The 1,072,491-nt window shown below is 40.8% G+C and overlaps 2 protein-coding genes, 2 long non-coding RNA genes, 3 other non-coding genes and 1 pseudogene across 8 annotated transcripts; 5 read left to right on the forward strand and 3 right to left on the reverse strand.

The window, feature by feature from the left end:
* The first annotated feature begins 53,788 nt into the window (after positions 1-53,788).
* LOC114813994 lies at positions 53,789-53,889 on the forward strand (annotated as a pseudogene).
* Positions 53,890-139,686: 85,797 nt separating this feature from the next.
* On the forward strand, positions 139,687-172,659 carry LOC114813841. Its single transcript, XR_003761602.2, has 3 exons — positions 139,687-139,796; positions 171,566-171,740; positions 172,532-172,659. It is a non-coding gene; the product is annotated as an uncharacterized LOC114813841 (long non-coding RNA).
* On the forward strand, positions 168,550-168,687 carry LOC114814024. The gene has a single exon (XR_003761767.1). It is a non-coding gene; the product is annotated as a small nucleolar RNA SNORA7 (small nucleolar RNA).
* A 74,649-nt stretch (positions 172,660-247,308) lies between the features above and the next one.
* CDH4 (cadherin 4) lies at positions 247,309-925,590 on the forward strand. Of its 2 annotated transcripts, XM_029071066.2 has the most exons (16): positions 247,309-247,375; positions 249,982-250,093; positions 649,855-650,081; positions 670,797-670,973; positions 775,358-775,513; positions 787,640-787,784; positions 805,824-805,996; positions 854,060-854,197; positions 878,297-878,482; positions 893,278-893,531; positions 897,055-897,197; positions 903,373-903,606; positions 908,052-908,285; positions 914,171-914,310; positions 917,773-917,937; positions 920,490-925,590. In XM_029071066.2, exons 1-16 carry the CDS (start codon positions 247,319-247,321, stop codon positions 920,694-920,696), a joined length of 2,748 nt encoding a protein of 915 aa, XP_028926899.1. In that variant the 5' UTR covers positions 247,309-247,318; the 3' UTR covers positions 920,697-925,590. The 2 variants fall into 2 exon arrangements, with proteins under 2 accessions (XP_028926899.1, XP_028926900.1); XM_029071067.2 differs by lacking the exons at positions 247,309-247,375; positions 249,982-250,093; positions 649,855-650,081 and adding an exon at positions 655,380-655,750.
* On the forward strand, positions 445,063-445,200 carry LOC114813959. The gene has a single exon (XR_003761703.1). It is a non-coding gene; the product is annotated as a small nucleolar RNA SNORA7 (small nucleolar RNA).
* On the reverse strand, positions 492,120-492,257 carry LOC114813979. The gene has a single exon (XR_003761723.1). It is a non-coding gene; the product is annotated as a small nucleolar RNA SNORA7 (small nucleolar RNA).
* Positions 925,591-993,302: 67,712 nt separating the features above from the next.
* On the reverse strand, positions 993,303-1,060,778 carry TAF4 (TATA-box binding protein associated factor 4). Its single transcript, XM_039912889.1, has 18 exons — positions 1,060,438-1,060,778; positions 1,059,696-1,059,857; positions 1,058,887-1,059,602; positions 1,058,361-1,058,835; positions 1,019,022-1,019,188; positions 1,017,131-1,017,250; positions 1,014,501-1,014,620; positions 1,013,217-1,013,339; positions 1,009,805-1,009,894; positions 1,009,017-1,009,259; positions 1,007,778-1,007,925; positions 1,006,653-1,006,767; positions 1,005,437-1,005,606; positions 1,004,914-1,005,044; positions 1,003,651-1,003,776; positions 1,002,432-1,002,488; positions 1,001,926-1,002,045; positions 993,303-995,683 (listed from the first exon to the last, which is right to left on the reverse strand). The coding sequence occupies exons 1-18, from the start codon at positions 1,060,730-1,060,732 to the stop codon at positions 995,516-995,518; spliced, it is 3,546 nt and encodes a 1,181-aa protein (XP_039768823.1). The 5' UTR covers positions 1,060,733-1,060,778; the 3' UTR covers positions 993,303-995,515.
* On the reverse strand, positions 1,035,027-1,039,736 carry LOC120638549. The gene is made up of 4 exons (XR_005660250.1): positions 1,039,621-1,039,736; positions 1,038,789-1,038,890; positions 1,038,015-1,038,062; positions 1,035,027-1,035,358 (listed from the first exon to the last, which is right to left on the reverse strand). It is a non-coding gene; the product is annotated as an uncharacterized LOC120638549 (long non-coding RNA).
* Positions 1,060,779-1,072,491: the final 11,713 nt, after the last annotated feature.

Here is a 1,072,491-nt window from a genome sequence, read left to right on the forward strand (position 1 = left end):
GGCCCAGAAGAGAAGAGGCTATTAACTGTTTGGAATCTTTTGGAGAACCCTTTTTGCATGTGTTTTGAGATTTCAATTTTTTATATGTATCAGTGCCACTGAACGTCCTTGCAGATACTGGATAAGGAAACAACTGAGCTCTCAAATGCATCACACTGGACATGAGACTTAAAACACTGTTCATGATATCTTTGAAGGAGCTTTAGTTCCCAAGCCTAGAGCAAATGCTGAGGGTAAGGGTAACCTGAGGGTGAAGAGTCCCACTTTTTCCCATGCCTCGGTGAACATGAGTGCCAATTCTAAGCCATGGAACTTGGCAACAGGAACTGCATTGGAGGGAGGCTCAGTGTTGAAAATAAAAAAATACAGAACCTAATGTCATCTATTATCACATATAAATATGTGATATATGTGATATATATGAGATATATGAGAAGCAGCATGGCTCAGTGGAAAGAGCCCGGGCTTAGGAGTCAGAGGTCAAGGTAAGTCACTTCACTTCTCAGTGCCTCAGTTACCTTATCTGTAAAATGGGGATTAAGACTGTGAGCCTCACATGGGACAATCTGATTACCCTGTATGTACCCCATTGCTTAGAACAGTGCTTGGCACATAGTAAGCACTTAACAAATACCACCATTATTATTATATATATTCTGGACACACAATGGATTAGCTGAAACAGGTCTGTCACCTATGAAACCAAATGATTTGCCATCCAGGTTCTAAATTTGCCCTCTGATGAATGAGGCAATAAATACAAACACAGATTCTAGTTATTCATTCATTCAATCGAATTTCTTGAGAATTTACTGTGTGCAGAACACTCTACTAAGCACTCGGAAAGTACCATTCAGCAATAAAGAGAGAGAGTCCCTGCCCACAGTCTCAAAGTGGGGAAGTAAACAGGCTCCCAAGGCTTCAATTATCCTGTGACTGAATGTATGTCACCTTGGAAAGTAAGGCTTCCCTTGGATTAGATTGGCCTACAGGTGAGTCAGGGGTTGCAGGGAGAATGAGAGAGGAAAGTGGCTGAGCGGTCGGTAGCATTGCTGGACCTATGACAGCTATTATTATGTGCTTACGGTGTGCAAAACACTGTTCTAAGTACTGGGAAAGAAGACACAGGTGGAAATTAGACATGGTCCCTCTCCCTCAGGCAGTTCACAATCTAACAGTGAGGAGAAGGGGCTGAAGAGAGACACATCAGGAAGAACGGACTGAAGACAGATGCAGCAGAAATGATGAAACAAACAAATTCACTGAATGAAAACAAAATCCGTAAGGCACCGTGACTAGTGTAGTCCTTCAGGTACCTCATGGTTCAAAGTCCAAAGCACACTCATTGCCACCACAACCACTCTAGGGGCCTTCAGCCTTCTCAGGATTGCATGTCGCAAGCTGTGTGTGTGTCTTTTTCTCTTTCCCGTGGCTGAAGTGGAAAGCAGGACAAGGAGAACTGGTGCCAGGGAAGGCAGCGTGGTTGGATGCCCATTCTGGGAGATGCTGAAGGCACGCTGCAGCTGCTTTTCACTTTCCTGCTAAGGTTGTGGAAGGCAGGACGGCTTGGAGTCTCCTCGATGGTACAGAGGAGAGTCAGTGCCAGTTTCTGTAACTGGCTATCCAGTCGTGGGGGTTGCTGAGAACAACAGAGCTATTCCCCCGGCCTGGCATTCCAGAACATGCTGGGAGCAGGGAACTTCAGTGGTGGGAGTGAAGACCATCACGGTGGAGGTTTTTCTGGGCTGTAGTGGAGCACCGGAATTTATGAAACCATTAGTCCTGGGCATTAAAGAAGATGAGTAGGAGGTTCCTTCTGGATCTGCTATAGAAGGCGATACACAAAGATTCCTAAGAGGAGGCTGTTCAAACACTCTAACCTAATCGGGGTCCTGGGCCCTGAACATATGCCATGAAAAATGGAGACAAACTGACTCCACAAGCCTAATAGCCAAAGGTGCCTTTCAGGTACAGAGCTAAAGCGATTTACCATCTCTCTCTCCCCTAATACTGCCATAGATAAGTACCAATATTTCAAGGACAGCCGGATGCAAAATTCTGCCTCACCTAAACATCCTGGTGTCTATATTAAGTACAGTAAAATTCTACACAGATAGACTCAACTGAAGTCTCATGATGTGCACGGCATCCAAATTCCTGTGTATAGAGTATTTCTGTTCCTGTTCTTGTATCACTGGGCAGTGCTTAGGCAGTTAACTTCCTGGTCTACATTTTCATGCCTTTTTTTACCAAAAGGCCCAGAGAGTTAAAATTATGCAAATCCCAAAGAAATTACTAATTGGAAGGAAAGTAAGACACGATCAGGAGAGAATATAGAGATCCCTCTGTCCTTTAGCAATAATATGCTACTATCGTTACATGGAACCTCGGCTCTCTTCTTGTCTAGGATAAAGAAAGCTGCCAGTAGGAGAGGGGAAGCTAATAGTGTCTTCATATTATAAAATATATAATTTAGCATTGAAATGTTGACAAGCTCCTGGAGTATCCTAAGATTGTTAATATCCAGACTAGTTTGCAGACAAAATTTTAGTTTCTCTTTGTTCTAAAAAAATGTTTCTTTTTCTTTGGATTGTGGCCAAGCAAAGCTATATAAAGGGTTTTTGCTAACCCCTACAATCTCTCTTTATGGAAATTCTGAGTTTTTGTTTTGCTTGCTCCATGTACTGTTAGGAACTCATTTTCTTTGGAGGCGGTGGCACCTTGAAAGTAATGGAAAAATAGCTCTAGAAAGGATTTTCGCATGGTGGGGCTACCTTCCTGATTTTCCCTTGTCCTGGAATCTCAGATCTGCTGACCACTCCTTTGTTCAGATCATAGGCACGTTTTAATGATTGCATTTTGCTTGCCAGTTTTCATTTCAGACCCCGTCAACTCATACATAGACACTCTTTCCATATAGAAATAAAGCATCAAACAGGAGCAACTCTTCCATAACTGTTTTCCTAAAGATAGTTTATAAAGCAAGTATACAAAGTTATCCAAAATGATTTGAGTTAAAATCTTATGGTAGACTATTGATAATCGTAAAATTTTCTTTTGCAAGAGATTCAAGTGAAGATTATAAGTGTGTTTACCATATCCCTGCTAAGTTCTTAAAAGAAACCTCTTTAAAGGATTCTTTAGTAATAATTTAGATACAAAGGATTGAGACATGCAGCTTCCTGTAGCTACTTCAATTTGAAGTTTAGACACTCAGAAGTAGACAGCAAGGCAACTTGGAATGAAAGCAGTGAATTTGTTATAAAAGCCTTGAATTCCTTCTTAGAGTAGAAATGTTAAATAGTGATCTAAGAATCAGCATGCCTTGGTCTGAGCTGAAAAAGATATCTACACCTCCTGTAACACATTTTAAAAGTAAAAGCTGAGAAAAACAAGATGTGACAGCCACTAATCTTGATAATTACTTTTTAGAACTAACAACAGTTCCTATTTTCTACATCAGAGCATTCTTCAACTTTTATTGAAAATGTGACTCATTCATAGGGGTATATAAGAAGACTTAAAGGTTTCAGGAGTGAAAACTAAGAAAACATGTCTTTCCTCTATCTGCTCTAGAGGCCATGATGAAAAAAACCAAAACCTTACTTTATGGAACCATGGTAATAAATCAGAAGTCAAGAGAATAGTTAGCCACAGTTTTATTTGGACCATTTTGTAAGTTTTCCTTCATGCATGTGATATGTAGTACACCTATTGACATATGATGTGTGTGATGTACAATATGCTTCCATATTTATAGGATATGTGATATTTGATGATATATTGGATTGATTTATGTTCTCAAAATTGGTTAGTATACTAAAAACCTAAATCAGTAGAAATGGACAAAAGAATATTTAAAAATGAAAATCCAAGAAGATATTATTGTATTTCAGGCTGGATGCAGGCTTTTTCAAAAATAATAACAATTACAATAACATAATAATGATAACAATACTTCCACTCTGAATAGTGCTTTTATTTTTCCAAAGCAGGTTCACATCAGCTACCTTATTTTATCCTGCCAATGTGCTTATGACACAGGTATTATCACTTCATTTTACAGATAAGTAATTGAGGATCAGGGAGATTAGGTGCTACCATTCACACAGCAGACCAGAGGCAGAGCTGGGACTTGATCTTAGATCTCCCAAATCCCAGATCCATGGACTTTCCCCTAGATGATAGTCTGCTGGTGATGTTTGAGCTGTAAATTTAAAGAGCTTGAATTAATCTTCTAGGAAACACATATTCCTAGTGAATAATTGCTTTTTTTTAAAAAAAGACCTGCTACAATACATGAAAATCAAAATATAAAGTAAGCCTAAGTAAAATGAACATCACAGATTCCAGAGACTCTAGAACCATCAGGGCATTGAAAGAAAGTAATTTAGTGTACTTTCTCCTACTAGAATACTACATTATCAAAGATAGGCAGCACTTGCTGTGTCCTCTGGCAATTGACTCCCTTTGTTTATCTTCCTTACTATTAAGATAAATGATGTTTACACATTACATTGAAACTCAAATGCCAGTTTTCTCCAGAAAGGTAGTTCAGTCACTATAGAACAACTGGCTTGGAACTACCTGCCAAAACCTAACATAAGAGAAGATATATTCTTTCCTGAAAAATGAATTTTTATTTCTCATAAAAAGAAAAGCAAAAGAGCCACTCAGAAAATACATAGCTAACCATTTGACTAATTTAGATCCAAATGTTTTCAAAAAACATTTATTCTTTTAAATTATGTCTTATTTTAGTACCAATGTGTGCCTTCTTAGCTCAAGTTTTGAACTAAATCATTTCAAATCTTATTGTGATGAAAGTAACTATTTCCTTAATGAATGTGTGTATGGCACTATTGCAATGATTGTAGCAATAATATGAATGGAATTTAAATGACTTCTCCCAGAGTCCTATTCCCACCTTTTTCTTCATTTCATTTGAATTTTCTGTGGGTTGATCCAAAAGAATAAAGCATTAGCTGAAGATGCTGTAATATTCAAATGAGCTACATGAAGAGAAAAAAAAAGCATCAAGAAACATACAGTAATGATTAACTGTTATTTATGACCCTAACCTGAAAACCCAGTTGTATCAGGATGTTTGTTAACACAATCTGAAGAAGCAGATTTATGGAGCTTACCCTTTAGTGTCAAGGAAACCAGGAATTTAGGGTGGATTTTAATTCAACCAGTTTGCTAATAAATCTAAATGCCCAATTCATCTGGATATTTGCACAAGGTATAGCTTTCAATAAGGCTATATATTGCACCAGCTCACATGATTTATGTTAGTCGGGAAGAAAAAGTTGGCCCAGTGGATGAGCTCTAGGTATCAGGAAACTTTAGAGTAACTTTTCATGGAGCAAAATAAAGGCAAAATGGGGATTCCATGTCTTTTCTCCCTCCTGCTAAGAGTATGGATCCCCATGGGACAAGGGGATGTGTTGAACCTGATTGACTTGCATCTACCCCAGTGCTTAATGCTTAACACATAGCGCTTAACAGGTGTATCATGATTAATGGGAGAGACAGGCATAGAGGTATTTACACACAGAATGATCAAAACAAATATTTGAATATACAGTTGAACATACATATACATATATATATATATATATCCATAAGTGCCAAGGATTAAATTAGCATTCATGTCAGAGGTACTGTTGGGTTTCTATGACCTGGGATGCTGAAAATAAACCAGAGAAGGCATGTTGAAGGAAATGAACTTCAGGGGGCCTGAATACCTAAGGAATGTGGTCTAGTTACCAAACTAACTCTCTTCCCCTCTTCAAATCCCTACTGAGAGCTCACCTCCTCCATGAGGCCTTCCCAGACTGAGCCCCCCTTTCCCTCTGCTCCGCCTCTCTTCCTCTTGCCCCCATCTCCCACCCTCTTCTCTTCCTCCTTCTCCTCCCCTCAGCACTGTGCTTAGTTGTATATATTTTTTATTACCCTATTTATCTTGTTAATGAGGTGTCTATCTCCATGATTCTATTTATCTTGATAATGTTGTCTGGTTTTGTTTTGTTCTGTTTTGCTTTGCTGTCTCCCCCATTGAGACTATGAGCCTGTTATTGGGCAGGGATTGTCTCTATTTGTTGGCAAATTGCACATTCCAAGCACTTAGTACAGTGCTCTGCCCATGGTAAGCACTCAATAAATACTATTAAATGAATTAATTAATGGCAGATTTAGTTTTCTGGTCTCAGGTCTGCCTGCTGAGGTTAAGCCATCAATCAGTCAGTCATATTCATTGAGTATTGTGTGCAGAGCACTTTACTAAGTGCTTGGGAGAGTACAATATAACAAAATGGAGAGCACTCTAGGCCAGAGGCAGGACGTGGGTGAGAGATTAGCAGATGAGATTGAGGGTCATTGAGTTAGGCTGGCATTAGCGGAGTGAAGTGTATGGACTGCCTTGTAGTAGGAGAGCAGTGAGGTAGAGAAGGAGTCAGAAAGGGAATTGAGTACTTCAAAGCCAATGGTAGGGAGTTTCTGTTTGATGCGGAGGTAGATGGGCAACCATAGGAGGTTCTTGAGGACTGGGAAAATAGGTCCTGAAAATTTTTGTAGAAAAATAATCCGGGCAACAGAGTGAAATATGGACTGGAGTGGGGAGAGAGAGGGGGTACAGAGTCAGCAGGGAGGCTGATGCAGTTATCAAGGAGGGATAGCAGAACTGCTTGGATTAGCATGGTAGCATTTCAGATGGAGCAGAAAAGGAGGATTTTAACGATGCTGTGAAGGTTCAACTGACAGGAATGGGGACAAATAATGGAGGTTTCTGCTGAAGAACCATCTAAGGCATTCTTCAGCAGGGACAGGCCCAGCAGGAATCACAGGCAGTAAAGACCACAGCGGCCTTTTAGGTCATGCTACCCTCACAGAGCATCAGCAACATACTGGGGTCACCCCAGATGTAAAAGTGTCCTGCAAGAAAAAAAAAAACGAAGAGAAAAACAAACTTTTCAAAAGTGCTGCAAACCCCTACCAGCCTCCTGGCTCATTGCACCCCATTCCTCCATGTGGCACAATGGAGATATGAAAATTTCATCCCTCCAAATCCACGATTACAGATGGTAACACTGACAGGATTAGAAAGAGTGTAACCTAATGGAAAGAACATGGTCCTAGGAGTCAGAGAACTTGGGTTCTAATCCTAGCTCCACCACTTGTCTGCTGTGTAACGTTAGGGAAATCACTTAACTTCTCTGTGCTGCAGTTACCTCGTCTGTAAAATGGACATTAAGACTGTGAACCATATGTGGGAGAGGAACAGTGTCCAACCCGATTATCCTGTATCTACCCCAGTGTTTAGTACAGTGCCTGGGACATAGTAAGTGCTTAGCAAATACCATTAAAGAAAGTTAATTTGGGGAGGATCATGGCCAGAGAGAAATACCCCTTCTTCTCTCAGCAAGCTCTTGCACAATTCTTGCATAGGTGGAAGAAGTAATTACTTATTGTTAACCTCAGAAAACCACAGCAGTAGTATTTATTGAAGGTCCACTGGGAAAAAGAAACTTAGCACTTGGTATGTATAGAACAAGCAAGAAGGGAACAAATTAGTGTCACATTCCTTATGAGGTGTTACCCTCTAGTTGGGGGAAGAGAAGAAGATGAAGAAATAAAGTTAAGGTATTACATGAGCTGATATCCTACTTAATGTAATCTTCTACTATAATAATAATGATGGTATTTGTTAAGCTCTTACTATATGCCAAGCACCGTTCTATAGGCAAACTATAAGCTAATTGTACCAGAAGGGATGTCTATACGAATAGGAGCATTTTATATTACTATTTCTATTCATTCATTCAATAGTATTTATTGAGCGCTTATTATGTGCAGAGCACTGTACTAAGCGCTTGGAATGTACAAATTGGCAACAGATAGAGACAGGCCCTGCCCTTTGACAGGCTTACAGTCTAATCGGGGGAGACAGGCAGACAAGAACAATGGCAATAAATAGAATCAAGGGGAAGAACATCTCATAAAAACAATGGCAAATAAATAGAATCAGGGTGATGTACATCTCATTAAACAAAATAAATAGGGTGATGACGATATATACAGATGAGCGGACGAGTACAGTGCTGAGGGGGTGGGACGGGAGAGGGGGAGGAGGAGAGGGAAAGGGGGCAGAAGAGAGTTTAGCTGCGGAGAGGTGGGGGGGGTAGAGGGAGCAGAGGGAAAAAGGCGACAACTCAGTTTGGGAAGACCTCTTGGAGGAGGTGAGCTTTAAGTAGGGATTTGAAGAGGGGAAGAGAATTAGATTGTCGGAGGTGAGAAGGGAGGGCATTCCAGGACCGCAGGAGAACGTGGCCCAGGGGTCGACGGCGGGATAGGCAAGACCGAGGGACAGTGAGGAGGCGGGAGGCAGAGGAGAGGAGCGTGCGGGGTGGGCAGTAGAAAGAGAGAAGGGAGGACACTGACGCTCACTAAAAACAAAAACAAATTGTCATGAAGTAATATATTGATAATACAAAATCAAAGGGACAGAAAAATTATTTCGACTGGGGCCCCATGTATTGGACAGGGACTTTGTCTGACCTAATTAATTTGTACCTACCCTAGTGCTTAGAATAGTATTTGACCCATTGCAAATGCTTAAAAAATACCATAAAAAAGTCAAAGAAGTTATTTTTATCAGCACAGTTAAAGGAATAAATTGCATGAAAATTTTGGAAAAAAATGGAGGAAGGGTTATAGAACAAAACAGTGGTTAATGTGGAAATCAGAATGCAGAAGGAAAGGTTGTTGTCAAGTAGAATAAGATAGGAATAAAAACTACCTTGCACTTAAGAATACTAAGCTTTTAAAAGCAAAATAATTGGTCTGAGCTTAAAGCAGCTTTCCCAAATGACTATCTAGGGGATCTTATATTGGATTTTGGATAGAGAACAAGGGATCCTCCAGTTTGGGTGCTTTCTGTGACTCCCAAGCTTTCAAAGACTATGTGGCACATGGAATATGTGATGGCAAGTGGACTTACCGTTCTATAGAAGCTTCCAAGCCAGACTGCAGGGAATTATGCAGAGGGTGGATGATCCTTTTGCTCAGCCATTTAGCAGGATACCAAAGCTAGACACTAATTGGAATCTCTGAAATAGGGACATGGCAGAATTAGCTCTATGTTATCTGGTAAGAAGATAAAGTCTGTGTCTTACTAAAGGCCCATGCAGAAGACTATGGGGCATCTCTAAGCAGTCTTCACATCATTCCTGAATCACAAGAGTGGAAGTGCAAACCAATACCCCTGTCCACTTTACAGTTGACCCTCTTCCCTGCTACTGTGGCAAGGAAAAGCTGAGCCTCTGACTGACACCAGCAGGAAAGAAGAGCTGCAAATTTGTAAATGCTTCTCCATTGTAAGGTAAATGTTGTTTAGGATACCCAATTGGATTGATCCTTTCCAAATGATGCAGTCACACAAGAAATAATTTACTGGCTTGAACAGAGTCTACTTTAGTGGGTTATTTGAGAAGTCTTGGAGCTTCTGTCACAGCCATTTAAGAAGGCAGCCAGTAGTTAATGACTATGATTTGATCCCACATTTGTGGGTTCTTGTAATTGAAAGGATGCATCCTGCATAGAGGTTATCTGTACATTAACTGGAGGCCGTATATACTGTGCACTCTCGGTATTTAATATGGAACATACTGACTCCATTTCTACTCACCCGTGGAACAAATGAGAGAAGAACTAGGACAGATGCAATCTGTTTATCAGATTCCTTCTGTTTCTCAAATCAATAGATGAACAAAAGCAATGAAAAGACATGGGGAGACATTGCAAACCAAGTTGAGAGAGAAGAACCCAAGTCTTAAACATTCCGGCTTTGATCAGCTTACTTTAAAAATAAATAAGCTTTACACAATTTCCTGAAAATCATTTTAACTTTTAACACTCGTTGCAACCTAGAAAATCAGACTACTGCCTCTTTCAAGCCCTACATAATGTTCCCTGGAACTGCACATTGATTAATCTCTCAGGCATTACCATAGGGGATTAAACCGATTTCTTTCAGAGTGAAACAGAGAAACAGAGGAGGAGGCTGTTGTGGACATGTGTTGAACCAGTTTTTAAAAAAAATTCTGGATTCATGCCATACTATCTGAGAATAATCTTTCTGCTGGCAAAGCAAGTAGATACTATTTTTACCAAAAATTTTGACCTTTCAAAACCCTGTGACAGCATAATGCCAGCTTCAGCTGGCTACCTTAGGGTTAATCTCCTTTTGGACATCATATCTTGGGCCTCCTCATAATAGAAAGAAATGTTTGGGGAAATTAATGTCATGAAATTTTCCTCACTCAGAACCCTATCTCTAAAATTCCCTGCTTACTATTTTAGCAAAGGTTATGGGTTATTTTCAGGATTCGATATCAGGCCCACATTCATCAATGCTTCAATTGGGCAGTACATAAAGCATCATGTGATATGTTATATAAAGCTGTTTCCATTTCTGCTTTCTAAGTGTTTTAGCACATATGAATATTCCATTTGTGTCTGGAGATGATTTTTGGCAAATGTTTATTAAAAAAACGAGACTACATCAGGGAAGCAGAGATTTTGAATAAGGCAGCAAAGAGCAGTGAGGTACATGGTGCCATGAGCTTCCGAGTTCACCCCTGCTACCCAACCACTCACTGGAAGAGGAGGAGAGTGTCTCTCCCACACTGAGGGGAGAACAACCGGAGAACGATTGTCTGTTGAATTAAATGCCTCCTACCCACCAAGAAAATATGGAGTCAGTAACTGTCCTTCAGCTTCTACAGTGAACGGCTGTAGCCCCTGATCTTTCCACAGTTACTGGCCCCTAAACTGTGCCATTCCAGTTCTCTGCTTAGCACTCTTAAGGAGTAAAAGTATTTACCTGGGGCAGGGTCCACCAAGTCGGGAGTAGTAGGCAGAGTATTTTTTTAAGGGCTTACTGTGTGCAGAGCACTGTTCTGAGCACTGAGAAGGAAGAAACTGGTGGGAATTGGAGAGTCTCTGTCCCTCAGAGGGCTCACATTCTAAAATAAAGCAAAGGGGGAGAGGGGACTGGCAACAGATGCAGCATGGCTTAGTGGAAAGAGCCTGGGCTTGGGAGTCAGAGGTCGAGGGTTCTAATTCCGGCTCCGCCACTTGTCTGCTGTGTGACCTTGGGCAAGTTGCCTAACTTCTCTGTGTCTCAGTTCCCTAATCTGGAAAATGGGGATTGAGACTGTGAGCCTCATGTGGGACAACCTGATTACCTTGTATCTACCCCAGAACTTAGAACAGTGCTTGGCACATAGTAAGTGCTTAATAAATACCATAAGTATTATTATCATTACTAGGTGTAGCAAAGCACAGTGCTATTGAGAATTAGGTATGATCTCCGTTTCTCAAGGGCCTCCCTATCTCAAAGCAACAAAATGAAAACAAATCTTAATACAGTTGGAGGTAAACATATATGCAAGCAGAAAATATCATTAGGTTCAGGAGAGTTTTGGATGGATTCCAAAGTTTCATGGTTACTTGCTAGAGTAAAAGGGAAAAGATAAGCACTTGAAATGGCTCATCCCTAACCCATAGAAGGTGTGGCGAGGAGAGTTACCCTCACTTAGCCCCTTCCAGTAAGTTGGGTCTCTTTAGGGGAAAGAATTCAAGGAGGAATGGACCATTGGCCTGATGGAGTAATAGCATTTCTTATTTTTGTATTTTTTTATATCACAGTCTATACACATTTGTAAAGAGGGACAGAAATCCCTACTTCCAACCTATCAAATAAGGATATTAGAGGATAAATTAAATAGGTGAAAAGTGCTTTAGCTCCGAGTTGTTCAAAAAAGTTTCACATAAATAGATAGGCTGTAGCATGTATCAGTGCTCATTGGACTCACTTCTCCCTCTGCCAACACTACCTGGTTTCTGTTCTTTCAGACAGACTGCCAATTTGCTCATCTCTGAGGAAGACCTCTGATTTGGACTCGCCATCACTGTGTCACTGATGGGTGGATGCCTAGGTAGGATTAATTTCCATAAGAGTGATTCAGTTCTCCATTAAATAATGAACAACTTTGCCATTCTTTCACGTCTTATGCAGCTAAAGGTACATGTGATTACAGTAATCAGTAGTTAAGTAGGCCCTAAGGACACAATTTTACATTGTCTCTAAATGATTTATGACTAAGATTTAGTGGGTTTAGTCCTTCCCAATATCTCAATGCAATTAAATCTCCAAGTTCAATTTTGCACCCTGTTCTCCCAAGTAAGCACCTATTTTCAGTATGTTATTCTTTGTGTCTTTCTCTTAGAACCTATTGCTAAATTAAATTCCTCTAACATGAATTATGGCCTTAGTCTCATTTAGTTCCTTTCCCACTTCATCACCATTAAAAAATGGTCTATAAGTGCTTAATTTAGGTAATAGATTACTTTCCTTCAGAAATCGCTCCCCTCAGATTTGAGCTTTCTATTGCAATGCCATGAAAAAATCAAAATTTTGACAACTGGATATTGGATATTGTGGGATACTAAAGAAATCTTAAAGTATTTCCCAAACAAATCCTGGGACTTTTTGGAATAGGGCAAATTGATGTGGTGGACCCGAAGTCATTAAGTAACCAGTGATTTGCTCAAATTTGGATTTAAGATAATAAGACACAAAACCACCTTGCAATTATTTTTAAAGTACAACACTTGTAAAGATGGCTCTTACCCTTCTTTCTTAACATCTATGCAGTTACTCGTTGAATAAAGTTGCTCATTCAGTATTAGTCTATTTTAAACCTCATTAGGAGTCAGATGTAAAATAACTGAAAAAGCCAGTTTTGTTAGGTCGAAATCACATTGATAAGTGCTAGAAAGGTACAAGTGTTGGGAACTGAGAAGCATCCTACACCACCTTTTTTGAAAACCATATTTGAACCCAGAGCTTCCTGGTACCTAAATACCTCTTTTTGGGTGGCAGATTTCAAAAGAGCACAGCAAATCTCAGCAGGTCACATAGGGGATCCCACATGGCAGTGCTTTGCTGCTCTGGTACTTGTTAGGCAATGATGCAATATCCTCAAATTTCAGCACACTGGGCCTCCATGGTTAACTTTCTACTATATGGAACTTAGATATGGGAGGTATGGACTTTGGAGAAGTTGAAAAACAATGATTGGGAGTAAAAATGAATGCAAATGAGAAACAGCACGGCCTCATGAATAGACCACGGGCCTGGGCATCAAAAGGGCATGGATTCTAGTCCCAAATCTGCCACTCGTCTGCTGTAACACCTTGGACAAGTCACTTCTCTGTGCCTAAGTTTCCTCATCTCTAAAATGGGGATGAAGCCTGTTAAGGCCAGTGTGGGACAGAGACTGTGCCCAACCCAATTGCTTTTATCCCAGCACTTAACACAGTGCCTGACACATAAGAAGTGCTTAATATCACAATTATTATTATTAAATTTCACAGATTAAGCAAACAAGATCTGTTTATACTTTTTAGGTTTTGGAATAATTATCTGGGCCAGAGGCTTCCTGCAGGGGAATTAGTTGGAATTAGTTGGAAGGGCTGGACAAGGGGTTTAGGGGAGTGTCACGTGATGAGGAGCCTCTGGAGAATTAATAAGAATGGCATAGTGACAATGACAGTGCCCTACCAATTGGAGCTTAGAAGGGATCACCAGGAGTCCCAACTTCCTTTGAGCTTCCTCCTGCTTCTCCAAATTATTGGCTTAGCTTTAAAGATGGGAGGGGTGTTCCAGGGAAGAAAGGGGGAAAAGAAGAAGAGGGTGATCATGTATGGCGTAAATCATCTATGGTATTCAGTGATGTAGGAGAAGTAGTAGGGAGTGGGGAACTCAGCGTGGTGAGCACGGCGGTCTACAGAGACAGCCATGTGACAGGAAATATTGCAGAAGATCTGGTGTCAGAGACTCAAACTATTTTCAAAAATAAAAAGGTAGAGGGTAGAGATTGGGGTGAAATTGGGTAAGTCCTCCTGAATCTATTCCCTGAATGTAGGGAAAACCAAAAATATAATAGTGATGCTGTCAAATATATCCCCCCCCCACCTTTTTTAGTGAGACTTCCTTTTGCCCTGAAGCTTCAGCTTACTCTTGGAGCTGTTCATGCTCTAGTACTGCCAAGTTGCTGGAAAACAAGGACAAAGGTTGGATCTCTTGGCAAAATATTCTTATAAATCACCTCCTTCATGGATTACTGGCTTGCTTTAGAGAGCCACTGTGGGAGCCTTGAAAATAAAGATGTGAAGTCATTTTTGACTGGAGTTTCAATAAGAGGGCATTGATGACCATTTTTACCCACTGATGTGATCCATTATGATGATAATTTGGATTTATGCTGTGCTTTTAAGCAGTCTGAATCACTTTCCCACTTACTTTTTTTCATTTATAGTCACAGTATTCTCATTCCCAAAGCCATACAAGGAAGCCTAAGGAGAATTTAGACTAGAACCTAGGTTGCTTGCCACCCGGCCCTGGGCTCTTTTTATTCTGCTATTCATGACTCTTTCTTTCCCCTTTCCGTCTTCTTAGAAATGCAATCAAATCTCCTCATAGTGAAACAAGGAGGGCAAATTCTGAGTCTTGAGTAAGGTGGTCTCTTAAGGGTGACTTGAATTAATGCCATAATTAGATGAGAAACTCTCACGAGATTTTGTTAGAAAGGAGTTCAGTAAAAAAACAAATTATAATACTTATTAGGTACCAAGATGAATTTAACCATATAATGGTAATGATAATATAGATACCATAAAGATAGTTACCAACTTGTATTTGGAAAGAAGGAATTTGCTATTTTTTTGTCTGTCAAATGTCAGATCCCTCTAAAAATTATGTGAAGAAATTTCTGAAAGGATCACAATTGTTTGGAAGTGCTCTTACAGGTATGCTATTTCTTTCAGATCACCTCTTAAAATACACCTTGTTCACAGTTTTTTTAATATAAATGTTGCAATTTATTAAAAATTATTGGATAGCAGTTTCTCCGCTCCCCTCTTTCAAAATCATTAGCCAGGAAAGGTCATTCAGTTTCCCTCATAATCTGATCGGGTCCCAAGAGCCTCGCAGAGGAAAGGAAATATAAAATGGCCACTATACTACTTTCTAAATCCAAACACAGACCCAAATTCATAAAACAATCAGCTTCTAATCCATTTTAGACTGCAGGTGTGAAGTAAACAATAAAACTACAGAACTCTTGATAGCTGCATTTTCCATCAAAGATTCTTCATCTCCATGCAAACTATTATCTCATTTAAATCCTTAAAACATTTCTGATTTGCAGCAGTTTATAGGACCTTTTATTAGGACTCTTAAGAAGAGTTATTGTTATGCTTTGAGTAGACTGAGTTCCAGGTATACACAAGACCCAGAAACCTACAAGCTGTCCAGTTAACCCAGATGAATTAGAAAGTTATCACCAGCTTCTAGTATGATCAATACGCTCCATATCTACATTCATGCCAGGGCGACTCTATATCCCTGGGTTGTCATGGGAGAAAAGGCAAATGAAACTATTATGAGTCATCACTGATTAAGACACATCGTCTCGATTAAGTAAGAAAACCTTCTACCCCAGAGTTTAGTACAGTGTGCATAGTAAGCACTTATCAATGCCACAATTATTATTATTATTTTCATATTATTACAGTGTGATCATCAACTCCAAACATTTCTCATATGTCCTTCCCTGGAAATGGAAATCCAGCATACAACTTGGACACTTCCTTACTTTGAATATCCTGATATCTGCTGGGTTTGGAAAATATCAATGAAAATATAAATTTAAACTTTAAAAATTTCCTAATACATGTGTTACTAATACAAATCCAAGGTTTCAAGTAAGATTCCTGGACCAACATTTCAAAAAGTGGCCTCCACCCTCACACCTGCATTGTTACTGGGAAGGCAGGCAAAAAGTACTTCACTGGGTATATAATTAGGCAGTTAAATAAAAAAAAAGATGGATAGTCAACTAAACACCAGAGTCTGACATGCAATCTTCTCTATGCACTTGGAGCTCACCCAGTATGCAAAATTTGCAGGTGCAGAATTGGAATCCAAAATAAGGGGCTACAAACAGTCCTACTCCAAACAGGCAGGAGATTCCTGATCCGAGTGAAGATTGAAAAGCTAAATGATAATGGTTCAGGAAAAGTTCACTGATTCAGGAAGCCATTTAACCAGTTCATCTCTTAATGTTTCAATCTTTCCTTCACTTATGATTTTTTGAATAATGAGGTAGAGAGAAACGATTGGACGACTAAATTGCTTTTGGAAACATACCTCTTCTAGAAGGCCTCAGTAAATTTGTTCCTCTTCAATCAGAAAGTTGGCATGTAGAAGTAAAGTTTGGCTTTATTTTAGCAAAAGATATTCAAAAGTGGGCCACTATAAAGGAATGGGATCAATATAGTTGGTAGAAACGTTCCCTGCCCACGTGAAGTAGTCTGTGAACTTTGATAAACTATTCAGGGTAACTAAATTTGTTGAATAATTTCCAGAGTCCTGATCTGTAATTAGTATCAAATTATTTAAAGAAGGATTTTAAGAGAAACAGTGTGGCTTAGTGGATAAAGCATAGGGCTGGGACTCAGGAGACCTGGGTTCTAATTCTGGCTCTGCTACTTGCCTGCTCTCAGTACTTGGGCAAGTCATTTAACTTCTGTGTGTCTCAGTATTCTCTGTCCTCCCTCCCGACTAGACCTTGAACCTCATGTAAGACAGGGACTGTCTGTCTGACTGATTATCTTATATCCACCCCAATGCTTAGCACAGTGCTTGGCACCTAGTAAGCACTTTACAAACACCACAATTTTGATTATCATTAGTTCTTAAGATCTGTGATACCCACGTAGAGGCCTTGGTGTCATTCTCTGACTTTTCCTGCATCAGATTCGCAGCAAACAATATGTCTGCTGTGCCACACTCTAATCAAAAGGCATGTTGTGATTCCAGGATCATTTATTCAGTGTTATGCTTTAGTAACCAATCTAAAAGGACTCTGGCTAGGATCTAGCCGGCAATGGAAAGTAATGAGTTGCCTTGATAAATGCTGGATCCTGAAACCCATTTTTCTTCTTGAAAGTGGTGTTGATTGTGGTGAATTTGAGAACCTGTGGCGTTTACTCAGTGTTCCATCTGGTGAGGAAGAAAGCTTGTGTAAGGGCTTAAGCAAAGTGTCCCCACCATGCATGTATGTGATATTAAATACAAATGGATTGTAGATCTCACATGGGGAGAGAGGTTTACGAAGGTGAGGGAAAGCAGTTGGTGGGGAGAGAACAAAGGAAGGAGGAGGAAGGTAAGCAGTGTGATCTAGTGGAATAGAACATGGGCGTGGGAGTCACAGAGATGGGTTCTAATCCTGGCTCTGCCGCTTGTATGCTATGTAACCTTAGGCAAGTCACTTAACTTCTCTGTGCCTTAGTTACCTTGTCTGTAAAATGGGGATTAAAATTGTGAGCCCCAAGTGGAACATGGACTGTGTCTAACCTGCTTAATTTGTGTATTCTCCACTATTAAGTACAGAAGGAGCATGGCTCAGTAGAAAGAGCCCGGGCTTGGGAGTCAGAGGTCATGGGTTCGACTCCCGGCTCTGCCACTTGCCTGCTGTGTGACTGTGGGCAAGTCACTTAACTTCTCTGTGCCTCAGTTACCTCATCTGTAAAATGGGGATGAAGACTGTGAGCCTCACGTGGGACAACCTGATGACCCTGTATCTCCCCCAGCACTTAGAACAGTGCTCTGCACATAGTAAGCGCTTAACAAATACCAACATTATTATTATTAGTAAATGCTTGAAAACCAAACAAAAACTATCACCAGCAGATGAGATAGGCATACTCTCATTTTAGTGACCTTTCACTGTGCAAAGCACCGTACAAAGCCTTGGGAGAGTACAGTAGAGTTAATAAACTAATCCATGCTGTCAAGGAGCTTATGGTTAATGATGGAGACATCCACTGAAATGAATTACAGGCAGGGGACAGGAAAAGAGTAAAAAGATATGTATGCAAGTTAAATGTTGAAAGGGTTAGTATCCAAGTGCTTGGGTGATGCAGAGGTGCTGAAGTGGCAGGAGGTGATGAAATCGGGTTGGGTGGATGAGAGATTAATTGGGTAAGAGCAAACAAGGGATGGGTCTGCTAATTCTGTTGTATTGTAGTTAGTACTTAGTACAGTGCTCTGTCCATAGAAGTGCTCAATTAGTACCATTAATGGATTGGAAGCTTCCTGAATTCCTACTGGCCTGCTAAGATCAGTTATCTTTGAGATCTTTATCGATGGTCTGTACCAATTTTAAGGTACATCACTGAATTCATTCCATTTAGATGCAGCCCTTGAACCCTTTGAAAACTCTCCCATTAATAGTTGTAGCATAGCCAAGACCAAAACTTCCTTGTTTATCCCTGAGATTCATTCATTTATTCATTCAATCATATTTATTAAGTACTTACTGTGAACAGAACACTGTACTAAGTGCTTGGGAAATAATAATTGTGTATATTGAGTGCTTACTGTGTGCAAAGCACTGTACTTAGTGCTTGGGGAAAGTACAATATGACTGTAAACAGTGACATTCCCTGCCCGCAATGAGCTCCCAGTCTAGAGAAGGGAGACACACATCAATACAAATAAATAAAATTACAGATATATCCTTAAGTGCTGTGGGGCTGGGGGTCATGGGAAGAGAGAAGGGAGCAAGTCAGGGTAGAAGCGAGTGGGAGATGAGTAAAGGTGGGACTTTAATCTGGAAGGCCTCTTGGAGGAGAATTGCCCTCAACGTATTGAAAGGCGGTAGAGTAATTGTAACCAGGGAGATAAACTAACACCTTTCTTAAGTCTCACTAGGTAATACCCCTCATACCATTTGTTTATGACATGTTTTCCCTCCATAATAAAAGAAAAATAAGTTGGTCCGGCACCATTTTCTCTTCAAATATTTGTTAATTGCCACTGTGCATCACACGCTAAGATGTAGACTGATGATTTGCTGACTTCTAAAACTTTTGAAGTTGAGCTGGCCAGTCAGCAAAATGCCAGAGTCATTCTTTTTGTCCTTGTTTTAGTGATGGGAACAACATTTGCCTTTTTCCAATCTTCTAGGACTCTTTCTGTCCTTCATCAATCAGTCACTGATATCTACTGAATGCCTACTCAGTGCACAACACTATTAAATGCTTGGTAGAGTGCAGCAGAAACAAGACATGTTGCATGAGTTCTTGAAATAATGACTTATGACTGTAAAATAAGTCCTAGGGTGCATTTCATCAGGCTTTGCTGTTTTAAGTGTATAATTTTTTTTACTTAGCATTTCTTTGATATGATCCTTGATATCAGCCATTTCTGAATGCAGATGAGGTTTTTGCACCAGATCTATCTGGTTTCCTTTTTTATTTTTCATTCATGAAAAGTCAACCATATCAAAAATGAGTTTACGTTGTTTAATGAATGAGTCAGTCAACTGGAAAGTAGAATTCTTTTCAAGTTTCTCTCTAGGTGTGTTAGCTCTAATATCTACACCAAAACATTTCAAGAAATGTTCTCAGAAGATCGACAGTAGAAATTGGGAATGTTTCTGTAATTGTGTGGAGACAAACCCTGAGATTGAAGTGGATAAGATCAAAAACTTCCTTCTCACTAAATACAATGGCTTCTACTCCATCCTAATCCTCCTCGACCTCTCAGCTGCCTTTGACACCATAGGCTATCCCCTTCTCCTCAATATTGTATGCAACCTTTAGCTTCACTGACTCTGTCCTCTCCTGGTTCTCCTCTTATCTCTCTGGCCATTCATTCTCAGGCTCCCCTGTGGAATTTTCCTCTCCCTCCCTTCCCCTAACTGTAGGGGTCCCTCAAAGGTCAGTTCTTGGTCCTCTTCTATTCTCCATTTATATTCACTCTCTTGGAGAACTCATTTGCTGCCAGAGCTTCAACTATCATCTGTATGCGGATGACATCAAATCTACATCTCCTCCCCTGTTCTTTCTCCCTCCCTCTAGCTTCACATCTCCTCCTGCCTTCAGAACATCTCTACCTGGATGTCCTCCCTCCACCTAAAACTCAACATGTTCAAGACAGAACTCCTTATCTTCCCTCCCAAACCCTGTCCTCTCCCTGACTTTCCCATCACTGTGGATGGCACAACCATCCTTCCCCTCTCACAAGCCCACAACCTTGGTATCATCCTAGACCCTGCTCTCTCATTCACCTCACATATCCAAACCGTCACCAAATCCAACCGGTCTCAACTTCACAACATGGTCAAGATCTGCCCTCTCCTCTCCCTCCAAACCACTACCAGGTTAGTGCAGTCACTCATCCTATCCTAACTGGATTACTGCCTCAGCCTCCTTTCTGACCTCACAACCTCCTGTCTCTCCCCACTTCAGTCCATACTTCACTCAGCTACCCAGGTTATCTTTCTACAGAAATGTTCTGGGCCTCTCACCCCACTCCTCAAAAATCTCCAGTCGTTGCCTGTTTGTTTTGAATCAAACAAAAACTTCTCCCTGTTGGCTTCAAAGCTCTCCATTACCTCACGCCCTCTTACCTCAACTCCCTTCTCTCCTTCCCAAGGCTGCACACTCCACTCCTCTGGTGCTAACCTTCTCACTGTACCTTGATCTTGCCTGACCCTCCATTGACCCCTGGCCCACGTCCTACCTCTGGCCTGGAATGCCCTCCCTTCTCCAATCACTCAACAATCAGTCTTCCCCCCTTTAAAGCCTACTGAAGGCTTGCCTCCTCCAGGAGGTCTTCCCAGACTAAGTCCCCCTTTTCCTCAGGTCCCCCTCCCTTCCACGTCACTTTGTCTCACTCCCTTTGCTCTCCCCCACCACCCCCGCCCCATGGCACTTATGTATATATGTATATATCTATAAGTCTATTTATACTGGTGCCTGTTTACTTGTTTTGATGTGTATATAGCTATAATTCTACTTACATTGTTGCTGCTTACTTATTTAGATGTCTGTCTCCCCGCTTCTAGACTGGGCTTACAGCCCAGTGTGGGCAAGGATTATCTGTCTTTATTGTGGAATTGTATTTTCCATGCGCTTGGTACAGTGCTCTGCACACAGTAAGTGCTTGATAAATATGATTGATTGAATGAATGAATGAAAAACATAACTTACAGCATTTGGCAATTTTGCAAATGAAAATTTGCAGTGTTCCTGATCAGAAAATAAAATTGTAGGTACAAAATTTACAGTTTGAAAGTGAAGAGCCTTCAAAAAAATTAACCTAGCTGTTATCTAGTAACAATTGTTTGGCTTTTATGAATTATATAACAACAATAATACCCATGTCACCTAGATATTATTAGCATCTCTAGTTTATAAACAACCCAAACTATGAGAAATGAATAGGTAGAAGTTGGAAAAAAAGACCTTTCAGATCATCTCTTTTCAACACTTCAAAGAAAGAGATACCTTCAGTCCTTCACAACAACAGGAAAGCCATTTGTCACACAATTATGTGGTTTCATTATGAAAGTACCAACCAAGTTTCAGAACTATCATTTTGAAATGTCTGAGTTGACAGATAAGTCAATCTTGTCACACACTGAAGATAACGTGCAGTGGAGAATGAGAATGGTGGCATTTCAACCTTGAAATTAAAAAATAAAAAATCTGTGTTTTAGAGTGGTCTGTCTCTAAGGGAGAAGGCTACCAAAGCTTATCTGAGGAACTGATGGCAACAGGTCTGTGCTCTGATCGTGCCAGAGACGTTTAACTATCACTCCTGTCACAAATTATTGGTCTAGTTGGACGTGTATAAAAATGGTTCTGATTGTGTAACTTGCTCCTCACAGATGTTACATGTAGAACAGAGATCTCATACCACCCCTGAGGCCCATAAGTTTAGGGAACTTGAAACACAGAGGTTGTGTTCTTATGAAAAAAATGTGTTATTAATTGATTCAGTGGCATTGATTGTGTTAGAAGGTAAAGAGTTCAAATATATTTTCCTAACAGTTTTGTTTATAAATTCCTATATGATTTACAACTTCCTATTTGATTACATCCTCTAGAAGCTTAGTATATCACATTCTTCCCATTAATGCTTATGCTACTGTATTAAATATTGTAACATTGGAAAAACTCAAGCTGAAGTGGGGGCTGTCCAAAGCAGAACTCATCATCTTCCCAACCTGAACCCTGTCCTCCCCGTAACTTTCCCATAACTGTGAACAGCACCACCATCTTCCTTATCACAAGTCAACAACCTTGGCATTTTCCTCTACTCATCTGTCTCATTCAAACCATAATTCTATCTGTCACCAAATCCAGTCAGTTCTACCCTCACAGTATCACTAAAATCCACCCATTCCTCCCCATCCAAATTGCTACTACTCTGATCCATGCATTTATCATATCCTGCGGTAACTACTGCACCAGCCACTTTGCTGGCCTCCCTGCCTCCTGTCTCTCCCAACTCCAGTCCATACTTCACTATGCTGCCTGGGTTGTTTTCTAAAAAAATGTCTAATCCAAGTTTTCCCACTCAAGAACCTTCAGTAGTTGCCCATCCAGCTTTGAATTAAGGAGCAATGTCTTAACACTGGCTTGAAAGCACTTAATCACCTTGACCTCCCCATCATACCTCACTGACTTTCAACAACAGTCCAGTACACTTACTTTGTTCTTCAGGTGACAACCTACACACCATACCTTGATCACGTTATCTCACCGCCAACCTTTGCTCACATCCTCCCTCTGTCCCAGAACTCCTTTCCCCAACAGATCCAACAGACTACCACTCTTCCGCCTTCAAAGCGTTATTCAATTGCATCTTCTTCAAGAGGCCTTCTCTTTTCCCTTACTCCTTTGCTCTACTGGGTTGTCCTACTACTTGGTTTTATACTATCATTTCACTTCTCTTTGCCTGTAACCTCATCTATAAACTGGGGATTGAGACCGTGAGACCCCCATGGAACAGGGACTGTGTTCAACTTGATTTGCTTGTTTCCATTTCAGCCCTTAGTAGTATCTGGCACATGGCACTTAACAAACACCATAATTGTTATATTGTTACCCTTTAATCACTTGACATTCACCTCACCTTCACTGTACTTTATCTGGAATTTATTAATTTATTTTAATGTCTCTACCTCTAGACTATACACTTCTAGGAGGCGGGGAACATGTCTACTAACTAGGTTGTATTGTATTCTCCCAATTGCTTAGTACAGTGTTCTGCAAATAATAAATGCTAAATAAATAGCACTTACTGACTGATTGAAATTTATCAGCATCATGCTTTGTCTCAGACTATGACCAGGTGCACAACCATTTCTTCCTTCAGCAGATCTACTTTCACTAATTTGTCTATCACATTGTGTAAGAACAGGTTCATGTTGTAGGAATAACATCCCTAAATCTCTCAACATCTAATATCCAAATAGAAAGATGGAATATAGCAGATCCAGACAAAGCCCAAGAAACACAATCCTAACCCAGATGAGTTCAATTTGTTTGGCATTTTTGTTTTCAGTTTCCTCCTTTTGATTTATCAGGGACTATTAAAAGATCTGACTTGACAAAGCATCCTATAAGGAAAGCTTCTAAAAAGATCTGCATTTGGAAAAGGGCATCATTAGATTATTAGAGTTTCCATTACCTAGCTGCTTTTACCCCCGGAGGATGTGGCCAAGTCATTAAGTGTATGGAATTGCCAGTCGAATGAAGCCCAGCCCCACACAACATTCATTACCTCTGGCTGTCAGAGCGGAGTTCCTCTGATCCCGGGCACCTCATGTAATGAAGCTGTGCTTAACTTGCTGGAAGCTTGCAATGTATTGGGCTTGTGAGTTGCTGCCCTCTACTAGAGTAAAGTTTGGTCAGCTCAGAAGCCGGACCTACGAAATACATACCTAAGAAATGAGAATTAATGGACCCCATGGTGGGCTGTCCAGTGGCCTAGTAGCCTCTCTCTTTGCACTTCTTAGATGTTGGACTGCTGGGAAAACTGTGGGAGTCTCTCTCCTTGGGTACATCCCTTCTACGTAGATAAGTTTGTCTTTTGCATTGCTGATAATCTAATATTGAAAGATGAATTATTTTTCATTTGTCACTTGGATTGTATTTTTATTTTTCTATGTGCCAGCCTTTCCCTGTTTAGATTGTGAGACTTTTGGGAGAACCCAGACTATGGTTTAATGACTTTCTTGTAATTACCCCAGCACTTAGTAGTAATTTGTATATTTTAAGCATTTAATAAGTGTTAAGAGTCGCCTAGACTGTGAGCTCATCTCTAAACTGTGAGCTCATCTCTAAACTGTGAGCTCATCTCTAAACTGTAAGCTCATCTCTAGACTGTGAACTCACTGTGGGCAGGGAATGTGTTTGTTGTTATATTGTACTCTACCAAGCACTTAGTACAGTGCTTGGCACAGAGTAGGCACTCAGTAAATACAACTGAATGAATGAATGTTTGAAAAAGTTTATGGGGTCGTATCAGTAGTCATAATCATATTTAGTGAGCTCTTCCTGGGTGTAATACTAAGCTCCTGGGAAGTACTAATCATATAGTTAAAAGTAGTAATAGTATGTAATGAACACCTACTGAGTACATACACTATACTAAACCCCAAATGCTGACAGTGGGGCCATGTCAGGTGGGCTTGCTCTTTCACTTTGACAGCCACCCCGACTGAGAAATTTGTTGTTGCATTTACTTAGTGTCCTGGAAAGAAGGATTTTATTTACTCTCTCCACCTTTTCCCTGCCTGGTCCCAACCCCCTTATCAACACTCTCCATTTCCTGTTTTTTTGTGGGTTTTTTGTGGCATCTATGGCTTTGGGCAGACTTTCCCCCATGCCAGCTTCCACTTCTCCTGTGGCAAGCCAATCCCCTAAACAGAGCATGGTGAGAAAAGAAAAATGAAATGTTTACCTAGTTGCCAGCTGATGGCAGAGAGGCAGTTTCTTTCTGTCAGTAACACACAGCCAGCACACCTGTCTGAGGAGTAAGTGCTACGGTGCCTTGTCAGCCGGGGGTAAGTGCTGTGATAAGCAAGGAAAACCGGGTTGGCCTCTGCTGTCTGTCATCATGGGAATCGTTAAGGGATTTGTCAGCTCCCTACCAATATGAATTTCATCTCACAAGTCACTTCCAGATAGCTCTTCATATATAAAATCACCATGGCAAATATCACCCTGGTGAATTAGGTGTTCGTGTATTTTGCTGAAGACTGTACCTTTTATAGAAAAAAAAACCTCTATCTAAATAAGAATACTCTGGAGACACTAATGGAGAAATAAAAGGATGATTCTGTCAACTTTGGTAGGGCTTGTAAGGAAGAGAAATGGCACATTTTGCATTTCCTTTGTCTCTCTTCTTACCGATTTACTTGTCAAAAAGCCCTCAGATCAGAACAATACTATTGTACAGGCAGAGCTCACACGTGATCCCTGCATCTAAAGGATATGATATATTTTAAGGTGGATGAGCCCCAAGTCCTCTGAATGAGGTTTTTTATTTTTTTTCAACATAGCAACACCTGCTTCCCAGAATAATTAAGGCATTTTACAGTAGACTACCTAGAGATTGAATGGTGGCAGACAAAATGAAAGGAAATCAAGTATAGAGGTTTGGACATGACAAACTCTCATTCATCCACTATGGTAAAAAACAGCATCGTAACAATGGCTAGGGAGCTACAGGGCTTTTTCCCTCAAGGTATATGTAATTCATTTCCTTATCCACAAATGTGCAATGGCTCTGAAGAGCAGAAATATTTTTAAATGCATTTTGTATTAGCATCTTATGTTTGCAAGCCATTTTACAGATGTTGCATTTGCAGGACGGTTGTTGGATCCTAGTCAGACTGTTGGGAATGAAGACAGCAGGGACGTAGTTACTTAAATCCATGCCCTAGAGAGTCTACAAATGTTCTCTCGGGACTGACGAGGAGAAATATATCTCAGTGGTATGGAGGATGCCAGCTTTTTAAGGCTATGGCTGATAATACATTTTCAACAGCCAAAGGGATTTCAATGATCAGTTATACGAATCAGCAGCTTCCACAACCAGTACAATAAAACAACCATAAACACACAAAAAATATTTTCACAGCACTAAACGCAACAACCTACACAAACATCAAATGCTTCGGCAGTTCTATAATAATTTTCTTCGGTGTCAAGTTGTCAAAAACATAGTGCGGCGTTCACAGATTAGACCATTTAGAAAATAAAGTTGCGTAAGGATTGGCCTCGGACAGGAAACTCATATTGGTGTCCAAAAGCCAAGCCTCATATTGTCTATCACTTGGGAAGCACAGTTCAGACACAAGCCTACATCTGCTCAACCTGCCCCCCCATGCAACCCAGTTAGCTGTGAAATTCTTGTCCCTTAATTAAAGCATAGAAGCAAAGCCCATTTCTAGTGATGCCAGAAAGTACTTTTACATAACGTCAACTGAAGGAATAGCTCAGTGAAAATCATAGACAATGGCTCCAGAACTTAAAACCTGTCTCCCCTGTAGACTCCTTGATAGAGTCCTTTCCAGTCCCATTGGAGAAATAGAGGTCAAGTAGCCCTAATGTATATCTCTGTGACAGTGAGCAGGAAGAGAAATGATGTTGATTTCTTTCCCCATTACAGGGCCATTACAATTTGGCACCACCAGAGCAGTGACTTTTTTCCTGAAGATTAAGTTGGTGAGGGGAAGGGGAAGAGGGGAGAGGAGGCATCATAGTTTTTTCTAATATTAACACAAATTAAAGCTCACCTCTTCTGGATCTTGCCTGTGAATCTAATTGACAACCCAGTTTGATAAATCAGTCAATCAATCTATCAAGCATATTTACTGAGTGCCTACTATATGCAGAACATTATACTAAGCATTCGGGAGTACTATATAACAAAGTTGGAACACAAAGTCTCTGCTCATCAGCAGCTATCTGACAAGAGGGGGATACAGACATTAATATGAAAAAATAAGGGGGAACTGACATTACTAAAAATAAATTTATTATGGATATTTACCTAAGTGCTGTGGGGCTTAGGGGTGTGTGAATAAAGAATGCACATCCCAGTACAAGGGTGACATAGGAAGGAGAAAGAGGATGGGTAAAAATTTCCAAGATGTGACTTTTATTTCAAAAATAATGAAAATAATACCTCCTTTCCCAACCCGAGTGTGATGCTGCCCAAGAATGAAATATCCGCTATTACATGAGGAGACAAGATTAAACGTTAAGTGTGGGAAGCTAGGAGGTAACAACAATGATAATAGTAATGATAATAATACTGAAAACAATATCATTTGCTAAGCACCTAGTGGGGTAGCACTGGGGTATATTATAAGATACTCAGCACAATTCCTGCCCCACATGGGGCTTACAGTCTGAGGAGAGAGAGCAGGTTTTAAATCTCCATTTTATAGATAAGGAAACTGAGGCCCAGAGAAATTAAGCAACTTGCCCAAGGTCAGACAGCAGTCAGGTGGCAGAGCCAATATTAGAGCCCAGGTCCTCTACTTCTAGGGCCATGATCTTTCCACTAGACCATTCTGCTTCTAAGCCCCATCCACAGTTCTGTATAATCACATTTTTTATTAGCGGCAATTATTCAATCAGAAAGTCATTATCTAATTAATTAATTACATTTTGGGTCACAGCACAGACTGAATACATAAAGATATTTCTGTATTAATTACACCCTCACATTCACTTTCTTTGTTACCCTCAGGTTTTGAAAAAGAGACTTTAATCTCTAGGTGTTAAAAATTCCCATTGCTCAGCCACGCATTCTATCTTTGGTCATTTTATAGTTGGCTCCATTTCAAAACTAAACTCTTAATACATTCTTCCTACTTAGGTTAGAGTTCCTTCTGCCTCTGAGAAAATGGAATCTGGAGTTGGGGTGAATGCTGTCCTTTATTTCTGCTCCTCTAGACTGATTGTAAGCTGCTTGTGGGGAAGTAATCACATCTCCTAACTCTGTTGTACTGTACTTTCCCAAGTGCTTACTGTGTTCTGCATCTAGTAAGTGCTTAATAAAAACCACTGATTGATTTACTGACCGATTAAGATATTTAAAAGAGTATAGTCCTGCTGCTGGTCCAAGAAAATCAGCACGGTCTGCTTCAAGAAACCTGGATCTTAGACCGTGCCGCCTTGTTTTTGTCTATAAATGGGTCTGGCCTATAAAAATCCTCTATGGGCATTTTACCATGTTTCGCAACCCGGCCCCATCTATTCACCCGTGGCACTTAGCAGCCCAGCACAAACAAAACTAACAGGAAGGTGGTGCACTGTGCAAATCAGCATGGCTCAGTGGAAAGAGCACAGACTGGGGAGCCACAGATCGTGGGTTAAAATCCCAGCTCTCCCGCTTGTCAGCTGTGTGACTATGGGTAAGTCACTAGACTTCTCTGTACCTCAGTTACCTCATCTGGAAAATGGGCATTAAGACTGTGAGCCCCAAATGGGACAATCTGATTACCTTGTATCCTCCCCAGTGCTTAGAACAGTGCTTTGCACATAGTAAGTGCTTAACAAATATGAAAAAAACCCCGCTATCCCTATAATCAGTACTTTGTTAGATTCTCCATTTTGAAGCCTCAGGACTGAAGAACAGCTATAGTCTGCCTAGGAATATACTATCCAAAAGAAACCCATTTCTTATTGCCTGGTTAGGATTTTACTATAGTCCTTGGTACCCGAGTTAAATTTTATTATTAGTGTTATTATTGGAAAATCTTGAAGCCGAGTGCTCCATTTTCCTATATAGGGCAGTTTTTTATGGTATTTGTTAAGTGCTTACTATGTGCCGGGCACTGTTACTAAGTGCTGGGGTAGATATTAGTTGATCAGGTTGGACGCAGTCCCTGTCCCACATAGGGCTCACAGTTGTAATCCCCGTTGTGCAGATGAGGTAACTGGCACAGAGACGTTAAGTCACTTGCCCAAAGTCACACAGCAGGTCGGAGCCATTGTAAATAGAAGGGATATGAACAGAGGTTTAGATTATCAGTAAAAGAGTTGATTCATGCAGCACCGTACATTTGTTAGTCCAGGGATGGAACTAGAGGGACTGAAAACAGGGAACCAAGAGGGACATATATGCAGTGATGTAGGCCAGTAAAAATGAGAGGTTTTTACGAAAACAATGTCAGTGACAAGAGGAAGGGATGGATCTTGAAATATTACTGAGGACTTGGTGCCTGAATTGTTGTTTTGATTTGGGGTGTGAAACACAGGAATCAGAGCTAACTCCAAGTAGAGGAGTAAATGGGACTGAGAAATTAGTGATGTCAATAACAAGGGGAACATCAGGAGAAGGAAAGAGTATTTTAAGATGTAGGCCATCTCTCCTGTACTTTTAAAAACCTCCATTTCCATGGGAACACAACCAGAACCATGTCTCTATTTTAGTAGAAAATGGACCGAGAGACAGAAGGGATCATATGTAGGTTCCTCTATCACCTCCCTGAATAGAGATTGGAGTTTGTAGTTTTCCTTATGAGAGAACAGGATTACAGCCATGTTGGCTGGCATCACCTAAACCGGCAAGTATCATTTAGACAACTCAGGCTTAATTAGATTGCTAAGTACATGGACATGGTGTGAAGAACCAGAAAAGTAACAAAATTTCATCCTACGATCAACATCTATTGGCATAGCTGAAAAAGTGCTTTTGTGGAAGAGCGGCTTATGATTATTCATTAGTACCGTGCTCTGCAAATAGTAAGCGCTCAATAAATACGATTGAGTGAATGGAAATATTTAAAGCTATTTTCTGTTCTAGTTTACAAGCACTCAGAAATAGAAACAGACTTGCCTCACTGCACCCTATCATACTGTTTGTATTTTAAACAAACCCTTTCTAGCCTATTTTGTCTTAAATCAGGACAACCCAATGATAGGTCCACATTTTGTTCTTTGGTAAAAATTTTCAATAGTGCAAGTGATTTATGAACACAAATTGTACCGTGTGTATTTGACTTAATGTAGTCAAAGTGGTTAATAGGATTTCATTTATTTTTCTCTTTTTAGAGGGAAAATACATCTAATTTCCAGCTTTATTTAGAAAAGCATGAGAAAAAAAGCTTTCATACCTTTTCCCCTGAACTTCTAAGAACAGTGGCTGAAAATTTGACTCATGATGAAATATTAAATATTAAAATCAGTTTAAGATTTAATCCAAATTTATGGTTTAGCTTTGCTTAATTTACTGTATATTACACAAATTCCTTTCATGATGCCTTTTAGTGTGCTACATAAATAATAAATCAGCTCTCATGTTCTTCAATTGTTTTAATGTGGGTTTGTATTAATCTTACTCTGACCATTATTTCATTTTGCTACATTAATTTGTTTCCATTTTTTTCCTATTCTACTTTGGTAACATTCACCTTGAATTCTATTGTACCTTTGTAGATTGAAGCAAAGAAATTGTAGGTAGTTTAGAGTGCTAGGGAGAATTTGTTAAATAAGTCAAAGATAGCTAATTGGTGGCAAAAGCTAAGAACTAGTAGAGTTTTGCTCACAAAATTCCTGGAATTCATGATGGAATCAGGTTAACATGTTTGCTTGGAATAGTTAGTCACCAGTCAATTAAGTTTTGCTTGCCTTTTCTGGGTAACAGCTACATCCATAATTTTCTTGGGGACATATTGCATGAGCTGAGATTTCTTACTGTTCAAAACTGTATTTCTAATATTCAGTTGAAATATCCTGTTGAATATTTTTCTCCTAATAGGATGGTCATTAATATTGGAATCTGTGAAGTCTTCTTGCCTGAAGTTCTTAAAACAAGAGAAAATTCTCTGACATTGGGAAGCCAGAGGGTAGTCTAGGTGACCTTTGCAGACCATTCAGTCTGGTGAGTATTCTTTATGCTCCCCTATTCGTTGATGTTCATATCTTTTCATTTTCTCCACATTATTTCTTGGGGGCTCCCTCTCTTTTAGATGAACTCCCAAGTCTAGGTAAGGCATTCTGCATCTTGTTTCCATCTACCTGATTTTCTCATCCCAACATCTGCTGTTAGCACCGATGTGCAGATCAATTTTTGTACTCCATCTGTTTATTCACAGATTCATTTTTCCATAATTCTCATTGTTTCCAGTGACACAATGATTATATTTTTCTTCCTATGCATATGTGTGTGCATATGTATGTATATATATTATATATATATGTATATGTATATATTATATATATAGATAGATTTCTGGCCTCCCCATCAATTTAATAATAATAATAATCTTGGTATTTGTCAAGTGCTTACTATGTGCAGAGCACTGTTCTAATCACTGGGATAGATACAGGGTAATCAAGTTGTCCTACGTGAGGCTCACAGTTTATCCCCATTTTACAGATGAGGTAACTGAGGCACAGAGAAGTTAAGTGACTTGCCCACAGTCACACAGCTGACAAGTGGCAGAGCCAGGATTCGAACCCATGACTTCTGACTCCCAAGTCAGGGCTCTTTCCACTGAGCCATGCTGCTTCTCTAAATTATTCTCTAAAATTCTCTAAAAACAATGGTATTTGTTAAGCGCTTACTGTGTGCAAAGCACTGTTCGAAGCACTGGGGAGGATACAAGGCGATCAGGTTGTCCGAAGTGGGGGGTCACAGTCTTAATCCCCATTTTACAGAGGAGGGAACTGAGGCACAGAGAAGTTAAGTGACTTGCCCAAAGTCACACAGCTGACAAGTTGGCGGAGCAGGGATTAGAACCCATGACCTCTGACTCCCAACCTGTGCTCTTTCCACTGAGCCACGCTGCTTTTACTCGAGGGTATGATAAGATACATCCCTGTCTTGCACCCTTACTAAGGGATCTGATTATCTCATATAATAATAATGTTAGTATTTGTTAAGCGCTTACTATGTGCCAAGCACTGTTCTAAGCGCTGGAATCTACCCCAAATTCATCATACAGTGCTTGGCACATAATAAGCACTTAACAAGTACCACAGTGATGATGATGATTATTACTATTATTATTATTATTATCATCCTGCCTTGATGACTATATCAGCCTCTTTGCTGATCTCCCTGCATCCTGCCTCTCCTTACTCCATTCAGTACTTCACTATGCTGCCCAGATCAATTTTCTAAAAAAAAAGTTCAGGTCTTCCTGCTCCTCAAGAACCTCCAGTGGTTGCTTGTCCATCTCTGCATCAAACAGAAACTCCTTATCATGGGCTACTAAGCATTCGATCAGCCACCCACTCCTACCTAATCTCCCTGATTTCCTACTACAGTCCAGTCTGCACACTTGTTTGTCTAATGCCATTCTATTCCCTGAACCTCGATCTCATCAATCTCACCTCCAACCTCTTATCCACTCCTCTCTCTGACCTGGAATTAGCGCTTAGTACAGTGCTTTGCACACAGTACGCGCTCAATAAATATGATTGAATAAATTAATATTAAAAATTGCATCTCCTCCAAGTGGCCTTCCACAATTAAGCCATCTTTTCGCCTCTTCCCTCTTCCTTCTGCATCACCTATGCAGTTGGATCTGTACTTTTTAAGCACTTGCTATACACCTAACTCTTAGGCTTATAGCATTTATGTACATATCCCACTATTTATTTTATTGTCTGTCTCCCCGCTTTAAACGGTCAACAGCTTGTGGGCAAGTAATGTGTCTACCAACTGATATTGTACGCTCCCAAGTACTAGTACAATGCTCTGAATGAATAATACCATTGATTAATTGATATATAATATTGCTTTGAGAAAGATGATTTCCATTTCAAATCTTTCCTTCATGGATTTGTATGTATCTTGAGTCCTCAGAAGTTTCCATGTAATTACAGCATAATTACAATCACTTTATGGAAGAAATATGGAAAATCTGCAAGGATTTGCAAAGGGCCGTAATACATTTTTATGTGTTATCATCAAATGTCTTTTTACCGTTTGGCTTGCATATTATAGCCTAATCCTTAAATTATATATGTGGTGCAGGCTAACAATGTTGATTAAGAGACTTGTCCATAATTGAAAATTGACTTAATGAGGTGGGTACAGTTTTGTATCATAATCCCAGGCCTCTGTGTGAGACTTCACTGAAAAACCATTTTTTCCCCTCTCTGTAGTATGGTTCTCTTTGGAAAAATCATTTTCAGAATTCTTAATCAGAATTGAGCTATTCTTCTAAGAAAATCATGAAAGACTTCTCAAATAAGGAATTTTTAACGAAAGGATGATATTAGAGTCATTATGTATAAAAGCCAAATCCATAGCAAGCAGAGGGAGAGTAGTAGAATAGTTGACTTCTTTCTCTCTCAACTTATGTCGTTATTTCTTGATATTCTTTCTCTGTGTGTGTGTGTGTGTGTGTGTGTGTGTGTGTGTGTGCATGCATGTGTGTGTGTCTTTGGCTCTGGGGGGATGAGAGGCGCCCTGGTCAAAGAGTCTAGTTAAAATGAGTCACTGTTCTAAGTGGCAACAACACCAGGATCCTTGCCTGGTTCTTATCAGGAAGTAGAAAGAAATCAAGAGGGCCGGCACATCATTTGGGAAACTGACAGACTCTGGCAGTGTGGGGTATCGGGCTCCAGACCAAACCAAACATCTACAGGGCTGTAGTGCTCTTCATCGGTCTCTATGGTTGGGAGACCTGGATCCCACACGGATGCTACTTGTAGGCTCCTTGATTGGTTCATTCAGTGTCATTTATGGGCCATCATAAATAACCAATAGCACCACAACTCCCAAAGAAGATCACCAAGTTCTAGAACTTTGTCTCCTACTCAGAACTGGGCTCACCTCAACACAGATGGATGGAACGTGGGGAAAATGAATAACAGCAAGATACCCGAATCACTGCCGGATGGAGAGCTGAAACTGGGAAACTGAAAGCAGGGATAGGAGAGGAAATGATTTAAGGACAAAGTAAAATACAGCCTCAAACAAAGCATTCCAGAGAAGAACTGAATGAAGTGAATTGCTGGAGTTAGACCAGCAGGGCAAGAAGCAGCGTGGCTCAGGGGAAGAGCCCGGCTTGGGAGTCAGAGGTCATGGGTTTGAATTCCGGCTCTGCCACTTGGCAGCTGTGTGACTGTGGGCAAGTCACTTAACTTCTCTGTGCCTCAGTTCCCTCATCTGTAAAATGGGGACTAAGACTGTGAGCCTCACGTGGGACAACCTGATTACCCTGTATCTACCCCAGCGCTTAGAACAGTGCTCTGCACATAGTAAGTGCTTAACAAATACCAACATTATTATTATTATTATTACTGCAATCATGAAAGGAGTGGCTCTTTTTTGAGCTTTGTAAGAACTCAGAGCCAAAGAAGGAAAAGAGAGAACAATGCCCGGTGCTGCAAACGTTGAACATAACAACACAAGGGACAGGCTTTTTGTCTACCAGATCTGGCTTGGGCCTGCAGAGGGTCCTGCCCAGCCCACCCCACCCCCCTACCTCCCCCGCCGCCCCCCCCAGGTTAATTTCACTCTGTGTTGTTTTCTCTGAATATGAAGGACACCTATCTAGCTATCTATATGTATAGGTGCAAATAATAATGTGGGATATTAAACTAAAGATAATACAATTATTTGATATAAAAGTGTTAGATATTTGAGAGAATTTGGATTTTGAGGCTCTTGTTGGGAATGAAACACATCCGAATTGCTCAGCACATGGTATGTTTTTCTCATTTAATACCAATAAACTGAATTTAGAAGCATTTAAGAAACAAGCATTTCCCTCCTATTCCCCAACAAAAGACTTCTAGCCTTTCTTACTGGGGTTAATGCTTATCCAACTAGGTCTGGAAATAAATCAGCTTGGTATGAGATTATTGATTGAATAGCAGAGAAGCATCATGGGCTACTGGATAGAGCACAGGCCTGGGAGCCAGAAGGCAGACTGGATTATTGCGTCAGCTTCCTCTCTCATCTCCCTTCCTCCTGTCCCTCCCCGCTCCAGTCTATTCTTCATTCTGCTGCCCAGATCATGTTTCTACAGAAATGTTCTGAGCAGATCACTCCCCTCCTCAAAAACCTCCAGTGGTTGCCTATCAACCTTTTCATGAAACATAAACTCCTTACTCTTGGCTTCAAAGCTCTCCATCACCTTGTCCCCTCGTACCTCACCTCCCTTCTCTCTTTCTACTGCCCACCCTACACGCTCCGCTTCTCTGCATCTCTCCTCCCCAAGGTCCCTCATTCACGCCTGTCCCACCATCAACCCCTGGTTCACGTCCTACTGCTGTCCTGGAATGCCCTGCCTCCTCACATCTGCCAAACTAAGTCTCTTCCCCTCTTCAAAGCCCTACTGAGAGCTCACTCCTCCAGGAGGCCTTCCCAGACTGATCCCCCCTTTCACTCTGCTCCTCCTCCCCTCCCCATTCTCCCTTCTCCCGCCCTCTGCTCTTCCCCTTCCCGCCCCACAGCACTGTGCATATTTTATGTGTATCATTTATTCCTCTATTTATTTTGTTAATGATATGTATACATCTATGATTATATTTATCTTGATGATATTGACACCAGACTGCTTGTTTCGTTTTGTTTTGTTTTGCTTTTCTGTCTGTCTCCCCCGTTTAGACTGTGAGCCCATTATTGGGTAGGGATTGTCTCTATACTTTGTCGAATTGTACATTCCAAGCACTTAGTTCAGTGCTCTGCACACAGTAAGCACTCAGTAAATACAACTGAATGAATGAATAAATTTGTATATCTTAACTCAACATTTCATGTATAAGGTCAATCAGTAAGGGGGAAACCTCTTGCTCTATTTAATATGGTTATTAGAAGCAAGATGCAGTTGGCCAAAATTTGAGCTCTTATTGACCAGAGAGCACTTTCTAATCCCCTTGTTTGTACAACCCTTGGAGATTCAGTGACAAATTTAGAGTCGCGGATCTGTGCTGTTCCTCAAAGTAAGCTGATTCAGGCACATTCATCAGTTAGGAGCATTTAGACTTCCAAATCCAGCCTCATCGGATACTTGTCCTTTACCTTGTGGGAAGTACAGTTTGCTGAGAGTGACACATCGAGTTCAATAAGAATAGCTGCTATTCATTGAGTTGAGAAATGTAATTTCAGACCTTCTCCTTACATGTGCTACTGAGCTGTATTTCTGTTGTCAGAGTCCAACAGGAGGGAAGGAGACAAATTTATATCAGTGTGGCATATAACTCCGCTTGGATGGGCAAATAAGTGTTTCTGAAACAACATGATCAATAGCTATATTGATTCCTTAATATAAGTACTTAAATGAGAGACAGTTGAGGAGGCAGGGATGGGTCAAATGGCCAACCAAAATGATTTAACTAAATATTGATTTTTACATGATTCTTGTAGCACAGTACAACTATAATTAAAGGCAATATTTTATGGATTTATGATGTCACATGGGGATTAATATTTCCATTTGTCACTTGGAAAGGTTGAAGATTTTCTTCATACCCACATCAGTCTCCTATTTTTCAATGTCTTTGTTCACATGATATATTGGAAGCATTTGCTCTTTTGTAGATGAATTCCTAGTTCAGTCTTCCTGAAAGGAGACCCACACTTTATCCATCAGTTTATTTGTTTATTTATTTGTCTGTTACAGTTTCTCACCCAGAGGGTTCAGAGATTAATCCGGAGGGTCACACTTCCTTCCTAAGGACAAAGACCCCAGTGGAGAACTGGTAAATATGGTTTAGAAGTGGAGACACATCCGGGGGCCTGAGGGTTGGACTTGGTGTTAAAGACCTTGATCTGAACATGCCCAGTAGAGTCATCTGAAGGTGTAAGCCCCTGTCACTTAACCACACCTAGGAAGACAACGCAGAAACCCTCAAAGACTTTTCCATGTACCAAATAGATTCTGTACCATGGGTTGGGGTAATAATCAGTCTTTTGGTTTGCACCATTCCCTGGCCATGAAGGCAGGACCTGTTTCTTAATCAACACTTTGCCAGGTACAGGAAAGTTATGTGTTCTCAGATCCTGGCCCGATTCCATCTTGGTTAATTGGATTCTGCATGGCTTAGTGAATTAAGCATGGGCTTGGGAGTCAGAAGGCCATGGGTTGTTATCCCCACTCTGCCACTTGTCTGCTAAGTGGCCTTGGGCAAGTCACTTCACTTCTTTGTGCCTTAGTTTCCTAATCTGTAAAATGGGGATTAAGATTGTGAACAATTAGTACATTGCCTGGCACACAGTAAGCGCTGAACATATATCACAGTTTTATTCCTTTATTTATTTTTCCTTTCCATCCCAAATCAATCAGTCGGTCAGTGGTATCTGAGAGCTTACTGTGTATAGAACATTATTTGAAGCACTTGGGAGAGTACAGTATAATAGACTTGCAGAGTACTTTCTGTATTTCACTCTTTGAGGAGTTACCAATTCAGGGATGTGTAAGAGGTCCCTGTACAACAGCCTGGGAAAAAAATCAGAATCACTAGCCCTTCAGGAATCAAAGTTGCTATTCACATTCCTACTAGATGTTATATAATCAGTACAGATTCTGGGCACAAAGCAAAATTCCCAGTCTGGAAGACGGCCTCAGATAGGATGTTTTCGAGATTTTTTTTTCTTTTGTATTCAGTAAAATAGGCCTTTGTCTTTAAATAATCAACTGATGTTGGAGAGAATCTCTGTTTTCCCTGCTGTACTCTGAAAAGCACTGCCACCTGAAAAAACAGTATCCATGGCAACATGATTTTAAAGTGTGACATACATTTATGAAGTGCAAATAGAAACGATTCTCCTTGCATATTAGTTAGAGATGGCCTAACCACTATTTAACTACTCGAGACGGTGTGACCAGCAACCTCCAGATATAAAAAGCAGTTTATCCACCTGCCCGCTTTTGTCTGGGCCCCTCCTATCTTGCCCACATACTCAGAATTTGCTTCCCCTGGTTTTACCTAATACAGATATCAAAAGAGTGACAGAGAGGGTCTAGAGCTTACATGAAACCTTCAAATCTTGTATCACATAGAACCTCTAGGGTCAGAGAAATCTTCCTCCAAAATTTTAGGTTGCAAGTTGGAAAATGGAAAAGCAGAAATTCTGAAGGGAGATGATAATTTGATCTTTGATTTAAAGGCACACTGAAGTCCTCCTTGGTTGCTTTTATGAAGAGTCTGGATAACATGCAGTCCCCAACAAACAATGTATTTGCTGTCACTCTGATGGGACCTGCAAGCATCTCATATGTTAGTAGCACGAGGAAGCAAATAGCTGTCCTTAGGGCACTGGAAGATTAAAGAGTGGTGGTTTGGCATTGAGAAATCTACAAAGGTGGCACCTAGAATAGACATGAAAGTAAGGTTATTTCACCATATTCGATTGAAATTTCTTATCTAGCATTAGACCCTCCCTCATCTGCATCATTTGAAGAACCACAAACTCTGGCAAGTTCTTAGGGACAATAACATGCCTACGGTAAGGTCAGGTGTTTGACAAAAAAGCAAGTTAGTTATTTTTAAAACCTGCTCATCACTGCACTCTTTGTGCTTTCAGTTTTGCGAATTATGCAGAAACCCATAATGGACACTTTGAAAATATACAAATGAACACTGGCCAAAAGACAAGGCAAAGGCCATCCTTCAGGGAATTTATCTTAATCCTTCGCTCAAACTCAAACCTCACCTGAGCTGGAGTACTAGGCCCATCTGTAAAGGTGAAAACAAGTTATTTTTCTCAATTTAATTTTAGGTAGTTTTGTGAATTTTCATTTCCTTCGAGTAAAACTACAGTTGTTAAAATGCCACAGGAAAGGTAAATGTTAGTTTTGATAAAGCTTTTGGTATAGTACTTTTTCCCGACCAGTCTCCTCTAAGATGCCAAGTGAATTACCATTAAATCCTGAGACGGCCTAATGTACAGTGGTAAATTGATTTAAATACAGACAGCCTATGTGAATACGTAGAGATGAAGGACTTTAGAAGCAGAAACCAGGAGAGATCATTTATCAGGGTCCCATATCTGTCTTGTTAACAAAAAATGAGAAGGGACATTGTTAGGAAGGTTAGGAAGGAATAAGTACCAGGGCTGAGAAATATATACTTTTTACTAGATGGTTTGTAATAATAATAATAACAGTAACGATGGCATTTGTTAAGTGCTTACTATGTGCAAAGCACTGTTCTAAGTGCTGGGGGATACAAGGTGATCAGGTCACATGGAGCTCACATTCTTAATCCCCATTTTACAGATGAGGTAACTGAAGCACAGAGAAGATAAGTGACTTGTATTTGTGAGCTCCAATAAGAGTTCTTACTTGAGGGACATCAGGAGCCAATCATAGCCTGGCGAGGGTGGAGGATGGGCAGGATATGTGGTTAAGAAATAGTGAGCAAAGAAAAGCAATGAGTCAACAAAATAAAGTAGAAAATATAGAGATTTGGAGAACTAAGTTCTCGGGCTATGTATGACATGTAGGAGGGAAGGAGTCAGAAATGACAGAATGGAGTAATAGGTAAAGAACACTGAATGCTTATGTACATATTTGTATTGTGTGTGCTATGATCTGATCTTGGGAAGAATTCTTCTTGGCTTTGGGATTTGGAATGAAGCATAATCATAATGGTATTTGTGAACCGCTTACTATGTGCCAAGCACTGTTCTAAGGAAGCGTACATTGATATGGTGAGCTTGATTTTAAAGAATGCTGCATCTCAGTTTATTCCCACCACTTCTGGTATACTGGCAGATCAAAATGAAAATTAATCAGTCAATAACAATACTGACAGGCTTAGTCATGCATAAAATTACAAGTTCATGAATAGAGCTACCTTGTTTATACTTCTTATTCCTGTTACAGTCCCTGTTTATGGTTTCAGAGAATCCATTTTCAGTGGTTTCTTTTAGCTCTCCTTGCGGTACTTAACTCTGCCCTCCTGCTGCTTTGTGGTGAACCGAAATGGGAAAGAACTGCAAAGCAAGGGGACAGAAGGCACACTTTAGAAGAACAATGAAAACAAACTTCAAATGATGTGCACCAACAGCGGTCAAATGGCAGGTGCAGAATTGAATTCACTCTCTTAGAACAGAGACTTCAGGTAGATCGTGACCGGAGGGAGAAACAGAAGCAGTTTCAGGCACTTTGGTTAATCAGTGTTTCAGCCCACATGCAATGCAGAAGGGATTGTGCATTTCAAGCGGTTAGTAGATAGTATAGCTGCAGATAATAAGCGCTCAATAAATATGACTGAATGAATGAATGATTGTCAGCCACAAGTTCACCCACTGATAAAGTCTCACCATTACCATTATCTTCAAACCTAAGAATAAATGTATACCACCTTTACTTGCATAATTTCCCCATTTCTTTCCCCCAAACAATTAAGAGGTTTTTACATGGGGAAATAAGTCTAATAATATCAGAAGCAACACAAAGAAGGAAAATAAGGAGGGAAGGAGGGCAGAAGGAAGAGAAGAGGGTACTTCTGTTGCACTCTCCAAGGGCTACATATAATAAGCACTCAATGAATTATGAACTCCCTTCATCCTCCTCTGCACACAATAAGTGCTCAATAAGTACCCCTGATTGGTGATGATGATGATGGTGCACACGTGAATCAGTTTCAAAACAGAAACCTTGCCACCTGATTGCCTGGATCCTGGGTGTTCTTTCCTTTCCTTTCTTCCTACTGAAAGAAAACAGAAATCTTTTATTTCCTTCTCAAAAACTGGGGTGGGAAATTGAGCAGTGGAGAAAATTATGCAAGTAAATATGGTACATAAGACTATGACATCTGTGAGCAAAGAAGGGGAATTAAGGAAACCAAGTCTGACACAAGGGACCTTCTTAATGCTCACTTGTTTCATCTTCCTTGTTCAGTAATAGGTTTGGGGGGATATTTTGCAACAAGAATACATAGTAAATGTTTGATTGAATTGTTTTTGCTGAGGCAAATTTGGTTAGGCTGAAAGGTCACCTTGTGAGTAAATTAGACTTTTTTGGAAGTTGCATTAACTTTTGTTTTGTAAATGAATTAGTAATGACTTGACACACTGTGTTTTCACAGTGAATTTCAGCAGTCTACTCATTTCTGACCCTAAATCTATTATGATATAAAGATTAAAAATTGACTATATCAATCCCAAATCTGAAATCTTTTTGAGTTGATGGGTCTACTCTGAAAAAGATAGTTTGCATGAGAGAAAATTAACTGGAGAACAGTCCAGAAAACAAAATGTTGAACTATTTAACCTTAACATTACAAAAATCAAGCCCATTATTGACAATCCATATTGAATTAAACAATTGTACAAGTGCACATATTTTTGAAGATTGATGGAAAACTGATCTCTTTTAAGTATAATCCATCATGCTGACATTCCGGAGAATATTAAAGGGGTGTTTAAAGGACGGTACATTTAGTATATTAAAAGAGAAAATGTTCTACAAGGCATGGCCCAGCAAAATTTTACAGAGAAAGTTAAAGGTCTTTCACCATCCTGCAATCAGGAAAATAAGTCGAATCAAAATAATTTCTGGAGATTAAATTGAATGAACTTAATTCAGTCTCCTTAAAAGATTAACTAATTCCACTGGGATTTGAACATTTGGTTTCAAGGAATCCAGGTGCATCAAATCTTAGACTGGGGCACCTAAACCAGCTAATATTATCAGAGTTTGCCTCGAGCTAGTCATTACCTATGTTCTTGGTCTATTTTAATCACCTCCAATCTGCTTTGAAACATTGAAAATCATAGGTGATGATTCAAGGTGAGTTTAAAAGAACAGCGACCAAAGGAGAGGATTCAAATCATCAAAGTCCTTCAAATACGTGTACCATATTTTAAAATTCGTAAAAGAGACCTCCCCTCTAGAACTAGTCCTTAATAAATGTGTGGCTTCACATTCGTAGAGGAAGTATTTTCTCCCTAGATTCTGAAGCTATCACTTTAGAGGAAGGCCTGAAAGTTAACAAGGCGAGGAGCTAGTTGCTTTTATTCCTCATATCTTCTGTTATCACTCTTGAGAGTCAGAACTTTCCAGCTTTTTATAAGATTAATAATTTCTAGGGTCTTGCTTCTGTAAGAAGAGGACGACAGAAAGTGAAGCAGAATTGCTTTATATTAATCTTTTTTCCACCTCATGCATTTTTCTTATCAAGTATTCACACTTTGCCTCAAGTGAAGAATTATATGATAAATTCATTTTTGTTTTATTTTCCTTATAACACAATTCTTGCCCTGAAGTAAGTCTCAGCATTCCTGGTTCTCTGTTGCTCTAAGCACATTCATTTGAATTTTATCACTGATCTCGTCATCCTTGTGACTCACTCCTCCCTTATTCCCTTATTCCTTGCATGCCAAACTGTGTTCAGTTATTTTTCTAGAGAAACAATGAACTTTTGCATCCCTATTTTGCATACCCTAAAGGCCAATACTATAATGAAATAGTGCTTTGGAAGATCAATCGGTCTAGGTATAAATGGGAGATTTTGCACTGCAGACTGCCCCCTAGATAGCTTTGTCAAATATAAGCTATTCTATGAAACTAAGCAAATCACTGATTAGAGATATTGAGAATCACACCTTCCCTTGAGTTTGCTGTTGGGCCTAGTACCATGTCTCCTCTCCTTTTGCTTTACTTCTCATAATTTGTTGCCTTATTTACTACAGGTCGCCTTATTAGATTTTTGAGTCGTTGACATTCCCTCTCTCTGAAGAAGTCTTCTTTCTCAGGATACCCTTCATCTGGAAGCATCCCAGCCTGTGATAAGAGAGAAACTAGACATTTTCACTCCTCTTTTAAGAACCGTGGTTGCCTTCCCCACAACCCACAACCTCCCATTTTTCTTCTGGGCATGTTCTATAAGTGTTTTCGTAACTGGAGGGGAGACTCTTTTGAGAAGAGTGAGATCACAGAGCAATTCCAAATTCCTGTTCCTATAATGGCACTGATTTTATGAATTCCTACAGAGTGAGATCAAATCGTAACTTCTAGTGAAGAATCATTTTTATATGGGGGAGTTTAACTGTGCTATTTATTAAGGGTTTAATATGTGTCAAGCACTCAGAAGTGCTGGAGTTGATACAGTATAAGCAGGTTGGGCGTAGTCCCTGACCCACAAGGTGTTCATAGTCTAAGAGGAAGAACCTGTATAAAGTACACAAGTTTAGTCCAAGATTAGTGTAATTGCAGAAACTCACATAAGGAAAAAAAACCTTGAAAATAACTCTATTTGGTCATTTTAAGTGATGAGGCTAGAAGCCAATTAGCTAAAACATGGCCAAGGAGGGGATAAAACTAAGGTCTATAGCCAAAAGTCAGCAATTTCAATATAATTAGATGAGATAAAAAGAATTTCAGAGAATTATTCCTCATTCTTCAATTTCACATTCTCTTGATTATAATAATTTCCACAGAGACTGCATCTTAATGGAAATATCCTCCAAGGTGAAATTCCCATCCTGGAAGTGTATCCCATGCAATCGTAAATGATGATGCCATTCAAATATAATAACAAGTGGACTGTAAGCCCTTCAAAGGGCAGGGACTGTCTCTATCTGTTACCGATTTGTACATTCCAAGCGCTTAGTACAGTGCTCTGTGTATAGTAAGCCCTCAATAAATACTACTGAATGAATAAATGTTTTGAAATGTCCTAGCCTAATAAAGAGGTGGTGTTGATGGGCAAAACTGTCTCAGGGATGAGTCCAAAGGTTTGTACCTTAAAATAAGAAGTTGTGTGGGATGCACTGACAATGTAGAGAGGAAATGAAAAAAAAAATCAGCTGAATATGTCTGAAAGCCAAACATCCCAACTTTAAATGGAAGTTATATGTCAAATGATAAGTGGTATCCCTTATATATGAAGATGACTCCACTAAACATGAAACACTGTTTGAGCAAGTAAAAACAGCTATCCTCAATCAACAGTCTCCTCCCACTGTGATCATACCGTATCTTCATAATTTGTGGTGTCGTTTGCAGCACTTAATGGTGTTGATGCTTTTCACTAATTCTATTTCCTTGGATAAACTATTCTGAGTCTTTGCCACAAGCCCTTTCAACTTTTGAAAATATCCCTAAATTCAAGCAATTAACTTGTCAGTGACAAATCACCATCCAAAAGAGAAAACTACGATCTATCCTCACTAACCGCAGATGTCATGAACTGCAAAATCACTAATGGTAAACAATTAGGCTTCTCAGTAAGATAGGTTTAGGTTCTTATTTTTGCTATTTGTAGAGTTTTCCAAGAGTCTTATTCCTAAGGATGTTGACTGTTTCCTCCCAGTGACCTGAAAACACATGTATCATAAAAAACATCCTGTCTATAAAGATCAACAGTGTAGTTTTACACAGTGGAGGTTATGTTACCTGTCCCTTATAAACATTATAATAAATCAGAGGAAAAGCAAGCCTTGAATTCCAAAGGCCTCTTATAAATGTAACCATTGAAAGTTAGAATTGGAAAGATTTCTAGGCATTTGTTGGTAGGAAAATGACCCAGGATAGATATTTCTTCTTTCCATTGGCACCACCTCCTTTATAATCTAGATCAATGTTTTGCTACCTTAATAGTAGAAAGCACCTTCCTTATGACTTAGAGAACAGAATGGCCAAGTGGATAGAGCACGAGCCTGAGAATCAGAAGAATTTGGATTCTAATCCCGGCTCTTCCAGTTGTCTGCTGTTTGACCTTGGGCAAATCACTTCATTTCTCTGTTTCTTGGTTACCTTGTCTGTAAATTTGAGATTAAGACTGTAAGCCCAACATGGGACATGGATGGTGTCCAATCTGAATAGCTTGCATTTACCCCAGTACTTAGTAGAGTGCCTGGCACATAGTAAATGCTCAAAAAATACCACAAATACCATAAAAAAAGCCCCTCATTTCCTCTTATGTGGTTTTAACCGCCTGAATATTAACCCTTCAAATACCATGATTACAATTTTTAAATCACGTCTTAGTTTACTTTCCTTCATATCGAGCAACTCAAATTCCTTTATCTTTCACCAGAGGATTTCCTAGCCAACAAATCTGCTATCTTCTGCTGTAGGTTCTACACTATATAATGCCTTAGTAGAAATTTATATATGCCTTGTTGTAATTGGCAATTTCATAATTTAGAGGCAGTTTTTTCTGGTATGTAAGCAAAATGGTTCTAACTCAAAGGGAAAAACAAGTGACAAGAATTCACTGTGAGTAATCAAAACTGTAAAATAGAAATCTGAATGGCAAGTTTTACATTTCATTACTGGTTGGTGAAACAGGCACGTTATTATTATTGTTATTATTTATGACATATTTAAGTGCTTACTATGTCCAGGCATTGTACTGAGCACTGGAGTAGATTCAAGCTAATCAGATTGGACACCGTCCATGTCTCATGTGAGCCTCACAATCTTAATCCCCATTTTACAGATGAGGTAACTGAGGCACAGAGAAGTTAAGTGACTTGGTCAAATACACCCAGCAGACAAGTGGCAGAAATGACATTAGAACCCAGTTCCTTCCAACTGTGATGCCTGTGCTCTATCCACTAGGAAACTGCTGCTTCTTTAATGGAGAGATTTCTTTAAACATTGCATACTAAATGCAATCCTAGGCAAAGTCCAACAATTTCTCAAAATCCTATGTGAGCATGTTCCCAGTTTAGATCATGGACAAAATATAATGCATATATATTTCATGCTGTTGAGATTTTCAAACCTAATTTGCAAATTTCACACAAAAATATGATTTTAGAGAAAGGACTTCCAAGAAAACAAGCAAACCAGCATGCTTTGTATTTTTCCTATTAAACAGTTTTTATTTCACCCAGTTTCAGATGTAGTCACCATTATATGCAATTAATGTAAATTCTTTTTAAGTGTCATTCATCTCGAAGAACAAATTGCAAAATGTTCACCGGTTCCAGTTTACTACACAGTAGTTAATTTTTGGCAGATGAATCAGGAAGAGAATCCTTATAATCTCTTTTTGGTTATTGTGGAACAATTATAAAATGTGGTATTCACTCCTGGAGCTTTCAGGAAAATATTTGGCAGGACCTCTCATTAATATATCATCATCAAGTACACTGTTCCTTTTGTGGAACACAGATGTTTTTTCTCCACACATATCACGCTAGAAGGTTAAACTGATAAAGCTGATTTTCACTGAGATGTATTTGCCTTGACTGTTTTATAAATGCAATTGAATAGTAGGGATTTAGACTAATCTCACTGAGAAACAACCGCAGATACTGTACAAACAGAATCGTGTGATATCGGTCGACTTTGGGCACATCATGTAACGGCTTCATTTATTCTGATTCCTCTTTATCCTGTGAGCAGCTGTCTCCTCATTTCCAGTCTATTTTAATGTGGAAATGGTGTTTAAGGCAGCTACAACAGTCCTTTTGTCTTCTTGTCATTTTCCAGAACTAAATTATCAGTACAAGTTAACACAAGGAATTGTTGAGGCAGTCTATCTTCCAGGATGAAAAGTGTATTTTTTTTAATGTAGAAAATAATTATTGGGTTTCGAGGATTTCTTCAAATTCAGAATAGTGAGTGTAGAGTAGACTCCACTGACTGATTTTCAAACGATTGAGATGATTCATATTGGAAACAGGACTCTGTTCCATTAAAAGTGTGCTAGAGGTAGTATTTGGGAAACCAGTCAGTAAGGGATTCAAATGCCAAACTCTGTCCCTGAATTTCCCTGTTACACACGGGTAAAGTGGCTCTGGCCACTCCAGCCTATGGCCCCCCAAACCAAGGAGGGAATACGGGGTGAAGTGGGACCAGAGGAAAGGTGAATCCACAGATTAGACTGCTCCACTGATCTGTCAATAAGGCTCTCCCTAGCAAGATGCAAGGTGTGCTCCTTTCCCTCTTGGAAAAAAGTGCTAATCACCTTTGAGGTGCTGAGAAGTAAATCAAGTTGAATGACTCTTGCTTCTCACTGGTTCCTGGAACCAATAACTAAGTAATACTTGTCATTTTGGAGAATGTTCACGACTGCCCTGAGTAGAGTGATTTGATGAGTACCAAAATGATGAAAGCTAAACTGCAACAGGAACTATACTATGAAAGGATGTTACCTAGTTCAGCCAAAATGTGGGCTTTCACTATGCGTTTCAGCTAGAACACTGTTAGAGAATTAGAGAAGAAACTTCCAACAGCACAATCTTAAGGTGTTAGACACTTGGAATGCTACAGTGCAGGTTTTCCTTAATGCATTGGTGAGGTTTCCTGAATTGTACTTTTCAAGTGCTTAGTACAGTGCTCTGCACACAGTAAGAGCTCAATAAATACGATTGAATGAATGAATGAATGAGAATAGGTGGAAGTGAGAAAACAATATGTCAAGCTTGATTCCAGTTGAAGGAGTCATTCTCTCTTCCTGATATAGGCAGTTCATATAATCACAGATATGCCCAGGAAACAGCTTCCATTTTCTAAGTGAGAGTGCTATTTTTTCCCCTCAAAATGCAGCTAAATGGGTTAAATCAAATTATCAATGTATTCACCTTTGGTGAGTGTGTTTGTAGACTATTGCATTATTTTATCCATAATAGCAAATATTTGATCAGAAATCGAAAGATACTTATGAATGCCAAATTACTGCCCAAGCTTATTTAAGAAAAAATGTCATGTAGGAATAGTTTTGAGTGTAGTTCAGAGCAAGAATTGATTTTTTTTTCTAGCATCCATATTTCTTTGTTTAAAATGATTTCCTTGATTTAAAGATGCACCACAATGTTTACCCATTGTATCTAGGGTAGGATTTGAAACCCTTGTGATTGTATCTGAATGTATTAAACAATTGATTTGATGTTGAACTCTAAAATGGTTTAAAAAGGCTCCTTCTATTCAAACAGTTCAACAGAGATAAAAGGATTTTTCTTGATGGAAATGTAATGGGTTGTGTGTTTTATCCCATTCAAGAGGAGTGCCTTCATATTCAGAAAGCCTGAAGGACAGATAGTTCTTGAAAACCTCTTCCTAGCTTCCTTTCCTATGGATGTGACACCAAGGTCAACAAATCTTTATCACTTCTTTAGTGTTTGGCACTTAACAAGGATAATTCCTTTTTTCAAATGTCTCTACAGCAGCCTCTGCAGCCCCGGAGAACAAATGTTTCAGTCTGACATAGCAACCTGAAACTGACAAAACTGCACTTGTATGATGTGGGAGTCTCTTGGGAGAAGCTGTTAGGAAATTCCCTGGAGAATGGAAGAGGGCTAAGAGAAGAGGCAAAGTAAAAGGAGTGGAGTCATTTAGGAATAAGGAAAGGGGACAGCTATCCACAACAGAAAAGAAATAGTTTGCTTTTTCACCTTTGATAGATTCTTACCCATTATTGGCATAAATAATAATAATAGTTTAAGGCTTACTCTGTGCCAAATAATATATTAATCAGTGGAATAGATACAAGGTCAGATCGCTCTGTCCTATAGAGACTCACAATCTAAGAGGAGGGAGAACAGGTATTTATTTAATCCCCATTTTATAGATGAGGGACCTGGGACACAGAAAATTTAAGGATTTGCCTAAGGTCATACAGCAGGCCGGGAGCAGAGCTGGAATTAAATCCAGGTCCCCAAACACCTATTTTTTGGGAAAACTATACGATGAGCCAATTGCAGCCCATGTTGAGAGCCTTGAAGATTTATAATACTTAAAGTGGAAAGTGTTGCATGTATTAATTGGGAATCAGATCAATAGTTGGTGGTAAGCACATGAAATTAGTTACAGGAACTTGTGTAGGTAGCAAATGAATGACTTTGATGAATTAATCTATCAGATATCCAAAGTGGATTAATCAAGAGAAAATTGGGGGATTTTGGATGGTGTTTTATCTATTAGAATGGCTATCAGCCGTTTCTTTCCTAATGCCTCCGTTGGAGACAGAGTACCGGGCCAGATGAACCACTGGTCTCGAACAAATTTCCTCCATGATTTGCAGCATTAACAGTTAATTTGTTGAAAGAAGATCTCTGTAAGGACCATTCTTGAATCTTGGATTCTCTCTCCCGAATCTAGTTCATTGCAAAACTAATGTAAGGGAACAGAATCACTGTTATTTTGGAAGAAAATCCAAAAAGAGTTGTAAAATAACTTCTAAAGGTGCATCCAAACTCTCTCAAGTCATTTGGTAACACAAGGAAAATAGGTGAGAACTGTATTTAACTCCCCATTCAGGGAGCACTAATGGAAACCTAATTTCTTACAGGAAAATCTATTAAAGGAAGAGCCTTTTTATAAGGATATTTTCTGCACAAGCAAATTGGATTGGTAATGGACTTCTGCTAAACTTGTTGATATTCTTTAATGGAAGGTCTGTTTCTCAGGAATGGGCATTCAGTTTCCTCTGCTTGATGAACTCCTCAACGAACGGCATTCAGTTTCCTCGGCTTGATGAATACTTCAGCATTTGCCCCTTAGATCTTTTTTGCAAGCTGTGCAATACAAGGAAGGGAAAGATTGCATACGAAAGAAGCTTTAAGAGTAACTAAAAAGTCCTTTGTGACTCATATATTGTTAGTAGGTCCTTAGTGTGATTGCATTGATAGAAACCAGGTGGATTAATTGTGTGCCCGGCCAAGGAATGTTGTGCATTTAATGAATGTGACTTGTTGTTAAGCATGAAATAAGGGACTGGAATTATCTGCTTACCAGGACTCAAAAGACACCTGGAATCTTAAAAGCCTCACACAGTCTGGGAAGAGAGTGGATCAGTTGCACACTCAGCTCTGCCATGTTTGTTTTCACATGTATTATTTTTGTGGGCAGGTGTAGCGTCTACCAATTCTGTTGTACTTTTCCAAGTGCTTAGTATAGCACTCTACAGACAGTAGGCACTAGATAGAGACTGGTGATTGACTGATTTTTCACTACCCAGGTTGGCTAGAATATTGTTTGGGAATTAGGGAACTTGGTCCAACAGTGAGAACAGTGAGAACAGTGAGAACCTGTGGACTCACTGTTCTAGTAACACATCCCAATGTTGAAATAAATGATTTGAGCCCACCTAGCAGTGTGAGGAGCAGCATGACCTAAAGGATAAAGCATGGGCTTGGGAGTCAGAGGACCAGGGTTCTAATTCCAGTTCTGCCACTTGTCTGCCCTGTGACCTCGGGTAAGTCACTTAACTTCTTTGTGCCTCAGTTACCTCGTCTGGTAAATGGGAGTTCTCCCTCTTAGACTGTGAGCCCCATATGGGACCTGATTATCTTATGTCTACCCCAGTGCTTAGTACCGTGCTTGACACATAGTATCATAGTCTCACACACTTTGCTACCATACTTAAGTATTCAGTACAAGGACTTTTTAATGGATTCAAACTCCAGTGTTTGATTTGCAACCCTTCTAAAGATAATTGACATTTATGACAGCTATTGGACTTGGTAGTTAGGGCTAAGACTGAAAGATGTGTTTCAGAATGTTGGTTGTAGTCTGTGACATGATCTGATAGAGAGCACCACAACACAAGATTAATTTTTAAAAGGAAAAATAAAGAAGATATGTGACAAAACACACATCCATCTTTCTATCATTTACTCTTTGTTTGGGTCGAATTTTATCATGAATTTATGGTCTTTCTATTATTAGAGGGAAACTAGAGACTGCTGCTGGGGTGTGAAGGACATTTAGCCTTTGTATTTAGGAATTTCTCCTGTAAAATAATGATAGTTTCATTTTTACAGTTGCTTCTTGCTCTAGTGTCTGGGTGAATGTGTCTGATTTGTTGCTTCCTGAAGAAGGGTTTCATTTTGGAAATTGCATGATTGAGAACCACTATAAATTTTCCCCAAGTATCCCTGTGAAAATTCACTTTATTCCTCATTGCGTGAGCAAGACAGGAAAAAAAAAGCATATCACAGTTTCAAGCCCCACTTCTCCTGTCACCTGAAGCAAATACAGGCACAGGTATGTAAATGGTGGTGACCTGCAGTGAGTCATCCATACTTTTTCCTCTATAAATTCTAAGTGGTGGTGACCTTCAGTGAGTCATCCATACTCTTTCCTCTATAAATTATGTACCTGCAGCACACCAAGCCATGTCAGGTATGAATACAAACTTCTCCAAGTACTTTATTTAAGAGCTAATAATAATAATTGTGATATTTAAGTGCTTTCTTTCTATGTGCCAAGCACTGAATTAAGCACAGGAGTAGATACAAGATAATTAGGTCAGACACAGTCCCTGTCAATAAATCTATCTGGTATTAATTGAGCCTTTACTATGTACAGAGCACTGTACTAATGACTTGGGAGAGTTGGTAAACCCTAGATCTGTCCTCAAGAAGATTGAAATCTATTTTACAGGTGAGAAAACTGAGGCACAGAAAATTTAAACGACTTACCCAAGTTCATATAGGAGGCAAGTGGCAGAGCCGGGATTAGAACCCAGACCCTCTGACTCCTAGGCCTATACTCTTTCCCCCAGTTCTCTATCAGTTATATCTAGTGGGCTGCAATGAGACAGAATATCATATCTATCATATCATAGGTTAATGCATATTCAGGAAATCTCTGAGTAAATTAGAAATTCACAATTTGTATGTTTTATCATTCTGTGATTTTTCCAAATTTCAGCTTTTGATTTGAGCCTTTATGGATAATCCATCAATCATTAGTAGTTATTGAGGGTTTACCTCGCACCGAGCATTGTACTAAGAGCTTGGAAGAGTATGATACAGCAGAGTTGGCAGATAGGTTCCCTGTCTCCAAGGAGCTAACAGTCTAAAATCTCTTGTCCAATAGGCTAGACAAGCCTCTGTCCTATGACTTTCAGGATGAAAAACTGAATCAAGAAATCAATTTCAGTGCTAAAAGTTTGTTCAGTAACTCTCAAACTCTCTCTTTCCTTCCTGTGTTGGACCAGTGGGTTTAACAAGTGAGTAAGCAGCCCAGAGTGTAAAACGCTGTGACGTGCACAAAATGATTTCATGGCCAAAGCCCATATGTAACTAAAAGCTACCACGGTACACTAGAGGTGTCGTGCTAAAGCAGCAAGGACCTAGAGAGGAGCGGCATGGCCTAGTGCGGTCTTCTAGTAACCTTAAAGGGAAAGGGAAAAACAACCACAGCATGCAGCCTCCACAAACCCCTGAAAATATTGCCAGTAGTTGCCGGCACTGTGTAGACACAGTGGTTGTTCTTTCTACAGGTGTGGCTTGAACCCTGTGGCATGAGGAATAAAAAGTTCTTCTGTTCTAGCCACCTCACATTGCATGATTTCAAGAAAATTTTTGATTTTGTGTATTTGTGTCGTGTCTTAATGTTTCTTCATTTTTGATATGTCTGTATCCAGTTGACTCTCCTGACTTATTCTCTTAGATTATGAGCCTCCCGAAAGACAGGGACCTTGGTAAATCCCACCTGCATATTCAATCCCAGTAATTAGTGTGGTGCTCTGCACACAGTAAACACTTCATAAATACCATTGTAACTACTACTAGTGGAGAGAGCCCAGTCCTGGGAGTCAAAGGACATGGGTTCTGATTCTGACTCCATCACTTCCCTGCTTTGTAACCTTGAGCAAATCACTTCTCTATGCCTCAGTTTCTTCTTTTGTAAAATGGGGATTCAATATCTCTTCTCCCTCCTACCCAGACTCTGAACCCCATATAGGACAGAGACTGTGTCCGACCTGATTATCTTCTATTTGCCCCAGTATTTTAATGCAGCACTTGGCCCATAGTAAGTGTTTAACAAATTACACTACTAGTATTATTATTATTAGGCAGTAGATAGTGCAGTCTTCCTTGCCAAACATTAGTTATTTTCAGGATTCCTGCTGAACCTCTTAACCACAATAAAATGCCCTAAGTGGTTCTTTAGTCCCAAACCTTCACTACTGATGGCAGAGCCCCAGTGGGCATTTCCCAACTTTTGGCTGCTTCACCCATCCTGCTACAGACAAATGTAGGTTGGACTTAAGGGGTGGAGTGGAACTCTATTTCATACTGAATCTTCTATATCAGAATCAGTAACTAAATTTATCCTGATTTTGCCATTCAAACTTTGAGACTTTCCCTGTAGTATAAAAATAAAAATATGTGTCCATTCGTAGTGCAAACTCAGCAAGACTAAGCATGAGAACACATGGAGGCAGGGGAATGGAAGAGAGAAGAGGGAGAGAGCTTTACTGGCTCAAAAAGGCTAAACAGTACTTTCTGGTTCAGTGGATATCTAGTTTGCACATTCTCAAGGGTCTGAAAGCACTACTTGACTATAGGCAAGGAAAAGACAGCTGTTTCACTGACATCAACTAAATGAGACCTGATTGCTGGCTTTCTTGTCCTTCTCTAGCTATTTAGGGTGACCATCTGGGAAGGCACTTACCAATTGAATGTTTTTAAGGCAGCTACAATCAGAAATCAAGTGTCCAGGTAGCATGACCGATCATCTGAGGTTTCAGATACAACTGAATGATTTGGAAGTGTATTTAAGATAAGCCTGGGTAAATTCTGCCACTTCTGAATAATGAAGAAGCATATTTTAATTAAAGGACAAAACATTTTGACTACCTTCACTTTTACCCAGTCCTTAATTCTCTCTCTTTCTAATTTTAACTCTGAGAGCAAAAGAAGCGGGTGTGATAATGGTCTCATTCAGGGCCCATCACTTAAAACAAATATTTAAATTGGAGCTTAGATAAGGTCAAAGGTAGAATTTGCTTTTCATTTGGTTAAAAATTCCAAACCACTTGTGGTTTGGAATGAAAAAGAACACACCCATTTTTTAATTTTTTTTTGTAGTTAGGAAAGCTAGGTGAATTGGAAACTTAGCAGAATGCCTGGACCAGAAATGAGCACATTGTGAATGTTCTTTTTATTGTCTCCTGAGGGAGTTGATTATGAAGTTAGAGAGAGAAAGTATGGTCCATTAATCATAAAGCAGCGCTTCAGCAGCAAATACACTAAAATTGGAATAACAGTGAAGATTAGCATGGCCCTCCCACAAAGATGACACGCAAATTCTTGAAGAGATGTTTTCCCTTTGAATTCCCATCTCTTTTAGGAGCCTTTCCCCAACTAACTTCCTTCTTCTCACTATCACTTCTGCACTTAAGTACTCATAACCACACGTAAAATTTTTGTTCCAAGATCTTAGTTCATCAGTATAGATTCAAAGGTATACTGTACGTGTTCAAATTCAACCAAGTATATCACCTATGCATATGGATCATTACCCTTTTTTAAGCACTTGATATTTACTCTACCCTCAGCCCCCCAGCACTTATATACACACCCGGGATGGAGCAGTGTGGCTTAATGGATAGAGCATAGACCTTACTGCTCCAGGCTCTCGTTATATCCCGGCTAGACTACTGTGTCAGCCTTCTCTCCGACCTCCCTTCCTCCTCTCTCGCCCCGCTCCAGTCTATTCTTCACTCCGCTCCCCGGCTCATCTTCCTGCAGAAACGATCTGGGCATGTCCAGACCTTACTGTAGACCTTACTGACCTTACTGTAGACCTTACTGCTACAGGCTCTCGTTATATCCCGGCTAGACTGCTGTGTCAGCCTTCTCTCTGATCTCCCTTCCTCCTCTCTCGCCCCGCTCCAGTCTATTCTTCACTCCGCTGCCCAGCTCATCTTCCTGCAGAAACGATCTGGGCGTGTCACTCCCCTTCTTAAACAACTCCAGTGGTTGCCTGTCAACCTCCGCTCCAAACAAAAACTCCTCACTCTAAGTTTCAAGGCTCTACATCACCTTGCCCCTTCCTACCTCTCCTCCCTTCTCTCTTTCTACCGCCCACCCCGCACGCTCCGCTCCTCTTCCGCCCACCTCCTCACCGTCCCTCGGTCTCGCCTATCCCGCCGTCGACCCCCGGGTCACGTCCTCCCGCGGTCCTTGAACGCCCTCCCTCCTCACCTCCGCCAAACTGATTCCCTTCCCCTCTTCAAAACCCTACTTGAAACTCACCTCCTCCAAGAGGCCTTCCCAGACTGAGCTCCTCTTCTCCCTCTACTCCCTCGACCACCCCCCCTTTACCTCTCCGCAGCTAAACCCTCTTTTCCCCCTTTCCCTCTGCTCCTCCACCTCTCCCTTCCCATCCCCACAGCACTGTACTCGTCCGCTCACCTGTATATATTTCCATTACCCTATTTATTTTGTTAATGAATTGCACATTGCCTTGATTCTATTTAGTTGCCATTGTTTTTACGAGATGTTCTTCCCCTTGACTCTATTTATTGCCATTATTCTCGTCTGTCCGTCTCCCCCGATTAGACTGTAAACCCGTCAAACGGCAGGGACTGTCTCTATCTGTTGCCGACTTGTTCATTCCAAGCGCTTAGTACAGTGCTCTGCACATAGTAAGCGCTCAATAAATACTATTGAATGAATGAATGAGCATAGGCTTAGGAGTCAGAATGGCCTGAGTTCTAATCCCTACTCTGCCAAATGTCTACTTTGTGACCTTTGGCAAGTCATTTAACTTCTCTGGGCCTCAGTTACCTCATCTGAAAAATGGGGATTAAGAGTATGAGCCCCATGTGGGACAGGGACTTGTCCAACCTGATTAATTTGCAACCCCAGCACTTAGAACACTGTCCACATAGTAAGCTCTTAATAAGTACTTAAGTACTATTATTATTACATCTATAGTTTATTTTATCTGTAATTCATATAGTGTCTGTCTTCCCTCATAGATTATAAACTCCTGGGGGAAGCAGCGTGGTCTAAGGGAAGCAGCCTGGCCTAGTGGGTAGAGCATGGGCCTGGAAGTCAGAACGACCTGGGTTCTAATCTTTGCTCCGCCACTTGTCTGCAGGGACAAATGCATCTGAAAAATGGGGATTGAGTCTGTGAGCCCCATTTGGACTGGAACTATATCCAACCTGAGTAGCTTGTACTACCCCAGTGCTTAGAACAGTGTGTAGCACATAGTAAGCATTTAACAAATACCATCATCGCTGAGGGAGGGCAGGGATTCTGCTTACTAACTATATGGTTTCCTCCCAAGAATCTAATACATTGCTGTGCACACAGTAAGTACTCAATAAATACTATCAATTTCAAAAGACATTTTACCCAAGTCTGTAAAGCCATCTCCAAAAGGGAGGTTTTCACTTGTAAGGATTTGAAATATAAAAATCAAGACTCAATTATTTTTCTTAATTTGCCTTTCTTCAAATTTATTCTTAGTTGGCATTGAATTGATAGTTCTAAGACTCTTCATTTATACCTTTTTAACTCCCTTTGCATTGATATTACTTGTTCCTTTATGCTTCCTTTTAATTTTATTTTGATTCTTTTGTCATTTTGGATGTACCTCTTTACTTTCTGGATTGTTGTCTGTTGAGTGCACAGTTATGTGTGCTTTATATTCTCCTGTGGATCTCTTCTGGTGTTTCCAGTTGTCATATTGCTTATTGTCACTTTCCATTAATTTTCTCTCCTTTGCAAATATCTATCTTGTGTTTTATTCTCTACTATGAATTTCTTTAACATCTTTCTTCTGGTTGCAGCTGCTGTTCCTGCTGTTCCTCTGTCTCCTGCCAGAGAGCTGTTTCATCCCTTTTCTTTTCCCTTATTTTGTTTTTATAGTATCTGAGAGTCTAATTTCCATATAATCCTATAAAAAAAGATTCTGGAATCAATAAATAATACCAACCCAAAAGCCAAAACTTTTAATAATTTCAAATATAAGACAAGACTTTTGATATGACAGAAAAATCAGTATAATTATACCTTTTGGATTCAATGAAAAGAGTTGTTAATCGTCCTTCTGGCCATGAATGAATCAATCAATAGTATTGAGTGCTTATTCTGTACAGAGCATTGTACTAATGCTTCAGAAGGTACAATGCAACAGAGTTTTGTAGACACTTTCCCTGCCCATAAGGAGCATATAATCTAGAGGTAGCTTTCTTTAAGTCTTCTTCAATATTACTTCTCTCTCCAGGCCAGCCTGGTAAATTGGAAATTTGGTATGACAAAAACAGGATGTAAAAATTACAGTCAGCTTAAAGATGATAAAGATATATAAGCCAAGACTTCTGTATAAGGCAAGAGGTTGAGGAAAGACTGAGATACAAGTTCAATAGAAATAAAGCTGGAGACTGTAAGTAGCTGAGCAATAAATCAGGTACAGTGTTGTTATTAAGAGGGGAAAAGCCAACATGAAATGTATTAACAGGAGTAGGACACCAAGGGTCTAGAAATAATATACTTCCATTGCATTCTGCTATAATTAGACCTTCATCAGGGTACTGGTGTCCAGTTTGGGGCATTGTGCTTTAAAAAAGATTTGGAAAACCTGGAAGATCAGAGAAGAACTGCAAATTGATTAAAGGAATGGAAAATTGATCCTAAAGGTCAAGTTAGAAGAACCAGAGTTGTTTAATCTGCTGAAGAGAAGACTAAAGGATAAATTAATCATATTTATTGAGCATGAACTGTGTGCAGAGCACTGTACTAAATATTTAGGAGAGTACAATTAGTCACATTCCCTGTCCACAATGAACTTAATAAATGTTTTAATTAACAAGTAAATATTTCATAGAAAACAGTAAAAAAAAAGATTTTACTCATGGAACTTCTGAATTGTAAATTAAGCAGAGTCTAAACTACTCAAAACCTCTTTGAATTTGTCACTCTTCACATGTTTTCTGTATGAAATTTTTAAATCCCCTAAAGACATCATGAGATTTGCAGACACAGCTAAGATTTTTTTTTATCAGAGATATGTGACCAACATTGTAACCTCCTTAACTCACTATGAAATAGCCATAAATTAGAATTCCAGATTTTCATCAACTTTTCGCAAAAGGTAAGGTATTGATTTTGGAAGATGTTTTTCTCTTCTGACCTACTCTGATTACGGACATGTGAATATGGTTGAGCAGTGGCTAGCCAGTGGAAAGCAACCTGCTATAAGTCAAAACCCACCTGTCCTGGGCAACAGTGGTATGGGAGCAAATCAAGGATGGATACTCAACTTTACTCACGTTACTCAAGCAATGATAAACCGCTTCCATATTTTTACCAAGAAAACTCTATGGAAACACTACAGAATGATTGCAGAAGGGGTTGCGGCATCCTGGGAGAGATGTAACCGTGGTGTCGCTATGGGTCGGAGACGACTCGACAGCAAAAGACAAGAGTATAGGTGTGTATATGTGTCTATAGTCCTGCTTTTGGTCCAATGGAAAGTCAGTTATTTTTGGAGTCAGGAGATGGGAATTATGCATCTAGCAGGCTAACATGGGGAAAGACCACAGATTTGCTGCACCCTTGTTCGCCAACTGTCCCTGTACTCCGTGACCCAGCAAGAACATGATTGGCATTGATGAGAGCGCAGGTGGTGCTGTGCAGTCCAGTAGCATTGTAATCAATTTTTGCCCGTTCTCAGCCCTGAGGACTGAAGCTCATCCATTGTTCCTAATAGGAGACTCCATCTTGAGTGTCTGCATATGTGTGTATTGCGGGGGTGGGAGTGGAAGGAGAGAGTATATGATTTGCAAACAAAACTAATTGCATTCTACTTTATTATTTTTTGCTATGTTTCATGTATTAGAATTCCATTTTAGCATTGAATCTGCCAATTAAGCAAATGGTTTGCCAAGACATATTAATATATTGTTTAAAAGACAAAAAAGACTTTTAAGACCTAGACTAAAAAAAATCTTTAAGCCAGGTGGATGGGGTGAAGAAGAGAGAAATGTGCATATGAATGAGTCCCCAAATTCTTTAAAGATCCTCAATAGTCCTCAGATTTACGTCCTTTTATTCCCTGTTGAAGTCCTTATTTTCCCTGTGTTCCTGGAACATTTCCTCCTATTTGGGATCAGAATATTTTCCTCAAGTATTAGTTCCATATTTCTCCTATCATCTGTCTGCCCACCAAATATTTTCATATCTTGAAATGATTTTTTGACTGTTATCCTATCTTTATGGGAGCATATTTCTACTATTATTTATGACCAGGATGCATAAACGCAAAGTATATGCTCAGCCTCAAGTCGTCCCAGATGAGCTTGTTTGAGTACAACACACCGGTGATTGTCCCCACAGAGAGATATACTATACCATCTGTTTTTCTCCACATTTTCATCTCCTCAATCAAGCTTTAATGGCCCTTGACTGGGCTTTCCTTTTTGGTTATTGCAATTTGCCCCAGTGTAAACAAGGTAGAATTGTAGCTGTATGTGCCTGGCATGCTCAGAGGTGAAAGTTAGGATCTATAAATTCTTTTCCATCATCGAAGGTGGGCAACTTCAAAGATTAGTCAATTATGAATACCTCATTTTTATCAGCCTAACATACCTTCAGTATACCTTTAATCCTGAGTTCCCGGGATTAACAAGAGAATTCTGTTCATCATCAGCAGGCATATAGAATAAGAAAGACTGTCTGACTTTGATAAGGAGTGAACAAATCAGGGCCTGCAGTTTGGTATCAAGTAATTGTTCGAGGAGTCTCACTGTGGGATGACAATGTACCATAGTTTTATTATCCATCCATCTCTACACAATATCCCAAATATTATTGCAAACTTTATGGAGGGAGGAACCATGTTTTAATTATGTTTCCATGTTCCCATCCTGTATTATAAAGATTTTCTCAATATTGCAATAGCTGAATTTCCTGCAATCTGTCCACCTCCTTTAAGCACTGATGTAGCACAGAACAGTAGGCAACCTTCCTGATGCTATCTCAGCGGTGCCAGGAGGAGAGAATAACTCTCACCTCCTCCACATACTCTGTGCCTGGAGACGCTTATCTTCCTCACATATCTGCAGACAGGTAAAACTAAAGAAAGTACTCAAAGCTTCCAGGGAAGCTAGGACATTAAGTGTGTGGATTCCTTAATGGGAAAGTGAATTGAAACAGGATCCATGAGCCCATCTCCATATTAAGATGATGTTGTTGCTCATGAAATCTCCCCTTGGGAACAGCAGAAGAGCCTCACTGAGGCTTCCAGAGCAATAATCAGTCTGGACGAAATGGCAATAGTGATACTGATTTGCATAGCATCCATTATTCTGTCATCTCTGCCAGTTTTGTACCTGTGACAGGTCATTGGAGTTCTACGAGCAGGAGGATGAACAGGGGCACAGCATGTTGCTGAGTTCTTGCAAAGGTTTTTCTCCAGGTGGGACCTGTGAACTGCCAAAATGACCACAGCAGAGAAAAAATGCAGTGTCATAGTGCAGTAGCCCAGCAGGTAGTTGCCTTGGTAGCTACAGTGGTCATCCCTATTTTCATTAACCAGCTCTAAATCAAAATTCCCTCTGGGCCTGTCCACGGAGAGAATAATGATTTATGATCATTATGGTACCTGTTAAGCGCTTCTTCTGTGCCATGCCCTGGGGTAGGTAGAAGTTGATCAGGTTGAACACAGTCCTTGTTCCACATGGAGCTCATGCTTTTAATGCCCATTTTACAGAGGTAACTGAGGCCCAGAGAAGTGAAGTGCCTTGCCCAAAGTCACACCGCAGACAAGTGGCAGAAGTTCTGACTCCCTGTCCTCTGCTCTATCCAATAGGCCATGCTGCTTCTCACCAACCCTAGGTGTTTCTTTAGTCAGAAACTTTTGCCAGCAGGTAAAACTGGGACAAGCACCGAAGTCTCCAAGTTGTCTGAGCACTTCTCCTTCTGGATCAACAGCAGGATACATCACATACTGATTCACCAAACTGCATTCTCCTCTCTTATTTCTCGTCCTCTTCCACTAGCCGTGATTTGTCCTTTCTTCCATTTTAGTGCTCATCCACAGAGTTGACATTAGAGCTCCACTTACTTTCACCTCTCAAAAGCCCCTACCAAGTTTTCCCAACACTCCTCTCCTCCTACTCAGGACCCTGGCAGTTGGTGATCTGCTTACCTTCCAGCCCAAATGCAGAATATCTATTCTCAAACCTAAAGATTAGGATTCAAGCTAGCCAAGTTTTTTCATCGCAAGGTTACTTCATCTTCCAAGTTTGTCTTTTTAAATGGCAGGTTGAACTGCTGTAAGCATTTGGCCTGAAAAAAGATAAAAAATTAGGGGCAGATGACCCACAGGATTCTGGTCTATTAGCTTGCTTCTTGTTGGAGGAATTTTTTTAATCTCAAAAATAAAGAGTTACTGCTCCAAGGTACGATTGTTCCCATCTATGAAATTATTTTACATTAAAGTGTACTCCTCAGATGCTATTGCAACTATATTTTATAATCAGGTTTTGAATTTTTACTGAATATTGCAGAAGAAAAGACTACTCATTTAAATTGGGGATAATGTTGTTAGTAGAATTGTGCTCTATCTGCAAGTTCTTAAGGAAAAAAAAATTAATAGTCTAAAAACTTAAACAATGACTTCTTTCCTCATAGGCATGGAGAACTTTACAAAATTCCATCCCATTTTTATATAACGTGAATTAACTTTGTTCAGACCATGATGAATGGTGTGCATTTCCATTTTTAAATATTACAACCTACTTTTCCTACTTCTCTTGCAATTCTTAGCTCCCCACTTCTTCCCAAAATTCTTTGAATACTCTGTTCACTAGGACACTAGAAGAATTTATGTCTTCCACAATAGGGACCATTATGATCTTAGCCATTATGAAAACTCCTTCGTAGATTTGGGCTACATCAGTATTTAGGATATTGATCAATCAGGTGTTGGGGATGGTAGTACTTCTCTCAGTAATAAATCAGTCAGTTGTATTTCTGGAGAACCTACTGTGTGGAGAACATTGTATTTAGCGCTTGGGAGAGTACAACATAAAATAATTGGTAAGCACAATAAGTTTACAGTCTAGAAGATGTTCAAAGTTTGGAAAGAATCAAATTCTTCCTTCTGTTTGAATTGGAAAACTAAGGCATTTAGCACTATAATTCTTCCCAAGTTCAAGATCAGCTACCAGATGATAGGAGTTTAAATTTTGGGTCACAATCTTTCATATTTTATGTTTTGTTTTTCTATACAGCAATATTTGTAAAGCTCTGGTTTTTTTAAAGATGACACTTTGGGTTGGTGTTAGGTCACTTTGTATTATGCCAATGGCAGTGAATTGTATCCCATAATGAAATATGACTGATGAAAGTTGACACCACAGGTCACAATGTGTTTCTTAAAATGAAAATTTGGGAATCACTTTTGGTCTAGATGATATAGTTTAGTCTACCTCAGATATTTTAAAGAAGGAAAGAGACTTTCAATGACTTGACTGGAATATGAAATTACTAATTTAGAAAATATTTCTCCCTAAACTGCATAGAGTGCATATATTCATATTCTGTTGACGTTTGGGGCAGAAAAGAAGGGAAAAAACCAAGCTTTAATTTTTTCCCCCAAATCTTAGAGCAGGAAATGAAAATCTATGAACTGAATGTATTCACTAAGGCAAACTGACATAGCTGCATACTGCTGAATGTTGTAAATGGGATGATGTCAGAGAAACTTAAAAATAAAATGAAAAATTTATTCTGATTAATTTTCTTAGAGTAGCAACCAATTTACCACTATACTAGATGATCCTGGTAAGTCCTAAAAAGCACATTATATAAAGAAAAACATCTGAATCAGGTCCAGTTGTATGAACTGTAATTTTCACCCTGACATTTGTTTTTTTTTTTTTGCTTTAATTAACCTATCCAGTCCTCAGTTATCTTTCAAAGTCTTAATGCATCTCATTTATCCTTTATAGCATGAAGTGGCATTGATGTAACTTCAATGTGTCAAAATTTTTGTTCTGGAGTTTAGGCTACTCTTTAGAGAAAATTGGGAATTTGAAACATGTGATCCTAAGGTTTCCATTTACAACATATTTGCTCCACAATTTTGGTAATTAACTTATTCAGGCTAGTGAAGACACCCATGGGAAGTGTTGAGCCTTCATATATGTTTGCTTGTAAGTATGTACATATGTAAAGATGGCCTTTGTTAAAATCTCATATCGTGAATGCATTTTTGAGCTGTATTCACTGACCCATAAGCTCCTTATTAGCAGAAATGTGTATTTGTGCTTATATTGTAGAATCCCAATTATATACCCTCTATTAGAACAAACTAATAGATGCAATGTGGCCTAATGGAAGGACCACAGGCCTGGAAGTCAGAGGTAATGGGTTCTAATCCCGGCTCCTCCATTTATCTTCTGTGTGACCGTGGACAAGTCACTTCCTTTACTCTGTGCCTCAGATGCGTCATTTGTAAAATGGGGATTAAGACTGTGAGCCCCAGGTGGGACAGAGACTGTCCAACCTGATTACCTTGTATCCACTCCAGGACTTAGAACAGTGCTTAGCACAGAGTAAGCACTTAAGAAATATCACAATTATTATTACCATTATTATTATTATTATTATGCAGTCTCACTTTCAACAGTATATCACCTTCAATCTGAAGGATTCCTCTACCTGCTTAGAAAAGCTCATTAATTCAATGGGAAATCAGTGAATAATATTTCTATCCTACTTTTGCTTGATTAGGAAGTTAGAGGATTCAGTTACCACCCCCTTTTCATAAACGGAGTAGGTTGAAGTGGTTCAGAAACTGAGAAATATTACTGAAGAAAAATGTGCCACTTGATGAGAAGAGTTAAAACATAGCTTGTGAGTTCCAGCATGGGTGAGAGCAATTCCATATTGAATTCAGCCACCCCTAACTGCCAGTATGCAGTATTTTCCACTGAGTCAAATTTTGTTTCCTATATTTTTGCAACAGCAAGGGACTGTAAATGAAAATGGCAACATTTTTACCTAGGGGCCTAAGTTGGTGATTTTCACATATTTTTCCACTATAGAACATAACCTTTTAAATAAACCAAGGAATCCTAGGTTTTATCAGTGGAGTGATTTTTCTGGATTTGTCCATTACTGTGAATAAACAAAAAAAAATTTTAGTTATCTACAAACTTCCAAAAAGAATGTGCTGGTTTTTTTCCTCCATCTATGCTATCAGAAGTCTTTCCTTTTCCTCAACAATGGTATAGAATGATTAGTTCCTTAACAGAAAAGAAGAGTTTATAACTCCTAATCTGGTAGAATTAAGACATGTGAGGGTGAGAGTAAAAATTTGTTAGTTGGATTCTTTGTGGAAAGATTACTTCGCAGGTGGCATTGGCAGATAAATTTTTCTAAGACAGCAAAATTCAGGCTGATAAAAGCCCCATAACAATGAGAATTAGGTTACATTGTCTGTTAAGTATTTGAGTACTGAGAATTCCACTGGGCTTCAAATGCCATTTCTTTTATATTGCTACATCTAAAATCCACGACTAAAATTTGATGTTTGATGAATAAATTCAAAAATATGTTTTCAGAATATCGTTGTGAAATAGATATGAAAAATATCAAAATGTTTTCATTTAGCTCTGTTGGGTTCTCACAAAGAGTCCAGGAAAATCATCAGTGTGAACGTGTTAAAGGTGGGCTACCATTCTGACTTTGTTCCTGCTGGAATATTAAATGTGAATTGCCAACAGAAGGGAAAAATATTTTAAGAGGTGTAGAAAAATCCACATAAAAAAGTTGTCACAGCTAGGACTAACATCTCAACATGATGTTCCAATCATTTACACCTCAAAAAAAATTAAAATGAATTTATAAATAAATATATATATGTGCCTATATGTGTGTATATATATATTGAGAAGCAGCGTGGCTCAGTGGAAAGAGCCTGGGCTTGGGAATCAGAGTTCATGGGTTCAAATCCCGGCTCTGCCACTTGTCAGCTGTGTGACTGTGGGCAAGTCACTTCACTTCTCTGTGCCTCAGTTCCCTCATCTGTAAAATGGGGACTAAGACTGTGAGCCCCAAGTGGGACAACCTGATGACCCTGTATCTCTCCCAGTGCTTAGAACAGTGGTCTGCACATAGTAAGCACTTAAATACAAATACCAACATTATATATATATATATATATATATTCATATTTTCTCAGAGACATACCTTGAGCAAAACTATTTGTTTTAAAGAACATGAAATATATTTGGGATTTTATTGGACTTGAAAAAAAAATGTCCCTGTATTCTTTGCTGCCTTGCAAATGTCCTGTAACTCAAATGACTCATTCTTTTACATTGATTCAAAAAACCCAGAAACACATCCACTACTGAATGGGATTCTGAGTTGCTGAAATGCAGGAGTTAGAGCAGGCCTGGTTTAAACTTCTTTGCCTATTAGTGTTTCCAGGGAGAGCTGTCTTCATATTTGAAACCTTCTTGGAGGTTTTGATTTATCTAATATTTATTGAGATCCATGTATCATTAAGCCATATATAAAAGACATCCACCTGATCTTCAAAGGTTTACATTTTAATTGGGTTTTCAGAAAAATAAAGTGATTGGGGAAGAAAATCCAAAACATGATCTGGGATGTATCTTTTATTTTAAGCACCTTTCCCCTTGCAATATTTAATTTTGAATAGTTAAAACCACTCATGTGATATAGACAGTGAACCTCCCAGTGTTATTAGCATGTTACTACTTGAGTCCCCTGTATTGGTGAAATCCTTTCTTTGCCTGCATTTCCACTCAGAAGACCTATCACTAAAATTGCTGCCTCAAATATATCCTCAGGGAAATCAATAACGAATCAAGCAGCTATTCACTCAGATTTATTGGCATAACCAGGTAATGCTGCCAAAAATCTCCAAGAGTAGGTTGTTGATTATCAGGCAGGTGGTGGAAAACAAACTGGAGCTGGATATCATGCTGATTTGATAAATTCACCTGCAGCAACTGATATTACTAGTGGTAACTCACATGAATATTTCCTCAAAATTCAATATCATATATTTTTCCATTTACAGAATAGATTTAGCTAATCTTTCTTTACACATAACTCATACGTCCTAGGAACAATTAGGAATGCATAGTGAAAGCTCTCATTTTCCATGAGTTTTTTAAATATAAATTTCCTAAACATCTCTTGGATGGTTTTCAATAAAAGGATTGATAAACTAGTGCTCTTGGGGAAATATTTTTACTCTGCTCTCTCACCTAAAAAATAATCCCAGAATCTTCTCCTAGATTTACATTTTTGGCTGCTTTAACAAACTAAAACCGAAGTTCATTTGAAGGAAAATCAAAATTCAGGATCCATATATTTTAAGCTATTTCATTATTTACACTTTGGTTTTCAACCCCTTGAAAGGGACGCATACTTAGCGAGTCTTTCTTCAGAGGTTACATGGAGTGGCAGAAAAGTGGGTTAAGGTTCCCTGGTGGGTTTCCAAGCAGAACTAGTGATATATGTTTCTGAAAGCATAAATCAAGAGCCCTTCCCTGCTGATGCTTGCTTGGTGCTGAAGGGAAGGTTTGGCTCACATAGAAAAAAGATTGGCTCACATAGAAAGAAGATTAGGAGGAGGATGAAGGGTCATGATTGCCCTTTGCCTCATAGTCATGCCGACTCTAGAACATCCACTGAACTCTCTGAGACCATTCAAATAACTGTTACTTAACAATATAGTAGTAATGATAATAATAATAGTGGTATTTGCTAAGGGCCAACTGTGTGCCAAGTGCTATTCTAAGCACTGAGTATTATGAGTATTATGAGAGCTTGTTAGTGCAAAGTATCAAATTAAGGTATCTGAGGAACATGCAGCAGAAATGAAACACATAGTCCCTGTCCTTAAAGAGCTATTGGTTTAATAGGGAAAATAAGTGAACACAAATTGATGAACATTCAAAATAGCGAGAGAGTATAGTACCTGGCTCAAAGTAAGCCCCTAACAAATGCCATTAAAATGATTAAATATAAGGAATAAACTCAAATGCATGAGTAGGTCATTTGCAAATAAATGGACAGCTACAATGATAAGAGGGCTGAGGTATGGGAAATGGCAAAAGCGGAAAGGTAGAGGTTTTAGGGTATTCTTTACTATTTTGTAACTAAAATAATAATGATAATAATGGTATTTAATGACTTACTTTGTGACAACCACTCTTCTAAGCTCTTGGGTAAAAGCTTATCAGTTTGAACACAGACCCTTTCCCACCATACGGGGCTCACAGTCTAGATGAGAGGGAGTAGGACTGAATCCTCATTTTACAGGTGAGGAAACTGAAGCAAAGAGAAGTTAAGTGATTTGGCCCAAGTTCTCACAGCAGAGAAGTGGCACTTTGGCCCCTGGAGACCTTAGTGCCTTATGCCAGGGAATGGATACTGTAGTTCAGGTGGTTAAGGATGTCTTAGTTTACATTTTAAATCAAGCAGCCATAAATATTTCCAAGTGAATCCCGCTCAATCTGATTGGGAGATGAAAGGATGCATTCCTTTCAGAATGGCTGCAAATCATTTTCTGAATCCCACCAAGATGTAACTTCTACTTCATCAAAGGATATATACTAAAACTAATGTCTAATAGTGACCCAACAATTTAGCCAATCTCCTTTCTGAGGTAATGGTATGTTGGTCAACAAGATTTTCATACATAAGGTATCACTAGAAATCATTACTACTAAAGAAAATACATTAAGCTTCATATTTACTTAGTTTTCTTGGATAGTGTCTTTCCCAACTTTAATTTCTCTTTCCATATTTGTTTCTCTTACATAACATAACGTAACCGGAGCAGTTTGGACCTGTGGATAGAGCATGGGCCTGGGAGTCAGAAGGTCATGGGTTCTAATGTTGGCTCTGCCACTTCTCTACTGTGTGATCTTGGGCAAGTCACTTAACATCTCTGTGCCTCAGTTCCCTCAGCTGTAAAACGAGGACTTAAGATTGTGAGCCCAGGACAGGGACTGTGAACAACCTGAATATCTTGTATCTACTCCAGCGCTTAGAAGAGTGCCTGACATATAGTAAGTGCTTTACAAATACCATAATCATTATTATTAGCATATTTCTTTGAGTACCTTTCATAAAAAGTACAAGTAGAGATGTATTACCTTTTAATTCAAAATTTGTAAAACTTTTGAGATTATCCCCCATGGGGATATTTATGGTACTTGAAATGATTTTTTTTGTAATTTACTTAACCTGAAAAACTAAGCCTCAATGCAGCATTAAATTTCAACTAGCTTCACCTCTTTTGCTAGTTTCTCCTTGCGGTAACTGTTTCCTTATTTTGGTGGCAATCCCCCTTCAGGTAGACATGGCTGACGTTATAAATTTTGTTTTTACTGGAAAATATTTTCTTTTCATTGTGCTTTCCCAAGGTGAATTTTGGCAAGACCAAATAAGGCTGAAAAGCAGACATCATTTTCATCGTCATCAAAGAGCATTCAGTGTGCACCTGCTGTGGGCAATCACTGTACAAAGCACCTGAGAACATACAATGAAAGTAATAATAGACATAAATGATCAGATCTACAATTGGTAAAAAAAAAAAGGAGAGAATGAATTTAAATGATTAAAAACAAGAGTAAACCTTTAAATAATTGGATAGATGAGTAAAAAAAGTACGTATATACACATGAGAAATAAGACAGCTTTGGGGCCGATAGGATCAGCAAAGCATAGAAACAATATGAGTGGTAGAACTGAACCACAAACTCAGGAATATAAAGCAGTATAATAAAGTAAAAACATGGTATAGAAGGATGGCTGGTTGCTGCTCATGCTTTGATAGAACAGAAAATCCAAAAATGAATAGAGAGAAAAGATCGAAGTTCATTGTTCAACCTAAATTCTAGAAATAACCAGCTCTAAAAAAATGTGGATAATGTTTAAGTGCATTCTATGGAATAGAAGGCACTTTGGCTTTGCGTATTGGACACATCGTCTCTCTCGTTCACCCCACACATCCTATCTGTTACCAAGACCTGCCGGTTTCACCTTTACAGTATCGCCAAGATCCGCCCCTTCCTCTCCACCCAAATGGCTACCTTACCACTACAGACTCTTGTTATATCTCGGCTGGACTACTGTGTCAGCCTTCTCTCTGATCTCCCTTCCTCCTCTCTCGCCCCGCTCCAGTCTATTCTTCACTCTGCTGCCCGGCTCATCTTCCTGCAGAAACGCTCTGGGCATGTCACTCCCCTTCTTAAACATCTCCAGTGGTTACCTATCAACCTCCGCTCCAAACAAAAACTCCTCACTCTAGGCTTCGAGGTTCTCCATCACCTTGCCCCTTCCTACCTCTCCTCCCTTATCTCTTTCTGCTGCCCACCCCACACGCTCCGTTCCTTTGCCGCCCACCTCCTCAACGTCCCTCGGTCTCGCCTCTCCCACCGTCAACCCCTGGGCCACGTCCTCCCATGGTCCTGGAATGCCCTCCCTCCTCACCTCAGACAATCTAATTCTCTTCCCCTCTTCAAATTCCTACTTAAAACTCACCTCCTCCAAGGGGCCTTCCCAGACTGAGCTCTCCCCTTTGTCCCTCTGCTCCCTCTACACCCCCTTCACTTCTCCACAGCTAAACCCTCTTCTCCCCCCTTTCCCTCTCCTCCTCCCCCTCTCCCATCCCGCCCCCTCAGCACTGTACTCGTCCGCTCACCTGTATACATCTTTATCACCCTATTTATTTTGTTTATTTTGTTTAATGAGATGTACATCACCCTGATTCTATTTAGTTGCCACTGTTTTTATGAGATGTTCTTCCCCTTGACTCTATTATTGCCATTGTTCTTGTCTGCCTCTCTCCCCCGATTAAACTGTAAGCCCATCACATGGCAGGGACTGTCTCTATCTGTTGCCGATGTGTTCATTCCAAGCGCTTAGTACAGTGCTCTGCACATAGTAAGCGCTCAATAAATACTATTGAATGAATGAATGAACATCTGTGGAGATTTGTGGTTCATTTTAAGCTAAGTTTTAAGGAGACACCACGGTTTTAATGGTGCCATTAGTAATGAACCCTACCTAGTTGACACTGAGGAGTCTTTAAATGTTCAGAGTTAGGTGAAGAGCAATGCTTCACACATATTGAAGGAAAATACCTCATTTTCTGCATTAAGTAAACTATTTAGAACAGTTTCTATCTCCCTGTAAGCTGTTTATGGGCGGAGAATATGTATAACAACTCTCTTAATTGTACTCTTCCAAGCACTTAATACAGTGGCCCGCACACAGTAAGTGCTCAATAAATGCCATTGATGAGTTGATTATTATGACAGGACGTATAATGAAATTTATCTTCATTCATTCAATCATATTTATTGGAGCACTTGCTGTGTGCAGAGCACTGTACTAAGCACTTGGAAAGTAAATTTGGCAACAGATAGAAACAATCCCTACCCAAGAAGGGGCTCATTGTCTAGAAGGGGCTCACAGTCTAGAAGGGACTTTAAGAACATGCAGGCTGGTTTAGGATACTATTTGCCAAAAAAGGAATCAGACATGATTTTTCACATACAGACCCTGGTTATTACCCTGTATTCTCCCATAGTTTGGGTTAGAGATCTTTCAAACTCTAATTGCCTAATGTCTCCTCAGAGTTATTTAAAGAAGGCTGCTGGAGATGGTATATTTTATGATGATTTAGTGATCTGGGTCTTCAATGAGGTATGCATCTTAGTGGAAATATAACCTTGAATCACATCTGTCTTTTCAATATTTTACCTTCTTCACAAGTACCCAGATAGATCCCTGCAGAGATATTTTCCAGGTTTCCAGACCACAGTTCATTGACAGAAGCAGCTCTGAAACCATTTCATCTTCTTGTGGGATTTTAATAGCTGCTACAGAGGCCAGAGTGACAATCCGACAGATGACCTATCAGCCTCATGCTATTTTATGTTATGATATGTTTATGCAGATTTGTGATATTGCGTGGGCAGTCAGCTGTGTTTTATAGTCATGTCAACCTGTGGGTCATCCTTTATGAAAACAGACAAAGCATCCTTTTAGCTTAAACTGCTATTCTTTTAGTGTAACTTGATCACACCATACAAAGGGAATCCAGAACTAGTCAGCACATCCTGACTACCTCTCTTTGTTAATCCTTCTGTGGAATCCATCCTTTCCTTAGAAAAATGCAGTTATCATCATTCCAACTTCCACCCTTGTTGGATAACAAAAGTGGGGACGATTACTTTTCGACATCTTTCTTGAGGAAGAATGCTGCTATAAGCACTTGAACATAAGGAAGACAATTAACCTTTCTTTGGGGTACCTTATTCAGACAGGAAGTGCTTTGTGAGAATCTGGAGTTTTCTGATTTTAAATGGAATGCACCCATTTGAAAAATGTAAACACATATGACTTTTATTTATGTGCTTTTTGACCCGTGTTCTATTTACTTGTTTCTGATTGGATAGACCTCTCACAGCACTGGTATTTTGTGGAATTATCATTACCCGTTCAGAGACAGTGGAGAAGGAATTGTTGAGCAAAAAAGCCTGCTGAATTAAAAATAAAATTTATAGATTCTCTTTTATGTGTCCAGGGCCGCCGTAGACAGCTGAGCAGAAGAACTAGGTAAACTGAAGTGGATTTTGCTCTGAGTTCAGACTTAAGGACACAGAATCAAGGATCCTCTATTCAGGCAGAGGTCATGTCTACAATACAAAGGCCGAGCATGTTACTTGGCTTACAGGTCTTTTACCTGACCTCTTTTGATTACCTGCAATGAAACAGAATCCCAGAAATGGGGGAAGGGACTAGGAGAGAGGCACACATTCCTTCCCCATCTAGAGGCTTGCATAGTGTTGCAGTTGCCTAGAGGAGGTTTTGTATTCAAGTTTGTGAATTTATCTTTGCTCAAGGATCACAAGTAGTTGAAAAAAAAGACAAGGAGAATTTGCTGCGCCTTCTTGCTCAGTGTGATGTCATGATTGATGCTGTCTCCATTGCATGAATCATATAGCATAATGTAATGATAATATTATATGGACACCCACCACTATTCCATAGTCCCTCCCTCTGGGGGGACACTGTGAGGTGGCTGATGTACCTTCAGAAGTTAGATCACAGATGTGTGAAAGGGACCTTCACCCAATCAATGACCCAGTCATTGCTTCTCCATTGCATCCCCATGAATCAGTTTGACCTGAGCACTTCTCTCCCTTTTTTAATAGTATTGGTTAAGCTGTCACTGTACGTCAAGCACTGTTATAAGAATTGGGGCAGATACAAGTTAATCAAGTCAATCATAGTTGCTGTCCACATGGGATTTAATCAATCAATCAATGGAATTTATTGATTACTTTCTGTGTGCAGAGCACTGTATTAAGTGCTTGGGAGAGTATAGTGAAACAGAGTTGTTTAGACGTGTTCACTGTGCAAACTTACAGTCTAAATGGAGAGAAACACATTGCTATAAATCAGTAGTTTATAGATATGTACATAAGTGCCGTGGGGCTGAGCATGGGATGAATACCAAATGCACAAAGTTATTCATAGTCCAAGTAGTTGGGAGAACAGGTATTGAGTCCCCATTTTACAGTCAAGGAAGCTGTCACAGAGAAGTTAAGTGAATTAGCCCAAGGTAACACAACAGACAAGTGGAGAAGCTGGGACTAGAACTCACAGCCTCAGCCCGGTGCTTACCATTAAGCCATGCTGCTTCCCTGAGACTAAACAATAAGGGCAAACTGAACTGTCCTTTTCATGCCTCCTTTCAGCTAAGATCATTTGGGAATAGTACGAAGGAACAAATGGCAGATCCAGCATAAATGCAAGTTTATCTGAAATTCTGTTGGGCTGGTCACAGTATTGAGGAAAGGTTTGATAAAGGTTATCCTCTGCCCTAAGCATAGACTAAATTTGATAGCTCAAGTATACAATTTACAGTTGAATTATACTTTTTTCGCAACAAAAATAATAATAGTGATGATGACGATGGTATTTGTTAAGTGCTTACTATGTGCCAAGCACAGTACTAAGCACTGGGTAGATACAAGGTAATAGGGTTGGACAGAGTCCCTGTCCCATTGAGGCTCACAGCCTCATTCCCCATTTTACAAATGAGAAAACTGAGGAACCGAGAAGTGGAGTGACTTGCCCAAGGTCACATAACAGACATGATGCAGAGTTGGGATTAGAACTCATGAGCTTCTGACTCCTAGGCCCCTGCTCTATCCTCTACGCCATGCTGTTTGTAAAGATTCATAGTGCTACCTAACTGTAATAGCCAATTTTGTGATTAGTTCTCCTTCAGGCAAGAGTTGACCTCTGTAACAGCAATCACCCCTCCCTCATAGTTGATGCTGAGAAATTCTACTTGAGTAAGAGAGTGGGGACAAGCATCGGGATGCAAATTTTGGATCACTGAAGTAGAACAAAAATCAAATTTTCATTATAGCATATCTGTCAAGAATTCATTTCTTTAAAATTGAATACAAAGAACTCTAACATTTTATTTATGGTGAACCTTTCACAGAATCTGGAAGAAATTCTCCTGCATTTTTGAAAAATGTATCCACATTAAACAGAACTATTATAGTAGTATTCCATGGATTTCTCTGTTTACTGCATTTGGATTTGATGTAGACCTGTAGCTTTATGATGAACAAGTGTTTTTTGTTTGGTCTCTTTAAAATGACAGCAAAATACCATGTAATTCTACTATGCTTATTCTCAGATGCCTTGGTTTTATTTGCAGGTGAACTCTCAATGCCTTTTATTTCATTTTTGGGTTTAACCTTCCCCTCTTAGTTCTTCTCTTGGTTCCTGACCAAATCCCATAACAAAGAATTGTGTCCATATTTCATCTCTAAATCTGCACTTAAGTGTTTTTGATCTGTTGCCTTAGAGGAGTTATTTATTTGCCACTATTCCAGATGGAGGAACAACATTCGAGTACAGAGTTGTAGAGATTTCATTCACTCTCAGAAAGTCCATATACCAAATTGTATTTTCTTTGCTTATCTTTGTACCTAAACCTAGATATAATTTCTTGGCTATGCTAGCAGGTTTTGAAATTTTATCCTCACAATAATTGCTTGTATTTCCTTGAATCTGTTTATCTCTGAGATTTGATCATATAAACATAGAAGGTTTAGCTTCTAGTCATATGCAGTACATATTTCAAGAACAAAAAAGATACTGAATAATTTGCCTTTAGTTTATTGTTCTTTACATTAGTGGCATAGGTTTCTCTATAGCAGAATTCATAGCAGAATGAGGTTAAAATTCAGTCCAAGGGACTTCAGCACTGCAGTGTAAGGAAAGTCCAGTTGCCAGCTTTTCATTTTGAGTATAGACCCAAGAGGAGGCAACAATTTTAGGAACCTGGGAATTAGGATGGGACAGGCTTCATAGAACAGACATGAGAGAAAGCCACCATTTTGGGTCATTTCAACCCCAGTTGGAAACTCTCAGGTCCTGGCAGCTCCCTCTAGACAGCTCCTTGTTTTGCATACAGTAAGCTTTCAATAAATACCACTGATTGACTGATTGACTGGGATGAGCAAATCTGGGAGTCCAGCTCTGAAGGCTGAGGGAGAGATTTCCTCCATCGCCCCCTGTCATAGGAATCTATGACTGACTCTTCCTCTCAGTACTCTGTAAAAAGTGCTTCCCTACATCAGTTGGTGGGACTAATTAAGTCTTAGACGCACATCTTGAATATCAACTATTCATGTCTAGAGTTCACCTTTGTGATATTTTTATTTAAATTTAATAACAAAAAAAAAGTATAAAGATTTTTCTTACCATCAGCTAACCATGATTAAATGTAAACATTTTCCATGAGTGATTTGTTAAATTAAAAATCACTAATATTACTTACACCAATAAGAATATGAAGCTTTACTCCCATATATTATTTAAAATAGTTTTGTTACTATTAACATTATTCATCCATTCAATGCAAATATTTCTGGATTTTTCCATTGGTTACATTATTTGTCTTTTTATATAAAGTTCCTGTCTTTTCTTCTATCTCAAGGAATTCTTATTTGAATGATGAACAATGAAAAATTATCTAGCAATTTAAACTACATAATGATTTTTTGAAGTGCAAAATACTTAAAATGAATCTTGGGTTTAACACAAAAGAATAAAATATTCAAAAATTATACTACAAATCTTGGCATAGATTAAAATACTATACTTGACACTTTGTTGGTGTTGGGGTTTCTGGTTGTGGAGCTGAGCAAATGTATGTTTATAAGGATACCGGTAAGTGCTAATTAGGTTAGAAATATACTCACAAATCTCTGAAAGTTAATTTTTTTCCCTTCCAACCACATATTTTAATCATGTAAGTATCCTATTTTAAAAATGGATGCAGTTAATTTGAACACCAAACAGCTCCATAGAATCAGTAGGCTTAAAAGCTGATTTGCAAATACATTCTTTTGCTGTAAATGAGTGCAGCTTGAATGGAAAAAGTACTTATGGAGGAATAAGGTCAATTCTTAAACAAAAGATATAACATTTTATGATTTTCACATCAATACATACAGGGTGTAAGTACCAGTGTGTATATGAGTATGTGTGTATATATATATATATGTATAAGTATATAATACACAAAAATACATACATGAACAATTCACCTGCCTCATTTATTCCCTTTGTGATCTGGGGACTATTGCTGTATTGTAACAGAAAAAAATTCACCCAGGAGTAGACCATTTTACAAGAGTTGAAAATGAAATGGTCTGTCAAAATTCTAGGCTTCATTTCATGTAGTGAATGCTTTGAAAGAATTTCATAAATCACGTTACAAACGAAAATGGCCAGGAAGGAGAAAAAGCATGGAAAGTTCTCCTTGACATGTTTTGGATGTTTCCATCACTACCATATCTTAAGCATTAGCTAATAGCTCACAATCTTTATATACATATGTATATAAGCATAGTACATTATTGTACAAAGTTCCTCCAAAAAATTATAACCCTTAAGTAGTCTTCAATATATTGAAGCAGTAGCATGACATCATAAACTGTACCATGGACCCATTTTCACTTTGTGTACAGAGATTTTCCTGTTTGGTGAATTCTTCAGAGATTGGCCATCCTTGAGTAATCTTAAAGTTCCTGTACCCTTTATCAAGTATACTAAGGTTCAGTTTTGGCACTGTTAGTGAAAAAGGTGCAAGCATAGAGAGAAGGCAGTGTGAGACAGTTGAGCCCCATTTTATTGCACAATAGTTATATTTTCTACTTTTGTATTAAGCCTTACAAATGACATTGCTGCCAACACCTAATCAATGATTAAAACATGTTGTAGTATTTATCACAAAAATTTCTAATTGGGGAAAATCCAGAATTCTTGGAGAACCTAACATATACAATTAAATGAGATTCTGATTACTTTGAAAACAGTCTTAAAATGAAGGAGATATTGTGATTTAGATGCCCTCCCACCCCAACCCAATGTGAGGTGTTTGGAATTAGGTTAGGTAAGTATTAGGCTATATCTATCTTTCATAGTAGAAAAATAATTTGTCTCCTGGAATCTGCCTCAATCTGTTGAACTACTTTATTATTGAGCCCTCTAAACAGAACAATGGCTATGAACACCACAGAAAATTCAAGCTGCAGTAAACCAAGAATAGGGCTGTCCAGATGTCTGAGATGACTGCATCCTAGAGACACCCATAGTCTGGAAGACGTATAGGTGATCGTGAATCACTTTGCCAAGAGAACCCAGTGCTATGGCTGAAAATAAATCTGAAAAAAAAAACTGAGAGAATAAATTAGCCTACTCCCGGGAAATCCTTTACACCACTAAAAATCTTTATTGGCAATACATAACTAAATGTCATCATAGCATTCTTTTACCTAGGCAGCATGCTGGCCAGTGACGTCACAGTAGGTATCGAAGTAGAAAATTGAAGCCTAATATACCAATTGCAAGATTGTCAGAGGGTAACGGCAACATAGCATCAGGCTTCTGACCAAACTGAAGACCTATAGAGGAATCATTATCTAACTTGTAAGACCTACTTCCACCACAAAACCTACTTTATAATCTTCTTTAGCAATCTCATGAGTGCCACATGCCAACCATATTCAGCATCAGGTTGCAGGACAGGTTCCCAGACAGTTGAGGCATTCTCTTAGAACTGAAGCTCTACTCCTCATTTCACAACTTCAATAGGTGGGGTATGTGAGAATCGATGACCATAGATTACTCACTGAGCCACTGTATGGTTAGCTGAAATGGGACAATTATAATCAAAAGAAAAAGAGAAAATATTTAAGGATGCTGAAAAGTGTTACTTTAGACAAGGAATGTGTCTATCAACTCTGTTATATTTTACTTTCCCAAGCACTTAGTACAGTTCTCTTCACATAGGAAGCACCAATAAATACAGCTCATGATAATGATGACAAATCGACATCCAAGCTAAAAATTGGGAATTATTGCAAGAGACTCTCCAGCATCACCCACTGCAATCAAAAAATGGTTGGGACATTTTGAGCAGAATCTTTGAGGCACAAAGTGATAATAGTCCCAGGCACTGTCACAAAAAATAGACTACAGCAATGGGCATTCTTTGTGAATGCACAATGTAAAACGGGACTATTGGCCCCAAATTGATCTCTTCAGGCACAAAAGCACTAATTCCATCTTCAAATTTGAAGGAAAACTGTATAAGGGCACTACAATGGCAATCATGCCTAGAATAATGATGCAAAACTATTTTTTTAGTTGAAATATTGCATCCAGTAGCTTTCTCATTTGGAAAAGTATAGGATTTAATTTTCAAATTCTAAGTTCTTTCATGCAAGTTTAATGGCCATTTTTTCCAGTTTTTGTATTCTTTCTGCATCTTCCTGATTAAAAGTCTTTAATTTGGCCAGCAGCAACAGAAGAGTTCAGCTAAGGTTTATACCTCAGTTCTACCAGAATACATGCTTTCACTACATGCTTTGGATGGAAAAATACTAGGGAATTAAGGAACATTTGTGTGTCCCAGACCCTGAGCATGTTGGGATAGAGGAAACAAGCAGCTTTTGATGAAACGTGTGTGTGGTATTGGTCACTATGAATACTACCACACAAGATTTAAAAAAGAAATTCAGGGTTTTTGAAGAATGCAGCCTCTGAACTTTACGAGAATTGGATACATGGAGACAGAGAGTAAAGTTTGACCAGTATAAGTGCTGAAACCATTAATTATGCAGGTTTTGAGAGGACACAAACTTCCAAAAATCCACTATTTTAAAGATCTATAAAAAAAGTTTTGTAATCCCAGAGCTTTCTTGGGCCTTAGTTTGTATACTCCCTGTCATTTGGTGTGAGTATGTGGAGGAAGCTGGAAAAAAGCCATCAGGACAGTTGCCAGGAATCTCAGCCAAAAATTAGAAGAAAAGGAGAGCCAGAAGCCCTCTCCTACTGAATTTAAACCCCCTGCCTGGCTTTACTTAATGGATCACCTTCTCAGAGATTTCTGGGAAATGTAGTTCTTAAGGAGTAGATGAAGCAAGAATAATCTCCCTTCTTCCCCTCCTGTCCCCTTTCATGTATGCTCTACCTACAGGAGGTTCCCAAACATTTCCTTGATCCCCTGCAGAATGCATAAAAAAGGAAAAAGACCAAGAAACTGAGCCAGTCCCCACTGACCAATATCTTGCCTTCATTAGGGTCCCTAACATTTCCTCAACCTCTAACAGATATGCTTAAAAAAAAAAAAACAGAGAATGACCAAGGCAACTGAACCATAATGTAATTGTAAGGAAACAGGATATTCAGTAGCAAAGTAAAGGAGAAGGCCACAAATAAAAAGGCAGAGAACTATACAGTTACCCAGAGAAAACTTCTTTCCCTTTGGATCTAGTGTTCAGAATGAAAATCAACATTAATCGGAGGGGCACCAAACTCAGGAAAGGGAGTTGAACCGGAGATAGTACAAGTTAAGAGCTGTTTCGTCAAGCTGAATGATTTAAACACAAGTCATTTGGCCTCACGGAATCTACCTCAAGGAACCGGCAGATGCAATCTCAGAGGGGGATTTGACTTAAGGATTCAAGAAATCCCACAGGACGGGAATATCAGCTGCCTTTCAGCTTGGCAATAGAAAACCTGATCTGCTGAATCTTTTAGTAGATAAAATGGCTACAGTCTTTCCTATTTCAGAGAGCTAGATTAGATTACCGGAAGATTAGCCCAAATAACGAACAGAGAGGTCTGTGTTATTCAAACATCATTGACTCAAATTTGCTAAGTCAAGAAAAGGAAAGATTTGGAATTGGCTCAGTAGTGAATGAACAGGGCCAAGGAGAAGAGAAGGCAGGTCTCTTTGACAGAGCAGCATTTAAAGAGTCACATTCAGGCTGTGTTCTGAGCCCAGCCCAGGACAGCCTGAGACAGTCATGCTCTGGAGAAATACCCGTTGATAGCTCTTTATTCTTCACCATCATAAATCATTCATTGGTGCACAGTATGCATTTAGTTATTTATTTTCCTTACTGTTGGTAAATACATATATGCCCTGTTAAAGAGTAAGTTCCTTCTGTCAGGGGCTGTCTCATTTCTTTGGTTTGTACTTCCCAAGCACTCGTGTTAATATCTTTACACTCTGCTATTACTCTTACCTATAATGCATTTTAATATCTCTCACTCCCCTGTAGACTGTAAGTTCCATGTGGGCAGGGCAATACAGTCATTTGCCAACTCTGTCCTATTTTCTCAAGCCCTTACATTGTATACAGTAAGCTCCTGATGAATGCCACTAGTCGATTGATTTCTAAATGCTTATTATGATGCATTGTACCCAGTTGATGCCAAGTAAATCCTATAACTACTAATACATTGGCACCCTACTTTCCTTACCTTCAAACTTTCTTTAAAGCTTCCAGTTTCCAGGTCCATCATATCGATTGTCCGCCTCACTTCACTTCACATCTTACTCATTTAGAAGTTTCTAATATTTGCAATGGATAAAAAAGTTGCACTGCTTTACAAAGGGGTATTTCTTCTCTCCTTGGTCTCCCACACCATCATAAGATATACCTAACCTGAACTCCTGTGAATAAACTCCTGTATGGGCTCTATATACTGTACTCTAAAGAAAGAAATAACAGAAACTCAAAGTATACTAAATGGATTAAAGTTATATATGAGGAAGATTGTCCTGACGATAAAGGATGTTTATATTGGAATGGGTTACCAAGGGAAGTTGTGGATTGATGTTCACTGGTGATGTTCAAAAATAGGAACTTGATTTCCATCTGGCTGTGGGAGTTAGGGACAGTTGTGAAGGCAGGGGGCTGAACTAGATGAACTTTAAAATTGTATTGTATTTAAAATTGTGTCTAAATGAAGATGGTAAAATGTGATCTAGTGATGCCATTACATTGCACAATTTTATCATCTACACAAAAACAAAAACTCTCACTTTGGTTCTACTATCAGTTAATCAGTGGTACTCATTAAGAACTCTCTGTGTGCAGAGCACTGTACTAAGCACTTGGAGAACAATATAGGTAGGCACAATTCCTGCTCGCAAGGATATTATAATCCATTTACCTAACTTTTGGTCCATTAGCAACAAAGCCATTTGTTACCTATGGGCCAGCATAGTTTTCTTCAGCAGGTGGAAAATCTATTTTTTTAAAAAAGCTCAGTATATTTTAAACAATATATCTGTTACTGGGTATAAAAAGCTATTTTGAAATAACGTCTGACCCAGAAATTACTATGAAATAAATGGAATGTTCTCCTTCTTCAATATGTCTTTAAATATGGTGATTAGAGATGCCAGTTTTTCAAAAATTTCTAAAGCTAAATTTAGCCTGCGTTGTTGCCTCATAGATCCAGGGTAGAAAAGAGATTTAGAATGGAATTGTGTGATCTGTGAATTTAAATTGTTTCATAATTATAACTGTCTTATTTTGACAGGTCAGTGTTATCTCCTGAGATAGGAGAAAAGATGGAATTTCCTGGTAGAGTTTAAAATGCAATGTTCTGTTGAAATTCTAGCACTCTTTTTAAACTACCAGTCTAGCGAAGGCTCTTGAGGTCATTAGCATATCCAAGTCACGAACACTGATGAGCTTTGTGAATAGTGTAGAGAGCACCTAAACTTCAGTGGTGAAAAACCACACTCAATGCTTTCCATTGAAATATATGCATATGTGGGACAATGATAGCCTGAAAATGATTCCTTCTTCTGAAACATCATGGTCACAGACTTTGATTTACTAGGAGATTGGTTCTGCTTTGATTGCATAGTGTTCTTAATTATATTTTCTCTTCATGAGAAAGTTTTACCGCCAGAATTCAGGGACCAGGTGCATTGCCAAGGCTCTTTGTTCTTGGCCTTTGAGCTACCCATCAATTAGTCAGTCAATAGTACTTATTGCATGATTTGAATAGTTAAGAAACCGAGGCACAGAAAGAAGCCAAGTGACATTCTAAAGGTCACATAGCAGGTACTGTTGTAGGTTCTAATCCCGGCTATGCCACTTTTCAGCTGTGTGGCTTTGGACAAGTCATTTCACTTCTCTGTGCTTCAGTTACCACATCTGTAAAATGGGGATTAAGACTGTGAGCAAGCGTAGGACAACCTAATTACCTTGTATCTGCCCCTGTGCTTAGAATAGTGCTTGGCACATAGAAAACACTTAACAAATGCCATCATTATCATTACTGTTCTGAACCTGGAATAGAATCCAGGTCCTCTGCCCCCAGGCCCCTGCTCTTACCACTAAGCCATGCTGTTAGACTATTGTATCAGCCCCCTCAGTGATCTTCCTGCTTTCAGATTCTCCTCCCCAAGTCTTTACTTTGTGCTACTGCACAAATTTTCTTCTTAAAGGATAACATAACATACATCTCTACACTCCTCAAAATCCTCTTTTGACTTCACCTTTCCCTCAGCACCAACAATACTCCACCCAATTGACTTCAAGACTTCCCACCAACAGCTCCTGATCTCATCCGTTGTCATCACCTGCTAGTCCTCATTTGTTCTCCTTCCTCTTAATGTAACTGTAACTTGCTCTCAATTCTTCTGTCTCCATTCCCTTGCTCTCACTTTCCCCTGCCCTGGGTCCCCTTCCCACGGGGGTCCAATTGACAACAGTTCTTTCCATATTCAGAGTCCTTCTAAAATCCCACCATGCCCATCTTTCTGCCCAGCATCCAACGCTAGTGCTAATTTATATACATATATATTTCATTTCATCAGCACTTGTGTATATATATATATATATCTCTGTGTGTGTGTGTGTATAAATATAGTTGCATATATATATCAAATTGTAGTCATTTTTTCTGATTAATTTATTTGTAATTTCTTTTGTCTATCTCCTTTGGAGTAGAAGTTCATTATGGGCAAGGAATGTGTCTTGTTCACTGGTACTTTCTCAATTACTTAGTACAGTTTACCCCGTTTGTTCAAGAAATCCCACAACTACTGGTATTGCTACTGCTGCTGCAATTACTCAGACTTTGTAAGAGGAGAAAATGAATACATTCCCTTACACCTCCATTAGGGGAAGCAAAAGTGTGTTTTCTTCATCTCTTCCACTAATACTGCTTCTTGATTGGAAAAGAATGCATCAGAGAAATGAGCGTAGTCATTCGGTATGGGCAGGTCTGTGGGGCCAATTTTTCACCTCCATGAAACGAAGAGGATTGGGGCATTAAATAAGTCCAGAACAGCAGTGCTGTTGAGGTTAATGCTTAATGTACACAGAGGAAAGCTGAAACTTGCAATTCTTCCATGTCAAATTGCAAAAGCGAGGTCTTGTCTGTGCTTCTGGCATAGGGACACATGCCTAAACGCAGTGTGATTTGCTTTCCCACAATGCCAGCCAGAGATTAGCCTGAACATTTGCATCACCTGATTCCTCATTGGCTGGCATAACTTTTTTGGATAAAAGGGAATCAGGGACATGGAAAAAAAATAGAGATATTTAAATCATCATCTGCATCAGCTCAGTTTAATCCCAGAATTATACCGATGTTAGCATATCAAACCAAGCTGAGATATCTCTGAATTCAGGCATCTCCATGAAGCATATCAGACAGTTTTATGCAGAGCGAGGCTTTTTCATATTCTGAAAAGGATACTATCTGACTTTACTCAAGCATACCAAATCTGCTGTCTCTCATATAGCAGCCATTCATTTCTGAATATACAAAGATTAGAGAAGTTCCAGACTCTTGAATATAAATAGCAGCTGAGCTGGGAAGAAGGGTCGAAGTTGCTCATTCACTTCCAGGTCTGACTAATAACATTATTGCTGTGACAATCACCCTTCCATTATTATTTGTACCATTTACTTTCATCTTCAGAATAGGTGGAAGGATAGAGTGGCCAAAAATTGTTGCCACATGGAAGATTCAAAGGTTTTCACATTTCCAAATTTCCTTGTTTTTGTCACACTAATCAGAAACATATGATTGCAGGCATGACTGAAGAATACTGGCCCTGCAGGGGTATGACTAGTGATTTGGAGAGCAAAGTGCTGGTGTCTAGCTAGACTCAGGGGCTCAGTCGCCAAGCCAACCTACAGGTTAACATCACAGAGAAAAAGGTCCTCAAGATGTCTTTGGGACAATCCTCCTGCCTTCAGGCAGGTGAAGGATGGAAACAGGGCATCTAATCTTTCCTTTAAAAACTCCAAAGCTTAAAATTCCACAGCCTGCTGTAGTCACCTGCTTGTGGGTTTTACCCTTCCAATAGTTTGGAGGTTCTTTCTTGGATCCAACTGAAAATCTCTTTTGTTCACTTAAATCTACTTAGGTTTAATAATCTGTGAGCATATAAGCTCCTTGAGGACGTGGATCCCATATACCAATTCTATTGTATTGTACTCTCCCAAATGGTTAGATCTCCTCTAAGGGTTAGCACATGGAGTTTCCAGTACTCTACCAGTCTCGACTATGGGAAGGAGAGTCAAGCAGAGGCATAACCATTTCATTCCTAGCTTGGGCAGTAACTAGCATGTGGAAGGCAATCTGCTACAAGTCAAAACTCACCTGTGCTGGGCAGCTGCAGCATAGGAGAGAGTCAAGGGTGGAGACTCAAGTTTACTGCGTGAAAGGAGACATTGGTAAATCACTTCTGTATTTTTTACCAAGAAAAGTCTATGGATCCACTACCAGAATGATTGCAGATGGAATTGGGACATCTAGGAGAGATGCGTCCATGGTGTTGCTAAGGGTCAGAGGTGACCTGAGAGCATAAGACAACAACAAATGGTTAGTATGGTCCTCTGTACAAAGTAAGCACTCAGTAAACATAATGGATTCATTAACTGATTGATGGAGAACGTTTGGTGAGAATGTTTTTCATAAGAAGTAGCACAGCCTAGTGGAGAGAGCACAGGCCTGAGGGTCAGGAGACCTAGGTTCTTATCCCAGCTCTGTTACTTGTCTGCTGTGAGACCTTACACAAGTCACTTAACTTTTCTGTGCCTTACTTACCTTATCTACAAAACAGAGATTAAATCATTCTCCTGCTTGCTTATACTGTGATCCCCAGATGAGACAGGGACTGCAGGGACTGTTTACGTTATGCTTACCCAAGAGCTTAGTACTGCTCTTGGCAAAGAGTAAGCACTTTACAAGTAGCATTTAAAAAAAAAGACTGCTGTCTACCTTAGACCCCAGACCATCTCAAAGAATTAATTACTATCTTCCACCATCATGTGTCTCTTAATCCATTCTCTCCCTGCCATCTAGCATGAGTGCTTGACCCAGGGGTGCTTTTAGGCAACCCAATTTTCTTTGCACCTTGGTGAGTCAGTGAAGGGTTGTTATAATCAATCCATCATATTTATTGAGTGCTTATGGTGTGCAGAGCACTGTATTAAGTACTTGGGTGAGGACAGCACGACAATATAGCAGACACATTCCCTGCCCACGAGCTTACTGTCTAGAGGATGAGTTTACAGTCTATAGGATGAGCTCTCACCAAGACATGCAGTAGTCAAGCTCACAGTGGCTGATTTGTTTTGTCACTTTTCTTGCTGCGACATCCACTGCTGGGACTCTTCTTGCAGGCCTCTTGGGGAGAACTCTTCTCTAGGGAGCTGAGTGTGAGGGTGGTTCTAGCAATGGGAAATTATCCTTCCACTATGTAAAGATCAGGGGAACAGCAAAGTTTAGCTTCCATGTGGCAAGGCAGCTTTGAATCTTCCTCCCTAAACTCAGAAATTCAGGTATTAATAAAACATTAGTGTACCAGGTGCAGAATGTATAAGTCTCTACCCCCCAAATTGTTTGGGGTTACTTTTATTTCCTTGGAAAAGGGGCATTTTTACATCACAAATGAGAGCAAATATTTAGCTGAGTAGTATTTTGGCAGTTCCTCTTGGTAATATTTAATACAGAATCTTTTTTGATTAGTATTGTCTTTCCTTCCGCGAGTTTTGGTGTTCAATCACATGGAAGGCAATAATTTGATTCCAGTTTCTTTTCTTTTCTAGACTATCACAGAGTTGACACATGAAAGCAGATTTTCCTTTTCTGTTCCCTAAAATGCATGGAAATGAGGCCCCAGGGAGGCCTAAAAGTTTCCCCTCTCTGACTGACATAAGCACAAGCCTGATTTGATTGAAAATATTTATCACACAGGAAGAATGAAGGATGTTCAGGGCATAAAAAGCAATGCAAAGGGTCAGCAACATGAAGGTCAGAATTATCTGAACAGAGCATCAAGTTTTTAAGGAATAGCCCTCGTTAAAACCAAAAACATAAGCATGGGATTTTGTGGACAGTGAGAAATTTTGTCAATACTATTTGTAGCACTGTTTTCCTCCAAAAATCTCATAGATTGAATGGTTGAGTGTATATTGAATGGTTGAGTCTATAGATAACAAAAATCAATGCTTTTGTAATCTCAGTGTGGGCAGGGAACACACCTGCCAACTCTGTTATATTGTACTCTCCAATACCTTAGTTCAGTGTTCTGCACACAGTAAGCATACGATATATTTATTGATTGATTTCTAAAAGTGAAGAAAAAATCAAGAATCTCCACGACCTTAATAGAGCATTGAGAAAAGGCTAATGAAAGAGATTTGCAGGTATTTCATTTTTAAATATTTTTTTCTGGTTAGTCCTAAAGTTAATTGCATAAACTTTTATAACCTTGGCTTCAGCCATCGATTATTGGTTGAGTTCTTGGTAATCATTTTTCCTTACTGACTGGGATTTCATCTGAATGATAACTACTATTTATCCCTATTAGGTACCTTCCCTGCTCCTTTCACCCCATGATTAGCACTCTTGGATCCTTTCAGTGTTCCCTACCGCTGGTGAGACTTTTCAGTCAAACTGAATGAGAGGGAGAAGAGGTAGAGGAGCAATGCAAAATTCCCAGATAAAAACTCATTTTTAGTTCTTCTGAAAACAAAATAAAAGATTGGAAACACCTAAATTGCTCTCTCCAATTTGTGCAGGAAGTCCTGGGATAAGTTCAGGGATAGAACCAGGATCTGTAAGTTTGTGGTGGACAGGGAATGTGTCTGTTTATTGTTATATTGTACTCTCCCATGCAGTTAGCACAGTGCTTTACATACAATAAGCGCCCAATAAATATGACTGAATGAATGAATAGTACTAGTACGGTTCACCATATTTTTCTGGGAAACTCATTGGTAGCACCTGAAGGCCCCATTTTCATGTCATTGCGGTAGGACCCCACCTTTCCCTGGCTTGTTCCAACTCTGTTGTACTGTACTCTCCCAAGGTCTTAATAGAGTACTCTGGACACAGAGAACACTTTTTAAAAGCCATTAATTGATATGGAATCCCAAGAACACTTTGGAAAGAGATTCTTTCTTCCAAAGCCATTCTCTCTGATTGGATGCCATACACCTCAGGCAGTCTCTGAAAACTCTGGTTAAGCAACAAACCTTAGATCAATCAGTCAGTCAGTAGTATTTATTGAGCAATTACTATGAACAGAGCACTTGTACAAATTAATAATAATAATAATAAATAATGTTGGTATTTGTTAAGGGTTTACTATGTGCAGAGCACTGTTCTAAGCACTGGGGTAGTACAGGGTGATCAGGTTGTCCCACGTCAAGCTCACAGTTAATCCCCATTTTACAGATGAGGGAATTGAGGCATAGAGAAGTAAAGTGACTTGCCCACAGTCACACAGCTGACAAATGGCAGAGGCGGGAATTTGAACTCATAACCTCTGACTCCCAAGCCCAGACTCTTTCCACTGAGCCACGCTGCTTCTCAATTACAAAATTACAGAGTCAGTAGACATGTTCCCTGCTCACAATGAGCTTACAGATGTGCTTTGTCCAGATCTTGGTCACAAAAGGATATTTCAATAGAAAAATGTCCCCATACACTACATGGGCTTAAGGACTAGGAACAGTTTACAAAGGAGTTAGAGGAGATGTAAAGCACTTCTGTGCATATCTTGATACTCTGGTTCTACCCCTCCCTATTGTACGCTCCTTGAGGCCAGGGATGGTGTCTATCAATTCTATTGCATTGTTCTTTCCAAAGTGCTTAATATAATGCTCTGCACAAAATAAGCACTCAAAAAAGTCATTGATTGATGGACTGATTGACTGATGTTTCCTGCCATTAAAGTACTGACATTCGTGTTTCCAGGACAAGTGCAAACCAGGAAAAGCACAAACAAATTTTGTAACCAAGAGCATCAAATTATCTTATAACCAAATAGGTCATGTGTTAACCTCAAATTGTGTCATATTTGTCTTTCTTTTGGCACATCTTGGCTGTCTGTGATGAGCACCAGAACAAATATTGGTGGTTGTGTGGATCCCAACACTTCCTTTGCTAGTGGAATTACTATTTCAGACTCAGCTGCCTACCACCTGCATAGGAGATCTTGGAACTTGAGACATTTTCAGCTGAAATTTCTTCACAAGAAAGATATCTACATTGTTTATAGTTATATGTTTGCCCAATGTGGTCATCAGTGTGACATCACCATAGCTCTAATCACGTTCCCATCCATAGGTCAGCTTTATCACCAGCAGTGCCACCAACAAGATGGGTAAATGAATGGGTCAAGATGGGTATTTTATCAAAAAATAAATGTTACCTCTGTCCCCTCAAAGACCTGTCTGCTGATTCACAAACCCAGGTAGGCACAACTAAAGTGTAATTTGCTATGGAATGTACAGTTCTGGGTTTCCCCAGCTGGCTGCATTGTGCTGTGTTTGGATCATTTTTTTTCTTTTTCCCTGAGTAATGAGGTGTATTTGGTTCTTCCTCATTAGAGAACTCATGAAATAATAAAGAGAGTTTAACTGAAAAGCTTCAGATATTGTACTGAAACATTTGCATTTCTCAACAGACCAGCTCACTTCAAATAATTTAATGCTTTGCTGATATATAGAAACTGAAAGAGTCTCTGTGTGGTCCTTCCAAATATAACCTGGTTGGCATTATGGTTTAATAAATTCTGTTGAAAGCTTTCCATTTTCTTTCCTCCTCACAGTATTCTTTTTAACTTTCCTATTGCCCAATTTTCAGAAATGGCCATCAGCACTGTGTTGGCCTATAGTCGCTCCCATAACAAGAGAATGTGTTCTCCCAGTTCTAGACACCCAGTCTCAAAAGTACCAATCTATCACTTAAATTTGCAGGGAGTGCATTAACTAGAACACTGAAATTGTTCTTGTCAAGAAATCGGAGAGGTATAGAGCCAGACTGTGCTGCTTCAACTGGATTCTGCTCTGACATTTAGCTGTGTCAAAACAAAATAGTCAATTTGGTCCCTTTTAAAATTCCTGAAACCATTGAATGCCATTAGAACCTTTACGTGTTTTAACATAGTTCCAGTTGTATAGTTTCAGGAACATCTTTTCAGAATGGTTTCCATAAAATCTCTCATTTCAAAATTTTAGGTAGTAAAAGCACTTATTTTGGCTAAAGCTTAAACTGAAAAATCCCAAGCTTTTAGAAAAATAATTTGTTGTCCATTTTTAAGTACGAACTGTAAGAGAAAGAAAATGAAACCTTCTCGTCATCTTTATTTCTATTCCTATAACTTGCAAGCAAACATCCAATCAATTAAGTAATCAAAAGTATTTATGAAACACCTTCAAGCCTTTGAGAGAGTACAAAGGAATTATTATACAAAATACCTGCCCTCAAGGAGTTCAAGGACTCTGCAATCTAGTGAAAATTATAAATACGGTGCTTTTTTATAATTAATTATGCAACCCATCCTAAATGAATTTCATTGGGAATGACACAAATCCTCTAAGCAACTTTATCATTTTCAGAGAGTCATAAAATATTCCTCATGTACAGGTTACTATTCATAATTTCCAGTGAGAGCAAAAAGAATATAATCAGTACCATCATTGGGTCAGATCAGTCGTCCATTCAATCCATTGATTGATAATGTCCAACATTCTTTGGGTTCTTTAGGGGTGAGGGCACAGACTGGTAATTGGAAAGAACTATCAAAAATCCCCCAGAAATTGCTCTTCTGTGACATGACTGATATCTCAAGAGGATAGAATAAAGTAAAGTACATGATTTTGGACCTCCAACAGGTTCAAGGAGGCAAACATAAATTGTATACAAAGAAACATAAATACAATCACTTACAACAAAGCTATGAGAAATTCAGTCAATCACTGGTATTTATTGAGTGCTTATTGTGTGCATTCCACTGCTCTAAATGCCTGGGAAAGTACACTATACAGACACTACACTACACTAGAAAGCACACTACAACAGACTTGGTAGACATGATCCCTACCCAAAAGGAGCTTACTGCCTATAGGATGAAGCAGACATTAAAATAAATCACAGGTAGAGGCAATAGTAGAATATAAGACTGTATATAAGTGTTATGTGTCTGTAATGCATATCAAATTGCATAAGGGTATAAAAATAAATGCATGGAGTTCTTAGGAAAATGCAAATCTGATTATACGTAAGTATTAAGGATGGCTATTGGGATGAGTTATCTAGGGACTGTGGAAATTAGCTGGGAGATTCCACCTGGCAAAGGTAGGTTATCAAGAAGGCTTTGAAAATGGGAAGGGATGTGGTCTGGTGATTTGAAGGTGGATGGACAGGGAAAAAGGCATAGGCAGTTGTTCATAAGTGAAAATTGTTTAACATAAGAGGAGTGAAGTATGCAAGTTTGGGTAGAATGTGTGAAGAAAATGGCTATATTAGAAGGGAGTTTAGGAAGTCTGGAATTTATCCCCGCCTTCATCACATTCACCATTCAGAACAGCTTCAAATCAACTGCAGATAGTAGATTCCCTCCATACTCTCTCTTCCAAATCATTTATGAAGTTGGTAGCAATATCCCAGCATGACTCCACTATTAACACTTCTACATTCTGAAAAAATGGCTAGTTAGCCCTTCTCTTTGTTTCCTAATTTTTAGCCAGTATTATGTCCAGGGTAGAAAAAGAGCCATGCAAATGCACAGAAACCCACTTGACCAAGGATCGTAAAACTTATGCTGCATCTAGAAGAAATCAAGCTATGGGTAAATAAAACAAATTACAATAGAAAATTTGAACTGAAATAGAAATATATTTTTCTCCATTTACTAATAGTCACTGCCCTAAGATGCATCATAATTATGGGACTGGCAAGGATTTAAAAAAACTGGCTTGCAAGCACAATAAGAAGAAAACTCCTATTTGCAACAGTAATGAGAGGAAAGTGTAGGATCATTAAATGCAACTGACTGTATGAAATGTTAAAGTGTACATGAGCAGGGCAGCAGCTCTTTAAAATTAAAGGCTTTCATTTTCTACAGGAAGCTATTTCTGAGAATATTATTTTTTAACCTTATTTGGTTCATGTCCTACGTTTCTATCTCATGTTCCTTATTAAAAGTGCTACTGTGGCATTTAATTTCAAACTATGGGAAATGCAGAAGATACATTTCAACTTGGAGGATAAGAAATACAAAAGAAAAAATAATTAAGTGCAAAAAATAGAAAATGGGGTTAGAATGAGCAGATCTGCCAGAAGCACCTCTAGCAGCCTCAGAAAAAAATTAACCATCTCCTTTCTATTACCAATATAGGGACTCAAAGCCAGGACACCACTTGTAATCTTATTTCTCTCCCTTCCAGAAAATACTGGGTTAACCTCAGCTAGGATTGTCTTGTTCTTAAATATATGCCGTGATGTGCATTTTTCCATCCATGATGGTTTGGATTTTAATTGTCCCAAAGGTGTAATAAATGGGACTTTGCGAGTCAGTCTGTCGACTGTCTTTCAGATTAACTTAAATTGGTTTTGAGAATGAACTGAATGTTTCAGTGACCAACAGCTTTTCTAGTTGTGGAAATCCTTTAGCAGAGAATATTGAAAAGATATAATAATGTTGGTATTTGTTAAGCGCTTACTATGTGCCGAGCACTGTTCTAAGCGCTGGGGTAGACATAGGGGAATCAGGTTGTTCCACGTGGGGCTCACAGTCTTAATCCCCATTTTACAGATGAGGGAACTGAGGCACAGAGAAGTTAAGTGACTTGCCCACGGTCACACAGCCGACAAGTGGCAGAGCTGGGATTTGAACTCATGAGCCCTGACTCCAAAGCCCATGCTCTTTCCACTGAGCCACGTTATGAGTTTGTTTAAACTCAGAGGTGCCTTACTTCATTGATGACCTGACTCAAATTAACTGTCAAGATTTCTATTGAAAGGTGTCACAAGATTCCATAATAGGCACTTTCATCCTTGGGCATAAAGATACCTTGCAATGCAAATGTCATTCCCTTTGTACGAAGTCCAGGTTGGATTTAGAAGTCCCAACCAAAAGCTTATATTTGGAAAGAAACGCTACTAAAGTTTTTCATGTAAATTCTTCGTGGGCAGTGAATCTATCTCTCTTTCTGTTGTACTTTCTCGAGTGCTTAAGTCAGTCTTTGAACTCAAGGAAGTTCAATAAAGATCAATACTGTTTTTACTACTAACTCTGTTTCAGTCATTAAGGCCATCCCCCCTATAGTAGAAGTGAAATGACCAATGTAAATGAGGCTGCTGGAAAGGTGGTAAAATGATGTCCCATTATGAGTTGCCTTTCAAGTGCTTAGGTGAAGTAAAGGGAAGCAGCCTGCCTAGTGGATAGAACACGGGCTTGGGAATCAAAAGGACCTGGGCTCTAATCCCAGCTTCTCCTCTTCTCTGCTGGGTGATCTTGCACAAGTCGCTTCACTTCCTCTTCTCAGGTACCCCGTTTGTAAAATAGGGATTAAGACTATGAGCCCCATGTGGGACAGGGACTGTGTCCAACCTCATTACCTTGTACTTACCCCAATGCTTAGTTTAGTGCCTGGCACATATTAACAAAACCGTTTAAAAATACAAAAACATTAAAAAATCAGCCAGCTGTTTTACCTGCTGGAGTCTGTGGGAAAAATCCGGTTGCCCCTCATAACGGAGTAGATATGTTTGTCAGCCTCACACTGTATTTGTCAACCTTACAGTGTGACCTAGTGGAAAGAGAACAGGCCTGAGAGTAAGAGGACCTGGGCTCTAGAAGCAGCTCTGCCCCTTGTCTGCTTTGTGACCTTGGGCAAATCACTTAACATCCCTGTGCCTTAGTTTACTCATCTGTAAAATGGGGATTAAATCCTACTCCTTCCTGCTGCGAGACTCATAGAGGACAGGGACGGGGACAGGGACAGGGACAGAGTCCAACATGGTTAACTTGTATCTAGCATAGCCCTTGATTCAGTGCTTGGAACTTAGTAAGTGCTTAACACGTACAGGTATTAAAAGCCCAACCTGAGAGGACATGAGTTCTAATCCCGGCTCTGCCACTTGTCTGCTGTGTTACCTTAGGCAAGTCACTGCACTTAATCTGTATTTCAGTTACCTCATCTGTAAAATGGAGATAAAGACTACGAGACCTATATTATACAGGAACAGCGTCCAATCTGATTAGCTTGTAACTATTTCAGTGCTTAGAACAGCACTTAACAAATCTTGTCTTGTCTTATGCCGTAGAGTCGTTTCCGACCCATGGACACATTTCTCCCAGAACACCCCACTCTCCATCTGCAATCATTCTGGTAGTGTATGCATGGAGATTTCTCGGTAAAATTGGTGGCTCTCTCACAGTATACTTGAGTCTCCACCTTTGATTCTTTCCCATGCCACTGCTGTCCAGCATGGGGTGAGTTTTGACTTGTAGCAGATTGCCTTCGACTCACTAGCCACTGACCAAGCTCAGAATGGAATGCATATGCCTCTCCTTGACTCTCCCATAGCCAAGATGGGTAGAGTACTGGAAAGTCTCCAGGTGTGACCCTGAGAGGGGACTTAACAAATACCATTATAATAATAAAACAATAATGATAATAATACAGAGTTTACCAACCTTATCGCAAGTGTCTCCTGACTAAAGAGAGCAGAAAATTGAGGAAAATACTTTGACAATTTGTAAGTAGAAAGGGAAGAAAATTAAAATCTTCCCTCCATTATCAGGGTAAAACCTTTTTAAAAAAATATGTGCATAATGTCTTCATTTCCCACTTGGCTTTAGTTAGGGACATCTGGCCTTTAAAGCTATGTAGGTTCACAGGTTATAGATCTCTAGTTGGCAACGGTAGTTACCAGTCTCTGATGCTATCAGTGTTTATCACTGAACATATCTATTTCTCCTGCCCACTCTCCCTTTTTCACAAGTATCTGTCCTACAGTTCCAGAACCTGCTTCCTGGGACAGAGAACTGTTCCAGAACCTGCTTCCTGGGACAGAGAAATAGATAGAACCCATAACCACTGCTTTTATTAATTGAATATCTTTAGTCTCTGTTCCCAGCGTGCACTGGTTTTCAATTTGCTTCCAAGTAAGATTTACAAATGGTGATTTGGGTTTTCCACACTATTCCATTGAGATCTATATACCTGTTTCAGGTGACTGGTGACTATGTTCAATTAAATGGAATTGACTCTTAGAAAACTGCCAACAGATTGCTTTCTTTCAAGACCTTCAGCCATTGATTTCCTTATGCCTTGGCAGAATCCCAATTATTTTATTTCATCTTATAGCCTTCTTTGAACCCTTACATTTTCCTGCTGGTATTTTAATTGATTCAATTGGTGGTGATCTAATTGTAAATTTTTCTCTTGTGTGCATATGTGTATAAATGCACCAGCCATTTCTGTTTGAAGATAATGCTCATGATAATTTTATTGGCATAGAGCATGGCTTTCGAGACCAGTACATAACTGACAATCCTTTCCATGTCATATCACGTAAAGATTTCCCCTTGCGGTACTGTTGAATGCATTGCCTACTTTTTTCTCTCTCTTGGTGTTATGGTTTTCCCGAAGCCTCTTTTCCACAAAAATTACTTCATTTTTCATTGCTGCAAGGCAGCAGATCTGCTGTCTGCTGCTGCTTCCAAGTAGCTCCTGTTCTGCAACCATATCTGTGATTTGGCTTCTCTGTCTTCAAAGAGTTTACATTAACAGTGAGCACAAACAGCCTTTATACCGCTTTCCCTTTAAGGATGTTGTAGCGATTATGTGAAAGACTGTGACATTGTACACTTGAGTTGAACAGTTGGTTTCCTGGCAACCCAACCTGAGTTCTCCATTTACAAGATGTTAATTGTTTGGCAGATGCTCATCCTTAGGGACAAAAGAGGGGAAATCAGCCTTCCTGTTCAGAGCGATACTAAGTCAGAGAAAAGAAAACTTTCTCTTGCCAAAATGACAAATTCTGGAGGACACTTGATGATTAGAGTGGGAAAGGGACATGGGAGAAATACTGAAATGAGAATAATGAAATACCACATTTCTCCAAGTATTCCCTAGTTGAGGCTGGGGAGAGAGAACTAGATCTGAAATTCTTATTTAAATCACAAACAGCATTTACTAGGACTTTGTTAAAAAGAACTAGATAACCCTTTCAAACAAATGAATAATGTCATTTTCATTGGACTGGCTAGTTCCTAATCACTGCTTCATGAGAGAGCTATTTTATGATCATTTCTTGTGCAGTACGATCAGCAGGAATTCCATGTGAGAGATTTAGCATGATATTAAAAATGTATCTCTATATACAATATATATATAAATGTATCTATATATTATATAATATATATAGGATTAAAGGCTTGCTTCATTGTGAGCTAGTGGAGGGATGTGAGTGTTTTTAAACAGACTGCTGGTGTGAGGTCTCTGTCCCTAGAGACTAGAGGTAATTTAAAGAGGCAATTGCTTCTTGAGCTAGTCCTATGAAATTGGAACTAATAGAGCTATGGACTCCATTGCAGGAACTCAAGGGAACTGGATGCAATCCAAGAAAGACTTATTCTTGGGAACATCAATATTTGTCCCATTAAAAAGTGTACCATAAAAATCAGTAACATTGTTGACAATGCCGTCTAGGGTCCTTGTGGGCTAATTTCTTATTACAAAACGCAGTCACTGGCTGACTGGAAAACCTGGCTGGAAACAACCCTCAGAAATCAGATAATATTCCTAGCTGGGAAGAACCTTCCAATATTAGTTTTTAAAATTTAGCTACTACAGTCTCTGAGATGGATCACATTTCTTTTTTTTTATTACAAGCTCCAATCATACTCTCTCTGTAAATCTCCTACTCAGTTTCTCAAGAAAAATTACAAATCTGATGCATTTTTTTATTTTTCTCACTTAGATTGTATAAAGGGAAATATCTTTTAGATGATTTATGCATTCTGCTATAGTAGAGATATGGTCTGTACTTGAAATGTCAAGTTAAAAACTGAGGCTAAGAGAAACTTATGGCTAACATAGCACAGCATATATCTCTAATGTGTATGTGTTCTTTAGAAATTATAAGAAAAAACAAAAGTATTATCTTTACAATCCAAGGCTTTTTCATTAATCATGGTATGAACTTGAAGAAAAGAAAGCCATTATCATTATCAAAATTTACTTAGTGTCTGTGCCCAGCCCTGTACCTTTTACTTAGTAACATACAAAACAAGTATAAAACAAGCTCCTCAACCTCTAGCATATTTTAATCTAAGGGTGGAGATAAGTAAAAGAGTAAGAGCATATATAAAATTATATGAATATTCATTCACTCAGTGATATTTATTGAGCGCTTACTATGTGCAGAGCACTGTACTAAGCACTTGGAATGTACAATTTGGCAACAGATAGAGACAATCGCTAATTAAGTACTAAATAAATCAACTGATACACTACGGTTCCTAAGTGACAGGTTGGAATGACCTGATCAGGACTGTGAGCCCCATGTGGGACTTGGACTGTGTCCTGCCTGATTAGCACTGTGCCTGGCACATAGTAAGCACTTAACAAATATCATAAATAAAAGTTAATAAGGTTAGACACTAACCTGTCCTATGTGTCAGTCTGAGATCGAGGGAGAACAGGTATTGAATCCTCCTTTTACAGATTTTCTATGAAATAATGATCATTTATGATAAATTTGTGCTGCAACTGATCCTATGTAAAGTAATAAATAAGGCACTAAGTTAATAATTCAAAAATAGGAGATATGGCCATGTTATCACAACATCCGTGGCAGAGTTAAAGTTGGAGAGGAAGGCATAGAAAATGAGGAGAATGGTATTCTCCCTTTTATCAATCAATCAATAGTAGCTAAGCCTCAGAGCTCAGTTAGGTAAGCTGAATCTACTCCAATTGGCCCAGTCTTAGATAGGTAAACTCTCTCACTCTCTCTTCTACAGATGGTTCATTATGGTTTGTGTAGTCAAGGAAGGGAAGAGGTGATGAAGGAAGCTAAATGAGTATTTAAATGTTATCATTTGTCTAGGGTTTATTTCTGCTTCCAGGTGAAGATAAAGACAGGACAAAAGATCATTTTAAATATATGTGTTTACCTTTTTGGGAGAATGCTCCCTTGACTCTTTACTGTTGTGGCTTCATTAAGCACTGGATAAGCTATATGCTGGCTACAGCCAAGCTCATTTGATCACTTAAGAGGGGCACATCTTCTGGACTGTAAGCTCACTGTGGGCAGGGAATATGTTGGTTATATTGTTGCATTGTACTCTCTCAAGTGTTTAGTACAGTGTTCTGCAGCAGTAAGTGTTCAGTAAATGTGATTGACATCTCATTTGATGCACTATGCTAGCAAAACCAGGATTCGGTTTGGCTGAACTCCAACTTTTTCCTTGTCTGCCAGCTTTGAGTGAGGTTTGGGTTCTATCTCCCTGGGGTCGCTATTCGGTGTCTTTGTGGGCAGTGACCCGAAAAGGTTAATTTATATATTTCTGAACAGATTGGGAGAGGGACCGGTTATTCTGTCTCATACCAGGTGACCTCTAGAGATGGAGACAATTTAGTTACTTATAGTGCAGTCAGATCATTTATTTCTTTTCTTGGAATATAAATAGTAACAAAGCATCCAGTAAGACATGGTAACTAAACTTGGTCAAGACATTGCTCTCTCATTTATACTCTGACAGCATCTAGGCTGCCCTATAAAAGTCTGATAAAAACATGGCTATATTGAATTTAATTGGCAATTAAGAATGGCAGTGTTTGACTAGATGACCTCCATATCTTTCTGAAATAAGAAGAATCCCATAGCAACTAAGGCAGTTGACTTCACGAATAACAGAACCTCAGAAAATATGGAGTTTGCATTTCAAAACTCAGGGGCACATGGGGACATTTAATGGACACCAGATATTGTTTGCTGTCATAAAAGTGAAGACTGACATTTTGTCAGAATTGAACATCTGCATCAGGAAATTTGATGGTCAATCAATAAGAAAGAAATTGCTTGACTAGTAGTTTGATTTTTCAACTTTACCAAAATATTGTTGAAAGAAAATACAACAATACATCTTGTTCTTAAACCACTATCCTCCCTCTACTTTGGGCAAAGTTCAAACAAAACAGATTTAAAGATTACATTGTTTACCCCTTTTTTTCATTAGCAGGCTTTGATCACCATTAGTTTAAGAGGACTTCATTGGCCTACAGCTTACTGTAGGATATTAAGGTTGATTTCTCCTGGCAAGCCCTCTTAGTCCTGTCCTTATGGTGGTATTAATAAATTGACCTGATAATCTGCCCTCATCAAGTAGGTACAGTTACCTTCCAGTCTATTCAGCAGAAATGGTCATCAGCTCAGAAATTTGGGGGATCTTGAAGTTCCTCTTTGGAGTGCTTTAGGAAGAGACTAGCCACCACTGGCAGTAAAAGTTAGAAAGGGGGTGAGCTCTGTTGGTGCTGTCAGGCAGAGTGACAAGGAATAGGGAACGGATATTTTGTACTTGAATTCCTCCCCCACGCCCAGAACAGAGATTCAGTCAATGGGAAAGGATTAAGGTGATGCACCATAGAGAGCCAAAAGTCATTTAAAGCAGTAATGATGTGAGTGGGAAGCTGAGTTCAGGAGCAGTGGAGGACTTGAACATATCAAAATAAATTCTTTAGGAAGCAATATATTCAATAGGTGTTCAGAGAAAAGATAACAGCTAAGAAGAGCACAGTATGACTAGAAAGATAAAAGGAAAAGAAAAAGAAAAAGCAAATAAAAGGGAAGTGACTGTGTGGGAGTTATATACAAACCACCTACCCACACATGGATTTTATTGGATTGAGATTGTTATTTTAACTCTAAAACTTCTATAACAGTGTGACAGTGTGTGGGTTTTTCCTTAGGCAAACTATAGCTTGTTCATAATACATTTACTCCATAATACATAGTACTCCAACCCTACCTCAACTGTCTACCCTCTCAATTCCATATTTCTCTCTGCAGCCTAGATCATCTTTCTGAAAGTCATTTTGCTCACATCTCCATTCTTGAAAAACCTCCAAAAGTTGCCCCTCTCCTCAACCAGAAATTTCTGGCCTTCAGCTTTAAGATTCTTAATCAGTTTTCTCTCTCCCATTTTCTCCATCCACTCTCTTCTATTATTATACTCCAGTTAGCACTCTCTTTTCCTCCTAAACCCACTTCCTCACTGGGCTAGTTCTCAATTCTCCCACTTACAACTCTGGCTCTCATCCTTCCTCCAATCTAGAATTACCCTTCCTTCAAAATTCCACTTTGAAATAGTGAAAAAAGCCTGAGAATGGGGGACAGAGGACATGTTTGGAGGAATTGAAAATCTCATGTTGTGGTACCCTGCTCAGAGTTGTTTTTGGAAGGGTTAATTTTGATTTTTTGTTCCTCTTCCTGAGTTTAACCATCTTATTCTGACATCCTGATATTCAGCAGGATGATGTTGATTAATTATGTTCAGCCTATTAAATATCTACAGTATTTATGACATCTTAACCTTTGTATTATTTTGTGTGAGGAATACAAATCTTTTGAATGTCTCTGTTTCTAAATGCTACACAGATTAAATTGTAGAAGCATGTAGTCATTCAAAAACTGATGAAGAATCTCTGGTTTTTATTTGGAAGTGAAAAGTTACAAAGTGTTTTCAATATTATCAAATCATGATCATTTTTAGGGAAATATAATTACTTTCTAACATGGCAAAGCATTGATGGTTAATCTAATTTACAAAATTACTAAACTCCAAAGCATTCCTAGCCTGGACAATCCATTCAATAGCTGATGAGATTTCAAACCAATAAGTCAACTTCATGTTGCTTCGTCTTCCCTGAGCAATGTTAAGAAATAGAATTCTGGGAGTCACTTTTGAGTTAATGGAGTTGAATGTAAATATTAAGTAACTTGCACATGTTTTCCTTTCCCTTTGGACTTCTAGTCTATTCATTCATCAGTGTTCATTCAGCTCTGCAGTTTTATAGATTGGGAATCTGCAACAAAGGAGAGAGACTGATTTTTCCCAATCTAATTCCTCCAAAATCTTTATTAGTGCAATGGAATCATAGCTCATCTTCTGTAATAAACCAACAAGTGAACTAAGTGAGAATATTTCAGCTCCATGGGTGGAAATACAAACCAGGAGGGAGGAAACACAGGGGAAGCAGAGTTAAAGAAATAAAACAGGCCAGAATACAAACACATATTCTCCATATACATTTATGCAAACAAGGCCTCTATGCACCTACATTATAAATGATAAGAGCACTTCAATTAATAGTATTAACATTACAGCAAATGGTGTAAATGGTCTACTTAATTTTTGATGCCTGAGGTGACCTTGGTGACCTTTTACAATGTCCCTGAAACAATGGCATTTATTGTTTCTTTGAGTGGAACCATGTTAAGGCACAAAGTAATAGAAACACCAACATGATTTTGTAACTTGAAGTAGCCCTCTCTTTGACTTGGTGGATGTCATAGCAACTGAGGTAGGTGAGTATGCTCAGGTCTACAAGCACATGGGGCCTTTCCAATATTTGTTGTAACTTAATACAATGTGAAAAAAGGTATGTATAATATATATGCAGGACCCTAATAAGGGACAATAGTTGAGTGTGCAAAGTGTGAGTGGAACTGTGGGTTCTGCATTAATAATTACGGTATTCTTTGTACACTTATTTTGTGCCAAGCACTGTTCTAAGTGCTGGAGTAGTTACAAGATTTATCAGTTTGGTCATAGTCCCTATCCTGAATGGGGCTTACAGTCTGGGAAGTAAGGTGTAAGATTTAATCTCCCTTTAAGCTTGAGGAAACTGAGGCACAGAGATGTTAAGTGACCTGGACAAGGTCACACAGCAGACAAGTGGCAGAGCTAGAATTGGAATTCATGTCCTCTGATTTCCAGGTTTGTGCTCTTTTCAGTAGACCACGCTGCTTCTCAATGGCCATTTCTGCCAGACATTTACCCAGTATTCAAGCGTGAGGTACAGCTACCCCTCTCCCCCACCGTATATATACACAGTAGATACGCAAACACTCTCGCATATAGGGCTCTTAGGTATTTATGAAATCTAAAGTGACTGATTCAGACATTTGAAAGTGCTGAGTCATTACTGAAAAACACATTGTCTTTCAATGAAACCGGAAAACAGCTTGATTCTCCAGGGCTTATGCTACTCTCTGCTTAATAGTGAGGTGCTTGGAAAATTGCAGTAATTTAGAGGTCTGTGGTACCATGTCGAACATAGGATTCATAATGATTCCTTAGTGGCCTGTAAGAAGTTAATGCAGATTCTCAAAATTGCTTCACAGTGTTAGAAAGTAAGTAGCTTAGCCTCTGGGAGAATTTAGCTTATAGTATTCAACATTTTAGAACTATGTCTCTTAAGCACCAAGTGTAGAGGAGCATTGGAAAAGCTTATTTTTTTATAGATATATTTTATCTATAAAAAAGATAGGCAATTTTTATTAATCAAATATGCTGAGCATCTATCAAGCTGCCAGTTCTTTGGGCTCCAGTCATAGCCTTTAGATCGAGAAGCTCCGCTGCCTTGCTTGGTTTTATAAACAAAGCCCTTTCCTGGTTTTTATAGCATCTCTCAGTTTCCTTTCCAGGCTGTCTTTCTCTCCTTTTATTTTAACTGCGGCTAAATCTGCAAACTCCTTTCAGGATCTTGCCTGGAGAGTTTCCAGTACCCTATCAGTTTTGGCTAGGGGAGAGAGAGTCAAGCATAAGTATACCCATTCTATTCCTAGCTTGGGCAGTGGCTAGCAAGTGGAAGGCAATCTCCTCCAAGTCCAAACTCACCTGTGCTGGGCTGCAGGAGCATGGGAGAGAGTTGAGGGAGGACACTTAAGTTTACTGCGTGGAAGGCAATGGTAAACCACTTCCATATTTTTACCAAGAAATTTTGATGGCTACACTACCAGAGCAATTGCAGGTGGCAAGTGGGGCGTTCCAGGAGAGGTGTGTCCTTGGAGTCACTATGGGTCGGAAATGACTCGACGGCGTAAGATAAGACAATTCTGCAAGGTTCATTTCTGAGTCCTTTTTTCTCACTCCAGGCCCTACCCAGTAATGTTTAATGGTTTCTTAATTCACTAACAATGAAAACGAATCCAGTACAAATCACCCTGACTTAGATCTAATGCATTTAGCCCTGGGATCCATAATACTTTCTCGTAGGCATTTCAAGACTTACGTTCCTTTGGTCCTCCTCCTTCTCTCATGACATCTCAGGTTCTAATATCACCCTGTCTGAGAGCTTCAGAAGCAAGGTCTCTTAGTGACCATACTTCCTATCAAGGGCAGGAGCCTTGCTCCTCTCTAGTCCTGGCTCTGGACCCCAAACCACCAGGGTATCTTAACTCTAACCCAGGATCCTCTCTAATCTCTCCCATGCTCTATGTCAGGGTCACAGCATGAGATTTTCCCGTGTTGTTCCATCCCAAGCACTGTGCTTGCCACCCCTTGCTTCAAGTTAGCTGAGGATTTCATCTTCAACTACCTGGCCCCTCTATTTCACTTCAATCCTTTTCAGGCAATCGATCCATCAACCAATCATTCGATGGTATTTGTTGAGTGCTTACCCTCTGCAGAGCACTATGTAAAGCACTTGGGAAAATACAAGATGATAGTTGGTAGACAAAATCCCTGCCCACAAGGAACTTGCACACTAGAGGGGAGCTCTCTGGCTCAGCTATATATTTACACTTTCAGTCAATCACATTTATTGAGTACTTACTATGTACAGAGTACCATACTAAGCACTTAGGAAAGTACAATATAACAGAGGTGGTAGATGCATTCCCTGCTCACAATGAAGTGTGTCTCCTGGCTTTCTCCTTTCTTTCCTAGGTATGAGGGTCAGGCAGACTAGCCATCTTACACACACCCCATCCAGAAAAGCAGAGAGGTTGAAATTAATGGTTTTGCCCTGCAAGGCCAAGCCCATGGGTCAAGTCCATCAGTCGTATTCATCAAGTGCTTGTTGTGTGCAGAACTTGCTTTTATGGAGTTGGCATCTATATTTGGCCTCACCCTTTCCTTTCATCCCTTTCATCCTTCCATCCTTCCTTTCATCCCTTTCCTGGATGGCTTTCCCAAACCTGCCCCTCCCCACTAATAAAAACCTCCATAAAAGTCATCTTTTTCCTGATTAATGCTTTTACCATCCACCCAAATTATGCCTCTCAATAGCTTCCTCGGCACTCATATTTTATGTTTTTGTTATTTCTTTATTCATTTTTCTATTATTCACACCTATTCTCACTTAAACATGAACAATCCATCACTTCGTATCAACCGTTTCTCCCAGTGAAACATGAACTCCTTGAGAGGACATCTTGTGTGAACTAGTGGAAAAAGCACAGGACTAGGAATCAGGAGACCTGGATTCTAATCCCGCCTTACCCACTTGTCTTCTTTGTGACACCTCTGTCTCAGTTTCCTCATCTACAAAATGAGGATGAAATATCTGCTCTCACTCTTCCTTGGACTGTGAGACTCATGTGGGAGAGAAACAGTGTCTGATCTGATTGTAATGGATCTACTCCAGCTCTTATGTCTGTGCTTGGCTCATTGTAAGTTCTTTACAAATGCCACAGTTATTATTATTATTCCGCATGTTCTCCAAGAACCTTAGACAGTGCTCTTTCTCTATGTATATCAATACTCAAAAATACATTTGTCTGACACTAATATTGAAGCTGAGTTTTAGTAACCTGGAAAAAGAACAAACTCCCCTAGACATTGAGTAAAATTCTATTTGATTATAATATTGAGAATTAAGTGGATAATATAGTAAATGCAAATCTGTATAAGTTCTAATAGATCAGACACTAGTTCTCTCATCGTTGTTAATGCTGTATATAGCTCTTTTTTATTGTAGCAACAAAATCAGTTCCTCTTGATTTTGAAATAATAAGCAGCAGGATAATGCCAACCATTTCCATAATTGAGTAATGGAGCATGCTCATCTCTAGGTGTGAGGACCTTTACTAGAAGCCACACGGGTGTATATTCCAATTTCTCCATGTGTTATCTGGGGAAGTATATTTCATTCAGTGGCTCTATCTTAGCACAAACCCTCGCCCTAACACAGCAGTTTTGTGAGGACTATAACAGTGCCATGGCTGGATTTGAATGAAAAGCAAATATGATTTTAGCAACAACATAAGATATTACAGCTGGAGGTGGCATGTTTTAGGTTAGTTCCTTCTCAAATCACTTGAGAGAACTTGGAAAAAATCCTGATACTTGGTAAAAATTTTCAGAAAAAAGTCAGTTTAGAAAATCACTCAGGAGAATTTTTAATGTTTTCTCCAAGAAATAATCTTCATTTTTTTACAGTGAGATTCTGAAACTGAATCTCAGAGGACTGGACAGCTCTCAGCCAAAGCAATCTACAAAAAGGTCAGGGTTCTAATATCTAATGACAAGGACACAATTTAAAATGTCCTGGGGGCAAACGTCAATCCCAGGATATCCCAGTACATCCCAAAACTATGTGAAGGATTAAATCTCAAACTGGGGGTTCGCCAAGATTAAGGGGAACAGAAAGGTGGTGAACAAGGCACAAGAGAATGTTCTGTGATTAAAAACTAAGAAACAAAAGAAAGCCGAATTTCAAAGGAGCACCAGCTGTAAACCTCCTGATAAGCAAATCACTGAAGTGACAGAATTTGGACTAGTGGCCCCATTATTTAGACTGTTGATTTACCAGATTGCAAAATGTCATTCAGCTTTTATGTCAGGTGGACAAATCCTTTTATATTGCCTAGGTGAATAAATCCAGATATTTTCTATGTATAAAGAAAAAATATGTTTCCTCCTGACTAGCATTGTATGCATGGCCTATTGCAACAAACCTGAGCCATGTTCAAAATGTGGAGTCTTTTTAACAGATTATATTGTCAGTAGATGTTCCAGACTCATTTCCATTTCTTCTTAAGCAAGGCAAGAGCCAAGGAGAGAAATGACTTGTTAAAAGCCAAACAACATTGAGAGTACAGTTTTAGCCAAGGACAAATTCCAGTTCTTCCTGAAAGTACTAAAAGGTTTTATTGTAATAGCCACTTAGAAATAATTCTATAGGCATTTCAGATTCTCATTGTATCCTACCTTCTTGAGATTGTTTTTGTATTTCTTGAAAAACGCACCCACAAGAATATATTGACCTATCCAGCCATACCAAAGTCACGCCCATTTTTCCATCAATCAATCATATTTACTCCATAATTGCCCCACTTTTTGCGTAATTTTTGCAACCCACAAATGAGAGGGCTAACTGGTGGGGAATTAAGTCAAGCAGTAATGGGAGCGGGAGGAAAAAAGAGGAGTAGTAAAAGGAAGAAAGGAGAGGACATTTCTTCTATTACACTCTCCCAAGTGCTGCTGCATATGGTAAGCCCTTAGGAAATCCCCACCAACCTGTCTCCTCTTCCTAATCCAGAATTCATACATTTCCCCAGGACCAGCCAGCATCTTCACCTTTTGCCAATTCTGATACTTATATCCTTTTGTATCCCAGCACCTGTCAAATCTTTGATCTGCTCCAAAGTTGGGAGAGGGTGGATTTATGTGGTGGAGAAAGTTATACAAGTAAATGTGGTAATCAATGCCATTTAATGAGTGTCTGTAGAGTGCAAAGCACAGTTCTGAGCACTTAGGAGACGGCTTGATCGCCATCTCCTTTTCATACTTCCTCACCTTTAATAGAAAGCAAACGTTTACCTTCAGCAAAACATGCTTTCCCCCTCAATAGGTCTACATGAAAACAAAACAAAATAAGGAATACAAATCAATCAATCTTATTTCTTGAGTGCTTACGGTATGTAGAGCACTGTTCTGAGAACTTGGGAGAGATCAGCACAACAGTATAACAGACACATTCCCTGTCCCCTACGAACTTACCATAAAGAGGAGCAGAGACGATGAAACTTCCCAGGGGTTGACTGCACTAACAACAAATTCAACCTAGACAGTCTAGTTTCAAAGATAACATGACTCAAGTTGACGTCTTGTAAATGTGAGCTGATAAGACCGAGAAGATCAATAAGTGACTGACAATCCATTCTGCATTATGAGCATACAAAGATAGTTCTTTGCTCTGTTGATGTGTTGTCCCAAAGCTGTTTACAGTGCTATCTTTTGCCATCCTGTTCTTTCTGAAGTCTATGAGAGACTAATTCCTTTCCAGATTGCTGCTTCCCAGTCTGGCCTTTTTGTTATGGTGGTCTACTGACCACAAGGTTTGAGACTGTGTTGCTATGTCTTCAGAATATTTTCTGTCCCTCTACCTACGTAGACTCCCTTTCAGGTCACTGTACAGCAGTGTGTGGGTATTCTACAACTGCCCTTTCTTCGCCCCCTTACGCCCTGCCCAGCGAAGCAGGGTTGAGAGGAGCATTGCCTCAGTGGGTTCAATTGACTGCATTATAGGACTTGCAGGTCAACTTGTCCTGCTGGATGATTTTGAGTATGGCTTGTAGATGACCCCGGCAAACCTGCCATACAGTGTCCGTAAGTTGTGTGTCCCAGCTTCATAGATGTTTGGACACCCTTACAGAATTCATTGAGTTTGGAGACTGATGACCCATTCAACCACACTTTGTCAGTCTCTCCAAAAGCAATACTACCCTTCTTGACATTTTACGTTTTTATGAGTCTCGCACTCTTGGTAAACTACCACCTCTACTCTTCAGCAGTTTTCTGGTAGTGGTGGAAATACATAGGTAGCTCTGGAATCCTTAGGGTATAGTGCTGTCCCTTCCAGTCAATACTTTTGAAGGGTTCTTAGGGGCATAATTGCATCTAGCCCTTCAATTAAAATGAAAGAAATGGAGCAATTGTGTCATTTTAACTTTGAAATTTTTAATGCATGGTAGTATTACCACACAACCTCCAGGGCAGTTCTTTACCAAGGCCCCAGTGCTACGGACCAAGAAACACAGTGGTCCTGGAATTATATTAATATTTATTTCAAAGGTGCCAGATCTGAGCCTTGCCACACTCTGGAACAAATTAAGCACTGGTCAGAGAGTCCGGCATTACTTCTTTATCTTCATCTCTTTTCTTCTATTTTGGCTATTACATCATAGCTAATCATTCATCATGATTTTCCTCCAGGCCCTGTATATGATTTTATAGTTCCTCCACCCCCATTTCTCTCTCCTATTTTCCTCTCTTTTTTCCCACTCTCTCCCTATCTCTCTGTCCCATATTCTTTCTTTCTCCCAGTTCCTCTATATTTTTGTCTTTCTCACTGTATCACTCTCTCACACACACATAAACATGAAAACCCCCATATATGTTTGAAGATGAAGAAAATGACAGGTGCAAGGACAGCTGGAGTGAGTCTGACATGAAAATTATTTGTGCCAAAGATGTGTTACAGCTGTAAAAATGTAAGCAAAACCCAAATACAACTAGGTTACTTTCTCTTACTGCCACATGAATTCCATATTCTGAAAAACAAAAACAGTGGATGTGGGCACTACTTATGAGCGCATAGGTAATGTTTCTTTTAGTTGCTCAAGTTTAGAGAGCCTGAGAATTTTTTTATAGGCAAATTTCCTGGCACATTCATTTTTCCAGGTGCTATGATAAATCTGTATGGAAAACAAGCATCATGCTATATTCTGTTAGGGAACAACCCTTGCATATGAAAACCCTTGCACTCATTTGGAAAACATACAGAGAAAACAAGCTATCAACATGTCAAAGCATCCTTAGTCACCAAAATCTTTCCTGAAGCCTGTAATTTGATCCACAGAAACACAAGGTCAAGTGAGCTACTTAAATGTTAATGTGTGAACAATGCCATCGGAATCACAGTTTGACATATGGCTCAAATTAACGGTATTTCTCCAGGAGAAGTGAAAATTTTATTTGATAATACCAATGAGATCTGGGAGCTTTTCTCCTTATGAAGGAAACCCATGTACTATTAAGTGGTCATCACTGCTCTATATGTACCCACCCAAAGTGAGCCTCCACAGATTATTACATTTTGTTCTTGTTTCATGGATTTGGAGGAGGAAGGAAAAAAATGAGGAAAAGGAAATGAGAGAGGGAGACCTCCAAGACCAGAAAAACCTGGTGTTTTTTTTTACAATCATTGGGTCAGACTACTTCAAATTTGGAGGTGGAGGAACTGGGACACCTAGATGTTACCAATTTTTCAGGTTCTAGACTCATGGCTTATGTTATATTTATGTGGATTTATCAGATTTTGAAATGGCACAAATGTTTAATACCAACCGGGTAAACTGAAAATGCTTTCAATGAGAATATATTCTGCGACCCAGAGCTCCCATCACATTTTCAGGGATTCAATTAAAGTAAACAATTTGAGGCTTTTTTTCCAGAAGAATTGTTGATTAAACCATTTATGCTATTTATTTTGTAAATCATCAGGCACAAATGAGTATTTAAGTGAGAATATGCCAGAGACAGAAAGGACATCTTTGAGAGCAAGCACTATCAAGAGATAACACAGCACACTGTAAGTTGACTTGAAAATAGTTTAATCTAATAAATAAGTCATTTCATTTCCTAAGATACACAATGCCTGGTTAGTTTCTCATTGAAGACCTATACTGTGGTAACTGGAGTGAACTGAATACAGAGTTGGGGTTGATGAGTTAGGAAAGCCTCCTAGTGCTAAGGGGACCTCAGTAGATCAGCAATCAATTAGTAATATTTATTGAGCACCTGTTTTATGCAGAGCATTGAACTAAGTAATTGGAGAATACAATAAAATTAAAAGGCATGGTCCCTGCCTTCAAGAAGCTTACCATATATCAGGGCAGACAGATACAAATTAGTATGAATAGTATTATATTTATTAAGCATATACTGTGAAATTTGTATTGCACTAAGGAAAAACAAAAAAAAAAATGTGTGGAATTTAACCCATTCCTTCATCTCCAAGGGGTTCACAATCTAAGCATAAAGTGGAAGAGGGGTTGCCAGGAGACTTATCTGGAAAGATGAAACAAATAAACTCCCAAAACAGGGATAGGAGCAATGATAAATACAATAAAGACAATATGGTACTGTGGCTAGACGAGCATTTTTCATGCTCTTCACTACTAAGAATCCAGCAGTCATTTACAGGAACAGCCACAGCTATAACAACAACTGTTGAGCTTTCCCAATTAACTAAATGTTAAGAAGGCTTCACAGTGCTTCTGGTTTCTCCCCCTTCCCAGACTGGAGCATATTGATATTCAGGGAAGGTCCTTCATCAACTCACCCTCCCTTATATATCTGCTTTCATCAAATAATAATAATAGTAATAATATTTCTTAAGAACTTACTATGTACCAAGCCCTGAACTAAGTGTTGGGGAGATACAGAGCAGTCAGATCAGATATAGTCCTTGTACTATGTGGGACTCACCTGCAACTCAAGGTCTAAAGGTTTAGAGAACAGGTATTTAATCCTGATTACTGTCTTGAAAGGTAATAAGTGCAAAAGTGTGAAGTTGGAGTAAAGGTGCTGAGATGAGAGTTGGAGGGAAGAGATACCAAATCATGTAAGGAAAAACCATTCTGGAAATGGATTAATACTACTTAGAAGAATTTCATTTGAAAACAAGCTGAAGGAAAGTTTTATGTATGTAATTCATGGGAATTGCAATAACACTGGCCTGGGGTAATATTTATATCCTACACTGAAAATAAGAATCTAACAATAGGTTCTTGAAATATGCTAGTACTATTTAAAAATAGAAAAGTAATGGACTAATTCATTACTAAGAGATTCAGAGTGGTGATGGGGTTTATAAACTTGTTTAGGGCTTGAGTTAATTAAAATTTGAATAACTTGTCATAGGAAAATATTGTAAATGTGCAGTTCAATATTAAAAGGTATTTTAGGGCACCAAGAAGTAGTGCACCAGATATAAAATTCACCCTAAAAGAGTTTACATTCCAATAGATCATGATCAAAGAAACAAGCAGTTAAGAAGGTTAAAAGAGGAACTTAGATAAGCAAGGAATAATAATGATTAGATAATATATATTCATTAGGCTGAGTAGTGAGAAAAAGATTGGACCATATTATTTTATTTGTATCTCAAATTACCGAGTAAAGCATATTTCTGTTTCTGACTTCCTTGTATTCAACCCACTGCTTAGCACAATATTGACACATAGTAAGTGACGAATAAACACTCTATGTAATTTAAGGAGAAAATTTTCTCAACTGTAGATGAAATGGCAAATACTTTTGCTCTCAAATTCACCTGCAGATTGAACAAAATTTGCAAAATCCACATTCCTAACAACATTGATGCCATCTACTTCATCAGCCAGGTAACAATAGCGTTTTGCAGGCAACGCTGTTGTCATAAATCAGCATGAAAGTTTGAAAAACCTTTCCTTGATGGCCTAGTCACAAATTTTTTTTTGTGCTATTTGTTAAGCACTTACTAAGTCCTAGTCATGCCATAGTAGATACAAGTTACTAAGGTTGGACATAGTCCAAGTCCCACATGGTGTTCACAATCTTAATGCCCATTTTACAGATGAGGTAACTGGGGCCCAGAGAAGTTAAGTAACTTGCTCAGGGTCACACAGCATACACATGGAGGAGCCAGGATTAAAAACCAAGTCCTTCTTACTCCCAGCCCCTTGCTCTATCTATGAAGCCACACTACTTCTCTGTGGGGATGAGGGGAGAGGAAAAAGTGGGTGTGTATCTAAGGGTTTAGGGTTAAGGCCTCAATCAATCAGTAGTACTTATTGAGAGCCTACTATGTGCAGAGCTCTGTACTGAGCACTAGGGAGAATACAACAGAGTTAGGAGACATTCCCTTTCGAGCTTGCAGTTTAGAGGAGGGAAACAGTTATAAATGGATTATTTACCATAAGCACTTGAAAATGTAATTTATACATAAGTGATGTGAGGGTGGGATGAATATCAAATGCCCAAAGGTCACAGATACAAGTGCATAGACAACACAGAAGGGAGAAGGAGCTGGGGAAAAGAGGGCTTATGTGGGGAAGGCCTCTTGGAAGAGACATGAATAATATAATGCTCTGAAGGCGGGGAAAATGGTGGTCTGGCGTACTAAGAGGGAGGGGATGCTCCAGGCTAGGGGAAGAATGTGGGAAAGGGCCGGCAGTGAGATAGATGAGATTAGGACACACTAAGTAAACTGGGACTAGAAGAGCAAAGTGTGCAGCCTGGGTTGTAATAGGAGATCAGTGAGGTGGAGGTAGGATGGTAGGAAAGACTCAAGTGGAAGGATGACGCAGTAGAGAGAGAAAAGTGTGGTAGATGAGAGATTAGTCAGTGTGTGTGTGTAGCACATATCTCTCTGGATCATAAAGCCTTGTCAAATCCTAGCCCCACTAAAAAAAATCTTGTAAATATGCCCTGTGCATATGTAGCATCTGTGTAACGGTCGTGCTCTTTTAATGTGAAAATGTTATAGAATGTCACCTTACTGAAACATCAAACACTCTTTTGAATATTCACATTCTTAGGATGCAAATTTTCTTTCAAAAAGTCAGTTATAAATGTGTGTAAAATATTAAAAGAGCTCAACAGTTCTTTCAATAGCCACTCACTGCCTTTTCTGCTCTTCTGAAAACATATGACCATCACTTAGTGGGCTAGCCAACAAGGTGAGGCAATGGGGCCTCAAGGTAAAGCCCTAAAAAATCATGTCACTCATCAGTCAGAAAATGAGTGTAAGATTTCAATGTGTTGTTTACACACTGAGCTCCTGGATGAGTTCCCCAGTAACGTTTCATCCTGAATCTTAACAAAGTAAGATGTCTATAATGATATTTTACTGTCAAAATAGACCACATATGCAATTTTATGTATTTATATTAATGTCTTCCTCCCCCTATAGACCAAGTGGCACTCAGTAAATGCTATTACTTTTTCTGCTATTATTACTACTGATATGATTATAACATTACAGTCTCTGTTCTTGGAATGCCCCATAGCCCCCTCTCCATCACACACTCCCTGCTCATTCCCTCCAGTAGCCTTCATATATTTTTATATAAATGCATACGACTAGCTGTTCCCAAATCTCCTACATGAATTAGCTAATGTATTCTCCTGCTTTGTCAAAACTTTCTTCCTTGAATTACTAATAACCTTTCTTTGATTTAATTTTGTTTACATATAAGCGCTAATCTACTCTCTCCTTGAAATAAAACAATCAAAACATTTTGCATTTTAACTTTCTTTTGTAGTTCTTTGGCTCTTTTTTCCTTTGGTCATGTTCTCATTAAATCCCAATATATTCTTTTGTTTAAAATTTTTTTTTCTAAAGCATTTCGTGAAAAAATGATAACCCCTATTTATAATGAAACCACCTTTGTTTCCACCTATTTTCAGAGATTGAGGACTTTTTTTCTTCCATTATATCATTTGGCATGTTTGTTTGTGAGCAATATTTGTTATTCTCAAGGGTCACTCTACTTCTGAGGCTTATTCTTTACTGGAAATCATAATCCTCCAGTAGTATAATCATCACCCTAGCAACGAGCCACAATGTCACAAATAGGATTATGACTTAAACGGCCAGTTTTGCATCTCTAACATATTATTTAGGTTCTAGAAACCTCTGTTAACATCACTCTGAATTTCCAAGTATAAGAGGATATGGATCCAGCTCTAAATGGGGTGCAAATAGCGAAGAAAGACAAATGTTCAATGAATATTTTTAATGTATCCTTAAGCACTAGTGGTTAATGTATGTATCATTTTACATTAACAAAGTATCATTAATGCATTAAGTATTACCAGGCAATGGAAATGCATTGATGGACTATTTTTCAAACATGTCCTTGTGAAAGCAAATGGCTTGAAACATTTATCCTGAGGGTGAATAATTACTTCTTGGGTGTCAGTCATGTTTTGGAAGGAACATTAATTCTTTTAGGGGTACCCTGGAGCCCTACTTTATTAATTGTCACAAGAAAGAATTAAAATTAATTAATTATGGTATTTGTTAAGCACTTACTATGTGCCAAAATCTTCCAAAAGACCCTGGTCGTAAAAAGACTAGCTGCTATCCATAGAAATTTGTCTGACGTTCTTTATTATGCCTAGTCACTTCTTTTTGTTTAAATGTCTTTGACAACTAGTATTTACATATTTATCTAAAATTTAAAATTATTACATTGTGCATTTAACAGTCATTTATTCTCAATGAGTTCTCTTCTTCCCAGCCTTTGTTCGTATAATTAGAGTAACCAGGAATTCCCTTGGTTCTACAAGCAAACAGTATTATTCACCAAACTATTTCAAAACAATAATCTCGGTAGTATTACCATTTAAAATAAAATGTATTCCTCAATTATTCCTATTGTTTGTGATTGTATTTTCATCAGCATACTGGATAAAAACATTAGTATATAAATCGAAATAACAGGTTTCTAAAATCTCATTTGAAACTATACTCAGCTAAATGACTATATGATGGGGTGGGTCTGTAGATGGTGGGTAAATATTATGCAATCAGGATTACATTTGGCCAATAAAGTAATAATTTACAAAAATATGCAGCAATTTTTAACAACATGATAAAATATTATATTCTCCAAAATGATCCTTAGGTGGAAAATTATTGTGTAGGTTAGTCTCTATATAGTCAATAAATAAATTACTGCAAATGAGGCCCTGAGGTAAGACCAGACGAAAGTAGATTTAGTGAATGTTGATTGTAACAGAAATCAGTTCACTTCACAGTGATTTTGATTTACTTTTTATTAAATATTCTGTTATTATTAAAAATAGTAGCATCTTTCGGGACCTTCATACTTTCATTTCTTTCTCTGAAATTGATGGGTGAGAATATAAAGGGGCAGACAGAATTAGATTCATTTTAGAAAAGTGAAGTGATTAGCAGTGTGGCACTCGGGACAGTTAACCTTGTGGGACCTTCTGTTTTTTATGTCCTAAAGTAATAGGTCAGTGTTTACAAAGAGATATCTGGGTACTCCAAATGTTCAGTTAAATGGGTGTTACCCATTTGGTTGGTGAAAATGCAGAAAATGGCAGTAGAAAATGGATACAGTTATGCATTTATTGTTACGTTTTAGAAGATCGTAGAAAAGACAAACTTTATATAGTTTGAGAGACAACACAGGTGTTGTATTATTTAATCCTTTGGTACTGTATAATGTTTGCCCGAAGTACTAGTAGTCTGACTCTCTTCTAGTGTGGAATATTTTCCTAGTTTGTGTTTTACATTGAATTCATATTAGCAGTATAGTCAGCTTTACGAGATAGCCATCTTGTGTATATAATCTGCTCTAGAATTTCCTTAGGTTCACTTTTATTGCTAACTGAGCTAGCAATAAAGTAGGTTAATGACATTTATGTGGGAAAGGAAGGCCAGATAAATGGCATGGCCTGAATGTACTGCCCCCGATCGATACTCTATGGTTATCAATTGTTCAGATCTATATATGTAGCTTCAAATCTCCCTCTGAAAATTTTGAATGCTAACAACTTCATTCTGACAATTTAAGAACTTGAAAACCTATATGTTACTTTTTTGAATTGTTGGTCTTGTGTTATTTCACCTAGAAATGGAAAATAAATGGATGGCAATTTTAATAGCTAAAAATAGGCAAAGGGAATAGTACTTCATATTTGCAGCTGGAAGCTGGTGTTCTATCATTTAGGCTCATTCGTCCTCTATATTGTGTAATATGATAGCTTGAAATAACAAAGTGCCCGTTTTGCGCCAAAAATAAAAAGCGCCATTCAGTATTGCAGTATCTATTTCAACTGGGAAAGTTCCTGTCAGTTTCTAGAGCAGGTTTCTAAGCTGAAATCATTCAAAGTGCTGCTATAAATGATATATATATATATGTGATAAATCAAATTCACCCAACAACTTCCATTCTAAATGTGGATGCAAGTACAAGTTGTTGGCCCAGTTTTGCTTAATATCAGGCCTAATGTGACCTTAGCACTTCTCTGTCAATAATTTCATTTGCCATGGAATTTATAGGACTCTGTGGAGACTTCCAAAACCTTCTTTATTGTATTCATATGGTGCTCATGCTGTCTTTGGATAGATACCCGAAGACTAGAAATACAGTGTTCCTGTGATCTTGTTATTTAAGTGACTTTCCAGTCAGGGATTTAAAGTGATGCTTAGGTTTTGGTGATAGGAGATCCAAAATCTGCCCTTTTTCTTGTATCCTTGGCTGTAGAACCAGTGAATTACTGATGTTATTCTAGGAATGCGATGTGTGTGTGTGCGTATGTGCATGTGTCTGTCTTTGTCTGGCCATGTAAGAATTAGAGAAGCCTTGTGTTTTCTTCATCAACAATTTAGAAAACCAGACTTAAGTACTATGTTCAATCAATTTTATCTATGCAGCTGTGTTCCAGGGACCAACTGCGAATCTAGAAGATGATGTCCGAATGGATTTCTGATCCTGTGGGAAACATTTCAACAGACTGGGATAGCATAATTCAAAGATCTTGAATCTCTCAACCAAGAGCTTGTATATTCTGACTACATTTTAGGAGAATCCCTTCTGTGCCTCAGTTACCTCATCTGTAAAATGGCATTGTTTGCGAACCCAATGTGGGTTAGTGACTGTGTCCAAACTTATTAGCTTGTACCTACTGCAGTATCACAGTACCTGGTACCTACTAAGTGTTTAACAAATACCATAAAAAATGCAACCACAGGAGCATCAGAGGATAAAGGAAACATAATAATAAACAAAGTGGCCTAGTGGAAAGGGCATGGGTCTGGGACTCAGAGGATGGGGATTCCAAACCCTGCTCTGCCACATGTCTGCTGACCTTGAGCAAGTCACTTCACTTCTCTGTCTCAGTTACCTTACCTGTAAAATAAGATAAAGGTTAAGAGGGTTAAGACTGTGAGCGCTTTGTGGGAAAGGGACTATGTGTAACCCGATTATCTTGTATCTACCCTAGCACTTAGAACAGTGCCTGGCCCATAGTAAATGCTTAACAAATACCATAAGTGTTAATTATTATTCAATTCTCTGTTCCTCAGTTACCTCATCTGTATAATGTGGAATAAGACCGTAAACCCCACGTGGGACCTGATTACCTTGTATCCACTCCAGCATTTAGAATAGCGCTTGCCTTATAGTAATATTAGTAATAATAATAATGATAATAATATGCTTACTATTTGCCAGACATAACTTCCTTAAGGACTCTTGCCTTAGTATTCAGATGAAACCGCATGCTGGCTTTAAGAGGAGAATTCTTCCTGCATCTGCTTCCCCGTCTGGCTGCTCTGTTCAGCCCCACCATTTAACCCAGGTTGGAGCGGGAAAAGACTAGAGGAATTGTGTCAGAGACAATATCCCCTGGAGCCTGCCATTGGGAGAATGAGTATTCTTCCAGTGCCCAAGGCCCAGTTTATATTACTATATAAGGGCTGTTTGTGGTGTTTCTACCAAATCTATTGTGCTCTCTCAAGCACTTAGTACCGTGCTCTGCTCAGAGTAAGCGTTCAGTAAATACCGTTGATTATTTCTTTGCTGTGAAGTAAAAATACATTTTCCCATTGAAAATTCACCATTCTTTTTGTACCACTGATCATGGTTGAGGAGAGAAATTTGTCTCAAAACCAACTAGGTTATTAAATATGCACTTCTATTACTTATAGCTTATCTGCATGAAACATGATGTCAAGATGATGAAATTTCAGAAACTGTATCTGTCACGATGGCATTAGCAGTATTTGTTGTGTTAATCGGGGAGCAGTAAGAGAACCTGCTACTGGGCCTTTTTAATCAAAAATTTTAGCACAATAGGATTGAAAAGGGCAGGGTTTATGTCTACCAACTCTATTGTATTGTATCCTGCCAAGGGTTTCACAATAAGCCTCACTGATTAATAAAAAGCTGAGAATGGGCTTGTAGAGACAGGATTTGTTTTATGATTTTTTTGCCTTGATGCTTCTTTCTAAGTTAGCCTGAAAGCCTACCTGATAGGCTCTGTGTTCATCATGCACTTACGACTAGTCTTTGAGTTCTGGAGTTACACCAAGGTTATCCAAGGGAGCAGGTTGAGGAGACAGTCTTGAGGGTGTGAACATTGGAAATGCAGTCCTTAAGCAGGCCATTGTCCAGGTTCCCAAAAGTGACTCAGAGGGAGATTTAGTGATATGGGGCCTCCTTACTACTGGCACAGCCTGGCTAGTACAGACTCCCCTAAATTTAGGTGTAGTCTTAATATTGAATCCATGTTTGGAACACTAACTGCTTTTCAGTATAAACACTAAAAAGCAATCTTTGAAACCACCCTGCCTTCTATACAAATATGGCCTATGAATTCTTATCTGCTTTCTCTTTTGCTTTTAATCTTTGACTCCTTCATGGGTCAAGTTCCTTCAAGGCTGAAAGGACTAACCCTAATTGAATTGTGATTTTTTTTCTCCCCAGATTCCAAAGGATTGCAGATATTTAAGTGTTTTCAATTGAATATGCCTGTATCTTTGTCCATTTTTCAAAGTGGAGCAGAGGGTGAATGTTTATTGAAAAAGAAAAACAAAAAATCCAAAGAAAAAGTGACAACCACTTCTCATACACTAGGAAGACTGTCTTTAAATAATACACAAGATGAGGGTCAGGAGATCATCTGTAACAGACACAGGTGTTCTTAAAAGAGATACTTGAAAAATTCCTGCTCTAGAAAACCCTCTTTGTTTAACAGACCAAATTATTAAACCAACAACATATCCTTGGCATTTCTGAAACAATTATACTGAGAAAACAAAATGGAAATATAGCACCAGGACCTCTACAAAGCTAATGTACATGTTTTGGCACTGAATGGAATTTTTTTTTTAGGTAATTGTGAGCTTTTATGTGGACTGAAAACTTGCTAGCATGACCCAGAAATAATATTTTAAATTTGTTATGGTAATTACTCTGAAAAGTGTTCAGGAATAAGTTTTCAATTAGTCCCAAATGGAAATGACTCTAAAAGTGATCATGGCAAGCAACATATTTCTGAAGCAAAATGGTCAGAACAGAATGTGGAAATATGTATCCACTGACTGCTAGGAACCTTAGGATATTCAACATTTACTCAGACTTAGTAACCTAATCAAATCTAACCTAACCTAATCAAATTCAGCTCTACACTCAAATATTTCCTTATTACATTATAAGGTTATTAAAAAAATCATACTGACATATTTGACAAGAGATGCAGCAATCCTTATTTAAGTTAGTTGTAAAGAAGATACTGGAATAACATTTATATTGAAGAATAGGTTAGCAACGGGTTTTAGTTAATCAGTCAAACAACAAGCCTGGATTCACAGTCTGCCCCAGATTAATAACTGTGTAATAAGAATAATAAATAATAACTTTATTATTATTATATTATTGTTATTTATTATATATTAATAATAATAATGCAGGTGAGTGGATAAGGACTCTACTCTCATGAAACTAACAATTGAATAAAGAATCTTTTCAAAACTGTATTTGAGAAATAGGGAGGAAGCAATTCGTTAGAATGATTTAGATACATCAATTTGTCAGTGGTATTTATTGAGCACTTACTGTGTGCAGAGACTTGTACTGAGTGCTTAGGAGAGTGCCGTACTTAGAATTTGTAAACATGATCCTTGATCTCAAGGAATTTATTATCTAGTATAGAGTGGCTTGATTTTTTACAGGTCTCTAAGCTTTTTGATTCCATGAATGATGAATATTAAGGTTTTGATGAACCCAGAACTGACTGGAATACACTAACTTAAAAGGAAAGCTTAGTCTTAACCTTCTATTTGTGCAAGAGTTTCAGGGACCACTGAAAGAAGGAAGTGCCCAGGAATTGAACAGAAATAGTGCAGGGCATTAGGAATTGCTGCCTAGGACCATGAGCTAAGAAGGCCACCATAAAATTCAATCCATAATTATAAATCCATATATAAGAATGAGGATTTGGGATAACTTTAGCAGCAGTTTGAAAGTAAAAAATGACTGCTTTGAATTAAAACTCCATCCTGCGTGTTTTAAGACTTAAATACCGCCAGATGGAATAGTCTTATGTTCATTATTAAGCAAGTTTCATATAGCATTAATGACCTTAATCCTAAATTTGTGATCATTTTACTTTAAATTGTGGAAAATCTTTGAATACCAGGGTCTCACAAAATCAAAAAATTCTTAGCCACAAGAGAATTATTCCAGCCCTGCCCAGAGTATCATTATTACTATGTATTATTGGTACATTATTATTATTATCATTACCATCATCATTATTACCCAGGAAAGATAACCAAACCAAGAAAATGCAGAAAGGAATTTTAATTCTAAGCAGTCAACCTTTTTTACTTTTGAACTGCTGCTAAAGTCCTAAGGATCATTTTTCTCCTAACTATTCAGTGTCTCTATTGTAGACTGTGAACCCATTGTAGGCAGGGATTGTCTCTATCTGTTGCTAAATTGTACTTCCCAAGCACTTCCCAAGTATAGTGGTCTGTATACAGTAAGCGCTCAATAAATGATTGAATGAATATCCTTCTTCTCAATATGTAAAGCCAGTAAGAAAGAGAGAGTGTCTTGAAATGAATGAGTTCTTAACCAATGTTAACTAATAAATGATAGTCTAGGGAAATAAATTATCTAGATATCATTATTTTTAGGGTCTTCATGGTTCTAGAAGACCTGGGTGAGGAGGGAACAAGGACAATTTATCTATTTTGCCAGTTCACATTCGTATAATTTTGCAACACGTTTACTATTTCATGCCATGGTTAGGAACTTAAAATTAGCCAGAAGTTGGCAGAAGTGATAAGTGATAAGACTGCTTAATTCGTTACATTATTTTGACTTCATTCAATATTTGGATCTCTCCCTTCAGAGGGAAAGTTCACACAATACTAACTCTTTTGGTGCACCGTTTGGAAGCAATAATCACTAGAAGGAGGCATAATTTAACCAAATAGGAACAGGAGGTAGGTAATATAAGAATGTAATATAAGAATTGCTGCTCATTGTATGCAAATACACTGATAATTAGGGATGATGAGAAAAGACATTCATAAGTTCATGTTTGTAAATTGCGTTTTTAATACAATATGAGCATTGTAAAAGCTCTGGGAGTAAGGTTGTGTTTTCTAAACACCTTATGGTCTAATTCTGATTTGGGAAGAGTGATAACGGTAAGGTCTGAAAAGAAGGCACATTGCATTTCGTCTGGTAGGCAAAGTATATAACCTCAGCAAAAATGCCTAATTATCCACTATATGTAATTGCTCCCACTTGGAGAATGGTGTTAGTGCTCTCAGGAAAAGGGCATCGAAAATGAGCCTTCATGAAAGTCATGGGCCATAAAAACAAGGCCAATAAGGGAAGATGCACAAATGGAAATAATTCACAGCTGAGAAAGCTTTCTAAGTAACTTCTCTCTGAGTTATTCAGCACACAGGCAGCCAGAGAAAGAAAGCAACTGTCTTATAAGCAGCCCAGGACTAACTCAGAAAATTCACTGAAAGTGGTGGAAAGGAAACAATCTTCGGGTAACATAATTTGGCCAGTAAATTTTGATCTCCATCAAGGCAATCTACCAGGACACATTGATGTCAGAACTGAAGGAAGCCAAGACAAAGAAAAACATAGCCTTTCAAATATTACCTAACTTTCTACTCTCACCATAGAAGCTGTAAAGAAATGTTATAGAACATATTGTAACATTACAGTGGTAGAATTCAGATGAGTAACTTTTTAAATTTTATTTCCCAGGAAATTGTGTGAATATTCCCAGGGGCTTTAGGAGAGCTATACAAACCTATTTGGACTTCCAGCTTCTCTGATTCTGTTGGGTTTTGTTTATATTAAAATCCCACTCCATTTGTAAAGGTTTTAGTATGAGATGGATTTTGTGTCTTGGAGTCAAACCTCTCTGATCTGACAGAGGCAAACTGGCATATGTTGTTTACTAAAAAGAGAGGCTTATTTGTTTGTGAACGTGCACCCAAAAGGCGCCAGCATTAAGTGATCAATAAATCCAAATTTTTATGTAGGTGGAGAACATCTAAATGAAAGAAAATACAATGACCCCACGCAATAGAAAGTGAACAGATATACTACCGGAAATGAACCCAGGAGACAGAAACTGACACAGATAAGCAAGATCTGTTCTACCTAAGGCAAGTGGGATATGTTGCATTTAAGGGATGACATGGTACAAGTATAAAGATATTTTTTAAAAAAATCAAGTGTGTCAGGAGTGGATAGAAAGTCATTCTTTTAGGTAGAAAAAAACGACAGACACACCCAATCTTGTACATTGGCATGGACACAGAAAGAGATACAGACAACATTCACTTTGATGTCCCCAGCCAGCCAAAGTTCCAAGATTGGACTTCTACTTTACCCACTATTTGCAAAGGAATACTCTTCTGGATTCGTGTAATGCTTTCCCCAGAACCTGGCAGAGATCTCTGCTCTGCTGCTACCAAAACAGTAGCAGTGAGACCTCCAGTTAATAAGTAAATCATCAATGGTATTTATTGAGTACTTACTGTGTGCAGAGCACTGTAGTAAGTGCTTGGGAGAGTACAGTATAACAGAGTTGGTAGACGTATTCCCTGCCTACAGTGAGCTTACAGTCTAGAGGGGGAGGCAGATATTAATATAAATAAATTAGTTTCAGGTATATTGTAAGACAAAATGGCACAGGATGCCCAGGAACCAAGAGGATTTTCAGTGATCCCTTCCACAGGTTTTCCCTTCAACCATGCATACATGTGTTAGCCTCCATTAAAAGTGAGTCTCTCAGCAGTTTGGCTGCAGCTCTTTCTTATTGAGTCCTACCACGTTTAATGGTAGGAGTCACTCCAAGGTGTTTGTGTGTACATGTGTGTGTTCATGCACCCCCTATCTGATCTGATTAACTTGTTTTGTGTGTGGGTGAGTTTGTGTGTGTATGAACCCCATCTCTGGTCTGATTAATTTGTGTCACTTAATAACTTCCATAACAATAACAGCCACCACCACTCTCCCCACCTTCAAAACATTATTAAGGTCACATCTCCTCCTAGCAGCAGCATGGCCTAGAGCAGTGGAAAGAGTACAGGTCTTGGAGTCAGAAGACCTGGGTTCTAATCCTAGCTCCTCCGCTTCTCTGATGTTTGACCGTAAGTCATTTAACTTCTCTGTGACTCATTTACTTCATCTCTAAAATGGGGATTAAGACCGTGAGCCCTCTGTGGGACAGGGACTGTGTCGAATCCAATTAACTTGTTTCTACCCCAACATTTAGTACAGTGCCTGGCTTTAAGTGTTGGCCTGTAAGCACTTAACAAGTACCATAAAAAAAGGAGGGCTTCCCTACCCCACACTCAACCCAATAGCATTTATGTACATGTCTTACAAGGTATGTATTGTAAATTATTGACTTATATTAATGTCTATCTTCCCCTCTAGTCTGTAAGCTTGTTGTGGTCAGGGAATGTGTTTGTCAACTCTCTTATATTATACTCTCCTAAGGGCTTAGTATAGTGTCCTGCACACAGGAAACATTCAATAAATACTATTAACTGATAAATGATTACTTAGTATTGATGTAGCAGATTTTGCAGTCAGAAATCCAGTCAAATTCTGCTGCAATTCAGGAACATAAAGTTCTATTTTTCTTTTTCTCTTTTGCTTTGTATCGCTCATCTTGAGCAAACGTTACAACCTACTCCCCACCAGCTATATCAGGTAATATCTCAGCACTTGCAGTTGTAGCCAAAACAGTGGCATCCTCCGGATGAAAAGTTTTCCATGTCAATCATTCTTGAATTCTCAGCACTCAGACTTGCTTGTTGCTTGGTAACAATTTTCAAAGCTGCATTAAAAAGAATGTTCTGAAAGGAGGATTGCTTAAAATCTGACAGCAATTACAGGGAAGGCAGACCACTTCTTTCATTTCAGAAACCAATATACAAATGGATCTTCCTTTTCGGTTTGTATTTTATTATTATTTAAATAGGCTTTCCACTACACTAAGAGCTGAAAGTATTAATGCACCAGTGCAGCGAGGCTTTCTGTCAATACTAATTCCACACCTCGCAGGTCTGAACTTCTTCAGAATAGGGCTGGAAGGCACAGAATCTGTAAATATGAGAGTTCTTTCCAACTTGTCTTTGGACTAGACTTCAGAATTCATGGAGAGTGAGGTGAAGCTAAAAATACCAGATCCTCTTCTGACCAGTATTTACTTGCTCTAATCCCCAAGATCAATTTCATTTAGACTGTGAACTTCAAAAATTAATAATCAATCCACCAACCTATTGAACACCGACTCTGCTCAATGCTTGAGAAAGTACAATAGAATGAAGAAGCATGATTTCTGCCCTCCTGGATGTTATAATCTAGCAGAGGAGATAGACCCTAAAACAAGTCACAGACCAGAGGAGGAAATTAAAGGGGGTAAGTTCAGGATATAGTAATTGAGAAATAGACCCAAATGTGTCAGATATGTTTTTAAGTGCTCTGGGCAGGTATAATTACTTAAATGTTTAGGTGGGGCAAAAGTGCCAAAATAATGGAATGAGCAGATTAGAAATTAATCAGGGAAGGCCTCTTGGAAATAAGGCTTGAATATGGGACAGTTGTGGTCATTTGTAATTGAATTGGGAAGATTTGAACTTGAGAAGCAGTGTGGCCTAGTGGAAAGAGCATGGGCCTGGGAAACCTGATTCTGTAACTGTTTGCTGTGGGACCTTGGAAAAGTTGCTTAACTTCTCTGTGCCTCAGTTATCTGTCCTGTCAAATGGGGATTAAAGTTGCGAGCACAATGTGGGACAGGGACCATGTTCAACCTGATTATCTTGTATCTACCACAGCACTTATTACATTGTCCGGTACAAGGTAAGCACTTAAAAAATACCATAAAAAAGAAAAAGTGTCAGGGGGAGGAAGGCATAAGCAAGAGGTCAGCAGAGGAGACAGGAATGATAAGGCACTGTAGGTGAGTTGTCTTGAGAGGAACCAGTGTAAGGTGAGGTGTAGTATGAGAAAAGAGTGGAGAGGTGGTAGGAAGAGAGATGACTGAATGCTATAATTCCTCCTGGATGCAGAGAGGAATGGGAATCCACTGAAGACTTTTGAGGATTGGGACGATGTGTTCAGAATCACATTTTAGGAAATTAATCTAGACAGCAGAGTAGAATGTAGACTGCAGAATGGAGTGACCGGAATCAAGCTGGGGCTTTACGGGTGCCTGGACCAGCATTGCAGTGGTTTGGATGGAGAGAAAGGGGTAATGGAAATATTCAGGGAGAAAAATCTCTAGGATTTGGGAACAGAATGAGAAAGGGATTTGAAAGAGAGGGAGAACTCATGGATAATGCCAAGGTTTGGGGCTTTGGAGGTGGGTGTATGGTGGTGTTTTCAACTGTGATAGTAAAATTAGGTGGAGGAGAGGGAAGTCGAGGAGCTTGAAGTGCAGGTGAGACATCTGCATAGAGCTATGCCCCACGATCATCAAAGGGTTCAGAGTAGGGTCTTTTGCACATGACAGGAAATACCGTCTCCTCACTGACCAACTCCCAAGCATAGAGACCATTATTCTGTATTCCAGCCTAGAATCAAATAAACAGCAGCATTTTAATTACCTAGCCAGAGAAAAGAATGTCGGAGGTTGCAGAGACAGTGGACACAGGAAGGGGAAGGAAGGGGAGATTTTTTTGGACATTTTTGCTCCTTGGTTTTCCATCTGGCATCAACATTCCTAAAGTTTCTTTGTGTAGCTACTTCCCAACAGTAAATGCTACAATCAATGGAGAGTCTGTTTATCCAGGTGGTAAGGATTTAGGTAAGAGATAGGCAGGTCACATGTAACTGAAAAGAGACTTTTACATAACTTTGGGTTGTTTACATGGATTATAATTGTTTTCTTTCCCAATAAACTCGATGGTACTTGTTACATCTTCATTACGTACCAACACCAGTAGATAAAAACTAATCTGATTAGACTCAGTCCTTATCCCACAAAGGCCTTAGTCATAAGAGGGAGAGCAGATATTTAGTCCCTACTTTTCAGATGGGGAAACTGAGACACAAAGGTTAAGTGTTTTGCCCAAAGGTCATATGTCATATAAGTGAGGGAATGGGGACTAGAATCCAGGATTCCCATCAGTCAGATCTGTGCTCTTGCCAGTAGGTAGCTACCTTCTCTGCCTGCTTTATCATCCATCTCCACCTCAAGTGCTGTGTCATCTTGGGGAAATCAATCAATGAATCGGTGGTATTTATTGAGACCTTACTGTGTGCAGAGTACTGTACTAAGCAATTGGAAGAGTACAATGTATCAGAGTAGATAGACATATTCCCTGCCTACAATGAGCTTACAATCTAGAGGACAGAGGACGGGAGTAGAGAAGCAAGTCAACCGTGGGCCACTACTTCATTCCCAAGTGGAAAGACAGAATGCCCGTGAAAGACAAATTGGAAATTTATCAGCTTGGCTTATGTAGGAAAGTGGAATTAGTAATTTTTTAAAAAACAATTTATTTCTATCAATCTCTAGTATTTCTTGGGCACTAACTATGTGCAGAACACTGCACTAAGTATGTGAGAGAGTAAAATAGTACAGATTATCCGTACGGGCAAGCCATTTGCAACCTGTACCTACCATTGATTTTCTAATATAATTATTTGAGTTCTATAATTACTTCTTGTTGTTTGCCATATTATGATTCGTATTTTAATTCTTTGTTCCTGCACTGCAGATTCCAAGCATATGTTACAAAGGACAAATTTTTCAGACTGAAACAATTCAATAGGAATTGGCTGTTGTACGTAGGACTGGTTTTCTTCATATACCTTTTCCTGTTCAAAACACCCGGAACATGAAAGAAAAAATGAGGCAGGATACAAATTTGCCTCCAACAATGAGATACCTACTGAGATTTCCTAATATACTACTGGGTTTTCGTTTCTTACCTGGGTTAGTGAGTTGGAGTCTTGCCACTGCAGTGTAGCAGAAATAAATTTCTACTTATTCACATTTCATTGAACATTTGGAAAAAATATGGCATTATTTTCTCTCACTTGAGGTTATATACACACACCCGCACACGCACATGTACTAACCTAAATTAGCCAGTACTTCTGTAGGAGTATCACTGGCAATTCTTCTGGTCGTCGGTCTCTGAATACCTTCTTAAATTATTATATTCATTCTTCGCATTGACAGCTGTCTTATTATCTTCCGATGGCACTCCATGGAGTTGTTTACCAGTATGCTGAGGTTAAAAAAGGATGTCAAGGCTCCACCATTACTCTGTTGCCCTGAATGTTTATCAGTGCTCTTTACATTTAAAGCAACAAAGAGAAAAATGCATGAGACTTTAATAGAGCCGGTCATATCTTCTGTCAGCAATGTTCAAAGCAGCATCAGTCTTGGGAAACTTACGTTACTGTCTTCCTAAGCCAATAATGGGTTTTACAGAGTTTGATGTAGGGCACCAGGGGACTGTCACCCTCTCAAGAAGCTCAGCGTACAGGGCTCTTTCTAGTAGAACTCATTCAGTTGCTTTACAACTTGAGCTTGAATATGCTTACTGACCTCAGGATGAATAATAAGCCTGGTGTTTTTTAAAAAAGCAATTTAAAATTATACACTAAGAAGGAAACCCAAGGACAAAAATCAGCAGTGCTGAAAGGAGAGGTGAGGCCATACGCTAATTTCCACCTTTGGAAATGGTGTAAGCGTGTGCGCTGACGGGCAGGTTGGCTGGAGAGACAAAGCTACCTCATTCTGCCAAATGGAACACAAGTAAGATAACATTTCTGCCCTATCATGAACCTCCTTTTTTCCTGCCTTGAAGCAAATGCCATCTAATTTTTTGGCGGGCTGAACTCTCTGAAAGGAGAGTAGACTCCTGTTATAATGAAATGTTCCACCAAATTGATAAATTAACCTCCCTGCCAACTTGTCCAAACTATTTATCGTAAAGCCCCTAGTCAATTGGTGTTGACTTTGGCAAATTAAAATTGGAGCCTCAAACTACCAGAAGTATTCAGACAGCTACCAATAGTCTCTTTGTTTTTAGCAGGAACTTGTGTTTCATTGTAGGTTTGTGAAATGAATTACAGTGTGACTTAACAGTAGTTATTGATTACACTGTATAAAGAATACTGATGTTTCTAAAATAATAATAGTAATGACTATGGTATTTGTTAAGCACTTACTATGTGCCAAGAACTGTACTAAGTGCTGGGAAAAATACAAAATAATCAGGTCTCTTGTGGGGCTCACAGTCCAAGTAGGTGAGGAACAGGTAGTGAATCCCCATTTTGCAGATGAGGAAATTGAGGCACAGAGAAGTAAAATGACTTGCCCAAGATCACACAGTAGGTAAGTGGCAGAGTCAGAATTAAAACCCACATCATCCAACTCCCAGGCCTATGCTCTTTCCAGTAGGTGACACTGCTTCCTTAATTAAAGCAAGAAATTAGCCTCCACCAGAACCTCATAAGGCTGTAAAGGCCACCTGCTGGAGTTTTAATAAGGGAATATTGGGGGTCAAGTGGAAATGCTTTGGAATTGACAAACCCTTGCTGTATCTTTTAAACCTAACTTGGAGAAGAGGTTGTGAAGAGTTACTGAAGGACCAAGATGACCTATTTTCACAATGAAAGTCATTTAGTGGTGCAGGAAGTGTGCTTACAATAACAATAATAAAATTAGGCTTTTTTTAGGTGCTTACCATGTGCCCAAACTGAATGCTAAGTGAGGAGTCTAAGAGCTATGGAGGAATTAGAAAATTGAATCTACAGTAATAATAATGTTGGTATTTATTAAGTGCTTACTATGTGCAGAGCACTGTTCTAAGCACTGGGGGAGATACAAGGTAATCAGGTTGTCCCACGTGAGGGTCACACACAGTCTTAATCCCCATTTTTACAGATGAGGGAACTGAGGCACAGAGAAGTTAAGTGACTGGCCCACAGTCACAGAGTTGATAATGGCGGAGGCGGGATTCGAACCCATGACCTCTGACTCCCAAGCCCGGGCTCTTTCCACTGAGCCACGCTGAGTGGTACTGAGAGTAGAAATAGTATTCATTCAGGGCTTTCTGTGTGCAGAGCACTGTACTATGCACTGGAAAAGAATACACAGGTGGGAGTTGGACACCCCTGAGAAACTCACAATATTTGGGGTCCTCTAGACTTTAAGCTTGCGGGCGGGGAATGTGTCTACCAACTCTGGTGTACTGTACTCTATCGAGTGTTCGTTACATTGCTCTGCACACAGTAAGCTTTCAATAAATAAATACCACTGAGGATCTGGGGAACTGTTTATTTTGCAAGGTGCTTCACATATAGTAAATATTTAATAAATGCTATCATCCCTAATCCCATCAAGGTACATCTTCAAATGTCCACTTTGTGTTCCAAGAGGATAAAATGAAATGGGAAAATTCTGAGTGCTTCCCAGAGCCGGAAAACAGGTTTTGTGTCTTTACGGTGACCTTTGTTTCATGAGTACTTTTTCTTAAGCAGCACAGATTTTCCAACCCCTGTTCCTGTCAAACCTCCTATTTTATCTGTCTATCCATCTTACCTATCTGGTATCACTTTCTCTGTTTCACAGAATTAATCTTCTGAAATTGCCATAAATAACCTCAAATTGCACAGCAGTTACCTCTGCCCATTAGTTTGAAAGTGGCTGCAATCTCCGTCTCCTGAATTATTGAGCATAGAGGTCAAGACTAACAAGTGGAATGAAAGGCCATTTACTTTTGTGTCATTAGTACACTTTGTAGATAATTATGTAATTTTTTAAGTATTCCTAAGGATATACTAAAGTGGGGCAAGCCTATGGGTGAACTTCAACAATGGATGATTATAGGTAATTTCTATTTGTTTTGATAAGGCTTCTCTAGTAATAGGAGTAATTATTGATAAATGGAGAACTTCGATCTGGTTATTTCAGTTAATAAATGGCCTGAAGTGAAAAACAATACTGAAAATAGAGAACTGAAGCAATAAGGCAAGGAATGACATCACAGTTTTCATCTTGACTTACAATTGATAGTATTTTCACTGTTTTATTAAAAGTTGTAGGAATGAATGGCTCTCTAGTGTCTTTTCAGAAGAAAGCTAAATATCGGAGAGTCATAAGACTTTCTGCAACAGAATTCTAAGATCCTTGGAAAATGAACAGTTCTTCCATACTTTGCAACAGGTATAAGTTTAGGTCTTCAGAATTGCAGGCCAAAAAATTAATTGTAAAGATAGGCCATGTATGGCATCTCTGCCTACCTTAGGTTTATATACTTTCAGGCCATTCAACAGAGCTGTTATTAACTTAATGTGTTTTAGTCTAGTTCTTCACATAGATATAACTGTCCTTCATATTCAAAGATAATATTTCTGACTGAAGTCATGCACTCAAATGGAGGTGTGTCTAAAGAGACCTACATATGACTGACTGACTGAACTTCCAGCATGTGAAAAAATCAAAAACTGGTTCAAGGCAGCCAAGATGGATTTTGGAAAACTGACAGACTTTGGTGGCAATGGAGCATTCACCATTATAACTAACTGTAAGTCTGTAAAGCTGAGGTAATGACCAATTTAATATACTGCAGAGATACCTGGACCTATGACAGAAAATCAATATTATTCTTATTATTATTATTATCCTAAGTACTTGGGGAAGTACAATACCAAAGTGTTGATAGACTTATTCCCTGCCCACAAAGAGCTTACAGACTAGAGATGGAGACAGATATTAAAATAAATTATAGATATGTACCTAAGACTGTGAGACTTAACTACTGTGAGCCCCATGTGGAACAGGGACTGTGTCGAACATGTTTAATTTGTAATAATAATAATGATGATGGTATTTATTAAGTGCTTACTATGTGCCAAGCACTGTTATAAGCGCCGGGTAGATACAAGGAAATCAGGTTGTCCCATGTGGGGCTCACAGCCTTACTCCCTATTTTGCAGATGAGGTAACTGAGCCACGGAGAAGTGAAGTGGCTTGCCCAAAGTCACACAGCAGAGGCGGGATTAGAACCCAAGTCCTCTGACTCCCAAACCCGTGTTTCTTGCCACTAAACCAAACCTGTAGCTCTTATATCTTCCCCAGCATTTAGAACAATGCTTGACACATAGTAAGCACTTATGAATACCATGAAAAGGTACTGTGGGGATGAGGGTGAAGGGAAAGGGAGTAGAGGAAATGAGGGGATTAGTTGGTGAAACTTCTCCAACTTAACTGCCATCCTTCTCCAGTAGTAGTCGTCGTAATTATGTCTATCAAGAATACGTAGGTGGGAATTAGACACTACCACCATTTCTCAGAGGGATGAGAAGCCTTCTCCAGTAGTAGTCGTAATTATGTCTATCAAGAATACATAGGTGGGAATTAGACGCTATCACCATTTCTCAGAGGGGCTCACAATCTGAAATTTTAAGCACCATCCCTTTTCCCTACCCATTGTTAGATTATGAGCCCCTTTAGGTCCAGGGACCAAACCTAATTCTCACAGATGTATTCTTTCCCAGTGCTCAGTAAAGTGCTTAGCACATAGTAGACATTTATGAAAAGAGCTACCTTTACTGCTACTATCTGAGACTCAGATTTAAATCTCTCTTCCTTCCTTTCCCTTCCAACTTAAAAGCACAGCTGCTTGCTTGGCCTCAGCTCAGCTCATTCCCAGACCCCAATTTCATTTTTAAAGTCACATTTGAAATGTGATCAGGCCTAGCAACTTTGTTCTGAACATTGGATCATTTTATATTTCAGCATCTCTATTCTTCACTACAGAAGTTAAATTCACTACTCAATTTGTGAAATAATTTCAACTAGTTTCTTTAGAGTTGCTTCAATGGCTGCTTGCTCCCAAAAATGGTTATACCAAAAAATGGTTCTTAGCTTCCGAGTTTCAAAAAATGTGTTCCTTTGAACTCGTCAATGGGATAAACAATAGGCATTCTTCTCAGAGTAGTAATCCAGGTGATAGAACTATCTTCAGGTTTATTACACCACACCATGGAAATCATTTTCTAGTGGGGAATATAATAAAAGTAAAAAAGCATTCTTATAACATTCAGGAAGCTATAAATTCCCAAACAGTTGTTGCTTTTTTATTTTATTTCATTTCATTTCTGTGCTGTAAACCGTGTCCTAGTGTGTGATAAAAGGTTTGGAAATGGAGTATTTTCTAATTACTCAAGAGAGATTGCTATTCATTACAACTTTTATTCCAATGATTACAGAATTGCAACGTGGGTTAAAATGCCTTTATGGGAATGTTGTTTCCAGTGAAATAGGCCAGGAAATAATGAGCTAAACTGTCTCTTGAATATGCATGGAGAGCAGACAGACACAATGAGGCCCAGATGTCCCTATATGCCTCGGTTCAGGGGACTGGAGTGGTGAGAGTTTCACCTGCTTCCTCCCATTCTGGGACTGAATAGGACAAGTCTTCTCAATACTGTTCTCCGGAAGGCATTTTTAGCTTGAGCTCGCCTGCAGTGCAAGAGGAGAAGAGGATCTAATGTTCTGAAGTTGCAGATGCCTATGAAAGTGAATTTAGAAGCAGGAGTCATACCCAGAGTGACACTGAGATTCAAAGGAAATAAATACCAGCAGGAGATGCTGAGTCTAAGTTCCTTTCTCCTCTGCCCTGATGAATTCTAGCATGATTTTAGCAAATTCTAGCATAATTTGTTAGCACATTTCCCAAATCCTGTTTCATTACTGAATTGGGTATAGTAATTATTGCCCTCTGACACACAGGTACTTTAGAACTCTGGAACAGGTCAAAAACAGGCAAGATATAGATAAGAGAGTTGATCTTGGAGTAGAATTTTTCTTTAAAGTTGTTGGTGGATAGAGATGGGTGAATGTAAGTACTTTAGACCTAGGTTCTGTAACTCCCCACTTTCCTCAGCCCATGGAACATGCTTATAGGGAAGCAAGAGAGTGTTGTATGAACTGATGAAAGAAACAGTGTGACTTAGTGAAAAGAGCATAGGCTTGGTACTGGGTTCAAATTCTTTTTCTCTCACTTGCCTGCTGTGTGACTGGATTAGTCACTTCACCTCTCTGTGTTTTGGCTTCATCTTAACTTTTTTAAGTCATATTTTCTAAGTGCTAACTATATGTCAAGGCAAGTTATAAGAGCTGGGGTAGATAAAGGTTTATCAGGTTGGATGCAGTGCCTGCCCCATATGGGGCTCCATCTGGGTTTCACTCTATGCTCTCCCTTCTACTTAACTGCCCAACATGATTATCTTGAACCAATGCCAGCTCTTAGTGCAGTCCTTGGCATTTGTATAGTAAGTGAATGACAAATACCAAAATTATTATTGTTATCACTGATTATAATTAAGTGGTATTTGAGCACTTACTAAGTGCTTGAAAGACTATACAGCACAGCAGAATTAGCAGACATGTTCCCTGCCCATAACGAGCTTTAAAGTACTATCAGATGTTACTTAATAATCCCTTTGCCTCTCACAACCCTCCACAACACACCTGCACTTACCTGCCCTTAAGAATGTAGATGATAAGGGTGAAAAAAACCAGAAGAAGATAGGGACAGACAGATTTGGGGAAGAGACATTGAGAAGAGGCTTGACTGAAAGAGCTCTTAATTAAAGAAATCTGACTTCTTTTCCCTTTGTCACTTCTATGCTATTCTTGCACAGCTTCCTCCAGGTAAAGTACAGTTTTCACATTTGTCTGAAGATTGATTATTTCTCCTTAACCTCTGTTTTTCCAAATCCAATTGTTTTGCATTTAGAATCTGTGAGTTTGGTGCATTTCCTGCTGTGGGAGTTAAAGCCTGAATACCCATGAGTTAGCATTATGCAAGTCCTGCATTCTTCATTATCTCTAGTTAGTTCTATTTCTGAAGTTTAACTTACCCGACATTTACAAATGGGAAGAATATGCCTATTTTCTCCAGAAGCTACAACATCATGGAAACAGGAGGGTGGGAAGAAGCTGCCATGCTTCACCTAAAAAACTGCATTTGCTATTTAAGTGCATCTTTACTCCCTCTAGTCTTTAATACCACAGCTTGAGGGGATTAGTGGTAACCTCAAGTCAAGTGGTAGTGGCCTCCTTGACCAAGTCTGGACCTTGCATCCCCCACTAGAAGAGCTAGGCCACCTATCTGGCTGGTAAGAAACCAAACCCATCAGGTTTGAGCAGGTGCAGTCAGCTCACCCTCCTCCTGCTTCCTGTTGGGTAAAGCAGTAGGACAACAAGGAGAGAAAACATTAAATGCATATTCGAATAACCTCAGTTTTGGCCCGATTTTCCACTTACTTGGGGATTAAGCCAGAAAGTCAGAAAACTAAAATCTTTCTTCTGTATGCACCCTCCCCTCGCACAAGGGCTGCTTATGTCTGTTACATATGCAACCTAAGCCATAGAGGAGCGATTTAATGGACTCTAGCCCCTCTAGAAGTCAATTCTATGTTTGGAGGCTTGAGTAAGGATCAGACAGCAGGGACAAAATATAATGACCAGGCATAGTGTAGAGATAGGAGAGTATAAGTGTTTAGTACCTTGCTTTGCACACAGTAAGTGATCAGTAAATATGACTGAATGAACAAATAATTAATAACTTTGGGAAATATGTCTTGCCACCCAAAAAAGCCTAAAGTGAGACCTTTGCTAGGCCAAGATGGCAGCAGTCGTGGCACAGCTGCAAAGAGGATAAGGTTACACCGATGCCTTTTTCCTTCTCTTTCTGTTTTCCAGTAGGAACAGCAATGATCGTACAGCCACCATGACCGTCATGACTTAACTGGCAATCTGGGACCATGTATGAATGGAAATTTCTGGCACTGTGGTGATTCCTCTGCTAAACTGGTCCAGCGTCCTGTGCTGCTACTGCCAACCCCATCACTTTCACCCCAGCTGGACCAGTTCACCTGAAACGAGCTCTGCCTGATCAGAAGTGGCTTGGTACTACTCTCTAGATCACTGGGAAGAAATTAGGGCAGCAATTGCAGCAGAGGCAGTGGCGACTATGGTAACACACTCGATTGTAAGTACGTGTTGACCTTTCCTCTAAACTTACTCTTTTTTTCTGTCTTCCCTGACCTTCTTTTTTGGGAGCATGCCACAGAGTTAAGAACTGGCCTGACCAGTCTTGCATATCCTGGAAAAGAGATTGGTAACCAGAGTTGATATCATCAGTACTTTACAACAGTCAGGTCAGTTACTGTCATGTTCCTTACCTTTCTTGGCTTTATTCTGACCTGATTCATAATGCCCAGTTCTGATGCTAACAAGGTTAACAGTGGGTGCCCATTTCAGATTATCAAAACCCTTGATAGTCTCCCTGAACTTTTGTAGAACTCTGTGCATCTGATTCCAAATGAGAGTAGCTGTACATCAGTGAATAAGAAAATGATAACATAAATTTTATATTCTTTTAGCAGTAGGATTACCTGTTAGGTTGAGGTGGATTACATTTTTTTTAGACTTTGCATTTACATTTTCTTCAATTCAAAACATTCAAATAAAGATCATCTAGCATTCTTTTGATAATTATATCTATCAAAGGATGTTAACAGCTGTATAAAAAACACTTGGAATGGTGTACAGGCTATTTTTTGAATTGCACTGGAGAAGTGAGGTAGCTATAGTAACAGCATGCAGGTATTCTAATGCCACTGTATTTTCTGATAATAGGTCCATTAATGAAAACTTGTTTGATTTTCAATCACAGTTAATGATACCCTTTGCACAATAAGTGTTCAAATACATATATGTGCTCAGATGGTCCATTAATGCCACAAAAAAAGTAAAAAAGTATCCATGTTAGGCATGGCTAGGGGAAATATGTAATACTTTCTTTTCTGTTTAGATTTACAGTTAAATATTTGACAACTATTGGTGTTTGGTTTCAAAAAAAATCATTGTGCTTTTCAAATGGTACAATTTCCTGCCATCTATAGTTTTCCCCATTCTATTTACATTTTCTATAGAACCATAAGGCCAGTAGATAATGTCAGTGATGTCTCAGTCCACATGCATCCCATTATTTCTGTTTCTAATTTTACCTACCCTTTTCTTTAAGAATACAATAGAAATCCAATTCTGCTTAGAGATGGGGAAAACAATCCATCAAAAATAGGAAATGGGATCTTGAGTTGGGAACTCCAAGGGATACAGTTAAGGCTGAAAATAACAGTTGACCACGAAAGCTACAATGAAAACCACCCATTTTCCTTCAGCATTCCCACAACTACAGTTGCCCGCATGGTCACACAGAGTTATACGATGGATACAACATTCTGACTTTCAGGGGAAAAACCAGCCACCTCACTGGATTTGAAATGATGTGCTTTGGTAGTTAGGTGCATATGTGATTAGGATATTTCTCGTATTTTTATCTAGAGCTTTCTCAGGATCCTCTTTCAACATATTGGCAAGTCCTGGAATACTCAAAACACTTTAGCCTGGCACTAAAGTAACAGTTTGGTTGTTTTCACTGTATATTTGATTCTGCAGCCTTTTTCCCTAAATTTGTCTCTTGCTCTAATCAACTTTCACTCTGAAAATGAAAAACATTCTTTGGAACTAAATAAGCTGTCATTTTTTTGTTGTTATATGGACCATATCATTCTTTCTCCCACCTCCCTCTCTTCCCATAATACTTTCATTCTAACTTGGATAAATACCTTCTAAAGCCAATACAGGATCTAACTCACTGGACTCAGTCACACTTGTATCGAACCATCAGTGATCTCCAGTTTATAATTCGACTCCATTAATTGACTCCAATATAGTGCTTTTAGACGGTGAGCCCATTGTTGGGCAGGGACTGTCTCTATCCGTTGCCGAATTGTACATTCCAAGTGCTTAGTACAATGCTCTGCACGCAGTAAGTACTCAATAAATATGATTGAATGAATGAATGAGCAATTCGCTTCAACTACCATCTCTTCTTGGATGTCCCTGACTACTGCTGACTACTTATTTTGTTTTGTTGTCTGTATCCCCCAGTTAGACTGTGAGCCCATTGTTGGTCAGGAATTGTCTCTATCTGTTGCTGAATCGTACATGTCAAGTGCTTAGTACAGTGCTCCGCACATAGTAGGCACTCAATAAACATGATTAAATGAATGTCCCATATGCATCTCAAACCTAACATGTCCAATACTGAACTCCTCATCTTACACCCTAAACCCTGGCCTTCCCCTGTCTTTCCCATCACTGTAAACAACACCCCCCATCTCACAAGCCTGTAACCTTTTTATTTTTTAAGTACTTACTGTGAGCCAGGCACACACACAAAGCTGTAGAGTAGAAACATGCTAATCAGGTTGGGCACAGTCCATGTCTTACTTAGGGCCCACAGTATTAATCTCCATTTTACAGATGAGTTAAGGCACAAGACCTCACAGCAGGCAAGTGGAGAGCTGGCATTAGGGCCAGCTCCTTCTGACTCGCAGGCCCATGCTCTTTCTACTAGACCATGCTGCTTTTCAGTGTAACTTTGGCATTATCCTTGACTCATCCCTCTCATTCAACCCCCATATTAAACCTGAGACCAAATACTTTGGGTTCAACCTTCACAACATCACTAAAATCTGTCCTTTCCTCTGCATCCAAACTGCTGCCATATTAATCCAACCACTTATCTAATCCTGCCCTGCTTATCACACCAGCCTTCTTTCTGACCTCCCTGCCTCCTGCCTCTCCCCACTCCAATCTTTACTTCACTCTGTTCCTCAGATCGTTTTTCTAAAAGACCCATCCGTTCACATTTCCCTACTCCTCAAAAACCTCCAGTGGTTTGTCCATCCACCTCTGCATCAAAAGGAAACTTCTTATAGTTGGCCTTAAGCACTCAATGATGTCATCCCTTCCTATCTTACCTCACTGATTTCCTACTAAATCTGAGCCCTCACACTTCACACCTCCAATGCCAACCTACTGACAGTATCTTGAGCTCATCTGTCTCACTATCAACCTCTAGATCACATCCTCCCTCTGGCCTGGAATCCACTTCCTCTTCATATTCTACAGACCACTACTCTCCCCAACTTTAAAGCCTTATAAAAATCACATCTCCTCCAAGAGACCTTTCCAAAGTAAACCCTCTTTCCATACTCCCTCTCCCTTCGTCTTTGTCTTGGATTTTTACCTTTCAAACATTTATTATTCATTCCACCCTCTGCCCCATAGCACTTGGTACATAGTGACAATTTATTATAATGTCTGTCTTCCCCTCCAGACTTTAAACTCCTTGTAGGCAGGGAACGAGTAAACCAACTCCATCATACTGTATTCTCCCAAGAAATTAATGCAGTGCTTTGCACACAATAAGTGCTCAGTTAATACCTTGGATGACCCATTGAGGTAAATATTAGGCAGTTTTCAAGAAAAGGTTTTTGATACAACCATAATAATAATTAATAACAGTAATAATTGATTATAATACCTTGCATTTGTATAGTGCTTTTACTGTCCCAAAACATTGTAGGTTTCTGCCAGGAATGCTATCAGTTCAAGATGTTTTCAAATTCTTTAAGGTTTGGGAGGTTGTAAAGGATGTCCCCCAAAGTGGCCCCTGATAAGTAACTTTGAAGCATAATTTGGAGAATGTCTTCAACGTTCATCTCCATCTTTGCCTAGATGTTACAATTTGCCTAGAGCAGTTACAATTCAAAAGGAGTCAAATAAGCATTTCAAAATTGCAAGTGAATTCTAATTTCAGATATCCTTGACCTGTTCTTTTAACCGAGTGCCTTCTGAACAAAAGACCTGATCCACTTCTCCACTCAACCTACATCAGTAACCTTCATTTTACAGGAAAGATAACCAGGTATCTTTCCCGCTTTTAAAAACCATTAAGGTAATTCTTCCATTTTCTTCTGCGTAAATTCTTCCCTCACATTATGTGGCAAGAAAATATTGAAACTCCTCCCCAAACCCTAGAAAATGTGATATTATCTCAGTTTAAAGTACTTCTATTAGTCAGGTTTGAAAGAAACATTTTTGTTGTAGTTCTGAACCTTCTTACACCTGTCATTGTTTCCCATAAAATTGGTTTCTCTTCAGATTAATATAGTTGAAAATAAAGTTGATTTATAGCCAATTTTCTCCTTACTTAAAGAGTGACCTGCAAGTGTTCCTCAGGGAGCTTATAGGATCAAAGAAATGATGTGCAGTTTGAATTGTTCAGTGAAGCAGAAACACTCACAAACATGTACATATGGCAATAGGAGCTTTAGGGAGAAAGCTAACATGTTTCCTTGCTGCATATTCTTTCCCAAATTTTGAAGCTCTACATGAACCCTGCAAGATATGAGAAACACTAATTGGATAATCACAAAGCGTCCCTCTTCCAACTTTCTCTTTCATATCTGAACCATTTGCCGGCAGTTCATGCATCATTCTCAGGACCCAGGGTCCATGCCATATGCTGGTCAGCTGCCTTAAGAACATTTGGCAAGTCCCTATCTCAATATCAGATGGAACGAGGCAGTAAAATCACACTCCCTCCAGCTTTAAAATGATGTAAGTCATTCTTTTCTTTAGAGTCCATGTTAAAACCTGGGATATATTTAGAGTGGCTAGGCAGATGCCATCCCCAAATGCAGAGAAACAGCTTGAAACACTCCCGAGATTGTTCATGCTTTCTGCTGGAAAAGCCCTGGTCTCCATCAGTGAGGAGTTACTTAAAAAAATGGGGATGAAAATATGGGGTTGAATTTGTGCACTGCATCCTTTGACTCCTTTGCATAATGCCAAATGTTTTAGATGCAGCAAATTCTCCAAACCAAGAAGGAATTTTCTAGATGATCTATTTTAGCAGTAAGCAAGCTCTCGCCTGTCTCAGAAAGTTTCCTGCAGTCTCTGCTTTGATTTTGCCTTTCTTCACCATTCCGACCCCTCTCAAATTATTTGGGACCTCAAGATGACTCGTTCTCACTTTCAAAACTATTCTGCAGGAGGGAGGAGATATGCATCTGCAGAATACAATATGACCGTGCCCATAATTGCATTCTGTTCTCCAGAGGTCACTAGTCCTTCCCTCTCTTATAACAGCTCTGGCAGAGTCTGGACTAATGCTGGTATTTGTTAAGCACTTACTATGTGCAGAGCACTGTTCTACACGCTGGGGTAGATTTACAGGGTAATCGGGTTGTCCCATGTGAGGCTCACAGTCTTTATCCCCATTTTACAGATGAGGTAACTGAGGCACAGAGAAGTTAAGTGACTTGCCCACAGTCACACAGCTGACAAGTGGCAGAGTCGCAATTTGAACCCATGACCACTGACTCCCAAGCCTGGGTTATTTCCACTGAGCCACGCTGCTTCTCTGGACTAGTCACACAGAGGGATGGAGCCAGACAAGATGGCTTCTTCAGATATTGATAAATGCTTTAAAATGACTATTCAGTATTAATTTATTCAGCAGATATAAATTCTAATTTACTGACAGAAAAAAAAATAACACTCTAGAATAGCATTGCCATTGTAAGGAATTCAGTGTCTTAGATATTCCTTAGTTATGGAATGGGTTTAGTATATTTTAGACCACATCTTTCCCAAGTGAACATTCTCGTTGCTGAATTGAGCTCTGATTTACATTGTAGTGTTGAAGATATTAATGGCTTCTTGGTGCATTGTTGAAATCAAGATTTCCTGAGCTTGTAAAAAAATGTCCACAGGGCTAGTAAGTGGGTTGATATCTATTAGAACTTAAAAATCACTTTGCTCTCATAGAAATCTTGGTGACTGTGTTATCAGACTACAGGAAATTACTGCCATGGGCCTGGCAGTCAGAAAGTCATGGGTTCTAATCCCACTTCTGCCACTTGTCTTCTGTATGACCTTGGGCAAATCACTTAACTTCTTTGTGCCTCAGTTACTTCATTTGTAAAATGAGGAGTGAGACTGTGAGCCCCTTGTGGTTCAGGAACTGTGTCCAGCCCAGTTACTAGTATCCACTCCAGCACTTAGTACAGTGAATGGCAGGTAGTAAGCGCTTAACAAATACAACAATTATTATTATTATTTCAGGTTGGCTGGGAGATCTTAACTCAAGAAACTTTGACATGCCCTTATTTGAACTTCTAAATCTTATAGCATAGGGATGTTTTTCTCAATCATCATTTACTTATGTTCCTCCACTCCTCAAAAATCCCCAGTGATTTCTCAACTCTCCCCACATCAAGTAGAACCTCCCGACCAATTGATTGGCACTGAATCAACTCTCTCCCCACTACTACTTTTCTTCACTTTACCCCACCACAACCCAATCTGTATGTTTCGCTTCTCGAACACGAACCTATTCACCTTATCTCACTCTTACCTCTCTCACCGTCAGAATTTTCCCAGTAACCCTGACAGACCAGCCCTCAGGAAAAGCCACATGGATCATAACTGCTGTCCCGTGGTTTGGAATCACAATCCGAGACATCTTAAAGATCTCAGAGCCCAGTGGTAAGTTCCCAAACATGCGCAGCATACTTACAAAATCAACTGAAAAGGATTCGGAGTGTTATCAAGAACAAGCTCAGCTAGCCTGCAAACTCTGAAGAGCTAACTGTGCATAACCTCAGCAGCACACTCACTCCAGAGCTGCCTACCACTTGCTACCTGGGGGGATAATGTCTACCATAAAGAATGCTCTTAATGAAAATGTTTAGGATATCAGGTTCAGCAACAAGGCCCATAGCAAAGCACTTTCCGTGGTACGGGATTTAACAATGCACTGCGTTGCCTTAGGAAAAGTCCAGGCTTAGAAGTGGATAAGTGATAAGAATGAGTTACCCCACAAGAAGTGCCTTGAGGGGTCGGAGCATTTTTTTATTTGTATTTAGTAGGTTTGAAAACAACTTTGACCTTCTGCAAATCTTGTGAGAGATCTGGTTTTCTATCCTAATTATCACTCATCTAGAAAAATGCAAACTTCAGTTGTATCACATGTTTGTTATCTGTGAAAGAGGACAAAGTGCATATTTTGAGAGATTGGTGAGCATTTTTGCTCTGTTGGATGAATTATGTGGAATTGTTTTTCATATGAAGTAGAGTACCATCAAAGAAAAACTGTAACTAGGAAAATTTCTGCTTTAAAAATAGTGACACTATTCCAAAATCGAGAAAGCCATCACACATGTGCCTCTCCAAGGTTTGGACAAGTGTTACAATTTGGCAGAGAACAAGACAAAATCGTGGCATCCTCTTTCCCCTCAGAAAACTGAACCTTGTTCTGCTTTGAAAACTAGTAAAATTGTAAAGGAAGATCTAGAAATACTTTTATTCCTTGTTTAATTGGGCATGGCTTTCTGGACATTAAGCTGTTATGACCAGGAAGCCAATGCAAAAGGAAAACCTCATATTATTAAGAACTACTAGAAAAAGGGGTACTTTGACCCAGAAAAAAAATGGTTGACTTATTTGTGGATACTGCAGAGCAAATGGGTGGGTCATAAGAAATAGAAAATAATTTAGAGAGTATCACTGACAGATGACCACACCATTTAATACCATCATTTGCATGATCACTATAGTAACTGGTCGTACAACTGCACATGTTGTACTGTACACTCAGCTTTGACTCTTCAGAACAAGAAATGTTCACATGAAATATAATTAGTAGAGCATTATTAATCTCAACATGATGTTCTGTAGTGCCATCCCAGGAAAAAAGAAAAGTTCAACAAGTTGTTGGTTGAAGGAATAATGAGTTGGAAAAGCAGAGAGACAGGTGAAAGGGGCAGTGTTTTCTGATGAAAATGGAGTCATTCTGTTCTTTACAGGAACAAGTACAAATGGTGAGGTCTTGGCAATGTACCAGTTAGTGGTTTATTATCACTCCACAGCTGTCACAGAGGCAATAAATACTAAAAGGGAGAAAAAAAACCACACAGTATACCCTAGAAATTTCACTCCACACTTCCAAGTTAGTGAAGAGTTGCTGAAGTCATTGTTCTGCTGGAAATGCTACCTCTCTCTTGCCCATTATATCCTTCTACAAATTCCAAATTCACTAAAAAAAAATCTTCCATGAAGCCTTCCCATATTAACTCTGATATTGTAGCTCCTTTTATTACTACTAGCATTTATGTACTCTACATTTTTGTAAATTAGATCCAATTATCCCATTATGTGTAATCATATACAGTCTATATTACACTTATATGTGTGTATTTAATGTGAAATGAATCTGTCATTTTCTCTTTGTCTACTTGTATGCTTATGTATTTGTGTTTGACCTATATCTGTGAGTAAGATATGTGTCTTGGTCTCCCTAAGTAACTTCCAACAGTACCTAGTCTGGGTACTCAATAAGTACTTCTGACTGATTGTGAAAATTAAGCTGGTAAAGCCTACATCAAAATTCTCCATTTATGGTATTTGTTAACCGCTTACTATGTACCAGGCATTGTACTGACTGTTGGGATAGATTAAAGCTAATCAGATTGGACACAGTCCATGTCCCACATGGGACTCACAGAATTAATCCCTGTTTTACAGATGTGGTAACTGAGTCACAGAGAAGTTAAGTTACTTATCCAAGGTCACACAACAGACAAGTGGTGTAGCCAGGATTAGAACCCAGGTCCTTCTGTTTCCAGGCCCATGCTCTATTCACTAGGTCACACTGCTTCTCAAGTGCTTATGGAAGTGATATAGAGTAATCGCAGCTTGGGCTAAATTCACTGGGGGTTTTATTTGGATTTCCAGCTGCATCTCTGGGGAAAGAAATATGATTATGTGGTTATAGCTACAATAAAAATGGGCACAGAGAAGTTAAATAGCTAAATAGAAGTTAGAACAGGCAAATACCTGGGACTAGAACCCTGTTCTCCTGACTCCAAAATCCCATGCCCTTCCACCTAATTGTGCTTTCTTCCGTGCTCACATTGTCCACACTTGGTAGTCTCTTCTTTGCACCTTGTTACAACTTCTTGACATCCAAGAATCCTAGTTCTTGGTTCCTTGGACTCCACCTGCTGTTACAGCTCCTTCCTGTCTTGCTTCTGTCAATCAATAAATTAAACAGTGGTATCTATTGAGCACTTACAATGTGCAGAGTACCCTGTACTAAGCACTTGGGAAAATAAAATATCAAGGAGTTGGTAGATATTATCCCTTTCTACAAGGAGTTTACAGTCTCCAAGAGAAGACAGACATCAGAAGAGAATAAGCGTAAAATAAATAATGGATAAGACTATATACATAAGTATGAGAGGGCTAAGGGGAGGGGTATCAAAGGGTATAAGGGGTACATAGACAAGTGTTCTTTATTTCTAGCACATACCTTTCAAGAAACAAGTTCCAGGGACCTGTCCTCTACATCCCATGGGAAAAGAGAGAGGTATCTCTCCTCAGGGTAAGGTGGATAGTGAGGGACAGTCCTTAATCCGAGGAAATTGAAATAATTAGAGATGGTGGGGAAGGATGGACATAGAGGTAAAAACAAGATGAATTTCACTTTGAAAATTCTTCAACAAAATGATGACTACTATGTCAACATCTTCACATGGCAATTTTTAGGATTTTAGGCTTCAGTAAGTGGGGATTGAACATGAAAAGTTTCTTTGTTTTTTATTGTTTGAAAACAGTAGTGGTAGGGTACAGAAGAGAAAATACTTTAAACTTCGGTGTTCTGCACTTTCATGGACTTTTCTAAATGGTTCTACCGAAGTCTGTTGGTATCTTAGCAACTAAATACTTGACTAATATTCATTTTTCCAATGCTTTAAGAGCTGAAAGATATTAATTCCATGCAAGAAATCTAAATTGTTACTCTGGCAACTTGCGTACTAAACCTTTCATAGATTAAATGATGAAACACTGTATTAAAAATAACCTTCAGGATTTGACTTCAGCCTGCCAGAGGATTGGAATTGATGCTAACCCTAAACTCCATTCCTTGCTCTTTTTGCAATCTCTTGCATCTCTTCAAAGTTGTGGTCATGAAAGAAGCAAGGCATTATCTTTTCCACATTCCATATACCACATGAATCACAGTTAAAAGGCAATACCCAAAATGCTCAGGGAACATAGGAAATGAGACATATGGAAATCACAAAAAGAATGAAGAATTACACAAGATGGAGGCCCATTTGATTTTCATGGTTTCACCCTGAAAACATGAACCCTTCCTGCATTACACTTACAATACAAGAATACCAAACATCAAATAATGAAAATGCCTCATTTAAATGTATGCTTACTGTTTCCAGAGGTTTATCAATTATATTCCTACCCAAACTGGGCTTCTTTAACCTGCCCTTGAAGACACACAGATAAGCAAAATCTCTCTACAGTGGAACTGACACATCATTTGGTTTCAGTGGTCAGTCATTTAGAAGTGAGTTACTTTTAAACCAGTGAGCTGCTCTTATATAGTGTTGGTCTAAGGGATGATGAGAAGCAGCATGGCTCAGTGGGAGAAGCAGAATATTCAGTGGAAAGAGCGTGGGCTTGGGAGTCAGAGGTAATGGGTTCCAATCCTGGCTTCACCGCTTGTCAATTGTGTGACTTTGGGCCAGTCACTTAACTTCTCTGTGCCTCAGTTACCTCATCTGTAAAATGGGGGTTAAGACTGTGAACACCATGTGGGACAACCTTATTACTTTGTATCCTCTGCAGCGCTTAGAACAGTGCTTTGCATATAGTAAACGCTTAACAAATACCATCATTATTATTATTAAGAACTTGGGAGGGAAGCAGGAAAATCAGTTACTTTGTTCACTAATAATGTGAATAATGATAATTCATACTAACCAACGCTTAGAGATGAGTTAAATGCAATCCAGTATTCTAGAGAGTATTTTAGCATTGAAAACACATGCTCAGGGATTTAAATTTCTAGATTAAATCTTGAAATGCAGACAGGCTAAGATGGACCTGCACTAGAAACCAAAAGTATTGCCAAAGCTTGAGTGGTGGAAACTAAGAATATCATTGCAAACCATACCACCTACAGACTTGTACAAATCTCACTGGTTACCTTGCCTTCTCTGAACTGGCTTTATAATTGAATCTTCTGAAAAAAATGACTGCTACCATTTTGCTATCACAGCATTGCATTTATAGCATCGATTTCATGTTAGTCAGGAATCAAGTTGGTAACCCAAAACTTCTCCAATGAGGTGACATGAAATTATGCTAACTCATTTAGATATGAAGTTTTCCTATAGGTACCAATGTCGGCATACAGGGACCTTGTGTGCTGATATCCTCAAGCCTCAGCGGGTTCTACTGAAGCAAATGCTATCTCATTTAGGACTATGCATATAAATAGCAAACCCAGGCAACTTGTGGCATATGTTACAAATGGATTTGCTTACTTGAAATATGAGGACAGGAAGGGAATAACACTGACATCTCTCAACTCTGCCAGTGTTAGCTTAAAACTGTGGAAGATACCGTCTAATGAAGTAATAAAAACAGCATGAAATTTAAAGGTACCCAAGGATATCTTTAAATGGCACACTCTCCCCTTATTGCAATGATATTAAAGGAATTGCTAGTTTGTTGGATAGTAAAAATCTATCCCCATAGATTCACATCCACAGATAGGCCCATTCATGTACATATTCATCCAAATACTATATTATCATTCAAAGATTGCAAAGTCTAAAATATGCAATTAATAAAAAAGAACATCAAAGACTAACTTCCTGCCATTAAGCTACAAGCTCTTATTTATCCTAGTCTGGTAAACATAAAATATAGGTTGGTGATTTGAATCAGTCTGCTTGATTGTTCATCTTACCTAAGAAGAAGTTGAACTAAAAGTATGTTGCTGTTAAGATATCATTTTAACAAAATATCCCTTCTTGCAAGTGTTCAATCTAGTATACTCATCTGTGTATAACTACTTTAATAACTTAAGGGACTGACTTTTTATGCACACACTGTGGCCAGGACTGTGGATTCTTCATTAGACTTAGACAGACACACACACACATATTGTGGGCAGGAAATATATCTGTTTATTGTTACACTGTAGTCTCTGAAATACTTAGTACAGTGCTCTGCACAGAGTAAGCACTCAGTAAATACAGTTGACTGACTGAAACATGCACAACCATACATATACTCATAGTCAAAGTTCACCATTAGTCATGTCCTTTGAACTCAAAGGGCATCTATATGGCACTTTATAATGACTAAAACTGTCCAAATGGAGCCCTGTTCCAAGGAGAATGTTATATACAGTAATCATTTGAATGCATTGACACAGTCCTTTCATCCTATACAGAATTATATTATCTTGAAAAACCTTTCCAGTTCATTCTGCGCATGCCAGTGTTCCAGCAATTATACAACAATATAATGTACTTCACTGATCTCCTACTACCATCCAGCCCACACACTTCACTCTTTAGCACCAGCTTACACACTGTCTCCGCTTCTCATCTATCTCACCACTGACCTCTTTCCGATCTTCCCATTAGCCTCGAACCTCCTATCCCTCTGGATGTGCTAGACCACCACTCTCCTCATCTTCAAAAGCATTATTAAGGTCATATGTCCTCCAAGAGGTCTTCCCTGATTAAGCCCTCTTTTACCTGGCTCTTTCTCCCTTTGGAATCATAGTCACTCCATTATTTTCTTTGTTGTAGGTACAATCTATCATATCTGAGGCTATGATCCTATACTAATTTGATGAGCGTCAGAAGTTTAACATTATATTGAAAAATGCAATTGTAATAATGACGATTTGCTTATTGAAAACATTTCAGGTTGAGCATAGAACATAGCAAATGGTTTAACTTCGTTAGACTAGTTGGATGGTGGTAACTGATGCTTGAGGAACAATTCCGTGATTTCCTTCTTCACATCCATCCTAATGTAGCACCTAATATCTGCAGCATCCCCTCAATCCCCTGAACCTCTCAGTTGTCTCTTTTATAATCCCTGAATATGCTTGCACCCCTTGACTCCAAGTGCTCCACGGTTTGCTAGATGGATATACTGATACTTTTTTAAAATTTTATTGAGATAGAATAGCCTATAAAAGTGATATTTTGAGGGTTTTTTTTTGCTACTTGGAATAACTTTATGTTCTTATAACTTTTTTCTACCTGGTGAGTGGCAACTTTGGTGCACGGCAATACACTTTTGTTATTATAATATTTACAACAAAGGATAGTTCTTTAAATAATTACCGGTTAGAGCCAAGGAGCCTAGCACACATCTCCACTGACCTCTCCCTATAAGTGACTCACAGTTCCCTCAAGTGCCACATAAATAGCCAATATAACATTTTAAATGTCCAATTGTAGGAGAAGGTGGTATTGAGGAAATGTGAAATTTTCCAGCGATTACATTCAGGTTCAAGGTGACATAAAAGGGAGTAGACAACAATTTGTATAGTTCTGAGATTGAAGAAGAATGAGATGGGTTTGTGGTTTTATTAATATCCTTGCAACTCCTAGAAGTAATTTGCAGAGATGTAGTCTTACCAACTTGATTCAAAATGTTGGTACCAGTATTTTCTAGGCTCCGTTAGTCTGCACATTTGTGGTGGGCTGAGTGGCCCGAATGTCTCAGTGCAGCCAGGTTTCATTGCTTGGTTTCAGGCAGAATTCCCAGAGAAAACCAAGCCACATCTGTAGCCTGGCTGAATTAATTTAACAACCATACATTGCTACTCCTGGTGCAGAGAGTTGAGACAAGTTCAACTTCTTGTGATGCCTCTGTTCACAAACATCAAAATGAGATTCACTGAGCTGTTTCTATTTTGCCTAAGCTACAGTATAAATCTAGATCATATATTTGTTCATTGACAGATGTTATATCTCCCATAGTTCACAGCCCATTTTTTAATTCCATACAGATGTAATTTAATGCATCATAAATCAATCACCACTTTTGGAATTCAGCTAACAGCTGTCCTCTTTAGCGATTCTGATATAAACGTGGTTAACCCATGAGTTTTTTTAAAGTAGTGCCAGTACTTTTAAAGATGCCAACTGGCATGGCTATGACTTGAACGTTTGACTTATTATTAGAACTTTCTCTAGTGAAATGGATATCTGTTCACAGAACAAATGTGGCAGTTTAGTTCTCTAGTATGGGCCCCAGATTTTGGTGTCGGCTTGCTTGCAGTGATGTCATTTACTAAAAAACAGATGCACTCAGAGCATCAGAAATTAATCATCGCTGTTGGCACTTTAATAAACAGCTGCTTTCTTAAATGGTTTGGAATAAACACTGAACATCACCAGCTCTTTCAGAAAGGAAATCAGTGGGTTAGAAAACAACAACTTGAAGGGATAATTCACTGTGAAGCCCTCAGCATGTAGTTTAGATTAAACTCAGTCAAATAATCTATGATCACCTCTTGTTACATACAGGCTCCTTGAGCAGATCTCAAATCTCTGTGGCCTCTTGTTAGAAAAAGTTTCCTTTAGCATTTCTCCAGTCTTCCTCATGGAAGACAGGAGAGAGCCACTCCATTGCCCCACAAAAAGTCATGCAAATGAAAGAAAATTCCATGGAAAATACAGTTACATACTGTTAATCAAAGATGTAGGCCCAAAGTTATTGTTCTACGTCTTCATAAGAAAATACAAAGTGTATTGATTTAATATATTATTAAACTATAAAGCAAAAAGAACCAGCTATTTAGTTATAGTACTTATTAAGTATTCACTAGCACTGGGTAGATACTGGGAAACCATAACAGACATAGTCCCTGACCCCTATGAGGCTCACAATCCTAAAGTTAAGGAGAATGGGTACTGCAGTCTTATTTTCAAGATGAAGAAATTGAGGCACAGAGAGACTCTGAATTGCCCAAGGTTACATAGCAAGCTGGGGGAGGAACTAGAATTAGAACTCTGCTCAATTTCCAACCCTGAACTCCTTCTATCAGACCGCATTGTCAACATCCTATTATCTTCCATTCATATATCTGACTTAGTGAACACACATGAGTAGAAAATATACAGGCATTGCTTCTGACAAAATCTCCTTTGTGTGACCTATTATAAACAGTATCCTTTCCTGTATATTTTTCCTTTTCTATTTGTAATGTTCGGGGCTAATTTGGATGCTGACTCTTGAAAACAGGGTCTTCAAAGTCTCCAGTTGAATCACTTCACACAGGGCCAGTTTGTGTATTGTGGCTATCTCCCAGAACCCTTCCCTTGGGTCTTAACTTTTGAGTTTGTGATTTACTAAATGTTTTTTGTTTGTTTTTTCTTAAGGATTGCAGCTCAACCCATTGGAGCCATTTGGGTGACCTCAGTCATCTGTTCTCCCTTATTATGGCTAGTCAAATTTTCCAGCACCTTTATTTAGTACAGTATAGGAATATCAGTTCTTCCCTGGCTCATTCCTATTCAAACAGATCTATTCTTTCCGACAAATTGCTATTCTATTTTTTACATAACATCCTAATATCTTTTGACCCCAGCGTTGTTGGTGATGATGGAATATCCTGTCACAACCAACATGGGAGCTTCATTCCTTGGGTCTGAGAAGTTGTACAGAGGATCTAATAACAGAGTCTGTGGCTCTCACACCACACAGTTTGCACTCTGTAATTCCAACCTCTCGTGCGACATTGAGTACAATGGGCAAAGAGGCAGGCAGAGATTGCAAAGTAGACATATGCTCTTCACCCATGTTAGCCAGTTTCCAGGATAAAAGGGAATAGACCCAGCAATCCTGATTCCCAGCAAAGCTCCTTCCTCTGGACCAACAGTAAGGGTAGGCAGAGGGGTAAATTTTTAGTGGCATAATTTATCAGGCTACTTGATCTTAGTCTTGATGATGCTTTTTTTTCCATAAAACAAGCTCCTAACCATCAGCTTCAGAGCTCTCCTGTCTTTCTTTTTTTTTATCTACCCAGTTCTCTTCTGCCACATCCCCATTTGTGTTCTTCACTCCTCTCTAGCCAACCCTCTGAGTTTATCTCACTTATGACTTTTCCTGTCTTTGTTCCACACAGTTCCCTTGATTGTTCTCCCTCTTTTCTCATTTCTGCTGAAAATGTCCCTTCCCTGCACCAAAGGTCTCCCATAGGCATTCTAGTCCAAAGTCCAAAGGCATTCTAAACCCTTATCGATGCCACCCAACAGATACCTTAACACTTGCATATATCTTGTACTCATCTACTCTGTGGTTTAGCTTTCTTTTTAACTTTAAATCGCTTGTCCCATATGATTTTGCAGATTGAATATTTGGCTATTTGGATCCACTTGTCTCTCCAGTTAGGTTGTAAATCCCTCTTGGAAAAATTCCCCAACTTTTCTTGCACTCTCTTATGTGCCTTCTCCAGTGTACTACAAGCAGAAGTACACTGATGTATACATGAGGTTGATGATATAAAGGTCAACTAATGAGATTAGTTTGGATAAAGTGGAAAATTTTTGTGGTCATTTTTTCTAACACCTTCCCCACTTGGGATAGGCTGGGAGTCCTTAAATAAGATCGTTCAGAAACCAAGGATGCTGCTCAATAGAACTGGTACCCCTTACGTGCTTCATGATAAAAAGAGAAGCAGTGTGGTGTAATGGATAGAATACGGTCCTGGGAGTCAGAAGGGGTTGGATTCTAATCTTGAGTCTGCCACTTGTCTTCTGTATGACCTTGGACAAGTCACTTCTCTGGGCCTCAGTTACCTCCTAAGTAAAATGGAGATTAAGACTGTGAGCTCCATGTGGGTCAGGGTCTGTGTCTAACCTGATTAACTTGAATCTACCCCAATGCTTAGTACAGTGTTTGGCACATAGTGAGTGTTTAACAAATGCCATTAAAAAAAGGCACTAAAGTTGCCAAAAGTCAATGATTTATTGGAATATATGTTTTAGTGTTTTTGTCCCACTTTCTTTAGGTCTCAGGTAAAGTCATAAACTAATAAGATATACCAGTAATTTTGAGCTGTAGTTTATTTCACCTGCCTATTGTGAAAATCCAATGAAGAACGTCTTTGACATCTTATTACCAGTGATTGGATTAGTTGTGAAGATCCACAGTGTTTTTGAGGGAGGATGTGAATGCTTGAGTTAAGGGACATATAGAATGGGTGAGGGCACCAAAGTTATCTGCTGCCAAGGATGTTAGCATTAGGGTTTGGGGGGGGCACAAATTGCCCCCCTGACCTCAGCCATGTGCTACTGGTCACTCCCAGCATATGACCAAGCACATGACTTTCCAAAAGCAGTAAAAAAGACCCTATAATTGAGTAGGTGAGGACCGGATAACAATAGTGTAGTGAATAGTCAACTCTCTACAAGCCATATGCGCAGAACATTAAGTGATCCCTACCTACAAATGCTCCTTTCCATTTCTCCACTTTCCTTTGAGTGACTACACATTTTTACCATTGAAAACATTTTTGCTTCCCTAGGCCCTCGAGCTCCCTGCAGATGTGAAATAAAAAAGAATAAATTCACCCAGAACTGAAACGCAATCATAAAAATATTTTCCCACTAGGACCAAGTGAGAAGTGCCCAAACAAAAGGAGCACTGAGAAGTGATGTATTGATGTACTAGAGACTACTTAGAACTAGAAGAGTCAAACCTAGACATCAAACACTGGCACCAAAGAGTCGCCTATCTTTGCTCTCGGATAGGACTGAGATTAGCTTCAACTCTCTGTGGTTAAGTAGCTTAGCAATAGTGGATGCGGAAATAATTCCATAGCAAATACTTCATATGGCTTAGTGACAAGAAAGAGAACTGTTACAAATATCCCGCTGTTGTTGATAATTTGAACATTCTGGCTTCCACTGCTTAGCCTACTCATGCAAAAGCTCTGCCTACTCTCTCCACTGGTTCTGCTGCCTTTGTCCATACCACCTTTTATAATCATGAAATAGTCTGGATGGTTTCTTGGCTTTAGATAACGCCTTGGTTCATAACGATGATGCAAAAAGGTCACGGTGCCCGCAGCATTCTTGTTATTATCACAGTATCAGTGGAAGCAGATTGGAGACACTGGCAGCCATCAACATCTTAATGACTTCTTTGGAAACTTTTTTCTAATGTCAGCGTGCCCTGGTCATCTGCAATCCATACCGTATAATGCAGGCAATAGAGTCGTGGGAAATCAAAAAGGTTCAGATGCTTAAACACTTTTATATGTCAAAAAGCCTAGAGGAAAATGAGGAGGCAGTGGTTGACTCATTCTGTGTGGACTAATCCTACGTGGATCTAAACTACTAATATTTAGTCAATATTTGCACTCCAGATGTCACACTAGTGTTTGTGAATTAAAGCGGATCACAGATTGCCTTAAAAAGCTGAATTAGTCAGCCAACCACTACCTCTTAGTGACAACAAACTAAATCCTAAAATTTCATTTATAATGGTAAAACATTCTAATGCTATTGCTAATCCCAAAATGCAGACGGTCCCAGAGAAAACCCAATGATTGTCTCTGGTGCCAACAAAGTGCCACTTAATGAAGTTCATATGGAAGTGTTTATCTTGGTGATTTGCATTTGTGTGTTTCAAGTGTGAACCCAATAAAATGATAGTATTTGTTAAGTGCTTATTATGTGCAAAGCAGTGTTCTAAGCTGAGGGATACAAGGTGATCAAGTAGTCTCATGTGGCACTCACAGTTTTAATTCCCATTTTACAGATGAGGTAACTGAGGCACAGAGAAGTTAAGTGACTTGCCCAGAGTCTCACAGCTGGCAAACAGCAGAGCCAGGATTAGAACCCATGACCTCTGACTCCCAAGCCCAGGCTCTTGCCGCTGACCCATGCTATGCTGCCCAAGTAAAACTCACACCCTGAAAATTCCAAAAAATTTCAGCCCCGCAAGCCCCTGTGTTCCAGTCGTTAATGTTATAGTGCCATTTCTCTTCCCTCGGTTTTTAAGATTCGGTGAAGCTAAATCTCAGATGATGAGGTATAGCAGAGAACACTCAGGTGATAGTAAAACAAGACAGGACTGTCTGGTATACAGCAATCAAAAATGAGTTCGCTGTTTTGGTGTAGGAACTTGGGAAATATTGTGATAGCTAAGGAGTAAAATGGAATGCATATCAGGCACTGTAGGTAATGATTACAACAGTATACTAAAGGAGAAGCTTTACATGCATGACGCAAAATGAGTGTGGCCTAATGGAAAGAGCATGGGCCTTGGAGTCAGAGGACCTGGGTTCTATCACTTGCCTGCTCTGTGTCTTTGGTTAAGTCATTTAAATTCTCTGTGCCCCAGGTTACTTATCTAGAAAGTGAGGATTCAATATCTATTCTCCTTTCCTCTTAGACTGTGAACCAACACTGAGTAGAACAAGGACTGTGTATGATCTGATGGATTTGTATCTGCCCCTGTGTTTTAGTATAATGCTTGGCCCATAGTAAGTGCTTATCAACTATTATTATTTTTAGGATCGTTATTCCATTCACATATTGGGTTGTCAGACACACCCACACTTACCAGTAAAAAGATTGTGATATCAGTAGCATCGCCTCTGACCCTAAAGGTCAGCTATGTAACTGTAAAAGTACAGTGCTCTGCACATAGTAAATGCTCAATAAATACGACTGTATGAATAAAAGCCATCCAGGAAGCATGCTATTATTGCATTTAGCAATGCATTATATATTATATACAAATTTTAAAAGGATTAAGGTGAAGTCTAGGTTTAATACTCAACTGCATTTCTCCCAAGAAAAGTAGAGAATTTTAGTCAGCAATTATCAGTCATTCACACAACTACATATTATGGAATAGTTTGCCGTGGTCCGGGATCATGTCTGTTTATTGTTATATTGTACTCTCCCAAGCTCCTAGTACAGTGCTATATACAAAATAAGTGCTTGATAAATACCATTAAATGAATGAATAAATAGAAGTTACTTGGATTTTTATTCTGCCTAACACTTGCACTCTTCTTCAAGTAGCCTAAAATGAGCCTCCAAAGAACCTAAAATGAGTGCCGGGTAAAACTGCATGTTCACTTCATTGAGCCTTAAATGGTATCTTTGTATAGTTAAGCAATTACACTCACTAATTGGGGGGAGGGAGTGGGGGGGGGTATTCAACCAACTAATTGTAGTCAACCAAGTAATTGCTAACTAAATTGGCTGCTTACGTGGACATTTGGAAGCTGCCTGTTAAGTATATACTATGTAACGAGGCATTTATACTTGAAGGAGTCTGTACTGTATAGACTTCTCTTTCACTTTTCCTCTGAAAAAAATATTACATATACTCTGTATGAAAGAGTAGTTTCTTCATTGTTTAGCTTCAGAGACATTCAACATGTTTTAGAGTATTTTCTCTTCTTGCCAGGAGGGGAGAGGCCTGTGGCTATTACTGTTGACTGGTACGTGCTGCTTTTTGCTTTGAGAACTTTGCCATACAGCATAGAAACCTGTAAAATCATGGTGGAGACTTTCTAGGTTTCATTAGCCACCCCACAAAAGATCTATGGTCTTATTTTGTTGGTAGTTGGACATTCAGATCAAATAAAAAGCTCCCCATGAAATGAACAGTGTAGGGAACTTACACTGAATTCTGTTATTAGCAACAGCTGTGTAGTGTCATGAAAGGTATAATTCAGTGCTGCCTTGGATAAAAAAGAATTTCAAAGCAAAGTTTCCCCATCTGACTTCTTTGAATCTACTTGGAAAAATCTGCACTTGTGATATCAAGCTTCTGAGGGGTAGCAAATTAGCCAACTAGCCCTAATCGCCAGAGACCCAGGATTAAATTTAGGTATCTTGGCATATCGGGTTTTAAGAGCTGTCTTAGTTTGGGTCCTTTGCAATTTACTTTCCTTATTGCTGTATTAGAAGGTGTTGTACAATATTAATGAGTGGGGGGTTTTGTGGTTAGTCTAAGCATAATGAGAGATTAGGGCTCTCGATTCTTCGCTTCCTTGCAATTTTAGTCCAAATGAGTCAGAGAGGAAGAATTTAGATGGAAAATAAGCATCATGAAATGATTAAATGCAGTAGTTAATTAGGCATAGTAGCTTAGATTTGTAGTATTCACAGTAGGTGGTGGTTACCTGGTTTGTTAAAATCAAATTTAGTACGTAGTCCATCAGTGTGACTAACTCAGAGGTGTATTCACCTTAAGGTAGCTGTTAGCCCCTTTGAATGAAACAAGAAATTTACAGTGTATTTACAGGAGATTCCATAGACCAGCACTTGAATCAACTTATCGTGCTCTCTCCAGAGTGAGGTCATGGGAAATGCTATGACTTTTTATATAATGGGGCAAGCAATCTGGCATTAGGTAACCCCTTTGAAATTCATAGAATCCCACTAGTGATATATTTGTAGAGTATAAAATGTGTATGCTCTACTTTATAAGTTACATAGCAGTGGTACAGTGATGATTGAAGACAGCCTTGGTTATGGGAACTTTACAAGAGCTCACACATAACTCTAAACATTATATTTGGTTTTAAAGTGAACTGGAACAGAAGATGAGATAGCAAATGTGTTGTATAAATTGATTCTATTAAGGTAAGGGACCAGAATTAAACCAAGTCCAAGAAATTAAACAAGACTTTGTTTCTTATCCTTAGTCCTTTGAATGTATCCATACTGAAAGCTTAACTCCTAAGGGAGGAATCTACTTTCCAATTTTTGTATACACTCCCCTTACCCTGATGCTTCTTTGGATCCCACTGTACCCTGCAGCCATTGTTCCATCTACCTATTTCCATGCCTGCCCAAACTCTTTGAATGGAAGGTTTAAACATGCTGCCTCCACTTCCTCTCCTCCATCTCCCTCCTTGACCTTCTACTATCTGTTATGTCTCATTCACTCCACCGAGACCATACTCTACAAGGTCACCAACAACTTGCCTCCAAGCCCAACCTAATAAATTCCACTCTCTCCTGATCTTGTGGACCATTTCCTTCTCCTGGAAACACCACCTAACAGTCCTTAATTTCACAGTTCTCTCTTCTAGTTGTCCTCTTGCCTCTCTATTGTTCCTTTTTATTGCCTTTTTCTGCTTCTTCTTCCACCTCTCACCCACCAACTGTAGGTGTTTGGGTCTTCCCTTCTTACCTTAAAATCATTCTCTGGGAGAGCTCATCCACCCTCACATATTCAAAGACTCTCTATAGGTAGCTGACTCCCAAAACTAATTCACTAGCCCTGACCTGTCAAATCCTCTATGATTTTGTATTACCTGTTTCTTCCAAGACATCTCCTGTCTGCACTTCAAGCTCAGGTATAACTAAAACTGAATTCCTCATCTTCACCCCAACCCCAAACCTCCCATCTACTTATCATTCCTGTCACCATTGAAAGCCCCAGTATCATCCCAATCTCTGAACGGCACAGTCTTGGCATTTTCATTCACTGCTACCTCTCTTTCAATTTTCATATGCAGTCTGTTGCTAAATCCTGTCTGTTTTTCTTCATCACATTTCTCAGGTCTGCTCCTTCACCTCCATCCAGAAGGCCATCACTCTGGGTCAGGCAGTTACCATTATCCTGGCTTAAATATCTCCAATTCTTCTGGTGGAATGGAAGATAGAGATATTCTAAAATATATTCCTTTCACTTATTAAAGTATACAGTATATATGGTTAGAAAAACAGTTGGAGAAAACTGGACCATCAACTGTTTTATCAACAAGTTTATTTTTGTACACTCCCAACTTCTTCCCAAATTGTCTGCCTTGTGTCTTCAGCCATCATCTTTGTTATGTTGATATGTTTGCCACTCAGCCCCCGACATGGTTTTTGAATTTGCCTCTTAACTTACTGAAGTTCCGAAAGTATTTGTTCAAGTACCAGGGCTTAACCTGCTTACCGCAGAACATACCATGCTGAGTTATCAGCTACATTTGTTTCAAAGCAGTCCATGACTAGACCACATTATTTGAAATTATACATCACCGTATCTGGAAAATGCTTTCTCTGCCCTCTGCATTTATGGGTGCTCCTTTAATAAGTTTCCAGACATATTTATTTAATGAGTGTACAGGGAAGATAAAAATTAGCAAGGGGAAGGGATGATGACAAAAAACAGAACTAACTGGAAAAAGCATAGAAACAGATTAAAAGACAATTTAGGAGAATGAGCCTCTTATAGATGAGAACCAATTTTGAGGTAAATCATGATAAAATCTTCTACCTCTTCCACTCTACTGCTTCCTGTTCCTTTGCTGTTCCTGTCTATTCAACAGTACCATTTTACCTGAATGGATTTGCTCTTGAACACTGTGAGAGTTTGCTGAGTCAATCAATCATATTTATTGAGTACTTACTATGTTCAGAGCACAGTACTAAGAACTTGGGTTAGTAAAATATAATGTATATGTTCCCTACCCAGAGCTTACAGTCTAAAGGACTCAGGCCAAATGAGATTCAGCATCTTAAAAAAATAATAGTTCTGCCCTAGATTTATCAATGAACTGATCTGCGGAGGTCAGAAGATTGCTTCCTCTTATAACATTCCCTCTTAATATTTCAGTGATCTATGTTGCAGAAGGTTTATGTAGACTCCCCCACTTAAATGAGTAGAGGAACAAAGATGAAGCCTGATAGACTTTACTACTATGTCCCACAACCAAGTAAATCATATTTAAAAGGTTAAATAATCCCTCAAGAGGGGTAAGAATTCCCAGGTGTAGTGACATTTTGATTTAAAGAAGACATGTACTATCAGATTCTCATCTCTTCAGAGAGAAAAAACTAAATATGGAAGGTATTAGTACAGTGTACTGTACAGTGATGTTGATGATAAAGCCAATGACAGAGAGCAGTAACAATAGATTATTTGGATACTTATTGACACCATTGTTAGAAATCTATTTCTATTTCAAAATTTAAAAACACTATTGTTCTAGATTAAACTTGACCATTGTTGATTAACATGTAATACATGGTAATGATTGTGGCATTTGTTAAATGCTTACAATGTGCCAAGCACTATACTAAGCGCTGGAGTAGATACAAGATCATCAGGTCCCACATGAGGCTCACAGTCTAAGTAGGAGACTGAACAGGTATTGAATCCCCATTTTTACATACGAGGGCACTGAGGCACAGAGAAGTTAAGTGACTTGCCCAAGGTCTCACAGCAGGTAAGTGGCAGGGCCGGGATAAGAACCCAGGTCCTCTGGCTCTCAGGCCCATGCTCTTTCCACTAGACCACACTGCTTCTCATGTTCTCATGCATGGTTCCAACAACCAAGTTGTTGGAGTTTTGCAGTTCTGCAAATGCAAAATGCAAAACTGCATTTTGCAGTTCTGACCAGTCTTTCTTTAGGATCCGTAATTACATTTCCTCTTTTCCTTCTTTCACCCATATACTAACCAATTGGAACTAATTACTTGATTTAAATCTCTCCCACCTGTGAGGGGAGAAATATGTAATGAGAAAATTGAGTTGGCCCATGGTCAGGCTGTTTCCAGTTCCGTTGCAATATAATAGCAATATTAACAATACCGTGTGAGTGGCGACAGATTCCGGTCTCAAAGCCAATTTGACAACAATTGAAGTTACTCATGGGCCAGTTCAGTAAATTGGAAATTAAGCTGGCCTTTCTGCTCTAAAACTGTCACCCAGGGAGCAGCTGCCTATTGGTATTCACTAAATAAGTATTGCAGAAACTACATTCCAAACAGAATGAATGACACATTGATCTGGGGAAATCAGGGTCTCCATGGAGTCTTCTTTAATTTTAATTTTAAAAGCAGATTGTAAATGATTTTTAAAGGAGCAATAAAATATATTCCAAAATAAATATCTGTCAGATAATGAACATATAAATAAAATAATGGTGATAGCTGTCATAAATATCTGTAAGATGATAAGTGAAAAACTATATAATCCAAAGCAAGGAATGCCATGCCTGAGACTTTTGAAATCCACTTGGAAATGGGACAGTCTTCATTTCCATTTTCCATTTGTCTAGTTTTATTGCCTTGCCTAAATACATAAGTCTTGACACATCTTACATATTCCCTGGGTTTTACTGGGATATCAAGTTTTACCATTCTACTGAGATTTCGTATACTGTAGGTTGGACTGTTTGCATGTAAGTTCTACTTCAGGGATGAAATTATTCTCAGGTAAAGGAAGATGCTTACCCCAGATTTTTCAAATCTTGCAGCTGTGATTCTAGTTACTGCTTTGTCGACTGACAGTAACCCTGAGGAATATTTTACTCTGAAGGGGAATCAACAGATGTAACCAGCAGCACAAAATTTGAAACAAATGAAAATAAAACCTGGCTTGAACAGTTGTGGTTGAACTTGGATGTTATCATAAAATAAGTTTGCATCTGCTATCCTAGTTTGGTTCAGAAAAGCCAAATGATGACAGTCACTTCACACACCCAAAGTAACATTTCTTTTCAAAGAACCAGACAACATGATATTGAAATGAGATTCTGTGAAGAGTATAGACACCTAATTTTAAGAAAAAACAAAAACTGTTGATAATATCAATCTAGCCATCATCATCCCCTTCTCAGTTAGGCTTTCTCAAGACAGAAAATACCTCATTTTGTGAATAGTAGTCTTATTTTTCCAAGCTGCTTTCACATAAACAATATCACTTTATCCTCACAATCTATGAGGTAGAGAGTAGTTATTATTATCCCATTTTACAGATGAAGAAATGCAGGTACAGATGGGTTAAGTGTCTTGCCTCAATCCCCATAGAAAGACACTGGTAGAATTAAGACGAGAACCCAGCCAGGTCTCTTGACTCTCAAAACTCAGCTTCAGTCAGGCTACCATCGAAGTTAGGTCTAGTTGCAAATATATCAATATCAAGCAGTTGTATTTATTGAGCACTGACTGTATGCAGAGCACTGGGAGAGTACAAAATAACAGAGTTGGTAGACATGTTCCCCACCCACAGTGTGCTTAGAATCTAGAGGCTGAGACACATACTAATCTAAATAAATTATGGATATGCATGTAAGTACATAAATGTATTTGCTACTCACTATTGAATGATAGTAGTGAATAAAATTAAATTTATAAAGTGAAATTTCAGTGTCTGAAAATATTTCTTCATTGATAAAAATATGAAACCCCAATAAAGACTCAGCCTTCCTTTGAGATAACTGGACCAAGGGAATGCCAGTGTGGCATATTTTTCCTTCAAGTGCTTAGAATATTAAAATGATTATGTCAGTCAAATCAGCAAGAAACCCGAACGTTGTGGTGTTACTGGCCCTCGGCAATTTCATTTCCTACTTCATCACAATTTACACTGGGATAATTGCAAGTAACTTTGTCTACTATTCATTTCTTAATAGGGATTCCATATAAGAAAATAAAACACACTTCTTCGAGGAAGGATCTGAAAGTCACTTTTTGCCTTATTTCAATTCAAGACTGTAATTAGAGCTAGGTATATGTAGAAATTAAAAAGGGATAAGTCACGGAACATTTATAATTATGAATTTTATTCTGTTTTCCTTTCACAGGTAACTTGGCTTATTAATAACCTGGAAAAAGGTTATTCCGCATACTTTGTATTTTTTATAAAATGTCTTATTTCCAGAAGCAATAATATAAAATGTGGGCTACAATCATATCATTGCCATTTGTCTAAAGAAACCTGCTGCTGGCATGCTTTCCTGTGGCAACCCTGGTTTTGTGATCTTTTTTTACTAACCTCCGGTACACTCCTACCTTTGACTAGCATGTTTAAACCTTGTTTGAAAGGCTGGTTGCCATTGAGATTTTCTTCTCTGCATAATGGAAAACACCCCATCTTCTATTCCTGCTCAACAATTTGTATTGTTGTGTCCCCAGATACTGACAGCATCAGTACCTACTGAGAGCAACTGTTTAAAACAGATTGAACTGGAATATTCCAGTGCTTCTGCACCTCACTGGCAATAAATTGGGAATCTTTGGAAGCAACATTAACCCTTCAGTACATTATTAAAATTATTTCTGCCAAAATGAAGTAAAATTTGGTTTAATGAGCTAAATAGTACACTGTTGATTTTATTATCAATCAGTGGCATTTATTGAGTGCTTACTTTGTTCAGATCACTGTACTAGGGACAATTTAGGTAGATGCATTCCCTGCCCCAAACAAGTTTACAGTCTCAGCTACATACAGGAATACCTCACTATTCAAGTGGATTCCAGCTTTCCAAAATGTGATTTTATCATGGGGTTCATTTTTGCCAGAGATTTCTGGGTTGTAAATTATAAATGCACTCTCAAATATGAAATTCCATTCCATGCTATGTACTCTCAAGATAACATCACCAAACTATTGTATGACATTTATTAAATAGTTCAAAGCAAAGAAACACAATTATAAATAAATGAGGAGCTGTAAAGTGATTATTAGTCTTTGCAGGAGGCTGAAGAAGGGGGCTGACCCTCGTAAGTCATTCTGGTTAGTAGATGGACCAAAAAGTCTGTTTTATTCACAAAGTGCCTTTGTAGCCAGCTGACTTCTTCTGAGCAGCTCTGTACTCAGATGAAGAGCTCCATTTGGGACTTCTTCAAAACTATTTATAAATTGCTCCACTTTCTAGAATCAGTCAATAAATATTATTTATTGACTGTTTACTATGTGAAGAGCACTGTACTAAGCACTTGGGAAAGTATACTACAAGGCAGCTGGTAGACACAATACCTGCCCAAAAGGATCTTACTCTATATTGGGGAAGAAAATTGGTGCCAGATTTTTTAATGCCAAGATTTTAGCTGGAGGTAGAGAAACTAACTTCTTAATCTATTTCGACATCTTGCAGGGATGCATTGGCTTGTCAATGTTCTATGAGGTCTTTGTTAGACAACAGTTCCTCTGAATGAGATGCAATTAACTCATTGACATCTCCAGCATCCATTTCTAAATTAAATTGCCTGCCCAGTTCAGCAACTTTGGTTGTCTGCTGAGGGTTTTCTTCAATGCCTTGAAAAATCTATCACAGGCTGTGGTCAGAGCTCCTCCTCAGTCCATTCACTGTTGATTGCTTAATCTCAGTCCAGGTGGGGAGTGGGTGGCAAGTAATTACCGATCTATAGCTCTCCATGGGAACATGGGGTCATATAAGGGGTGGGAAGGGGCAGGGGGAGTTAAGGCATCAAAAATGCAGATTGGTAAACCTGTAATCTGATCAATGTATGGGAATTTTATAGAGAGTGCAGACAGTACATTAAGGATCTATCTTTTTGTGCACACAGTGTGGAAGAGTGTGTTAGCCATGCATCAATCTTTTGAACTGCAAGTGTCTACACTTGCAGACATGGATAAGATGACATTATTGACAGCATCATTTTTAAAAATGTAGGGTGGGATGTGTGTGTGTTTGTGTGTGTGCGCCCGCGCACATTTTCTTACACATTTGTGGAGAACTGAAAAAAGGAAAGGCTGTAGCTATGGCTATAAATTTATCCCAATTATGTCCTGGGTAAAGATAACATTGTAACTGTTAACAGCAGTCTCAAATGTATTTCTTCCTCATATTACCAACTCAGTTGATTGCAGTCAGAATGGTTTACATTAAATAATAATGTTGGAGAAGCAGCGTGGCTCAGTGGAAAGAGCACGGGCTTTGGAGTCAGGGCTCATGAGTTCGAATCCCAGGTCTGCCACTTGTCGGCTGTGTGACTGTGGGCAAGTCACTTAACTTCTCCGTGCCTCAGTTCCCTCATCTGTAAAATGGGGATTAAGACTGTGAGCCCCACGTGGGACAACCTGATTCCCCTATGTCTACCCCAGCGCTTAGAACAGTGCTCGGCACATAGTAAGCGCTTAACAAATACCAACATTATTATTGGTATTTGTTAAGCGCTTACTATGTGCAGAGCACTGTTCTAAGGGCTGGGGTAGATACAGGGTCATCAGGTTGTCCCACATGAGGCTCACAATCAATCCCCATTTTACAGATGAGGTAACTGAGGCACAGAGAAGTTAGGTGACTTGCTCACAGTCACACAGCTGATAAATGGCAGAGCCAGGATTCGAACCCATGGCCTCTGACTCCCAAGCCCAGGCCCTTTCCACTGAGCCAAGCTGCTTCTCACGCAGTAAATTAAATGGATTTACTGCGCTCTAGGACTATGGACTGCCACTTCTATTAAGCACACCATTTTGGCATTATTGGCAAAAATAACCCAGCTGAATAGTATGGTTTTGGTAGCCAAAAGGGTTTTAGAGGCCAGGCAGCTCTGCAACTTCCTAGATTTCTAGCCATGCCTGGAGGGTTGATACCAGCCACTGTCAAACAGTGCTTTTTCACTTGTTTCTTTCCTATTCATCAACAGTTAGTACCAATTTCTATGGCAGTCAAAATGGCTATGCTATGCCATTGAAGATTTGTAGAGTTTTCCAGTTGGATTGATAGGTGATTGCAGTCATCTTCAAAAAGAGAAAAGGCAGAATGGTCAGAAAGTATGGATTTTTTAAATTCCAAATTTCCTTTAGACCTTTTTCCTTTAGACTTTTCCAAAAAAATTGGACAAAGATTCTGTGTCTCCTTCCTTAGGCAAGAGTTTGCTTCCTAACAGTTCTTTCAAGAAAGAAGGAAAGTGTTTCCTAGTGGATCAAGCACCAGCCAGGAGTTAGAAAGACCTGGGTTTTATTCCCAGCTCTGCCACTTGACTGCAGTGTGATCTTGGATTTCTATGTGCATCAGTTACTGATTCTGTAAAATGGGGATTAAGACTCTAAGTCCCATGTGGGACAGGGACTTTTTCCAATCTGATTAGCTCACATTTGCCCCAGTACTTAGTACAGCCCATGGTACATAATAGCACTTAACAAACACCATTAAAGAGAAAAGCACCTTATCATCCTGCAGTTAGCGACTCTCCTTCATACAACCTTGCACCAGCTCATCTAATTTTCCTCTTTTAGATACCCAATGCTCAGAGTCACTGTGTTTGTCTCCATTTTGTGGGCTTTGGGTTGCGCTCCTATCTGAATCCTTTGTTTTTGAGAGAGCACTTCCTCAGAGGTCAGAGGAAGTCAGAGTGGCAAAGGGAAATTACATTATAACTTATTGTTATGCTTTTGAAAGTTTTGTTGCTTTCAATTTGATCTTAAATGTTTTAGCTGTACTCTATTCAAAGAGCACACTATTTGTAAAAGTGTTTCCCTCTAGACTGTGAGTTCACTGTGGGGAGGGATTGTCTCTCTTTATTTTCTGTATTGTAATTTCCCAAGTATTTAGTACAGTGCTCTGCACAAAATAAGAGCTCAATAAATACAACAATGAATGAATGAATAAAACATCAAGTTTTATATGTTTTAGACAAAGAATTCCTTCTGGCATATTAGTGAAAGTACTGTGTGTCCCTAAATTAATGACGCAAAATAAGTAAGAAAAGGAATTATATTCCTAAGGAACTGATCAGAGGTTTTTTTTATCATTTATCAGTTCCTATCACCTTTGAATGAAGCCAAATCATGAAGCATTCTTAGCCCTTATTTAGTGACAAAGCCACTACCTTCCATCCTGGGGGACTAGGAAGGCAACAAGAATGGGTGTACACTCAACTGAATGAGGCCATATACTTCTGAGTTCCAGAAATACTACAGCAGACATTCCCAGAATTTTGTGCAGGCACCTGAAATTTTGCAGTACAAAAGTGTTAGCATCATTTGATCCTCCGCTTAGTTTTTTGGGACACAATCTTCCTCAATTTCTTCCAATTGTATGAGAGAAAATGTGGAGTTTGTCTCTAAATCTTAAAAAGTAGTTTGCCATTAGAGACACTCATTGTGCTTGTCATTAACCTATTTTACGCAATTGCTCTAACATCTGTATTTCTGGGAGCTCCAAAGCAATTTATTTGGGAGATGAATTCAAGTCCTCGAACAAACCACAAAGAGACTGAAATTCAAAAAGAAATGAAAACTCAAATAGGAGTTCATAAGTCGGGAGTTCTTGGTTATTTTTATAGGTAGGGTGGGTGGAGAGTGTGCTAAATAAATGGCCATAATTGCTTCTTTCTCCAGTGCACTTTTGCAGCCTTCTTGCAAGAAGCCCCTAGAAGTCCCTCAGTATGCCAGAAACAAAGCAAATCCCCACAGTAGTTTTGCCTATCACTGATTCTTTTCCTGATTTGAGTTTTTAAAAATGGCCACCCTATGACCTGTGAGCTAGAGCTAATCTCCCCGAGCTTTGCAAGTAGTTTTCAGTTATCATTAAACTTGACACATTTTCTCTCTGATTCCCGACCTTAAGCCACAATTGCCTTAAATGGAAATGGGTCAGAACCAGTTATACAGTAGCTAGATACCTTGTACCAAAATTACCCCAGAATTGTGAAGTCAATAAATTACAGTTGAGAAATGTAACTATATTAATGTATTTATATTTCAAATAGCAATTGTATTGACATAAGCTAAGTGTGGACTGGAGCGGGGAGAGACAGGAGGCAGGGAGATCACCGAAGAGGCTGATGCAGTAGTCAAGGTGGGATAAGACAGTGCTTGGATTAAGGCAGTAGTAGTTTAAATGGAGAGGATAGGGTGGATTTAAGCGATGTTGTGAAGGCGAAGCTGACTGGATATGGTGACAGATTAGAAATGAAACTCGTTGGGAGAGACGAATAGAGGATAATGCCAAAGTTATGATCTTGTGAGACAGGAAGATAGTCAGGAGTCATGGGAAAGATCAGGAGGTTAGGGTGGGGGTAGGAGTATGAGGGGTTCTGTTTTGGACCTTTTAAATTTTCGTTGTTGGCAGGACATCCAAGAATAAATGTCTTGACGACAGGAATGAATGAGAGACTGCAGAGAAGGAGAGAGAGAAGAGCTGGAAATATAGATTTGGGAACCATCAGCAAAGAGATAGTAGTTGTAGCCATATAAACAATAAACTCTCCAAGCCCAGGTTAGTTAATTTTTCCAGAAGAAGCAGATAGCCAAAGTGTCCAATATAGCTAAGAGGTCAAGGACAATTACACGAGATCAAGGAGGATTCGGATGGAGTAGAAGCCATTGGATTGGGCAAAGAAGTGAATCATTGGTGACCTTAAAGAGGGCAGTTTCTGAAACAAATGGACTCATTTTAAGCCCTCTCCCAACTTTTTTCTTCCAAAAAAAAGGCTCATGGAGGGTCTGGTTGTGTTAGATTTCTTAGAGGTTTCGAGATGATACGGAGGTATTTGATGAAGAGCTCCTGACTGATGTCCACTCAAGAGTCCTGTCTGCTATTTTTTGTTGGGTCTTGTCTGATTTCTAGGTTCAAGAAAAGTCAGATAGATATTCTCCTTTCCTTGTAGAATTCTCTGTAGCAGCTGAACCTGTTGGCCATGTCCCTTCTTCATTGTTATGCTACGTTCAGTGCTGTAATCATGCTCCTTAGGTAAGATCATGGCAACTTCCAAATGTTGAAATATCTCAATCAACACTTATCATTATTGTGAGGAGGTGTCATTTCACAGGTATGGGTTTCGTCTTCCTCTGTCACTTTCTCTTTCAATTCAATGATGTATTCGTTGGCTACTCTTCAGAATGTGATGCCAGCAACTCCAACATCCTCCCCCACTGTGGCTAAGATGCACACATCCTGTATTACATTTGACTTTGTTAGCTAAAGTGGATTTGTGACAGAGCTAGTGTGATAGATAAACTACAGTTGTGTCCTGAAAGGTTTCCCGCTAGAACAACAAAGCTCATTTCCTCCTCCCTCAGGCCCCAGCCTTTCCTGCCCCCAGTCTTATAGCACAAAATAGCAATAGCGATCATAATAACTATTATTTTTATTATGGTACTTGTTAAGTGCTTACTATGTGGCAAACACTGTTCTAAGCGCTGGAGTAGATACAAGTTAATCAGGTTGGACACAGTCCCTGACCGTCTCCCCTAAGTGGCTCACACTTTTATCCCCATTTTACAATGATGTAACTGAGGCACAGAGAAGTCAAGTGACTTGCCCAAGGTCACGCCACAGACATGGGGTGGAGCCAGGATTAGAACCCAGGTACTCTGGACTCCCACTAAGCTGTGCTGCTTCACTCCCCAACCCCCTGCAGTCTCCCTTCATTCTTTTCTGTTTTGTTTCTGCTTAACTTTTATTTACTATATTATTTTTGACTGCAGATACCACTGTTCTTGCCACCGGGAGCACCCTTGGTAGTTAGTGGCAGTCAAGGGGCAAGAAGAGCTGTTGCTTTGGCTTTCTGGCCCACTGGCCTTGCTTATCTGCCACCACCTTCTGTCGCCAAGTCTCACTCCAGTCCCCTAGCTTTGTGGGCAGGTAGGCCCGTAGCAACAATTAAAAAAGAACAGAAACAAAAAAGAACATAAGGAGAAGCCACTAGGGAATGGGGAAACACAGGATGAGTTCATGGCAAGGAGAGCGGCGATAAGAAACTGCAGACTAAGAATTGGATGCCTGAAAAGGGGAAGAAGTTGGGTTCCTTATCTAGGTTTAGGATTCTATTGTCATAAGGTCAAAACTGATGTCATAAAGCTGATTGGACAGGTTATTCTTTTAAGGCTTCCTTGCTTGCTTGCTTGCTAGCTAGCTCATAGATATAGCTTTAGACTGCCTGTATTTGCAGTGGCCCACCAGTTGTTTTATAAAGGGATGCACATAGCGTGTATGAAACACCTCAAGAGTTTCTCACATAGCCAGATTTCCAGGGTACCTAAACAAAAATAGAATTTGTAATCAAAAAGCAAAGTATTAAATTTTACGTTAAGCACTCGAGTTTGTATTCCAATCTGTCTTCCAATTTACACAACTCACAATTAGACTTTCCTCCAGACAGCTGCTCTCCAGAATAGTCTTGCATTTTTTCAAATAAGCCCTGTTCTGTCCACAAAGCATCATATGCTTCAGAGTGTTTGCAAATACAATAAAATGCTCTGCTCATGTACAGAAAGAGCCTATTCTCCACAAATTCAATGGTATTATAAATTAAAGGCCAGTACCCTAGGGAATCCCAGTAATAAAGGTTTTTGCCTTCCTCTATCTATTTGTAACTAAAGAAATATCCACTTCCACACTATGTGGTATTACTCAGGAGAATTGTTCAGGCCCAACCAACAATGTCAAACCTGAGTGATCTAGCAGTAGGAGATGTGGTTTCCCACGATCCACAAAGATAACTGCAGAATGAAATTAATTATTTGGGCAAAAATAATGGATAGAACAGATTTACAATTGTTTGATCTATGAAACAAGTGAAGTGTTTGCTTGCTTGGGTATTTATTATTGCAGTTTTTCTAGTTATGACATGAAAGGGAGTTGAGTTATGATCAAAGAGCAACCTGCTTGTTCTGTTGTATGTACAGTAAATGCTCAGTTTTCTGGAATAAACCTGGGTCAGACTAGGGAAGATATGGATATGTTCACTAACTGAGCTTTTGCTTGAAATATCTGCTTCAAACAAGCCTCTGTCTTCTTGATTTTGGCGCACTGTGCTGTTCTTGTTTGTTGGTTTCAACTAAGTTGAAGCATCATCTGAGCTTTTATTTGACTGTAACCTTCAAACATTACCTCTGACTTCCTTTCTTGCAGTTTTCCAATTTCACCTTATCCATATAGCAGCTCTTCAGATACCCTCTTGTTATCTCTTCTCCCCCATGTCCAACCCCACTGAAGCCAGTTGAGGTGAGCAGAGCCTCAGTGCTTGGAGACTTTCTTCACTCCAGGATTTAGTTGTCTGTGATCTGGTCCTGCCCTCTGATGTTGAATACTGCCCATAAATGATGCTGATGGAAGTATTCAAGGAGTCAGATGAAGTGTCTGTGGGTAGTCAAGATCTTGCAACCATAACAAGAAGTAGTAAGGCTCTACAGGTCTGTATGCCTTCAGTATACTCTGGTGCCCAAAATTTCAGTACAGTATATACATATATATTTCCTTTGTACTTATTGATAAGTGCTGAATATTTGTACTTAACGGTATGTACTGATAGAAACCTGTTCTCCCTTCTACTTAGACTGTGAGCCCAATGTGGAACAGGGATTGTGTCCAACCTGATTGATTTGTATCTATTCCAGAGCTTAGAACTGTCCTTGACACATATAAAATAGAAGTAGCATAGCCTAGTGGAAAGAGCACAGGCTTAGGAGTCTGGGGACATGGGTTCTAATCCCAGATCCACCACTTGCCTGAGGTTTGACCTAGAGTAAATCACTTAACTTCTCTGTGTCTCAGTTTCCTCAACTGTTAAATGGCAATTCAGTACTGTTCGGCCTCCTGTTTAGACTCTGAGCACACTGTGGTACAGGACTGTGTCCAACCTGATTTATTTGAAACTACATAGTAAGAGATTAACAAATATCATATATCCATCATCACTGACAGTAAAATTCACCCGTGTGGGTACATGTCACCCTCTCGGGGTCACAACTGGAGGGTTTCCAGTACTCTACCAGTCTTGACTACAGGAGGCAGAGTCAAGCAGAGGCATACCCATTCCATTCCTAGCTTGGCCAGTGGCTAGCAAGTTGAAGGCAACCTGCTACAAGTCAAGACTCCCCTATGCTGGGCAGCAGCAGCATGGGAAAGAGTCAAGGGCAGAGACTCAATTTTACTGCAGAGAAGTAGGCAATGGTAAACCACTTCTGGATTTTTACCAAGAGAACTCTATGGCCAGAACAATGGCAGATGGAGGTGGGGTGTTCTGGGAGAGATGTGTCCATGGCATCACTATGGTCAGAGATGACTCAACAGCACAAGACAAGGCAAGGGCACATGTCACTGAAAAGGCCACAGCCTCATTTGCATATGCACACACAAAGGTGGGCCTTTTTCAGTCATGTTTGTTCCTTGCAGCACCTGAAACTATTTTCACTTTCGTCTGCTGGCTTCACAATCCTTTGGAGCTTCTGCTCTAATAGACCTGCTCCTTTCTTGTTTACGGTGCTCCATACTTGCCCACCTGCAGCATTGACTTCCAGGTTTCAGTGGGATGACAGCATTGTCAGAAACGTTGTTTTACTGCACCCTTAGCTAATTTTCTCTGGTCTTTTTGCTTTCAGTTTTCCAATATCATTGGCCATTCAGCAGCAGCAGCAGCTATCCTGCTGTTGTCCATTCTCCTTACATATCTCACCGAGTGAAGTTGTGCTGTGGTGAACATAACCTTGAAGCTAGGACACTGACTTGGTTCTAGGACTTTGCCATTTGTGATACTTTCTTGCCATTTAATGTTGATCGTAGACCCTAAGCAGTGATGATGGAGCTGCTCAAGGAGTCAGGTGTGGTCTCTGTGGAGAGTACAGATTCACAATCATAGAGAAGTTTGACATGCACTACAGATCTATAGACCTTGAGTTTGTTCTGAAAACTGATTTCACACTATAACTGAATTCTGAAAGCCTCTCAAAGGATATCTTGGATTTCTCTTTTTGTTGTTTGTTTTTTGGTGGGTTTTTTTTTTTTTTACTTTCTGGTCTGCATCATTTGTCAATGTGTTACCCAGGTAACAGAAATCTGTGACTGAGTTCTGTTTTGCCAAAATGGATTTTTAGTTCTGTGTAAGGCTTCCCCAGTAACAAGCGATCAATCATATTTATTGGGGAGTGATCACTGTGTGCAGAGCACTGTATTAAGCGCTTGAGAGAATGCAGAGAGAGTTGGCAGGCACATTTCTTGCCAACAGCAAGCTTATTACAGTCTAGATGGGGGGAGTAAGACATATAAATAAATTACAGATATCTATATAAGTGCTGTAGGACTGAGGAAGGCATGAATAAAGGCTGCAAGTCTATACAGAACTAAAGTACCTGGATCTGCAAATCTATCAGGAAAGCACAGATATCTTGGAAAATCTGGTTAACTGAGTCTTCTTGATATGAATATTTTTACTTTACAGAAGGGTATACATATAGTGTAGAATTTATTTGATGTCTCCAAGATGGCTAGCTCAGTTCAACCCCTAAAAGCTCCAGGTTCTTGGAAATAATATTTCTCTGACTTAGGCATCTGTGGCTTCTCAGTAACCTTAGGTGTAAATTCATTAGGCCTAATCCATGATCATGTGGCTTTAGAACACTTATAGAAATACCACACCCTAGTTAGCGTAAGAAAAATAACTTTGCACTGAATGCGAAAGTGCTTCGAAAAGGGAATTTTTGGAAATCAATTTTTAAACTCAACCCAAATTAGTATGAGATTTATCCTTATGTTTAATTAAGTCTAATTAAACAATGCAGGCATCTTCTTGTCACCTGTGGTGTGATTATGTTAAATATTTAATGCTTGTGAAGGATTAGCCTGCACATCTCATCTATATCTAACAATCTGTTCCCTCTCTGGAGTATTTTTTATTTAGTTCTGCTTTTGTATAATGAGTTGCATTTCACAGGAAGTTGTTAAATACTTCAGTGGGAAAGGGACAGACGCTTTTTGAGGAGGAGATGCTTACTGCTAACTAGGCCTGCAGTATGTGGCCTGCTTTTTGCTGCCATTTTAGGTGCACCGTATAAGGTGTTTCTGCTCAGATATCGATGTAAAAGGAAATGTGAGCCACACTAGTATTTTTCAAAAGCTCCAATAGGCACAGCATAGACTGATGATTAAGGACTTAGAAAATAAGGACATGGGGTTCACCCTGAAAATATCCCCTCACAGCAGGCACATGTTTCAAGGTTACACATTCCTTAGGCATTTTTTCCCAAGGGGCTGTCAACTATATATTAGAAAAATACATCTGTATGTCTTTACCTCCTATTCCATCCCTCTCTAAGTAAAACAAAGCAGCTTTACATATCTAAGCTCCTCTTGAAAGAATCTCTCTCAAAGGAAAGGCCATGCCTGTGTCTGAAAGTAAAAATATAAATACCAAATTAGAATGTTGATAGAACATCTTTTCCTCTAAAGGAAAATCTTAGTTTAACAAACAAGTATTTATTACAAAAGGAGGCAAGATAGTCTTTGCCTGCAGTACCTGTTCGCCATCCTACTTAAGCATGTGGGACAGGGACTGTGCCCAACTTGATTAAGTTGCAGCAACCCCAGCGCTTAGAACAGTGTTTCACCCATAGGAATTAATATACTTATGTCAGGAAAGATAATCGTGAAATGGAGGGTATATTTCTCTTCCAAATGTCTGCTAATTTTTTTAACATATATTTGGACAAATGATGTATTTGAATAATTATTTTTCAATTGGTTGAGTCTGTGTAATCAATTTCTTACAGTGTATAACCTCTTTCTCAGCAGACCATAGCGGTAATAGCTACTTCTTATTTACAACATGGGAAGAGGATCCACCCACCCATTGTATTATGCTGAGTGAACTTTTCAAAATTAAATTAGCACAGTTAATACAAGCTCTCACAGTAAACTAATTAGTTTTAAGATTCTTGGCAGAGATAAAATCAACCGGTTTTGGATTTTGCAGCAAATCAAGAAAACTGCAGAGGAGGAGTTCTGGTGAAGCACAGGTAAAGGGGAGAACCGACTCTCTTAAAAATCTGCAGTTTACGAAGGCAAGACCAGAAGAGAAAGCTGAAAAAAAAAATGTGATCAAATAGAAAGCCCAGTCAAGTGAAGAGAAGCTTTTCATTCAGTACAATGTAAGTAGTTTGAACAGTGGTAGCTTTGTGATCTGCAGATAAATCCACATGTTTTGATCTGCCAAAGCAGTATACCCTTCCGAGGAGGCTTTATTCAATGGAACACAGCAGGATAATTTCAGTCAAACAATAATGCACACACAAATGAACACACCCTCCGATGAACTGCCTGTGTGGTGACAGTAACTGGAATGAGTCTCCCTGGCACCTGTTGGGAAGTCCAGATCATGTATATTCAAAAGCCTAACTGGCTTTTCAGAAGTAACTTTGCACTTATGTAAAATTAATAGGGTATTCATTATAAAATCCATGCAGCATCTTATTAAATGTTCCCTGTCATTGAAAGCAGAAGGTGGAGGCTTCTTAAGCTGAGGCTTTGTTGCCCTCTAGTGAATGAGGTCAGCATTATGCATGTGAAATTATTTTGATCACTGCATAATTAATGTTTACTGAGCTGGAGAAAATGGAAGCAAACTGCATTTGGTTATAAAATGCTAACTGGGTCTGTATTTTTTTCCTGCTGGAATTAGTTAACATCGGGAAATAATGTCTTTTTTCTCCTGTCCTTTCTTTCATTTCTCATGTTTTCAATGGCATCACTGTGTCTTATGGCTATCATCAGCCAAATAGTCAAGGATAAAGATAAATCAACAAAACTGAGCCATGGCACCAGAGTTTTAATGCATAAGTATATATTTAATATGTCTGCTGAAAGGAATGTCTAATTATACTGTCACTGAACAAAATGCATTTTCAACTGTGATAAATTATGCCATCCTTTACTTTTGCAGAGCACTTTAAAATGTATAAAAGCTACAGCAGTATCGTCACTCTGTCTCCCAGATGTGAAAAAAATCACACCACGACCCTCATCGTGACAACGAAGCAATATAAAATTTAATTAAATCTCTTTAGATGATTTGGTGTTTCATGGGCCAGCCACATCTTTTCAAACTGTATTTTTAACTTCATCCACTTTGACAACTGCCCTCCACACTTTTGAGTTTAAGCTTAATATGAATGATGGCTATTCTTTTTGTCTTATCATCGCAAAGTTGTCATATTGACTACACACTTTCATCTAGCTGTTTGAAGCCAGAGAAGTGTTCCCTTCTTCTGAAAAATAGGTCTTCACACATTTTAAGAAAAGAGAGAACCAAACCAGTAGCGTTCGGTACTTCCTGTTTTTATGTTTGGAAGCAAAGAAATCCATTGACACAGAGGTTGCCTGCAAGATGGTACATGCTTTTTCAAAATACAACAGGCATTGAAATAGGGAAACAAATGAAATCTAGTTTTTTGGCTCATGAGAAGTCTATTGGGAGACCAATGAGAGCTTAACCTACTTTCATTCTTATAATGGGAAGAGATAATCATGTTTCCTGAGCTTTTGTGATGACTCCGTGAACAATAAACCACAGAACTAGAGAAAAGACACAGCCCTGAAACAGTCATTAGTCTAAATGTGGTAGAATCACTGAATCTGCTACTGACCAGTTGACTTTTCCCTTATTTTATATCTGTTTCTTCTTCAAGTCTCAAAATATGAAATGTTCCCAATAATTATGAAATATATGATTACTTTTTATCTGTCCCAGCGCTTAAGTAAGGGCTTAATAATTACCACAATTGTTATAACACAAACCAGAAGGGTCAGGAGTTGATTTAATTGAAACTCCCTGAATGTGCTGGGGGAAAACACTCTTTCCTTATAATCTGTTCAGAGTTTTATCTCTGAATTTCCAACCTTCTGGAAATGGGAGTCAATCCGTTGTATTTATTGAATACTTACCAACCCCCACTTAGTACAATGTCTGGAATATAGTAAGCACTTAACATATACCATAATTGTTATTATTATTACTGTGTACAGAGCACTGTACTAAACTCTTCCCACAGTGAACTAACAGTCTCCAGAGGTAAGCACACATTAAAATAGATTAAAGATAGGGGAAATAGTAGAGTAGAGAAGTTCATCAGAAAAGGAACCATATTATTTGTTGTATCTTGTTGGGAGGTATTGGGCCTGAAGGAAAGACTGATTCTAGGGATTGGGAATTGAGAAATCTTTGTTCTAGTCTCAGTTCCACTACTCACCTACTGTACGACTTTGTACACATCACTCTTTTTGAGCCTCATTTCTTTATCTTCTACCTCACTGTGTTTTGAGGTTAAACTATGATAATGATATGAAAATACTCTGGTACAGTAAGAACCTTAAACGTATTTAAAATATTATCAATATAATAAAATACACCCCAACTTTATTAAAAAGGGTAAATAAAAACACAGTATAACAAAACCACAGTCCAATAAAATAGTATTGTTAGATAATACATCAATGAGAAAATTTGGAATTCTTTGTAATGTCAAATAATTTTTATAGCTCTAGGGAGTTCTATCTTTAGTTATCTTCGAGTCCATTTCAAATATTTCCCTTTGCAGGTTGTTTGCTTCCCATATGTTAAAGCAAATTTTCAAGATCTGATTTCCAAGCTTTGAGGAACAGTTGTGGCTTGATTGAAATTGACTGAATGTGGCAAATCTCTCCATATGCACAGACTGTAATTCCGCCTAAAATTTGCCCATAAACTAGCCAGACCAGGTGGTCAACCTAACCCTACTCCCACAGAATGGAAATTCTTAGTTTTCAATACTATCTATACATCTGATGCTCCAAAAGACAAGTTTTAGAGAGTTTATACAACAGACTGTATATCCACCTCAAAGCATCGAACTGCCATTTTGATGTATTCATTTTCACTTAGAATTTCATCTGTAAAGTCATCCCTTAGTATGGATTGAGTGCTTCATGAAAATGAAGGACAAGCAATTCTGACAAAATACAGGTGTGTTTCATTCAGACTCTGCCAATGCACCTGATTCCAGATTTGGAATTCTTCATGATTATAGGCCCCACTGGAATCCATTAAATGTGCCAAAATCTTTCTCCATCTTTCCAGTTTGCCAAGCAGGACCTGAATGGACAAGGAAACAATTAAAATTTCCCAACAGTCACTTGAGAGAAAAGTCAATGTCCCCTCAGGCTGGATCAATACAACCAAACCAGTGCAAGATATCATATTACCAGTTGAATTTGGTACAGGTCATGTAATCAGTCCAGAGGATTCATTCCAGTTTTTGCCCACTTCTCTTAGGTTAGCAAGCTACTCTAAATTTACCAGATATCTGTGTGGTTGCTTAATTGAGTTTGCTTGAGGAAGCCAAAGGCTAGGAGGGTAAAAAAAATAATCAATCAATAAATAAACCTTCTGCCATGTCAAATTTCCAATAAGGTGATAATCACCTCCAGTTCCAGGCTAAAAGTCATTCAGTGCCAGTCACTGTCTTTTTGAAAGCTGACAGGCAGGAAGGAGCATTTTTCACTAGGACAAGTTCAAAAGAATCATGTGGCCTTCATGATCTGTCTAAATGTGAGTTCAGATTTCTAGGCAGTGTTTTTAAACAATTGTATGAGTAAACAACAAAATTGTTAGTCATTGAACACATTGCTTCTTAAAGCTCAAAGACAGGATTCTAGGTGTTTGAAGTACATATTACAAAACCAATTTAGAGGTCATGTCTATCAAAGGCACATATATTTTTCCAAGGGGAAAAGTTAACATTTAGCACATGCTAATTCTACCTGGAATTGCCTTTTGCCAGTTTATGATTTTTGGAGTTTTGTCCAGTATTTACATCCCAGAACCTACCTGGGTAGTGCTGAATTCAAGACATGGTTTGAATCTTTTCCAGTTGTGAGAATGTCCCCTTGCTCCACTGCTTTTCAATCAATCAATTCTATTTATTGAGCATGTACTATGTGCAGACCACTATACTGATCGCTTTGGAGATTACAATATAATGGAGTTGGTAGACACATTCCCTGCCCAAAACGAGCTCACAGTCCTCACTGTTCAGGTAGGCTGGTGGCTGATAGAGGGAAACAGTGATGAAGCAAAGGCGACTCTGGCAGCAATGTCAATCAGAAAACTCCAGAGCCAATCATGAGGACTGTTTGTGGATGCAATCTTTCAGGTAAAATAATTCTTATTATTATGGCATTTTTTAAACACTATGTGTCAAGCACTGTTCTAAGTGCTGGGATAGAAACAAAAGTTAATGTCAATCAGTTCTTCAGAAACAGTGTATGGCCTCCCTACTTTCTAAAGCTTTTCAATCCTTCCATGCTTAATTGTAGTAAAAAAAGCATAGTAACAAACATGTAATATATCATTTGGACTATTAAGACAAATGTGAACTCCAAATAGTTTTTCAACCTGATGTAAAGTTTCCCCCATGCAGACCCAAGCAATGAATAATTTGCCAGGTTTATAGAGGGCAGGCATATTTTTGAGCTGCTTTTTCCATTTGAAAATTCCATTTCTGACCTTAATCCACACAGGGCAAAATATCCTTGTTGCCAACTAATGTTAGTAAGGATCATGCCATACATAGAAGACTAATGCTTCTGGGGCTAAGAACCATTAGTTCTTCCCCAAAGTCAGTTCCAAGGACCTAGATGTCAGCAAATTCATCCAATGGACAGAGAGGCTCAGGCTTTGACCATCCAGCTGTTATCATCATCGGTTCTGCTCCTGTTTTCTTACTCAGCCAGCCCTTCTCCTCAGTCCTTCAGTCAACAATCAGCAGTAGATATTGAGCATACAGTTCCCTCTGTACTGAACACTTGGGAGAGTCCATAGAAGGCAATCATTCTCTCCCTGCCCTCAAGGGAGTTCTCACTCTCTTATTTCTCCTTTTTCTCTGCTCTCCTTTTCTCTTCCTCCTGCTCTCCTCTCTTCCCACTGTTCTCACCCTCTCACCCTATCTTCCTATTACAATAATACCAACTGAGCTAAGGAAGGGAAAGGGATAGGTTTTTACTTATTTGGTAGCAGGTAAGCACACTTATTTGGTTCAAGCTGTATGCAGCAATCAGGTTGCCTGTACCTAGAAACAGACTCCTTTCTTCCCATAAGGGATTTTACTTCCCACCTTCAGCCTCCAATGCTGATCCAAGCATACTGCCTCCCAAAGAGCAAAGCAGGAGAGGACCATCATAATCCTGTGGGAGCAGGGAAAAGTGGAACAGAGATCATATAGCCATGACCCCCAAAAGAGTAGGAACTGCAAATTACCTGCAGCTCCCCAGTGCCAATTCTACTTCATTGCCTCTCTCCAGAACACCAAGGGACAGGAGCCCAGGAGGCTGTAGGAACCACTCTTCAGGACTGTTCAAATATTGGGGAGGTGGAAGGTGCACATGCTGGGGGAGCGGGGGGCCTTATCCACACAGCTGAGGTGGAAAAAACATATGGCTTCAGGAGGGCCCCGGTTTGGCCACCCTAGATGGAAAGACCATCTTGGTTCTGGCCCCCTAGCAGCTGTTATAGGGTGATCTGGAATGGAGGGGAACTTGCTGGGTGTTGAAAAGAGTCTCTGGGACTGTGAAGGGAGGGGACACTACCACCCTTACCATTACTAAAACAACTACCCTATCTGGAGAATTCCCTTAGAAGGTTGAATTAGAATTCTTACTACTATTACCCTTTCTCTCCTTAGGTGCCAGGAGGTAGACTGTTGATGTAGCACAAGGAGAAGATGCCAAAAGGGGAGGCTACCAAGATGTTGGGGGAGGCCATTTAGGGTTTTGTTTTTATGGTATTTGTTAACTACTTACTATGTGCCAGACACCGTACTAAGCACTTGTGTAGATGTAAGATAATCGTGTGGGACACAGTCCCTGGCCCACATAGGGCTCACGGTCTTAGTCCCCATTTCACAGGTGAGGTAACTGAGGCACAGAGAAGTGAAATGATTTGTCCAAGGACACACAGCAGACAAGTGGCAGAGTTTGGATTTCTGACTCCCAGGCCCATGCTTTTTACTCTAGGCCACTCAGATTTCCTAAGCCTTGCCCACAAATCTCCAGTTCCCTTTGAATCCATTAGATTGAAAGCTCCTCGAAGGCAGAGATCATGTCTACTTGCTACACTGTACCCTCCCAAGTACCTAGTGCACAAGGTAAACCCTTAATAAACATCTTTGATTGACTGACTGACACCTCCCTGAAATAAAAGGAAAGAGGGTCAGGGAAAGCAGAGAACCCCCAATTACCCTGTGCTTCCTGAATCAAGATGCTTTTTCAGGATGAGAAGACAACCCGACAGTAAGTGCTGTCATATCACCCAACTGCCTTTGGTGATCATCTCCTGCTGATGCTATGGAACTTTCGGTGACAGAGATCCAATTGAATTTGTGTGGTCAATCAAGAGATGGAGGTCCAAGAATAAGTTTCCTTGCAAATTAAATGGCAAGGGCTGTTCTATCTCATCCACCCTAATTCACACACATAATACTAGCAGCAAGTGTCCTATCCGTGTGCTGGAAAACTGTTTATTTGTTTTTTATTTAGCCCCATTTAGAAAACCTGAGGATTCTGTTCTGCTTTTTCCAGGGATGTTTGTTTGGCCCCAAATGGGTTCAGGCTCTGTTTCAGTTACCATCCCTCAGAGGGATTGTTCTGGAAATGAGGTGCCCTGTTTGATCATTTTTGGATTTCATGACTCAGAATACAAAGTTTAGGCATAAAGTGATTATCTAAATCCAGATCATTTGGGAATATTAGAACATGAGCTAAGTTCATATTCTTAGTTGACTTATTATAATAAAGTGTTTCATTATAATTAGATACTTGAATAGATGCCCAGTGCCAAGAGACAGCCCTTGAGTTTTGATCAGCTCATCAGATGAATCTGGGTTATTCTATAATGTCTGTCGACTAAAGAATAAAACCAAGATGGATATTGCAATATTATTGCAATTAAAATCACAGCACATAATAAAAAAGTAACGATTGTTATTGAACTTGGGTGAGGTGTCCAATGTATTATCATAATCTGTACTACCCTTGCCATCACTTGTCTAGCAAAAGCACTCAGCCAAGAACTCTCAGCATTCCAGCGCGGCTCAGTAGAGAAGCAGTGTGGCTCAGTGGCAAGAGCCCGGGCTTGGGAGTCAAAGGTCATGGGTTCTAATCCCGGCTCTGCCACTTGTCAGCTGTGTGACTTTGGGCAGGTCACTTAACTTCTCTGGGCCTCAGTTAGCTCATCTGTAAAATGGGGATTAAAACTGTGAGCCCCACTTGGGACAACCCATTCACCTTGTATCCCCCCCAGCACTTAGAACAGTGCTTTGCCCATAGTAAACACTTAACAAATACCATCATTATTATTCCTGTTTGCAATCGAATAAGTATTGGCTTGTTCTAACCTTTCTGTGTGAGAGACAGACAGAGACACAGACCCAGAGGTAGAGAAGAGAGATAGAAGAAGTTTTCCAGGGATCGCTCACTCTGAGAAGAATGCCCAATAGATTAGGGGTCTTTGCTCCACTGTTTTTCATACAGCTGAACAGGGTGTTTTGGTGCAAAGGAATCACTTTGAACTATCTATGGTATTTTGCACTCAAATAAAATTTGGTGGAGCATATTTACCTTCTTTGAGTAATAAATCAAAAGAAAGATACCATTGTTTCACATTTACCCAGTAGCCTGCAGTGGCAATATGAGGCATTTGTTGCTGTGAGTACTTCTAATATTTCTCACCAATTGTTATCCTGAGAGATAAAGCAACCCATAATATTGAATATGGCAGCAATCTTCATATTCAAAAGTTCATTTCAGCATTGATCTTTCTTTTCTTTTCTTTTTCTAAAGAAAGTAATATACTGTACAGATTATGTGGAGCAAGCATTAACTGTCAACCTAAAAATATTGATTTTACTCCGGGTCTGTCTTGCAAAAAGAAAACATTAGCAGTTGTGATCATGAGCTGACCTGATGTACAAAGCGTGTGAATTATGAATCCAATGAAAAATTGTATTTTTCCTCTTGCGGAATAGGCCTAGGACAGGATATTATAAACTCAAAGGATAATAAATGTTTGTTTTCTTAAAGTATTTTAACTCTAAAATATGCATCAAAAGGCATGTCCAAGCAATTTGTTTCCTCTCTTACACAATGCATTTTTCCCATTTTTATTCCCCTAGTTGCATCCCTATTTCAAATTTTATCTTCCATATCCTTGCAACTCACAGCCTTCTTGTCCCTCATTCCTCTATTGGGTCTTTTAGTTGAAGGGACACTGATAATTCCTTCACAGCCAGTCCTCAGAACACCCTTCCCTGGAAAGGAGAGAGTCCAGGTGGCTCCACATAAGCCCAGCTGAACTCTCTCAAGTGTTTGTTACTGTGTGCCGTCTGTGGTCAGTAAATACCAGCAAATGATTGACTTCTTGAAGAGTTCCCACTTATGATTTCACTAAGGAAATAATTATTTCTGATTCCGGTCCTCACAAACCCAGTCTTCCCTGATTCCCAGCCCTAGGTATTCCTCTCTTCCCTTTTCTATACTTTGCCCCTCCCTCTTTTAGTTCTGTTTATTTAACTGATTTTTTAACCAACTCTAACGTCATTGGGGACCTGACTACTCCTCTTAGCATCATGACCCTTATAACTCTGGCCACATTTGTGGCTGGTAGTCCTTGTCTTCCAGGGCTGTATTCTGGGAGATGGGGACTAGAAGAGGTTAGGATGGGAAGAGATATCAGCTGGCAGAGGAAAAGTGGAGAGGATGAGAGAGGAGGCAATCAAAGGTTGTGGTCACCTGCTCTCCCCATATTCCATCCCAGGCCCCTTTGCACCCTTGGTTTTGGATTTCTGCTTGGTTTTGAACCTCCAGAAACAGAATCACCTAGGATCGTAGTAAGGTCCCTGTTGGACCACCTGAAGCATTGGAACTATTTGAAAAAAAGTTGCAACACTAGATGTGGAATGAAGGGAGACCTGGATGCTTGCTTGGGAGATGAGAAATAATAATGATAGCTTACATTTATATAGCACTTTTGTTTTTCCAAGGTATTTTAACATTACTTATCAAAATTGTCCTCATAACATCCCTATAAGATAGGGAGAGGCTGGTATTATTATTTTCAATTTACAGATGAAGAAATAGAGGCACAGAGAGGATGGTGTGAGCCCCATGTAAGGACCTTACTTGCCAAGGTCACACAACAGGCAGGCTGAGCTAGGACTAACACCCAAGTTTCTTGATCGCCTGGCCTGTGCTCTTTCCCTTTTGCCATTCAGTAACTAGTAAATGGCAAATAAATATTATAGTAATTGATGACTTGTGTATGTGTTTGTGTAAAATGTATATTGTGGACACTAAATTCAAGTGGCTTGCAGGACATGAAGGTTGTACTTTCCATGCAATTCTCTCTGAATTTACACCAACACATATGTCTCTAGTTTTTCAATCTTGATGATGGTCAAGGTGAGGTTATTTCTCACATAAACTGATGGGAATTGGTAGAAGTTTCTGGAAGAGTCTAGAACAAAAAAATTACTTGCTCCTCAGGTCCCCTCCCAGAGGAAAACTATTTTGAATAAAAATCAATCCTTTACCTTAATGATATAAGCTGGAGCCCAGCCAGTTGCAGGAATTGGGCAAGGAAGTGGCAGCTAGAAAACCTGCCAAGGGAAGAAATTTAAGTAGATTTTCAACACAAGGGCTAGGTTTCAGCAGAGTAAACTACCAAGAAAACACCTGAGGACAATGAGAACTCAGGGAATTAGAGCAGTGTTTCGAAAAGATTGGAAACCGTGGGTTTAGATTCAGAACAAGTGCAAGATGAGGGATAGTGCATTTTTCCCTGGATCTGATTCAAAATTATTTTGTGCAATGACTGTTATTGTTGAAGCTTTGATATCAAGTGATTTCTGGGTATCTGAATGTGAGTAGTCTGTGCATGGTGAACCTGCTAATTTGGAGGACCTGGCTATCATAGGGGAGGAGGTGGGCATTTGTGATTCCCTCTCAGGTGCAACTGCCAGGCCTGGGAGGAACAGGATTGGTTAGCTAAATCTCAAAGGCTTCATGTGTCTTTTTGGTGAGACTTAAAGAATCATCCTAGGATTGCCTAACTTGCTTGCTTAACTTGAGCAGAATAGGAAGGATTCCAGCAGAGGCAACTGGCTTCAGTTCCCCATGCCACTGGATTGCTGAATCTCAATACCAGGAACCCCTACATTCCTTTCTTAGCACCAGTCCCAGGCTCTGTTCACCACTTGTTTTGCCTCGGCGGGTGGTGAAGGATTACAACAGTGGTATCCTGGCCTCCACAAAATTCGAAATATTTGGAAAGTGGCTGTTGTAACTATTACACTCTGGAGAGTTCTGCCCCATAGGTAAGGAGGTTGAAAATGGCTTATTCAGCTATGGTGTCCTTGAGTTCTTACAGTCTTAATAATAATAATAATGATGACGGTACTCGTCAAGCACTTACTATGTGCTAAGCACTGTTCCGAGCTCTGAATAGACATGTTAAGCAGGTGGGACCCAGTATCTGTCCCACATGAGGCTCACACTCTTAATCCCCATTTTATAGATGTGGTAACCAAGGCCCAGAGAAGTTAAGTGACTTAACCAAGGTCACACAGCAGACATGTGGTAGAACCATGATTAGACCCTATGTCCTTCTGACTCCCAGACCTAGCCACTAAGCCATGCGGCTTCATCGCTGTCCTTGTGTTCTTTTGTTGTGTTGTCTTTGTGTATTTCAATCTTTGTGTGACCATCACTAAATTCCCAACCTCTCCTCTTGATGCTGAGCCTCCTGAGAGTCAGGATTCATGTCTTATTTATCCTTTGTTCTTAGTAAAGTGGTTTACAAGGGCAAATGTTCAATAAATATCACTAAGGTACTGAATCTAAAATTTATGGACCACTTACTATGTGCAGAACACTGTACAAAACACTTGGGAGAGTCTAATATAACAGAGTGGGTAATTTCACAAGAAGCTTACAGACTGTAAAGGGAAACAGACATTAATATAAATGGATAATATTGTAGTGTCTTAGTTGGAAGCCAGAGAATGTCTCTACTATGACTGAAACAACTCAAGGCATTAGGAACTTGGCGTGAAATCTGTGTGTCTGCTCTCAAAGTGAGTGGGTGTGTCAAAACTTGAAATAAATTTGCTCTATGCTCTCCCTTTGCTAACAAAATACTACAAAAAGTGTCTGCTTCTGTGGAAAATAAGTAGGTATTGTGGAAGTATTTAATCTGTCACTAAAGGTGTGTTTCCCCCAAAACAGTGTGCTTTTTTTGACCCCAGTTCTAAAGGGAATAACAAGCCAATCGCTAGGTCACTCTCTAGAGTTTAGAATTGAGTTTGGAATTTAGAATGAGGAACATTGTTATTAGGTAGGTGGAACCAACTGCTTGGTACAATATTCTTTTCCAGCCTGGGGCTCAGGTATTTCAGGGTCCAGTTAGAATGAATGGTACTCAGCATCTGTGTGCCAAACACTGGGTACATGGGTGAGAATTAGATTCGGTCCCTGGTTCCCAAGGGGCTCGCATTCCAAGTTAGCTCATTTCTATAAGGAAATCCCTTGCTTCAGAAAATCTTGACAAAGTGGATCATCTGGGTTCATTAGCCTTTCTCTTGTTGAGAGAAGTTAGAAATCTATGTGTTAAAACACCAGAAGTGATAAAGCACATGTAATGAAGGCTTCTTTTCATAAATTAGAAAGAAAGGACAAAAGACAATTGAAGAGAACCTTGCTTCCCAAATTTAAAAAGTAATTACCAGTCCTCTGAGATCTCCCTCCAGCCTAGTTATGAAACAATCAATTGAGACCTCAAAGTGAAAATCTCTTGTCATCTCATTATCCTTGACTTATCCTCTTTAGTTTTATTATATGGCATATGCTGGGACTTTCTCTCTTAATTCTTCCAAAGTCAGTGTCCATCATTCCCAGCATAGCTCAAACAGAGAATCAAAATCCCTTTGATGGGCAGGCCCCTGGGAACAGCCAATGAAAAAGGAGAAGTTTTTAACCCTTTCAGTGCCCTGGAAAAAGTGTTTTACTACAGAAACCCTCAAGGCCTGAGAGAAGCAATGCCCTTTGGAAGTAGCAATCCCTGGAGGATAGAATGTGGGCCTGGGAGTCAGAAAATCCGTGCTCTAATTCCAGCTCAGCCACTTGTCTGCTGCATAAACTTGGACAAGTCATTCGACTTCTCTGTGTCTCAGGTACCTCATCTGAAAAATGGGAAGTAAGACTGTGAACCCCACGTAGAACTTAGACTTCTCCAACACCCAGCAGTTAGTACCCTGCTTGGCATATAGTAAGTGCTTAATGCTATTTTAAAAGAAACCCTAAATATGACCTGCTAACTACCTTGTTTTTGTAGGCTTCATTTTAAGATAAAACAGTTCACCCATGGTTAGGTCGTGAGGGAACTGTTTGGAACTCAGCTGGAAACTAAAACATGCAAAAGAAGAAGCAACAGGGAGAAAAAGCAGGGGTCCAGTTGTTTTAGAAGGTCATCTCACCAGAATATATTGGTCTTATTCCTGTACAATGTTTTTAAATAGCAGCACCTCAAAAATCCTAACCTGTCCTTCTCTGATCAGAATGTAAGGAACTACAGAATCATTAGAGGATTATTGGATTGTGACCAAGGGGACCCTCATTAGTCAGTCCTTTGCATAGCAAGCTGATGGTAGTACAAGAGGGGAGGATGTGTTCCTATAAAGCAGTAGTAATAGCAAAGGGCAGTAATAAGCTTTATATACTTGAATTATGGGAGAAGTGAAACTGGTCATGACACTTCATAGTTTGCCAGATATCAAATGCTCTTGGAGGTACATTTCTTTCTAAAAGTCAGAATACCTATGCTAATAGCTAGATGTCTGCTCTAAGTCATCTGTTAGTGGTCCCAACTAATGGAGACTATTTTTTCTAGACTGTATAGATCATACATACAAATATACTAATTTATTTAACTTGCAAATGGCATTTTGGTAAGCCAGAAACATTTTTACGAGATGTTCTTCCCCTTGACTCTGTTTATTGCCATTGTTCTCGTCTGTCCGTCTCCCCCGATTAGACTGTAAGCCCGTCAAACGGCAGGGACTGTCTCTATCTGTTGCCGACTTGTTCATCCCAAGCGCTTAGTACAGTGCTCTGCACATAGTAAGCGCTCAATAAATACTATTGAATGAATGAATTAGCAATTTGGTTAATTAAATATGTAGTGGCAGATCTATGATAATTAGGTAAGTCAGTAGTTAATTGCATGTGTACACCTCCCCAGCCTGCAGAAGTGTTATATATGTACATGTGGGCTGAACTTTGAATATTCTACCCTTAAAACAATGCTTACAACATTAACGGTAACAATGCAATACTTACCCTAAGATCTTGTTGAAACTTTTTCCTTAAAAGTATAAGTATTCTCATTTTCAACATAGACTTTTCAACTAACTGCAAACTGTTTTATTAACCTTAGAGAGAATTCTGTCACTGTGGGGTTGAAACTGAAAATGAAAAAAAGAAACAGGCACTTCCATAAATATTGTTTTATTTTTAATTAAGATGGATGTGTGACTTCTTGCAAATTTTCACTCTCTGACCATCCTTTTCCTTGGCTGTCAAAGCTGTTTTAATTATCAGTGCAAAGGAAAGGCCAAGAAGTAGTCTATAAATCATGATGATGATGATGATTACTGTGATTAACGGTAAAACGAATCCTAATTAAATTTTGCCCTTTAATAGCTCCATCATCCAGAACGTTTTATAAAGATTTTAAATCTACTGTATTAACACAGAAAGGCTTTGGTTGGTTAGCAGAAACTCTTACCCATGTCAAGAGTTTCTAACCAGTTAAAGTCAGTCCTACAAAAGGCTGAGAAAAGCCTCTCTCCTTACCTCCTCCGTATCCTGGCACAGAACATTTCCTGCCCTGCATCCTTGCCATTATCTTTTTTATTAATCTGTGGTATCTTTATGTCATTCCATTTTTCCCTACTTCCTGATCTATATTCCCTTTTATTTTTTAAACTTCTAATCTGCGGCTCCTGGACACACTGCTTCCCTCTGTTTTTGCACCCACTGTCCCATAAGGTTAAAAGGATTTGGGATTTTTCTATCTTTCCCTGTCCTTTTACTCATTTCTTTGTTTTCTTGCCTATGCTCTCAGTTTACTATCCTTTCATTTCCAACCCCCTATTCCACCAGGACAGGAAGAAGCAGTAGCAAACCCGAGAACTTCCATTTCTTCTTTCTCCACCAGATCCAAGCTCTATTGTCCGGAAGGAAAATGGCCCTGCCTCCATGCTAGTGGGACAGCCCATCATCCCCTGCTCAACTTCTCCACAGTAAGGCAAAGAAGAAGCAGCAAACTGAGGCCTTCTTGACCTTTAGAACTGAGGTAAAACTCTGGCTGTGGCTCTGGTTGGCTGTGGATATGGCTGTTGATTATTATGACTGCTGGGACTCTGAGTTCTGCAGTAGCCTGATACTGTTTTCATCCATCCATAGTATCTTACTTATCTTTTTATACTTTTATTTGCATTTATCATCATTCTTATCATTTTTATTGCTGTTGTGTTTTCATTGTTTTATTTACTGTATATATTTCTCTCACCCTCATTCTTAGGCTTTAAGCCCCTTGGGAATCAGGCACCGTTTCTGATTCTCGGACTTGTATTTGTTTCCCATCACTTAGTTCAATACTTTCTGCACATGAGCCATTTGATAAATACTATTTTGATTACTAGTATTCCTCTGGGCAGGGAACGTTTCTACCAGTTGTGTTATATTTCTCCCTCCCAAGCGTTTAGAACAGTGCTCTGCACACAGTGCTCAATAAATACCACTGATTGATCCTCTGCCCCAAATGGAAGAACAGTATTATCATCTTCCTAGTCACTAATTTCCTAATTTTTTCCCGTTTTTCCAATTCCTCTGCTTTCCCGAGAAAACCCATCATCTCTGTTCCAAAGGGCCTCTGGGCTTTCTCTGACTCCAGTCTGCTCCTGGCTTCATTAGTCAGTTCCAATTAATATCTGCACAGCCCTTAAGGGTCTCTGGTCTTTCTCCTGTCCATCTCCAGATCCAGTCCATATGTCACAAGCCTTCCCAGGTTGGCTCGATTTCCTCATGCCCCTCTGGGCAACGTCTATTGACCCTGTACTATGCATCTCTCAAGTCTGGGTCTAACTCCCCATTTCACTATTTCCTCAATTTTTTTCTTGCCATGACTAAATACTGTTAGTTGTTCCTGTGTCCCCACCTCTCCTCCCAGTTACGTCCTGCATTGAAGCATTCTAGGAGCTGCAGTCCAGCTGCCATCCTATCATGCCTTCTGCAGCTGGAAATGTGAAACCCAGCCCAGGAATGGGATGTTCTGATATGCACTGAAACCCCTTATGAAAAATGGTAAGGTCCTATCCATACGTGTGAGTGATTTAAAAGACCGACACTCTTTTATTCATTTTTTTTCCACAAAAAGATAGATCTTTGCTATGCTAATGTCAGATCCATACAGCACATCTTTAGCTTCATTTAATTTTCTCTCCATTGTTTGTACATGTTTCAGCTTGGTCTGTGTGTCTTATTGTATTTTTTTTATAGGCCTCCAATGAGGAACTGCAAGGTGTTACTGCTTATTTCTTGCTTTTTTACCAGTAGTTTAAAAATCTTTGAGTTATTTCCATCACACCAATTTCTGATGGTGTTTCATAGTCATACTCACAGTTTTGATGACTGTTTGATGGTATCATAGAAACCTCCATTTGCTACTCATGCTGTTACTTACAGCTGAGGGCGTATGTTCCTTAAAACTTCAGTGTTGTTACAATGGAGCACCTTGCAAATTTCTTTATTGTATATTGCCTTGATGTTTAGACTTTTTCAATGTTTGGAAACCAATTTACAATGCACCAATTACACTGACCACTCAGATTTGAAATGTCTGAATCGAGATTCAAGCCAACACTTGGCTGCAAGTGTGGGTGAAGTGATATGAGCATCTTTCGAGCCTACCAACAGTACTGTGACAGCAGGACTGAGTATTTTACTTCAGAAAAAGCAAAATCATTGGGTCATTCCTCCCTGGTGACCTTTGCTGGAGATCCAGTAACTTTTCCCCTCTTGACACCTCAGCCTCCCACCCTCTGCCTCTCCCCTCTTTAAAGTTTCCTCTTTTCCCTCCACGACTTAGATATGTTCTTCCCATTTTGCTGTGACTCCCATGCCTCCTCCCTGGAATCTCCCCCACCCACTACCTGACTCCACTTTTAAAATTTGTTTGAAAACTTGTTTCATCTTGGCAGGACTGACTGGCCCTTTCTCCTCTTTCTCCCAGATAGCTTTAAGGCAGGATAGGAAACAGCCATAATAGTCTCTTCCTGTTAGTGGCAAGGTGACAGGCCCGGAAGAAGGACAAACTTCCCCAACATAATTTTTTGTAATATTCTGGGAGACCCCAACTTGTTTAGAATCCCAGTAGTAGGAAAGCTCCAACCAGATCTGTTCCAATCATCTGTGATTCTGTCCCTAAACCTGTGGTGATTCCTGAGACTGTAGGAAGCATCTGCCAGAGTAGTGAAACAAGTCATTATTTTTTAAGTGGTACTAGGTGAGAAGGGAGGGCTTTATGTGTATGATGGGTGCAGGGGACAGCGGATTTGGGACTTGGAAGTTTCAGAAAGTTCTAAAAGTTGTGTGGGGGATTAAGGGGAAAGTTTATTAAAGAGGGGAGGAAGTGGACAGGGCAAGGGGAGATAATGGGACTACCTGTTCACCAGCTAGAATTCTATTCTGGAAACATTGTGGCTAATTCATTGCTACAGAATTAACTCTTGACTCTGCTACAGTAGAACCCAGAAAACAGATTGTGATATAATCTCTGAGATGCCTTTCTTTAGGTTTTGGTGTTTGGGAATGAGAAGATAATGTTGATGATTATGAGCTGATGTTGGCAAATTTCTGAGCAGAAGTTGACCATCGTTATTTAGTTTCCCAATCTCATCATGTGTTTTGCCTCTTTTCCATATTTTACCATGAATATCGACCCAGACACTGAAGTCTCCCATGGTGATCTACTTTTCAGATTTTAGAGCTGATACAATGTGCATATTATGATCGTTATAGACTTTGTCTTTCTCATGTTGCTATTTGTCACTGTTGGGGTTGGTATTTAATGATGGCAGAGGCAGTTGTTGAGGCATAAGCTAGCCATTGTGGCTCTAGGTAGATTTGAGAAACCAGAGACTAAGCAGTTTCAAATTACAAATACAAATCAAACTGATGTGCCTCTGAGGAGGGGAAACCTTTCTAGAAGAAAATGCACCCCGCATCTTCCTCTGTGAGTGGTCCTCAGATTGTCAAGGTCTGTTCAAGGTGGTAACTGCAATTCTGTTTTAGGACCATTCATGAGCACTGAGTGTTGTCCTTCTTTTGAGATAAAGGTTATCAGCTGCCTGATATTCTGTGAGGTGTTATGTATTCTCTTTCTATTTATCAGTTTTCTACTTGTTACTACAACATGATTCAAATTTCCCCAAAGCAGTCCTCAGGTGAGGCAAATTTGAATTTGGTGATGGCAATTTTTACAGCATCTTTTCTAGTGCCTTTCCATTCAGGTCAAGCATATATTCCTAATTAGGATGGTACAGTCATCATATTCACCAAATACCACTGCTGCCTCACCAGCCATATAAGAACCACAAGTCACCAACTAGCATTTGAATGTTTCACCATAAGAGGACAGGAATGATAATTATTTTTTCGGTAGTTGTGCTAATTTGCGTAGCCTCATCCACACTTTCTCTTCGGTCTCCCTGTAACCAGCAGCAAGCCCTGAAAGATGGCTGATTGATGACAGAGGTATAATCTGTGATAATGGGCTAGATTATCTTTGCCCCCATTCTGTAGCATCAGATTCTGAGGTATTTCATCCACTTTTTGATCCCTGCTTGAGTGAGGAACTCAGTTGTAAAAGCCTTGAGATCTTTTTCAACTTATCAAAGGAATAAGGTTATGTGAATTATTAAGTGGGATTGTCCATCCTTGCCCATAAATTGGCCTGTCAGTAGAAGGATATATGGTTCTTTGAAAAATTAAGAAAGTTGGGAAAGAAGATGAGGGATGGAGAGGAAAAGGGCATCAAAACAAGATTGAGACTTAAAATACCAGGATTTCACATGCATAGTAGAATCAGTAAACTATGTCTGCAGGAATAGCAGCATTATAAAATATCCAGAAAAGGATGGTCCAGTTAAGTGCTGGACCATTTATTTTGATAAATAGTATTAAAGTACTGTCACCAAATAATGATAATAATAATAAAATATAAGAGTTTACTATGTGTCAAGCACTGTTCCAAGCATGGGCATCCCCGGCTACATGGGGCTCATATTCTATGTAAGAGGAAGGACGGGGAGGAAACTGAGGCACAGAGAAGATATTATGCCCCACGTCACACAGGCAATTGGCAAAACCAGGATTTGAACCCAGGCCCACTGACTCCCAGGCGTGGGCTCTTACCCCTAGGCCGATATACTTCCTCTTCAGTATGGTATGGCTTTTCAAGACGAGAGAGAGGTGCAGTGGCAGAGCAAAGTCGAGAACCTAGATCCAGTAATTCCCGAGCTTCCAGACTTATTCCTGGACCGTTTCTCTCCATGACCTTGAAAAAGCTATTGAACTTTTACTACTTCAGGTTTCCTAGCTATAAAAAGGTACAAAGTGTAGGTATTTACTGAACTCGGGGGGGTGTTGTGAGGATTAAATTGTAAAGCACTTTAAAGACAGAGAGTGGTATGTAATTGCTAAGTACTGTATTATTATATGGAATACCTTCCTCCCAGGGCATATCTCTGTTTAATGATCTGGTTTAATTTTATGACCTAGAGCCAATGTGTCAGGCAAACATTTTTTAAAAATCATTTTAATACAAGGTGGGAAGCATATATTATTGGGTTCTTTTCCAGAGAACATACACGATCTATATTTTTCTGTCTTGGAGGCAATGTGTGTGGCGTAATTTGGTCTGACCTCAAACCTGATTGTCTAGCGAGCTATAGTTTCTGAAATGATGCATGAAAGATCATTTGTCTTACACAGACAGAAATGAAGAAATCCCACTCTGGGTTTAATCCAGGCTGTTTCATGTAGGTGGTTTGTGTTATTACTAACTAATCGTTAATACTATTGCTAGCCTACTTTAATAATCCAAACAGTTAATCAGAAAAGCTTACCTCAGACGCAGGGCTTCCTGCTCAGGCCGCCCTCCACACCCATAAAAGTCTCCATGATATGTTGCCACCTGAAGATCTGTAAATTACCACCATCAGTCCAGAGAGTAGTTTATTTTGAAATCCTTAGTCCACACTGTCAGCCAAATATAAAGCACATAAAACACTAATATTTACTTTTGTAACATCTATTTTGTATAAAATTCATAAGATCATGTATCTTGATTAGAGCTCTCTGTCATCATTCTTCAATTGAAATACTGAAAATGTGTTTGATCATTAGTAGTAACCATTATTCTAGGTCCATGCAATTATAATATCTTTAAATACTTTAAAATTTTTGAAAGGAATTTTTTGGTATCTGATTTGGAAAATACATCCACTGAAAGATAAACATTCAGTATCACAATATAAAAGATATCTAAAAAGATCTAAATAATACCTTGAATTTGTAGAGCATGCTTTTTGTTTCCAAAGTGATTTCACATCATTTATCTCATTTTACTCTTACTTATCCCTCTGAGTACGGAAAGGAAGATTCTGTTATGTCTATTTCCCAGATTGGGAAACAAAAACATCAACTCACCCGAGGTCCCACAGAATGTCTGTGGCAATAGCAGAACTAGAAGCCAGGTTTCTTGACTCCCAGACGTATGACTTTGCTACCAGACTCTTCTGTCTCATTGTGTTTCCTTCCTAGGTCTCTTTAAGCACAGCCATCACTCCTGAGCTCTGAAATCAACTACAGAACGCAGAAGTTGGGTTCTATCACATACTCTCCTGGATCCAGATAGAAGCTGAAAACCAGGTTATCTGGTATACAGCTAGAAAAATAGCCATCCTAATTCTGCCTGAACAAATGTATTATTAAATTTAGTCAAGGAAGGAGTTTCAATAGTCTTCCTAAATAGACCACCTAATCCATTCCAGCTTTCAATCTAATTCCCCAGAGTGCAATATAACCTCATTTCCTTTTGTTCTCTCATCAGAAGACTTCAGATTGCCATTTCCCTTATGATAGTCATTCATACACTGCAAGAATATTAACCAGAATTAAGAACGCACATAGACTTTCAGCCCCAAGCTATCATCAGCATGGATGGCTCCATGCAGACAAGAATAATAGCACTGGGACCATGCTTGATGATCTTGCCCCACAAAACCTACGCGGAAATCTTTGAAGTCAGTAAAACTGCTTAAATCTGAGTTTTATCAACCCTTTGCTTGGTCACCTCAATTTATTTCAACTTTGCCTGAGCATACCCTCCAAGCACCCAGGCAGACTGGCAATTGAGTGAAGGGAGAAGGGAAGAACCTGCAGTTCTTCAAGCAGCAACTGGTGAAGCAGAAGGATGAAACTTCATAGGTGAAAAAATCCTTATCTGCACAAACACAAACAACCTAACCTGTGTGCCTTTTTTGCAACCAAAAGCATTGGGAACAAAATTCCCCACAGTTAAGACCCAAAGGAGGAAGATGTCAAGAGAGCTGTTGAGATAAAGGTGGATAATAAAATGCTTTCACCCTGACATTTAGGTTTATCCACGGCAGGTTAAGACAATGAGTCACCCACTAATCTCCCCATTAGTTAATTAGGTAAATGATAATAACACTTATAGGATTTATCAGCCTCTTTTATATCACTATCTAGATATCGGCAATTAGTCTTGTTGATATTCAATAGTTCTCAAATATTTAATGAGTCTACTCACTAAATACTAACAAGACTAATCCTGTACTACAATGGAGATTTTTTTTTTCCTATTTGGAGGGATTACTGGTCTGGATGGGTTGAGAGTGACAATTGAGTTTACTGGTCTTATTTGGGGCAGTGATGTCCTCATCTTGGCATAGTGAAAGCAGGCCTTCCTCCCAACTGCTTTAGTATAGTGCTCTACTCACAGCAAACACTCAAATATGATTCATTGATTTAGTACCCACTTGGTGTTAGACACTGTACTAGGTACTTGAGAGGTATAAAATAAAAAAGTCACAGGTTCCCTGCCCCCATGGAATTTTGGAATTTACATTCTAAAAGAGGAAACAACCATAAAAATATTTACAACTGAATCAATCAAAATAAGTGAGTATACATCTGTACATCCATTCAATCGGATTTCATCAGTCAAATTTACTGAGCACTTACTGTGTGCAAAGCACTGTACTAAATGCTTGGGAGAGTGCACAATAACAATAAATGGTCACATTCCCTCCCCGCAACGTATATGAGTGCTGAACTGGATATAAATAAATTCATACATGTTGGAGGTTTGGGTTTCTTTTTTGGTCCTTGATAAACACTTACTATGTGCCAGACACTGTACTAAATGCTGAGGTAGATACAAGCTAATCAGGTTGGACAAAGTCCACGTCTCACATGGGGCTCACAGTATTAATCCCCATTTTTTCCAATGAGGTAATTGAGGCATAGAGAAATTAAGTGATTTACCCAGGATCACATAGCAGACGAGAGGCAGAGCTGGGATTATAATTAGATCCTTCTGACTCCCAGGTCCCTGCTCCATTCCCTAGGCCCTGCTGCTTCTCTACCAGGCCAGATTGGAGTCAGGGGAAGGAAGACTATGGTTCAGTAGACTAAGAATTTTTCAAGTAAGTCTTATTGGAGTAGGTGGTGTTTTAGATGGGCATTGAAAGAGAGGAGGACTGAGACTGTCCAGTATGGGGAGAGAGGGAGTTCCAGGCCAAGAATTTCATGACTTCAATTACCACTTCAAGGGGGATAACTCCTAAATCTACCTACCTTTTTAGCTCTGACTTCCCTCCCTCTCTGCAGTCTTGCATTTTCTCCCCCTTCCAGGACATTCTTAAATAGATTTAAAACTCATGTACCAAACTTAACTAAACATCTACCCTCTCAAATGCTCTTCTCCAACTAAGTTTCCCATCACAGTTAACCTCATATCCCCAATCTCTGAAGCCCATAGTCTTGGCATTATTTCTGACTGTCTTTCAGTCCCCACATTCAGTCTGTTGGCAATTCCTGTTGGTTTTTCCTCCACAACATTTCCAGAAATCTTCTCACCTTCCACTATATTCAAACAACCACAGCAACAATCCACCACTTGTCACAGTCTAGTGTGACTACTGCATCAGTCGCCTCACTGATTTCTCTACTTCATCTCTCTTTCTGCAGTGGTGTCCCAGAGTTGAGGCCAAAATATCAGCTGTTTAAAAAATCATTGTTCATTTTTTTCTACTTCCCTCTATCTGTTTAGACACAGTCCATATTACTTAGAATAGTAATATGGTAAGTCCTAAGTCCTAATATCTAATGAATGGAGGAAGTCGTGAATTCCCAGTGAAGTAGAAGCTAACTTGGCCATATATTTGCCAGAGATGGATTGCACTTACTTGTGTTATGCTACATTTCTAAGGAAGACACTAAATCATTGTGTGCTTCTTCTCACCTTGCTGAATTTGTGGAATGGATATAACATTTCTTTCCTTTGAAAGATCCAATTAGAGATGTGGAAGGATAGGTTATAAAATGTATCTTTCCCAAAAGCTAGAACACCTTTTCTAAAAGTCAGAATATAGCAATTAAGATCTAGAGAACAACCGTTGCTTTTAAATGAGCTGAATATAAAGTCGAGACTTTTCATCATCTGCTTTTTACCTTGCTCCAACGTGCTATCAACCTGACAAAAGATTAAGAATTGGCATTGCACAGAATATTTTCTCTAAATGTAAATAATGTCAAATTTGTCTTCTCATAAATCACCCCAAATTACATTAGTTTTATGTGATGACTTTTGTTAAGATCTTAAGTGCTGATATACCTAAATGAAATTTAATTAGGCTTCATTACCCCCTGGAAATTAAGTATAACCCTATAATTTTCCAGGTAGAACCCCATAATATTTGAAAATCTTAAGTGGAGATTATAAATAGGGTTTTTTATTGTAGTGTGGTATTAAATCCCTCATAATTATTTTCTCACAATTCTGCAATTTTTCTATTGATTTTGTTCAAGGGAAAATATTTCATTTAACAAGCCTATGGGGTATTCAATCACTGTTACTCCAAAGGAAATTAATATTTAGGATAGAAAATCAAAATTTAAAATCAAGTAGATTTTAAATAAGCTAACTATAACTATTTTTTCAAGTTTATACATTTCAATTTTTCACTTTTCTTAACATGTATTTACAGACCTTAAATGCAATTATCAAATTTCACTCTAATCAGCTCTTATCTCACATCAGTAATGCTAAAGAAGCTGGGATAAAAAAAAAATACTTACGCCAGTTTCCCATGCACTTTTTTAAGCATCTGATTTTTCCATTGTATCTTTTATTTGCAAAACCAAATGGGCTCCTGAGGAAGCTACTGCCATAGGTGATCTGTGTCAGCACTGTCAATGTGCATCTTCAAAGAAAGTATATATAGGGGAATTCTATATAAGGGAATTTTTTTTAATTGTCCACAAGCGCTTCCAGTTTTACCATATATTTGATACATGTATGCCTTGATAGTGTTTGAAAAATGACAAGGGAAGTGAATGTATTAATACATTTACTTTTGAAGGAATAAATCATATAGATCCAATTGCCGGATTATCAAAAGTCTCCAGTGATATTAGTGGTACGAGTATAGGTCCAATGAAAAGAGTTGTTGACTGTCTTGAGTATTGGATAGAAGCACATATTATTAAACCATCACAGGCCAAGAAGAAGAAACGTTAGTTGATTGGGTAGTTGTCAGTCTCTTTCGTAGGCTCCTCCCTTGCCTCCCACCCTCTAACTGTGGGTGTCCCTCAGGGTTCAGTTCTAGGTTCCCTTCTATTCTCCATCTATACATACTCCCTTGGAGAACTCATTCACTCACATGTTTCACTCACATGTCTTCAACTACCACCTCCATCAATCAGCCAATCAGTGGTATTTACTGATCTCTGCAGATGAATCTCAAATCTCCATCTCCAGCCCTGATCTCTCTCCTTCTCTGCAGTCTTCTGCCTTCAAATCATCTCCACTTGAATGTTCTTCTGTCACCTTAAACATAACATGTCCAAAATCGAACTCCTTATCTTCCCACTCAAACCCTGCCCTTCCCCTGACTTCCAATCACTTTATATTAATGTCTATCTTCCCCTTTAGACTGTAAACTCATTGTGGGCAAGGAATGTGACTGTAATATTTTTATATTGTACTGCCAAGCACTTTGTACAGTTTTCTGCACAAGGTAAGTGCTCAGTAAACATCATTGATTAGTCAGTATCTATGGCTGGTGGCATTCATGATAAGGTTCAGAGCAAACAGTTGTTTTCTGAAATTGCTGAATGAACAATACTTTAGCTAATATTAACATCAAGCAGATAATAAAGAAGGACTAGCCAAATAAGCAAATGAATAATACCTTTAAAGTGTAACTATTTCAGAATGCCTGTAACTATCTCTCTAGTAAGTAAATTTCTTGATGCTCTTTCTGCACACGACCTTGAATACATCTTTGTTCATATGTAAAATATAACTAGGGCAAAGCCAAAAAACAATTAATAATTTAAATAGCACAAAGATTCAATGCCAAATCTTGCAGCCTATATGAATCTCTACTTTATGTGCTAGCAAATCAAGTGGCAAAGCAGTAGGTTGGGTGACTAGAAATGTACTAAATATTCATAAAAAAGCTAAAATATGTAAAGTCCCAAAACAGGCACTATTATTAGGTGATTCACTCGAGTAATTAATCCAGCTTGTCAAGAGCAAGAAAATATTAGGCTTCAAAAGAAGAAGTTATTGGCGAATTTAAGGGGAAAAATTTTAGGATGGTAGAAAGGTACTTAAAAAGCAACTCGGGTAAATAGTTTCATATAATTTTGTGCTTGGGGAGATGAAAAACTTAAAACATTGTGGTCTTAATAAGTTTATATGTGTTAGCCTTATTTATGTATCACTGTAAAGATTATATAAAGATTATAGGAGTGACTGTGCTCTGTGCTGAACTAGGAGAAAATCAATTTTTCATTCCTCTGAGAAGCTCACAATGCAACTGGAATTTTACCTGAACCAAGTAAACAAAATTATCATCTAACCTGAATGAGAAAAATGGAGAGAAAGTCTTTATCTTTCTATTTTCATCTCTCCTATTATCATCTAAGTTTGACTGATATTCAAGGGACACAATTGTTATGGGAAAATCTAAGAAGAACCCTGTGTAAGCCATGGCAGTGGATTTATAATAGAAGCACTTTAAAATTGAAATTACTAGAAAAGATGGGTGGTTTATAGTCCGTTGTAATTTCTCTCTGCCTGTATTATTCTGTGAAAAGCTCTACTTCAATGTAGCATCTTTTTCTCCCCCTGGTTTGTCTAATTTTATAAAAGTTGAAGTGACCAAGATGTGAGGGGATCATATTTCTGACCAAAGATCACAGTAATGAACCTGTAGACACACTGGGTCTAAAATCTAAGAAACCCTACAATTTAAGATTTTAAAACTGAAACACTAAATGAGAACTATTTTTGTGAGAAATAAATGGCACACTTAAAAAATCTTCTGATAATTTCAGGACTCAGTAATGTAAATAACTGAGCATGGTTGAATATAACAGTGGTTGACACAATATCACATTCTCAGGTCTACACTCGGAAATGTTCCAAATAATTCAGGCTAGTGGTCTCAAACCAAAAGGAAGTGTTCCAGGAGAGGGAGACAGGCTTGAAATACTCTTTCTGTCCTCAACACTGAAGATCTTATAATTGGGTTTCTGTACTGACTTCAAGATGGAATACATGGGTGTGAGCTTTGATTAGCATGTTGCAGTTGCATGATCCACTATTGTAATGGTTATTTAAACTTTAAACATTAAAAAATTGTCTCAGAGGCTGAACACATTCCCTTATTCACACAGGACAGTTCCAAAATTATGCTGAAAAATGCTATGCAAATATTCCAGTTCTAGAAGTAGCCTGGACATACTGTTCACCTATCCGGTAGCAACCCTAAATTGCTCTTTCTTAATTTAAATGTATCAACTTCTACTTTAAGGCTGTGACATGCTAAATAAATGTTCAGTGTAGTTCCTAAAGCATCAGGAAAATCCCCAAATATTGGAGAACATTAATCCCACATTCCCTCTTCCCCTTCTCTTGCAGCCCTGCCACACACCACCTCTATCTCCCCATTACCCCCTTTCCCTCCCTTAATCCTCTCCTCCACATCAAACACACACTTGTCAGGTCACACAAAAGAGAACTAGAAAGGACACAAGATTGGAGGTGATATCACTGTTTACAACAAAAATGATATATTATTATTAGTGTTGTGGTCTATCCTAGGGTCACAGTTGATATTCCTTATGTATTTAGGTCTGATAATCCCAATGGATGGTTTGTGAAACTCATACTGTTTCTATCTTGTTTTAGAAAGTCACTTAAGAATAATAACGTTATTTGTTAAGACTTACTATGAGTCAAGCACTGTTGTAAGTGCTAGAGTAGATACAAGCTAATCAGGTTGGATACAATCCTTGTCCCGCATGGGGTTCACAGTCTCTATCCCCATTTTACAGATGAGGTTACTGAGGCTCAGAGAAATGAAGTGACTTGTCCACGGTCACCCAGCAGACAGGTGGAAGAGCCAGAATTCGAACCCAGGTCCTTTTGACTCCCAGGCCCGTGCACTAACCACTAAGCCATGCAAGAAGGGAAAGAGGAAAGTAAGAGATTTTGGCAAACATCAACCAAGGGCAGTCCCTATTAGTCTCCTTTTCCAGCTCACCTTACCCAGTGACCAGCTTGGACATACCCTGAATCTCATTATGAATATGAATGAATTATGATCAGTCATTGTCTCGTACTCTCCAACACATTTAGTACAGCACTCTGCACACAGTAAATACCCAGTAAATCCCATTAATGGGTTGAATGAATCACTAGTAACATTACAATCTCTGAATCTCTTTCTCCAAACACACTTCCTAATCCAACATGTCTTCCTTACCCCCATTTCCCCCAAAACTGTTCTTTCCCTCCTCAGAGACTTCCAAACTCTAGATCTCATGCCCCATATGGATTTTCCCAAAAAAACCTTTCTCTATCACTACACAAATCCATGCCTTCCCTTCCTTCCTTTCTGCTGAAACTTCCTCTCCCTTTCCCTCCTTTGATCTCCCTACCTAATTGAGACCAAGGATTGTGTTGAATGAACTAAGTGGACCAACCTTACAGTTGCTCCTGCATCCCCAATATGAGTAAACCTACTTTTACCTTCTTTTAGGTTCAATCTATCCCCTCTCTCTCCACCCCCAAAGTTCTCACTATCCTCATTCATACGCTTCCTTAAAGATCTATTAACTGGCCCCTGCAGGAGAATCTTTGCTGACATACCTAGGTCTTTACAATGATTTGAGCAGTGAAGTCCCCATGAAATCCATGTGTTTTCACTGTTCTCACTCTTTTGGACCATATAACATAAAGATATAATGGATAAGCCTGCTTATGTAGAAACACCTGCCGACAGATTCATCACCTGAAAATAGATGATGTGAAATCATATTTCCAAACAGCTTTAAGTTTGGTAGACATTTAATACCTCAAAATCTATCATTGTCAAAAGGTAACAGAAATATTCATTTTCATTTGCCTTATCCTCTTATAATACGCCCTTGTGTTTGGGGAAAAAATTGATCAAGCCACCTGACTTATACATGACAGTTGAGCTGCATATTAAGTCCTCTTCTGGGCAACTTGAATAAGGAAGATTATTCATATTAAGTTATCATATGGTGGCCACAAATCTGAAAGACTCTTAAGTTGTCCTAAAGGTATTTTGCAGGTGATTAAGGAGTTAAGGGGGATATAACTGAGTTTAGTGGTATTTGGGTCGACAGGCAAATAGAATGCAGGCATGCCATTGGAGGAATTTGTCTTTAAACTTTTCAGGTCATGCCACTCCTGCCTGTCAGGCAAATACAATAGGAATTACTCAATATAACACCATTTCAGTTCTAATTGAATTCCATTTGCTAAATCGTGAATAAATACATTACATCTGCTGCTTCGGTCAAAAAAGAGAGAAATAGCCATCTTTTAATGACTCCCCTGTGGATTTAATGTCTATTCTATCCATTAGAATAATTCCTACATCACTGGAATATATTTAAAGGATAATAGTTATTTAAACATGCCAAGCCTTTATAGTGAAGATAAGTATTTTAATTTGCATTTATGAGATCAAAGAGAAAGCTAGGAAAAACAGATGCCAGTTAGTCTACTTTCCAAGACATCAGAATCATGGAATCTTAAATCAAAGATATGAAAGATGGGAATGACTCCTACTCACTGGTCCTTTTATCCATCCTCTCCTGGCAGGTTAGCTCCCAAGAATGCACATTCTCTTGTCCTGCCCAGTCTACATTGAAATCTTCACTTGATGGGCCTTCCATTCCATCCCTAAAGAGAATATATTCCACAGTCCAGTGGTTCTCACTGTGAGAATACTTTTCCATTTATTAATTATCATTTTTCTTTAGGTTACTTTCATTATTATCTCATTTACCCCTTGACATCTACAACTTGTGAATTGTTCTATCTTCCCAAACCCTGGATAGTTTCTCTAGATTGGGCACACTTCCCATTTGAATTTTTTTCTTTTGTATTTTTCTTTCTGACCCAATGCACTGTGTCCTTATACACAGGATCAATGGCCCTCCATCTTGTATTCTAGGTGAACTGTGGCCTCATTTCAAACATTGCTGTGAGATAGATAGCCAAGCTCTTATCCTATTTGTGCATTAAACAGCAGGGACTGTCTCTATCTGTTGCCGACTTGTTCATTCCAAGCGATTAGTACAGTGCTCTGCACATAGTAAGCGCTCAATAAATACTATTGAATGAATCTGTGGTTGATTCTTTGGTACCACCCATTAGTGTAGAGAAACTTTTCCTGCTGTGCACTCATGGCTTAGTGGAAAGAGCACCGGCATGGGAGTCAGAGGTCATGGATTCTAATGCCGGCTCTTCCACTTGTCAGCTGTGTGACTTTGAGCAAGTCACCTAACTTCTCTGGTGCCTTCGTTACCTCATCTGTAAAATGGAGATTTAGACTTTGAACCCCAAGTGGGACAACCTGATGACCTTGTATCTACCCCAGTGCTTAGAACAGTGCTTGGAGCATAGTAAGTGCTTAACAAATACCATCAGTATTATTATTATTATTAATTTGCTGTACATTTCCACAGAAACGGCATTTCAAATTTTGCTTATTTCTCTTTGCTCTATTTTTTCTTTGATTTCCTTGGTTGAATTTTTTTTGTTCATTATGCTCCTCAAACTACTTTCCTAGCCTCCTTAGGTACTTTCCAAATTTTACCAGCACTCCGGTTTTTACAGGTGCTTGCAGGATTCCATGATTTACCAATAGGTTAATGGTGGAGCCACAATTAGGAAGTTATTCTAAGCCCTGGTGGAGAGATATTAACTCTTTCAGAATTTCAGTGCGCCTCCTAGTAAATTGCTCTCCAGTGAATTATTTAGAAGTGTCTTCACATAGGAATTTACTAATGTTTTGGAGCTGGCCTCATGTTAACTTCTTTTTATCTAGAATGACTGCCTCCTATTTGGACATTAGAAATAGGCTAGATGAACAATCAGTGACATTTTAGTCAAAGAATCCTTCTGTTCTATGAATAATACTTTGTTGTTTAACTACAAGGTAATGGTCATTCCCTTTGGGATTCCAAAGTCTTCTCTACATTGTCAGGAAGACTCATCTTAGAACAAATCTAAAGGCTGGAGCATCACCAACTAAATACAGCAGATTGACCCCTACCCTGGACATTTTGGATAAAAACTAACACCATCTCACTATTAACTTGCTTTCAAAATGGGGGAAAAAAAACATAGTCAAATCTTCCCTTCCAGTTAAGAGCCAATATGCAGTGCTGTGTTTGGTGGAAATCTGGTGATTCAAGGAAATTTCATTTCAGTTTTCTATTGCTTTTGAGTTTTCTCCATAAACAGAAAAGCAGCACAGCTTAGTGAATAGAGCATGGGCCTTGGAGGCAGGAGGCCCTGGATTCTAATCCTAACTTCACCAATTATCTGCTGTGCAATCTAGAGCAAGTCACTTCATTTGTCTCTGCCTCCGTTTCCTTATCTGTAAAATGGGGATTAAGACTGTGAGGGCCATGAGGGACATGGACTGTATCCAACCTGATTAGCTTGTATCTACCCCAACTCTTAGTACAATACCTGGCACGTAAGAAATACCATAAAAAAAATTGGTAAAACCAAAGATGTCAGCTACTCTCAGTGTAACTATATTACTCTCAAAGCTGGAAATTCTCCTATTTATATCATTCTAAAAGCTGAGAACAGCTCAGGCACTTTGGCTGGCATTCAGAAATAGAAAGTCCAGAAACCACAGTATGCATGTTGAGTATTCTTAATGTAAGATCTATTCCTTTGGAGCCAGCTCCTCTGTGATACTGAGGAAACCCAAATCTGTTAACCTTCAGGATATAATGTGCAAGGTTCATCTAAGTAGTTCATCTTTTGACTCAAGAAGCAGATGGGGAGGGGGGTGACTAAGTGGGATAGGGACGGAAAATTAGCCAGTTAGTGATTTTTGTGAATTGTTTTGTCGTATTTATAATAATGAGCATCTTTGCCTACTGTGCTATAATCCAAAGTGAGCAATTATCATTGATGGAGAGACAGACGGTTATGCTAATTTATATCTCAGAAGGTTGAGTCAAAGTGCAACTAGCAAAATTACACTATAACATGAATAAAATAAGCCTTTCTAAACAGCATGTGTTTGAGTGTTCTGGGAGCAACGAAGGACTGGTCCTCAAAGAATGGACTCCTTTTCTGTACGTACAAATGAGCTTACAAATTTGCAGTCTTAATTTTTTTGGCACACACACAACTTGCATGTGCAAGGGCTAAACTGCCTTATGCATAATTGGATGCAAAATTGTCTAGCAAAACAACCCTTTTAACAATTTGTATGATGTTTTTACGATTCCTATTTATCTCTTTGTAAATTGTGGTACTTAAAAAAGGATATAAGGATGCCCTCTCCTTTCACTTGTAACCACGCATATGCCTCAGGCAAAGGAAGCCATTCTGGTGGTGGTGAACTCACACTAAATTAGCTTCTCAGGAAAGTTTAGGATTACTGGCAGATAAAATAAGAGTGTAATCTGTCTGTGCTCTATGCCCATGATATCCTGCTTCTCCCATTTTGGGATATATGCTTTAATCCAGCCCAGGCCATTGCGTTTGGCTGGATGACTTCCTCTCTCAAAATGATTTGCTGACTAGCCTGTTTCCTTTATCTACAATTCTGAGCTCTTATGTAATGAACTTCTTCTATGAAACTTTCTGGAGGTCTCAATCAATAAATCAATCAACTTATTGAATTCTTAATGTTTGCAGAGCACTGGACTAAGTACTTGGGAAAATACAATATAATAGAGTTGGTAGAACATACCTGGCCCATAACAAACTTACAGTCTAGAGGAGAAGACTTGCAGTCTAGAGGAGAAGACAAAAAAATTATGGATCTATGCATAAGTTCTGTGAGGCTGAGGGAGAGGTGAATAAAGGATGCACACCCTCAGAAAATACAAAATTGCTCAGTGTCCAGGCTCAGTTGAGCACTCCTGTGCAGAGGACTGTCCTGGGTACTGAACAGCACCAGAGGAGGAGCCAAATCCAATGGCCTCTCTTCCATTCTAATCCTCCTCAACTTCTCAGCTGACTTCAACACTGTCAACCAGCCCCTTCTCCTAGAAATATTATCCAACCTCAGCTTCACCAATACTATCCTCTCCTGGATCTCCTCTTATCTATCTGGCTGCTCATTCTCAGTCTCTTTCATGGGCTCTACCTCTGTCTCCTATCCCCTGACTTGTGGGAGTCCCTCAGAGCTCAATCCTGGACCCCCTGATATTCTCCATGTACACCTACTCCCTTGGAGAACTCATTCATTCCCATGGCTTCAGCTACCCTCTCCGTGCAGTTGATTTCCAAATCTGCATCTCCAGCCCTTCTCTCTCTCCCTCTATGCAGTCTTGCATTTCCTCCTGCCTTCAAGACATCTCTACTTGGATTTCTTGCCACCACCTCAAACGTAACATATCCAAAACAGAACTCCTTATCTTCCCACCCAAACCCTGCCTCCCCATGATATTCCTTGTCACTGTAGACAGCACTACCATCCTTCCTGTCTCAGAAGCCCATAACCTTGATGTTATCTGTATCCCCTTCTAGACTGTAAGATCACTGTGGGCAGGGAATATGTCTGTTTATTGCTGTGTTGTACTCTCCCAAGTGATTAGTACAGTGCTCTGTATACAGTAAGTGCTCAATAAATATGATTGAATAAATGAATGACTCATCTCTCTCATTCAACCCACATATTCAATAAATCATTAAATCCTGTCGGTTCAACCTTCCCACGTTGCTGCCCTTTCTTCCCCATCCAAACAACTACCACGGTAATCCAGTCCTATCCACACCTGTTTACTCTATCGGCCTCCTTACTGATCTCCCTGCCTTCTGTCTCTCCCCACTCCAGTCCATACTTCACACTGCTTCCCGCATCATTTTTGTACAAAATCATGCAAGCCATGTTTTCCACTCCTCAGTTACCTCCAGTGGTTGCCCATCCACTTTTTCATCAAACAAAAACTCCTTACCATCGACTGTAAAGCACTCAATCACCTTGACCCCGTACCTCACCTTGCTGCTCTCATATTACAACTATACTTCACTCCTCTAATGCCATGCTACTCACTGTACCTCGTTCTCATCTATCTCTCCAATGAATCTTTATCCATGGCCTCTGGCCCAGAATGCTCTCCCTCTTCATATTTGACAGACAATTACTCTTTCCACCTTCAAGAAGGTACCTTCAAGAAAGCTTACATCTCCTCCAAGAGGCCTTCCCTGTCTTAGCCCTCATTTAGTCTTCTCCCACTTGCTTCTGTGTTACCCTTACATTTGGGTTTACTCCCTTTATTCAGGTCTCCCTCAGTCCTGCCGCACTTATGTACAAATCTGTATTTTCTATTCATTTGTATTTATGCGCATCTCCCCCTTTTAGACCGTGAGCTCCTTTCGCATAGGGAATGTGTCTACCAATGCTGCTCTATTGTACTCTCCCAAGTGCACACAGTAAACATTCAACAAATATGATTGATTGATTGGGCTGGACTCCAACCCTATTTTCAAGGGACTCAGTCACCCCGACACCTTCTGGACTTTAATTCAAACTTTATTTAATCTCCTCACCTATTTGAATGTTTCCAAGTAGTTAATTCTGCTTGCCCTCTAACCTCTCCCTGTCCTCTGGCATCCGCAGGGTTGCCTATTGTGGGGGATGATAAGGTTGGCAATAAGATAATATACAGTTTAATTATAATTCATTTAGGAACCTGATGGTTTCTCAACAGATGTCTTAGAAGATTCTAAATTTAAAAGAAATAGCAGATGTTAGATTGTCAACTACCTTTAAAATGCTTTCCAAGCAGCTTTCCCAAATGTTATCAATCCTCAACTGAGTTTTGAGAAAACCTTGTCTTTCTGAAATGTGGATGTTTGAGCCCTGGTGGTGAATTGGCTTTTCTCCCATTTGTGTCTGCATCAACATAATGTCACTAAAATGGCAAATGATTATAGAAATTCCTGAATCTAAGCAGGCTCTTTGGAAGGATTTCATATACCTAAATCGCTGGCCAAAATATTTCTACTGTCTTCAAGATAAAGGATAATCCTGTGGTGAAGAGTGGCACATTTTGCTGGTCAAAATGTTTCATTTCCACATCAGTGGCTCTGGGCTTGACTGGAAGCTTGGAAGGATTGACAATAAGTTATTGGGAGTTTTTCTTTCAGATCATTCTTGTTAGAATTGATCAAAACTATTATGAGCCAGGAAAAAAATAAACAAGACCAAAAAAAATATTTAGCACTTTAGTAGATTTTAGAGAAAATCATGATTACAAAAAATTATAATCACAATGGTTTGCTTTTCTGGCAGACTTCGAGCAGAGAGACCACAAGAGCCGATTATCCAGGTCTATGTTAACAAAGGGAAGCAGTGAATTGAGGCAGCTACCCAGATAGTTTACAGTTTGTCTAAAAAAACTCCATATTTCTGAAGTAGAATTGATGCTTTAGGCTTTAATTATATGAATAATTGAGTTATTCTCCACTTCACTTTGCATAAAACCTTAAATGAAAATTTTTTGTGGATCCATAAACAGAATTTACCGAGCTCTCCCTACATGAAGAGTCCTGTAGTTGATGTTGAGAGGAATTACAAAGACATTCCCAGGCATGCTCCTTAGGCTTACCAAAGAAGTACATGTAAAAAAATGCAAAACCCAAGCAAAAAGGGTTAGACTGCAAATCTGTCAGCCACTCCAATTCATTTGGTAAGCAGACTTAACTTGCTTCGCCAAGGGGGAATCCTGATCTGTAACCTAAATCACGGATAGACAACCCAGTAAGAAGAAGTTGCGTAGTGGTACATACTGCAAGTTGGAAAAGCCATGATCTTTCTTTTGGGAGCCACACTAATTTCATACCTCATGAGTTGCTTTCAGCCTCCATTCATTGTATTTGCAAATTTATTAATGTCTCATTCATTTTCACATAGATAAACTGTGGAAAGGTCATGCATTGGCCCTGTCAGTTGTACTGTCAGTAGTAAAATAGAATAGGGAGGAAAAGAGTAGTAAAATGTCAGCCCGAAGGGACATTACAGCTATTTGTATAAAATGAAGTATGGTCATATAAGTGTCTAGTGCTACCCAGAGACTTATATGAAGGGAGAGATCTTTCAATTTTGATTTTATATGTTTCATCTATGCTTTTGGATCTGTGAACTTCGGGCATTTGGAATTTGCCCCTTCCTCAGCCCCCCAGCATAAATGTACATATCTATATATATTATGAATCATTTATTTAACTATATAATTACTTCACTGTATTATTTGTTAAGTGCTTACTGTATGTTATGCACTGTTCTAAGTGCTAGCAAAGATACAAGATAATAAATCAGATATAGACTCTGACATAGGATTTATAGTCTAAGTAGGAAGGGGAACAGGTATTGAATCCCCATTTTACAAATGAGGTAACTGAGGCACAGAGAAGTGACTTGCCAAACGTCACACAGTAGGTGTGTGGTGAAGCCAGTATTACAACCTACATCCTCTGACTCCCAGGCCTGTGGTCTTTCCCCTAGGCCAGGCTGCTCGTCATTTATTTAATGATTGTCTCTTCTGCTAGACCACAATCTCATGTGGACAAGGAATGTGTCTTCCACCTCTGTTTTACTGTACTGTCCCAAACATTTAGTATAAAGCTCTGCACACAGTAAGCACTCAATAAACACCATTGATTGAATGAATGTTTCCCTTGGGAAATTTCAAGTATTTGAGGATTTGGTTTAATATGGATCTCTGGAACTGGGATGTGAAAGACACTCTTGAGATAAGGTGGCCATTCACAAGTTTTATACTGGGCAGTCTGATTTTCATCTGGACTGTCCCCTGCCATTAGAGAGAAAGTGTGTGTGTGTGAGAGAAAGTGAGAGAATTAACAGTAGTATGTATGCAACCAGACAATTTGGAGAAGTTGCTGAAATCCTCATTTTGGTGATATAGACATAACGTAGGCAGTGATGCATTTGCAAAATTATTTATAGTCTAGATGATCGAGATAATGAAATTTTTATCTTTCAAATTGTGATGTATTGATTTGAAAAACAGAGAATATTTGCATTTTAAAGTCATTTCATAGGAGACACCATAATTAGATCCATAATGGAAATCTATCTTATATGATAGGGGCCCTGAGTGTGATATTTGCATTTGACATCTAAACATGTCAGGTATGTGTTTAAAGGACAGTCCAGTCACTCAGATGACAGCGCTACACAAACACTTATATGAAGAAAGAGAGGTTTTGGGCTTCAAAAGGACTTCAATCCAGCACCATGGCTGTTTGAGAATATCTGTTGTGACTCCATCCCAAAAAGAGCAATAGGAGCTTTGAAACTCAGCATAACTATAATATTGAGAAAATAAAGAAAACCTACAGTTTCCTCCTAAACCAACACTTTTGCCCCATAGGACCTCAGACTATAAATCGTATCAACTCCATCTCTACATACAAAAGTTGTGCTAATTTTTTTTTGTCAAACATGCTGGACACTAAAGCATCCAGTTGGCATGCATAATTGACATTTAACATCTAAATTCAAAAAAGCAATGTTATAACCCCAACAGCCACTTCAGCACTTCTATGCCATCTAAGCAACTTGGGTTGTCCCCATCCCCCAATCCATCCATAGTAAATATCCATCCATCAATCAACAAATCAATTACTAGTATTAATTGAGACCCCACTGTACTAAGCACTTGAGAAAATGCAATACAATAGAGTTGGTAGATATAATCCCTGCCTACAAGGATCTTACTGTCTACAGAGGGAAACAGACATTAAAATAAATGACAGATAGGGGAAACATCAACCTTTAAAGATTCATACCTATGTCCTGTGGGGTTAGGTGTGGGTGGATCTAAAAGTACCTTTATACTGTAGCACCTCCTCCTCTAAGTCATTTATTGTAGTTTCCTTACTAGATTGTAAGCCCTTTTAGATCATGGATCCTGTCTACTAATCCTATTGTATTTCTCCAAAACATTCACTACAGTGTTCTCACATACTTGGTGCTCACAGTAGCTGCTATTGCTTCAATGATTTAAGAGACAATTACAAAAAGTTTTAGAGAGGGAGAGATTTAGGTCAAAAATAATGAGTTGGTAACCTTGAAGAGGAAATACAAAAATTGGGTATAGGTTAATTATTGCCACAACATTCAGCCATCTATCATTCCCCACAGAATTTATCTTCTTGACCAGTACTTGGGGTGGGGGAGAGACTGGTAACAATGTTCAAGATTCTCTTGTGAAGCAGCACGGCCTAGTGGCAAGAGCACGGATTTAGGAGTCAGAGAGAACATGGGCGTAATCCTGGCTCTGTCACTTGTATGCTGCTTGACCTTAGGCAAGTCGCTTCACTTCTCTGTGCCTCAGTTACCTCATCTGTGAAGTGGAGATTAAGACTGTAAGTCCCATGTTGGACAGGGACTATGTCCAACCTGATTAATCATATGTACCCCAGTGCTTAGAACAATGCACTGGCGTATAGTAAGAGCTTAACAAATACAATAATTATTATTATTGTTAGTATTACTTTCAGTAATGAATCTAAGAGCAAAATGAATCAGAATTTGATAGGGGTACGTTAATGGTGTTTGAATCCACTGAACAACTGGTAAATACCATGATAGCCCTTGTGCTTTGATCATCTCACTTACTCATACCAGATACCTTGTTAAGAAGCCGTGTCTTATATCATTGATTTAACTAATACACAATAGGTTTCTATGAAAATGATTCCCCTACCATATTTGTAACATGACATGAAATTATAATGAAAATAAATGACTGTTATATAACAACCAGAATTGCTTATTTTCTGTTTCATCAAATCACTTAAGTATATAATTAATAGGTAGAGATAAGTACACAGAGAAGGAGAGTGAGAGAAATATTTTTATGAGTCCACCTTTGGTAGAGATAAATAAATCTATTCTAGCATGCTGTGAAAAGTGAAGTAAATCCATGATACAACACCTGAATTACACATATTTTTAAAAAATGTATCACATGTTTGTATATGGGGATTCTTGCCAACATTTAGAAATCCACTGTTTAGCTTCTTTATGCCTCAGGAAAAACCCTTAACAAGAGACAAAGACAGCACATTTTTGAAACAATTGTGATGATTTCTAAACAGGTATAATTAGCCCATGGCCTGAAAAATAAAGTATACATATTTAATACTGGAATTTAGCCAGAGTGTTGTCTAAAAAGGCAAACAATTTAACAAGCACATACATTTTAAGAATTGGAAGATGGTCCATAGTTTCTTCCAATCTGAAAAGAAATTTCAGTTGTGTGCCAAGCTATCATGAATTTTAAAAATCCCATCATACTGGGCTTTTGAAACCCCAATTCCCTCTTCCATAATTCTAGTGTGACAGAGACAAAGTTCTTCCATTCATCCTGGGAAATATGCACTAATGGGGCAATAGATCTGTTTGCAGAAGGCCATCTAGAAAGTCGTTTAGAAACATGGGACCAAAAGAAAAATTGATATTTGGAGAGACTAGAATGACACACAATGAGTAAGTTATCTTGAGACAAGGAGTGCAAGCTGGGCTCTTATGGGAGAACAGAGAAGATAAGTAGAGAGAGAGCTGACTGAGTGCCTTAAAGCCAATAGTCAGAAGTTTCTGCTTGACGTGGAGAGGAATGGGCAACATTTGTAGATTTTTGAGGGGTGTAGGAGATGTGTGCAGAATAACAGTTTTAAATAATGATCTGGGCAGCAGAGTAAAGGGCAGACTGGAGGCAGGGAGATCAGTGACAAGGCCAGTGAAGTTGTCATGACACTAGATTACAAATATGTGGATCGGCATGATGGCTGTTTGGGTAGAGAGGGAGAGTGGATCCTGGAAGAATTACGAAGGAAGAACCAAGAGGATTTGGCAACAGAGTGAGTAAGGTGGCTGAAAGAGAGGGAGTAGTTAAGAAAAATGCTTGTTATGGACTTGAAAGATGGAAAGGATGCTAGTGTTCGTCAGTGATAGTGGGAGAGTTATGTGGAAGAAGGAATTTGAGAGGGAAGATGGGGAATTCATATTCATACCAAATTCCCTAGTGTTCCTTTTTCATCAACAGTGGTATTTATTTATTGAGCACTTAGTGTGTGCAGAGCACTATACTAAATTATTGGGAGAGTACAATACAATAGAGTTCTTTCCTAGTGAAGACTATGCGATAGCTTTTTTGGTTGCCTCATAAATATGTAGAGCTACTTCCTGGGTTTATGGGCTACTCATCAGGCTTTGTTTTAGGCAGGCTTGATTGCCTATTTATTCATTTTGCTCATCTGTTCAAAATTTTGAAAGTTAAAAATTATTCCCAAAAAGTTATTTTAGAAAAGCAATTCTTTTCTCCCTTAAAAGTAGTGATTATGTTTCTGATTAATTCTTTGTGAGAAAATCTTCAAATATAAGGTAGCTTAAGTAGTAATTGTTTTTCCAGTTTGGGTTTTTAATTTGGATAAAACCATTGTTATGCAAAAGTTATGTAACTGTCTATTGATTCCCATATCCACTCTCCTGTCATTTTTTCTTGTTGTCTTGCTTTCTTGGCTTTGTTGTCAGCCTAATCTATAGAATGAGAAATGTCCTGTGGTGTTTGTTTTTTAAATTAAATGTCTTGATAACATAATTGTGTCCAATTTTTAGAAGTATTTAACGGGTGGTATTAGTGTTTCAAAGAGAAACATGACTGATTGACTCCCATTTCCTGAGAGAGTCTTAGAAAAGATAACCAGGAGCTACATTTCACTCAATTGTGTCTTCCTTTTGTACAGAGAATCATAGGGCATAAAGGAAATTGGAGATCATTTAGCTTTTCCCTCTGTCTCCTGGAATAGAACTGCAAATAAACCACCTAAGCCTGATGAGTATTCTTTTCACTACAAATCTCCAGGGAAAGAGATGTCACCACTTTATTTAGTCACGTATCTAGGTATTTTCTAGTTGCATGTTGTCCTGTGCTCAGTGGAAATGGGCATAATGGCTCAGCATTATCTTCCTTAAAACACTTCAGAGACTTCAAGACAGTTAACATGCGTTCACTCCACTTTTTCTTCTAGATTTTCTCAGTCAATCACATTTATTGATCAGCTGATCAATCTATCAACCCAACTCTCTTAAGTGGCAGACTTAAGGCTCTGAAAGGCTCTGAAATTGCAGACATAAAACCCATGAGCCTGTTGAGAAAATCAAGTTGCCCCTGGTCTTCCCTGATTCTCTGCATGAAGATGGCTTCTGCAACTCTGGCCCTAGACAATGCCCAACTGCCCTCCTGGGCCTGAAGTTCTTCTTGGGCATAGATGCAAATAAGGACTCTAGGCATGGGCAAATTATCTCCTTACCCTGACTGGTATTTAAAGGAGTTCCACTGCATACTTATATTTACACCATGAATAAAGGGAAATTGGGCTGAGTTGTGCTGAACAATCCTGACATTTCCTGAATATCAGTTCTCCAGACTTTAAGCTTGCTATGGGCAGGAAGCAGCATGGCCTAGTGAATAGAGGACAGGTTTGAGAGTCAGAAGGACCTGAGTTCTAATCCAGCCTCCACCACCTGTCTGCTCTATGACCTCGGGCAAGTCACTGAACTTCTCTGCCTCAGTTACCTCATCAGTAAAATGGGGATTGAGACTGTGAGCACTATGGTGGGATAGGAACTGTATCTAACATGATGAGCTTGATCTAACCCAGTGCTTAGTACAGTGCCTGGCACTTAGTAAAAACTTAACAAATTCCATTTTTAAAAAAAGTGTCTAGTCATTTTATTGAATTGTGCTTTCCCAAACTCTTAGTGCAGTGTGGTGCACATAGTAGCTGCTTAATAAATGCCATTGATTAAATATAATATTTGATACTGATTTTGAAATCAAATAAATTCGGGTCAGATTGCTTAAGATATTACAAATATGCATGCAAAATCTGAGCTGCCCAAGTTATAGATGCATATAGAATGCATGTCTTTTTCACATGTTTGCGTGTGGATAGTATATAGAAAGACAATGCTTAAAACAACATATCTGCACAGGTGACTGGGGAAAACATTTGAGTGGAATGGATGATAGCAGGATAACCAACAAGCTACAGATAGGGAACTGAAATGGGGCACATACATGCCTGAAAGGCAGAAAAAATATTTAAAGGCATAGGGAAGACAAGAAGTCTCAAGTAGTTGGGAGACCATAGCAGAGAGAACAACCTCACAGATATAAACTGGGAGAAGAATATCTTCTAGAAGCCTTCCTGAATATCAAGATTTGATCAGGTAAATTCAAGAACTGATGCAGGCTATGTGTGATGACTCCAATATCAAAATAACAACATTACTTGTTGAAGAAGGCAGGAAATATTTGTCCTGCCAATGTCTTTTGAGCTACAGTCTCACGCATGGATAGGACCATAATTTTTTTCAGTTAATGTTTATGAGATTTTTGTCTGGATGGATGCAAGTGTGGCTGATGAGACCAAAGAATGACTGACAATTTCTTCCACATTGTATAACAAAAGGATTGCCCCTTGCTGTTCCCCTCATTATCCACTGAACCGGGTCCTGTTTCTCATAATCTTCTTGAAACTCCTGCTCCATAACATTCATCCTATTTCTTATAGCTATGTACCAGGCTGAATTATCTGCTGCTACTACTTGAAAGCTGAAAACTGTCCACTGCTCCCAGACCATGTTCTTTCTACTAGGCCACACTGCTTCTGAACTCTAGTAAGGAAAGTCAGTATATTGCCTCGTGATGGTAGACTGGAAAACATTAATCTACCGCTGGTATTTATTGAGAGTTTACTGTTTGCAGGGTACTGTACTAAGCACATGAGAAAGTAAAATACAGCAGAGTAGGTAGATGTAATCCCTGATCATTTACAGGGAGAGAAAGACATTAAACTAGATTAGGAATGGGGAAATCATTAGGTTATAAGAATATTTACATAAATATTGGGCGGCGAGGGTGAATATCAAGGGGCCTAAATGGTACACAGTCAAGGGCACAGTTGACACTGAGGAGAGGGCATATAGGGGAAATAAACGACTAATTCTTAGAAGATATCTTGGAGGAGATGTTGATTCTAATAGGGTTTTGAAAGTGGGGAAAGTAGTGGACTGAAAGTCCCAGGCCCAAGGGACAATTTGAGCAAGGGGTTTGTGGTGGGATAGGTGAGATAAAGTGGCAGAAGAGGGACCAATAGATTTGGGGGATTAGGAACAAGTTGTACATATCAAGTACATTTTCTGTATGCAGAGAAAGGAAGAGCAAAATAGAGGTTAAGTGAAAGCCTCTCTTTCCCAGTTGCAAACTGCAAAAACTATTATAAAAGTGCATACCAGAGGAGAGGCATTAAAGGAAAACTGACTTTATAGATAGACTGGGATTTGAGCAGAGGGCACAACCAAAGTGAAAATGGATATGTTTGAATGAGGGATTCTCCAGGACTGATCTGTGGGGTTTTCTAGCCAACAAGGACATTATCACTAAACTATATTGTATATTCAATTACCATTCACCTATACTACCTAATTTCCCAGTACCTTCTCTTTCCATGTAGGACTATAACCATAAATCATGACCCAACCTTTCTCAGATTTTCACCTAGCAAGAGTGTGTTCTATTCTAATATTCTTGTTGTTATTTACTCATTAGTGTATTAAACATGCTTCCAATCATGTGACATTAAAGTTGTTGTGACACGATAAGCACTGAAGTCATCTGAAGTCACACCAAATTTATTATTCTATTATTTCAGCTGTTTTTTTTTAAACTGCATTTTTTACAAAGACTTCTTTCAATAACCAATGCAGCAATCTGGAAGCTTAGAATTTCTAATGATAAACATGTATAGTGAAAGTTGTAGATGACAAAATTACCCTTTGTGTACAATAATTCAGCAGCTGCCTGTCACCACATGACACATAGTAGAAAGAGGGGCTAGTTGATTCACTTAGTCAATGGATGCAACCAAAAATAACACTTGGAACTTAGTATTTACTTCCCCAGAAGAGAATAACTGTATTGCATCCTGCTGGGAAACTTACTATGTCTTTATTCTGTTTACCCAATAATACCTTATGGCTCCTGAAAATTAATTTGATTAAAGTTCACTGGGTTTTCTTTTCACATTTGCTTTTTGACAAGGAAATGACCATACCTATAGGCCATAGATGGGCAAACATGTGAACGTGAATAGACTGACTGGATATGTCAGAGACAAACCTGATTCTTGGATGGACAGTGGCCTGACAGACCTGATTTCACCTCCAGATTCGAGCCACTTTCTTAGCTCCTTGGAGGGTTATATAGTGCTGCAGTCTTACCATGGCAGTTCTGAGATGGCAGCTTCTTGGGATAAAGTTTGTGGCAAGCAAAGGAAAGTCACCTGAAGGCACTCAGCTCAGGACCCTAGGACGTTGATTCCTACTATGGACATTCCACCAAGCAACCCCTGATAGTGTTAAATCTGCAATCCACTAGCACTCTCTAAATCCTAAAATCTCTATAGCCGTGAAAATAAGCTTTACAACTCTCTCCACTCTTGAACGACCTAGCTTGTGATGCTAGACTACTCCCAACCTGTTTCCTCAGAACATAAAAGGTGTTGGGATTCCCAAGTCATAGGAGTAGTTTGGGAGGAACAGGAAAACCCTGGAAAACAGGAAAGATTCCAGCCACAGGGCTAGAGACCAGTGTTAGGGAGGTAGAGGTCCCTTCTGCACCCACCCAGCCTCACATCAGTGGGCAGGTGACTGCTGGGATGGTCCAATGAAATCTAGAAAATTCCCTTGTTGTGATGTGACAGCTGGGATGACAGATGGAAATCTGGGACTCTTCAACTAAACTAGATCCAATGATCAGCCTAAACCTGGAAAAATCTAGTCACTGATGTTGCAGTAGCAATTGCACATTCTAATTTCAGGTTTGAAAATGTGGTCATACTTATCATCTTTTCTGGACTGTAGATTTCCTTTCCTGGTGTATTCCCATCCAGTTGGTAAGGCTGAAACTGGGCTGTAGCCCTATCTTGTCATTGTTGTTACATATTTGTTAAATGTTTACTATGTGCCAGCCACTGTACTAAGCTAAGGGGTAGATACAAAGTAGATTGGACACACTTAATGTCCCACATGAGGCTCAAAGTTTTCATCCCCATTTTACAGTTGAGGTAACTGAGGCACAGAGAAATGAAGAGAGTATCCCAAGATCACACAGCTGACAAATGGAGCTGGGATTAGAACCCAGATCCTTCTGACTCCCAGGCCTGTGCTCTATCCCTTAAGCTACTCAATGTTTCTATCTCTTTTGGAAATGACTTCATGGTTTGGGAACTAGAGAGTCTCAGGGGCAGAACTTGTGTCTTTCACTGGTCTTTTGCAGAGAGTGACTCTAAAGGGGCTAAAATAAAGAATGGTCCAGATAAAGATGCACTTTTTTTTAACATGATTCATAAATATGTAGAGATAGTGAGCAGGAGAGAAAAAAAACTAACAGCTTGCATACCTGGTGTTTAAAGGTTTATTTGTATATGGAGAATAATGTAGTCGGATATTGTGTTGTATTTGAACACCTAAAAATTGGATCATCTGACATTAAATAATCCTCTGAGTGCATTACCCTTTCTTCTCATGCTCCCTGGACACCTAAAAACAAATTAGGGATTCTTATCTCCCATATCTCTACTCTTAGTTTAAGTTCTGATTATTATTCAGCAAGTTATTTCTAATAGCATAGGCTTATATAAAAAGAAGCACCGTGGACAGAGCCTGAGCAAAGTGAATCCTTTGAAATGCAATTTCCAGCTGTTTCAGATCAATCAAGCAATCAATTCCGGTGCACTTACTATATGCAGAGCACTGTACTATGTGCTTAGGCGAGTACAGTGTAACCGATCTGTAGACATGTTCCCTTTCCACAAAGAGCTTACAGTCTAGAAGGGGAGACAGACAATAAAAGAAATTATTGATATGCACAAAGGGCTATGAGGCTGAGGGTGGGGTGAATAAAGGTACAAGTTCAAGTGCAAATGGGGCTTCACACTTTTTGGGCTCATTTCCATCATCTGACATCAAGGGTCTTGCTTGTTACGGAGGTGGTGGAAGAGAATCCTTCCACCACAGTGATCAGGTTTCAGCAACGGCGACTGCTCTCACTCTCGCTGAAGGAGAAGAGGCAGAGTGGGTCTCCCACTGCCACAACCATCTGGCTGCCACTGCCATGGAGGCCCCATGAGTTATTGGCAAAGTCTCTAGATTGGCAAAGCCAGTCTAGACAAGACTGTCAAAGCCATTGGCAAGGCCTCTAGATTGTAAGACCCCTCTAGACTGTGAACTCATTTTGGGCAGAGGAATGTGTTGGTTTATTGTTACATTGTACTCTCCCAAGTGCTTAGCACAGCGTTCTGCAGTAAGGGCTTAATAAATATGATTGAATGAATGAATGATAATAATGGTGGTATTTGTTAAGCACTTACTATGTGCAAAGCACTGTTCTAAGCACTGGGGGATACAAGGTGATCAGGTTGTCCCACATAGGGCTCACAGTTTTAATCCCCATTTTTACAGATGAGGTAAGTGAGGCACAGAGAAGTTGATGAATATAGTAGTAGCATAAGTACTGGTAATGGTATTTATTGAGCTCCCATAGGGTGCAGTGCATTATATTAGGTGCTCAGGAAGTACCAAATAACCAAGTGCTTAATTCCCTGCCCACAAAGACCTCACCTTCCAATGGGAAAGAAAACCTGGTGACGGTGGCAGTGGGGAACACCACTGGCAGAACTGAGGGTTTCAGAGCTTGATCAGGGGAGCCTCCCTGGCAGGGTCTGGACTTCAACAGGAGAAGCATGTTCCCCACAGTGCAGTCAGCAGCAGCAGGAGCACTGCCCCCTTCCCCTCCTGTCCCTACCCACTGTGGAAGTAGTTTCCCAGACAGCAGGTTCCACGGTGGGGACTTTGAGTGCATTATTTGTTCGGGCGTAGGCCTACGTGTCACCTTTGCCTCTATCTCTGAACATTTTTCACAACCTACCTTTGCCTTTCTACCCCCAAATCCAGTCACTTTAACTCAGAGTGTTTCAAAGTTTACACAAGCTTTGCTTTCAATTCTTCAGAAAATGGGGGACTCTTCCTTATATCACTCCAAATGTTTTTGTACCTGGACAGGTCAGAAGAGCTAGGGCAAATCCCAGCAGGACTCCAGAGTCTTTGAAGGGGAGGAAAAAAAATACTCATCATGTAAGGCACTTCCTTTCCCAACTAAATCCTTGAAATGACTTGTAGTGGATCCAAAGCCCACCAAGTGAGTTGGAATTATGTCAATTTAATCTGAGCTGTATCACTTACAAATAAGTACAATACAGGGTTAGTCTAAATGTCACCTTGTAGTATTTCTCATTTTAGACAGTAATGAACACATATGTGATGGTGTATTGCTACAGAGGTCACTAAAGCTGAATCTTCATCAGACAGTTAGCACCACTTAAAGTGGCAGAGCACCGTAAGCAAAATTATTACAGTATTACCATGAGAATGTCAGTTTGGCAGGAAAAGTTAGAAGCTGGAAAAAGCCACAACTTGCCTGTTACATAACAAAAGAGACTGATAATCTACCTTATAGCATGCCACTTACTTGCTGGGTAACCTTGGGCAAGTCACTTAAATGCTCTGTGCCTCAGTTTCCTCATCCATAAAAAAGTAGATTAAATGCTCGCTTCTCTTTCCCTTAGGCGGCAAGTCCCTTGTGGTATAGGGACTGTTTTATCTGACTGTATTTTATCTACCCTGTGTCTAGCACAGTACCTGACACGGATCAAGTACTTCAAAAACAGCACAGTTACTGTTGCTACAAGGTCACACAGCAGACAAGTTGAGGAGCCGGGATTAGAATCTAGGTCCTTCTGACTCCCAGGCCCTTGCTCTATCCACTAGGCCATACTGCTTCCTGACATAATCTAGGTCCTTAAGGAGATTACAACCCAGATGGGAAGTCAGAACTAAAACGGTTGCAAATAGGAGGGTGCAGTATTCATTTATCCAGTTGTATTTATTTGAGCGATTTCTTCCTTCATTCAGTCGTATTTACTGAGTACTTACTGTATGCAAAGCACTGTACTAAACACTTGGAAGAGAGCAATACAATAAGAGAGACATTTCCTGCCCACAGCAAACTCACAGCCTAGAGGGAGAGACAAACATTGATATAAATAAATAAATAAATAAATAAATAAATAAATAAATAAATAAATAAATAAATAAATAAACATCTAAATACATAATAATAATTTTGGTATTTGTTAAGCGCTTACTATGTGCAGAGCACTGTTCTAAGCGCTGGGGGAGATACAGGGTAATCAGGTCATCCCACGTGAGGCTCTCATCCCACGTGAGGCTCACAGTTAATCCCCATTTTACAGATGAGGTAACTGAGGCACAGAGAAGTTAAGTGACTTGCCCACAGTCACACAGCTGATAAGTGGCAGAGCCAGGAGTCAAACTCATGACCTCTGACTCCGAAGCCCAGGCTCTTTCCACTGAGCCACACTGCTTCTCAATACATATGTGTTGTGGGGATGGGAGGGAGGGTGAATGGAAGGAGCAAGTCAGGGTGATGCCAAGGGAGCAGGATAAGAGAGGAGTTTTGAAGTGGTCTTTGAAGTGGGAGAGAGCAATTATCTTTCTGATAGAGGGGGGAGAGTATTTCGGGACCAATGTATAATATAAGCCAGAGTTTGGCAGCAAGAGAAATGAGATTGCGATACAATGAGAAGGTTAGCATTAGAGGAGCAAAGTGTGTGGGCAGGGCTGTTGTAGGAGAACAGCGAGGTGAGGTAGGAGGGGACAAGATGACTGAGTGCTTTAAAGCCAATGGTGAGGAGTGTTTCTGTTTGAGGCGGAAGTAGATGGGCAACCACTGGAGTTTTTTGAAGAGGGGGAAACCATGGTCTGAACATATTTGAAGGAAAATGAGCCAGGCAGCAGAGTGGAATATGGACTGGAGTGAGGAGATACAGGAGGCAGGGAGGTGAGCAAGGAGGCTGATACAATAATCAAGGCAGGATAGGATAAGCGATTGCCTTCATGTGGTAAGAGTTTGCTTCCAAGGAGCACTAGGCATGTTGATCCCCATGTTAGATTTTAAACTCCCTGGGTACAGAATTGGGCCTTTTATTTCTAGCAAAGTGGTTAGTTCAGTACACTTTATGCAGTATGTGCTAACTAAACACTACCATTTAGTGTCTCTTCCTATTTGAAGCTAGCTCTGATTTTATCAGTACCTATTTTCACCTTTGTCACTAGCCCTAGGCTAGTCAACAAATACTTCTCCATTTTTTCATCTTTTCCCTAATTTCAATGGAATCACATGGATTGGTCTCGAACATTTTTGCTGCCGAATGCAAAGCCCCAGAATGAATAGAGCTAATGAGGGCTTTTAGATTGTCTCTGCTGAAGCTTGTTTACTATTGGACAGTGCAGTGGAACAGAGGTGAATAGTGAGGGGAGTTGCTGCTTTAAATAGAGCTGGACAATCCAGGATCATCCCCATTCTACAAGGATCAGATCCTGGTTTCATTGTTTAACAAACTCACACTAAATGATAATTCCAGGGTCAGGCCTCAGGAGGGCATGGAGCAAATGAAAACAAACAAATTGAAACACAGAGAAGTTAAGTTACTTACTCGAGGTCACACAGCAGACAAGTGGCAGAGCTGTATTAGAACTCTGGTCCACTGACTCCCGGGCCCATGCTGTTTCCATTAGGCCATGCTACTACTTCTCAATCTAAAGAAATGTTTTACCCAGTTGGCTCTAGTTAATATAAGGAACACAAACATATAACATTCTTTAAAATATTCCTAAAAATGAAAAGGTAGGGTGGTGTGAATTAAAATGGGTTCATTTTGATTTTATCAGCCATGAAGAAAAACTTGAATGACTCCTACCTAGCATATATAACTGAAGCCTGGGAATACTTACCTTTGTTGCAAGAGTCAATAAGTCCAACACTCAAAGAGGTTATTTCATTAGGCAGGATTGACTTCAGTGTCCAAGAGAGGCAGAGGAAAACTTCCTCACTTATTCAGGCAACTGAACTTCTGTCTTTGTCTGCAATTACCCTTTTGCTTCAAGACATGGGAAATTCTTGGTAGGCAGGAACCTGTGTTAGCTACCCTGGGCCATCCTGTGTCCTGGAAGCCCCTTGCTTTCATGGAGACAGTCAGTCAGTCAATCGCATTTATTGAGTTCTTATTGTGTGCAGAGCACTGTACTAAGTGCCTGGGAGGGTACAATGTAATAGACACATTCCCTGCCCACAATCAGCTTATTGTCTGGAAGAGGAGAAAGACATTAATATAAATAAATTCCTTTCAGATATGTGTATACTTACTGTGGGGATAGGAGGGGGAATAAATGAAGGGAGCAAGTCAGGGTGACAGAGAAGGGAGTGGAAGAAAAGAAAAAGAGGACTTAGGGAAGACCTCTTGGAGGAGATGTGCCTTCAATTAGGCTTTGAAGTGGGGAAGATTGTCTGTCGAATATGAAGAGGGAGGGCATTCCAGGCTAGAGGCAGGATGTGGGCGAGAGGTCGGATGCAAGACACATGAGATGAGAGCAATGGATTGAAGTAGAGGAATTGCTACTTTTCAAGCCCATTCTTCCACCAGTTTCTAAGTGTTCAAGCTGGGATTTCCTAGTGCTGATTTCTGAATCATTCCACCCCATGTGCCGTATCAGTGTTATGCTGTACCTTGCTGTCTTGCTGTCTGCTTTTCACATTTCCTGAACCTAAGCCATCCTTAGTTTAGCTCAGCCTCGGCTCAGCTAAAGATACATCATTATCTCTCTGCCCACCAAACCACAGTCAGATTTGTTTTTAAAACGGTATAAGAATCCACTTCAACAACAATCAAATAAAAACAAATGAAGTACCTAAGGCTCAGGAACACTTATTCTTCAAAGCACATCCAGGTCTCCACCAACGGGAGTTAACTCACCATTAGCATCACAATGACTCAATCACTTAGTACAGTGCTCTGCACACACAGTAAATGCTCCATAAATTTGATTGATTGCACATTGATTGGCCCTTCATCTCTACCCCAATCTTGGCCCACCTCTAAGCACATTACAGTAGACAGCCTTAAAAAGCTTCAGAACCATCAGATGACCACATTCTCGGGATACAGTGACAATACTAGTGAGGGCCTCTTTCCCTGAGCTTGCTTGTCAACCTGGATTTCAAAGTCACTACTAAGGAGACCTCTCTTCCTTCCTACCTAGAAGCCAGGACACTAAATCACTCTCTTCAGGGCCTTTCCCTGCTTAATGGGAACTCTTAGAAAAACTGCCACAGTTATTTATATTCAAGTTTAAGCTGTTTTACAAGCAGATGTTGGGAGGCTCATTTCCATAGGAGGAGGAGTTGTGAACTAAGATTTTAGCACACTGAACAGGGGAATTAGGTATGCAACAACCATTAACAATAATGAGAGTTGTGCACCTAATTCCCCAGAATCATTTTTAAATTTGTTTTATTAAATAATGCTGTAATGTTATGTTAAGTAACGTTGACTTCAGCTTCATTAAATAATCTCCTTAACTGTAAGACTGGAAAACTAGTATCATCAGACAAATGCTATTTGTCATTAATGGTGATGTAATGGCTACAGAAGGTTAAGAACAAAGCAATTAATAATGAACAATTTTATATACATATAGTTGACTTTAGTATGATAAACCTCCTAAAGAGATGAAAGAGGAGAATCAGGATATCTGCAAAGGGCCACAGAGGAACTACAAGAAGAACCTATATCCACCTTGTCATTAGACTAATAGACCTTCCGATAAATAATGTACAATCACCAGTCTCTCTGTAGAGACGTGACTGTTGGAAGACATCTCCTGAGAGGCAGATCTCTTGTCTTTTGCATGGGTCATACTGTCAGAAACATGTGAGTTCTGGCTGGCATAGCCATTAGCTCAATGAACTTAAATATTAGGGGAAAGAATTTTCTAATAAATGACAGTTACTCAGTGATTTAAACAATATCTCATTCTCTTACAAAATGTTTGTGGGATAAAATGACCTATTTGGATGGCCAATTCTAGAGTTTCTGGATTCTGACAACACAGTTTTATATGTGAAGTTGCCACAGTGTTAAATGTAATGATATAATTTACAAGCCTCCATTGTATTTGTAGTCACTCATCGTGACTACAAATAGAGAAGCAGCATGGCTCAGTGGAAAGACCGTGGGCTTGGGAGTCAGAGGTCACGGGTTCTAATCCCAACTCCACCGCTAGTCAGCTGTGTGACCTTGGGCAAGTCACTTAACTGCTCTGTGCCTCAGTTACCTCATCGGTCAAATGGGGATTAAAACTGTGAGTCCCACGTGGGACAACCTGATCACCTTGTATCGCCCAGCGTTTGTAACAGTGCTTCGCACACAGTAAGCGCTTAACAAATGCCACAATTTAATTTTTTTTAAATTCATTGGGCTTTTCTCACTCTTCAGTATGTTTCAATAAGTCCTTTATAGATATGTTTTAAAAATACAATTAGAAAAGGAACTGACCCCGGGAATAAATCCAATTGATCAATATTTTTCCAACTCTATCCACAGTGAGTTGAATTTGATTAAAGGAACTCAGAGATTAATTCGTGAAATGTGCCTTACACTTAGAGTCAGCATGATTAGAACAAAATGAAGGTCTACCAAATCACAAGATCAAGCTAAGAAATGAAGGAAACCACCTTGGAAGAATGTGCAAAGAAACAGAGATATAACACAATAAAAAGGTCAGCCCAAAAGCAAACTTCAGAGCAGACTATGGCAACTAAAGGGAATCAAACTCGCTACTGGGTTGAAGCTCCAGCAGGCAGCTGTGGTATCCAATTCCATAGGGCTGTCACACTTGGCCTTCCTTCAGAAGACACCCCAGAGCAGATGCCCCATCAACTTCAACTAGCGGGACACGATTGGCAAAAATGAGGTGTTCGAACACAGTCAGTTCATTAATTTTGACACAGTGCTCACAGCTACACAGCTCTGCTGGGTAGGACATATCAAGAGAATGTCTAAGCAGTTGCTGTAAGGTGAAGTAAGAGGGAGTGCATTCAAGCCAGAAAAGCAGAATAAACTATTTACAAACTTAATAATAACTGTGGTATTTGGTAAGTGCTTACTATGTGCCAGGCACTGTATTAAGTGCTGGGATGAATACAAGTAAATCGAGTTGGACACAGTCCTTGTTCTGCATGGGGCTCACTGTCTTAATCCCCCATTGTACAGATGAGGTGACTGAGGTAAAGAGAAATGAAGTGACTTGCCCAAGGTCATATAGCACACAAGTGGTAGAGCCGGGATTAGAACCCATGATCTTCTGACTCCCAGGCCATGCTGTTTCCACTATGCAATGACTAAGTATAAGGCATTGTCTCAAACAGTATGAAATAGAGTGGACTACGGGAAGACAGATCAGTGGAAACAAACCTCGCAGGCAGTGATCGGGGAGGGGTTGTTCTTCTGGAACAAAGGTTATATGACTATCAGGAGACTCAGAGACAGGTCTGAAAATAGAGATGGGTCCTGTGTGAGCCAAACTCATCAGTACCATAAAGATTTCTCTGTACATGCAAATAATGCTGGCAGGATGTGTGAGCTTCACATCAGCCTTCTCAGTGGCACCCACAAACAAGGATAGGATCTTAGGGTCAGTAGTTTAATCTTTGAAAATGAAGGACAGCTACACATATAATACAATGCAGTAATACATATATTAAAGCAGAAAAATATGTGAATATATAATTTGTGCACCAGAAACACTACTTTGCCTTATTTTATTTTTTTAGTGAATGGAATATTATACATATTGAGCTTTGATTCCAATGACTTCCAGTCTATTTATTGACACTCTCATCCATAGTGTTTCCATTTTGAAGTGATCTACTTCTCTGAAATTTTAGATTAAACAAATTCAGTGGTCGTTGGGCCTGTGACTGAAAGAACCACAACAATCTCAATTTCCAGGGCTTCTAGGCCAAGAAATTGAATTAGCAGATGTACTAACTAATCCATCATCCTGTCATCATCCTGTTACAAAACTTGTCAATTTGTATTATACACGATACCGAAACTTATAAACTTACCCTAGCTAGAATAGAGAATGCTGTCACTTTTTATACACAGACAGAATTAGTAACAAGTGATAATTACAGCAATAAATTAAACACTTCTTAACATAAGAAAATTACCCTTGAACTATATAAAAGGTCGATATCTTGTTAGGAAAGGTCAGAGTTTTCTTTGTGTTCCATCCATGTTCCATCAGATGGTACAGATTCCATTTATATATATATATTGAATAGTAGAAGTGTTTACCTGTGAAAGAACTGTGCACAGTTAATGTAGTCAGACATGGTCATCTTGGCAGGATAAAGACTATTCTAGGATCATATTTCTCAACTTCACTTACCAGTCAGAAAATCTCCAGATGCCACAGAATGACAAAAATGTAATCCAGTTTGAATGACATTTTAAAATGGGGTAACCTAGATTTAAAGATTTACTTGCCAGTTTCAAAGCAGTGATCCTGATACTGAGCACTGCAGAGTTGGTAAGCATTCTTTGGAGTGCTGTCTGGTGGTCCTCAGGATATGACAGCTCATATTCATCCCTCTAGGTCACAAAAATTAACAGTCAAAAATCACAGCAGAAAGAATCTTTTGGTTTTTGATCAGAAGTTGAAGGTTTCTTAAAGGAAACTTAACCTGTTTCAGATCGATCTTCAGATCTTCAGACAAATCGATCTGTTTCAGATTATCTGCCTGGGGAAGCCACTTAAAATGCCATTCTAGGAATTCTGTGGCATTGACTCTATCTGTCTTTTCCTATCCCACCTTGATTACTGCATCAGCCTCCTTTCTAACCTCCTTGCCTCCAGTCTCTCCCCAGTTCACTCTGCTTCATTTTTTATTTATCCATGTTCATATCCATTTATTGATCAATTAATAAATCATGTTTATTGAGCACTTACTGTGTGCAGAGCACTAGCACACTTCCCTCCTTCAAAGCCCTACTGAAAGCTCACCTCCTCCAGGAAGCCTTCCCAGACTGAGGCCCCCCTTTTCCTCTGCTCCTCCTCGCCTCCCCATAGCCATGATTCTCTCCCTCTGCTCTACCCCCCGCCCTACAACACTTGTGAATATATATGTACCCTATTTATTATTCTATTTATTTTATTAGTGATGTGTGTATATATCTATAATTCTATTTATTTATATTGATGCTACTGATGCCTGTCTACTTGTTTGTTTTGTTGTCTGTCTCCCACCTTGTAGACTGTGAGCCTGTTGTTGGGTAAGGATTGTGCCTATTTGTTGCCGAATGGTACTTTTCAAGCACTTAGTACAGTGCTCTGCACATAGTAAGCACTCAATAAATACTATTGAATGAATGAATGAATTTTTCTACAAAATCATTCAGTCGATGTTTCCCCACTCATCCAGAAGTTCCAGTGGTTGGCCATCCAACTCCATATCAAACAGAAACTCCTTACCATTGGCTTTAAGGCACTCAATCACCTTGTCCCCTCCTACCTTACCTCCCTGATCTCTTACCAACCCGGCAGTCACACTTCACTCCTTTAATGTACTCACTGTACCTCAGTCTTGTCACCAACGTCTCATCCACATTCTGCCTCTGTCCTGGAACTCTCTCCCTCATCGTATCAGACTCTCCTTACCTTCAAAGTCTTTAATGAAAACATGTATGCTCCAAGAGGCCATCCCTGAGTAAGACCTCACTTCCTCTTCTCCTACTGTCTTCCGTACCCTCCTTCCACTGGGATTTTTACCCTTTATTCATCACTCCCTCAGTCTCATAGCACTTATGTACATATCTGTAATTTAATTTATTCATCAATTAATAAATCATGTTTATTGAGCCATTATGTGTGCAGAGCACCATACTAAGTACTTAATAATTAATGTCTATCTCCCCTTATAGACCATAAGCTCCTTGTCTACCAACTCTGTTACATTGTCCTTTACCAGGTGCTTAGTAAAGTGCTCTGCACACAGTAGCACCTGATAAATTCTATTACTAATTACCTCATTATCCTTCTTAACCTCTTTTGACTTCCCAGTGAAATTTCTGCCCATTTCTGGTACTTGTCTCAAACTTCAAAGGCAAACAATTAGACTAACATTAAATTGCCCTTTTTTGTATCACAGGATTCACTTCCTTTATTCAAAATATCCATTATCAAGATGCTAAGACTCAACGTCGATTTCAGTTTAAAAATGTTATCTAACACTTATGCAGTGTAATTGAAATCACATTAAACACGAATTACCCTGAAGGCAGTATGTTCTGCCTAAAATCTTTCATGGAAGCAGGTGATAATGATGATGATGGAGTCTTCCATCAGAAACAACAGATGAGCTTCAGAACTGAGATTTCAGGACAAAGCTGGGATCGAGTTTATTATAAAAACACGCTATCAAAACCATGAGTTCTCATTGCTTTATTATAAATAAGGTCAGAGTATTGTGTGTAATCCCTTTGACATTATAAGAAGGAATATTAAGTCATTGCTTTCTTTAAAAATATGTAGCTGAGAAAATTGACCTTTGCTACAGTGTAAGTTGCTTAGATTTTTTTTATTCATAAAAGGGAAAGAAGAATATCTATTAAAATGCCAGGTTTCTGTACTTTAAACTTGAAGCCTTCTTTTTTTCCCTCAAAATAAGCCTTGCCATCTTCATTAACCTCATCTTCTTGTGAGAAAAAAAAGCATTCTTATATATCTGATGCAATCTCTCTTCTATATTTGATCTCCTATAGATTTTTTCTTCCGGCAGTTCTTTATTCCTTTTCTGCATCTGAAACTCATTGGGTTTTTTTAACTCTTATTTTTTCTGGGTGCGTCCTCCTTTTAACTATCCCTTTCACCTTGCTGGGTTAAGCCAACCTTCTGTGCATTTATTATAGCTGCCGGAATGCCCTAATCACACTGAAGAAACACTGTTGCACTTCTAACTGTGGCACCATCAAATTCCTGAACTGTACACAGCACCACTCAGTGGCTGAAAGCCATACAAATCTTTCGTTGCTGTGATCTGTTCTTGGAAAGTTTGTTTATTTCTGCCCTGAGAGCATCAACTAGACAACTGGGTCGGAAAGTCTCAACAACAGGGACAACTGATGCACCACTGATTCACGATTAATTATTTGAAATTTTGCTTGCAAAGAAATAATATAGGATATGCCAATACACGAATCTGCTTTGCCACAAAAGAGCAAAATATCCGTGAATTACAAAGTAGGCTTTCATTCCAGACATATTCTCTCTATGTCTTTAAAAGTAAGTCAAAAAGCTGAAGTGGTTTTTTTTCCCCCAGAACTTAAAGGTAATAATGTATTACATCAGGTCATATTCCTTATTTAAATAGGAGAGGGTTTTTTTGTTTTGGGTTTTTTTTCCACATTTAAGGAGTTTTCTCCTAGACACAAAGTCAGAAAAATAGAAAAGAAAAGCTAGAAGTTCACAAAATAAAAAGCTATCAGTGTAAGTGCTGTTAGAAAATATTACTGTAAAATAAAGATGCCAGTCCATTGTTCTTCTCTACATTAGGCTGAGAGCTCGTGTGTCACAATACAGAACCCACAAATAGATTTGATTGAAAATGATTATTTCTAAAGCTCTTTATGATGGCTTCCCACATCACCTTAAAGAAATTGTTGGTAACTTTTTTTCTTCTCCAAATGTATAACTTGCTGAACTAACCCACGGGATATCCATTAACGTGATTTGGTTATCATCCGGTCTAATTGAAAGGCCCCTATCATTAACATTCACTGTTTCCCTCCTCTATCAAAACAGTATTTTGCATTTTCATGCTACCTCATTTGGGATGTCAACAGTGTGAAAGGGAGAGGTGTACTGTGTGAATTAAGAATAAGAATCCTAGATTCTCTCTCCAGCTGCAGCACTGGTAGTGGAATAAAGCTAGATCATAAGCATCTTAAGGGCAAGGATCCTGCCTTTTTACTCTACTGAACTCTCCCATACTATTGTTTGATTGATTGATTACTCTCTCTTTGAAGCAAGTTAAAGTCAAAAGACAAGTTTCTGAGAAGAAAATTCCTACAGTTCCCTTTAGCTTCATGGGAGAAATCTCAAGCTCAGTTCAGTATTTATTATTTGCAGGGAGAACCTAAAATATAGACCACATGATCATGTCTAAAGCCACTAACTCCAGGAGCCTCCCCAGGAACCATGACATCAGCATTAGAGTCCATCCTAGTGCCTGAGAACAGCTCAATCCTGAGCATTCCCTCTGCCCTCAGCTCTCTGTCTCACCCACCAGTGTGGGACCCCTTTGGGTGCAAGAGTTCAGAAAAACTATCTAGTGACAGAATTCCATGCTAATAGACATGGCAGGTCAACCGAACAGGTAGTACAAGGAAGGAGAAAGGCTGCCTATAGATCTAGCCCCCGAAGCAGCGTGGCTCAGTGGAAAGAGCATTGGCTTTGGAGTCAGGGCTCACAAGTTCGAATCCCAGCTCTGCCACTTGTCGGCTGTGTGACTGTGGGCAAGTCACTTAACTTCTCTGGGCCTCAGTTCCCTCATCTGTAAAATGGGGATTAAGACTGTGAGCCCCAGGTGGGACAACCCGATTCCCCTATGTCTACCCCAGCGCTTAGAACAGTGCTCGGCACATAGTAAGCGCTTAACAAATACCAACATTATTATTATTACATACCATACTGTGGGGGGCACTTGCCTGATGGCTACTTCCTCCACCATGCTATTTTTATAGTATTTGATAAGCTCTTCCTATGTGCCAAACACCCAGTTCGGTGCTCCGTACACAGTAAGTGCACAATGACTACTGTTAATAACATTCGTGAAGCTCATGTGGAGGCTCTCTAGGTGGGCTGTGTTCTTGACAAATACCAATGTCTGGGCACCACTGCCTTGCTTAGTCCCCGACCTATCCAGCTCATGACCAAGCCTTAGGGCTTTAACTCCTGGAATGGGGTACTTCCGATTTCAAAATTGTCAGAGGCCAACAGCTTTATAATTATTTTACACTCTAATTCAAAAAATGTCAGGTTCGTGACATCCTAATGATTCATATGGAAGATGTTCTGTCAAATACCTGAACTGCTTTATGCCATGCCAGTCCTAGCTTTTGTTTGGCAGATTCTAGATGTTGATCCCATTCAAACTCCTTTTAATTCCCAGTACTTAATTGGGTATCTTATGCCTCCTCTAAAGAGATTATTAAAAGAGCCTATGACTTGATGATATAGGGATAAAATTGAGCCTCTTCTCTTTTGGCTTTTCTTTGTATTATAATGAGTTGAGTCATCCAGTGATGTACAGTTATTGACAAAACTCAAGTATTATGAGCTCTTCCTTTCTAAGCAGATCTTGCATAAAGCTTCCTTATTACTACTTTAGGAAGCTGGAAAGTTCACCTGGGGCACCAGATCACTTTGTCACTTGGTCCCAACAGTGAAATGGGGTCAGAGAGAGGGAGAAGCAGAGTACTAGTATAAGCATGATTTTTAAATGTCTACTTCATCATGAGAGTGTGAGAAACCAACATAACTTCTTCAGAGCCAAGCCAGGATGAGGTGTGGTGGAGCTGAAACCCCTTTTTAATTTCAAATTGTTTCAACATCATCCTCCTGTGGGTGAGTACTAGATGGCCATAGGGCAGTATCAACTTATTTACAGGTATGCATGACAAACTACTTTAAATGTCTCAGTTACTGCCTCTGCTATAAACAAAGATAATAATATAATATATATCTAATTTTGCAGAATAAAATGTTCACCTAAGATACTCCAGAGGTGTTTTTTTTCCCTTTGTAGGGAGCAGGCATATCATATTAATGCAACAATCACCTTTTCCACTTTCTCTAAAATTCTTCTGCTTCTTTGGTGAACAGTTTACTAAAACAGACCAAAACAGACCAAAAAAAAATACAATTATTATTTTGTTCAGATAGCTGATCTAATTTCCCCCCAGATTTATTTACTGTCTAATTACTTGTCCCAGAGAGATTCCTTTTATCATAATTTAAGTAACCAATCAGGATACCTTGGTCAATTGACTTTGCATTTTCGATTTGATGAAACCTTTCACCTGCAAAAAATATATCTCATATCTCTAAGCTCTTCTGCGTTTAGTGTTGTTACATTATTAAACTCCATCCACTTTATATTATTATTTTTTTTTAGCAGAGCCAGTAACTCAGACATTTAAGGTAGTTTATCATGCATGCCTGTAAATAGATTGAACATACACAGAGGAATGCTGGGTAAACATGAGTACAGTGTATGCTTGGGTTCCTGGAATTCTGCCCAACAGCTTAGATTTTTTTTGAATAATATGTATAAATGTATGCTTCAAAACATACAACTCTAAATTTCATTGAGTTTCCATTTCACTGTTTACATCTTTATTTTGAGTTTTATACAGGGGAATGAAATGCTTGCGGTATTTTTTCTTTAGGGTACTAGCAAGTTTGTGTGTATGTGTGTGTATGTGCATGTGAGCGTAAGTGCCTATGTTTGTTACAGTTGTGAGTGCTTTTTTTTTTGTAATAACCTAAGGAATTTGCTTAATTCAAACGAACACTTAATACAGAGCTGTCGCTGAAGGGAGTGATGAATCCTGAGAGGTATGTCTCCCCCGATTAGACTGTAAGCCTGTCAAAGGACAGGGACTGTCTCTATCTGTTACCGATTTAGTAAGCGCTCAATAAATACTATTAAATGAATGAATGAATGAATGAATGAAAGTTCAAGAATCAAGCAGGGAGCACTTTCTAGAGCTGGAACAGTCAGTCAAACATGGTATTTCTTGAGTGCATCTAGTGTGCAGAGCACTGTACTAAGCCCTTGGGAGAATACAATACTATTGGTAGGCATGATCCCTGCCCTCAAGGAGCTTACAGTCTAGCATGGAGAAAGATGTTCAAATAAATGCAGAGTAAAGTGCTGTGTGAGTGGGAATGGGGTGAGTATCAAAGAGCTTAGGAAGTATGGGCTTGAATGCAAAGTGACACAGAAAGGAGAATAGGATGGGGAGATGAGAGTTAGTCAGAGAAGTCTTCCTGAAGGAGATGTGAGCTCAGTATGGATTTGAAGTTGGGAACCCGTGGTGGTCTGCTAGATAGACTATATGGAACACTTCACAAAATTTCAGGTCATCCTGGGGCAGGGATACTCTCCCCTGATAAAACTGGACTCTAAGTTACCAGGAAACAGTTGTCATGCCCAGATCTTACCTATCCGTCAATAAGTGGAAGTTATTGAACACTTACTGTATGTAGAGGACTGCACTAAGCTTTGGGAGAGTATAATACACTTAATAGGCACAATCCCTGCCCGACAGGAGTCTATAAGTGAATAGGGGAGGGAGAGGGCGCAAGGGGAGAGCACCTCCTGAATTTAAGAGCACCGTTCAGCTTGATTGGCCTTTATTCTCAGATGATTCTGGGAAATGTAGGCCTTCCGCCTAATAAGAAATGCAATCCCTAGTTAAGATTTTCCTCTTCCTCTCAGCCCTTTGAACTTAGCTCTGCTAACTTCAATGGAAACCTAAATATTATGACAAATTGGCCTTGCTAACAAATAACACAATTACCCTTCCGTACAGACAATATGCAAAACAGGCGTTTCAGACATAAATTATCCAAATAATTGTACTGCATAAACTTAGAGAAACAAGTTTGCACAAATTCATCTTTGGGCCTGTATCACTCTCTAATGAGGCATGCGTCGCTGCATCAACTCATTCAAGTCACCAAAGTGTTTTGCAGCCTAAATGATATCCCATTTGTCTGAAAGTCTTTGTTCACCCATACCTCCGTGAACAGCCTAGTTATACTGTACTGTCCTGAGCGCTTAGTACAGTCAGTGCTCTGCACACTGTAAGCACTCGATAAATATGATTGCTTGAACCAACAGCATCGGCAAATCCATCAACCTAAAAGAGACTCGCTTCTTGTCTCTGGATGGGTTTTGAGATATAGAAAATTCCCAAAATATATTACCAGCTTTCAGGAGGTCCAATCTATCAAACAAACCATCAGTGGCATTTACTGAGGACTTACTACGTGCAGAGCACCGTACTAAGTGCTTGGGAGAGTGCAATACATCAGATCCGTCCTTTGCCCTCTCCTGCTCCCTCTGTGCCTTATCCGATATTTAGTGCTACAACATTTCAGTATTTCAGGCTTGTTGCCAGTAGTTCATTCTGGGTTCTGCCTGGTTACCCAATTAAATATTGCCAGCTCACATAGTCTGTCCAGGCATATGGGAGACTCTGACTCAACAGAACTTTGGGCAACATTTTCTGGCATTGAACAACCCAACTTGAAACTGCAATAACTTTTCTCGCACATCACGTAGTTTTGATGTCTAGATTATTTTTGTGTTCCCTCAAGTGGTATCATTTGTGAAATTATTCTGTCAAGAAACTATGTAAGAAACATGATGAAAATACACCAGCACATTTTCATCGCACTATTCTGCCAGTGGTGGAGTGTAGCCATTCTGACAAAATTTAGGGAGTAAGACAACAACTCAATCCCTGGAAATGTGGAGGACTGCCTGAAGAAGTCTGAATCCCAGCCACTGGGATAATCAGATCACACACAATCCCTGTCCCACACCGAACTCACAATTTAAGCGGCATGGAGAGCAGGTGTTTTATCCTCATTTCCCCGATGAGGTGACTGTGGCTCTAATTAGTAAAAAAGCAGGTCAGTGACCCTGGGATTAGAACCCAGATTTTTTGCCACCTAAAGCCATGCTCATTCCACTACCGGCCCCATCTCACTGGGGACAGACACAAAAGTGTTAAACTTGCATCGGTTTGTAAGAGTCTGCAAATATAATGAAGAATTCAGAGAAAACAGCAGAGTTAAACTTTCCTCTGTCAGAGTCTGTAGGCATAATGAACAATTCAGAGAAAGGTCCTATAGCTAAGCTTTGTCCGTACAATAATGATGTTATAACGCAGTAGCAAGAACAGAGGCCAACTTTCATTTAGTCTGACCTCCCATTATAAAAGGTACTGAGGCTTCTTGATTTACTCAGAGTATGCCTTGGCATAGTTCCAACATGAACTGTATTGCATCCAATTAAAAAACTCTTGCATATAGCTGTCATTTGGGGTTCAAAGATGATGCTGCTGACAGCGAAATATTATCCATACTTGAGAATGGAACTGATAAATGGTTGCATGACTGACAATCCCTTCAACATCGGGTGCGTGTGAAGATTACCCCTTGTCCAACATTGCAATTTCTCTCCTCCGACCCTGCTGACACCTTTGATCCTACCTCTTGGTGTTCCCATATTCTCAAATTTTTGCTCTAAGAAATCACTTCATCACTAATTGCTGCACACCAGGGTGATCTGTCTATTGCTGCTGTTGTCTTCCAGATGTCCACAGCTCTGCCATATTGTCAGCTGTTTTGCCATACTGTATCTTCAGACTATTTCATCTCACTTCAGATCACCATAGAGAAGCTGCTTAGTATCCAACTGTTATCCTTCTCCTCACATGTTCTGCTCAGAGGAGGTTCCAGTGGCTGAACTGTGTTCTCAGGCCATGTTATTTGTGAATCACTTTTGACACTTGGTGTTAAATGCGGCACATAGCTGACCTTGATGAAATTATTCTAGAAAGCAGATGTGGTATTGCTGATAAATTAACTCAGTTGAGAGAAAGCTGGACACTAAAATTGCGCTAAGGAACTTTCATTTGGTGCCAGTTTGGCACTGCATATAATAGTCTCACTAGGAGCATTACTGGGTTTTTCCCTTATTTGATTTTTTGCCCCTTTGTCCTTGTACTACTGGAGAGGAGGAAGAGAAGGATATCATAACCTGTTGAGAACAGCAGAACAGTGCCACTCTTGTGGCTTCAAGATCTGCATGAAGGAATGGATTTTCATGTGACTGTTTTGCCAGATCCATTCACATTCTCTTGCTAGTGTCACTTTTGTTCCCCTAGGACACAAAGCACAATGAGGGGGTAGGCAGGCAGCAGTGCAAGACTTGTAAAGTACCCTCAAAGGTTTTCTATGCACGGGATCCATTTACAGTTTACGTGACCACAGCATAGTGGCCATTTTGTTGCCAAAGCAGCACAATCTAGAAGGAGTTTGCCATGGTAATCAGTGCAGTCTTCACCACCCATGTAAACTATTTTTCAGAATTTCTGTCCACTTTGAAGAATGCTGTAGGTGCTTCTTCTATTAAAAACCACTGATGGCATAGCCCTAGTAGGTTGGTTTTTTTTCCTACTGGGAGAGCCAGAACTAGAATCCAGGTCACCTGATTCTGTAACCACATTTTTTCCAGTGGTCCAACAGCTGAGGAAATGGAGAGATCAACACTGATGGCCCAGGAGGAGAGTGGACAATGCGATGTACATGTGGCTTCGTGAAAGCTCCCAGGGGGCAGCGAATGTGTCCACCAACTCTACTGTGTTGTACTCTTCCAAGTTCTTAATACTGCACCCTGCCCACAGTAAGCACTCAAGAAATGCCATTGATAGATTGTATTATGCAGCATAATGTAAATGACACCATATGCAACACTTTATGGAAATCTGTCTAATTCTACATGGACCTATGGAGTTTCTGCAGGGGGACCCCTGACCCCCACCCACCAAAACTTGCTACGGAGTCTTGACATTCCCCTCCAAGATCCCAATTTATTCATTCATTCAGTCAGTCGTATTTATTGAGCACTTACTATGTGCAGAGCACTGTAGTAAGCACTCTGAATGTATAATTTGGCAACAGATAGAGACAATCCGTACCCAACAACGGGCTCACAGTCTAGAAGAGGGAAGACAGACAACAAAACAAAACAAAACCAGTAGGCATGCATCAATAGCATCAATATAAATAGAATTGTAGATATTTGCACATCATTAACAAAAAGAATCATAAATATTTACATATACACAAGTGCGGTGGGAGAGGATGGGGGTAGAGTAGAGGGAGGGAGTCGGAGCAATGGGGAGGGGAGTAGAAGCAGAGGAAAAGGGGGGCTCAGTCTGGGGAGGCCTCCTGGAGGAGGTGAGATTTCAGTAAGGCTTTAAAGTGGGGAAGTGTGCTAGTTTGGCAGATGTGTTTGGACAGTATACTGCCTAGCTAACAGAATTTGATTACTACATTCTCTGGATCACTATAGAGATCCCTAGTTGTGTATAGGTTGAGCTACATGCAGACTGGCGTTAAATCTGTTTTATCGGTCATTAACAATTTGCCGATTCGAAAAACAGTACATAGTCATAAGAACACAGTCGCGTGTGTGTGTGTTTGTAGAGCATACCTTCAGTAGGAACAACACTGATGTGACTGATTTTAGGATTTTTGACAATGCTTTGTTTTTCACAGTATGTGTTAAGCACCTATTATGTGCCAGGCACTGTACTAAGCATTGGAGTAGACACAATATAATCAGATTGGACATAGTCCCTGTCCCACATAGAACTCCCAGTCTTAATCTCCATGAGGTTAGTGAGGTAGAGAGGTTAAGAAACTTCCTCACTAAGGTCACACAGCAGACAAGTGCTAGAGCCAGGATTAGAACCCAGATTTCCTGATTCCCCAGCCCATGCTCTTCCCACTAGGCCATGCTGTTTCTCAGCATATAGGGTTGAAAGAGCTTCACAGAAATTGGAGAACATAATCTAAACTAAGTCATAATCCTAATTATATTCTCAAAATGACTGCAGCAGTTGAACAAGTTAGATCTAACATACCTGCCTATTTTGTTCATTATATCAGACAAAACCCCTTTAAATTCTCATTTGGTCAGCAATATCCTTATGGAATAACCTTGGGATTTTGGTAAACTTCTTCACGAGTCAAACTTGTTTAGTAGAGTCCTGGTTGGTTGATGGTGTAAATGGTCTCGTAAGTAAATAAATCGTAGATTCTTGGGTTTGGTTGTTGTTCTCTGTTCTTCTCATGTATCTTATACGTAGTAAATACCATGTCTCCTGTGCCATATATTGGTTTGAAATGACATCTAGAATTCTGGGAGAGTATGGTTAATGATAACATTCAGGATACAGTCCAGGAGCATCAGAGAGTTTTGAGATCCTGCGATAGCCTACTGCAGAAATTCTTCCTGTTTCTTCTCAAAGATGATACGAATGGAGGCATCTTTAAAATCTAATGACATATCCTTAGTATTCCATGTGTTGAAGAAGAGGTGAGCAATGCAGTACTTCCTGGATCTTGGCAGTAATGCCCTCAGTTCCAAAGTTTAGTAATTTTACTTTAACTTCATTTAAAATACTTCCATGATGAATGTGGTGTTATCTCTACTTGTTGGTGATTCTGCGGCAGTGTGTGTGGGTCCAGGTAGCCTCTTCAGAAACCTTAGTGTCCTTTCAGCTTTGGAGGGCTATTATGTCAGCTAATCCAGTGTACATGTAAAATAAAATTCTGTTTATCCATTTATCTGTTCACTCCTTTTACCCATTTTGATTCTGCAAATGGCAATACATCAATTCAGCAAAAGACTAGCTTTGCACACATGCACTGTAGAGCTGAGAGTCAGCGGTGCATAGGCTTTTTCAGACACCCCTACATCTATGGATAGAATTTCTCTGTCAGGAACATATCATCTTTGACTCTGAAGGCTATCTGTATTCTGTCAGTCAGATGAGTGGGCTAATGAAATAGTTCCCATGGGCTCTGGTGAAGTATTAATGATACATGGTTTCAGAAACATTGCCCCATGAAGGGTAATTAGAGGCAAAGGTTAGGGATATTTGATGGTCCATCCATAACCATGAAGATGGATGTCAAAAAGGCATGGTTCCTCCACACATTTTTTGCTGCCGCTGTCTAAGAGACAAAACTAGGCTGGATAGGCCAATCCTCTGTCCCTTTGTGGGAGTTCTTACCTTCATATGTCTGCACGAGACACTGCCTACAAATGTTGGAAGAGTGCTGAGTGAAAATGTACTCAGTTGAGAGAAACAGCGTGGCCTAGTGGAAAGAGCACAGGACCGGGCTTCAGGAGACCTGGGATCTAATCCCATGTCCACCACTCGCCTGACCTTGGGAAAGTCACTTAACTTCATTTTACCTTGATTTCTTCATATGTAAAATGGGAATTAAGTACCTGCTTTCCCTTTCCCTTAGACTGTCAGCCTCATGTGGTGCATAAACTCTATCTTCAGCGCTTAGTACAGATCTTGGCCCAAAATAAGATCTTAACAAATACCAAAATTATTATTATGAAGTTCTAAGAAGAATTTATTCTAGAAAAAAGTCTTCTTCAAAAAATAATGCTGCCCTGGACAGATGTAGCCACAAAATCAGACTTTTACATTGCATAAGTATGTGGGAGAAAGGCCACCGAGAAACCACTTAGTTGTTGCTCCAATGGTAGCCAATGAAGAATAGTAATAGCGATATTGAAATTACAATTTTCAATATTTCTATAACATCCATAAATTCCAGGATAATATGAATTGAACAGTGAGTTAGGGGCTGTTAGAGAATACAAAAATCCTTCCTTTCACAATAACTTGTAACCTGAGGAGTAAAATCTTTTTGTCTTGGAAATCTTGAGAAGTGGTAATTTGAAAGTGCATAGTACTTTAGCTAAGATAAATCCAGAAGCTTAAGCAAATGAGTGGGGGAAAATAATGCAACCTGCTAACTGGCCCCTAAAAGAATGAGAAAGGATATGCGAACAACCTCAGTGACACATAAATGTATATAAGTGACTTAACAGAAGGAATATGGCTCAGGAGATCAGGTAGCAGATGTGAAAATTAGGGGCTGCCTGTAAATTCTAATTCTGTCTCTGCTATAACCTTCAACAAGCTCTTAGAAGAAATTAGACCGGCTGTAAAAGAAAGCAGGCTGAGGGCAAAAGAACTTTGAAATAGGATTCATGTCCTTTGGCCTATATGTCTTCAGATTCATGTGGTCTTCTGCCCATCATTACCATGGCAATGAGAGGAGCTAGGGAAATTTCACAAAATTATAACTATTTCTTGAACCCATTTGCCAAGCATATTCCGTGCCTCTAATTCCTCAGATGCAAATTGGGGATCAGCATGTTGACCCAAAGAGCTGATGGGGTTTTGCTTTAAAAATGATTAGAAATTACATTGCAAATGTACAACTATTAAGGAACATGAATGCAGCCTCACTAGTAAGAACACATTGGGTTGAGGGCAAAGGGTCAGCCAGGTAAAGGAATAAAAGAAGCCAAGCATATTATAAAATCTCATTAGGGTGAAGATAAACCTTGAGATAAAAGAGCACTGGGCTTTACTGAAGGAAGCCTTAGGACTTGGCTATTTCATTTTAGAAATCTGGGGAAAATCTAAGAATTTGGCCCAAAGTAAATGTCGTAAATTAAGTCATGGTTTTGTTCCCACTACATCATCCTACCCCTAGGCTTAGAAATACTTCTGGCCCCTGTAGATTGGCATAAACTATGAAACAAAAAAATTCACCTTTATAGGATGGAGGGTACAATCTGGAAACCTTGGTTTGGGAACAAAAGTCAACTCTGCCCATATTTCTGTCAGTACCTTTCAACTTAACCCCATTTCATCTCTGAAAATTTCTTTCAAGATAAAGTAATTCTGTGGACATTACCAATCCAGAAAAGCTTTCCTTGGTTTCATGTAAACGCTAATTAAGGCAATGAAATTCATAATAATAACAATGAAAATAATGATGTTTTTTACTCTGTACTAAACATTGGAAAGATATAAAGCACACAGATCAGACACAGTCCCTTTCCCTCATGGGGCTCACAGTCTTGGGGTAAAGGAGAAAAGGTTTCTAATCCCTGAGAAGTTCAGGTTCTCACCCAAAATTATAAATTTATTAGCATTTCTTGATTTCTTGAGGAGAACAGAACACTGTTCTGAATACTTGGGGGCATACAAAGAGAAATCAAAAACACAGTCCATACCTTTGTGGATCTTCCCATCTAATGGGTTTAATACGAATTAACAGAAAAAGGTAATTGGCATTAAAAAAACAGGTTTTCTTCTCCTGTGGGAACATATTTGAACAATAATCTCTGTTAATGGGTGAGAGAAAACACAGTAGATGCTCGATAAATAAAAACAGTAATAGCTGGAGAATAAAGATGTAGCTGAGGAAAAGTAAGTAGAAGGAAGAAGGTTCATAATGAGCAACTCTGCCCTGCCACTGTCAAATAGTTCTATAAGACATACAACTCTGGTATCAAATTATTCTTTCCTTCACCTTTCCCCCATCTGACACAGAGGCCGACTTTAACCCAGAAGTTGATGGTTCTAGGATTTATTCTGGGAGAAAAAAAGCACTGTTGGAAACACTGGGTAAGACATAATCAGGCCAAGTCAACCATTCCAGTATCTGTTAAAGGAAATCTTAATTTTCTTCTAATCTTTGGAATGACATCAACCACTAATGCTGAATTATAGTGAAAATGGTTTCAAAATTTCAGGCAGATAATTTAACTTGAGAAAGTACATATTCTATTTTTCTTCTTTTCTTGACTCATATTTCCAGAATGTTTTTTCTCTTTTCACTCTGACATTATCTATTTGATTGCTTAATATAATTTATTCTCCTTTGGAATTTACTTTTAATATAGACTTCTTCCTTTCACCACTTTGTGGATTTTCCCTGAATTCCACCACATACAGTACTTACTCATGGTTGCCCTCCACCAATTCTAGTTCAAATTCTCCTCTACAAGAAATCAATTGCAGGACAAAAAGAAGCTGTTAAGTTCCTCTATTCTTACTGCAACCCAACGATATGTTTCCCCACCTCTTCTTCCTGGTTTCCAGCTCTGAAACCTATGAATCCTACTGATATACATTTATCCATTAGCTATGAGCTTCTTTGACCTTCTCCAAAACCTGTTCCCTACATCCTCAATGTACCACCAAACTAAATTTCTTCCCTTGAATCTGTATTGTTCCATTGATATCAGGTGTAGTTACTCTTGGCAGACTCAGTTTGATGGAGTTTCCTTTATGGGGAGGGCACTTGTTAAGCGCTATGTACCAGATACTGTTATAAGCAATCATTCATTTATTCATTCGATAGTATTTATTGAACACTTACTCTGTGCAGAGCACTGCACTAAGCACTTGGAAGAGTACAGTATAACAATAAAATTCCCTACCCACAATGAGCTTACAGTCTAGAGGGGGAGACAGACAGTAATATTAAGCATTGGGGTAGATGCAAGATAATCAAGTCGAACACAGTCCCTTTCCCAAATGGGGCTCACAGTCTAAATCAGAGGGAGGAGGACTTCACCGCCATTTTGCGGATGAGGTAACTGAGGTACATAGAAGATAAGTGACCTACCCAAGGTGACAAAGCAGACAAGTAGCAGAGCCAGAATTAGAATTCAGGTCCTCCGATTCCCAGGCTCGTTCTACTAGGCTTCTGTTGCTTCTATTGGGAAGGTGAGATGAGCATCAATTCAGAGACTTCAGGATAGGGAACCTGCACACATGAATTGATTATTAATGGCAGTGTTTGTACAGCAGTGTGGACTGGAAGCTTGTTCCTGCCAGTTATGTTCCAACTGGAGACCAGAGGGTAACGAGTGACTATGGGCAGGGATGCAGCTCACTGTGTGAAATACACACAGAGGCTTTGTTTAAACTCATTTAGTAGCAGGATGTAGGCTCCCTGGTTGGCAGGTCTTTCCTCCAACCTACTTGTAATTAGAGTACTGGTTTTAGTATCAGTATTTACAATCTGAACCAAGAATAACTTTTGCTTCTGTCAAAAAGCACCCATTTATCATTTACGCTCTCAAATTAGACAAGATCCAAGCTCAAATGTTCATATTTTGCTATGTGAATTCCTCTGGCACATTATTTTTTGCTACTTCCATCTTCTTTTTCCTAAGCTAACTTCCAAGGACCATATGCACTGTCTAGACTCTTATGAAATGATTTCCCTCCCGCATGCTTTTTCTTCTCCAATCCAGGAAATTGGGCATCTCTGATATATCTAGGTGATGCTCTCCCAAGTGCTTAGTACAAGTCCAGTAAAGCTTGTTGCACACAGTAAGTGCTCCATAAATGACTGAATTAGATTGTTACTAATAGGTCTTCAGTGACTGGACCACCTTTGATCAGTCAATATATTTACTGAGCATTTACTCTGTGCAGAGTACTGTATTAAGTACCCGAGAGAGTTAGTAGAATAGAAGATAGTAGACACAAGGACAGGGACTGTGTCCAACTCGATTTGCTTGTACCCACCCCAGCGCTTAGTACAGTGACTGGCACATAGTAGGCACTTAAGAAATACCAGAATTATTATTATCAAGGAGATTACAATGTAGCAGGGGAAATGGATGCTAAAATAAATCATGGATAGAAGCAAAATAACTTAATGATATATACATTAAATGCTATGAAGAGGGTGGGGATGAGTATCCAAAAGCATAGAAGTGCTAAAATGACAGCAGTTGGGAAAATGAGATAGTAATCAGGAAAAGTTTTCTGACCATACACATTTCCAAAGGTTCCCACTTCAATAGGAATCTCATGTAAACTGATGGATTACCTTGGGCACCCAAAGGACCTCATTCAGTAAATTTGGTCAGGTCTGCATAATGTGGGTTTTCATTCCACACTGAGGATAAAAGCACTTTGTAGAAAAGGTCCCCCCCCAACCGTTACTAAGCCTCTCTGAGCAACCAACTCTTCCACGGTTTACCAGATTGGTGAGGCACAATGCTGTCTATGCTACCGAGGTTTATCAAATGTGTTGAGAAGCAGCGTGGCTTAGTGGAAAGAACTTGGAAGGCAGAGGTCGTGGGTTCTAATCCTGGCTGTGCCACTTGTCGGCTGTGTGACTTTGGGCAAGTCACTTAACTTCTCTAGGCCTCAGTTCTCTTATCTGTAAAATGGGGATTAAGACTGAGCCCCACGAAGGACAACCTGATTACCTTGTATCTATCCCAGAGCTTAGAACAGTGCTCAGCACATAGTAAGTGCTTACCAAATGCCACAATTATTATTATTATTATTCTGTGATCTCAGACAATACCCATTCTCCCACCTGGCCATCTGGCAATGCATGCACAGGTGAACTGGAAGAGTGTAAATGGCTCTGTACACACCATCACTACTGCAAGAGCAACTAAAGATCATATCCTGCAGGTCATCATATCCTGCAGGTCATGGGACATACGTCTTATCTCCTAAGTCTTGATGCCTGAGCAATGCTCACCCGAATAGTAGAGGGCCAGAAGAGGGGCATTACTATATTTTCATGAAAAAGTTGAACAAGATTCTCCTGCACAAACACTTCCACTCATGGATACAGTCTCACAGATGGCACAGGCATCTTCAAACTGAAGGACAACTCTATTATTATGATATTGGGCAATATGGGATACAAAGTCATATGATGGTTGAAAACATGTCTATGAGCCCTTATATGGCACCAGAAGGTAATCCATCAATTGTAATTACTGACTGCTTACTATGTGCAGGGTACTTGAACTAAGCATTGAGACAAATGAGGCAGAGAGAAATAAGTTGCAAGCATTATGTGAGATTTCTGTAATGTGAACTTCTTCAGGAACAAAACTTCTGTGTTTAGGGTAAACTGATTGAAATGACATTTATTAAGTGCTCACAATGTGCAAAGCACTTAACAGAGCCTTGGGAAGAATGCGTGGACGTATCTTAAACCCCCTCCCCAAGCCACAAGAGGCTTGCAGTCTAAAAGTAGAAGGGCAAATACCCAGGCTTAAAATTAAATAAAATCGGGAACTGCAGTAGTAAGGGGTAAGAGTTCATTTATCGTCTCCTTACCGTTACAGACTGTCCCTACCCAAACCGTGAAAATGTTCCCGAGATTCAAAATGTGCTCGGCTTCTCCCCACTAGCCGCTTCTGGAATGGTTGGGGCTTCTCCTCCATAGTGTCTGGCCTGATCGCCCTAGGTTATCGTGAACCACATGATGTCCCTCTTCACTCCTGTAGTGGTTAGCTGGATAAGCAGAGTTAGAGAGAGAAAGGGAAAAGCCTGAAAAATCTTTTCCTTAATCCCACTTCTAAAACTGAGTTTTCATTCAGAGAGCTCTTTCCCTCTCTTGATAAACAAATGTAACTCCCACTACTGGCAGTGGAAATGACATGTAGGTATCGAAGGGGGCAAGATTCTTGTGTACTGTCTGCTTCATTATCCCAATAGCAACTCCTCCATGAAGTTCTTATCCATGAGCCTCCTATTTTCTTGAGTGTTACACAATCTGGCAAGCTCCTCTACAGGTATTTAAGCAGGTTTATTTAATGTGTCTCCATTTCCTAGAATATATTCAGGCTGTCAACATTTTGTATCATAAATAAACCTTCCTTTTCTCTTTCATACAATATTTTTAATAGTACTGGTACTTCTGAAAAAATTACAGAGACAAAATGAAGCAGAAAGCAAAAGGCAGATGAAAAGGCAGAAAAAGAAGCCATTGATAAAAGTGGGTGATTTGTCCCTAAACCTTCACTCTGCCCAAACCTAAATCAACAAGTAATAGGCAGAGGGGGAAGAATGATATGCATAGCAAACAGCTGAGTAATCCAATTAAAGTCAATAGTTTACAGGTGTTCATAGAAGAATACTCACTCACACTCTACCTACACAAACACACTTTCTTAATATCTCTCAGGAACAAAAGCACACTTTTCTCTAGGGTTCTTTAAATGTTATGTAGCAATTGCAACTTCTTCGCAATCCCATCCAATGATTCAGCCTGAATTTCACTGTTGAGGAGGAGAAGGAAGAACACACATACACCTTTTACAGTGCTGGAAAGGACTTCAGCTCTTTGGTGCATTCGATTCTTTTCCCTTCCCCTTAGACTGTGAGCCTTATATGAGACAGGGACCGTATCTAACCTGGTTATCTTGTATGTACCCCAGCTCTTTATACAGTTCTTGGCACAAAGTAAGCGCTTAACATATGCCACTGTCCTCATTATTATTATCATCAGAACAATTGACATACAGCAATTAGGGTGAGGGAGAGGGAACGTTTCTTCTATCATCCATAGGACTTCTTCCCTCTACCATTTTGGATATTTCAGGTTAACTATAAGCTCGTTGTGGGCATTGTTTTCCAACCATGAGGCCCAGCTTATAATCGAATCACACAGATCTAAGCTATCTTAGTTGTGTCTTGCATTGCGCATGGGTTGTGTCTGCATTTCAGAGGTGTACCATAGTGAATTTTATGTGCATGTGATTGATACCCCATCTGATTTCTCTTTTGTAGTCAGGGCCAAAACCTCTTTGAGCATAAATGCGAAGCTACATTGATCCCGAACTCAGACCAGCTTCAAGAGCGTAAGGGTACAAAGATGCATATATAACGGGGCCATAGTTTGCAAAGTATTTTTTGGGGTGAATTGGATGAATGAATCAATATGGAAATCAGTATTATTGTTAGGATTTAAACTGTGCCACTTAAGAATGTGACTTCTAGCCATGATAGTCTACTGTATTCTTTTTTAACGGTATTTGTTAAGTGCTTACCATGTGCCAGGCACAGAACTAAGCGATGAGGTAGATACAAGCTATTCAGGTTGGACACAGTCCATGTTTCACTTGGGGATCAGTCTTAATCCCCATTTAACAAATGAGGTAACCAAGGCACTGAGAAAATAAGTGACTTGCTCAACATCACACAGCAGATATGTGGCAGAAGCTGGCATTAGAACCCAGGTCCCCTGACTCCCAGGCCCAGGCTCTTTCCACTGGGCCACAATCTACTGTATTTACATAGATTTGGAAACTGAGAATACGTATTGTCATTCTTCATGATTATGTTCACGATGTATAATTTCCTAGTTCTCCCCATTGTATGAATGGAAATAGAGAAACCAGATTAAGCACCATTCTCGTCATGAGTCAACCAAGCTTAAACTCATCCTCCTGATCATCTAAATTTTACCTCAGTTTCTTTTTAAGCATCAGGCCATTAAAAAGAAAAATAAAGCAGAGAGAATTATTTGAGAATGCTCACACAGGGTATTGTAAGTTTGGAACATTCCCTTATTTTTCAAATGTTTCCTCCCTCCTTACTCACTGTATATTTTTAAAAAGTAGCCTTTTAGACATCATTTTCCAGTAACGCAAAAGCAAAAGTCAAAATAGCTGAGCAAATAGTCTTTCATACGCTTGCCAAAATGAACCCAGACAATAACATTTACTCACTTTTCAAACTGTTTAAGTGTTTCACTTCTTTAATAGTTTCCCCCCAATCCAGAAATCTCTCACCACGTACTCAATTCAGGGAACTCTTCCCAGTTTCCCCGTCAGTACTGGCGTTGTTGGAGTTGCTTTTCCAAGTGGCAGTTTAGAGAGTGTTTTTTTCTAAGTCTGTACGTTCCCCTTGATCACTCCCGTCCTAATACCATCCTTTAATTGTCCAGATGAGCGGAAACGTTTGCAGTCCCGTGTTCCGGGACTTCGAAAGCCCCGTCGTAGAGTGTGAGCCCGTTATTGGGTGGGGACTGTCTCTGTTGCCAATTGGACATTCTAAGCGCTTAGCACAGTGCTCTGTACGTAGGAAGCGCTCAATAAATGCTATTGAATGAATGAATGGACGGATTCATGCGACCGTTTCTCCATCGGAAATCCGAGTCTGCACACTTATTCTCCGGCTGAGGACACTAATGCACCAGCCACGTGCTGCTGGACTGTCGGACCCCTGGCTCCTTTTCCCAAAGTCGCCTTTTGGGGGATTCCTTCATTCGATCCATTCGACAGCATGTATGGAGCGCTTACTATGTGCAGATCACCGTACTAAGCGCTCGGAATGTCCAATTGGGCAACAGATAGAGACCATCCCCGCCCAATGCCTGGCTCACCGTCTAAGCGGGGGAGACAGCAGAGCAAAACAACATCATCAAGATGAATAGAATCATGGAGATAGACACCTCGCTAGCAAAATAGGGGAATAAAGAATATATACAAATATGCACAGTGCTGAGGGGAAGGGGGGAAGAGCAGCGGGATGGGGGGGGGGGCTCAGTCTGGGAAGGCCTCCTGGAGGAGGTGAGCTCTCAGTAGGGCTGGGAAGAGAGTTAGTGAGGAGGGAGGGCATTCCAGGACAGAGGGAGGACGTGGGCCGGGGGTCGATTAGGGGGTGGATTTAAAGGGGCAGGGGGGAAGAGGAGAAGGGGGGTGGGACAGAGGCTTCCCGGGAGGGACGGTCCTTTTTGCCGGAGCTCTCGGCTGCTTCTGCCAGGTGCGGCTGAGGGCGGGAGGGAGAGAGTGGGGTCCCTCCTGGGGTCCCTCCTGGGGTCCCTCCTGGGGGTTTTGGGGGGTCCGGGGCGCGGCTCCTTTAAGGCGGCCCGGGTGGGGGCGGCGCCCCCGGGGCCGGGCTTGAGGGGCGGGGCTTCGCGGAGCTGCACCGACCGCGCTGCACCTGCAGCTCACAAGCGCCTGCAAAACGAGGAGCGGGCGGGCGGCGGGGGCAGGGGCACCGGCGCTTGGGGCTTTTTTTCCTCCCCAAAGGAAGGGCAAAAAAGGGAAAAATAAAGGAGGGAGGAGGCGGGGAGCGGGGCTGCTACGGCCGAGCTCCGGTGGCTGGCTCGGGATAGAGGCGTCGGGAGGGGAGGCGGGGCAACGAGGCGCGGGCGGGCGGGCGGGCGGCGGAGCCCCACGGCAAGCGGGGAAAATGAGCCCGGGCTCCGGGATGGTCCTGGTGGCGCTGTCCTTCTTCGGCTCGCTGACGGTAAGTTTCCTGCCCCGTGGGGGAGCGGCCCCATCGCCCCCGGGCTGTCCTGGGGAGCAGGTGAGACCCCGCGGGGGGCACAGTCCCCCCTCCATCCGCACGCACCGGCCACCCCGACGCGGTTTTCCTCGGCTTGAGCGTGGAGCGGTCTCCCTCTCGCACCCAGATCGCGCACCCTCCCTCCTTGGGCAGTTCCAGCCCTCTGCACGGGAAGGAGCTGGCCCGGGCTGCGCAGGAGGGCTCCAGCTAGCAGATGCCCGCGGGGGGAGGGGGGTGTCTGTGGGTCCGGTGCGGTGTCCTGGGCTGGACCACACACAGCCCACATTCTCCCCCTCGATGCCCGTGGAGGCGAGATGCCAGGCTGGCGCCGCTCCGGCCGGGCCCATGCGGAGCTTCCCAGCCGGAGGAGCGGCGAGGAAGGATGAGAGTGGGTGGGAGGGTCACCCACGGACCCGAAATTCATTCATTCGTGCCATCGTATTGATGGAGCCCCTACTCGGTGCGGAGCACTGTCCTAAGCGCTTGGAATGTAGGATTCGGCAACAGCCCTCCGGGGAAGGGGTGGAGAAGCAAAGAGGCTCCAACTCTGGCACCCCTGCCCCAAGCTGTGTCTAGGTGAGGCAGCGCGGTCCCTGGACTGTGCCCGGTAAATCCATTAAGAGCAGAAATAGGTCGCCGTGGGGCTGACCCTTGAGCCTCCCGCCCCCACTGGATTTTTTTTTTTCCGAGGCAGGTGTAAGGGTTTTAAGTTTGGAGTCTCCTGACTGTGGCGGGGTTTGGAGCTGAGCCGAGTGTAGTTGTGGCGGGTGGCTATTTTTCTCGCCCCGCAATCCCCGTTTTGAAAACGTTCCCTGGAAGACGTCTAAGGAAGGAGTAAGCTTGCCCTTGGCTCTGGTGCTCGAACGGGGTAACGGGGACCGATCCGGGAGCTTGTCACTAAGGTGGGAGGCGTTTGGTCACCTCTGGCCGGTCCTGCCATCCGGTAGCTCGGACGGTTCCTGGCATTAGCCACCGCACTTAGACTGTGATCAGGGTTGACTTCTGTGTGAAAGAGCAGAGTAGGAAGAGAGAGGTTGCAAACGCTATTCGCTAGGGGTTCCCCTCGTTGGGCTCGGGGAGGTAGTTAGGGGTTTTTTTTCCAAATTAAATAAGCAAGTGAAATGAGCCGAAATGCATATTTGTTCAAACCACCGGCTGGGCCTGGTGGTGTTCATTGTAGATTGGGGATATGTCGGATCCACACGACAATCGAGCCAAGGAAGGCGAGCCAAAGAGACAAAACTTTGAGCCGTTGCTCCCTATCTAAAGAGCCCAAGGCTTTCCGAATCGGTCTTGCATCTTCTTATTAGTAAACGGGGCTCGGGGTGGTGCCAGCCCAGCCCGACCACGTTGCCACCCCTCTGGTTTTTCCGCCCCCCGCTTCCCGACTAGATCGGGGACCGGGCATCTCATCCCCGGGCGGGATCGTGCATCTCTTCGCGGAGGCTACGTGCTCTTTCTGCCTACCGAGCTTGTCTGGGAAAGCATCTTCGGGATAGATTTTTTCGGCCATCAGTTTTCCCACTCTTAAGAGTTCACCCATCCCTTTTTTCCCTGAATCCGGGCACCAGGGACTTCTTTAACCCATCGGGGTCCGGTCCCCTGCAGTCTGGCTGGGAAGAGCCGAGCCGCCCCCTTCCCTTCTCCCCTTTTCTTCCCCAGTGTCCCTCGGCGCCGATTGTACTTTCCACGCGCTTAGTACAGTGCTCAGCACCCAGTGAGCGCTCCATAAGTAGGATTCGAATGAATATAGACAGCCCCGAAGAGCGGGCTCCCCTTTTCTTCCCCAATGTCCCTTGGAGCTGATTGTTCTTGCCACGCGCTTAGTACAGTGCTCTGCACCCAGTGAGTGCTCATTAAGTAGGATTCGAATGAATAAAGACAGGCAGTCCTGAAGAGCGGGCCGGCTGAGCTGGGCAAGTGGCCCCGGCCAAAAGTTGAGGGTGAGCCGAGGCAGGCTGTTCTCCCCACCACTCCTGCCCCACCCCTGCCAGAATTTGGGGTGCACATGGAGGGTCCCCCACTTGCCAGTGGCAGTGGGACCTTAAACCCCATACCCCCTGCCCGAGGACCACAGCCCTAGTCCCACTCTGCCTCTGCCCAGCTCACATGCTTCTTCCACTCAGCCAAGCAGCACTCTTGAAACTGTCAACTTTAAACCGACCTCAAGTTCCAAGGAACCAACCTTTCGTCCTGGGCAAAAAATTAACTTTTTTGAAAGTGCCTGCATTGGGTAAAACCCTCCTATTGTTACCCCGTACCCACCCAGCCCTTTCCATTTGGGATCATTATTTTTCCCTTAGGGAGAATTTCGGGATCCGCTCACCTGGGGTCATCTAGCCTTCTTTATTCACCTCTCGGGCTGCACGCTCTGCAGCTCTCCTTTCAACTTTAAGGATCCATACCTTCGTATTAGGCGTTCATCTCATATAAACCCCATCCGTGGAAGACTCTGCCTTTCTGTCTGACCCGCTTCCCGGTATCCAGCTCAGGATTCGCTAGCCTCAGAAACCCCAAGGCCATCGCAGGGCTTATTTTCCTTTTACCTGTTGTTTCTCTGTCCACAGGCCCACAATGGGGATCTTACAGTCAGACCCGTCTGCAAGCCTGGTTTTTCTGAAGACGATTACACGGCATTAGTCTCCCCAAATATTCTGGAAGGGCAGAAGTTACTGAAAGGTAGGGCCTTCAGGATGCTGTATGGAAACTGATTCCACTCACTGGGTGAGGAGGAGGTAGAACTGGGGAGAGGGATGGGAAGGAGAAAGATAAACTGGGGGAAGCTCGCTCAGAAAAGTCAAGCCTTTACTCCTTTGGGAGCAAAGCTCCGAGCTGAGTGATTCGAGGCAATTGAGCAGTGTGTGGTCTACCTGAGAGCCATTTTGAATTGCAGGTGAATAATTCTTAATTCACATAATTTCTGAGGGAGATGAATCATTTCCTGGGCAACAAATTGGAAGCTGGATATAACGACACCCGGATAACGTGTAGAAAAGATTTTTTTTTTTACCAAGTATTTTTATGTATGAAATTCCAGATTTTTAAATTATCCTTCCTTTGAAATGCATGATAAAGCAGACGTTGTTGTTAGAAATGTGGTAAACAAGCCTACAGACATTCTGTTCACAAATGTGGCATTCATTTTCATTACTGCCCTACTGACAACATGAAAACACACATGCAAGAAGAAACTACCAATTAGCTTTATAGTAATTGCAGGATTATAACCACTTTTCTGAAGGTAAACGTTAAAATGTCTTCATAATTTAAATGGCAAAGATTATTCTAGTTATTGATTTCTTTTCCTTTCCAAATCAAAATAATTGAACTTTTTTTTCCATTATAGATGAATGCATTTTGTGACTTCTGTAGGATTAAAAGTGCCCAGTTTCCAACTCCCAATATCTGCCTCTGGTTCTCCAAGTGACAGGAGTTTAGAAGCTATTATGAACCGTAAATGAAGTACCAAGGTTAATGTTCAGTGAAGTACTGCCAAGCAGCTATCCTCTTTTCTCCTCAGTTTTACATCCCAGCTCCCTCCCTAGTGCTTTGTCAATGAAGTGGGAAAACTGCCGTTTGCCAGAGTTGATAACAGCTTCTCTTTAGCATTCATTAGTGGGGCTTTCAGCAAAGTTTGGGGCTTTGTTTCTGGGTGAGGCACCAAGAGAGATGAACCATGCTGCTCTGCTGACATAACCTGTTGATGTCAAAGTCTGCCAACCAGAATTTTTTTTTTTTGAACTGAGCCCAAGGTCTCTTTCTTCTGACTGCTCATGGAAGCATCCAAGATACCTTATGTCATATGCTACTGAAACTCTTGTTGGTGATTCAGAGAATGTAGGTCCTTGGAATAAGTTCTCATATTGAAGCAAATCAGGAAAAAATAACAATAGAGTTCAAATCTAAGTTAATACTATTGACTGAAAAAGTGTGAGTACGGAGACTACTATTGAAATGTTCCAGTGACATCTGTGAATACAAAAGCGGGATGTATCATAGAATTTGATTTTATTGAGATTAAATATATGCTATTCAGACACATGAATTATATTTGTCTTGCACAGTTATGTGCTGTTCTCTAATGTGGAAACTATTAGCTTCATCAACAGATATTTGAGAGCTATCTGTCAGCATGACATGGTACTAAACTGTGTGGGGGCTACTTGATATGAGGAAGAAAGTTTCTGTCCTTGATATTTATGCAATCTGAGAGATGTTTAAACTTTTGCCAACAAATATATATATGCAAACAAGCATGTGAACATAAACACATAGCATTTACATTTATGAGCAAATGTTTGTTTTATTTCATTTAGCAAGTACTTGTTACACATGAATATTCAATTATTGCTTTTTTTGCTTTTTAACTAAGGGAGGACTTATAAAATGGCTCAGGTAACAATGGGGAAGTATTCCTTATCTTCATACTTATAAAGATATAGTGTATAAAGTATTCTATACATTACACAAGCCAACCATTTAAAGCCACCCTAAAATATTTACATTAAAGTTTTACAATGAGTATAGTGTAGAACTACCATCAGTTGGTAGTCCAGGTAACCATCTTGTTTTATAGTATATTCAGCTGATCTTCCTTAAGTTGTGAATTCAAGAGCCTAATGGCTTTGAGATTTTTTGCACTCTACCTTTGTGTATCTGCACACACACACACGCGGACACACACACACACACTCACATACTCACTCTTCCAGAGTATTTAAATCAGAGCAAAGGAGAATTTTGAAAAACACAAGTACATTTTGTGAATGCGCATGTCACAGTTAAAATGCTTATATTATTCTGGGTTTGAATCAAGTTAAACAGGTAATGACTACTCATAATTGTTATGCCAATAGAAATAGTTTAGCCCCAATTTGACAACCAAAGCTTTCACAGTCATTGTTTTATTATAAGTATACCATAAGCTATTAACTACTACTTTGCAGTTCATCTTATTTGCTTGAGTCAGCTCTCTAACATCCTCAAAACCTACAGATTCCAGCAGGAGCTATTTGTTACACAGTAATTAACTTGTTTATGATAAATGGATGGAAGAAATGTCATGGCATTTTGTTTTATGTCTAAATGAAAAGTATTTGCATTCTAAAAATTTCATGCTAATTAGGCTTAAAATAGTTTTCCCCAAAAGAGTAGCAAATACTGTGTATAGGGAATCTTTGCAAATGGAGTAACTATACATGGAAATATGGGGTACTTGGCTGATTTATGGATCTGGCGGATCTTGAAGACCCTTTTCTCCTGGCTTGTTTTAAGAAAGTATTTGACTGTTATCGCAAATAGTATTACTGTTTAATTTAAGGACACAAATTTATAGACAGGTTCACTGATGCATGGTAGTGTCTAAAATAGAATGGTTAAGCCATTTTCCTCAGGCTAAAAATGAACAATCTCAAAGCTGCAGTGGAGCCTCAAACAATTACTATGCGGGTATCTTCTTTGCTTTGTTTAATAATTAATGTTCAACTTAAACTGGTGAGAACAGCCAGCCTGGGGGCTTGGTGCTAAACAACACACTGCCACATAGGAAACAGAGTTCAAGAGTAGCCTTAGGCATTTTTGATTGGTAGAACCCCCCTCTCCTGGAACATTCGCTCCCTGCCACCCAGAGATCTACCAGGTTAGAATTCTTCCCTCCAAACCCACTTTTTCTCTCTCCTTCTTCCCTGCTCTATTTTCTGCACCTCTATGGTCACTCTTTCAGCAATCATTTATATTTTTGTTAGTGTATGTGCATGCAGTATTTCTATTTGTAGTCTCCGTTCTTAACTAATGGCATGATTGTTTGCCAGTGTTCCCCCTTTTGATTTTTAGACTCTGTGAAAACAGGGACCAGGACATACTCTTCTTCTGTACTTCCTCTGAGCTGCTAATAATACAGTGTTCTTCACAAAGTAGGTGTTCATTACTAATACCGTTGCTGCTGCTGATGATAATGATAAACAGAAGTGATGTATTAAAGGGTGTTGTAGATTGAGATGGTGGGAACTGAAAAGCTTTGAGAATAATGATGGCAGAATTGGTTTGGCCAGATAAGGACTGTGCGTAGGGGCAAAACTATGTATGAAAGTTGTTACTGTATATGGGATTACCTTCACGGGGACTTAAATTGCACAGAGAAAGTAGATTGAATTGTGTCGTGTAGGTTTGGGAGTCGCTTGCCTGCTGTCATGTACTTCTGTGGCATCAGAGAGGGATCATTGACGAGAGCTACACTCTGATCTCATTGTGGGCAGAGAAATATGTATGTTTTATAGTTGGGTTGTACTCTCCCGAGTGCTCAATAAATTTGATGGATTGGGTTTTGGGTGAAGAGTGAGAAAGATTCAGGAGAAAAAGTTTAGGCTTCTGTCAAAGATTTGCCTCTATCTGAACTGATCTGAGTACAGAACTAAAACCATGTTTTCGTTTTTTTCGCAGCTCTTCCACAGTTATTGCTGATAATAATTGTAATAGTGATTATAGTATTTGTTAAGCACTTACTATGTGCTAAGCACTGTACTAAGCTCCAGAGTAGATAAAAGATAATCAGGTCCCACGTGGGGCTCACCATCTAAGTGGGAAGGAGAACAGGTATTGAATCCCCATTTGGCAGATTAGGGATTTTAGGCCCGGTGAAGTGACAGACAAATGGTGGACTCTGGATTATAACCCAGGTGCTCTGAGAACAACCTATTTAAGTCAAAGATCAATTTCACTGGATCCACCTGGCTCGACCCACAGGAAAGTGTGGAAGCTTTCCACGTCAGTCAGTCAGCAGTATTTGGAGGCCTACTGGATGTAAAGTATTATACTTGGCACCATGGGAAATTACAAAGGAAGATCAAATTCTGGTTCCTTCTCTCGAAGAGCTTACAGTATATTGGAAAGACAAGAGATAGACGGATTACCCAACATACACTTAGAAATAAAGCTTGAGTTCCCAAGGCATAGTATCTGTGACTCTGACAATTGAAGAATGCAGATAACAAAGATATAAATGGGGACCAGCTGGAGGCAGTCAAATAATTCAGTCAGGTAGAGATGAGGACAATCAGAAGGCTATATGGCTTTGCTATTCACAACAGAGTTATGCTGCAGCTTTTCAATAAGCAATAATCATGTTAATGATGAAGAGCGAGCCATGATGTGTGACCAGAGGGAAAATGCGTGACTATTTAGCCTTAACGTGTTGATGTAAAAAATCTATTTCAGTGGCCAGTGGAAAATTGATTTCAGACATTAAGGTTGAATTAGAAATCAGTTCATTCAAGAACGCCCTCTACCCTGACCTAAAAGCAGAGATAAGTTGAAATCCAGCTTAAACCAAGTCAATGCTGCTGGTTCTCATCTCTGTCTGAACTTCCTTTGGGCTTTTCCTGACCCAAACCAACAAACAGGTCCAGAAGTCACTTAAAAAAAAAAGAAGCACTTAAGAAAATAAACACATGGCTTGATGTGCTTGAGTTTTTTTGGCAATAGGTGGATTTTTAAAATTTCTGAACCTAAAAAGCAATTGATAACATTTCAGGAAGTTTTGATCTATAGACCTAGAACAAAGTAGTCCTTAAATGCAATAAATGGTTGGGTTTATGGAATACTTATCATATTATCCTGTTTATCTTTCACAGAAGGAATCTGTTTGAAAATAGTATAATAAGGACAAAAATGATATACAAAGGGAGATCAGAAAAAATCTAAATTCACTAGATAACACCCTGATAAATTCCAAGGTGACCTTCAGTAATACTGTGATGCTGGGTGAATTTCAACTTTAAGGAAATATCTGAATTTAGCCATTGGCAGATTCTGTGAGTTAAGTTTTTCCTCATATGTTCCTTTTTTAGGGCTTCATAAACATTTTGTGGACTTCCATCTGAAATACATCCTTACTCCAGAGCCGTTGGTTACCTTTTCCATTTCTCTGCTAACACAGGTGCCGCTTCTGCCTTGAACAGAGAAAGATTGGGTGCTTTCATGTCCAGAACAGAGCTCCTTATCTTCCCATCCAAACCTTGTTCATCTGCCCACCCAAACCTTCCCACTAACCCAAACCGACTCTACCATCACTGTAGACAGCTTACAACCGTGTATCCTCAGTATTATCCTTGACTCCTTTCTGACATTCAACCTACATATTCAATCCATCACTACATTCTTTCGGTCCCATCCTCACAACATCGCTAAAATCCGCCCTTCCCTTTTTATCCAAACTGCTACCATGTTACTACAATCACTTATCCTATCCCACCTGCATTACTGCTCCGGCCTCCTTGCTGACCTCCCAGCCTCCTGTCTCTCTCCCCACTCCAGTTCATATTTCACTTTGCTGCCCGGATCAGAAGCAGCGTGGTTCAGTGGAAAGAGCACGGGCTTAGGAGTCAGAGGTCATGGGTTCTAATTCCGGCTCCACTACCTGTCAGCTGTGTGACTTTGGCCAAAACACTTAACTTTTCCGTGCCTCAGTTACCTCATCTGTAAAATGGGGATTAAGACTGTGAGCCTCACGTGGGACAACCTGATTACCCTGTATCTACCCCAGCACTCAGAATAGTGCTCAGCACATAGTAAGCGCTTAACAAATACCAACATTATTATTATTACAAAAATATTCAGGACATGTCACCCTACTCCTCAAAACACTCCGCTGGTTGCCTGTCCACCGCCACATCCAACAACGCCTCACCATTAGCTTTAAAGCACTCTATCACCTTGCTTCCTCCTACCTCATCTCACTTCTTTCTGTCTGCAACCCAGCCCTCACACTTCGCTCCTCTAGGGCTAATCTTCTCACTGTTTCTTGATCTCACCTGTCTCGCTCCCAGCTCCTAGTCCACATCATTCAGTCATAGTTATTGCACACTTACTGTGTGCAGAGCACTGTACTAAGCGCTTGGAAAGTAGAATTTGGCACATCCTGCCTTTGGGCTGGAACAACCTCCTTCCTCAAATCCGACAATTACTTTCCCCTGCTTCAAAGACTTATTGAAGGCAATCTCTTTCAAGAGGCCTTCCTGACTAAGCCCCACTTTTCTTCATCTTTTACTCCCTGGATTGCTCCCTTTGTTCTCTTCTCCCCGCCCCTGCCCCTTCTCAGGATTTACGTAAATATTTGTAATTTTATTTATTTGTATTGATGTCTCTCTCCCTCTCTCTAGACTGTAAGCTCATTGTGGGCAGGGAATGTGACTGTTGTACTCTCTCAAGTGCTTAGTACTGTGCTTTGTGCACAGTAGGTGCTCAATAAATACGATTGAATGAATGAATCTCTATTTGCCAGTAGTACTCCTTGGTGCCACTGTACTTTCTGCTGGTTTTCCTTGAGGCAACACCTCACTCACTAACCCTCTGAAGCTGGTTGTGTTCAGAATGAATGCTAGGTTTATTAGCCATATAAATCGTACTCCTGTCTCAAACATGGGAGCATGGAGCCTGGAATGTTAAAAAAAGAAAATCAAAAATTCAAGCTTTAGTTTCTTTCATTTGACACATCAGTCGTCTAATATTCAAACAGAATGATGAATTTATTTGATTTAACATCATAGTCTTTATGGTGGGGGGAAAAAGGAGCAAGTGAACCCTGTGAAGCCTCAATGACCTCAAGTTGCTGAGTTTTTACATTTCCTTTAAATTTTAGAGATTGTTTTCCTTGGCTTGATTGTATGATACCCTTTATTTTTGTAAAGCTTTTAAGATTTGTAACTCCTTTCAGAAATGGTAATTTTCTAATTATGCCCTGTAGGGACTTTTTTTTGTTGTTACAATGAGTTTTTTGTTAATTTGAAAGGTGTATTTGAAGAAAGGACTACTTTTTAAATCTTTTATTTGATTTGAGTAGTTGTAAACATTAATGGCTAAGATGAAACACTGCCGTGATCAGTTGTGATAATACTAATGAACTGAACTGTCATTAAAGTGAAGACTGCTTTAAAATAATAAAAGTATTTCTTTTAAAGTAGAGTTAGCAAAGGCTAAGACTTGTCAGAACCATTCAGAAGGATGTTTAGATGTATTTTTTCAGGAGGAGATAAAGGGACTTATTTTTAAATATTTGTTCTGACTTTTTTGAAGTCTCAATTCTCCCCCAGTGAATTCTCTTCTCTAAAAATGTAGCCCGTTGGAAATTTTCTACCATCCTGTAAAGTTTTATTGTTCACAGTCTTGGTTTAAAAAAAAATAATTGGTGTCTGCAGTCCTCTGTGCTGGGGAATGGAGCAATTACTTTTTCATATGGACTTGGTCATTAAGACTTGAAGCTTTTGATTGGCTCAGGTTTTTCTTGATGTCCCCTCGATTTTCCTTAGGCTGTTTGTCAGGATGTTGCAACTTTTTTCTTCCCATCCTTCTCAGTGAAAAATACATAATTATCCCTGTCTTGTGTGATTCTCATCAGCCACTTCTATTTATCACCATTTGGCAACAAGAGGAGAAGCAAATGAACTGCAGCGGGTGAGTGTACTGCTGCTTTTTGGCAAGATTATTGTTCAGGGGCCACTTATTGACTTTTCCATTCCTAGGTTAAGGGCTTTACCACAACCATTTGGTCTTATTTTCTCAATTGGAATGCAATCAGAAATGCCTACAACTTTTTTCTTATCTATCAATATTCCTTAGCTCCAAAAAACCTCATGTCCTATTTAGCAAGGCATTCTGGACTTGAGGACCACATTTTGAAATGGTATTTATAAATTTCAATCATTGATCCATCCTGTTCTAGGCTCCTGTTTTATCTGTTGTTTTATCTCTTTGAGAATACTTTGTTGTTGTTCTTTTGGCTGCCTCAATTGAACCTGAAAGTGATAGTTTAATAAACTACATTGAAACACTTCCCTTGAGTGTCTTAGTTGTTCTGTCCCAGCTTGAAGCATGGCAGTTTGTCCAAAACAGATCCAATCAATTAGGTAACACTTTATAAAAAAACTACTGGATGGACACAAAGCTAGGTCAGTGTTGATGAAGGTAGTCATTGACTGATGACTGTTTGGTGACCTGGGAAATGAGTTAGCAAATATGTTTCGGTTCCCAGGGCAGAGATGTCGCTCTCAGAAAATCCACCTTCTTAGTTTCCAACCATTAGGCATGCTTGTTGGCAAGATCTTGGTGTATTCCAAAAGGTGGATTTATCAATTTCGCTTCTCCAGAGTGTGGAGTGAGGATGAAGAAATGTCAGTTCCTCCAGATCTTGTTACTTTTAACTTCGTCTTGTTTGGATTGACTGTATTTTCTTACTGACAGTGTCTCGGATTAGGGAGGATTACAGTAAACCTTTAGAGAGATATAAACATCTTAGGGTCTGAGGAGTGCCACCCCTGGTTTTCTAATAAGAACATGTCTGGTGTGCTAACCCGGAATGGGAATGTTTTACCCTTATCAAAGTTTGCACAATTGCCACTGCAGGTTTAGAGAGGATGTTTTTTTTTTAAAAAAAATACAGTTACTGTTAATAAATGTTATATTTTGCATTTTCAAAATATTCATTTATACATTGGGTGGTTTGTGCCGTTTATATGAAAATGCCCAATGATACAGGTTACAGCCATCCTCCACTAGATTCAACCCGGGATTAAATTCTGTACTGCTTGCCGATTTAACCCATAAAGTCGAATCTAAACACTGCAGGTATATGAACTCCCCCTCTGCCTCCTTTTTCCCTCAGAAAGCACTCCATGCCCTCCTCTATATGCTCCTACTCTTCTTTTCTTAAATGAAAGCTATAGATGCATGTGATGTAACCTCTGCCTGTGACCCTGCCCACCCCTTCCTGCACCTGCTTGTAGCTCCATCTTTCCAGGAAAGAGGAAGAGACCAGGGCAAATGTTTGCCCTCCCTTTTTTCTTTACATTCTCCCCTTGTTATTGACAGTTGGGTATGGGAGGTAGAGTTAGAAGCCGGAAAGGGATAAGAAAAAGATGATCAATAACGCTGAGGGCAGCAGTCATGCATCACAGCCCGAGGCTGTTGCTCTGATTTTGAAAACACAGAGGGAAATATACTGGAGTGTGGGGGTGAGGTAGAGGGACTGGGGAGACCAGAAATGAAAGGACTTAGTTCGGGATGGGGTGGAAGGAGGAATGGTTTTACATAGCAGAAAAGCTGCTCCAAACAGGGAAGTGATAATGGAAGGGTATGGGGAGGGATTTTCAGTATAAATGTTCAATACCTATAGGTCCTGGCTGACACATTGGCATGGGTTGTGCAGTAAAACACAACTATATCTATAGGAAAATATTACATAATATAGACCCACTTTTAAGGAAAATAATATGGATTTTTCTTGGTATGTTCCCGTATGTTAATATTGGGCTTCCGAACTGGAATCTAGTGCCAACAGATTTTCTCACGATAGTGTCCAAACCCCACACTTCACTGTCCCTCCACACTCCTCCACCACCATACGAAACGAACTGCTTGGACAAACTGAGTATCAATGCCAGTGCAGAGTTGGAATTTGAAAATTACATTAACCACACTTTACTGGGTTTATATTTGTTTGAACATATACTGCACTAGGATGCGTTTATTATCCCAGGAGGTATTTACTGTATGTCATAACCAGTGATTTAAGTGGAGCTCAGGTGGTGTGCTGAAATGATTCTGTTTCAATCCCACCCAAACTGCAAATGAGACACTTACTGAGGTAGTATGATATTTTGTAATATAAAGCATGGCACAGAATAATTTCTTTGAAATTAAAATATACTCGGAACATTTGTCTCCATGCATTATCAAATGGAATCCTAACAAGGATTATAGTTGAGATGATAGCATAGCGATAGATTATAAATATTTTGTTAATCTATAGGCCCGTATTATGAAATGATTGCTAAACAGAAGCACAGTGTCACTGGAGAGAGAGAGAGAGAAAAGGCACACTCCCTCTACTGATGAAATGTGGAGCAGCTCACTGAATGAGGATGAAGTGGAAGTACATTTGCAGGCAGAGATGTATTTAGAGAAAATTCATATTCTCTTCCTAAAAATGCTCTACTGTGGAAATCCAGAAAGACATCAATTCCAGGTCTAGATGCTTCACTCGGCATAATTTTTGGTGACCGGTGGCTTAATTTCAATGAAAGGAGAAGGTGTACAGTTGCACGGAAAAAGCAGCTGCTAAACTGGCTTTTAGGAGAAAAGATCCGGCTCTCAAGCATAAGGAGCTTTCGTTGAGATCAGTAGGTGCATTGTACAAAGTGGAGGAAGGAGAATTCTCTTCAAGAAGGTTATTTTGAAATAACCTCTACTGTTTTGGTTTCTATTTGGTAAGAGTGAATTAATCATTTTTCCACAGATGTTAAAAAAACCTGCTTGTGTACCTTCCAGGAAACATTTCATGATAGCAGTATGTAATGGTGATTTGATGAGAATCATCATGGGCCTGGGAGTCAGAAGGACCTGGGTTCTAATTCCGCTCCGCCATTTGTCTGCTCTAAGACCTTAAGCAAATCATTTTACTTCTCTGCTCCTCAGTTACTTCATCTGTAAAATGGAGATTAAACTGAGCCCAGTGTGAGACAGGGACTGTGTCCAACCCACTTACCTTGTATCTACCTCAGCGCTTAGAACAGTGCTTGGCACATAGTAAATGCTTAACAAATACCACAATTATCATCATTTTTATATTATGATCAGTTTGTTTGCAGTACTATTGAAGTGTGTAGCTAAATCATGCTGAAAGTGTAACAAAGTATTTTTCAAGGACAGAACAACCAATTTCACGGGGTACTGCCAAGAGCTTAAAGTAGGGCCCAAATCCTGACCTATCCTATCTGGGTCTCATCCCTGTCCTGGCCTAGCCTTGGTCATCTCAGTGGTGTGGTTCAGAAACACAGCTGGGCCAGATGGATCATGACCTCCCCCCTGGGAAAAGTGAGAAAGCAATGTATAGTACAGAAAGGGTGGCCAGTCACGGCTCTGCTCCTGGATACTCAGAAGCAAGTGACATTGGTGACGTTACACGTGGTGTAATGAGATCATACAAAATATGTGGGAAGACTTCCTCAAAAATCTAGCCTTTCTCTGGGAAATTAATGAGCCCTTTGTCTCCCCATCCATCTTACTCCAAAGACATTGCATTTCCCTGGCAGGTACCGCTAAATCTGGGCACCATTTCTAAGCTGTGGAACTCTAGCAGGAGCCAAGGCAGAGTCTGGGAGCTTAAAATAGAAATACTGAGCAAAAATGGTATCTGGTGCCATATCTGAAAAAGGGCCAGACTAGCTGAAAACTCTTGGCCCCTCTTGATGCAGGGTGACCTCATGGCTAACCATGTTGACTTTGGGAACTTGCAGTACAAGCAAGTACCAGGGACTTTCTCTTCATGCCTACCTACTAACTGTGCCTTATTCTCATCTCACCCCTTGCTCACCCTTCCTTCTTGGTTACAACACCCTTCCCCTTCATTTCTGGCAGACCACTGCTTTCTCTATCTTTACAACCTCTGTGGAATCATAGCTCCCCTAGGATGCCTATCCTGATTGATTTATAATATCTATACTTTATATCCCCTAATTGCCATCTCAGCACTTCTGTACCACTTAAGTACTTGTATTCAGAGATATTTGTTGAGCGCTTACTGTGTGCAGAGCACTGTATTAAACACTTGGGAGAATATATTACAAGAAAGTTGGTAGAGACATTCCCTATTCTAACTTCTGAAACACGTGGGTTCTTACCTTTATACGCTACTATTTGAATGGCACATGGATTCAGTCAACAAATATAGTATTTATTAAGCATACTCTGCACTCAGTGCTTGGGAGGCTGTAACAGAGGTAGGAAACTTGCTCTTTGTCCTTGAGGACCCAACAGTTCAACAGGGGAAACACAGTAAAATCAACTTTCAAATAAGCAGAAGAAATAAAAGGGTACACATATGTACTTGTGATACTGCTTTGGCTAGAGTGGCCAGTTGCCTGGCTTCATACTGGACTTCCAGCTGTTAGCTGGCCTGTGCCATCTGGTTCAGTTATGGGAAACTTTTCTTATATTTTTAGCACCAAATTTCCCTACACTGCGGTTCCTGCCACTGAGTGCCACAGTTCAGATGCTCTGCTAGACTTTACATTGACTCGAGAGGGAATTTACAGAGGCTCTGGAGTTAGGGGATCAGGGGAATTCCTGAAGAAAAATTCTAAGGTCTTATAAAGGCTGGCTCTGGAAAATAACTCCCATGATGTCAATCGGTATTCAGAAAGTGACTGTCCTGATGTTTGGATGCTGCAGTGTCCCTCAGCATAATGTCTAAAATTGGGGCACTATGGATCACTCTTTCCTTGCCAAATCCAGTGTCCTTTACTCCATCCTACTTCTCCTTGACTTCTCAGCTGCTTTCACAACTGTGGACTGCCCCTTTTTCCTGATAACAGTAACCAACCTTGGGTTCACTGATACTGTCCTCTACTCTGTCTCCTTGTCTTTGGCCATTCATTCTGTCTTTCATGGGTTCTTCCTCTGTCTCTCACCCCCTAATTGTGGGTGTGCCTTAAAGTTCACTTCTGAGTCCCCTAAGCAGTAGAGAAGCAGCGTGGCTCAGTGGAAAGAGCACAGTTTTTCGAGTCAGAGATCATAGGTTGGAATCCCAGCTCTGCCACTTGTCAGCTGTGTGACTTTGGGCAAGTCACTTAACTTCTCTGTGCCTCAGTTACCGCATCTGTAAAATGGAGATTAAGACTGTGAGCCCCACGTGGGACAACCTGATTCCCTTGTGTCTACCCCAGCGCTTAGAACAGTGCTCTGCATATAGTAAGTGCTTAACAAATACCAACATTATTATTATTATTATAGTGTAGTGGATAAAGCACAGATCTGAGTCATAAGGTCATGGGTTCTAATCCCAGCTCCACCACTTGTCTGCTGTGAAACCTTGGGCAAGTCACTTTACTGCTCTGTGCCTCAGTTACCTCATCTGTAAAATGGGGATTGAGACTGTGAGCCCCACATGGGACAGGGACTGTGTAGAGCCCAGTCTATTTGTATCGTATCCACCCCAGTGCTTAATTCAGTGCCTGGCACATAATAAGCACTTAGCAAATACCGTAGACATTATTACTATTCTCCATCTACACCCACTGCCTTGGAGAACTCTTTCGCTTCCATAGTATCAACCATCAAACCATCGCCCCTGCCCTCCTCCCTTCCTTAACTTCTATTTTTAACCACTCAATCTCCAAGGGCTCCTTCCCCTCTGCCTTCAAACATGCCCACGTCTCCCCCATCCTAAAAAAACCCGCTCTTGACCCCACTTCCCCCGTTATCGTCCTATCTCCCTACTACCCTTCCTTTCCAAAATCTTAGAACGAGTCGTCTACAATCGATGCCTAGAATTCCTTAACTCCCATTCTCTCCTAGACCCCCTCCAATCTGGCTTCCGTCCCCTCCACTCTACCGAGACTGCTCTCTCTAAGGTCACCCATGACCTCCTTCTTGCCAAATCCAATGGCTCCTACTCCATTCTGATCCTCCTTGACCTCTCTGCTGCCTTTGACACTGTCGACCATCCCCTCCTCCTCCATACCTTATCTCACCTTGGCTTCACGGACTCTGTCCTCTCCTGGTTCTCCTCTTACCTCTCTGGCCGATCATTCTCGGTCTCCTACGCTGGAGCCTCCTCCCCCTCCCATCCTTTAACTGTTGGAGTTCCTCAAGGGTCAGTTCCTGGCCCTCTTCTGTTCTCCATTTACACTCACTCCCTCGGTGAACTCATCCGCTCTCACGGCTTTGACTACCATCTCTACGCAGATGACACGCAGATCTACATCTCCGCCCCTGTCCTCTCCCCCTCCCTTCAGGCTCGCATCTCCTCCTGCCTCCGGGACGTCTCCACCTGGATGTCGGCCCGCCACCTAAAACTCAACATGAACAAGACTGAGCTCCTCATCTTCCCTCCCAAGCCCGGTCCGCTCCCAGACTTCTCCGTCACCGTGGATGGCACGACCATCCTTCCCGTCCCGCAGGCCCGCGATCTCGGTGTCATCCTTGACTCGTCCCTCTCGTTCACCCCACACATCCTATCCGTTACCAAGACCTGCCGGTTTCACCTCTACAATATCGCCAAGATCCGCCCTTTCCTCTCCACCCAAACGGCTACCTTACTATTACGGGCTCTCGTTATATCCCGGCTAGACTACTGTGTCAGCCTTCTCTCTGACCTCCCTTCCTCCTCTCTCGCCCCGCTCCGGTCTATTCTTCACTCCGCTGCCCGGCTCATCTTCCTGCAGAAACGATCTGGGCATGTCACTCCCCTTCTTAAACAACTCCAGTGGTTGCCTATCGACCTCCGCTCCAAACAAAAACTCCTCACTCTTGGCTTCAAGGCTCTCCATCACCTTGCCCCTTCCTACCTCTCCTCCCTTCTCTCTTTCTACCGCCCACCCCGCACGCTCCGCTCCTCTGCCGCCCACCTCCTCGCCGTGCCTCGGTCTCGCCTATCCCGCCGTCGACCCCTGGGTCACGTCCTCCCGCGGTCCTGGAACGCCCTCCCTCCTCACCTCCGCCAAACTGATTCTCTTTCCCTCTTCAAAACCTTACTTAAAAATCACCTCCTCCAAGAGGCCTTCCCAGACTGAGCTCCTCTTCCCCCTCTACTCCCTCTGCCATCCCCCCTTTACCTCTCCGCAGCTAAAGCCTCATTTTCCCCTTTTCCCTCTGCTCCTCCACCTCTCCCTTCCCATCCCCACAGCACTGTACCCGTCCGCTCAACTGTATATATTTTCGTTACCCTATTTATTTTGTTAATGAATTGTACATCGCCTTGATTCTATTTAGTTGCCATTGTTTTTACGAGATGTTCTTCCCCTTGACGCTGTTTAGTGCCATTGTTCTTGTCTGTCCGTCTCCCCCGATTAGACTGTAAGCCCGTCAAACGGCAGGGACTGTCTCTATCTGTTGCCGACTTGTTCATCCCAAGCGCTTAGTACAGTGCTCTGCACATAGTAAGCGCTCAATAAATACTATTGAATGAATGAATAGTATCAACTACCATCTCTATGTGGCTGATTTCCCAAATCTACATCTCATATTTTTTCCTGTCAGCAGGACATCTCTCTACTTGGATGTCCCAGTGACACCTCACACTTAGCACGTCTAAAACAAATCCTCATCTTCTGACCCAAACTGTGACCTCTCCCTGTCATTGTAGGCAGACCATCTCCTCCCCATTCCACCAGCTTGTAACCTGGGCATTTTCCACCACGTATCTATTTCAGCCTTCATATTCACTCTGTCACCAAATCATATCAGTCTTACCTTCACAATATTGCTAAAATCTGCTCTTTCCTCTCCATCCAAACTGCTATTATGCTGATCCAAGCATTTTTCCTATTCTGTCTTGAGCCACCTTGCTGACCTCCCTGCCCCTGGTCTCTCTCCACTCCAGTCCTGTACTTTACTTTGCTGCCTGTATCATTTTTGTAAGAAAACATTCAGTCCATGTTTTCTCCACTCTTCAAGAAACCTCTTACCATTGGCTCTAAAGCTGTCAATCACCTTGCCCCCTGCTATATTAACTCACTAATATCTCCTTACCATTGGCTCTAAATCCCTCAATCACCTTGCCCCCTGCTATATTAACTCACTAATATCCTAATATAACTCAGCATTCTTGGCTCCTCTAATGCCAACGTACTCACTATTCCTTGATCTTGTCTACCTTGCAACTGACCTCTCATCTGTGTCCTTCTTCTGGCCAAGGACTCACTTCTCCTTCTTATTCAACAGTCACTAGCCCCACCTTCAAAGCCTTATTAAAATCACATCTCCTCCAAGAAAGCTTCATTTCCTCTAATTCCCTCTCCTGACTGTCACCCTTAAACTTGATATTCACTCCACCCTCAGTCCCACAGAACTCATGTATATGTCTGTAATTTATTTAGTGTCTGTCTCCCCCTATAGACTGTAAGCTCCTTGCGGTCAGGGAATGTGTCTACAACTCTGGATTTTCCCAAGTGTGCACTAGGCTGCTCTGGACACAGATAGTGCTCAATAAATGCAATTGATATTGACTCATTGAGTTACACTTCCTTTTGAGTGGCAGGTCAAAGTATGTCAGCAAAGACAGACCTATGCAGGGCTATTAGTTCATAGGAATCTAAGATCCAGCAGACTTTATGAGCAAGCAAATGCTAGAAACTTAAATGCATTCTTATCTGGTTTGGATAGGGGCATCTGGTATCATTTTTTTAAAAATAGCATTAAAATCCTGGACAGCTTAGCTAAAATGAAAGACAGAATTAAATAGGGACTTAGCTAAAGCCATCTGAGAGAAGAATGTTTTATCTCTAAGGAAAGTGAGGTCTAAGTCTTTGGAAACTACTTTTTTTAAGTACCTGGTTCATACTGAGGGAATCCTAAAGCTGGCAAGCAGAAATTTAAGGGTATGGCTTTTATATTCCATATGATGAAAGAGGCATACTCTCAAAGTCACTGAATTGACTGTGATTCTGGGAAAATTAATCATTTTACAAAAATAATTTGTTGACTTCTGTAATACGTTTCACCTTGCAGTGAATATTATTTGATGGTGTTCAGGTTTGTTCTGTTATCAACCTTCCCCTTGTATTTTTAGTGTTTGTTTTTTAAGCTGGCCACAGGGAGAGCTGGTCTGACGTGGTCCAAATGGGGACCTTCAATAGCTCTTCCTTTCACATGCTTCCAATGTGGAAGCCTCTTGGAGGAGACACGATATAAGAGAGGCTTTGAAGATGGAGAGAGTTGTCTGACATATATGAAAGAGGAGGTAGTTTAAGGCAGGAGGAAGGGTGTGAGCATGATGTCTGAGAGGAAAAAATGAGGAAGGGTGTGTGCAAAGTGTCTGAGGGAAAAGAGATGAGACTAAGGTATAGTAAGAAACATCTTGAGAAGTGCTTAAGAGTGAACATAGCCACTTCAAAGAACAGTGCATTTGATTTAAAAGATCAGGCCAGTATATAGCCTTTCTCTTAAAGTACACTTTTCCACTGCAAGATCAATATCTTTCAACTTCTGATTGCAAATGTAAGATGGGATGCTTCTTGATTTGGCTTATCCATATATGCCAAAGAGGAACTTCTCTGAAGAGAAGTGTGTTTCCGTCAGTCTATGGTTTGAGTTAATAGATTTTTAGTGGGCTCTTGATTCCTTTTGAATTGTGTGTGTGGTTAGATCTTAGACAATAGGTATATGTAAAAAAAAAAAAGGAATAATAAAGGATGAAGTGATGTATCCTTTTCCACAGGCTCTGAGAACTTAGAAGATAGGAATTTCCCCTGCCAAACCCTCTCCCCCCCGCCCCAAAAAAATAGCATGCAGTATTCAAGAACCAAAAAAGATATTCACTTGAATTATCTAATTCCTGCATATATGAGGAAAAAACCTTTTATTAGTGAAGTATTAAAGGCTATGAAATTGTGGTCAAATGACATAAAGATGGAACCTATGTTCAGAAAAAAATATTTCAAAATGGAGGAATGCTAGACTTTGATTGCTCTAAAGAGAGATATGTCAGTGTAGGGATTGAAACTGAAATAATGTTACACTTTTCCATGGGAAAAATGAAGTTATATGCTTGAAAGGTTAAGAGCTGGTAAACATCAATTTTGTACACTTGGGGTTAAAGAAAAATAGCTGAGAAGACAGCAATGTCATGCTGGCAAGCATACATCATCCGTAGAAAGCCATTGGTGTGTGTGTGTGGGGGGTCCTTACTTTTTTTTAAAAAAACTGAAGTGTTCAGAGTCAGGCTTGTGTGTTTCATGCTGTTAGGATGGGGAGAAAAGTTATTGAGAATAGAAAAGGCAAAAAAATGGGTGATTGGAGGTGCAGGGGGTTATTTTGGTTTTACTATTACCTATTTACATGATTTTTTAGCACTAAAAATTCACACTGCTGAATCCCAAGGGGAACATCCTCTTGGGTAAGGTTGAAGTAATTATATGGGCAGTGAAGAGTATATAGGAAATAAAAGCTATGGTGTAATTGAAATCTATTTTGGAGCACAAACTGTGAAATTTAGGGCAACTATTATACATATAGCAACAATTTTGTGATAAATATTTGTAATGTATAAATATTGTAATGATCTGGGCACTTGTACTGATTTTTGAAGGGGCCTAGGAACGTATGAGATCTTGAGGAAGAGGGAAGAAAAACAGGTATAGCAGTGCTTCCTTGGGGAAAAGAGGCTTTCTTTCCAGTTCCTGTTAATCCAACACCTGAACTCTGACTTCCATCCAAGGGTAACGTCCAATATATTGCTGTTGATGAGACATGGATCATCACTGAAAATATTGAGATAGCCCATAAAAAAAAATGGAGTCTCTTTTTTAACCAAGGCTGTATTTTAAAATACTTCACACCCTATGGTATAGAAAATCTGATTTAAATGAATATTTAATTCATTTGATAGTGAAAGTAGAGGTGGAATAGTATAAAGACATTTGTTCAAACCATACGGGAAGCCACTGGTGGGTTGGTTAGATAAGAATCCCAATGTTCCAATGACGAGGCCTTTCTTTCGTGCAAGTTACTAGCTGACATCAGAGTATGCTGTACTGTAATGTTCTTTTTTGCATGTAAATAGCAAAATGCATGAGCCCAAAGAATTAGTTGCACCCAGCTTTGAGAGTATAGCCTATGGATTTTCATTTTCTTGCTTTTTTGTTCTACTGTCCTCTACTGACAACAGTGCTCCTTCGTAACTGATAGGAGGCTGGTTTCTGCTTCTGTCATTGCTGATTCAGCACAAGGGGGAACAGGCAGGCTGTCTTTCTAATTTCTTTGTGCGCTGGATTAAATTACTCTGAGGCTAGATTTCAGACATGGGCCATAGTTTTGCAGTTCTATAAAATGGTCTTCCCTGGCTTGTAGACCCTAGGCATATTCATCTACCTGTTTATAATACAGGATGAGAAGCAGCATGGCTCAGTGGAAAGAGCATGGGCTTTGGAGTCAGAGGTCATGGGTTCGAGTCCCAGCTCTGCCACTAGTCAGCTGTGTGACTGTGGGCAAGTCACTTAACTTCTCTGTGCCTCAGTTACCTCATCTGTAAAATGGGGATTAAGACTGTGAGCCCCACGTGGGACAACCTGATTCCCCTGTGTCTACCCCAGCGCTTAGAACAGTGCTCTGCACATAGTAAACGCTTAACAAATACCAACATTATTATAATACCATAACTTTTTTTTCATTTTATAGTCACAATCTTCAAGCTTTTCCTATCATCCTTATTTCATCCAATACACTATACCTCTTAAACAATGGTTTGATCATTTTAGTAATCTACAGCTCTTTGCTTCCATTACAGCACAAACAGGGGATGTGCTAGGATGGTGTGACCCAGGATGACAAAATTACTGGGCCTCGTGCACAAAGGGTTTTTCTGTATGTGTTTTTGATCATGAAAATTTCAAATAATGATAGCAGGAACAGTGAGGCATATAGATGCCCATTTGAAAATAGTGGGTATTTAGTTTAAGAGGAACTGTCTGAATATAGGGTGTTGACTCACTTGATTTAGAAGTATTGTTAAGCAAATCTTCATGTTGGGGAGAGGGCCAGGCTTAGATCTAAAGTGCTGTGATAAAATGCTGTTACCCTTTTTGTTTTTTCTAATTTTTAACTGCTTTACTCATTTTTTTGGATTTCCCTCCAGTTGAGACACCTCCAATGAAAGTTTTATTTTCCAAAGACTTTTAAAATAGATGTCTTTCTGAAGACCTCAACTCTTTTGAAGTAGTCTTGGCATTGGTGGGGCTCAGTGATGTCAGACAGGCAAGATGGCAGCTGTGGTCCAAACCTAGACTGTGAACTCAATATGGGCAGGGAATGTGTCTATCAACTCTGTTATATTAAATTCTTCCAAGCACTTAGTACAGGGCTCAGCACACAATAAGCACTCAATAAATATAATTGGATCCCTTCTAAGAAAATTTTCTGGAGAGGATGCAATCCTGTGGTTTTCTTTTTTTTGGTGCTTTATTTAAAAAAAAAAAGTAAAATATCCTAGCTGTTTTTCTAAAAGGAAGAATTCAAATAGCTTCATATAAATCCTAATTATGATGATTTTAGTATTTAATTGCTTACTTTTGCCAAGTGCTGAGATAAATAAAAGATAATCAGATCAGACACAGTCCCTGTCTCACATTGGACATAGAGTTTAAGAGGGAGGAAGAACAGGTATTTAACTCCCATTTTGTAGATGAAACTGAGGCACAGAGAACTAAGTGACTTACCCAAGGTCACACAGCAGGCAAGTGGTAGAGCTGGAATTAGGACTGAAATCTCCACTCCCAGTCCCTGCGCATATTCCAGGAGGCTAAACCTCCTTTTTCCTCTGGATATTGAAAAAATGAGATGTGACCTCACTGGTAAAGTTGGAGATAGGTCCATCTTCTCTGTTCTTCCTCACTCCAACATACCTAAAATCTCCACTTTTTCTTAGCATTTTGATCGGAAATTGGCTGAATTTATCTGACTTTTTTTTCTAAAAGTATCTCCCTTCCTTTGACTCTCTGGGTCCATTTCATCCACTTAGAAATGTTTGTTTTCTTCACTTAAATACCTCATTACTGAGGTATTTAATGTGGTGAACCCTTTCACACATGAATTTCAAGTTACTGTTTCTACTTTGTCCCCCATTGCTTAGGTCCAAAAGGTGACTTCGAACAGTTCTCTGTTTTATGAGACAACACCAATGCAGCTTCAGAAAATTCATCAGTGCCAGTAGAGCCAAAGTTTATCTATTTATTTCTGAACATATTGTGTTGTTAATCTAAACCTCTTCTCCCAGTGGAGCTGCCATTCGTGAGGCTCTTGCTCTCTCCAGGAAGTTATTTGATTCTGAAGTAAGAAAAAGGATTAATGTGGTTGGATTTTGATAAGCTTGGTCCTCTAGTATGATACAGACCTCTTCATCCTGCTAGTATCTCTGACAGTTGGTTTGTTATGCTGGAGCACTGCAGAGTGGTGATACAGGCAGGACATGTGGAGATAATTGCAGTTTTGCTATTTAAGAGTAAGTCTAGTGCTTTACAATGTTCAAATGATAACCTGTTTAGGGAAAGTTGCAGAACCAATCTGCTGGCACATAAAAATAAACATATTATAACAGCTTGGCTTGTAACAGATAAATCTGTTTTTTCCCCTAGCATAAATTAAAGTCTCATCTTGTTTATATTTTAACTATTAAATTAGAATTTAATGCCAACAGTGTGTTTCTGCTGTTCCGCTGGAATAAACATAATGCCAAGGAAAATGAGAGCAGGTACAATGCCTGTATCTTCCTATGTATCATAATGATCTTAAACTGTTGGTTGTAAACTAAATCTTTTAGATTAGATGTAGTTGGAGTAGACAGATGAAATTTCATCTTGCTCTGAGAGACTCTTCTTACTTTTTAAACTGGGGGATTTAGTGAACAAAGAGGATTTATGGAACAATCATTTGTAAACGCATACAATTTTGGTATGCAAACTGGTAAACTCTAATTAGTGCACATAAAAATTTCTGGCCCCCTAATCTGGGGTGGAGCATGGTTTGATTGTTTCCTTGCAACTCTTAAATATGCCCTGGTGTTGTGACTAGGCATTTAGTATTAGGCAAGTTCTCTCTTATCCATAGGACTGACATAGGTTTATTTCCTCAGGACTCTAAACCAGGAGGAGCCTGGAATTCATCTCCAGTCCCAGCACCCTGCTGACATATTGTTTGTTTTTAATTTTGTTTCAAGTGTTGTTTCATTCCTGATGCATCTGTTTCCAATTCCCTCTCCCCCAACCTATATTCTTAATAAGTCCCTTGAGGGTTAGGGACTGTGCCTAATTGCCACCTGGGTATTATTTCCAGCATTTAGTATAGTGCTCTGCACATTATAAGTGCTTAATAAATATTGTTACAACTACCACTCCTTCTCTTCACATAGTAAGTACTCAGATTGATTTGACTTTGGGGTTGATTGTGCCCCAATGACCTGACTTCAGGTTGTTTTTGTAGCTCTAGAGTAATGAGAGGGAGAGATCTTGGGAAGAGAGTAGGCTGCTGCCAAGCAGCAGAATGTGGAAGCAGGATAAACAGTGAATGAGTATAAAATGGAAAAAGCAAAACTGTTTTTCATTTTGCTAAAGTAGAAAATCATGACGCCAGCCTATTAAACTATTAGCAATAGAAAGCAAAATGACTGAATCTTAGTCTAATTAAAAGATTGCTTTGTGGGATGTGCTAATTTCAGGTAGCCTAGAGTGTAATCTCATAATCATGACAATTATTGCATCTAGGTTTTTTTAGTACAGAGCCCTTCTTCATTTGTTTTTCTAAACAATGCAGTTCTTGGGAAGTAGATTAACAAAGAGCTGCTTTGACTCATGAACTCAGATGTGGCCATTTCCAGGTAAATGTGAGCTCGTAGATTTAGTATATGGTACTATTTTATGTCACAGTAAATTCTTACTTTAAATTTTGATGGTAACATGTAAATAGAAACTGAAGATTATGCTTCATTTATAAACTTTCACTCAACCTTGATGAGTAGCTTTGGGGTAGAAGATGTATAGGGATATAGGTAGATGCTAGCTTGGAGAAGTTTGGGAAGCAGCTAACTCTTTAAATGGCATTTAAATATCCAGGCTTCTATTTTAGATAGAGGAAAAAGTAGACTATTATTTTCCAGGCTAAAATAAGTACTGCTGCATATCTCAGACATCTGATGTTATCATTTCACTGCTGAGAATTATGTAACTGTGTAAAATTATATTGACCGGAGGGGATTGAGATATAGAAGTGGCCATGTGCTTAACTGTGCAGGAATCAAACTGTTTTACTGATAACATTTTATTGATTCATCTTCTTTCTGTGTTACAAGTAGCCTCAAGCTTTTCAAAATGAGCTGGCAATGTTTTTGTGTTTTGGACATTCAACTGTTATTCTCTTCATAGGTATTGAAATTGTATACAGGGGCTGAGGACTCACATAATTATTGTGATTTGTAATGACTGAAACTACAAATGAGTCTTTTCACAGATTTCATTTCCAGCTAAGTAACTGGTAATATTTCTTTTCTTTTCTGCTGGGAATCTTCTGTCACTTACTCACTGGGAACTGTAAAGAGTTTTACCACAAACAGCTAGACATTTCTTTGTATTCTTGGAGTGAAGATGCTTGCAATGCCTGCAATAATTTTTAAGTAGACTATGTGCAATATGCAGTAAAGAGGCAATTTTGAAATGGAGGGGGATTTAGATAGCGTCAATACATGCACTGTGAGGAAGAGCCTCTCCTGTCTTGAAAAAGGTGATTGATGCTTTGCCACTCTTCTCTTTCACATCCCTTTGTATGACACATCTTTATAAAACTGAACAGATTGGTGAAAAACAATGACATATTGTGAATTCAACCTGCCTGTGTTGACTCATTTAATTCTTTTGAAGAAGTTAATTTGATGTATGTCGTTTGTTGAAGGCCTGCTTAAAATGTTTGTGTTGGGCCTGTTTACAAGAATGCTATATTGCCTTATGACTTTTTGTAGATTCATTTAAGCATGCCCAGTAATAGTTGGATGCGTGCACACTTGATAAAATATGATTAATTTAGTTGTATCTCAGATCTTTTATAGCTTATATTCTTTTAGTCTTTGGGAGAACAAGTAAACATTTGTATTATTTTAGGGATGAGATATTTACTGCAGTGACTGTAATAATAATAATAATTATGGTATTTAAGCACTTACTATGTGCCAAACACTGTTCTGAGCACTGGGGTAGATGCAGGGTAATGAGGTTGTCCTACGTGGGGCTCACAATCTTAATCTCTATTTTACAGTTGAGGTAACTGAGGCACAGAGGAGTTAAGTGACTTGCCCAAAGTCACACAGCTGACAAGTGGCAGAAGTAGGATTAGAACCCACGACCTCTGACTCCCAAGCCCGGGCCCTTTCCACTAAGCCATGCTGCTTCTTTGGATCACAATTCAAATTATCAATAATGTCTAAACAGCGAAATGAAAATAAGTCAGTCCCTAGTAATGGTAGCAAATAATATTCGATATATTTCTTTATGTTCAGTTCATATAGAGCCCTTTTCCACATGCCTTTATTATTTGTGAGAAAGCAAGATTGAATTTTCCTCATTTATAGATAGGTAGTCAAAGTGAAGTGAGGTTCATAGTCTCTCAGATGAACCTCTTCCCACCACCCCTGCAAAAAACTTCTCCCTTTGATCGATAGTATTATATGTAATCTGCATTTTGGAGACCCCTTTTTTCCCCAGGATATTCTGTCCTTTAAGTTTAAACCTATTTTCTATAATTTGTTCTCCATCACCATAAAAAAATCCTTTTATGTAAAGATAGCTATTATCATCCTTTCTGGTTTTTAGGCTGAACAACCTTGAGTTTTATTTTAATCTTTCTTTCTAGAACCCAGTGTCTATCCCTCTAGACATTTTTGGTAGATTGATCCTGCATGGGACTTTTTAAGGATCAAGTGTCTGCCTGGAAACAAGAATGGATAAAGGAAGCGTTGCTCCAGAAATACTTCAGACATTCTGTGTACTCTTCTCAGGAACTTTTCCCCTTTCATTGTAACTTTAGCAGAGTATTTTTTTTAGCAATAACATAACCTGTAAAATGTTATTTGGAATTTTAGGCATAACAAAACTTCAGTGTTTTTGTGACTTGTCAATTTCTCCCACAGGAATTAAATTCCCTAGTATTTAGGATTCAGAAAGAAACAATTCATGTAAGTACATAGTATTTTCCCCCTAATACTGTATCAGCATGTAGTTATTGAACTCTGTATTAAATTTTAACATTTGATTAAGGAGAAGGAGTGTAGCAGCCATTGTGTCACCACCTTCCTATGCCTCCCTAATGTCTGGCAGTACAGTGTTTCAATATTCCAGGCACATTTGCCAGTTTTACACCCAGCAGCCCCTGCCAAAAAAACTGTCCTATCACTCTCATGTTTGCATTGCACTGTTATCCTTATCCTGGGTCATTTCTGCAGAGTTACAAATACTTGGTGGCTTCGTATTTATCACAATTATTTGTTAATCTGGAAGGTTTAGATTGCTAAATAGCATCACAGTCTTAATATTAATGTGGAGCTGTTTCCATTCTTGGTCCATCTCTGTGCTTCCTATATGCATTTGGCAACTCTGCTTTCCAAAACAGCAATGGTAAATAATAATAGTGGTATTTCAGTGCTTACTATGTGCCATGCACTGGGGTAGATACAAAAACTTCCAAACTGTAATCTTGTTGTGGGCAAGGAATGTGTCTGTTTATTGATATATTGTACTCTCCCAAGCACTTAGTACAGTGCTTTGCACATAGCAAGCGCTCAATAAATACGATTGAATGAATAATTGGGCCCTAAGTGGAGCTCATGGTCTAAGTAGGAAGGAGAACAGAAGGAAGAACACATCCCCACTTTGCAGAGGTGAGAACTGAGGCACAGAGATCTTGTGACTTACCCAATGTCACACAGCCTGTATGAGGTGAATCGGGAATTAGAATATCCAGGTTCCCTGACTTCAAGGCCCTTACTCTTTCCACAAGGCCACACTCGGAGGGTCGGGGAACATGGGCTGGATATGAATAGTATATACATTTTTCATTTTTTGAATTAGGACAACATATTCACTACCTAATCATTTCTCAAGAATCAGTCAAGTACTAAATTGGTGTACCTGAGACGGCACAAGGCCTTATCAGTCACACCTACACATATGGATAAAATCTGTCAGTAGTAGCTTCATTTCTGAACCCCCATATGCATAAAAAAAATTTGTCGAGAACAGTGAACAGTGAAAGAGTTTGCAAGAATAGTATGAATATACAAGCAGTCTGAAAATAAAAATATTGATAATAGCAGGGCTCCAATTGGTATCCTAAGATGATTAAAAACTGATTTGAAAGAATATGAAGACATGTGTTACTTGGAATTTATCTTAATTGGCTGAAAAACAAAACAAGCAACCTGTCGGAGCAAAAACACAACAGAGTTGCAACAGGGAAAGACAAAGACAATTTGATGGGTATTGGCTTGGCTAATATTCAGAATCAAAATTAACCTTCTTTTGAAGAGTTTCATACATGCAGATATCCTAGTATTAAGGAAAAATACTACTTACTACTTGCTGAATCTCAAATACCTGTGGGAGAAACTGACAAATCACAAAAATGGGTGTAGTCATTTTTTGCTCTTTTCTTTTTTAATGGCATTTGTTAAGGGCTTAGTATGTGTCAAACCCTGTTCTAAGTGCTGGGGTAGTTACAAATTAATGAGGTAGTAGGCATTTGGGAGAGTACAGTACAATAGATTAAGCAATCAATCATTCAGTGTTTACTGTGTGGAGAGCACTGTCTATGTGCTTGGGAGAGTACAATAAAACAGAGTTGGTAGACTCGTTCCCAGCCCACAGGGAGAGATGGGCATTAAAACAAATAAATTACCAATACATAAGCACTGCAAGGCTGAGGTTGGGATGATTATTGAGTGCTTAAAGCATACAGATTCAAATGAAGGGAGATGGATTAGGAAAGGCTCTTAGAGGAAATGATTTTAATAAGGCCAAGAAGGTAGAAAGACTGCATATGTCTTTATGTATAGGTCTGTATACATAAAGTTCCATGCCAGTAGGGAGGATATGGCAAGGGATCAGTGGTGAGATAGATGAGATCGAGGTGCAGTGAAAAGTAAGGAATATTCACCATTCCTGAATATTGTATTCTGTTTTCAATTTAATGATTTGACACTCTAAATCTATACTTAAAAATGAACTGTTTTTCACTTTTCACTCAGTTCATCCTAGATATAGCAGTTAAAGGATTACTTCATAGATATGTAATCCAAATGTCAGTGTTCTGCCTCATTAGAGAAACCAGCACCGAGTCTTCAGAAAAGAGTATACTATTAAAAATACCATTAAGATCACATGTTTAAAGGAACCGTATCAAGCACAGGTGCTGCTAGATTAGTTTTTGGAATCCAGCAGGCAAATGGGATATTGGGAAGATTTCAAATTACTGAGCCAGACTGGCTGGAGATGGACAACTGCTTTGAATTTAGAGCCATGGGTTAGGCGTTCTCTGAGCACTCATGCTTTAAATGGACTGTTAATTTCAATTTTGCAGACATTTTCTACTCACGAGCAGGGTGGATTCTTGTGAATTGCTTAGCAAGGTGTATGCAGAATTACAACAATGCATGGTAGATTCTTGTGGGTCAATGTATCTTTTAGAAAGTGCCAATGAATGGTAATGAGGAAGAGGGACTATTAGAAAATTGAGTTCTCAAACTGAGAGTAAATTGACTAAAGACAGATTTGCCCCATTCTATGCAATGCCCTTATATTGAAACTGTCAATTAAAGACATTCAGCTTAACACTTTCTTCTCCTGCCCATCACACTCCATCTTTTTAATTTTTGTGTGTGTGTGTGTGTGTTTTTGCTTAATTAGATCAATACTTAGAAGTGAAGTGTATGCACTTTTTCTGTTGGTAGCTAGGCTGACTCCAGGGGCACTTTTTTTTTTATCTTGAAGAGCTCAATTAAAGTGTCTGGCATTTGAGACCTAGTTCAATTTATGAAACTGACATCATTGTAGCAATTTCTGCTCATAAACCCAGAGATAAAATTTCAGAGCAAGTAGATTAAATTGCTTCTAAAACTAAATAAAATAAAATAACTCTTTAGAGGGAGTTTTAAGATGGGCAGTTCAAATGCTGTGAATGGGTACTAATGTATTTATTTAGGGACAGGAATTGAGACACTTCTGCTTTGTAACTTTGTGAAAACAAACATATGACAGTGTAAAAGCTTTTTAACAGCATTGCATATTGGCCTAGTTCATAAGACATTACAAACTGAAAAGAAAACAATGAAAAAGGATGCATCTGCCAGCTAGCATGGAAGTATCCCTGAATAGCTGCTGGGTTCATTTTTACTTGTTTATGGGCAAATTACAAAGTTGCATCTGTTCCTCTTCTATATACAGTCAGTCATCCCTAGTTCTAAAGACACTCCGTGATGCTCTTGGAAAATGTAATGTCATGTAGAAAATCAATTAAAATTACAGATCCCTAAACTTAAAGGTAATTGCCATCCTGGAGACTCTTTCTATAGAAAGTTGATAAAGCACTCCAAAAGCAAATTTAACTCTTCTCTGTACGATAGTCATCATTAAACATCCTCTATCGCTTGTTAAACTTGCCCCAAGTATGCATTTTTAGCAAGTTGTGCCTACTAGGTTAAATTGAAAGTTGTGTCCTAGAAAAGGTTTCTCTTGGCTCATCTGATAAAGTGAAGTGTCTTAAAACAGAGTTTTTAATTCTAGAATCCTTGGTTAGCATGGTCTACTAGCCTGATCATGGCTATTTGGTAACTCCCAGATATAATGGAAATTAGTGGATATTGTGGCAGTAAATATAAATTCTTATATGTGCAGACCAAGATACCCCCAGAGAAATGTCATGGAATAAGGATATCAGACTGTAAAGAAATCAGGGCATTGAGCCATGTACCTATTCTTTTGGTCTGTTTCAAATGCTGCATTTCCTAATACTCACTAACTACACCTATTAAATGGTGATGAATTATGGTGTCCTACATACCTATCTTGCTCTGTCATTCTAAGTTTTCTCTTCTAATAAAACTTATAAACCTCTTTGAAACTGTAGTCTGATATAGGACATCCATTAGTGGATTTTGTTGATAATTGCATCATCCATTCCACACAACTGAAAACACCCTTGAGCAGAATATAGCTGCGGGGAAACTGCACTTGAAAGCTGCAACCTAATTAATGAACCTTATTGTCATTTAGGCAAGCATTATATGGTTGCCTTGTTTGTCAGTAAGGCTCGTTGTTAGCATTTTGCTGGCTTTCCAAGAAAAATATTCCGATTGTTTGAAAAATAATTTTGAGTGCATATGGAAAGACTGTTATATTATTCTCCATAAATGAAGTAGATTGTATCTTCAACTTGTATTCATGCTGCTGACATTACAGGTACCTCAAATAATGTAAAACCACATTATATAACAGCTGAATATAAGCTATCTGAGCTTTTATCACTGTTACTGTGTCCAAGGGTATTTATTGTCTTCAGGCAAGGTAATAATAAAAGCATCATTTTATGTGCCTAGAGCCCAGAGTAATCTGGATAGAAGAAAGAATATGCTCTGGAGACGACATCATTAAACAACAAAAAGAAATCATTTATTTTTAAAGGCAAAAGTTTTATTTTTCTACACAATTACATTTGGACAGAGAGATGAAATCATTTTAGCTTCTAATTGTATTTAAAGCTATTTTATGAAAAAGTACAATATTTGTTTTTGTCCTAATCTAGAGGTAAAAATGAAAGAACCCTGAAATTGTTATAATTCTAAGAAAGAAAGAAGGCACATGGCCTTATCGGTAGTCCCTCATTTTTTGGCTGGCTTTGCACAAAGTGATTTCTCCTTGGGAAATAAATGAAATACATTTTGCTTTATAAAGTATCTTTGTTTTTACTGTTTTTACCTGCTTCCCCACCTGCAAGTCTTTTGGCTCTGAATTGACTTAGGTGGAGTTCAGAAGAGAAGATGGTTCAATTATCTTTTCCTTTTTCTAATTTCCTCAAAGAAATATTGATTGAGGTTCTAGGTATTGTTTTAATTTATGTGAATAAATTGTAGTAAATATGGGTTGACTGGAAAATGTCAACATAGAACCCTATGTTTTTTTTTTATTTTTAAAGGTCCTATTCAGAGGATTAATCAAGCAATGGTATTTGAGCGCTTACTGTGTGCAAAAGTATTATTTTAAGCACTTGGGAAAGTACAGTAGATGAGGTAGATACAATTCCCTGCCCTCAGTGAGAATATCTAATCTAGTGGGATAGACAGATATTAAATTACAGATAGGGAAAGAAACAGTATGAAGAGCCATAGGGGAATATGACATGAGGCAGAATAATTTGGGCAAATCAGAGGCTAGCCATGGAAGGTTTCCTGGAAGAGAAGTGATTTTGAGTAGGGCTTTGAAAGTGGGGCTGAGGGTGGTCTATGAAGGGGCAAGGGGTTATACAGGAGACAACATGAAAAAACGGTTGAAGGCAGGAGAGAGAGATCAAGGCAAAGTGCCTGGGCAGGCAGGTAAGGGGGAGAAAGAAAGCTGATTGCCTTAAAGGTGATGGAAAGGTGCATGGTGATGCATGATGCGGAGTAGGATGGGCAACCATTTCAGGTTTGGCTGAGAGAGGTTTTACCATATTTGTGTTCCTCCTAGAGTGAGGATGAGCTGGTAGCTAAACATTTAGTAAATACTTTGAATTTGTTTGCAAGGGTGTTGACATAAAAATTTTCACCTTGCAGTAAAAATTAGAATGTGTTTGAACTGCCCAGTAAAATATTTGGGCGTTCTACTTCTCTACAACTTTTTTTTTCAAAAGTGGTTTTTGTTTCATTATATTCTTTTCTGCAATTTTGTGGGAGAGGTTTTGCGATGCTACATAACTGAATGAATCAATCAGTGTCATTTTCTGCAGCTATGGTTTGGTGTAGCCTGAGTAATTCAGCAAGTACAGGGAAACTGTTTCCTGACAACACCCCTCTTGTCTTGATATTACCAGGCAGCAATTCTGCCACTTCCTAAATATATCAGGCCTTGATCTTCTCTTCTCAGGCCCACACAAGAGAGAAGATACATTTTGTTACTAAACATACACAGACTTATACATGCCCTTTGTTTGAGGAAGAACAAAAAGATCGAATTTCCACCCAGAAACACAAATAAAATTGGACTTTAACAATAAGAGAAAGTTAAAAAAAATCTTATTTTCATTAATTCATTGATAAATGATTTTTTAAATGGGAGAACTGAAAATTCATTTGCTTATATTAATTATTAGATAAACTGGCATGTTCTATGAAAAGAAGGCACTTTATTCTTAAAATGCAATTCAGATGATCCTTCTTTAATGGGTGTTTTCATTTCTGCTGATAAGGCATTTTTGGCTATTGATTCCTGCAAATCTTTTTTAGAAGATCTTGGATAGCAAAGCATTCTAAATTACTGCCTGGATGCACTCACATGGATATGCATTTGGAAATGTGTACTTATACATGATTATAGCTTTGTGTGTTTGTGTCTGTGATGAAATTCAATTCCCACTATGTTTTACCAAATCATGTTTCATAAGGCATTTTAGTGTATTAGGAATTACAATTTAGTGTTTTCCTTGTCCACTTATCTTCCTTTGTGATAAAGGCATTAGCGTATGTCAAACTCTTTATCAGGTATTTCCCATTGTTTTAGTAGGTTCTTTAAATCTAATAAGAATGTGCCCTTGGCTGAACTTTTTCATGAATCTGTGGGGAAATGGAAGTGAATATAGTACTGCTGCTGTGATTTGAATTACAATCAAGAGGTGATAATTCATGGCTAAAACTAGTCTTCCACCGCCCATACAGTCCCAGGCCTTTCCATAGGTCTACCGGGCATGTCTGGTCAAACCTGGGAAGCTATATTGCCACTTCACAGCATCATTCCTGTGAAATTCCTGGGATAATTTTAAACATCTGAACATGGCATTTGCACAAGTGATTTCAATAAGTTAGTCACTGAAGCATCCATTGCCCATGAGTTTAGTAATAGAAGAAATACAATTTAACATCTGTGCCTATATAACAGAGAGTACTGTTCTCCCTATGTATTCAGCTGCTATAATATTGTGGACAAGAGTACAATGGTGTTTAGTGCCAGGTAGCCATAGGCATCCTGGCTGCTGGTTATTAACTGGTGGAGAGATCAATTAAGGCTAGTGTATGTATGCTGCAAGGAATAGATTGAAGTACATGGGCTTTATTGATCAATTGTCCTTTACAATCAGCATTCCCTACAGAGAACTTAAAGCTGCATAACAACAGGAAGAGGATTCATTCACTCTTTTTTCTCTTTCCCAAGCCTTCAAGACTTGCTCTTTCCCTCTGCTCCTTTATATTTAATTTCACTCTCACTCTATCAAGCATTCTTTTTTTTCCACATACCTTGAATGAGAGTGAATATTCCAGGCAACAGTGATGATTTACTGGTTTAGAAACATGAAATGTGGCCACTCACAAAGGAAAAAATAATAATAATGTGATTTGTTAAGCGCTTTCTATGTGCAAAACACTGTTCTAAGTGGTAGTGGTAATAGAATACTGAAGCACCTATTGGGTGCAATTCACTGTATTAAGCAATTTTCAGCCCACAAGAAGTTTACACTTACTGGGGGAGACAGATATTAAAATAAATTACAGGTAAAGAAAACCACTGAGAATAAGGATATGTATGTAAGTGCTCTGGGGGGTGGAGTAAATGCCTAAGTGAATTTGAACTCAAAAGAATAGGTGACACTGTAGGGAAGGAAGATATAGTGTAAAGATGAGAGATTATCCTGAGAAAGCTTCTTGAAGGAAGTATGATTTTAGTGGGACTTTGAAGATGGGGGAAATTGTGGTCCGTCAGATATGAAGGGCAAGGAAACTCCAGGCAGAGGAAGGTTAGTTGGAGTGGATGGGTTTTAGGAAGGCTTTGATTGTGGTCTGTCAGATGGGATGTATGGGAGCTCCTGATTGAGGGGGCTGTGGTAGTGAAAATGAAGTACAGTTAGAAAGCTAACTTATGAAGTAAAGAGAGCCCACTGGAGAGTACACAGAGACAAGAAAGATAAGGAGGGTTGGGGAGCTTGGAAGCTGAATGTGAGAAGAATTGCTGCTGGATGCTCAGGCACACAGGAAGCCAGTAGAAGGTTTTAGAAGGGGAGAAATGTATGTGCAGTGGTGCCTGAAGAAGGCATTCTACCCAGCAACATACAATGTAGGGGAAGACTGAAGGACCAACAAGGAAGCTATTATAGTATAACCACAGTGTGTGGAGGTGAGGAAGGGATGGACTGGGAGTAGTTGGATAGAAAAATTGGCAAAATTTGACAGCTGGGTGTGAGAATTGAAAGACAACAAGGATTCCAGAATTACACAGTTTCCTGAAAAAAGTGGTGCTCTCAATTTATATGGGAAAGTTTGGAGGAGCCGGTTTAAGATGGAAGGTGAATAGTATTGTTTTGGATATATTTCACTGAAAAAAGTGTTACATTTTGATTCTCTATGGTGAAAATAGAGCCAATTTGTTTTTTATTTGGTGTATTTGTTTTAAAGTGATCATTATAAACTTAACTATAAGGCTCAGTAATCTTAGATGTGCTGCCAATAATTAGGATTATTTTGCTAATTGTTGCCTGCTCTTCTTGCCAGATCTTTGCCAAATTATTAATCTGTCAATCATTTTTTCTTTGATAAATGTTTTATTGGACTTCAAAATCTTTTGGAGCTAATTCTCAGACAAAGTGTGAAGATAAAATGTGTAATCTCAGAAAATGTGTTCTTCTCTTTGAAAGTGAGCCTTATATGAGATGACTGTCAATCTGATTTTCTCCAATTTGATTTTCTTGAATCTGACCCAATGCTTAGAGCAGTGCTTTGGCTGATAGGAAGTGCTGTATTAGATTAGACTAATGAGATCTGCTGTAAATTCAGTACGGAGTCTGGAATGTAATAAGTCCTTAAAAATAGCACTATTATCATTAATTATTATTACTACTATTAATAAAAGTCAAGGATTTATTAATGAAAGTCAGCAGGAATCCTTAGAGGTCATAAAACTGAGTTTAGTGCATTTACAGTTGTCTAGTAGTCTATGGAATTATAACAAAAATAGTTGGAATCCAAATGATGAATTATTCAAGTTTGTTTTTGTGGAAGTTCAGCTGTAGAAAACTGTGGCATTAAGAAGAAAAAGATCATACAGTGTGAACACATAAAACAATGTTGAAGGGTCCATGCCCTATGCTCACTGAAATCGTTTGAGTAGGGGACTTGTTTACCAAACTCTATTATATTGTACTCATCCAAGCACTTAGTACAGTGCTCTGCACAAAGTAAGCACTCAATAAATATGATTGATTGACAGTGTCAAATGAAGTTGAAGTTGTTCATTTAATTGTTTGCATTTTTTAGATGAATTTTTGACACCTAAGGGCTTGTCTGTGATGGAATCATAGTAAAAATTAAAATTACTTAGAAACATTCACATCTACCTTTGATTACAACTGAGATATTAAACTTTTTTGTAGTATTTAAGCACTTACTATGTATCAAGCACTGTCCTAAGTGCTTTTTTAATAATAAAACCTTGATTTTCTGTAGGGCTTTTATTCCCAAAGTATTCTCCCATTAATTAGTTAATTTTAGTCCTCACAACTACTATGTGAGATAGGTAGGAAAGGCAGGTATTAATCTCCACTTAGCAGATGAGCAAACCGAGGTATGTAGAAGTAAAGTGACTTGTCCATGGTCACACGGCAGGTTAGCTGTACAGTTCGGACTAGACCCTGGGTCTTCTAGCTCCTCGACGGGCACTCTGCCATTTTGCCATGCCACTTTCCCTAATATACTCATTTTTCACACCCCCAGTATGTAGTCAGGTTGGATGGAATCCAAGAGGTCTGTGCAGGTGTCCCATAGGAGAAGGAGCGCTGAGCATGGTACTGAGAAACTGAGAAGTGCTTAGTACAGTGCCTTGGTATTAAGTACAGTGTCTGATACAGAAGTAACCACTTAAACATTTCTACTCAGCCCTTCAGATCACATTTCCCTCACCTTCACTTTTTCATTCATTCATTCAATAGTATTTATTGAGTACTTACTATGTGCAGAGCACTGTACTAAGCGCTTAGAATATACAAATCAGTAACAGATAGAGACAGTCCCTGCCCTTTGATGGGCTTACGGTCTAATCAAGGGAGACAGACAGACAAGATAGCAATAAATAGAATCAAGGGGATGAACATCTCATTTTATAGCAAATAAATAGAAGCAAGGTGATGTACATCTCATTAACAAAATTAATAGGGTAATGCACGTCTCTGAGGTCCACTAGGAAAGCCATTGTTTTGGGGAGCTGACCATAGCAGCAAGGTATGGGGAAAAAATGGGCCTGTTTAGATCATCACCTGTCCAGCTGTGAAGAAACCCCGAACTCATGAATACAGCAAACACAGCTCCAGTGAGGAATTGCCCCGTTCCGGGGCACATCCTTTCATTATGGATTCCTTAGCCCTGAAACTTGAACACAGATCTGAATATAGATGCAAAGAGCTCCCTCCTAGGGAAGCTCATTGGCAAACCTGATCATTTTAGGTATATTTATAGTATTTAACTCAACTGAAGGGTAGGTATAAAGAAGATCTTTACCTGGCTACTGTTGTGTGGTAGTGCCCAATGAAACTGCCGCTACCAAGACATAGTCTAAACTCATTTTGGTCAGGGAACCTGACTGCTAACTCTTTTGTATTCTCCGAAGTACTTATCACAGTGATCTGCACACTAAGTGCTCAATAAATATGATTGATCGATGCTTGAGAGGTCTGATTTCCTGGGTTTCTGGTCTTTTTTTTTTTTACTTTTTGTGGTATTTAAGCACTTACTATGTGCCAAGCACTGTACTAAGTGCTGAGGTAAAGGTAAGTTAATTGGTCAAAGGATGTGGCTGTAGTAGATGCTCTTTTTTTCAAGCCAGTCAAAACTTGCCTGTTCCCCACCCCTTCTTCCCCTATCTCATCTAAAATTCAGGCACTTTTCAGAGGATGGGCATTGGCACACCTAGAACATTATTCAATCAATCGTACTGATTGAACAATGTGTAGGGCACTGTACAAAGCACTTGGGAGAGTACAGAAAACAATATAACAATCATATTCCCTGCCCATAATGAAGGAGGTTTACTGTCTAGAAGAACAGACAGACATAGAAATAAATCATGGATATTACATAAGTGCTGGGGGTGGTGAATAAAAGTAGCGGGTCAGGGTGATGCAAATGGGAATGGGAAAAGAGGCAACGAGGGCTTAGTCAGGGAAGGCCTCTTATAGGAGATGTGCCTTCAAAGAGGCTTTGAAGTAATTGTTTCTTGGATATGAAGAGGGGAAGGTGTTCCAGGCTAGAAGTAGGACGTGCGTGAGAGGTCGATGGCGAGATAGACAAGATCCAGGGACAGAAGGTAGGTTGGCACCAGAGAGGTTTAGTGTGTCAGCTGAGTTATGGTAGGAGAGTAGTGAATTGAGGTATGAAGGGACAAGGTGATTGAGTGCTTTAAAGCCTATGGTAAAGAGTTTCTGTTTGATGCAGAGGTGGATGAGCAACCACTAGAGGTTCTTGAGGAGTGGGAAAACATGGATTGAACAATTTTGTAGAAAAATGATCCAGACAGCAGAATGAACTATGGACTGGAGTGGGGAGAGACAGGAGGCAGGGAGGTCAGAAAGGAGGTTGAGACAGTAATCAAGGAGTGATAGGATAAGTGCTTGGATGAACGTAATAGAGGTTTGGATGACAAGGAAAGGACAGATTTTAGCAATGTTGAGAAGGTTGAACTGATAGGATTTAGGAATAGATTGAATATCTGGGTTGAAAGAGAGAAGTCAAGGATAGGTCAGGTTATGGGCTTGTGAGACAGGAAAGATGGTGTGCTGTCTACATTGATGGGAAAATCAGCAAGAGGACAGGGTTTGAGTGGGAAGATGAGTTCTGTTTTGGATATTTTAAGTTTGAAGTGTTGGCAGTGCATCCAAGTGGGGATGACTTGAAGGCAGGAGGAAATGTGAGACTGCAGAAAAGGAAAGAGATCAAGGCTGGAGATAAAGAATTGGAGATTATCTGCATAGAGGTGGTAGTTGAACCCATGGAAGTGAATGAGTTCTCCAAGGGAATGGGTGTAGATCTCTCTAAGGGAGTGAGTGTAGATGCAGAATAATAGGGGACCCAGAACTGAACCTTGAAGGACACCCAGTTAGAGGGTAGGAGGTGGAAGAGGAGCCCATGAACAAGACTGATAATGACCAGGCAGAGAGAGAGAGGGGAGATTCAGGAGAGGACAGTGTCAGTAAAGCTGGGATTATTTGTGCACTCTGGTGTTATTGATAAAAGTGTTCGCTTTAATTGTTCATAAAGCTTTGCTAGACACTACAGCCAAGCAAGTACAACACCTGTCATGGCACAGGAGTCAAAAATGGTGCTTTTCCAGAGAGGGTTCTGTTTCAGAGCTCTTAAGAATGATCTGACTTGATCTATTTCTATGGCATTTCTAGAATTCTTAGTGATTGATAGATTCTATTTTTTGTCATTCTTATGGAAAACCATCAAAAGATGTTTTGCATTTGAACGATATATTGTTTGCCTTAATTCAGAAAGTTAAAAGACATAAAAGTAGGAAGGGATAGGTGGTGATTTCCAAAGCAAAGTTTCTCTTGAATGTCTTTTAAATAATGCAATTAAAAAGAGTGATGATATAAGGGGAAAGTTGTAAAGAGAAATATTATTAGGAGTTGGATTTATGTTTTTAGCTCCCTAGCTTCAAGGTCATAAGGTTAAAGCTTCTGAAAACTACGTAAACTCTACTCAGTTCCTGTGGAAGGTAGATTTACTGAAGTTCCAGGAAGGAGAGGGCTAACAGCAGTAGGATTTTTTTAATGAAATCTCAACATTGCCCTAATTTTTCCTGAAAGACATCTCAAAAGGCCTATAATAATCTAACCATGGATGACTTATTTTTCTTCCTTTTTAAAGCCTAGTGGGAGGTTCGTAAAGCCACTATAAATATAGGCATTCTTGTTGAATCAAGTTAAAGAGTAATGTAGAAAAATATTAGAGGGGGTTTTAAATCAATCCGAAAAGGCAGCTTGTGACTAGCTTCTGGTGAGTGAAATGGGATATTCAAGTGCTTATTTGTCTTGAATTCTATTGGTACATGACACGATGACAAACGGTCAGAAGAGCAACTTTTTCTGTCCATCTCTTCTGTGTTCATTCTTCCGTGAATGCGAAGTTATCAATAACACATGATGCCATTCTTTTTTGCACATAGAAATACATAAGTTCATTATCAGAGTACTTGGGGAGGTTGAATTTTAAGGTAGGAATTTCTCAGAATCGTATACGTCTTTCATCCTTTAACCAAGTTTAATTTGTATTTTATTTAAATCAACCCAGTGTATTTAGTAGGATTATCCTGCTTCCCCTAACCCTCACATTTCCTAGAATATATTTTTGGCCCTTTTGGAAATATTTACATTTTAGACTAGAGGATCATTTAATGAGTTACTTTGTCATACTAAAAGGGACCTAATAACCAGGCTATGTAAGTAAGAGATGGTAAATGTGACGTCAAAAAACTCATGTTGCTTCATAAAAGTCTTTTTGTACATTGTATATTTAAATTATTTAGCTCCTCTATTACTGTCTCCTGATTCTTAAGTTTTATTGCTGGTCCTTAGATTCATCACTTAAAACGATATCTGAGAATGTCCCTGCATAGTCTTGAAATGCTTCCCCTAGAGGAATACTATATGGTGACCTCTAATGTTTTCCATATCGTTCAAGCGGAACTTGTTTTATGAATTTTATGCCAACATAGAGTTAATTTTATGGCAGCCTATCTTGACTCTTCTAAATTCTATTTAGAATTTAATGAGGACATAGTATATTTTCTATATTTCCTTTCTTTTTAGTTTCTCATGTCACTTGGCTTCAAGCAGTCTTTAGATATTTTCAGCAGTTTGTTCCATTAAATAAATCTAATCTGAAAAACAGGTCACGTAAAAAACATAAACTTTTCTTCTAATTAGAGTAAGATTTCTATCGAATGCACATTATATGTATAGATCATAATGCTTATTAAAAAAGACTATTAAGATTTTTACACTTCAAATTTTTTTCAGGCAATGGGAACAGTGTAAGCTTAATGCTTTCTGAGAATCATATCTGCATTAGCAAGATAAAGGACAATTTAGGAAGATTACAAAAGCAATGATTTAGAGTACAACATAAAAATCTGCTGAGAACTAATTCGTAATGCCAGCTGCTGCTAAGCTTCTTAATCTTTATCTAGTTCAATTAAAACCTGAATGTTTGGGATTTCATTAACAACTAGGGACTTGGAAATTACATGCACTTTTACACTGTATTCAACTGCTTATGCATATTATTGGAAGTTTCCCAAAATGTCTTCAGGTAGACTGAGATATAATTAAAACTTAAGTACTTAAAGGATAATGCAGAGGTAAAACAGGATTATTTTAATTTTTTTGTCAGATCCAATTGACCAAAGAGAAAAAAAGCAACCTTGTACAAGAAGAGGTGAGTTTTATAGACCAATAAATACTGCAAAAATATCATTTGTGCTGCATGATAATTTGAGAGACAGCAGAGAGTATTCAATTTAGGAAGCAAGGAGAAGTTTGCCATTACTCCCTAATTGATGCATTTCTTTGCATAAACCTCACACCTACTGTTCACTTCAGTAAAAATTTAACTGTGCTAGTATCACTTAATTATGCATTTCAAAGAATCTGCAAGTAGGACTTTCTAAAATTAAACCAAGCAAAGTGATGAACAAGCTTAATCCTTTTATAAAACATTGTCATTATATTACATCATTGGAAAAGTGGTAGAAAGTGGGCTTATAAATTGAGAAAAATAACTTCCCTTTTTAATAACCATGGTATTTGTGAAGCACTTACTATCAGCCAGGCACTGAACTACACACAGTCCCTATCCCACGTGGGTCTCACAGACTAACTGGGAGGGAGAACATTTATTGACTCCTCATTTTACAGATTAGTAAATGGAGGCACAGAAGTTAAGTGACTTACCCAGGGTCACACAGCAGGCAAATGACAGAACTGGGATTAGAACCCAGATCCTCTGACTCCTAGTTCCATGTTCTTCAGCTAGGCTAGGCGGCTTCCATTACTGTAAAATGGTAAATAGGTTTGATAAATTTTCACATAATCCTAATTTTTCCTTTCATTCATTCAATCGTATTTATTGAGTGCTTACAATGTGCAGAGCACTGTACTAAGTGCTTGGAATGTACAGTTCGGCAACAGATAGGGACAATCCCTGCCCAGTAACGGACTCAGAGTCTAAAACGGGGAGACAGACACCAAAATAAAGCAAAACACCCAAGTAGAAAATACAAATTCTGATTTCCATAGTTGGAATATTGAAATACCTGAACTTTTGTTTTTTTATGAGGCAGATTGGTATATGAAAGATGATTAATAAGCTTTTGCATGTGTTATAATTATAGCATGCGATAGCAATGCATTTAGGGGTTTTATTGCTATGAGCACATACCCTATGAAGGTCATAAAAATGAATCACATTTATACTAAGGTTATAATAAAAATTGGGGGCATTTATTGAACAGTTATATATGCTAATAATTATGCCAGTTGCTGTGCAGATACAGGATAATCAGATTGGACACAGTCTCTGTCACTCAGGACTCACAATTTGGTAGTCTTTCCTTTCTAAACACTTATTCATCTTCATACCCATTTTTCTTTCCTCTTCTATCTGTAAATTGTTTTTGTCTTTCTATTCATTCATTCAATAGTATTTATTGAGCACTTACTATGTGCAGAGCACTGTACTAAGCGCTTGGAATGTACAAATCGGTAACAGAGACAGTCCCTGCCCTTTGACGGGCTTACAGTCTAATCGGGGAAGGCAGACAGATAAGAACAATGGCAATAAATAGAATCAAGGGGAAGAACATCTCATTAAAACAATAGCAAATAAATAGAATCAAGGTGATGTACATCTCATTAACAAAATGAATAGGGTAATGAAGATATATACAGTTGAGCGGACGAGTACAGTGCTGAGGGGATGGGACGGGAGGGGGGAGGAGCAGAGGGAAAGGGGGGAGAAGAGGGTTTAGCTGTGGAGAGGTGAAGGAGGTGGGTAGAGGGAGCAGAGGGAAAAGGGAAGCTCAGTCTGGGAAGGCCTACACTATAAGATCCAAGAGGGCAGGGATCATATCTTCTGACTATTTTGTGCCTTCCAATTCATTCATTCAGTGGTGTTTTTTGAGTGCTTACTGTGTGCAGAGCACTGTACTAAGCACTTGGAAAGTACAGTTCGGCAACAGAGACAATCCCTACCCATATCTTAGTACAGTGCTTATGTACACAGTATGACTCAATAATTAACATTGATTCTGGGTTTCTTTCTGCACCCACCAAGATGAATAAGCCAGTGTTATAGCTGGTCAGGGATCGTATCTACTTTTATTGTACCATCCCCAGTGGTCTGCACACAGTGAGAGCTCAGTAAATGGCATTATTTGGATTAGGGCCCAGGAATCCCACCAGAGCACCCTGCTGCTCTGTTCTTCTAGGAGTTTGCCTAACTTTGTGTAGTATTATTAACCTTATATGTAGGTATTCATGAGAAGTCCTTATTTGAATTATTTTTCTCAGCTAACTGTGGTTCTTAAAAAAATATAGGAGTTTGTAGAGCCCCATTTTCCCAGTGCCTAAATCTACTACGTAGTAAAATTAAACACTTGTGGAGGAGCATTAACCGCTGGGGGCAATAAGGGGAATGCTTAGTGCACTGAGATTGAGACAGCCAAGGTTGGAGCAATAAGTGCTTTCTCTGTGCACAGCATTGTGCTGTTTTGGAGAGAACAGTGACATTTAGAGATGACAAAGACTTCCAGAAATGAGCTTCCTATACTGTCCCCTCAGCTGATCAGGGGTTTGTCCAAATGTCAAAGATCTCCATGATTTTATAAACTTCTCTTTGTAATCAACTTTATTTCAGGGAACCACCACCCCTAACTTGGGAAAGGTCTTCTTTATAGATAACCTGCATTCCTTCTTCCATTGAAGGCAGTTGGAAACTGTTTCCAAAAAAAAGACATCTTTGTCCACATCTTTTACATGATAAATAGTCCCAAGTTTTGGAAATTTTTGGTATATAAATACCAGTTTCCCCAAAGTCTGACCCCACTCCACATCTTGCTGGCAGAGGGAGTGAATCAGCCAGAAGCAGAGGAATGTAAATTGTGACTCTACCATCACTGGGGAAAGTTTTGACCAAAAAAAAAAAAAATGGACAAGGTCAGTGGGAATCCTGGCTGCTGGACAGCCTACCTACTGAAGAATGTGGCAGTAATAATAAATATGGTATTGTACTAAGAACTGGAGTAGATAAAAGATGACCAGGTCAGACACAGTTCCTATCCCACTTGGGGTTTACCATTTCAATAGTTGGAAGAACAGTTTAGCACAAGGTTCTGAACAAGTAAACACTAAATACCTACCATTGAGTAAACAGGAATTTTAACCCCCATTTTACAGACAAAAAAATTGAAGCCCTGAGAAGTGAAGTGATTTGCCCAAGGGCACCCTGCAGGCAAGTGGTGGAAACAGGATTAGAACCCAGGCCTTTTGACTCACTGGCCTGTGTTCTTCCCACTAGGCCTTGTGCTGTCTCCGGGTGCTTCAGCACAGTTTTGGCACCATATTATGGTCACTTTAGCAGTAAATAGGTTTTGCATGTCCTGTGTGTATTCTGCCCTGTGCAACCCGTCTGCCTTCCTTTTCCCTCCTTGTACTCATGCCCTAGGGGGAGCACACCTGGTAGGAGGGAAAAAGTGTCGCTGTGCCAACCAGCAGCCCTGCAGTCAATTCCCTTTCAGAAGTTCTTGGTCCTGAGGGACAAAGATCATTCTCAGTGGGAAACTAAGCCAGATCATCAGTTGCTGCTTTTAATTTAGGAAGTAAATGGGTACTCCACCTCCAAGGTGTGTAATGTGTGGTACTAAATTTGGCAACAATTGCCTGTCTTTATTTTGAAGTTTCTTCCTTAAAACTTTTAGGAGTTTTACAGAATTATTAAGTATGTCATTTGACTTAATACTTAAAATATTACAGTTTAATAGATTGTCATAAGTGGTTGGTAGATGTAGAAAGCACCTTATGAGCAGGGAACATGTCTGCTTATTCTGTTTTATTGTACTCTTCAAAGGACTTAGTACAGTACTCTGCACATAGTGAGATCTCAATAAATACCATTGATTCAAACTGTAAGTTTTTACTTGTCATTTTCATGTCTCAAAAGGAAGACAGAAATGAATAAATGAAATAGATGCAGTGATCTTGCCACTAGGAAAATATGTAGGAGTTTAAAACTGTAAAAAACATTGGATATATGATTAAAATATCTTTGTTTGCTTTTGAATATGAAAATCTGTGCCACAGATTGATCCAATAGCAGTCATAAATGCTTAGAATAAGTAATTATTACTGAACTTCACAAACCTAGCTCTAAGAACCTTTATTGCAACTTTTTTTTTGGGGGGGGGACTTCTAATTTTTAAGACACGTTTAGGTATCTTAATTGCTAAAAATTGCTTAATTGCTACTGATGTATTTTTACTCCTTTTGATCTGAAATGTGCATGAAATGTAAGAGCTTTCTTCCATACTGCTAGATTGGCATTTCATATTCATAGTATTGAGTTGAGGTAATTTTAAAAGAATTGCTATTTTTCAATTTTGACAACAAATTACCATAATATCACAAGCTAAATTTTTTGAGATCCTTCTAAATTCAATTTGCTCCGATTTTGGCTACCAAATTGTAACGCATTAGAAAATGTCATTAAATTGTGAACTAATACATGGTAATTGGCCACTGCTATGGTCCAGGAATTTTATCACTTGGGAGCCCTTTATAAGATAACACTTTAGAGAAGTGATATGATGGGGTGTTAGAGGTTTGACAGTGAGAATATTGTAATTTACTTTATAAAAAGCATACATTAGGAATAATTCTCACACCTCAGACTTTCTGTGTGGGGTTTTTGTGCCATTTTAACACTTGTTGATATTGGGTAGGCAGCAGTGGAATTGTTGAGCATTATGCCAATCAGGACTTTAATGTTGAATATTGCTTATATGGATGTTTACCAAAGCATTGAGAGAGAGCCTTGAGCTCTTCAGTTTAGTGGATGGATTTAGAGTGCAGGAATCAAATTACTCTGATCAGACAGGCTTTGAGAGGTGAGTGAAGCTCCACTGACACACCTGCACAGTCAGCTTTAATGAAGGACTCTGGAGACATTTAATCTTTGTCCACCTGGTAAATTTGGCAATAGTCACTTCTCTAGTATTCCTTCTTAAACACTGATATCTTTCTGCTGAAACTGCTGGCTCTATTGTTATCTCAAAGTAATTGTGTATGTGTCAGCACAGGGATGTTGGAGAAAACAGTTTTGGAATCTGGAAAGAATTCCTTAAAATGGTCTTCTAATTCAAATTTTTTTGATGGTGGTGCTTCCGTATGTAGTATTGATGTGATTAGAGACTCTTGGATAAACTTCACTGAATTACTGCAGTGAAAGTTGTCCATGTAAAATTATCTGACAAAAACGTCCAGTGACTTAATGCTTTTTCCTTTTAGGCAATTGTAAACTCGGAGGTTGGGCTACGAAAGACAAATATCCTTATTGCGGAAGAAAGGCAGCAGGTGTGCAGAATGTCAGCACTTTCTTATCCCCTTTGAGCACTTCTCAGCTGGGGTGTGGAAATTGTACGATTTTGGCTTGGTGGAAGTGAGGACAGGTGTAGCACTGGGTCATCAAGTCTGCTGCAGACCTCAATTGCATAAAGTGGGGTTCAACCAAGGGAATAACTAAACATGAAAATCAGATGTAGACATTAGAGTACACCTTTTTTAATGCCCAGTGATTTACTAGCCATATGTTTCTCAGCAGGACTACTCTCATACCTCTATGCAGAACAATCGTTGGGGGCATAATTTTACTGCTTTTCCTAACACCAAGGAAAAGTGTTTTTTTTTTTTTAAAAAAAAGGTCATACTGTCCCTCCCAGCTGCTTCCTGAATTTACAACTTTGTTTACCTCAAGAGCAAAAATCAAAACTTTTTAGTTGCCTCAGGGAAGCATATTTAGGGAAGAGGGAGAAGAGAAGGCAAGGAAACCTTGAATCAAGTGAAAAAAATAGTCATAACTATTTTAACACCTCTAAACCTCAAATGCAGAAGCCTAATACCTTGATGATCAAAATTGCTAAAAGTTAGAAGACAACACTGTAGTTTTGAACACTGCTAAAGTATGAGCAACTTTATCATTGAAATTTGATGTAGCAATCTAAACTTCCAAATTCATGGTTAAAACTCCATATTTTTGCTTACTGTTTTCTTATAACCTCAAATCTCTGGAATGAGTAATTTTAATGGAGCATTTCTTTTAAATAAAATATTTACAGAGGGGTAATGAATGGTATTTACAGACTAAAGTTATAATTTCACTCAAAATTTTGAGTCACAACCTTATTTATGAACAGGCTTTGGGGATTATCTTTTTTTATAAGCGTGCTCTTCATTTAACAACATCTTTATTGGTAGTCCACAATATTGGCAAAATAAACAATAATTGAATTCACTAAGCTTGTCGAGTCTGGTGAAAACCATAAAGAGGAAGAATAAGTGCTATTGAGTTAGTTAAGTAAGAATCTTTCTAATAAACAATGAGCATTTAAATCTGCCACTGATCTTAAATAAGGGACCAGGGCCTTGTCTTTTAACATTACTTTTGTAATCGGGAGGTAAATTCAGCTTATGTATTAGGTCATTATTTCCTTTATGAGATTTGTCAAAAACAGTAAAGATTTCTGATTGTTTGTATTCAATTAGAAGGATTAAGAAGTCTTAATGGTACAGTCTGAATCTTTTAGGCTATGGCTCTGGGCTCAGAAATATAAAGAATTGGGGGGGTTTCAAGTTCCCCCTCTACTTCTGAGTTCAGTCAAATATTTAAGGTTCATGACAGTTTATATTTGAAAGAATACACACATTTTTGGGTCCAAAGTGATAGTACTACAGTGGCTGGAATGAGGCTTTCTGCCACTATTTTACACCAAGTGAAATTTCATGGCTAAGCAGCAGTCTCCTATGAAAAGGGTTAATTATCAAAATATTTTCCCAGTTTAATCAGTTACTGTAAAGAAAACAACCACAATAAGTATTTCCCCCCATTTAGGGCCCTGATTTAATTAGGAAACCCCCCCAAAAAACTTAGTTGTTTTTTTTAAATGTGCTCATTGGTATAAGTAGTGGTAGGATATCAGGCTGTGCAGGACATGCTGTTGGTTTGTAACTACTTGGTTATATTGAATAATAAAGTAAATAGTCATAAAATCTGCGTAACTTGTTGATGCATAAACTAAAGCTGCTTTGGAGTGTGCACCCACTGCCCCCCCCCACTCTACCCCAATTTATTATCTTATTTTTGTGGATTTGCCATGCAAACTTTATTTTATGGATGATTTTTTTCCCCTTTCCTCACAAATGTCTACACAAATAGGAGAAATAAGCTATTCATCTTGAGCGTTTCACACAGCATTTAATAGTAAATGGTCCCAGTACTATGGCGGGTCAAAAAGCAATTCTCTGTTGGAAATTTCACCTATTGGAGATACACTAAACATTTCTAATAGTACATTGAATAGCACACAGGTGAATTGTTCCCTTACACTATAAGCCATAACTCTGTTGCATGCATGATGCGTACAGTTCCTAGTGTGCTGAATGCTCTGAAATGATAAAAAAAAAAAACAAAACACAACTCTACCAGGGCATTAAATCACATTCTGGTACCTCAAGAGTAAATAGTGTACTCACTGCCCTATGAAATCTAATAATGATTGGGTAGATAAAAATAAAATATATGTTATGGTGCCAAGCAAATATTGCCTTTATTTTATGGCTTATCTAGGCCTAGAAGTGTTTTAAAAACTCATTATTCCTATCTCTTCATTTCTTATTCCTGTGTATTACATGGATGTCTGGCATTTGTCTAGGTGAAAGATAATGGAACTACTAATGCCAGATTATTATTAATTCTTCAGGGTTACTCGATCATTTTGAGAGAGAACAGACTAGTAAATTAGGAGCACGATCAGGAAGCATCCAGGCTTTTCAAAGCTTTCCAAGCAGGCACTTTAAAATCACTTTAAAGGACTCTGGATGTTTTAGAGTGAACAGTGATTGGAACCAGCTTGGAGTTTTTTAAGACAATATTTGTCTCTGAATTTCACCCACCACTGGCTGCATTTTATCAAGAGTAAATAGTGTACTCCCTGCCCTATGAAATCTAATAATGATTGGATAGATAAAAAGAAAATATGTTATTTCAGTTATTTGATATTCAGTTATTTCAGTTTAGATGAATGCTCGTGGGGACCTGCTAGACATTTCCTCGTCCCACGTAAGCTGATACGTACATCTGTAGAACAAAGTGAAGGAAACTGTTTAAATTATGGCAAAATCTCATGTTTCACAAAACAAGCACTTATTGTCTAGAATGAGCAAAGTAAATCAGTGTAAACAATTTTATTCTTTGCCTAGCTATTCATTTTAAAAATTTTGAAAGTCAGTTCACTTCCCAATAAGACATAATGTTGCGGCGTGGCGAGAAGCGGCGTGGCACAGTGGAAAGAGCACGGGCTTGGGAGTCAGAGGTCATGAGTTCGAATCCCAGCTCTGCCACCTGTCAGCTGTGTGACTGTGGGCAAGTCACTTAACTTCTCTGTGCCTCAGTTACCTCATCTGTAAAATGGGGATTAAGACTGTGAGCCCCACGTGGGACATCCTGATTCCCCTGTGTCTACCCCAGCGCTTAGAACAGTGCTCGGCACATAGTAAGCGCTTAACAAATACCAACATTATTATTATAATGTTATTTACAGTAGTGGTGGCTAATCACAGAACAATTGCTAGGAAGAAGAGACTCTATTTTCACTGCCAAAATTGTGCTATTTTTCTTTTGAAGTATATTTTCATCAGAAATGCAAGAACACGATGGTCAGTCGTTTCCCATTCTTGGTTTTATATGTGGAAAGTTCACTCTAAGGATAATTTTATCTGCCTGTATTAAGCAACAAATTTAAGTGTTTCATAAGCTTGCCTGGATAGTTCTGGTAATTTGATCATATTTTTTAAGCTTTCCCGTTAAATTGGTTTAACAGTAATGATTAGCTCTTTGAGAAAGACTTATGCTATCTTGAAAATGCCTGCCTCACTTGAGCGACATAACATTTCTGATTTTTGGATGTTCTTTGGCTCCCCCAAACTAATATTTCTAGTGAAAAAAGAATGGCAGTGCTACACCTTATTGCCCACAGTAGTGGCGTTCAAACGGGTGTTTCCTCACAAACACATCTTCTATTTCACCAACTTTATGCTTTGAAGATGACAAACAAGTTTGCAAAAAATATACTTGTCAATCCTAAATTGAGGTATTATGGTAAGCAAACAATATATTTTGTTTCAACTTAGACTAAAGCTTGGGTCCAAAGAATGGATAAAGTTATCAAGCTCCCAGATGTTATTAGATGTTGGCCTGCTTCTTCCTTTTTTTTTAATCTAACAAATGTCATGTCTTGTATAAGAGTGTATTACTCTGCCTGTTAAAGGCAGCACAGTTGCAGCCTTCTACAGTTAATTTAGTAGGACACAAATGTTGCCGACTGACTGGTATTTGGTTTAAAAGATTAACTGGAAAAAAGTTGATTATGCTATTAGAATGAAAGTGAGACTATGTTTTGTTGCTGGGACAGTCATATTCCATTTTTCTTGGTATTTCCATTAATCACTCAATAAGTCACAGCTGTTGAATTTTAGGAGCGAATTTCTATTGCAAAGTGATGTAGTGAATCCACTTTTACCCTTAGCCAACAGAGTGGGTTTCTGGACCACATTTGGGTTCAAAGGTGGAGGTTACTTAAGTCGACACCTCTTGTTGGTAGATGCAGAGGGAAGAAAGGGAGGGGACTACATTTGCTGTGCACAGCTGTCATCTTCAACTGAAACAGTTACCTTCTTCACCTGTAATTTTCCAAAACACTTTAAAGCACATGCCTTAGAGCAAAGCTGAAAGTCTTCACATAATCCATTATTTCTCAAAGTGGATAAATTAAAGTGCTTGTGCTGGCAAGTCTCTAGGCTCCTGTACTATAAATTCTGTCAAATAATGCCTGAATTGAAGTGTTTATTAGCAAGATGAGGCTTTGTGATCTGATTGGCTAGAGCAGTGTTGTGAGCAGCGTACCAGAACAATGTTTTGTAAAGCAATGTTGACCTCATTAGCTATGTCCCACCTCCTTCTTTTACTCCATATCAATAGTTTCACTGGGGAGAGAACATTTTGTTGTGTCGGGATTTGCTCGTTCACATCAGTGCATTCAAACAGAGACAGAATTTATTGGGTCTCTTTAGAAAATAAGATGCTCAAAGGGATGGGGGCAACAGATTTAAAGAATAGGATTGAACCATTTCTGCAGATGTTAACCTTCTGGGGCAAGGCTAAGGACAAACCATTGTGAGGAAATATTTTACTTCTTCAGTTGATTGTTAGAGTAAGATGGTGAAAAGTAGTAACAGTATTTCTTAAGCACTTACTGTTTACAGATCACTGTACTAAGCACTGGGAAAGAGTGCACGGATGGGAATTAGACTTGGACCCTGTCCCTTGGAGAGCTCAAATGATGAACCGTGATGCACTAAAAGAGTGAAAAGAAATATTCCTAACATCAAGTACGGTGTTAAATGAATGCAAAGAGTGAATTCAGCTTCACTTTTAACTAACTTGTTGTTTAGGATGAACGTTCAGTACATTAACTGCTGCTCTGTCCGACTGAATTCATCATAGGACACAGCCAATCCAAGTATTTGGGAGAGTACAGAGGAAGCAAAAAGATACAGCCCCTGCCCTCAGGGGGTGTGCAGTCCAACTGGGGGATTCACTGTGACTATTCATACCTTTAGAAGCAGTGTGGCTCAGTGGAAAGAGCATGGGCTTTGGAGTCAGGGCTCATGAGTTCGAATCCCAGCTCTGCCACTTGTCGGCTGTGTGACTGTGGGCAAGTCACTTAACTTCTCTGTGCCTCAGTTCCCTCATCTGTAAAATGGGGATTAAGACTGTGAGCCCCACGTGGGACAACCTGATTTCCCTATGTCTACCCCAGCGCTTAGAACAGTGCTCGGCACATAGTAAGCGCTTAACAAATACCAACATTATTATTATTATTACCTTTGGTTCAGTGTCTCTGATGATATGGCAGCCTGGGCTTGAGTGTCAGTAGGATTCTCCTGGATTGAGCTGGACTGAAAGGGGCCAGGCACTTTTGTACATTACCTTGCTACCAACAATTGCCTCTGACCACCCCTTGCCACCTACCTTTCACATTCCTGCTCCAGAAAGCATAATATTTCCAGTTTAGTCTGTTCTTCAGACAGCAAGCTTGTTGTGGGCAGGGAATGTGTCTACCAACTCTTGTGTTCTCCCAAGCACATAGTGCAGTGAGTGCTTGATAAATACCATTGATTGATATGTGTTTTCACTTTGCATTTTGATTAGAACATGATGACAGAGTCTGGGAATATTCTTACAACAATATGTGTCTCTCTGGATAGAATAATATGCAGCTCTGAAGAAATGACTGTTTGCATTTATACTATAATGTGAGTTCTAATTGCATGGGTCAAGGCTGTGTAATAAAATGTTTTTCTTAACTCAGTCTTCAATAATACCTCTCCTGCATTATAGGACAACTGACTCTCTAAGAACTATGTTTTTCAAAGTTGACATTAAGAAATTAAGATAGTTTTAAAATAGATGTGCAGTTTTTGGATAACTGAATAAATGGGGTGTTAGGACTGTGATAGTTACCCGTTAATCATGTTTAATGAAGGCTTGCTAGGTGACTATGTACTAAGCACTTGGAAGGGCTCAGTACAACAGAATTAGCAGACATGTAAAAGTTAACAAGGAATTATAACTTTCACCTTGCCCTCAGAGGTGGTTCAGAAAAAACATACGGAAGACCACTTAAGATTCTGGAACAGTGCCATGATGCTATCTTTGCTCTGAGCTAAATGGGAGGATAAACTAATATCAGCATCCTGTAATATGCAAACACCACAAATATTGAAGTGGTGCTTGTTAAATACCAGGTTCACTGGGCAGATTATAAGATCCAAGGAAGCACTTTTTCCCAACTGAGCGAGGGACTTGTCTTCAGATTCAGTTAAAATGTGCAAAATAAGTATAGCATCATAGCCCAGGATCACTCCATATGGAGAAGTAATTTTAACTCAAGAAATTCAGCATTTTGAATCCTCAAAGAGAGGCAGAGAGAAGACTTAGAAAAGCAACACCTCGGCAACCTGAAAGATGCTGGTAGGAAAAGATGTGCCTATGCTACAGTAAAACCTACTGGCTTCAAGTTCAGCCTTCTCTGACCTAATGGAAAGAGCTTGGAGCTGGGAGTCAGGAGACCCAAGTTCTAGTTCCACTTCTACTACTGGCCTTCTGAATGACTTTAGATAACTCACCTAACTTCTGTGGGCCTCAATTTCCTCATCTGTAAAATAAGATAAAGAGCCCCATGCGGCTTATGGACTGTGGCTAATGTGGTATCCTTTTTATCTAACCCAGAATTTTTCCTCCTGAAAAAGTAATCCTTAATTTGCCTTCTAACACGTATTACTGCACCAGTCTTCTCCCTCTCTGAGAATGAGGTGACCAATTTTTTTTTTTGTTTTTGAGTAGTGGACAGAGGGAATTATTGGGTATGATTCTGTTCTTCATGTGTTTACTTCCTTTCTCCTCTTCCCCTACCATGGCTTCAAAAGCCCAAAGTTTTCAAAGCTTGAACCACATGAGTCCCCCAAGAGGCTTTGGATTTCAGGGAGAGATCTGAAATAGAAATGTGGGGATCTGGCCATTTTATGCTGCAGCTGGAAGATGTTGATTTTATGGGATTTCCCAGTATTTTTATTGACTTGTTGTGTTGTTCCAAAAGAGACTGTTAAGACTGAACTCTAACAAGAAAAAAGAAAATGGATTTCATGGTTTGCTTTCTAGATTTCAGTCAGGCCAGGATCACCTTCCAAATACAACAGAGCATAAAGTGGGAGATATACTTTATGGTGATAGTTCATCTAAATTAACCCCCTCATCACATTTGTTTTAATAATGAACAAATTGTATGTAATTCTGTTTCTATGACTGTTTAAATATGTATGCGTCTCTCTATCCATCTTTAGGTTGTCTTTTTTCTTCATAACTGCAAACAGTTTTTTGACTGTCTTCCCCCTTATTAGAATGCAGAATTCTTGAGGGCAGGATTGTGCCTTCTAACTTCACTGTACTCTCTCTCACGCACTTAGTGCTGAGTTCTAGCAACAGAGTAGATGTTCAGTAAATATTACTGATTGATCTTTATGCAGTCAAAGCCATGACTTGAAAAAGTAAAGTTTGAAGTACCAGAACAATTGTGAAGCACCCATCCAAGTAGGTAGTGTTATGGAGTTTGTTTTGTTTTTAATGGTATTTGTGAAATGCTTACTATGTCCCAAGCACTTTACTAAATGCTGGGGTAGATGCAAGCTCATCAAGTTGGATACAGTCTCTGTCCCACTTGGGGCTCGCAGTCTTAATCCCCATTTTGAATATGAGGGAACTGAGGCACAGAGAAGTTGTGACTTGCCCAAGGTCACATAGCAGATAAATGGCAGACCTGGGATTAGAACCCAGGTCTTCTGACTCCCAGGCCAGTGGTTTTTCCAGTAGGCCATGCTGCTTCCCATGTTGAGCCATGATGTGTTTTTAATACACTGCTTTGTTGTTGTGTGTAAACACAATTTACTATTAGGTGGAACTTAAATGAATACTAAACAGTGATTATTCTAGCAATGATATTTTATTAAAAACAGGAGATAGGATGATGAGCCTGAAGGCAAACTTGCAGATGCTTTTTAAAATCAAACTGCATAAGAGAAAGTCAGACTTTTATAGGTCATTGCTGCATGTAAGCATATACAAAGTGTATCTTCTGTGGCAGGATATTCAAAGTATGTCAAGTCCTTTTATAAAAAGGATTCCAATGAAGAAACAAGTTGTTATAAGTGAATTTAAGTCAGTTTTTCACACTATCAAACATTATGTTTATGTGAGCGGTGTCCTAGATTGCTAGCAACTTTACCGCAACAAAAAAGTTGCAGTAGAATCATGTCAGTAACCCTCAAGTAAAATGTATTTATGCCACACAATGTTAAGCAAGTTGTTAATGAAATAAATAACTTGCAGAACTGTAAACCCAACTTGAAATAAAAATCCCACTATTAAATTAGCTCATTTGTATTTTTTTAATGAAAAGTATTGTAAATCAAATTCTGTATATGAGATTGAAAATTTTAGTTTATATGGAACATCAAAATTTTGCCTGTCAAAATCAAAATTAAGACAGTAATGTAAAAATGTTATGTGGGAATATGGTACCAATTTTGGGGACCAAATATTCATCTTAAGCACAGGGGTGAGTTTGGGGTGAGACTTAACTTCTCTGTGCCTCAGTTCCCTCATCTATAAAATGGGGATAAACTGTGAGTCTCACATGGGACAACCTGATTACCCTGTATCTACCCCAGCGCTTAGAACAGTGCTCTGCACATAGTAAGTGCTTAACAAATACCAACATTATTATTATTATTTTAAAGGGGTAGTGGAGGAAGAGAGAGAAAGCTTCTCATAAACAGGCATTTCAAAATTTCTGGAAATTATTATGGATCCTCTGAGTGAAGTTTACCCAACCTAATTCCTCTAGACTGCAGGCTACTTGTGGGCAGGGAGTGCTCTCCCAAGTGCTTAGTATAGTGCTCTGCTCACAGTAAGCATTCAATAAATACAATTAATTGATCTACAACCTGCTGAGTGTCTTCAGCACAAGAATCCTGAACATGAAAGGGAAAGAGCAAAGTGTGATCGAAGTTTCATTTATTTTAAATGATTCTCTAGGTGTGAAATATAGGAAGTATACTTTTTTCCCTTGTACATAAAATCATTTCTCATTAGAAATGTAATGTGAGCCAGCATCAGAAAAGTTCCAATGCAGAAAACATCTATCAAATTGGTTGTAATTATTTGGTGAATTGGTTATATTGGGACATGTTTGCCCAAACATTGTTTTACCGCAGTTCCAAGTTGGGAATAATTTGAGGCAGCATTTCCATGAAGGTGTGAAGGTTGGAATGGAATGACAGCATGTTCAGTCACTGGACCATTCTAAGAAGAATCTCAAAACATTCTCTCCTGTCCAGTGGAGATCACTTTGCCAAAAACCACCCCTACCAACTCTCTTAGCAAACTGGGCACCAGAAACAATTCTCGGAATTACTACTCAGGGTATGAATTTCCACTACGCAAAAGCACATGTCCTGGGTTCTAATCCCAGCTTTGTCTCTTGCTGTTCTGTGACTGTAAATCACTTAACTTCTCTGTGCCTCAGTTCCCTCAACTATGAAGTATCTGCTCTCTTTCCCCTTTAGACCATGAGCCCCGTATGGGAAAAGGACTGTTTCTGACTTGATTACCTTGCCAGTACATAGTACAGTTGTTGACATAGAGAAATCACTCTAACAAATAGTATTATTTTCGTTATTATTAATTTGATTATTAATAATACTTAAATCATACTTTGTAATTGTCAAATGGTTGGGATATTCTTATTTTGACATTTCCAGAACATGTACATTCACATGTACATTTTTGATACCATTTACATAACCTCATTTCATACTCTTCTAATTTTGTTTTATCATTTCTGAAATATCCAGCTAGGTAATTTTTGTTTCACTCCAGTAACAAAGACTATCTGTATTTTGACTGGACTTCCATTTTCAATTCTAATCAATTATATAGCATATTAGTCTGGGGTAATGTACCTCAACCTTACCTCAGTTTACCTATTGACCGCAACTTGGTTCCACAATCATCCAATACTTATGTTTTCCCCCTCCCTCAAATCAGTTCCAAATATTGAATCCTCTGAGTTGGGATTGACTTGTACTGGAACAAGAGTAGTAGAACACAGCGGAGAAAGGGTGTTGGGGGTTTAACCTGACTTATTCTGGCCTGCCTCAGCCCAGAAGGCACTGAAATTTTGCTATCTAGCTTCTGCAAATAGATACTGGACAGAAAGCCACATAAGACATCACATGTGTACATGCCAGTTTGTAGGAAGGAAGCTTTCAGATAGAGCATTTCTTTAGGAGGACCCTTATCTCTTCTCCTCCTCCTTCTCCCTTCCCACCTCATCTTGTTCCAAAACCCTCATCTTGTTCCAAAACCTTTGTATTCCCCTCTCAGGTGCCTTTGAAAATAGCTGGTGCTTCTAAGCCTTGAGATTTGGTGGTAAAAATTAAAAATGCCAAATGCACCAGTATCTGATATGGTGTCTGTATTGGATGAAGGCCAGACCAGCCAAAAAAACATATAAAGCTGTGGTACCAGTCACGAGGGGCAGTCTCTAAAATTAGAAAAATTGCTTGTGTAGCAGAACAACTTGTCATGACCCCTTTAAATGGCTCACTTTCCCAAACATATCTCCATCCCAGTAGGAGCAGCACCCCGTAGAGAAGATACATACAGAGCACTGCACAAACATTTGTAGTATGTGCCTGTATGGGTCCTCTGATATTAATATGGTTTTGCTGTAGATATATTCTGGTTTCCTGATTGCATTCCTTGGTGTTAATTTCACATCTCTACATGAATCCCTAAATACTGAAATGCCAGCTACTTTAGATCTTTTATTTTCCTTTCATCGTATGTAGAAATCAATCCGCAAAACTCACCATGTGTTTGGTCCTTTTGCCTCCTGGAATGCATTTGGCATGCCATCAGTGTTGTCCTTCTCACTGTTCATTCATTTTATTATCACTTTTTCTGCATATTTTCCCCTATGAGTTCCAGCAGCTATATCTTGCATCGCCTGGGGGGCCTGCACTCCATTCACTGGATGGTTGGCTCTCCTCTAGGTACAGAATAGTGATTTCTTCCTTTCCCAATGAAGGCCAGAATCATTACTTTATCATATTGCCAGTGGCCCCAAAGTTGAAACCTTCCTGTTCACTAATTTACATCACATCTCCTCCAAGAGGCCTTCTCCAATTGGGCTCACTTTTTCCTCCACTCCCTCTTCCTCATATCTGTACCCCTTAATCACTTGATATTTCCTCCCACCTTCAGCTCCATAGCACTTATTTACATATCTGTAATTTGTTTACTGTAATGTCTGTGTCTGCCTCTAGACTGTAAGCTCACTGTGGCCAGGGAAAGGGTCTGCCAACTTTCTTGTGTTGTACTCTCCCAGTCCCTTAATGCACATAGTAAGTGCTCAGTAAATAACATTGATTGATGAATTCAGCCTCCAGCATGGCAGCACTGTCTATTAAACTATCCAGTCAGCTTTTCATTGACCTGAGACTTAGGAGGTATGCTATTTTTTTCCAAAAGGGAGAAGTCTATGAATCTCATTAGCAGCTTGATTGATGTAAATAAAAAATACTCTTGGACTGTGAGTAGTATTATCAACTATCTCAGTACTTATTGAATGCCAATTATACTCAGAACACTGAACAAGGTATTTGTGAACATGAAAGACATGGCCACTGCCCTTTTAGGGTTTACATTTGGCATGATCATTTCCTTTTTAAGGAACAGACTTCATCCTAACTATAATCATTTTAAGGCCTAGGTTTGAATAGCTTTGTGAATCTAAAGAAAGGACTATCAAGAAGCACCTTAGCACAGTGGAAAGAGCATGGGGTTGGGAATCAGGGCCCTGAGTTTTAATCCCTGGTCTACCACCTGCCTGCTGTGTGATCCTGGGCAAGTTACTGAACTTTGCTGTGCTTCAGTTTCCTCATTTATGAAATGCACTGAATGCTTATTCTCCCTCCTCCTTATACTGTAAACCCCATATAGGGCAGGGACTAAATCCAATCTAATTATACTGTATCCAGCCTAGAGCTTAGTCTAGTGCTTACCTCATAGTAAATGCTTAATAATTACCATTTTTTATTATTATTACTATTATTTCACACTGACACAAATATCCTGGACCCTTTGTTAAATGGTGTTATCTATTTTTTTTCTGTTATGCTCTTTTATGGTATTTAAGCACTTACTGTGTATCAAACACTGTTTTAAGCGCTGGGAGTAGGTACAAGTTAATTAGTTGGACACAATCCTTGTCCCGCTTGGGGCTCACTGTCTAGGAGGGAGAACATATATTTAATAACAATTTTACCATTGCAGGAACTGAGGCACAGAGAAGGGAAATGACTTGCCCAGAGCCACGCAGGAAGCAATTGGCAGAGCCAGGATAAAAACCCAGGTCCTCTAACTCACAGTGGTGTGTTCTTTCCTCTAGGCCATGCTGTTCCTCTAGGCTACCGGTCACTATGCAAAATCTATGATTGTCAACTTGCAGTAGGAAATATTGTCTGGTTTACTCATCATCCTGGATTTTGAGGATTTAATTGTGTGCTTTTTACACATTCTTTACAGTAATACTTCTTGGCTAAAACAATTTTACCACCAACTGCCTTTCTCTGGTCTCACCTGACTTACTTTCCATATTATCCAGCAAAGGAATGAGGGAGCAAGGTAAAAAAAAAAAAAAAAAGGGGGGGGGGGCAGGTTTGAGAATCTTTAGGAACAAAAGTAGTGAGAGAGTTGGGGATATGCATTTCTGTGGGCTGAATTTCCTTCTCTCTGCATATTTGCATACTATCTGCCATAGTTAAGGACTTGGAATTGTACACTTTGCTAGTACAAAACAATGTGTGCAAAAGCTTTCTCTCCCAACTTTCTTAACAAATAGCTGCATTGTGCCAACTTCAAAATATACTGATATGCAGCCATCTCTAGGGTGAAATGTTGAAACTGGTAAATGTCAAGGAAAGTACAAATTGGGTGCAACTAAGCCAAAATAGACCACTTTTCAAAAAAAGCCTGAAACATTCCTTTTCCTGTTGTAGTTCTTGAGGTCGGAAGACCTTGAGAAAGAATGATGATACAGGAAAGAATTGTTAAGTCTAGAACTTGGCAGCATATCTCCTGTAAGAAAATGATCTAAGATGATGGATGAGGCACCAGTTTAGCTAGATGCCCCCAGATTTCACATAATATGGGTGTTGTGATATAGAGCCCTACATTAAGAGCATAAACTTGGGAGTTAGAAAATGTGGGTTCTAATCCTGTTCTGCCACTTACCTGCAGTGTGACCTTGGGCAAGTCACTTCTCTGTGCTTTATCAGTTCCCTCATCTACAACTCAATTGGCCTGCAGTATCCGATAATTCTGGTAAATGTAGGCCTTTTAATAATAATAATGTTGGTATTTGTTAAGCGCTTACTATGTGCCATGCACTGTTCTAAGCACTGGGGAAGACACAAGGTAATCAAGTTGTCCCACGTGAGGCTCACAGTCTTAATCCCCATTTTCCAGATGAGGTCACTGAGGCACATAGAAGTTAAGTGACTTACCCAAAGTCACATAGCAGATTAGTGGAAGAGCCGGGATCAGAACCCACGATCTCTGACTCCTAAGACCGTGCTCTTTCCACTGAGCCATGTTACTTCTTTTACCTTTGAGGTAATGTAGTCCTCTTTTATTTCTCCTCAGTTCCCAGATCTGATTCCATTGGAAACCTGAAAAATTTTAACCAGGCCCTGCCAACATAATCAGATTTGAATTTTGCCACCTTTTTTTTTGAGGAGCAGTAACTTGCATCTACAAATGCATATTTTTCCAAACGGCAATAAATATTGCAAGTGAATGGCATAATCCATCCATTCATTTTAAAGAAATCGGCTTTTATTTTCCTCTGTGCAACTTAAAGTTGCACTGTGGAAAACCTATAAGAAGCATATCTTCAATATACGTGTTAAAAAAGGAAAATTGAGAAATAGTGGTTGTGTGGCTTGTCTGAAGTTATTGCAGGCGTATTACAGAAGGTTATTTGTTACATATCTAAGTCATGACGTTGCCAGGATCGTCACCTCATTTCAGCAGAAGGCAATATATCCAAATAGCCAAAAAGACCTAATGCAAGTAATTTTTGACAAGTTCGAATTTGAAACACCACCTTAGAGTACATAGCAACCTCAACAGTTAAACATTTGAGGGTTCCCACTATTACAGTTACCAGACATTTGCAAGTATCTGATTATTCAAATTGGTTGAAAAATAATCCAAAGCAGAGACTTGATTTATGATTCTTTAGGCCAATTGATAGTTTAATTTGATCTCACTTTCCAATTGCACCAGTGATCCTTGTTAATGAAATATCTTAATTTAGCCCATCTTTAAAATATCTGATGTGGCACACATTATTAAGATTACTTTAAATCCCTTAGAAATTGTAAAATTTTAGTACAATATATTTAGATAACACTAAAGTAAAACCAAACCAAATTTAATTGCATATGTAATACTTAAACTGTTATAAAATCAAGTGAGCCAGTTGAGTTTTCTTTCTGACATACAGTCATTGTTGACTTTCAAAGATACTTATAAATTATGTGTTTTACACTCTCTACAATAGAGTAAAAGTAATGATGTAATTTTTTTTAAAAAATGAATTCCTTATAAATTGTTTCAAACTGCATCTCACCAATTGCAATTTGTGAAGTGATTTTGGAGCTATTGACTGGATCAACACAGTTGGTTGTCATGATGCTAAATATCCACTTCCAGCTCTGAAAGTAGGAGAAGCGCCATTAAAATCAGTGAATCCCTAATCCCTTCCATATCTTGTGCATGCAAAGACTATTCCTGGCAGCCTTGTAACCTTTCCTATTTGATGCCATTTCATTTGTTCTTTCATGGTGTTGCAGCCTTTTTGAGCCATCCTTTCTGTCTATTCCTTGCAGTGAGACTGTGGAAGCCATTTCATTGGCTAGGAAGCCATTTTGTAGTGACTGTTTTTGATCATGAAACTGCTGCCTCCCAGCTATCCACAGTTATGCCTCGCTGTCTGCCCTTTTACTTCATCATATTTATCCTGTCCTCTCTCTCTTATCCTTTCATTGGAGCTCAGCATAGAGTAGTTGTTTGAGTAGCTTCCTAACCTTTATTCTCCCATGAACCTCTCAGAAAAGGCTTAAGGTAGTGAACTGTGCTCCTATGTTGGTGTGCTGAGTGTTCTGGGACTTCCTGTGGTGTTTGAAGGACATGGTAAAACCAAAGCCTCAGGCAATAAATTCCTGGAATCAGTAATAGTAGAAATAGCTCTGACTGAGCACCTACTGGTGCAAAATGGCCACAAGGCATTACTGCATTAAATATTTGGAAAGTACAAAATAAAGTGACATGTTACTTGCCTGTCATAAGAAATATAATGCTTAGAAAATAAGAGCAGAGTGGTATTTTGAGGAAATTCTAGAGGAGTTATTTAAAAAGAATGTATCTAAATAGAGTTGGCTGAATTCTTAAGTTTTAAGTCAATGAATTACTGTGAATGGTATCTTAACAAAGGAGACGGACCCACTCTGCCCTCCAAAACCAGGTAAGGCATTTATCACTCGCTTGACCCAACCATTTGGTTTACCCGCAATTGATGTGCTAGTATTATTATGTTCTTTCATGGAGTGACTAAACACTTGATTAGTTTCCATGGTGGATGTAAATGGGCTATAAAAGAAAATATCCTGTGTGGCATGTAAAATTTATTTAAAGGTGACAAATGCAATCCTTATTCTTATTCAGATCCTGATAGACTTATCTTCATAACATATTCTCAAGGCACATAAAATGTTTGCTGATGAAAGTCTTTTCATTTCAGAGATTTGTGTTTATCAATACACTAGATACTTTTCAATAAATGAAATTCCAGTTTGTTAATGCTGGAGACGTTGCTGGATATGTAACTTGTCAGAAGCAAGATGTTTAGTGAAAGTAGTTTAACTGAACTTCTGCACAGTTAAGGTTATTATTTTAAAGTCTAGCATGGCCTGGTTCCTCACTGTATTGTTCTCTCAGTCTGAATCTTATCCCAAAAGTTAAAAACCAACTATGAACACTTTTCTTTATTCTCCTTCTATTATTGTCCACTGGGTACAGACAAGCAACTACTGTTGCTGCCTGTGAGACAGTACATATATGCAGCCTGTCCTTTGTTAAAAGCTATTTCCCAAGAAGTAAAAGATAATGACAGTATAAAGAGTTTTTCCACATCTGAGGATCTACGTTTTTGCTTTGAGGACTGTATGGCAAACCTGGCTCTAAAAAGGTGTTAGCCCCCAGTTTTTTTTTCCTCTGTGAATTGTCAAAAATCTTAAAGAATTAGTCCTTGATTCAGGTATGTCTTTCTTGGGATAGAACGGCCCAGTTCAGTTTGTGATGTTTACCCACAGGGTGATTTTCACTTTGTGTTAGAGACTGAATTGATCTGTTTTAAATGATCTGTTTTAAAACCAGCTGTAATTAGGGGATACATGGTGGTTCAGGCATCCACTAGAGGGAAAACAGTCAGAATGCTTGGTAAAATCAAATTCCCGAGTCTTGACTTGTGAATTTCAAATCCAGGAATAGAAACAATAAATGAGCTCTCTTAGACAATGGATTAATGGAAGCTTAATACTGTAGTAAGCTATTCTCCCAGAAGGCCATTGCATAATTAGGCAATGCTTAGTACAATGTCACAATATTGTATAGGTTGGTTAAAATGAGGTGATAAATGCTGTTCCGGTGCAACCATTGAGAAATAATTGTATGCAAAGACCTGCCCCTGTGGCTACTTTACTCTATCAGTGTATGCTAGTTGATACAGTACTGGGAGTTGAAGGGCCTGAATTGTTAAAGTAGAAAAATTGAAGCAAGCTGCTCTGTGCCGGGCTCCACTAATAATAATAATAATAATGGCATTTGTTAAGCGCTTACTATGTGCAAAGCACTAGCACGCCACACTAGAGTGTGGTGGTTACCCAGAATGATGCACAGCTCTGCACAGATCCCAGGTTGATATTTTAGGGAAAGTGTGTAATAATATAAAGTTTATTGGCCCGGTATCTGAGAGCCTAAAAATTAAACTCTGGGCTGCCAGGGAACCCTGCTGTGCAAACATATTCCACATGACGATAATGTTGCTATTTACCACATGGAGTGGATGTGGGCATGTGGATGTGTGGGAAGACTGCCAGGGCAAGGAAATGAATTGAAAATAAAATGACCTGAAAGGGGAGGGCGTGAAACGAACTGGCGGGCAAACATGGTTGATTTACCTCAAGTAGTCCTCTGGGGTATAAGGAAAAGTGCTTCAAATTAGTCTCAAAGTAGTGTCAGACCACTGGAGTCATTAGGCCATGTATGATTTTCCTCACTTCTGTTAGTCTGGAGGGTTCCAACCAACTCAGTGGCCTTCACATGCCCGCATTGGTTTGAGCAGCAGATTTGCATCACAGAGACTTTTCTGTGAAAGTAAGGCTGCTCTGGAGAATTGCAATTTACGTGAGAACTGTAGAGATTGAAAATAACCTCGTGATGGAAGGAAGAAGACAGACCTGCTTTTGTGGTCTGGGTGTGTTTATATGTAATTTTCTGATGCTGTCCAGTTCAAGTGTTGTGTGCTTGACTCTGGGAGTGCAGTGGACTGCCAAAATGCAGTGTCATCATTTTTTCCCCCATTTTTATCATGAGTTCCAAGTGGACTTCAAAAACCAGCTTTCACCATGTACTTGAATACACAGTTTACTAAGGTAGGCACACTGATTTCAGTATAGAGCAATGCATTTTTTGGACTCTCTAGAAGTGATTGTTCACTCTATCAAGGCTCTTAAGCATAAAATGGGTATATTTTGTCTAGCTTCCTAGAAAAGGATTATCTGCCCAGATCTACTTGTCAGTAACTGGGCCTTATCCTAGTCAGTGCTTTCTTTCAAGCTATCATTTTGGTTCTAGGATCTCAGACAAAACTTTCACCCTTAAATCTAATTTTGGGTGTTGACATGATTCAGTTAACCTGGGCAAATTAATTATCTCTTTGAAGTTAGCTTTCTAGATGACTTGGTTTGTCGAACCAATTATTATCTGAAAACCTGAAGATGAATGAAACAATTCATTTATATGGCATCCCAATTCAGTGTGGCAGAGAGAAGATATAGCAGCAGCATAAGGCCAAGCTGTGCCTTAAACACTAAATCTCCAAGGCTCGCAATCCTTTACTGAGACTGTTCAGCCCCACACCAAGCTCTTAGCATCCTCTTCTCCAATCAAGCAATTGCATTTTAGGAGCAATTGCTTATTGTTCAGAGCATTGTATTAAGCACTTGGGAGAGTAAAGTATAACCAAATTAGAAGATATGTTCCCAACCTACAAGGAGTTTAGAGTCTAGAGGAAGAGACAGATATTAAACTAACTTACGGATATGAATGTAAGTGTTGTGGGGCTGAGGGTGGAGTGAATATCACGTGCTGAAAGCATATGGATACAAGTCTAAGGGCAGAGTCTGGGAGTTGAAATACAGGGAAAATGACGTATTCAGGGAAGGCTTCTTGGAGTAGAGGTTATTGTAATAAGGCTTTGAAGGTGGGAGAGTGATAGTCTGTCGGGTATGAAGAGGAGAGGGGACTCTAAGCCAGAGGCATGACATAGGCAAGGGGTCATCAGTGAGGTGGACAAGATTGAGTTTCCATGAGTAGTTTGGTCTAAGGGGAGTTAAGTGAGATATAGTAGGAAATCAGTGAGGTAAGATAGGAGGGAGCAAGGGGATTGAATGTTTTCAAGCTAATGGTAAGGGTTTCTGTTTAATTTGGAGATGGATGGGCAACTTATTGGAGGTTCTTGAGGAGTGGGGAAACATGGACTGAACTTTTTTAGAAAAATGATCTAGGAATAAGTGTGGAGCATGGACTGGAGTGTGAAGAGATGGGAGGCAGAGAGATCAGCAAGGAGGCTGCTGTAGTCTAGGAGGGATAGGATAAGTGCTTGGATTGGGTCAGTAGCCATTTGGATGGAGAGGAAAGGGTGAATTTTAGCAATGCTGTGAAGTTGCAACTGACAGGATTTGGTGACAGATCAAATATGTGGATTGATTGAAAGAGATGAGTTGAGAATAATGCCAAGGTTATCAAACTTGTGACGGAGGATTGTGGTGTTTACAGTGTTGGGAAAGTAATTGGGAGGACATTTATCCATTCAATCAATCATACTTATTGAGTGCTTACTCTGTGCAGAGCACTGTGCTAAGTGCTTGAGAGAATACAAAATAAACACATTCCCTGCCCAGTATGAGTTTACAGTCTAGAGGGCTGGCTTTAGATGGAAAGATGAGGGGTTCTCTTTGGAGTGTTATATTTGATGTATTGGCAGGACATCCAGGTATAGATGTACTCAAGGCAGGAGGAAATGTGAGTCTGCATAGAAACAGAGAGATCAGGGCTGGAGATATAGATTGGGGAATCATGTTTATAGAGTTGGTAGTTTAAGCCATAGGAGCCACTGAGTTCTCCAAGGAAGTGGGTGAAAATGGAATTAGATGGAGACCCAGAACTGAGTCATGAGCGATTCTCCCAGTTCTCCAGCATGACTGATGGAGGGTGGAGCAGCAAGGTCTTGGTTTGTTACTAAAGAATGCTTACTGGAGCAGTGGAGCATCTCCTCATCAAACAGAAACTCCTTATCATTGGCTTTAAATTCTCTAGACTGTGAGATTGTAATGGGCAGGAAACGTGTCTGCTAATTCTGGTGTACTTTTCCAAGTGTTTGGTACAGCGCTCTGCACATAGTAAGCACTCAATAAATACGATTGATTTAAAGCACTCAGTCACCTTGCCCCTCCATCCTCACCTCACTACTCTCCTACTACAACCCAGCCCACACACTCTAGCTCCTCTAAGGTCAACCTACTTACTAAACCTCAATCTCATCTATCTCACTGTTGACCTCTTACCCACGTCCTGCCTCTGGCCTAGAACACCCTCCTTTGTCATACCCAACAGACCATTCTCCCCCCATCTTGACAGCCTTATTCAAGGCATATCTCTGAGAGGCCTTCTTTGACTAAGCCTTTGTTTCCTCTTTTCCCACTCCCTTCTGCATCTCCCTGATTTGTACCCTTTATTTCTTCTCTCTAGCCCTACTGCACTTATATACATATCCATAATTATTTTAATGTCTGTCTCTACCTCTAGACTGTAAGCTTGTTGTAGGTAGGGATTGTGTCTGTTTTACTGTTATCCTCTCCCAAGTGCTTATTCACTCTGCACACAGGAAGTGATCAGTAAATATGGTTATTTTCTGACTCGTCACCTCCAAGATCCATCATTGTGTTGACTTGTTGATTGCTGACTTTGTTTTGTTACATTTCAGTGTTACAGTTATGTCTATCTGTCTACCTCTCCCTAGTTTGAGAGTCTCCTGTGGGACAGGGTGTATGCCTAATCTGTTATGCTTGTATCTATGACCTGGAATTTAGCACATAATAAATATTATAGCTAATAACAAGCAACATGGGCCTCTTGAGCTGATTACTTCTCACCAGTAGATTTGGCCTATCGTGTCAGAGGCTCTGTAGCCAATGACTTTGGGGAATAAAATTTATTGCCAGTGCACTTATGAAGTCATGAAAATGGCCTTCTCCTAATTGGCTTCCTGAAACAATACTGCCCAGATCATCACTGTTAATAGCAGGAAAACCGTAGAGGAAACATCTAAGCTTTCACTTACCATTAAATCTCAAAGACCTTTCAATAGATGTAAGAGGCATTCTGTGTCTTATTAATAAGCATGATGACAATGATAATGCTGCTGTGAGAAACTGAGATAAAATATATCTGACAGTTCTCTTTAATGCTGTGGTTTTAAATTGTTCAGCATGAACACATCTTAGAAGTCAGCAACAGTACAAAAGCATGGCTATTGACCAATGTCAGTATATTTATATTTCAACATGACGACCAATCATTTTTTAGCAATTAAGCAAGTAGATCCAAATGATAATTTGTAATTTACATAGCCTATAAAGTAAAGGGATATCTAGACAAAGGGGAATTGAAGCAAAAATTCACTATTTTGTAAGGTTTCAATTTACACTCGAGACAATCTCATTTTATTTTTTGATTAATTGCACCTTTTATCTGACACAAGTGTGATTACTGGTACCATGAGAAAAATCACACCTTTCTGCAAGGATGATGCACAGCTGGAGTGTCTAACTTCTTAGGGTTGTGATTGTCTGCTGAAAACTGCTCTCCTGGTGTGTCCTAATTGTCGCATCAATTCTTTCTAATAAAGAAATTAAATCACTTTTATCATTCAAAAATGAGTTAAAGTTTAACAGCAAGAATGTGCAGGAAATTGAGATGGAATCAATACGTTATCCAAACAATTAGACATCTCCTATGCACAGGAAGAATCAATTCATTTTTAAAAGGAGAGCAATACACATTAGAGTGTACTCCTTGGCTCGTTTAGGTTCACCTGAACAGATGCTAGATTTTTCAACGTTTATTTTGGCAATGAATGTGTGCATTACTGTTGGTGTTTTTGGTTCCTCCTCTGCCTCCCACCCTCTGAAAGTTGGCAGGGGGTCAGCCTCAGGAGTCCCCTTATATTCTCCATCTATTTCTAGTTCTATGGAGAACTCATTCAGTCCCATGACTTCAGCTACCCTCTTCATGTGGATGATTATCAGATCGACATCTCCAGCCCTAACATCTCTCCTTCTCCTTAGTCTCACATTTCTTCCTGCCTTCAGAACATCTATACCTGGATGCCCTGCCGTTACCTCAAACTAAACATATCCAATATAGAACTCCATACCCCCCTCCATCCAAACCCTGTCCTCCTCATTGCTTTCCCATCACTGTAGATAGTACCGCTATCCCCCATCTCTCAAGCCCATAACCTCTCTCATTCAACCTTTTTGTTTAGTCAGTCACCACATCCTGTTGGTTCTACCTTCAAATATTCCTAAAATCTGCCTTTTCCTCCAGCCAAACTGCTACTATGCTGATCCGAGCATTTATTCCATCTCACCTTGACTACTGCACCTGACTCTTTGTTGACCACCCGGCCTCCTTTCTCTCCCTACTCCATACTTCACTCTGCTACTTGGATCATTTTTCTACAAAAACATTCACTCCATATCTCTCCACTCCTCAAGAATCTCCAGTGGTTGCCCATTCAACTCTGCATCAAACAGAAACTTCTTACCCTTGGCTTTAAAGCATTCAATCAGCTCGACCGCTCCTACCTTAGCTCACTGATCTCTTCCAACAGCCCAAGCCACACATTTCACTCCACTAATGCTATTTCGTCTATCAGGCATCAATCTATTGTATTGAGCACTTACTATGTGCAGAGCACTGTACTAAGTACTTGGGAGAATACATTATAACAGAGTTGGTAGATGCTTCCCTGGCCCACAGCAAACTTAGAGTCTGTGTCGCTGCCAAGCCTTTTCCCACATTGTCCTTCTAGCCTTGAACACCCTCCCACTTCACATACGCCAGCGCATCACTCTCCCCACATTCTAAGTTTCATTAAGGTCACATCTCCTCTAGGAGGGCCCTCCCTGATTAAGCCCCCCTTTTCCCTTCTCTGTTGTCTATGCCCTTGCTCTTTGGGCATTTGATATTTGCCCCACACTCAGCCCCATGCACTTATGTTCATATGTATAAATTATATAATATAAATTTACATTAATGTCTGTCTCCCCCTCTAGACTATGAGCTCATTGAGGGCAGGGATAATGTCTAACTCTCTTGTACCATACTCTCCCAAATGCCTAGTTTGGTTCTGTGCACATAGTAAGTGCTTAATAAATACCATGGATAATGAACAACAGGCTTCACAACTCCCAGGGATATGTCCTGATGGGAGAATGGGCCTGAGTAAGAGGGATCTGACTACTGTAAAATTTTGCATTAATTTTGGAAGCCAGTCTTATTAAGGAAGATTGTCTAGGGTTGCTACATATGCAAAAGGTAGTCATGATATTTTCTTTTCATTCAAATATTTGTATCATTTGCAAACTCCAGGAAAGGAATACTAGAACAGAAGAAACTTGCCCGATGGATGTTTTATAAAAGATGTGTAAAAATAAAAGCTAAAGTATCACCTGAAAGCTTTGAAATCTAAACCCTATATTTATCCAAATTAAGAAAGAAACTCTATAATTACTACTAAGATTTCTTTTAAACCTGAAATATAATGGGAAATGAGTAGTATTTTCTGCAGGGTCTTAGCATACCATGGACTTTTAATACATAATGTTGACCGGCGGATGTACTACAGTGAAGAAAAGGCAGAGGCAAGCAAATAGGTTTGAGGCCTTCTGGGATACTTTGTGAAGGACATGGAGGCTCCAGGTACTGAGGGCTATCATTTTAACTTAGTGACCTTTACAGCCTCCTCCCTCAACAGATGTTGAAAAAATCCTCCTTAAGCCCTCTTTAATATTTGATGCTACACAAAATATTAAATCATTAAGGTTGTCATAGGTGCTGTCACTGGAATTGACTGCATTACTGAATTTGAAGCTTGTTCTCAAGGAAGTTATTTTGTTGGTTGATGGTCAAGAGATTCATTCTAACCTCTGTATGTTGTTGGCCTTCTGTGATCTTTATTCAGAAAAGTAGATCTGAATAGCTGCTTGCAGAGAGTTCTTTTTTCTATTAAGAGTGACCAAATAGTAAAGCAGATTCAAAGGTGGGGAACCCAGTGAAGGTAATCAGTCTTATTTATTCAGTGCTTTTTGGGTGCAGAACACTTTTCTAAATGCTTGGGAGATTATAATATAATAAAGCAGAGTTGGTAGATACATTCCCTGTTGCACAATGAACTTCTGAAAATGGGGGCACTTCACCTAAATAATTTAACCAATAGGGTAGTATAGTTTCCGTTCACCAGAATTATGTAGTGTGTAAATCTCTTGTGCCAATTAATCAGTAGCGCTAGTAACAGTAACAATTAGCAATATCGCTTGGGAAGTACCATGGCCTAGTGGAAAGAGCACAGGCTTAGGGGATCAGACGACCTGAGTTCTAGTCAGAGCTCTGCCACATGTCTGCTATGTGACCTTGGACAAGTTACTAAACTTTTTTGTGCCTCAGATACCTCATCTCTAAAATGGAGATTAATACTGAGCTCCACCCAGGACATGGACTGTGTCCAACCTCGTTATTTGCTATTTTCCCCAGTGCTTGAATACCTCAGTATTTACCCCACTTCCAGTGGGGACCCTACCTTCAGTGGGGAATGGAATGGAAGTTGATAGGATAACTGAGGGAGGAATTTGAGGGAGAATAGGAAGGGATAAGTGAATGAGAAGGGACGGTTCAGGAGGGCAGGACCATGTTTCAAGACCTATTGAGTGAATGCAGAACTACCTTACTGAGTTCAGGGCTACTAATCACCGTGAGAGACCTGTTGTTTTTGTAATTACCTACTACTAATAATAATAATAGTTGTGGTATTTAAGTGTTTACTATGTGCCAGGCACTGTACTAAGCATTAAGGGAGAAACAAGGAAATTGGGTCAGATACAGTCCCCTGTCCCACCTGAGGCTCAGTCTTAGTCCCCATTTTACAGATGAGATAACTGAAGCACAGAGAAATATAGTAACTTTCCCAGGGTCACACAGCAGATAAGTGACAGAGCTGCAATTAGAACTCGCTCCTTCTGACTCCCAGGCCCATGCTCTATCTACTAGGCCATGCCGCTTGCTTCACCTCAGAGCTAATCTCAGGAGCCTCCATGTCAGTTTGTGTGATCGACAGATTGCACATCAGTTTTCAGTCCCCTTATCCTGATATTGTTATAAGAGGCTTTGAGAAAACAAATTTATAATGCAAACAGTTAGAGCTATATTTATGACCTTGCTGTCAAAAATGTCTGCCTACTCTTTACTAAAAAGGAAGATAAATGACCCTGCAGAAATTAAGGGGGGATAAAAAACCTAAAGCCTTCTTTGCATGATTGTTTCTAGCTTATTGTTAGATAAAAAACAAATAACAACAGATAAGGAAAATTAACATATTAATAGACTGGAAATAAAATCTAAGAGTCTCTCCCCACGCACCCATCCAGCCCCCTCCCCGAGAGAAGCAGGACTGTGACAGTGGCAGATTTTTGCACCCCTCTGAAGCTGTGTTTGAAGAGCTTGTGTCAGAGAAAACAGAGTTGGTTTTTATAACCTAAAACAAGCTGAGGCGAACTAATTTGTATAAATTATCATCAGCATTTATTGAAGTCCTACGTAGTTCAACAATCTGTAGTAGGGCTTGAGAGGAATTGTAAGATATGTTTAAGTAAAGGTCCCAGGCTTTCAAGTAGTTTAGAGCTCACTGTGAGTCAAACAAACATAAAACATGAGCATATAAATAAAGTGCAAGGGCATAAAAAAATGCAAATCCTACAGTGAGAAATATAAGTGTGGAGGGAGCTGAAGCTGTTGGTCAGACCCAAACACCTGGGATTGTCATAGAGCGTTTCATGAAGGAAAATAAATTTTGGTAGAATTTAAAGGAGATGGGGACAAGCCTAACAGGAGGGTGTGAGCAATTTTTTTTTCCTCAAACATCAATCTGTAAAGGTTTTCCTGTTCTTAGAATCCTTCAGTGATTGTCCATTCCTCTTGGCATGAATCAGGAACTCCCGTCTTGTGGCTTTAAGGTTCAGAACCAGTTCTCTCCCTCATATGTTCTACCTGCTCTTCTGCCCTTTCAAGCAAACCTACTCCCTGTGCTAGTGTTCTTTCTACTGACCCCTTCTTGCTCACGCCTTCCTTCCCTGCATGGGACTTCCTTCCCATTCACGTGGGACATCTCCCTCCCTCCCCATCTTCAAAGCCCTTCTGAAATCGAGTCTCCTCAAGGAGGTCTTTCCTGATTGATTTCTCTTATCTCCACCTCCCAGTTCAGCCCCTTCATGCCACCTAAGTACTTAAGTACTCATAACCCTTCACTGCACTTATATTCACATCTTTACAGATAAGAGGAAGTAATAAAGTATAATTTAGCATATGTCTCCTCCATTAAGTTATCAATTCTATAAGGGCAGGGATTTTTTCTACTAATTTTGTCATACATTTCTTGTCACTTAACAGAGTACTCAGCACTCCGTAGATCAATCAGCTGCATTTATTGAGCTCTTACTCTGTGTAGAGCCTTGTACTTTGAGCTTGGGAGAGTATGTTATAGTTAGTAGAACCAATATCTGCCCTCATTTAGGACACCAAGGTATTAGCCTCCTCGCTGTCTAACCTCTCTTGGATCCATACTTCACGCTACTGATTTTCTGAAACAACACTTGGCAAACTTGTTCCGCTCTTCTCAAAACCTCAGTAGCTGTCTCTGGCAACTTCAAGCAGAGATTCCTTGTTCTTTTTAAGGCTCAACTACCTCTCTTCACTTGCTACTCTCTTGTTCTTTCTCTCCCTCTCCCCTCACAGGCCCCATCTGGCAATATCTAGTTCTAATACCACTTCTGGCATCTTGCTCAAATTGTTCGCCGAATCAGGAACACCCTTTCTTCTCAAATCCTTCTGACTTCCAACTTCTTCATCTGTGAAGTCTTCCTAAACATGCATCACCTCCTACCAGCTTTTTCTAATAGGTATCCTCTGCTTCTTGCCGGTACACTCCACCCACTGAGGATTACTTAGAATTCAGGAATTCTCCACCACTTAGAATTCAGGGAGACTTAAATCAATCCTGTAAGCATCAAGAAACTTTAATGTGAGTCACATTTCTCCAAATCATCTTCCCAAGGGGATTGACTGAACAAAAGGATTCTATTCAGATAGTTTTTAAAATTGCAAACAAATAACTTCCTTGGGGGGAAGGATTAGTATACCAACTGTATTCAGTCGTACTGTTCCAAGTTTGTAGTACAATGTCTTGCATACCTGTGAGAACTCAGTAAATGCCACTGATGGATTGAAATAATTCATTTTGTATTCTATGACAGTTTGGATAGAAAATTCGCCATCATCATCGACAGTAGTTATTGATCAACTACTGCATGCTCTATATCCTCTAAGGTTAATATAAAATAGATATAAAAGATTCAGTCCCTGACCTCAAGAATTCATAATCTAATGGAAGAGACAAGCAGACCCAACTTGTCAAATATGCAATAGGTAAAAGAGTCTGGTATTAGGTGCAAGTGATTTAGAAGTAAATGAGTAGACCAACTTGTGTCTGAATTATGTTATTCCACACATTAATTTTTAAATTTTCTCTTGTTTACCAGGTGTACTTGTGTTCTTCCTTTACTACAGTATGACTGTTATCTGGGTTGGCTTGTTGTCTGTCATTCCTCTCCCCTTCTCCAAATTAAATCATACCCTCCTCAATGGCAGGGACTTGAAGCCAATGGTTAAGATTGGGTTCTATATAAAAGAATTATTGGAGGAATTATGGAAGTCAATGTGGAAAAAAATGAACCAAAAAAGCAAAATATTCTACTATTAAGCAAGAAGGAAAAATCCTCTGTGGTTTGTTTTTTTTTGACAAGACTGTTGAATGCAATTGGCATTCTCAAAAGATGATAAATTATTTGTAGGAAGGATGAGGAACAGCAAGGAGGCTGTTCCTATACTACAGTATCATGGGAGTGAAAGGGCTTGGATCAAGGTGGTGGTTAGGGTGGCCATTTGTCCTCTTTTATATGAGAATCTGGCTTGTCCAATCTGCTACGGCTATGGTGTCAGATGCTCTTAAGCCGAGTGTATTTATTTGAAAAGCCTAACCTTCCTCCATCTTGTTAAAATATTCCCACAGATGGCAATATGCCATTTTACCCCAAAATAAGATTTACGGGAGGAATTCATGCCCAAAGCATTTAGAATAATGGTCCTATTACCCTGAAATCACTTTTGAACAGATTTATAGCAAACCACGGAGTTGATTTACTGAGCCAGTTGAAGCTCAGAAGCCAAGGTTCTAACCAGTGCCCTTCAACATTGACAATTTCATAGGAGGAGCTCACTGTAAAGTTCCTGGTTCATTTGCCTTCCCACACTAGCAGTGGCTTTCTCAACCAGCTGTTCATAGAGGCAGGAGGAAAGGTGATTTTCCTGGCACTGCCAATTTGAAGGACCTGCCCTTTTTCAGTCCTGTCCAGTCCTGTCCCTGTCTACTTACTACTTGTAGAGCTCTTGAAGTCTGCTGGCTTAGAGTTTTACACCCTTGCCCAGCCTTCATTTTGTGGACACAGGGAGTGTACTGAAAGGATTGGAGAGAAAAAGAAAGATTTGAAAAGTAGAACTATCTGCTAGTGCAACATATTAGTTCTGCTCCTTTAAATTGTCCCCTCTTATGACCAAGAGCATGTCTAAATGGACACGGTTTCTTATCGCGGCTCAGTGACTTGTGTGCTGTGTGACCTTGGGCAAGTCACTTAACTTTCCTATATATCCTTTCCTTATTTGTAAAATGAGGATTCAACACGTAGAACGAGTATTATTATTATTATTATTATCAACCCTGTTCTCCATCCTTTTCATCTATTATCTGCTTATTTATACTAATGTCTGTCTCCCCTACCCCCAGACTGTGAGCTCATTGTGGTCAGGATTGTGTCTGTTGCTATATTGTACTCTCCCAAGTGCTTAGTAGTGCTTTGCACACAGTAAGCGCTCAAATACGATTGAATGAATGAATGAATATTTAGACTGTGAGTTGGGCAATGACCATATCTGAGATGATTACCTTGTATCTAGCCCAGTGCTTGACACATAGTAAGCACATAACAAATAACACAGTTATTGAGTCCCAGAACCAAAGCTTCTCAGGATTGAACCAGGTAGGGGCCATTTAAGAGAGGACCTACTGTGGCAATAGGGAGATCCCCTCTTTAACTATTTCATCCTCTCTCTGACCTCCTGTCCTGCCCTCCACAAACTATCAGCTTGTCCAGTGCCAAGAAAAGGTAAGAAAAACCGCATGCAAGGCCTAGTGGATAGCACACAGACCTGGGAGAAGGGAAGGACCTGGGTTCTAAATCTGTCTTCATCACGTCTGCTATACGACCTTAACTTAACTTTTACTGTGCCTCAGTTACCTCATCTATATAATAGGGATTAAGACAGTGAGCCTCATGTGGGACATGGACTTGTCCACCTTGATTAGCCAAGCACTCTACTAAGCACTGGAGCTTGTTTCTACTCCAGTGCTTAGTAGAGTGCTTGGCACATAGTAAGAGCCTTACAAATACCATTAAAAAAGCCTGACAGTGGCTCTGCTACACTGTGAATGATGGAAGCTTTTCTTTTTACCTTCATTTTCATCTATGCTTCAAGTGTGTGTTTTTTTACTTTGAATAAATTTAATGGATAACTGTACCACATACATTATACAGTGGGAGACTATAAAATGGCAAACTGATCTTGAATTGAGTTGAATGGAATTAACTGGTGGTCTTTGCCAAAAATGACTGCAGTTCCAGTAACCGCTGAAAAATAGAGGGAAGCTGGATTGTCCTGGAAGAAGAGCAAATATAATGTGCATTCTACATTGAATTCTTGAGCACATATATTTGTATATTTTAATAGATACTAGATGTGCTTTCACTGTTGATTAGTGCCTTATATTATCTGGCAGTATTTACAAATGCAATCCCAAATGTGGCCTAAAAGTTTCTGTGCAATTAATATGGATAAAAACATCTTGGACACATTTTTTTTACCTATACCAAGGTTGAATTGTGAAATGGGAAATGTCAAAAATCAATCATTTTAGTAAAATACAAATTTTACCAGGCATTTGAAATGTTAGTCAATTTAATAGGGTACAAATATTCGATTCCTCTCCATTCCCATGAAATAAAAGTACAATATAGTGTATAATTTTTAAATTCTGCTTCCATATAGTTACGGGTCCCTTATGGATTACCTGATGTGTCAAATTTATAACAGCTGAAGTTGTAACTGGGACAGTCCTTTTGGTCTATTCATTTTGCTTAGAGAGTAAGTTATAGTCTAAGTCAAATTTACTTCCACCTTATCTTACAAATATAAGAGGAAAAAGTTAGTACAGCCATGACAGTAACTTTTAGGATAGCAAAATAGAACTTGTCAACTGAAAAATGATTTTATGTAGATATCAAGGAAAATGTTGGTTAAAACTTCTGTTTGAAAATGAAATAGAAAAATTGAGTTGAATGAAATTTATTTAAAATGCAGATCACAATGTAGAATAATTATTTTTTTAATTATTTTACATGATCTCACTTGGATGCCACTTCAAACCACTTGATACTTAGCTTTCCAGCTCCTTCTTTACCAAAGAGAAAAAGGTAACACAGGATATTGACTCCCACAGCTCTTCCATGGAGTGACTAAATATAAATATCCATGACAAATCACAGAAGGATTCTTTAATGGCAGCTGTCAGAGTTATTTAAAATGGATTAGATCTTTTCAGTTTTTCCTCCAATAATGAATATTGGAGGAGAATTTTGGAGCTGTTAGCTATTAATCATAGTACCCAAAATTACAGTGTTCAGCCAAGTATGAATCAGCACACACTGTATATAGAAATATTCTCTGCCCCAGTATTGGTGAAATGCCATGTCACCCTTTGTTTTCTTAAATTTACAATCAAAATAATTTATTTTAATAATGTCACTTGGGATTACTTTTAAATGATGTAGCCCCTCTTTAAAATAAATGGCATGGGGATGGACTACTAGCTTAATACTTGAAAGGCCAAATTACATATGGTGAAATTAGATGGTAAATGTATTTTCATCATAGGCATTAGCATTAATATATGGATAGAATAATTCCCCCGAGAAAATTTAAACTAGCCTTTTAGATTATTAAAGTGAAGTCCAGAGATACATGTGTTTCGTTTCATTTGAAGGAAACCTCTATTTAAATTTATTTATATCACTCCAGGGTTACTTCCCATTGGAAATAAATATGGTTATTTCTACAGCTGAAGCAAATATTTCTACAGTTGAAACAAATGAACTATTTCAACAGTAGAAAATGGATTGTGCTAGTGATAAAGGAGTTGTCAGTCAAATGATTTTTGTCCTGAGTTTGAAATTTCAGCAGCCACAACCTTGTTGAATTTAGTTCTTCCAGTAATGAGAAAAGACTGGTGTAGGTCATATTCCTCTTTCAGGTTCCATTCACCATCAACCCTAGACCTTGCTCTCATGCTGTTAGTTCAAAAAGAACATTAATAGACTGTAAAATCTTTGTGCACAGGAGTCATTTCTACCAATTCTATTTTACTGTATTCTCCTCAAAACATACTATAGCTATCTGTATGGAGTAAGTTCTAAATAAATAACCACTGACTGATTAATTTTCTTAATGGTATTTGTTAAGCACTTCCTATGTGTCCTTCACCGTGCTAAGCGCTGGGGTAGAAACAGGCTCATCAGGTTGGACACAGTCATGTCCCACATGGGGTTTAGAGTCTTAATCCTCATTTTCAGATGAGGTAGCTGAGGCCCAGAGAAGTGGAGTGACTTACCCAAGGTCTCACAGCAGGCAAGTGGTGGAGCCAGGTTTAGAGTCCAGATCCTCTGACTACCAGGCCTGTGGTGTTTCCATTAGGCCGTGCTGCTTCCCCTATTAACAGCTGGTCTTGAAAGCCGGAGGTTTTAGGTCCATCGGCTGATCTGGAAAACAACCTGCCTTACCTTTGCCCTCCCAGGCGGTTTTTCCTGTTCAAGTCTAAGCTTCAGGAGTGACCCAAGCCTGTATATAACATTGGTCGTTATGTGGTGCTTAGATGTTTCATTATGGGATTTTCAGTAGTGGTAGAAAAGAGCAGTCTCAGGGTTCCAAGATCCATATTTGAGTTAAAGGTTTTGTGCAGTGGAAAAAGTAGTGTCTTTCCATTAGCATCCACCTCCTCAGGGGTTTCAGTTTATTCCTGTTTGGAGTGATCTTAATTGTTAATTTGGAAACAATCCACAACTAAGTTTAAAATCAGTTTCAAAAAGGAAAAGTCACAGTTTTTTTGTAATAACTATATACTGTTGGGATCAAAGCAGAAAATGGGTAAATTAAAACTAATTTTTTTATATGGCAATGTTAAAAAATATGACAAAGTGGTTTGGTTAAACAAATTATGCACCAGGCTGAGCCAGTCATTTGAAAATTGATGAAGACCCTACCAAATCATACCACTTTCAAAAGACATCATGGTGGTACTTTTAAAGTAATTTTCTCCTTTTATATGTGATACTGAGATAAATAAGAGAATTATCACGCTAAGAAGTAAATTGGTTATAAGATTGAGGGGGAAAAAAGTGAATTTAGAAAATGACAACAGAGTAAAGAACTGTGACGTGAAACAGATGATGGTCGTTCTATGTGACCAATTTCATGAGCTGCAAACAATTTATAGTTTAGTTTTTCAAGAAAATGGCTACCTTCATTTAGCCTTTAGGTTAATAAATACCCTAAACATGGAAAGGTTATGCATAAGTATTTCCTGTTTAGTGTTGTGATTACTCTGGTAGAACAAGAAATGGTAACATCACTGAGAAATTAAAATATTTCATTTGAAGATTGAATCATTTCTAAGGGAAGCACCATGGAGTAGTGGAAAGAGAATGGAACTGGGAATCAGGAAATCTGAATTCTAGTCCCATTTCTGCTGGTGATCTGCTATGTGAACCTGGGCATGTCCTAAACTTCTCTGTTGGTCTCCTCATCTTTAAAATGGGGGTAATATACCTGCTACTCCCTATATTAAGAACTAAATAAGGATCAGGGTTTAAATCTGATCTGGCATCTTGTATTTGTCATTGGTGTTGTCCATTTGCTCTTGATTTTTATTTAATGTACATACAAAAAATTGATGCCGAATGCATATAGCCATATATAATTGTGGATGTGTGTCGTGTGTATCTGAGCCTTAGGTGTGAGAATTCACCATCAGTGAGATTTTCTCACTTACAGGAATCTTTGCGAATTCTGATGTATGATTGACAGTATGTTCTATTCTGTAGGCAAGTTAATATCCTTTCATGTGTGAATGTTTGCTATCTTAGCACCTGACTTTTTTAAAAAATATCAGCCTCTTAACATTCCATTCTTCCCAGAAAGTAAATAAATCTGAGACATATAAATTCCTTAGTACAAGTTTAGGAGAGGTTATTAGACAAAGGTGTCCTAGCCTCCTTTCCAAAATATTTGTTTTCTTATCTGGTAGTATAGTACTATTGTGGATAGAGGATGTTGTGAATAATGAAAGCCCGGTGGCCTCCAAGCATCAAAAATCCCTTGAGTTCTCGATTGGTTTATTGATATTGGCTCTGTGCATTTGTGTCTCATAATCCGTACATCAGACCAACTGACTCTTTTTCTCTTAAGTAGTCTTTGAAATGAAGCAAAGATTTATGTAAAATGATTGGCCTTAGATCTCAGTATATTGTTCTTAGTTGTGCCTTCATAGTGTCCCACATCCTGAGTGTCATCTTTTTTCTCTGCACATGTCTTTAGAGCCTGAGATAATTTAAAAGAAAGGCATAATTCCAAAGAAGGAAAGGAATGATAGAACGCTGCACTTTTTACCTCATCAGAGGCAGCAATAACTTGATCGAGAGAAAAGTTTTTCCACTCCCTAATTGCTCCAAGTCTTAATTTGCCATGCCATTGTCATTTCTTCTGCTACTGAAGTGGCCTGCATTTAACCTACCAGAGTGTTCTATTCTCTTGAAGCGGCTTGTTATATAAAGGGGCAGCTAACCTAAAGACAACTTGACACAATGATTTTGCTTCAGAGTGCTGGCCTCATGACCCAGCAGTCTAAATAAGCTCATTGTGAAATGATAACCATTGCAGATCCTTTATCCACACTTCAAGACTAACTTTTGTAGAACTGAGATGAATGATGTGATGTGCTAGGGTACTGGAGGCTCATTGGCTTTGCTTGTCAACAGGCATAAGGACCCAAGCACCAGCTTTGGACAGTGCTTACTCATTCTTGTAAGAATGCTCTTTCAGTTGGACTTTTATGATCCAATTTTGCATCTAGCAGTCATGTTTTATTTAACATTTTCCCAACTAAAAAGCTAAACTAACTTAACTCTTGCTGGTCTTGGGGCTTCTATTTCATATTCCACTTATTGGGTATTGAATTTCCAAAATATGGCCAAGCTGTCTCAGTAATGTATAGTGACTGTTTTATGACTTATTTAGGAAAAAAAAGTTCTATCATGAATAGTAAAGGAAAGGGGAGGCCATGTCAATAAACAAAAGCTCAAAAACTAAGTTTTTCAAGGAAATCATGTGGAAACAGTATCACGGTAAACCCGAATAGCTAGAAGTAAAAGTTTTTGTATTGCAGTATCTGTGTTCTCAGGTGAAGTAGTTCCAGCTCTAAATAGAGAATGCCAGAAAGATATAATCTGACATCTCCTTTGATACAGTGATGTCAACCGTTACACTCAGAGATCTTAAGTAGTAATCTAGCTTGGTTTTAGTTGCGTTTTTCCTAGTTTTCCCTGCACACCAAGTAATGATAGTGCTACTGAACTCTAAAATGCACGAGGAGCAGACAGTAGAAGGAAATAGCAAACCTGAAAGGCCTAGGTAATCTATAAATTAGATCATCAGAATCCTGTGGTGAATTGACCTTATTTTTCTCTGATAGAAAGAATAAGCAATTGAATCTTGGCTGAAAGGAAAAAGCAGATCTCATGCTCTCCCTATTTGTCTCATGTCTATTTACTCTCACTCTGTTTTTTCTTTATATATATGTATATATATGTTTGTGTATATATATGAATATATACAATCTACATATACATATATTTATATATGTACAAGTTACATATATTATGTATTATATCCATATGAAGATACACCTGAAGCAGAAATCATCTTGTTTTAGCCTTCAGGAATGTTTTATCCACTTCCCACCCCAATATAAGAGAGTAAGAAGCTGTCATTTATAGGAGGAAGGGCTATCCCTCTGACTTAGAATCTGTTTGCCCTGTCTTGTCTCTCCCCACCTCTACCCATGTACTATGTATAGATGCAACACATGTGAGTAAGGCACAGCCCCAGTCAATAAATCCAATTGATTGAGTGCTGTAGTGAGTGTCTGGAGAAGTATAACAGAAGCAAATCATGCATTCCCTACCAATAAGCAGTTTATGTTCCAGTAGAGGTCTTTATGTCTTTGGGGGCATGCTTATTTTCAGAGCAGCTGGTACACATGACAGTTTGGGGTGGTCCCAGCCCTTTAACCCAAACTAAACAGGGGAAGCAAACATTAAACTATCCACTGGAGTTGTCAAAATAAATAATGGAATCTGAAATTGAATATTCATACCTGAGTGCTGAGATTGGGGCATGAATAACTTCATTAAGTGACCGAATTGACTGATGGGCTTATAAGACATAGAGTCCTGAGAAATTAATCCAGAAAGACATGTTGAAAGAGCTAGGATTTTAGGAAGGCCATGGGTGTGGGGAGCTGTGGCTAGGAGAACATGAAAACACCTTTCATGTCCATGAGTGTAGTTGAAAAGAATATCGTGCAATTGACAGGCCCTTCCATATAGTGCACATATTCTGATCAACTCTTGTTGAGCTGTCTGACTTGTGGCTTTTGACACCTCTTGGGCTAGTAATTCTCCTAAAACTTCTACTCTGCCAAGGGTGGATTGGGCATGGATTGAGGGAGCTGTGCAATTGCCTTTAAAGTATTAAATGGGGTGCATTTTGACTGTGTTGCCCTAAATTTAATTAAAAAAAAATAACTAGGTCAGATCAACAGTTCCCCTTTGGTAAAAGCAACTCAGAATTTATTTTAAAAGTATGCTCTTCTCCAGCTAGGGTAAAGGGAGGAAAATAGAGATTGGGGAGTGGTGAATAATGAAGACAGGATACACAATTCTCCAAGGCTGAATCTGACTTAGAGGTAGCATGGTTTAATGAAAAGATCATGGGTCTAGAACTCAGAAGGACCAGGGTCCTAATCGTGGCTCTAACATTTGTTTGCTGTGTGACCTTGGGCAAGTCACTTAACTTGTTTGTGTCAGTTATTTTATCTCTAAAATGGGGATTAAGACTTTGAGCCCCATGTGGGGCTTGGATTGTATTAACCTGATTAATCTTGTATCTACCCAAGGGCTTAGTACAGTACCTGGAACGTAGTAAGCACTTGATAAATACTCAAAACAAAAAGCCTAGGGCCCTAGGCAGTAATTCTTGAATAAGGAAAGAGCCCATTAATGCTGGAAATAAAAATGGAAGTAGGAACAGAGGGATATAAGCAATTCTAGTCAGCTATGAGTCATAATGTCAAATACTTTCTCTAAATTGCAGCAAGAGGGAGCATTTGGTGAAGTTAGGACTTCTGGGTTTTATAGAGCATCCAAGATTGGAATCTTATAGATTTTCCTTCAACCGTGATGTTCCATGACCCTTAAACTTTGTAAAGGTTTTTGCAAGCATTTAATAAATGCATGTAAAAAGTTGCATCCAGGATTCAGTTTAAGTGGAGAAAAATGCCAATATTTTACTCCCTAGCAGTTTGAGTTCATTAATTTCAAGAGAAATTGCTCTTCGGGTCAGTGACTTTCCACAATCTGCCTTTCCTTCTCCTAAAAAAAAAATCCAAAAACAAATGACTTGGGCATTATGATGGACAAGCCATTTTTAAGCATGATAAATTATTAAAAATGAGCCTTCATCTGGGAAAACAGTGCTAATTAAGAAGTTCAACCTGCCGTTAGCCCTTGTCCTTGCCCCTCCCCAGCCGTAGCCAGAATATGCAAAGCCATGGTTCACATTTCATTCAAAGACCTAACTCCCAGTTGTGGGAAAACCTGAAAGTAAAAGGATGTGGGCCAGGGCACAGGATCACCCTAGAAACATCTGCTGTTAAATCACCTTAATTCCCTGTTCACTGATCTACAGTAACATGGGGTTCATCACGTTTTCTCTGCCCCCAGCACGATAGGTTACAAGGGCACCAAAAGGACCTTAACTGAATTCTTTGTAATGTCTTCCCAAAGTAGTAAATGAAGCATGCAGCTCAAACTTTCCTGGAAGGGGCCAAACCCTTGTGCTTCTCTTCTGGAGGTGAGGGTTTTAGGGCAATCATTTTCTTTCCCATATGCTCTATCTTTCAGCTCTGGCTGAAAGAAAGGGGAAGGGGGGGGAAATCTAAAGGCATCATTTTGCACTAACTGCTCCCATCAGAGTGTAAGGCATGTCTTGATGAAAGCTAGATTCTGAGGGAAGGAAATCAAAAGAGGAAGAAAGAGATCTCACCCCAGTGAGATGGATGCTTGAAAGGAAAAAGCCTTGAAAAAAGTTCTCTGTTGAGTAATTAGCCATAATAAATTAAGGTAAGAAAACAGATCAACTAAGTCCTCTTGAAAGAGATGTAGAAAAATAGATGGCTTTCTAATAGGGACTCCAAATAGCATTCCTAATCTGAAAGTGGGAATTAGTGGCAAGCAAATGCCACTAAATGAAAGCAAACAGCTGCCCACAATTTTCTATTTGTACTGTACCAAAGTTGAAGTTCCAGCTATTCACTTTGGATTTTGTTTTTTGAGAAAGTGATTGCATTATTTATGGTTGAAGATCTATTTTGTATACTCTGTGAGATCCTGGTGAATTGTGGAATCACCAGGTACATAAATGCAGGAAACACAGAAAGAGAAAAAAAACAAACCAAAATTAAACCCAGATGGAAATTGGTTTATAAAGTTTTGTTTCTTCTTTTGCATTAGATATTATCCTCCTGTCCTAAGTAATTCCATTTGGTAATTGTATACTCAGGGGAAAAAAATGGAAGTAAAAGACACGTCCTCCATTCTTGAACAGAGCTAAAGGAGACAAGAAGTCAGAAATTGCCAAACAGTAAAAGAATGAAGGTGTAGGTACAAATGAAGCAAAATCTATAAATAATGATCACAGACCCTTAACTGCTTAAGTGACGGACACAATCAGTATTATGGGAATATAATCAAGGAAAAATTCTTGTAAGAGGTGGCTCCTTAGGAGGAATTTAAAGATGGTGAATCTGAAGTGGAGGGTGAGTTCTGTGCAGATGGAAAGGCATAAACAATGTGTTGAAAGAAAATTTGTGATTAAGGGTAAATTAGAAGGCCAACTGGATGACAGCTTGAGCCAGGGTGATGGTAGTAAGATTGGAGAGGAAGGGCTGCATCTATCAACTATTAAAGAGCAAGAACAAGCAGAATTTAAGGCAGGTTAAATGTAAGATGCAAATGACAGGGAAAAGTTAAAGTTGACAACAAGATTGTGAGTTTCTGGAGTAAGGGGGAGGGTAGGGTGTCAGTAGTGATGGGGAAGTGTTGAATAAGAGAAAGTTTAGGAAAGGATATTAGGAGTTCAGTTTGAGGCATATTTAGTTTAAAGTACTGATGGGGCATGAAAGGCAGAAAAGTCCCAGAGGTGAGAAGAAATTCAAGACTGTTGGTCTTGAATCAAGAGGTGATGCATCAAATACAAATTCTCTGCATCAAGATTGTAGTCAAATTTACGTGAGTTGATGAATTTCCCAAAATAATCAATTGTAAAGTGACAGGAGTATAAGCAACTAAACCTTGTGGACTTTCAAACAGGGTGACATTTGAAACAGCATAGGCCTGGGAATCAGAGGACTTGGATTCTAATTCCAGGTCTGTCACTTGTCTGCTGTTTGACATTGGGGAAGTCATTTTACCTCTCTAGATCTGTTTCTTATCCATAAAAAAGGGATTCAGTGCCTATTTTCTATGGGACAGGGACTTTTTTTTATGTACCCAACACTTAGTACAATTTGACTCAGTAAAAACTTAAATACCACAAGTATTATTATTAGCTTTATTATCCACAGTTAAATCTGAGGAGGAAATGATGTGCCTGCAAAGTAAAGCGAAGGAGTTCCTTGAGACTTTCAGTTTTTAAGATGAAAAATTCACAGCTATCTAGGAGGCTTTCCATATTTATAGTTTAGCAAAAAAGAAAAACGAATTCAAGAAATTGTGAAATTCTAGATACCTGTATGGTGTGCTTTCGCTTCAGTAAAGTAGGACTACCATAAATGGTTTTTCATAGTGGTTTTTTTTGCCTAGGAAATCCAACTCAATGTGCATGGTTGAAAGTTTACATTGGAATTGTTAGAGTATCCAGGAAAATTTTTAGTGTTAAATATAGTTCTACATTTTGACATTCGTCACACCTGAAAGTGGCACCGTGGCATGAAAATTGGATACATTAGCTCCATTAATATATGTATTTTAAGGAGGTGAGAAGGAGACTGTAAGCTCATTATGGGCTGGGAATGTGTCTGCTAATTCTGTTTTACTTTCCCAAGCACTTAATATAGTGCATGTAGTAAGCACTCAATAAATACTATTGATTGAATTATAGAGGATGTCGAAAGCCACCCCTTCTTTTGTCTAGTGACTGCCAATTTTGCTCATCATGAATTCTCTCCTAAGAACATATCTATAGTTATTAGAGAAGAGTCTGTGTACTCATTATTAAACTGTTATCTGTTTTGCAAGTGGGGTGATGTATCCATGAGTTATTTAAATTAAATGTTGTAATTTGGAAATAATTGATCCTTATTGGAACCCATGTGATGATATGAAGCAACATTGCATAGTGGATAGAGCACATGCCTGGGAGTTAGAGATCATGAGTTCTAATCCTCGATCCACCATTTGCCTGCTGTGTAATCTTGGACAGGTCACTTTGCTTCCCTGGGCCTCAGTTACCTCATCCATAAAATGGGGAACAAGGCTGTGAGACCCGTGTGGGAGAAGGACTGTGTCCAACCCGATTTGCTTGTATCCATCTCAGTGCTTAGCAGAGTGTTTGGCACATAGAAAACCTTAGGCAAATGCCATAATTATTATTATTAAGGTAGATTGGTGCTGGGATTCTGCCATTTTCCTATTTTTTTTTACTTTCATGACTGACAGCCTGAGCCAAGTTGTTAAGTACTGTGAAAACATCAAAACATTCTAATCCACTGGATATGGATTTTTCATTACATTATGTTAGGACTTCTGATCATTTTTAGATACTCATAAAGAAGAATATAAGGCCTTTTAACTAGCATTTTCCATTATCACTGGATAACAGGAAATATGCCAACATTCCAATACCCCCGGGTTGCATTTTTGATGTTCAGACTCCCTCCGAATGTTGTGCTTTCTTCTGCAAAACCGGGCCAAGTGAATAGCAATCAATCAGTCATATTTATTGAGTGCTTACTGTGTGTGTGGGGGTACTGTATTAAATGATTGGGAGAGTACAACACAACAGTATAACAGACACATTCTCTTCCCACAGCAAACTTATAGTCTAGAGGGGGAGACAAACAATATAAATGAATTGCGGATATGTACGTAAGTGCTGAGGGGGCGGGGGCGGGGGTGGTGAATTAAGGGAGCAAGGCAAGGTGATGCAGAAGGGATCGAGAAAAGAGGAAATAAGGGCTTAGGGAAACTCTCTTGGAGAAAATGTGCCTTCAATAAGGTTTTGATGGTGCAGAGAGTTATTGTCTGTAGGATGTGAAAAAGGAGGATGTTCCAGGCCAGAGGCAGATTGTGGATGAGAGGTTAGCGGCGAGATAGGTGAGATTGAAGAATACTTCCAACTCTGCAACAATAACTGTTACCAAATAGCAACTATGTCAAAATAGCCACAGGAGTATACAACTGTTTAGATCTCTTGACGATTCTAGATTCTGGGAGTTATCTGAGAGTGACAGCCCATCTCAGAAGCTGAGTTTCTTGTACTTGTTGCCAGGAACGGAAGATTCACTGCCAATAGGAATTGAAATGAAATCAAGTGAAATCCAGGTGAAAGTCAAACCCTTCCCTCCTCTGTTTCCCAAAGGTACTAATTAAAAAAAAATCAGATCTTGCCTTTCTTCCTGTGAAAATATTGCTGCCACCACAAAAATGGTAAAAATCCCATAAGGGAAAGTAAAATATTCCATATGATGGTGCATTATTATGTGAAATTGAATGTGGCATATGCAGTATGTATCACTAAAGCAATTACTTATGTGTCTTCCCACTACTAAGTAAAGCTGTTATGGAAAGGAAAACAACCATCTAAGCTGTACCATAAGCCTGATTACATCTCACTGCTTTTGTTTTGACTACTTAAACAGTCATTGTATACCCTGTTTGGTGTGATTTTTATTCACCACAGAAAGCTGATATTTTCATTTATCTGCATGGCATTGTTGAGACTTCTGTCTCAAGTCTCTCACCTGTCCTATATTTTTCCAGGAACCCTGCAGATTAGTACTCTTCAGCAGCAAAGAAAGCCCAGTAGGTATGTACACTCAAGGCGACCTCAGCGTACTTGGACATCTTGCAGAACTGTTAGACATGGGATTGATCTCTCACCAAGGATCTGGCAAATATAAAACTGTGACTTTATTTGAAACCCCAAGAGGTTGCAACATTATGAATATAATTTGGTATAAGGGATTCAAAATAGCTTATAAAACATCCTGCAGTTCTCCAGTCATCCTCAATTTCAGTCAATTCACTGAGTGCTTACCATGTGTGTAATTCTGCCCTTGATGAGCTTCAGTGTAGATACTTTTTGTGTGCAAGAGCTTTGGCCACCAAAAGTGGTGGTTTTTTCAATTTTCTTGGAGATAAGGAGTTAAGTTTTCTAAAAGGCACTAATTCTCCTGGAAGGGGGAATGCTCTATATTGCCTTATAGAGTGCTGAGCTTGGAAAGGCCAACTATAAAATCACAGTGCTTGTTCTGTTGAGGGAAAGCTTGTATAAATGTTTAAGCAGTGGGTCCAATCTGTGAAATGTAGCAGTTGGTGATCAATATAGAGGCATGTTGCCACTTTTTGTGGCTTTGGCTAAAATGATGACTCCTTCAATAGTTCAGATAGTACTGTATCTTCACACAGTGGGAGGTTTGTAAGGGCCTTATCACTGGTGGTAGTCAGTGTGCCCAGGAGTCTATTGAAGAGTTATATCACCTCATCAGGATTCTCTTCTTGTCTTTGTGGCTGGGGCCACCTTCATATTTCCAAGTTGCTATATGTAGGGTATGCAGTGAATGTATAGTTTCTTAGTTCCTAGAGTTGAAATCAAGCACACATTTTCTGAGGAAAATAATGAAAATGTCCATAGTTCAGAAGCTGGCTTGGTCACCTATATGGCAAACTGAATTTCAAATATTCTAGTTTCTAGCTTCTAGGTTTTAGAAGCAGCATGGCGTAGTGGATGGAGCACAGACCTGGGACTCAGAAGGGCCTGGGCTCTAATCCCAGCTCTGCTATTTGTTTGCGTTGTGACATTAGGCAAGTCACTTCACTTTTCTGTGCCTCAGTTACCTCATCTGTAGAATGGGGATTGAAACTGTAAACCCCACGTGGAATGGGGTCTGTGTGCTACCCAGTTTGCTTGTATCCACCCCAGTGCTAAGTACAGTGCCTGGCACGTAGTAAGCACTTCCCAAATACCGCAATTATTACTATTATTATTTAGAAACTCATGGGCACCCATGGAAAACCATTTCTAAAATGAAACGGACTACATTAAAGAAGGTCTTGGTATTTCCAGCTCCCTAACTTCTTGATTAGGCCTACCGATGGTAGGGTGTTGCCCCGTTGGGTACAATTCATTTTCAAGAGAGCTCAGGAATTTCTTAAGATCATTTCAAGACAGTTTAGTTCTGTGCCATGTAAAATGGATGTCTGTAATTAAAGTAGGTGTCAACATGGCCATCTTAATGGAGTCTTGTTGCTCTGTTCTTACACTAATCAGAAAGTGTCTATTTAAAATATACAGACCAGAGTCAAGGTTAAAAAAAAACACAATGGAACTAAATTAAAAGCAGTAGAAGCAGCAATAGAAGTTGGAAGGCAGTCGTTTTAAGGAAAGTTTAAGTACTTAGATATTTTATTTTGAGTAATTCAGTGGTAAATTTTTACAATGTTTTTGCATGAAATGTAATGAGGAGGCATGCTTTTTTCTTTGCTGGATATTGATTATTTAATGAAAGAACACAATAACTATATAAAATGTAGTATGGAGCAGCTATGCTGGAACTGAATACTATATTAAAATTATAAGGTTTCCAATAAACGGATTAAACCTTTCTTTTATCTGAACAAGGAAAATAGGATACTTCAGATTCTTGTCCAATTCCCAACTTTGTGATGGTCTATCGTAGTCTTGGAATTAGACCACATGGCACCATCTACAGAAGAATGGTGGATTTTTGACAGAAACAAGAATAATTTCTGACAAAAATCCACCACTCTATTCTTGTTTTCCAGTATTCAGTAACACTCTTGAATTGGTCCTGATGCTAATGGATGTATTTATATTATGTAAAGAAAGTCATAATGGCTCATGAAACATATAATCTGTTCCCAGCAATACTGGGAACGTTGAATAATGCTTCGAAATCAGCAGCGATTGGATTGGCCCTACATTAGCCTGTGTTTTGAGGCGATATGGACTGGCTGAGTAATAGATAAAATGGAAACTGACTGTGTTTGTAGGTGTTTCCGGGTGTGGGTGCTGTTTTCAATTTGCCTTCCGTGGAAGATTATTTTATAGCCTCATCTAGTGATGCAGAAGTGTTTCAGTAGTAATGCAGTGGCTTTCAATAGAAGAAAGAGGACTCAGTGCAAAACAGATGTGCACCAATGCTTAGAAGAGTGGCAGTAAACTGTCCAAAGATCAATATTTCTTTTTGAAAACACCTAAATAAAGCTTCAGTTACACTCAGATGTACCTTACCTAACTTAAAACCAGAATACAGTTCTAAAATTATTTTGTGCCCTTAACAATTTCCTGGAAAGTTTTCTAGTTTTGGTGGATATTAATCATGTATTTATGATTCCAAAAAAAGTGATTCATGTAAACTTAAAATACATTTAGTGTTTTTATGATTGGTGATTGCAAGTTTTATTTTTAATGGATTAAAAAAATGGTTCTGATGATATATACTGGTTTAGTGACTAGAATGTGTGCCTGGGAGTCAGAAGGACCTGAGTTCTAAATCCTGCTCCACCACATCTCTATTATGTGAGACATTGGGCAAGTCACATAACTTCTCTGGGCTTCAGTTAGCTCATCTGTAAAATGGGGATTAAGAGTGTGAGTCCCATGGGGGCTATGTGCAGCCTGATATAACCTGTAGCTAATCCAGTGCTTAGAACAGTGTAGGTCACACAGTAAGCGCTTAAGAAGTAATTAATTACAGTAGTTGTTAAGCACTTACTATGTTTCAGACACTGTACCACATGCTGGGTTGGATACAAGCAAATCGGGTTGGACACAGTCCCTATCCAACATGGGGCCCACAGTCTTAGTCCACATTTTACAGATGAGGGAACTGAGGCAGAGAGAAGTGAAGTGACTTACCCAAGACCATACAGCAGACAAGTGGTGAAGCTGCAATTAGAGCGCATGACCTTCTAACTCCCAGGCCCGTGATCTTTCCACTATGCCATGTTGCTTCTCACTGTTACAAGGCAGTTTAGATTTAATCCAGAATACGGTGCATGTTCAATTCGCACCACAACTCATTTTGAGTTGTTGAAGGAATTTTTAGTTTTCATTCATTTATTCATTGTCATATTTATTGAGCATTTACTCTGTGCAGAGCACTGTCCAAAGCTCTTGGAAAATGCAATTCAGCCATAGAGAGAGACAATCCTTGCCCACACCGAGTTTACAGACTAGAAGCGGTCAGACAGCCATCAAAACAAGTAAGCAGGCATCAATATAAATGAATAGAATTATAGATATGTTTTCTACAATGTTGTTGGGAACTTTTATTTATCATGTTTATTTTTAATCAGGCAACTTCAACTAAGACTGTATCTTTACAACTGGACATTCAGAACCCTTTAGAGAACACTTTCTTGATTCTGGATCCGGATATAAACTATGGGGGTCTCAACACTGCTCTAAGTCCACCGTCCCCACTCCAAATCGATGATTATTTCTCTAGGATTGTCTAGTTGACCGCCTTTGTCCTGAAGTGAGGACCCTCCGAGGCTGCTGTAGCCTAGAACCCCAAGTCTCATGGCCACAATCAGTCAGTTTGAATTTACTGAACACTTATTGTGTGCAGAGAACTGGGGTCAGGAAATATGTCTGCTTACTGTTGTTTTGTACTCTCCCAAGAACTGAGTACAGTGCTCTGCACAGAGTAAGCACTCAGTAAATACGATTGACTGATTGTTTGAAGTGCTTGGGACAGTACGGTATAACACCATAATAGAGTTGGTAGACATGTTCCCTCCCCACAACAAGCTTACAGTCTAGATAACATTTTCCTCAAGGATGGGGAGTGAACCTGCTCTGTCCTCCGGACCATGATTTTGCTCTTTAATATCCATCTTTCATTCCTGTTGTTCTACCCAGAGCCAAGGCTGTCATTTTCTTTGGTATTGAAATTTTGGGACAGCACATTGATGAATCGAGAGAGTCTGCCCATTCAGAATCCTGGTTGCTGGCACAGGGGAGCAAAGTTTCAGCTCCTTCCCTTCAAGGAGAGAGCGCTGCACCAATATTTTTACTGTCCTGTCTTGCAAATGATAGTTCCTCAATGACTGACTGTCAGCAACTGCGCAATAGACAGCCTCAAGACATTTAAATTTAGACTCTTTGTTATACTGCTGCTTAAACTATTTGGGCCTAAGCAGTTTAAAAGAGTGGGACACACTGTTCTGTGTAAAGAATAATAAAGTATTCATTCCCAACTATGGGAAGCACAGCAGGAGTATTCTTGGAAATGGAATTTCAACTAGCAGACCCAAATGATGTACAAGGGAAGCTAAGCAACACGGACAATTGAAATATCTGTTTTCTTCTTTCTTTTCTTTGTTTTATGGTACTAAGTCCTCACTATGTACCAGGCACTGTTCTAAGTGCTGGAGTAGATACAAAATAATGGAGTTGAACAGAGCCCTTGTCCCATAAAGAGCTCAAGTGCTTAATCCCTATTTTACAGATGAGGGAACTGTGGCACAGAGAACTTAAGTGACTTGCCCAAGGGCATACAGCAGAGTGGCAGAGCTGTGATTAGAACCCAAGTCCTCTGACCCCCATGCTCTTTCCAGTGGTCCTTGCTGATAATAATAATGACATTTGTGAAGCGCTTACTAGGTGCCAGGCATTGTTCTAAGTTCTGGGATAGGTACAAGATAATCGGATAGGACACAGTCCCTGTCCCACATAGGGCTCACAGATTAATCCCCATTTTACAGATGAGGGAACTGAGACATTAAGAAGTTAGTAGACTTGCCCAAGGTCACACAACAGACAAGTGGCTGAGCTGAGATTAGAACCCATGAGAAGCAGCGTGGCTCAGTGGAAAGAGCATGGGCTTTGGAGTCAGAGATCATGGGTTCGAATCCCACTCTGCCACTTGTCGGCTGTGTGACTTTGGGCAAGTCACTTAACTTCTTTGTGCCTCAGTTACCTCATCTGTAAAATGGGGATTAAGACTGTGAGCCCCATGTGGGACAACCTGATTCCCTTGTGTCTACCCCAGCGCTTAGAACAGTGCTCTGCACATAGTAAGCGCTTAACAAATACCAGCATTATTAACCCATAACCATCTGACTCTCAGGCCTGTGCTCTATGCAGTAGGCCATGCTGCTTTATAGTAATAGTAATATGATATAGTAGTAATAATATGGTATTTAAGCGCTCTCTGTGGGCGTAGTGGAAACTTGAGAAACTTGAGAAGGAGCACAGCCTAATGCGAAGAGCAGGATGCATAGTAAGCACTTAACAAATGCCATGCTCATCATTATTGTTATCATCATTATCATTAACTCTCTAGGTTCAGGTACATTATTAAAATGAAGCATATCATTATGTCCCTCTTCCCCTTGAGTATTGGAATTTAAATAAAGTTTCATATGCTCTCTCTCTCTCATTCTCCAGCACTTGCTTTATTTCTTATTCTCTTAGCAATTATTGAGATGAGTATTCTCCATTATCCTTTTAAGATTTCTATTTTGACCATTCCATCTTGATTTATTTTAATAGAGCTTAAGGTTGGGCTCTCAAAGCTTCAGGAAATAAACAGGTAACGGAGCATTTACAAATATACATTTTGAGGAATGTGTGTTGGGGGGGATGGGTACAGAATTTGAGGGAGATTTGTGGGAGGCTAGAGATCAGAGAAAAATCCACATGCCACTTTGGCTCTGAATTGTCGTCTAAATTAAGTAGTTCTGGTTCTCTGCAGAGTTCCAGAAAAGCTCTATTTTTCCAATTACAAACGGGAAACTCCACAGCATGTTAGGGGATTAATTGACAGTCAGTCATGCATGAGTAATCCTGCACTTCTAAATGCAAATAGCAAGTGCAACAGTACGGTTATGGTAAAATATTTTTGTTTATTGAAATTAATCCCATGTTTGAAGTTGTGTGTACATGGAGGAAGAAAAAACAGATCTTTAAAACAAAAGCCAAGTATACAACTAGAATACAAAGGTGATGTTGGACTTTTAAATCACTGGTAAAATGTTTGGGGTTTTTTCCTCTCTTTTATAACTTTACAGTTGAAATTGGGACAAAGTAACTGCCCTAAGTGATTTTATACAATTGGAAGCATGAATGATTAATTTAAATAAAATAGCTGGATTTATTCATCAATTGCTTAAAATAGTAGAAAACATATCATGATATTGTTACTCTTCCCAAATTATTTTTAAATACTCCTGTGGTTTAATAAATTATGTTTAAATTGGTGTCCAAAGTTGTAGAAGAGAAAGGTCAGCTGAAGGAGTATCAAACAAAAAGAAAAATATCTGCTATGAGGTAACACTGCTCTGAACAACTCATTTGAAGAAAATCAGACTATAATTGTCCTTTGTTTAAAGTAGGTCATTATGTGGATTAGTATGGGAAAAGTAATTTTCTAGTAGCCTTTTACAATTGTAGAGCCTAATTTGATATTGTCCTAGAAAGAGGTACCTTTGCATATTTAACAAAAGAAACAATGCAAAGTGAGTAAATGACATTAAAAGTAGTACTTTTGCATATTGTATGATCGACTACGATCACCCACTTCACTTCATCACCAGCTTATAGGAATACTGCTAGATGTTTCAAATATCATTAAGCTATTTATTCATCATAATGAATAATTTTAATATACCACATTAAGGGCATGTCACATTGCTTTGTGAAAAAATCCATCTTACTGTACATACTTTACTGTTTGCAGTCGAATAAATACCTTTACTTTTGCCTCAGTGGTTGAGTGGCTATTGTTCATGCATTAATTGCAACTGTCTAAGCTGCATCCCATTCATTGTGTACTAAGGTTTGTGATGTCATATTTCTTGATGGAGATATAATCATCTAGCCATTTCAATATAGGCATATTTAGTAGTTTATCTCAGTCTGTTAAACATTTTTCAGTAGGGCCAGGCAACACACACACCTAGATATTTTTCTGAACCTTATGGAAACTGTAAGCCCCATGTGGGACAGGGACTGTGTCCAACCCAATTTGCTTGTATCAGTCCCAGTGTTTAGTACAGTGTCTGGCATGTAGTAAGTGCTTCACAAACTACTGACATTTTGACTTCAGTCCTTTCCCACTCACTCCACTCCTAACTAAAATCTGTTAGAATGATGCTGATTCCCTGCCAATACAAGAAGATTATCAGGCAGTTCTAATAAGTAACTGTCATTAACAAATATAACCTGCTCTGCATGGTTAATGTATTTTTAAAACTGAAAAGTATTGTTAAATGGTAAAATCCAGAGGATGGGTGTGAATACGGTGACTTCTGATTAATGACGGAGTTAAAGGGAGGCATTAGTCCTGTCACAGATTTGTAAATTAAAAGTATTCAGTGAGGCAAGTTAATACAAGATCCTTTCTGTCATCCTATCAGTTGTTTCTGGAGGGTTTCTCTAGCATCTGTTTAAGAAACTGGTTGAAAGTATTTGAATTTATCAGTATAGGAATAAAAGTTATTTCATGATCAACAGGAGAAGAGATATTTGAAAATGCCACCTTAGAAATCTAATATCTTAAATGCACATATTGAACCTCCGTTAGGCCATCTGTTCGGGCAGAGGCCAATGGAAATACCACGGTACCAGCTTAGACTGGAAGACACTGTTGAGGGAATGGGCAGAAATGGTGGTTGCTTAAGGATAAAAGTACAGGGCTCTTTTGGTCTAGCTGTGGAATCCTATAAAATCAAAATCCTAAATAGGAAACCTATGTTGAATGAAGTGAGCTCAGTAAAGAACTGCAAAAGACAGGCCTGCTATGGTATTAATCATTTTGATTGAACATTTGCTGTGTGGGGAGCACTGTATTGAGCATTTGGGAGAGTGCAAAAAACAGTTATATAGAGTTTCAGGAATATCTAGGTTCATCTTATGGAAGTCTTTGGATGGAACAAATCTTGTATTTGTAAAGGGAAAAAGGTGGCATTCTTTGCACGTGACTTCAAAAGTTTTTTTGTTTTTTTTAGTTCATGGGCTTATCTGTAGTTTACTAAGTAGCAGTGGTGAATCTGCAGTAGCGAGGTCATTGTGCCATTGGTGATCCACATCTGATGTTTGTGCCTGCCTAACATTCTAGATTATATCAGTGGTATCCAATCAGGAACTTCCGTTTTGTAATTAAAGGGAAAATATGTCCTTTTGGGAAGGTAAATGTAGACGACATAGATGATCATTTGGGGCTATGTGGAAATAACTGGGCCTATCATACAGTACATCTTTACAGCAATCTGGAACAAACAACTGCCTTTCAGCTCAGGGATTTTAGAGAGAGAAAAGCTAAATTTTTTTTTTGAACAAGCGAAAAGCTTTTAACCATGTGGTGCTTCATTTTCTGGAATGGTTAAGATAAAGATAGGCTGGTGACTTAGAAACAATTATACAGCAATTTGCCAAATGACACTTCCAAACGTGCACAGTATGCCATATTCCTTGTAAGCCCAATAGTACAGCTACTTGAGCTAGCTCTCTCGTGACTGAGTTATTGGCGTTTTTGCCTTAGAGGAAGCAAGCAATGGCTAGGAAGTTTAATTAGAAAAATGTCTCTTCCAAGGAATTATACAAAGATACCTAATATAATTTTCTAGCTGAATTATATAAGAAACCATGGCTCTGTTCCTTGCCTGCTGTATTACTTCAGACTAGTCACCCAGCTGTTTGTGTCTCAGTTTCCATATCTGTAAAATAGGCTTACAATACCTGTTCGCTCTCCTAGTTAGACTTTGTGTCCCATGTGGAACAGGGACTGCATCCAACCTGATCAATGTGTACTTACCCCAGCATTTAGAACAGTGCTTGATACATAGTAAGTGCTTAACAGGTACCATTAAAAAAATCATATGGTGCATGCTGTGTGTTGTGGGACATCTAAGACATTTGTTTTAATCTCATATACCTTGAAGTCTTGGGCTCCCATGTCTAGAAATAAAACAAAAAGAAGACTCAAGTCAAGAGTAGTTACAGCCCACAACCATAGGAGACGTGCTCTATTCTTTGTAGAATTGACTGTAGATCACATCAGTAATTTCTGACCCTCAGGAAGCAACATCAAGATGTATCTTTTTAATGATAATAATTGTGGTATTTGTTAAGTGCTTACTATGTGCTAAACACTGGGGTAGATACCCAGTAATCAGGTTGTCCCACCTGGGGCTCATGCTTTTAATCCCCATTTTACAGATGAGGTACCTGAGGCACAGAAAGGTTAAATGACTGGCCCAAGGTCACACAACAGACAAGTGGCGTAGGCGGGATTAGAACTCACATTCTCTGACTTCCAAGCCCGCAGCTTCTCTTTGATATATAATAAATGTGTTATTTTATAAGCACTTCGTATGTGCTAAGCACTGTCATAAGATAATCAGTTCAGACACAGTCCCTGTCCCACATTGAGCTCATAGTTTAAGAAGGAAAAAAACAAGTATTAAGTCCCCATTTTGCAGTTGAGGAGACTGAGGCTCTGAGAAGTTGTGACGCAGCAGGCAAGTGACAGAGCCAGGTTAAGAATCCAGGTTCTCTGGCTTCCAGGCCTGTGTTCTTTCCCACTAGTGTTGGAAATGTGAGGATGCTCATCCACTGTAAATGCTTTTGTTTTTGGCTTGAATCTGGCCCAGCTACTTAAATTCAGAGCTCTGTCTCCATGTCTCATACTTTGTAGCCCTCTCCTGCTCCTGTCTCTCTAGCATGTCAACAACCACATTAGTTGCTCCCGGTTCGACCATTTGTCAGCTGTGTGACTTTGGGCAAGTCACTTAACTTCTCGGTGCCTCAGTTACCTCAGCTGTAAAATGGGGATGAAGACTGTGAGCCCCACGTGGGACAACCTGATTCCCCTGTGTCTACCCCAGCGCTTAGAACAGTGCTCGGCACATAGTAAGCGCTTCACAAATACCAACATAGCAACTCTTTCATTTATGTGTTTGGAGGGACACCCGTTTATCCTGGCTTTTAAATAGATATTTTTCATGTTTTTCCTTAGCACATTCCATCACCAAATCCTGTCGGGTCCCGCCTTCACAACATTGCTAAAATCTGCCCTCTACCCTCTATCCAAACTGCTACCACTTGAATACAATCATTCATCCTATCCCACCTGGATTACCTCAGCCTCCTTGCTGGCCTCCCAGCCTCCTGTCTCTCCCCACTCCAGTCCATACTTCACTCTGCTGCCTGGATCACTTTCTACAAAAACGTTCAGGACATGTCACCCCCTCCTCAAAAAAACTTGAGTGGTTGCCCATCCACCTCTGTATCAAAGAAAAACTACTCACCATTGGCTTTAAAGCAGTCCCTCACCTTGCCCCCTCCTACCTCACCTCACTACTCTCCTACTACAACCCAGCCTGCACATTTAGTTCCTCTAATGCTAACTTTCTCATATTGCCTCGATCTTGCCTGTCTCACCACCGAGCCCTAGCCCACATCCTGCCTCTGATTTGAAATGCCCTCCCTCTTCAAATCCAACAGACATTTACTCTCCCCCACTTCAGAGCCTTATTGAAGGCACATCTCCTCCAAGAGGTCTTCCTAGATTATGTGCCACTTTCCTCATCTCCCTCTTCCTTCTTCATCATCCTGACTTGCTCCTTTTGCTCTTCCCCCCTCCCAGACCCACAGCACTTCTAGACTGTAAGCTCATTGTGGGCAGAGAATACCACTGTTTATTGTTGACTTGTACTTTTCCAAGTGCTAAGTACAGTACTCTGAACACAGTAGGTGTGCAATAAATATGATTGACTGAATGAATGAATAAATGACTGGGTTTGAATGCGAATCAGAATATGGAGTTGCCAAACTCCATCCTGCCTCGAGGCAATTTGGGTAACGTGCCCACCATACACCAAGGGTCTGCAGAAGTGTTCTGCTAATTGTGTGAGGAAGTGGGTCAGTTGTTTTCTCTGACCACAGAGTCCTAAACCAAGAGAATGGACTTAACTGTAGCCAGAAAACTTTGATAACCTCACCACCAGATTGATAAAATAGGCCATTGAGGGAGCTCACAGAATCTCCATCTTCGAATGGACAACTGTCCATCTGGGCCATTTAAATACGGACTTAACTGAAGGCAAGGTCCAGACCAGGTGACCTCTGAAAATCTTTCCAGATTTTATGAGTCTAAGATTTGATTAACCTGCAGGTGTTTCCTGGTGAATTGGGGGCCTGTGACTGATAATAGCCTAGACTGAAAATTACAGCCAGAATCAGCAGGCACTGTTAGTGTTTTTCTTATTTAACGTGAGCATGGGGAAGCTGCTATGCCAATTTTATTGCATAGTGTTACATTAAAAGCCCCTATGTGTAAACACCCAGCGAGCCCTAAGTGGGGCATTCAAAACCACGTTAAAATTTTTCACCTCTTTCAGCTCTTTGCAAAGTAAGAGAGTCAGGTGAAGAATTAATTCATCGAAGTAGACAGGACCAGTATCATTTAGGAAGGAAGGGTTCTGAGGAGCTGTATTAAGGGGAAATGGAAACAATCAATGCTCTGCTCAGTACCTGCGGAACACATTAAATCTGACAACCACAGCTGATAAAAAGGCCCAGGTGCAAGCTGGTGGTCCCACTGGCTTGTTGACAGTGCCCTGCTGTGAATAACAACAGTTTTCATTGGTGACTGATTAGCTGTGGCACCTTCTGTCACTTCTTGTAATAGCCTGGAAAGACAACCTCCTGTGTCCCATAAAAATGGTTAAACCTTTTTATCGGACTGTGGAAAATTTGGGAAGTTGCAAAATGAGTTTCCTGCACCTCTAAATGTTGTTCATGTAACCTTTTGGGACAAATTATTTATTTGGCATAAATGTCTGGGTGAAAATCTAAGCAGTGGTTCATTTTTAAATACCAAAGAAGTATCTTTTTATTAAAAGTACTTCTTCTTTTGCATTTTTACCCGATGGGGGTGATTAGCCCATCCATGTTGCTTCTATCTCCTCAGAGAATATAGGCTGAATTTTCTTCAATATGTGAAAAATATTGCACATAAAGATCCTCATGCCTTCAGCTTATGAGATATACAGCCAAAGAGCATTTCAGGGCACTATTTGTACATCCTGTTTGCAATTTTGACTGTCCAGGGAGTGCTTTGCTCAGGCATGCTCTTGGGAGCACTGAGTAATGTAGCATCGAAGAGGTTAAGGCAATATGCAGGTTTTCAGAAATACAATTTTGCTAAACTTCTTTTTTTCTTTCCAATTTTCCAGAAAGGTAATCATAACTAAATGGAAAAAAGTGCTTTAATACTTCAGGGATGATAACTCTGAGCACAGAGGACAATTATGGTAAATTCAAGAGTTTCTGGGGAGGCAGAGATTTCTCAGCTTGTGCAGACCTATAAGCCAATAAAGCCAGGGATGGTTTTGATTTTTGACAAGATTTAGGATTGGAAATGAGAGCAAGAGTTTGCAGTAGTGAATAATTTTGCATTGACTCCTATATCCTCTTTCTATCGTTTCTTGGAGATCTTGATGACAAATTTGCTTTGGGTTTTGTGACTAGGAGAGTGACTCGATTTTCCTTTTAGTCACCAGTATAAAATGGTGAGGTAAGTAAACAATGTTGAGTTTTTGCACATTCTAAAATTATCCTTATCTATGCTGCCTATGTTACTTAATTTCCAAAGATTCACTATTGGTATAGGCTAAGATAAACTCTAGTTGTATTTTCAGATGAAACTCCGTTTTCTATCCCAAAATGCAATAAGCCATTTTGGTGAAACAGTAAAAACAATGACAAAAGCCCAGCTCCTTGCATATTAAAATTCATCTTTTTATTAACAAAAATAATATAGCCCATTGAATAAGTATTAGATATATCTTATGACAGTACTTGTCATGGCCTTGAGTATTTATTGAGTAGTTTTTAAAGTTCATTAAACTCCAGAGATTAAATATTGCCCTGAGCAGTGTCCCATAAAAGAGAAAATATAGCCCTATTACTTGGTAAAATGTTGTGCTATGTTGTTAATATAACTCCCTTGAGTTCTCATCTTCTGATTCAAAAGACATTGCCTCGTGCTGTTAAATTTGACATTTTCAAAGAAATTTGGACCGTTTCTCTCAGCATTCACCAGAAACTCAATATTGTAAATTCATTTCAGAGGGGAAAAACACTTACACCCCACAGATCTCCTGAAATGTCAAGTGCATTAGTCTTCCATTTATCCAGCTACCATTTTACTATGTCACTTTATTTACTAATAACCAGTTGTGTACCACAGACCTTTTCTGATTCCCAAAATGATTGGCCAAATATTTTTTCAAAATCAAGTTGAAACTCCAGATGCCTACCAAAAGGGAAAGTAGAACCAGGAATAGGTTCACATTTCAATCAGTGGTATTTATTGAATAATTACTCTGCGCAGAATATTGTACTAAGTGCTTGAGAGAGTACAATAAATAGTTCAGGAACGCTGCCCTCAAGGAGCTTACAGTCTACCTAAAGAAAAGCACATTAAATTACAAATAGGGGAAGCAGCAGAATATTAGGTTTCAAACCTAAGCACTGTGGGAGTTGCAGAGGGAGTCAGTATCTAAGTACTTAGGGTGTATGAACTCAACTACACTGTGGGCACAGTAGGGAGAGGAAAAAATGTGAAAAGATTAGTCAGTGGTGGCTTCTGGAGTTGTGATTTTTATTGTTTTGGAAGGACAGATGAAACAGGATACACATGTATTTACAGAAACCAGAAAGACGAATTAAGATGATTATCATTTATTTTACTTCTAATTACTGACAAAATATATCCCTGCCATGTCTCCACAGGAATATCTTTTTGACAGTTCATTTGACTGGGGGCCATTCATTTGCTTAGTGGGTTCAATTCTTCGTGCCATTGCTGGTGATGTTGTAATTGGTATGCATGTAGAGTAGTTTACAGCAGTCTAACAGCCTTTTACATTTACCATGAAGAATATGTGGATGGAGGATTCTGTATTTTAGGATGAGAGCTAGGTATTCATCATCTGAAAGAACTAGAGTGTGAGTGAAGTAGAGTATCCTATATATAGGGCAAGAAGTGTTTACTTAAGATGCTAATGGCATTCGATTTCATAGGATTCATTCTGGAAGCTATATTTTGGTCTTACAGCAGTAATTACTATTCCAGAAAATCAGACCAAGGTTTTGATGTTAGAGTTCAGGAGGTCTTATTGATTGTTCCAGGCAACATAATAGTTCCAAGATTTTCTAGGCAGCACCTAAACTGTACAGAAGTATATTTCAAGTCGATTCTGATGGGTTTTACCTATAGAATCCTTAAAAGCTGATATATTCTCTATCTTGTTCCTAGAACATGGTGGGTACCAAGTAATCACTAACTGACAGTGGTAATGAATCAACTAAAATATCAAGGTTGATTCCCTTAACCAAGATAGGATATACTTCTCTAAAGTAACTAGTATATTGAGTGCATGTTCCATGTGCTTTCCCAGATAAAAGCCACCTACCGGCTATTGCAATTTGGGGGTGATAAATATGCACGAAACAGTGTACATATTCAGTGCTGCACAAGTTTATACGTATCTATCAAAAGTGTCAATCTGAAAGCTTTCTTCTGCCCAGCTTAGTAGTTTCTATTCACAGTAGTTTATTTTAGAATGTAGAAAGGATACAAATATGTTAGTTTGGGTTATTTTTCTGCAGAGTTGATAAGGTAACTAGAGAAATTCAATTTTGAATATTTCCATGACTGTTCTTGCATTATTTAAGTTTGCATCCTTGCTTTTGCAAATTATGCATAAGACAGATGAAGTTCACAAGAGGGCTGTCCTAAAGACATTTGAAATTCTATTTGAGGACTTAGTGCTTGTAATTGGGAGGATTGCATAGTGAATGTAGTCTCTTCACAGCATTTAATGATCCAGGCCATCTGAGAAGTTACCTGGAACAAACTATCTCACTTTCTCAACTGCTAAAATGTGTTATAATAATGTGATCTTTCTCCTTTGAACAGCAGAAAAAAAATCACCATCAATTTCTTTAATTACATTTAACAATTTAAAGATAGTCAATTAGACAAAATACATAGCCTATGTTTATGCCAATTGCTTTATTTTTAATACTAATACTTTTAAAAAAAAAACCTGTAAGATGGTCTGGAGTTGTTAATATTTCTTCAGATTCTAAAGTAATTTTAGTAAATATGGGAGTACAATAGCAGTACTCAGTGTGGACCCATTTAGTGCTATATAACTGCATTTCATAGGATAATGGAGCATTTCTGATAATTAAAAATTTATATTCAGACACTACAGACTGAAAAACGAACCTGGAGATGGTCCAGGCATCCTGACTGCAAGTTTCAAGCCAGAAATTGTGCCAAGGTGATGCTACTATCCTTCAAGATATTATTAATATATTATTCATGTGAATCTTTCATGCCACAGCATTTCTGCATATTGTCTGAAATGAAGTTTCTCATGTACTTTCCCCCTAAAGAAGTTTTTCCTCAAACTTCCTACCATATTGGCCAGATCTACACCAACTTAGGGAAGGTGAAGTAGGGCAATTATCCTAGACCACAAGCTCCTTGTGTGCTGAGGTGTATTTACCATGCCTGTTGTACTCTCCCAAGCAGTTAGTACAGTGCTCTATACATAGTAATCGCTCTATAAATGCCACTGATTGATATTGCAAGAAAAATAAGAACTTCTTTAAACATCTGGATATTTTGTGGATTTTTTTTCCAGTTTAATTGCCTAATAGTAAATATCAAGTTATGTTTTCTTAATTTCCTGTATTATTCAGGAAGAAAAGTTTTCAAAAGCAGCTGATCCACCAAGATGAGGACAATGATAGTAGTGCTAGAGTCCTTCATCAGAAGTGAAAACCTTTATGAAGGCCTTGATTGTCATTCTGTTGGTTTGCACAGTGTCACTGGAACATGGAGTAAAAACAGAATTAGAACTAAAACCCAGGTATCCTGATTCCCACAGCAGCGTTCTTTCAACTGGCTCAACCGAAGGGCATGACAATATGAGTCCCAAGAAGAATAGGGATTGTGTCCAAGCTGATTTACTTGAATCTACTCCAGTTCTTGGAACAGTGCTTGATTTGTAGTAAGCACTTAGCAAATACTATTTACAAAATTTACTAAAAAAATGTTTCATACATCAAAAGTGCAAAAAAAACCCACCAACTTGGTATAGTGATGTGCACTCTCATTCTAAAAATGATGTTCTTTTTTACCATATCGTAAAGAGTACTAATAATAAAATATCTAGTAGGCTGTCACCCATTGAATAAATAGCTATGTTGTTTTCAATATATATTTTGAAGCATATTGATAATTGATGTTCCAAGTTGAACAGAAGGAACCCTACTCTTGACCAATACATAATTGAGCCCTAGTTACAAAAGTATAGTGAGGTTATAGAATAATGCAGCTTGTGAAATGAGGCAGTGATTACAGTAAAATGTGACTATATCGGTAATTTTGTACTCTGAACTGTCACCTTATCTGGTCAGTTGATGATTGTGTCTCAGTCAGAACATGTTCCCCATCCCTTCTCTTGTTTCATGTCAACAGTCCCCTTTTCACACTCTAGAAAACAGTGGTGACAGCAGTTAGACTGTTAAACCATACCTCTTCTTGGGAAAGTTTTGTCAATTTGAGTAATTTTCACACCTTTTACTCTCCTTGACAATGGCAGATAGGTTTTGTGTCAAAGCATCAGATAAATTTCACGCTTCTTGCCTTTTCAAAAATATCTAGTGGCATTAAAAGTATGCATCGCACCTGACATACAGATAGTGCTTAGAAGTTTAATTGTGATTATGATGGTTGAAAGGAGACGTGATTATTCTTGAAGTTGGTTAGACTGCTAAAGGCTCCTGAAGGACATTGGAGGGCCGACTTGCTTGTCAAGGGCATGTTCCATATCACATTGTCACTCTTAAGTAGAAGCCTTTGTGAGACATCAGTCATTCAAAGAATCAATGGTATTTATTTGAACACTGTGGGAAATCTAAGTGGTCAGTCCTAGTAGATTATTTTTCAGTCTTGGATTTGGGAGAAGAGAGATGGGTATTCTAAAAGGAAATGAAGGCGAGAATAAAAGGAGATGATCTACAAAGTTTATCTCTGTGCAATATGCTTCTTGCCTTCTGCCTGAAATACAAGTTTCTTCTGTAATCTTTCTAGTTCTGCATTACTCTGCACTTCTGTATCCGGATGTTGCCATTTCTCCTTTTCCTGTATAGCTGTTTGTAGAAGCAATGGTATTTATGTCAAGTCCTTCCTATATGCAGAGCACTGTACTAAGCACTGAGAGAGAATACACAGGTGGGAATTAGCCAGATGGCCCCTGTTTCTTGGGAGGTTTCCGATCTAAGTCTGATCTTGCCTTGAAATCAGGGAAGGCCTCTTGGAGGAGGTGTGTTTTTTTTAAAAGTAGGGTTTTGAAGGGGGCAGAGTGGTGAATAAGGGATATGTGCTTCATAAAAATTGAAGGGGTCTGGCAAAATATTTGCACATCGAGAAGATGATAGGTGTTCACAACACGCTTGTGAGCAAAGGCTGTTTATTAGAAGATAATTTTTTTTTTCAGAAAAAAGGCCTAGAGCATGGTTTGGATCAAGTTCCATACCAAGTTGTTGCTCTGATGATAATAAAATGGTATTATTTTCAGAAATAACTCATAGATCCCCATTTACTTCAGTAAAATTCTGGTATTTAAAAATGTCAAAATGACTTGTCCTCCTTTATTTCCCTAGTGCAAAACACAAACGAAAGCTTTTTATTTCACTTTCAACCTGCTTATGCCTTTTATACTACCAGTACATCATGTTTAATGGAGTGACAAAAACAGAACCACACGAGCAGCCAATTGGGGCTTGGGTTTCAATTAGCAACCTATTGAGAACCTGGGACCCCAAATTTGTCTTGTGATGAGAGGATCCATGGGTTTATGCTCTACTTTTTTAATGGTCCTCCTTAATTTAGTTTCATTTACTTGTACAATGCCCAGGAAAATAATATATTGAAAGAGAGGATAGCATTTATTTATTTCTTTACGGGACTCCTGACAGTCTACAGCCCAGGTCTTTTGAAAATGTTTTTCAGATGGAAGTTGTTTGTGATGTATATCTCATCCCCTTGCCAGTCTTAAAAGTTCTTTGGCAGATGGGCTACCAAGAAAGTAGAACAAATGGAGGTGGGGTTACCACCTAAGTTATTGCAGTATTCAATTACATTGAGTTTTGAAGGATTTTTTTTCCACTGCTTGATGGGGCATTTAGGGCTTTGGAAATTCTTGAGTTTGAAAAAGTAGTGTTCTCGTCTACAATGAAACTACTGTGGACCTTTCCATGGTGCTTCAAACACCCAAAGCACAACCTTTCTGGTACTGACACAAGAAACAGCAAAGCACCATTGCTTTAAATTTTAATGGATACTCTTAATCCTCCATCCATAGCCTTGATTTAAGGTGATCCTCACTTGCCGTTGGAAAATGTTGAGGCTTTAAGTTTTCTCCCGCTATTAGGTACCAGTATCAGTGTTTTCAGTTCAACTTCTGAGCAGTTTGTAACGTAAAGATAAAAATATTGGTAATGCTCTTTAAGTCATTTTAGTTTTCAAATTGAAAGTTTAAATTCCTTCTGCAAAGAAACAAAAATAATATTTAGAAACAGCGATATAGATACATATAGAGTGCATTTGGATGGAATTTCATATCCTTTAAAGGTACAAATTGAAAATTAAGCATCAAAACAATGAAATTCTCTAGAGGCTTCTATAAGGAATTTTGAATTATCCCTCGACTTAACTGCCAGCCTGGAAACACAGAGCATGCAATAATGAAATGTCCTTAGATAGATTTTACTTCTGTTGCCCCAGTGAGTATTTTATAAAATTACCTTTCAAATAAGAAACATCATAACAGTAACTTTTGCAGGTGAATAATGATAAATCTGCAATCTGTATCACAAATTCATCCGGGGTTTTTCTACAATTATCTTCCAATAGTAAAGCCAAAATGTAAGTTTAGGCATCTGTTACCTACTTTTTAATGCTCCCCAAACTCCTGAAAGTTTTTATTTTCCCCATCACAACAAAGCAGCAGCCTAGGAACCATTTTAATGGCATATTTAACCCACACAGATCAGAGCATCCAGAGAAAGATGGCTCGGGATCTTGTGACTACAGAGTTGGCTTGTGTGCTGGCCATGAATCTGGTACTTGTATAAAAGGTTGAGGGTAGTTGACTGTGGGGCACTGGGTCCAGGACAACTTTGGGGAGGCAGTGATATTTGATGGCCGGGACTGTAAACTCGTCAAGGGCAGGGAATGTGAATGTTTATTGTTATTTTATGCTCTGCCAAGCACTTAGAACAGTGCTCTGCACACAGTGAGTGCTCAATAAATACTATAGGATGAATGAATGAGACTCTGGATGTAGAGTCCCCATTGCGTGTCATGCAGTCAGTTTAGGAGAAAAGCACTCAGTTTGAGGTTTTTCTCTAGGGAGGGGGAACATGCAGACACTCCTTAGAAATGTTGAGTTCAACCCTAAGTGTTGCAGGTTGCCATGGCATGGCCTGAGAGCCAGTCCATTATAACAGATGATGGATTCCCTTACCCTGTAGGGGTGTGGTGTGGTGAGGAAGAGCAGGTATGAGCCTGGAGGTGTGCAACCCACAGCAACCCCTGCAGCTGGACTCTGGGGCTTATAAAGAACATCCTGAGGTTGGAGTTCCCCCCCACTTCACTGGCAACCATTATGACAGACAAGTTTTATTACCAAGCCAAGACTGAGTCTAAAAATATCACTATTATCAATTTATCCATGAATGTTCTTAGTTCTGAAATTCCAGGACTGAGGCTCATCTGTTGTTCCCAGTGGGAGGTCCTATCATGATTCCTATCTTCCTAATGAGAGGGCCACCATAGTCATGCTTACTGTTTCATTTCTTCATCAACAGAATCTCCATGTCTAATGTCACTTCTCCCCTGGAAGCTTTGAGTACTTTCTTGACTGTTTCCTGTCTGAAGGATTGTGGAGAATGAAAGCTTTTCTATTGGGGCACGGGGTATATCAGGGAGGTTAACGGTATTCCTCTGACTGGGCTCAGTGAACTGGCATCAGGAAGTTTGCCTACTCTTCTGTGCATGTCAGTGCCGGAAGGGTGTGGATAGATTGCAGGAAATTCATCAATTGCAGTTCTGAGAAGAATGTAATACCTGATGGAGACATGGAAACATAGTTAAAACTGAGTATATTTTCCTCCATAAATTGTCTCCTTCCTTTCTTGGTGTGGCTGTTTGCCACTTAGGGGCACTGCCACTTGGTATGGCAAGAGGGATGACATCAATGGGAGTCCCAAGGGATGGCAAGAACAGCCTGAGCTCCCCTGTGATCCTTTGAAGCTTGGACTTTGAAGCCTGGACATAAGCTAATGGTGGGTAGGGAACGTTTCTACCAGCTCTGTTGTATGGTACTCTCCCAAGCACTGAGTACAGTGCTCTGCACATATGAAGAGCTCAGTAAATACCCTTGATTGCTTGATTGTTGAAACTGCCATTTTAGTTCACTCTCAGCCCCTTCTCAGCTCAAGGGAGCGGCGAGTCCCAGATACCTTATCCTTATCTAAGGCATAGCTTTTTACTGTGAAGTCACTACTGATGGTGTCAACTTTAAGGTTTCAAGTCCATAAGTGGATGCGTATGCTCGAAAGCTAGAAGGAAGAGACATATGTAATTCACAAGCCAAAGCTTCCGATCCCTAATCAAAAATATTGCAGTTCTAAACTTTCAAAGTCAAGTGGTGGTCAGATTCAGCAAATTGCTTTCATGGATTGGGACCTGATCATTTTTCTTCATGAATTTATGTGCTTATATCTATTGGTGAAGCAAACTTGGCCTTCTCTTTACATCAACGTTAGCAGTCTGGACACATCATCACATTAATAAGAAATCGAGGAATGAAAGGGAGAATGCTGAATCATGAAATGTGTTTATTTTGGCACTCACCTCTCTTTTAGGCTTCCTGTCAGCAGTGAGTCAACTAAGTGATGGATTTTACTGTGTAATCAGCCCAGCCGCATGTGATTCCCATGTTTTAGCTAGACTGAGAAAGAGAGCTCTGCTTTCCTTCACTTGATTCTGTTTCCAAAGGACTGAATTACATATCCCTAGGACTGAATTACATATCCCTACTCAGAAAAATGTAAATCTCTTGCCATTTAAATTCAGTTAGAGAATCATAGGAATGAGAAAAAAGTATAAAACTTGCCATTTGGAACTTTAAACGTAACTCATGTCATTTCAGTGACTATATTTATCTGAAATCTGAGACCAAAAGGCAGATTTGAAAATATTAATAGTAACCACAAAAGATAACTACAATTATGTGATGAAGAGGAGACTTTACACTCACACACTGTAGACTGGCATGTTGGTTGAGGTCCTGCCTACACACAGTTATTTTTAAAAATATCTGGCCTTGTATGTATCTACAGGCCACCAAATGAATAGTGGATATTTATGAACACACACACGCACGCAAACACACATAAACTTGATTTTTTTACCCTTATAATATGAATTTTGAGCATCCACTACTTTGGAAAATATTTGGCAATTGAACCTCCTCTGTGGGATTTGGTTCAGCATATGTTGTTACTAGTGTTATAAACTGGTTGTCTTTTCCAAATGCTTCCTAGGTAGAGGAAGAAGCTTATCAATGGTTAGTTTGGGAACACTTCATTTTATTCTACAACCTAAGTGTAAGACGAACCATGCCTGAGATGGTCCCGCTTATAAACTGTGGCTTTTTTTAGCCTCAATTTGAATCCTAGGAAAAGGGTTTAGAAACTAATCCTTTTTGTTGTGAATGAGCCCATTTTGCCTGAAACCAATAGTAATAATTGTGGTGTCTGTTAAACACTTATCAGTCAGTGGTATTTGAGTGCTTACTGTGTGTGGTGAACACTGTACTAAATGCTTGGTAGCGTAAAACACAAGAGAGTGGGTAGACACATTTCCTGTCCATAAAGAGCTTAAAGTCTAGAAGGTATGCTGTTAAATTATTAAGTATATGTGATGTTGGGCTGAGGATAGGTAGAATAGCAAGTGCCTAGAGGTACAGAGTCAAGTGCCTAGGTAATGCAGAAGGGAGAGGGAGTAGGGGAAATGAGGGCTTAGTTGGGCAAGACCTCTTGAAGAAGATGTGATTTTAGTAAGACTGTGAAGTTGGGGATTGTGGTGGTCTGTCATATATGGAGGGGAGGGAGTTCCAGGCCAGAGGGAGGATGTGGTTAAGGGGTAGATGATGAGATAGATGTGACTGAGTTATATGGTGAGTAGATTGGAGTTGGTGGAGCTATATGTGTGAGCTGGGGTGTAGTAGGAAACCAGCAAGATGAAATAGGAGAGGGAGAACTGATTGAATGCTTTAAAGGAATTTCTTGATGCAGAAGCGGACAGGCAACTACTGGGTGTTCCTGAGCAATGGGGAAATAATGGACAGAACTTTTTTTTTTAAGAAAAAATTTCAGGGCAGAGAAAAAGGATCCAGGAAAGTGCTAAACACTGGGGTAGATAGAATATAACCAGGTTGAACATAGTCTTTGCCCTACACAGTAAGTAGGGGGAAGAGCAGGTATTGAGTTTTCCAGTTTACAGATAAGGAAACTGAGGCCCAGAGAAATCCAGTGACTTGCCCAAGGTCACACAAAGCGACAGAACCGGGATTAGAGCAATGTTCTCTGATTCTTGGTCATGCTTACTCAACTAGGCCAAACTCCTTTTCTGACAGATTGCCTATTAACTCCTGACTGCCCAAGGTGTGATTAGCTAGGAATACTGGCAGTCCTACTTTTTCCTCACCTCACTTCTGGCCTGACTGGACTTTAGTATGCCCCGGGGCAATCATTGGCATCATTGAAGCAGCATGGCTCAGTGGAAAGAGCCCGGGTTTGGGAGTCAGAGGTCATGGGTTTGAATCCCAGATCTGCCACTTTTCAGCTGTGTGACTGTGGGCAAGTCACTTAACTTCTTTGTGCCTCAGTTCCCTCATCTGTAAAATGGGGATTAAGACTGTGAGCTCCACGTGGGACAACCTGATTACCCTGTATCTACCCCAGCACTTAGAACAGTGCATTGCACATAGTGCTTAACAAGTATCAACATTATCATGGTGTTGGGATGTAGGTGTGTCTGGTTTCCTTGGAACTGTGACTCATGATAGGTGCTTCTCAAGATTTGTGGCTTTTGCATAGCCCCCTTGCTGGCAACAGTCAAGTGCTTGAGAATCAGGGGTTGTCGTGCCTGCATCAATGCTGCTAGTATGGGTAGAAAAAAATGATCTGGTATGGACTTGATGATATAGTTCTTATAGGGCTCTGTTGAATTTGTCCATACCTGATCCATAATCCTAAAACTTCTTTTTCTAAGAATTGGGGCTTGCTCTGAAGATAATCAGTGTAAATGAAGCAATCACTTTTCTTTTGGTTTGGGGTTGTTGTTTTTTGTATTATTTTTTAACCTTTCAATTTTATGGGCTTCAGAAAGCCTGCCAACATTGATTGCAGGTTTGGAATTGGCCATATTCATTGTTCAAGGGTTGACCCTCACGAACTATTTCTTCAGAAACCAGTATTTGTTGTGAACATAGTTATGTAAAGAGCAAGAAACTACTTGATCAGAACATTTCTCTTTCTAAGTTGATTTTTATCAACAACTGTCACTGTCTAAACCTATAAATGTTACTGTCAGAATGCATAGCTGTAAATTTGCAGATTAGTACAGTGGACTTAGGATGACATGTCGGCCGTGTTCACTCCTTGGGACATCAATTTCTCTCAACTCTTATTACAATACTTACATCAGTTAAGGGAGTGACAGTGTTTCCAGGAATGCTTCAGATGAATTCTGAATAAATGCTAGAAGCAAACAGAATTTAGACAAGCTTAGAAAGAACTCTCCCCTAAAGGAGACAGAGTCTGAAGGGCTACTATGTAAATAAAAGTACTAGTATATAAGGGAATTTTATTTTATATTAAATGTTTTCTTGTTTAGGTAGTCTATGATTAAAAAATGGCAAGTTTTGGTGATTTATTAATCTGCTAGGTCCGAGTGCTAGGAATCAGCTGATCTTTTATAACTACAGGCAGAGTATGGAAGAATCAAATTGTACACCTAGTGAGATTCTTGCAAAGAGGCATTATCTTTTATGAAATTTTATTTTCATATTTTGATGGGTGTCGCAAAATGGGCAAATTTGGTATGTGATAACAAATGGAAAAGTATTTAGTTGAATCAGAGGTAGATTATTTCTAAACTGAAAAATATGCTGAGAAATGGTTTGTTTTTAGAATTTCATCAGTGAGTGAAAGGCCACTTCCTTTGCTTTTTGTTTTATTGTATTCTGCATGTGGATTTTACATGTGCTATGATCCATACTTTAGATGTTTGGCTTTTTTCTGCCCCTGTATGGGATTGCCTCTTTGCTCATAACCGATAACTCTGACAAGTTATCCAAATGTTCTAATACCTTTGGTTGTGACATAACATGTCTTTGCTATGAATTTTGGTTAGGACTTTGGTAGGGAATTTAAGAGCAAAATGACACAACACGAGCCTGTTTCCAAAGTGACTTCCTGTCAGAAGGAAGTTGGATGAATGCAAGCACGCACTGTCACACATCATCAGCACCACACACCAACTTTAATGTGGGGTTTTGGCAGGACACAGCCCCTAGTTATAGGCGAGTTGATGGGAAGAAAAGAGTAGTGAAGAATAAATTTTAAACCTCAACAATTATAATGGATCCCTTCTGACTGGAGCATTGCGTGGCGATAAGACTTGATTACTCAGAAGTGATGGCGTCACTTGTAGCACATGGACTGGTCAGGAGATGGAGTTACTATCACAGTTCGGTGGCTCTGCTAAATAGGCTGAGAAAAATGACTCATGGAAATGGGATCTAAATAAAATAGTGTTCTCCCCATCTACACTGTTAGCTCCCACTGGGCAGGGGACATATCTACCAACTCTGTTTTAATATACTCTCCCAAACACTTAGTACAGTTCTCTACACGCAATAAGTATTCAGTGAATGTCACTGATTGATTCAGAGTACCTTGTTTCAGAGAGGTTTCTTTGGACCAGTATTTGAAAGGATGGGTGACTTCACAGTCAAACAGTTGCTGAGAAGTGACTGTTTGGTAACCTCTGAACCATCAGCTGTTATTTGTTTGTTAGTTAATTGTGTTTAATTTGTCATTTGTTAAGTGCTTACTATGTGCCTGGCACTGTTCTAAATGCAGGGAAAGATACAAAGGAATCAGGTTGAACACAGTCTTAATCCCCATTTTACAGATGAGGTACTGAGGCACAGGGAAGTTAAGTAACTTGCCCAAGATCACACAGCAGACATATGCCGGACCTGGGATTAGAACCCAGTTCCTTCTGACTCCAAGGCCATGCTTGTCTACTAGGCCATGCTTCTCTAATAACTCAAATAAATACTTGAAATAACTGATTTAAAGACTAATTCCCTAAAAATGAGTCAAGCTCCACAGTGGAATACTTCAATATTTTTGAAATTTAAATTGTTGTTGTTTTTTTGAAACTTGCTTTAAAATTAACCTAAATCCAGGACTCAGTTTTGGACTGATTTCAGCAGCAGTGATTAAGTGCCTTTGGCAGGAACATTAGGAATGTGATATAAGTGGCATAGTACACTGTTTTTTTAAAAAAAATTAGTATCAAAATTTGAAACACTTTAATAATCACACAAATAGAAAGGTGTGCCTAGTCTAGCCAAAGGCTATAAAATGCAGGAATGTTCATGACAGAAATACTAAAGTGTATTCTACTTCTAGTATTTTTAATGCTTGATGTTGTTTTCAAATTCAGAATATGGCACAAAACTGAAGGATCTAAGCCAGTCTAAGCCTCCTGAGGCAGATATAGGGTCTCCTTTATGTAATAAGGTCTCCATTTCACTCTTTAAATCTGAAAAATACCTTGCAGTTATTGAGTTGTCAATAACTATTTATTGATGATTAAAATAATCATCCTTTTGAAAAGAAATAGGCTGATTTCAGGTTTATAGGTAAAAATAGTGTGGTAAAAGAGAGCTCTAACCTGCTCAATCAATGGTATTTATTGAGTGCTTACTGTTTGCAGAGCATTTTACTAAGCACTTAGGGATGTGCAATACAGTGAGGAGGTAGGCAAATTCCCTGCCCTGAAGGAACCTACAAATTAGAGAGGGAAATGTAAAATGAATAATCGGTGGATCTGAACATAAGTCCTTTGGGTCTGGGTGGAAACCAAAGTGCTTAAAGGGGCACAGACCCCTAGTACATAGGAAACACAGAAGTGAGGGCTCGGACAGGGCAGTAAGTACTTAGGGAAGGCCTGTTGGGGGAGATGTAATTTTAATAGTACTTTGAAGGTGGGAATAGTGGTAGTCTGCTGGATATGAAAGGGAAGGAGTTCCAGGCCAGAGGGAGAACATGGGCAAGGGGTTGTTATTCAAATATTGTATATTATTCTACTGAAGTATTTAAGGCTAAAGTTTCAAAAATCATAAAGTATTATTAGGACTAAGATTGATCCTCCTACAACTCTGAGCTTTAATCCTTAGTTTAGAGGTATTAATTTGCAGCATACTGCATTAGCTAACAGATGTCAAGGCATGAGAATTCCAAAAGTGCTGAGTTTGGAAAAAGTTCATTTTTTATGGTGGTTTGCATGACCAGTAATGAATTACTAAAATGACCATAGCAGGAAAATGGATAGGGAATTGAGTGGAGTGGGTCAGTGTGTTCTAGGAATATGACAGGTTGGGTGGAAAAACAGGAAGAAAGGGAGGGAGTCAAAAGGAGAGTTATTGAAACAGATCATCAGAAATTGAGAGAGATGGCAAGAGAAAGAGGAGACAAAGACCTAAAAGTGGCATGAAAGACACATGGTAGGGAGAACAACGCAGTTTGTGGTCAAGACACAGAAAACCCGGAAACCTCAAGAGCAGAGTCAAAAATATTATAAAAAAAAATTGAACCTCTTTTTCTAGAGTTCCTGGAAAGGGAAGTCCACTCTGAAGGGGGCAGGAGCAGGGAATTTATAGAAGTTGGAGAACTGATACGTATGGCAAGTATTTCTCTGATAGTTTCAAATGGTTTTATTTGGCAGCTGGTCCTAACCAACACTTGCACTTGAATGTTGTTATAAATTCGCATAGAGCCTTGAGTGTTATAAAAACTAATTTGTGGCTAACAATATAACAATGTATACAACAATATAACAAGCTTGTTATATTGTTGTATACATTGTTATATTGTTAGCCACAAATTAGTTTTTATAACACTCAAGGCTCTATGCGAAAAGCGGGGGAAATTACAAATAAAATCAAGATCTGTTCCTTGACCAGTAATAGGCTCACAGTCAAAGTGTGGGAGGACAATTTATATAATGGATTAATATAGTGAATTAATAGTGATTAATATAGAATAATTAAAGTTAAATAGAGCAATAAAAATGTCACCAATAAAAATATCTCCTTGAAGGGACTGAAGTTTGGGTTTCAGCTTTTGTGAATTATCTAGCACCCCCTCCTCCCCAGCACAGTTTCATATCCGTATCCATAGCTTTCCTGCCTCTCCTTCCTGCATCCTAAACTTGTTTTCCTGATCTCCAGGACTCTCACATCCTATGTCTAAATCTTTTCTTGGATTTTTTTTTGTTAAATCCAAAGCAAAGGAACAGAGGCTTGGGAATGAGAGGAACTGGTTCTAATCCCGGTTCTGCCACCCGTCTGCTGTGCGACCTTGGACAAAAGTCACTTCACTTCTCGGGGCTTCAGTTCCTTCATACGTAAAATGGGGGTTAAGACTGTGAGTCCCTTGGGATACATGGACTGTGACCAACTTGATTAGCTTTTTCTACCCCAGTGCTTAATACAGTGCCTGGCACATAAACACTTAAATTCATTCATTTAATAGTATTTATTGAGTTCTTACTGTGTGCAGAGCACTCTACTGAGCATTTGGAAAGTACAGTTCGGCAATAAAGAGAGACAATCACTGCCCATACCGGTTTTACAAATGAGAAAGAACATGGCCTAGTGGATAGAGCACAGGCCAAGGAGTGAGAAGGACCAGGGTTTTAAAATTGGGAGAAGATGGAACCAGTGAAGCCAAGAGTGGATAGCGGATTGAGGAGATGGGGATGGTTCACAGTGTCAAAGGTAGCTGAGAGGTCGAGGAGGATTAGGATGGAGTAGGAGCCGTTGGATTTGGCAAAAAGGAGGTCATTGGCGACCTTTGAGAGGGCAATTTTAGTGGAGTGAAGGGGGCAAAAGGCAGATTGGAGAGGGTTCAGGAGAGAGTTGGAGAAGAGGAATTTGAGGCAGCGAGTTTAGCCGACTCGTTCAAGGAGTTTGGAGAGGAAGGGTGAGAGGGAGATGAGGCGATACCTGGAGGGGGCTGTGGGGTCAAAGGAGGATTTTCTTAGGATGGGGAGATGTGGGCATAATAATAATAATGATGGTATTTGTTAAGCACTTACTATGTGCCAAGCACTGTTCTAAGCACTGGTGGGCGCGGGGGGCGGGGTCAGGGGAATGCAAGGTAATCAAGTTGTCCCATATGGGGGTCACAGTCTTAATCCCCATTTTACAGACGAGGGAACTGAGGCCCAGAGAAATGAAGTGACTTGCCCAAAGCCACACAGCTGACAAATGGCAGAGCTGGTATTAGAACCCATGACCTCTGACTTCCAAGCCCATGGTCTTTTCACTGAGCCATGCTGCTTCTCATGTTTGAAGGCAGTGGGGATGAAGCCATTGGAGAGTGAGCGGTTGAAGAAGGTAGTTAAGGAGGCAAGGAGTAATTGCATACTGTAAAATTGCCGGTCAACTAATGGTATTTATTTTTTGAAATCAAGAAAATGAGTTGATTAAAGCGACTAATGTGATGAGGAGTTATATGAAACTTTTACAGTAAGTATATAACAATGTCACCTATGGTAATATTCCCTGCAAGGAAAAAAAGAAACACTGTTTTCATGTGAACAAAATGTGCAAAATCAATCAATGCTATTGGTTTTTTGGAGAGCTTCCAGAGGGCTGTACTAAATAATTGGGAAAGTACAATGCAACACAGTCAGTAGACACAGTCCCTGCCCACAAGTAGCTTCTTGGGAAATTACAGAAGAAAACAAAAAACTTCCAACACAAACTATACAAATCCATTATGGCACCAGGAGTTTTTCAAAAGACATTGGTATATGTGGCCAAAGGTCTATTGGCTGATCTGTAAAATTTCAAAATCATGCCAAGTTTCTGTTGTAAAAGCCCTAGATGCTGCTTTATCCTTTATATCTTACAAGTATAAAGTGACGCAGACTATTGTAGTGGAAAGAGTATAGGTCTAGGAGTCAGTAGATGTGGTTTCTAGTTCCAGCTTTTCTGCTGGCCTGCTGTGTGACCTTGTATAAGTCTCTTAACCTCATTGGGAGTAAGTTGCCTCTTCTATTAATGGGGATAAGGCAAATTGTGAACCTTGTGTCTGATTTGATATCTTTGTATCTACCCAGCACTTTGCATACAGTAAGCACTTAATAAATCCCATAATAATTATCATTATGATGGTTATTAATTGTCCTAGTATTTTGTTCCTTAGTTATTTTCTTCAGAATGTTCATCTCTTTTTAATGAAAATAAAATTCTATATAAAATAGCATCTCTATAATACTAATTCAAAAAACAATCTAGAAAAACAAGCAGTTGGTAAATTTGATATTGTTGGAACAAGCAATAAAAATCAGCTCAACCTATTATATGAAAACATTGCTGCTTCATAGTCTATTTAAAAATATTGGGATGGGAATGTTAGCATTCATTTAGCATTTTAATTCTAGCTTTGCATTTCTAAAGGTTATAAAACATTAAAGGGAAGATGTATTGTGTTATGGCATGTAAGGTAACTGTTTTCTTAACAGCAGAATGTTAGTATTAAGAGGGAAGAGACTACAAAATTGGTGTGCATGATTCTTCTTGTTTCATTCTACTGCCTTGGATAGCAGTCATTTTTTTCAAGGTGTGGTCATGGAGTATCTGATATTTTATCCTGTAGAATTATGAGAAAGGGCAAAGTCATTCTCATACCTCTATTAGGGCTCTGTATCCTCTGAATAGTCCATAAATATTTGAAGCTAAAAGTGGAGTTCAGTCAAGTTCCCTTTCCCTCTGCCTCCCCTAGCACAGAGAGTTATTACACATCTTTTGTGACCAGATGGAGGCCACTGAAGGAGTGTACCAGTGTGTAAATGATATTCAGAAAGGCAGATGACCAGTGAATTGAAGGAATTCTCACAGATGGATAAAGACTGTCAGCTGAGGAGGCCATCAGTATTCATTCGTTCATTCGATCCTATTTATTGAACGCTTATTGTGTGCAGAGGACTGTACTAAGCACTTGGAAAGTACAATTCGGCAACAGAAAAAGACAATCCCTACCCACCAATGGGCTCACATTCTAGAAGAGGGAGACAGACAACAAAACAAAACAAGTAGACAGGCATGCATCAATACCATCAAAATAGATAAATAGAATCATTGATATATACATGTCATTAATAAAATAAATAGAATAATAAATTATATACAAATATACACAAGTGCTGTTGGGAGGAGAAGGGGCTAGAGCAGAGGGAGGGAGTTGGGCGATGGGGAGGAGAGGAGGAGCAGAGGAGAATGGGGGCTCAGTCTGGGAAGGCCTTCTGGCAGAGGTGAGCTCTCAGTAGGGCTTTAAAGAGGGGAAGAGTTAGTTTGGAGGAATATCTGAGAGTAAAGTATCTGATGAAGCTTTAGCCACAGCCCATTAGCCAAACACACACACACACACTCTCTCTCTCTCTCTCTCTCTCTCTCTCTCTCTCTCTCTCACACCTACCAGTTGTGAAAAACCACCTCTGTCGAGGGAAGTAGGGTTGTATCTCTGAAAGAGAATGGTGAATGTGTACTGTCATCCAGGAGTGCATTACTGAGTCAAACATCAGTGCAAATAAAGGCTTTTGGCCTTTTCAGTAACTTTACCTCTTTCAAAATGTTGATCGAAAACCCTAGTTAATTGGTGTACATGGAGATAATCATAGGAATGATCCATAAGTAAAGTCTTAAAGACTCTGAAAAGCAGGTCTTTAAAAAAAAAAATTCTAAGCAACCTCCCCAAAACCTGAGTTTGCACTCTGCTTTAAAGACAAACTCATCAGTGTGCGAGGCAGACTTCTCTGCCTTGAGGCCATTTATAGTGCTGTAGCTTGTGAAGCTAAAACAGTTTGATGTGTAATTGCAGGAGGAAATGGAAAACCTGCTGAGCATGGCAGGATGTAGTGCCTTATCACCCTTTATGTGCATCCAGTGCTTGCTGAAATTGCCAGCGGATCCGCAACATCGACAGAACGGTGACATTTTTCATGGGCCGCCGTGTTCTGAATCAACACTGCAACAGTGCGATTAGAGTAGGTAAAGTAGGGGAAACAATCAAAGAGTTGCATGTGACAGATCAGTTCCTAGTCATTCCTCCCTCCTTATTGCCTGCTGTCTTGTGAGATATGCAAAACAGCTTCTCCAGTCGCATTACACCTTCACATTACCTGAAAATTGAATTTTATTTGGTGGCCTGCATATAATTTATAGCACTCTTCCAGTACACTTCAGTTCTCATTTAGCTAAACGTGTGTTCTTTATTTCCTACTGGCAGGGAAACAGAAATAAACCTGAATATTCAGCAGCACTTAGAGTGTACGAGAACCAAACTATTGGAATTTTCGGCCTGCTGGATCTTATTAACAAGAATTGTCCATACCATAATAAGCACGTGAGATATTCAATTCCTGATGGCATTGCATCATTATTAATCATAGAAATGCCATGTTATGTAGCCTTCAAATTCTAGCATACTTTTCTGACAGGCTCACTACTGTATTTAGTTCTCTTGGAGACTTCGGTGTATCTTGGATTCAGTAAATTTTGCTCATAGTTTCCACTGCAGTTCTTTTTCTGCTGAATATTATTCTATTCAAACATCACTAGGAATATACAGTGTCACTGTTTTTAAAGAAGAGTGGAGTGTGGTGGCTTTTATTCCTTTTCATTTTTATTATCTTATTGGAGAGTATTAATAGTAATTGTGGCATTTAAGTGCTTACTATGTGCCAGGCACTGTACTAAGCGCTGGAGTGGACACGGGTAAATCGGGTTGGACACAATGCTTGTTCCACATGGTGCTCAGTCTCAAGCCCCATTTTACAGTTGAGGTAACTGAGACACAGAGAATTTAAGTGACTTGCCCAAGGTCCAGAGCAGACCAGTGGCAGAACTGGGATTAGAACCCATAACCTTCTGAATCCCATTTTCAGGCTCTATCCACTACGCCATGCTGCTCCTCAGCATGGAGTAAGCCATCAAGTATCCGATCAATGACTTTTAAAGATTTCTGTATTTACAATTTGTAGTTAACTGTCATTGATCTAATTCATGATAGATTATTCATAATCTAAACTGTCTCTGTGCAATGAAAGCATTGTGTAAAGCACAAATCTCCCTTTATTGTATAATGCCGGGCTGTGGTAGAGCTTCATTTCCAGAAGATATGTGAAAGTGGAAGTGTGTATGGGTTGAAAGTATGCAGTGAAATTGCTTTGATGTCCCTGCACTCCAAACTCTAAGGAGTTTCTCCTTTTCCACTCTTCCTGCTCAAATTAAGTCAATTAAAGGATGTTATAAAGCTGGTTCCCGAGATCATAGTGAGAATGATTTATGGAGCTCTGACAGTGCACATGAAGCTGGGCAAACTATTAAAGAGCGCCAGATGATAGATAAGGCCTTGAAACAGAAAGTACCAACTGAGTAATTGATTAAATTGCTTAAATCTCAGTGATGTATACTCACTGACCTTTTGTTTTCTCATTTCCTTCATCTCTCACATTTGGTGTTTAAATTTCTTTCCCATGTAATAATTGCGGTTTTGTTAAATGCTGTGTGCCCGGGACTGGACAGCGGAGTAGGTACAAGCAAAACAGTTTAGGCACAGTCCCTGTCCTACGTGGGGCTCAAGTCTTAATCTCCATTTTGCAGATACGATAACTGAGGCACAGAGAAGTGAAGTGATTTGCCCAAGATCACGTGCCGCAGAAGTGACAGAACTGGAATTAGAAACCAGATCCTTCTGATTCCCAGATCCATGCTCTCTCCCAGTATTGAAGCTTTCTGTGTTCTTGCTTTCGATCTTGGTCTGTGAGGGCTGCCGTGACTTCACATGCCGACAGATGGGTCGGAGTGCGCCAGATTCTAATGACAGTAGTATTTGTGGCTATGTTAAAGACCTTCCTCTGTGCTGAACACTGTGCTAAACACTATACTGTGCTAAACACTGTACTAAGTGTATTGATACAATACAGTCAGATCAGACACAGCCCCTGTCTTACAGTCTGAGGGAGAACAGACATTTAATCTCCATTTCACAGATGGGGAAACTGAGGTCCCAAAAAACTCAAGTGACTGGCCAAAGGTCAAACAGGCAAGTGGTGGGGTCAGATTGGAACCCAGATCTCCCGATTCCCAGCTCTGTTCTTATTCCTTTAGGCCATGCAGCTTCTCCAGCAGTTTTATGGGGCTCAAATTTACAGGAGTAGCATAGCTCTCTTTGCTGAAAATAACAGCAATGGAATCAGTGTCTGTGTGTGACACCTGCAGACATCACAGAGTCACCCACCTCTCCCTTTTCCTTGACTTTACCCCTCTCTTGCCCACAGTGGCCTCATTAATTCCCAGTCAGTTAGAGAAACGATCCTGTGGTGCTGGTGCTTAATCATACTAGGGAGACCTGTTCTTGTTCTTATCATTTCTTCCTAGTATGGTGCTAGTTTCCCTTTTAGGTAGCTTGGAGAAATGGCATCTAGTAAATGACTGAAATAGCAGCTCTTCCAACTCTCTATGACAGAGTGAAAATATATAGGAATGTTATTGCCTGTTTTACCTTCCTTTAGTATGGCAAGCTCTGATTGCTAAATAAGGTTTCTGGGTTCCATTCATTTCATTTGAAAGGACAATTGTAATCACACTATGGATTTTAGAAACAGCAACATGTGTTCATTCTCACTGTGCAGAATAGCACTCACTGGAAATTTTTTTTGTGGGTGGATTTATACCGTTATGAGTTTCATTTTCATCCCTTAAGAAAAATGACTTTTTTCCTAAACAAATATAAAATTCCAAAATGATTTCTGACACAGATGATCGGTTGTTATATTTTACAGTGTATTTTCAAAGAAGTTAATTTCTCAATTCCCACCTCCCAATTTCTTACTTATTCTCTTCCCCTTACTTGGACTTCCCATGCTTCCCAAATTCAACATATCACAGCTCTCTCTACTTTCAAAGCCCTCCTAAAATCCTACCTACTCCACGAGCCTTCACAGTTCACTTCCCAGTACCTCATGCCACCGGATGAACCCACTAGGCAACTCAAGTATTTATTCCCCACCATTTGACCACTGTGTGACCTTAGGCAAGTCACTTGTCTCCTCTGTTCCTTAGTTTTTGCGTTTGTTCAAATGGGGATAAAGATGTCTGATTCTCCTCTCCCTTAAACTGTGAGCCCAGTGAGAGAAGTGTCCAATCTCATAACTTTGTAGCTAACTTAGAGCTTAGTTCAATGTTTGGCACCTAGTAAACTTTAATATCAAAATTATTATTATTATGGTAATACCCATCCTCCACACTCTTTTTGTCATATCTATTGTTTAATAAATATTTAAATGTTATTTACCAAGCACTTTCTATGTGCTAATTCTGGAGTAAATACAAGTTAGGAAATTGGGCACACTCTGTGCCCCTAACGGAACTCTCAGTCTATCTAAGCCCCATTTTACAGATAAGGAAAGTAGCCCAGAGAGGTTAAGTAGCTTGCCCAGTGCCACACTGCAGATCAGCGGCCGAACTAGAACTCAAGCCCAGGTCTCCTGATTCTGTACCGTGCTCTTTCCACTCGGCTACACACCTAATTCATTTACACACCACGTCTAATTCACTTGAACATTCAATTACTTATTTTTACTTCTCCTGTAAATATTTTTATGCTTATCTTCCTCACTAGAGTGTAAACTACTTGTGAACAGAGAATGTCTCTTCTTAATTCTGTACTTCCCAAATGCACTGACCCAAAGGCAGCTTGATAAATTTTTGTACCAGAACTATTGAAAGACGTTGAGAGACAGTTAAATGCTATTCATCGTTTTCATCTCTACATTTCCCCTTCCTGTTTCGCTTCTCAGGGTTCCAACACTAAAACCAAATGCATTTCAATGAACAGTTTGAACGTGTGATTTTCTTAATTAACAGATTTTTTTTCAAAATATTGACTTGCAATAGGAATAATGATTTCATTAAACTTTACTTTTTCCTGGTGTCTTTAACTCCTGTTTTATTGTAATGCATATGACTTTTGTATGGCATATAGCTTTTTGTGATAAATTTATATCATTAAGGAAGCCTATAACCTTTCTTTAAATTTTAGTTTTGTAGCATGTTTTGTCTCCTTAGAAGTAAATTAAATGGGCAGATTAATACAATTAATTAATATGAAATAAAAATATCACTTGAAGTGCATTTCTATTTTATTCTTTTGTAAGTCTGAAACTGTAAAATGGCATTTAGTTACTTAGATATAATGGTTTGACTGTTGTTCCCCTTGTGAATGATATTTATTCATAAGCATGTGAATATCATGAATGTATTTGAATATACTGGGAGAAGTCTTTAGAATATGTTTTGGAATGGGAAGTGGCCTGAGCTACAGGTAACTTTCTGCTGAGAATGTACCCTCAAAACCAGAAGAAAAAAGTGTAATTCTTTTAAGGAAACTTTACCACCCTCTGAAAAAGAATGTGAAAGAAAGAGGTATGCAAGAATCAATCCATGGTATCGTTTACTGTGTGCCGAGCAGTAGACATGTTCCCTGCCCACAACAAGCTTACAACCCAGAAGACTGTTTCTCTGTATCTGCCAAAAAACAAAACCTAAAGTAATAAGGAAAGTGATTTGGTGATAAGGTCAATTTGCCTTCTGGATCCAGAACACTTTTTAAATTGGGGTAAGCAGCCTAATTCAGTCATTCCCATGAGTAATTAAAGTAGCATACACATTGAACAGCTGTTGGAACTAACTATATGGTGATTCGTGCTCCTTGATTAAAATTTATGTATATGTTAACTGTATCTCCCGAAGTTTTGGGAAAGATCAATCGATTGAATTTATTGAGCACTTACAGTGTACAGAGCACTGTACTAAATGCTTGAGAGAGTACAGTACAACAGAGTTGGTAGATGAGATCCCTGTCTGCAAAAAGCTTACAGTCTACTTGGGGTAGTTGAAATAATTTTTTTTTTAGTTAGGTCTGTACACTTTAGGCAGTTGATATTCACTCCCACTCTCATTCCCACAGCACTTGTGTATACAACTATAATTAATTTTAATGTTGATTCATTCACTTGTATTTAGTAAGCGCTTACTGTGTGCAGAGCACTGTACTAAGCATTTATCTCCCATCCTAGACTGTAAACTCCTTAAGGGAGGGAACATGTCTATCAACTGTGTTGTTTTGTACTCTCCCAAGTGTTTAGAACACTGCTCTGCACACAGTAAGTGATTTTATTGATTGGGCCAGTACCATCAATTAGCTAATTTTATTCAGGGTTTCTGAATTTCAACTCATACTCTACTATCTAAGCTCCCCCCTTTTCAGGTTGTCCAATGGCTTGCTAAATGTTAACCTGAGAGAAAATGTTACCTCAGTGGTATTTTATTTACCCTTTCCAGAACCCAGTACTAAGTTATTGGGAAAGTATAGTACAATAAAGTGGTAGATCTGATACCTGCCCACAAGGAGAATGACTTCAAATCTTCAGAATTGCTTATAGCATAGTGTGCATGAATTGTGGAGTCAAATGGCCTGGGTTCTAGTGTTTACACTGCATCTGGCATGTAGTATCACCTGAGTTAAGTCACTTCATCTCTTTCAAACTTAAATTTTCTAATCAGCAAATTGAAGGTAGTAATACTGGCCTCTCCCTACTTCAGAGGCGCTGTGAGGATAAAATGAAGTAACTTAATATGAAAGTTCTTTGTAATAATAAAAGTGCTGTGCAAATTCAGGGTAATATTGTGGTCCAGAGTAAATATTTTGCTATCAGTAGCTGTTTCAAATGGAATTATACCAACCCATATACACAAACACTATGCCACATTTCCACTTCTGCCACACCTAAAATAAATTATTAATCCAGAAAATATTAGTGCTTTTTAAACTTGTGGTGTTAAATATGAATGAAGGCATCTGTCTTGAATAAATCTATCTAAGAGTGCATTTAAAAGTAAGTAATGTCAATTAAGTTTTCATAAAAACTAAACAGGAGAATGGAAAACTTGTCAATTCTGGCATTGAAAACCAATTACATTTGCTTAGGATTCTTCATTGTATTTGACTTAGACTGATGAATTGCTTTTCTGGCATGTAGATCAATCTCATTCTTTTGAGAACTTGACCTTCTAAATGTTCAACTCTATAATAAATATGTGGTTCTGTTTGCTCTGTTTTGAAAAGGTAGGTGAGAAAATAATTGAAAAGTTGGATGCTGGAATGCAGCTGAAATCAATCAATGGTATTTATTGAGCACTTACTGAGTACATATCTCTGTACTAAGTGCTTAGGAGAGTACATCACACCAAAGTTAGTAGACCATTCCATGCCCAAAATATGCAGTTTTAAGTAGAATGAAAACTCCTCGGTAAGATATCCTCATCCTCATATTTTGGGGTAGCATTGAAATGTCCAAGATATTCAAAATAAAGCAGTAACAATAAGCCTTGTGTTTTTTATAGATTCTCAATATTATTTCTGTCCTTTCACAGTCCTGTGGATATTTGCACTTTCAACTCACAACTCTGCTACTAATTAGTACAGTTATCCCAGGTCTGAAGTTTATTCCCTTGTAATAAATTGGCTATTTCTAAGTAAAAGAATTCCTTTTCTCCACCAGGCTTGCTAAATTCATTGTTTCATACCCTGGCTGTGCAGTGTATGACATGTAGCATCCGAATTGTTCTAGACGTGGAAGTCTAAAACAATATCCATGGTCTCAAAATTGAAAGAGCATAGGAGAGCGAAGGACAATCAGTAGTTTGTGTTGAGGGCTTACTTTATGCACATAATAGTACTACGCATTTGGGAAAGCCCCCAGTGAGTGCTCAATAAATATGATTGAAGGAATGAGAGTAGAATAAATATAGTTGATAGACACAATCCCTGCCCTCAAGGAGCTTATAATCTAGAGGAGGAAACAGGAAATAAAGTATTTTACAGTTAAGGGAAGCTGACAAGTATAAGGATATCATTCAGATAGAGGCCTCTTGGGAGAAAGTTTCATGTACATTTTCTTTGGCTGAAAGTAATAGGAGCTGAGTGTTTATCTTTATATCTTTGTATTATTTTTCTCTCTACTCATATTCTTTACATATTGTATGTTTGTTAACTTGTGGTTACTTCCCTTCCCTCTCAGATTTAAAACTTGAGGATAAGCCCCACAATTTATGCTGCAACTGAATGTTTCCCAATAATTTAGAAGACTGCTCAGCACACAGGCAGTGCTGAATAAATCCTGTTGATTATGCTGAAATTGTGTTTGAGAGAGTAAATGAGTTTGTGTATCTTTTCTATTTGCTTTCTCACACTCATTTTTCAGTTTGACAGAGTGCATAAGAATCATGAGTATCTACTGAGTGCTTACTTGGTTCAGAGATCTGTACTAAACGCTTTAGAGAGTGCAGTAGATGTAATAGACATAACCAATCAATTGTATGCATTGAGTGCTTACTGTGTGCAGAGCGCTGTACGTAGCACTTGAGAGGGTACCATATGACAGAGTTGGTAGATACGTTCCCTGCCCACAGGAGTTTGCAATGAAACCAGAGGTACAGGCACTGAAATTTCACATTGAAAAAGTGTTAGAGTATCTAAGACGTGTATGTAAGGACAGTGGAATCTTGTGGGAAACAGTATGGCCGAGTGAAAAGAGCACTGGCTGGGGTCAGAGGACCTGAGTTCTAATTCCAATTCTGCCTCTTGCCTGCAAGGTACTTAGTTTCTCAGTGCCTCAGTTTCCTCATCTAAAATGGAGCTCTAGTACCTAATCTCCCTCCCATTTAGACTTTGAGTCCCATGTGGGACCTTATCATGTCAATCTGCTCCCACTCATGGCATGCAGAAGAGTATTATCACCTTGGGCGCCCACCAATTGACTGAGTGCCTTGGACAATTGAGCTTCACCCAACTAAAGGGACAATTTCCTGCCACTGTCTTTCAGATGGGAGAAGCTCTGTAGCTGCCTTTTTTTGGAAGTTCCTAGGTAGCAGCTCCGTGCTATGGAATTGACTTTGCAAAAATCAGGTCAGCCTGTCAGGGGACCTACATTGATCAATCAATCATATTTACTGAGCACTTACTATATGCAGAGCACTGTACCAAATGCTTGGGAGAGTACAGTATATCAGATTTGGTAGAAAAGTTTCCTGCCCACAGTGAGAAGGAGCATGCCCCTGGGAGTTGAAGGACCTGAGTTCTAATTCCGACTCCACCACTTGTCTGCTCTGTGACCGTGAGCAAGTCACTTGTATGTGCCTCAGTTATCTCATCTGTAAAATGGGGATTAAGGCTGTGGGCTACATGTGGGACAAGGATGGCATCCAACCTGAGTAGCTTGTATCTACCTCAGTGCTTAGGACAGTGCTTGGTCCATAGTAAGCATTTAACAAATACCATGTTTTTAAAAAAGAAGCTCACAGTCTGGGGGGGAGACAGACATTAATAAGAATAAATAAATTATGGATATTTACATAAGCGCTGTAGTGCTGAGGGAGGGATGATTAAAGGGTGTAAATCCAACTGCAAGGGTAACACAGAAAGGAGGGGGAGAAGAAGAAATGAGGGCTTAGGGAAGGTTTTTAAGATAGGGAGAGTGACTGCTCTTAATTGCTGTATTCCAAGCCAGTCTTCCTACTCCAGTTTCCTCTCAACAATTAGCTGATTCATTTCATTGCTTGTGACTGTGATTCTCTAAGTCTTTGGAGTGTGATTTTTACGATCTGTATTTGTCCATAAACTCTTTCAGGCCATCAAATGACAGTTGGTTGCATATCTTTCGGTCTTCCATGCTCTTCACATGTATCTATCAGGAAAAGTCTACCTCTGTGTTCTAAAGTCTCATTGTTAGTAATCCTGTTTGCCGTTTGATATGCATGGCTCACAGGTGGCCCAAACAAAATTGTTCAAGAAGATGGATGGGCTTTCTCCTGTAGTTCCATGCCTAACAGCCTTAGATCTGACACAAAAGTGTTTCAATTTAGTATGAAGCTTCACGATGCCTCATTGCCATCATTGTTTGTTTATATCTCAGAGAAGAACCCATTCACAATAATAATTGCAGTATTTGTTAGATGTTACTGTGTTCTGAGCCCTGGGTACATAAAACATAGATTGGGCACATAGGGCTTTCAGGCTTTAGAGGACTGCTGGGTTATTATCAGTGAGTATCTTGAAGGTGTCTTTATTCTCTAAAATCTTGACAATCTGAACATCTAATTCATTTGGCATATTGCCATGCTATCATTATTATCATTATTATTATCTGTCACTTGTTTATGCTGGTCGGCAGGTTTGGGGACACTCAGTTGCCCATAGACTCCTTACTCCAGCTTACTCAGTTTGTTTAATTATTTTGTTATTTCTTAAAACTCCCACCCTAGAGCAAGCCCAAGATATTAGGAGGTTTGGTGGTGGAATTTTACATTCAAACATATGTCTCAAAATCCATTGTTGATTTTTTTTTTCAACGATGTGATGACTCAAGCTTTATCTGGAAAAGTGTGCGTCTTTGTGAATGCCTGCATGTAGTTACTATGTTGTACCTTGTCAGAGCAGTTTTAATGCCATTTAGTTTCTAAAGTAAATATTTCAAAAGCTTCCCTTGTTGTGCTCCAGTCATTTGGTGCATCAGCTTTGAAACTTGGCTGCTATTTTAGGGATCATCAAACATAATCTGCTGTTTGGTGTCAAAACCTGCACTCCTATTATTTAACACTGATTAATAAATGGCAAGTTGTCAGTACTGGTTGTGAATGTGCTTCAAGGTGCCATTGTTCTTTTAAATTAAAACATTTAAACATTTAAATCCAAGGATAGTTCTGCAGGCACATTTTAATTATTCCTTTTGTCTTTTGGAATGCCTTTCTTCTAATGATCACACAGCTGTCACAGAGACATTACCTTTAGTTGGCGTACATGACAGTGCTTCCCTATTAACTGTCATTATTGTACAAGGAAACTGGAATCCACTAGAGCAGATATTAATTTCAAATGAAGATTTCTGGCAAAGTTATTAAAACTATCTGCAAACTAAAACTCATTTGATTTATAGCAAAGGTCTGCTGAACTGTCCTTTGGCATTACCTGTTGTGTGTATTTTTTTTCCTCTTGCTTTAGTCCTCTCTTAAAAAATACCAATAACAGGTAAACAACGTTTTACTCACTCAACTCCCTTAGTTCTGGGGTGTTTGGTTTCTCTGTCTTACATCAAAGCTTATCAGTTTCTCGACAATTTTAATTGTACTCTGGGTGTTAAAATGTTTCCTGTCAAGATGGAATGTAGTGTTGAACTGCATGAAATAAGAAAGTCTGCCACAAATTCTTCAAAGGAAATTTACCTTCAGAATGTTCTCTTTACAGTATAGTTTGAAAACCCCTAACCACCATCATCCAAACTGGTGTGAGGGATTGTGCTTGTGCCCAATAATGCTTTCTATGTGTCCTTTGTTCCGGATACAAGCAGCCTACGTTTAGATACATTTAAATCATATTCTCCATAGTAGTTCCTGCGAGGTGGAGCAGCTCATTTCCACTGGACTCTGGGGAGAACAGAAGCTAGATAATTGGTTGCAACATATCAGGCTTGACGATAAGAGTAGAATAGTGCAGAAGAAACCTTGAGCATCTTATTCAGAAATGCTCTTGTGAAGGCACATACTGAAGAAGTATATTCAAAATGAATGATGATATCCAATCCTCAAGACAGATTTTTCTGCATAAATTAGATATTTCATATTCACCACTTCAATGTAATGGAATGTGTAAGGGTTCTATTTTCATAAGAAAAAGGTAAGAAAAATTAACCAGAAATATATCTTCTATCCTCTATCTATCAAACAGTTGCCCAAACTTACACCTATCCTGTTTTTTCTTCCAACCTTGCCAAATTAACACCCAGCAACTTTACATATCTATACCAGTGAAATATCATCAAATGAATTTATACTGTTTTTCTTTCCTGGTGGGTTTTTTTTGCCGAGGGGGGGATGGGAAGCTAATGTGTAATTAGTGTCACTCTTCTCAAGATCAATGCAGCCAAACCAAATTCTTGAGTAATGAAGGAGTAAATGGAAATAAAATGTAGTAATCTAGGAACCTGACCTTTCCAGATATGTTTCCAGTTTAATGTGGTCTTTGATGTCAGACTAGCCATAAGACAAAAACTATTGGTCAATCAGTGCTATTTATTGAGCACTTCAAACACTTCACTGTCATAAAGACAAGGTGTGATTTTTTCATTAAAGAAATACTCTATCTTGATGTAATTTCTAGCATTGGGAATATTTATTGACACATGCTTTGTCACCCAGACCCCCACACTTTTCTAAGAACTCCTTAGCTAATTGAGCCTACTATTTACTTCTGCCTTGCTGATTTCATTATAAATTAGTAGGGAGTTAAAAGTAGTTCCAAAGAATTTATCCTTTTATGCTCAATGCCTGAAGTTGTCAGGGTGGGGAGGAGCAGAGAAAGAAAGAGAAAATGAGAGAGAGGCAGAGATAGTGAATAGAAACCAATGGTCACAGTGCACTAAATGATCAGCTCTAATCCTAATGCAGCAAAAATGATCAAGGTACATTAATTTCAACTGGTCTGGTGACGATGGTGTTATGATTAACAGATGGGTTAATGGATTTTTTTAACTTCTTGCATTGTGGTTCCACTGGCTAATCTCTAATACTTTAATACTTTAATATGGGGTTCCTCTCATCATTTCACACAAAAAAGGTCTATAAAATGTAGTGTTCTTGAGTTTTTTTGTTTCTCATATTGGCAAATCAAATGCCAAAGTGAAGTCACTTCATCAAATTGGACTCATCGCATTGTTCAAAACCATACTTACATGGTTACATATATGCAGGTTCCTTGACAATCAGTAATTACTTGAAAACATTTGGCTCTCATGAAATAGGGTTTGTATTATCATTATAAAATATTTACCTCTAGCCTGAATAAAACATTCTTCACCAGGCTTCTGTAAATAATCTTTGCTAGTGGGCTTCCAAGATAAAGGGATATAGTGTCATTTTTTGCTGTTTTATACTCTACTATTATAACAAAGTTGCCTAACATATTGTGAAGAAGTAAACAGGAAAACAACAAATATGTTAATTTGGAATGTTTTACCCAATTAGCCCTTAGGGTGCATTCTTCTTTCCATACATACAACTTTAAAACTTGCGGTTTAATGAACACAGTCTTACACACTGTGAAAGTATAATAGAACAAGAACTTGAAGTAATGAATGTGGGAACAAAAGGTAGCATTTTGTAGGAAAATTTTATCCCTCTTGAAATGTCAACATTCTAGGCCTAAAGAAAAGAATCCTGTTGAATATGATCTAACTATATGTCCTATATGACCACTTTCTTAAGCATTACCTGATGGTTTTATTTGGGGATTATTTAAAATTCAGACTTGTGAATGGTTCATAGTAAATTACCAATGTGATTATTAAGCAAGCAAACCAAAAAATTCCAAATCAACTGATGGTATTTATTAAGTGTTTACTGTGGGCAGAACACCATATTAAGCACTCAGTAGAGTACAATAGAGTTGGCAGACTCAAAAAGGAATTTACAGTGTCATAGGGGAAACATTAAAATAAATATACAGTTACAGTTCATACTTTATGGGAATATTATAGGGAATGTGTCTGTTTATTGTTGTATTGTACTCTCCCAAGAGCTTAGTATCAGAAACAATAAATATGATTGAATGAATGAAATGGGAAAAAGTATATTAGAGATTTAAAGATATTCAATTGCTTTGAGCAACTAAAACATATAAAAATAAATAGTTTAAAAATCTGTTGTACTGAAAGAGAAAATATTTTGAAATCACTACTTTTGCAAGCAGTTGTGTTCTTTGTAAATATATATTGAGGAACAAAATAAAAGGCCACTGATGTTGTGATTTTTAAAACTTGGGAAGGTAATTATTTACAACCGGTCCTTTTTCCCTAGAAAAACATCCTGGAAAAAGTTGATGTTTGGCTGTGGGAGTGAAAAGCTGGCAAGAGAAAAAGCAACATAGGTTTTAGATATTAGAAGGCAAATCTCCAAAGATAAGGATGCTTATCAAGAAAGGCAATCATCATATTGTTCTTTCACAGTTGGAAGAACAGTGGATAGACCACTCGTTGCATTCTTCACGTATGTCTTGGATTTTGAATGGGGATAAGGGAGCTTTGAACATCCACTTGGTGATAACAAGGGTAATAACCCTTCTAACTCAGTTTGGCTCAAATCTTAGATCCCCTACTGTTAACTGAATAGTAATAACCTTTGTGGGTTTTACCTCCCCAATAACGAAAATAGCCATACAATAGTCTGTATTCTCATGGGGAGGAGAAAACAAGAAGACACTATTTATATGATATAGTGTTTGTGGCAATAAAAATAATCCAGTGCTACAATGTGTAATTGTGTTAAATTTGGGGGACTCTTTTTGAAGAAAAAGCTTAGGCAGTAAGGATATTTTCTTGAACATAACTCTTAATTTCCCAGAAGAGTGGGTATCACAGAAGAGTTCCCTCAAATGAGAGATTAAAGTTAACCCCCGAGTCACATTTATTGAGCATCTAGAGGGGGCAGTGCACTTGGGAAATACACATGTAGTGACACATTCTGATTAATTTAATGTAAGGCAAGTCTTCATGAATACATATCACTCCAAACAGGTCAGTGCCTTCAAAGAGGTTGCAACTGAAATTTTTTGACTTGGCACTGTTGGATCGCTTTTTTATGTTTGGAGGGGGACAACCTCAAAGCTGTTGCTTTCTTTGGTGTCAGTAGGAACAGCATGTTAAAAAAAAAAACTTCTGAAAAGTTGAGATTTCTCTGCAGCTGAAGTGCTATATTATCTTTTTTAAAAAAATAATTTGCAATCTCAATTTCCCTAACTTTTCATTAAAGGGTTAAGTACTATGTTCAGCAGAATGGATGCACTATAAACCCAGACTATAAACCTAAACTAAACCAATAACTACCCAACACAGAATAATTATAGGAAAGTAAGTGTAAAAGATAAAGTCCTGGATTTTCAAAGAATAGTTAGAAAAACTCTAAAAACAAGAATTTCATTAATGTGTTCTTCCTTAGGATATACAAAGTTGAAGGTCTATAAATGCACTTAGAAGGTCTTAGAATAATAGAAAATCTACCTGGTGAGCAAATTAACACATGAATCTTGGACTAACAATGAGTACAATAAATGGAAACTGGTTTAACAATTAAAAATAGGTGTTTTAATTAGAAAATCACTTACTGGCGAATAGGTTTTGTTCTGGCATTCTCTTCTCAACAAGAATTGAACTGAAAAAAAGGTGAGGTTTGGTGTTTATAGTCTCTGTCTGTGATGAAGTAATTTGAAAACAATGAGGACATACTTGGATATCCTCAAATGAGCCTCAGTTTTTATGTAACCACAGGGGTCCTTCTCTAAACAATTTAGTTTTCACCAGCATCTGCTTCTGTGTCTGCCCTCAGCTTGGTTTCCAAGCATCCTTTAGAGGTTAACAACATCTCCAATTAGTTTCTATCATCCTCACTAGTGCTTAAGTCACAGTGAGCAGTCTTGAGGGGAAGAAAAGCCATCATCTCTCTGAGTAACACTAAAGAATGGGAAAACTGAGCCACTTCACTCCTCTAATGCCAAACTACTCACTGGGTTTCCCTTTGGTATCTGTCTCCATCAGAGTTTTGCTCATGCTCTCTATCCTAAACACTGCTTCTCTGATTACAAAGTGACTGTGTTGTCTTTGCCCATGTTAGCCAACTACAAGAAAAACCAAGTCTTGAACCCACATCTCCAGATTCTCAAAGCAGTGCTCTTTCACTGGCCCAAGAGTACAGCTCAGCCAGTGATGCATTGGTCGGGTTGGGGTAATACAAGTGCCTAAGTGGTGGCAGGCTGGATGGAGAGTAAGGAGTGGATTCTGGACACGTGGTGAGCTGACAGGATTTGGTGAGTGACTGAATATGGACACTGCAACTCTCTTGTGTAGACTACTCATTGTGGGCAGTGAAAGTTTCTGCTAACTCTGATGAAACATATTTTCACAAGAAAGGGTGTAGTGGATAGAGCATAGGCTGGAAGTCAAAAAGTCATGGTTTCTAATCCCGGCTCTGCCACTGGTCTGCTGTATGGCCTTGGATAAGTCATTTCATTTCTGTGCCTCAGTTACCTCATCTGTAGAATGGGGATTGCAACTGTGAGTCCCATGTGGGACATGGACTATGTCCAACCCGATTGGCTTATATCCACCCTGGTACTTAGTATAGTGCCTGGCCCATAGTAAGTACTTAATAATGTTGGTATTTGTTAAGCGCTTACTATGTGCCGAGCACTGTTCTAAGCGCTGGGGTAGACACAGGGGAATCAGGTTGTCCCACGTGGGGCTCACAGTCTTCATCCCCATTTTACAGATGAGGGAACTGAGGCCCAGAGAAGTTAAGTGACTTGCCCACAGTCACACAGCTGACAAGTGGCAGAGCTGGGATTCGAACTCATGAGCCCTGACTCCAAAGCCCGTGCTCTTTCCACTGAGCCACACAGTTATTATTATGATTATTATTTGTACAATGTTCTGCACATAGTAAGCACTCAGTACCATTGGTGATGAGTGAGAGAGGTCTGTCAAGGTTGCAGACTTGAGAGATGGGAAAGCGCTAGTGTTAGGTCTAGGCTGCACCGTTCAAACTGAAACCATCTCCCAGCAAGTCCAAATACAGAAAATGAGGACTTTCTTCTTCAGTGTGGACAGAGAAGGGAGACTGCCTGGCCATCCACCCCAATGGGTGAACCTGAGCCCCAGGAAGTCCTTTCAAACTTCTCCAGTTGACTCCACCTAGAGTTTTATTGGAATTTGAAAACCACCTAACATTTTGCCCTTCCCATTTCCCCTCAGTTATGTCAAGTAAAATTTCTGCCAACTGAGACCACCCAATAAAAAAAATACATATTCACTTTGCACGTCTAAAATTTCAGCCAAATGAACAGAAACAATGGTATTTTATTGAAACCTTTCATTTTGTTCTACAGTGAAAGGATTATTGGAAAAAAAGGGTACTACTTTACAAACATACCATCTCTTAATTACCAGTTACGTAGGGTGAATGAACTACATTTGTGTATCAGAAAAATAACATATTGACTGTAATAATTTGATAAATCAATAGAGAGAGGTTCTTTGGAATATCTTTACAGAAAATTAAAAGTTGCTTTCATTCCTGTGGAAAAAAATAGACCTGAAACAGCTTGAGATGTGGCATCTTTTGAAATGAATGCTTTGTAAGAAACAATTTGACTATGGGATGAATGCTTGAGAGGAGTAGGTTTTATTAAGGAATCTATGAAATGCAAAAAGGGGAAAAAAGGAGGTGTGGAGGGTAGTGGATCAGGATGCAGGGAGAGGGCAGATTTGATTACCTTTTTCTTTAAAGTGCTACTGTGAGGAAATTGGAGCCATCACAGTTTGTGTTATTTCTGCATTTGTGAGGTTGTTCACTTAACCTGTGCAGTGACCTGGAATAGTCAACGCCACTGAGACAGAAAGAGTAACAGAGACTTGTAATTTTGTGGAGGAATCTTATTGAGCAGCAGTAGATTTAGTTTACACTTCACTAGTAAAGGATGAGAAGAATTATTCATCTCTTTCCAATCCAAAGCATGGGGTAGGGATGTAAAATTCTGAGGGTAAAGAAGTCAGAATTAAATCACTAGGCCAAGTCTATTAAAAATTAAGTTGACAGAAGCAAAGCTTCTTTTCATATACACAGTTCAAGCTCCACTACTGCTTTTATGAACTTACAATTACTAAGCTACAATAATGCCTTTTGATAAGAAAGCTTGACAGGAACAGGATATTAACTGGATTAATAAATAAATCTAAAATTACCCTAGAAATTCAAAGGGCTTTGACTTTGAAATTTTGCAAAAATACTGTGCATATGTGTATTAGATCTTTCTTTCCTTATCATAATGTTACTTATTATGGATTAATACCTCTCCTCCTGGCTCTCTCATCTGTCATAGCCCCCCACTGCCCTCTAAGTTTCCTTAGTGGTAAAGAAAAATTGCTCTTAAGAAATGAAGCAAGATCTTACAGGTTTCTTGGTGACCATGATCACTAAGTGATCATTGCAGATTGGGGTAAGCAAGTTATATCACATGACGAAGAAAAGGGATCCTATAAGGACAGTAAAATTTTGGTTGGTGGATATTTCGATCATGATGGTAAGCCAAAATGAATTACAATTTAAAATATTAAGAGTAGCTCTAAGATATCTAGGTTCTAGGAGATGCATTAACTATGAATCAATTTAGTGGAGAAATTCACAGTGCAGTATTATTGACTGAACCAAGATGTTATTTCCTTTTGCCCCTAGTATTTATGCCTCTTAGAGGTAAATAATGCTACAACAGTTGTGTATAATGGGCAGTTCTAGAAATTAAAGTCCTTCCTATCCATAAATCAGGGTTTTATGCAACCAGATTGTACCATGATGTATATCTATATCTATTTAGCCAGTAATGTTGACCATCCATTGACTAAAATAGATATGTTTACCAACCCAGGGGTGAGGAATAATTCAATCTTCATGCTAGCTTAACCTAAGACAGCCATTGCCAAAATGTTTTTGGAAGTTGAAGAATGCTCTTCATCCTTCACTGGGGAATTGAAGTGAAGCTGTTGCCTTATGAATTTTCATTAGGAGCAAGGGCACTGACTTCAAAACCCCAAAAACTAACGAAAAGGATGACTCTTACCCAAGTCATGCATTTTACCTTTTCTTATTTAATAAACTAAAAGAGGGGAAATATAAAAGTGTATTCCTTTATTAGGGAGGGCTGAAAAGTCCTCACAAGCCTTCAAAATTAAGGAGCGTTTTTGAAAGTTCCAGCTGAGCCTCCACTGGAATTTTGATCCAAGGTAGAGAAAGCTGTCAGGGACAATCTTGCTGTGTGTTGTTTTTTTCTATTCCTTTGGGAAGGAGCAACTTGTATTTCAAGGAGTATGCTGCAAATCAGTGTTTTTATCAGATGAAAATGGCTAGCCTGCTGGTTTTCTTCATTTTGCCGAAGGTCTTGGAGAGAGGAGAATTTCTGGGAAGATTCTGTATTATAAAATTATGTTGCAAGATGAAATTGTAAATCCCATTGTAGCAGTTATCAAAATTGGGAGCTTTTGTTGACTCCACCTCCCTGCCTCATGGAAGATCTTAACCTTTTACCAGAAAATGGCACCTAGTCACCCACAGTAATGAACTTTCCTTTATATTACCCTGTCACACCAAATTTCAGTAGATAAATGTTACTTTAAAAATAGAGATTTTAATATAAATTGCAAGATGTCTGCATAGCATAAAGCAAGTGCAAGTGAGATGGATTGAATTATTATACCCATTTAGAGTTTTATAGGTGGATGATTTTTCCCAGGTGTAATTATAGATTATTTTAACTTGGTTTCCATACTTGGATGAGAAGTACTATTGCACTTTAGAGCAGTAAAGCTATTTTAATCAGCAAGACTCGTCACGCCTTAAGAGCACAAGTCCAGTGCATGAAGTCAGAGGAAGCATTTATTTCTATTTAACAAATTAGGAAGTTATAGCCAAGTCCTACCTCTTCTTCTCCTGTCAGAAACCTCATTGCTATTCAGAGATGATTCTTTAAAATTACCCCAATAGTAATGTTAGAATAAGTACATGCGTGTTGACTGAAAAAAATACACAAATTGATGTGTCAACCATCTTTATTACAGTAGGGCTGAGTTAAAAATTAATCCCTTGGACACTGAGTGCTAATCCTTCTCATTAGACGTGTTTACTCATCAAGATATTTTTAAACCGATGATCTGCCTTCTACTGAAATATTGCTCTGCTCCAAAGAATTTGGCATCAGTTTACTTTCAAGTTGATTTAGCCCTGCCATTGTTCCAGGGGAAATAGGTGTTGTTCCTTACTGGATTCTACTTGCTGGGGCTAGGTCAACAGTAGTGAAGCAGTCAAGGGCCATCTAGAACATTCCTTGAGTTGGCAGGCCCTACAGGAATGCTGAGAAATATGTGGCTAATGTGGGAAGCAAGTACCTCAATGGAAATTTGCTGCCAGGTTTTGGCACTCTGGCACAGTATAGTAAAAATGGTATTTACGTGCTTACGCTGTGCCAAGGTAGATACAAGGTAATCAGTCCCATATGGGGCTTCCAGTCTAAGTAGGAAGGAGAACAGCTATTGAATCCCAAGCACTTAATATAGTGCTCTGCACACAATAAGCACTCAATAAATACCAATGAGAGATTAAATCCCCATTATGGAAAAGAGGGAACTGAGGCACAGAAGTGAAATAATTTGCCAAAGGTATGGGGTGGTGCCAGGATTAGAATTCAGGTCCTCCAACCCCAGTGTTCTTTCCTCTAGGCCATGCTGCTTTACTTTTAAATTAGTCACTTGGGCCACTAGTAGGTTCTATACCAAAGAAACTCTTTGCCTTCACTTCCTAAAGTGCTTGTACTCGAGCCTGCATACTAGCCCTTTGCACTCTATGCCCCAGCAGGAATATCCCCTTTTTCTCAGCTCCCCCTCCCCTCTGTGTCACCCTGACATGCTCCCTTTGCTCTGCCTCCTCACCCCCCAGCACTTGTTTATATATGTACATATCTATAATTCTCTTTACTTATATTGATGCCTATTTACTTTTCTTGATGTGCATATATCTATAATTCTATTTATGTTGATGCCTGTTACTTATTTTGATGTCTGTCTCCCCCCGTACTAGGCTGTAAAAACGATGTGGGCCGGGATTGTCACTCTTTAAAAATGATAATAATAATGATGGCATTTGTTAAGCGCTCACTCTGTGCTGAGCACCGTTCTGGGGTAGAAACAAGGTCAGCGGGTTGTCCCATGTGGGACTCACAGTCTTCATCTCCATTTTACAGATGAGGGAACTGAGGCACAGAGAAGTCAAGTGGCTTGCCCAAAGTCACACAGCTGATCAGTGGCAGAGCGGAGATTAGAACCTCTGTCTCCCAAGCCCAGGCTCTTTCCACTATGCTACTCTGCTTCTCTACTGAAGCGGCGTGCAGTTCTTTATTGCTGACTTGTACTTTTCAAGTGCTTAATACAGTGCTCTGCCCACAGTAGACTCTCAATAAATACGATTGAATGAATGAATGTATACAACCAGCAATGACTAGAGGTTGCAACTGATGGTGCCCAGAAGCAGCATGACCTAGTGGAAAGAGCATGACGGGCCTGCGAGTCAAAGGATGTAGGTTCTAATCCCGGCTCCACCACATGTCTGCTGTGTGACCTTGGGCAAGTCACTCAACTTCTTGGTGCCTCAGTTACCTCATCTGTAAAATGGAGATTATGACTATGAGCCCCATGTGGGAGAAGGACTGTCCAACCTCATTACCTTGACTCTACCCCAGTGCTTAGAACAGTGTTTGGCACATTCTAAGTGCTTAATAAATACCACAATTATGATTATTATTATTACCAGGATTATACTTGATTCCTCTACCAATTGTTCACGGTACCAAGCCTCCTGACCAAAAGGTCACTCTGTTGTTGCCAACAAGAGATATCATCATCATCATCATCACAGTTCATAGTAATTGTTTTATGTCAGGCCCTTGAAAATAAAGTAATTGGCAGTTTAGGTTGGTGAACTCAGTCAAGAAGTTAATTTCTTGTAGCATGAAATATGTTTTCTTTCCCTTGCTGTAAAATTGTATGGCTCCTTTGGAGTAGTGGGGCAATAGTGATGCATAAACTGTGGGGCAATAGTGATGCATAAACTGAAGTTTGGTTACTCCTACTACCATTCAAAAGGAGCAGTCCACTCTCTCTCTATCCTGGCTGAGAACAGGGCTTAATATATAAAAACATAGCTATGATGTATCCAGCATATTTCATCCCATTTGAAAGCAGTAAACATATCCCACTTATATGTGTACAGCAGAGGCTAACTCTTTAATCCATTATTTTCCAGAAGCGACTCTAGACCCATACTAGTTATCATGTTGATGGCCTGGGCTGTCAGAATTAAGTATCAAGACATTTGTAATAGTAACTTTTTCCACTAAGCTCTGCATTTCTTAGAAAGCTTCTTCCTTGTGACAGAAACATCAGGCATGGCAAATCCTGATTCAAGGAGTCAGAATGAAGTTACTGTGAAGTAAATCTCATTTAATGCCTCAAAACATTAGAGCATCTCCTTAGCTCAGTATATGAGAATGATAAATTGAGGTTCATGAAGCTGTTCTCTGACCAAGGGGAGAGAAAAGTAAAACAAGAGGTAATGAGAGTTCCTGGTGCACTGAATTTGGATGTTAATGTTCATCCCAAATAACTTAATTTTGAAAATAATGAATCTTCCTCAGTTTCATTTGCTGCATAAAATTTATTGTGTCTAAATTATAAATTTATAAATTTTCATCCTTTTCCAGGAATTGTATGTGTGTGTGTATGTATTCGGGAAAAGCAAACTGTTGGTGGCCAGACCAGAGAGAAATGGTGTCAATAAGGAGAAAGTTGCCTTTTTAGAACGGTTAGCAGATTGTTTGTAATTCTTATTTGCGGGCTTTGTAACTATGCAACATTTGACAAGAAAGGAAAGTTAACATGAATCCATAATGTTTTATTAAGGAACTCTTAATAGGAAATAGGAATCTTAATAGGAAAATCCCTTCAGCACTGGAAAACCCATTTTAATAGGTTTGCTGCAGATTAGGTCAAGATGTGTTTTTCTCTAATTAGATCTGGGTATAAAATCATGAACTGATTTATGAGTGTCTTTTCTCTCAAATTGTACTGCTTACAAGGTCACATTTGTATTCTGCTTCCCTAACTTCGGTTATAGAAATATCTCAGCTGATCTGGTCATTCTGACTGACTGCAAATAGAAAAATGTTTTGTTGGGGTTCATAGAGGACAAGCTTGAACTTTCTCTACTTTCTTGATCTTTTGAAAACGCTCTCTTTGTGAAATGTTCTTTTATAATGGAATAGTACATTATTATTGGTGTTCCTTGATACAAAAGAAATCCAATACCTTCAGGGTTATAAATACCATTGATTCACACAGTGTTGGGAAGGATGCTGCAATATTTTTTATATTAAGAAGGTTTCATTTACTCTAAGATGTGAAGTGTTATGAATTTAGTAATCATTATGCCTTAGGTGACATGGCTTAAGCAATCAAACCCTCTCTTTAAAACATAATTATGATTGCTTTCAACATTCCATTCATTGTTTTTCCTGAAAAATATATTTATTTTGGGCTGCCTGAGGTATTTTATATATCTCTATTAAAAAACTCCTACTGTGGCAGATACTGCCAGGTGGATGCACTATAGCAGATTTTTATTTTCTTTCTAGAAAAGGTTTTAGAAGGTTTTTGAGCACTTCAGCATGCCAATAGCTGATACACAAGCTTCTGGGTTGCATTTGTAAACGTACAAAGTGTTTTCCTTCAGGTGAGAATCCTGGATTTTTCTGGGTTTCTTCCTTTTCTTTTTGTTGTTTTTAGCATTTATTCCTGCTACCTATGATGCTATTCAATTTCAGACAAAAAAAAAATTCAACATTTCCCTGGGCATAACTTTAACCTGACTATGATCTGAGATCTTTAAAGAGAACCACATAGAGGATATTCATTGGCACATAGTTATTTTATATCATATTGTTTAATATTATTATTACCTGTCAAAATAGAACCCTGAAAATGGATCATAAATGTCTCATATTCAGATCTTGGGCCTGCATGTTTCCATCTGAGTTCAGGTCCTTCCAGTTGCTTATAAACAAAGGATCCTACAAGCAACATTGTTGAACACACTAATTTTAAAATATTATTGGTTGAAATTGGTTTATATGCCCCATAATAATAGTAATTGTCAAATGGATCTTTGGGGCTTTTGAAAGACAATAATGGCCTCTTGTCAGCTTTTGGGCTGTTCATGTTTATGGATATGAATATTAGGTGTTGGAAATTAGCAGTTCTTATATTCCTAAATATTCCCATAGCACACCCAGAGATTCCCATAATATGCCTTGCAGTATGGGTTGCACCCTGCCAAATGGGTGTGTGGCAGATGATCTCTTACACATTTAAGGATCTATTCATTCATTCAATAGTATTTATTGAGCGCTTACTATGTGCAGAGCACTGTACTAAGCGCTTGGAATGTACAATTCGGCAACAGATGGAGACAATCCCTGCGCAATGACGGGCTTAATCTATGTTTCTGAAACATAACATCTGTCTGCCTTCTATATGCACTTTAAATCGGAGTGAAAGATAAGAAAGTCCATTCATTTGCATATCTTGTTTAATTGAAGCATCATTTGTCTTGAATCTTATTTCTTTATCTGTATTCTATCTTAATACACAGTGAAATCTTTGACAGTCCATTTCTGTGGGGAGTCCAGCTACAACTGCCTCCAAATTCCAAACATGTTGTTCACATGGCTTAGGGGAAAGAGCACGGACCTGGGAGTCAGAGGTCATGGGTTCTAATCCTGGCTCCACCACTTGTCTGCTGTGACACCTTGGGCAAGCCACTTAACTTCTCTGTGCCTCAGTTACCTCATCTGTAAAATGGTGATTAAAAGTGTGAGCCCCAATTGGACAACCTGATTACCCTGTATCTACTCCAGCACTTAGAACAGGCTTGGCACATAGTAAGCACTTAACAAATACCATTATTATTATTACTATTACAGTTGATGCTTAGAATGAAGACTGAACACCTCTCTTCTGACAGAAAATGACCCCATAACGGGAACAGTTTATGACCTGATTTCTGGATGAATGTTCAGAAAGGCAGTATTTCCAAGCACAATTTTTCTTTTATCACAATTCTATAGAAGATTTTGAGAAATATGTTGCATCCTCACACAGCGACCTGGGGATGCAATCACTAAGAGTAAACATCCAGATAGCAGGAACACTACCAACACATGCAACTCCTGCTAGATCAAGATCTCGCTCACATCTTGAATTTTCTGAAGAGTGGCATTTGCTCCAATGAGCAACTATGGGATGTACTGGAAAAAATATGGGACTTGGAGTTGGAGGAATTGGAGGAGATGTACTGTCCAGTGATTAGATGTGTCTGTCCATGCATGTTATGAGGTGGAATGGGGGTTTGGTGAGCTGATTATAACATAGAAAAGTCACACTTCGCTGCCACCCTGGCCCATTCCACATCCCACAGTCCCCTTCTTCTGGGGTGGCAATGACAGAGATCCATAAATAAGACCACTACGACCTCCTAGGAAAGGGAGTTGTCATCGTGGCTGGAAAATCCTACCATGGATCACCAGAGAGGGATGTTGTAGCTGAGGGGGTCATTGTAGCTGAGGGGATATTATAGCAGAGGTGGTGGCTGGCACTGAAGATGAGGAAGGAATAGAAAAAGGAGAGAGAAGCACTTGTCAATCTTGTCTTCATTTTTGCCTCGATACCACCATCACTGCTGTGGCTCTGGACCCAAGCGGCACCTCCCACCATGCCAGCTGAAGTTGGGGCAGCAGTTTTTCAGGTATTGATTTTGTGGCTAATCCTACCATTTCAGACAATCTTGACCAGTTAGTCATGCATGAGATTACAGTCTCATCCAAAATGAGCACTTTCTCATTTTACAGTGCTACAGTACAACAAAGAGTACCAACATCAAATCAGACCCCCAAGGTGTCTTGGACTTTTAAAAAAGCAGGCTAAAAACTGTTCAAACTGTAATAGGGCTTTTTCCATGCAGTGCCAACCCCATTGAGTTAGTTGAGTTGGAATATGGGAATATGGAGAAGTGGAATTTGATTACTTTATATTGCTTCTCTAAAATCAAGATGAAGCCCAGGCACCAAAATTCCCTTCTTGGTACCAAAGACAGATCATACACTTTTTATCTTCCCCAAACTCTTGGGTTCAAGAACATTGGGATCATGTCTTGGAAGAACAAGATCTAAAGAAGTCCAGATAATCCAGGTCAGAGTTTTGTGGACTAATTACTCTGACCAATTTACTTGCGTAGAGCTAGGATAAGTGTGAATGGGATGAAATATGCAAACCTTTTCAGGCTTGGTTAGCAAAACCCAGGGTCTCAGACTTTGTCTTCCTCCAGCTGCATCTCCCATCCAAAACTGGGAGAGAAAAGCTTAAAATTGCTTTTAAAAAAACTGCTTTTGAGCTGCACTTCTTCATTACCTAGAGATTTGTGGTCCTTTCAAACCCCTTAATTTCTGGAAATGTCATTCCTGTCCTTGCAACCATGACAACACCTGTGCGGTATTTCTTTTAGAGCATTGTGCCTTAAGGCTGATTAAGTTTGAAAATACTATCACTCTCAATGAAGTGATGACATTGCATGTATATCTATGTATGTAGATAGATATATATATCTATCTACATACATATATATATATATATATATATATATATGCATATAGACATAATTGATTCAGTTTATGCCAGGAAACATAAAAATACCAGCTATAATTTTGTGTGAGGAAGTAATCTATAGAATTGCAATGTCAGTCACGCATTTAGAATATGTTAGTCTCATTTGTTAAATATTACTGGGCTATTTCCTGATTTGATACCTACTATGAAGAGCCAAAGGGACATTGGTTCTAACTTCTTCTTGCTTTAAATTGGTTCCTTGAGCATGAGCACATGTGAGTAAATACGTGGGCTTTAACTAATCTGCAAACAGTTAAGATAAGCTGTTGTATTTTCTAGTAGTTCTCTACTTCCAATGACTTGAACTTTGAAAAAAAATATTTTTTATTGAACCTGGCATGTTTCCTATCATTGTACTGTACCTGAATATAATAAATCTGTGGAAATCTTTAATATAGCCTGTAAATGCTTGTATGTAAATTTATGATAATATTTCTTTAGCCATTTGTTCCAGATACATATAATAAAAATTGCCTTGGAGTGTGTATAAGCCTTGAGTAAGCAAAAATGATATCATTACATATCGTGTATACTACTTTCTAAAACACAAGCCTAAGCTAAAATGGGGCAGCTGTAAGTACAAATGTAACATTTAAAACTAATTTAGTGTTAAAATGCAATAACAGTTTAGAAGAGAAATTTATCTCAATCTAGCTGTCTGTGCATTTCTAGGAAGAAATGCAGCCCCAAACATATGATAGGTCTTTACAGGAAAGAAGTGCTTCAGCAAATGATCCTCACATACTGTAAAACTGTTACTTTTCCACTTATTAAATGCTCCCATATGATATATTTGCATTGCAAGGTCCAGCCTATGGCTATAATTTTCAATATTCTTACTAAGATGATTTTCGTTTTTAAGTACCTGATGCATTGAGAAGTGTCTTAGGAGGGTAGTACAGCATTCTTTCTCAGGGTAATGTAGAACAGCGAACGCAGAATCATACTGAAAGAGCTATGAACTTTATGTTCCCATTTTATTTCTCGTATGATTCAATTTGGGCACATTGTTTAATCTCTCTATGCCTATTTCACTATTTACAAAATTATTCCAAAAGGTTCTCAGTGCACCAGGTCCATTGGCAAGGCCTGTTGAAACAACTGGCGACAGAACTAAGGTCAAGGGACTGAAGGGAAGGTACCAAGTTATTCTTACAACACCTGTTCTGGGGTACATTTCTCAGAGTTATTGGGCAATGGGAGCTAACTGACAAGCTGAAGAGGGGACACTGACTGTCTCTTTCACTGCTACTAGTAATAATATAGTGGTATAGAACTCTGTGCTTGCCAACTTAGAAACAGAATGGATTCTTCAGAATATGTGTTAGACTTCCCTATTTCTTTAAATTTATCAAGCTTTTACTGCATGCTAGACACTGTGCTAAATGTTTAGAGGGTATAACAGTAGTGAAACTCACACTCCCTGCCCTCAAGGAATTTATAGTCTAATGAGGAAGACAGACAAAAATGTTTTAGTGAAAGCCAGAGGAAGAGGAAGTATAAAACAGGTACCTGAACAAACACATCAGGATGAAACTGCTGAAAAAACAGGTGAATGTTCAAATATTATAAATGTTAAAATATACATAAGACACTGGTTGCTGAGAATAGGATTACAGTACACATGTACTAAGGGTGGATGTTGGAGTGTTTGAGCCAATCAGTGAAGGCTTCCTGGAGGAGGTGGGTTTATAGGAAGCTTTGAAGATGAGGAAAGCTATGGTCTCGTGGATTCAAGTAAAGGAGAGGACAGCAAAAGCAAAGGGTCAGAGGTGGGAAAGTTGAGAGGACTAACTGGGGAGTATCAGGTGAAGAAATCTGTTGTGTAAAATCCACTTAACCCGGTCCCAGTGGAATTCACAATCTAAAGTGAAGGGAGAACAGGCATTTAATCCCCATTTACAGATGAGGAAACTGAGGCATAGAGAAATCAAGTGACCTTCCCAAATGTAGAACAAATACATGCAACATAGTCTCCTGTGTTTTGGGTACGGTTGATGTGCCTGGAATTATTTTACCTTTGCCTTCATCTGTTTTTCTCAAATTCTTCTCAAAACCTTTCCCCTAAAGAGGTATTTCTTTCTTGAGTGCAACTTGCTAACACAGTCTATCTGCCATAGGTACTTCCCAGTTTATTTCTGTTGTTATATGAAGCGCTTACTTTGCGCAAACCACTGTACTAAGTGTTGGGATGGATACAAGTTACATAACACATGGAGTTACGACATCTTCTCTGCATAATTAAAGAATTTTCCTTGTCCCTCTTGCGTTGTTCATATGTAGGCCAATTCAGATGCCTGACCCCAAACTGTGTTTTTTAACTCCATTATGCCAAATGGAAAGAGAAGATATAAGAACAGATCCCTGCATTGAAGCTAACTATTGTTACTATTTACACTCAGGAGATTCTACTTGCAAACATGATCAAAGTGTTTGTTTAAGAAAAGTGTTTTATTTGTACATTGCTATCCTAGATGCAGTTTAGCGTGAAGGAAAAAACAACTCTATTTCTTTCCAATTTGCAGCGTATCTTCATGAAATGAATTGGTACAGTTCAGTTTCATTTTGATTATTTTGGCAAACCAAACTTATTTTTTAGAACAGAGCTCAACATCTTTGTTAAGACGTGAGATGTGCTTGGCAGCTACACGATTCCTAAAGACCTCAAATTAATTTAATTTGCTTTTAGTAATTAGTTCACGATAAGTAAATTGGACCATTTTTATATTCTTCATGCTTCAGATTATAGAGGCAAGTGAAGACATCTACCTCTTGTAGATCGTCTTCACTTCTCTCTGAATTTGTATCCATGAGCCACTACTGTGCTTCACAGCTTGGCTCTTGTTCTGGATTGTCTGTGTGTACATAAATATTTTCCTAACCAAACTTGATATTGGAACTCCAGTATCATTCACCTCTCTATAGACAAGATTTTCCAGGTGATGATTATGTAAGGCCTAATTAATTTAAAAGAACACGATGTATTGGCACTGACTGTCCATGGCTTCATACTGGGCATTCTTGCCGGTCGTGTTGTTGCCACAGAGCCAAACTCAGTGCTGCATTGTTTTTCTTGTTTGAGCATTTGAGATGGTGTTCAGGTTTCTACCTCCTCCCCTGGCATCTTTGTCAGTTTCATGGCTAATAATAATAATAATGTTGCTTTTTGTTAAGTGCTTACTGTGTGCAAAGCACTCTTCTAAGCGCTGGGGGGCGGGGAATACAATGTGATCAGGTTTTCCCACGTGGGGCTCACAGTCTTCATCCCCATTTTACAGATGAGGTAACTGAGGCCCAGAGGAGTTAAATGACTTGCCCAAAGTCACACAGCTGACAAGCGGCAGAGCCGGGATTAGAACCCATGACCTCTGGCTCCCAAGCCCGGGCTCTTTCCACTGAGCCACACTGCTTCTCTGTTGTTCTAGAAATCATTTAATTGTTTGACTCGCCATCCTGACTCACATAACCATCTTTAGGTGTTCTTCTGAGTGGAAGGAGTTATATCTGTGACAGAAGTCTAATCAGAGTTTGAGAATAAATGGTTATGAACTAATTATTTGAAGAACAAAAAATAGAAGTTCAATGTTTCCAAAGGAACAATCGCTCCACTGACAGGCATTTGTCCTAGTTAATTCCTGCCTACAGATGCAGAGGCAGGTCCTTTTTTTTAAGTTAATCAGTCAATTGTACTTATTAAGGGCTTTCCATGTGGAGTGCATTGAAGTTAGTTTTGAGCTTCAGAAGTAAAATGTAAAGACACCCACATCAGAAAGAATCAAAAACGTATCTAAGCCACACCAAATGAATGCAAAGTACATGCTTGAGAAGGCTTAGTTTCTTATTCCTGTTAGCAGCAGAGGGGTCAACATCATCCTCATTATCAGCATTTGCTGGGTATCTAATCTAATGAACACTCCACTAGATATTTAGGGGAAGCAGCATGGCTCAGTGGAAACAGCCTGGGCTTCGGAGTCAGAGGTCATGGGTTCGACTCCCAGCTCTGCCACTTGTCAGCTGTGTGACTGTGGGCAAGTCACAACTTCTCTGTGCCTCAGTTCCCTCATCTGTAAAATGGGGATTAACTGTGGGCCTCACATGGCACAATCTGATTACCCTGTATCTACCTCAGTGCTTAGAACAGTGCTCTGCACATAGCACTTAACAAATACCAACATTATTATATTTAGGGAGTTTACAAAATGTAATAATTGAAGTGGTTAATAATATACTCCTACCCTCAAGGTGCTTACTATTTATGGTCTACAAATGTGTGTATTTTTTGTATTTAAAGCAGGTGACACTGAAAATTATATCTACATCATCTTCCTCCTAATCATCTTAAATCACACTTATTGAGAGTGCGCAGTGTGCAGAGAGATGATAAAAAAATTTGCACCAAGAGAGTGTCTGACTGTAGCGAAAGAACTGAATCTAAAACAAAACAAGGCAGAAAGGTCAAGTCTTAGGGACATATACTGTTTAGAAACCTTGAGTTCATGAGTCCATGGGTCAGTGAATATAGTGGCGTTGCCAAAATTAATTGGAATATTAGGAAGGGGAGTACAGTGCTTAAAGTGCTTAGCACAGTGCCTGGCACATAGTAAGCATTTAACAAATACCATTTTTAAAAAAGACTGAGAAAAGGTATAAGAGTAGAAGAGCTCCATTTTAGATGTACTATGTATGGTCCCACAGAAGATACACTGAAGATGTCTTGAAGACAAATGGAAATTCAATCCTTGATAGCAGATAATATAACAGGTTAATGCAATAGGTATAAGAATGACCATGATAGTGATAGTAGTTGAAACCATTTGGGCAGGTGCAGATATTCAGCAAGTGTTAGTGAGAAGAGCCGGACAGAAGTGAAGTGGTGCCATCAAAAAAACTGAGAAGCGAAGGTTGAAGATCATGATGAAAACCAGAAAAGTACTGTCTCCTTAAAACCAAGGTCACAGACAATTTCAAAGGGAATCAAATGGTCTTCTAATTCAAAAGCTGCAAGATGAATTAGAACAGAAAAGACAGATTTTTTTTCTGAGAGGTCATTAGAGACTTTGGTGAATCAACGTCAATGGAATCTAGGCTGTCAGAAGAAGAGAATTGAAAATGAAGATAGTAAAGCAACCTATGTAACAGCATATTCAAGGAATTTAGACAAGAGCCGAAGATAAGAAATGGACGGTTGCTGAAAGTAGTAGTCAGGTGTTGGTTTTATTGTGTTTTCTTTAAGGTAGAGAACATTTGAGCATGTTTGCAGCAAATGGGGAAAAGCCAGGGGAAGGGGGATAAAGAGGGTGAGGAGAAAAACATGAAAAAGGGCTTTTCATGATATGAGAGAACTAGGTTAGGGACATAGAGGATTTTGCTTTTAAGAGAAGATGTAAAATGTTTTTATAATTCGGGCAGTAGAAGAGAATGTGGGAAAAAATTTAGATGATTCATAATGGAAAGTTTATACCTTATGTCCTTGTTCTTCTTAGTAAAATAATTTGCAAGGTCATCAATTAAGAAAAAATGTGGGGTGATTCAGAAGGTTTGAAAGGGAGAGTTGAGGCCAGAATCAAGTGGAAGGAAATGAGTAAGGAAGTCAATGAGGGAGAAGTAGAAACACTTTTTAACTGGCAAAATAGTAATGAGAGAGAATATTTACAAGTGGTAATGGTCAGTGTCCCCCTCTCAGTGACACACCCGGAGAATTTCCAGTACTCTACCATTCTCAGGCTATGGGAGAGAGAGTCAAGCAGAGGCATAACCATTCTAAGCCTAGATTGGGCAGTGGCTAGAGAGTGGAAGGCAGTCTGCTACAAGTCAAAACTCACCTGAACTGGGCAACAGCAGCATGGGAGAGAGAGAGTAAACCACTTTCATACTTTTACCAAGAAAACTCTTTGGATACACTACCAAAATGTTTGCAGATGGAGGTGGGGAGCTCTCGGAGAGATGGATCCTACATGTGACTATGGGTTGGAGACAACTCGACAGCATAATACAAGACAAGGGTCAATGTGGTTCTTGGATTTCCTTCAGAACTGTTCAACTGCATGGTTGTAATATCAGTGTAACCTGAGGTGGGATGGTGGCAAGGGAGTCATAGGTGCCAAAGAGCGTGGTGAAAAGATGTGGGCCTCAATTGTACAGAAGGAAAACCACTAGTGATAGAAGGAGAGGAAATTTAGTATAGTCGAGGAAATGATTTAGAGGGGTTTGGCTAAACCATGTTGTGATCTGAGAAGGGAGGTTCACTGTTTGGAGCCAGAATATCATATGGTAGTGACTGTGAGATTCAGGATTGGTCACTGGTGGTGATGACCTCTTTGGAATGAAGAAAAAAATGAGTCCAGTCAAATACAGGGATGTCCATAGTATTGCCGGGTAGAATTTACCACAGTAATTCTCTCCCCACTGCCTCATCCGCTAACCAACCAGCAAAAAATCCTGCACTGTACCACTCTGTCACCTCAAATCCAGTTGTACTTACATGATACTTTTTTTGCCTTCAATCCATAGACTAGAAAGAGTTTTTTTAGGTTTTTTTATGATTTCTAATATTCACAAAGGAAACAGGGTCTTAACAGTAGAGACACCTGAACAACTTCTCTGGAAACAGCTCTAGATTGACTGAATTTCTAGCACTGGGTGTGCCCCTATTTAATGGACATATTTCATGCCAACTCACTGAGTTCCTTAATATGTGTTTCCAAATATGTGAAATGGTGACGAATTCACTTCCTCTACCTCATAAGGATGCTGTAAGTATACTGAAGTATGTAAGGCACCTTTAATAATCATTTAACTGTTGTTATTGCTCAAAGCTTATTTATTCTCAAAGTTCAAAACATACTTTTGGGTGGATAATTTGTAAAGGGAATTTATGGATGATTGGCTACCTTCTTCACCTTCCAACATTCCATCCCACTTTCTACATGGTTCCTTGAAATAATACCAACTGTGATATTTGTCTAGAGCTTCCTATGTGCCAAGCACTGTACTAAGTGCTGGGGTAGATACAGGATAATCAGTTTGGACATAATCCTTGTCCCTCATGGGGCTCATGCTCTAAAGGGAAGGAGAACAGATATTGAATTTCCTTTTTACAGATGAGGGAATGGAGACACAGAAAAGTTAAAAAATTTACTCAAGATGACCCAGCAGGCCTATGGCAGAGCTGAGACTAAAATCCAGGTCTCCTGACACCCAGGTCTGTGCTCTTTCCACTAGTTCACCCTATCAACCAGTAATAGACTGCTATTTATTGAGTTATTACTTAAGTGTTACAGAGAATACTAGAATGAGTAGACACAATTCCTGCTCTCAAGTAACTATCAGTCTCTCCGGGAAGATGCACAGTAAAATAAATTACAAGTAAGTGAAGCAACCAAAGTATAAGGATATTTACTTAAGAGTTGTCAGGGTGGGATGATTAAGTGCTTAGTAGGTGGGACTAAGTGAATAGGGAAGCATAGGGAGGAAAAATAGGGAAGAGGGGTGAGAACTTAGGGAAGGCTTCTGGCAGGAGATGTTGTGATCAGTAAATCAGCTGCATTTACTTTGTGCAGAGCACTGCAGAAAGCACTTGGGAGAGTACAATATAATTTTAGTACTGCCGTGAAGATTGAGTGCTGGTTTGTAAGATACTGAAGGGGAGGGTATGAGCAAGGGATCCAAGAGGAAAGCAAATGCAATAATGGGAATTGAGAAATGCCCAGGTGACTTTGTACTTAGCTCTGAAAAACATATCCTGAAAGAGTCTTTAAGATTTATCTCCAGATCACAGAATCAGAGAGAAATCATATGCAGACTGACAAGACAGCCCGTCAGCTGGTTAATTGGTATTTGCCCCATATTTTCCAGGCAGAAATCTAGCTGGGATAGCTACTGCTTAAATAGTTATACATCAAAGCCTAACATCTGGATCTCACAGCTGCCAAGTTCATCCTGTGAGGAGTTGTCAATATGTAGTTTGCTGTGTAATTGGATGACTGTTTGAAATGGCTGTTTCATGTCCATAGGGATAGAATCCATATATTGTGGTATGGATACCTACAGGGCTTTAAAAAAATATCTATTAAGCTATACTCCTTTCCCAAATGAGATGGCCCCAAGATTTAAAAGCTCTAATGTCTTCAGGAGACTCAGATCAATTAGTACTCCTAAAACCAGTGCTCTGGAGACCAACAGAGGGAAACTAATTCACCAGTAGTTTGAGGAGAAAATCTTTAATTAGGCAAAGAAGGGTTGCTTTGCCCAAATGAAGTAGGTGAATATGGTAGTCTTTCTCTTAGTTTTTGGATATAGAGGTCTTGCAAGTTATTCATTGGAATATTTAAAATGTTATATTTTAAAGGCGAATACACTAAGAATACCATAATTATTATTATTATTACTAATTTGCTAAAGAAACAGACTACTGTAAAAACAAGTTACTGCACTTGGTTTCTCCTACCTTAAACTGATGCTACTGACTTTGTATCCCATGCTGTAAAATGGGGATATCATTACAGGCGTTCCCTCGGTTATATGCACTCAACATGTTCAACCTGGGGATAGGTCCTGTCTGTTACCTCATAACATCTATTCCCCATCCTGATTTTAAGTCGATAGGTGTCTTACCTCTTCCTCTCTCCTTACCCTCTCCCCCGCTTTTCTGTTCTTATTGCCTTTCCCTATTCACCAAACTCTGCCCCATACTCTTATTCATATCTGCAGCAACAACTAATGTTATGAGGGAGGATTAAGTTTACAGAGGAGAGGGAAATGATTGGAGAATTTGGGAAGGGGGTGGGACAGAAGAGCCTCTGAGAACAACAGAGAGGTGGAAGGAGGAGAGCGATGGGGTAGGAGGAATGTGCAATGTAATTCTTACTGATGTCTAGCCCTTGCTTTTATACTGGGTCCGTCCTGGAACAAATCCTACCTAATTTCAAGTGTGGTTAGGGGAAAATGCAATCCACAGTACAACCACATTTTTGAGGAACATATTTGCTTTATTATGGGAATATGTGTGAACTAATTTTCTCACAGTAATCTGATTTAATCTGTTTTCTTGAAACTTTGCTTAAAGTTGGTAAGCAATACACATGTGCATGTGACAAGGTTCCTTGAAGGGGAGAAGTCTTTTAAATCCAAGGTGGTAATGTTAAAATTCAAGATTAATATATCAGTGTGATCATAGTTATGTGAATCTGATTCAGTTTTTTACTCAGCATTTGCCTTCCATTGATTTTGAAAATCAGTTTTGAAAGTTTCCCTATAGTATTGGGTTGTTTTTAGTTATTTAAGAATTCAAATGTTCTCAAAGGTAGTTCTGTGCATATCTTGCTACATTCTGTATCCAGATGTAGGAAACAAGCATATGTATCTGCTTCATACATATATACTTGTGTTATAGTCATCAGTTTGAAAAGAAAATAAATCACCTTTTCCTACTTTCATGAATTATTTTGTAATTCCTTCACTGATGTGAGTCTCCGAGGCTTTGGAACATGAAATATTCCTCCTCTGTGTATTGGTCTGCTACTTTCTTTTTCTTCCTAGTGGCCCTTTTGTTATCTCTCTCCCAAACTAATGAGCATCACCTCAGTACTGTAGTACTGAAGAGTAGTTTGCATTTCTATAGATTCTGTTTTCCAAGAGTATCCAGATGCTAATGAATCATTAATCAGTATGTGCAGCCCTTCCCCACAGCCCCCTCACCTCTTCAGAGAAACCCACGTTAACAATGTTGGTATTTGTTAAGCGCTTACTATGTACAGAGCACTGTTCTAAGCGCTGACAGTTAATCCCCATTTTACAGATGAGGTAACTGAGGCACAGAGAAGTGAAGTGAGTTGCCCACAGTCACACAGCTGACAAGTGGCAGAGCTGGGATTCGAACTCACGACCTCTGAGTTGATTTCATATTCCTTTAAATATCAAGTTACAAGTGATGTTCCACTCATAAGTCAAAACGGGCCCTTCTAGGAGAAGGGAGCATTGTGCTTGCTTTTGGAGCAGGCATTAAGCGGGATGGGTGAGGGAGGGGCAGTATTCATAGCTTCTCATTGCTGTGATCAAGCAGTCGATGGACAGTATTTATTGAGCACATTGTGGGCAGGGATCCTGTCTACTAACTCTTTTGAATTGTATTTTTCAAGCACTTTGAACAGTCTCTGCACACAGTAAGTGCTCAATAAGTACAATTGAATGAATGAACAATACCCTGCACATAGAAGACATTCAGCAAATACTATTGATTTGATTGACTGATAAAGCACTTGAGAGAGTACAATACAGTTGGAAGGCGGCAGGCATCCCTGCCCTCAACAGGTTTACAGTCTAATGGATGTAATGGCTGTAACACTATTAACTGTATCAAGAGGGAATTCGCAAAATATCCTCTTGTGATTTTTAACAATAAATGCACCCGAAAGTGAAGCAAAACTCTAACTCATCCCCAGAGGCTAATGGGTGATTTATTTTCAGCAGTACCTTTAGAAAATACAAGATATTTACTAGCAAGGACAATTTTTTTTTTGTAAGGCAAATAAGTATGATGTGGTGATACATACTTTATTCTAGTACCATTCCCTCACACCGGGTATATTTTGAAGCAGAAGGTTGGAGTACTAAATGAACAAAAGAATACTTCCTTGGGATATGGATCTCATTCCTCTGGTTTTGGATTTCCTTTCCGACATATATCTCTAAAACATTTATAGAGCAGTAGGTCTGTACATATGTGCCTTTTGGAGGATGAGTGGTTTTCATTGTCATAATAACCATATTCCTCTTTTTTAATTAATTATGCAAAACCCTTAATTCAGTCTGTCTCCAGCTCAGCATCTTTGTAACTGTAGCACTACTTTGCTCATAGACAAAGAAGACCAACAACAATACCATCTTTCTTTGCAGGAATATCCTCAGGTAATCGCAAGGAACAATGTATAAAGGTTATGCCTGTTGTCCTTATTACAGGTCTGCCCCAGGTTAAGGTTTCAGTAATATTATGTTATGTGAGGCAATTTTGTATGAGCTCCATTATATTCTGGCCCCTTAGACCATGCCGCTGATAGAGATATGTTTCTGAAGCTAGAATGCCAACTATTACTTTTTTTAATAACAAAGGGTTCTATTACAGAGGGTTTAGATTTACAAATGGTATGAGTCCCTTCTGGGAATATTTTTTTTAAAACATGACTGATATTATAAAAGCTGCTATAGTTTTGTAATTGCGACAATTTTAACAAATAGTAAGGGTAACTGTTTTTAATAGGTTGTTGTAAAGTTAAAATTACAAGGTAGCAAGCCACATTGTGTTTATGCTGTCATTTTGTTTTTTTTACCCCTCCTTTGGAATTCTATTCTCAGGATTTGCATTTTACTTGCTTTAGACTGGGAAGGAGCAAGGAGAGGAGGAATTATGGAAATGTTGTCAGTGTAATAAGCACTGGGTCTTTAAAATCACTTGGGAAGATATTCTTTTTGAGGAAGTTGTTTACTTCTCAGATAAAAATAAGTAATTCTTAGTGAGACTGATAATTTTACAGGGACATATTAACCAAAAAAAAAAAAATCACCCAGTGTCAGGAAATAGCATTAGGACTTTAGAAAGGGGACCTGTGTCCAGATCCATTCAAGTTTTTCCTGTTTGAAGGATCAGCCCAGAAGACAGTAACTTTGTTACCCCGATCTCGCTGCACTTCGACAGTGGAACTGTGCCTAGTATTTCTTTCAGGTGAAGGTAATCAGGATCACACTTACCAAAGCTGGGGCCTGGAACTGAACTGTCTAGCATGGCCCCTCACACGCTCCACGACTCTGATGATGGATGTGTTAATTAGCACTGTGTAATGTCTTTACGGCTCCAGTAGCCAGAGCCGCAGCAGAGATGGAAGGGAGTTGGGGGAGACCTCAGTTTACCATATGTGCTCAGCCAGGCAGCTGGGACTAGGTGTCCTTCTTTGAGGCAAGGTGGGGGCATTGGGAAGAGCAGGAGTCAGAAGAAACCCACCACGACCAAAATTAATTTTCTGGCACGCCTCCTCCCACCTCTCCCTGCTTCGTGCTGCAGAAGCAGTTGTCTGCAAGCCAGGGTTGGGGTTGGGATGGAAGAGTGGCAGACGGGGAACCCAGTCATTTTCCCCCAATTACTGTGACTCCTCCCAGTGCAGTGGGACAGCACCCCAATGAGTAAACAGCGCAGCCTAGCTGATAGAGTACGGGCCTGAGAGTCAGTAGGGCCTGCGGTCTAATCCCAATTCTGCTACCTGTCTGCTGTGTGACCTTGCACAAATCACTTTTAACCTCTCTGTGTGTTAATCACCTCATCTGTAAAATGGTGATTGAGCCTAGGAGCCCTACGTGGGACAGGGACTGTGTCCAACCCGATTATCTTGTATCAACCCCAGTGCTGAGTACAGTGCCTGGCACATAGGAAGCACTTAAATACCATTATTATCATTTCTAAACACACAGACACACACACTTGTACACCACTTGTCTGCTGTGTGACCTAAGGCAAGCCACTTCACTTCTCTGTGCCTCAGTTACCTGATCTGTAAAATGGGGATTAAAAGTATGAGCCCCATGTGAGACAGCCTGATTATCTTGTATATACCCCAGTGCTTAGAACAATGCTTGGCACATAGCACTTAACAAGTACCGTAATTATTATTATTATTATTGCATTCCCCCAAGCGCTTAGTATAATGCTTTGTGCACAGTAAGCGCTCAATACATATGATTAATAAGAATAACGTTGTGGTGGAGCCGGAATTACAACCCATGACCTTCTGCCTCCCAGGCCCGTGCACTACCCACTATACCATGCTGCTTTCCAGCCTCTGCCACCTCGCCGTGGGCTGCCGGTTTACTTGTTTTAATATCTTTCTTCCCCCTTCTAGACTGTGAGCCTGTTGTGGGCAGGGATTGTCTCTATCTGTTGCCGAATTGTACATTCCAAACGCTTAGTACAGTGCTCTGCACACAGTAAGCGTTCAATAAATAAGATTGAATGAATGAATGAACGACCCCCACCGTACCCCGGGGTCACTTTCTTGACAGCCTGTGCTCCCAAGGTCTGCCTCATTCTTCACTGGCCTGTGTGCTCCTCCCCAAAAAGCAAACACAGCTTGAGGGTTAGGGGGAAAGTTGAAAAGAAAGAGGGACAGCAGAAAAGTGCCCCCTTTTCCTTCCATAGTGACACCCCACAGTACAGCAGGGCATCATGCCTAAGGCACACCCACCCTTACCTCTGCTCTGTAAGATTTTGGACATGGCACGGGATTGGGCATCACAGGTCGTGAGTTCTAATCCTGGCTCCGCCACTTGTTAGGTCTTGTGACTTTGGGCAAGTCACTAACTTCTCTATGCCTCAGTTATCTCATCTGGAAAATGAGGATTAAGACTCTGATTCCCACGTGCGAGAACCCGGTTACCTTGTATCTACCCCAGGGTTTAGAACAGTGCTTGGCACATAGTAAATGCTTAACAAATGCCATTATTATTATTATCCCCAAACCCCTTTTAACGGCAAACGTCTCCCTATTCACAGTCTGCTTAATGACACTCACCCCTTACAACCAAGAAATCTACAAGCTTCCCTGAGTCATTGAGAAGAAGAGCTGGAAGAGGAGGAGCAAGTGGTTAACACCTAATTGTGTCAATTACTAAATCTTCCCTCTTTCCCCTCCTGGACCCAGCTCAGTTTTCTCATATAAAAATGATGGTATTTGTTAAGCGCTTACTGTGTGCAAAGCACTATTCTAAGACTGGGCACTGTTTGCAAAATAAGATTATACCTGTTGGGATACCTATTGTCCCTGCAGGTGGGCTTCTTTAATAGGAAGTGGGAGGAGGAGGAGGAGGCTGAGGCAGTGGGGATTTAAAGCTATCCTCCAGGAGGACCCGAAGTGACCTCTGGGATGGGATCCTCTCTCTCTTGCTGCCTATCACCACAACTTAAAGGACAGCACTCTCTTTAAGAGCCAATCATATTGACCCTTTAGTAGTAATTACATTGGGAAAATCTCTTTAGGGAATCATCTTTATAATGCCTCAAGTAACAGGTATGTCGATAAGCTCAAGAGGTATTGTGATTTGGGGGTATGGCCAAGACCCCCTAAAACCAAACGTCTATGGGGCACAGCCTGTTAACCCCTGTATTCATGCAGTCTGATCTGTAGCTGTAGTTAATGCTGGTTGTTTGAGATCCAGATGAGATTCCTCCCTCCCCTGGTGTGCCAGGTAATGTTTTTTCTTAGTGGCCCCAGAGATCATTGAAGTTGGCCTTGTGCTTCTGGTTAACAAGATGCTCACACCGAATGGGGAAGAGCCTAGAAAAAAGTCTCCCAAATATTGCCTATCTCACCATCTACAGGCTCAATGCAGGGCATCAACTTCAAGAATTGGGCCTCAGTTGTAAGTTATAATATAGGAGATGTGTTGATCCCACAAGGGTCTTTTCCAACACACTGTATGCATAGATCAGAGGACCTCATAGCTGTGAAAAAGCGTGATCTCTCCTCTCTCCCTCCAGCCCACATATATATTTAAGTGCTTCTTAAAAACTGCATCATCTAAAGAGCAAACCATTTGGACATTTAAAAAATGCTACTTGCCATGTCTCCAACTCCCAGATTCCATGCATGTCCCTTATACTGTAGCTTTTTAAAAGACGTATTTGTGTCAAAGAACCATTCATTATATTTGCAAAAGCAAGTCTTAATGTAATTGGAAAGCAGATTTACAGCAGATAGGGTGTTGTAGCAGACACAAGCAGTGAGTCTTAATGAGCAAGCAATGTGTTTACAAGGTCTAAATACCATCAGTCTTTTTTTTAAGGCATTGCCAGTTCTAGAAAGCTTTAATTTGATGCCTTTAATGGGCTGATTCTCATAAAATGCCCTCTGCGTTTTATTTTGTCTGTGCAGGATAAATTGGCCTATCTGGGGAGAAAAAAAAAGAAATGCTCATTGTTGTCTCTGCAAAGATTAGGTACATGAGGCAGAACAATTAATCTACTCCCTGGTACCTATCTACTTAAAATCACAAGCATTTTAGAGCAACTTGTGGAAGAGCTGGCAAGCAATACCCATTTCTGTTCAGGTTTTCCATTTGACAAGCTTTCATTAAGCTCAGTATTACCTAGGCAGGACTTGTTCAGTACCACTTAGATTACAATTGAGTATTTATCAGGCTCTCAGAGCTTTCTTTACCAAAGAACTGGTCTCAAAAAAATTAAAATGAACCAAAGCCTGTGATGAGAATTTTACAAGTATATTGTTTGTAAAACTGATGCTTTGGTTAAATAGCAACTGGTTTATGCATCTGACCCATTTACAACCACAGTAAGGGTAGTCTGCAAACAATGAAAGCACTGCCTCTGAACTCCATTAGATTGTAAGCACCTTGAGAGCAGGAAACTGTGTCTTCTATTATACTCTTCCCAAGTGTCTAGTATACTTAAGCTTAACATTTAGTAGGTGCTTATTAACTGATTGATCAATAATAAATTACTGATGGGCATTAAAGAAGCCACATGGCCTCGTGGAAAGAGCACGGGTCTGGGAGTAAGAGGACCTGGGTTCTAATCCCAGCTCTACCTGTTGTACGCTGTTGGACCCTCGCCCAAGTCACTTAACCTTTCTGTGCCTCAGCCTTTTTAACTGTAAAATGGGGATGACGTACATGTTCCTCCTCCTACTTAGACTGTGAGCTCTGTGTGACACTGTGTCCACCCAGATTAATGTGTCTCTATCCCAGCACTTAGAACAGTGCTTAACATATAGTATTATTGTTGTTGTTCCTGGCAATAGTAAGTGCTTAACAAATACCATCATCATCATCATCATTATTATTATCATCATCATTACGGGCACTAGCCAAAAGATTCCACACTCCAGGAAATCTATGGCAAAGGGAACAGAACATTCATTTTTAGAAATGTCGTATTTGCGATTGGTGTTGCAAGGAGCCAATCTCTCCCAGACCCCATTTATCCAGGGAAGGAGGTGTGATTTTAATAGATTTAATTGTGATGAATGGGAAGTAAGTACTTTCTTTGGCCCTAGGTGTAGCATGAAAGAAATTTAGCCCCAAATTATGACTGTTGACCCGGATGATGGATTTGTAAGCAGGGTCAGTTGTTGGAAGGTTTTTGCAGTCAAGTTTCAATAAATTGAATTTGATGTGTTAAGAATCTGGGGGAGGTGTGTAATTGAAGCTGGGGGTGGGAAACACAATTTTAACATCAGTATTAGGAGATGCTCCAAGGCAATTGAAGTTGGATGCCAATGAGGTGAAAGTGGAAGCAGCCCCAACATGATGACCAGAGAATGAATTTAAGATTCAGTGGAAGACAGAGAGCCACATAGGGTAGTATCTAGGGATGAGTAGCAGTTTTTAACCAGGTTTGCTAAGATCATTGAGATTCAGTGCTTGGGATTGATAGAGAAGATGTTCCTGTCAAGGAATTGGGAAAATCAGAACATCTGCTCTGTTAATGGCATATAAATACTTTTGTATTTCCCTTAAGACTATACAGAATTGAACATTTTTAATCATAAATTATTTTTCTTGGTTAATCCCAGTTAATATGGCACCATTTGCTCTAGAATTCTTTGACCATATAGTAGATAGAAACCAAATCAGTCTAACAACTGAATGTCTTCTTGCCAACTCTTCTAGACCCAACAATCCAAACCACATGATGAATCCTGGCTACATTTTTTTTATTCCACGTACATCTTTTGGTAACCTTTGATAAACACAAAATACCCACCTTCCTGCAGACCACTGCTCCAATTGCCCACTTTTTTTTTTAACAAACAAGCTGATAATTTCAATGCCATGAACTGCCTTGGAAAATCTTTCAATTAATAAACCTCTTTATTATATCTCAGCTTTCTTTTCTTTATGGCAGCAGCCTCCAAAGTAGATACAATATACGCTTCCCTGCTGTGTGATTATATTAACCCTGTTGCCTAGCAGAACTTGTAATCAGTGCAAAGATCAGGTTCAGAGGCCCCATTAGACTACTTCTCTAAAGACAGCCCTGGGAAGGATCTTTTTGCCAGTGTGTATTTTGACATGCAGGAGTGCCAAGAGTTCCCTGGATGATTACTTGAAAAACCCAGTCCATTTATTTTTACCTATTTGCAAAAGATCAAATTTGGCTCTCTCCAAGTGCAGCCCGACACACCTTCTGGGAGCATCAGGCTGCGTATGAAAAGGTGGTCCCCAAGCAGGAGGATGCCATTTAAATCCTGCTTGATGAACCACTACACTCAGTTGTGTCCCACTCAAGCAAGACCTAAAAAGTCAGTGAAGTGACACTTTCTAGGCCCGCATCACTGTGATAGTACACCAGTTAAAAGTATCTGAAGAAACAGAGGAGGGTTAAAAAAAAAAAATGACAACCTGATCACAGAATATTCTACCCCACCCCCCCGCCCTTAGATGCCAGAAGCTGCCAAGACATGTATCCATATCACTCATTTTAGAAGTTCCTTTTAATTTTGTAGTTCCAATTCCCTTATTAGTGGGTTTTTCAGGTTGTTTCCTCAAGTTCTATTCCATCAAAAAAATGCATTTACTTGGTTTCACAATTTGAAGCGTTGATGTAGAAAGCATTGCTCTTGCTTTCCTTTGTTTCATTCAAGTAAAAGAAATCGATACTTCAGCTCTCACATACTGAGGGATATAAATCACTAAAATCAATAAAAACCTGAAGAGATTAGAAAATCATACTTTATTATGAAAGGACCTCAAACACGAATCTTTTATATTTGAAATTTTGTCATTTAATGCATACGGTGTTATTCATTTTCCTTTCAATTTATAAGACAGCAGCAAAATGAAAAAGAGGTTGATTGTTTATTTTCTGAAAAAGTAGGTATTTTTCCTCTTGGTTTTGAAATAAGGTATTTTAACAAACTGTAAAATATCATAAAGCAGTTTATACATGTTTGAGCCCAGCTCTTTAAAAAATGTTCCACCTTTAAAAGAAGGTCTTGTATTTAGGAGAATGTAAGTTTTCTCCTACAGAGTTTTCACTTGAAAATTTAAAAAATTATAATGTAAGGTACTCAAAAGCAGGGATTGTTTTTATTAACTCTATTGTACTCTAGCAAGCATTTAGAATAGTGCTGTGCACCCAGTGAAAACTTGTGAATACCAAAGCCATCAACCTTGTATAATCCAGCTCATGAGAAATTGTAATTATAGAGGAGATTTGGGATTTTCCTTCTACATTTTCTGCAGGGTTTTTTGAAGTGTTGAATTGCAGGGGTGGATTATTTATAAAGTCTATCCTATTTTATATAAAGGATAAACAAAATAAATAATTGTCATTTCAAGGATTTATCATCATATTTAGCAGTGATGCTTTTTTTAAAGCTCCTTCAAGGCGGGACTTTCACTCCAACACTAAGCTCTGAAACATGTCTTATGTGAGAGATGGAACAGTTTTCTCAAGTTTTCAGATTTGGAATCCTAGCACAAAGAGGTTAAAAGATTAGCTCCAGATCCTGAGCCTATGATCAAACCTTAATCCCCTGATCTGCAGACTCTTGGTAATTAATTACAACAAAGCATGTCAGCAGGATGTGAACCCAAGTTTCCGAATCACAACCACAGGAGATTTGGGGATGTGTCGGATCTTGGAGGCAGAAGCTTTAGACGTGTGATTTCAATATCCTAAAGTTGGTGGATTTAAATGAGGATCTATGTTCCACATACCTTTCCTGGGGTAAAGTTCAGCTCTCTGAATGATGAGAGCACTGAAGAATTCCAAGATGATAATTACTTAAATATCTGTAATTTAGGTTGTCTGTCTCTCTCATTAGACTGTGAGCTCTGTGTGGGCATAGGATATGTCTACCAACTCTGTTGTTTTGTACTCTCCCAAGTACTTGATGCAGTGTTCTGCACCCAGTAAACACTCAATAATAAAAGTACCATTGATTAAAAAATGATAAAGATGCCCAAGTTGAGGAATGGTTAGGAGGCGAGAGGAAAGCTAAAGGTAGTGGTTTCTGAAAGGACAACCCCACCTACACAATATCTTGCTCCAGGTAAATTATTTTAAATGATTTGAGGGCCTTTGTTATTGATAAAGGAATCATCAAACCTTGAAAATATTTGGACAGATGTGGAAAGCAAGCTATTTTTCTCTCTTCACACAAACTAACTTATTTTGTTTAAAAGTTACTTTTGTTGAGACATGCCAACCAATTTCACATTCTCCAGAACTAACAGGACATGAAAATTGAAAAAGTCCTAAGAAGTTGGCAGCAATGCTTTTTGTTACTGCATCTGTCTGAGTCAGGAATTTGTTTATATTACTGTTTTATTTGTCCAATAATGAAAATATAGACTGAGGTTGAAAATGGAAATTAAATTTTTAATAGGATATACACTAGTAATAAAGAAAGGAAGCTTACAAAGGAGGGTTCTTCTATGATAATTAAAAATTAGAAAGTCATTACTCAAGTATGCTTTTTGAATTGCTGAGTGAATTAAAATGCTTCTTTCTAGGCACATAATCCTTGTGTATTCTCTCAAAGTTCTTCATTGTCAAGGAAGGTAGAAATACATATGCAATAACTCATTTTTGTTAAACCTTCCCTTTGCTTTGAGCTTTATCTTGCTCTATACCCTAGCTTGCCTTGAAGGGACTTAAGAAAAGATACATACTTGCTGAAGTAGGGAAAAAAAAGAAATCACTGTATTTTGCACACTGGGCTTTTTTCCCCTTCATGCATTGAGAAGGAAAAAACTTGTCGGGGACTAAAGCTCCCATATATCATAAAATGATATTATAAGGAAAAGTCTTACTTTCTATAGCCATTATAGAATATTTCAAAAACTGTCAATCTTTAATCCTCATGAAAAGTATTTGATTAGAAGAGCTGGCCTGCAGAACAAGTCCTGCAGCCTATAGCACCGGTGTAGACTTGCTTTAATAATAATAATAATAATAATGTTGGTATTTGTTAAGTGCTTACTATGTGCAGAGCACTATTCTAAGCACTGGGGTAGATACAGGGTTATCAGGTTGTCCCACATGAGGCTCACAGTCTTAATCCCCATTTTACAGATGAGGGAACTGAGGCCCAGAGAAGTTAAGTGACTTGCCCATAGTCACACAGCTGACAAGTGGCAGAGCTGGGATTCGAACCCATGACCCCTGACTCCCAAGGCCGGGCTCTTTCCACTGAGCCACGCTTTATAGATAGTTCATTATACAGATCATTTCACCATTTCATTCTTTCAAAGTGAAAATTATAGGAAAAATACTGATGTGTCAGTAATTTAGAGAAGCAGCGTGGCAGTGATTACCCTGTATTTACCCCAGTGCTTAGAACAGTGCTCTGCTCATAGTAAGTGCTTAACAAATACCAACATTATCATTATTATTAATTTGACCTGATAATTTTAGGAATTATTGCCTATAAAATAGGAGTAATCTTTAACTATCACTATTAACAATAAGGAAATGTAGCAATGGTCCAGATTTTGCTAGGAGAGCAAATTAATTGCTTGGGTGGAAGATGAACAGTTTGGGCATTGAATCTTGAGTAACTCCTAAAATTACTTTTTTGGACTAGCATCCAGAAAACTTTAAAGGGTTAGTGCATCTCCCCCAGAATACCTTACAAACATCAAGGGATTAATTTTCATCCCCAGTATATTTATCCCTAGACCTTTCACAGATTCCATTATTCTCATCTTCAGCTATATATTGCCAAAGTGCTTTGCTAGAGAGGACATCTTCTGCACTGCCTTCAGAGGGAAAGGAAATAAAAGCAGAGATAGAAGTGTTTACGCAGAAAACCTAAGGTTAATAATAATAAGTATGGTATTTGTTAAGCATCGGCTAGGGTAGAGGAGATAATTAGGTGAGACACAGTCCCTTTTCCACATGGGCCTCACAGTCTAAGGGGGTGGAGAACAAGTATTTCATCTTCATTTTACGGATTGGGAAACTGAGGAACAGAGAATTGAAATGATTTGTCTGAGATCACCCATATGACAAGCAGCAGAGCAGAGATTAGAATCAAAGTCACCTCACTCCCCAGTCCATAGTTAACTGGTAGCAGGCCTTGCCCACTGAGCTTTTCATTTGATATGTTTCTCTTGAGAAATAATTTTATTGTGAATTTTTAAATTAATTTGGACTGATTATCTAAGTTGACTATTTCTTTCTTCCTTTTAGGTAAGTGAATCTCAATAAAGCAGTTGGCACAGTTCCCTTTGTTACTTCTATGTTGCAATGAAGAGACATCAGAAAAGTGCATTCTTCCCTCTGCTGGTTCTTTTGAGCATGAAGAGGTGGAAATCCGGTGGAAAAGTAAGGCTGCTCAGTCTCTGAATGAGGGAGACCCAATCTTCGCTACCCTTTCTTTGTGAATGATGAGATTTTGCATTTTATGAGTCTGGGTTGGCATCTCTAGATCCTTCTTGGTCAGACCTGTGCAAATGAAGTAGAAAAAATGAGATAGCAAAGCAGCGAACCTGAAAAAATAATTGATGTGGACTATCTTACCTGAGAAACTAGCATAGAAAGCTATTAAACTCTATTCCATTACAGAATTTACCAGGCCAGAATGATGTGTGGCAAAGCAATTCAATTTAGACTAGAAAACATGCTCTTACTTTAGTATTTTTCATATCTTGGAAACTACCAGGTTTTTTTCCTACTCATGCATTATTCTCTATTTCTAGTACTGTCAGTTCTCCTATAATGTGGATCTGTGTTCCTGAAATTATGTAAATAACCTAAAATTTCCACTATAAACCTCTGGCCTTGACTGATGTAATGGGTATGTGCAAAACCATTTAATCCAAGCCCACATCACAGTGTATCCAGACAGAATCACCTTGGAATAAGAATGTTTCCTAATTCAACCAGATTGGGTAGTGCGGACACACATTACAGCATAATTGGCTATATTTGGAAAATTCTCGAACTCAAATCATCTCACCCCTCCCCCCAATTAGTCTGTCACAATCATTTAAATGCTTAAATTGGACAAAGCACTGTAGGAAATCCTAGTGACAATATGTGGTAATTGAGTAATCCAGCCCACGGGAGGCTCACAATCTAATTGGAAGACAGATTGATTAAAAAAAAGTAGGAACAAGCAGGTAAGTTGGATTTTCCCAGCATTATATAGTCCATCACTTCCTATTGTATGCTTTCTGCTCTTGGTTAATTTGGAAGAGAAAGATCTAGTCTCCATTATTCCCGGGAAATTTTTTCCCTTGATGTATTGTCTTTATTGTGCCTACATTCATCCAGGATAATTATCAATCTGTCAGTCATATTTATGAGCACTTACCATGTTCAGGGCCCTTGGGAGAGTACAACACATCAATATAACAGATCCATTCCCTGTCCACATCAGTGACTGGGATGTGTGAAGTGTGCCCCCTAAAATGGGGGCGGGTTAAGCAATTGCATTATCCTTGTCTAATATATACCAACAGATTGAATGGGATGACCAGAAGACGTCTCCACATGCTCTGATTATTGTGGCATCTAACTTAATTTAATCATCTGCTCATAGGTTGGCCGTAATGGCAGAAAATTCCCTCTTGGGAATTTGGAATGGCATGATTCCTCTACCCATCTCTTTCACCAGTTACACTACCCCATTGATAAAGAATGAATCATCTAGCTATGCTGAGGCGCATGTATAACGGTGCCATTATTGGGGTGTTCATTACCATTTGACCGATCTTGTGGCTAAAAGAACATAATCCATTGCATTCAGATGACATACAGAGACTCTTGAGTATGAGTTTCTTCTTGAACCTATGTCGCATTTGGATGACAAACATATATTCTTGAAATTTTATATTTTCTCTTAAAGCTATCTATTTCTTAATATAGTCTTATGTTTACTTTGTGCCCCATTTTAAATTTTGCTGAAATCTGTTGGTTTTCCTTAAGAAGGTCTGATGTCACACCACTTTTCAGGTCCTAATTAATTTATAGTTGCCTCCTAAAACTTTCTTCCCTGCTGAGATGTTCTAAGTAGGTGTGATTTGAAAAACATTCTGAGAGGTTTTGCTGTACCTGGTTTGTGGTTGAATGATCCCCACTGTCTCTTAAAGGCATAACTCAAAGAGTCAAATTAATTCACCTGTTCATTTCAGGCAAAAATTGCAATGGTGACTTTGCATTGTAAGTCACAGAATAATGACCTGAATGGGTACTGCAAATATAATAGGATTGATTCTTTACCCATGGCTAAAACCACTGACTCACACTTCCCTTGATCTCTAAACAGAGTTAGTTATAAAACACATGCTCCATTTTTATATTCACACGTTGCATTCTCATCACTTTTGTCTGTTACTCCCTAAGGGTCTGATTTAGAAGAAGTGTCTGATTTAATGGAAAAAAAAAATGAAACAACAGAAGCAACAGTTCCGAGTTTTTCTAATGTAGTAGAAGGTGTTTCCTTTTGATTATACTTGATCAGAATTCATTGTTTTACTTTTTTAACATTTTGCTTAAGAAATATATCTAGGGGCTATTTTCACTGCTGCAATTATTTTGTATAGTTATATCTCCTTCCATTTTTGCCTTAGAAGGAATACCTGGTTGTATGGCTTACTGAATGGATTTGACATAATTCTTTGCTCTTAAAAGTCTTATTTTTAAGATATATTTCTTAGGATGTTAACCTAGGAAAGAAACATGGAAAGGAATATAGAAATCGAAATTTTATTACTGACCAATTTATACAATTAAAATCTTATAAAACTTTAACTCAGTATAGATGTTTTCAGGATGATGGTTTGCACTACAAAGCAGCATCTCCCCTTAATGGCATTGCCACATTCAGAGTAGAAATCAGGCAAAAAAAAAAAAGAGAGAGCATTTCAGGTACTGTATCTTGAAGTTCATTCAGGCAAAATATATTGGAGTAAATATAGTTTTTCTTTGTGTTCAAAGATGACGCCGCTAACTGATCTCTGTGTGTGCAGGCGTGACTGAAAAGGCTGGTGCAATGGCTAACAGTCCTTTCCACAGAGTGCCCATGTAAAGAGTGCTGTGCTGTTGTGTTGACTTTTTGTATTGCCTGGTGGTCTTTTGGATTCTGCCTCATGATGTCAGAATCTTCCCCAAGCTGTCCTTCTAAGAGAGAACCATCCTATTCTTAACTGTGGCTCCTCACAGCAGGCCGTTCAATGCCGGTTGGGTATAGTGGTGATAGAAGAAGAAAATGAAATCTACCAACAAGGGAACCTAATGTTATGAATGAAATGTTTGATATGAATCAGTGTTTACTATGGAAATGTATCTTCTTTATAGACCAGATTTTTATCTTCACATCTCTCTGTCACTCCAAAATGAAATTGAAATCTAAACTTTGACTCTGTTGCTGGAGAATGTCATATTTTTGTAAAAATGCTAATTACCAATAGTTTTTTGCCCAGGTGGGGAATGAGTGGTTGGGGGAGAGAGGGGATGAGAGAGAGCCAGTAAGATAGAGTTCTTGTACTTCTCCCCATTGTTGCTCACTGCTCTTCCTACCTGGCTCACATTTCAACACCACCCCACTTACCTGCTCTTCATCCTCGAGTCTGCCACTGAAGGAGAGCTGAGCTGGATCCATTAGCAATAGGAAGGGGAATGGCACCAGGACCTAAATTTTACTCCCTACGCTTTTATGTTCTCGCTTTTTGTCCCTCCTCAATTTCTCAACCTGTTTCATGGGGTGGAGAGGTAACAATTTGGTAGCCTTCGGCACTTTTCTTGTTGCTGGTTCCATAGACGGCAAAACAATAAATGCCCTCACCCACAGGGCATTTCACTGATGAGAGCTATCTCCCTTCTTGCCTCTCTGGCAATGATGCACATGTTGTGATTTTCACACTCTCAAGTTGTCAGCCTCAAAAGGGTGGAAAAAAGTCATTCCAAAATAATACATGGAGATGAATCCAAGTATCATGACTATTCCATACACAGCCAAAGATGGGATGCTAAGTGTGGTTATTCTAGCAGTGCACCATGGAGCAAAATACAATCAAGTGTTGGGTTTATTTCAAGGGTTTTCTATAGAAATCTTTTTCTTTTTCTGAAAGCACTTGGACTGCCGTGCATGACTAGATAAATGCCTCTACTTGCTTAAACATAGGGTTGTTTCATCCTGAGGGTTAAAATAATTGATTTTAAAAGAATTGTAAATCAGCCGGTTTTCAATCACATTAAGTGCTGTAGCAGACAGTATGCCAGAATATTTGTCACTATACATTTCAAGACCTCTAGACATTATCTTTGGGACAGGGTAATAGTTTGTCTACTGGTCCTGTGAGCCCTGAGAACTTTGGGGCATAAATTGACAGAAGTAATGCAGAGCACCAGAAGTACCCCTAAAAAGTAACTTGCGAAAACCAGATTAGCTTTGGTTGCACATCTCATTAAGAGCCTGTAGAGCAACGCAGAGCTTTCTTGATTATAATAACCATCTTTCAGATAATGCAGTATTAAATTAGCACACTCAAATTCTATTTTGTAAGTAGATTTGTTTTATTTTTAGTTCCTCCCTGAAGCTGGAAATCTAGATTAAAGAAGCCTTCTAAGAACCATTTGTGAGATTTAGCTTGTCCTTTCAAATGCCTGATGCTTCTATGCAACATTTGTGGTGTTGATGGGAAAAATCTCAAGTAATGAAATCAGTGAAAGCTGGCTCTCACTATGGCATGAAGGATTTTTTTTTAGAAAAAGCTGACATTGCATTTTATTAACAAATAAGCTTCCAGACAGTGAGAAAGGAGAGAGGGGATTCTGACCCATTAACAAGTGTTGATTAGTCGAAATAATAACAATACCTTCTCTGTCTCCAGTTCTCCCCGCTCCATGTGAGACAGGGACCTATGTCCAACCTGATTACCTTATATCTACCCTAGTGCTACCCTTAGAAGCAGCATGGCTTAATGGATAGAGCACGAATTTGGGAATCAGAAGGACCAGGGTTCTCATCCCGGCTCTGGAACTTGTCTGCTGTGTGACCTTGGGCAAGTCACTTAACTTCTCTGAGCCTTAGTTACCTCATCTGTAATAATAATAATAATGCTGGTATTTGTTAAGCGCTTACAATGTGCAGAGCACTGTTCTAAGCACTGGGGTAGATACAGGGTCATCAGGTTGTCCCACGTGAGGCTCACAGTCTTAATCCCCACTTTACAGATGAGATAACTGAGGCACAGAGAAGTGAAGTGACTTGCCCACAGTCACACAGCTGCCAAGTGGCAGAGCTGGGATTCGAACCCATGACCTCTGACTCCCCAGCCCGGGCTCTTTCCATTGAGCCATGCTGCTTCTCCATAAAATGGAGATTAAGATTTTGAGGCATGTGTGGAACATGGATTTTGTCCAACCGGATTAGTTTCTATCTACCCCAACATTTAGAACAGTGTTTGACACATAGTGTTTAACAATTACCATTATTATTAATAGTAGTACTTAGTACAGTTCTAGGCAGGAGAGACAGGAATAAAATTATTTAAATCAGAATGGTCAAAGTAAATAGTTGAGCACAGATTTGGAGAACAGCATGGCCCAATGGGAAAAGCCCAGGAGCACAGGACTAGTCCTAGCTCCACCCCTTGCCTGTTGTGTGACTTTGGGTGAGTCATTTAATTTCTTCGTGCCTCAGTTTCTTTGTGAGGCTTTGAGACCTAGGGTACCAATCCCTTATATCATCAAGTTTATATTGCTATTTTATATTTAAAGGAGATCTGGGGATGGATTGGAAAAAGTGTGTAAATGTAGGCAGGGAAGAGGTTTGGGGAACAAGTGAGTCAGGGGTTTCATGGGGCAGCAGTGAATCTAGGCAACAGTAAAGAACTTTATGCTAAAAGTTATAGAAATAAGGGAGAGAGCAAGGAAAAAAGAGAGAGGAACTGAAGAGTTGAGAAACCTGAATCACAGACTCCCAAGGATCACTTCTGCGCAGCTGGTGAAGAAAACCCAGACTCAGGTCTCCAGTGTGAAAAGAGTGAACAAATTCAGCAGATCCTTCTGTGTTTCAGTGTATATAACATCCATCATATTAAACTGGTAATCACATCCTTATCCTGTTTCCTTTCAAATATTTTTATGAGCAGTAGCCGTGAGCTATGTCATTTAAAATGAATATATTTTCTTTCTTTTTAATGGAATACTGCCTGGAAAAGTTTGAAAGGGAGAAAAAAGCTTTGAAAACAGGTGTGAAGAGATTTCTTCTGCTACAGTCCTTTGTGTTAAGTTTTATGAGAGAGATAGCATTTTGGGGAGAAAAATGTCTATGCTTGACAAATGAATAATGTTTTACTTGAGAACAGAAGCACTGCCGTTACCATGTCAAAGGCTCATCCAGTCCAGTATTCTGGCTCTCCAGTGACAACAGAGTATTTGGAGAGCCACATCTAACTGTCTTTCTTGATAGTGAGCCTAAGGTTCTGTTTCCTTCTACAAACCCATCATGGACCTCTAGTCCAATAATTTATCTGTGCTCCTCTCAAACCTACTGGTATTTTCTCTCTATGATACCAGATCATATGCTTACCACCCACTATATGAAGGAAGTATTTTCTTCTAGGGTGTTTTTAAGCTTCTCCCTTCAACAGGTACATATCCTAACTTGGTGGATTTTTTGAACAATAGATCTATGTGAGTTTATATATTGAGTCTTTAAACTCTGTGGTTGGTCCAGTGGAAAGTGGACTCTGCGCATCAGGAGTTCCAGGTTCTAATCCCTGTTTTGCCTCTAGATGATTAACATGGCTGAAGAAATTGAGAAACAGTGTGGACTAGTGGAAAGAGCACCTGGTTTCTAATCCTAGCTCCGCCACTTGTCTGCTGTGTGACCTTGGGCAAATCAATTAATTTCTCTGTGCCTAAGTTACCTCATCTTTAAAACATGAGCCCCATGTGAGACAGGGACTGTGTCCACCCTGGTTATCCTGTATCTACCCTGATACTTAGAACGGTACATGGCACATAATAAATGCTTATTCTATCCCTCCTTGATGAATTTATCAGCCTCCTTGCTGACCTACCTGCCTCCTGTCTCTCCTCACTCCAGTCTGTACTTAACTCTGCTTCCTGGATCATTTTTCTACAAAAACATTTAGGCCACATCTCCCCACTCCTCAAGAACCTCCAGTGGTTGTCATCAAACAGAAACTTCTTACCATCGGCTTTGAAGCACTCAATCACCTTTCTTCCTCCTATCTCTCCTTGCTACTCTCCTACTACAGTCCAGCTTGCACACTTCACTCGTCTATTACCAACCTTTTCACTGTACCTCGACCTCATCTATCTCTCCGTGGACCTCTCACCGACGTCCCTCTCACCCAAGTCCAGCCTCTGTCCTGGAATGGCCTCCCTCTTCATTTCTGACAGGCAATTAATCTCTCCTCCTACAAAGCCTTGTTGAAGAAATCTCTCCTCCTAGAGACCTTCCCTGACTAAGCCCACCTTTCCTCTTTCCCATTCCTTCCTGCATCGACTTGACTTGCTCCATTTATTCATCCTCCTCCAGCCCCATGGGATTTATGTACATATATCTGTAATTTTATTCATTTATATTAATGTCTGTCTCCCCTCTAGACGGTGTCTGTTATATTGTGTTATTGTATTCTCCCAAGCACTTAGTACAGTGCTCTGTAAACGGTAAGCACTCAATGTGCCAACTGATTATTCAGTACTTCCCAAGCCTGTACCAAATAGGAGTTCCATCAAAGCTATGACGACTATTAGTTCTACCATTACTGCTAGTGTACAAGCCACTAACACTAAAGTCAGTTCCTCTGTGAAGGTTTTCAGTCCAGAGGTCTCAGGATTGAGATTCATCCATTGTTCCTGAAGGGAAATTTCATCATTCGGAATCTTTATATGTAAGAACATCTTGGAAGTTACATTGTCTATAGGAATCTGTCTCTCCCTGGCTTTCTGGAAAATCCCAGTGATTACGTGGAGGATAATGACTAGCCTTTAACCTGGAGCATAAAGGACTTGGGTATATCACTATAAGAAATAATTTTCAGAGATGAGATTGTTAGACTATTTCCAAGGTCATCTTCCTTGTTAAAAGTCTTTAAAATTAGGATACATTCTCACTTGTCGGCCCTGGGAAAAGATAAACTTGGAAGAGGGGAGGTACATAACTGGGCCTCGAGTTGCAGTTTCAAAGTGAGGGGAAAACAGGCCATTCCTGTTCCCAGCCCATTGTTGCGGAATTGAAGCGATTGCAGTTTTGAGTGTCTCTCTGTGTGTGAGAGTTCACATCACAGGTGTGATGTCAAGTGAACATTTCGGAGAGCAGCAGTGCAATTTCAGAATGTTTGGCCTCATATCTCTTTTCCTATATTCTCTTTTCCACCATCAATTCTCTACCATTTGTCACATTGCTAGTGATCAGATAATTGCGGGAGTCTTAGCACTCATGGATATTGCAAATCATTCGTTTTTTAGAAGAGGTGCTTATCCATGTTGTGAATTTTGTTTGACATTAAGGAAGATAAATTGGATTCTCATTCAGTTCCTATGATGTTTTAACCCATGTCTTAATGCCATTTCCAGCTTCCATTTTTTCTGACCCTGAGGCTGTATGATTTGTCTCCCTCTGTCAATAGAGAGCATCATAAACATTGACTTAGCTGGGAAAACGTAACATTATGGAAAAAGGTAATTCTTCACTATTAGCAGATGCTGGTAGTCTGCTAGAGTTTCATTTGCAGCTGGTATAGAGGGATATTATGGAGTGATGTATCATTTAGAAAAAAATAAGGAAAGGGGTGGAGGGGGGCTTTTCCATATGATGAAGGTCCTCATTAAAATCAATTGTAAATTTCTGCTAATGGCTGGGTTAACATCATTTGAAAATCATTGTAAATATCAGCTGCATCTAAATTCAGCATCTGAAATGTTCTTATTGAAAGCCTCTATAGCTCTCTGTGTGTTTTCAATAGCGCCTTATTCATTTAAAGTTGTTTGGAAATCTGATCAGAAAGATCTTCTACCCAGAAATTTAGTGATTTGAAATAGGCTAACAGTCAGCAATGTCTGCTATCCTTTCTAGTAACGTTTATAAGAAAGTTGACAGTCCTGTCTATTCAGTGTTTGTATCTTTTTTTAAAAAAATAGGTAAATGGTTTTAGCATTCTGTTACATTTTATTTTTTTAGGTAGGAATCTTATTTTTGTGCATGAGACTAAGTACTAAAGCAAACCGAAGGAAACCTTACTTGCCAGAGCTGCGATAGCAGATGTTCAGTGTACATTAGTTAGCATAAAAGTTGAATTTGGCAAGGCTGAATGTTCCCAACTCTGTGAAAAGAATGGAGCCGAGTATTTATTATTATAATGACACAATTTTCTGGATGAGAGGAAGGTTCCTACCGAGGAAGAGGTAACATAGCCAACCTAGTTGAAAGTACAGCCCGGCACAAAATGCCAGCATTATTTGATCCTTCTGGCTCAAGGAGTGTTTGTCCCCATTCTACCCCTATGACAAAGATTTTGTTTTTTCTGCTAAAAAATATTTTTCCCTAGTAAACAAAATTTTCCCCAATTTAAAAGAAAGAAAAAGCCTATGATAAAAGTACTACAGAGACCAAATTTTAGTTTACTATGAATCCCCCCAGCCCATGAAGCCCCACTGTGCTCTATGCCTATCAATCAATCAGTCAGTGGTTTTTATTGAGCACTTATTCTGTGCAGAGCATTATATTAGTCTCTTGGGAGAATGCACTATAGTTAATTTGGTAGACACGGTCACTGTCCTCAAGATGTTTCAGTCTAGTGGGCGCTTAAAGATTGGCACATTACTGTATTTAAGCACTTACTTTGTGCTAAGCATTGGAGTAAATAAGATATAATCAGATGAGTATAATCAATACTCCGTAACTAAGAAAACAGGCAATGACACCTTTAGTGATTAAAAGTGATTCCACTGCCTTTCTGATTTTGTTCTGTCTCCACTGATGGTCAAAAGCAATAGGAAATTATTTAGGGTCTCTGATATTTTCAGGAGTTTCCTACCTGGAATCCTATCCACAAGAGCCCCAAGGGTCATTTGGGGGGTGTCCGGACCCTGGTCAGTCTTTACTGGCTCCTAAAGTTCTGCAGTTTTCTCATACTCTTGCACGTTTTGGGCATCCTAATCACTGGCCCTCAAGTTCCTGTTCCCCTGTTGCTACCACAACTCTGTAGCTGAAGCCTAAGCAATATCTCCTACCTACCACCCACATTCCCGGGGCTGGCTGAAGGAAGCCCATGGACAAAATTCTCCCACCTGTGGTTCCCAATACCGGGAGCTTCTCTAGGCAGCTACAACAGGAAAACACCAAGATCTGGAATCTATACAGTATTTAACACCCTTAACAAGGTAGCAACTGAAACAAATCCAGTTCATCTCTCCTTTCCCTGGATCTGTAACTTTCCCTTCAGGATATTCTATGCTTCCCCATAGGTGTCCCAGGGCGGATTTCCTTTCCTCCTTCAGTGGAAGGACCTTTGCTCCTTCAGAGCCCTAGCCACTGGATTCTGAACCTCCAGGGCCCTGTGTCTATCCGGGGCCCATTGCACAAGCTGTCCCTGTGCTCTCTCAGGCCATAGCTCATTTTCCTCTTGCCTCAAGAAATATGAGGATCATCTTTTCCCCCCAACCTCACCCCTCTGTTACCTCCCCAATCCTTGTTTCTGATTGGTTCGGTGGACCCTTCAGAGAGGTGTACCAACGAGTGAATCTCCTGGCTTCCTCCCACTTCTCCTGAATGTGGGGCCAATGGAACTTGTGGTCACAGGGGTCAAAGGTTCTCTGCCTCACTGAGTGCAGAAGAAAAGAAAAAAATAACCTAAGCATGTACTTAAGTTTGGAAAAAGAAAGTTAGGGCTGGCAGGCAGGTGAGTGAATGAAGGAGCTAGTGGAATTTACTTCTTAATGATTTTTTGACATAAATAGATTTTTCAGTGCTCTGGAGTGGTTTAAGTGTAGTTTAAGTAAGGGGTATGATCGAAAGGTCTTCTGAAGGCTCCGTCCAGTCCAAGATGCTGCAACTTAGATTATGATCCTATTTTAGCTTTTACCAGCTCAAGAAATAAACATACCGATGGTCACCATTTCATTAAAGTTAAACTAGCCTCCCACTTTAATAAAGCAGGGCTGACTTGGCAATAGTCTATTCAGTTACCATCATGCTGTATTCAGTCAAAAAGTTAAAGACAAATTCACACTGGAATGTTTTGAATGACGTTTTATATAGTGAGCTTAAAGCAAGCCATTTTAGAAAGCCTTCAAGCAACATTTCTAATAATAATAATGTTGGTATTTGTTAAGCGCTTACTAGGTACTGAGCACTGTTCTAAGCGCTGGGGAAGATACAGGGTAATCATGTTGTCCCACGTGGGGCTCACACACTTTTAATCCCCATTTTACAGATGAGGGAACTGAGGCACAGAGAAGTTAAGTGACTTGCCCACAGTCACACAGCTGACTAGTGGCAGAGCTGGGATTCGAACCCATGACCTCTGACTCCAAAGCCCATGCTCTTTCCACTGAGCCACACTGCTTCTTCACTGCCTGTAGTGTAATTGCATGATGCCCATTTCACAGATTGTCATGGAGAATGACTTGACAAGCTGGAGGGAGAAGAAAAGTGATCATATTCTGCCTCCATATTACCCGGCACGATGTAGTTTTGAGATATTATTGTAGTCCTATTCATAGATATAGCTATATATCTTTATTTTCCTACCCCAAGGCCATTGACAAAATACAGTGGGCATAATTTTTTCTCATCTATATTACACAGTAAATATCTGAAAAATTTTTATATTCGTGGTGAGCAGCCTGCAGCAAAGTAGAAATAGTTTTCTTTATCTGTTTTTCTGAGCTTTGAAACTTCCCTTCTGGGAGCCCCAAATTTCACAGCGAGCCAAATAACACCTTTCACATGCACTGATTTTTTTCTTACATCCTATTTGATTTGAAGTTTGCAATCAAACCCGCTGTGATCACAGGACCCTATGATGCTGCTTCATTCATTGTCAGTCATATTTATTGAGCTTGCACTGTGTGCAAAGCACTGTACAAAGTGCTTGGGAGAGTACAGTAAACGACAGACACAGTCCCTGCCCATAAGGAGCTCACAGTCTAGAGAGGAGACATATTAATGTAAATAAATAAATAAATCGGAGCAATGCTTCCAAAATGCTAATGTTGAGCAGGAGCCTAGGTTTTTTTGTTTAGGATCGTTAGGCTCAGAGGTGTCAGAATTCCCACCTGGACATATCCCTGAGTTGCTGCTATCCCCAGGGAAGATTTTGTTCTTTCAAATGCTTATGGCAAACAAGAGTGGGAGTTGGTGGGAGGGTTCCTATCTGCTACTTGAGAGAAGACATTCCTTGCCTACTGCCTTAGTATAAATACCACAAATGTTAGGAAAGAATAATCGGTTAGATTTGCATACTCCTATCTGAGTAGTCCACATCCAATTCAAATAATAAGATTCATCTTGACTGGGGCCCAGAAGAATGATAGGTGAAATAGAGTTTATTAAAACAGTATTGTAGTCTAACTCCCATTATGGCCTCATTCTACCATTGCTTGCCTTATAAAAGACAAAAGTAGGTCATCAGGTGGAGATGAATTAGGAGAGGAAAAATGTGTACAGGAACATCATTTTAAAATTTCCTTATGCTGGCTGGAGGAGATTAATGAAATGGACTGAGGAATTTTTTTTTAAAAAAAGGACAGATTCTCAGTTAAAGTAAGAAGACTTATGGAGCAGAAAATTCTTAATGAAGCAAGGCTTCTTTTAACCTGTATTTAATCTGCTCAGGTCTAAAAATGATCTCTTTTGCCCGAAAGAAATAAAATGCATGGCTTAATTTGATGATTCTTTTACAAAATGTTTTGGGAAGAAAAATGTTGAAATGAGATTCTTGTGAAAGAGCTTATTATAGTTCAATTTTGAGAGTAAATTGTTAAATTTTAATGCCTATATTAAAATTCAATAGTGAAATGAGATATTGTTCTTTGGAGTTTGGGGTTCCTTACATTTTTCAGAACTGTTCATCCTAACTGAAGGCTTACACTAGAGCTGGAATAATTTAGACTGTGAGCCCATTGTTGGGCAGGGATTGTCTCTATCTGTTGCCGAATTGTACATTCCAAGCGCTCAGTACAGTGCTCTGCACATAGTAAGCGCTCAATAAATGTGATTGAACAAATGAATAATAATAAAATAATATTTACTAAGCATTTAAGTTATAAGTGGGGGAGTAATAATAATAGTGGTGATATTTGTTACATGTTTGCTGTGTGCCGGGCATTGTACTAAGCACTGGGATAGATTGGATTAGAAACAGTCCCTGACCAACAAGGGGCTCAAAGTCTTAATTCCCATTTAACAGATTCCCATTTAACTGAGGCCCAGAGAAATTAAGCGACCTACCCAAGGTCACACAACAGACAAATGGCATAGCCAGGATTAGAACCCAGGTCCTTCAGACTCCCAGGTCCATGGTCTATTCACTCTGCTATCAATCACATTCTAAATTATTACTCAGAAAAGAAACTTCCCAGTCAAGGCAGAGACACTAGAACTTTTTTTTTTCCTTTGGAGGACTGTGTTTCATTTTCCTGTTAAAGGCCTGAGTGATTGAAAATCAATACCCATAACACATACATAGCACATATCGCTAGAGTACATAGGGGCTATGATGAGAGTGCTTTCCCACAGATACATTGCCATGCAGAAGGGTTAAGTAATTTAACAAAGTTTCATAGCTGGTTAATGGAAGACTCAGGATGAAAATACCACCATTCTGCTGAAAAGTAAATAATCACAAGCTTAGTTTTTGACAACTCTTCAATCTAAAACACAAAACAAGAGGGTATCAATTAGATATTTTGACCCAAACCTGTCACAGGCCTATTCTTCATAGACTTGTGGTTCTAAAAACTATAGTTGCTGCTTCATCTTTTCTGTCCTACCAAATGAACTGTGGGGTGCCAAGGGACTGGGAATCACAGTACCCAAATTCATTCATTCAATAGTATTTATTGAGTGCTTACTATGTGCAGAGCACTGTACTAAGCGCTTGGAATAAACAAGTCGGCAACAGATAGAGACATTCCCTGCTGTTTGACGGGCTAAATTCTAATCCCAACTCTGCAACCGATCTACTTTGTGATTTTAGGCTGGTAAATTCACCCTCTATGGGCCTCAGTTTCAGTAAAATGATGATATATAGGTTGACAGATAGGAGGTAAATAAGATAGGTTCTATACAACAGAACTTTGATTTCTAGATTCTGATTCTGCCTCCACCACTTGTCTGCTGTGTGACTTTAAGCAAGTACTTCACTTCTCTGTGCCTCAATTACCTCCTCTATAAAAAGATTGTGAGCCCAGTGTGAGACAGCTAATGTGATTAGTTTGTATCTACCCCAGTGCTTAGTACAGTGCCTGGCACATAGTAAGCACTTAACAAATACCGTTATCATTATTATTATTATTAATCCCCAATTCTCAGCACTTAAATGCTTAGTAAACAAATGTCATAAAAAAAAGATTCAAACATATTGCCATAATCTGACCTTAATATCCTAGAAAAAGTAAACATTGCTATAAAACCAGAAATATTCATCCATTCAATCGTATTTATTGAGTGCTTACAGTGTGCAAAGTACTGTCCTAAGTGCATGGGAGAGTACAGTATAACAATAAACAGACACATTCTCTGCCCACAATGAGCTTATATATTATTCTGGATCCACTGAAAATATTGTCTGCCTGTTTCAGGTGCGATAAATATATGAGTGAGCAGTAAATATACTGCCTGCTAATTAGTTTCCTCTGAGACAGTCACATATCAGTGACCGATTAGAAAATGAATAGCACTTGAAGTTCACAGGATTAGTCTGATTTTTTTTTTACCAGGTGCTTTAGAGGGTCCAAAGAAGAGAGTAGAATTGTAAAAATGTAGTAGAGTATCTTACCAAGCCCTCCACACTTTATGCAAGGGCTGGAAAATACCTTTCTCATGCTAAGTCTCTCGAGGTGGGTGGAATTTCACAAAGGGGCAGATCCTGGGAGGTACAGGGGAAGAAAAGGGAGAGAGAGAGAGAATAAGAAAAGAGAGGAGAAAAGGTGGCAGAGGGAGAAAAAGAGATCAAAGGAAAGAGAGAAATGAGAAAGACGTCAGGAAAGGAAAGAGGAAGGGGGGGGTTAAAGAGTAGAAAGGAGGGGAGGCTTTTCCTTGGCCACACCTCTGTTTTCACTGCTACCAGTTCTTTATATATGGCAGCATCTACAAGGGCTTGATCTGGTATGAAAGAGTTGAGGTGAAGGGATTATCAGAGCCACTGCCTTTTCAACTCAATAGCAGTTGCATCAACCGGCCCATTTTAGGACTTGAACATCATCATAAACTGCCCCTTCATGCTCCTCTCCCTCCCCCCACAGTTGGAAGCAGAGTGGCCTAGTGAAAACAGCACAGGCTCGGTGTCAAAGGGTCCTGGGTTCTAATCCCAGCCCCTCCACTTACCTGCTGTGACCTTGGACAAGTCACTTAACTTATTTGTGCCTATTTCCTCATCTGTAAAATGGGGCTTCAATACCTGTTTTCCCTCCACTTAGACAGTGAGCCCCATGTGAGACAGGGACTGTGTCCAACTTGATTATCTTTACCTACCTCAGCATTTAGCATGATGCTTGGCATATACTAAGCACTTAAAAAATTCTAAAATGATTGTGCCCCAGCGCTTAGTACAGTGCCTGGCACATAGTAAGTGCTTAAATGCCATAATTATTATAGATTCTGACTTTCCTTTCAGATAAAGAAAGTCAAACTCTCACAATCTGTTGTTGCATAGTGATTACTGCGGGGGGGGGGGGGGGGTATTATTATTCTCAGCTGGGCCGCAAATGACAATTGTCAGCAACATTTCCCACAGTTCTAGGTATCCTTCATGCAGATATAATTGAGCTGTACGCTCTAGGTGAGGCTGTCCCTGGCACTGAAATTTTGGGAGCACATCTACAATTCATTTGATTCAGAGCCAAGTTACAGAGTCTGCCTGCTACAGGTCACTGCATTTCCTTTTTCTGTCACCAAGGAAAAAAATCATTACTTGTAATTACGAATAAATGGAACATAATTGCATTTGACTTTCTTGCTGGAAAGCATCTCATGTAATGACCCATTTTTTGGTAAACGGCAGGGCTTTCAGACTACTTTTTCTATACTTAAGAAAATTCATTTACACTATTTACAGCTATTATTTTTCTCCCCCTGTTTTTGCATTAAATCGTAATCTGAATGCAGCCCTGTTGTCTTATTGACATAGCTTCAGGGTCTCCCCCAACTAAATCTGTGGCTAGAATGTTGCTAGCCAGCAGTTGGGGCAATTAAGTATGCTAAAGCCTTTGACCAAGCCCTCTCATTCTCACAGATTGGAATATGCACATTCACCATATTGTCCCTACTGCCCCCGTCACCACAGCAGCTGTTGTGGCTACATTAGCCCTGAAGCAGAAACATCAGGACGATGCCAGCTGATCTCAAAACACTAATTCTAAATGGGGTGATCTAGATCCATATGCTAGTCCCCCTTCTTTCCTCGATCTTCCATCCTCCCTGCAAGTCAGACCGCTGAAGGGCCAGGGACCTGCAGTTTCACCTACACCAGAAAATGGCCCAGAAAAGTCTCAAGACCAGCTAGCATGTATCTCAAAAAGTAAGCCATATTTTCAAGGAAAAATATCAAAAACTGGAAGTATCCATTCTGGTTGTAAGAATATTGAGCTGCAAATTCCCTTTGGGATGAAATGTCAAATCAAGGTCTCATTTATGCAGAGCCACTAAAAATATCCTGGCACTTTTCCCAGGAGTTTGGGAGCACTGCTTTCAGTTCCCAGGCCAACTTCCATTTTAAGAAACTCAACTCTCCTTCCCCACAATCCCCTAGCCAGACTTTCTCTGAGAGGAATCCTGGGTATTCCTTGTTCTATGAGGCAGCACTGCAGCCAGATAGCCCTACTTTGTCTTAGAGATCAGTTTCAGTGCTCTCTGATGATTTTCGAGAGTTTGTAAAGTGCTGTAAGATTTTTCTCAAACTCTGTTCCACAGAGTTTTGTTCCTGGCCACTGTGCCCAACTCCTGATCATCCCAGAAATTGACTTCTGTTGCCTGGATGATGAAAGGGCTGGTGTTTCTGCTGTTCCTCCATGGCCTCTTATCCTCAAAAGAATCTCCTGTGGCTTTAGGGCAGCCACATGAAAACCATTTCTGTGGACAGGCCAGATATGTGGATACATAATGATTCTCCAGTGGTACTTAAAAAGTTGCAAATTGCAATCCATTATTTTTAAAATTATTAGCAATGAAATACACTATTATCAAATAGTGCCAAAATAAAGGGAATTGGTGAATAGAGTTCCCTGAAGTATTCCCATGATGCAAAATCAAAATCCCGTGATTTTGATCTGCCCTCTGATTTGGTGAAGTCCTCCAAAATGAGTAGATAAGCCGTCCTAGTATCTTGCCACCTGTAATCCAATCAAGTATAGTTAATGTGCACCTGTACCATGTACCCTTGAATAGAATTGTTCGTTCATCTCTTGAAGGTATAGTGCCAGGTAGGGGTGCTTCTAAATGTCTGAGATTGAGGGGAAAGGGAGAGGCTGCAGGAGAGGAGAGGTCAATAGGAGAGGGGAGGGGTAGGGAAGAAGAGAGAGAGGGGAAGAAGGAAGGGGAAAGAGAGAGAGAGAAAGAGAATGAACCCCTAAAATGAACTGCATAGGTACAGAGATCAAGATAGAGGATTCCAAGAGAGGAAAGGAAGCCCACAGTGACTCAAGCTCAAGACAACAGACATTCACTCAGATGCTTGTTTAGAGACCTTTTCCTCAGGCAGCCAGCCATAGCAAGCAGAGAGAAAGAATCCCAACTCCTGCTCCTGCCTGGAGTGATGTGGCCAGTTGTGGAGAGCTGTTACTGTGGGATGAGCACATTTCCCCTCTAAATCTTGAAGTCCAGAAACCCTGGAAAACCTCTGGCAGAAGCACCTCAAGTCTGACTCTGGGCTGCTGGCAGAGGCAGGGGAGAGACAGCATTGGCTTTGTTCTCCCCCAAACACACACACTCTCACTCTCATCCTCTCTCTCTCACTCTCCTCTTCCCCTTACTTCCCTAGCTCTTCATCTGCTGAGACAGAAAGGTTGTAAAGACCCCTACCATGGGCATCATGGAATGTGTAGTTGGCCTGACTGCTCCAAAATGGCTCGGGGCCACTTTATTAGTGAGTGGGGGCAGTGGGAATGAAAAATCCAAAATGTTTCTTTCATTAAGCATCGGGACTTTCAGGCTTGAAGAGGCTCTGGGATGGATTGGAGGAAATGTGATGGGGAACATGGGATTCTGCCACTCTTGACCTTCCTGGTTGTGATAAACAGCACTGAAGACAACTCTGAATCTCTACCCTATTTTAATTATTCAGGATCAGATCTGACTCGCCAAAACTGGGTTTGTAAAATTTATGGTTGGTAATCCTATCCTATCTCTCCTCAAAGCCTTCCTTCCTCCCTCGGTTCTTCCTAAAAGCAGGGGTTTAGAAGTCAGAGGACTGGGGTTCTAATCTCACTTCTCTCACTTGCCTGCTCTTTCATTTTAGGTAAGTCACATAACTCTTCTGTACTTCAGTTTCCTCATTTGGACTCCCTCCCCCTACATAGTGAATCCCAAAGGGAAGGCATCTTGTGTCTACCCCAGCATTTAGCATAGTGCTTGGCCCATAGTAATCACTTAACATAAACCAGAGGTATTCTTCCCAGTAGTCAAAAAAACACCTTGTTCATAGTTCCAAGAACTTGCTTGGACATTGCTCCCAATGCCAGACTTGTTTGTGTGACCTAATCTTCCCTAATATTAGGTTGGTGCTTAAAATAATTTTCTTTTAGGAAAAAAAACCCTACTAAATAAAACCATATGCTTTCCCTGGGCAGAAGTGGCCACAAAAGCCTGCATTTCTAAATTTGAAGTCATTGGATAGATTCCCCATACTCTTGAAAGACGTAATTCACTTTTATCATGTATTTTACATTTCCTACCCATCATCTTTGCTCCCAGAATTTTGAGGTTTGGGTGGTGGTAGTTGTATTTTTTTTTCAAGAAAACAAAGCAAATCAGAGTTGAAGTTTATAAAAATGTAAGGTAGCAGCCATTTCTAAAAAAATGAAAAAAATCCTTCTCCCCTAAGGAGCTGCATTTATTGCACCTGCTGATGTTTGTTAAACGTTAAACTATTTTTCCTCCAATAGTATTCATAAAATAATGGGAAATTTTTACTGTTTCAGTAGTTCTTCATGTCTTCTCCAAATAAAATGATTCCAGCATTGTTCTTTCTATGATAAAAGGCACCATGCTGCTTCATCAGCATTTAAACAACAGGCTGCACCCCACGCTCTTTATTTTCAACACATACAGATGATTAGGACATGTTTTCTGCAGTGCTATTTCAGCATGTTGCTCTGAGAAGCTCCTTCAGTCCCTTTTGCTTAGGAAGCTCTGTTCTGCCTTTTTACTCCTCCAAGCCCGGGTGAAAGTGAAAGGGTTGGTAATAAGGTACTTTTTCAATCAGTTGTATTTATTAAGCACTTAATATGTGCAGAGTACTATACTAAGTGATTGGGAGACTACAGTATAGCAGAGTTAGTAGACTACTGTTTGAAAGGTATTTGTCTATTATGAGCTTAATGCTGCTCTACTCAGTAGGGAATAAACACATTCTGGAGAGATTAGATCTGTCTTTTGTCATGTCTTTTGTCTGAGTGGTGTAGTTAGTTGTCATTGATGCAAGTATGTATACTGTAGAAAAAGGAATACTTTTTGCTTCCAGTTGAGTGGGAAGGTAGAAAACTCCTTTGGCCATCTAGACAGGCTGTGTTTCCTAAGGAGGTACCACTAGAGTATTTTCCAAAGAGGAAGGAGAATTGGAGACTTCCAAATGCAAGATACTTGCAGATTTGTGAGCTACTGGAAGAAGTGGAGACATGAAAGGGAAGAGCTGATGAGGCTGGAACATGAGTAGCAAGCTGGCAGCAGAAGGAAGTGATGTCCATTACTTTCAATATATTTTCTTCGAAAGACCTATTAAGAAATTGATTCAAATGAAATTTAAGTATATGAACTTGGTAAAAATGTATAAAGGCCAGACAGATTCTGTCACCCAGTATTGTATTCATTAAAGTTTAATTTGATCTTTTTTAATATCATGCTAAGATGTTTCCATCTTGAAATGGGATGGTTATAGTTAACATAAATCTACCATATATACTGCGGCTTCATTTTATTATCTTTTATTTAACTTGGTAAAAGGTAATTTATTTTTATTAATTGAATCACTTTTTCCCTTTAGTCAGTAAAGCAGGCCATGCTCTAAAAGCTAGAATAAGTATAAACTGCTTTAACTGAAAGCCATGAGCTCTCTGCAATTTTGACTTCTACAATCTGGGTATACAATAGAGGTGTGGCTTGCTTCATTGTACCCTGATTCCCTTTTACCCTACTCCTTTAAGAAGGTAGATTGGCCAATAGTCTAGTCAGATACTATAATAATTATTATGGCATTTATTAAGCATTTACTATGTGCAAAGCACTGTTCTAAGCGCTGGGGAGGATACAAGGTGATCAAGTTGTCACAGTTTTAGTCCCCATTTTACAGATGAGGTAACTGAGGCCCAGAGAAGTTGTGACCTGCCCAAAGTCACACAGCTGACAAGTGGCTGAACTGGGATTTGAAGCTATGACCTCTGACTCCCAAGCCCGTTCACCCTGATAATGAGGGCCAGCTGCCACCTCCATCGCCATTCCAGGTGGAGTGTTCCCTTCCTGTGCTAGGCTAGCCTTAAACTATTCAGATTTCAAGGTGAGACCCTGAAAAATCATGAATAATCCCATTAATAAGCTTGTTTCTAAGGCAGTGGGGGACCTGAAACCAATCAGTCAGTGGAGGGAGGTTCCTTTGGAGCTGTGTGGCTAAGTGAAAATTCAGGAGCAAAAGTTCATAGTCCCTAAAGGAAATACAAACGGGTGCTAGATCTCATAGCACTTCTTTTGGCCCTTGTATCTAGCAAGGTGGGCGTGGGAGAGCATGTACTCAGCCTAGGGTAGTCCCATTGTAAGACAATAGGGGTGGGCCTGCCTGCCAGTGATACATCACTGAAATTAAATTTTGTAAGTACTTGTTTAGCTGTAAGAAACGGTGTTTTCTTTCAGATGCTAACCACCAGAATTCTACGTCATCCTTGTCTGTTCTCAACTGCGCCTTCCTTTACCTCCCTTCTTTTCCTGGCCAACCAAGTGCAGTTCTGAAATCTCAAGATTAGTGTAGTGATGTAAGGAAGCCAAGCCTTCTCTACTTCAGGAAATTTGGCCTCACAAATATTCCATCCCCTCAGCTCATCATCTAGACTGTAAGCTTAGTGTGGGCAGGGAATGTCTATTACCTCAGTCATATTGTACTCTCCCAAGCGATCAGTATAGTCCTCTGCCCACAGTAAGCACTCAGTAAATATGATTGCTTGATTGAGATCACTAAGAATTCTGCATGGACTAAGGGGTGCTTTTCAGTTTAGTTATTTTCCTCTAAAGAATCCTGGGCTCTGCTGCCTAACCTCATTGTGGGCAGGGAATGTGTCTATTTATTGTTGTATTGTACTCTCCCAAGAGCTTAGTACAGTGCTCTGCACAGAGTAAGCACTCAGTCAATACGATTGAATGAATGAGCACAGCTAGTCTGCTTTAAATGTAGATTTAAGACCACATGTAAATGACCTTCAGAAACACTTGGGCCCGCACGCTTTGGTTAGGTTGTGCTTTAGAACAGTTGTCCAGTTCTAGAGCAGCTTGTTTAATGTAGCTAGGTGTGGTTTTCTGCCAATGTCTCAGATACATAACGAGGGTCCAAATAACTGAGTGATTCTTTTCCACTAGATTGTAAACTCCTTGAGAGCAGGGATTGTGTCCTCCAACTCTATGAAACTGTTCCAAGTGGTTAGCACAAAGCTCTGTATATAGTGAGCTCTGTACACAAAATAAAATTGATTCACAATCACAAGCAATTCTCAGGAGCCCAAGAAGAGTGCTAAGAACCAAGTTCCAAATTACAAATGCTAATGCAACCATTTCCCCAAGCCGTCAGTCATTTCCATTTTAATCAATCAATCATAATTATTGAGAGCTTACTGTGTGCAAAACACTGTACTAAGTGATTGGGAGAGTACAACATAATATGATAGACACATTCCCTGCTTACAACATGCTTTCAGCCTAAAAGGGGAGACAGACATAATATAAATAAATTGTGGATATGTACATAAGTGCTGTGGGATCAGGTTGGGAGAGGGGCAGTGGTGAATAGAGAAAGTAAGTCAGAGTGAAGCAGAACAGAGTGGGGGAAAAGAAGGAAATAAAGACTTAGGGAAGGCCTTTTGGAGGAGACGTGCCTTCAGTAAGGCTCTGGACTAATTGTCATCTCGAATAGGAAAAGGGAGGATGTTCCAGACCAGAGACAGCCATGGGCAAGAAGTCAAGGCACGCTAGATGAAATCAAGGTAGAGTAGGTTGGCATTAGAGGAGCAAAGTGTGAGGGTTGGGTTATAGTAGGAGAGTAGGGACGTAACGGAGAAGGGGGTGAGGTGACGAGTGCTTTAAGGTAAGGAGTTTCTCATTCAGCACATATTCAATCCGTCACTAAATCCTGTTGGTTCCACCTTCATGACATTGCTAAAATCTGCCCTTTCCTCTCCACACAAACTACTACCATGTTAATACAATCACTTATCCTATCCTGTCTTGATTACTATATCGGTCTCCTTGCTGACCTCCCAGCCTCCTGTCTCTCCAGGGCAACCACTGGAAGTTCTTGAAGAGTGGGGAAACATGGACTGAAAGTTTTTAGACAAAAATGATCCAGGCAGGAGAATGAAGTATGGACTGGAGTGGGGAGAGACAGGAGGCAGGGTGGTCAGCAAGGAGGCCGATACAGTAATCAAGGCAGGATAGGATAAGTGTTTGCATTGACGTGGTAGTAGTTTGTATAGAATTATTTAAAGTAATTCCTTGTTGGGCTGTTTTATTTTGCTCTCTGCTGCATCTGGCCCCGTTTTTGGTTTTACCTTTTAATGTCAAATACTCCTTGAAGTCTTTGCTCTGAATTATCACCCCATTCCTGATTGTTGCATGCCAGATTAATTTATCCATTACTGCTTCTTACCAGCTATCAACAGCCTGACACATTATATTAAAGCCTGTTTCATTATGGCCTGCTCTTTTACAGTCTCTCTCACAGTCACTCTGTTTCCCTCACATCTCTTTCAACAGCAGACTGGGAATCTTGTTGTCATCCATTCCTTTCATAAGGCTTGCCCAGCTTGCCCTGTGATATAACAGTCTTTGTTTTGCTACTGAGAGATGGTTGCAGTCAAACCCTTTAGATGCCATTGGATGTGGAGTAAGGTACATAGGTGACGTGGTTGTAACTTTGGAAAACAGATGTGATAGATGAGCTATCTATATGTAATATATAGAGAGCACAAAGTCAAATAGAAGATTGGACAATCCAACTATCCTGTAGTCCTATATCTTCAAAAGCTTGAGTCACATTGTCATCACTCTGCCTGTTAGACCATCTGTTTACATTTCATTTTATATTACTTTGCCTACCTGGTCTTCTTTAGACGGTGTGTTGCCTAAGTAGCAAAATAAAGTGTCTGTATTAAACAGTATCTTAGCCATGGAAATCTTAGATTGTGTATGTGACTTGCCAGATGCAGGTTGTTCTATAACCTCAGATTTCTTCAGGCCAATTGTTAGAGTGCAGCAGTTTGCTGATTCTTCAGAGCACTTCATAGTCATTTGCATATCTTGTTTGTGTGTTTATGATGAGCCCATAGTATGTTTTGTATATGTACTAGAAAGATCATCTGTGATCCTAATTGTTTGGTTGAGAGCTTTCCAAAGAATAAATACACATTCATATACATGTGTGTTCACACACACACTCACACACACACACACATGCACACAGAGATGTAGATAGATGATATATGTATTTCTCTGAACACTTTTTTGTCATTAAAAATCAGTGTACACTTTATAGCTGAATCCCCAGTGTCTTAAAGCTTCTATTAATTTCATAACCTGTGTATTCCCTTTCCTGTGCTTGAGATTCACAATATCACTCATGAATTTTAAAATCATTTTCATTATTTTCTAATTTGATCATCTTCACAAAATTACAGCTGCTCTCCAGTGTCCATGCTGTAGGTATAAAAGCACAAGAACACTCAGAAGAGACTTCTCCATTGCTGCTACTTGAAAGAGTAGGAAATGTAGAGACCCTGGGTCACCTCTGTATCCATTCAACCTCCTGGCATGTTCTAATTTTGTGAGGAGGTTATTAAGAATCAATTACTCATCTGGTTCTTAACTATGGGCTTTCTGGGTTCAAGAGTTCTTCTAATGTGGAATGTTGTGGACTGTCTCTTCACAGTCACAGCAAGGTAGAGCATCGAGGCAATTATCCAGATATCTTGAGGGAAGTGATTTTGTTAAAGAATTTGAGATTTGGTTTTGTGTTGTATATTTTTTATAACGTGGGAGAGAGAAATAAGGATTGTAATTTACCCATATTGACTGTTTATATGGAAAATTTATCTGGATCATTAACTAAATATTGTTCCACTGTAACTTAATCCAATTAATCTAATCATGGGAGAAGAAAGAACACTTGTGAATAAGTGAATCAAGTACATACATAAAAATACAATATTTTACTGGCATAATAGGCTTATTCATGAAGACCTCTTGTTTGCCACCAGGCAGTCACATTTTAGGGTGTCCTGAGCCTTTTGAGGAAACTAATATTAGAAAGTAGCAAACTCCTTAAAACTGATTTGGGGACAGAAAAATGCTGGGGGTTAGTGTAACTTTGCAGTCTCATGCGTTTTATGTCAGTAATTGCTATTAGATCTATTTCTTGCATTAGCAAGGATCTGCTTCAGGGAAAGTTGCAGCAGCTTTTAGACTTTTCCATTGGGATTCATTTCAGGATTTTTTTTTCTTCAGTGTCAGAAGGAGGAAATTACATATTTTCAAATTATAAACTATAGACTTTAAAAAATAGCAGGCTGAGAATCTCTCCTATATCCAGTATATTTGTGTCCCTCCTCTTATCAAAACCAGAACATATATATCCTAAAGTTCAGTTTCTTTGTACCACTTGCTACTTCTTGTTTATGCCGCTGTTACCACAAGAACATTAATCAGAAAATACTGTATGTTCATTATTTCTCCCAGCTGGTAGAGTGAATTAAAAAGTTTCCCATTTCTTATTCATTTTGAATCAAGGTTTTATTTATTGGATTAGGGCCATGTGGCTTGTTTTCCTCTCCATAGGGGTAACAGTTAAAATTCTTCTTTTACAGTGAAATAAAATCTTGAACACTTTGAGTTCCTCTTAGATTTTGAAAAATCCCCATCATTCAGTTGCCTGTCCCTTATTAATAAGTTAAAGACAAATGGGCTTTCTGTCTTAAGGTCAGAAGCAGTCTTAGGTAAGATCTTTATTTTAATGATAATGCAAGCTCTTATTGCTCTCCTTTGGGACTTTTCCCCAGCCTTACCATTGCAGAATTTCTAGATTTTATCCTAAGGCCTGCTACTACTCTACTAACAGTAAGCCAGAGATTGGAATATCCAGAATGTTTAATACAGACTCAAAGTGTTTGAAATAGCCCCCCATGGAGACGTTAAAAATGAGTTAGACAAACACATGAAAGAATTCAGTCAGTCGATGGTATAGAGTACTTACTATGTGCAGAGCACTGAACTAAGCCACTGGGAGAGTACAGTACAGTAGAGTTGGTAGACATGATCTGGCTCTCAATGAGCTTACATCTAGTTGGGGAGACAGACATTAAAATAAATTACAGATGGGAGAAGAGCACAGTAAAAGGATATGCACATAGGTGCTGTAAGCCTGGGAATGGGGTGAGTATCAAAGTGCTTGAAGATTAAAGACCCAAGTGCATAGGGTGTGCAAAGAAGGGTGAGTTGGGTGGGGAAATAGCAGTTCATCAGGGAAGGTTTCTTGGAGGGGATTTCAGCAGGGCTGGGATTCATAGAGGCAGTGTGAATTGCTTTTGCATTTTAATACGTAATTGAGCTAAAACATCTTGTGATCCCTCTTCTCTCTCCGCTTCTACAACTCGATTTCTTACAGCAATTATTTAGGGCCTCTAGTCCTGCTATGTCCCCAGTAGACTGCTTACATTTCCTCCATCAGCTTAATTTTTTCAGCAGGAAATGACTAAAACCCATGTCTAGATTTAATATTTATCTTTTAAACACTGATGGGTAAATGTGATTTATTCCACAAACCTGCATATCAGTGATAGATATATTTGCTTTTATCGCTAATTTGAATGTATTTATAACTCATTAGAAACATCACTTTAATGTACTGCAACACAAAATCGAGTTGACTCGTTTTCAGTTCAACTGAATTCCAGCAAGCCCATTCATAGCCACAAATAGTCTCCTGGTGTGCTTAAATAATATTCTTAAAGTGTTTTAGACTTGTAAATCTGTGAATGCCTTAGTGAAGTAGAAATCGTCAGCATTTACTTAGCCTAGTTCATCTACGTTCCTTCCTTCCACTCTAACCTGAAGAATTCACTAAGCCTCAGAGCACGGTTTAAGAGAGTAGCCTGTTTTCACTTCTTCCCTAAATCCAATTAGGTTTTTTTATTATTTAATAAAAAAAAAACCCACGCTTACCACCCAGAAAGGTCTAGAACCAGCATCTCTAAGGGACCCAATATGAAGGCAAATTGTTCAGTTAAGGCTTTGTGGAGGAGGACTTTACAACGTTTGAGCTCTCCCTGGGTTAACAGCTCCCCTAGGGTTCCTGTATAAGTGCCGTGCTCACTATCAATCTTTGTGTTTCAGCTAGGTTATTTTCTAATCTGATGAGGATAGGTTTTCCCACAGACCTTTCTGGAGAGACTTTATTGAGTCCTGAATGTGATTGTGCAACGTCCCCTGCTGGCCAGCCCTAAAGCCTAGATAACAGGCAGAGTTGACTACCCAGCCCCTCCTACATCCTTAGTGTGCCAGAGAGCAAAGTTTTTAATGTATGAGGTTTTGGGAATTTCATATCAGAAAATAGGTACTCATAGCTAGATTAGACCTAAAACAGTATGTTTTCCAGTGGACTATTCATATGGATCTTAGATTCTTCAAAATTACAGAGGACTTTCCAATATAATCACGATGTATTATTATTATGGCTATTATTATGATATTATTTAAGTGCTTACTGTGTGTCAAGTACTGTCCTAAGCACTGGAGCATATATAAGTTAATTAGGCTAGACAGTTCCTATCCCACCGAGGGCTCTATAGAAACGTGTAACATTATCACTTCCCTGTTTTCCTCTTTCCTTCCTTTATTCTCTTATTACTTTTATCCTTCCTTTGCTCTTTCCGAAGTAGCATCTGTACAGTTTGTAAATATCCAGAGAGTCGTAATACATAGGCTTTTATAATAAAATAGGTAAAAAGGTGAATTATTCAGGGAAAGAGGTTTACCCACAGTCTCATCATATTTATACCATTCCCATAAAGTTCTGCATCAAAGATAAATATCTCACTGCAGAATTTCACTAGTACTTTAATACATTATGTTATTTTTCAGCTCCCAAAGTGAGTATTGGCCTTTTTACTCTCCTACAAATATATGACTATATGACCCAGAATGCGTGTATAAACAATCCATTTCTTAATTTGGGTAGTTTGATTTTAGCTTCAGAACTCTTGTTTTAACTCTTAAGTAGTTTTTTGGAGAAAGCATTAAGTTTGATGAGAATTTTCACAAATATATACATATTCAATTGTGAAATATACCCACAGATTTTATTTTTTCAAGTTTCAATTGGTGTTTCCTCAGCCTGCTATTGTAGGTCTTGGTGAACATGCTAACCCCATCTGCAGACTTGCTAATTCTGATCATTTCAATCGTATCCCCTCTCAGCCTGCATCTTTCCAGAATGAAAAGTCATAAGCTGTGAGTTCACTGTGGTTGGGGATCTTGTCTACCAACCCTACTGTATTGTACTTTCCTAGGCAGTTAATGCAGTTTTCTACAAATATTAAGCTTTCAGTAAATACTGCTGATTGATTTTCTGTGGATACCCTTTCAAAAGCTGTTCCATTCCCTTGACCATCTTGGTTGCTCTACTCCATACCTTCTCCATCTCTATTCTGTCCTTCCAAATATGGGTCAACTAAAATTGCCCATGGTATTCCCACTTTAGGCATATCAGGTGATAGAGCTGAAAGGATCCAGTCTCCCATGGTCCCAAGTTGCCAGTCCCAGTAACAGAAAATTCTCAAAGCTCCTTTTCTCCAGGTTTTGAAGTTTTTCTAGTGTTCTTTTCCCCTCATACTCGATAACTCTGTGGTTTGTAACAGCAACTATTTTGCATTCTAGGCCAGTCTAATCTTGTGGCATAGGAAGAGGCTGCATTGTGTAGATTTACCATTGGACTTCAGCAATTCCACATGTGCATCACTTAGAAAAAGTCAGGATCCTGATATGCTGTAGTTCCATGTGCTAATCCTTGCTCCTAGGCTTCGTGTGGAAAAAATAGGGAGCTTTCCCGTGCCCAGCTAGGAATGGTGATGATAAATAGACAAGCAAGCTCCCTGGATGGGGTACTTCTTAAATGGCCCAATTAGTCTGCAACCTTATGGCTTTCTGTATAATACCCAAATGAAAAAATAAAGTAGAAATGGAAATTCAACAGACTGAAATACAAAATGATAAAAACGGTTTCCAGTCCCCAATGCAGATAGGTTGATGAAATTTGTTTTGATCAATACTCAGAAGTCCTCGATAAAAGCAGCTGTGGTCTGTAAATTTCCCCATCATGCAACTTGGAAGAATGGGACAGCGGGTTTACTCTTCTGAGACGCTGACCAAAGGCTTTAGGGCTTTAGGGGAATGAGTAAACCTTTACTGAGGGGAGAAGCCAACCCACCCCTTGTGCTTCCAGGATACTGACCCTGTGAAATCACAGTAGTTGGTCTGGGCCTCTTTGGCTATTACAATATTAACTATGTGGTGAGTCATCATGGACTTCTGGGGACACCAATGATTATTTTTTAGATCCAGAATTAAGATAAGGCTCTTTGGCTCCAGAGCCAGACATGTCGATGGAGTTGCCCGTGTCTGACAGCCAAAGAGGTTAATGCTTTATGAATACAGCCGGTAAATTGGATGTGGGAACTCAGTTCCTCCAGCATAGTTAGGAAAATACATTTTTTAAAGAAGGATTTAGATAAAACTGCTTATTAGTAAAGTGAGGCTTACCCAGGATTTTAAAGTTTGTTCTTATCTTCAGTGTTTCTCAAGGGTGGAAACCTCCAGGATGTTCCAGTACTTTGCGGTAGATTTCAGCTGTGTGAAATAGCTTGGAATCTCACTAGAATAAAACTGCCACCGAAGTGGGGAAGTTTTGCAGTTTACATAAAGGAGCACAATGAAAACAATTTGAGGCGGGGTGGGGGGGGAATGAGAGGGGAAAAGGGAAGATGTAGAAGGGCTTACGAAAACAGAGCAAATCGGCTTATTCCATTTCATTTTTAGATGCACTATTAGTTGTATTTTTGTGAGTTCCACTAAGAATAAAGTGTTTTACAGAAACTTTTAAGGAAATGTCTGAGAATGAGCCACTTGATTTTACAGTGTTTCTAGGCTGGAAGGGATAGACAGGGTTCATAGAAACTATTCTGGCCTTCCTTCCTTCTTAACTTTCCCTATCTCCCCACCTCTGATTTCTGAGCAAGTCTTCACCTAAACAATTCCATACATTTAGACAGTGATGAATTTTCTGTTTTTTTGATTGTAATAGCAATAGTAATTTTTTGAAGATCCACTGATTGCAAAGCAGTGTATTAAGGGCTTGGGAAGTACAAAACAACTGTGACATATTTCATTCATTGATTTTATTTACTGAGCGCTTACTGTGTGCAGAGCACTGTACTAAGTAGTGGGAGTGTACAATTCAGCAACAGATAGAGATGATCCCTGCCCAACAGCAGACTCACAGTCTAAAAGGGTGAGACAGACAGCAAAACAAGTAGTCAGGCATCAATACCCTCAAAATAAATAAATAGAATCTTAGGTATATACACATCATTAATAAAGTAAATACAGTAATAAATAATATAAACAAATATGCACATTTCTGTCTGATAGACGCTTAGACTCTAATGGAGAAAACAGAGGTAAAAGTATTTCCACTCAGAGTACTTGGTAAAGAACTGATTATACAGTTGAATAAATATATATGCATATGTACTGATGATGAGTCCCTGTAGGTAGATAAGGGATAACAATGGCAGAGGGAGAGGGGTTTACATTACTTTCGATGCTGGAAATTAGAGATGGTATATTGGAGGAGCCCCTCTCAGGATCACAACTGGAGAGTTTCCGGTACTCCACCAGTTTTGACTATGGGAGGGAGAGTCAAGCAGAGGCATATCCATTCCATTCCTATCTTGTGCAGTGGCTAGCAAGTGGGAGGCAATCTGCTACAAGTCAAAACTCACCTGTGCTGGGCAACAGCGGCATGGGAGAGAGTTGAGGGCGGGGGCCTCAAGTTTATTGAGCAAAAGGAGGCAATGGTAAAACACTTCGGTATCAAGAAAACTCTATGGCTACCCTACGAGAACGATTGCCGATGGAGGTGAGCGTTCCGGGAGAGATGCATCCATGGAGTCGCAATGGGTCGGAGATGACTCGAAAGAGTAAGACAAGATACCGTAGGAGGTGAGCTTTTGTGGGGGCTTTGAGTATGGGAAGAGTTGTGGTAAGATTTAAGGGAGCGGAAGAAGTTCCAAACTGGTGGCAGAAACAGTGTGAGCTAGGCGGCCAAAAGAGTTCAGTTGGGAGAGAGTTAGGTTGAAGATCTAAAGGTCCCTGGTTTGTTCCCAGGTTTTGGCAGCCTGTAGCTTTCTAGACTGTAAGCAAAAACTTCCAGGAATATGAAGAACTGGCTAAATTCCCTGGGCACTGAGAAGATTATTATAATAGGTATGAAAAGTACAAAATACGTAAATGATTCAGTATAAAAAATTGGGTAGCGGGAGAGAAACTTCTAATCATTTTCCCTCGTTTCTGCGACTATGTGCAAGGTCCTTGAAAGATTCTATATATAATGGCAAAATTGCAGACTCACAGAGGTAACTGAGATCTAGGATTTAGGCCAGAGGTTCAGCTAGTCTTCTGCTTCAGTAGAGCAAATAGGGTCAGAATAGAAGCTTGCTATTTTGATTTCCTGTTGAAACAAGAGTAGATTCACAAGTTAAAAGAACAGCACAGTAGCCCCTGGTGTATAAAGACTGTATTTTTTTTTCCTTCGACTTTATTGCATAGTCCTTTAGAAGTTTCTTCCTAAAACATGAGATAGAAAACACTATGCCCTCTCCTGACAACCTCCAGTAGTGCATTATTGAACTATCTCAAGTCAAATAGACCATCTGAGCTATGTGAAGAAAAAAGCCATGACATGAAAATGGATCTATTTCCACTGTTTTCTTATAGCTGAGGACGACATTAATAAGTTGTAGCCAGATATATCTCTTGCATGAAGCAAAAGCTCCTCACTCTTGGCTTCAAAGCTCTCAATCACTTTGCCCCCTCCTACCTCACCTCCTTTTTCTCCTTCTACAGCCCACCCTGTACTCTCCACTCCTCTGTCACTAACCATATCACTGTGCCTCGTTCTGGCCTGTCCCGCCGTCTACTCCTGGCACACGTCCTACCACTGACCTGGAATACCCTCCCTCCTCACATCTGCCAAACTAACCCTCTTCCCCTCTTCAAAGCCCTATTGAGAGGTCACCTCCTCCAGGAGGCCTTCCCAGACTGAGCCCTCCCTTTCCTCTGCCCCTCCTCCCCTCTCTATTCCCCCTATTTCCTCCCTCTGCTCTACCCCCTTCCCCTCCTGACAGCACTTGAGTATATTTGTATATCTTATTTATTAGTCTATTTTATTAATGATGTGTATACATCTATGATTCTATTTATCTATTTTGATGGTATTGATGCCTGACTACTTGTTTTGTTTTGCTGTCTGTTTCTCTGTCTTAGAGAAATTCCCTGCCCAACAACAGGCTCACAGTCTATCTGTTGCCAAATTATACATTCCAAGAGCTTAGTACAGTGCTCTGCACACAGTAAGCACTCAATAAATACAATTGAATGAATGAATGTAGAAAAGCACACATTCTCTTATTCCTGAAACTCCTTTTACAGTAGAGGTTGTTCCCTTCCTCATAGTTCCACCCTGCCCACTGAAAGGCCACTGGCTACCCCTCTGCCTATGGCTGGTCTTCCACCTCCCAGACTTCGTACTTAGTCACTCCTCCACCTCGCCTCAGTCACCTTCATTTCCCCAACTCACTCCTCTCCCGCAGTTGGCCCAAAAGCCATCAATATCCTTCTACCACACTATTCCTAATATGGTCTTCTCAAGTTGTTCCTTTCTCCAGCTTTTCTCCTATCCCCTTTCTCTCAACCACTTTGCTGTTCCCCTTGTCCAGGAGATAAATGAGAATGAAATCTGAGGATGAGCCTTTCAAGGACAAATTCCTCAGTTCCATTTCAAAAGGGGATAGGGGAATTGTCCAGAAAATATTCTGTCAGCATTTCCTTTCTATCTCTTGCTGCACTACGAAAGAATTTATGGATCTGTGCTTTGAGCTCTGTACAATGTGGTCCAATAGATATAACAACAATGATTATTATTATTAATAGTAACACTAACAATAACAGAATAAACTTGCCCACTCCTACTTCGCCTCACTACTCTCCTACTACATCCCAGCCCTCAGACTTTGCTCCTCTAATGCCAATCAACTTGCTATACCTCGAGCTCATCTATCTCGCCACCAACCTCTTACCCACATCATGCCTGTGGCCGGAAACACCTTCCCTCTTCATATCTGACAGAAAGCTACTCTCCTCACCTTCAAAGCTTATTGAAGGCACATCTACAAGAGACTTTCCTTAACTAAGACTTTATTTCCCCTTTTCCCATTCCCTTCTGTCTCCTACTGACTTGCTTTCTTTATTCACCGCCCCCCCCCACCTCCATAGCATTTATTTACATAGCTGTAATTTATTTATATTAATGTTTGTCTCACCATGTAGACAGTAAGTCTATTGTAGTGTTCTCTTGTACTTTCCCAAATGCTTAATACAGTATTCTGCACACAGTAAGTGCTCAATAATATGATTGATTGTGGTATTTGTTAAGTGCTTACTATGTGCCAACTACTGCAATAAGATATAGATATAAAATCTGAGTGTGAACCTGAGCATGAGGGGGTAGATATAGAATACTCAGATCAGGCACAGTCCATGTCCCTTATGGGACTTCACAGTCTATAGGGGAAATAGAATAGGTGTTGAATCCCATTTTACAGATGAGAAACTCTAGGCACAGGGAAGTGAAGTGACTTGCTGAAGGTCAAACAGCAGGCAAGTGGCAGAGCTGAGATTAGAACCCAATTTCTCTGACTTTCACGCTCCTGCTCTTTCCTCCAGGAATGCATGCACAGTATCTTGCTGCCACAGATTCATTGCAATGGCAGACAGCCATGAAGAAAGTTGAGTGGGGAAGATGGGTGTTGGAATTGCACATACAGTTATACACCAAAAAACAACTGGGTAACTTCTCTTGAAAATATGGACCTACTGCAATGGTTTACTTGTGAGGGCACTTACCCTTAGACTTGCATGCAAGTAGTTAGAATCCATTCCAGAACCAACCTCAACATGATAATCATTGGTAAGTAAAAATTACACTGCAAATCCTGCACTTCCCCTCATTTCCTTCTCCCTGCCCTCCCTGCTACCAATGGATTTCCTCCCCTGCTCCCTGCACCCATAAATCAGCCCTCCCTTCCTTTATATTCCCAACTTTCACTCCCTCCTCCCATACTTCATGAAAAAGTATATAAGTGGAAAGGAAGATAATTGAAGAAAGAAAACAATAGATTTTTGTAAATAAGATAATTTTCATTGTTTAAGAATCTTCTGTTGAATCTAGCTCTGAAAAAGACTATGAATAAATAAGATAGACAGTTTTGAGCACTTCAAGAATGACCCTATGTCAGTCCTAAATATTCTAATTCAAATAGCTGGACTTTTGCTTTTCTCTCATGGCTCCCCTTTGATATTATCCACTTTCTTATTGCAGATTTTTTTTCATTTTTTCTGCATTTTTGTAGCATAATTTCTAGGCAACATCATAAACACACTGGGCACGTACTCCAACCCCCAGCTACTTCCTCTCACACTGATCTTTTTCCAAATCTTTTTCTGGTCCAACATTCTGCCTGTTTCGTATTTCAGCAAAAGAGCCAAGAGAATCTCTTTCCTCTGAGCCTGGGAAAATACTATGGCGACCCGCTGAACAGTGATAGATTCCCACAGGACTGGGGGGGCCCACTGTCAGATAGCTCAAAAGTTTGGGGCTGATCCAAAGTGGAAGCTGGGGAGCTTTTGTCAAAGTTTTCAGAATGGAAACCAGATTGAGAGGTTTGTCGGTAGGGGTCAGACTTCGACCCGAAACTAGACCATCAGTTCAGCAAACGACCAGCAAGTGAAAGCCCAGATCAAACCACCAAAACGTTTGCCCCTATGCTGATCCTTTGAATGATAGCTAGGAAACGGCCCTGGTGTGCTCTGTCATCTCTAAATGCATTCCAGGAAACTTGGGCACCCTTCCAGAGTAGGTCTGATCGCTTTAGTAGCCCTTTTTCCTTATGGACTATTTGTGAGGCGGTATCCTATTAGGTAAGCTGAAAGAGAGATTAGGAAAGAGAGGAAATTTTCAACCAGTATGTTTTCCACTGCATAACACATACCAGTGAATATTGCTAAAACACAGATAAAGGAAATGGGCTTTAGATTGTAAGCTTCTTGAAAGCAGGGAATATGCATCTGTTCATCTCTGTTGCACTCCCCCAAATGCTCAGTACAGTCCTCTGAGCTCAGCAGCTGCTCAGTAAATAAACCATCTCTGGTAGAAGAGAGCCATATACGAGTGCTATCTGCTCACTATCAGAGCATCTCTGAGCATTAAACTTAGAGTTATTTAAAGTGTTATTCTTTGAGAATTCAGCTCTTGCTCTCTTTCTAAGGATAACACATGAAACTATAAATATCCGTACATAAGCACAGTCCTGTCCTTCCTGCTTTATCATCATTTCTCTCAGTATTGAAGATGAGTGATCTCAAAGGAAATCTTGGTCTCCAGGCAAGTGGCATTGGAGCTCTAGTAGAAAGAAGCACTGCTTTCTTGCTCTCTCTTTCCCTTGGGTTCACTGGGTGAAATAACAAGAGAGAAGTCTGCAGTGAGAATTCATGAAATCACTGTCTAGACTGTTTAGGGCTTTGAGCATCCCAAGGAGGTTTATTTGAGGGTCCTTTAGATTTGGGAAAATTACATTCTGTTTCTTTAAATCTCTTGTATAGTTTCTGCTAGAACCTAGTTTTGTTATATAAATATATATATTCTCTGAAATTCCCCACCCATATTTAAATCAATAAAGCTGCTATATATATTAATTTTAATTTGGGTGAGGAATTAAAAGAGACTTTAAAAATAATTTTTGTTTTCACAGCACATTGGATGTCAAATTTTCCCTTGGTCCTCAACCTGTTTCTTTTTACTTCTTGCCATTTTCCCATCCATAATCTCCCATAAGTATAAAACTTGCATGCACCAGTGACTGATCTTGGAAGTCATTTGAGTTGTCTGCATCAGTCAATGGTATTTATTGAGCACTTGCTGTGTGCAGAGCACAGTACTAAGTGCTTGGGAGAGTACAATACAACAGAGTTATACATATTCCCCACTCACAGCAATCTTACAGTCTTGAGGATGAGCTTACAGTCTAGAGGGACAAAAAGAAAATGGTGATTACATTTGAAAATGTGAAATTGTGCTTGCAGTCAGTCATCATGCCATTTGGGTATGGATAGAAGGAAACTCTGACCAGAAAACTAGAGAAGTGAAGGGTAGGATACTCAACTCAACACAACTGGACATAATGTATATGAATATCTAATTTTTTAAATATACACAATGAGTATTCTCTTTCTTAAATCGCTTAGAGTTTGAAAATGAAAAGAACACAACAAACTCATTCAGAGATGATCACAGTCTCATACTGAGCTGAAAGACTATGAAATATTTAAACTATCAACACCCTTAGGGTGAAATATAATAAAAAGGAGAGAGGTCCTTCCCTCTCTGAATGAGTAACACTATCTGTTTCTTTCCCTCTGCCTGCATTAGATTTCAGAGATTAAATGTTTTCATTAACGGTGGCGACAAACTTTTTCATAGAAGAAGATGGAAAAGAAACAGTGAAGCAGCATGGCCTAATGGAAAGAACATAGGCCAGGAGTCAGAGGACTTGGGTTCCAATTCCAATTTTGCCAATTGCTTGCTGTGTGATATTGGGCAAGTCACATCTTCTTTGTGCCTCACTTTCATCTACTATAAAATGGGGGTTCAATACCCGTTCTCCCACTAATTTACATTGTGAGCCCAATGTGGAACAGGGACTGTGTCCAACCTGATTAACTTGTATCTAGCCCAGTGTTTAAGAAATACCATTAGAAACAACAACACAAAGAAAGCTTAATGAAGTTAGGATGGCTTATGTCCCTGGAACCAGTATTGGTTTCAAAGAGTTGTTTCCTCTATTAGGTGTCCACAGTCATCATATGTACACAGGGTTAGGAAGATGCTGATAGTCTCACGACCAAAAGGAAACCAGAGGTTCTTATCAAATTTAGCCCTGAAATTTTCATTAAGGAAGTCGCCATTGAAACATATTCCAATTACTTGTAAGCCAATTGGTTGGCTAGGTCAGTAAGTTTAGAGGCAAAGCTCATCTTCATACATTTATAAAGACTTTGGAGCATGGCCAGCTGGAATATTCTAAAGTACAGAAAATGCAGTCTATGGCATACACACTCCTGAGGTTTTGTGTCACCATCATGGATCTTGCAAGTTCTTCAACGAGAGTCGACTCTTGGGTTATATTGTTTAGACTCCTGTAGACCCACCAATCACTTGAAGGGTAGGTACATGCTGGCTCAGCATAAAAATTTACTTTAGAAAGTGACATTTTGTCATAGAGGCTCATTAACACTAACACTCTGATATCTAATCATGATATCCAGTAAACAGAAAAGTTCAGACTGTTGAAGATTGAAAACTGCTACGCTGATCCAGGCACTTTATTATATCCCATCTTGACAACTGCATCAGCCTTCTTGCTGTCTTCCCTTTCTTCCCCGTCTCCAGTCCGTACTTCACTCTGCTGCCCAGATCATTTTTCTAAAAAATATTCAATCCACATATCCCTACTTCTGAAGAGCCCCCAGTGGTTGCCCTCACAACAGAAACTCCTTGCCCTATGCTTTAAAACACTTAAACTTGCTGACCCCCTCCTACCTTACTGCACTGATTTCATACTACAGCCCTATCTGCACACTTCACTCCTTCAACATCAACTTAGTCATTGGACTTCATCTCATCTACCTCACTACCAGTCCCTTTCCCAGTCCTTCCTCTGGCCTGGAACCTCCTTACCCTTCATATTCATCAGATTACCACTCTCTCCTCCTTCAAAGCTTTATTAAAATCATATCTCCTCCAAGAGGCCTTCCCCAAATAAGTCTTCCTTTCCTCCTTGTCTTTCTGTATCACTCTTGCACTTGGAGCTGTACCCTTTAAGCATGTGATATTCATCTCATCCTCAGTCCTGAAGCATTTCTGTACATATTTGTAAATTTTTTTAATGTCTGTCTTCCCCTCTAGCTCCTTGTGGGCAGTGATTTGTCTACCAACTCTATTGTATTGCTCTTCACACCATAAACACTTAATAAATATAACTGATTGAGTGATTTCCATATTTTATCTCCACTGCATAATTCTGTCCTCCCTTTGCTATTTTTGAGGAATAAATGTTAGTTGATTTTTGAAAATATGGATAGACAGTAGGACAAGATGTAGGGTCTGAAGGCACAAGTGTAGCAGAAATTTGCAAACTCTAGGAAGGGTAGGGGAAAACTGAGAAAGGTTATCTTAATTCCCCAAGTTCCCGTTCTAAGCAGAACTTTGGAGAGTACAACAGAAGTAAGAAATGTGGTCTAGACTACTGTTTTACCTTTTTTTCTCACCTCCTTTCCTTCTTTTTATTCTTCTCTATTTACTCCTGCTCCCTTATTTATAGAATAAATTCCCCATGTAAGAGCCACTCTTTCATCTTTATGGGCAGCAAAAACTATGCCCCCAAATGGGGCAATTATGTGAATAAATACAGTGTAGCTTTCCATTATAATCCAATCATTTTCTATATGTGTATGTCCCCACCCATGCAAAGATTATACCATCTAATCACAACGTATATGATATTAAAGTCAAAAGGTGTTGGTTGTCAACAGGTATATCACTGTTATTTGGATTCAGTTTGCTCAGTTATGAGAACATTGGAAAAGTATGATAGGGAGCTGGGTTATTTTATACATCTTCAATGCCAAAGGCAATGTCAGCCAACTTAATTGCTTTGGCAGCACCCTATTAGTGCCAGAATTAAGTGGCTTCCCAATGATTACATTGACTTTCAGTTCCTCTATCATAGCAATAATCAAACAAACAAGCCATTCAGTTAAAAGCCTGTTTCATTCTCTTGAAATCTATTACATCCTTGAGTTTCTTATGCATTGTGCTACATCAAGGCCTTGTTTAAAAAAAAAAAGTAAAGAGAATTGGCGTGAGGAAAAATATGACCAATTCAGGATGCTAAAGAAAATAGCTCATTAACTTGTATTTACCCAGGTGCTTTCCAGGTTTAAAAAGAGAGACTACTCACATTCTACCCAAAAGCAAACAGAAACATAATTCTGTAATGGCATGTATTTAAAATGAATGTTCACTTCACTCTTAATTTCTTTAATATTTACTCTTCATTTAATAGTCATGATATTAAGCATTCCCCAGAATTTTTAACTAATCCAATAGACTTGCTTGTGTTTTGTACACATGACTTAGTGTCCTCTGGAAATAGGCATAGGTGTTCATCAATAGAAAGATTATTCTTGAGCACTTAGTCTCAGTAGGTTAGTTGGGGCCATTTGACTATTGGAAAGAAGGGACAGCCATTGGGCAAAAGGCCTCTCTCCTGCTGTTCACTTCGCTATGCCTTCTCACTGTTGTCTAAAAATAACCCAGTTCTAAGGCCAAGGAGCAGAATGTACCCAAGGGGCAGAGCTCAAAGTTACTGTGGTTGAAAGAGTCAAATGAATAGACAGGGTCATGCAGAGCCCAATGGCCATCCAGAACCCATATCTTACAGGATTAAAGAACTGTTATCCCTCCTACTTAGACTGTGCGTGTCAAGTGAGACAAGAACTATGTCCAACCTGATTAACTGTATCTGCCCCAGTGCTTAGAACAGCATTTAAAACATAGTGCTTAACAAATGCCATAAGTATTAATCAGCCACCTTCCCAGTTCTGTGCTCCTAGAGATTCTCCCCTTCTTCTGCCTCCCCTTACTCAGGGAAGGCAAACTGGGAGCAGAACCTAGGGATGATAGAGCAGGGGCAGGTCCTTGTACCCCATTTATTCTGCATAAGTGCTCTAGAGAGGTACAGTGCATGAAAAGTTTTAGTTTATAGGAACTGTCAGAGTCTTAGTCTGGTCCTGAATTCAGTATGATAGTCACTGTCAATCCCCCATACAAATGAGACTGCTGGGATCAGGGCTGCCTTAGGCAGCAACTTGAAATAAGATCATAAGATATGGTGGATTTTTTAATGCCAGCGTGTCTAGTATTATTAGCAATCGGAGAAAGGCTTGATAATGAGCTTTTTTGTCTCAATTCAGTATAGTAAGGTTGGGAATCACTAGACTGGTCTTGTGGAGACAATAGTAGTGATTTGGGAGGGAGTGTGTATGTGTCTGTGTGTGTACGTGAACCCTTGTAGCTGCATAGGACCAATGGTTGCTGTCACTTGACAGGTGCTGAGATGCGGTGTGGTGATGTCATTGTTCCTGGAGCAGGTTCAGATATTGGACTACTGGTTTGTGATTTGAATCATGTTGCTTTGCATGAACCAGTCTCCCTCAACCAGGAGTTGAAGAAGCAGAAGCAGGAAACTGTTCTGGCTTCCAGATGCAGTCTTCCTGGACTGACTGAGAAGACTGCAGAGGCCAGAACACAGCCTTACCCCTGGCTGTTGACCTATGATGGTAAATTGACCTGGGTTGCCAGGGCCTCTGGGGATGCTGGTCCCATTGTGGAGCACAGCATCAGGGCCACCCCACTCAACAGTGCATGTGCAGTGTCTTGTTATTAGGTCATTGGAGTCCAAGGCCCTACAGCAGGCTCTGTCTAGCAATGCCTGCAGAGTTCATTTATTCAATTCAGTGGTATTTATTGAGCTACTATATGGTCCAGAGGACAATGATGATGATGGTATTGGTTAAGCCCTTATTATGTGCCAAGCACTGTTCTAAGCACTGAGCACTGTTCTGAGAGCTGAGCACTGTCTAAGACAACTAAGCACTGGGGAAGATACCATAAGGGATAAATGAATAAATGATCCTAAGGAGGAGCCTGAGAGTTTGGCAGTGGGTACATAAAATGGATTCTAATCCCGTCTCTGTCATTTGTCTGCTATGTGGCCTTGGGCAAGTCATTTCACTTCTCTGTGCCTCATCTGAAAAATGGGGATTAAACCCTAAGCAGGACAGGGACCGATTCCAACTTCATATACTTGTATCCACCCAGTGGCTATTACAGTATCTTTGGTAAATACCACAGTTATTATTACAAGATTGAAATGCATAAAGATGACAAAAGACCAACCCTGAACACAAATAAGAAGAGCTCAAAGATATTGTGGTTGAAAGAGCCAAATGAATAGAGTCATGCAGAGCCCAAAGGCCATCTGGAACCCATATTTTACAGGATTAAAGAACTGTTATCCCTCCTTCTTAGACTGTGTGTGTCAAGTGAGACAGGAACTATGTCCAACTTGATTAATTTGTATCTGCCCCAGTGCTTAGAACAGCATTTAAAACATAGCATTTAACAAATGCCATAAGTATTTATCAGCCACCTTCCCAGCTTTCTGCTGCTAGATTCTTCCCTTCTTCTGCCTCCCCCTGCTCAGTGAAGGCAAACTGGGAGCAGAACCTAGAGATGATAGAGCAGGGGCAGGTCCTTGGCATCAGGGTCCAGTACTTCATTCAGTAGCATTTATTGAGCCCTTACGGTGTGCAAAGCACTGTACCAAGCGCTCAGGAAAGTACAATATAACAACAGACACATTCCCTGCCCACAATGAGATCACAGTCTAGAGGTCTGATGGGTTGAAAGAGCGCACACTACTGCTGAAATATTAATTTAGCACTTATAAAATTTATTCTGTATGGTTTTATAAGGGAGAGATTCAATCATATTTATTGAGCGCTTACTGCATAAAACCCTGTATTAAGCTTTTTCTGCTAAAAGTAATTTTCAGGATACTTATGTGTCCTTTTGCTCTCTGTTTCGTTCGTATCCTTTAGCAGTTTGTTGAAATAATGCAAAATATTTATTTTTGTAGCTCCAATTGTAGCTGAATAGCTGTAGTTCAAGGTGAGTTGACAAAGCAGTCACAAGAGGTAACTTGTTTTGTTGGTGCTGGTTTGTTGATTGTTTGAGTGGTGAGAGGCTTGCTGAATTCACTAATGTAACTAAACGCTGTTAATTTCACAACCTTAATGGGTTTCATTTGTCACTTACGACAGTGCCAAATCAAGAAATATTTTCTTTCTACCTCAGTTATAAAAATAAAAAAAAGGAAGCTGACAGCACATCTGTGATTTGTTGGTGCTGAGACAAGCAGTTAAGAGATTTTAAACAAGGGTAAGTGGAATGGCCAAATTTACTGTGGTACAACAAAGCGGCACTAAAAACTCACAAATAACAGTTTTAAAACATTGCTTTTCTAAACACTGTGTGATTACAAGTAATCTGGGAAGTGTAAATTGGCCTTTTGTAATGTTTATTTCGCAGAACTAGTACCTTCCTTTGCCCTAATGCTGTTACATTAAAAAGACAAACAGAAAGCCACTTATCTTGGCTCCAACTGCTAATGATCACAGCTCCTTGAATAATCCTTTCTGAGCGCTTGTGGTTGGGAGCTCAGCTCAGACTCTGACCTCCATGCCTCCTGTCATTCACCGAGTCAAACTGAAAATATCAAGAAAAATCATTTTCCAGGAACAACTGTGAATTAGGAGAGTTGAAACAAATTTCGAGTTGAATTTTTCTGTTGGCCAATCCAGTCTTTCAAATTTCTCAGTTACAAAAGCACTGTTATTTTGATCTTGAGTGTAATGGAAAAGACTGATATAGAGTTTATAATAATGTCTCAGAACATAATTTATTTTTAATAAAGCAAGCATTGAATTTTAATTAAAGTACAGATAATTTAAAATATATTTCTTGAAGTTGCATTACATTCTGCTTCTATCAGGTAGGACTGTTTTTTAATGTTCTATTCCAAGAGAACAATGCCACTTTTTACAAGGGGTCAGCTTCTTCATCTTCCTTTTGCTTACATTTTTCTCATTTTAAGTTCTATATGTAATAACTGTAATATGATCCTGATGATGATGGAACTTAAGCCATTACGACATGTCATGCGCAAGATATTCAGATCACAGACCCTAGCCTACTAAGAATTTATAGCCTGAGATAGGTAGTGCAGGTGTTTAATCCCCATTTTACAAATAAGGAAAGTGAGGCACAGAGAAGTTAAGTGACTTACGCGTGGTCACACAGTAGGCAAGTGGTGGAATTGAACCTGGATCCCCCAACAATCATACCCAAATTCTTTCCAGTAGACTCTGCTACTTCTTCTGATGGTACTTAACTTTATAGTGCTATTGGAATGCTAATGCTATGGGCTTGGGAGTCAGAGGTCATGGGTTCTAATCCCATCTCCGCCACTTGTCTGCTCTGTAACCTTGGGCAAGTCACTTAACTTTTCTGTGCCTCAATTCCCTCAGCTGTAAAATGGGGATTAAGATTGTGAGCCCCATGTGGGACAACCTGATTGCCTAATATCTACCCCAGAGCTTAGAACAGTGCTTGGCACATAGTAAGCGCTTAACAAATACCAACATTATTATTAAGGGTAGCTTGGTGTGAGAATTAACGATTAGACTGGCAAACTATCAATTCAACAGTCAATATTTATCAGATGCCTACTATTTGCAGAGCAATGTATGAAGTCACAAAGAAAAGAGCAATAGGATTAAGATTCATTCATCCAGTTGTAATTCTTGAGCTAATAGTGTGTGCAGAACATTGTACTAAGTGCTTGGGAGAGTACAATACAACAATGAACAGGCACATTCCCTGCACACAAGCTTACAGTCTAAAGGAAGGGAAACAGACAACAATACGATTAAATAAAATACATTTAGGTATATAAGTGGTGTGGAATTGGAAGGGGGATGAACAAAGGGAGCAAGTCAGGGCAACACAGAAGGGAGTGGGTGAAGAGGAAAGCGAGGGATTAATCTGGGAAGGTCTCTTGGAGGAGATGTGCCTTCAACAAGGCTTTGAAGAAGGGAAGAGTAATTGTCTGTTGGATTTGAGGAAGGAGGGAGTTCCAGGCCAGAGGTAGGAGGTGGGCTAGGGGTCAGCAGCCCTTACAGTCTAGTGGATGAGACCAGTCCTGAAATAATTTATAGATAAACATTTGGGAAAGTAAAATACAACAGATTTGGTAGGCATGATCCTTGCCCACAAGGAGTTTACAATCCATAGGGGGAGAAAGATAATTAAAATAGATTAGGGTTAGGGGAAATAGATAGAGTATAAGAATATCAAGGGGCAAAAGTCAAGGTGCGTAAGGGTTACACAACCAAGACTACAGTTGATGCGAAGGGAAGGGCAGATGACGAAATAAAGGGCTTAATCAGGGAGGGTCTCTTGGAGAGGATGTGATTTTAGGAGGGTTTTGAAGGTGGAGAAAGTGGTGGACTGTCAGATATGAAAGGGGTAGGACTTCCAGGCCTGAGGAAGAACATTAAAATGAACTACTTTGTTTGGGAAAGAATTAGCATCTCTCCGAATTCTGCTTACAGAAGATGGGTGAGTTTCAGAATTCTGTAGTCCAGCCGATGGACATTAGAAAGTTAGCAGATCTCTTTTACCTTATCAGAGATTTGGAGAGCAACATAAACAACCGGGACTATGGATCTGTCTCTGCTAAATATACGAAAGATGAGACTGTTGTTTATCATTTTGCTCTTACCTGGAAACGATATTTATTTTCAAGGTCCTAAAAATTCAACACTTTAAAAAATGACACTTAAAACAAATTTCAACCTTTGTAACTTCTGGGATTGCTGTTTTGGGAAACTATACAACTAATTGTATTTAATATTAATATGAATATATACAAATATATATGAGTTATGTGAGAAAACAGTGTCAATCGATATTGAGCACTTACTGTGTGCCGAGCAATATAACAGTTTGTAGAGATGTTCCTTGCTCACAAGAGGTTTACAGTCTAGAGAGGGATATATGTTGAACTATCAACTGACTTGTCATCATTTTATTATAGTGAGAGCTATTTACCTAAAGTACAGTGACAAATAACATGTTTGTCCATTTCTCTTAAAATTATAAACAAAGAATGTACTTGCAAAGCCCTTCCATTCAAAAACTCCACCATACCTGACTTGCTTTCTTGCATAAGCCTCCAGATGCTTTGGCATCTACTACCAGGTCAGTCACTCAGCTTTTACATGTTTGGCAGGGTTCCCTGACCAGAGCCCTTATGTTCTTGATGCAAAGTCTGGCTTGCCAAGAAAGGTTTCCTTTTCTCAAGTGCAGTACACATTCATTTCACTTGTCATCCTTCATTGCCTGGCTATTGGAACAATTGACAGCTGCATCAGGTGTCTGACGTGCCTTTTGAGACTCCTATAATTCCTGGCATTTGCAGACATGATATGTTTTTAACCGTGTCCTATAAATACAACCTTTTTCAAAAGATTGACTGCATGTTTATACAGTGGTTTTTCTATAATAAAAATCCTGGGCTGTTTACTTCCAGGCCTAAGTTTGACTAGGACACAGAGGGCTGGATACAATTCCAGCAACAATTTAGAGATGAAGCCAGAGTTTTTCTCATTTGTTCTCCTTCCTACTCAGACTTTGAGTCCCATGTGGGATAGGGACAGTGTTATGTCGTCTTGTTTTTGTCCGTCTGTATCCCCCGATTAGACTGTAAGCCTGTCATTGGGCAGGGATTGTCTCTATCTTTTGCCAAATTGTCCATTCCAAGCACTTAGTTCAGTGCTCTGCACAAAGTAAGCACTCAATAAATACTATTGAATAAATGATCGTCTTGTATCTACCCTAGCACCGGGTACATATTAAGCACTTAATAAATATAATAATTTTTTTTTTAAAAAAAAAACTATCTCCATTTAAATTATCCCCTTACTACTGTATGCTCACTCCCCCGTCCCCATCCCTGAATTGTCCCTGATGACTTACTGGGCACCAGTGGTGTGCTTCCTATCACCCACCTATCACCTTGGTGGATACCCACTTCCTATTGTGAACTTGGAGCCTAAAGGAGAAGTAGGTGTAGCATTGTCAATCAGTACCACGATTTACATCCAGTCGCTTATTTCTCAAGTGACTCCAAAGAATAGGCCACTCTCTCTTGTTGTAAAGCAGACGCGGAGCCTTAGAGCAGATGATGATAACAAATACTAATAGAAATAATGGTATTTGTTAAGCACTTATTATGTGCTAAGCTCTGTACTAAGATCTGTTGCCAAATTGTACATTCCAAGCATTTAGTACAGTGCTCTGCACATAGAAAGCACTCAATAAGTACTCTTGAATGCATACAAAATAATCCAGTCGGACACAGTCCCTCTCCCACCTGGGACTCTCAGAGTGAGGGGGACGGAGATCAGTTATTTAAATTCCACTGTACAGATGAGGAAACTGATGCATCAAGCTAAGTTAAGTGATTTGCCCTGGGTCACACAGCAGGCAAGTGACAGCTGAGATGAGAACCCAGGCCCTCTGATTCCTTAGTCTCTGCTCTTTCCACTATGCCACCTTGCTAAGCCTTGTGCTACAGCCAGTCCCGAAGTGGCTCTCCTACCTCCTCAGAAAACAACCTATCTCCTCAATCCCTATCTCATCTAGCTGCCTCAGAAACCTGGGTGCCAGAGATCTGGCTAACTTTCATGAAAGAATATTTCATGGGTGTCCTGAACGATGCCCAAGATTAGTTTATCCCTTCCCCATCTACTCCCTTGCCCAAATGTGGTGTCCTGAAATATGGCTTCATAGAGTAAGTGGAAGAAAAATGGACCTAGCACTAAAGAAGAAGATAGTGCTTTTACTTTTATAATGTTTGAAAATTTCTTACTCATTTTAATTCTAGAGTATTTATAGAAGAGACAGCAGAGAACTCCAGGAAGTGATGGAGGTTTTTCCAAAAGTCCAAGCTTGTGTTTCTTTAACGTGTTTTTTTTTCAGCTACAAGTGAGGAGAAAGAGTTATTAAATGTACAGCAGCTGAGCTAGTAAAGTGATTTACATCCTGCTTAGAGGCCCAGCCTTGAATATGATAAGTTTGCCTGTCTAAAAGATTGAGCTGAAGAGGGAAATTCTCCAATAGATTGCAGGGCAACTCTTCTCTGAGCAGAATGAAATCTGATAGTGAAATGTAGGTTGAAATTAGTTGGCTCGGGGCAGTGTTTGCACTCAAGGGTATCTTTGCAAGAGCAACTAACTTTAATTCTCCAGATATTTTAGTAAATTACAGATAAGAGCAACCTAGCCTGTCAATCATGGAGCCAAGAGCTTGCCTCCTCTTTTCCGGGCTCTCGTTCTTTCAAGTATCTTAGGTAGGAAGGATTAGAGAGGAAGTGACTATGAAAGCATTGGCACCTGTTATTTGCAGTTGGCAGGAAATGCTGCAGGACAGAAGGTAACATTAAAAAGTAGGAAATAAATTTAACAGAAGGAATGTTAAACCCCCTGCTGCAATCCAGAGACGGGGGAGGGGAATGAAGAGCATTGATAATTCTGTGCTTGCTTTTGACAGCCCGTGCCTGTGTTTATATTTCCATACCTGCCATTTGGCATTAGACGTGCTCCAAATGCACATGGAGTGCCTTTACTTGCCAGCAGCCAATGGAAGCCCAGGATTCATTTGAGGCTGTTGTCCTTGGGCTTGGGTTGGATCGTGAATCGTTTTACATCTCTCTTTAAAGGAAAGCAGAGGCAACATAAATAGTATACTTTCCTAGATCAAGAGGAAAAGAGGAAACACAGGTGTTTTGCTCCACTAAGATGGATCAGAGCCACTTCTCATGCCCAGACAGGATTCCCAGCACCTACCAGCGAGCTTCTAGTGTATGTGCATCATGATATTTCTGACAGGAAGGTTGGTGGAGGAAAATGAGCCAGTCTTGTGTTAAGGCAGGTGTACAAGCAGGTGCCTGGAGAAGACTTGGTATTGGTGGGACAGTGAGAGGTGATCAAGTTAGTCCCTTTCAGTATTAACCAAGGAAAGGGAAAGGAGGTTCATGAATTTTGTATTTGAAATAAGGATAATGTTTTCATAGTAAATCTACAGGAAATTCTGAAGAAACAATTGTAAAAGCCATTTTGTTTTAGACTTCTCTCCCTTACCACGTATTTTTAAAGCACTGAGACAGAACTATTGTATATTGCATATGTTTGTCAGTAGTCACTACTTTTGGAAAAATTGTAGGAAAATTAGGTTAGGTCAAACCTGGTGGACTATAGTAAGCCCATGTCTCCCATCTCCTCAATAACATCCACATCAAACAGAAACTTCTTGCCATTGCCTTTGGGCAGGCAATGCTAATTGTCTATAACTATATATTTATTGTTATATTGTGCTCTTCCAAGTGCTTAGTACAGTGTTCTGCACACAGTAATTGCTAAATAGATTTGAATGAATGAATGAATAAAAGCATTCAATCAGCTCACCCCATCCTACCTCACTGATCTCCTATTATAGGCCAGCCCATACACTCTGCAATAGAAGAGCTTATTGACTGTGCCCCAATTTTGTCTATCTCTCCAAAGACCCACTTCCTACAGCTTCCCCCTAACCTGGAACTCCCTGCCCCTCCATGTATGCCATATGTGCCACTCTCTCACCTTCAAGCAACATGGCTCAGTGGAAAGAACTCGGGCTTTGGGGTCAGAGGTCTTGGGTTCTAATCCCAGCTCCACCACTTGTCAGCTGTGTGACTTTGGGCAAGTCACTTAACTTCTCTGTCCCTCAGTTACCTCATCTGTAAAATGGGGATTAAGACTGTGAGCCCCATGTGGGACAACCTGATTACCTTGTACCCCCACAGTGCTTAGCACAGTGCTTGGCACATAGTAAGTGCTTAACAAATGCTATTATTGTTATTATTATTCAAAGCATAATTAAGGTCACACCTCCTCCAAAAGACCTTCTCCAATTAATTCCTCTTTCCCCCAGCCTGCTCTCCCTTTTGCATCATCTACTTGGATCTGTGACCTTTGGACATTTGACATTAGCCCCACCTCCCACCCCACAGCAATTATATACATATCTTTATACACTGTAAGTTATGATGATTTCTATCTTCCCCTCTAGACTGTGAGCTCATAATAGGAAGGGAACATGTCTGCAAATTCTGTTGTGCGATGTTATTCCAAGTGCTTCATTGTCATCTTCTTTTTTAAGGTATTTTTCACTATGTGCCAGGCACCATCCGCTTCTCCCTCTACTCCCTCTACCGCCCCCCCCACCTCTCCGCAGCTTAACCCTCTTTCCCCCCATTTCCCTCTGCTCCTCCCCCCTACCTTCCCATTCCCTCAGCACTGTACTCGTCCGCTCAACTGTATATATTTTCATTACCCTATTTATTTTGTTAATGAAATGTACATCGCCTTGATTCTATTTAGTTGCCATTGTTTTTACGAGATGTTCTTCTCCTTAACTCTATTTATTGCCACTGTTCTTGTCTGTCCGTCTCCCCCGATTAGACTGTAAGCCCGTCAAACGGCAGGGACTGTCTCTCTCTGTTGCCAACTTACTCATTCCAAGCGCTTAGTACAGTACTCTGCACATAGTAAGCGCTCAATAAATACTATTGAATGAATGAATGAATGAACCATCCTAAGCCCTGGGGTAGATACAAGATAATCATGTTGGACGCAATCCCTGTCCCACATCTTAATCCCCATTTCGCACATGAGGTAACTGAGGCACCGAGAAGTGAAATGACTTGCCCTAGATCACTTGCCCTAGATCAATCACTTAAATGGATTAATTGATTCATTCATTGAAGAGCACTGTACGAAGCACTCAGGAAAGTACAATATGGTAGAGTTTGTGGACATGATCCCGGCCCTCAAGAAGCATATAATTTTATTAGAGGAGACAGACCTTAAAATACATTACACAGAGGGAAAGTGACAGATCGTTAGGATCTGTACATAAGTGCTGTGGGCAGGGCGAGTATCAAAATGCTTAAAGGGTATAGACCCAAATTCATAGGTGATGTAGAGGGAAGGGCAAACATGTGGAAAAATAGGAGGTTGGTCAAGAAGGCCTTCTTGAAGGAGATATGATTTTAGTAGGGCTTTGAAGATGGGGAGAGTGGTGGTTTGTCAGATACGAAGGAAGAGGAAGTTCCAGGTCAGAGGGAGGATGTGAGCAAGGGGTTGACAGTGAGACAGGAGAGGTTGAAGAACAGTGAGTAGGTAGGTGTTAGAAGAGTGAAGTGTGTAGGCTCAGTTGTAGTCAGGTCAGGTAGGAAGGGGAGAGCTGATCGCCACATATAAACCCTCTCTTCATGCCTGCAAATGATCAGAAACCTATCCTCAAAACTTTGAAGTATTAGTTTAACTGTATTATTTGAAATTCCTATTTTCTTAGGATGCAGTTCTTACCATGAGATTTGAACTTCAATTTTAAAAAATAACTATAAGGCTAATAGTACATTAAACTAATACTTTACTGAATTACAGTGAGTGTCTTGCCAAAGAGCATTTTGCATCCTTAGCAATAGCCTATTAGCTGGTCATAATTAGCACTATTAGAATGAATTTCAAATGAATTTGTTATGATTGTCAGGCTACTTTAAATTTTTCTTACCCTCCTTTGAACCTCTTGCATGAAATTCTCTAAGCGAGGCCACAGTTCTTCAAATTAGACCTTTGGTTCAGGTCATTGCAGCGGTTAACTCCAAAATCCCAGCCATTATTACACTGACCTTGATCAGCACAGGGAAGTTGCCCTTGAGGGATGAAGACACATTTGTAAGGAAAAGTTAATTCACAGGCAGGGTTGTTTTCAGTCTTTTCCCCTCCTATACGTATAGAAATGAGAGCACAGAGCAGGAAAAGGTGGGGGAAGGTTATTTGGTTCAAACCTTGCCTTCGGGCAAGTGACCAACCAAATCATCGAGGTACCATAGATGACTCGCCCTTTCTTGTAGATTTCTAGAAGTGAAGACCCCTGCAGTATATTCCAGTGCTTTATTCTCCTGATAGAAAAGACGTTTTTTGTTCTAGCCAAACAAATTCTCCTTGCATTAAACCTCTAGACTGTAAGCACCTCCTCTAGACTGTAAACTCCTTATGAGGTGAGAATGTATCTACCAACTCTTTTGTATGATACTCTGCCTAGTATTCAGTGCTCTGCACACAGTAAACACGTAATAAATGCCATTGATTGATTGATGCCCAATACCTATTAAGCCTAATACCTCGTGTTTAGACTTTGTAGTACATGGAGAAAAACTGATTGATCTTCCCAATAAAAAGCATTCAAATACTTGAATGTTTATTAGATTATTAGAGAAACAGCATGACCCAATAGAAAGAGCACATGCCTGAGCATCAGAGAACCTGGATTCTAATTAATCAATCAGTCAATTGTATTTATAGAGTGCTTACTATGTCCAGTGCACTGTACTAAGCACTTGGGAGAGTTCACTACAACAGAATTAGCAGGCATAAACCCAGTTCCGCCACTTGCCTGTTGTTACATCTGGGGCAAGCAACTTAACTTTTCTGAACCTTAGTTTCCTCATCTGTAACAAGTGGATCCCGAAAACTAGGTCACAGACTTTGATCCTTGTGTGGAACAGGGACTCTGTCCAATCTGATTATTTTACTTAGTTTATTAGGGTTTACCTTGTACTGTGCTTGGCACAATAAGCACATAGCAAATATCCACACTTATTGTCATGTTTCCTTGGGCAAACAACCTAGAGAAGAAGGGAATCAGGTGAATTGATTTTTTATAGTATTTATTCTCCCTTTCTTCCTTTCCTTTCTCCTCCTCCTCTCTTTCCCTCCTTCTCCTCATTCTTCTCCTCCCTCCCTCTTCCTTGATCCCTTCTCTACCTTCTCTCTTCCTCTCCCATCCCTCCTTCTCCTCTCTCTCTGTCTCTCCATTTTTCCATTCTATCTTCTCTTCCCCTTTCTCTTTTCTGGATTCTCTTCCCTCTAGCTTGCCCCCATCCTCTCTAGACAGCTCTGCTGTGACTCTTCAAGGAGAGCTTATATGGAACATTCTAGGGACCCTAGTAGCAGAAAGGAACTGAACATTGTAAATTCTTCCCGCTCAGTAGAAGAGTTACCCACAAACATTCAATTTGACAAGAATGTGGTGCTTTACTGATTGTTTAAAGGTCCAGATAATATGACATTTACTTAAGTGCATAGCATTTCCCATCTTCCCCTGTTTTTCCATCATCTCGCTTTCCCTTTTATCTTTTTTTCCTTCTTCTCCAGTCATCTCTCCCATCTTCCCCCTTTCCCCCCTTCATCCTTTTTCCCCTTTCAAGCTGAATCCTTGCTTCAGAAAAAGGTGAAAGTTCTCCTCATGCAAGTGTTTGGCTCACGATAATAGTCTTCCATCTTCCTCTTATTGTATTCCACTCTCATTTTCCCACAGAGCTTTAAAAAACAACAGTTTTAACCCTAGAGTTGACTTGCAATAAATTGATATGAAGTAGAAAATTGTGGTGCCTATTGAGGCTATATGTTCTTCAGGAGAAGTATAAAGTCAGCTTATGAGATCGTAGCACACACTAGCCACTCTTTATCACAAATACTTGAGAGAGTGGGGAAGATTTTCTGCTCTTCATCGAAGGGAAAGAGCCTGAGATTCTCTGGAAAAAAAAAAAGTAAAAAGAGAAGAAGTAAGGAGAGCTGGTTTTTGAGCCCTCCTGAAATGAGGAGAGAGACATATTGACCAAAACTCTCCACCCGCTTTGATTGTCTCCGAGACATTGGTCGCAGTGCACACAGGGGTTCCTGTGACCTGGTCAGAACTCTCATTGAATAGGTTGTTTTGGTGCTAAGCCAGGATCAACAGATTCCTGCTGCCTGGATTGTTCCCACAAAAGGGTCTGGTGCTATGAGTTGTTTTGAAAGAGACTGCTCTATAAATATTAATGCCCGGCTTCAGGATCAATCTTTGTATTAAGGAAAAGCAGATCTAAGTTCTAAACAGGTGGTAGATATTTTCATGGTATATTTTTAACAGACTAGTTAGATATTTTCCCTGAAAATTTACAGGCTTTAAACCAACCCTTTACATTGCCTCTAATGAATTTTTGTTACATTTAGTGATTTTAATTTCTTCAAGTCAAGTTTTTGTTAGGAAAAATAGCATCCTGTGTCCTTAGGCTCTAGTTTCAAACATCCTATGATATGTCATGACTGATTGATGGTTTGGTGTAGTATGGTGTCTTTTTGGAAGTGGCAAAATATATGTAGTTGTATTCTGGACGGGGCACCAACTTTTGCTTTGAAAATGGAAGTGAAACTTAGGTAGTTGGAACACTAAGGCGATAAGGGAGTGGGGGGTGAGAGAGAGAGAGACACTATAAGCTTCTTGTGGGCAGGGAGTGTGATTGTCAATTCAGTTTTATTGTACTCTCCCAAGTGTTTAATACGGTGTTCTGCACACAGTAAGTGCTCAGTAAATACCATTGAATTATTGGAAGGAAAGAATGGGGCATGCAAAAGGGAAGGAAATTAGGAGAAGAAAGGAAGGAGGAATACAACGTGAAGAAGGAATTCATGAATTCATTCAATCGCATTTATTAAGCACTTACTGTGTGCAGAGCACTGTACTAAGCATTTGGTAAAGTATGAAAGGGAGTTGAAAGGCAGGGAGGAAGAGGAAGCAACTGCTGTAAATTAATGCTGCTACTCCTCCTCCAATACTGACATGGCTGGCAGATCTGTCAAGAAAGCCCCACAGTCATCACATAGTCCCTTGGGATGTGTGTCCCCACCACGACAGTTCTGAAGCACTGGACCCATGCTGCCTAGATAGTTTAGACGAAGGGGAGGGTTAGGATAGCTCTTCCTCATGAGCTTCAGTTATTGGATGAGAGGAGCCGCTCATATCTAGCGCCGGTGTTTCTTGAGGGCCAGAGAGACTGTGGCGTCCATATCATCCTTGTCCTCCACCTGCTGGCAGACGGCAAGATCTGGAGCTGCCATCATGGCTTCTGCTGCGGTCTCTTTCTGGCTGCAAGAGATGGGCTGTTCTAGCGGTGGCTGCCCACCTTGTCCCCAGACTCTGAGGGTAACACTTTCCCCTACTCCCTTGGCTCCCATGGTCATGAGAACTAGGACCTGTGACAACTTAGCTGTCAATCAGTAATTGTCAAAAGAAAGTCAAAAGTTCCAATTTTTATTCTAAGTTAATCACGAGTCGTCAAATGTAATATAATACTGCAATTAGTAGCCAGAGAAAATATAAAACTGCTTTTCAGTGAAAGTGTGTGTGTGCGTGCACGCTTGTGTGTGTGTGTGTGTGTGTGTGTGTTGGCCTGAAACTCTTGACAGGTTTACTGAAAGAGAAACTTTATATATTTCCTTTTGCAGAAACACATTCTGTCTGATAACAGATGATCAAACAGACTTCTCGATTGGCCACGTAGAAAGCTGCAAGCCCAGAATACAAAATTAGGCACTGCAAACTGCACCACTCTGCCGAATATCAGAGCAGAGAGAAAACCTGGAAAATTCCTAATTTGGGGTTCTCTGAGCAGCTCTGCAGTCATTTTTTCTGTCTTCTGAACTGCAGACTGTTCAATTCCATCAATCAATGGTATTTATTAAGCGCTTACTATGTGCAGAGCACTGTGCTAAGTGCTTGGGTGAGTACAATAGAACAAAACTTTCCTTTCCCTGCCCATAACGTGCTCACATCAGAGATTCCTGAGTGACCAGCTCAGGCAAATGTGGTTTTATGGAGTGGATATTACTGAGGATATGCTTTAATGGCCATCAGGGTGACCGGTATGACAACAGCACCTTAAATTTCTGAAGCTGCCCACGAAGACTTGAACCTGTAACAATTTCCACCGACTTTATCTAGTAAGCAGGAGTAAACCTCCTTTGTACCACCAAAACGTAGCCTATGAGCCTTCGTATGGGTCCAGGGACTGTATCCAACCTGATTAGCTTTTATTTATTCTAGCATTTAGTGCAGTGCCTAGTCATTCATTCATTCAACCCTATTTATTGAGCGCTACTATGTGCAGAGCACTTTACTAAGTGATTGGAAAGTACAATGCAGCAATAGGGAGAGACAATCCCTGCCCACAGTGGGGTTACAGTTTAGGAGGGGAAAGACTGACATCAAAACAAGTAAATGGGCATCAATATAAATAAATATAATTATAGATATATACATAAGTGCTGTGAGGTGGGGGTTGGCAGGGAGAAAGCAAAGAGAGCGAGTCAAGGAAGGGAAGGGGAGCTGAGGAAAAATGGGGCTTCATTTGGGAAGGCCTCTTGGACGAGGTGAGCCTTCAGTAGGGCTTTGAAAGGGGGAAGACTGATTGTTTGGCAGATTTGAGGAGGGAGGGCGTTCCAGCCCAGAGGTAGGAAGTTGGCCAGGGATTAAAGGCGGGACAGGCGAGATTGAGGCACAGTGAGAAGGTTAGCACCAGAGGAGTGGAGTGTGCAAGCTGGGATGTAGAAGGGAGAGAAGGGAGGTGAGTTAAAAAGGGGCAAAGTGATGAAGAGCTTTGAAGCTGATAGTAAGGTGTTTTTGTTTGATACAGAGGTTGATAGGCAAGCACTGGAGATTTTTGAGAAAGGGGAGTGACATGCACTGAATATTTATGTAGAAAGATAATCTGGGCAGCAGAGTGAAGTAGCAAACACTTAACAAGTACCATTGGAAAAAAAAAATAACTGTTAATCTTCTCAGCCTTGCCTAGCTTTACCCCTGATGCAGAAGAACCCAGATAGGTCAGATTCTTCTGAATAATTCCAGTTAAATACTTGGTTGGTATCTCTCTTCAGTGACTTTGCTTTTCTAAACTGCTTCCATTTTATATGCCTTTATTTATTTTGCCATCATTCTTCCTTCTGCACACCTTTAGGAGAGAAATCATTTTTTATCTTTTTGATTATGTTTGCCTCAAGGGCCATTTGTGCACAGAGTAAAACAGATTTGATGAATCACAAAATTGTATCCTTTATTCAAAATCCCACATAAATAGCGATTATATTTGGAATGAATCGCATCCACAGAATGAATTATGGCCTCATTAGATCTGCAGAGAGATTTAAGTTTATTTAAATCACACAAAATGTTCATTTTTAGAAACAATTCCAACCCATCTTAAGGAATAATCAATATTGCTTTAGAAAAAGTGGTATAATCCTATTTTAAGGTGATTCACATGGTTTCCAATTGTATGATAACTTGATTCCATTATGCCTTCCCTGCAGGGACAGCCCATAAAGATTGATTATACATTAAAAATGGTATTAAAAATCACATAGCTTTTTGTATATCCTTTCCTGTGGTTTTTAGCTATTGCCCTGCTCTCCCCCTTACAAGACTAGTCAACCGCATGTGGTGCATGCTCTTTTCTCCTGGTATTTCTGTTTCTATGGGGTTTGGATACATTTTTACTTTTTAAAATCTCCAGCGCTACCAAATAAACTTCTTTTTAAAGCTCCTGCAGCAATAGACTTTCTGGGGCCCGGAAATTTTAAAGCTCATCAGGCATGAGTCTGGTTGGGGCCCGGCCAAAACCCCTGGATTGGTTAGATTCATATTGGGTTGCTCCAGCTCTTTTCTGATGCATATGCACACTACTCTTTGCAAGAAGCCTGTAGTAACTGAGAACTTTAAACAATAGATACCAAGTTTCCATAGTGGTAATTTGTTTATCTAACCTTCTGCCCTCCAAATCAAGCCATTAGGACTCAATGCACTTCATTGTTTTCCGTTGGCCTAGTAGCAAGAGCATGAGGCTCGGAGTCAGAGGATCTGCGTTCTAATCCCAGCTGCACCACTTGAATGCTGTATGATCTTGGGTAAGTCACTTAACTTCTCTGCACCTCATTTTCCTCATCTGTAATGTGGAATATCTCCCAGCACCCTTAGTCTGTTAATCCCATGTGGGACAGGAACTCTGTCTAATATGATTATCTTGTATCTACCCCATGCTTCATATAGTGCTTGACACATAGCAAGTACTTAAGTACCATTATTATTATTATTATTACTATTGTTATTCTTTTTACCATAACCAGAAGGATTTTTTTGGGTGCTCTTAGTAACTATGAAATGTGTAATTTATCATGGGATATGAGATGTGATCAGATCATGTGATCGGATCATGTGATCAGATCGGGGAAGCAGCATGGCTCAGTGGAAAGAGCCTGGGCTTCGGAGTCCGAGGTCATGGGTTCGACTCCCGGCTCTACCACTTGTCAGCTGTGTGACTGTGGGCAAGTCACTTCACTTCTCTGTGCCTCAGTTCCCTCATCTGGAAAATGGGGATTAAGTGGGAGCCTCACGTGGGCCAACCTGATTACTCTGTATCTACCCCAGCTCTTAGAACAGTGCTCTGCACATAGTAAGCGCTTAACAAATACCAACATTATTATCATGTGAGTTGGGGAGAGGGGGAAGAGAGGCAAAACTCAAATTTGTTTAGTATGTTTCAAGGAGGTAAGCCTATTCAACAGTTGAGCACAAATAGAAGGGTTCTTAAATCCGAACAACTAGAAGTTGAATGTGAACAGCTTTTTCCTATAGCTAACTGAAGAAGTTGCAAATTGAACTACTTTTTATGATAGTCCAGAAAAGGTAAAAAAAAAAACAAACAAAAAGCTTGGGGTCTGTGTGTTCCTTAAATCTTCAAAAAATTAGTTTTCTTTTCTATCCAACCTATTGGTTTTTCTCTTTTGGACTCCAGCTACCAATCAGTATTATTATAGAATTGTTTGCAATAATGTTAACAACACAACCCTGCTAACAAGTACAAATATGCATCAGTTTACCACTATTTTATTTAACCTGCTTGTCTTGTCTTCTAAAGAGATGCACAAATAATTCCTTTTCACAGGACAGCCCATGATTAGTAGGCCATACTCTTTTTTGTTTTAGAAATTCAGTTCATAAACATACTACTCAGCAGTGGACATGAGTTGTGTTATGTGTGAGGCACTTAGGATTGGTGTTTCATTTTGCAGCTGACAATTGAACTGCAAAAAAACTAAATGATGTCTCTTTATCTTGAGTTACCTTCTGCTTGCTCCTCATAGATTATTTTCCAGGCAAGTATACTAAGGAGTTGGAGGTGCTCCTATTTGTTATCATTCTAGCATCTCATAATTGCGTGGTATCAAGTTGAATATATCACTGATTCTGAAGGACCTCTACTCTTTCTCATAATCTCCCTAGGTGTGCTTCCATTTGTCCAAAGATGAGAAGAGTTCTTTAGTCAATAACAGCCATCGTAGCTGCCAGTGAGAAGCTGTGCAACACAGTTTAAGAGTTCTTGGATAAAATTTCTAACATAACCAAACCAAATATAACTAAATGACAGAATTGCTATTCAAACAGTCCTGGCTATATGCACAATATGATGTGGCCACTCCCGCTTTGGGATTTTTAACAATTTTTTCTGTAACTATTACCACATGGGAAAGAGCTGTGGTCACTACTTTTAAGTATTCAACAGTGAGTTTTTTGATAACTTTAGCAATAGAGATTCATTGCAAGAGAAAGAAGATCAAAAGGTATTCATCAATGTCCATATGAAATTATTCAGAGCCATACTTCAGCCCCCAATTTTTTTCATTTTACTTTTTAAAAACTCATTTTGAGAAATGCACCTTCACCTTCTCAAGGTACTTTGCAAATATAGAGAAAGTCACTAAGTTAGTATTAATTTCTTAAAGCTATTGTCGGTAAAGAATTCTGTGGCTAGCAAGGAAGTCTTGTTAGCCATTAATGTCTTTGCATAGAAAAATTCAGACAACTGAGCCCTCATGGAGCACCACTAATTCCAGTTTCTTGATAAGTAGGTAACACTGGATTTTAGAAATTAGGCCTCAGAGATCCATTAGCTGCGTAAGATAGTGTTGCTGAATGAATGGCTGTATTATTATCCAGGTAATTCAAAACAACATTCAAACTGTGACAATAAAATTGTTCTTTTAGTAGGTAGGGATTTATACCAGAATTGCCACTGGAAATGTGAACAACTCCATTTTCAATTTAGAATTTTGGTAGACTAATTTTACCCTAATTTCTGAACAAAATGAAGTGCAAATATAGCAGAGGTTCTCGGTTAAAAAAGGGACAATCTGTAACCAAAACAATTTATATTGTTTAGATTAGTCTATTTTCCACAGTTGAAAGAAGATTGGTTTGTCCATTAACTCTTTCTGATCATTTCAATTCATGGAAGATTATTTTTGTTTTCTTTATTAAGGAGTCCTGTCCTTCCAACATAGAGTGTATTCTGTGCCCCATTGAAGTTTCTCATACTCAAACCCAGTTTTTATAACCCAAAATAAGAACTCCATTCTTAGTGTATCCTCTGGAAGGTCATTTAAGAAGTAAATACCTAGCGCCGTTAATCTTCCCACAGTTCTTTGATTTACCTCATTTGTAAAATTGGAAGAATAATGAATAAATAATGTAACCCAGAGAGCTCAACCTGCTTATAATACAACCGACAAAGCTATGAGTCCACCCTGGTGAAATGGAGCTTTCCTATAGTTCTTGGGATATCAAGCACCTTGTCACTTTCCACCTTCTCCAATATGTCAAAATGTAGTGTCATAGGGGTGTCATTGATTTAAATCATAGGTAAGATGTTTGTTCCCCAGCCTTACCAAAAAGAGATCTGAACATGAACAATAATATTACTTAGTGAGTCACCTGTCACCAGCTTTCAGCAAGTGGTGGTCCCATAGGGGAGTGTAATAGACAATCTTTGGTTGAGTGGGTTTGACTGTCAGGTGACACAGCCATCGAATACTAATCTCTGATCAGTAACCACTGACTCAGTGAAACTCTGAAGATTAAGCATTTTTCTACAGTGGGGGATGACCTGGGGATACTCAGCTGGGAAATAAATCGATCAGCCACTGATTGGACTTCTCTTGGCCATCATTTAGAGAGATGCTGCCAAAACCCAAATTTTGCAGACTTGCCTCAAACTGACACTTGCCACCCTCCTGTGCCCGGGACCCGATCGATAATGTGCTATGCCTTTTTAAAGATCACTGATTCTATTTATTATAAATTGTTCTGCTGGATCAATAAGTTCTATAGCTAACTTTTTGTGCTCATTACTAACTTACTGACACCCAGGAGACGCTGCTTGCCTATCTCCTTGCAACACACTGATTTTTTCAGCTGCAAACACTTCCAAATCAAAGAACATCTGAAATACCAAACCTTTGTCAGCCAATTGATTTGAATCATCTCCTATATAACTGTTCATTTCTGTTTCCATTAAATTTCATTCAACCTAAATTATCTGAAATGTTTTGAGAGAAGAGACGGTGCATTTTAAATACTTGTGTTTACAAGCCTATCTGATTATCTGGATTCCTGGAGATTTACAAACCACAATTACAACCCCTAGGACATTGGGCAGATATTCTGAGGTTGGTTTTGGATATGTAGAAACATTCTAGACAAAATTAGCTTGGGGCCATAGCTTTAAAAAGAACTCTGTCAGGTGTACAAAATGTGGGTCATCTTTGAATAAACTTGCCCATGATCAGACAAAAGTCTCAGGTCTCTCATTTCTATTTATTTTTTATCCTCAAGAGGCTACAACTGACTTCCTAGTTGGATTCTGCTTTTGATATCTTTGGAAAATCTATTTTTGTTAGCTATGGCATTTCCTCCATTGGACTGTTTGAACTCCATTATGGCCCACTTAATTTCCTGTTTGTACTTCACCTGCCATTATTTACATGTTTTCCTGTTGTCAATCAGAAGCTTCCCATCCTTTTGAAAATGGCTTTCTTCTTCCCTCCTAAGGCTTGTGCCTACCCATAACTTCTGTTTTTCCATTTTCCATGGTTTTCCCTTAGTTTTTGATTAGAACTCTTGTATTATCCTTTTCACTTTTTGTGCCAGCAGCCTGAAACCATTTTGAAGTATCTGGTGCCCAGGCTTCCTCTGATGTGAACATCCCATATTCAAGATGATCTATTCAAAACCAGATCCATTCAGTGTGAATGAATCAACTTTGGACCATAGCTTTAAAAGGAAACCTGACAGGCAAACTAAATCTGGGTCCACTTTGAATGGAGTTTCCCAGGTTCACACAAACATCTCAAATCTCCTTGTCATCTTTTTTTCATCTTCAAGAAGCCCCACTGATTTCGTAGTTGGACTCCTGCTTTTGATATCATTGAAAAATCTTTTTTTTTATCTTTGACATCTCTTCCATGGAGCTATTCAAAACTCAATGTGAACTGAAGAGGCTTAAGTGGGCCAAGCTACATTTCCCCGGGAACTTTCCAAAGAAAACATCTGATACGTTTGGGCAGTCACTGATTGTGCAGCAGCCACTCCTAGTGAAGCGAAGGTTAGTCTGAGCAACCTTCTCTTGAAATTATCCCAAATGCTGGTTTCTGAAAATTCCCACCTATTGACTTGTGGTGAAAGCACAGTGATGGTCAGCATATTATATGTAAAGATGATTTAAATAATCAATTGATCAGTAGTATTTATGAAGTGCTTACTCTATGCATTGTACAAGTTATGGATAGGTACATCTATGTTGTGGGGGCGAGGGAGGGTGAATGTCAAGTGATAAACGGGCAATATCCAAGTGCGTGAGTGACAGGGAAGGGAGAAGGAGTAGGGGGATTTGATTAATGCTCGGATAGGCATAGAAGCAGTTTGGATGGGGAAGAAAGGCTGGATTTTAATGATGAAGTGAAGGTAGAACCATCAGGATTTGATGACATTAAATATGTGGGGTGAACGAGAGAGATGAGTTGAGGATAATGGCAAGGTTAGGATATCTCAAACCTGAAAAAAACACATAGCAACACCAAATTACTAGGCCATATTTTAACTCTGAGGTAGTCAAGGGACTGTTTCAAAGCTTCTCTCAAACCAGGAAAAACAGAATAAGTATGTAGTGCTTAAGAGTACTATAGGACTCAAGTCATGCAGAATTACATAATATTTGTACCATTAATCTGTGCACTTGGCAACAAATATGATTTAAGTCCAGAGAAAATCATCTGTGGAGAATTTATTCATATTTATGCACAAATGCCTGAGGATTCACAATAGCGAAAGTGTTAAGGGTTTTAGATTAAAGTTCCCACCAAAATCATGCTATTTCACAAAGCCATTTCTATCCCATTGCCCATCATCATTTAATTTGTATTTTATGCTACTGCCAACACCATCTTTAAATATAGCGATAGAGTATTAATATTGTTTCAATACCCAAATAGATATAATGAATGCACATCAATCCTAAATTAGTTTAAATTCCTCAAAGGAGAAGCCAGAATGTCTAGTTTAAGTATGAATGGCTTAAATAAGTCTTTCGAAAAATGTGTGCTCTTAGTCTTGTACTTTCAAAAGGGGAGAAATGAGAGAATGTGGACACATATTTTGCTCAACATAAGGCTAACTCTCCTTGATTTCAGATTCTGTTCCGGGTTCTGACTTTTAAGCATTAAGGGTGGAGTTTCCTCTTTAACTTAAATGAAACCGACTAAGCCCTCATGTGAGCCGATGATGATGGCTATCAAATAGATGAGACCTTGTCTTGAGGCTCCAAGATGTAAAACATTTGCAGAAGAATTTGTGAATGCTTCTTGCACTCTCTTACTCCTGCCAGTACTGTTTTGGGGCTAATGGGCCGTAGAACAGCACATTGTGAAATGCGGGTGAAGCCTTTACCTCCATTAGGCAACTCTAAACAGGACCAGGATTAGCACCCAGGCCTCATGATTCCAAGAGCAGTGCTTTACTTCTTAACTGATCTTCTGCATCCTGCAATAAGAACAGAGTGTCTTTTCCCTCTGAACCCTCATTTTGGGTTATAAAAACTTGGGATGAGAAATCTTAATGGGGCCCAGAACACACTCTGGGATGGAAGGACTAGATTCCTTAATGAAGAAAGCAAAACTGATAAATTGGACCAACATCAGAGACCTAAAAATCCTTATGGTAAGTCTAGGTGAATATTGCATGCTGCTTTGGTCTGCTGCCATTTCAAGTGTGCAAGTTGGGAATGAGATTCTGCAGTTTGAATAGACTCTCCTCATGTCAAAGCTAGATTTTTTTTTCTCCTGATTCCCATCCACAGGATTCTATCCATCTATTTGAAATTTTAGTAGTGACCCCAGAGATAATATATGTTTCCTTACCGCCATCCTCATTTTAATTCACAGAAATTAGAGGCTGAAAACAGGATTCAGTTTACACCTTGGGTTTGTCATTGTCCAGGATGTCTTATTTCTAAGGAAAGACTCTTGGGAAATACTTCATTCAGTTATGGTTAAACAATCAGCTTGGTAAACCCAAGCAAGACTTGAACGAAATATTTCGGCATCACTACATTAAGCCTTGGTGTGTACTGAAGAATAAGGAGAACCTTAAAATGCTTCCATTAGGTGTGAATTTCACTTAGACTCCTTGGTTCTTGTACAGAATGATAAAGAAAGCACTATCAAAATGTAGTTCATGTACACTACACTTTAGTGGGAACTAGTTCTGTGATTTATTATTTTTAATTAAAGGTTTTTAAGGTTTAATTAAAAAGTTAAATGTGTTGTCTTTACATGTAAAATTATTTTGCTAGTTAAGCCAATTATAAGACATAATCAGATGCATATTTTCTAGATTAAAGTTATAGCTGAAAGAAACACTAACACTGAATCTGAATGTTATCTTAACTATACCACAATAGTGAATACTGTAATTGTAAGTATGGCAGACTGTTCTTCCCATGCCATTTTAATGAAGAGTTTCTCAGTCAGTATATGTAAAAAACATAACATTATCAGTTTGCAACACATTCAGCTTTTTCAATTTTTATTCATCTCTAAAATATATTTGTGAAAGCAATTGTTGAGTCTTATGTAGAAAAAACAGGCTATATCTATATTCTGAATTCTGGTTTATGTTTGAGTTCCTTATAATTTATGTATATGTATTTTTGAGGAAAACAGGGTCTTATCAATACAGGGGCTCAAACGGCTGAATCCCAAGGCCTCTGCGTAAGGGAGGGGCACCGAAACATCCCACAGTGTTGTCCTCAACCACGCAAGCTGACACCCACCTTCACAACCTCCATCCAAAACTGCCCTCAGTTTCCATTTGGATGGAGCATGCTTTCCTTCGCCAATCACTTTCCTTCCTACCCCAGAACTACGTCCCCTCCCCTGCCCATAGAGCTTACTGTGGGAGACAATCCTGGCATGTCATTTCCAAGTAGAGCAATCTGGGCTTGAGTGGTAGGATAGCAAGTGAGTCAAAGGCATGGTGAGGGAACAGGGAACAGTCAGTGAGGGCAGTGGGAAGAGAAGGGGACAACATCTGTTTGGGAAAAAGAAACAGAAAAAGAAACGGGGCAGCTGCTTCTGTTGGACGCAAGGGATTGGAACAATCGGGAGTGTTCCCTGGCCCATGATCCCTGCCTGGCTAACATTGGCCACTGGAGTCTCCTGGCACAGAGTTGGTTCCTGTCTTTGCACACTCTCTCCCTCCCTTGCCCCATTATTGCCTCCATAGTCTCGGTTCAGCTGCTTCTTCCATGGCCTTCCGGTAACCAAGGGGCTTCTCCATATTCAGGGATATAGCAGTCTCTCTCCATAGTCTTCAAAGGACCCAGAACTGCTCTCCCCGCAGGGCCAGCAAGCGGGTAGTTTCCCTCAATTTCTGCTCCCCAGCCGGCTGGACGTGTTCTGCTTTAGTCAAGGACCCTTGACCGCTGTTCATTCACCACGTAATATCCCCAGAGCAGGCACTCCATCCTATGCCTGCTAGTTTATGCACTGTGCACACCAGTGCCAACTCAGGGAGATGGTGACACGGATCATATGTGTATGCATATATGTATGCATATGAGGTTATGCATATGTTATGGATATGTGTAGGCATATATGTATTTTGGTGAGAAATGTGTTCCTGTCATAGAATTGACAACTAATGGTAACGGTTATCTTTTTATGTGGATATACCTGAAAAAAAAATCCCCTGTAGGAATAGTCCATTTCACAAGTCATGACAAGTTGTGCAACTGCAGCAGCTATTTGCAATACCTGGACCTCTTCAATTGTGGCTCATTGACCCCAAATCTGTCACAGTTCTTTATTTAAATACATCTGCTCCATTTCAGAGTCAAGCATGCTAGGTGTTTTTGTTGTTTGAGGTCTATAGATGAGTACTGCGTAAACTTAAATGCTGAATTTAAAGATTAGTCTCCTTTTAAATACCAAATGTTACTATGTTTTATAGTAGCTCTGATAAATCGTTATTTTGGAGAAGCCTTTTTTCAGAAATCATGCTCATCTTGTGAATTTTCTCATTGTTTATTTGTGTCTAGAGTATGTAAAATAAGCTTCTTCCCAGTCAAGGAACAAAACGTTTCTGTATTAGGAACATATTTTCCTCTGATAGCAGTGACATATCTGGAGAGAAGATGTTAGCTGAATATCCCCATCATCTGCTACTAAACCCACTCGACCCTCCTCTATTAGAAGTTGAGGCCTGCTTCTCTAGTCTTAAATAGCTTTACTTTAGTGCTGTCTCTACCTGAATTTCCTGCCTAACTAGGTCTTTAATTTTGGTGAAGGATTCCTTTTCTGAATCAGGTCAAATTCTTGTCATTAATGAGGTGGTGGCGTCATCTCCATGTGCTACATATGCTGCATTGTTAGGTGGCATTTAACAATGTGTATTTCCCCATCTGCTATCGCCATGTGGCACTTTCTGCACGGACTTTAAACTCTCAAATGTTATGACATTCTTTCCTACATTTTGAGTGCCAGGTGGATGAGAGCCATTCCTCGAAGGACACTTGTGTGCAGGGGAAAGACAGTAAATGATTCAGATCGGATGTAAGTCCTTATTGTGTGAAGGACTTGTATGTCATTGTTTGGTTACTGAAAACTTTCCATATGCTTGCTACTTCCTAGAATTTTACTAGATGTCTGGTGTTAATTATTTATGATATGATAAGAGCTTTTAGTATTTAGTGGAGTATAGACTTTCTTTCTGAAAAATTGCATATACATTACATTTTATATAGATATATTATGTATTTCAGTGTATTTCCATAAATGTGTAATAGTTTTCTCTGGTTCTGTGTGCCAATATGCATTATTTTATCATCCTTTTTCTTCCTCTCAAATAATTTTTCATTTCCCAATTTGACTTCTATATAAAACTAACAAAAGCCACCTACATTTCTTTTTATTTGGATAGTTTCTTAGAGCATATTCCTGAAAGTATCTGTCTGTTTTTCTGTTAATTCCTTCCGAGTCCCAAAACTTTCTTCCAATTATATTTGTTCAGTTTCATTTCAGGCTGGATCCTTCTCTTTATAATTCTTACACCACCAGAATCTCTCTTACTCTCAAGTGCATATTTCTCACTCGACTCTCAATCTTGGCTCGCTTCTGTATATAGAGAGAGTAAATATAGCCGGTGGGAAAAATGTCTGCCCCTGTAAACAGTTCTTCCTGTCCTTTGAGGGCTATTCTGAACTTGCGTTGTGCAAAGCACTATGCTTATAATAATAATTGTGGTATTTGTTAAGTGCTTACTATATTCCAAGAACTGTACAAAGCGCTGGGGTAGATATAAGATAATCAGGTTCCAATAGAGGTCTCTTTCTAAGAAGGAGGGAGACAGATATTGAATCCCCAATTTGCAGATGAGGGAATTGAGTCATAAAGAAGTGATTTGTCCAAGGTCACACAGTAGGCATGTGGCAGTACCGGGACTAGAAACCAGGTACCCTGACTCACAGACCCGAGCTGTTTCAACTAGGACTTACTGCTTACATTATACAGCTGGACATGGCTCTTACAAAGCTCTGTTCAACTCCCTTAATCTGTGAACCCCATGTGGGACAGGGACTGTGTCCAACCTGATTATCTTATATCTATCTGAATGCTTTTACTTAGGAACTGGGTCTCTGACCAAAATAATTCCAAGAATAAGAATATTGGGTTAATTCCCCCGATTTGGAAGAAAACTCTTCCTGGAATATAGAACAAGTGCTGATGGATAACTTTCCCCCAGCCTCTCATTTCTCTCATCCTCCTTCTCCCATCCTCAGAGCCTGGAATGTCTATCCTACTTTGGGGGATTCCATGTTTCCTAACTTGTAAATAACGTTGGGCTAGGGAGGCTCTTTGATTTACAAATTATAGTAATTTCTGCCTCCCCCTTTAGACTGTAAGCTTGTGGTGGATAGGGGAGGGGTCTGCCAATTCTGTTGTATTGTACTCTCCCAAACAATCAGTTGTATTTATTGAGCACTTACTGTGTGCAGGGCACCATCCTAAGTACTTGGGAGAGAACAACATAAGAGTTGGTAGGCACTTTCCCTGCCCATGACAAGGTTACAATCTAGAGGGAGCTTACCCAAGCACATAGTACAGTGCTTGCCCATTGTAAACTCTCAATAAATACCAGTGATGATGATGATTATAGGGACCTCCCAAAAATCTGTGAACTTCCTATCCTGCTACTAGGTCCATATTTTGCCTTTATATCAGTGCTAAATAATTGGGTTCAAAATCTTTGAGCTGATGGAGTTGCTATTCTCCAGCTTATAGAGGTTTTAAGCATTTCTGCAATTGCCTGTTCCTAAAACATTGTTTTTTACTGCTTGACATTTCATATCACTTTACGCTGAGATTGATGTGACACTATTCATGAATTTAGGAAAAAAAAAGACTGAATATCTTTTCAGGGTGAATACTACACTGTGCTGTAGCATTTCTGTAAGGAAGGAAAATGTTACCCTTAGGAACTGACAGTTCCCATATGATACCTATAAAATTTTAGCAATGGTACATATACCGAAACCTCTTTAAATCACTTTATAATTTAACAGTCACTGCTTGAGAAGCCCAAGGGGTTAAAGGCACAAAGAACAGCAAAATAATGCTGGTTCCCATTAAGAGAAAGGGCACCCAGGCTAAGAAACGGAACGTTCTGTCTAATAAACCTCAAGGTTTCTGTTTGTCAGGCATATCTGTATGGTGACAGGGTGATCATGGAGGTCTTACTAGGAAGGAACCTCACATTCTTTTATCCATGTTACCAAGTGGGAGTAAATTAACGGTATTCTTTCTGCCACTAGACCACAATATTTGTGAATTGAGTATTATTACATTATTCACATTGATGATTTTTTTATGGTATTTGTTAAGTGCTTACTATGTGCCAGGCACTTTGGAGTACTGGGCTAGTTACCAGATAATCTGCTTGGTTACAGTCTCTGTCCCACATTCCCATAGTGTTAATCCCCATTTTACAGATGTGGTAACTAAGGCACGGAGAAACTAAGTAACTTGGCCAAAGTCACACAGCAGACAAATGGTCAAGTTGGGATTAGAACCCAGGTCCTCTTTCCTTTAGGCCACACTTATTTTTATTGGCCTATCATTATTCTTCAGTAGGAAATCATTTTCTCCATTGTTGTTTCGAAGAAGAAAAACAGAGGTCACAACTGGGTGGCCATTTGGACAGTTGTATGCTGGGCAGTCCATTTTTAACTGCTCCGTCCCTCATCCAGTGGTGATAGGCTACCAAATGGCACTATGTCATCTCATTTTATTTTCAGCATCCAATCTCCTTTCACTTCAGCTTCTGCCACTGAGTCGCATGACTCAGAAGTGATGCCTTTATTGCCAAGTATCTAGGAAAGTGAAACAGTAGTTCTGAAACATTGGAAGGGAGCAGTCCACTCAGGAATTCAGTCATCCATTATGAGGCCTGAGAATTTCCACAGTGGACCACTTTGGGTATGTTCTTATATTCCCTTATGCTACAAGACATGCTTCATAATGTAAGCAATGTAATATATGTTGTTGCTCATTCATTCCTTCATTCAGTAGTATTTATTGAGTGCTTACTATGTGCAGAGCACTGTACTAAGTGCTTGGAATGTACAAATCGGTAACAGAGACAGTCCCTGCCCTATGACGGGCTTATAGTCTAATTGGGGGAAACAGACAGACAAGAACAATAGCAATAAATAGACTCAAGGTGATGAACATCTCATTAAGACAATAGCAAATAAATAGAATCAAGGTGATGTACATTTCATTAACAAAATAAATAGGGTAATGAAAATATATACAGTTGAGCGGACGAGTACACTGCTGAGGGGATGGGAAGGGAGAGGAGGAGGATCAGAGGGAAAGGGGGGGAAAGAGGGTTTAGCTACAGAGAGGTGAAGTGAGGGGTAGAGGGAGCAGAGGGAAAAGGGGAGCTCAGTCTGGGAAGGCCTCTTGGAGGAAGTGAGCTTTAAATAGGGTTTTGAAGAGGGAAAGAGAATTAGTTTGGCAGAGGTGAGGAGGGAGGGCATTCCAGGACCGCGGAAGGACATGGCCGAGGGGTCGACGGTGGAATAGGCGAGAACGGGGGACGGTGAGGAGGTGGGCAGCAGAGGAGCAGAGTGTATGGGGTGGGCAGTGGAAAGAGATAAGGAAGGAGAGATAGGAGGGGGCAAGGTAATGGAGAGCCTTGAAGTCTAAAGTGAGAAGTTTTTGTTTCATGTGGAGGTTGATAGGCAACCACTGGAGGTTTTTAAGAAGGGGAGTGACATGCCCAGAACGTTTCTGCAGGAAGATGAGCCGGGCAGCGGAGTGAAGAATAGACTGGAGCGGGGAGAGAGAGGAGGAAGGGAGATCAGAGAGCAAAGGCAGGGTTGGTTGAAGGATGTCTGGATCACCCTAGGTTAGCATGAGTCCTGATAGTAAAGAGAAGAAGATAAAAATACATTTTTTTCAGGTTCAAGATATTTAAGACTTTAAAGTTCTTACTCCCACTTAAAATCTTTCCTAGTGTGTTTAAATTGTCATGCCCATTAATTCTGTTTGAAGAGTGTCACGGTGTATTTAGTTGTGAAGTATAAAGTAACAATCTGCTAGGAAGAACTTCAAAGATAATGGTGAAAGGAACATGGGACTTACAGTAAATCATGAAACTTAGCAATAGTGCTTAAGACAATGCTGATCTCAATTTGGAGACCATTGAAGGCAGTGTACAATTGTGTAAATATTGCCATGTAGTTTTATCAGTGATCTGAGTAGGTTCAAGATGGTTTGGGGCAGTCTGCCCTGATGTGAATAGTAACAGGAAAGAAATCCTGAACTGGTTAATTTTTAAGTTTACCATTTAAAATGCATCCTTTTCAATAAATAGCTGAGAATTTGAGGCAGGGAAAAGTTTGAATCCATCTCATACCTACCTTACAAAACTTGTAAGAATCTGTGAAGTGTATTATAGGGAGATTAGTAGCCTGAAGTGCTAAGAAAAATATCAAACAGTTATGAAATGGACCATATTCTGGTCAGTAGAGCAGTCCAAATTGTTAACCAGTACATAGGCCCAGATTTACCAGGCAAATTAGCACAGGGTTAAGTCCCATTTCTTAGCCTGAAGTAATTTTAATACAAGTGGGTTCAGGGGCCCTGAGAAATAATGGGATTTGGCAGTCTGAGAGGGAGGAAAGGAGCTGAGGCAAGGAGTGATGACAACAGTGGCAGAAGAGATGGCCAAAGAGATTGTCAAGGGAAATGGAGGAAGGGGGACCAGTAAAACATGCAACTCTATGGCATCCCGGTTCTCCTGGTCTCCCCCTGGGGCCTGTCCCTTGTCACGGAGATGCCCAGATCACTATCAAACTCCTTTGGGATTTTTTTGTTGGTGAGGGGCAATGGTAGGATGGACAGTTGATTTGCTCAGAAATTTCTGAGAACTAACCAACATCTCTGCAGAATTTTAGGGTATTAACTTAGGATAGAACTTAAGTGATGGCCCACAGTATTTTTCCTGACCTCTTTCAGGCTTGTGTTGCCCATTGACAATAACTGCACTGAAATTTTGACACTGTTAAGTATGGAAAGATGTAAAGATATGTGATGGCATAGTAAAAGCACAATTTGTGGCCAAACATGTTTTAAAAGCCTAAATGGTGGACTGGACTACTGTCTGCTATGCAATGACTATTTGAAGAAAATTTCATCCTTTTAGAGCATGAGGCATTTTCAGACACTTCCACTTGGTCTATGGTATATATGGTGTTCCTATAAGATGCATTTAAATACACATATTTATGGTTGCTCACTTAAAATTCTGAAAAAGCAACTTCAGGGGCTAGGATGACTTTGAAAACAAAGTGAATGATACTCGATAGGCAGGTTCCAAAACTGAAAAAGAAATATTACTTCAATTATACTCACATAGGCATTCCTGGAGAATTGAGTCTTTGGGTTTGGTGGTTTTTTTTTTTAGAAAAAAAACCTGATACTTGTACAACGTTGATCTGTGTTGCTTGTTTCCAAAGACGAGAATCCATTGAGAGCTTACTATCTCCTGAGAATGGAAATGAAAAAGGAAGCAATGAGAAGAATGTTTATTTTCAGTCCTAAAGTTTAGTTTTGAAGGCTTTGTTGTTCCTGAAGTTTTCCGTGGTTTCTATCACTGGAGAAGAAATTGTGGTGCATGGGAATTCGAATTTTAAAAGGATTTTGCTTTTAATAAGGGTGTTTGGCTGTTAGTCACTGTTCCATAGCTTTAGCCTCAGGAGAAGTCACCACCAAAATAAAATGTGAATGCCTAATTGAAGTGGAAAACTTATGAGCTTGGGCAAGAGTTGAATTGCTCGTTTCATTGCTACTGTAATAAATGCTAATTACTTTTTTTTTAATCTGGCTACAAAGGAGGGAGTATTTGAGGGATTTTTATGGGGCGGGGAGGCAAATAAAAGGGGAAGGCAGGAGAGGTTGAAGAGTTCCAGAATTGGACAAAGAAAAATTGTTAAAATAGTTGACATTTTTGCCAAGAAAATATCTGATACTGGATGGTTAAACAGGATAGAAGGAGAAACAATGTTGGTTTTTTTTATGGCTGAGAGATTTATCACATTTGTTATAGATGAGGCAAAGAGAGTGTGACAAAATGCATGCATTGATGTTGCTCTTTTCTCCTAAGCAGGCAGGATTGCAGTCAGGACTGTGGAACTCTAAATTGGATTTCTTTTTCAGAGTTTATTGCTTGGTTGTATAAATAACCTGCATGCATAATGCTTTAGCTATACTCATTCTTGTCCTTATACTTCAGACAAAAATGGGTAAAATTTACTAGTTGTATTTGAGGCTTTTGAAATAGAGGTGACCTTCTTTATGTAAGAGGGAAAAAGTATGTATCTGTATATTTTTTATTTTTTTTAGTACTTGTTAAATGCTTACTATGTTCCTAGTATTGTTCTAAGCACTGGGGTAGATACAAGTTAATCAGGTTGGACATAGTTCCTGTCTCACATGGGACTCACACTCTTAATCACCATTTCACAGGTGAGGTAACTGAGGCCCAGAGAAGTGAAGTGATCTGTCCAAGATCACACAGCAGATATGTGGTGGAGCTGGGACTAGAACCCAGAACCTTCTGACTCCCAGGCCCGTGTTCTATCTACTTAGCCATACCACTTCGCATTTCTGAAGATTTACAGTTGGCCAAAGTGCAACACAGAATTGGAAGAATTTGGTACTGGAGGAAGTCGTGCATCTGGAAATATGAGTTAAAGAAGAATTTGGATAAATTAATAGACAAGAGGTTCCTAATAAGTTACGAAAGGGACATTTAAGGATTCAAAGGAAAGGTTGGTGGTATTTTATGGGTAATTGCTAATAATAGGCTATGATATCAAGGATGCCAATCAAAGTACAGTTCCTCCAAGTATCCTAATTACTAGTCTTGTATTCCGGAATATGTCCTGGATGGGCTATTCATTTGACCCATTGTGACACGGCTAATATTTTTATTTTAAGTGTCACTCAATTTACCAAAGGAACTTTCCTTGTATCTTCAGTAAGATGACATTGACATATGAATCTCCAGATTTCAAGCTCATCTCTAGACTATAAACTTATGAGCAGGGAACCTGTCTGCTAATTCTGTTGTTAAAAAAAAAAAGTTGGTATTTGTTAAGCGCTTACTATGTGCTGAGCACTGTTCTAAGCACTAGGCTAGACACAGGGGAATCAGGTTGTCCTACGTGGGGCTCACAGTCTTAATCCCCATTTTACAGATGAGGTAACTGAGGCACCGAGAAGTTAAGTGACTTGCCCAAAGTCACACAGCTGACAGGTGACCGAGCCGGGATTTGAACCCATGACCTCTGACTCCAAAGCCCGTGCTCTTTCCACTGAGCCACGCTAGTGCTTACTACAGTACCCTGCACATAGTAAGCACTCAATAAATACCACTGATTGTTATCAAAATTGCGAAGTTCTCTCCAGAGTCTGAATCACAATGGAGTATCCACCGCCTTTTGGTTAATATGATTTCTCATGTCATTTCTCAATTTTCTATGTTTGATTCTGGGTTTTCATTTACAGAATGTCAAGACAGAGCTCATCTCATAGCATGTGACCAGATACAAAGCAATTAATTTCTCAGACTGACCCAACAATCAGATAATCAAAACTATTAGCTGATCAAACACTATTTGCAGGACACTTTACTAGATAGCAACATGATCAATCTAAAATTCACAAGTCTCTAAAAGATCCACAAATTGCCATGAATTTTCCAGCAGCAGCGTGGCTCAGTGGAAAGAGCCCAGGCCTGTGAGTCAGAGGTCATGGGTTCTAATCCCAGTTTCACCACTTATCAGCTGTGTAACTTTGGACAAGTCACTTAAACTTAACTTCTCTGTGCCTCAATTCCCTCATCTGTAAAATGGGGATTAAGACTGTGAGCCCCATGTGGGACAACCTAATTCCCTTATATCTACCTAGTGTTTAGAACAGTGCTTGGCACATAATAAGTACTTACCAAATACCAAAATTATATATATATATATATATATATATATATATATATATATATATGTATGCTATTATATCTTGAGTTAGGGAAGTCAAAAATAAATCTTATGAGTGAGTTCAACTTTTTTTAAAGCAAATATGTTAGTCATTAGGTATAGAAATGTCCATTAATCTTTTACAGGTAATGCAGTGATTTAAAGAACTTTCCATTATCTCCTGAATCTTAACACAATTAATGTCAGAATTTAGTTCCATCTTTTAAGGACAAATTTTTCATTTTAACTAAAGAAAATATTTCACTAATACAGAAAAATTCAAAAAAATTGGAGCAAATGTTGTCCCTGTAATTACAAGATGGAAAATCAATGTCACTGCATTTATGATATAAAACATGAGTTGTGTACATAAACTATACACAAACATAATTTTGATAAAATCAAATTCAGGACAGATGGAAAGGAAAGCTGTGTGCTGATAACATCTCATTTACTGCCAACAACTTGAACTCCTCTCCCCATGCCTCATCCATTCATCTGAAATTCAATTCCTACCTCTAAGGAAGAAAAAGGCGTGCTTTAATTGCTGCTACCCATGGGTCAGCTATAGATTGAATATCTGATTGATTTGGTCCATCAGTGAGAGACCAAATGAACACAGAGTAGTCAGCAGGAGTAAACGCTGGCCAATTAGTCCCCCTGCTATCAGCAACACTAAGAGAAATCCATTTTTTATTAGTAGGATTGCAGATCGTACCAGTGAGCCTCCATTTCTCAGGAGCAGATTGTTGACTTAGCTTCTGTAATGGTGGTGTCCCTAGATTTTTTTCCCCCTCAAACATTTCATAGGTTAAATTAGAAAGGACATCGCATTGGCTGTTAAGGAGCTATGGCTAATATTTTCCCCAATTAATTTGTGTTTTATGTTAGTCAAACACTTGTTGTGCATCAATAATAATCCCCCTGTTTCAGGGTTGTATCTCAGAAGCAGTACTCACCCTGCCCAGTAAAAGTAAAGCTAAGACAACGCAGCTTGCCCAATTATATGGCAAATTAGTTCCTGAAAAGTTCCCTGGGCAACTCATATTAAAATATCATAGTGACACCAAATAGGGAATTTCTTCAACACTTTTGATCCTGTGTATATTCTTATTTGCATATATTTGGATATGTGTGCATGTATATAAATATATACATTATACATATATATATAATGTGAGTGGTGCCTTTTTTTAAAATCCTGATATATTTATATCATTGGTATATCATTGTTCTTACTCCTGCTGCTTCTATTTGTAAATGATTGTAGACTCCTGGATTTTGTATAAATGAAAATAAACATACTGAGAATAGAGATAAAATACATAACTGCTAAGGATGGCTGTGGAGTTGACATGACTAGGTATGATAATTATTTGGGAAAGCTTCCTGGAAGAGATGGGATGGAGAGATCTATGATAACACAAATTTGGGGGGATGGGAATTACAGGCTGAGGGAACCATTTGAGTGAGGATAGGAGGCAGGAAGCTCAAGAAGGCAAGTTTGAGAAGAGCAAAGAAGGAGAGGTGGCGAGGAGCGGCTAGAGAGCTGATTTATAAAATGGAGGTTGTGGTGGAAGTCCTTCAAACCATTTATATGAAGCTTTTATGTGCTGCAGAAGAAAATGAGTGGCGATTAGAGATTTCCAAAGACTCTGTGAAATCTTTGGAAGTGTTCCAAATCACTTGGTACCACTGAGAGAAGACATTTATGAAGATTCTCAGGTTATTCCACAGTGACATAACCATGCTGAAGTTGAAGGTTTCCTGTCTGACCCTTTTCCATCACCAGTTCAATAAACTAGTGTTGTGTAAATCAATCAATCATATTTATTGAGCACTTACTGTGCACAGGGCTCTGTACTAGATGCTCGAAAGATGACAGCATCATAATATAACAGACATATTGTCTGCCCACAATGAGTAAGGGTGGTCTTATTCTTTCTGTTATACCCAGGCATGCTTAAAAATCCAAGAAGGGCTCTTAAAATCAATGTTAGTTTACTCTAAAAAGCTTTCTATCTCAAAGGGCTTTGAACATCATTGAAATTCTATGAATTATTCGTTGTGGGGAGCCTCTCTGCTGAAAGCTGTGCTTCAGCACAATTAATATTGGCTCCACTACAGAGAGAGAGAGAGAGAGAGAGATACCCTGTTTCTTTGGAATAAGTGTGGATGTTATGTTGATGGATTTTGTCACCTCTCCCTGCTATAGGGTGTTTCAAATTGTCTCACTAGAGAGGTTTAATAAAAGTGGAGCTCATTTAGGGTACCAATTAGGTTAATTGAAGCATCAGTTGGAGCTCCATTCCTTCTCATTTTATATTGGGCCATCTCAACCATACTTTCTAACCAAGATTTAACTTCAGCAAGGCTTTGGGCTAACCTTTGAACCAACAAAAGGATTAATCTCCCATCACCAATCTCTGTGCAATCCTAGATGACATTTGCCTTTGTACTGAAACTTCTATGAAATGGAAGTATCATGCCCAAATGTTGATTATGAATGCACATGGCCTTCTGTATTAGAGTGTTCAGAAGCTCTGGGTGCCAAAATGCATTTTTGTCAAATAAAACTGCTAATTAAATGGCATACACTTTCTGAATGTAAAAAAAAAAAAACAACCCACACTTCTAAAGTAAACAGCTGTGCACTTGAGGTTCATCCAACTTTTCAGTACAAGTTGCATATTTATTAGCTAGAAGATAGTTAATTTGCTATGGCATACCCTTTCAGTCTTTAATGTAATCCAGGATAAAGGTCTTGATTTATAGATTCTTACATGGGGTTTAAAAATCATCCAGAGGTGAAAGAAGAATGTATTTTAAGAGTACACATTTCTATTGCTATTCTTTTTGAATCTATTTAATGTTACTAGTACTATTAAGCCTCCTTTTCCCCAACTCCCTCTCCCTTCTGTGCCACCTTTGCACTTCGATCTGTACTCTTCCAAGCACTAGATATTCACCCCACCCTCAGCCCCACAGAACTCATGTACATATCCATAATTTTATTTATATTAATGTCTGTCTCCCTTCTGTATTGTAAGCTCCCTGTGGACAGGGAACCTATCTGCCAGCTCTCTTGCATTGCACTCTCCCAACTGTTTAGAACAGTGCTCTGCACACAGTAAGTGCTCAATCAATGTCGACTGATTGATCATTATCACTAGCATATGTTAAATACATTTAACATACAACAACAGTATTTTCATGTGCCCTTGACTCTAAGCACCAAGTCCATCATGGTTAAACAATGCTGCTTAACGAGTGTATTTATATGCATGGAGGTGCTTCTGGTGGTTGTGAGTACACAAATGAGTTCATAGTTGTGAGGGTGGGTATAACCTAAAGGAAAGAAATTAATATTAATTAGGGAAAGTTTCCTAAAGGTAATATTTAAGAAGAGCTTTGAAGATGGAGAGGTGTAGTCAGAATTGAAGGAGAAGGGAATTCCCCCCCGCGTAAGGATGTGAAAAAGAAGTCAGAGATAAGAATGAGAAATTGGAATGTGTAACCATTGAAGGTTTTTGAGATGGGAGACATACAAAAAGTGGCATTTTAGAAAAATTATCTTGGCAGCAGAGTGGAGTATGGATTAGAGAGATGGAGTATGGATTAGGGAGAAAGACTGGCGAGAAGACTGGTGCAGTAGTAAAGCCAAGATATGACAAATGCCTGGATCACTCAATCAGTGGTGTTTATTGAGCACTTACTGTGTGTGTCGAGCACTTTGCTAAGTGCTTGTCCTGTCTTATGCTGTCAAGTCATCTCTGACCCATAGCAACTCCATGGACGCATCTCTCCTGGAACACCCCCCACCCCATCTACAATCATTCTGGCAGTGTATCCACAGGGTTTTTTTGGTAAAATTATGGAAGTGGTTTACCATTACCTTCTTCCGTGCAGTAAACCTGAGTCTCTGCCCCCGATTCTCTCCTGTTCCACTGCTGTCCAGCACAGGTGAGTTTTGACTTGTAACAGATTTCCTTCCATTCACTAGCCACTGCCCAAGCTAGGAATGGAATGGGTATTCGTCTCCTTGACTCTCCCTTTGGTAGCCAAGACTGGTAGAGTACTGGAAACTCTCCAGGTTCGATTCTAGGAGGGAATCTCCAAGTGCTTGGTAGAGCATAAAACAATAGAGTAGATAAACATGATCCTTGCCTAAAGGGAGTTAGAATCTAGAGGGGGAGGATGACTTTCAAATAAGTCACAAATGCAAATCGAGAAGAAGCATAGCCTAATGGAAAGAGCCCAGGCTTGGGAGTAAGAGGCTCTGGGTTCTAATCCTGCTCCACCACTTATCTGCTGTGTGAGTTTGGGCAAGTCACATAGTTTCTCTGGGCCTCAGTTCCCTTATCTATAAAAGAGGGATTAAGACTGTGAGTCTCTGCCTCAGTTACTTCATTTGTAAAATGGGGATTAAGATTGTGAGCCCCTCGTTGGACAACCTGATTACCATGTATCTAACCTAGCACTTAGAACAGTGCTTGGCACATAGTAAGCACTTAGCATATACCGTAATTATGATGATGATGATGATTATTATTATTATGTAGTATAAGGCTTGTGTCCAATCTAAGTATCTTGTATGTATCCCAGTGCTTAGTTCAGTGCTGGGCAGACTGTAAATGCTTGACAAATGCTATTTTTTAAAAAGCACTTAACAAATGCCATTAAAAATAATGTTGGTATTTGTTAAGTGCTTATTATGTGCCAAGCACTGTTCTAAGCACTGGAGTAGATACAAGGTAATCAGGTTGTCCCACGTAGAGCTCACATTCTTCAACCCCATTGTACAGATGAGGTAACTGAGGCACAGAGAAGTTAAGTGACTTGCCCAGATCACACAGCTGATAAGCAGTGGACCAGGGATTAAAACCCATGAGAGTAGATGTATATATACAAAACTGCTGTGGGGCTGGAGGTGGAGTGAATATCAAATGCCTAAGAATGGTGCAAGATCACTATTGGCCATCTGGATGGAGAGCAATGGATAGGAAAAGTTGGGGAGGAAAAATCAGGATGATTTAGTGATGGGCTGAATATGGGATTCAAAGGGAGGAGTTCAGGATAAAAACTAAGTTTGTGGATTTCAAAGGCAGGGAGAATGGTAGTGTTATCAACTGTGATGGGAAAGTTAGATGGAGAAGAGGATTTGGGTGGAAGGTGAGAAGTACAGCTGTAGATATGTTGATGTTAAAATGGCAGCAGGACATCCATCTTGAAAAGGCCTGGAGTCAAGTGAAATAGTAACGTTCAGAGTTAGTGAGAGGTCAGGGCTAGTGAGGTAGATTTGGGAAGCAGGTGATAGTAAATGCTGTGGGAGCAAATGAGCGCCCAAAGGTGGTGATTGTGAAGTATGAAGAGAAGGAAGATGAAAAGTTGTGGAAGAGCCAGAGAAAGATAATGAGAAGAATAGGAGGAAACGTTGATAAAGGAATCAGCAGAGAAAACTGTGTTGGTAAACTCATGTGGGCAGGGAATGTGAATGTGTCTGTTTATTGTTGCATTGTACTCTCCCATGCACTTAATACAGTGCTCTGCACACTAACTCTCTTCCCCTCTTCAAAGCCCTACTGGGAGCTCACCTCCTCCAGGAGGCCTTCCCAAACTGAGCCCTCCTTTTCCCTCTGCTCCTCCTCCCTTCCCCATTCCCCCTTCTCCCACCCTCTACTCTTCCCCATTCCCCTCCCCACAGCACTGTGCATATTTGTATATATTATTTTTTACTCTGTTTTGTTAATGATGTATATGTACCTATAAATCTTGATGATTTATCTTGATGATATTTACGCCAGACTACTTGTTTTGTTTTATTCTGTTTTGTTTTGTTGTCTGTCTCCCCGTTTAGACTGTGAGCCCATTGTTGGGCAGGGATTGTCTCCATCTGTTGCCGAATTGTACATTCCAAGCGCTTAGTACAGTGCTCTGCACACAGTAAGTGCTCAATAAGTACGATTGAATGAAGTAATGAATGAACAGCAAGAGCTCAATAAATGATTCAATGAATGAATAAAAATATGGTTAAATAACGTTTCCAGATGAAGGCTATAGTCTACAATGCTGAAGGCAGCCAGTAGGTCAAGGAGCATTAGAATAAAGTGGAGCCCATTACATTTGGCAAAGAGAATATAGTTGGTGAATTTGAAATTTACTTTTTCCGGTTGACCAAATTTGATGCTTCATTTTCAGGGCAAAGTACACTGTTACTAGACTTTGAATAAGTATATGTAGAGTATTAAGGAGCATAGAAGTAGTGATACTATGTGCATGTGCTTATAGGCCAGGATAGTGGATGTATCTTAGGATAAAACAAAAACTTTATTAAATATGTTTTCATTGGCTTCCTAAGAATATATGAGGATGCTTCTCCAGCATGAGAAATGAAATCGAGTACTTGAAGTAGAGAAAAAGCACCAAAGAAGACGTCCTGTTTCTTATATGTAATGTCCCTTCTGCTCCTTTCTGTGTCCTGGATTAATTTATCTATAAATGAGAATGACTTTCATTTGGGTCAGATCACCCTGGATTGTAATGTTTCCTTTGTTTTGCCCAAACTATAAAACTAGTTCATGTGTTTTTCCAGTATGCCCACACCATGCAGAGTCTTTAGTGCATTTTCACGATCGGTGCAGGATGTGCCAACTAATTCATTTCAACAAAATGAAAAGAAGAAAATGACAGCTCCAGGATTGGGTCATTATTTTTTTCAAACTAGGTGGTTGAGTTTCCCATTATGTCTGTCTCAAACTTGCAGTCGAGATGCAAGTTACCTTGATCTTTCTTATTAAATTCTGTTTGAAAACAAGTTAAGAGGAAAATGCTTGATGACGTCTTAAGAGTTGGAAGTTGTTTTTTTTTAAAACTCCTCCCTTTTCATTAGATACTGTACTGAGGAAGTGAGAGTTTCACCAATTTCATATTAGAATCATTTTGGCTTCCTCAATCAGTGGTATTAATTGAGCATTTACTGTTTGCCGAGCATAGTATTTGGCCCAATATAGTGGAGTTGATAGATATATTCCTCGCCCATAAGGAGTTCACAGTTTACTGGGGAAACAGCCAATGGTAAAGAGTTTCTATTTGATGTGGAGGGACATAAAAATCCTGGTTCTGTTTTGACTACAACATCTCTCAAACTCTCTCCTCAGGACTCGTTCTTCATTCCTCAGGTAAAGCACTTAGCCAGAACTTATTTTCATTAAACTATGATGGTTCCTGTCTTTTGATCTCCCCATTACTGATTTCTCTCCATTTTGTAACCATTTGAAATTCTATTGGCAAATGATTTACCTCTTTCATCAGGTCTCTTTCTCCCGACTCTTCCGTGGCATCAGATTGACTTTTGGAATCATATTCAAGCCTCATAGCATTCCTACTTTCCACCCTCCCTGGATATTTTGTTCTTTCTCATACATCTTTGCATTTTGTTCCTTTAAATCTACATAAGAAGAATAGTAAGTTAAAAAAGTGAATCCTGGGCTGAGATACCAAAGTCCTTGATTCAAGCCACAAGTCTGACACTCAGGTGCTATGCAGTCACTTAACTTCTTTGACCATCGGTTTCCCTACTTGTGAAATAGGGTCGACACACCTGCCTTGTCCAATGTCATAGGACTGTATGAAGAAGAAATGTGATATTTGAGAAAGCATTTTCCAAAAGGTCAAGGTATTGTTGAATTAGAACAGATCCGCCCATCTGTGTAGAGCTCTCTCTACCAAATGAAATGAAAAGGCGAGAACAGTCAGTAGTGGAAGAGGAAGGAGGGGAAGGGGGCTATTTCTCCTGTGTATAACACTGGGATGTTACCAAGGAGAGTGTCATGTCTTTTGGAAGTATGGGCAACCACTGGCAGGGGAGGCAAAGGCAGAGTGGGGATATCATTGAGTTTCACAAGATCAAAGTTGTGGATAGAATGAACACAAATTTGTTATTCACCAAATTCCTCAACTCCACCTTAAGGAACAACCATGAAATTTTGAATATTATGTAATCAAGGCAAAGAAAAAGAAACACCTTTTCACCCTAAGGCAGTTAATTGGTCAGCACAGGAAATTATACCATTGGAAAATTTCAGTAGCATGGAGAAGCAGCATGGCATAGTGGATAAAGAATGGGCCTGGGAGTCAGAAGGTCATGGGTTCTAATCCTAGCTCTGCGACTTGTCTGTTGCCGGACCTTGGGCAAATCACTTTACTTCTCTGTGCCTCTGTTACTGTATCTGTAAAATGGGGATTGAGACTGTGAGCCCCCTTTGGGTCAGCGACTATGTCCAACCAGATTTGCTTGTATCCATTCCTGGCACATAGTAAGCACTTAACAAATACCACAATCATTGTTGTTCAAGAAGGGTTCTAATCCCTGCTCTGACCTGTGCCTGTTGTGTGACCTTGAACAAGTCACTTCACTCCTTTGTGCCTCAGTTCCCTCATCTGTAGAATGTGGGGCTTCAATACCTCTTCTCCCTCCTACCTTAGTTTGTGAACTTTATGTAGGTCAGGGACTGTTCCAGACTTCATTGTCTTGTGTCTGCCCCAGGTTTAGAACAGTGCTTGGCACATAGCATTTCATAAATAGCACTATCATTATTATTATCATCATTATTTTTATTAGCAGTAGTCATATGAGTGATAAAGCAAGCTGTGTAGTTAAGTTCTAGGAAAAAGTACACTGCTAAAGATTAGATATGGTCTTTGGTCCTTAAGGGGGAAGAGAAAACTGGTGGCCCACACAATAAAACAGACAACACAACATAAAAAAAGGCAAACAAAGAAAAAGAAGAGGGTAAGCTGGAGAGAGGAACTGATGTCTGGGGTCTTCATGGGTCAGAATCCCTACAATAACCAAAGTGACCACCACAGTCTACCCAGTACTCAAAATGTTATGGTGTCTGCTACTCCCGATTCTGATCTTCCCCCCGAGATGGGATGTAGAGGCTGGAAGGAGGCTGTTTATCTGCTTCTCCTGCGAGGTATTTTGTTTTCGTTTTCTTTTTTTTTTGATCCCTATGTAGCAGTAACGGTAGAATCAGCTTCATTGTGACGATCAGGTCTTCCACTTTCTTGGTTTCTTTAGAACTCTCTCTCTTCCATCCTTCCTTCCATGTGGCTCCAAGTGCCTAGAGGCTTTTAACCTTCTTGCTCTGCCAGGTTATCACTTTCTCTTTGTTTTCAAATTTTCTTCTAAAAACCCACTTCTTTCCTGACATTTTTCAATGATACAGCCCCAATAAAGGTTCCCCTTTCCCTAGATAAGACAGCAAAACCTTGCACCTCATAAATTTTAACAGCCTTTTTTCAACTGTTGTACTTTATGTTTGAATTGTTTTATCTGTCTAACTTTGATTGTAAGCCCTGAGGGCTGAGACCTCATCTTATTTTATGTTCTGCACAGTGCTGAATACACTGTTGGTAGTCTACAAATAATAAGTATGTAAGATTACTATATGCAAAATATAATGATTTTATTTAAGGATGCTTGACAGTGGATTGGGTCATAGTTAAAGACATTTATGTATCTGTCTCGCTATAAATTTCAAGTGTAGATAGTCAGGTGTTTTCATCAGTTTTTAATCTGTAAAGCAATTTTTATCTGGATGGTTTCCCTAAACTTCCAATCAGTGCTGATTTTAAGATATATTTAATATTACATTTATGGGTTTCTTTTTTAGAACAATCTTCAGCTACATAGTGCTCTTGAATAAGGTTTACAAGTCTTCTGTTTTAAAAGAACAAAGTTTTCCTTTTTCCAAGACCAAAATATTTTACTATGAAAGGTTAGATTTAGTTTTAAATCTGTGCAGGATTTCTAGGTGCTCTTTCCTCTCATCAGAGAGTGTGAATCTACGTGTGTGAATGTGAACGCACGCATGTGTGGGTATAAGTGCATAAATAAGAATTCAGTTGTTCTCATATACTTCAGTGGAGTAACTCAAGGAATTATAGGTTCTCTGATTTCTCTGTCTGTCTGCCCAGTGCATCTGGGGTATGGGCTATATATTGAGTTTATTTCACTTATGATGGGTTGGAGGTGGCAGGAGGTTTTGGAAGGCTTTAAATAAGAAAGAAGTGGGAAAGTCTAGGGGTACCACTGTTGTATTGTATGGCTTTGGAGGTATGGATCAAGTTTGACCGTAACGTTAGTCCTGATATCCAAACAGTCTCAGGATTCCAACCTTTTGTATCAGAGTGTGCCCAAAAGGCCAAGTTATTAGCAGCTGGCTCTCGTTTGTTAAAAATGGTTTGGGGAATGGAAAAGATGATTTGTCCTTCCAGATTTTGTGACCTTGAAGCTCATGAAAATTTGGTGTACAAAAATCAATGGGAAACTGACCAACTCTGTATTTAGAGACAAAGTGAAATTTGCCTGCCAAAAATGATGTTTCAGAGGCATAGGGGGAAAGTTAGAAATCCAGAATTTAGTGAATTTAAATTTGAGAAACAATTGTCATCTCTCTTGAAGTGGGATACTTGATGAAGAGTTGTCAAATATCAAGCTTAACTTGGAGGATTTAGTTTCTTTGTGCAGGAAAACTCAAGGATTTCCAAATGCTGGAAATAGTAAATTCCTACGACTCACAGCAGATAATAGGAGTGGAGAACACATTCATGTTCCTCAGAATATTTTAGTTCAAATAATACCTACTGTATTTAAGCTTTATAAGCATCTTGAGAAAAAGAAAATTCAGTCTTTAAGGCCTGAGGAGTAATTTTATGCCTCATGTTGATCTTTTTTACCAATAAAAATTTTTCCATCAAGGCTATGGAGATTGTATTACACTTCTTGCCATTGCCACCAAGGTTCTGTGCTGATTGTTTTAGGATGTTGCTCAACTTAAGTCATTTCTTTCCTTCCCTTTTAAATGAGGATCAGCTATAACCTAATGCGACTCAATTTTTGCCTGGAGTCAAATATCATGGATTTTATTGCTTCTAGAATCTGACTTACTGCTATTTAACCTTTAAAAGAGAGAGGAAACCCTCTTTATACCACTATTTCTCTCCAGGATTCAAGAGCTACTAGGCATGATTCCAATGCTGAAGAAGGAATAAATCGATCATTTTTGGAGATGGAGTAAATTTTTCAGGCCACAAGGGTTTAGTAAATTCCCTGTTCCAATGTACTAAATGGCACTCCAGTGACCTATAAGAGCCACTGGTTTAGTAAATTCCCTCTTCCAATGCACTAAATGGCACTCCAGGAACCTGAAAAAGCCAATAATTTCCAAAAAGGGGGTAATTCACTCTTCCACTCTCCCTATCCCCCAATAACTTTATGCCTTAATCTAAGATTAGGCACTGTATCAATTTCCATTGGATTTACACAGGGTTTAATATGTCCCTAGTCCAGAGGAAAGCTCAGGATTCTTCCCCATGCTTAGTCCAGTGATAGCACAATTGTTGATTAGGCTGAGCTCACTTTACTATTTATTTTTGTGAAGCCTAAGCCTTCCTAAAATATTAGTTGCTGTTAAGTGGCCAGTGCACCTTATCAAATCTTATCCAGGACATCTGCCTGCTGAATTCAAGTATTGGGTATTGCTGCCGGTCATGGTATCCTGCTGCCTTCTGGGTCCTCGTTTTGGATAAATTAGGTATCTCTTTTGGGTTCCTTAGTTTGCAGGAAAGTATATTGGTGGGTTAGTAGCAGGTTCTCTCAGATTAAACTTACTTCTTCTCTTTCTTTAAGTGAGTTGCTCATTCTAGGCCACAATGGAGCAAGAGCTTTGTAAATTTTAAAAGAGCAAGGTCAAACAGAAAACAATTTCAGCCTTACATCCCTCAATATTCTGCCATGCTTATGGAAGGGTGTCTTTTGAGATTAAATGTTCTATCTCCACCCTATCTAAGGGAGCTGGAAGCAGACATGATCCCTGAAGCTGCATGCATGGAAAAACCTTTTACAAGTGTCATCTCTACATCACCCCTAAAATTCACAAAGCTCATCCTTTCCCACCTTCCAGAGTCCTCTTGAAAATTCACCTCCTCCAAGAGGCAATTCTCTGTCCAGATTAACCCAGGATTCACTGTTCTCACTCATGTATCTATTTGCTATTTAGCAGCTTCACCCTTGGGTATTTGAGTGTCTTCTTGGGGTAGAGCCCTGTCCTAGTTGGGTAACCTTAAAAGTAGAAAGTGTGACTCCTGCCTCTCAGAGTTTACATTCCAATTTAATTTTTTCATTGGTTTCATGTATTTGTTAAGCACTACTATGTGCCAGGCAGGGTACTAAGTGAGAGGAATATGCAGGCTAATCAAGCTATGTAATAATTGCTTATTTTTCCTTTGATCACTTGAATCTGTTTGCTTGACAAAGGCTGTTGAAGATGACTTATGAATTGGAGAATCATAGAGTTTGAAAGGGACCTTACTATCCAAGAAAGATTATATATTCTGTTCTTTAAATCTCTGATAAAGTCAATTCCTTTCAGATTCTTTAGTTTCCTCTTTACTCATGGATAAACCATGGGCCTGGGAGTCAGGAAACATGGACTTTAATCCTGTATCTATCATTTGCCTGCTTCATGACCTAGGTCAAGTTGCTTAATTTTTCTGTGCTTCAGTTTGGTCATCTGTAAAATGGGGATTAAAACCCTGGTATTCCCCCTCTCTCCTAGACTGTGAGCCCTGACCAGGCTGCTTATATTTTATCTATTCCAGTTCATTTGCACAGTGTTTGACCCTACATAAATAAGATTATTATTATCACTATCATTGATTGCTGTGTCAGGAAGTAAAATCACAATTTACCCAACTGACCTGGATGTTCAGAGGAGACTGCGGTAGATGCCCCTTAGTTATAAATAGAAATGAATAGAATGCCCTTAAAAAAAGACATTAGTAGAATGAGTCATTTGCATAATCTGGCCAAACTAAGAAAGGATATAAGAACAGTACATTGCACAAATGATAAAAAGCAAATTACCTTTTATCTAGAGAATCAAGAGAAATAGTTTGAAGACGGGAGCCCTAGTTCACATTGATATATGCCAGTTAGTGTCACTAGCATTCCTCCATGGCTAGGGTCCAAGGAGTGAGGTTCTTATCATAGTCATTTGAAGTTCTCTAATAATTGTTTTGTCAAAAATCCAGATTTAGTTGCTCTCAAAAGGCCGGAAAGCTGAAAGCATTTATTCTGAAACCCTTTGCTTCTAATGGATTGTCAAGATAAGTCTATGTAGGAAGCATCTTTTGATGACTGTGTTTAATTGTGGAAAAACTCAGCAGAGCACCCTTTTTATGCCTAGAACAGATAATAGTAACAGCACAAGATTTAACTTAAAAAATGTTTTTATTGATCTTTTTCTTTAGTGTTTAAAAAAGCATTAGACAAGGTTCTTCAGCGTTGTGTAGAATGAAAATAGCAGGAACTAATTTAAATTCTAAATGCATCCATGTCTGTGTAACCAGCTTGTTGTGATTGTACTCTGAAGAATTGTTCAGTGTGGATTAATTTTGTTGACTAAATTCAGTGAGTGCATTGGTGAGAAAGATTGAACTTTGTTGGGGTCTGGATTCTCCTTGTGCCTTGAAAAAGAGTGCTATAAATATAGAAGTGAATGCTTTCCCGTAATGTTTTCCCATAAATGTTTTCCCCTATAAAATGTTTTCCCATAAAAATTCAATGTCTATCGGTTGAGGGCAGAAAAAGGGCACATAGTCCTTTAAGTGATGTTGCTACAGTGTGGAACTAGATGTGTGTTAACACAGAGAAGAAATCCAACAGGAATACATACTCTTGCCTTTAAACAACAACCCATCAAACAATAGAAACACCCAAGAGTCAAGGTAACTGGAATTAGTTGTGGAAAATCTGTAGAGACCAAAATGGAATTAAACCCTGAAATAAGCTATTTTTGTTCTGGATCTCCAAAATTCTTTTTGCTCTCCCCTGACTTCACCCTTTCTCTGGTAAAACAAATTGAATCTAATGTGTAAATACTGGCAGGGTGAAAGCTCTCTTTTCATACAGAGGGGAAGAACAGCCATGAGTGTGTGAGCTTTTATCCAACAGAGCCTAAATGGGGCTTGTTCACTGGAGTTTGAATTCTGGTGAATAGCCTTCGGCAGCTCTGTTTTTTGTCAACATAGAGGCTGTGAAATGAAGACCTAGGTATAGTATGGCTACTAATCACCTATACTGTCACTCCGCAGTTACACGTTTTAATGTTCTCTGTCATGATGTGAGTGTGTGGGTGTGTGTTATGCAAATGTTGAACTGTAAAAAAAAGTCTAGTTCAAAGATCCAGCTTCCATTCCACTGTGTGTTACTACTGCTTCATTATTGCTAAAAATTGAACACATGACTATTATAATTAATAACATTAATTCTATAGATTTAGATAGATAGGTGTATTTATAGAGCTATCTATAGCTCAAAGGTTGGGAAGCCAGATGTGCTTCTGGCACTAGGTCCAAATCTCGCCATCATATACTTGATTATATCATTTGGTGCTCCATTATCACTAAAATATGTTTTATCAATATATCAAAATGCAAATATGCCTTCTTCATTCAGTTTTCTGTTGCCTTTGACTACTTGACTACTTCATTATATGAGGTCTGCCTAGTTAGCAGAATTCAATAAAAATAATTATGATATTTGTTAAGCTCTTTCTTTGAAACAGCATGGCTTAGTGGAAAGAGCATGTGCTTAGGAGTCAGATATTTGTGGTTTTCCATATGCATAATATATTTTAATGTCTGTCTTCCCCAATAAGCTCCTAATATTTGATATTTGTGAAGTGCTTACTATTTGCTGGGTACTGTACTAAGCGCTGGGGTGGAAACAAACAAATCGTGTTGGACACAGTCCCTGTCCCACGTAGGGCTCCCAGTTTCAATCCCCATTTTACAGATGAGGTAACTGAGGCAAAGTGAAGTGACTTGCCCAAGGCCACACAGACAAGTGGAGGATCTGAATTAGAACCCATGACCTTCTGACTACTAGACCCATGCTCTGTCCACTGCACCATGCTGTTTCCCGTGCTGCTCTTTGTGGAAAAGGATTGTATCTACCAACTCTGTTGTGTTGTATTTTCCCAAAACAATTAGTATAGCAGTCTTGCACATAGTAAGTGCTCAATAAATGCCACTGCTTGATAGATTTATTTCTTGCTTTGTTGTCAGATGATTTTTGATCCAGGTTAATTCATTGAACCAATGTAGGAAATGTTGCTTGCCATTAGCACAATTTTGTCTTGTAGACAATGCCAGATTAGCAGACATTCTGAAATTTTCCCAATATTTGGGATGTGTTTTTCAGCATTTGTCTCCACAGATGAAATATTTATATCAAGGGGCCTTCCCGTGGAGGTCTAGAGTTTGGCCCTAAAGGCTAACTCTGTCAAATTCCCTCGAGTTACGAATTCATCTCTACACCTCTGAAAAATAGGCTTGGTGGAAGAACCAATTAGTCCTGGTGTCATTCAATGTAGAACACGTTTCAAAATAGGGAATCAAGAATTACTGTGTTTCAAATATCTAGCCCACTTAAATTAAAGATATCATGAGACCCATTAAAGAAAATGTCTAAAGTAGTAGCCTTTGGAAAAAGAAACAATTGCTTATAATAAATTAAGGAGCAGCATAGGCATAGGAGTACAGGACCTCAGTTCTAATTCTGACTCTACCACTTGTCTGTTGTGTGACCTTGGACACCTATATCACTTAACTGCTCTGTGCCTCAAGTGTAAAATGGAGATTCAATACCTGTTCTCCCTCCTACTTAGACTGTGAGCCTCATGCGCTACAGGGACTGTGTGGAAGCTTATTAGCTTGTATCTACCCCAGAGTTTAGAGCAGTTCTTGATATATAGTAAGTGTTTAATAAATACCATTAAAAAAGGAACAGACATGTTAAGTTATATTTCAACCAAGACTTTCAATTCTTCTATCTAGTTTGTGTTTCATTGTTCAGTGCAGTTTGTGCCTTAAAGTCATGAACTGGTACTAAATTAACACATTACTGTTTGCAAAGCATTCTGAGATCTTCAGGTGAAAGCTTCTGTCTAAGTAAAAGGTATCATTACTTATATCAGTCTCTTGCCATAGTAATAATTGCAATGACAGAGATTCAGTATTATGACTTTTACAGCAGAATCAAGTAGGAGGATAAGATTATGATCATAGTACTCTACATTCAGGTAACACCCTGGGGCTTTGAAGAAAGAAAACCCTTGCCTAAACACAAATATATTTGGCAAATGTTAACTGGGGGTAAGAGTAGAAGCCGGTAAATGTGAGAATGGTGTAGATGACTGTTATACTTAGCAAAGGAGGCAAACCCAAAATTGCAAATATATTTCCTTGCATGGAGTACTGAACATTGGTATCATTGACCACCGAGAGTCTGACTTGACCTCAGCAAGCCCTTTGTTCTGTCAGGATGAAAGGCAGTTTGAATTTATAAACATGCTGCAGTGAGAGCCCATCCTAACACTCTTGTTAAGGGAAAAGGTCATAAACGGGAGCATGTCTTAATCGTGGAAGAAGATCCTGCCTTTAAAATTGTAAATCTTGATTAGATGAGGACTCTGTCAGGTTAGTTAAAGGCAAAGCAAGAGAAGGCATTATAAGCTGGTTCTAACTAGTAAACCTTTCTGCTTGTGCTGCTGAGATTTCACCCTACTGTTTGATGTATCAATCAATAGTGTTTACTGAGGGCTTACTGTGCATAGAACAATGTACTAAATCTTTGAGAAAGTACATATAACAGAATTGGTATGATTCTTGCTTTGGCTGCAAGAGATCCTGGGTTCATATCCCGGATGAGTCCGCCATTCCTTTTTTGGGAAGCAGCATGGCTCAGTGGAAAGAGCCCGAGCTTGGGAGTCAGAGGTTGTGGGTTCCAATCCCGGCTCTGCCACTTGTCAGTTGTGTGACTGTGGGCAAGTCACTTAACTTCTCTGTGCCTCAGTTACCTCATCTGTAAAATGGGGATTAAGACTGTGAGCCTCACGTGGGACAACCTGAGTACCCTGTATCTCCCCCAGCGCTTAGAACAGCGCTCTGCACATAGTAAGCGCTTAACAAATACCAATACTATTATGTTCCTTGCACACTCTTAGTGGGCAACTTTTGATCATTAATTTGAGGAACACGAACCATTCTAGCAGCCTGTGTTTCAGTTCCATTCCCGATCAGCCACGTAAATAATTTCTGTGAGTTCCATCAATCAAGCAATCAACCAATCATACTTGAGCACTTACTGGGTGCAGACCACTGTACTAAGCACTTGGGAGAGTACAATACAGCAATATAACAGACTTATTCCCTGCCCATAATGAGTTTACAATCTAGAGGAGGAGACATTAACATAAATAAATTACGGTTATGTACATAAATACTGGGGGGCTGTTGGATGGGGTAGGGGTGGTGAATAAAAGGAGCATGTTAGGGCAACACAGAGGGAAAGGGAAAAGGAGAAATGAGGGCTTAGTCAGGGAAGGCCTCTTGGAGGAAATGTGCCTTCAACAAGGCTTTGAAGGGTGGGGAGAGTAATTATCTATTGGATATGCTGAAGGAGGGTGTTCTGGGCCAGAGGCAGGATATGGGCGAAGGGTCAGCAGCAAGATCGAGGTACAGTGAATAGGTTGGCATTAGAGGAGCAAAGTGTGTGGGCTGGTTTGTAGTAGGAGAGAAGAGATGAGGTAGGAGGAGGGCAAGGTAATTGAGTGCTTTAAAGCTAATGGTAAGGAGATTCCGTTTGATGCAGAGGTGGATGGGCAACCATTGGGGGTTTTGAGGAGTGGGAGAACATGGACTGAATGTCTTTGTAGAAGAATTATTTGGGCAGCAGAGTGAAGAATGGACTGGAGACTGGAGGCAGGATGGTCAGTAAGGAGGCTAATAAAGTAATAAAAGTGGGATAGGATAAATGCTTGGATTAAAATGATAGCAGTGAGGCACACTACTTCCACACTGAGGCAGTGACAGCCTTTCCTTATTAAAGCTCTGTTTCTCACTTTTAGAAATGATTCTTTCAGCAAAGACTTCCTTCCTCTCCCTTGTCCCTTGTTCATATTGAAAACCTATCTGGCTTCATTACTACAAAAGCAAAGTAGAGCTGAGAGTTTCCACTAGTGCACTCAGTGCTTATATATATATATATTTACGTATATGTATATGTTACCTATATATCCTTGGAAACCAATCCAACAGCTATAGAATCAACCTTTCCAGAGACACGCTGCCTTCTCTAAATACAAATTGCCAGGTATCATGTTTTAATGATGGAGAATGTTAAGAATTTATTAGAATGTGTTTGCTTTCAGGTTGCACACACTATCCGAATAGCCGAAGCAATTTTTCCAACTGGTTTACTGCTCTGAATGCTATTAAGAGTAAAAGCTGCCAGTATGAAGCATGTTAGCCCATATGGCTCAAAGATATTCTAAATTATATCATTTTGTATGGCTACTAAACTGCCTCTGACCACTATGAAAGTAGCATCAACTAATATTATTGAGTAAAGTTTCTCTTTCAAAGAAATTATGCAGAAAAAATACACACACACACACACACACACACACACACACACACGTCACAGTTGGGGAACCTCATGGCCTAGTGGATAAAGCACAGGCCCGGGAGCCAGATGACCTGAGTTCTAATCCTGACCCCTCCACCTGCCTGCTGTGTGACCTTGGATAACTCACTTAACTTCTCAGTGTCTGTTTCCTCACCTGCCAAATAAGCATTCAATACATGTTCTCCCTTCTATTTAGTCCACGAGTCCCATGTGGGACAAGGACTGTCTGACCTGATTAACATTTATCAACCCTCCACTTAGAACAGTGCTTGATACATAGTAAGTGCTAAAAATTTTTTTAAAAAATCAATCTTGAATCTTATTGTATTTATGAAGAAGGAAAATAGACTGTGACAAATTCTCTGAGCCTCACTTTCTTGAACTGTTAAATGGGAATGATAGATTGCAAGCCCCATCTGGGACAGTGACTGCATCAGATCCAGTAACCCTACATCCATGTCACATATGTGCTAAGCCCTGGATGGATATGACATCATCATATGTAGAGTTGACCTCTATGCTTCAAGAAAACACGACTGATGGTGAAGTTTTCCTATGAGTGTGAATCTGAAAAGGGTCAGTGCAGAATCCAAAGCCCCAGTCATACTGGGCAAATAAAAAGGTTGTACCTCGAGGTGTCATGGGCAGGGATTGTCTATATCTGTTGCCATATTGTACATTCCAAGCGCTTAGTACAATGCTCTGCACATAGTAAGTGCTCAATAAATACTATTGAATGAATGAATGAATTTTGTATGTGGTGTTTGAAGTTTCTGGTGCTGTTTTCTCTTTTGCACTTAAAAATATAGGGCTACCTACACGGATGTAATGATTGGGAAAGATATAATTCCCCTATGTTCTCTTCCTGATCCTTTCATTGGGTATGATCATAGGGCATTCAGCATGTTTGGAGATATGCCAGTAGTGCGGTTGGAGGCATGTGGTACCAGCAACTCATTCATTCATTCAATAGTATTTATTGAGCGCTTACTGTGTGCAGAGCACTGTACTAAGCGCTTGGGATGAACAAGTCGGCAACAGATAGAGATAGTCCCTGCCGTTTGACGGGCTTACAGTCTAATCACCAAGTATCAGTGTGAATATCACAGCTCCACTCCTGCCCAATACCTTCCTAACAGGCGGCAGAGTGCATTGTGGAGGAGGAGAGGAGAATTGGAAGAGTCACAATGAGTCACTGCTAGAAAGTGACAGGAACCCTTTACTCCAAATCTCTGGGAAGAGGCAAACTTGCGATATGTCAGGGAATTGTAGTTTTTTTCCTAAATTGAGCATTTCTCTTGTTGTTTTTCTCCTGGATTTGTCAATCTATGGAGAAGAATTCCAGGTAAAGAAACTTCAACTTTAGAAAAATAATATTAAAAAGCTGTGGATTTTCCATGTGGATTTTGCTGCCTCCAGGTGGTGAACTGAAGTGTCCTTCTCCCGGGCAATGCTTTGTCAGAGATCTGAAGGACACCACTGCGCTCAGTGCAGGAATTATGTGACCCAGAAATGTGGGAGTGGGGGATCCTCTGTATGGTGTTGAACCCTCAGAAACTCACTGGGGAACTGAATCTGGGCTCAGTTGTAGTAGTGTCACGAGCCCCCAGTTTGTACCCAACAAGGACCTTCCTGGACCGGGGGAGCCTCAGTGACATGTAGTAGAGTTTCAAACCACACCTCTGATCACAAAGGTTACTGTGGAAAGTTTTTTGCTTAGTTTTACCAACAAGCAAGGAAGTAACACCTACCACACACACACTCACTCATCTCCACAGGGGTTCAATACCAGTCTGTGGTCAAAGGAGCCTGTTCTGTCAGTGCTTCTTTCTGCCTCCACGTGCTGCTCTCCCTGCTGCTCTCAGCACACTTCCTCCTCTGCATGCTTCCAGATGCCCTTGAATTATATACTCCCAAAGCAACCGCCTTTGTGCCTTTGGCCTGGCAAGCTGGTGGCTCTACGTGGCAGTCATTGATTGGTCCAGGCCCATTTTCAGGTAGAACAGGGAAAACTACGCCTCCCTCCCATGCTTCACCCCCACGGGCCAGCAATCACCTCCCCTCCATTAGAGGCACATCAGTGCCGTCACAAAATCTCTTCCTTTTGCTGTTGTCCACGGGGATCACAAGCAGTCACTGGTGAGGCAGCTGGCTGTGAGCTCATTCATTCATTCAGTTGTATTATTGAGTGCTTACTGCGTTCAGAGCACTGTACCAAGTGCTTGGGAATATTAATTCCGCAACAGAGACAATCCCTCAGTCTAAGAAGGAGGAAGGCAGAAATGTTGAGCTCTTGTCCTTAGTGGAGGGACAATTACAGGGCTGTGGATAGAGGTGGGGATGGGGTTACGGAGCCTCATCCTTAAGTGATTTAAACCACACCTTCACCCAGGGCTGGGCTTCACACCAAATCGACAAAATCAGCCTTACTTATTGAGTGCTTGCCTGTGTGCAGTTTGGGAGAGTACAGTCCAGTAGAGTTGATAGGCACTATCCCTGCCTTCAAGTAGTTTACAAACTAGTAGGAGAGCCGGTCATTAAAATAAATTAAGTTCAGAGGAAGCAAGTGAATATTAAGATATGTACATAAGTGCTGGGGCTGGGCGAGAGGTGGCAGTATGCAAAGGTGACAGCCACCTTAGAGGGGACACTCATAGGGTGGTGGAAGCTGAGAATTTGAAAATGCAGGCTTCCTTCATCTGAGTTGGAAGCAAAAACTGTGTTAGCAGCAATGAAGGAGAGGAACACGAAGTCTCTGAAGCAAAGGAAACAGCCATGGCTCTTAGAAAAATGCTGAAGGCTCACAGATTCTGTATGACATCATTACATGGTAATGCAAGATTGGTGCAATGGTTGCTGCATAATAAATGACATCGGTAGGGGATGGGAGGGGGCCAGTGAATATTCCCCCTTTTTTAAGCAGTCAACTACCTAAAGCTAACCCTGGATTAGGTAAAAAAAAAAAAGCTATTTTTCAACCTCAATAAAGTAGTTCTGAGAGAATATTGAGTAAAGAGTAAAGGCAGCCCCAGAAGATGCCCATGCAAACTAAATTAGAAATTTACTTCAATGACTGCTCCAAGGCACGTTTTGTATCAAAGAAACGTTTCCGGACACTGGCACTCTGACGGGGGACCAATGTCTTCATTGTTTTGACATTACCGTATTTACTTGCCTCCACTATATTTACTAGGCATAGACTCCTCCTACCCCCTGCTTCTTGAGATGGAAGTAAAAGTTATTTTTGTAAGCAGGTGATAGTGAAGTTTTAGTAGGGTATTCACCAGGATAGGAAGAGACATAGGGTAGGAGGCACAGGCTTGTGCCATGGAAGTTTTCATCTTTGAAATGGTGCAGGTACCACTGGGGTCAGAAGAAGGGAAGGGATGGAGGTTTATGTAATTCAGTGAGCACTATTGTATTGTGCTTGTGGAGATTCCTCCTAAACATTTTGCTACCCACTCTTACCCCTAGAGCGCTTACATCCATATTGTTTATACTCTGTGCATCCCCTATCTGTAATTTATTTTATTAGCTTTCTTGCCCAGTAGGTTGTAAGCTTCCTGTATTGAACTCTCCCAAGCAATAATGCAGTGCTCTGCACTCAGTAAATGCTCAGTAATACCATTGATTGATTGTAAGAAGTGCAGTAGAAGAGACTGTTTCAAGTGCCCTCTCACCTTCTTTTCATAATCCCTTTTTTCCTCCTTTTTTCTTTTTTCTCTTGCTCCCCTTAGGGGGACTTAACATCCGCATATAATAATGCCACCCCTATGTTAGAAAAAAAAATTATTAAAAATTTGGAGCATTATGTGAGTAAATATGGTATTTGGGGGTCAGATCATTCTGTTGAAATTTACAGACAATATTTTACATTTGGAGATACTTTTATATTTCTTGTAAGTATTATCTTGGGCAGAAAACCCATCTCAGGATCAAGATTTTCTCTTTCCATTTTTCTAGGAATTAACTTCCTTTTTAAAATAGTGCACTGCTTCCTGGCTACAAAAGTAATGTATGGGAGGAGGAAATAAATTTGCTTTTGAGTAATCTCCTTGTGTGGTATTGGATTTTATTCACTCAAACTGCACACACATTCACATGCATGTGCGCACACAAACATAAAAATACACACACACACACACAGGGAACTATCACCACTGTCATCTCTGAAGATAACTGACTTTCAATGGAGGCATGATATATGTACATGTAGGTGTATATCATGCCCTGAAAAAGCATGCAGTAATAGTTTTATTATAATGTGACCAGAGATGTTGCTTTGGGCATTACTCTAGGAAAAATGGAAATAAGTTGAAAAAAAAAGTATGGAACCTGAACACGAAAAATACTCAAATTTAGATTCCAGCGTTAAATGCTTAAAAGAGGTATGCTGAGCTACCTTATTCCAATTCCTATCACTTTGGCATATGAGCATGCATGTGGGTGAAGATGTCAATAATTCTCTGAACAAGGTTGACTGTGATTTGTAATGTTTAAAGGAAATTTCCATGGAGGGTTTGAGATGTGAATTGTAGTTCTCACTGTCTGCTTTCAGTGCTTGAAGAAATGATTTTTATAAACTTTGGGAGATGTGTGGTTGAGTGATAACCTTTGGTAACTTGGGTGGAATGCCTTCATGTGCCTATTTAAACTTAAAAGAAAAGGTCAATCAAACAGTGGTGTTTATTGAGTTCCTACTAATTGCAAAGCACTATATTCTGTAGCTTAGGGAGTACCCAAGAAACTGGAATATACTTTCTCTGTCTCGCCCCATATAACTGGGTAGGTTAGAGTTTTGACAAGTGCAGTGAGCTCAGCAAGAATGACATGAGGCCTACTTTTAAATTTTGTTTGGGGTTCCAAATTTCAGGTCTTTCAGGCTAGGTTGGAGTTAAGGGCCATTTTTACATTTAGTTGCTTTCACACAAAGAAACCATATCTGTTTCTATACAATGAATTAGGTGGTCAAAGGAATAAAGGTTTCACATTTCCTTCTCTCTAAATCTATCTCCAGAAGTCCTGCCTTTAATGAACTTGAGTGACAGGACATAAGGAAAACTAGCATTAAGAGGGGAGGATCATAAGCTCTCGTCTATACTGTAAGCTAATTGTGGGCAGGGTACATATCTTCTGTTGTACTCTCTCAAGCAATTAGTACAGTGCTCTGCACACAGTAAGCACTCAGTAAATATGATTGATTAAGGAATGATGGCTTTTGACTACTTGGGAATAAGGTGCTATATGAGAGTGGCATAGAGTCCATCACAGTGATAAAACTGGGGGAAATAGAGCCTATGAGTCTGCAAACTAGTTTTAATTTCTGAGGATGGTTTGGGTTTTATGAGGGAGATTTATCCATTTTATTGACAATAAAATTCACCATCTTACAGAGCTGCTTACTTTGGTGAATCATGGTGATTCCTAGCTCATTACACAAGCTTGAGAATGAAATGATTTGTGTTACCCCGTGAAATTACTATATGCTATCCACTTTTGTTCTTGCCTTTACTAGCTGTTTTTCCTGTGCCCTAAAGAAGCCTGCAATCATGAAAGAAAATGAATGAAAACTTTCACTCTTCACTGATTCTTGACTGTAGAGCTGATTAAACACTAGAACAGGCTTCAGTAGACTCTCCATCACTAGAGATCTCTCTTGAAGAGAATTGACATGACCATGCTGTTCCCGTTGGCCTGGCTCTCACCTCACTGTGAGCTTTCTTCAGATCTTTTTGACCTCCTGTATTCTGACTGATCACATCAGAAGGAAAATGTATGGGAAAACAAACTTTGTTAGAATATGACCACCCAATTATCTTTGCATACCCAAAGTTTCTATGCAAAGTTCCTCACGGGCTTTCTCAAATTTCCAGAATTTCCTTAAGGCAAAACTCATCCCAAATCTGATGCCACACTCTCAGTCGACTTCAAAACCTGTGTGAGTTTAGAGCGAGAATTGGAGCAGGAGAAAAGAATCCAGATTTACCGGCAAAGGGAAGTATAGGTTTTTACCCTTACGCACCAGGTGCAGAGACAACTGCAGGTGACAGACCATGCTGGATGCAGTCAGGCGAGGAATTTCCCCCTTGAGCGGGAATGGGAAATCAAGCGTCAGATTTGAAAACAGCAACAAGGCAGAGCAAAGTACACATATTTACTAAAATATATAGTACATCCATGAGCAAGTTTAGGATTTCACCCTAGATAGCATCATTTGAATGTGAAGCCCATCTTTGTCTCTACTGTTGCCCTTTTGATCTTGAAGATGAAACTGTTGAGGTTGATATTTATCAGCATATGGCTGATAAGGGCAAAGTGTGATCAGTTTATCCCTTCTACGTTTTCTGCCTGTCAATAATACCCGTGCTGCATTGCAGCATTTGCTACCGACCTCGCCTGGTGCTATTATTTGTTTCTGTCTCTTATGCCTCGATCAACTTCAAAGTCTGTGTGCCCGAGTTACTCCATTCCAAAGCAGTGCACACATTCTGTGGTAGGAGATAGTTGTTTTGTCATTTTTTGGTCTACTAACCTTTACAATGTTATTTTAATTCTTTCCCTGTTTTAATCTCCCCTCTCCACATGGTCACTAAATTCTCATGCCAAATGCATAGACAGATTCTATGAAGTAAATAGGTTATCAATTTGGGGGCCAATTTTTCCTCTAAGGTTGTGTAAGTGTTCATTAAATGATATGATATGAAAAATGATACGATGGAAAAATGAGATTTTTCATCTCATTTTATTTTTCAGTCATAGTGGCAACAAATTAATTATGAGCTACAAGTCTGAAATAAATTAGATTCAAAAAGCCTTTCTATTCTTCTTAAGAAGAAAGCACTGGCTTTTCAAAATTCCTTGTGGGAACCCTGCAATTTATGGATTTCTGGATATTTCTGTCTTCTACTAAGAAGTGGTGTGGCCTAGTGGAAAGAGCATGGGCCTGGGAGTCAGAGGACATGACTTCTAATCCTAGCAGGGCCACTTACCTGCTGTGTGACCTAGGGCAAGTTACTTAACTTCTCTGTGCCATGGTTTCCTCCTCTCTAAAACAAGGGTTAAATCCTAGTCCTTCCTATACTTAGACTGTGAGCCCCATGTGGACATGGACTATGTCCAATCTTGTATTACCCCAGCAACTTGACACATAGTAAACTCCTCATAAATAAATCATTTGGCATAGTGAATAGAGCATGGGCCTTGGAGCCAGACGGTTGTGGGTTTTAATTCCAACTCTGCTGCATGTATGCTCTGTGATCTTGGGCAAGTCACTTCTCCATGCTTCGGTTACCTCATCTGTAAAATGGGAATCGAGACTGGGAATCAAGACAGGGACTGCATCCAATCCAATTTGCTTGTCTCCAACCCAGTGCTTAGAACAGTGCCTGGCACATAGTAAGCTCTTAACAACTATTATTAGAGGAGGCAGTGTGGCTTAGTGGAAAGAGCACGGGCTTGGTAGTCAGAGGTTCAATTCCATTTGCCCCACTTGTCTGCTGTTTGACCTTGGGCAAGCCACTTAACTTCTCTGGGCCTCAGTTACCTCATCTGTAAAATGGGGATTAAAACTGTGACCCCCATGTGGGACAACCTAATTGGTTTTTTCTACCCCAGCGCTCAGAACAGTGCTTGGCATATAGTAAGTGCTTAACAAATACCATTATTATTATTTTTTTCCTAATGCTTTTTCTTATAAAATCATAAAACCTAAAGATAGTATAAAAAATGAAGTGAAAACTCTGAAATAATTGTAACAGTAATAATGGACATGGTGATTCAATAAATCAGATTAATATAAACAATTTTAAATTCCTGAAATTTTTGAGAAGCAAATTAGAATATCTTAAAAGTGCTTATAAAATTTGTCTTTCATAAAAATATATCTTTTTCTTTTACTAATTGTCCTTAAATAGGGGTCTGGAAATTCCTTCACTTTTCCAGTTATTTTTAACCATGAATGAAAAGTGAGTGTGGTAACCATGTTCTGTGTCGTCCCCCCGTCCCCCCCCCCACACCCCCTACCAAATCCACTCAATCAATACTGGGCATAAGATATAGTATATGCTGTTCACTGATTGTTCAAAGACTTTGCTAATTGTAAATCTTGATACAGTTGGTCACCTTACACAACCAGGATGTTTAAATTCTGTGTCAGAAGGGATAATTTATTTTTAAGGCATAAAAAGGTTGGGAGAAATGTTTTTTATGTTGTTTTGGAAATGCTTGCAGTAAATTCACCAAATGGCTTCAGTCAATTGGAACATTTATGGAAGATACAGCTGTCATTTCTAGAATAAGGAAAAGTGCCAATTAAATAGTTACAAAAGAAAAGAGGATAGAAATTCAGAGATTGAAAGTTCCAAGCCAAATTTCATCTTGTTTCTCACCCAACTGCCACTAGTGCAAATCTAAGACCATTGAATATCTGAATAGCCCCAAAAGTAGATTTGTGATTTAAGGATGCTTAACAAGAGCACACACATAATTTATTGTGTCAATTGCTCCCTATTTTTAGGGAGTATACGAAGTCTTAGACGTTCCAAAACAGTTCTGCTCCTGCTTGAGGATCTATCCTCCTGGGTCAGCAAACATTGATTAACTCTGTTGATATCCTCATGAAGAGTACACATTAGTTTGATATTACCTGGAAAAATTTCCAAGACAATTGATGCCAACATTCCCAAATCTGGGGGATTAACAGTATAATGTGATCTACTGTTTGGATAAATAGTTCAGATGCTCACTTTTCCATGTTGGGAAGTCCAGCCTTGACTAATATGAGTCTGACCAACTTTAACACCATGGTACAAACATAAATATTTATACCCATCTGAATTTATAGTTTGAAGACTGATGTTTGAATGCTGATGCATTCACTTGTGTGATGTCACACCAACCATCCTAAAAGGGTGATTTTGGCTAAATCCATTGCACCAAAGTAGTTGATTTACATTGTCTTCACACTGTCACCATCCTGAGAAAATAGTGTCGAAGAAATGAATGACTCCCTCAGTGGGACTTAGCTATCTTCCTACCTTACAGAAATTAATTTTCCTTGAAATTAATTCCTAATAAAAAATTATTGTCTTATTGTTAGATATTTCACAGTAGGATCTGAACATACCAAAATGCAGTTCTGCAAATATTTTATAGGAACTGTCTTGAGTGCCTGGTGAATCCTAAAGGGAGATTTAGGTCTTTCTCTCTCTCTACCCCCTCTCCCCCTCTCTCCTACCTCCCCACCCAATCCTCCCTTGGAAAGTCAAACAGGTATGGTAAATCTTTTAGGTCACTTAGGGATATTTTTCTGAGTTATTGCTAGAGTGCAATTCCTGGTAAATTGTATACGTTCACTCTTTCAGCAGAATATATTTGGCACCAACTGTAGAGAGTTACAAGGACAGAATAACACATCAAGAAGCTTCCGTTCTCTTATATAATAAAGGACAAACCAAAAGCACAGCTGTACAAGTTTAATAAAATTCAAATTTAGGAGATACAGAACACAGAAGATGTGCTTATCAAGTTAAATACCATAATGCTAGGAAGTGAGAATTGATCAGAGCAGCTGAAGTTGGCTAAGGTTAATCTGAGAAGGCTTCATGGAGTAAGTGATTTTAGTAGAGATTTGAAGGAGGACATATTAAAGTCTTGTGTGCCTATGCCCTTTGCTAACAGACCAGATTTACTACCTCAGAGATTCTTGGGAATAAGGAAGAAACTGACTCACCCATTTAGAAGGTAGTGAAAGCTGTGTTTTGCATCACATCCACTCCAAATGAGGCAACTGCTGCTCAGTGAAGTTGTTATGGCCATAGAAGAACAAGCCAAAAATAAACATGAGTTCATGGATTTCCATGGAAGCTGAGAACTTTAAGTTTTGCATATCCCTATCTCTTACCTTGAGCAAGAGGAATTATTTTTAACCCTTTCTTAGCACTTCCAGGTTCCCCCCGTTAGAGAAATGTCTTTTTTCTTGATCCTCCCCTGAGAGTTTTAAAAATAAGAAAACCCTATATGTCTTAAAAATAAGGGCAAGTTTCCTTAGTAAAGCTCCCATTAAATTGCGACTCCTCTGAGCAGAGAAACATGCTTTCCTTTTGTTGAATTTTCCCAAATGTTTACTCTGTAGATGCTGTACTCTCTGGGTGCTCAATAAATACCAGCACTACTATTATCATTTACTATGACTCTTTCTCCTCCTACTATTTTCAGGCAAATTAATAATAATGTTGGTATTTGTTAAGCGCTTACTATGTGCAGAGCACTGTTCTAAGCGCTGGGGGAGATACAGGGTAATCAGGTTGTCCCACGTGAGACTCACAGTTAATCCCCATTTTGCAGATGAGGTAACTGAGGCACAGAGAAGTTAAGTGACTTGCCCACAGTCACACAGCTGACAAGTGGCAGAGCCGGGAGTCGAACCCACGACCTCTGACTCCGAAGCCCAGGCTCTTTCCACTGAGCCACGTTAATGTGCTGTATTCAAAGTATTTAGGGGTGTGCATCTCCAGATTTTGCAAATGTCCACCTGTCTCATTGCAAATCTGATCTGGCCTGCTGCTTGAATTTTTCATTCACCTCAAAAACCTTTAAATTCAAGGTAAAAGTGTTCACCTTTTACTATTTTTTAAATAGTTTTGAGAAGTGTGGAACATACTTTTCTTTTATATTTTTTCCTCTGTCAATAAATTAAAATTATTTAATTGAGTACTTACTATATGCAGAGCACTGTGTTAACAACTTGGGAGAGTACAATACAACAGAATTAGCGGATATTTCCCTGCCTTTACTGAGCTTACTCCTCATCTGCATGCCCATTTGAATGCTGTGTTGTTTTAAAGTTGAGTTATCTCCACCCTCACTACAGAATGAGAGAATGTGTCTGCCAACTCTGTTGATTGGTTGAATTCACGTGGTACTTCCAAGAAAACTGCTCTGAAGATAGTTTGGTACTGATAATTTATTCATGTGTTTTCTAGTTTTTCATAGCATCTTTCTGTGATGAAAAATATTTATAATTAGTTTAGACACAAATTATTCAATATTGCTTATTAACTTGTAAGACTTTAGTATTCAGTGTTCTACTTAAACTGTGATCCCTATGTGGGAGAGGGTCTCTGTCCAACCTTATTATCTTAAATCTATCCCAGTGCTTAGAACAGTGCTTGACACATTGTAAGTGCTTAACAAATGATAATAATAATTCAGATTAAAGAAGAAGTGTGTAAGTATTGGGACATAATCTGGACCTCTTGCCTTTAAAAATATTGTCATGACACTAAAGTACTGTATGATTCTATTATTTTCATAGTAGCCACTGGGGAAAAAAGAAAATATGCCTTTATTGTTAGGGCTCCTAGTCTTATTCTGCCCAGGATAGTAATCAAATTGCAGTTTTAATATAAAAATAAGGGAAACCAAATCTTCTGCTTTAAAGTATACATTGATTCTTTGTGGAAGAGGGGATTTTTTCCCCTTTCATATTTGTTAGCAAATTGTTGCTGTGTTTTTCCAGTCATTATTATTAATATGATTGAGTTGAACTCACATAACCAAATCTCCTGAGGGCACTCCACCCCACCTCACCATGAGTTATTGAGGGGAAAACAATTTCCCTCCATGTCTTCTTTTAATCTCCCTCTGAAGCGGCCATAATCCTGGTAAAGGGAGGGAGAGAGCTATCCCCTGACCCATCTCGAACTGTGCTGCTACCTTCTCTGCTCATCACTTTCAGGAACACTAAAGAGATGTTTTAGAGCTGATGATTAAATCACTTTGACTTACCACTAATTTACCAAGCATCACCTCCCACCCACAGTCTCTCTCATATGTACAGTTAAAGGTCATAGCCCTCTTGTTTGGTGGCAGGGAAAGTATTCTTCCTCCTCTTTCCTTTCTCCTCACTTAAAGACATAAGCATCCCTAACTGGACTTAATGAATGCCCATTCTCCACACACACAATGTTTGGCACACAGTAAGCACTCAAATGCTGCCGATTGATTGATTGCTGTGGTTTCCTATAAGGCTGAAGTTGATTTGAATTACATTTGGTCCAGATAGTGAAATGGTAAATTGTCAACTCCCTGTGCCTCAGAAAGAGGCTCTTATTTGGTGTTTTGAAATTCAAATGGTCCTCAATTACCCAAGGTGGCAATTGATGTGGTATGGAGAAGATGAGTGGTTTAATTTTTAAAGGAATATGAAGTCTTTAGCTAAAACCTCAGGGGGCTACATCTACCAAAGCAAGTAATTAGCACCATAGTTAGGGTGACCACACAAACAAGAGCCTCCAGTTCACCTCATTGAAAAGGGAGAGTGAGTTTTCTTAATTAAAGAATACAAATGGAAACTCTCCCATTTCAGATGAATGCTGATGTTGGTTTGTAACTGCTAAGAACCCCTAGCCGAAAAGTGAACAAGCTCTTGAGCTGCTTATTAAAAGGCAAGCAAAAACTGATTTTAGTCTCTCATTACTGTAAATCGTTGCATTAACTTGATGTTTCCTCTAGCATATGTTTTCACCTTGTTAATGGAAAAAGTAAAGACTACACTGCATATATTTCCCTTTTTCATGATATTGCCCTTCTCTGTGTGAGTCATGAAAATCTTGTAGCCCAGGAGAGATCCTTTCTGGCTTTTGCCGGGGAGATGATAAAGGATTTAAATCTCAAGTACATAACCAAGAAAATCCCTCTTGTTCTCAGACAAGCTAAAGAGGCTGATCAGCTATAAAATCATCAGGAGGAGAAGCTAGACTTGAGTCAATATCACGTAGGTCAGTGAGCTTAGTAGCACCAAGTTGTTTAGGAAAGAAGTATCTGATACGTGTAAGGAGATCTATCTTAAATGTATTTTCATACGAAAATACAAATAATGGCATTCATTCAGCACTTAACTCTGTGCTAGGCTCATAGTACTTAGCACTGGGGTAGATATATGCTAATCAGGTTGGACACAGCTCATTTTCCACATAGAGCTCACAATCTTAATCTCCATTTTACTTCTTTCCTAAACAACCTGATACTAACCTTGTCAGTCCAAATGATATTGCCTCAATTCTACCTTCTCCTGATGATTCTATAGCAGATAAGCCTCTTTAGCATGTCTGAGAACAACAGGGATTTTCTTGGTCATGTAGTTGAGAAGTTAAGTAACTTGGCCAAGGTCACACAGCAGACAGGTGGTGGAGGTGAGTTTAGAACTTGGGTCCTTCTGACTCCTAAGCCCATGCTCTATCGTCTAGGCCATGCTGCTTCCCAATGTATGATGTATGTATGTATCCTACATATATGCTCTATCCTTACACAATAGTGCTTTACACATAGGAAACACTCAATACCATTGATTGATCAGAACATATGTCTACAGGATATCATCCTGGTTGTCATTAGAACCTTGCAGAATGGGTACATCATCCCAGGCAATCAGTAGCATTTTGGAAAATTTCGATTGAAAACTTTCTATTTCCTTCAAATGCAATATGCTTCCCAAATCTGGAATAAGGTAGGTAATTTTGTCAGGGGTTTTGTAGTGAGAATTTCTCCTGGGTTTTTTTTTAAAGGGCTTCACAATCTACTGCCCTCCAATGGGATTGTCAGCCAAATTTTGTGTCCACCTCAAAGAATTATGTATCTTTCCTGTGTCTCTCAGTCATAAAATCATACTCTCCAACAGTCCTTTAACTTCATCTGAATCATTATGACTGTTGATAGCCATACTCTTTTGCCACTGAGGTTAAAAAATAAAGTATGGGCTTAAATTGAAGCAGGAAGGATTTCAGAGAGGGAATGATAGGGATGATAGAGATGACCCCTTTAGATCTCTACCAGTCTTATGATTTTGGGACAAAAACGTCATTCTGAGGAAGATCATGAGAAGTAGTGTGGCCTAGTGGAAATATCATGGGATTGGGAGTCAGGGGACCCGGGTCCTAACCCTGGCTCTTCCAAGTATCTTCTTTATGATACTGGACAAGTTACTTAACTTCTCTGGGTCTCAATTACTTCCATTTTAAAATGGGGATGAAAACTGTGAGTCCCATATAGGACAGGGACTATATCCAAACTGATTAACTTCTATCTATTCAAGTGCTTAGAAAAGTGCTTAACAAGTATTATTATTATTACTACTGAAGTGGAAATTAATTGAAACATTTGCTTTGGGTGATATGAGGATTTCCTTCCCTGTATTCTTGGAAATTGATAAATATTTCTCTGAGTGGTTCCTTTGCATAGATAGATCTCAGTACCTAATTGAGACCCACCCAACCCAATGATTTCTTTAACATTTCAAACTTCAAATTCTTAGAGACACCACCTTAAATATTTTCCAGAGTTTATTGCTATAAAATTTAACAAAGTTAATGTTTTAAAGAGTTTAGGGACTAGACATATGTTACACAAAACATGAGTTAACACCTGGCTTTGAGTTTTAAAATGTAGTGTTTCTACTCTGATTCAATTCAGAATGCTGAGAACTATGCTAATCTTGGTCCTTAGAGAGAACAAAGTCCAACATGAGCTTTAATATTTCATTGTGAAAGTGTCAAGTTGTTTGCAATCTCTGTTGTAAACCTGTAGACTACTGGAACAGAATGGAATTTTCCACCAGTGCCTGCAAATGTGGAATGGAAAAAACCTCGCAGAACTCAAGATATTCATATTTTCCTGAAAATACCAATATGCATTGCAAAGCATGCATATAGTGAAAATACCTCTATTGGAGATTCTTCATATCCAATTCCACTCCTGAAGACCCCCAGTGGTTGCGTATCCACTTCTGTATCCAACAGAAACTCTTTACCCCTTCCTATTTTACCTCACTGATTTCCTACTACAACCCAGCCTTCTCCCTTCATTCTAACACCAACCTACTCTCTATATGTCGATATCCTTTATGTTGCTACCAACCCCTTTCCCAGATCCCCCTTCTGGCCTGGAACTTGCTCACACTTCATATCCAACAGACTCTTAGTCTCCCCACCTTCAAAGCCTTATTAAAATCATGTCGTCTCCAAGAGGCCTTCCACAACTAAGCCCTCACTTCCCCTATTCCCTCTCCCTTTCTTTGTCACTTGGCATTTGGATTTGTACTCTTTATTCTCCCCACCTTCAGCTCCATAGCCCTTAAACAAATATCTGAAAATTGTTCATATTAATGTCTGTCTCTCCCTCTGGAGTGTAAGCTCCTTCTGTGAAGGGAAATGTCTGCCAACTCTGTTATATTGCACTCTGAAGTGCTTAGTATAGTGTTGCGCCCAAAATACCCATTCAATAAATATCATTCTTCAGGAATAATAATAATAATAATAATATTGGTATTTGTGCCGAGCATTGTTCTAAGTGCTGCGGGAGATGCAGGGTAATCAGATGGTCCCACGTGAGGCTCACCACAGTCTTCATCCCCATTTTACAGATGAGGGAACTGAGGCACAGAGAAGTTTAGTGACTTGCCCACAGTCACACAGCTGACAAGTGGCAGAGCTGGGACTCGAACCTGTGACCTCTGACTCCCAAGCCCGGACTCTTTTCCACTGAGCCATGCTGCTTCTCATGAATATATAGCATACATACCTACATTCAGACACGTATACTTTCACCCTTGGGTTTTAAATCAATCATAAGTATTTACTGCATGCTTATTCTGTGGCAAACATTGTACTGAGGTCTAGGGAGCATATGACAGCAGAAACAATCCCTGCATTCAAGGAGCATACAATCTAGCACTCCATCATCCCCTAGAGAGCTGTACTTGAGTCACTTACTGAGTCAATTATTATGCAAACTGCGAGGAGCTCCGTCCTCCCAGGTTTTTTTACTCCAGTATGTGATTCATACAGCATTATTCTCACAAGATGTGCTCAATAAATACCATTCGTTGATGTCATTAAATCCAGAACACCATCTCCAGAAATTTGTTCTTGTCATGGTTCTGTGGCAAATGGGTGTTGTGAGTTTGATACCATTGGAAATTCCAGTAATGTCCCTGTTTTTCTGGTGTTAATGAGACTCATGGTGGGGAAAAACAAGAATGTGGAAGAGAAAGACAGGACTGTGGAACAGCTGTAGGATGGTCTACTTCAGGGGAAATAAAGTCTAAATTAGGACAAGTTTTAAATTCCCTAAAATCTGTGTGAGTGGGTCTGGAACAAGATGAAGGAAGGTCCAGCCTGAACTGGTTCCGCTGCCAGGGAAGGTAATGAAGCAGTCCCTGACACCATGGAAACCATTATCATCATTCATTTAAAGCTATTTTAAGCTATTATAAGCTATTTTAAATTCAGACAATGTTCCCCTATTCAAGAACCTCCAGTGGTTGTCCATCCACCTCCACATCAAACAGAAACTCCTTTCCATAGGCTTTAAAGCACTCAATCTCCTTGCCCCCTCCTACGTATCTTCCTGATTTCCCCCTACATCCCAGCCCACACACTTTGCTCCTCTAATGCCAACATTCACTGTACCTCGATCTCATCTATCTAGCCACTGACCCCTCGCCCACCTCCTGCCTTTGACCTCCATCTTTATTCAAATGATCACTCTCCCCACCTTCAAGCCCTAGTTAAAAGCACATCTCAGGAAGCCTTCCTCAACTAAGCCTTCATTTCCTCTTCTCACACTCCTTTCTGAATCACCCTTGCACTTGGATTTTCACTGTTTTTCTCTCATCTTACAACCCCATGGCACTCAAGTATATACCTCCCTCAAGAATGTAAGCTCATCATGGGCAGGGAACTTGTCTACCAATTCTACTGTATTGTATTCTTCAAAATGCTCTTAACCGTGCTCTGCACATGGTAAACATTCAATAAATGCAATCGATTTAAGGTGCAGCAAACTTCTTTATCTCCTCTCATTTATATACAATAACTGTCCGTGTTACATATAGATTAATAGTTTATATTAGGTAACTAAAATGCATAATTTAAATATTTTACAGAAATATTCTGATTTTATCAAGCACATTTCAAATCTATTTTGACATGTACTTTCTTCTCTAGCCCCTTCTAAAGTCTTATGCATAGTTACCCAGTCTAGAAAAGGAGTGCGTTTAGGCTCATTTTGCATCTGGGTTCAATCCAATTTCTTGTGTGCACCTAGCATGGCATTTGAAACTTAGTAAGCACTTAATATATTCCATCATCCTTCTCATGTACATTTAGCTCTTTTCCTTGTCACCTGTCATTCCAGGGAATAAATCTTGACTCAACTACAATCACTTATTATTTGAAAACCAGTCATTTACTCAGGCAATAGTGATCATCTGATTCTTTTCATCTCACTATTACCCCTACCTTTAGTAACTTTCTAGAAATGGTATCTCATTTTTCTTTTTAGCCAGTGCTGGATTAGAAATGGAAAATGTGTGGTTGTCCAGCCTGTAGGCTCAGTTTAGATGAGAGGAAGTATATTTCTGGTGTATTGCAGTTCTAGAATTAGGGAGCAAATGTTTAACTCATATCCTTTTGGATTTCAAAGGTGTGAAATGATTTTCTTCCTCTTCTTTCTTAATATTTCAAATTTTCGAGTAACATTGCTGTCAATATCTATTTGACATTCTGTGGCAATTTCTCAAGCAGCCTGTCTCCTGTGCTGACAGAGAGCATGCTTTGAAAGAAAGTTCATTAGTCTATTGAAACATTTCAGTTAATTGCCAACTAGTACCCAGAATTGTCAAGTTCATATTTCCATCTGTGCAGAAGCATAGTAATAAAGAATTTTCTTGGACAGGTTAATTTGCCTAAAATACCATGTAGTCAATCAGAGTAACAAAGTTGTTGATAGGCGCATCTGTCAAACCGTAGCTTCCATCACTGCTGTCCCTCTTCGCAAGACTACCATCTCTGGCTTCCACGGGTTGGCAGAAATACAGCAAACAATAACAGCAGCTGCACTGGGATAATGTTATTCTAATGCTAAACACCAAACAGCTGGGTATTGCGCTGGTAAGGGTAGTTTATCGCCCAGGGACTTTTATGAAAATAAAATTCAGTCATTGAGATGTGGGACTTTTTAATATTTAATTTGGACAGTTGACATTATTTACATGTGTTAATTTTATATTTCATTTAATTTGCCAGAGGCTAGAAGAACCCTCTTTGAAATGAGATGTGTCTGAGTGCTACCATTGCAGGGTCCCTAATACACATAGGTGTTTAAAAATAAAAATAGATTAAGCATATAAACTATAATTGTAAAATGAACTCACCATAAAAGCATTGCGTTATCCACCACGTTTCAGGACATGCACTTCATGTTCCACAGTGTGTCATTTAATTGTGTGACAATCAAATGGATTGTTTAACAATGAGGTTGCTTCCTTCTTGGGGAAGGACTCATAGTAACAGTTGCCTGTAACACAGAAGCACCGTCTCCCCCTCTAGACTGTGAGCTGCTTGTGGGCAGGGAAGGTGTTTAGCCAACCCCATTAGAGGGTACTCTCCCAAGTGCTTAGTAAAGTGCTTAATACATACTATGATTAATTAATGAGACTTTGTATTTTCCTATATCTGAAATGTAGCAAGGAACAGAAGGTACATGTGGACGCAGATTGCATCTACTAACTCTATTTCATTGTACTTTCCCAAACTCTTCATACAGTATTCTGAACACAGTGAGCACTCAATAACTACCATTGATGGACTGAATGAGAAAAGCTCTAGCAATCAATCAACAGTATTTATTAAGCACCTAATGGGTGCAGAGCACAGTACTAAGTGCTTGGAGGCGAACAATATAATTAGAAGACACAATTTCTACCTGCAAGGAATTTACAGTCTAGCAGGGGAGGCAAACACAAAAATAAATATATGACAAATAATTGCTAAATTTGGAAGGGGTTTAAAATGACCTTGTGAAATTGGTGCTGGTGCATTAAACTTTATGATAAAGAGTAAATTTGAATATTTTTGAATCCCTTTTAGTAGCCCCAAATTTTCATGCATAAATAGGATAATTTCATTTCTCTGAATGGGAGTATTTAGGTGTTGTAAATATTCAGGGAAGCATTAGGATTTCAGGACAATTGACTTCATAATTTGTTCCTTTCTCTTTAATCACTAAGGGGCAAGAGAGTAGCTTTTTATAGGGATATTGCTGTTCTCCCTTTGAAGGAGACCCAGAAGAAGGGGATGCTTCTTTAATGAAATTCAGGGTTAATTGAACATTGTAGAACATGGACAGATTTACGATGAACTGGAGCAAAATACAAAGCTGCTCTTTATCTGCTGTTTTGGCCTATTTGGGTATGGGATGTTTTGAACATCTTTCTCTAAAGAGGTTGCTTTTCTTTTCCTTTTGTCGATCCATGGATGAACACTTGTGATTTTTATTCCCACAATCTAACTGCTTTAAGAATCCAGTCTTGAGCAGACATTAAATGTGCTGGTTTCTTTTGTATCTTCTCTCTATAGATTGTTCCTTTCATCAGAGCTTTTAGAAATAGCAGGACAATGGAGAGAATCTCAAAGAGGCCAAATTGAGCAACTAAAAAGCATAGTTAACTAAAACATACAAAGAGATAACTGATGAACTAATTGAAAGCAGTATCAAACTGGAATGTTTATGGTTCTTCTTCCATTAGAAACATTTAGTGGAGGTGCATCACAGAGGTTTTTTGGGTGAGTACTGATTTCTCCACTCAGCTCTAGGAAGGGGCAGCCTCCAAGAAAATGGTGTTTGGGCCAGCTTTCAGTTGCAACCAACAACATGCACATTTCTCACTGTAGAATATGAAAATATACCCAAAGTGCAGGTGGCAGGAATTTGCAAGAGATTCATGAGACACTCCCGAGAAATTCAAAAATGAGGGAAAGGTTTAGAAATAATCACTAAGCACTTAATAAACAATGATGATATTATTGTTAGTATTGGAAAGGTTAGAAAGTGACAGTGTAGGTGAAAGCATTCAATTTTTTTTTGAGGGAAAGAGGAACATCCTAGAGGGACGGAATGTGAGATAGCCAGAAGTAAAGGTTCAAGAAAGATTTTAGTCTTAAAGAAAGGGAAAGAGAGGGTTGAGGAGATAGGGCATTATCACCTTTGAAGGAGAGAGAATGATCCACTAGAGATTAAACTATTTATGATTCAATTTATAAGGATGGGAGGATAAGAGCGGGAATGAATTTGGAATGGTTCTAAAAAAAAATGTTCACTGAAAAGATGAGATTGGTAACAACTTGGAGCATTTGAAAGACAAAAAAAGTAATGGGGAATTACAGATTACAAGGAAATCAAAGGGTCAAAGCTCCCTCATATAGCTAGGGATTGCACTCAGGAATGTGACTGTGAAATTGGTTTAATTTGATAAATATAAGGATAATAATGTTAAGTAATGATCATAAATGTAGTTTCATCCGTGTGGCCTAGTGAATAGAGCACGGGCTTGGGAGTTGGAAGGACTTGGGTTCTAATCTGGATCTGCCACCTATCTTCTGTGTGATCTTGAGCAAATCACTTACTTCTCTGTGTTTTAATTGGGTATTAAAACAGTGAGGCCCATGTGGAACATGGACTGTGTCCAATCTGAATAACTTGGACTCTAATGACTCTATTTATTGCCATTGTTCTTGTCTGTCCATCTCCCCCGATTAGACTGTAAGCCCGTCATACGGCAGGGACTGTCTCTATCTGTTGCTGACTTGTTCATCCCAAGCGCTTAGTACAGTGCTCTGCACATAGTAAGCGCTCAATAAATACTATTGAATGAATGAATGAATGAACTTGTTTCTATTCCAATACTTAGGACAGTGTTTGGCACAAAGTAAACTCTTAAGTGCCATAAACAATAGGAATGTAGATTAAAGGAATGGACTATGAGAGTGCTGCATTCCTGGGATAGCCCTGAGGTAAACAGAAGAGAGGTTACTCTTCTTGAGTGTAAGATTCGTAAACACCAGGGAGTGCCTGTGTGTATATTTTCAATTGAAAATTTTATTTTATTTTTTTCCCTTTCTACTGCTTGTGACTACAACTATATATCACCCCCAGGAGAATGGGCTGGAACCTCCCTTGTGATTCTGTTGTACTTCCCATTATTTTTTAGCCCAGTACATTGCATTCAGTAGGCACTCAGTAAATGCAGTTCCTACTGCAGGTGGCAAGTACACAGGCATGTGTCTTGCCCATGATGTGGTTTGGATTATTGACTGTACATTGGACTTTTCAGCCTTACCCACGCCTGAGCACAGGATCTCCCCATTCATAGTGACATTTTCAGATACCAAGGACAGCTAAGCCACTCATTCATGCACAGTGATTTCAGAAATTACCTTTGATCAATCAGTAGTATTTATTGAGCACTCACTAATAATAATAATAATAATAATGGTATTGGTTAAGAGCTTACTATGTGCTGAGCACTATTCTAAGCACTAAGGTAGATACAAGGTACTCGGGTTGTTCCATGAGAGGCTCACAGTCTTAATTCCCATTTTGCAGATGAGGTAACTGAGGCACAGGGAAGTTAAATGGCTTGTCCAAGGTCACACAGCAGACAGGTGGCGGAAGCCGGGATTAGAACCCACGCCCGCTGACTTCCCAAGCCCGTGCTCTTTCCATTGAGCCATGCTGCTTCCCTACTATGTGCAGAGCATTGTACAAAGTGCTTGGGAGAGTACAGTATAACAGAGTTGGTATAAACATTACCTGCTCACGCAAGCTTACACTCTAGAAAGGGACTATAGATGTGTACCTTAATAATTAAAGCTCTTAATTATATAGGACTATATTAGCAGAAATATTTATTCAGAGTGGACATTAGGTTCATAGATGAACTCTTCATTCATTCAATGATATTTAATGAGCGCTTACTGTGTGGAGATCACTGTACTAAGTGCTTGGAAAGTACAGTTATTTTAATTTGCTGCTTCAGGTAAGAAGTGATTGACAAAGATCAATCCAAGTTTCCTTCTGAGCTACAAGGTTGCAGGATACTGGATTTCCTCCAGGAATACTTTCTAGATGTAAGAATCAAGAGGAAAATTAATGTGGTCCAGAAAGAACATCATCCCAGAATATTGCTTTAATGGAATGGTGAGTAAATCATCAAATTGAAGTCAAGTTGAAATCGCATTAAGGGCTTTCCTAATGAATCCCCAAAGCCAAAAGAGTAAAATCTATGCCCCAGAGCACCCTGACTAAAAAACTGGTTCTGAGGCTGGGTGATTCAGAAGAGGTATATTTATCTTTTTAATTAAATTGTTGTTCAACATCAAAAATATCATGACATTTGAAGTTTGAATTTAGTGTCCATTAAGAGATTTTTGTAAAGTTTTAGTGTAATCTTTGTTATAACATATGCCTTTTTGAAAGCTCATGTAAGAATATGAAGCAAGGTAAACAGAGGTATATTCAAGTCAAAATTAATGAGTTTATATACACATAAGTGCCATCAAACAGCAGACCAGGGGGAATAGTTCTTAAGTTAGTGCTAACAGCATCGCACCACAGAGGGAAAAAATGTTTTATAAACATGACCTTATTAAAGAGTAGATATGTTCATCATTACTAAACTTCTTCAATTAAATAGCAGACATCCAAATGATACAATGCCCTATCATTTGAAACTAATTTTGGTTGAGCTACTCACAAGGTGCTAACTGTATTATGTCCTGTCTTATTTAAGGCAGTTCTGGGCCTCAAGGTGTTTATACTCCATTGGGGGAAAAAAGGTCAGACAAACGATTTCAAGTTTAATGTTGCACATGAGGGCTTGTGTGGCAGTGGATGCTCTATTTTAAATATAAATGTAATACAGGCATACTCTGCCTACTAGACAAGTGAAATTTCATAGTATGAAAGAACCCTTAACAAATACATTACAAAAGAGGCATTTTTATTCTTGAGACTAATATTTAAGCAGTATTTGGTTAAAGGTTACAGGAGTATAGAATGACTGCTCAGCTAGTCTTAACTCACATCCTAGAACTACTTGGAAAGAATATCTCAATTTTTAGGGAGAAAAAAATAAGATGAGTGCAATAGAGAAGGGTCTACCCAGAATGAACTCTTAAATATTTCAAAGACAATTTGTTACTTAATAATAAGAATACTAATTGTGATATTTGTTAAATTCTTACTATATGCCAAACACTGTAATAAGCACAGTAGTAAATACAAGATAATCAGATTCAACAGTGGTAGATAATCACATGGGGCTCACAGTCTAAATATGAGGGAGACGGATGTTGAATCCCCATTTTACAGAGGAGGAAATAAGGCCTAGAGAAGTTAAGTGACTTGCCCAAGGTCGCGCTAAAGGCCAGAATTAGAACCTGGGTCCTCAGACTTCTAATCTCATGTCCTTTCCGTTAGGCCACAATGCTTCTCCCAAGTAAGGGGAAGAACCAGGTGGACATCATGGTCTTTTGGATGATGTCAACAGAGGCACTTATTGGGTTCTGTTACCCTGGGTCCAGATACTGTTGAGAGCTTATGGGGACTAGGAAAGACAATGAGAATTTATAAGAACAAAAATTTACTAAGATAGGACAAAACAAATCATGCCAAGAGGTATATAATCTTGATTACCAGGCTATTCAGTCATTTATCAATTTCAGACTTCGGTCCTTTCAAGAGAATTAAGTATATATGAACTGAAGACTGCACATTGAATTTGGCACTGGGCTTCTTTTCTCAGTGAGAGAAATCTAGGTGAGATGTTGAAGTCCGGTAAGACTTTATGGTTAGTGTTTGGCTTTCTGACTTCAGCTGCCTTTGCTGTATGGAGGCAGGTGTCTTAATTAATGGAAAACACAATGCACTGCATGATCCTTGCAGCCCGAAGAAACATCCAAGTCAGGGAAATTATGTTTCAACAGATAAGATTTGAGTGAGCCTATCTGCTTTTACCCTCTCGATTGCTTTTCTAGCGATGGTTGTAAGTAATGTTGGGTTACAGTCTTCGAAATTCTCTTTCATGGTTTTCTCACAGCTGTTCTCTAGATTCATGAGTCCTACATTCTAGGTAGCAGCCTGAGGGATTTGATCATTTATTTTGAAGTCCAGTACACCTATAGAGAGACTGCTTTGTTTCTCTTTCACAGCTAGATCTAGTAGTGAGGTGAAACTCGGTAGTAAGGAACTAGGAGCAGTTCTAATTCATTGAGGTAGAAATCACTTTTTCTCCCAGGGCTTGTCACTCCAGTTTCTGCTTTGGCATATTGGCTAGGAAAAGCAGTTCAGTCCATTTCCCCAGCCCAGCATTCCATGGTTCCTAGCCCTGGGCTTTCCACACCACACACTCAAAATTGACCCATCTACCCCCTCTTCTATCTGTATTATATTAGATGATTTATTGTTTTAACAGCTCCATTGCTGCTGGCTTCTATCACTGCTCCAGCCAAAGCAACTGTCCCAGATACCTCAGCTGCAGCTCAATTGGCAGTTCCTGCCTTCCAGATGGCAAAAGTGCCAGCCTGGATCTGAACCAGGGTGGAATTGGGGAGGGCAGGCAGCGATGGAGGACGTAGATCAGGGGAAGAAGAAAATAATAATAATAGTCATATTTGTAAAGTGCTTAGTATGTGCTAGGTGCTGTATAAAGACTGGGGTAGATATAAGGTAATAATAATAGATAGTAGTTATGGTATTTGTTAAGTACTTAGTATGTGCCCGGCACTGTATTAGGCTCTGGGGTTGATACAAGCAAATCAGGTTTGACACAGTGCCTCACCCAATGGGGCTCACAGTCTTGAACCCCATTTTACAGATGAGGTAACTGAGGCACAGAGAAGTTAAGAGACTTTCCTAAGTTACATAGCAGACAAGTGGCAGAGTTGGGATTGGAACCCATGACCTTCTGACTCCCAGACCCATGCTTTATCCACTACGTCATGCTGCTTTACCTGATCTGAGGTGTAGGGAGAGGAGGAAACGGTTGAGGGATGCTTCTCCCTTACCATTCTACTTCTATACTACTGTCACTACCTGATCCCCCCAGTACCATCTCTGTCCAACTCCGCTCCCCAAATTTTGAGCCCTAGAAAGCAAGGGCACCAGCAGTGGAAATGTCAGGGGAGGTGCTGGAAGCAACAACAAGATCCCCAATAGAACCCAGGAGTCTTTTAAAAAAATCATCCTAAGTATAGCAAGTATGGTAGAGGGAGTGTTCTTGAAGTCCATGGAGACAGGGGTATGAATTCAGGGGACAGGAAAGCTGTAGGAACCACAGAAGAAGGGTATGAGGGCAGGCTAGGAAGCAGGACGGGCTTCTGTACTTCAAAATACAAGACACTGGATGGGTACCCTATGAGGTTTCCATCGCAGTGGAATTCACTGCACTGATGGAAAAGAGCTCCTTCAATGGGGAACGTGTAACAATAAGTAGATCTTATTGAGCCCCTTTTCTGTGCATAACACTGTTCTAAGCCCCAGGAAGACAAATTCTAAGCTCTCAAGGAATTTACAATCCAGGAGGGGCAACCAACAAGAGGTAAATTACTGATAGGAGGAAAAAGAGAGTGGAAAGTTGGCTATGCAAATGTGAGTGTATATAGATCAGTATGTATAGAAGACAGTTCAAGTCTGGTTATGAATGAAGAGGTGAGGAGGTGGCACAGAAGTTATGAGAATGTAATTGGGAAGAACTGAGGAATGTACATTTAATCAAGGAAAGCCTCCTGGAGGAGGTGGGATTGCAGAAGGAGTTTGAAGTTCATTGATTCATTGCTTCAAGTTCCTCACTGGCATTTATATTTTCCCTTTACTTGAGATTAGTTTCCATACTTTCAGACATGCTCTACCCTTACAGAAACTATATATCCGACTCCAACCATTCAGCAGTATATTTTGTGTTTTACTAGGCTAAAACACAAAAGTTAAATCAACTTCTCTCTGAAGTTAGTTGTAGTCCTCTATTCTCTTCTTCTATGAAACCAGTGTAAGTGACTTTTGATGTAGGTCTATGCACAACTACATCGATAGAGCAGGACATCTAAATTTTTCAAACAGACTCGTTAAGTGAATATGATTGAAGCAGTACTTTGGCAATTCACCTATCTGAACAGTGTTGGGCTAGAAACCGATGCTAAAGTGGGGAGTACATTATTGTTTTTTTCCACAACCATCCCACCCCGTGACTTTTATCACTTTTGCCAATGCAGAGGGCTCTGATTCCGAGTTACTTAAATATGGTTCCATAAACTAGTTATTAGGGAAAGCTGAAGAAGAGATGCAGTTTGAACCTTCATGTCCTGGGAAATAAGCTGTTGGACTCCAGAGGTCTAATGATTAAAATTCCCAAAGGCAAAAATGAGCCCCAATCAAAGACTTATGGCAGTGTTATCTATTCTCAACATATGTAGTGTGGTACACACAGTTCACTTTAATTATTGATATTTCTTTTAAAGTTAAAGATAGATTTGAGACAGGCATGAGTCAGACTGTTTATCTTTCAATTACAGGCAAACCTGTTAAAGCAGCCTCAATTCTTCTAGCCATGACTATAGGTGGCTGCATAGCTGTTTGAAAGAAATAAAAAAAAGCCACAAACAAGGCTCTCAGTATTGATTCATCTTTCTTTTACATTTGAACTAAAAAGTTAGCAACTTCAATTTTACATCTTTCCCATTTTGAAAGTAAGTTTTTTTCCTACCTCCTTCTTTATTGCAATGGAATGTCTCAGGTGTCTAGGAACTTTCACTATTTGACGGTTTTAATAAACTGAGCTCTTTTTGTTTTGCAGTTAACAAGCAAGGCTACATGGTAATATGAACAAACTGGCCAAGTGGCCAGAGGAAAAGAATGATGTTCATGTTATAATGTGATTAAAACAAAGCCTGGTTGGGAATGTTTTTCCAAGACAGAAGATTTAGTAGCCATGAAAGCAAGTTTGGTTTTGCACAAAATCACAGTCTCCTCACCATAAGAACCTATAGCTTGAAGACAGACATGTGGATTTGGGGATTAAACCATTCATTCATTCAACTGTGTTTATTGAGTGCTTACTTTGTGCAAAGCACTATATGAAAAGCTTGGGAGAGTACAATACATTACTTCATCTGTTTCCATCTTTACTCCAGCTGTGCAGCCTAGGGGAAAGAGCACTGGCCTAGGAGGACCTAGATTCTAATCATTCATTCATTCAATAGTATTTATCGAGCGCTTACTATGTGCAGAGCACTGTACTAAGCACTTGGAGTGTACAATTCAGCAACAGATAAACACAATCCCTACCCATTGTCTAATCGGGGGAGACAGACAGACAAAAACAATAGCAATAAATAGAATCAAGGGGATGTACACCTCATTAACAATAACTAGGGTAATAAAAATATATGCAAATGAGCACAGTGCTGAGGGGAGGGGAAGGGAGATGGGGAGGAGCAGTGGGAAAGTGGGGAAAGGGGGCTTAGCTGAGGTGAGGTGAAGGGGGGTCAGAGAGGCAGCAGAAGGAAAAGGGAGGACCTCTTGGAGAAGGTGAGCTCTCAGTAGAGCTTTGAATCAGTCTCCACTGATTGTCTACCGTGAGACCTCGGGCAAGTGTCTTAATTTCTTCTCTGTGCTTCAATTTCATCATCTGTATAAGGGGGATGTAATACCTGTTCTCCCTCCCACTTAGTCTGTGAGCTCAGTGTGAAATAAGAACTGTGTCCAACCTGATTAATTTGTAATTACCCCAGCACTTAGAGCAGTTTTTGACATAGTAAGTTAATAATAACAATAATAATTAGTCTAGAATAAGGAACGTTTTACCTCACTCCTTGGTTACCCATAAACCCTGGTGATCTCCACCTTTTCCATAGGCCTAAGGAGAAGGCAGAAGCACACTGTCCTCACATGCCCTGAAATTCCCGGCCTCCTCTGCCCCTGGCTCCCAGGTGCTTTCTTTTTCCCATTCCCATAGGCTAAAACCAGCGATGAATTGTAGTAGTTCAAGGAAAGATTTCTTTTTAGAGTACTACTAGTAATCCCTCCAAACCCCATGCTTTCCTTGACTCAGATTCTCCAGGCAATTAAATAGGACTAGCCCAGCCTTCTAGACTGTAAGCTCTTCTAGCCTCTAAGCTTGTTGCAGGCCAGTAATGTGTTATATTGAACTCTCCCAAGTGCTTAGTACAGTGTTCTTCACACAGTAAGCGCTCAATAAATATGGTTGAATGAATGAATGAATGAATGATGACACGTTAAACCTTCTTAGTATATAAAGTTGGATGCTGTAATTGCTTTGTATACTTTGGTTCGATTTTTAAGATTCTTGCCGTGTTAGTACCTCAACTTTGCCAATATCCCAAATGGCATGCCCATTTGACATAGAATTCACCATGAATTAAAACCACAGGTGATATGGCACTGCCATGGGCATCTGATTAGCAACAGCAAAATTGAAATATTCTTGCAATTAGAAATGGGATGACTGTTAGAATGTAAGCTTCAGGATTATGATACCAAGAGGGAAAACAGAGAACAGTATCACCAGTTAGTTGAGGAAGCCAAAGCTATAGCAAGCAGTCTAGTTTTTAGATGGATACTGTACATAAGGGATTATACAATACATAGATAAAATCTCACTGTCAATAGTATCATCTTTCAACCCCAATGAGCAGATACTTGCTAGTGTCTCTCTTTCTCACTCTCTCTCACACACACACACACACACACAGAGAGAGAGAGAGATACACATCTACACTTGTTTAATGCTTTTAGGAAACATTTGCCTCCACCCCAAAGGAGAAAATAAAGTGAAGGTAATCAGAAGTATTATCATGTCAACGCCTCTGGATTTCACTCCAAAAGTTACCCCTCCCTTTTTCTGGAGGGGGGATACCCCAGTTAAATGGAATCAGAAAAAGTTATTTCAAACAGAGTTGATTCTTTATTGAAGTTTTCTGTGTTGCATTTCTTAGCAAGAAGTCTGGAAGATATTAGGAATTTTAAAGTAAGCTTTATATAGCCAGGGATTGTAAAACTAGGAAACTCCAATTTCCAAGAGGGGGGCACAATTATACATTGAGAATATTTTAAAAGCAAAAATGTAATTTTGGACCAAAATAGATTATTTAAAACTGAATGACATGTATCATCTGTATAAATTTTAAAGGCTTCACAGGATTTCAGACTAATAATAAGCTTTTTCGCAGCTTCAGATCTTCATATTTATGTGAACACATAGTCTTTTTCACGTACTTTCACCCTCTCCTGTCTCATTTCATGCTGCAAACCAAGGGGTGAGATTTTGAATTTGTCTCCCCCAGAGGAGATTCAGCATTTGCAACACTGTTGGAAAAAAATGCCTTTATGATAATAATAAGAATCAAGCAGCGTTGTGGGTTACAGGCTCTGAAAAAAAGCTTTAGGGCTCTACTGCTTTCCATCCAAAAAAAAAATCTTATTTTGTAGTTTACATATCTGGCCTAATGGCTATTTTGCTGTTTTCTTGCAACAACCCATGGAGTGTTATCTTCTACAAAAATCAGACAGTGTGCTCATCAACTGGAAAATAGCACTTTTTTTCCAGTATTCCAGGCTCCAAAATTGCAGATTTGTCTTTGACCTTAGCTCTGAAATTATGGAAAGCAGAATAGAGCCTAGAGTGTGTTCTCTGTTTATCTACCTGTGTATGTGTGAGTGTATTGATGTGCACTAGTATCATCCCTAGCAAAGCTTACCTTACTTTACATATTCATAAGTTATCTTGCAAACAACCCTATTTGTATAATCCTTTATTTTAAACCACCACAGCTGTTTAGTAAAATTTAAAAGGCCAAATCCCTTGTTTCTGAAAAGCTACAGTCTGTTTTAAGTAGGTGCACTCAGGCACTGGCCCTGAAATTACATTTGTTCCAAATTTCTGAAATACATTTGCAGATTTGTAATTAATGGCTTATATATGTGGTACATGTGTTGTCATTCATTTCTGAGCAAAATAGTTGTTTCTGCACATTTGTGAATCACTTTTGGGAAATTGAGGTTGATGAGCCCATTGATTTGAGTTGTTTTATTTCCCAATCATGTGGCCTTGATATCATAGGGGTTTCTTTAAAGATGATTTTGATATATGAGAACAGAGATGATTTCCAAAGGGGAAATAATCCCCTTGAAACAAATCTGCTTTGAGAGGACATTATATTCTAATGAAAAAAGTAGTTAATGCCAACAGTTTTGGTGGGCTCTGCACACAATAAGAGCTCAATAAATATGACTGAATGAATGATTGAACACTGTCTCAGCTACCAGTTTTCTCTCCGTTATGTCGCCCTTCTCCATATATCTTCTATTTGGTCTTCTCCCTCTCCTTCTTTAGCTGTGCCTGATCCCTTCCTTCCTGGCACCTCAGTTCTCTTCATTTAGCTAATTTCTCACCTCACCTCATCCCCACAGATCAGCAGATCAGAAATTGTGTATGCATTTTGCATGATGGTAAAAACCTGTGTGTAGAAAAGCTCCAGACCAAAAACAAAATCCATTCATCCACCTCTTTATAAGCCTTCTTAAGTTTAAATGAGGCCAGGTTTTATTCTTTAAAGTTTCTGATTTATTTTCTGAGCTATTAACCTTGGTCTCTCCTGCAACATATGCTGCTTCCTGAACAGCACGTATTGTTTTTTCACATTTTGCTTCCATTATAAAGAGTATGTTTCTCCACTTCCCTTAGTTACTTGAACTAATGGTTCTTTTTGATTCTTTTTTGGAGTTTAACCTCTGCCACCACCCTTCCTTTCCAATGCTTTTCCTATACTTTAAGTGATGAATTCTTTAAATAGGGCACTAAAATTGAGTATGTGGAAATAAAAAAAATTAGTGAAATGGCAAAAAGTTTCCTATATAATCTGGTCCTGTTAAATAACACCTTTAAAAAGTTGGTCCTTTCAAAAGAAAGTATTGTTCAGATTCTGCTACTATGGAAGGGAGTCCGCTTGTCTACCCAGAATTTCATTATTTACTAACACATTTCCTCCTGGAAATTGACTATCAGTCTCTATCCTGTTGAAGTACATGTTGAAAGTGTCCCTTTGCTGCATGATTAAAATTAAATTCCATGTCATTTTACCTCCATCTTTTCTTTATAATCATTTTTAAGAACTGTTCCCTACCTCACTTCACCATTATCAACAGTATGTATAAAGCAACTTCTGTTTGTGGAGTGTACAAATAGTTTACTTTTGTGGAACAATGGCAGAAATAAAAGATGTGATCCCTCCTCAGGCAGCTATAATCTACTGTGTTCTCTCTTAAGCTCCCTGTGGACAGAAATATGCCTACGCACTCTATCATACTCACGCAAATGCTTAGTGCAGTATTCTGCACACAGTAAACAATAAATACCATTGATTCTCTGTTTCTCTTTCTGATATCTTTTTCTCTACTTTTTTCACTTTTTCTTTACTCTTTCTGAGCTACATTTCCTCCCTCCCTCCTCCCCGCCCTTTTGATTGGATTTGTTAAATGTGCAAAAGACTGTACTAAGCACTGGGGTTTTTTACAAGATAATCAGGTTGATCAAAGTCGCTATTCCACATTTGGATCCACATTTTACAGATGTGGAAACTGGGGCCCAGAGAAGTTAAGTGATTTGCCAAGGTCAAGCAGCAGGCAAGCAAACTGTGCAGCCAGGATTAGAAGCCAGTACCTCTGACTCTAACGCCCAGGATCTTTCCATTGGGCTACAGTGCCTTGCTTTATTGTCACTCTTAAAAGTCAGTTACCTTTTCTCCTAATTATTTTACATTCTTTCTGTTTTATTTTTGTGTTAATGAGTTACTAAGTACAATGAATTATTTTATTTGTTCTAACTGGGTAAAATGATGACTAACATTAGAAAAGTGGCATAAGAATAAATTGACAGGACATCAAATTTTCATTGTTGCAAAAGTAGTATGAATTATGCTTACAGAGATATTTTTTATCTTGGAAATCACCAAATACAAATTATACAAACTAGAGAATCAGTACATACATTGTGTCATATTTTACGTGAGGAAAATATTTGGATTGTGGATCCAAAGCAAATATCAATTGAATGTTAATTTTTCTTTAGGTATATCTTTGATGATATTTATATTTCACATACAAAAGGGAACAACAGAATATGGTGGAAAGAACAAGGATCTGGTAGTCAGGAGACCCAGGTTCTAATCCCAGCCCTGGCACTCACCCTAAATAAATTTATATGGTTGTCACTCATTCTCCAAGATTCAGCAGTGTGGCTTAATGGAAAGAGCACTTGTGCAAATCACTTACCTTCTCTGTCCTTCAGTTTCTTCATCTGTAAAATGAGGATTAAATCCTACTCCCTCCTACTTAGACTATAAGCCCCATGTGGGACAGGGTCTGTGTTAAACCTGATTATCTTGTATTGACCCTGTTGCTTAGTATAGTGCTTGGCATGGAGTATGCGCTTATAAATACCATAATTAAGATGCAGTGATAGAATTCATCTATGGTTCTACATGTGGCTTGAAAACATGAATTTAATTATTAATATTTACTAACATAGGTGAGTTTCTCTATCAGAAATATCTTTTTCAAATATGAAAGACAGCTAAAAGGGACTATTTTCTGAAATCGAACCTCTGAACCATTTCTGTTTTTTCATCCAAATGGAAGGCATGAATTCCTCAGGAAATTCATAGAGTTGTTAACTGCTTTATTTCTTTGAGGGCATTGGATCAGTGCTTGGTTATTTTATGGGTTCTTTTTGTACTTAAGAATGTCTTTGTAGATGGAGAAGTGTCATCATAATAGCTGTTTTAGATGTTGACCTAAAGAATCTTTGAGCTATTAGGCTAGGTGGTGCATCCAAACCAACTTTGTTCTGTTTTGAAGTAATTTCCTTTTATTTTGTTTGGAGTAATTACTTTCCTGCAGGAAAGTAATACTGTTTTATCATACTGGATAGTCCACTTAGGATGACCGAAGGTAAAATGAAGCCATCTGTCTTTCTTTCACATTGCTGCTCTTGGTAATTGAGAGCTTTTGTGAAGGTCAAATATAACAATTTATTGAATAATAAGTTCACTGCAAATATGAGGTTTGATTTAACTGTCCTAGAAATTCCCAAGTCCTCACTGAAGTTCTGATTGCCTCTGTCTTTGAGAGTGAGGGCTAAGAAAAGGCATAGGAAGAAATAAAGACATTAAGGAATAAGTAATCAGTCAATCCACAATGTTTTTATTGAGTGCAAACAGTAAGTTTGCAGAACACTGTACTAAGTGCTTGGAAATGTACATTATAACAGAATTGGTATATGCACACCCTGCCCGTAACAAGCTTACAGTCTAAAAAGGGAGACAGACATTAATATAAAGAAAATATATTCGTAAGTGCTATAGGGTGCGGGAGGAGGTGAATAAAGGTACCAAACCAGGGCAATGCAGAAGGGAAGTAAGAAAAAAATTGCAAAGCTGAACTCTATTATCCTTTTCTTTCATTTTGTTTTGCCTTTGTTTGCTATTTTTATAATAATAATAATAATAATAATGATAATAATGGTATTTGTTAAGCCCTTATTATGTGCCAAGCACTGTTGTAATCATTGGGATAGATACAAGGTTATCAGGTTGTGCCACATGGGGCTCACAGTCTTAATCCCCATTTTACAGATGAGGGAACTGAGGCACAGAGAAGTTGAGTGATTTGCCCAAAGTCACACAGCTGACAAGTGGTGGAGCCAGAATTAGAACCCATGACCTTTGACTCCCAAGACCACTAAGCCACTTAGTCATGTTGAGCCACGAAGACTCGCTATTTTTGCCTTCAATTTCCTCAGTATGCCTTGCATTGTTTCCTTGAAGAAGCTGTGGTGTGCATTCAGTGAAGGTAATGTCTGCTGCTGTAGCGTGGAAAGAGCCCAGAACTGAAAGTCAGTAGTCCTGTGTTCTAATCCTAGCTTCACCATTTGCCTGCTCTGTGACCTTGGTGCAGTCCCTCTGTCTTTGTTTCCTGGTCTATCAAATAGGGATTAAATACCTGTTCTCTCCCTTAGTCTTGGCCAGAGTCTGAGTCTGATCTAACTGTATTGTATGAACCCTAGAGCATTTTAATGTGCCTGATAAATAAGCGGTACTTAACTAATATCACAACTGTAATAAAGTCATGCATCTTTCCTGTTAGACTGCAAGGTTCCTGAATGGGCTGATTGACATTTTACAACTGCCTCTCCCAGGTTCCAATTCCCTCTTCAAAAGGAAATGCTAGGGAACATGAAACATAGTTGTTTTGTGATTTCTAAAATCAGAATATAACTATATGGTTGCTTAAATCTTTCTATCTGAAAGATCACCTAAGGAAGCCATTTAAAGTTGGATGTATGAAAGTGGCAAATGACTTTGTCTAGAATTAGTAAGGTTGATTTTATGTATTTAAAAAATTGCAATATGGATAATTTCCTCTGTCTTTTTTGTGCTTCAAGAGATGATTTCCCTTTCCTATGGTACTGCACAACTTGTCAGTCAATCAATCATTTTTATTAAGTGCTTACTGTGTGCAGAGCACTGTATTATAGACTTATAGTTATATATAGTTATATATTATAGTTGTATACATAAATGTTGTGGGGATAAGGGACTGGTGAATAAAGAATGCAAATCAAAGAGCAAGGGTGAAACAGAAGAAAGTGGGAGATGAAGAAATAAGGGTTTAATCAGGGAAGGCCTCTTGGAGGAGATGTGCTTTTAATAAGGCTTTTCCTATCTTGAGGACTTTTTAACCCTTCCTGTGCTGATTTACACTTTCTCCTGACTTCCCTCCCCACTAACCTGAAAGGACCTCCAACACTTTTCCTAAAACACTTTTCCAATCTCTGGTTTCACCATCTAGCTTCTTCTCCTCATTTCATTTCTCTATCCCCAAAGCTTCAGAGAGCTGGGAAGAGTTAGAAAGGGGAAAATTCAGGCTGACTTAAGAAGAGGTTACCCGTCTGCTCTCAAAAATCCACCCCTGGAACCTGTGTCCCTTACCTCATAACCTCTCACCTTTTAAAGACTCTTGTTCCGGCTTCCCTCCACACCTTTGCTACCTCCAACTTCTCATATTCAAGAGCTCCTTCCCCTTTGAATTCAGACATGTTCAAGTCTCTCCTATACTATAAATTCTTCTTCGAATACTACATTGGCTAACCAAATTCTTTAAAATGTTTGTACATGTCCACTGCCTTTACTTCCTCTCCATCAATCCCCTCAAATCACCACAAATAGGTTTTTTCCCACTTCACTGCTCTTAGATTATACTCTCCAAGATTTTACTCATGATTTCTTTACAGCCAAATCCAATAGGCTTCATTCTTGATCTTTTGTCCACCTTCCTCTTAGCTCAATTAATCAATGAGAGAAATACTAGAGTTTTCACCTGAAGGCATGTAGCTGAATTCAGGTAGTAGAGGCCCACTTTTTGAAAGGAGAATTTTCCAGTTAGAGCTTTAACTCTTTGTGAAAATATCCTTTCATTAATTAGAATTTGACAAAATCTAGATCTCATTCCCCAAATCCTTCCCATTGTAGATGTCTTGGGAACTTTCCTGATTCTTTTTAGATTTGTTTATGTATCAAAGATCAGCACTCTACACACAGTAGGTGCTCAATGAAAATGGGAAAATTGTGAGGTGAGAAATGAACAATAAAGCTTGATATCATTGATACCAATTGATATCATTCTGAAAAGAGCCATGGCAGTCTGATCACATTCTTCATTAATTCTAGCAATGGGATATGTCAAGGAGAGAAAATGTCATGTATAGTAGAAATAACAGAGAAGTTGAAGGTAAATTAACCACCTACCTTGTAATGAAGGCTATCATAATAATTATGCTAGAGTTGTAAACTGTGATTGGTTATATTCTGCTTAATGTTACTGAATAGAGTGTGTGGAGTAGAATTCTGACTTCCACATAACCAAATTAAACCCCAGTCATACAAGAGCCTTGATTGGATCTCTAGCTCTTCACCAGCAGGAGACTAAACTAGGATTCATCTTACGAGTCAGCCCTGCTTAGGTCTATGAAAATGTAATTAATCAGTACTAGAATACCTACCAGGTTGCAGCTTCTACCTTGATGAGGCCACAAATGTTGAGTTTTAGCCTTACAAACTTAATTTTCCTGAGGAAGTTATGACACCTCTGTAAAACCTATCCAGGCTCTCACTACTCCCCATGAATTGAAGTAGTAATTTGGAATAAAGCCTCCTACCTGTAAAATCTGTCACAATTTTGATTCTCAGTTTGATGACTTAGACTCAAACCCGGATCCCATCAGGTCCTGTGTGACATTAGTCTTAAGGATGCTCTAGGCATCAGGGTGGCTGGGGGAGTGGTTTCTGACAGGGTTCCTCATTTTAGTAAGATAGATGGTCTTGAAGTCTCTGCGTTAACACTGAAAATCCTCTGCGTAGTTGTGTCTGTTTAAGAAAGGATTTTCCATAGTAAATATATACCACATTTACTTACATACTTGACCTCCTTTGGGAAACTTTTGTGACATAAAAAAGGGCTGGGGCCACTTTCCAGGGTCATGGAAGAATGAAATCCAGCAAAAGATATGGGGAGAAAAAAATGAAGCAAGAAAGGAAGGGAAAAGGAAGAGGAAGGTCATTTCAGATTGTGTCTCATACTTCTTTTGTACTTGTACTAGAGCTGCATAGAATAGGTGCTATATGAATTAACTACTCCCATTACTGTGCTGCCACATTCTCACCTTTCTGCTCTTACTACACTGGCTCAGGACAGCCTTAATGAATTTTCTTTTTTTCTTTTCTTTTTGCCAGCCTGCTGTGTGGCCATATTCTCACCCTTCTGCTCTTCCTCCCCAGACCATGGCCTTCCTGCTTGCAATTATGTTTTCCCAACCACAACAAAAAAAACCCAACAAATTTCTCTTCAAAAATGGGGAAGGAGTAATTGCCAAAAGATGAATACTACAAGCCTTTATTGAAGAAATGTTACGATGCTTTAAAAAGAAAAGTAATAACGTAAAGCAAATCCAAAAAAAACCAACCAGAACATTTGATGACTACCCTTTGTACACTACTTTGCCGCTGTACACAAATTTACAGTTTTGAGTTGCATTGTTTTGTGCATTTGTGAGGAGGTCTTGGCTTTGAAACAGTAAGCAACAACCAAAAGCCCATAACTTTGGTGTTGCCCTCAACTCATCTCTCTCATTTAACTCACATATTTAATCTGTCACAAAATCCTGTCAGTTTTACCATTATACATCGCTACCATTTGCCCTTTCCTCTCCACCAAAACTAGTAACTTTGCTGATCCAAGCACTTGTCCTATCCCAGACTACTGCATCTTCCTCCTTGCTAACCTTCCTATCTCCTGTCTCTCTCCACTCCAATCCATACTTCACTCTGCTTCCAGGATAATTTTTCTAAAAAACATTTGGTCCATGCCTCCCCACTCCTCAAGAACCCTCCAATGGTTGCCTTTCCCCCTCTGCATTGAACCAAAACTTCTCACCATTGTCTTTGAAGCACTTAATCATCTTGTTTTGTCTTACCTTACTCTCTGATTTCCAAACAGTACATTTCACACACTTTGCTTCTCTGATAGCAGCTTGCTCACTGTGTCCTGATCTCATCTATCTCTCCGTGACCCCTTTCACACATCCTCCCTCTGGTCTGGAACTCATTACACTGGACCACCACTATCCCCACCTTCAAAGTCTTATTAAGGTCACATTTTCTTCGTGAGGCTTTCCCCCTGATTAAGATCTCTCTCTCACTCTCAACCCTAAAGCACTTAGGTGCATATTGATGAACTGTATATTATAAATGATTTACGTTAATGTCTGTTTTCCCCTCTAGACTGTAAGCTCATTATTGGCAGGAAACACATCTACCAACTCTGTTGTATTGTACTTTCACAAACGCTTAGTTCAGTGCTCTGCGCAGAGTAAGCAGTCAATAAATACGATTGATTCATATCCTTTTTTTCGGTGTTAATGGGCATGGAGAGCACCAGCATCCTCCACACAAAAACCTTTCATATATCTGACAGTATGTCACCCCTTGGCCTTCTATCTTTTCTTTACACTTTTATTCATAGTACCATTTATTTCCCTTTATTTTTTATAACTGTACAGTGCTTGGGAGTCAAAGGTCGTGAGTTCCAATTCCGGCTCCGCCACTTGTCAGCTGTGTGACTTCGGGCAAGTCACTTAACTTCTCTGTACCTCAGTTACCTCATCTATAAAATGGGGATTAAGACCCACATTGGACAAACTGATTACCTTGTATCAAACCCAGCACTTAGAACAGTACTTGGCATATAGTAAGTGCTTAACAAATACCATCCGTATTATTATTTGTAATTTCTCAACATCCTTTTTTTTAAAAGTACAGTAAAAGGGGAAAATAAAACGCTAATAAGGGCTTGACCAACAGAGAGTATAGTGGAAGAATTATTTCCCCTCTCTCATAAATTATCCCCTTGCTGAATAATCCAATAGCACTTGGCTTTTTTTATTAGTGGGACTATGTTGCTGATGCATATTAGTTTTTGTTTTTCCACCATCACATTTTGAGTTTTCTCTACTATTCTTTGCTTAGCCAGCATTTCTTCAATAAAGTCTTGTAGTATTCATCTTTTGCTTATAAATGCACTACCTTAGATTTTCTCCTTTTTAATTTCATCCAGTTTTGGTTGAACTTTTTTTTCCACTGGGGCATTGAATTGTATTTTTGCCTGCCAAGGTGATAACAATTTCACCCAGTTTCATAAACATTTTAATTTAATGAAAAGGCAGTTGATTCTTTTTTCCAAGTCATCACTGAAAAATAAATGGAAAAGAATCAATCACATCTTAGGCTTCCTGAGCTTTCCTTTCATTAGATCCTGCCCTAAATTAGTAGTTCTTCCTTGAAGTCCATATTCAAGATCCTAGGAGTCCTTCTCCTTTCCCATTTGGGTCTTGATAATGATCATCTTCTGACCATTACCACCAAAGTATCCCATCCACCTTTAGTTCTCAAAGAGCTTTTCCCTTAGGTGATTCCTTTACTTTCTAGGAAAATGACTTTAGTCCAATCCATAATTACCCATTTTGTTCTGTACCTATTGACAAATTTTTAAGTGGAATTCTTGGTTAATTGATTCCTTCACCAAGAGATCCTGACCCAAATCTGCTTTGGTGAGTTGATCAAAGACATCTTACTTTACCTTGTCTTGCTGGTTTGCTGGTTTATTCCTGTCATGATTGTATCTCATTATTTTTTTCACCTTTCATTTTATTAAGGTACACTTTCAGCTTCCTTCCATTTCCTGGGCCTCTGAACATTTCCAGGTCTCCTTGCAGTATAAAACAATGCCAAATTCATTTTTTCCCATCTGTGTGCTTTTTTTTTCCATAGAACTGTCCTTCATTTTTGAGGAAGAGAGTAATGATGATAAGATCCTGTCCATCTGTGCCAGAGTAATTGAAAATACCAAGTTTTTGAAACAGCTTTTGTTCTAATCTTTACAAAGCTTTTGCTTAACATAGCAAATTATCTAGAGATTACCACCACTCAGCCTGATCTGTCCTGTATAGTAGGTCCCAGCGTAGAAGGGACTTTTAGTCCCTATAGCATCGTAGCCATAAAGAAGGTTGGACTCCAGTAGGGAATTTTAAGCTTCAGATTTGGTTTGGAATTTGATACTTTTTGGTTTTCACACTCTATTTGTCCATCTTTTGTATATCAATTGCCCACAAATGAGGATGACTTTGATTCTGTTTTATACTTCTAGATCTATCTATGCATCCTTGGCTAGTGACCTGATGAGGTGGAAAAATATAATGACAGCATTCAGATGTATTACTAATGAAAACTTATATGTGTAGAATTTCCCAGGTGTAGATGGGTACATTATTTTTGTTCACACTTATTGCTAATTAGGGTTGGTGTCAACCCTGCAAAGTGACTCAAAATCATATCCACATATTTTTTGAGCATTTGCTTCAGTTGTACAGTTGTAAGCAATTCTTATTTTATTAGGTCAGTTTTTTAGGTCAGAAAAGTTGTCATGTCTAAAATGCTTATTCTGACTCCTGCTTCCAGATTGCTCATTATCCTCTCAAGCATGATGAAATAGAATAGGTTGAACAGGACTGAGCGTACCAAACATGGAGTATCAAAAGAATGTTGGAAAATGTCTAAGTTCAGCCAAATGTGCTCAGCATTTTTCAGAATCCTGTTCAGTTGATGGCAGTAATTGTTTTTTGTAAGGCCAATGGACTTATTTCTAAATCAACACTCCAGCAATAAGTCCTGGTTCACCACTTCCCTGTGCTCACAATTGGTTCAGACTAGTCCACAGTCAAGATCTGTAGTTTTTTCTCTTGATTTCTTGAATTTTTGCAAGAATATTTCCAGGAAGTAAGGCCTGTCCCTTTCATTTTCCTCTAGATCAATTCATCAGCAACAACCAGAATTTCTTCTAAGGTCTAGGTTTTCTACATTTGGTGGTGCTGGATTAGAAAGAATATTTTACTCTTATTTTGGCAATTAATGTTTTCAAAAGCCTGGAATTTGTGCATGAATTTTGGAAAGGTGAATAGGGTCAAATTATCAAGGCTTGATTCTTTTTCCTTTTAGTGTAGGAAAATTGTACATTTATTTCAATTTGCTATTATAATTGCCATCAGTAAATTAATCAAATTTAGAAAAGAGAACTTAGAGGGCTTTAAAGCTTTTGAGGGCTAATCTCTAATAATCCTTTATTTGGGTTCATTTTTTCACTTTTTGTCATTGAATGTCCCACTGAAACTCTGGTAAAATGAGAACCATGTTATTGTAAATGTGAATAATCCCTCTAATATATGTTCTCCCCAATTTAGATTCCCCCACATTGCAAAGACCAGAAATTGACCGTCAGCTTGGTTTTTATCCATATAGACTTAGTTATTATTCCTTTTCAACCTTGAAGTGGAATATTCATGTGGATAATCACACAGTATGTGTAATAAAATTCCATGTAGCATAACCATGCCTCACAGCTGTCCTTCATTTTTAGCATTGTCCTTCATTATATACCCAAATGGACTTCCACTCTGTGCTGTACCAATGTTACTCATCCTTTGCTAATATGAATTATTTATTCCAGAACCATTGAATCATTAAAGTGAGGATTCAGAAAATATGATTTAAAGAGGGTAAAAGTCATGGCAAAGGAGTGAATTGCAAAGGTAAAATGGAAGTAAACTTAGCTAGACACTTTATTCCTTCAGACAAATGAATGTATGAGTGGGGTTCAATGAGAGAAATCCATTTTAATTTGCTCATTTTCAATTCCATTGTTTCCCTATCTGATGTCTCTGGCCATTGCTTTCCAGCTCTTCCAAGACACCAATCCATTCCAATCTGTCATCCCGATGTAGCCTAGTTCTGTAGAATCAAGATTCAGATATGCGTATTATTAAGGGATTTTGCTGGTCCAGAAAATACTAGAATGGCAAAGAGGAAGGACACTTGAAATTTTGGTAATAATAGTAGTAGTATTTATTAAGTGCTTTTCGTGTACAGAGTCGGGTACAGTGGTAATAAATGCAAGTGAGGGTTAGACACACTCTCTTGGTCATCCAGGGGCTCATAATCAAAAAATTATGTAGGGGAATGTTGGACAACAGATAAACTAGGCAAAGTATAAATACAAAGCAACATTAAAGACAATCTTTGAAGTCCAGCGAGCCTTGTGGTATTAAGGACCGGTACAGTGCTGCCTTGCATGCAGTTAGATTTTAGTTAGAGGGTTTTTCCTTTGAGGGAAAGTTACGTGAACTTCCTTACAATGTGTGTCATAAATTGTGGTGCTCGGATTTTGGAACCTTTCATGATTTTTCAATCTGTTGTCTGGGGAAGCAATCAGTCATCTGATTAAGTTCGTTTTGCAGCGAATTGCAGGTTGCCAGGAATTAGCAGTCAGGAAGCCCCATTATCAGGAGTGATAAACCTAGGGGAGATAAGAGGTAAAGTTCCATATTATTTCTGCCAATCTTGTCATTTAGCTTCATTAGCACGTTTACTGTAGAGTGGTACTTTTCAAACTGTACCTGCAGAGAGTGATTTGATGATGGACTCAGGTTGGTAGGCAGAAAATCTGATTGCCACTTGTGAAGGACTAAAGGAAAAAAAGAGACCCAATTATAAATGTCACTCAGGAAAGGGGGCAGCATTCATGAACTATAACTTGTTTTTGCTGTTATTTTCACCTTCCATTTAGCTTCATCCAGTTTATCAGTACAAAAAATAGTGGCTCAGTTAGCAATTGGATCTTTTGACCTGGTTTACATCAACACTGTTGATGATGATATTTGGAAATAATAATAATGATGTTGGTATTTGTTAAACACTTACTATGTGCCACGTACTGTACTAAGTGCTGGGGAAGATAAAAGATCGTAAGGTCCCTCGTGGAGTTCACAGTCTAAGTAGGAAGAAGAATGGGTATTGAATTCCCATTTTGCAGATGAGGGAACTGAGGCTCAGAGAAGTTAAGTGACTTGTCCAAGGTCACACAGGAAGTATGTTGTGGAGCCGGGATTAGATCCCAGGTCATCTGGCTCCCAGGCCCATCCTCTTTCCACCAGGCCACACTGCTTCTCAATCACCCAGTTAACTGGGTAACTCAGGAAGAAAATCATGGACCTTTTAGGCATACGTGTTTTTCTTCTGACTTGTTCAATTGCTGCTGTGTGCACATGATTTTCCAAGAGAAACTTTAGCACTCATAACTGTGGTTGTTCTCTCCCCAATTTAAAAAAATTATGGGTTTGATTAAGAACCTTTATGTAATGAGCACTGGGGTAGATACAAGTTTGTTCATTCAGACACAATCCCCTGTCATCTGACTGTTAAGCAAAAGGCTGGTCTTGGTAGTTGGAAAAGCTGCCAAACTCTTGCTTTCATTACCTTGGTCAAAGTTAGAGGGGTACCTTCAGTTTTTGGATGTGGGGGGAGTTTTTCTTTCCTCATGTAATTAAGGCCACCTCTGGTAATTACTTGGCAAAATTTTGCCACCCTACCATATTCCAAATAAACTCAATTTGATAGGATGGAGAGCTTCCATCCCCAAGACAGGAGTTATCGCTTAATATAAGGACCTTAAAGTGACCAGGGAAAGATGTGATAGATTATTTTGGGTTGCTTTTTGATTTTTTAGTGGAAAATGAAAAATCATTACACACCTCTGCAGCCTGCCTCCATTATATGAGCTGTGAATATTCTTTTTCCTTTTCTACTAAAGTCTATTTTTTGGAACTCAGAATAAACAGTAACACATCCGTCTCTTTCTGTACTCCTTGCTTTAAAAATAACTACATTCAGAATGCCAGTCAATTGAAAGCTTTTGTGAATTTCTGAAAGTTTTACATCGAGGTCACAGTTTTTAAAGTTGTCATGAAATTCAGTTTCAGAAGTGAAAAATTGACATTTTTGCCTGCACTGAAGACAGGGAATCAAGGAAAATCTGCATTAATTACAATACATTGTTTCCCACATTGAGACCTGCAGAATTTGCCAGAAAATGGTACCTACTTCGCTCTGATGTATATCATTGAATTTGAGACTGAATTCTGACTGAAGCATAGCTATATGGAAGCTAATGGCGAACTTAAAGTAGCCTTCCGGGTTAACAATTAGTAAGAACAGTACTATGTCCACTTTGGGGTTCTTCTGTGTCTTGTATTTCTCATTTTTCTAGACCAGGAGAGGCTGTTGATCATTTGGCATGTACTTCCCAGGATAGTACTTACTCAAAATCTTGTGTGAAGCATTCTGTCATTGCTGTTATCCTCTGTACCTCTAAAATTTATCTAATGGACCATGGACCAGCCCAAAAAGCCACTTGCTTTTGTGTTTCATCTGTGGCTTGATTGGGTGTGAATTCACCCACAAGGACTATTAGATCACCTCATGTCCCTTTACATTGTGGATACCCATTGCATGACTACCCATCTAATCGTCTAGAACATATTTCTTAACCTGGATTTGAGAGCATTCGTGATCATGTCCTCAGATATAACCTATAACTATTTTATAGGCTTAAATATTAGTTGTATCTTTACTAAAAACATATACACAGGTGTTTGTAATATACAGTTAGGTGCCCTGTATAGCTCATGCATCAGACTCTTTTGGTTCCATGCACTGACTGATACAGATCTGTTACTTGGGCAGCCATTTCTTTGCCCAGGATGTTCTGTTTCCAGGGCTGAGGCTCAAGGGTGTCTGAGCTTTGTATACAATTTAAGGACCTTTAAGCTGTGTATGACTTCTCAACACTCAGAGATAAAATGGGACTTGCATAGGCTGTGCCTTAAAGCATGTAACAAAGATATAGCCCTCCAGCACTACTGTCAACCACACATTTCCTCCTCTTTCATTTTCCTCTTTTTCTCTTCTCTATTTCATTCTTTCTCTTCCTCTCCTTTCTTCACAATTCCCCTAGACCAAACCTGCAACTAGTGTTGGACAAAGAACTACTAAAATGTTTGCACGGATATATTTTCTAAGCTATTGCAATGTCTCTGTCACATGGTGTGCTTTCTCAGGGTCCTTGTTTCGGCTTGATATTTTGGTTTTTTGGTGTATAGCATAGTATTTAGAGCCACTTTTCCAGACTCCCTTAAAAGGATTTGAAGCTCAGTGCCCCAAATATCTCAAAATACTTTAACCCACTCTGTACTGATACGAAAAATGTCTTCGATAATGATCATAATATATGAAATGGTAATAACAAAAAACGAGTTCAGTTTAGAAGCTGTTCCCACTCAAATAAGCTTAAATACAGCTAGAGCAAGAAGTCTTCATCTATCATTTGTGGTCATCCAAGTCTGTGCGTTTGCTTCAATGGTGTGACTCACCTGCTCCACTTATTTGTGTAGCGAAGATGAAAAAGTGGCCCTGCCAGGAAAGGACAAACTATTAGAAGTCATTCTTAATGACTGAAAGAGCAATTGCAATTTTTATACATCTTGAACAATTTCATACAACTGTTTCCCGTGAGTGACATGCTTGATGAAAGCTTTTTATTTTGTACTTTTCTGTCTTATTTGGACAGAGGTTCTCACTGCATTTATTGCTATGGGAGCACCGAATGTGTGACTCCAACTGCATAGTTGGCCAAAATGTATTTGAATAAGTTAATATTTATGATTCTTTGGCCAAAATGTATTTGAATAAGTTAATATTTATGATTCTGTGTAATAGCACGAGATAAAAATAATTGTGAGAAATTCTCAACCAATTGGACCACTCAATTAGCTAGAATCATTCTAAAGTATATAGGTTCCTTCCTAGAACGGATGTAATGATTGCTTCACTTCTCCCACTGATGATAATCATTCTTATATTCTTTCAGGCTGTATATTTCTCAACATAGCAAAGAAAATAAAACTAAGATATAAGGATTGTCTTTTAATTCCATTTTAAAATTCTAATATTTTATTTTGAAAAGAAGTCAAAGTGAGGGCATAATCATGAACTGACTGTTCTCTCCATATTGCTATGTATTGCAAAGATAATGTTGGAAAGACCAATAACTGAACAATAAAGCTCACTTCTTGATGAACTGTCAAATTTGCAACCAGAAGTGCCTGGTGCTGTTTTCTACTTTACCTTGCAACATCTCATTTTCCCCTAAAGACTCCATTCTAAAAGAGCTATCCTCTTCTTAATTTCTGCACACTGAGCTGTTTTGTCAAATCCAGTTGTTCGAAAGCACTGTGCAGCCTCTTTTCAGAGAAAATTAACATTAAAATTTGTGCTTCTTGTGAGTTGTAGGAAAGCAGACTTAGAGACAATGACATGGGGAAAAATGCACACCTTTCTCACCCAGGCCTGACCAACATACAAATATACACGCTTGGACATATATACACATGAAAGACACCCCCACACACACACGCACACAGAATCTTACATGCTCAACATGTCTGATGTTCTCAGAGTGGAGTGGAGGAGCCAAAGATAGAAGAGTAGGTAATTCAAACTACAGCCAAATGCTTTCACCACATTGCCACCATGCCTTACCATCATTGGTAAGGCATCCTTAATGTCTGTCTGGGATTCCTGTGGTAGAGCCCAGATGAAGCAGTAGAGGGGGAAAATCTGAGAGTCAGTACAGAGGACAGCAGGGATAACAGTGGGCACACAGTGGTGTTTTCTGTTATCTTCTTTTGTCATTACTGTTACTCTATTCTTTATTTCCTTCCCTGCTGTTTCTACCACAGCTGACTATCTAGACTTCCCGCCTTAGCCAGAAACTCCAAGATTTAGCACTAGGAATTTCAGGCAGTGCGCATTGGAGTTGGTAATTTAGGGTCAGTTTTACTTAGCTTTTCTAGCCTATGCTGTTATTCTGCCCTATTTCAAGGATGTCAACCTTGGTCATATGTGAGTCTGTAAGGATAAACTTACAGTGTGACTCAGAGGAAAGAGCACGGGCTTGGAAGTAAGAGGTCATGGGTTCTAATCCCAGATCTACCACTTGTCAGCTGTGTGACTTTGGGCAAGTCACTTAACTTATCTGGGCCTCAGTTCCCTCAGCTGTAAAATGGGGATTAAGACTGTGAGCCTGATGTGAAACAACCTGATTACCTTGTATCACCCCCAGTGCTTAGAACAGTGCTTGGCACATAGTAAGCACTTAACAGATACCATTATCATTTTAGGAGCTAGTCTGACCTGGGCCAGTCCCAGTGAGATCCAGGCTAATTTTATCTAAGGCTATTGTGACCCAGGATATAATGACCCAGTGATGCATCTTGCATCTGATCCCAGCTTAATAGAGTTCCCTGATAGGCTAATAGGGAAAGAAAGCCCAGTGACTATTCAACCCTCCCTTTTAGTTATTTAGCCCATCACACATCTGCAGGGCCTGGGAGTGGGGGCTTCTCAGGTGAGAAGGATGTGAAAGCTCATAATAATGGGTCTCCTCCAAGAGACTTCTTCACCACAGTCCAATTTCTCCAAGACCTAAGCTGTAGTGTGCAAGAGGGATCAACTTCCCCAAGGGCTAACTAGCTCTCCTAGGCAATCACAGCCACCATCAGAGGCCATTTGCCTCTGAGTCAACAGTAGCACTTGGTGAGGGCACCACTTAAATTTCAACAACACTGGCAATCACTACAGTTGCTTAAGTGGTCTAACTTTGGCACCATTTATTGACTGTATTTGGTGCAGAGCATCATTTTAGGCATTGAAGAATTACAAAATCATGCTTAAGGTGCTTTCACATTAATGGAGGCAAAGGCAAACTTGGAAGATGAACATTAATGCAGCAAGGGTTTTGGCTGGTCATAAGAAATTTTCTCTTATGCACTGCAGAATTTCTGTGCCATTACCATGAACCCTGCCCTTTTCCTAGAACTGTTGTGGAAGGGGATGGAACATCTCAAATGTGGGAGATGGAGAATTTGTCTTTGTTCCCCCGAACTGTAGAGAATTTTTTCTGGACAGCTGTTCAGATGTGCCCAGTTTCACCCGGGAAAAGGCTGCATTTCTGGGAGAGAAATATAAGGATTTCTAAGGCTGTATTTTGATTTAACTAAGATACCCTGCTGTATAAAAGGATTAAATATTTACCAATCCTGTTGCCCCCAGCAAAAAGAAGAAAAGAAAATGCATGTCCTAGAAATCATGAAAATAAAAAATGGCTGAAATGCACGGGCCTTGAAGTTAAAATCTGGCAGTGAGCCTAGTGAAAAATAGCTCTCCTTTCTGTTCTCACTTGGATTTTCATGAGCATCTATGTTTGAATGATAACCGGGTATATCTGCTGTTGGCAGTAGACAAGGGCAAGAATGACAATGGGAAGTGGATCAGTGCAAATTTTGCAGCCGGATTAAATATTGACAGCCTAATGATTTTCCAAAATTATTTTGCCAGCTGATGTCCAGAATTGGGCCATGTTCCCCACTGGCATTAAAGACTCTTAATTGAGATTGAATTGACTTGAGGATGGTTGTCACCCGCCCACTCTACTTCAGTAGAATGGATGAAGCAATCTAATTTTTAAAAAAATATATTTTTTATCCGTGTTATACAGAAAGCCTCTAAGGCTTAATGATGCTAAAACAGTAGAAGTTTGTCAAATATTTTAAAACAAGATGTATACAAAAGTGGAAAATGAAAAAGCATTAGCCTCCCAAATGAAGATGCATCCACCTTTTCACTTCAGGTTTTTGTTTTTTATCAGTCTATTTTACTTAGATTATAAGCCTCAGACTATGACTGGGTTCCATGCTATAGCCTTTCATGTCAGGATTTTGTGGACAGTACCATATTTAGGACCAGAAGGGGAAATGGAATTTGCATAAAGAGGTAATTGTGTTTAAAAAACATTCTTTAACTTAAGTTGTATAACACAGAGCTGAGACTCCCCTAAAAATATCTCCTTTAAGAATGGCTGGCACCGGAGCCATCTCAAGCTCTTCTTTTAAAAGGAATCACCACCCCACACAAATTGTGTTTTTTAAATTGATCTGTCTGAAAATCATGGATTGGATTGACAAATTTCACAGGCCTCAAATGGGAAAAATATTACATTTCGTGGGTGGTCACAGAATAATGAAAAAAATCAGATTAAAACAGGGTTCATGATTAAAGAGAGACCTGGTAATTGTAAAAATAAATTTGCGGTTAGGTGAAGGGTGGCAAATACGCATGGGAGACAATGTGTAAGTCAGGTGTGGTTCATTCTTTCACTCCAAGAAACAAATCTTCCTGGTGAGGAAATTGAGGCTCCTTATTTAAGGTGTAATCTGGCTGAGGGCAAGGAAAGTAGAAAAGGGAAGGCAAGAAACACAGAAAGCCTGGAAACTGGAGTTGCTCAGGCCTGTCCTCTCCTGACTAAGGACATCACCTAAGACTATTGATCATTTCTCCTTCATATTTTCTCCCCTTTAAAATGGGTATTGTGATGCCATTTCTGTCTCTTCCATTTTCCATGCAACTGTCTAAAATGTACAAACGTCTTTAAGCACTTTAGAGAAAGTTTTCCTACGTTCATCTTAAAATGATCATTATTAATCAGAGACGGGTGCTGTGTCACAAAACCCAAGGAGAGGTGTTATTAGTATGATAGCCAGGACAGCACCCGAGGTTAGATCAATTAGAGTCACTGAGCTCCTTCATAAGCAATTCTGCAACCCCAGTGAGGGCTGATATTTCTTCCACACTGACACATAAATGTAATGACTGTCAGGCTTTGAATTTCTACAGAAGGAAGCTAGGTTCCTTAAATTGTTGGCGACGTTAAACATAGTTTCAAATGGTAACTTAACTAAATAAAATGTGGATTTTTACCCACTTAATATACCTCTGCAGGTCATGAAGATAAATCTACATAAACTAGTTTGACAGCAGTCCATTTGCATCATTCTTCACTTATTAGGTATTGTACTTTTTCTCTCATCAAAAAGTTTTCCTAGAGAATCTCATCTAAAGTATATAACTCTTCCTCCAATTTGACAGAAGAAAAACAGTGATGGACAGAGATTTAGTGACTTACTCCAAATCACAAGGCCTGGAATTTGGATGTACTAGTTACGTCTGTGCTGGATGGCTTTCTAAATTTTAATAAAGGGATTTTCAGTAATAAAATTGAAATGTTTGAGAAGCCGCGCTGAGTAGGAGATGATTATTTTTTTGCCTCGAAATACTGAAAATCAAATCAATGTGGTGGTAGCACTGCAGGTAATGCATCAAATCAGTATTGGGAATAATATTGAGTCCCTTATTAAAATTTTCTCATAGCGCAAACTGTAAAACGAAGCAACTTTGGCTATGAGTGTTTGAATGTGTGACGAATGTAGGAGAGTGAATTCAAGGTAAATCAAAACTTTTTATCGATCCTGTAGGGAGAAAGGGAAAGAAAACATGGCACAGGATTGTTTGAATCATTTTGCTTTATGATTCCTTTTACTGGAGGAAAATTAAAGTGGATCAAGAAGAGAGTTCTATTGACTGAAGTGAATTACTACAGTTCCTTATTTTATGGGCTAATGTAATCCACCAATACCCACTTTTTGACTGCTGAAAAGCTAGTCTTTACTTTATCGATGCATTTGTGTCCTTTTGTATTCGTTTAGCATAGTGAAAAAATCCCCTTTCCTGCTTGCTCTGTTGAAAATGTATTAACAGCCATTCTTCTTTTGTTATCTTCCCATCAGAGGCCAGGCCTTTTCCAAATTTGCAGCAAAGAGGTATGGCAGGAAAGCATCAGAAATTAATTCTGCATGCTGCCAGGCACCTAACATCAGGAACTGCTTGACAAGCTCAGAAATAGAGGTTCCCTAGTTCAATAAGCAAAAAAAAAAAAAAAGGGTTTCTGGAGGGCTGTGGAGTACAAACTAGAGGCTCAGTTGGTAATAAAAATTGCTCCATTGGCCCATGAAGGTCGCAGTAGGGGAGGTGAAAATTAGAATAGGATGGCAAGGCAAAAGGCAGAGCCCGGATTAGAACTCGAGTTCAGTGACTCCCACGCCTTTGCTCTTTCCACTAGGCCATACTGTTTGACAGAAAATCTCCAAGAAGCATCTTGAACTTTATTTAAGGAAAACCAAAAAAGGCATTTTTTGTTTTCATTTTTTTAAATGGTATTTAAGGGCTTACTATGTTCCAGACACCACTCTAAGCACTTAGGTAGTTACAAGCTAATCAGGTTGGACACATCTGTGTTTCATTTGGGGGTCCGTGTTCCAGATGATGTAACTGAGGCACCTCCTTTGAGCATGCTACTGTTTGGGGAATAAAAGAAACTCTTGTATCAGCTCGTACACTGTGTCTTTAGAATACTGACTCTGGGAAAATCAGCAATTTTGAGCTGTGAGATGAGAGTAAATAATAAAACATTTATGAGTACTTTCTTTCAAAATAGTGTAACTCACTTTAAGCACATCAAGCCAGTTTTTGGAAGAGTGGGACCTTCCTCCTGAGTGTAAGTCATGCTCTCTTTACCGGTTACATCTAACACAGTGAGTTATGGTGTGGTGTAAAGCCCTGGTGCTGTGCTGTGCTGTAGTGACTAGGTTCAGATTCATGTTCAGAGCACACCCCCTACTGCCACTGCACTCTCTGGATGAGTGGAAGGAAGTAAAGGCAATCCCTGGGAATTCCTTTCCACAGGGAAAGCATTCTGTCAATTTGGGGGCTGGGACCCTAATTGGTGAAATAATAATGTTGGTATTTGTTAAGCGCTTACTTTGTGCAGAGCACTGTTCTAAGCGCTGGGGTAGAAACGGGGGAATCAGGTTGTCCCACGTGGGGCTCACAGTCTTAATCCCCATTTTACAGATGAGGTAACAGAGGCCCAGAGAAGTTAAGTGACTTGCCCACAGTCACACAGCTGACATGTGGCAGAGCCGGAATTCGAAGTCATGACATCTGACTCCAAAGCCTGGGCTATTTCCACTGAGCCATGCTGCTTCAGGGGAGCTGAGGGGAGGGAGTGAGAGAGGGAGAAACCCATTAGCCAAGGTAGATTTATTAAAATCATCTCTGAATATTTACAGTTCTGACTGAGAGTTCCTTGTGGACAAGGAGCATATAGTAGTAATAATAGTATTAAATGCTTACTGTGTGCAGACTGTGTACTAGGCACTGGGAGAGAATACACAGGAGGAAATAAAGCATGGTCTCTGCCCCTCGTCTATACAACTCTACTACTGCCTATACTACTTTCTATACTACTCTACTGTACTGTCCCCTTCAAATCCCGGCTCCTCCACTTGTCTGCTGCGTGAACTTGGGCAAGACACTTCACTTCTCTGTGCCTCAGTTATCTCATCTTTAAAATGGGGATTGAGAATGTGAACCCCAAGTGGGACAGGGACTATGTCCCCCCTCATTTGCTTGTATCCACCCCAGCACTTAGTACAGTTCCTGGCACATAATAAGTGCTTAACAAATACCACAATTATTATTTATCATTATTAGATCAGTGTTTAGCACACAGTATGAAGAGAAGAAGCATAGCCAAATGGAAAGAACCTGGGCCTAGAAGTCAGAGAACCTAGGTTCTAATCCTGGCTCCACCATGTACCTGCTGTGGGACCTTAGGCAAGTTACTTAAGTTCTCTGTGCTTCAGTTACCTCATCTGTGAGATGGGAATTGAGACTGGGAGCTCTGTATGGTACAGCAACTCTGTCCAACCTGATTATTTTATATATACCTGACACATAGTAAAATATATATATTTTATATATACCTGACACATACAAGTACCATAAAAGTATGCTCAGCAAGTAGCACTGTTTGATTGAACAAAGTCAGTGATGTAAAATGATGTGGTGCAATGGGTAGAGCCATAAATTGGGATCAGAGAGACTTCGGTGCCATTTCTGGTTCTGCTACAAACATTTGAGTGACCTCTTTGATACCAGTGCTCCTATGGTCATACTTCCCATATCCTTCAAATTTCCCAGAGATGTTGGAAAATGGTAAGGTGACAAACCAGAATTTTGTCTCTCAGGCCACAATGGCTTCTCATAATGCTTAACAATATTAATCCATTAAATCTGCCTCCTGGTCCGAAACAGTAAATTCCCCCGTCATCATGCCTCATTTTTTAGTGAGTTTTTCACTCATTCAGCTCAGCTCAGCTCTGCGGCTGCATAAAAGAAAGTACCTTCCTAGCTCAGTCCAATGCATTTCCGGGCTCAGCATTTTTTGAAGCAGTTTAGAGTCTTCTCTCCCACCTGCTCCACCTCCGTTTGCCTGATCCTCTGTGAATCAGCTCAGGAATCTGTAGTGAGACAGGTCCATCCAGAGGTTTGGAGAGAAAGGAAGTCTCTCAAGCCACCTCGAGATTAAAAATCAGGAATATCATAATTGGTCAAAGATGTGTAGTTCAAAGACCATAGTAAATGCTCAACAACAATCTAAGGAATCAGTTTTGCTGTCTTGGCTATCGTGAAATTTTTTACTTTCTAAACAGATGAATCCTTTTCCGTCTTGGAGAATTAATAGGCTGTGAACAGTAAAACCCAAATCTTCTGTGATGGTGTACAACAATGTGATTTCTTAAGTATTTTAAATCTAGTTTCTTTGTGGTTATATTATTTTACATTTTTTACATGCCAGGGAATTAAACACCTGAAAATAGGGCTGCAAGAGAAACTAACTCGTTGTGGGCAGGAAAAGTGTCGGTTTTATTCTTATATTGTACTCTCCCAAGTGCTTAGTACAGTGCTCCTTAAATACTATTGTCTGACTGACTCCCCCATTGTGAGGCAATGTCTGGTGAAGGCAGGCTGCCGAGCTTTGCATAACACAACTCATACTTTGGGGACTTTTAGCTTAGGAAACCCCAGGGACATTGTCCAGACCATTACACCTATCATTATATCCTAAAGCATACATATCCCTTTTTCAGTGAGAGCTACAGCATATATGAGCATTTTTCTCCTGATTAAACAGCATCATCTAATAGAAGGAGCAAAGGGCTGGAAGTCTGGGGACCTGGGTTCTAATCCCAGCTCCACCACTTGCCTAACAAGTGACCTTAAATGAGTTACTTAACTTCTCAGTGCCTCTGTTTCCTGAAGTGTCAAATGGGGATTAAATACCTATAATATCTTCCCTTTAACTGTGAATCCCATAAAGGACAGGGGCTATTCCTGACGTGCTCGTATTTTCCCTAGCACTTAGCACAGTGTTTTCCACCTACACATAATCACTTAAATACCCCAATAATGTAATAATCAATCACCATATTATTATTATTTTATATCTTATTTTCAAAATGTTTGTGGGCCACACTCAAAGTGCTATTTCAGACCATATTTGGCCTTCGAGCAGGTTTGTGCCCATTGACTCTGCTGTATTCTCCCAAGAACTTAGTAGAGTGCTCTGTATACAATAAGCATTCTAAAAATTACAGTGATTGATTGATCCCTGCTCTAGGTGATACTGGGCAGATTGATAAGGCATGGAAGCAAAGCTAAAATGCTCAGGAGTTGAGACCATCACAAGAAGACAACGAAGTAGTTTTCTGTTTTTTTATGCTACTTGTTAGTGCTTACTCAGTGTCAAGCACTGTACTAAGAGTTGTGGTAGATACAAGATAATCAGGTTAAATACAGTCCCTGTCCCACATGGGGCTCACAGTCTAATTAGAATCAGGATCCGGGCTAGTCCCGGTAGCTGGGGGCTGTCCTTTTACCTGGAGACAAGCCTCTCAGGCTCCTGTCCCTGACCATTTGAAGAACTGCTGCCAGATTTTCTGGACAGGAGGCAGCAAGAAGACCTGGGGAGCTGTAGTGTGCTGCTGTCAGATGGATAGACTTCAGAAGAGCCTCATGCTAGGTTCAGTGAGCTGGGTCCCTCTGTTACAGACTGGAGTGAACCCCGAGGACCCATTAGGTCTTGGTAATGAATAATCTGTGTCCTAAAAATCCATAAATAGGTCTTGGTGCCATAAATAAAATAGCAACCTCATTTCAATCAGTCACAAGCTGGCTTTGATGTTTCATGCAGGTTCTCAAAGCGGAGATTCTTCCTCAGTTCCGGAGCTGATTTTAATTCCTTTCATACTAAATGTTACACCGTAGTTGGAAGAGAACCTAGGCATGAAAGTGACCCAATTAAACATCTTCCTTCCATGGGTTAACTTCCTTTTGTATGGGAAAGGCAGTATTTCTCCTCTTGAACTTCAGCATATTTATGCCTCTAAAAGTAATCAGTTTTCATATCAAGAGTAACCATGAAACTGATTTGCTCAGTGAACATACCAAATAGTTGGACAGTTCAATATTCTAATGCTGGGGCCCCGAGGTATATCATATAGTTTTATTCTTTTAGGGGGGCCCTGTTTGCAAATTCATCCAACTTGTGGGTTAAACAGACCTATTTGAAATGAGATTTCAGGTGTAGATTGGATTTGAGTTGACACCACATCCACGCTGCACGATTATGTAGAAAAAGCTGGCCCCAGGGTAACCCTCCCCTATTGAGAAATCAGTAAAACCATTTTAACCTTCTGAAAAAGAATCCCTCATTTTTCATTCATTCATTCAATAGTATTTATTGAGCAGTTACTATGTGCAGAGCACTGTACTAAATGCTGGGAATGTACAATTTGGCAACAGATAGAGACAATCCCTGCCCATTGATGGGCTTTTAGTCTAATCGGGGGAGACAGACAGACAAAAACAATAGCAATAAATAGAATCAAGGGGATGTACATCTCATTAACAAAATAAATAGGGTAATAAAAATATATACAAATGAGCAGATGAGCACAGTGCTGAGGGGAGGGGAAGGGAGAGGAGGAGGAGCAGGGGGAAAGAGGGCTTAGCTGAGGGGAGGCAGGGGGCAGAGAGGCAGCAGAGGGAAAAGGGGAAGCTCAGTCTGGGAAGGCCTCTTGGAGAAGTTGAGTTCTCAGTAGAGCTTTGAAGAGGGGAAGAGAGTTAGTTTGGCGGAGATGAGGAAGGAGGGCATTCCAGGACATCAGGAGGACCTGGGCCAGGTGTCGACGGCGGGATAGGCGACAACGGGGCACAGTGAGGAGCGGAGCCTAAGGGGTGGGCAGTAGAAAGAGAGAAGGGAGGAGAGGTAAGAGGGGGCAAGGTGATGGAGAACCTTGAAGCCTAGAGTGAGAAGTTTTTGTTTCGTGCAGAGGTTGATAGGCAACCACTGGAGGTTTTTGAGAAGAGGAGTGACATGCCCAGAGCATTTCTGCAGGAATATGAGCTGGGCAGCAGAATGAAAAATAGACTGGAGTGGGGAGGGACAGGAGGAAGGGAGATCAGAGAGAAGGCTGACACAATAATCCAGCCGGGATATTATGAGAGCCTGTACCAGTAAGATAGCTATTTGGGTGGAGAGGAAAGGGCAGATCTTGGCGATATAAGAATGAGACCGGCAGGTCTTGGTGACGGATTGGATGTCTGGGGTGAATGAGAGAGCCGAGTCAAGGATGACACCAAGGTTGCGGGCTTGAGAGACGGGAAGGATGGTCGTACCATCCACAGTGATAGGGAAGTCAGGAAGAGGACAGGGTTTGGGAGGGAAGATAAGGAGCTCAGTTTCTTAAACTGTGAGCCCCATGTAGGGAGACAGAGACTTTGTACAACCTGATCAACCTATATGTACCTCAGCATTTAGAACAGTGCTTGGTACTTAGTAAGCATCAGAAGGACCTTTTTTCTAATCCCAACTCCACCACTTCTCTGCTCTGTGACCTCAGGCAAGTCACTTAACATCTCTGTGCCTCAGGTGCCTCATCTGTAAAATGAGGATTAAGACTGTGAGCCATGTGGGACATGGACTGTGTCCGACCTGATTAGCTTTTGTCTACCCCAGCACTTAGTACAGTGTCTGGCACATGGTAAACGCTTAATAAATACTATAAAATAATAACAAAAAGGCCATTAATGGCCCATTTTTAAAACCCAGAAAATTAGGTCCCCTGATCTTCATTTAGAGGTTCCACTGTCATGCCTAATATTATGCAAATTTGGTTCCAAGGCAAGAATTAAGTACTCTAACTGGATATCATCTACCCTAAGATTTCAACATTATTCATCCTCGTAAAAGTTGTAAAAACCGAGTTCTTTAAAATAAGTGCTGATTTAAATTGCATGTTTAGATCATAGTGAAATGGCTGGTACTTAACATATGCGTTGGGATTACTATAGGGCGCCCTGTTGATTTCCTGGCATTGCCACAAAATAATTCCCATCAGCAGGTGATTGTGAATGTCCAGGTTTTGCTATTCAATTAATTATGAAACAAGCTGTTGTCAACATTCCCAGCACAGACTGAGACTTTTCCATTCAGAATACATGTGGTTGAACAAAGACAGTAAAAAGAAAGGCAGTAATGAAATTCAAACTGAAGTGAACTGTAGAAAAGGGGCCGAGGAAGAAAAGAATGAGCACATTCAGATCCTTGGAAAAGAGAGGAGGGGACTGGATGAATCATTTATTTCATGTGGCAGCGTGGCCCCTAAATTCGTAGGTATTTGGCACGAGGAAGGAATAATGTGGGATGTTTTTGTGTAGAAAGTGCAGTCAGACTCTCTAAATTAATTAAAATGAGGGGATGGCAAGGATGTAGACAATTAAAGGTGCGACCCACCTTCTGAAATCATCATCAGACTGCCTTTCCCCTTGCCTGAATTTCGAAGAGTGCAAATCAAAGTTTTGTGCGTCTATTTGTGTATGTGTATAGAATACAAAAAATAGGAGCTCATCGTTCCACTGAAGAAGGATTGGTGTACCCGCTTACCTTAGATCTACACCCCTTGAACACTTGGTATTCACCCCACCCTCAGCCCCACAGCACTTTGCTTATATCCGTAGATGGTTTATTTATCTCAGTGTCCGCCTCCCCCTCTAGACTATAAGTTCTTTGTGGGAAGGGAACATGTCTGTCATCCCTGTGGTATTGCATTCTCCCAAGCCGTTGATTGATTTAATGATTACCTCGAGGAGAGGCTGGGACAGCTAGCAGTCTGATCAACCCAGTCCACCACCACCTCTCTCCACTTCAGTGCTCTTTCTACCATCCTGTCTCTATAAAAATATTCAGGTGATGTTCAGATACCATCTTTATACATCCCATGCTATTTATTATGTATTATTATTAATAAGTTAAAGACTGCTTTAAGCACATGCAAATATCGCCCTTAAATTCAACAGTGATTTTGGGGCCCCGCCCACTTCCTTTTAGAAACAAAAAATAGCCTAGTAACTTATGCCTCTGAGCACCCATATATAGCCATCTACTGATATAATGCTTTCCTTTGAGAGCTTTTTCGTGGTAGGGCTATTGAAGTTGAATGCCATATTACAGGCTCTCTTCAGGAAAATGCTGCGAAATCAATCTTGGCTTTAGCACCTCCCTCCTCCTCTTTCCCCTTTGAAGTATTTTTTACTGCCTTGGAGAGAGGGATTAAGCCCGTTTTAATATAGCATTGGGTAATGAAAGATCTATTTAGCAAAGGTAATGATAAATCTTTAGTGGACTAGCAAGAGGCAACTTTTTGTTGAATGCAAGGGGAAAGATCGCTTTGAACATGTATTTCTATATGTGTGAACCAAAATTGAATTCAAAATATTTTATTGTGTTATATTTATTTTGCTGCTTGGTCATGTTTTTATCACTATTTTTCTATATTCATAGCACTTCTATCAATTTTGGGAGATGTCAATGCACTTTCCATTATTTTCTTAGGGAAAATATATTTTATCACGCCTTCATTTATCAGTCTATTTACTAAGAGCCATTTAAGAGCGATACCGTTAGGGGTTATAGATGTCCCTTTTGCTGCCTCACCAAACAAAATGCTTAGTACAGCACCCTGCTTATCTGAAACAATGAAATTCCAAGCAAGCTAGTTGTAATCAAGGTTTCAGAGTGGTTCTCCTACATCTACTTCCTAAACCAGATTTTGTCCTTTGCAGAATATTAAATGATAGTATTCTTCCTAGTTGATTTTTGACTTCCATCTCTGGGCCTCAGTTACCTCATCTTTAAAATGGAAATTAAGAGTATGAGCCCCATGTGGGACAGGAATTGTGTCCAACCCAATCAACTTGTATCTACCCCAGTGCTTAGAACAGTGCTTGGCACATAGTAAGTGTGTAACAAGTACTATTATCTTTATATGTAATAATGCTAATAGTAATTGTGGTAATAAAAATCACTCTAGACTCTGAGCTGTTGTGGACAGGATTGTCATGCTTTACTGTTGCACTGTACTTTCTCAAGTACTTAGTACAGGGCTCTGACCACTGTAAGCCTGCTTGGCACATAGTAAGTGTTTAACAAATACTGTAATTATTAATTATTAATAAACATAATTGAATGAATGAATGATATTTATTAAGTATTCACAGCCAAATACTGTTCTAAGAAACAGGGTGGATACAATATAAAAAAAACCAGACACAATCCCTGATCTATATAGGGCTCACAGTCTAAGGGACAGTGGGGTAAGAAAAGACATTTCATCCTCATTGTACAGATGAGGAAACTGAGATCCAGAGAAGTTAAGGCACTTGCTCAGGTCACACAGCAGGTAAGTAGTGGAGATGAGAATAGAGTGTTTGAGAAGCATTGTGGCTTAGTAGATAGAGCATGGGCCTGGGAGTCAGAAGGACCTGGGTTCTAATCCCAACTCTGCTGTTTGTTTGCTCTGTGACCTTGGGCAAGTCACTTAACTTCTCTGTGCTTTATTTACCTCATCTGTGAAACGGGGACTAAGACTGTGAGTCCTCTGTGGGACAGGGACCGTTTCCAACCTGATTAGCTTGTATTTACCCCAGTGCTTAGAACAGTACTTGGCACATAGTAAGCACTTAAGTGCCATACTTATTATTATTATTATTATTATTAATAATAACCTATTTTACCTTGACTCCCTGTCCTGTGCTCTTTCCACTAGCCACACTGCTTCCATACTAAACTCCTCTTCCTTCCTTGTTCTTTCAAAGGGGTTTTTAGACAATTTATAAAAGGATAATTGAATTCTCCCCCTTTTGTAATCTGTCCAAGTATTGTGGCTTCTCTAATTACCACTAATATTTCCTCATCATGTGACCTGTAGAAGACCTCTGCTGTGATCTTTAAATATGTTGGTGCTTCTATCCAGAGGGTGTCCATGTAATTCCTCTTACCCACCAAAAATTCTATGTTATTGCCATTTACATTACCTCTCCCATTTAATGCTAGCCTTCCTCCAACCCATGCGCCAACCTGGTTTTTCCTCTGGAGTCTACAGACTGGAAGAACAGTTGTTCACTGGGTTTCTTCTCTCAACCAAGTCTCAGAGAAGCCAATTATGTTTAAGCAATAGCTGTTAGCCCAGTTTTACAGATAAGAAAAGTGTTTTTTCTCCTAGGCTTCTTCCATTGAAATCAATATTAAGAGTTGGCTTCAAGCTTAAGTTTCTTTTCAATAACTTTATAAGCCTTTTCATCCTTTTTTCTTTTATGCCAAAGAGTTCTGCCTGCTGGGAAATTAACAGAAACCCATGAAATTCATAATCTTTTTTTGGAACATTGATTACTGAAATCCACAATTAAGACTAATCTTTTAAAAGCTTGTTCAGAAGAGGAAAGCAGGATGAATAGAATGATTTTTTTTAAAAAAAAATGGACAATGATAATCATATCTGTTAAAAGTTATGCCAAGAAAATATGCTGATAATTGAAATTATTTTTTGTGAGCCCATTATTTTTGGCATAGGAAAAATAAAACTCTGCACCCAGAGATTGATATTTATGTTCAAACAACCTTTTAAATTGTAAATAGATCATTCTTCCCTAATAAGATCTACAGTGAAGTGAGATATTTCTGGAATGATAATAGAGTGAAAATTTAAAATCAGCTGTGGTGACTCAGAATTGTGCAATGTAGATGTGACTGCTTTAGAGATCATTTGTCATTGGTATAACAAAAATTGCCTAGTTCTGAATCAGATTGGAAACGTAGAGTCATGCTGGTAGGGGTTTCTATTTTGTTTTGTTATGTTTTGCTTTGCTGTCTGTCTCCCCCGTTTAGACTGTGAGCCCATTGTTGGGCAGGGATTGTCTCTATCTGTTGCCGAATTGTACATTCCAAACGCTTAGTACAGTGCTCTTCACATAATAAGTGCTCAATAAATACAATTGAATGAATGAATGAAAGTAACTTCTATTCCAGTATTTTTCTGCCTAATCCAGATAACGGCTCCTGTTTCTCACTGACGTGATCCATTCAAGATTTCGATATATTCTCTAAAGTGGAAGAAAGAGCTATTTTACCTTCCATGATGTTGCTAATTCTAATAAAAACAGCATGGACGTTAATCTAATGTTCTGAAAGACAGACGTCTTTACTGGATTCTTTTGGGATGGCGAGGTTGATTATTTTGCCGATTTCTTTCCCCCAGTTAGATAGAAACACTATCTGTTTCTTCAGACATGTAATATTCCAGATGTATCCTTTTAGTGAATGATAAACACCTTTTATAAAATGAACTCTCCGGAGGCCTGAGAAGATTCACAAGTAATACTTAAAGATTACAGGGCTAGTATAAAAGCACTATCAGAAAAGCTTGTGTTTATTCGTCTTTCCTGAGGTACATGTGCAGCCAAGGGCAGCCAGGGTGTCTTATGATACACTGAGGTCACGTAACATCAAATTTATATCTGACCTTTGAGTGTATAATTTGAGGACTGTGCTATTTCTATGTGCAAAGTTTATATTATCAACTGACATCGACTGCAGTCGCATTTCCTCCTGACTGTTTGAATTCACTAAATGATATTGGCTGACAGTGAACAAGAGAAATATCAGTGCTGTGGGCCTTTGCAAAGAAGGGAAATTCTGATGCCCAGGATAAAGGTTGCAAGCACACTGAAAAACTAGCTAACCACTCCACAAAAAAGCGGAGAATACAAAAGAGCTATAGGGAAAGGAGCTTGGGAAGTCAGAAAAAGGAGGAGACAAGTGCACCCCCAGTTCTGAATGTCCACAGTACTTAAAATATGAAGCTACAAAATGCCCAGGATCGAAAAGTGGCACCTTTGTTCAAGTTCAGTCACTACCAGAAAGACAGTGCCCTCTCCTAGCCCTGCCTCTGCCCTACCATTTTCTAATTAGTGATTTGCAGCCTGGATTCTCCTCCTCAGCTGGGGCTTGGGGAAAAGCAGAGCAGATAGGATGGGATGGAATGGACAGAGATCTCTTCTCTCCCACTCTGATTCTCTTCTACCTTTAGCTGAAGCCAAACAAAATTCTGGCCTGGAAGTTCCTTCTCCTTCAAGTCCGGCAGACCACTTTTTCCCTATCTTTCAAAGCCCTATTAAAATCACATCTCCCCCAGGAAGTCTTCCCTGACTAATTTTTCATCTCCCTACCATATTTCCCTCTGTAGTGCATTGCCTGTGCACTTGAGTCCTTACTCTCGAGGGGAAGTACAAGATGACTTGGGCAATTCAGCACTCAAATATATACGTGTGCTCCATTATTTATTTTGTCCACTTGTGTTATTGTTTTTGTATATGTATCCTCCATCTGAGTGGAAGTTCCTTGTGGGCAAGGAAAATATCACTTCTTCATTCTGAACTTTCCAAATGTTCCCTTTAGTCATCCCCCGCCCCCAGCCCCACAGCACTTATGTACATATCCGTAATTTATTTATATTAATGTCCATCTCCCCATCAGGACTGCAGGCTCAATGTGGGCAGGAAATGTATCTGTTTATTTTAATAGTATACTGTCCCAAGTGCTTAATATAATGCTCTGGACACAGTAAGTGCTCAATAAATACGACTGAGTCACGGACTTATTACAGTGTACTGCACCAGGTGGGTACTCAATGGCTAAAACTACTACAAATCCTAAATTCTACACCCTCCTACTTAAGCTGCAAGCTTCATGTGGGACAGGGACATAGTCCAACCGGATTATCTTGTATCTATTCCAGTGCGTAGTACAATGCCTGGCACATAGTAAGTGCTTTAGACTGTAAGCCCGTAGTAGGCAGGAACTGTCTCTCTTTATGACTATATTGTACTTTCCAATAAGCGCTCAATAAATATGAATGAATGAAATACCATATTTATCATGAATTACTATTACTAATGCTGATTGTTGTTGGCCCCCACTCTTCTACCTGATTATTTTATATCTAGTCTAGTGCTTAGTACAGTGCGTGGCACATAGTAAGTGCCTAACATGTACCATACTTATTAATTCGCATTGTTTTGGGGCCTCATGTGTCTGTCTATCAATGCACCTTCTAAATCTAAGATAGAGGAAGTCAATCAATGCCAAGACTAGTATTCACTAGATGCCTACTTCAGACTGCTTGTCCAACCTTATAATCCTATATCTACCTCAGGGCATAGTTCAGTGCTTGGCACACAGTCAATGCTTAACCAATACCGCCATTACTATCATTATTCCCCGTAGTCTGTAAACTCGTTGTGAGCAGGGAACGTTTCCCAACTCAGTTATGTTTTACTCGCCCAAGTGCTTAGTACAGTGCTCTGTACACAGTAAGTGCTCAATAAGTCAGATGGATTGGGAGAGCATTCTAGACATGATCCCTGCCTTCACTGTGTGTGGATGGGGGTGCATTCTTCCATTGGTACAAATCTTTGCAGACCCCAGACCATATTTAAACTCATAGTTATTGTTTATCTGATAGAAATAAAGAATGAGGCAGGTATAGATCAATTGGACCAAATGGTAGTGAGAAGGCTGTGAACGATCTTCAGTTTCTGACTAACTTTGCAAAATGTTCTCCGATTGACTTTGAAAATAGTTCTTAGTATTCCAATCTCCCGTTGGATTTATCTCTCCTGATAAGTTTGGGGTATTATAATTCTATCCCTTTTGCATGTTAAAGAAGGACTGTCCTCTCTTCCCCCGCTCTCTGTCTTCCTCCGCTTTTTCTCCTCCTCCTCACCTCCACAAAGGGCTTTAATGAAAATAACTTTTGGCAGCTGTGTTTATGAGAGACTGATGTGAGATGGGATGTGACATTTCAGTCTAAATAAAAAGTATAAATATATGCAGGACCCAGTACTACAAGTATAATAAAGCTTCGAATGCCTCTTCATTCTGACACATTGCATTGTAAGGTCAGAAACCCAGCAGACGTTGAGGCGTGAAGTGTGAGAACTGCTAGGTTGATGTAAAATGGCTTGAACTGTCCTGACCGGGGGTGCAGGGATAGACTCGGTGAGAGTACAGTCAGCAGGCTCTCTGGATGCCAAGATGCTAACTTTAATTCCTGATCGGATCGGAAGGTCCAAGGAGGCTCCATGTCTTGGCTGAGACAGAAAGTAAAGACACTTTCAAGGCTGATGCAGCTTTACTGTGCAAACCTCTACCGGTGCTTGAAGGTCAAGTAGAGCCCAACGAGGAAGGTTTTTGTTTTTTGTCTGGCTGGATCAACCTGGGTTGGAACAGATCAGAAAGGAAAAGCACAGAAGGTGGGAGGTCGGGTGTGTGGAAAGAAATACTGAGAAACTTTGCTTCCCTCCACACTACAGAGAGATAGTTGATTTCCCACTCGCAATTAATCAGTGGTATTTACTGAGTGCTTACTTGGTGCAGAATACTGTATGCAGCACTTGGGAGACTACGGTCCCTTACAGTCGGCAGACAAGAGCCCTGCCCTCAAGGGCTTATGGTAAAATCCTGCAAATATATGCAAGTAACTGTCAAATTTACCTCTCAACAACTTGATCCCTTCTGCAGCACTACCCAGCTCTCTTTAAAATCAGTGGAGAGCTGGGTGAAAAATTGTGGCAGCCAACATTTTTCAGCCCACTTTTCATGGTATCCATTTAAAGATTCAACAGTGAAGGGTGACATGTTGAGATCATAATCACGGCTACGAAGGCAGGAAGTTTTAGCACTTCAGTCCTTTCTCTTGTACCTGGCGAGAAAAGAGGTCATTAGGAAGGCTGGCAATTTTCACCTCAAATGAAATGTCAGATCTGATATTCTTCATGAGTATGTTCATCTTTGTTACGGTCTCATTATCGCAAGAACATGTGAACAGAGTCCAAAAGAATTATATTTTTAATATTTGTCTAGTTTTGCAGCAGATCTGCCTGCCACAGGATAGAGAGGTTTGTTAGTCTAGAGCCTAGTTCATTAGTTTGATTCAGCATGCCTTAGATTCATAGTGCTTTCAAACGGCATCATGAAATAAATTCAGAATGGGTTATGGAGATGCCCACGGAGCAAATAACATGGGCAAATTACCTCACTGCTAAGGGGAAAATAAAAATAAAATCTCTCTTTTAGACAATATGACAAAATAGCATAGGATGTAGGAAAAAAAGATCCTACAGGAAATTAAAGCACTCAAATATTTTGCATCAGGCAGAAAGGCCTCTATAAATTCATATCTATTAAAAGATTACAGTTATCAAACTAAACATATATCTTAATAGAAATAAATTGAAGCTTTCAAAGGAAAGATTTCAATGAAGGAATACACCTATATTTTGTTGGCTATTTTTATGTCATTTTGGTAATAGCCCTGCCTGTAAAGGCTTATGAAAGTTCTCTGTTATTATTATTTTAATAAGGTATGCATTTTCATTCAGTGTAAATTGGTGGTTTTATGAAGCTCATCAAAGATACTGTCTCAGGTCAAGAGAGGTTTTTTATTGTTTTTTTTAATTATGGTATTTGTTAAGCCTTTACTAGGTGCAAGACTCTGTACTAAGCTCTGGGACACATAAAAGCAAATCAGGCTGGATACTGTCTAAGTCCCACATGGAGTTCACAGTCTTAATCTCCAATATACAGATGAGGTAACTGAGGCACAGAGAAGCTAAGCGACTCACCCAAGGTCACACAGCAAAGAAATGGCAACCTGGGATTAGAACACAGGTTTTTATGACTCCCAGGCCCATGCTCTAGCCACTAGTTCATGCTGCCTTCACATGGTTGTTTATGTAAGGTTTATGTTATGTAAAGTGGTTGTTTACATTTGACAATTTTGGTTGGGGGAGCTGTTGAAAAATAAATATATGTGGCTGTGTTGGAAGGTTGAATGGCATCGTTTACTTATTCATATTAGTGATATCTTTTACCATTATTGTACTTTCTCATGCACTTAGTACAGTGTTTTTTGCACATTGTAAGTACTATTAAAAAAATACTAGGGATTGATTTTGAAGATATGACACATGGTCATAATAATGGTATTTATAAGGTGCTTACTAGGTGACAAGGACAGTACCAAGCACTAGGACACACACAAGATAATCCAGTTGGATATAGTCTCTGTCCCACATAGGGCTCACATTTCACACAGGAGGAAACTGAGGTACAGAAAAGTTAAATGACTTTCCCAAGCCACCTAGTCACAAGTGGCAGATCTGGAATTAGAGCCCTGTTCCGGAGGTATAGGCCAGCAGTTCTGGAATGTTTTTGGAAGAAAAAAATTAAACAGAGATATTTAATGACACACAAATGTATACATGCAAGTAAAAGTCAACATAGATATTACAAAGCCAGTTGTACTTTAGCATTAGTACCCTATCCTGCAATGTTCAACATATCAGAGCTCTGGATTTTCTTTACTATTAACTGTCTCTGCATGACTACACCTTTACCCATACTCATCCTTACTCTATCTTCATTTTTCCAATGTATTCTAGCCTCCAGGTTTACATATTTAATCATCTAATTGCTTTCAAATCACAAATGACAAGTGTCCTCTAGACTGTAAGCTTGCTGTAGGCAAGGAACATGTCTGCCAACTCTGTTGTGTTGTATTCTCCCTCACCTAAGTACAAATCTTAAATAAAGCCATCTGGCATGTCATGACTTCAAAATGAAGCCTTATATGCTATGTGATTCCAATATTATATGGTCACAGTTAAAGCTATCAAAGACAGTAATTCTGCTATCCATCGGAAATCTGTATTTTACAATGGTTGGGCTAGTACTTGAAATATTAGGAATATTATACTTAATGCCAGTGATTGTGTTTAATATCAGTTACAATTCATCATTGTTTTGGCATGTATAATGACCTACCATTGATTGAAATCTGTTCACAAACCACAAAGAAAATATTTTGAAAGTCATTTCAAATAAGTTGATTATGCTATTAAGTACTGTATTCAAAGAGGGATATGACATAATATTGAGAATTTGATTTTTTTTCCTTTGGAACACTGTATTCGGAAAGCAAAAGCAAGCTGTTATAATGTGCTAGGAATGTTGACTATTTAATTAGTTTTCTGTTCGTGAGAAGGAGGTAAGCAAACATAGATGAGGTAGATAGTCAAGTAATTTGTCCAAAGAAACAGAATGAGTATATTAGAAGTAAGAATAGAATCAGAGATTTAACAGTTCAGGCACATACTTAAATCAAATTGGTCCTGTTCTTCCTCCTTTCTCTTCCCATCTTTCCTTCATCCCCTACATCATTTCCACCATCATCAACAATTAATGTTCATTCTTCTGCCCCCACTAGCTCACTTTCTCTTCTGCCTCATCTCACTTCTGTATCATGCTCATCCCCAAGGCAGATTTTAAACTTTTCTTCCTTCTCTTCTGCTTTCTCTTGGATTCTTTCAATTGACTTTTACCAAAAAAAAAATTGAAATGTAACATTTAGCCTTTGCAGTCACATGACAATTTGTCAGTTTTTGTATGAGGTCTTGTCTTTCTGGATTATTCTTCTAGCATTTTCTTCAACTCTGCATAAGAGCAGAGCAAGGATGAGGTAGCTGGCCATTTATATCCCAAAAGTGCTTCTGAAAAAGTCATTCCACTAAAATCAAAATGGGTGCCAAGCATCAGTTGCAATAAGCGTGCTTTGGATCAAATTTAGGACTGCAATTTTAAAAAACTAGTAATATCTTAAATTTGAGAGGGCTTTTATTTTCTTTCTAAAGCACATTCCCATTGAGTGTGCCATTTTATTCTCATTACATTTCTGTGAAATGGGGAAAGGTAGACTTTAATCCCTATTTTACAGATAAGATTACCCATCATCCATTAGGTTGTCCATTAGGTTGTCCATTAGACCAATGGCAGAAAATAGAACTAGAAAGCAAGTCTCCTGATTCCAAGACTCGTCCTCTTTCCACTAAATCATTCTGCCTCAGACACAATCTGGAATATTTGCCAAACCTGAAACAGGATACCCAGAAAGCCTGAGTTAACATGTCACTCACGGTCATTTGATCATATTTATTTATATTTGTAATTCTTATTTCATGTAATAATATAAGGAGCTTTGTAATTTAAAATTCAGCAAATCTAAAGAAGGTTTTCCCATAGTACAAAGAATGTGAAAGTGATTTTGCCACCCCTCCCTCCAAATCAGCAAATCAGGATTCTCTCCTCTCCATCATAACCAACACCATCTGTCTATTCCTCAAAGTTGAGGATTCATCTCATGAATTTACTCGAACAGATGAACCTACTGAACTCTCCTCCACTTCTGGCCTATTGCCATATAGTTTTGAGCAGGAGGTAATATATCAAATACATTCCTGTTTCCTTTTTTTGGGTTTTTTAATGGTACTTTTTAAGCATTTACTTTGCGCCAAGCACTATACGGAGCCCTGGGGAGGATGCAAGGCAATTGGGTTGGCCATAGTCCCCGCTCCATATGGGCCTCACAGTCTAAGGAAGGAGGAGTAGACTTTAATTCCCATTTTACAGATGCTTAAACTGAGGCACAGAAAAGTGAAGTGACTTGCCCAAGGTCACACAATAGACAAGTGACAGAGCCAGGATTAGAACACAGGTCTTCTGATTCCCAGTTCCATGCTGCTTCATTGGGTTCTTCTACCATCTGTACTCTCGTAACAATAATAATAATTGTAGTATTTGCTAAGCACTGCGTACAGGCCAAGCACTGTACAAAGTACTGGGATAGATAAAAGATAATCGGGTCAGATACAGTCCCTGTCCCACATAGCAGTTGTAGTGAAATGGGGAGGGAGAACAGCTGTTGAATCCCCATTTTACAGATGAGTAAACTGAGGGGCAGAGAAGTAGAATGACTTGACCAATGTCACACTGCAGGCAAGTGGTATAGCTTCTAGGCCCATACTTTGACCGCCATGAGTAAGCTGCTAACTTTCTGGGCCTGTGTCTCCCCATAAGTAAAATGGGGATAATAATCATTGCTTCAAGGGGAAGTTGTGATGATAAAAGGAGATAGATAAATTCTTTGGTAAAAAGGCTTTAGAAGAATATTGGGGCTATTTATTCCTATTCTTACAGGCCATGAAGAGAAGTCTGGTTGCCACAGGGCCACTGGTTTAGGCCATCATTTTAGGGAAGCAGTAAGTGGGAACCTACATGTTGGAAATGCAAAAAGCCCAAAGAGCCACTGCTGTTCCCAAACATGCAGAAATGCTTGCTCAGGGCCATAGCCCTGGAAAAAAAAGGGTGGTTCAGTGAAATGGCCCCTGGAACATACATAATAAATGCCTTATATTTATTAATGAATCATTTCACTGTGACTCATCTTGGAGAAACAAAATGAATTATCTAATAGTATTCAGAAAATCATCTCAATGGAAAAAGACAACATTGCTATCTTAAAGGCATTTTTTTGTTCTGCAGTACACAGTCAAATGGGAGACATAATTTGATGTGAATTACCTACAAATTGTATACAGTACTTCACAACTAAGTAGCTTTTTGCAGTGCTCAGTATGAATTTTCTCTTTTGACAAAATTGTAGAGAATGCACTCTGAATTGTTAAGATTCACTATATGCATAAAAATGAGGCTTAAATTACTCAGAGGCAAAAAAAGTGTTAGACAATTCAAGAAGCTTTATGAGTATATGTATGTTTTAAGGAAGTCTTTAAATTCAAAAAACCCTTGTTCTAAGAAGGAAAAATAAAAAAGTAATATTATCAAGTCATTTGAACAATACAGACAAGTTAGGAGAAAATTGCACTCTTTATAGAAAAACCAAAAATGACTTTATCTCAAAGCAGAGTGCCAAGGTCACATTTGCAGAACCAACAAAGTCTTCAATCTGAGAAAAGCCCTCTTGGATCATTTGCAGTGAAATCAGAGATTGGCCATGGCTAAAGAACCCTGGTGACCATAGAATCAGCCACTAGGCACCTTCAGAAATTCATTAGCTACTCTGAAAACCAAATCCTGGATTGGAAGCTTGACACAGGGGTTTGGAGTTGATGACCACCTTTTCATTTTGAAAGGAGAGAAAAAACTACTGATGGCATTTTGAAGGGGAATCACAAATGGGTTTAATGTAATTTGGCTTATTGCAGTATCCTACCGTGGGCTTAAGAATCTAGCAGTACTGAAAGCCTTTTGGCCCTAGGGACCAAGCTTCTGTCATGGAGATTAACTGGTTCCCCTCTTGCCCATCTTTCTGCACGGCCAATTTGAAAGAGCACAGGATTGGAATTAGACAACCCAGGTTCAATTCCCACCACTGGCAAGTCACTTATTCCCTCTGAATCGGAGTTTGCTCATCTGTTAAATGGGGCTAAGGTAGACTGTGCTTCCCTGTGGGACAGGAACTGTGTCTGATCTCACAGCCATGTTTTTACCCCAGCACTTAACATACAGCAAGTGCTTAATAAATGCCATAATTGTAAAAATAATTGCATTTGTCAAGCGCTTACTGTGTGCCAAGCACTGTACTAGTCACTATGACAAATACCATATAAGAAGGTAGGATGCAGAACCTGTTCTACATGGGGCTCCAGTCTAAGAGGGAAGAACAGATAAAGAACCCAAGGCATAGAGAAGTTAACAACTTTCCTAAGGCAAGTGGCAGAGCCAGGATAAGTTCGTGACTCCCAGGCCCATGCTCTTTCCACTAGGACACACTGCTTCTCTGTTAATCAATAATTACTATTATTTATTGGTCAATCAATTCATTGTAATTACCGAGTGTTTATTGTGAGTAAATGAGAAGCAGTGTGGCTTAGTGGAAAGAGCATGGGCTTGGGAGTCAGAGGAGGTGGGCTCTAATCCCGACTCCACCACTTGTCTGCTGTGTGACCTTGGGCAAGCCACTTAATTTCTCTACACTTCAGTTATCTGTAAAATGGGGATTAAGACTTTGAGCCTCACGTGGGACAACCTGATTACATTGTAGCACCTACCCCTGTTTAGAACAGTGCTTAGCACATAGTAAGCACTTAACAAATACCATAATTGGGTGTAGACCTTGGTGAGTGAAAGGGAGCCTCACCTTTGCTATTAACCTCCCTTTTGTTTCATTTTCTGTGGGAGAGGGAAAAGTATTAGAGAGAAGTGTAGAAAAAAGAAAGAGGGAGATAGAGGAAGAATGATCCTTAGCTTGTTGAAAACAATGTGAATGAATGCCACATTCTGATGCTTTCATTGCCCTAGAAAAGTTATGTTATCACTTTAGAAAGGTCAGTAGTTTCTTGAGAGCAGGGATCACGCCTATAAAACTTCTTTGTATTGTATTCTCCCAAGTGCTCTGCACACAATAAGCACTCAAAACATCCCAGTGATTGACTGATGGATTGATTGAGTTCTTAGGTTGGGACATAATAGAATGAATTGGGGTAAGCCAACTTTCAGTTGTGTGCCCCAGAGAAGTAGAGAATGGAAATACACAGGTCAGACAAACTGACCTTGTAGCCAAAGTACTTTTGACCAGAGTAATCCAGCCGGATGCTTTCCTTCACTTTGTGTAGTTGCAGCCTTTCAAGGGACTGGTGAATGGACCGGTACTTTTGACCAGAGTAATCCAGCCGGACACTTTCCTTCACTTTGTGAAATTGCAGCCTTTCAAGGGGTTGGTGAATGGGCCCCAGGCAAAAAAGAAATGAGTTAATACACATTACAGAGGGTTTATTCATATGGCAGAGAGGAGCTGGAAGGTTTGACATTAATCCAAGTGCTGAGTAACTGTTGTAGTGAATAGAATAATTCAGAATACAGCGATCGACCCTCGAGTTTAACTACCAGTCTCCCTAAGTCATGGGAAGACCGATTTACATTATTAACTTTGATTGTCTTTTAAAATAACAAATCCACAGTAACTAATGAATCTGCTACAAAAGCAAGCTTTTTTATTGGTTTATTCCATAGAGAAGGAGCGGATGTCTCGTAAGATTTTACAATGAGCCATCTGGTTGTTTAAGCTGTAGTAGCTACCCTTAAAAGGGATCACCCAGTTAAATATACAACTGTATCCTTGGACAAGTGGAATCACTGAAGATCAGGAAATGAGGCAGGATTGATGGACAAATTTCCCACAAATACTAAGGTAGAAAAGCATTGTTCAGAAAGAAAAATGCCACTTTTGGCTTTAGCTATCTTATGTAGACCATTTCCTGGTGTACGGTCTTAAAATGCCCTAACCCATTCTGCTCCATAAGGAGCTTTATTCATCTCAGTTCTCAAGTTTAATTGTGGATTTATGGCATTTGTTACAAGGACTATTTTTTTTAGATCTGGCAATGTGTGTACTTATTTCTTGAAAGTAGATATTATTGGCTAACATATTCAGCATTAGCATTTCTTTGGAAAAAATGTTTCAGCAAAATATGTAGCAGACAGAACATTGATTTTTCCTGGGTAGATTTTGAGAAACTCAGTGTATTTTTATAAAGACAGGAATGATAGACCATGTCTATTAATCTACATTTGATTAGAGTATCCCCTTCTCTTGGGTTTGATTGCATGATGCATATGAATGTGACTTGGTAAGCATATGTGTATTTTATAAGCACATGGTAACTGCAAGCTTAGGAATTTAAAGTATAATTTTTAAGAACATTTTAGAAAAACATTGAAATACACAGAAAAATAACTTTTATCTCTCGGAGGCTACTGAACTCTTACACATTTCCGTTACCAGATTTACTATAATATCCTGCTCACCAATACTGATAACAGTTCCTGAGAGAGATCCTCTACAAAAATGAATCAATCAATCACTGGTATTTATTGAGCACTTTCTGTGTGCCTACCACTTCACTGAGTACAACAGGTCATGGATGTGCTCACAAAATATTTGCAGTCTAGAGAAACAGAAGTAAATGCATGAGAGGTCATTACCAGTGTTCAGAGCTGTCACTAATTCACAGTATTTACCAACAGATCACCTTCAAGATACTACCATATGGCTAGTACCCAGCTATACTGGGTCTCCCCAAACTTTAGAAGTGGTATATTTAGGTGCCATGATGAAACAGAATTTTGGAGTCATGTTATTCAAGGTAACACCTGTAGATCACTTTCTGCCTCTGAGTGAGATATGTAATGTGCCATATTAGATGCAATATTTTGCCTTTATTTTAACCTACTAGAGTTTTAAAGCCTTATTTATGTCCACATCCTGCCTTTGGCCTGGAACTCCCTCCCCCTTCATATTCATTCACTCATACTTATTGAAGACTTACTGTGTTCAGAGCACTGTTCTAAGTAGGTGGGAGAGTACAATACAGCAATAAAAAGACACATTCCCTGTCCACAATGAACTTACCTTTTGGGGGCCGGTGGAGTCGGGCATATCAGACAGGTGATCACTCTCCCTGCCTTTCCTGATTAAAACCTCATTTCTCCCTTCTCTCTCTCTTTTCTGTGTCACCCTTGAACTTGGATTTGTGCCCTTTAGGCTCTCGATACTCATTCCAACTTCAGCCCTGCAACATTTATGTACATATCCGTAATTTAGATAAATTTAAGAGATTTATTAAATAAATTTAATGTCTGTCTCCCCTTTAGACTGTAAGCTAATTGTGGGGAGGAAACATGTCTACCAAATCTGTCATATTGAACTCTCCCATGCACTTAGTAAAGTACCCTGCACACAGTAAGCACTCAAAAAATGATTGATTTATTAGCCTTTAGACAGTCACAGTAGTTCCTATCCTTTTAAATATGCTACACTTCTTTGAATTGGAATAATACCTGGAAATGTTATAGGATTACAAAATATTATGTACATACAGATGTGTATGTCTCTGCATAAATTCTAAGTAGTATAGTCCCATTTTTTGTGGTATTCATACTGGTCATATTCCAAATAGCAGAGCATTAAAATTAAATGTTTTTTCCTTCAAAATCTCCAGACTCTCTTTCAATAAAATAAAGTTTACAATCCTCAGAGAGTATTGAACTGAATGCAAAAATGAGATAGACCAGCAGCATCAGAGATATTGTGTTGTGGTTTTTTTCCCCATTGGAAATAAACCCGGAGAGCCTGGGACTATAATTTTATATATTTTCTGCCAAAAGACGGGGTGCAGGGCAGGTTGGGGGAGCTTGCCAGCTTTTCCTAGAAGAGTAAGAATTTTTATAAAATTCCCAGAGTTGTATAAACTGTTCATAAATCCAATGACAGTTGGCTGCCCTGTTAAGTATATTGTAGTGTTATATATTTACCTCAGCACATCACTTTAGCTAAGGCATGAGACATCTAAATGAAAGTTTCCTTAGGTTTCAAGAGAACGCATAAGCATCTGTAAATAAAATGAATAATAAATCACAGATGGGTTTTTTCTTATTGCAGGAACTATCAAAGTTGAAATGTAATCAAATCTTTGACTCTCAGGGAAGTCTAATGGAAGGATGGGCCTATTTTGGATTCATTTCATGTGTAATTTAATCAACATTAATATTCTGCATACAAATAGCAAGGCTAAAAGAATACTACAGAAAGGCCAGTAAGCAAGTGTAGATTCAGTCTGTGACTATTAAAACAAAATTATTTGAACTAGAGAAGCAATGTTGCCTAGTGGATAGAGTACAGCCCTGGAAATCAGTAGAGCCTGGGTTCTAATCCCACATCTACCACTTGTCCAATTTGAGACCTTGGTAAGTCATTTAACTTCTCTGTTGCCTCAGTTACTTCACCTGGAAAATGGGATTTAAGACTGTGAGCCCCATGTAGGACATGGACTGTGCCCAACCTGATTAACTTCTATCTACCCCATGGCTTAGTAAAGTGCTTGGTACATAGTAAGCATTTTAACCAATACCATTTAAAAAAAAATGGAATTCATTTCTTAAACAATGAGACTGAAGAACACTTTTACATATGGGTTTTTTTAACATAGGTCTATTGTCATTAGAGCCTAACTAGAGTTTTCATCTAAAGTTTAGCAGTTTTAATCTCTGTTAAAAAATTGTCATAACCCCACAAGGTAAAGCAGGTTTCTGCAATGACATTGTATTGAGTTTTGGCCCATGGATTCTATTAAAACTATAACAGATAAGTGTGGTCCCTTTTTTTCTTCTTCATTGATCAGCAAAATTAAATGTTACTGGTGAATTTGAAGTACCATTTTCAAGTAAATCATCCCAGGAGGTTTAGAAATGATTTTTTTAAGTCTGTCTGCCTCTGTAGACTGTAAGCTTCTTGTGGGCAGGGATCATACCTACAACTCTATTGTACTTTCCCAGGTGCATAGATCACTAGCCTTTCTGATTATTTGTTACATCAGGGATAAACCACTGGAACAGGTGAGAAGATTCTATTTTTGTCGTAAATACAACTCCTTAAAAATAGCTCTAAAGCTGAAAAAGGACCTCCTCTATCATGGATTTGACATAGAGCAACACCAAAGTCCCATGAAAAATAATAGGTAAACCATACCTATTGGCAAGATGTGATCTTCCGCCTTCCCTAAACCAGTGAATATATAGAGAAGTGGGAATATGCCAATTTAGTAGTGAGTTTAAGCACTGATTTCATTTAATTTGACAAAATGATCCTGTTATATTTTCAAAAACTTTCAAGAACAAAAAATAACTTTAAAAATAAATTTGATAAGGTAAAATAGGGTACAGATTAAGGCCAATAAAGTCACTTATTTCAAAATTCCCAATCAAATGATTTGGAAATTATTTCTCCCTTAAAGCCTGGTGAAAGGAAATCCTTGACAGAGAGCATTTATTACAGCTAATGTCTTCTGGCCAGTAAGTGTTGGAAAAACAAAAACAACAACAAAAAAAACCCCATCACTATTTCTGAAAAAAAGGATTTAACTTCCATTGAAGTAACAAGTATATGTGGTTTAATAATGTCCGTTTTAGTTTTTTACCTGAAAATTACCATATGAACTTCTCTGGTGACTGGAAGCTCCTTGAAGACAGGAATCTGCCCTTTACCTCTATTATACTCTCTCAAGTGCTTTCTATAGTAAGTATTCAATAAATACTGTTGTTTGGTTGATTATTGGTCCAGTTCCCTTCTGTTCTCCATTTACACCCACTTCCTTGTACAACTTGTATACTCCCACGGCTTCAACTACCATCTATATGCAAATGATTCCCAAATCTACCTCTCTAGCCCTGATCGCTCACCTTCTATGAGGTCTCACATGCCTTCCTGCCTTCAAGACATCTGTACTGTTATGTCCACCTCAGACATAAGTCCAAAGGAGAACTTATCATCTTCCCACCCAAACCCTGTCCTTCCCAATAATTTTCCATACCCTAATGCCAATCTATTCACTGTACCTCAATCTTGTCTATTTCACCCCTGCCCCCTTGCACACATCCTGCCTCTGGCCTGGAACTCTTTCCATTTTCATATCTTAGAGAGAACTGCTCGCTGAACTTCGAAAGCCACCTCAAATCACATCTGCTCCAAGAAGCCTTCTCCAACTAAGCCCTAATTTCTCCTACTCACTCTCCCTTCTGCATTGCCAATGCAGATGAAACTGTGCCCTTAAAATGCTTGATATCCCTCTCACTTTCAACTCCACAGCACTTATACACATATCCTTATTCCCTGCCATTTCCCCTATCCATATTTTATTTTAATGTCTGTCTTCTTCTGTAGACCATAATCTCCTTGTGAGCAAGGATCATGCCTACCAACTCTGTTATACTCTCCCAGGTGTGTAACAGTGCTCTCAATAGTAAACACTCAATCAGTTCCATTGATGGATTGATTGGTTGATGCTAGAGGAACCAAGTTTGCGGGCTGAGTTATAATAGAAGCTTAGCAAAATTAGGTAGGAGGGGGAAAGCCGAATGTGAACTTGGCACTTTGGTATATGAAACAAGTTAAATATATTTTTCCCTACTTCAAAACCATTGAAAAATTTTCTTGTATTTAAAGTGAAGTTTAAAAAGACATTTTTTGAAGCAATACGTTGGATTATGTAGTAGGTGAAGGAGAACAAAGTTACTTCGGAAAGATGGTCTGCTAAGGTAAACCTTAGAATTGAGCAAAAGGGAACAAAAATTAAGTTCCTTCACTTCAAATAGTTAAAATCACCGTGCTGCCACAGTGTTAATGATCTGTTAATTGAATTGAGAAAATACTTGATTCAACCTTGAATATAAAGCCAGACATCTCTAATATGTCAGCCAATAATTCCATATGTTGAATATGGCAGGAGCTGTTTCCTGCTCAATGATCAAGAAGATGGAGTGAGAAATATAACGTTATGTAATTTGGGGCTTGTCATGTGACCCAGGTACTTGGTGCTGAACACTGTCATAAACTAATCTTAAGGTGAATCCAGCAGTCAAAAGTGATAATAAACTTAAATGTTTGTTTGTGAAATAGAATGAATGAGAAAAATATTTTCTAGGCCAGAAATATCTCTGGTGAATGAGAACCAACTTCTATGAATCATCCTTCTGTTTATTCATCCTACAATTGGTTTGATTCCCTTTTCTTAATATTTTCTGGGCTGTCAGAGCATCTCAGATATTTTCAGTTCTAATTGTAAACATCTAAATGCTACAGGATCACTAAAGATCTCTGAGTTTTTTGCTTAAAATCTGATATTCATGCTGCCTATCCACATTGATAGGTGAGCGTTTATTATTCATCATGTAGTTCTTCAGATATCCATCACCATCTTTCATCCAGAAAGATGAAAGAAGAAGAAGAGGAAATATTGTCACAGGGGGCAGAACTGTAGAGTGCAAACTGAACCCCGCCCCTTGAAGGGAACATTGCAGCTGCCCTCACAGCGCAACCCTTTCTAGTAAATTTTGCCATTTAGCTGGCCCAGTCCTAACAGCCATTTATTTCTCATCATTACTAAAGTTGGGTTTTCTTCCCCCCACAACTCTCCCTTAATTGGAAACCAGGATTTATTTCCTATATCTGCCCTTCCTTTCCATCCGAATGACCACCACCTTGACAAGTGAATCACTGGTCATATTCAGGCTTGACTTTGGCATTTATCCCCTCAGTGGTGAACTCTGTGACCCTTTGAAATCCCAGCTTTGCAGGTCTCCTCTCTTCAATAGTTTGCCATTCGTCTTGGCATCAATCTAAAACTCCTGACGTTTGGTTGTAAAACACCCATCAGCTCTCTCCTGACTATCCACTCTTTTCTCCACTATACCCTTTTCTCAGGCCTGTGATCTTTTCACTAAGCCATGCTGCCTCCCAGTTGTCTGCTGTGTGACCTTGGGCAAGTCACTTCACTGGGCCTCAGTTACCTCATCTGTAAAATGGGAATTAAGACTGTGAATGTCATGCGGGACATGGACTGTGACCAACCCAATCAACTTGTATCTAGCCTAGCACTTAAAACAGTACTTGGCACATAGTAAATGCTTAACAAATGCCATTAAAAAAAAAGAATTGAAGCAATCGACCTAATCGCTCCTACTTTACCTTGCTGATTTCCTCCTATAACTTAGCCTGTGCACTTCAGCCCTCTAAAGTGAATTTGGTCACTAGGCCTCAATTTTTTCTCTCTCACTGCCAACCCCTTTTCCATGTCCTCCCTCTGATCTGGAACTCCCCCAACACCTCCCTAGTATGTGATAGACCACCAATCTCCCCACCTTCAAAAAAATCACATTTCCTCCAAGAGGTCTTATTCAATTAAACCATCTTTTCCCCTAATGCATCTCCCTTCTACATTACCTAGGAACTGATATCTGTACCTTTTAAGCACTTGATGTTCACCTCATCCTCAGCCCCACAGCATTTATGAACATATCCATAATTTATATATATTAATTTCTGTTGGTCTCCTCTAGACTCTAGACTGTAAGCTAATTGTGGGCAGGGAATGTATCTGTTTATTGTTATATTGTACTCTAAGCACTTAGTACAGTGCTCTGCCCACAGTAAGTGCTCAATATATACAATTTAATGGATAGATTGTAAAGCTCCTCATGAGCAGGGAACGTGTCTACCAACTCTGTTGAACTGTACTCTTCCAAGCTCTTATTTTAGTGCTCTGCCTGCAATAAGCAGACGATGGATTTCAAGGGTAATGCCGAGGTTATAAGTGTGTGAGAAGGAAGGATGGTGATGGTATCTACAATGATGGAAAAGACATGGGGAGGGCAGGAAGATGAGGAGTTCTGTTTTGAACATGTTAAGTTGGACATCTTACACATCCTATTAAGCACTTACTCATTTGCTGTTCCCCTTTTCTGTTTTCTAATATCTTTATTTTTATGTCTGATTTCGATTCAGAAGCATAGGCTTCATGAATGAGACTGGGGTCACTTAACTGTATAACACTGAACTAGAATTAAGAGTACAAAAGGAAGGGTCATCTTGTATCCAGAGCATTACAGGGGAAAAGAAGGATTAAGGAAAACCAACAAGGATTCCTTAACTAACTCTTCAAAGATAGAGTGGCTGAACTGAATTCTCAAGCTCTGTAATGGCCAACATTAATGTTTATTCAATATCCCAGATAGAAAGAATATGAATAAAGAGATACAAATGCTCAAATTGCATCACTCTCGATATAGAGAATATCATAGAAATACAAAACTCTATGTCTGCATGGTCAACGGGCATGACCTAGGGCTTTAACTGGGGAAGAAAGTGGAAGGCCTTTGACTGAAGTAATTCCAAATTAGCTCAATTTAGCCTCCTTTACTCTGGGAATAGATTAAACAGAGGTAAATATCTCACGTTACATGGAAAACTCAGAGAGTCCCAGGCCAGAACAGATCAGAGAGCAGTAAAAAAACTACTTGTGGGACTCAAAGCAGCCCAGCAAATGGAGTTTTCTCCTAGGGCCAGCGCTGAAGAAAGCTCCACTGGGCCCCGGGGGGTGTGGTGCTCTTCTAGTTTTGTCAGGGAGGTCAAGTTCTTCCAGAATGTCCCAGCATCTTTTGGATATTTTAGGCAAACCAGTCCATTGGTTCCCAGATGATAATGTAGTTTTTGAGGAGCAGCATGGCCTGGTAGATAGATCAGGCCTGGGAATCAGAGGACTTGGGTTCTAATCTTGGTTCTGCCACTTGGCTGTTGTGTGACCTACTGTCTCTTTGCCTCTTTCTTCATGTATAAAAACAGGGATTAAATTCCTGTTCTCCCTCCTACATAGAACATGAGACACCTGTGTGCCTCCCATTTTCTCTTGCTACTTTTGCATGTGCCCTTTCATGATTCAAAATGATCACCTTTTACCTGTGTTAGGTGACTCAGCTGTGGCTCTACGTGGCAGTCATTGTTTGGTCCAGGCCCGCTACCAAGTAGAACAGGGAGAGATAGCCATGTCTCCCTCCATGCTCTGCCCCCACAGGCCAGCAATCACCTACCCTCAGTTAGAGCCCAGCAGTGCTTTCATCAGCCTCTTCCTTGTTTGCAGGATCACAAACGGTCACTAATAAGCTTATCATGGGCTCACCACAGTTAGGTGACTTGCCCAAGGTCATACCACAGGCAAATGGTGGAGTCAGATTAGAATCCAGGTACTCTGACTCTCAGTCCTATAATTGTTCCATTAGGCCACACCACTTCTGTGATTTCTCAGAGCGTATGGGAATCTCCACTTAAGCTGAGGTATCTAAAAAAAGAAGATGGAGCAAGGACTTCAACGTTTCAATAAACGATATACAGAAAAAGAGTTCTATATTCAGTCAGTCAATGGTATTTATTGAGTGCTTGCTGTTTGTCTAGCAACTGGGAGAGTCCAGTACAACAGAGCTGGTAGACAATTCCCTGTCCATGACAATCTTAATTTGTAGAGGGGAATTTCTAGGCACTTATATCATTGATTGGGAATCAAACCCAAAGCTCTTGTGGAACAGGTGAGAATTTGACAAGCCCATCAAGAGCTGCAGATGGGCCATTCTCTGAGAGTGACTGTAGGCTCGGGTCATTTCTGACCACCACAGCCAAATGATGTGGGGCGTGGCATCCCCCATGCTCCTGCAAGTACTCACAGAATTAGCTCTGTACAGTGATCTTGGATCACAACTCTACTTCGTTCAATTGTGTATGGCAACAAACCAAAATGGGATGAACTAAGCATTAATGAAATGAAGAAAAATTGATATGAGTCTGTCAAATACCTTCTGAAATTCTACCAAGACATTTATCACAGTGATTATCAGACTTCTTCACCATTTCCAAGAATATAACAAGCATCCGTTCTCTTTGGTCAGCATTTTACTAAAAAGGGCCTGAGCTAACTGCTCCCTCAGGCTAATAAGAGCAGAAAAGGGAGAGAAAAACAAAGTTGTTTGAATCTGCCTAAACCACATTATTTGCTTACAGTGGATGTATCCCATTCCAGATTTCCTAATCAGCATGTATTGATTGAACTCGGAAATTTTTGAGGACCTGACTCCATGCTGAAGAGTCTCAATTCACTGAAGTGTGATGGGGCAGGGGGCAAATTTATAACAACTTTACACAATCTCAGAAACCCATCTGTGCTCAGTGGGACTCAATTTACAGTCACTTATAAACATTTCTGCAATGATTGATCAGAAAACTGGTTTTAGATTCTCTTTCAATGAGGACTCTTCTTTTAGAGAGTTATCTGAGCTCACAGATGCTTGAAAAGATCAGAGAAAAACCCCACACAGTTATTTGATACCAGAACCAGTCAAAAACTATTCATCTTCCCTGATATATTCATCAGGGATTTGAAAGATTCCTTATCTTCCTCCCCACCGGCCTCATGCTAAATTTCTGAGCATTTCAAGCAAGCACTTTTTCTACATTAGTCACTCTGTCCAGAATCAGGACTGCGGTGGCCAGAATCGCTCATCCTTTCGGTTCCTGTGATCTCCCATTCCATTCTTCAAACTTCCTTGTGTTTCCCTATTGGAAGCCAAGAGTGTCCAGGAATAAATATGCTAATATGCACCCACAGTGCCAGGTCCCTGGAACATGGCCCTGAGTCTATCAACCTTTGTCCTAACGACAATCTCCATTTGTAGGGGCTGGAACCCAGGTTGAAAGCTCCATGAGGTTAGAGATGATGTCTACTACTTTATTATATTCTCGTAAGTGCTTAGTATAGTTCTCTACACAGAGTAAGGACTCAGTAAATTGTGTATTTGTTTCACAACAACCTACAGTGAGAGGGCTAAGGAACTAACTGCAGAAGCCACTTCCATTTAAACCCTTTAGTTCTGCATTCCCTCACTGTAGATCATATACTTTCCTGTGAAGATTCATGACTCAACGAGAACTGCATTTCGTGTTAACTCAGTATGTAAGGCAAATTCTGGATTGTTCCCCATATTACCCTGCTTGTTACCAGCTGCAGTTGCCATTTGGGTATGTAAATGGTATCCTGTCTTAACCCTTAATAACCCAGCTGGGATCCCCCCACAAATACATCTTCTGAGATAATGAAACAGTGAATCCTGACCATGTTCAGTATATGCAGAATCAAAAATTGAGATTGGTAACTGAGGAATGAGACTACCATAAACTGTGATTTATTAGAAATAATTGGAAATTCTGTCTTGCTGAGGCATCTTTTTGGACCCTGGCTCCTTCTTCTGTTCTCTAGCCCTTATTCTCCTGTATGTCTGTATGGAGTCAGTCTTCTGAATGCATTTAATTTCCATTAAGCTTTAAGAGGAGGTCTGATGTCAATAAAAACAACGATATGCAAAAATTAAAATCTTCCTTTCCAGAGTAGCGTGAAACATGGGACTTCCTGCCTGGACTTTGTCTCTGTTCCTTTAAGGTGGTCACTAGTGACTTACCAGAATCATTTGTGCTGATGAGAGCTCATGACCACAAGGGACCTACTTGAAAGAAAGACAAATGGAGTTGTTGGGGGTGGAATTACCTATAAGAAAACACTTAGAAAAACTGTTACTTCTGGAAACAATGCAGTTGGGCCATGCAATGTGGGTTTGTTTTGTACATCTGTAATATTTTGGAAATGTTCCAGGTTCATTTTAAGGGAGAAGCTCTTCCCCGCTCCAAATAGTTCTGAAGAAAAGATTAGCAAGCATTTTATCTTGTGCATATGAGCTGCCTATCAAGAGTAGATTTGGCAGTGCAGCAGTGAAACACATAGATAGTGCTGACAGAAGCTAAAGTGAAATGTCATACTTTCAGATCTGATGCTCCATAGAGTTGGAATACAGCCTGTTCTGCCTTCAGAGACTGACAGCTAAATCCTTCATTCTTTCAGCTTCCAACATATGGCATGAAGTAGGGTGTGAAAGATAAATTTCTTTGGATAGGTGCAGAAAATATGTGCTACATTTTTACTGCTTGGCTGCAAAGAAAGATCAAAACATCCTTGTTTTCTAAGAGCAGAATTTTAATGCCTTGAAATCAAGCCGCCAGATTGGTAATGTTGATACAGAGCTAATACCTGCTTGGAGTAATTAGCAGTTTGCTCTGTAAGCACAGAGGTAGCCAAATAAATGGAGGATTAGCTGAAAGACTGACACCCTTCTCATTTTAAAAGGTTAGATTCTCTTTGAGTCCAAATTATTTTTTCCATGAAAGAGTAAAAAGAAGTGTTTTGGATCTCAGTCTGTCAGCCACACCTCATTTTTCATTAAGTAGTTGCAGTCAGGGAATCCATGACCAGCTAAGAGATGTTAGTATTTTCCTAGAGTTCTGAAGTAGTTCAGTGGATTGACTGCAGTCCTGGTTGTAACCAAATAAATTTTATCTTGACCAAAAATGTTTCTGTTCAAAGGTGGGTGTGCATAGTCCAGATAGTAGGTGACCTCATTTTTCATAAAGTAGATACATTCAGGGAAGCCATGACCAGCTAAGAGATGCTAGTATGTTCTTAGAGATCTGAGATCAGTGGATTGCCTGCAGTCCTGATTGTAGCCAAATAAATTGTATCTTGGCCAAAAGTGTTTCAGTAGGTGAGTGTAGTCCTGATAGTAGGTGACAGCTTTCTTGATTCAACCAGAGAAGAAGAGATGTTCTGTCATGTCAGCTCAGCTCAGGCCAGTCCAGTTCAGCACAGAAAAGGCTGGTTGACGTGTCATATAGTGGTGAGTAGCCTAGTTTAAATGAAACCAGAACAACACTGGGAAATTCTTTCAAATTTAACCTGATGGAAAGTGGAGAGCCGGAACTGAGAACAACTGGCCTAGAGAGAGAAAGTAATAATGCTAAACCAACCCTCAGGATCCCATAAAAGAGCCTATGTCTATACACTTAAGTTAGCCATTTTGTCAGCAATCTGAATAGGGGGAAATACAGCATTAATTTGTGCCCTTTCCCAAGATGATTCAATAACCTACTGTGTCCCTAGGCATATCAATAATAATCCTATAGTAATGATAACCATAATAATGGACTTAGCTCTCAGGGGAAGCTATGGAGGGAAGAGAAACCTTCTTTAACTCCTTTCCTTATACTCGTTCTGAAGCAGGCTTACTTCTGTTCAGAAAAAAGTAGAGTAGTAAAGGATTGCTTCTTTGCCTCAACCCAACCTACACATTTGTGCATGCTGAAATCGCTTTTATTATTACCCTTCTCTGAAGTGGTCACTAAACTCACGTTTCTCAAGCGTGATCACTGCAACCCACTTTGTGAGGCAGTAGTGTGTTGGCAGTAGGAAGGAGCTAAATGGGGTTTTTTCTGATAGAGCTTTATGATTAGTGTCCTGACTTGGAAATAATTTATTAGAAATTTAATCTGAAATATGTGGTGCTCTGTGATGGACTCTGACCTTCAAAGGATTCTCTGTTTTAATTGGTTGACTAGTCAATTCTTCTGTAAAGGTTAAGGTTGCAGTAAACTGAATAAAGGGGAATGGTTGTCCAAACAAACTGCCTAATATAGATAAGGTCAACGTGGAAAAACACTTTACTGGTCTTCACAAAGTATATGAAACATTCAAAGTGTGATCACAAACTTTTGATACATATTAGCGTGGCTCAGTGGAAAGAGCATGGGCTTGGGAGTCAAAGGTCATGGGTTCGAATCCCGGCTCTGCCACTTGTCAGCTGTGTGACTGTGGGCAAGTCACTTAACTTCTCTGTGCCTCAGTTACCTCATCTGTAAAATGGGGATTAAGACTGTGAGCCTCATGTGGGACAATCCGATCGCCCTGTATCTACTCCAGCGCTTAGAACAGTGCTCTGCGCATACTAAGCGCTTAACAAATACCAACATTATTATACTACAGGAAAATTTCACAAAGTTAAAAGAATGAGCTGAGATGAGATGGTGATTATGATGTACTTAGGGAGTGATTCCAAATTAACTTCTTCTCATTTACAACCATCACAGTATAGGCTTCTTGTCCACATTGTCATCTAAACATCATAAGTAGAACTTTAATGCCTAAATAATAAATGTTATTGGTCCATAGGCCCAGGGCCACCTTAATGCAGTCTTTAAAAATGTATTAAAAAAAACACCTGATGGCTACTTTCAATGTGAATTCCATTTTTCCAAATAAAAAGAAATACTTATGATGAGGTTTTTGGGTACTAAATATCTTAAAATGCTATACTGGTGAGACTGAGATTTCATAGTTTAAAATGAAAGCATAGCTAAAGAAAAATCAGAATGAAAAATACTAGGAGAAAAAAATATGTTGGCTGCTGAGAATTCAGGAATATTGGGCTTTTTTGAGCAGGGTCTGGCTGCCTCTCCTTTAGTTGGGAGGCTCTGGAAAAATGAAAATCAGTTTTTACAAAAACAAAACAAGACATTATTATTATTACTACTCTGTGCTTACTATGGGCCAAGCATTGGGGTAGATACAAGTTAATCAGGTCAGGCACTGCACTCACAGTCTAAGTAGGAACAAGAACAGGCATTGAATCTGAGACACAGAGAAGTTAAGTGACTTGCTCAAGGGGACACAGCAGACAACTGGCAAAGCCTGAACCTCTGACTTCCATACCTGTGCTTTTTCCATTTGGCCAATGTAGATAATCCAAGTGGGTATGAAAAGTAGGATGAGCTCAGTGAGTTACAAACAGAAAATGGAACTAGCAAACTAGAGAGGGTTTGAAAACTCATGGGTTTTTTTTCATTATTCACGGGATAGGTTCAAAATAAGGAGCCTAATTCTAGGGGCTTGTGGCTATTCAACCTGAAATTGCAAAGGAAACAGCGTGGTATAGTGGTTAGAGCACGGACCTGAGAGTCAGAAGGACCTGGGCTCTTATCCCAGCTCTGCCACTTATCTGATGTGTGACCTTGGGCAAGTCACTTTACTTCTCTGTGCCTCAGTTACCTCCTCTATAAAATGGGGATTAAAACTGCGAGCCCTATGTGGGACAGGGTGTATGTCCAACCTAATTAGCTTGGACCAACCCCAGCACTTAGAACTGTGTTTGACACATAGTAAGCACTTAACAAATACCATCATCATTCATTCATTCATTCAATAGTATTTATTGAGCGCTTACTATGTGCAGAGCACTGTACTAAGCACTTGGAATGTACAAATCGGTAACAGAGACAGTCCCTGCCCTTTGATGGGCTTACAGTCTAATCGGGGGGAGACAGACAAGAACAATGGCAATAAATAGAATCGAGAGGAAGAGCATCTCATTAAAACAATAGCAAATAAATAGAATCAGGGTGATGTACATCTAATTAACAAAATAAATAGGGTAATGAAGATATATACAGTTGAGCGGACCAGTACAGTGCTGAGGGGATGGGATGGGAGAGAGGGAGGAGCAGAGGGAAAGAGGGGAGAAGAAGGTTTAGCTGCGGATTGGCGAAGGGGGGAGGTAGAGGGAGCAGAGGGAAAAGGGGAGCTCAGTTTGGGAAGGCCTCTTGGAGGAGGTGAGCTTTAAATAAATAATGTTGGTATTTGTTAAGTGCTTACTATGTGCAGAGCACTGTTCTAAGCGGTGGGGTAGATACAGGATAATCAGGTTGTCCCACGTGGGGCTCACAGTCTCAATCCCCATTTTACAGATGAGGTAACTGAGGCACAGAGAAGTTAAGTGACTTGCCTACAGTCACACAGCTGACAAGTGGCAGAGCCTGGATTTAAACCCATGACCTCTGACTACCAAGCCCGTGCTCTTTCTACTGAGCCACACATCATCAACCCCTCCCCTTATAGTTTTCCAGGTGAAGTATGCCAACTTCATTCAGGTTCATACCAACCAGGGCCCATGGGAGGACTCTCAGAACCACTCATTAGAATTGCAGTGAGGTTGGCTGTGCTCTTTGGGAAGCAGCCACCCATTTTAAGCCCCTGACACTCCTTTAACCTGGACCTGCTCAGGGCAGCCTCAGAGAGTCTGCTCTGGGCCACAGCTCTTGGAGGAAGCCTACAGGATTCTTTCAAAGACTGCCCCAATCCCCACACTCTCATGTACTAGGAGATTTGGGACCTAACTTTTGTTGTTGGGTTTTTTTTTGGGGGGGGGGGGGATGGGGTTAGTTTCGATGCAGTTCAATATTGCCATTATGCCCAGCAGCTACCCTGTTTATTGCCTGCCCCCAGATGAGAATGATTGTATTGTATCTACCCCTGCATTTATTCCTGTAAATTTATTCACACAGTATGTACTTAATGAATACCCCAATTACTGATACTACTGCTCTTCACAGTTAGAGGAAAGACGGGGGTCCACCTAGAACAGGGAGAGTACATAGCACCCATCTTCATAGTAAAAATCAGGAGAAGTCTGAGAATGGAAAGGAGAAATGGAGAAAGTGGAAAAGACCCATCAATTTCCTATTTCACCAGGTGTGAGAATTTTATTTATTGATTTAGGGCAAAGAATAGGTCATTAAGCTTAATTTCCATTGTAAGCCTTTTTCTTTCATCTCTGCTTAAAAGACTGCCCTATAAGACAAGTAGGAATTGCGAGAAAGGGAGAATAGGAGCGGCTGTCCTTTTCATTTGAAGACGATGCTAATGACAGTAAATTCCTAACCATGTGTGCACGTGTGACTGAAAAGACTGATGCGTGACGAACAATCCACTCTACCCTATGTACTGATGTGTCTGCCACTTGCAGCACCTGTCAGTGTTTTCTAAACTGCCTCTTGATGCCCCAATCTTCCCCAAGACTCTGTTCTTAGAGAGCAAACCCTTTTCCAATTTTCACGTCAGGCTAATCTGCCTGTTTCAGTGGCTTCCCATAAGTGTGCTGCTCTACCAAAGATAATGGTATTTATTGAGCACCCCGCAGGATACAATGCAAGATACTAAGCCCTGGGGAAAACTCAGAAGAAAGACGTGCCGGAATTCCCTGCTTAAACTCATTAGTGGTAGAGAAAACATAAAAATAGTTTCACATAAAGCAATCCGAATAAATAACTGAATGAAATAAACAGATATCCCCACCTGCTGAGGATGGGAATAAATGTGTATGTGCTAGATGGTAGTTGATATAACTCGGAATGCTTGGAACTAGTCAGGGAAGGATTGTCGGAGGAGGTGAGATTTTTCCAAGGACTTTAAATATGAGTCTGTTGGAATTGGGAAAGGAGGGAAGGAATTTCAAGCTCTCAGCCGTGTAAGAGAGGAGATAGAGGTGGAAGAGTTAAAAGAAAAACAATCCTCTAGACTGTAAGTTAGTGGTAGTCAGGGAATGTGTCAGTTTACTGTTATATTGTACTCTCCAAAGAGCTTAATATAATGCTCTTCACAAATTAAGCACTCAATAAATACTGTTGATGCTACAATTTCAAGGTGAACCTGGAAAATAATAATAAAAATAATAATAGTAATGGTGTTTGTTAAGCACTTCCTATGTGGCAAGCACTGTTCTAAGTGCTGGAGTAGATACAAGGTAATCCGGTTGTCCCACGTGGGGTTCAGAGTCTTATTCCCCATTTTACTGATGATGTAATTGAGGCACAGAGAAGTTAAGTGAGTTGCCCAAAATCCCACAGTTGACAAATGGCGGAGCCAGGATTAGAACCCATGATCTCTGACTCCCAAGCCCATGCTCTTTCCACTGAGCAAGGAACAAAAAGAGCGAGCTGAGGAATAGCTGTTGAGACTGCCCTTCACTATGCCGTTAAAGAGTTTATCCAAATGTGTCCTGCCCCATTGAACATGTCTTGCCCAGAAAAATTGGGATGAATACGGACACATGATGGTGAACTCATTTGAGTTCCCGGCTAGTGTTGTTGGGGATTCTGATTGCCCTGTGATTGTCCTGCTACGGATGCTGTGATAAGCATGGATCTCAAAGAAGGTTAAATACTTCAGCTTTGGAGACTTAGGATGCTGATGTCAGAATATGCTCCGATCCACTGGGAAACCCCTCTTGTTCGGTAGACTTTGAGAGTCTTTGCCAACGTTTGAGTCAGGCGTTCAGTAGTTGCAGTTTGCCAAGGACCATTCTTGGACCTCTGTAGATGATTATAAATCACTACACAGAATTTGCAGTGCTATAAACTATAAGCCTAGAAAAGACTGAGACAAGCACAACACAAAGCAAATATTGTTATTGGCAACTGGGGCAAAACACTGCCACCTACTTCTGCAACCTAAGCAGTAGACTATCGAAGAGCACACTGAGAAACAAAAATACAAATCAAGCAGATCGCCAAATTCTTTGGGAGACTGACCAATGTGACACTAATGGGACATTGAGTTTTACAAGTAATTGGGGCATGTAGTTGAGAAGCATTTTACTATACTCAATTAATAGTGGGAAAGGGGATATATGAATAATTATAGAAAACTATCAATTCATCACTCGTGTGATTTTACAAAGAGTAGAGAGCTTTTATGGGTAGATTGTTTAAAAAATAGAAAACATGAAAAATCAGTGAAAAGCTTGTACATCTGTGAGGTTAATAATTTATGTCCAGTGTCTCTTAGAGCCATCAGCATTCTACTTTTATTTTGCTCTTCAGCTCCTTTTTAGCTCAAAATGCAAAACTTCAGGCAGGTAGAACGGAAGGACAATAAAAGCTATTGCCAGAGTCAGCGGTATAATACCTTAAACAAGAAGATAATGCAGGTAATGGATTTCTGCAGGTGATACATTTGCCAGTATAGCACTTACTGACTTCATTGTTTAGAAAAATCAATCTTTACAGTGTCAACTGACTCATTGGTTGTGCCAATAAAATCTCAAAGGTAGATTGTGCCACCACCCTGAGAAAAGCACAGGATGGAGGTTTCTCTTGGCGTGTGGTAGGACCCATAATGAAATAAGCTTTCAATAATTTATCTGTCAATATCAGCAAACTGCATTATGTACACTGTCAGTTTCTGAGTGTATTGGTTGGAATGAGACAGTAGCAGGGTTGTTAATTCTCCTTAATTTTGAAATAAATTTTCCACCTTTTCAAGTATGATGATATCAAAGCCTCTGAGAAAATATGTACTCCATGGATGATCTAGCTCCCTAGAGAATATTTGCTTGCTAATAATATGCAGATAAAATGAAAAGGGCTTAGGAAGACAACAAACGTTCAGTTCTGAACATTGTATACTGCCAAATCGTAGTCTGGGAAATATCACTCGGGTGAATGTCAGTGCCTGCAGTTTACAGCCTCATCTTTTTCCATACCAGGTGATCCCAAGATGTCTAGCCTGGTATCAAGTCATCTCTAGCCTGAAAACCCTGAATCCATTAATCAATCAATCAATTGTATTATTGAGTGTTTATTTTGTGCAGAGCATTGTACTAAGCACTTGGGAGAGTGAAATACAGCAGAGTTGGTAGACACATTATCTGCCCATCAGGAGTCTTCCAGAAGTGGAGACAGACATCAATATAAATAAATAAATTACTGATACGTACATAAGCACCATGCACCTGAAAGTGGGATTTATATAGAGTAAAAGCCAAGTGGCAGGGGATTAGGGGGGATGAGGGTTTAGTGGGTAAGGCCTCTTGAAAGATATGTGATTTTAATAAGACTTTGAAGGTGGGGATATAAAGTGGGAGGGAGTTCCAGTCCAGAAGCCAGGAGATGTGATTTTTGGATGGTTTTGAAGGTGAGGAGAGTGGTGGTCTGTTGGATATGAAAAGAGAGTTCTAGAGCAGAGGGAAGATGGGCAAAGGCATCAAGATAGATGAGAATTAGCTATAGGGAATAGGTTGGCATTAGAGGAGTGAAGTGTGTAGGCAGGGTTATAGTAAGAGATTAGAGAAGTAAGGCAGGCGAGGGAGAACTGATTAAGTGCTTTAAATCCTCTGGTAAGGAGTTTCTATTTGGTGCAGAGATGGATGGGCAACCACTGGAGGTTGTTGAAGAGTGGGAGATGTGGACAGTGTTATTTTAGAAAAATGATTCAGACACCAGAGTGAGGTATGGACTGGAGTGGGGGGAAATGGGAGGCAGGGAGGTCAGCAAGGATGCTGATACAGAAAGTGGGATAGGCTAAATGCATGGATTAATGTAGTAAAAGTTTGGATGGAAAGGAAATGGTGAATTTTGGTATTCTCTTCCTATGACCCTCCTCTTTATCCTTCTCTTTTTTCTTCCTTCCCTCCATCCCTCATTCTCCATTTTAAACGAACATATGTGTGATTTTAGTGAGAATCCCTGCTTGGGCAACATTGGTCTGTAACACCTTGCTTTCAGGCCTCTCATACCTCACCTCTTAAACCCATGCTGAGACCACATCAAAGCAGATGCAGCCACGCAGATGACAAATTTATGGGCTCTACACCACTTGCCTGCTTTGTGACCTTGGGCAAGTCACCAAACTTCTCTTTTAATCAATCAGTGATATTTATTGGGAGCATATCTACCAACTCAGATTGTACTTTTGCAAGCACTTAATACAGCATTCTGCACAGAAAGCATTTAATAAATACAACTGATTGATTACCTTGTGCAGAACAGTGTACCAAGCATTTGGGAAAGTATAAGAGTTGATTGACATGATCCCTGCCCACAGGAACTTATGATCTTGGTCTCGGTTTCCTCATCTGTAAAACAGAGATGAAATACCTGTTCTTCCTCTCCCTTAGACTGAGAGCCCTGTGTGGGTCAGCGACTGTGTGAAATCTGATTTTCCTATGTATCCCAGCCCTTAATGCAATCCTTGGAACAGGGTCAGTGGTAATAAATACCACTATTAATAATTTTTATCATTATTATTATTGGCAACTTGTACTCATCCCTTCCAGAATACCCTGGAGCACACCCCACAACGGCAGCATCAGGCCCCTCTCTCCCCTCAATCCACATACATCATCTCACATTCTTGTGCTGGGCAAAGGGCAGGATACAGTCTTCCCATCTCCCATTACCCCGCTCACATTCGACTGAGCTGATGCCCCGTACAGGCATAAGAAAGTCCATTTTTTCCTATGCAGGCAAGAGCTTTGGAGGTCATTGATAGCGCTTCATATTAGCTTCATATTCACATTTTTCTGACCGTGTTTTATATATCAAAATGTTGGCATATTACATAGCTTCTTTTCTGTAAGGAAGAGTAGTCCTGAAGTTAAAGCACAGGGAAATCTACTCCCGGCCTATACATTAGCCCCCTTTGTTAACCTTGCATAATTCATCCTAACCATCCTGGGGTAAAAGGCGATAATCTTTCCCCCTGCATATTTACCTCTTAGGATTTGTGACGGTTAATGCATTTGTATTTCTAAAAGAATTTCAGATCCTCAGATAAAAGTGGATAATTACTTAGGATAATTATGATTATTCTAATTAAACAATCCTTGCAGAAATAACACACTAATATACTTCATGGCTAGATTTTTTAAAGAGGAAAAAGAAAAAAGGATGATTGCCAGCTGTGTTGTTTTTTTCCTCTCTAGAAAGTCAATGGTGATTTGTTTTACTTTTTCTTCCACAACGCTTGGTTTATCATACACAATTGCACATTTTCTCAAAATAAATATTCCATTTACCAAAGACATAAGACATGAGAGCTAAGGTCTGTTTTCAGCTGGCAAAGTTCAAATATAGCGAATGTATTTTGGAAGTGAAAATGAAAAAATGCTAAGAAGAATTTATAATTCTCATTTCAAAGTTTTTCTTAGGTCCAAGGCCAGGAACCAAGTTTTGAAAAGAAAATTTTCCACTCCCTAGTATTGTTGATACTCAGTCTTTTTGATTCATCCATGAGCCCAATTCCAAGGCAAGGAAAGTTGCCTACCCAACTCAACCCATCTAAGAAACAGGTGTGTCATCTGTGATGCCTTCTTGTGCCACAGGTGGACCTGTGATTTCTATGTTACTAACATTCGTTAAGCACTGTGTGCCAAGCACTGCTGTAGGTGCTGGGGTAGATACAGGTTAATTAGTCTGGGCACAGTCCCTGTCCCTCATGGGGGACAAGTAGGAAAAAGAACAGGATTGGAATCCCTATTTTACAGTTGAGAAAATTGAGGCACAGAGACATTAAATGACTTATCCAAGTTCACACAACAGGCAACTTGGGAGTCAGAATTAGAACTCAGTTCCTCCCAAGCCCATGCCTTTTCCACTAGGCAACACTGCTGGTCAGATGACCATATTATCATCATCATCATCATCAGATGACATCATGTTCACTAAATATATCACACTGTGCCCAGTATTGCAACAGGCCTGAGGAAATAAGCTTGTTGTGGGAGGGGAATGTGTCTCTTTATTGGTATATTATACTCTCCCAAGCACTTAATACATTTCTCTACACAGACTAAGCACTCAGTAAATACTATTGAAGGAATGCAGTGTATCCAGAAAGCTAGCAGTGATAGTAACTGCCCACAGTGAGAGCTCAATCTAAAGTGGTGGATCTGATAAAAAAGCCCAAAGATATTGATAACTATACTAAAATTAGTAAGGAATTTCAGTGGTAATGCATAAAATCAACAGCCATTCAATTACTAATTGCCTGACTAGGGACTCAAATAATTCAAATAATTCTCAACAGTCAACAAATTGATTGTTTTTAACATTTCAATGGCTCTCAAAACTGCAGTTTCTTTGACACTAGTAGCTGCAGAAGAATTATGGACAAAGAGGGTATGGATGGATTCAGGTCTCACTCCCAATGGTCCACGACCTTCCATTATTGAGGAAGGAGCTTAAATCATATGATGGCCCTTATCACTTCCCCAACATTAGGTTTGGGGAATAAATTTTTATATTCTGTCTCCTGAGTGGTGAATTTGCCCATATAGTAGAGTGTGGAGCTATGGTGGAATTAATTACAATCAGCTTAGAACAATTGCAGTCTTTACTTTCCATCAGAATGTAGAAAACAGCAGAGTCACAAAAGGCAAATCATTAGTGTATTTGGACAAAGGGAATTTAGGTTTTCATACCAGTAGCATAGTGTGGAAAACTAAGATGGTTTTAACCAAAGAGTTTTCAAAGCTACTCGTTTTCAAAGCTACTGTCTTTATAGGAGCAAATACACTGTGGAATTCTGCATGATAAAATTTAGGGAGAGCAAATTTTGCAAGTCATGTCAGCAGACTATTCTGTAGAATATGTGTGAAACTCTAGCCACTCTGCATGAAAAAACTTAGAAACTCAAAGTAATATGCTAAAAACCTGTTAGTATGCACAGAAGGGTGGCCATGGAAAATCAAAATGGTAAAGAAAAAATTCCTCAAACAACAAAGACCTAAAACACCTTTATGCCAGATAGAGGAATGCCTGTCCTAAGATAGAACAATTTACCTACCATCTAAACACTTGTTCAACAGAGAGAAATATATTCCTTTATTTTAGACAGATCAATATCAACAGCAGTTATTGAACATCTGATGTATCCAAACCTACAATAGAAAGTAATACCGGCTGGGTAATCATGCATGTGGTTCAATACTAAAGTTCTAGTGTGGAACCTTGAACAACTGTGATTTATGAAGGCCAAAGGACTACATCATTTTCTCCAAATTCCAAGTAATGAGAGTCTCCAAAGGACTCAGATGCATCATTTTCTCCAATTCCAGGTAATGAGAGCCTACTTTCACTTGATCTTGATGAGATTTCGGCTTGATCTCCCTCTTGATGTGGCTCCTCTTGCTTCCAAAAGCCTACCGTTTGATGAATTTTATTTTGTGTTTTATTGTGCCTTTTTCCACCTGGAGTAGTTTTTAATTTAAAGTGTTTATCCAAGATTGCCTACAACAGACTTCTGGAATGTGGTCAGTTTAATAGCAATGAGGCAGTGATTATTCCCTCAGCCCTTTGCTGGGTGGGCAGATGACTATGTATGGTAGCAGGAAGCTCAAACCACTGAAATGTGTTAACATTTGATAAGATGCAGCAGAGAATAGTAAAAGTGGCATAGCTGTGGACAGCTGGGAAACACAGGAGAAGAAGGTTAACTAGCTTGGGTTTTAGCAATTTGAAATGGGGTGATACCTAAAACAGTGGTTTCTAGAAAATCTTTTCTTTATAGTATTTGTTAAACATTTTGTGCCAGGCCTTGTTCTAAGCACTGGGATGGATACAAGGTAATCAGTTTGGACATAGTCAATGTCCCACATGGGGCTCACAGTCTTAATCCCCATTATACAAGTAAGATGACTGAGGTATAGAGAAGTTGCATTTACCCAATGTCACAGAGAAGACAAGTGGCAGAGCCAGGGTTAGAACACAGGTCCTTCTGGCCCCCAGGCCCATGCTCTATTCACTAAGTCACTCTGCTTCATGACACAAAGATGAAGAAACAAAAGACAAGTCAAGGTATAAAGAGTGGCCAAAGTGGTAATGTTGCCCAATAATTTTCATGCATAATATGGACCATATTACTTGTCATGTATTCTTCTTATCAGACACCTGTGCTCATATTGATAAAATATCAGTAAAATTCCTTTGAACCCTGAAAAACAGTGCTCTCTGGATCAGTGCTGGACATCTTAAAAATTCTGAATTCTTAAGAATTGCTGTCTTAAGTAATTTGGTTCATACTCATTCAGTCTCTTCTGCCGTAGGTACAATGTCGTCTAGGTATTTCCCTGTTTGATTGATGTAGGCCAAGGAGACAGCCCCCACCTATCTTCAAACTCTGCCCATCATATTTGAAGAGTGGAAAGTGGGTAGCTTAGCCTATCAGTAAGCACGATCCCCTTATCCTAGTTCCACTAAAAGCAGGTGGTCCTTGCTATGAGGTAAAGGCCAGCCCACTATTATAAATACCACCCATCAAAACTGAATCAAAGAGAATCACAATAGTCCAGAAATGGACTATGGAAAGTCATGTCCCTACTGTCCTTTTAACTTTATGAGGAAGGATTGAATTTTCTCATACTAATAAGTGACAGAGAAGCAATAAAATACTAATGATGTTTTGTACCTGCTCTAAAAGAATCTTCAGATTCTTTTCCCTATTTCGCTTCAAGTGAACTGAATTTTATGGCCACTGGCTTAAATCTGGCAATATAAAGAATAGTGTGTAATTATCTATTTTGTGATCTTCATAATAGTTCGGCCCAAGATGAGTGTTTAACACAAGTACAAGCAAATGGAGAAAGCGAGGAACAGCTTTTCTTGTCCCTCAGAGAAATGCCCAGAAAATTTCCTCCAGCAAAATGAAAGCACATCAAGTCTGACGTCTAGCCAAAGCAGTTAATGTTCCATTCGTGAATGTTTTCGCCTTTTGCATATTGTTACTATTCCTCATAGGCACGTCAGTAATGTAATTAATTATTCAGAGTACATGCAAGTTAAGCGCAGTCTTGATTCAGTGCTATCAAAATTAAACAGAGAGGAAAAGAAGCAACTGTTTATAATTATACTCTTTATCAGTGTATGCATCTTAAAATCACAAAAACTTTGTACTTGAAGTTCAGATTTAATAGTGCTCAATAAATCCAATTAGAGGCTATGGTAGTTCATACAAAGTCCCCGAATGTTTATGTAATAGTTTATCATGTATTTTTCATAAGTATTTTGAAGGGTTTTGCAATTAATCTGCATTTTTATTTAACTGAAATGTAGAGTTCTTGATGTACAGCTGTCATTTTTGCAGAAAACACATACAGTATAGTCTTCATTATCACATGCTTTATTATGAGATATACATTTTATGGATATAACTTTCACCCACTATAGATATGCAAACATATATTTACATTTGAAATAAACACTTTGAAGGCATACATGTACTTGTCTATAGATAAATGCTAGATGGTAAACTTCTTTTGCACTGGGATCAAATCTTCTGTTGTACTTTCACAGGCCCTTAATACAGTGCTCTGCATTCAGTGGGCACTCAACAAATACTGTTGATCAATTATAATGTGGTTTTAGCCAATGCAGAAACCCATCAATTTCCTGGAAATAACAGAAAACACCCCAGTGTGGTGTGTATCAGCATCAATCCCAATATTCATTCAGCATGCAGAGAACTGTACTAGATGCTTGGAAGAGTACAAGGCCTCTACCCTCTAGGAGTTTACGATGGGGGAAAAAAATAAAACTTTCACAGGCCCTTAATACAGTGCTCTGCATTCAGTGGGCACTCAACAAATACTACTCATCAATTATAATGTGGTTTTAGCCAATGCAGAAACCCATCAATTTCCTGGAAATAACAGAAAACACCCCAGTGTGGTGTGCATCATCATCAATCCCAATATTCATTCAGCATGCAGAGAACTGTACTAGATGCTTGGAAGAGTACAAGGCCTCTACCCTCTAGGAGTTTACGATGGGAGAAAAAAATAAGAAAAAGACAGATACAAGTGATATTAAAAATGGAGGAAGAAATAAGTGAAATAAATAAATCTATATTCACCTAGGTCTACAGGTGACCTGGTCTAGGAGGGGGGGATAGATGAAGAATCCCTTCGGAATGAAGTGAAGTTTTAAAGGGCTTTAAAGGTGGGAAGAGACATATTTTGGTGGATTTAAACGGGAAGTTTGTGCCTAGTCAGAGATGGGAGAGTGGAGGGAAAGGGAAGCAGCCTGGCATAGCGGATAGAGCACAGACCAGGGAGTCAGAAAGTCATAGGTCTAATCCCAGCTCTGCCACTTGTCTGCTGTGTGACCTTAGTCAATTCACTTCACTTCTCTGTGCCTCAGTTCCTTCATCTGTAAAATGGGGATTGAGACTGTGAACCTCACATGGGACAGGGACATGTCCAAACCAATTTGCTAGTATCTACCTCAGTGCTTAGTACAGTGCCTGGCATATAGTAAATGCTTAACAAATGCCATTATTATTATTATTATACAGCTAGGGCCTTAGTGGAAAGATGAGAAGACTGTGAATCAGGGAATTCAGTTTGAGTATTCGCCCTGTCCCTGAGCTCTGTGTGATCTTGCGAAAATCACATAGTCTCTCTGGGCCTCAGTTTCCTCATCTGTAAAATTTGTATGAAATAGATTGTAACTCCCATGTATGGCAGGTACTGGGTCCTATCTCACCCTTGTAGCTATTATATGCTAAGGACATAATAAGCACTAAATAAATGCCATTTTTATAATTTGGAAGAAAGAGAGTGTGATAGGAAGTATGAGGAGAAGAGAACCAAAAGCTAAAACAAGAACACCTAGCGGAAATCCTTAGATACCCGAGTAAAAGGCTTCTGGTTGATGGAGAGAAGTGGGAGCCATTGGAGATTTTTGAGGAGAATGATAGGCCTGCTCCCTTTCAGGATCACACCTGGAGAGTTTCCAATATTCTATCAGCCTCGGCTATGGGAGGGAGAGTGAAGCAGAGGCATGCCCATTGCATTCCTGGCTCAGACAGTGGCTAGCAAGTGGAAGGCAGTCTGCTGCAAGTCAAAACTCATCTGTGCTGGGCATCAGGGGCACGGAAGAGAGTTGAGGAAAGAGACTCAAATTTTCTGTGCGTAAGATGGCAGTGGTAAACCACTTCCATATTTTTACCAAGAAAACTATTGGTAATGGAACAATTGAAGATGGAGGTGGGGTATTCTAGAAGAGATGTGTCTATGGAGTCGTTATGGGTCAGAAGCAAAACTCAACAGCATAAGACAAGGCAAGATAGGCCTGCTGAACACTGTACTAGTTGCTTAGGAAAATATAATTGAGTTAGTAGACACAGTACCGACCTCTAAGAGCTACTGTTATACAAAGACAAAGATGCAGTGTCACAAAAAGTGACCGATCCGGCAAACAGTGGATGCAATTGCTGATTGAGGAAAGAATATAAATGAACTTAGGGTGAACAAGCTCCAAAATTAATCTCTCGGTTCCTGAAGAAGCAGCAATACTACCTTGAGGCCTGACAGCCCTAAAAAGAGATCTGCTGCTCACTCCAGTGGAAAAAAAGATTTGAAAAGGTGCCCCACTCCCTTTATTGGCCTGCAGTGTCAAAAAGGCTATCTTTTTGGACACACACACACACATTAGCACACATACACGTGTGATCTCTCACCATCAGCAGCAACACTCTTAAAGATGTCTTTCTAGTTCCACTTGCATGCACTGATGGCAGTTCTGCCAGGCGCAGCCTTGAACATGAAAAATTATATGTGTGCATACAGAGAAATATGCATTTGACTATTCTGTTTTGTAAATTTCAGCTTTTTTAAGAGGCACAGCCAGAGTCGATTCATTCTGAAGCTACTCCGATGGCCTTACTGGGGAAATCTTTTCCTTTCACCCTTATATTTTCATTTTCAGCTCAACCACATAAAACGGACTATGGATTTAATCACTGCTTACTGTAAGCTGCTATAACCTTTTTTTTTTCATTTAAAACTCTTAATTGTGACCTTTCAGAACTCTAGTAAAATGAAAAGTTTGGGAGTTCCTTCATCAGGAGTCAGTGAAAGAACAATTGAGGTTGGCACTCAAGGATGGGGAGGAGAGCATTGTTGCCAGTTAAGTTACTTTGGCATCCCCACTTAGGCTTTGATGGTGTTGAATATGGGACTGAAATCTACAGTAAACTGGGCCCTGTTTTTAGGGCGGGAGAAAAAATACCCAGTGATAGAATATTGGATTTTGTAGACACACTCCTTTGAGACTTTGCCAACCAGGTAGAAATGTGCCCTTTTGTTCAGGTAGCCCCTAGTGATGGAAATACACAGTGCATCCTGGGAAAATAGCTACAACAAAGTTTACACATTAAAAACATACTGTACTTTAACACTACCATCAGTAGTAGTTAATGAAGAGACCAGACATTCTGCTCCTCTGTTGGATGATCACTTCTTTCCTAACTTCTGAAACCAGGAGCATTCTCACTTGAGAAATGGTAACACTAAGTGGTTAAACCGAGTGAGATCTTACAGCCTTGCTGTCCAACAGGAGGCTAAATGATGGGGGTTGGTGGTCGGTGAGCCCGAGCGTGATGAGTTCCCTTGAGATGCTTTAGAACAGCTCTGTTCATTCACCTGTGCAGGCTCCCTTATGGAGCAATCCCCACAAATGCAATCACACACTCTCTCACACATACACATTCACACAGACACATATCTAGCCCTTTTTGCATATTAAACTTACAGTGCTGCTTTTTTGTCTAGTTTAGGCTTAACCAGAAAGAACTTCCCATAGCGGACAACTTGAGAAAATTGTTTTGATATGAAAATGTTTGTGTGTCCAACTACATTTGCTTGTCTCCACCCCAGCACTTATTATAGTGTCTGGCACATAGTAAGTGCTTAACAAATACCATCATTATCACTATTATTATTCACATCATCCCATTGACTCCCGTGCTTTGTCTCACTCTGTGTCCTTGGGTAGTTTTATTAATATTGATTTCATTAAGAGAACACAGAGTTTCTAATTTACCTGAGGTTTGATGAACTTTACCCCCCAAATTCTGGTCGGATTTTACATTCACTCTGTAGCATAATTCCCTCTTCTTTTCCTGTCTATTAGAGCAGATTATGCATGGTCTCCTTAAGAACTTGTTTCAGGTTAACATTCTTTGTTTGTGTAATAACACTGGATAATACCAGCGGTGACCTTCTACAACTGAGCACATTGTGATGAAGGTGCTTGCAGAAGGCTTGTGAGACGATCCCCAGCAGTGTCTTTATAAATCTTAGCAGTACATGACAATCAGCATTTAGCTGAAGCAGCAGGCAGTGGCCTTTCAGCCACTTTAAAGGGACACTCTGACACATTATCCATCAAGGAAGTGAAGTCTCCTAGGGATAGCTTTTGTACCCAGGTGGGAAACATAGAAAGGATGTTAAATTAATGGTGAATTAATTGGGTTTCTGGTTTGGTGATACACATTCACCCCCCTACGCCTATTCCAATTGTATTTCTGCGATTCATAATGAGTGTTTTTATTGACCCACATTCTCCCCTCTGCTTAGTCAGTGGTATTTATCAAGCTCTTACTGTGTACAGAGCACTGTACTAAGAACTTGGGAGAGTACTGTACAACCAAGTTGGTAGACCTATTCCCTGCCCATAAGGAACATCCAGTGTAGAGGTGCTTCGGGGAAGAATCTGGGTAGGGATACTAGAAGTAAGCCTGGAAATGGCACCACTTGCATTGTGGCTCTGGCTCGCCTGGAACTGTTAAATATCTAGAACCTACTCTGCCCCAGCGAATCCTTAGATGGAAGGAGCATGGACCAGGGCAGCATGTGGGAAGAGCACTGCAGCACTTCAGAGCTCTCATAATGCCATTTCCGAATAATTTCTGGTTGGCTGCAATATTCATTCAATCATATTTACTGAGCACTTATTGCTTGCAGAAAACTATATTAACCACTTGGGAGAGTACAATATAACAATAAACGGACACATTCCCTGCCCACAGCTGAAACCCTGAAGGCAACCAGTTAGCCTGACATCCTTCTGTTACACCTGCCTTTCCTCTCCCTGCTCAAGGAGGTGACACAGACAGGATAGTGTTAAAGGACCGTCCAGGGTGGCGATTTATGCCCAGATCTTCAGGAACTCCCAGACTTAAAAACCACTATGGAAACCCTGGGTACCATGGAGCCAGATCTAGTGGAAAAAAAAAACTGAGTTTCTGAGTCAGGGTAACTGAATTTCAATTCCAGTTCTGCCACTGAATTACTGTGTGACCTTGGGCAAATGACTTAACTTCTCTATGTCTCAGATTCTTCACTTGTAAATGAGGATTAAATACTTGTTCAACCGCCTACTTAGATTGTGAGCTCTATGTGGGACAGACTTTGCCTGACTTGGTTATCTAGCCTCTATCCCAGTACTGAGTACAGTGCTTTTCACATAATGCTTTAAAATATGACAATTTTCAAAATGCCACAATTATTTTGGCAATCCAGTCTGTTGCGGAATGGTCCCAAGGGGTACCTGAATCCACAGTAAGTCATAAAACTGGGTAAGACAAGTCTTTTATATAAGAGTGGATCACTTTGATATTTATCTACTGGGTATGCTAATTATGGATACAAAAATGTTTATGGCAGAGCATACTGAAATGAATGGAATAGGGAATAATAAAGATAAAACCAAAAGCTACTAACATTATAGTCTTTGTCAAGTGTCAAGTGAAGGAGGAATGAGAATGATAGTGTATGTCATTTTCTACTTGTCATTTTTACAATACATTTGAAACATTGCGGTTATTGTTATAATTGTTTCTTGAGCAGTGGAAAATGCTTACATTTATCCAGGCATGTTAAAACGTAGGGCAACTCTGCCCACTTGTAGAGGCTCTCCAGAGATTTAAAGAAGCATCTCCCTTCTCCAGTCCCCACCTCCTGTCAGAGGGTCAGCTCCTTGTGGGAGAGGGACATGTACTTCCCATGTGCTTAGGACTGTGCATTATACCAAGCAAGCATTAATAAATACTATTGCCAACATTACTCAGTACCATTTGAGTATTTCATAGGGAGGGGAAGCTGCATGAATAAGGCAAGGTATCCTTGGCCGTGTTCTGAAAAAGAAAAGGCCTGCATGTGATGTTGGTGTTAATTATTATAATAACAGTACTGCCATTTGATAAGCACTTGCTGTGAGTAAACACTCTGCTAAGCAGTTGGGTAGATTCAAGAAAATCAGTCTGGACATACTCCCTGCCCCACATGGGGCTCACAATCTAAGTAGGAAGGAGAACAGGTTTTAAATCCCCAATTTACAGATGAGGAGATCGGGGCACAGAGGAGTGAACTGATTTGCCCAAAGTTCCACAGCTGGAAAAGGGCAGAGCTGCAGTTAGCACCCAGGATTTCCAACTCCCAGGCCAGTGCTAGTTCCAATAAGCCAAGCTGCTTCTCCATTAAAAGGCAATAAAATTCAAATTCAGTAGCACTGTCATGAAAGACAGAAGACTCTTATAAGGGGGATGATGGTGTGGTCCTTGTTTCTTTTAATACTGAACTAGGACTTCTGTCCTAGTGTGAAGAACAGGGGCCTGGGAATCAGAGGGACCTAGATTCTAATCCTGGCTCCACCACTTGTCTGCTGTGTGACCTTGGGCAAATCACTTAACTTCTCTGTGCCTCAGTTACCTTATCTGTAAAATGGGGGTTAAGACTGTGAGCTCCATGTGGGAGAGGGATTGTGTCCAACTGATTAGCTTGTATCTACCCCAGTGCTTAGCATAGTGCCTGGTACAGAGTAAACCCTTAACAAATGCTATTTTAAAAAATCCAGAAATATGAATTTTCTGTTTAGTGGCCACAAAACCCTCCACTGATTTTAATTTTAGAAATGTGCCTTTTTAACAGGAGTAAGCGCTCAATGATTTCCACTTAATTGGAGAAGAAATATGACAAATGTGATATACAAATCCATTATGAATAGGGATAAAAATGCATTCATCCTAGCAGAAAGAAATTTCTGTCCTTTAAGAGAAAGTCCTAATGAGAAAATTCTGCTAATGCTAAAAGCTCCAGAAAAAGGGATAGAGGAATTTGACCAATTAGAGCAGAAGCTCATGTTACAGAAGAATAAAATAAAAAATGCTTAAACTTGACAGAATAGAAGTAAATAAAAACTTGAGTGCCATGCTTTTTCACCTCCACATAAATCACCATCACTTTGACATTTAGAAAACAGGGAAGCTAAAACCTCTTTTATGTCCCGTCCTTGTAGTTCAATATGTACAATAATTTTGAATTTATAAAAACCTGGGTCAGCAGGGTGTTTATGGCAAAGTTCACTATTGACATGAGCACCACTTTGCCATTAGCATCAAGGTCTTAGCTGCACTAAATGGGTGTGTTGTGATGTCTGTACAAGCTGCAATGTGTGCAGAATGAAGAACGCTACGAGAAGGAGAATTTCTCCATTCTTGAGTCATTCCGAAAAGCTTAGGTGTTGTGTATATGTAGGCTGTAAGCTTGTTGTGGGCAGGGAATGTGTCTGTCGTACTCTTCCAAATAGTTAATAGAGTGCTGTGTACACAGTGTTCAATAAATAATAATAATAATGATACTTGTTAAGTGCTTACCCTGTTCTAAGCACTGAGGTAGATACAAGTTAATCAGGTTAGACACAGCTTCTGTCCCACATGGGACTTACAGATGAGGTAACTGAGTCACAGAGAAGTGAAGTGACTTGCCCAAGGTCACACAGCTGACAGGTGGCAGAGCTGGGATTAAAACCCATGACTTTCTGACTCCCAGGCCCATGCTCTATCCACGCCATGCTGCTCCTTAAGGATTGAATGACTCACTGGGGGAGGGAGAAGCCATGCATTTCAAACCACAGAGGTGGCGGGAAGATTCCAGTTCCCGCCTGGAACAATGCTGAGTACAATGCTCTGCAAACAGCAAACATTCAATAAATGCCATTAAATAATGGAAGCAGTAAGAGATGATTATTATTATGGAATTTGTTAAGCACAGCTGTTTTGGCCAGATGGTGTAGGGGCTGAAGAAAGAGTAGTTAAGTTTCTCTTCTTTGTCCCTAACTCCCCGGTTTTTGCCTTATCCCTTTCTCACTCTTCTTTCTCCCTTTCTTCTTCTATCATTTCCCACTTTCTTTCCTCATTTTCCCTTTTCTCTCTCTTCCCTTCTGCCCCAAGTCCAAACCAGATCACTTAAGTCACAGGACAGCTTCATCGAGTGGGATACCTGGGAAGTATCAATAATAGTAAGATTTCCAGGCAACTGCCCAGCTGGTCAGTGATGAACGCAAATGGGGTGTATGTGACCAGGGAAGGCAGAGCAGATACTTTACAAAACTAGGGAAACAACAGTCTCAATATTGTTTGGAACCACTAGTAGCAGAGGGATCACCTTGGGGTGCAGCAATCAAGAGAGGGCCTGCTCTCTGTGTGCAATGGTTTGGGGATGATCAGAAGCCTAACAGACAAATTGGAAATAAAAAAGGCAGATATTGGAAAGGGCAAAAGGGAAATGAACTGGCTTAAAGTGTTCCTAAAGCAAATGAATTAGTGATCATTTGTAGGTCATTTTTGATCACATTCACAGACAATTTAGGATTTCACACAAGTAAATATGAATCTTTGAATATGAATGACAGTTTTATTTATGTATGTATGAAAAATATACATATGGCAATAAGATTAGTTAGGGAGGAAAAATTTCCATTTGCTACCAGATAAAATAGAAACGAGTCTTCATATCAAGGCTTTCCACAAACTAGGCTCACTAGCCAATCTTCTGTTCCTCTCCTTTGCACACCGAAGCCAAACAAACCTACTCACAGTTCTACGCAGTTAACTCTCTCACCTTGTCTCAAGCCACTATTCAGACTAGTCACTTCGGCTGGAATGTATGCTCACCACCACCTTTTTTAAATGTGTTTAGCACTTACTGAATACCAGGACTTGTACTAAGAACTGGGGCGATACAAGAGAATGAAGTTGGATATAGTCCATGTTCCATATGGGGCTCACAGTCTTAATACCCATTTTACAGTTGAGGTAATTGAGGCACAGAGAAGTCAAATGACTTGCCCATGCTCACACTACAGAGCATTTTTGCCAAAGTAAGTCCATTCCCCCTTGCAAACCTACTAAAGTCTTACCGTATCCATGAAGTCTTGGCAGACTAAGTGAATCTGACTGTGGGCCTTATAATCAGACCTGGAACCCCATAACATTTTTTACATCTTTCAGTTCTATGCTCTTGTTCCTGCCATATGTCAGGATTCCTTATGGTCTACAACTTACCAAGCAAATCTTCCCATCTTGAATGAGATGTATCAATCACACTTGACTGATAAACCTGATATATTGATTTTGAGATATTGCTCTATAGATTGTGATGCATTTATGTCAAATCCAACATTTGTGGTTCACTTCAGGCCTCAAAACACTAATTCATGGTTTTCCAAAAGTTGGTCTGTTTTTAATTTCAGTCTTGACATTCAGTATTCTCTCTACTTCTTCACAGAGAGAAATCCAGATCTCTGAGATCAGAAGTTAAGGGTCCCCGAGAATAGCAGCCTCGATTCCCAAGGATGCTGAATTTAGGGTACAGCTACTGTCCTGGTATTCTAGCATTCTCCTAGACAATGTGGTTTTTGATTGAGCTGGTGAGGACTGGGCAAGATTGTGCCCTTGTGGATTTTTCCTGATTGGCTTGGACAGTTGTCTGATTGACAGCTGTCACTCAGGGAGCCTCACTGCCTGAACTCTGGGCAGTGACTTTGAGGTTACGCAGGACAGCAAAAAGAAACAGCAGTTGGAGTGTTAAAATGACAAGGTTACCAAAGGTGGATTCAGAGGGAGAAGCAGTGCTGCACAAGTCCATCTGCTTGGTGTAATTCTGGTACCATTTTGAATCTTAGCATCAGGTTTACCTCGAGTAATAATGATGGCATTTGTTAAGCACTTACTAAGTGCCAAACACTGTTCCAAGCACTGGGGGTGTATACAAGGTAATCAGGTTGTCCCACTTGGGGTTCACAGTCTTAATCCCCATTTTACAGATGAGGTAACTGAAGCCCAGAGAACTCAAGTGAGTTGCCCAAAGTCACACAGCTGACAAGCGGCAGAGTCGGGATTAGAACCCATGACCTCTGACTCCCAAGATCGGGCTCTTTCCACTGAGCCACACTGCTTGAACAGATTAGGACCAATGCAGAATACCGTTAGAGAAGCAGTGTGGCTCAATGGAAAGAGAATGGGCTTAGGAGTCAGAGGTCATGGATTCTAATTCCAGCTCTGCCACCTGTCAGCTCTGTGCCTTTGGGCAACTCACTTAACTTCTTGGTGCCTCAGTTACCTCATCTGTAAAATGGGGATTAAGACTTTGAGCCTCACATGGGACTACCTGATTACCCTGTATTTACCCCAGCACTCAGAACAGTGCTCTGCACATCATAAGCACTTAACATATACCAATATTATTATTATCCTGAACAATTTTCCTTTGAAAAAAGACATCTAGTCCTGCGCCAGATTGACCAATGATGAATAAAAGAACCATAAGCAGGAAACACCTGAGTGCTGTCCTTCCAGTCAGGCTCTTGGGGATGACACTGTCTCAGTGTGTCTGCTTAGCTGCCATTTGCATCACTCTCCTCCCTTGTCTCTTGCACAACTACTTTGGGGGTTTACTTCTGGGGAAGGTGGGGCTGGAAGGGAATCTACTTATAAGGTGATCTGTCCACCAAGCATAATTTGGAAAAATGTGGAGTTTGCATTTTTCAGGAATAAAGCAAAACAGTTCACACCTGATGGTTTCACTCTTGAGAAAACTCGAAATCTAAATACCCCAGACTCATCTTAATGGAGTCTGATTCTGCTTTGGGATTTTAAGATAAATTTCCATGCAAGATATTAAGAACATAGGTGACCAAGGAGAATAGACTGTCCTACCAAAAGTGTCCATATCAAATAAAATGTCTACCCTTTACTACAAGGAGACTACTGTCAAGAAGCAAGAGACACTGTCTAGTAGAATGGAATGCCAGAATACCAAAACAAGAGCTCTACTCTAAATTCAGCAACCTTGGGAATCAATCCTGCTACTCTGAGACCCTTAACTTCTGGTCTCAGAAGTCTGGATTTCTCTCTATGAAGATGTTGAGAGAAGTCTGAATGCCAAGACTGCAATTAACAACAGACCAACTTTTGGAAAACCATGAATTAGTGGTTTGGGGCTTGATGTGAACTACAAATTGGTTTCTCCCAATATTATGAAGTGTACTTATCCTGTAGCACATACCTTTGCAGAACATACCACAGAGATGCACCACTCCTGAACAGATACCTAAAAGGATTAGACCCCAGCGGAGAAGTGTGAGGCTAGCATGCCAGTTTTGTTACCTTTTCTTGGCTCTGAATTAATTAATTCTTCCTTGGAACAAATCTAGAGAGAAGCTAAAATATCAGTTTCTTCTCTAAAGTGCACACACACATCCCTTTAGCAAGGCATTAAAGTGGAGCTCCAAGAAGAGAGTGTGGCTACTACTGGTAAATGAGAGGGTTGAGGGAGATGTTGCCATGCTATCCAAAATCGTCAGTGATCAAATCAACGTTTTTTAAATGTTAATGGTGCCATACTTCTAGCAGACCTAGAGTCTGGGGAGATTCATGATGCCCATGTGGGACGGTGACCGCGTTCAATCTGATTATCTTCCTCAGAGTTTGGTACAGTTCTCGGCACTCGCTAAGTGCTTAACCAATACCACAGCTGTTTTAATTACCCTTGCACAGAACAGACAGGTAGAATGCTAAGCAAGGGGTATGAGACATGACTGGGAGAGAAAGGATTTGGGGTAAGAAGACAGGGATTCCAGGGTTGAATCTTCCTCTGTCCTTAATGATTTCTGGGGAATCTTCCTCCACTTTCCTTTAAAGGGTTCTTGATAGGCCAAATCTGTAGGGATACAGGCTGTGTATTTTCGGGGCTTTATTAGTTCCTGTTGATCACTGCTAGAAGCAGAGCTGATGGATACCCATATTTCCGGCCTCAGGGAACACATAGTGCATTGTCCAGAGAAGGCATCCTTTCTGGTACTCTAATTAGGAGGTTCCAAGATATGTTTGAATCTCTCTCCAACTCTTATATGCAGGACCAGATTAAGGCAGACTCCCAGGGACCCTAGGCACCGCTCAATGTGTCATCACCACTGCACCCCCTCTGCCCCTTCCAAAATCTGTCCTGAAGTTCAGGCACGTGGAGCACACTCTTCCCCTGCCCTGCCCCCCCAAATCTTCCCATCCCCTTGAATAACTCCCCTTTGCAAAGCAGAACTCCCTCCCTTCCCCAGAGCTTTCCCCTCATCCCTGGGGAAGAGGAGAAAAAAAAAAGTCCTTTCCTTCACATCAGTGTCCAGGACAGGTCAGTGAGACAGTGCTGATGTATGTGTGGAGGAAGCCCTCTTCCAGGGAAGGGGGAGCTTCACAGAGGTCTGAGATCAGAAGGTCAGGGTCCCTGAGACTGGCAGTACATGAGCCTCAATTCCCAAGGATGCTGAATTTCGGGTAGAGCTCCTGTCCCTGGCCAAATTACTGAAGAGTTGCCATTTTTCAATTAGAATCTGAGTTCAACTTCAATGATTGACCTAAACCTGAATACTTGCCATTAGTGTTGGGACAGCATGCCAATTTTGATGCCCATTCTTTGATCTGCATGAATTAATTCTTCCTCTGATAAAATCTATGGAGGAGATGAAGAATTACAACCCCTTCCTCAAAGCACATGCATATGTCCCTCTAGCAAAACATTAAAGAGGGGCTCCAAAACGACTGCATGTAAACCAGCTATGGGTAAATGACAATGTTGAGGCAGGGGTTGCTATGCTATCTAAATACTGTCACTGATCAATAAATAAGTTATGATCTTGGGCACTCACAAATGCTCTTTTCTAAGGCTTGAGAGAAAATGGATGAAACTAGTAGTTCAGCCAAGTCATTTCTAAAGTGCTTTACAATCTGCAAAATTAATCAGTGGGATGTCAGGAAGCTTCAGACTTATTACTTTTTAATGACATTTTTTATTGCTTGCTAATTATGAGGTGAAAAAAGGTGCTAGGTACAGCTAGTATTAGAGTTTCTTAAGTAAATCGGAGCAGAAGGTCATCATAAATTGAAAAGTTATTAACTCTAGTTCTGTCAGTGCTGTAAAATGCATAGCATTAGAGAGGAAAAGGATAGAGAGAAGTTGGTGAGGACTTTTAAAAAATTTCCACAGATGGCACAAGCTAATTATTCTCATTTGTGAAGCACCTTACACCTCTGTAGACTTTTTTCAAAATGTTGGAAAACAGATGATCACGTCTGTTTTGTAGCCATATGAGAGTTTTTTCATTAACAAGATCAGGCAGGACCATCTGTGTACGTTAGTGAAAAGTTTGCCACCAATGGCGAATGCAAAACTTTAAAACAATAGCTGAATGGCAAATTTCTCATCTGTTCCCAAGCTCTGGCTGAGACACCTCATATCTAAATCCACCCAATGTACCTGGAACACTTCAACCAAACTTTTACGTTTATATTAAGTACATTATACTATAGTTTCTTGGTAAATGGAAATTTTTAATTAAATCCATGCAAAGAAAAGATCTCCTGCTCTGTTCATATATGGTAATGTCCCCTACTGCTGCCATACAATCAAACGGTAGTATTTATTGAGCACCTACTCTATGTAGGGCAATATAATCAGTACAGTTGAATTCCTTGCCTTCAGAGAGCTTACAGTCTAGCAAGGAAAGACAGACACAAATGACAGATGGGAGGAAGAAGACAGTGGAAATATGGACATAGGATGAATAAGTGCTAAAACAGTACAGAATGTAAATTTCTGTGTAAAGTAATGTTCAGAGTGGCAAGAAGTGCTTAAATGCAGGGAAAGTATAAAAGTGTGGAGGAGGTAGTTGGGAAGGTACCGAGAAGAGAAGAAAAATTAATTTAGGAAAGCCTCCTGGAAGAAGTGGTATTTCAGAAGGGCTTTGATGTTCCTTTGAAGCAACTGTAGGGCATGTAGGGAGTCTTCACTGCTGAAAGATGCCCCCAAAGGTAAAGGGCTTAGAGATCAGTGACTGAGGCAGGCACTGAAGGAGATGAATGAGATGAGTCAAAGACAGGGAAAGAGTCAAGGAAAGATTAAGGCCTGAACATATTGTAAAGTTTTCTAGATTGTCAGTTTCTTGAGGGCAGACATCATGACTACTGATTCTGTGTTACTCTCCCAAACACTTAGTAATGTGTGGTACCCATAGGTGCTCAATCAACCAATTTATTGAGTGCTTACTGGGCTGTGTACTACATAATTAAGAGTGTACAATATAACAGAGTTGGTAGACATATTCCCTGCCCACAAGAAGCTCACAGTCTAGATGTTTCTTATATTTTAAGTATGAATAAAATTGCAGAGAGTCTCTGAAATGGAATCCATATTTAAAGGATGACTTAGAATATGGGTTCAGAGACCAGTAAAATGGTAGGAGAATTTAGAAGAAAATGTATGTGTACTTAGGTTGTCCTCATTATGTAGTTTTCTTCTCAAAAGCTTTCAGGATCACACTTAGCAGCTTTGCTATAGAAGAATCAGTGAGGGAACTCTGTTATATTTTGGTTCTCTGCAGCCCCGACAGAGGCTGTGGCCCAGGGGAACTGAGGGACAATTATTGACGAGCCATCAGCAGTGAATTTAGTGATTCCCCCAGCAGAGATGCTCTTTTGTGACTGCATATGGAGGGAGCTATGCTCATCTCCAAGCATAAACCTGGCTGGAGGCAAGAATCCAGTATACATGAGGGAGGAGAAAGCTTCATGGGCGCTGAGTGGAAACATAGTTGCCGCTTCATGATCCCACAGGAGAGCTGCAAACTCACTGATTGTGATCATAATTCTGCCTTAAGTACAAGAGAAGACACTGAAGAACTAATGAAATGAACAGGAGTACTAGGCTTGCGCTAATTTACAGAAGATGTTAGGGGAGGTATAAGTTGTAAATTAAGAGCCAAGGTTGAATTCTCGATCATGCTTCGTGGGCAGATTTGACAGCATTGTTTTTTCTCCAGTATTTAGTTCATGCCCAATTTTCAGTCTGATGTTCTGGAAAAATATGCCAAATGCACACAAAGGGTCTAAAATGATAGCCATCTCTAACCTCACCCAATGGACTCTGTTCAAATGTATAACTAGAATTTGATTCCAATTTTTTTAATATAACAGTTTAGAAAAAAAGATCTGCCACAGGACATTTCTACACTGGTAATATAACTTTCTGGCAATTTCTGTATCAAATCCTTGGTAGTTGCTGTGCTAAAATCAGCAGGTTCTTTTTTTTCCAGAGAATTACATGGTTTTCATATTAGCAGAACACAGTGTTCCAGAGTTTCTCCTGTATAATATATTTTCCAATCAAATGCAGCGTCTTGTCTGCTAGCTAGTTTTTTATAAATATCTTCTGCTTTTTTTGTCACTAGGGAAATTAGGACCACTCTCATCTTCACCACCTTCATCTCCACTCACTCATATGAGGAGCCCATACTGTGCTGGCTGTTGGATTCAAAAGAGACATGGTTTCTCCAAGCCAGAAACTTGCCAGCTAGAGCTTTGCTTCTCAAAGTAGAGGCCACAATCCTTTTAGGAATTAAGGGAAAATTGTAAGAGGGGTCTGGAAACTGATTTGGGTCATTTAAAAAGCCTCCTCTGTCCATTGATCTTTCCCTTTCCATAATGTGTAGACTTCTGGGCTCTCACTATTATTGTTGCTAATTGATATTTATTTAGTTTTCATAATCTTCCCCAAGAATAACATCAGCACCTCCTTGAAAAACAGTTGGCCTGGTGAATAGAACTTGGGCCTGGGAGTCAGAAGGGACTAGCTTCTAATCCTAGCTCTACTAACTGTCTACTGTGTAACCCTGGATAAGTTACTTAACTTCCCTGTGCCTCAGTTATCTCATCTGTAAAATGGGGATTAAGACTGTGAGCCCCGTTTGTGACCAACTGATTAGTTCATTCATTCATTCATTTAATCATATTTATTGAGCACTTTCTGTGTGCAGAGCACTTAGAGAAGCAGCATGGCTCAGTGGAAAGAGCATGGGCTTTGGAGTCAGAGGTCATGGGTTCAAATCCCAGCTCTGCCACTTCTCAGCTGTGTGACTGTGGGCAAGTCACTTAACTTCTCGGTGCCTCAGTTCCCTCATCTGTAAAATGAGGATGAAGATTGTGAGCCCCACGTGGGACAACCTGATTCCCCTGTGTCTACCCCAGCGCTTAGAACAGTGCTCTGCACATAGTAAGCGCTTAACAAATGCCAACATCTATACTAAGCACTTGGAGAGTACAGTTCAGCAACAGATAGAGACAATCCCTGCCCACAGCCGGCTCACACTCTAGAAGGGGGAGACAGACATCAAAACAGGTAAACAGGCATCATCAATGGCATCACTATAGATATATATATATATACACACATTATTAAATAAGTAAGAATAGCTAGAGTTATAAATATGTACATATATGCACACAAGTGCTGTGGGGCAGGGGTAGAGCAGAGGGAACCGAGTGGGGGCGATGGGGAGAGTGGGGGAGCAGAGGAAAAGGGGGAGCTTAGTACAGGAAGCCTTCCTGGAGGAGGTGAGCTTTCAGTAGGGCTTTGAAGTGGGGAAGTGTGCTGGTTTGGCGGATTTGAGGAGGGAGGGTATTCCAGGCCAGAGGCAGGATGTGGGCCAGAGGTCAATGGTAGGACAGGCGAGAACAAAGCACAGTGAGAAGGTTAGCACCAGAGAAGCTAGGGTGTGGACTGGGCAGTAGAAGGAGAGAAGGGAGGTGAGGTAGGAGGGGCAAGGTGATGGAGAGCTTTGAAGCCAATAGGAGTTTCTGGTTGATACAGAGGTTGATAGTCAACCACTGGAGATTTTTGAGAACAGAGGTGACATGCCCAGAACGTTTCTGTAGAAAGATAATTGGGGCAGCAGAGTGAAGTATAGACTGAAGTAGGTAGGGACAGGAGTTGGGAGATCAGACAGGATTCTGATGCAGTAATCCAATCGGGATATGATGAGTGATTGTACCCTAGTACTTTAGTGCCTGGTATATAGGAAGTGCTTAACAAATACCACATTAAAAAAAACCCAACCCTTCCTAATCTTTATTTTAGCCTCTTCTGGTCCTTAAAAGAAAACAGTGTCCTTTCCTTTTATCAAAAGTTAGGAAACCTGAAAATTTTATCAATTTTTTTTGTTGTTGGGGTACAGTGTGGGATAAGGAGCTCGGGATCCCTCGTTGCTGGTGGAGCCCCAAAATGAAAAGGTTTTAGAGGCATTGCTCTGAAGGAATGATGACTGATTTCAATGAGTATTTTCCAACCAGAACACCAAAATAAAATGAAAGAATAAATAGGTGACTTCTCCTACTTTTTATAGAAACAGTCTTCCCCTAGCCAAAGCGTAACTATAGTTATTTTCTCCATATTGGCACCTTGAATTGCCTCAAGATAGAGGCAAACGGGTGTAGGAATGGGGAAATGCTGACAACTTATGTCTCCAGGTGCAGTGTCTGACCACTTCCAAAAAAGAACTTGGTTTTACCCAATAAAATTCCAGTAAGGATGAAACTGCAGTGATGGTCTACTACCAGCCCTGAGCTTTGAGCTTATACTATGGAGGTTTATGTGAAAGCATTCACTCCTCCTTAGAAAAGCATCCTTATGCTGTGGCATATGGTTGCTGCTCTGCCCTACCAATAAATTAAATCTTTTTTCCTCATGCCTCTGATCATTTGCACAAAGAATTCCAGAAGTGTTTACATTTTAAATGCTCCTCAGAAGGAGCATTCCCTAAATTCTCTTGAAATAAAGATTTAGGACAGCATTCTAACTTGATTTATAATCCAAAATGCACATATTTATGCATTATTTAAAATGTCCACAAAAGAAGGTGAGGCTGGTGGTGTTTCTAACGATCTCCACTCCACACCTCCCCACAAGCTGGATGTTTATAAATGTAATACATTCCTCCTGTTTTTCTGGAAAACAAATCTGTGGACCTTGCCCCCTTAGCCCCAGGAAGATATTTCTTGCATGAGGTAAAGTGGGCAGTTGGGTACTGTGGGCAGTTGGGAGGCAGCAGAAGTGGCAGAGATCACCTTGGTGTGTGTAATGGGAAATGGGATGGGTGTCCAAGTGGATGCCTCAAGAGGTTTGCAACACTGTTAAGCAGAATCAAAAACATTGCCAGAAACTGCAAGGAGAGATTGAGTCATCACAACAAGAGGCAGCGTTTATGCACGTGATATGGAAGAGATTGCCAGACCATGCATTAGTGTTATCAGGCAAAATTGCCCAAGTGATTAAGACTGTTGAAGATGACACTGCTGTGAGCCAGTGATGTAATAGAAAACTCAAATATGCGAGATGAAATTCTACTTCACAATGTGAAGAAGCCCTCTGCCATGCTGATGCCGTTGACATTTGCAATGCCCATCACTCTTTAAAAAAAAAAATATGGTTCTTATTGTGGGCCAGGTATTGTACTGAGCACTGGGATAGATACAAGATAATCTGGTTGGAAACAGTCCCCATCTCACATAGGTTTCATAGGCTTAATCCCTATTTTATAGATGAGGTAACTGAGGCATAGAGAAGTTACTTGCTCAAGGTCACACAGCAGACCACTGGAGGAGCCAGGATTAGAACCTAGGTCCTCCAACTCCCAAACCCGTGCTCTTTCTACTGAGCCACACTGCTTTTCCTATTTAAGTTTGCCTCTTGGTTTCATCATCACCATTTTGAGCAGCAGCATCAATTACTGAGTACCCTGCTCTGGTCTAGGTGTGTGGGACAGTACATCACTATAGGATGCATGTTACCGGCCCTCTCTCACTGTGGACAAGGAATGTGTTTCCCAACTCTGTTGCTTTGTAGTCTCCCACGTACTTAGAATGGTGCTGTGCACACAGTAAGTGCTCAATTAATATGACTAAATTACGAATGAATAAAGAAGGCGAGCTTGGGAGGAGCAAAGAGCATAAGCTTTTGGCCTGTTCAGATTTGTTGTGTGAATGAGGTGAGATGGGCCTGGCTATTTTCCCACATCTTCATATAAGTGGACTCTAGCACTTTTCGCAGACAGAGCCACCTATTAGAGTCATGTAGAACTTCACACAAGTTACTCACTGGTATTTATTGAATGCTTACCATGTGCAGAGTATGAACTAAGCATTTGGGAAAGTGCAGTACCATAGAATTGGTAGATGTGATTGCTGTCCAAAGCTTACAGTGTGCATCAAATAATGCAGACATTAAAATAATTTAGAGGTAGGAAAAATAGTATATCATAAGGATGTGTACATAAGTGCTCTGGAGTTGGGGTGAATATCTAAGTGCTTAATGAATGCTCAGGCAAGTTCATAATCAGCATAGAAGGGAGGGAAGATAGGGGAAATGGTGGCTTAGTCAACAAAGGCCAATCCACTTACCAATTACTATCTTCAGTTACTCTCCACTTGCCAGATGAAGAGGGAGATGTTCAGTTTCCTTTTCAAGTGGGAGCCTGTTGGGAGAAAGGGGGAATAGTTTTCAAACAAAATAATTAGAGGTCAGTAAATGCATTGTTCATATTTACAAAGTTGCCTTACTGGTACAGGCAAGATGCAGAGACCATCTGGTAACTTAAACAGCGTGAATCCCAATTCAGTCATCCTCCTATGAGGGAAGTAGAGTGTGTCTGGGCTCTGTCTGCAGCCTGTTGGGAGAAGCTCCCTGCAGCTGGGAGCATCCTTCTCTCCCCCATTTTATTATTTCGATTCAACACTCCACAGAGACACAGTGCCTGTGATGAATCGTGCGACTTACACTTGCAATGGTTGTTAATGACAGGCACGGTTCCAAGTAGCGTTCAACTTCCTGCTTTCTCATTAAAGCCAGGACCAATGTGTTTCTTTGTGGGGGTTTTTTTTTTTCCCTATGGCGGCAGCTTATGGTGAGCAAAGATTTGATGTTCACATTCTTCCCCCCTCAGAGCCTGAGAGAAACTCTGCTAAAGGAAAACCCTATTTCTAATATGTGTTTTCCAGCTCTAAAACAAGAAATCCTTCCCCAGGGTTATCCACCTGAGCTCATTGAATCCACCTGAGCTCATTGACTGAGCAGAACCAGAATTCTCTCCAGCGATGTTGCCCAAATTCCAGGAAGTTGCAGCTCTCTTCTCATGAAGGTAGTCAGCCTTGATGCTTGCCTTATAGTAAGATCAATAGCCTGGTAATGAGTTAGCTCTCCGCTGCTCCGTAAGCTTGCAAAATATAACTGCTGCTGTGATTACTTTAACTCGGTATTGTGAGATGATAAACTACCTTTTAATAGAACATTAACATTAATCTAAACAAGATTAGTGGTGCAAGGCATTGTACGAATAAGCTCGCTCAATTAAAACAGATGGTCCTCCATGCTGAATTCCATTATGTTAATATCCCCCCTACACACACACATTCATAGAGACGCACTCCGATTGCAAGGAATATTGCACATATAAATTTGCTTTAGTCTAGCTGATGGTGAAGAACATATTTTTTAATCTTTTATTCTGTGCACTCTTCCTAATTCAATTTTTATAAAATAATCTGTGGATGATTAATAAAACATTGTTATCAATAGGCTCGATCTCCCCTTTCAATTCCTAGCAATTTTGAGATGACTGGTGAGGTGCGGTCTTGGGGGAGGAGGTAAAAAGAGGTGATTCAGCTATTCGAACTGCTTTTTCAATATAATTGTGACTAACAAGAAGAAAACAAGGCTCCAGCTGAACTAAGTAGAGATGCAAAATTAATGATTAAACTTCTATCTTCATTCTGTCTCAGGTCAGAGAGATTTACTTTCAAGAGCATTGGTAATTGTGATCTTCAATAAGTTCCATCCATTTTTCTTCAGCTTAGACAACTTTTGGACTCATATATTAATTTGATAAAAAAAATTCTCATGCTTCAGGTGGTATTTTTCTGTGTCATGCAGCAACAGCAAGGAAAACAAAGTGTACTAGCCAGCCATTAAATTTGTGAGATTTTTATTCCTCGCTTTCAAAAACACACATTTTTCCCCCAGAAGAGCACATAATGTGCAAAAACATTAGTTATTGCAAAATGGCTGTGTGAAACAGCTGTGGAAATAGTATACTAAAGTATTAACCTGAGTTTTTGCTTCTTTTTCTCCGTCACCTGAAATGAGATAATTTCCAAGTCTTTATCTCTTCCCTCTCTATAATTGCAGCTTTAAATCATGAAAATTTTTAGAGTTATGAATGCAAAATGCAATGAGATGTATTTAGATTATGCAAACCTGTAAAATCATATGAGTACCGGTTTTCTCCAGAATGGAAACAATAAGAAATTATAGTAAAGCCTAAATTTTCTTTTAAGTGCTCTATGAAAACCATGCTAATACCATCTGAAAAGGAGGGCCCTATAACTTGCTGTCTGTTCCCTTTCTTCTTTTCTTCTGAAGAACAGATAATTTCTTAGAGTTTCTGTTTCACGTTGTAATTGTATTTTAAATTAAGATACCCTTTACAGTCCCGGGTGCTGAGATAAATACGTAACTCAAGGTGAACTGCATAGCTTTTGCTAAAAGAAGAGAATAATAGAACTCCAGGATTAAAGGTTCTTACTGTGGTAGTTGTAAGGATTTTAAAATTGCAAATAGAATTTAACATCTAGTTAATGTTTGAAGATCAGTGATTTTTAGGTTCTGGTCATCTTATACTTATAATAATGATGGCATTTGTTAAGTGCTTACTATGTGCCAAGCACTATTCTAAGCACTGGAGGGGGTACAAGGTAATCAGGTTGTCCCACATGGGGCTAACAGTCTTAATCCCCATTTTCCAGATGAAGTAACTGAGGCACAGAGAACTGAAGTGAGTTGCCGAAAGTCACACAGTTGACAACTGGTGGAGCTGGGATTAGAACCCATAACCTCTGACTCCCAAGCCCGGGTGCTTTCCACTGAGCCATGCTGCTAGAAACAGAAGTGGAAAGTGTAGGACCCAGCAGTAAGACCTGAGCCGACCGACTCCCAGGCCTGTCCTCTTCCACTAGGCCATTCCACCCCTGGTGTGGGCTTTAGCAGTATCGTATTGCAGCTCTTATGTTTTTGTCATTGGTGATTTACTGTTTTTCCTTTATCACGATCTTTCTTGGGTGTTGGTCCCCAGTTCCTCAACATCTTCTGAAAATAGAAAATACAGAATTACCAACATTGGTATTCTAGAATATCCATTGGCATCAAAATAATGTTGATTGTACCCCACTTCTGCTGGGGAAGACAAATGGAAAAGATTGCATAAAGATAGCCTATCAGCTCATCTGAAAGTTGTTTGCCAAAGTTGTTTTCCCAAGTTCCACTGTATTTTGACTAGAATTTATAACAGTGAAAAAGAGAAGTATGCACAATATTGTTGAGGTGGATTTAACACCCAGCAAAGATGATGATCTCTGGAGCCACTGTAACTATGGATAATGATTGGGCCTTTTTGTCTTCAACCTCTATTGTACTCTCCTAAGCTCTTTAGTACAATGCTCTGCACTCAGTAAGTGCTAAAGAACTACTATTGATTGATTTATTTTAGTGTATCTTATTTGACAAATGCCCACTACATTTGTCTATTTTTCTTTACTAGAATAAAAAAAAGGACAATGACAGTTCATATTTAGTGTTCTAGTCTAGAATTTCAGCACATGCATAGAAGAGTTCTGTACTATCAATTGCCAGTATCCTGATCCACTGCATTCTGACTAGCCCAAACTCCACTGTATTCTTCCTGAATAAACAAAATCCTAATTATAAAATCCAAGAAAATTAGGATCATCTGGAAAGTGGCAATTGGAGAGGAATCCAGGGAACTGATGGGGGAACCGTTTTTTGTTGTTGTTGTTATTTTAAAGATAAACTAACACAATACAAGTTAGAGGAAGGAATGGAGATTTTCCCAGTGCATATTCTGCTGCCAGGAGTCCAGGTCTCTAGATTCTCATTTTTCTTGTTAATCCAAGCATCTACCCTAGTAATTTGACCTTTCTGCAAAATTTCAATTTACACAAGGGAGTAAAATATCATATAATTTTATGGCATTTTCTGCATTGGGTCATATTCTTCATGACTTTCCTTTTTCCTTTTTTATCATAGTCTTATGTCAAAATTTGCAAGGGATAATTACCTCGGGATAAATGTTTCATTTGCAGCACATATAGCTTCTTCCATTTAAACCAAAATTGCCAGCAGCATTTTCATTGGCTGGAACTAGAGATGAGAAACATAAGGATGATGCTTGAGAGGTTTCAGATTCCTGGTGCAAACACTATGTGAAATAAGTATTTATTTTCTTAGGAGAGTCTCCACTTACTGAGGTTTGGCTCATTGTACACAGACATTATCTCAAAGTAAAGGAATATCAAGACTATAAGCGCACTGTGGGCAGGGAACTTGTCTACCAACTCTTTTGTATCATACTCTCCCATCTGCTTAGTGCAGTGTTCTGCAGACATTAAGCAATCAATAAATGCCATTGATTGATTGATAAAAGACTCCTGATCTGTAAAATGGAAATTTAATACTTGTTCTCCTTTGTGCTTGCACTGTAAGCCCATTGTGGGATAGGGACAATTTTTGACTTGTATCTACCCCAGTGCTTAGAACAATGCTTGACACATAACAGGTGTTTAGCAAATACCATTTTTGTTATTATAATCATTATTATTATATTCCCTCTTCACAAAGGGGTAGGGGAGTGAAGAGGAAGTGTGGGGAAGGTTGGCTAGGTGACTGTAGGTGATACCAAAGTTTAAACGCTTTTTCTTCCTTATTATATTTTTGGTTGGGCCAAATAGAAGGAACTAGCGTGGCTCAGTGGAAAGAGCCCGGGCTTGGGAGTCAGAGGTCATGAGTTCGAATCCCTGCTTTGCCACTTGTTAGCTGTGTGACATGGTCAAGTCACTTAACTTCTCTGTGCCTCAGTTACCTCATCTGTAAAATGGGGATTAACTGTGAGCCTCACGTGGGACAACCTGTTTACCCTGTATCTACTCCAGCGCTTAGAACAATGCTCTGCACATAGTAAGTGCTTAACAAATACCAACGTTGTTATTATTATTAGTAGTAGTATTGAGACAAATAATTCAGGGAATTCACTGTCTTCTCTTCATTATAGTTCTTTGCCCACTTTCAGCTAGATTGTGTAGATTCCCTTCTACTTTGTTTCTCCCCCTCATTTTCCTAAATGTAAAATTCATTTCTAGACTCCTCTCCAAAATCGTAGTTCTCCCCTTAGTCTTTATCAACACTGTGCTATGACCTGGTTGTTCAAGCAGTCAATTGATAAACCACATTTATTGAGCATTTACTGTGTGTAGCACTGTACTAACTGCCAGGGAGAGTAAAACAACAGAGTGGGTAGACAAGTTCTTCTGCCCACAAGGAGCTAACAGTCTAGATGGGGATATAGACATTAATATAAATAAATAATGGACTTGTATGAGGGCTGTGGGCTGAGGGTGGGGAGGATGTCAATTGTTTTAAGGATACAGATCCAAAGTGCAGAGGTGATGGCATTAAGGGGAAACGGGGCTGTGCTGGAAAAGGCCTCTTGGGAGAAAGTGATTTTAGTAAGACTATAAAGGAATCAAGTTTATCGATTGATTGCTTAAACAACCAGGTCATAGCACAGTGTTGACAAAGACTAAGGGGACAACTACGATTTTGGAGAGGAGTCTAGAAATGAATGAGTGGTGGTCTTCCATATGTGAATGGGGAGGATGTGGGCAAAGGGGATGGGGTAAGACACATGAGGTCATGGTACAGTAAATAAGGCGGTGTTAGAGGAGCAAAGTATGCAATCTGCATTTTAGTAGGAAATCGTGAGGTAAGGTAAGATGGGGAGAGCTGATGGCATACCTGAAAGCTGATGGCATACCTGAAAGCTGATGGCAAGCAGTTTCTGTTTAATGCGACGGTGGATAAGCAACAACTGGAGATTGTGAGCCCGTCGTTCGGCAGGGATTGTCTCAATCTGTTGCCGAATTGTACATTCCAAGTGTTTAATACAGTGCTCTGCATGTAGTAAGCGCTCAATAAATATGATTGAATGAATGAATGAGATTCTTGAGGAGTGGGAAAATGTGGACTGAACTTTTTTTAGAAAAATGATCCAGGAATAAGAGTGAAATATGAACTGAAATGGGAAGAGACGGGAGACAGGGAGGTCAGCAGGGAGAGCGATGCAGCAATCAAGCCAGGATAGGATAAGTGCTTCGATAGACATAGTAGCAACTTGGATGGAGAGGTAGGGGTGGATTTTAGTGATGTTTCAAAGGTAGAATCAACTGGGTCTGGTGACAGATTGAATATGTGGGTTGAATGAGAGGGATGAATGGGGTTTGTAAGACAGGGAGGATAGGGTACCCATATATCACCTGCAAAGTCCCACTTTGTACAATTGGCCTACAGAGTTTAAGCCTGTATTTTCTCATTCAAGTTGGCAAGTTGTATTTTCCAGACGATTGTGCTATTCTTGGGTAACTGTGTGGGTTCAGGATGGTTAAGAACTTCAACAGCCTCTGTTTAGGAAATGTGTTCATGAAAGACTTAGGAAAATAAACTCAAGAATTGTGATAAGATCAAGTTAAAGCTAAAAGAAAAGCATCTACAGAGGAGAGGAGGGAGAGGGAGAAGAGAAATTAACTGAGCAAGATGTCACAGATAGACCAGGCGAAGGTGACAAGAAATCTATCTACTGAAGCTGAAATTAATACAATCACATGTAAAATCTTATAACGGAAATCAATAGAAAACCTGATAATGAACCAACAGATGAAGTTACACCTTTGAGTATGAAGAAAGACGAGGTGCCATGAAGGACTCTGTATAATTATTCAGTATGCCACAGTTGCATCTAAATATCAGGAATAATAATGGACTGTCTGAATAACCAGGTTTATCCTCAATATCATAATAAAACAACTCACCTATAACACACACATTAGATAATTTACTGCAAGAAAGTTGGCAGGGTAAAAATCAAGCAATCTAAGAACATTACCTTAGCTTATAAATGAAATAAGTCAATTGTGACTGTGTGAACCTAGAAACCACCCCAAATGAAAATAACAGTGGATCAAGAAAATTAATCTTTAAAGAACTCATTTGATGAATTTCTTTGTGCTGAATGATTTAAGCAAAGAGAAATTGATATAAATTGGCCATGTGAGAGAAAACTTAAAGATATTAAATGGTGCATTCCTAGGCATTCTGATGTATGTCAAGAAGGGCAATCAGCACACTGTTCCTCCAAGCATTCTGTTGCCAGTTCTGGAGACAGATTACAGGGCTGGAGCAATTTGTTGTGTGACCCAGTATGGCGTTTCTTGTGTTCGTATGTCTTAGCAAAGGCACAAAACTCAACTGTTTTCTAAAAAGACTATAAAAGTGCAAAGAAATGGAAGAGAGACAAAACCCAAATCAGGACTTCCAAAGGAACTTGTGTAAGGATTTTGGTGGGATGCCCAGGCCAGGTTGGAGTCTGCCCTCAGAAGATGACTGGCACATCCAGTGGTTTAAATCTTAGATCATAAATAAAGCCTATAATAATGGTGCAGTAACTTTAAAAGGAACACAATCTAATCAAGTATTTGGGAAGGCTTTAGAAGCCATAACTGGAAGAGTGTTGTTCACCCGGGCCAGGGGCACGGAGCAGGGGTCGCAGGGGAGAACCAGGACAGAGAAACACAATGGATAACTGAACATTTGGTTACTGAAACAAAGTGAGGTGGTAAAACAAGGGTTGGGTTTAAATAGGACTTGACCAGAGAGGGGTAGGAAATGGAGAGGGTAGGAAGTGAAAGGAAGAAAATAAAGACAAAATGAGACAGGGAGGGAGAATGTAGGAAAGAGGAAGGGAATATTGGAAAAGGGGAGAGGACAGCAGTAAATGGGAATAATAAGAGAGAATGGAGAAGGGGACAGAGAAAGGGAGGGGGAGAAGATATTTCTTTTCTTCTTTACCACCCATCATTATTGATCTCCACTGCTTTTCTGAACCACCAGGCTCCAGCCCTTATGCCAATCCCAGGTTGTTACTGACTACAGTTTCCACTTCTCATCCCTGCCCTCTGTCAGTATCAGTCTTGGACCACAATAGCTCTGTCTGATAGTAATCACGGTTGCCAAAACACAATAGAATGGGATTTGGGGGAAATACATCACCTGTTCATGTCATAAAGCCTCTCATTTATGACTCCAAGGCTCACTTCAGTTGTGGCAGAAATAGTGGTGGTGGTGATGGCTACAGTGACAAACAGCAGGAACCAGGCTGCATTGCCAGGTCACTTCCCAGCTCCAGCTCCTGCTCCATTCCTCTGTGCAGAGCCACTGGCCAGCAACACACTGAAAAGCAGTGGGAGCTACAGTCCAGCAGGCTTTAAATCAGTGGCATTGCTCAGGAGCTTCTGTCCCTGCCTCGAGTCTTGAGGATTCCCCAGGCTGCCTAATAGGTAGGGTTGGGGCAAAAAGGAGAGATGGCTTGAAGGTCCCTCGAACCTTTCTCTCTTTTCCATCATGTATTTCATTCCTTTTCTTCTCCTCTCCTCCTTTGTCTCTTCCCTTCCCCTTCTTCTCCTTCTCTTATTCATCTCTCCCCCCTCTCTGTTTCATCTGTCCCCCACCTCTCTCACTCCCTTTTCACTTCTCTGAACTGTCTTTGCTCCCTTTCAACTACTTCCTTATCTTAGCTCCCTATTTTCTTCACTATTTCTTTCTCTTTCCATCCCTTCAAAACTCTACCCATTGAGTTGTCCATTCCTCCTTATTCCTCCCTGTTTTCCACTTTTCCAGTATGCCACCCTCAGTTCACAGCTCAGTCCACCCCCATATTCATAATTAAAATCTGTCATTTGAGATGAGCCCAAGTCTCACAACCAGATAGAATGGTGGGTAACATTTCAGCTCTGAAAAGTCTTCAGTTTGGTCTGAAATCTGATGCCAAGGATCAACATGTTAAGCAGTGGGAGGCTTAGGCAATAGAAATCTGTGCAGAAATTCATTCCACCATTGCAGTGAAGACTTTAAGTTGTTATGAGATTCCTTTGGCTGTAAGTTTGTACATTTCTTCGTACTTATATTCAGGCTGAATCTGCAATTCACTTGAGTATACTTGTCAGGCAACTAGGAGATATTCATTTCAATAGTAATTTAAGTGTTCATGAGGACACTTATAATGTTATAATGGGTAAAGACCAGATGAATCTAAGGTGCAAAATGTAGTAACAACTCATAGTACTTTCACATCTAATAACTTATTTTATCCCCAAAATATTCATAGTGAGATAAGTAGAAATGTTGGTCCTTACTTCATGAAGGGAAAGCTAATGCGCAGAGAGTTCAAGTGACTTGTCTGCTATCACACTGAGAATCATTGGTAAAGCTTGTACTAGAACTCACAAATGCTGACTCACAAACCACCACTCTGTTCCGCTCTCCACTCTTTTCCAAAACTTTTCAGTAACAGCACACCATGGTAGAAACCACTAACCTATGGCTGTCCTTCCCTCCTCTTTTGCCTTTTCCCCACCACCCCGTACCACTTGCCACGAGCTTGTAGAACCAAAGTGGAAATCGTTGCTCAAAATGGTGATGAGATGACATAACTGATTCTTTCTTGAAAGCAATCAGTAACTTTGATCTCAACCGCACACACAGACGACTATGTGTGGAAGTGAGCCCATATGTGTGGTTAAATCGAAGATGGTAGCATGGAAAAGTTCTCAGAGTAAGTTCCCATCATGCACTTGTTAAGAAGTGCTACACTGCAGCAAGATGAACAGTTCAAATCAGTAGGTAGTTTCGGAAAGGAAAGGAAAGGAAAGGAAAGGAAAGGAAAGGAAAGGAAAGGAAAGGAAAGGAAAGGAAAGGAAAGGAAAGGAACGGAACGGAACGGAACGGAAAGGAAAGGAAAGGAAAAATGTTTACATTTGGTGTTCTTGTTGTATGAAAATGTTGTATGTTGTATGAAAAATGGTTGGTAGTTGACCCAAATCTGTTTATAAAGGGAACAGAACTGGTAAAGTTCAGGCTCAGTCATTCATTCAGTTGTATTTACTGAGCACTTGCTGTGTGAAGAACACTGTATTAAGCACTTGGAAAGTACAATTCCACAATAATTGTTTGATGTGGGCCCATGAAACTGAAGTTGAAGCCATTCCAGGCAACTTGAGTCCGCCAGAGTGGCAGTTACTCGCAGCTGCAAAACCAGAAAGAGAAACTATATCAAACCCATTCCATGTGAGCTTTGGGGCTGTTTCCTTTGTGTGCTTTCATCTGCTTCCTTGTTTGGACTCTATTATCTCTTCCCATTTGCTATACCTCTTTCATCATTCTTTGCTGCTCTTTGTGATAATACATAGACCTAGCTTGGGCATCCTAAGTTCTAAATCTTTTAAGTACTGCCTTAAAAATCAGCTCCCGATAGTGTAGATCGTAAGCCTTTGAGTTCATGTGCAGTTGGCTTGTCTTGAGCCTGACATGCTTCTGGACTAAGCAAAGGTTCACATATTCTTCCAAGGTTAGCAGTCACCTCTTTGTCTGGCAACATTAGTGAAGCACTAAGGCCCCCTTTCTCTCCCCCTGCCCCCACCAGCCTTCTCCTTCTCCTAGATTTACCAAACAGGGTGACCCAGGAGTGTCAGAGATGATGAAGTGCAGGAATCCCACCAAGCCTTCAGGCCCAGGAGCCCTCGTTACTTTTCTTTTTATTAAATGCTGAAATGTTTGCCACCAGGAGTCACCATCCGTAGCTTTATTCAGGAACTGGTACCTTCTATTGTCCTTCCTGACATTCACTGTAGCTGAAATTACAGAAAGGGGATGACATCCCATGAACATCTTTGAGCTGAACAGGAAAGTAAACAGAAGCTGAATTTTTACCCACTTGTCCTTGGAAAGCATTCATCTGTCGAAGATATGGTGAAACAACCAGATTTCTTGCCTTGTGAGGCTTTATAAGCTATTCAAGTGGGAACATTTTTCTTCCCATCCAGCTCAGGTCAAGATCTTGAGGAATTCCATTTTACACAGAAGTCACAATATTTCTTTACTAGCTTGTGTATCTCCTACTAAGGTACAGAAAAGTAAAAATAATTTTGATCTTTCAGCAGCATAGAAGAAAAACTTTTACCCTCTCAATTTATGTTTAAATGCTTTGATCAATATTGGTAGTAATAACAGTAATTATTGGAGGTAATGTGTTTAGCGACTCGTGTTGTATTCTCCCAAGAACTTAATACAGTGCTCTGCACAAAGTAACTATTTACTAAATAAGATTGATCAATTGACTGATTGATTGATATTGGGCTCCCACTGGGTACAGAGCTCTGAACTAAGAATTTGGGAAAGTAGACCAGATATAAGGGACACATTCCCTGCCCACAGAGTGATTATTACCCTGTAATGAAGCATTCATCAATACTAATTTACTTCCCTTCTCCTGGGCTTTTAGAAGAGGATCACATTTCCCTTCCACTTCAGAACATTCTTCCATCTCTTTGGTAAAACTTGGCATTAGGTTCAGCCTGGATGGTCATCAAGTCCCAACCAAATACAAGGGAGATCTCTTTCCCTTGGGTGCAGGAAATTAGCATCATGAGTCTTCCCTTTTGAGGAGAATGGTAGACCTCAGCCTCAGCTATCCACTGATGACTGTCTGTCCTATTCTGTGTGCAGGGTCTGTGGTTATGCAGACTTCTGTTCTCCCTCAAGTATTAGCACTTCTGTGATCCAAACTGAACTACTCATCTCCCTGACTTTTATCGGTTCTGGAAACCATCTTTCCCCCATAGATATTTTAACCAAGTGTGTAATCAGCAGGGAAATTGTTAGTACTGAGAGAAAAAGCCTCGAGGCTTTTTTTTTCCCAAATTATGCAATGTGAGATTTGTTTATCTTTAAAGCCTTAGCCGGGGTTCATGCCTTGAAGAGCTCGCATGGGCATCTAAGCAGCAACCATAGCTGCCTGTGCTAAAATAGGAAGATTTAAGACCCTGCCTTGGGCAGATAGAACTCTCAAATTTCCTTTGCCCTAAAACATAGTCAAAGTGTGAATTAAACAATGAGGTCAATCAGACCCTCTCACTGGTTTAAGTAGCGATATAATGTAGGGTTCCTCCAGTCCCACTGGAAACAACTGAGGGTTACTTAATGCTGTCTAGCATGTGACCCCTCTTGAACAGCAAAGTGAGACACCTCTCTACCTGGTCTTTAATTGCAAATGATCTCATTAACACAGTAGTAATGTGCAGGACTCTAATGAGTGGCTGGTGTGTTCTAAAAATAACCAACATATTTTCTTTTGTGAATTAAAGGATGTAGCCCAGGGCCCCTCTCCTTACAGCACAAGCTGTCAAATCCAACATCTTTTTCATCACTGTCTTCAGATAATGTTTCCCGAGCCCCCACTATTTGGCAGCATTCCTGGGAATGTACAAAAATCCAGTTCCCCATTTTCTAAGAGCTTACATAGGGAAGAATCTGTGAGGGGGAAATATTCAGTTTAAAAATGTCATCACTGAGAGTCTGTTAACATACCGACCATTAAGAATGTTGCTCATGAGAGTCTGCTGTAGTTCTTAGGTAGCCAGGGTAATGGAAAATTCCAAATGGAAGATTGTAAACTCAGTGCTCCAAGGCTCAGGGCCTTTCTGTCATGGTCACCACAAAGAGTTAAATAGAACCCTATCACTGACCAGAAATATGAGAAGACCCGTTGATATATGAGTTAAAGAGGGCAGAGCAGGAATGTTCGCCTCTGGCTCTGTTCTCAGCCAAAGTTTTTTTTTAAATATGAGAATTGTAGCAAGACTGTCTTTATCAGAAATGCCCCCAGAAAGCCATAGGTGCTGATTAGTACAGCCAAATTCATCAAGGTTGTGTTTTTTCATACGTGGATTGAAAGTGCATTTTACATTACAGTAGTGTAGTAGCTTGATTGATCCGAAATGGAAAAGCCTTTGGGTTCTAAGCTGACACTTTAGCTCTGGAAAAATTGAATGAAGCATATTAACATACAGACAGGAGTCTGGCCTAATTGGACCATCTCCTCTGAAACTTTCTAAAAATTAGGAGGTGGCTCAGAAGCTCTGCAGCTATTCATCATGTTCAATATTGAATGCTGAAGTCATTCTCTCCAGGGGGCCTTCCTCCTCACTGCTTCCAATACCAAAGCAAAATATGATTTTTCTTCCCTTTAAGCATCACCTCAGCTTGAATTATCTTGGAATGAATGGAAGAACATACAGCGGCTTGGAGCGAAGATCCCAAAGCTGTCTGAAAATGCTGCTGGTTTACTTGGGGTGGGCAGCATGGCCTAGGGAAAGAGCCCAGGACTGAGAGTTAGGTTCTAATCCTGAATCCACCACCTGCCTTTTCTGTGACCTTGGGCAAGTCACTTCATTTATCTGTGCCTCAGTTTAGTGCTCTGTAAAATAGAGAACTCATACCTGCTCTCTCTCCTCCTTAGTCTGTAAGGCCTTTGAATCTGAGCTGATTATCTTGTGTCTACCCAAGCCACTGCTTGAGGACACAGTAAGCACTTAACAAGTATCACTGTATTATTATTATTTTTAAGTTCTGTTATTATATCTACTTTTTAGTCTGCATTGGAATGTACACTCCTAGTGCATTGCCAAAATATGATTCCAGCACAACCCAAAGTTTCTCATCCAAATACATCCATGTCTCAAAGGGCTGAAGAGCATAATGCCTTTTTGCACATGGTCGTAGAATTTCAGTGGCAGCATCTCAGTTATCTCCTGCCAAAATGAAAAGACAACATTCTGGGTTCGAGGAGCAGAGCACATTTGGTCTGTGACACTATTACTGTTTTTGTTGTACTCACTGTTGCCAGTATTTTCTAATTTACTGCCACAAAGCTGCTGGCAAAGTACTCCTGGTGCACAAGGCAACATGTGGAGCCTATAAAAGGCCTAGTTGCTAGCCCCAGATTCTCCAACAACTGGAAACTCTAAGTAAAGCTAGAAGATCAATCAACACCCATATTTCTTACAGATTTTTTCATGTTCTTGCAAAAGTATGGAGAGAATGTAGCCAAAACAATAGCAGCAGGGAAAAATTGTTAAACACTGGAACAGATATGAAGATAATAAGGTCAGACCCAATCCCTGTCCACCATGCCTTTGTCTGTGTAAGTGCTCAACAAATATGATAATAATAATTATTACACTAATAATCTTCATAGTTATTGATATTTTTGCAATTAATGCCAAGACATTGATTCTGGGAAGTTCAGTTGTAGGCATTTGTAGGTAGAGTCTCTAGAAAATCTCTAATGCCTAGGAATGGATTCTGTATCTGCAAAGCCAGAACCCCACAGAGAAAAACCAATGTCTCTTCTTCTCCATCTATTGATGTGGCTTTAGCTTGATCCAAGATCACCATTGTATCAGCATATGCCATTTATTCTCTAGTAAGTCCCCATCTTCTCTGCTGAGTTTGCTCACCAGGGTGCTTATTAGGGCTGTTGGGATAATTCTGTGACCCGATATCATCCCCAAACTCCTTCCATATTTCAGTTCCGACATTGGTATTAGAGGAGTAACAACAACCTGTCCAAATCCTATTCAGTGACATGGAGGTAAAACCTTCTAATTTAAGATTTTCTTTTTGACACTAAGAAAAACAGTTGCCTTAACTGCCTCTCGCTACATACTAAAAAATGAAAAGTCAGTCAGTCATTAGCTATTAACCATGTTATCCTTCTGGTGCTTATTATTGGAGTGTTTTAGTGTGAGGGCCTTGACATTTCACAAGGCTGAAAGTTATCAACACTTGGGTTCATTTGTAGTTGGATTTGCTATATATCACTTTTCTTGTTACGTTTCTGTTTCAGAGATAGTAAGTAGGTGGAGAGGGCTTAGTTAGAGTTGTCGCCAAAATTAAGAGTTGCAGTTGTTTCATTTTGATGGGAAATGAGTAAGATTTACTAATGAGGGCTTCATATCCCAGTTACAATGGTAATTTCAAAAGTTCATTTTCATACTGTTCTTCCTCCTTCTGCCTCCCTCTTCCCCACATCATCCCTCCCCACTTCCACTGCCTTCATTTTCTTAAACTCAGGACCGTTAATTAATACTCAAAGCTAACAAAATGTATCTAAGCTACTAACACAATCACCAGGGATTTGCTCATTAAACAAATACCCTGTTGAAGTCACTGGAATTGCTGCCTTTTCTTTCACTAAATGCATTTGGTTTCTCCACAGAGCTTAAATGAGGAATGAAGAATATAAGATGTTATCAGTGCAATTGTTTGGAAGGTGAAGTGCTATATGTAAAAGCAAAGGTTCAGGAGATGTTTCTCCTTTGGTGTTATTGACACCAAGATTGTCTAAGGTTAAAATATGGAAGGATCTGCTGAAGAGAGACTAAGCACTTGATAAATACCACTGATCAATAAATTGATCCTCTCTCATTCTCTCCATAACCCAAACTTCTCCCAGCTTCCCTACTGCTTTTCTCCACCTTTCCCCAAGTGGAGTTTGATCCCTAGGTCCTTCTCAACAGAAGAAAGAAATGGATACATATTGGTTAAAAACTCTTGAGGTGTCAGGGGGAAGGTTCTGGTAACCAACCAATAACCTTTCTAACTGAATACACACTAGAATACTAAAGAATTGTTGACCTTCAAAGAAGATTTTGGCAGTGCACTTTATGGGGACTTCCTTTGGAACAAGTTCCGAGTGCTTCTCCCTCTGCCATATTCAGGGGTTCACCTGCTCCAGTAGCTCAACTAGGACAACGACTTATCAGGATAGGGTCTAAGTGAAACAGTTGCCCAAAGGTGGCCACATTGGATACAGAATTCCAGCTCTCTATTTCATTAGCAATAAGTGTTGCAAATAGAGAAGCAGTGTGGCTTAGTGGCCTGAGAGTAAGAAGGACCTGGGTTCTAATTCTGGCTCTGCCACTTGTCATCTGTGTGACTTTGGGCAAGTCACTTCACTTCTCTGTACCTCTGTTACCTCATCTGTAAAGTGGGAATTAAGACTGTGAATCATGTATCTACCCCAGCATGTAGAGCATTGTCTGGCACATAGTAAGCACTTAACGAATACCATAAAAAAGTGTTACTCAGCAAGTTCCTAAATGTGCATTTCTCACATTTATTTATCTAAAACGACTGTCTTGATCTTCAACTGTGTGAATTTAAAAGCTTTAAACAGTGCTTAGAATACAACTTGGTGACATTTAGGCTCAAGTACAGAAGCAGTAATTGCCACCTGAAGAGTCTTATCTGACTTTTCAGCAGAGGTGAACAACTGATAAGCCTGCAGAGTATTCATTTGGGCTGTTACTTTTTCACTATCATGATTAATAAAAACTACTTTTTTCACTTAAGCATTATCAGTCAGGGTTATGTATTGTACTAAACACTGTACTAAGCTCTTGGAAGAGTACAGTATAAAGGAGTTCATAAACATGTTCTCTGCCCACAGTAAGCTCACCTTCTAGAGTGGGAAACAGATATTAACATAAGTAAATTTACAGATATGTACCTAAGTGCTGTGGGGCTGACAGTGGGATGAATATCAAGTGCTCAGAGGGTACATATTCAAGTGCATGGGTGACACAGAAGTGACAGGAAGTTGAGGAAAGGGATTAATCAGGAAAGGCCCCTTGGAGCAGATGTGACCTTAACAAGGCTTTGAAGTTGGGGAGAGTGGTAGTTTGGTTTATTTGGAGAGGAATGGTGTCTCAGGCCAGAGGGAGGATGTAAGAAAGGAACCCGCAGTGAGATAGACGAAACTGAAGCGTAGTGAGCAAGCTGCTGCCGAAAGAGCTAAGTGTGCAGGCTGGGCTGTAATAGGAAATTAGTAAGGTAAAGTAGGAGGAGAAGAGCTGATTGAGTGCTCTAAAGTCTTTGGTATGGAATTTGATGCAAAGCTGGATGAGCAACCATTGGAGGTACTTGAAGAGTAGGGAAATGTGGACTGAACATTTTTAGAAAAATGCAGGCAGCAGAGTGAAATATGGACTGAAGTGGAGTGGGGAGAGGCAGGAGGAAGGGCGGTCAGAATACAGAAGCAATAGTCATGGAGAAGATAAATGCTTGGGTCCACGAGTAGCAGTTTGGATGAAGAGGAAAGGACGGATTTTAGTGATGTGAAAGTGGAACCGACAGGATTTGGTGACAGATTGAATGTGTAGGTTGAATGAGAGAGATGAGTTAAGGATAATGCCAAGGTTATGGGTTTGTGATATAGGAAGAATATTGATTTGGTCTACGGAGATGGGAAAGACATGGTCAAGATTTGGGTGAGAAGAAATATGATTGGACTTGTTGAGTTTGAGGTGTCGGTGTGACATCCTGGTAGAGATGTCCAGAAGGCAAGAGGAAATATAAGATTTCAGTGAAGGAGAAAGGTCAGGCTGGAGAGGTATACTTGGGAAACATCTGCATAAAGGTGGTAGTTGAAGCCGTGGGACGAATGAGTTCTCCAAGGCAGTGGGGATAGATGGAAAATAGAAGGGGACCCAAAACTGAGCCTCGAAAGCATGCAACTACGAGAGGCTGAGAGGCAGAGGAAGACTCCTGCAAAAGAGACGGAGAGTGTACATTTATTCTCTCGGAGTTTTTTTTTCTTTTCTAATTTGTCAGTTCATAAGACTTAGAATTTGGCAGTGTCTCTTCCCGTATTCATTAGAGGACATTAATGGGTTCTACTCTACTAAGGCTAAAACAGCATTAACTAATTTCTGTAAACATATGGCCTGTTTCTTCAGCCTTTACCAAAGCAAAGTGATCACAGATGAAGCCTTTAAGAGCCAAGTTTCTTGCTGGCTTTACCTCATTCTTCAGATTTGCTTTCAAATGCTCACATACAAATTACTCAAGCAAGTATTCCACAAGCTAGCTGTGCGCTCAGATACGTTTTACCCTGAAACATAAGACTATTGATTATTTGCTCCATGGGGCAGATTTGTAGACAGGCTGGCTCTACAATGGTGAAGAGGCCGAGGAGATGTTTCTGAAAGCCTGTACACCTTACACCTTCTCCTGCTCATCATCCCCAAACATGATTGGGACCCTGATTGGTTCACGGATTTACAGTCCCAAGAATAATAATTATAATAATTATGGTATTTGTTAAGCACTTACTGTTGTAAGTGCTGGAGTAGATAAAAAATAATCAAGTTGTCCCACGGGGGCTCAGAGACTAAGAGGGAGAGGGACTTAATCCCTATTTTACAGATGAGGTAAGTAAAACACAGAGAACTTGAGTGACTCATCCACAGTCACACAGCAGACAACTGGCAGGGCTGGGATTAGTCCCCAGGTCCTCTGGCTCCCAGCCCGCATCTCTTTCCACTAAGCTATGCTGCTTCCCAAGAAGCCAGGGAACTGAGACAATCCATGACACCTAGACTGTGAGCCCTATGTGGGATGAGGACTGAGTCCCACCTGATAACCTTGTATATATATCTAGCGTAGAACTTTATAGCTGTTCCTTGCTGTAGACTTCCCCTCCCTTCATTAATGCTATTCTCCCAGCTTGGAACTCCCTTTCTTTCCAAATCAGACAGATTAAAGCAGTTGCCACACTTAAAGCCTTTGGATAAATTTTCAAATTCTTAACAAGTCTTCCCCAAGTAATCTTAGGCAGGAAAAGCAGCGTGGCTCAGTGGAAAGAGCACGGGCTTGGGAGTCAGAGGTCATGGGTTCCAATCCCAGCACTGCCACTTGTCAGCTGTGTGGCCTTGGGCAAGTCACTTAACTTCTCTATGCCTCAGTTCCCTCATCTGTAAAATGGGGATGAAGTCTGTGAGCCCTACGTGGGACAACCTGATTACCTTGTATCTACCCCAGCGCTTAGAACAGTGCTCGGCACATAGTAAGTGCTTAACAAATACCAACCCTAAACCATATAATTCCATCAGTCAATCCTAGTACTTACAAACCTATTTAATGCCCATTCTCAGACCACTTGGTATATGTTTAGTCCATTATATACTGAATGATTTATTTTGATTGCTCATCTTACGTTTGTCTCCCCAGTAAGAGTGTACATTACTTGAGAGTAGGGAACATGTTACTTATAGTAATAATAATTGAAGTATTTGTTGTGCCCTTACTGTGTACCGACACTGTTCTAAGCTCTGGGGCGGATACAGGATAATCAGGTCAGACACAGTCCCTGCCCCACATGGGACACATAGTCCAAAGGGAAGGAAGAACAGGATTTCATCCCCATTTTACAGATGAAAGAGACACTAAGGCACAGATAATTTAAGTGATTTGTCCCAGGTCATACAGCAGGCAAGTGGCAGAAGTGGAATTAGAATCCAAGTCTTTGAAGGCAGGGCCATGCCTATTATTTTTCTCATATTCATTCAATAGTATTTATTGAGGACTTACTATGTGCAGAGCACTGTACTAAGTGCTTGGAATGTACAATTTGGCAACAGATGGAGACAGTCCCTGCCCAATGACGGGCTCACAGTCTAAACATATGTTCATGTTCCTCAAGTGCCTAAAATGAGAAGCAACATGGCCTACTGGAAAGAGCGCAGGCCTGGGAATCAGAGGACCTGAGTTCTAATCCCAACTCTGCAACTTGTCTGCTCTGTGACCTTGGCGAGTCACTTAAATTCCTTGTGCCTCATGTCCCTTATCTGCACAATGGGGATTCACTATCAGTTCTCCCTCCTACTCAGACTGTGAGCCCCTTGTGAAATCTGGCTATCTTGTAACTACCCCAACGCTTAGTACAGTACTTAACCCACTGTAAGTACTTAACAGATACCACAATTATAATTATTATTACTATTATTACTAAAGCAGCTCTTCATACATTTAGTGATCAACAAATACTCTTAATGATGATGTTGAGGATAAGGGGAAGTTGGAAAATGGTGTTAATCAGCGTAAGCTACCTAGAGGTAGCCTTGAGGTGTTATTTAATAAATATTTGTAATTGGTAGGTGGACTGCATCCCTTGTGCTAGAACAAGAAGTAATAAAAGGCTGGTAATGTGGCAAACCATGAATGGTCAACTTCAAAATATTCTTCTTCTGAGTTTTTTTAAATACCCCAGAGATGTCCATAGTGTAAGCTAATGACTCGGTTGAATGGGTCTTCCTTGGTTTACTAGCAGAAATGCTACCAGCTGTACCGAAGTGTGTGCTTATCTTCTGGAGAATAGACTTATTTTAAAAATCAAGTCAAGTAAAACCATGACATCCGTGGCATTTCCATTGTCTTTTAAATCCCTATGTGCTGTTCATATTTATGTCCTTGAAGATCAAGGTCTATGTTTTTTATTTCTTCCTTAATCCTGATCTTAATGGGGATTCAGCAATCACTTCTCTGCAGCTAAAGGGGTCATTCTAATCCTGTCCCAGTGTCTTTTGAATCCCAAGGTGCCTTCTTAATGCTTACAGGAAAGAATTCCCTCCTGACAACACAGCCTCTGGTACAGATCCCCTGAGTGTGATTCTGCACATCGTGGTTAACAGAAATTTTGAGTGCTGCTCAGTACCACTCAAGAGTGAACGTGAAAGCTTTAGTTGAGCAAAGGGAAATGTCTCTGGGAAGGAAGGCTGGTTATTAGAAGGAACTGAAGATAGACAGCCAGATTGTGATGCATTTGTTTGGACAAGTGCAAGAATACAAGTTGCCTTGGATTGGATCCAAATCAAATGCCCAACCAGGTTATTCCACTCATATCCTACTGCTTCTCTGGATGTCCACCTTTCTGTAGCAGGCAGAGAAACAGGAAATGAGAATCCAAACTTCCTAACCCAGAACAGATAAGATCTGATATAGAGCTGTAAGTCAGCTACCAAGCATTACTTCAGACAGACACTTCACTGTTATAAGTCAAAATCCTTTAAAGACATCTGACATGTAGAACTTGGGACGTTTTCCTTCCCTTCCATCGCAAGTGATCAGAATAAGCCTTTTGATATTTTAAACAAGTAAACAGCCTCATCCTTTTGACTCCCATTCTGACCCTCTTATTCCTAAACATTAATGAGATGGAAATGTCCACATATCCAAGATTTGCAATGAATGGCACGTTTGGGGCAATTCATATAGTCAGCAAAATCTTGATGGTTGGGTCCCTCCCGACTAGTCTAACAAGAAAAATAATAAAAAGGCACGATTCATAAACACAATGCATCTTTACACCATATCAACCTTGGAGGAAGATACAATTTAATGCCTCTCTAAATGTCAAATAGGCTGCTGAAGATAAACTAGCTTATCGGTGTGTCACTCACTACCTGTTTAACCAGCCCAAATTGGCATCTTGCTTCTTTTCAGGGACTGAGCAATTAAAATTGATGAGGGTAAAGGGTTAAACCTAAGAGACTCCTAATGAGGGATCTGCACTGTTTTTCTTTTGATTGGGCATTTGATGCAGTTTTCAGCATAAGCTTCTGATAAGCATCACCGAACATGTCTACGGTATATAAAAAAAAAGTAACTTTTTCACCATCCTGTAAAAAATGATAGATGTGGGACTCTGCTGTTTATCTGAAATCCTAATTACAGATGCGGCATCCTTTGAATGTTAAATTCATGCAGTATTCCTTAGATTTCAAACTGGCCAAAAAAGGAAAGACACAAATCTATAGAGATCTGAGCTTGGTAAACAGAATTTTGTGGGTTTTTATTTCAGAGTTACATCAACTGCAAATTCTGTGAATTTAGTGATTTCCAAGGAAAAAGATTAACGACATCAGGCACACTGCGTATTTTACTGACTCTGCATGAATTAAACATAATGAATTTTTTTAAAGAAAACAAATAAGGCTTCAGGATTTTTAAGTCATAATAGTTGCATTACTAGAAAGATTAATTTTGCTTGCAACTAATTCTGGAAATATTCTGGGAATATGCTTAAACAGGAAATATTGTGTTGTGGGTTCCTGTGTCATCTTTTTATGCACACAGCCTGAACACACTGTGCTTTTTTGTAGTGTACTTCCTCAGGAAGCACTCTATATAGTTCGTTATGCCAAAGGCATCGATTTTTCAGCTATCCACATCTTTAATTTCTATAGCGATAGGCTCAGAACTTCAATCAATAGTATTTACTGAGCCCTTACTGTGTGCAGAGCACTCTACTAAGCTCTTAGGTAAGTTCAACAGAGTTTATAGACGCAGTCCCTGAAGTCAAGGAGCTTTCTATCTAAACCGATGAGAATGCTGGCTTTGACTTTACCCTTATGAAACACTAAAGGGCCAGAAGAGACTTCAGTCCTAGGATGTTGAAGTTAATGGACCTGAATCCTAAACTGGGAATGCAAAACAGACTCCATTAATGACAAAGATGGATGCTTTGGAGCGAATGTAGTGGTGGACTCTGGGGTAATCTGGAGAGGCCACTGTTCGTGGAGATAGGAATGACAGCACATCCCAGTGACAGATGGCTGGCCAGGTGCTGGTATATTCCTCTTTATGGGAATGATGACATCACAGTCTGAGGAGACTTACATGTCTTTGGTCTAATCATCCAGCTATGTCAAAAATCTTTTGGGTTTTCTCCTCATTGACTGTGCTTCCTCCTTCCAAAAAGGTCTCAGCTAGGATAGTTTCTGAGAATGTATTTTTTACTTGAACACTATGAATAGTACATATCTTTAGTCTAATCATCCAGCTATGTCAAAAATCTTTTGGGTTTTCTCCTCATTGACTATGCTTCCTCCTTCCAAAAAGGTCTCAGCCAGGATAGTTTCTGAGAATGTATTTTTTTACTTGGACATTATGAATAGCTATTCAGGTCAGACTGAACATTGGCTCCAACTGCCCAAATATTTCATCAACTTTCATTCATGTTTCAATTGTGAAGCAAAGGGAAGGCATCAACAGGCTCTGTTAAATGCAAAAAGGAATTAAATATCCTTCCCTCTGTAGTGTGTGTTTTCTCTGGAAAGAAGCGTGGTTTAGACACATTTTATCTGAAGGAAGAAGCTTTTGTTTTTATAACAGTCCAGTCCAGAGAGGTAGGAGGACCCTGAATGCTTTTGGTTATAATCATTTCTTGGGCTCTGCTTTTCAAATGAAGTTTTTATCCCCAGGAGAAAAAGGAATATAAGGAGCAGTAGGAACAGCAATGAAGAGTTTCCTACCAGTATGGGGACACAGCTAGCCCATTACCGTTGCTGTTCCCATAATTTCCTGTGCCAGTAGAATATATACAGTGATTACCATGTGCAGTTTTTAGTGCATAAATAAATATGGAGATAGGCACCTATTATGTACTGCAGGTAGCATGGATATGCTGAGTCACTGAGATAGGTTTTGGGGGTGTTAAAAGGGAAAAGAACTAAATGACATACACTGAATATTTGTTTTACTCAGTAGGCTTACTGTTGCACACCAGCTAAACTTTTCAGAGGTCTGGAATCTGAATACACTCACTAGCATTTGCAGCAAGTGACTGATTTCCCATATTTAATTCAGCATGGTATAATGGAGGTCTTCGTTAGAGAAGAGGAAGAGAAAGTGGAGACTTTGACCATCCATGCTTAAACAATTAGACTTAATTTCTCTCAGGATTCCTTTAGTCTCTTGTCAAGTTTGTTCTAAACTAATAGAAGTAATTAGCAAATCACAGAAAGCCATCATGCAATAGGGAGCAATTTTGAGATAATAGAGAGTAAAACTGGACCCTGGCATGATTCAAGAGTTCAAAATTGGAGCCTTTGCTTTGTATTTTAAACAGAGGTTTAAGAACATTTAAAAATGTTCATGTCTGTTTCTTGGTTCAGAGCAAGTCAACTAATGATTTGTGTAAAATAATTGTTTATCACCTCACCAGTAATTTTCTTTATTTAGTGCAATCACTCTCACTTTGTATATGAAAATCTATGTTCCCCGGACAATGATCAAGTCCTACTAATTAATATGTACTTTTTCATGCCAGGCAAACGCTTAGCCCATACATCATGAATCAGAAGATGTATCAAATGACTTTGAAAAATTGAAATACTTGTAGAAGGCTTTTATTTTTAAAGAATTTTTGCTGTTTCTAGTGTGATGTCTTCACAGACCAATTTCTTCAAATACACTCATAACTTCCATGCACAAAGATTTTACCTATAAATCATTGAATAAGTATGCATTCAAATACAATTCTTACAGAGCATATTCACATTTTTATATGTACACCCCATTCCACTAGAACACATTTTCATTATGCTATTTGGATACACAATGATGGAAGAATTATGAAATGATGTTCCCACAATGAGGCAGTTCTGGTATAATACAATCCACAAATTGGTGTAAATAGATTCGGTGTAGGAAGAAACGGTTGTGTATATCCATTTTGCATACATCGAGGTGTGATGCTCTTAAACTATCCGGTCACAACTTTACTTTACTGTACCAAACAGGATTTTGTGTTTCTCTGTGGTTTTGCAAATCTACGGTATTTAATACAGTAAAATAATAATGAGTGGAAGGGTATAACGTATTCTGCCAGTTGTCTTGTCAAGAACACTAATAAAAAGATTTGAAGATCAAATATAAAGACTTTAAAATACTAATGTATTTATGTTTTATGTTTATCTTTTGTACCCAAGTGGTGATAATGATTTTTTTTAACCTTTGGTGATATTTTAATAGCCATGGCCCTTCCTTAATATATCTATTAAAATGAGATGAACTGTATTTGAGAAGACATATTTTATGTTTCTATCAAGGAGCTCAAAGTACTTTGCAATTACCTCCATTAGCTCTCACATGCATCGACAGTGTATTTGTTGCAATGTTATTAACTCATCTTACCAGTCGGGCAAGTTATGTAAAGGTTAAATGCCTTGCCCTTAAGAAACGGTGAGGGATTGGAGGAAGTTGGCATAGAAACTAATTCAGGAATCTGTCCACTAGAGCATAAGACCAAGGAAGAATATGCATCTTTTACGAGACTCACAGTGAAGTAGCTCAGGTCCATTCATAGATCTTTGCAACTGTATGGAACAGGCCTTCTTTGGCCCCTGCCTGTCTCTGAAATGATTCTCCTTTATTTACCTGGTACGTAGCTCAGTCCTTAAGAGCGAGTAGGCATTTAATAAATACGGTACCTAACTAACCACATATTTGCTACTTCAATCCGCATATCAGTGTGCCACCAGAATAGGACCAAGCCTTCACAAGTGAGATGGTGAGACACAGTGACTGCTCAAAAGAAGGAATCATCGTTATCACAAAGTCACTTCTTTGGGCATGACCCAGAGAGAACCAATAAAATCAGTTCCCTGGGATGTGCTCTAGCTGGGCCACGAGTAACTAAGGCAATTGGGAAAAAGGAGTCAGACTGTAGTCAGAGAGCCTGGTTTTGATGATGACGATAATGATGATGGTATTTGATAATAATTATAATTGTAGTATTTGTTAAGCAATTACTGTGTGTCAGGCACTCCGCTAAGCACCGGGTGGATACGAGCAAATTAGGTTAAACACAGTCCCTGTCCCACATCAGGCACACTTCCTCAACCCCCATTTTATAGATGATGTAACTGAGGCCCAGAGAAGTGAAGTGACTTGCCTAAGACTGTACAGACAAGTGGGAGAGCCGGCATTAGAACTCATGACCATCTGACTCCCTAGGCCATGCTCTATCCAGTATACTATGATTTGTTAAGCACTTACTATGTGCCAGGCACTGTACTAAGCACTAGGGTAGTTACAAGGAAATCAGATTGGACATAGTCCCTGTCCCATATGGGGCTCACATTCTTAATCCCCATTTTACAGATGGGGTAAGTGAAGCCCAGGAAGTGTGTCCCCTCCTGAAGCCATATAGCAGATAGGTGGCAAATCTGGGATTTGAGCCCAGGTCCTTCTTCTTTCATTCAATTGCATTTATTAAGCGCATACTGATTCCCAGGCCCATGCTCATTCCACTAGGTCGCGTTGCTGATCCAGATGACATGCCTTCAAAAAGACCAACAGAAAATTCCATAAATAGGTATATCTACCCAGAAAGGACATCAGGGACTGACTCAAGATTACACTTTCTGGGCCATCCAGCTGACAAAGGAGCAGAAGCTGAATTTTTTGCATAGCCACATTGCACATACTGGGAAGGGTGTCCTAACCTTTTGGGAGAAAAATGACAATGAACACTCTTACCTCTCAGTACCCTGCACCATGGTGATGAAGATGTATGACTTCCCTAAATGTAGATCTTTAAATATGTTCCTGCAGAAATCCATTCCTTCTGAGTGGACTTGGCTCTTTTTACTTTATCAGAGGTTTATTTTTAGAGAACAGAGGGACTTACAGGAGTACTCATATCAATCTCCAGACAACTGTAGGTCTGACATCATTTTTAGTGGTGGTACTTTTGTGGTAGACATGATTGATCCAGTCAGGCTGTAGTTGATTTTAATTTGTTTCTGTTGGAAAAAGTTATTGTTAAGAGTTTGGAATTTACCTCACACCTGAAAAATGTTATTAATTTCTCATTATGAGGAAGAAAATCATTTGTCTAATGACAACGGGGGCCCCAACCTCTGTTTTAAATCCATTAAGGAAATTATTATTTACATTGCACCATAAGCACTTTGAATACTCTATTCTCTCCCATCCCCTAAGTCAATGGTTTAGTTGCATTGTACTAAAATACATTTGGCTTCTAATCATGAAATGGGGAGTAACGGATACCTGGAGAAATGCCTAGGGTGAAATAATCAGGATGAGGCAATGCAAAAGTTATTTATTTGAAGGCAAACAACAATAAAATGTGAAGACGGGGAAAAAAATAATCCAACAAAACAGGGACTATCTTTTTTTAGGCTTTTAGACCAAATAGTAATTAATTCATGCAAGCTGTGACAGTGAAATTACTTAAAAACGAATCCTCCCACCATAATTGCTTAGATACCCACATTCTTATAAATACTAGGTAACTTTATTCATCGTTTTTTATCAGCAAAATGTGACATTTGCTGTTACTGCCTCATAATTTCATACAGCATTAGATGACAGTTCCAACAGCATATATATTAAAAAAATGAACTGATGCGATTTAAATAAATATGCAGCTTAGAAAACCTTTCTCTGCAGAGGAGTTAAAAATGACTTCAATAATCCTGAAGTCATTAAGAGGCACGCTATCAATGTTGTTGTCTAATTAATGTTTTGGAAGGAAATCAGTGTGCCTTTCCCAGCAGAATCAATAGAATATCTGCCTTTAATTTCATATTTTCAATTAACCAAGAAAATAGTCAACAGCCCCAAGACTCATAGTTTTAAAACCATCATCCAGTTATGTAGGCGAGGTCTGTGTGATGCATTTTTTTTAAGCAGGCTTCAAAGTATCTGATCGCTCTCATTAATGTAATAAGCAGAACCATCATGAAGCATAGGATTACATTACTGCCTCCGTGGTTTGACTACTATCTATCAGATGATATTTTTCAGATAACATTTAAAAATCTTCTCTGCTTTGGGTTTTGGGTGGGGGCTGTTGAGTGAATAATAAAAGAATAAAGGCCTTGTAAATATCTGTTAAGTGGTCTGAAGTTCTGCATAGAGCAGGCAGGCTCCTGCAGGGATACAAGAAGGCAGGAGGCATTTTAGGTAAAGAATGCCCACCCTGTAGTTAATGGACTCCAGTTGAATTCAAAGGTAATAGTGACAAAGAATAAATCCATTTGTAAAAGTCGAGAACAGCTGAGTTTTAGATCTAATGAAACTGCATCAACTTCTCTTCAGAAAGCTCCATAGCCAGTTCCCCTTGAGGGAAGCATAAAACACAATAGCCTGCCTGAAAGGTTGAAAAAACAGTTAAATCATTTTCTTCAAGGTTATTTGTGCACGAGTATACAGGGTTGAAAATTAAATGTCTGCAACTTGCATTTAATTGCTTCTCTTATCAAGTCCACATCTTGATACCTCCTCTCCTTCCCTCCTCTTGCAGTAAAATTCAGCAGCTGCAGTGGGACAAAGGCAGTGCATTATGAAACCAACAACTTGGGTTTCAAAGTAGGGTCGGATGGGACTGTTTTTGCTGCCCATCAGATGCAACTGCCGCCTAAGCAGATAGCATTCAAGGTGACCGCGTGGGACCGCCAAGCCTTGAAGAGATGGGACACCCTGGTCAGATTATTTGTGGGCGAGAAGCCGTTGCTACACACCGGACACAAGGTAAAGTAGAATGATATCAGCTGATAAATTCATAGCTATTTCTGCCCGTTTTTGTCCTCGGGGAAAAGGCAGGCACATAAAAAATTCTGTCAAAACCTGAAAAACCTCCCCCCAAACTGGAGAAAATCCTCTAAACAAGGAAATTTCTTAAGAACAAACTGTGATTTCATATCAGTTTCACTGTGGCTGTTCTTATCTTCACAAGCATCCTATTAAATAATAAAGCATAAAATCCTCCAAAATATGGTGATTGCAGGTGACAAAGAGCTTACAAAAATAAGGCAGCAAACTTGTCTAAGGAATCAATATTATTTATCATGCAAAAGATTGAAGGAAAAATATTCTACCATTCATTAGGGCGGACATTCTCAGTTTCACAATGGACAGTCTGGTTTTCGGTTGTCCGCCCTTTTTGGTTGAGATACAGGACTGGATGTCGGGTAATTTTAAGGCTCATCCTCCAATTTAGTTCCTATAACACTAGGGTAGAAACAATCACATCAGACACAGTCCCTGTCCCACATGGGGCTCACAGTCTAACTAGGAAGGTTAATTCCATTTTATAGTTGAAGAAACTGAGGCACATAAAAGTTGTGTCGCCCTAGGTCACAAATAGCTGGAATTACAATGAAGGATCATGCTCTTTCCACTAGGCTACCTGCTGCTTCTTCCCCAAAATAATGCATATGATGTCAAACATTATTCTGCATGCCCAGCATAATGCATGTGACATCACACATGTCTTCCCAATAATAATAAAAATTATGGTATGTGTGAAGCTCACTCTCATACACTGTTCTAAGCATCGGGGTAGATACAACAAGTTAATCAGATGAGGCGCAATAGGGTGGACAATACCTGCCAGGGCAGCCATTAGCCATCGTAAATATCAGACAGCTCAGGTTCTCAATTTTCTCTGAGGGCAAGTGGAAGGGATTGGTCGTTTACCCCTGACAGGAGTGAGATTAGACATTACAAAAACCTCTCCAACAATAAAGATGATGGAGCATAAGGGCATACGAGTTTCCTTCTGTGGGGGTTTTGAAGAATAGGAGAGATGCCATCTCTCTGGATGTTTTCAGACCAGTTTTAACTGAAAGGCAGAGAGAGGCCGATTGACCTCTGGAAACCCCATCAAGCTAAATATGTTATGGGGGCAAAGGAGAGGGGAAAGGAGAAGCAGGGAGGTAATGTGAATAGATTAAAGGATCAGTCTTTGAAAGGTTATCTTTTCTTTTGCCCTGATAATTCTTTATGCTAAAAATGGAATAAAGACACAGGATTGTGTAAAGATCTGTACCCCGAAAGCCAGTGTAAATGCTTATGGCACGTCGAAAGCTTAACATTCAAGTTTCTAATTGAAAATATGATGCTTTTTACTAATAATGTTACTGAAATCATTTCTGATGCAATTAATCATTTGGTTTTCTTTCTGAAGGTGTAATTGTCTGATTGCTCTTGCAATTAGACAATCACAAGTACAAATTCTTGCACCTCCGATTTTTCACTTTAATGATCACAGAAATTGGTCCCAGTAGGAATGGGTGAGGGAAGGGCTATAGAAAATATGGCTCTGGTTCAAATTTATATATTGCCTGGCTCATTGAAAGGACAAGCTGGAACAACATATTGTCCATATAACACAAAAACTGGTCAGGATTTTGAAACTTGGATCAATCAGTGGTATTTATTGGGGACCTACTGCTACAGAGCACTATACTGAGAGCTTGGGAGACTACACCAGAATCAAAATTCATGTTTATTCAGAAGAATCTGAGAACCTGGGTTCTAATCGTAGCTATACATTTGCCTGCTTTGTGTCAATGGCCTCATCACCTAGCCTCTCCATCCTTCAGTTTCCTCATCTGCAAAATGTGGATTAAATATTAGATTGTGATCCTCATGAGGGACAGGAACTGTCTCCGACCTGATTATCTTGTATCTACCCACACTCATAGTACAGTGGTTGGTAGATACTGAGTGCTTCACAAAAACAAGAATTATTATGTTTCTTGCCCTCAGGAACATTACAGTTGAATGGAGGTGTATTGTAAATTTGAGGATTACAAAAGGATACAGTTGTATTTAACTTTGTTTCCAACCAAATTGTGTATACACATATATGCACACACAAACACAAAAGGAGGTGGAAATTCATTTTTAGTATTACATTACTAGTAAAGCCATTGTTCAAATATGCCCTCCAATATCGTAGACGAAAGAAGCACAAAATAGAGGGAGAGTTTGCACCCACCCCATTTATTCCCTTTCTGAGGTAGCTTGGACCCAAATATGCCTATGTGTTTTCCTCAATTTTCTGGGCTACTGGCCATATTCATGTTAACCCAATAATTACTTATCACCCCTCCCATTGGGCCTGCCTGACCAAAGAGTCAACGTCAACTTTTTTCCAGGTAGAGCTGACACCAAAATATATTCCTCAGCAATGGTTCTGTGGGAATTTCTGTTCTTTTATAACGCATGAAAAGATACATATTCTAAATCCATCCCTAATGAATAACAAGCAAGTTTCTTTTCTAAAGTGCAGTCATTTGTTCTGCCTGAATGAGTAGACATGATTTATTTCTAGACATAAATGTTAATTCTGCTTAAAAAAATAACATATTGGCCTTGATTTTTAAATTACGGGATGAGTTCCTTGTCCCAGTTGTAACCTTGGCCTTATGGCATGACTGATGTGCTACACTACGCTGGGCAAACATCAGTGAGAAGACGTCACCCCAAAGTTGCATTTTAAAACTTCAAAGAAATATCTTTGAAATACCTACTGAAAAGAATCCATCTCTACTGTAGGTGAAGTCAGAATGGGTAATATAAACACATTAAGCCAATCTTACATTAAAAGAATAAAAGTGGACCAGTTCACAATTGTTTTTATTAAATTCTCCTCCCCAGAGCTACCAACCAGTTCATAGCTCTGTGATCAATAAATACTTGATGATTGATTCCCCAAGTAGGAATAGTGAAAAGGCCAGGTAGCCTCAAAACTCCCTTCAATGTTCAATAAGCAAGAAAAGCATAGCTAAATGCAGGAGAAAGCAAATATATATACATTTTTGTGTGTACGTATGTACCAGTATCATTTTCTTTGGAAATAGAGGACAACCACATATATGCATGCACCAATATATTGGTGCAGTTTCCCAGTGTTCACAATGATTGTGGTGATCCAGGGTCTGCCGCAATCCAGTTTCCAATCCTGCCTGGGATCTTGAGGCTTCCCCAAGAGCTCAACCCAACTGTTGGAATCAATATGATGATGACGTCTACAGAGACATATTTTCAAAATGTCCACCTCCAATAAATGCAAACACACATACACACTCACATGTACACTCTTCCTGTTCCTCATGCCTACATTTTTCTTGCTTATTATTAGACATTGCTCATGTGGCTGTCTTTCATATTTGAAGTTAACAATATTGATAGCAAGGCTCCATCAACCCAGAGGCTTGGAATCATTAGCCCTTGGGTATCATGTACATTTATTTTAAATATCCCCGATTTAAGAAAAGTGCACATCTTATTGAAAGAAATAGACTATGTAATCATTCAAGAAGTGTTCAATTTGGTTTCCTTCACTCCTAACTACTTGTTGAAGATGGGAGGAGTTTTCTGTCATACAAATGTGAAGATAGCAGTCAACATTTATTTATCTATATGGTGAATTGGGCATAATCTGAAGCCAGAGGGAGTAAAGGTAGTCATTTTTTGAAATAAAAAAATAATTCCCATTTGAAGCCCATCTACATTCTCCATGTAGTTACTGAACACAATGGGAATTTTTTTTTCTTTTTAGGAAAGAGCTATAGAATGGAGTCTATGGTTTCAATCAACAGCCATACCCATATATATCAAGGCCCCATGTAGCTCATGCAGAATACAACAAACAATGATATTAATTACTGTATTTAATTGACTCGCATTAGGGCAGGATAAAAGTGACAGCAAATCCAGTGCATTTGATGAGCCGTAAAAATCGGCCCTTTTTTTTCTTGGCAAGTATTAAAAAAGCAAGCCTTGCTATGGTTAATACACACAGTGTGGAGATCCAGAGGAATTTTTTTTTGTGCAGTCTTGCAGGAAAACTGATAGCAATTCAATTAGAAAATGCAAATGAGGTCACATATTTCCCACAGGAGTGCTGAATTACCCCAGAGGAATCTGAGCAATATTCTAGCATAACAGTAAATACTTAAGATAAAGTTTCTCACACTGTTCTCATCTGACCGGCTGTTGTAACACTTGAAGGTGTCAATGAGACCTGTGGGTATAGTTTGCCAAATAGGAACTGTTGTTTATGAAACTAATATTAGGTCTTAGAGCTCACATCAGCATTTATGAAAGATAAATTTAAACAAGCAATATCCCAAAGAAGCACGCACATCTGGTGACTGAATTTCCTTACCTATAGTTTGTTTCCCAACTCTCTCGCTTCCTAAGAATTTATACAGTTCTTTTCTTGCTAGCCTACGGCAAAATATATAAAATCCAAATCTGGCAACTCAGAAAGTAAAATGATTTGTTGTCAGCAAACCAACACATTTCACATATCGCAAAATTTCATTTGTGCCACAACTTAGGTCTCTTCAGGTTTATTGAGGACAATAGAGTAATTGGTGTAATTCATACAGCAATCCCATTTAATTAAATCCTGGGTATGTAAAGGCTATGTGGCACAGTGTTTAAGGATAAATTGTTCAATGTATTAGTACAACAGCTTTCTACCTCTGGGAGCACAGGTTCAATTGTTTGATGACTTAATGGGTGTAGGGACCCATATCACCAAACTACTACATAATTTAGTGTAATTGGCGGTTGGAAGGAGAGGGTGGGATCTGAGCTGGAATAACAATAATGCTTTTTAGTTTTCAAGGGAGCTCTCTCTCAGATAACCTAGAGTACTTCATTCCCATATATAGTATTTTCTTAGTAGTTAATTCAATTCAAGAACTCAAACTATTTGGGAGATTGTACCAGAAGGCAAGCAAGCCCTGCTGTTCCCATTTTCCAGGTGAGAGAACTTTAGGTATAGAGTCAGTACTGAAATAAATTTCTGCAACCCCTAGTCTGCCCTTTTGTAACTCACTGGGTCATAGTTGGGTAATCTAGGTTATCAACCACTGCCTGACTTCTGAACTGAGGAACCCCTGAGATCTTTGTACTTGGCACAACCCAGGAACCAGAGCTGCAGGCAAAGCTGGGCTCACTCAGGTGAACCCAATAAGTTTTATAGGCTGTCTCAGCTGCAGCTGCTCTGCCAGAGGCTGGGGGCTTTAGAGAAGAGAACAGAAGCTGCTCTAGGTTTGGAGAAAAAAGGACCTAGGGTTTGGGAGATTTCTGTATACTTTTTAGACTGCAAAATAAATTAACATCTGTTAGTTTTGAGAGGACAGTTTGGGCACTTTTTGTATGTAGGCTTTGGCTCAAAAGGTGTGTTCAGAGAACTCTGGTAATGATAAAGTTCTTGCTCATCTGTAAATAGGGTTTAACTTCTGTGAGCATTCAAATTCCTTCAAAAACTGGTGAGTCAGTTGGTGCGGTTTTGAACCTGAAGGAATTCCAGGAACCTAAGATAACTGCTGCTCTACTTGATGACATGTATGTGATTACTTGGAGTCCTTCAGCAGTGCTCTCCAATGACAGAGGTAAGGCTCGGAGTATCCAAATGAACCAGCTTTCTTTGTTGCCTCTTTTTGTTTATGAAATTAGGCAACATCATCTTTAGATCCTCTTTGAAAATTGCTTTGAATGTCCTAATTTGTTAATTGAAATAGAAACTTTAAAATTCAAAATAGGTTCATTGGCCACTTCTGCCTGTTTGAGGGACCAGGAGCAAGAAGAAAAGCAATATGCATAGTGGATAATAATAATAACTGTGGTATTTGTTTTAAGCACTTATTTTGTGCCAGGCACTTTACTAAGCACTGGGGTGGGCACAGGTAAATAGGGTTGGACACAGTCCCTGTCCCATGTGGTGCTCACAGTCTCAATCCCCATTTTACAGATAAGGTGACTGAGGCCCAAGAAGTGAAGTGACTTGCCCAAGGTCACACAGCATATAGAAGGCTGAGATCATGACCTTCTGACTCCCAGGCCCATACTCTATCTACTATGCCATAGAGCATGGGCCTGGAAATCAGAAGGGCCAAGTTCTAATTTCAGCTCTGCCATTTGTCTGCTGTGTGACTTGGGCAAGTCACTTCACTTTTCTGTGCCTCAGTTACCTCATCTGTAAAATGGGGATTAAAACTGTTAGCTCTATATAAGACAGGGACTGTGTCCCACCTGAGTAACTTGTATCTTCCCCAGCTCTTAGTAGAGTGCCAGGCACATAGTAAGTACTTAATGCCATTAATAAAAAAAAAAAAGGAGGGGAGATTGATTTCCATTCCAAGAAAATCCACTTCCAAATAAAGGCTGATGACTCTCTGTTCCATCCCATGTGCCGTAATTATGGTATTCTTTTGTGAGTCAGGGTAGAATCAGCAGCTGTCCAGTATAAGCATAAAAATATTGCAAAATCAATATCAGCTGCCTGAATAAAACCCTAAATGATCATCTGGGGAATTTAACTTAGTGAAGAGATTCAAACTTTTTATTTACTGACTCACATCACAGATTTGCATGAGGCCAATCAGGAAAATACACTGAAGTTCATGTCATCAACTAGTGCTTTAGTATAGAAAACAGAGACAAGAAAAGTGTTGCTAATTGAACACCACTAATATCTGTTTTTAAGCATAAATGTTTCCTTTAAATGCACTGCAAAAAACTGGGGTTAGATAATGTTGGAAAACAACTCCAGGATATAAAGAAAGGAGAGATGTTAGGGGAAAGGATAACTGAAAGTAAATAACATTGGGTTTTGTGTGGTGGGGGACGGGGGAAGTTAGTCACTACTTTGGCTACTCAGTGGTACATCTTATGGATTCGCTATTGATCTAGTAGTCTTTGACAACCTAGTTCATAGGCATTCTTAACTCAGTAAGCATCATAAATGGACATTCACTCATTGCCCCCTGGATATATGGCACTAATGTCCTATTCAGAATACAGAAATTTAACTATAAATTTTAATTCTGGACAAATATGGAAGATGCTGGTGTTGATTTTCTTATTTTTCAGGAGGATATATAATTGCTCTTTGGTTCATCCCTAGGCAATCAGTATATTGTGTAGTCACATCAGCTGAACCTTAACAGACTATGAATGTCAGCCTGTGTTCATACACCAGAAATGCTGAAATTATCTCTTTTCAACATCTATCCATAGAGCATTCACCAATATATTTAAACATCTTACATTTCTGACATTGTAATAGGTCCCTAGATCCCTAATTCTTTCATGTGGAGAACAGATAGAAAAATGCATTGGAGGAACAAATGTTTAGCCTTGGATTAATCAATTAATCAATGGTATTTATTGAATGCTCACTGTGTGCCAAGCACTGTACTAAGGGCTTGGAAAAGTACAATTTGATAAAACACAATTCCTCCCCTCAAGTAGTCTGCCATCTAATAGGGGAGACAGATGTTAAAATAAATTCCAGTTGGGGAAGCAGTCATGTATAAGGATAGATACTGAAGTGATTGGTTCACTAGGCTCAACCCTCTGCAATCCATACTTTGTTTTTCCACTCATTCATTCAACTACTCAGAAGTCTTTAGTAGTGATGAAGTACTACTTTTTGTACCAAACAGAAATGCCTGTCCTTAAAACCACTTAATCAGCTTTCTTCCTCCTACATATCTACTCTTCTCTCACTACACCCCAACTTGTTCTCTTCTTTCCTCTTAAACTAACCTATCCACTGGGTCTCCTTGTTACCTTGCCCTTCCACCACTCACCTCTTGCTCATGCCATCTTCCCTGCCTGGAACTCCATCCCGCTTCATACCCTACAGTTTTCAGCTCTCCCTTCTTCAGAGCCCTTCTGAAATCCTATGTCTTCCAAGAGACATTACCCATTAATTTCTAATCTCCCCACAACTGCCATAGAACCACTTGCACACTATCTAATCACACATCCTTTAATCACTTACACTCATACCTTAAATGCATCATTTCTTAAGCATTATCCCAGGTAATACTGGGATAATACCCCTTTTCCCTTATCCCTCCTTAATACAGTTTGTTTCAGTATCCATTTCCCTGCTACACTGTGAGTTCCTTGAGGGCAGTGATCATGTATACTAATTTAACGATTGTGCTTTCCCAAATGCTTCTCACACAGTAATCCGTCAACTTTTGGTTCATCTATTTAGGCTAAAGTCCCACCTACACTCTACTGAGAAACAGGAGTAGAGCTATATGTTCTCCTGATAGGCACTCCTCTTGTCTCCATTGCTGAATTGTACTTTCCCAGCACTTAGTACAGTGCTCTGCACACAGTAAGTGCTCAATGAATACGATTGAATGAATGAATGAATCTTAAGGTTCCACCAGTGGTATCTACGGAGTACAGAGCACTATATTAAGCTCCTGGGAGGGTACAAAAGAATCAAAAGACTGGTTACCTATTCTCTGGGATTATATTATTCCACCTAAAATGTATTACTCTTCTCTTTTCCTACCTGAGCATTTAAGTGATGATGTGTAAAATGGCCAGCAACTCCTTTGAGAACAACTTTGTTAACTAGAAGTTGCTTACTATTTCCATTCATGAAAAAGTGTTATTTTTTGCCCTGTTTAAATATACACAATAAGCAAATTGCTTCTAAAGAACTATCTATCATCAAACTTCAAAAGAAATTTATCAAATATCGGAGTATATGAACACAAAATTCTCACTTCTACCTCAAAGTAGATATTCTGCTACCTCCTCCTCCCACATCTTAGCCTACTGATGGTCTGTTTGCACTGAGAGATCTAGGCAATATCAATTATTAACAGAATAGAGGAAGAAAAATGAACCAAGGTTTGTCTTCACGCTTAGGAGGAGACCTGATGATAGTTTTAGTCATAAAATTCAATATTTCAAAGGCCTAGCTGCATTTGAAAAATAATAGTTTAGGTTTGTAGAAACTGTTTAATTCCCCATATGCCACTTAAAAAGAAAAATAACTTAAAATATTATTGCTTTCTTTGGGGGAGTTAGTTAACATTGAACTCTCTCGGAAACTTTATCCCATCTCGCAGCCGAAGAGTTCTCAAAACTTGCATTCTTGCCAAAACTGACAATTTTTCTTGCTAATTGACTCTAATGTGAACTGTTCTGTGCAGCCCTACTGTTAGTGGAGTTAAAAAAAAAATGTAATGAATTTTGGCTTAACTAACTGATTTAATTAAAAAATATTTTATACTGTAGTTGTTTCTGTTAACAGAAAAGTAATTTTGTTTAATGAGCTCCTAACTAAACACAGCATTCTTGACTGTCTACAGCCAGATTTGATAAAGGTCACAAATCCTGTGATTCCTGTGTTTGCCTTTGTAACTAAGGATGATCAAACAATTTGATTTGGCACTTGAAATGCTCTTGTGTGACTGGCTTCCCAACCCTGTTTGTACCAGAAATTATTAGTTTAGTCTTTGTCTATTTTTCTGAATATGAATATTATTCATTATCTTTAAGTGGAAAAATGCTGCCAAAATCACGCTGCATTGTCAATTAGCGACTTCTCTGCAAACACATTCATTTTTATTTCCCCATCGAGGTACTGTGCACATTGGAACATCTTGCCGTGGTTGTGCCAGTCCTTTTTTTTTTTTTTTTTTTTTTAGCCCTTTTCCACAAATTGTTCTTGAACAGCAATTTACCCTTTGATGCTAATTGAACATGATGTAAACTCTCTCACATTAATTCTGTCACAAGTTAACATCTACCAGCAAATACGGCAGAAAGAGTTCTGATGGCAACATTGGAGAAACATCGTTCCTTTTTTCCATTCCTGATGTTCCTCTAATCTTCTATTATTGTCCTGCTATTGTAATTGAGACCTGAAGATAAAAATATTCATTCAGTGGTGGTTCTCTCTGGTTCCTCATAAAGTCTTTTGAGATTTCAGTAATGACTGAAATGCAGAGAAATCAATTAATGATAATCTCACCAAATGATAACTGAATAAATTGGTAATCCTTGATTATGCCTTACTAATATTTCAAATGATCTCCATCCTGTTTTAAAGGATGAAAAGCAAAAAACGCTATAGAGCATTTCAGAAAACCAACAGATCTCACTGTCTTGCACTAGGATCATTAATATAATCCAAAATCAGTAAATCCTTTTTGGAACAGAATTCATGCAAATGGCTATTTAAGGACGGCTCTCATGTTCTATTTGTTAAATAACTTAGATATTTTCTGTCATTTTATTTTGTGTTTGTTAAAACCACTCAATGCTGCCCTTCCATAGCTGCCATGGAAACCAACTAGAATGCTGCAGACAATACCCTAGTTAAATATTTTAAATATACAAGCTGGCAGACAAGTAAAATGTGCCATTTTTCTAATGTATATTGAAGCAGGGTGTAGGATGTAGAAAAGCTACCTATATGGATTCTGTTACTTATTTTAAAAAATCTAATTATCCTCAGTAAACAGCAATGCTGGATTGACATTTTTTTAAAGGAACATTACTTATGCCTAGAAACATGTTTAACCCAAAGCTATGGGGAAGCAACAAAAACAGATTGACAAATGAGAGAAATCCAAGTGAGTCATAAATAATATTGATATTTTGGAAACAAATGCTATTTGCTTTTATTCACACTCAAAGTAGTCACTGTTCAAAAAGAAGGATGCTGGTACTGCTACCCTCTGTGGAAAATGATTCATTTTGAGGACAAATCCCCATAAAATCAATAATCTTTGAAAAATACCTCCTGACACAGTTTTATTTAAATGCTAAGATTGGTTGCTTATTTACCTAAACATTAGTGTGATCCAAAATGTTCAGCAAAGCAGGAACGCAAAATATATCATATTATGTAAATGGGCTTATGATATGCTCTGCTGGATAATAACTTCCAGATGTCTCCGTAGCCAGAGGCTGACTGATATCAAAGACAGGTTGGCTGGAAGGATAGAGGTGCCAGCTGGACTGACTGGTTACTGTTAAGTGTAGTGGAAGGTGAAAGCTGTTATTACTTCACACTCACTGGTTTTATCTATGAGCTCCTGAAAAGGCAGGGGCCAATTGTCTGGGGTAATTTGAGGCTTTGAAATCCCTGATGTCATTCACTTTAATTATTCATTTTCTGCAGAACTCTAATTCTAGTTGTAAACATGCAATTTTGACCTCACAAAATCAGGCAGACAATCAAAAAAAGTGTTTGAACTTCTCAAATCGGCAGTCACTCATATAACACAGGAGAATGAACTGGGGAGAATTTTTGGTCCTTTGGAGAAACACCTTAAGTCAACTGTTGCTTATCGTAGCAAAAAAGTAGTAAGTTCTCATAAGAAATTCCAGAAAATGGAGGACTTTATTCATTGGCATACTAGAACTTTGCAAAGACCCAGATTTACCTGTTTTCCAAAATTAATCAACCAGGCCAATATAGAAAAGCCCTGTTCCCTAGATAGTTCCCTGACTATTGTGTCAATATTGAAACAGCAAGTGAACTTATGTTGCGTGTTCCATAACATTATCTTTTGTTCATCTGGCCAATATCCATCGTAAAATGAATTCTTTTAAGAAATAAAACCATTTTCTTTGATACATCCATCACAAATACCAAACTCTTTTAAATAATCTTGGAGAGTCATATTTTACCTCTACCTTTTCTGCTTCCCCATGACACCATCTTGAATAATAGTTTTACACATAGATGAAAGGATTTTCTTTTTGAAGGTAAAACTTCATTCCTTCTTTAAGTCTCATAAAAAGATCTGGATTTCCTGTTTCATATAGGACTAATTTATTTCTGCATATAACAATCATGTAAAGAAAAAATATATTTGAGGAAACGGTCAGAGTTGAAGCTTGCTGACAAAATACAATCTGGTTGTAAACGATTTGGATCCATGAAGATAAAGTCAATCCTCTATGGATCCCATTGCAGTTTAAACAAAATGTGTTTTATCATGCATGCTAAGGAATGTCATGTCATCTGCTTATTAAAATTAGAACTGCAGGTTGTTCTGGATCTAAAAGTTTAGATTCAAAACATTATAGGTCCACCTGATTGTACTGAGGAATACAACAGATTTCCATGGGACCAAAGTGGAGAGTCACTAACTTCAGTAATGAAAGCTACTGATTGCATCTTTGGAGGGGTGAGAGAAAAAGGAAGACAAGCTAGCCCCTTGAAGCCTACATAAATTAGTATCAGATCACTGTGGATTAGCAGATCTCAGATGCGACAATGCTGGTTCACTTTACCCCCAACCTTGCCAGTTCACAGGAGGCCCCTTTAAAACTCCTTTCAGATAATGAAGTTACTCTAAAGCCGATTTTCATTCCTTGATCTTGCTCCTTTTACCATTCCCTAGGCTGCCACCTAAAAACAAGCCCACCTCTGTTTCTTTCTTGGCACTGCAGGGATCACAGAGGCAGGGTGGGAAGAGCTGTTGGAGAAGGAGATGATGCAACTTTCTGTCGATTTTTTTTTTTTTTTACTGTATTCTGCTCCCATCGAACAACTTGTTAGCCTGCCAAAGCTCCCTACTAGATCATAGAGGCCTTCCATAGCACCCAGTTTGAGAAACACCACAAATCTGGGTATATTGTGCCTGTGTTATATCACCTGAGCAAAAGAAACAGCAATCCAGGCACCAACTGAGTGTGAATTTGCATCCACAACAATCCAGCAGTCAAAAACAGATTGCAGAAAAATCCTCAACAAATGGCACCAATCAATCAATGGTGCTAATTGAGTGCTTTCTGCATACAGGAAACTGTATTAAACACTTGGGAGAGTACAATGCAGTATAGCTGGTAGACACCCCCTGTCCATAAGGAGCTTACAGTCAGGAGGGTAAGAGAGACATTTAAAAACATCACAAATAGGGGAAATGGAAGAGTGTAAACTAAGGTAAATAGTACTGTGAGGGTGGAGTGAATATCAAGTGCTAAGAGTTACAGATCCAACACATATGGGATGCAGAGAGGAGGGCAGATAGGGGAAATGAGGATTTAGTCAGGGTAGGCCTTTTGGAAGAGAAGTAATTTAGTAGAGTTTTGAAGGTGGGGAGAGTAGTGATCTGTCGTACGTGAAGAGGGAGGGAATTCCAAGCCAGAGTAGGCTATGGGCCAGGGGTTGGTTGCCAAGATAAATGAGTTTGAGGTTTAGAAAGTAGGTTGGCATTAGAGGACTGTAGTGAGCAGGCTGGTTTGTAGTAAGAAATTAGTGAAGTAAAGTAGGAGGGGACTGTTTAAAGCCAACGGTAATGAGTTTCTGTTTGTTGCAGCAGTGGATTACCAAGCAGTGAGTTTCTTGAGGAGTGAGGAAACAGGTACTAGACTGTTTTTCAGAAAAAATGATCCAGATAGCAGAGTGAAGTGGGGACTGGAGTGGGGAGAGGCAGAGGGATCAGTGAGGATGCTGATGAGGTAACAAAGGGGGGATATTATAAGAATGTTGATGCATCTGATAGCACTTTGCATTGATGGGAAAGGGAGGATTTCTAGAAATGAAAAGGTAGACCAGATGGGATTTGGTGGTAGATTGAATATATGAGTTAAATGAGAGATGAGTCAAGGATATTGGCAAAGTTACAGATACAGGGAGGATGGTGGTGCCCTCAGTGATGGGAAAGTCAGCGGGAGGACAGGGTTTGGGTGGGAAGATGAGGAGTTCCATTCTGAGTATGTTAAGTTTGAGGTGTCAGTGGAATGTTTAAGTAGAGATATCCTGAAGTCAGAAGGTTATGTGAGACTGCAGAGGAAGAGGAGGAAGGTCGGAGCTGGAGAGAGAGATATAGGAGTCAACTGTATAGTGGTGGTTGAGTCATGGGAGCTAATGTCCTCCAAGGGAGTGGATATAAATGGAGAATACAGAGCCTTGAGGGATCTCCTCAATTAGGATGGGAGGCAGAGGAGATTCCAGTGCTCTCCTGGCAGTCAGGAGATGCTAGACTGAGAAGAAGCAACCAGAGAGGTAGGAGGAGAACCAGGAGAGGACAGTGTTAATGAAGACACGGTTAGATAATATTTCCAGGAGAAGAGGATGATGCACAGTGTCTAAAGCAGAGGAGAGCTAAAGGAGGCTTAGAGACCATTGGCAGGACGGAGGTCATTGGTGACCATAGAGAGAGCTTTTTCCTTGGAGTGAAAGAGGTGGAAGCCAGATTGGAGGGGGTCAAAGAAGGAAATAGAGGAGAGAAAGTAGGTGTAGACAATTTGCTCGAGGAGTTAGGAGGGAGAGGAGACAATAACTGCAGGGTGCCTTGAGGATACAAGGGCATGTTTGAAACCAGTGAGGAAGGAGCCACTGGAATGTAAGTATTGCAGTCAGGGAGGGAAGAAGGAATTGGGCACATGTTTTGATAAGGTGGCAAGGGATGAGGTAAGAGGATGCAGGTTGAGGAGGTAGAATTTGAGAGGAGGTAGATTTCCTCTGGAGATACTGCTGAAAGGATAGGAGAGTCAAAAAAGGGCAGAAGAAGGAAGGGATTGGATAGGAGCAGGAAAAATTTATGGAGGCTATCCTTAATGTTTCCATGTTTTCAAAAACGATTTGGCTGGGTCATCTGGGGCAAGAGTTGGTGGATTAAAGGGACAGTATCTTTGCCACCAAGATCAATATCAGGGATTAGGGTTAGAACAAGGTATGGGGATATGTTGATCGCTAGGACTAGGAAAGCCGTGTAGCTTAGTGGATAGAGCATGGGCCTGGGAGTTAGAATGACTTGGGTTCTAATTCTGGCTCTGCCATGTGCCTGCTGCGTGACCTTGGGCAAGTCACTTAACTTCTCTGTGCCTCAGTTACCACATCTATAAAATGGGAATAAGAGTGTGAGCCCCACGTGGGACAGGGACTGTGTTCAGTCTGATTAACTTGTGTCTACCCCAGAGCTAAGAACAGTGTTTGGCACATAGTAAGTGCTTAACAAAATACCATAATTTTTAGTATTATTGTTGTTGTTGTTGTCAGGACTAAGGTTAGGGATATGATTCAGAGGGGGTTTTGTTAATACAAATTGCCTCATCTGCATGTCTGAGGATCAATACTGTATTAATATGATCTCAGCCCAGCCCACACACAAGACTTCTCTAATGTCATCATACTCACTGCACCTCAGTTTGATGTATGTTGCTTCTAAACCCTTGCTCACATCCTTCCACTGGCTGGAAGTCCCTCCGCCATTCATATTTACCAGACCACCACTCTCCCCATCTTCAATGACTTCCTAAAATCATATCAACTACAAGAGGCCATCCCTGACTAACCTCTCATTTCTCCATCCTATTCACCTTTCCCTCTAAATTGCCTATTTACCTGGGTTTGTGCCCCTTAAGCACTTTGATTCCCCACAGCACTGAAGTATGTATCCTTATTCTCTGCCATTTCCCCTGTTGTGCTACTGAGCCCGTTTTCATCTATAATGTTAGCAAGTGTTTTAGGCACACCTCGATATAAAATAGGAGAGAAGTTTCAACATAAAGTTTATTTTCCTTGAAATAGTGTAGATACCAGGCTCAAATGTGAAATGTTTTCATCTTGTATTTACTGGGTCTGACAGAATTACATCTGTATGTTTGCATACCCAGATCAATCAGTCTACACTGTGTACTCTGTGCAACCAAAATATATCTTTATATATCTATGTGTTTTATTGTTACATACCTGAGAGAAACAAAACGGCTTCAGACTATCTGGATAGCAAATGGAAAGAACAGAAATGGGTATTACCTGGGAAATTGATGGTCAGGTGTGCATGTTGTCTCTCTAGCCACCTTAAATGCCACTTTTAAAGTTAAGTACAGGTTATGATCATCAGTAAGGTCATAGTCAAATTTGAAGACTAGAGATGGCTAAATAGTGTTGTTTTGTGAAATAGATATTAAACAGGTACAAGTGGCATTCAGCTACCTAAGAATGGCATTCTTAGCATTTAAATCAATACCCGTGGGAGTCAACTCACTGGAGAAATGAGATGGGAACTGTGTGTGGTGGGGAGTGGGGGAGAGGGCTGGGGGGTAGAATAAGCAATCTATGATACAAGAACGAGAATACGGAAAACAGATTTTTTCCAAATGAATTTGAAAGTTGTTCTTTAAGTACCACCTTACTTGTCCACCTAGTCTATGTCTACCTCAAATCAAGTTGATTGACTAATCAATCAGTAGTATTTAATAAACAGCCGCTTAACCTAAGTGTTGAGTACAACAGTTCTAGGAGACCCAATTCCTGCCCTCAAAGAATTTACAGTCTAGCAAGGGAGACAGGCATAAAATATATCCTAAGTAGGAGGAAAGAGAAAATGAAGAAATTAATTAGCAGAAGAGTAAGTGTTTCAATAGGATATGTTAGTCTTTATGTGTGGAACCGCTACAGTTAGTTGTGAGAGGTCAAGTGAGGAATGAGAATGCAATAGAGTGCTATGGCAGGAGAAAATGAATAGGATAGAGGGAGAGAGCTGATGGATCCAATTGTTCCAGCAGATCACACACAAGAAGAACAGAATGAACTATTTATTTTTCTGTTTCAGAAATAGTCTAGTTCTGGCCACCTGTGCCTCTCCTTCGTTTCACCAATTTTTCTTAAGCAGATTAATTGATGAATAAAAATACAACTGAGTTTCCTCTTTACAAGAAAACACTCAGCAGATGACAAAGTTAAATATAAATATATATTAAATGCACTTAAATTTGTTTCAGGAATGAAAAGAATGACTATATTCTTCAGACATCTAAGGGGATCATTTAAACTACCTCTCAGTTTTGTATTACTCATTCTTTACTTACCAATGATGGTGGTAGAGAAACACCTGAGCCTTTCCCCAGTTCTGAGTAGTCCCTGCAGATTTCACCTGAAAGTCATACTCAATTACATTCATAATCATACACATAGAGCAATCTTCCATTACATACTGAACAAGAGCTGTAAAAGGAACATTTCTCAACTGGTTAAAAGATGAAATAATATGTCTAATAAGAAATGAGAGAGTTGGGAGGATAATTTTTTTTGTAAAGGGCATAAATCATTTTTCAGTTAGGTAATATGGAATTTGGTGGGAGATTAATTCAACCATTCCAATTCTAAGACAAGGATTTGGGGTAATTTTGCTTTTCATCTCTATTTAGTAATGTTCAATTGAGAAATATGCTGGCATCGTGTATTTTCCAGGAAGGATATTAAGTCAACTCTCTCGATTGAAAAGTCACCCTACCCATGAGAATCAGACAGTGGTAGAGTTTTTTGCAGGGCATAAGTCTTTATGTACTAGAGGCCATTTAGGGACTGTCAGATCGCAGGTCACCTTAACAGTATGGAAGGTCAGGCCTCCCGAAGATGGGACTGAAATGAGAAGAGAAGGCAGATAAGGGGACTGAAACAGAAGATGAGGGAAGATGCAGGGGAGGCGGGTAATTAGCTATCCAACACTGAGTGGCTATTAGCATGGGAGAAGAAGACTTTTAAAACTGCCTCTGCCTTGCAGGTTAGGGGAGAGGAAATTTAAAACTGTTCAACTCGCAAAGAAGTAAAGTTGGTTAATGTGTGTTTAAAGTGTATGATAGGGAGTTTGTACACCAGCCACTCAAAGGTTTTACTTCTGTTTATAGCTTCTGTACTAAAGGGTTGTCAATCACTAGATTAAAGGAACAGCCATTTGAGGGTGACTTGCAATGGCTAGCAGAAAAATATGTAAATATATTTTTTTTGAAACAGGACTGCTTCTAATTTTTAAAAGCATCAATTTAGGCCCATGGAAATAATTAAATCCAAATAGACAATCTTATGAGAATATTATCTCCCATTTTATTAGTCCAGGCCAGCTTTAAGGTTGGACCAGAGGGGTGCATACATTAAACCCTTCAACTAAAGAGAACAGGATCCTGAAGGCTGAACTCCTACTGGAGCGAATTAAAACTCCTGTACAGCTTCCGTCAAACTGTGGAGAAATAGTGCTAGACCCCGCTTCAGAGCAAGGCCATTCAAAATCCCTGACTTTGCCCTTTCCTGTGATTGTCTTTGAAAACAGCTAGTCAGGGAGAGTTACATTGACTTTAGATCAACAGTTTTAGTGCCTAAATGACCTATGTGACCAAAGTGATTTCCTGATGTTTAATCTAAACCTTCTTTGTTGCATTTGACCCCTTGACTTCTTATCCTTCCCTCACTGACCAAAGCCAATGAATGGCATTGTAACTATAGGTAACATTTAATCTAAAGAAAGACAAATTGCCAGTTCACTCCACCTTCTCTCTCTTAGGCAGAGCAATTCCATCTCCTTTGGTTTGTCTTCGGGGGTCACTTTCTACACTTCTTAAATTTCCTTTCTCTCTCCTCTGCACCTTTCCCAAGGCAGTTAAGCCTACCTATAGAAATGGTCCTCCGAATCAGAGCCATATTTCACTTTGTTTCACCAGAAGTAAATAGAGAGCTATGATTGATTCACACCTGTTCAAGTCCCACAGTTCTATGCAGCTTCCAAATGTTATTTGGAAATCCTTAGAAGAGTCTAGGTCAGAGTCATACAAAATTGACAGGGATAGTACAAGAACCTACCATCCTCAAGTTCTTCTTTGCTACAGAATACTGACGTTTTAATCCATAAGCACTGGGAATCTGCGTGGCCTAGTGGAAAGAGCACAGACCTGGGAGTCAGAGTACCAAGATTCTTGTTCTGGTTTGGCCAGTTGCCTGCTGTGTGATTTTTGGGGAAGTCACTTGACTTCTCTTTGCCTGTTTCAACTATCAAATGGAAATTCAAAAGCTGTCCTTTCTACTCAGATTGTGAGCCCCAAGTGGGAAAGAGACTGTGTACAACCTGATTAACTTATATCTACTAAAAGCTTAGAACAGTGCTTGACACCTACTAAGTGCTTAGCAAATGCCATAAGTAAAAGAAAAAATAAAATAAGCTCTGAGAAGCAAATTCCAAAGAGCTGGGAAGTCAATGGGCCCAAATACTAGCTTGAGGAGAGCCCTGAATATGTGGTTTAACTTTTTGAAAAGACCTGGTATCTACTGTGTTTACAGTTTTATTCCTACTATTGTTTCATTGGTGGAGAAATGCAGGGAGATTTACAATGTGTAAAAATATCAAGTTTCATACAAATGGTATTCCATTCCTCATTTGTGGTTTTCCAGGCAATACTGAGCCTAGAAATCACATACGAAAATGAGCAGGTGTCATCTGGTGAAAATTATTTTAAAGAGAAAACTGAATGTGTTATTTATAATTAGTATAATTAAGCTTTCATGTTTATGTTCTTTATTTCAAATGGTTCCTGGATTGTTGCATGTTCAAAAGAATGTTATAGTTTTATGGGAATAATTGTAATTGATGTTGACATTTTTGCTATTGCTCCAGAAGAGTTAGTTCTTTTTTTAGACAGAAGACTGAGCAGGTCTGGCATTTATTTTCACCATATTTTGTTATTACATTTGTCTCACAGCTTTAAAATTGTGGAAAATATGTACAATTTATATAAACAACACAAGATAAATTAATGCCATGAAAATTCATCTTAAGCAAATGAGAAGTAGTTTCTTTCGTATTGTTGTCTATTTTGAAATTCTGCCAACATGACTCATAGTGCCCTTTCTGATTGCTTCTTGAAAAGCAGAAAAAAAATTCACCTGGAAAGGCATATCCACTAGTCTTTGCTTCATCAACAGACAATTGTTTTGTAAAGACTAATATGGCTGTTACTTGCCTTGCTGAAACAACACTGATTATTTCAGCCTACCTGAAGTTGAGAATCCATGTTTATTCTAAATCAGTTTTTAGTTCATCTCATTCCACTGTGTAAACTCCACAGGGCAAGAATTGCTTGACCATTCTATAAGAACCTACCTTAACTTTAATATGCTAGATATGAAAATTAATTCACTTTCCTACTTCCAAATGAATTCCCTTTAGGAAACAGACACACTCCATTCTGCCTTAAAATGTGTTTTCATTCCAGTTCCTGACCATAAAATTAGAGCTTTGCCCTTTACTTGGCAGTTAAGCATACCTAACTGTCCCTCTAATTAGGCATAAGAAATGTGTCTACCACATCTGTTATTATACTCTCCCAAGCACTTAGTACAGTGCTCTGCACATAGTAAGTGCTCAATAAAAACCATGGATTGGTTGTTTATATTCGCCTTTGAAATCAGCTGTCAGCTAATCAATCAGTTGTATTTGTTGAGAGAGCACTATAGCAGAATCTTGTTCTAATTGCTGTAGAGTCACAAAGGAAGAACAGGAAACAGTCAAATGAAGCAGCATTGCCTAGTGGAAGAAGTATGGGCCTTTGAATCGGGAGACTTGGGATTTATTCCCAATTGGTCATTTGCCTACTGTATGACCTTAGGCAAGTCATTTAATTTTTCTGTGACTCTTCTGATTTTTCATCTGTAAAATGGAGATTCATTAACTCTTTTCCCTCCCCATTAGATTGGGTTTTCTAGAGTGTTTGGAGTGACCAGAGTCTGGTGTGTTCAACCTGTGGAGGCTTCACTGAGGAGGTGTATTGATTTGGTAGTGTTCTGAAAGGAGAAGAGCATTCCAGAATATTTTCCCTCTTCATCTGTTTGTAATAAAAAGTTCCTCCAGATATTTTTTTCTTACATTTCTCTCTTCACCCAAACAGCAAAAAGGAAAGAAGAGCACATCCCTTGATCTGCTTCAGCAGCCAAGTGTTACACTGTTTCCATGGCCCCAGCATCAAAACTCAAATGGGCTGAGACGACAGAAGAGAGACTGGGTCATTCCACCAATCAATGTGCCAGAAAACTCCAGGGGCCCCTTCCCACAGCAGCTAGTCAGGGTAAGTGGAATTATTTTTTTTTAAATTGTAGATTTTCAGTTGACCTGCCAGTTTAGCTGAGATTGGTAAGATGTTCAGTGCCAAGCCTTGCCTCATTTTATTCCCTCACTGGAACAGTCCCTACTGGACTACTACCAGGAGCAAGAGAGAGAAAGCTGAATTAGTTTGAGTTATCTGAGAAGCCAGCTCTCCAACTTTTGTACATTTAGTTCATGGTGGGAAATGGTTTGTCCTGAGAGGACAAAAACAACCTTACTAGCCAACGAGCTGTACCCACACATTTTTACCTAATGATGACTTTTTTCACTGGGAAAACTAAGAGATGTCAAAGGTAGGTCTTAATGATCATTCTGTGATCTTGTTCTTGCCCCTCCCAGAGTCACTAACCCATCACCAACATCTCAAAACACATTACATATGACCTTGTCTTCAGGTTGGCAGTGTTTCATAGTAAAATATGAAGCCTATAGTGAATGTTACTTCTCCATGAATAAAATAAAAATGCTAGTTCATTCGGTCATATTTATTGAGCGCTTACTGTGTGTAGAGTGCTGTACTAAGCGTTTTGGAAGAGTACAATACAACAATAAACAAATTCCCTGCCCACAATGAGGTTACAGTCTAGAGTGGCAGAGGCAGACATGAATATAAATAAATTTCAAATATTTACATAAGTGCTGTGGGGCTGGGAAGGGAGAAGAACAAAGGGAGCAAGTCAGGATGATGCAGAAGGGAGTGGGAGAAGAGGAAAGGAGGGGCTTAGCTGGGAAGTCCTCTTGGAGAAGATGTGGCTTCAATAAGACTTTGAAAAGGGGGAGAGTTCTTGTCTGTTGGATTAGAGGAGGGAGGGTGTTCCAGACCAGGGGCAGGATGTGGGCTAGGAGTTGGCGGCGAGATAAGTGAGATCGAGCCACAGTGAGAAGGTTAGTATTAGAGGAGCAAAGTGTGTGGGCTAAGTTGTAGAAGGAGAGTAGCGAGGTGAGGTAGGAGAGGTCAAGGTGATGGACTGCTTTAAAGCCAATGGTGAGGAGTTTGTGTTTGATACAGCAGTGGATGGGTAACCACTGGAGTTTTTTGAGGAGAGAGGTGATATGTCCTGAATGTTTTGTTAGAAAAATGATCTGGTCTCCAGTTCATCCGCCATGGCATGACTTTTCCCAGAGATTGGAATTCAGTTTCATATTTACTTTTTATAACCAAGTCAATCAATTGTATTTACTGAGCACTTACTTTGTGCAGAGCCCTGTATTAAGGTCTTGGAAGAGTACAGTACAAAATAATTAGTGGACACATTCACTGTCCATAATGAGCTTACAGTCTAGAGGGAGAGACAGACATTAATATGTATAAATAATTTATACTATATAATTTAAAGATATGTACATAATTGTTGTGGGATTGAGGGAGGAGTAAATATCAAATCTCCAAGGGTCCCACAGATTCAAGTGCATAGGTGACACAGAAGGGAGAGTGAGACGGGGAAAAGAAGTCTTAATCGGGGTTGGCCTCTGGGAGGATATGTGACCTTAGTAATGCTTTGAAGGTGGGTTGGTGGTGTGGCATATATGAAGGAGGAAGGTGTTCCAGACTATGGGGAGGACATAGGAAAGGGGTCAGTGGCGAGATAGATGAGATTGGGGCACAGTGAGTAAGTTGGTGCTACATGTGGAGTGCACAGGCTGGGATGTAGTAGGAGATTAGTGAGGTGAGGTAGGATGGGGTGAGCTGATTGAGTGCTTTAAAGCCAATGGTAAGGGGTCCATCAATAAGTGCTTTCTTCTCTTTGAAGAAAATTGCAACCTAATTTCAGTAATGTGACAAATGATGGTGAGCATTAAGTAATTTTCAATTGGTCGTCTTGAAACTACGATGCAGTAAAATAATTTAGCAGGTCCTTTCTCAATTATATTTTACATTCCATTCAACTTGAAAGGTTACATGTTTTTAAAACCCAAAGATGTGCAATAAAGAATCAATGACATTCAGTCCATCACTAAATCCTGTTGGTTGACCTTCACGACATCACTAAAATCTGCCCTTTACTCTCCATCCAAACTGTTACTCTGTTAAACCAAGCTTTATTCTATCCCGTCTATCAGTCCCCTTGCTTACCTCCCTGACTCCTATCTCTCCCCACTCCAGTCCATTCTTCACTCTGTTGCCCAGATAATTTTTTCTAGAAAAATGTTCAGGCCATGTTTCTCCACTCTTCAGGAACCTCCAGGGATTGCCCATCCACCTCTACATCAAACAAAAACTCCTCTCCCTTGGCTTCAAAAGTTCAATCACCTTGTCCCCCTCGTACCTCACTTCGCTACTCTCCTACAACAGCCAAGCTACTCTCCTACCCAGCCTGCACACCACTCCTCCAATGCCAACCTTCTTACTGTACTTCGGTCTCATCTATCTCTACACCATCCTCTTATCAACGTCCTGCCTTTGGCCTGGAACGCCCTCCCTCTTCATATCCAACAATTATTCTCCCCCATTTCAAAACCTTATCGAAGGACCATCTCCACCAAGAGGCCTTCCCTAAGCCTTTCTTTCCTCTCCTTCCACTCCCTTCTGCATCACCTTGACTTGCTCCCTTTATTCATCTCTCCTCCTACAGCACCATAGTACTTATGTACATATGTGAATTTATTTATACTAATGTCTGTCTCCCCATCTAAACTTTAAAACTTGTTGTGGGCAGGAAAGGTGTCTGTTATATTGCTGAATTCTCCCAAGTGCTTAATACAATGTTCTGCACACAGTAAGTAAGTTCTGCACACTACATATGATTGACTGACTGACCTTCCTACCTGGCCCAAAAGCCACATGGTCATTTATCCAGCCAGTCAGATTATTCCTAATGGCCCATTCCAGGAAATGCCAAGGATCTCGTTCTAAAATAACAGAGGACTAGATCAAAGGAAGTTACCGAACCCTTAGCTCTGGGGAATCTCTCTGGGCAAAGCTAATAATAATAGTAATGATAATAGTATTTGTTAAGCACTTACTATGAGTCAAGTACTGTTCTAAGCGCTATGGTAAATACAAACCAATCATGTTGGATGAAATCCATGTCCCACGTAGAGCTCACAGTCTTAATCCCCATTTTGCAGATGAGGTAACTGAGGCCCAGAGAAGTGAAGTGACTTGCCCAAGGTCACACAGCACACAAGTGCCAGAGCCAGAATTACAACCCAGTTCCTTCTGATTCCCAAGCCCATGCTCTATCTACTAGGCAAAGCTGCTTCTCAGAGGTGATCCAGTCTGTGTGTTCCTCTAGGCAAGAATGATCTCAAACCCCTGGAAGGGATTATCCTGCTTGCTAATGAACAAAGAATATTCTATACCCTCTCTGTCACCCAGATGGTTCAAGAAAAAAACACTCAACAATTTCCTTCTGATTCCAAATTTTAGCCCACATCCATTTTTATTTCTCAGTCAGTCATATTTATTTGTGTATGCACAGTAATCCTGCACATAATCCTTCAGTAGATCATGGGTTCTAATCCCAGCTTCACCACTTGTCTTTTATGTGACCTTGGGTAAGTAACTTCTCCATACCTCAGTTATCTGTAAAATGGGGATTGAGACTGTGAGCCCCACATGGGACAGGGACTGCATCCACCCCAATTTGCTTATATCCACCCCAGTGCTTAGTATGGGAAGCAGCATGGCTCAGTGGAAAGAGCCTGGGCTTGGGAGTCAGAGGTCATGGGTTTGACTCCTGGCTCTGCCCCTTGTCAGCTCTGTGACGGTGGGCAAGTCACTTAATGTCTCTGTGCCTCAGTTACCTCATCTGTAAAATGTGGATTAACTGTGAGCCTCTCGTGGGACAACCTGATTACCCTGTATCTACCCCAGCGCTTAGAACAGTGCTCTGCACATAGTAAACACTTAACAAATACCAACATTATTATTAGTAGTAGTAGTACAGTGCCTGGCACATAGTAAGTGCTTAACAAATACCATAATAATAATAATTATTATTCACATCCTTCACATAATTCTTCATTTACTTGAGCACAGTTTTGGGGTCACTTTTTCTTCAGCCTCTTCTAGTTTCATAGCAAACTCTGTTGTCATACACTTTGGCGATTTTCATTTCTGAGTTATGAATGTCTCCTTATTACTCTCTACCATTCTTTTGTTAGAGAACACCAAACTAGCAAGTGCTACATATATTTGAGAGAATGCTTAGAAATGAAGCATCTACCACTGATTTCATGATCTATCTTGGCCCTACTTTGGACTTCTCCCCCTCTAGACTGTAAACTCATTTTAGGCAGGGAATGTGTCTATTCTATCGTTGTGTTGTATTCTCCCAAGAGCTTAATACAGTGCTCTGAGTACAGTAAGCGCTCAGTAAATATGATTAAGTTCAATCAGGCAACTGTTTACTTCCCTCATGTTATAGGTGAAGTAACCATAACTGCCCGATAAGTGAGCTGTCAAAGCCTTCCAAAGGCTGATCAGAGGCAGCTCACTCTTTAATTGAACTTCTGACAAGTCCCATGTTTCTGTAACTGGATCATGTTCAGGAATGTGCCATGCAATTAAATAAAGGAGGAATCTAAAGATAGAGATTACTGAGTAGGTGAATAAAGACAATTCTTTTCCACAACTATATCGCAAAATAAAAATTTACTAAAGGTACCTGGGACATGAGTACAATCAATGATATGTATTGAGCACTTACTATGAACAGAACACTGTACCAGCACTTTGGAGAGCACAGTACAACAGAATAAGGAGACACGTTCCCTGGCCATAACAAGCTTGTGGTCTATGGGGGAGACAGACATCAATATAAATGACTGATAATATATCATTTAAAGATATGTGCAAGTGCTGTAGGGCTTGGGGTGAGGCAAATATCAAATGTCCAAAGGTCACAGATCCAAGTACATAGACAACGCAGAAGGGAGACTAAGCCGGGAAAAGAGAACTTAATCAGGGAAAGGACAAAGTCTCTTAATATTTCTTTTGCTCTCTGGCAATGGGTAGCCAGAGGAAAAATTCCTATTGTATCACACGAATCTCACATCCTATCACTGATGTTATAAAAAATTCATTATATGCACAATTAGTCAAATACAAAACTCCCCTCACATTTTTCTGTTGTTTTTGTGTTGTTGGTGGCAGTGGGTGGAGGTTGGGCGGGGGGGGGGGATTAAGAAATTTGGCACATGAACACACAGAAGCAATGAATTTGAACTTATTTTATTCTGTTGGAACAAATCTGAATACATCTACACCAATGTTTAATTGCTGAAAATTGTATGCCATTGCAGATAATATTGTTTCTTTTCATTTTTTTATTCTCTCATTCTCCTTTGTTATTCAGTCCCTAAAAGCCTTTTTATTATGAGTTTGATCCAGTAAGGGCTTTACTTCATTACGCGCCTGGCAGTTAGGCAACAAAGAACTGATTGAGATGTCTTTGTCTTGGGCCACCCGGTAAAAGTACAGCATCAGTCATTTAGGACAGTTACTCAATTGGACGTCCATATAAAGCAGAATCAAGGATAAGAGTTCCTTTCTGCCAAGACCCTGATTTATCTCGACATTGGTAAATAATCAGAGGATGCATGCGATGAACCTGTAGTGTGCCTCAGTACAGGCAGATGTTGGGTGTTAAATTGGACATGGTGGGCGAAACCAATCTTTCAGGCAGAGCACCACTCTGCTTACTTATGGGTTCTGTTTCGTTGACGCACCGTTCACTTTCTGCTGCAATTTCACCTTTCTTCCATGAGCATCTTCAAGTGGAATCCCCTTTTTTTGTCCAGAGAGTTTTTAAAGGTGTTTCTGGTCTCCAGATGAACTTTCTTGATTGATGAATACAATAGCTTTGAATGGGTTAATAAATAGGGGCAACTGTACATACCCCTTTTTATAGAACAACAACAAAATAGTACAGGGGCTATCCAGGAACACAGACATTTTCCAGGAGAGTCTATGCTTGTAATATTTTTATGTGCTGGAAGGGGAAAGGAAATTGAAGGAGGTAATAGTGGTATGTTCGTGTGGGAGTCAGGGCCGATTAAGCCACTATACTGCAAAATGCTGCATTTACCATAAACACAAAATTCCTGTTGTGGCTTGTTTTTTGTACTTTATATTTTATGATATTTTCTGGTTCAGAGCTCATTTGTCATCTGCAGCCTCAGGTCCCCTGACCCACAAGCTAGCCCCCGGAGTGAAGGTTGCAGGAGCACTACCGTGAGCTGAAGGTTTATCAGTTAGATTCTGCCCTGTAATAGGTGCAAGAGAAAGAATTCAGGTTTTCAAAGATGAGAATGGTGCACTTCTTTCCATCCTCAAAACCTTCCCCCTGCCCTCGGGGCAGCAGGCTGCCTGATAGATCTAGGTGGTTCTGATCTGGTTTCAAACACTCCTGAACATTGGGTGTTAGATTTGGCCCCTATCTGTTCTCACACCAGAGCAAGCGTGGCACATGAAAGGGAATGATATTGAGCTGTAAGAAGCATGTAGAAAGTCCGTGCTGTTGAATTTCCGGTGGTTAGTTCCTGAAAGCTTTTCAAACTCACAATAGTGCACGAATCTAAACTTGCCTTTTCTCCTTAGGTCAGGAGACCAGTATCTGAGCTGGCATTTTATACTGTTTTATATGTGTGTATGTGTGTGTGTGTGTGTGTGTGTGTGTGTGTGTGTGTATGGGGGGTTGGTGTATAGATATATTTTTGGCAACTGGGAAATGGGAAATTCATTATGCCACTTGTAGAAAGAGTCAGATTTTTCAGAATAAAGCCCGAGACTGTAGGATGTAAACACACACACACACACACATATACACACACATATCCCTCCCTTGCCCCTACCAAAACACTGAACTTTCCTTATTGTTAAACTCTGTGGCTTTACAGGTCAAATTAATTCTGCATACACAGGCCAATCTTTGGGCCCTCTCCCATTCCTACTTTCTATTGTGAAGGGAAATATTCAATTTTTCATGAGTTGATTAGTTCCTTGTCAGTATTTGGGGTGAGACTATGCCTGAATGAAGTTTAAATCATAGCAAATGTGAATACAGCTTGATGGAAATGTAGAAAGCTGAAAAACACAGCCCTGTGCAGATCAGCTGGGATCAGCTGCAGTTCTCTGCTCGTTAAAGCATTTCATTCTGATAAAATATGTTAAATGAAAATCAGTGGGGAAAAAAGCCAGAATGTTTTTCCCCCCAAAATTTCTGTTAATCACTGACTTTTTCCTTTGATGGAACATCGTATCTGTTCCTATGTACATGGGACAATTGAAGATATATTCTTCAAGAGAAGAGCACATACACAAAAAAAGGAAAATGACCCACTATATTTAGGTTGGCTTCTGAGAAGCCATGATTAGCAATGACAAAATGTTTAGACATTACTGGTGTTACTGATCATTGGAATTCATTATTTAAATTAAATATAGTGGCAAAATTAAGTTCATTCATGGAATGACCTACAAAATTCTAGTCACTCCACCTAATTGCACAGAAGAGAAAGGAGGCAATTCACTGTTTTTAAGTGAACACTTCAGAGGGAATATCACAAAAGATGTTGAGGACTGTTCAGGGGAAAAAAATATAGAAGGGCACATACTAGATAAGTTTAATAAGCCTAAGAACCACAAAACAAGAGGCCTTATGCTTACTTTGAGTTACTAAATTTTACCATTTGAGGCCTGGTGCATAGAATATGGGCCTGGGAGTCAGAAGGACCTGGGTTCTAATCTCTGCTCTGCCACTCTTCTGCTGTGTGACCTCGGGCAAGTCACTTCACTTCTCTGTACCTCAGTTACCTCATCTGTAAAATAGGGATTAAGACTGTGAGTCCCATATGTGACAGGGACTGTGTCTGTATCCACCTCAGAGCTTAGTACAGTGCCTGGCACATAGTAAGCACTTAACAAATACCACAATTATTATTACCATTCTACTTATGCCCTACTTTGTAGGTATGTGGACTAAACTAGGTATTTCCTGTCCTGGAGTTATCTCCTAAAATCTTTCCTGTTCCTTTCTAATCCCTCTCTCCTCCTGCCCCTCCTTGAACTCCCATCTTTCCCAGCAGTATTTCAAGAGGAGAGCTCCCACCTCCTATAAGATTCTACCCCCTCCACCTCCAACCCTATTCCTCTGCACCTTATCAAAACACTGTCCCCATACCTAACCTCCATCTTTGTCCACTTTCCAATAGTTTCTTCACCACTGCTATCAAACATGCCTATGTATCACCTATCCTAAACAAACCTTCTCTTGACCCCACAACTCCCTTCAGTTATCACCCCATTTCTCTGCTACCATTTCTCTCCAAACTCCTTGAGTGAGTTGTCTACACCCACTGCTCCCACTTCCTCTCCTCCAATTCTCTCCTTCACCAATCTGGATTTCCGCCCACTTCTTTCCACAGGAAGCCCCCTCTCAAAGATGACTGATACCCTCCTTCTTGCCAAATCCAACAGCTTCTACCCCATCCTCTTCAACGTCTCAGCTGCCTTCAACCCTGAGGACTACCCCCTTCAATTGGACACATTATCAAAACCTTGGCTTCACTGATACTGTCCTCTCCTGGTTCTCCTATGCCTCTGGCTGCAAATTCTCTCTTTTGTGAACTCTTCTGCTTTCTACCCTCTAACTGGAAGTCTCTCATGGCTCAGTTCTAGGTCTCTTCCTATTCTCCATCTACATCAGCTCCCTTGGAGAACTCATTTGTTCCCAAGGCTCAATTACCATCTCTATACAAGTGATTCCTAAATTTACCCCTCCACTCCTCACCTTTCTCCTTCTCTGAACTCTCATGCTTTCTCCTACCTTCAGGACATCTCTACTTGGTTGTCCTGTTGACACTCAAACTTTAATTTATTCAAAGCAGAACCCTCATCTTCCCACCCAAATACTGCCCTCCCCATGTCTTTACCAATTGACACCACCACCATCCTTCCTGTCTCACAAGCCCAAAACCTTGGCTTTATCCTCAACTCAACTCCCTCATTCAATTTGCCACCAAATCCTGTCGGTTCTACATTCACAACATTGCTCAAATCTATCCTTTACTCTTTATCCAAACTGCAACTATGTTGATCCAAGCTCTTATTATATCCTGCTTTGACTGCTGTATCAGCCTCCTTACTGACTTCCCTGCCTCCCTCCACCATTCCATACTCCACTCTGCTGTCCAGATTTTCTAAGAAACAATTCAATCCACATCTCCCCACTTCTCAAGAATCTCCAGTGGTTGCTTAACCACCTCAAACATCAAACAGAAACTCCTCACCCTTGGCTCTAAAGCACTCAGTCACCTTGCCCTTCCTGTCTTACCTTGCTGATTTCTTACTTCAACCCAATCCACTCACTTCATTCCTCCAATACCACCTTACCCACTGTACCACAATCTCATCTACCCCGTCACAGACCCCTTGCCCATGGGGCTATTTCAGGCCTGGAATTCCTTCCCCCTTCATAGCCAATAAACCACAACTCTCCCCACTTTCCAAGCCTTATTGAAATCACATTTCCAAAAGGCCTTCCGTGACTAAGCCCTCATTTCCCTTACTCCCTCTCCCTTCTGCATCACCCTGGCACTTGGATTTGTGCCCTTTAAGCACTTGCTATTCACCCCATCCTCAACCAGTCAGCACTTGTGTACATATCTATAATTTATTTTAATGTCTTTTTACCCATCTAGTCTGTAAGATCTTTGTAATTATACAAGTCTACAACTCTGTTGTATTGTACTCTCCCAAGTGCTTAGTACATTGCTCTGCAGAGTAAGCACTCAGATACCACTGATTGAAAAGACTCCTGCATTTATATTTTACTGTACTGTAAAGCCCTTTCATTTTCTGAGAAATGACTGTAATAATTGAGTATGAAATCAAAAATTTTGAGATGGAACTTTTTCTCATCTAAGCACCTGAAGAGTTAAGTTATGATAAAAATCATTTGGGATTAAAAATGATTTGAAAAAAACATTAGGCTGCCTTGCTGGCACTAAAAAAATCAAAGCAAGGTTGATGGAGGTTATTGGAAAGTATGCTTAAAAACATATCCTGAACTCACACAGTTTGGGCTCATTTTATTGGAGTTATGTAGGCATTTTTAACACATTCTTCCTGCATAGACAATGGTATCAAGTAAATATCAGGAGGTTCGTAGGTGAATTGATATATTGGACTAAGATTCTGTTATTGATAATCCAATCTCCAAGCCCCAGTAGATATGTGTAAAACCTTGTGTTTAAAACTTTAACACAGCTTTTTACAGTTGATTCAACGGAAGTCTATATTTGTAGCATTGATAAATGCAGGAGATATAAGCCTAGGAAAATCCACATTTCCAGTGAAGTTAGGTAAATTAATAACTTTATTTTGTTGCTTTTGCAAGAAGCATTACAAGAAACAAACTTCAATTCCCAATACAAACATACAGATCAATTCTAACATTATCCATAACATACGTTCATCAAAAGGGTATGCATCTATATTGATTATATCAAGCTAAATTATTTAAGGGTGGCCTTCCATTTCACATGCACCATTAGTTTCAAGTGCAACTTTGAACACATCTGTTGGAGATTTCAGGTTTTCAATTCCATGAGCAATTAGACAGTTTGCATGCAGGAATCATAAGGTTAGGTGACTAAACACCTATTTGACAGGTGCAGTTGCCTAATTGCATTCAAAATTATAGAATTTGGTTCTTCAGTTGATGTGCAAATAGAGCACCTCAGATAATTCACAAATATAATTTTGGGGTGGTGAAGTCAGACCTATTTGAGTCTGAGTGAAATGTGTTCCCTGACTAGTATCTCAGGGTTGCTTCTCTGACCAGCCGACTATTTATCACTACTCTTTCTAGTCCCATTCTCTGATCTGCTCCTTTGTTTCTACCTTCCACCTTCCACCATTCGCACTCACCAATCACTGCACTCTGATGTTTTTCTTCTCTCCTCATTTGGCCTTGTTCTCATCTTTTTATCTTCTCTGTAAAATACGTATCACGATGATAAACACAGGACAAGTGTTCTTCCAGGTTTAGTTATCTTAATGAGGCCAGAACCTACCTGTTTTCCAATTACTTAGGTTCTGTACCATTTTAAATCCAACATTCAACCCAGTTCTTCCAACTCAGAAAATCTTGTGGGAGAGGGGAAAAATTAAAAGGAGGGATATCACCTTAGTGAATGCCACAGAGGAAAAACAAAGAGAGAAGAACGAGAGTAGCCAAAAGAAATAAAAATTTTTAAAAAAGGAATTTTGGAACAGGGAGGGTGCTAACATTCATTTTGCCTCTCAAATGCAATTTGGTGTTTTCCCAGTTATCAGGATGAGCTCATTCTGTGACTGAATGGATGAAGGGAGAAACAAATTAACACTGGGTGTTTTTAGTGTGCATTTAAGCAAACATAAAAGCCCTGTGCTCACTTTACAGTAACTTTTTCATGGGACCGGAGTTTTCACTTTATCTCTTCTTCCAAAATGCGACAGGACAATATTTCCACTTCCCTGTCACCCAACAGAATGCATTGACTTATTTTCCCCCTTAAAGCTAGTAGATCTACAAACCTGAGTCCACGCACAGAAACATACATGCTGCTTACATGTCATATGCTACATGCTCCCTTACACACAATCCACCCTCCACACAAATAGGTGCTTACCAGAGTATGGATTTTAAAAGTGCAGTCACAGCATAAATGCTCCATTTGAAATTCTCTTAGAGCAGCATTCAAGACTTTACTGTAATTATACGTATTGTATTTCCTTGTATTCAAGCCTATAGGGAATTTATATTGTCCTTGCTAAAGCCAGAGGGACTAGAAGAAAGCAGTAATTTAATGATTCAGCTGTCTTGGGGTTCTATGATTTAATCAATCATATGAAAGAAATTTTTAGACTCTTTGTGTTTAGAGTTCTCTCATTTGAGCAGAAAATGTTCCCCTTTTTGAATTGCTCTAATAGCTGCATTTATGCAGCTTAAAGTTCCTAAAGAAATGAAAGTAAAATCACATTGCTGAGAATATCTAGATAATTTATCGGAGAATATTCAATTAGAATATATTAATATTTTAGATTTCCATCATTAACTTAATATTCAGAGATTTAATTTAGTCACTGAATTGCAGTACTGTGCGTGGGTAGATTGTTAGGCTGAGTGCTTAAAACACCTGCCACAAATGGGTGAATCTCAGTGTGATTCCCAAGAGTGCAAATGCTTTTAAACCGGTACAAGCCTGGCACTGGCGACCCAATCTTCCAAAAGACCATATGGTTTCCAAAATTGCAGAAGAGAGTGTAATATCCCAATAAATGTGAGCTACTTATTCAATTGTTTCAACATCCGGGCTGAGAGACTAATCAGTAACTAAATTGGGCATCCAAATCATTGTTCACCTACTGTACACCGATAGCTTCTTGTTAATTAGGTTCAGGGGAGAGTGTTGGTGGATGCTCATTAAGCCATAGAGAGACCTTTGGAATTGGAATATATCCCCCATTTTATTTTAAACTTATGGTTTTGCTTACCTTCCCAAGTATCCTATAGAGATGACCAAATAAATAGTCTCTGGCACCTTTTAAGGAAATGTCATTGTGGTAATAGTGCTTGGCACATAGTAAGTGCTTAAGAAATACCATCATCATTAATAGTGATGATTGTGGTCTTTGATAAGCACTTAATATGTGCCAAGCCCTAGGGCAGATAAAGAATAATCCAGTGTTACAGAGCCACCGTCCCACACAGGGCTCAGATACCAATTAACTTGTATCTAGGGCAGCACTTAGAACAGTGTTTGACACATAAGTAAGCACTTAACAAAAACCATAAAAACCCAGATATTTAATCCCCATTTCATAGATTTAGAAACAGGCACAGAGAGTTGTAATTTATGCAAATTATGCATCTATCCAGTAGACCACATTACTTCTCATTGCTATTCATTCTAATCCTCTGGGTTTGGGACCATTCTAGGTTCTTTATTATTGTGTCTGTTCTCTAAAAGCCTTCGTGGTCTGTAGGTATGTAATATATGGTCATATTTTCTGAAGAAAAGCCAGCAGCAGTGGAGCAGAAATGGAGAATGAAGAAGGGTGTTGGGAGCTCAATCTTCAATATGCAATCAGTAATGCACTGATTTACATAGTCCCAGCCACTGACAATTTGGATGTTGGGGATAATTGAAAGGTGCAGATAATCCATAATCGCCTTATCAGAAAATAGATTTACCTTTTCTTTCTACCAAGCCTTTCCCCAAAGTGGCTCACAAGCATCAAGTTGACTGTTTACAAGTTCCTGTCCTCATCCTAGTCCTTGATCCAGGAGTAAAGTTGCTAACAGGCACAGAACAGGAATAAGGAAGAGGACTGAATCTTTCACAAACTAGATTATCAGTCCTCAAGTCACCGAGCATTGGGTACATTGTTTGTTAGTTGTCCTAACTGGGAGAGAAAGAATTGAGAGATTCAGTTGAGAATAACTGGCCACCCTGTATATGCATGGCTGGTGCCAAATAAATGAAGAATATTAATTATAACCCCCCACTCTAGAAATATCTCATAATTGCTTAGAACTGAGAGTCCTGATCCATATCCACCTTCTTCAGTACTCTGTGGATCTGAAGGAAAGCTGAGGTAGGCATCGTTTATCTTGCCAATCTATGGGATGGCTCTGGGGAAGTGAACGCAGATGTGACCCCATTTCCTGGAATAGCTCCAGCCTAAGCCCACCTTTACGTCAGATTTATGGCATTGCTGTTCTCTGAGGGGAAGGTAGAAGAGGAGAAGGTAGAGAGACTTAGAGGGTCATTGGAGGGCTTCCATCAGCTCAGAAATGGGACTTGATATCCCCCAGCCCTGAATAAGAAGCTGATGTGCCTATCTAGAGCGGCCTAATGCACCACCCTCTAGTGACTCTATAGGGATTACCTTGGCCTCATTTAGCCCTCTAGGAGCAGGGCGGCTTAATGGAAAGTGCAGGGGCCGTGAATCAGAGGACCTGGGTTCAGTCAATTCTGTTTTACTGTTTACAGAGCACTGTACTACGTGCTTCGGAGAATACGATATCCCGTCCCACAATGAGCTTATGGTCTAGAGGGGAGACAGACATTAATATAAATAAAATTACGTGTACATACATGCTGTGAGGCTGGGGGGTGGGGAATGAGAGGAGAGATGAATAATAATAATAATGTTGGTATTTGTTAAGCGCTTACTATGTGCCGAGCACTGTTCTAAGCGCTGGGGTAGACACGGGAATCAGGTTGTCCCACGTGGGGCTCACAGTCTTAATCCCCATTTTACAGATGAGGGAACTGAGGCACCGAGAAGTTAAGTGACTTGCCCAAAGTCACACAGCTGGCAAATGGCAGAGCCGGGGTTCGAACCCATGACCTCTGACTCCAAAGCCTGTGCTCTTTCCAGTGAGCCACGCAAGTTAAGGCAACGCAGAAGGGAGTGGGAGAAGAGGAAAGTAGGGCTTAGAAAAGACCTCATGGAGGAGATGTTCTAATCCCAGTTCTGCTACTGACCTTGGGCAAGTCACTTCTCTCTGTCGCAGTTTTCTCATCTGTAAAATGGAGATTCAATATCTGCTTTCCCTCTTACTTAGATTATGAGCCCCATGTGGAACAGGAACTCTGTCTGATCTGATTATCTCATATCTCCCAGTTTTTAGTAATAATAATAATAATAATGTTGGTATTTGTTAAGCGCTTACTATGTGCCGAGCACTGTTCTAAGCACTGGGGTAGACACGGGAATCAGGATGTCCCACGTGGGGCTCACAGTCTTAATCCCCATTTTACAGATAAGGTAACTGAGGCACAGAGAAGTTAAGTGACTTGCCCACAGTCACACAGCTGACAAGTGGCAGAGCTGGGATTCGAACTCATGACCTCCGACTCCAAAGCCCGTGCTCTTTCCACTGAGCCACGCTGCTTCTCTAGAGTAGAGTAGAGTACTTGCCACTAAGAAAGTGGTTACCCAATACCACAATTATTATTTAACTGATAATACAGGAAAAGATGCTGCCACTGAGTGCAGTAGCTTCACAATGGAATCTCAGTGCCGACTGCAGCATGAGCTCAGAACTAAAATGACATCTTGAGCTCATGGGAGCCAAGCAATGAGTAGTAATAGTGTTTCTTTAACACCTACTTAATGCAGAACACAAAAAAAATATAACAGTGAGCATACCTTATAGTCCTTTTCCCTCAAGGGGCTCGTGATCTCAGAATCAGAAGGCAATAGGAAAGGGGCAGGCATCAGATACCCATGAAAAGATGAAAAAAAACCCAAACAATATAAAAAGAAAAAGATGATGATACACGCAATAAGACAAATAGTCCTGTGGCTAGAGGAGCAGAGTTTGAGTTCCTTTGAGGCTCAGAGTTGACACTCACAACAGTCCCAGCCACTGCTAGAGCCAGAGGGTGGAATGTAGGAAGACATGCTGAATTTTGGGGTCCAGGAAAGTGTTGTGCTCTCTGTTCAAATGGAAACATTACTTCATCTGTGTGATTGCTTGCTTCAGATACATTTTCCTTTTTAAATTCCCCAAGAGGCATTGGGATAAGAGGGGCATCTGTGGTTAGCACCCGGGCCCCACATCCAGCATGATCAGTGACTAAATGTTCTCCTGATCATTCTAAATCAATTTTTCAGCCACTGCAGCATGACGATTCTGTTTTAAGTTCACTTCCCATGGTGAAGTGAGAAGGAAGTAAGGGAATTTCCAATCTATAAGATAAACAGGTTTGAGGGAGGGTGGGGAGGTGACCGTGCAGGTATATTCTATAAAGATTTATCATCTCTCTGAGAAGACAGTTTCACCGTAGCAGAGCATTGCTGCAAAGAACCATATATCATTTCAATTTTCCAATTCTGAGAAGGAGGGAAGGCAGGCCTCAATTGTCTTCCACAGCAGAAACCATATCATGCCAAGGTAAAGTCAGAAAGATATGGGCAGTTAACTACTCATAAAACTACTCTGGGCTTTGTAAAGTCAGCACCTACAGGAAGATTTTCTGTTCAGCTCCATTGATACTGATGACATAGTGGGGAGAAGAGAGAGGAAGGAGGGGATATGACAGGGACACAGGGCAGGAGCAGATAGATAAGCCAAGGTGACGAGAGCTGTGGGTCACAGCTTCTCCAGGGGGCAAAGCAGTTTCCAGAGTGTTGAGTGACGGTGTGGAGCCTGGGGAAGAAAAGAATGAGAGTGGAAAAGGGAAAGAATACCTTTCCATTCCTAGGGTTTCTGGGATGTGTTGTGCATTTAGTTTTACCAGACCATAAAGCTTTTAGGATAGAATGCAGTGATAGAATTAGGGAACAGATCTCCAACAATTTATCCAGCATGTCTGGATTAAACTTGTCACCGTGTCTGAAAAAATAGTCACGTGCAGGTGGGTGTCAGACACAGTTAGTACCGTGGTCCTACAGGAATAAAAATTCCTGATGTATTAGGAAATGGATCAGGGTTCTAAAACATGTCCCAAAACAAGGTATACACTGCAGTAGCCATGAAGGCTCCAGTTGACAATGGCTGTGTCCAACCTGATAAACTTGTACCTATCCCAGTGCTTAGAACAGTGTTTGACACAAGTGCTTAACAAATACCAGAGCAATAAAGGGAAGTTTGCCTGAAAGCATTGTGTGTAGGGTACTGGTGATTGCACCTGAGGCTCCAGAAAATTACCCTGCAGTAGGTTTCAGGGAGAGAACCCAGGAGTACACCATTAGGAGACGACCTTGCTCCCTCTGTTGTGACCATACAAATTGTTGTTGGAGTCACCTAAACTTCATGGAGGCTGAGAATAATAGTGATTTAGGGATTTGTTAAGCATTTACTATGTGCCAAGCATTGCAGGAAGTGCTGGGGTAGATACAAGATAATCAGCTGGGACAAAGTCTTTGTCCCATATGGGACTCACAGTCTGGGAGGACAAGTATTTAATCCCTATTTTACAGATCAGGAAACTGAGACACAAGTTAAGGTGCCACAGCAGAGCCCAGGTCCTCTGAGGCCCAGGCCTGGGCTCTTTCCACTGGGCCATGCTACTTGGTTGCCAGATCTTTATCTCTTTGAGGACTAGACACATCTGCTTCTATTGAGACATGGATTTAGAAACTCTGTGTATGCAGGCAAGGCAGAATGGCAAATTGAGCGGTTATCTGCAGGATTCAATCAGTGCAGTCAATCTGGATGATAAATCCAGCCTCTCTTCTTTCAAGAGCACATTGGTCGTCTTAAATTGTCTGGATTACTGCCTCAACACTCCATTTGGTTTGGCCTATAAAGATATTGTCAGAGCCTGATTCCTCATACAGCAAATGCTGATCCCTTCTTGGAGCAGTTCATCTCTTATCATGGTTAAAGGCCCCAAGTGCCAGCACAGATTGATTTCTGGCCTTTTTCTAGTCATAGTGTTCAGGCACAGGCCAAGACCGGAGGAGGGGAGGGAATGACCAAGTAACCATGGGGGTGATGAGCTCAATGTAGAGCATGTTTCTGAATTGTACCTTTGGCCTTCTGCACCCCTGTTGCTGCTTTCTAATTGGCATTTTTCAGGGCTCAGATGGTATCTCTCGAACAATTCACTTTGGGATTAATTTTAAGCCTCAGTTTGGGGCCATTGTTATTTTTGCAACGGAGGAAGCCAGCAAAGTGCATGAGCTTCCCATACCCTTTGGCCTTTTGTTGTTGCAGTTGGTAGCGATCTGAGAACAACATGGTAGAAGATGTGGGGAGGAGAGTCTGGCTATACTGCATTTATTGTGATGTGATTAAAAAGCCCGTCACTTTGCTTTTGTTGAGAAAATTCCTCTGGGAGAGCTGATCATATTTTTGATGACATTTGGTATTTCCTGTTAATTTCCTCAAGTCTTTTCTTGGGAATAACTGGGAACTAGCCCTCCCATCACACTGCAACCTCCTTTCTCCCGGAAAAAAAAAATCAGCCCTAAGGATCTCTAGCTTCAGGATGATTGGTAAAGCTCCTAGAAGCCAGGGCATGTGCAGTAGGGTAAAATGACTTTTATCTTGAAGCCTTCTAAAAAGAAAAAAAAAAACCCTTGGAAAAACCAATTAAAAATTAGCCAATTTCTGTCAGAGTTGGTTCCTGTTTCAACATCACTGGTTAGAAGTCTGGGCTAAAGGCTTGGCGTTCAATAAATACTTTTTACTGATTAATTTTTTTTTCCCCGTATGCAATGACTTTGAAACAGTGCAGTGGGAAAAGAGCCCATTTCTGTCTTATTGCCCCTTTCTCTTTAATGGTTGTTACAGTGCCTCAAAATAAGGGCTTATATTGGAAATGCTGATGGAGTCTCAGTGACAGCGTTGCTATCAGGAGACACTGTATAATCATCGCAGCCCCTAGCCGCATTAACTATCTATAAAAAGGGACTCTTCATTCTCTTGATGGCCATTGTTTTAATCAAAACATTAAATGGCCTAAAGATGCGTTCGCATCTGCACTTGGTTTTATCATCCTGTCAAGCTGTTTTGCAGCTGAATTATTTGTTTGATTTCGGCTTCCAGGCTTGGGGAACTCTAATGCTTAGTTAAGCCAAGAGGCAAACTTTATTTTCCAAAACTCTAGGGTGATGAAAACAGAGAAATGGAAAGAATCTCAATGTCTCATCCTAAAAAATCGAAATGAATGCAGATACACCAAATCTTACTAACCTGCACTTTTGTTTGTGACGGGAGAAGACTAGAAGCAAAGTAAGAGTTAGTAACTAAATATCTGGCAACCTGTAGGCTTTTAAGTGTCTCTCTCTACTTTAGTACATGAACTGTCTGGTGATCTGGATACAAGATGACAGATCACCTGTTTCTGAGTTAGGTATTCCACCCTGAAAGCTGTCCTAGTTCATGTTTTCTGGTTATTAGAACACATATCAATTAGGAAGCAGATCACTTTCTGATGTAATGTCGATTGGTTACTACACCTTGTGATATAGACCCAGAATGCTTCCACTTCAGTGTGGCAGTCACTGTTGTATACCTTGTTATGTTGGTATTCCTGAATATTCCTAATGGTGATTTTATCACCCAGAATATTGAGTTCAAAGCACTCATGGTGGAACCAATTCTCAGTTTTAAAAAAAATGATTTGAGTGTTGGATTAGCTGCCGTTTTTAACCTAACATAATCACCTCTACCAAGGGTCAATATCACCACTGTGTGTATTGCAGTAAAATATTTGAAAGGATGTAAAACAAATAACTGTTTTCTTCAGAAGTATTTAACACTTATTCTGGTATGTCTATAATATCTTCTGTCAGGAAAACAATTTCCTTGGATCTCCCACTATTTACATAATTGCTATTGGAGAAATTGGATTTATTACCATCATTTAGCTTATAGTCTCATTTTTCAAATCCATAACTACAGAGCTAAGCAAGCATTAATTGTAATCCGGGGAGGATAGATGTAGCCTTTGGTTATATCTTCACAATAATAATGATAATAATAGTAATATTTGCATTAAGTATTTACGTGCTGAGTACAAGGGTAGATACAAGATAATGAGATCAATCACGGTCCTTATCCCAACTGGTATTCAAAATCTAAGAGAGAGGGAGAACAGGAAATTTAGCATGATTTTACAGATGATGAAACTGAGGCACAGGGGAATTGAGATTTGCCCAAGGTGACACTGCAGGCACCTGACAGACCTAAGACTAGAACTTGGGTTTACTGACACACATTCTCCCTTGTTCTTTCTGTTAGGCCACCCTTCCTCTGGAATAATCCCGATATTTCAGGTAAAGAGAACTACTATTGAGAAGAAAAGCTGATTTTGAGGCATTAAGCAATTAGATAGACCGTATATATGGATTAAACATCCACATAAATCTCCTCTCTTTCCTTCATTTTGACAGTGTGATCGTGGTCTTAAAGCCAGTCCTGGGCCAGGGAAATTCATCCTGGGCCAAATGCCTAAATCCAAATTTGCCCTTAATGGCCTGGAAAAAACAGCTAGTCTGTTTGTAAATAGTAGTTTTGAAAAGACATAGGGAAGCTTAGAACTAGAGATTAAGTTGGTCTTCTTTTCTCAAGAGGACCTTATTTATCAGTCTCAACAGATGGGTGGCTGGCCTGTTCTTTCCATGTGTTTTGTGTTTTTTTTTCCTAAGCAACTCTTCAGATCAGCAACTTTTTCCCCACTAACCTAAATTCTGCCTCCTGAAATTTAAGTTTGTATTTTCCTGTTTGTCATCAAAAAAAGATAGTCAGTAGCTGGTTATCATTTTCCATATAATAAATGAGAGCAATTCAATGAATATGTGTGCCTATATGTAGAACTATTTTGGTGTTCAAAGTTGATATTTTTTCCATGCTGTAAAAGAAGCTTATAGATCGAAAGGTGACTAATAATATTTTTGCTACCTGACATCAGTTTCAATCTGCTTCTTACAGCCTTTGCTCTGACCCTTTATAATTACTGAAACTCAGGTCTCTCTCATGCCACTATATCCTACCTACCCTAGCTGTCCAAAGTAATAATAATAGCAGTTGTGGTGTTTAGCACTTACTATATTCCAAGCATTGTACTAAGTGCTGGGATAGATTCAACATAATCAGGTCAGACTTTGTTCTTGCCCAACATACAGTCTAAGTAGAAAGAACATGTATTTAATCTCCATTTTACAGATGAGATTGTGGCACAGAAAATTTGTGTCTTGTCCAAGGTCACCAGGCAGACAAGTGTTGGAGCCAGGATTGGAACGCTGGTCCTCTGAGTCCTGAGCCTATGTTGGTAACATGGAGGAGAAAAGGATTCCCAAGTTGTTCTTTCATGAGGACTTAGCACAGGCATGTGCTCCAGAGGGGGCCAGGGACTCCAGAAGGCCCCCTCTGAGTGCAGGAGGCCCCATCGATAGAGGTGTATGGGAGTTCACAGACATCCTGGACAGGTCCTCTTGGCTTCAGATTTGCCACTTAACTTTCAGGACAAATGCTGTAGCAAAGGAGGGAAGCACAAGACAAAAAGCGGTTTCAAGTGCTGAACAACCAGAACGGACTTTTACGTGGTATCTAGAGTTGGCTGGCTGCCTCCCGCTTCAGTCTCAACAGGCAACTCAGACCACAAAGGAATTGATAGGGCCAGGGCTCCTCCTCATTTTCAGAGGGAGAATCCATCATCCGCATTCTGAGGTCCTATAACATTTCCTTCTTTGTGTGTAATAAACGGGATGTTCTTCAGAGTCCATTTCCAACTAATTTCATTTTACAGTCCATTTCATTTTACAGATGAGGTGTCTGAGGCACAGAGAAGAGAAGTCACTTGCCCAAGTCATACAGCTCACAAGTGGTGGAGTGGGATTCAAACCCATGATCACTGACTCCCAAGCCCATGCTCTTTCCACTAAGCCATGCTGCTCCATGGCGCCCCCCCTAAGTAGCAAAGTTGAGGAGATGAACCCAGTTTCAAACTGGTAAGGTGAGTAGGTAAGAAGATGGATGCTGGGAAGGAGCATAGCCTAAAAGATAGCACATGGGCCTGGAAGTCAGAAGGACCTTATATGGTACTCTCCCAAGTGCTTAATATAGTGCTCTGTGCAGAGTAAGTGCTTAATAGATAAGAATGAATGAAGGACCTGGGTTTGAATGCTGCCTCCACCACTTGTCTGCGCTGTGACCTCAGGCAAGTCATAACTTTTCTGTGCCTCAGTAATCTCATCTGTAAAATGGGGATTAAGATTTAGAGCCACATGTGGGACTGGGACTGTGTCTGAGTCCTAAGCCTGCATTGGTAACATGGAGGAGAAAAGGTTTCTCAAGTTGTTCTTTCAACTGTAGACTGTGTCCAACCTAATTAACTTGTATACCCCCACGCTTAGAACAGTGCTTGACGCATCGTAAGCATTTAACAAATACCATCATTTTATTATTATTATTATTACAGAAGAAAATGAAAAATAGGCCATCTGGGCAGCAGGTGTGTAGGAAAACACCCTAAACAGCACTACATTTACAAAAGAAAACTGTGGCTCTTATATGCCTGGCATATAGTAAGTACTTAAATAATACCATAAAAAAAGTTACAGTCCACTCCCCATCTAAGAACGACAGGCAGCAATTTGTTGCCATAAAGGATGTGTGAAAGAATGGAAAAACCAGGTTTCATGAATGGCAAATCATTTACTGTGCTCCTAGTATTGTTATGTCAGCTTGTGAAAATTTTTAATTGAGAAGGTGTTGGATCTTTCAAGGAAAAGGAATTTCAAGGATTTTCTGAAAGGCCTTTGGATTTCACTTTGCTTAAACACCTTTGAGAAACATTTGATTTGTAGTGAATTTTGCATTTGAGGAATTTTCAAGCCTGGAGGAAGCTTCCAAATTGTTATTTCAGAAATCATATTCACCCACTAAGCTGTCTTTTTTGGTAGTTTTCGGGTCACTCAGGAAAATTATAACTCAGGAATAGAAAAATTACTTCATGTTTTCAGGATTGGTGCTACAGGATCACTATTTAAAACCTTTTGAATTTTTTTTTAATTTTCCTAGAATTTTTTTATTTTATCTGACTTGAACATACAGCGTAGCACAATGCATTTTAAATAAGATGACACTAAAATAATTTTCATACAAAGCATCAAAGCGTTTAGAATGGAAGCCTTATTTCTGTCAATCTCTGTCATTTTTAATGCAATTTTTTTTCCACCTCTTGTTCTTAATGAGACTTCCTCCACCTCCCCAGGATTCTCTATTTTAACAGCTTTAGCTCTTGATTAATCAGTAATTATAGGAGGAGTCATACTGATTTCAAGGCTCTAGTATCTTACTTTTCAACTAGAATTCAACATAAAAATCTAATGCCAAGCAAACCTGTCAATATTATGCCTGGGATCATCATTTTGTCACTTCTGAGTTAAAGCAAGAAAAATATAAATCAGAGTCTTTGGACCCAAAACTAAGGTCCTTGAGGAAGTAGGATTCCCACTGAAGTCAGGGCTTCTCTTTGATCTCCTTTGTCACTAAAAGCGTCACAGGCTAGGTCTGGGATTATTCCACCTATAATTGTAAAGCAAAAGATAGTGAAGCTTCTTTTGGTTATCCAACCCCTTCATCCATCAAAGCAACATTATAGCTCTGAGACTCAGTGCAACTCATTTAAGCTGCAGTGAAGAAACTATCCCAAAATTACTGCCATAAAAACTAACACTGACCCACCAACCCAGATTAAGAAGACTCATGCCCTAGACACCACAGTACTTCCTATATTTCTTAAGGCAACTGATGTTCACGTCCATCAAATATATTGCCACTATGACACTGCTCAATATAGGAAAGGATGGTAAAACCTAGCTGGCCACTGTCACATCTTCATGTTATTGATATATAATGTTCTCACCACTTCTAAATCCAATTTTCCCTCTGCTTCCTTTTGCTCTCTCATAATAAGAGAGTGAATGCTCCTCATTATTTGGTCATTTAAGTATTTGGACCAGTGAATGCATAATGCTTGCAGTAGCACACGGCATGGTTTTTTGGTGATTTGAAAGAGCTGATGCTCCTTCCAAAATGCCTAACTTCCAGGAAGTAAGATTATAGAATTGTGTTAGATGAATATTAAGATATAAACTGCAAGATTCTTATACACAGGTCCACTTTACTGTTAATATTAAGACTATAAAGCAGTGGCATTAGGAGGTCAGATAGAGATTCATTCAGCCAGCACTTTGCCTCCAAAAGGACTTGGAGGTTCACCTCCATGCCATCCATCCTACTGGTGAAGGATGAATTATTGGTCATCCCCCGCTTTTCTCCTTGCATTCCTAACTTCCCCTTTCTCTGTCGTAGAAGATTATATATCATTTTTCCATCAATTTGTTGAAGTTGCTCTTGAGGTGGTTGTTATATTTGCTGTACTCCACTACCCTACTGTAACTACATCTAAATGCTTTGGGAAGAGAGGTTCCTTTGACTTGGTTTGAACCTGCCACCTGCAAGCTTCCTCTTCCTTCTGTTATGATATTTTGTGATATTTGCCTTGGCTGTAATCTCCATTGTGTTCTAAATCTTTTTTTGAATTGGTATTTAAGCACTATTAAATGCTGGGATAGATACAAGCTAATCAGGTTAGACAGTCATTACTTACATGGGACTCAGTCTAAATCCCCATTTTACAGATGAAGTAACTGAGGCAAAGAGAAGTGAAGTGACTTGTCCAAGGTCACCCAGCAGATAAGTGGCAGAGTTGGGATTATAACCTACATTCATTTTGCTTACATTTGTTTGAAACTAAGAGCCTGATTCTTGTATTTGATCATTCTTGCAGTTGATCCTCAAACAGAAGTTTTTCTATCCCTGGACATCTTGTGGCTACAGTAGGATAGCGATGAAATTAGTATTGTGGAGCATGTCGTAAGTAGAATCAATAGTGTTTATTGAGTGCTCACTGTGTGCAGGGCACAAAGTGCTTGGGAAAGTACAGTAGAGTTGATGGGCATAATCCCTGCCCTCAAAGAGTTTAAAATCTAATAAGGGAGAAAGACATTAAAATAAATTACAAATAGGAGAAGCAATAGAGTATAAGGATATATATAGAAGTGCTGAAGAGTGAGTATCAAAGAGTTTAAAAGTGCAATTCAAAAGGGAGGTAGAATACAGTAGGGATTTGAGAGGTTAATAGGGGAAGGCTTCCTGTAAGAAAAGAGAGATGATTTTAGTAGGACTTTGAAAATGGGGAGATTGGTGGTCTGTTGGATAGGAAGGGAGAGGAGTTTTAGGTAGGAGAGAGGAGGCAATGGCGAGGGAGATCAAAGTAAGGCACAGTAAACATGTTGGTGTCAGAGGACTGGAGTGTGAGGGTTAGATTGTAAGAGACAAGAGGTAGGTTAAGAGGAAAAGGTCTTATTGCCGATGGTGAGGAGTATTTGTTGGATGCGGAGTTGACTGGGCAACCACTGGAGTTTGAGAATTGGAAAACGTGCAGAGCAATTTTATTTTTTAATATGAAGACTAATGACCCAGGCAGCAAAGTGAAGAATGGACTGAGGTGGGAGATGTTGGAGGCTGGAATGTCAGCAAAGGTGCTGATGCAGTAATTGAGGCAAGATATGACAAGTGCTTGATCCAGGATGGTAGCAGTTGGATGATGAGGAAGGAGCGAATTTTAGAGATTCTGTGACAGTGAAAAAGAAGTTGGTAAACATCGAAAACTGGAAAGAAAGGGGCTAATAAGAGAATAGCACATACTAGAATTTAAATGAAAGAAAATTGAATTTTAGTTGGTCTATCCTTTGGGGTTACTGCTAGTGGTATCCAGACCAAGAGACTAGGGGGGAAGAAATTTTCTGTGCCCTAAGGGTTTCTGTGATATATGCCCAGAAAGCACAATGTGTTTCTAGTGCTAAATATACCATAAATACTCTGGATGGAAGACTATTGGACCATCAACCATGGTGGTGGAGCTTGCATCTCTTCCATTGTCTCCATGAGTGTTCTTTCTGAAGCACCCAGGGGAGTGACCCCCTCATCACTACTGTAAGTTTCCCTACAAAGGAAGGATATGTTTAAGAGGGCAATTACATAGTTTCTTCAAGCATCCTTTGTCTCTTTCAGAGACATAAAATACTGGGCTTGATGGACCATTAGCTTCATCCAATATGGAACTGCTTCTGTTCTGATGTTTATATCATATTAGAGGTGTGAGCCTTTATTAAGAAACTGGAAGGATCATTCTTGCAGTGGTCCTCATTAAGGCTTTATATTCTTGGCCCTCTGTTTTTACTAACTTCTCCCCATTATGACGCAGCAAAGCATTCCAGTGATTGACAGATGAAAAGAGCTTTGACATCGAAAGCTGTTGTCAAAATGATGACAAATCAGGATACACTCCACAAATGGTGCTACACATCACAGTAGAACTTCAACCTTTTCTGGATAAGGGACTTGACATAGATTTTGTTTTTAATTCAGGATCTGCAAAAGTCATAAGACAATGCACACGACAGTAATAATTATGGAACCTGTTAAGCGCTTACTATGTACCAAGCACTGTTCTAAGTGCTGGGTAGATACAAGTTAATCAATTTGGAAACAGTCCCTGTCCCAAATGGGGCTCACACCCTTAATCCCCATTTTTACAGAAAAGGTAACTGAGGCCCAGAAAAGTGAATTGACTTGCCTTAGGACACACAGTAGAGTCCTTCTGACTCCCTGGCCTGTGACACTCATCTCCTGAGTTTAATTCACAAACTGCGAAAGTCCAAGGGAGTAGCCACAGAGTTCTGCCGACTGTGGTAACCCAAGTGCTGGTGAAAAGGTCACTTTTGGGGATGAAACAGCAGCCAGACCTAGTGGAAAGATCAGGGGCCTAGGAGTCAGGAGACCTGGTTCTAATCCCAGCTCCACTGCTTTCCTGCTGTGACCTTAGACAAGTTCCTTAACTTCTCTGTGCCTCAGTTTCCTTATATTTAGAAATGGGGATAAAATACATGTTCTCCCTCTCTCCTAAACTGAGAGCCCTATGTGGGACACAAACTTTGATCTAACTATATTGAATCTCCCCTGTTGTTTAGCTCATTCCTGGGTATATCAATAAATTGTGTTTATAGGGTGCTTACCATGTGCAGAGCACTGTATTAAGTGCTTGGGAGATTACAATATGACAATGTAACAGACATGTTCCCTGCCCACACTGAGCTTATGGTCTAGAGGGAGCTCATAGTCTAGTAAGCACTGAACAAATAACATTACTGTAATCATCATTATTAATGACATGATAGCCTAGCCCATGATTGTAGAGATCAGGTAGAGAAGTGAAGGTTTCTCACGTAGGGAATTAAGGTCTTTCAGGTGGTAGCCCTGGCTCTGACATCCAAGAGGCCCCAGTTTAATTCCTTTCTCATAAAAGAGATTTCTTATCTGTAGCATATCTGCCCCTCCTCTGAGCTCTTCCCATCACCACCCTGGTGTAGTGGATAGAGGATGGGCCTGGGAATCAGAAGGTCATGGCTTCTAATCAATTCACCTTTCTTCTCTGGGCCTCAGTTACCTCTTCTGTAAAATGGGAATTGAGACAGGGAGCCCCATGTGGGACAGGGGCTGTGTCCAACTCAATTTGCTGGTATCCATCCCAGTGTTTAGAACAGTGCCTGGCACATAGTAAGCACTTAAAAAATGCCATCATTATTAATATCTTTAATCCTGGTTCTGCCACTTGTCTATGAGCCCTTGGGCAAGTCACTTCACTTCTCTGTGCCTCAGTTACCCCATCTGTAAAATGGGAATTAAGACTGTGATCCCCACATGGGACAGGGACTGTCCATCTCGATTTGCTTATATCCACTCAGCACTAAGTACAGTCCTGCCACATAGTGAGCGCTTAACAAATACCATCATTATTATTGCCAGCTATTGACCTTTAGCTTCTGTGTCATTTCTGCCACTCCCTTTAAGGAGAAGCCAGTGTAGTCAAAGCAGAAGACAGAGTAATTTAAATACTCGGTTTGAAAAGGAACTGTTCTCCTAATTGCTTCTCTAGTATTTGTCTTTGAATTTGAAAATAAAGCAAGTCAGGGGAATAGCTGGGACCGACATAAATACTCTGTCTGAAAATCTGGTCACATCTATTCAACCAGGACAAGGGCTGATCCTGGGAAGGCAGATGTTTGAGCCTTTTTATGGTTTTTCAGTCTCTCTTTCTTTCTCCCAAGCCCAAAACTGAAATCGGCAAGCAAAAGTCTGCAGAAATAGCAACTCTAGAGAGCCCAGAATGAAAGAAGGGAGAAAATGTGAGAATGCCAGAACATTTAAGCTGGCCCCTGCTGTTGGAGTTGGAAGGAACAAAAGCAAATGCAGCTCTGGATCCTGCTGAGCTAATGGGGCAGCCGGCTGGTCAGCCCCAGTTCATATGGCTTTCAAGGGAAGGAAATGGTTTTAATTGGGAAGTTAGAGATTGTAATGGTCCCACATGAACTCAGCCAGTATTTCCTCACATTTGGCAAAAGCTTTAGCTTTGAGTTTGTTTCTAAACATGCACATGCTGTGTGATTGTGTCTTCCTGTGCATTATTGAGGGACGTTTCATGCCTTTTCAAACACTAGGAAAGGGGTGCCAGGAACGTGAGCCCCTCAATGTGCCATTATGTTTACTTTAATAATTTGATGTTGTATTTTATCAATATCAGAATATTTTCTTATCAATCAGAAGTATTTATTCAGTACATACTCTATTCAGATCATAGATCAGATCATGATGAGATCAGATCACTGGGAGAGGACCATACAGTTTGTAGAAATGAACCCTGCCCCTCAAGGAGCTTGCAATTTAGGAGGACTTAGAATAATTGCAACATGCATGCTTAGGCACACACATACCTCACTGGAATCCTTCCTGAACTCTCTAGAGTCTGCTTAAAATACATTACCTTCCCTGAATGTGACTTTAAATTAGTCTGCTTAACCTCATATGTTTCCTCAGCAGCTTGCTTTTCTCTTATGTCTGCCCCTCTCCAACCTTTTTAATACCCACCACAAATTGGCTTATGATAGAAGAGGGTGAAGGTGCATTGAAGACCACCAGAGTAAAGAGGAAAGCCTAGCATTAGAGTCATCTAAATACTGTCACTCCTTTGAGCCCACTGGGCTGTCTGACTATTTGTATTGAAGTTGAGCTATTCCTTCTACGATTGCTTTGCTCCAGCTCCCATCTCTTTGCTCCTAAGTACCATAAGCACACCGTCACATTTTCAAGGAAAACCAGATAGAGTATATTGCTCAGCCTTTAAGTTAATAGAAGTGCACTGCTCCTTGGACTGTAGTTTGATTCACAAATGGATTATTCACTCTTCTTGAGTCATGCCTGCTTTTAAGATTCTCTTACTCTGAGGCTCTTCTCTCCTTTACTTGCCTCAACTTGGAGGGCTTGAAATCAAATGTCCTGGGGTTAATAATAGCCTTCTTCCTCAATCAGCAGCCAAAAAGAAAAAAAACAAACCTATTCTCCTTTCCCCTTAGACTATGAGCCCAATTTAGGACAGGAATTGTGGCTGAGCTGATTATCTTGTATCTACCACAGTGCTTAGCATATAGTAAGTGCATTACAAATACAATTGTTAAGTGTCAGGTTTTAAGGGACTGGACTTCCAATCACAGCAATATAGAAGTATTCTACAACCTAAATTCATCCAACCTATTATGGACTACCACAAGGCCGTTGTAGTTGACTGTCTTTGTTCTTTGAATTACTTTCAAAATTGAAAGACTCCAAATTTGTTACTCCACTTACCCAGCCTGTTTTCTCCTTTCTCATTTTCATTATTTTTTCACTGTAAAACATTTTTCATTTTTCAAAAAGCCTCCAACAAGCCCCATCAGTGCTGGTCTTTTTCACCTAGTGAAATGGAGAAGAATCCTGTGTCAGAAGACTGGCAAGGGAAATGTGGAATAAGGTTGTTTTGAGCTGAGCTGCATGAACAGGAACTCATCCTATCAAAACACGTGCAATATAATAACTAAATGCAGGCCACACAGTGCTGATAATGTGGGTTTCCAGAGTGAGAGTTAAAGAGTTAGAAGTCGAAATGTACAAAGACATCTACTCTATTAGGCATGTACAATGTGGGATCTTACCCAATCCACTGAAATCCTAGTGGAGCTAGCACCTTGGAGAGATTGTCCTATTGATTATGTATGACTTTGGGCAAGTCACTTAACTTCTCTGTGCCTCAGTTAACTCATCTGTAAAATGGGCATTAAAACTGTGAGCCCCATATAGGACAACCTGATTACCCTGTATCCATCCCAGCGCTTAGAACAGTGCTTGGCGCATAGCGTTTAACAAATGTCATTATCATCATTATTATTACTGTGGATTGGAATGATTAATTATTCATATTTATTGAGCACTTACTGAGGGCAAAGCACTGTAGTAAGCACTTGGGAGATTATAATATAACGTTTTTATTGTTCTTATTTTTAAAAAAAGCATTCCTAATGAAATTTAGGAAGGGTTTCTAGTTTGCGCTTTAAGAAAGAAGTTTTTAAAAGGAAAGAATAATGTTTGGTAAAGAGCAGTTGAGTTTTTACAAAGTGTAAAGAAGGTCAAATTGTGCATAGAGATAAAAATTTGGAAAGAACTGTGCCAAACTGAGAGTAATCAAATAAGAAATGTGTGTTTTTTAATCATGTCAATCCTGTTCTGTGATTTCTTTATTAATGAGAAAGTTTTAAGCTCTCAAATTTTCAGTAACCCCTAGCCTTCCCCCTCCCTTCCTCTGCCCCCAAAACACACACACACAAACACACACGCCTCCTCCCCCTCTGCCCTCCCCGCCCCTCCACCTTCCCAGCCAAGCATGGAAAAATGGATTTTGAAAATGAGAAATAGAAGGGGAAAATGGGTTGAGGAGCAGAAATCACTTTTAGAAATTCTGCTGAAGTGAAAGATCTTCCACTTCCTAAAAAATGTTTTAAGTTTCACACAGCTTTACAGAACCTGACAAACTGAACAAATTGTTCTGGCTTGGTACTCGAGCACCATATGGTGCTACTTCAGCAATTTGATGCGATATTATGGATAAGATTGCAGGAGAGTGAAATGGTTTGGTTTCTTTGTGTTGAATTGGTCTTCAACTGTGGATTTTGCAAAATGAATTCCATTTAGAGAGAAGGAGAAAATGGAAAAAAAAATCTGCTGTTTTCAGCAGACTAATTACAGTGGGTCAAAAGTGGTTTTGTCAATAGCCAATTTGGTGACTTGGTGGCAAAGAGGTCAATTGATCTAAGAACGCTTGAGCAGGTCATAGTTACTCATTCTTCCTTTCAGACATGCATTAGTCGAGCATTAGTGTCAGCTCCAAAGAGAGCTATTCAGTTATTCTACCATTTTTTCCTACCCAAAGGGTCGAATGGAAAATAGAAATTCTTGGGATGGTTTAAAACTAAAGGTAAAAACTTCAGATCTCATTGCTATTATCTAGGCGTTGCTCAGAGCATGCATTCAACCACCTTCTTACCCTCTGGGAGTTTATGTTTCCAGGTACAGTAGTAAGCATGCAACACATCATATGAACATCATATATAGAAATATGCTAAAATTACAGAGATAGCTTTTTAACCCTCCCTCTCAAATTCCAAGGGACAGTGTACAGCTAAACTCTAAACATGCTCTTTGCAAATATGAACAGGCAGCTAGCTAGCTACCTTATTATTTTTAATTTATTGAATTCCACTAGAAACTGTCTGATTTCTTTGGAAAATTGATGTGCTTTCCCGAGTGCTGCTAATGCAAGGGCTTAAAGTGAAATCATTTGAATATTAGACATGATGAGGTCATACAAACAAAAATATCAGTTTGAGGGTCACCAGATCTCCAAGGATTTAATATTCATGAAAGAAAACAGTTGAAAAAATGTAAAGAATGCAAGTTTCCTGTCAATCCATACTAGAAGGAACATGTTCCTTTTATAAGCTTTCCCATCTCTTCCCTCTAATATCCCCAGTACTCCTGGGGCTTTGAAAGGAAGAGGAACTGGTACACTGACCAATTTCAACCTTTTATTTCTCCTCTGGCCCTGCTAATGAGAATTGTGTTGGATGTCAGTGATATTAGTGCTTTTGGAGCCCAATCCTCCCTCCATATACCATGTATCTGTGCTGGTGTAAGGCTCATAATGATGCCTTTTATACTGACAGACAATGGGCAAAATGCTTTCCTTGTCCAGCATACTGGCCATGGAGTGCGTACCAGAATTCTGTGGCCAGAAAGGAAAGGTAGCACATGAAAGGGAGGCTGTGTCTGCCAGACAGCTCTTCACCTGGAAAAACTCTGCTTAACTCAAGGAAGCTACTGTCTCTTCCCCTCTATCCAACAGTAGGCCTGCAACTCCCTCCCACTTCAGTCCACCACTTGCCCCATCTTCAAAACCTTCCTAAACTCCAAGAGGCCTTTCTTAAAGAAGCCCTCATTTCCCCTTTCCACCTTGCAATCTCTGTTGATACATTTGGCAGTATAACCCTTCTTAATATGTGCCGAGCACAGTACTAAGCACTTGGGCAAATACACTATAACAGAGTTAGGAGAAACGTTCCTCCCTCTAGGTGGTAAGCTTGTTTTGGGCCAGGAATGTACCTGCTCATTTGGTTGTATTCTCCCAATTGCTTAGTACAGTGCTCTGCAAGGGTAAGCCCTAAATATATATCACTGAGTCAGCATCAGCCATACCGCACTATCTACGTCTCTTTATACTCTATTTCCCATACCTGGAACTTATTTTAAATGTCTGTCTCCTTCTAAAATGTAAGCTTGTTATGAGCAGGGATTGCATCTACCAACTCTATTGTACTCTCCCAAGCATCTAGGACTGTGCTCTGCATAGAGGAAGTGCTCAATAAATATCACTGACTGATCTAAATTTGGACGATGCTAGTAGATGTTAAATACCTCCAGCAGGGACCTTGGCTTAAACTTCAGGTCAGTTCAGTACCTTCCAGTGTTACTGCACAGTATAGGCATTAAGAATTAACTATAATGACGACTCCTTCTATTAATGCTCCTATCTTCAGTATTTTGCACCTCACAAAATGCAGAAGAAAGCCCAGTGTGATTCAGGCTCATTTCAACTGGAAATTAGAAGACACTGATGCAAAACCCTACAAGACTTTTTTAACTGTACAGTATAAAGTTTGTCATTACTGACCTAGTCTAATTTTGAACCAAAGGTGACAGCTACTGGCTCTTACTGACAGCCCCCTGAGGTTTGGATTAAGTGCTGTTCCCACTTAATGCAAATTTAATAAGTTTTTAATGTATGTTAACTAAATACCAGCTACTTGTCAGAATTTTACTTATTGAGGCTTAATTTATAGGAGCTCCATTTCTGATCAAATATTACTGATAATTAACCTCTATAAATGTTTTTAAATTCTCAGATATGTGAATAACTTAAATAATGATTTTATTATAGAACTTCCGATCAGGAAATTATGTTCAGTTAAAAATGACTAAGTGTAGATACCTATATTTGACAGTTTCGAATGTTTAGCTAGTTAACACTCAACTGTTAAATCTCTATAAAATGTTGAAATATGTTTCACGATATAATAGGATTTATATTTTAATGAATATTTAGAAACCTCAAACGAGTCATAAATTTTTAGCCAAAGCCTATTACATTGAATAAGAATTTGGTGTAAGATGACATTTTCTCCTAGATTTAACCAATATTTTTTTGTTTCTGGACATAGAGTAGCTACTTTGGTGCTTTAATTTGAATTTCTATTTTATTTGCCATTATGATTTCTGAAAAGAGAACCTTTAAAAAAGGCATCTTGTGATGAGATGGCTTTAAATGGTGTCTCTTTTAATGGTCTAACTCTGAAATGTATTACGCTTTCTTAAAAAAGACAGGTTTGAACCCCGACTCCAAAACCCCAAGTGCCCCCTTCCCCGCCACCCCCAGTGTGCCTTTCCTTGGAAGTGCCCTTTTTTCTTTCACAGTCCTGGACATTTAAAGGAATTGGTCTCCTTCACCGCAGGACCAGTCTCTGACGTTAAACTGTGCTTTAGCTTGGAGGGGGCAAGGTGGCTTACAGTACAGTTACAATTGATTTTCATGTGCAGCTTTGCATTGACTTTTGACTCTAAAGGTGTCATCTTTGTTGTTTCTCTCACCCTTCTTTCTATTTCAGTCGGGGTTTGACTTGGTAAAAGATGTTGGGGGGGGAGTGGGGTTGTGTGTGTGTGTGTGTTTCCACTTATTGTCTCCTTTTATGCAGTCCTCCTTGCCCAGTCAGATCATTCTAACCTTTGCTTAATGATTTAACATTTCCATTCCTGCTGTTCATTAATCTGTGCTGGGCAAGTGGCAAGATGGGTCACCTCGGGAGACTGCTCTTTTCACCATTATGCTAGTCCTCTGCTGAATTCCCTGCCCATGGAGATTTTATGGGGGGGGGGGGGGGGCAGCTGTCATTTTCCTTTTGAAGTCAAAACTTTAAACCGATTTATTTATTTTGTAAGGAAAAGGTTTGCAGTCCCAGCAAGTTAGTTCCCTTTGTTAAGTTCTTTGAAACCCAGGATTGCTGGGGAGTTCTATAAATCCTCATGGCTGTGACTGTGCCTGAATAATGAAAAGAGCAATTCAAACGTTCTACATAGAAATAAAAAAAAATCTATTGCAACTGCCTTATGGCTGACACTGGACAAAGTAGAAATCAGAGAACTGGGAGAAATGAAAGGAGCCGAGTTCAAGAATGGACTTGAGATCAGACTTTACAGGTCACCCGGGTCTTAGATAAGCAGCATGCCAGGTCACTGGGGAAGATTTCATCTTCATTGTGGGTGGGGACGAAAGGGAGGATGAACAGAAAAGGTGCACTCCTGGGATGAAATCTGTGACTTCTTCATCTGCTGTATTCATGTGCTTGACTACATGCTGAAACGTGACTTGAGTTGGTGGGGAAAAAGGAGGTTTAGTGGTGAAGTCCCTTACTCACTCTGTAGGGTTTTTGCCATTCCAGCTGGGCACCTGTAGCAGGCTTCCTGGTGGAAGTCAGTAATCTAGACCTCCTGAAGAGAAACAAATTCATTTTTCATTCTTCTCCCTACTAATTTTGTAACCAGAATTACCTCTGGTGCCCAGCCCCTAACTCTCACTCTCCACTTCTTGGTAGACTGTTCTGTAAAACTGAAAAGAACACTGTGACAAAGCAGCATAATTTGCCCCAAGGTATCTTCACCTTAGGTGAAAATCTGGAGTCTAAGATCCCAGGGCTCCTTGAAAGTCTGCGGCTGAAGGGAGATTGCCTACTACTCTTGGATATTATAGTCTCAATGCCATTCTTACTGCTCTAGGGAGAGCTTTCAATCAATCCACGGTAATTATTGAATGCTAACTGCATCCAGAGCACTGTACCGAAGAACTTGGAAGGGTACAATTCATCAGATTTACTAAATATCTGGTGGAAAAGGCTGAAGCTCCCCAAGGCGAAACTGATTTCTTTACAAGTCCCATGAGAGAAAGTAATGACTAATTAGTGGCCAGTGGCTTTCAAACCACAGGTCCTGGGTGGGAATCCTGAAGCCTAGATGACTTGATGAGATTTTTCTTTGGAAACCCTACAAACATGGGCCATAACAAATTCTTTGAAGATTTCCCCTGGATGGGGATAGGCAATTTCTTCTCTGAACTCCAAACTCAGGCTCCTAAGAGTGGGAACCAGATGCCAACTGCAGGGTTGGGACCTGCAGGTGGCAACAAAGAGAAAAGGCAGCTATCACTCAAACCATACATCAGGATCAAGCAGTATGGGAAAAGAAATGGTTGTCTCCATGGCCCACAGTTCATGACAGTATCCATTTGGATGCGTGCTTCTGTTTTTAGCAATGGCATGAAAAACCCTGAGGATCTTACCTTTGTCCCATCTGGCCTGGGGGGAATCGAAGAGCGCAGTGAAATCAAAATTTCCCCTTTCATTGGATTTAAATTTATCAGCAAGTAGACCTGCCTGTGAACAGCTTGCTTTGTTCACAGCTTCATTCCATTTTGGATATGTTGCCCTGCTGGATGGCAGCAGTTTGGAAAGTGATAGTAGGACTCATGAATATGTGTCCATAGACACTCTCTCCCAAAAGAGGGAGGAAAGAGAGAGATTTTGATGACGGTGTGTGTGTATGGGTGTGGCTTATGTGGGTGCTAGGCAGGTATAGATTAAGATAAGTGAATTTGATTCAACATTCACTATATCTCCCTGCTCTCATAGTTAGGAGTCTGGGTATTCAGTTCTTCCATAATGTATGTTTACATTATGCATTCTGGTGAGAATGCCGTTAAGGGGATGAGGAATATTTCTCTTCTGATAACACTCACCTGTCTGGATGAAACATGACCCGATGACAAATGACTGTGTCCAAGTGTGTGATGTTTCTCAATACACAGTCTGTCACTTAAGTTTTCCTTAATAAGAGATTCATCAAGAATGTAGCCCTCAAGTTGTAGAATGAAGTGTATCTGCTATAAATAAGCTGTGATGACACAGTGACCTTAGGTACAGTCTTAGATACCTATTTCTAAGATGCCGACTTTGTACATTCAAGAGGAGGTGATAGTTTTCAAGAACCCTCAGCTTTAGGGCATGACCACTATTTTCCTCTCTTCCCCCATCCCACCACCCCATTCCATCACCTACCGGGCTTTTTAGACTGGACTTCTAAGTCTCATTCACAGCCAGTCTCTGAAAATCCCCAAAGTGTTGATGAACTGGGCTATAAAGCTCTCCAAATTTCCAAGCAAGATTGAAAAGATCTAAGTAAAGTTCTTCTGGCCCCTTAGTTATTCCAGGCCTGACAGTCACTCTTAAACTCCATTGCTTGTGCTCCACCAAAATTCAGCTTTCTTTTCACTACCTGACTCAAACCTCTGATGCAACTCAATCAATCAAAGGCATTTATTGACACTTACTATGTGTAGAGCACTTGGGAGAGTATAAATACAACAGATTTAGCAGACATGTTCCCCAATCAATATAAATCCTGTGATATATGCCCCTCTCTACTTATTCCAAGATAGGTTTGGGCAGAAGAAAAAAATTCACTCCCTAAAATGTCTATAGGAAAATTTTAAGAAAAATCTTGCACACTTGCTATGCTGGAGAGCGAAAAATAAGGAATCTATATTTCTGCTCTCCACTTGATGTTCTGAGCTAATCAGCCATATCAGCTTCAGGACAGACACAAACAAGGCAGTGACTAACAAATCACAAAATGGAATCTATCAAGAAACATAACATGTCGAAAACAATGGAGAGAGAAAGTCTCCAAAAGCCATATGGTGTTGTGAAGCTTCTGTGGAAGGAAGTGGTGATTGTGGGAGAGGGGCTGCCTGAGGAAGATTTGAAAAACCTGCAGCTTTCCTTTCTGGAAGGTTTAATAGTTTTTCTGTTGTAGTCTGGCACAGATCTGATGTAATTTTCCTACTCCTAATGTTTTTAAAGGAACATTTGGGGCTATTTTTGCCTTTGCATAATAACTATAGATCATTTAATGTTTTTTCCTCTCAAATTTTAGCTAAACTTCAGCCTTTCCATTCATTTTAATGTGGAGGTAATGGAGAAGTGAGGTTATTGTCAGCTTGCATATATGCCTATCTACTCCTTGAGCTCTACAGAATGAACGGCCTTCTGTGTATCCTAAAGGGTGTGAACGATCATCTTCTGTTCTCACCAACCATTCTTCCTTAAAATCAATTGATTTGTTATCCTATATCCCTGTTTATTTAATGGAGTGCACAACAGTCACTGCTAATGCTTGTGTGTATATTTTCCACACTCCCAGATCTTTTTACCAGGTCCCAGAACACAGATTTTCCAGAATTTTTAACAAATGCAGTCTGACCATCATCTAGGAAGGCACTTGGTGTGATGGAGGTGACTCATCCAGAGTTTGCTAATTCATGGTACTGTGGAAAATATAAACACAGTAAAATTATGCCCAAACCAATTTCCTGGAACTAGGTTATTCAGAATTCTAAAAAAATCCTCAATTCTGTTAGACTGATGATTTAAATCTGAATTTGGTCCCAAATAAGACCCTTTCAAGCAACTGTTTAACCTTATTCAGAAATATAAAGTTGTAATTTGATTACATGTAAAGAGTACTGGAGGATTATAGGGACAAAAAATCTTCCACTTGGAGCTCATAATAGCTTCACAGATCCATCTTAAAATTCCTAAGTTGGAGTTTAGTTCTGTCTGATGTGTGTGCCTACAATACAAAAATAGGTTCCTGTTGACCAGGCGCCAGGTTATTTAGAGTGACATCCAGATGTATACACCTGAGGCAGAAAAATGTGGAGGAAGTTCAGAAAGCTGAACATTTTCTTGAAAGGACTATAGAGGTTAAGCTTTTGCTTGCCAATGACTATCTCTTGCCAATATTAAAGCATTTGAATGAGAGGACCTTTACACTGAATTCCTTAACCCTGAAAAAGTTGATATAGCTTCCAAAGCTGAAGAATCCAGCTCAATTTTGTAGTTGTAAAATTTTCCACAGCCCAAACAAAACAACAGTAGTGTGGAATTGACTAACCCTGTGAGCAAGGCTGACTTTAGGCTAAAATTTGAAATGTACAAACTTTTGTTATTGTCAATCCTGCTAGTGTTTTGATGGAAACTGTAATAAAATGCAGCAGTCTTTTTTTTCTATTGCAGTATTTTCTTTCACAGTGATGAATGGGTAAAAAGCATTTATGCATGCAAAGCAAAATCAAAATTAAAGGACAGTGAAGCGATTGAGATTTCAAATTATAATTCCAGTTCAAATCAAAATGTGTTTGTTCATTCTTACCCATATCTAGGATGCTTCATTACCCAGTACACTCCAAGAGGAAAAAAACCCTTCCAACTGCAAAAGCAATTAGACAGTACCTTACTTTACCTAGTGTAATTGTGAAGGCTTTTTCTCAATACTGTGAGTTCACAGTATGTACATTGCATGGGCGTTGATTGCAGACTAGTAGGTGATAGTATTTGCTGTATAACAAGGCATACTGCATCTCGTGCTGATTTGCTCACATCTTATAGAGCCCATAAGGTTTTGGGCTCTATAAGATGTGAGCAAATCAGCACGAGATGCAGTATGCCTTGTTATACAGCAAATACTATCACCTACTAGTCTGCAATCAACGCCCATGCAATGTACATACTGTGAACTCACAGTGGTATTTGTTAAGCACTTGGTGCTAGATACTGCACTAAGCATAGGGGAAGATGCAAGATAATTAGGTTGGACACAGCCCATGTCTCAAATGGGGCTCAAAATCTTAATCTCCATTTTACAGATGAGGTAATTGAGGCACAGAGAAGTGAAGTGACTTGCCCAAGGTCACAAAGCAGATATGAGACAGAGCCAGGATTCGACTCCAGGTCCTTCTGACTACCAGGCTGATATTCTATTCATTAGGCCATACTGCTTCTTGTGACACAATCCACATGATTCATTCAAATTTGTTACATAGCATTTCTATTTTGGTCCTTTAAATATCACAATGTTCTTGGGAGGGGTGCAGGTAACCCACACCAAAACCAGATCTCCCTGAGAGAGATCCACTCTTTGGGATTTCCGCTCTCTATGCGGACTCTGAAAATGGACAATCAGAATCCCTCGGTAATTTTATGTTAGTTTTTTTTACAGTTGCTAAATGTTTGTGAACACAAGAATCCTTTTTGAGAAGGCTGCCCAACCTGTGAATTACATTTGCCAATAGAAGCCCAAAATTGATATGTTCTACACGTGGATTTGTTTTTCACAAGGTAGTAAGAAAAGGAAATAGAAAATAACTTGAAGGAACCTTATTTAAAAAGTGAAAACAACAGCTTGCAGTGTGTTCCATCCACCATTCAGGCAGTTCAATCTCTTCCTATTGCAGAGAAGAGAAATAAAAAAAACCAGGACCACAAGGCAAGGAGGATGGCAGTCTATCAGAATTCCCTCGTTACCTCATTCTTTTTACTTTAGGAACTTTTGTGCTTTGGAATCAATTATTCAGTCAGTAGTACTTATTTAGCACATATTGTGTGGAGGCCCCTACACTATGCAGTTTAGAATTCTGCTCACTGTAAATAGAGAGCTGTCCGTACCTGGCTCTTAGGCTGTACCCTCTGTTGGTCTCCCCTGTGCCGGCTTTCCAGCTTCCACTCCCCATTTTGTTTCCCCAGATCTGCTACGTCCAGTGTTCGCCTCATCCATCCTGTAAGCCGGGGGTTGGCATTTTAGCTAAGGATTTTTGGCACTGCATATTAAAAGGGAGAATATAAAATACACATGCAATACTCAGAACACTGGAACCCCTAATCCTAAATTTTAAGAAAGGTATGGCATGTATTCCCCTAAGATTGAATTGTACTTTCTAAGCGCGTAGTACAGTGCTCTGCACACAGTAAGCACTCAATAAATACAATTGAATTAATTTAAAGCAAGATTAGGGAAATGGGGAAACACAGTAAGAATAGAGCATTGAAGAGATAAGCATTGAAGCAATTTAACCGAACATCAGAACAAGGACAGAAGAGAAGAGAAATGAAATCCAGTTATAAAATACAATCTTCCCCAGATTTATCCAATATCAGAGGTGAAATCCTGACAGGATTCAGGACAGAACTCAGCCAGTCCAGGTCCACTGTAGGTCTGCTTGAGTCTACTCTCTGGATTATGCTTCCACAGCTCTGTGTGCCAGGTTCCCATGACCCAGCATCCCTATTCTTTCAGTTTGCCATGACCGACAAAGATTCTTGTTCTTCTCATCCCTTTTCCTAGCCTCAGAAATGGCCTAGGGCCCTGAGCTGCCATTGGACCAAGTTTTTATGGTGCCATCTGTCTGAGCTGGTATTTTGATTGGCAGACCAAAAGGCCATTTCTCTGTTGCCCCATCCCCCAAATAATAATAATGATGGTATTTGTTAAGCGCTTACTATGTGTCAAGCACTGTTCTAAGCGCTGGGATAGATACAAGGTAATCCAATTGTCCTATGAGGGGCTCACAGTCTTAATCCCCATTTTACAGATGAGGTACCTGAGGCACAGAGAAGTTAAGTGACTTGCCCAAAGTCCCACAGCTGTTAAGTGGCAGAGCCAGAATTAGAACCCACCACCTCTGACTCCCAAGCCCGTGCTCTTTCCACTAAGCCACGCTGCTTCCAAATAGTCAATCCATACCATAAGTGTGTCTCCTTCCCTTCTATTTGTCCACTTATCCTATGCTGGACCCGCAGTGCTCGGTCAAAATAGCCTGGCTTCCTAGGACAAGCTTCTTAAGACTTGTTTCACAGCAGCAACCACCCTTCCTCCTCCACTTCCCCTTACCCTGCCCCATCTTCAGCCAAGAGAAAGAAAACCTTCCCTTTGATTAATTTTGAAACTACAAGCCTTACATTTACACCCAGCAAAGAAATGCATTGGTCAGTAATGTAACTTTTCAGAAATTATTTGCTCATCCATCATAGTCATCAATTGTGTTTGACTTTCTGCAACCTTGAAAATATGAGCTGGGGCCAGCAGTGATGATGAGTCGTGGGGCCACCACTCGTCCCTGCTCGACCATGACCCCTCCTTCCTGAGCTCTACATCACTTCCTCGAGATTCCAGCCCTTCCTCTGGGATTGGAGCATCCCATTCCAGCAGGTAGAGCCTCAGCCCTCTGGTATGATGGGACCATTTGGGTCAGGGGTGCGCCTTCCCAAATGGTCAGGGAAGGGACACCTTGAATTCCAACAAAGCATTTGATAAAAGGAGCAAACCACTTGGATTTGATTCTGAATGTCTGTTAGAGGCCTCAGAAGTGTGACACAAGGCATTTCTGAAGACTCGTTCAACAGCCAGTCTAAGTGCAGTGATGGTTTGCTGTGTGGAGGGAGTGTATGAGCATCTCTGCCAGCATCCCTAGGATGCTCAAGGAAGGGGAGAAGGGGAAGACAAACCTAAGTAGTTCCTGTGCCCTGTGGTGTGAGATGGATCATTCCACCAATATCTTCAATATCATTTTTCTTCAGGCTTTTGAGGCTGGTGAATCCCCAGTATCATCACTCCATTTCTGGATTACAGGAGGAGGATTGGCTCTTGTCTTCCTTCGAGGGGGTCAGAAATGATGGTGATGGTGGGACAGAGAGAAGAAGACTCTTCCCAACATGTTGCTTTCAGTGACATGACCTGGAGCACTCACCTGTGACCATCTTGACCAATGCTGATTACTGGCAACACCAGGGATTTGAATAATGCTATTTTCAGAGAAACTAGTTGCTATTAATAACTGAATTCTAAACAAGACAACCCCTATGTTTGAAAATTCCTTTGGCTAAACTTCCTGGATTTCATGAAAATCTATGCTTTCAAGCCCTAGTTGGATTTATTTGGGGAATTACATGTACCCTTAACCCCCTTTCAAACCCAACCATCCTAAGAGAAAACTCCTACCCCTGCTTTAAAACCACTTGTCCTCAGCCTGCCTTGCAAAGTTAAAACAATGCCTTTAATGTGGCAATATAAGGCCAGGATTTACCTGTGGGGTTAATGAAAGTTCCATGGGAGAACTTTGCATTTTCTAGCCAGCAAGTATTTTGTAGCCTTGAAAATGATGACAAATTGTGCTTCCATGCACTGTGTAACTCACTCAGCAATCTGTACAGTAGGCGCCTTCATAGTGAAGAAAAACGAAAAAGAAAATGTCAGAGCTTTGGAAAAAGTGGCAATAAAAAGTAAATATTTTTATAAACAAAGCTCCCTCTTGGTAACAAGGCAGCAGTGCTTTTCAAGCTCAAAATATGCTGTGCCAGTATTAGATCTGTCTTTTAAAATAATGAAAAGGGTGAAAAGGCTCTGAGAAAAGCAATCTGAAGATTTTAGGGGTTAAAATTGAGGGGCATTGTGCTAGTAGTTACTCAGGAAAACCAAGAAGTTCAAATTCATATGGTTTTTTTTTATTTTTCCTTATCAATCTATAGACAAGGGACTTATTGAAGGTCTATGTTAGATGTAAGTTCTACACCAAACCAGATTCTCCGATGCCTGAACTCTTTATTGATTGGAAATAAAGCCCCTTTGGATCCTATGGTATTTCTTGAGTCATGAGGGATTAATGTTTCAGGGCACTAAGCAATAACCTAGTAATCTTTTACGAGTTGCCGCCCTACTCAGATTCAGGGAATGGCCTGGTCCCTGGAGAATGTCTTGTATCCAAACATTTCTACCTCTGTATCCCATTAATGCTTCGTTTATTTCAAAGTCTTACTTTCTCCAAAGTCCAGCACATTCTTTGTTGCTTAGGAATGAGTGAGGGGCACAAGTCCTAAGAAAAGAACTCTAAAGTTAATAATCCTACAACAACTAAAAATGTTTGGCTGCCCTAAGGGGTATATCAAGATCCTAAGATTACTTCATGATAATGGGACCGTCTGATCCTGATCCATCACCGATGAAGTCGAGCAGGGCTGTGTACTAAACTGTTCATCTTCAGGCAGGCAGTCAATCGTATTTCATTCAATCGTATTTATTGAGCATTTACTGTGTGCAGAGCACTGTCCTAAGCACTTGGGAAGTACAATTCACCAACAAATAGAGACAATCCCTGCCTACAACAGGCTTGAGTGTTACTGTGTTCAGAGCCCTGTACAAAGTGCTGGAGAGTACAGTATAACAATATAACAGACACGTGCCCTGCCGAGAGTGAGCTATCCTAGTAACCAGGAGGACATAAGAAGGGATCTGGAAGCTGTTGGCATCCATTCCATTCCTTTGGGGAACTCAAATTAACAGACAGAGCATCTCTGAAAATCATTGAATCGTTCACCTAGGGGCCCCTATGTGCTGACTGCATCGGAAGCACGCGTCCAGGAAGGCATTCACATGTCTAGGGACTGCTTCTCAAAATCAGCAAAGTGCTATGGGCTGGTAATTAGACTGAAGAGCAAGGTTATTTACACAGTCCAGGGTCTCTATTGTAGAGATAGAGCTCAATGCTGTTACTCTTCCCTCAAACCTCTGTGTTGGCAGCCTCTGAATTTGGCAGTTGATCCAGGTGTTAACAGGGGTGTGGGGAGGTGGGGGAAGAGAAGAGGGGCTGTGCATTGTGCTGAGTTTCCGGATCTTAAAAATTAGATCTATAAGCACTCTTTATTGGCAGAGGGATCTCTGAGGCAAAAAGCAGTTTTCTTTCTTGAGACAAACACACACACAGTCAATCTGAGCAGTCTATAAGTAAGCTTTAATGGAGTAAGCAAGATGCACAACCAAACAGCTTCAGGGACACAAGGAAGAAAAATCTCAAATGTTATCCCACAGTGACTGTTTGGGGGGCAGCAGAAGACAAATGCATTTGAGGTGCAGTAATTAATAATAATTGCTATATTTGTTAAGCACTCATTGTAGCAAATACTGTGAGCCCACTGTGGGCAGGGATTGTCTCTATTTGTTGCTGAATTGTACTTTCCAAGTGCTGAGTACAGTGCTCTGCACACAGTAAGTGCTCAATAAATACGAATAATACGAATAATATAATAATACGAATGATTTATTCAGCACTTACTGTGTGCAGAGCACTATACTAAGCACTTGGGAGAGTACAATAAAGTAATAAACAGTCACATTCACTACCCACAGTGGGCTAGGTCCTTGGTTTTCAAATGTAAATGTATTTAAGAACACAGGCAGTAATCCACTTTGGCCACAATACTAACATTATCTTGAAAAATGGGCTTCAGTATGTTGGTTTGAAGGCACTGTCATTTGTATTCCCTTTCTGAAGACCTCGAAGCTCGTTTCTTTTGGATAATTCATATGCTGAGGGCTGTACTGATTTAAATGGGTGATTACTTTACCCCTCCATGCAGGCACTTTGGTTTTGATAAGAGCTTTTCTGAATTCAACAGTGGTGAAACTGTTGCAGCTGATTTCTCCATGCAGTGCCATTTTTTTCCAGTTTTGTGATTGTGTGAAATGATTGAGAATTATTTGTTAATGTATTCCTTGGAGTGTGATTCTGTAGAACAGGGAACGGTTTGGTCACAGAAACCCATCATGCTGTGAAATTAGCTTTTGTTAGTGAGATTTAAAGAGGAAATACTGTTTAAAGTAATAGGCCTGTTTGGGGTTTACTAAAAGAAAAAAAGCACTCCTTTTCCAGAGGAGTGCTTACACTTCTTACCTTCTCACTGATGGCTTGTGATTTTCCTAAGAAACTTCTGTCCAAGAGGTTTGGCAGGATGTGCTGAGTTCAGCATCAGTAAACAGTGTCCTTAGCATCCCCACTTTCCTCATTCAGAGGTGACTTGTTTTATGAAAAGTGAAACTGAATGATTTTAAAACACATTATCCCAACACATCTTCCACAGTCCTCAGCATTCAGACTGGGCTACGCATCTGATGCTTCCTAGCTACTGCCCAGTTACTGAGAACAATAATTTTGAGTCAGACACGAAGAGAAAATAGTCTGATCCCTGTTATGGGACTGCGGGGTGGGGTCATATATATGGACAAGTGCTGATTGCTGAGAAACCATGGGTTGGGCATGGCTCATATGTAAATCGTTCTGGTGAGAGAATAATAATAATGATAATTAAGGTATTTGTTAAACTCTTAGTTTGGGCCAAGCACTGAACTAAGCACTGAGGTGAATACAAACAAATCTGATGGGACACAGTCCCTGTCCCACATGGGGCTCACAGCCTCCTTCCCCATTTTACAGATGAGGTAACTGAAGCACAGAGAAGTGAAGTGACTTGCTCAAGGTCACACAGCAAAGTGGCAGAGCCGGGATTAACACCAATGACTTTCTGACTCCCAGGCCCATGCTCTATGAGTGCTACAGCCGAAACCCTCAATAGTTATGATTTTCCCAATAGAATAATATATACAGTGAAGAAATGAGAACTAGTACATATTAAATACTAAATAAATGCTATAATTTTATATCATGCATTAATTAGTGCAATGCACTATGTGGTCTTTTATCAGCCTGAAAGGGTTAATGCTCCCAAAAAAGTGCCTTGACAAAGAAGTCTTTAAAAAAAAAAAAGGTGGATTCTACTTCAAGGCAATCAGTACATTGCTGCACCATGATCTACAGCATGGATTAACCTGTTAGCATTTGGCAGTTGGAAAGAACCCCACAGGTTGAAAGCTATTTCTGTGGATTCCATTGTCCCAGTAATGTGTATCACGTAGGAGGGCTTTGCTATCATATTTACTATTTTTATCATTGATCTTAAAAAAAACCTTTGGGATATAAAGTTAAAGGAAGATTTTCATTCCAATTCAGTCTCACTTGTATTTTCATTCAACAATGAGCGGAACATGGATAAATATTGTCTCTGCTTTCAGCCACGGGACTAGTGACCCAGGACTTCTGTCACCGCTTCTGTCAGCCAGGAACAATACAGAACCTTTTTTTGGCAGAAGGAACCATTTTGTTGTGCCACATAATTACCTGTTTAACTAGACAGAAGGGGAGTGACTGAAACTCAGTTGTTTATTTCAAGTAAGTGGGGTCATGACTGTCAAGTAGCAGAGCCCTTACCCCCTCCAGCCTGGAACTCCCTCTCACTCTGTATCTGACAGGTCCCAACTGTAACCCACCTTTAAAACCCTACTAAAATAATCTTCTCCAAGAGGACTTCCTGGTCTAAGCCCTCATTTCCCTGTCTAAGCCCTCCCTTCTACGTCCCCTTTTCACCCTTTGATACTCTACCCCTAGCATTAATGTACATACCTTCATACAACACTGTTCTCCCATCTGTAATTTCCATTAATCTATGTCTCCTCCACTAGATTGTAAACTCCTCTAGGGCAGGAACTGCATATACCAACTCTATTGTTTTCTACTCTCCCCATCGGGCTTAATACAGTGCAAGGCCAATTGGTGGGTGGGTGTGTTCCAAGGCGGTGGGGAGGAGGGGAGCAGAGAGAACTATAGGGAAAGCTTAAAACTTTTTCTTGATTTTACCATAAAAAGACTAAGGATTTCTTGAAAAAAATCTCCCAGAAGACAATAGGCACTATTATCTTAAAATGTCACCCACTGGGTGACACTGAAGTCTACTCTGTATCTCCTCTGGTAGCTTGTATAGACATCTACCACTGATATTTCATCCAACAAAGCTGATTTTTTAAAAAGAGTTAGCAATCTGGCTACAACTTGCTTAACACCTGCTACTGCTTTACAGGCAAATTCAGGGAGAGAAATTGTGCTAAAAGAACATGGTGAAGTATTATTTGCTGAAGTTGATCCACTTTCGTACGGACAATGATTTTCACCGCTTGAAATCAGAACTCTAGTTTGGAGAGGGAGATCTTTTTTTAACTACCCAGAAACCCTCTAATAATGGGTTGCTAAGAAACAGTGATAGAAGATGATTTTGAAAATGTAGTATTCAGAATTATTTGAATTTTAGAAGGCCAATGTAGTTCACCAGATGGAATGTTAATGTGGTTGCATCCTGAAGATATATGTACCCAAGCTCATACACATTGTGTGGTGGATTTTTTTCTGCTTCTCTTTTCTTGTTTTTTTCCCACTGCAGACAGTTGGAGTGGCATTTTGAGATCTCTTAGTCTAAATGAGGTTGACCAGAAATGACAGGGTAGGGCTTTTGCATTCTAAATATTTGGTTCTTCAAAATACCTAATATCCCAAGAGTGCCACTTTCATTAAGGAAGTTTTTAAACATCCAGAATAATATATCTGGTTTACAAGATTTTGTCTGCTATCAGTGCTTAATAAGAGAAGAGCTACTCTACAATCCCTTCAGTTTCTAAACTTGGGAATAGGCGTTGCTAAACTGTGGTCCAGAAGTTACACATAGCTCTTCACCATTCACATTGAAAAGCAATGCTTCTCACATTGAGAAGCAACGTGGCTCAGTGGAAAGAGCCCGGGCTTGGGAGTCACAGGTCATGGGTTCTAATCCCAGCTCCGCCGCTTGTCAGCTGTGTGACTTTGGGCAGGTCACTTAACTTCTCTGTGCTTCAGTTCCCTCATCTGTAAAATGGGAGTTAAGACTGTGAGCCCCACATGGTACAACCTGATCATTTTGTATCCCCCCCAGCTCTTAGAACAGTGCTTTGCACATAGTAAGCGCTTAACAAATACCATTATTATTATTATTACAATCCTTAGCACCTAGTCCAAATATGGCCTGGCTCACATCCTCTTATCCCAGATGGACCATATTCCCTTTTATTAGATGTATATCCTTATGTTGCTGTTTCCCTTATTTGTAAATTATTTTAATGACTGAAGTTCTTCAAAGGCAGAGATTAAGTCAACCAGTTGCTCTGATGTCTCCCAAGAGCTTAGGACAGTTCTCTGCATCCAGTAAGTCCTCAATAAATACCACTGATTGATTGGGGCACTCCCAGTTATTCAAATCCAAGGACATTGCCATCTTTAGTTGCTGATGTTCCAGTTCTGATTCTCCCCTTTCCATAGCCCGCCTGCTATCCCTCCTCGACTCTGCCGACCTCCTCCTCCACCATACCGCGCCCACTCACCGACTCGGTCACACCCTCGATCTCGTCATCTCTTACCGCTGCACTATCTCCTCCCTCACCAACTCTGAAATCCCTCTCTCTGACCATAACCTTCTCACCTGCCTCATCTCTCACACTCCCTCCCCCTGCAAATCTTCGCTACTGCCCCACAGAGACCTCCGCTCTCTCGATCCCATCCGTCTTTCCAATAGCATCTCTCCTCACCTTGCCGCCCTGTCCTCTCTTCCCACTCTCGATGATCAGGTCTCCGCTCTCAACTCCACCCTCTCTACTCATCTCGACTCTCTCGCGCCCCTTTCCCTCCGCCGCTCTCGCTCCACTAACCCACAGCCCTGGATCACCTCCTCCGTCCGCCTCCTACGCTTCTATGCTCGAGCTGCTGAGCGCTGCTGGCGAAAGTCCATGCACCAAGCCGACCTCACACACTTCAAATTTATCCTTTCCTGCCTTAACTCTGCCCTCTCCTCCGCCAGGCAAAGCTTCTTCTCCTCCCTCATCGACACCCATGCCCGTCACCCCCGCCGATTGTTCCGGACCTTTAACTCTCTCCTTAGGCCCCCTGTTCCTCCCCCTCCCCCATCTCTCACCCCCAATGATCTGGCCACCTATTTCCTCACAAAAATCAACACGATCAGGTCTGAGCTCCCCAAAGTCACCCCTCCGCCTCTCCCCTCCCCCCCACCAACCCCCTCCCCTACTTTCCCATCCTTCCCTGCAGTATCCTCAGAGGAGATCTCCTCCCTCCTCGCAAGTGCCACCCCCTCCACCTGCGCCTCGGACCCCATTCCCTCTCACCTTCTTAAACCCATCGCCCCTGCCCTCCTACCTTCCTTAACTTCTATTTTTAACCACTCAATCTCCAAGGGCTCCTTCCCCTCTGCCTTCAAACATGCCCACGTCTCCCCCATCCTAAAAAAACCCGCTCTTGACCCCACTTCCCCCTCCAGTTATCGTCCTATCTCCCTACTACCCTTCCTTTCCAAAATCCTAGAACGAGTCGTCTACAATCGATGCCTAGAATTCCTTAACTCCCATTCTCTCCTAGACCCCCTCCAATCTGGCTTCCGTCCCCTCCACTCTACCGAGACTGCTCTCTCTAAGGTCACCCATGACCTCCTTCTTGCCAAATCCAATGGCTCCTACTCCATTCTAATCCTCCTTGACCTCTCTGCTGCCTTTGACACTGTCGACCATCCCCTCCTCCTCCATACCTTATCTCACCTTGGCTTCACGGACTCTGTCCTCTCCTGGTTCTCCTCTTACCTCTCTGGCCGATCATTCTCGGTCTCCTTCGCTGGAGCCTCCTCCCCCTCCCATCCTTTAACTGTTGGAGTTCCTCAAGGGTCAGTTCTTGGCCCTCTTCTGTTCTCCATTTACACTCACTCCCTTGGTGAACTCATTCGCTCTCACGGCTTTGACTACCATCTCTACGCAGATGACACGCAGATCTACATCTCCGCCCCTGTCCTCTCCCCCTCCCTTCAGGCTCGCATCTCCTCCTGCCTCCAGGACGTCTCCACCTGGATGTCGGCCCGCCACCTAAAACTCAACATGAGCAAGACTGAGCTCCTCATCTTCCCTCCCAAACCCGGTCCTCTCCCAGACTTCTCTATCACCGTGGATGGCACGACCATCCTTCCCGTCTCTCAGGCCCGCAATCTCGGTGTCATCCTTGACTCGTCCCTCTCGTTCACCCCACACATCCTATCCGTTACCAAGACCTGCCGGTTTCACCTCTACAATATCGCCAAGATCCGCCCTTTCTCTCCACCCAAACGGCTACCTTACTATTACAGGCTCTCGTTATATCCTGGCTAGACTACTGTGTCAGCCTTCTCTCTGACCGCCCTTCCTCCTCTCTCGCCCCGCTCCGGTCTATTCTTCACTCCGCTGCCCGGCACATCTTCCTGCAGAAACGATCTGGGCATGTCACTCCCCTTCTTAAACAACTCCAGTGGTTGCCTATCGATCTCCGCTCCAAACAAAAACTCCTCACTCTAGGCTTCAAGGCTCTCCATCACCTTGCCCCTTCCTACCTCTCCTCCCTTCTCTCTTTCTACCGCCCACCCCGCACGCTCCGCTCCTCTGCCGCCCACCTCCTCACGGTCCCTCGGTCTCGCCTATCCCGCCGTCGACCCCTGGGTCACGTCCTCCCACGGTCCTGGAACGCCCTCCCTCCTCACCTCCGCCAAACTGATTCTCTTTCCCTCTTCAAAACCCTACTTAAAAATCACCTCCTCCAAGAGGCGTTCCCAGACTGAGCTCCTCTTCCCCCTCTACTCCCTCTGCCATCCCCCCTTTACTTCTCCGCAGCTAAAGCCTCATTTTCCCCTTTTCCCTCTGCTCCTCCACCTCTCCCTTCCCATCCCCACAGCACTGTACTCGTCCGCTCAACTGTATATATTTTCGTTACCCTATTTATTTTGTTAATGAATTGTACATCGCCTTGATTCTATTTAGTTGCCATTGTTTTTACGAGATGTTCTTCCCCTTGACGCTGTTTATTGCCATTGTTCTTGTCTGTCCGTCTCCCCCGATTAGACTGTAAGCCCGTCAAACGGCAGGGACTGTCTCTATCTGTTGCTGACTTGTTCATCCCAAGCGCTTAGTACAGTGCTCTGCACATAGTAAGCGCTCAATAAATACTATTGAATGAATGAATAGATTCCTCCCACATCTCTGCTGCCCCCCTTACCTCAGGAACTGGCTGTTTCACCTCCAGTGTTCCCCACATCCAAAATGTAATTCATTCAGTCATATCTGTTGAGCACTTACTGCTTGTGGACCACTATACTAAGCACTTGGAAGAGTACCATCTAACAAACAGATATTCCTTGCCCACAACGAGTTTGTAAGTCTAGAAGATTGATTAGCAGGTGGGCTCAGACTATAAGCTCTTTGTAGGCAGGAAACATATCTGCTAATTCTCATATCGTACTATCCCAATTTCTTAGACCAGTATGCTGCCCAGAGTGCTCAATAAATACCATTGACATTGATGGACAGCCAATAGGTGGCTGTGCCTGTCTCAGGATCCAATTATGTCCCAGAGCTCACATCCCCCAGCAAGGTGTTTCCATGCTCAAAACCTCTGCGAGAAACTGCATCATTATTGATGCCATCAATAGAGGAGAACAGGTAGTGAATTCCTATTTTGCAAATAAGGGAAGTGAGGCACTGAGAAGTTAAGTGACTTGTCAACCATCACATAGCAGGTAAGTGGCAGAGCTGGGATTAGAGCCCCCATATCCTGACTCCCAGGCCTAGGCTCTTTCCACAAGAAGCAGCATGGCCTTGTGGAGAGAGCACGGGCCTGGGAGTCAGAAGGACCTGAGTTCTAATCCTGACTCTGCCACCCGTCTGCTGCATGACCTTGGGCCAATTAATTCTCTGTGCCTCAGTTACCCATCTGTAAAAGGAGATTAATGCTGGTGAGCCCCATGTGGGACATGGACTGTTTCCACCCTAATTGTGTTGTATCTACCCCATTGCTTACTACAATGCCTGACACATAGTAAGCACTTGACAAAAGCCGCTCTTGACCCCACTTCCCCCTCCAGTTATCGCCCTATCTCCCTACTACCTTTCCTTTCCAAAATCCTAGATCGAGTCGTCTACAATCGATGCTTAGAATTCCTTAACTCCCATTCTCTCCTAGACCCCCTCCAATCTGGCTTCCGTCCCCTCCACTCTACCGAGACTGCTCTCTCTAAGGTCACCCATGACCTCCTTCTTGCCAAATCCAATGGCTCCTACTCCATTCTGATCCTCCTTGACCTCTCTGCTGCCTTTGACACTGTCGACCATCCCCTCCTCCTCCATACCTTATCTTCATGGACTCCGTCCTCTCCTGGTTCTCCTCTTACCTCTCTGGCCGATCATTCTCGGTCTCCTTCGCTGGCGCCTCCTCCCCCTCCCATTCTTTAACTGTTGGAGTTCCTCAAGGGTCAGTTCTTGGCCCTCTTCTGTTCTCCATTTACACTCACTCCCTCGGTGAACTCATTCGCTCTCATGGCTTTGACTACCATCTCTACGCAGATGACACGCAGATCTACATCTCCGCCCCTGTCCTCTCCCCCTCCCTTCAGGCTCACATCTCCTCCTGCCTCCAGGACGTCTCCACCTGGATGTCGGCCCGCCACCTAAAACTCAACGTGAGCAAGACTGAGCTCCTCATCTTCCCTCCCAAACCTGGTCCTCTCCCAGACTTCTCTATCACCGTGGATGGCACGACCATCCTTCCTGTCTCTCAGGCCCGCAATCTCGGTGTCATCCTTGACTCGTCTCTCTCGTTCACCCCACACATCCTATCCGTTACCAAGACCTGCCGGTTTCACCTTTACAATATCGCCAAGATCCGCCCTTTCCTCTCCACCCAAACGGCTACCATACTGCTACAGGCTCTCGTTATATCCCGGCTAGACTACTGTGTCAGCCTTCTCTCTGACCTCCCTTCCTCCTCTCTCGCCCCGCTCCAGTCTATTCTTCACTCCGCTGCCCAGCTCATCTTCCTGCAGAAACGATCTGGGCATGTCACTCCCCTTCTTAAACAACTCCAGTGGTTGCCTATCAACCTCCGCTCCAAACAAAAACTCCTCACTCTAGGCTTCAAGGCTCTACATCACCTTGCCCTACTTCTCCTCCCTTCTCTCTTTCTACCGCCCACCCCGCACACTCCACTCCTCTGCCGCCCACTTCCTCACCGTCCCTCGGTCTCGCCTATCCCGCCGTCGACCCCTGGGCCACGTCTACCCCTGGGCCACGTCCTCCCACGGTCCTGGAACGCCCTCCCTCCTCACCTCCGCCAAAATGATTCTCTTCCCCTCTTCAAAACCCTACTTAAAACTCACCTCCTCCAAGAGGCCTTCCCAGACTGAGCTCTTCTTCTCCCTCTACTCCCTCTACCACCCCCCCTTCACCTCTCCGCAGCTAAACCCTCTTTTCCCCCTTTCCCTCTGCTCCTCCACCTCTCCCTTCCCATCCCCTCAGCACTGTACTCGTCCGCTCAACTGTATATATTTCCATTACCCTATTTAGTTTGTTAATGAATTGTACATTGCCTTGATTCTATTTAGTTGCCATTGTTTTTACGAGATGTTCTTCCCCTTGACTCTATTTATTGCCATCGTTCTTGTCTGTCCGTCTCCCCCGATTAGACTGTAAGCCCATCAAATGGCAGGGACTGTCTCTATCTGTTGCCGACTTGTTCATTCCAAGCGCTCAGTACAGTGCTCTGCACATAGTAAGTGCTCAATAAATACTATTGAATGAGTTAATGAAAAACATAAAAAAACAAAATGGAAAAACTAAGTCATGCTGTTTCCCAATGCAGCAGACTTCCCAGACTCCTGGGAAAAAAATGTAACGTAAGAAACTAATCCATCCCTAGGTGCAAACTGACAAACTGTATTCTATCAACAGAAAAACTGGACTTGATTTCAGGGAAATTTAGAACAAAGTAAAAGGGAAATGTTGAGGTGATTTTTCCACCCTGACCCTCAAAAAATAGCCTAAGGGATCCAGCGAGTCCTGCAGAAGGACATCACATTGAATACTGTAGCAGAAATTTTAAAAGGGATGGATACTCTTATGGCCAGCAATATCATCTGAAAGTTTGCTAAAATAATGTCAATGGAGTGTCAGACTTGAGGGCATATCCTGGATGCAGGGGCAGTGTATTTCTGAAGAATAAGATTGAGCTGGCTACGTGCCTTGAGCTGTGAGTGAACTGAAAATGGTGAAGTTCTACTTTATTTGGAAGCACCAAGCACTGACCTAGTGGGGATAAACTCAGTTATCTCACTACATTGCAACATTACTTTGTGGTAGTAAATTAGGCATTCTAGAAGGATAATTAATTCTTTCAGACCTCAGTCTTGCCACTTGCTTGCTAGATGACTTTGGGCAAATCACTTAACTTCTCTGTTCCTCAGTTTCCTCAACTGTTAAGTGGATATTAAATACCTGTTCTCCCTAACCTTATTCTGTGAGCTCCATGGGGACAGACACTGCGTCTGATCTAATTGTATTACAATCCGCCTTCAAGTTTATAATCTAATGGGAATTGATTATTAGTGATAAACACAGCACTGTTCATACTGTCTCCTTCTTGCCAGTGATGCTCACTCCCTGTCATGGAGGGCAAGTGCTGCAGTTTGTGAGGGAAACATGAAGTGGCTCACAGCCTGTGTGACCCCAGCATGAAACGAATGCGGTAGTGTCACAAACCCAGCAGGCAGTTGCCTCAGTAGTGTTCCCAACTGGCCTAATTTCTAGCCAGGGAATAACTTCTGGCACAAGGAAGACTTGGCTAAATAATGTATCCTCAAACTGGTCTGTATGGTCTTAGCTATTAAAAAAAAAAGTTGAAGATTGGCAGTATCGGTTTAAAATGGAGAAAATCCATTTATGCAAAAAATCAAATTTATGAGGGCGTGAAAAGGAATAATGATGAATAATGAAGGTAAGTATAACAAGTGGAAAATGATAAAGACAAAATTACTTGATTGTGACCTCTTAATGACTGTTTGAAAATGGGGCAAATGGATTATTTTTTGATAGGGGATATGGAAATTAGTGTACTGGCCAGCTCCTCACTTAACCTGGCCAGAGTCCTGGCTAAAGCTTTTGCAACACTAGGTCTGAGTCAGTTACTGAGAAATCTAAACTACTGAAATAGAGAGTTTGATTTCTAACCTAAAAGATACAATCTGTTTTCTTGGATTTGTTTCAAGCTTTGCAATGCCAGCTGCATAAAATACCACTAAGCTGTCGCACAAAGACACATTTATAATCACTATACCCTGTAGCAGGAAAAATGTCTCCATTTAGACTCTCATTTTGAGTTCATAGGCACATTAAGGACAAACTTTAGATCTTAATGAGGTGTAGTTTTTTCTTTTCCTCAAGTCCTGTTTTGGATCCTCCTATAGATCATGCTACATTTCAGAACATTAGGAGAATAGATGCTGAATGCCTAATGTGATTTGAAACAAAAGAAAAATTCCGCACTGCAACAGAATTAAACTTCACAATTACCACCTCTCTCACAAAGAGTAATATTTTACATCTATTATTTCCTTTTTAGTAGTGTAATTTGTGTTACTGTTTTATATGCATACATGTTTATTAGTAAATTGGATGAATCCTTTTAGGTAATGAAACTTATGATTATTTAAGTACTCAGTAGAACTGCAGGGTCTGAGATTACAAGTGTATAGAAATGTAACTGAGTAAACCCACTAAAATACAGTTTTGCTACTTATGTATATTCATTTTGGTAAATGCATTGCAAGAAAAATGATATGCAAAGGTGCTGTTTATTGTGTGTCCTAGTGCAATATCAATCCAGATTGTTGTTACAGGGAGGCTTATTATACATGCAGCTCCAAATGCTTCACACTCAGTAATTAAAACCAGTGTCTCTAAATGCTGTGGAAAACTTTGAGAGGCACCCAGATCTTTTTGAAAAAATACCTATTACCAGCATAGTTTATGTAACCAAATAATGCATTCGGAGGACCCGGTTAAACTGATGACAACCCACTGAAGATCAAACTCCCAATATTCCAGATGATTAAATCTCTATATAATATACTAAGGATAATTAATATTTGCACTTAGAAGAGGAAAAGCATAGTAAAAGTGCTCTGCATGAAAATAATTAAGTATTCAGGTTCAGATTTTTCTCGTGGAAGCGGGAAGCTGATGGATGAGGATACCGGGCCTGGGAGCACGTTTTAGAATGCAGGATAGAAACTCAGTAAAAACCATTATTTACCAGCTTGGCTAATTTTTAATTTTTTAAATGACCATCTATCAAGTTAGACTAAAACTCAACCCTTAAATGCACACATTACCAATGTCACTAAATTCATAAAATGGTACCAGAAAAAACTACCGAGAGCCAAGTATGTTGATTTAATCAGAACATAACATTAGTGTTGACCCAGGCTAGTGGACAGAATTCTAGACTTCTGGGTCCCAAAAGGCATAGCAGCCCCTGCTCTGCCTTATTTTTCCTCTGTACAGTGGTGATATTGGCACTTGCCCCTCCTGACTTATTAGAGATGTTGGAATTAAAAAAAAAATGATAGTACCAATCATTAATGAGCTTTACATTCGTTGGAGAGAGGCATGTGGAAAAGGAAGATAATGGCTGTGTCTTCCTGGGATGAGGTTTTTTGTTTTGTTTTTAAAAGAAAACATAGTAATTCATTCATTCAGTCGTACTTACTAAGTGCTTACTGTATGCAGAGTGCTGTACTGAGCACTTGGGGGAGTACAATATAACAATAAACAGACAAATTCACTGCCCACAGCAAGCTTACAGGCTATAGGGGGAGAAAAACATTAATGTAGGTAAATAAATAAATTAAAGATGTGTACATAAGTCATGTGATGTTGAAGATGTTCAAAAGGAAACTTATTGCTAGGACCCCCCTAATGATAAATGTGCTAGAACTATGAAGACAGGCTAATGTGCATGAAACCCAGCATCACTCCTCCAAGTCGGTCCATCTCTTGGAGAGCCTAGAATTCCCAACTCTACCCAAATGAGAGATTGCTGCATGGGAGTTGCCCCCTTTTCCAGAGCCAGCTGCAGACAGAAGACAAGTAAGGTGCTTCTCTCAGTCCCATGGTCAGAGCAGATGGGCTGAAGGCAGTCGCAGTGGTGGGACGGGCAAATGGGTAGTGATGGCAGGAATGACAACAGGGTAGGGCGGTGCCATTATCCCTCACAAATGGAGGAGGTAAGGGCTACAGGTCCCACTGCCTCTCTCTTAATTGGCAGAAGCAGAGTGGTGTGTCATGCAGGAAAGAATTGATGCATTAGCAGAGAGGAATTTGGGACTTTGAACTGGAAATGCCCAGGGCATTTCGTTGAAAGGGGGTGGTAGGGCAGCACTGTGATGACTGTGAGCTGGCGGTAGCGAGACGCTGTTCAGACCTCCGCAAAATATTGTGGTGTTATTAAACTGCATCTAGACACATCAATCAATGGCACTTCCTGAATGATTAGTTTTTGCAGAGCACTGTACGAAGCTGTTGGACACTACTAATGGTCCTGGATTTTTGGGGGGTGGGGGGCAAATACCACTGGTTGATTGTCTTTTATTTATCTCAGAGCTTACTATAGTGTTTGATTCTTATTTAGAGTTTAGCAAATGCCACAATAATGACAATTATTATTCTTAAGGAGAGAGCGCCTATTATTGCACAAGCAGGACTTAGCGGAATTAGAGAAAATGAGAAGGTAGGAAAACGGATGGGAGATAGCCTGAGACATTAATAATTATGGTACTCGTTAAGTGCTTATTATGTGCCAAGCACTTTTCTAAGCACTGGAGATTGGATGGGAGACAGAAGACTGAGATGACCACAGATGTTCATTTCTCATCCGAGTCCACCTTCATTTTCAAAAATTCCACTGTCTCCTTCCCCTCCTTCTCCTTATCAGCCTGATAACAGATTTTCCTAGATTACATCACTGCTATTTGCATCTGAACCATTGACAACTTTTCATTATAATTTTTCGCCATAAATATTTATCAGCAGTAACACTAGCAGGTTTTCAAGCCCTAAATCTATAACAGAATCTGGAGGTCATAGTCCCTGAAAATAAACCGCTTCTTCAGATTCTGCATTCATAACCTTTTGCTTCCAAACATCTTCCTATCAGAGACACTGCAATTTTCCCCCGGCTTCTTAAGGACAGAGCTTAGAATTAGCTCTTGTGATTGAAAGGTAAATACTGTGCTGCAGTAAACAACAATCTAAGGCCAAGGTTGAAAGGTATCTAAAAGCACAAACGTTAGATTGTTCAGTAAATTTCATTGAATTTTTACTGAAACCAGCAGTGAATCAATCAAATGAAATAATACTTCACTGCTTGCAAAAACTAATGAAGTTTTCCTGACATAAATTGAATCAGCAGCTTTCTTTGTTACCTTTCAGGAATTGCATAAATGGAAAAAGACAAATAATTTCAGTTTTAAAATACCACACACTCTATTCCAAAACAACAAAACCCTACACCAGGCCACTTTTAGTGGAAAAATGGAGAGATTAGAATGATCTAGGTAATTCAGGCCAAAAATCCTGTTACTGAGGTCAAAGTGAGAAGCAGCGAGACCTTCTGGAAGGAAGACAGGACTTGAAATCTGGTGCCCCAGGTTTTAATCCCAGGACTGCCACTTGCCTGCTGGGTGACTTTGGGCAAGTTGCTTAACTTCTCTGTGCCTCCGTTTCTTCATTTATAAAATGGGGATTAAAATACTTGTTCTCTGTCAGCCTTGGACCGAGAGCTATGTGTGGGACAAGGACTGTATCTGACCTGATTATCTTCTATCTACCCCATGGCTTAGTGCAGTACTTGACACCAAATAAGTGCTTTAACACATTTCTATTATAGAATTATTATTAAGTGGTGTTTGGGATTTTAATGATCTAGATTGGGTTGATCTAATACAGTGGATAATGCCTCACTTCCTTATTTTCCTTGGCTTATCTAGGGATGTCTATAATTCAAGGCTTTAGTGTGTAAAAGATAACAGTATATTCCCCCTTCCAAAGGTCCCAGGGATATAGCAAGGCATCCTTGAGAGATGATGGGAGGGAAGGAGGCAATGTTTGTTTGCCCCCTTCCTTATTCTTCTGTTGATTTAGGCATAGATCTGCTAGAAGCAAAGAACTGCCGTTGTTGTCAACCGTAAATGCTTCCACTACCACTCCTCTCCAACTCTGTAGACTGTGGATGGGGATCGCATCAACCAACCCTGTTTTACTGTACTTTCCCAAGTGCTTAGTACTGTGCTCCGCACACAGTAAGAGCTCAGTAAATACTACTGATTGAGTGAACCCTTCACCGCATTGCAGAGTGGATGTAGGAAGTTACAGTGCCTTGAAAGTACCATCAGCCGCTAGGGCAGGGCACTACAATATCCTAAGAATAAGAGGAAGAATAGTGGTATTCGTAAACACTTAGTGTCTGTGGTTTATAAATACTTGTGTGTTGGGCTTTACAATTCTTAATCCTTGGGCTCTGGGAATACCCGATTTCTTTACAGGTACTATTTAAAAGTCCTTAAAAGTCCTGGGTCCCCTCCTTCTCTCCGTTCCCCAGGCAGAGCACAGTCATCTAGCATATTCCCAGGCCAAAAATGGAGAATCCATCTCATAGTGTCACACTGGAGTTAGAACACTGAGTCTGTTTTGTTCAGCATCATCTGGGCGTTTCTACCACCGCTCTACAGTCTTCATTAGTGTTTTCCGGAGGGCATTGCAGCAGCAAGGAACCACTAATAGGGCATTTAATTTTACTTTGCTTTTATTGGCAGATGTGGGTTTTCCTGGTTATATATTCTCATTAAAAAGTACCCAGAAAAGGCAGCTTGAAAAAAAGCGAACATGGTGTGCTTATAGGTACAGTATTACTGTGTTTCCTGGAAGGTGCAGAAAACTGCCTGATGTAGAAAGTCATCAGATCTCATACATGCATTCCTTAAGAGCTACAGTGCTGCTCTGTCGATGGACTGTAAGCCATGGTAATTGTTGGTGATGCAGTTGGCCAGTACAGAATTGAAACTTCAGCTAAAAAGAGGGCATATAACAGAATTCGGGTGACAGCAGCAATGGAGATGTGGGGAAATTGGGAAATAACAACAATAATAATAATGGTATTTGTTAAGCACCTACTATGTGTCTAGCACTGTTCTAAGCGCTGGGGCAGGTACAAGCTAATCAGGCTGGACACAGTCCAAGTCCCACATGGGGCCCACAGCTTTAATCCCAATTTTACAGATGAGGTAACTGAAGCACGAGAGAAGTGAAGTCTAAATGGGAGAGACAACAGGAATTTTATCCCCATTTTACAGGTGATGCAACTGAGACACAGAGGAGTTAAGGGATTTGCCCAAGGGCACCCAGCAGGCAAGTGGCAGAGCCAAGATTAGAACCCAGGTACACTGACTTCCAAGCCTTTAGATCATTGTGGGCAGGGAATATGTCCATTTATTGTTGTATCCTCCATGGTGGATATAACGTTTACTATTGTTGGGATATCTGCCTACTAGTGTTTCACATCAATAGATTTAATGGCATATGTCTCCTATTCCATAATAGCCTAGATAATAGAGTATGTCCATGATCTCAGGTGTAAAATAAAACTTGCACTGACTTCAGATTCCTTTGCACCCGTGCGATAAATACAGAATATTTTTTAAAAACAGAGATATAGTAATAACGCTTAGATTGGTGTAGCACTTTGATTTTCCCAAAGCATTTTAAAATGACTTACCTCACTTTGCCCAAGCAACATCTTTGTGAGACCGGGAAAAGCAGGTATTATTCCCATTTTATGGGTAAGGAGACTGAGTCCCAGAGAAATTAAGGAAGAGTCTCTCATTTGAGCCTATTTATGCATTAGTCACAGATATTCCCCAGCTGGGCCACCAGTGTAATGTACCTTTGAAATTGTCTCCGAAAAATTGGTAGTGAAGGAAAAGCAAAATTGTGAACTGAGGGCTGTGTTTTTCTATCAAACTCATTTTCTTTGGTTAGGCAGACACCTATCCTCAGGTGATGGGACTACATTTCCCAGAGAGCAAAGGTCTACATTTCCCAGTCAGCACGGAATGCAAGCCAGTCAAACTGGGCACAGTCCTTTAAATTGAGATGTATTTCTCCCTTCCCTTTTCCCCCATTCCTCTCTCCCCTTCTTTCCCTCTCTCCTCCTTCTCCTCTTCATCTCTTCCCATGGGAAGTGCCACGGCAGAGTGGATAGAGCATGGGCCTGAGAGTCAGAAGGTCATGCGTTCTAATTCCGGCTCCACCACTTGTCTGCTCTGTGGCCTTGGGCAAGACACTTCACTTCTCTGTGTCTCAACTTACCTCATCTATTAAATGGGGATTAAGACTGTGAGCCCCACGTGGGACAGGGACTGTGTCCAACCAATTTGCTTGTATCCACCCCAGTGCTTAGTACAGTGTAAGTACAACACATTGTAAGTGCTTAAAATAATACCACAATTATCATTATTATTCCTCTCTCATAGTTATATATTTATATGGAAAGCCCTTCTTTAAGATGCCTATAAAAAACATCCCCTTAAGAACATAGAGTATTTAAGGAATTTGGTCTGTAAAGATATGAGTTTGTGGATCTAAAGAAACATGGGAATTTAAAGATGTGTGATAATTTGGATTTGGTTTAGCATTACCCCTTTTGTCCTTCTGTACTTTAAAATTAAACTACATCTATCTCAGGATACTCTCCCGATATCACTGTATGCCGAGTGGATAATCACTACAGACCTATGGCTAGTAATCACATTCTGAGATTACTTAAAATATTAAAATAATTCCCAGAAATCAATATTAAATGCGGTCGTCTGCGGCTTTCCATGCATGTCTGCAAGTTGTCAGTGGAATGTGCTACTGCTCCCCTCGACCATTACTGATTTCTGACCTGGCAGTGACCCTAGCTTTCATGCATTCCCCCAAAGCCCCAAAGATGTAACAGTAAAAAAAAAAAAAATACATAACATTATTGGATCTAGAAAAGACCAAATCTGGTGAAATTAAAGTCCTCATTAAACAGTAATATAGAAAATTTCTCCTGAGAAAGTATTTTCAGCAGGGTAGAAGCTACATCCTTTTAATCTGTCTTTTGGAGAACAAAGGGCTGGAAGGTCTGAAAGATTATTCCTCTGGCAGAGATGTTGAATGGCATAGGCAGAAACAATCCTAAACTTGAGAGCAGAATTGTACCAGGATTAAAATAAGGTGAATAAAATTTGCGCTTCTTAATCATGTGTGCGAAATTGCTAATCTTAAATGGTCAGAATAGTATTAGTATCAATCGTATTTATTGAATGCTATGTGCAGAGCACTGTTGTACTAAGCGCTTGGGGAACTACAATATTACAGAGTTGGTAGACCCAATTACTGTCCACAAGGAGTTTGGAGTCTATACAGGGAGACCAACACTCAAATTACAAATATATAAATAAGTAAATAAGAGTGAATATCAAGCATCTGAATCCAAGTACATGACCCAGAAGGGAGAGGGAGTAGCACTTATTAGGCTCTGGGAAAGAAGACCTACCCTGGTGAGAATTAGCCAACTGAGGACCAGGGGCCATGCCTCACAATCTGAAAATAAAAAGAGGCAGAGGGGACGTATGACAGACTTATAAAGACATAAAGCACATATCAGTAGGGCACAGTGACTAGAGGAGTGGAATTTCAGGTTCCTCACACCTCTGAGTCCACAGTCACAACCTTATCCGGTGACAGCTACAGCAGCAGCCACCCCCGTCTCCCCAAGTGTTTGCGGAGCTGGCTGCTTTTCTCTGTCTCAGCAGGGTGGTACAAAACAAGGTTGGGATAGAGGTGCCTTGATGAGGTGGAGGGGAGGTGGCGTGGCCTTCATTTAGAAGAGGATGCCAAGGGGCCTGATGTCACAGTGAGAAGGCAGCAGTCACGGTGTACTCATTTACCTGTGCGGTGGAGAGAGAGGCCCAGAGGCTTAAACCTCTCAGCCCACGGTACGCAGGAAATGCTCAGAGCAAGGACCCTGGGAGCCACAGTGGGAGAGCAGCAGGATCCCGAAGGAGTCTTTCAGAAATCCGGTGTCCAAAGGCAAGGTGAACGGATCAAAAATTAGGAAGCTTCAAAATGCCAACACGAAGGGCTTGCCCACTTCAAATGGGGTGAATGGTCTTCATGACCACACTGAAGAGAATCACTATCCTTTTTCCCCAAATCTACCGTTCCTCTTCCTTCCCATAATGAGATTTAAAGAAGCAATTTCAACTGGCTGCACATAGAATAAATGAAAATAGTGAAACCCACATAAGTATTCCTTGTGCAACAATTTTGGGTGTAAGCTATAAACTTTTGAAAGCTTCTTCACATCTGGTGGCTGTAAACTGTGTGTAATGTGGCATGCCTGTCAGAGTCTAGAGTCATTCCCCAAACCAGAGTATAGACGGAGGGCTTAAGAGCCACGAGTTTGTGGTTAGCTAATAAACTCCAGACAGGGAAGCAGAGTTAAGTAGAAAGTAAAGACAATATAAGACAATACCATTGATGAATTGGGCTGCTGAGAAATGGAATTGTTCTCTTGCTCAAAAGCCCTAAGAGTTATTTGCTTGTCTTTCATCATTTCTGGCTTTATAATTTCTATCATGTCCTATAGGATAGCCAGACAAAACTCCCGCCAAAACAGAATGAGTCCCATAATGACCATCTATACAGATGAAATAATAGTAATAATAATAATGGTATTAAGCGCTTATGTGCTAAGTACTGTTCTAAGCACTGGGTTAGAAACAAGGTAATCAGGTTGTCCCCTGTGGGGCTCAGTCTTAATTCCCATTTTACAGATGAGGTAACTGAGGCACAAAGAAGTTAAGCAACTTGCCCAGGGTCACACAGCACACAAGTGGTGAAGTTGGGATTAGAACCTACGTCCTTTGATTCCCAAGCCCGTGCTCTTTCCAGTAAACCATGCTGCTTCTCTTACAGTACAAGTCACTAACATTAGTGCATGATTACGGTTGTTTTTTTTTTAAATGCATGAGACAGATTCACTTTCATGATTCTTTTGAAAATGATGTTCCAGTTTTCCTCTTTGCTTAGCTCAAAAAATGTTAATTCTTCTGCTTCAATGTCAAACCCCATCTGAGAAGGTTGTGGAAAATCAGTGCTCATAAAGTGATTGTAGGTATACAGTTAGACCAAACTGACTGCTCACACACACATATGATGTCATACTAGTAGAAAGAGGTAGGAGAAGTAGGTTTGAAGACAGGCTGCATAGAAGAGTGCTGTTCCATTTTTCACCTGAGAGTCCCACCTGGGGCAAGTGATTCTTGGCTAGTATCATGTCAGAGCATGGTCCTCCTAGACATTTCCACCATTCCCAGCTAGAAACTCCCTGGGGCAGGCAGCTGGCATCAGGTGAGCAATGAGTTTCCCAGTCCTATCTTCTTGATCTGCCCTGAAGCTTTTGATGCCTGGAGGGGAGGGGGGAGAGGGGGAAGAGGGGGGAGGGAGATGCGAAACAAAACTGGGCTTTGTGGGTGGGATTAGAGGAGAAGGGGACTGAGCAGAGAGGTGGGGGTGGCATGAACAAAAATAATAATAGTGGCATTTGTTAAGCACTTAGTGCTAAGAACTAGAGTAGGTAGAAGATAATCAGATAAGACACAGTCCCTGCCCCACATGGGCCTCATAGTTTACTGGGGAGAGAGAACATGAAGAAGAGTCTATGGGAGACAGAGAACAGGTAGACAATGGATGACAAGGTCAAGCAGTGAAAGTTAAAATAATTCTTCATTTTCTTCTAGAGGCAGGGAGAGGAGTAGGAAAGAGCTACTAAAAAATAGATCTGATGAAAGCTAACTACAACTAGGAGTTTCCCACTGAGTGTGGAGGTAACACCATCTTGTGAGTTCACCAGGCTGATGTGTAAGCTCTGTCTTGCACCACCAATTGTATCTAACCTGATAAACTATATCTTTATGGTATTTAAGTTCTTACTATGTGTCAGGTGTTGTACTAAACACTGGGTAGATACAAGCTAATGATATTGAACATGGACCATGTCCCACAGGGGCTCTCTCTTAATCTTCATTTTACAGACGAGTTACTGAGGCACAAAGATGTTAACTGACTTACCCAAGGTCACATAGCAAAGAAGGGGTGAAGCTGGGATTAGAATGCAGGTCCTCTGACTCCCAGTCCCCTGCTCTTTTGACTAGGCCATGCTGCTTCTAGATAAATTTGTATCTATCCCAGCACTTAAGAGCAGTCTTGACACATAGTAAGTGCTTAAAAAATACTATAAAAAAGTACACCACAACCCCACCGAGAGATGGGGGAAAAGCAAATGTTAGATCCAGAATGCTGAACAAAAATAATACCTTCAGGGACTTTGCAAATTTAATAGGAAACAATCCCTCTTTGTTAAAGAACCAACAGTTTTCTAAAACATGGAGCACAGGACCGAGAGGCAGGAGACCTTAGTTTTAATCCCAGCTATATAACTAGCTTGTGACCTTTGCCAAGTTGCTTAATTTATCTGTGCAACAGTATTCTCATCTGTAAAATAAACATTCAATATCTGTTTTCCCTCCTCCCTACAATGTGAGCCCCATATGGGATAGGAGCTATGTCCAATCTGATTATCCTGTATCGACCCTAAGATTTAGCATAGTGCTTGGCACACAGTAAGCACTTAACAGATACTGCAGTTATTATCACTGGTGCTTATTGAACACTTACTATGTTGAAAGTTCTTGGAGGAGTATGATGCAACAGAGTTGGTAGGCACATTCATTGCCCACAGGTTGCCACTTGTCTACTGTGTGACCTTGGGCAAGTCACTTAACTTCTCTGTGCCTCACTTCCCTCATCTGTAAAATGGGGATTAAGAATGTGAGTCCCGTGTGGGATGGGGACTGCCTGGCACATAGTAAAGCGCTTAAGTACCATAATCATTACTAACAAGCTTATTACTTTCCACAGTGGTTTCCCAAAGATGCATCTACAAAGAACCACCTGGTGTGCTGTGCAGAGCACCTATAATTTAAGTACAACTGGCATAGAATCCCTTACACTGGGAAATGTGAGTTTCCATGGGAAAGCTCACAATGTAGCTTGGCAATTTCTCAGTTCTCTTCCCTCCCATATTTGCTTTGGAGTACTGTGACCCATTGTCCTGGGTCTCTGTGACTCCGATTCCTTACAATTGCCTTCCCTATAGGGAACAATTTCCAAACAGAAGAAGATGCTCTAGATGGAACAGGAGGAGCCCACATCACACAGGCGGCCACTTACGGATCTATTTTGAATGATGTGGAAGTGTTTTTGACTAAATATAATGGATGCTAGAAATGAACTTTCTTGGCTGTTTTTCTGTACATCATTATTCCCCGATAATCCAAACAGAAGGAGGCATTTTATGACATCCTAATTAATGATACCAATTAACAGCAGGTTCTCTCTCCCCCCCTCCGCCTCAGCCACCAGGGTCCCTGAGAGAGGGCTTTCTCTCCACCCACCCCCTCAACCCCTCACCCCCCAGGAAGGAGCACCCTTGGTTTTGAACCCCCAAACTTTCATTGCTATGTTTGTTCCACTTTCTAAATCTGTTGTGTATATGGAGCAAACTGTGGCACCCACCCCTTACAGGAATATGGGGTAGGGAGGCCTGGAATTGAGAAATTGGGTCCTTTAGAAGCTTTTACTATTTATGGTTTGCCAAAAAAGGAGAACAAGAAAGAAAATGCATTCCCTATTCATTTCTTCGATTCATTTACACTATACCATTTATTTCTTCCAAGGAAAATTTCAAATATATCTGTATTCTACGGATTCCTTTAACTCTGTGATTTATCATGCCTTCTCAAAATACATCATTAAGATGATCATATGCATTTACAGAGGCAGCAAAGCTGGAGCCAGATACTCATTTTATGATGACATTTCAGTCCCCCGTTTTTCCTACAGCACTGTTTTGCCATGATTTAGTACTTGTGTATATCAGCTATAAGAAAGTATCACTTTTGATATCCATATTTTTTTCCTTAGCTGCTGATTGGTATAATTTATATGAATGCTTTAAACCCCCTGCTGAGCCTAGACTACTTATAATGCACATATAATTACAAATCCTTCTTCCCAGATTTGTGCACATCTATGAGGAAAGACATTTTTAAAAGATCTATTTTAGCTATACTGATGAAATACATATTCATTTTTGGGGGCTCAGCTATTTGGTTTATTATTACACAGTGCTTCTCAGCTTTCTTGGGGAGCTAGCCCCAAAAGAGTAAGATATTGTTGAGTTGCCCGGATGAGCCATACAAAGCACATAAGGCAAGTTAGTTCATTTTTCCTAGCCTCCATAGCAAAATTCAACAGGAGAATCATGAGGGAGGTTTCGGGGTTATAAAGCAGGAAGTGAAACATGGTTTTAGGAAGCAGATTTCTGTTGCTTTGCTTATCAGCAAGAAATACCATCCAGAATGGAGCCTGGGAAGAGAGGAGGAGGTGCTTTGTTTAGTTAACATAACTTCCAGGTCACAGTCCTCTGTGGCACAGCCCAGAATACAGTAACCAGAGTTGGCTAAAACAGTTAAATTTGGTGTTGGAGGGATTTTGGTGTTTTCTTTTGCTTTTTAAGCAATTGCCCTACTTCCTGTGTCAGGAACAATCACAATAAAAAGAGACAAAGACAATATAGGATTAATCACCAGATATGTCTGTCACAACTTTTACAAAGATTTTGCTTGGAAAATTCCCATTTAGACTGGGTCAGGATGCCAATTTGGAGGCTGCAGACCCTTGCTTCAAAGCTCTACAAAGCCCTGGCAGTTTGAAATTTACCAACAAAATTATTGGCATTGCCTTTGGTAACCAGTTTAGCCTTTTATTTTATTTTAGAGTTTGAGGAAAAGCAACAAGTCCCTTCCCTTCCCCCCAGCATGTGGAGAGGGTGTTGGTCAGGAAAGACTGCCTTTGGTAACCAGTTTAGCCTTTTATTTTATTTTAGAGTTTAAGGAAAAGCAACAAGTCCCTTCCCTTCCCCCCAGCATGTGGAGAGGGTGTTGGTCGGGAAAGACTGAGGAACCAGCTAAGATGGCCATTATGCTGAACCGAGTTCCCTCCAGTGGTTCCCTGCTCTAAGTCAGAAATCCTGCAGCATGCACAACTGATTTCACCAGCTTTGCTGGTTCCCCCAAAGTGAAGAGCAGTCTAGTCAAAGGAGAAAATGGGGTTCCACTATGCCATAAATGTAGAATCTATTGTCTTGCCATCTTTAAAAGTGGAGATTGTTTCTGAGAGTAGAAAGCCTTTTGGAGCATTAGTAGCTGCATCAGACTCTGCAGCTGTGATTTCTCTGAGCAGCTGGTCATCACTCAGTGTACCCCATCCACATTTTACCACAAAATCCAGAAAAGCAATTTGGATTCCTGTTGCCCTTTGCTTCTCTAGTCTATCTGTGGGTACAAAACTCACAAATATGTATTTGGCAGCATGGGAGAGATTAAATCTGAACCCCATTTGATGTCTTCAAAGTGACTCCCTTCCACCGAAAAGTCTAATGGTTGCTCCCAAAAGCCTCAGAAATCCCAATTACCCTCACCTCCAGCGTCAGCAAGAACAGATCAATTCCTCCCAAAATAACTCCGATAGAAATATCCACCCATCTGTGAGCTACAGATGGGTGCTTCACCTAGCCCCAGCAAGGCACCTGACTGCCAACTAGCTGAGCTCAAGTTAAGTCTGGAGTCTCACCACAGGAGACTGCCTGGGCAGGTTAAAATGGGCCAAATGGACAGGATCTTTCAGATAAGTAGAAATGTCCACCCAGGGACAAGGAAATACATTGCCACTTGGGATTGTTGGTGGCGTTCTAATCTCATGCCTCTGCAAAAGCAAAACCAACTCAACCCATTCATTTGTTTTGGCAATTGGGATAGCCAGAGCCTCACCTATCTTTAGAAAGATGACCTCATTTTATGTGCTGAATATGGTGCTCTACACCCAGTAAGCGCTTAAGAAACACCATTGATTTATTGATTGTTGTAAGTCACATAGCTGTTTATAAAATGGAGCATAACGAACTAAAGAGTGTGATTACAGTTATCAACTCATTGCAAAATCAATTTGGTTCATGTCATTGTGCAGTTAGGTTCTGGTTGCTTTTTTTAATCTCGCCTTTGGTTTTCGAATTGGAGCCAGAGAACCAAATGATTTTCGCTGTCAAGCTGTTCAACCAATAATAGTTTTTCCTCAGTCTTAAAGGTGATAGAGGTCCTGGGTTATCTTTCTCTCATGTTTGTGTATTAGGATCTCAAATGTCAGGAACAGCCTGCGATTAAGTGAGTTATTGTTGTCTTTCTCATTGGTGACACCACAATGGATACCTTAGGGCTTGGGTATCCAAGCCTTTTGACTTTTTATAAAAAGTGCTCTATTGACTTAAAAATCATAGTGGTTTATTTCCCTGTTGCTTCTCATACAATTTTCATGTGATTAAGTGAAATACTTTTAGTCCTGCTTTTGTTCTTTATGCAGTGTGTGATCAAACCATGTTTTAAAAGCCCCTGCTTCATTAGCACAATCTGGAAAGATTCCCAGTTGGACTGTGCTTCAGTGGGCTTAGTTTTGACTGCAGTACTAAATATTTGCCCTGTTGTTCGCAGAATCCTTGCAGAATCCCCACAGTGAAATTTCTCCCTAAGTAAGCTCATTTCTATTTAGCCTGGTGCACATGCTAGAAACTTTGCTCTACTTTGATGTACATGAAGAGTTTACTCCATTCTCTTTTCTAGATATAGATTACCAAACGTGTGTGTGTGTGTGGTTTATAGAGATTTGCTGAATTATTTTTAGGGCAGGAGAGAAAACTTTTTATTTTGGGATATCTTCCCTTCAATAATTTACTTATTTTCAACAACTTTGCTTTCAAATCTAAGGCCTGCGTGTGCCCTAATGTGTTAGTGAATTATGTGTTCATTATTCTAGTATTGCATAAAAGGCATTTTGGTGCCTGGAAAATCACTCATGTAATAAAGCTTTTGTCATTTCTTCATTTTAATACAATAACAGTGTTGTATCATGGTGTGAGTGTTATTACAGAGCCTTTGACGAGGGCAATAACATGAAGAGACAGTCGTTTTTATTGCAGAAAATTATTGCCATATTTAGGTTAGCAAGACTGTTTATTATGGCATTAAAATGAAACAACCTTAGGATGAGTAAAAGACCATTCCTGCTGACTTGCCAAAGGTGGGTAAGTCAGAGAAAAGTTGTAGAACCTCCTTCCAAGATTGAGAGAAGCAGCGTGGCTCAGCAGCATGGGCTTGGGAGTCAGATGTCATGTGTTCTAATCCCAGCTGCCCCACTTGTCAGCTGTGTGACTTTGAGCAAGTCACTTCACTTCTCTGTGCCTCAGTTACCTCATCTGTAAAATGAGCCCCACATAGGAAAATCTGATCACCTTGTATCCCCCCAGCACTTAGAACAGTGCTTTGCACATAGTAAGCGCTTAACAAATACCATCATTATTATTATTATTGGTATAATGTTGTCTACACAGTAAAGGGGAGAGTGGAGCAGATATCTGGTGAATTGCTTCAAAAGAAACAACAATCAGCATCGTCTCATTCAGACTAAAAGAATCCCCTTTTTCAATGTGAGCAGTGACTGACTTCTCAAGAAAGCCTCGAGGCCATATCCTAGAGTAGCAAATTTGAGGTGAAGAGGGAGGGTGTATGTGGCAACTTTTCAAGAAAAAAAAAGTTATATGGCTAATGCAAGGTACTTGTACATATTATTTTAAGTTGCAATTTGCATTCTATAAGTTATCTGAACATATTGCAACCCTGATAGCTTCTAAGGTTCAATACGGTAGGAATCTTTGTATAAATATAATTTCAGAAATGAATTCACCCTCAAAACAGAGACTATTCACACACACAAGAGAGTACTTTTTTTTCTTAATTGGAAATAAGGAGACTCAGTAAGCTTAGTGCCTGTGGGCTTCACAGTGATAAATGCACACAAAGGAATCAGAGTCAACAATTCTTATTGAACACCTATTGTATTTGCCAGTACTAGGCACTTCAATCAATTGGTGGTATTTGAGTGCTTACTATGTGCAGACTCTACTAACACTTGGGAGCGTATAATACAGTGTATCCTGCTTACAATCGCCGGGGGGGACATAAAGACGTAAAAGACATGAAGCTATAATGCTATGGATGAGACAGTAGACATATATTTTCTCAACTCTTCCCTTCCCTTTTAGTCCATGTTTCCATGAGGGAAAGGATCAACCTTCCAGGGGATGTCATAATCAGATGGATTTTCTTCTGAATGGCCCCCAAATCCAGTGATTGGAAGGAAGTGGGCTCATGATTTCAGTGGCTTAGTGGAACGAGCACAGGCTTGGGACTCAGAGGTCATGGGATCTAATCCCGGCTCTGCCACATCTGCTGTGTGACTTTGGGCAAGTCACTTAACTTCTCTGTGCCTCAGTTACCTCATCTGGAAAATGGGGATTAAGATTGTGAGCCCCACGTGGGACAACCTGATAACCTTGTATCTACCCCAGCACTTAGAACAGTACTTGGCACATAGTAAGCGCTTAACAAATGCCATTATTATTATTATTATTATGGCTAACATCCACACTACTAGGCACATAGCAACCTGGGTCTCCCAGTACTATACAATACTGGGAAACTCTAAGTGCTTAGAGTCTGGGCCTGGGTGTCAGAGGGCCTGAGTCCTAATCCTGGCTCTGCCACAAGTCTTCAGAAGGTGGTTTTGCTTTCATTTCCTCATCTGTAAAATGGGGATTCAATACTTATTCTCCTTCCTACTTAAAAAGTGAGACCCATGTGGGACAGAAACTGTCTGACATGATTATCTCATATCTAACCCAGTGCTTAGGACAGTGCTTCCCATATAGCAGGAGGCTTTACAAAGATCACAGTTATTATAATTAATTGAAATAGGGCCTCAGAACAGGGTGTGAATGCTTTATTGTCATCTTTACTCAAAGATCTAGACACATCACCTGAGAGAGTTTGTCAAACTCAGTTGGAATTTCTCCATATGGTCTCTCTCTCTTGAGTTAAATTAGTGATGTTTCTCTTAGGTTGCACCCAAAACCCTGATTTTCCTTCTGTAAACTATTTGACTGCCACATCAGGCAGAGTTGAAAGTTTCTCAGATGAGCAAAGGGGGTCCAAAGGGATGATAAGCTTTCAGAGGAACAATGCATACTCTCCTAGATCTTCTCAATCAGAACCAGAGAGATGGTGAGAGTGAGGGAGAGAACAAGAAAACAATGACTGTAACAGGATGTCAGCTTTGACAGGACACTTGGGATGAGGTGGGGAAAAGGAAGGATTGTATAAAACTGGCCTAAGCTGTGCTTTGTTTGGGGCTGATTTTTCCAGTTTGGCCTTCATTTCTGCACCTGTAGTATGGGGCTCCCAATTAATTCCGCAAGAATATTTTCATGCCCCGTTTCTCTGGTTGAGATTCACTGAGCCAGTTGTAGCCTCTAAATTAGTGGTTATTTGGCAAACTGGCCAGGTTGCTGGCAAGGCCCACAATGGTTGGCTCCCACTTTGGGTGCCCGCACAGAATCCAGGCCCAAATGCAGCTGTGGTAACTCTGCCTGCCAAAACTAGGGCCAGTTTAAGAACCTATTCAAACAGTGACCCTTATTGTTCTACACTAATTACAGCCGCCTCGAGAAAATAACAGGCTAGAGGACCGCCTGAGTGATGTTTGATTATGGAGGGATGGTGTGTATGGAGTCCCTCCCAGTGAACCTCCCATATTGTGCTCCCATAGTTCCAAGTGGAGGGCTGCGAAAGCTCACAATTTCCAAACTGGATCCAATAGGAAATGACTAGCAAACTGATTGACACTAATTTTTTTCTTGTCACTTGGCCCTCAACCTCTATCCAATTAGGCAAAAGTTGCCCTCCCACCTCTCTCTAAAATGACAAATGGGGACTTTTTCTCGGAATCAAAGTAGGTTCACTCTGCTTATTTGAGTTTAAGCCCAGGAATGCTACAGTGCTGTGACTTACTGTCTCCAAGAAAGGGTATTTCTTTAGTTTTCTACAAAGCTGTTTGATTTGCTACACTGACCTTTATATGCATCCATACAAATACACCTAGTCCTTTAGAAAGAGAATGGATCATAGTTAAGATCCTAGAAATGTTAAAATTATTCAGTTTGTATTTTTTAAAGCCTATCCTAACGAGCAGCATAATTCTCTCAGTATTTATGGGTATTTGATGCACTACATTTGCTATTTTGGAACACATGGAATTGTGGTATATGGGTCCCATTAGAATTGTTAGCATAATAGATCCCTTAGCGTATACTTAATAAAAGTTTGCCAACAGAAAAGTAAATGAATATACTTTCAGCTGCAGCATTTGCAATTTCATGTAAATTCTTTCAGAATTACACTCCTCTACTGTTTGCTAAGTAAATTTTTCAGGAGATGGCTCAATCAATAATAATTAAGCAATAAAAAATATTTAGAAAACAACCCCCTTTGTATCTAGAAGACACATTTTATTGTAGAAGTCTGAAGGGCAAAAGCTGTTTAAGGGGAATGAGAAACTAATGTACAAGAGAAAATCACTTTAGAAATTGAATCTTGTTTTCACAAATGGAACCCCCTTTCATCCTTTTTTCTTGTTTTTCCCTCTTGCTTTGGAAGGCTACCGTGTTTTTTGGTTGCTATTCCTTTTCGATTCTTGCTCAATTTCATTAGCATTTTCTTCTCAGCTTCAAAGTAGCCCCCTCACCCACCAGTATCCAGGTTATCTTTAGTTTCCTCATACTGTGGCAGCAGGGCAGCTGGTGAGGATTTGAGATAGAGCTGACTTGCTGGGGGTTAGATGAGAGGTAGCTTGTGGTTCTTGCAAAAGTTGATAAAAGATGGTATTCCCCAGCTAAAGTCATTAACGAAGTAGATGTTGCATAAAATAGCAAGCAGGTATTAAAGTTAGGAATAACATGATGGTTGTTCTTAGGTGGCTAGAGATTTTTTTCTAGGAAGATAGCATTTCTCTCATTTATCTCTCAAGTCTACCCAATGCCCAAGATCACTTTTTTTTTTTAGATTTAGTCATTCAGTTATTTGGAATTACCCAGCATGACAAATAGGGAAAAGAAAGGTCTTGATAAGAAATGCAAGGAGAATTAAGTCCATTTTAATCCAATTGTAAGTATATTTAGAAAAATGAAATGTTTAATTCATTCCAGAACATTATTCACTGTAGGGTTCTACCTACTTAATATGAGTTGGAAAGCAATTAGATTGTGTAATAATACCAATGAAGCTTATTAACTTAACGCCTCCTAAGATTAGAGAATGAAGTTCTGGTTTGGGTCACCCACTAAAATGAGAAGCAGCAAGATGTAGTGGATAGAGCATTGTCCTGGGAGTCAGAAGGACCTGGGTTCTAGTCCCAGCTCCTCCACTGGTCTGGTGTTTGGCCTTGGGCAAGTCACTTCATTTTTCTGTGCCTCAATTACCTCATCTTTAAAATGGGGATTAAGACAGTGAACCCCATGTGGGATAGGGACTGTGTCCAACATGCCAAATTTGTATCTATCCCAGGCCTTAATACAGTGCCTGGCCTAGAGTAAGCACTTAACAAATACCACAGTTATTATTAAAATGTTTGAATTTTATTCAAATATTTCCTCCTGCTTGATTGTAAACTCCTTGAGGGCAGTGGCCTGTACTAATTTAACTGTACCCTTCCAAGAGCTTAGAAAGTTCTTTGCACACAGTACTTGCTCCAAAGATATTACTGAGTATAATAATTCTATTATTTTTGTTCCTATGCTCATTCTCATGATCTCCCAGGCAGAATTTTAATTTATGCCTGGAGATCATGAGAATGAGCATAGGAACAAAAATAATTTTGAGAACTGACCCTTCTCCCTATGCCTGACTCTTTAATCTTCAAGCCCATAGGCTGTCCAAACCAGTGACTGTCTTAGAATGGGCATCCCAGTGATATGGTCACTCTGGAAGGGCCAGAAGGGATCTTGTTTCCAGGGGTTCAGCCTTGCTCCAAAAATTCTTCAAAGAGCATAAAGGAAATACCAATGTGCTCAGTTATCACTGAATGTTGATTCTTTTGTCTCTGCTCCACAAACATAATGAATTCCTTTCACACTTCCTGTTGAAGCATGAAAAGCATTAGGAAGAGGCAGGATAAGAAGGTTTTGGATAAAGTTACCTAATCGCCTTCCTCTGAGCCTCACTGGAGTGGCAACAGGCCCAGAAAATGGACTCTGCCTGGCATTAAGCTTGTCAGCCTGTTGTTGGCAGTGAGGAGGGGGTGCTCTTAAGCATTGGTCAGTGATTTCTGCAATTCTGAAGACAATCACAGAGTACTCAAAGGAGTTTAACAAAACCTTTACTGCATATTAAAAGCATTAATCACAAATGGAAGTGTATCCAAAAGTGTCTGAAGCAACTGACAAGTGTCATCTATAATTCACTTGATATTGAAATTTTTTGTTGCTTAAATGCTAGTCTTGAAGAAAGCTATAGAATTCAGTGAATCCACATCCCTCTGTAGACACAACTGCAGAATGATTTATAAGCAACATGTTAAAATTAGTTTTGGTGTTGTTAACTGGACCTAACAGGCCTTTCTCCTTCTCATAGAGCTCCCACTTGATTTCAAGCATAGCCCTACGTAGATTTGCATAAGCCTTGACTCATGATCACAGGGGTGGAAAGAAAATCCTGTGTGCATGCCATGCATATGCACACCAACACAAATGTGCCGTCACACCGGTGTGCTTTTAAGGGCTTGGAAGCCTCTGTCAATTTTCAATCACTGTTATTTTTTGAAATCTTACTGTATAGAGAGTGCTTGGGAGAATACAAGACAGTTGGTAGACAAGATCCCTGCTCATAAGGTGCTTAAAATGCCATCCTCTCAAATTCTGTCTGTTCATTGAAGCAAACATGCTTCAAACTTTTTATTGGCATGAAGAAGCCTTGGAATGGGGGTGAAGAGACCATCCTGTATTAGTTATGTAAGCAATAATAGGGAATAGGGAATATTTATAGCCAAACTCTCATCTTACACCAGGAAAAGTGACTAGCGCCCCAATTATTCCCTCAAAGCTTTCTTTTCAGATTTCTGACCACATCTTGCAGCACAGAATGTGTTAGTGATATTGTATTTGTGTTTCCAATGCTATGTCTGGGGACCAACTTTTCCATTTGAGCACCTGGACAACTTTGGGTTGGGACATCTCTGGGGAGGGGCTTCTAAGAGCATGGTCTCCTTCCTCTGCCCTGCCCACCTCCCACCATGAAAGAATGAAAAAGGCCTTTCCAGAAAGTTTGGCCTTCTGGAAAGTTTGGCCCCAGTATCCGGGGTAGGCAAGAAGAACCTTTAGTTCCAGAGCCCAGGAGGAGAAGGACAAGCCTTTAACGTGATATCTAGAATCCAGTAGGAGACAAAAAAGGCCCCCACCCTGCCTCAGAGCCACAGAATTGTGGCTTCATTCATGGTTTGCTACCATGCAATTTTACAAGGGCAGGCAAGCCAATCCTTTGCAAAAAGCTTCACCACTCCCCAACCCCTCCTCCACTCCTCAAATTGACATCTATGCTAAAGCTGTCCTCTGCTCCAATAGGTATGCAGGTTTAGGACAGTGGGGTTTGGGGAAACAGATTTAAAATTGTGATCTTCCTTAGATTGTGGTGCCCATGCTTCTCAGACGAGCACTACCTGTGCCTGTGTTTCCAAGCAGGCTCAGCAGAAACACAGACTCAGGTCCATCCCTCATCCTGGCCCCAATTCCACTCTTGCTTCTTGTTTGATATTTTCATTCTTACACTGAGGTACCATTGCCTGAGGAGATGGAACATCTCTCCAATATGGAAAGTAGAGTGTTGCTCTCCTGGTCCAGATGTCATTCTCACAATCACATCATCATCATTGTCATGATTGAGGAGTCCAAGAGGCCTTTATTAATCACCCACAGCAAAAAGGTGTTGAAACTTAACACGTGGAAACCTCTACCCTAAAAAAAATGGCCCTGAAGGATCTATTGACCGAAAAGGATTGCTGATGTACCCACGCAACTGCAGACACTGCCTTCCCCAGTGTCAAGTTCCTTCCCCCTAAATGAGACTTCCAAAGTCCTGCAGGGACTCCTTCAACCACAAGTCAGATGTGAAGAAATGTGATCTGTGGAATTATGTACAATTAATCTGTTAGTTTCCAATCCCAACAAAGCACCTCTACCACAATATTCTTTCCCTTCTCTTTCAGTCAATGGTATTTATTGAGCATTTACTGTGTTTAGTACAGAGCTGTATACTAAACACTTGGGAAAGTACAAAACGATAGAGTGGATAGCCATTATCTCTGCCCACAGTGAGCTTATATTACTTAGTTGCTTATCTAGAGGAAGTGCTTACAGGGAGCGAAGCATTATGCTAAGCCCCTGGGAGAATATTTGGACTTTGAGTGAGGCACAGTCAATGACCCTAAGGGAGTTCCTGAGCTAAAGAGCCCATTGAACCTGTTGAAGTAAATAGTTTTCCCTGAGGAACTTTCCTTTCCTTCTTCATTGAACTGTGTTTCCTAGGGAACTTCGAGTTCCTTCCTAGGAATTTAGTGGCTTCCCTGTATGTAGAGTTGAGTCAATAGGTTCCTTTCGAGCAAGATTACAGCTCAGGAGCAAAAGCAATTCACTCCAAACTGAAGTGCAGCAAGAGGGTATGGAGCTATTTTGAATCACAAGAATGTGACTCTAATTTTAGCCTTTTTGGTATATTCTCATAATGCAAAGATGGCTTTTTAACGTAGGGCTTTTTAAATCTGCTTAAACAGCAAGTAGTTTTGATTAAAGATTTCATATGGATTTTTACTCTACAAAGTTATTACACATTCATTCCCAGACTTAGAGCTTTCCAAGTGGCTAGTGACACAATAGGCCACAGTGGCTCCTTTGGAGTAATTTTGAGCCTTTCAAATGAATCCTGTCAGTGATCCACAGATAACAGGTCATTAGGAAGGTTGTGAACCAGATCTTTCAATGCTTGTTATGGTGATTCAAGGCTGCCCTGAGGTGTCTGTATTGGGCACCATCCCAAACACTTTTATTAGGTCTTTAGTACCACCAAAGAAGGGGTGCAAAGAGAGCTCACACAGAGAATTGCACTTAGAGAATGGAAAGACAGTAACTTCCACCCCAACTGAAGCCAAAATGTAATGCCAGAGCTTCATCACAACTCACAATTTACTCCACTAGGCTTACACACAGCCATTCCAGCTGTCTCCCAGCAAGAGGCACAATTTGAACACTGAGTGAACCCTATGTTTGCATTTTCTTACTAAAGGCAAATAAAATCCACCTAGAGCAGTAAAATTATATTTCCCAAGATAAAGGCTTTGGAGGGAAGAAGCAGATAATTGGATGTTAAATTGAAGTATGCATTGAAAAAAAATGAAAATATTTAGTTTAATTTTGACATTTATTTACCAACTTTGTTCTTTGGTGTCACATGGAATGTGCAGCTGAAATCAGGACCTCAAGATTTTTGAGGAAAAAAGCAGAAGCCAATTAAATAAATTCAGAGAGTTAAGAGACAAGAAATAGGAATTAAAAACTATAGAATGACAGTTTCTTTTACATTTCTATTTTTCTTTGAAAGTAGATGCCATCCCTACGAGTTTACTGCCTTGCTTTTTAACCACAAAAGTCCTTGTTTTTCTGTTTCCTTCATTTTGAACCTGAAGAAGAAAACAATGCAACCTCTACCACCATTGAAGGATAAATAAGGACTTTCAGTCTGGATTTATCTGTTTACCTTTTGAACCTATTGAGTAAATGAATGCCTATGAAACCAACTTCTAAAGTGAAGCGCAGTGCTACCCTCCTAAGCCAAATCTGTTATTTAAAAAAATACTTATTCAGCTTAGTTTCATTAATGGGAAGAAAGCTTTCTTTCATGGACTTAATCATTTAATTATGTAAAACCCCTCAAGCTTCTCTAGTCTTGCAAAGAGCAGGGCTAGGACCACAGGCCACCTTAAGCTTGGCTCTGCTTGTTTCATTCAGTCAACTCAGCCAATCAGTCGTATTTATTGAGCATGTACTGTACTAAGCAATTGGAAGAATACTGTACTAAGGACTCAGAAGTGTATGATACAATAAAGTTGGTAGACACGTGAGGTCCATGACCGATCATCTTCACCCTAAGATATAGTCTTAGCTGGCTGTCTCCTGCCTGAAACCCCTGTTCTGAAGAGAATCAAGCTATTCTCTAAAGCACAAAGCACATTTGATTAGTTGTTGTTTTGGTGCTTAATACTCGTATCTCTGGGAATGATTGATGTAGGTTTTTTCTCCTTTCTCAGCACGAAATCAAAGGGAAAATGTTTAACTCAAACGCTATCTGTGATTTTAGGAATTGTTGAACCACAGGCAGGTGCTTTCTACAGATTTGGGAGGGGGCAGGGAGGAATGCAAGCTGGAGAGCTTGAGGCTTCTTCTTTTTCATTCTTCAGTTTTTCCCTTTCTGTCCACTTCTGGCTGCCAGGGAAATGAAGAAGCAATAAGAGCCAACTCTCGCCAAAGGGAGAGATTTTAACCATGTTATCATTCTTCATCATGATCCTTCAGTTAAATCCCCATTTTTCTATCCACATGCAACTCCACTGTTTCCTCTAGGCAAGATTATAGCCAGTTCTATAGGTGGTGTGGTATAATAGGGACGAACGGCAGTAGAATATTTGAGAATAAGCTTCAGAAAACAGAGCCAAGGATGGCAGTGAGGAAGCTTCAGGTTTAGGCCCAGAGTTCTTCCATCATCATTCACTGGTCATTTTCTAGAGAGTGAATAGAACAGTGTCCTCAAGTTGAGACCTAGAATGTAGTCCCAGCTCTGTCACTAGAATTGGTGAATTATAGCCTTATCGGGCCTCAGTTTCCCACTCTGTGATCTCAGAGAGGTAGAAACATGGTTCACTTGCTATACAAGGTAATTATTAACTACAATCAAGAGTAGTTTTTGAGTGCTTGCTGTGTACAGAGAACTGTATTAAATGCTTGAAGGAGCTTTTAGTAGCTTTAGGAGCTTTTTGAAAATGGGGAGAGTGGTGGTCTATCAGATTTTAGAGTTCTTCGGGTCTTCATTCAAGACCTAGTGAAGCATATTCCCTAGAGATAGGCAGACTCAGAGAAGCAGCATTGCCTAGTGGATAGAGCATGGGCTGGGAGCTAGAGGACCTGGGTTCTGATCCTGGCTCTGCCACTTGTCTGCTGTGAGACTTTGGGCAAATCAATTCACTTTTCTATGCCTCAGTTACCATATCTGCAAAATTGGGATTAAGATTGTGACCCCCATGTGAGACAGGGACTGTCCCCAACCTGATTATCTTGTATCTACACCAGTGCTTAACACACTGCCTGGCACATAGTAAGTGCTTAAAATAACATTTAAAAAAATGGTGGTAACATGACCACTGCCTTGTCCTCGCCTCTTCAGCAAAGTAAGTTTCAAGTTTATGGACAAAGATGATCAGATGAATGGCTGTCAACATCCACTCATCTGGGGTGTTTTGAATAACATCAGGTCTGACTGAGAGTCTCCCCTGTAGTTGTTAATTGTCTAGCTGAATGCCAACTAGTTTCCAAAATAGGGAAAGAAATATCTGTGCTCAAATGACCACATTGCACTGAAGATCAACTAGGGAAAGAAATTATTTAATTCTGGTCCGGTTCAGGGCACTTTGTGCGTCTGTGTACCTCAACAGCATCACAAATACCTACTCACCTGGATTTCAAATTAAGTTTTCAGTACTCATTTTTGCTTCTTAAATTTTGTTCCTGCACCAAGCACCCTGGGTAGAGTTTTTCCTTCCTCTTAATAGATTCTGAGTGTGTGTTATTAAAATAACAGCCCCCCTTTTATTAAAGCACTATATGAAGATGTTTATCAGCTCAGCATTAAATATAGAGAGACCACTGATGTAATGGATTTGTATATAAAGGGAGAGTCTCCATGCTCCACCTCTCCCCATCCTCGTTAAGTGCTGACTGACAAAATAAGCCCAGAAAACTTTCTGTGTGCTAATTGTTGAGTACCTTGGCTCCTAGCCTGTTTTCAGTCTTCATCACCTCAGTCTGAAGAGGTTCACACAAGGGATTTTAGTATTCCATGTACAGGAATATCATGTAGTGAGTTCAAAACCATGGATAGCTCAGAGGTTTTCAGAAAACCTTTTCTTATCCTATGAATGAGAGAGGCAAATATTCAGATAGCGTGAACTCGTGGCCAAGTCAAGCCTAGCACCTCCTGTGCGCTAGAAGCAGGAGAATTTGAACCACAGACTTCTGCAAAAGTCAATGCTTAGGCCACCTTGTCCCTCCCAAGCCCCACATGGATTCAGTGAGGGCTCGGATCCAAGACCACTTACAATAATAATAATAATTTTGGTATTTGTTAAGCACTTACTATGTGCAGAGCACTGTTCTAAGTGCTGGGGTAGATACAGGGTAATCAGGTTGTCCCACGTGAGGCTCACAGTTAATCCCCAATTTAGAGATGAAGTAACTGAGGGACAGAGAAGTTAAGTGACTTGCCCACAGTCACACAGCTGACAAGTGGAAGAGCCGGGATTCGAACCCATGACCTCTGACTCCCAAGCCCGGGCTCTTTCCACTGAGCCATGCTGCTTCTGAGCTGCAGGATCTGTACCCTTTAAATCGTTCAATCACCTTGCCCCCTCCTATTGCACCTTGCTACTCTCTGACTACATCCAGCCCACACACTTGGCTCCTCTAAAGCCAACCTACTCAATCTGAATTTCATCTACATAATGGCCAATTTCTTGCCCACATCCTGCCTCTGGCCTGGATTGCCCTCCCTTCTCATATTCAATGGACAATTACCTTCTCCCGCTTCGAGACCATATTGAAAGCACATCTCCTCTGAGAGGCCTTCCATGACTAAGCCCTCTTTTTCTGTTTTCCCACTCCATTCTGCATCACCCTGACTTCCTCCTTTATTCACCACCACCTCCCCCAAGACCCACATCACTTATATACATATCTTTAACTTATTTATATTAACGTCTGTCTCCCCCTCTCGCTATCCTAAGTTCATTGTGGGCACGGATTGTGTCTCATATAATGGTATGTTGTACCCTCCCAAGCATTAGTAAAGTATTCTGCACACAGTAAGTGCTCGGTAAATACTATTGATTGTGTGGGAATGTCAGGTGTGGGCCACTTGACTTCTTAGAAAGGAAGGAAGAGGTTTGGAGGCAAAATAAGCCCAGGGAGCTTAGGGATCTGTCAGAACCGGTGACATTGTGCCATGCCTTTTAGTGTAGCCAAGTGGAAGAGACATGAAATGGGCATCCAAGGACCAGGAGGCAGTCCCGGGATCAGCCCCAGGGGAGGCCACATACACGCTCTCAGCTTCAGTTTCCTAACTGTAGAAAAGGGGCCTGAAATGCCTCCTCCTCTTCTACCTTTTGGCGATGTTGTGAAAATAAATGAGAGCCAGGATTAACTCTCCCACTGATGGGAAGAAAGTGCAGGGCTGACTTTGGGAGGCGCATTGACTCTTTCAAGCCTACTATGGCCATCTGGCACTGGGGAAGCGAGAGATCTCTAGATGAAGTGAACAGGTCTCCCAAATGCCAGTTATTTGCTTCTTCCTACTGTCCTATATGCCCAGGTTGCTGTAGTTTAAACAGTTAACTAGGGAATCTAAGCTAGAAGCACCTCACTGTCAGTCTCCAGGGTGTGCCTTGCTTGCCCCTGGCAGCGCATGGGGCTATTAAGAGGCAGGGGCTGGGGCTTTACTGAGGGCTTTACTGAGGCTTTGTCCAGACTCACCTTTACATCCCCAGACAGAAGTATAATGTGAGTCTGGATAGCTTGAGTCCTCCTGGAGCAGCCCCGTCAGGGTTTGTGATTGGGTTTGGGAGACCGGAATAATAATAATAATAATGGTATTTGTTATATGTGGTATATGTGCCAGGCACGGTGCCATGCGCTGGAGTGGATGCAAGCAAATCAGGTTGGACACAGTCCCTGACCCACTTGGAGCTTACAATTTGAATCCCCATTTTACAGATGAAGTAACTGAAGCACAGAGAAGTGATGTGACTTGCCCACGGTCACACAGCAGACAAGTGACGAAGCCAGAATCAGAGCCCAGGGACTTCTGACTCCCAAGCTCATGCTTTATCCACTAGACCATGCTGCTTCTCCAAAATTCAGGGACATTCAGCCTGGGCTAGGGCCATAGCTGGTTTTCAATGGGTATTTGGGAGAGTAGGGGAAGAGGGAGAGGAAACCACCTCAGCCTCCCTGCCAGTATTCTTGTAAACAAGCAAACAAGCAAAAATGACCTGATTTGGGCCAGATCTCCCTGAGGGCACTGCGGGCTTGGGGAGACCCCTGAGGCTGCCCAGAATTACTGCCTTTTGAGGTTTTCTAGGTTGATCTGGAACTCATGGCCATGACCAAGCTGCCCCTTCCTCCTGGTGGGAGGCCTGTGTCCTAGGGATACAGTGGAGTACCCAGAACCCCGAAAGCATTCTGGGAGCTCTTAATTGACTCACACTGATTTACCCCTCAGCAAAGGTTACATTTCCATATGTCCACAAACAAATTAGGCTCAATTCTGGAAAGCTCAGTGAGTTCCTAAGCTAAGAAGGCCAACAAATTGATAGTAGTATTCATCTTGGCTTTGCCCAGATCCCTACAGTCAGTTCAGAAATGGTGGCAGGAAACATGTTTTGTACTCATTCATTCATTCACTCATTCAGTAGTATTTATTGAGCACTTACTATGTGCACAGCACTGTACTAAGTGCTTGGAATGAACAAGTCGGTAACAGAGACAGTCCCTGCCCTTTGACGGGCTTACAGTCTAATCGGGGGAGACAGGCAGACAAGAACAATGGCAATAAACAGAGTCAAGGGGAAGAACATCTCATAAAAACAATGGCAACTAAATAGAATCAGGGTGATGTACTTCTCATTAAACAAAATAAACAAAATAAATAGGGTGATAAAGATATATACAGTCGAGCGGATGAGTACAGTGTTGAGGGGGTAGGATGGGAGATGGGGAGGAGGAGAGGGAAAGCGGGGAGAAGAGGGTTTAGCTGCGGAGAGGTGAAGGGGGAGTAGAGGGAGCAGAGGGAATAAGGGGGGAGCTCAGTCTGGGAAGGCCTCTTGGAGGAGGTGAGTTTTAAGTAGGGATTTGAAGAGGGGAAGAGAATTAGTTTGGCGGAGGTGAGGAGGGAGGGCATTCCAGGACCGCGGGAGGACGTGGACCAGGGGTCGACGGCGGGATAGGCGAGACCAAGGGATGGTAAGGAGGTGGGCGGCAGAGGAGCGGAACATGCCGGGGGGAAGTAGAAAGAGAGAAGGGAGGAGAGGTAGGAAGGGGCAAGGGGATGGAGAGCCTTGAAGCCTAGAGTGAGGAGTTTTTGTTTGGACCGGAGGTTTATAGGCAACCATTGGAGGTGTTAAAGAAGGCGAGTGACATGCCCAGATCGCTTCTGCAGGAAGATGAGCCGGGCAGCGGAGTGAAGAATAGACTGGAGCGGGGCAAGAGAGGAGGAAGGGAGATCAGAGAGAAGGCTGACACAGTAGTCTAGCCGGGATATAACGAGCCTGTAGCAGTAAGGTAGCCATTTGGGTGGAGAGGAAAGGGCGGATCTTGGCGATATTATAAAGGTGAAACCGGCAGATCTTGGTAACGGATAAGATGTGTGGGGTGAACAAGAGATGAGTCAAAGTACTCTCCTAAGCACTTAGTACAGTGCTCTGAACATAGCATTCAGTAAATACCACTACTTGATTTGATTGGGCCTCTGGCTCTGTCTTGGTTCTAAACCAAGGATTAGGATTAGGATTGAAGGATTAGGTCTGTTTCTCTAACCACCTGATGTCACTGCAATTAAAGATACAAAACTGATGGAATATCAAGGATCCATTGACATAAACACCCCCTTGCAGATGTGGATTTGTATTTGTAAATATTGGCTGGAAATAATTAGTTCTGTGTGGCAAACCCAAATGAAAGGCTCAATATGGTGGGAATCCTTCTGGATCCTCTGACTTGTAAATGATTTTTCTTATTACAGCCCTTCCATCCAATTGGCCCCTCAATTCAATGTCAATGGTTTAACTGACATTTGGTTAATCTGGTGCATTTTAGTCCAAGATCATGATTTTGATGCCGTGACTAAGAAGTTACAGAACATGCAGAGGATAAGGAATTTATATCTGAATTTAGACAACACATAAACACTTTTCCATGATTGTTATTTGCAGTCTGTGCAATGTGATTTTGTTCACGTTGTTTCCAGAAAGCATGATGCTTGACTTCCATCTGACAGTGAATGTGAATCCTCCTTTTTCTTCATTGGAAAAATTTCCTAGAGGAAGTGGCTTCTTCTGAAGGAAAGGGTGGAGGAGATGGTGGAGACTGGACAAAGAAGTGCAAGTAAAAGAACTTTGAGCAGCCTAGCCTGAACCAAACACTATAGAGCTGAACAGAGTACTTTCCACTTGCATAGTTCAGATTAGAACTGCACCAGCCCTGTGATATAGGACTAATCCCTTCCCCTCCTCTTTGAACGTTAAGGCAGCTGATCTCCAGGCAGTGATTTTGTAAGTTCCCCAAGAAAGCCAGGATAGGAAAAAGAGGGTAACAGGGCTCGAGGATGGGCCTCGGAACCCAAAGAATCTAGCTGCTTTCTCCACAACGCAAGCAACTGCCTTCCTATAGGTGGGGGACCCTAGCTGAGGGCACCTGAAGCCCGGACTTTCCGCAGAGTTTGGAACATAAAATAAAAAAATTAATTGTAGTATTTAAGCGCTTCTATGTGCAAAGCACTGTTCTAAGCGCTGAGGGATACAAGGTGATCAGTTTGTCCCACGTGGGGCTCACAGTTTTAATCCCCATTTGACAGATGAGGTAGCTGAGGCACAGAGAAGTTAAGTGACTTGCCCAAGATCACACAGCTGACTAGTGGCGGAGCCGGGATTAGAACCCATGATCTCTGACTCCCAAGCCCTTGCTCTTTCCACTGAGCCACGCTGCTTCTCATGATATTGATGTTGCAGTGCAGAAAGGGTGGGAGATGTTCATATTCTCAGAAGTGCTCTCCTTGGAGTTATCACTGGAGAACTGCAGTTGCAAAGAATTCTGGAGAGAGAACCAGCATCCCACAAAACCATCTCTACCCTTAAAACCTGAGGTGGGAGTCAGGAAACGTGTCTGTGACTTTTCTGCTGAATGAAGCTGAAATCCAGACTTCCCTGTGCTCTGGTTGACATGACTGTACTTAGGACTTAATTTTCCTTAATGCTTACATTCCTGGGTCTGTCTTTATTTGCCCTGCTAGACTCCATGGAGACAGATAAGACGGGTGGAACTTCCATTTCTCTCCCCCACTTTGCCTCACACCTTCTTCCCAGTCCCTTGAGGCTGAGCCTTTTTGTTCCACTCTCACAAAAGCATTCTTTAAATAATATATACTTGCCTTTCGGTCCCCAGGTAGCATGTGGAAATGAACTGTGATGGAAGAGAGCTAGGTCACTCCTCATCTACAGTAATGGAGTTGAGTTGAGAGTTACTAGCTACTGTACAATAAGAAAAATTGGAGTGACTGTGGTCATCTAAATATGTTTGTTTGGTAGTGTTCATTTGTGCTTTTAGAGAAGACAAGTCAAACATAATAATTATAATGATAATAATTGGCGCATTTGTGAAGCATTTACTACACGCCAAGCAATATATTAAGCACCAGGGTAGATAAAAGATCAGGACAGACACAGTCTCTGTCCCATATGGGCTCACAGTCTAATTAGTACCTGTGCTTAGTAAACAAAGCAGCAGAACCCAGTTCCTCGTGTGGGCACTAGTATTTAATTCAACATTCCCAGGAAACCAATCATTTCCTCCTCAACAGGGCTGGAGTAACCTACTTTGGGCCTGTACCATGGCCTTTGAAATGGCCTGCCCTTTACACAGTGAGGGGGAGAAAGAATTGTGACCAGTTACATCCCCAGTGCCCCCTCCCCCCGCACCCTCACCCTTTCCCAGCATCAGTCCTTGCACAGTACAAGCCTTGAGCTTATTCAGTCTGAACCCCCTAGATTTTTCTGTTAGAATTCTCATTTCAGGCTCACCTGAGTCTATGCCTGCTCTGACATTAGTCTGCACTCTCTACCATTTTCCTTTGAGTGAAGACACAGGACTTTTGTAATTCAGTCCCCAAGCGTCCATCAAGGCAGCGCATCCCAAAATTGCAAGGAAGTCACTGCCACTGTCCAGAGCCCAAATGTGTCCATATTTGTGCCCAAAATGGTACTGATATGGATACAGCTGTGGTCCAGGTTTTGTCTCAGGTGGGTGCTGATAGCACCCGAAATCTCCCAGTTGCTGTCCAATGCTACCACATAAGCTGGTTTGTTTTTTTTAAAAAAAAAAACTTGCCCTACCTTTCCCCCACCCTCTCGCCTTCATTCCTCCCCCTTCTTTTTTTAAAAGCAGCTTTAAGCTGACTTTTACTCAAGCTTGAGTTCCCATCCCTCTTCTATGGACCTCCTGTCCCAACTTATGGTACAGAAAAATAAGAGTATCCTCGCTGAAGGCAGGGAATGTTTCTGTTTTACTGTTCACTCATTCAGTCATATTTAATAAGCTTTAACTGTGTGCAGAGCACTGTACACTTGGAAAGCGCTTGGAAAGTACAATTCAGCAAATGAGAGAGACAATGGGCTTACCCTCTAGAAGGGGGGAGACAGACATCAAAACAAATAAACAGGCATCAATAGCATCAATATAAACAAAATTATAAATATATACACATCAAAACAAGTAAACAGGCATCAGTAGCATCAACATAAACAGAATTATGGATATATACACATCAAAACAAGTAAACATGCATTAATATAAATAGAATTAGAGGTATGTACATATATACACAAGTGCTGTGGGGTGGGGAGGGTGGATACTGTAAAGGCCGCGAGTCAGGGCGATGGGGAGGGGGGAGTAAAGTGCTCTGCATAAGGTTAGTGCTCAATAAATGTGACTGGTTGACTGGCTGTGGATTCTCAGAACACAATACAAGCATGCACTTTTTAAAATAAGGTTTTAGGTATTTTCCCAGAAAAATGTACCCCACACATCCAATTCCAATGTAAGGCTCCTTTCTGGTTAAAGCTTCACAAGTACATAGGCACAGCCCATGTGTCTTCCCCAAGCTCCTCTTTCAGAGGTCTCTGTTTACTCCCTGCTTTCTATGTGGCAAAAGGCCTAAACATCCTAACTGAGCCTCTCTATAGCTCATTTCCCAGCCCTGGCTGATGCTTAATATTGGAATCAGATCTCATGATATCACCAGGGAGGGGAAGTGGTCTCTCTCTTTTTCTGCATGCACCTTTAGAAAAAGACAGAGGAATGAACCCTAAAAAATTGCCAGTTGTTTTTCTTTGGCGGTTCTATAACATTAACATATCTTTACTGTGGTACAACAGAAAACCTTGCTAGCTTGCTATTTCTCACTCAATCAATGGTATTTACTGAGCACTTACTGTGTGTGAAGCACTGTACTTAACGCTTGGGAGAGTACAGTGCAACAGAGTCCCTGCCTCCAAGAAGCTTACATTCTAGAGAGGGAGAGAGTAAAATAAATTACAGCTGGGGAAGCAGCAGAGAATAAGCACATGTATATAAGGGCTATGGGGCTGGGGTGATTATCAAAGTGCTTACGGGATACAGACCCAAGAGCACAGGCAACAGAGAGGAGGATAAAGAGTGGAGAAATGAAGTCATTAGTACAAGACATAAATAGTGCTTAAGGCATACAGACCCAAGAGCATTGGCGACAGAGAGGAGGAGAGTGGGGAAATGAAGTCATTAGTACAAGACGTAAATACTACAGAAGACATTTAAGTGCAGATGAATCTTTAAGTAGCTTTGACCTATCCCTCTCCAACACCAAATGCTGGAAGCCCAATCCCTAGAAGTATCACCCAAAGTCCTGCCTAGTAGACTGTTTTTAGGGAGATGGCCTGACCATGTTAATCATGAAACAGTTATTGAAATCCCCTTATATATATGGCACTGAACTAGGTGCAATGGGAGTCACAGATGGTGGAAAGGTCATAGGGCCTGCTCTCATGACATCTTATGCAATACTAATGAAAACAACACTCAGGTTTATGTGTGTATATATATAGTCCCCCTCTAGACTGTAAGCTCCTTGTGGGCAGGGAACATGTCTACCAGCTCTGCTACATTGTGTCTGTTGTTATACTGTACTCTCCCAAGTGGTTAGCACAGCGCTTTGCACACAGTCGGTGTTCAATAAATATGAATGAATATTCTCCCAAGCACTTAGTATAGTGGTCTGCACAAGATAAGCCCTCACTAAATACAGTTGTACAATTATGAGATTGATATATAGTCTAGATTGTAATTTCCTTGTGGTCAAGGACTGTCTCCTAATTTTGCTCTCTCAAGTACTTAGTAATAATGATCATTATATTATTAATAGTAATAATGAAGAATGGTATTTAAGTGCTTACTATATGCCCAGTGCTGGCTCAGATGGTCTCTGCTCCATATGGGTCGATTCGACAGTCCATGCCCAACATGGAGCCCTCAGTGTAGTCTCATTTTAACAGATGAGGAAACTGAGGCTCAGAGAAGTTAAGCAACTTGTCCAAGTTCACACAGCAGGAAAATGATGGTGCATTTTGAACTCAGGACTCATAATTTCCAGACCTGGATAGTACTTCGCACAGAATAGGCCCTTAATAAACACAATTAACATATGTATATACATGTACACAAACACACTCAAATGCAGACAAAGCGGGGGAAGGGAGGAACTGGACCTGGCAGGCCAGAAATAATATCCCAAATCGGTTTAGATTTGTATGAGTACTTCATCTGGAGAGCATTTTAATTTCTGTTCATTGGCTTATAATTTTGTTGCAACCAGCTTTTCACTTGGCTGTATATAATTGTGTCTCACAGCTTTAAGTACAAGCAATCTGCTTACCTAAACTCTTCTCTTCCATCTAAACTTGTCATTTCAATAACAGTGCAGGAACAGACTGCTGTTGGGAAATTAAAGTATCAATTAATGTGTTAAATTATAGTGCAAGAAAGAAGTCAGAACTTGAGAGGCTCACAAGAGAACTGTTGGGTGAGGGTTGGCCAGAGACCAGGCTGTTACTTAACAGATTTTCTAACCTTGAGGATTTTCATTTGTTGTCTGAACTGATCTGCAAATTGGACACCAAATAACTGCCAACCCAGCTGCAGCTGTGATCGGATCAGAGGCCTTTTCCTTGAACTGTTGGTTCATCCCAAGTAGAAGTGGTCTGGAGCTGCTCTCTTCCTGAGGTTTACCCTTCCAGTCACTGGCCACTGGCCCCGGTGAACACTGTTTAGCTTAAACTTTGTGGTCCTAACCTTAAAAAATGGGATGAGGAAACAAAGAAACCTGGGCTACGCTTCTTATGGCATGTTCTGTGCCTGGGCTAGAGGAAAAAGATAATTCATATAACCACACTCCATTTCTCAATTATCAAGAAAGGAGGGGATCTTTTAGAGCAAATGTTTCACAAAGGAGAAAAACAAGGAGGAGAAAACAGCACCAACCATTGCAAGTATTAAGCATAGAACACAAAAGACAGCTTTTTGGTGTGCACAGTTGGTGGTCAGGACCGCGGTTACCGCTTTTGCCTTTTCTGCCAAACGTGAACACGTAGATGAACTTCACTGTGGTTTCAAAATTGATATGCAATTTGTACGCATATACATCTATATCTAAATATATAAAATATATTTTCTAATTTTAAAATGAGCCTACAAGTGTTGGTTTTGAAAGCTCTTCCTTAATCTTAAGTGTAGTCTATCCTTGGTAAAAAACAGAATTTATTGGAAAATTTCCTTCTTTAGAAATTAAGTTGTACTTAATAATTCAAAAAATCTTTTGGCCATGTCTGGATTGGGAGAAGGAATGGGGAACACCTTGTGGCAGGCTGGAAATAATTTATCAGGATCATTTTTTATTTTCATAATTGTTTATATGTATATATGCCTTTCCGGAACATATCTACCAATTCTAGTGTATTGTAGTCTCCCAAGGGCTTAGTACAGTGATCTGCACCCCATAAGAACTCAACAGGTACCACTGGTAAATTGAAAGGCATACAAAGAAGAAACTGCAGATGGCTGTCTGTGAATAGGGCAGGTTTGGCTGAAAAGTCATATATGAGCTATGGGTCGCTAGTTGTTGAACTAGCTACCTCTGTTGATCCCTGGGTTCTCCTCCAAAGCATCATGTTAACCTGATTCTAAATCAGCCAGGATCAATTAATCAGTAGTATTTATTGCACTCCTACTGTGTGCAGAGCACTGTTCTAAGTCCTTGGGAGATTACAATATAGTTGGCAGATAAGATGCCTGCCCTCAAGTATTTTTTAATCTAGCAGGGGAGACAGATAATAATAATGTTGGTATTTGTTAAGTGCTTACTATGTGCAGAGCACTGTTCTAAGCGCTGGGGTAGATAGAGGGTAATCAGGTTGTCCCACATGAGGCTCACAGTTAATCCCCATTTTACAGATGAGGTAACTGAGGCACCGAGAAGTTAAGTGACTTGCCCACAGTCACACAGCTGACAAGTGGCAGAGTCAGGATTCAAACCCATGACCTCTGACTCCAAAGCCCGGGCTCTTTCCACAGAGCCACGCTGCTTCGAATTAAATGAGTATAAAGGTATGTGTTAATGTGCATTGGAAGATTATAAGTATTTCAAGTGTTTGGTGAGAAGTGTTGAAGTGGCGACTGTAGAGACATAAAGTGGGGAGTTTAGAAATTAATTGGAGAAGGCCTCTTTGAAGAGAGGGGGTTTCAGAAGGGCTTTGAAGATGGACAGAGCAGTGGTCTGTCACATGAGAAGTGTATGTATGTGTGAGGTGAAAGGGGAGAGATGTGGAACAATCCCTCTCCAGCTCAACCACATGCCAAGAAGCTAGATGTTATCTAATGGTGCAAAAGCAGATGCTACCCTCCATCCATCACCCCAGACACAAGTCTGTCTTCCCCAGAGTTCCCCCGCCCCCGGTTCATTAGGAACTTGGGGCACACCACATAACGCATTGATATGTATTTCTAGTATAAAACAGATACGGGGATAGAAAGAATCTAAGAGGGAGAGCTGCTCAGATTTTTTTTTTAAGCCTGAGCTAATGAAACACACACAAAAAATTCAAAGATACAGTTGTATGAATAAATTTCAAATCAGTGATGTTAAACTAGCTCTGAAATTTACTAGAAGGCAGCATCGCATTACTAATGAATTCAACAGAGCAGCAGATTGGAGCAGTAGCTTACTGCAGTCAAGATTGTCTTTGAGAAATTTAAGGGAAAGAGGCTGAGTGGGGAATTCAGTTGAAGGAGAAGAAAGAGGAGGTGAAGTTAAGGTGAAATGTCTTGAGAAATCATGAAAAGAAAAGAATCAATGAACTCACAGCAGACTTAGAAAGTGGCTACCCTTACTGCCATCATGGACTAATGGAAAGGCACAGACCAGCAGTCAGAGGACATTGGTTCTTATCCCAGTTGTGCCACTTACCTGCTATCGGACCTTGGACAAGTCACTAAACTCTTCTATGCCTCAGTTTCCTCATCTGTATAATAGGTGTTACCTCCTACTCCTTCCTACTAAGAGTGTGAGCCCATCTGAGACATGGACTATGTCCAAACTGATTATCTTGGGTTTAGTAGAGAGCTTGCACATAGTGCTTAATAAATACTCTATCATTATTACTGTCATCATTTCTCATTCTTTTTATTCTTATTATGAACATCATAACCACTGCTCCTAATCTCCCAGCAGCCCCAGTGCTTCCTCTTTTGCCCCAGTCTCCAGTGGGAGTACAGAGAGAGTTTGGTTCAGGCTCTTGTGAAATGCAGTCTCTGAACAGTATCAGCAGTAAGAGAGGGCAGTGATGTTATGGGGTGGAGGTAGGCCGACAGAATTTTCCACCCATGGGCCTCACGTCTATTCACTTGTGACTGATTAGGCAAGAAAAAAGAAATTATTGTAGAGGTGATGACTCCTGGAAGGTGGGATACATAGTTCATCTCAGAATGGGAATGTGGAAGGACTAACCGGCAGAGTAGTGAATGGATAGTTGTCACCTCAAAACAGAACCTTTAGGAAAACAAACCCCAGGAAGAAAATGGGAAAGAGAAATGAGTGGAAGAAGGTTAGAGCCTGTGGCATCTGCCCTTAGGTCTAGTCATTAACTGGCATTGGGTGGAAAGAGACAGGAAGCCTGAAATGATCATTTTATAGACACAAAGAGAACGAGACAGATATAGTACCCAGCATAAGCACACAGTAACCTGATGAGGAAGAGGAAGGCTTTTCTATTCTTCAAAAAATGTAGATTTAGGTTGGCTGTGTGAAGAATACTGTCAGTGAAATGATCCACTGTCCCCAGAGAAAGCATATACAGGCATGATTAGGTTGAAAACTAAATTCTGTGTTTTGCCATTATCTCAGTTGAATCTATCATTAGGGTGAGGAATAGCACCATGGAGTTTTCTGCTCATTTGAGAGAAACTATGTTTTTGGTTTTACTCTGGCGAAGCTATTGATTCTCCGCCGCCCCCTCCCCTCCTCCCGAAACCCCTTTCAGTGTTATTCATCATTGTATCTTTGTGAAAGGATTTAAAAGCCATATTTAATGCTGGGAATAGACTGCAGTTACATCATAAGACCCCTTGTTTATGATCAGTGATGTCTGGGAGGCCGGTCCAGAATCTGAATTGAAATACATTGTTATTTCAGGTCAGGAGAGTGAGGCAACAGGGAAAACATGCAGCTTATTATGAAAGTAAAGGTCACACTAAAACAAATTATATCCCAAGGGATTGGAAGTTTTTCCTTGGTGGAGTTACCATAGGGTTGGTTTTTTATTGTGACTTTTTCATGCCCTCTTGCTGCAGAAAGCAGTGATTTCAACAAGGATGATGCTAACTTGAAATCCCTCTTAGAGAACCACAGAATTCTGACTCGCCTCTGTGCCACTCCCTTAAAATAAACATCAAACTCCCCAAACTGGAACATTTGGGGATAAGTGGGAAAGGCGAATGTTGCAACAGGCAAATGGCACTGAAATCTGGGGGTCTGGGAAACCATTTCACCTCTTAAGATTTGGCTGGGTGGAGGCTTGATGTAAAGGTGTTGTTCTAAATATGATTTTGAAACGGATCGGTTATATTATGGAAAAGAACGAGACATACATAAAAATAAGTGTCGTAGGCAGGGGTCTTCCAGTAACTGGACTCAATCCCAGTGGTGTCCAATTTGGGCTAAAGTAAGGAGTGACGATATGTCTGACATGCAGCATCCACAGCATACCAGTGACACGCGACAGTAGGAGCAGGTTTGTGCTTTACCGAGACTGAACCCAAGTTAAGTTTTCAAAAGTATCTCAATTTTCATTTTCCAACAGCTGCCATCCAGCTGAGAAGCAGCATGCCCTAGTGGGCAGGCCAGGGATTTAGGGGACCTCCACCACTTGCCAGCTGGGTGACTTTGGGCAAGTCACTGAACTTTTTGGTGTCTCCTGAGGTTAGGAAAAAACCTATCTGAGAAGAACCCTGTGCATACAAAATTAATAATGTAGAATTTGAGACCAGAAATTCCCAACTCCTGGTTGACAATCCCAGAAATGAGATGTATAGCTGCTGACAAAGCAGACAGTGAATGCCCTGTTTGAAGACAGCAAAAGCAGATATTTGAAACCCACCGATTAGATTCTTCTAGTTTTTTCCCTTGTCTCAAGAAAGTGCTCCTTGGATATCTCTACTCCACATTCTCTGGTTGCTCATTTTCCTCCTTTCTCTTCATTGCATTTTATTTGGGCCTTATCCTCCTACCATTTGCCTTATCCGGTATGTTTTACCTTCTCCCTTATTAGTTATTCTCCTTTATTAGTCTGGCCGTCCCTTGGGTCCACCCCTGCCCCTCACCTCCAGCCCCTCCCATCCCCCGCCCCCCAAACCACCACCTTGGTTTGGGGTCTTTTTTTGCTTCCTCTTTTCTGCTTCTTCATTTTCTTCCCTCCTTTTTTCTCTCTCTCCTCCTTCTCTCCTTCTGTTCTCTTGTTTATTCCCTTTCCTATGCTGTTTTTTCCCCTTATTTTCTCTCAGTAAATTGGCTGAGTTCCATACAGTGAATCAAGCATGTCTGGAGGGACCGGGAAAGAAATAGCAGGAAAAGAAGAGAGGCAGAGAGAGTCTGACAGAAGAGAGCAGAGCAAAACAAAGAAAGAAATAGAGAATCATAAACAAGAAAGAGGGGCCAGGGAAGAGACACCAAGAGAGACCGGAGATGCTTTCTCTCTGCTCCTTACCTCCCCCTCTCTCCTTTGTACCTCTCATATCACTCTCTTACTCTGCCTTCCCCTTAATAATTCTGTTATTGTCCAGCACTAACTGTGTGGTAAGCAGTGGGGTAAAACACAGTCCTTGTCCCACAAGGGGCTCCCAGGCTAAGATGGAAGTACTTAATCCCCATTTTACAGATGAAGGAATTGAGGCAAAGAGAAGTTCATTCCTTCATTCATTCGATCATATTACTTAGAGCTTACTATGTGCACTGCACTGTATTAAATGCTTGAGAGAGTAAATACAACCATAAACAGACACATTCCCTGCTTGCAAAGAGCTTACAGTCTGGGGCGGGGGAGAGAACAGACATTAATATAAACAAAAAAATTACAAATATGTAAATAAGTGCTGTGGTGTTGGAAGGGGGGATGAACAAAGGGAGCAAGTCAGGGTGATGCAGAAGGGAACTGGGGAAGAGGAAAAGGGGGGCCTATGGAAGGTCTCTTGGAGAAGATGTGCCCTCAATAAGCCTTTGAAATAGGGGAGAGTAATTGTCCATTGGACTTGAGGAGAGCAGGTGTACAGGCCAGAGGCATGATGTAGGCAAGTGGTCAGTGGCAAGATAGATGAGATGGAGGCACAGTGAGAAGGTTGGCATTAGAGGAACAAAATGTGTTCCTGACCTATGTTGAGGGTGGGTGAGGTGGATCAGTCAATCATCCCATTAATGGCATTTATTGAGCACCTACTGTGTGCAGAGCACTGGAATAAGCACTTGGGAGACTACAACAGAGTTGATAGACACGATCCCCATTCAGTCATAAATATGGTCATATCATGAGGTACCTATAACAGAGAGGAATGATGCTCTTCCCTTGAAATAGCTGAGTGAGAACTGCTATTTTCCCCTCAGTGCTATAAGCTGTTGAATAAACAGTACATTATCACGCCATCCCTAAAGGCTGCTTGGAGAATCAGAAGTTTTCATTTGCTGTTTCATAACTGACTGATTTCTCTCAAGATACCTACAATCATTTGAAGGGTTCCATCTTTTCTGGACCATATTTCCTGCAGTATTTTCAAGCTTAGATTTTCTCCTAATCTAATAGGGAATTCAGTGCATCTCAGATCACTATTCTCCAGCCATTCAGCTTTTGAGTGTGCCTACTGAAATGAAATGTATTTAAAAATCAACATTATGCTGCCAGAGACTCCGTATTAGAAATCTAATTTTTCGTTGCCATTGAAAAAGATAGTGAAATTCTAACTGATCATTTACATGAATCACTTTTAACACATTGCAAAGTTTAATTTAAAAACCCTTTGCTAAGGCTCTAAACGAGCAGTAAGCTTTAGTTCTATTAAAATATTTCCATAAAATTAATGAACCAAGCTTGAGGGAGGGGGTGTGCCTGTCTATATTCAGAAAAGCTTAAATTGACTCTAAAGCGTACTAATTTAAAGGATTTGAGGATGTTTGCATTTCTTGCATTTTACGGAACACTTTTGGTGCATGATGAAATTCAGCCTTCAATCATTTTCAATTAGGTTCTTTTAATGAGCAGGAAACCCAAGTATAAAATATAAAAAGGCACGTTGCATAACTGATGCATTATAATTCATAATTAGTGTGAGTTTTGTATGGTATGAAATTAAGTAAGAAGTATTTCTGCCATTTAGCTGTGTGACTGTGGACAAGTCACTTAACTTCTCTGTGCCTCAGTTACTTCATCTGTAAAATGGGGATTAACTGTGAGCCTGATTACCCTGTATCTACCCCAGCGCTTAGAACAGTGCTCTGCACATAGTAAGCGCTTAACAAATACCAACATTATTATTATTATCTCAAAGTTAGATCAGTGGTAATGAGAAAGGGTTAATAGTTTCTTACAGAATTTGACCAATTGCACATATTGCAAAAATGATTTTTAAAAAAGCACCAAAGTTTTTGGGGGGTTCTTTTGGCTTTACAAATATAATCTAATTTTCTCAGATAATTCATTAATTGTCTAACTGTAGGTAGGCATGTCATTGTGAAAGAGAAAAGTGAGTACTACTACATGGTCATCTTTCAAGGTCAATGCCATCACAGTCCTCCCCCAGTCTTTCTCCTGAAACTTTCAGGACTTTTGAAGCTTGTCACACTGACCTATGGACAACTCTCTACAGACATGAGTGTCCTGCTTTATTTTTGAATTGCCCTCCATCAAGAGCTAGAAAAGTTTCTAAGCAACAATGGGGGAGAAATCATTATTTCACTAATATTAACAGAAAGAACATAACAACATGTGAGGTTTTTGAGTTCTGAGTTTTGAGTTTGAGAAAATTGCACTTTCCAAGTGCTTAGTACAGTTCATTCATTCAATAGTACTTATTGAGCGTTTACTATGTGCAGAGCACTGTACTAAGCGCTTGGAATGAACTAGTCGGCAAGAGATAGAGACAATCCCTGCCCTTTGACGGGCTTACAGTCTAATCGGGGGAGACAGGCAGACAAGAACAATGGCAATAAATAGAGTCAAGGGGAAGAACAGCTCATAAAAACAATGGCAAATAAATAGAATCAGGGTGATGTACATCTCATTAAACAAAATTAAATAGGATGATGAAGATATATACAGTTGAGCGAACGAGTACAGTGCTGAGGGGGTGGAAGGGGAGAGAGGGAGGGGGAGAGGGAAAGGGGGGAGAAGAGGGTTTAGCTGCGGAGAGGTGAAGAGGGGGGTAGAGGGAGCAGAGGGAAAAGGGGGGGAGCTCAGTCTGGGAAGGCCTCTTGGAGGAGGTGAGCTTTAAGTAGGGATTTGAAGAGGGGAAGAGAATTAGATTGATGGAAGTGAGGAGGGAGGGCATTCCAGGACCGTGGGAGGATGTGGCCCAGGGGTCGACGGCGGAATAGGCGAGACCGAGGGACGGTGAGGAGGTGGGCAGCAGAGAAGCGGAGCATGCGGGGTGGGCAGTAGAAAGAAAGAAGGGAGGAGAGGTAGGAAGGGGCAAGGGGATGGAGAGCCTTGAAGCCTAGAGTGAGGAGTTTTTGTTTGGAGCAGAAGTTGATAGGCAACCACTGGAGGTGTTTAAGAAGGGGAGTGACATGCCCAGATCGTTTCTGCAGGAAGATAAGCCAGGCAGCGGAGTGAAAAATAGACTGGAGCGGGGCGAGAGAGGAGGAAGGGAGATCAGAGAGAAGGCTGACACAGTAGTCTAGCCGGGATATAATGAGAGCCTGTAGCAGTAAGGTAGCCGTTTGGGTGGAGAGGAAAGGGCGGATCTTGGCAATATTGTAAAGGTGAGACCGGCAGGTCTTGATAACAGATCGGATGTGTGGGGTGAACGAGAGAGACGAGTCAAAGATGACACCGAGGTTGCGGGCCTGAGAAAAGGATGGTCGTACCATCCACGGTGATAGGGAAGTCTGGGAGAGGACCGGGCTTGGGAGGGAAGATGAGGAGCTCAGTCTTGCTCCTGTTGAGTTTTAGGTGGCGGGCAGACATCCAGGTGGAGACGTCCTGGAGGCAGGAGGAGATGCAAGCCTGAAGGGAGGGGGAGAGGACGGGGCAGAGATGTAGATCTGCATGTCATCTGCGTAGAGATGGTAGTCAAAGCCGTGAGAGCGAATGAGTTCACCAAGGGAGTGAGTGTAAATGGAGAACAGAAGAGGGCCAAGAACTGACCCCTAAAAGAACTCCGACAGTTAAAGGATGGGAGGGGGAGGAGGCGCCTGCGAGGGAGACCGAGAATGACCGGCCAGAGAGATAAGAGGAGAACCAGGAGAGGACGGAGTCCGCGAAGCCAAGGTGAGATAAGGTGTGGAGGAGGAGGGGGATGGTCGACTGTCAAAGGCAGCTGAGAGGTCAAGGAGGATTAGAATGGAGTAGGAGCCATTGGATTTGGCAAGAAGGGGGTCATGGGTGACCTTAGAGAGAGCAGTCTCGGTATAGTGGAGGGGACGGAAACCATTAAGTGCTCAATAAATATGATTGAATGAATGAATGCTGTTGCATCCTTGATCACATTTCTCTCCTATATCCCTAACTTTTCCCCTAAAAAAGCTTTGAGATGTCTTTAGGAAGATGCTCATATCTTAATCCTCCTGGAAATTTCCTTGAGCCACCTAAAAATATAATCAATCCAATAAAAATGTTGAGCCTGTCCCTTTGGGAAAACTATCAATCCCAGTATCCTCAAGAATGAAACCTTTAACAATTTTTTGGTACATTAAGAATTAAAACTGGATTTTGCAAGTGCAGAAACTGGTTTCTTATTGGCAGCTCCCTAAAAGCCTCTCAGCAGCTGAGCCCATTTTTCTATACCCCTTGTGGAATATGGAGGTAATCAGTATTGCTCAGGGATCACCTATTAAATGTTGTGTGAATGATGTGGTTGAAATCTTCAGGGAAGATCTTTGGGTAATCAAATAGGGTAAGCCTTACAGTCCTCTATTTTCCCATGCCTTCTGAATTAAACAAGTATCGCCTCTTTTGAGGAAGTTCTTCCGGAATTTGGTATTTCTTCAAGTGCTTCTCTAGAGATGGAAGTCTTGTTTCACAGATTAAATCCCTGTGTAGGCACAATCACTGGGCATCATACATTATTTTAATGTACACATTGCTTTAAACTAACCTTTTACCATCTGTTATGTCCTTTAATAACAAATGCAAAAGAGCATAATTCTCCAATGCATCATAAAAAGTAAGATAAGTGATTGAAATGCATGTGGGTGTTCTTTATTCATAGCTTTATCATATGCTTGTGTTATGTTTTTCTCATTTTCCAGACACAAATCAAGGGGGAAACTGCTCTCCCCTGATCTTCTGAATTCTCTCCCAAAGCCTTTCTTTTTAATATGGTAAACTTATGGGAGGAAATCACAGCATTTTTAGCAACTGAGCAAAGTTGGCTGCATTTGTAAACCACACATAGCAATCTCCTGATGCCCTCAGTGTTTCAGGAAGATTTTCTGAAAGGGACCCTGAGAATTAGGTAAATTAAACCCTGTGGTCAAACTGTAACGAGATTACTTTGCAAAAAAGATTCTTGTAAGAAATGTGTTTTTTCAACAGCATCAAAATCAAATTTTCTTCTAAAAAATGAACATTCTGGCAATGGGACTATGGTGATGAAACTTGCGGGGTATCACTGCCATCCATCACTAGGACTATCTGTGACATAAACTACTTATCTTTGTGCCGTCTATCTAGGAAGGTGTGCCTTTTGCAGCATTTTTCCTTCTTATCTAAAAATAAAAACAAACCATATAGGGCTGTTCTGGTCCCTATAAAACCACTGGTGTGTGGTAATGACGCACAGTAAGCGGAAAGCAGGCATCAAATTTGCCCCATTTATCACACTATCTCCTTTTTCCCCTCAACAGAGTGTGATTCCTTAATCCATTTTCTTAGCATTGTAGAACGGCTCAGACATAACTTGTAGATTTTTCGTTTCTTTTTGGGACATGCAAGAATTTGCCCACATAACTCCACTAACACTATTGAAAGATATACCCTGGAATCTTTGTGCAGAGAAAAAACTAAGCACGTATTTAAGAGCTTGACTTAAATGGGCTCTCAAAGTCTATGCTTCAGCTATGTTTCCTAAAAGGAAAATATTACAGTTTAAGCATTTATTTCAGTATGTTACATGAGTGTTAGTCATCTAGCTAGGTCTGCCATTTCATCCTGAATACTGATGGGGTCAACAGTCTTTCTTGAACGAAAGCCTTACTCCATTAACTTGGGCAAGAGAGGCTCAATTCCAGTACTCATCATGAAAACTAGAATTATTAGCACAGTAACTATTCTTGAAGGTAGAAATTGGCAAGATACTGAGAAATCAAAAATGGCAAAACATCTGAACATTCTATGAGGTTGGCCTTTGATTAAGCCAAATACTCTTTACATTAACTGCCTTCCAGGTTTTACAGTCACAGTTAAGATGTGTGTATGGCATAGATCATTGGTGATTGTTGGTGAAATGGCTACCATGCTAAACTGCTGCTGATCCACGTCTACTGCTTGACCTAACAGCTAACACTCTGTCCTATAACTCTGCTCTTTTCCGCTAATTCATTCATTCATTCATTCAATTGTATTTATTCATTCAATCGTATTTATTGAGCGCTCACTGTGTGCAGAGCACTGTACTTGGAAAGTACAATTCAGCAACTAATAGAGACAATACCTACCCAACAACAGGCTCACGGTCTAGAAGGGGGGAGACAGACATCACAACAAGTAAACAGGTATCAATAGCATCAATATAAATAAATAGAATTATAGATATATACATATCAATAATAAAATAAATATACACACACACACAGAAATGCAGTGGGGTGGAGGAGGAGGGTAGAGCAGAGGGAGTCGGGGCTACGGGGAGTGGAGGAAGAAAGAGGAAAAGGGGGGCTTAATTTGGGAAGGGGGACTCATCAAAGGCCTAAGTGCATTTGCAAACTATAAATACTAAAGAGCTGCCCTTAAAGTAGAAGATGATGCCACTTCATGGGTTAATGGGAGTTGCAACAGACATGTGGAAAAATGGAAATCTTACAGCTGAGGAAATATTTTTACATGTGGGATATGAGGGGAAAAGAAAGTAGAAATTGCTTCAATCAGATCTCTTAAGAAATACATGTGCAAGTGCAGTATCAAATGCCCAGAGGAACCACCACTGGATGGTTCCGTTTTTATGGTTTGTTTTTAAAGGTATTTGTTATTTGTTATGGTTGTTTTGAGGTGTTCCAAATTCCTCCCATTAGACTGCATTTGAGAATTGGTCATTGTTGAGGTTAATGTGGAAGATTCAAGATACTCAAACCAGTTGGAAAAATGGCCAGTAATAAACAAGATAGAGGTAGCTAGAGTTAAGTGCTCCTTAATGAGTTAGAAAAAACCCAGACCAGAAATACCAAGGGGTATGTCTGGCATTGTTCAGAATGACAGAGAAGGATCTGGGGGCTCTCCTGAGCAATAGGTAAATCTCAATTAGCAAGGCAAAGAATAACGTATTTTCAGGGCGTACTAATGGTAAAGCAAGCTTCTTGCATTAGTGAAGTCTAGTTCATTTGGGAGTGCACTTATGTATTTTATTCCTGTCATTAGCACTCAGTGTACATGTGCATATTTTTATTTGAATATTCAATTATTTATCTAGCTATTTCATTCCAATATATTTGTATGACTTCCTTTTTCATTCTTGTTTCCTCCTCCCTCTAATTGCCTCTTCCACTAGATTGTTAGCTCCTTGAAGGTGGGGAGTGTTTCTTTTATTATTTGTTGCACTCTCCTAAGCAGTTAGTATAATAATAATAATAGTGATATTTTTAAACATTTACTCTGTACCAAGCACTGTACTAAGCACTAAGGTAGATATAAGATAATCAGGTTAGACACAGTCCCTATACCACATGGGGCTTCCAGTCCAAGTGGGAGGGAGAACAGATACTTAACTCGCATTTTACAGTTGAGGAAGTACACAGAAAAGTAGGCAAATGACAGAGCCAGGATTAGAACCCAGGTCCTCTGATTCCCAAGCCCATGCTTTTTCCAGCGAACATGGTGCTCAATAAATACTATTGGTTGATTATAAGGGCTGTGGAAAGATTGGCGATTGGACATCCTGGAGATGTCCAGGTAGATAATAAAATATCAAGACTCATCAGGGTAAGGAATTGGGATTGTTTTCCTTAGAGAAGGTATAGCTGAAGAGTAATTTATCGATAGTTTGCATGAGGCACTGAACTACTCCACTGGACATTCAAGCAAGCACCTAGCAGCCTCAGACCATTACTCATTTTTGGGGTCCAGTAACTGAGATAGGTGATGGACTTCAAGTCATGCAATGGCTATATGTCACTGTCTCCCCTGTAACAAGAACAGGAAGATATTAGTTGTAGAACAGCAGGATATCAAAAAAAAAACTAGACAAAAATTAAATAAAATTACAAGCAGAAATGGGAGAACACAAGGAAGGAGGATAAAGACAAGAGGTAGCAGAAGCACAAGAAATGAGGAAGAAAAAGAAAAATTTGGGGGACTATGTGGAACACACTTAGACATTTAGTGCTGGCCTGCTGTGTGCCTGCTGTGTGACAGCATAAGATCATCTTCTCAATTTCAAAAGGTGCAAGAGACAAATGTAGTGGTGGTGATCGGTGAGTGTGAGCTCACGAGATCGATTATTTCATCAATGACCAGTCTATCAATAGTTTCTCCTCTGCAGCTCTGGAGTCTGTGGAAGGTTGGTCTGATGAATGGACATCCTCCATTCTCTCCTGCCACCACTGGGAATGAAGGTCTGCTTCCAACAGGAGTGTAGAGTGGGTAAAAGTTATCTGAGTAACAATAATAATAATGATAATAACAACAGTATTTGTTAAGCACCGTACTAAGCGCTGTGGTAGATACAGGGTAGGCTGGACCGGGTCCCTGATTGCACTCACAGTCTAAGGAGGAGGGAGAAAAGGTACTGAATCCCCATTTTACAGATGGGGAAACCAAGGCTCAGAGAAGTCCTTCTCTAAGAAGCATCATTTGTTTTCCATTTATATTTTAATTTGGTCACTACGCAGACTATGCTCAGTTCTTTGGTGTTTTCTGTTGAAATCAAACTGCTAGAGGTTCCAAGTGTCTCTACAAATGCAGCTGTTCTATCAGGGAGACTCTATCAAGCCCCTCATTACTGTCCTGAGAGCTCTCCTCTCATCCCTCCTTCACTGCATTGGTAAACCTGGAGTGAGAAAAATTATTCAGGTTACCTTGACCCTCAGAGCCTGCTTGGAGAAAGCTGTTTTCCTAGTTGTTGTGATCAGGAATTTAATGGTACCTTGCCATTTTCTTCAGAAACTACCCTTGCATTACAAAAGCTCCTCTAAATTGCAGATTTGAAAATTGACTTCAAACTTAAAGGCATTTTTTCAAGATGGAAATGTGACTTACCTTTATTTCCTTGCTTGTGTTTGCAAAGTTTATGTCATTCTTTATGTTTGGGGACAGAAATTTCAGAACACAGGCTAAAACACATCTCCATCCAATCACATATATGAGTAGCAAGAGATCATGGCCCCAAAGCACACAGATTTTTCATGTGGGAGCTACCCTGGAGCCTCAAGACCACTCTCCTGTGGCTGTGAGTTTGTGCTTTATGTATTTTAATCCCAAGTTTTATATTTGACTTGAGCCTCTATTGGGCTTGCTCCAGGTGCATTTTTAAATGGAAAAAGGAAAGATGTTCCTCTGCGGTAAACTTCATATATTACAGTGGCATGTCCAGAGTATAAGATATTTCATTACAAGTATTATTTGAACCTTGAAGACCAACCTTTCATCTTCCCTTGTTCCTAAATTGACTGCATGTTTCTTTTTCCATATTTTCTCTCAGATTCGCTCTGACAAAGACAATGACATCCCCATTCGATACAGCATCACGGGAGTCGGGGCTGACCAGCCCCCCATGGAAGTTTTCAGCATCGACTCCATGTCCGGCAGGATGTATGTGACTCGCCCTATGGATAGAGAAGAAAGAGCCTCCTATCATGTAAGCTTCTGCCAACCATCGCCTTGCTTGGCAAAGATGCCATCTCCACAGCCCCACTCTTACCTCCGAGGGAAAAAGGGCATGGGGCTGGCAGATCCCACTTAGATTTCTGAAACCTCTACTAATTCCCTGTTGTTTCGATGTGAAAACATGCTTCACCTGAATGTCTGCAGAACCAGGATGTTCATTTTATACCCTTTTCACCTCCTTTTAAATGTTTTCCTGACAGCAGAGACAACAGCGCATCTCCAAGAGATGCAGCTCGTCCGCTGGGCAAAAAACCCGCCTCTGCTGGGACCCTGTTTTAAAAGACCTGTTATAGATTGTTTCACCAGAAGGGGATCGTTTAGGAAAATCACAACAACTTTCAGAAGAAGGGTTCAAATTGGAGCTGTCCGCCTTGACATTGCCGTATTGTTTGACTTAACCTTGCGGCAGCCAGATGGTGCTAACTGAAGCTATGCTTGACTCTCCCCGCTGTGCCTAGGACTTGAAGTCCCACCTCTTAGAAAATTAAGCATGTTTCCAGGTTCTGGTCAGAACAGTGGGGTGCATCAGATTTGGAATTTTCCTTTGAATACCCTTGCCTTAGCTCTACAGTTCCAGTGCTATTCTCTAGTACCCAGAAAGGAAGATGCTTTTACTGACACCCTTCTGTTCATGGTTTAGGAGTATTCCATCCTCATTAATCTGCCTAATTAGAAGGGAGTAGTTTGGGTAAGCTACTTTGATCTTTAGGTGCAAGTGGAATTGTATTCTTATCCTTTCCAGGTCAATGTACTGACTTTGATAAAGCTGCCTCTTTTAGGAGTTGTAGCTTTAGAAGCAGCATTCCCACCTGGTTTGTGTGGAGCTCAAACACACTGTGGAACTGTGATAAACCTAGGTGAGAGCAGGGTCAGACTACATCTGCAACAAGCCAGCAAATTCCTGGGATGAAACTAGGCTCTTGGAAGAGTTTCAGGAGTGGGCAGAACTTCCACGACTAAGATTTCAGGGAAGGGATGAATAAGAGGAGAGCAGAGAAATGGTTGATGTCATCTTTTGACATGGGAGTAAAGGGAAGAACTACAAGTAGGAAAAGGAGGGGGTGCTGGGCAACCCAGCCAATATGGTTCTTTCCCCTCCCACACCCAATCCCTTTCCTAAGATCATACCACAGAAGTCCAAATTCCTTTTGAGGTAGTCAAAGCCAGAATGTAAGCCCTGAGCCACATTTACCAAATTTCTTCAATCTGAACTAAAGACTTAGGAGCTTCTACCTCTCCCTCTTAGTGGAAGTAGGGTGAGGGATCCCTGGGAAATGAATTTTTTTACAGTTATTTGCGCTGATTTGTCCAACAACCTCACCCACTGAGGAAGCCTGTAAATTGCTCTCCACAAAGGTAGCCCCCCCTTAACCTGACTTCAAAAGGGTTAAAGAAAGATTGGGTCACCTTGTGGGAGCAAATTTCTGGCCTGTGATAGCTCTTACTAGAGGAACTGAGATGATAGAGCTAGAGGGACATGCACTCTGTTGCATGGTACCCACTCCAGTGCCTAGCTATGCTGTTATATCGGCATCCACTTAGCCTCATGGACCACCCTCCTGGACAGGGGGTGGGATGGGGGGGCTGGGGCTTAAAGAAAATGGATTATGTTTTTAGCTGAATGGAAAAAGAGATTTCCCCAGAGTCCCGGAGTATTTGAAGGAGAAAGATTTTATCCTCTTCGAAGAAGAAAGATTATTTTGTACACTGGGCCGAGGAAAATGTGAAGAAAAATGATTTTGAAAGAGGAGCTGGAGATGCAGTATTTGTTGTTTCGGTGTAGTCGAGATCATCTCAGACCAAGGTATCACAGATGGATTGCTGATGCAGCAAAGCTAGGAAGTAGCCATGATTGTTTCTGTCAGGAGGCCCCAAGTGTTATCTTTATATCCCAAGGGCACTGACTACATAAAGAAAAGGAGGGAGAGCACCAGGTGGAAAGTGCAGCTATCAAATAATTGTGCCCAGGGCTTATGTGGGTTCCATTTGAATCCTTGTCTTCCATCCCCAAAAGACCCTATTTTTAAGTTACTCCTGCCTCCAAGAAACACCCACTGTGGACAGGCTATTCCATAAGTGTTCTCCCCACTTCTACTAGTCTATCTGATGAGCTGCAAGTGGGAATATGGAAGCCGTGAAAACAGAATAAGCATTCTGAAGTCATGCAGAAGCAGAGTTTCAAACAGATCAGTAAACAGACCAATCAGGATTGGCTCAATCAGAGATGTGGGCTAGACTCAACCACCTAGAAGCAGAGGCAAAAACAATGACTGGCAGTTCAGCTGCCAAACTCATTGTGGCTGCAAAAAAAATCGATTCAGACCCACTGAGGTCTCCAGAGACATACCCAAATCCACTCATAGGATTTACACTGTCAGTGGTGTCATCTTTGAAAATGAAAGTTATGTGTGCCATATATACCTACACAATCGAGAGTGGTGTTAGAACAGAAAGCACTGAGTTGAAATCCCTCCACTGACTAGAAACAGTCCCTCTGTGTACACTTGGGGTTATTTAGAGGGCTTCAAAGCTGAAACCTTTGCTCTCAGTCTCGATTAGCTCATCTGAGTGATTTTCAAAACCAGTCTCATTGTCTTCCCAGCTGTTTTGGGCTGTTATGGCCCTTCTTGATCAAAAAATGAGTTCATTTCATCTTTATGAGGATAAGCCAACACAAGGAATGGAACCCTGTGTCATTTAATTCCAAGTTCTCTTTAAAAACTTTCCTTTTGCATAATTAGTCCAATTGCCTGAGGATCGCTATTTTTACAACACTTTTCTTCTTAACTGTCCACAATGGGAGGCCATTTGCCTGATTAAACTCACCTTTTTCAAGATTAGACAGATTAATTTTTAATTATTTTGGTAGCTTTGAAAGAGAAGTCTCTCATCAGCCTAAAAAGTCCCTCTTGCTCACTCTTCTGTAAGAGACTGTGACTTCAGGGCTTGGATTATTCTGTTCTTTATTCCTTGATGAAATGCCGTTCCTGTCAGATGTGTCTCTATGTGTGTCAGTTTTTAAAATGAGCCTAATAACTTTTCAGAAAAGGCAATCGTTAGCAAGGATCACCACCCATGGACAGACCCAGTCTCGGTCTCTACCCATCCCTTGGTGTTCCAGACCATAATTTTCTGCCTATACCTCCAAGCATATTTAAAGGTTCTTGGTTTCCTTGAAATTTTTTATTCTTGTAACTGACAGAATCCTTTTAAAACTGGAGTTGGTCACCAATCACAGAGCAACCCCTGTGAACACACATTCGAAGAGTTGCTTTAAGTAAAGCTAGCATCACTGTTTTTCTCATTCCAAAACTAAACCAATGACATTCCTGTCCGTGGGCCTGGGGGTGGCTGGAGAAAGTTAATGAAGGTCTTGTAGTTCTTTTTACAAATGGATAGTTCCTAAACATATGGGTTGTCAAGAGATGCCCTCTCATTTCCCAAACTGATCAAAATCATGTGAATGGTCTGTCTTGTAGCTATGGGCTAAGGGGCATGAAGAACAACAATAGCGTTAATATTAGAGAAGCAGCGTGGCTCAGTGGAAAGAGCACAGGATTTTGAGTCAGAGGTCATGGGTTCGAATCCCTGCTCTGCCACTTGTCAGCTGTGTGACTGTGGGCAAGTCACTTAACTTCTCTGTGCCTCAGTTCCCTCATCGGTCAAATGGGGATTAAAACTGTGAGCCCCACGTGGGACAACCTGATCATCCTGTATCTCCCCCAGCACTTAGAACAGTGCTCTGCACATAGTAAGCGCTTAACAAATACCAACATTAATTTCTGAAGGTTCGTATTTTCATTTTTTTGGATTGAGTGCTGTGCCAAGTGACGTTTAGAGCCCAAAGGTGAAGCATGTCTCACCTCTTTGTTCATACAACATACCAGATTACACATAACTCTTCTTGCCCACGGAGGACCGCCCAACACTAAAGATTGGCAACGTTTGGAAATGGGCAAGGAGTTGGAAAGTGCAGTACAGAACTGCATCCTGGGTATATGAGGAAGCCATGGGCTCCTTGGAAATGATTTTCCTGCTGAATCAGACATCTGTGACTACAGAATATGAGAAGGCAGTAGGGAAGTGTTTGATCCTTCACAGTTCAGGGGTGTATGTATTTATGGCCTCTGGAGCAATGAAGTAAGAATTAGGAGTCAATATTCTCACTTGATCATAGGCTGATTTCTGTGCGACTCAGCCTCATTTCTATCAGGTCTTCTGCCATCAGGTTGACAACACTAGGCTTCTACTAATTCGCGTAAAGGGGTATGTCGGTAACCATTGGTGGGAGTGTGGGCTTTTCGAGTCTTGGCTTTTTCCCTTCAGTCTGCTGTCACCTTACTACAAAGAACATGGTTTAAATGCTTAAACATATGATTTCTAGCTTATGACTCTTCCTCCCTGTCTGTTCACTTCCCCAAGGCCCTGCTCTTGAAATTCTCAACCACCTTTTCTTAAAAGTATGGCCCCAACAGAGTATAATTCACTTTAAACTCTCAGTCAGGGCCTAATGGTCAGAACACTAACCTACTGCCAACCTCTTCACTGTACCTCTATCTCATCTATCTCACCAGCCACGCCTTGCCCCTGGGCTGGAACGCCCTGCCTCTTCATGTCCCTGACAGTTACTCTCCCTATCTTCAAAGTCTTATTGCAGGAACATATCCTCCAAGAGACCTTTCCTGACTAAGCCCTCATTTTCTTTTCTCCCATTCCCTTTTACGTCACCCTTGCACTGGGGTTTGCTCCCTTTATTTGCCTCTCCCTCAGCACTTGTGTTCATATCTACAATTTATTTCTATTAATATCTCTCTCCCCTCTATACCATAAGCTTGTTTGGGGCAGGGAACATGCATGGCGTAATGGAAAAAGCACAGGCTTGGGAGTCAGGGGCCGCGGGTTCTAATCCTGGCTCCGCCACTAGTCAGCTGTGTGACTTTGGGCAAGTCACTTAACTTCTCTGTGCCTCAGTTACCTCATCTGTAAAATGGGGGGACTGAGAGCCCCATGTGGGGCAACCTGATTACCTTGTATCTAACCCAGCGCTTAGAACGGTGCTTGGCACATAGCGCTTAACAAATACCAGCATTATTATTATTACCAACTCTGTTATATGTACATTCCCAGCACTTAGTACATTGCTCTGCACACAGTAAGTGCTCGATAAATACAGTTGAGTGATAAAACCAAAAAAGACTTATCCAGAGCTAAAAACAGACAAGAGAATTCTGGGATCCGGTTGCTTGTCTGGTATTATGCTGTCGAATCGTCTCGACCCATAGCAACTCCATGGATACATCTTTCCCAGAACACCCCACTCTTCATCTATAATCACTCTGGTAGTATACCCATAGAGTTTTCTTGGTAAAAATACGGAAGTGATTTACCAATGCCATGTTCCACACAGTAAACTTGAGTCACTCCCGTGCCGCTGCTGCCCAGCACAAGTCATTTTTGACTAGTAGTAGATTGCCTTTCACTCGCTAGGAACTGCCCAAGCTAGGAATGGAATGGATATGCCTCTGCTTGACTCTACCTCCGGTAGCTATGACTGGTAGAGTACTGGAAACTCTCCAAATGCAATCCTAAGAGGGGAACAGGTTGCTTAGGAGGTCCTATTCTTTTCCATATTTTCAAGTTTGCTGTTTCTTGAGCATTCTAAGAGGTTTAAAAATAAGATGAGTCAATATTGATGGGCTTCCAGAAATACATGTTAAAACACATAGATTTCAGCTCAAACCCTGTCTCTGTAGCACCAAGGGACACCTGGAGACAAAGGGCAATGGATGCTGTTTTAATCTTTCCCAGAACTTAATATAGTGTGCTCTGCACATAGTCAGCACTTAATAAGTAATATTTCTACTACTTGCCATCCAGCCTCATTCTTGCAGATGAACCTTCCAACAACCTTAACTTTTCCTAGAATAAATCAGTACAGATCTGTCATTCAAGACTCAAACCAAACTTTTCCTTAGTTTTTTTAGATCCTTAATTTTCCCTTTAATAGCCCATTATGGTCCTCTCATCCACACATTTGTCCAAACCCTCCTTTTAACTTTTGAGATCATGTGCCTGTACAATTGCCTTTGGAAACAAATGCCATATGCTTACAATCTCTTGGGTGAAAAACTGTTTCCTGTGGTTTTATGTGACCCCACCACCCTCAAATATTTGATGAGTGCTTCACAGAGTCCTAGCATTTCAATAATAATCAATATCTGTATTGCAGGGGCATATGTAGCCAGGAAGAACCTTTATAGTAGGGGAAAAGAGGAAAGAAAATTTTTAAAAACAAAGGAAAATTAAGAAAAGAACCAAATCTGTATTAATTATAGAGTACTCTTTACTTTTTATAAATCCTTATTTTGAAGTTCTCCTGATCTAAGCCAGAATATTTCTTAAGTAGAGGTAAGGACAGTTAGTCATCTTGCCTATTCCATCATCTTATTATTCCTCAACATGCCAGACACTGTTAAAAGAAAGCAAGGCTCACAATCTGAATAGGCAGAAGCTGTAAATCATTTGTGTTTTGAAAAAGCCCAGCACTTAAGAGCTGTCTGTCATATCTACTACAAGATAGGAATTGTTGTAGTATAACCCACTAAATGAAGTATATATATATATATACTGTATGTTTATACATATATGTTTTTACATATATATAGATATATGTTTAGAGTGAACCTGTACTTTCCCTTTTTAGCATTTTAGTGGTATTTGTTAAAGCATTTACTGTGTGTCAGGCACTGTACTAAACACAGGGATTGATACAAGTTAATAATAATGTTGGTATTTGTTAAGCGCTTACTATGTGCCGAGCACTGTTCTAAGCGCTGGGGTAGATACAGGGTAATCAGGTTGTCCCACTTGAGGCTCACAGTTAATCCCCATTTTACAGATGAGGTAACTGAGGCACCGAGAAGTTAAGTGACTTGCCCACAGTCACACAGCTGACAAGTGGCAGAGCCGGGATTCAAACTCATGACCTATGACTCCCAAGCCCGTGCTCTTTCCACAGAGCCACACTGCTTCTCAATAATGTTGGCATTTGTAAAGCGCTTACTATGTGCCGAGCACTGTTCTAAGCACTGGGGTAGACACAGGGAAATCGGGTTGGACACGGTCCATATCCCAAATGGGGCTTGCAGTCTTAATCCCATTTTACAGATGAAGTAATTGAGGCACAGAGAAGTGAAGTGACTTGCCCAAGGTCACACAGAAAACAAGTGGCAGAGCCAGGTTTAGAACCCAAGTCCTTCTGAAACACAGGCCTGTGCTCTATCCACTACACCACACTATTTCTCAAGTGCTTCTCAAGCATTTAAATTTAAAAGAGTATGTTTTCAAATAGATTAGATTTTGGTGGGCCATTTGACTGTTTCTCACTCTTCATATTAACACTGAAGTCAGTGTTTTAACACAAGCTTCAGAATTCAGTTCTCTTCTTTATCCAAGCCAGTATAACACCTCCTTACAATTTTGCATCACTATTCATCTGAACAGCCATTCCATGGAATTCCATGCAAGCGAACAATTGTCATTTCTCAAAGGTCTTTCATTAAAAGGTATTAGAGTAGAATAAAATAAATACCCATTATGAAGTTCAGTGTTCACTCTGTTGGCAGATAAAGGATTCTGAGAGTCTGGGTTATCTTTCTGGTAAATATTTCTCAGGGTTTTGTTTTTTTCAAATCCATTAGTAGGACTTAATCCAGAATTGCCCCCTTTCCAAATGAAGCAGATTTATCCTTCTTGAAATCTCAATCCTAACTGGCATTGCTACTGGCAACCCCTTCTTCAGTTCCTCACAGCAATGGAATTTACATACATTGAGTGCCAAGATAGCTATGTCTGAAGATCTACAAAAGAATCCTACCGTGGCTTTCCTGTTGCAAACATTTTTCCAATGATTAGTTTATTCTTCCCATAACATGTGACTGAGACTATTTTCACCACTGTGGACCACAAAAATCCCACTCCTGAAAGACTTCTGAATATTTGCTAAACCAATGATCCACAGACCCGCCATGTGAAATGAAATGAATATCTCATATGCCCTATGACTTTAAGCCTAATATATTTGGGGAGAAGGAGGTCCTCTAGAGGCCATATCATCTATCCCACTGGCTCCAGAAAGAATTGCCCCTTAATTGCCCCATACAGATGTTTGTTTAATTTCTACTTAAAGAATTCCAAAAAAGGAGTAGCTAACAGTTCCTCAGAGGTTAATGTGCAGTACACTCTTGATATAAAAATCACTTGTTGTGTACATTTTAGAGGGAGGAACAAAAAGGCCCAAAGAGGTCATACCCATTAGTCAATCAACCAGTGGTGAAAGCAGCCTGAGCAGGTGGTGACCTGGTTTCACCTAGAGCAATCTACTATTTTGGTCTGTCAGAGGTGCCACCTATGCCCTCTACTCCACCATATTTGAATAGCACAGCACTCCCTAGAGAGAGGCCCATGCAGATTGTGAGGGGATTGGATCGCCTCAGAAACAGACACATACACTGCAGAGTCGGCATCCTAAGCCCTTCTCCTGCTCATTTAACTACAGAACAACAGAAGACAACACTGCACTGACACATTAATGCATTTGTATTTTCCATGAAAATTATTTAATCTTTTTAACTTCTGTGAATTTCACTGATTTTCTTGCAGGCAGGATATCTTCCGAGATGAACTGTCTGAGGGCTAAGCACAGACACTTCAAGGGCTAGGACAGTAGTAATAGCTCCACTGAACAGAGGGTGAGGTGAGGGGAGGATATCATCACCAGGAAGGAAGCTGGGGGAGCTGACCCATGCAGAATGCTCAGATTTGGAGACTCGATACCCGGTCCTCCGTCCAACCTGGTCCAGCCTCTCTCTCTCTCAGTCTACTCCAGGTTCTCATCCCAATACTCTGTGACACAAGCAGCCCCTTCTAACCATCTTTCCTCCTTCAGCTCTGAACTCTGCTTCAGCTCTCATTGCTCAGCTGGCTATCGTTGTTCCCCTGAACCCTTTGCAGTTACCTATTATCATTCAGAACTCCCTGAAATTTTTATGTAAGATGTTTACATATACATATATATACATATGTATATATAACAGTACATATATAGGTATAATATACAGCGATATAGTTCTATGGTAGGTGAAAAAATGATTAATTAAAAGTAATTATGTTCATAAGTACGCAAATGTGTCTTCAAATAGGATGATAGTGGTACCCTGCATTTGCAAGGCAAAAGAAAACGCACACACACGTAAATGTATACATACATACATACAGGACAGGGAGGGAGAAATGCAGATGTAGGCAGAGCTGGACTACACACACTTAAAGTAGGTAGGGCTTGGATGGGGATCCAAAAAGAGAGGCTAACTTGTTTTAGCCATTGAAGGCACTCATCATAAAGCCCACTCTTTCTGAATACAAAACCACTTTCAGATATTCATATTTATAAAAATTATCTTCAATCCAAAGATAATAATTCCCTATTCAAAGCAATCGGGCCTTTAATTTCTGAGCATCACAAACCAGAATATGCAGGGTGGTAAGCTTAGGACTATCTGCGTTATTGGCTTTTTTTCCTCCAATGGAACCCACCGCATATGACCGTACTGAATACATGGGGCAAACTGATAGAGATTTACTAAGGAATTACTGACTCCTGGCTTTTTCAAAGAGCTATCAAATGTAATTAAAACTCTTGGGGGGATGGGCAGACAGATCTAAAGCTGAAAGACATCAGCTTTGCATTCTGCTTTATCTCTGAATGAAACCATTTCTGTCTCCCAAAGATACAGAAAGAAGCAGCAGTGCTGTTTTAGTTTGAAGATAATAACTTTAATTTTAACTCCAAGTTACTTGTTTTTCAAAGGCATGCCAACCTTTGACCTGGAAAGTTATTGAATGGCTTATATCTGACATGATGAAGGATCACCTGCCTGGCACCCATCAAAGCAATTTATTCACAAGGACGTGGTGCAGATCCTAAAATGATTAGGAATCATGAAATTTGAACGATAGGCTTTACAGTAACATTGCAGGATTTTAGGATTTCTTTTAAATGGTAGTTAAACCTGATTTAAATTTTTGCACAATCACACATTGCGTGGTAGTTTACAATTTCCTCAGGAATCAGTGTTAATTTGGCTTGTTACACAACACAGTTTATTCTTTTGTTGTCAAGTAAGCCTGGATTTCTTCTTAAAAACGCAAATTAAGGGGTAAAATTCTATTCATTGTTGTCTGCACTAAACCAAAACAGGGAACCCAATATAAATACAATTAACACTTCCACTTTTTTTTTTTTGGCTCAGCCATCATTAAGACTAAATCCCCTCACTCACAGTTTCATCCAAGGCAATTGTGAGGTGGGTTACATTACTAATAGGTTGGGTAATAGGAAGAACTCACTTAGCCCCATCTTCCCACTGAAGCATCCCTTCTCAAGAGACTGTTTGCTTCCAAGTCCCCTTTCTCCTGTCTCAAAGACTGTTCTGATTTGTGAGTTGCTGCAGTGCTAAGTCCAAGAAGATGATGTTGGGGCTGTGTGTTTCTTGAGGGGAAGGAGAAGGAATCATCACTTGTTACCGATGCCTGAAGCTTTGCACAGAGTTCCCATTTTCGCCTTGTATCCAGGATTAAATGACTTAGAGGAAGAGTAGAACTGTATATTTTGGACCAACCTGTGCAATTCGGGAAGCCTCCTGGCCTCATAAAGGAACTTTTCCTTCCTTGCTGCTGGTTGTCCAGGACTGCTTCTCACATGATTTTGTTTTTATATTATAAGGTGTAGGCTTTTTGAAGGATTTAGACCTTTGTCCTTCACATTTTGCAAAAATTCATTCTTCAGGAGGATACAACTGAAGAGCTATTTTAAGTGAAAATCCCATAATTTAGACACTGCTGTTTGAGGTAATCTGCCCCACCAAGAGTAAGACACACACAAACGCACGCACACAATGTAAGACAATGTTCCTATTCCCAGCAGATCCTTTGATGGGAATACTTAGCTCCAGGGGCAAACACACATTTCAGCCTTCAGCATATCAAAGATCCCACCTTAGGTCTGTTATGACCTCGCACTAACATTTCTGGAGCAGAGGAATTTCATCTTTCAGAACTGCTCATTTGGGATTGCATCTTCTTATGGTTGCCTGACCTGATCCCAGTTTGGGAATAGTCTGCTTTGAACTTCGAGATTTCCTGGGGAATTACAGAAGACATTGTGTGTGATATAAAATGCTGATACCATCAGAAGAATAACAAAAAATCAGTAGTTCCCTTTGTTGTTCCTGCTCTTGGTTTTGTTTTTAACCTAGCTCAGTATTTATTCTGCAAGTTAACTTTTCAAAGTTGTGTTGTTTTTTTTAACTAAGGCCATATTGCTAGCCAGTTTTTTCATCCTTCATTGATGTCTTCAGTTTACTAAAGTATATTTTCCTTTTTTATCATTAATATTGTTTTATATTCACCCACCCTCAGCCCACAGCTGAGGTATATATCTATAAAGCATTTATTTATGTTATTGCCTGTCTCCCCCTCTAGACTGAAAGCTCACTGTGGATAAGGGAACATGTCTATCAACTCTTTTATATTATCCCCTGCTAAGCACTTAGTACAGTGCTCTGTACAGAGTATGTATAATAAATATTAATTGATTGATTGTTATACACTTTGTACAAAGCACTGTACTAGAGTAGACACAACATAATCGGATCGGACTCGGTCCCTGGCACATGTGGTGCTCACAGAGGAACATAGCCTAGTGGATAGAACACGGGTCTGGCAGACAGAAGAAACTGGGTTCTAATCCCAGCTCTGCCACTAGTCTTCTGTGTGACCTTGGGCAAATCACTTAACTTCTCTGTGCTTTAGTTACCTCATCTGTAAAACGGGAATTAATACTGTAAGTCCCATGTGGGACAGGGACTGTGTCCAACCCAATTTACCTTGTATCTACCCCAGTGCTTAGTACAGTGCAAGTGAGAACAGGCATTGAATCTCCTCGTGCTTTCCAGTAGGCCATATTGCATCACAGGGTTTGGCCCAAATGTGTTCTTCTGATCATGCTTTGGCATTGTTTTGTGTTTGTTTCTTGTAGCTCAGAGCTCATGCAGTCGACATGAATGGAAATAAGGTGGAAAACCCTATTGATCTCTACATCTACGTGATTGATATGAATGATAACAGGCCAGAGTTTATTAATCAAGTCTACAATGGATCCGTCGACGAGGGCTCTAAACCAGGTACTGCAGGAGGGGCTCTTCCTTCTTCAGATATCCTTTCTTGAACCAATTTCTTTCACCTTATATTGTACTATCCCAAGCCCTTATAACAGTGCTCTGCACACAGTAAGTGCTCAATAAATATGATCAATTGATGGAGGTAGGAGAAGCTATTGAAAACGTGAAACTGTACAATGACCCTGACTACTGATTAACAGTGTGTCTGATCAATTAGAAATCCCACATTTTTGCCTGGCCACACCTAATATGACCCTCTGGAAGCACAGGGGCAAAGACTTAGCAGTTCTCCAATCTAAAATACATATCCTAGTTTAGGATTTTTAAAAATTATATTTTAAAATGATTACCAGGCCATTTGGTATTTCTTAGACCTCATGGATAGATTGTTAATTTCATTTCCAAATATTACAACTTCTAAAACAGAAAGAAAAGGCTGGACAATACCTGGGTGAACTTTTTAAGATATCATCCAAACTATTCCATTCAAACTTGATTTTTTTTCCCTAAAATTGTTCAGTTCAGTCACTGGGTAGCCCAAGGTGAATGCAAGACCTTTTTATCTAACTTTGGCCTCTTAGGCAAAGATCAGAACACGTAAATGACACTGATGGTGAAGCTGTGGCAATAAGTGAGTTTATCAGTGAGCGAATTGACCCTACATTGAGGATAGATATATTTGGAGAGAAGAACAGTCCATTTTTGAGGATCAATAAAATTGTTCAGTAGATGGGGAAGTGGTACTGGGTGTTTAACCCTGCAGGCTCCTAGCAAAGCCCTGACTACTTTGAGCATTCAGTGACCCTGTACGAGTCTGAGTTCTACTCCGTACCCAATGTATGCCAATGTATGTAGGGCCAAGTACTACCCAATGTATGTAGGGCCAAGTACTCACTTCCCTGATCATGTGCATCTGTGTTTGTGTGTATATCTGTGTCCACACCCCAGGACTCTATTTACCTAGGCCTTTCATTTTGCTTCAAGTGTCACCTCTCTAGGAGCCTGCCCATATTTTCCCCCAGAATGGGTAATGACAAGTCCACACCCCTGGTTTGACATGCCAAAACAGGGAGACTCCACTTACAACCCTGGTGTCCCAGAGAAATGCTACTTCACTAGATTTTCTTGGGAATGAGTTAATGCCACCTGACTCTTAGCCAGTGTCAGCAAACATTTATCATGACTTCTCCACTGCCTGAGGTAGTTGTCATAGAACCGTCTCCAGGGGCTACTATTTTCAACAAGGTGAATTGCATTCTCAATTGATTGTCTTTCAGGATTGTGAGGAATGGGCCAGCATGGTGGTGTGGTAAGGGACAATATGTGACGTTATTTCTTGAGAACCTTTCATTACTTTCTTCTTGGTTTTCCTCTGGGGCAGTGAGGAAAAAATCAAGTCCAGCCAGAGAAAATGAGTGATTCTCTCTAATAGCTGTCTCTTTTAAAAGAGTTGTGAGCTAATGGTTTCTGGTTTAATGCTGAAGTCAGCAACAGACTCCCAAAAGACAACATGTTGGGATCCACGCTGAAAGTTTGAAGCAAGCCATTACTTTTGTGACATTTCCATAACAAATCAAACATCTTGCATCCTAACCTAAAGCAGATCAATATGGAAAGTCTTCCCAAATGTTTAACTACAGTTGCTCATTAGGTTGACAAAGCAACAAATTGTAGCATGTCCTTGCCTGAAATCCAGATAAGCTTTTAAGCCATAAAATCAGAATAAGGCTCCTTTGGACTACGAAGTGCTCACATGTCAGATATGCCAGTGGTTTGAATGCAGTACAACCTGCTTTGTAAAGAGGAAAATAGGACTGCTTATTCAGAAGTAATGTTCCTTCTTTTTCCCAGTTAATCACTATTCTTTAAAAATTTTATATTTATCTGAAATGGCTTCTCCCTTTCGAAACATCCTTGGAGATTTAGAAATTAAGTTCTCTTTAGAATCATGAAAGTAGCAGGATCAAATTGCTCGGTTCCTCAATTTACCCAACCCCTACTCTCCCTCACTAAACCCTGTTCAGAATAGAGAAAATCTAGCCAGTGTAAGATGCAGATACAATTAATTGAGCAAGAAAATCTCCAAGCCTGGTAAATGCTTTTACTATTGTAATTTCCTCTGTTCCATCAGTAAATTATGGTAATAAAAGGGTATTACACTGAGTCTTAGTGGAATGAGGAAGAATGTAGCCAGAATGAATCAGTATTCCTCAGACTGATGGGCTAATGAAAGGTTTAAGATGTATAGCCCTTCAGAAAACAAACACGAAAGTATATTAAATATTGATTTAGCATTATAAAGTTCTATATTTTAAATAATAAAATTTAGACAATTAGGCATAAAGATACATTTGTGTTAACTTCAGACTAGGGGTTCACCCAAAGGTCTCTTTGCCGACTGGCTTCCGTCCAGAGAAAAGTTTTCAGATTTCCCATATAAATACAAGATATTCAATTATTCCATTGCCTTGTCCCATTTTCCAGGAATATCTGTGGAGAGGTGATGCATAATTTGCTTGTGTTTGAGGGGTTTCTTCACAGGAGTAGAGGAAAGGTGAATTCATCATGGCCGCTCTTCTTGAACTGAAATTTGGAATACTAATGTGGATACTTTGAAAACTTGTCAGCTTTCCTCTAACAAATCCTTTTCCCTCTTATTTGTCTTCTCTTTCATACCTCTTAATAAAATTCAACCTACAATGCTACTTCAGAATCTACAGTGTTCACCACTCACCAGAGGAAGCTCTAGCAGCGTGGCTCAGTGGAAAGAGCACGGGCTTTGGAGTCAGGGCTCATGAGTTCGAATCCCAGCTCTGCCACTTGTCGGCTGTGTGACTGTGGGCAAGTCACTTAACTTCTCTGTGCCTCAGTTCCCTCATCTGTAAAATGGGGATTAAGACTGTGAGCCCCACGTGGGACAACCTGATTCCCCTATGTCTACCCCAACGCTTAGAACAGTGCTCGGCACATAGTAAGCGCTTAACAAATACCAACATTATTATTATTACTCTAGGCATAGATTGATCATTTATTCATTGTATTATTAAGCACTGTGCTAAATCCTGGAGCAGGTACAAAATAAGCAAATTAAACACAGCCCCTCCTGGTTTACAATCTAGAGGGAAGGCGAGCCAGGTTATCCGTAATTTACAGATGAGGAAATTGAGGCATAGAGAAGTCGATTCATTCAATCATATTTATTGAGCACTTACTGTGTGCAGAGCACTGTACTAAGCGCTTGGAATGTACAATTCAGCAACAGATAGAGACAATCCCTGCCCAACAATGGGCTCACAGTTTAAAAGGGGGAGAAAGACAACAAAACAAAACAAGTAGTCAGGCATCAATACCATCAAGATAAATAGAATCATAGATATAGACACATCATTAATAAAATAGAGTAATAAATATATACAAATATGCACAAGTGCTGTGGGGAGGGGGAGGGGGTAGAGCAGAGGGAGGGAGTACGGGCAATGAGGAGGGATTGAGGGAAAGGGAGGGCTTAGTCTGGGAAAGCCTGGAGGAGGGGAGCTCTCAGTAGGGCTTTGAAGAGGTGAAAAGGCTTAGTTTGGTGGGAGTGAGGAGGGAGGACATTCCAGGTCAGTGGTAAGACGTGGGCCAGGGGTTGATGGCTGGACAGGAGAGAATGAGGCACCGTGAGGAGGTTAGTGGCAGAAAAGTGGAGTGAACGGGGTGGGCTGAAGGAGGAAAGAAGGGAGGTGAGGTAGGAGGGGGGTCAGGTGATGGAGAGCTTTGAAGCCAAATCTTCTATTCGATTTAATTGCCCAAGGCCATCGAACAGGCCAGTGTGGCTTAGCTGGGGTGAGAACCCAGATCTCCTGATTCCCAATCTTGAGCACTTCCCCATTTTGCCAAGGGGAAAAATGGAAACAGAGACTGTAAACTCATTATGGGCAGGGAACATGTCTGCTAATTTCTCTTGTATTGTACTCTCCCAAGCACTTAGAATAGTGCTCTGCATAGAGTAAGCGTTCAGTAAATACCATCGATTGATTAAATAGTGGATTATTGAGGGAAGGGTTTGGGACTTAGAAACTGGATAGTATCTTCCTAACCATGGGGATAGATAGGGCAACTATAACACACTGTTCCTTTGGTGGCACTGTCATTCATTACTGAAGTCAAGAGATCATTTATTGGATGCAGTATGACCTGGATTGTGAATCCCCAGGTCTGTTCCTAAACCAGTGAACAGGAACTAGAGTATATGAAGGTCTTAAGAACCTCTTTGGGGCTATTCATTGGGCTGTGCCTTCACCATGGTATACTTATCCCAGAGGGTTTGAAGGTGTATTCACATTACTTCAGAATAAACCAACCTTCCCTCAGCTATGCCAAGATACCCTTCCTCCCACAATCCTTCCTGTATCTTTGTCAACTTTGGCTCCTTGACAAAAGAATGAACAGGATGAGTCAAATAAGCCTCCTGAAATTTAGATAAATGGTTCCTCTAAGATGCATTTTGGACTTCAGCTTTAGCCCAAGTCCCACACTGCAGTTCTTCACATCTCTATCTCTGTTTTGATCTCTAAAATAACATTTTCCTAGATCCAGTTTAGGGAATAGTTTTGTCCGTATGGAACCTAATGCTTTTAATGTGAGGGATTTGGTGAGATCTTCAAACAGAAAAATGTAAAAGGCTCTAGACAACCCTAACCTTGTACCATATTGTTTCTCACAGAACAAGCGCTTTCTTTTTATTTGCTGACTTTTTCGGTCTAACATGCCACTGTTTGAAAGTGTATCTTAAAAGGCCATACTTTACTCCCTACAAATAATGTTCTGCTTCTTTGAACTTTGTCTCCACCACCAAGAGCACAGCTAAGTTTAAAAAATGCAGCTGGAAGCCTAAACTGAAATTCCCCATGCCCCCAACTGCCTTAATCAGCAAAGTTCTCTCTCAACCTGGAGAACTTTCCTGTTGCACATAGACAGAGCTGGATTACTCCACCGTTTTCCTTCTGGGATACATTATATGGTTGGGGACCTCAAATGCCCCTTATCCTTTAAAGGTACAACACCAAGCGAACTTCTGAGCTTTCCATCCTTTCCCTTTACCCCTATTGGTTCCCCAAAATTGTCGACTCTTTTGCCTCCCTGCAAGCCAACACTTTGAGCTTCTGAAGTTTATGGTTCCCTGAACACCAACTTGCAGAGTCCCAGAGGGAAGTTGCAGAAGGCTTTTCAATAGCAGACCCACGCCACCGAGCAGATGGCCTTTTTCCTTTTATTTTTGGTGGTGTTTCCCAACTAAGGATCAGAAGCAATTTTGCCCCCAACCTTGGATTGAAAAACACTAACAAATTTTTCAGCATCAGAGACAAACCTCCCAAGAAAAGAAACATCATTATTGATACTTCTTAAGTTAAAAATGTGGTAATTAAAATTCACTGCCTTCCCTAACCCTATGCAACTATTAGCTGCTACATTATGAATTTTGAAATTGATGTCATTTAAAAAAATTAAATAGCTGGGAGTGAAATCTACACGCTGCAAATGAAGTTAGAGAAACTCTCATCCATATAACACAGGGTTTTTTTCCTAAATAGATTATTCTATTAGTGGGCCCGTTTATTTATTTATTTTATTTCTATGCCAGTAGAGATCCCCTTGAGAGATTAATACCATGGACTAATGCACAGATGGGGCCAGATACTTGAAAGTCATCTGAATATTAAGAATTTAAATCTTTAGCCTCAGTGATTTGAGCAGAAAGCCAATTATGGGGCTGAATTAGTTTTCAAATTAAACTGCAATTTAAAGCTTGTGAAATTAATCCTTTAAGGCACACAGTTGCAGTTGTACATGAATTTATATGAAGAACTCAGACTCGCCGTTCTTGGCTTTTTTTCCCCTTTACCTGTTAACACAGTTAATAAAGAGATGCTCAACACCTTGAACAATATTCCCAGTTAAATGAAAGGGGAAGTGCTGACAGGTGATAAAACTGTAGGAAGAGAAAACATGAAATGACAGAGTTTCTACTTAATTGGCTGTAGGGAGATTTGGTGGGCCAGGGTGGCCCAAGGTGAGAAGTTTGCTCTCCTTCAAGTTTAAAATTTTCTAGTCCAAACACAAGGGGTAAATGTGACTAAATCTAGCCACCAGTTTTAAAGCAAATGCTATGTGTTTGCTGTATATTTGTGTGAACTGCTACTAATTCTCAAAAAGGTCCAGTAAGACTGTCAAATCTCAGGACATACTACAAGCTCTTGGTGATAAAACACTCTCTAGATTAGCTGCCTCAGTATTGTTCCTCTATTTTTTTAACCCAAGAAAATCCAGAAAGTAATGGGAAAGTAATGCACTCTTCTATAGTGTAGTTGAGAGTGAAACAAGCAGTGTTACAGTCCTTCCAAAATTACGGCCAAAACAGGACAAAAGGAGTATTAGATGCTTTGATTCATCAGATTTTCAAAACAGTCACAGTCAACAATTCTATTTGAGTCATCTTTAATTAGGATATGCATATATAGTAAATAGGAGTTATCACCAGTGTAATTTATCTAAATATTATCGAATTCCTTTCCAAACAAAATTGACCTGAGGACAGGAAACTTAGTATGTTAGAAAACAGAAATTATTCCAGTTCTTCCATTTTACTGACACAATCAGTAGTAGGGTTCTCCAGTTCAAAATCCTTCTTATTCAGCATCAAATGGATATTTCAAGTCGTAGCATTTGAATAAAGGTTAATGTCATCCCTCCCCTTAGAATTCTCAAAGATAGCTTTGTTGTCATTGAATTTTGACACTTAATGAGACCACGGCCACTCCATTTTCTCTCTTTTTATCCTTGCATAAGCCAAATTTCTTCTGGGTTTGAGGCAAGAAAATATAATTTGAGAACCATTATCACTCACAAGCATTTACTTTTTGTGAGCATCTTAATTTTCTGAAGAGAGTGCATCAAACTAATACCTTTGTAGAATTATTCATCTTCCCCTCTGAATCTACTCCATCTCCTACATGGACCCTTCTCCATCCCAGCAGTAGGCCACACTGAGTACAGTCAACATAACTCAACCAACTACACCTTGTCAGTAGTCTAGACCATGAAACCATGTTAGTAATATTGACAATATTAAGTGGTCACCTGGTGCAGAGAACTGTACTAAGTGCTGGGAGAGAATATACATGAGGGAATTAGACATGGTCCCTGTCCCTCAGAGGGCTCACAATAATCAGGTGATCTGAAGCTCCCAAAGAAATGTAGCTTTTCCCAGTTTACACAGCCCAGACAACTTTCTTCTGTAGAATGCCTGTTTTGCACTCACTACGAGGTCTTGATGAATGAATAAAAACAAATGTAAATAGAAGGATTCATTTAGCAATAAAAGTAGAGGCTTTATAAGAGAAAATTATTCTTGAGGAACCCTCCTGCGTGGTTGGAACTTCTCTGTAAATAGAAACAGGAGAGCAGTAGCAGTGTTTCCTCATCTGTCAGAAAGTGCAAGTGCCAGCCCCATGAAAAATGATTTCTGCTCCTTTGCTTGTAGGGTAATAAATTTGGCCTAGAATAACAATATGGAGTTTTGCAAATTCTGTTCAGTCTCAATAAGAGCTTAATTCACTAAGAGCTTAGTTTACTATTATCCAAGGGCTCCTGGAAATCTTTTCTGAAGAAAGGTTTTTGATTTATCTTTGTGCCTGGCTAGCTATTTAGGATACTAGGAAGGAGCAATTTAATGAGTTTTGAGATGAATCTTGAAGTTCAGGCTAGGGGAGCCCTTTGCCAGAAAGCCCAATCTAAATTTTTAAGAGAGATCTGAAAAATGTGGCAGAAACAAAAAACAGGTACCTCAAGTTCTTAGTATGATGTCGTGTAAAGTTTGGGATGAAACATGTACAGCTAGGTGGCTTGACAGAGATCAGTATAAAAGGCATGCTTTCTACTCTTAAGGGATATCTAAAGAACCTTTCAATAGGCTGTGGCCTGTACTATGTGGTAAAGAAGGAAGAAAATGTGGTCTGTCATTATGGAGGGGAAGGGAGTTCCAGGCCAAAGGGAGGATGTGGGCAAGAGATCGGCAGTGAGATCGATGAGATCACGGTACAGTGAATAAGTTGGCATTAGAGAAGTGAAATGTACAGATTGGGTTTTAGTAAGAAATTGACAAGGTAAGGTAGAAAGGTGTGAGCTGATTGAGTGCTTTAAAGTCAATGGTATGGAGTTTCTGTTTGATGAGGAGGTAGATGGGCAATCACTGGAGGTTCTCTGATTCTTTCCCACACCTCATCTGTCCTTCAACTTCTTCCTTCTCATTATGTTGACGCTTCAGAATTTGGGTCACAAGGGCCTGGCATCCTATATAAACTAAGCAAAGAGTATGAGAGGTATGGCACAGTTTTTAAAGAAGAAAAACCTAACACCTGAGAGAGACACCGCTCCTTGTTTTCTATTCTTCCATCACACAACTAGAACAAAATTTATGGTCCCTAGCTGAAACTACCATAAAGGACAACCCAGGCAATTGCAGCAGGGCCCATTTCAGGTTCTGCCTGTGAGATCCAGGCATTTTTGGAGTTCATTCATTCATTCATTCATTCAATCCTATTTATTGAGTGTTTACTATGTGCAGAGCATTGTACTAATACAGCAAGAGACAATCCCTGCCCACAATGAGCTGATGTGAACCCAAAGCATAAATAAAATCAACTGGGCTCCTAAGCCTGTAACTTGAAGTAGGCCTCCCTGAACTCTCAAAGAGAAGTTCTGGCCCTAGAAATTCAAGTCTTTGGGTACCTCAGTCTTGAAGCATCTTCTCTACCTCTTTGCCTTCCTCCCTTTACATCTTCCTCTCTCATTTACACTATAACCCCAAGAAAAAGTAAGGGGGGTGGGTTGGGGTCAAGGCTGAACTTCCTGCCTGGGGTCTTGAAGCAACTTAGTACTCCCCTGTTGTCACTCCTGCTTCCCCATGCCCAGACTAAGGGGCATTGAGTTTTAAGGTTGGGGGTCATTTATTCTCTCAAACATTAGTGAGTCTTCTAAATCCATACTACACTCTTTCTCATTGTTACATGCCCTCTTGCATAATTTTGGTTCAGTTGCTTCTCGGTCATTATTTGGAATCTGTTACCAAAACAGTTGTGGATTTTTTTGTGATTTTTTTTAACCATTTGTCTTTCAACTTGGAGGCATTCCTCTGTGGACCGATGTAGTTTAGACTTAAGAACTGTAGTTCTTTCTTTGGAACCTGCATCAAACTTCGAGATCTCATTCTATCTAGAACGCCAGCCCAGGATTCATCTGCTCACCTGTTTCTCTTCCATGAAGAATGTCTATTCATGTATTCCACTGATCACTCACACAATGCATTATCCATTTTAAAGTCCTCTGCTGTCTACCTGTACTGGATGATTTACCATCCTGTCTCTGTATTTACCATCCTGTCTCTGTTCTGTCTCCTTCCCATATTGTACTAGACAATTGACCATTCTGTCTCCATTCTATCTCCTTCTAATACTCTGCAAGACATCCTGTGTCCATTTAATCTCCTTCCTGGGGCAGATCAATGTTAAATTTGGGTAATGATGTGTCAGTCACATTACCCTCCTAAGAACTGGTTCTGAATGCAGGGTGGAGTTCCAGCCAATGCAAGGGGGTTGGATGGGATTTTGGGTGCGCACTGGAAGAGTTGCAGCCCAGTGAAACGTGGAAATGCTTGCAAATAATGGTACCAGGTTCGGGACGGCTCGTGGCTGTTCATCACTCGTACCCCGTGGGGTGAACGGGCAGCAGCTACTTTCCGCCCTTTCCTGCTCTCTCGGTTCGCTCTCTTGAGTCTGTTCATTTCTACACCAAGGTCACGAAACCCTCTCATGCAATTGTGAGATAAGAGTTGTTTCTCTGATAAAAATCCGTAACCCTAACCCACTTTATTTTTGGCTTATTCCTGGTTTTGGATTGACTTATTAAGAGTGACTGAAAGTTGTTTGAGTCCAGGGAGCAATGTGGATGGGAAAATTCAGGGAAGTGCAGAGAGTAAAGTGGGAACAGAAAGGAGGAGGGTGCCTTATTATTTTTCCCCTTAGTTTTCTCATGGACTTTCTGATGTTTTGTACATATTTTGAACACTTACAAAATTAAAGAAAAAGCTCCATTTCAAGCACCAATTAAATGATCTTACTCGCCTCCTTTATCCACCTAGCTTTTCAACCGTGTTTTGTGACACAAAAGATGCAACATTTGTTTCCCCCCAAAAAAAATCATATTTTCTACTCTCTTTTGACCCTTCAATAAAACAAATTTTTTTAAAAAACTTTCCATTAACAGAGTCTTAAAATCCCGGCTCCACAGCTAAAAAAGAAAAGTGATTCCTTACCTTCAATGCAGCTTTTTACATAAGCAAGGTCTCGCCCACCATCCTTGTTATCGAATTAGTTATTAAATTATTTCGCTCATTATCACTTAGCAAGGTCCAAAGTATCCCGGGAGGACTGGGGAGAGATACGCCACTCTTCTCTTTCTTTGCCATACCAGACCACTTCTGTTCCTGTATGTTAACAAGAGATTGAAATTGACAAGATTTGTTCTGGAAGAAGCACTTGCAGCTTCAATTTCAATTTCAATCCCCAGCCAGCTCGCAAGAAGGCAGCCTGCAGAGAGACTGAAGCAATAGGGCATCTTCATACGCACCTTCACATCCCTAATTCAAGAATCTCAGACCCTTGATGGGCCCAAGTTCATTCATTCAATCGTATTTATTAAGTATTTACTGTGTGCAGAACACTAATCGCCTGGAAAGTACAATATAGCAATAAAGAGAGATAATCTCTTTGTAGTTAGGGGTTTCAAAACTTGTAACAGCCATTCTAATCTGAATTTATTTTTTTTCCTTTTATTCTTGATGGCAAATCTAAACAGGACATTTCAGGCCCTAGCGGGTAGGACAGATTTGGTGCACAGTGGAGAAACAGTTTTTCAGTGTTGCAGGTTAACTCTTCCCCCATGTAAGGCAGGCCTTCATAGCTAGAGGCTTGTGATTTGAGGGAAAAGAAGAGGGAGGAGGGACAGGTTTCATTAGTTCAAAGCCATTATTAACTCAGGTTAATGAAGATCTAATGTAATATGGCTGTTGCTACATGCTGGCTCATAATGACTCAATCCTTTTCTATGGGGGGATGATTAAACTAAGCATCTTGTAGGTCAAAATTAGACTGCAAAGGTTAACCAACCTTTAATGATTCTGTAACATTCAGGGGCCATTTGAGATCATCCAAGACACTTCTAAATAACGAAACTGTTTTATTTCTGCAAACTCCGCATGATGAGTTTGAAGGTTTTTATCCCAGGCATGGACCAAGTGCTAAAAATTGTGGCATTGATGCGTAACGTGCAGAAACCATGATTTGGCCTCTTGATCTATGTCCTGTTTATTCTAAGTCCATTGATTGCCCATCAATCTTGTTCTTAACCCAACTTTGGGAAACGATGACTATCGTTAAACAATTATTTCTGAACTTCAAAAGGGAGGGGGCAAACTTTTCTTTCCAGGATGACTTGAATGTTATCCTTTCCAATAGCAGAGGGACTAGTGGTCGAAGTGTGAATAAATTAGCTCACCTCACAAGGTCTCATCCATTCCCAGAGTCGATGATTCATGGATGTAGCAGGCCCCTGAAATGTTCTGAAAATTTAATTTTTCTTATTATGCTTACAGCAATCTCTAAGTTATGTGTTCAAAATCTGTCTCCTTCTTCTTTGAAGCTCTGCTGTAAAAGTTTCACATTTTCCAAGTTGGACTTGTCCCTTGGATAGCCCTGAAGTGACAGATGTGATATAGAGATGCTATTTATCTCATGTGGACAGGTGCTGCCTCTTTATAAAGCTGTTTCCTCTTCCCTGCCCCATCATCAGTTGGTGTGCCATAAACATCCCCCAAATATGGTCCCTGATGAAAGAAACCACTCATTAAAACTCAGTCTTTGCAAATAAAATCAATTTTTCTGTGTATTTTTTGAAGTCAATGAGACTTTTTCAATGTACGGTAACTTTAAAAAACCAGGGATTCTTTATCTTGGATGAAAAACAGTACCCATGGTAAACAAAGATCAGTCAGTCAATCATATTTCTTGAGTGCTTATTGTGTGCAGAGCACTGTACTAAGCACATGGGAGAGTATAGTATAACAATATAACGGATACATTCCTTGCCCATAATGACCTTACAGTGTAGAGGTGTAGTAATATGGTTATTTTAGCCTGGGCACAAGAATCAATCAGTAGTATGCACCGAGAACCTACTCTGTGCAGAGCACTGGACTGTTTGCTTTGGAGGGTACAATAAAATCCCACCCATTTCCTCAAGTAGATAAGAAGGAGTGCTTTTCATTCACCTAATTTAATTTCCTCTGGATGTGATTTACCAAGTGAACTATGTGATCTTATAAAAAAAAAATTCAATTCACAGATAATAAAATTAGTAAGAAAATGGCTCCTGGCTTTAATACTTTAATACATTTCACAACTAGATTCAGATTTCAAATTCATAGTCCCTCAGTTTTCCCAGTGTGGGCAATCACTAGTATTTATTGAGCCTCTATCCTGTGCAGAGCACTGAATTAAACTTTTGGGAGAATAACATAGATTTAGTAGACATGATCCCTATCCTCGGAGTTTACAATCTAATAATAATAATAATAATGTTGGTATTTGTTAAGCGCTTACTATGTGCAGAGCACTGTTCTAAGCGCTGGGGTAGACACAGGGGAATCGGGTTGTCCCACGTGGGGCTCACAGTCTTCATCCCCATTTTACAGATGAGGGAACTGAGGCACAGAGAAGTTAAGTGACTTGCCCACAGTCACACAGCTGACAAGTGGCAGAGCTGGGATTCGAACTCATGAGCCCTGACTCCAAAGCCCGTGCTCTTTCCACTGCGCCACGCTGCTTCATAGGAGAGACAGACATTGAAATAATTTACAGGTTGAGGAGAAGCAGCAACAGCATATAAATAAAGGAATATAAGTGAGCCCATTGTGGGCAGAGATTGTCTCTATTGCTATATTGTACTTTCCAAGTGCTTAGTACAGTGCCCTGCACATAGTAAGTGCTAAAAAAATATGATCGAATGAATGAAAGGATGGTTTGGGAGAGTGAGAGTGGGAATAAGTACCCAAATGCTTAGAGGGTGAGGACTCAAGTGCATAGCTGATGCAGTAGGGAGGGAAATAGGGTATGGAGATGAGAGATTAGTCAGGAAAGGCCTCTTGGAGGTGATGTGATTTTAGAAGGGCTTTGAGGCTAGGAGAAGAAGTGGTCTGACAAATGTGAAGAGGGAGTTCCAGGCAAGAGAGAGGACAAAAAATAAGAGGTCAGAGCTGAGAGAGAGAAGAGCAGCAGGCTGGGTTGTAGGTGGAAAGGAGCAATTATGTGGAGAGAGCTGATTGAGTACTTTAAAGCCAAGACCATAAGGAGACAATTTAGGTAAATATTGTTTCTGCAAGATACCTAGCAACTATTCGCATTTCAAATGAAATGACTCCCTTGTAATAGAAAGGGTGTTGCCAATGCTACCATGGTACCCTTCTGAACAAAGATACCCTGGCCACCAGGAATGAAGAGTTCGGTTTTCCACAAGGACAATAACAATGATAATTTGGCATTTGTTGAGCATCTGCTGTGTGTGGAGCCCTATTCCGAACACCAGGTTAGATAAAAATATAAGCAGACAGGACACAGTTCCTATCCCACATGAGTCTCCCACTGAGAAGTCAAGAGGGAAGGAGATATCTCTATTTTTATTTTTCTGTGGTCAGGGAAAATCTCAGGAAATTGAGGCACACTCACTCATGGTCAAACAGCAGGCAAGTTGGGGGAGTAGGGATAGTGTCTTAGTGTCTCCTGACTCTCAAACCCATGCTCTTTCCACCAGGCCAGGCTGCTTCTCAGCATGAAGCAAAATAATATCCATGGAGTAGTTTAGAACTTGGGGGAAATCTAGCTCTTCACAAAGTAGAGTAAGTAGTACCTTGCCCTTTTTCTCTCTGGAGAGGCTCAAAAGCCAAATGTCATCTTACCAGTGAAGTTTGTGCATCCCTCCCTAAACCCCTGGCTGTTAGGCTGGTTTATACCCAGGAGAAGCCCACAATCAGGCAAGAGTTAGGTACGTTGCCCTGGAGCTCCATAGCCAGAATGAATATGTTCTTCCTCAGAAACCAAAGCAGCCCACCTACAGACCCAGAGCCTAGCGCCGGCTATGGTGTCCAAGGAGAATTCAGAAGCTGCCTTTATGTTACTGGGCAGAAATCCTAAAACTGCGATGCAGAGGTTGAGGGAATCAAAACATTTTAGAGTTGATGTTCCATGTTGTCAATCATTTTTAGTAATCACAATCACAATTAAACTGCCAGTCCCAGGAGAAATGGTGCAAAGGAAAAAGCTTCCCATTGGAAAGCCAGTTAGGAGCAGTCATACATCTGAAAAGATTTCTTTATCTCATTCGGCATACAGTATAACCATGCCAAACATATTTTCATTTGAGTGTTATGGGCTTTTCTTCTTAGTATGAAAAGTTAAAAATTGAAAATACCTCACTAAGTGTTGTTGAAGTTAGGGCTGGTATCCATCAAAATGGATTCTCTCACTTCTTTTTTGCTTCTTTCCTTTCACTTTCCATTAAATTCAGGTTTTGACATCTGCTTAGAGATATATTTTTCAATAAAGTACATAAGATAAAGCAAATGTCTAATCAAACATATCCAAGTGTCGCATATTTTCCATTTCAGCTTTTCCACTTCCTCCTCCAAGGGACCTTTATCTGCAGCAATTTGTTTATCGTGCCTGGGTTCTGGCAGAAGGACAGGACTTCTGTGTAAGGATGTAGAATGTAAGCCCTTAGAATTCTTTCACTTCTGGATTCCTTTTTGCAGTGGCCAAGTCATTAAATGAAGAGATAACTAAAATGAAACAGGCCATTCAGTCCACCTTCTTGCCAGGCTAAAGATGCTTTGCTCATCACACCTGAATTTCAGTTTCCAAGCTCCATATTTCTCAGGTTGAAAGCATTTTGAACCTGCATAATGCTTTGTGCCAGGATGGTTTTTAATTTCTGTGGGAAAATAACGCTTTGGCCTTCTTTAGGAAACTTCCTCCCAACTTTCTGAGGATTTGAGCATTTGTATCACTGTTGACTTCCCATCACAACCTTATGCAAAATTTATCCAGGTGTGCCAAGCACTCGACCATCCTGAGATATGGTTGTATGCATGTCAATCTTGCCCAGTTGGGATGAAAGAATATTAAATCTCAGTATTTCCTGGTATTTGCCTCTGTATCTGTGACCGGTCACTTTAGTCTGTGGTCAAGGAAAATCTCAGGAAACATACAGAAATCATCTTTTTTGAGCAGTGCATGACTTGATTTCTTCTTACCCTTTCAGCTCTTCCTTCATCCCTTCCTTTAAAACACATTCTCTCTCTTTCTCTCTCCCACTCTCCCATTCTAGACCCCATCTGTCTTAGGACTCACAAAGCAGATGTGAGAGCCTGCCCTCAAAATCCCCTACTCAACTTTGTCAAAACTGTAATTTTCTCCTTCATTAATACATTCTGCTGCCTAACTGGAGGGAAAATGTATGTGTTACAGTCTCATGGCTGTCAGAAGAGACTGGTTTATGCTTCCCAGAGGAAATGAAAAGTAGCTGGATCCTTTTCAGGAAGCAACCATAGCCCAGTGAGTACTTATTCTCACTGCGGGGGAGTTGTCCATTCAGACTTTTCAACACGGTCATTTACCAGGTGACTACAGAAAGAGCCATTTCAGGTCTTTGAAGGTTTGGGCAGATGCTAAGACACCAGGAAGGGGGAAATCATGACTTCTGCCAGATTGTAAGCTCCTTCACTCGATCATAGGCTCTTTGAGAGCAGAGATCATGTCTACCAACTCTATTGTACTGTTCTCTTTCAAATGCTTACTACAGTGGTCTGCATACAGAAGTACTCAATAAATCCATTGATGGATTGATCCTGTGAATGAGCATGAATTCCCTTAATCCAGATAGTTCTGTGCCCTCCTTCACTGGTAAAGCCACTGGTAAGGATAATGGAGGTAGAGCTCCCTTTCCAGCCTTTTAACTCTCTAGGCAATATCACTGCAACTGGAGGAAGCTGTCTCAGCAAGTTCCTTGAATATTGATCTAAATGCATCCCAAATTGCATCCCAAATTGAGTCTCAATATAAGAACAGAGAGGTCAAAGAGCAGCGTGGCTTAGTGGAAAGAGCACAGGCTTGGGAGTCAAAGGTCACGGCTTCTAATCCCAGTTCTGCCACTTGCCAGCAGTGTGACTTTGGGCAAGTTACTTCACTTCCCTGGGCTTCAGTTACCTCATTTGTAAAATGGGGATTAAGATGGTGAGCCCCACGTGGGACAACCTGATTTTACCTTGTATCTACCCCAGCATTTAGAACAGTGCTTGGCCCATAGTAAGTGCTTAACAAGTACCATCATCATCCTTATTATTACTATTCAACAGGGAACCTAGAAACATCTCAAACCTGAAATTTCAAGGCACATCCATTGAGCACCTAGCCATGCATCTTAATCTTCCTACACTGAAATGCTGGGTTCTAAGGTTGTAATTTTACATTGAACAATAGAGAGCATAAAGAGGTCCTTCACCAAAACTTTGTCAGGAGTTGGTATATCGTGGTCATGGACCAAAGGAAGCGAAAGTCATGGGATCTGAAAGGAAGTGGAAGGAGAAAATGATTCCATGCTTAATTTCTCCCCTCCACATCCATTTGATCAAACTACACACAAAGTAAAATCCTTAGTTTGTTATTTTCTATCACAACTAGAATTGCATGTGCTCAGAGTTCCCTGAAGTGTCTAAAGTCCCCTGAGGTATGTCCTTTAAGAACTTCAGTTCAGAAACATAAGAAAACAAATCTACTTGCTTTCACTGGAGCACAGCCAATGGCTTTTTGCCTCCAAGAGGAACTCTACATTGTGGGGGGGGGGGACAGAATTGAGGGGGATATAGGAGGGAGATCTCTTTTCCTCTTTGCGGAACTGCAAGGGTCCAGGAATTCCAGAAATATGTTTGGCTGCATTTGTGACAGTTCCTTCCTCACTAGACATGCAAGAAGCCACATCCCTTCACACCTAAAAAAATACTTGTTTCCTCTTGTCTTCATTCTCTGATAGCCACAATAATAATAATAATAATAATGGTATTTGTTTAGCATTTACTATGTGCCAAGCACTGTTCTAAGCACTGGGGTAAATACAAGGTAATCAGGTTGTCCTGTGAGGGGCTCACACTCTTAATCCCCATTTTACAGATGAGGTAATGGGGGCACAGAAAAGTTAAGTGACTTGCCAAAGGTCACACAGCTGACAAGTGGTGGAGCTAGGATGAGAATCCACATCCTCTGACTCCCAAGCCTGTTCTCTTTCCCTTAAACCATGCTTCTTCTCTAAGCCATCTTCAACTCCTCACGTCCTGATGGCTCCTTCTCCTTTGCCTTCAAACACACCCACGTCTCCCCTATTCTAAACAAAACCTTCTCTTGATCCTGCTGCACCATTCAACTATCGTCCCATTTCCCTTGTCCCATTACTATCCAAACCCTCTGAAAGGGTTGTTTGGTGCCCCCACTGTCTCCACGGCCTCTGCTCCAACTCCTTCCTTGACCCCCTACATTCCGGCTTTTGCACCTTAACTCCACTGAGGCCACTCTCTCCAGAGTCACTATTGACCTCCTCCTTTCCACATTTGTCCTAATCCTCCTCGAGCTCTCAATTGTCTTTGACCCTGTGTGCCACTCCCTTCTCTTTGCGGCTGGGTGATGGGGGGGTGGAGGGAGAGGAAGGGAAGTCAGAAACATTTTCCCCCGAGTCCTAGAAATTCATTCAATCATAGTTACTGAGCACATACTGTGTGCAGAGCAGTGTACTAAATGCTTGGGAGTGTGCAATATAGCAATAAACAGACACACATTTCCCAATAGCAACTTTGTGCAGATTGTTTCAATACCACTGTTGGGGACTCAGTTTTTCATTTTTCTTCAGGGACCTACGTGATGACGGTGACAGCAAATGATGCCGATGACAGTACCACCGCCAATGGCATGGTGAGATATCGCATTGTGACCCAAACCCCGCAGAGCCCTTCGCAGAACATGTTCACTATCAACAGTGAGACTGGAGATATTGTCACAGTAGCAGCCGGATTGGACAGAGAGGTAAGGTTGAGGATATTGGCGGGTGTGGATGATATTTGTTTTACAACCGAGAGTTCTCAACTGCAGTGTTAATTTGACTCCAGAAATGATAACCTCTCCCAGGAAAATGTTCCAGTTGTAAGAAAAACCCAATCCCCTTTCGTAATTTGTGTTTTCACATCAGCAACCTGTAGTTCCATGTGTAGCGTTCCCAACCTCACTTTATTCTGCATAACTTTTGCTACACAATTTTGAAATAATCAGAAAAATGGATCCTGGTGTGCCTACATTGTCCTGCCTTAAAGTAATATACTGAGCTTCCTGGGGAGAAAATATAAAAGATAAGTGTGTAGTATTTTTACCACCAGGCACATGTACTTAGTCCCCCGCAATAGAAAGTGTCTGTAAATTTCCATCAGTTTACTTAAACCATAGCCAGATTAACTCTAGCAACTGGGAGCAGGGAAGGCATGCTGCTGAAAAAGATACATCCAGAGTGATTCAGGTCTTGTCTCCAGGGTAAATATATCCCTGGATATTAGAGAATACCCCAGATTTTAAAGGACCATTAATCTGGGGAATGTGGGATTAAATAGGGAATCACAATTATCCAGAACCATTATTAACGATAGACAATTGATTTGTTTAGTGACCCTTGAGATTGAGCATAAAGCAGCGAAGGAGAAATGTCCGTTGGTGAATATAGCCAGGATTCACACTGGGGTCCAGGGCACCCTATGACAGACAACACTTTCCAGGGCTAGCTGGGAAGGACTCACCCAGGGCAGCGCAGTCAGGGGCTTGTCTGAGTGTGTCTTCTCCCTGGAGATATGCCCACCACAGGCAGCTTTTCAGGGTAATCCTTTGAAGACTGAGAGATGCCACTGATGGACCTGGGCCAAGGGAACGTACAGGCTTTCGGAGATACGTAGTCTTTCCATTTTGAAACCAAATCCATTAGGTCCTCTTCAATTCCCAGTGGTGCTCATTATCCAAATGCAATAAGGTAGATTCATTTGGCCCATGTAGGCTCATTTCCGGCCTGGGCTATAGGCCATTAAATTTTAAAAAAAAGTGATTTTCCCTCTCCTTCTGGGAATGAATTTTCCCACATAGCATTTGTGACTTCCCCAGGCTCATTGCCACATCATTGTACTGTGGACAATCAGACTTTTCACATTCCAGAACTTCACGGCCACTGGGGCTGTATTGGTCACCTGCAATTCTCTATAGTCCAAGCAGATGCCTGAAGCTGCCTTTACCACAGGCTGGAAAACCAAACAGGAGTTTTCAGCCTCCCGACTCGGCCACTCCATTCAGTCTGGCAGGCATGTTTGCTGTGGGCCTGAGAAAGACTGATGATAATCGTCAAAATAATTTACCCCGGATAAATCACTTGACGTCCACGACCCCATGAAAATGCCTGTCGCATAACAAAGCAAACACTGTGGTCTGTGGCTGTCTTGTTTGTTTGCTCACGCTGAAACAGCTGCTTCCCGACACAAGGCTCTTGGTTTTACCCTGACTTTTCTCTGGGTTTGTTAAATCTACAGATGCCTCTGAGAAACGGGTCTCTAGGGGATTTGAGGGGGTAGTGGTGAAGCAAAAGAATAAATTGAGAGCTGGGCTGCTGATAGGCAACAACATCTGTCTTTTAAAAATGTTGCTTTCTTGTAGCAAGTCTAATAGAACAAGAAGTGCCAGAATATCCAGCATGCTGTGTTCAGCAGCGTGAACATCTGGTGAGGTAAAAAAGCGAAGTTCTGCTTCCAGGCGTTTTAGATAGCCAGTTGTCAAAACGTCCCAGGCTCTCCTCTTTGGGTTTTGGCTTCATTAAGCTCTCTTGGGGGGGGATGGGGCATGGGGAGGTTGCAGACTAGCATCTTTCCTGTGTTCCTGCCCTTTCCCAGGAGTGAATTCTGAGTGCTAAAGTGGAAAAGAACCCTTATTCACACTTTTCATTTTGAATTGTGTCAAATACCTTTCCTAACATTTCCAGGGAATCACAGGTAAATTATATTGCTCTTCAAGATGCTATATCCCCTAGATTCCTTTGGCCCATTTCTATTGTTTCACTGCCCCTTGGCTTTTTGGCAACCCTCTCAATCATCTTATGTACTTTTAAAATAGACTATAGGACAGCGCCCCAATTCCCCATAATTAATTATCCAAAAAGGGCTGGAGAGATTTTGGAAAACTCCCAAGTTCCCTGGAAATCCTTCATTGGTCCTCTCAGTGGTTGGCTTCTATTTCCAGTTGGGACATTATGAGCCATTTTTTTCTGCTTCCAGCTGTGTCAATGCACATTGGGACCCTTGAGAGGGGGTGGCAGGGTCTAGAAGAAGTGAGTTAAAATGAGAAAGAGAGAATGGACTCCCTTTCCTCCCCACTCCCTCATTCTCCCCTAGCCCAGTACAGGAACATTTGGTGGCCATTATGTGGTGCTCTTGTTGCAAATGTGTTAGGACTGGAACAAAATATCCATCACTATCTGCCTGGAAGTGGACCAGCAAATATGTGCTCCTGATAACTAACTCAATCATCAGACAGCCACTACTCTTCCACTTGCCCTTCAAATGCCTCAAAGATGCATGATGATGAGGAGCAGTGGGAATCAGGGCAAAGTAAGTGACATGCCTAGAAGATGGTGGAGGCCAACCGCTTTCCTCTCTGCTGTTCCTTCTGTGCCCCCAGGAGCTTGAGTCAGAAGTCTAGGACTCGATACATTTTCTGTCTAGAAAGAAGATCTGAACGGACCATTGGTAATGGCTTGCCTGGCCTAAGTGGGTGACAGAATCCACCATGTTTTTTTCCCAGTGGCCTTGGGCTCACAGGCGAGTGGGGAGGAACGGAGTAGGGAAGAGACCTCTATTGTCAGGTCGTGGTAGGGAAGCTCGTAATTGGTGGGGTCTGCCATTAGGTTGTGGAGAGTTACTACTGATTTCATTCAGTCACTACTGGTTTCCCTTCTTGAGACCCTAAAATCTGTCGAGATTACTGGTTTGCAGGGAGACGTGGAGCGTTGGTATCTGAACAGTTCAGAGATGGTTTCTCAGTCTATTTGAATATCAGTCTTCCTCACCTTAGCTTCAAGGCTGCACTGAGGTCACCCAATTCCAGATGGGTAGTGAAAGAGGGTTCAGGCTGGATAATGAGATCCTTAAGGCCTGAAAGGGACCACCATGAAAGCATGAAACTCTGCAGAAATACTGACAAGAGGCTGGTGGCAAGCCCCAAGAGGGTCTGATGCCAGAGAGACATTGGAATCCATTCCAAAGCAGAAGGATTTGAGGTGGCATGGGGCTGAACCTCTCTCTGGGCTGCCTAGCTCAGGAGTAGAGAAAGGAGAAAGAAGAAATCAGAGTTAGGGTTAGAGTGAGAGGGCTGTTGCCAAAATAGAAAGGAGAACATAAGAACTAGCTAGGGCAGGAAAAGAAAAGCAAGAATGCCCAGTGAGATTGGCTTTGTGCAAAATCTGACAAAAAAAGACAGGGTGCCCATAGCAATATTGACAGGGACAGAAACGTACTGTTTTTTCCTTTTCAAAAATCTAAGAACAAGATTCAAAGGGAGCTTTTCTGAGGTTGGTTATGGTATTTGTTAAGCACCAGAAATAGTGTGGCCTAATGGAAGGATCACGGTTTGAGGGCCAGCGGACCTGGGTTCTAATCCTGGGTCTGCCACTTGACTGCTATGAGACCTTAGGCAAGTCACTAAACTACTCTCTCTCTCAGTTGGTACAGTGCTCTGTACATATTAAATGCTAAATAAATACCATTGATTGATATCTATACCTCAGTTTCCTTATTTATAAAATGAGGACTAAATACCCATTGTCCCTCCCCTTATATTGTGAATCCCACATGGGTCATTGAGTCCAGTTTGCAGATAGTATATTTACCTCAGTGCTTAGTAGAATACTTGTAACATAGTAAATGCTTAACCACAGCCTCAATTGTGTTTTTAAATTTCTATTATCTTTATTCTTAGCAATTTATGTGCCAAACATTGTGCCAAACACATCCATACTTCCCCAGCTATGGAAAGGATGAACAAAGGTCAGGAGAATAGATATCTTTCCCCATCAAAGGACAAAAGCTCAGAACCAGTTTGTCAGAATCAGTGCAGCTTCCTTGGCAATAATTTTTTTGAGTCTCTGTTTGCTGACAAAGCTCTTAATTGAGAGTGTGGACATCAGAAACAGTTGCATTGACGATTCCACATCTGTCGTGGAAAAACCTGCCGATGCATGGGTTTTTGGTTTTTATTTTTTGAAAATCTCACCGTAATCCTTACCCGACCTGCCCGAGAGACCCGAAGAACGGTGAATTTTGTTGGTGTGGATGGACATCAGGAAGGGATTGGCAGATTCTGTAGCTGCTCTGAAGATGCCCGATAACTAACCTAGAGCCAGTGGCATTTTCAAAAGTCTCTGAAAAGATATCTGTAGTAGCGCAAAGCCCTAAACCTTGTTTTTGTGAGTTCAGATGTGCGAGGATGCCTCTGCAGTGAGTTGTCAGAGTGCTCCTTCTGCACCCAAGGACAGGGTTGCTACAGAGGAGAAGGACAGGGGCCAATTTTATGAGCAGGTGTCAGAAGGCATTTGGGGACCTTGCTTGCTCCTGGGTGTGCTGGGAGGAATGTTAGAGTAGGCTTACCCATTAGACTATGACCATCCATTTCAGACAAGGTTGCCCTTCAGTATTTGCAATTCCACATTCACTTTCAGCTCGAGACAGACTAATGAATGGTGACAGCGCATCATTCATGTGTATTGATTGGCCTCGTGAAACAGAGTAGGTGACCAACCGGGTTACACTAGGTAAGCACCATCGCTCTGCAATCATCTTTTTGACTCATCTGACGTAATTGCAGAGCAAGAAACTTTATGAGATCTCGTTATTCGGTTCATTTTGATCTTTTACCACCAAACAGAAATTCTGATTCCAAGAGACTGAAATATGAGACTCAACTTCTAGGGCTGCCTGCCTCTTAGAATGTGTCTGACATTGAAGGTTGAAAAATGAAAAGCAAAAGTATTAAAATATTGATGGCTTTAAAGTTATCTTACCTGGATTCCATTAATCTGGATGTAAATATGGCTACAAAGCTCTATGTCCATCGACTCATTGTGACTTTGCCTAATTGAATGGATCCCTAAGGAAGATAAAGATAATTGGACTGCATTTTATAAAAAAATAAAAAATTATTAAAGAAGACCAGCTAGCCAAAGTTTGATTTAAGCTGCTCTTCGCATGAAGGTGGAAAAAAAAGCTAAAGGTGGAACAAAGGCGCATAGGTCCCAGTGATTGGGGAAAGAAGAGAAATGATTGGGATTTTCAATTTAAAGAACCCAAACTTCAAAGCCACATTGAAACAGCCAGCTTGCAGGAAAAGGTTAAAATCAAACAGCTTTTCTGAAGTTGGCAAGAGTCAAGCAGATTTAAGAGGATTGTTGGAGAATATACTTTGAGTAGGGGGAAAAAAATCAGACATTGATTGTAGCGTGGAATATGAGGCTTAGCAAGAAAGGCCGTAAAATGGGAGCTGGCTGAGTTGTAAGCGAGGGAGAAAGCCAGACGATTTTACAGGCTAGGCTGCAATTTGCACAGGTGACAACTGATAGCTCCTATTTAACGGGCTTTTCTGCTTAATTTCTTGGTGTGTGCATCTGGGAGCTCCTCGCTTTGCCCATGAAATATATGTGGGGTGGGAGAGAAGGGGAGAGAGAAGGGTAAGTTAGAATGGTTTCTTTCCCGGAACATGCAACTCAGAAACTGCAGTGAGGATCTCCATCTTCTGAACAGCAGTCTTTATTTTTAATATGCTGGGCTTCTCCCTTTGCCATTAGGGAAATGACCGACACTACACAGCAGTCAGCTCTTGCTCTCTCAACCCCTGATGCCTCTCTGCAGCCAGAGCAAAACCAACCTTCTCATCTGAAGCCAAGTGTGCTGACCAGACTTGGTATTTCCACTCCTAGGACTCACTGATTTCTCTGGTGGTAAAATATCCATCTCAGAAGCCTGGTAAACTTTCACCAGGTCGACAACACAGTCAATACCAGCCTCTGAGGAGAGCTGCTGCTAAATATTTTATGAACCTGGACTTAAAGCATAAGAATACAGATAGGAAGGAGAGAAGAGAAAAGTCTGATTCTGTACCCTGCCAGCAAGCCAATAAGTGTCCAGACATCTCAAATGTCATCCAGACTTATTTGAGATAATAAGCATTTCAGCTACCCAGCACTCAACGAGAAACCAGGATCAACTTGTTGATTTTTGCTAAAGGAAAAGGCACTTCTGAGTTTATTTGTCTTCATGATAAGGAATCCACAAAGCAACATCCAGTGAGTGCCTGTGTTGGAGTTATTTTTTTTTACCCCCAAAATGATGGGAGCTCTCTTTTCCCCTGTAGCTTGTTTAAAAATGCAAAAATCTCAACTCGGGTGAACACACTTTAGTTTTCTGAGCACTTTGTATAGCTCTATAAATTATTTATTTACATTAATATCTGTCTCCCCCTGTAGACTGTAAGTTCACTGTGGGAAGGGAATATGCCTACCATATTTTAGTCTCCCAAGCACTTAGTACAGTGCTTTGCACACAGAAAGTACTCACTAAATACAGTTGATTGAGCACAGGGCATTGTCAGTTTCTTTTGGCCAACCAACTTAAAGATTAAAGCGGGCCTGTCAATACCTGAGATTGGCAACTTTTCCTTCCTCTATTGGTACTAAAATATGTCCGACTTTTTGCTCCCCTAGTCTCCCAGGATTAGGGAGATTCTGAAGGTAAACACTGCCACTTTTCTGGGAAAACCCAGCTTTTAAGAGCCTCCTAGAATAAACAAAGAAATCCAGTGTATCTCTGAATGACTCTCATCCTGTCCACTGTGGTGAGGAGATTGTAGCCTGGGCAGCTGTAGGAAATGCAGATTTAAGGGCCGAGAACACAAGCATTTGAGGATGAGGAAGCCATTTTGATTGAGACCCTCTCCACCTCATTAAAGAGTGACTGATCAACTTTCTCTGCCTGTGCCATCCGCTCTCCTCTTCAAGAAGGGCTATGGTGACATCTGTTGTAGATTGATCTAGAAGGGTCTTGACATGTTACAAGTTATACATGAGCAAATCTATACAGATCAGGAGTTGTATATATTGAAAAAGGACAATGAAGGAGGGGAAAGTGACATTTAACTCGCTTGGCTGCATTGCATGAGTTACCGTTTTGTATTTTCTCCCCCAGAATTAGCCATCTCAGTGGAGCAGCAGTAACTGACATGAAGTTGGTAAGGGCTTGTCATCTTATGACATGCCCCATCAAATCTGAGCCGTGCTTTCCATCACCTATCAAAGAGCCCTTTCCTTTAAATAAGAATAGTGCACAGAATACTGTTGCCTTATTCGAAAAAGAATTCTTTCCCCATCTAAAGATTACTTCTGGTGACTTTCATTCAGCAAGTCCTTGTAACTGAAATGAAAATATCCTGGGTGTATGTGTGACTATGTCAGTATATGCTTACTTAAATATCAAATTGGTTAAATTATTCAGTTCAACTGTAAAGCCTCCCCATATTACAGAAGCATCTCCTGTCAAAGAAAGCTGATTAGCTGCAAGTTTCTCCACAAACCTGAAATTTACTGTGGATTCTAGCTTGTTTTTCTAAGGTGAATGAAAGAATTATTTCTTTTTCCATCCCTTCAAGATGTACTTGCTTTTTCCATTACTGGCAGAAATGACCTTTATCCAAAAATTATTATTAGCATTTCAGCTGATCATTGAAGAGAACTCAATTCATTAACCCCACTCAGCATCTTAGAAAAGTCACTGCGCCTCCCTTGAAAGGCCACAGAGAATCTGAAAACATTAGAAGGCGTTATGAGAGATGTTGAGTGTGCTCAGAGATTTCTAATTTACCCGTGCTCAACTTGAAGGGGTAGCGATGGTTTGAACCCTAAAGGAAGGGGATGGATTAAATAACCATTCACCACTGAGGGAACTGACCTCCCAGTGTCTTCCCACCATTTTGAGGTGTGAACATCTTTGATTGCCCTGTGTACAACTAGTAGAGATAATTGAGTCCAATATGGCTGCAATGAGACATTTCCTGGCCATATAGAGTGGTCTATGAGCCGCTGTCTCCTTCTGGTCAGGTGGAGAGATAGGGAGGGAGGATAAATCAGTCAATTGTATTTATCGAGTGCTTACTGTGTACAGAGCTTGGGCAAGTACAGTATAATAGAGATGCTAGACATGTTCCCTGAACACAGTGAACTAAGAGTCTAGAGGAGGGCCCAAAGGCTTCTAACCATTTGTCAGATTGTGCTTCTTATCATTAAATTGTTGGCAACCCTTGCCTAGGTGATACAAGAGCACTTGGTAATTCTGGGTAACTTCAAACTGCAAGAGAACATAAGCTGCAGCCCACTGAAAAATTTATTCTGAATCTCTCTAAATACACAGGCTACTAATAGTGTTAATGACTTTAGGAAGAAAACATTACAGAAAAATACTAATAGAAAAACAGATTTAAAGTCAGAGGAAAGAGCTGTGTCCAAAGGGAGAGAGTGAGAACTGAGTCAGACAACAGACCTTGCCCAGCAGCACAGTTTAAGTCCTTCTGACATTTTATCTTTCGGCTTGTTTAAAGGTGTTTAAGAGAGAGAGTGTTTTGTATATATACAAAGTAAACCAGCTATAATATAGTTGTCCTTTTTGTTTGAAGAGGATGCTACTGACAGCAAGAATTTATTCATGCATGCTGATGTGGCGGGAAAGTCCTATTCATGATCAATAGTTCATTTCTCATAGGAGGCATGGAAAGCATGTTCTCAAATCTGGAACTCTTGGTATTTGGGAGGCTTGCCTATCACTGGGCACCTTCTGCCAAACCAGTATTGGACTTTACAGTGTATGGTCGCATCCCTTGTATGTATGCATACACTTCCAGCTTGCTGCCAGGGAAACACTGATTAATCTCTCATATCCCCACCCTATTTCCTCCCCACTCCCACTCATCTAAGCAGTATAGTACCCTCCCTTAAGGGTTTCCCCTCCATGTGGCACTTACCTACCAGTCTTTCAACTCGGTCACTTCCCCCTACCTACAATTTATTTTTGTGCTTTTCTCCCCAGCTTGTGTCTGAGCTCCTTCCAGAGTAGGATCGTATCTACTAATGTTATTGTACTCTCCCAAACCCTGAGTCCAATGACATGCACAAGAGTAAATTACTCAATGGAGAGTATTGATTGATTGATTGTCATCCATAGGGTATAGTATTTCAGCAACTTACCCCAGTCCCCACACTTCGGGGGCCCATCCTTGGCAAAGAAGGAGCAGAGCCGATCAGGAAGAGAACAAAGCGGTGTTTGCTCCGGGGCAGAAAGGCAGGTTAGTCTCCTTCCCCACCACAGATGAAATTGAGAAGTAGAAGCTCCACACCAGTACTTTCTGCACACTTTGATAGGTTGGTTTGTCCATTGCCGTCTTCCTTCTCTACCTGTCCTTTTGCTTGATAGTTTTGAAGCAGCCAGAATTGTCACTGACTTTTTGATTTCTGCACCACTATTCAATCAATCATATTTATTGCATGCTTACTATTCATTCATTCGTATTTATTGAGTGCTTAATGTGTACAGAGCACCGTACTAAGCACTTGGGAGAGTACAATGCAACAATCAACAGACACATTCCCTGCCCACAAGAAGCTTTCAATCTAGAGCCGGGGAGACAGACATTAATATAAATAAATTACAGATATGTACATAAGTGATTGTGGGGCTATGCAGAGCTCTGTACTAAGTGCTTGGGAGAGTACAACACAACAATATAACAGACACATTCCCTGCCCACAAAAATCTTACAGTCTGTTGAGTTTCTGGACACCTCCAGTTATATTTTTTCCAATTATTCAAGTATTCCACCACATTAACAACAGTGGGATGGTTTATTCATTATTCAGTAGCAAACTCCCAACTGAAAGGGGGAAAGGGGAGGGGGAAGCTATTAAGTATCAGAATGGAAAGCTCACTGGGTCCTTAGCATAATCTCTGAGGTTCTTTTTTTTCCATCTGAGCTTGTTTTACACTGGGGAAGGGTGTATCAATCCAACTCCCGTCATAGTAGCATCCACCTAGCATAAAACAATTTAGTGTTTCCCTTCAGTACATCACATACTCTGATGCCCCCTTTTCCTCTTGGAACAGATTATTTTATAAATCTGCACCAGGTCAAGTGAAATAATTAAACACAAGCTGGCTCCACTAATTAACTTATCCACAGACCATTGTCTGTTATTAGCATTTATTTAGTGTGTTAACACTTCACTTTCTAGTGCTTCAGTAGTTGGTTTTCTATCAGAGTTGGTTCATTTAAAATGTAGCTCCTTGTTTATTTTAAGCTTCCATGTTGCTTTATTTAAACCATACCTTATGATTCTATTTTTTATTTTATTGGATGTTTATCCTCAGAATATATATCACCCTGCAGCGACGAGTCTTAGTCCTCTGACAAATGAAAAATGTTGAGAAAAATTGATCAATTGGCAGCAGAATTGCTTTATTAGGCACATTAACTCTCCCCTCTTTGACCCTGCCTATATATATGACAATAGATGGAAACAATAGATGCAAAGCTGTAATATTCACAGAACCTGATAGACAGCATAGGTTGAGTAGACCAGGGTTCCCAAACTTTAATTTTGAGAGAAGGGGCACACTTAGAGGTGGAGCTTGGAGGGGGCAGAATCTTAATCTTGAGGGATTTGGAAGGAAGAAGTGGAGGGAAAAGGACTAGGGAAGCGAGTGAAAGTGTAAGGGGATGGAAAAGGAAGGAAGAGTAGAGAAAGAAGGGAAAGAAGAGGAAGTAAAAGTACAAAAGGAGGAGGAGAACCTGCCTTCCAGTTCTCAGCAGGCAGTGGGTCCAGATGTGAGTAGGGCCCTTCCCCTCTCACTCCAGAGCCATCTATCTAGCTGCCGCCTACCTGCCTCACCCTTGCCAGATCGCATCACTCACAGAATCACATAAGCCCCATCACCACAGGAGCCAAGCTCCTGCTGTACCTCTCGCACTCTGACCCCAGCTCATTCCAGCCTCAACTTGTGTCTCAGGAACCCTGGCTTGTGCTTGAGTGGCAGAAACACCCTATCCCCATTTGCCCCATGAGGACCTCAGCCACGCCCAGCTCTCATTCAGATGATGGAAAACCCAGCCCCAATCTGCACAATAAGGATCCAAGTCCACGCACACACTGACTGCAAAGATGCAAAAACTCGAGCCAGACATCCCACACAGGTTCCAGGACCATAAAGCCAGTTTGGGCCATTGTAGCACCAAGCCTGAGAGAGGTAACTGAATTCAGGCCATTCCCCAGACCTTGCAATCCCTTGGTTCTACAGATAAACCACTGCACCAGTGCAGGAAACACACATATGGGGGAAAACTAACTCCACTTTAACAGTTCAGAAATAACCGTTGTCTGCTAATACGTGCCTCAGTAAAGGTGATCCTCCATAGTTGATTTCCAAATCGCCTCACTCCTGGAATATAGTCTAACATTGCCAAGTGATTGGCCTTGCTGCCCGTCACAGAAATTCAAGGCTAATAACTTTTAATCACTGAGGTTTGTCCCTCTCATCCCATGATCCCAAGATCACAGAAATCCACCCTTAGGAGCTACAGAGTTAAAAGGAATCTCCCTCAACCTCCCCTTTATGTTTATTTTGAAGCAATCCAACACCTAGTTCAAATGTGGATTCACTGCACCATTACTTTCTCAGGCTCCCCAGTGCAGTTCTTCAAACTATAATGGGGAAACATCTCACCTAGTGGCTGCGCTAATAGCAGAATTGCTGATGACACAGAGACACAACATCCAACTCCTTGAACAGTTCAATCAAGGTCTCTCTGGGGCCATACTAAATGCCAAGTGGCAGGACATGATCCCAAACAATGAAGTTCTAAAATGAAGTCTGTCTACAAGCATTGTAGCTATGCTCACCACAGCACAGCTACACAGTACAGTCAATTCAAGAAGGGACATCCTTTTTTCTGTGCACAAGGTAACCCAGGACTGTAAGTTCTGCATTAGTGTTTTCAGTCATACACCCACCCATAGCCAAATTTCATGGCTTCTTTAAATATAAAGGATAAGAATGGGGTGGGGTTGGGTATGTATATATGTATATGATGTTCTCTGAGTCTCCATTCATTTACCCTGGAGCACTTTCCCAAATGATATATCGTGTCCTTGGATGCACATGACACAGTTCAATCACATACTACCCTACACCATGCCTAGAAAAGAACATATCTGTTCCCTTCTAACCTACTACTTAAGTCATGAAGTATTCCCTATTCTTCTTCTGCTGAACACTGATTCATACCCTCTTTGGAATAGGCACCCTGGGCACCCCTGGAGAGGAACTCAGTGTTCAATTTATAGTATCCTGGTGCTCCTAAATTGTGTTGGGTCAAGTTTGAATACAGTGAATTTACAGAGCTTATTTCTCTTGATGTAGCTCTGGTGAAAACAGTTGTCTCTCTGTAAGAGCTGCTGAGCAAAGCTGCCCCTCATCTCCCGCCTCAATTTTTTGAGTAAGGTCAGGTCATGCCTGACCCAGACCTAATTCAGCCTGCTACATTTGAGAAAGTACTGGCCTGGGTGAACATTCTCTGGCTCACCAAATGTTTGATCATATGCCCAGCCAGAATCCTTGTATCAGCAAGTCTCAGGGTTCTGCAGTCAGGCAATCATATTTATTGAGCACTTACTGTGTGCAGAACATTGTAGTAAGTGCTTGGGAGAGTACAATATAATAGATATATTCCATACCCACCATGAGTTTACAATCTAGAGGTTGCAAGTTGGGAGCTTGCCATGGGGAGTGAGGGAGCCCAAAGCTATCACAGGGTGGTTCTTATTGTGAGAGACCCCATGTGTGAGCTGAGTTAGGCATGATTCCCTTAGGAGAGCATGTGGGGTCAGTGTGGAGCCCTGCTGAATTCTGAGCTTGGACCAGACTTGGGGAGGTTTAGGGATGGACATTTTTCCCTGGCTTGTCATTCCCCTCCTTAAACCATTTTTCCCTAGACAAAGCCGAAAGGCATTTGTTCATGGACAAGCAGCATGGCCTAGTGGAAAGAGATTGGGCCTGGGACTCAGAGGGACTGGGTTCTTCTCCCAGTTATGCCACTTTTCAGCAAGGTGACCCTGAACAAGTCACTTAACTTCTCTGGGCCTCATTTGTAAAATGGAATTTAATACCTGTCCTCTCGCCACCTTAGTCTGTGAGTTCCATATGGGACAGGGACTGTATTTGATCTCCAGCACTTAGTACAGTTCTTGACACGTAATAAGTGTTCCCTCCCCACCATTTCAATGAGTCGAGTGCTAGCAAGTCACTTCATTTTTCTGTGCCTCAGTTACCTCATCTGTGAAATGGGGATCAAGACTATGAGCCCCATTTAGAACAGGGACTGAGTCCAACCCGATTTGCTTGTATCCACCCCAGTGCTTAAAACAGTGCTTGGCACATAGTAAGTACTTAACAAACACCATATTATTATTGTCATTAATCAACTGAAGCTCACATTTTTAGCAGCCAATTTAGCCAACCTGTATGCCCACCTGAGCCGGAACTGAATGCAGGGCTCTGTAAGATATTAGGCATTCACCAAAGAATTATTTGTCCCTTGTAGGTGAGTCTCACCCAAGGCTTTGGGGACTTGCCTTTGTTGTTTTCATCCCAAAGTCTAATTCATTTAACCAGCATTCCCATGAGCAGCGATCATCATCTCTATATTCCACTTCAAGAAACTGTGATTTGGACTGTGGGAACAACCCACAGTCCAATTTAGACTGTGAGCCCCATATGGGGCGGGGACTGTGGGTCCAACCCAATAAACTTTTATCTATCCCTGCACTTAGAACAGTGCTCGACACAGAGTAAGCACTTAACAAATACCTTAAAAAAAAAGTTGGATCCCCAATGGCATATTATCCAGCTAAATCAAGCCCTCTAGATCTATATCCACCAGATATTTCAAATTTTAAAAAAGCATTTTTCTCCTGTCATTCATTTCATCCTGAGGGAAGTATTCATTTAGGTTTAGATTGTTCCCCATAAACAAGGACTAGATACTGAGAAGCAGCAACAGAGAGGTCTATTAGTTTGCCTAGTTCCCTAATAAAACTGGCACTGGAATGTAAGTTCCACAAAGGGTGAGGTCTCTGTCTTTTACTTCTATTGTACTCTCCTAGCATCTAGTACATTGTTCACCATGCAATAGGTGCTCAGTAAATTGAACGAATGAATGCTGATTTCTGCTCCAAAATTCAGTAATCTAAGCATTAGTACTGACTGTCCCATCTCATTATTGGTACAATCGGTTTTCAAACAGGAACTTGACATTTGCACAATATGAAATTAGTCTTTGCTGAAACCAGTCCACCTTTTAAAAGTCTTTTTTTTTTTAATTGGCAAATGGATTCTCCGTGGGCGTTCACAGCCTTACTGAAGGTTTTTTCTTGTTGGTTTTGATGTGTTTCTGCTTCTCTGAGGCTTTCATATTGTCAAACGAAATGTTCCAAATAAAAATGCCTATTTAAAAAGCATTACAGAGAAGTGTTTAATGTAAGTGAGATTTATGAAGATTGAAAGGCCATTAGGAGATGTCGCTTTTGTAGCATCGCATATGTCCAAGCATCAAGCAAAGAGTGATTAGTTTGTGATGGTGGTTCCATAGCTGTCCTGATCTGTGGCATTGGAAGTATCTGTATTTATTTGTTTAGCAGCCAGGGAAGCTAATGCTTATCTGAAGTATGGTGAAGTGGTAGTTAAGAGGACACTCCACACATTACTCATTCTCCAAGTGGTTTGTTTTGGAGATACGTATCTTTCCATAATTATTTTAGTTACTAATTTCCAATTCCAAGAATGCTTTTATCTTGGCCATTTCCATCTATTTATTGCTTGTTGTCCTGTTTTGTTGGAAATGATAACAAATGCAAATGAAGCAAAAGGCAGAAAATGGATTGAAAACAGAAACCCATATGCTGGGTCTACACTGACAAAATTAAATGGAGGAGTGAGCAATTATTTGGTGAGTATGGGCGGCCTAGGCAAACAAGCTTTATGATTTGGTCCTGGAATCTTTTTTTGTTCCTCTCTCAAAAGTGGGATTCGTGATCTAAATTAACAGAATTGTCATGGTGCTCCACTTCAATTTGACTATGTTCCTTTGGTTCTGACTCAAATAATTAACGGTCGTGTTTGTATGTGCCAAGTGTGGGTATTGAGTAAGTTTACCTGGTGAAATATTCCTTTAGTGACGTGTATCTAATTTCAGTCCCAAACTCCCCCCACACCAACTCCCATTCACCTTCCCACATTCCGGCCTGAGTTCCAGCCAAGAAAAGGAAGCTGGAGGGGAGGAGTGGATCTGGTGGCTGAACTCATAACCACAGCAGCCCCCATCCTGCCCAGACTGTTCCCATCTCCAATCTTATGGTAAGGACTAGGAAGGGAGGTGGGGCTACAAGTTGAAACTGGTGAAAGACGGTGTGTGGGACTTAGTCATGGTGAGATAGGACCGGTGCTGGGCAAGTTACCTGGTGAGGAATAGGAGAAATTGAGTTTGATCCAACTGTGCTTGTGAGAAGCTTCAGCAGAAAGAATGACAGCATCCGGAGAGGCTCTCACTCCTAGGATTCTCTCGTCCAAAGGGGTTCCCTTATCCCAAGGCCTTGAGCTATCACCCCTAAAGCCCTGCATTTAAACCAACCCTCCTCCAGCTTTGTTGTTATTATTAGTAGTAGAAGTAGTGTAGTACAATAATAATAATTACAACAATAATGCAATTTGTTAAGCACTTACTATGTGCCAAGCACTGTATCAAATTCTGGGGTCAGTAGAATAGGTAGGATATAGTCCCTGACCCATATGGGGCTCAGAGTCTTGCAGGAAAGAATACACGTATTTAGTTACCATTTCAATAATAATAATAATAATTGTGGTATTTGTCAAGTGCGTATATGTGCCAAGCACTCTACTAAGTGTTGGGGTAGATGCAAGATGATCAAGTTCCACACGGGGTTCCCCAGCCTAAAAAGAGGAGAGAACAGGTGTTACATCCCCATATTGCTGATGACGGAACTGAAACACAGAGAACTTGAGTGATTTGTTGAAGGTCACACAGCAGGTAAGTGGTGGAACTGAGATTAGAACCCAGGTTTCCTGATTCCCAGGCTCATGCTCTTTCCGCAAGTCCATGCTGAATCTCAAGGTTCAAGGTTTTAGGTCAGGAAGCAAGGAGGAAGAAGAGAGTGATACTAGTGAACTACAAAGTTTGAAGTGGATCCTGTTTGTTTACAGAAATCAATAGCAGCATTACAGTGACAGCTTTGAAAAGCACCAAGTGGGAGGTCGATTTGGAATTCCTTGGCTTTGTTTTTAACGTTTGCAGTACAAAAATGGACACATTGCCCTCAGTGAAAGAAGTGATTAAATTCCTTTTAATGTTTCCCCCGTCATTTGAAAGCCAAGGGTTATATTAATTTTGCTGTATATCCATTGTGTTGACATTCTTTGCAGCAACAGCATGTTCATGGCTGATATGGAGGTCTAGATTATTGTTATTCAAGGAGTGTACCATGTCATGATCTGAGGTGATAATATTGAAAGTCTGCTGCTGGTGTATTATCAGCTAAACAGTAAGTAATTACCTGATAAACTGTGACACCTACTGTAGACAAGAATTGGTTAGGTTCCACTAGGGAGTCCAGTTTGCATTGAATAAGCCGGTGTTCAAAAGTTGCATAAGTCCCACTGAAATGTTATCGGTCCCTTTCCTAGGTTTTATCAATCAACAAATAAAACAAGAGACCAGACTCAAAGAAGCATCTATCCTTAACTTCCCTTAAAGTTCCCAAACCCAAACTCTCCAAAAAACATAAAATGAGAGACTTCGGGGCATTTGATGTGGAAAAGATAACCCAAATATTTATCAACACTGGCCTTCAGGCATTTCCATGAATGTTCAATGAATATTCAGTCGGCCTAGTGGAAAGAGCATGGGCCCAGGAGTCAGAAGGAGCTGTGTTCTAATCCCAGCTCTGCCACTTATCTGCTGCGTGACCTTGGGCAAGTCCATTCACTTCTCTGTGCCTCGATTAACTCATCTAAAAAATGGGGATGAAGAATGTGAGCCCCAGGTGGGACAGGGACTGTGTCCAACTTGATTACCTTGTATCTACCCTAGCGCTTAGTACAGTGCCTGGCACATAATAAGCTCTTAACAGATACCATTAACAACAACAACTCAGCCTGTCCTCTTCATTCCTCTGCTGCCAACCTACTTCCAGTACCTTGATTTTATCTCTCACCACTGACCCCAGCTCATGCCCTCCTTCTAATCTGAAACAACCTCCTCCTTCATAGCTAACACACGACCACTCTCCTGGTCTTAATAATAATAATAATGTTGGTATTTGTTAAGCGCTTACTATGTGCCGAGCACTGTTCTAAGCGCTGGGGTAGACACAGAGGAATCAGGTTGTCCCATGTGGGGCTCACAGTCTTAATCCCCATTTTACAGATGAGGGAACTGAGGCACAGAGAAGTTAAGTGACTTGCCCACAGTCAGCTGACAAGTGGCAGAGCTGGGATTCGAACTCATGAGCCCTGACTCCAAAGCCCGTGCTCTTTCCACTGAGCCACACTGCTTCTCACGAAAGCCTTCAAAGCCCTACCAAAATCACATCTCCTCCAAGAAGCCTTCCCTGACTAACCTCAATTTTCCCATCCTCTTTACACCTTCCTCCTATGTCTCCTGTGTGCTTGGGTCTGTAGCTTTTAAGCAATTTAATACTCACCCCACCCCCAGTCCTACAACACTAAAATACATAATTCTGAACTCTATTATTTCCCCTTTCTATTGTTTATTTTAAAGTGTCTCCCCACCTAGATTGTAAGTTTCATGAAACCAGGGATCATGTCCACCAACACTATTTATTGAACATACTCAATAAATACCATCGATTGATTGATTGGAAAACAGGGACTGTGTCTAATCTGGTTGTATTACATCTGCCCTTGTGGTTAGCACAGCATCCGGTACAGAGTAAGTATACAACAAATACTGCACTTAGTATTATTAGCAGTAGTTACGGGGTGGTTTGACTGCAGCCAACAACACTGGGGGCAAATTAGGGAATGAACTGACTTAAGATGTGCCTCAGTGAAACCATCAAGGCAGCAGCAAGAAGAAGCACAATGCCCTATTTTGATTTCTTGCCTTTTAATCATTTATATAATTTCCCCCTCCTGATGAATTTAGGGGCTTGTTCACTATAATAATATAATAATCCAGGTCCTCTCATCCTTCAGGCAGCCCCCTGAGAGTCATTTGGACATTCAGTTCCTCCAAAACCAACATCTCTGCTCAGGGAGTATGCTTAGTTGCGATCATTTAAACCTGCAAAATGAGACTTGCTAAATAGGTACCAGACATGACCCAGAGAGGACAAAGGGCAGGGAGAGCAGGTACTCTTCAAACCTGCTGAGACCAGATAGGATTTGACTTCCTAAATATAGAAAGCCTGAGGAATGTAAGATGCAATGGAATGTCCTATCTCTTACTTTCTGAGATAGATTGTACTGTACTAATAGGATTTTCTGGGGATAAAAGACTACAACTCAGCTACCCGGAAAGTTTTAATCAGGTAACTTGACTCGGCCCAGCTGACTGAAAACCGGAATCCAGAGCTTTAAGGAGAAGAGCTGTTTTAATTGAAAAGGAGGGGAAGGAGTTGAACTAATTGAGGTTTGTTAACAGCCAGTTCAGGTTCACTTATGAGGAATAATAAATAAAACTGAGAAGTGGGCAGAGCCCTAACCATGCTTCACTGATATTTTTTGATAAAGTGATAGGTGGAATGGCACAAACTTGAGAGAGAGGGAGAGAGAAAAAAAAAGCGTACTTGGAACTGAGAGTTTGGGGTTCTGAGGTCTATTATTGTCTCTGGCTGTGACATGCTGTGTGACCCCAGGCAAGGGGTCTGGCCTCTCTGTTTTGAAGATGCTTTATCTACAGAGGGCGATAATAATGCCTAGGGAAGTCCCTAGTGGGAGGTCTCTAGACCTGGGGTTGGCAGGGGCAAACTGTCAGTTTAGTCAACCTCCTCCAGTTCCCAGAGACTACTCCTGAATTCCCTCCCAGCATTTATGATCAGAGTTGAGTCATGGAGTTTGTTTTGGTGTAGAAATAATGGGGGAACATAGGGAAAGACATGTGCAGGAGAACTAAAAGGAGTCAGTGGGGTTGTGTGCATGGCTTAATGGAAACAGCACAGGCTTGGGAGTTAAAGGTCATGGGTTCTATTCCCAGCTCCGCCACTTGTCAGTCTGTGACTTTGGGCAAGTAACTTATCTGTAGCTCAGTTACCTCATCTGTAAACTGGGGATTAAGACTATGAGCTCCACATGGAACAACCTGATTACCTTGTATCTACCCCAGTGCTTGGCACATAGCGCTTAACAAAAATATCAATATTATTATTATTATTAAGAATGTGTGTGCTCATATGTGCTTGTGCACACACGCACACACTCTTACCTACCCAAAGCAAGTATTTCTGAAAGACCTGGATGGGCCAGGATGACTGACCCCTGAAAGGGCCCCAGCTGAGAGGCCCCAGACAGACCTAACCAGGTAGCTCCCTGGCTTTCAGGAGCCTTCCTCAGGGATCCTTAATTCTCTTTCCATTTATTAGGAAGTGAGGCTGCAGGTTTCAACACCGTCAGGATGCCCTTATCACAGTGGAGTGTGAAATTGACAGCAAACAAGGGGCACTCGTGCTGAATAAATTTGAGCAACACAAATCCTCTCCCTAAATCACTAAACCTGTTTAGCAGTTGGCAACGAGCTGCCACTGTTCAGTAAGGTGAGCGTTACTTTTGCTTCTATTTTTCAACCGGCTCAAACTAGATAGGGTTCTAATGTCACCTCATCTCAGCCACTCCAAATATGGCCATAATCCTGTTGGCTAATGAAATGAAGAGAAGCTGTCACAGAGAAAGCTTTTTTCTTTTTTTTTTTTTCATTTTCATTTTCATGCGTATGTGTGACAAAAATAATCCAATTGAACTATGTAGCGATTCTGAATTATATCTGTTTGAGGAGACAGGATATTACAAAGGCTGTTAATATAGTGGAAAATTATATTAAAGTGAGATGAGACCCAGTTGATTATGCGCCACTCTGTTTTTGATGGGCCTGATGCTGGTTATGTATGCATAGCGATTAGTCCTAAATGTAGTAGCCAACTTGATAGCTTTCTGGGTGTATTAAGTTTATCACGAACTGGGCTGCACATTAGGTTTGCTTTACTCATCCGGAAATCATAAGCAACAAACACCCTCACCTGGAGTATTGGGAAGGAGGTGATAAACAGAAAATACATTTCTCCAAGGTCTTTCCTTGAGCCTGGACTTTTGTGGGTAGTTTTCTGCATGTGCAATTTTGGAAGAGAGAACTGTTAGGGAACTGCAGCCCCTAACCTTGAGGTTAGTCTCATGAACTACTGATTTAGGCTCCAGCTTAAGTAGTAAGCAGTTGCATATTCCCATCAGAAAATGCCATATTCATGCTGCGAACTTCTCAGTCAGTCATTAGGTTCGAGTCCCATTTTGCGGGGCCTTCAAATTACCCACGAGTTCAAATTGGGTATATTGATATCAGCTTTGGATTCTGACAGTTATTTCGGTGTCTTGCAATACAGTGGTAATGAAAGTCCCAGCTGTGGAGCAGAGTGTGTCTTCCTGTTGGAACTGTATAGAAAGGGAAGGCTTGTGAGTCGACATTATGTACAATTGTTGGCATCAGTGAGCTGGAATCTTCTGTCTGATGCTTCCAAGGACACAACCGCAGCAGGAATCATTGAGGGGACAATGACTCCCCTTCTTTGTTCTCCATTCAGAACAGACAGCCCTCTGCTTGAAGCAGAGGATTACTCCCTGGGCAGTAGTGGTTTGCTCTGCTCTGCTTGCTCCTTCCTCCCCCTCCCACAGAAGGTCTTTAAGTTGAATTGAGAAGATGTTGTCGGAGAGCAGAGCAACAGTAAGCAGTAGTTTGGTCAGTATTACTCCTTGAAGGCAGGTAGCATATCTATCAACTCTGTTGTACCGGGATCTCCCAAGCACTTAGTTTGGTGCTCTGCATATATTATGCATTCAATAAATGCCATCGATTGATTGATACATTGATTGGGGGCATGCCAGCCAGTCTACCCCAGCATACCTGAGGCAAACCCCTCCTTGAGGGTTCATTCAAGGGCCGACCCCAGGCAGGGACATGACATGGCATTCTTACCCATGGTGGAGGACAGATGGTGGAGGACATATCCTGTCTCTTCAATTAAGTCCACATAGGCATTCCTCCACAATTTAAAAGTCAGGGGTTGAACTCAACTCAACAGTAATAGCAGTGATCATAGTATGTACTACAATTTAGTAGTGTACTAGTAGAAATTGTGACCTTAGAGTAGCCTCTGAAAGCCACGTTGTGAACCTTTCTGTGATTTTCAGCAGCACAGTGTAGTGGACAAGACATGGGCCTTGTAATCAGTGTACCTGGGTTCTAATCCTAACTCTGCCATTATGTCCTCTATGATCTAAGGCAAGTCGCCTAACTTCTCCGTGCCTCGGTGACCTCATCTGTAATATGGGGTCTAAAGTACCTGTTCTCCCTCCCAATTAGACTGTGAACCCCATGTAGGACAGAGATTGTTCCCAAATTTATTAACTTGTAATATCAAATTATTATCGTTATTATTCTCCGTCATCTAAAGAGATTACTTTAAAGGGAAAAGATTTCCAGTTCCTGACTAGAACAGCTAGTTGTATTTATTTTCTCCAATCTCTTCAGAGTATTTCCTTTGGGTGACAGAAACCCCAGCTCTGTATGACAAGTTTTGTCTCATCAGCTTGTGGCTTGGGCAGCCGACTGCCAGGTTCATTGTTTTAGGGGGGCTTTTTTTATGGCAAAAACAAACTAGTTTTGCTCATATTTACAGTTTGGAGGCTGAGAGAATCGAGGTTCTGCTGAAAAAATGGACAGCTCCTTGTGGGCTTGAACTGAAATCCCTGAGGCATTGGTATCCTCCACATACATAGAGTCTCTTTTCTTTTTAATTAAGCTATCTCACATGTTGAACGCAGAGAAACAGTGACTGCTCATGAATCATAAAGTGATTTTCTTCTCACATTCCTATTCCTCTACAGTCCTAGACTGTGATAATGGATACTCGACAATAAAATCTTAACTCTCTTGTAGCTACCTTGCTAAGTCCAAAAGAATTAGGAGCCCAGCACAATGATGGTAAAGTTTGAGAGGAAGCGGGAGGCAGCAAGAAGTGCTACCAGATGCCCTGTTTAATTGCAGGAAAAAGTAGTCTCAATTCCTGCTGTTATTTGGACACAGCTATTTTTGCTGACATTTTCAGAGACAGAGCCTTGACTTTCTCCAATGCCCTCCCTTCAGACAGGATGGCAAAGTTAAAACAAAAAGGTTCCACTCGAGTTCACCTTGACTTCTCCTTTCCCCCACAGCACTTATGTACATATCTTTAAACTCAGTTGCTTCCCCTACCTGTATCCAATTTTAGTGATGGTCTTCCCAGCTAGAATTTAAGTTCCTGGAGGGTAAGGATCATGTCTTCTAAATCTATTGTACTTTCCCAAGCACTTAGATTGTGAGCCCCTCTAGGGAGCAGGGACTGTGCCTAATTCCTACCTGTATATTCTCTGCCAGCACATAGTACAGTGCTCTGCATGCAATGAGGCCTTAATAAATATTATTGCTAGTACAATACTATTGCTAGTACAATTGCTAGTACTGCTAGAGAAGCAGCGTGGCTCAGTGGAAAGAGCACGGGCTTTGGAGTCAGGGCTCATGAGTTCAAATCCCAGCTCTGCCACTTGTCGGCTGTGTGACTGTGGGCAAGTCACTTCACTTCTCTGTGCCTCAGTTCCCTCATCTGTAAAATGGGGATTAAGACTGTGAGCCCCACGTGGGACAACCTGATTCCCCTATGTCTACCCCAGCGCTTAGAACAGTGCTCGGCACATAGTAAGCGCTTAACAAATACCAACATTATTATTATTATTATTATTACAACTGCTTAGTTCAATATTTATCTACTGACTGACCCGCCTCCTACTCTTTCAATGTGGTTGCAGCTGTTTCGGTTCTGTTATTTAGGAAACATTTATTTACTTGCCCCTCCAACCAGTCCCCAAACCATTCCTCCAATCAATCAATCACTGGTATTGAGCCCTTAACTATGAGCCGAACACTGTACTAAGCACTTGGGAGAATACAATACAGTAGAATTAGCAGACATGTTCCCTACCCATAACAATTCTGCTCCTGGCCATTTCGTATGAATAATCAATCAGTCCTATTTATTGAGAATCTACTGTGTGCAGAGCACTGTTCTAAGAGCTTGGGAGAATACAGTATAACAAAGCTGGTAGATACGCTCCCTGTCCACAGGGAGTTTACAGTCTAGAGGGTTATAAATAGCATTGATAATCAGTGTTCTCACCAAGTTATACTGTGAAACACTGCTTAATCATTCAAATCAATCAATCAATGGTATTTACTGAGCACTATGTGCAGAGGACTATATTAAGCTCTTGGGAGGGTACAATAGAAAAGAATTAGCAGATAGGTTCCCTGCCCATAATGAGCTTACAGTCTAGAGGGAGAGACAATTAACCATTTACTTTTTGCCGGGCACTGTTCTAAGCACTGGGGTAAATACAAGGTAATCAGTTTGGACACTGTCCCTGTCACACATGGGGCTCACAGTCTTAACCCTCAGTTACAGATGAGGTAACTGAAGCCCAAAGAAGTGAAGTGACTTGCCCACGGTCACACAGCAGACAAGTGGCAGTGCCGGGATTAGAACTCCTCCCCCCTCCCTTCCCATCCCCTCAGCACTGTACTCATCTGCTCAACTGTATATATTTTCATTACCCTATTTATTTTGTTAATGAAATGTACATTGCCTCGATTCTATTTAGTTGCCATTGTTTTTACGAGATGTTCTTCCCCTTGACTCTATTTATTGCCATTGTTCTTGTCTGTCTCCCCCGATTAGACTGTAAGCCCGTCAAACGTCAGGGACTGTCTCTATCTGTTGCCGACTTGTTCATTCCAAGCGCTTAGTACAGTGCTCTGCACATAGTAAGTGCTCAATAAATACTATTGAATGAATGAATGAATGAACCCAGGTCCTTTTGACTCCCAGGGCTATGCTCTATCCACTAAGCCACGTTGCTTCTTAGAAAGTGACTTTATAAAACAAGGTAGTTCAATTTTCAAGCATTTGGTGGCACAAAAGTGTTTGCTAGGGGACTAAAGCATTCCTGTAAGTAGAGTGTTAATAAATATCCTGGATAGATTGATTGATATTGGGATTGCACTCAGCCTGAAGACTCTGAAGTTATTGCCTGTTCTGTGCTTGACAGAAGCCTCTGGATCTGTAGCTTCTCTGAGCCACAGAAGCAACTGCTAAACTCATGGAAAGTCCACAAATTGGAGCCATTTTTCCAAGAGACCTCAAGTTGTCTTGGTTTGGCTGAATATTTAGACAACTGCAGATTTTTAAATCTGCTTGGCATTTTTTTCCCCTTAAGAATATGAACCCAAAAGAATCTTTTTTTTCCCCCTATAGAGACTTCTTTTTCATTCCTGCTTCCTGTTTTGACAGTGTAAGCCATACTTGGGCAGGAAAAAAAAACCCACAAACATAATTGCAACCATGTCTAATTAGGCAGAGCTATGTAAATTCAGCATTTCTACATGATTATAAATGTCAGGAGAGACTTAGATAAGACATGAGAGTTTTGAGTATCTCTTGTGTACCTAGTCTAAGATGTCCTTATTGCTAATCCTATTCATCTCGAGTTGCTTCCTAATTAGAATATTTATGGACTAATAAGAAGGTGAACAAGACACTCAAATTCTATTCTAAAGGTGAGAGTAGGGATTCATTAGACTCAATGTCACTGTTTAGATTGCTGTACAGCGTAATTAACACTGCACTACAGATTCATTTTGGAACGTGCTCCCTAAATATTTCTTACTAAAGTTTTTGTGGTCCTGAAAATGAATCTATTCCAGTGTTTATTGAGTAAGTGTCAGGCCATCAAACTTTCTTCTGCTTAAAACTCCTTCCTAAAATATTCAGTGAATGTGGTCCAGAATAGATGAGAGTTTTATTGTTTCCTAGTTTAAAAGTATTTCCAGGAAAATACAACCAATACTTTCTTGATTTCTTTTTCAGGCTTTTCTTTCTTACTGTATGAACAAAGAAAGGATGTTGGTAGGTTAACAGGTACTTCAATGTATGCATCAGGAGTTTCTAACCATCTATCATCCCACTGCCTTCAGGGAAGTGCACGAGAAAGAGAAAGGGAAAAAGAGAGGAAAAAAAGAGAAAAAGAGGGAAAGAGAGAAAGAGAGAGGGAGAGAGAGGGTGTGTGTGTATTAGTTTTCACCTTGGGAATCTTTAGAGGGAAGGAGAAATGGGGGGCTGGGGAAAAGACCTATAAGTCCATCTCTCTCCAGTTGCGCAGTGAGATTGATGAGAAAGAAGCAGAGCTAAGCAAGCTCCCTTTAGCTGGGTCTTTCTCAGACCTCCACCTCTGTCTACCCTTCAATCCCTTGAGTCACTTTTCTCCTGCCACTTCTCATTGTACTTCCTTTTGGTGAGTTCTACTGCCATCACTATTGACCATCCCTTCCCCCTCTCTAAACTTTAACAGGACTTTTAGAGTAGTATGAATTTTAGTCACACAATATGATTTCATAGGTACAGATAAATATAGCCCTGTTCCATTGCTGATGAATATCATTATCACCATTATTGACTAATTAATGTATTCACATTATTCAAATTCAGGTAGAAAATGTTCCATGGTGTCAGAATGAGTATCTTATTGTTGTTATATGAGAAACACCTGACATCTTATGGAAATGGTGAAAAAATATTATTCTTAGAAAGCCGTTCCAGAGTAATTAATATCCCGTCAGTGTCTTCACCATCCCTGTTATGCTTCAGTATTGAAGAAGTTTGTAGGAAACTGGAGTTTTGCAGGATAATTTCAAATAGCATATGATTTGATGCCCTCAAGTAGTGGATCATGGTTTCAGATGAGGAAAAGCAACTGAAGGAAATCTTCCATTAATCCAACACAAAGCCTATTTTCATCCAAGAATTTTTAGCAGTCTTAAGGTTAATGAAAGGAAGAGGAGAAATCCAGGCCCTAAACCAACCCCTGATGGAATTTTTATAAAATCATGAGACCCATTCTCCCTGGGCATAAATTACTCCACAATTAAGTTAGACCCTTTGAGAAGCTGTATTAATTCCTTCAAGTCATTTAAGAAGCAAGTATTTTACTTCTCTAATTGTTACAGTAGGGGCCTGGAAGAGTTCTGGTTTAGGATTTCTCTACATTTTTCATAAGGTGTCTTTAACCCCCTAACATTCGGTTTCACACGAAAGGTTTCATCCTGAAACTTTGATGCTATTGCAGCTCCTTTCTTTTGAGCCATTAGATGAGTTATGGTGGATTAATTTAGCTGAAAAGAATTTCCCATTAGGGTAGCCGCTTTATTGAGGGGAAGGAGGATGGGATAAGTAGTAGCCTGGACATATAAAAATTGGCAAAGCCTCAGACCACCTGTTGAAAAAGCAGTGAAAGTGCCAATGAAAGACAGGTGCTTGATGCATTGCTAATCATTTTAATTGAAGCGTCTTTGATAGTTCTTTATCACTGGTACCCCAGAAGTGTGGTATCTGGGGATATGATGGGAAACCAACCAAATTAATCATAGACCAGATCCCAGTGAATTAGATATTCACAGCAACAGTTGAGTTGGTGAGTGGGGAGGAAGAGAAACTTAGATGTGAAAGAAAGGGACTCCTTCACATACTCATGAAGTTAAAAAACAGGAGCAAGGGGTGGTAATTTGAGTGTATATCCCATCCTGGAAGTTAAGGATGGGTGATGAAGCCAAAATGCCTAGATTTCCCAGGCAGGAGGTGATTTTGAAACAAAGGGCAGATCTTTAATTTGCTTCCAGTTGCTACAGTGGCCCTTTGGTTTCCAGAGATTCATTCATTCATTCAATCGAATTTATTGAGCACTTACAGTGTGGAGAGCATTGTACTAAGCACTTGGAAAGTACAGTTCAGCAATAGAGGCAAACCGTGCCCACAACAGGCTTACAGTTTAGAGGAGGGGGAGAAAGACATCAAAACAAGTAAACAGGCATCAATATAAATAAATAGAATTAGAGATATATACATATATACATACATGCTGTGGGGCAGGGGGAGAGAGTAAAGGGAGAGAGTTGAGGTGAAGCAAAAGGAGGAGGAGCTAAGGAAAGGGGGACGGTCTGGGAAGGCCTCTTGGAAGAGGTGTCCAGTAGGGCTGTGAAGGAGGGGGGAAGAGTGATTGGCGGATTTGAGGAGGGAGGGCGTTACAGAACAGAGGTAGGATGTCGGCCAGGGGTGAGCGGCAAGACAGGTGGGATCGAGGCACAGTGAGAAGGTTAGCACCAGAGGAGTGGAGTGTGAGGGCTGGGATGTAGAGGGATGTAGGTTGATAGGCACCCCCTGGAGATTTTTTGAGGAGGGGGGTGACATTCCCAGAACGTTTCTGTAGGAAGATAATCCGGGCAGCAGAGTGAAGTATGAACTGAAGTGGAGAGAGTCAAGAGATTGGGGTCAGAAAGGAGGCTGATGCAGTAATCCAGTGAGGATAGGATGAGTGATTGTACTATCACGGTAGCGGTTTGGATGGAGAGGAAAGGGTGCATCTTGGTGAGGTTGTGAAGGTGAGACTGACAGGATTTGGTGACAGATAGGTTATGTGGGGTGAATGAGAGAGCGGAGTCAGGGTTGACACCAAGTTTTCCGGCTTGTGAGACGGGAAGGATGGTTATGCCGTCCACATTGACAGGAAAGTTTGGGAGAGGACAGGGTTTGGAAAGGAAGATGAGGAGCTCTGTCTTGGACATGTTGAGTTTTAGGTGGCGGGAGGCTATCCAAGTAGAGATGTCCTGAAGGCAGGAGAAGATACGAGCCTGGAGGGAGGGAGAGAGAACAGGGGAGGAGATATAGATTTGGGTGTCAGCTGCATAGAGATGATAGTTTGGAGATTGGAAAGAGCATGGGCTTGGGAGTCAGAGGTCATAGGTTCTACTTCCGGCTCCGCCACCTGTCAGCTATGTGACTTTGGGCATGTTACTTAACTTCTCTGTGTCTCAGTTACCTCATCTGTAAAATGGGGATTAAGACTGTGAGCCCCACATGAAACAACCTGATAACCTTGTATCTATCCCAGTGCTTAGAACAGTGCTTGGCCCATAGTAAGCGCTTAACAGATACCACTGTTATTTAAAATGCTGAGCTAATGCACTCAATGATGCTTTCATGGTCACAAAAGTTAAATCCCCTTTTCAGGAGTGTTATAGACACACAATACTTCCTCACCTAGCTAGATCAGATCCATTGAACCACAGTAGTATGTATGAATATACCTGTTCAAAGCACTTACTACCTTGTAATTGGGGACTGGTCTAGTATTAGATTAGATAAGAAAACTAGATTTGGTTATCTTGGACAAGTACACATCCAATTTTGCTCCGATTTCTGACTCTGCTTTTTTATCCAGTTTGAATAATCCATCGGACTGGGTAATCAACATTCCACTACAGGTATATCTTGGGTTACAGCTCTCTCTCAGTATGCGTAACCTGGGTATACATCCCGCACCATGTGCTGACTTCTCAGAACACATTTGCCCCACCCTCATCCAATATTACATCCAATCACTGCAGATAAATCAATTCCTTCTGGGTCTCCCCCTCATCATCTAGCACCCTTTTTCCTGACTGCCCGGTTTCTCTACCCACCCCCATTCTCCAGTATTAAAACTAATGCAGTTTCCTCCCCGGCTGTTGCCACCACCACCATCCCCATCCCCTTTCGAGTCCCAGTTCATAGCTCCCACTCTCCACCTCAGCTCCAAAGGCAAGGGCCTGGACATACTGGGACATGATGGAGGGAGGGAGGAAAGTTGCAGTCACCTTCCAACCCACTACCTTCAAAGCTCCTCACATCCCACACCACTCCTTGCCTTCCCCCATTCTCCCAGCTTTGACCAGGGCAGGAAGGTGGACCTACAAGTGGAAAGTGGAAGGTGAGAAGGGAGAGGTGGAGGGACAGCAGCACCACATTCATAGCAGCAATGATCACTACTGGTTAGTTTAAAAAAGGTATTGAGGTTTAAGAGGGGGTTGAGAGAGATGAGGAAAGGAGTCGAGAAAGTCAGTGGGAAGAGTGAGGGCAGGGAGAGGGGATGGAGAAGGGATTTAAAGTGTAATTTTGATTTATCTGAATGTAACTAATCACATGTAAGTCTTTGGGCAAACATACTCCATGATGCAATCAACCATGATACAACCATATTTTTGAGGACTATAACCTGGTCACATCATGGGATCAATAAATCAATCATAGGGAGTGCTTACAACATGCGGAACACTGTACTGAGTGCTCGAGAGAGTACAATATAACAGAGTTGTTAAACATGTTACCTGCCTACAAAAAGCTTATAGTCTAGCATCTATTCCTCTGGTATTCATTCATTCATTCAATCATATTAATTGAGCACTTACTGTGTGCAGAGCACTGTACTAAGCACTTGGGAGAGTATAGTATTACAGACACATTCCGTCAACATAACGAGTTTGTAATGTAGAGGAGGAGACAGACATTAAAATGCATGAAAAAATTACAGATGTGTACATAAGAGAGATGTGAGGCTGGGAAAAGGGATGAATAAAGAGAGCAAGTCAAGATGATGCAGAAGGGAGAGGGAGAAGAGGAAAGGAGAGCTTAGTCAAGAAGACCTCTTGGAGGAGATGTGCTTTCAATAAGGCTTTGAAGTGGGAGAGAATAATTGTCTGTCAGCTTTGAGGAGGGAGGGCATTCCAGGCCAGAGACAGAAGGGGTTGGCAAGATAGACAAGATCAAGGTACGATGAGAAGGTTGGCATTAGAGGAGCGACATGTGAAAGCTAGGTTGTAGTAGGAGAGTAGCAAGGTGAGGTAGGAGGGGGCAAGGTGTATGGATGAAGGCACCTGTGAGCATTCAGTAAATGTTTGCAATTGACTTAAAAGGTAAATCAAAATCCAGGTCTCTGCTTTTCCCAAATGGAAAGGCAGAAGGGAGACAATGGGATACTGGGTGCTATGGAGAATGTGATTTTTACAGGCATGCTTTCCATGCATGCAGTGCATATTTTCTGGCACTGAGAGCTCTTTCGTTGAGCTTAGTGACTCCCTGACTAATGGTTTAGTTACAGATCTCAAAGGCTGCACCTGAGGGCCTTGTGGGACTGGTTTGAATGAGACCTCTGTCTGTCATCATCAGAATGCATGTTCCTGAAATATGCTGACATTTGCTAGCTGAGAGAAAGGGGGGGACCCTCCTTGTGCTGATGAAAATGAAGAAAACCTGCTACAGGGAAAGGGAGAAGTGAGGAGCTGGTAACAAAGGACTCTTCCCCCCTGGGAGATAAGCAAGGAATACAACTCTGGATAAAACTAAATGCATTTCAGAGTCTCAGCTCATTCCCAACAGACCACCAATCTATAGCTCTACACTTCCAGGTTATCACTGTCTGCAGCTTTTCTTCATAAGGATCCAGATCTGGGCCCTAAAGCTAACATTCCCGTGAGGAGGAGGCATCCCTCCCAGAGGGCCAGGAGATAGATGGCAAAAGAAAGAGCAAGCAGGAGGACTCCTGAGCTCTTAGGGTAATGCCAGCCAAAGGGGAAAAAGGAAATTCAGCCACTGAATCAACCCAGGAGCCACTCCCTCAAGAGGAATTATTAAAGAGTTTTTCAGAGGTGGAGAGATAGAGAAGAGAGAGAGAGAGAGAGAAAGGGAGACAGCGTAAGAGAAAGCACCACCATGTCCCCTAAAGAGTTGGGATTGTGAAAGATCCCAGAAGGAAGGATAAATAAATTTCTTAATCTTTCTGTTCTCAGCACTGGGTTCATTAATTCCTCATCAGTGTAGGAGTTTGGATTTCAGAGCACACACTACATCGGGGAGAAGATGTGCTCATGGCCAACAGGGCCCATGAGGACTTAGTGAAGCCTTTCCCTGAAGCTTGGGAGAACTGGCTGGTGACATTGCTGTGAAATCCCAATGAAACCAGGGAGTAGGCTTCCAGTCTTCACTTGGAGGAAAAGGAAAGCATTCAATGTCAAGGCCTTCTTTAACTGGTTAATATTGTACTAGTTTCCATGATCAGGGGAGTTGACTTATAGTAGCTAGCTCCCTATTCCTCCTCCTCCAAACACCACTGACATAAAGAGCAGGGATGTTCTAGCCCTTCGCAGCAGGCATACATGAATACAACCTTACCCAGGGCCTCCCCAGACAAGAAAAATAACAAAGATCAGGGTGGGGGCTGGGTCTCTCTCCCAGACCTATGATTTAGTCCCAATCCCATGCTAACTCCTTCTTCAGGAGCTTGTGTGGAGCCAAGGAGAAGCCTACTGGTGATGACGATGCTGGTAATGCCAATAACAATGGTGATGATAACAGTAGTAAAGGCCTGGAGTAGCAATAACCATAACTCCTACATGGCAGTGATAACAAATTGGGATATTCGCTAAGTGCTTATTTTGTGCCAAGCACTGTAGGTCTCACAGTCTAAGGTGGGGGAACAATAGGTTTTATTTAATTCCCATATAACAGATAAGAAAACTGATACCCAGAGAAGTAAAGTGACTTGCCTAAGATTAGAACTCAGGTCCTCTGACTCCAAGGGCTGTGCTGCTTCCCCTAGGCCATGCTGCCTTGAAAGTTTCCAGTAGCACAACACCAACAGTGTTCTCATGTTCCTTTCAGAAATAAAAATCCTGTAGTGTCCCAAGGGTTGAAAAAAATAGATTTGATACCACTATACATTCGATTATCAGCGTGGCTCGGTGGAAAGAGCCCGGGCTTGGGAGTCAGAGGTCATGGGTTCGAATCCTGGATCTGCCATTGCCAGCTGTGTGACTTTGGGTAAGTCACTTAACTTCTCTGTGCCTCAATTACCTCATCTGTAAAATGGGGATTGATTGTGAGCCCCACGTGGGACAACCTGATCACCTTGTATCCCCCAGCGCTTAGAACAGTGCTCTGCACATAGTAAGCGCTTAACAAATACCAAGATTATTATTATTATCAAATAGTCAGGGAGGACTTTTGGGGAAATGGTGGATGATAGTTTCATTCTCACCAAGCACCTGTACAATTCCTTGCTCAGTCTATGAACTCCTCATAATGGTGTTTGTCTCTGAGATTCTTACATTACAATTCTTCTTCCTTCTTCCCACCTGCCCGTGAAGCTAGGGTTATTTCATTAAAACCAAAGAGTTTGGGGCAAAATAGTTGCCAACATTCATGCTTTATTCATCCTCCTATCAACAGCTTTTATTGCACATTATTAGTCAATCAATGCAAAATCAATCAAAATCAGGCTACACTTAGTTTCCATCCAGTTAGTGATATAGAGTGGCGCTTTGCCATTTTCAGTTTTAATTTGAGTTGTCTGAATTTCTTAGAACCCTGCCTCCAACTGCAGTGCAAACTCTTTGTAAAATATCCAAAGACCCATAGATAAGTTGAAGAATTCTAAAAGCCTCATCTGTGGTCTCTGTCATCAGTGTGGCCAAAGGTTAGAAACTCTTTACTGTAGTTCAGCCACCTGAATTACATTCAGTATTTAAAAATCCTGGACCCATTTCTTCTTTAGTGTCTTGGGGCAATCTAAGGTAATTCTAAAGTACAAGAAACAGGGACTGTTTTGGTGGTCTCCAGAGTGTTGGTTCTTTAATGAATATTTTGCCCTGTTCAAATGAAACCTGCTTACTGGGCATCTAAACTGCCTTTGACACTTGCAAAGAACCTGTGAATTCCTCCAATGACAAAAAGCATGGGAAATTAAATGCTCGTTGATTAAGGCTCTGATCTGAGAAAATTAAATTCCACTTTGAATTATTTAAATGGCTCATGGCTACTGCTTGATCCTCATTTTGCATACAGTCATGGAAAAGGGCCAATTTATACTACAAAAAGTTTCCCTTGAACATGAGAAATTTTAGGATTAAAGGGAATCCATCTAGCCTGGCTTCCTCCTTTGCATGTACAATCGACTCTTGTATTTGATTCTTCTCCCTACAGCTTCTTTCAAAGAATGATTGCCAACATCTCATGTCTCACATTCCGGTTTGCTATATTTGATAAATTAAAACATTTGCCTCTTAAGAGCAGAAAATGTCCATGCAACCAGAGAGTGCCAAGTTGGGAGGGGCATCAGCTTCCTTGGCTGCCATCTTGGTGCCACACAGGTGACCCAGAGCCAAACAAACCAATTGCGGGGTGACCTGGACCTGAAAGTTGGGGCAAATGACAGGAAGACTGGGGTACCTTTGCAAAATATGCCCCCTCCCATACACACACTTACTTGGGGAAGCAGCGTGGCTCAATGGAAAGAGCCTGGGATTTGGAGTCAGAGGTCATGGGTTCAACTCCCGGATCTGCCACTTGTCAGCTGTGTGACTGTGGGCAAGTCACTTAACTTCTCTATGTCTCAGTTACCTCATCTGTAAAATGGGGATTAACTGTGAGCCTCATGTGGGACAACCTGATTACCTTGTATCTACCCCAGCGCTTAGAACAGTGCTCTAGCACTGCTCTAGCTTAGCACAGTAAGCGCTTAACAAATACCAACATTATGCACACACTTACTTGCTATCATTTCTCCAGTCATTTAAGTTTCTTGAGGACAGCTATTACATCTACCAACTCTACTATGTTCTTCCAGATACTTAATACAGTGTTCTGTTCACAGTAAGCACTCAGTAAAAAACACTGAATGATTTACCTGCTCGGTTCCTCTAGAGTGGACAGGAGAAAGATATGTCTGAGTCTAGTGATGCTTAGTCATACCTTCACTCCAGAGATGATATGGTCCTTGTTCCAGAGTGGGAGGTTGATAGGGGAGCAGGGGAAATAGGCTCAGAGAACCAGGCCTTCCCCAAGAGTGGTTGCCTTTCCTGGCCTGGGCACTAGTCTGATATCTTGTTACACTACTGTCTGTGGCCTCAAGTTTGTAGAGATTGTCACGGCTCCAAGGGGCTTTAAATACTGGAGGACTACAACATGGGAATCAGCTCCCTGTGAAGCAGCAGCAGCAGCTGTCAGTCATGCATGGCCACAAGCCAATCAGGAGGCAAGCTGCAAGCGATGCTCAACCCGTCCAAAATCCCAGTCTGCATGGCTCACAGGAGCAGCTTTGAGCCAAAGTGCTACAACAAAATTTCACATTTGCCAATCCCCTTTAGGTGTGAATGAGAAAGGACAAGATGTTTATCGGCCATTGAAAAAAATGGATTGGGGAATTATTTAGAAGTCAGTGTGGGTTTCCTCTGTGAAAACTGGATCTTTGAGTTCCCCAGTCAGAATCCTTAGGGAATTGCCGGAGAATATAAAATAAATAGTGGTTTAGGGGCCCACTGTATATATTTCACAATACAAAGACTGATTTACCCTCACAGGTTTACTTCGTAAAAGTTCCTGGGCTATCACAGAGCCGTCCTCCACTGTCTTGGGCTGTCTTGCACGCTTTCTGATGTTGTGTGTTTCAGATTTCTACCATCATTAATTTCCAGCCACCTCAATTCCCTCTCATCCCGTGGCAAGAATCCATGTAGAACCAACAGATGAAAATAAACCCCTGCTCTTCTGTGAAAGACTGAATACCCTCCTGGGCATTTTTCTGGCTTTCACCTCAGATCACAGTCTCTAAAGCAGTGCCAATCAAAACTACTCCCAGAAAACCCGGAGACGAAACTAACATGAGCCTACAAATACCGTGTAAAGCAAATCTTCAGGGAAATTGGAGAACTTTACATTAATCTCCGTTCAGTTATTTAACTGCTTTTCACTAACCTTTCATTCTGTTGAGTTTAATTAAATCTGATGCCTTCCCCTGCTCTAACCTATTCATTAATTCTTCAGATGTTCTTCTGCATTCATCACTGAAGTATTGGCATATGTAATGTGGAGATATGCATTTAGTGAAAAGCAAAAGCCTGGGTAATGGAAGCAAAATGAAGCTATTTACCCCAACTGAAGTCATTCTAAATATTAAATAATGAATTATACCAGTTTTGCGACAGTATAATGAGTTCATCGAGAACTAGCTGTCAAGTCAATGTGCAAAGATCTTCACACCTCTCTTGGTGCAGGAGAATGAAAGCACAGTCCCTAAGTAGTGATAATGCTCATGATGGAATGCGTGGTGATGTAGCTAGGGAACTATTTCTTTGTTTCATCATGAAGCACAAGGGAGGAGATCTTACATGCTGTTGTTTCAGCGTAATCGTATCATTGCAAAGTTTTTCTTGGTTTTTGCTTTTTTAAAAAATAAATGGTAATTTTTAAGCAATTACTTTGTGCCAGGTACTGTACTAAGCACTGGAGTAGATACAAGCTAATCAGATTGGACCCAATCCATGTCCCACTTGGGGCTCACAGACTTCAGCCCTGTTTTACAGATGAGGTAACTGAGGCACAAAGAAGTTAAGTGACTTGCCCAAGGTCACCCAGCAGATAAAGTGGTGGAGCAGGGATTAGAACCCAAGACTTCTGACTCCCAGGCCTATACTCTTTCCACTAGGCCACATGGCCTTTCTTCACACCTAACTTTCAGGACAGTCTCTTTGAAACAAACATAAATAATGCATTAAGTTGGGGAAACCAGCAAGAAGTGGTCCAAACAAATTTTCAGGTGTGAAAAACTGCATGGCTTCCCCTTACCAATTAACCAGAAAGTGAGGTCCACCAGCAGCTTCCAAGTCTTGTGGACTTGAATGAAAATGTTCAGAGTGTTGACCAACCAATTCATTTTCATTGGAACATAACTTTGGAGCATGTAATTACATTCATATTTTAGCAATTCATCATCAATTCATATTTATCAAGTGTCCTCAGGGAGCTTTGGGTTTCTGAGTTTTAATGAAATTATTTAAAGTTAAAATGGTTTTTCCAATTGTGCTTGCCAAAAACTGGAAAGCAAATATGACTGCAGAGCAATTAGAGAAGCAGCCTGGCCTTGGGCTCGAAAGTCAGAGGACCTGAGTTCTAATCCTGGCTCCGTCCATTGCTTGCTGTTTGTCCTTGAGCAAGTCATTTAAATTCCCTAAGCCTCATATTTCCCAACTGAAAAATGGGGATTGATACCTGTTCTCCCTATTTTTCCTCCTACTTAGACTGTGAGCCCCATGGGGGACAGAGACTGTTTTCCAACCTGATTAACTTGTATTTACCCCAGCATTTAGAATGATGCTTAAAACTTAGTGAGCACTGAACAAATACCATAATTAATTACAGCAGCTCATTCACTGGTGAATGATTGATTGGGTGCTCTCCTGAGCTTATCTAATAGCTCCCCAAACTAACTGAATACTCATTCTATTGGCCAGTCACTGCAATCCTCCTGTTCTCTCCTCCTCACCCCCTCATTTTGTATCAGTCAGCCGCCCATTTGCATGAGTTTCTCCTGAACTTTCTGAATCTACCTGAGCTTCTCTGTATCCCCAAACCAACTGATAGATCACCAGTATACAGCCACACCCACACATCAGAGGGGGAGGAAAACTCAAGTCCTTTGGGCCTTTGACTGAAACCGAATGGGTAAATTCAGGCACAAACCATTCCCCTGCAGATACAGTGTCACATTTTTCTCTTGCCCATCTTTAAACTCCGGGGGGAAGGAAGACAGTGGTCCCTAAATGGTAAAGTATGCTTTTTGTCCACAGCAGCCAAAGAAAAAATGAGAATAGTGTCAGATATTATAATCCTTCATTGATCTAGATTTATGAACTAAAGAACCATCCTTGCCTTATGGCCCCTCCCACAGGTAGATGGCCAGAGGAGGCAATTTTACCTGAAACTGAAATATGTCAGATTTTTTTGGATCAAACCCGATGCAGGAGAAAACAAATTAGGTTAAAGGAGAATGGTGGGGGATGTTGAGAAAGAAGACAGATTTGCAGAGAAAACAGCTGCAACAGCAAAATGGCTTAAAGCAGAGAAAGGAGGAAAACAGCATGTGGGGGTAATGAAGGGTGCTTTTCAGGTTTCAGAATACATTATGGCTTCCTCTGGATTTATTCAATTGTTCTGGCAGCATTTGGCAGCAAAGTCTCTGCAGATTACTAGAGTGCAAGAGACATAACTAGGATTATTTTTCCCCAAGGAAGGCTCCCCCCGGGGAACCAAAGTGAAGAGTACCACAGTGAAAGGGGTTTGTGTTGGGGAAATTCAGAGGAGGCTCAGTTTAGGGAGAGAGAAAAAAGGGAGATTTTTTTCACTCCCCAGCATTGTTCCCAACTTCTCCTCCAATCCCCCAATTCACGTTTTGTCTTGGGCTATCTCGAGTGGCAGCGAAGAGATCAGGACAGAGGGAAGGAAGTGTGCAGAGCTTGAATGGCAAACAAAAAGCCAGCCCGTCTCTCTCTGTCCTACCTTGCCGGCAAAGATCTCCAGGTCCATCACCCCCCCCGGCCCCCGTGGAAAATCAAACTAGATGACTACCACTGGTAGCCTATAGCTCTGGCTTTGGTGCTCTAACCTGGACAAAGTTTGCATCTCCTTGTCAACACTCCACACTCCTCTGATTCTGGGCCTTCTCCTTTGTCCGACCTGTTGTCGGGCCAACAAAGCAGGGCAAGAGTGAAAAATTATTGTACACCACTCATGTGGGTGAATGCAATCAGGATTGTGATGGAATCTGAAGCCCTTTTCTGGTGATCTGGTGTGAACCCAGTTTTATTTCCCCCAGAAAAGCAAACTGATGGGAAATAGTGGAGAACAGGGCCAAGCCTGCCACTAGATTTCCTTTGTGCTTGGCACATAGTAAGCGCTTAACAAATACCAACATTATTATTATTCCCAGGTTGAAGACAGCTGGAGAAAAATGATCAATGATATGGGGAGGGGAGACCTTCAAGCAGAATCAAGCATGTTCATTTTCTCCTTTTAAGTGCCTTTGTCTAGGTCTGTGGAAGTCAAATTTAATAAGGATGCACCACAAAGGATAATGATAATAATGATAGTGATGTTTGTTAGACAATTTGTGTACTGTACTGCACCATGTATAGTATTTGCTGAGATAGAAGACAATCAGGTCAGACACAGTCCCTTGTCCTTCATAGGTCTCACATCTAAGGAGGAGGAGGGAACAGGTATGTATCTTTTAGGTTTAGATTTCTTGTCAACATAGGATGATATAATCTGCTATTTGAATATATATCAGTTTTTTCCTTATTAGTCCACAAACACTTACTGAGTGCCCCAGTATTGTATCAGGCACTTACACTGCCTTTTCTGTATGTGTCCTGGAACTCCAGAGCATCAAATCAAGGGGGGACCCTTCAACAATAAAACTGCTAATGGTATGTCTCCACTGACATATCCCTCTTAGCCTTGGCCCTGAGATAATGGAATAATTTAGTCTTGCCAGGAATAAGACACAGGGGCACACGTTGTACAAGGATTATGTAGCTCCAGTTGCAGGATGGTGTGGGATTTACCTATTACCTCGGTCGGTATGACCCGAGCTCTGGATTCTCACTCCCTTTAATTACCATTTAAAATGCCTCCGTTCTCTCATTTCTAAGTGCCTCCTCTGGGATCTCTGGTTCACATTGACCCTCAGCTGGCGGAAAGTCTGGGAACTCAATTCTAATTATCTCTTGCAATATCTTAATTTGGAGAATTGTTTGAAAATCACAAAAACAGATGCTAAGAGAATCAGCACAGAGCTGGATAGGTCAGCTGAGACCACACGGTGTACTCACTGGGCAGAAACCAGGGCTGTGGAGCTCCTCCTGAACCCTTCCCTGGTTTGTAAGTGGCATAGCTTGAGGAGGCTTTGAGGCTTCCATGCAGCTCCAGGGACCTCAGGCCACCTGATCACCGGATGGATGGCTGGGCTGCAAAATTTGAATTTGGGGTGTAGGGTCAAGACCTAAAGCCAGGGAGACAGCTAGATTGTGGGAAGAGGGGAAGTCCTCTCTCCTTGAACTGGAAAGTGACTGCATTCCCTGCAGGCACACACCAGATTCGTTCCAAAGCAAATGATGTGGTCAAATTATATTCACCAATCATAACTGACACCAGCTGACACCATCCTGATTGGAGAGGAGCAAGTGAGCAAGCAGGTGCCTGCATCTGCAGTGAAAAATGAAGCCAATTCCAAGGTGCTACTTGAGTGTAAAGAGATTCTTTGAACTGTTTTTCAACGGACTGGTGCTTCTCAGAGGTGGTGCTTGAATAGAGACATTCTTTTCACCTAAACAGATTTTTTTTAAAGATGTTGAGACCTCTAACCCAACCCCCAACTACCCTGTGGAAATGATGAATAATAGACTGAACAGACTGCAGCCAGCTCCTGTTAACGATCAGCTTTTATAAATAATATTTGCCTCTCGGTTTCTTTGACTGGCCCTTCTTTACTTTATCTTATAAAAATTGGGATGTTGCAAAATTCAGTCCTGGTTTTATATTCTTCTCACTTTCCACTCATTCTCAAGCAGCTCATCCAGGCAACTGTCTTCACCTTTCACCTGTGGTATGGATGACTCCCAAATCCACATCTCCAGCCCTGACATTTCACCTGATCTACAGTGTGCTGTTTTCTCCACCCTTCCTGGCATCTCAGTCTGGGTCATCCAACAACACCTTCAACTTTACATGGCCAAGTTTCTAAGCATGTCTGTTTGTGAAATGGCATTCTTTAGTTGGAGGTCATGCATGTCCTCCAGGCATTTGGGCATCTCTCTTTAACAGTTCCTTTGGTGAGGGTTGGTTCTCCTCCTCCTGCTCAGGTTAGGAAGGGAAAAGTCTTCGAACTTCTTGCCAGTGTATGTTCTGGAGGCCATCAATGCAAGAAAAAGGTCACATTTGTGGGGAAAAAAAGTGTAATTTGGAAGTTATTAATTTTTTTTAAATGATACTCCCTGATTGTTTATGAAAAGATATTATTTATCTCTAGAAATTTTCCATGAAGAGAAAAAGCCCTAAAAGGACTTAAGAGTGTTTAGTTCAAAGCTGGCTAGCTACATCTTACAGGATAGAGTTGGCCTGCAGGTAACATGTGCGTAAATTCTTTTTCCTCAGAAAAACTTCCTTCTCTGAGACCTTCAGGTAAAGGTTAAATATCAAATGCCGGTTAAATAATACAATTAACTGTGATATTCGTTAAGCACTTACTAAGTGCCAAGCAATGTGCTAAATACTGGAGTAGATACAGTATAATTAGATCAGACATCATCTCTCTCCCTCATGGGGCTCATAATCTAAAGTGGAGAGAAAACAGGCATTGAGTCCCCATTTTACAGATAAGGAAACTGGGGCACAGAGAAATGTCCAAGGTCATGCACCAAGCAAGTGACTGAGCCAGGATTAGATGTCAGGCTTTCACTACAAGGCCATGAATTTTTCTCCAAGCCTTTGCTCTGGACCCTAGAGTGCCTAAGTAAGACCTTAGCTGGAAGCAAGAAAAGAAACTGGAGCTGTCAGGAGATCTTGTTCCAGTGGATAAACTCCTAAACGGTGACCTCTCAGTCCAGCATCTCTAGACAGCGACAGGCTTCAAACATGATCAAAAGAGAAACCTGCACCCAGCGGGGAGAAAATATCCAAGGCCCTGTTTTATCATCCCACCTTCGCACTTCATCTTGTACTAGCATAAAGGACACCAAGGATAGCTTCACCCTCTAAATGCCTAAATTTCTCACCCTCCTTTCCTATAAGCGTTCAGGCCACGTCTCAGCCTCAAGACCCTGCCAAGGATCCTGATTGCCACACTTCTTATCTCTTTAGCTAATTAATCTCATTGAAGGAATAATTCATTAGGTAAAGGATTGTGGGGTTTTTTTAATCCTGTTCTTCCTCAGTCACCTGGCACCTGTCTTCAGAGAGCCCTTCTCACCAGTGTGATTAGTATTTCAGGATGAGGGTAGCAATCCAGGTTAGCTGCCAGTGCTTCCCAGGTTCAGTGCTCATCACACAGTAGGCCCTTCATAAATTTGGTTGTTGATGGTGGCGATGATGTTGATGCTAATTCAGGGATTTTGTCATTAGCAGGATATAGTGTGGAGATTTGGGAATCATGGAACTGTAAGGACCCATCCCCAGGAGGTCATCTGGTCCATCCCTCTGCTTCTATGCAGCTAAATGACCAAACAATTCAGAGTAGATTGTGAATTACTTAAAGATCCTTAGGGATATTTGATTTGATCCAGTATACATTCTCTCTAACCACAAAGAAGCTTTTCCATCTCTCTCTGACATAGAACCATTTTCTCTTAGACAACCGGTAAATGTTCTCCTCATAAAACCCTTCATATAAGTGAAGGCAGTTACTATGTTGCCACCCCATAAGTTTTTTTTCTTTAGCTGATCATTTACCCCACAGCCCAGACCCTGTGTCTAGACAGGAAACCACCTAGGCTGAAGACCTCAGAGGGGCACAGAATGAAAACCACTTCAGTTGAATGGGGCAGGAAAGGTCTGGGAGAGGCCCCTCTGCTGATTTGGGATGAATAGGGGCCAAAGCCAGACTTGTTTAAGCCATCATTCATTCATTCAGTCATACTGATTGAGAGCTTATTGTGTGCAGAGAACTGTACTAAGCACTTTGGAGAGTACAATATAACAATAAGCCGACACATTCCCTGCCCACAACGAGCTTACAGTCTAGAGGATTCTTCCTGCTCTCGGCATCCCAGATGCCGTGTTAAAGCAGAGTGTGGGGCGGGTGTGACTGTAAGTCAATCACTGAAGCCACTTTGAGGGCTGCTACCAGAGCCACAGACAGTTTTCTGCTTACTGGGCTCTACTCACTCAAACTCCTCTAAATTTGCCATCTCTGGATTGGTTACAAAGAGAGGAGCCTCAAAGGAAGGAGGTAATCAACAATGGAAGCCATGCCCACTATTTTCCTCCTTTTTGCATCACCAACACCCTTGAGTCCATTCCCCCTAAACACATAAGTAATCACTAACACCCCACCAGCACTCATGGCTATATCCTTGTATTGTTACTTCCCTTTCTGCCTCCCCACCTAGAGAAGCACCATGGCCTGATGGAAAGAGCACAGGCCTGGAAGTCAGAGGCCTGGAACCTAATCCCAGCTCTGCCAATTGCTTGCTGTGTGACCTTGGGCAAGTGATTTAATTTCGCTGTGCCTCAGTTCTCATTTTCCCTCCTAACTGGACTGTGATCCCCATGCGGAACAGGAACTGCGTCCGATCTAATTCACTTGAATCTACCCCAGCGCTTAGGACAGTGTTTGATGCATAGTAAGCCCTTAAAAATACCATAAAAATGTGAAATCTTTGATTAAGTAAATTGTACCTATTTACTCTCTTGTATTCTCCTAAGTGCTTAATATAGTGCTCTGCCACATGGTGGGCACTCAATAAAAACCATCAGTTGGGGATTGATTGAAAAGGGCACGAGCATAAAATATGAATTTGTCACCTCTGTTGTGCCTGTGGAGGAAAGGTCCTTGGCTGGAGCTACGGCAGGTAACCCAAGTCTGAAGAGTAATGGTTTCTGAGTAATGGGAGCACGGCCTCTTTGGCCACCCCCTGTTGTACAGGTCACACCGATACCCTAGTTATAAAAATGGAGACTAGACCTTTCGACATCCTCTACGGCTCAGGGTAGCCCAGAAATGCCGATTATGAGTCCTTCCTTTTCCTGCACCTTGCCATCCTGCTTCACTTCTCTCTGGGGCTGGCAGGGAGGCAGGGGACCATTAGGCCTCGTGCCAACATGAAAAGCAGCAAAGATTAGTAGAAAGAGCCCAGATCTGGTAGTCAGAGCCCCTGGGTCTGATTCCAGCTTTGCCACTTGCCTGCTGGGGGACCTTGGGCAAGTCACCTAACTTCTCTGTGCTGCAGTTGCCTCATCTGTAAAATGGGGATTAAGACTGTGAGCCCCACATGGGAAAATCTGATTACCTTGTGTCTACCTCAGCACTTAGGACAGTGTTTGGCACATAGTAAGCGCTTAACAAATACCATCATTATTATAGAACATGGGTCTCAAAGAAACAGAAGCACCTGGTTTCTAATTCCAGCTCTGCCACTTGTCTGCTGTGAGACCTTAGGCAAATCACTTTACTTCCTGTGCCTCTGTTACCTCATCTGTAAAATGGGGATTAAGATTGTGAGCCCCATGTGGTACATGGACTGTGTCCATCTGATTAGCTCATGTCTAAACCTGAGCTTAGTGCAGTGCCTGGCACATAGTATATGCTTAAATATCATTTTAAAAAGAAGGAAAAAGCCCCTCTCTTTCAAAGTCCAAACTGAGTCTTCTGCTAAATGTTACTGGATTTTCCTGCACAATATTTCCAAAATCCACCCCTTCTTCTGCATCCGAACAGCTACCATGCTGGTCAAGCACTTTTTTTACTTGTCCCTTGTCTACTATGCCTTAACTATTGAATTAGCCTTCCCTGCCTTTGGTCTCTACCCTGTCCAGTCTATACTTCATTCTCCAGCCCAGATATTTTTCTAAAACTTTATACACACATATCTTCCCCCCAGCATGGCTCAGAGAAGCAGCGTGGCTCAGTGGAAAGAGCCTGGGCTTGGGAGTCAGAGGTCATGGGTTTGAATCCAGGCTCTGCCACTTGTTAGCCTTGTGACTGTGGGCAAGTCACTTAACTTCTCTGTGCCTCAGTTACCTCATCTGTAAAATGGGGATTAAGACTGTGAGCCTCACGGGGGACAACCTAATTACCCTGTATCTACCCCAGTGCTTAGAACAGTGCTCTGCACATAGCAAGTGCTTAACAAATGCTAACATCATTATTATTATTGCCCCCAACCCTCCAGTCCTCAAAAACCTTCAGTGGTTTCCCATTCTTCTCCAAATTAAGCAGAAAGTTCTGACCATTGGCTTTAAGTCTGTCTCCCTCCTCCTTAACTACTCTCTTCTCCTACTTCACCCAGCTCACCTTCTTCATTCTTCTCAAGATAGCATATTTATTATGCCTCATTATCATCTCTTCTGCCTTCAACCCTTCCCAAGCTCACACTCTTCCACCAACCTGGAACTCACCTCCTCCTTCAAATTCAGCAGAACACATTTTCAAAGCTGAAATCACAACTCCTTCAGGAAGATTTCCCTGATAAATTTTTCTACCCCTGAGGTCACATCCCCCAGCTACTACTTGAGTACTTCTGCACCAGCTGCACATTAGTGCATTCACAACCACTGTAAATGTCTGTACAGATCAACATACATGCATGAACTCATCCTCTTTCTTCTTCCTATCTGTAAATTATTTCATTGTCTATCTCCCCCATTAGATTGTAAGCTCTTGGAGAGCAGGGATCATTCATTTCTATTAAGTTAATTGTACTCACCCAAGCATTCCATACAATATTCCGAACACTGAGTGTTTAGATGATTGATGGATTGTAACCCAGATAGGATATTACTTTATTTTCTTCTCTATCCCTTAAAGAAAATGGATAGGTCACTCTGAGGCTCCTATCAAACTGGATTTAGAGGCAGGTTAAGCAGATGGACAAAATGGTTTCATCTGGGACAAGTTTTAAGAAGTCACCAGGTTTAGTGGTCCCTTAGGTAGCCTAGTCTTCAAACAGTTCTTGTAAATGAGTGGTAGCCTATATGTAAATGTCTCAGACTATCAATTTTGCCACATTCGGGAGGCCTAGGTGAGGCAGCAGTAGCCCTTTTTGGTCAGGAACAGACAGAAAAGGGTGGAAGAGGATTTCAAGTGTGAAAATATGTTCCATTTCAGTGCCTTTGCTTTGTAAGCTTTCCCCAGATTAGAGTTAGACTCAGCAACCAAAGGTCCCGGGCTGAATCCAGAGAAGAGGTGCTTCTCAGAGCAAATTCCTGAAGTGGCAAGAAGTTCTAGTCTTTTAAACTCTCCCTTCCTCATCCTCAAGTACAACTGGTCATTTCCCCAGGGCTGCTGAAATGTGAGTCTGTTTGCTTAGGAAGTTCATCCCTGAAATGTGGTTCTCTTTCAAAATCCAAGTTTCTCTTTGAGAAATTACTTTGGCCAGGAAGAAACAAAGGGGGAACACTCACTGCCAACAAGGCATTTCAGTTACCTCAGGTCTTTGAACAGGGCAATACCAATACCTTCACCAAGACTTTTGACTTTGGTTTGTAAGCTTCTTGAGGGCAAGGATCATGTTCTACCTGCACTACTGTGCTTTCCCAAATGCACACAGTAGGGAGTCAATAAATACCATTGATTGATTGACTTTCGAGTCAGTGCAAGTTCTACTTCAGAGTTGTTTTGGCTCATTTTTCAACTACTAATCAGGAGAGAAGATGTGGAAAGGATGAGACACATTAACTTGTAATGGAAATTCAGTTCTAATGGACTCCTGGTGAGGAATAGGAAAAGAGAAGTGATGTAAAAAATCTTCAATGCCTAATAAAATTCATTCATTCCATCAAGGTTTATTTGCTTTTTAAAATCACACCTGCACCTGATGCTAACTGCTTCTTGAGGACTGAGTTTTCAAACAGAATCATGCCTGTATCTCTGCACCTGTAAAGAGAAGAGTGTATTTTTTCCCTTCCCCCCCTCCCCATTCAGAGTTTCCAATTTGACCAGCCCAGAAGAGTTTAACTACCAGAAGCTTCCCATCCCGGGCCCCAGGGGCTTTTCCACCTAATATTGCAGCTCCAATCATTCACATAAACCTCGGCTGCTTTTCCAAGCTGAACCCCAAGTCTGAGTCTTATGAGCTTTCCCTCTGCATATCCAGACTTTGATTGGGGTTTGTTCTGCAAAGTGCTCAGCTGAGCCTATATCACTCTAAATGAAAACCAAATCAAGCTTCTTCATCCTGTTCTGTTACCCAGTGCCACTGAATGAGAGAGCTCTTCAGACAGGTAATATCAGACCAAAATGTCTCCTCCATCCTAAAGAAACCCGCTCTTGCCTCCACTTCCCCCTCCAGTTATCGCCCTATCTCCCTACTACCCTTCCTTTCCAAAATCCTAGAACGAGTCATCTACAATCACTGCTTAGAATTCCTTAACTCCCATTCTCTCCTGGACCCCCTCCAATCTGGCTTCCGTCCCCTCCACTCTACCGAGACTGCTCTCTCTAAGGTCACCCATGACCTTCTTCTTGCCAAATCCAATGGCTCCTACTCCATTCTGATCCTCCTTGACCTCTCTGCTGCCTTTGACACTGTCGACCATCCCCTCCTCCTCCATACCTTATCTCACCTTGGCTTCACGGACTCCGTCCTCTCCCGGTTCTCCTCTTATCTCTCTGGCCGGTCCTTCTCGGTCTCCTTCGCTGGAGCCTCCTCCCGCTCCCATCCTTTAACTGTTGGAGTTCCTCAAGGGTCAGTTCTTGGCCCTCTTCTGTTCTCCATTTACACTCACTCCCTTGGTGAACTCATTCACTCTCACGGCTTTGACTACCATCTCTATGCAGATGACACGCAGATCTACATCTCCGCCCCTGCCCTCTCCCCCTCCCTTCAGGCTCGCATCTCCTCCTGCCTCCAGGATGTCTCCACCTGGATGTCGGCCCGCCACCTAAAACTCAACATGAGCAAGACTGAGCTCCTCATCTTCCCTCCCAAACCCGGTCCTCTCCCAGACTTCTCTATCACCGTGGATGGCACGACCATCCTTCCCGTCTCTCGGGCCCGCGATCTCGGTGTCATCCTTGACTCGTCTCTCTCGTTCACCCCACACATCCTATCCGTTACCAAGACCTGCCGGTTTCACCTTTACAATATCGCCAAGATCCGCCCTTTCGTCTCCACCCAAACGGCTAAAACTTACTGCTACGGGCTCTCGTTATATCCCGGCTAGACTACTATGTCAGCCTTCTCTCTGATCTCCCTTCCTCCTCTCTTGCCCCGCTCCAGTCTTTTCTTCACTCCGCTGCCCGGCTCATCTTCCTGCAGAAATGATCTGGGCATGTCACTCCCCTTCTTAAACAACTCCAGTGGTGGCCTATCAACCTCCGCTCCAAACAAAAACTCCTCACTCTAGGCTTCAAGGCTCTACATCACCTTGCCCCTTCCTACCTCTCCTCCCTTCTCTCTTTCTACCGCCCACCCTGCACGCTCCACTCCTCTGCCGCCCACCTCCTCACCGTCCCTCGGTCTCGCCTATCCCGCCGTCGACCCCTGGGCCACGTCCTCCCGCGGACCTGGAACGTCCTCCCTCCTCACCTCCGCCAAAATGATTCTCTTCCCCTCTTCAAAACCCTACTTAAAACTCACCTCCTTCAAGAGGCCTTCCCAGACTGAGCTCCTCTTCTCCCTCTACTCCCTCTACCACCCCCCCTTCACCGCTCCACAGCTTAACCCTCTTTTCCTCCCATTTCTCTCTGCTCCTCCCCCTCTCCCTTCCCATCCCCTCAGCACTGTACTCGTCCGCTCAATTGTATATATTTTCATTACCCTATTTATTTTGTTAATGAAATGTACATCGCCTCGATTCTATTTAGTTGCCATTGTTTTTACGAGATGTTCTTCCCCTTGACTCTATTTATTGCCATTGTTCTTGTCTGTCTGTCTCCCCCGATTAGACTGTAAGCCCATCAAATGGCAGGGACTGTCTCTATCTGTTGCCGACTTGTTCATTCCAAGCGCTTAGTACAGTGCTCTGCACAGAGTAAGCGCTCAATAAATACTATTGAATGAATGAATGAAAAATACTCAAGAAGAATCACAGTACGCACCCCAGTTTTGAGTAGGAAATGATCTCAGTTACTGCTATGGTATAGAAATATTTTCTCTGTTTAAGCTAAAAATGCCCAGATTGAAAAATAAAGCAAGTCATTTAAAATATATTTCTTTTTCCCCTCTTTCTCGCTTGTTTTCCAGAAAGTCCAGCAGTACACAGTCATAGTGCAGGCCACTGATATGGAGGGTAATCTTAACTATGGCCTCTCAAACACTGCAACAGCAATCATTACGGTGACTGATGTGAATGACAGCCCACCAGAATTCACTGCCACCACAGTAAGTATCAATACATCAGGACAATGATGCATGGACACCCAATGTGTGTGTAATTGATGAGCATTTGATATTGCTTGTCTCTGTTTAGCAGTTTGGCAGGTCGAAAGAATTTGATAGATAACAGAGTAACAAAGACTTTCAGCAAAAAGGAGAATGATTCATGAGCCAACAGAATGAAGGCCTACCGGTTTCTTGGAAGGATTGAGAGAGAAGAGAATGTGCCCAGGAGAAGGGCCAACACTGCAAGGAGGAAGAGGGAGGTGTGAGGCCATCTGTAGCCGACATAGGGAAGTTTTTTTTGCTTGAGCTTTATCTCGAGACCCCAGATGCTCCGGGGATAGATAGAGTTGGGTCCTGCTTCAGAAAGGCAGACAGAATGGTGATTGATTGGTTTCCAGCATGATGCATGTTTCACAAATAATCATCATAGGTTTCTCTCTGGCTCCCTGTAAAATGAGAGGGAGAAAGAGTTTGGGAAAATGAATTCGAAATCAGATAATGAGTTTAGGCCCCAGTAACTATATGGCCTCAAAGCCATATCAGTAGATTATTGTTAGAAAGGAAAATAGAGATTGCAATAGGCATAAGCTACCTTGCATTACCCTTCCCTGAGTGTGTTTCATCCAGGCATGGGTCATCTCCTATGCAGATGCACCAATTCCTGGTTTTCCTCCCACTCCTTATCCTCCTTCCCACTCTGCTGTCCAATCTTTTGATCATTTAACCATTCAGTAGTACTTCCCTCCAGAGAATGAGTAGGGAAAGGGAAAGTAGGTAAAAATTTGATTTTTACTAGCTGACCTGATATGAGGTTGCTTAGCTGTTTACCAGGGATGCTTGAAGATGCTGCCCCCATGTCTATAAAACATTGAGCATTGGCTGGATAAATTAGTGCTCAAACGATAGTATTTATTGAATGTTTACTCTGGCAGAGCACTGTATTAAGTGTTATGCTCTCCCTCTGATGGCAAGGATTGCTTACAATACAGCACCCTGTTCACTCCCCCCATTCTCCCCACCCAACTAACCTGCTCTGCTTGTTACATTCATTCATTCAGTCAAATTTATTGAGCACTTACTGTGTGCAAAGCACTGTTACATACCTCTAAAAGAGCCTGAATCTCTCATTCAAAGGGGAGAATTGCATTGTTCAGGGGAACATGGTAATTTTGCCTTTTGGGTTCTTCAAACAATTCCATATTCAAAGGGTTCTTTTCTTAGTCGTGAGTTTGTTAGCATCTGTCCTAGAGAGTCTGACAAGTCAGATCTACTTCTTTTTGTCATGTCATTCCTATTAGAAAAGGTTTTACCTGAAATAGAAGGATTTATTAGGAGCCCAGAAATTTAGAGAGATCGGGGTTGGTTCTTACAAATGGAAGACACTCCTAAGAGAGGTCAAAGAATTTGGAGGAAATCAGAGATCTAAGAATCTCATCTGCTGAATACCTCTTGAGTTTGTGACACTGCCTCTGAGATATGTCATGTGTTGCCATATGAAAAGGGACTGAAGATGTGAGATGATCCCAAGTACAAGATAGACTATGGGTTTGAAATTTAATCAATCAAAAAAATCCATCATATTTGTTGAGCGCTTACTTTGTGCCGAGCTGTGTACTAAGCACTTGGAACAGTACAGTGTAATAGATTTGGTAGACACAGTCCCTGCCCACAAGGAGCTAAGAGTCTAGAGGGGGAGACAGTCATTAATATAAATAAATAAATAAATTATGGATATGTACGTAAGTGAGGTGGGGCTGAGGTAGGAGTGAGTAAAGGGTGCAGATCCTAGTGCAAGAGTGACATAGAATGAAGTAGGAGAAGAGGAAATGAGGACTTAATCAGGATGACCTCTTGGAGGAAATGTGCTTTTAATGAGGCTTCGAAGGTGATCGTCTTTCAGATGTGAAGTGGAAGGGAGTTCCAAGCTGAGGCAGGATGTGGGCAAGGGGTCGGTGGAGAGATAGATGAGATTGAGGTACAGTGAGAAGATTGGCTTTAGAGGCACAAAGTGTGCAGAGTGGGTTGTAGTAGGAGAGCATCAAGGTAAGGTAGGAAGATGCAAGATGACTGAGTGCTTTAAAGCAGATGGAAAAGAGTTTCTGTTTGACACTGAGGTGGTGGGCAACCACTGGAGGTTCTTGAGGAGTGGGGAAACATTAGCTGATTGGTTTTGTAGAAGAACGTTCCAAGCAGCAAAGTATGGACTGAAGTGAGGAGAAATAAAAGGCAGGGAGGTCAGCAAGGAGGCTGAAGCAGAAATCAAGGTGGTATAGAATAAGTGTTTGGATTAATATGGTAGCAGTTAGGATGAAGAGGAAAGGGAGGATTTGAGTGATGCCGTGAAGGTTGAACCATCAGGATTTGATGACACTGAATATGGGATTGAATGAGAAAGATGAGACATGGATAATTCCAAGGTTACAAGCTTTTTGAGACTGGGAGGATGGTGATGCTATCTACAGTGATGGGAAAGTCAAGGAGGAGGAAAGGATTTGGGTGGGAAGATGACAATGTCCCACCAACACCTCCAATTTAACATGTTCTTCAAGGGAGTGATGGTAGATAGAGAATAGAGGGAGACCCAGAGCTGAGGCTTGAGGGACTCCCATAGTTAGGGTCCATGAGTCAGACGAAGAGCCAGATTATCAATTAGAGAGGTAAGAGGAGAACTGGGTTAGGATAGTGCCAATAAAGCCAAGGTTGAATAATGTTTCCAGAAGGGATTGAACCTCAGTGTAGAAGGTAGCTGAGAGGTTGAGGAGGATTAGGCGGGAGTAGAGGCCATTGTATTTGCCCAGGAGTTCTTTGAGAAGTTTGAGAAGGTGGTTTCCTAGGAGTGAAAGGGGCATGAGCCAAATGGGAGAGAGTCAAGGAGAGAATTGGAGGAGGGGAAGTGGAGGCAGCGAGAGTAGACCACTTGCTCACAGAGTTTGGAGAGGAATGGTAGGAGGTAGGTGGACTCAGGAGCGTTCCTGGCTCTGATCTGAAATCACTGGAAAACTGAGAAAGGCCTCTAGGTTCTTGGGCCTCTTATGAAATGTAGATTTTGGGACATACTTAAAAAATACTTGAGAACCTCAGTTTAGCGATGTCAAGCTTATTTTGCCCTCATGTTAGGAAAGACAATGTGAATATTTTCATTCTGGCAAACAGTCTTCATCTTTGAAAGAAATTTGCCCCACTAATGGAAACTCAGCACAACAATAATTATGATGATAATATCATTGTGATCCTATTCTGCCATGCCATGGGAATTCTGGGCATCCAATGAAGTTCTGGGAAGTTAATGTGCAGTTTAAAATGACAGCTTTAAAAGAGACTGCATAAAAGAGCCCTCTTTAAAGCAAATGGAAGGCACTCCTGGTGTAATGTCATCATTTCGGCATCAGCAGTATAGACTCCGGGCGTAGGTTTGCCTTCTGGTAAAGCCTTGATGCCAAGGGGGCCGCCTCGCTAACCTGCATTTGCGTGAAAACAGAGTGACACCTAGTGGGATGCTGGGGAATGGTGACATGGTCTCCCAGGGCACAGCATGGGAATCTCAACCGTCCACTGCCGGCGATTGAATTAAAGGCCAGTTTGTACTCCCGCCAGGTTGGATTACACAGCTCGGATTACACAGCTCTGCACTGGAGAGTGTGACACCTGGATGAAGGGAAGAAAGGCTACCTAGTTTTATCTCGCAAGGGCTTTAGGGAAAGGCAAGCAAACAGTCAGACGGGCCAGTACTGAGAGTTTAAATAGCCTTGATGCCCGTAGGACCTGGAGGTGGAAAAGCCACCGATACAATTGGTCCTAGAATCAAGTTAAATGATTTGGAAAATTATTCTCTTCCCCCCTGTCCCAGAGCACTTGCACTGGCAATTTTCGAGAGGTCTCTGATGCCTTTTTTATGGAACTAGAGAAAGAGAAGAAAAGGCCAGGATATTTGACAATACACTCTCTACTGAGGACCCCAGGCACTCACTAAACTGGGGAGAATTTACAATGATATTAAATTATGGCCTCACTGAAAGCAACCCTTCTAATTTATTCCTGGTGGTAGACAGAATCTCATTTCAGTCAGGTAGAAAAATCTAATCTGGGCTTTTCCCTCTGACTGGCACAGGTAAAAAATTTTCCGCTTGTTGATTCACTTTAAATAATGAGAGGAACCTGAGCAGGATTTCAGTGCTTTCCGCTCCCTCGCTTCCTCGGCTCCTGAAATGCATATGTTTATGCTTCTAATTCACTAGGGAAGGGAAAGAAAAACTACCTCACGCTAAATCCACAGGCTTTTGAGGTTAAATCATCATGACTCCAGGATGAAGGCCATTTAGCAGAATGAAAGTACATTGTTGGTTAAAGCCCGCATTTCACGTACAAAAACTGCACCAAAGCAGGAGACTAATTAATATAGGGATTGCTCTTGGAAAGTGGCCACAAGTCGTGGTGGGCAGGGAAAGTATCTACGTACTCTATTACATTGTACTCTCCCAAGTGCTATCAAGTCATGAGGGAGAGTGTTTCACTTTGAGAAAGAAATGGACAAGAATGATTCTAAAGCAAATGGATGCCCAGAGAAATTGAAGTTTCACAAGGGCTGCAGTTACAAATGCCTGGAAAGAAATATTATCCGGTTGTGCTGACATAAATGGTCATGGTTTGTTGTTACATATAGATCTTTAAACTCTTTTGCTTCCCCCTACTTGTACTTTATTTTAGTGTCTGTCTCCCCGGCTAGATTATAAGCTCCTTGAGGGCATGGATCATGTCTAATAATGTTATTATGCCCTCCCTAGCACTTAATTCAGTGCTCTGTACAAAATAAACACTCATTAAATGGGTTTGGTTGATTGATACATTAATAGGGGCAAAGGTGAGAAAATGAAAAATTAAAGGATGGGAGAACCTGCAAAAGCTATTCAAAATTTCCAAGTCACATCAACCCATTAGCCACCTCTAGTGCTTACATATTTATTTACACCATCCATCAGAACTTATATATACATCTATGATTGATAGTGTAATCAATTTATCCTGATGATCCCATTTGTAAATATTTTTATGTCTGTCTCTGACATTAGAATGTACCCTCCTTGTGGGCAGGGAGCAGGTATCATACTTTTCTACGCACTTTGTATAGTGCCTTGAACCCAGTGGGTGCTCAATAAGTTATTACTACTGACTCTTGGCTCTGGCCCCAATACTATGTGGAGTTTGCGTGTGTCATTTAACTAACCCATGCCTCTACCCTCCATCAGCGAAATGGTTTTCCCTACTATCCCCATAGGCAGGGGTGAGGATAAGTCATATTTCACCAAATGAGGTCCACCTCCCCAACTTCTTCCAAAGAAGCAATTTGAGCAATCCATCAAAGAAATCTGTTTTATCAACCCATTGAAAAATAACAAGTTGAAAATTGCTTCATTCACTGAAGCGATTCAAGCAATCAGCTCCAAATATAATAAGACCAGAATGGTCTCCCTACAGGAGAAAAAAAACCAAGGAGGCAGACACAAATGGGCCAAATTCCTATTCAAAGCTATATTAAATAGTCTATAATCGATAAACCAATAATATTTATGGAGAATTTACTGTGTTCGGGGTACCGTGATCGCTTGGGACAGAGTACAAATGAATTGGTAGACATGATCCCTGCCTTCAAGGAGCTCACTATCTAGTTGAGGAGACAGACACTAATATAATTTACAAACAAAAAAAGGTAAGAAAAGATGTTTAAATTATTCAATCTTAGGTAATAAGATATATAAGATATGTACATAAATAAGTGTTACCGGTGGTTGTGAGTATTCAAGTGCAATGGTAATGCAGAAGTGCTAAAGAAGTGGTAGGGGGATGTAACCTGGGGATGCCATCCTGAAGAAGTTATGACCTCTAAAGGACTTTGTCAGTGAAGAGAGATACAGGCTGTTGGATATGCAGGGGGAGGGAATTCCATATAGGGAGAGGGACACGAGCAAGGGATGAGAATGAGGCACAATGAATAGGGTAGATTGAGAGAAATAAGAGTGTAAGTTAAGTTGTCCTGGGGAAAGAGACTGGATAAGTATGAGGGAGGTGGCTGATTGAGTTTCTTAAAACCAATGGTCAGGAATTTCAGATTGATAAGAAGAGGAATGGGTAAGCAGGAAACAACTTCTACTGAATGAAAATTCTGGTGAAGAGTCTATGATAAAGGCAATGAAATGAATAACAGTCATTGAACTGCTCTGTGCCTCAGTTTCCTCCTTTGGTAAATGCTGATTTAATGCCTGCACTCCCTCTATCTTAGACTGTGAGCTCCATGTGGGCCAGAGACTGTCAAGCTGGATTAACTGTCTCTATCCCAGTGCTTAGAACAGTGCTTACAACATAGTAAGTGCTTAATAAATGCAATAATAAAAATAATAATAACAACAGCAGATTGAAATGCTAGAGTGATGTAGCACCAATGGGAAGTGGGACACTTTGGAGGCTGTCAACTACCTATGGAACACCCATGGTCAGAGATGTTCTGTACATTTTGAAATAATTGCATAAATGTATAGTCACAAGAGCTGATTGTTCCTCAGTCATTAGGCAGGAAGATCATTTCCAAAAACTCCCCTCCAATTTGCCTCTGGTCAGTTACCCAGTTTATATGCGTGAAACAAATCACAGCATGCCTCAACTATGTCTATTCCCTCAATGAACTTCTCAGGCCCAGTTCATATAGATTGTTGTACTCTGGTTCAGGTCAAGTGAGGATTTATAAAACTAGCTTAATACTATTAGATCTCAAAGAGTAATGGGAAAGTAGATCAAATGGATGGGAATTATTATTGAGGGCAGAGATTTGTTCTCTTGACACTTACATATTAATTTTGCCGGTGATTAGATCATAGTCAAGTGTCCTACAGTTAAGGAAAAATCTTTAAATACCTGCAATCTGGGATATCCTTCTGCAGTTTGATCCATGAGATATTCTAGCATTCCTAAGGAATATGTAATCTAGGCAAGTGATTGGTTGGGGGAATGTAAAGTTGGTTGGGGGAATGAAGAAGCTCAGGAGGATCCAGGCTGACATACACATACGGTCTATTTTTATCATATTTAATCAAGAAAAATCAGCCACTGCTAAAATGATGTAGAAGAATTTGCATGATCAGATTCCTATTCTTAAACATTAATTAAAAGTTATTTTAACCTAACCTACTTAGTTGAACTCAACACTAGAGACACAATATGAAACATAGGGTTTTTTTGTTTTCAATATAGTGTTTGGAAAACTGTCCCCCTCAGTCCCAATTTCCTAGAAAAAATAACTAGAAACCAAGGCCTTGTTGAGGTTCTAAATGAAGGAATTTATGGATTTTGATAATGAAGGATTTTGACACAATGCGAAGGGTCTCCTGTTCTCCTGGCCTGGTTGAAGTTTGGACTACAGAAAATGAAGGAAGGGATCATCCCTGGATTTCTAATATTGCCATCCTCCTCTTAGAAGGAGAAAATGAATGGTAGACTGTTGTGTGTGTAGATGCATAAAAAGTGGCTTTCTTCACACTATTAACGTTTTCCCTTTCTTCACCTTTATATTTTCTACCTTCACCTCCATTTTGAATCAACAAATATTCCCCAAACTAATTTTTCCTTTTATTTGGCCTCTTTTGCTCTTGGATCTAGAGTAGATTCTCTTTCGCCTAACGTGACCCTCCAAGAGAATCAATAAATTCTGCCCCCATTCCATAGTGCCTCTCCATCAGCTACCCATACCCAGGATGTCTAAAGCAAACAGAACATACCTCTACTCAGTGCAGCTAAGGAATTAAATTTGGAAACAAGCTATTCTCTAAACATCAGTTTATATCTCAAAAGTGAATATAGCAGAACTTGGAAGTATAGTTGTCAGAGAGAGTAAAGTGACAATCAGTTTTGGGCGGTTTCCTGGGGCCGGTGTTCAAAGCAAGTTAAACCAAGCTGGAGTTGGATCTACCAGTCATTCAGTCAGGAGTATTTATAGAGCACTTACTCTGTGAAAAGCACTGTATTTAGCAGTTGGAAGAGTAAAAAGGAATAAGTAGCCATTATTCCTGCCCTCAAGAAATTACAATCTAGTGGAGAATTCCCCTTTGTTGCATGACTTCAGAATTCTCAAGAAGAAACAAAGGATTTATGCATGATTTTGAGTGAGGAGGTTTGTCTTAAAAACACCATTCCTACTACAAGGGAGAATACCTTAAAAGGGACAATCCAGTGGATTTATAATAATAATAATGTTGGTATTTGTTAAGCGCTTACTATGTGCCGAGCACTGTTCTAAGCGCTGGGGTAGACACAGGGGAATCAGGTTGTCCCACGTGGGGCTCACAGTCTTAATCCCCATTTTACAGATGAGGGAACTGAGGCACAGAGAAGTTAAGTGACTTGCCCACAGTCACACAGCCGACAAGTGGCAGAGCTGGGATTCGAACTCATGAGCCCTGACTCCAAAGCCCGTGCTCTTTCCACTGAGCCACGTTGCTTCTCATTTATCTTTTCCCTGAGACACAATTTGCCTCTAAGGGAGTAGCACCTTCCAAGAAACAATCCAATGGAGTCATCCTTGACGTATGCTTAATGTATAGTACACTTCAGCAAGCAAAACTCTCCCTCTGACCAGGAGAATGATAACCCAAACGTAACCCCAATCAACCCTGTGTGGAAGCACCAGCAAATCCTTAATTTCCTTTGCCTTTCAATTAAGTTCACAAACAAAGAAGATGAGAAATCGTGAGTCAAATGGGTTCTTGTGGACAAGAGTTGGTGTTTTTAAATTGAAATGGACTGAGGCGCCCTTAATTATGTTCCAGGTCTTGATGAAAACCTCTGTCATAAATAATTAACTCGTGAAGATATTCTAAAACAGCAACCATGGCAGCAACAGCAGGCAGAAGAGAGAGGGTATCTGGTTGGTCAGTGAAAATCCTTGAAACTTTGTTCCTGTTCTCTTGATACTGAATACACTAGATAAGCCCAAAATTCTGGTGCTTATTTATTATGATACTTATTGAGCCCTTACTGTGTACAGAGCCCTGTGCTAAGTGTTTGGGAGAGTACAGTATAGCAGAGCTTTAGGTTTCAGTGTGGTTTTTTTTTTGGCATTAGTTAAGTGCATACTGTGCGCCAGACAATAAATAACGCAAGCTCCCTAAGAAGCAGCATGGGAAGAAAGGAAGCCTCTTGGCCTAGTGGAAAGAACATGGGGCCTGAGAGTCAGAGGACCTGGGTTCTAATCCCAGGTCTGCCATTGGCTTGCTGTGTGACCATTTAACTTCTCCATGCTTCAGTCTTCTCAATTACAAAACCTGTTTGTTCTCCCTCCTACTTAGACTCTCAGCCCCATGTGAGACAGAAATTGGATGCAGACTGAATGACTAACGTACCTACCCCAGCACTTGGAAAAGTGGGAAGCAGAGTGGCCTAGTGGAAACAGCATGGGCCTGGGAGTTGGAGGACCTGGGTTCTAATCCCCGCCCTGCTTGCTGTGTGACTTTGGACAAGTCACTTAACTTTTCTGTGCTTCAGTTTCCTCAACTGTAAAATGGAATTTAAATATCTGTTTTCCATCCTACTTAGCCTGTGAGCTCCATGTGGGATAGGGACTGAATCCAACCTAATTAACTTGCACCTACCCCAGCACTTACAGTGTTTGACACATAGTAAGTGCTTAACAAAGATCATTTAAAAAAGGGTTCTGAATCTCATGTGCAACTGTGACATTCCTGAGGCCAGCTCATTTCTGGACCTTTGTGATCACATAAGGGAGTTGGCCATATTGCCACATTGCCTGCTGTATTGAAGTGTGATCATACTGTTTGAAGAATATAAATTGCAATGGGGTAAAAAATATATTCAGCTACCCTGTCTTATTGAGATGAAACTTTGGTACACTGAAGTCTTCTCAATGCTTTTCTCTGATGAAATAGTCTCCAGAGGTATTTTAGGAGGTCTTAGGTGCCTGACAGTGGATGTGAGGTCCCTAAACCCTCAGGTTTTCTGCTTTTAGGAATGGGTGACCATTAGTAACCTCCTCAAGCAAACTCCAATCCTCTACTCCTTGGTCTGCTGCCACCAGCCTTCGACTCTCAGATGAGTAGTTTCAAGCAACAAGGTAATCACTGGGTTTTCAGCCAAACATCGTCACTCCCAAGGCTGGCTCAGAAGAGCTTTATCTCCCTTCCCCCTTACTCACCCAAGATCCCTTCCAGATGCTGATGTGAAGGCTAGAGTTCTACCAGGCTTTTAATAGAAATAATCTTAATAATAATCTTAATATACTAGGTAACAAAGTTAAAAGAATTACAATTAAAACTCCCTAACTTCCCTCTAATACTGTCCTATCCAGGGCTAGCCCTCCATTTCCTCCCCTTTCTATTTTTCTGCAAGTATCCTTCCAGATGCACATATTCTGTTGCACGTTCAGCCTTTCCAAAATGGCCATGGGCTTCTTCTCCCCAAATTACTGGGCCCCTCTTTTTTCTAGTCCACTCTGTGATTAGTTAACTGTGTTCCAGGTGAAGTCTTGGGCTAGTACCCAGTATGTAATTACATTAATTTTCCCTCAAAAGGGAATTTCTGCTTTTGCTGAGAACTTTTTTGATTCCCTCTCCATTCACCATCCTGCCTCTAGATGTGGAGGTAGCTTGAAAGGCCATCAGAAACTCTTGATGCATTTTTTAAGACTTTTCTGAAAAATTGCCCCCATACCCTCTTTCACCCCCAAATTTACCACTCTAGACTTGGGCCTATTCAGAAATCTCCCACATCTTAGGGCCCCAGCTTTGATGGTGATGAAATTGTTTCAGGATCATCTGTGAGCAAGGTCCACAGTCAATCCTGTGTTTCTGGAGTTATATGAGTGGGCATCGTCCTCTGACAGGGAGGGAATGGTGGCTTCCTCCTCCAGTGGATATAGTATCTCATATCCAAGAAGGACATTTTTGTTCATCTTGGTCCTTCAGACAACCCAAATCCCAGATCTGAACTAATTAAAATGATTAATGCTCAGCTGAAGCACTGAGGAAAAAAATCTCTTTTCCAATAATATCCTTTAATCAATAACAAAATTAATAATGACTTGGGGTAGTTGGGAAAATGATTTCTAATTGTGCTTAAATTATGTAGCAGCGGAATTAAAAAGGAGCCATCCCCTGGGTCCACTGATTCTGATCTCTCAGCAACTTACAGCATATGGCTGTTAGGGATGGTCCAAGGCCCTTTTTACCTGGAATCTGCCCTGTACCTAATTAGAACCAGATAGACGGTCCCTTGTAAATGGGTCAGTCACAAAGAAAATCCATCAAATTAATCTTGAGACTGAAAGGAGGGGGAAAGATAATTTTATTTCTGTTCATTTATACCTGCTCTGTGGTTAAGAGGAGAATTAAAATGAGGTCATTAAACTTTCCTTGGAGACAAACCCCAGACCTCAGTAGTAATATGATTAATCAAATGTAAAAGTGAAGCTACCCTGTATGAATATAACTCATTTTTATAAAATATCTAATTACTGTAACTAGTCTGCTGCAGAAAAAGAAGGAAATTAATTGCAATAACAATTCAGTAAGATAAAGTTTTTCTAAATTAGGGCTACACAAGGAGCAAAATTGAGTTGATTAAGTAATTTTGGTTCCAGAAACCCCCTCAATGGAAGTTAAATATAATGAATTTTTAAGCCCTTGGAGTTCAAGATTGTAAAAGACCATTGCATTTCAAAAAGAAGAAATGACAGATGCTTTTTCAGAGCATTTTCAGACAGATTTCAGTTTTCAAAGCAACTCCTGTTGCCAAAAAAGAAGGGAAAAGAACCTTTCAGTACACATGCTCTCTTGGTTTCCTGGAGACATGCACTGCTTGGTTGAAAATCAAGAATAATATAACTTATTCCTTCTGCAGTCATGAACATAGATTATTGGCCCATCAGCAGAATGAAACCTAATGAATTGAGTTCAGACACCTTCCCATTGGCTGGTTCAGCATCGCTGTCTCTAGACTTCAGCCTTCCAGTACATAAGTAAAGTAGAGATTCTGTGAGTAAGTCCTCAGGACTTTCCAAATCCTGAAATATACTTCTCCTTTATAGATCCAAAAACCATAGGTTGGGATTTCTTTCATATCTTTCTACAAAAACATTCTGGGCATGTCACCCCCCTCCTCAGAAGTCTCCAGTTGTTACCTATCAACCTCCATATCATGCAAAAATTCCTTCCTACTGGCTTCAAAGCTCTCCATCACCTTGCCTCCTACTATCTCACCTCCCTTCTCTCCTTCTACATCCCAGCCCACACACTCTGCTCCTCTGGTGCTAACCTTCTCACTGTGCCTCGTTTTCTCCTGTCCTGCCATCGACCCCTACTCCACATCCTCCAGGAGGCCTTCCCGGATTAAGCCCCCCTTTTCTCTGCTCTTCCTCCCAATCGCTCCCTTTGCTCTACCCTCCTCCTCTCCCCACAGCACTTGTACATATGTATATATTTATGTACATATTTATAATTCTATTTCTTTTCTTAATGATGTGTATGTATCTATAATTCTATTTAAATTTATGCTATTGATGCCTGTTTACTTGTTTTCATGTCTGTCTCCCCTCTTGTAGACTGTGAGCCCATTTCAGGCAGGGATTGTCTCTATTTGTTGCTGAATTGTACTTCCCAAGTGCTTAGTACAGTGCTCTGCTCACAGTAAGCGCTCAGTAAATACAACAGAATGAATGAATCTGTTACACTCCCCAGTCTCTGAGTCAGATATCTTTTTAAAGATATCCAGAGGCAAAGATTTCCTTGGAAGTCAGCTTTGGTGTTTAATCATTCTTTGAAGCTCTATCCTCCTGAATTACTAGCCCCCTGTTTTGTGTCTGCACCTGCTAGAGCTCAAATAATCCAAAATAGCATTAAGGAACATTGGCTGGGTCACCAAGCTGTTCTGAATTAGTTCATGCTACATACTTTGCATATCAGTCGTGGAAAGGACTTTTTGGTTTTTATTTTTTTTTTCAGAAAAGTTTGGAAGGGGAAAATTAAAATATTGCACCATTAGAATATCTTAGAATAGGCTTGTGTGCCCAAAACATAAAAGATATCAGATTAAGTGAAATGAGAATCAGGCAAGCAACCCTAAAGGAAATTGAGTATTTTCTCCCTCCCCTTTCTAGTCATGTTGTGAGGGCGGGGGGGAGGGGAGAGGGAAGGGGCGGGATTGAGGAAGGCTATGGCATCCGATAACCAGTTATTCACTAACAAATTATAGGGATAACTGAGCCAAAAAAAATGGTGCCGGCAATTAATTAGACATTTCAAACTAAAAAATCCTATTGCTTGAAATTTTCAGATAATTTGCTTGTTCAGAGCTGACAATTTTATTCATTTTTTTTTTCTTTTCTTCTTTTACCTAATGACATGGGGAATAGATGGCAATTCATGTACTGTACTCTCCCAAGAGGTTAGCACAGTACTCTGCACACAGTGAGCACTCAATAAATACTACTGATTGATTCATTCATTCATCTGGTTGTATGTGACAGTCCAGTTTTAATCCAGTCTCTTTCTGTCCGATCCTAGTGGTACCAAATGCCTTGATGCCAATATTTTCATTTTAAACACCCACCTGCCCACAGATTCCAACAGCCTTGCCTCTTCTTAACATTCTCCCAATCTCTGGAGCTCTTGCAGCTCCTGGTACCCACAGGAGTGGAACAAGCTAAGTAGAAGGCCAAGAATTCTAGGGATCATTTAACAAAACGTATCTCTGGAGGTCTCATGATCCTGAAAATTCTGAAGTAGCAGAAGCAGATCTGTAGGGCTCTCCTGGCATTTCCCCCACCCATACCACCTCCAGAGCTGGTAAAGTCACCCAAAGAAGCAACAGTCTCCCCAATTGCCTTCAGTGACATGGGTCTCCAAGGCTCCGTGCATTACCTCAGGCCAGAGCACAGATGACCCGCACTGCTTATGCTGGTGTCCTTGTGACTTTGATGAGGTGGTGCTCAGAGTGGTCTGGGAACCAAACTTCTGTAGTGTTATCAAGAACCCCAGACATCAGCCCCACAGGTCAGCAATCAAGCTTGAGAACACTTAGCTCCCACACAGGTACTCCTGGACCTCCCACCTCTTCTCATTCCACTTCATAGCAAATAAGTCCTGTCTTCATGGGCTAAAGCGAGTGGCTTTTAACCTAAATCAAAAAATGACAAATTCCATATTTGATTAAAAGTAAGACTCCTTTTTATGATATATGTTAAGGTTTTACTATGTGCCAGGCATTGTACTAAGCCCTGGGGTAGATATAAGCTAATCAGGTTGGACACCATCCACACCCCACATGGAGCTCACAGTCATAATGCCCATTTTACAGTTGAGGTAACTGAGGCACAGAGAAGTTAAGTGACTTGCCTAAGCTCACACAGCAGACAAGTGGCAGAATCCTTCTGAGGCCCAGGTCTGTACTCTATCCACTAGCCCATGTTGCTTTTCATTCGTTCCTTCTCTTCACTCCAATAAGAAATGTGTGGTATTGAGAATTTTTAAAAATTGCTTAACATGAGCAGTGGTTTTGCCTCATGGAGACCAACTAACCATTGTGAATAATTTGGTGAGTTGACCTATAAATTTTTTATAATATTTGTTTACTACTTACTATGTGTCAAGCACTGTTCTCAGTGCTGGGGTAGATAGGAGTCAAGTAGGAGAGACAACAGGTATTGAATCTCCATTTTACAGTTGAGGAAACTGAGGCACAGAAAAGTTAAGTGACTTGCCCAAAGTCATACAGCAGACAAGTGGTCAAACCAGAATTAGAACCCAGGTCCTCTGGTTCCCAGGCCCATGCTATAGTCACAAGGTTACGCTGCTTCTCTTATGAGTTCAAATATCTTTCAAATGTGCAACTTATTGAGTTATTCTGAGTTTTACCTTTAGATGCGCAATTTATTCTCCTTATAAAGTACTTTCTTAATGATAGCACATCAACAGTGTCCCTTACCACTTGGTTGGCAGTCAGCTTCATTGGATTGATAGGTTTTGACTTTAATCTAAAATCCTGTTTACCTCATTGTCTCCCTAAACCTTTGAAGCTGAAAGGAAAAAGTAGTTGATATTGTGAAGGCAAGTTTTCCCATTCTAAACTAGGGGAACTGTTCAGTATTCTCATTCAGAGATGAAGTATCCACCTGACTGATTCTCATTTTAGATCTCCTACATAATTCGTTTGTTTGTACCTTCTGTAGTTTTATGTGGTATATCATGTAGATCTCTCGGGTGTATTTCCTTAATTTGCAGTCAAAGGCAACAGAAGAAAAACAGTGAGGCCAGAGTTAATGACATGCATAGCATATGGGGAAAAAGACAGGGCTCTATGGGATTCATCCAGAGCAGGTCATTCTAGAAGTTTGCCCGCCTGCCTCTGGTTTCCATTTAAGTTCAAATAATTGGAAGACAACATTCAAGAGTCTCAGCCTTCTATTTCTGATCATTTAAAAAAAAACACCAAGAAATTGGCAAGTTTCAGCATCTTGCTGTCCCTTTAATGACATGCAGTGTACTGAGGCTGACCTCAAAATGATGTTGCTTCTGAGGAATCTCATTTTAAGAGGACACATAGTTAGAATTTCATTAAGCACGTTCCGGTTATGAAATCTTCTCTGGCCAACTCCAAAAAGGCTTAGTAAAGGATTTAGTTGTGCTGAAGGCTTTCTCTTATTAAATATTTCCAACCCATTGGAAGGTCTTATTCCTAGAGAGAAGGGTTACAACATGGAGAACTCCCCAAAATGGATTGGAAAGGACCCTTAGGGAGAATTGACACCATTTTGAGTGTATCAATAAGGGTATTTAAGCATCTGCAATTGGCTTTGTGTACCTGCCTATCCAGGTTTTTACATAAGCATGGCACAGTAGAGAATCAAACTGCTACCCAGAAGTAAAGCTTTCTGCAGAAATTGCCCAGATTTTTGCCTACATTATCCACCTGACTTGTGCAGACCTGAATTAAACCTCTCTCTCTATTGCAGTGGAGGTAAATTTAAAGATAGTTGGAGAACTGTATCATAAAGTTAGCATGTCAGTGACTGATAGACTGGAGTTGTTAGGCAGTATATGTGAAAGAACCAAAAACGAGCATGACAATGACCATATCCTCAATCACCTTGCATTTTTCCTTGAACTATGAGGAGTTGGGTCCCCAAGGGTTTACCCAGTGATGGCTATGAACTTCCTGCACTCCATATTTTCCAATGAACATTGCTGGTGCTTGAATCTTAGGTTCCAACAAACTCACAGAGACCTTTGTCCCAACTGTGAACAGAAAGTCGAGAGGATTCTGAATAGACTCCAATAATGGTATCTGGTTGTCTTACTAAATCCTCCTACACGGTAATTGGGAAACTAATCTAGAAACAACAGGGATTTTCGCCTTCAGAGAAGAGTTTGGTTGAGAAGACTCATATATGCAAAAAAGCCAAGTACAACCCCATGGGATTGGAATGAATTTGAATCCCAGGATTATGGTCTAGTAAAGAAATTCAAATCCAATGTTCTTCTCATTTTTCCTTTCCCAAATATCTGCCTTTATATCCCAAAGGGTCTGCAAGCAGCTTTTTCTCTGCCTTAAAAATCTGAAAAAAATTAAATTAAAAACTCATTATGGCTAGGGGAAGGTTAATAAGAAAATCCTAAACTAGATTTATCAGCTTAAGGCCTTCCTTTATGAAACTTTATTAAACTTTCATGAGTTAAAGTACACTCTTCGATATAAACTTCACCAAGAAATATTGGCTGAAATTTACTAGGTGTTTTTCCAATGTCTGTGGTTTAGAATGTACCACAAAGCCAAAGGGCCCAGATCCATTATAAGAGACGACATTTCTTGTAGAAACTGTACTACGGATGGTAGATTTGGATATTAATTGCAAGAAATTAAAAATGAAAAGGAATTAATTCAGATAATTGGGCATATCCAATGAATATTATTTTTGAGGTGATCATACCACAAGGAGGAAGAAACAAAACTGGAACTAGCATGGAGTGTCCATCACAAAATAGTTTTATGTGCTTAATTTTGCACATAGTAATAAAATTTCACCATCATTAGTCATTTTAAGAACCCAAAGGACCGGCTCACTTCCTCTCTCTCTCTCTCTCACCGATCAATCAGTGATATGTGCAGAGCACTGTACTAAGCATTTAGGAGACTACAATCCAATAGAGTTGGCAGATGCAAACCCTACCCTCAGGAAGCTTACCCTCATTTTTCCTCCCTTATCCTTCTATCCTTCCAACCTCTCCCTCCTTCTTCCACCTCCCATCTCCATATACCTGAAAATAATTTGAAAAATATGAAACACTGCACAAAAAACTTTTGGCTTATACATATATAAAATTCTAATGGGTATCATGATCTCGTGAGTGCATCCGGGAAGACGATCTAGGTTTCAAATGAACGGGGCATAGAAGAGGCCCTCTGCCTTTTTGCTACCACCTCAAGGAACACCCAGTCACCACTGAGGGCTTTAAGGAAACTAACTCCTAAACGGGAGCCAGCCAACCTTTCCCTCATTCCACTGCAGTCCCCTCCTGTGGCTACCCCATCCCTCCCCGAGACCCTGCTTTTGCAGCAGAACAAGGGGAAGACTGGATTCTGTTCCAGCCCCTGATCAAGGGGAACCCTTGCTAATTCCTATAAGTGAATTAGACTCTCTTAGACCAGGAGCCCCTGTATGACAGTGACTGTATCTGATCTGATTATCTTCCATTAGCCCGAGTACATAGCTTAATATATATATATATATCATTATTATCATTATAAATATCATCATCTTCATTATTTTTCTCATGGGTGTTCAGAGGATCATCCTCATCTCTTTTGCTGGGACTTACATTCCTGTCCACTGCCAGTAATGAATTCAGGATGTTGGGCACCATTTTAAATTCTTCTGAAACAGCAAGTAGGCAAGAGCTAGAAAAGTATTAGGTGTGAATATTTCCTTTAAAGACAGTTTCCTCTACTGACTCCCCTTCCCTCTCTTCCTACATCCTTTCTTTCCCCCAGATGCCTTCTGAAGTTGAAGAGGCAGTCCTCCCTCCTCCCCTTGAATCCTCCTTCCTTCAGAAGACTGTCTTATCCTGGACATCCTCTTCCCCCAGAAACCTCTTCTGAACCCCAGAATCCCCCTCTCTCCAAGTGCCATCTTCTGCATCATCTTCTTGAAGCTCCCCCCCTCAGACTTCTTCTCACCCAAGAACCACCCTCCCATTAGAGGTCCCCTCCCTTGAATACCTACTTGCCCTGATTTCTTTTTCTCCTACCCTGGGCAAAAGCTCAGATCATTCTGCTAGTGGGAGAATTAACAGCTTCAATTCTGCACTTCCTTAGATCTCTAGAGAGTTTATAAAAACAGTCTATCACCGCCATACCTTTTGGGCATTATCTGCCTATAGTTTATTAATATTAATCTCCTGCCAGCATTTCCATAAGTATTAATAAATAGTAATAGTGATTCAGTAATAATATTTGCTAAGTATTTACCATTTGTCAAGCACTGTACTAAGCACTGAGGTAGATACAAGATCATCAGGTCCCACGTTGGGCTCTTAGTCTACGTAGGAGGGAGAATAGGTTTTGGAGGCCCATTTTGCAAATGAGGGACTGAGTCACAGAGAAGTTAAGTGACTTGCCCAAAGTCACACAGCAAGTGTGTGGCAGAGTCAGGATTATATCTCAGGCCCTCTGACTCCCAGGACTGTGCTCTTTCCACTAGGCCATGCTGCTTCCCTGTGATCTGATAGACTTCACTCAGGTGAGGGGTGCTCAGATTGTCTACTTGCCCAACCATTCCAAGAGGTTGTTTTGAGGAAGTACACTGTTGGAAGTGGTTATAAAGGACTGGGGTACAGGCTGGAGTCTAGACACCAACAGAAGGCTACTATCTATTTGAAAGTTACTCCCACATTTGCACTGCTGACTCAAACCAGGAGCCAGAGACGAATAGTGATCTTTTTATTTTGTACTACTGTTTCTAGTGCTTTTTCTTCCTCCATCTAATAGATTTAAATGCAGCCAATAGATTCATCCCAGGGTGTAAAGACCCATCATTTCGTCCAGTGAAAGTCATGCCTTGGCACCCCACCCCCACCTCTCTACCCCCGGCCAACTCCACAAGAGTGATTAGTGATGAGCAGCCTGAAGAGTGCTTCCCTTTCAAATGAACCATTTGGAGTCTTCATTTCCATTATTTGTAAGGCCTTCTTTTAGCATTAGGTGATAAAATCCTGGATGAAAAACCTCCTGTGAAACCTCAACAACTCTGTAATGAGGAAAAGCCAGCACTAATAATGTAACCGGCTGATCAACTCCTCTTTACAAACATACCTTCTTTCGTCTTCTGGTTATTAGTTTCCTAAGCCTGAAACAAAGGGAAAGGAAGTAAATGGACTGTGGAAAAGATTCTTGACTAAACAGCAAAATAAGAGGCAGCTGCTCTGCAATCTAAATTTTAACATATGCCATTTCTCCTGACTCTAGCAATAGTGTCTTTTATTGCCAGTATAGCCATCGTTTTAAAGGTCACCGCTGCAAAGGCTGCATCAGTCAAGGCTAGATGAGATCCCACATTGGATAAATTCACAATTTTTCTTCCTAACAAGGTGATTGTATCAGGATTTGAATGTACAGGAGTGCCAGATTATAGATTAAAGTCTTTTGTATACTGGAAGCCAAGATGTGTCTGCCTTCAGGATTTTCAGTCAAGCATAGAAGTTCCCAAAGTCAAGTAGTTTGATTAAAGAACTTTGGAGTGCAGTTTAAATGCCGATAAAATTCCACTCTTCTATATGGGGGTTAAATTGGTTGGGCTTTTTCCTTTTCTTGACATGACAGTTTGCTTTCCCCAAGACTCATAATTTTTAACCTCATTTCAGGCTTTTCATATAACCATTGTAAAAGCTCCTTTGTGGAGTAACATATTTTGATAAAGGGTACACATTTATATGCACACACTGAATTTCATTCCATACGATAAATTTCTCTGGAAATGATTATCTCTCTGGGAGGCGATACCTCGGTGTCATCATTTTCAAGGCATCTTTTAAAATGTGGGCAGTTGTAACAATTTAAGGACAAGTAAAGACAGATGCAGATAGAGAGACAGATACTTGGTGTAAACAAAGCTTACATTTAGCTTTACCTGATAAAGTCCCATCTGTGCATTCCCATGGAAGACTTTGGGATGCTTTCATGTAAAATGTTTTAACCTTTGTGCCAAATTATCGCCACAGGTTCATCTCTGATCTAGATGCACAATGTTTCAGCAGCTGGAGTTAGGACAATAACTTGGGGAATTCCCCAAGGATCTGGAAGGATGCTACTGGAAACAGGGAAATCAGAGGTCCCATCTGTCAAACAATCCTATTTATTGCACACTTACTACTTAGTGTAACGTTCAAAGCACTGAACCTGGGAAATACAAAAGAAGCCAAACATTCTCTGTCCTCAGGGAGCTTATGATCTAACAGGGGAGGCAGGTGGTCAAAAATGGTTTACAAATACGGGGCAAAAGGAAGGGTGTTGTCACGGCAGTAAAGTCAAGAATAAAGCAGCAGCATCTCACCTAGGAAAGCCTCTAAATGTGCCCAGACTTTAGCCATCCCCATGGGGATTGTAGCAACCAGCAACAATCCCCAATGAACTAGGCCATTGTGGTTTGGAAGACTGGAGATGAAAAGATGGATTACCTCCAACTATTATTGCTTTGCCATGCTGCCAGTGCAGTGGATTGGGCAGCTGATTGTTGAGGTGGTGGAGAGACTATTAGGAATCACTGCAGATTCTGAAAACAGATACTCATTTTCTGTAACTCAGGAAATTTATTTCCCTCATTCCTCATCTCTGCACCTTGGGAGCAGTGCTTATCTAAATCTGGGGTGAATTGATGACCAAGTCAGTAACGAATGAACTCAAGACTCTGGGGTTAAATATCTCTGGTGTAATTAAATTGGATGCAACCTGGAAATCAAAACAAATTACTTATTTTTACAACAATTTATGACCTCAGACAGACCAGCTCTGAAGGAATGTAAGAGAAACAGGATGCAGGAAAAAATAGAAGATGCGTCAGAAAAGATGAATAGACTAGGTTTCCATACTAATGGTAAATTGGCAGGGCAATTATTTATCTTGTAATGCAAATGCAAACTGAACAATAATGTGCAAAATGGTTGAAGAGAAATATTAGAAAGGGAGCTGGTAAAATGAGAACTTACACAGTGCCACCATTAAAAATGAAAATAAATAAGCACCGTACACCCAAACAAATGCTCAACCAAAGTTCTAGCCTACCAAAAATGCATAAGATATAAGGCAGAGTGGGCCCACTATAAGCAGAAGGGTCACTAATGGTGAAAACTCTAAGAGCACATATGGATGGTTATGATCAAATGCCGGAGCTACGAAGAGGCAGCCTGCTCTATTTTTACAATAATTACTACTTAGGGAGGAACCATAAAATGTGGAGCATTGGCTATCTGTCCATAATCCTAAATGATTTCAGTTTCAGGAAGGCAATGGTATTTACTAAGTTTGGACACCTCCAAACCATCATTCTCTAGGACCAGATGTAATTTTGTTTAAGATTTGAAAGGCCTTGGGGGGAGATTCATAAAGAAGTAGCAATCATATGGGATATGTTACTCAGTTAAGCATACTCAGCTCAACCGAAGTCCCAGAAAATGAGATCCTTCGCTTCTAATATAGGAAATCAGAATGCCCAAGGAAACAACGGCCCATCAGCAGGCCATCTGAGCTGCACCAGGCAGGCTGCGGTCATCTGGCCCAATGGGAGATAGCCCAAATGATTTAGCAAGAGAAAATCTTGCTGAGCCAATCTCTCTTTTCAGCAGGTTCCGGGAGATTGATAAGGGGAATGGGCCCGTGACATAGTCTAATGATTTCTCAAAAGACCCTTGATACATTTCTGCAGGGTGTACAGAAGCACATCGGGCCCCATCACAAGGTCTATCATGTGCAAGTTAAAATGGTGTGCCTCGGGGACAGGGGGAAATCCAGGGTGACACAAACAGAAATTGAACAGCCAAACACTTTGGGATCAGGTAGAGAATTAGTAAGGGATATTTGGCTGGGCTGCCCCATTTCCTGAACTGTAAGAGTGATTTGCTAGTGCCACATTTTAGGCAGCTTCTTTTTAGAAAGATGAAGTGAGGACCCATTCCACAAAACAAATTCTAGAGTCTGCATGTTCCTTGAGGGCAGGGGTCATACTACTTACTCTGTCATACACTCCCAAGTGCTTAGTACAGTGCTCTGCACAAAATGCATGCTCAATAATTATCAGTTTTTGATTGATTGGCCTTTCATTTGTCATGGAATAAGTTAAATGGGCTGTTGGGAAAAGCAGCATGACATACTGGCTTGGGAGTCAGAGGACCTGGGTTCTAATCCCACCTCCACCACTTGTCTGCTGGGTGACCTTGGTTAGTCACTTAACTTTTATGTGCCTCAGTTACCACATCTGTATAATGGGGATTAAGATTGTGAGCCCTATGCGGGACAGAGACTTGGCCCAACCTGATTATCTTGAATCTTCCCCAGTGCTTAAAAATGCTTAACAAATGCCATTTTTTTTTGCTGTCACATATGAAGTAATGTAATGTTACATAGTGTGACATTAAAAAGCACCAGGTATTCAAAGGGAGTCTTAAGAGCAAAAATAATGTAAAACAATTTAATAATCACATGCAATCAACACACCAGTGCATATACATAAATATTGAAGTTGTAGAATGCCAATCTTAGGCTCCTTCCATCTGCTTGAGAGATCCAGTCTTTATTAGTAGAGATCAGAGAGGACTCCCATGGTGGAGAAACAGTGTAACAGGAGGGTTGAGGGAAATGGAATTTCCTTCCTTGAAGATCCTTAACAATAGGAGCACTCTTCATTATTTGGACATAGTTGATGCTGAGTGACAAAGGGATGGACCAGAAGTTGTCCACATCCTTACACTGTGCATCCCATTTGGAAGCGGGACTGCCTCCATTCTGATTATCTTATATCTACCTGCACTCAGCGCAGTGCTTGGCACATAGTAAATGCTTAACAAATACCATACACTGCCAGAGGTTCCACTCAGCACTTAAATTCAGTGATGTGACTATGATGTATTTGGAGGAAGCAATTAAAAGAGAGGTTCTAAACTCATTTTGAAAAATTGTATTTACATTCCTTTGGGAAACAAAGAGACATTGAAAGGGGTCTTTGAAGAGGAATGACAAACATGAAATGTGGGAGGTATTGATCCACCTTCCACTTAGGGCTTATAAATTTGAAACCTACTCTTCTTATCCTAATCCCCAAGCAGGTCTAGATCTTGTGGAAGCACGATCTTCCCGTTTTCCTTCTTTATGGTATTTGTTAAGCACTTACTATTTGCTAGACACTGTACTGTACTGAGTACCGGGGTAGATACAAGCTAATCAGTTTGGACACAGTCCCTGTCCCACATGGGGCTCACAGTCTTAATCCCCATTTTACAGATAAAGGACTGAGGCCCAGAGAAGTAAAGTGACTTGCCCAAGGTCACACAACAGACAAGTGGCAGAGCCAGAATTAGAACTCAGATCCTTCAGACTCCCATACCCATGCTCTATCCATTGTACCTTCCATTCATCTGTGGCTCCAGTGTAGCTCCAGTTTCCTGTTCCAGATGAAGCACAGGGGTCTGTTTGCCTAAATAAAAAGTCCCCATTTGGAGAGAGGAAATCCACTGAAAGACAATTTACAGCTGTGGGTAAACTCTTCAACCCCACCATGGTGGCCTGTGAGACCATCTCAAAAACCTTGTGCCATGTCTCATAAACTGGAGGGCTGGACCATTATCTGGTGAATTCAGACCCCGTAGACAATCAATCCTAAAAGAGCCATGTGGATTATTTTGCCCGGGGAACCAGATTGGCTAACTTGATAGCCCAAAGTCCTCGAGTGATCATGCAGATTTCTTCTTTGTTGTGGCAGAATCTGAAAGCTGGTGGCCTCTTAAGGCTGAAATTCTCAAGTCCATGAAACTGTTAAAAGATCTTTTCTTTCCTTGTCCCCTGCAGTTCTCCGGGGAAGTTCCTGAAAACAGAGTAGAGGTTGTGGTTGCAAATCTTACCGTGACAGATGGAGACCAGCCCCACTCACCAAACTGGAACGCTGTCTACCGGATCATCAGTGGGGACCCTTCGGGACATTTCAGCATTAGGACAGATCCGGTTACCAATGGAGGCATGGTCACTGTGGTAAAGGTAAGTCACCTGTTCCTTTTCACCTGTCTATGTAGCCTGACTTTTAGCTGCAGCAGAGAGATGCTCATCAAGATATCCCCAGGTGCTATAAATGTACTTTAGCGTGATTCTACAACCAGTCCAGCCATGCAAATTAGCATTGACCCTCAAAGCTACGGTGAGTAAAATTTTAATAAAAACTGAAGCTACATCCCACGACAGTGATAATCAGTGGATGAGTCTACAGGGAGCTGGCATCTCTTGAAATTTTTGGCCTGAATCTGCAAGTAGCAAACCTAGCCCTAGGGGTCAAGCTAGTTTTAACAAGCTTTATGCCCCCCACACACCCTCACACACATACCCGCACACACCCGCACACACAGAATTAATGTTTTGGGGACAAGGTAGTAGTTTTAATAATAATAATAATAGTACTTGTTAAGCACTTACTTTGTGCCAATCCCTGTTCTAAGCACTGGGGTAAATACAAGGTAATCAGGTTGCACACTGTCCTCGTCCCACATGGGGCTCACACTCTTATCCCCATTTTATGGATGAGGTAACTGAGGCACAGCGAAGTTAATAGATTTTCCCACGATCACATAGCAGATGTGTCGGAGCCAGGATTAGAACCCAGGTCCTTGTGACTCCCAGGTCCATGCTCTATTCACTAAGCCACACTGCTTCTCACTGCTACTACTACTGTTAGTACCCAGGAGTCTCCTTCACTCCTCCTTCTGCCTCCTGACCTTTTCCAGGGCTTTTGTCCACAGATTCAACTAGCTCTGCCTCTGTGATTCAAACCCCTGGCTCCATAACAGAAACCAGGAGTAAGAATCCCTTGTGCTGACTTTTATTTAGGCAAAGCACTGGGGTGAAGGGAATGACTCCAACTAAGGCTTGTGTTTGTGGGGGGCGGGGGGTGACGAGGGGAAACTAAACTTTGAACTAAACTTGTATTTCTCTAGCTCTTGCTAGAGTTCTCTAGACTGTAAACTCATCCTCTAGACTGTAAGCTTGTCTTCTAGACTGTCAGCTCGTTGTGGGCAGGGAATGTGCCTGTTGTGTTGTACTCTGCCAGGTGCTTAGTACAGTGCCTTGCACACGGTAAGTGTTCAATAAATATGATTGATTGATTGATTGATTTTGCCCAAAAGGGAATTGGTGCCCCATGCTGAACCTCATTGGAGCACATTCAAGGTAATCTTCCTCCTTCTTGCTTTGAGCTGTACTGCAGAAGCAATGAAGTTCATCTTTTCTGCTTGCTTCTCTGACCACCTGATCCTTCCCATCCTGTCCTGGGACTAACAGATTTTGAATGTGAATGGGCTCAGACTGTCCTCACCTCCCTCCCCCCTCCAACCTACCTCCTGCAAGCAACATGAATTGACTTCACTGCAGGTCTGGCTTTCAGTGGGTGGCAGGCAGAGAATCAGGGACCAGACAGTATCCTCTCTGGGCAGCTGTTCTGTAAATCAGAGTTCTGTGAATCGCCTATCATACGGGAGTCCTACAGATATTCACGGAGACTATCAAGAGAACAAGGCAAGTCTGAGTAGGCAGCAGTGAAGGAGAGCGAGCCCTAGGGCACTAGGAAAAGAATGATTTATATGCTCGGGACTAAGCCTTCTTCCTTTTGAAGTGTGTGGTCTTCACATACAAATGTTGAAGCGTAAAAGAGAAAAAGGCCACTAACATGGGACTCTGGCTTAATCCCGATTTTTAAATTTAAAAAGAGATTCAAGAGTGAATTCAGGCAAACATCTACTTCCTCAAATTAAGGAAACAGCCAGACATCACACACCAACTTCATGTGGGCTTATCAGCCTTGTTCCTTTACTTTTGCAGAATAGACTGCCTTCAAGGTGGCCCTTGGCTTCTCTCTTACAGCAACAGAGACAGGATAGGTGGGAGTGGAGAACAATTGATAAAACTTAATTGGAGAACTAAAACAATAACTCAGGACATAGCAAGCTACTGTAAAGAGCGCAAACAGTTATGTAAACCAGAATGGGGAGGGGAAGTGGTTATGGCAAAAACACCCTGCTCCACCTGGTTCCATCCTATCCCTGCTGTCCCATGGCTTTTTATTTCTAGTGGTATAATCTTACTATGTGCTAGGTGTTGTACTAAGTGCTAAGTACTAAGTGCTAGGGTAGATACAAACTAATGTCCCGTGTGGGGCTCAAAGTCCTAATACCCATTTTACAGTTGAGGTAACCTAGGCACAGAGTGAATTGACTTATCCAAGGTCTCCCAACAGACAAGTGGCGGAGTCACGATTCGAACCCGGGTCCTCTGACTCCCAGACCCAAACTCTTACTCCCCACCCCATCTCTCCTACACTTAATCTATATTAAATTGCTATGAGGGCAGTTTCTGGGACAGCAAAATGAAAACAGCATTTGGCTAATCGTGCTTCTTCCACAGGATTATCTTCCTTTAAAAAGGGTGTTACATAGACTGTGATCCCTGTGTGACACAGAGATTCTGTCTAAACTTGTAACTACCCCAGTGCTTAGTATAGTGCTTGGAACATAGGAAGCACTCAACAAATATCATTATTATCATTATTATAATTATCATCATCATTATTATTTATTTAGAGGCCAGGGAATGTTCAGAGGAGCAGTTGCCACCCACTTCTCCTTGCTCTCTCTGCTCAGTAATGATCAGAATGCAAAAATCCACCCCCAAAATCACACAGTACCATATGGAACTCGGAACTTCAAACCTCTTGAATTGCTCCAGGATGCAGTTCGGCTTAGGCACCTTAGGAGAAGCAGCGTGGCTCAGTGGCAAGAGCCCGGGCTTGGGAGTCAGAAGTCATGGGTTTGAATTCCGGCTCTGCCACTTGTCAGCTGTGTGACTGTGGGCAAGATACTTAACTTCTCTGGGCCTCAGTTACCTCATCTGTAAAATGGGGATTAACTGTGAGCCTCACATGGGACAACCTGATTACCCTGTATCTACCCCAGCACTTAGAACAGTGCTGTGCACATAGTAAGCGCTTAACAAATACCAATATTATTTGATAGTCTCCTATATGTTACCTACTGTAATGGAACAAGCAGGTGAGATCAGGGTTCTGTAGAAGAAAGTGGTTGAGACAAAAAGGCTGTGTTTACATTTGAGAAGTGGTGAGAAAATGGGCCCTTCAGCAGCTTCCTCCACTCAGCCAGAAAGCCTGCAGAACCTGGCCCGCTATGTTCGGTTTTGAGTCAAACTCTGTGCTTCAAAGTTTAGACATTTCAGGCTCCAGATTCCGAGGTGTATAGATAGATGCTACCCAGGAGAGCAGTGCTTCCTTCTCCACCACACAGATGCACAAAGCAAAGTTTCCAGAGAGAAGGCAGAAGCCTGTGAGCCCACAGTTCTCAGAATGCGTGAACATTTCCCCACTGTGGTTCTCCAGCTGGGCTTCCCAAATGTATTTACTTTTGGGGGTGTGAGGTAGGAATCTGATTAGGAATTCACGATGAGAGGCGAGACTTGTAGGGCTGGTGGTGGTGGTGAACGATTCACTTTCCCTCTCAGAGTCTACACACAACTTTAGCCAGGATGGGCAAAATGGGGTGAGTGAGCATTTGAAGAGGTCCCAAAACTGAATTCTCGGGAAGTATCTGATTGGAGAAAACTCAGCTGTGAAATTTGGCTTTTAATAGTGAATCTCCACTTTTCTTTTGTGAAGAACTGTGTAAACAGGCCATAGTTGCTATTTGGTTATGAAAAATGTCTTCACGTGCAACCATTGTTCACCTCTTCAATATCTACCTCTCTGAGTAGGCCCAAAAGCTAGGTGTGGACAAGAGAGCTGATTTGGGGAGAAGCGACAGTACAGAACCATGTTTCCATCAACTCACTAGGGTCTGATCAGAGGCTGGCAGTGATGATGATGATGATAATAATGTGGTATTTGCTAGGCACTTACTGTGTGCCTAGTCACTGTTCTAAGCACTGGGGTTAGATATTGGATAAAAGGATTATATACAGTCCCTGTCCCTCCTGACGCTCACAGTCTAAGGGGGAGGGAGAGCAGATATTTAATGCCCATTTTACATGTGGGAACTGAGGCACAGATATGTTAAGTGGCTTGCCCAAGGTCACACAGCAGGCATGGGGAGAACTAGGACTAGAACCCAGGTCTCTAGACTCCCAGTCCTCTGTTCTCACTGCTTCTCAAATAAAGGGAGTTGGTCAGGCCTACACCAAAGTCAGTGGTGGATTTGGCTATTAATAAAGTCCAGTCCTTCTGACTCCCTCTGTATGTGACACTTATATTGACCTTTAGCTGATGTTGAAGAGAAGCAGTTTGGCTTAAAGGATAGAGCACGGCACTGGGATTCAAAAGGTCATGTGTTCTAATCCCAGCTCCGCCACATGTCTGCTGTGTGACCTTGGGGAAGTCACTTCACTTTTCTGTGCCTCAGGTACCTCATCTGCAAAATGGGAATTAAGGGAATGAGCCCTATGTGGGACAAGGACAGAGTTCAATATGACTACCTTGAATCTACCCCAACGCTTGGAACTTTGCTTGGCACATAGTATGTGCTTAACAAGTACCAAAATTATAATTATTATTATTATTATTTGTGCTTCAATTCCCTTCACCTATAAAATGGGATTTAAGATTGGGAGCCCTCTGTGGAACGGGGACTGTGTCCAACACGATTATCTTATATCTACCCCAAAGCTTAGCACAGTGTATGGCACATCATAAGTACTTAAAAAAAAACAGAAATATTACTATTATGATTATTATTGTGTCCTCCTGCCTCTTGAATCCCAAACAGCCCGGAGTTCTCAAACAGTCATGTTACAGGCTCCTTACAAGGAAGATATTTTTCTCTAGTTGTCTTCTGTGTCTGAATTAGTTCATTCTTGCTTACACAGGGAAAATTTTCAAATCAAAATTTAAAATCCTGAATGAGCCAGGGCAGGAGAGGCGAACTAGGTGAACCAGGCTTATCTGAGTCGCAGAGCATCACTAGCTCTTGCTGCTGCTTCTGCTGCTGCTGTCGGCCTAATCAATAAGTAACATTTCCAGTGACATGAAGAGGAAAACGTCAACCCAGTGAGAAGAATATGAAACAGCAGAACTGAGATGAGATTCCTTCCCTCCAATCATCTGCCTTCTTACCCTCACCCAAGCAGCTCAGAGCAGCCATTATCCCCTGCAGACATGCAGCTAGGAAATGGTTAGATTATAATACCAGATAGCACTTCAATTCAAACTGGCCTATAAGGTCTGCTATGTATTATGCATAATACAGCAACTGATTTTTTTTTAAATCAAGCCAGTATATTTTTTATTCAATTTGGAAGTCATTTAAGACAAGCATCTTGTTCTGTAACACTTAATCTCATGAATCATTTCAAAATTGATATTTAGCTCATTTAAATAATCATTTTAGACATTTTCTTTGACATGTGAGCAGAAAAAAAAGGACCTTAGAACATACTATTGAACGTCTTTAGTTTTTGAACTCAACCCAGCCTGCATTTTGTGTGTAGTTTGAAACATTACTATTTCCTCTATCTCAGAATAGAACTTCCCACCAACCCCCTCCCCAACCTTCACTTCAGGAACAGCTCAGACATGAATCCAACAGAGTTCAGGATGTGGATATCTAGTTTTTAAGTCCCTCCCATGGTTACCTATTCTTTCCTACTCAATCCATGGATATTCTATTATTGAAAATGAAGGACTTTGTCTTTTGCATGTTCTTTATTTTCCCAACAGGGATGGCAGCAAATAAATAAATACATAAATAAGTACTCTTGTCAGTATGCTCAGCATGGCCAGCCCTAGTGGGATATTTTGGCACAAACCAGGAATTTTTTTCTATCACCCACATCCAACTAGTCAACACAATGGCTCCTGAGAAGTTACATTACAAGACAGAACTCTGAGGGCTGCAGAGTTCTGTGAGTGAACAGTGGTTGGTGGATTCAGAAAGACTCCAGCAGGCAAGCAGGGCATGGCAGAAGGGGAATAGGCAGGTGGCACTTGAGTGTTTTGCCAAGTATTGTCCAGACTCGACTGTGACCTGAATTGGCAGCAAGTGAGGTTGGGCAGCTCCAGTGAATGGAGAAGTGAGTAAAGTGATTTTGGGAGAGTGGTGAGATCAATTGATGGTATTTATTGAACACTTACTGTTTGAAGAGCACTGTATTAAGTGCTTGGGAAAGTCCAATACATTAGGGTTGGTAGTCGCCATCCCTGCCCAGAAGGAGCTTACAGTCTACAAGACCAGAGTTTGGTGTATTCAGCTTTGGTTCCCGGCAAATGGCCTGAGCTGGGGTCTTATTCTGCACCTACTGTAAGCCACATTCCCTTACTTCAGGAAAAGAAGGGCTATCACCCTGTCCAGAGGTACCCTGCCATATAGTGGTGGATGTACACAACCACCCAAATTGAAACTGTTGCAGCAAATTCTCTATTGATTTCTCCATTACAAATATGTTTTCTTTTACCCTCCTATGATCCTTTATTGACTGTAATGGGTTTTTTGGAAGGCCTCCTAGCTCAGAACGATGATGCCATTTCTAATGCATGACATGCAGTATTATCCCCTGTTCTCCCAGGGAAGTGAACCAATAAATACAGGAGAATGATCGCTTGGCTTTACCGGCTTGTTCAAATATGTCACAGCCACAATTTTATTAAGCAATATATTCAGACTAGATAACTTCGTCCTGCTGACTCTGTGGACTCTCTGTTAATAAGCTGACTTGAGGGGGCAAGAGACCAATGGGTCTGAAAACTTCTGAGTATAGGTGGGAGACCCATGGTGGGGAGGGGAATATATCACAGTAAAAGTTCTCTATGTGGCAGGAAGAAGCAGAAAAGTCTAGTCGAAAGAACACAGGCCTGGGAGTCAGGAGACCTGGATTCTATTGCTAACACCTCGACTTGCTTATCAGGTCACCTTGGACAAGTCACTTAACTTCTCAGGACCTCCATTTCTTTAACTGTAAAATGAAGAGTAAACACCTGTTCTGCCTCCCCCTTAGACTGTGAGCAGTCCCATGTGGAACAGGGATTGTGTCTAATCAGCATATATTATAACTACCCCAGCACTTAGTACAATTCTTGCCACATAGTATATGCTTGACAAATGCCATTATTGTTATGATTATTATTGTTATTGTTGCTAAAATTATTTTTAATGATTAATAATAATAATCACGCAGCACATCCAGGGTACTGGCTAGGTAGGGTTCCTTCTGTGGATTTGAAAATCAGTCAACTCTATCAGATTAGCAAATACCTTAGAGTATGTTTCACTCCTGTTCTCAAGAGCATCAAATGCTGTCAGTCCTGCTTGGGGGAGTCAGAGAGCTGTTGTCTGGTTTAGATAAGGATGCAGTTAAGGGACTGTTGTGGCATTTGGGATATTTGCATCTCCTCTGCCAAGTCTCAGCTTCTGGCTTTTGGGAAGAGAATTCCCTCTAATCTGGGATTTGGATTCAGGTTTGCAGGGTCCAGAGTTTACAAGATTTCACGGGATTACTCACAGGACTTTTTTGACCAGATGAGAAAGGACTTCTCTTACCATGCCCCTCTCTGCAATATGCCATATGCATCCAAAAAGACCTGTCCAGTCTCCCCCCCAAACTTTCCCTTCTTTCTGCTCAGCACAGAGAATGACCTGTCCACTAATCACAGCTATAGTTACACCACTTCAGCATCTGGACCCTTCCTCGTCCAACAGGGTGGCATATTTCCTGGTCCAGAAGCTCTCAGAAGTTTCTGGTTTGATGAATTATAACCAGGAGGATGGAGGGCAGGATGTGAATAAATGTAATTTCTTATTAAATGTTTATTAGAGTTTGACATATTTAGTAAATAGGTGAATGTTGTGCAAGATAAAATAGAAAAATAAGTGCTGGGTGGAAAATTTGGAGACTGAACTTCATTAGTCAACTGTTTCCAGAGTCTGAGCAGTATTTATGCAGCCACCTTTATCATGTGTCTTTTGTTGAAAGCAACATAACTCCCTGAGTCAGTGCCAGTGGGGTAGTTGGATGTAAATCTGTGAGCCTCCTCTTTATTTATTAGGTAAATGTTCAACTCGGCTGTTGGAAAATCATTTATTTAACAATGGGAACATTTGTACAAGTACTTAAATCCAGTCCAATTGGCGTATTTGGCCAATACTGATTTTTTTTTCTTTTGTAAACACTGATTTTCTGCTTTGGCTCACACCACCTCCAGTTATATCCTGTCCTAACATTCGGCTTTCTCCCCCAGAAAACACTGGCTCTGGAATCCATTGAGACTCCTCTCCCGAGAAGCCCTCCTCCAGGGACCTGCTAAATTTCTAAATTAACATAAGGAAGCAGGTCCTCTTTCCAGAGGTGTGTTCCTGCAGACTCTCCTCTGTGATGGCTAACAGGCAGCTGTCCCAGCAGTCAGGAAGTAGAGAGTGTAGAAATGTTTCCAAAAATGTCATTACATCAAAGATACCTGCTCAAGGTATTTTTTGCTTCTAACTGCCCAGCCGTGCTCACCCAATATGCCTGTTGAGAACAATGTGCACTCACCACAGAGTCCAGATATACCTTTGGCAAGGCAGGCTGACATTTTAGCTCAGGTAAGAACATCCCTCGTACAGCCAGATGGAGACAGGCTAATTGACAAAGTATGGTGTGATTCCAGTCCAGGTCACACTCACCCCACTTCTTGTTGTCAATCAGTGGGTCAACACCATCAAATAAAGATCCAATAACTCCTTAGCATGCCGCTGAGATAATGGGTTCTATGTTTCTGATATTGGGGCTCTCAAGAATAGTTTTATGTTTCCATGCTTTTGTCACCTATGCTTTAAGCCTCTTTGGATACTCTGATTCTATAAACAGAGGGGAGTGGAAGGGAACCTCAGCATCTGCTAGTCTGGGGCCCCACTTGAAATCAATCAGTTGTATTTATTGAGCAGTTACTGTGTGCAGAGCACTGAACTATGCATTTGGGGGAGTACAATAAAACAGTAGACATGTTCCCTGCACAAATCAAACCATCTTGTGGGCAAGGAACATGTCTACTAACTATTGAGCTGTACTCTCCCAAGCGCTTAGTACAGTGCTCTGCACACAGTAAATGCTCAGTAAATATCACTGATTGAGCTAGGGAATGGTGACCTATTTGTTTCTCCAAAATGTTCAGAGGTGGAGACTCTACCATCTCCGTGATAGCTTGTTCCAAGGTTCCAGTCCCCTTCTTCTTCCTTGGGTCCAGCCCAAACTGTTTTGGCTGGGTTACCGTCCATTCCTTCTTGTTTCTTCCTCGGGGAACATGTAATTGCAGAAGAGTATTTAGATTTCTCCTAATCTTCTCTTTCCTCTTTGATTTTCCTTGTGCCTACTGTTCATCTCTGATCCTCCGTCCTCTGGCCCCACTTCTGTTTTTCTACACTTCTTTCAAATGGGGCTGACCAAACGTGGACCTAGTTCTCTGCTCTGGTCAGAGACTAGCAAAAAAGAATCCTTTCTGACTCTCTCTTACCATGTTTCAATAGATCCATCCCTGGCTTTTTGACTAACAACACTGCATTACTGGCATATTCAGCTTCAGATCACAATGGATCCCTTTCTAGTGTTTTTGTGCCTAAACTATCAATCAATCAATATAATTAATTGAGCACTTACTGTGTGCAGAGCACTGTACTAAGCACTTGGGAGAAAACAACAGAATATAACAGATACACCCCCTGTCCACAACAAGCTTACCGAGGGGGAGACAGACATTAATATAAATAAATAAATTATGGATATGTACATAAGTGCTGTACATAAGCTAGTCTTTTTCCACCCTGTATTTTCCCACCTTGTATTTGTGTAGCTTGTATTTCACCTCTAAAGTACTTTCATCTTGTTTTTGTAGGATTATTGCTCCAATTTGTAAAAGTCACTTTGAATTCTATTCTTGTCTAACAAAGTGTTCCAATTTAGTAGTTTCTGTAAATTGGATGAGTGTGCTCTCAAAGCCTTCATCCAGGTCATCAGTAAAGATTTTGAATAGAACAATAGACTGATCCCTGGGGGTCAGTCATCACTCATTATGGGCCCCCAATTTGACACTGAGTCATTGATGCCCTTTGGGTGCCACCCTCGACTAGATGGAGCTCTTAGATAGGTTACATCTATTTTTTTTTTTACGTTATCTACTTGGTCACTGGAAAAAGATTGCCTGTGAGCCTGTGATATGTTCTTCATAGGCCCAAATGTAATCTTTTTCTAGTGACCAAAAATCACATTGGTTTCTTATGAAAATCCTATACCCCCTTAGGCAGTTACAAACTGATTGATTGAACTCTCCCAAATGTTTAGGATCGTGTTCTGCACATAGTAAGCACCAAATAAACACCACTGATTGACTGATCATTTAATCAAATATCTTATCAAGTATCAATTTTAAACTCCCAGATTTTAACTCTTAGAATCTTTCTCTTTCTTCTTTTAAAGATCTCCCCAGCATTTGCACTTTTTCAATCAGCAGGATGTCTCCTGTCCTTCAGGAGATCTCCTTGGGTGTGGGAATCTGTGCTTGTTGTCTCTCTCCTGGTGGATGATAAACTTCTAGAAGAGAGGAGCTGTGTCTTGTTTCTCCTTTTCAATTCCCTCACAGTTCAGTGACCTTTACACAGAGGGCAGTCAGTCAATTTTGTGGAATACCTTACTGTCCTGCAGAGCCCTGTTCCAGAAGCTGAGGGAGTTGCTGACAAAGAAGGCACAACCCCTGCCCCAGAGCTCAGAGACTGATGGGAAAGTTAGGAGAAACATGAACATATGCAGGAAAGGCAACTCATATAAATGTACACAGAACACCTTCCACCTTTGAAAATGTGATCCTTTCAACTGACCTACCAGTTTACCTACCATTTACCTACGAATTTACCGACCAATGTGGGCAGACTTCACACCGACGTGTAATAAAGTCACCACCCCAATTAGAGCCCCAAAGAAGGGAAAGATTCCTGATCTGATGATCCACCTGCCTTATCTATAAGCGGAGAGGGGATGAACTGCTCAAAAGACTGCATGTGCTTTTTCTCAGCATATGAAACCCTGAAGAAATCCCACAGGGTTTCAGAAATGTCCCCGTTATCGTCCTCTGAAGAGCAAAAAAGCTGACTGTGGAAAACATGGTGAAATCTCATCACTGGCAGGAATCCTCCTGGAGCAGTTTCTAAAGAACAGTGTTAATCGTGCACTCCCAGGGTTGTAGTCAGACTTCGGACCATAGAGGGACACAGTGGATATGATTTTTGCTTCCTGTCAGATGAAGGAGAAATACTGAGAACATCAAGACCTTTATGTGTTGTTCTTAGACCTTGCAAAAGTGTTTGGCACCCTCAGCTGACCAGAGCTCTGACAACTTTTCCAGGATGGAATGACTTCAAATGACCACATCAGAATTGAAAGGGGATTTTCTTATCTTTCCCCCAGGACCGGTGGAATAAAGAAAGGCTATTTATTAGGACTAGTCCTGTTTGACCTATTCTGTGCAAACACGACTTTTCCAGTGTCTTTCAGACTATGATAACAACCTTCCAAGTCAACAGGCTAATTATTAATAATTTTTCTTATTTTTTATGGTATTCGTTAAGCATTGGGGTAGATAGAAGTTAATTAGGTTGGACACAGCCCTTTATCACGCATGGGGCTCACAATCTAAGTAGGAGGAAGAAAAGGAGAACTGAGGCACAGAAACGTTAAATTGGATTGCCCAAGGTCAAGCAGCAAGCATTTGGCATATCCGGGATTAGGACCCAGCTCCTCTGACTCCCAGGTCTGTGCTCTGTCCACTAGGCCAATCTGCTTCTAATTCCAGCAATTAGGCTAATTCCTTGAATTAGTCCACACAGGAGCACCAATATACATACAATTGTGCTTGAAAAGCGTACATGCAAGAAGGCATACAGAAGATTATCAAGCACTTTCCCAAACTGGCAGATCATTACAGACTGACCATAAGCCCGAAGAAGGCCTAGGTTATAGCCCGGTTATAGTCCTTGGCAGTCTCTACCTACTGCTGAGAATTTCCATCTTCAACAAGAGTTGAATGGTGCTACCAGGAAAATACATGATCAGGGGTGAATGGTTGGATAAAGGGTTAGTAAACTGAATCAAAGAGGATAGTGTATGGGAGAGTGACAGGCTAATCGTGGGACAACACGGCCTCAAGATTTAGGCCAACTTGAAGGTCTGTGGAACAGTCATAGCCAACCAAGTGCTTAGTACAGTGCTTTGGATATAGTAAGCGCTCGATAATATGATTGAATTAATGAATGAATGAACCTTCCTGGCAGTGATGAAAACTGGCTTACCACAGGCACCGTAGCTGGTTTCTAGAGCAGTTTCAACAGCCCCACTTGGTTCCAAGGCCAACATCAAGTGACAGAGCAGGATCACCAACAGTGGGGTCCTAGAACAAAGATCATCCACCAGCTTTGCAGCAATGATCATTCCAGCACAACTTCTCTGGCTGGGACATGTGAGGGGAATGGATGAGAAACCCCATAATGGTAAGTTGAGACAGACCATAAACAGAGAGGAGGGAAGAAATGTTTGAAAGACACAATGCAGTTAAACCTCTGTGGAGGGGGAATAGCTGTGGAGAGCACCAAAGGATAGCCTGGGCACAGTAGTATGGTATAGTGGATACAGCATAGGCCTGGGAGTCAGAAGGTTGTGGGTTCTAATCCTGGCTCTGTCACTTGTCTGCTGTGTGACTTCTCTGTGCTTCGTTTTCCTTATCTGTAGAATGGGGATTAAGACCGTGAGCATCATGTGGTACAGGGTCTGTGTCCAACCCAATTTGCTTGTATCCACCCCAGCGGCTAGTAAAGTGCATGGCACACAGTAAGCCCTTAACAAATACCAGAATTATTAGTTAGAAATGGAGAAACCTAGAGTGAACAGTAGCTTTGAGAGGATCCTAGCACCCAAAGGCAGAATCAGAAATTGCTCCAAGCACTATGCTTTGCAAAAATGACAGTGCGGCTGAGGCGATGTTTATGAAAGCATGCAACCTGGAAAGGATTATAATAATTATAATAATATTGGTATTTGTTAAGCGCTTACTATGTGCTGAGCACCATTCTAAGTGCTGAGGTAGATACAGGGTAATCAGATTGTCCCAAGTGGGGCTCACAGTCTTCATCCCCATTTTACAGATGAGGTAACTGAGGCACCGAGAAGTGAAGTGACTTGCCCACAGTCACAGCTGACAAGTGGCGGAGCCAGGATTCGAACCCATGACCTCTGACTCCCAATCCCGGCCTCTTTCCACTGAGCCACGCTGCTTCTCTGTGACACTGATTATCAGTGCCAAATGGGTTTTATCAGCCACACCCAAGCACATCACCATAATCTCACTGTCAATTTGTCATCTTCTAACCTCTAAGGGACACACAAATACACCTATATATTCAAATACTTACTCACATGCTCACACATGCATACATGTAGGTATGATATATGTGGGTATGTATCCCTAGCATTTAAGGACAGCAGGGAGAGGTGAGCTGAGAAGCAGCTTGTCTTAGTGGAAAAAATCACAGGCTTGGGAGTCAGAGGACCTGGATTCTAATCCCAGCTCTTCTAATTGCTTGCTGTGTGACCTTGAGCAAGTAACTTAACTTCTCCTCATCTGGAAAAAGGGGATTAAAGCCTCCTCCCTCCAATTTAGACTCTGAGCTCCATGTGGGACAGGTACTGGCTCCAACCTGATAAGGCTGTATCTTTCCTAATGCTTGGAACAGTGCTTGACACATAGTATTTACAAATACTATTAAAAAATGGTGGTCCTAGACTGGAAAGACTTCATTTAGGAAGTGAGGTTTAAGCAGAGCATGGAAAGAAGGGAGGAGCAAGGTTTATCAGAGAATTAAAGGAGAATGTGTGGTGTTTGGGAGACAAGGATACTTATGCACGACAGCACCATATTCTGAAGAGACAGTCAGAAGCTTTGGACATTAACCCAGTTACCTTACTGACCATTGAAATGCTAATAACTTTTTTTTATTAGTCTCTGTCTCCTTAGTATCTTTAGATATTTATTAGTATCTGTCTCCTTTTAATTTATCCTAATCATTGCTTTTACTCCTGCCCTTGATGGATTTCTTGATTAGTATGGAAACTTTTGGCAAAGGACACATGGCTTCCTGAAATTTTTAGGCTGAGAGTACTACCTCAAAAGTCCTCTGAATCTCTTTTTCATTTTCCCAGATAACAAAACAGGAGCTTCCTGCTCCTAAAGATCCTAAAGAATTGCTTTACAATACTCCCTCAGCTCATTGTTGCCACCCACCAAGAAGAGTGAGGAACACAGAGAGGAAATCACCACTTACAGGTGGAAAGTCCCTAGGATTTGTTCCAAAATATATCATACATAGCCGTGGGGCTTGGGCCAAATCACTGATCCACTTGGGGCCTTAACATTCCCTTCTGTCAAATGGGAATTATAGTAGCTTTGAAATGTGGTTAAGATCAGTTAGAGATCTGATTTTATTCTAAGCTTCTTCCCACCCACCTTTTGTGTTACCCACTAAATATTTCAGGCAAAGTCAGTCAGCTTGTCATTTCCTCCAAATCAGCAGGTGATCTATTCCCAAGACTGGCTAATTGCAGGCAAGATTATGATGATAGAAACTGTACTTTATAAAGCAGGAAGCTGAGGTGATAGGTCCAGCTTTCCAACCTATGCCACCCCAACATGTCCTTGATTAACTAAGGAGCAGACGAGTTTGCCCTCCGCCTCTCAGATCCTCTCCATATCCTTGTGTCCCTCTTGTGCTTGCTTGTTTCAGGCAGTGGACTACGAGATGAACAGAGCATTCATGCTGACTGTGATGGTGTCCAACCAAGCCCCCCTGGCCAGCGGGATCCAGATGTCCTTCCAGTCCACGGCAGGGGTCACCATTTCAGTCATGGACGTCAACGAGGCTCCTTACTTCCCATCGAACCACAAGCTGATCCGGCTGGAGGAAGGAGTGCCCACGGGCACTGTGCTGACCACGTTCTCGGCAGTGGACCCAGACCGCTTCATGCAACAGGCAGTAAGGTGGGCCACCCACTAGTACAGAAGTTTCTATTAAATTAAGACCAGGGCCCACCTCTGTGTGGAAATCAGAGTATGAAAGTGTCCCATCAGCTGAATGTGTATTTCTTGAGAATCTATATGTTTTGTAGGCCAGTTGCCCTAGGTGAAGAAGCCACTCCCGTAGTTATATGTTTGACCCTTTGGGAGTTGAAGGACCTCTTTCAGGCCACTACTGGAACATGTTTATTGAAGGCCCAGAGTGTGAGAGATGAAATGTGTCCCTCTAGAAACTGAACGGAAATCACCAGAAATGTGGCCCCCTTGATTTTTCCCCATAGGGTCAAACTTTAGAGAGCCATATGAAGAGACACAACTCTAGGGAATTAACTGTTCCTTAGACAGGCTAGCACGTTATGGAGATCAGTCTCTCCAATGACTCTTGAGGCAGAGTGCTCGCCCGGCAGAGCTGATTCATTGAATGAGAGCTGTGAGTCCATTTATCAACAGCTCATTCAGACTGTGCTTCTGCCAAGTATTTAGACTTCACCGGCTATTTCACTCGTTCGCCCCTTGCATTTCCATTCATGTTCACCTTAGAGCAAGGGTTGAAAATAAAGTCTTTTTCCCTGCCTTCGAGCATTAAGTGAAAATCAGCCCCCATTTGCTAGTCAGATTCAAAGAAGGTGAAGCCTTAATGAAAAGGCTTTAATTGGTGTTGTGATCTTAAAAAAAGGGGTGGGGTCACACTTTGCCCAAGAAAATAGAGAGTTCTTTCTTCTCTCCTAAGTGGCTTAACCAGCTTCTCCATCATGGAGCTTGAGGAAATTCCTTTGGAAATTTGCTGAGCAGAAGTAGGCTAAAAGCTCAGGCTGGAAAGCCTCCATGAGCAGAGTTCATTGGTGCCACTTTGCTGCTGGGATTGAGCCTAGCCAACCTGGATCCTGCCAGGCTGTTTCCCTTTAGGGGATGAAGAGGAGTTGTCGAATCTGGGTCACTTTAATACTGTGGCAGAAGGGGCCTGTGCCTTGACCTCCCCAAAGGGAAGAGCATGAAAAAGGAACAGCTTTCTGAAGCAGCAACTCGGGGCCAATCAGATAAATCCGTGCCAAGCTCTCCAGAATAGAGCAGTTGCTTTGGAGCAAGATGATGACTTGTGAACTATTTTAGCCACAATGAAATGGGGTGCAAGAACTTAAAAGAAGAATGAAAATTCCTGAGATTTTTCATTCGTTTTTGAAAACGGAAAGAAATTCTCAGCTCCACGGAGTGTTGCCCAGAAACCATCTGGACACACCTATGTTTGTTCCTCTCTTCTAGCTGCTGTCTCGGTTTGCAAAACCTCCCTTTGGAGTTGTTTGTAAAGCCCCCATAGCCTTTAGAAAGTTGGTGGGAGTGACAGGGAAGAATGCTCTCCTGAGAAGCTCCAGAGTAGCAGCCACAAGGCAACCATTTCCACTCCCCTCTGCCACAGGTCGCTGACCACTGACAGGTGCAACTTATACCAATAGGGGAAGTTTGGGAGAGTTAACTCAGAGTTGGGCCTTTGCTACAAGCCTTGAAGTGCATTCCTTCTAATGTGATTTCTGCACAGAGCTCAAATATCAGGGAGAGGGACCAGAGTTCAAACCAATGACAGTCCTTACACCAGGGATGTTTTCAGATCATTGGACGGTGGAGAAACGTCACCCAGGTGCCTAGCAGAAAAAAATGACCATATGGCATCCGTCTCAAGACTCGTAGCTTTCAGACTTACAAATTAAATGGAATTCATTTAATGGGACCATTTTTCTTAGATTCATGTTGAAACAGGGAGTATCTTGCAAAGCAGCTTTTGTTTATGTGCCCGATCTTCACCCCCCTCTTGCAGTTCCTTTTCCATACAGAGAGATTCAAACCACTCAGAATCTCATCAACTCACGAATCTGTGGTTGTGCTAAATTGTAATGTAAGAGGAAAACTGGCAGAGTGGCCTCTCTCCAGCCCTGGAGAAATGACAAGCTTCCTGGAATCTTGCCTGGGATGGGGTGACAGGCACATAGGCTCCTACAAGACCTTCTATAAAGACTTGCAACAAGCTTACTGCTAGGCTGCTCTGGCTACGGTTCCCAGGTTCCACATTTTACTGCAAAATTGATGTTTGGTTAGTGGATCAAATGGTACATTTTAAAAATAAAGGCAGGGAGCTGTTGACCGGGAGTTCGTTGTGGAGAACAACTATTTTTCAGAAACTTACTGAAGACATAGTTACATTCAGCTGAACTTCTGCCCCTACACTCAAAATGGAAAACAGGATTTTTCTTTCCTTTGGCCAATACTACTGAGTTAGGTCAACACCATAGGGCATCACAGGGACTGAGAAGGGGTTGCAGTAGGTTCAGGCCTGGATTTGTTAGCAACCTTCTGGGAGCAGTGGAGGATGGGCAGCCCCAGGAAGCCTGGGGAAATCAGAGAAACAACCTGAGAGTGTTTGATCAGCTGCTAGTACCCAGAGTCTCACGGTGCTCTGCTTCTGGTATCTTGGGGAAGATCAGAGAAGCAGCCTGGCAGCTGCTGCTATCTGGTCTCCCATTATACTCTGCCTCTAGAGGTGCAGCCCTAGAAGCGAAAAGTCAGTCGAGTCAAGTCAACAGACTCTTGTGTAAGAAAGTGGGGGAGTATGTGGAGGAAGTGGGGGCAGAAGAGGTCAGATTTGACCCCCTTGAGCATATACTCTTCACAGGGGAATCCTTAGGCTGAGCTTCTGAGTGATCTGACCCAAGAGGTCTCAAGGAAAGAGCTCTGGGCTTGAGTCAGATAATCTGGGTTCTAGTCTTGGCTCAGTCACTTAATTACTGTGTGACCCTAGGTCATACAATCGATGGGAAAATACTTGGAGATCTTCAGAAGAAAATCAATGTAAATGGCAGGAGTCGCAGCCCACGAGCACAGAATGGACTCTTTATTTCTGGGCTTCTGGCCACAGTCTTTATAATCTTGAGGAGAGCATCCACCACAAACCTTACTGCTAAATTCCAATTCCCAATTTGGTGGACCCAGCCATGGGAGACCACTAAATAGAAGCCCATTTCTGTCAAGTGTTTAGAAGTCTTTCCTGAGTACCGGCAAGATGCTGAACTCCATACAAGAGTGTCAGGTCCCCATGTTAGAGAATAGACATGCTACCTGTCCTCAGGGAGTTTACAGTCTGATAGGGGCATGCATACACAAGATAAGCTGACTATCAGTAGATCACTACAATCACAAGGTTGAGTTGGGGGTAGTCTCCTCTTTGGATAGTCTCCCACTAGACTGTAGACCCCTGGAGGTCAAGGGTCACGACTACAAACTCTATCGTACTCTCTTATGCGCTTACTACTTTGCTCTGCACAAAGAAGGGGCTCAATAGGTATTACCAAAGAATTGATTTGATTTAGGCTGTAATGGTCAACCTGAAATTCCTAACTATAGAAGGAGTTTCCAAAAGGAAGAACCCCCTAATTTCAAGCCCAGTTCAAAACATGACCCCTGGAAAGACTCTTTGTGTATTTATTTCCTTTCTCCATAGATACTCCAAGCTGTCAGACCCGGCAAACTGGCTGAACATTAATGCTACTAACGGTCAGATCACCACCGCGGCTGTCCTTGATCGAGAGTCGGTCTACATTAAGAATAATGTCTACGAAGCCACGTTCTTGGCGGCTGACAACGGTGGGCCCCAGCTACGCATTGTTCATGCTTCAATACTACCCTAATGTGATACATTAACAGGAGTGATGCCCTGACAGAATTGTCAGAATAAGTTATCCTTTCTCAGGTTTTACAGTCCAAAAATGTGAAAGTGGGACAGGAAATTGGTGGAGTAAATTAAAAGTGCACAATATTCAGAGAGTGTTATTGAAGGAGAGCCAGGGAAAATGGATTTGGGAGACTTTTGAACAGCAGCCCAGCTGTATCTCGAAGGCAGCAGGAGAAGAGTGAGTGCAAGGTAGGGCAAGGGGACTTGGGATGATAAAACAGGCAAAGGTGAGGGCAAGTGGGGAGAGCCAGGTCACGGGGCTTACCACAAAAGAGGAGGTGAGATGGGGAGATTTCCTACAGCTGGAGCTTGGGCTGCAGGTTGAGAAGTTGATGTGGGGGTGGGAGGGGTGGGACAGATTGTTGAGGGTTGCTCCTCCCACCCCATAAATTGGCTGTTTCCCAAGTGAGTATCTTCTTCATAGCTCCTTTGCGGACATGGAATGATAACTATGGCCAGACAGAGATGTTCTTGGGACACAGTTCCCCTCCTTCAAGAAGACTAGACTACAAAGGATGATAGTTAAAGGGATGCCCATGGAGTCTGATTCTTATGTCAATTCTTCCAGTAGGGTTTTTAGGATCTCCAAAGTTCCCACAGGCAATCAGTGGGATAAAGGGCTCAAACCCAGTTTAGAGGTCAAAATCCAACTTGAATAACTGCTATTGCCTTCTCCAGGGTGATTTTCAAATAGGAGAAATAGTCATCTGTCCAGGATGGATAAGGGTGGCCTGGCTAGAAGGTAGACCGATCACTTTTTTGCTACTAAAATCCAGTTTCCTAAAGTTCTCCTCATCATGTCAGTTGGGGTTCTCAGCTTCACTTCCTCTCTTAAGCAAATGAATATTGAGTCAGCTGCATTTTGTTGAGGGAAGTTAAATTACACCAAGTCTACTTGGTATGCTCTACTCATTTATGCCCATGTCCAAACAAAAACATTCATTCTAAATTCACATTTACTAGGCCATGCTGGGAAGCAGCCTGAACATTGTGGAAAGAACATAGGCCTGGAAGTCAGAGAATCTGGGTTCTATTCCTAGCTTTGCTTGTTGAGTGACCTTGGGCAAGTCACTTGACTTCTCTGTGCCACAGTTTCTTCATCTGTAAAATGAGGACTCATTCCTGTTCTCCCTCCTTCTTCGGCTGTAAGCCTTATGTGGGACAGGAACTGTATCTGACCTGATTTTGTTGTCTGACCCAACGACTAGTCCAGTGCTTAGCATATTTTAAGTGTTTAAGAAATACCACAATTATTATTATTGTTCACGTGTCCTGGGCAACGGGTGGGAGACATAGAAGATGTCTACAGATAGACAACTCCTCTGGCACAGGCTTAACAGATTAGATGGGAGCTAATATTTTATACTCAAACCAGGACCCAGACCAACCCTGCTTTGCCATTATGCCTGACTCCACAACACCCACATAACATAGGCATATCTTAAATTATACGTCTCTGCTCTACCTCTCCCACATATTGTTTCAGTTAAAAATCTATTCAGCACTTATAACTCTTCAGAACTGTGGTTTAGAAAGTGAGCAAGGTTTTAATGTATTTTTAACAAACAGCAGACCAGATTCTGTTTGTGAGAGTGCTTCTGTCTCTGTCAGGATTTACTTAACCCTTTAAATGTGTGAGAGCCCATTTAGTGAAATCCTCCCAGTGCTCCTAAAAGTAAGGGTTGTGTTCTCTTCAAAACCTCACATTAAGGAAAACCTGCCATGTAGTACTCACCATGTCCACCATTGTCCAAAAAATGTCTGAAAAATACCCCCTAATTCCTTAACTATGCTGTAGCCGAAATGCATATTGAAAGTATATGCTGTGGCAGAACTGGATGTACTAAATACTTTAGTACTAAAGGGGTTAAATGAACCTTCCAAAGTGCCTAACATAAGCAGGGCCTCTTTTACTCACTCTTGGGATCTTTCTACCCTAGAGGATTTGGGGATCTTCCTGGAAGGTGCACTTGGCAAAAGCTTAGCTTTTTAAAATGTGGTTTTCAAGTAATTCAGACAATCAACTTCCATTCTCACCTCCCATGCAAGCATTTTAAATCTCTGAGGAGTAAGAAAAGAATCTAGAAAAGAGGCCAATCCCTCTTGCTACTATGGAACAATTATTTGCTGTTTGAAATGCAGAGAATAAAGGCCGTGGTCTTCCCGTTTCCTACCAGTCCTTTACGCCACCAAGAACTGAAATTGGGATGAAAATGCTTGCAGACAGAATCCATCACAGCAAGGGTGTAGCTGTAAAAATTCACATGAAAAAGGTCCTTATTTAAAATTCTGTCTCTAGTGCTTAGGGTAATGGCTAAAGTTTTATCTAGGTTAATAGAATCCTTTTTTGGATTTCTCCCCCAGTTTATTTGCTGTGTCATCATATACTTATCAAAGCAGTTTTTCCAAGTCAGAAACAACACTGCATTTCCTCAAATTTGTTTTGAAGTGTTTTGTGAAAGATTAAAGAGACATCCCACTGACCTCCTGCCTCAGAGAGGTTAAGAAATTGCTAATATTTGACTCAAGAATTCAACTTCTTCCCAGAAGCTAGAAGCAGAATTACTTCCAGAGTTTTCCCATCAGCTCCCACCACTAATGGAAACTTGAGTTCTAGTTGGCTCTAGTGCCTCTAAGTTGCTTAACAATAATGGGTCTCCCCTGTCCATTTGGCTAGGGGCAGAAGTATCCAGTAAAGGACACCACTGCCCCAGAATATTGCTCTAAATTTGGAAGTTATTTCATCCAATTAGCCAGCAATTACCCTTGGGGATATTGCGGGTGGATTTGGGCCAGGCATGCCAGAGCCAGTGGTGGCCCCATATAGTCTGTTAGACCACAGCTTTCTCCATCTTTAAATCTCTTCTGAAATCACATCTCTTCCAGGGGGCCTTTCCTGATTTCTCTCTCATCTTTCCCTTGTATAACTCCTTAATTGTCACTCCCACATCAGCAGTGTGTCTCTCAGCCTTATAGCCAGGAATTGGTTGGTTTAAAACCTTTGGATTTTCCATCTTCCAGCATCCCATTGGTGCCAGAAGTCAAAATTGCAGCAGACTGAGATATGGAGAGAGTGATAACTTGTATGAACCAATGCTTTCCCATCAGACCCCAAATGGGGCATGGAAATGACTTCTTAATCTGTGCAAGTTCAGGTATTGGTGCATCCAGCAACTGTATAATGTTGCTGAACATTGGCATTATGTAGATCAGAGACTTTCTGGAATGTGACTTTAACCCTAAAAACAGTTTGGACGTCAGACTAAAAAGAAGAAAGATCCCGATGGCAATAACACTGTGCCACAGAGCAGTTCCTAGCACTGGGCCCTCAGAAACTTAGTTGGCCCATGGGATGCAGGATCAAGTGGCCTCAAATACATGCCCTTATGCCTGATTGGCCCTGGGACAAGCGAAGGAACTGAGGATGGATGAAGCTGAGATTGTGATGAAGGAACGATTCTCTAAGTTTCTCAGGATATTGGAAAAAGAAGCAGCATGGCCTAGTGGATAGAGCTTGGGCCTGGGAGTTGGAAGGACCTGGGTTCTAATTCCTGCTCCACCGCTTGTCTGCTGTGTAACCTTGAACAGATCACTGAACTTCTCTGAGTCTCATTTACCTCATTTGTAAAATGGGGATAAAAGACTGTGCGCCCCATGTGGGACTGGACTGTGTCCAACCTAATTAGTCTGTATCTACCCCAGCGCTTAGTACAGTGCCTGGTACATAGTAAATGCTTAACAAATATCAATTAAAAGAAGAGGCTGAGAAGCCTGAGTGAATCTGAAGTTTGAAAGAATCACTGGGATTGTTTTGCAATTTCTTCACCAGAGAGGAAAGGAAATATATCAGCTAAAAGAGTAATTCCTTTTAGGAAGCAGGCAGTGAACAAACGTGGAACAAAATTGCCTTTAGCTCGAAGGGGGAAAATGAAGAATATCGAACCTTTAAAAGAACACACACTGATTTTATGGCTGGAGGGAAGTCCCTGAATTAAGGGAGTCTGAGAAACAGGATAGCTGTAATCAAGCTGTCCTGGTGAGGAGGAGCTCCCAGGACAGTTTTCTTTTCCAACATGGGGAGTATGGCAGAAATCCAAGGAGATCAATTAGCTAGGGATTAGGCAGTTGTAGTATCTTTATTAATATTTATAATAATTGTGGTATTAAGTATTTTACTATGTGTCAAACACTGTTCTAAGCTCTGGAGCAGATACAAGCTAATCAGGTTGGACACAGCCCTTCTCCACATTGGGCTCTCAGTCTTAATCCTTATTTTACAGATGAGGTAATTGGGGCACAGAGAAATGAAGGTCCCAAGGTCAAACAACAGACAAGTCGCAGAGTCAGGATTAGAATCCAGATCCTTCTAATTCCCAGGCCCATGCTCTATGCACTAGGCCATGCTGCTCTTTATTAAGGCTAATGGGGATCAGAGGAAGATGCCCAATTAGGGACGAATGACCCTGGAGCCCCATGTTGATTTGGTGAATTAGGGGTGAATCAGAGCATGGTCCATCTTGCCTCTCTTTTTTACCCTCCAAAGGACTCCTAAAGCCTGGACAGGATGTATTTCTGAGCTTTCTCCTATTCCCATCCCCTCAACCCACCCCTACCATCCTACCCTGCTCCTTCCCCTCAACCCACCCCTACCATCCTACCCTGCTCCTTTACTTACCACAACCAGAGACCCTGAGCTTCCTGGTCATACAAGATGTAACAACCACTTCAGAAAGAACATTAAATTAAAGCTAAACGTACAGCTCTGTCATTATTTAAAGCAAAGTCTGCTTGAGAATTGCAGGTGATTTTGGTCACTGCATCTTGGGAAGAACATAGAACTGAAAAAGTATCTGGAAGAACAATTACAATAATTAAAGGGGTGGAGTAGCTTCTATGTGAGGAGAGCAGCATGGTGCAGTGGAAAGAGCACGGGCTTTGGAGTCAGGGCTCATGAGTTCGAATCCCAGCTCTGCCACTTGTCAGCTGTGTGACTGTGGGCGAGTCACTTAACTTCTCTGTGCCTCAGTTCCCTCATCTGTAAAATGGGGATTAAGACTGTGAGCCCCACGTGGGACAACCTGATTCCCCTGTGTTTACCCCAGCGCTTAGAACAGTGCTCTGCACATAGTAAGCGCTTAACAAATACCAACATTATTAGGAGAGTCAGAAATAATTAGAACTTTTCAGTCTGGTAAGTCAAAAGCTCTAAGGGAATGGATTGAAGTTTATAAAATTATGAGATGGAGACAAAGTGGATATAGAATTCTTGTTCACCAAATTCCACCCATTGAGACTTGAATATGGTAGGTTCAAAAAACAATTTTTAAAAATAATTTTATTTACACAGTGAATTTACTCTTTAAAGAAACTGAGCAGAAAGAAAATATCAATATGTCAAGAAGATTTAGATAAATTCACATATGCTGGTCCATAATGCATTACTTTCCAAGCACTTAGTAAAGTGCTCTGCACACAGTAAACACTCAATAAATACGATTAAGTGAATGAATTACTAAAGGAAAACTTTTGGACTGCTAAAGGGGAGAAGTTAAAGAGGTTAGCTGGGATAACTCTCCTCATAAGGGCACATGCCAAAGATTTTCACCTGGAAACTGATCTTGCAAACATCTATTATGAGACCAATGTTCAGACCCAGTATGTCAGTGCTTAGGGTCTCATGAAATGAAAGTGGTAAATCAAGTCCAGGTGATGGAGTAGAGGGCAGTTGGCATGGAGTGTACTCCTCTTGTACTCCTCCTACCTCTGAATGTGAATGAAGGCAGTGGAGATACTGAAACTTTTTTTTTCCACTAGGGAAAAGAATTTCCACCTTTCACTCTCCACCATTTCACCATCAACTTCATAACATCAACTGCCAAGCCCTGCTTCCCTCTCTATTTCCCAGGCTTCTCCTCTCTCTTACTGATGTCCTGTCCCTATCCACTCTACAGAGCCCTTCAGTCAATCAGTTCTATTTACTGAACACGTTTGTGTGCAGAGCAATGTACTAGGCACTTGGGAAAGTACAATACAAAGAGTTGGTAGTGTGTATATGGTGTGTGTATATCGTCTTGCTATCTTTTGTAGGTATACCCCCAGCAAGTGGTACTGGAACTCTTCAGATATACCTCATAGACATCAATGATAATGCACCTGAGCTCCTGCCCAAAGAGGCCCAAGTCTGTGAAAAGCCCAACTTGAATGTTATCAACATCACCGCCGCAGATGCTGACATTGACCCCAACATCGGACCCTATGTCTTTGAGCTTCCCTTCATGCCATCGGCAGTGAGGAAGAACTGGACCATCACCAGGTTAAATGGTAAGACCCAGCAGGAAATCCCACTGGCTAATGGATTTCCAGAGATCACCAAGCTTTCCTTCCTAAGCCTCCACTGGTGCCTTTTCCTCTATCTCATGAGCCTCGTACAGACGAGATAGAGATGATTTATCGTCAGACCTCCGAGCGCTTGTGGCACTTGGCTTTTTTAATGCAGTTCGTAATTATAACACTTATCAGGGCTGACCTGGATATAAATCATCCATAATGGCTAAGTGGAAAGAGGCAATTATCAGTCTTCCTTATGTCCCAGTGAAATTGTCATAAGGCACGACCAGGATCAATGTTTGCTCCTCTGACTATAACTACTGGAAGGTGGCCTTTTAATTTCCCTGGAGATAATGGTGGCAAGTAAATGTAGAGATTGCCCGTCACGATGGGGGTTAAGTTCGACACACCTTTATCAGCGATCAGAGCCAACTTGGGAACAGGGCTGAGAAGCATTAAAGGGAAGGTGGGCCCTGAAGTGTCTTCTATGGGCACTACCCAACTACAGAGTGAAATGGCCCAATGCACATGGGACTTTCCAAACATGTCTCCTCTGCACAGAGAGCAGTTATTAGGCCCCTGGGCTGGAGAGATTCTCCCAGATTCTCGGAGAGTCTTCACACCAGGAGAATGTCTGCTTCTGGTCACTCCATGGTGGAGTATCATGATAGGTTTTAGTAAAGATTCATTAGAAAGCTAATGATCCAAACTCATCAGTATAGAGGCTACATCATTTCAACAGTGGCTCGTGAGTAGGACAGGACCTTAATCAGGTCCATGCCCTGTTTGGTATCCCCACTTTCTTTTATTATTCCAGTGTCATTGTTTGGTCCGGTCAATCAGTTTCCTCTTGTACTCCTCCTACCTCTGAATGTGAATGAAGACAGTGGACATACTGAAACTTTTTTCCCACTGGGGAAAAGAATTTCCACCTTTCACGCTCCACCATTTCACCATCAACTTTATAACATCAACTGCCAAGCACTGCTTTCCTCTTTACTTCCCAGGCTTCTCTTCTCTCTTAATGATAAGTCCTGTCCCTATCCACCCGACAGAGCCCCTCAATCATAATTGTATGCAGAGCAATGTACTAGGCGCTTGGGAAAGAACAACACAACAGAGTTGGTAGACGTGATCCCTTTCCACAAGGAGCTTACATTATATGAGGGAGACAGATAAGAAACAAGAATGTTCACTCTCCATTCAAATAAAAATTACAAGTAAATTACAGGTAGGGTGAAATAGTAGAGTATGAGGATATTTACATAAATGCTGTAGGCCTCGGGCAAGAGGTGAGGGTTATAGGTAGGGGAAATGAGGGCTTAGTCAGGGAAGAGCTTTTGGAGGAGATGTGGTCTCTGGGGGATCCAGCAGAGAAAGTCTCTGGAACGGAGGCCCTGATCAGTTACACCTCTTATTTTCCATCGGGCCAGCTTGTATTCTAAACAAGGAGCGCACAGTAGAGTCTTCATCAGGGTGGTACTAGACCACCACACCTGGAAACATCACTGATCACAGCTTAAGCAAGGGCTGGCACACGTACATTCAGCAGGTTTCTTTGGTCATTCATTCATTCATTCATTCAATTGTATTTATTGAGCTCTTACTGTGTGCAGAGCACTGTACTAAGTGCTTGGAATGTACAATTCGGCAACAGATAGAGACAATCCCTGCCCAACAACAGGCTCACTGTCTAAAAGAGGGAGACAGCAAAACAAAACAAGGCATCAATACCATCAAAATAGATAAATAGATTCATAGACATATACACATCATTAATAAAATAAAGTAATAAATAATATATAAAAATCTATATAAATATATGTAAAATATATATATAATATAAAAATATGCACAAGTGCTGTGGGGAGTGGAAGGGGGTAGAGCAGAGTGAAGGTCTAGGGGGAATGGAGAGGGGAGGAGGGGCAAAAGGAAAGGGAGGCCTCTGGGAAGGCCTCCTGGAGGAGTTGACCTCTCGGAAGGGCTTTGAAGAGGGCAAGAGAGTTAGCTTGGCAGATGTGAGGAGAGAGGGCATTCCGGGTTAGTGGTAGGATGTGGGCCAGGGCTCGAGGGCAGGACAGGTGAGAACAAGGCACCGTGAGGAGGTTAGCGGCAGAAGAGCAGAGTGTGCGGACTGGGCTGTAGAAGGAGAGAACGGAGGTGGGGTAGGAGGGGGCCAGGTGATGGAGAGCTTTGAAGTCAAGAGTGAGGAGTTTTTGCTTCATGCAAAGGTTGATAGGCAACCACTGGAGGTCGTGCCTGGCTGAAGTTAGCTCAGACTTAGAGCAAGCCCTGACGTAGTGACACTTGTTAGCAGATTGGAACCATTTTGGAATGTTTACACTATTCCACCAATGGATCTGGAGAAATAAATGTTTTTACAGAATTCTACACTTCTTTCATTTGATAGGGCTTTACTAGCAAGGCCAGACAAACGGCAGTCTCTCATTCAGTCTTTCTCTCTTTATCTCTTTCCATCTCTCTCATTCTCTCTCTCTACCTCCTTAATCAGGCTCATGTGGCTCATGGGAAGTAGCATGACCTAGAGGAAGGAACACAGGCCTGGGAGTCAAAGAATCTGGGTTCTAATGCTGGCTCTGCCACTTGCCTACTGTGTTAGCTTGTGAAAGACACTTAACTTATCTATTCTTCAGTTTCCTCATCTACAGAATGGGGATTCAATACCCATTCTCCCTCCCGCTTAGGCTATGAACCTCATGTGGGACAGGGACTGTGTCCAATCAGTCTATCTTGAATCTATCCCAACGCTTAGGGCAGTACTTGACCAATAGTAAAACCTTAAATGCCGCCATTGTTACGTGGCTGCAACTGGGGGTATCTTCTCTCCTATGGCAGCCCCCAACCCACAGACTCTGAAACCCCATGGAGGGAAGGGAGAGGGAGGCCACCTACTTGCAATTTATTTTCAATTGTTTCCCCTGCTAGACTTCAACTTTCTTGAGAGCAGGGATCAGGTCTACTAACTCTGCGTTACTCTCCCAAATGTTGTATACAGAATAGTCACTTAATACTATTAGCTAATTGAGAGACAAATGGTAGTCTGTACTTGGTCAGTTGCATGGGTAGGTGCACATCAATCCAGGCCCAGCCATGCCGGACTCTGTGCTATGAGACCATAGAAGACCTTTCTAGGGCAGGTCACAAAATGACAGAGCCAAACTTGGGCTTCCTCCAGCTAGAGACCTACTTTGGGGAAACACAGTGGCTACGATGCTGGCATAGTAATAATAATAATTATTATGGCATTTGTTAAGCGCTTACTGTGTGCCAAGCATTGTTCTAAGGTCTAAGGTAGATACAAAATAATTGGATTGAACACAGTCCCTGACCCACATAGGTCTCACAGTCTTAGTCCCCATTTTACAGTTGAGAGAACTGAGGTACAGAGAAGTTAAGTGACTCATCCAAGGTCACACAGCAGACAATTGGTGGAGCCACAATTAGAACTCATGAGCTTCTGACTCCCAAGCCCATTCACTATCCACTAATCCAAGTAGCTTCCCGCTGCTTCTGTCATGCCAACATGCTCATAGACTACATAGCCCACTAAGCACCCTCCTGACCACCCACCACGCCCATGTCCCTTGACTCTGACCATCAGATGGGCAAACGCCTCTTCCCCAACAATTAGAAAGATGAGTGGGTCGTGATGGTTTAGACTGAAGGTGGCTTAATGGAGCAGGAAGAAGCCCAAGAACTGCTCCCTGCCAGGAGTCATGTATTTTTTCCTGTAGACCATGAAAACCCTCATTGACCAAAGACCACATCCGAATTGATATCCTAATTCCTTTGACTGTTCAACTTTTAGCTCCTTGAGAGTGAGATTGTGGCTTTTACTTCTCAGTTACCTCATCTGTAAAATGGGGATTAAGACTGTGAGCCCCATGTGGGACAACCTGATTCCCCTGTGTCTACCCCAGCACTTAGAACAGTGCTCAGCACATAGTAAGCACTTAACAAATACCAACATTATTATTATTATTATTATTCTATCGCACATCCGCAAGCACTTAGTAAAGGGCACTCTGCACAAAGTTGATGCTCACTAAATAGGATTGTCTTCCCCAGTTCTGAGTTTGTTGCTTCACGCATTGTAAAAACACTGTCACTACCGCTAGGACAAAGCAAGAGGTCTGACTTCCCCGGCTACCTAGCCTCCTTTTGTCAGGAAATGATTGATTCAATACCCTGCTCCTGCTGAGTCCCATTTGACACCCCACCCCGCCCCCACCGCCCAGGGAAGGGAACAGAGTTAACCTACAGGATTTGCTTGTTCTAAGGTAAAGTTGGTGTTAGGAGGTGCTTTGGTCTGCCCTTGCTTCTCACCACCAGTACTGAAATCCAGCAGATGCAGGTCATTGGGGTTTTTTGCAGCTCCTGACCACCTCGCCCTGTTCGTTCTGCTCTGCCCCCACCAGGTGACTACGCTCAGCTCAGTTTACGGATAATGTATCTAGAGGCCGGCGTGTATGATGTCCCCATCATTGTGACGGATTCAGGAAACCCTCCGTTATCCAACACAACCGTCATCAAGGTCAAGGTGTGTCCTTGCGACGAGAACGGTGATTGTACCACTATCGGGGCCGTCGCTGCAGCTGGCCTGGGGACGGGGGCCATCATCGCCATCCTGATATGCATCATTATTTTACTAAGTAAGTTCCTTGCCCTACCAGCTACTGCTTGCCCACCAGAATCCTTGCACACCAAATAGATAATACCTGAGCTTATCTTGCCAACCTGACACAGAGCTGCCCAAACTCAGCCCTACCCTATTGCCCTGCCAATTTAGGGTGTCCTTTCTCTCCACCCAGCCCACCCCCGAAGCTCCAAGAGCCCATCGCTCTGCAGACACATTTAGCGGCTCTACTCTGAGGGGTCAGAGATCTCGGGCCACAGGGAGGCTTTGCCGTCTGTCCTAGGTTCTATCAGTGACCTGGCTCTGACCAGACTACCAGATCAGTAGGCTGAATGAGGCTGACTGGTGCAACTCACTCACTGTTTAGTTTGGTGATGATGTGTGAGCATTGGAAAAAGAGCAGTCTAACTAAAATTTAAGTTATCTCAAAAAAACCCCCAGCATTTTAAAATAGAGCATTGGTTTTCAACCAAAATTCTTCTTCGATTTGCTTTTATAAAGGGAATGTTCCCACCACTCCATGATCCTTCAGTTAGCCACTCCCATCCTATCACTGGGCCAGATATGGCCCGGGGCCATGTTGCACTAGGGCCAAATTAAGAGTGTCCCAAAGTTAATGAGCCTGATAGCATTTAGATCATTTAGAATAAATCAGGCAGTTGCAAGAAAAGCCCTTATGAAAAGTTGAAAATTGGGGCCCAAGCTAATTCAGGGGCCAAACCCACTTTTGCTTATTTCATATAAGTTCACACTGAATTTATTATTTTGTACACCCTTTATTTTGAATCATCCTAATTAACTTTGATTCTGGTAACTGGAGGTAAAAGAAGTTAGGCAGTAATCCCCTTGCCCCTTTCGACATCATTCCCCCCTTTCCATGTCATTCCCCCCACCCCCTCTCTCCTCTATTTCCATGGCCTAGAGCATGGGCCTGGGAGTCAGAAGGTCATGGGTTCTAATCCCAGCTCCATCACCTGTCTGTTGTGTGGCCTTAGGGAAGTCACACTTCATCTGTAAAATGGGGATTAAGACTGTGAGCCCTATGTGAGACAGGGACTGTGTCCAACCCAACTATTTTGTTTCTACCCCAGGGCTTAGAACAGTGTCTGGAACATAGAAAGTGCTTAACAAACACCATTATTATTATTATTATTATTATTATTATTCCCATCCTATTTCCTTTCCCATTTACTGCCTCTTCTTCTTTTTCCTCTGCCCTACTGCACAGCCTCCATCCTGCCTCCTTTTTCATGTTCCTTCCCTCCCTTCTTTGTCCCTCCCCTCCTACCCCTCCTCAAGCCACCAGGCTTCTGTTCACCCTGTCTGGTAGTCAACTCTAAAGGGAGTCCCGGAATGGCCTTCTCAGGTAAACCTTCGGAATCACATGTCCCCAAGAGAGTGGACAGCCTCACTCCTGGCAGTACTGTTTTGGACACAATCCAGGGGTCCCCAAACTGTGTCCTGAGCCACAGCTCTGAGCCATCCATATTTGACACCAACCTTTGAGTGACAATCATGTCAGATTCCTTTCCATCCCAGCCTCCATCATCCTTGGGGCTGGAAACGTTGCCTTGGGGTGGGAGAGGAAGGAGCCGGTCTCCTCTTTCAAAAAATCAAATGCTGCTGTTGTCTACTGCATCCATTTCTTTAAGTGACAAGGTTCTGGTTTGAAGCTGGCTGGCTGAGTTTTCTCCAAAAGAGAGGGAACTAGTCTGGTGAGAAAAGTAAGCGGAGTTCTTTCTCATCGTGAAAAACAATCGAGAAGAAAGCAAAGGATTAAATGAATGAGGGCTCTAGCTGGAGCTGTTCGATTGTCCTAATGCACTCTAGGATACATCAGCTAGCTGATGTTAATAGTATAAGTTGTTCTTCCTGCTCTATGCCCTCCATTTAAACACACTGCGATGGCGGATGAGTGTGAAGCATGAGATGTAAAATTGTAACTGTCATTAGCTTTAATGGGAATCCCACTGCTTCGTCCTGCACATTGAAAATGAATATTTACCCCGGTGACTATTTTGTAGTTTCCTGGGTATCTGCCCCTACTGTGCCAAGTTCTGCTCAGAGTTACAGTGTTATCATTTTTATTTTTGCATTTGCATACATTTAGTTAATGTTAGTGCTCATGAAAATGCAGAAGTGATAGCACCTCACAAATCTAAGCCCTCAGGGTCCTGCAGTTTCTTTCCCACTTCTCTGCCAGGAACTTCTTGCTGCTGGCCTGAAGTATCCAAGTTCTCTAGTACCAAGACCTCTCCCAGAGTCACAAGTGGGGTGGGGCTTTGCCATCAGTGACTTTCTACCTCCCTGACTCGGAAGATCCACAGCCCCAGAGATGGCATATTGTGAAAGGGAATCTGGGAGGGCATGGGCGGCAGGAGAGAATTCACCTGAAGGTGAAAGCCGACACAAAGACTCAAAGTCAAATTCTGAAAGTCACTCTGCTCTCATTATCCATTGGTCTGCTTACCCCCTTCTGCTGCTTTTCAATGAGGCATTAACATTTGTTTTGTGAAGGAAAATTAGGCAGGAGTCAAACTTTACAACCAACTATCAGAAGCAATTAAACTAGACTTACTTTTTAAACTACTATATATACTCACCATTAAAGTATGATTTAACTTACTAAAAATTCTGTTGACTAAAATTAGCCTCGGTGAAAGGACTTTTGATTTAAATGGTTCCATTTTTTTAACCAATCTCAGAACCATCTTACCCTTTAAAATGATGGTTTTTATTATGAAAGCTTATTTTTACATTCATTGTCATTCTAATTGACTTTTTTGTGCTTGAGAGCTGAAAGAGCCCCATGAAGGATGAGAAATGGAATTTATGATGGGGGTTTCATTTAAGTTTTTCCTCCTTTTAAAATACGTTGGCCTCTGAGTAATGCAAAAGCACCCAGAATGCTAATTTGAGTAAGGGACCTTTGACCTTCTATGCCGGGTTTTTTCTCTGGGTTAAAGCAGATCAGACTTTGGAACAACCTTATGTCTCAAACAATATCTGGTATTGCATTCTGGTTTTTGTGGGTCCAGTTCAAGCTGGCAGCTTTGCTTCTAGTTCAACTACTTAATCTCACACCCAATTAGCTAGGCAGGTTCACCACTGACACCCAGCCAGGTTCCAATTTACCACACCATTTTGTCTTCGTAATAAAGATTTTGCCTTCCTGACTAACCATTTGCACAGGTTGGGATCTACAGAAACAGCGGGTCCAAGAATAGACACCTTCCCCTTCTCCTCCCCATCCTGCCTCCACCCACTCCCTCTCCCAAATCTGTCCCCCATAATCCAACAGCTAAACTGGCTATTCACTGTTAGCTTTCCCCACCTCCCAAAGTATTCACCAGGTAGCTGGATAGATCACAGGCTACTTGAGAGGAGAGTCCTTGCAATAAAAACACAAAACTTGAAACCAGTAGATTTCAAGAAAACTCCCCACAGAGCAAAAGTGGGTATCTAACCCACAGTAATGTGCCTTTCTATTCTGCTGGGTGAATAAAAGGAAGGAGTGCGCACTACATTTGCTATTGATATTTTGAAGGTCTCCCTTTCAAGGTAACTCTAAAGGCAATAATGGCATACTTTCCCACCAGTAGGAAAAAAGGTAGCGCATACAAAAAGCAGTGGAACCATTATAATATTGCCTTTATGCATCAGGCAGGTAGCTTGTTGTGCAAGATTTTCAGAATTTAGAAGAGGGCTTTAAAAGCTTATGAAATAGCTTAGAGGTTTCTCATCAAAAGAAAAGTTATATTTTTATTTCACTGCTGAGCAGATCTCAGATAAACAATAAAGAACTGCTGAACTCTCTAAAACTGCGCAGTGAGCAGGAAGGGAGCCCAATTATTGGGTGTCCAGTCCCCTCCTGTTCACTTCAGTGCATTCTTATCGGGCTTAATTACTGGATGTTCAGCAGAAGGGGGATAAAGATGACCTCTAGTCTTCCTTTGCGCTCCAGAAGGCCCAGCCCTTGGCAACTGTGGATCCAGCATGCCTTTCTCCTCTTGATCTCACTGTTTCCATTCTGGAACACTGGGAGAAGGAGCAAAAAGCATTCAGACCTATGGTGAAAGACTCAGGAGAGTGTCCAATACCCACATGGTGAGACCTCCCCAAGAAGCTCCCAAACCGCTCCAAGTTGAAGGAGCAAATGAAGACAGAGAGAAAAAGATACCAGTCAGGGCGCACTTCCCTGCTGGACAGTTTGGCATTTGGAACTGGTTTGGCTCATGTGGTATCAGAGCCTGGGTGCCAGATCCCGGTTTACACAACCACAGATACCAAGCCAAAACTATATCCCCACGATATGCTCTAAAGTAATAAGGCAAAATCAGGATTTGGAAGCTGAATTGCTCAGATGGGTTTAGATATGTGACATTGATTTATGCAGATATAAACCCCCCCTCAAGTTACAGAGTCTAAATCCTCCCAAGTCCACATTTCTTACTGATGCTAGTGTACCTAACCTCATTTTCATTCCAATTAAAAGGGGATTGGCCAGTAGTTTGGTCAGAATTTGGTTGGGGGGGGTGGGGCATGAGCTGAAAGCCATTTCTTTAAGTTCACAGAAGGCTTGAGGTTTCCCCAGAACTCACCTTTTCATGCTGGTTTCCTCTGTGACCTAGGGTCAGCTCACCTGATGGGCTGGCCTGGAGGGTTGGGAGTCCTGTGCTGTTCCATTTACCCCTTTGCCAGCCTGTCTGAACTCTGGGGACCACTAAGGGCCCTGCAGTGAGGGTTTCTTGAGCAGTAGTTGAGTTGGGGAACAGCCCTAGGAAACTGGAAAAGCCCAGACTACTCTCTGCTAGGTGAGCCTGTAGGAGAAGGGGGAAGCAGGTTGCTCTTCCAGTGGTAATTCAGACATTATTCCTAATGGAAAAGACAGGGGAAAAAACAGCATATTGTACTGCCCCTTAAAAATAGGAAAGATTATGGAGGCAACGTGCTGTTTCTGAATTTCTGAAGTTCCAATTTTCTTCTTTCCCTTAATCCAGTACTTGCCATTTCCCCAACAAGTCCCATCCAGAGCAAATCCCTCCAAAGTGTCATCACTTTCCTCAATTCTTTAGCTTTCTTTTCCTGTCTGTAGACTGATGCCTTTTTTATGTTACCACTACTTACAATAATAATAATAATGTTGGTATTTGTTAAGCGCTTACTTTGTGCAGAGCACTGTTCTAAGCGCTGGGGTAGACACGGGGGAATCAGGTTGTCCCACGTGGGGCTCACAGTCTTAATCCCCATTTTATAGATGAGGTAACTGAGGCACAGAGAAGTTAAGTGACTTGCCCACAGTCACACAGCTGACAAGTGGCAGAGCTGGGATTCAAACCCATGACCTCTGACTCCAAAGCCCATGCTCTTTCCACTGAGCCACGCTTACTTCTAAAGCTCATCTAATCTTCGTGTGGAGGAAATATTTGGGTGAGCAAGTTGAGCCATCTACATTTAGGAGTTTACTTATAGAATTGACTACAGCAGATGTTCCGCCACTTATTGTCTTACTGTCCATGTATTTAGACTGTGATTTTTAATCTCCTCTGTTTAAAAGGGTGGTGTGTGCCCTTTAATCCAGATTTGTTCTGCAAAAATCTACCTTCCCATCAAAGCACTCAAAAAATCCCCGGCCTGGAGCTCTTTACAACAGCATTAACCTCTAACATTGGTACAAACATTGCGTTGATCAAATGGAACAAACAGAACAGAGGTGGTGTTTACCTCTGTTGTTTGAGTTTAACATCGAATCTGCTGCTGGCTTTTCCTGAGAACCATGCTCCAGCTCTTCTGGGAGGGTTAAAGTTGGGGGTGCTTTAATGCCCTGTGTTCAGCAGATGCAAATCATAAAGATGGTCTTTAAAATCCCATTACTCATCTGCATATCATTTGCTATTGCAGCCATGGTTTTGCTGTTTGTGGTGTGGATGAAACGCAGAGAGAAGGAGCGGCATACTAAGCAGCTTCTGATTGATCCTGAGGATGACGTGAGAGACAACATCCTGAAATATGATGAGGAAGGTGGAGGAGAGGAGGACCAGGTGAGATGGGTGTCTGCAGTATGAATCACCTATAAATCATCTACTTTACCCTCACCTCATGAGTCTGCAGCACGCATGGATTGTCCTAGGGGTTAGCACAGTAGCTAAGCTTCGTGGGTGTTGCTGTGCCACTGGGATCATGACTCAGTCACTCAGTCAATCAATGGTATTGATTGAGCCCTTACTGTAGACAGAGTACTGTAGTAAACGCCTTGGAGAGTACAATCCAACAGAGTTAGCAGACACATCCACTGCCCATAACAAGCTGACAGTATAGGGGGAGATAGACATTAATATGAATGTCATGATGCAGGACTTAGCAGGGAAGGATTTATCTCCTTCCCTGGATAGACACAGAGTTGTCAAGGCTGATGTGTCCCTGCCTCCTTTCCCCAGATGGGAAATTGGATCATTGCCAGCAGTTGACCGGTCAGCTCTCTAAGTCATAGGTCTAAGTTATTTTCATACTTGAAATATTCACCTTGTCCTACATGCCACTCATCCGGCAGATCACTCTGGTAAACAACAAGGACACCTGCCTGACCTCACCGTGTTGGGTTTCCAAGAATGATGAACTGAAAAATGCCTACCAAGAAGTCCTGCCCACCATACTCCACCCCCAGCCCACACCCTTGAGTATAGACTTTCTGAGACCAAGATATAGGTAATAGGTGGCTGGGCACCTGCCAAGGTCTAAGCAATTTCCTCTGAGATATCTGGGGCCCTCAAGTTTGCTGGAGGGTTTCAGCCACCTCAACTTACCACCCTTCCTCAATGGCCCCCAACTATTGTCTTATTTTTCTGGAACCATAGACTTACATTAGTTTTCTTTATATAGCGAGAGCTGCATGATATCCAGTTTCTAACATGCGTCTTTTTTCTTTTCCTTTCTGGCCTTCACTTGTGAGAAATGTCAGAATGCATTCAGAGATTGTTTTTCTCCTCTCCACTGCAAAACCTATATCAGCAAAGCTCTGCCTCCTAATTGAGCCATAAACCCAAGGCCGTTTGAATCCATGGAGACTGTTGCTGGGAGAGGGCGTTGAGCCAGGGAGGCCACAATCTGCCCTCCTCTAAAACATCTTTGCATATTAGGTGGAAGGCCCTTACTAACTCACAGCCCTTCCCATCTCTTCCAGGACAAGCATCAGCTGAGGAAGGACATGTTGGGGGTGTGGGGGACTCTGAGCTGAATTTACTGTTTACATTCACATTCTTCTTTGCCTAATTTCTCTCACATTCTAGGATAATTTATAACAACTGTTCTCTTTGATTTGACTAGGATCCTCCTAGGCAAGCTATAAAGCTATTTCCTGTTAAGGTCCCAGGTGATGAAAAAAGTGCCACTTGGATAAAATGGAATCTGATCTCTAGTAATAATAACTGTGGGGCTTGTTAAGCACTTTCTGGGTGCCAAAAACCGTACTTAGCACTAGAGGCTCACAGGCTAAGTAGCGCAGGGAATAGGTATGTAATCCCCATTTTGCAGATGAGGAAACTCAGGCACAGATGAGCTGGTGACTTACCCAAGGTAACTCAACTGGAGGAGCCAGGATTAGAATTTAGGTCCCTGTGCTCTTTCCTGTAGGCCACACTGCTTTTCCCACCCTCAATATAGTGTTCTCCCAGACCGAATTTCCTGGAGGATTCACTGTGCCCTTGTCCATTTTTTTCTTTTGCTGATGTTGTTGTCTAAAGGTATTTGTTGGGTGCTTACTTTGTGCCAGGCACTGTACCAAGTGCTACCAGCAAATCAGGTTGGACACAGTCCAAGTCCCTCATGGTGCTCATGTACTTAATCCCCATTTTATAGATGAGGTAACTGAGATACAGAGAAGTTAAGTGACTTGCCTAAAGTCACACAGCAGATAAGTGGTGAAGCTTGGATTAGAGCCCAGATCTTCCTGACTCCCAGGCCTGTGCTCTCTCCATTAGGTTATGCCACTTCTCTGACTGATTTTGTCAAGGGCTGCAGTATGAACAAGCTGCAGTAAGTCTCAGGCCTGCCATTTCCCTCTCTTCCAGGGCAACCCTCTTTTACTGTTGCTGCATCACAAAATTAAGCCCTCGGGACCAGAAATTCAATATCAACTTCAAATTAGGGCAAAGGAAAAGGATTGAAAAATCATAAAATAGTAAAGACATCTCAGGCATTTGATTGCGGAATTTGCACACCCAAACATGGTACAGTGGATCTTTGAAAATCCCAGGATTGTCTTTGAGTCTGTAGATGCTGTTACAATGAGCAGTGGGGTACTGACTGTTCCCTGGTTCCCTGTGGCCTGATAGAGAGGGACGGTTCCTTCCTAAGATCCAGAGTTTGAGCAGAGGTCTGCAGAGAGCACTCAGTGTAAAGTAATAATAATTATTATTATTATGGTATTCGTTAAGCGCTTACTATGTGCCAGGCACTGTTCTAAGAGCTGGAGTAGCTACAAGATAATCGGGTTGGGCACAGTCCCTGTCCCACACAGGGCTCATGGTCTTAATCCCCATTTTACAAATGAGGGAACCAAGGCACAGAGAAGTCAAGTGACTTGCTCAAGATCACACAGTGGCAGAGCCAGGATTGAAACTAATGACCTTCTGACTCCCAGGCCCGTGCTCTATCCACTAGGCCACACTGCTTCCATTAAAGTGTATGTTGTAGTAACATTAGCATTTATTGAGCACCTACTTGGTGCAGCTCACTGAACTAGGTGGGTGGGAAGTATGGAATAACAGAAGTGGCACGTTCCCTGCCCCGCAGAGAGAGGGTCATTTTTTTTTAATTTTGAAAATAAGCTTGAAACATGTTTAGCTTCAGAAAGCCTTCATTCAGGCAGGGCAGTGGTTGGTTGGTGATTCAGATCCTAGGCATTGGATCCTCTAGCTAAAATTGCACCAGGCAGAATTGGGAGAGAATTACCCATGGGACATTAGTAGCATGGCCCCAAATCCCTTGGGGATCAAGAGATGCATTCTTTGATATAGGGAGCCCTTTCAAGTCCCTAGGGTGTTCACATTCCACCTAATGTCTTTCTCCCCCACTAAAATGTAAGCTCGCTATGGGCAGGTAATGTGTCTACCAGGTCTGATGTATTGTACTCTCCCAAGCAATTAGTACAATGCTCTGCACATAGTAATACTTCCTAAATACCACTGATGGTGAAAAGATTGTGGAAGTCCATCTCCACAAGGAGAACCCTGGTTCAGCTCCTAAAACTCCCATATTTTGGAGCTAAGAGTATGAAGCCCTGCACAATGGGCATGATGGATGTACCCCACATCTGGGACTAGACTGCAGAAAAGCTCTTTCTGGCTTTTCCTCAGCCTTGATCCCTAAATGTTCAATGTTCAATATGTTTGCATTTTGTGTGGGATGGGAGGGGGTGCACATTGGTCCTTTTTTAACACTGAGTGGTCGGATGATTTCAAAGACCCTCTCCTCCTGATTTAATGGTACTTCTCTGTTTGCTTTAGGATTATGATTTAAGCCAACTCCAGCAGCCTGAGACGATGGATCATGTACTGAACAAAGCACCAGGAGTCAGAAGAGTGGACGAGAGGCCAATTGGTGCTGAGCCCCAGTACCCCGTCAGGCCCGTGGTCCCCCATCCCGGGGACATTGGGGACTTTATAAATGAGGTGAGGTCCGGATGCAAGCTTTTCCTGTCACGCAAAGAATGGAGTGGGAGGAGGTGGATGACCTTTGCAACTATTATTTGGCACACTATTTGCAAAGGAACAGGGGAAAATTTATCCCACTACCCCTTCACCCTGGGGGACAGTGTCACTCCAGAGATATCAAATCAGGAGTACCAAAATAAGACCAAGCAAAGCTAAAATCTGTATTTCCAAATTCCTGCTGCAGCGGCCCTAATATCTGCAAAGACCCACTTGTTGAGCTAGCGACAGCCTGTTAGCTTGCAACTCTTCTATACCATGGCTTCCTCATCAGGAGAGAAGGTGCCAAGCACGTGGATGAGTCAAGTGTGCTGGGAGTTTGGTAGTTCACTATAGTAATGCAGTTCAGGCTTTCACAGGAATGGCATTTCTCGAGGCTAAAATATGCTCAAAATTTTTTGATTAGGTGAGCGTTCTGAATTATTCCCTTTTCTTGGAAAGACCCCTCAAATAAGAACACTTAGCAAGGGAATGGTCTTATATGGCTGCAGCTTAGATCTCTCCCTCTCGAGTCTTTAGGAAAAGACTAAATTCCACATCTCCTCCAAGAAGCCTTCTCTAAGTCTTTATTTTCCTTATTTGCCTCCCCTCTGTACCAACTATGCACTTGACTGTGTACCCCTTAAGCACTTCAACACTCTCCTCAACCCCCGACTCTTATATGAATATCCTGATATTCTACTATTTTCACTATCTGTAATTTATTTTAAAGTCTGTCTCCCCTTGTAGACTGTAAATTTGTTGTAGGCAGGGATGGAGTCTACCAACTCTGTCGTATTGTACTTTCCTAAGGGCTTAGTACAATGCTCTGCACACAGTAAGTGCCCAATAATTGATTGATCAGCAAATTTGGTAGATGTGTTGCCCTGCTTGGAGGCTGCAGGCTGGATCAGGTGACCTCTGAAACTCCTTCCAGATAGAGCAATCTTTCTACCCAAGAGGTCATAGCCTTTTACCCACAGTGGCCCATCATGTCTACTAGATAGAGCATGGGCCAGGGAGTCAAAAGGTTATGGGTTCTAACCCCAGCTCCGCCACTTGTCGGCTGTGACCTTGGGTGAGTCACTTAGCTTCTCTGTGCCCCAGTTCCTTCATCTGTAAAATGGGGATTAAAACTGTGAGCTCTATGTGGGACAGGGACCCAATAGTCTTGTATCTAACCCAGCGCTTAGAACAGTGCCTGGCACATAGTAAATGCTTAACAAATACCACAATTACCATTATTATTATTATTATTATGTCTCACCATGTCACTTGCACTAAACTCATTTTAAAGCTCCTCAGCTGAATAGAGACTTCAGGCAGGTTACATCTCTCACCTCAGGTCACAGAGTCTGTGCCAGGACAAGGGACTGAACCACTTGCTTCTTCAGAGTCTGCTAGGTCTTACTGGCTCTTTAAATTTAATCCTACAAACCAGCCCTGTCTTTTCCTTCAGCCCCAGAATGTGTGACAAATTGTTTTTAGCAACAATATATTTAAATGTGTAGAGTAAACTAGTTAAATTCTTCCCTTCTGGAGTGAAGATAAAAGATCTGATTCCCATTTGGAGGCTGCTGACTTGTGAATATCGCATGTTCTCTTAAGCATGGTGGGTAATATGGAAATTAGGGCATTTAAAGGTTAATTGAATCATCACACTGCACTTTTCCCTCTTAAAAAGCTTTGCCGACATTATATGATTAGACCTTTCCATCCCCTCAGGGCATATGGACTGATCATTAACCTCACCTCGTGGAGAGAGAAACTGAGTCAGGGGCTTGTTCTCTGGCTCCCTGGAAGGGGAAAATCAGAATTAGAAGCTAGTCCTGCCATCTTTTGCTTCTTGAAGGTTTCATTTGCTCAGTTCTCCTTCTGGAGCAGGGGATTTGGACACAATCACTAATAACTGGCTCCACAAATTTGGCAGATGTGGCCAAATCAACAGCTGTCAGTCACTCGTCCAGGATTGGACTGACTGAGCCTCCAGGGGTACCGAGCTTGAGAGCCATATTAAAAAACGTATATGGCTTCTACTCTCGAAGGCTTTACCATCTACGTAACTGCCCACCTAATAGGGGCAATAAGATCGATTAACATTCAGGGAACAGTAGTATTAACATGGAGGGAGATAACGCTGAATAGAGGGAGACTGTAGATGGCTAATGGATTGGCAAGAGAAGAATAAATTGGAGAAAGCATCCTGGAAGAGGTGCGTCTTAAGCTGCCAGGTAAATGAGGTAAGGTACAACTTGGCAGAAGCAGGGAGCTTACTGCATGTGGATAAATTCCCATTAATTGCAGCTCGGAATAAGATTCCCTACCACCGCTCTGGGTAACAAAAAGGTTCCCACTGCATTCCACATCCCTCTGTGCATGAGTCACCCGTGGAGGTAAAACCAGCTAGGGAAGCTTCGGGAGCTGTTGGAGACAGTGACAACACCAGTTCAGTGCATGTCACAGAAGCAGGCAGGCCATCGGCAGATGCTTCTCCAGCAATGTGCCACCTAACCCCATGTCTCTGTGAACCCCAGGGTTTGAGAGCAGCAGACAACGACCCCACAGCACCTCCCTACGACTCCTTGCTGGTCTTTGACTATGAAGGGAGTGGCTCCACGGCAGGATCCGTCAGCTCCCTCAACTCGTCGAGCTCTGGGGACCAAGACTACGACTACCTTAATGACTGGGGCCCCAGGTTCAAGAAACTGGCAGACATGTATGGAGGAGGTGACGAAGATTAACTGACCTCACATTATCAGACAGAACAAAAACAAAAAAAACCAGAAAAGCAAACGGAAGACAGAGAAGCAAGAACTGTACAAAAGTGGCAGCTTTTTTAATTACTCCCCCTGCTGACTGTGTTATTTTTAGTGGTGAGTTAGGAGTTACTTTTTTTTTTTTTTCCAGAACATTGAGCTGTCTAGCATGAACACTTGTGGTCTCTGCTGCAATTTTTTTTTTCAGCATCAGTGGGGATATCGCTCATTATTTGCTTTAAAACTAAAGAGAGTGAAAGGCACTCTGTCTTAACTTGAATTTCTTAGAACAGAAGCACTGTTTTTAAAAAATATATATAAAAGTGCCTTTTGGTACATGTATCAGATTCCCTCAATCTCAGGAGCGATTAAAACAAAAAAGTCTCAACCATCATGGGCGGCACTCTCTATGACCCTAAGCCAGTTCTAGCTGTGAAAGAGTTAACAAAGGAACTGTGGAGTTGTTTGGGTTTTTTTTTTTTTTTTGCTTTTTTTTTTTTTACAAAAAAGAACAAAACAAAAAGTGGGTGACTTGTTTCACAAAATTAAAAAAAAAAAAATGTTTTGAGTCCAAATCTGAACAGCCATCTTCTAGAGTACGCAGGTGGTGAATTAGTCATCTTTACTGTACATAGTTTAGTGTTATCAGATGCAAGTATTGACTGGGATCTCTCCTCTCACCTGGTCACACTCGATGTAGCTGCATAGAACCTAACTTTGATAAAGCCTTCGACTATCCCTACAAAGAGTCTCCACTAGACCTGGCCAACACTCTACCACACATCCCGAAATGACCAAATCTGCATCTTTTTTGTGCTGAACTTTCAGCGTTTTACTCCCAGCTTTCGAATCATGTAAATAGTGGCTGGGTGACACGCTGACGACAGGCATCCATATCGATGCTTGATGGTTTCCAAGTACAAATGCCATTTTCGTTGCTTGAAGTTTCGCAGGGACTTAACCAGGCACCTCAAACCCAAGGTCAGTGTTAATGCCATTGCCTCTTCAATTAGCTCCTCACCATAACTTGAGTTTTTAGTTTGTCTAGTAGAGTGTTGATGTCTCCAAGCATCAATAGCCAAAGCTGGGCAGCACCATGAACAACACCAGCTAAAGTGTGTCCTTTATACTGGTGGGTATTAGACACTTCTGTCGATATTAAATGTCTGCTGAAGAGCAACCATGGCCTAACCAATACTCTGTGGTTAGTGCTCTGAATATGCTCAAACAATGCCAATTTAGCGAGGGATTTTGCAGCATCCAGAGAGAATTGAACCTCAGTATTAGAAATGGTAGCAAACTACCTAGTTTATATGTAGGGTCATTTTTAACCAATAACAAATAGATATTAGATTTGAAAACTGCATTTTTTTCCTTTACTGATTTGGACTTGTGGGTTTCCGTCTAATGTTTGTAAAACGAGTTAGACTGCATGGATGTATAATGTAAACCACGTTTAATGGATTATGAGCCACTTAATTCATATGCTATGAGTTCTTGGATTCCCTATGTTTTATATTCTGCGAATGATTTGCAGTGGGTATGCTAAAAATTGTAAAAGCGCTTAGATCTCTTTTCCTTTCGATCCAAGTCTGTGCACAGTATCAAAAAGTGATTATCAGGGGATGATGATGCTTTTTATGATTGTTTTGATATTTAGATTGATTCTCAAGTTGAATGCTGAGCATTAAAGTAGAGTGTGTGAGAGGGCCGTAGTAACAAATGGATATCGTTGAGGAGAGCACATTAGGCAGCAAGATCTTGGCTTTAGATTTTCAAAATGCTCCTAGTGCATTTTCTACTTGACTGTAGCATACATTTTCTATAAAATGCAATTTCTGTAAATTAATGAGCATTTGAAACATGTGCTGTTTGGACCAGAATGTGGAAAATGATGTATGTGGAAGGGACACACTGGCTATGTTGTGTCAATTACAAAATGTGTGCTTTCCCCCCTGCTCCTTATTGTCTTTGTTTCTGGTTCATCCTTTCATTGTCCAGGAAGGAAACCTATATGGAGAGTTTCTGGAGGAAAGGAAATGATGGATGGTAGGGCCCCAGGAAACCCTTATATGGCAATGTTGATAGTCCCAGGGCATTACGATTGGAAATTGGTCTGGGGATTGGGGAGTGGAGGGGTGGGGGGGGCAGGGGAGGCAGATCAAATTCCTTGCTATACAGTGCAGGTTATAGTACCTAATGCCTGTCAAAGTCTTGTCTATGGAGGGAGGTTCTCGACATTGATCACATGGCCTGCAAACTGTATGAAACCCCTCTTTTCATTTCCACTGAATCCCTCTTCCAACCCACTTTGGGGCAACCTTTCTGTGGGTGGTCTGATTCACATTTATCTGATGAAATCCCTGCCATCCCTTCCCTTCTAAGTCTCAGTTCCCACTCATACTGAGTTTTGTTTTATTTAGTGTTTTAAACTTTCTCTGGGGTTTGTCGATCATTCCGTCCTGTGGCCTTTTCTCTGTATTATCTCCATCCCCTTTTGGGAAAGCATCAGACTTGAACCTACATCATAAACAGGTTAATACCTCCTAATGGAAATCCCCCTGGCAACAACAAAAAAAAAAGCATTAACAATAAAAATGCACTTAGTGTGGCTTGATGATCAGTAGCCATTAGTGTTTGTATCTGAAGGGGAATAAGGAAGAGGTGTGGGGGAGGGCGGAGGAATCGGGGAGAGAAGGGATAGGTGGGACATCCAGTCTGAGAGACCTGAGATATAAGTAAATAGAGGCCAGCAGTCACACTCTGGCCTGGATTTTTTTCCCCTCTATGCAGGCAGCCGGTCGCTGAAGAGCGTTCCTCACTGAAGCCAAGTGAGCAGCCAACCAAGGGGAGGGTGGGGTTGCCAGCCTTGATGCTCCCCAGATCTAAGCCTTGCTATGCAAACTATTTGGAGTCCTATAGCCAATGGGAATGATCTAAGCCACTTTTGGGGGCAGGTTGGGTGGGGGCTCGGATGGGGATTTGTGGCACTGTTGATGAAGATGTTTGTGGAATGATGGGGTTGGGGTTGCTGAAATATGAATTTTTTACTACTGAAAAACTCATCTTTAGTGGGCGACCCTTTAAATCCGAAGAGTCGATTCTGGAATGTGGACACAAAGGACTTGAAAAACGTGAATTTGGTTCCTCCCAGGCATTTTGAACTGCAGCCAACATAAGGCCTTTCCCTGAAAATACGAGACCTAAATATATTCTTTTATCCCATGCTCTCTCTAAGCTCTGAATTTTCCCAGGAAAGGAAATGTGAGCATTTGCTTCAGGGGGTGAGGTGGTAGATATGCTACCGAGCTGCTCTCCGGAGAGAGAAAATTAACTTGGCTAAGATACTCTCATTCTGTCTTGTCACTTTGAACAGCAAATGTTTTGGAGGCCAGGTTCACCACCCAAGTCAGTAGCATGAGATGAAACCATCTGGAAGAAAGTGAAGTCCGGGCCCCATTCACCCTCCCTTCCCCTGGGATCAGTCCAACCAGACCGGGCTTCAGGAGGAGTAGAAAGTAGCCATCTCCCGTGCTCTCATCCATTGCTTCAGGCTTTCCATTTATTCCTCTTTAGATCTTACCACTGCTTTCAGGCACTGTAGCATCTCTGCATGTAACCAGAGCCATGTTCCACTGAGATAAGAGCCAATGGGACTTGATAATTTCCAAACTCCAGATATTCCCTCCCTCACACGCTCCTTCCCCTCCCAAAGGCAGAAATGGTCCCCAGTAGGAGCCCCGGAGTAGACATAGATGGGGGTCACTCCCAATCCAGGAGACCAGGCCCTGAGCCATGACTTACCAAAACTAATAGAACAATCAGTGTCAGCGTATTTATTATGTAGCTTGTACATACAAAGGAAATACACATAAAAAATATCCCTTAGAGCAAATAAGCAGACTGCAGCCAGTGGGAAGGAAAGATGCTGTGGGCTTAAGATTCATGTTCTTTAGAGCATTCTTACTCGGGATGATCAATGATCGAGATCAGGAGGAGGGCCACATGATGTGGTTTGTAGGAAGTGCAAAATTTCTCTGGCCCATGACCATTCAGTCACTCAGCAGTAGGGCTGCTATCCCCAGGTAGGGGGCCACTAAGCATTTGGAGGTTGTTTCTCCCGAGGAGTCTTTCTTTCCAACATTGCTCAGATTAGCAGAGTGGAGAGCCAAACACTGTGAAAATGTTGGGTGACTAGGCCCCTGGGGAGCCTCTGGATTCCCACGGGTGAGTCTAGGCCCTAGGCACTTACGTTCAACCAATAAGACAACTTGATTTTCTCCAAAAATTTTCAGTTTCCCCAAAAGCCAAAATAAGAGCCATCTCAAGTATGCAAAGGGAAAAAAAAGAAAACAACTAAAACTGCTCACCGCAAATGAACATGTATGGACTGTAGGCCTTACTTAAAGCCACAAATCAAATAGGGAGAAAGAACAAAGGGCATATATAGAATCAAAATGCTTTTTTCTTTTTTTCCTTTTTTTCTTCTAATTATTTTCTCCTTCTGCATGCATGTTTCTTTTGACAATGGACACAATGTGTAGCAGCCCGCATGATCGTGGTTGTTTTCGGGAAAGACTTCTGGTGTACAATGTATTCACACTGAAACTCCAAGCATCGCGCAGTTAAAACAAGTTCTGACTTTTTTTGTAACTGTCAACAGCACAACTATTTTGTATTGTTGTTTGTACCATTTTGTACCAAAAAAAAAGAGGAAAAAAAGGGAAGAGAGTCAATGTTTTCAATGTGTTTTTAGTGCCACTGCGATCTTGGTTCAAAACTGAGTAACAGCTTTGCTGATTTATTGTGTATCAAAGCTGAGCTGGGGCATTGGCGCATTGCTCCGGTGTAATAAATAAAGTCCCCCTTTTAAAAAGTCTGACTTGCTTTTTCTTTTCATTTAAGTAACAAACCAAGAAGTTAATGAAGTTCAGAAGAAGGCTTTCTTTAAAAGCAGGAAGATGAGCATGAGCAATAAAGTATCTGGAAAGATCCTGGCTTCCACCCAAAGTTGTGGCGGGTTGTGTGGCAGCATTTATTATCCTAAGGTCGTCTGCCTTTTTTAAGCAATTGTTCTTGAGGGGGAAATGCCTTTTTGGGAGGGTAATGGACTCGGGAGAGCTGCTAGCCAGTCAACCTTAAGGCAGGCATTCTCGACGGACAATTCTGGATCAGCTCTCAGATCTGGCCTGAAATCCCAATGGAGATTGCCACTGTATAGAGGATGAAGAGGCAGGAGAAAAGGAAGGCACCAGGCTGCAAAAACAGGCTAACAGGATATCCCCAGAGAGAAAGCTCGACCAAAAGTCAATTGCTGGAAGTCACCCTGGGACAACCAACAGCTAGCCACTGTGAAGCAAAGGTGAAGACTGTCAATGAAGACCACTGCTTGTGCCTTGTTGTCCTGCAGGGAGTGTTGTGCCTACCCTATAAAGGAGGTGAATCCTCACTGACCATCCAGATCTCCCGACCAGAGGTTTCTGGATAAGAACCATCTGCTCCAACCCACCCCAGGAACAGAAAGAGTTTCGAAGCTGCTACTCAAATACTGGGACAGAGGAAACACAAGCATGAAAGTGTCAAAGAGCACTTCTTGTGTTGGTGCTCTCTTCTTTCCCTGTGTCAGTCTCTTCCCTTTATTTTAGCTTGTCTCTTTTGGTCCCAGCAGTAAAGCTGAATGTCAAGCAAAAATTTACTGAACCAATTCCAGGGAGGGCTGACCCACACTGACTGGGCCTCAGACATGCTGTAGTACATTGTTTCTTTACTATCTCTCTACCTTGAGCCAACATCCTTGGAAACCTTTGTAATGGGGAGAAGCTACTCCGACTCCTGAACTTTGGACAGAAACTGTGGCTTCAGGTCATCCAAAATGTCTGGGAGTCTGATGTGAACGCTACCACTGGGAACCAAAACAGTGTGGATGAAAAGGAGAAGGAGAGGAAGAAGGGGGCAGTGAGGAAGAGGCAGAGGACGGGGAACAAGAAAGGGAGTGAGGCCTGTGTCAAACTAAAGGTAGAAGGGTTGACTGCTCCCTCTGGTTTGTCGAGGCCCAGGTGGTGTGCTTTCATTAGTTCCCATGCATCCTTTGAGACATTTTCTTTTGGTGATGCAGCTGAAAATAGTAGCACTGAGTCCAGCAGCGATCTGATTTACTGACTCATTGAGACTGGGCTAATTCAGATAAAATTTCTGATAGCAGAACAGAATTTGGGTCAGCTCTCTCAGGCAGACCTCTGTCAAATTGCTATTGTTTATCCAAGCTGTTGGGGTTTTTTGTTGTTTTTTTTGTAAAGTACTTACCATGTGGCAGCATGGCCTAGTGGGTAGAGCATGGACTTGGGAGTCAGAAAGTCAGCTTCTAAATCTGGCTCTGCCACTTGTCTGCCGTGTGACCTTGGGTAAGTCACTTCATTTCTCTGTGTTTCAGTTACCTCATCTGTAAAATAGAGATTAAGAATGTGAGCCCCATGTGGGATAGGGACTGTAACCAACCTGATTAACTTGTATCTACCACAGGACTTAGAAGAATGTCTGACATGTAGTAAGCACTTAACAAATACCATAAACAAACAATGTGCCAGACACTACTACCCTGAGGTAGATATAAGATAATCAGGTTGAACAAAGTCCATGTCCCACATGGGGTTCACAGTCTTGCAGATGAGGTAACTGAGGCACAGAGAAGTTAAGTGATACGAGGCAGAGCTGGATTAGAAGCTAGGTCCTCTGATTTCTAGGTCCATGATCTGCACACTAGACCATGCTGTTTCTCTGACTTTCAGTTATTCATTTCAATTATTGGTCAAGTTTTTCAATTATCCAAATTGGCTTTGGTTCCAATAATGGAACATTTGGATAACCAAAGTTTCTACTGTTTTGCTGTAGTCTTTCCAATAGGTTTTGAAAGTCAGAAAGTAGAGAAAGCTTCTTAAACACTGGGAATCGGTCATTGGAAATGTCATCATGATCTTCTGACATTAGGCAAGTTTATACCACCTTCCTCAGATGGCTTAGAGATCCCATTGTCCTTATGGTTTGGAAACAGTGGAAGGATGTGGAGAAGAAATGCTGAAGAAGAGGAGGAAACTTGAGTAGAAGGAAGAAAATAGAGGATAAGAGGCAGGAGGTGGAGGAGGAGAACGAGATCACAATAGTTCTAGCCCTTCCACTGCAGAAGCAATTCCCCTCATGCATCTGGCTCCTCAGAAGTCAAAGGTATCAGCAACACAGAGGGAGAGAGTACAAGTTGAAATAATGCTCTGAATAAAGAGTGTAGAAGGGACTAGAATAAGGGCAACGCGCAATAATGGATCATGAATTCAACCTACAGAGGTTGTCCTGGAGTAGAGCATCTTTGTCTTTGGCCTTCTGTACCAGGGTTACTGGAATGGGATAGGGAGGAAGAGCCTTAATCATCGGGTTGGATTGGAGTTACTCCTTATGATGTTATGCAATGGCAGGGCTATGATTGTATAAGTCAGCTATGGTTATGGCTATCCTGGGTGGAGGCCCCCCAATAGCGGGGTTGGGGGGAGGGTCAGGAGAAGACACATTATTGAGGCTCATGTATAACTGTGGTCAATCTATAGGCTCTCTTCTTCTTTGACCTATAGCTCAGATAATAAATAATAATGTTGGTATTTGTTAAGTGCTTACTATGTGCAGAGCACTGTTCAAAGCGCTGGGGTAGACACAGGGGAATCAGGTTGTCCCACGTGGCGCTCACAGTCTTAATCCCCATTTTACAGATGAGGTCACTGAGGCACAGAAAAGTTAAGTGACTTGCCCACAGTCACACAGCTGACAAGTGGCAGAGCTGGGTTTCGAACTCATGACCTCTGACTCCAAAGCCCATGCTCTTTCCACTGAGCCACGCTGCTTCCCCGTGCTGTCTCCAGCAATAGCCAAGAGCAGAGCTTCAAAGAGCCAAACCTGCTGATGACAACTTTTTAGATCCAAAGGAAGAAAGAATGGCCATTCCACGGTAAGAGTAATATTCCATCCAGGATAGTATTCTGTCTCCAGTGGTAGTGACTTGTTTGGGGACGTATTATGTCACATCCACCATTAGACTTAGGAATGTATCATCTAATATCTTAGCTTGTCCTCTTATAAGCTTTTAGAGACCACTCATTCATGAATTTTTCTAAACCATTCTTGAAGCTGTAGAAATCTTCCCTTTCTGTTCTAATGAATTTGATGTTTTTCACCTAATGAGTAAAAGGGCTTATGCTTTAATTTGCTTTGAACCTATATCTTTTGGCTTCAATCTCTGTCCATCCATTCTGGTTTTGTGGAGTTTTGTGAGTGGCAATTCTAAATTTGTCCTGTACTCTCCAAGATTTTATTTATAAAATTCAATCATGTCTTCTCACAGTCTTCATCTTTTCAGACTGTATCAGCCAATCAATGGTATTTATTTAGCACTTACTGCCTGCAGAGCCCTGTAATAAGCACCTGGGAGAAGTGCTCTGCACACAGTAAGCACTCAATAAATACGATTGAATGAATGAATGAATGAACAATTCAACAGAGTTGGTAGACAAATGCATCCCCTACCCTCAAGGAGCTTACAGTCTAGAGGACAGATGTTCAAATAAATTACAGATAGAGAAAATGGAAAAGTGTAAGGATATGTACATAGGTCCTGTGGGGCTGGAGATAGGATGAATATCAAGTGTTTAAGGGATCCAGAGCCAAGTGGAGCAGAAGGAAGGGTTGAGTAGGGAAAATAAGACCTCTGAAAACTTATCTCAGAGAATTTTAATACTGAATTTAAGGGAAAAGGAAGTACCATAGAAGCAGATTATCAAAACTAATGATCCATACAAGACTGATTCAATTAATTGAAAATTCGGCTAAGGGAAGAAATGACATGAGTCTATCTTGGACAGGTGTCAAATGTTTTTGCAGTTATCAACTTTTTTCCATTTATCCACACTAACCTTGGTTTAGAAGACTGGCTTTTGGATACTCAGCTGTAAACTGTAAAACCCAAAGTCAGCATCACTGGGAAATCGCAGTCACTGCCTGCTGTGTTTGTTGATGAAAGAAGCCAAAGGAGGGAAGAACAGAGCATACTGAGGGGTTAGAGTAAGACATGGCAAGCATAAGGATACCTATCCTCCTTCATCCCTTTTATTGTACACCTGCTTTGGGGGTGGTCTCTTCATCCAGTGTTTAAAAATGGGCAAATTTTGGTCCCCTGGGAAGGATTCAACCAAGCTTGGGAAATCTAAAGGTCATCTCTGTCAGAGGCAGCTGGATTCTCTGCCAAGAACTGTCAAGCCCAGTTTAACAAAACTTATGAATCCAGCACTCAGTGGTATTTACTGAGTGCTTACTGTGTGCAGAGCACTGTACTAGGTGCTTGGGAAAGTATAACAGAGTTGGTAGATGTGATTCTTCCCACAGAGAGCTTACAGTCTACAGGGGGACTCAGATATTAAAGTAGCTTAGGGATAAGGGAAATAGAGTATAAGAATATTTACATAAATATTATAGGGCTGGGGTGAGTATAAAAGTTCTTAAGGGGTACAGAGCTAAATTCATAGTTGACTAGACTGTCGATTAGACTGTAAGCCCGTCAAACGGCAGGGACTGTCTCTATCTGTTGCCGACCTGTTCATCCCAAGCGCTTAGTACAGTGCTCTGCACATAGTAAGCGCTCAATAAATACTATTGAATGAATAGTTGATGCAGAGTGGAGGCAGAGAGGGGAAATAAAGGGCTTAGGCTGGGAAGACCTCCTGGAGATGTGATTTTAGGAGGGTTTTGAAGGTAGGGAGAGAGGTGGACTGCCAGGTCTGAGGGAGAATGTGGGCAAGGGATCTTTGGCGAGAAAGATGAGAACGAGGAACAGAATAACACCACTTTTGGAGAGGGGCTCACCCACCACCACCCATAAGGCTTTTAGGTTTTACAGATCCAAGCCAATTTGTCATTGGAGAAGCAGCATGGCCTAGTGAAAAGAGGTTGAGCCTGGGAATCAGGGGAGCTGGGTTCTAAGCCTGTCTCTGCCAATTGCTTGCTGTGTGACGTTAGACAATTTAATAAACTTCTCTGTGCCTCAATTTCCTCAACTAAAAAATGGAGATTAAATCTTACTCCTTCCTACTCAGACTGTGAACCCCAAGGGGAACAAGAACTGTATCAAACCTGATTAACTTGTATCTACCCCAGTGCTTAGAACCATACTTGATGCTCAATAAGTGCTTAACAAATTAATAATAATATTAATTTAGACCTGATGACCCACATTCTGGTGTCCCCAAGCAGTTGGCAAACTCAGTGGGAATGTTGGAGAGAGAAGGGAAGGGATTAAAATGTAATAATAATAATAATGTTGGTATTTATTAAGCGCTTACTATGTGCAGAGCACTGTTCTAAGCGCTGGGGTAGATACAGGGTAATCAGGTTGTCCCACGTGAGGCTCACAGTCTTAATCTCCATTTTACAGATGAGGTAACTGAGGCACAGAGAAGTTAAGTGACTTGCCCACAGTCACACAGCTGACAAGTGGTAGAGCCGGGATTCAAACACATGACCTCTGACTCCCAAGCCTGGGCTCTTGCCACTGAACCATGCTGGGAATGCAGACCAGAGTTTTCCAGGTATATTGCCTAGGAGAAGTTCTTCATTTGGGATTTTCCCTCTGGATTTTTTTCTGGGGTGCCTGCATTCACTTTCTGTATTTTATAACAGAGGTGAGATTGGAAAGAGGCTCGAAAACAGAGCTATCTTCAGGTGATTTGTCAGGGTTGAGTTCAGAATTCAGCATAAACGTTGGGGAAGGATGGGAGAGATGTTTGCTCTAAATGAATTGAAAGTTTGGCCACTATTCCATTTGGCTGGTGCCATTCACAGAAGCCCAGACTGTCTTTTAGCCAGTGCTGTGGTGGCCCCCTCAGAAGGAGCTGCTGAGAGTTTGCTTCCATCATGATGATTAATGTCCCACTTCTCAGCTTCATCACACAGTCTATCCCCAAGCTGGGCTTTTGATTTTTGACTTTTAATGAGAGATATTTTATTTTCGCCCTCACTTGGGCTGAAAGAAGCAGCCCAGCCAGCACTGGGGCTATTGGCAGCTTTGAGGTTCTGCTTCTGACAGCCCCAGACTCCCTCCCCTCATGCCCTTCTGCCCATTTGGTGCCAGTCTAATACAGACATGGCCACTTCAGGGTTCAGCCCCCACAGCTTTTTAGTGTAGAGCCCAAGTGCCGCCAAACATGGAGTGTATGGAGCTCATTCAATCAATTAATGCTGCTTATTGAGCACTCACTGTGTGCCACGCACCATAGGCTGTGCTTGGGACAGTACAATAGAGTAACTAGACCCATCCCTACCCGAATAGGAGCTTAGACTCCTCACTCCCCTATGTTAGCCCTTTCTTCTCCCTGGCCTATGCATTTAGGACTGTGCCCTTTAAGTACTTTGATATTCACTTCTCTCCCAACCCCACTTATGTACATATCTATCTGTATTTACTTTAATGTCTGACTCACACTCTAATGTGTAAGCTCTGTGAGGGCAGGGATCATCAATGCCTCCTCTTTTGCACTGTGCTCTCCCAAACCCTTAGTACAGTACTCAGCACAGAAGTGCTCAATAAATACCATTACAGTCCCGTGGGTTGGGGGGAAGGCAGACATTTTGTAACTACCCCACTGCTTAGCACATAGTAAAGACATAATAATAAAATAAATTACAGCAGGGGCAGCCAGGGGGTATATAGGAGGTGAAGAAGGAAGGGAAAATAGGATGGGGATAGCAGAGAAGGCTTCCTGCAAAAGATGTGATTTCAATAGTTTTTGAAGATGGGGAGAGTTGGTCTGCTGGATGTGCAGGGAAAAAGAGTTCTGACCAGGTCGGACGGCCTGAGCAAGACCCTCCCATCTTAGATTGGGGTGCTGTAAACCAGATTGTTCCCAGCTTGAGGGGCTGTGCTCAGCAAACCCACTCAAGAATAAACAAGCATTTGCTTCATCTCATTACCCTCTGCACCTGGAGGTGCCTTTTTTTAAAATATGATAAATGTTAAGCACTTACTATGTGTCAAGCACTGGGGTAGCCACAAGATAATCAGGTTGGACACAGTCACTGTCCCACATAGGATTTACAGTGTAAATCGGAGGGAGGAAGATTTAATCCCCAGTTTTCAGATGAGATAATTGAGGCCCAGAGACACTGACTTGCCCAAGGTCACACAGCTAACAAGTGGCGGAGCTGGAATTAGAATCCAGGTCTTCTGATTCCCAGGTCTTGACTCTTTCCTCTAGGCTACACTACTTTTTTACACCCACAGTGTTAAACTGGATATAAAAATACTAGGGCCTTTATCAGAACCAGACAGGGGATGGGACAGCTTAAAAATTGACTAATAAAAAACAGACAACTTGTCACCCTGGTAAGAAGGCAAGAGTCAGGAGAAAAATGCTTTATAGGAAAGGGTTATGGCATAGTGGATAGAGAGTAGGCCTGAGAGTCAGAAGGTCATGGGTTCTAATCCCACCTGTACCACTTGTCTGCTGTGTGACCTTAGTCAAGTCACTTCACTTCTCTGTGCCTCAGTAACCTCCTCTGTAAAATGGGGATGGAGACTGAGAGCCCAACATGGAAGAGTGATTGTGTCTGACCTGATTTGCTTGTATCCCCGCAGTGCTTAGAACAGTGCCTGGTACATAGTAAGAGCTTAACAAATACCATTATTATTGTTATTGTTATTATTATTTGAGGCCAGAAGGCAAAGCCTCAGAGTACCTGTAAGGGGGGTTCGTTCCACTTAGGGAGGTCTCCTCAAACCTGGAGAACTGAGGACATGTTCTGGACTACATCTGGGCCCTGACAAACCAGCCCCAGCAGGATGGAGTCCCCAGCTATGGAATTTCCTCTTTCCCTGCTGTTTAGCAGCAGTGTCAGCTACTCACCTAGCCTAGCTCAGTTAAAAACAAGAATGGGAAAGTTACAGCTGTCTTTTGCTCCCACTCCCTCCCTCCACAAACCAGATGGTGTTTGAAATATCACCTGGTCTCAGGGCCCTATCAAGGTTCCCAGCAAGAAGGGGTGATCTACTAGATCCCAGATTAATTTATATCCTAAAGGGTTTTCTTACTCAAAAAACAGAAGGAACTTCAATTAAAATGTATCCTGATGTTTCTTATGGGTTCAAAGGGTCTGTGCAGTTGTTTTTCCTCTATAAGCTCCTTGCAGTCACAAGTCTCAACCATTTCCCTGACTCAAGTCCTGAAGAACACCCTTGAGAGTTAAAAGATACTCTCCCTGTCTCCAACCCCAGACTGATTAAAAACAAGTTGACATTTTTGTCTTTCCTCCAAAAGACAGGGGCTTGCAAGAGGGCTCTTTATTTCTTCCAACACCCAAGCATTGCTGCTGCTGTTTACTCCCCACCTGAAGTGCATGACTCTGGTAATGGGGAAATGGTATAATCAATTCCACTGGAACCAATTTGCTTTCCGAAACAGAGGCCATGCCTGCAGGTGGGGCAAAGGCAGGAGAAGCAGATGAGATCTTTAGAAATGAGGTTCTTGTTTACTTCTTCAAAGTCAGTCATGGAAGAGAAGCTGCAGGAGAGGAGGAGAAAGGAGAAAACCTGACTCATCACAGAAGGAACATTTCTCAGTGTTTTCCCTGTCCATCAGAGGCCCTTTGGACATCAGAGTGGCCCTTGGTGCCTAAATCCAGCCTTTCAATCCACTTATTTACACCTGCAGATCAAGTCATGGAGTTTCCTAATTATAAGGAGAAGCCCATGTTAGCAGATTGGATGTTGTCCAAGACACAGCAGCCAAGACACTCTGTTGCAAAATGCCCCATAAATTGTGAGAAGTTCAATCCCTTTCCAGTGCTCTGCTTTCAGCTTTCCATCCAGCCCTCTCAAGGACCCAAACCCTCCAACATCACTGCCAGAGTATTTGCCCCTAAACCAAAAATGATTCCAGAAAGATCACTGGATTAAACATTCTGCACTCCCAATTTAGACCTGAGGGCCGTTAGCCAGATTGTCCCCAGCTGAGGTGGTATGCTCAGCAAGGGGGAATGAACAAGTATTTGCTTAATCTCATTCCTCACTGCACCTGGAGCCTTCCTGCAGAAGGGGGAATTTGGCCCTGTTTGGTGCATCAGCTCTCAGAGAAGTTGGTGGAGAAGCACGTTGGGACTTTGTTCCTACAGTTTGAAATCCTGGAATACAAGTAAGAAGGTAGAGTAGTTTTCTTCTTTTCCTCCTTCCACAGGGTGGGCAGTTGCCTTCAGGACTGGAGATGTTGACTGCTGAAATGATCTCCAAAAATGGGTTTCTCAGGGCGGTTCTCTGCAGACTTCTCCTTATGTGCCCTGAGCAGAGGCTGAGGGCATGAGGGGCTCCAATGATGTTGCTAAACACAGGGGCAAATGGTGCTTAAAAAAAGAAACAAAAAGTAGATGAGGAAGGAGGAGAAAACCACAAGAAATTAAATGAATGTTGAAAATGACACATGTGCAACTTGGGTTGCCACTTCTTGAGGTAATCCTCCCCATGAGACACAGTGTTTGATGCTGTACAATTTGTTCTTAACACTCTGGGATCTGAGGGTCAGCTCTCCAGACCACTGAGTTATCTGACTTATCACCTTCTGGAAAAGATAACTCTAACCTTGCCCCTGCTGAAGTTTGAGAGATCTGCCTGCCATTATGGGGATGGTTAGAGGTTTGTGCAGCTTGTTCATCACTGCTTCCAGCTTCATAAGAAACCCACACCTGCAGACCTGTCCTTGGTCCAGGTAAGTAGCTAACAGTTGTTTCTACCTTGAAGGACTTTCTTGTTTCAGAATTAGAGAGGCTGCTCCTATGTCTCAAATTAAGAGAACTTTTAGTGATTTTGTGACATTGACCTATCCACTTAAAACTGAATGCTGAGCATAAGGCTATGTTGAAATGTTTGCTATTCCAGGTTCCTAGTCTTTACAGACGTTGGAGTGGCTTCTGTGCAAACTACTGTTTGGCTAATCCATGGTTCAGTTAATGACAAGTGTGTGACTCAAGATTTTTTTTGGTACTGAATTAGTGGTCTGTACCATAATTCTCTGTAAACACTGGCAGTTGTGCAAGCAAAAAGCATCATTTCAAGAAGGGCCTGGTTAAATTCATGGATGAGGAATCCTGAAGAGGACAAGAGAGAATGTTAGGAATCTGGAAAGAAAATTTAGGAGTGTTGAAAGGAACATCCCTGAACAGAGTAGTTGGCAAGGACGGTAACCTTCACCCAGTTCATCTAAACAACCTGCTGCAGCTGCAACTAGGGGCTGGATGGACCATTGGTCTAACTCAGTAATGACCCTGTTTATCTTCTCTGTGAGCCATTATGGGATATGATAAAGCTGGATTCAGTATTGTACAGAAGACTTGTCAGCAAATGAAGGGGTAAAATTACCAGCTGAGAAGAAAAACCTTATTAGTTATTTCTTTTTGGTTCTTTCAAGTATGAAATAGGAGAGTTCTCATAGAACACTTAGTCACAAGGAAGTAAAGCAGACTTATGGATAATCTGAACCTATACAAATTAGTAGTGTGCAGGAAATGTCTACCAACTCTGCTATACTCTCCCAAGCACTTAGTGAAGTGTTCTGTGCATAGTAAGTACTCAATAATTATGATTGATTTAAATGATCACATAATCCCAGGAAATGAAGATAACATGCTTTACCAAATCATCAACAATCATTTTTTGAAGTTAAGCAGGCTCAATAAAGTAAAGGGGCTTATGGAAAGACCAACATTTCTTAGGTCTGAAGGTGTTAAACTCTTAAAATTCTGAAGCATATTGAGAGGACTCCTTTCCTTAGAGAAGGGAAACATGGATATTTGGTAGCAAAGGTTTTTTTGGCTGTGCTTGAAAAAAATTAACAGGCAGAAAATTTGATCCCCTTTCCTTTTTCTGTCTTTTGGGGGCAAAATGCAAAAGAGGTGTTTATTCTGGTTATTTTCCATTCAGGTATTTTTCACAATAACTGTCCTAAAAGCCCAGGCTGAGAGATGGGGAAGTCTAGTTGCTGTTAACCTGCTGTTTTTCTATGTCAGGTAAACAGGAACACATAATCATTGTGCTGCCTACATACTGTTAATGCCAGGCTTTAGTCTTGTGTGGTGTTTAGTTCTTTTTTTTTCCCTAAGTACTCAGCATTGCAGACCAATTCCAGGGTTAGTGGGGTTTATTGATACCCCCCCCCCCCCCGCTCTCCCCCATCCCCTTCTCTCCCCCGGTGTGGCTGAGTAAAGGGAGAGGAGTTGTCAGAAGAGTTGTGTGGAGTGCCACAACATATCTGGAAGGTATCTGGAAGCATCCAGAGCATAAACATTTGAAAATAGGAAGGCATTTAGGATGCCAAAGGAGATCTAGGAGGGGATCCTTAATTAAGTATGAATTTACAATCTCCTGTTAGCCGGAGTCCTGTTCTGTTCAAGGCTGCACTGAGGCACCTCACTAACAGAATACAGGGGCTGAGTTTACCACAGAGACCCAGGGGTGAAATCAGAGAACAGTCACAAAAAGGGAGAGCAGGACAGGGAGGTTGTGAGGGGATCCAATGTGACGAGTCCCCGGAGCGAGCTCACACAAGAGCTGGAGTGCCCATTGTTGCGCATCTTCCTGACACAAGCAGTAGCCATCTGTTTCCCTGTGCAGTCCCCCCACCATCCAACCTCAAAGCCCCTCGGGCCAGAGGACATTGTGACAAAGACTCCCGGAAGAGGGAGCTGCAGTGGATCCTAATCTGATAGCACCAGCTTCCTTGTCCTAGTGCTGCCTACACCATCTCAACTTTCCCACAGTTGGATTTGCACCCTTCATTCACTCCTCCCTCAGCACTTATGTGCATATGTGTAATTTATATTAATAGCAGTATCTCCCTCTAGACTGTAGGCTGTTTAATAATAAGTATGGTATTTGTTCAGGGCTTACTCTGTGCAAGGCACTGTGCTAAGTGCTGAGGTGGATAAAAGCTTCTCTGTTATGGGGAGAGAACATGACTGCCAACTCTATTATACTGTACTCTCCCAACTGCTTAGTGAAGGGCTCTGCACACAATAAGCACTCAATAAATACGATTGACCGATTGATTTTCCCCAACCAGCAGGACTTGAACCCTGAGCTAAGATCATGGCCCCACTCGGTGCTGGACCCAAGGCAATTGTATTACTTGTCTGACTCACCTTGCTCTTCTGGTTCTGTTACCCAGTGGTAAGTTAAATGAGAAAATACAGGCGAGGAATGTGTTGGAGGCTTCAGTCAAGCAAACTAGAAGGTCATGTCTGGCTCTGGGAGACATGACCAAACTTAAGTCCTTGAGGCCAGGGATAGTGTCAACCAACTCCATCATATGCTACTCCCCAAAGACCCTAGTACAGTGCTCTGTAATATTAATAGGTTTGGTAGTTGTTTATAGCTTATAATGTGTCAAGCACTGCACTAAACTCTGGGGTACTGAGGAATGCAAGCTATTCAGGGTGGACACAGTCTCCACCCCACCCAATTCTAAGATTGAGGGAGAACAGATATTGAATCCCCATTTGTACCCAGGAAGTGCTCAATAAATACCACTGATTGATTGAAAGGTCCACCCTGAAGTAAATTGAGCTTTCGAGTCTGGTACCTAATAAGGGTGATTCTATTCTGTGTCTCAGCTCTCCACCACTCTTTGGTCTTTCTATTCTTGGGAGTCTGAGCTTGGATGGAAACTATGGGCTTCAGGCAGTTGTTCTCTGCGTCAAGTTATTTGGGGATCAACCACAGTGGTTGAGGAAAACCAAGAGATCAGGAAACTTTTGGTGGGGCTGGTAAAAATGTGATGAGTTTTTACATTAAAAAGGTGCAAGGGGGTGTGAAGGGATGATGTTGGGTGGGCAGGATGGACGAGGGACCCTGGTAGACTAACTTGCCTTTGCAGGCACAGAGATGATATAAATGGGAAAAGTTAACAAAGTGACTTCCCAGTCCGAGCCTCTGTAAATGTGGGATCGTTTGTTCTACCATATGAGTGTCCGCAGCATAGACTGAAACCAGCACACCAGAAATAAATACCAAATAATTCATGTGATTCCCTCCATGAACAATACTCTTGGTACCTTAACTCCACAATCATCCCTCAGGCAACGTGCATGGTAGAACAGCATACAACATGTTCTTTATGTAAACATATTCGCTGAAGCATGTTGTTCGATGGCACTTAAAAGATTCATGCTTGGTGCCACAATAGCTAATCGACAAGTTGACACAAGTGCCAGGAGCTATTTATATCTAGAATACATTTTGGAGTGTGTTTCCCCTTAAGGAAATACCTACTGAGGAGGAAATGAACTACCACCCACTCAAACAAGTATCTAACCTCTGAGAAGAAGTTTAGGGATTTAACAGGGTGGGACAAGCAGTAAAACAAAAAATATCCATCATACAACAGTCAAACACTATTTAAACATGCAACAGCCTTTCAAGAGATTCTTCCAGAAAGCTAACCTGAAATCTTAACTTGAATAGTTCTGCAATTTGATGAGCAGATAGATGGAATGACAAGTGTAAGAATGTGTGTTCTACTGCTGACTTCTGGTTTCCAACAAAGAAGGTCCTCAAGGTAGCCCCTTCTTTAGTTAAATTTACCCTGGGTGTGTTGGAAATATTCAGCCTACTCTGGCTCATTTGTTTTTGGTGCATCTTGGGTTCCTCAGTGAGATCTCCTCCTCTTCATGAAAGAAAATGGTGCAGTGCCTGAAAGTCTTTCCCTCTGGTATTAAGAGCCTTCCAGGAGGTCCACTCCTAAGAGCAAACCATGTAATAAACTGAAGATGGGAGTATTTTTTGCATTGTGGATAATGGCTCAGCCCTCTTCCCACTAGGACACATCTCCAACGAAGCTGCCTGGAAAAGTCATTTACTCTGTATTCTTTTTTATCTTTTGGTGAGCAACCTTTGATTCGTTCCCACGAGTTGGACAAAGAGGATCCTAATATTTATTAATTCCACAGTTGTGTCCTAATTAGTGACTCAGTGGCCATTCCTGATTTGGGTGCTCCTGCAGAGAGACTAGAGGAAGAGAGAAGATAGGGACTTCCCTGCCAGAAAAAGAAGGATAGACAGAATGGGAGTTATAGTCCAAACAAATAACACATCTGAAACAGAGCCAAGTGGATAAATCAGAGATAAAGTGATAACCCAGATGGGAAATGAAAGACAAAAATGAAGTTAGATTAAGACCCCAGGAACTGCAGTTCCAGAGTGCAATTAGGCATAGTGTCTGGACCTCAACCAACATTTCATGCTCTGGAATGAAACACATACAAACGGTATTCATTCAGTGCTAGCAATCAACAGCAAAGGGAGAAGAGAAGAAAAGTCAATTTGTAAACACGAAGGAAAGTGGGTGACTGAGTCTCTTTTACAAACTCCAGGTCCGAACTAGTTAGCTCTTGAGACGAACCCCTTCTTCCCAACCCAGGTCCAGCCTCTAAAAATTTTATAAGTCTCTCCTTTACCGCTAATCCCCTTCCTCATTTCATAGCCAGACCTGAGCCCAGGTCTGATCAGGCAGCTGCTTCAGAATGAGGTAGGAGTTAAATTCCCCCTTTACAGATGCAATCACAGAGCACATTAAGGCAATACAGGCCAAGTGTGCACAGGACAAAACAAACCTCTGCTGAAAAAAGAAAGCCTCAATCCCCATTTTATTAGTGGTACAAATGTTTAGCCTCTCAGTCAATGCAATGAAGAGGGGATTTGAAGCTCTTTGTAGTAGTCTATCAGATCATCTGAAATACACCTGATTTGAGACGCCTGTCTGTCTGGGCCAGCATCCCCAGAGCTTGATCCCGATGAAAACAAGACTCTGTCTGCTGAATACCTGCTGCCCAGGGGAACAGGCTGTGTCCAAAACCCAGAAGAGTTCAAGGCTTGGGCATTAAGTTCCAATATAAATTGGATTTTTTTTAAAATCAAAAATATGGGCTGGTGGGTCTTGTGGAGTCTTATCACCTAAGGATTTGGAATGTGGAGGTAACAGCAAAAGACTAGTTTAGGGGTAGGATGGACTAAAGCTAGGTTGATTTGGGAGGTGGAAAAATCAGAAATACAGTCTATCAGGGTTTCCCTGGGATTGACAGAAACTTCCTCTGCCAACAGTGCTTCCCCTAACAAACAATGGGCAGGCTCCAACACTACCTGTGCCTCCTGCAGATTAATTTCCACTTCAAAACTCCAATCCAAAAATACACCTGTTGGGTATAGACTCAGATTCTCCTGCGTCAGTAGCCATTTCATTCCTTGAATTCTGAGAGCCCCCAGATCTCATCCTTTTAGAATCAAAATTAAAAGGGTCTAGAGGGGAAGTCTAGGTCATCCCCCTGCTTTGGGGACAAGAAAGTCTTTTTCTCAGACCTCATTTATAAAGATCCCCAACTCTCAACAACTTGTTCCAGCATCTATCAGTCTTCCCCAGTGCAAAAGTCCATTTTGGTACCTGGCTTAAACCTCTTCTGCCATTCAGTGTTCTTGTGAGTCTGTAGCGGTCTAGTGTGCTGTACTGTTTCTTTAATACCTTCTTTCTATTCCAAAGTCTCTATTTTAAATAAAGTAACTGAAGCATTTATTTAATTTTCCATGTTAATAAAAGCAAGAGAAGTAGGTAGGGTCACTGAATGTCACCAACACCGCAGGAAGAACATTAACCTAAAGCTGTTTCTGTGGTGGGTGTCACAATCTAATTTTTTGTGTGTGAGTGTTTTTGAATTACCATTTAGATGTGAGATTAAGTACCTTTCTGACTCAACAGTTTCCTCTAAAATGTGATGAGTTCTTTGCAACATTTCTTTCCTCGTCACCATATCCATACCAAATAGCATTCCATCATTTGTCTAGAAATGCTTTCATTTGAATTAAATAAGCCTAGCTAACCCTTCTCTCTGCGTCCAGTCTATGACTAATTGCTCTGGAAAAAGGTTCCTCGGGCCTTTTCTCTATAAGAATGCTCTGGAATGAAACACATACAAACGGTATTCATTCAGTGCTAGCAATCAACAGCAAAGGGAGAAGAGAAGAAAAGTCAATTTGTAAACACGAAGGAAAGTGGGTGACTGAGTCTCTTTTACAAACTCCAGGTCCGAACTAGTTAGCTCTTGAGACGAACCCCTTCTTCCCAACCCAGGTCCAGCCTCTAAAAATTTTATAAGTCTCTCCTTTACCACTAATCCCCTTCCTCATTTCATAGCCAGACCTGAGCCCAGAATTCACCAGCTCTAGGACATTTTCATTTAGGAGGCGAAGAGTCTGGGATAACACTAGATCACACTTCATTCCCTCCACTTCCTCCCATCAGGCTTTGAGCTCTTATGAGTTTTGGCTGCTTTTGATTTCATGACCAAAATACTTGAGAACAGTTTAGCCAGCATCTGTGGATCCAACAGGTACAAAAGTCCCAAACCCACACCTGGGGAAATACTGTGCAAACTTTAGGTTACTGCAGTAACCTACTCCTGAAAAATGTGGCTAGATGATGTACGGCTGAATCGAAGGTGCATCCACCCATATAGGCAATTTTTTACATTCAGTTTCAGAACCACACCCATACCTTGGTCCTAAATGTAGGTTAAAGTGACACTGTAAATCCCTCCCTCCCTCCGCACTACCCCTTTACCACTTCTCTGTTCCCTTTCTCTGTTTCTAGAGGGTGTTTCTAGAGGGTGTCCCTATATACCATAGGGAGCCCCTTCCCCTCACCCCACCTCTCCACCCCAATACTCTAGTAGTCTATTCACATTTATAATCCTGATAGGAACAGCTGTTGCTACCATCCCCCACCTCAGCCAGCAAAGGGAGATGGAGGCTGGAGAAGAGAAGGGAGTCCATTCTCACAGTAACAGCTGCACCCCTACCTCTACCCCCATCCTGCTCTGATCTGTCCAAGTCTCATTCTCCAGGCCAGAGTTGGTGGGGAGATAGTGGGCAGATGGTCGGGGGAGAGGAAAACAGTCTATAAATGGAGAGTTAGAGGAGCGGGAGGCCAAGTTCAATGTGTGGATGGCCAAAAAAAACCACCCCAAAACTGTTCGTAACAGGCGGGGGAGAGGAAGAAATGTGGAAGGGGAGGAGGGGACAGGAAATTGACTCCCTTGACTTGAGTGAATATAACATCAGGCAGGGTTTACAAACTCTGGGCAACATCATCCACAGGACAAGCAGTGGCTTAATGAAAAGAGCATGGGCTTGGGAGTCAGAGGATGTGGGTTCTAATCCCCAGTCTGCCATTTGTCTGCTGTGTGACCTTGGTCAAGCAACCTAACTTTCATTCAATAGTATTTATTGAGCGCTTACTATGTGCAGAGCACTGTACTAAGCACTTGGAATGTACAATTTGGCAACAGAGACAATCCCTGCCCAATGATGGGCACTTCTCTGTGCCTCAGTTACTTCATCTGTAAAATGGGGATTAAGACTTTGAGTCCCACATGGGAGAACCTGATTACCTTGTATCTACCCCACCACTTAGTACAGTGCTTGGCACATAGTAAGCACTTAAATACCACAATTACTCATTATTTTTATCATCTACTGCTGAAGTTTGTATATCCAGATTTTGCTTATAATGGCCTGTAGTAAAGTCTGGGTTCAAATAATCGAAGGTATTTATTGAGCATTTACTGTGCACAGAGCTCTTAACCCATTTCTGTGCTGGATATTTGCAATTCTTGTTGTAAAATGGCCTTGGAAAAGCTGGTACATTGGGCCAGGACTCCATATTAGAAATTGGAATTAACGCTGCCAAATTCTCTTTCATTGCAGAGCTCCTCCTCTCACCACAGAGTGCCTTTTCTGGGGCACAAGTTTGCTTCTGCAATTACTTGAAATGCAAAAAAAATGCTCACACAGTTAATTATGGGTGCAGTTGATAATTACAGGCACAATTAGCCACTTGCTAATTTTGAGGGTGCAAGCAGCCAATTACATTCACAATTAGGCAACTGCCAGCACAATTACTTGCACATAAAACTCTGGTGTGGGCAACTCACCATGGGTACTCATTTCTAGCTCTGGAGGAGAGGTGGTGGGATTTAATACGCTGTAGGTAGCTTAGAATGGTAGATCCTGTCCCACAAACTCTGCTAATTGCAGTTCCACCTCAAGGCAGGATGTGGATTGGGTTAACTTTCAATGGAATTAATTTTTTGCCTACAGAGAAGCAGCATGGCTTAGTGGCTCTAGCACAGGCCTGGGAGTCAGAAGGTCATGGGATCTAATTCCAGCTCTGCCACTTGTCTGCTGTGTGATGTTGGACAAGTCACTTCACTGCTCTGTGCCTCAGTTTCATCATCTGCAAAATGGGGATTGAGACTGTGATCCCCACATAGGACAGGGACAGAGTCCAACAGGATTTGCTTGTATCCACCCCAGTGCTTAGTACAGTGTCTGGCACATAGTAAGCACTCAAATACTATCATCATCATTATTATTACTGTGTGCAGAGCACTGTCCTAAGTGTTTAGACGAGTATAGGGCAGTAAGAGTTGGAACAAGTGATCCCAGGAAGATTTCTGTAATCAGCTTCCAGATCCACACAACTCTGTTGCAGATCCATCCACTCTCCATCCAAAGCATGTGGCCTGAATTAGAAGAAAAATTTTCTCTTTTCCTATAAGTCCCAGTCAAGTACAGTTGGCGTCAGTGGGTTTTTTTCTTTACAAACCATTTAACTGTGAAATGATCAAAGTGGCACAAGGATCAACTGCTTTGAGTATGAACCCTTGTCTTTATAACTCTCACACACATGGTGACTCAAGCAATGCAACTGAATAGTTTGAATGTCAGATTTCTTCTGTCAGCTTGGGTGCAGTAAGCATGCTTCCTTGCCTTCTACATGCTGCTTCTTTCTTTCTTCTGCCTTACATGCGGTAGTCATGTTAAGTAGCTAGAAACCTTTCCTACCCTTCTCTCTACAGTGAGTCTGACACTTATCAAAGTCCTACTGGAGATGAGGAGACCTATTGAGAACTGGTTCCTAGTCTTCACCCGCACCGTAACCTGATAGGAGGACACCAAGAGCCAGGAATCAGGGGATTAACTCTGCATAATTGGGCACTGGCAACAGATCAGGACTCAGCAATTTACCTATGAAATAATGATCTCATGGGTGCTGCAGTTGCAAAGAGAAATTTAATCTCTTAAAAACATCCGAGAGACTCAGTTCTGCTGGCTGAGTCTATCTTAAGTTGCTCGTGACTAGAAACTGTGGGTCTGAGAATCCTCATCCTCACTTTACTAGTCACTAACTACTGTGAATTAGGTTTCTGACCTGTCTGCGCTTCTCTAGTGAAACATTACCTTACCTCCCAAGGTTTGTGTGAGGACCCACCAGTAAAAATGATGGAAAATTCTGTGAGAGCAGTAGTGGAATGGTTAGAAACTTTGCAGAGAAAAGGTGGGAAAAGTGTAGAAGGGACTATCCCAGTCCCTCTCTTCTTCCTCAGTAGAAGGTTTAGATTTATTATATACCAGGTTCTTCATTTGTTTCCAAAAGTGACTCCTTCCCTCTTGCCCACCTCTTCATGTAGACTCCTGAGGTTTCTGATTTGGCCCTTTGCAGTTATTTCTCCAGAAACATTTCTTCAGGCATTTGAGGCATTTTATCACTCCATATTCCATCTTCACATCATTGCTATAGGCTTTAACAGTCTAATTATCAGGATGATCTTCATGTTGTGTTCTCTCAGTCCTCAAAGTTATTGAGAGTCCTGGGCTGCCATCTTCATCATAAATCACTGTCTTCTAATATTCCTCCAATGCACACTGGGACAGCTGTTCCCTCACAAGTCCAAGAGTTAGCTCAGAAATAAGGACTTTTATAGTTATTCCAATGATAATGAGGTTAACTACCTGCCAGTAATACTTATTGAGCACTTACTGTGTGCAGAGCACTGTACGAAGCACTTAGGAGAGTACAATAGAATAGAGTGGGTAAACACGTTCCCTGCCCAGAATGATCTTACCAGTGGAGGCAGCAATGAATCTCTTTAAAGAGGCAAATGAAGCCAGTTTCTCACTGTTGCTCTGGTGTCTCTTGGTCCATTTTTCCCCTCCACTTGATGGTTTCAAGAGGGCAGATTTGGTCTCCCCCAAGATGATTTTTGGCAAACTAGAAAATTATAGAGCAGTACTAGAAAATTATAGAGCAGTTGAAACTTGTTGAACTTAGTCATCTCCAGAAGTTCTCTGAATTTGCATTAGTTTTGACTACTTCCAAAGTTTCCCAAAATAATCAGTCAGTGCTATTTATTGAGTGCTTACTGTGTGCAGAACTAAGTGCTTGGGAGAGTATACTACAACAGAGATGGTAAACACATTCCCTGTCCATGAGGAGCTTACAGTCTAGAGGGGAAGAAAATATAACATTGATCATACTAATGTCTTATTTGAGGGATCATATTAAGAATTCAAGGGTATGTTTCTTCTATCTTCCTGTAATTTCACCTATGCCCAGGAGTAGTGCTGCTGTTGTCATTTCTCAAGTAGTTAGCACCATGCCTACTGGAACAACTCCTACTGGCTTGATGCTCTCTGACTACAGATGAGTGAGATGCGGATGATGAAATCACTAACTGTGAGAATCACTCACCAATCAGTGGTATTTATGGAGCACCTAATATGCATGGACCACTGCACTGAGGAGTTGGGAGATTACACTGTAACTGAGCCTGTGAATACGTTCCCTGTCCACAATGTTTTTACAGTCTAAAAGCTGATCAAGATTCCATATACAATTTCTATAATGAAAAATTTGATTTTTAGCACTCTCTTCATACAGAAATATCTCTAAAGTATAAGAACTTCTACTTTAGTTTAAAAGAAAAACAGTTCTGACAACAAGCCCATTTTTAGGAATTATGTGGATTAGGTTCTCAGGGTTGGTAGTCAAGTTGAAATTTAATCAATTGTATTGAGTGCTTTCTGTGTGCAGAGCACTGTACTAAGAGCTTGGGAGAATACAATATAACAGAGTTGGCAGACACATTCCCTGCCCACAACGAGCTTACAGCCTAGAGGAGGAGACAGGCATTAATATAAATAAATCTAGAGCCGTCCACTGAACTCTGGCCTCACTTTAGAGATTTATAGGATCCTTAGCCTTGAAAGGTCTAGTCCCACTTCTTTCCTTCCTCCTAACCTTCAGGCAGGACCACCAAAGCTATCCAAGGAAGAGGAAAATCTATACTCCTTAAAGATTGGAAGGGAAGATTTTGCAATTTACTATGGTAGCTGGTCTAGGGCTTTCTTTCATAGGCCGGTTGTAAGCTGGTCACCTTGGGGGACATGAATTTATAATGCTTCGTATCTTTATTCCAGCTCTTCCCCAAGAGCTCCCCACAGGTAAAGTATGCATATAAGTAGAGAGAGAAATTAGAGAGACAAAAAAGAAGATAGCACTCTTTTCCCCTGGCCAAAGTTGTTTAAAGAAATGGAGAGTTGTTGAGAAGGAGAGAGGCAAGGAGGAGATATTAAAAAGGATCTTTCATATGTTTCTAGCTCATCGGCCCTCCCATACCAACAGCCCTATAGACTATTACTTTTGTCCTTATTGTTTTCTTTTTCTTTGTCTTGTTTCCTGCTATATTCCAGTTAGTTGGATCCCTCAGGCTCTGATTTCCTTATTTTTGCTCTGTTTTTGGTGATCACCAAAATAGTTTGGTGATCCTACTTCATCTGTAGGATCCCTGTCTCATCTGCTCAGGATAGGTAGACTTTGAAACAGCAATATCTATTGGAAAGTATGTCTCTTGCTCTGAATCTGCACTGGCAGATGATTCTCTGACACCCCACATTGACATTAACAAGTGTTGCCCTGGGCCAACAGAAGTTATTCATTTTGAGAAATGCTAATCATTGGTCCCACCTCAGAAACAGCTTGTGTCATCAGTACATCCACCTGGCTGACAATTTCTTTTTAAAAGGTTGCATTTTTAAGCACTGACTATGTACCAGGCACCATACAAAGCACTGGGGTAGATAGAAGCTAATCAGGACCCAATCCATGTTCCATATGGGGCTCACAGTCTTAATCCCCATTTTACAGATGAGGTAACAGGGGCATAGAGGAGTTAGGTGACTTGCCCAAGATCACTCAGCAGGCAGTAAATACCATTTAAAATGTAGTGGGTCATGTATTTCAAGTCTTTTATTTACTTTACACACTCCCAGCCCTGACCTCACAGGTCACTGCTGCCCAGACTGGCTTCAGTCTCTGAAGTCCAGGCTGATTGGCAATATAATAATAATAGTATTGTTGGTATTTGTTAAGCACTTACTATGTGCAGAGCACTGTTCTAAGCACTGGGATAGATACAGGGTAATTAGGTTGTCCCACGTGAGGCTCACAGTTAATCCCCATTTTACAGATGAGGTAACTGAGGCACAGAGTAGTTAAGTGACTTGCCCACAGTCACACAGCTGACAAGTGGCAGAGCCGGGATTCGAACTCATGACCTCTGACTCCCAAGCCCGGGCTCTTTCCACTGAGGAGGAAGGGGGAAGGAAGTGTTGCTCCTGCCTGCCTGGGGAGATCAGACACTTTGCTGTGGTCATTGCTGCTTCTTCCACAGCCTTTTTCCAAGTTTCCCTCACATCCTGTTCAGCCTCCCAGCCTGCCTCCTGTTCCAAAGAGGGTTCCCTACTGCTCCCAATTGTCGCGATCAACCATTCATCTGAATGGAAAATCCATCCAGATCCTTAGAGAGGTGGCAAAGAATTGGCCGCCCTGGGCCACGACTCAAACAGAACTGAAAGCCAAACAAAAGCCAGGGCTGTGGGCATCATCTTACCACCCTGTTGTCCTGCCTTCCTGGTGGTCTCACCCTGATGATTTGAGTTATTTCTATGCTAGCTTGTGGCAAACCTCTGTGCTTGGGGCAGGATCACTTAGACCATTAATCTGGCAGATTCTAAATATTTGAATATCTCCCCTGACCACCCCCTCGCTTAAACATCTGCTCTTCCTGTAGCAAACTTGGGCACAGTGCAAACTGGCTTGGCCCAGCTGCTGCAGCTCTAGCCCAATCCAGCCCTCGAAGCCTCTCAAGCCCAGTTGCGGGCAGAGTCACCGGTGCTCCCAGGAAACTGCTGCCTGCTTGGGCTGCCAGTGGCCTGACAGGTTGGAGTGCTCTGGGGACCCGGCTCTGCCAGGGGTCCCCCACTAAGCTGCAGTAAGGCTATCTCTAGGTAGGGCCCATCAGGGCCACAGCCTCTGGGCCCTAGAGGTGGGTGGGGTATGCAGGAGCAAGAAGGCTTAATCATTTTGGTACACTGAGAGGCTATGGGTTCTTCCAAAGAGTAAGGAGATGCTGGGGTTAGGGGTTGGAGGGAGGTGGCCAGAGTTGGAGAGGGGGAAGTCAGGACAGAAGGGTGGAAATTCCATTCTTTAAAATCACCCATGGACTGATGTGCCTCAAACACAGGAAATTGCCATGGACTGCCCTGAGCAGCAGATGCTTTAAGAAAGGTAGGGGGTTGAGAGCTCCTGCTCTAGGGGGTTGAGAGCTCCTGCTCTAGGGGTGGGAAGGCTGTCTCTCACCCCAGCAGTCCCCAAACCATTGATGGTCAGCTCAAGAAACTAAGGCAAATAGCCTTGATGTGGTCAATCCCTTCTTTGGGACAACTCCCCAACCCAAACAAGGGAACAGTAGCTTTGGAAAAATGTGCTCTCTTCCTTCCTCCATCCCACAGCACTCACAGGGATATCTCTTAGCCTTGTGGGCCTGTCCTGGCCATCCCAAACTTCTCCCTAGGGTTTTACCTCTTCTGAGCCACCAGACTCCGGCACCCTTCCCTATCTGATAACCTGGAGCAGGCATGCATATGTTAATAATGGAAATCGCCTGTCGGATTACATCATTATATTACCTGGCTCCTCCACTTGTCTGCTCTGTGGTCTTGGGGAATTCACTTGACTTCTCTGGGCCTCAGTTACCTCATCTGTAAAAAGAGGATTAAGACTGTGAGTCCTAAGCGGGGCAGGGACTATGTTCAACCCAATTTGCAGCATTTAGTATAATACCTGGCACATAATACTTAATTGCTATTATATAAATACCTGTAATTTTATTTATTATAACTACAATTTTATATTGATATTGTCCCCTTTCTAGACTAAGCTCGTTTAGGGCAGGAAATATGACTGTTTATTGTTGTACTGTACTCTCCCAGGAGCTTAGTACAGTGCTCTGCACAGAGTTACGACTCAAATACAATTGAATGAATGAAATGAATGAATGAATTTGACTGCTAGAGGTTCCAAATCAGATTCTGCCTTCAGGAACCAGTCAGAGGACACAGTTCATTAGGAGGTTGTAAATCAACCCCTTCAACTGGGTGGAGGAGGATCAGATGGCATTTTGAGCACATCCATCCCCTTAAGAGATAAACACCTCAGATGTACCCCACCACAAAAACAAAGTGAGACGTCCCTTGCCCACAGGGAGCTTACACATCTTCAGAGATGTGGATTCACTGGCTCCATTTTTCCTGGAGAGCCAAAGGCCATTATACTTTTCAGAAATTACTGTCCTTGCCACTCTGTGGTTTAGTGGGGTGTGGAGGGGACCGGGATTCCATCCTAATTTCCTAGGGCTGTCTTTCTGGAGGGCAAAACATGCCCTTGCTGGTTGCTGGCTGTTACTGAGGTTTAGCTACATCGAAACTCTGACGCTCTGAGCCACCAAGGGAGCAGAGAATGTGCTTTTGCTGAGCAGAGAATGTGCTTTTGCTGTCTGCAAGGTGTGGAGTCAGGCCACACAGATAACTTTTAAAAGGTCCTTTAATCAAATTAGGCTATTACCATAGACCCTGGAGCAAGCTGTAAAGTTGCCAAGTTGCCTTTATTCAAATGAAGCCTCTCATTTAACCTTAATCTCCTTCCCTGGTGGATCAGGCTCTCTTCCTTTCTGCTTAAAGCTGATTGAGTTGGAGTTTTTGTCAATACTATGGATAAAAAATTGGCCATTGGGCTTCCAGAAATGCTTGAAATGCAGGAGAGTTGAGAAATTTACATTCCAATCAATTTCCAGGAAAAAGGCTTTGGTTTGACCACATCCTCTGGGAAGGGCCCTAGGCCTCTCTTCAGTAACGGTGGTACCTTCTGAGGGGGGCTTTTTAAAATAGTTTTAGAAAGTGCTGGTCAGTGTCTCAAGGTTGGGGTTGAGCTTGAGTGCTTGTTCCCTGAATTCCTGGGGTATAACCTAGGCAGCAGCCAGGTAAGTGACAAAACTGGGCTTCCGACCTGAGGTCAGCAAGGACAAAATGGACTCTGGACAGGGTGGGGTGCCGGCACTAAAGACCAGACCCAAGCCTGAGCCCCTGCTTCTACCAGAGATAGACTGCCAGGGGTCAAACTGAGGCGTCCCAGCTCCCCCCACTCTCTCCATCTCCCCTAATGGAAAGCACGGAGTGGTGCATTATGGCTTAGCTCCCCGGTGGGCAGGAGTGGTGGCCATGAGAAGGGACAGACCTCTCCATTACCCTCTGCCCCCAGCCTGGAAGCTCACCAGGCCAGCCGGGTCACTGGCCAGGGGGCAAGAGGGAGAAAAGTGTCCTACTCATGGCCTCTACCACCATTCTAGGATGTTATGAGTCTTCTACCATTAGTCTACTGTGATTCAGAGAAATAGGCCAGGGAGGCAAAACAGATTTCCTCATTTACAACACCAAGTTCTCGGGTTTCCACCCCATGCCGCAGAAGCTTTCTCTCCCCCTCTGTCTCTCCCCTCCCTAGGTACAACACGCCAGCTGAGTTTCACCTTGACAGACAAGGAAGCTTTGCAGGGGCCCGATCTCTTTGTGCCTGGCTGCTTTCAAGCCCTTGAGTAGCAGCAAGGTCTGCTCTTTAGGCTCTTTTCTTCCCCAGGCTGAGTCTGAAATGCTAAGAGCCACAAACAGTGGGTGTGCGCTAAACATAATTCTCCACTTGCCTTTGACACAAGTCCTGCCAAGAATTGCTCTGAGGCAAGTGCAGTTCATTTCTTTTGAGTATCACAATAAGTCAGTTGCACACTGGTGAGCCATTGGCATAGAGATATGGGGATCTGTGGGGGGGGGGGGGCCTTCAGTTAGGGTATTTTTCTTAACACTCTCTCAAAATTACTTCCACTAATATCCCTTGCCTCTGTATTTAGCCATTAAAAAAGCTAGAGGGGGCTAATTTTGCTCTGTCTTTCTTCCCTGAGCTTGACATACACAATTTGCCAACAAACATTCACATTCCTGAGGTTATGCTTAGAGTGTAGCCACCCCCCCCCCCACAACTGCCTTCACCTAGAAGAGCGGTTCACCACCCCCATTGCAGAGCCATGATCATGTACCCACTGTCACACTTACCCAAACGTGTCTTAGTCTAAAAGGGACAGTTCCTAATTCTTTTAAATGTACCATTCCTTGGGCTCCTCTTTTGCTTATCTTCTGCTTCCCACTGGCTTGCTTCTGATTCTGGGCTTTCAAATTCCTGTGGGCATCCTGGTCACAATCTGCTTTTATTTGAGCTGGCTAGTGAGACCTCCCTTAAAACACAACTGTGTTGATAGGTGTACCTCAATTCCAAGTAGCTTGTATTCTTTCTCACTCGCTCACCCTCTCGCTTGCCCTCTCTCTCTCACGGACTCAGAGGGCAGCATTTACTCATATCGATCATCCACTCGCAGAAAATAGAAAGCAGAAAGGCAACAAGCAGGAACACTCCTGCTGTTCTTGGTTTGACCCAGACTATCAGAGGGGAGACCAAGCCTCACAGCTCAGAGAAGAACGCCCCTCCAAGGAAGGCCCACTCTGCTAACCCCAGGCCCACTCGCTTCATTTTCTGCTGCCAATGCCTCAGGCTTTGGCTTGAATCTGCTGGTTCCAGGGACAGCCACTTCAATCACAAACAAGCTTTCTTTGGCGAACATTCCAAAAGAGGCTCAGCTGAGGAAAAGCAGGCAAGCCAGATTGGGCTGTGAACTCTGCTAGTAATGTCCCTGAGTTCTTAGAAAGCTTGGTTGTGCTGCTTTCTTCAAAAGAAGCTCAAACTAAAGTGTGAAGGAAGTAATGAAAGTGAGCGCTGTGCTTTCCGGGTCTAACCATTCCTTCGGTGACATGAAGGCCAGAGGCAATTTCAGAAATGTCAGTCATCCATAAAAGGAACCCCAACCCCAGAAGCTCCCCTAAGGCCTACAAAGCAAGCCCAGGTCATTTTTCCTTGAATGTGAAAGCTCCCCTCAGCTGTGCCTCAGTTCCCTCAGCTGTAAAATGGGGATTAAGTCTATGAGCTCCATGTGGGACAAGGACTGTGTCCAACCCGATTTGCTTATATCTACCCCAGCACTTCGTACAATGCCTGGGACATAAGTGCTTAACAAATACCACAGTTAGTAAATGATCTGTGGACACTTTTTAAAAGTAAACTTAATTTTTAAAAAGCACTTACTATGAGCCAGACACTGTACTAAGCGCTGGGATAGATACAAGCTAATCAGGTCGAACATAGCCCCTGTCCCACATAGAGCTCACTGTCTTAGTGCCCATTTTGCAGATGAGGTAACTAAGAGAGAAGTTAAGTGACTTGCCCAAGGTTACCAGTAGACAAATAAAGCAGGGATTAAAACCCAGGTCCTTCTGACTTCCAGGCCCAAGCTCTATCCACTAGGCTATGCTGCATAAATAAGGGACTGATTTTCATGTTATTTCCCCTACAGCTGTATTTTGTCAGTTTCCTGTCAAACTGCACCTTTACAAATAATGACCTGTTCATTAAATTCAGACTGTTACCTCTAAATGTCCACAGAACCAAGTGCATTAAATAGTTCCTCCACTCTTACATCATTATTGCCTCCTCTAAGTCACATCTCAAAGCCTATTTCCAGAAATCTCTCCCAGTTAACTTCACCTATCGCCAATGCACCACCATATTTCATGACCCATGCCTTCATCTCACTACATCCTTAAAACAGCGTCTATGTATATACTTATGTAGGATCATGTCTCCATTTATTTGTTTCCTCTTCCTGAACAATGGCCAACACAATCTTATTCTGTAATATGAGAGTGGGTCTTTTAAAGGTTTGGGATTAAAATCTCCCACCTTCCTAATAGCCTTTGGGTACCTATCTTTAATCACTGGTTGTCCTCTTCCTTGTAATTTATTTTAATGTCTGGCTCCTTGGCTAGACTGTAAGCTCCTTGAAGGTAGGGATCATGTCTACTAACTTTATTGTACTCTTCCAAGCACTGAGTAAAGTGCTCTCCCAGAATATGCATTCACTAAATGCTACTGATAGATTCATTCCCTATGAAACCCTCCGGTTTAATTGACTGAATGTCTGAAAACAAGGTTCTGCTTTATCCAACATCAACCAGATCCCGGGAGCTGCAAATTCTTTACTAGTTCCCCAAAAACAAATAGGTGGGGTCAGGTGGAGATGGACTGCCTCAGGCTGCCTAGCAGAGACCACAAACCTAAACCTTATTCTTACACCTTTAAAGAATGCTTAATCCCTCCCCCTCTGGGCCTCCTCGGAATCTTGAAAAACATTTATCCTGACTTTCTGAATGTGGGCTCTTAAAGTCCTCATTAGCAATATTTTTGTCCTAGTTGCTTTCTCTCCCATTCAGAGTTGTTCAAAGTAGAGTTGAAAGAGAGGAGAGGCATCTGTGACTTGTGTGTTTCAGCAGGGTCACAGGGGGATTGACGATTGACGAGAATGTTGTCATTTGAGTGCTGTCACTGGCCTGATCAGTGTTTCAGTTGTTGTGGATGCTGCCTTTGAAACCTAATATCAAAGAGACAATCTCAAAGGTTTTGTTGAGGAAGGAACACAATGTTTCAGATTCACAGTTGCCATCTAAGCCTTATAGCAATCGTAAGTAGAGAATGAGTGAGTAAACGACTGGAAATTCATAGAATTCCTGCAACCGTCAGCCTACCTGACCCCATAAATTGTGACTTTTTTTTACCCTCAGAATGGGGGAAAATAATGACACATCTATTATTAAAATTATCCCAGAACATTTGCACATGAATGGTAACCAGTCAGCTAAAAGCAGACCAGCTGTGGGGAGGGAGGTTTTAATAGCAGGCTTGAGAAAGATGGCTTCTCTCTTTTTTCTCTTCAAACTCTTGTCCCTCATTCTAAATAAAACAACAACTGCACTTGTCTATCAGATGGCAATTAGAGCCCCTAATCAAGGGGCATTCCCTTAATACAGTACGAGATTAATTGTCACTGAATTTGTCACCACTGGTTTCAGAAGTCTTCAGTTTAGGCTGAAGAAAATGAGCTTCCAGCTGGTTTGCTCTAACCTGCCAGAGCCTCCTCCATATCATTCAGGAATCTGAGAGCAAAATACGCTCGACAACACTATCCCCAACCGAGAGAGAGTGAAAAAAGATAAAATGCTTTCAAACTCCTATCTCTTCCCTGCCACCCACCTGCAGCTCTCTCTCCTTTCCCACCCTCCCTCCTTGTTTTACCTGCCTCCCCTTCCCCTAATTTCTAGCTCTTTGGCAAATACAGCTTGGGGAGCCAAGCCAACCAGGATCCTGGGAAGCAGTGAAGCAGGGGAGGTTCAGGGCCAGAGTTTGCCGGCTGAGCTCCCCTCCCAATGGACTGGGCCTTGGTGCAATGAGGCCTCGTGGAAAGACCATAGGCCTGAGAGTCAAAGAACCTGGATTCTCATACCAGCTCTGCTACTTGTGTATTATGTGATCTTGGACAAGTCACTTAACTTCTCTGGGCTTCAGTTTCCTCAACAATAAAATGGAGGTTAAATACTGGTCTCCCTCCTACTTAGATTGTAAGCCCCATTTGGGACAGGGACTGTGTCTGACCTGATTCTTGCATTTACCCCAGGGCTTAGAACATTTCTTGACACACAGTAAGCATTAGCAAATACCATGGCAATCATGCTGTGTGACTGTGGGCAAGTCACTTAACTTCTCTGTGCCTCAGTTACCTCATCTGTAAAATGGGGATTAACTGTGAGCCTCACACGGGACAACCTGATTACCCTGTATCTACCCCAGTGCTTAGAACAGTTCTCTGCACATACCAACAATATTATTATCATCATTATTATTACTAGATGAGAAAGGAGCCTGCTACAGAGGGAGGCCCCAGACAGGCAGAGCCCAACTCGCTGAGCCTGCAGTGAGATCAGACTGCTGGCAAATCCTCCTGAGCCACTTGGAACAAGGATTTCCGTGAACTGACTAGTCTTTATGGCAGCCTCTGAAAGTAGCAAAAAATCAGTCCCCAGCCTGCCCTCCCTCCTTAAGAAAATAATGGAGTATGTAAGATACCAACCTTAGTGCTATGAGGACTTGTGAGCATTTCAGCATTTAGGTGGCAGTTAGGAGAATATAAATTGGGGAGGTTTGAAAATAGGGAAAGCCTTTTGAAAGAGATGAGATGTCAGAAGAATCAGAAGATGGAGATTTCTGTGGTTTATTGCATGTGAAAGGGGTGGAAATCCCAGATGGGGAGAGAGGATGAGGAAGAGATCAGAGGTGGGAGAAATGAGAATGAGGCACAGTGAGTAATTTGGTCGGCTTGAGAAAAATGAAGAGCATCACCTGGAGTATAGTGGGAGAAGAGTGGAAATATAGGAGAGCGATTGTTGTTTAAGTGCTTTAAAGGCATGAGTTTCCACTTGCTGCAGAGAAGAACAGACAACCATTAGAGGTTTTTGAGCAGTAGGGAGAATACAGAAGTTTTGCAACACCCTGGTACAGACACTGACGTTACCTAGTTAATCCCCCAATTTCCAGACAGTCATGGGAAGATTCCGGTAAAGAAGAAACTGTGGCCCTTGATGTGTCCCAGTGCCCTTAGAGTTGATGCATCTTCCGGTACAACTCCCATCATATTCCCACCATGGGCTCTCAGCAGCAGTGAGCATTATTACACTGGGCATCCAGTACTGAAATCTCTTACTGTCACCAAAGCTGGTGAGCCCAGTATGCCATGTGTGGTGCTGTGCTCAGTAGGCTGCTTCTGAAAGTGCAAATCCAAAAAGACAGAACTACCGTAATTGATGTCAAAACTCCTTTTCAACTCCCATTTCTGGGACTGATCTACTGATATCACCAGAATCAGAGCTGCTGTTGTAGAGAAATTTCTCCCTGAGTAGCAATCTAACTCCTTTATTTGGACAACAGCAGAAAACACTTTTTTTTAAATCCTCCTTTGCTACTCTGATTAGTCAAATCCAGCCTGTCAGCCAGGGTTCTCGCCTTCTCTTTCTCTCTCTTTTTCTCCTCCTCTACTCCCCCAACTCCTCTTTATTTTTCCACTCTGTCAAGATCAAAGTTGTCTATCAAGATCCCTCTGGCTAATGATTCAAAAATCTCCCCATTTTAGGGAATCATATAAACTAATCAGGTAGAGCCTCAAGTAGCCTGGTGGTCCTCTTGAGAAGTCTCAGCTGCCATCCAGACCATCCTGGCCCAGGTCTATCGTCTGTCCCCCTTCCCCAGCAAGGCCCCATAAGGGACCTGGGGCAGCTGGGGTAGGTCGACAGCTGCCTGGACTGTTGACTGGAGAAGAATCCCAGCTAATGTGTATAAAATGTCCACGTGGAGTATCAAAATGAGATCCCTTTCTGACTCTTCCTTTCCTCTTCTCCGTTGGCTTCCAGCAGGGCTAGTAAAGAGCCTGAAAGCACTGCCAGGAGGCTCTCTCAGCATCTGGTAGTCACTTTGGTCAGAACTTGGGTTTTGCCCACTTGAACCTGTGGAACAGCTTTTGGTCATTCAGGTGTGAGGCTTGGGACTCAGATGCAAATGATTTCCAGCCTCCTCGTCTCCCCACCAGCCCAACACAGGAAGCCAGGGACTATTTGGGGTTCAGAATAATACCTCTAAATTTAAGCTTATCAGGACTCAGTACCTTTCCTTACTCCTTTTATCCTGGTTTGAGAGAACCGGTCTTTGCTTGTTCTCTCAACAGGGAACATGTCTACCAACTGTGCCTGGTTCTCTCAACAGGGAACATGTCTACTAACTCTATAATCCTGTACTCTCTCAAGCACTTAATACAGTGCTCTGCACAAAGCAAGTGCTCAGTTTTTACCATTGATTGATTTGGAAGGACAGAATGGCTTTGGCTTCCTGACTTCTTCAAGACCTCTGTTTCAATGTCTTTGGACAGGAGGCAGCAGGGAGAACCTACAGAGCTCAACCTAGCCTCATTTATATCCTTTGCCAAACTGGTGTATGAGCGTGGAGGGAATGTTCAACGTGGTACTGGCAACCTGACCCATCTTGAAACCTCTGTTCTAGCCCAGTTGCCTGGAAACCCATCCATTTTGATGCATTAAACTGGCAACAACATGATATATTGAGCCTTAAAAAGTGTTTCTTTTGTTGGGCCAGAGCAGGATATGTGGGATTGTTCTCATTACAGAAGTAGCATAGCCTAGCGGATAGAGCTCGGGCCTAGAAGTCAGAAGTTCTAATCCCAGCTCCACCACTTGTCTGCTGTGTGACTTTGGGCAAGTCTGTGCTTCAGTTATCTCATCTGTAAAATGGAGATTAAGACTGTGAGCCTGATGTAGGGTGGGGACTGTGTCCAATCTGATTTGCATGATTTACTCAGCGCTTAGTACAGTGCCTGGCACATAGTAAGCACTTAACAAAATACCACAATTATTATTATTGTTATTACTTAGGGGTCTAGTCTTCTGGTTTTTAGCTGGCCTGTCTCTTGTCTGATTCTGATCTGATCCTGGACATAAATTTCCCCTCTCACACTTCTGTCCCCAAGTTCGGCCATTCAGATGTAGAATCAGACTTTGCATCGCCCTGAAGGGGATACAAGGACTCTGGAGAAAGTAGAGATTAGGGGGTCTATCACTCTGGGAAAATGCTCTAGGTTCATGCAAAATTGATGTACTTCCACAAAAGGGAGATCACAACACTCTGTTACACTGTATGCCCAATGTGACATGTGTGACATCATATGTGTTGATGGAATCCCTGAGTCACCCCTATCCCATCATGAGTTTGAAAGACACATCTTGAATATGTTAAACCCACCTTTCAGTTGATTTTGAGGGTAAATTGCACTTTAAAAGAAGAAAAAAAAAGAAAAGACAGAATGGCGGAGTTGAGGAATGTTGTCAGGCAGGGGTTTTTGCTGATTTCAGAGGTGTGATTCAGGGAAGTAACAGAATTTAAGAAGAGAGCTGCTGGCTTTTCATTTCCTCAGCTCTTCAGCTAGTTCATCATACGGTGCTGAGCTCCAACACAACCAAGGATGAAGTGTGGGCTCTGTGAAGGCCTGCAAAACCCCAAGAGGGTTGGGGGAGGGGGATGTTCCTGACAGCCCCCCTAACACATACACACCAACCTTCCGGAAGCTCAGTAAACCCTGCCTCTAAGTAGAAGGGGTTGCAGGGGATGGTGTTGGAGAATGGATCACTGGTGTGTGTGAATTGACATGCAAATGAATGGCATGCTGAAAAAATAAATGAGCTCAGTTAAAGACACCACTTCATCCCTTTTCTAAAGACAGGTTATTTACTTTTTATTTTCTGTTCTTCAGTGGCAGCTTTGCAACCATAATGGACTATCATGTAAATGCACAATTACAGGTATTTTAAACCCTATATTTTCTTCCTCTATAAGCTAGAATGGCCTTTTTGTACTCACTCTCACTCATCTGCACTGGAATATGGGTTCATTTTAGTTTGGAAGGTCTTTTTTTTGTTAACGAAACTAAACCTGTAATTCTCAGATAACAGGTGCATCTTTTCCAATCAGAAATTGAGATGAAAGCTGTCATCCCCTTCCAGGAATACAGTCATGCAAATAAGATCCAAAATGGATGAGAAGGTCACCTGGTAATAAAATAAAAACAATCATTATCCAGCATGACTTTTAACTGCCCCAAGAAGAGTGGTTATTATAAGTCTTAGTGTCTTTTAATAGACTGTGCTCTCCTGAGTGCTTAGTATAGTTCTCTGCAGACAGTAAGTGCTTGATAAATACCAGTGATGATGACTGTACTTTTAGAACAAGTGTCAAAAATCCTAACTCTCCAGCTAGATATGGCACTTTTTGATACCAAATGTAATTATTGAACAAAGCAACTCAGCACACTCAATTTCAAGCAGTTGTCCCTTACTCTCCCCACCCCCGGCATGCACCCACCACCACTTACAAGCACAGCTGCTTTGATGTGTTTTAGTCTGTAAAATGTTTTCCTATACCCAAATCTACTCCATCTTATAAGCAAGTCTGCTTAATGGGTGAACACAATGTTTTGCAGTTCTAGCATCCTCCCTCTCTTCCCTTTTTTCTTTCTCCTCTTCCCTCTATATCTTCCCCCTCCTCCCCTCATTCTCCTCTTCCTCCCCCCATCTCTTCTTACTCCACTTTCCCCTTTCCCCATTTAAGGTTGGGAATGGAAAAGGGGCAGAGCAGGAGCCTGTTTGTGATTGCCTGCTGCCTGCCCTTGGTTGAGGTCATAAAAGCCATCTTCTACTATCCCCGAAGCCACTAGGCCTTGTCGGCCAAAGGCAACAGGTATCCCTGCGGTGTACAATGTTTTCAGCTTCTTCCAGGGGTGAGACTCATTACAGCAACTCGAAATGCCTCCCCTTGTTTGACATCTTCCTGTAATCCCACTCACTCCTCCTAGAAAAAGTCAAGCCCTTTGGTTATTTATTTATTTTTCAATTTATAAAACATGTATTGCTTATAGCCTCTGGGCAGGAGCACACACACAAATTAAAAACACAGTCAATTAAGCACTACATATCGGCTACAAAAGCCAGGAAATGCCAAGCAACACTCCCAACACAAATGAAGCCATCCCTCCAGCCAAACCCCTAGAAGAGGCAAGCTCTCCTAAGTGAAAAATAACCAACACTTGCTGAACCATTGCTGGATTCCTTCCCTCTCTGAGAGGGCCCCAGTTATCACAAAGATCCAGGCCCTTAAAACCCAAAGCAATTTGACATCTGCAGGATAGACTGAGCAGATTTCTGGAGTTTCTAGTGTTCTCTCTCAACCTCAAATGGGCTAGGGAATTTGGAATAAATGAAGCACCAGCACTCTTTCTGGCTCTGAGAGTCACTCAAGTTCTCACAAATCGGAGTGTCAGGCTGGCTCCACTTTCTCTTGGGGATGATTCAGTTCTCTGTCTCATGCTAAACTCCTCCAGCTCCTTATTCGAGCAGGCAAGCAGAGACATGTCAGAGATGCTGGAGAGCTACAAGGTGAACCCTGTCTTAGGTTGTGTTGTTGGCCGAGTTTTACCCCAAAGTATGTAATCTCATCATTATCGATATCCATTTTTGAACACCCAAAGGGCAACAGTATCGGGAACTATCAATCGTCTTTACTGAACACATACTGTGTGCAGAGCACTGTACTAAGCTCTTGGGAGAGTACATTATAATAGAGTTGGTAGATATGTTCCTTGCCCACAACAAACTTACAGTCTTAAAAAAAACTAAAGAGTTAGAGATAGTAGGGAGATTAAATGAGATGTATCGCAAACAATTTGGGGAGGGGTGAGGAATGTCCCGAAGCTTTTTGGAAAACTTGAGCTATTTGGGGGGCTAGAAATGAGTGCCTCACCACTAGTCCCATTGCCTGCTGTGCTGTGGCATTCATTGTCTAAGCCAGGGAATGTGACACCTTCGATGTAACTTAAGGGATGTGGCTTGGGCTTGAAGGCACATTCTCTGGAGCAGGGCAGCTCCTAAGGTCCAAGTGTTTGAGGGAGAGAAATGCTGAGGACGGAGTGGTAAAGTGAGGCCCTAGTTTGCTCAAATGTAAAAAATAGTGATACCTGTCCTAGGAAGAAGGAGAATTGAGGTAGTTATTAAGCATTTACGACGTGCCAAACACTGCACTAAGCAATATCAATCAGTGGTATTTGACTAGTATTGTTTGCAGAGCACTGAATTAAGGAAAAGTACAACAGAGTTGGTAGACGGGATCCCTGCTCACTGAGGAGCTGACAGTGTACTGGGGAAAGTACCCTGGCCTAGTGGAAAGAGTACAGATTTAGAAGTCAGATCAGTCCAAGGTCATGGAACAGTCAAATGGCAGAAAGCACTCAGTAAATATGATTGACTGAAAGTTTAGGGCCCTGAGTCACAGGATAGGAAATGGGCTTTTAGCCCTTCTGTAAAGCTTAAAGAGGGAACTGAGCCCTTGGCAAAAGGCTGACCCTGAAGGATTTTCTGGGTTCCCCACACCCCCGAGTCTGATTTCTGGCCTGGGTGTCTGAAGAGACTCCAACAACAAAGGCAGATTGCCCTAGAAACGTTATTGGCTCATTTAGCTTGGTTGCAAGGCAGCAAAATCCCCCACCTTCCAATGAGAATTGAAATATGGGAGAGTTTGAGTTTCTCTTAAAATCCAAATTCCTCTTTTGAGAAGATGTCTAACTAGAACATCATGAGGTCAAAGTACAGGATTCAGGGAGGTTTCATGTGATGTTAATGAAAAACTGTTTCCCTGCCCCAGCTGAGCCCAGGGTCGCCGAAATCCAGGACCACTGGAGAGTCCTGGGGAAGATGTGGGGCTGGAGACTGAAACTGACATTGCTTGGAGGCTCTTTCTGCAGTTTGTCTTTGCCCTACTGAGGTTTCAGAAGGTGTGAGATGCTGAGACTGGTCCAACAGGGGGCACCCTGGATTACAAATCCTGGGTTGGGGACAAGAATCAAGAACACAGGGATTATTGGACTGAGCTGTAGGTTTAGGCTCCCACTGTCATTCATTCATGAGCTTTCTAGATTGCCCTGGGAAACTTTGGAAAATGTTCAGAGAGATGATTAGGCAAGACCCCCCAAAACACAGCCTCACAGCCCCCAAACACCTGCTTCTGCTTCCTCCTTACTTTCATCCTTGGATTATGTTACTTCTAATAATGAAAATGGTATTTGTGGAGGGTTAGAGCACTAGTCTAGTACTTGGGCAAGTACAAGATAATCAGATCAGATTCAGTTCTGGTTGACTTGCTGTTTCCCCCTTTTAGACTGTGAGCCCATTGTTGGGCAGGGATTGTCTCTATCTGTTGCTGAATTGTACATTCCAAGCACTTAGTACAGTGCTCTGCACAAAGTAAGCTCAATAAATATTATTGAATAAATGAATGAATGAATGAATCACAGTTTAAGAGGGAGGAAGAATAGGTATTTTATCCCCATTTTATAAGTGAGGAAACTGAAGCCTGGAAAAGTGATATGACTTGTTCAGGTTCCCATCCTAAGCAATGGGGAGAGTTGGAACCAGAATTCAGGTCTCCTGACTCCCAGGCCCATGCTCTCTCCACTAGGCCACATGGATGATGATAAGGCACACAATAGTAATAGTAAGAATTATGGTATTTAAGCACTTATTGTATGCCAAGCACAGTATTAAGTGGTGGGGTGGTAGTAGTAACAGTAGAATCCTAGTATTTACTAAGCACTTACTCTGTGAAGAGCCTCGTTCTAAGTCCTGGGAGAGAATATACAGGTGAGCATTAGACACAGTCCCTGTCCCTCAGGGGGCTCACAATCACTTATGGCCCTACAATCAGACTTAGAGCTGCAAGAAACTGCTTTCACCAAAAACCACCCAGAAGGCTCTCTGTCAGTCCCTTCCTGGGAGTGAGTTTGGCACTTCAGACTGGTTATGGAACACAATAGGCCATCCAGTCCTTAGCTCAAATAACCTCTGGACACATCAGGCTATAGACCATGCCACACAGCACATATAAAGTCCCCTGGAAACTATTAATATTAATCAATAGCCCATCAACTGCCGGTGTCTTTTTTACTTTGCAGGAGAGTTATTCACCATTTTGCAAGTTCACTAGTTTTTCCCTCGTGAACTGTCTTGGAGTTTTCATTTCAGAAAACTGGTGAAACTAATAGATTACTGGCATCTTGAGCCCTGGGAATAAGGCTGTGCCTGTTTTCTAAATTACTCAATTGTATCTATTGAGAACCTACTGTGTGCAGAACACCATACTAACTGACTGGAGGTGAAAGAACAGTCTTTCATTCAGGGAGCTTTAATGAAATGGTGAGACTGGCAGACCTAAATTATTAACAAGTCCCCTTCTAGACTGTAAACTCACTGTAGTAGGCAGGGTACATTTCTACTGACTCTAGCATATTATACTTTCCCAAGTGCTTAGTACCGTGTTCTGCACAATTAATATGATTGATAAATACCCTAAATAAATAATAAATTTGATTCATTGAAAGATGAATAGGTGAACGAAATACTGAATGAGTAGTGTCCATAGACCATAGATCCATAAGTCCAAGGGATAACTGTATATAGGTAAGTACAAAGGATAACTATTGAGTGACTGACCTGTCTCCCCTTCTAGACTGTAAACTCACTGTGGGAAGGGAACATGTCTGCTAACTCTGTTGTACTCTCCCAGGTGCTTAGAACAGTGCTCTGGATCTTGGAAAGAGCTCAGTAGATACCACTGATTGCTATGAACTGTGAAAATGAATAACCAAAAATTTCAAGGGAATCATTCCTAGAATTTCAGAACAGCTGGGGAGACCTGTAGTCTGAGCAGACCTGAAGCAGGAGAAAGTTCCAGGGAAGGGGTGTGAGCAAGGGTTCAGAGACAGAAAAGTCAAGGAAAAGACACCATACGAAGGTGATGCTGGGAGGAGACTGGCAGAAATAGCGTGATGTAGCAGCTAGAGCACGGCCTGGGAGTCAGAAGGTCATGGGTTCTAATCCCAGCTCCTCCATTCACCTACAGTAAGGTTCTGGACAAGTCACTTCACTTCTCAGTGCTTCAGTTACTTCATCTGTAAAATGGGGATGTAAAATGTAAAACTGCCAGCTCTTTGCAAGACAGGGACTGTGTCCAACCCAATTTGCTTTTATCCACTTCAGCATTTAGTACAATGCCTGCCACATAGTAAGCACCTAACAAATACCATTATTATTATTGTTATTGTTAGGAGCAGAGGGAGCAAGCTGGGGAACAGGGAGTGAAGGCAGCAGATATTCAAGAGAACTAGTGGAGTGCTAAGTGTCAGAGTCCACTTGATGTTTGTGGGAAACATACTGACATTAGAGGTTAGTGAGGAGTTAAGCGATTTCTGCTAAATGACGTTTTAGAATGGTGATCTGGGCTGCAATGTATAATGCATACAAGAAGGGAGAGACTGAAAGTTGGAAGACCAAAGAGAAAGCTGATGCAGTGATCTAGTCAAGAGGTGATGGAAGCTTGAACTTGGATGGACAGGAAGAGGACATATTGGTAGAGGAAAGCAGTGTAGCCTAATAGAAAGAACACAGGCCTGGGAATCAGAGGACTTGCATTCTAATCCTGGCTCTGCCACGTGCCTACTGTGTGACATTGAGCAAATCACTTAACTTCTCTGTTTCTTAGTTTCTTTGTATATAAAATGGGGGCTCTCCTACTTAGACTTTGAGCCCCTTATGGGACAGGGACTGTGTCCCACCTAATTATCTTGTATCTATCCCAGCATTTGCATAATGCTTGGCACAGAGTAAATCCTTAACAAGTACCATTTAAAAAAAAAAGTCAGCAGGATTCAGCAGCAGGACGGTCATGAGAATTAAACTTACAGATCACCACCACAAAGGTTTTAGGCTTCTGGGACAAGGAGGACAGTGGTATTTACAGTCAGAGATGGAACAATTAGGAGGAAGAGTAGGGACTTTAAGAAGGAAGGAGTTCAGTTTAATCCATGCTGGCTTTGGAGACCACCCCCAAGCCTTTAGTCCAGTGCTCTATCTACATGGCCTGGATGTTCACGAAAATATCGGTTGAGAGTATCGAGGAATTCGATGCTCTCCTCAGATGCCATTTTCAGGCCAGTTAGTTATTTGACGCTTGGAGGTTGCCACTGGAGAGGTTTACAAAAAATGTGGGCTTGGACACTAAGGAACTGCCACCCCCGATAAGTTCCCCCATTCATCACCGGGAACTTGAGACGGGAAAGCCCGAGTGCAGAACTGGAAGAGCTCAGTCCCGTTGGAAGCTCAGGGACCGGCAGAAGTCAAAATGTCAACTGCAACACACATGTAATGAAATACAGGCTAAACTGTGTTCTCATTGCTGCAGGAAGGAGGTCATTAATATTGATGAAGGAGCAATGTGGTTATTCTTTAGTAAATTCCAATTAGTGCTCAAACAGGGAAGGAGCAGATTTCTTCTCCCTGACAAGCAGTAACACATGTCCTGGATATATTTAGCCTCATGCTTTCTGATGTCTCTGTTCATCCAAGTGCTGCACTGAATTACAAAACAAAGTCCCCAAAAGACTTACGCTAGTACAACCCTTGCAAATAGACGCTCGCCCACCGCGGATAAATATTAGCCATTCAACATGAACTAAAACAAGCTGATCTGGATGAGTTCATTCTTTCCTGACATTTCCCCCAGCTTCTTGCATTTCCCCCCTCTACCTTGGGAGATTGCCCTTATTAATGTTGACCAGGGTCCCAGCTTCGGGGGTGCCCAGTCAACCACTTAAAGAGAGTCACAGGCTTTAACAAAATAAGAGGGCAGCTGGAATTTCAGTCATAGGTACTGAGTGTTTACTGTGTCCAAAACACTGTACTAAATGCTTGGGAGAGCACAATTTAACAATAAACAGATACATTCCCTGCCCACAGTATGCTTAGAGAATTGGCCAGCCCATGTTTCCAATCAGCTTAGAGGGTATGGCTTTGAATGGAGGCTGAGCTCAGAGTGTGATGAGGCCTGCTGAAGCCACTCCGCTTGATCCCTTCTGGCTTGGGGCTGGTCTCAAATAGACTTTTCCTCCCCACCCACTCCCCAATCCTTACTTCACCTACTGCTGCTTCCTATCAGCTCCCTTCTTCAGGAAGATGTGGATAAATGTGTGTTTAAATGTTACCTTTTTGTTTAGGTTTCCTCTCCTGCTGAAATAAATATTTAGAGTGCTATTCCTTTCATTCAATCATATCTGAGCACTTACTAAGCACTATACCAAGCTCTGGGGATAGTACAAAATAACAGACACACTCCTTGCCTGCAATGAGTTTAAGACCAGTGGGGAAGACAGACTGTAATATAAATAAATTACAGATAATAATAATGTTGGTATTTGTTAAGCACTTACTATGTGCAGAGCACTGTTTTAAGCGCTGGGGGTAGACACAGGGGAATCAGGTTGTCCCATGAGGGGCTCACAGTCTTAATCCCCATTTTCCAGATGAGGTAACTGAGGCACAGAGAAGTTAAGTGACTTGCCCACAGTCACACAGCTGACAAGTGGCAGAGCCAGGATTCAAACCCATGATCTCTGACTCCAAAGCCCGTGCTTTTTCCACTGAGCCACGCATATGTACATAAGTGCTGTAGGACTGGGAGGGGGCGATGAATAAAAGGAACAAGTCAGAGCAATGCAGAGGGAGTGGGAGAAGAAGAAAGGAGGGCTTAGTCAGGGAAGGTCTTTTGGAGGAGATGTGCCTTCAATAAGGTTTTGCTCCTCTCCCCATTATAAACCCATGCTCCCAAAGCCATTTATAAAAATCGCAGTATTTAAGTGATTACAATGTTCCGGGCACTGTTCTAAGCATTTAGAGAAGCAGCGTAGCTCCGTGGAAAGAGCAGGGGCTTGGGAGTCAGAGGTCATGGGTTCTAAACCTGGATCCACCACTTGTCAGCTGGGTGACTTTGGGCAAGTCACTTAACTTCTCTGAGCCTCAGTTACCTCATCTGGAAAATGGGGATTAAGACTGTGAGCCCCATGTGGAAGAACCTGATTACCTTGTAGCCCCCTAGTGCTTAGAACAGTGCTTGGCACATATTAAGCACTTTAACAAATGTTATCATCATCATGTTAGGTCAAGATCATTGGGGTGGACACAATCCCAGTTCCACAGGATTCACAGTCTTATCAGTTTTACACATAAGGTCACAGGCAAAGAGAAGTTGAGTGACTTGTCCTGACTCTTCCCACTAGGCCAGGCTGCTTCTCACGCCTTTAATGGGGCTTTACCTCCTTGAGGTGTTGGCCCTGCTTCATCAGAATGTTTTTTGCAAAATCTGGAGTAGTTTGGACCTGAACTCTTTTCAGTTCCATCAGGCAAGTTCAACTGTAGCCCATCCAGACTTCTGGGAGAGGACAAATGTTGGGGGAGGGCAAGAAAAAATTTTCTAAAACAGGAGGACATCAGTCTGCAAGAGTCAGAGACTTCTATCTGAGCTTGGGTATATGTTTTCTGATCTTGTCTTTGGGGAGAAATCTCTTTACTGTATTTCAGCTGGATTGTCTCAAGGGAATGACAGGCACCAAACATAAAAAACTTTTTCAAATCACCTCTGGGACAATTTTATTTATCATCTGGGAGATTCAAGTCCAGGATGGGTGATTCACTCAGAATTTAACCCCTGTTTTTATCTTTTCTTTCTTGGTAGAAAGGAAAAATCTAGACTAATCTATACTTATTGCCTCTTATTGCCTCCAGAATCTGATTTTCTTGAATGGTTGCTATAGAAACTAAAAGAAAGGGGGGAAAACTAACCTCAGGATAAGTACTGTCTTTGCTGAATTTTCTAGTCAGAAGGATAACCCTGACAGAACCTACAGAAATGTTTCAATTGGCAAAGTTCTTGATGTAAGTGTGATGACTGAGGTATTTAATGAAAGTATTTTCTCAACTTCTCTAATGCTTATACCTATGACTCATAGCCAACTCTCTGAAGTCACTGACACAACACAGACTATTGTCTTTTTTCTTGGTGATCTATTAATCAGTCGTATTATTGAGCATTTACTGTGTGCATCTTAGGAGAGTCCAATATAACAGAGTTGGTAGACACCTTCCCTACCCACAATGAGCTTACAGTCTAGAAGCTGTATCTAGTAGAGCTTATTGTTCTAGGAAATGCAGGGCCCCCCGTGGACACAGACATTGGATTTCTGGCTCCAAGGAGGTGTCAGTCAAAGAGGCAAGCATAAAATTCAAGCACGTTGGGCACAGGGTCCATCTGGCAGGAGGTATTGACGTGGTTACTTGTGATAAAGGCTTGCCAGGAGGCTGAGGGAAGCAATAATTAGAGTGGTTGGCATTATTTTGCTGCCTGCAGACCTGATGGGACTTCAACGGTGCTTAACAAAAACTATTGTTCTTATCATTATTATCATCATCATTAGGTGTTAGTTTGCATCATAGCAGGATGGAAGCCAGCAAGAAGGGGCTGAGGGGTGTCTGGCTGAGCAGACATTGTACCCTGAGTTCCCTCCTTCATAGGGAGGGACCATCCGACAGCAGTTAGAGGTGGTACGTGCCTGCCCTTTTGTAAGTGGAGGGGAGGGAGGGTCCATTCCCTGGTCTGCAGTCAGAGTGAGTCTAATAAAGTGTAGTTGCAAAGTTATCTGCTCGGCTGGTCAAAAATCTATCTCTAAGTAGCATTCTGCCGATCGGGTGACCTTAATTAGACTGTAAAATGGAAAACACTAATAAGGAAGGATGACAGGCCTCTGGGTGCTGAATCAAAGGTATCGATCTTTAAAGAGCCAGTTGAAAACTATTCACTTGGAGAAAAATCTATGATGGAAAAGTAACCGGTAATAAACCCAATTCTTTCACCATGTTACTATCCGGCTAATTTAAGCATTGCCATTTATCCTGTCAGAGAATGCAGGGAAACCAGAGAAATAATCAGTTGCTCCTAAAAATGAGAATTTCTCTGTGTGCCCTCCACCTCCCTAGCCCTCGTTCCCCACCCCTGCCTGCCCCCCTCCCCACCGCAATCCCAGGCAGGGTGGGACTCTGAGCAAGAAAATGGAAGTAGCAAGTTAGAGGTGGTGATGATGGTGGAGTCTCCCACCAGGAATGATGGCTAAGTCTTGGTCCTGAGGCTTGAGGATGCGGCACCTGGCTATGGGGATTGACATGGACAGGGAGCTTGAGCAGTGCCACTTGTACACTTTTCTCCCTGCCAGTCATGATCCTGCTGGAGCATGGACTGCAGTGGATGAGGGAGAGGGCAGGGGCCACTGGATTTGTCTCTTCAAGAATCTCATGCCTACTTTGTGGAACTCTCCTAAGCACTTAGTACAGCGCTTTGCATTTGGTAAGTGCTCAAAAAATATCACTGAAAGATCTGGCCTAATCCAGAGGGTTGGAGTTCCAGGGGCCCGAGAGCCGGCACTGGCAATCCAAATCCCATCCAGGACTCTCCCTTCCCCATGCTGACTCTGTGAGCAACAGGACACTGGCATGAGCACCAGGGGAAATGGCAGGGACCCCATTTTCCTTGAACTCCAGCTTCAGAGCTCCAGGGATCCGTGCTGCTGGGAGCTAGAAAATTTGAGTTCCTCCTTTAACCCAACTCTCTGGTCAAAGGCCATTCTGCGATGGCTAATTAGCAATTAACACAGTGCTTGGCACAACATAAGTGCTTAACAGATACCATTTATTATCAGTGCTCTTTAAAAACCAAGTTTGGAAATAGGTGGTGCCTATTGAAGGAATTTTGCAGAGTTGGTCAAACCTAGTTGGTTGGCACAAAGAATCTTCTCTGCTGGAATTGTGCTTGGGTTTTCACACTGTAGATCAAAAGGAAGACAGAAGTTTACCCAAGAAGTTGCTTATTGACATAAGATGCAAAAATGAAAGTAACCAAGCGTAGATACAAACCTCATCTTAACGAAGCATATGTTTATCATGATGATTTCATATTTTTTCTTTTTTAACCAGATTTTAATGTCAGCATCTTGTTACCATGAGCCAGATGGAATAAAAACATCAAAAAAGACTAGTGTGTGTATTTCAGCTAACTTGAGAGTAATTATTAAATATATTTATGATCCGCTTAAAAGGTTCTTTAATGAAGTGGAAAAAGAAAGTACAAATAGGGTTTTAAAACATTATAGCTTTTAAAAAATATATAGCTTCTCTCTATTATTACCAAACATCTTATCTCTGTTTCTAATGGCCTTTTGGAGTTTATTTTTATTAGTTTTGAGTTTTATGAAAGTATGCTGCTCTAAACATTTGAATGAGCAAAAACTTCAGAAATTTGGCATCTGATGACAATAATAGTAATGATGATGATGGTATTTGTTAAGCACTTACTATGTGCCAAGCACTGTTCTAAACACTGGGGTAGATACAAGGTAATCAGGTTGTCCCACGTGAGGCTCCCAGTCTTAATTCCCATTTTACAGATGAGGGAACTGAGGCACAGAGAAGTTAAGTGACTTGCCCAAAGTCACACAGCTGACAAGTGGCATAACTGAGATTAGAACCCACGTCATCTGAGTCCCAAGCCCATTCTCTTTCCACAAAGCCACACTGCTTCTCAAACAACAGAAGAGGGGAGTGAAAAGGGATCTAGCCTGTCTAATTTGAACTGTTTTTCATTCCTCACTGGCTGTACACTTATAAGGAAACAGAAGGATTTTGCCCATCACCCGCCTCCAACTTGAAGTTTGACCTTGGGCAAGTCACTTAACCTCTCTGGCTCTGTTTATAATTGCCGTCATTTTTCAGTTCCATTGCCAAACCTCACCGGTTCTATCAGTATGAGCACAGACACTTCAGGATTCTTAATGAAGCACAGACCTTTACTAATGAGTGAGGTTTTTTCATATTTGCTGCTCTTCTCCCTTCAAACAATCCTCAGCCACTACCACCTTCTGCTCTTATATAGTAGTAACCAATCAGGGTACTTTCATGATCCAAGAAAGTCCACTAGTTTCATACAGTGGTCTAGAGTCTCATTGGACAACACCGGTTTACCAACAGCCAAACTGCCTGATTCTTCCACGTACTTAGTGTGGATTACCAATGTGCTACTTTAATACTTACCTACCCCACTGGCATTTTTGGAGGCTGAACTTAATTAACATCTCTGGCGGGAGTGTTTTGAGATCCTCAGATGAGAGGCATTATGTATATCTCCAGAGGAGCACTGTTGTTCTAATTATTGTTAATAAACCATAATCGAATCATAATAGCATTTTGCCAGGTAGCTGTGTTCCCACTAAAAACTGTTGGCAAACAAAGCCTCATTACATATGCATATTCTGAATTAATATCAGTTATTCCATTTTCCATTAGAGCTAGCTAGTCGCCTTCAACTGCTTACCTTCCAATTGATTAAAATATGGAGAAAAAAACACATCAAATTGTATTCCCCACCCCCAGTGCTTTTAGTAGTTTGACATTAACTTAGCTGAGACACAAGGCCCTGATGATAATAGTCTTTAAGATGACGTCAAAATTGTGTGTGAGCTGAATCACTGGTGTTAGCTATCAGATGAGAATATCTATGTGGAGGAATCTTGAATTCCGGTAATCCCAAATTCTCTGTCTTCCATTAATGGAAGGGTGAGTTCAAGTGAGAGCTACTGTTAGTGTTTATCATTCATCTTCAGCCTCACTAGAAAAGTTGTACAGTGAAGCAGCATGGCCCTATGGGAAGAGTCCTGCCTGGAGTCAGGGGACCTGGGGTCTACTTTCAGGTCTGCCTGAAACTTACCATGTGATGATGCACTAATCACTTAATTCATTCATTCAATAGTATTTATTGAGCGCTTACTATGTGCAGAGCACTGTACTAAGCGCTTGGGATGAACAAGTCGGCAACAGATAGAGACAGTCCCTGCCGTTTGACGGGCTTACAGTCTAATCGGGGGAGACGGACAGACGAGAACAATGGCACTAAACAGCGTCAAGGGGAAGAACATCTCGTAAAAACAATGGCAACTAAATAGAATCAAGGCGATGTACAATTCATTAACAAAATAAATAGGGTAACGAAAATATATACAGTTGAGCGGACAAGTACAGTGCTGTGGGGATGGGAAGGGAGAGGTGGAGGAGCAGAGGGAAAAGGGGAAAAAGAGGGTTAAGCTGCGGAGAGGTAAAGGGGGGATGGCAGAGGGAGTAGAGGGAGAAGAGGAGCTCAGTCTGGGAACGCCTCTTGGAGGAGGTGAGTTTTAAATAGGGTTTTGAAGAGGGAAAGAGAATCAGTTTGGCGGAGGTGAGGAGGGAGGGCGTTCCAGGACCACGGGAGGACGTGACCCAGGGGATGACGGCGGGATAGGCGAGACCGAGGGACGGTGAGGAGGTGGGCGGCAGAGGAGCGGAGCGTGCGGGGTGGGTGGTAGAAAGAGAGAAGGGAGGAGAGGTAGGAAGGGGCAAGGTGGTGGAGAGCCTTGAAGCCTAGAGTGAGGAGTTTTTGTTTGGAGCGGAGGTCGATAGGCAACCACTGGAGTTGTTTAAGAAGGGGAGTGACATGCCCAGATCGTTTCTGCAGGAAGATGAGCCGGGCAGCGGAGTGAAGAATAGACTGGAGCGGGGCGAGAGAGGAGGAAGGGAGGTCAGAGAGAAGGCTGACACAGTAGTCTAGCCGGGATATAACGAGAGCCCGTAACAGTAAGGTAGCCGTTTGGGTGGAGAGGAAAGGGCGGATCTTGGCGATATTGTAGAGGTGAAACCGGCAGGTCTTGGTAACGGATAGGATGTGTGGGGTGAACGAGAGAGACGAGTCAAGGATGACACCGAGATCACTTAACCTCTCTGGGCCTTATTTTTTACACCAGTAGGTAAGGTTGCTGTCTCTTGGACCTATTGTTAGGTTCCTTCGGAAGCTATGAAAACATCTTGAGTTCTTAGGGAGAAGGATATTAGATCAGTTGTACTCTCCCAAGCATAAAGTACAGTCTCTGCACATAGTAAGTGCTCAGCAAATACGACTGATGAGGATGATCAAATGTGGTATTTGCGATCCTTCTAAAATTCATCTGGTCTTCACTCACTGCAACAACAGGGGATTGATCAGCCAGATCGTGATCTAAATTCATGGTTGTGTGACTGGTATCAAGTAATGTATCTTATTAGAAATATTGATTTCATTTTAGGCATAAGATTTTCAACAGAATGTGGCTAGGGTCTATTTTTCCTCTTGGTCATTAGCTTCTCATAGTTCCTCTCTTCTGAATCCTGAATTCAGGATTCAGCCCCATTGACATGCTCTCCCTTGAGAGAGAAAAGGAGAGAAAGACACTTGCCTGGCTCAATTCAGAACTGTATAGAGTGCAAATATGGCTACTGTTTGGCATGGTATGTGGAGAAGTCCTCTCCCGGCAAGGGATTAAAGCTCTTTCCTGCAGATCCCTTTCATCACTAGAAACTAGGTCCTGAGAAATTGGAGAGGGAAATCAGAATCAATGGCACCTTATGTGATGTTCTGATTTATTGCTATCCTAACACATCCATCACCATGGCCCCCATTGGTGGCAGGAGTTCAATGAGGTCAATATCAACCAGGAGGAGATGAGTAATTGAGCATCAGGGCTTCAGGGCTGGGAGAGCTTGCTGTCTATTTCAACTGCCACAGCAGCGAAGAGCTAGTGAGCAATCTGGGATCTTCCCTCTGGCCCTAGGAACCTGAAATCTGAACTCTCCGAGCTGGGGTATCTCCCAAGGTTAAAGGGACATTCAGTGAAGTGTTGAGACTCTAGGGGACAAACAGAGCCAAACATTTAACTTCTCTGAACTTCAGACCTCTCCCTTTTACACTGGGAACTCTGAGACTCTAGCTGATCTGTTAATCTTGTATCTGGGCCAGTGCTTAGCACAGGGTCTGGCACATAAATGTTTTAAAAGATGCCACAGTTGTTGTTATTACTAGAAGGTTAGTCAGGATGCAACTCTTGAACCTGAAATTTTGGGCATCCCAAATTGCTGGCTGAGTTAAAACCATGGCGCTACAGTTAGAAATGATCCCCAGAAAGTGCATCCTTCCCACAGACCCTCACTTTCCTTTCTCTTTGCCTGCAAGAGTGAACACAAACAGCTAAATAATAACAGTAATGACATTTGTTAAGTGCTTACTATGTGCCAAATACTGTACTAAGTGCTGGAATGGATGCAAGCAAATCCAGTTGGACACAGTCCTCTGTCCCACATGGGGTTCACAGTCTCAATCCCCATTTTACAGATGAGGTCACTGAGGCATAGAGAAGTGAAGTAACTTGCCCAAGGTAACACAGCAGATGTGGCGGAGCCAGAATTAGAACCCATGACCTTCTGACTGCCAGGCCCATGCTCTACCCACTACACCATGCTGCTAAAGGGAGTGAGGGACCAAACCCCTTCATAGCCTGTTCCCAGAGCCCTCTCTCAGCAGATGTGCTTTTGCTCCCTCCCTCTACCTGTGGTTCACCACTCTCTCTAAAGGAGTCATCCTGACTTCTGGGCAGATGGAGACTGGACCATGAGGGGATGACAAGTAATAATAATTATTATTATTATTATCATTATGGTATTTAATCGCTTACTATGTGCCAGGCACTGTACTAAGTGCTGGGATGGATACAAATAAATTGGGTTGGACACAGTCCCTGTCCTATGTGGGGCTCACAGTCTCAATCCCTAATTTACAGATGAGGCAACCGAGGCGCAGAGACATTAAGTGACATGCCCAATGTCACACAGTAGGCATGAAATACATTCACCCACAAATAAGCTATCTCCATGGGGTGGGGTGACCCATTGAAGTTAGGGTTTATGTTCCAACAGTCTTCATCCCAAAGGTAGAATCTTGGCTTGGCTTCTATTGACAATATAGACAATTTATTTCCCCAGTTAGTAGACAGTCTAGGACTGTAGGTAAGACTCTGCCTGCCGTGAATTAGTGAGCTGGCCACTATTTGTACATACTGGTGTGGAGATGCGCCTCACTGAAATGCCCAGAGCCCTCCAGAACCCGGGAGTAAGCCACATTAATGGGACCAGAGCTTAGAGGCCCTCCAAACTCCAGAATTATTTTCTGATTCTCTTCTTTCCATTTGGAAAGCAATTAGAGGGTTGGCCAGACTGTGACTAAATCCCCCTGGTGAGAGCTAGGTAGAAACAATCTGCCCAGGCACTGATTCTGGCCACCATGCAGACATCATGCCTTCCCTAATGCCAATCACACCCAAACAAGCGGACGTCGAGACCACTGTCCCAATCTGCCCCTCTTAGCTGCTTGGACTGAGATGGGGGAGCTCAATCCAGACCCAGAACATTCTGTTCCTAAACCCCTTTGTCTTGCTGCCTTTTCACCAGTTCAGCCTGAAAAGCTGGAGGACCAGATTCAGCTGGAACAGGAAAGAGCTCTCTGGCCCAGCAGGAAAGAGGCAGATGACAGTTCTCGCTCTGTCACTTCTCCACTGAAGCCAGCCAGTCTCCCCAGAGTTGTCCCGGGATGACCATATAAACTGGAGGAAAACTAAAGGCCGTTCAGCTCTTTCATTTGTCATCTTCTACAGCCCAGGGCATTATTATCAAAGTTGTATTGTTTCAAGTCAATGAGTCTTAAATGTTTGCTATCCTTGGACTCCTCTAACAGCCCATAGTGCCCTAGACCTCAATTCTCCAATTCCCTTCTTGACATCGCAGCATGCCTTCAATCAGCCTGAGTGCCCACTCCACAGCTTTCTGAGCTGAAGATCCAGACTGGCTCAACATAGGGCTCTGACAGGGCCCCAAATGGTGGCTTTCTGACCTGCTGCCTCTTCGAAGCTTGATTTCTCATCTGCCACACCCTCCCCTCTTAAAATCTCCACCCTTTTCTTGTTCCCATGTTCAAAATGAAAATTTGGCAACTCTGTCACCATGGCCAATTGGTTGCAGGAGGGCAGGAAGGTTCAGGAGTGGGGATGGACTGACTCTCCCCATTGTGTCCTTGGGGCCCACTTCAGACAATCAGCACCTCACTAGGCAGGCAAAAGACTACAGCGATGTCATTCGGGACATTTCAGTAAGACCTGTGGTATTTCATAGGCACTTAATAGGTGCCAGATACTGTACTAAGCACTTAGGTAGATACAGAATCAAATAATTCCACTTGGGGCTCCCAATCTAAGGAGGAGGGAGAACAGGTATTTAATCCCTATTTTACAGATAAAGAAACTGAGGCACAGAGAGAAGTTGTCACTTACCCAGGGTTGCACAGAAAGCAAGTGGTAGAGCCGGAATTAGAACCCAGCTCCTCCGACTCCCAGGCCCGTGCTTTTTCCCCTAGGCCATACTACTTCCCATTTTGCAGTAAATCACCCAAACCTCTTCCAACATATAATGACAGTGAAAGCAAATGACAAATGTAGCCTATTAACAATTGAAATCTTCCTATTAGTGGAACTCAAAAGTTCCAAATCGAAAATCCTTTTAGAGTTGGGAGGCCATCTCCCTGTGGTGACTTCTGCTTCCAACCCCTCTGAAGGGACCCCCTGAGGCAGCTGCCTCTCTTGCTTGCCATCTGAAGCCAGACCTGTGGGGAGACAGATCCAGTGGCCTCAGTTGGAGCAGGTTTTCCCACCAAGAGGGGGTTAAGTAATCTCCCACTCAGATCCCATGAGAAGGGGGCTGTGTGTTAGAGGCCATTTTACACCAACTAAACTGCACATTTCATCAGCACAAAGTTGTAGAAGCCATTATTCCATAAGTGACAATGGTGCCAAATCATTCATTTTTCCACCATCTCAGGCCCGATAACATCACCGAATTATGCTCTTTTTTTTTCCTCCTGAAGCTCACTATTTTAGATAACTGAAGGAACATGCTGTTCGCGCATTAATGTAATCTACGAGACATCTTCCTGTTTCGGCTGGCAAACTCTTCTCGTACCCCAGACATTGTGAACTGCTAATTAACTCTCCATTATGATTTTTAGCAAAGTAAAGCAATATGACACAATTCAATTAAAATGACAAAAGGAGGGTTAGGCTGACATATGCTTCCCCCTGTGCACTTTCTGCTCCATGCAGACTCCAAGCTGGTTTGTAGCTTGTGTTCCCCTTGGCAAGGCAAATAAACTGTTCATACATCTGCAGCCTTATTCACCCATCCGGGAAATTCATGTGGTTTCTTCTGGGCAGGGCCAGGGATCAGAGGGGGGCTAACTGGGAGACCATTCTCACTTTGGCCCGACTGCAAAGTCACTGTCTTGTCCTCTGGGTCCCTTTGCTTTCACCAACCGCAAATGGAGAGCTAAATTTTCCTGATTGTTTCTCAGAATAGGACTATGCTACTGCCGTTATCCAGGTAACTGAGGACTCAAGCATTGCTTTGTCTTAATTACTCAGATATTTGAAGGAAAGTGCAACTATTTAGTCTGAATTGGCCAGATATTTTTTATAGTATTTTTAAAGCGCTTACTTTGTGTTAAACACTATTCTAAATGCTGGGGTAGATACATTTAGGTAGGACAGAGTCCCTGTTCTGTGTGGGGCTCACTAAGTAGGAGGGAGAAGAGGTGAACTAAGGCACAGAGAGGTTAATTGACTTGCCCAAGGTCACACAACAGGCAATTGGCAGAGTTGGGATGAGAACAGAAGTTCTCTGACTCCAGCTCCATGCTCTTTCCACTAGGTCATGCTGCTTCTCTACAGATTGGCTGTCTCTACTGATTAAATTTGCTGAATAGCCTAACAGTTCTTCACTTGAGTTCTGTTGTGTAACCAAATAATAATACTAATAATAGTTATTGTGGGAAATGTTAAGCACTTACTATGTGCCAAGCACCCTTCTAAGCGCTGGGGTAGATACGAGATAATCAGGTTGGACAGAGTCCTGACCCATATGAGACTCACAGTCTTAATCCCCATTTTACAGATGAGGGAACCGAAGCACTGAAAAGTGAAGTGACTTGTCCAAGAGGACTCCCACCTCGATATGTGGCTGAGGCAGGAGTAGAACCCACATCCTCTGACTCTTAGGCCCGTGCTCTTTCCACTAGACCAAACCTAACCCAGCACGGTTGATGCTACTCACATTAACAGTACAATCTATGCACTAAAATTAAAAAAAAAAACATTGAGATGATTCAGTACCAAATTCCTAGAGAATGGAGACTCCTGCAAAGAACATAAGAATCCTCTCTATGAATACCTACATGAACCACCAATGGCTGCACCAAGATTATGGGCCAGTTGCCTACTTCTCTCAAGACTTGCCTGAAGAAAGTGATTCAGATCACGGAACTCTTTATAGCAAAGTAAGAATTGCCTCTACACACCTTGCAGTTCCTCAGTGGAGAAAGTGTGAGCACCTATTAACCACAAAGTTCTATTCAAAGCCTTTGGTGGTGTGGCCTAGGGGAAAGAGTATGGACCAGAGAGTCAGAGGTCCTACGTTATATTCTCAGCTCGGCCATTTACCTGTTGTGTAACCTTGGGCAAGTGACTTAACATTTCTGTGCACTAGTAGTATGTGCAAAGCACTGTACTACGTCTTGGGAGACTACAATAAACAATAAATGGACACATTCCCTGCCCACACTTAGACCCTACAGCTACTGTAGGATCTGGGTATGGGTGGTCAGAGCAGAGTGGAAGATGTTTTCTTGGGCACCATGAGAGTCAAACGGGTCACATAGTGTATCTAGTCTTGTTCAAACTGATCTTTGCTGCTCTGCTTGAAGATGCAGAGAGAGACCTGGATGCTGGTCTAGTAAATGCTTTGGCTCTGCCAGGGGCTAGTTCCAAGTTGACAGGCTAGGAGCCATCGGTGTCCCCTGTGAGCCTCACTTAACAGACAATGGCAAAATAGGATCAGCACCAGTGAGGTCCTGGAATTAAATGTGGTAATTGTGGTATTTGTTAAGCATTTGTTGTGTATCAGGAACTGTACTAAGCAGTGAGGTAGATACAAGTTCATTGGAATGGACAGAGCTCCTGTCCCACATGGGGCTCACAGTCTTAATCCCCATTTTACAGATGAGGTAACGGAGGTACAAAGACATTAAGTGACTTGCCCAAGGTCACAGCAGACAAGTGGCAGAGCCAGAATTAGAACCCAGACCTGTGCTCTCTCCACTAGCCTATTCCAGTCAATTCTCCAGTTTTGAAGAATGCTCATGGCCTCACAGCTTTACAGGATATCTGAAGTGAGTGGACGACTTCAGGATACACAAGCGGTTTCTTTATGGGCAGGTGACAGCAAGGGGAAGGGAACAGATTTCCTAAAAACACAGGGAAGCCCAGCTTCAAATGTTGCAGCACAGCAGTGGACTAGTGGGAGAAAACTGCAGCAGACAGACCAGCCTGGCATGAGGCGGTTATAAAGGATGAACATGATATCAAAAGGCAGATTTAAAATAGCACCAGACCCTGCACCAGTGCTACCCAAAAAGTGCCTGGGTCCAGCCATACCAATGCAAGAAACTACCTATAAACCAGCCCTTGAAGCTGAAGAACCACCTTATTGACATCCATGAATAAAATGTTTGAGCTGGAAGAGGCCTCAAGGTCATCTAGTACAGTCTCTTGGCTCCCAGAATTCTTCTCACTAGGTCAAGGTAGACACATTCCCTACCCACGAGGAGCTTACAATCTAGAAGGAAAGAAACACCGAGACTCCAGGCGCTTCCATTTGTGGAGCCACAGCTCATTAGGAAGCTCGAGGAAGTGTTGACTGGAAACACAGCCTTCAGAGAAGTGTTCATTTGCTCGCCGAGACGAGTTATTTTTGTCATTTTGATTTTTCTCAACAACTCATATTGCCAGGGAAGCACAAGTTGAGAAGGAAACAGTATAGCCCAGCGGACAGAGCATGAGTGTGGGAGTCAGAGGACTTGGGTTCTAATCCCAGCCACGCTGCTTGTCTTTTATGTAGCCTTGGGCAAGTCACTTTATTTCTTGGTGCCTCAGTTACCTCATCTGTAAAATGGGGATTAAGATTGTGAGCCCTGTGTGAGATATAGAATGAGTCCAGCCTAATCAAGTACTTAGTAGAGTGCTCTGCACATAGGAAATGCTCAACAAATATGATTGAATGAATGAATAATTAGCTTGTATCTGCTCCAGTGCATAGAACACTGCATGCCACATAGTAAGTGCTTAACAAACACCATAAAAATAAAAATTAAAAAAAAAAAAGATCAGAGAGGGCCAGAGCAAGCATCCTGCCAAGCTTCCTCCCCACTCACAGTTCAACAGACATTGCTCTTCAGAGAGACAGAGATGGTTCTGGACAGTGCTCCTTGACCTGCTCCATCTATTCTGACTCATCTCTAGGTTCCAAGCCCTCTCCAACTGCCCAAGACTAGCCCCAGTTACATCCTTGGCTGTGACTCCTATCTAGACCCTCTTCCTGGGCTGGCATTGTGGCACAAGAACCTATTCGTAGTATTGATGATGATATGCTGCAAAACATTCCCTTAAGCTGGGCAATAACTTCAGTAAAAGTCCAGCGTGAAATGGAGCAGATGAGGGCATAACACCATTGCAGGCTGGCATCTGGCTGGACCAAGGTAAGGTTTATTTTCTGCAAAATCTTACTTTTGAGAGAGGAAAAGGGAATGCAAAGGAATCCAGTGTTTGTGGCACATAGTAAGCACTTAAATACCACAATTATTAGTAATAGTAGTGATAATGATGCTTCTCTCCCTAGCACCCTTAACGTGTGTGTGTGTGTGTGTGTGTGTGTGTGTGTGTGTGTGTGGAGAGAGAGAGAGAGAGATCAGCTGCCTCAATGACCCTCTTTCCCCTTGTCAGTCTTGATAAAACTGCAGCTTGTTTTTTCCATTAGCAAACCCAGTCAAACTAATCCCACTGCATTTAAAATGGTGGGTTATTCGTTGGATAGTGTCACAATGGCTAAGTGTCTTAAAGTAAAACTTGATGGTATTCTCTCCTTCAGTAAGCACATTGATTATATAACAAATCAGATTACAACTCTGCACAGCCCTCTCCCACCAAATAAGACATTGGCTCATGCTTGATCTTGACGTGAGATGTGTGAGTGTATTTGTTACAGGGTGCTCTGATCTCTGGATGGGATCCTGATTAGAGCCAAAGTGACACACAGGATTAGGGACTGGGATAGTCCATGACTATACGGAACCACTGTGGCCCTAGGGATGGACATGTCAGTGTGAAGAGTGGATTTTAGCTCAGGAACTGCTGATTCAGTGACAATCAAAATAATAAGGGAATTTTTTTAAGTGCTTATGATGTGTCAAACATCGTGCTAAATGCTGGGGTAGATACAATTTAAACAGATGGGACACTTGGTGTTCCCTGTCCCACGTGGGGTTCCTGCCTAAGAGGGAGAGAGGGCAGGGCTTCTTCCCATACTACGGGGTGGAGTGTTTCCTGAATACTCCATGGCTTTTGCGAAAAGTTTGTGAGAACAGTGTGGCCAAGTAATAGAGCCCAGACCTGGGAGTCAGAAGAACATGGGTTTTAATCCTAGCTCACTTGTCTGCTGTGTGACCTTGGGCAAGTGACTTTACTTCTCTGCACCTCAGTTCCCTCATCTGTAAAATGGGGATTAAGACAGTGAGCCTTAAATGGGGTTGGGACTGTATCCAACCAGATTACCTTATATCTACCTTATTGCTTAGAACAGTGCCTGGAACATAGTAAAAGCTTAACAAATATCACAATCATTATTATAACTAATCATTAGTATAGTAAAAATTGTATCTCAGAACTCCCTGTTCCCAAACTTCGCCATTCTTTGTGGCTCTGACTGCACAGGTAACTTCATTAATTGTGGGAACCAAAGTCAATCAATCAGTGGTATTTACTGAGTATTTACTCTGGGCTGAGCACTATAACAAGTGCTTGGGAGAGAACACCAGAGTCACTTGACTGATCCTGATGTTCAAAGAGTTTACAGTCTAGAGAAGAAACTGACTCTAAAATAAATTACAGGTAGTGGGAAGCAAGAGGGTTTAAAGATGCGTACATGAGAACTAACAGGGGTTGGGGTCTGGGGTGAGTACCCAAGTGCTTAGCTGGTGATGAAGTGACAGTAGGGGGGAAATAGCATGAATAGATGAGACATTATTTAGGGAAGGCTTCCTGGAGGAGGTGTGATTTTAGAAGGACTCAGAAAACCACGATTTCACATGGTGGAATATGTGCTAAGGAGCCTGAGGAAATGCTGCTGCCATTTCTTTGACTCCCTCTTGGTTCGTGATGCAGGTGAAACCATCTCTGTGTTGTCAGTGGTTGTGTAATGATGTGCAGTGGTCCAAATACACTCTCCAAGGATGCATAGAAGTCTTAGGTGGCATAGCCTGATAACTTTTCAGCTTGGCATCCCAGGACCTTGTTCCTTTGGACACTCAACTCTCTTTATATGACCTGGGTTCTGGGCAAAAGGCAACAGTAAGCATCCCCACATGGAGGTCACGAGGATTTGCAAGGTGGTGAGTTGCAGTGCTTTTTTGTTGCAAGTAGTTCTTCTATCTCAGTTATTCACATCAAACTAGTACTGATGTTATCGTCTGGTAGCTCCGTCCCACTTCTTAGGAGCTCCCTGGTTAGTTTTCTGAACAGGTTACTTATCTGCTCTGCGCATAGTAAGCTTTCAATAGATACACTGATTGATTGATCTGTTCAGTTCACAGTTCACACAATAGGCAGTATAAGGACTGCATTTAAGTGGTGTCCGGGTGGAGGAAAGGTAACAAATGAAAAAGAAACTATAAACTAAACTGGCTTACTAGTTTGACCCTTGAGCATAGGGCAAGGGTGCATCATACTTTTACCCAGAACTCAAGCTCTAAAACTAAGAGAAGCAACATGGCATAGTGGATAGAGCATGGAGTCAGAAGGTCATGAGTTCTAATCCCAGCTCTGCCACTTGTCTGTAGTGTGACCTTGGGCAAATAACTTTTTCTTGGTGCCTCAGTTACCTCATCTGTAAAGTGGGGATTGAAACTGTGAGCCCAAGTGATATAGGAACTGTGTCTAACCCAATTTGTTTGTATCTACCCCAGCGATTAGTAAAGTGCCTGGCACATAGTAAGAACTTAACAAATACCATAATTATTATTATTATCATTAGAACATTTTGCCAGTTCTTGTACTGGGCTTCACTTCTGTGTTCCTGATAAATTTAGGACTATTGGGTGGTGTTTCTCGGACTCAATATGTTTCATTCCTCTGACTACCTAAGTAGCAACAGCCGCAACAACTTCCTGGAGGGCATTTTCTCTCTCTCTCTCTCTCTCCTCTCCCTCTTTTCTCTCCTCTCAGTCCTCTTGTTCTTCCCTCCCCTCTCTCCCCTCTATTTTCTCTTTCTCCCTCTATTTCCTTCCTCTTCCTCTTTCCCCTACAAGCCTCTATCTGTAGCTGTTCTCCCATCTTAGTCTCTTTCTAAGCCACCCCTCAAAATCTGAGGGACTTTTTCATTATGAACCTGCTAGTTCTTAGCTTCTAATGCTTCTGTTCTGCTCTTTAACCTCAGCTTCCAGTCCTTTAACAACTCCACTCCAAAGCTTGGAATCCTTCCTCTCCCACCCAAATTTAACATCCATTTAATTCTGTTCTTCCCCTCCATCTCTTCTCTCAGTGGGGAAGGGTGCTCGGGGAGGATTCTCAAAGGGTCGGTAGCCCTGCCCTGGGCTATGTTTCCATAGGCAAAATGGTTTCAATCAAAGTCAAGAACCAGAGCCAATCGTATTTTCTTCTGGATTTTGAGTAGGAGCATTTTCTTCCCAGTCAGCACCTCAACTCTCCATTTATGCATGCTTTTGTAAATATGGTCTATTAGACAATAACCCAGCATCCTTTAGAGAAGAAAGCAGAGAGCAAAGACCATGGGTCTGGGAGTCAGAAGGACCTGTGTTCTAGTCTCAGTTCTGCCACTTGCCTGCTGTGTGAATTTGGAAAATCACTTAACTTCTCTAAGCTTTAGTTACACATCTGTAAAATGGGGATTAAGACTGTGAGCCCCATGTGGGACATAGAGTGTGTCCAAACTGTTCAGCTTTTTATCTACCCCTGTGCTTAGTACAGTGCCTAGCACACAGCAAATGCTTAACAAATGCCATAAAAAATGGACAGGACCAAAACTGGGGCTATCTTTGTTACTGTTGTGTTGTGCAGAGTGAACATCAGCTCAAGGAGCTAGTCTAGATCGCGTCAGGTCCCACAGTGGGAAACCCCTGGAATGAGGTCTGAGTGCAAATCTCTTCACTTTACAAAGCGATCGCAGATCAGCCTCCCAGGGTCCTCCCCTACTGAGATAAGCAAGACTGGGTCAAACCTCACAGGGTAAACCCTAGCAGGATTTTCTTCTCCTCTTTTACCTTTTCCCCCTCCTCTTTTGCTTTTTCCTCCTCCTCCTTGTTCTTCTCTTTTCTGCTGGGCTTTCACTGGCTTTTCCTGAGCCGACACCGCCATCTGCTGTTGATAGGAGGCAATGACAACCAAGAGCCTTTGAATTTCAATTAATCATAAACGGGAGAAACGTCAATCTCCAACTCGTCGCAAAAGGTTGAGGCCTGTTGTCCTATTTTCCACACTGCTCACTCCCTCTGTCCTGACCAGGTGAGCAGATTATCCTAACCCAGTCTTTAGGCACTTCTGGTAGCACGTCAGCACTGGAGTTTGTTCTTTTTTTAATGGTATTTGTTAAGCACCTACTATGAACCAGGCATTGTCCTAACGTGCCCCACATGGACCTCAAAATCTTAATCCCCACTTTACAGATGGGATAAATGAGGCACAGAGAAATTAAATGACTTTTTGAAAATGGAATTTGTTAAGCACTTACTGTGTGCCAGATATTGTCCTAAGTTCGGGGGTAGAGTTAATCAGGGTTAATCAGGTTGGACACAGTCCCTGAACAGCATTGAGCTCAAAACTTTAATCCCCATTTTGCAGATGAGGTAACTGAGGCACAGAGAAGTTAAACGACTTGCCCCAGATCACAGAACAGACAAGTGGCAGAGCCTGGAATTAGAATCCATTTCCTTCTGACACTCAGGCCTGTGCTTCTTACAAGCAGCATGGTATCTGATAAGCACTTACTATGTGTCAAGCACTGTTCTAAGTGCTGGGGTACATACAGTTTTGTCAGGTCAGGCACAGTCCCTGCCCCACATGGGACTCACATTCTAAGTAGAAGGGAGAACAGGTATTGAATCCCCATTTTGCAGTTGAGGAAACTGAGGCAGAGAGCAGTTGTGACTTGAACAAAATCACAGCAGGCAAGCAGCAGAGCCACGATTCAAACCCAGGTCCCCTGCCACTCAGTTCTGTACTTTAACCATAGGCCATACTGTATTTCATCACCTACTTCTTGGATCCTAGACCTCTTTCCCCACCTTACAAGATCTGTTTCCCTTTTGGTTTAAAGGCTGAGAGGAAACCATTTTTTCTACACTCTGGAATGCTGGGCTATTAAAAATATCGAATGTGTTTGTTCTACCCAGTTTGAGGCAAGAGCTCTGGGGAGGAACTGCAAAGATAGGCCAATTTGTTCCATTGGGGATGTTAGGGAACTGTATATTGATACAATTTATAAAGAGGTTACTTAAAACTGCAATTTGCCCGGCAACGTAGAATTCATTGGCTGAGAGATCAGCCCAGCAGCCACCCACTGTAATAGCATTCTGGGCCTTTATTAGGTCTTCAATTTCTCTCTGAAGGTACAGTACATATTAAATGGCTACAGCTCAGTGGGGATCCCAGAAGCAGAAAAGGAGGTAAATTTGCCTGGTACAGAAAAGGAAAAGGAAAACGTTTTCCTTATGAGTTTCATTAAGGCAGTTTCGCTTTGACTGGTCGTCTGCAAAAAGCATACCTTCGGAAACAAACAAAAATTCTAGGCAAAAAGCTTTGCTGCTAATGGACAGTCATGCTGTTTATAGCATAGAGTTGGCGACCAATGTATGTTTCATTACAGAAAATGGTCAGAGGGCAGATCCCTTCTGACACTGAGATTAGCAGTTCAAGCGCAACCCAGGTTAGCAGTAGCCAACAGTAATCCCCATGGAAGACTGTTCTGGGGCTGGATTCTGGCAGGTCCCCAGAGGTAAGAAAAGTGGTCTCAAGAGTCACCATACTGGTCACCTTAAATCAAGCCACTGTCCTCTTTCTCCTAGCCAAGTGAGATCTGTCTAAAGTTCTGTTGTTTGTCCAGTGGAAAGAGCAGTTTAGGGTTCTAGATTCAGATCTGCAAGATTAGATGGCTGTTGGGCTATTACATCAGTGGTGAAGGTTTTTGATTGAAGAACCACATAAGACATCCTATTCAACAGGAACCTGAAAAATAAATGTTTAGAGCGGGTGACTGAAAGCTAGAATATTCTTTAGATGCCTCACTATTGTGATTTATCCTCTTTTTCAACCAATCGATCATATTTATTAAGCAGTTATTGTGTGCAGAGCACTGTACTAAGCGCTTAAAACACAGGCCCGAGATTCGTTGTCTGCTGTGTGAGATGACCTCAGCTGCAGTGGCATAACCCAGTAAGTGGTTGTGTTGGTAGCCGTTGAAGTCTGTCACCTACTCCAGCCAAGCTATTTTTCAAGGTTATTGCTGAATAGAATATTATAGGTCGTTCTTCATCACTGATGGCACAGCCCTCATTGAGGTTAAAATTTAGTGCAGGGGACAAGTGGATACAAATTGTAAACTTACAATAGTTTCTCCTTTATCCCTAAGAAGCCCCAAATTTTGAGATCCAGTGAAAAAGTAGATAGGTAAATCTGAAGAGAGGTAGAATTATGCAACCCAGGATGTTATAATACCAGTATGCCTGCATTTTAGAGATTCCTGGAAAGAAAGCACAATTAGAGTTTCTCTATCACATCAAAGCCCCAATAAAATCCTAATTTAGTATGAATGTTTAGGCAGTAACCAGAGTGCATTTGCGGAGATGTCTTTCATTAGGAACCCTGATAGGTGTCCTGAGAACAACCTATTTAATTATACAGCTGCATGCCATGAGAACAGTCTGTATTCCAAGTAGCTTATTAAATTCTTATTCTTCCGGTGACTTTGCAGACAACATGAGTGGCTGGAGAAATCCATCCCTAGTCTCACATTTGTCCAAGAGAGAAGAGGAGTGATACTGGAAACATGCAGCAAAACTGTAACACACCCTCAAAATTTCTTCCTTGGGTTTTCTGGAGTCTGGAAAAGTCGCTTTCTTTTAACCAAATGCCATCTAGTGACCTAAATAGGAACTACCACTATCTATTGACCAGTTCGATCAATCAATTGTACTGAGCACTTACTGTGTGCAGAACACTGTATTAAGCGCTTCGAACAGTGCTGGGGAGAATACAGCACAACAATATTATGGAAATATTCCCTACCCACAGTGAACTTAAAGTCCAGAGGAAGGCTAACCGCTGCGATTATTTTCATATAATACATATTTCTTGGTCAAATTGGCGGCTAAGAGCCAATTTCTTATCATTAATAGCTTAAGAATAGCACTTTCCAAGTGTTTTACTAAAACCATTAGATCATATATCTCACCTCAAAATATTGACTACTGAAAATAACTGAGGTGGAAGTGCCTATTTCAAAAAATCAGGCCATCAAAAAATCAGGAAAGCTCAAAAGAAACCATTAACTAGTTTTTTTAAACAATTAAAACAAAAAGGTTAATTCTTAAGCGTGTATTTTCATGGAAATTAATTCAGGAAAATATTGCTGACTTTTGGCTGGTTCTACAGAGAAAGTTGATATACTTCAGTCCAGGGCTCACTCAATCTGCAGGAACTAGCTTCAGTATGGCTTCCTACACAAGGCTATTTTGGCTAGGCTCCCAATTATGCTAGTATTTACTGGCTATTTCTGCTGGGGATCCATATTGAGAACAGACCATTCGTTTTATAACACTCATCTTTTAGCGTGCTATTTAATACTGCGAAGTTGATGTTGGCTTTAGTAGTCATAAGCTCGTTGTGGGCAGGGAATGTGTCTGTTTATTGTTATTCTGTACTCACCCAAGCACTTAGTATAGTGCTCTGCACACAGTGAATATGAATTAATAGTACTGAGTAGCAGGAGTCTGTGCTCACTAGCCTTAACGGTACTGTGTGCTTTCTGAATGTAATGCAGTGAACTAAGACTTTGAGAAAGTACAGCAGAAGCACAAGATGTGCCCGGCTACCCAAGGAGCTTAGACTCTATCAGGGGAGAGAAACACAGAAATATCACATATAATTGCTGAGGATGGGGATAAACAAGTGCAAAAAGTGGCCAGAGGGTTAATGAGAATTGGGGTAATGATAATTATAGTCAGGGCAGACTTGAGGAGGTGGGATTTTAGAAGGACATTCCAATTTCTGGAAACATGCGCTAATAATTGGAGTTGAAAGAAGACAAGCATGGGGTACAGTCAGGAGGTGGGCTTGGGAGGAAAGAAGAATGTGAATAAAAGAATGTGGGGAGAGGACAGCAGATGAGTAGGTGTGGAGCTTTGAAATCAATGGTAAGGAGTCTTTGCTTGATGGAGAGATGAAATATGGGCCAGGCAATATCTCACGAAGACAATCCAGGCAGCAGCATGAAGGACTGAAGTGGGAGAAACTGGAGATAGGGAGACCAGCAAGGAGACAAATGCTATAGCTCGATGGTGATATGAGTGGTTGTGGGGGGGGATCAGGAGGAAAATTCCACAAATGAATTTGAGGTAAAACCAACAGATTTTAGAGGAGTACATTGGTTTTGAGAGCAGAATGAGCGTGAAGACTCCATGACATCAAAGTTGAAGGTTTCATGCAATTTAGTAGTGCATAATGACATCTACTGAGCATAGATAATAGCAATATGTTAATAGAGGGTGCCTTTTACTGAAAAGCATGTGGAAGATAACACTTTAGGAATACTGTATGGATCTAATATAAAATAATCAGTCAAATCTCTTTATTTGGACATCTCCTTATCTACTTCACCAAGGAATTCATGATTTATCCCTCATTTTAATATGTATATTTTTCTCCATCGATTTTTTTGATTTTGGAAACATATTAAGGACTTACATTATTTCCTGTGGGAAGCTACTTGGTTTATCAATGGCATTCACTGAGCATTACTGTGTGCAGAACACTGTATGAAGCACTTTTTTAAATGGTATTTAAGCACTTACTATGTGCCAGGCACTGGGATATGTTCAAGATAATCGAGTTGAATACAGTTCCTGTCTAAATGAGGCTCGCAGTCTTTTAATCCTCATTTTACAGATGGGGGAACTGAGGCACAGAGAAGTTAACTGACTTGTCCAAGGTCACACAGACAAGTGGCAGAGCCAGGATTAGATCTCAGGTCCTCTGACTCCCAGGCCTGTGCTCTAATCCACTAGGCCACACTGCTTCACTTGGGAGAATGCAATATAATTGGAAGAGATGATTCCTGAACTCCAGGAGTTTACAAATCTAGTGGGGCACTCCTTTGCTCAACACTCCATTTTCATGGAACTAATTAAGAGCATGAATTGCAATACAGCAGTGTAGTAATGAACTCATGGCTCAGTATATCCGTTTGTGTCAGTTTTGATGTTCGTACCCGATTGTGATGTGAACTACACAGTTCAATGTCCAAGAGGTTCCGGTGGTCTAGAAAAGACTTGAAGGTCAGGAGGATGCTTAGAGTAGGTGATGCTCAATTCAGGAAGTTGATCTCTTTGATTTTTGATGGCTTCTCCAAGTATCCTGCCTCTGAGTGGGTCATTTGGCTGATGGTCTTGATTTCTTGAAAGCTGATCCAGTGTCTGTCTTGTTTCTGCATATGATGCCCGAGAATTGATGTCAATGTCCTGGTTCCTCATTTGACAGCAGAAATTACTATCACCAGAAAGGTACTTTCCCCCATCTGACCCATATATGTTCTCTAGTCCCTGATCCACACAATACTTGTCAATATTATTCATTTTATTCATTGTCATATTTAATGAGTGCTTACTGTGTACAGAGCACTGTACTAAGTGCTTGGAAAGTACAATACAGCAATAAGAAGAGACAAAACAGGTGGCTTTTGAATTGAGCTTGTGACTCCAGTATTGCCAATTCTGAGCCAGCGCACTTGGGACAAGATTGACATGCTACATGAAAGGAGAGTTTGTCATAGTTCGGTCTTTTCAGCCATAAGTAATCATCTGGGTCCCATCTTAATTATGAAGTTTAACCACAACTACATATATGCTATGTTATCTAGTACTTTACTAAGAGGAAAGCTCTAGTAACCAGAATTTCTAAGTGCTTAGTATAGTGCTCTGCACACAGTAAGCACTCAGTAAATACAACTGATTGACCTGGAGAGCCATTACACGAGCAACATTGGCTGATTGATCCCACCTTTAGAGATTGCTCCCAGGCAGTAGGAAGAATTGACATAACTATTGCCCTGATAAGCTGATATCCGTCTCAGTTCTTAGTATGATGTCTCACACATAATAAGCACTTAATTGCTTTTTGAATGGTGCTTATTAACATCCTCCATTAAAGGAAGGAAGATGGTAAGGTCTCCCAAGACTTTCCTTTCATCAGTCTTAGCATGGCTATCTTTAGTAGTAGTGTTCCCCTAGACTGTAAACTTGTAGGCAGGGAAAGTGTCTGTTAACTCTCTCCTAGTCTCCAGAGCATTTGGTAGAATGCTCTGTCCATAGTAAGTGCTCAATAACTACCATTGATTCATTGGGCCTTGCCCCATAACCTGGGTGTTTGTTTTAAAAAAAAAAGAACTGGCATCTCCCATTGCTCCAAAAGCATTACCCATTTACTTGTAGGAAAAAGCACACAAGTAGAAGGCTCCTTTCTGAGGTGTGACTGGGCCTCCTCAGGGTGGTATAAAGTGCAGTGTTTCATTCAGTCCTGATTTTTATTAGAGTCTAGTATACTTGAAACTCCTATAACAACATGGAATCAGGATCACACATGAACACCTCAGCCCTCCTAGGAATGGTGAAAAATGTAGAACCTGAGGTTATGTGGATCATTTTAGAACATATACCTGCCAGGGAAAGAAGATTATCAGAATGCTTTAAGTAGTAAGACTGCCACATTTATTTTTCCACTTAGTTGTAGATGTTCTCAATTGCCTCCCTTGGGCCTGGTCCAAGAGATGCTCAGACTGGGTTGGGCCAGGCTATAGGCTTCTAGTCCCATAGAAATTTTGGGGAGGGTGAGTACGGCCCTACTCCTGCCAAGGGTTCACAGTATAACAAGGGTACTAAATGAGGAAAAGCTCAACCTAGGAAGAGGAACAAATTGAGTGGGACTGTCCTGGGCAGAGGGTGATTCTATACTCTGATCATCAGTTAATCAACTTATTGTATTTACTGAGCACTTACCATCTGCAGAGCATTGTACTGATCACTTGGGAAAGTACAATACAATAGAACTGGTAGACATGATCCCTCTCTTCAAGGAACTTACAATCTCACGGAGAAGCTTACAACCTAGTATTTTATACCTAAATGTGGGCCGGGCACTAAACTTGGGAAAGTATGATGGATGTAAGGGATGTTCTCTTGACCAAGGGATATTATAACCTAAAAAAGTGGGCAGACATAAAAATGTACAGATAGGAGGAAGTGCTTAGAGTACATATATCAAAACATACAAAGGTGTCTGGGGAGGGTGTGAGTGCAAAAGTGGGTATAACATGGGAAGCACTGAGGCAAGGTAGATTTAAAGAGGGGAGCATTTCATTCAATCACATTTATTGAGCACTTTGTGCAAAGCAGGATTTGCAGGCAAAGTTTTGGGAAAGAGGCACAGTGAGATTTGGAATAAGGGAGAGTATCATCTGGGGTCTAGTAGAGAAGAGTGGAGAGGTAAGCAGAAGAGAGCTGATGGAGTGGCAGGAATTTATTTGAAACTGATAGTTGAAAGCAAAGTCCAATTTAGTTCAGTTATTTGAATTTCCACATGTGAAGGGTAAAAGGGATCTAATTTATTTTCTCCAAGGTGAAGTGGTAAGAGCTGTCCCACGTGCCCTAGCTAGGCAATCACCATAAACATGTAAACGACCTACAACTAAGAAAACCAGGGAAGTGGACTGCAGCATCCCAGAAACTGACATGGTCCTTTTCTGTTCTGAAGTAGATGAGATTTTCTTAAAAGGTACCAAGAGAGAAGGAAGAGAGCCTCAGAGGGAAGCCGTGCTAAGACCACCCAGCCCTCACAGCATGGAATCATTGGCCTGAGCAAGTTATTATACCACCATAGTATCGGCAAGGTTCCACGAGTAATTTTCACTTCCACCATATTCCTACTACCCACAAGATCCAAATGTTTAATGGCACGCATATTTTATTATGGTATTTGATAAGCACTTACTCCATCAAAAACTATAAGCAAGATCATCGGATTGGACAGTTCCTGTCCCATACAGAGTTCCCAGTTTAAGCAGGAGGGAGTAGGAGTTAAACCCCATTTTACAGATGAGGGAACTGAGGCAGAGAGAAGTTGTAATTTGCCCAAGTCTGCACAGCAGGCAAGTGGCAGAGCTGGGATGAGATGTAAATTCAGTGTGGGCAGGGAATGTGTCTATTATTATAGTGTACTCCTTCAAGCGCTTAGTACAGTGCTTTGAATACAGTAAGCTCTCCATAAATATGATTGAATGAACCCACGTCCTCCAACTCCTAGGCCCGTGCTCTGTCCACAAGGCCATGCTGATTCCCTAACAACCTATCAATGATCCTTAATTTATCTGGAATGCAAACAAAATGTTCACCTTACTCACTAACCATGCAGAATGTTTTGTTCTTTGAGTACTTACCATTCAAAGCGTACATGTAAGAAGATGAGTATTATTCTACTTTTGCTGTTCTTAACCACAATGAAAAAGATCAACGCTTTTCAAATTAACTTTAATACACCTAATTAAAAAATAGTTTTAAATCTTTATCACAGTGGCAGGTAATAATTCTAACCATGATTACATACACCCAGTTTTATGGATAATTGAAGTCTAAAAATAGTCTGGCCTCAATTACCCAAATAATTCATACCCCAAATGGGCTATTGGTCTGAAATATCTTGATAATCGAGGCCCAAGTATTTTGTTGGCCAGCTTCAATCTGGTCTAAGCCTAGGCCAGTTAGGATCAAAATGTGCTATTTTTGCCAGCTGGTTTGACATACAACTAATTTTTTTTAGAGAGGTCTGGCACAGACTCTGAGTCCAATTTCATAGACAATTCTGGGTAGCCAGGTTACTAAAGTAGTAATTTAGAATAAAATGTGACTATAAGATAGACTGTGACCACAAATACTGAATTTTCAGAAGGAAAAAAATAATTTACAAACCCATCATACATCTTACAAAATCTTATTCCCATACAGGACAGTGATGCCCTTGGGCATAAGAATTATCCATTTTGTTACATTAGAAGATGAATATAGCTCAACAGTACATCTGCCTCTGAAAGAGTGGCTTGCTGTTTACTGTGGTATTATCATAGCAGAACAAGAGCTGGTCTTCTAAAAGTTACTCAACTTTTTGGCACGACTCTTCCTTTCTCCTAACATCAATCACAGTGGCTTTCGGCCCAGGGGTTAGTGACATAGCCCACTGTCAAAGCAAGGAACTTAAGCAAACAAACCAAAAAATACATACTCTGAACTAAATTTAGAGCCTCCACCAGCTGAGTTTGCAGTTGGGGAAAGGGAAAAAAATGAAAGCTGTAGGGAGGGAGCAAAAATAAACAGAATAAATACAGATAAATTTGTTTTTAATAAAGGAGTTAATTTTCTTTCAATCCTATATAAAACAATAGCAATTAAAAACTTCATTTTTGAAAGTAAAATATTTACATATGAACAAGTAACTGTGCAAAATTTACATGAAAAAATGGAAAGACAGGATTTCCTAAAAGACAAAATAAAAGGTGTAACAGTTGTCAGGTGTTGATAAAAATACTGATCAGCATTCAGTTTACACGCAAGAGAGTTAAATTCTACCATGAGAAGTCACACAAACAAAGCCAAAGTATTTACAGTCATAAAAGTACTATCAATAGACAATTTAATACAATAACCTCTGAAAATATAAAGAACCAATTAGTATATTTGTAATAAAAAAATAGGTACAAAGAAGGGACTTTGCTCTGGACATCTTTAAAGTTGGCCCACAGCTTGCATACAGTCTTTTAGCAAAATAATTATAGTTTACATAGCCATTTTTATGTTATGTGCCAAAAATTATGTACAATTACTGACAAAATACACCAACCATTTTTCAACACTTGATTCACACTGAGAAACAGTCTTTTGATGATTCCTCTCAACTTTGATTTCATTTAATCTAAGCTTTCACTTTTTAGCTAAAAAAACACAGTGCAAGTAAAATATATTTATGCTGAAAAGGTTTTCATTTTTCTTTTAACTTTACAGCTTTACAAACTATAGCAAATAAAATGCATTTTTACAGATGCTGATAACACATTCAGAAGGAACCCTCCTTTATGGACTCTCAGGGCCTCTAATAAGCAGTAATGTGATTACAAACTGAGGTTATGTTTCTAAAATTGAGTATTCCTCTAGAATTTGAACATTGGGGAGAGGGGAGCAAGATAAATAATCTAAAAATCAGTTTGCTTTGCCAACTGACTATTTAAAAAAATAAAAATAAAAAATGAAATGAGGTCATCGGCTGTAGACATATATACCTATGTAATTAGTTTAGTTGAGTTGAACAACTAAAATGCACAAATAATGTTGAAACTGTTACAGGTCTGACAAAGGATAGCTAATTATTTGCTAAACGATTCCATCAGTCTTTATATATGGCTTGTTTGGCAAGAAGGCCACTCAATCAAAGATGAGTTAAGATTTAATTGTCCTTTAACAGAATCCACAGGCCTTGTAAGTATTTTCACTGTTACAGAAATGTATTTTTCTCTCAGACTGAAGAGCTGATTTATAAACAGGAATATAAAACTGTTCCGTGTAAAGAGGTGGTTGTTTTTTAAACAATATCCCATTTGCTTGTTACAAAAAGGCGTAATCTGCAAATATATAAAAACGTCCCCAGGCGTCTCCATCAAAAATACCTTGATCTTTTCCATTTTACTTAAGGAATGCTTTGTATAGCAATAGTGAATGGCTTGTCTCTCGCTCGTTTTCTAAACAAAATATGAGGTCCCTGAGGTTGACCCGCGTTATCCTTTGTCGCGTAAACTGTCTGGTGGTTCCGACTCCAGAGCTGCCCGGGACTGCTGCGCTTGTGCCAGATCCCTATAAGTGGAGAAAGGAAGACAACGGTTCCGGTTTGCAAGTTTTAGATGGACTTAGAGCCCCTCAGCCGCCCCCACAGCCCTTTTGACGGTGAATATGAATGTAAACGAGGAAGCCTGTGACTACCATGGACACACATACTGTTGCAGTGGTATGTATCCTAATCCTTCCACCAGTGACCCTGCTGCTCCCACATGCACACATTTACATTTGTAGAGTTAATGCATTCTTTTTGGATGCCGAAATCCAGCACTGTCAAGAAAGCAAACACACACTCAACTATTCAACGATGTGGTTGCTGGCAAGTTTACATTTCACCCACATATAATCAAGTTGGCTTTCCGAGGCAGTAAGAGAAACCACAAAGAGGAGTCCCTCTATTGAAGCTGAAGCTCTCCATGCCAGACAGCCCCGGTGCCACTTGTTTTTTGCCCTTTCAACTTTGGATTTATTTGTTCTTCTTAAGCAGGCTAATTTCCTTGGGTTTTGTGTAGTTTAAGTGTTAAATAGGTTGCTCTGATACAAAACTGGTGTGAGAGACCAATGTGGAGAGAACTGCCTCTATTCATCTATTAACTTACATTTTTAAGAACATATGTAAGGATATTTTGACATTTTATTATAGAGAAAAGAGAACTAAATTTGAATTCCAATAGTCCAATCAACTTATGGCCTTCATAAAGTTTTAATGAGTCAGGAGCATTCCATGTATTTTTTACTCAAGCACGCATCAAGAACTCTGGTTTATAGAAAGGTTAAAGGGCAACCTTATTTTAGGTGGAAATTTTCAAGATGGAGATGTTAAGATAGTAAAAAGTGAACAGCCAGTGGATGTCACATAGAAATCAAAGGTTATCTGGAAGTAATAGGATTTGGAAATGAGACTGAAAATCAGTTCTGCACTGATAAGCATATAAAAGGCATTTTTCATTTAGAATTTCTTTAACCATTTTTACCACACATCTCACACTAGTTCTTTGCATGTGGGGGATTTAAAAAAAAAAAGAAAGGATTTTTAAAATTAGATCACCCCAGAGTAAAACAAAGCATCCCTAGTTGATAGGGATGTACAACCTTCACCTGATAGCTCTCATCTGTGTTTTTATGAAGGCGACAAAATCTACTTGATGTGTCTACTTCTGAATGGTTGGATTTTTTCAATGAGTGATTTCAGTTTATCATTATTGTTGTTGTTTTTTTAAGTCAGGAAAATAAGCTCATATCAAACCATAAAATAATGCTTTCCTTAAAGGACCAGGTCCCTCTTGGGTCTCTAAACTGATGGAAAAGCAAGTCATATTTCATCAAATGGGTCCCGGGGGAAGAGAAATTGAAGCTTGTTTTTTTAAGAGAAGTGAATTAATAGACTCTGAGGCAGAAAGGAGCAAAGTGTATTCATGTGAAGCTGCCTGGGAGTCAAAAGTAATAGCCTAGAAATGAAATTTCCTTGAGGAGAAAGCCAGATGAGGAGAGAGCAGTAATCTTCCCCATCCAGAAACAGAGTAGCCAATGTGGAGGAAGGAAACAAAAGTGGTGATGCCCAGATCCGGTTTCCATCCATAATAACAATAACAGTGATATGTGTTAAGCACTTACTATGTGCTAAGCACCGCATGAGGTACAAGCCATATCATAAGTAGTTTCTGTTCCACATGGGGTTCCCAGTTAAAGGGGTGGGGAGGTGAAGAACACAATGTAAGAGTTGAAATGCTGTGGTTAAGTTTATGGAGAAGTCTCTTCATTCAAGAAGGGTTCCTTGTGGAATCAGTTCTGTTCCCAAATAAGCAATCATCTCAGGTCTGTTGACTCTGATAATATGCACATTAACCCTTGGGAACTACTATGCAGCTGGTATCTACACTGGAAAGAACATACCCTGTTTAAAGCTGAATCCCGGGATCCTGCCCCCGCAAAGTATAGAAATTCCTGCTGAGGCCAGGCCATCAGTAGTGAAAATTTCTGACTGAAGGGGCAAAGTAAAGCTCCCCACAAGGTGGAGAGTCCAAGGGGGAATCCTGAAAAATTGCTGACAGCAATGACCATTCCTCCTACCAAGGAAGCAACCTACTGGGTTACAGCAGTGGATAATCTCACTGTGAAAAGGATTACACATGTAAAAACATGCATCCAACAATAAAGTGGGCAGAGATGTGCGCAAGTTGCTATCATTAATCGGTTCCTTCCTCTGGGATCTCAGGTCTGAAGTCTCAGAACCAAGGGTCAGATGCTGATTCCTCTTCCCTTCTGAATCCCTAATAAAGTTGTATGATTCAACATTTACTCCAAAAATGTAAATGTACCAATTTTTAATTTATATAATTAACTAGATGTTAAATTGCCAAATTAATAAAATGTTAAATTATAATAAAATATTAAATTATACATTTTTCTCATTGGTAAGTTCAAGAGCAAATCATGTAAAATGTGAACAGGGAAAGGTTTGAACATGGCTAAGGCTAGTCGCAGTTTCTTCAAAAAGGTAAGAGAATCTGAAACTGTTACTGAAAAGGTTTCAAGGCACCAAAATGTTCTCAAAAGACATCTCATTCATATTCTTAGTACCAATAGACAAGGTAAGTAATTAACACGGATAAACATCAACCCCAATTAAACTATAGGAGTTTGCAGGTGGCAAGAAAATATGGGTATATTGCACTTTTTTAAAAAAAAAAGGTGTGATCAACCCTTGTTTCAATGGGACATAAGGGATTAAAGGAAGGTGGTTTGAAAACTGCATCTGTCTTGAGTGAAATGCAATGTTGGGATAGACAAAAAGTTTTTGTTTCAAGCAGTCTCTATTGTCTTGGCACTTTCTCTGACCCTTCTCTACATTTCGTCATCGTGGCAATAGGAACCAGTTTATGATACACGACGTTTGTTGCTGCAGTAGTACAAGCAGTTCCCTGAGCAATGAGAATGACCTGATCATCTTTGCCAAAGGTGACGCCTTTGCCCTTTAAACATTCTGGCACTGCAGTCACTCTTCTTAAATTGCATTCTAACCAAATGATGTTCTGAGGCATCAGTTCTGGCAGAAATACCTGTTTAGCAATCACTGAACAGTAACTGGGTCTTGTTTCTGGAAACTGAGGAAAAGGTTTAAGAATACTTGCTGGAGGTAACAGCGGTAACTACCCCGGCTAAACTGGCCCTTCCTAGGTCCATTCATTTGTGTTATTCATACAGTCAGAAGCACGTCATTCAGGCAGAACTTGTAAGTGGTCCAGCTCAGTGCTGGGCAGACTCTTCTCCCTTCCTCCTCCCTGCTGTGCCACCAAAGACTTCTGATCTCCTACTAACCCACACAAAGTGGAACCTTTGCATGAAGCATCCCACCTAATGAAGCATAGTGATCTCCTTAAATTGAGCCAAAATAAAAATACAAGCCAAGCTGCCTCCCACGCTGGGTTTTTTTTTTCTGTCTTTGTTTTGGTTCTTTCTTGGCTTTTTTAAAAACTGTACTTGTTAAGCGCTATGTGCCAAGCACTGGTCTAAGCACTGGAGTAGGTACAAGTTAATCAGTTTGGACACAGTACATGTCCCACATGGGGCTCACTCTTAATCTCCATTTACAGATGAGGTAACTGGGGCACAGAGAAGTTGAGTGACTTGCCCAAGTTCACACAGCAGACAAGTGACAAAGCCAGGATTAGAACCGAGGTCCTTCTCACTCTCAGGGCCGTGACCTAGTTCACTAAGCCACACTGGGTTCTTTAGGGCTCATCTATGTCCTAAGAAACCTAACACTAGGAATGTTGTTACCTGGTTAAGGAAAAAAATGAAAAAAGTGACACAGGGAAGAAGGAGGCCTGAGAGAGGAAGAGAGAAGCCACAGCTGCCCAGCTCTGGCCACCCCCCATTGTCTGCCACCTAGCTCCAACTCATTCTGGGCCAGGCCATGTAGCCACTGCTGGTTGGTCACAGTGTACGTACCTTTCTCCTCTCCTCTGCCCCAACCCTGCACAAAGTGAGCACAATCTTGGTCTCCTTAGGCTCAGGCCAAGTGAGGTCTGGCCCACTAAGCCATTTTGGCTCAGTTTTAGCGGAGCCAGTAGACGATAATGCCCCCAGATTATCATGGCACAACTGGCTAAAATGATCTGAAGCGTCCATTAATGCTTTGATTTCCTAAGTGAGAGTTATAACTGTCCTGGGTGAATTCATAAGGTGGAGCAGTTGACAAAGCTTGTTTCCTAAAAGACAGGTGAACCTCAGTCCAGTCCCAATGCCGTCCAGACCAAGAATGCATCTGATGAAATTGATTATAGGACTAATGGTCAGGCAACACCACGCTGGCTCTCTTGTCCCCACCAGTCATATTCCCATTTGAGCACACAGAGTAGTCATCTGATTTTATTCCAGTCACTCTGCCCAGTGCCCAAACATATCTCTGGCCTGGGAGTCAGAAGGACCTGGGTTTTAATTCTGGCTCCACCACTTGTCTGCTGTGTTACTTTGGCCAAGTCACTTCTCTGTGCCTCATTTCCTTCACCTGTAAAACGGGAATTAAGACCATGAGCCCCATGCAGGACAGGAACTGTTTCCAACCAAGACTAAGTCGTGGGCAAGGAATGTGTCAGTTCATTGTTATATTTTACTCTCCCAAGTGCTTAATACAGTGCTTTGCACACAGCAAGTGCTCAATAAATACAACGGAATGAATGAACCTGATTACCTTGTATCTACTACAGTGTTTAGAAGTGTTTGACACATGGTAAGTGCTTAACAAACATCATCATCTGTTTTCACACAGACCCAGGCAGGGAATATGACAGCCCTGGAACAAGTGGAGTGAGGCAGAGAAATGATCTAGGTATGGACAAGCACAGCATCCTCCTGCCAACTGGTGTTTGTGGCCATATAACTGCCGTCAATGGCCACCTAGGCACAAAGTAAGCATTAAACACTAAGAATATTGTTAAGTGGTAAACTTTAGAAACTCTGAGGTTATGATTCCTTGGAAAGAAGCTATCTGTAGAGTTTTAGTGGTTCCAGATGGGTGTGAAATTCCCTTGGGGCCTTAATCTCTCTGCTACTCTAATTAGCCTTCAGCTTCAAATCACTGTCAATTAGTGATGCTCCTCCTTCCTTACAGTGTCTGTTCCTTACCCTCCAGTCTGCTATTCTGTTAATGTGATTAACTTTCCCTTTAACAGTTTCTGCGATAGGTTTTCACTCTAACTCAATCAGGAAACAGTCCTCTGAGCCCTTTTATGTTATTATGTAATGGCCCTTGATGGACAGTCTTAACTTGGATATCCATAACAGAGCTTTTACACTTTGTCATGGTTTGCAAAATATTAAACATTTAACTGCAGCAAACAAAAATGGAGGTCTCCACTCAAGCCAAAAATAATATGGTCCATGTGGAAGCCTAAGGTGTCTTTTGGGAAAAGGGGAGTAAAATGAACCTGTCCACATTTGATTAACTCTTGAATGAACTGGTACCAACATCTCAGTGTATGCACTCCATTTACCCATAATGTGTTTTCCCCCTTGTGTTTTGGCTAGAATGCCATTTGGAAATGAGCCTATTTGGATCCAGCGCAATGCAATGTTGGAAGAAACATCCATCGCAGCATCCATCACAGTGTGTACTACAATGCAGGGTTGTGCCAGAACTTGAACCCTGATATTATAGGGAAACATGAGTTGACAGTAATGAGGCAAAACTGAAGAGCTTGCTGTTTCCCCTTTAAAAGGCATACTGAAGTGATGATCCTAGGACAATCTACTGCCATGACTATTATCACACCTAGGGCAAAGAGCCAGCTTTCAACCTCAGCATCCTTAGCCTAAGAATAATAATAATAATAATGGTATTTAAGTACATAATAATAATAATTGTGTACTTACCTTGTGCTAGGCACTTTACTAAGCACTGGGGTAGATACTAGGTAATCAGATCAGACACAATTTCTGTCCCACACGGGGCTCACAAGAAGAGGAGTGATGATGCAAACAGTGTGCTTCCCAATAACACTTGCCCCTCTCTGACTTTCAGAAATTCCCAACTCCCCTATCTCTGAGAGGAGGCTGGTGTGGGAATTAGATGAAGAATGAGAGAGGCCCGGCAATGTGAATTCCTGACTTCTTCATCCCCACTACAACAAGGTCATTAAATTCTTTGGCAGAGTACGGCTTAACCAGGGAAAAGATGAAGGCTAGGGAATGGGCTATTGTAGCAAGGCGGAAGAAAAATTATTACAAGTGAATTTACATAACAAAAAAGGCTACCATACCTCCGTTCCCGATCCAGGTCCCGGAGAATCCACTTTCCTTTTCTTCCTAGGACCAATTGCAGCTAATGCTGTTAAATTGGCTTCCCTTTGTCTCATCTGAGCTAGCTCTTGTTGCTGCATCTGAGTATTTAAAAAACAGAACTTACAATTTTGGTCTCTTTTCTGTTTTTACTTTAATTGATCCATTTATTGAGCTTTTATTGTGTGGAGAGTACCATACAAGGTGCTTGGGAGAGTACAAAACAGTTGGTAGACAAGGAGGTTACAAGGTAAACTTCAAGGAGGTTACAAGGTAACAGGGAAGAGAGGTATTAAAATAAGTCACAGGTAATGGAAGCAACTGAGTATACGGTATATACATAAGTTTTATCGGGGAGGGGCGAGTAACTACGTACTTGGGGGGTGGGACTAAATATATGGGTAAAGAGGTAGGGAGGAAGGTAGTGAAAATTTAGGGAAGGTCTCCTCTTTATTGTTTAATAATGATACTGTGCTGAAAAACATACCTCCTTTGCCTTCTGTTTCAACCTAAGTTGCTCTGGATCTTCTTGCCTAGATCGAGACTGAAGAAAGATGAAGGGAAAAAAAATGAAATTGTGACTAAACATCTTTTGAGTTTGTTTAATTTCCTAGTCCTACTGTTTTCCCCTCTATTTTTTATCCTTATTTGTTAGATCCTCTAGAAGACGCTAATGATTTTACATTATTTTACCGAGTCGGAAAATCCCAATTCACAAGTTTTGTAGGAAAGCGTGGAAATCTAAGGTGCCACTCGCTCAACCTAAAAACCTCCCTGAAGACCCTCCCTGAAGGAGGGGCTCGGCCAGTCACAGCAACATCAAGGAAATTCTGAAGAAAGACCCAACAAGTAGGGCAGGCTGCAACAATACTATTAAATCCAATAAACCCTTGTTACATTTCAAGTGACAATTAATCAAAAACTAAAGGATAAAACCTTCCAATAATGCTGACTCAGTATCTATAGGGACAAAGACAGACTGAGGCTTCACAGCAGTAGTCCCTGGGGGCCAGTGGAGGAGGGGTTGCGGTTTCACCTAAACAGTCCCACCTCTTCAGTGGCTGGCTGGCCGTCCCCACCCCAGCCTGGGACAGCCCAGATCTCCGGGAATAAACTTTCACTGTTGGGTGCGGATGCAATTCTCGGTTTCATCTCACTGGTGGGGTTTTCGCTAACCCATTGCCCATAGATACCAAGGGACTACTGCACGCCGCAGATTAAATAAAGCCTTCCCCTGGAGAGCTCCAGGCCCTACCAGGCAATCAAATTCTATTAATTAAATGTAATTCACATAAAAGCTCCAAGTTTAAGCCCGTGACATTTCTCTCTGCAGAACCTTTCCCTGCACAAGACAAATGTAGAGAGCCAGTGCAAAATGTTAAAGGCCCACAGGAAATCTAAAGCTGAGAAAGAATGGAAGACAGGAGAGAAGCGGAAATAGTGAATCAAAGCAAACCATGCAGGTGGAGAGGAAAATGAAGAAGAAAAATATAAGATTCTCAGATTTCTAAAAGATGATTTTCACATGGAAAAAAAGTAGCCTACAGTCAACAGAGTTGTCTTAGAAAATTCTCAAAGTCAAAGAGCTTCAAGAAATGGAAAAAAGAGTTCCTTCATGACAGTCAATAAAACAAACAACAATTTAATCCCAGGGCACTGTTTAGCAGAACCCACCAAACATAACAGACTGAAATCCAAGCACTTGCCTTTGCAGCTCGCATCAAAATTTCCCTTTCTTGTTCATCTTTTCTCTGTTTTTCAATTTGATCAAGTTGTTCAAAGAATTTGAGCTGTGCCCGGACGTCACTTGCCTGCTCATATCTGTCATCATCCTGGGAGAGGGGCAAAAATAGTGCTTATTATGAATTGAGCTGATAAATTTGCACAGCTTAATTAAATAACATTGCATGTGGTTTTCTGTAAGCTTATTTTTCAATGTTCAGACTATTTACTGGCTCTCTGGTCTCAACTGGTATCTGATCTTAGGCAAACATTTTCTGATTTCAGGACACAGAGGTGGGAACAGAAACTAAAATGTCAGCAGTTCACTTCTTTCTTCTAATCCTCAATAATTACTGTCCCCAAGCTTAGACATAAATAGTTTGGGAACTTCCATCTACTCCCTTAACCCTCATTCTTTCATCTCTTTGTTACCCAGCCCAAAAGTCCCTTATTCCCGGAAACTTACTCTAAAAGTGGAGAAAGTGGTCAGTGGATTTTCCTTATCCCAAAACTAGATAAAAAATAATTCCTCCCCACAACTCACTCTCTATCTTTCTCCCAATTACACTCTAACATGCGGTTTCATTCTGCATTTGGGACATAATGCTATTGGGTAATTAGGGATTGTTCTTTCCACAACATGCAGATGTGGATAGAGCATAATATGGTATCGGAAGAAATGGTTTGTCCATGCATGTGGCATTGGCAAGGTGTGAGGACTAGGACGTGGGTTTTCAGTAGTGTGATAGTCTTTAGGAACCCAACAACTACACTGTAGGAAAACTGACAATATTTCCTTAAAAACAAGCTTGTATCCATATGGGTAACTTTTTGCTTGGTATGTCAGGTCCGTGTGTGCGAGGACTGTGTTTCTCAAATACTCAGTAGGACAGTATCATTACTTAATTAGCGTTTAAAAATTACAGCATATGACCATGTAATTTCCAAAGTGGCAAATCTGTAAACATTCTGCCTGTCAAATACACTTGTAATCTGACTACTGTGCAATTCTCATTTGACTCTCCACTCCCTCCACCCCAGCCATTCTGTACAGCAGGTGGGAACACCATGTGGCTGGAAGCAGAGAAAACTTTGTGTAAAAGTCTTACACATGCTTAAAAAAGAAGGTTTTGGCACTTAGGGAAGTCCTCTTGCCAAGATTTTGAAAATGTTTCCAGACCATGGCTGATATGGAGTAGTAGGAGATTAGAGTGGCAGTATTATTTAAGAAAACAAAATACCATTACCTTATAAGAGAGATTCTTTTGTTGGGCAGTTTCCGATACTTTTTCTACAAGGTTTTGTAGCCTTTGTTGCGTTGCATGCGATACGTAACTTACTACATCGGGATGTAATTCTGTTATTCCATGCTTTTTACCTAGGTTTAAAGTTTAGGCTTTGAAAGATCTCTTTAAAAATTATTTACCATCTAACCATATCAGAACATATTCTGCTGACTCTTCTCCATCCCCAAACAACCAACTGTTCTTTTAATTATTGTTAAATGACTCCAGCAATACTAGTCTTAAGTGTCCTTTTCAACTATAATAAATCATTGCCTTATGAAGATTATTATAACCACAAATAATCCTATGGATTTAATAAAAGCAAGAACAGATAAAGTATCATACATTGTTCTGAAGACCATAAGTTCCCATATCTCTGCAAAGTTTCAGGGTTGGGGTCAATATTAAAAGAAACTTATGCCACACTGAACATCAAACCCACATGCAAACACAATGCTAGTGCGATGTATAAGCACAAACATACCTATTTCTAATATCCTTCTTTGTAAAGGTGCTGGAAGGAGAAAAGTTTCATCTTTACAAGACCTGGTTAATGTACCCACTAATTCAGAATTGGTTGCCAATATCCTTGCACTTTCTTCTGATAAGTTTACTCCAGCCATTGATGCAACATCATTAATGTCATCATCATCCCTGGAAAGACAAGGGAGGGTGAGGGAGAGAGGAAGATAATTGCAGCAGCACAGGAGAGGTACAAAACATGTAATGTAATTTTACATGAGTGTTTGAACCTTTTAAAATAGAAGAATGTCACGACTGCCTACAGAGAGAGCTACCCCCTTTTGTTCTTCTGAAGTCCTTCAAATCCAAATTTGTCCACCAAATGGAAATGGAATTCCTAACCCAAAAACTACTGTACTGCTAAATCCCATTCCCTTATTCCAAAAATAAGTAATTAATATTAAAAAAGAAGAAGAATACTAATAAAGACCACCAAAGCAATTTTCATTATGCCTTTTATTTGCTTGGAGCCCTCTGGGTGCTCATTATAAGAAAACTTCCTCGTCTTTTGCTTAATTTTATCTTATTTTAATTTTTTTTTAAAATTGCCACATTTTCTTGTTGCTTCCTATAATAAAAGTGATCACTAATAGCCTTCTACACTTCCATGCCTCCCAAGAGGATCTCATTTAGTTTACAATGTTGCTTCACTGACGCTGTGTAGGTAGCCAAAATATCAAAGCAAATTACAATTTAAAAGGACTATATGTTGTAGGACACAGAAATTAATCATTCTAAAGTAAAGAATGTTCTAACTCTATACTACAATTTTTTTTTCCCATTACATTTCCTAGAAGCTAAAAAGAAAAACTCTTTACCTTTCAAAAACCTAACATATTTATGAAGCATAATCCTCAGAGCAACTGAACACAAAGGGCAACTGAACACAAAGGGCAGAAGAAAAAAACATACTGTTTTAATGTGCTGGAGCTGGCAAAGAACTAATTTGTGTTCAGTTTAAAAGACCTGAAATAGTGTGGAAGAAACCATATTTTCTGGGCTGTGAGTACTGTGTTCACATTCCATTAATCCCTGGGTGCCCAAGTGAATAAAACAAACACAAAGTGATTAATAATATGAACAATTAAATTATTTTTAAAAGTCTAACCTGTCTAAATGTGAGAAACTCTCTTGAATATACATTTCTTTGAATGAATTTAGAAGGACTTTCTCCATACCTAAAGGAGCCTCCCCCTGGTTCTTTAAGTTTATTCTTCTGTGCGGCAGCGGCTTGTGCTGAAACAGTGGAAAGAGCTTTGGTTCCAGGTAATACAGTAGGTTTTACAACAGGAACTGCAAAAACAAAACACCAACAAAAATCACTTGCTTTTTATTATGTGCATCTCATGCTGGAGACAACAAAGAGTTAAATTAGGAGAGGGATTGATAAAAATGACATTAGACAGTTTAAACAAATTTGTATGCTTAAAGTTAGAGCAGGCAGGTATTTAAATTGAACTGAACAGTCAGCATTTTACAGCTTATCTATACTTCAAGTTCACACTAAAAATGCATTTCTGTAGAATATCATACTACTGAAGATTAGAGGTGATGAATACTTGTAACTTAATTTCTGCAGAAGAAATGAACAAGCACTGATCAATCAACCAATCGTATTTATTGAGCACTTACTATGTACAGAGCACTGTACTAAGCACTTGGGTAAGTACAACACTTAGGTAAGTACAACAAAATTAGCAGAAACATTCCCTGACAATAACAAGCTTACAGTCTAGAGGGGGAGTAAGTCATTAATATGAATAAATATAAGTATTCTATAATGTGTAATTTAAAGATAAGTACATAAGTGCTGTGGGATACTTTTCCCCTTGCTTTTAAATTTCCCCCAAATATATCATTTTAATATATAAATTACATAATCTGAAAAATTATAAAATGTTTCTGTGGTATCTTTCTCTGAAGAGCTCAAAATTCCTAAAAACTAGAATTTGCGTTTATTTTTCATATTTTAAGAATAAGTGAAAAAATGAAAATTCATATTTCAGAGACCTAAACTCATATTTAGATCTGTTGCTTTAAATTCTCCTTTCTATTGCCACAAATCTTGGGTTAGATTTCAATTGAAAAACACTGTATGGTTTTCACTCTGTTCCCTTTTTGTCTAATATTTCTAGAATTTTTACCAAGACCTGAGGAAATCGTAGGAACTGCCCAAGATCCTTCTGGTTTCTGCTCCCTAACCACACAAGAACTTTAAGCATTCTACTGGTTAATGATGCCGAAATTAACCCTCCCTTCTGATGGCATACTGACTAGACAGATAATAAAAGGCACATTCTTACCTGTCTGAAGTTGGTTTAACTGAATTTGTTGAGGCGTAGTAAGCATAATACGATTGTGCGGCGGCCGCAGTGCTACCATAGGGGTTTGTGTCAATGTTACCTGTGGAGGTCTTATCAAAGCCCCAGGTTTTTGTGGCTGTTGGATAACCTGATGAAGAAGGCCAAAAGAAGATTAGTAAGCATTTTCCAAAAATCACAATAGTATCTCCAACTAAAATCGGATTTATTGTGCAGAGCATTGAACTTCAGTGTTTGTGAAGATGTACAGAGCATTGGTCCCTGGCCTATAGAATCCTACTCTCTAATGGGACAACAAGCCAACAGATTAAAAAGTGAGAATAGATAGTAATTTATTATCCATTTGTATATATAAACATATAAATAGCATCTGAAATGGCTGAGGGAATAGCATGACCAGTAAGATGAAATTCATTCCTTCATTCAATCAATCAATAGTATTTACTGAACATTTACTGTGCGCAAAGCATTGTACTAAGCACTCGGGAGACTACAATACAACAACAAACAGACACATTCCCTGCCCACATTGGGATGAATCAGAATTTCACATGCAGAAGCTGACTTTTTAGGAGGAGGGGTGGGATGTTGTTTGGGTGAAACTGACAGGGCAAAGGACTTTAAAGTACGGGAAAAGTTGTGAGCAATAAGTCAAATGAGGGTGAGTTGAGAGTGAGGAACTTCCTACATTAGAAAATTTCCAGCAAACTGCATTTACAGGGTAGGCCAACCTGGCTGATTAATTTACACACACAATTGCCTTCCTGTGATATTTCACAGTGGACCTACATAACTTTATTCAAAACTGGAAAACTATTCAGAGGGGGGCCTTAGAAAGATACACAGAGGAGTTCTAAATACAAAAAGCATCATACAAAAAGGTCTCTTTCAAAAGATTCTATCTTACTCCAGCGCCATAAAAAATTATTGGTATTTGTTTAAGCTAGTAATAACTACTCATGAAATGGATATGCCAACAGCTGAAAGGCAATTTGCTTATTTCTTTTTTCTAAAAAATAAAATGGAAAATTAGAGGGGCCTTTCATTTCTGATGTACATTTTAACTATTTAAAATACAGGATTTTCCCCTTGGTGAGAACGTCATTCGCATGTTTACAGAAAGGTTTCTGCTGAGATAAATGCTTAAGTGAAGGGAGTTGAAAGAATCATCGTACTCCAGCCGACTACAAATTAACAGCAAATGTACTTCATTCTCCATACCAGTGGTGTTGGTTGCCCTTGTTTGCCGACGCCAACTTGTGTAGGCTGCGTTAGACTGATTACCGGTTGTTGAAGGGTACTTGTTACAGTTGCGGTGGCCTTCCCTGCTGTGCGCTGAACTGAGCTGCTCAGCACCACTGCCGTAAGTGCTGTCGTTGCCTGTGTCGTGGGCTGCTGCTGTTGACTTTGCTGGATAAAAGCCGCCGAGTCTGGGGTTAGCTGCCTCAAGGCAGGTAAACTCCTCTGACATGGAGAAAAGGAAACAGGAAAGTGATTTCTGAGTTTGTGCTAACTTCTAAAAAATACATGACTGATTTTAATAGCAGTGTCCCTGCAGATGTTGTTACACATAATCATCTTCAGGGGCCAAAACTCTAGTTCCCCACTTTATTTTCAGGGGTCAGGATCCTAAGCATCTCTATTTCATCCCCTTCCCCTAGCTTTGATAAGATATCACGTCAAGAATGAGACATGAAATATTTCATGTCTCTATCCTCTTAAAGTTTTAGACTCACAGTGAGATTGTCTTCAAAGCAGTTACAACCATTTATTCCCGACAATAAACATACAACTCTCACTCTTCTTTTAAGCAAACAAAATTTTTGGCTCCATCACATAAAAATTTAAAAGCAAGCTTCTCTGACACAGATTCCTTGAAAACTTGCTAAACGTACAAAATAAAACTTAAGGTCCAATATTTTCTCTTGAATCTCTTTTTAAAATCTAAGCTGAGAGCATAATTTAAGTCTAATGTTGTTTTGGAAAAGACTTCGCTTGTTGCAAATTACCTTCAGGAAAGGCACAAGGTATGGTTGAGGTGAAGAATTAAGTTCTCGGTACAACCTGCTAGTAAAATCTTCTGCTTCAATTTTTCCATCCTGGAAATACAATTAATTTTCAAAAATGATGTCATGCAGAAGTTCAATACATGCACATATCTATTCAGAAGCACACCTTTAGCATAGCAACGTATTACACTTCACCAAATTAGTGAAGAGTGACAAACTTGTGAAGTATGCTCCTCGTTTTTCCTAATCTCAAATTTTCTCATAGTGTGATTTACTGATTTTCTTGTCCTTTACGTTACATCTGTCTTGATGGATTTAAGTGACTATTTGAAAATAATTAGATGATAAATTCACTGTTAATCAATGTGCTTTCCCAAGTGCTAACTATATTGTGCACTGCGCTCAACAAATCTCATTACTGTTGCTGCTCTGCTACGACTAAAACTACCGGTATGAGTCATCTAGAAAAGGGAAGTGTCCTAATTTAGTTTACTCAAATAATTTAGCTGCTTGCCTCTGGAGATTCTAAACTATTGGTTTATGTAAATGACTGAGTCCTACTTAGCACCCTACAAGCATATTTTATGATAAGTTCCTCAAAAATGTGACTGTATTATGAATAGCTAGATGGTGGGTTATACTTTCCCTTGGATTTACCTGCAATTAGTTAGGTGCTGAGCTCCCACCCCGCTTCCTTCCTGCTCTCCCCTGTTCCAATAAGTTTTCTTGTTCACCTTTCTTACCCTGGCATTTTTCATTCAATTCATTCATTCGATCACATTTATTGAGTGCTTGCTGTATGCAAGGCATTATACTAAACACTTGGTAGAGTACGATATAACAATAAACACATTCCCTGCCCACAACAAGCTTTCCTTAAACCAGTGAACCATGTCATCACAAGGCCCATTCCTGTCTTGTTCTCAAAGACAGGAAGGCTGGGCTTCAAACAGGGAAGGGAAAGGGGAGGAGTTACGGTGTCACAGTGGCCACAGCAACTGCTGTCCCAGTCCATCCTTGCCCCCATTCCTACAGCTAGTTAGTGGCCCACGCTAGCACTCCACGTACCTCAAACGTCACTAATTTAAAATACTAGCGGGAGGCAGAGTTAGACAGCTTTGTGTTTGAGGTGTGGGGGATAAAAGGGCTGGAAAACTAAGGAAAAAGAAGAATAGGAAGTGAGCAGAGAGGGAATTTGCTTACCTGTAGGGTTTGGAAGTAACATCGGGAGCGGGGTTTATGGATTCTGGGGTACATCAGCAAATAGTGCAGGATCTATCCTCAGGTTGCATGTATTAGGGGGTGGCTATTACCCAGGGTTCACCTGGAGTATTTTGGGTGCCAGTAATGCAATGCATTGATTAAACAGGTTAATGTTTTTTCTATAAATTGGATATTGAGGGGAAAAAAAATAAGCAGCACATGCAGGATTGGAGAAATTGTTTCATGCAACTGTCCACTTCGTACAGTTCTAACACTGTATAGCCTTTATAATATTTTTCTTTCACAACTGCACTACTGAATTTTAATGCCAGCATTATTTAATCAACCAACTGGCTTACTTATAGCATTATCACTTAGAGAATGCACTGTGAAGTTTATTTTGGCTGAAACACTTCTTTCAACCTTTTGAACAATAGTAATAATAACAATAATAATAATAATGGTATTTGTTAAGTGCTTACTATATGCCAAGCACTGTACCAAAGCACTGGCGTAGATACAAGATAATTGGGTTCCACATGGGGCTCACAGATTAAGCTGGAGGGAGAATTGGTATTGAATCCCCATTTTGCAGATGAGGGAACTGAGGCACCAAATTAAGTAATCTGCTCGAGGCCACACAGCAGGTAAGGAGCAGAGCCGGGATTGGAACCCAGGTCCCCTCATTTCCTGGCCTGTGCTCTTTCCACTAGGCCATGCAACATTTTGAAGCACTCCGACTAACGAATACAGTGATAAAAACCTGTTTTTATTCAGCATGCATAGTAGGCTTCTAGTGTATTAGCACAAGGTGTCTTTTTGCTGAATAGGCATTTTTAAAATTAAATACAGGCAGTCCTAGGACTCACAATGCAACTGGTTCTTGAACATTACATCGGAACATTTTAAAGCAGATCCAATTTTCTTAGATGAACAAATGTCATAAATGGAATTAGTCCATTTTTTTAAAAACCCAAATTACCCAGAACTGTATATGCATATTATTGATAACTAACAAAGCTACATTAATGTATTTATATTGGGTTAGAGATGTTCCTTAATAGAGAGGTTAACTTTTACTTCACTAGAAGTAAAATCCATGGAGTGTTGTAAAGTCAGAATGAATGTACTGAAAAGTTGAAATGGTGTAAATTGAGAAAGTGTGGGTGCAATTGGCCATACCATAGTTCAGTCAAGGACTTCCTGTATTTACATATGTACACACAAAAAATCAAATTCGAAATCTATTATTGGTACTTATTACACTGCTACTTTATCATGGACCTATATTATGATTCTTAATGTGTTTACTATTTTGTCACTTTTTTGGATCTTGGGAATGCAGTAATGCACTTTATATTATTTCCTATGGGAAATTATAGTCCATTTAATGCTCTTTTAAACCCTGTTTTTGTGGAAACAATTAAGAGCATTCGCCATGGAAAGGACCTTTGACATAAACTGGGTATTTTCAACTCAAGTGATTTGGAGTGGTAATTTGGTATCAAAAACTTGAAAAACCTTCAAAAATGGTAAAAAAGAAACCAAAAAAAACACCCAGAAGCTTTTGCGGAGTAATGCCTTCAGCATGTCCGGGTTGTGGTTTTTAAAGTTTCACCAACAAAAAGATCCGAAAAAGTGCCACCCTGGCTGTCTACACTAGTTAACGACTTATATACTTTGGGCATGCCAAACTGAAGACTATCACCTAAAGCTGTCATATAAAAGATCAACAGATGTGGAAAAAACAAGCATTCAGAAATTTCTTTAAGTGGCAGAACAATTCAATTTAATCTTGACATTATAAAATACACTGAGCGAGCAGAAAAGCAAAGAACAAAAACCAATTTCTTCCAGTGTTTCATGAATATCGTTTATGAAGAATGAAGGGATGTGACAGTGAATTTTTAAGTAAAATTTGATAAAAGTCAAAGAATGTTCAAAAGATCCACTTTTTCATTCCCCCAATTACTACAGTCTACAATGAATATATAAGCCCTAGCTCTTAAGGCCACAATCCTCTAACAACAATGCATTAATAGCCACAAAAGTACTACTGGTTCTACCAGGTACAAAAAAGGACTGATGGTAGTACCTACCATGAATTACTTAATTACCAATTTCAAAAACCACAACTGTATTTCATTTTCCCCATGTTAAATGTTTGGATAAATGTTTTAGACTGCATTTTGCTCAAAAGGATTCTTACCAGCAAGTTTTGTACTAGTTCTTTCACATTAGCTGCAGTCTCTGTTGACTGTTTACCAGATGATGCCAGTTTTATTAACGTAGATAAGAAATTCTTGCATTTCTTCACATTTTCCATGGTTTCCTGGGTTGAGGTGGAAATGAGAAAAGGATGTGATGAGATGTTTCAAAATACTTGAACAGAAAGAAGTAAGAACTCTGCCAGTGGGGAGGATTCATTCATTCAATCATATTTATTAAGCGTTTATTGGGTGTAGAGCACTATACTAAGTGCTTGGGAAAGAACAATCCAACAACAAACAGTGATATTCCCTGCCCCACAGTGACCTCACAGTCTACAGGATGAGCGTCTTCTTGCTCTCCATTTAGATTCCCCTCGTCTAAATAGTTGCTGATCCTGGAATTCCTAAAGGAAAAGGCGGATTTAAGTAAGCTGGACCTGAGCCCAGAGTCTCCCCTCAAGGTTTAGTCCCAAGACTTCAAGACCAAGATCTTGCAAGAAGGAACTGTTATAATGATAGCAGATGGCATAGGGCCACTCTCCTCTCCCGTTGTCTGTCACGGTCACACTGGAGGATGGAATACTGGGGCTGGGCAGCCAAGGGAGCAGCACATTCCAAAAGTGCACATAAAGGCTTTTTACAAGCAGGACTCAGGAACGGTTAAGATGACAGCAGTCCATTACTTGAAGTGAGATCTCCACAGCCCACTTCAGTCAACTATTTTTCAGAATCCCTGCTGGGTCTCTCCACCTCAGAGAATGTCCTAGATGGTCTTTTGGTCAGAAACCTTTACCATGGATGGTATGATCCCAGCAGTCACTAGCTTTCTTTGCAGAGCCGGGACTAGAATCCAAGATTTTTTCTACTGGCCTGTTTTCCAACCTTGTGACAAATTATGGGTCACATAAACTGACCCAAAATCTCATGATAAGTTTAAATAGGCTACTTCCATTCATTTATTCATTCAATTGTATTTATTGAGTGCTTACTGTGTGCAGACCATTGTACTAAGCGCTTGGGAGAGTACAACCGTAAATGGACACATTCCCTCCCCAAATTTGGCACAAGCCACTGGTGTGGGAGGAAAATGACTCATGTTAGTACATGGATGTACGAATAAAACGAGAGCCCAGAAGAAAATCTTGCCTCAAAAACTTTGCTGTGCTCCCGTTTCCACCAAAATGAATTTTCTAAAGAATGCAACTGGGACCATACTGCGTTCAAGGGTGGGTACACCGCATCTCTCGTTTCCCTCTGAAATGAGTGAGAAACTAGGCTCTTACTGTGGCAGCAGTAGAAGTTGCCGTTGCTCCTTGAACAGTTCTCTGAGGAGTTCCAGTTTGTACAGCTGTTGCTGTTCCTAATGCAGTTGTCTGTGCAGCACCACCCAGGACAATTTGAGGCTGCAAAGCACACAAAACATAAGGTAACTGCATCTGAGACCATTAAATAACTGAAAACCTGCCCTCAGGCACCCCTGAGACATTAGAACTGCTTGCAGCTGCCGGGGAAAAAATTCAAAGCAGGTATTGAGACAAGAAGCCATCTGCTGTTACAATACTGGAGTCCGACCACTGGATGGCACAAAACCCTTCATCTTTTAAAAAATGAAAAAAGTGAGAGTCAATTCCTTAACTGAAAATCATGTTGTCTCCAATCTAAACAAGGAAGCATTACAGACATTCAAATCCCCCAAGTATTACTAAATTAAGGCTGCAGAAGCTGTCAGGCTGAATATCGATTTTCTCTTTTTCAAATTAAGAATACAGCCACTATTTAAAAAGAGAAACTATACCGGATCTGGATTCCAGTGATCCATGTTAAATATCCTCTTGTTGCTTAAACAGCATATTTATATTAATTACAAAAATGGTTGCATATCAAATTCGGCTGAGAATGTGGGTCCTAGGGCAAGTTACTTAATTGCTCAGGACCTTAGTTTCCTCATCTGTAAAATGGGGATTAAACACCTCTTTTCTCACCCCGCCTCCTTAAACTTTGCACCCCAAGTGCGAGAGGGTCTGTGTCTGATCTGCTTGTATCTGTCAGAGCACTTAGTACAGTGGTTGGCACATAGTAAGTACTTAGTACCACAATTCTTATCATCAAAAATAATTTCTGCTCCCTTCTCCCACCAGAAACTCACTGTTCTCTATTTGATATATAGTCATAAAAATATGTTTTAGCAGTTGCTTTGCAACATATTTACAAACAGAAACTGTCTTAGAAATTCAATGGAAAATACAATATAGGGATGACATGTGCCCAGTGAGAAGAGTGTGAAATTTCAAGAGGTGTAATTCTGTACCCATCCACCCATCCTTTTTTAATCCTTTCAATAGGAGAGTCCTCACCAGGGGGCTTCATATAATAGGAGAGTTTAGAAAGGATCTGAAACAGGAGGAAATCGATCAGCTAATGGACAAGAGGAGTCCATTGTGGTATTTGTTAAACGCTTACTATATGCCAAGCACTGTACGAAGCACTGGGGTAGATGCAAGATAATCAGGTCTCACATGGGGCTCATATTCTAAGCAGGAGGGAGAACAGGTACTGAATTCCCATTTTACATACGAGGAAACAGGCACAGACAATTAAAGTGACTTGCCCAAGGCTCTAGAACCCAGGTCCTGTGACTCCCAGGCCCGTGATCCTTCTACTAAGCCACGCTGTTTCCCATACCACACCAACGTCTTTCAAAAACAGAACATGCAATTTTTAAACTAAGTCCCAAATGTAATCTAGCCCAATGATCCAGGCATTTGCTGATAGAAAAGTTCATTTTTTTCACTGCCAACATTCAAGATTTTTCATCCTCCTTTTTCTATACCTCTCAAAGGCAAGTTAAATGTCTAAATCAGATGTACTGCCATATTTTATCACATTATAATAAATGATTGCACACTCACTATCTTTTATCAGCACTTTGTGCAGAACTATAAAGCAAGTAAATACTAAGCTTCAAGTTATTCGATTTCAGCTAGCCTAAAAATTTTCCACAGTTAAAAAGGGCAAATTTGAAAAATATGAAATGTATTATAATGAATACTTGCAACTAGTCAACAGCAAAACTAAACCTGTTTAGGATAAAAGAAGCTAACTTCTTCCAAATAGGGCACTGCACTGTAATTAGTTGTGCAATTATACAAATCACTTGCCTTTAAACAGTCCCATAAATCTCATCAAAGAACCTATAAATCTGGGGTCATGATACCAAATAAACAAAGTCAAAATACCTAGCCTGTTTCTCACACTACTAAATGCATTTAAGGCTGTGTCCTGAACACTTCCTCGATCCTTGTGGCTGAATCAAAGTTCACCAAGGACCAGATTTTCATTACATGAACCAAGCAGACCTGTCCATTATTTCCATAAATCCTATGGGAATTATGAAAGCAAGTCTATGACTAACCAAGATTTGGGTTGTACTTACCATTAAAAAGGTAAGCTCTTTGTGGAAAGGGAACTTGTCCCTAATCTGGTACTTCCCAAATCCCTAGTACAGTGCACCTCACCAACTGGGTGCTCAATCAATGCTACTCCTATTACTTTAAGCATCAGTGTCCCCAACTCACCCTCTTTGTGGCTGTTATGCATTACCAAAGAAGTGTTTTTAAGTAATGGGTGAAATGAGGCTGTGACAGAGATTAGTCGAGGCTTTTCTTCCTCAGGGAGTTCTTTCTGACTGTTACTGGACAGAGTGCTGCATTCAAATGCAAACTGTATGGGATTTCACCACAACTAAGCAGTGAATATCGCAATATATGAGTTCTTCTTTCAAGAGGGTTCATTATAACCAAGTCCTTCTGAATAGCAAGCTTCTGAGCCCTAACACACACCTCATTGGCATGATTTATAAATGCCTCCACCAATTGCACTGTTAGTTGAAAAATTTTTAATGACCTTTACTTACCTGTACAACAGGTGGACGCTGTAGTGTTGTAGTGGGTTGTACCGTTGTCTGTGCCTGAGACACTTGTTTGATTATAGTTGTAGGCGTTACTTGCCTGGCAATAATAGGTGTTCCTGGTGCCTGAAAAAGAACCCAGTGGTGGCAAAAGAGTTAATAAAACTATAAAATAATCCCCTGTCCCTTGGGCATGAAAATCAATTTTAGGATTTTGGATGCAACAAATTAAAATGATACTATTCATCATAAATTGTGGGCTTGGATGTATAGTTAAGCATGCCTAACTCTACAATTTTCAAGAATGTCAGGAGAGATTTTAGCCTAGCTTTGCTTCCGAGAAGTCTACCTGATATAAATCTATCCATCTATTCTAATACAAAGGAACACCTGGAAATCATTAAACTCAAATACATATCTGATGTGACTTTAAAATACGTAAAATATTTCCCAAAATTTAGCTAATGCTTTTTATTAATTATTCTACTTGATAAAGTCTAAAGATAGCATCAGTAAATAAAAACGAGGGGTTTTGGGGGGGTAGAGGGGCGGAGGGGAGGCGGTTAATTCACCAACTGTCTAAAGTGCTGTGAACGGTCAGGGAAATTGCCACTGTGCTATCTTAGTAGTGCTAAAAAAAAACCACCCTGAATTAATGTACAGGTTTTGTTTTGACTATTGCCAAAAAGAGGCTGACAAAGCATTTGTCACATCTCCACCAGGAGGCCTTCCCCAATAGAGCCCTCTTTTCTCCAGCTCCCTTTCCCTTCTGCATCATGTACGCATTGGCTCTGTGACCTCTGGGCATTTAATACTTATCCCACCTTCAACACCACAGCACTTATGAATATATCCCTAAGGTATATACTATAAATATATTTATACTGATGTCTGTCTCCCCTTCTAGATTGTAAGCTCGTCGTGCAACTCTGTTGTAGTCTCCCAAGCGCTTAGTACAGTGCTCTCTCTGCACACAGAAAGAGCACAAGAAATACCATTGATTATAATGGTATATTGACGGTAAGGAAAAATAGCTAAAATAAATCTTCCAAACATTTTAGAGTTGCATTTCACTTTTAGCGTAATAAAAGAAGTCAAATTATTTCTTATGAAGGAAGTGAAAAACTAAAGGAAATACTACTTTATAAAATCATTTTTCCTGACTGGCTCAACATAATGTCTAACTACTGGAGTGACTTAAATTTTCACCTCTGGGATTAAAGTTTATATCATGCTTCATGTCAGGAAAAAAGCAAAGTCTGAGGACTTTGTTTGGAGGATTTTTTTTTTTAATCTGTTATGTACTCCATTTTATTCCACCCTTAAGTCAGACTCAGAATAGTAATTTTGACGAGAACAGATTTAAATTAATCAGGTAGGGCAAACAAAAATGCTGGCCTGGATTGTATCACTTAATCTTTATTTTTAACCATGGACATCAAGTTTAAAAGGGAAACAATAGTTGTATGAACAATAGTAAAGGAGGGGTTTTGAAGCATTATTATTAGTAGTGGTAATAATAATAATAGTACTTGTTAAGCTGTTACTACGTGCCAAGCACTGCTCTAAGCACTGGGGTAGATACAAGTTAATCACAGTCCCTCTCCCATAGGGCGCTCACACTCTCGATCCCCATTTTACAGATGAGGTATATGAAGCACAGAGAAGTGACTTGCCCAAGGTCACACAACAGACCTGTGGCGGAACCAGGATTAGAGCCCAGGTCCTTTGGACTCCCAGACCTGTGCTTGTATCCACCAAGCCACACTGAATTGCTGCAATTGTGGATAAGATACGTGTGCCAATTCTGATGTACTCTCCCAAGTGCAAGTCCAGTGCTCTGCACACAGTAGGTGCTCGATAAACACGACCAATTGATTAACTGATTGATACTCACCGGCACCGCTGATATCTGGACTGGGGGGGCACTTGTGGGTGTGGCAGGACGAGGTGCCATGGTGTTCTGAGGCTGGGCCTGGGCATGAGCCTGAGCCTGCATCTGGGCCAAAGCTTGCTGAGGAATCATTAACAACTGCCCATTCTCACTGCGCACAAGGACCATACCTGGGGGGAAAAGGACATCTTCATATCGAACAAGGAGCTAGCCCGCTGGACTCAACCGAGATAAAGGCTTTCTTCAACTTTGTAGGAAACCCAATTAATGAAAATAAGGCCCTTGGAGGGTTTATAACTGTCCTATTGACAGAACTCTAGTTTCTACAACCAGTAAAACATGGCTAACACAGATGGAAATTGTTTTTAAATTATTTTAGAAGCAAGTCGAGGAATTTAGTCAACTAATCTTCAATATAAAACCAAGAATCAGAGCAGGAACAGATCACCTTAATTACTGAATAGCAAGCCTATGCACAATTTGAACAACCTTTCAGATTACTTTTGAAACCTGTATTAAGTTTGCCTCAGCCTTGTCTTCAACTACCAGTGCTATTTTCCTTCTTCCCTTAGATACCCTAACCCGACTACTACTTGACAGAATAGTAACGAAAAGAGCTAAAAGTTGTGCCTGTCACGAGTATGCTGTATTCCCAATATGCACAGATTCCCACTTTCAAATAGAATTGAAACTGCTTTAATTACCTTAAATGTCTTTAAAGCCCACTGCCTGCTTTATTTTTTAGGTCCTGGGCACGTAGGTCAATGCTTATATTCGTGGCTGAATTATGATACCCAGCAATAAAGGCATTCAAGTGCTAGAGGCAAAGTTTACATGATGAATACCACTACCAACCTTTGGTTTATTCATTTCTTGAGCTGAATTAATGGAAATAAAATCTTAACCAGTCAAAATCAGCATTAAATTTAAAAAATAACCAACCAATTAAATCATAAGTTCCATGAGAAACAGTAACATAATTGTCTAACTTTTAAACTTAATTTCCCTTAACAAAATCAGTAATGAAACTACAAAAAGAGGACTATAAAGTCATAATCTTTCTCAAGTGAATCCACAACAGATGGCCCCACACTATGCTCCACCCCAACTGAAAAATAAAAGAGACAGGGAAATGAGGCATCTCCAAATCAGTCAGACAGATCACTCAAACTCAGCCCAATTGAATGAACTGTGGAAAAAGGATGGGTCTAAACTAGCAAATTACCCAGACATGGTTATTCAGCCTTTGAAAAATACTCTTTGGCCCAAATTAATCAGATAATTCAGGCCCAAACAAAATTTTCCATCTGAACTATCTGGATAATTAAGGCCAAAGTGTATTTTTAGGGCCTGAATTATCCAGATAATTTGCTAGTGAAGATACAACCTAAGTCACAGTTTTCAGGCAATACCTTCTTGTTTCAGGCCTCCCTCTCCTTCAGTCAACAAGTATTTTGAGCACCCCGAGGTGCACTGAATGAAAATTGCATCCTAAAAAAGAGGAAAATCACATTTGAACACACACAGACCTCTTTATCAGCAATCTCAGTAACTATGACTGCTCCCCTCATTACCCTCACAAGTGCTGGACAACTCTTAAGGTGTTTCATAGGTCTTTGAAAATATACACCTTCCATTCTTCCAAGCATTCAGCATAACTGAATAACAGTGTTCATGGACTTCTCTCCAATTGCAAAGCCTCATTCAAAGAGAAGTTTTTAAGGCTATGCAATTCATTTCTTTCAGTGAAACATTACCATTTCTTCCCCTCAAAAAGAAGCTACGAATTAAGGAAACTAGGGAACAAAATGTACAAAGAACTAGAGAGGTAAAGGAAAGTCATTAGTGCAGGAACAACAACAATAAAGTCTAGGCAGGATCTATAACTGGAACCAATCAACTTTAAAAAACTATACCGGGGTGGTCAAAATGCAGTTAACATGATTCTTTGCTTACAATGCAAGCTGTAAGCTCCTTGTGGGCAAGGATCGCATCTACCAACTTGGTTGTGTGTACTTTTCCTAGTGCTTTGTACAATGCTCTGTATGCAGTAAGTGCTCAAGAAATATCATTGACTGATTATCACACCATGGTTGTAGAGGGCTGTGAGGAGCTGCTATTTCAGGTTGTGCATTGTGGCCCACTGGTGTTTGAGAAGGGAAGCAGGATGGCCCTTGGCTCCACACCCAGACTCTGCTCCAGCTGTTACCTGCCCTCCCCTAGCTATCACACACACTTCACCCCCCAGAATACCCCCATCACGGCCACTGACCTGACTCAGACCACCCACCCGCCTCCGTCATCACTCACGAGAACATCTGCTGGTTGGTCAGGTAGAAACTTTTTTCTTTTTTTAACTGCAGCTCCTGACAACATTTTGCTTTTGGTTTGCACTTTTCAGTCTTTCTTAAGGCCAGAGTGTCCACAGCATAATGCCAATGTTGTGCCACAGTGCATAAGCCAGAAGGCCTGTTGTGTTACTGCTCCAGAGCTCCTCACTGTCCACTTTAATCAGCTTTTCTTTTGTCCTCAGGGTTCCTGCTAGGCTTGATTTTTCAGTCAGAAAACTTCACCAGTGACAACAAACCCCTGGAAGTGCTCCTCTGCTGAAAACGCCGGGGCAAGACCCCAAGGCTTCCGATTCCCAGATCTGCCTGTCTCCCTCATTAGTGTGTAAACTCCTTGTAGGCAGAGAATGTCACAGTAACTAAGCAGTGCACTGCACCCAGAGGCTACTCAATAAACACCATTACCACCATCAGGGTAGTGGTAACAAATATAATTTTCAAAAAAGTTAAATGTATTTTTATTTCTGTTAATGTCTGTCTACCCCTTTAAGTGGAAAGCAGTTGTAGGCAGGGAACATGTCTACCAACTCTGTTATACTGTTATATTGTACTCTCCCATGCACTTAGTACAGTGTTCTGCATATAGTAAGCACTCAAATACAATTATGTGCTATGTGCCAAGCACTGTACTAAAGCACTGGGGTAAATACGAGGTTGGACACAGTCCATGTTCTACATGGGGCTCCCGATGTTAGCCCCCATTTTACAAATGAGGTAACTGAGGCACAGAAATGTTAAGTGACTTGTCCAAGGTCACACAGCAGATAATTGACAGAGCAGGAATTAGAACCCAGGACCTTCTGATTCCCAGACCTGTGCTCTACCACCTACTAGGCCATGCTGTTTCTTGGGTGTTTTACTTCTAGGGTGGTAACTACAAAGGACCTGAAATTTGGCCTGATTTCAGATCACAGTACAGTCAGGCACTCCCTGAACAACATAAGATCTTCAAATGGTACCTTCAAACGAACAATTTTTCGGTCTTTATTTTAGCCCATACAATTTGCAGATTACTGCTAAATAATGAAACAAGTTATACTTACCGCTACATAAGTTCAAAAAAATGTGAAAATAACTACATAAGACGGTGTTTTTGTAAAGTATTCTTTTTAAAAAAGAACCATAAGAAATACATATGGATAACTGTTAGACTCATTTCAGAATATGTGATTTCAATTAAAAGTGGCCAGAGTTTAAACCTGGAATTTAGGAAGAAGCCAATTATTTTAAAACATATTTCGAAAGTGTTGAACATAGACTTTTGATAGATAATTTAACGTATTACCTAGACTGATAGCTCACTGTGAGCACAGAACATACCTGCTAATTTTGTTGTACTGTACTCTCAAGTGCTTAGTACTGTGCTCTGCACATATTAAACACTCAATAATAATAATGTTGGTATTTGTTAAGCGCTTACTATGTGCCGAGCACTGTTCTAAGCGCTGGGGTAGACACAGGGGAATCAAGTTGTCCCACGTGGGGTTCACAGTCTTAATCCCCATTTTACAGATGAGGTAACTGAGGCACCGAGAAGTTAAGTGACTTGCCCAAAGTCACACAGCTAAGTGGCCGAGCCGGGATTCGAACCCATGACCTCTGACTCCAAAGCCCGTGCTCTTTCCACTGAGCCACGCTACTTCTCTATAAATACCATTGATTGATTGACTAACTCTAAAAGAGTATCTAGTTAAATGGGAAAAGGGGAAGAGGAACCACTACCTAAATACCTCAGTAAGTGTGGTTATTATTGTAATTACAAAAAATGCCACATTTTTACATAGAGCAGATGACCTTTTTAAATGTAAAAAAATGATCACACCATTCCATAAACCCAACTGAGAAGTTTTGTTTCAAATGAAACTGCATGAAGTAAAATATTGACCTTTAGTGCTAAAAAACACTAAAAAACACCTTTCCTTCATGCTTTTAAAAACGTATTAGTCACTGACCCTGAATGAAGAAGTAAATTCAAGGAGTAACTTGATAGTCTGGAAAGAAATAATAATGAAAATATCTCTAGTATCAAATATCATGTTTTACTGACACAAAACATTACAGCTTTGTATTTTGTTATACACTGGTTATAAACAAATTGCAACCATTCATTTTGATAAAGTTGCATGAATCTGAATTACACACTTTTGAAATCTCTTGCTGCAGGATTTACTTCACACAACTTTACCTGAAAACTTATTAGCACCCTCACACTAAGCTACTTTCTATAGTGATCTAAAATGAAGCATCTCCCATAACCCTATTCCACAACGTATTCTGAGACGTAAGTGGGTAGGAGCCCCCCTTTTAAATCTAAATTTTCTCTATTTTTGAAGCTTCTTTCAGTGACTTAATTTTCTCAATCTTTATGACGTTAGCAGTATAGCTCATCCTACTGTATGTGTTCAGTTACAGAAAGCTTATATTCATAGCACTAACATCTTAAAATACACTTTATGTTCTGTTCACTACATCTTAGGAAACACATAACAAAACTAGAAAAGGCAATTCAAGGATCAGGAGGATCCTAAGAACGAGTGTTGCCTAGAGGATAGAGCATGGGCCTGGGAGTCTGAAGGACTTGGGTCCTAATCCAAGCTCCACCATATATCTGCTGCATGTGACCTCCGGTAAGTGACTTCACTTCTCTGTGCCTCAGTTACTTCATGTAAAATGGAGACTTAGACTGTATCCCCCATGTGGGAACTTGGACTATGTCCAACCTAATTAACTTGTTTCTACCCCAGCTCTTAGAACAGTGCCCGGAACATTGTAAGTGCTTAACGAATTCCATAAAAAAGAAAAGCAGGATGAAGCAATTTCTATCAATCGATCAATCAATGGTATTTATTGAGCCCTTACTGTGTACATCGGTCATCTTAGACTGTGAGCCCTTTGTGGTACAGGGACCCTGTCCACACTGAGTATCTTGCATCTTTCTCCAGTGCTTAGCACAGAGCTCGGCACCTTATTACGACCTTCGCGACCACCGTCATCGTCATCAACAGAAGATGATGGGAGGAAGGGCTGTAAGGTGCTTGCTTCTCCAGCAAGGTTGAACAGACTGTGGTTTGAGCCAATGGAGACTTTTCTGATGTCGCAACGTGGTTCTACTTATTTAAGGTGACAAACAGGAAGCACGTTGAAGTTCTCATCCTGTCAGCCAGGTTTCCACCACCATAAGGGATGCTTCTAACTTAGTTCATCTCCCACTCACCACTCCAGAACTAGTTCTGCCACACTCAGCATTACGAAATTTCTAAGGTAGAGGGCAAGATATTACAACTTCAAACTTTGACAGCCATGGTCCAGAGGGATGGAACCTCATGAGAAGTTGAAGGGAGGTGTCCAATCTTTCTCCCCTGTTATAATAATAATAATAATGGCATTTGTTAAGTGCTTACTATGTGCAAAGCACTGTTTTAAGCACTGGGGAGTATACAAGGTGATCAGGTTGCCCCACGTGGGGCTCACCATCTTAATCCCCATTTAACAGATGGGGTAACTGAGGCCCAGAGAAGTTAAGTGACTTGCCCAAAGTCACACAGCTGACAAGTGGCTGAGCCATGATTTGAACCCATGACCTCTGACTCCCAAGCCCGGGTTCTTTCCACTGAGCAACGCTGCTTTTATAAAGTTTACCCACCAAATAACTGTAACTCACCATTGGCTGGGCTAAATCAAGATGTGCGGCAATATGATGAAATAATTTGCACATTAGGAATGTGAGCCCCAGGTGGGGCAGGAACTGTTTCCAGCCCTATTTGCTTATATGCATCGCCATGCTTACAACAGTTCCTGCCATATAGTAAGCGCTTAACAAACACCACAATCATCATCATTATTATTTATGAAGTCATGGCACTCTGCAACTTACATATGCTGAAAAAGTGGCTCCTCCAATTCAGCAAGGGCACAAAGATATAGGAGTCCCAAATGACAATTACATTTGCAAAGTCCAACCACCCTGGAACAGAAATGCTTACTCCATTAAAGGCACACCATATACTTAGCAGCCACTGCACCTTTCTAATTGGATGAAATTATGGCTTTTATATACATACTTTTTTTTATCCTTTTAACAATCCTTAAAGTCTTGCTGCTTTCAGAATTGGTACAGAGGTAAATGGTGTATTTGGAAATAATCTAATTGCACATAATAGGACTCCCTCGAAATACAGTGGCTGTTGCACTGAGACAGTAATCATGTTCTGTAATAGAAATCCAAAGGGAAACCATCAAAAAATAAAAAAGACCTAGGTCACTCGACTGGTTACTTCACATCTTGGTGTTAAACTCAACCCAAGGCCGCCTAATGCCCTTTAACCAATTTTATTTTCCTCTAATATCTTGAGCCAGAAATGGAACTAAGAAGGGCAGTGCAGAAGCTCCTGGTGCATTGGGAAAAGCTGCCAATAACAAAACTTCTTCCACTTCTGCTTGTGCCCAACTTCTGGATCCCTGGAGCGTATTCCACCTGCTCCCCCTTCACAGCATCACGGAAGCAAAGGGGCAGATAGGTTTGGTCTCCAGACACCTATGTACCCCTTCCCTCAAGGCTACCCTCTGAGCTCCCTATTCCGCTCACATAATAATAATAGCAGTATTTGTTACGTGCTTACTATGTATCAAGCACTGTTCTAAGCACTAATTAGCACAAGCTAATTAGGTTGGACATAGTCCTTGTCTCACATGGGGCTCATAGTCTTAACCCCCATTTTACAGATGAGGAAACAGGCAAAGAGAAGTGAAGTGACTTGCCCAGGGCCACAGAGCAGACAAGTGGAGGAGCCAAGATTAGAACCCAGGTCCTTCTGACTCCCAGGCCGATGTTCTATACACTAGGCCACGTTGCTTCCTTGACACCTGACACCCAATCGTGAAACACAGCCTGTCAGCTTCAGCTATCATCTCTCAAGCCTGCTAGGCAGAGGCTCTCACTGCCTCTTCAATGTCGCATTCCCTCTTGCCTCCAGGACATCACCACATGGATGTCCCACCAGCACTTTAAGTTAAATTTGTCTAAAATGGAACTCATATTCCTTCCCAAACCCACCCCATCGCACTTTTCCATGCTAGTTAACAATACCACCATCCTTCATCTCCAAAGCCCACAGCCTTGGTATCACCCTTGACTCCTCATTTCTTCTCAACTCTCACATTCAGTCTGTCACTAAATCGTGGTTGGTACTTCCTCTCTCTCTCTCTACCCATAAGCCCACTACTACGTTCGGAAGCTTGTCCTATCCCAAGTCAGAAGACCTTGGTCCTAAATGCAGATCTACCACTTGGCTCCTGTGTAACCTTAGACAAGGCACTTAACCTCTCTGGGGTTCAGTTTCCTCCTCTGTAAAAATGCAGATTAATTACCTGTTGTCACTTCCCCTTAGACTGTGAGTCCCATGTGGAACAGGAACTGTGTATGATCTGACTGTACTGGCACATAGTAAGCTCTTAACAGATAACCATTATTATCACCCATTATTGTTTTATTACTAAGGACCGGCATGGTATAAACTAAAAACCCACATTCTGCAGCACTACAGTCAGGACACAAGGAGTGGCCAAATCAAGAGCCTCCAAAAACCTGGGAGTCAGAAGGACCTGAGATCTAATCCCAGCTCTGCCACTTCTCTACTGAGTGACCTTCACTTCTCTGGGTCTCAGTTACCTCATCTGTAAAATGGGGATTAAGACTGTGAGCCCCAGGTGGGACAGTGACTGTGTCCAATCTTATTACTAGTATCTACTCAGTGTTTAGTACAGTGCTTGGCACATAGTAAGCACTTAAATGCCATATATATTTAAAAAAAAACCCAAACCCCAATTCCCTTTTCCCAGTGTTAAGGACACAAAGGCCTAATCTTGGCTCTGCCACTTATCAGCTGTGTAACTTTGGGCAAGTCACTTCACTTCTCTGTGCCTCAGTTACCTCATCTGTAAAATACGGATTAAGACTGTGAGCCCCACGAGGGACAACCTAATTACCTTGTATCTACCCAGCACTTAGAACAGTGCTTGGCACATAGTAAGTGCTTAACAAATACCAAAATTAAATTATTGTTATTATTAGAAAAAACACACAATAATAGGGTTTACTCTGCTTGTTGCTCTTCTGCTACCTAATTCTGGAACTGGGTCCAAAAATGGCTTCTCATCCCTCCTATAGCCAGTCCCACCCTACATTCCCCCCATTCCCCCCACATCGAGGACTCAATGATAAAGCCATAGTGAACGTGGGAATACAAGACAGCTTTACACGCTTAGTAATAACCACTGTGGTAACCGTTTAAGCTAGCCCTCATTATATCCCAAGCACTGTGCTAAATGCTGGGGTGGAAAGATGTAAACGGATTAGCCAGGACCCCTGTGCTACACTGGGCTCAAAGTCCAAGGAGTGGGTGATGAGAACAGACCTTTGACCCTCAATTCCAGGTGAGGATGTCAGACAGGAAGCCTGGGGCAGGAGAACAGTGCTTTCCAGAAGTCCATCCCTTTCCTGGGTTGACCAGTGTACAGGTATGGGTATCAATGGGTGGGAGTTTAAAAAAAAAAAAGCTTAGCTCTCCTATAATGCAGGGCAAGCTGCATTCTTGCAAACCCCCATGTTAGGGAAAATGCGCTCTGGGGTAACCACCCATTTCTATCCTGGGTGTCTGTGCAAAAGCCATTTCTTCCAACACTCCAGCTTACTGTATCTATACAGGCTGGTATTGTTGGATGACTGTTCCCTAATTCCCTAACAACATTCTAGTCAAAATGTGTGCTGAAAACATGTTATGGCTGAACTGAATGTATAAGCATCTAGAGGGACTCATCACAGTAGAACAATATCTGACAAGCTGATTCAAAACGGAGATTTCAATGCACATGTTGGCAATGATGCTAAAACAGAGAAAAAAAGTCAGTGGACCACACGGGATTGGTAAACTAAAGTAATGTGGCAAACAATGTCCTATCCTTTCTCAGTGAATGTACTTAGCATTAACTCTTTTAATCATCTACAGAGTATTACACTTCTCAAATCAAAGAAAGAGCTAAGCAGTTCTACCTTCTGATTATATTGTAGTAGCAGTATTTATTGGGAACCCACAGTGAGACAAGGACCATGTTTGAACTGTTTATCCCATATTGACCCCAGGGATTAGTCCAGCGGCTGGTACATAGTGAACACTTAATGCCATAACTAAACATATATCTGTAACAGTAGTTATTGAGTCCAACATACACTTCATTGAGTGCTCAGAAGGACAATCCAAGTTTCCTGCCTTTAAGGACATGGCTCTATTTCATTTATTCATTCAATAGCATTTATTGAGCGCTTACTATGTGCAGAGCACTGTACTAAGTGCTTGGAATGAACAATTCGGCAACAGACAGAGACCATCCCTGCCCACTGATGGGCTTACAGTCTAATCGGGGGAGAGAGACGGACAAAAACAAGACAACTTAATCACGATAAATAGAATCAAGGGCATGTACACCTCATTAACAAAATAAACAGGGCAATAAAAACATATACAAATGAGCTCAGTGCTGAGGGGAGGGTAAAGGAGTGGGGGAGGAGCAGAGGGAAAGGGGGGAAAGGGGGCTTAGCTGAGGGGAGGTGAAGGGGGAGCAGAGAGGGAGCAGAGGGAAAAGGGGAAGCTCAGTCTGGGAAGGCCTCTTGGAGAAGGTGAGCTCTCAGTAGGGCTTTGAAGAGGGGAAGAGAGTTAGTTTTGCGGAAGTGAGGAGGGAGGGCATTCCAAGACAGCGGGAGGACATGGGCCAGAGGTCGACGGCAGGATAGGTGTGAACAGGGGATGGTGAGGAGGTGAGCGGCAGAGAAGCGGAGCATGCGGGGTGGGCAGCAGAAAGAGAGAAGGGAGGAGAGGTAGGAGGGGGCATGGTGATGGACAGTCTTGAAGCCCAGAGTGAGAAGTTTTTGTTTCGTGAGGAGGTTGATAGGCAACCCACATTTGCTGCGCCTCTAACGCCAACCTATTCTCTGTACCTTGATCTCGTTGGTCTCTCCACTGACAAGGACACCTTGGGCTGGAACTCCCTCTCTCTCCACATGCGACAGTCCACTACTCTCCCCACCTTCAAAACCTTCCTAAAATTACACCCCCTTCACGAGGCCTTCCCAGACTGAGCTGTCATCTCCCCTATTCATCGGCCTTCTGCTTCTACTACGCACTTGGCTGAGTACCCCATTATCACTTTCACACTCACCCCACATCACTTCTACTCTACTATTTCCCCTAACTGCAACTTATTTTAATGCCCATCTCCCCCTACAGACTGTAAGCTCCTTATGGGCATGGACCCGCATACCAATTCGGTTGTACTCTACTTCCCCGAGCACTCAGCACAGTGCTCTGTACACAGTAAAAACTTAATATCATTGAATGAAGGAGACTGATATAAAATTAAAAATATTCACAATTAGTGAAATTCAAATAATTGAATGTTCAGTTGACTGTGTGTGTGCACATGCGCACATGCATACACATATATAGTAGGTTAACTGAACACACACTCTCTAGTGTAAAGGATAGGCATAAATATATAAATATATAAAAATAGCAGAGGAGGCATGAGACCTCATTACCACTACAAAGAGCGGTGCTGAATTTCTACTCTACGTTCTCAAGCACTTAGTGCTCTGAAAACAGTAGAAGTTCAAAAAAGCTATGAATGATGATGACCGATCACCACCTGAGCGGTTCCCAACTTTCTGTAATGAGAAGGCCAATGTATCACTAAACGGCATTCAAACAATCCAGAGGGCTGAATGTCAAACTGCTGGCAAATGAAAACGCATGCAAGAAATCTGTCCCTAGACATTTGGTGAGCACCTAGTGATTCCGCGCCCACCTCTAATACTAAAGTGTTATTAGGTCACCAATAAGACCAATGACTGTGTGCCTCGCTGAGACACTCTTTCCTTCCGGCAGCACAAGTTTTATAGGCTCCCTATTAAATCCAAGTCTGGTATGATGAGAACAGAGATGCGAAGAACTTTTTACAGCAAACAAGCAATATATCATCAACACTTTGCTGATCAATCTCTGAGGCCCTGACAAAAGGATACTTATCAAAACCTACATTATGAATCCCGAGCAAGCTAAGAAATGGCATCCCAAGTGAGAGGAAGCTAAGGCTGAAGAGGAGATTCACCCTTCCTCTCTTCTCATTTACCCATCATCACTGTCCACAGGAGCAGGCTGCAGCCATGGGGTCCAGCCTTCCCCACTCTGAGGGTTCTGGGGTCCATCGGCCAGTGCCCCATCTACCAACCCACTATCAGGGAAAGAAAACCTATTCTGCAGGAGGAGGCCAGGCCGCTGCCACCCGAGCAATGGGAAGGTTGTGACAAATCTGACCCAAGATGATTAAGGCTGCTCACCATTCCAGGTAGTAACATTCGGCTACTTTTCAGGCTGCCACTGATGAATTCTTTTTTACTATATTTGTCTGGTCATTTCTTTGGGTTAGAGGCTGAGTCCGATTCAATGGCCTCATATCTTTCTCTAAGTGCTGAGTTCAGTGCTTGGCACACGAGTTCTAAACAAATGCCAAGGAAAAAGAAAAATAACACCCAGAGCGAAACCAAATCAAGGATTCTCATACATCCCTGAAGAATATATGACAAGTGTGTCACAATAACAGCTTTCCTTGAGGTTAAAGAGGAGTCCATGGGATAGCAAGTCATGGTGACAGCTTAACTTCATGCTTCTATTCCAGGCTGCGGAACTGCTGCTGACGTGATCTGCACGAAATCCTACATCAGAGACCTAGGAAAGGAACAAGAGCACCAGCAGAGAGAAGCAGCAGAGCAGAGAGCATGAGCCTGAGAGTCAGAAGAACCTGGATTCTAACCCCAGTTCTGCCACTTGTCTGGTGTGTGACCTTGGACAAGTCATTTTTTAACTTCTCTGGGACTGTGGGACAGGGACTGTATCCAACCTGATTATCTTCTATCTACCCCAACACTTAGAACAGCACTTGCCACACAGTAAGCCCTTAACAAATACCATCATCAAGCTCAGATCATTCAGCCAGAACAAGAAACCGAATAGAGTAGCAATACAAAGCTGTCTCCCGACCTATAATAATAATGTTGGTATTTGTTAAGCGCTTACTATGTGCCGAGCACTGTTCTAAGCACTGGGGTAGACACAGGGGAATCAGGTCGTCCCACGTGGGGCTCACAGTCTTATCCCCATTTTACAGATGAGGGAACTGAGGCACAGAGAAGTTAAGTGACTTGCCCACAGTCACACAGCCGACAAGTGGCAGAGCTGGGATTCGAACTCATGAGCCCTGACTCCAAAGCCTGTACTCTTTCCACTGAGCCACGCTGCTTCTCCTCCCACCCATCCCTGAGGGAGTCCAGCCCTATTCCCTCTTTCCTCCGCCAGGACCCGGGAAGTCAGAGCGGGAAATGGCCTGGACCAGGACTTGTGTGCGAGGAGCCATCAGCCCCCGTTGAGTTCCGGCGGCCGCTCCTGCTCACAAAGGTCTGCCCCTTCCCATCCGTCACGGCGGGAGTCCGACTTCCCTCCACATCCGGAGTCAAGAGCCAGAAATGGCTGGCCTTCCCAACTGTTAGAACTAGGATAGCCATGGGAGTTCGGAAGCCAAGGGTGAGGAACATCGGCGCTGCCCCCACTTAGTATTGTTCAACAATTCTAGGGCCTTCATTTTTATAATCTGATGTACTCCATTGTCTGTCATCCTTCTTTTCTAAGGGCTTGTCCTCCCCACCTCAACTGGGAGCCCCACATGAGACAGGGATCGTCTATGAACTGTTTATACTGTATTTACCCCAATTCTTAGCACAAGGCCTGGCATATATTAAGTGCTTAGTATATGCACTAACTCCCTAATTAGTAGATGTAACGATACTTAATGAGTGTAGCAGGCACTGTACTGAGGGTTAGGGAAAGAACCTCAGAAGTAAAAGACATGCTCCCTACGTGCAAACGGCTTACATTCTAATAAGCTCAACAAAGTAGGGAAGGAACAGTCTTCACCGAATGCTGCAGCTGCTGCTACTGTAATAGCCAAGCAGGGGGAAGATATTCAGAAGGTATGTGAGTGAAAGAGAGATTGCTTGTAGGGGTGTGTACGTGTCTGTCTCTCTGTGCCTTTTTTGTACCAGTCGCCAACACTGTCACTTTTGCTTCTGCCTCTTAACTGTCTTTCTCTCATTAAGTCCACCTCTTTTCTCTCTCCCTGTCTTTCTCCTTGTCTGCCTTTCTTTCTCTCCTTATCTTGGACTATTTCCCCTGACACTATAAAAGCCACTCCTCTGGCTTTTGCAAGAAAATAACATGGAGTTCTACTCATCAGTTGTATTTCAATTTCTTCTATTTAGTAATGTGTTAGGGGTCTAATAAGTTTACAAAGAATTGATTAGTAATACACAGTCTTGCAGAACGTAGGACCATAAGAATGAGTCTCGCATGTCCACATATACATTGCCACAGCAACACTGAAGATTAAAGGCAGCTCCACCCTCAGCAGAGAATTAAAAAAAAAAAAGACTCAGAAGAATGGTAACAATACTACAAGGACCTCAAAAGACCTACCACAATTAAGGTTGATGCTCTAAGAATTCTAGTTTAGCCTGCCAACATCTGAAGGACATGGCTTTCACTCCTCTGTTTACTTACATTAGCTGTGTAGTTAAGAGTACAGAATGCTGCAGCAGAGCCATAAAGAATAACAAAGCTTCCAGACCTGAGGATCTCACAGTGTACACCTGATGAGATCTACAACCAGAGAGGGTATGTTCTGTCCAGTAGATTATACAGGCTCTTCCTCAACATATAGAAATACTTAGGAAATGTCCCAGCCACCCATTACCCAAGTGGATGGTACAACTGTTTACAAAATAACAGATACTCAAATACAGCTGACTGAAATACCATTGCTGATTCTGAAATCAACAGATATTCCAAAAACCTCCTTAGCTGATATTTTCAACATATTACTAAAACCCAAATTAATTTATATGAATTTCACCCCCTGCCTCTGTCCCTGACTAATGTGGATGAAGATGCCAACAAACAGTGAGTGGCCAAAAGATGTGGTAGGGCTAGTAGCAAAAGGCCCAGATTTTTACAAACTGGAAAATCAGCCCTTATTTCCAGTGGATTCAGTTTGTGCACCTTTTAATCTAATTTTCCTTGTAGCCTTGAATCTAATTTATCCTGAGTGTCTTAGGAAGGGAATAGGTATTCCTTTAAATGGTATCAAGGCAGCGAAGTGCTGAGGCCTGCCCAAGGTCACACAGCATGATAGGACAGAGCCAAAGACAAAATTTGCCCTCAATTCTCAATCCAGTGCTTTACAACATGTGCACCCTCCCTAAAACGAACTTGAATTTACATCATACTTTTCTTTGAAGGAACTCCGAGTTCTTCACAACTCCAGCATTTTCATTATCTGTGAACCTCAGGTTTTATCGAATTTAGACTAAAAAAACCCATTTTCCTGCATTTTATTCATAGAAACTGGAAAATTAAAGGCTTGAAATGTTTTAAGTACCTGATGAAGAAAAATGTTAGAAATATAAAGAGAAATAGAAATTATATTTTACAAACTTATATTAGAGCTCCCTTTCAATACCCTTCCTTAGAAAAAAATTCTACAAAACAGTAGTACTGCTTCCAGAGTGCATTATCTGAAGGATTATGAAGGGATTGCTGTTGGAATTAAAGTCAAGGTGAAGTACTGCAGCTCCAAATTAAACAGAAAATATAAAACAAACCAACAGTATAGAGGAACATAGTCTTAAATGAATACAGATGAAAAGGAGGTCAGAGAAATAAGTAAAAATGATATTTTCTTGAAAGTGAAAAAATGTCAGATTGAAGCCAGGTTGAATGAACTGACATCAGTAAAAGATATGTCCATCATTTTTCACTTTTGAAACTGCTATGTTTAAGTAAAACCTCACTTTAGTGAAAGTGACAGTGCTGCATATATAATATACTCAATGAGGATTTGTAATGTTCAGCAGGAATGCTAGGAGTCAGATCACCATGCTGTGGGTCAAATGTCCAGTGGTGACAGACATAAGGAGTTAAAAATCCTACCAAGAGGTCTGACACTTTCTTTTTCTCTTTCACTTATTTGGGAAGATATTTGTGTCTTAAATACCCAGTCTAACTTTAATTTGTAGTTGAAGTATAGGGCATGTTTCCTTTAAAAGATGTTTATTTTTAAATCAAATGTTTTCATTTTCCACCATTAAAAATCTGGTTATTTGGGAGGGTGCCAACCAATTCAGTCTAGGAAAAAATACTATCCTGATTAAATTGCAATGCTGTTACATTTTGGAACACTTGAAAAAAAAATGAAAGTTTAAACTACCGTTGTGGGCAGGGAATCTGTTGTATTGTTATATTCTACTTTCTCAAGTGCTTAGTACAATGCTCTGCACACAGTAAGTGCTCAATAAATACGGTTGATTTACTGACTGATGCAATTTGGGGAAAAAAAAAATAATCTCCAACTGCTCGGTGCTATTTATAGATCAGCCCACTTTCCACCACCTATCCTTAATCTCTTAAAATAATCATTAATACCTACAAAAAAATCAGAAAACATACTATCCCAAATGGATGCACTAAAATGGGATAATGAATGAATTTTATTATAGCAGTCCTTTATTCACACTAATCATACAGGCACTAAATATGACTCAATACACAGTGCTTGACACATAGTAAGCGCTTAAATACTATAATTATTACTACAGATGGGACACATAGGATGCAAATTTTTTATTTCCCTTTTTAATGGAACTTTTTTTAAAAGTTTCAGGTAGTTACTTAATTATCTTTCTGGATGGGATTCCTAATTTCTAGGACTCCCAGTTCAGGATGCTAAGCAAGACTGAAACTGGAACAAATTCTTTAACTGAGGCAATGTTACATACCCAGGCAAAAGTGCACAAGATTCCCAGGGGGTCCTTTCTGGGCTTATTCGATAGAAAACCTAAAAAAAATCACACAACCAAAACCTTCAAGCAGCCAAAATTCACAGTCTAACACAGAAGGCAAACTACAGTACACATTCTGCATCCAGGCTAAGTGTCAAATACATTTAGCGAACTGTCATTTCTAGTGCCAGATGAGCAAAAGAAAGTGATAAAAAAAAAACCTACAATCCAAAAAAACCTTACTTGTAGCAATAAACTAAAACTTTCTCCAGCCTTTTCAAGAGCTGTTAAAAAATGACAAAATATAAAATAATGACTTTGTCTCCAATTCCTCTGCCTTAAGCTAGAGGTGCTAAGAAACAAGCAGGAAAATAGCCAAAAGCAGCATAGAGAGACTAGTTCCAGCACATAATAATAATAATAATAATAATAATAAAGAGCTTAGTATGTGCCAATCACTACACTAAGGACTGGGGTAGATACAAAATGATCAAGTCAGACACAGTCCCTGTCTCTCATCAAGCCCAAAGTCTAAATAAGAGGGAGAAAGTGTATTTAATTCCTATTTTACAGATGAGGAAACCAAGGCCTAGAGAAGTTAAGTAACTTGCCCAAGATCATCCAGCAGGCAAGTGATAGAGCTGGGTTTAGATCCCAGATCCTCTGACTCCCTGGTCTGGGCTCTTTCTACTAGGCCAAACTGCTTCCCACTTCAGTGGTTCGAGAAAGATTCTCTCCCTTATGACAAGATTTTATGCTTGAGATAGCAGCATGGCTCAGTGGAAACAGCCCGGGCTTGGGAGTCAGAGGTCATGGGTTCGAATCCCGGCTCTGACACTTGTCAACTGTGTGACTGTGGGCATCACTTTACTTCTCTGTGCCTCAGTTACCTTATCTGTAAAATGGGGGTTAACTGTGAGCCTCACGTGGGACAACCTGATTACCCTGTATCTACCCCAGCACTTAGAACAGTGCTCTGCACATACTAAGCACTTAACAAACACCAACCTTATTATTATTATTATTATATTTACATTAGATGTCTTTCCAGTCAAATTCATTCCTCTGAAAACTCTTCAAAGGGAATTAAACCTTTGCCAATTAATCAATTAATGGTAATTGCTTATTGTGAGCAGAGGACAGTACTAAGCACTTTGGAAAGAACAATGCAAAAAAGTTAGTAGACAAGACCCTGCCCCTCAAGGAAATTACAATCTACTGAAAGAGAAAGAGACACTAAAATACATTACAGAGAGAGGAAACAAGAGTGCATAAGAGAGATACTGTTCTTAAGCACGGGGAGTACAGAAGTTCTATTGGGATACACACCCAGCAAAGATGATGCACAGGGAAGGTTGCTTGCAGAAAATATGATTTTAGTAGGGCTTTTAAGATAGGAAGAACAGTGTTCTGTCAGATATGAAGGGAAAGGCAGTTCCAGGCCAGGCTGAACTTCGGCAAGAGGTTGGTGATGAGAGACAAGACTGAGGTACAGTGAGAAGGTTGGCATTAGAACAGCAAAGTGAGGAGTTTGGGTTGTAGTAGAAGATTAGCAAAGAGGAGGGAGAGCTGATTGAGTGCCCTGGAGCCTATGGAAAGGAATTTCTGATTGATGCGGGAATGGATGCACAACACTGGAGTGTGGAGACATGGACTAAATTTTTAGTAGAAATATGACCCAGGCAGCAGAGTGAAGTTTGGAGTGGGGAGAGAGAATGGAGGTCAGTGAGGAGGATGATGCACATTATCTGAAGATTAATTATTATATTAATAAGATTTATTATCAAAGAGTATTTACCAAGCTTGTGGTAAAACATGATTAATCAAACTAGATTTAAAAAAATCTCTAATATGCAGGCTCCGATAATGCAAAAAAAGTACCCAAACTTTTCTAACACACCCAGGTTTATCTAGCCAGCCTTCTTGACTTTCACATGATGTAACTCTATATCATATCAAGCAATCAATGGTATTTGAGCACTGTACTAAGCTTTTGGTAGAATTCTGTACAACAGTGTTAGCAGACATGTTCCCTGCCCATGGTGCGTTTATAATCTCGAGGGAGAGACAGGCATTAAAACAATTTGTAAGATATAATTTAAAGATATGTACATAAGTGTTGTGGGGTTAAGGGTGGGACAAATAAGCAACACCCTAAGGTCACAGATCCAAGTGCACACAGACAATACAGAAGGGAAATGGAACTGGGCAAAAAGGGCTTAATCAGGGATGGAAACACTAGATGCCATAAACGATTATGTCTCTTCAAAAATGGGAACATAAGACAGAGTTGGAATTATACTCTACTGCAGAGTTCAGTAATGACAATAAAACAAGTATTGCAATGAAAAAATACTCAATTATCCAGACTGTTCATGAATCAAGACTGTGCATTCCCGGTTTTTAGTGTGAATTAATGTCCTCACTCCCAAACGTTAACGATAGAGTGAAACATAGTAAGGACACTTGGGTGCATAAACCAGAAAAATGTACACTGCTGACATGTAAAACGTAACAGAATAAATGCTGCGGCAAGGAACTCATCTTTTCCATCTCCTGAGCCCATTGGTAGAACTATATATAAATCAAACATTACAAACTTGTAAAGTATCAGCTCCTGCTCTAATATTATCTAGTACATGCTAAAAGAAGCAGCACAGAACATACCAGCAAGAAAGACACTTCGCCATTCCCCACCTCCTCTTCACTAACCTGCAAAGGGAACTGTGGCTGTTTCCCTGTTTTTTCCAGTGCTGAGACCTAAATATTAAAGATTGAAAAGAACTGCAGAGCCCTGATTTCAAATATACATATAGGTAAATTTTAATCTAATATTACCACCCCAGTAGTGCATTTTCCTTGCTTATACTGCAACACACTGCTTTAAATTATTTCCAACTTCAAAGTGATTTTTCACACTACTCTGGCAACCTTAGTTATCATTCAATCAGATCAGACATATTTAGTTATTTTAATCTCACTCACTCCATTTCTCCGACGCCTGGGATAATACAATAACCAGAGACCCCCATGTGGATGTATACCTAGTCTTATTCGGAGTTCTAGTCTAGTCTAATCCCTCAAGTGCAAATCCTTGAATATGGATTTGCACCCTTTATCCACCCCTTCCCTCAGCCCTATCGCAATTTATCTGTAATTTATTTATATTAATGTCTGACTCCCCCTCTAGACTGTAAATTCATTTGGGGCAGAGAAAGTGCCTACCAGTTCTGTTATACTGTACTCTTCCAAGCGCTTAGTACAGAGCTCTGCACCCAGCAACTGCTCAATAAATACAATTGATGATGAAATTATTCTGAGTAATGACTTCTTCTCTGTTTTAGGGGGTGGAGAGTGGACGGAGAGGGGTAAAAACTTTAAGGGGATGGAAGGGGGGGAGGGAGGAAATCAAGCAATAAAGTTTTATAGTCAAACTGCAAACAGCCTAGGTTATAAATGGAATTTAAGCCAAAAGTTTGCACTTACATGACTTCCTATAAAGTTGGCTTCAGCAGAAGTTTCATGGATGTGGTGACATCAATGGCCTATTGCATACTGAGACACTGCATTAGAGCAGGAGCTGACAATCTAAAAGGAGATTAAACACCACAGAATAAAAAGTAAAAGGGATTGGGCCACTGGTGGTATTTAGCACACGATTCTCAAGATGATATAATTTTGACTAATTTTTAGGTGAATCACATCTCATTGTGTGCGTGCGTGCGTGTGTGTGTGTGTGTCCAGGACTCCCTTCTCTTCAAGAATTTTCATTTTAGATAATGAATTTCTGCTTTTCTCCAAAAATTACCTTGAAAAGTAAAACCACACTAACTTGTTTTGTCACAAGAACACTTTACAATTAGAATATTCTTTAACCACATCCATACAAGGAGGGAAGAGGAAGGGTCTCTTCTACCAGAGCTCTAGATAGCTAAAATTTTAGGTTCTAGATTTCTATAACATTTTACTGGACAACTGTTTACATCATAAACTTCCCATTCCCTATCCTCTACAGGCTGAATGCTTTTAACAACATAGTGCTATTATCCCTAGCAAACCAGTAACATATTACTACAGTTATGCCAATGTGAGATAGAAATACGTTGCACGATATGCCTGAAAATTATTTCATATACAGAGGATGAACCCAGGACAAACCTGAAAGAAGCAGGTCTTCAGAGCAAATTCCTAATGAATCTTAATTTATGTTAAAAAGCCCACTGAGGCACTTTATAAACTGGGATGCAATGCTTTTATATCCCTGCAAACTGCTTCACCTGGAAATTGTTATGAAGTTAAATTTAACTTCATATTTTACCTCTTCATTCTTGATTAACGGAGTTTTCAAGTAAGCAGTCCATACTGCAACATACTCTTCAAATGAATACATGGATGACATGGTGACTGCATACCAAAAGAGCACTGGACCTAGTTTTCTGAAAAAACAGTGTCTGAGTAAATATCTTTTACACTGTGAGACCGTTGTTGGGCAGGGATTGTCTCTATCTGTTGCCGAATTGTACATTCCGCGTGCTTAGTACAGTGCTCTGCACACAGTAAGCACTCAATAAATATGAATGAATGTAAGAGCACATTAAATAATTTGTGCCTATAAACAACTTAATCGTTATTCAGATAGAAAAAAAAATCAGTGCCCAAAGAGAATGGTTTGGCTGGCCATCACATATCTGTTGCCGAACTGTACATTCCAAGCGCTTAGTACAGTGCTCTGCACATAGTAAGCGCTCAATAAATACTATTGAATGAAGCATCGTTGGAGGCATTCATCTGGTGCCTACTCTGTTCAAAGCAGTGCATTGTCAATTACTATAAAGCAGAGGTTACGTGATTGAAAACCCAATATTAGAAAAACTTGTGATTTAGTTCACCCATTTGGACCAAGTAGCACACAATCTGTTTCTTCCAACATTGCATTGCATTCTATCCAGAAGACCTGCATTGTTGGGAGAACATTTTCTCATTCCCAAATAGGTCTCTGTCAACCAATCAATCATATTTATTGAACACTTACTGTATGCAGAGTGCTGAACTAAGCACTTGGGAGAGTACAATAGAACCAAGTTGACAGACAAGTTGCCTGCCCCAATGAGCCAAATCTTCCAGAAGTGTAGTGAAAATATTCAGTACGACTTGAATTAAATCAAATTTTCAACTATGGGCATAACAAGTCCACCCAGAAAAATCATCCTTTTATAAGACTAAGTGGACAGCTCTACCCCCATTGTGAGGCCCAATAATTGCGAACACAGGTATTTAGGGAACCTTCTAGAGGTAAGCTCCTTGTGGGCAGGGAATCCATCAATATTGGTATATTATACTCTCCCAAGTGCTTAGCAAAGTGCTCTGCCCCCAGTAAGCTCTCAATAAATATGACTGATTAAAAACAGAATCTTGAATTAGGTCACAACTTAGGATATTCTATCCTCAGTAGAAAAAATGAGTTAACCTTTGAAGCCCAGTCACAACACTCACATCTTTAACCTATCAGCGTTTTTGTTACCACTTGATCCCTTCTTATTTAGTCTGAAGTGAGTGGTGTGAACAAGCTGTCTTTCACATTAAAAGATGATGTCCTGACAGTAAGATGCTAACCATGTTATCACAACCCGACAGGGGTAAGCTGCTACAGTCCCTATTTGGACTACTCTTCCATTATCATTATAACCAATGTGGAAAAACACACCACCCAACTCAAAAGACAAGCTCCTGGAGCTCAGTAACATGGAACAACAGCAGGAGCCTCACTGGCACGAGGAATTCCACCTAAAAATTCCTCCAAGGTGAATGGTCACTTCCCTGAGATTCGCTCTACCAGGCAGTTACTTTCATTCATTCAATAGTATTTATTGAGCGCTTACTATTCATTCATTCAATAGTATTTATTGAGCGCTTACTATGTGCAGAGCACTGTACTAAGCGCTTGGGATGAACAAGTCGGCAACAGATACAGTCCCTGCCGTTTGACGGGCTTACAGTCTAATCGGGGCTTACTATGTGCAGAGCACTGTACTAAGCGCTTGGAATGTACAATTCCGCAACAGAGACAATCCCTGCCCATTGATGGGCTTACAGTCTAATCGGGGGAGACAGACAGACAAAAAAACAAGACAACAATCATGATAAATAGAATCAAGGGGATGTACACCTCTAACAAAATAAATAGGGTAATAAAAATATATACAAATGAGCACAGTGCTGAGGGGAGGGGAAAGGGAGAAGGGGAGGAGCAGAGGGAAAGGGAGGAAAGGGGGAAAGGGGGCTTAGCTGAGGGGAGGTGAAGGGGGAGCAGAGAGGGAGCAGAGGGAAAAGGGGAAGCTCAGCAGTTATGAGGCCTGTGGGTTTGGAAAAGTAATCCTATCGATTTTGGTTGGATAAATGTGAATCAGATGAAAAAGCTATTTGGAACAAAGCAAGAAATACACTGTCAACCCCCTGGTAGCTCCTCATGATAATGATAAAAGGGAGGCCTTCAGAAGCATGTGAAATGTAGATCGCATTAGGGGGTGAGGGAAATATAACCAGGTTCCAAAGCGCATCCATCAGTGGTATTTACTAAGTGCTTACTCTGTGCAAGGCACTGTACTAAACACTTAAATTTAGCATGTATGTCTAACTCCCTCCTCACAACTCCTTTTCAGAGGTTTGGTGGGGTCTGACTAGCAAACCTAGAGACACTACTATAGAAGGAACATGTGCAACCAACAGCAAAGTGCCAAGACAGCCAGCGATTGGATGGTCACCGAGCCAAGTACTTTTATCAACCCTGAAGAAGTTATGTGAACTTTTACACGCTGCCAGAAGTTTCCCCAGAAATGTTCAGGTGGCCCCATCCAAATCACAAACAAGAAGCAGTGTGACCTACTGGATTGAGCACGGGCCTGGGGAGTCAAAAAGACCTGGGTTCTAATCCCAGCTCCACCACTTGTCGGCTGTATGACCTTTAACCAGTTATTTCACTTCTCTGTGACTCAGTTATGTCTTCTGTAAAATGGGGATTAAGACTCCGAGCCCCATGGGGGACCTGGCTGTGTCCAACCTGATTAGTTTGTATCTACCCTAATGCTTAAGATAGTGCCTGGCACCTAGTTAAGTGCTTAACAAATCACTACTCTAGGAATGATCTGATGGCATTCCTGCAGGAATCTACAGGCCAAGAGGGGACCATGGGCTATTCTGCAATACTGAAGAAATGCCTGCGACTTCAAAAATGTCACCGTCAAGGGCAAATTCAAAATGGAAAGTAGGAAACCTGATTGTGGAAACACCTTTGGTTTTTCACACCTTTCCTATTAGGTGGTAAGCTCTTTGTGGGCAAGGAACATATCTACCAACTCTGTTATACTGTACTCTCTCTCTGGCGCTTAGGAGACAGTGCTCTGCATACAGTAATTGCTCAATAAAATATGATTGATGGATTGACTGGTGGAAATTGTAAAAGCCAACAAAATGATGGGCGTCATCAGGAACACTATTGATTATAAAGCGAATGGCACAGTTATAATGTTGGTATTTGTTAAGCGCTTACTATGTGCAGAGCACTGTTCTAAGCGCTGGGGTAGACACAGGGGAATCAGGTTGTCCCACGTGGGGCTCACAGTCTTAATCCCCATTTTACAGATGAGGTAACTGAGGCACAGAGAAGTTAAGTGACTTGCCCACAGTCACACAGCTGACAAGTGGCAGAGCTGGGATTTGAACTCATGACCCTTGACTCCAAAGCCCATGCTCTTTCCACCGAGCCACGCTGCTTCTCATGGTTCTCATGCTTCTCACAGTTTTGTCTGCATGGAAAGTTTCAGCCACTGCATCTTAGGAAGGACAATAAAACTGGAGGCAGTTCAAAGAGCAGTCAGGTGGATCCAGAAGACAGAAAAAGGAGGTGAACAAAAATGAAGCTGGAATTGTTGTTTACCAAATCCCTCAAGGCCATTATAAGGGATGACCTACTAAAGCTTGGAGGTGGTGTGTTTAAAAAAAAAATCATTTCTTCACCTAGAGAGTGGCAAATGTGGAATTTATTTCCATAGGAAGTTACACAGGCAAAAAAATACCAGTAGGCTCAAAAGGAGTTGGATAAATTCAGAAGAGGAGAGGTTCATAATGGCTTACAAGAGGAAAAAGTCTGAGGACTGTACTTCCTTTACCATTATATCTGAAGACAGGACAACAATAATAATAATGATGATGATATTTAAGCGCTTACTATGTGCCAAGCAGAGTTCTAAGATGGGGTAGATCAGACTGGTACAAGGTAATCAGACCCCGTCCCACATGAGGCTCACACTCTTAATCCCCATTTTACAGATGAGGTACCTGAGGCACAGAAAAGTTAAGTGACTGGCCCAAGGTTACACAGCAGGTAAGCGGTGGAGCCAAAATTAGAATCCGTGACCTCTGGACCCCCAAGCCCATGCTCTTGCCACTAGGCCACATTGCTTCCCTTAAAGCAGCCACCATACAACGTTCCTCCAAACATTCAGTTGCCATTGCCTGTGACAGCATTCTGCATGACCCGCACCACTGATTTAAACCAGTAATGGCCTTACTTATGTTCTCATATCCTCCACTGCCAGCAAGATCCTACCCAGAGAACACAGCCCTGAGTGGCCTGAACTGGTGAATGGCTTGCCTAATGCCAGTGTTCCAATTATTTTCTCGACCAGGAGGCCAGAAACCTTACCATGGTGCAAGCTACACAGATGGGCGGCACCGGATTGCCTGTTAAGCTCCCTGGGTGACCAGATACTTGCACTGCTTTGAGGGAACATTTACAAATGCCATTTCAGTAAGGTAACAAATCGTCTTCGCGTACTGACAAGTGACAGAATTTAGTCCTTGTCTGTGGGAGAAGCTAGACCGCAAACCACGGCTTCCTGAGGTTTTGGTGAGTCAGGGAGTAAGAGGTAGAAGCTTTTCCTGGAGGTGTCCCCAAACCCCTGGCCTTCCTTACACCTCATCTATTTGCCGATTCCCGGTCAAACTTTGACAAGCTGGGTCTTAGCTGGGAACTCTTTTCTCTCAACTTCTTCTGTTCCATTCAAGCAAAGCTTGGGAGGCAGTACGGCCATGAACCTGGGAGTTAGAGGACCTGGGTTCTAATCCCATCTCCGCCACTTTTGGCTGTGTGACTTGGGTAAATAACTTGATGTCTCCATGCCTCCGTTACCTCATCTGTAAAATGGGGATCAAGACTGGGAACCCCATGTGGGACATGGGCTATGTCCAACCTGATAAGCTTGCATCTACCTGAGCTCATAAAACAGTGCCTGGCATAAAGGAAGCACTTAACAAATACTATTTAAAAAAAAAAAGCAAGCTGTAAAGTTTTCCAGTTTGCCAGCTACAATTTGTCAGTGAATCACTGCTTCCTTACTCTACTATGCTTACTGGAGCCTAAATCGAAGAGGAGGAAAACTCTTCCGGGAAAGGCAAGCACTAACCGTTTCAGAAGCTCTCAAAGAAAGTATATCCCTTTAAACCAAAAAAGTGGTCCCTAAACCTGCCTCGTAAACAAGTTCAAACCATGTATATATCCTCCAGTATATCCATATATTCTAATAAAAAAATTATATCACCTACTGCCTACCTAGAATAAAATTATTATTCACCCTGATGAGCATCTTTTTGCAACAGAGCCTTAAGCTAAATGTTCAGGTATTCTCACATTTTTGCTTCAGAGACGTTTTGTTAAGCTTTGTTTCATTCATCCTTTCCTGAAACCTTGGGATAAGCCATGCTAAGAATGAGTACTCTTAATTCCTTATTTTCAGAAGGTTTCTAAGTCCCTTTGCTACATCACACTTTTAGAAAGTTTGTGTGAATTCCATTCTAGCAGCACTTCGAACCAAATCCCAAGGAAACAGTCTCCAAATGTACCTGAAAAAACTGACACACAAATGCAATTTCTAAATTTTAAGATCGTGTTGAAGTCCTTTGGAAAAATCTGGCTGCATGATTGTTATTTCTTGGCAGTCTGAGAAAACCAAACTCATCATCATCATCAATGACATTTACTGAGCACTACATGCAGAGCATTGTACTAAGCACTTGGGAGAGTACAACAGAGTTGGCAGACACGTTCCCTGTGCATGATGAGCTTGTCATCACTAAGACAGTTCTCTGGTTGACCAAAAAGCTCAAGAGTTTAAAAAAAAACACAAAAAACCATCCAAATTAAATTACACTTAAAGGCCAGTTTTCTTTAACAGGATACTAACAGAAGTACCCTGACGATATAAACTCTTCCAATGAATGCTTGCGTTCTGCATTCTTACCTTTTTCCTTAGGCTGTTGGTTTCTTTTTTTACTTTGCCTCCATTAGTATTACTCTGAATTTACATTTCATTTCAACTGAAGACCTCCAAATGTGTTTGTTCTCTATTTCCCCAGATGACATAAACCAATCAGTGAAGAAGCATCATTATTACTCCGTAGAATGTTGACTTCCGTATGTGTCAATCTACAGCAAGGGTGGCCAAGGCTCATGAGCTGAAGTGCCACAAACTGAAGACAAAATAGAGCAGAGCCGCAGATCCAAAGATGTTCTTTAGCCAGAAGTTCGGGAGTGAGGGAACTGGGGTGACAGTGACACAGGAACAGGGGCTGGGGGGGGGGGGTGGCACCCCTTCTTGGCTGGTCCTAGTGGGGTGCAGACCCTGCCACCACTCAGAGGGCTGGAGAGGTGGCACGCGGCAGCCTGATGTACCCCTGCACATATGACTCACCGCAAGAATTGCGGCAGGGAGTTCTCAGGCCCCAATTTGCCTACGCTTGATCTAGAAGTCACTCCTAACTTTAAACTATTTTAAAACCCAGTACTTTTAGCTCCCTATTGGCACTCAATACAGCTACAGTGTAATTATTAGGCCAATAATCATCTTGCGTGCTCCCTTTGGAGACAAACTCTTCTGATATAATAATGTATTCTGCAATTTCATCTTTGTGATTTGGAAGCCACAAAGACACACAAAAACATTTTACAGTGCTAATTGGATTGTTTCAAAAGCTGCATGAACAGCATGCTGACTTTCTTGCAGTTGTTTTTACACAAAAAACTACCAACTAGTAGTAGTAACCCCATTTAGCTACGGTTCACGGGGTTCAGTGTATTGTACTACCTAAAAATTAGCAATCGATAGTCTTTACTGAGCACTGTCTGCAGAGCATTGTTCTAAACACTCAGGAGAGTAGAAGAGAACAGAGTTGGAAGACACTTTCCCTGTCATTAAAATAAATTATGGATATGTACATCAGTGCTGTGGGGCTGAGCGTGGGGTGAACATTGAGTGCTTAAAGGGTACAGATCCAAGTGCATAGGCGATGTAGAAAAGAGAGGGAGAAGAAATGAGAGCTTGGCCTCTTCAGTAAAGTAAAGTAAAGGCCTCTTCAAGGAAGAGTTACATCAAAATGCAACCTAATCAGAAATTGCATCCACTAGATTCATATGACAGATTTGAAAAAAGACAACCGATCCAAACAAAGCCCCTCTCACGCAGACTTTCTGCATCTGTAATTTAGGACTACCACTCCCGAAGTCGAGTCATAATAACAATAATAATTGCAGTATTTGTTAAATGCTTCCTACCTGCTAAAAACTCTACTAAACCCTGGGAGAGAGTGTTTATTTACTAAACTAAGACAATCAGGTCAGGACTGTGTCACAGTCTAGCTCACAGTCAAGGTAGGAGGAGGAATAGATACTGAATCCCTGTTTTACAGATGAGGAAACTGAGGCCCAGAGAAAGTAAGTCACTTGCCCAAGGTCGCGCCGCAGGGAAAGTGGTGGAGGAGACATTAAAACCCAGGTCTTCTGACTCCCAGGCCCCTGCTCTTTCCAACAGGCAACGCCACTGAAATTACCAGTAATTAAATAAAAATCACTTTCCAGAAGAGACAATAGACAACTACAAAAACGAGCTTGTTTCTTACTGAACTTAGTTAAAAGGTCAAAAATCCGATAAAGGCAACAACTACCAAGTTGCTGCAATTGTAAACTAATGATTCCTTTCCTTAACCTTTGATTTCACTAAATACAGTATCCAGCAGAGTAGGGGGGACGTGAAATTCAACTTTCCGTATAAGTGTCTGGGCGTTTTTAAGTTAGGAGGCAGCTGGAGCTCAATATGCCAAATGAATATGTCTCTTGTTTCCCCAACTAGAGAACCTAAATGAAAGAAAACAACTTTGTCTCACAGAGAAGGAACAAATCCAAATCCATGTTCAGGGGTTCCAGAAACCCATGTTCAAGGATGCTTTGGAACTTACTACACCTGGGAATTCAGATAGAGGCAATTTTGTAACTTCTGCCAATTAAAAGTTATAGATTAGCCTGTTTCTTTGACAAGAAGTTACCTGCTTTTAGCAGGCTGACAATCCTATTTTCTAATCAATTTATTCAGAGAGAAAGCTTTGAAATTAAAATAACACCCAACCCTTTCCAAAAATCCTTTTCTGAAATGTCTTACTTTGTAATATTCACTGACTTGAAAAGTCTTTTTGAAAGCCCCATTAAAAAAAAACAAGAGGGGTCTCTTAAATCTTCAACTGGTACTACTTTATTTTATTTACAGCCCTTTGCAAGCCTTAATATAGAGATACTGTTGTCACCAACTTTAAAAAAAAAATACCTGTCATATTATACCAACTAAAAGAATCTGGAAGTCAGGAAATTACTTTCTGTCAAATGCACAAAAGAAAGCTCTTTATAAAAATCTAAAAACATGCAATATTTATAATAATTACGCTATTTATTAAATACCAAGTAGCCGCCAAGCATTACACTGAATACTGACTCGGGAGAAGTACATCTGATAGTCCCTGTTTCATACAGGGCTCACACTCTAAAAGGTAGGGAGAGCAGCTATCTCACCTTTTTACAGATGAGGAAACTAAAGCCCAGAGGGGTTAGGAAACTTGCCCAAGGACACACAGCAAGCTGGTGTGGCAGAGCTACAATCAGAACTTTGACCTCCTGACTTCCAGTCCTAAACTCTATTCTGATCATTCTAGTTGCACATATTTTCATCCTCGTCCTGCTTGTCAGAGTGTAAGCTCCTTGTGGGTAGGGGGCAATCTGCTCTGCATTCTGTACTTCCCAAACACCTTAGTACAGTGCACTTAACCAAATGAGGCCTCATTAAATGTTATTACTGTGAGCTAATATGTGACTTGGGAGCCCTATTGGCCAAAAATATACGTAATGATAGTAGCTTTTCTTAATGTTATGAAATAGTGTTGCACGCCAAACATTCCAAGCAGCCCTAAAGGGGCTCTTTTTAGTTTGAATGCAACTTACAAAGCTGCTACTTCAATGAAAGCTGCTGTGTGTGCTCTGAGAAAGCAGAATTCAGGATGAAAATCCACAATTCTAGGACAAGGTGTCAAAAATTCCAGCTCTAAGTAACTGAATCAGTTCCTCAGAAGTTACCCACAACACATTTTTAAGCAACTAAACCATTTATACATATTAAAAAAAAAATCAAAACATTTGCAGGCAACTTTTAAAATGACTGACATTCTGGACCTCAAGTGACTTTCTGTGGATCTCAAAAACCAATTAGAACTTTATCAAAAAATATGCCATACGCATCTGATTAACGTCTATCTACCCCAGCGTTTAGAACAGTGTTTGGCACACCATAAACGCTTAACAAGTACCATGATGATTATTATCCTTAATCAGACACTGCATAGTTTGCTAAACAGTTTCTGTATCGTGATTCTGCTTTAATTTACAACTCAATAATCAGACGACTGCTCCTACATGGACTCAGTTGAGCTCCTTAGCATTGGTGTGTTTGCCACAGAGTGAGGAAGTTCGTTCTTTCGACCTAATCCCCAACTTTACTACTTCTAAATAAAATGGCTAATCAAAGATCTTGTAAATCTCACAAAATAAAAATTCTGGCATTTCCACAGATGACTAAGATTAATTAAGACTCCTCAGCAGTGTCAGAGCCACTATAAAGGTGAGTGATTTGTTGGGAAAGAGGTTTCCGTTTACCCTTTTCCTTGTTTCAAAATAACTGGCAATATCATTTTAGAAAGTAAGGTCTGATCAGAAAAAGCCAAATAATATTTGAGAGAAAAACACATCTCCTGCTTCACACTATGTGAGGTTTGTTGTCTGAGGGACACAGAAAAGTTTTGTAGTAAATACTTGTAAATGTTGTAATACATAATGCTTAGCATTATGTGACAAAGTTTTATAGGGGCTATTTTAAGGCTTCACCCTTTCATAAGAAGTGGTTGTTTTTATTACTTTATGGACTTGCTAACTTTCTACAAACAAATGTCTGAAAGAGACATTCTTACATTTTAAGAAAAATGTAATTATTTGAAATTGTACAGGACGCTTTGTGTGAAACAAATTATTGATTATCTTCTCTGGGATGCTGGAATCGTGAAGCATCATTCTGAAAGAGTCAACTACAGGTTTTCCTTAATTAACAGCCTTCCTCTACCAAGACTCCAACTGCAGAGTTCTGGGAGTTGGAAGGGGAGCCTGTTTTGGGGGAACCTGGGCCTGGGAGGCAGAGCGAGGTTCGGGGTCCCCCTGGAGAAACACTCTAGGTCCAGGTGGACTAAAATCTGCTCAGCCCTTACAATCGACAGCACTGTATGACCAAGGGCATGCAAAACAATTCCTTTTTGATTCTTGCCAACCCCTTTAAGGTTAACATTTCTGATGACTTTGGTTCTTTTTTTTTTCCTCTCTCTGGTAAGAACCTTAAGGATTCTAACTTAAAGAAATACCTACTGAATGAAATCATTACCTATAACCACTCTTCAGAAGTAACTCCGTTACTGAAGGTTCTAGGCGCAGCCTATTTTCGAAACCGAAACAAGCCAGGTGACAGCTTTCAATCGTACCAAGAGAAGAAATCCCTCTCCTTTCTCATCTAAAATCACTTTCAAAACTGAGGGCCAGAGAGACCCTCACAGGCCAAAGGAACCCTCTCTGGCCTGAAGTCTTGGATGGGACGAATGGGGCTCGGTCTCATTTCCGAAGGAGGACGGAGCCTCTCTCCCCGGGTTGTTTTATGGACTGCTCTGCTTGCTGAAAGATTTCCAAGTACCTGTGATGCTTTCACACATGCTCCCTCACCCAGCACCAGAGGAAGCTTGAAATGGGGGCAGGTGGACGAGCCGAAGCCCAGCCTCACCATTCTGTGGCAAGTCAACTACGCTTGGCTCGTGCACGGTCCTAACGCCGGGATGAGGGATGGAGCGGCCTTTAGGATCTCAAAAGATCAAAGAAATCAAAATCTGATGACATGAAAAGACAAACCCTTCACATTTCTGTTCTCCCTCCTACTTAGAATGTGAACGCCACATGGGTCAGGGACTGTGTCTGACTGGATTAACTTGTGTCTACCCCAGCGCTTAGCATAGTGCTTCACCCATAGGAAGCGCCAAATGAATACCATAATACTACTAGCGAATTTCAAATGAACATGAAATAGCTCTGACAGCTTAATTTTACTGAATGAATAAAAGTTTGCGACCACAAGACTAGGAAGCACAATGTAATATGTGGCAATTGTGAACAGAGGAAAGTCTGTGGTTTTGCTGAAGAGATAGGGCAAGTTAGATATTTAATACAGATGCTTAAAAATCCACTCCAGACAGTGGTGGGGGGAATCTTTCTCTACCACCCTGCTCATTTGTGCCTATTTCTATACCCCTCTGCTTTTGAAATTCAGGGAATTCACTGGAGGATACACTCACAGAAATGTTCACATTGAATTACATATTCCCAGGATTCTGAGTAGATCTAAAGAGGCAGTACTCTCCCCTGTAAAAAAAAATAAAATAAAAATATTCTAACAGGCATTTGAGGACGAAATATTAGGCAAAAGATATTTTAAAGCAGCTCATGTATACGTCCATGTTAGCTAGTCTTACTTTATTTTGAATATAAGGGGGGCAATAAGTTAAGGCAACCTGACAGGTGGTTCTTCAACTAGAACACAATGTTCTGACTGCATAAAGTTCTCTCCTTTTGATTAATCTAAGTCTTTTATGACTATCAAAAGACCTGACTAAACAAAACAACTTCCATCACCCTCAAGGAAGTCACGCTCCAGCCCAGCACAGGAAGCAAATGAAGTAGGTTCCAAAGGTAGAGCCCTAAAATTGTGTAACCGCCCCAAGGAAAACCAAGTTCTAGTAACTTCGAGGGAGCCAAACCCAGGAATAGAGACAGTGGCTGTCCCCAAAGGGAAGAACACTTAAAAAAGACCAAAGGGTGAAAAAAGTTCAGGCATGCAAATTAGCCCATCTATTCAAGCCCAGGTTTAACTAGATCTCTTTAATTACCACTTCAAAATCTTCTAAAACCAATGTGGTGTAAATGGACCAATGGGAACTGGATTTTGGCCAGCCACGTGCAGCCTGCTATAGTTAGAAGGCATGTATTTTCATCAAATTAATGATTTCAAAAGGAAGATTAGCCCAACGTTAATGTGTGATATTATGCGTAGGTCCGCATAAACCTGGAATAGCCTTAAAAAAGTACACCAGCAAGAACTTTTCCTGCAGAAATTTCAGTGAACTACCAAGGAGGGAAAGGAAGGGAGAGTAACTAGTTGACTGACTGGGCAGTGAGATGACTAAGAGACTTGGAAACGATTCTAGTCTTTAGGTTCGATCGGGGTCAGCGCTGATGGAGAGGCACTGATGTTGGATTACGCCAATCTCTGAGAATTATGTTCGGGGTTTCAATCCAGTTTTTTGTGGGTAAGGGTCCTACAGAACAATTGATTTTTAAATTTTAAGGGTACTTAAATTTTAAAGTACGGATCTGGGGAAACGGGAGCTCTGAGTTCTAACCGGCTATGAGGTGTTCCTGATTTATGTGTGTCCCACTTTAGAGAGAAAATGTATTTTCTTAAGTAGCTTTCTTAGGCGGTGTTACGGGAACTAGATAGTAAACAAGATTAATAGCATTTTATGTTTACAAAGTGATGCATGTATGATAATGATTAGTTAGCATCATCATTAGCGCAAAAGCAGCCAAGAATAACTACCCAATAAAACAATGAACTGCCTGCTCAATCTTCTTCTCTTCCAACACAGGACAGCAAATATTCACAATAGGAAGGGAACGCAGAGGGAGGGGTCTGGACAACGTATGTTCTATAAGGACTCTGCTAAATAGGATCTATCCCCTCACCTCCCCTCCCTCACCCCATAATTTTTCCCTTTCCCCGTTCTTATTTGCCAAGGATCACGAGAAAATGTAAGTCTTTGTATTTCTGGACATTTTTTTTTCCTGCAGGTAGACTCCTATCAGTTGCACACTGTTTCCTTGCTACTTGTCATTCCTATAAATAGGAATGATACTAAACGTGAAGAAAAGAGAGTATTTTGGTAGCCTACCCTACTGTCATAATCAAGAGACAAAGAGCAGAGAGGAAGTTCAATACCACATATCTAAAATCAGAGAAACCCACTGCCCTGTATTGGTTTGCTTTAGGGTTGCCCTGAAGAGCTGTTTTAGCTTTATGACTTTTTGAGTCAGTGAAAATTTTATGGGACTAAAAAGGAAGTAGGAATACCAAAGAATATTCTGCAGATATAAAAGTACCTTTCATACAGGAATTTCAGAGCGCTTTACAACTACTAACCCCACTTAACAGCTATGAAAACTGAGGAAGGATTGACACAACTCATCCCAGGTCACAGAGAATGTCAGGGTGAAGCTGATAATAATAATGATATTTTGTTAAGCACTTACTATGTGCAAAGCACTGTTCGAAGCGCTGGGGAGGATACAAGGTGATCAGGTTGTCCCACGTGGGCTCACAGTCTTAATCCTCATTTTATAGATGAGGTAACTGAGGCGCAGAGAAGTTAAGTGACTTGACAGCTGACTAACGGCAGAACCTGGATTTGAACCCATGACTTCCGACTCCCAAGCCCATGCTCTTTCCACCGAGTCACAATGCTTCTCAATAAGTACACAGACTTTCTGAAGCAGTTTCCAATCAGATTATTGATTCCTAATAAGGAAATCTCAGAGGTCCTTGGGTTACTCCACCGTTTATGGAGAATGGGAGACCACTAGATCCAAACGGCTTTGAAAAAGCGGCTGCCAGGCGAAAAGCGATAACACATTCTCCCAAATCAAAGGTGGTGGTGGTGACAAAAACAGTCAGAAACCCCTATCCGCCCCCTCAACCTCTCCTCCCTCACCCCCCCACACACCAAAAAACGGACTGAAAGCACTGCCCTAGTAGGCCCCTGACATCCTGGGCATATTAATCTTAATCAATCAATTGTATTTATTGAGAACTTACTGTGTGCAGAGCACTGTACTAAGCGCTTAAGAGAGTACAATATAACAGACATTCCCTGCCCACCACAAGCTTACAGTCTAATCTAAGAAATATTCAATTTAAAAGAGTCACCCAGGGTTGTTTTTAAGATCACGGGCAACAGGAACTAAGAAAATGAATTCTTTGGAAACAGAAAGAAAAATTGAGGATGAGTATATATATATATATATGGGAAAACCCTGACACACTGGGGCAGTAAATTCTTTCCACAGTATAAAGGAGATCATTCAGAAGGAAACATTAGTTGGTTAGGTCTACAATAATCCTCTGAAATGCACATTTTAAAAGTGAACACCTATCTGAAAAAAATGTAAACAACTGAGTCACATGCTAATGATGGTGTCCCTCCCTCTCCCCGCCCCACCATCCCCCAAATATGGCTTTTTTTGCTGCTGCAACATCTATAAAACTTAAGAGCAACAAACAAACATGCTTTTCAGGGAACTTGGAACAACTTTTTTACAGCTCTATGTTGTTGCTTTTAAATGTTGCGATCTTTCTAACAATTCCCAAATCGGTGCGAAAGACATATCTTGAATCTTCTTTAGAAAATCAGAGCATACAAAATTCTAACACAAGGATTGACTGCTACACTGTACCTCCCACAAAATCCTAACCAACAAAATAAGAATTATCAGGAGAAGCAGCGTGGCCAAAAGGACAGAGCACCGGCCTCCTGGAGTCAGAAAGACCCAGGCTCTGGTCCCGGCTTGGCCCCTTGTCTGTTGTGTGATGCTGGGCAAGTCACTTCAGTTCTCTGGGCCTCAGTTACTTCATCTCTTGAAGAGAAGCAGTGTGGCTCGGTGGAAAGAGCCTGCGCTTCGGAGTCAGAGGTCATGGGTTCGACTCCCAGCTCTGCCACTTGTCAACTGTGTGACTGTGGGCAAGTCACTTAACTTCCCTGTGCCTCAGTTACCTCATCTGTAAAATGGGATTAACTGAGCCTCACGTGGGACAACCTGATTACCCTGTATCTACCCCAGTGCTTAGAACAGTGCTCTGCACATAGTAAGTGCTTAACAAATACCAACATTATTAATTTGCCTGAAAATAGTAGGAGGAGAAAGAGTCATAGTAAATGATAATAGTAGTGCTGGTATTTATTGAGCACCCAGAGAGTACAGCATCTACAGAGTAAACATTTGGGAAAATTCAACAAAAGGAAAGCATGTTTCTCTGTTTCAGAGGAGTTGCAATTTAATGGGAGCTTTACTAAGGAAACTTGCCCTTATTTTTAAGACTTATATGTGAGCCCCATGGGAGACAAGGACTGTGTCTAATCTGATTACTTTGTACCTAGCCCAGGGCTTAGAACAGGGCCCAGCACAGAGTAAGTGCTTAACAAATGCCATAAAACAGACAATTATTCGAGTAAGCACGCCGTAAGAAGGAACAATGAGTATTAGGAATATTCATTCATTCATTCAATAGTATTTATTGAGCGCTTACTATGTGCAGAGCACTGTACTAAGCGCTTGGGATGAACAAGTCGGCAACAGATAGAGACAGTCCCTGCCGTTTGACGGGCTTACAGTCTATATCTATCTATCTAGGAATACTATCTTTGAGTCTTCTATTTCAGCCTCCATTCTCCCCACCCAAAAATCATAAATTACACTCATATGATATTAAAAAATTAAGTTTAGTTAGGGGATGCCGGGAGTGTTTAGCTTCACCAACTCCCACTACTGAGGTTGGCAGAATTGACATGATTAGGCATGGGACTTTCTGCAAACTTACCTCTCCCCTAATGGCATTACCTAGTCCATTCGTGAAATTTTGACCAAAACCTTCTACAAAAATCAATTTACCTTTTTACACTCTGACTATTTGAAAATCATTTTGAAGGCTGAGTTAAGGTCAAAAGGTTCCAAAAGGAAATCCTAACTTGCATTAATAGGTGTCAAATACCACCAATTTAGGGAACACCAGCGTGGCAAGTGTTTTCTGACCGGTTTCGGAACACTAGGCAACACTCGTTTTGCCTTATTTTCCCACCGCTGACTAAAAGTTGTAACTAGAGTGCTTCTTTTTAAAAAAAAAAAAAATTAAAAAAATCATTTTCTCCTTTTCAGAAAGGGAGTGCCTTTTGCTAATCCCGTTTTAGCTCCTTTCTGTTTCGTAGTCTTTACGAAGTATGGTTGTTTTGAGGTACCAAGTTGAAGACTGACACGCCGGGATTTTATTTCTGGAAAAACCGATTACGAGATATTTGGGGCCTTTTTGTACGATAATGTGGATGGTGTTTTCCAGATAATTTTTTTGATTTCTTAGGGAACAGCTCCCGATGTTGGTGATCCAGACGTTAGACCTGGGTTGCTCTCCAGGGTGAAGTTTCTAAGAAATGCAGCAAGGAATGGAAGAACCAAAATCTTCACACAGTTCTTCCAGATCTTACAAAGAGTAAGTAGTACTCTAACTTGACAAAGTCACACTAAAAAGATCAGGTTTGGGGATGAAAATGAGTCAGAGCAACAACAAATAAAGATGCCCCAAAGGTTTTGATAACAAAGACAGAAAAAGAGCCACTAAACCACTTTTCCTTCCCAAAGGATATACATGAAAACGTCAGTACCCAGGAAAGGTTAACCTAAAAAAATGATGCCAATTAATCCCAGATTTCTGAGGCAGCGTTCAACTGTATAACGGTATCACGATGAAAACTGACAGAACAATAGGTTATTTAAAAAGCAGACATCAGTTGAACTGCATTAAGGTTAATGTACATGTGGAAGGCACTGCAGATATTTTAGTCAGCTAGAACACGTTTTTGTCAAGTTTTACTCAATACAAACTTAATAACCATTTCAATTTTTTTCAATCTAACTGTACACTTGATCAGTCCTCACTGACATCTTTGGAGAAAAATACCAAAAAAAAAAAAAAAAATCAAGATGATATGGAGTACTCTGTGTTGTTTTAAAGGAAGTACATGTAGTATACGGCATGAGATACAAGTTTACGCCATAAATAACTACACCCTAAGGAAACACCTTTAAATATCTTAAATGTCAAGATTAATGTGCACAGATCAGGAAATGTGTGAAGCGACCAGAACTACAGAGGCAATCAGAACAGCAGAACACCTCCAAAGTACAACAATTTATAATAATCGCAGTAACTGAGGTCTTAAAATCTGTTTGAGGATCCAAGGAAGCAGGTGAGGTTTTGGGGTTGAGACCAGATCTCACCTTTAATAAGGCTCCTGTCTAAAGTTACACACGAGCCATCGGTTCAACTTCTTCATAGGCCACCGGGCACTTTTTACCACTGACATAGAAATGGTTTTGAAGTAATTGATCATTAATCCGAAGAAGCATTATGGGGCATGGGATGATACAGGTGTCTATCACACTGTCTAGCAGTAAACCCTGAAGAACTAATTTTCCATAGAACTTACCGATCTCATAAAGCGACTGACAGAACAAGGAAAAAAGGACACCACTAGGGGTCAAATGCACACAAATGTGTATCTGTGTCTCCGAGGAGCTGAATATTCTGAACAAGTCATCTACGTTGGATAAATATTGGAATTTTAGTAATAAAAAAAATAAAACTTCCTAGGAATCCAGAAGGGCTTGTTACAGCTACAGAGAGAGTCCCCAAAACCCATCCGGTTATTACTGTATCTTCTAGGTGAGGAACATCACTTGTAAACACCCTGGGGTAGGAGTTCCATCACTTATTATTTTTAACCCAGGATCCACTGAAATGTCTAGCTTACGCACCACTCGCGAATTCTTTAGGGAGTTAACGAGAAAAATGAATTAGATCTTTACGCATGGAAACACCACCTAGAAACGCCACACTGAAAGAGCACCGTGAATGCCGAAAATATTTTACAGTTATTAGAACCGAACCATAATGTATCCAGGTGAGCGGTAGCCATGATTCGCCCTGACAGTCTGGGTCAAGAGCTACCTTAAAAACTACCAGAGCCAGGGCACTGAAGTAAAATCCTGAGCAAACCTGAGAATAGGGAATGTCATTCCATTTAACACCTTCCTGGGGACCCGATCTCTCTAGGCCCTCTATGAGGAAAGCGCGGAGCCATCGATGGCAACGTTGGAATCGCCAACCTAGACACAACAGAGTGAGTTAAGGACACGTTGGGTCTCGCTTCGGAAACGAAGAGGAAAGGCTACACCGTCCCGAACTTCAAATTAAAGTATAAATCAAACGTGACTTGTCTGCCGTGACACAGCCGTAGAAAGAAGCAACGTGCTTTCTAGGGTGGTAAGGGCACACAGGGTCAGGGGGAGAGACGCCTGCTCAGGTGACATGACTTGACGCCCAAAATGATTTTAAAATTCAAAAGGATTCTCTATCCTGAAGAACCCTAAGAAGAAACATACAAATTTGAGATTGTCTTCCAAAACTTTACACACTCACGCGTCTCCCCCTCGCTTTCCCTCCCCCCTCCGACCCACACAAAAAAGAAAGAGAGCAACAAAACTGAAGGGTCAAAGTGAACTGTGGAGTCAAGTGGCATGGGGCAATTCTACCTTGGGACACCCCGGGTCACCTGCGCAGAGGGGACAGACATCGAACGTGACAATTAAAAGCCAAGTGGCCTCAGAATAAAAAGCAGAGGGAGAACTTCCTGCTGCTGAGCTTCCAACTACAGCCAAGCAGCTGGATCATTCACAGCTCTCTCCCGGCGCCCGGAAAAAGCAGAACCCGCCCCCCGACTTACCTGGGGGTAACTGAAAGTTTTGAATATTTGTTGGATTCTGAGGAGGCTGAGGCAAACGGGGCGCTAATACCGTAGGAGTCAAAGTGGCCCGGATGCCACCAGTGGTAGCCGTCGGCGTCCTCGGCATGCTTTGCGCCACCGTGTTGGCAGTGCCTTTGGCCATCCCCGTGGGGGTCCCGGGGGCTGGAGGAGGGGGAGGAGGCGCTAACCCGCTAGGATTGGGGAGTCCCCCTTGCATAGTTTGCCCAATGATCATGCCGCCCCCCGCGCCGGGCTGGCCGCCGGTCGCCAGCGTTGGCTGCTGAGGCACGGCCTGCACGATGGTTTTAGGGGACTCTGACTTGATGACCTGTGCGGCGGCGGCGGCGACCGGCACCCCGGAGCCGGGCTGGCTGTTCGCCATGGGCGACTGGAGGGCAACCCCGCCGGAGCCCACGGCGGCCACGGCGGCCACGGCGGGGGCGGCGGCGGGGGCCGGGGCCAGGGCCGGGGCCAGGGCCGGGGCCGGGGCGGGCAGGGCCCCCACCACGCCGATGGTCGAATTGATCACAGTATTGGTCCCGCTCCCGTTCTGCGTGGCCGCGGCCGCCGGGGCGACGGCGGGGGCGACGGCCACCGGGGCGGCGGCGGCCGCCGGAGCGGCCGCGGGCGCGGCGGCGGGTCCCGCCGGGTGGAGGGGCGGCCTGACCAGGGCCACCGAGGCCGCCCCGCTCCCCAGGCTGGACGGCGGCGGCGGCTGCGAGGAGGAGATCACCGTGGGAGCGGGAGAGGACGACGACGACGAGGACGAGGACGAGGACGACGACGACGACACGGCGGGGCTGAGGAAGGGGGAGGTCTGGATGACAGTGTTCGAGGAGGCCGCGGGCAGGACGGCGTTGACGGCGTTGGCCTTGCCCAGCGGCAGCACTACCGAGCCGGGTCCGTTGTTGACGAGGGTGACCGGGGCGGGGGCGGCGGCGGGAGTCCCGGCAAAAGCGACAGCACTTCCTGAATGGTGAGAGTTCATCACGACGTTACTCCCATTCAAAGTTTGCCCCGTGGTGGTGGGGGCGGTGGGGGCGGCGGCGGGGGTGGTGCCGGCGGGCCCGATTTTGCCGTTTCGGGAGGACAGGGCCGTTGCCATGGTGCTGCTGATGACCACCGATTTGCCCTGGGCCCCGGCGGCGGCGGCGGCGGCCCCGGGAGAGGCGGCCCCGGCGGCGGCGGGCCCGGGAGCGCTGCTGGCGGCGACGGTGGCGGCTTCAGGTCCCGCCGTGCTGCTGCTGCTGCTGCTGCTGCTGCCGCCGGTGCCGCTGCCGCCGCCGCTGCTGCTGCTGCTGCTGCCAGGGGTGCCACTGCCGCCGGTGCCCCCGCCGCCCCCGCCCCCGCCCCCGCCGCCCCCGGAGGAGGAGGACGACGAGGAAGAGGAGGATGAGGAGGTTCCATCCAGCAGAGCCGAACCCGGAGACCTGGTCGTGTTATGATTAATAACACCTCCTTGTACTCCTCCGGCCCCTGCAACAACAACAACGACGAGGCGGGGGGAGGGGAGGGGGGAGAGGGAGGAGAAAATAAAAATGAAAAAAAAAAAAATTCAATCCCGGAGATGGGGGGCGGGGGTCGGCGGGAGGAGGGGTCGGGAGAGTAGTCGGGGAGCGGGGCGTGGGGGTGGGGGGAGAGGGGTCGGGGCGGTCGGACCCCTTAGGCCCCGAGCGCGGGACCGGCCCGCCGCCCCCCGCCGGAGCGGGGGATGTCAGAGGCCCGGGCCCCGCCGCCCCCCGGCCGAGGCCCTCTCGGCCGGCCCGGGGAGGCCGGGGAGGGTTGGGGAGGGGGGACGAAGGGACTCGGACCTTCCCCCCCCTTCCAACCGGCCGCGGAGGGTCGGGGGCTTCCCCCGCACATACACCCGCACCTACGGACACCGAGACAGGCAGACCCAGGGGCAGGGAGAGAGAGGCGGGCGCACATACACACATCTCTCCAACCCCCCCCTCCTTTTTCTCGGTGCCCCGGTGAGGTTGTCAGACCCCCCTCTGGGCGCGGGGGGAGGGGAGACGGCGGCCTGGCCTCCGTTTCCCTCCCTCCCCTCGTCTACCTGCTTTTGTGATCTCCTGGGCCAGTCCCATTTTGCTGCTCTCCGTCTGGGCATTGGCGGCGGCGGCGGCGGCGGCTCCTACTACTCCGGCTCCTCCAGGGCTGCTCACAACATGGTTCCCCAGCGCCCCGGCGGCTGCGGCCCGGATCTCCGGCGTTTTGTGGGGGTGGTGGTGGTGGTGGGCCGTGCTGGCCGCCAGCTGGGACTCCAGGGAGCCCACCAGGTCGCTCACCACTTTCTCGTCCACCTCGCTGTTGAAGAAAACCTCATCCAGCAGATCCGAACCCGCCGCCATCTTTTTTTACTCCGCCGCTTTGGCTAATAGCGACTGGGTGAGGAGGAGGGCGGGGGGGGGGGAGGGGAGGGCCGAGCGGGGCCGGGGAGGGGGGGGGCCGGGGGAGGAGGGAAGGCCCCCCTCCGCCCCCAACGCGCAGACGCAGCGCGCTCTGACGTCACCGCGACCCCGGGATCCCGGGCGCCTCCGATTGGCCGTCGGGGCCGCTTAAAAGCGGCGGCAAATGGCCGCGAGCGTTATTGGCGAGTGGAGAGGGGAAGCGGACGGGGCGGGGAGGGAAGAGCGTGAGGGGGGCGGGGAGGCGGCGGCGACGACGACGACGACGATGGCGGCCGAGGAAGGAGGGGAGGAGGAGGAGGAGGGCGGCGCGGGGCCGGCGGCGGCGGCGGCGGCGGGCGTCCGGGGCAGGGGCCGCCGGGCAGCGGCGGGCCGGGGGCGGGCGGAGGCGCGGGCCGCGGCCGGCGGGGGGCCGAGGGGCGGGCCGAGGGGCGAGCGCCGCCGGCCCGCTCTTTGTCTCGGCGCTTCCAAAATGGCTGCGGGCGGCGAGGCCGGAGCGAGCGAGGCCGAAGGGCGCCCCCGCCGCCACCGCCGCCGCCCCGCACCTCGGCCACCGCCGCCGCCGCCGCCGCCAGCGGGGACCTGAGCCGCCCCCGCCGAAGGAGGGAGGGGGGCGAGGAGCGGGAGCCTGAAGAGGGAAGGCGTGAGGAGAGAGAGGCCGCACAGCCCGCGCCGACCGCCATTTCACCGCCCCGCGCCCCGTCGCCTCACCACCCCCGCGCCGGGCCGGGCCGGGCCGGGCCGCCTGCCTTCGCCTCCCCCCCCCCCATACAGGGGCAGCGCCGGGAAGAGACGGCCAGGAGGGGAGGGGGCCCCGCGCCTCGGGCTCGTCATGGGTGTCAAAGTGAATAAAGTGTCGCTCGGCGGTGGCGTCTTCCTCCGGGCCGCCCGCCCGCCAGCGGCCGGGCCGGGCCGGGTGGGCCCCGCGCTCCCGCCCGGCCCCGCGGCCCTGCCCGGCGGGGTGGGGACGCCATGGCGGCCCGCAGCCTCCTCCCACCCCGTCACGGCCTCCCGTCCGTGCCCGTCCCTCCCCCTGCCCCGGCCGGAGGTGGGCGAGGGGCGGGCCGGGCCTCCCCCTCCCCCGGCCTGCGGGGCTCCCCGGGCCTCCCCGAGGAGGAGCTTAAAAAGCCCCCGCTCGCGGCCGGGCCGGGCCCCGGGCCGGGGTGGGCCCGCGACCCCGGCCCGGCCCGACACCCTCGGCCCTCCATTGCGCCCCAGGACCTGCCCGCCCCGACCTTCGACTGCCAAGACCCATTGCCACCCGACGGTCCTTGCAACCCGCCGGGCTCCTCGCTCCCCCGTCTCTCTATTCTGCTGCCGCCCCATAATAACCATGTTGGTATTCGTTGTATGTGCGGACCACTGGTCTGAGCGCTGGGGGAGATACGGGGTGCTCAGGTCCCACGTGAGGCGCACAGTTAATCCCCATTTTACGGATGAGGTAACTCGGGTCCAGAGAAGTGACTTGGCCACAGTCACCCAGCTGACAAGTGGCAGAGGTGGGATTCGAACCCATGACCTCTGACTCCCAAGCCCGGGCTGTTTCCACTGAGCCACGCTGCTTCTCTCATAATAAGGTTGGTATTTAAGTGCTTACTATGTGCAGAGCACTGTTTCTAAGCGCTGGGGGAGATACAGGGTGGTCAGGTTGTCCCACGTGAGGCTCACAGTTAATCCCCATTTTACAGATGAGGTAACAGGCACGGAAGAGTGACGTGACTTGGCCACAGTCACACAGCTGACAAGTGGCAGAGGCGGAATTTGAACCCATGACCTCTGACTCCCAAGCCCAGGCTCTTCCCACTGAGCCACACTGGTTCATTCAACAATAGGGATTGGGTGCTCACTCTGCGCGGTGCACTGAACTGAGCGCTTGGAACGTCTGCTTCGGCAGTGGGTAGAGACCATCCCTGCCAGGTCATGGGCTCACGGTCTCTTGCCGAATTGCCAAGCATTTAGTACAGTGCTCTGCACAGAGCAAAAGCTCAATAAATACGATTGAGTGAATGAATAAGCGGGGGGGAGACAGATGGCCGAGCGACACAGAACGAGACTAAACCAAGACCACATTATCACAAATAGAATCAAGGGGATGTACACCGCATTAACAAATAGGATAATAAATGCTAATAATAACGTTGGTACTTGTTAAACGCTTACTCTGTGCAGAGCACTCTTCTAAGTGCTGGGGTAGATCAGGTTGTCCCACACGAGGCTCACAGTCTTCATCCCCATTTTACAGATGAGGTAGCTGAGGCACAGAGAAGGTAGGTGACTTGCCCACAGTCACACAGCTGACAAGTGGCAGTCGAGATTCGAACCCATGACCTCTGACTCCCAAGGCTGGGCTCTTTCTATCGAGCCACGCTGCTTCTACAAATGAACACAGGGCTGGGGGCGGTGGGAGCAGAGGGGATAGGGGGATAGCTCCGTCTGGGAAGGCCTCTTGGAGGAGGTGAACTCTCAGTAGGACTTTCAAGAGGGCAAGAGTTAGTTTGGCGGAGGTGAGTCGAACTGTCTCGTATTTGACGTTTCTTAAGTTGAAGTGGAGTCGCCTTAGCCTTTCTCAGTGCAGAATGGCGTGGGCTAGACACCCTCTTGGTCATTTTTTATGTAGCCAGCCTTTCCTTATCCTAGCCGAAGGGGAGAAAGGCACCGACACCTAAGTGAGCCATCATTTTCAGGGCCTTCTCCCAAATTTACAAGGGTTACTGAGGAATACTAGCTGATTTACGTTGCACAACCCCCTCCGTGAATCTTGCAACAAACTCTCAAAAGGCAAGAAAGAAACTGATGGTAATAAATCCTCTTCTGAAGAAAGAGAAACTGATCTTGATAAATCACCTACCGAAGAAAGAATCTGTCTCTAATCCGGTTTGACTACCCTTGAAAAGAAGTCTCTGTAACTCCAGCTAAACTTTCCTTAGTAAACCTTAGCAGAATTGATCGATCATCTATATTGAGAACTTACTATGTGCAGACCGCTGGACTAAGCTCTGGGAAAGAGCAAACCAACAGAGTCGCGGTGTTCCCTGCCCAGCACCAGCTCTCCGTCCAAAACATGTCAAAGTAACTCACTTAATGACAAGAGATTGTGCATGTGGTGGTAATGGACTCTCGCTGATAATAATGGGTCACTTCCAGTGCTCTTAAGGGGACGTGTGCTGTGACCGCCCAGCTGACCCCGCAAACCTGTGCCCAGAGGTCACCGATTGACCCCACTTGGCGCCTCGGGTCAGTGATGAGCAATTGCAACTCCTTCACAACTACCTGTGGGTTCATGATTAGGGCTTCCAACGGCATCCCCTAACAGACCCTCTAACCTTGTACCTGCCCACCGTTGCAGGTTTGGGGGCTACTGGGGCCAGAGTGTTGGGGCCAGAGGCAGGTGCAAAAGGCAAATTGTATTGTCACAGTCTCTACTGATTAAAGATGAATGGTCGAGGAAGGACCATTTGGGACACTCCCAGCCGAAAAACATGGTGAATGGTGACAGCGTGGCCACATGGAATGAACCTGGGTTCTGGGAGTCTGGAGTTCTGAGTTCTAATTCCAGTTCTGCCCCTGGCCTGCTGGGTGACCACAAGCAAGTCACAACTTATCTGTGCTTCAGTTTCCTCATCTGTTAAATGAGGATGAGTCCTTTTTCTATCACATTGTAAATCCCACCTGGGGCAGGGGACTGTGTCTGAGTAATTACACTCAGGGTTTAGCAGAATGAAAAGCAGCGTGGCCTGGTGTAAAGAGCATGGGCCTGGGAGTCAGAGGACCTGGGGTTCCACTCCCGGCTCTGCCACATGACTGCTGTGTGACTTTGGGCAGGTCACCACTTCTCTGTGCCTCAGTTTCCTCATCTGTCAAATGGGGATTATGGCGGTCGGCCCCAAGTGGGACATGGACCGTGTCCAACCTGATTAGCTTGTACCTAACCCAGTATTTAGAACAGTAAACACTTAAATACCATTTAAATAACTAATAAATAAATGCCTAACACTTAGTACATGCTTAATTTACCTTCACTGACAGAAAATGGAAAAATCTTCCCAAAATGTAATTCTTGGTAGTTCTAAGAAGATTCTTTAAATGGGTCTTTTGCCTTTTATTCTGCTATACTATAAATTATAATTTATCAGAATCAGAACTCTATAAAGGATTAATCTGAGGGAATGAAAGGCAGGGAGTTGATAAGGACTTTGTCTAAAATGTGCCAGTTTTCTATTAATGTTTCCCAAGAAAGTAATAATGATAATGATGATATTTGTTAAACGCTTACTCTATGCCAGGCACCGTGCTTAGCGCTGGGGTGGATGCAAGCAAATCTAGTTGGACACAGTCCCTTTCCCATGTGGGGCTCACAGTTTCTATTCCCATTTTACAGAAGAGGTAACTGAGGCACAGAAAAGTCAAGTGACTTGTACCAGGTCACACAGCAGACAAGTGGTGGAGCCAGTATTAGAACCCAGGACCTTCTGACTCCCAGGCCCTTGCTCTATCCACTATGCCATTCGGCTTTTCTAAGTACCTCCCTTGGATAAGTGGTGGATTGAATACCAGTATTCCCGTGACCTCATCGCTTTATTAATATTTTAGTCTGGCTGATGATACCCAACTGATGCTGGATTTTATTCCACCCAGAATCAGCATAAAGATGCCTTACCCAGCTCATTTGAACCAGATCCTGCACCACCTCCGGCTGCACAAGTTCCTCCACCGTGAAGTCGGAACTCATAGAATCACGCTGCTGCTAGATCAGCTACTATACCCATTTTCACCCTTCCTATTTCTGCTCGTCCTATTCCTCTGCCCAGAAGCACCATCATCACTGGGACCTCTGGGATGGCAGGACTCGACCCCCACAGAGTGGGACCACCCCACCTAAAGGCAGGACGCATACCCACTTTAGCTACACACTCCAGAAATGACTGGAGCACAAGAGCTCCCTTACCTTCTTCCCTTCCCTGGCCTCCTGCACTAGGCTCTGCATTCTTCCCAAGACGGCCCGAAATCTGCCTCGAGCTCTGGTTTTGCTTATTCTTCTACAAATGCGCTCTCCTCCATCCAAGTGCCGAAGGCCCAGGAAACATTAGGTACTTTTCCCCGGCCACCCTGGGGTGTCCTGCCCAGTCCTTCCCAGTCCGGCTCCTGCGGTGGCAGAAGTGGCTGAATTTGGAATGTTCGGCAAATGTGGCTGTTTCGACTGTTGGACTCCCGACTAGAAGTTCTGCCAGGGTCACCGAGCGCCTGGAAACTGATCCTGGTGTCTATCATAATCCTGAAGCTCTTATTTTTATTTTACTTGCTTTTTAAACATTTGCCGTTTATATCAGTCGTATTTATGGAGCCCTTACTATATGCAGAGCACTGCACTAAGAAGTTGGGAGAGTATACTACAACAGAATTAGCAGACACATTCCCCGCCCATAACGAGCTTACAGTTTAGAAGGGACTCTCATTCTTTTCTTGTATTTCCATTGCCAACACTTTGTCTCCCCATTTCATCTATTGTGAGGCCCCTGCGGATCAGGGACACATTATCGAGCATATCAGGGATGAACTATCACTCTTGTACTTTCATCAGCATTTAACACAGTGCTGTGCCCCCAGGTGCTCAATAAATACCACTGAATAGTGGTATTTGTTAAGCACTTATATGTCAACCAGTGCAAACTAGGCAGCTGGAGTAAATCCAAAATAATGAAGTTGGACAGAGTTCCCTCTCCCACATGGTCTCAGTCCGAGTGGGAGGGAAAACAGGTATTTACTCCTCATTTTGCAGATGAGACAACGGTGCCTCAGAAAAGTAAGGTGACCTATCCAAGATCACACACGGAAGCAAGCAAGGGGCAAAGCTGGGATTAGAACCCAGGCCCATGCTTGTTCCCAAAGATTTACAGACTCTGTACACTGTTCACCCATCCCATTGCACAGCTGGGATTCTGTGCAATTTCATTTCAAAGGTAGATGAGTAGCATGAATCTGAACTGGGTTAATAGGACATTTCTCCCACATACTAAATAATCGCTTCTTCTAAAGAAGGGTCCATATCACCATGGGAATGATTTTTTAAAGAACTTCCAGCTCTTAATCTTGAGCAAGACTTTTTCCTTTCCCTCAGTCTTTCCATCAACTCGATGATGGAAACTGTTTACAATTTTTGTCACTAATATTTGAAAATCAATCAGTCATTGTTAATAATCGAGCATTTACTCTAAGCAGAGCATGGTACTAAGCACTTGGGAGGGTACAATATAAAGTGTCGGCTAATTCTATCGTGCTCTCCCAAGCACTTAGTCCAACCTGATTTGCATGTCTCCACCCCAGCGCTTATTGTCCACATAGTAAAGCGCATAACAGATACCATAAAAAAAAATCGAATTTAAAAAAAAGTGATGGAGTAGAAAGTGGGTTAAATGGGGTATTACTCTAAAAATTCATATCCTACATAGAAATTGCCCAGACTCTACTTTTCTCGAGGGTCCCCAGAATTTGGAAACTGGATGATTCTTTTGTTCTTCAGTACTGGATCCAGGAAGTCAAAGGAATAACTGAGACAGTAGGTAAGCAAGCAGTTTTGAAGAACCCACCAATAAACCCGTGCCTGCTCCTTTATTTTTTGAAAGGATTTGTCTTACCTTCTCAAGAAGAACAATTTCTATGTTTTAAAATATTTATTTTTTAATAGGATAAAAGGAAAGTTCCAAATTTTATAATTTAATTAAAACAGTGAAATAAACTATAAGGCTTAAATTAAGTTCATAAAATTCTCTACTAAAATCCTACAAGAAGAAGGTCAAATCACTTCAAAAATGTCATCTGCACTATAAAAATTATATTGGTAGAAACTACTTACAAGCTATTTTGCCGTGAGGTTGGAGGACGTTTATTTTTTCATATGTCTCTTAAAAATATAAAAAGCATGAATTATAAGGATATAAGACGTTTTTGATGATACCCAACTGATGCTGGATTTTATTCCACCCAGAATCAGCATAAAGATGCCTTATCCAGCTCATTTGAACTAGATCTTGCACCACCTCCGGCTGCACAAGTTCCTCCGCCATGAAGTCAGAACTCACAGAATCACGCTGATGTGATAATTGGGAGTATATGAGCCGGGGAAAACAATGAATCAAGGAGTGCCTCCTGGAGGAGGTAGGCTTGCAGGAGGGCTTCGACAATGGTGGAAGATGTGATCTGTTGGATTTGAGTGGGAAGGGAGCTGCAATCAACCAATCAATGGTATTTATTGAGTTCTTACTATGTACAGAGCACTGTACTAAATGCTTAGAGCTCTGTACTAAGGCAGAGGGAAGGGCAAGAGCAAGAAGCTGGAGAGATGAGAACAAGGGATAGTCAGATGGAGCAGAGACCAAATGGAATTTAGTTCAGTATTTATTTGTAGAAACAAAAGATATTTAAGCATTATTTGCATTGTTAATGACACATCAGCTTGCCGAGGCCAGGTTAGCAGGTGCAATGCCTCCTGATATCTTTCTTTAAAGTTGTTTATATAAATCCAGCTTTTGTTGCTTTTGGTTTTTTTGGAAAATTGCATCTCTGCCTCTGGAGGAAATAACTTCCTCCCTGTCCCAGAAGCGCTATATGCTGCATCATCATATAACTTTGACTCGTTTCAGACTTTTAGATCTCACTTTCAATCCTGCTAGAACTCTCTCCATAACGTTTCTGAGCCCCACCCTTTCTATTCACTCACTACCCTGGATCAAGCAGTCATCATCTTCCACTTAGACTCTTGTGTCAACCTTCACAATGGCTTCCCTGCCTCCAACCTCCCCTCTCTTGAGTGCATACTGTACTGTGAAGCCTGGATCATTTTCCTAAGGCATCCTTTTTTATGGTATTAGTTAAGCGCTCACTGTGTATCATACTGTTCTAAGGGCTGGAGTAGATACAAGTTAATTAGGTTGGACCCAGTCTTTATCCCACATGGGATTAACAGTCTAATAGGAGAGAAAACAGGTTTTTAATCCCCATTTTATGGTTGAGGAAACTGAAGCACAGAGAAGTTAAGTGACTTGCCTAAGGTCACACAGCTAGAAATTGATAGAGTCAGGATTAGAACCCAGGTCCTCTGACTCCCAGGTCTGTGCTCTTTCCACTAGCCCACGCTGCTAGCATTTCTCTCCTTCTCAACACCCACAATGATGGCCCACTTCCCTCTGCCCTAAACCAAAATTTTCGACTATTGGCTTAAAGTTTTTTCACCAGCATATTTTTTTCTTATCTGCTCTCTTTATCCCTACTCTCTCACCTGCATCTAATTCATTCCCTTGTTCTCATCTCTCCAGCTTCTTGCTCTTGCCCTTCCCTCTGCCTTAGTACAGTGCTCTAAGCATTTAGTACAGTGCTCTGTACACAGTAAGAACTCAATAAATACCATTGATTGGTTGATTGCAGCTCCCTTCCCACTCAAATCCAACAGATCACATCTTCCACCAATGTCGAAGCCCTCCTGCACTCCTACCTCCTCCAGGAGGCACTCCTTGATTCATTCTTTTCCCCAGCTCATATACTCCCAATTATCACATCAGCACTTATGTAATCAAAGGTTCCTTGAATATTTACGCACATGTCGGTTTGTGCACTTTACCATTTAACCGCTCTGCTAACTAAATACTTCTCCACTTAGCCGTCTTTCCAGTCTCTCGTTCTTAATCAGTTGAATCTTTGTCCTTCGAATCATAAATAACTGTGTCTGTCGCTCCTGTTAGAGTGTAAGTTCCTTGAGCGGGAATCACGTTTTATCTCTATTGTATCCTCCTAGGCACTTCGTATGGTGTTCTGTACACATCAAGCACTCAATAAATTCTAATGATTGATTGGCCGATGAAGCAGAGACAGAACCAGAGGCATTCGATTTATCAGGCGAAAGGCTATAGTACTTTGGGAAAGAGGCTGCCGTAGCATTTTTTAAAAGAGCAGTGATATCCATCCTGAATACCTGACATCGGATCACACTGACACTAGTACCAGTGAAAATCCCAGGGTAATGTGTGGAGAATGAGACCATGAGGAAGTGGAAGACGTGCCTAAAAACGGTCACCAAAGCACAAGGGGGACTTCCACGCTGTAGTAGATCCGGAAAAGGATGACCAAGACCGTGAAGAGGAGGTTGGAAAAGGACTGAAAAGTGAGAATCTGGATTGAGAACACTTTTACTGAGGTCAATTTCCTGTATGTTGGGAACTCAGTACCCCACAAGAACAATGACCACAGTGGACCCAGAAAAGCCTCAACAAGGGCAACCAAAACTGGATCAATTACATATCAACAGATACAGGATCTTTTTTAATGTCCCGAACTGGGCAAAAACAGTACTTCCGCGGGCCCTCCCCACAAGATGCCACCACTGAAGTTACTGAATTGTAACTGTCCAAGAAGATCTAGTTAGAAAGCTCAGAAATTAACACCAACATACCAGTTAAATGAAGGAGTGTTTGAAGGGGAGTAACACACGTGGCAGTGGAATAGATCATGATTAAGACGTGTATCTTTCACAAATAAGCCTGTTAGTAAATAAAGGAGAACACACTCAAATCTGTGGCAAAATGTGCACATCTAAAAGCTGGAGGGAGTAACATTGAGGAATAGAAGATTCCCCCAGTAAAGAAATTTGGAAACTGATTTTTAAAATAATAATGATGGCAGTCATTAAGCGCTTACTATGTGCCAAGCAACCACATGGGACTCACAGTCTTAATCCCCATTTTACAGATGAGGTAACTGAGGCACAGAGAAGTTAAGTGACTTGCCCAAAGTCACCTGGCTGCTAAGGGGTGGAGCCGGAATTAGAACCCATGACCTCCAACTCCCAAGCCTGGGCTCTTTCCACTAAGCCATGCTGCCTCTCATGGATCATAAAGCATTCAGGGAGAAGTTGAGCGTAGAGTTGAAGTGAAGGAGTGGCCCAAAGCCTTAGTCACTGGGGCCAGGCTGCTGAGGAGGCTGCAGGAGTGGAGGCAAGTGGAGGATGATGGGCCCTTAATTGCGAAGAGGCTATGGTTGTGTGGAACCAAGTCAGTCCTGCCAGGAATGGTGAGCAGCGTGAGGGCTACTCCCTTTCAGCAGTAAGGTGTGGCTCCCGTTTGTTGTGGTGCTTGTGGAATTGTTTGCTGCTGTTGTTTAAATGGACTTACCCTTTTAATCTTTCCCTGTGCAACTGGCCTTCCTCCTCCCCACACCCTCTGCTCGATCTGGAGCCTCCTGTGGGCCAGGTGCCATCTCCAAATCAGTGGTACTTTTTTTTTCCCCAGCACTTGGTATAGTGCCCTACCCATTGAGAGAACCTAATAAATGTCAGAACACAAAGTAAGGAGAGCTTGAAGAGAATTGGAGAAGATCTAAGGATGCAAGAGACTCTCCCAGTGGCACTGAAAGATAAAAAGGGAGAGAGGATGCCAACCCAAATCAAAATAGATGAAATATGTATACAACTCTAGAGCATCTCCACCTCTGAAGTCACAGTAAGCTGCATTTGGCCAAGAGTGTTCCCAGAACTGATTCTAGCAATAGTTTAGGAAGACGGTGACTATGCCAATCACAATCTAAAATGCAGGAAGTGTCTAGGAGCGGATAATATGTAATGAGAATACATTTGAGCTGCTAGCACAAAGGTTAAACATGCCCCTTGAGAATAAACATACTCTAACTACTTGGAAAAAAAGCTAGAGACAATTAACAAATTACTTTGCATGGTGTTTCAGCAGAGACTAGCTGAATTCTGCTTAGAACAATCATTTACTGACCATGTCCTCCCTTTTTTCCAGGCAACAGAAATGATAAGAATACTACATTCTGTTTGCAATGTATTCCTCAACTAAAAGAAAGCACTCATCAATCAATCAATTCATTAGCAGTGTGTACTGAGTGCTTACTGTGTGCAGAACACTGTACTAAACACTTGGGGGAGTCCATTACAACAGAGTTGGAGATGCAATCGCTGCCTATAATAAGCTAGAATTCAACACTGTTTTCAATGCTTTCAGTGAAACTGGAGTCAAATTGCCAATTACAGGCCTACTGGAGGAGATAGGTTGTGATTGAATAATGGAGAACACAAAGCTCGCAGCTGGGTTGAATTAACCTTCCTGTAAATTTCATCATCATCATGAAGTGCTTAGGAAGAGTACAGTACAACAGAGGTGGGAGACGTTCCCTGCCTACAGTGGGCTAACAGACTAGAGGGAGAGAGAGTCAAGCATGGAAATCTCGCCAGAATTTTTTATAGCCACACTGGAGACCCTCTTCAGTCATCTCAACTGGGAAGAAGGAATGAATATAATGAAAACTAATCCCACTGGTTAATCCAGAATGGTATTCTGCTTTTGGCACTGGCAGAATGGACACCCTCTATATGGGGAGTGGATAAATGAAGCATCTTCTGTTCACTGATAACTACCACATGTTTACAAACAATGCCACGAGATTGGAAAACTAAAATAGAATGGTAAAAATGGTTGCCACAGAGTTGGACTAGAGCTGAATCTCTCAAGTATTAAGTGAATTAACGATCTATTCATGTTCAATAAATGTTATTGGATTGATTGATGTAAACGGCTACCCGCATTTACCGCAGTCAGGATATAAACACCTTCAACAGTGAACACATTCAACTGTGACTGGCATAAGAGGAGGAAAGCAGCATTCATCATTTTCAATAAAATCAACACCTCCCTTCTAGA

This window comes from Ornithorhynchus anatinus, chromosome 8 (genome assembly GCF_004115215.2).
Source record: "Ornithorhynchus anatinus isolate Pmale09 chromosome 8, mOrnAna1.pri.v4, whole genome shotgun sequence".
NCBI lineage: Eukaryota > Metazoa > Chordata > Mammalia > Monotremata > Ornithorhynchidae > Ornithorhynchus > Ornithorhynchus anatinus.

Bases quoted from the DNA above. Each gene is read 5' to 3' on its own strand.
- CDH4 (XM_029071066.2), top strand. From the start codon at position 247,319: ATGAGCCCGGGCTCCGGGATGGTCCTGGTGGCGCTGTCCTTCTTCGGC. The intron at 878,483-893,277 runs GTAAGTCACCTG...TGCTTGTTTCAG, and splicing joins GCATGGTCACTGTGGTAAAG to GCAGTGGACTACGAGATGAA. The intron at 893,532-897,054 runs GTGGGCCACCCA...CTTTCTCCATAG, and splicing joins TTCATGCAACAGGCAGTAAG to ATACTCCAAGCTGTCAGACC.
- TAF4 (XM_039912889.1), bottom strand. From the start codon at position 1,060,732: ATGGCGGCGGGTTCGGATCTGCTGGATGAGGTTTTCTTCAACAGCGAG. The intron at 1,009,260-1,009,804 runs GTAATTTGCAAC...TCTCCATGTCAG, and splicing joins ACCTTGTGCCTTTCCTGAAG to AGGAGTTTACCTGCCTTGAG. The intron at 1,005,045-1,005,436 runs GTATGTTTGTGC...CTTTAAACCTAG, and splicing joins AAGAAGGATATTAGAAATAG to GTAAAAAGCATGGAATAACA.